The sequence below is a fragment of the Neovison vison genome, chromosome 10, assembly GCF_020171115.1.
Source record: "Neovison vison isolate M4711 chromosome 10, ASM_NN_V1, whole genome shotgun sequence".
Taxonomy (NCBI): Eukaryota; Metazoa; Chordata; class Mammalia; order Carnivora; family Mustelidae; genus Neogale; species Neogale vison.
The window spans coordinates 34,362,244-35,499,128 of NC_058100.1; the positions used below are offsets into that span (position 1 = coordinate 34,362,244).

General features: G+C 42.1%; 10 protein-coding genes, 1 non-coding gene and 3 pseudogenes across 35 annotated transcripts; 7 read left to right on the forward strand and 7 right to left on the reverse strand.

The window, feature by feature from the left end:
• The first annotated feature begins 9,384 nt into the window (after positions 1-9,384).
• Positions 9,385-104,953, forward strand: PRRC2C (proline rich coiled-coil 2C). Of its 13 annotated transcripts, none has more exons than XM_044266961.1 (36): positions 9,385-9,596; positions 34,510-34,671; positions 35,714-35,891; positions 37,741-37,850; positions 38,965-39,090; positions 41,176-41,399; positions 44,407-44,489; positions 45,630-45,763; positions 45,840-45,927; positions 47,214-47,358; positions 49,001-49,054; positions 51,093-51,714; positions 58,761-58,930; positions 59,348-59,597; positions 61,851-62,061; positions 63,275-65,524; positions 68,600-68,808; positions 72,507-72,661; positions 73,709-74,474; positions 74,865-74,950; positions 79,546-79,734; positions 79,887-80,138; positions 82,016-82,108; positions 85,043-85,144; positions 88,514-88,715; positions 91,564-91,767; positions 93,326-93,438; positions 93,785-93,921; positions 96,612-96,843; positions 97,063-97,185; positions 98,217-98,435; positions 99,239-99,342; positions 99,721-99,847; positions 100,778-101,014; positions 102,520-102,572; positions 103,017-103,180. In XM_044266961.1, exons 2-36 carry the CDS (start codon positions 34,560-34,562, stop codon positions 103,087-103,089), a joined length of 8,433 nt encoding a protein of 2,810 aa, XP_044122896.1. In that variant the 5' UTR covers positions 9,385-9,596; positions 34,510-34,559; the 3' UTR covers positions 103,090-103,180. The 13 variants fall into 13 exon arrangements, with proteins under 13 accessions (XP_044122896.1, XP_044122897.1, XP_044122892.1 ...); XM_044266962.1 differs by having other exon boundaries at positions 102,520-102,562; positions 103,017-103,159; XM_044266957.1 differs by lacking the exon at positions 102,520-102,572 and having other exon boundaries at positions 103,017-104,953.
• Positions 104,954-110,474: 5,521 nt separating this feature from the next.
• MYOCOS (myocilin opposite strand) lies at positions 110,475-113,529 on the forward strand. Its single transcript, XM_044266276.1, has 2 exons — positions 110,475-110,575; positions 113,000-113,529. The coding sequence occupies exons 1-2, from the start codon at positions 110,481-110,483 to the stop codon at positions 113,139-113,141; spliced, it is 237 nt and encodes a 78-aa protein (XP_044122211.1). The 5' UTR covers positions 110,475-110,480; the 3' UTR covers positions 113,142-113,529.
• Positions 113,530-124,489: 10,960 nt separating this feature from the next.
• MYOC (myocilin) lies at positions 124,490-134,832 on the reverse strand. Its single transcript, XM_044266121.1, has 3 exons — positions 134,271-134,832; positions 125,769-125,894; positions 124,490-124,716 (listed from the first exon to the last, which is right to left on the reverse strand). The coding sequence occupies exons 1-3, from the start codon at positions 134,830-134,832 to the stop codon at positions 124,490-124,492; spliced, it is 915 nt and encodes a 304-aa protein (XP_044122056.1).
• A 38,183-nt stretch (positions 134,833-173,015) lies between these two features.
• On the reverse strand, positions 173,016-197,512 carry VAMP4 (vesicle associated membrane protein 4). Of its 2 annotated transcripts, none has more exons than XM_044266972.1 (8): positions 197,379-197,512; positions 194,541-194,660; positions 189,984-190,030; positions 186,818-186,868; positions 180,113-180,213; positions 178,558-178,637; positions 175,945-175,996; positions 173,016-173,711 (listed from the first exon to the last, which is right to left on the reverse strand). In XM_044266972.1, the coding sequence occupies exons 2-8, from the start codon at positions 194,604-194,606 to the stop codon at positions 173,683-173,685; spliced, it is 426 nt and encodes a 141-aa protein (XP_044122907.1). In that variant the 5' UTR covers positions 194,607-194,660; positions 197,379-197,512; the 3' UTR covers positions 173,016-173,682. The 2 variants fall into 2 exon arrangements, with proteins under 2 accessions (XP_044122907.1, XP_044122906.1); XM_044266971.1 differs by lacking the exon at positions 197,379-197,512 and adding an exon at positions 196,879-197,045.
• Positions 197,513-202,476: 4,964 nt separating this feature from the next.
• METTL13 (methyltransferase 13, eEF1A lysine and N-terminal methyltransferase) lies at positions 202,477-216,047 on the forward strand. Of its 2 annotated transcripts, none has more exons than XM_044266973.1 (8): positions 202,477-202,861; positions 204,322-205,081; positions 206,364-206,563; positions 208,309-208,504; positions 209,330-209,497; positions 210,971-211,186; positions 213,568-213,699; positions 214,963-216,047. In XM_044266973.1, the coding sequence occupies exons 1-8, from the start codon at positions 202,709-202,711 to the stop codon at positions 215,235-215,237; spliced, it is 2,100 nt and encodes a 699-aa protein (XP_044122908.1). In that variant the 5' UTR covers positions 202,477-202,708; the 3' UTR covers positions 215,238-216,047. The 2 variants fall into 2 exon arrangements, with proteins under 2 accessions (XP_044122908.1, XP_044122910.1); XM_044266975.1 differs by lacking the exon at positions 214,963-216,047 and adding an exon at positions 214,074-214,956.
• Positions 216,048-258,903: 42,856 nt separating this feature from the next.
• On the forward strand, positions 258,904-793,769 carry DNM3 (dynamin 3). Of its 7 annotated transcripts, none has more exons than XM_044266976.1 (21): positions 258,916-259,107; positions 347,797-347,870; positions 394,097-394,246; positions 395,425-395,628; positions 449,773-449,871; positions 450,464-450,624; positions 455,065-455,207; positions 458,096-458,231; positions 460,962-461,029; positions 464,701-464,839; positions 477,002-477,088; positions 482,329-482,399; positions 503,252-503,303; positions 504,123-504,152; positions 540,149-540,262; positions 644,182-644,291; positions 691,297-691,408; positions 757,372-757,536; positions 765,350-765,576; positions 766,266-766,514; positions 783,772-788,585. In XM_044266976.1, exons 1-21 carry the CDS (start codon positions 258,947-258,949, stop codon positions 783,839-783,841), a joined length of 2,622 nt encoding a protein of 873 aa, XP_044122911.1. In that variant the 5' UTR covers positions 258,916-258,946; the 3' UTR covers positions 783,842-788,585. The 7 variants fall into 7 exon arrangements, with proteins under 7 accessions (XP_044122917.1, XP_044122916.1, XP_044122911.1 ...); XM_044266979.1 differs by lacking the exon at positions 783,772-788,585 and adding an exon at positions 793,579-793,769 and having other exon boundaries at positions 258,917-259,107; XM_044266977.1 differs by lacking the exon at positions 504,123-504,152 and adding an exon at positions 698,708-698,719 and having other exon boundaries at positions 258,917-259,107.
• LOC122918758 lies at positions 300,261-303,158 on the reverse strand (annotated as a pseudogene).
• LOC122918496 lies at positions 346,025-347,098 on the reverse strand (annotated as a pseudogene).
• LOC122918957 lies at positions 454,598-454,781 on the reverse strand. Its single transcript, XR_006386731.1, has one exon. It is a non-coding gene; the product is annotated as a U2 spliceosomal RNA (small nuclear RNA).
• A 9,299-nt stretch (positions 793,770-803,068) lies between the features above and the next one.
• PIGC (phosphatidylinositol glycan anchor biosynthesis class C) lies at positions 803,069-807,657 on the reverse strand. 3 transcript variants are annotated; one of them, XM_044266986.1, is made up of 3 exons: positions 807,643-807,657; positions 806,879-807,027; positions 803,069-804,484 (listed from the first exon to the last, which is right to left on the reverse strand). In XM_044266986.1, the coding sequence occupies exon 3, from the start codon at positions 804,259-804,261 to the stop codon at positions 803,368-803,370; it is 894 nt and encodes a 297-aa protein (XP_044122921.1). In that variant the 5' UTR covers positions 804,262-804,484; positions 806,879-807,027; positions 807,643-807,657; the 3' UTR covers positions 803,069-803,367. The 3 variants fall into 3 exon arrangements, with proteins under 3 accessions (XP_044122921.1, XP_044122920.1, XP_044122919.1); XM_044266985.1 differs by lacking the exon at positions 807,643-807,657 and adding an exon at positions 807,362-807,583; XM_044266984.1 differs by lacking the exons at positions 806,879-807,027; positions 807,643-807,657 and adding an exon at positions 805,376-805,497.
• C10H1orf105 (chromosome 10 C1orf105 homolog) lies at positions 805,717-828,891 on the forward strand. The gene is given in 8 exon segments (XM_044266983.1): positions 805,717-806,288; positions 806,290-806,356; positions 806,359-806,512; positions 809,767-809,857; positions 816,314-816,388; positions 822,453-822,520; positions 825,165-825,232; positions 828,348-828,891. Coding segments are annotated over 8 exon segments (1,143 nt in total). The 5' UTR covers positions 805,717-805,814; the 3' UTR covers positions 828,494-828,891.
• Positions 828,892-888,946: 60,055 nt separating this feature from the next.
• On the forward strand, positions 888,947-984,329 carry SUCO (SUN domain containing ossification factor). 3 transcript variants are annotated; one of them, XM_044266988.1, is made up of 24 exons: positions 888,947-889,073; positions 917,103-917,211; positions 919,815-919,925; positions 922,025-922,179; positions 925,384-925,521; positions 925,749-925,899; positions 929,613-929,736; positions 930,458-930,594; positions 931,612-931,679; positions 941,525-941,632; positions 943,295-943,400; positions 945,595-945,615; positions 945,802-945,857; positions 946,567-946,658; positions 947,142-947,207; positions 952,609-952,677; positions 953,443-953,533; positions 956,078-957,241; positions 960,290-960,377; positions 963,531-963,635; positions 965,163-965,317; positions 965,791-965,882; positions 981,181-981,233; positions 982,291-984,329. In XM_044266988.1, exons 1-24 carry the CDS (start codon positions 889,012-889,014, stop codon positions 982,732-982,734), a joined length of 3,765 nt encoding a protein of 1,254 aa, XP_044122923.1. In that variant the 5' UTR covers positions 888,947-889,011; the 3' UTR covers positions 982,735-984,329. The 3 variants fall into 3 exon arrangements, with proteins under 3 accessions (XP_044122923.1, XP_044122924.1, XP_044122925.1); XM_044266989.1 differs by having other exon boundaries at positions 930,470-930,594; positions 981,178-981,233; XM_044266990.1 differs by lacking the exon at positions 945,595-945,615 and having other exon boundaries at positions 981,178-981,233.
• Positions 984,330-1,024,517: 40,188 nt separating this feature from the next.
• On the forward strand, positions 1,024,518-1,032,178 carry FASLG (Fas ligand). The gene is made up of 4 exons (XM_044266277.1): positions 1,024,518-1,024,868; positions 1,025,475-1,025,520; positions 1,029,938-1,029,994; positions 1,031,231-1,032,178. Exons 1-4 carry the CDS (start codon positions 1,024,533-1,024,535, stop codon positions 1,031,623-1,031,625), a joined length of 834 nt encoding a protein of 277 aa, XP_044122212.1. The 5' UTR covers positions 1,024,518-1,024,532; the 3' UTR covers positions 1,031,626-1,032,178.
• Positions 1,032,179-1,101,403: 69,225 nt separating this feature from the next.
• Positions 1,101,404-1,102,035, reverse strand: LOC122917960 (annotated as a pseudogene).
• Between the last annotated feature and the right edge of the window lie 34,850 nt (positions 1,102,036-1,136,885).

Sequence of the window (1,136,885 nt, forward strand, 5' to 3'; positions counted from 1 at the left end):
AAGGAGTAACCTTGGGCAAGGCAGCTTTCTTTAGAAAAGGCAATCCCCAAAGAGGGCTCATACCTGAGGGCAGTCAGCACTCCCAGGAGCTGGTAAAATCAGTCATTTCTCTCCAGAGGGAGGTCTGGGCACCCCAGCTCAGGGTCCTCCACAGCTGACAGCCCTCTCACTGGGTCACAGGAAGCTTGTTCCTCAGGTTGGTAACACGGTTACAGATTATGAAAGCACCAGCTGCAAATACTATACCAGATTAGGTTTTTAAATTTTTTTTAAGATTTTATTTATTTATTTGACAGAGAGATCACAAGCAGGCAGAGAGGCAGGCAGAGAGAGAGGAGGAAGCAGGCTCCCCGCTGAACAGAGAGCCTGATGCAGGGCTGGATCCCAGGACCCTGAGATCATGACCTGAGCCGAAGGCAGAGGCTTTAACCTGCCGAACCACCCAGGCGCCCCAATTTAACCGGTTTTATAACCCATATAATCCATATAGCAGTTAGCCATGTAAAATGATGTGTGCGAAGGACTTAGCGCACTGCTGGCCCTCAGTTACGCGGTTGATAACCGGCACCTGGAACAGGATGGAAGGGGTTAATAAAGCAGTGACCGCCAGGTGAACGCCACAAGAATGATGTGTCCAGTTGATGTCAGGGGCTCTTCAGGACTAACGTTTTAGTTGTCTGCAGCTTGGCTAACCTCCAGGATTGAAAGAATCTTCTCTGGCATCAGGCAAAGCTCCTTTCCTGTTGGTGGTCTCCAGCAAGGATATCTTCTCAGGCAGATAATAGGGACCCAAAGGAGAGTTTACTGGGGAAGTATCTTGGAGCTAAGATCTGTGTCCCCCCCTTCCTTGTAGTCGCAGAAGGTGACCAACTGTCCTATTTTGCCCCAGACTGAGTGGTTTTCTGGGCCATGGGACCTTCAGTACTAAAACTTGACAGTCTCAGGCAGACTGGGATGATGGGCCACCCACTCTACTAGTGCCTTCTCTAAGTTGGACAAGTAACCTGGCTACATGTAGCCTAAAAGGTAGCACAATTTTATTAATCATTACAATGATTAAGACTTCCCAGTTGAAAATTTCATATAGGTAATATTGAATATTGAAATGAAGAGAGACTATTAAATACTTTGAGAAATTTTTTCTCAATGCTTTCAATCACTATCCTTTTTCTCTTTTCTTCCTATTAAGACTGTGCCCTGGGGCGCCTGGGTGGCTCAGTGGGTTAAGCCGCTGCCTTCGGCTCAGGTCATGATCTCAGGGTCCTGGGATCAAGTCCCACATCGGGCTCTCTGCTCAGCAGGGAGCCTGCTTCCTCCTCTCTCTCTCTCTCTGCCTGCCTCTCTGCCTACTTGTGATCTCTCTCTGTCAAATAAATAAATAAAATCTTTAAAAAAAAAAAAAAAAAGACTGTGCCCTATGAGGTTAAAAATGGCCCAGTCCCTGGAGTATTGGTCCATGAATTCCCATGTGAAGCAAGCACCTCACGGAGACTCTCAGCAACTCAAAGAAATAATTCTGAAATAACTAATTCAAACAAAACCTCAACTAGGCATGGGTTGCTGATACTTTGTAACACATGCAATTCTTTCTATAGGAAGCCTAAAAGTACAGAATTACTTACAATAGCCAGGATACGGAAGCAATCTAAGTGTCCATGGATAGATGAATGGATAAAGCTGATGTGGGGGTGGACGCCCGGGGGCTCAGTCTTAAGCGTCTACCTTAGGCTCAGGTCATGATCCCAGGGTCTTGGGATCAAGCCTACATGGGCTCTCTGCTCAGTGGGAAGCCTGCTTCTCCTTCTCCTATTCTCCCTGCTTGTGTTCCCTCTCTGTCAAATAAATAAAGTCTTTTTTTTAAACAAACAAACTAACAAACAAACAAAAACAATGAAGTGGCGGTGTGTATGTGTGTGCATGTATATTCCTGCATGTATACATAACGGACTACTCGGCCGTAAGAAAGAATGAAACCTTGCCATTCGGGACATTGGTGGACCTGGAGCACACTACGTTAAATGAAGTCAGTCAGACACAGAGAGGCAAACACCACATGATTTCACTTAAATGTGGAATCAACAAAACAAACAACCAGAAAGAGACTCATAAATAGAACAAACTGATGGTAGGGGATGGGTAAAATAGACAGAAGGGGATTAAGAGGTATACACTTCAGTTACAAAGCAAATAAGTAAATATATATACATATACTGTGATTTATTTATATTTATTGAAATATATACTATAGAAAATAATACTGTATTTATACAGTGACAAGTGGTAACTACGCTTATCAAGGTGAGCATTTTGTAGTGGATATAAACACCTAATCACCATGTTGTACACCTGAAACTACTATCACATGGTATGTGACTATACTTCAGTTCAAAATAAAACAAATGCCTAGTCCCGGTGCTAGCAAAGAAATGTACTGTCAACCTGACTTCTCTTAATTACTGTGGAGCAATAAAAGATGAAATAAAAAGTGAAACTGGGTGGTTTCATTTATATGTTATATATACAGTTGGTCAGGTGAGGAAAAAAAGTGCCTTATACTTTTGAGAAATGCTACAGGCAGCCGCCCATGTCACAATTTTAGAAGTAATTATTGAGCACTGGATGCCCATCAGTAATATGTCAAGTTTCTATTTTCTGGGCTAATGAGTTAAGACAACCCCTATTGAGTACCTTCAGTTACCCCCTGGCTAGTTTCCTTTTTAACCTTTTCTGCTCTGATTCCCTAGACCCACCCTCTTTACCTTTGGTCTCTAGATTTTTGCCCTTTATCATTACTTACTTCCCGACTAGGGTGAAATTCCAGCCTAAGGCAAAGTTGTGATCCTGGCAAGTCTGCGTTCTACCATTTTCTCCTGTCTATCTCTTCTCTCCCTCCTTTCCCATGCTCCCAAATATTGTTCTCTGTTCATTAACAACACTATACCTTCTTGACTTGGGTCCACTGCTCCAAGAATTTAGTTACTTCTCTTAGCTAAGAAAAATCTGGGGAAATTTTGGGTGGACAGGAAATCCCACTTCATTCAAATTTCATTAACATAGGATTTGTGATAAATGAATAACACTTTTAACCACATTGTACCTTTTATTCCATTATAAGAAGGGTTTGCCGAGCTAATTCATAATAGATTGATAAGAACAAAGATATTTATTCCACTTTAGATAATGTAATATTTTATATATGACATATATTACATTTAGTATAACTTAGAAACCTCTTACAACTTGACAAAAGGTAATATTTTGAGGCACTGGCAATATTTTTCTTTATTAACAAAGCTCAATATCTGTTGAAGTTAAGAAAATTAGATTGCATTTTCATACAGTTTCTGGGTATTATAATTTTCATCAGGCTTATAATGTTTCACACTTTTACTAAATATGACTTGCTGGACTATTGGTGAAAAGAGACCACAGTTGTCCTGTGCACATAAACTTTAACAAACACTAATACAAATAAAGCATGATATGGTCGTTCATTCCTTTATCTTTTACCTAATATCTCATAAATCTTCAGTGCCTCTAGGTTTATAGAATCAATCCCAATGAGAAGGGGAGGAACTTAGTAAAACCATTACCAAGGGGCACCTGGGTGGCCCAGTCAGTCCCGCATCTGACTCTTGATTTTGTTTCAGGTTATAAGACAGAGCCCCATGTCAGACTTTGTGCTCAGTGTGGAGCAAGCTTAAGTAAGATTCTCTCTCTCCCTCTCTCTCCTCGCCCCCCTCCCCCACTCATCAGCCTGTGCACTCTCCACACACACACACACACACACACCCCACACAAACAATAAGACTGAGCAATAACAAAGAAAAAAGGTCATATGTCATATGGTTTGGAGAATCAGTCTTTTTCAGTAAGAAACAGTTTGCCTGACTGCATATCACCAACTGGCAATTTGATAATGTAACCCTAAAATTAATTTTTAAAGAAGCAGAACTGGAAATTGAATGACAAACTTTCATTCACTGTGTCATGAGAACATTTCCATTATGACAAATTTACCTATGTGGAAGAGGTGTTAGGACAGTTTCGAATAATACAAAACAAAATAAATTTTAAAAGAATATTATTTGGCTCCAGACATTGGACCAATCCCTGAGATTTCAGTCCAATTTTCCCCGAGATCCTGGAAATGAGGGAAATAAAACTGCTCTCTGAGGCCTAAACTTTAACATTACCCACAATGGATAAGACCAGAAGCAAGCAAAGTCACCTTTAAAGCACAATCTGGCCTGACCAGACTGTAACTTCATTGTTATTGAAACAAGTTTGCTAAGAGGCTTGGGTCGCCATGGAAACGGGGAAAGGCACTGACAGGAGCCCCTCAGTGCCCATCCCAGCGCTGTCCAGGAGAGAAGCAGCTCAATCAATAGCATGGCAGGTTGTCCCCACTGTATCGGAGATCAGTGTAGCAAGTTGCAACCATTGGAAACTGAGTCCTTCCATCTTTGGGACAAAATCATCCTGTCATGGAGATAGACGAATCAAGAACAAGCCCGAGCATAACTCCACTCGTTCTGAATCTGGGCTCATCAAACAGCCTTCAGTAGGTTTGTCTGTGTCGAAAATACACTGGCTTTGCAGTCTTGAGTCTTCAGGTATTTAAACTGAAAATTAATAAATTAATATTCTGGTTATGTATATATCATTCTCATGACCTTGGCTAATAGAAATTCATCTGATTGCTGGAGCTGTTTTATGTTGCTAAAGAAAGGTACTTCAGAAACTCAAACATTCTAGGCCAGATCCTGGAGGGTTGGGGAAGAATTAACCAAGGTGAGCCTTCCTTGTCCTCTTGGGGACAGTCAGCAGGCCTTTGCCTGGCAATGACCCTATATCAGCCAAGCTTCTCCATTTCAAAAGACTATTGATATCAATTGGGGGAGGGGCAGTGAACTTACCCTTAATGTGTATGTGCTTGTGAACTTACCTGTTTGTTATTTTATTTATTCTAACATTGCTGCAGGGATAATCATTGAAGATATTGGTGGGAAATACAGCTCAGACCAGGAGAGGTGGCAAGGAATCCTTGAATTTAAAATATACCATATATAATTCACAAAGTGGACACAAGTTTCCGTCTACCACATAGCCACCGTATGCTCAAACTCAATATCATCATCATTCCAGTCCTTTACTTATGGATACCCTCACTTCCCTACATTATTCTTGCCTGGTAAAGTCCTGCACGGGAGACTCTATCTTGCCCATAGCTGTACCAAATGCTGTACACAGCTGGAGAAATCATATAAATAAACTGAATGGCATATTTTATATCCATCATCACAAACATTAAAAGCGCTCTCCGCAGAGTAAGCCATTCCTACTCTGTTCCTCACAGTAGGCTTAATTTTTCACTCTCTGACTTTTGAATCTTCCCTTCAAACTCCCACAAGCCACGCCATCTCAGCAGATTTCCTCCCTCCCTACTTCACTGAGAAGACAGAAGTCATCGATGGGACCTCCCTTTGGAATCATCAATATTCCCTATAGCTGCACCTACTTTCCCTTCCAAAGGTAAATTGTCTGTCCACCCCTTCACACCTTCTCACGGACCTCCCTTCCTTAGGGTTCCCTCTGTCTCCTACATACTTGTTACCGACCTCCTTCTGGATTATTCCCATCATCATACAAACATGATCTACTCTCTCCAATATTTAAAAGTTTCTCTCTTCACTCCACATTCCTTCCAGCTACCTTGTGTTTCTGTCTTGGCAAAATTCAAGTTCTGGAAATAATTTTATCCATAATCCCCACTTTCTCAACATCTATTTTCTTTTCAACTCACCATCATATGACTTTCTTTTTTTTTTTTTAAGATTTTATTTATTTATTTGACAGACAGAGATCACAAGTAGGCAGAGAGGCAGGCAGAGAGAGAGAGAGAGAGGAGGAAGCAGGCTCCCCGCTGAGCAGAGAGCCCGATGTGGGGCTCGATCCCAGGACTCTGGGATCATGACCTGAGCGGAAGGCAGAGGCTCCAACCCACTGAGCCACCCAGGCGCCCCATCATATGACTTTCTGACCTTGTTACTCCACCAAAACTTCTTGTAAAAGATACCGGTAACCTCCATGTTGCCAAACACACTGGACACTTTTGGCTCCTTCATATGACTCGACCTCTCAGCAGCATCTCACATACATGAAATGCCATCTTGTAATTCTCTCCTCTCTCCGCTTCTGTGACATCATCGCCTTCAGGCTCCCCAGTTCTCTGGCTTCTTTGTTCTGCTACATTCTCCACCTCCCCTTACCTTTATGTATTGCTGGTGTTAGGGCTGGCCATTTCTTTTTTTTTTTTTTTTTTTTTTTAAAGATTTTATTTATTTATTCGACAGAGAGAGATCACAAGTAGACAGAGAGGCAGGCAGAGAGAGAGAGAGAGAGAAGGCGAAGCAGGCCCCCTGCTGAGCAGAGAGCCCGATGCGGGACCCGATCCCAGGACCCTGAGATCATGACCTGAGCCGAAGGCAGCGGCTTAACCCACTGAGCCACCCAGGCTCCCAGGGCTGGCCATTTCTGTCCTCTTTTCCTGCTCTCTCCCTAAGTGATCTCATCTGCTTCGACCATTTGAAACACTTGCCTGTGAAATGTGTGTGTGCGAGTCCGAAACCCGCATCTCTGAGCCTCAAATCTCTCTCTCCAGCTCTGACCTCCCTTCAGCTCTCGACAGGCATGTCCACAGCATACTTGATCTATAGTTAGACAGTACCTGAACATCTCAAATTTAACATGCCCAAAATTTAATTTCCCCCAATTTTTCTTTGTGATACTGCTCCACTGACCATGTGATTTTGCTTCCCTCTTCCAACACCATAATCTCTATAAGTGTTGCTGTCATTCACCCAGTCACTCAAGCCATAACTCTGTTGTCATTGATTTTCTTCTTCTCCCACATTTCAAAGCCATCATGTCCCCCGAGCAAGTATATTTTGGCTCCAAAATATATGCCAAATCTGTCTGCTGCTTTCCGTCTCCATGCCTCCATTTTAGTCCAGGCCACTCTAATTCTTCACCACTGTAATTACTTCATTTACTGCCTAGCGGGGCAGCTGGTTTCCTTCCGTGCCTCCCTACAATCTATTTTTCACACTCTTCACTCACAGTGATCTTAAAATATAAAATATCCGATCATGTGTTCCTCAACTTAAAATCTTCCAAAAGCTTTTCACTGCACCTAGATGACATTCTGCACTCCCTATCCTGGCTTCTAAGACCCCTCGGAATCCAGCCCTCATCTCTCCTTCTCATATCATCATGTGTCACTCTCTCTTGACTACGTTCCAGACGCACTCCTCTCCTAGTTCCTAGAACATTCCAAGCTCTTTCCCAGACGAGGGCATTTGCAGTTTCAGTTCACTTGGTCCAGAGCAATTTCCACCCACTCTTTGCATTACTGCTTCTTGTAATCACATGGTTAGTCCCAGTTTAAAAGGCCCCTTCTTGGAAAGGTACTCAGTGGCCACACTTTCTAAAGTCAATTCCTCCTGCTCTTCTCCCCGGTTATTCTTTATGTTAATATCCTGTTTGTTTCCTTCATTGCACATATCCAAACCTATTATTGCATCTGTATCAGTAGACTGTTGCCTTAGGACCAAGGTCTTAATTGTTCTATACCTTTATATCCCCAGTCCCTAGACTGTACAGTAGGCACCTGGTACATATCTGGTGAGTAAATAACACAAATTTGAGAAGTAAATATTATTTTTTTGTGGAAAGTACTTTTTAAAAAAGATTTTATTTATTTATTTGACAGAGAGATCACAAGTGCGCAGAGAGGCAGGGGGAGAGAGGGGGGGAAGCAGGCTCCCTGCTGAACCAAAAGCCCGATGTGGGACTCGATTCTAGGACCCTGAGATCATGACCTGAGATGAAAGCAGAGGCTTAACCCAGTGAGCCACCCAGGTGCCCCGGAATAATTTTTTTTTTTTTTAATACTTTATCGGCGCCTGGGTGGCTCTGGGGTTAAGCATCTGCCTTTGGATCAAGCTATGATCCCAGAGTTCTGAGATCAAGCCTCTCTGTGGGCTCCCTGCTTAGTGGGAGTTTGCTTCTACCCCTCCTTCTGCCTCTCCCCTGCTCATGCTCTCTTTCTGTGTCTCACACTCTCGCTCTGAAATAAATAAAGTGTTTTAAAAGATTTTTAAATATTTTATTACTTTTTTTGAACATTTTATTATGTTTTAATTGAAGTACAGTTGACATAAGTAGGTATCATCTCCATTTTACACATGAGAAAACTGAATCTAAAAGATACGAAGTAACTTAGTCCTCATACAGAGCAATTCATTAACAGAACCTGTTCTTGGGTTATTCTAAAACCTAAATGGGTGTCTGGGTGGCTCAGCCAGTTAAGCCCATGCCTTCAGCTCCGGTCATGATCCCAGGCTCCTGGGACGGAGCTCCCAGTGGAGTCCCCCCCCCCACCCCCGCAGTGGAGTCACCTGAGTGAAACCTGCTTCTCCTGCTCCCTCTGCTTGTGCTCTCTCTCCTTCTCTGTCAAATAAATAAATAAAACCTTAAAAAAAATAAATAAAACCTAAGGAATAGGTAGGTAATGCCTTTTGAAACCTAAGCAAATACCACATATAGTTACACGCACTCCGTATACACACTGTGTATGCACACATTTATCGTTTGTGTATCAGAACAGTCTTACGACTCCCCAACTTCTTTACACCTTAAAAGTGATCTCGGACTATAAAATCAGGAAATCACAGGCATGCGTACGATACTTTAAAAACCTGATTGCTCTAAGAACAGTATTGTTAACGTTAGCGTTATTAGCACCCAGAGTCAGTTTTCGGTCTTTTCTACGACTACGCCCGTACGCGGGCGCTTTCACAGCTTGGCTACGGCAGAAGCGTATCCCGGCCCAAGCACTGCCCGACCGTTAAGCACGAATCTGAGTGTGGTGGGTTCAGAGGAGCCCGGTGTGGGGACACAGGGCATCCCCGTTCATCGACGGCACGTTTTGGTATCACTACTGTAGTCACATTTCCGGAAAATATCAAGATACCGTCCCATGGCAACGGCCAAGATCAGGCCGGCCGTAGCGCGGGCGCACAGCGCCGTCCCGCCGGCGGAGCCAACCCCCACGCCCGCCCGGCGGCTCCCAGAGCGCGCGAGACTCGGAACCGGCCGCCGCGGCGCTTCAAGGCTCCCGGGGCCCACGTCCACCGCGCCGCGGCAGTCTCGGCTGCGGGAACTCCCTCCTTCCGGCAGGGGGCGCCGTCGCCTTCCGCCGGGGTCGGGCCGCCACGGAGGCTGCACGTGATCCGGCCGGCTCTGCGCCCGAGGGCGGGCCTGCGGAGATCGGCCGTACGTACGCCGCGGCGTGACGTAGTACGTAGGGGCTGGCTAGCCGCCATCTTGCTTCTTTTTCTCGCTCGCTCTCTCCCTCTCGGGAAGCGGCGAAAGTGCTTTGGCGGTTTGTCCATCCGCAGCTCCGGCTCCCCCGCTCCGGTGGTCCTTCCGGCCGCCGCCTGCCCCCACCGTCCCCTTCCCCTTCCCCCGATCGGAGCTCGGCGGAGACTCGACGTGCGCGCACACACTCCGCTTGACGCTCGCCCTGGCCGGTAAGGAAGGCGAGGGCGGAGGACCCGGGATCCGAGCGGGCCCCACCGGGGAGGGCCGGCGCGGGGCGGCCCGGGGCGTGCGAGCGCGCCGCGACCCCGGCGGCCGGAGCCGGGAAGCCGCTGGGAGGCGGCCGTGGGTCCGGCCGTGCCCCCCGGTTTCGTCGGTCGCGGGAGGTCTCGGCCTCCGGGTCGCGGAGCGGGAAACCGGAGTCGGACCCGCCCCATGTGGTCTGCAGCGGAGCCCCGTACCCGCCGGTCTCGCTCCGCCCGGCCGCGGCGCGGGCCTGCGCGGGGGGGGGGCCCCGCGTGGCGGCTGCGGAAGGGAGTTCCCATCGGCCACGGGCGGGCGCGCGTCTTTCTCGCGCGCGTGTGGGATGCGTCCCCGGACAGCCCAGGGGCTCGTGGCCGGCCTCGGCGCCTGCTTGCTCTCCGCGCGCGGGGAGGTGGGATCCGCAGGGCGCCTGTGCGCGAGAGATGCGGGGGCTGGTTAAAGACCTGGCTGGTGGGAGGCCGGGGGCATCTGGGCCAGCCCTGCTTCCGCTAGGGACGTGCTGCCCCAACTCCAGAGGAGGGCTCGGTCGTTCCTTCGGACCCTAGGCCTCGCCGTCCCCTGACCTGCGCGGGGGATCCCGATCTGCAGCCCCGTCTCTCGGAGGCCGCGTTACGATGACGGGGGTTAGGGCGAAGGCCCCCGTGGGGACTTGAACAAGGGCAGGGGGAACCGATGGGAACCTGATACATGGTCCTTTTGCCCGAGCCTAGTGCGCCTGGTTCCTTGAAAGGGATGCATATTTGTTTTGACTTGGTTTGAGATTTTTTTTGAGGTTTCCAGCATGCCTGCTGTTTGCTGGCTTCTGAAAGCTACCCGGATCTCTGCATGGGCCGAGCTTCAGCCCGGGCTCGCGGACTCCTGCCCGGCTGGGGTGCTTGGAACTGATGGTGCGGTGGGCGGCTGGGCTGTAAGGTCTTCCTGGGGAGCGCCCCGGAAGAATCACGATTCGTGATTAAGTGCCAGCTCTTAGAGCGGCAGGGTGATACTTCAGCGCCCACCGGGTCTGACTCCGCGTTGTTAAAAGTACATGGAACTTCCTCTGTTGGTGATTAAGATGCTGCTCCGACTGGAGCCATTTTTAGGTGTGTGTCACAGACGTACTGCAGCGTCGTCCCTGGCCCGCCTCGGATGCACCGATCCCCTAAAATAATTAGGAATAGGTTGAATGTGGATTTTATCTTTCGCATGTAGTGAAATCGTAATTTTCTTTTTATCTGTAGTGGACTTGAGGTAGTCTAGGCTTTTTTTTTACTTTTATATTTGGTTTGGTGAGCTTATGTATGTGGCTGTTTTCCCTCCACCATTAGTTGACGTTTTACTGTGTACTGAGCATAGTAATAAGCCCTGTAACATATATGATCTTTTCTTGGGCTGCTGCTATCATCTTCACATATTACAGATGAGGAAATGAAATCTGCGATATTAATTTGACCAAGGTCACTTAAGAATTATTGGTAGTGCTGTGGAGATTCAAGTCCGGGCTGACTAAATCCAAAGGGTGCTCTGGGCCTGCAAACTGCCTTCCTGTTCCTTATGATTGTGGGAACTGTAGTAACTAAGGATGCAGCATTGTTAACCTAGTTTTTTCTTTCGTTTGATTTCAGTATAGAAACATTGTTGCATACAATGGTGAAAGTGTTGCAAGATGAAAAAAACAGTTATAACTACTTTGGGGATAGGATAGAAGCTAGTTTTCCTACTTTTTTCTATTTAAAGGCCAGTTGGTTAAAACTCTTTATAGTATGGCATACAATTTTTAAATTTTGAGATCTGGCCTCTGTTATAGATAAAATATTTCCTCATCTGTAAAATGGAGGTGATGATAATAATAGTACTTCCCTCCAAGGTTTGCTGTAGTATTAATAAAGATAATGTGTGTAAAGGGCTTATTACTGTGCTTAGTACATAGTAATAGTGAATTGGCAGAATATTGGTAGAAGAAAGTACTCTCTGAGCAGTGAGTAAGTTGTATATTCTTAGAATGGAGTACGTATATTCTTTGGGAATTAGTTTTTCTTCCCTTCTTTTCTTTTTTTAAAACATTTACACGCTAGATTTTGTTTCTTGGAGATTTCTTCATGCTCTACAGTCAGTAACCCTGGGTTCAGTATGTTGAGCACATCTGAAAATACAGAAGTCTGACTCATTCTAGCCTGTCTCCCCACTACCCTTATGCCACCCCATCACCCTTGTTGGTAAAATGTCTTTGAAGATTATTTTCCCTTCCCTCTTGTCCTCCATCCAGATACTGCTTCAATTTGTACGCCAGTTGAGTAACTTGCTTCAGGTGCTGTTTATGCCATATTTGTGTAAGACAAGGATTGATAATTGATAAAATGTTACACAAATTGGTACAGAACCCTACTCTTACAGTGAAGGAGATCCAAGAGTTGTGTCTCACTGTTATGTATGACTAATACCCTTTCAGTAAAGTGAGATTTGTCAATTTACAAAAAGGTAACATGGTGATAGCTTATCTTAGTCAGTGTTAACTGTTAACTGTTGCTTAGAAGCTTGAGAATTAATGTTGGTTTTCTGAGTCATAACATTTTGGATTTCTCAATAATAAAGCCTTTGATGCCTTAGTCAGGACATCTTTGTGGGTAAAGGAATTTTCTACAGAGGGTAACTTCAGTACATACTCTGTTGTATATTTTCCCCCCATCCCCAGAAAGGCTAAATACAAATACAGACTGATCTTTTTGCCAGTTACATTTGTAGTTATTTTGCTGTAGATTAACAGAATGCCAGTCAGGTTTTAGGGCCTGTGTATGTGCATGTTTGCTGGCAAATCAGATGAAGCAAGGGCTATTAGTGAATTTCAACAGTGGTCTAGTTGGCAGACAAAAACTTTTATATGGTTAGCATTTACTGACAGTCTGAAAACAGGTAGCAATTAAGTTATCACTGTTAATGTGATGTAATGTTCTCACCCCGGTGTGGTGCTGCTAGGTGCTCTGCATTAAAGGAGGGGTATATAGTCAGGGGTATATAGTGGAGCATGTATAGCATAAAAAACACTTGGATATTATTTATACACATATTATCTAATATTTTTCTTTTTACCTGTGTTCCAGTATTAGTCTGTTTTCCTTTACTAAATTGTTACCATGTCCACATTACTATATACAGTGAGTGGTTAGCATATACCTAGGTTTTATTACTGAATGTGTGACAGTGGGAAACAGAAGAATTGACCCACGACTAAGATTCAACTGACAGATACCTTAGAAGAGCAAAAGAAGGGGCGCCTGGCTGGCTCAGCGGGTTAAAGCCTCTGCCTTTGGCTCAGGTCATGATCCCAGCGTCCTGGGATCAAGCCCCACATCGGGCTGTCTGCTCAGCAGGGAGCCTGCTTCCTCCTCTCTCTCTCTCTCTGCCTGCTTCTCTGCCTACTTGTGATCTCTGTCAAGTAAATAAAAATCTTAAGAAAAAAAAGAGCAAAAGATTACCTTGTCATATTCTATTAGAATAGTATCAAGGGCTTGCAGACACTTTGTTTATGTACTCTGCACATAAACATATGTTTATTTGCAGCAGATTTTTTTTTCTAATTTTTAGACTTTTTTTTTAAAAAACATTAAGGCTTCTTTTAATTTTGTAAGGCCTAGTGAATCAAAAGAATGTGGCTTGTGGTTCTCACTGCTAAGATGCTCACAGTTTTAAAGGTTAATGGTAAAAGGTTATCATGTGATCTTTGGATTTATACCAGAAGATACAAATAAAGACATAAAAGTTTGGGGCAGAAAATCCATATATGAAAATTGTCTTTGGTATAGGTCACATGTCTAGTAGATTTCAAGTGAAGGCATGATGGCCAAGAGAGAACATGGATAATTGCAATTACTAAAAAGAAGAATTGCAATTATTAATATTTGTTGAGCACTTTCCATGCCAGGCACTGAGCTAAGATAATTTTGTGGATTATCTTTTTCAATCTATATAATATGCCTAGGTGGTAGGTTATTTTATCCCTGTTACACAACTAGAAAACTGGGACTTAAAGAGGTTTAAGTAATTCTTCTAGACTTACTGAGCTAGTAAATAGGATTCGAATCATTGATCCAGAGCTTATCTGTAGTGCTTAAGTTCCACCCTGCATGGACTTTCCAGTGGCCAGTATTGCCCAAACTGCAGATGAGTCGTGACTATTTATTTATTTATTTATTTATATTTTAAAATATTTGACAGAAATCACAGGTAGGCAGAGAGGTGGGGCGGGGGGTGGTGGGAAGCAGGCTCCCCGCTGAGCAGAGAGTCTGATGTGGGGCTCAGTCCCAGGACCCTGAGGTCATGATGAGAGCCGAAGGCAAAGGCTTTAACCCACTGAGCCACCCAGGCGTCCCTCAAAATAAACATGATTTTAAATATGCTTCTGTGGACCACTTAAAATCATCTAATATGTCACCAGTAGTCTTTTGTATTTCATGCTTTAGGACATAAATGCTATAAGAAATGATTACTGGATAAGATCAGGCAACGTTTGGAATTGATGAAGACCAGAAGTGATGAAAGGCTAGAGTGGAATGGACTCATCACAGGCAGTGGCAGCATTGCAGGAGATGAGCTGTAAATTAGAGCCTTAACTACATACTCGGGACAGCCATTTCCATGATGAACTGCAAAGCGAAGGTGCTTGTGTAGAGATGTAGCAGGCTGTCTAAGACAATCAGTGGCAAGAGAAGGAGAGCAACAATGAATAAGTGAAGAAGGAAATCATTACAGAAATCAGGATGGAAGAGAATAATCTAAAAAATAGGATTATTACAGCCAAATGTAGCAGAGGTCGGAAGGATCTAAGAAGTATCCTTTGGATTTGGCTGAGAGATTCTTGGTGACACTAAAAGAATTTAGGTCAAGTAATGAGGGAGGAAGGTTAGGCAGGGAGGAGTACTGAGACTTCTTGATTTTTAGGGGACTTGAATACTTAATATGAGCTTTGGACTATGAGTGTAAAAACCTAGGTTTAGACCTTTTTTGTTTTGTCCTTTGTGCCTGCTGTTAACTTCGGGGGCAAGTGACATGGCTTCTTCAAATTTCAGATACAGGTATTCCCTGCTTTTTGAAGGTTCACACTACTCCACTTTGCTTTTAGGAAAGGCAACATTATTACCTGCTTTTGCTAACTGAAAGTTCTGAAGAAGATTTTTGTTTTTCTGGAAAAGGGCAAAAGCAAAAATAGCAGCCACTGTAGAGGCAGGGCGCCCCCTGAGCAGCAGCAGCGAGACTGGTGCACCAGGCCGTTCCCCTTACTCAGCATCTGGTTTGTAACTCAGGATACTTTACGTGAGTTTGTTAGCAAGATGTGTCGTAAGGTGTCAGAATAGCCTAAGAGAGGTTATTTCTTGGGTTTGGGAGTAGCACAAAGAGTTTTCCATATAAATTAATGCCAGTTGTTTCTTTGCTGTATCCATTTCAGCTTACAAAAGGTTTCAGAGGAACTCTTGGCTTTCTGATAGCCGGGGAAACCTGTTTATTCATGTGTGAAATAGGGAAAATACACATTTCCCCTGTCTCAGAGGATTGTTGCAAAGATGCGTTTGCATGTATGTTTTGAATTTTACATTCTTTGATATTACATGAGCCTTGACCATATTTAAAACAGAAAAGAGAACTATGAAAAGTAGAAAGTTAAAGGTAAAGGGGGGTGGTTCTCTCTGGTGTTGGAAGATCCCCTACAAATAAATCTTGAGTTTATAAGGTAAGAAATGGATCCGTTTGGGGTTGGAGAATGGGCGGCTGGAGAAGTTAATACTTGATCACCCTTCCCCTTTACTGATGAATAACCTGGAAGCATAGGACTGCTGGGTGTGATTGTGCAGTTTATGTCCTGCACACATGCGTGCGGCTGACGTAGGCAACGAGGACTGAAGCCTGCTTCGTGCTCTGCTGGCAGAAAGTCCTGTGCTCTGGCTAGGCCTCCCAGGGGTATTTGTGCCTTCATTTACCCCCCTTTTCCCAGTGCACCAGTACCTCGCAAAGTGGATTACTTGTGTCCTCCCAGAAGGGTATGTTTCTGTATCTGCACAAGGCCCTGTGGAGGCTAATGGATGTTGTGAAAGACTGGGGAGATACATTAAGGATACATTTAGAACAAAACCGAAAACATGGGGAGACTGGAGAAATGGTCACCAAGGAACTAAAAACTTAGTACATTTTAATAAATGGGTTAAGTAGTTGGGCAGGTGCGTGTTGACTTTATCCAATGAATTTTATTTTAAAGATTCATTTATTTCAGAGAGAGCAAGCAAGCGTGCACGCACGAGCAGAAGGGGCAGAATGAGAGAGAATCTCAGGTAGACTCCGGGCTGAGGGCCACAGCCCCAACAGAGGGCTCCATCTCAGCCGCTCAGCCATGACGAGATTATGACCTGAGCTGCAACCAGCTGCGCCCCCCAGGAATCCCTAGCCTGTGTATTTTAAAGATGAACATGGTAGCTTACTCAGTATTTATGGTAACTAGGGAACAGCCATATATAGATCTTAACTAAAGAAGCACAACATTAAGAGGTATAGAATTAACTTCTGAAGGTCAGGAAAATACAACAGATAGAGAAATTTTATGGTTTTTTTTTTTTTTTTAAGATTTTATTTTATTTGACAGAGAGAGACATCAAGAGAGGGAACACAAGCTGGGTGAGTGGGAGAGGGAGAAGCAGGTCTCTTGCTGAGCCAGGGGTCCTAATGAGGGGCTCGATCCCAGGACCCCAGGATCAGGACTTGAGCTGAAGGCAGACGCTTAATGACTGAGCCACCCAGGCACACGGAGAAATTCTATCTTAAAAGCAGGAAAAAGGTGGGCGTCTGGGTGGCTCAGTGGGTTGAGCCTCTGCCTTCAGCTCAGTTCATGATCTCAGGGTCCTGGGATTGAGTCCCGCATCGGGCTCTGTGCTCCGTGGAGAACCTCCTTCCCCCTCTCAATGCCTACTTGTGAGTTCTCTCTCTTTGTGTCAAATAAATAGATAAAATCTTTAAAAAGGGGGGGGGCAGGAAAAAGGTGTTATTGAAGGAGGCTTTGACAAAAGTAGAGCTTGGTTATATTTCTGTATGTTTTTGAAATTTAGATAAAGAAAAAGTGCAACTTTCCGTGTATAATTCTGTGAGTTTTAGTGTGTGTAGATTCAGGTAACTCACATCAAAATTAGGATACAGAATGTAGAAAGATGAGATAACATCACATTTTGGAGGCAGAAAAAGTATTCTCCTGCTGAAGAAAGAACAATTGAGTTAGGATTAAAAAGTCAGGAATAGGATGCCTGGCTGGCTCAGTGGGAAAAGCACGCAGCTTTTGATCTTGGAGTTGTGAGTTGAACATGTTGGATATAGAGATTACTTAAAGTAATAACATAATAAATATTGCTTTATTGTAGTGTTTTTAATGACAACCTGGGAACATGGAGAGAATGAAAGTAGAAAGTAGCAAAAAGAGGGATGGGTAGCTTACATGTCTCAAAATAGACTTTTTTTAAAAAAAAGATTTTATTTATTTATTTGATAGACGGAGATCACAAGTAGGCAAAGAGGCAGGCAGAGAGAGGGGAGGGGGGAAGCAGGTTCTCCACCGAGCAGAGATCCCGATGTGAGACTCGATCCCAGGACCCTAGCTAGGATCATGACCTGAGCCGAAGGCAGAGGCTTTAACCCACTGAGCCACCCAGGTGCCCCTCAAAACACACATTTTAATGATATAGGAACAGAGCCAGTATTTGCAGAGGGAGGTGCTTGCTAACAGTTCTGTACACTTAAAAATTTAAACTTGAAATTGCAGCCCTTAAAGGCAGCGGATTAGTTATATGAAAGGTTTAGTATAGTTCATGATGTCAGTTGAGGATCTTGAAAGAGAATACTTCTGTTTTTCTCCTGTAACATCCAAAATACCTGCCTTGCAAACAAGAGTTAAGGAAGAAACTTTTATGCTTTGGTTTTTATTTGTAATGTTTAAGTTTTGAAAACTTTATTACCATTTGTTAAGCTTTTATTAAGTGCCAGACACTATTTTAAGAGTTTTATACATACTTTGTTAATTAAACCTCATAATAGACGAGAAGATATAGCCCACAGATGAGAAAATATAAATTCAGAATGATATTTAATGACTAGGGAAATGCTTATGTCATAATATGCGTATGCCACAATTATGCTATAGAAACACCTAGCTACAAAATGTCAGGGCTGGGATTTAAACCAAATCCGTTTAAAGTAATGGTGTGATATGAAAAGTTTAAAAATACTGTCAGTTGTCAGAAAGAGTAATGTTGCAGTCACCTCATCTAGTAAATGGTAGACACACAGATTTGTTACTTTGCTAGAACAGTAATTTATGGTACAGAGGTTTTGATAAGAACATATCTTTTATGATTGTTAAGGCATTCTGCCCCAGAAACTTGATTCACATGTTTCAGTTTCTAAGAACAGCCTGAGCCCTTCTACCATTCTGATTAGAATTCCAACAGATTTATTTATATTACACTTTGTTTTTTAAAAAATGACAATTTTTTAATGCTTTTGCTGTAGTGCTATTTGTAGTAGAGGCACTCAACATATGGTGGTATTCTTAGCTTTTCTATTATAGCAGCAAATGTGATCTTTAAAATATTTGATGTCGCTCTGACTTTAGAATTACCAAGTGATTGAACTTAGAAGTTGACCAGTTCAGTCACTTACCCAAAGCAAGACCTTTTCATTTTAAATGGAAATTTTAGTTTAAAATTTGATAGACTAAATGTTTTCTGAGGTTAATACATCAGTCTCTGCCGTCTTTGTAAACTCCACCTGCCATGAGAAAATACCATAGGGGCACCTGGGTGGCTCAGTTGGTTGAGCACCTGCCTTCTGACGTCATGGGGCTCAGGTCCTGCTTCTCCCTGGGCCGCTCCCCCTGGCTTGTTCTCTCTCTCTCAAATCAATAAAATCTTAAAAAACAAAATACCACAGACTAGGTAGCTTAACAGGAATTTATCACGGCTCTGGAGGCTGGAAAACCAAGATCAGGGTGCCCACATAATCAGGTTTTGGGGGGGTCTTCCTGGCTTTCACAGGGCTGCTTTTTGAAGAACACTGTCTTCAGGTGGTCGGGAGCACGGGGAGCTGCGGTGTCTCCTCTGAGAAGAGCACTCCTCCCCTACGAGGCCCTCGTTCTCTCGGCAAACCCTAATCATCTCCCAGAGAGCCTGTCTCCAAATACCATCTGGCCTGTTGGGAGTTAGGACTTCCACACGCGAATTTTGAGAGGGGAAACAATTCTGTATATAGCCCCCTCCCCCACTTTTTTTTTACAGTCTTTGGTGCGTCGAGTCTTAGATTTTTTACGTTTTTATATTTTTTACGTTTTTGTATTTCTACAACAGATATAATACATTTTTACTGTATTTTGTTACTATAATTTTTATTCTTCATATTTTATTCTGTATTATAATACAATAAGTTTTGAAAATAAAAATTTGACTCTCAGAATTTCTTATCCTAAAGTGACATGTTATTATTACATTTTATTTTTAAAAAATTTTTAAAGATTACTTATTTATTTGACAGAGAGAGAGAGAGAGAGAGAGAGAAAGCAGGCACCCTGCTGAGCAGAGAGCCTGATGCGGGGCTTGATCCCAGGACCCTGAGATCATTACCCCAGCCGAAGGCAGAGGCCTAACGCACTGAGCCACCCAGGCACCGCTATTACTACATTTTAAATATTTGATGTTTATCTCTTTTATAATGAAAATTAAATGCCAGTTTTCATATGGCGAGGTTATCTGGGCACTAGCTTTTCCGTCAACTCTGGGTTTAATCTGGGCTCTGTCTCTTCATAGCTGTATGAGTTTGGGGCACGTTATTTTTACTTGTCTAGAGTTGTTTCTTCATTGGTAAATTTTGGTGACTTGTGCTTTGAGCTCTTGTTCCCAACCTGTTATTTATATATCTGTAGAGTTGAGATTTTTAAAAAAATGCTTTCAAGAGACATTACTACATTAGGTCACATAGAACTTACATCCCTCTTTATGTTAGAAGTGGGAGACAAACATGGAAGATCATTCAAGGTTTTAAATCCTGAGTCAGGGGACGCCTGGGTGGCTCAGTTGGTTAAGCAGCTGCCTTCGGCTCAGGTCATGGTCCCAGCGTCCTGGGATCGAGTCCCACATCGGGCTCCTTGCTCGGCAGGGAGCCTGCTTCTCCCTCTGCCTCTGCCTGCCATTCTGTCTGCTTGTGCTCGCTCGCTCTCCCTCTCTCTCTCTGACAAATAAATAAAATTAAAAAAAAAAAACTAGAGTTAGGGAGGGGTGCCTCAGTCACAAGAGCATGCAACTCTTGATCTTGGGTCATGAATGTGAGCCCTACATTGGATGCAAAGATTACTTAAATAAAATTAAAACGAAAATAAATCTAGACATCAGGGAAAGTGGTTATGGTGAAGTTGGGGAGAAGACCGTGTTTGGGAAAGCAGGTGAGTTTTTTTTGTTTATGTTTTTGTTTTTAATTTTTATTTTAAGTAGGCTCCACGCCCAGTGCAGGGCCCAAACTCATGACCTCAAGACCAAGAGTCGCATGTGCCAACTAGGTGCCCATTTTAAACTTTTTCTTTTGGAATAATCTTTTTAAAGATGTTATTTATCCGTTTGAGAGAGAGTGTGTGAGAGGGCAGAAGGTCAGAGGGAGAAGCAGACTTCCCCTAGCTCGGGGAGCCTGATGTGGGACTCGATCCTGGGACTCTGGGATCATGACCTGAGCTGAAGGCAGTCGCTTAACCAACTGAGCCACCCACGCACCCTCTTTTGGAATAATCTTAATCTCACAGAAAAATTTTAAAAATACTATGAAAAATTCCTGTATTCCTTCATCCCTATTCCCTGATTATAAGTAGTTGACCATATTTATCACTCTGGGTATGTGTAAATATGCACACTAGTCACATGTACAGTATGTGCTCGTCTTTTAATGCCTGCTGTTCTAAACCCCTGTCATCACCGAAACCTTTTTTTTTTTTTTCTTTTTAAAAAGATTTTAATTATTTATTTGTCAGAGAGAGAGTGCAGGTTCAAGTAGGCAGAGCGGCAGGCAGAGGGAGAGGGAAGAGCTGGCTCCTTGCTGAGCAGGGAGTCTGAAGTGGGACTCGATCCTAGGCCCTGGGATCATGCACTGAGCTGAAGGCAGACACTCAACCAACTGAGCCACCCAGGCACCCCCACTTGAAACCTTAAATTCAAATCACAAGCTCCTGTGCGTCTAGTTTTCTCACTTAGTACATTTTGTCAGTTTTTAAAGAAAGATACTTGAGAGCGAGCGAGAGGGAGAGAGAGCACAGGCAGGGAGAGAGACAGATAGTGACAGCATGAGTGGGGGGGAGAGAGAGAAGCAGACTCCCTGCTGAGCACGTAACCCGATGCAATGTGGGGCTCGGTTCCAGGACCCTGAGATCATGACCTGAGCCTAAGACAGACCTTCACCGACTGAGCCACCATGGTGCCCTTCCTTTTGTTTTTATTAAATGAACAAAGCAATCGTAGTACGCTTGACTCAGTAAGCATTTAGTAATTACTGTTGGTAGAGCTTTTATACAATCATATTAAAATTGCCAGTTCCTTTTGTTGTCCTTCTTATTCTCTTCTACCTTCTGCTTTACTCTCTGGCTTACACTTCCATGAAATGTTACTCTAACCATTTTCCTGGCAGCATCTTCCACCTTGCGTTTCTTTACACATGTATGGCACAACTCTAATTCCTTATTATTTTGGCTGCTGTGCACTTCCATCGCTCCCCATTCCCAGATGTGCTGCTGGACATGAATGATAGCCTTCAGATTGGACAGCCTTGGGAGTCCTGTGTATTACTGGTCTCCAGCTTCTGCTGGGGCTTCAGCACTGATCGGCAGTGCCTCGTTTGCCTACTTGTCTGTCTTGCCTCCCAGTTCTTTGTGACCCTTTCCCAACCTTCGCACACTTCCTGTTATTATCTCCAATCAGTTGATGAGGACAGCATGTCTCTTTTCATTTGTTCTTAGTAGTGCCTGATAATACAGTAGGTGCAGGATAAACATTTTTATGAATGAATGGGGAATCAGACATTTTGACTTTGAAGTTCTGTCCAGAAATTTAAGTGGAGACGTTTTGTTCTGTAGACAATTAAAAATGTATGTCTAAAGATTGTAGTTGGAAGGCAAGTTTTGGGAACTACCCTTACTGTAGCAGTAAACAGCAGATGAGATGGCCGAGGGAGAAAGTACATAGAAGGAGCCGGTAAAGAGAGATGGCAAAAGCACGTGAACATTTATTTATGTGGACGGATAGGGAAAAAAAGGAGCTGTTAGAGAGTCACAGAAACCAAAGAAGATGGTTTACACAGGATCCATTTGCCTTTTATATTCGTATTGATACTTGACTGTTAATTATTACTTACTAGAGGTTCTTTATTCAGTAGAACATTTGTTGAGTGCATGTAGTATGCTCATCTGGAAATGGTTGCAGGTTCTTTTTTTTTTTTTTTAAGATTTTTTATTAATTTATTTGACAGATAGAGATCACAAGTAGGCAGAGAGGCAGGCAGAGAGAGAGAGAGAGAGAGGAGGAAGCAGGCTCCCTGCTGAGCAGAGAGCCCGATGCGGGGCTCGATCCCAGGACCCTGGGATCATGACCTGAGCCGAAGGCAGAGGCTTTAACCCACTGAGCCACCCAGATGCCCCGGTTGCAGGTTCTTTTTAATGTTAACTATTTAAATCAGTGGAACGTTGTATTTCATTTTCCAGAGGAACTAAACTCTCACCGTAAGGTTAGTGAGGAAAGAAAGGTAAACAGGGCTTGGATACTTAGAAGCCCATGGTGGCCAGGAGGATAATTGTCATTTAATTGAATTGGGCAGATTGGCAATTTGTGAAAGTGTTCCCCCCCCCAAACGCTAAATTTTAAAATAACTAAAAATAATGTTTTTAGTATTTAATACTTTTAAATAACTTTTGTAATGGTGTGTAACAATAGAATCTTACAACTTTTGAGACTGTAGGAATTTTAGAGATCATTGCTAATCTTGTCTTGATGTGGAAACCCTTTATACAGATTTTTAAAAAATTTTTTAACCTATGAGAGGTGTCCGTCAAGAAAACCATCCTTTTATAACCACTGTTGAGTGTTATCCTTTCATTTTGAAAGGTTGCTATTTCCCTTAGACCTTTTGGAAATGGTTTTTAAAATGCTGGCTTTTTTCCTTCTTGATTTCTTGTTTCATCCTCACACTTTTTTGCCCCTCCCCCCCCATTGCTACAAGGTAATATTTATTCATTGTTCAGATCTGGAAAATGTAGATGCTCATGTTTTGGTATATTCAGTGAAAAATACAGTTTCTTTCTGTCATTGTTCAGAGTCACAGAACCTTGGATTTAGAAGTATGATTACTCTCTCTTCCCTTAAAGGGGGTATATTTATTATTGACTAGGCTCTTTTTGTAGACTGATCCTTAGACTTAATGATTCAGATTTTTAGATACATCATAAGCAAGACAGTAATGTAAAAAAAAAATTCTTAATAGCATGCAAATAACAAAAAGCTTTTTTCCCCTTAAGATCTTATTTATTTATTTATTTATTTATTTGACAGAGAGAGAGAGAGAGAGAGAGAGCGAGAGAGCAAGCGCGCGCGCGCGCACACAAGCAGGCAGAGCAGCAGGCAGAGGGAGAAGCAGGCTCCTTCTTAGGGAGCCCAGCATGGGGCTTGATGCATAATCTGAACCAAAGATAGATGCTTGACCAACTGAGCCACCCAGGTGCCCCAGCCTTTTTTTTTTTTTTAAATAAAGATTTTATTTATTTGATGGAAAAGAGTACACAAGCAGGGGGAATGGCAGGTAGCCCTTGAGGCTTGATCCCTGGACCCTGGGATCATAACCTGAGCTGAAGCCAGACACTTAACTGACTGAGCCATCCATGCATCCCAAAAAAGCTTTTTAAAATTAAAAATGATACAGGTAGAGGATAGAGTTCTTTTGTTCTTCTGTGATTGTGCCAGTACATTTTTTGAAATCAGAATCTGACAAGTTGAAAAGAAATGCCCCTGTTGAGCTTATTGTTTCAAAGATTTTTAAATTATTACTTAGTAAATTACAGTATTTTGTCACTAATAGTAACTTACTATTAGTAAATTACACTATTTTGTCACTTAAGATATGGATCTGCAGAATGCAGCATACCTTTATTCAACAACTGAGGTTGTTTTTTTTTTTTTTTTTTAATTAATTTTCTTCAATGGCTCTTCATGGTATTTAGAATAAACTGGGCAATACTCCTTAGCCTAACCTACTAGACTTTTGCCTACTCGCACTTCCCTTCATGCCCATGACCTTTACACCTGAACACTTTCATCCCAGATCAGAATTGGGTTCCCCCCTCCCCCAATGGTTCTCAGCTGTGGCTCTAGTTGCATACCTTGGGGATATGGAGGGTTCAATAAACCAAATATTTCAATAAAGGAAATTAAATGGAATTTGCTTGATTTCCCAGTGCATAGGAAAATTAATGTTTCTGCTGTACTGTAGTGTATTAGTTGTGCAATAGCATGTTGTTGTTTCTAAAGATTTTATTTATTTATTTATTTATTGAGAGAGAGAGAGAAGGTCAGAGGGAGAAGCAGACTCCCTGCAGCACCGGCAGCTGGATGTGGGACTTGATCCCAGGACTCCGGGGTCATGACCTGAGCCAAAGGCAGTCGTTAACCAACTGAGCCACCCAGGTGCCCAGCATTGTTTTTTAAAAACACTGTGTGTGTGTGTGTGTGTGTGTGTAAAATTAAAGATTTAATTATTTATATATATAGAGAGAGTAGCATGAGCAGGGGGGGCAGAAGTGGAGGGGAGAGAATCTCCAGCAGATGCCATGTGAGGACAGAGCCCAACATGGGGCTTGAACCCAGGACCCTGAGATCATGACCTGAGCTGAAACGAAGAGTCGGATGCTCAACGACTGAGCACCCAGGTGCCCCTACAATGTGTGTGTCTTCGTTAAAATTTACTTTATTGCCAAAAACTGCTAACCATCTTCTTAGCTTTCAGAGTTGTCATCTTTGTGCAGTGGAAGATTTTTGCCTCCATGTTGACAGCTACTGACTGAGCAGGATGGTGGTTGCTGAAGGTTAGCGTGGCTGTTGCAGTTTCTTCAAAGACAGGAGTGAAATGTGCTCCATCAAGGGGCTGTTCTATCATGAACAATTTCCTTGTAGATTGTGATGTTGTTTGATAGGATTTTGCCCTTGGAGAACTTTATTACAACTTGAGTCAGTCTTCTCAAACCCTGCCGCTGCTTTATCAGCTGTGCAGTATTCCAGATCCTTCGTGGCCCTTTCCGCACTTGTCAGTGTTTTCCCCAGGAGTAGGTTCCGTCGCAAGAAGATGCTTTCTTTGCTCGTCCGTAAGGATCCGCTCGTTCGCGACGGCAGCACGTCTCCTGTTCCTGCTCTTGCTGCTTCCACCCTGTCTGCGGTTACTTCCTCCCTGAGCTCTTGCTGTTGCCACCGCTTCCCATGAGGCTCTGATGGTCTTGCTGGTGTCTAGAGTAGTGAGTACTTTGCAGAAGGTTTTCAGTTTGCTTTGCCTAGATCTGTCAGAGGAATCTATAGCTGCTGTAGCCGTAAGAAATAAAGGAGACTTGACAGGTCAAGGGCCTCCTTGATCCATGGTCTGCAGAGTGGATGTTGGGCCAGCGGGGGTGGAAACAGCATCTCGAGCTGCTCCATCAGAGCTCTTGGAGCAGTGATGTTTTGAAAGGAGTCGTTTCCTGAGCAGTTGGTCTCAACAGTGGACTGGAAATACTAAGTAAGCAGGGCACCTGGCTGGCTCAGTTGGTGGAGTGGTGGAGCATGCGACTCCGGGCCTTGGGGTTATGTGTTCGAGCCCCACAATGAGTGTAGAGATTACTTAAAAATCTTTAAAGAAAAAAAATTCAGGAATCCGTAGTGTAAACAGATGTGTTGACATCCATTCTTTGTTGCCCTGTCTGGAACACCGGCGGAATAGATTTAGCACAAGGCTTAAGGGCCTCAGGGTTTTTACGGTACACAAGCTTTGGTTTTCATGTAAAGTTATCAGCTGCATCAGCCCCTAAGAAATGAGTCAGTCTGTCCTGGGAGCGCTGAAACCAGGCACTGACTTCTTCTAGCTCTGAAAGCCCTAGGTTGACATGGAAGTCTGTTAGCACGGCCTCCTTCAGAATTGTCCCAGCTTCTGCATCAGCACTTGCTTCAGCTTGCACTTGCATGTTATAAAGTTGGCTTCTCTCTCTCTTTTTTTTTAGATTTTATTTATTATTTATTTGACACAGAGAGAGAGAACACAAGAGGGGGAATAGCAGGCAGAAGGAGAGGAAGAAGCAGGCTCCCCACAGAGCAGGGGGAGCCCGATGTGGGATTTGATCCCAGGACCCCGGGATCATGATGAGCTAAAGGCAGTAGCTTAACCAACTGAGCCTAAGTTGGCTTCTCTTTAGCCTCATTAACCAACCTCTGCCAGTTTCAAATTTTTCTTTCGTATCCTCACCTCTCAGCCTTCACAGAATTGAAGAGAAGAAGGGGCCTCACTCAGGATTGGATATTGGCCTAAGGGAATGTGGCTTTTTGATCTTCTCTTTGATCCAGATCTCTAAAACTTTCTCCATTTCGGTGGTGAAGGTGTTTCACTCTCATTCCTGTGTTCAGGGAGTAGCACTTTTAATTTTCTTAAGGAACTTTTCTTTTGAATTAACAACTTGGTTAACTTTGGTGCAAGGGGCCTAGCTTTTGGCCCATCCCTTTTTTTCTGAACTTTGTCATTTCTAGATTTTGATCTAGAGTGAGAGATAAGAGAATTTTCCTTTCACTTGAACACTTACGGACCATTGTAGGGTTCGTAATTGGCCTGATTCCAGTATCGTTGTGTTTTGGGGAATAGCTGGTTATGGGCAGTCAGAACACACCCACACTGACCAGTTAAGTTCACTGTCTTAGTTTGTGGGGCCCCAAAACAAAGACAATAGTAACATCAGAGATCACTGATACACAGATCACCATAACAAATACAGTGATAATGAAAAAGTGCAAAATATGAGAGTTAACCAAAATGTGATACAGACATGAAGTAAAGCAAATGGTGTGGGAAAAATAGTGCTGACTCCTGCTCATTTGATGCAGGGTTACCCCAACCTTCCATTTGTAAAAAACACCATATCTGCAAAGCACAATAAAATGAAGTGTACCTGTACTTAAGGATTCCTGAGGAGCTTTTCAGAGAATACTTTCACCAAACACAGTCTGAGAAATTCTGATTTAATTGGTCTGGCACAGCAACTATAGTATTCATTTTTTTTTTTTTTTAAGATTTTATTTGTTTCACAGAGAGAGACAGCAAGAGAGGGAACACAAGCAGGGGGAGTTAGAGAGGGTGAAGCAGGCTTCCCACTGAGCAGGGAGCCTGATGCGGGGCTCCATCCTAGGACCCTGAGATCATGACCAGAGCCAAGGCATACGCTTAGCAACTGAGCCTCGCAGCAGCCCCAGGGCTGTAATATATTTTTTTAAGATTCTTATTTATTATTTGACAGGTCACAAGTAGGCAAAGAGAGAGAGAAGGAGAGGAGGAGGAGGAAGCAGAGAGCCCGACGTGGGGCTTGATCCCAGGTACCCTGAGATCATGACCTGAGCCAAGGCAGAGACTTTAACCCACTGAGCCACCCAGGCGCCCCCCCAGGGCTGTAGTATTTTTAAGAACCAGGATAAGTCTACTGCCTGTGTTGAGAATCACTGGTTGAGTTTTCTTCCCTAATGTCCTCTTTTCAGAGAAATCTTTCTGACCTTTACCATTGTATCCAGTCTCTTTCCCCTCTTTGTTATCTCTTTATTCAGTCAAGTTTTTTATTCTTTTATTTTTATTTACTTACCGTTAGAACTTCCATGAAAGCAGAGCCTCCGTCTGTCTTTCCGTGATACAGCGTAACATCTGAGACAGGGTTTGGCAGTTTATTAGTTCTCAGTACATCTGTGGTATCTTGTTGAATGAGCATTTGTCACTGTAGCAGTAAGGAGGCAGTTTCAGACTTGTTTCTGTGTAACCTGTAGAGGATCGCTTTGTGAAGTCATATTTCAGAGAATTTACTAAATCCTCCAGCAGGCTTTATGAGGATACTGGTTTCATCATTTAAGGTTTTAGTATCCAAGGGCAAATGCATACAAGGTACGTTATCCCTTGGAATCTTATGGATGTGAGTTAGGTTCTTACGCCAGTTCTCAAAAGGAGGAGTTGTTCGCTTATTTTTAAGTACCTCGATGGTGTAAGGAGCATTAATGTCAGTTGTGTTACACTCGATGCATAGTCACTTAACACACAGTAGTTATGTGCATGTTTTTGTTACTTTCTCCCATTTTTATTTGTTGCATATAGGGCAGATAAGTCAGATGAACCCACACTCATCAACTTTTTGTTTACATATAGTCTTTGTTACTATTCTTGCATATTTTAGATATATGTGTTAGGCCACTGAGGGTAGATTTTTAAATTCTTTTTACTTAATCATATGCATTTTTTTAATCTTCCGGTCTTGAAACTAATTGTTTTTTCATTTCAAGTCATTACTCTTAATTTGCAATTTTTTCTTATTTTCTGTTGCAAAGCAGTGCATTTACTGTTTATATTTAGACATTGCAGTATGTATAACAAAGAAGGTCAGAGTTCCTTATAATCAGGAGTATAGCTACTGCTGTGATAATTTGTGATATGGTTTTGTAGACTTTCATACTTGGCATGTGTATTGTATTTTTTAATACTTAACATGTATTATTTGTTTAAAAATCCTGTGTACTTTTTAACTTGGTTTTAAGCATCTTTTTGTACAAATCTCTGCTTGGGTGTTTTTGTTGTTGTTGTTTGTTTTTTTAATTTATTTGACAGAGAGTGATAACAAGTAGGTAGAGAGGCAGGCAGAGAGGGGGGTGGAGCAGGCTCCCTGCTGAGCAGAGAGCCTGATACAGGACTTGATCCCAGGACCCTGAGATGATGACCTGAGCCAAAGGCAGAGGCTTTAACCCACTGAGCCACCCAGGTGCCCCTGCTTGTTTTTATAAAGATCTCAAACTAAACATGTCTGAGACAGAACTCTTGCCTCCCCTGCTCCCTCATCTTTCCTAAATCTGGTCTTCCCCACTTTAAGCTCAAGACCAAAATTGTCCTTATTTTCCTCTTTCCTGGCAGCCTCTACCTAGTCTCCATTTTTCAGCCACAGCTACATCATCTTGTGCCTAGGCTTTGTCATCTATGATGCTTTTTTTTTTTTTTTTAAGATTTTATTTATTTATTTGACAGAGGGAACACAAGCAGGGGAAGTAGGAAAAGCAGGCTTCCGGCAGAGCCAGATGTGGGACTCGATCCCAGGACCCTGAGATCATGACCTGAGCCAAACGCAGACACTTGATGACTGAGCCACCCAGGCATCCATCCGTCTGTGATGTTTCCACATTCCACCTTTGGCCCCCTACAGTCCATTCTCCACATTGTAGCCAGGTTGTTTTTTAAAAAACCAAAGTCAGGGGCACCTGGGTGGTTCAGTGGGTTAAAGCCTCTGCCTTCGGCTCAGGTCATGTTCCCAGGGTCCTGGGATCGAGCCCCGCATCGTGCTCTCTGCTCAGTGGGGAGCCTGCTTCCTCCTCTCTCTCTGCCTGCCTCTCTGCCTACTTGTGATCTGTCAAATAAATAAATAAAAATATTTAAAAAAACAAAACAAAACAAAAAAAAACCAAAGTCACATCTCTGTTCACAACGAATGCTCTGAATTGCATTGCTTAAAGATAAAATTTAAAATTCTGATAGGCCCGTTATCCAGTCTTTACTTTCCCTTTCAACTCACTCACTTTGACTTCACCGGCTTTTATGTTTTTGAACATGATAAGCGTGTCAGGACCTTAGGGGCTTTGCATTTGCTTTTTCTTCAGCCTTGAAGCTGACTTCTTCCCCATTAGATCCAAATCAGAAGCCTTTCTCTCAGAGAGGCCTTTAGTGATCAAATAATCGAAAATAATTACACTTACTTTCTCGTATTGTCCTGTTTAGTTTCATTCATAGCATATGTCATCATCTGAAGTAATCCTGTTTCCCTATGGAAATAGTCCTGTTTCCCTTGAGTCGCACATTAGAAAGACCCCTGAGAGCACATTCTAGTGTGCTGTCAAAGAATTTCTTATTCAACTCAAGGTTGCAAAGATTTTCTCCTTTGTTTTCTCTAGAAGTGTTATAATTTAGGTTCTTACATTTTGCTGTGCTCCTTTTTTAAAAATTAATTTATTTTATTTTCAGCATGACAGTATTCATTATTTTTTCACCACACCCAGTGCTCCATGCAATCCGTGCGCTCTGTAATACCCACCACCTGGTACCCCGACCTCCCACCCCATGAGCTCCTTTTTAATACAAAATTGAGGGGCCCCTTGGTGGCTCAGTTGGTTAAGCCTCTGCCTTCGGCTCAGGTCATGATCCCAGGGTCCTGGGATTGAGTCCCACATCGGGCTCTCTGCTTGGTAGGGATCCTGCCTCCCTGCACCACCAACCCCCTGCCTGCCTCTCTGCCTACTTGTGATCTCTCTGTCAAATAAATAAAATCTTTTTTTTTTAAGCCTATGCATAAATTTTTAAAAAGATTTTATTTGTTTGACAGACAAAGTGAGAGAGGGAACATAAGCAGGGGGAGCCTCCGGGAGAGGGAGAAGCAGGTTTCCCACTGTGCAGGAAGCCCAATGTAAGACTCTATCACAGGACCCTGGGTTCATGACACTTAATGACTGAGCCACCCAGGGTTTCCCTGAGAGCATAAATTTACTCTCTATTCTAGGAGCCTGACAAATTGATTCTTTGTCCGTCTTTCTCACTGTCCGGTGTATACAGCATTGTTTACCTCATTTGAGAAGAGTATGTACTGAGGGGCATATTTTATTTATTTTAATCTCTACACCCAGTGTGGGGCTCAAACTCATGACCCCAAGATAAGAGTCACATGCTCTACCAACTGAGCCAGCCAGAGACCCTGTGAAAGGCATATTTTAGACAGTTTTTTTTTTTTAAGATTTTATTTATTTATTGACAGAGAGAGATCACAAGTAGACAGAGAGGCAGGCAGAGAGAGAGGTAGAGGGAAGCAGGCTCCCTGCTGAGCAAAGACCCCCCCCCATGCGGGACTCGATCCCAGGACCCTGAGATCATGACCTGAGCCCAAGGCAGCGGCTTAACCCACTGAGCCACCCAGGCACCCCTATAATTCTAAGCTTTTAATGTTTTGTGATGGCTAGAATTGAATTAGATATTCTGTCACTTTGTGGTTAAATGGTGGAATGTTACATTGTTTTCCTTGTGTAAGCATATGAACAAGCTAACCTATCTTGTAATTTTAATTTTGTTTGCTTATGAAACTGAACATATGGGGCACCTGGGTGGCTCAGGTCACGAAGCCTCTGCCTTCAGCTCAGGTCATGATCCCAGGGTCCTGGGATGGAGCCCAGGATCTGGCTTCCTGTTCAGTGGGGAGTCCGCTTCTCTCTCTTCTTTGTGTGTGCTTTCTTGCTCTCTCTCTCTCTCTCAAATAAATCTTTAGGGGGAAAAAAGAAACTAAGCATATTTAATACATTTGCTAATTGGTACTATTTCTCTAATGAATTGTCTGTTTATAGCATTAATTTTATTGCTTCAGGTTCTTTTTCTTCAATTTGTTGAATTCTTATATAGTCACATTTTGCCAAATGTTAAGATACTTTTCTCTGTTGACAGTTTTTTAAATTTTATTTTATTTTATTTATTTGAGGGAGAGACAGAGAGAGAGAGAGCATGAGAGGGGAGGTCGGAAGGAGAAGCAGACTGTCCGTGGAGCTGGAAGCCTGATGTGGGACTCGATCCCAGGACTTTGGGATCATGACCCTGACTGAAGGCAGTCGCTTAACCAACTGAGCCACTCAGGCACCCCTCTGTTGACAGTTTTTAAACTGCCATTTTCTTTTCATGCTGTGCAGGTATTTTGTAGGCTTATTTCTGAAAACCCTTAGTATGAAATAGACTCCTTTGTTCTAGGTAGAGTTGAAACTGTGCAAAACAAAGAAGAAATGTAAATAGACCAGGGGATATATTCTTCAGGAATACAAAGTTTTGGGCTGGATGTACAAATTTGGAATGGTCCATTGGTTGGTAAAGTCACCTTTAGGCATGAAGAGATCCCTGCAGAGAAGAGTTGAGAGTGAGAAAGGAAGCTCGGGACGCAAGATGAGCCTTTAGTGGGATGGGTGGATAGAGCCATCCGCTTCACTGCTGTCATTTTGAGGACTGCTCCCATAGAATCCCCAGAGGATTTTTTTCAGAATAAGCATTGATCCACAGGCTCCAGCCCAGAACCTCAGATACTTGTATGTTTTGAATTCTGGGTGATTTCAGTGTGCAGCAACGATTAAGGCGTTGCTCAGACTGTGTCTCCTTCTCAAAAATCAGTGGGTCCTTAAGTTCTGTATGTCTCGGCATCACCTGGGGACTTGCAGGGCCCCTGCTCAGAGTTCGATTCAGTAGGTCTGGTGTGGGGCCTGAGAATTTGCTTTTCTGGGAGTTTGTAGGGGATGATTGAGCAGCACTGTAACAACAGCCATGGGAGGGGAAACTGTTGAGAAAAATGGATGTAGGTGCAGGTGGGCTTGTAGGTTTGCCCCTAGGTTTCAGGAGTTTCTTAAAATGTTGCGCTCTCTATGGTGTAGGCGTGTGAGGGTCTCCACTAAGAGAGTGTTTCATGGATAGTTGTGATGTTAAAAGAGGGTTGAGGTGCTAAATTGCCGTCAGATGAGGGTGAAAGAACAATTGACTTTTTCTTGATGTATCAGTTACTTTTAATAACTGAAGAGAGAACTGCTTGAATCTTAATTTTGTCACCAGTATATATGCGATGCTCTTTTTTGTCATTGTAAATGAATGTGTGTTTTTTCTCTATTTCTACTGGTTTTCAGTGAAAATAAGGTCAGTGGGGTAGATTCTGGTAGTACAGCTTTCTTCATACTATCGTCATCATTGGCATCCTTGGGATATAATTAATTGTATACATTCTTCTGTGTACGGTAGTAATAGTGAGCTGTTTATTTATTATGAAGTTCTTTTGGTTGCAGCTGAGTCCTTTTCACAGTTTATCTCAAAGGTTATTTATTGTAAATGTATACTGAAGTGAGATAATGTGAAAAATCTTGATAAATTTTATGGAACTATACACATAGTGTGGCAGTTGACCTGTGTATGAAATCACACCTCTATTGTAATGCTGATTCTGCAGTTTAACGTGTAAAATGGTAGATAAAATGACTTTTTTCTGATGGTGGAGTCTACATAGCCATTCCTTGACTTCAGATACTTTCTGCGTGATAAATCTGTCTATTCTTTACTGTCTTTAACTCCTGTGCTTCAGTTCTTAATGCTTTAACTATTGATGTGGGGTGGGTTTTTTGTTTTTGTTTTTGTTTTTTGTTTGTTTTTTGGGGTGGGGGGTAGAATTGGCCATCTTCTGCCCTACTTCCACCCTAACCACTCAAAAATAAATAAAACAAAAAATATAAAAAACTAAAAGGTTGATATGTGTATACTTCATTAAATGTAAGGGAAATAGGGGCACCTGGGTGGCTGAGTGGGTTAAAGCCTCTTGCCTTCAGCTCAGGTCATGATCCCAGGGTCCTGGAATCGGGTCCCGCATCGGGCTCTCTGCTCAGCAGGGAGCCTGCTTCCTCCTCTCTCTCTGCCTGCCGCTCTGCCTACTTGTGACCTACTTCTCTCTCTCTCTCTCTCTGTCAAATAAATAAAAAATATCTTTTAAGAAAATGTAAGGGAAATAGTACGAGAGCTAATTTGTGTATTTTTCCCTCCAACGATGAATTCTCTTTGTAAATGAATATTTTTTAAAATACTATTTTCTTAAAAGAACTTACCATATACACAGAGAATTGTTTCGATAAGTTGACACTATTTCTTGAACACCTAATCTGTAGCCATGAAATAGAATAAACCTTTGGTTTATGAGGAAGTGTTTTACTCTTAGAATGCAGAGAAAGTAGAATGTTTCTTTTTATTCTAAATTGTTAAATTACTACAGATCTGTTAGATACATACTGCCTGAACACAGGAATGATGTTAATTCTTTTATCATGTTTGCATTCCATATGCAGATACTGATTTATGTCTGTCACCTCAAGCCTATTAAATTGAATAATCTTTGTTAAATAGACAGTCTCCATAGATGTACTGTATTTGATCTGTTCATTTCAGTATGGGTTAAAATTCTTTTTTTTAAGTGGCTCCACAGGCAGTGTGGGGCTTTAACACACAGTTTTGAGCAGATCGAGAGTAGCTTGCTTTACCAACTGTCCCAGCCAGGTGCCTCTGGATTAAACTTCTTAATTCTCTATGATACAGTTAAGCAGTTACAAACCGTAAATGACTAATGTGTTTACTGAATGCAGGGCAGTTTAGTTTGATTTTGTTGTGTGTTCTTGGAATTTGACAGTATTAAACAGGTACGACATTTTATCGATGCCAGTTACTGAAGATGAATTTCATTCCTCAGTGGTTTTTTTTTTTTTTTCCAGAAATTAGGGGGACACTTGAATTTACTGAGGTGTTTTTGTTTTTGTTTTTAAAGAATTTATTGATTTGAGAGAGAGAGAGAGCACAGATGCAAGCAGTTGCTGGGGTAGGGAAGCAGACTCCCTGCTGAGCAGGGAGGGAGCCTGACGTGGAGCTCAGTCCCAGTCAGGACCTAAAAGCCAAAGGCAGACACTTAACCAACTGAGCCACCCAGGCTTTTTTAAGAAACTGAAAGTTTCTCAAAGTAATCTGAAATTTTCCTCATTTTTCTTTCTTATATGTGTCTTAAAGGTTTGAAGGGGTGTGGCAGGAGGTTTTGGACTCGATGAGTTTCCACCGAAATGTCGGAGAAGTCAGGCCAGAGCACAAAAGCAAAGGATGGGAAAAAGTATGCAACACTCAGTTTATTTAATACTTACAAGGGTAAATCTTTAGAAACTCAGAAAACCACAGGTGAGTAAAGTCAAGTGGCATATATTTGTATGATTTTCTTCGTTTTGTTTTGTTTGTATGGTTGGTACTCTGGAGCTGTTGCTATTAGAAGCTAGGATAAACCCATGTTTATGCAGCCCTTTGTACTTTGGGCTTTTTAGGTGTGTACTCATCTTTCAGGGGATGAATTAAATATCTTACAGTAGAAAATTTATTGCAGAAAATTTATTATTCCTTTTTTAAAGATTTTATGTGAGAGAGAGAGAGCTAGCACAGGGGCATGAGTGGGGAGGGGCAGGGAGAGGAGAAGCAAGTTCCCTGCTGAGCACAGAGCCTGACGAGGGGCTCCATCTGGGGACTCCAGGATCCTAACCCGAGCCAAAGGCATATGCTAAACTGACTGAGCCACCCAGGGGCCCTGCAAATTTATGTTTTAAAATATGTTTCTTTTTTCCCGTTTGTTGTCAGCAGAAAGTCAGTAGAACTGTGTGGCTCTGAATGGGAGACTTGGTCAATTAGATTGGGAGGCGTAGGAATATACAGTAGTGGGTATTTACCACCACTTCTAGTTAGAAGAGAGTGAGTCCTGGGGTGTTTTGGTTCTTGATACCTTGAGCCCAGTATTTATAGTGAAAGGTGAACCCTGGACCAAGTATCTTAGATTAGCAGTGTTCAGAATGTAGAGTTAGGATATTTATTCTCTAATAAAGATTTAGGAGTTAGGATATTTATTCTCTAATATACTAATAAACTAAATTTTGAGTTTAAAACAGATTCTTTGAAAAGATTACAAAACCAGTTATTGCCTGTGTTTTCCTATTCATAGTATATAGGATTGTTAGAATGTTTAAATCGTTTTTTCAGTGGCCTGATAGTTTAATATGATTTCTGCATTGGATTAATGTTGCAGTTGTGTTGACTTAGTTTTAAAGTTCTTATTTTAAGATAAAAGGAAATAATAGTTCCAGATTCCATTAACTGCTGTTGTCTTTCTGTATTGTCTTAAGAATAAATTAAGCAATAAAATAAATGTTCTAAGAAAGTTGATGTTATCGATCTTCAGTTGCAGCTCGACATGGATTACAGAGTCTTGGAAAAGTTGGTATTTCACGGCGTATGCCTCCACCTGCTAACCTCCCAAGTCTCAAAGCAGAAAACAAAGGCAATGACCCTAATGTGAACATTGTACCTAAAGATGGCACAGGATGGGCATCCAAACAAGAGCAGCATGAAGAGGAAAAGTGAGTCAAAGTCAACTAAAAAATGAAACTGTTTCTTTGTAGGGAATTTTATTTTTTAAGATTTGATTTTTAAGTAATCTCCACACCTGATGTGGAGCTCAAACCCACAACCCCGAGATCAAGAGTTGCACGTTCCAGTGACCGAGCCAGCCAAGCCACCCCCGTAGGGAACTTCGATTTGCGTTTGTTCTGTATGTTAGATGTTGAACTATGTATGTTAGCTATCTCAGGCCATTTGAAGTCATTTACGTAGTCACCTTTGATCAATTGTGTGTGTGTGTGAGTAGGTTTAGTGGCAGTATTTCCATGTGTCAAGGTAGAACAGATAATGGAATTGCTAATCACAGCTCTTCTGACGGACTGTGTCAGGCTCCCTGGAACCCCTACCATAGGAGGCATTCACTTTCTAATGTAGTTAAGGGTTGATTCTATTAAATAATTTCCATGATGCTAAGAATTTGTCTGCCGGTTCACTGAAACTATACCTGATGCACATTGCAAGTACTCAGGTAATTCTATTTAAATGAGTAAAGAGTTAGCAAGCAGGCCGCAAGAGAATTAATAAGGTCCCTCTTAGTCATTCAGCATATATTTAGCATTCTGTATTTCAGGGATTTTGCAAAGCTCTTAGTTTATTGGATGACCAACTGAAGCAGTGGAATTTAGAAAAATAATACAAGGGACTGGGTACTTGATGCTTTTTGCCTCTATCTGTTACCCAATTTCTGTACTACTATTTGGGGAGCTTTATATAGTAAATTTGACTTCATTTGAATAAAACTTGTCAAAGACATTTTTCTCTGTTTCTTAGTTGTTACAGAATTATTTTGTAGCAGTGAGCCAGTTACAGGTCTGAGTGTACCAGAAATACCTTGCCTCTCTTAAGTCTCTTAACTACTTACTATCTTTTTTCATTTTCAAGCATTAACTCATTACAAAGATTGAATAAAAGTGGAGATTTTTTTTTTTAAAGATTTTATTTATTTATTTGATAGAGAGAGATCACAAGTAGATGGAGAGGCAGGCAGAGAGAGAGAGAGATGGAAGCGGGCTCCCTGCTGAGCAGAGAGCCCGATGCGGGACTCGATCCCAGGACCCTGAGATCATGACCTGAGCCGAAGGCAGCGGCTTAACCCACTGAGCCACCCAGGCGCCCTAAAACTGGAGATTCTTTTAAAACCCTTTTTACTCGGGCACCTGAGTGGCTCAGTTATTCAAGTGTCCAACTCTTGACTTCAGCTCAACTCATGACCTCAGGGTTGTGAGATCGAGCCCTGCATCGGGTTCTGTGATCGGGCTCTAGCCACGGAGCCTGCTTAAGATTCTCTCTGTCTCTCCACTCCTCTCCCCCTGCAGAAAAACCCCTGTTACTCACGGGGATGTATTGGGCAAGTTTCTGTTACCACTTTGAATAACAGTAGTAAGTACAGTGGTGAACCTGATCACTGCCAGGTGGAGAGTTTGCTTAGCCTTAGCCCTGGCCAGTCCACCGGTCCAGACAGTATGTATGCCTATAATGTTATTTCTAATTATATATAAATGTTTACTCTTTAAAATAGATTTTAGTGATTATACTCAATAATGAGTGTTTCTTTTTTTCTTTTTTTACAAAATGACAAGTAAAGCTATCTCTTCTCCTTGGGTTATTAAAAGGAAGAAATGAAGGGGGATGAAAATAGCTACTCTTTATTTAAAGGAGTGTTGCAGAGGAAAAGCATTTGTGGGAGATGCAGCTATGAGTAAATGCGTAGCCAAAACAGTCTATTCACAAATTGACCTTAACTACAATATTTATTATTTTATTTGAACATACAATATCTGAAATAATGGGTTCATATTTTTTTTCAAGAGCACCAGAAGTTCCACCAGCACAACCAAAACCTGGGGTTGCAGCTCCCCCAGAAGTAGCACCTGCTCCCAAATCTTGGGCCAGTAACAAGCAAGGTGGGCAAGGAGATGGTAAGTGGACGTTAGCTGGGGAAACTGACTAGGTGTGATAGTTACTAAACAGCCGTGTAGGAGATAAGGAGTGGATTTTGACAAGGACAGAGAACATTGTCAAGGATACACTCAGGTCCTAAGAAAAAGGGTTTTTCTTTGAACTCTTGGGGTAGTTAAGTTTCAGTGCCAAGACCCATGTATGAGCCAACGATAGGGATTTAAAAAGGAGTTTTACGATACCTTCTGTCCCACATTGTTTTTATCTTCATCCTACATGACCAGAAAAAACTTTGTATCTTCTATTCTTTGGGGCATAAAAGTACCCAGACATTGTGTAAATTGCTAGAAACATATTTATCTTCATCTGTGCTCCCTAACCTCTTCTCTTTCAGATATGTGCTACTCAGGATTTCCATGGTAGAGAAGAGCTAGACAGTAGCCGTAAAGCATGGTAGCTGTAGTCCTACTCCCTCCAGGCATGACGACTCCCCAGCAAAATTTAAGTTTCCCACTTGCAAGACAGGAAAAATCTATAAAACATTGTATTGAAAATCTAGGTCCTGTCTGCACCCTCAAGTTAATAAAATCAGAGCTTTTAATTTATGAAAGTATATATATAAATAGGCAAAGAGGTAGGTGGGTGAATGGGTGACTAGTGATGTGCAACCAGTGTCCAGTCATAAATTTAGTGAAGGTGTTTTAGCTTCATTGTGGTACTTGCAGTGTTGATTCCTATGTTTTTTCAGTAGTAATATTTGATTCTTAGAGTTATTAGCAAAGGAATTTGACTTTTTGAAAATGCAGAGTCAATAAAATTTCACAGGAGTGAAATTCTCATTTTCCTTATCTTTAATGAGTCCTGAACAGTGTCTGGCAGATTCCTTTCTTCGATTCTTATCTCCTCATGGCTGTTCATTAACTTTCCAAGGGATTTTAATTCTAAATATATTTTAAAGTTTTATGGATATAAATAGTGGAATAATTATATATATACATGTATGTGTATATATATATATAATTATATAAAAAGTGAAATAATATATCAGAGAAAAGCAGATACCTCTATCCTGGGAGGGTTTTTTCATTATCTTCAGCATAAAAGTTACATTTAATGTTTTAACAAAATCTGTAGGAATGCAGGTGAATAGTCATTTTCAGCAAGAATTTCCCAGCCTGCAGGCAGCTGGGGATCAGGAAAAAAAAGAAAAAGAAACAAGTGATGACAATTACGGACCTGGACCCAGTTTACGCCCACCAAGTAAGAATACTTTCTGTTTCATAAAAATAGTGAATGAGATTCTGTTTTTATTGTATTTTGTAATATAACCTGCCCAATATTATATGCATGACATACCTAGTTTGAAAAGAAAGAGAGGCTGCTGTCATTCCACTGTGGTTTTCACATACACAGCATTGGTGTAACTTAGAACATATGGGAAATACACATCTTGAGCCTCACACCCAACCCACTGAATTAGAAATTTGCATTTTAACAAGATGCCTGGGTGAGTTCTTTGCACATTAATACTGGTCATTTCTATAGTGCTAAAATTTTGAACCAATCTCCCTAATATGCAAATATTTATTTGTAAATTGTATCCACTTATTTGCTTCTCTGTTAACATTCAGCCATCTTGTGCTTTCTGAACTCACAACAGAGACCCAAATAAATTTGGATAATGAGAAATGCTTGTATTATGGACATAAAACTAAAAATAGAAATATAAAATCCTTGAGATTAAATGTCTTATTTATTAATTATATTAGTTTCCTTTTTGATATGAAAATATCTCAGAGGATCCTGTATACATGGGAGATTTCTCTTTTCAGTGATAGTTACAAATCTGTATTTCTTGTTTTTTTTTTTAAGATTTTATTTGTTTATTTGAACGAGAGAGAGATCACAAGTAGGCAGACAGAGGGAAGCAGGTCCCTGCTGAGCAGAGAGCCAGATGCGGGGTCGGGGTTCGATCCCAGAACCCTGAGATCGTGACCTGAGCCGAACGCAGAGAGTTAACCCACTGAGCCACCCAGGCACCCCACAAATACATATTTCTGATAACCTAATACATTTCATACTTTTTATGGCTCATTTGTTATCTGGTCTGGGTAAATCATCTTTTCTTATTTTTAGTTTTTATTGTTATGCAGTTGATGTATTTATATTAGAAATAGATTGTCAGCACTATTTTCTTTTCATTCATTTATATATTTATTTATTTTAATTTTAAGTAATTTCTACACTCAACATGGGCCTTGAACTTAAAACCCTGTGATCAGGAGTTCCTTGCTGTGTGTGTACCCACTGAGCCAGCCAGGCATCCCTCTACTGTTTTCTTGGTCAGTTGGTTTTCACCTGTTACCGGCTACTGCCTAACAAATTTGGTAGCTAAACTGACTTAATGATTTCACACAGTGTGCAAAGGTCAGGAATCTGGGAGCTGCTTCCTGGAGTTGTGGCTCGGGAGCTCTCTCAGCAGCCTTGCAGTGTGTCCTCTGATGCTGATTTGTTGGGGTTGCTGTTCCAGGTTTACTCATGGCAGCTCTTCTGTGTGTGGGCTGCCCGCAGTGTTGCTTCCCCAGATAAAGAGAGACTCAGGATGGAAGCCCAGTCCTTTATAACTTAACCCTGTAAGAGACATGTGATCACTGCTGCTATATTCTGTAGGTAACACAAACCAGTCCTGGTGCAGGGTGTGAAGACCAGGAGCTGGAAACCCCTTTTGGAGCATCTTAGAGGCTGCCCGCTGAAGAGATGCCTTGTAAAATCATTTACCTGTTTCACTGAGTATAGTTTTACCAGATAATATAGTCACTAAATTTGCCCCCTTGGGGCACAGGTAACTAGCCGTAGTAGCCTGAAAACAGATGAGGGCATCATTGTCCCCACCACAGGACTCCTCCCATCCCTCTTCTCTCAGGACACCTCAGGTAGAATAGTGACTTGAATCTCTATATCAAATACTGGTAAAGCTTGGTAGAGAAGTTCTAATAATTTCTTCCCCAACCACAGTATTTACTTTTGGTGGACCCTCTTGGTCCGTCTGCTCTGCTTTGGAAGCCACTGCTCTTGATTGCCTAACACTTTGAAAGGAGTAGGGCCTAGTGCTCGCTTCGGCAGCACATATACTAAAATTGAAAGGAGCAGGGCCTAGATTAGATTTTCACTGCCTCTTCACCGTGTTGTTACTCTCTTGAATTTGGAAATATGCTTAGTTTTATTTCACCGTGTTCCATTTTTAGCTTTTTTCTTATGCCCCTGCCCCCTTTTAAATTTCAGTACTGAATTCTGTGGTGCTCTTTCTTTGTTTGAATTGAATTTCTTAACCTTTCTCCGTGCCAGATGTGGCTTGTTGGAGAGATGGTGGTAAGTCTGCCGGCTCACCTTTGACATCTGACCCAGGTGAAAAGCTCTCTGCCCAGGATGAAAGCACAGCTGGAACATCAGAACAGAATGATATTCTCAAAGTGGTGGAAAAGAGGATAGCTTGTGGTCCTCCACAGGCCAAACTGAACGGACAGCAGCCTGCTCTTGCTTCCCAGTACAGAGCTATGATGCCTCCTTATGTAAGTATTGTTAAAGGAGTGAGTTGTTACATAGGTTTTTGCTCTGGGTTCCAAGGAGAGAATTACAATGGGGGAAAGTTCAGGTCTTTATTTGCATTAACATCTAACTAAAAATAACCATTTCTCTCGATTATGGATACAGGAAATAAATCACAGAAGTATCAGGAGTACCCTGCTTTTTATCATTAATAAGGAGCATGTATATATATATATTTTCATATCCTGTCAAAATTGTGGGTGTGGCAAAATATATTTAGTGATACTTCAAAGTAGTTATTATGGGTAGTCCCACTCTTTATTTAATGAAAAAGCACATATATTACCATATCACAATTTTTTTTAAAAAATACTATGTTAACAAAATTTTAGCGTGTTTTCTTTTGTAGTACTCTGTATTTTAAATTATGGATTTTAAAACATTTTCTGTGAGACAAGAGTCATAGGATTGACCAGACTGCTAAAGAGTGGTTCATGGCACAAAAAAGGTTAATATGTGCTTTAGTTCTAAAGTTTTTGTTGGTAAACATACCTTTACGTTCTTTTTAACTTCTCATTATGGAATACTTTGAACATATTAAAAAACAGAAATAATAGTACAGTGAACTTCCCCCTTCTTCCATATCTACCATCCATCTTCAGTAGTTAACAACTTGGGGTCAGTCTTGGCTGAGCTATTTCCCACCACCTCAAATTACTAGCAACATCCTAGATACATGATTTCGTCCATATGTATTTTAGGTTGTATTTTAAAACATGAAGACTAGGAGAAGAATCCACCATGGCGTTATACCTAAAAGGATAGTTTAAAAAAATTTTTAAAAGATCTGTTTATTATTTATAGGTGGGGTAGAGTGGGGGGAGGGAGAGTCTTAAGCAGACTTCACCCTGAGTGCAGAGCCTGACACGGGCTCAGTCTCACAGCCCTGAGGTCACTACCTGAGGTGAAACCAAGAGTTGGACACCCAACTGACTGTACCACCCAGGTGCCCCTAAAGAGTTTTTAAAAATACCAAGTCAATATTCAGATTTGTCTTATTATCTCATGATTAGGATCCAAATAACATCTATTCTTTGAGTTGATATTTTTCTTAGGAAACCTGTTATCTTTGGTAACTTCTTTCCCTCCATACTACTCCCCTGCCCCTCTCTTTTTTGAGCTTGTTACAATTTATTTGTTAACCTGTGGAGTTTCTCATAGTCTGGGTTTTGCTGAATCTGTGTTTGTCGTTTTATTTAATATATACTTGTGACCCATATATTTCTGTAAACTAATGGGTAGATTTGATACCCTCATACATTTGTTTGCTCTCAGCCTCCTGTGAAATGATATGGTAAATTACATGTGCCCAAGTAAATAAACTAACATTTTTTAGGGGACCATTAATCTCAAGGAGAGTCAAAGGTCTGGTTCTTATATTTATTTTTATTCGGATTTAATTCCCAAGTATTCAGGCTCTAAATACCCATATTTTTTTCACATTTTCTATTTCTTTGTAGTATTTAATTATTCTAGGGTAGAGGAGGGAAATAAATAATTAAAAAATAATTTTTTAATTTTAGGAGTATGATAAAAATTAGTCTTATATGCTGACCTGGTCTTGAAAAATTATTTACACCTACTTTTGCCTAATAGTTTCAAATTGTTCTTCCACAGAGCCCTGAAATTTAGGCTTGGGGGTGGGATGGTAGAAGGGAAAGTTTTAAAAGGGGAGATCAAGTGGGCTTTTCTCCCAGTTTGGTCAGTCATTTTATTTGAATAATGTATTCCACTAACTAACAAAAACAAAAATGTTTTTAAAACCATCACTGTATATTGAGAATTTAAAGATAGTTTCTACAGTTTTTTTGTGGCAAATTCCTAAATTTTAAGCATTTAGTACGTGAAATTAATCTCTCTGCCTGAGGGATCTAATGAAACTTTACCTGTGAACGTTTGCCTCCAGCTGTGTTTTTGCTGACTTTCAGTACACAATGATGTAACCAGAAATTCTTAGTATTCACCAGACAAAAAACTTCTCCATTTGAGCTTCAGCTGCTGCTTAACTTAATTAAGTTTGCTCTAACCCTACTTAGAAATTGCATCTTTAGATGGAATGATAACCTTTCTTCAAGTAGAGAGTAATTTCTTTACCTAACAGGGTTTTGTTGTTGTTACTGTTTTTTATTTAAGAAAAGCTGATCTGTTTGAGGATATAAATTAAGTATTTAAGGTAGTACAGTTTTCCTTTCTTTCCTTTTCTTGCCTGCCTGCCTTCCCTTCTCCTTCCTTCCCACCCTCTCTCCTTCCTTTTTTCTCCCTCTTCTTTTTGTATTTTGACTTGGTTATAAGTAGATAGTTACAAGCATGTCTTTTGACATCTGTTCCCTTCTCTTGGTGTTTTTGTCTTTATAATCTAGCTTTAAACTTCTAAACTTAGTTTCTTGAATCCAGGTTAGCATAGAGAGCAGTTTAGGATTATGATCTGTATACTAACCTGCATTGGAATCCACCTGTTTCCAACCCATGGGAAATCTCCGGTACACACCGTCTTCCTTACTACCTTGGGTTATGGGCCATACTTTTATCTAAACTGAATTTCTCTTTACCAATAAATCCGTTTTCAGTTAATCTACATTATGATGAAGTGTCACATTATTTTCTTTCAAGTCTTTAAACTTAAGGCTTTGCAGTTCTCTGGGGTGCGTGCATGTTGTCTTTTTAGGTTTTTCATGTTGGTACGTAATCGTTGATGTTATTTTGGAAATGGGATGGCAGAAGTTCTTCCTAGGATGTGTCCTAGTTTTTACCTCTATTTGTAAAGTCTTGCTAGATGCAGTTTCTTAACAGATAGCTTGTTACTGTGAGTAAATGATGATATGTATCAGTTGATAGAGCTAATTATTCATAGGATGGTTTATTAGACTCTTTCTTTCTGTAAATTATAATCTCAGGTTTAGTTAGGGTGACCCTTTCTTTTACATATATAACATGGTTACAAATTTTACCAATTTTGTTTTCTTCATTCAGATGTTTCAGCAGTATCCGAGGATGGCGTATCCTCCTCTTCATGGTCCCATGAGGTTTCCACCTTCTTTATCTGAAACAAACAAGTAAGGCTATTAAATGATAAAAGTTACCAAAGCACAAAGGCACATATGTGCTCATTAAGATTTTCTGGAGGAGGTTGGAAGGAAAAAAAAAGATTTCCTGGAGGTTGAATGAATTATGGTGATTGATTCATTATTTTGACCTCAGAATAGAGTTGCCATGAACAAATAATTGACTTTTTTTTTTTTTTAAAGATTTTTATTTATTTATTTGATATATAGAGAGAGATCACAAGTAGGCGGAGGGGGGGAAGCAGGCTTCCTGCTGAGCAGAGAGCCCGATGCGGGGCTCGATCCCAGGACCCTGAGAACATGACCTGAGCTGAAGGCAGAGGCTTCACCCACTGAGCCGCCCAGGCGCCCCAAATAATTGACTTCCAGAAGACACAACAATACTTTATTCTTCTAAAACTTTAAATTAACATAAAAACTTTAAATTGGGGGCACCTGGGTGGCTCAGTCCATTAAGCGTCTGCCTTTGGCTCAGGTCATGATCCCAGGATCCTGGGATCGAGCCCCGAATTGGGCTCTCTGCTCAGCAGGGAGCCTGCTACTCTCTGCTCCTTGTGATCTCTGTCTCCCTCTGTCAAATAAATAAATAAAATCTTTACCAAAAAAGCCCCTTTAAATTGACATAAGATTCTGAAAACTGAAAATCATCCAACTGAAAACTGTCCCTGGTAAGACGTGATAGTTTTTTTTATCTGTTCTTCTAATTCCATGGGTTAAATGACTTCCCATTTTCTTTTTTCTTTCTTTCCTTTTTTTTTTTTTTTTTGCATAATGTGAGACTTGAGCATTCTCTTCAATGATTTTTCTTAACATTCTTTATTTTAATATTAGTATTAGGCTTAGCCATATAATTCTTTAACATTTGTTTTATCTTAAATTTTTGGCAATTAAAAAAACCCATTTTCTGATATTAAATACTTGTAACAGAATTATATATTGTCCTGAATTTATGTATTAACAGAATTTCTTCATACACATGTCAGGTGCAAAATATTTTGTATATTAGACAATAGTATATTAGACAATACTAATGTTGAATTGAAATGAATTAAATTTCAGTCTTTTGATATTTATGTAATTTATAATCATTAAAACTTTGTATCTTTTCCCCTCATAACCTCTGTTCATTAGAGGCCTTCGAGGAAGGGGTCCACCGCCTTCATGGGCCTCTGAGCCTGAACGCCCCTCCATCCTTAGTGCATCAGAACTGAAGGAGCTTGATAAATTTGATAACCTAGATGCTGAAGCTGATGAAGGTTGGGCAGGTAAGAGGCAAAATTAATTGCTTTTAGTTCTTAGATGTTTTTAAACAGTCAGTCTGAATTTTCCTTAATTTAATAGGTGCTCAGATGGAAGTAGATTATACAGAACAGCTGAATTTCAGTGATGATGATGAGCAAGGAAGTAGTAGTCCTAAGGAAAGCAGCAGGTAAGCTGTTGGATACCTTCCACGAGTAATACTATGAATTTATTGGTATAACATTATCCATTTGTGCAGAGGCTTCGTTAATAGTCATTTGTTCCCTTTTTATAGAATTTCTGTATTTTACTCCAAGAACTTACTGAGTTGGGAAGGTGATTATTGAGCCAAATTTTAAAAGTACAGCTAATCAAGGAACTAAAGTTTTATGCTTCTAAAGAAAATACATATTTTTATTTATTTATTTATTTAAAAAAGATTTTTATTTATTTATTTGACAGAGACAGATCACAAATAGGCAGAGAGGCAGACAGAGAGAGGAGGAAGCAGGCTCCCCGCTGAGCAGAGAGCCCGATGCGGGACTCGATCCCAGGACCCTGAGATCATGACCTGAGCCGAAGGCAGCGGCTTAACCCACTGAGCCACCCAGGCGCCCAAGAAAATACATATTTTTTAAAAAGATGTTTAGATCCTAACCATCTAAATGGTGATTTCTTGGAAGACCACATCAGGGACTATTTCAAACTTGTTACTTGCTTCATATTTACAAAACTAGAGAAAAATCACTTGAGTTACTGGAACTGCCTCAAGTCTTTGAGTTTTTACACTTCAGCAAGCAGCATTAAAGTTTGAAGAATGGGAGCTTCGCATCTTTTCTCCAGTATAGAGGCATCAGAATCAGAAATACATGAGTTATATACCATAAAAATTGGGCTGTTAAAATATAAGGAGCTTGCATGCACACGCTATAAGTTGCTAGACAATTTGGTAGAGTTGGTAGTTTTTAGCCATGGCATTGCAGTATACTGCTGTTTTGTGATCAGTTATGAGCTGCCTTGCACATGTGATTTAAAAAAAATACTGTAGTTTGACTTCTGTCTTTTCATTAAGTCAGGATAAATTAGAACACAGGTATTAATTATAGTATTACTTGGTTGCATTTAGATGAGACTTTTGGGGTTGGAGTGATACAAAATGGTGGGGCTGTAGTCCTTTGTGAAGTTGTATGTCAAGTGTGAGTGTCCGTATTTGACAATTATGCTACTGTACTTCAGACTTGTGATGATAACTTGGCCAAACCCAGTTCCTAACACATTATTGATATATGGCATAGAATGAATGAATGAATGAATGAATGAATACACCACTAGGTCACAAGACCATCTCATTCCTTGATATACTCCCGCTCCCCCCCCAACCCATATACAAATAATCTTATACAGACAAAACGCTTTTACTTATGGTGTAGTCTGTCTACTTTACTTTCTTACTTCACCTGGATTTTGATTCCTTAGTGAGGATCAAGGTTCAAAAGCTTCTGAAAACACTGAAAACCGAAAAGAAGCAGATGAAGCTTGCAACGCTAAGTCCTCTTCTCAGATATCTGCCCAACCATCGGTATCAAAAGGTCCCTATGGGAAGGGACCTCCATTTAATCAGGTTTGTTGGACTTAAGGAGATCATATTCACTACCTGAACTTTCATTGAATTCATCATAAAGTTGAAAGAAGAGTTAGGAAAAGGAAATTATCTTTGCTTGAGTAGTTGAAGATGTAAACCACAATTTTATTGCATATTTACAGGAACTGTCAATATAGTAGCTAAAATTATTAAATAGAAACTAAAATTTCACTTTTTTTCTGTCTTGTAAATAGTGTGGTCCTATTAAAGTCTGACAAGAGTCTGACACTTACTAAGTTTTTATAAACTGTTTTTCCACACATTGCTAAGTGCTTTATGGTTTATTGAGTATTCTATAAATTGTAGTCAGTATTCATATGTAAAATAGTATGCTGAGTAGGAAAATCACATGTAAGGAGTATAGAAATCTATTAAGTGTGAGTCATTTTGAAGACTATTGTTAAAGAAAGGAGGTAATGTGGGTAAACAGATACACTTGATCCTACTTCCAAGAAACTGCATTGCAAGCTGGGAATTAAAAAGGGCTGTCGTCCAGAGAGCCCACTCAGCACCTAGTGCCCTCAGCATGTAGTTGTTGAATTCATTCAGAGCAGATGAGAAGCTTGTCCCTTCAAGGGGATAAGATAGGTAGCTAGCAGTCTCTGTAAAATGAAAAGACATCAAGTATCATTTGCAAGACAGTGTGACAGCTGGTGTGGCAGAGCGCACATAGCGGGTTCTTAGAGCATTCTCTGGAAAAGGTTTTGCAAAAGACTCGGTACTTGAAGTGGGAATTAACCAGGAAACAAAGGGAAGAGAGAAATTTTAAGCAGTGGTAACATGTTCAGAGTAGAGAAGCATGAGAAAGCATGGCACAGTCTGTAAATCTCAAGTAGTTTGATACAGGAAAGGAGTTAAGAGAGCTACGTGATAACCAGTTGTTAAATGTGTGCTCTTCAGGGAAGTTTGAATCTTTTTTTTTTTTTTTTTAAAGATTTTATTTATTTATTTGTCAGAGATAGAGGGAGAGAGAGCGAGTGAGCACAGGCAGACAGAGAGGCAGGCAGAGGCAGAGGCAGAGGCAGAAGCAGGCTCCCTGCCGAGCAAGGAGCCCGATATGGGACTCGATCCCAGGACGCTGGGATCATGACCTGAGCCGAAGGCAGCTGTTTAACCAACTGAGCCACCCAGGCGTCCCAGGGAAGTTTGAATCTTGTCCTTAAGGCATTGGTTAGTCATTGGAGAATTTGTGAACTCTGAAAAAGAATTTTTCAAGTTTTTTTTTTTTATAATAAAATTCATGTTTCATGTGACTTTAATTTACTGGCTTAACATGGGGAGTAATAATTCCTTTCTTATAAAAGAATAGAAGAATATCATATGCCATATCTTGGTGTCTTGATTTGTGTGTGTGACATTGAGGTATATATTAGCAAGTGAATAGGGTTGTAACTGGAACAAGTGAGTATGTATTGTATTTGATTCTCAATATGTTCTAGATGTTTCATTTCTTTAGGTAAGTTTCTACATTTAGTTTGCCATTAGGAAAAAATTCAGAGAAAGAATAGGGCTTACATAAATAAAATTTCAAAACTAAAGGCGTACTTAAGTACGTTCAGAAATATTTCTAGTAGATATCTTTTATCTGGTTATTTTGTAATAGTCCTTATCTTTATAACAGGAACGTGGACCATCTTCACACCTGCCCCCACCTCCAAAATTGCTTGCACAGCAGGTAAACCTTAAATGCTTCTTTGCGGTCTGTATGTATTATTTGTGGTTTATTTGTGGTGTATGTATTTTTGTATGTATTTTGACTTTGTTTTAATGGAAAGATTTCTGTATGTTTCTTATTTAATAACTTTTATGAAACAGTTATGGATATTACCTTGTTATTTGCGTATCTTCCTCTTTTTTCTGCTCTTCTTTATTCTCAGCTGATATGCTTCCTCCTGATTTCACTAAGAAGATGAGAAGCCACTATTTTTCCCATTTCAGTGCCCTTCCCATTCTGACTTCTTCCTGTCCTCGCTGCTAAGATCAGCCCTTCTACTGTTCCCTTGCTCCCATCTCTTTCGCTTACCGGTAATATTACCTCCCATCTTAAGAAACTTTTAAAAAATTCACACCTTCCTTAACTCTTACTACCCTCCTTACTACTATAGTTTCCACCCTATTTCTATGTTCTCCTTAGTGGCAAAATAGTTTTAGTGAGCTATTTACACTTACTGTGTTCACTTTCTCTCTCATCTAACCCTTTCCAGTTACACTTTTTCATCACCACTGTACCTTTGAAACTGTTCTTATGAAAGTCAGTAATGATTTCCATCTTGTCCAATTCAGTTTTCATGTCTTCATTTTACTTAATTTCAGTAGCGGTTGACATAGCTAATCTTTCATCCTTCTTAAAAGACTATTTTTTTTACGTTTAAGACATCGCACTATTGTGTTCTCTTTCTTTGGTTTGTATTTTCTTCTGTACCTTTATTGAAGGGGGGGAGTGCACACATGCATACACAACAGGAAGCGGGAGGAGCAGAGAGAGAGGGAATGAGAGAATCCCAAGCAGACTCCCCACTGAATGTGGAGCCCGGCACAGGACTTGATCCCACACTCTGAGATCATGACCTGAGCCGAAATCAAGAGTCTGACACTTAACTTAATAAGCCACCCACATGCCCTCGGTGTTGGAGGGTTAAGGGCTGTGTTCTTATTCCTTTTTCTGACTCTTTCCCTGGAAGATCTTATATATGTGCTTATGGAACTTAATCTGTAGCCCTTAAAGTTCTACCCTAACTTCAAGAGTTACATATTTAGTGATCAACTAAGCATCTTTACTTGGATTTCTGCTAGATAGGTTCAGACCATAAAATAGAGTAATAGTAAAATAGAGAGTCTAGAGTAAAATAGAGAGTCTAGATATATATATCTATATATTTTATATTTAGTCCAATGTTTTCATCATCCCATTTTCTCCGTTGTAAGGATTCTGACTGGTTATGTGGCTTTCCAGATTTCTTTACCCTACAAGCTAATAAAATGAGTACTTTTTATTTTATTTTATTTTATTTTTAGTTCCTTAACATTCTAGCGCTTCAGGTGCTCTTATTCTGCTAATTTTCCCATAGTTACTGGCAGTGATTGTCATTGTTCTAGAACATACCAGTTAGAAGTCTTTCAGGTGATGCCCATGTTCCACTCTGGGTTCTGAGTGTGCATTTCTGCAGCTTTCAATTCAGAGATTGAGAACTCTCTATACAGGCTGATTTCCAGGGATTTCTTCTCCTGTGAAGTGTTGGCAGTAGTCGTGTCTTCGTCTTCACTTAGCATCTCTGGCTGTTTTTCCCTGTAACTGCACCTTTTTTCTTCTCAGGGCTCACATGACACTGTTCTGCATCTTCATGGACTTTCTCCCTAGGCATTCCTTCGCTGAGTTACGAGCACTCACATTCTAAATTCCTTCGTGTCTAAATTTAGATTTTGAAATCATTTTGTGACAGCTTCTTAATTTTATTCAACAAATTCTTTGCACAGTAATGTCTGCCACAATAAATAGGTATGTGGCCTAGATTAATTGTTCTGGTCTTAGTTTGGAGAATTACCTAAATATTTTCCCCATGTTACTACTTGTTTGTGTTTTAATATGTATGCTTTATCAGAAATATTTGTGACATTTTGTCGAGTTTTTCCTTCCCTCTTCATGTCTGTGATACCCATTGTTACTTGGAAATAGATCTGTCATATTCACCTTATCATTTATTGTAATGTTGCAGCATCCTCCTCCAGACCGACAGGCAGTACCTGGAAGACCAGGCCCTTTCCCTGCCAAGCAGCAAGTACCAGATGAAGATGAAATTTGGAAGCAAAGACGAAGACAGCAGTCAGAACTTTCTGCGGCCGTGGAACGCGCTCGGAAACGGCGTGAAGAGGAAGAGCGAAGAATGGAAGAACAGAGGAAGGCAGCGTGTGCGGAGAAACTGAAACGGTTGGATGAAAAGCTTGGCATAGTGGACAAACAGCCGTCTCCAGAGGAGATGAGAGAAAGGGAGCGAGAGAAAGAACGGGAGCGTGAGAAAGAACTCGAGAGAGAACAAGAACGGGAGCGAGAGAAGGAGAGGGAGAAAGAAAGGGAGAGGCAACAGGAGAAGGAGAAAGAACTGGAGAGAGAACAAGAAAAACAGAGAGAACTGGAAAAAGAAAGAAAGCAAGAGAAAGAGAAAGAACTAGAAAGGCAGCAGGAAAAGGAAAAAGAACTGCAGAAGATCAAAGACCAGGAAAAGGAATGTGAGTTGGAGAAGAAAGAAAGGGAAAAAGTGGAGGAAAAAACTGAACACAAAGAACCCATTTTAGAACCTGTGGTAGAAAAACCAGAAAGTGAGACCAACTGTAATAAAGGTATGAGAGTCTTGTTCTTCTGTAGGAGGCTTCATAGTGCTGCTCGTGTGGGTGTCCACGTGTTTGATGTATGCATGTAATCCACATGAAAATGAGGTTTCTTTTGTTTTCAAGATTGATTTTATTAACTTATTTACAGAAAGAGCGTGTAGGTGCACATGTGTGTGAGCAGGGGGAGGGCAGAGGGAGAGGAAATGTCAAGCAGACTCCCCACAGAGTAGAGTCCAATGTGGGGCTGGCTCCCAGGATCTTGACATTGTGACCTGAGCCAAACTCAGGAGTCAGATGCTTAACCAGCTGAGCCACCCAGGCATCCCAATTGAGGGTTTTTGTTTTTTTTTAAAGACTTTATTTATTTATTTGACAGATCACATGTAGGCAGAGAGCAGAGAGCCCGATGCGGGACTTGATCCCAAGACCCTGGGATCATGACCTGAGCCAAAGGCAGAGGCTTTAACCCACTGAGCCATCCAGGTGCCCTGAGTTTGTTTTTTTTTTTTTTAATAGAAGCTGAATTTTATTGGATACTTTAATATGCTTGTTTCCCATATTTTTTTATTATGGTGAGATATATCTAACAAAGTATAGAATTTTAACCATTTTTAGGTGTACATTTTTTTTTTAAGATTTTATTTATTTATTTGACAGAGAGAAATCACAAGTAGGCAGAGAGGCAGAGAGAGAGAGGAGGAAGCAGGCTCCCTGCTGAGCAGAGAGCCCGATGCGGGACTCGATCCCAGGACCTCGAGATCATGACCTGAGCCGAAGGCAGGGGCTTAACCCACTGAGCCACCCAGGCACCCTAGGTGTACATTTTAATGGTATTAAATACATTGATGAGGATGTTCCATCCTCACCACTGTCCATCTCCAGAACTCATCCATCCTGTGAGACTGAAACTGTACCTGCTAAACAATACTTCCCTCTTCTCCCCTGTTCTGATTTCTGTCTCTGATTTTGACTGTTTTCAAAAGTGCCTCATACAGAATTGGTCTTTTGGTGAATGGCTTATCTCACTTAGTATAATGTCTTACAAGGGTCATCCATATAATGGCATATTGCAGACTTTTCTTTTTAAGGTTAATAATCTATGTAAAACCACATTTTGCTTACCTGTTTATCTGTTCATGGGCACTTGGATTGATTCCATATTTTACCTATTTTGAATAATGCTGCTGTGAATGTGAGGGTACAAAGACCTTGTTGAGACCCTGCTTTCTTTCATTTTTTTTTATTACATACTCAGAAATGGAGTTGTTGGATCTTATGGTAGTTCTGTTTTTGTTTGAGGAACCACCATACTGTTTTTCACAGCAGCTGTACCGTTTTACATTCCCACCAGCAGTGCACAAGGGTTCTAATTTTTCCACATCCTTACTAACATCTGTTACTTTCTGGGGGGGTGGGGTTTTGATAGTAGGCTTCCTAATAAGTATGAGGTGGTATCTCACTGTAGTTTTGATGTGCACTTGGCCAATGATTAGTGATGCTGAGTATTATCTTTTCATTTGTTTGCTGGCCATTTGTGTATCTTTAGAGAAATGTCCAAGTCCTTTTCTGTTTTTAATTAGATTGTTGCTGCATTTTAGGAGTTTAGGTAGGTTGCCTTTTCACTTGATATTCTTTTTTTTTTTTTAAGATTTTATTTATTTATTTGACAGAGAGAGATCACAAGTAGGCAGAGAGGCAGGCAGAGAGAGAGAGAGGAGGAAGCAGGCTCCCTGCTGAGCAGAGAGCCTGATGCGGGCCTCGATCCCAGGACCCTGAGATCATGACCTGAGCCGAAGGCAGCGGCTCAACCCACTGAGCCACCCAGGCGCCCCTTCACTTGATATTCTGTTCATGTACAGAACTTTAAAATTTACATGAAATCCATCTATTTTTTTCTTCTGCCTTTGGTGTCAAGTCCACGAAGTCATGGCCAGATCTGATGTCATGAAGCTTTTGTTCTGTTTTCTTCTAAGAGTTTTATACTTTTATGTTTTACATTTACATTTTTGACCTGTGTGATAAGTTTTGTACATTGTGTTAGGGTAGGAGTTGAGCTTCGTTTTTCTTCATTTGGATATTCAGTTTTCCCAGTACCGTTATTGGAAAGACTGTTCTTTCCCCCTTTGAATGGTCTCAGCAGCCTCTTCTAAAATCATTCGACTGTGTATGTGATGGTTTATTTTGGGATCTTGATTCCATTCCATTGCCCTATCTGTCTGGCTTTATGTTAATGTCTTACTGTTTTTATTACTGCAGCTTTGTTGCATGCTTTTATTTTCTAAAGATTTTATTTATTTATTTATTTGACACAGAGAGAGGGAGAGAGAGAGATCATAAGCAGGTAGAGAGGCAGGCAGAGAGGGGGGAAGCAGGCTCCCTGGGGAGCAGAAAGCCTGATGTGGGGCTCAATCCCAGGACACTGAGATTATGACCCAAGCTTAAGGCAGAGGCTTAACCCACTGAGCCACCCAGGCAACCCTGTTGTATGCTTTTAAATCTAGATATGTGAGTCCTCAATCTTTGTTAAGTTTTTCATGATGTATGGGGGTTTTGTTTTGTAAAGAACACTGTTGAGATTTTCACGGGAATTGTATAACTCTAGGTTGCTTTTGGTAGCGTTGATAATGTTCACAGTAATAAGTCTTGAAGTCTGTGAGCATTGGGATGTGCTTCCATTCATTTATGTCTTAATTTCTTTCAGCAGTATTTTGTAGTTTTCATTGTACAAGGCTTTCACCTCCTTGGTTAATTCTTAAGCATTTTATGGATACCTTGCTGGTTTAGTCTGGAGAGTGTGTAGCTCTTGATTTCGGGGTCATGAGTTCAAGCCACACATTGGGTGTAGAGATTACTTAAATAAAAACCTAAAAAAAAAACTCTAAAGGATTTATTTTATTCTTTTTGATGCTATTACAGATGGAATTGTTTTTGTAATTTCCTTTTCCAATCAGTCGTTATTAGTATATTAGAGATGCAGGTAATGTGAGCAGATGATACAGTCTTACATGTAGAAAACTCTAAATCTCAGGGGACCCAGAATAGCTAAAACTGTCTTGAAATAAAGTAACAAAGCTGGAAGACACACACATCTGGATTTAAAAACTTAACTACAAAGTTTGTGTTGTAGGAATTTGTTCATTTCACCTTGCTTATTCTATTTGTTGGTATATACTTATCCATAACACTCTCATAATCCTTTTTATTTCTGTAGAATTGGTAGTAATGTCCCAATTTCTATTTCTGATTGTAGTAGTTTGAGTCTTCTCTTTTTTTCTTCGTTGACCTGCCTAGTTAAAGGTCTGTCAATTGATCTTTTCAAAGAATCCACTTGTAGCTGCATTAATTTTTTTCTATTTTCCTATTCTTTCTGTTGTGGATCTCTGTGTTGATATTTATTGCCTTTCTTCTGGTAGTCTTGGGTTTACTTTGTTACTCTTTTCCCTTAGACATCGTAACACAAGGTTTTGAATTGGAGATCTTTATTTTTTAATGTAAGCGTTTATAGCTATAAATTTGCCCCCTTTGCACCACTTTAGCTGCATCCTGTAAATTCTGGTATGTTGTGTTTTTGTTTTTATCCATCTCAAGTATTTTCTAATTTCGCTTGTCATTCTTTCTTTGATCCCTTAGTTGTTTAAAAGAGTGTTGTTTAGGGACGCCTGGGTGGCTCAGTTGGTTTGACGACTGCCTTCCGCTCAGGGCGTGATCCTGGAGTCCCGGGATCGAGTCCCGCATCAGGCTCCCAGCTCCATGTGGAGTCTGCTTCGCTCTCTGACCTTCTCCTCGCTCGTGCTCTCTCTCACTGTCTCTCTCTCTCAAATAAATAAATAAAATCTTTTAAAAAAAAAAAAAAAGAGTGTTGTTTAATGTCCATGGACTTGAGCGTTTTTCTGTTTCACTTCTCTTTTTTGATAATTAACTTTTGTGGTCAGAGAAAATGGCATCATGACCTGAGCCGAAGGCAGCTGCTTAACCCACTGAGCCACCTAGGCACCCCAAGCTCTGTTTATTTTTTTGCTCTGTTCCTCAAACATAATTTCCATTATCCTATCTCCAGGTTTGCGAATTTTTTCTTCCACTTGCTCCAGTGTGGGTTTAAATGTAAGGGGAGTGTGCCTGGGTGGCTCAGTTGGTTAGGCATCCGATGGACACTTGGTTTTAGCTCAGGTCATGATCTTGTGGCTCTGTGCTCAGCGGGAATCTGTTTGAGGATTCTCTCCCCCTGCCCCTCCTCCCATTTGTGTGTGTGTGTGTGCACACTCTCTATCATAAATAAATTTTTACAAAAAATGTGAGGTGGGAGGTACGTAGCTGATACTGTGCTAAGAGCTCTAATTGACTGGCATTAACCACAGTTTATCACAAGTAGGCAGAGAGAGAGATCACAAGTAGGCAGAGAGAACAAGGAAGCAGGCCCCCTGCTTAGCAGAGAGCCCGATGCGGGGGGCTGGATCCCAGGACACTGAGATCATGACCTAAGCCGAAGGCAGAGGTTTAACCCTCTGAGCCACCCAGGTGTCCCAGTAAATTTCATTCTTAATGAGCAGTTTATTGTTAAAATAGAAGTAGTTCTGTTTTGGGGTGCCTGGCTAGCTCAGTTGGGTAAGTGTCTGCCCAGGGTCCTGAGATTGAGCCCCGCATCACGTGCTCAGAGGGGAGCCTACTTCTGCCATTCCATTCGCTTGTGTTCTCTCTCTCTCTGTCAAATAAATAAATAAAATCTTCAAAAAAAAGAAAAAAGGTAGTTTTGTTTCAGTCTGTTTCCTGTTACAGAACTAATGAAAACTTTTTTTAAAATCTCAAAACTTACGGTCTTTCTACAAGATCATGCTGCTTGAAATTATATTACAAAGTTACTCACAGTTTTCCTTTAATTTTTTACTTAGAGTCATCATCAGACTTGGCTCTTTGTAAAAAAAAAAGTTGAGTATGTTACCTTAACATTTTATTTTATTTATTTATTTTTTTTACTTATTTATTTGACAGACAGAGATCACAAGTAGGCAGAGAGGCAGGCGGGGGTGGGGGGGAAGCAGGCTCCCCACTGAGCAGAGAGCCCGATGCGGGGTTCTATCCCAGGACCCTGGGATTATGACTTGAGCCGAAGGCAGAGACTTTAACCCACTGAGCCACCCAGGCACCCCTTAACTTTTTTTTTTTTTTAAATATTTTATTTATTTATTTATTTGGCAGAGAGATCACAAGTAGGCAGAGAGGCAGGCGAAGAGAGAGAGAGGAGGAAGCAGGCTCCCCGCTGAGCAGAGAGCCAGATGCGGGGCTTGATCCAGGACCCCGGGATCATGACCTGAGCTGAAGGCAGCGGCTTTAACCCACTGAGCCACCCAGGCGCCCACCCCTTAACTTTTTTTAATGAGATAAGGCAGGCCCCTGTTAGATTTGATAAATTTTTATATTAATGTATGTAGAAATAATTTGATATTGATAATGGGCTTTGGTTACATATCACAAGCACAGGTTGCTCATAATACTAACAAAGTAAAATTTCTCACCATAGAAGTGAAAACCGCGGGCGCATGGGGTAGCTCATTTGTTAAGCATCTACCTTCGGCTTAGGTCATGATCCCAGGGTCCTTGGGATTGAGCCCCGCATTGGGCTTCCTGCCCACTGGTAAGCCTGCTTCTCTCCCTCCCACTCCCCCTGCTTGTGTTCTCTCTCTTTCTCTGTATGTCTGTCTGTCTGTCTCTCTCAAATAAATAAATACTGTCTTTTAAAAAGAAGCGAAAACCATTGGCTTAGCTTAATATTGATGATTACTCTCAGCCTTAGGGAATCCCATTAACAGATGATGAGAAAGGACTGTAAATTCAGAATAAGGAAATTCACATTTTAGTCCTTGTTCTGTCAGTGATACAGTGATTAATTTAACTCTCAGACGAGACTGTGTCTACACCATTTATTTATGCTTTTCTTTTTAATCATTATTTCATGGTGCTTTTATTTTCATTCACATCTTCTCTATTTTTTATGGCAGTTTAACTTCTGCTGGGTTCATCAGCATGATGTTCACTTTTGATTTTTAAGTGTTGGACCTACTGGCTCTCTTTTCTTTCTAATACTTTATTTTTCTTTTTACAACATTCTTAATATTGAATGTAATGCCAGTAAGAAAATATGGTTTGTGATTCTTGAGAGCATGGTTTTTACATTGGCACAATAAACTTCATTAAAAAATTCATCCCTATTAAAGCCGCTGCCTTCGGCTCAGGTCATGATCCCAGGGTCCTGGGATCGAGCCCCACATTGGGCTCTCTGCTCATCAGGGAGCCTGCTTCTTCCTCTCTCTCTGCCTGCCTCTCTGCCTACTTGTGATCTCTGCCTGTCAAATAAATAAATAAAATCTTAAAAAAAAAAAATTCATCCCTAGTTTTCTGAGAAGAGGATTTATAACAAGCTTGGCTTTGTAATTGTGACAAATGACATTGTCTAGAATGGATATCTTTTTTTTAGGGTGAGAAATTGTTATTTAGTTAGTAAATAAATATGTATATAGTTCTTTTTGGTATCATTCTTGATACTCTTTACATAGAATAATAATTTATTTGTTTGAAGATAGCCATGATCGCTATTGTCAGACTTCGATTCATTAGTTTTCTTTATAGATAATCGTCTCTTCTTCAAAAAGCAAACTGTTGTGTTACATTTTATATTTAGGCCATAAGTGTTTTCACGTAAGTCCTCGTGAACCACAGGTAAATACTGACAGGATTAATAGCTATTGAAACAATGGGAAATAGGTATTTGATGTTTTTTACTATCACAAATTATCAGATACAAATTTTTGGTGTAACGTACTTGGACCTGTGATCTCTAAAGAACCTGGCTTTGAGGAAATCTAAGGTTTTATTACTTTAATGTTAACCTCATCGATTGCTACCAGTATTAGAGTACAGAACAGTTTTTTTGGCTGTTAAGGATGCTTTCTTCCTCATTAACCTTTTTAAAGATCTCTAATAATTTTATGCCAGTGCACACATCATGTATTTGGTAAGTGTCATAGGTGATTATCGTTATTTTTCACCCTTTTTTTGGACAGAGGATGATGCAGTTTTCACTCGACAAGATAGCAGTCGCGGTGAGAAGGAGACCACGCCAGTGGCACATGAAACAGAGCCAGAATCGGGCTCGCAGCCTCGACCTGCTGTGTTATCTGGTTATTTTAAACAGTTCCAGAAGTCTTTACCACCTCGATTTCAGCGGCAGCAGGTAACAGTAAAACATTTTATCACGTGTGTGTTGAAAAGGTTCTCAGTAGTCTGAGAAGTAGTTTGACGCAAAACGTAAAATACACAAATCACAAAAATTTTCCATGAGATTCTTTACCTTTTTAATAGAAGGTTGTCGATGATGGGTTTTACCATAAACTTCTGTCTCGGTATTTTCTCCTCTGCCTCATTTATAAACACCATCTTCCTTTCTGGGGAATGATTTCTCTAGTATGATTAATGCGTGATTCAGTCCATAAGGCCAGAATGTCACGACTGATCTTTTGTTCTTTCGACTTCCATCGCTCGCTGTAAACGGTCTTTGGAGTTCTTTTCCCTGTAACTTTCTGGTATGGTTGATTACGTTGATTTATCCCGTGGAACTAAAGTCTCAAGATGTGGGATCCTGCCTTCTCAGGAGCAGATGAAGCAGCAGCAGTGGCAGCAGCAGCAGCAGCAGGGTGCGCTCCCGCAGCCCGTGCCTTCCCAGCCGTCCAGCGGCGCCGTCCCTCCGCCGCCGCACAGACCTCTCTACCAGCCCATGCAGCCGCACCCTCAGCACCTGGCCTCCATGGGTTTCGATCCCAGGTGGCTCATGATGCAGTCGTACATGGATCCTCGGATGATATCAGGTCGACCGGCCATGGATATCCCGCCCATTCACCCCGGTGAGTTGACGTTGATGTGGCTCACTGGCGGCCCCGCGGGTCGTCGTCCTGCCGTTCCTCCTCTAACCTAGGAAGAACTGAAAGTAGGGTGCCTAGATGTATTTTTTAAGATTTTATTTATTTGAGAGACCGTGCATGTGCACAAGTGGGGAGCAGGAGTAGAGGGAGAAAGACAAGCAGACTCCCGCCCAGCAGGGAGCCCAACTCAAGGCTCCATCCTACGCCCCCAAGATCATAACCTGAGCTGAAGTTGGATGCTGAACTGAGTAAGCCACCCAGGTGCCCCTAGATTTTTTCTTTTTTGTTTTTCTTTTAAGATTTTATTTATTTATTTGATAGATAGAGATCACAACTGGGCAGAAAGGCAGGCAAAGAGAGAGAGAGAGAGAGAGGAGGAAGCAGGCTCCCCTCTGAGTAGAGAGCCTGATGCGGGGCTCAATCCCAGGACCCTGGGATCCTGACCTGAGCTGAAGGCAGAGGCTTTAACCCACTGAGCCACCCAGGTGCCCAATTTTTTATTTTTAAAGATTTTATTTTAGAGAGTGAGTTAGCACACATGAGTGGGAGGGTCAGAGGCAGAGGGAGAGAGCATCTGAAGCAGATTTCCCAATGAGCACGGAGCCTGACGTGGACTCAGTCTCCCAACCATGAAGGGTCACTATCCGAGCCAAGAGCAAGCGTCAGACACCTACCCAGGCACCCCAGTTTGCCTAGATTTTTTTTAATTTAAAAGATTTATCTTTTTTAAGAGCAAGAATGCACACGTAGGCTAGGGGAGTGACAGAGGGTAAGACAGAGAGACTCTGAAGCAGACTTATCACTGAGCAGGGGGCCTAATACAGGGCTCAGTCTCAAGATCCTGCAATCATGATCTGAGCTGAAATCAAGGGTCAGACACTTAATTGGCTGAGCCACCCAGGCACTCCGAGGGTGCCTAGATTTTTAATCAAAAAAGTCTGTAACTTTCAGCACAGAGTAGTTAAGTGCCAGACACTGTATCATATGTGTGATAATACCAAAACACTAGTTCTTTTCTGTTTTGTAAATATTTAAAAATTTTTTTAGTCTGAAAATATTTTCTGTTATTTGCTAAATTGTTTTTACTCTTTTAAGTGTTAAAACATTTAAATTTTGTCCCTGTATTCTGTATTCCAGCTTTTCAGTTTTGTCTGCCAAATACTTGAGTTTTCCCATGGGAAGCTGAAAACAAGTGAATCAGCAGTGTTGCATGGAATCTGTCAGGATAAATCCAGATAATTCATTAACAGAATGCTATAGAGGAAAATTTGGGGGGTGTTAAGAATATGATCAAGAATCATGTCTTGGGGTGCCCGGGTGACTCAGTGTGTTAAGTGTCTGCCTTTAGCTCAGGTCAAGATCTCAGGGTCCTGGGATCGAGCCCCGCATTGGGCTCCCTGCCCAGCGGGGAGCCTGCTTCCCCCTGCCCCTCTCTGCTTGCCTCTCTGTCTACTTGTGATCTCCGTCTGTCAAATAAATAAAATCTTTGAAAAAAAAAAATCATGTCTTAATTTCAAAATTTCTACTGCAATTTTCAAATTTAAGAGGCATAATAAATAGCATTGATCAACTAATTAAACTAAACTACATTAATGGAATTATCTGTAAGAAATATTTTCTCTGGAAATCGTCACTACTAGTATAATCATCACTATGTTTTTATTAACATGCACAGAGGTATCATATATGTTATTTGATAGGCATTATATATATATATTTTTTCCTTTAAAGTAAAAATAGGCTGCTGTTATGGTTTGTTTTGTTTGTTTCCTCAGTTCTTAAACCTTTTTTTAAGATTCTGTTTATTTGAGAGAGAGAGGGAGGGGAAGAGGGAGAGAAGCAGGCTCTCTGCTGGGCAGGAAGCTTGATGTAAGGCTTGATCTGGGATCATGACCAGAGATCCAAAGTCAGAAGCTTAACTGATTGAGCCACACAGGTGCCCCCTCTTAAATCTGTTTAATAGCAACAGTAAAAATTTCATTCACAGAAAAACTTGAATAATTTTCATTGATTGTTTCTTGAGTTCCTCACTTGGCAGAAAGGATTTCTTTAGCTCAAGTATAGAATTCCAATATAGAATTCTAAATTAATATTTGTAGTAATAATATATTGGTATATACTATATGTAATAGTATATATAGTATATTATTGTGTACTATAATGTGTGTAGTAATGTATACTATGTAGTATGGGTGTAATGATTGTTTTTCCCAACTTTTTCTGACTTTTTTAAAGGAATGATTCCTCCTAAGCCGTTAATGAGAAGAGAACAGATGGAAGGATCAGCAAACAGTTCAGAGTCATTTGAGCACATAGCACGATCTGCAAGAGATCACGCAGTCTCCCTGTCTGAACCTCGTGTTATGTGGGGGTCGGATCCCTATCCTCATACTGAGCCTCCGCAGGCCACTACTCCCAAGGCAACAGAAGAACCTGAGGATGCAAGGTAATTATAAAAATTATTAATACAAATTGAATATTGTGGTAAAATGAAAACTGTAGTGTCCCTGGAGATCATTCTGATTTAGGACTGAGTGACAAATCTGATTACCTCCCTTTTAGTTTATGTCATTTCATTTTTGGACATGCTTGCCTTTTCTGTCATTTTCTGCATTAGAGCATTTTGTCACCTAATTCTGTACACTTGAATTAAATACTGAAATTTTTGTTGTATGTAAAATTGGCAAGTTTCTACTATTTGACATGTAGTCTAGCTTAAAGTGTTGATACAGTTTTCCACTAATGAAAAATGGTAGACATTTGATTATCAGTACCTCGTGGAAGTCTTCTAATGCCAAGATAAAGGCAAATACTAATTTATAGAGATAACTTGAAGCAGATAATTGGTGATCTGTAGTAACTTATAACCATAAACTTAGAACTTCTTCCCTTTTATCAACTATATTTTGTAATGCTGATTCTATGGGGAAGAAAGATCTATTCTAGTGTATTCTTTGATTATAGAAGGGAATTACTAGTCTTGATGGATTAAAAATTCACGTCAGCATGGCCTAACTTCCATGCTTTTTTTCCTTAAGGAATGAAGTTCATTTGTAATTGTAGGGAAAAAAATATAACGTGGCAGCTACCGTCAATGAAATTTTGAGTGTTTAGTACAGTATTGTTAAGTATAAGCATGGTGCTTTTACAGTACATTTCTAGAACTTTTTCATCTTGAAAGACTGAAACTTTTTATATCCACTAAGTAACCGATAATTTCCTTGTTCCTCCGAGTCCCTTGCAGTCACCATTCCACTTGATGCTTGGATGAGTTTGATTACGTCATATACCTCATATAAGTGGAATCCTACAGCGTTCGTCCTGTGCTTACTCGTTTCTCTTAGCATAATGTTCTCATCCATCTGGTAGCATACAACAGTATTTTCTTCATAGTGTCTAAAGGACACTGTATTATATGTACATACCATATTCTCTTACTCCATTCATCTGTCAGTGGACACTGAGGGTTGTTCCTACCTCTTAGCCATTGCGAATAATGCTGCACTAAACTTTTTAAGGAGGCATAAAGATTAGGATCCTTTTAAAATTGTTTTTATGATTAGACATTTGTGGTTTGTAATTAGAGGGATTATATTGCTGTATACTTGTGAGAAGGGGCTTGTCTTGGTAGTTATACTTCTGAATTCTCTTTTTTTTAGGTCTGAAGCCCCACGGGATCAGGAACAAGTTGCTGCTGCTTATCCTGTAGAACATAGTCAATTAGAGGTTCATCCCAAAGCAGACTTTGTCAGAGAATCCAGTGAGACAGAAGCACAAAAGTTCTTAAGCAGATCTGTGGAAGACGTTAGACCTCGTCATACCGACACAAACAATCAGTCTGCTTGTTTTGATATACCTGATCAAAAAACTATAGGCACTCCTCAAGAAGAGCGAATTTCGGCTGGAGAAAGCCTGCCTGCCCGGAAAAGAAGTGTTTCCCATGGATCTAACCATACCTCAAAATCAGAGGAGCAAAGAAATGACCCATCTGCAAGCATTCCTAAAGTAACCAGCAGATGCCTTGATTCAAAGGAACCAGCAGAAAGGACAGAGGAAAAACCAAAGAAGGATGGCTTTATACGATCTTCAGAGGGACCAAAACCTGAAAAACTATATAAATCTAAGTCAGAAACTCGTTGGGGCCCAAGGCCAAGCTCCAACAGAAGAGAAGAAGGTAACGATAGGCCTGTGAGAAGATCGGGTCCCATTAAAAAACCCATACTTAGGGATATGAAAGAGGAGCGAGAGCAGCGGAAGGAGAAAGAAGGGGAAAAGGGAGAAAAGGTCACTGAAAAAGTTGTGAAACCTGAAAAGACTGAAAAGAAAGATCCTCTTCCTCCAGCGCCACTGCCTGCGGCACCAGCCCAGCCAGGGTCGGTCCCACCACCGCCTCAACCAGAACTGGAGAAATTACCTTCCGCAGAAGCTTCAGCTGTGGTTCCAAAGCCACCTCAAGATGCTGAGAAGCCCTCGGAACCTGTAAGCAGTGTTGAGGTAGAGCCTGTGGCTAAAGCTGTGAACCAGCCAGCTGTCCCAGGACCAGCAGTCAAAGAAGAAAAACAGCCTGAGAAACTTGGTAGCAAAGACCTTGTTGTAGAGAGGCCTCGACCGGATTCCAGACCTGCAGTTAAAAAAGAATCCACTTTACCCCCTCGGACCTATTGGAAAGAAGCTAGAGATCGAGATTGGTTTCCAGATCAAGGATACAGAGGTCGAGGCCGGGGTGAATACTATTCCAGAGGCCGAAGCTATAGAGGATCTTACGGAGGGCGTGGCCGGGGTGGGAGGGGCCACGCTCGAGATTACCCTCAGTATAGAGACAATAAGCCCCGGACAGAGCATGTGCCCTCAGGACCTCTTCGACAGAGAGAAGAAAGTGAAACACGAAGTGAGAGCTCCGATTTTGAAGTTGTTCCTAAAAGACGACGACAGCGGGGTTCTGAGACAGACACAGACAGTGAGATTCATGAAAGTGCAAGCGATAAGGATAGTTTAAGCAAAGGTAAACTTCCCAAAAGAGAGGAGCGGTCTGAAAACAAAAAGCCTATAAAGCCTCCGTCTTCTTTCAAGCCTGAAAATCATATCCGAGTAGATAACAGACCTCTAGAAAAGCCTTATGTGAGGGATGATGATAAATCTAAACCAGGCTTCCTTCCCAAAGGAGAGCCCACACGGCGAGGCAGAGGGGGGACGTTCAGACGCGGTGGAAGGGATCCTGGAGGCCGACCGACTCGCCCTTCCACCTTACGGAGACCCGCTTATAGGGACAACCAGTGGAACCCAAGGCAGACAGAAGCTCCTAAACCAGATGACGGAGAGCCACCAAGAAGACATGAGCAGTTTATTCCTATACCAGCAGATAAACGACCTCCAAAATTTGAACGAAAATTTGACCCAGCTAGAGAAAGACCCCGGCGACAGCGTCCTACCCGACCTCCGAGGCAGGATAAGCCTCCTCGATTTAGACGTCTGCGAGAGAGAGAGGCTGCTTCCAAAACCAGCGAGGTAGCCGTGCCCACGAATGGCACCGTTAATAATGTGGTTCAAGAACCAGTTAACCCTGCTGGGGACGTTTCCGGGAACAAGACACCAGACTTATCTAATCAGAACTCTTCAGATCAGGCGAATGAAGAGTGGGAAACAGCTTCTGAAAGCAGCGATTTCAATGAGAGGCGTGAGAGAGATGAGAAAAAAAATGCTGATTTGAATGCACAAGCAGTTACAAAGGCCGGAGAGAATGTTTTACCTCCAAAAAGGGAAATAGCGAAGAGAAGTTTTTCTAGCCAGAGGCCTGGTGTAGATCGCCAGAATCGGCGTGGCAACAGTGGTCCACCCAAATCCGGAAGGAATTTCTCAGGTCCTAGAAATGAACGGAGAAGTGGTCCACCATCAAAAAGTGGGAAGCGAGGGTGAGTACTTTGTTTTCGCTGTTAATTGCATTCGTACCTGAAAGCTGAACTGAGCAAAGAAGCCAGTCTGTGTGGAGGACCCCAGACATTGGACTCCCCTAAACTTTTTGTCTATTCTCAAAGTAATGGTGCTTGAGTGAGAGAGGTTCATGGGTTTCAGGAGTCTTTGCCTTCCGTTACCTTGTCCAGAAGAGTCATCTTAAGAATTTATAGCTTTGGGAGAATGTATACATCTAGGGAGGAACCTGTACAGTGTCTTCCTTTTGGTAAGTTTTTTGTTGTTTTTTTTTTTTTTTTTTTTTTTTTTTTTGGTAAGTCATCTTATTAATAATGGGCAACCCTCCTTTTCCAGTTTCTCTTTACAAAACTCTGGGGCTTGTAACTGTCCTCTGGGACTTAAATGAGTACGTTTTAACCATATGCTTTGTCGCTCTGTACTGGTTGCTAGAAGTGAATGTGGAACCTAAGAATAAATTATATCTTCTCTTGAGTTGTAGACACAGTAAATGATCCAGCTGGATAGAGGCCCAGAACTGCCACCAAGGCCACGAGTAACATAAATACCGTTGGATTTATTTTTTTAAAGATTTTATTTATTTGACAGACAGAGATCACAAGTAGGCAGAGAGAGAGAGGAGGAAGCAGGCTCCCTGCTGAGCAGAGAGCCCAATGTGGGGCTTGATCCCAGGACCCTGGGATCATGATCTGAGCGAAGGCAGAGGCTTTAACCCATTTAGCCACCCAGGCACCCCCCACTCCACCGTTGGATTTATTTTTAAACAATTTTCTGAAACTGTGCTAAAGCTTAGTCTGTTTTTTTAAATATTAAAATGTCGTTTATGGTAAACTATTAATTTCTTTAATATTGGGAAAAATTACAGTAGCAGCGTGTCTAGTTACTGTTCATTCTTTCATTCATATATTGGCTAGTTATTAAAGTAAGTTCTGGTAACTTACTGCCTGTATAAACTCTGCTTCCTCACTAGTAAAATGGGGAGAAAATAATCGCATTTCTAAAAACTAGTGAAGATTAAAGATACGATGTTTGTGAACTACATAACTTAAAGTGGTATATAGTAAACAGCTATTACTACGGTGTTCCCTGGGTTTTGATCAAATTCCCAGGTTTGCAGCCTGAGCTGATAATTTATTCAGGTAATGTATTAATCTCCATTGGTTAGTTGCAGTCTGCTTAGCATTTCAGGTCACTATACCCATCAACGAAAATATTTTTGCTTTCTGATAACTTAGAAAAAGTTTAGAGAAATAATGCGACTAGTTGTGTTTCCTGAGTACCTTTTTTTTTTTTTTTTCCTTTTTTAAAGATTTTACTTATTTATTTGTCAGAGAGAGCACAGGCAGAGGGAGAAGCAGGCCCCCCACTGAGCAAGGGGCCCTATGTGCAGCTTGATCCCGGGTACCCTGGATCATGATCTGAGCTGAAGGCACTTGACGCTTCCATCGACTGAGCCACTCAGGTGTCCCTCCTGAGTACCTTCTTAACACAGAATTTGAACCTCTCTTTATTTTTATTTTTTTTAAAAAGATTTTATTTATTTATTTGACAGAGAGATCACAAGTAGGCAGAGAGAGGGGGGGGGAGCAGGCTCCATGCCGAGCAGAGAGCCCAACACAGAGTTCAGTTCCAGGACCCTGAGATCATGACCTGAGCTGAAGGCAGAGGCTTAACCCACTGAGCCACCCAGGCGCCCCAGAACCTTTCTTTGAAAGGCCAAAAGAATTAGGATAGCATATGTAGTTACAATGTAGTTATTGACTGTATTACAGTTTTGAGTAGTAACACTCAAAGGAAGTCTTTTTTTCCCCCCCCAAAGGAAATCTTGATTTGGTTTTTATGTAATGTAGATCTCAACAACTTAGCAAGACTTTGTGTCATGTAGGTAATAACTTTGAATCTGCAGAAATATAAATTATTGATTGTAATCTTTTGAAATCTTTTTGAAAGAGTCCCATTTAGAAGAAATTATTTTATTCTTTAAATGTTTGAGTTCATGCCTTATGTCAAGCACTTAATTAAGCTTTTATCTCAAGTGATGCTATTGGCTAAGATGAAAATGAATTTGTAAACGCATTTTCCATGATATAATTTCATAAATTTAAAAAAATGCAAGAATAAAATTTGATAGGAAATAAAAACTATGGGTTTGTGAAGTCAATTATTTCCATATTTAAAGTGTTTTTTGGGGGGGGCACCTGGGTGGCTCAGTGGGTTAATAAGCCTCTGCCTTCAGCTTAGGTCATAATCTCAGGGTCTTGGAATCTAGCCCCACATCAGGTGCTCTGCTCCGCAGGGAGCCTGCTTCTCCTTCTCTCTCTGCCTGCCTCTCTGCCTCCTTGTGATCCCTCTCTCTCTCTCTCTGTCAAATAAATAAAATCTTCAAAAAGTGTTGTTTTGTATGCTTAACGTTTACGTATCTGATTGAACTTTAAAAAAAAAAAAACACATGTAGTGCAAAAAGAACGCTTTTTAAATTTGTTCATATGCTGCCCTGTGTGGAAAAGATTCAGTAACAAATACTTTGGATTAGCTTGGATCACAGGAATTTTCTGCTAATAAGCCAGGTTGATTAGCTTATTTGTGCTACGATAAGCACAATAAGAACCTTCAGGGCACAGTTGGAATTCTGGAATTTAATTCTGGAAAGAAAGTCTACCTCTTATTGGGAAGCTCAGTTTTTTTGTTTTTTTTTTTTTTTAAAGATTTTTATTTATTTATTTGACAGACAGAGATCACAAGTAGCAGAGAGAGAGGAGGAAGCAGGCTCCCTGCAGAGCAGAGAGCCCGATGCGGGCCTCGATCCCAGGACCCTGGGATCATGACCTGAGCCGAAAGCAGAGGCTTTAACCCACTGAGCCACCCAGGCGCCCAGGGGAAGCTCAGTTTTAATGAAGTTTTAACTCTACAAAAGTCCCTAAAGCTTATTGGTTTTAGAGTTAAGAGTGCTCTAGCGTACTGCTGTTTCTTCTTAGGCTAATCTCTAGAAACGGCCAGTGATCATTTTTCTTCTGTTCGGTTGTGCGGAGGTAGTAGTAACTCAGATTATTGTTTCGTAGGCCGTTTGATGACCAGTCTGCAGGCACAGCTGTTGTCGATCCCGTCAGTGGCAGCTCTGCACACCATCAGGAAGGAACACCTAATGGTACAGGACAAAAGAACGCCAAAGATTCCACAGGGAAAAAAAGAGAAGACCCCAAATCAGGCCCTAAAAAACCCAAAGAAAAAGTAGATGCGCTGTCACAGTTTGATCTCAACAATTACGCAAGTATGTCTTATGTTCCTTTTATGTATATATTATCTGTTGTATTTGAGTTGATGCTATAATAAAGTCATTAGAGAAAGAATTGGACCTTCAAGGTCAAGATAGAGGCTGATTATGAAATCACTAACTGATATGGTGAACTAAAATAACACCAGTTTTTAGCCCAGCCTTGAATGCTTGATAAAGTTTTCATTAAAGATAATCTGCAGGGTTTCACTCTTCATAAAAAAGGAGAAAATTAACCACCCACCTTGCAAACAGGTGTAGGAAAGCATAGACGACTAAAGAGGATGCTTAAGTCTATCTGTGCATGTGCTTTATCTTATGTGAAAGAAATGTCAACCTCAGTGACTTAGGCCCTTGATAAAATTGCTATCTCAGATAAGGTACTAGAGCATACTAGAATGGGAGGCAGCGTTGGTCTGGTTAAGTACTTTCAGTAGCCATGAAGTAACAGGATATGAAATGCAAAGGATTAACACAAGCAACAGGAAAACATTTGTTGTAGAAGTTACCAAGGAGTATCTATGAGAAGGCACTTAAACATGTAAAAATGCACTGTTTGCCATTCATTCAGATAGACTTAAGCTGGAAATACTGTGTAAAATTGAGATGCACTAAGACCAGACAGAAAGTGTTAATGGGAAAGTTAGGTTAGGTACTACTATTCCAGTATTAAAAATAAAGATGAGAATTTTCATCTAGTTAATGGTTATTTAAATCTACAAAATTTGATTTGGGCTCAGGACCTTGGCAGTATTATTTCTAGGCCAGTCGTTCTCAACGTGTGGTCCCCAGACTATCAGTATCACCTAGAAATTTGTAAGAAATTCAGAATCTTGGCCACTACCTCAGACCTACTGAATCAGAAACTCTTGGAGCAGTCTGTGTTTTAATGAAGTCGTCCAGTAATTCCGATGCACACAAATGTTTGAGAACTATTGTTCTAGATTACCATTTTGGGATTCATACGGGAAAGAAAGAAATTCAGCTTAATTGCGCATTTCAGAATTTTTAATTCGATTATGCAGAGCAGTGGTTCTCAGCAGGAGAGCTTTTGTACTCCAGGGGCCATTCGCATCTCTGGAGCCTTGGAGTTTTGATTGTCCCAGCGTGGGGCTGGGGGCTGCTGACTGCTGACCGAGCAGTGGGGGTAGGTCAGGGATGCCGCTGAGCACCCGAGAGTGCACAGGGCGGCGGGCACCACAGTGCTGGCAGAGCTGACATTGGCGAGTCCTGATTCAGAGAACAGAGTAGACCCATGGGAAGCTTGGATGCCAGCCTTATGGTGGTCCATAGAGAAAGGAGAGTTTAAACTCCACATTTCTAAAATGGCAAATGAAGATTACAGAAGTCCTCAAATCACTCTGTCTTCCCAAATAACTTGACCAGTTTTCCTTCTTCCAAAGAATTTTGGGGTAGAAAATTGCCAAAGTATTATATTAGTGGATTAAGACATAAAAAGGTAAGACCTACATTACAATTCTGAGTTGACAGGGGAAGCTGAACTATACATTTTTAAAACGTATTAAGAGTTACTTATGTTTAGGTTCTCCTAATAACTCGTTAAGTCATTCTTTAGACCACAGTGTTCTAAAGCACCAGGCAAGAGCAGGGTGTTGAAAACAAACAGAAAATATCCTTCAGATTTCTGTAAATGTTACATGTAGTTGGGTAAACTAACTTCAAGACATTCTAAAGAAGCTCTTTGGCAAGAAAATTGAAAAATGGGTGATGGCATGGCTGTGAAGAAAAGCGTTTTTACATACACACCTTTTAGTCAGAGTGGAAGACTGAGATGAACTTAGAAGTATCAAGCAGATTCTTTGCCGCTGTGAAGTAATGGAGTGCATGGCATCCATTGAAATGAACATTCGACCTTTCTCTAAAATGAGCACTGCTCTTTAAGACATATGTAGAAGTATCTTAGATAAATCAGAACTCATGTGACTTTGTTAGAAAAGCAGTAACATGGTTGCCTGCCTAGTTCAGTTGGTGGCTTGTGTCACCCTTGATCTTGGGGTTTTCAGTTTGCGCTCCACATTGGGTGCAGAGATCAGTAAGTATTTTTTAAAAAGAAAATAAACACAGAATAGCAGTAACGGGTTTTTAAAGAGTGGAAACCAGTGGTGCCTGGGTGGCTCAGTCAGTTGAGCATGAACTCTTGATTTTGGCTCAGGTCATGATCTCAGGGTCCTGAAATTGGGCCTCCTGGAGCTCCGCACTGAGCACAACATCTGCTTGTTTGTCTCTCTCCCTCTCCCTGTTTGCACGTGCCGAGTGCACCCTTTCTCACTCTTTCATAAGTAAATCTTTTTTTTTCCCCCAAAGAATGGAAGCCAGTTTTAATATTTTTTATTTGTTTTCCCATCATTGTTTGCATAAATGCACATTTTTAGCTATTCAAAGAGAATTGTTTTCAGGTTGATTCCCTATGAACTACTCTGTAATAATACTCTTTGGCCATCCCTCACAAGTTATCACCATCCTAAGTTGTATGTGTTTGTACCATTCCCAAGCAAGTAACTAATTTTATTGTATGTTCCCCAGTTAAGATGTATAGTATTTGCAAAATTGAAATAATTTATCTGAATTGCCTTATCTTTTTCTTACATTTATTTTGGAAACATCATACTTGCACCCACAAGTTTCCTTGCCTGGACTATTTCAGTTTTGCTTTTAAACACTAAATTTAAGGGATCTAGATTTCTTATACTCACTGGGTTGTGTGATTTTTTTTCTTTTAAGATTTTTATTTATTTATTTGACAGAGATCACAAGTAGGCAGAGAGACAGAGAGAGAGAGGAGGAAGCAGGCTCCCCACTGAGCAGAGAGAGCCCGATGCGGGGCTCGATCCCAGGATCCTGGGATCATGACCCGAGCTGAAGGCAGAGGCTTTAACCCACTGAGCCACCCAGGCATCCCTGGGTTGTATGATTTTAAGAATATAGGCTGAATAATTGTTAGTTGGACAGTGAGTTGAAGATACGTCTTCAGTTACTCATCTGCTAGGTTATTACGACATTTGTATATCTGTGCCATTTTATGTTCATGTAGAACTTGCACATATATTTCATTTATTTTTAACAACTATATATTGTAAACAAGTGGTCTACATAGAGTAGTTATTTAGAGTCATAAGACCAGCTTGGTTATTCACCAGCTCACCTTTAGTGTATCGGCTTCCCAGAGTTTATTTCATCCTTAAAAAAGTGAAACAGTAGTAATACCCACCTCTTAGAATGGTTAGATGCAAATGCAGTAAAGTGCTGTGTAGATCTTTATAGCACAATACAGATCTGATGCTGGAAAAGTAGAGGTTAAGCAATTCGACTGAGAGAGGATGGATGATAGATACTAAGTGGTGTTTGTTTTGTTTTTTGATACCGACTTAGAAAAGACCTCATTGCTGTATTACTGAAGGAAAGAAAGGTACATATCATTCGAAGCACTTCAAAAAGTCAGAAGACTTTTAAAGCTTGTTTATGGGCATCCTTTTCTATGTCTGTGTATTCTTTTCCAATCTTACTAGTAAATGGCCATTGTGTGCTATGTGAATTGGGTTATAATGTGAATTATAAGGACTAGATTTTTGTCTTGTCTTTTTTTCTGTTTTTAATTGCTACTGAACTAAACATTTCTATTTATCTTTTCAATTGAAAAAATACATAGCATTTTAAATCTTTCCCTATACCCATAGGTGTTGTTATAATTGATGACCATCCTGAAGTAACAGTAGTTGAAGACCCCCAGTCAAATTTGAATGATGACGGTTTTACTGAGGTGGTTTCCAAAAAACAACAAAAACGTTTACAGGATGAAGAACGTCGAAAGAAGGAAGAACAAATCATACAGGTTTAGTGTTTTAGTTTGTTACTATTTATTTACATGGTTGCCCAGAATATAGTAACAAGTAGTTACGGTCTCTCTCCATCTATAATGTCGAGGTTACATTTATTCAAGTGTTCAGAATGACTTTATTTTCACAACTTTACACTTTTTACCCAGAATTGAGGTAAATTTTAAATAGAATATAGTCACTGTAGCTCACATCATCACTTTAATTCAGGAACTCATTTTTCAGTTCTGGTCATCTTATCAGAGTTAGAGATAATTTTAAGTTATCTTGGAAATCTAATGAGCACAACTGCCATGATCTAATAAATTGCAGATTCTTTACCTACAAAGATTTTGATTATAATCTAAATTAGTTCATTTAAACACACAGAATGAATCAATATTAGTTACTCCATTTAAATCAACACAAACACCCATTTTGCTAAATGCCGATACAGGATAAAAATAAGTAAAATACATAGGTAATAGTGATAACAAGCTCTAAAGGATGAGAAGCCTAAAAAACAAAGAAACTCTGTAAAAATCTTATGTGAGTGGTACTTCTAAGCTCGATTAAATATAGACCCTAGGACTAGATATTTTTAGCATTCATTGATTCATTTGTTTGTTTGTTCATTTATTTTAGAAGGTAAAAGTAGTGCATAAATCCTGTATAGCCTAACATCCCAGCAACACCCACAGATGATTGTTTCTGTGGTAAACATGAGTGAAGTCGGTAAGTAGCTTTTTGTCAGATTGGGTCAGATTTTGCTGCCAAATGAATTCATTGAGAAATTCCTTCCAGTATTTAACTTTTAGCATTATGGAGGAGAGATTGTGGAACCATTTATGAAGAATGTGTAGTACATATTAGTCTTTTTCTCCCCGTAGCATCTTTGTTTTCACAATTTAAAGTCTCCTTAGCAGCCTTGACGTTTTTGCTCTGTTGAGTGCCTATTTTGAAAAGTAAAGGAGCTAAACTAGTAGATCTTGTCAGGGACAGTCTTCGTGAACTGTTCTTTCGGTTACATTATTGACAAAAATGGTTCCTACCAATTTTTTAAGGTCTGGAACAAAAAGAATGCAAATGAGAAAGGAAGAAGTCAGACCTCGAAGCTTCCTCCACGGTTTGCCAAAAAGCAGGCTACGGGAACTCAGCAGACCCCGGCCCTGGCTCCGGCCTCGGCCCTGGCCCCGGCCCCGGCCCCGGCCCTGGCCCCGGCCCCCGTCCCAGTCCTCACCTCAGCGTCAGCTCCTCTCCCGACCTCGGCCTCAACCCCGCTTCCGCCCTCCACCTCCGCTGCAGCCACAGTCTCTTCTTCAGCTCCAGCTCCAAACCCCGTCCTTACCTCAGCTTCGTCCCCAGCCTCTGTCCCCATCCTCACGTCAGCCTCTGTCCCCATCCTCGCTTCAGCCCTAGCCCCAACATCCGCTTCAGCTCCTGCCCCCGCCGCCTCAGCCCCAGGAGCCCCCGCGCCAGCCACCCCAGCCCCTGTTGCAACCCCGACCCCAGCCCCAGCCCCTGCCCTAGTCGCTGCCCCAGCTTCAGCCCCAGCCCTGGTCCCGGTCCCTGCCCCGGCCCCCAGTGCACCAGCCCAGACTCAGGGACAGACTCATAAACCAGTCCAGAGCCCACTACAGACTACAACCCAGTCTTCAAAACAGCCACCACCTTCGATTAGACTACCCTCCGCTCAGACGCCCAACGGCACGGATTATGTAGCCACAGGAAAGTCCATCCAGACCTCGCAGTCACATGGCACACTGACAACTGAATTATGGGATAACAAGGTGGCCCCACCGGCTGTGCTGAATGACATCTCAAAGAAATGTGAGTTCACCAGAGAAGTGAAGGACGGGGTATGGCATGAGAATGTTGGGGTTTGTTTCCAGTTTTATTTATGTACTCAGTATGTTTTTTTCCTAGCCACTTCCTTTTTTTAGGAAGAAGTGGTAATAGTAATTTTTTTCTTCTTTTCTTAAAACCTTTGTTTCTAGAGCAGATGTCGTATACTTTTAATGGCATATTTTATGGGCACAATTTTGCGTTGATTAAAAACATACACTGTTTGCTGGGGGAGCTTATATTTATCTCTAAGTGTATTGTGAAAATCTTTTTTTGTTGTTGTCTAACTGCCATTAAAGGAAAAGGTAAAGTACATTAGGGATTATTAGCCTCTAAATTTTAATGGTTCCGTTTCCCGTGATTTCTTCTTTCCAGTGGGTCCCATTAGTCCACCACAGCCACCGTCAGTGAGCGCGTGGAATAAGCCCCTAACGTCGTTTGGATCAGCTGCCTCGTCAGAGGTAGGAGTGTACTTTACAGTGGCCTTGGCAGTGTTAGCGTAGCCGTTTCCTTCCGTAGTTTCTCACACTTGAGTGTGCGTCACAGTCACCTTGGGCAGCTTGTTAGAGTAGCTTGCTGAGACTCCTGCCCGGCGCGTCTGTCTCATTAGGTCTGACTGAGGCCCGAGTACATTTCTACAAGTCCCAGGTGATACGGTTGCTGCCGGACCTCTACCGTCAGAGGCTGCTTCTCACCTTCAGACGTAACAGGGTTAACATTCTTTTAATTCAAGTCTCAATAAAAGTGCTTGTGGAAAAAAAATGCTTGGGATACAGAGAATATAAGTGTAGTTACTACTTTTTTGACTTTTCTACCATGTTTTTAGCCTGAATAATTAGGCAGTATAATTACTTAGAAGCAGAGTTTACAGGAAGTTCAACATAATTTCTCAAATGTGCAGTGTTGGTAAGTTAGCAGTTTTTCACTTACTCATTGAACATAAATTTTTGAGCACATGTGATATACCAGGCAGTTTTCTAACACATGGGCTTATGAAACAGGGAGAGAGTGCGATAAAAATGGACAAAAAGCTCTGTAGTCAGGGGGCTTCCGTTGTAGATGGGGCGGGGGGGTGAGCCCCTGATAAATACCATCTCCTGTTAAATGGGTCAGTGCTGAGGAGGAAAGCAAAGTAGGGAAGGTACCTAAGAAGTTTCTCAAGGGATCCGGAGACCATTTAAAATAGGTTGGCCAAGATGTGCCCCTTAGGTGATGTTTGATAAGAGAGCATGCTACTGAAATTTCTTAGGAAAAGTGAATTCTTGGTTCACAGACTAACAAATACAGAAGCCCCAAGAGAGAGGCATGGCTGGTGCGTTCGGGGAAGATCAGGGGGTTCGTGTGGCTGTAGTGAAGTTGGGGGGGTGGAAAGAGAACAGATGAAGCCGGAGGGATGACGGGGCGTAGCCCTCACTGGGCCTGGGGGAGATGTAGGAGCACAGTTGAGAGTGTTGAGCACAAGAAGAGCGGGACCTGACTTTTTCTCAGATGATTTATTCTGAGTTAAGACTAGTCCATGGATGGCAAAGAGTAGAAGGTAGGATGGTGTCCCAATAATCAAATGATGGTAACTTAGACCAGGGAGATGGCATTAAAGGTGATGCGAAGACTTGAAGGTAGAGCTGACAGATACTGAGCGATTAAACATAGTATGTGTGGGGCGCCTGGGTGGCTCAGTGGGTTAAAGCCGCTGCCTTCAGCTCAGGTCATGATCCTGGGGTCCTGGGATCAAGCCCCGCATCGGGTTCTCTGCTCAGTGGGGAGCCTGCTTCCCCCTCTCTCTCTCGGCCTGCCTCTCTGCCTACTTGTGATCTCTGTCCAATAAATAAAATCTTAAAAAAAAAAAATAGAATGTGAAAAAGAACACAATTTATCTCCCCAGTTTTTGACTTGAGGAGCAAGAAGAATAGAGTTGCCATCAATCGTGATTGGAAGCTGTAATACGGATCTGCAATGAGGGAAAATAGAAGGGAGTTTGGAAAATATAAGGGGTGTGTTGTTAGGTTTAGAGTGTTCGTTACACATCTAAGTGGAGCTGCTGGGTAGGTTGTTAAATGGAAGAGTCTGTAGTTCATAGGAGATAATCTGGTTTGGAGACGTGAATTTCACAGCTGTTGATTAGATCGTGCTTAAAATGAGTGAGTTGAATGAGACCACCAAGGAAGAGTGGTTAGAAAAGCGAAGAGAATCCGAGGCTAAGTCCTAAGCCTTTCCCATTTGGCAGTGTGGGGGTTGGGAAAGGGTTTTCAAATCTCAGTGAAAGGTGAGTTGAAAGGAGGGATAAATTAAGTGTGTCAGATTCTGCTGGGTGGCCAGGTAAGTTAGGCCTGAGAATTGGAGCGGATAATGTGGTCCCTGGTGTCAGTGGGGCAGTAGCCACAAAAGCCTGGTTAGAGTGAATTTAAGAGAAAGGGGGAGGAAAGCTGCGTATAGAGAACTTAGAGAAAGTAGTTTGCTATGAAGGAGGAGCAGAGACACGTGACAATAGGTAAAAAGTACAGTTTCTTAAAAATTTAAAGACGTCATTAAAGAAGTCTTCCTGCTGCCCCTGCCCCACTTCGGCTTTTTGACTTCGGTCTGGAGAAGACCTCAGCAGCTGTTTTTAAAGTTCTATGGGGAACTCAGGTAAAATACGGAATCACTGCATTCGGTGTTTAGGATCCTCCGTTGAATCATTTTTCTTCTGCTGGTTGGTATGGACACTAGGGTTAACTGTAGCATTTCTTACATGGGTGTGTCATGCTAATAGTGAAGGACGAAGTGGAAAGCTTATTTCTTTGTTTGGGATGGGTGCACTGGATTTAATGAATTTATTAAAATGTCTAGACATTCAGTATAGGAATAATGATTTCTCAGCACTCTTAGCTGCCAGATTTCTGTTGTGAAGGTTCTACTACAGGTTTGCAGTACTGAAAGAACGCCCACATCTGCCTTCAGCCGGTTGGAGGAGGAAATTCCTTTGGTGGGATCTCATCTTTCTCACACACATCTTTCTTCTTCATCCTCTATGTTCTTTATGTTTTCTGGGTAAAATGTGATAGTTTTTTGGTGGACGTTCATTGCGCATGATTTTGGAATATTGCCTCATGGTGAGCTTCAGAGCTAGCAAAGTTACGTTTCAGTTTTAATTCATTTCGAAGAATGGAAAGAATTTCTTGGTGGGACTTCTTAAATTACTCTAGTGAAATACATTCCTTAGTGATTATTTGGTTCAGTGCAGTGAGTGTTAGATACACGGGTAGTCTCACAAAGATTGATAATATATGATCTGAGCTCTATTACCCTTCCTTGTGTTATGTGTATTTTGTACACTTTTTTTGTTTCAAAGGATATGGTATTTTTCCTAAAACTAACAAACTCTACCAGTTCTGTTAATTGCCCATCTATTTTTTAATTTCTTTGAACTATTTGTAACTTCTTGTTTCTCTACATAGTCAGTGGGTTTCAGTGATTACTGTTTGACTTTTCTGATACTAACTGTACATTTATACTGAACTAACTACAGAATTTCAGCATTGACTAAAGCAAATAGAGATTTTTATTCTAAGTTACATAAGTAATGTTAGCCTGTATTTGAAAGAGAATGTTCAGATACTAAAAATAAGTCTGAATGACACGGCCTGTCCATAATATGGACATTGTTACACTGATAAATTTAATAGTAACCTTACACAGTAATTGATGCGGTGAGTTCAGGGATGCTGAAACTAATACAAAGCAATGATACGATTATGAGACCAAAGCCTGAAGTTAAACTTTGTCCCAAGTTTTGTCTGTTTATTTCTGAAAATGTTAATTGTTACAAACACCTCTGGCTTATAAAATTGTATTTTCCAGCTTTCTGCTTATTCATTGTCTACTACTGCTTTTAATACCTGCCATGTTCCAGTCTCACTAAACTTTTTTTTTTTTTTTAATTGTTAACCTCTACACGAGGTGTTGGCTCTGCTGGAATCACTTGCTGCTGATTTTGTCTTGTGGATTGAGCGTCAGTGTGGTCTCCTCGGCACTTTTTTCTGTCAATCTCAAGTGGCTTAACCATACTTTGATTTTTGCATATCCCTCATCTGATTTTCTAGTTGTTCATTTTCTCCCTTCACTTTATTGCAACTTCTGCAAGTTAGATTCTTAGAGTCTATCTGGATCAGTGCCTAGCACAAAGAAGATGCCACATAAATTAACAGTTTAATTGGATTCTTAAGGTGTGTGCACTTCATTACCAATCACAGAGTATTTTGATGGACATTGTTTTCATTTTATTTCCATGTATACTTTTTTTTTTAAGATTTTGTTTATTTATTTATTTGACAGAGATCACAAGTAGGCAGAGAGGCAGGCAGAGAGAGGAGGAAGCAGGCTCTCTGCTGCCTCTCTGCCTGCTTGTGACCTCTCTGTCAATAAATAAATAAAATATTTTCTAAAAATTCTAAAAAATTTTTTAAAAAGTAGGTGATACTGGTGTTGCTATCTTCTCTCCCTCGTTCATTCATCTGTTGATTTGTTGCTGGTGCTGTCTTTGTCTGTTTGTTGCTTTTACTTTCATGTTCAAGGAGCAAATAGCTTGAGGCTGTGATCTGCTCACAGTGAAACTCCTGACCCATTAAGCCAGGACTTCAGAAATTTAAGTCTTGGGGGCCTTGGTGGCTCAGTCAGTTGAGTGTCTGGCTCTTGATTTTGACTCCGGTCCTGGTCTCTGTCTGGGTCCTGGTGTCACTGAGCTCCCTGCTCAGGTTAGAGTCTGCTGCTGTCCTCCTCCCTCTCCCTCGGCTGCTTCCCCGACTCCTGTTTTCGTGCACGTGTGGTCTGTGTGTGTCTCTCAAATAAATAAATCTTTAAAAATAAATCAAAACTTAAATGTTCTCCTAGTTTTCATTTTACTCCTTTTTGATACAGATCAGTAGTGGCTAAAGGAAAGTTTCTCAAAACATGATCAGTGTCCATTAATACATAGATTCTTCCATTGTACTGTTGAAATATGGGCTACTCCATCATTCAGTCAGTCATATTTGAATTCTGTTTGCGTAGATAAGCAAGTTTTAAAATACTCTCTTTCTAGGGAACAAAAAATGGTCAAGAAAGTGGAGTTGAAATTGGAATTGACACAATTCAGTTCGGTGCTCCAGCTTCGAATGGGAATGAAAATGAAATTGTGCCTGTACTCTCTGAAAAGACTACGGACAAGATACCAGAACCTAAAGAACAGCGGCAGAAACAGCCACGGGCGGGCCCTATCAAAGCCCAGAAGGTAGATTATAATTCATACTCCATCCAGGTAGAGCCGTATGAAAGCCACTAACACATCAGTGGGACGACTAGTGATGGTTTTGAAATTGAATTTAATTTTCAGTGAATGTCTTTGATCATAATGCCTTTTTGTCATAACCATTGAATTTTTAGCTTCCAGATTTGAGTCCGGTAGAAAATAAAGAACATAAACCAGGTCCTATTGGAAAAGAACGTTCATTAAAAAATAGAAAAGTAAAAGATGCCCAACAGGCGGAGCCAGAAGGACAAGAGAAACCGAGCCCCGCTGCGGTCAGAAGCACAGACCCGGTAACAACAAAGGAAAGCAAAGCCGTTGCGGAGATGTCGACTGAGATAGGAGCCATGATTTCAGTGTCGTCCGCGGAGTACGGCGCGGATGGGAAGGTAGGCGGCGCGCAGGGGCCACGGGTTCCGGTGGTGCAAACCATGTCAGCAGCGAGCGGGGAAATAGGAACAGCACTCATTCTTTCTGTCCTCCTTTTTCTTTTATTTTGGCTTGAGGCATAGAATTCTGTAAACTGTCTGGGTGATGATTTTGCAGAGAATGTTTTACTTCATTGCATGCATCTGTGGTCTAAAGAAATTTCTTAAAGTAAAATATTTCTTTAGGTAGGTGAAAATGCATACTTTTTTTTTTTTTTTAAAGATTATTTATTTATTTGACAGAGAGATCACAAGTGGGGGTGGGGGGAGGAGGCTTCCCCCTGAACAGAGAGCCCCATGCAGCCTTGATCACAGGACCCTGAGATCACGACTGAGCTTAAGGCTGGGGCTTAACCCCCTGAGCCACCCAGGTGCCTGTAAAAATCTATACTCTTCCAGTTTGAAGTGAAAAATATGTACATAGGATTAAAATGATTTTTCTTGGGTTTACAGGCTTTGGAAAGATTGTTTAGATTTTTATTTTGTTAGTGGAGTTACTGTGGTGTCTTAGCTTGTCCACTAGTGAGGTTTTCAAGTCAGGAACTAAGTCAGAGTAAATTTTCAGGAACTGCAATATAGGCAGTTTTCTTCCAGTGTTGGAATAGATCGTTTCGTTGGTTGAGCACCAGAGGAAATAACTGACTTGAATTTAGGGACCACATTGAATGAAAAGTGTGTATCTTTAAAATAATCATTAAGGCAAGATGCAAAAGATACACTGAGTGACTTATGTGGACTAACATCTGTTGGAATAGCGAAATTTATATCTGCCATTTTATGTTCACTCTGGTACATGTTGAAAAGAAAGGTAAGTGGGAACTTTAATGTTATTTGACGACTTTTCTCTTTTAATTGCTATATAAACAATACATGTAAATAAAAAACTTATAGTCCACCTCTACCATATTTAAAGAACAGATTCATGATGATAAATTTATCCTAAAATCTAATTGCAACAACAGCCATCTTGACATTCATTTATCTGTGTTGTATTTTGAAGAGAATAAAAAATCAGTAGTTGAAAGTAAGCTATAAATTACGAGAGCCACACAGAGTTCTTTTAGTAACCCATTGAATTAAATAGTTGGTACTTTTGGCAGCCTTCTAGTACAGTGCAATGTGTATATATCTATATATCTTAAAGATTTTATTTATTTATTTGACAGAGATCACAGTAGGCAGAGAGGCAGGCAGAGGTGGGGGGAAGCAGGCTCCCTGCTGAGCAGAGAGCCCGATGCGGGGCTCAGTCCCAGGACCCCGAGACCATGACCCGAGCTGAAGGCAGAGGCTTAACCCACTGAGCCACCCAGGAGCCCCTATATTTAAATTTAAAAAAAAAAAAAAATTTTTTTAAAAGATTATTTATTTATTTATTTGACAGAGAGAGAGATCACAAGTAGACAGAGAGGCAGGCTGAGAGTGAGAGAGGTGGAAGCAGGCTCCCTGCTGAGCAGAGAGCCCGATGCGGGACTCGATCCCAGGACCCCGAGATCATGACCTGAGCCGAAGGCAGCGGCTTAACCCACTGAGCCACCCAGCCGCCCCTATATTTAAATTCCAAAAAATTTTTTTTAATTCAAGTATAGTGGACATAAAATACAGCAGTGCATTAAAAAAATATGTACAGGACCCGGCAGCTGAAAGGTCACCACTTCCATGAGGAGTCCACGTTTCTTTCGTCACAGTATTGGTCTTTTAAGATTTGAGTAAGTTGAGTCTTAAGATCTGCTCTCCTCTCCTGCTTTCCTCCAGACCAACTTTACAACTGTTAGGCTGCCATTAGAAAGTGAGTCATTAATTTAGTTTACAACGTATTTTTTTCTATTGCTACTCCACAGGAGTCTGTAACAGACTATACTACACCTTCTTCTTCTCTGCCCAACACTGTGGCTACTAATAATGCAAAGATGGAGGATACTTTGGTTAATAATGTAAGTAATCGGCCTCACATGTGAAAAGTATGGTTAGGAACCTGGCTCTTACTATCTAATACATCGTGTGTGACCAGTATTTAATTCTTCTCTGGGAAAGGGCTATAGTGAACTTGCATTTTGGAGTACTAATAATGAGCAAAATAGTCAAAACTTAGACTCAGTTTCATAAGTACTAATCCTGTTAACCTGGTTTTGGTAAGAATTTTTGTTCTTCCCATCCACATTCTGCAAGTTCAGTAATTTATTTTGTTCTTAGATGAAACCTTTTCACAGTGCAGTGAAAGCTCCCTCAATACAGAAAGCAATCAGGATGGATGTTGCCAAGAATTCAGGGGTTTCTTTTTGACCTAAAAAAAAAAAAAAAAGTTTGTGTTTTTTTTTTTTTTGCTTTACCTTAGCAACAATCCTGTTGTGAAGTCTGAACTATAATGTGTATGTAGCTGCAGAAACTCTTAAATGCTGTGTTAAAAAGAGGTAGTAAGCCATGTAAAATTTTAGGCGGTAGTTCTCCAGAACAGCTGTGTTACAATTCAGGGTTACGTTAAGGCAGTACAGTCCATCCCTTTGCCTAGATCATTGACTGACAGGCAAAAAATTGAAAATCCAGACACGTTCGCTAACCTCTGTGTAGAGGAGCATTTTAGCAGATACATGTATGGATGGCCCTTGGTTTGGAAGGCAGGTGTGGTAGAAATTTGGTCAGCTGCCTTCCCTTTCATATAAAGCTCTCTGTAAGGAGCAAAGGCTCATTCTTTTCAAAAATCTCCTTCATGGATATATTTAAAGGTTTCTCACAAAGGGCTTTAACTCTGTCATTTTGAGAATAAAAATCCTGTGCCTTACAGTGTTTTCCTATGCTGTCTGTTCTTCTTTCTAGCATCAAGTATAGAATTGTAGAGAGGTGAGGTAATTTAGGAATCATTTAATCCAACTTTAGTCGGGCTGTAGGACGTGAGGACTGAGGAAAAAAGCAGCTGTGTCACACATTTTTTTTTTTTTCATGGCAGGAGAGCTTTTTAGGAGCCGATTAATATAATCTGTCCAGCTCACAGATGTAGCGGAGCTTTACTTGTCATGCCAGACCCTTTCCCCCCAACACTTTTGGGGGAAGTCTTAAATTTATTTAACTTCCTGTAAGTAGGGAGGGTAGGGTATGTGCTGTGGTGGGCGCTGTGCACTGGGTAAGATCAATGAATCACAGACCTGCACCTCTGAAACAAATAATACATTACATGTTAATTTTTTTTTTAAGGGATAAAAAAGTAATGGGAAACTTGGGAAGGACAAAAAGAGTCCCTGTCAGTTAACAGGGAGTCAGTGGCACTATGTTGATTATCAAATACTGAATCAGTAATATCTTGGAGTTTAATTTTACTTAAATTATGCATTTTCTCATTTAGAAAATATAGAGTATATGATGCTTTCTGCCAAATCACCCTCTAAAAATGTGATTTATGAAATACAAGTAAGCAAAGAAAGATTATTCTCAGAACCCTTCAGTGTCATTGGAAATATCCATTTGAGTGTTTTAGTGGTATCTGTGTGATCTAATTAAAATGTAGTGAGATTTGTGCATGCAGGACCACTGAAGGGGAGAGACCCAGTCTTGTATCTAAGCAAATAGTCTACATTTTATTTTTAATTATGTATCAGGTGCACATTTGAAAACAGGAACATCCACCTTGGGTCAGGGAGCATTACAGATGGTCTTCAGTCTGCAGTGATGTCACAGTGTTGCGAATTTCTGCCCAGTGCGGTGGTGATTCTGAATTTGATTAATGTAGTTGTTAAAAACAAATGTTCTGCATGGGAAAATTTTAGCACCTTTTGAAATGTTCCTTTTTCACTCCTTAGTGTGGTTAAGGAAGGGTTCCTTTTATGCACAGAACTTTTGTCTTTTGAAAAAATCGTTCTTAATAAAGATTTACTCCCCTTATCAAAACTTAAAGTACTTTTTAAGGATTTTTAGCTGGTTTATTGCTTAGTGTTACCTATACACAATAATTTTGAATACTAAGTGTCGTAAAGATCTAAATGAAGGTGGTGTTTTTGATTATTCCTAGCACAGCTGTTTTAAAGATTTGTATTTAATCTCCATCCAATAGCCCATAGTATTATCAGTCTCTTTTAGATACTCCATTGTACCACAGCGTGGTACTCCGAGCATCTCAGTCACTTGATCTGAATAACTAAGTGAACCATTAAAATCAGTCATACAGTAGTACATGATAAAATTTCAAGATCCAGAGACTTAAAGGAGAAAAGAGATTTGGTTACTGTTTCTAATATCTTCATGTTTCTAAAAATATTTGCCATAATCATGGTATAACTATAGCGAAAGTGGTTTGCTTAGTGTAACAAGTGCTGTGGGGATATATTCTGTACTTTGCTCCTGATTTTAATTTTGTTCTTGATTATAGTTATAAGAATGTAGACTGTATTGCAGGAAAGAGGTTAATTTCTGAATAATTACAGCATCATGTTAAATGCTTCTGAAAGAATCTGTGGATCCCTTAGAGCTTTGCTGCGCATGTTTGGCCACTGACCAGAGCATCACTGCATTTGAAGTGCACAATTTCAGGCCTTAACCCCAGACCGACTGGCCAGAATCTGCACTTTAATAACATGCCAGGTCACTGTGGTACACATTAAAATTACTTAAAATACATGAGGCACTGCTTTCAAGTATATACCTTGTATTTGGGACAGGTTCTATTTCTGTAATTACATGCATAAAAAAGCAGATAGTATTTCTCTAAGATGTCGAGAATTATCAATTGATGCAGACACAGTGTACCTCTAAATAATCAGATATTCCTTTTGGCTCTCATGAAAAATAAATCCCCTTAGAGGAGGACTTCAGCAGTATCTGTAATGGGGCTTTTGTAGCAGACCTAGTTAGATGATGGTGTGTGTTGCCTGCCTTTACAGGTGCCCTTGCCTAACACCCTCCCCCTCCCTAAGAGGGAGACTGGACAGCAGAGCAGCGGCCTCGCCTCAGCTCCTCCCACAACTTTCAGCCTCACCTTCAAGGTACGTGCAGCGTCCTTAGCCTCACCTTCAAGGTACGTGCAGCGTCCTCCTCCTGAAGGTCCTTGATGACGCATGCGAGGGGCAGGAGCTAGAGATACTCTCGGTATTTTTGTGGTAGCAGCAATACTACGCTGAGGAAATAGAGTTACGTCAAATTATACCTTAAAATTTGATTAACTTCTAATACCACTTTAAAGGAAGGCCTATTATGCCTGTGAATTTTGTCTTAAAAATACAGGAAAGCCTTTTTATAGTCTGTGTTTGTACTGACTTCCTCTTGGAGACCTTCAGTTTTGGATATATTAGTTGTGTTATAAAACCAGCTGGCTTGTTGTGTTGCATGTTTGTTGTTGGTATTTATCCTAAGTTCCCATAGTGGTAAGACTGCTCATTTCCTGTCCCTGTAAACTCTGTGAATTGAATGAATGCATTGTAATAATTAGAATATTTTACGAAGAGGTAATTAATACAAGTTGATTTGATTTGATTTTTGTTGGATACTTTTTGAATAAGAGGGCAAAAGAGATTGTAGACAACAGGTTTTTTTTATATCAAGAAATGCAGGCTTATTTTTTATCTCCTGTTGTGTTTATAATACTGAGCTATGTTACTAATGCTTTTTTACAGTTTCTTGAGAGAATTTTAAATCAGTTGTTCACCTCCAGATCAGTCAGTGGTTAAAAAAGGGACATGAAATTCAAGTGAAGATGCTTTAATGTGCATCCATTTATCCCGTTGGTGGTGTTTGTTCACTTTTATAATCTGGCAAGTATTTAACGCCTGTAGCAGGATTTCCTAATGCTGGTGCAGTGGTTGACAGTGAATCACTGATGACCTTGACAAGAGGGGGAAACATGTTGGCCAGTGTTCATTTCTAGAAGTTTGAGAGGAAATTTTATGAGACAGTCACTTCTGCTTTGTGTCAACCCCCATCGTTGTCCAGTCTGGCTCTTCACTGCTGGTTCCTGCTTAGCCTTAAAGGCTTTTCCCGCTGTGATGCGTATTTCAGTCTGTTCCTGCCGTGTCTTCCGTGTGGTTTTGACCAGTCAAGGCTGGTCCAGTTTCACAGGAGTAAATACAAGATCATGAACTCTTCTTTAGACCAGATGGTAATTCTTCAAGAACCCATTTGGCCTTGCCTTTCACTTAATGCTTTTAAGAAGAAATACGCGTTTAGAGTTAAAGCGAATTTAAATCAGATTTACTTTCTCTGGTTTCTTTACTTCTTCTGACTTCTCTCTATTTGGATAATATATAAAGTATAGAAAAGTTTTATTATATGGATTTTACTGACAGTATATTTGTCAAGGGGAAAACTAATATAATTAAATAAATGTACTTGTTTTCTTGAATTTCTAAAAATAGAATCTAAATTTCCTTGTTGCTGAAGAAATGAAATGAAGCCATACGTGTGTGGCCTGTATATTATACAGGTTTGATGAGCTGTAATTTATGCATTCCCAGCATGCTAAAACTAGTATAAAAAAGGCAATGTATGCTCTATAGAACTGCTCTAAACCATTAAATCTCAGTACAGATTGCATTTTGTCTAACTTTAGCCTAAATTTTTTTATTGGTTGATTTTTTTTTTAACTTAATCAAGACTTGTTTTAAAATAAAACACATTTGAAACTAGCAAGGTGATTGTGAGAACACTCACAAAAACCTAAAAGTGTCCCATGTTTTGGTATTATAGTGATGATATTAGTCATCTGAGGAAAACTTGAATTATATGTAACATGTATTTTAACAAGAAAGCAGTGAAGATATGTAACAATTTCTCATTCTTACAATTAAAATTTAGTAAGGTTAAAAATTTTTAAGTTGGTACTTCAAGGACCAACAGCTTCCTAAATACGGCATTAATAACTGTTACTTGATTTTTCGGTAGCTGAATTTTATAGACTACCTTGTGCTTTGTTTGTTTTTTCCACAGCCCAGTATTTTGGCTAGTAGTAAAAACTTCACAGTCTATGTTTCAATTTCCCTCCTATTGGAGGACCTACATGTGTGCCCTCCAGCTTAGGATCCACTAGCCACATGGCATTAGTAAACACTTTAATGTGGCTAATCCAAGTTGTAGTATATGCTGTAAGTGTAAAATAAAATAGACACTGGGTCTGAAATGTTAATATTTAGAAGTTAAAATGTCAATTTTTGTGTTGATTTTAGGTTTTAATTGTAGATTCATGGGTTGAATAAAATACGTTATCAAAATTAGTATTACACTTGATCTCAGCCAAAAGGCTGAGAAGCGATATCAAAATTAATATTACCTCTTTATTTTTTTGAATGCAGCTATTAGAAAAATTATACATGATTTGCATTTATATGTCTGTTGAATAACACTGGTCTAGATAGATTAAAATAAGATATGTGTCTACGTTTTTTTTCCTTAAAGATTTTATTTATTTATTTGACAAAGACACAGCGAGAAAGGGAACACAAGCAGGGGGAGTGGGAGAGGGAGAAGCTGGCTTCCTGCTGAGCAGGGAGCCCAAGGCGGGGTTCAGTCCGGGGACCCGGAGGTCATACCTGAGCTGAAGGCAGATGCTTAACAACTAAGCCATGCAGGCAGGGTGAGAAGCAGAGGGAGAGGGAGAATTTCCAACACAGAGCCCAACTCGGGGTTCAGCCCCACAATCCTGAGATCATGACTTGAGCTAAAACCTAGAGCTGGATGCTTAACCGACTGAGCTACCCAGGCACCCCAGTCTGTCCACATTTTAAGAAAAAGCTAAAACCTGTAGTGCACAGTTGCAGTCTGACATGCTTGATGAGATCTGGGTGTAAAACAAGGAATACTTTTACTGCATCCAAACCTTAAAACCTGTCTGGTTAGTTACTTTGCCTTTTACGACACTGAACATAAAACAGCTAAACAAAAGGTACCTGTCGTCTGCCATTGACAATTGCAGCGTTACAGAGAAAGAATCGAAGGAATGGGAATTCATGGAGGGCCTTCAGCGCCTTTCCGACCGGAGGCAGAGCCTTAGGTCAGTCCTACAGGGGCATGGCATTTCCATCCTTATGCCCCAGTGGTCTGGGGACTCATATTTTCGTGGGACAGGAGCTGTGACTTTTTCTATTTTGTTGACTTCTTTGCCAGAGCTGTCAACACGCTCTCCTTAAAGACATAATTACAGCCCACTGCCTCCCAGTTAGAGGAAGGGAACAAAGATAAAGGGACAAGTGAAAGGTTTGAAAGCCTTAGGTCTTGATCTTTTATTTTTGCCATTTTTTGGAAGATTATACTTGGAATTTAAAAATATACACACGTATGTGTGAGTATATATGTATATTCTGTGTTAGCATCATGGGTTTTTTGTTTGTTTTTTGCTTTTAAAAAAAATGTGCATTCTATTATAGATGGAGTCTGCACGCAAGGCATGGGAGAATTCTCCAAATGTGAGGGAGAAGGGCTCTCCAGTAACTTCCACAGCTCCTCCAATCGCCAGTGGAGTCAGCAGTGGCGCCGGTGGACCAAGCGCTGCTAATTACAGCTCGTTCTCCAGCGCGTCCGTGCCTCAGATTCCTGTCGCTTCCGTCACTCCCACAACATCACTGTCAGGTAGAAGGTGTTCGTACCTTTCCTTTAAATGTCTTACAATTTTTTCCTGTGTACTACCCCCCCAGGTGTATTACTTACGGAACATACAAGACTGCACAGGATCTGATGGTCAGCTATCTTGTAAACTCTTCTTGCCTTTACAGCCCCCGCCTTAGCCCTCTTCCGGTTTCAGTTAGCTCAGCAAAGAGTTACTGATGACTTGCTAGAACACTTTGCTTTCTGGACCTTCTGCCCGGCCCCATGCCCTTCGTGTCTCGTCCCCTGCCCATTATAGGTATTTTAAGTAATTGGTGAAAAGATGTTTATCTTGTTCCTCTAAATTTTTCTATAAAATTCATCTTTTGATTTTTATTTTTTAACTTATGTAGCTAGTTAGTCCAACTCAGAAATAATACAAAGTCATGCAGGTTGTAAATTTTTATCATCTGTATTTAATTTGAAGCAGCTGTTGACCTAAATCTGTTGAAATGACATATATCTTCTGGTGAAGAGTTAGGGGTAGAGAATTTCCAGTTTGTTATTTGAATAGGTGATACATATTGCATTTTTTGGCCAGGGAGAAGGGTGTTTTGTTTGTTTTTAAGGAGAGTCCATCAGCGCCCCAAGTTAGTGCTTATCTTACTTAAATTTTTCACTAGCACATTATCCTTTCATTAAACTATATTTCTTTTGGGGGCTTCATAGTTCTTGAATAATTTCTAAAATGCTTGACTCTAGGAAAGTACACCCTTTGACCATATGTATAACCATGTTGCTTCTGTCAAAAACAGAAATTTCTTTGTAGAAATTCTTTCCCAGTATTACCTAATGTTTCCAAAGCAGCAGAAGCTGCTTTCATTTTTTTTTTTTAATTAATATATAATGTATTATTAGCCTCGGGGGTACAGGTCTGTGAATCGCCAGGTTTACACACTTCACAGTACTCACCGTAGCACATACCTTACCCACTGTCCATAACCCCTCCACCCTCTCTGTACCCCCCTCCCCCCGGCAACCCTCAGTTTGTTTTGTGGGATTAAGAGTCTCTTATGGTTTGTCTCCCTCCCAATCCCATCTTGTTGCATCAGAAGCCGCTTTCCAAAAGATATAAGATACATCTAGCATAGAATTTACTTTCTTTGACTGGTTCTCATTTAGTGATTGCACTGCTGTTTTTCACTATTCTGGCATTCTGTGTCAAAAGATTTGGCCTTTGGGATGTACTATGGTTATTTTGATGTTACGTGAAATCAGAAGTATGTATTAAGACAAACAGATTCAAATCCAGGAGCGTGCTTCCCCTACCGTCCATTTGTAAGACATCTTCATTGTGCTGGCTGGGACCCCGGTCATTTGGGTGGGTAGGGGTTGGGGCTATAAAGCAATCAGGAATATAGTGTAGTGGAGAGATTAGGAAATAAAGGGACTGGGAAGGTTCCCTTCTGGTCACAGTTGACCCTTAAACAACGCAGAGGTTAGGGGCACTGACACTTGGCGACCAGCACATGCAGTCAGAAACCTGTCACTTCCCCCTAAATTAACTACCAAGAGCCTACTCTTGACCAGAAGCCTTACCAATAACACCAATAGCTGATTAACATGTATTTTTTATATGTTACATGTATTATATGCTGTATTCTTTCAGTAAAGTTAGAGAAAGAATGTTACTAAAATCATAAGAGAAGGTACATTTACAGTACTGTACTCTATTTAATCGAAAAAAAGTTTGTGTGTAAGTGGACCCACACACAGCTTAATGAACCTGTGTTGTTCAAGGTCAAGTATACTTTTTTCCAGGTGTGGTTCCCCCACACTCTCATCAGTTAGGATGAATTTTTATATTTCTTGCCAGTCATCCTACTGGTAGGGCTCAAGTGGAAGAACACGGGGGCCTTGATCCTGGTCCTCTCCTAGATCAGACATCATTTGAAGTCTGGAAAAATGATGATGATCTTATCCACATCTTCTACTCCTCATCACCCACTGATCAGCAGAACTATCTTACGTTTTATAATTCAACTTATTTATTAATAGTTTATTTTCTTTTTAAGGTATTATTATATACCTGTTTTTTGCTGGTATATGTACAGGGAGAGTGAGGACTAAGTATAACCTTAAGTTCATATGGCTGTGGAGCAATTATGATCTCCAAAGGCCTGTTTTACCTTAATGAGTATTAAGGTGCAGCACTTTGTTCTTCCGTGTCGTTCCATCTATGCCTGACCTTAGAAGATGTTTAAGTATTCATTCATAACTGAAGCTCTTAAGATCGCCTGTAAGGTATCTTGCTGGAAAGAAGAAAAGAAGTCTGACCTTTCGTTTACATGACTTTTTAGGAGCAGTTGTGATCTCTCCAGTGCATTTATACTTTCAGTTTATTTTATTTCTCAATCTCTACACCTAATGTGGGGCTCGAACTTGTGACCCTGAGATCAAGAATTGGTGCTGTTCCAACTGAGCCAGATAGGCACCCCTACATTCTTGATTATTCCTAAGGTGCGGCATTTTGTCCTTCCGTGTTACTACATCTGTGCTAGCCATTCGTGAGTGAAACTCTTGACCATCCTTTCCTTTCTGATGATTAAAGAACCATTAGCTGGAGGCTACACTGACAACCCTGTAGGCTCTTGGCCATCTTATTTTGTGAGTTTTATCTTTTAATTTCCTTCTCTTTGCATTTTTTTACTGTACCGTATTTCTCCAGATTTCATAGTCTTGTTTACATTTGGTGATCACTACTTAAGTGCATGGTAAGTATCTGCAGGGCGTAAACGTGAATTTTCCAGTGTCTAGCTGGCGCTTGAGTTGTTTTTATAGTGAACAACAGTGGCTCTTTAAAATATGCTACCTTTTTCCCTCCCACATATAGGAGCTGGTACATATACTACCTCTTCTTTGAGTACAAAATCTACAACCACATCAGATCCTCCTAATATTTGTAAAGTGAAACCCCAGCAGTTACAGACAAGCAGCCTGCCTTCTGCAAGTCATTTTTCACAGTTAAGCTGTATGCCTTCCCTTATTGCCCAGCAACAGCAGAGCCCGCAGGTCTATGTGTCTCAGTCTGCGGCAGGTAAGATTTTTAGGGTTGGGTATAAGGAATTCAGAAAAGTTAAGAATTTTTTACATGCTCACATTTTTCTCTCAAGTTTAAATAATTTTTATCTGCTTTGCAGATTTGTTTCATCATAGAATTTAATGTTCTCTCTCTGATAAGTGTTCCAGGGGGGCTCTTGGCAGTTGTTTCTTACGTGTATATTACATACAAGACAAATAAGTGTCTAGTAATTTGCAAAATAACTTAAACATTTCATGTTATTCCAGTCAAGTTACAAAACTTTATTACCTAAAACTTGACAAATCAATAATAAAATTGATGGGGAAGAATAAGCCTAAGATTAGCAAAGAAAAAATTTTATGTTGGGGTACTGGGGCAACTTACCCTAGTAAATACCACAACATTAATCTTAGTTAAATAGTAAATAAATATTTGAAAAATACTCAAGCTCACTAATGATTTAAATTCAAAATAAACAGTGAGGCTATTTCTTGCCTTTCTGTATGGGAAATATTCGAAAGATTGATAATACCCAGTTTTTATGAGGGTCACAGCTATTATTAATAGTTTCTTAAAGTGCATGGCTGATGAGTATACAAATTGACATATTCTTTTAGAAAAGTACGAGAATATTTTATATGTATATACTGAACCGTAGTAACAACTTTCATGGGAATCTTACCATATAGATAAACTTAGTATTCATCAGAGACATAAGTAGGAGTGTGTTCATTCACTGCAGTATTGTTTATAATGGTGACAAATTAAAAACCAGTATGGGAAGTTCTCCAAAACGTACCTAAAAAGAGCAGATCAAAATAGTTTATATAATACATAGAAATCTGTCAAGCATCTAAACCAGATTCTTTCAGTTATTAAATTCCAGTTCCTTTGAAATATTTTGTTAAATTCTAGTAGATAGATATAAAATTAGAATAGATTTGCTGATAACCAGTGGGTTCATTTTCACTTTGAGTAGATCATGTCCAATTTCACTAGTTAATACCCATTGGAAGTGTATGAGGGTGTTTTTTTATACCTCAAAGTATAATGGACCCTTGTGCAATGCAAGGGTTAGGGGTGTCAATGCCCTACATAGTCAGAAATCCACATACAGCTTTTCACTCCCCCAGATTTAATTACAGGTATCCTACCTTTGACTAGAAGCCTTACTGGTAACATAAAGAGTTCAGCAACACATACTTTGTATATTGCATGTATTATACCTTGCATTCTTACAGTTAAGTAAGCTAGAGAAAAGAAAATGTTGCTAAGAAAATCATAAGGAGAAAATATGATTACAGTACCTCACTGAATTATATGAAAAAAATACACAGTTCAAACCCCTGTTGTTCAAGGGTCAGCCGTATTAGAGTTTTATTGTTTTAATTTGCATATACCTCTCTGCTGGAAGTTTTCAGTCTTTTCATACTTCCAGTTTTCCTTGGCTGTGTTAGTTTTCAGTGGTCTCAATTTAAAATCTGCTACAAAACCTGGATGTTAGTGACTTTTTGGAAAATTCCTGAAGCTTAGCCACCTAAAACTGCTTGTTTTTTCCTGATGGTCTGTATAGCTCAGATCCCTGCTTTCTATGTGGACACGAGTCATTTGTTCGGCACCCAGCACGCACGGTTGGCCCCACCTTCCTTGGCTCAGCAGCAGGGCTTCCAGCCCGGTCTGTCCCAGGTAAACCACACCGACTTTGATCACGCGTTTGTTTCTTGGCATGCTGATGGTATAATACGTATCTTAAAGGCTCTTTAAGTTGAAATGTTCTGTTGAACATGGGACAGTCTGTGCTTACCTTGGTATGTATTAGCAAAATTTTCATACTTTCCCAAATTTGCCAGAACTTAGTGGCTAGCAGTCTAGAATAATGTATTGAAAGGAAAATTTAGATGCTTACATTGGTTTTGTTTTAAAAGGGAGCTGATAGATATATGTTTTCTATTCTTTTCATATCTCAAATTTTTATTTTCCCAAATACTGTGATTTGTGTAGAAGGTGCTCATGTGTTTTTGTTGCATCGCAGCCAACTTCGGTTCAGCAGATCCCGATCCCCATTTACGCGCCGCTGCAAGGACAGCATCAGGCGCCGCTGAACTTGGGAGCCGGCCCTGCTGTTTCCCAGGCTCAGGAGTTATTCACGTCCTCACTTCAGCCGTACAGGTACGTGCTTCGTGATTGCTGAGCCCGCTGTAACTCTTGCTGCTCCTCCTTTCTCCCAGAATCTCAGCTGACCCTTTTACCGAAGTCCTCGAAATGATGAAGCATGTTGATTTTATGTCTTAAAACCTAGCTTTCAGTAATTTCAGTCAAGACTTTTTTGAACAAAGTAAGATCTCAGATATTCTTGAACACGAAGATAACAACAATCCCAGAACAATTAGGAATCAGAGGAAATAGCTGCTGAGGGTCCTGGAAGGCTGCCTGCCCCCTTCCAGAGCAGCTGTGCGTCCGCGCCTGCCCTGGGGCCTGCGTGGGGCTTGGCAGAGAACCGCAGAGGGGGCAGGAGCCGGGGTGGAGGGTGCCAGGCAGGGAACAGAGGCAGTGGGGATAGTGCTGACAAGTAGAGAAGCAACTGTTCTTTGGAGCGATTCACTGTAAGTTAGCTTTGTGATTAAGGAAATCGCCTTTTAGTTGGTATTAGCTACTTGCAGCATGGCTGGAAAGTTTGGGGCTACTTTCCAGCTGTGCAGAAAAAAAAAGCTCAGTGATGAATTAGTGTCTTGCATGGCCGGGGGAGATGGAGTAGCAGTGCACTGACGTTTTGCATCTCTAGTCCCCTTTTAACGATGGCCTCGGAAGATGTATTTCTGAAGACCAGACCTGTTCTGTAGAAAAATAACGTCAGCTGTGTGTGTGATTGTGACTGATGACAAGTGTATTGGAAGGCACAGGTTTAACCTTGGAAAGCGATTGTTTGTATCCCTGCCGTGTCTTTCTGCTCTTCTTGCTCTCAACCTCGTCAGGATAGTGCTTACTAATACAGAATCCCTGAATCAACTTCTGCCAAGACAGTCGTTTGGGGGTTTTGTCTTTTTTTTTTTTAAAGATTACTTTAGAGAGCCCACGGCGGGAGGGGGGAGGAGAAAGAGTCCTAAGCAGACTCCACACCAAGTACAGAGCTTGAGGCGGGGCTCTGTTGCGGAACCCCAAGATCACAACCTGAGCTGAATCCCAGAGATGGACGTTGAATCAGCTGCGCCGCTCACGCAGCCCAGGACTGCGTGGTTTATAAGCGTTTGCGTACGGTTTCCCGATTCACATTTGACACGTAGGCAGAGAGACTGCCCATGACCGGAGGCTAGCTCTTCTGCTAAATGGCCTTTGTTTCTGCCACAGATGTCAGTTTTAACAAAACATAATGATACTACTTCTTGATAATACAGTCTTGAATCCAGTGCCTTGATACAGTTACTCTGTATCTTAGCATTCGTAAAAGTATAGCTTGAAGGCCCCCATTCCAGAGGTAAGAGGGTAGTCTGAAATCAGATTCCAGCGTTGTAGTTTTTTTAAAAACCATTCAAATATGCCACAGTGTTATAAACTAGAGTCACCATGCTATACGTTACATTCCCATGACTTCTTTCGTAGCTAGCAGTTTGTACCCTGTGACCATAACACGGTGTTGCATATTTGAAAGTTGCTGAGGGGCACCTAGAGGCTCAGTTAAGCATCCGACTCTTGATCTCAGCTCTGGTCATGATCTCAGGGTTGTGAGATCAAGCCTTGCCTGGATCCCCCTTGGGATTCTCTCTCTCTCTAAAGAAAGAAATTTGCTAAGAAAGTAGATCTTGAGAAAAGTTCTCATCACAAGAAAAAAGTATTTTTGTGACTATGTATGGTGGCAGAGGTTAACTAGACACTGTGATGATCATTTCATAATACGTACAAATACTGAATAATGTTGTAACCCTGAAATTAATACATTACACTTCCATTATACCTCACTAAAAACAAACAGAAACTCTGTGGGTAATCCTGATGTTGGACGACTATGCTTCATTCTGTAGAGGCCTTGAGATTTCCTACAAGAGGTATATGGGCCTCTCGTGGCTCAGTTGGTTAAGAGTCTGATCCTTGTTTTCCACTCAGGTCATGACCTCAGGGTTTTAGCTCAAGCCCCACGTTAGACTCTGCACCCAGCAAAGTCTGCTTGAGACTGTTCCTCTCTCCCTTTACCCCACTCCCACTCACTCGAGCGCTCTCTCTCTCAAAATCTTTTTTTGTTAATACACACATTGACAGACATATAAATAGAATAATGAAATACAAATAAGAAAAATCAGCTATTAGGGACGCCTGGGTGGCGCAGTTGGTTGGACGACTGCCTCCGGCTCAGGGCGTGATCCTGGAGTCCCCGGATCGAGTCCCACATCAGGCTCCCAGCTCCATGGGGAGTCTGCTTCGCTCTCTGACCTTCTCCTCGCTCATTCTCTCTCTCACTGTCTCTCTCTCTCAATAAATAAAATAAAAAAATCTTTAAAAAAAAAAAAAAGAAAAAAAAAAGAAAAATCAGCTATTAGTGCTATAAATTTGAATAAAATGTTGATACCAAAGAGAAAGGCAGATCTGGTTCTGAGCCTGCTAGTGAAGACATGAAAAGAGAATCATTCTCGTTGTTCAAGAGGAGAAACTCTTGTTAGTTACTCAGGAAGAGCAAGCCTCTCTCTAGAACTTTGTTGTGTATGGGGCTCTAAATCATGAAACACGTACTTCAGACACAGTCTGCGTTCTCTTTCTTAATTGTGCTTGTTAGAGTGCTTGGTCATTTGGGATACTCATTCCCAGGATTTCCAGATGCCAAAATAGAATTGACTACTAATACAAGTCTTGTCTTGTTAATACCTGTGTAGATCTCAGCCAGCCTTCATGCAAAGCAGTCTGTCCCAGCCGTCTGTGGTTCTTTCTGGTACTGCCATCCACAACTTTCCAGCTGTCCAACACCAGGAACTTGCAAAGGCACAATCAGGTCTTGCCTTTCAACAAACTTCGAATACGCAGCCTATTCCTATATTGTATGAACATCAGCTGGGCCAGGCATCGGGACTAGGAGGTTCCCAGCTAATTGATACACATCTTCTCCAGGTAAGACGGGAGCACAGGGGGCTAGAATCATGCACTGTCATTGTCTTCCTGCATAGCAGATTATTTAAGGAAACAATTTTTAAAGAAAAAGTGTTAAAAGACATGAAAAACCAAAGGTCCTTTTACCTAATACTAAAATTCTTAGAGATTGTACATCCTTGATGTCTGAATTGGAAGTATTTCATTCTTATTGCTGTTTTCTTACACAATTTTTTCTAGGCTAGAGCAAATCTTACCCAGGCTTCAAATCTTTATTCTGGACAAGTACAACAGCCTGGTCAGACAAATTTTTATAACACTGCCCAGTCACCAAGTGCTCTCCAGCAGGTAAACTATGGCATGGTAAATTTCCTCAATTTTCTTCATTATTATTATTATTATTATTATTACTTTTATTGCGTTTGTTTTTGCTTGGCAGTTTTAATAGAACCAAGATGGGGAGACGGCTCAGTGGTTTTCAGACTTTTCTCTCCGGTGTCCTAGGAGTCCTGCGGAGTCCACTGGTGGTGGACCGTGCTTAGTCCCACGGCACCTCTCCTCAGCCCCGCTTCAGTCACTTCTGCTTTTTCGCGCTTTATTTTAAATCGGTTTCCATGTAATCATTTATTTCAACAAAGGGTTCCATGACTATAAAAGTTGGCAAACCATTTTCGGGGAGCTGCGGTCGCATGTAAGCGCGTACCCATGTATCCCACGCACGCTTCCCCATCCGTGCTAGAGACGGAGCGGCCTCTGCGGACCGTCGCGCTGCTCAGTCCAGTACTTAGAGCGGTGTGGCAGCCTGTGACCGGGGGTCCGTGGCAGACGTGCGCACACTGCCAGCACTGTCCTGCATCTGCTCTTCACGAGTTCATGGAGGGCTGAAGGAGAGAGACAACAATTAGTCATTTCTGCATTCTGGTGGCTATTTTAGGGGTGAAACTTCATAAATGTATCTGTTACCTTGACATTCAAATTAGATACTGCTTCTATGAAAACTGAAAGGTTACTTCTCTTCTGGTCAAAGCTTATTTTAGTCAGACCTGAAAACACTAGAGATGTCTGTCTGGGAGAGTGCGACAACACTACTTTCTTCAGTTGTATGCCACGACGTCATTGTATTGTGTGTTTATTAGACCTGTCCGTGGATTCCTTCAGACATCTTCGTAGTGGTTTGGCTAGTGTCTGCGCTGCTAGTCATGTGTTGTGACAGCCTTAATAAAAGAATGGAGGTAATGGCTAAGCAAAAGACAATATGTGAAATATATTAATAGATTGAAGTATTCTGTTAAACTGTTACTCTTAAGGTTTTTAGAGTTGTCTAGAGAGTTACAGGGCTATACAGATGACAGATACAAGTAAATGGCCACAGTTTCTTTTTGCTTATTTTCTAGGTTACGGTACCTTTACCAGCATCCCAGCTTTCATTACCTAATTTTGGATCTACAGGGCAGCCTTTAATCGCTCTGCCTCAGACTCTTCAGCCCCCATTACAGCACACCACCCCACAAGCCCAGGCCCAGAGCCTGAGTCGTCCGGCCCAAGTAAGCCAGCCTTTCAGAGGATTGATCCCAGCTGGAACACAGCACAGCATGATCGCCACCACAGGAAAAGTGAGTGAAAGAGGGATTTGCAGTTCTTTGAGAATTTAAGGCTATGTGTTTAGATATAGACATCTTACATCTGTAAAAGTAAAATGCATAAGTGTTTACCACTCTCTAGGAGATCTCACACTCTGATGTGCTCTTTTCAAAAAAAATTTTTATTTTTAAAGTAATCTCCACACTCAGTGTGGGGCTCGAACTCACAAGCCCGAGATCAAGAGTTACACGCTCCACTCTCTGAGCCAGCCAGGTGCCCCCAGCCCCAGGGTACCTTTTTTTTAAAAAAACTTCTTAAATCTACTTGTGATGTGTTTGACTTCCTCTGTTTCTTACTTAGTAGCCAAGAATTCACAAATTTTATGGATGAATTGGGTTTACACAGTCTTTTAAGACTTTTTACCCACACGGGCGCCTGGGTGGCTCAGTGGGTTAAGCCGCTGCCTTCGGCTCAGGTCATGATCTCAGGGTCCTGGGATCGAGGCCCGCCATCGGGCTCTCTGCTCAGCGGGGAGCCTGCTTCCCTCTCTCTCTCTCTCTCTGCCTGCCTCTCCATCTACTTGTGATTTCTCTCTGTCAAATAAATAAATAAAATCTTTAAAAAAAAAAAAAAAAAGACTTTTTACCCACAAATTTGGCTTTGATAATTTACTTAAATTGTTATTTAAATTATTATTTAAATTAAATCAAGGCCACAAATTTGGCCTTGATAATTTATTTAAAACTTAATTATAGGATTTTTATACTAAAATTCTTTACCTCTTTAGCTTATGGAATTCCAGAAACGCTAAGTCTTGTCTTTGTTTTTTTCTCAGATGTCTGAAATGGAACTGAAGGCCTTTGGAAGTGGCATTGACATAAAGCCAGGCACGCCTCCAGTCAGCGGTAGAAGCACCACACCAACATCTAGTCCCTTCCGGTAAAATGGGCATTTGAATTTCCAAATAAGTAAACACAGTTTGTTTGTTAGATTCTTACTATGTCAGCAGGCCTGTGGTAAGCACAAGACATTCTGATAGTGTTATCTGAAATGTTAAGCTATTAAATTAAGAATGTATATGTTATACTATATCTTTAAGAAAATTTTTTTTAAATACAGGGCAAATCTAGCTAGAATTCTTTCTCACCTCTGCCCCTCCAGTGTCTCTCTGCTACCGTAACGTTCGGTAACTCCCCTTGGTAGATTTTCCTCCGCTACCACAAATGAAGCGTCCGCCAAGAGCAGTGTCTCTAAAGATCTAACAGCATATCATTTATTTGGCACTACTGTACTGACCCGTGACGGCTTTCTCCCAAGGGCTACTTCCACAAGTCCGAACAGCCAGTCCAGCAAAATGAACAGCATTGTCTATCAGAAGCAGTTCCCGTCAGCCCCTGCCACTGTGAGAATGACACAACCATTTCCTACACAGTTTGCACCCCAGGTGGGCAGATACGAGTGAGAAATGAGTATTACGTACTTGGAAATGATTGCTAATCTGGCTAAGTATCTGATTTCATAATCTTGCCATATTATAAGTAGTTTAGAAACATAGTTTTTAATGAGAAAGTTTCTTATTTAACAGTACATTTATGACCTTCCTAGATCCTGTCCGCAGTTTCTCGTGAGCTGCAGGTAGTGGCTGGGTAGCGCTCCAGCAGACAGGAGTAGCCGCAAGGTTCCCCACACAGCTCTGGTCGTTGCAGTCCCGTTTCTTTTATCTCTTTTGAAGAAGTGGACTTTCAGAGAAGGGTCCCAGTGCTTAAAAGTTTTCTAGGTTTAAAGTTTTCGTTACGTGGTCGTCGTCGTCGTCGTCGTCGTCGTTGGGTTTTTGTTTTGTTTTGTTTTGTTTTTTTAAGAGAACTATGTGTAGTTGAGTTGAAGTTTCTAAAGGATGTTCTAGTATATGTATAAAGACATTGGCTTCTCTTCCCTTCGCTGAACGAATGGAAAGACCAAAATTTATCAGAACTCTGAAAATGAGTATTGATTCCTGAGAAGACACTTACTTGTTGAATTGGTGTTATTTTTATTTATCTTCAGATTATGTTTGGTATAAGTGTGTGCCTTTTCTGCAATTACATCTTTTTAAAAAGATTGCCCTATTTAATAGCTTTTCCATCCCCTTCAGAATTTGTAGCTGAAATGCAAGAACCAACTACAGTGCCATAGCGTGCTTTGCTAATTTTTCTGGTCGAGTCTCCAAGCATGGCCTGTTTGTTCTTGGTCCCTGTAGTAGAACGGCACAAATGCCACATACTCCTTTCACTTGGCAGAATGGGCACAGATTTACTCTGAGATAAGCCAACCTGGTCTAGGTGGCAAAATTTTTTTTTAACAGTTCAATGTTGTATGTTTTGTTTTTTTCACTCAGATTCTCTCTCAGCCTAACCTGGTCCCTCCATTGGTAAGAGCCCCACATACTAACACCTTCCCAGCGCCTGTTCAGAGGCCACCCATGGCACTGGCCAGTCAGATGCCTCCTCCGCTGACCACAGGCCTCATGAGCCATGCTCGTTTGCCACATGTAGCCAGGGGTCCTTGTGGATCACTGTCTGGAGTCAGAGGTAATCAGGCCCAGGCTGCGTTGAAGGCTGAACAAGACATGAAGGTTAGTACAGTGTCAACAGCCAACAGAGCAAGCATCTGTCTCTGAACCATGTCTTAAGATGCCTCTGGACCCATAACCACAAACCCAGGCATTCATTGTCTCAGCTCATTTAACCAGCTAACTACTTTTATTTAATCCTTTTTTTTTTTTTCCCTTTTTTTTTCTCCCTATTCCCCTTTTTTTAATTTATTTTTTATCTTTTATTTTTTTGCAACTGTAGTTAGCAAACAAGTTAACATTTTAAACTCTGGCAAAATGGATTGCTTATAAAATGATTATTTGAGGGAGATCTGAGTTTAGCTGCTATATTTTTGGAAGAACAAAAAATAATGTGGATTATTACAGACTTCCCATTTTCTTTTTTTTTTTCATTTGTTTTCTTTTTTATCCCTCTGCCCCCCTCCCCCGACTTAAGATATAAATCATGGTTATGTGAAAATTCGGAGTGGTTAAGAGATTTTACCTATCTTGATTTTTCTTCCTTTGTGAGTCATGCAAGTACAGTTTTCCTCTCAAACTGTTTCCATACCTTTTTTTTTTTTTTTTCTTTTTTTTGCCTGCCACCTGAGTTGGCTGTATTCCACAACAGATTGTGCAGTTGTAGCTGAAGAACTGAAAAAAGCACTTTGGGATCCTTCATAATAAAAGGCACTGGGAACTGTGAGGTTTGCTGATGCAGAAGAGTGCCTTGAGGAGTCTGTGTGGGGACAGTTTCAGCATAACCTTTACCGTCTGCCCGTGCGGCCAGCTGGGTCCGTGGCTCTGTGTTTACTTGGACTTGACTTCACAGGTCTTAGTAATTTGGCCTGTTTTGTCACTATATATACGTGCATACACATCCATATATCGGGTCAGACTAGAACAGACAAAGCCTGCTGCCTTCAAACAGGGCAGTGCCCATAGTGATGCTTTACTCTGAATCAGAAACCTGTTTATGCTCATCTTTTAGAAAACTCGGTTGACTAGCTGGTTTCTTTCTACATTGATACCCCTCATTTCTCATCCTGAGTAATCAAATTTAAAGACTACTCTGCAGTGAAACTCTTGTTAAATGTGATCTACTTTTATTAAGGCTGTGGGCCTAGGATTTCCCTCTGTTAAAAAATGTGTAGGAATCTTTAGAAACTATTGGGCCAAGGTTTCCTGTTGTTCTGTCTCCTTGGAACTTGATTTTCATACCTTCCTGTGCTGGAAATGACATTAGAGCTTACAGTGGGGTCGGGGAGGGTAAAACTTTCTTGAAATTGCTTTAGATCTTTATATAGTATAGGTTTCCTGTAGAACATGAAGGGCTCCTTGTTATATGCAAGAGGTACAGAAACTTAAGTTTTAATTGTGTACGTTACAGTGGTATAATTTACAGATGACGTAAGTATGTTCTTTGGGGGCACCTAGTCAGTAAAAGTAGGAAATTATTTTACCAGCTCAGAATGTGGTAGGAGCTATCAGAACTTAGTGCTCAAGTGAAGTCGTAGTTACTAATTTCTGATGCTCTTCCCCTGCAGAAGAGAGCTGTGGGAAGAGGACTCAGCCACAAGACATTTGGTCGTAGGTGTTGGTAATGCCACAATATAAGTGCTTCCTTTTCGTTTTATTGTAGACCACATATTGATAACTAGAAGTTTTACGTGTTACGTATATCTGTCTCCAAATTTGTGAGCAGCCTCCCTAAATAGAACTTGATATCAATAAGTTTTGTTCCAGAAAAGTTACAGACCAACAGCCATTTCTGTCTTGTTATTTTATAAGAGGGCAAACTTGGAAAATGGGGTGGGAGGTGGTTCTGTTTTCAAATGTTTAAAAAAAAAAAAAAAAAATCACATGGACTATTTGCCGAGATAGGAAGAAATCTGTCCTTTAAGAGCTGAAAGATCATTGAGGTACTTCTGGTTTGGGCCAGTCACGGGGAGACGGGTCTGCGGTCGGTGAGGAGCGAGCGGAGCGGACGGACAGACTCCGCTCGAGCCGCGCCGTTCTCAGTCGCTCTTTCTCGTTTTTTAAGGCAAAGCAGAGAGCAGAGGTTCTTCAGTCCACGCAGCGCTTCTTCTCTGAACAGCAGCAGAGCAAACAGATAGGAGGCAAAGCCCCGAAAGCGGACAGTGATTCAAGTAAACCTCCTGAAACCCTGACCGACCCTCCTGGTGTCTGTCAGGAAAAAGTAGAAGAAAAGCCGCCGCCCGCACCCACCATAGCCACCAAACCTGTTAGAACTGGACCAATCAAACCTCAGGCGATCAAAACGGAAGAAACAAAATCTTAAAGGCTGTGGTTTATTGCAGGGGGATGGGGGAGGGGAAAGGGGAACGAGGGAGAACGAAGTCGGATAATGCCAGCGGCCAGAGGGGTACGATGGCCTGTGCCGTTATCCTTTGCAGAGCTGGGAGGTGCTCGGGGGACATGGGAGCAGTTGACGCTGACACTGACACAGCCGCGCGTGGGGAAATGAGGCTTTGCTCGCGTGCACCTGCTGTGAGCGCGCACCGTGCCGACGGCCGTGCGTCTCGGGTCCGAATCCGTCCAGCAGGTTCGTGCGCACTTTCCTGGAGGGCATATCGTTTAGAACTGAGATCCTCACGGTTAGTGAAACACCAGAAGTAGGAGGAACACAACCCCGCAGAGGACTAGCCAGGCCCGAACGAAGGGAACTCAGCTAATGCACCGGGTGTGGTGTCTTTGCTCCCTTACGTGCTTTGGATGTGATGGTAGCATTCGTGGGCTTGGTGGTCGGGAACCGAAGATAACTGGTGCTGGATAGAGGAGCCTTATTTTGTATTACGGCAGCTTGCTATTTTTGTAACATTGTGATTGAGTTGAACACAATCAAAGTACAGTCCCTGATCTCCCCTTCCTCCTGGACGAGTGAGCAGGTGATGGAACGCGCGGTCCACACCCTTGGATGTGTCCAGGCGGGCAGGCTTTGGCTGCTGCTTCCGTCGGGAATGGTGCTGTGTCTCGGTTGCCGCCCAGAGCTTGGACGTGCTGCTTGGCGTCTCCTTTCTTCCACGGAGTTGTCCTATCTTCACACGTGACAGACTGGGTAAAATACTAGTTTGAGTCTGGCTTGCCTCCGCTCGGCCATCTTCGTATGAATCCAGTGGGGTTTTGTTTGTTCGTTTGTTTTTAACGGTTTTTAACTGATGTTCATCAAGAGCAGTGAATACCTAGAACTGTGCCCTTAATGGAAGGAAATCCTGTCGAAGAAGGTGCATTTCTTCACCAGAGCTGTGTCATACCATCCTTTGGGCCCTCTGCTGGGAAAGTAGAATCAAGTCTCAAATAATGCCTTTTTAATTGTATCTTCTAGTATTATAGATGTAGGACAGTACTGTATCATACCTCTGTGAATGTAAAATACCTTGTACCTGCTTTATGATACGTAATAGTGACCGTGCTTTATCAGAGCTGTTTTTAATGACGTTATTCTAGAATGTTTTCTTTCCAGATGATGATTGAGAAGCTAATTAAAAAAATGGTGCCAGGTACCACAACAGTAACAGAACTTTGCTGTTTTCTGGGGTTTTGTTTTTTTACCTTTTTTTTTTTTTCTTTTTTATTAATGGAGTGTGCTGGATGTCTCTCTAATTTTGTTCAGATGACTGCAGAACCTGGAAAAGCTGTTGCTGCTATTGATGCATAACATACTGCTATTGGTCTTTTTATATAAATAAATAAATAAAATATATATATATACATACATATACATATATATAAATAATTTGAATTTTTGGAAACTCTAGCTGTGCTGTCAACTTTGGAAAAAGTATCCCAGTTGTACCGTGTTGGGTTGGCGTTGTACAGAAATTAACAGCCATATTGGTCTAGAAATGTTAAACATAATTTTTTCCATTTGTACAGGGGTAACGCACTGTATTAAATATGTAAGGTCTTATCTACATGGGTTTGATTACAGAAACTAATAAAGTATTCTCTAAATAATGACTCTTGGAACTTCTAATCCATTCATAAAATCTGGAACAAGAAAGTCTGTCCTGAACCAAAAACCGTGATCAAGAGTGCATTATGCTCTAAGAGAAGGTAATCATCTAAAGACTTGATTCCAACTTTTCAGAACTGTAAAGTTGATTCAGGCAAAATAAAGGTTGTCATGGGGGATAATAGGGCCTCTGTTCTCAGGGTTGCCATACTCCTTTTGAGAACAGATCTGTCGAGGAGGAGGAGAAAAGTCTTTCTGGATGATGCGAAGTGCTGAAAATAGAACGTAGTTTCCATTGTTAAGGCAGAAATTGAAGGGCCCAGAATAGATCTCAGTACTTACCGTTTGTATTTCTCTTATCTCCCCTGCCCGTTCATAGTCACTGTCGCCCACGTAAGCAGGCTGCAAGGGTTTTGCTTTACTCGTTTTGTAAAGTGAAGTGCTAAGGGATTTTAACTGCCTAAAATCCCATATCCGGAACACGTGGCCTCCAGACCCAGCTTTAGGAAAACTAGTAATCCGGTCACTGGCGACCTGTGTACCTTCTTGACTCCTGGATGCTGGGATTCGTAAACATTTAGAGAACTCGAGTTCTGTAAGGCCCTACCTAGATGGCCCCAAACTTTTCAGTTTGAAGGGTTTTCTCACAGTGGGCTCTCCATTGCTGGTGTGGCTAAGGCCAGGGTCCCAGACCAGTACCGAAAGGGCAGTAGTCACCGCTTCACGCACTTGCTTCTCACGGAGTCACTTCAGTTGCTTCTCTCTTCCATGTTCTAACCCTTCAGTTCAGTCCTCCTGGGTGTTGGGTCTTCAGAGCAACCAGCTGTGTAGTTTGCGCTCCGCGCTAGCAAGCAGCCACGTGTGTGTGTGTGCAGTGCGTGGTGTAACTCGAAACCATGAACACCTCGGGCCCTTTGCTAAGTAGGATCATACGGGGGTTTCCCACCGCCGCACCCTTAAAAAAAAGTATCCAGTGAGAGTGAGGTATTTATGTCAATGCTTCTCCAGAGCTTGGTCCTCCTGCCTCTGGCTTTCCCGGCACGCAGCTACGTAACCCAGAAGGGGGTGCTGGTGAGATGGCGGCGGCGGCTTTCGTCCACTAAATCCTTTGAAAGTTTCTCTGCCCTTGAACCGTTCTGGGAAGTGGGAAGAGGGTGTTTTTGTCCTTAACTGTTAATAAATTGTGCTTAATGATGGAAGAATAATTGGGGGAAGCGGCCTAGGGAATGAGCATAATTTGAAAAGGCATTTAATTTGCTTATTTCCACAATGCAAATCACAGAGTGTAAAGTTCCAACATACTCTCGGGTGGAGGCAAGATGCGGAAGATAGAACCAGAACGTGCTCTCGTGTGAAACCCCTGAAAGGCCCATTAGGTCTCAACTGTGTCCAGGGCACCTGCCTGCAGGTGCCCGGTGGGTCTCCTACCTTGGCACGTTCAGTATTTCCACATGCCCTTTCCGGTCTTTTTCCACCTGTAATCTGTAGTTAGCCACAGCTGACCTGTTTGTGGAAAACATCGTAATTTGTGTTTTAGGTGATTAGGAAATATCAGCCGTAAGATATCTGTGTGTGAAATGAACTAGACCTGGACAGTGAGATCCTAACGTCGGACTGGCCGTCTTGGCCTTGCACATTGCTGAAGGGAGTCATCTGCTTGGCCCTTTTCCTCCGTCCCTGCGCTGGTCTTCATTCATACCCTCCTGTACCCAAGGGCTGAGTTTTCTGCCCTTACCCAGTATACCCAGTCTGCAGTGCCCACGTCTCTAATCCTTCCGCTCCCTTCTTCCATTTGTTCCAGAATTTCTACTTTATTTAATGTGGGCCGTCCCTTTCCCCTGGGTTCCCAGAACCATCAGCAGGCAAAGATGACTTCTAGGTTTGAGACTCAAACAGCCGAAAGGAAGGGGCTGCCCTTAAAACAAACGTGGAAGACAGTTGGTAGGACACATGTGAGGGAGTCGAGTCGCGTTCAGTCTTGGACATGTCACGTGTAAGTGGTTATTAGCTAAATGGAGATGCCACATGGGCAGCTGGTGCGTTCATCCGGAGTCCAGGGGACAGATCTGGGCTGGAGGCGGATGGGTGCCATCGTCCTATGGACAGTTATTTCAACGATGCAACTAAACGAGATTGACAGCGAGATGGGTGTGGAGAACAGAAGAGATTCCAAGACTGAGCCAGGATGCTCTAGTGTCAAGAATCTAGGAAGAGGCAAAAGGGACTGAGGGAGTGGCCAGTGAGCTTGGAGAAAGTCAAGGACAACAATGTCTCTAGGGCTGAGGGATCCGTGGTCTCCAGTGCCACGGGCGCAGGGTTGATGGAGCATGAGGGAAAGGAAGCGGAGAGAGCAGACACAGACAAGTCTTTTCCAAGAGATTTTTGCTTATCTGTTGTGTGGTGGGAAACAGTGGGTCCAAGAGGGGGTTTTAAGACGGGAGGAAATACCGTGGCTGTAAACGGCTGGGAAAGAGCCGGCGGAGAGGGGAAAGAAAGCTGATGTTCGTGGGGTGGGGGGGACTGCTAAGCAAAGGTCTTGGGGACGGGGGGTGGGGGGTAACGGAGGATGGCGTTTGGCGCCCGAGTGTGAGGGCAGCTTTGGAAAAAGCGTTCAGCGGGTCAAGGGCTCACCTGCAGGGGCCGGAGAGGTGAGGACCGGGAAGAAGCGTCTGAGGTTTGAGCTGAGAGCTTTCGTGGCCTGGATGAGCTCCCACCTGAAGTCTGCGCTCCCGGCTGTGAAGCGGGACTAGTCACCAGGCTGTGTGCCTCTCGGGCACACACAGCTGCGGGAGGCGAGCGGGCCTCGGGCCGGCACTCGGCCAGGAAGGCAGGACGACCCAGCAGCGGCCCAGGGAGCTGAGCTGCCGGCAGGGGACTCAGGTGTCGCGCTGGTCAGGGCTGCTCCTCCTGCGACCTGCAGACATCACACCCCGGGTTTGTGAGGTTCCCAGCGATCACGGCTGAGTCACGGTCGCAAAGAGGGCTGGAGCCCCATGCTTCTGTTGTCGCAGGGATGGCCAAGGAATGGCGTCCCTAGACTCTCCGGGTCACCTGCTCCTGCGAGGCTCAGCCCGGTCCCCCTTCCTGTTCTTCCGAGAGGATTCCCGTCCCTCGTCTGCCACACGGACCCGCACAGCAGATCCCGTCACTGAGATCAGCCCCCTGTGTGGGCCACGCACATCACCAAGAGAGCCCGGCGGAAGGTTGCCCCTATTTCGAATGAACAATCATGTGGTAGCTGTGTACTTGTTGTTTCTAGAGAACACAGGTTCTCGCCGTATCTTACGCACTCATTTGTTTTGTGGGTGGACCAGCTTGGTGGTTAAGCTTACACACTCCAGGCAGCCAACGTTCTGAACCCCAGCTTTGCAAGCAGCCGCGGCCTTCCGCTGGGGTCCACACTGCGGTCGGTGTGAAGAAAGACCCCCTTTTCCTGCGGGGCTGCTGCTTGCCCATCCAGACTGGAAACTTCGGGTTTGGGTGTCACGATCCCGAGAAAGGTGTCTTCGAGGTGTCTGGCCCATCATGAAGGATACGTGGTGTGGGAGGCAGACGGGTTTGCGGTGTGCTGAATCCTTCGAGACGGGTCTGCACCACATCGGACTGCCCCCGCGTTCCTATCTAAAGCTGAAATGTTGTTCCCCAAGCCGCTGTGTCTCAACAGCAGCAAACACACACAAAACAGACCATTTTAATAAGTCAGTACCGTCTCTGTGTCCCTTCTGGAGTTGATGTGCGATAGTTGCTTCTAACATTATTCAAACACCATACAGATGTTTGTTTACATTTTGGAAAACCCTCCAGAGTTTAGAGACTTGGGTAATCATCGGGCCGAAGGAAACAGATGGGAACACAATGCTGTCGCGGGCTCTGACTCAGGGTAAGTCATTGTTGGGCTCGCACGAGGATCTCCACGCTCTGCCAGGCCCCGGGATGGGAGGGAAGGGAAAATGGACCTTCTGCTTTCAAAAAGTATGTTTGTGAGGAAGAGGCTTACCTTCCTGGCTATTAAGTGCAGAGCAATTTCTATGTACACGCATATATTCATAGTCATCCTGGGGCTAAATATATTTACACATTTACATACGTCCTGGGGCAGATACTTAAACACTTTAAAATGGGGGCAGGGAGGAAGGTAAAAATGAAGGATTTTTGTAAGTATTTTCTCACCCATCACTACTGCCCTAGTAGTTACTCCCCTTTTACAGGTAAGAAAACCGAGGCTCATAGAGGCTAACTCACTTACCCGCCGGGATCACTCAGTGCAAAAGTGAGAGCCTTGTCTGGCCATCAGTGTCTTCTGTTCCAAAGCCAAGGCACCTGCCGCCTCATCAGGAGGGAGCAAGGGCGGTGCCGTCTTCTCCCTGCAACATCTGCGGGGATTCCTCATCAAGGTCCCATGTGCAGGGAAACATTTGTGGCAGCTGCTACCTTCCCGGGGCAAATCAATCCCATTAACGCCAGTTCCGAGAGAGCCTGGCTCCGTGGGGATAAAAGAAGAAGTGAGAGCTGACGGTGGTGACATTTTGGTCTTTTCCTTCCCCGCAGAGGTGCTGGCGCTGACATGTGGGTCCAGAGTCTGTAACGGGGGCACTGCTCCCCGAGACCATGAGCTGAAGAGTGGAACGGGTCCCAGACTGAGCCGAGCGGGGGTCGAAAGGTAAATCAGTTGGGTGACCTCCTGAGAACAAAGTTTTCCCGCCAGAAGAACAGACTGGGGAGGTCAGGCCCTCCCCGGTCGTGCCACAGGGTCCCCTCGAGAGTGTGGCAGGGGTCCCGGAATGGAGACTCCTTCCTATTCCTTGGAGAGGGCTCATCCTTGGGGGCAGAAATCCAGGGGCGCTGGGCCCCGCTTCAGATTCCTGCTGGGTCCCGGGGAAGCTGCCTCCTTCCTCCCCAGCTCCGTCTCCCCGTTCATTCCGCGGGGGGCCCAGAACCTCGTTCGCACAGTGACTGGGTCTCCGACGAAAAGGTAAGAGGACATCCCAGGCAGCCGGCACTAAGTGGGTGGCTGCTGTGACCTTCCCTGTCAGTGTCGTGTCCCCAGTGTCTGTGCCACGTGCTCCTCTGTGAGCCCCAGCTCGGCCCACGGTCCTTTCCTCTTTTTTTTAATTATTTATTTTTATTATCATGTTCAAGTAGCCGGCATATAGTTTCTTGTTCTAAGGAGCAGGTAAGAAGGGAAGCGCTCCGGGAAGAAAGCCGGCAGGTGCCGGTGATGCCAAGCAGCCCCGGAGGGGAGGGCCCAGCTGTGCGACCTGGGGAGAAAGCCGTCGCCTCTCTGGGCCTCCATTTCCCCAGCTTTTACCTTGGGGATCATCTTACTGACCTCGATTTTGAAGAAGTATCTGCCTGGGGACCGGCGGGGCCGGGGGCGCGGGGTGGCTGGGCTGTAGGGAGGCCCCACTGAGGACCCAGCAGCGACGAGCTGGCGGGACCCACGTCCGGCCTGAAGGCCGACTACTGGCGCTTGTGTTCTAGATTCGGAGGTGCCGCCGGCCCGGAGCCCTGGAGTCCGCGGAGTGCAAGGCCATGGCCCAGAAGAGCCTCACAGGCCACGCCAACGACCTGCCCTACGGAGACCTGGCCTCCGAGGTGACCAGGCGCAGAGTCACCATGGCCACGGGGTAGGTGAGCGCTGCCCTGTGCACCGGGGCGCAGGGCCGAGGGGTGGGGGCGGACCCCACCCGCCGCCGCAAAGCGCCGCAAACCTGGTGCGCTGCGCTCAAGCCTGTGCACCTGTCGCTTCAGGGCGGATGTTATGGGCGAGAAACTGCCTTGTCCCCCATGTCGAAGCCCACTTCTGCGGCCTTTCAGGCAGGGAAAGCCGGGCGGGGATGGGCTTCAGATCCGGGGCTCTTCGCCGGCGCGGGGGAGGGGGTCGCGTGCGGCTCTGGACGCAAGGGGCGATGCGCCCCCGGGATGGAAACGCAGGACTTGGCCAAGCCTGGGCACAGCCTGGTTCCCAGCGTCCGGGAGCTCCCTGCAGGCAGCCCTGCCCTCTCCTTCCCCGCGGCCTGGCGCCCAGCGCGGGCCGGATCGGACCCTCCCCCCGCTGCCCGACACCCTCCCCTGACGGTGGGCTTGGTGCGATTTGTATTTTAAATCAAGGGCACAAAGGGTTTTGGCTTAAGGATGTCCGTGCAGTCTCCGTGATATGCTCAGAGTAAAAACTCCGGTGTTTACCCGAAATTCGGATCTCACGGGGCACCATGTATTGTGATTTGCTGACTCTGGACGAGCCCATGATGGCCCGTGTGGAGTGTCCTGTCCTCTTTCTGGTCCCAGGTCCTCAGATCTAGTCGCGTGCTCAAGACCTCTGCTATTTAAAGGTGAAGAAAGAAAGATTAGGATTTAGTAGGGCTGAAAACCAGCCCTACTGACATAGCTGTCCGGCTCCCGGCAGCTCCTTTGCTGCTTGTCTGGGGTTCGGGCCTGTCGGAGGCTTCCCCGTGGGGGGATGGGCGCTACAAGCTGGAGGAAGGGTGAGGGGCTTCCTCGCTCACCTGCAGCAAAGGCCACCATGCTGCAGTTTCTTGTGTTGGTTAAGTGCGTTTACGAGTTACCTTCTCTAGTCTCCATGAATGGAATCCCCAAAAGAGACCAACAGCCTAGAAACTTCTGCCAAGAAACCTGGCTTGAACTCCTAATAACGCCAAGTGTGAGTAAACAACGAAAATTGGCTGAGCTAACACTTGTCGTTTGAGTTTTGTCAGGTGCGGTATGAACGTAAGAACAATGGTTTTATTAAAACTGATACTTAGTTGTCCAAAAAATAAAAATTGACTTGAAATATGGACCTCCATCCAGTATTACTCACAATGCTTCTTGACCTTAGAGTCTGAGGGGGAGGGATGTATGACCTTGGCGAACTGATTAAAAAAACAAAACAAAACCAAAACCTTAGGTACAGTGGCTTTGGCTTCTCATAGATGTGGCATGTTGCCAAGCTGCACTGACAGGGGTACACGGCAAGTATGACCCCCGGGTTGACCTCGTGAGCGTGGGCCTTGTCCCCGGGGGCTGTGGTCCCTCTGCTCCAGTGTTTGCTGAAGAAGGAAGAACGTCCAGAACTCTGAGGCCTCCCTTAACCCTTTCTCCGTCACCTCCTGTCCCTTCAGCAAAGCCAGGGGTCAGCTCTGACTGGGGGGTACGGCAATGCGCTTGTGGAGATCAGAAGCTGGAGTCCGGGTCTGCCTTGGACTAGCCCCGGGACTGGGCTAAGTCCCCCCAGCTCTGCCGCCTCGGCTGAGAACGCGTCGTGAGGTGTGGCTGCGAGCCTACGGGTAGACGTTTCTAGCTCCAGGTGCCTGACTCCTCGAGCCCTTGACAGGCTAGTCCTCCCCTCCTGAAGATGGGGTCAGCCCAGCCCTGAGCAGGATGGGAACACGCTGGTAGAACCCAGAGAAAGGTGGGCTAGCCTGCAGGTTTGGGGGATCACAGGGCGGAAGTTAGGCAGAAAGGAGGGACAGCGTGGACTTAAGGCTGAACTGGGCAGGGCTGCCCGGGTGGCTCAGTCAGCTCAGCGACCAGTTAACTCTTGGTTTCAGCTGGGGTCATGATCTCCGGGTCATGAGATCAAGCCCCCTGTGGGGCTCTGTGCGCAGTGGGGAGTCCGCTTGGGGTTCTCCCTCTCCTTGCCCTCTGCCCCTCCAACCCATAAAGAAGTTAATTAAAAAAATTTTTTTAGAAAGGCTGAACTAGCCAGAGACTAGCTGAAATGAGAGAGAGGGAGCAAGCCTGCGCTCAGCTGACATGACAGGGCACAGGCTGGTAGGGCTGGACCCACGGGGCCAGTGGAGGGGACAGCTGGGCCTGAGAAGAGCTGAGTGGTGACTGGAGCCCGGCCAGAGTCCATCTCCCTTCTGCCGGCTGATAGCTCTGTAGGCCTGGGTAGAGGAGTCAGGAAGGATGTCCTTCAACGTGATGACTGGTTCTCCCTGGGGTCTGGGGGTTTCCTTTATTCCGTTCTTTTCTTTCTCCCCACCCCCCCGAATCCTGTATATTAAAAAAAAAAAAGAAAAAAAAATTCACTCTGCCTTTCCTCCCAGAGAAGAGATATCTACCAAGAAAAGTGATGAAGCCGGGGAGATGCCCCCCACTCTGGACTCGGAGCAAGGCCCTGCTGGCGTGGCTGGCCCTTCAGAACCCCCCGCGCCGCCTCCTTCCCCCGCTGAAGACTGCAGAGTCTGAGCCGGCTGTGAGAGCCCGCCAGGAGGTCAGGGGTGTCCTTGAAGACGGTCTTGTCTTAGAACATCTTTGTTCTTCCTTTCCTCACCATCACGGCTGAGTGGTGTTTATCCTCACGAGTGCACTAGGGCAACCTTTGGTTTTTCAAGCCAAGTCAATGATTTACATCCATATTTGAGCTTTCATTTGCCTTGTTCTATGGAGAGTCGTCAATTGTATTTGAATTAAAAAAAAAAAAAAAAAGACGAGACTTCAGTGTTTGTTATTAAATCGGGTTGGTGAAAAGTCCAGGAATCTGTGACTTTAAAGAACTGCGCTACGGAGAACTAGGAGAGATTTGGGCTTTCAAAGCTCAGCCAGGCACATTACAGTCCTGTGGCCTGTGCACTTGTTTAACCGAGCTGTGCTGTGTCTGCTGGTGCCGGGCTAATGGTCGTCACATTTAAGGACAGTACTTCAAGCTGTGCTTCTAGGAGATTTAAGTGCATTTCAAACGCTGTAGCAGAAGAAACCCAAGCTGAAAAGAAGCCAAGTGCAGAGTGGGAGAGAAGTCTTGTTCAGATCCAAGGGCAAGACTCTGCACCCACCCCACCCCCTCAAAGTACTTCTAAGGACTTCTGAGGCTCGTTGGAGCAGCTTGAAAACATCAAAAATGTGATCATTCCTCTCAGCTCATGATCTCAGAGTCCTGGGACCCACATCGGGCTCTCTGCTCAGTGGGGAGCCTGCTTCTCCTGCTCCCCCCACTTGTACTCTCTATCTCTGTGTCAAATAAAATCTTTAAAAATAACATTTTAAAAAATTTAAATCCACATATGAAAACTATCCTGATATTCAGAGAGAGAGAGAGAGAGCACAAGCGGGGGAGCAGCAGGCAGAGGGAGAAGCAGGCTCCCCGCTGAGCAGGGAGCCCGACGCAGGACTTACTTGCAGGACCCTGGGATCATGACCCGAGCCAAAGGCAGACGCCCAACCGGCTGAGCCACCTGGGCATCCCCTGAGGTGCTATCTTTTATTTCATCTACTTCGTAGGGTCCCTGTGGGTGTCCTCTCTCCAAGCCTGTCCTTAAAAATGTACTCTGGTCCCCCCACCCAACATTTGATCAGGTCCGCTTCCTTGCAGCAGCACGGGGCAGGGGTCAGGGGGAGCGTGCGTGGAGCGCCTGTCCTCGCCAGCTGGGTGCTCCGATTAGTCCCGACCTCCTCCGTCAGAAGACGAAACAAACCTGCACTGTCCAGTAGGATAGCCAGTAGCCCCGTGTGGCTACTTAAATTTAAATTCATTAAAATTAAATAAAATTCAGTTCCTCAGTTGTGCTAGCCACATTTCCACTACTCAGGAGCTTTATGAGACTAGCGGCCACCATACTGGATGCTGCAGATCTAGAACACGACTAACGTTACAGAAAGTTCTACGAGACCGTGCTGGAACAGAGAGGTAAAGTGGCTTGACAAAGGTCAAACGGCCAGTTAAGAATAGAATCCAGGAGGGCAAAAGTAAGAAAGACTAACCATTGTGGTATTTTATTTCCAGTTCTTTTGTTTTTTTAAGGTTTTACTTTTAAGTAATCTCTACACCCCCCCAAATATGGGGCTTGAACCCACAACCCCAAGATCAAGAGTTGCATGTTCCCCCGACTGAGGCAATCAGGCGCCCCTCCAGTTATTTCTGAACAAGTTCCAGGATGTTTTTTTCAGTTCACGTATTTCTTTAAAAAAATATATGAATTGGGACGCCTGGGTGGCTCAGTTGGTTAAGCAGCTGCCTTCGGCTCAGGTCATGATCCCAGCGTCCTGGGATCGAGTCCCACATCGGGCTCCTTGCTCGGCAGGGAGCCTGCTTCTCCCTCTGCCTCTGCCTGCCTCTCTGTCTGCCTGTGCTCGCTCTCTCTCCCTCTCTCTCTCTGATAAATAAATAAAATCTTAAAAAAAAAAATATGAATTAAAAGGGGCACCCGGGTGGCTCAGTCAGTTAAGCATCTGCATTCAGCTCAGGTCAAGATCCCAGCGTCCTGGAATCGAGGCCCACACGGGGCTCGCTGCTCAGCAGGGAGCCTGCTTCTCCCTCTGACTGCTGCTCCCTCTGCTTGTGCGTTCTCTCTCTCTCTCTCTGACAAATAAATAAAATATTTTTAAAATTAAATTGCTAGAAAAAAAATGGACTAAAAAGAATAATAAAAAATAAAAAATATTGGCTACTATGTGAGTCAAGCACTGCTCTAGGGACTTATCACTGAACAAAACCGTCAGTTCCTGACCCCAATTCCTGACTCCATGGAACGTGTTTTTGGTTTGAAATCACCTAGGGAGCTTCCCAGGTGAAATCTGAAGCCAGCCCCGGCGTGTAGGAGGTGGTGTAGGGGTGGGGGGCGGAGAAGGGGAGGACCAGGCCCCCCAGCATGGTAGGTGGCAGACTTCACAAGCACAGGGCGCTCCCACACAGGCTTGTCTTGGGTGGCAGCAGGATGACAGGACCCTTGCATTACTGGCCACGTCTCGAAAGTTTATAGAGAGGCCTTCACAGGGCTCAGGTGTGTCTGCCCTGCAGGTGTCTTCAATACCTCCTCACTGCGTCCAGGCTGAGCCCTCGGAGCTGCCCCGGGGAGGGGGAGAGGCCAGCACGAGCCACATTCCCAGAGCAAGGAAGGGAGGTGAGGTGCCTCTGCCCCCGGTTCAGCTCCGGGGCAACCCGCAATCCCCTCCTGGGGAGGAGCTTCCCCAGGCCTCCCCCCATGATGACCGTGGCCGCCCTTGCAGTCTTGTGAGCCACTCCCTCTTCCCAGACGGGTCCTGGGTGGTCAGCAGGGTCTTCAGGGGCCGTCTCCAGGGTGGCCCCTGTGCGGGCTGGCTGGGGCCCGGGAGGCACACGTCCCAGCCACAGCACAGGTGCACGCAAGAGAAGTCAAGGATTCGGGCGGTGACTCATTTTTCTACGACAGCCTCTGATCTGAATTACTGGTTTATCAAGTCCCTAAGCTGGAGGTCGGATCAATCAGGGTGTTCCTTTGTGTCACGTGATTGAGTAAAGACGACCCATTAGCAGACTCTTCGGGTATGAACACCGTGTTCCATCCGAATAACCCTGAGATGACTTCAGCGTTTCAGTGTTCAGAAAAGACAGGCTTTGTCTGCTAGTCTTTAAGACTTGCTGGCTGAACTTATTTTTTTTCTTTTTCTTAAAGATGTTATTTATTTATTTGAGAGAGAACAGGAGCAGGGGGAGTGGTAGAGGGAGAAGGAGACTCCCCCTGAGCAGGGACCGCCACCCCCCCCCCTGCGCAGAGCTCGATCCCAGGACGCCAGGATCACGACCTGAGCCGAAGGCAGATGCTGAGTCGACTGAGCCATCCAGGCGCCCTCAAGGGTGCATTTCAGCAGGTCTTGCCTGCTGTGGAGATGGAGTACTTCCCTGTCACCCCGAAGGGCCAAGTAAGTCCGCCATCCCTGTGGGACATCCCATTTCCGCAGGTAGCTCCTTTCCGGGGTGAGATGGGCTTGGTGTCCTCAGGTGCATTCACACCGGTTGAGAGTCGGGGGTGGGGTGCTGGCTGTTTCCCATGACTTCCACACCGTTACAGCCTTGGGTGCCTCCACGGGGGTCCCCGGGCTGGCATCTGGGCACAGGCCCTGTGGTCGATCATTCAAGCGTATGCAAGACTGGGCCAGAACTTCAGCCCGTCCCCACCATTGTTAGTAACTTGATCTGCTCCTTTAATAGTCCATGTGTTCTTTCCGCCCACCCTGCGGCTTGCGGGTTGCAGGGGAGACAGAACCTCTGCTCAATGTCGTGATTTTTGAAATGTGGCCTCCAGAGGCTGTCTCGGTGAGGAGGGTGTCTATGCATGGTCGATTTTCTTCCCCCTCATGCTGGCAGCTTGGTTTGTGTGGGGACAGGGGCGAGGTGGTGTTAGGCCACACGCAGGGTCCACAAACCCAGGCATATGTAAAGCCCTCGCTTGGAAGGAGGGGCCCAACAGGACCAATTTGCCAGTCCCTCATGGGCTGGAAACTCTGGTGGATGGTCTCAGACTCTTTTGGTGGTTACCTTGGGCGTCGTCGGGAACACACGGTCATGCTTTTCCTACATTAACTACGTCTCTGGACTCCAAGAACAACCCAGCATTCATGCCCATCTGCCGTCTTCCTTGGACATCGCGGTGGTCACTCTTTCTGTGCGCCCAACCCGCTGTGTCTGCTGAAGACTCAATAGTTAGGGCTCTTCCCAGGCTGGGTCCCCAGCTTGCGAGCTGCTGGGGCGGGGGGCAGGGGGAGTGTCAGCCCCTCGTAAGCTGGGACGTGGAAAACAGGGAGGTCTGCCTCAAGCTCTTGCAGACGCCCCCCCAGATGTCTTGCCACATATCCTGACCCCACATAGGCTTATCCATGGTCATCTATCTCTTGGCTTCCCACTCTTGGGGTCACCAGTGCAACGGGTCAGTGGTCAGGGCTCATGAGTGATCGCTGGCCCGATGGCTCCGAGCTCAGCCCTCTGGCTGCCGTGTGAGAGGCTGTACCTGGAGGGGCGTGTGCACCTGCCAGGAGTGGGGGCTCTGCTCGGGCATATTGGGCTTCGGTCCCCTTTCAGAGCTGAGACCCGTATCCCAGGGGTGCTCTCTCCTCGTGTATTTTTTCTGCCACAGCACCCAGCCCATACCTTCTGGAGTCCCGGTCACACTCGACCCTGAGGCAGCCCTGCTGGGGAGATGGCCACAGCTTTGATCTGCTTCACTCGGAGTTTGGCTTTCTCAAAGGCAGCTTGTTATCTGACCCCCAGCCTATAGGTGCCCTTTCTTTACCAGGCAGCATAAGGGTCAGAGGCTCTGTGCCAGATGGGGAATAAAAGTCCTCCAGACCCCCAAATCCCTACAAAGATGGGCACCTCTTTCTCATTCTTGGCGATCGAATAAGCTCGTACCTCATGGATCACGGCTTGTGGGACAACCCCGAGTCTTATCTGACAGGACGACTCCTGAAAACTTATGGCGGTTCCTGGGCCCTGAATTTTCTGTGGCTTCGCTGCCCGTCCCCTTGCAGGGGTCCCCAGCAGAGGCCAATCTGCACAGGTCAGCGTCGTATTGTCAGTGCTGTGGGCCTGCTTGGCTTGCAGGTGGCCTGGGGGAACCCTTGGAAGGCTTGTTTTCTCCCTCCCACATGAGGCAAGTTGATCTTAGTTATCAGAAACCCTCAAAGTACTTTTTATTGAATTTCCTTGAGGATGAAGGACTTTAACAGGGATATTTGCCCCACCCCCCACCGCCATGGGCAGCAACCAGAGTATCAGAATAAAATAGTAAGAGTCTGGAAATGATAAAAGACTTTCAAAATGGCCCTGTTAAGGCGCCTGGGTGGCTCAGTTGGTTGGGCGACTTCAGCCCAGGTCATGATCCCGGAGTCCTGAGATCGAGTCCTGCATCGGGCTCCCTGCTCGGGAGTCTGCTTCTCCCTCTGAGCCTCCCCCTCCTCTCATTCTCTCTCTCTCTCCAATAAATAAATAAAATCTTAAAAAAAAAATGGCCATGTTAGTTAAAAATCTGATGAAAGTTCAGTATCATGTAGTCGACAGGGAAATTTGGTCATTTCTGTGACATACATTTTAAAAATGTTATTATCATTACACCAGTATGTATCAGATGTTCGAAATTTCATACTAACACAGCCCAAAGAGAGTTTAGCATCACTTGTTACTTGACAGTGTTTCCCATGAAATTTTATGTATGCAAAATTTACATAGTTGTAAAAAAAAAAAACAACGTAGCCTCTGTGATAAGACTCCGTTTCTTAAGAATCAAAGACCTGATGAAGACAGGCTCTCTCTTTTCTAGGCAGATGACATTAAAGGTAAAGAAAAACCTTTCCTTACAATTTCTTTTTACAAAAAAGTAATTATCTGAGAAAACGTTTTCCCATTAATAGAAAAACAAATTCTATTCTTTTCACCAGTGTTTGTTGGATATTAAAACTCTTTAAAAAATACATAAATCCATTCCAGTCTTAGCTTGACGACACATAAAATTTGTTTCTCAATATTCCCTTTTCACAAACCTTCTGGAACTTTCTGTATCCCTTCAGCTTTTGTTCCAAAACTCCAACCAAGAGCCAGGTACCCTTCACAGGGCTCTTCACTGACACTGGTGACCGATGGAGCTTGCGGGTTGGACTTGGGGCAAGCGAGTCGGTGGTCTATAAAGCCTCTACTCCCTCCTTTTCCCCCTTCTAGTCTCTGGGCCATGTTTTGGTTATTTCCTGGGGTGAGGGGTGCATTTCAAAGCAGGACAAGATTTATAACCTCAAGGGACAGAGAAAGAAGGCCAGCTTTCTCCTAAGAGCTTTGGGGGAATGGCTGTTTAAAGTTCTCCTTTGTTTTAGGGGTCAGACAGCCTGGAGCATTTTGTCTGTTCCTCGTCAATCACCACTCCACCGTCTTTTTTTTTTTTAATTATTTTTTAAGGATTTTATTCATTTATTTGACAGACAGAGGTCACAAGTAGGCAGAGAGAGAGGGGGAAGCAGGCTCCCTGCTCATGACCTGAATTGAAGGCAAAGGCTTAACCCAAGAGCCACCCGGGGCAGCCACCCCCCCACCGCCTTCATTCCCATCACTTACCCAGAGATTTTACCTCTCCGTTCCCAAACCAGGCTTTGTCCCAAGGGCCCAGGTCTTAGCTTTGCGGCGCCATCTGCTAAGGCCTCTTGCTTATTCCCCTGCTCTCCCATGGGGTCTGCCAGCCCCAAAGCCAGTAGAGCGGGGGACACTCCCATGCTCTTCTTGACCTCAGCTCTGCCAGCTTCCTACCTCCAGCTCAGCCCCTACGCAGGCCTTCTTCGCCCTCCAGCCCCCCTGAGCCACCTGTCTGGTCCTCTGCGTTGCCGCAGTGAGTGATGCCGGCTTTCTCAGATAAACCCCTTACAACAGCTAGCGTTTGGGGGGCATCTCCGTACTCACGTGGCCATCCACAAGCATCTGACAAACGAGGCCCCGCAGCCCCCACCCCTCACAGAGGCCGCTGGCAGCCCGAGGATCCCCCCCCCCCCACAGATTTCCAGGGCCCATGTCCTGTGCCTACGGGCTGGCTCGACACATGTTGGCTCGTAAGCCCCTGGGGAGCTCCCCGGGTGTGATCTGACCCTGACCCCGCACTCGGAAGGCAGGGAGAGGCTGAAGGAGGAAACCGCCGCTGCAGCGTTAATACGCCAGGGCACTGCCCCAAGCCTTGTCTTGGACGAGGACAACCCCACGCCCGCCCTCTACATTAAAAAGTTGATGAGGAGCCCTAACCGGGTCAGTCACATAAATGCATGTCTTCTTCTCTTCTTCTTCTTAATATTGTATTTATTTATTTGTCAGAGACAGAGAGAAGCAGACCCCCGCTGAGCAGGGAGCCCCATGTGGGGCTGGATCCCAGGACCCTGGGATCATAACTGGAGCCAAAGGCACACGCTGAACCCACGGAGCCCCCCGGCGCCCTGCTGCGGGTGATCTTACCAGCACAGGACTGTCTCGCTCTCTGGGGACATCCAAGGCCGGGGGTGTGGGCGCGAGGCTCTCCGGTCGCCAGCGTCCAGCTCACACGTCAGTCCTGTCTTCTCGATGACCTTCCAAACATTCCAGAGAGGGACGTGCGACGGAAAGTGTAGCCAATTTAAAATCAGTGGATTATATCGTATGTCAGGGGACGATAAATGCACTGGAAATGAAGTTTGGAAATAATCAGACGGGGTCAGGAAGGGTGGAAGTGGCCGAGGAAATGGCAGGGCGGCTGCGCTTTAAACGGGCCGGTCCGGTCGGCCTCCGGAGGAAGGGGACAGTTGGGTGACGTAGGCGTGTGGCCGCTGGGCCTCGGGGAAGACCGGCACGACGGGCCCGAGACCAGAGCGCCCAGAGCTCGCGCAGGAGGCGGGCGGGCCGGGCGGCTGGAGCAGAGCGAAGCGGGCACAGGACTGAGGGGGCGGGGGAGGCTCTCGGGGACTGTGGAGAACGCGGGCCGTGGGGCCTTTCCAGAGCGGCCGCCCTGGCTGTGAAGGGGTCAAGCCCGTCCGGGGCAAGGAGCAGAGCGCGTCAGAGGCTGTGTCCACCCAGGAGGAGGACGACGGGAATCTGAGCGGGAGCCGCAGTGACAGATGTGGTGACAGATGGGCTGAGGCTCTGCACGGATGTGCCTGAAGATGGACCCAAGGAGGATTTCTGATGTGTTGGATGTGGGTTTGACAGCAGCGAGTAGAGGAGGCCGTCAAGAGTTGTGGCCCGGGGCGCGGGGGGGCGGGGGGGGGCGGCTCAGGGGGTTGAGCCTCTGCCTTCGGCTCAGGTCATGATCCCAGGGTCCTGGGCTCCAGCCCCGCATCGGGCTCTCTGCTCCGCAGGTGCCTCCTTCCCTCTCTGCCTTTCTCCCAGCTTGTGCTCTCTCTCTCTCAAATAAATAAAAATTTTAAAAAGAGAAAATTAAACCAATAAACTCAAAAAAAAAAAAAAAAAAAAAAAAAAAAAGAAGAGCTTGGGCCTGAGCAGCAGGAGGCATGGGGTTTCCAGCAGCGCCGAGAAGAGCAGATTCTGCACGTATGACGGGGCAAGGTGGGGAAACGCAGAGATTCTAGTTTCGCTGATTGGATATGCCTCGTAGACATCTCTTTAAGATTTTATTTTTAAGTAATGGCTGTACCCAACAGGGAGCCGGGACTCCCGGACCGAGAGCTGCTCCCCCAGCGGAGCCAGCCCGGTGCCCCGGCCTACGGGACCCTTCACCGGAGAGGCCCAGCTTGCAGATAAAGAAACGAACCTGGGGCTTAGGAGTAAGGCGTGCGCCGGAGGTGTAAACGGGGTCCTCGGCACAGCCGCGGCGCGCGGAGCCTCGGTGCCAGGTGAGACGGAGGAACGGGCCGGGGCCGAGGAGGCCGCGGAGCCGGGAAGCACGTCAGCCCGGAGCGGCTGAGGCGATGGGACTGTGAGTTTTGTGTGTCAAGTTGACCGGCCCCAGGGGTGCCCAGATGCAGCGTTGTTCGCATGCGAGGGGTGACGGTGTCCCCAGCTGAGATGAGCCTTTGAACTCGAGGACTCAGTAGAGCAGACGCCGCCCAGCGTGGGGGGCATCGTGCAGTCCCCGTAGGGCCTGAGTAGAGCAAAAAGCCGGGGGAAGGAGGAATCCACACCCGTGCCTGCTGCTTGCCTGCTTAAGCGGGGACCCCTGTCGTCCCTGGGGTTCATGCCCTCAGCTTCCCCGGTTCTCAAGCCCTCGGACTCGGACTGAATTACACCACCAGGCTCCCGGGCCTCCAGCTTCCAGAAGGCAGACCGTGGACTTCTCAGCTTCTACAGTTGGCGTGAATCAGTTCCTCACACTAAATCTCGTTTCATACCTCCATCCGCGTCTCCTGCGGGGTCTGTTTCTCTGGAGGACCCCGAGCGGCACGGGCTGGAGGGGGGCTCGGGAATGCGGGAGGAGCGGTCAGCGATGCAGGCGACTCCAATATCTTGGACGCCACGTCCCGAACGATTCCCTTCCTCCCTCCTTCGTTCACACTCTTCTTCCGTCCCAAAGCCAGAGGCAGGAGCTGGCAGAGGGAAAGAAAAGGAGCCATGGGCTGGCGTGTGTGAGGCCTGGCCTCACCAGCATGAGAGCGGATGGGCTTCTCACCCGAAGCTCTCTCACCATCTCGCACGAGGCCTTCAGACACCGGTGGCGACAGGCGCTCACAGCGGTGAATGAGCTCATGAGTTCCTACTTGTGGGGATCTAGTCTTTAGGAGTCTGGTATCAGTGGGGTGCAGTGGTGACATCCAGTTAGTACGGACTGAATGGTGTGTCGCCCCTGGGTTCGTGTGTCAAAGTTTTAACCCCTAGTACCTCAGAAGGTGACCGTCTTTTGAGATAGGAGCTTTAAAGAGGTAATTGCAGTAAAATTGGGTCACTGGGGTGGGCCCTAATCCAATCTGACTGCTGTTCTTAAAAAAAGAGGAAATTAGGGCACAGAGGCATGCAGAAGGAGGGCCCTGTGGAGAGTCAGGGAGAAGGCAACCATCTACAAGCCAAGACGGGAGGCCTCGGAAGACACACCGCTGGTGACACCTCCATCTCAGCCTCCAGAACTGTAAGAGAATAGATTTCCATTGTCTCAGCCGCCGCATCCATGGCCTTTGTCATGGTGACCCGAGCAGACAAACACACCCGTGGAGAGACTCACCTCCTTCCTGCTCACGCTTGGCACCTGTAGCCCCTACAAGGACTGACTCTCGAGGGGCTAGGAAACGTTCCGTTCTGCGTTTTGCTTTCCGAAGCACACTCTTTAGGACTCGCGATAGAGACACTTGTCTTTAAAGTCAAGGTTTTGACGTTAAAGTGCTGGTTCTCTTGGAAATCAAAAGGCCGAGCGAGGCCTGGTCCCAAGACCAAGATTTGAAAAGATAACAGGAGAAGGGCCCGACTGTGGCATCCCTGCAGTTGCATAATGTCTGGGGGAGGCCAGGGAAAAGGAGAGAAAAAGAGAGCATAGGTTCTGGAGAGTTCTTGTCAAAGCAGACGGTTTGGGGCATGAGAAGGCAGAAGCTTCCAGGTCAAACCTGGGTAGGTGGCAACGTTCTAAGGGAAGTGGCCCGTGTGCCAGCAGAGGGGCAGAAGGGGCCCCGAGACCGATCTAGGGGAGAGTGCCTGAGCACCCCGAGTTTCCTCTGGTGCAAATAACCTCCTGAAGGGACACAGAACAGGCTGGGACAAAGCAGCAGCCTGCCGGCGCTGGCCTCGGGGATGTGGCCGTCACGCGGCCGTCACATGTGGAGACGAGCGTGTCAGCGGCCAGTACTGGAGGCTGCACAGGGACTGAGACCCGACAGGACAAGAATCGGCCTGGATGCCTCTCCCTGCTCGCCCCAGGGCCCTGGCCTCTCTGGAGCACGGAGGCCACCTGGAGGAGCTCGGGGACGAGGAGTGACCTGAACTGACTGAAAGCACATTAACGGGACAGAGGCCAAGCTGAATTGGCCAGATGAAGTGTTGTCGCACTCGGGGCAAGGGGACGTCAAGGTCACAAGTAAGTTCAGTTACTTAAAAGCCAATGGGGGGGGGGGTCTGCTCATCTGGGTTGTAGTTTAGGGAACGGATGCCCATGCCGGCCAGTAAGAACCAACACAGAGCCCAGGCTGCTGGGGAAAGAGAAGATGGCTTGGGGGGGACCTGGAGCCCAGGAGATGGGGGCGGAGGGGCGGGTTCCATGGTTGCCAGGTGTCGTCGGGGGCCACACGGCAAAGCCACCTCTCAGTCACACACACACACACACACACACACACACACACACGCACGCACTGCTGGTGTCCTGCTGGCTCAGGTCCCTCCCCAGGGATTATCAGGTGCCGGAATCCGGGCTCTTCTAAGCAAAGCAGGCGCGGAGGTCAGGAGGACAGGCTGTGGCTTTATTTCGCGGGGCCAAGGTTTTGGGGCGCCGCAGCGAGGCCGCGCGAAGCGCAAAGCTCCCCCCTCCCCCCGCGCGGCCCGAGAGCCGCTGGTCTGACCCCGCGGCGGCGGCGACGACCCGGGGCCAGGCGGGCGTCCGGCGCGAGCCCTCCCCGCCACGCAGCGTCTTCGCCCGGCGGGGCCCTTCAGAAAGGCCCCGGGGTTGGCCCGGGGGCGGCCGCGCTCCCCGCCTCCCGCAGGTGCCTATGTGGCTCAGTTGGTTAAGTGACTACTTTTGGCTCAGATTATGATCCTGGAGTCCCAGGGTTGAGTCCCGCATCAGGCTCCCTGCTCAACAGGGAGGAGAAGTCCCTGTTTCTCTCTCTGACCTTCTCCCCTCTCAGGCTCTCTCTCTTAAACCAACAAACAAACAAAAGAAAGAAAAGAAAAAGAAAAAAACCTCTGTAAAACAAAGTTCTTCAAGCCTGAACTGATGGACCACATAGTATAGGGGTCATTTTAATACAATAAAACCCGAACAAACGTTTTCAAACGTGATGAATAGATGGTTGAAAATGTAGACTTGGCTGAAACAGACCAGCAGCATCTGTGCTTTTTTCACTCTCCGTGTAAAGGGTGGGAAGTCTTTGCCGCTCGGGTCTCAGAGAACCGTATTTGGAAAACTTTAAAACGTCCCCATCGCCATGCAAGCTCCTGTGCTGGAAGTAATTTCCAGAAACACAGGAAAGTCACAGCTTCTGAAAGAGCCTGCCTTAAGCCCGGCTTTCAGGGAGCACTTTGGAGAGGGGCAGCTGTACTTCTCAGTACCCACAGTTCAGAAAAGACACTTCTGCTGAGTATCAGCTAACTGTGTGCCCAGAGGGCACATGGGGTCATCGGGCCTGAAGAAAAAGAAAGATCTGAAGGACCTGCTGGACAATGCCATGAACTTCTAGGTGGCAATCACGGGGGTGAGAGTCCCCTTTCTCGTCCCCCAGCACAGCCCAGCTGAGCTCACCATCCCCGTGGGGGGCAGCGAGTGAGATATAGGGCTTTGCCAGGAAAGGCTGACTTCCTGCGGGGGTTCTCTGGGAAGGGAGCAGAGCAGAGAGGGGCTCTTCCTCTCCCGCTTTCCTGCCTCGCTGCCAGAGCGGATGGTTCGCCCTCCCCGCAAAGCGGACTGACCAGCTCTGAACACAGAACAGGCCCAGATAAAGACCGTGTGTGGACAAAAGGGAAGACATTTAACTTCGTACCAGGGTCTCCCTCTTCATTCTCAGGATGGCCAGATGGACTCTCCTCCAGGATTCGGGAAGCAGGAACCTCAGTTAACTCTGACTTCAGCTCCTGGAAGTTCGCGGTCTCCACATTCCATTTAGGAACTGTAATAAAAGAAAGAGACACATTTATAGTATGACCAAAAGGGCCCAGTGACCACACCGAGGATGGTATTTAAATCGGCTCCCACAGACATGACAGTGTGGGGGATTTAAGACAATAAACATGTAGGGGTGTCTGGATGGTTCTGTCAGAAGAGCATGTGACGCTTGATCTTGGAGTCGTGGGTTCGAGACCCATGTTGGGCGTAGAGATTACTTACACAAACAAAACTTTAAAAAAGGTTTCTAAAAAGATAATAAGTCTGTAGTGTTGAGGGTGGAGATAAAGCACGGTGGGATTCCGTGGACAGCTGTTGGAGCGGGGTGACGGGTACACTGGGGTTCTTGTTTCTCTCCACTTTTACGAATGTTTGAAAAATTCCCATAACAAGAAGCTCCCAAACAATAGATAGCATCGCGATGTGCCTTGCTCAGAATAGGGTATTTAAAGTAAATAAAGTAAGCTTGTACACAAAATAATTCCCCAATTTATGAGCAGGTGAGGTGTGATTCGAGGGCGTTGAGAAGGTCCTCAGCATCTTCCCGGACGCCTGAAATGCAACAATTAACAGTCCCCTGCATGACAAAAGGCTCTTCCCCCATCATGATGCACATGCTCCCACGAGGGGAGACCGACCCCGCTTGACGCGCTCAGCTGGCGCACTCTGTCAGATCCCCTTCTGAGACCAGTTGTGGACAGGGGCAGAGTGTGCGGGATTCCTCCCGGAATCTGCGGGGCGGGGGGGCCAGTTGAGGGAAGGGGTGGGGAGGACACTGGCCAGACACGGAGTTACCACTCTAGGTCACACTTAGCTACTTCGGTTTAGGATTAGGGTCAGACAAGAGTCCTTGCACGCGAGGGAAAAGCAGGAGTCAGGAGCAACAGCTTAGCTGTTTGAAAATGCAGCTTTATCGTTCGGGTACAGCCCGGGAGCTGACGGCTGATGAGAACATAGTCTGTTATAGTCCCTGCTCCCGAGGGACAGGGACACCCATGCCAGAGGGGCCACAAGGAGCGGCCCTGAAATTGCTCAGGACAGAGGGAAACTTGGGCAAGAACCTTTATTATTATTTTTTCCTGTGGGAAGGAACGGGTGAAGCCGGGTGAGCAGGTTTAGGACTGGCTAATGTCAGTCATTTCAGCAGGCTCTGGGACATGGGGTGTCCCTAGTTGTCTGGTCCCTGGCTCTGAGGTGGTCCCGGCAGGTGGACAGTGGCCTTGAGTGTGAGAGGCAGAACCCAGGGAGGCAGGGTGTGGGCGTGGAGGGGGCGGGGTGTGGAGGGGCGGGCTGTGGGCTGTGGGCCGTGGGTCGGCGGGTTTGCCTATGAAAGGCGGGCTGGCCAGTGAGTTGGACGTGGTGTCTAGGAATCAGCTGTGTGAGGCCCAGTCGGCAAAGCATCAGAATAAAGAGATACGCTTCAAACATTGGCCTTTCTCCCGCTGGCCATCCCCGGTAGTTCTCTGCCCCTTGAGTGACCGGGCTCCCCACTCAGGATTCCGTGTCACCATCCCGGGAGGGGCAGTCAGTGCCTGGGCGGGGCTCCTGCACAGCCTAGCCGGCCGGGGAGAAGGTCCATCTTCTCTCCCGGGTTTGCTGCACTCTCCTAAATGCAACCTCGCAGGCACGGAAGCTGACAATGAAACACTAGCCCTTCTGGCTACACACGTGTCATCAATTTTAAGCCACACGTTTTTTTTCAGATTTTCACATGTTTGGACTCAGGTGCCTCTTATAGTTGCTGGGAGTTAGCTTCGGCGCTCAGAACTAGAGGGAGGCAAAGACGGTTTCCTAACGGGCTGAGGCACTCTGAGGCTTGCGTGGGGCTGCCTCTGCTGCGCTCTGCAGACCTGAACTGGCCTCCCCAGGAGGAACGGCCCTGCAGGGGGTATGTCCTCCCGCCCTGGGAAGTCCCTCAGTCCCGAGGGGCTGCAGGAGCAGTTAAGACCCTTAAGCCAAAATGTGTAGCCAACTGAGGGCGTTCTAGATGTGCACCCAACCTCCAGGGACCATCGGGAATGAGTCCAGGGTCTGCAGTCTTGGGGAGCTGTCCGCCCGTCTAAGTAGCCAGCCCCTCGGGAACACCTGCCAGTGCAACGTGGTGCGAGGTGTGGAGGTGCGCGGTGAACGAGGACAGCCGGCCCGTGGTCGGGTTCGTTCCAGACTGCTTTGGGAATAAGAACCCCTCGGACAATGCAAGGGGCTCCTGGAGGGTCCTAGGAGATTAATTTGGCTTCCTGACTCCTCTTTCCATCTGCCTGAAGGTCTGTGGAGGTGAGGAAAGCCCTGGGCTCTTCGCTCTGAAGATGGCCTTGACCTAAGAGGGTAGCCAAGGCAGAGGCCGATTCACGGGGTCAGGAGGAGTTTCCGTCAATCTCCAGCCACCACCGTCCTCCCCCTGGGCCGAGGAGCCAAAAGGTAAGTGAGCGACCCCCTTCCTCTACCGGGGCGAGCAGAGCCCTCTGTAACCATCCCTTCTTCCTGGAGCACAGGCTTCACCCTCTCCGTCTGCCTCTCCCGTCTCCACACCTCCTCTTAGGTCTAAAACACAACGACAGAGCCTTGACCCTGCTCAGCACCAGCAGAGGCTGATGGGCGGCAAGGCCCGGCAGGGCAGTTTCTCAAAAGCAGGTGTTGAGCAAACTCCCTGAGGTGGGCTCTCTCTCTTCCTGGGCAACCTCCTCAGACCATCACGGACTGTTCTTTGGATGAATTCAAACTGCTTTAACCGTTTCAGTGAATGCTCCGAATACTGGAGCTAGCGTTAGGCAGAGTGAGGTGAGAAATACTGCGGTGGCATTTCTATAAACCTCTAGAAGGTTCTCTTGCTGCTCCCCAGTTCCCTGCCCTTCAGCTCCGGGACCCACCGTTGCCATACACCCCCCACCCCCGGCGCCAGCTCCTTCTCTGCACACCTGACGCACTTACTACAGAGGAGATAAAGAAAGTGGGGAAAATGAATGCAAAAAGGCATTTTCCGGGGTGACTTCCCTGAAGATACTGAAATCCTGAACACAGATCCTTTGTGAGAAGAGACCACGAACAGGTACTTTGAGCTCTCTCCACATGGCAGGGCAGTTTCGTAGAAATTATGTCTGCGCTCTGATACGGTCACAACTTCTAAAGAAATAGGAAAAACCTTTAGGACTGCAGCTTGGAACTAATTTAATTACTAGTTATTAAGCGCCTCCCAGGAGCCGGTCCTGCGCTCATTACCTCTGGTCCACGTAACAGTCCTGACGTGGACGATCGCACCTTCATCTTGGAGAAGAGAAAACAGGCTCAGAGAAGTCAAGTAACTTGCCTAAGGTCACACCGCTGGTTAGTGGCAGGACTAAGGACTTGAGCCCAAGTCTGCCGAGGTGCATGGGTGGTTCAGTGGTAGAATTCTCGCCTGCCAAGTCTGCCGAGGTCATGGCAGGTGGGAACTTCGTCGGGGGAGTTTGTCGTCGTAAACGAATGTCCGCTTGCCGGATGCAGCTTCCTTAGACGCGTCCTGAAAACAAGGACGTCTCCTTTACAGTGGGGACGACGGGCGCTGCCTTCAGCTCAGGTCCTGCCCCCAGGGTCCCAGGCTGGAGCCCCACACCGGCTCCCTGCTCCGGGCATGTGCTGCTCCGCTCCCTCCCGCTCTGCCCACTAGTGCTCTCCGGGCAGAGGAAGTAAGTGTGGACGGTGTCACGCTTTCTCGGCAGAGGGCGCCGGAGGGACGTTGTGGGAGGAAGGGCAGCCGCAGTGGCCCCAGGGGACGGGGACAGGGCTCCTCTCCTGGTGTTCTCGCCCGCTCTGCACAGGGGGCCCTTTTCCCCCTCCTTCTCCTGGCCTCTCCCTCTCTGCCTCACCCCTGCGCCTTTCTTCACGTTGCTGGAACCCCCTCATGTGCTTGCTTTGGAGTAAACGAGAACCACGGCGAAACAGAACGGCCCGGAGAAGCTTCTGGAATGACTGTGCGGCCCTTGCTCAGCCGGCCGAGGGCGCGGGCCGATGACAAGTCCGCCAGGAGCACCGGCAATGGTCAGCTGCCAGAGTAGAGTGCCCGGCTGGAGACAGAAGCCCGTGGGAGGGGACACAGGTCAGAGCTTCCTAGTTCGGACCCGCCTCGCACCGGGTGTGTGACTTTGGCCAAGTTACGCAACCTTGACCTCGGTATCCGCAGGTCAAACTGAATGAAAGGTTCTCAGTAAAAAGGTGTCAAACATTCCTTTGGAACATTTAAAAATCACTCTGATTTCACTCCAAATGTGGGGAGGAAACAAAAAGAGGTTATGAAAATAACCTAATACTGAGGACAGTATTGTATCCCACAGCCAAAAATGTTTAGAGCTTTTATTTGTTTCTGTTAAAATTCAGTCCTTCCGTGGTTGAAAAGCTCATGTCTCCTACAGAATTTTGGAAATTTCCTGCATGTGCTGCCCAAACTCCCTGACCTCTACTTCGCAGCCGCGTTCTAGTGGGCTTGACCTAGAAGCCACCCAGGAAAGCCAAGGGGCGCTGGCGGACTCACGTCCCGGTGCTGCTCCGACAGACCTGCTCTCCGATCGGTGTGTGCTGAAGTCTAGTCATTAAAGGGCATTTTTAAACAGCTGCACAGCTCGAGCACAAGAGGCCTTCGGAGCGCCGACCGCTCTGCAGCCTGCCGTTGGGATGCTTCTCCCTGGTACTTCTCATCTGTGCAGTAACCCCCACGAGGGATTATTATCCTGAGCTTGGAACAGCTCTGTGGCGCTTCCTTCATACCCGCCCTCTCTTTCCCACTCACTGCTGCGGCCGCCTGCCTTGTGCCTATGTCCCCCCCAGGACCCCATCTCAGCCGCCCTGCCCCGGGTTCCCTGAGCCTCTGCGAGAGCCAGCCTGGGGCCCATGCCCCCTCTGGTGCAATGATCCTTGGACAGCAGAGTGTCCGACGCATGAGGGAAAGCTCCCTTGCTCTGCTGCCTTCTACACAGCCCCACCAGCCACTGTGCGGCTCCCCCGGAGAATGCCCCCCACTCCTTACGGGCTCCGCTTCCTTCCCTGACTCACTCTCCCCTCTCCCGGCCTCTGCTCCCTGGGATCGTGGCCCATACAAACCCCTGCACACGAGCCCCCATCCCAGGCTCTGTCCTCTGGGAGGACCGATCGGAAGCAGAGGTCAGACGAAGGGAAAAGGAGGCTTCCCTTGCGACACTAATAACCAGCTCTGATACGTCATCTGGTAATCTCTGTGTTTCTACTCTGGGCTTGATAGGTTTCCAGACATTTTGCTACAAAACGATTACTACAAAATTATATATATATATGATCTCCATTCTCTCACATGTACACACACACACGCACACACACGCACACTGAACAAGAGATTTCTGTGATTCTAGGGTGACCTTTTTCTAGGTAACGATTACACCATAAAGACCGTAGTGGTGACAGTTTCAGTGACAGCCAAGTGAGAAAAATCCACCTTCTGTGGTCTCCCTCGTCCGGGCTCACGCGGCCTCACTAAGCCCTCCCTCCAGGTTCCCCCCTTCAGCTCTCGCTGCCGCTGCAGAAAGCATACCCACACTTAAATTCCAGCTGCCCAGAAAGCCCTTTACCTGCAGATCTAGGACCTTGAAGCCTATCTTTTGTTCCAAACGTTTCTTTCCCGATATTTAAATGTAACCTTCCTGGGGTGCCCAGCTGGCTCAGGGGGTAGAGTGTATGAGAGTTCAGGCCCCATGCTGGGTGTAGAGATTACTTAAAATAAAATCTTTTCTTTTTTTAAATAATAATATTGGAAATTTAATTTAAATTTAAGTTTAAATTTAAATAATAATATTGGAAATAAGTGGAAACTTCCTGTCTTTTATCTTTAGGTTCTATAAACTAGAGGTCACTTCAAGGTCCTGAAAGGCCACTGGACCTCAGGTGGGAGGGATTGAATTAGAATTCAGTTCTGGTTCTGCCACTTGCTGACTAGGTGGCCACGGACCAGCTCTGGGCCTCAGTTTCCCGCACAAAATGAGCCAGGGGCTCAGACGTTTTGTGGGCTGCTTTTGCAGCTCTACATTCTTGTGCTAATGTAATTTCCTGCTCATGGGAAAGAAAAAAAAAATTTAAAAAACTCATTGCAAAAAAGACCTTCCAAGTTTGGAGTTCACTCTAATGGGCTGTTGTCCCCATTTCAAAAGTAGAGCAGCTGGAAAGAAGAGAAAGAAATGTGGAATTAGAGAGCACAGCTAATAAATTCCCCAAGTCTTGTTAAATGACAGAACAATAAAAAAAAAAAAAGTTGCCTCTGTTTATACACACACATGCACACGCACATGCGCGCACACACACAGATTTTTGTTGATTATGTGACTCCATCACTTAACAGTCTGAAATAAGTAATGCTTCATCATCTTTCTATGAATACTGATTCTTTTATCTGTGCTCGAAGACTCAGGTTCCACAAATCTTCCTGCCATTACTAATCACTGTGCCGCCTGGCGTCTTCACATCTTATTTTTCTTTGTTGTAAAATTTAGAATTGAGTCTCTTCCAACTATAGAAATACAGGATTTTTTAAAAAAGATTTATTTATTTGACAGAGATCACAAGCAGGCAGAGAGGCAGGCAGAGAGAGAGGGAAGCAAGCTCCCTGCTGGGCAGGGAGCCCGATGCGGGGCTCGATCCCAGGACCCTGAGATCATGACCTGAGCTGAAGGCAGCGGCTTAACCCACTGAGCCACCCAGGCGCCCCTAGAAATACAGGATTTTTAAAAAATCCTTTACACCTGGGAGTTATTTCATTTGAACAGCACAGGAATCATTCACAGGAGGAATTTTCATTACCACGTAACAGATAAGAAACTAAGGGGCAGAGGTTAAGTGACTTGCCCAAGGTCATACCTGAGCATCGACTTCTGGGTTTTTCAGTCTCATTTACATGCAGACTTTGCCTTTCAATAGGAAGTCATTTTTTTTTTTTTAATTAGGCTCCACACGCACGCAGCACAGAGACCAAGGTGAGACTTGAACTCACGACCCTGAGATCAAGACCTGAGCTGAGGTCAAGAGCCGATGCTTAACTGTTAGAGTCACCCAGATGCCCCTAGAAAGCCCTTTCCAAAAAATAGTTGTTGTATTTTGAAGATCTCCGAACTATTTGAAAAGCTGAAAGAATCGTACAGTAAAAGCCCCTCACCGTGTGCAGCTCACTGAAGGTCACCCATTGTTACTATCTGGTCACATTTGTTTTTCCTTTGTTTCTGTCACTCTTGATACATTTGCAGTTTTCGCTGAACCATCAGAAAGTAAACTGCAGCCATCCTGACTCCTCACCCCCTAGCACGAGTATATGTCTCCTTAGAAGAAGGGTACGCCTCACAGCCACGTTACCGCCTCCCACCCAAGAAGCGGAGTGTTAGCTCATGACACGACCTGATTGTCTACATTCCCTCCTCGGGGATTCCAAACCTGTCGCTGTGGCTTTTCTCGCCCAGATGTAGGACCCCTTCCAAGGCCAGGCGCTGGATTTGGCCATCGCATCTCCTTAGCCCCTAGAATCTGGAACGAGCCACAGCCCCTCGTCTTCCACGATGTTGATGTCTCTGGAACGTCTGGACTACCTGCCCCACCACTGGCTTTGCTCCCTTGTTTCTTTCTGTTCGGAAAACTAATTATGAAACGGAGTATTTGGGGGCAGAATGTCACAAAAAGTGACACAAATACCGTCCTCTCGAATAAAGGGGAAAGGGTGCCGCCGGACGCAGTGCACGCCCACGGACTCCCCTTCCAGCGGGGACCAGGACGAGCAGAAGAGTGTCCCAGTGAGAAGGAGCCACCTCAAGGAGCGGCCCGGGGCCTTGAAAGCAGAGGTTCTCAGACTGGGCAAAGAGTTGGAAAACTCCCCAAACCACGCACCGAGGAACCCGACAAAGGGTTGCCATCTCTTTATTTTGCCAAGACAGGACATTAAAGGAAAAAACAACAAAAGCAAACCCCCTACCGTCTACCATGATTTCATTCACCTACTGTCATCTCACAGAGGTCATTTTAATGACAAAAGGTAGGGATCACAGTCTCCAAAGAAGATTCAGAAAAGGGTTTTCTAAGGACAAGAGCTGGCAATTGTCTACCAGTCCTATACAGGCACACGTCTCACCTGGTCCTTCTCTTTGTCGCTTTGCTACGATTGGGAGAGCCATGCCGGGAGGCACGAGAACTTGGAACCTCTGACCCAACGGACCTCCCGGGAGCTAGACAACTAGTGATACGTGTGATCTCTCTGCCGCTGTCATTTGTCCACCTCGTGCCAGACGGGCCGTCTCGGGGACAGCGGAAGCGGCGGGAAAGGCCAGTCTGGGCCACCTGTAACAGGACACCATGAACCAAGGCACCTTCTGGACTCGGGGGCCCCTTTGCCCCTCCTCGTTCTTACCTTCCTCCCCGGAGCCTGGTGGCACGTCCTGAGAGGAGTTGTGGGCCTGGGGACATTGGCCCCTTCTCAGCCGGGCCACCTCCTGGATGCTGCTTTCTAGGCTCCGGGCCAGATCGTCGTTCTCCTGCCCCAGCTGCCTCTTCTCTTCCTCCAGAGCTGCCTTGTCGCGGAGGAGGTTGCCATAGGCCACCTCCAGCTCCCTGGCCTGGGTTTCCAGCTGTTCTCTGTCCCTTCTCAGGGCATCCAGCTCCCCCTGCAGCCCCTGCTGGCCGTCTGAGGGCCCGGCCGCCTGGCCCTCGGTCAGCCGGCAGAGGAGGCCCTCCAGGGAGCTGAGGCGGGCTTTGGTGGCCTCCAGGTCAGCCCGCTGGGCGCTGCTGTCTCTCTGCAGGTCCCCGATGGCGGACGCCGCCTGGCCCTGCTCGGGGCAGCTGGGCTCGGTGGGGCTGGCCACGCTGAAGGTGTAGTGGCAGCGGCCGCCGTCATCGGCCTTCCGCAGCTGGGCCGTCCTGGCCTCGAAAGCCCGCATGAGGCAGGCCAGAAGGAGCAGCTGGACGGCGGCCATGGTGCACCTGCAGTGGCAGTGATGGCTGTGGTCGCGGTGACGTGCACAGATGCCGTCGGGGCGGGCGCTGGGCAGGGCTTCCCCGGGAAAGCTCTCCGGCCCTGCCCGGCGCCTGGGTGGGTGGCCCTGCGGGGTCACGCACAGAGGCTGCACCGCGCTCTCTATATACTGCAGAGCCGGCCCTGCGCGGAGGGAGCAGGGGGAGGCCACGTGAGGCAGGGTGGGGCCATGCACAGGGGAATTGCTTGCTCAGGGCCAGGAAACATCTTAGAGTAGGACATTCCCGAAATCTGTTTTGAATTTCTTTTAGAAAACGTCTCCCTCTATGCACCCACACCCTTACGATCGTCCCTGTACCCCCACCCTATTTTGGGGCACACACGTTCACACGGGGTCCACTTCACCCAACATGACCACACGCGTGTCTGCCCCACCAAGGATTCATTTCCATTTACTCTGCAGACTTCACTGAGACCTGCTTCCGTATCAGGGACTGCTTTAGAAACCGAGGGTGCAGACATTCCTAAGACACAGTCCCTCTGTCCTTGTGGCAGTGACAAGTAACTGTCAGCCAGAACACAGGGGCCGCATGCCACCAGCCTTCAGGAGCAGCAACCTGTAGAAACAGCTGGAAGCAGAATTCTCCCCTTGCCGCCAGCTTTAAAACAAGCGTGGGTGTGTATTTGGGAGGACTTCCTAATTCCAGTCCCGGCATCCCAGGCACCGGGATTGCCTGGGATTGTCAGTGATAGCCTCTCGGCTAGTTCTTACCAGAATGTGTGTGTGAGTGTGTGTGTGTGTGTGTGTGTGTGTGCGCAAAAGGGCCTTCATCATCATGGACTCCCATGGGTGCCAGTGGGGAGTGAAGGCGTTTTCACTTGGTCCAACCCAGGTCCTGTCTGCGGGGCGAGCGCTACCCTCCAGTCATTCTCAACGTTCTTCATGGTTCCCCGCAAATGCTCAGGAAAAGAAGACATCGCTATTGGGTTCATGGAGCTTTCTTCAGTCCTTGTGACGCGCCATCCTTCTCCCCCGGGAGCCTGGCGGGGTGAGGACTGACGAGCTCCCACACTCCGCCTTCCTTCGCTGACCCCCATCACCACCCACTTGAGTCCACGGCTGGAGCTCCGCCTGCTGCCCGCCCCCCCATCCCCCTCTCAAAGCCTTCGTGGGACTAGAGCCACAAGGACGCTTGCAGGCCCAGAGAAGGAGAGGACGTGCCCGGGGTCACACAGCCAACGAGTGGCAGAGCCAGAAAGAAAACCGAGTCTTCCGATGCTGAGGTTCCCACCTTCTCGCTCAAGCCGAGTCCCCGCAAGGGCCCAGGAGTTGGCCAGCATACATGAAAGACTCCAGTCACCTCGTCCAGGAGCAGACACGCTGGGAAATGAGCTCGCTTCCCACGTTCCCGTTAAATGAAGGCCGGCAGTGAGGGAGACCCATGCACACCTTTGCTTCTTACAGCCCATGTTACGGAACTGCCGCCTTTCCTCACACGGAATTACTCTCCTCGGCAGAGGCTGGGGGAGGACACAGCCGACTCCCAGCCCGAGCAGCAGGAGCCACCCGCGCGCTTCCTCCCGCTCCCAGCCTCCTGCCAGTCACCACCGCTACCCAGGGGTCTCCAGCTTCTGGAATTTGCCTGGACGGGGAGCCCCGTTTCCCTCTGAGGAAACACAGTCCACTCCAGATTCGCTGTTAGACTGTGTTCCACGGCCATTTCCTTTCTGGAGCCTGGGGCCAGGCAGTCTCCAGTGCAGAAGCGGTTGGGAGCCAAGCAGACGCTCGCGGATGTGTCAGTCCTGGGCGGTTGTGCCTGTTGCTGCGCCTGGCCTGGAGGGTGCCGCGGGGCCTCCTGCGCAGGATGGAGGCAGCAGGGGGCACTAGGGAGCAGCAGAAATCAGCATCAGTGATTCCTGTCCGTTCAAGGTTGTGTTTCTGTTGGCTCAGGGTTGGGTGTAAGCCGGCTGGCTACTGACTTCTCCTGCAGTTCTCCCATGGGAAAATGTAACCCCATGAAGGCAGGGCTGTGATCACGGTTCATTTTGACCCCAGTGACTGGCAGGTACAAGCGCTCACATTTTCAAGAGGTGCATGGGTAGATCCGTAACTGAAGCAGAAAGAGAAAGCAAACGGGTCCTGAGGAGGGAAAACCAAGGCAATGGCATGTCTTGGAGGCTGCTCAGGATGCTCTGGGGACCTCCCTCTGTGTCTTGGGTGGGGGAAGGGCTCTCCCGGCTGGAGAGGGACACAGAGCGGGCACACTCCCCTCCCCCAAATGCACACACATAGCCTCTGGGATGGCCGCATGTATGCCTTTCTTTCATTACAGATGGGGAGGCTTCCGGCAAGACCTGGTGAACTGAAATGGTAACTGAAGAGCATGGAGATGAGGGCCAGGGAAGGGGCGGTGGAGAAAAGCAGCCCGAACGGCCCCTCTCCTCCGTGTCCTGCTGGCCGTCATCCAGAGGATTCGTTATTCGGCATCCTGAAGGAGCTGTCAAGCTGTGGCTACAGGTAAGCCTCTTCCGGGAACCTCAGTGCTGGAGAAGCCCCGGGGAGGGAGATTTCCTCGGGAACAGGAAAGGCTTCACGGGGAGATGTCATTTGTAATGGGACCTAATGAGATGACGTGTTGATGACGGCTGTCCCCGCGCCTGCCCTGAGGTCTGGTGTCAGGCTGTGTCCAGTGACCAGGTATGGATCAGACCAGCCACGCCTCCTTCCTTTGTTGCCCCCCACCCGGAGCAGAGGGGAAGGGGAGGGAGGCTCTTAAGCCAGAGAGTCCTGCACCATCTCTGCATCCCGCGCCGGCCCCCGGGGTTGTCCAGGTCCTGGGCACCGGGGTATCTTCTTGCTGTCAGGAGAAGGACTTGCAAGGGCAGGACCCGTGGAGCCCAGAAGCATGTTGTACCCCAAGAGGGAGGTGTTTAGGGGGCGGAATGGATGCCGTGACAGCCGCCGTGAGTTATCCTGAGAGCGGCAAACATCATGCCAGCATCCGGTTCAAGTCCGACCACACTTAAATCATCACAAGGATATTGTGGGCAACGTTTGCCCCACAGATTCTACCGCGAGTCCCATGGACATCGCAGGGCCTCAGGGTGCGGCGTGCTGGGCTGATTCTCTGCCAGTTGTTGGCAGGCGGGATTTCCACAGGGTATTAGTGATCGTGGTGTGGGGGTGGGAGGTACGGAGAGATAAAGGGAGGCACACATCCCTGCACTTGGAGGAGTTCCATGTCTGAAGGCTCTTGGCAATCTCGGCTCTCTTATTGCGAGAAGATGCGTATTAGCTCTCTAAAGCCTGAATAAGAGTGACAGTGCCTCCAATAAATCAATAAAATAAAGGGAAACACAGAGAGAAAAAATGAGATCCATTCAAAACACCAGAGAAGAGCCCCGTCCGGAAAGAGCATCAGGGCTGCCTCACGGTGGGGAGCAGGGGCCGTCCTGGGTCCTGCTGGAAGAGCTGGGGTTGGGGGACAGAGATTGGTCACCTATCAGGGGCTGGGACACTGTAGCCTTGTATGCCTGACTCTACAAAATTGTTACCCATCTTTAAATTGATGTAATCTGCATTTAGTTTATTCTTAAAATGATCAAACTGAATTATCTTTCAAGAGTTTTTGAGAATCTGGGATTTGCTGTTATTTCTAGGTCCTCTGCTAGGCTGACCTCCGGAACTTGCCCCCACACAGTGATGCTGCTTGTGCTGGTATTTAAAAAAAAATAATGATCCACTTTGGGACCTGAACAAATCACGCTTTTTCTCATTTTTCTTTCAAGTTCACATAAAAATCCCTCCCTAAGGGCCAGATATTTAATTATTAATTTGGAAATGTCTTTTCAAACTGTTTTCCTGATTCATAATTTTTTCCTGAAATTAAAAAACAAGTGGGGCGTGTGGGACTATGGCTGGGTTAAGCATCTGACTCTTGATCTCAGCTCAAGTCTTGATCTCAGGGTCATGAGTTCAAGCCCTGTGTTGGGCTCCACACTGGACATACAGCCTACTTAAAAAAAAAAAAAAAGCCAGGGAAAAGTTTGTTTTCCATCATTATTTGCCCTCCTAGAATTTTCACTTGGACAAGTGCCATAAGACAGTCATTTTTTTGCTTTTTTTAACTCCTCCCTAATGGATTTACCTTATGGCGTCTCATACCCTGTCAGGAACAACCTCAGTTACTATAATAAGAGCAGACACAGCCTGGAAACTGGCCTAGAGCTGACACACCTTCTTTCTGATTCCGAGCCCAAGAGCTCCCGGGACACTTTCATAAACCTCAGCTCCTTTAACCCTCTCGAGATAACCCCGACGTGAGCTGGACAAAGACGGGGGATCCGTGCTTTACAAACAGAGCGACCGTGGGTCAGAGTGATTCGTTGACTTGTGCAAGGTCACGTGGCTGGTTCACGGGCCAGGACCGGAATGCTCTCTGCCTCCCCACTCGTCCCGTGTCTAGATTTACGGCCGTTGCAGGAAAGCCCCCAGAATGAGCTCCACAGAGACTCCTCAGATGGTTCCCTTCTACACAACCTATTGACAAGCAGCTGGAAGGCTACATTAGTCCAAATGTACGTGGGGATGTCCGGTGGGTTTATGTGTCCTCCCCTGGTTGGGACCAGAGCTGACATGACGAGCAGCGTAAACAGGGTATTACTGGAGAGTCCCTGACAACCCTGCAGGGGATCCAAGACTCACCCAGCGGCTGGTCTGAGTCCTGCTGACGCAGATCCTCCTTAGGTTGAGCAAAGAAATCCTCCTTTACTCTCAAGGTACAGATTCTCTTTCATGGTTCCTCAAGCAGGAAAGAAGAAGGAGAAAGGGTCGGGGGGCTGGCTCGGTCCACGGAGCATGAAACTCTTGATCCTGAGCTTGTAGGTTCGAGCCCACGCGGGGTGTAGACACTACTTAAAAATAGGATCTTAAGAGGGCAGCTGGGTGGCTCAGTCAGTCAAGCCCCCGACTCCTGATTTCGGCTCAGGTCATGGTCTCAGGGTCATGGGAGGGAGCCCCTCATGCTCCGTGCTCAGCAGGGGTCTGCTTGGGATTCTCTCCCTCAGCCTCCTCTGTCTCATGCGCATGTTCTCTCTCTCAAATAAATAAATCCTAAAAAAAAAATCTTTAAAAAAATGATGGGGGTTGAGGAGCAGGAAGCTGGATATGGTAGGTATTCCCCTAAACTGACACTGGGGCAGGCCTTGTAAAGATGACCTTGGCCGCGGCGCTCCCTGCCTCTCAGAAGCTGCGCGGTGCCCGCCCCCCCGCAAATGTCCTTCTTGTCAACTCCTTCTCCACTTCACCAGTGTCTTCCCGCCCACTTCAGCTTTCATCTGGCCCCTTACGGTGCCCCAGCACACACCTACCCTCCCCCGCAGCATGACTGCCCATTGGCTCTGCTTCCAGACTCTTTTTTCTAGATCACATTCTCGGGAGACAGCTGGCGGCAGAGCTCCCTTCAAGCCGACCACACCGTCAGGAGCCAACGGGAGTTCTCTTCTTGGGATAGAAACTCAAGCACAATCCATTCAGTCCCGTGTCTGGGGTGGGGTGGGCGTTGGTGTGCGGCGAAGGCACTGTTTAGACCAGAGAACCAACGGGGCCAAGATTCCCTTAGACGATGTGGGCTGGCAAGAAATAACGAGAAGTTCTAGTTCAGCGCCCCCAAATGATCTCTTCCTCACCGTGTTCAGGCAGTGTTTCTTACCATGGTGGGAACAGTTGTGGGACATTCACTGAACAAGTATATGAGGGCGTTCTGCGTGCCTGGCACGGGGCTAGGCATGAGAAGATATTTTGAAGATTGTTAGTAAAGGTGATAGGGGAGCAGAGGGCTAAGGGGAAGATGGAGACAACTTCTGGATGACTTGGGCTTCCCTTCTTATCCGCACATAAGTGAAAAAAAAATCATAGGCACAGTAGCCATGCAGGAACAGCATAGGCAAAATGGACGTTCATGGGTTTTTTGGGGAGGACCCTCTGTGCTATTTACATTTTTCTATGGGACAATGCTTCTCATGGCTTACATCAAAGAAGAGAAACATATTTCTTTCTAATTTTTTAAAAGATTCTATTTATTCATTTGAGAGAGAGAATGAGCAGGGGAGAGAGGCCGTGGAACAGAGAGAAGCAGACTTCCCCTGAGCAAAGGGACCAAGGCAGGGCTTGATCCCAGGACCTTGAGAATCATGACCTGAGCTGAAGGCAGACGCTTGATGACTGAGCCACCCAGGCGCCCCTTCCATGGTTATTTTGTCCATCAGTCCACAGTACACATCCAGCAGCCATTCACATGGGACCCTGTGAAATGTTTTGATGTTTATAATAGCTTCTCAGAAGCTGAAAGTTTATAATTATCAATGGAGCACGACCCACTTGTGATCTTTGATGTGAAGTCAAAGCTACTCGGATCTGCTGCTGGCTAAATAAAGGGTCGGTGTGCAGTGTAGGGGCGTGGGGGTCTCGGAGAGGCTCCTGCCACAAGAGCCACGCATTGGAAAAATTTGCCTAAACCAGAGCCATTGTTTGCTGAGCTTGTTGTGTGAAAACACACTATCGAATAGTCTTGTTTTTTTTTTTTTTTAAAGATTTTATTTATTCATCTGAAAGAGAGAGATCACAAGTAGGCAGAGAGGCAGGCAGAGAGAGAGAGAGGAGGAAGCAGGCTCCCTGCTGAGCAGGGAGCCCGGTGTGGGACTCGATCCCAGGACCCCGAGATCATGACCTGAGCCGAAGGCAGCGGCTTAACCCACTGAGCCACCCAGGCGCCCCCGAATACTCTTGGTTTTTTGAAGAAGTTTCCAATCAGATGAAATGTTGCTCCGTGTCTTTGGATAGTCCCTCATACCTAAACATGTTTTTACATTTAACAACTCATTTTGATTTGGAAACTTGTGACCATCCTCAGAGATCGGGGTGGGTAACCCCATTTTACGAAGGAGGACGTGAAGCGCTTACCGAGTTTTCCGTGCTGCCCCCCCCGGCCAGCATCCCGCACCCCGTGGGAGGGCACCAAGCCGGGGAACACTGAGCCCTCCTCTCTGTAAGCTCATAATGACGTCTCCTGCTGGATACTCAGCACGGACTTGACTGTCCGAATGGTATCAGTGAAGAAGTCCCAGAAAGGCAGAGTGTTTTCTGAAGAGAACGATGGAAGGTCGTTAAAATATTCCCATTTTGTTGTGTTTGGTCTAAGACTGGAAGATTCATCGTCAGCCTGAACTTGTTTTGAGTGATTATTAAATAACTCGCCTTACAATTTTACTCAGCTTCTTCCAGTTGTATCTCATGCTTATCCCTCCTATTTGTGCTCTCTTAGGGGTCTCTTAGCAGAGAGAGGATGGGACCTAGAAACCGCTGCACAGTCTGTTCACTCTGTGGGTCACGAGCCATGCCCCAGTTCCTTCAGATTTAAAATGTTCCTGAGGGGCGCCTGGGTGGCTCTTAGTTAAACATCTGCCTTCGGCTCGGCTCAAGGTTCCTAGGATCCTGGGATCGAGCCCCACATCAGACTCCTTTCTTGTGCTCGATCTCTCTCTCTCTCTCTGAGTCAAATAAATAAATAAAATCTTTAAAAAATAAAATGAAATGTTCCCGAAACTTCCCCGGAAGATAACATGACAAAGCGAGCGTGAGAGCCCTTCACGGGTGACATCAGAAGCGGTCGTGGTCGTTCTTCCTCCGTCTGTCTGTCCAGTGGAGCAGAGGCACCCCACGAGGAGGCAAGGTTAGGAACCATCTCCTGATAGAAGAGCCACTGCTTGTGGTGGCCCGACGGCAGCCTCGCGGTGTCACATACAGCCTCCTTCCCACCACCCTCGTAAGTGCTTAGTATTTTCCCACATGACTTCTGAGGAAATCTGGGCTCTGAGTCCCAAAGAAAGGCGAGTCGGTGAGTGCGGGAGCGGGTTGCGGGCCTCCTGCTCCCAGAGCCCGGCTTCTGCGGGACGGGTGCGTCGTTGCGTTTACTGAAGCTGAGAGGACGCGCCGGTGGGTGACAGGGATTGTTCAGGAGAGGGATTTCATGACTGCAACATTTGCATCCATTCATTTCCTTTCTGAATTCTTTTACTCCAGAGAGAACAGAAAACCTCTTCCCTGATGATCAGTTAAATCCATGTAGCAGGTTTCAGTAAGCATGACTCAAAGGGTTTTTAATGAAAAAAGAATTACACTATATTTTATCTAAAAGATGGAGCCGCGCTCTCCCGCCCGCTCTGTGACCGGTGAGAGAGCACCAAGGAGGCAGCCCTGTGCTCGCGGAGCAGAACAGCGGTCCTATCTGAAATCCCAGTTCCGGTACGTTCTAACCAAAGCTCAGGGTGGAAAATCGTCTCAAAAGACAGAGCTATCTTCTGTGTGGCTTTTTGCCTTTGTAAAAGCAGGAAGGCACGGACTATGGAAAACCGGGGGATGGCCTTATGTCAGTGGCCCCGAGCATCCGGCTGGACGTGGTGCGCCGGGAAGAGTCTCGGTGACCCTCTGAGAGATTCTCAGTCTCCCAAGCAGCTTCTCCACAAAATCTAGCCAGCCTGGGGTTGGGAAAGTCAGAACCATCTACCTCAGGGACCAGCAAGACTGAGTAAGAAGGTAAGTCCCCCCAAATAGAAACAAATAAGTAAAAACCAAGAACCCAGTGCAGCCCAAGTTAAATGTGACTGCCCTACTGCCTTTTTCTAAAAACATTTTATTTATTTATTTATTTATTTATTTATCTGAATGAGAGAGGGAGAGAGAGAGAGCAAGAGCATGAGCAGGGGAGCGGCGGGCAGAGGGAGAGGGAGAAGCAGGCAGGGAGCCTGATGCAGGGCTTGATCCCAAGACCCTGAGATCATGACCTGAGCCCAAGGTAGATGCTGACCTGACTGAGCCACCCAGGCCCAACTCCCTCTTTTTTTTTTTTTTTTTTAACAGTTTATATCATTGCAGTGTTTTGTGTTGATTCTCTGCTCTTCCCCGACTCTCGCTTCACTTTATTGCAACGACATGGACAGGCAGGGTCTCCTGTGCTCCTCTGATCGTTCCTTCATCTCAGCTGGGTTCTTGTCCTCCTTCTGCTCATACCTGTGGGTGCCCCACTGCTCCTCCCTCCGCCCCCCACCTTCCTCCCAGCAGGCACAGTCGCCCGGGGAGCTGGTCTGGGGTGGTCCGGCCTTCCAGGTGGCCGCGCAGGGGCGCCCGGGTGGCTCCGTCCGTGAAGCGTCTGCCTTCGGGCAGGGATGATGACCGAGGGGCCCTGGGTGTCGGGAATCTCGGCTCGGCAGGGAGCCTGCTTCTCTCTCTGCCCTTCCCTCTGCTCCTGCGCCTTCTCTCTCACATTGTTTCTCTCTTTCAAGTAAATAAATAAAATCTTTAAAAAAAAAAAAAAAAGCTGTTAAAGATCCTGCCTCCCAGTCTGCACGCGCTTCTGTCTCTTCCCGCGCTGTGCCCGAGCTGGTCTGTGTGACCAGCAGCGCCGGCGGGAGGCCTGAGCTTAGGTCGCAAAAGGCTGCGGCTTGCTGGGCTTGCTGCGTGGGCTTCTCGGCTTCTCTCCCTCGCGTGCGTCTGTCACTTGGGGGGGACGTCGTGTCGTGAGCTGCCCCGTGGAGAGGCCTACCTGGGGAGGGGCCGGGCCTCTTGCCGACAGGAACATGAGCGAGCGGAGAAGTGGGTCCTGCGCCCACATCTCCGCCGACCCGTCAAGGTCACCCGCGGCCGTGCTCAGGTGCTGACTCCGTCGGCCTTGACCCGGCTTGTGTGTGGGCAGTTAAGGGCACAGTGGAGGATAGAACAGAGGAGGGGAAAAAAAAAAAAAATGAAGGAGCAAAATAAACAAAAGGTAGTATCTAAAGTCCATTACCTTTTTTTAAGATGGAAAAACTTAGTGTGTTTATACGCTAAAGGGAGGGAGCCAACAGAGCAGACCTGTAAGTACTCACAGTCGTAGGTGCAGACGTTAAGCACGTGCGTGTGCCAGCGGCCATGCTGGGCACTTTCCCAGGGTCATATTACTCATCTTCCATAACACACTTTAAAAGTCGGTACTGTTATTACCATGATGTTTTACAGATGAGAAAAGGAAGGCTTTGTCCAATATCACCCAGTGAGGGTGGTTTAAATAAAGGGGTTCTGCACCCCTGACCTCTGGAATGCAGAAGTCGGTGCCTTTGCTGGGATGGAAGCCAAGCTTCAGCTTAACGAGCCCCTGGGAAATGCGGGCTCCTTTATGTGCACCCACTCTGGGGAGGGAGGGCTAGCTCCCCGGTCGAAAAGTCAGGAACCAGAGCCTCCGTGGCTACGGACTTGCTCAAAGTCTTCATCTTTTCCCTTGACGCACCCCGTCACGAATTATGATGAATGTGGGGCTCTGCAGCCTCAAGTGATCCTCAGCCCTTGCTTCCAGCCCTTGTCATCTCGTGAACTGGAAGGAGAATCCCAGCTCAGGAAATGATGCTCTTGGAAGCCCCTGGAGGCACCTGCCTTCTAAAGAGGCTTGACTCAATGACTGTGATTCAGACCGTGCTGGCAGTTCTCCCTTTGCTTTTCACAGTGGAACACTTAGTCTCACTTTTGATGACACGGAAGGGGACACTGATGACAACGTTCGTCTCACAGAATAAAGCAACCGGTTTCTATTTCTTTTCCAGAAAATTACCATGTGCAGAATATTTTGGTTCGATCATACAAATTTTTGAAGACGATTAGTAGTAAACAATTAGAAAAATGTGGAAAGAGTATAGGAAATGTCATATGAAGTCTTGATGACTGAGAAGCTTGGAGAGAGGAAAAAGATCGCAAGTAGAAAGACCACGTGTTTTTAGTTTTGTCTTTAGCTGACCAGCAAATATCACCTGAAATGTTTAGTTGTTCCCATTTTCCAAAACACAGTGCCATATATGCTCGGTTGCCCTCACGACAGCTGGACTGTGAGTCAGGAATGCTTTCATCTGCCAGAGGCAGGAAACCAGCTCCAATAGACGGAGCTTATTTTTCTCATTTGAGGAGAGGTGGGCAGGTGGCCTTCTGGAGCTGCTGCGGCGGCTCCCAGGGTCACCAAGGATCCAGGCTCCTTTAACCTTCCACTTCACCTGTGGCCTCTCAAAGTCACTCGAGGTTGCAAGACAGTCGCTCTGGTCATCACACCCGTGTTCCAGGCTCGAATAAGGAGGAAGGGAAGGAGCAGTCGCCAGGGACATCTTTGCATTATGAGAAAGGTCAAAGCTTTCCCAACAGAGCTTTCATCAGACCGAACTGTGTCCCGTGGCCATCCTGCCTTCGAAAAGAGGAGAGAGCAATTCTGTAGCCTTCGCAGCCTCTATGGGGGACGTGAGCAACAGCCATGCATTTGGGGTGGGAGTCCGATTAGCCAGCCAGCAGGGGCCACGTAGGTTTATTTCCACCTCCCGTTCGCAGATGAGGAACTAATGCGCACCCTGGTGACTCAGTCACACGGGGCAGAGCTGGGGCCCAAAACTCCCTCAGCCGCTTGTAGTAACAATCCTGTTGCTTCCACTGAACTACTCGGCCTCTGAATTCTACTACAGGGAAGTATATGTCATGAAGAGGACAGCTCCAAACCACATAATAATGGGGATATATTTTCAGTGGCTTGCTTTTGAACAAGTAATTTTATATTAATGTATCATATGACATTTTTATCATTGTTTAAAAATCATTCCATTTTTATAAATGTAGGTAACAACTAAGCTTTAAAGACATTGAAGCATTATTTATTATGGCAAGACACTGAGGGGAACCTTTACTTTTCAACAATAGGGGGTTGGGTGAAAAAAATCATGGGATAAAATGAGAAAGTTTCAGAAGAATACTGATATTTACAATAGTCTATTAAATGAAATGAGTAAATTATAAAACTGCATATACAATATGACCCCAAGTTTGTACATATGTTTTATATATAAATGCTAGGTATAAATATGGCCAAATATTCATAGTGATCGTATTTAGGTAACGAGAATCTACAGTATTTTGGTTTTTAGCTTTGCATTCTTTACCATATAATTTTTATTTATTTATTTATTTATTTTTTAAGATTTTATTTTATTTATTTGAGAGAGAGAGACAGTGAGAGAATGAGCGAGGAGAAGGTCAGAGAGCGAAGCAGACTCCCCATGGAGCTGGGAGCCTGATGTGGGACTCGATCCCGGGACTCCAGGATCACGCCCTGAGCCGGAGGCAGTCGTTTAACCAACTGCGCCACCCAGGCGTCCCTTTACCATATAATTTTTAAAGATCACGTTTGTTGAAGTATAATTTACATATGGTTAAATTCACCTTTTTTTTTAATGTGTGATACAGTTACATATTCACCAGTTTAGTCAAAATACAGAATATTTCCTTTGCTTCAAAAAGTTCTCTTATGCCTTTGTGGTTAATCTCTTCCCCCCTCACTTGGCAACCACTGATTTGGTTCTGTCTCTATAGTTTTGCCTTTTCTAGAACGTCCTATAAGTGAAAATATGCAGTCTTTTGTTTCTGGCTTCTATCAATTAGCATGAATGTTTTTGAGATCATCAAAAAGGATGGTTCATCCAAAGGAAAGGTTCATTCCTTTCGATTACTGCGTGTGTTCTATAGTATGACTGTGCCATAGTATGTTTATCCTTTTGTCAGTTGGCAGGCGCTGGGCTTGTTTTAGATTTCGGGTGACGAGTCATGCATTAGTGTACTAGGGCCGAAACCGCCACCCGCTGGGTGGCTGAAACAACAGAAATGTATCCTCTAAGAGCAAAAGAATGATGAGCAGGAAAGACCCGAAACATTCACCAACGCCCGGAAATGGAAAGGAAGCTTCAGTCTGTCTCCAGAGAAGTCTCCTGGGAAACTGAAACCGTCTTGCACCTTACAGATTAGAGCGTTGCAGTGATATTACCCAAGTGGTCCAGAAACCCCCAAAGTGAGAAACAATCCAGGAATCAGTCCCTTTCGGGGGCTCCTGGGTGGCTCTGTCAGTTGAGGCTAAAAATGTGGCTCCTTAGCGGCTTTTTCTTGGTAGAAAAGAGACTATTACATAGCAGTAAGTTCTTTAGGGTTCTCTGTTCTCATATCTTCATTTCGGGAAAGTCTTCAGAAGGGAGCTGGCCTCAGGAATGTCAGGATGGAACCCCCCAGAGGGTCTTCTATTATAGATTTGGAATTAGCGGCAAGAGGATTCAATGAAGAGCATATTTAGATGGAATTAGGAGCGACAGAAGCTCTGATTAGGCGTTTGATGCCCAAACTCTACATGGGAGAAGCTTTAAAAATTCTTTCTGGGAGGATGGGAGAAACAACAGTTAAATGGTGGTATTTAACGCTTGGGTTTCATGAAAGAAAAGGGCCTAACGCATACCTTGGCGGATAGATTTCCAGTCTTACTCCAAATATTTATTCGTTATTTAGCCAAATAGTTCTGGGGAAAGTGGGAAAATTATGTTCGTATTTATTCTTTTTGTTCTTAAATCATCCTGATGATTTTAGTCGCATCTGGAGCAAGTTTACAATTGGAGGGCCACCGCCGAATACAAGGGTCCGATGTTTCCTTGGGAATATCAACTCCGGTCGCAAGCAGAAGGCCAAGAGGGAAATCACAGTCTCTTTAGAACGGACCAGTACTTTCCAGTTAACACAGTGCAAGCATCTGATCGTGGTGCCCTCTCAGAAATTACATGAACCGCTGGTAAATGGACACAGGTGGGAGATGGGCTCGAGGTAGAGGATGGGAACCTTTAGCGAGACAACCTGTTGACGAAAACAGCTGGGGGCTGCCTTTGGAAGTCATCAGGCAACAAGGGCCAGCAGCCGGTCTTCCTCGTAATAAAATAAGGAAGGGAGAAATCATTCCAAGTTGTAAAAGAAGATTGGTAAGTATTTCAGCTGTGAACTTCTGGGAAAGCGATTTTCTCTCCCCCTCACCTTCCCCCTTAAGTAGGGCATACTGTTCAGAATTTAAAACCCGATGGCCAAGTTTTTAGGATAAACAAGACTTTGTGGCACTAGGAGGAACCCTGTCTTGAAGGCTGATTTAGTTTGGAAGTCAGGGCGAAGGGAGAGGAGGAGTTGTTAACTAAAAGCAATATGGATGTTACAAAGAAATGCTGAGGTTCGAAAAGCCTGATTTTGTTCCTGGCGCTCGTCCTTCTCCCGACCATTTTGGCACATAGAACACACAGAAAGCCAACTTGGCTAACTCCGGAGCTGCCTGGAGACCTGGAGAAAGTTCAAGCACAAAAGCCATCAACACCTGGGACTTAGGCTGAGTGTACGGAGACACATTGTAGAAGACCACATAGGCTTTTTGGGAAAGCAGGATAATATAAACTTTGGGGAAAAACATAAGCTTTTTAGGAAAGCCAGGAAAAACTGACACTATGTAAGATACAGAATAAGAAAAATGTTCCACTGAATAAATTAGATAGAAGAATAAGAAGTTAAACACCAAAAATAAAAGGAATTGGAGAGAATGGTGGGCTTGTCCGCTGTCGTTGCTAACACTGGTTTGAAATAGAAGGTTTAAAAACTTTTCTTTCAAATCCCCCGTTACAACACAGCAGGAGCCCCTCAACTGAGAAAAGTTTGGGTGAGAAATGAGTTTTTCTTAAATGGATAGTAAACAGGCTCGGTTTAGTGCTTGCCAGCAAGATTGACAGCTAACGGGAAAAAGTTCAAGACTCTGAGATTCCTCCAGTTTTCGTGTAAAAGAAACCATTGTTTGGGGCACTGGGCTGGCTCAGGCAGAAGAGCATGTGACTCTTGATCTCAGGGTCATGAGTTCAAGCCCCAAGTTGGATAGATGTTAATTTAAAAAAAGAAGAAACTTGGGGCACCTGGGTGGCTTAGTCGTTAAGCGTCTGCCTTTGGCTCAGGTCATAATCCTGGGGTCCTGGGATCGAGCCCCTCCTTGGGCTCCCTGCTCAGTGGGAAGCCTGCTTCTCCCTCTCCCACTTCCCCTGCTTGTGGTCTCTCTCTCCCTGTGTCTCTGAAAATAAATAAATAAAAATCTTTAACAACAACAAAAAAAAGAAACTTAAAAAAAAGAGAAACCATTGTCTGCAGAGCTAGTAACATTTACTTGTTCAGAAAACTATTCCATATGATGCTAAAAGATGTAAATTTTGCTCTTCACTTTATGGAAATAAAAAATACTTTAACTCATTTTAAAAATGCTTTGAAACTGTTCTGGTGGGGTGCCTGGGTGGCTCAGTCGTTAAGCATCTGCCTTTAGCTCAGGTCATGATCCCAGGGTCCTGGGATCCAGCCCCACGTTGGGCCCCCTGCTCAGCGGGGAGCCTGCTTCCCCCTCTCCCAGTCCCCCTGCTTGTGTTCCCTCTCTTGCTGTGTCTCTGTCAAATAAATAAATAATCTAAAAAAAAAAAAGAAAGAAAGAAAGAAAGAAAGAAAGAAAGAAAGAAAGAAAGAAAGAAAGAAAGAAAGAAAAAACCACTTCTGGTGTTACAGCAAGGTGTGGAAATGAATGAGTTTTTAAAAATTGAATAATCTGATATAAAAGACTCAGCGGTAACCCAAGTTTATCTTAATGGTGCATGGTTTCCAAACCATATGAAAGATTAACTTACCTCAGGGCTCATCAGCCTCAGCACTCTCGACATTTTGATGCTGGGAATTCTTTGAAGTGGGGATGTTTTGTGTATTTTGCAACACTTGGCAGCATCCCTGACCTTTCCCAACAGGAAACCTATTACAGCGCCCCAACCTGTAACAAATCGAAAATGTGTTCAGATATTGACGTCTGGGAGGAGGACTGGGTCCCAAATCGCTCCCACTTGTGAGGTACTGGTTTACTTATTTTTATTTTTATTTATTTATTATTGTTTAAAGATTTTATTTATTTGACAGAGAGAGACAGGGAGATGGGAACACAAGCAGGGGGAGTGGGAGAGGGAAAGCAGGCTTCGGGCTGAGCAGAGAGTCCGATGGGGGGCTCGATCCTAGGTCCCTGGGATCATGGCCTGAGCAGAAGGCAGATGCTTAACGACTGAGCCACCCAGGCGCCCCTATTTACTTAAAGTCTCCTCCACGCCCAGGCGCGGGGAGAAACACGGGGCTTAAATCCACAACCCTGAGATCAAGACCTGAGCCGAGATCAAGAGTCAGAGGCTTAACCGACTGAGTCACTCACGCTGGCGCCCCTGGTTTATTTTAACAGCGTTGTGATAAACCACTGAAGATTCATCTTCTAATGGAAGTAGAGATAAGGTGAGCTTATTTGTGTAACTCATAGCCTCAACAATAGAGGGGGACAACGTCACTGGTGTTAGGATGACGACCGTAAAGCGCCGGGCTGTGCCCAGTCCTGCTTCTAGACCGACACTGATTCACAATGATGGTGACTCCAAGGACAACAGACGGCGGGGGTCGGAGGGGGGAGGGGGAAGGGGGAGTAGGGAGAAGGAGGGAGGCAGGAGATGGTGAAGGCAGAGCACAGGCTATGCTCTCCGGGCTTCGGAAGGGGCGGAAGGCACGGCGCTGGGTCGGAGCCTGGGGGCAGGAAAGCAGTAGCTGGAGACGGGAGCTGGCAGGCGAGAGGCTACGGATTTGATGGGTTTTTCATCAAAATAGTGGTTTTTTGGTCACAGTGATCTCTAAGGCTTACTTCATTTACACGGGAATTAAATAAGATCATTCGTCGATGCAACAAATGTGACACACTTGCTCTTAGTCAGGTTTGGGCTGGGATATGGACTTGAGTCCAATCAGAGACTGTGAACCCGCTTGGCGAAACAGAAGGTTGAGAAATGAGAAACTGTCCGCAGCAAGACATTCATGGGCCAGAGACAGGTCTTTTAAAGAGGTTGTTTGTTTGTTTGTTTTTAAAAAGAATGTGAAAGGATGTTTAAAAGGATGTGAATGAGCAGAGACTGAAGTCAGTAATAAGGCACAGCATTAAACACCACCACCAGACTCCTCGGCGGCCGCATTATCGACTAGAGCCGACCTGCTGAGAGAGCCCAGATGTCCGCCGACTGCGGACAGGATCAAGAGGATGTGGTTTGGGTAAGTAGGACTCTGCTCAGCCGTCCCTACGAATGTGCACGATGTGCTTGGAGCTAAAACATCATGATAAGCCAAATAAGTCCATCCACAAAAGGCATACTGCATGATTTTGCTCACATGTGGAATTTAAGAAGCAAAATGGATGAACATACAGGAGGTGGGGAAGTAAAAAGAGAAGGAGACCGATCATGAGAGACTGAGAGAACTCAGAGAACAAACTTAGGGCTGATGGAGGGACGGGGGTGGGGGTGGGCTACATGCGGGGCGGGTAGCAAGGAGGACTAGTTAGGACGAGCGCCTCGGGTCATATGTAAATGATGAACTGAACTCTACTCCCGAAACCAATATTGAACGGTACATCAACTAGCTAGAATTTAAATTAAAAAAAAAAAAAAAAAAGTAACACGGTACCGGTATTAGCAGAAGTAGAGCAGCTGGGCTCTGGGAGATAATCCCCCCACCCCCTCCATCTTAACCGCCCCCCCATCTTTTAAGTTAAATGCTCCGGAAGGGAGTGGCTGGTGAGCAGGGACCGCCATGAGGCTGTGACGTGCGCAGTCACGTGGTGCCCTCTCTCTTGAAATCCTGAAGAATTCTCTTTGAACCTGTGTTTTGTGTTTTGTGAGTTTTGTGAATGAAGTCCGGTGGCATCACGAGCAGGCTCTTCCCCGCGTGCCTCGCCGCACAGCTGCAGACAGCATCCATGATTGCCCCCGGCTTCCGTGACCCACTTGCACCTGCGCTGAGTTTCCCCGAACTCCCATGTATCCTGGGCCCACTCGGTGCATGGGTGGGAGGCCCCCACAGGTCACTGTTTCCAGTAGAACCAGACCTTGCTTCCAACGCAGGAAGAAAGTAACCGCATCCAAAGAAACAAGAACCAGCTTGAAGGCAGAGTCCATCCTTGACTCCTCTGTATGAGCCAAACCCTTGTGCTGGAAATGATGATCTAGAAGGGCTGGGAAGTTAGGGCAACTCACAGTTCCTTTTCCGTTCAGTCGGTCCTGTTCATCAGCAGGCAGACGGTGTTGGTAGGATGTGCACATGTCAAGAACTGAAATGAAAGGTTTTGCGCAGCATTTTGTTGTTCTGATAAGAATGAAACACACATATAGGAGTTACAAAAGACAAATTGTGCGGTGTGGGCGATTCCACCCACGGGATCAAACTCTTACAATTTGCATTTAAAACTGGCACTTTATTCTAAAGATTGGAAATCTGAATTTTTCTTTACCTAGCACAATGACCCATACCTTGCTTTTAATACCTATTATTATTATTAATTGTGATAAAATACAGATAACGTAAAATTTACCATCAACCGTCTTTAAGAGAACGTTCGGTGGCATTAAGTTTTCACAGCCATCACCGTGCGGCCATCACTACCTCCCATCTGCAAACTCTTTTGTCCTGCAAACCTGGCACGCTATACCCGGTGAACAGCGTCCCCTTCTCTCCTCCTTCCAGTCCCTGGCAACCCCCGTTCTGCCTCCTGTCTCCGTAAATGAGACTCCTCTAGGTACTTCAGATAAGCAGAATCCCACCATAGCTATGCTGCTGGGCCTGGCTCATTTCACGTAACATAATGTCCCCTGTTGACGGCCATGTTGTAACAGGTGACCAGATTTTATTTATTTAATTTGTCAGATGGCACAGGCAGGGGGAGAAGCAGGCTCCCCGCTGAGCAGGGAGCCCGATGTGGGGCTCGATCTCAGGACCCTGGGATCATGACCTGAACCGAAGGCAGACACTTGACCCACTGAGCCACCCAGGCACCCCATATCAATATTTTAATGTCACTTTCTCCCTGATCTTGAACAAGTTGCCCCACATTTTCATTTTGTATCGGGTTCTGGAAGTCCCCTAACCAGCTCCACTCATGGGGAAAGAGTCTGGACAGTGACGTTCAATAATCTGGGCCTTGGGTGCTTCTTTGCAAGGAGATATTGATCACCTGTTGTCCATCTCTCTTGATGGAGGAGGTGGAGAAAATCAACTTAGCAGGTGTTTTAGAGACTTATTGATAAAGGAGAACACCCAGCGCAAGGTGTTGTAGCTGGAGGTGTGGCAGGTGATGGGTTTCACTTGGGATTTCCATGTCCGCTCTGTCTCGCCTCACCTGCCGGGGGCTCTCCCTCTGAGCTTTGATTGGCTGGTCAGGGAGGTGGAGGCAGGTCGCGGGAGGGGCCAGCATTGTCTTAGAAGGCACTTCCCTCATTTGAGGTTGCTGTGGAGCTCTCAAGCCAAGAGGAGCGAAGGGGAAAAGGGAACTTCATCTTTCACCGCAGGTAATCTGGCTACTTCAGCAAACCCAGAAAGTTCTGGGGCATCTGAGGACTCCAGATTCTCAGGGGCATCTACGCCTGTACCCATCCCAAATCTCTACGTCCTAATCCTCCCCTACCAGGCCCCTGACTCGGAGTAGGAGACTTGCTTCAGCTACTTCATCCTTCTGCGAAACGCTGTCCCTCTTCTGGGTATGTCCTGGGCCTGGTCTTCAGGTCTTTCTGCGGCTTAGCCTCAGGAGTCAAGTATCTCCTTACATCCCAGGAGACCCCCCCCACCCCCGCCAATTCTCACATTTTGCTTTAAATTCAGTCGTGGTTGCCCTGCACCTGTCCTTTCCTTTTTCAGAGCTGTGGATGTTGTTCCGCTGTAGGCTTCCCATTCCCAAATCCTCATCATTTCTCTCCCCTGTTGCTCTCAAACACTTCCCGTTCCCGTGTCTCCCTCCCACCTGATGAGCGGCGAACTCTAACGATTGCACCTGCTGCCCCCTGCGGGGACAGTCAACATGGGAACCTCCCACGCGGATCCGTGTGCCCTCCTGTCCATGGTGATCCGATTCCAGAATCCTCTCCTTGGGATCTGTTTTCTAGGAGCGCTCCGAGCGCCGACCATGGGGTTGCGTGGAAACAGCTGGATTTGGGACCCATGGATTTGGGTCCACTTGTTGAGGGAGTGCCTTCTAGGAGGGAGCCTCCGAGGAGATGAGGGATGCAGGGTAAGGAAGGGAGAGTTGGCCGAGCAACTATGTGGTCTCGGGAAAGTCTGGTCTTCGCTGTCTAAGGGTGGATGTGTGTGGCCTCTGAAGCGCGTTAGGATACAGGATTGTTCCACCTTGACATGCTGGGGTCAGCCTTTTGAACCCCCATATCAGTCAGTTGTTGGCTCTACGATACCCTTAGGGGTGGAGGAAGCCCTTCAGAGAAGGGGGCAACTATGAGCCCTTAGCAGACAACATTCACAGGAGCCGAGGAGTGGCATCGGGCATCAGAGGCACTTCCCACCCTGCATCCCCATGGTGACTGTTATGGGCTGCATCACTGGGCTTCCTGGTCCTCTGCTTCCTATGCCCTCCTGGCAGCAACTGACGGGACCAAGGAAGAGATCTAGTTGTGACTGTGAGGACATGGAGAGTCCATCAAAGGGTTTTAAGTAGAAGAGTGAAACGATCGGATTTTTTTTTTTTTTAAACTCTCGACTTTGATTTGTCTTAGTTATCTTCACCATGCAGGGTTTTGTTTTGTTTTGTTTTGTTTTTAAATTAACATTTAATGTATTATTTGCTTCAGGGGTACAGGTCTGGGATTCATCAGTCTTACATAATCCACAGCACTCACCATAGCACATACAGTCCCCAAAGTCCATCACCCAGCCACCCCAACCCTCCCACCCCCACTGCCCAGAAACCTTCCATTTGTTTCCTGACATTAAGAGTCTCCTGTGATTTGTCTCCTTGCCCAGTCCCATCTTGTTTCATTTTTCCCTCCCTTCCCCCCCACTTGGACCCCTGCCCTTCCTCTCAAATTCCTCATATCAGAGAGATCATATGATAATTCTCTTTCTCTGATTGACTTATTTCGCTTAGCGTAATACCCTCTAGTTCCAACCATGTCATTGCAAATGGCAAGATTTCAGGGGTTTTTTGATGGCTGCATAGTATTCTGTCCATTCATCTGTTGATGGACAACCGGGCTCTTGCATCATTTGGCTCTTGTGGACATTGCTGCTATAAACAGTACCCAGTACTGCGATTGCTGGGTAGCAGGGTAGCTCTATTTTCAACTTTTTGAGGAACCTCCATATTGTTTTCCAGAGTGACTGCACCAACTTGCGTTCCCACCAACAGTGTAGGATGGTTCTCTTTTCTCCGCATCCTCGCCAACACCTGTTGTTTCCTGGCTGGTTAATTTTAGCCATTCTGACTGGCGTGAGGTGGTATCTCATTGTGGTTTTGATTTGTATTTCCCTGATGCAGAGAGATGTTGAGCACTTTTTCATGTGTCTGTTGGCCATTTGGATGTCTTCTTTGCAGAAATGTCTGCTCAGGTCTTCTGCCCTTGATTGGATTTTTTGTTCTTTGGGTGTTGAGTTTGATAAGTTCTCTATAGATTTTGGATACTAGTCCTTTATCTGATAAGTCATTTGCAAATATCTTTTCCCATTTTATCGGTAGTCTTTAGGTTTTGTTGACTGTTTCCTTTGCTGTGCAAAAGCTTTTAATCTTAATGAAGTCCTAATAGTTCGTTTTTGCCCTTGCTTCCCTTGCCTTTGGCAATGTTTCTAGGAAGAAGTTGCTACGGGGCACCTGGATGGCTCAGTTGGTTAAGACACTGCCTTTGGCTCAGGTCATGATCCAGGACTCCAAGGATGGAGTCCCACACTGGGCTCCCAGCTCCACAGGGAGTCTGCTTCTCCCTCTGACCTTCTCCCCTCTTGTGCTCTCTTTCTCTCTCTCTCTCTCTCTCTCTCAAATAAATAAATAAATAATTTTAAAAAGTTGCTGTGGCTGAGGCCAAAGATGTTGCTGCCTATGTTCTCAAGGATTTTGATGGATTCCTGTTTCACATTGAGGTCTTTCATCCCTTTGGATTCCATTTTTGTGTGTGGTATAAGGAAATGGAACCGTTTCGTTGGTTATGTGGCTGTCCAATTATCCCAACACCATTTGTCTTGTTTCCAAAGGATATTCCTTCCTGCTTTGTTGAAGATTAGTTGACCATAGAGTTGAGGGTCCATTTCTGGGCTCCCTATTCTGTTCCGTTGATCTATGTATCTGTTTTTGTGCCAGTACCATACTGTCTTGATGACAGCTTTATAATGGAACTTGAAGTCTGGAATTGTGATGCCTCCAACTTTGATTTTCTTTTTCAACATTCCTCTGGCTATCTGGGGTCTTTTCTGGTTCCATATAAATTTTAGGATTATTTGTTCTATTTATTTGAAAAAAGTTGAAGGTGTTTTGATAAGGATTGCATTAAATGTGTAGATTGCTCTAAGTAGCATAGACCTTTTCACAATATTTGTTCTTCCAATCCATGAGCATGGAACATTTTTCCATTTCTTTGTGTCTTCCTCAGTTTCTTTCAGGAGTACTTTATAGCTTTCTGAGTACAGATCCTTTGCCTCTTTGGTTACAGTTATTTCTAGGTATCCTGTGGTTTTGGGTGCAATTGTAAGAGGGATCAACTCCTTAATTTCTCTTTCTTCTGTCTTGTTATTGGTGTATAGAAATGCAACTGAATTTGGTGCATTGATTTTTATATCCTGACACTTTACTGAATTCCTATATGAGTTCTAGCAGTTTTGGAGTGGAGTCTTTTGGGTTTTCCACATAAAGTATCATATCATCTGCAAAGAGTGAGCGTTTGACGACTTCTTTGCTGATTCAGATGCCTTTTATTTCTTTTTGTTGTCTGATTGCTGAAGCTAGGACTTCTAGTACTATGTTGAATAGCAGTGGTGATGGTGGACATCTCTGCCATGTTTTTGACCTTAAGGGAAAAGTTCTCAGTTTTTCCCCATTGAGAATGATATTCACTGTGGGTTTTTCATAGATGGCTTTTATGCTATTGAGGTATGTACCCTCTATCCCTACACTGTGAAGAGTTTTGATCAAGAAAGGATGCTGTACCTTGTCAAATGCTTTTTCAGCATCTATTGAGAGTATCCTTTGGTTCTTGTTCTTTTATTAATGTATTGTATCCCATTGATTTTGTGGATGTTGAACCAACCTTGCAGCCCAGGAATAAATCCCACTTGGTCGTGGTGAATAATCCTTTTAATAGACTGTTGGATCCTATCGGCTAGTATTTTGGTGAGAATATGTGCATCCATGTTTATCAGAGATATTGGTCTGTAATCCTCCTTTTGATGTGGCCTTTGTCTGGTTTTGAGATCAAGGTAATGCTGGCCTCATAAAATGAGTTTGGAAGTTTTCCTTCCATCTCTATTTCTTTGGAATAGTTTCAGGAGAGTATGTATTAATTCTTCTTTAAATGTTTGGTAGAATTCTCCTGGGAAACCATTTGGCCCTGGGCTCTTGTTTTTTGGGAGATTTTTAATTACTGCTTCAATCTCCTTACTGGTTATGGGTCTGTTCTGTTCAGGTTTTCTATTTCTTCCTGGTTCAGTTTTGGCAGTTTATGCATCTCTAGGAATGCACCCATTTCTTCCAAATTGTCAAATTTGTTGGTGTATTGTTGCTCATAATAATGTTCTTATAACTGTTTGTATTTCTTGGAGGAGATCTCTCCTCTTTCATTCACAATTTTGTTAATTTGGGTCCTTTATCTTTTCTTTTTGATAAACCCCTAGCCAGAGGTTTATCAATCTTGTTAATTCTTTTAAAGAACAAGCTCCTAGTTTTGTTGAACTGTTCTTCTGTTCTTTTGGTTTTTATTTCATTGATTTCTGCTCTGATCTTTATTTCTCATCTCCTGGTGGGTTTAGGTTTTCTTTGTTATTTCTCCAGCTCCTTTAGGTGTAGGATTAGGTTGTGTACTTGAGACCATTCTTGTTTCTTGAGAAAGACTTCTATTGCTATATCCTTTTCTCTCAGGACCAGCTTTGGTGTATCCCAAAGATTTTGAACAGTTGTGTTCTCATTTTCATTTGTTCCATGAATTTTTTTAATTCTTCAAATTCCTGGTTGACCCGTTTAAGATGTTCTTTAGCCTCCATGTATCTGGTTCTTTCCAACTTTCCTCTTGTGGTTGAGTTCTACTTTCAAAGCATTGTGGTCTGAAAATATACAGGAAATAATCCCAATCTTTTGGTACTGGTTGAGATCTGACTTGTGACCCAAGATGTGATCTATTCTGGAGAATGTTCTATGTGCTCTAGAGAAGAATGTGTATTCTGTTGCTTTGGGATGGAATGTTCTGAATAGATCTGTGATGTCCATTTGGTCCAGTGTGTCATTTAAAGCCTTTATTTCCTTGTTGATCTTTGCTTAGATGATCTGTCCATTTCAGTGAGGGGGGTGTTTAAGTCCCCTACTACTATTATATTATTGTCAGTGTGTCTTTGATTTTGTTATTAGTTGGCTTATATAATTGGCTGATCCCATGTTAAGGGCATCGATATTTAAAATTGTTAGATCTTCTTGTTAGACCCTTTAAGTATGATAAAACGTCCTTCCTCATTTCTTACTATAGTCAGGCTTAAAATCTAATTTATCCAATATAAGGATTGCCATCCCAGCTTTCTTTTGATGTCCATTAGCATGGTAAATTGTTTTCCACCCCCTCACATTAAATCTGGAGGTGTCTTTGGGTCTAAAATGAGTTTCTTGCAGACAGCATATTGATGGGTCTTGTTTTTTTTTTAATCCATTCTGATACTCTGTGTCTTTTGAGTGGGATATTTAGCCCATTTACATTCAGGGTAACTATTGAAAGATATGAATTTAGTGCCATTGTATTGTCTATAAGGTGACCGTTACTGTATATTGTCTGTTCCTTTCTGGTCTGTTACTTTAAGGCTCTCTCTTTGCTTAGAGGACCCCTTTCAATATTTCCTGTAGGGCTGGTTTGGTGTTCACAAAATCATTTACTTTTGTTTGTCCTGGAAGCTTTTTATCTTTCCTTCTATTTTCAATGACCGCCTAGCTGGATATAGTATTTTTGGCTGCATATTTTTCTCATTTAGTGCTCTGAATATATCATGCTGGTCCTCTTTGGCCTGCCCAGATGGTCTCTGTGGATAGGTCTGCTGCCAATCTAATATTTCTACTGTTATATGTTACAGACCTCTTGTCCCAGGCTGCTTTCAGGATTTTCTTTGTCACTGAGACTTCTAAGTTTACTATTAGATGATGGGGTGTTGATTTATTTTTATTAATTTTTGAGGAGGAGTTCTCTGTGCCTCCTGAATTTTGATGCTTTTTCCTTTCCCCAAATTAGGGAAAATTTCACCTATAATTTGCTCCAATATACCTTCTGCCCCCCTCTCTCTTCTTCTGGGATCCCAGTTATTCTAATATTGTTTCACCTTATGGTATTTGTCTCTTGAATTCTCCCCTTGTAATCCAGTAGTTGTTTATCTCTCTTTTTCTCAGCTGCTTTATTCTCCATCATTTGATCTTCTATATCACTAATTCTCTTCTGCTTCATTTATCCTAGAAGTAAGAGCCTCCATTTTTTATTGCACCTCATTAATAGCTTTTTTAATTTCAATGTGGTTAGATTTTAGTTCTTTTATTTCTCCAGAAAGAGAATTTATTTCTCCAGAAAGGGATTCTCCAGTATCTTCTATGCTTTTTTTTCAAGTCCCGGTGGCATCTTGATAATTGTCATTCTGAACTGTGATTCTGAAATCTTACTAATGCCCATATTGATTAGGTCCCCAGCAGTTGGTACTGCCTCTTGTTCTTCTTTTTTTTTTTTTTTTGAGGTGAGTTTTTCCACCTTGTCATTTTATCCAGAGAAGAATAGGTGAATGAAAGAACAAAATAAAAAGGGAGGGAATGACCCCAGGAAACTATACATTAACCAAATCAGAAGAGACCTGAAACCAGGGGGAGAAGAAAGGAGAAAGAAAAAAATATATTTATATTTATATTAAGAGCCACACACTTGATTTTGGCTGTATTTTGGTCTGTTAGAAGAAACTGCCTCCCCAAATTTTAAAGGAAGTAAAACATATATATACAAAAATAAGGGTAAAGATGATGAAGAGATGGACTATGACTGTAAAATATGAAAACTAAAGAATCTAAAAAAGGAATTGATAAGATAAATTGGTTGAGAAAAGCGGGGGGAGAGAATGTGATCAGGCTGGAGACTAGAACAAAGCTGTATGCTAAATTTAGTGTATATTTTGATCTGTTAGAAGAAACTGTATCCCAAAATTTTAAAGGAAGAAAAACTTGTATGTATACAAAAAATAAGGTTAAATACAATTAAGGGATAGATTATGACTATAACAATGAGAATTGAAAAAAAATTTTTAAAGTGTATTGATAAAATAGTTAAGTTTTCAATAAGGAGGAAAACTTTTTAAAAACAGAATAAGAAAAAAATAGAATTTGTAAAATCTAGTTTTGAAAGACTAAAGAATCATAGGGGGAAAAGCCATGAATTCTATGTGTTCCATTCCTCTAGCTCTGGTGTTTTGCAGTTCTCATTGATGGGTGTACTTGGTCTTGGCTGGATGTTCTTGCTGATCTTCTGCAGGAGGAGTTTGTTGCCCTGATTCTCAAATGTCTTTGCCCAAGCCAGAATTGCACCACCCTTGCTAGGGGCCAGGCTAAGTGATCTGCTTGGTTCGCACTCCAAGCTTTTGTTTCCTGAGCGCTTTCCGTACTGCTTTGGAGGACGGGAATGAAGATGGCGGGTGCCCAATCTCTGACTGGAGGAGCCGAGAGCTCAGGGCCCCACTCCTCAGTGAGACCTCGGAGAAAAGCCTTCAATCCCTCTCCTCTCCCTGGTCTCTGGCCCCACTACAAGCTCCCACCGCCTGTGACCAAGCGTTTCTATCTCTGGCAATGGCCCTTTCTGGAGTCTCCAAACTCAGCAGATTCCTGCAGCTTACTCCTGTGCCACTCCTCTGGGAGGAGGAAGGAGGAGCTACCATTTGTGAGGTCCCTGCTCAAAGGGTTGTGGCCTGACTGTTCCTTGGATCACGGTTTATAGCAACCCTGAGCCAAGAGCCCTCTCCTTAGCTCCATCTCTGCAGCTGGCCTCCCTGCTCTGATACTGGGAGCTCTGCCGCATTCAGACATGCCGGGTCTTCCTGTGACCCTGAGGGTCCTGAGACCACACTGTCCCCACGAGGGCTCCACCCCCACTAAGCCCCACTAAGCAATGTCCCTCAGTGAAACAGACTTCTACAAGTTCCAATTTGATCCTCAGCTGCTCTAACACTTGCTGGGAGCTGGTCCCTCCCCTCATGGTCTCTCTTCCCATTTATCGCCTCAGATTCACTTCTCTGCACATCCTACCTTCGAGAAAGTAGTTGTTTGTCTATTCCTAGAATTGCTGCTGTTCTTTCCCTCAATCTCCTGTCGAGTTTAGGTGTTCAGAATAGTTTGATTAACTATCTATCTGAATTCCTGGGTCCCAATGAAATTTAGTTCTACTCCTCTGCTGTGTTGCTCCTCCTCCTCGTAAGTTTTCCAGTAATGATTTTTCAAAAAAGACAAGGATGTTATATTTTCTGGGGCCTCGTGTTTTTAATAGAGTGTGTGTGTGTGTGTGTGTGTGGTTTTCATGCATCAGTGATAACTTTCTAGGTATAAAATTCTCTTTTATTTCATTTCTTTTCATTGTTCCAGAATTTATTGTTTATGCACCACACCCAGTGCTCAATCCAATCCATGTCCTCCTTAATATCTACCACCAGGCTCACCCACCCCCACCCTCTTCCCTCCAAATCCTTCAGTTCGTTTCTCAGAGTCCACAGTCTCTCATGGTTTGTCTCCCCCTCCAATTTTCCCCAATTCCCTTCTCCTCTCCATCTCCCAATGTCCTCCGTGTTATTCCTTATGCTCCACAAGTAAGTGAAACCATATGATAATTGACTCTCTCTGCTTGACTTATTTCACTCAGCATAATCTCCTCTAGTCCCATCCATGTTGATACAAAAGTTGGATATTCCTCCTTCTGGTGGAGGCATAATATTCCATTGTATATATAGGCCATATCTTCTTTATCCTTTCATCTGTTGAAGGGCATCTTGGTTCTTTCCACAGTTTTGTGACTGTGGCCATTGCTGCTATAAACATTGGGGTACAGATGGCCCTTCTTTTGACTACATCTGTATCTTTGGGGTAAATACCCAGTAGTGCAATTGCAGGGTCATAGGGAAGCTCTATTTTTAATTTCTTAAGGAATCTCCACACTGTTTCCCAAAGTGGCTGCACCAACATGCATTCCCACCAACAGTGTAAGAGGGTTCCCCTTTCTCCACATCCTCTCCAACACTTGTTGTTTCCTGTCCTGTTAATTTTGGCCATTTGAACTGGTGTAAGGTGGTATCTCAATGTGGTTTTGATTTGAATCTCCCTGATGGCTAATGATGAACATTTTTTTCAGGTGTCTGTTAGCCATTTGTACATCTTCTTTGGAGAAGTGTCTGTTCATGTCTTCTGCCCTTTTTTCTGATGTGATTATCTGTTCTGTGTGTGTTGAGTTTGAGGAGTTCTTTATAGATCTTGGATATCAGCCCTTTGTCTGTATTGTCATTTGCAAATGACTTTTCCCATTCGGTGGGTTGCCTCTTTGTTTTGTTAACTCTTTTCCTTGCTGTGTAGAAGCTTTTGATCTTGATGAAGTCCCAAAAGTTCATTTTTGCTTTTATTTTCTTGCCTTTGGAGACATATCTTGAAAGAAGTTGCTGTGGCTGATATCAAAGAGCTTAGTGCCTGTGTTCTTCTCCAGGATTTTGATAGATTGCTGCCTCATGTTGAGGTCTTTTATCCATTTCGAGTTTATCTTTGTGTATGATGAAGAAAACGGTCGAGTTTCATTCTTCTACACATAGCTGTCCATTTTCCCCAGCACCATTTGTTGAAGAGACTTTTTTCCATTGCATATTTTTTTCTGCTTTGTCGAAGATTATTTGACCATAGAGTTGAGGGTCCATATCTGGGCTCTCTACTCTGTTCCACTGGTCTGTTTGTTTTTATGGTAGTACCATGCTGTCTTGGTGATCACAGCTTTGTAGTAAAGCTTGAAATCAGGCAATGTAATGCCCCCAGATTTGTTTTTCTTTTTCAGCATTCCCTTAGCAATTCGGGGTCTCTTCTGGTTCCATACAAATTTTAGGATTGTTTGTTCCAGCTCTTTGAAAAATGCCAGTGGAATTTTGATTGGAATGTCGCTGAAAGTATAGATTGCTCTAGGAAGTATAGACATTTTAACAATGTTTATTCTTCTGATCCGTGAACATGAAATGATCTTCCGTCTTTTTGTGTCTTCAATTTCTTTCATGAGTATTCTGTAGTTCCTCAAGTACAGACCCTTTATCTCTTTGGTTACATTTGCTCCCAGGTCTCTTATGGTTCTTGGCACTATAGTAAATGGAATCGATTCTCTCATTTCCCTTTCTATATTTTCATTGTTAATGTATAAGAAATCAACTGATTTCTGTGCATTGATTTTGTATCCTGCCACATTACTGAATTGCTGTATGAGTACTAGTAGTTTGGGGGTGGAGTCTTTTGGGTTTTCCATATAAAGTATCATGTCATCTGCAAAGAAAGAGAGTTTGACTTCTGACTTCTAGCACTACGTTGAACAAGAGTGGTGAGAGTGGGCATCCTTGTCGCATGCCTGAGCTCATAGGGAAGGCTGTCAGCTTTTCCCCACTGAGGATGATAGTCACTGTAGGTTTTTCATAGATAGATTTTATGAAGTTGAGGAATGCTCCCTCTAGCCTATACTTTGAATCATTTTAACAAGGAATGGATCCTATATCTTGTCAGATGATTTTTGAATCAATTGAGTGGACCATGTGGTTCTTCTCTCCTGATGATTTATCACATTGATTGATTTGCAAATGTTGACCCACCATTACATCCCAGGGATAATTCCCACCTGGTCATGGTGGATAATCTTTTTAATGTACTGTTGGAGCCTATTAACTAGGATCTTGGCATCCATATTCATCAGGGATATTGGTCTGAAATTCTCCTTTTTGATGGGGTCTTTGCCAGGTTTGGGGATCAGGGTAGTGCTGGCTTTGTAAAGAGTCTGGAAGTTTTCCTTCTGTTTCTATTTTTTTGAAACAGCTTCAGGAGAATAGTTATTACTTCTTCTTTGAATGTTTGGTAGAATTCCCCAGGGAATCCAACAAGTCCAGGGCTCTTGTTTTTTGGGAGGTTTTGTTTTATTTTGTTTTGTTTTAAAAGATTTCATTTATTTATTTGACAGAGATCACAAGTAGGCAGAGAGAGAGAGAGAGAGAGAAAGGGGGGAGGAAGCAGGCTCCCCACTGAGCAGAGAGCCCAATGCAGGGCTTGATCCCAGGACCCTGAGACCATGACCTGAGCTGAAGGCAGAGGCTTAACCCAATGAACCACCCAGGTGCCCCTGTAAATTTATGTTCTATGTCACTCTTGTGTTCTTTCTTCTTTTATAGAACCTCCCCCTCTGCCCCTTTAATATTTCTTGTAGTGCCGGCTTGGTGGTTACATACCCATTTAAACCTTGCCGGTCTTGGAAGCTCTTTATCTTTCTATCCATTCTGAATGTCATCCATGCTGGATAAAGTATTCTTGGCTGCATGTTCTTCTCATTTAGTGCCCTGAATATGTCTTGCCAGCCCTTTCAGGGTTGCCAGATTTCTGTGGACAGGTATGACATTATTCTGATGACCTTCCCTCTGTATGTAAGGAATCTCTTCCCCCTAGCTGCCCTTAAGACCTTTTGTCTAAAATTATGATTCATGAATTTCACAATTAAGTGTCTGGCGGTCTTTCTAGATTCATTGATCTTGGGGGTGTCCTTTTTGCCTCTAGGACATGAACACTTGTTCCAGTCCCCATATTGGGGAAGTATTCATCCAGAATTTGTTCAACTATCTCTTCTAATCTTCTTTCTCCACCCCCTCAGGGATCTCCATAAATCTGACATTGGAATGTTTCATGGTGTCAGTTACTTCCCTAATTCTGTTTTCATAGCTTCTAAGCTGTTTGTTCCAGGCCTCCTCCTGATCCTTCTTTTCTATCCATTTGTTTTCTAGATCACTAATTCAATTTTCTGCCTTGGTTACCCTAGCTGTTAGAGTATTTAGAATAGATTGGATCTCATTATTAGCATTTTTAACTTCTGCCAGATCAGCCCTCACCTCCGCCCTTAGAGTTTCTATGTTGCCACTAATGGTCTTCTCCAACCTAACCATTGCCTGGATAATTGTTACCTTGAATTCCCTTCCCAACATACTCTTTATGTCCATACCCAATAGTTCTGTGGCAGAGGGCACAGTCTCTGAATTTTTCCTCTGTTGGGTGTTCCACCTCCTAGTCATTTTGGTGAGAGGTGGTTGAGGGGCTGTGTAGCTGAATGTATCAACCATGATCCAGGCAAGGTGCACCCTGGAAAGTTTCAGAGCAATCATAAGTCACCACCAAAAAGAAAGAAAAGAGAAAAAAAAAAAAAGAGAGAAAACGCAGCCAGATGAGCCACAAAAGTAAGATTTATAAGGTACATATACAAAAATGAACAAACAAAAAGACTGACAAAAGTAAAATACAAGGAAAAAAAGAGAAAAACCCAGCCAAAATGAACCCCAAGAAAAATATTTGTATAGTTCAAAAACAAAAACATACACAAACACTGACAGAAGAATAAGAATAAGGTGGTTACAAACCCTCGATGTGGTCGAGGAACGTTATTTCAGTTTGTGCTGACTTCTTGAGTCTCTCCCCCATCTCTCTGCTTTTCTTCCATTAATTCTACTTACTGCTTCAGTAAAGCACTTAGTGTCTGAGTTGCCCGTTGTTTCTTGGCAATTCTTACTGAAGAATTGCTTCTGCCTGATCTCTTTACAACTCCTCTAATTGTTCCTTCCTCTCCCCCGTCCCCTCTGCTCACTTCCTGAATTACACGGAGGTCCTATCTTACATCTTCTCGTGGGTGCTGAGTTACTCTACATGTTCACTTACTTCCTGTAGTACACCGTTTCCAAAATCATGGTCTTTTTCTGCTTCTCCGGGGTTATCGACTCATCCATTCAATAACTATGTGAACACTCAGTGTGATGCGTGCTGTCCTAGTGAGTAGTATGGGATAAACTGGAGAACAGACAAGACCAAAACCTCTCTCCTCCCGAAGCTTATGTTTGGATAGATTGAGAAAGACCGTAAACTATGGAGTGTTAGAAGGGTTAATTGTTCCAGAGGAACAGAGGGGGATTGGATGGTGACTCAAGGAGACTTCACTGAGATGTTGGAGCGAGCAAGGACTTGGAACCTGGGAATCAGCCACACAGCTGTTTGAGGGGGGACAATTCAGGCAGGGACATGGCAGGCGCAAGACCCTGCGGCAGGACCATGCTTGGTGTGTTTAAGGAATGGTGGAGTCTGGTGAGGCTGCAGCAAAGGGAATAAGGGGACAGACGAAGAGCTCAGAAAGGAACTTGGGATAAATTGTGAGAGAACCTGTAGGCCACCAAAAGGGTTTTGGCTTTTATTCTGAAGGAGATGGAAAGTCATTGGAGAGTTTTGAGCAAAGACATGGTCTGATGACACTTTGAAAGAATCCTGTCCACATTCTGTTGGGAACAAGCTACGGGGAGGGGCAATGGAGCGTGGAAACCAGTTGCAAAGCAGTGGCGGTATGAGAGAGGCTTTAAGCTAAGGACCAGGTGGTCACAGCAGACACATGAGAACTGGCCAGTCTTGCTGTATATAAATATACTTTTTAAGATTTATTTATATTTATTTTACAGAGAGCGAATGAGCAGGAGGAGGGCCAGAGGGAAAGAGAATCCCAAGCAGACTCCCTGCTGAGCATGGAGCCTGACCCGGGCACCCCTGGTGCCGTGTTTGAAGGTAGACCCAGAGGGATTTCCTGATTAATTCGATGTGGGTTGGGAGAGAAATGGAGTCCGTGGGACTCTCTGGTTTTTGGCAAGTGGAAGGGTTCAGTTGTCGTCAGCTAAGATGGGAAGGAATGCTTGTGGGTGGGTCTGGGGGAGCAGACTGGAATGTTGATTTGGACTTGTTAAATCTGAAATGAGTAATCATGAAGATGTCAAATAGAGGGGTGCCTCAGTGGTTCAGTTGTTAAGCATCTGTCTTCTGCTCAGGTGGTGATCCCAGGGTCTTGGGATCAAGCCCCGCATTGGGCTTCCTGTTCAGTTGAGACCCTTCTTCTCCCTTTCCCTCTCCCTCTGCTGCTCCCTCTTATGCTCTCTTTTGCTGTCTCTGGTTGTGCTCTCTTGCTGTCTCTGTCAAATAAAATCTTAAAAAAAAAAAAAAGACGTCAAATAGAGTATTAGAGAAGTCTAAATTCAGAAGTCAAATGGGAGACATACATTTGGGTTGTCAGCACATAAATGCCATTTTGAAGTCTAAGTGAGGGAAGGTTTCCAGGGGGTGCGGTGCGTGTGGGGAGTGGACCCAGAGCGGACTCCTGGAGTAGTGCGTGGTTAAGACTTGGGGAGAAGAAGAGCAACAGGGGAGGCAGGAAGACATGGAGCCCAGGAAGCTGTATTAGGAGAAGAGCACCATTGATCGCATCAAAGGTTGCTGTGGTGGCACGAGGAGGGCTGAGAGTGGACTCCTGGATCTCACAGTGCAGAGGTCATGGCCACTCGGACAAGAGTAAGTTTGATGCAGCGTGTGAGCAAAGGCTCAGCTGACCTGTTTAAGGGAATGGGTGAGAAAGAACTTGAGTCAGCAGACATAGACAATGTCTTCCAAAGACCATTGCAGAGATGATGTGGAAGCTGAGGGCTGAGTGGGGAGAGCTGGTTGAGTTATCAGGAAGGAAGAAACAACAGCGTATTTGCATGCCACTGGGGATGATCCAGGAGGGCAGGCTCTTTCCCTTGGTACACAGGCCCCACTTATGTCATCCTGGAAGAGTCCTCGGAGGAGAGGGTGTCTGTTACTCAAGATGTAGAGTAAGTGCTCGGCCCTTGGCCCTGCTCAGTGGGGACTAGTTAGAACCCTTCCCATGCCTGTGGCCAAAAAGCAGGTTGATGCTCACACGCCAGACAGTAGTTCCTAGTGTTGAGTAGGCATTCACCAAGTGCAACTCTGGGGGACTCAGGGACAATCCGACCATCCTCACTGGTTCTCTCACGCACCAAATGACTGGATTATATTCAACACTGTTGTTTTCAGAACGCAGTTGCCATGGTGCTTCCCATGTCCATTCCTAGCTACAGCACTTGACTATACATCTCAGGGCACAGTCTATCCCCAATATCCTTCCCTGGCCATACCTTCATGGGGTATTAAGATTAAATTTAGTGTGTAGGTAGGTGGAGGGAGGTTGATGCCGTGACCATCACTCTGGGTGTCTCCAAGGGCAGCGCCCAGCAGCCAAGGGCTCCACCAGATTTTCTCACTGGGACATCTAAGAGAATGTGTCTTCCTTCCTCTCTTCAGGCAGACATGACTGAGGGAAAGCCAGAGTATCCCACCAGTTTTGTCCACAGTTGAGACTCAATGATTTTACAGGGAAATTCCTCCTTGATTCCATCAACAGGCTGTGCAATGGGCATGGTTTTTGGTGACAGAGTATTTTATCTTTCTCTCCTTTCCCCGCCATGTACTCTGTTGGAAAGCTGGGATGGGTTAAATCAGCGCGATCAGCCAGATGGTATGTGAGCTATGCTTTGAAGATAAGGCAATAAGTAACGTATTGAATAAGCCAAAGCGCTTAATTTTGTTTTCTATGAAAGTTTATTTTACTGTTTAGTATGGAGGGGCTACAAACACATAGCTGACACGAACACAAGGTTCTAAACTTTGCAACACTGGTAGGGGTGGTTTGTGGAGAAGCCAGAGACCAGGGCACAGGACCATCGCATTTGCTCATCTCCACCATACATCTTGTAACAGCAAAGGCACTTTTCAAAAGGTTAAATAGAAGAGTGTGGAATTTCAAAAAACACATACCCAAAGCATAAAAAACAAGTGGTTGAATTTTCTTATACTTTGATTTTTAACATTTTACTAAAATCTCTGAAATATGCAACGTACTTTTTAGCCTTGCAATCAAATCATTGAGACTTCCACAAATGAAAAGAACCTGATGGAATACTATAAAATCAGGATTTTTCTATACCCACTTATTGTTAAAGAGCCCTACTATCACCTGGCAAAGTCCAAAGGCCACTATCATGTGCTTACCTGTGCAGGGAGGACTATGGAAGCGGACTCTCACATACTAGCACACTGGTGTCTTTGTGGTTTCCTAGGTACACTTATCTAGAAAGTACCGGGTCCACAGCATTATGCTGGGTGCCGTGGAGACACAAATATGGTATCATCTGTGCCTTCACAAGCTTACACTTACCCACTCTAACTAGGTTAGTCATGCTTTCCTTTCAATTCCTACTGACCTGTTCCAAGCAGTTTTTCCACCCCCATGTGCCCTCCAACCCTGTGCTGCCCAAGCAGTTTTATAAAACAGGAGCCAGATTAAAAGTTTGTGTCCCCTTCCCTTATTTCTACTTGATTTTCAGAAAAAGAGTAAGACCAAATCAAACTCCTAAAAGGCCGAGTCCCACAGCTTCTGACCCATGGTTCTGTTTGGCTACACCATGGACAGAGCAGGGGGTCGACTGAGAAGGCAACTCTCGGCTCCTTGGGACTCAGCCCCTTTACAATGCTCTGTGAAAACTTCCTGCACGCATGTAAGCACTACCACGCATTCTAAAACAAATGTAGAAATGCCTTCGGACGGATGCATGCCCTTACTCCACACTCAGAAAGATAAAATTGACGTCAGTCACGTTCCCATTGTGAAAACACAAAGTTAGACTCATGAAACAGAACAGTTAGCTATCCTGGACTTGGTAAGACTCAATACAGTTAAGGACCTTTTGTAATGGCATCCCTTCCCAGCATGAAAAAACCGTATCTTGCATGTGTTCTAGTCCGTGTACAGACACACAGGTGTAGACAGGAGTGGGTGTGGGCGACAGGGCACACAGGGCAGCAAGCATGCTGAAGACTGGATTGACCATGGGAGATTTCAATTTCTTTTTATTCTTGCTACACAGAATGGAACGACGTCCAATTTTGCCGTAGAAGTGCTGACGTTCTCTTCTAACGCGGAGCGCTTGGATGGTAAGTGATCTGCAGGGCACTAACCTGTGTATTTCTCTATCTGCTGTGAACTAATTAGTCCTCCTCCATTTTCGATGTTCCATTTTCAATACTGAGCTTTCTTTGAATCAAGAAACCCCCAAGTTCATAAAATCGGAGTGCAATTTTCAGTGAGCGTTATCAGGATGGAGAAGCCAAAAGACCGCTAGTGACACTGGGTTATAGTCAGAAGGAGTCAGTCAGTCAGTTTTATAATCACGAAACTACTACAGGGCATAGGCTTCAGTAATTAAACACAAATCATAAGGGTATGTTTCAGGCATTATAAAAATAGTGACCTGCTTTCACAGGATACCAACTAGTATTTACAAAGCTACTTGAATTTTTCTTTTGATCTTCGTTGCTGTTAAATAATGATAGTTTTGATAGTGGTAAAACTTCATTTTTCAAGTGCAGGATGATCTGAGCTGAATGAGAAAAAGAATGATTAAGGGAAGGAAGGTAGGTACGGCTGACATCAATTTGAACAACATTTTTTGATTGTAAGAAGCTCGTGTCTCTAAGATTACCATGGTAAAGTCATAAGCATGCCAGCCGTTTTAAGGGTGTCAGGGCTCATGAAGACTAAGAAACACAAAAGGATAAACTGTACCAAGCCACCACCAGAACACAGTGACGTGCTCGCCACCAGTATTTCTGGCAGTCACATATATTTAAATACAAGGAAAATAACATATATATGGTATTGTAATTTTTTATGGTTAAAACAAATAATTTTAATACTTTATTAAAAGAAACATTGGAAACGTGGATTCTTTTTGAGAAATAATCTTCTTCTTCACTGCTATCATGGAAAAAACAGACTTCTCCCCTAACTAACAGAAAATTAGCCACTGATGAGTCTAGTGCCAATCCTGAATAAAAGACATACATACATAGGTTAGGACTGATTCTGTCCATCCCGTTAAAATATTTCCATTCCTGAACTGTATTAGGTACTAAGATCTAAAAATGCTCATTTTCCTGGGCATCCTATTTAGTCAAAGGATTTAATATTTCTTTCGTTATTTACATTGATATTTACGAAGAGTAGAGAGACCAGTGACCATACCCCCTGGTATGTAAAACATTTATCTTCTTCGAAGTGTATCTAGACTATCAAACTTAGCGTAACTTGTAGATGTCTTGAGTAGCTACTAATGTGCTTTTTCCCTTCATATTTCTTTCCATTTAAACAGAACATTTTTGCCTCTTAGTACTTAAAAACTGACCTTCTATCACACAAATTTGCTGGACTCTTCATAGCTATAGTACTTATTTGTGGACTGTTTAAGGTTTTCTACATTCTTTGCTTGTTATTTATTTTCCACTATGGGTAGCTTTTATTTTTGTCTCTTGCTTAATTCTTTTGGCTAAAAACTCCAGTACAATTTTGAATAAAAGTGGCAAGCATGGAAAAAAAAAAAATTCCTGTAGTACTTAGTACTTAAAAATTCCTGTAGAATTTTTAAAAAAACAAAAACAGATTCTATGTTTCATACATTCTGAATTAAAATGACCAAAGAAATAAACCTATACAGGATCATTTGTCTTTCCTGTTTCAATACTGTGTCTTCTATTAACCGCATTTCAAATTTAGTTACATACGGATATATAGTCACCATACCATGGGCACAAGTTCCTGCAGGACCTCCAATTTTATTTTAAAGCCTCCTCCTCGAACACATTTGAGGACTATGTCTTTTCACTTTGATTTGTTTAAACAACACAAGGAGGCTGGCACATTTTAACGTTAACATTACATTTTATTGCTGTAAAAACAAATTTAAATTAATGGTGACACTAGCTATTTGGTTACTGATGATAGATGATTACCTCCTGACTTTCTAGAGGCATCACTATTGGCTAATTTGACATTTGACGATACAACATGCATCTCTCGGGGGGATGATTAGGAAATGCAAAAGTAGCAAATTCTAAGCAGATGATTTTGCTACTTTGAGCACTTCTGGCAGAGGGACTAGTTGAAGTTAAAGAGGGAAGCTATCAAAATAAGATTAGAGAATAAGTTACCTGTGGATTTCATTTACTCACATTAGGTGTGGTTCCTCCTTATTGGAGGCTAACTGGAAACAGACCGGACCATGCTGTTCACTTTCAAACACTCCAATGATGTTCTCCAATAATTTTATTATCTCCAGTTTTGTGGTGCCATACTACGCTTTTTGTATTTAAGTTTTCCATTTCCATAATCCATATGCCAAAAAATTACTACACATTCCCTTTTACAGTCAAAAATAGGTTTACTGGAATGTTTTAGTTATAGCTGAAGGCAGCAACATTTACATTTAGCTTTTGTTACACCCATAAACATGTGGAAATTGCTTGCAAAGCAACCGTAATGTGAGAAGAATCTTGCAAATATTGATGGAATGGCTGTGCATGTTTTGTACTCTACACAGGCTTCTGGACTCCCAGTCTGACCCCATGTCAATGCAATCATGCAAGTCCTTAGAGTAACAGTATGAAATACTATGATCACTGTTTAATTCCATGTACAAATAATGAACTGGCAAGTATCTAGTTTCAAATTAGATCCTTGGAATACGGCAAAAGAGAGGCTGGTTATTTCTGCCTTAAACATAATTTTTAAAAACACATTTTGTTCGAAGGGAAGAAGAAAACTGGACATTCTCAATGCTCCAATTTGAAGTGATACTTGCCTCTTAGTTTCTTGAAAAAGAAGTTTTGAAAGTTATATACATAAGTTTCATTTAAATTATGCAGCAATCTTTTATTATTGTCCCAGATTTTGTGTAATGAAGATCTTTGTCACCAAATCAAGCACGGTATTTCAAGACTGTAAGAACTGCAAGAGAAAAAAGTGAAAAAGGAACACGTCAAAATCAGATTCAGATGGTACATTAAAAACAGTCTTCCTAAATGTAGCAGTCTACTTTTGGAAATAGGTAATGAGGAAGGAGCTTTTTATTTATTCGTTTTAGAGAGAGACAATGTGTGTACATGGGGCAGGCAGGCAGGCAGGCAGGGGAAGAGGGAGAATCTCAAGCAGACCCCCTGCTGAGCACTGAGCTCGGAGCCCAATGCAAGGCTCCATCTCACAACTCTGAGATCATGACCTGAGCTGAAATCAAGAGTCAGACACTTAACTGACTGAGCCACCCAGGAGCCCCAGGAAGGAACTTTTATCTGAGATGAAAGATAACAAATGGGAATGAAAAGCAAAAATATCATAAAACAAACTAAATGTCTAACATTAGCATTTTTTTCTTTAAAGATTTTAAATGATTTCCACACCCAACATGGGTTGCAGCCCCAAGACCAAGAGTCACATGATCTACCGGCTGAGCCAGCCAGGGGCCACTAAATTGGCATTTTGATCAAACAAATTATGGTATTACCACAGCATACAGTTGCTATAATATTTTTAAAATGTTAAAGATTTTAAACACATTTTCACAGGTTATTAAATAATATTAAAGTGTATTAGTTTTTGAAAAACATGCTTAATATCTTAATAGGAAAAAACTTGATGTATACATGATACTTATATTAACAGTGGCTATCTCTGTATGGTAGATTACAGCTGAATTTTATTTTTCTTTATGCTTTATTCCACATTTTCCAAATTATCTACCATAAATATATGATTGATTCTAGGTATGTATAGTAGTTATAAAGTCACCACAAATACTCAATTAGTGAATAATAAACCCTCGTTCCTACAGAAAATACAGGGTTAAATTCCTGCAAGCCTCTGGTTACATTTTTGTCAACCAGTCCATATATAACCTTGTGTTTTTGTTCAAAGATAACCTTTATATATGTTGTTGATTCATGAACATTGAACTTCTGGCCAACAGCACTATAACTTGTGCCCAAATGAAGCTTATCGAACACGGGTGTTTTCTGGAAGGGCCACTGCTGCCTTCTTGAGCTTAGCAATGCTAGCCATCACTTTAACACGAGCTTGGGGACCACTTTCAACAGAGAACTCATACACCAAAATGCACAAAAATGTGAGAAATGGGGCACTAAATAGACTTAGACATGTTTATGAGAGCCGAAACAGAAAGGCAGAGCACGGCCTGCTTAGACATCAGCTGGGAACATACACTGCAGGAGGCTGATTTTTCAGTGCTCTGAACACAGCTGCCTGCAATCGGGGAAGGACCTCCAGGACTGATTTCTGACTTACACATCAGTGTTTTAGGTGAAGCCACAAACACAGAATCCACGAACAAACTTTTCCTGTTTAAAAGGAGTCTCAGGCTCAGTCGGTTAAGTGTCTGCCTTCGGCTCAGGTCATGATCCCAGAAGTCTGGGATGGAGCCCCGCACTGGGTTTCCTGCTCAGCAGGAAGCCTGCTTCTCCCTCTCCTGCTTCCCCTGCTTGTGCTCTGTCAAATAAATAAAATCTTTAAAAAAGAAAGAAGTATCAACATGGAGTTTTTCAAATGGTTATTTTGAGACACTTTATATTAATCTTCATAAAATCCCTATAAGCACAGGTAAAGAGGCCTTGGAGGAAAGGAGGTAATAAAAATGATCTAAGTTTAATAATATTGTGGGGGAAAAAGAAGACAAGAGTTAAGTTTTAATGACTGAAATCAATTCAAATCTAAAACCAAACCAAAACAACACAAAAAACCATCATATAGAAAAAATCTATTTGGACTTGTCCTCCAAACACAGTATTATGAAATTAAAAACTTCCATACCTTAAGTTAATAGAAGACGGATGTAACAGTCGCCACCTTTGGCCTAGAACAAAGAGCTCAGCCCTGTATTTGTGGGTGTGTGTGCTGGGGGAGTAGGCAAAATTCTCTGAGAATTCGGTAAAAGACACAGACTCTCCCCATAAAAATCTGCATATCCATATTCACAGTACAATTTTTCATACAATTTAAGGACATTTTCAGAGATCCACAGACCGTAGTAGGTTAAGAGGTCCTGATCTGAGTCAAAAGTCTTTACTCAGTCCTGACATAATCAAACTAGGTCAACTGAAAATAAGAGAAATTAGAATGTACTCTAAAACAAATGATACTGCCCCCAATTACTAATACAGTAAATACTTACTGATAATCACTAGCAAAAGGATAACAGCAACCAAAGCCATGATGGCTTTTATCTACAAGACACAAAAAGGCATTAAGATAGGTATTAATGTTTGACTTGCTAATAAAGTCAAAAATATTTGTTCTTTATTATACTAACTCATCAATGAATAGGCTTATCCCTTGAAAGCTTGTCCGATTTCTTCTCATGTGAACTTGCTGACTTATTTGCATCTTTTTATAAATAATCAGAGTTCCCAGATTCAGGAGTTTTTGCCTGGATTTTATATTCAAGGCTGTACTGCTCAGTAAACAGTAAGAATCAAAGCTTTCATTGGCTTGAACACTGGGTCTACGATTTCTCATGCTTATTTCTAATATGAGGCCAAGCAAAGTATGAAATTGGAGCAACTCTGTTCACAAGCGTCGGGATACGAGGAGTGACACAGGCATCTAATGTGACTCATTCTCTCCACATAACGCGGCATTTTTTAATAGCACTGCGTCTCAAAGTATATGAGAATTCTATTAGTTTTTGTGCCCCTTACTCTCTTTCTTGGCATTTTTGTCCTCATTTAATAACCTGATTTAATAACTCACTTGCGTACGAGCACTCTTGGCCCGTTTCACAGTTGAGAGGAGAAACCTTCAGAGAGTACTTAGCTGCTTAGTATTTTCAGCTCGCAGCTCTCTGTAAAATTGTTGCATTCCTCATTTAATCCTAAAACGCATAAACTATAAATTGGTTTGGTTTTCCTGATGAAATCAAATGCAAGTCTGATTTTATCAAACATTTCACAACTGATTGAAGACAGCTCATTAATTAAAAAAAAAGATACCCACTACTATAAACACATGAGCATCAGAAACAGCAACCAGGAGCAGCTTTAATGCTTCTAAACTAGAGCTACTGGTAACATTTTAGTGGCATCACATTTATGACCAGAACAAAGTGCCTAAGAAAACACATGGAAGCTTTGCAATTTGGACACCAGGTGCCTATTAAAATTATTTATGATAACAAAACAATGTTGAAATTCTCCCACCTCACCTATTGGATAATTTTGTTCACTTACTTTAAAGTCAGGTTTATTGAAATATACCTTATCTAGAGTAAAATCCACGCTTTTAAAGTTCATTTTGGTGGGTTTGACAAATGTATAGACGTCAAACACCACCATTAGTCAAACATAAGGCATTTCCATCACTCCCAAAAAGTTCCCTCATGACCTGTTCTAGCCAGTATCCACCTCCCTACTCTTAGCCACTGGCAACCTCTGATCTGATTTCTGTCCTTATATCCCTGTCCTTCTCCTTTCCTAACTCATCTAAGTCAACCCAGAAAATGGCAGTGACATAAGGACTATTCAGAAATATAATTCAAATGTAATTTAAAAATATAATTCAATTTTTCTCCTTAAAAACACACTGTTTAAAAAAAAAGCATACTGTTCCTCTGATTTAGATATGGCTAAGAAAAGCGAGGCAAATGCACATTATGGTCTTCTTTTTGTGACTACATGAATGGGTCACGTGTGTGTACGGGGAAAGGAAGTGAGAGGCTCATGGACCCTTTGGTCTTCTAAATCAGACTACAGAGTACAGAACATCTATAAAAATGGAAAACTTAGGGGACATTTATTTTTTAAAGAATAAAAATTTAAGCCAAAATTAAAATTCCTGACAAGGGGAACAATGAAACCTGATTCTTCCCTCCGTTCTACTTCTGAAAGTAAGCTGATTCAACAGGTCAACAGACAAAAACAAGTAAATCCAAGGAAATTCTCGGAAGAAATCCTTAGCATGAGGCAATATAAAGTTAATAAAGTTATCACTAAGCTTGAAAATGAGAGATTAAAAACAATGAGTTTATGTCTAAGGTTTTCAACAAACTCAAAAATTGGGAGGAAAAAAAATTGCTCAAGTGACACGAAATTCACAATAAAAATCTTAAGACATTTGCTGTTTCCCATTCAAGTACTAACCAAGCCCAACCCTGCTTAGCTTCCGAGATCAGACGAGATTGGGCGCGTTCAGGGTGGTATGGCCATAGACAAAACATTTGCTGTTTAATGCTTAGACGTATTTAAGAGGCAAATTCATTTCTATAAAATGTTTTTGCAAAAATATATTAATGTATATATTGATTCTCATGTTTTTCCTAGTTAAATATTTCTCTTATTTCTCCGGAATAATAAAGGACAGTGAAACTTTCTTAAAGCTTCATTTGTCATAATGGATTCTGACATATGAACTGGTTTTATTTTTTTCCCTTCCAACAGAAAACTGTATTTTTCTCTAGCTTCCATTCCATCTTTTTAGTATCTCTGTAACACTTTAAGTTGCTCCAAAAAGGTACTAATAATAACATGAAAAATTTGTATTTCTTACAAAGTAGTAGGAGTTTAAGTAGCTAAATTATTAATAAAAGGTGGGACTGCTTGATGCCTTTAGTTATTCGTGTCCTCAAAATTATTAATTCAACAAATATTTGCTGAGTCCCAGCACGCCCCAAGTTCGGCAGCTATTATAAACAAGGCAATGGGAGCCCCTTCCTCACAGAGCTTCAGATCCAGCCTCTAGCCTTTGAAGACCCCCTGAGACGCTGGGCAACTTACCCAGTGTTCTGACTTACTTTGCATCCACGCCACCACATTTGCCTTCGAAGTTGTTTGGATCTGTTGCTAAAAGCAGTTGCGTTATCCGATAAGCTTTCTATATCACATAGAGGATGGAGAGAAGGATTAAACGACATAACAGGATTCTTTTATCTAGTCACACAAAGACAAGAAAATATTAATTTCTACTCCTGGAAATGTAGTCCCTTTTAAGCATGAAAACAACATCCTCCCTTTCCTCCACCCACAAACTCTGGCATCTGTACTGGGGCGGGGGGCATGGAAGCAAAAAATGACTGTAGGTTATTTTTCCCAGGGTCTCAATGCTCTCACATAAACTTTTGAATTCTGGTAAGAAAATACTCTTTACAACTTAAAATACTTGACACACCTATGAAAAAAATTGGCATGTAGAAAAGGTCAGATTCTTAGAAGATATAAAAAGTGACTGATTTTGAAGTAAAATAATGAAATTTATTTATTTTTGCTGGGACAGTATCAGTTGTATTGAGGATGTGGAACAGTAGAAACTCTCACATACAGCTAGTAAGGATAAAAGCGGGCAGAGATCTGAGGACTTCGAATAATCTGACAGTATCTAGTGAGGCTGAAAATATCTGTCCCCTACTAAACAGCAATTTAGGGGCACCCAGGTGGCTCAGTGGGTTAGGCCTCTGCCTTCGGCTCAGGTCATGATCCCAGGGTCCTGGGATGAGTGCCGCATCGGGCTCCTTGCTTGGTGGGGAGCCTGCTTCTCTCTCTCTCTGCCTGCCTCTCTGCCTGCTTGTACGCTAGCTCGCTCGCTCTGACAAATAAATAAACAAATAAATAAAATCTTTAAAAATAAATAAATAAACAGCCATGTATTCCTAGTTACATAACCTCGAGAAAACTTTCATACACGCATAGAAGGAGACATGTGCAAGCATGCCCACTACAAACCTGTTTCATAGCGAAAAAGATCTGAACAACTCAAACATTTAACAGGACAATTTAACAGGATAAATAAACTGTGAAACGGCCTGAAGTAAAACAATGAATTTTAAAAGTGGTTAAATAAGTTTTGTGATTCGGTAAGTCTTTCAAGGATGAGTGAGGTATTTAGTCCTTCATCACTGAAACAATATTTGAGAAGCGAACATGTGCCAGTAACTGTGAAAAGTACGCAGACTAACATTGGTCAGTAAAGAAATGTTACTAAGTTATCAGAAAAAGCCCAAGATAAAAATATCAGATTAAGTCTGACATAAGTGTTGAGAAGAAGTGATCAGACTTTTCCTTCTTGAGATCATAAGAAATACAGTGCTCATGAACATAATAAGGCAAAAAAAAATTTCTACTCTAACTGTTCAACAATAAATTTAAAAATTTTCCATTCTCAACCCAACAATTAATGCACTAAGGTGATTCAAGTAAAGGGAGCTAAAGTTAAAATACTAAAATCACAAACTTAAGAACCAACTATCATTTTCCTAAAGCGCGACTCCTAAACTCTGGCTAGAGAAATGGAAGGAGAAATCAACTATCACAACACAGATTAATAATATCAAGAAATATACGAAGTATTTGTACCTGATTTGTCCTGTAGTTCATCTAGTCTCTCCCCTCTTTCAATTACCTTTGTAATATTTTCTTGCATGACATCAATAACTTCATCCACCTGATTCTGAACACTAGTTTAAAAGAAAGATTTAAAAATTATTTTGTCTTTTGAGCATTTTATAATTTTTGAAACGTTCATCAGAAAAATTCCATGGTAGAAAATAGCAAGTTTTCAGAAAAACACTCAACTGTAAAATGTTTAAGTGAAGGCTGGGTAGCAAGGCCCTTCCATTTGTGGCCTTGAGTACTCAAGAAATTAAAGATACCATAAGTGAAAGTCGTATTTAACTTGAAGATAGGTTAGTCCTGTCCCTACAAATCCCCAGTGTTCAGTTACTGCAGATCTTAGTCAAACGGCTTAACTCTAAGTAATCACTTTCATCTTCTTTTCCTCAGGCTACCGAGCCGTCCCACAGAGGCAGCTATAACCTACTTCGGCCGCAGTTTACACACTACGGCTAACAAAGGGGCTCGCCCTGGTGTGCGATTAGCTTAGGACAGTCCTCGCTTTCCAGGCTGGAAATGTACGCTGAGGGTTCAGGTGTTAACTCTTCTCTGCTCATCAGTTTTCTCTTAAACAGGTTTAGGACGGGCACAGCCGGGAAGGTTCTGAAGCACCCAAGAGGGAGGAGAGAGGAAACATTTTTTGCTGTTTTTCAGAAAGAACATATAATTTCCTCCTTTATGTTAGGTGATGAGGACCTGTTCTAACCGAATTTCAGATGGTTTACTAAAGACTTAATCTTCATTCATTCATTCATCTAATTGGTTCTTAGCTGCCTTCTCTCACTCAGGACTTAACCTTGAGTACACAAACACGGAAATGTTTAATAATTTAGTATTTAGTTTTCCTCTGTTCTCTTAGACAAAAATTATTTTAAATTACCTCATAAAATGGCCATGCCAGTGAAATATTTAAAAGGAGAAATAAAGTGAACTCATGGTTCTTACTACTCAAATAATATTTAAAATGTACTGGATTGCAGGCTAGCAACTATATAAAATATACTTTACAAAAACACACACATATATAAGGATATGCAATTGTTTCTAATTGGGGAAAGAGAATTGCATCAATTACCACCTACAAGTTTTAGATAAAACCTCACAATATACACCTTGTCTGTGCCCTCTATTCCCCAGTGAGTCAGGGGTGAGGTATGGATGCATAATTTTATGAGTTTTACCTCCTCCCTTTGGAGACCTGTATCTTCAAAGTTTGCTTTAAAATCAAAATGAAGATCCGTTTAGACACAGGCAGGTCCAGAGCAGTGGCAGATTCAAGTAGCAATGACTATGTTTGATGACAGCCCCTTCTTAAGTGAAAAGTACTATGTGAACCCTCTGATTATCCAACATGGACTTCAGGGCTCATCACAGCTCCCCAGAATTGTGTTGCCCATACAGATCCTACAGAAGGACATCGGACTGAAGTACAACCAAGCTACAACACACAGAACTCTCTTTTCTGCCCAAAAAGATCTGAAAAGCCTCTAAATCCCTAAGATGGCTTGTTGCAATTTCTAATCACCTAAACAAAGAGCTAAAAATGTTCATCCTATATAAGAATAACGGCACAAACACTTAAGCAATTCATGTGTTCAGTAATCAATGAGAACCCACTATGTGTTGTTTTACGACAGGAACGATCAGAGCAGACAACCCCGGCTCTTACGGAGATCACGTTCAAATGTGGAATGCGTGCACTGAATGAACCTTGACAGCTGCGACACGGCCTGTCTCTCTGTCCCACTTCTCTAATGAATGCATCTAACACTAAGTGAAAGTACGTACCTGTTTCCTGCCTTTCCCCCACTAGAAGCTAAGCCTGATGAACACTGAAGCCTTGTCCACTTTGTTCACTTTCACAGCCCCCAAATCAGCAACAGTGCCTGGGGCAGAGCACCTGTTTGATAGACATTTGTTGAATAAGCCAAATATTTGGGTTTAAGTCCTGCAAAGCATACCCAGTTACTTGAGAAAGATAAAAGGCAGGGAACGTAGAGGCCTCCACTGAACTCTGAGAACTGTAACAGAGATACATCTATTGTTCATCGAGGACCAGCCTTGGAATTCCCAAGGTGGTTACTTTTTGTCATTTGCAAGAGATGACAAGAGCCTACAGTTAAGGCAGTACCGGGGTGGGTGTGGGCAACACAGACCACACCCCTCCATGTGATCAGATCATGGCTATTTGGATACTGATGCCCTATACATTTTAAAACAAAAAAAACTGAAGTAACTATGGTCCTAGAATCCCCATAAGCAAAAGACCTCATGGATAAGGGCAGATTAACTGGGACAGAACCCACAGAATTCCAGATTAATTTTTACTAGATTATCAGAAACCTAAGAGTATTACCTCAACAACATGGCACACATGTAATAAATCTCTCACTAAGAAAAATCAACCAACATTTTATTTTTTCTGCTAAGGATTAACTAACTAATTGCTACTTTCTCTTTCACATATTACTGTCTGCTGGTATAACACTCTTAAGCCCTCTATTGTAAAACCTATATTGAATGGAAAATCTCGTAATTGTGTTTCTGTTTTTCAAGATGTTCTCATGCCCAGAATGTAACTTCTATAAAAAAATTATCTACTTATTTTAATATAAAGGATAATTCTTTAAAAACAAATGGGAACATATCTCCCATGATATTACCCATTTTCATAGCAGTTACAATACTGATCTCCACTTGTATTTTATACTGATCTTATCCTTATTACACTTTAAATGCCTTAAAAGCAGAGACTGTCCCACTCATCCTTTTATTTCCTAGGTCATGTGAAATATGCCTGGTAGAAATAGGCATTCATTCATTCAAAGAAACATTTACTGAGGAGTTATTATTATACTATTTATTGAGGACTCCAATGTGAAGGGTTTAAGTCCGATCTTCAGGAAGATCAGAGTCTCCCGGGGAAAACCAGGACCCATGATTCTACCGCCGCGCAGCGCGTAATGGAAGGAGACTGTAGCATCAGCTGTGCGGCCTGGACTAGCCAGAGATGGCAGCAAGGTCCTGGCACTGAGATTTAAGGGGTAAGTGTGAACTGGGCAGAGTGACAAAGGAGGCTGACAGTGGGGAAGTTCTAGGCTAAGGGATCATATATAAGAGGAGGGGATATTTTAGGGGCCAGGTGATGAACTGAACCCTAGTGAAGAAGTTGGGGCAAGAAAGGGTAAAAGCAGGAAAAGGGTAGAAGCAGGAAGAGGGTAGAGAGATTTGTAATTTGAGCAACTGAGTGTCAGGAGATGATGCTATAAACCAGAACAGACAATAAAGAACTCAAAGGAAAAACAAGTCTGTAAAGGAGGGTGTAGACAATTATATCATTTCCGGTTAAAGGAGAGTCATATGGTAGAAGGGCACAAGAGAGAACATACCCAGGAAAAGATAAAGATATACAGAAAGGACAAGATATTCCCATGTTGATTTAAATCATCCTTAGGGCCTGACAGCACTGCATTCCTGAAATGCCTCTATTCCAGTTATCAACAGGGAAACTGCATGGGGTAGTAGTGTCCATGGCAAGCCTCCTTGAGTCATACTTTCTCACCTTTCGATGAAAATGATCATCTCTAACTTGTGAGAATTAGATTTAACAATGTTTTTTAAACACTTAGCACCAACACCTAACACTTAGCATGTGCTTAATGTCAATGATCTTCTATCAGGAAAGGAAAAATTATGCTCTGCAAAAAATACTCTAAAGAAAAAAAAATTTATTTTCATAGTTAACACCCCCATCTTGTGGCTTTTAAAGGTATTGTTTTTTTTTTTTTTTGTTTTGTTTTTAAAGATTTTATTTATTTATTTGAGAGAGACAGTGAGAGAGAGCATGAGCGAGGAGAAGGTCAGAGAGCGAAGCAGACTCCCCATGGAGCTGGGAGCCTGATGTGGGACTCGATCCCGGGACTCCAGGATCACGCCCTGAGCCGGAGGCAGTCGTCCAACCAACTGCGCCACCCAGGCGTCCCTGAAGGTATTGTTGACTAAAGAAGGTTTTAAAGTTATGTGGCATTTTTGCAACTATATATATATATATTTCTGTTGCATCATGGAACGTTCCTTGGGGACCTTTTTTATAAAGTTAAACTGACTGGACCAAAACTATAGTTAGGAAATTCCCTACCCCAACAGAGGATGCCTATAATTCACTAGAAGTGCATTTATAAAGCTATAATTTAACTGAAAAGCAAAGAAAACGTTCCAAAGAGAATCATACATTTTATATAGGCATGTGAATATTTTAAATCCTTCACCAAAAATTCTTCCATAAAAAGTGATGTTGAGTACTTTTGTGGGAATAATCTGGTGTCAACATGCCAATCAGGCTGAAATAAAGCCACAATGTTGCTGACCCCGCAGCAGGACATACCCTGTATTAAATGTCACAAACTAAGTAGTGACAGCGCAATTTAAGAAGCTCACCGGTGCTAACAATTTTGGTTACTCAACTAATACCAAGTATTCGTCCAGGGGCAAGCTGTGTGGCAGGCTGTGCTCGGCCATCTTAGGCCATTTAGGGCGCACACACTGAGTCATGCCCTGATGAAATCCGCATTCATGAGTTTGGGCCCACGAGGCTGAATATGTATGTTCTGGAGACTGATCACCTTCTCAGTCTGGCAAACCTTTGGCTCTAGAGTGAAAACCGTTAGACTTTACTCAATAATCCCTACTGTTCTAAAATTTTGTGATCACCAAAGATATTGTGCTCCTTAGTTTGTACATAAACACTCATGTGTGTATGTGCTCGGCAGTGCTAACACAGACACTTTGTTTCGATGCCCAGGAGTGGTTTGGGTTCATCTGGAAAACCATTTTCAAAAGACTCATAAGCCACACTCGGTCCTAGGCTCACTCTGCAGGAGGAGATCAGACAGGAACGAAGCACACTGACAGGACAAAAACCAAGTGTGTCATCAGTGGAATCCTCTTCGCCGGGCAGTTTAGGTACATGAACTACGTCGGTGGGTACGAAGTCACTCTGCCTCAGTGCAGAGGAACAGCTCTGCCATGGCATCCCCATGGCCCCGAATGCTTCACAATCCTCTCAGAACACAAGATGAATGGCCTATTAGGCCATCTCCCACTCATTTCCCTAGAAAACTGTCACAAGACTATTTCCTACCTCCTCCCAGGTTCTGATGATGTACAGAAGCTTCTTCCGCAGGCCCTATGTGTGGACCACAAAGCACCGAGCTACAGGGCCGAACTGGCTCCTTTGTCACAGGGCATCCTACAACTCCCATCACAGCCGCGCAGCCCCTTTTGTTTTGGAGTGATCATTTTTGGTGTGTAGGACAAGACCCCAGAGAGTCTGGTTACTCTACATACATAATGAACTGCCTGAATATAAGTAGCTCATTGTATCTTTACTGGCCAGATCAGAGCCTTGGAGCAGCGGGACCTTCTTCTGCTGGCCTTGAAGAAGCAAGTACCACGACTTCTACTTCTGCAAGAAGACTAATTCTGGCAACAACTACCTGAACTTGGTGAGGAGCTTTGAGTGAGATCCAAGCCCTAGCAACACCTTGATTTCTGGCTTGTGAGACCCCGTGCAGAGGGCCCACCTAAGCAGTGACCGAACTCCTAGACCCATGGAAAATGTGAGGTGATAATGTGTGCTGTTTTAGGCTGCTAAGTTCAGGGCAATCTGTTACATAGCAAAAGAAAATGAAAATATCCTGTCTAGCAGTCAAATCAGTTTTCTGGAACCTTGGTTCTGTATTACAGAATCCATTAGCTAGGATTAGATCAAGTGTGGACTTTTTTTTCCCACACCAACAGCTACCTGACTAAAGCCCGAGTATCTGACCAATAGCTTGATTCCCTGTTACAGCACCCTTCCCACTGGGCGCCAGCCATATCCTGAACGACAGCAGGGACTATCCCTCCTCGGATCCGAATCCAGGCCATTTAGTTTATTGTCCGTGCCTAGTCCTCAAAACTCAGTCAGTTTCCAGGGCTATTTCACTGTTCCCTCTAACATCAGGTACATTTACGATAGCATTACCCACCAACCTACCACCACCAACATACAAAGAAAAAACTTTGCACTGAAAACTACTTAGCTATCTATAAATCTTAGATCAACATTGGAATTAGGATAAGAAGCAGATATGAAAAAATTCTGAAAGAATATAAAAAATATTGTGCTTTGAAAAAATAATCTATTACACTACTTCTATTAATTTTGAAAATGGGAATCAAGCAATAGATTTAAAACCAAAAAGGACATTGAGATTATGCTAAATAAATGTATTTGACAGAAAATAGTCAAGTTAGGAAAACCAACACAGAAATTGGATTTCGTTATCCATTATTCAGAGGTAATTTTGCAAAAATAAAAAGAATTATTGGGTTTTTACAATCCAGTAGTTATAGTTAGTCTATATTAGGGCTCAGCAAATCTTTTCTGTAAAGGGCCAGATAGATAATAGATATTCAGATTTTGTGGGCCGTAAGGTTCTGTCACAACTACTCAAATCTGCCACTATAGTTTGCTTTCAAACAAACAAGCAAGGCTATGTTCCAATAAAACGTTATTCACAAAAATAGGCAGCAACCAGGTTTGGCTCACAGGCTGCAGACTGCCAACCTTCGGTCCACACAGAAATAGGATAATCACTTAAGCCAATGAGTATCTCAGAAACTTACTGCTTAATTTTATCATTTCTAGGTCCAAATCTTGGTCCAGATGGTCCCCTTCTGAAAACAAAATACCAAGTACATATTTAAAATGAGAGCATTAGAAAATATATATAGAGAAAACACACACACACACACACACACACACACACAAAATCAAGCTCCACTCTAAACATGGATCAGTCACTTATGATAAGAAACCACATCTTACTGGTATTGCTGCAACTGAATGATATTTAATCGCATCTGTACCTTCCTGGTATTTGGTACTGGCAACAACTAATCTAATTCTTCTGAATGTTAAAATTTTCAGAGAAACTAGGATTTATATAACCTTTGTGTATACACGGGTTGTTCTAATCACTAACCTCTGAAACATCCTAACAGCTCCAGTGCCAGTGACTATGAATAACTTTATGGTCAATTATAGAACACTAAAAGCAAATTCACCTTCAAATTAGGTTATCATAAAATGCTGATTATCAGGAACAGATATAAAGAGAAATCCATTCAAAACACTAGTATTTTTCTTCTCATCCCTCATTTTAAATTTATCAACAAAGCTAAAGGGAAATCCAAGAGTCTATGAAAATACCAACATTTCTCAAATCAGTTCTCAGTCAAGTGTTGTATCATTTCAACCATTTTAATATTCTGGAAATAAGACTTGGATGTTTTAAGTAATTATTATTTCTATGAGATAGAGAATAAGGTATAAACCACAAAAATTTTAAGACGTAGATCTGGTGCCCGGCTCAGCCGGTAGAGCATGTCACTCCTGCTCTCAGGGTGTGAATTTGAGCCCCATGGTGGGTGTAGCGCTTACTTAAAAAAAAAAAAATTAGAAAAGAAAAAAAAAGTATCTGTATCAATTAAACACTAACTCCCCATTCCTCCTCGTCCTAGCCCCGCAACCTCCATTCTACCTCTGTGTCTCCGTGAATTCGTCTACTCTACCTATTTCACGTGAGTGGAATCATGTAAAAATTTAGCCTTTCATGACCAGCTTCTTCCACTCAGCATAACGTCTTTGAGGTTCATCCATGTTGTAACATGTGTGAGAATTTCCTTCCTTTCTGAGACCGAGTAATAAAGGCCAAGGAGTAGTCTACTGCGGCGATATACCCTCTGTCTATCCATCACCTGCTGATGGACAGTTAGGTTCCATTTTTTGACTATCGTGAATAATGCTGCTATAAACTTGGGTGTTGATTAATTTTTAAAAAAACGTATTTGTTTCGTCTTCCTTTCAACACCCACACAGCAGCACAGGGTATGGAAGCTACCTTCTGAGCAAGTGTGCCCGCTGGCTGTCAGGTACTCTGAAAGACGCACGTTCTTCGGGAGCGGACTTGCAGCGGTCCGGCCTGAAGACTGAGTGTTTCTCACAAGGGTATCCAGCTTCCAAGGAGGGAATCAATGATTTAACCTTCTGCCCTTCTGTTCGACCCTAAGTTCCGTTCTGACAGGCAGCTATTGCTCTAGTTCTAAGGCTTTTCACCATAACTGGCACCGTGCAATTAGGTTTGTGACTCTTTGGAAATCTTGTCACATGTAGGAAATTATCTTCCCACTTCCTCTGACCTTGTCAAAGCGATACAATTTCCTGTTCATGGATCTGCTTCCTGTCCTGCAGGCTCCTTTTGCTCACTGCTCCACAGCTGTCAATGACTTTTTATAAAATGTTTTTATTTGGGGAGGGGGGAGCCTCTGCAAAAATTCTGCAACATTTTAACAGAGAGAGGTAAATGTTTCTCCTAAGGCACAGTCTACATCAATCTCCAGAGAAAACTCCCACAATATCCCGCCTTCCTGACTCTGCAAATACAAAATCTAGGTCTGTACAGACACAGCCCTTTCTAATCGTAACTGTGAAGAACTGATCACATCATTAACTGACATAGTATCACGGCAATTCAATGCGAAAAAGATAATCTTTTCCTCAGGTGGTGGGGGAACAAGTGGATAGCCAAATGCCAAAAAAGAAAAAAAAATTCACTATTCACCGTTACCTCAACCATATATAAAAATTTACTTCAAATAGATTATAGACCTCAATGTAAAAGCCAAAACTATAAAACTCCTAGAAGAAAATATAGGAAAGAATCTTATTGAACTTGGGTTTTACATATATTTTTAAATAAGTAAAAACAAGAAAAAAATGTAATAAATTGATTTCCTCAAAGTCAACAGTTTGATCTTCAAAAGATACTGCTATGAGGAGGGAAAGATTAAGCTACAGACTGAAAGTACTTATCTGTAAAACGTTACCTGACAAAGAGCCTTATCTTAAATACATAAACAACTGAATAAGAAGACACATTTAGAATTGGGCAAAAGATTTTAACATGTACTTTATCAAAGAAGATACAAACAACAAAAAAAAAATACACACAAAATACACACAAAAAAAGATGTCCAACATGATTTGTCATTAGGGAAATCCAAATTAAAACTATAGTAAGATACTGCTACATACCTGTAAGAATGGCTAAAATTAAAACACTGACCACATATACTATTGATGAGGATTTAGAGCAACTAGAACTCTTGTACAGTGCTGGTGGGAATATAAAATGGTACACCACTTTGGAAAATAGCCAGCCATAAAAATACGCTAGCCATTCAACTAACTCCTAAGTATTTTCCCAAGAGAAATGAAAGCCTAAGTTGACACAAAACTTGTATGTAGTTGTTTACAGTAGCTTTACTCATGAAAGCAAGAACTATAAACACTCCAAACGTCTATCGATAAGTGAATGGATGAATGAGTTGTAGTACATTCATATAAGGGAATACATCTCAGAAATAAAAAGGAACCACTGGTATGTGTGACAGCATGGATGAATCTCAAAATAATTACCGAAGTGAATGAAGCCAGTACCAAAAAAAAAAAAAGGCCTACTGCATGATAACATTTATTTCACAAATTCTAGAAAATATAAACTATAGTGATAGGAAGGAAGCAGATCAGTGGTTGCCTTAAGATTAGGGGAGTGACAGATTCCCAGGTGGTATAAGGAAACTTCTGAGGTGATGGTTATGTTTATTACTTGATTTTGGTGATGATTTTACAGGTGTACAGTACATGTATCAAAACTGATATACTCTTTATGCATTTTAGCAGATGTTAGTTATACCCCAATAAAGCTGTTAAACAAACAAGAAAACTTACAGAAAAAAGTCTTCTTCTTCATCCGAATCATCTTCCAGAAGATTTCTCTGTCAAAAAAAAAAAAAAAAAAAAAAAAAAGAAAGAAAAAAGAAAAAGACAAAGACTTGAGTTTTTGGATTCAGAAGGCTTACAAACTGTCAGGGAGGAGGAATGAAAGTTCTCTCCTGGTGAAATTTCTTAACTCCAAGGCTCCAATCAGAGGGAAGAGTGATTTACCTGTGCTTTACTGAAAGCTAAAAGACAGAACCAAATAAGCCAACCGTCCAACAAAAATGCTTCTAACAGCGAGATCCTATGATTGACTACAAGGCAGAAAGGTCGCTGAAGCCAGGGTGGGAATAAGGAACTGGAGGCAATCAGGAAGAAGTTAAGTTCCTTGCCCTCCTCTCTCTTGCTTTCCAGTCTCTCTACAGGCAGAACCTAATAGGGAGCCAGAGGGCAGAGGAGAAATGTAGTTGCAAAGCCAATTCCGGCATCAGAGAGGAGTACAGAAGACAGGTTCAGAACCGGGAGACAAGGGTTTAATGGCTGGCACAGTCCCTCTACTACCTTCACAGCGCACAGATAACCCTCCGGACGTATCAGAACTGCCAAACAACAAGAACTTTATACCTTTCTTTTATAAGATGGAACTATTTTCCTCAAGATGAAGATGATCACACCCTCTCGCAACAGCCGGACCTTTTCAGAATATAAGAACTTAGACGGTATATAACTTGTAGGCAGAATAATAACTCCCCAAGATAGCCCCATCCTAATCCTTGAAACCTGTAAAACTGTTTCCTTGCATGCTAAAAGGACTCCACAGATGTGATTAAGTTAAAAATCTTGAGATGGGGAGATCAATAGGGATTATTCATGTGGACCCAACACAATCACAAAAGTTCTTAAAAGAGGAAGGCAGAAGTGCCCGAGAGAAAGAGAAAAAGGACAGAGAGAGAAGACAGGGAGAGAAAGAGCAGGGGGAAGGGGAGGACTTAAAAGATCTTATACTGCTGAGTTTAAAGACAGTATAAGGAGCATGAGCCAAATACTCCAGACGGCTTCTAGAACCTGGGAAAGGCAAGGAATTCTCTCCTAGAGCCTCCAGAAGGAACACATCCTGCCAGAGTCTGGGTTTTAGCCCAGGAAGATCCACTTCGGACTTCTGGTCACCAGAACTACAAGATGGTAAATCTGTGTTGTTTTAAGTTTGTGATAATTTGTTACAAGAGCAATAGGAAACAAACACACCAATGTGCCTTTCCTGAGAAAATTACTCAAGGAATTTCACCAGTCAAAACACCCAATTATATCAGAAAAAAACATTCTAAGACAGAGATTGATACAACTGATAATCTAATAAAATGTATGGTCAAATCTGAATAAATGATAATAGGAATGTGCACTGTATCTTACAGCTACTGAAAAAGAAAAAGTATAAGGAAAAACTTTAAAAGAGCCCAAAATTGTTCTAATAAAACCGAGAACTGGGAGTGGAAGGGTGAAGTGCAGAAGTAAAAGTGAGAGGCACGCCTCACTGGGACAGGAGCAGGGGAGGCGGGAAGCTGGCTAGAATGAGAAAGTAAATAATGGAGGGGGCATTGTTTTTGGTATGTTGAGAGAGAACACAGATTTAAACATAACTATTTTGTTATGTTTTTTAAGATTTTTATTTATTTATTTGAGAGAAACAGAGAGCAAGCTAGAGAGAGCACGTTCGTGAGTGCGGGAAGGGGCAGAGCTGAGCAGGGAGCCCAGGGTGCTGCCCGATCCAGGACCCTGGGATCTGACTTGAGCCAAAGGCAGACACTTAATGACTGAGCCACCCAGACGCCCCGAAACATGACCGAAACATGAAATATGAAGTTAACAATAAAAAAGAGAGAAGGAGAAAGGAAGGACATTTTTTAACTAGTGATACTGGGGCTGGGGAGATGAGAAAAAACAATCTGCCAAAGTAGTCAGGGAAAAGAGGGAAAACATATGAAATATAATCAACTATATCTATGTATAATATATAACATATCACAGAAAGTGAGGAAATGAAAACAGAATGTATTAATATTCATTTAATAAACATGTTTGCACACTGTCTATGTGCTAGGCACTGTTCTAGGCAAGGACCAGCTTTGAACAAGATAGCTAACGTCTGAACTCTCATAGAAAAAAATCTGATGGTGACAAATGCTACGCCAAGAACTGAAACAGTGACAGGATAGGAAGTGACAGGGTGACTAAACGAGATTAGGTTTTCATGGAAAATCACTCTGAAGATGTGAAATTTAAGCTGCGATCCAAACGATAGCAAAGGGCCAACCAAAGATGAGGGGGAAGGGCATTCACGGCCAGCAGAGGGACTGGCTAAGGAAGAAAAATCCCAAGTATATTAGTTATCATAACAAACATCAATGTTTGAACACTTCTATTAGAAGTAAAAACTACATGATTAGAGTCCAAAAATTTCAGCCAATATCCGTTTACAAAAAAAATCACCTAAAACGAATGTCAAATAAAGGATGAAAAAAAGGGGTGAAAAAAAATCAGCAAATTCTAATGAAAGAATGTTAGGTTAGCAATATTAATACAAAGATGAATTTTAGGACAAAAGCAAACTGATGAAGAGAAATCAGTGATGAGGAGAAACTGGCAGGTAGGAGAAGTGGGGAGAAAGTGGAATCCACATACACTGCTGACTGCAATGTAAAAATTGTGCAACCACTTTGGAAAACAATTTGGCAATTCTTCTAAAGATTAGACATAATAACTAAGTCAGCAATTCCAGTCCTAGGTATTCACACAAGAAATGAAAACGTTCATGCAAAAATCGGTATGTAAAAATTCATAACACTGCTTTTTTTTAAAGATTTGATTATAATTTTAAGTATATACATAAAGCTTATTTTAAAAAGCTTCCTAGCAAATAGTCTATTGTCTATTGGTGGATTCTACCCCCTTCAAGTAAAAAACAAACTAGAGAGAGTTAGAAAAGGAAAAGACAAATGTTTCCCATATTGTACTAAAAGATCTTTTAAATCATAAGCTGTTGGAAAAAGTGAGTGAGATTCAGAATTGTACAAAAAAGGAAAGCGTAGGGCGCCTGGGTGGCTCAGTGGGTTAAGCCGCTGCCTTCGGCTCAGGTCATGATCTCAGGATCCTGGGATCGAGTCCCGCATCGGGCTCTCTGCTCAGCGGGGAGCCTGCTTCCTCCTCTCTATCTCTGCCTGCCTCTCTGCCTACTTGTGATCTCTCTGTCAAATAAATAAATAAAATCTTTGAAAAAAAAAAAAAAAGGAAAGCGTAAAATGAAATTAAGTAGACTATAAACTCTATATGGGCAGAGACTGTGCCCTCCAGATTTTAGCACAATAGGAGGTGGTCAATTAATGCATCAGTGAATGAAGGAGCAGTAATGAGATAGGAAGTGAGTGAGGGCTTCAGGTTGCTAAATAAAAAAGAAAAACACTAATTCCTTTCCTCAATAAATATTTGAGGACTTATTCTAAAAGTAATCTATCTACAACATTGCTATCAAATGTTGTCTTTCAAAATTCTGCATCACTTCTAGATTTACACATATCTGCATAGAATGTTCTGGGATAGGGCCGTGAGGGCGGCTCCGTCTGGTTAAGTGTCAGCCTTCGGCACAGGTTGTGATCCCAGGGACCTGGGACTGAGCCCACAATGGGCTCTCCACTCGGTGTCAGCCTGCTTCTCTCTCTGCCTCTCTCCCTGCCTGCATGCTCTCTTTCTCTAAAATAAATAAATAAAATCTTAAGGAAAAAAAAAAAAGATTGTTCTGGAATAAAATAGAAATTGAATAAATTGAGTATTATATAAAAACTACTCTGGACTCTGAGACAATTATAGAACTATAATATTCTTTATCTGTAGTTCCAATAATCTGAAAGTTCTGAAAACCAAGAGGTTTTGTAAGTTTCCTCCAAAGCTTATTTGGAGGAAAACCTGACCTGAACTGATGTTAGCTAATTTATTTATATGCTTACTTATATACTTAGAGTAACCAGACACTTCTTTTCTCCTTTTTATTTTAACGAGGGAGAAGGAAACAGAATCTTAAGCAGGCTCCATGCCCAGCAGCCGAGCCCAACTTAGGGCTCGATCTCACAACCCTGAGATCATGACCTCAGCTGAAACTAAGAGTCAGACATTTAACCAACTTGGCCACCCAGGTCCCCAGTAATCAGACATTTCTCTGAGAAATACTAATATACTTGGAGGTGCTGCTCCAAAGTCCAAAAAGGCTGTTATATAATATGCACTTAACTACCTTTAAAAATCTAACTCTGAATTCCTATCATATTTGGTTCCAGAATAAGATGTTGTGTATTTGTATAAAATTCACTTTGAAAGACTAGAAAGAAGCTGTGAGTATAGTTTTACCAATAATGGAGCAGAATTCAACTGAGTCACCAATCTAAGTAACATACGCTTTAAAATATTTACTATGAAGAAGAAACAGAATTAGAATATTTAGATTTTTCTAAAACAAATTATTTACCAAAGGAATGAAAATGTATTTTGAATCTGTTTGAAAAATTAAGATTCTAAACTCACCCTTTCACTTTTCACAGAACCAGTGACATCATCATCATTTAGGTGGCGCTTGAACTTGGGAGGCATACTTTTTACTCAAGAAGCACTCTTCTGTTTCCCAACAGAATAAGTATTCACCACCTTGAAAAGAAAATAAATTTCATCTGACTGAGACTTTGGGGTAGAAGCTAAATCACTTCACTAGTGTTCAAGGCCTTGCACAAAAGAGCCTCCTTTGTTTTTTGGACTTTACTGCCTTTCCATTTGGTTCATTCCAGGTGATCCTGTCCTCCATGCAAGGCTCCAATACATAAAAAATAGATATAACTATGAGGAAGTGGATGTAGCTTCTTAAAGAGAACATGTGGGGAAAATTAGTGCAGGTTTTTATAAAATTCAAGAGCAGATTGGTTAGGAGAGGGGTAAATTAGGAGAAAATGAGACATTAAATGCTTTAAGATTTTAACCTGGAATTAGAAGAAAGCAGAACACTCCCAGTTTTCACATTTTCAGTTAGCTGATTAAATAATTCAGTTTCTTCATCTGTAAAATAGTGATTTCTAGGCTTCTGCATGGAGTTGGGATGGTCAAATCAGGTAATACATGCAAAAATATTCTGTAAGTTATAACATCATATTTTAAAGCACAGCACTAGGCTCCAAGAAAAGGGATTAAGTTTAGTAAGTAGTGGGTTAAACAGAGCCAGGTTTTTTGTTTTTGTTTTTATTTTATTGCTAGAGAAAGTCTCACAGCTTTTTACATGTTAATATGCATTGTGATTTTCCAGGAAAATGTTTGAGTATGCAGTTTACTAAATTTTGAAAAAAAGCTGACATGCAAATTTGAGTTTTCAGTATCTTGGATTAGAAGATAGATGAAAAATGAGACTAGCTGAGGTACCGTATCTTTTAGTATGTGGTAGACACTGTGCTCAGTGATTTACATGTATTTTCTTTTAGTCTTTAGGATACTCCTTCAAAGTAGGCACTAAGAAACTAAGAACTAAGGACTCATAACGAAAAGTAACGAACACTCTACTGATTAAAATAGCAGAAACATGGGATCAAATTAATCAATGGCTATGCATGATCAGTTTTAACATTTATTAACAGAACCTGTTCTGTTTTAGAAAGACCACGTTGCTGTAACAACCCAGCAGCCCTCTTCCCTTTTTCCCAAGAAGAAACAACTCTTAAGATCTTTAAGTATAATTAGGCAACAGTTTGCTGGCTAATATTATATACAAGCCCAGAGTCCAGTTTCATAAACTAAATAAAAACAATATTTTAAGTTGGCCTATCAAAATAAATTGATAGTTTTCCCTGACAAGAAATGCTTCCAAAACAGAGACTTAGCCATTTGTAACAAAAACCGAATTCTTGCTACGTAAGTAACAACTCTAGAGTTCCTTACACAATATTTCTGTCATGTACATCTGGCCCATTTTATTCCTCATACTTTGATTTAAGAATAATTCATTCATGCAAAAATGTTATAGCACGCAGAAAAAAAAAAAACAGATGACAAAGGAAGCAAATGAAAAATCTGGGCTTTTCTTTTAATTATACCCACATGTTACTATTTATATTTTAAACCCAACAAAGGGGTTGCTTTAATATCCTATGGCAAAAACCAGGCAGACTCATAGCTTTACGAGATACACAGTAAAGCTACAAGTTTAATGATGAGCAAACCCCATCATCAGGTCCTGTATTCCAGGATCAGCCTCATGAAGGCAAGAAACCAGTGTCTGACAAACAGAAAAGACATCAGCAAGGTGTCAAGCAAGATTAACTATGCTCGATGAACCACAGGGAAAGTATGATTTGTGCCAAACAACTAGAAAAAAAATAAAGAATGCTCAGAACTGAGGCATATATTTCTACCTAAAATTTCTCCTGCAAAAAATACACATGAATTCGGGGATTTGTGTGTGGGTAGGTATACAGATAAGAGAGCGTTCATGATGTATTTCAACAGTGTTGAACAGCAATATACATAATTCATTTAAAAAACGTCACATCACCATATGCTTCCTATGTCATCATCATACGTTTACAATTTCGTGTGTATCTTTTGAAGAGCCAGTAAGTTCGCTAAGTGCTCACATGTAATACACTTGTAACCTATTGTTTAATAATGTTGGCTTCCTTTTGTGCTTCACAGAGAAAACTAAACCCCCCAAATATTTCGCTTCACAAAAAGCTCGAATCCGGGCAGAGCTTTCCCTTTTCCCGGCCTCCACTCCCACTTCCGATCCTCTTCCCTCTCCATCGCCCGTCTGGCTGGTGAGGTGACTCGGGCGGACACGGCCTGGAGAGGTTGTTCACCAAAACTGTCCACGGAAGGGTCCCCTCACCTTCGGGTCGCCGTCAACGCAGCGGGGCCGGCGCTCCTTCTCCCGGGACTTCACGGAAAGAGACGAACCCATCGCCTCCAGCAAGGAGCTCGGTGCCCCCCCGCCCCGCCCGCATCTGTCGCACCAGGCCACGTCCCCGGCATCTGTTCCTAACTCTGGTCCCTTCCGCCCCAGGGACCACTCTCCATCCCGGCTACCTCCCCCTCGCCTCCAGCCCGCCCCACGCCCCCCGCTGTCCCCTCCCCTCTCCCCCTTCAATCGCCTCTCTCCCTGCCCTCAACCGCCCCCTCTCCGGACACCCAGTCCCGGTGGCTCCCCACGGCTCCCGGCCCGGATCCAGCCTTTCCCCAGCCGGGGGTCGCTCCCCGACCCGCCCCCCCGACCCCCAGGCCGGTCCCGCAGCTCCAGGCGGACGTTGGGAGGCGGCGGACCAGGGGCGTCGTCTCCGTTTCCTTCCTCCTCACAGCAGCCCCTCCCGTCGGCACGGCCGGCGCCAGTACCTGAGTCTCCCGGGGCGCTCCGGGCCGCTCTCCCGGGCGGGCAGCGCGGGGGGCGGAGCGGGAGGCGCAGGAAGAAAGCGGGGAGGGGGAGACAGTGGGCGCGGACCCGCTTCGGCCGCTCCGCCGCAGCAGCGCCCCCGCTCATCGAGCCGATCGGCGCTCCGCGGCCTGGCGCCAGGCGGAGGGGGCGGGCCCAGGCCGCGGAGATGGTCGAGGGAGTCGAGCGAGCGGCGCGTCGGGGCGCTCGGGGGAGGAGCGGGAAGCTCGGTGCTCCGCGCGCAGCCCAGGCCCCGGGGCTGAAGAGGCCGAGTAGGAAACGAGGAGGGTGGTTCGCAGCTGCAGCACAGCTGCGGGTCGGATGGGGCCTTTTCGGACGACGAGTGACCCTGGTTTATCGGTGCAGCCGGACCAGCAGGGAGAGACTGGGGGTTGCTAACCCCGACTCCTCACTCCAGGCGCTCGGAACGTCTGGTCCGGAGGGGAGGCTGACTTGACGTTGCACAGCTGTTTTGGACAGATTTGGGACGAGGACTCGGTGTTCTTCCCCCTGTATCCTTATTTTAACCTGAAATGACTAGGTCCAGACACCCGAGCCTTCAGGTTTCTGCTGGGAAGTCACCCACTCCCGCGCTCTTTCACCGCCAACCCCGCCGGGCCTGGAGGTTCAAACAGGATACCGAAGTCTGGACGCAGCAATCCAGAACGACTCCAGATTGGTTTTCCTTTCTCGTGTTCCACTTGTCCATTCCTCCCACACACACCGCAGCCGGGCCCTTTGCTTTCCCCCATAAAGGTAGATATGCAGTCCACTCATTATCAGGAAACCGGCGCACCTACAGATGACCACACGGACACAAGAAACTATTGCACAAAGAGAATCCTGGGAATCAAACGTAACACCCAGAGGCAGGCTCGCTCAATTCCCTCCATCATACGTAACTTTGTAAATTTTTTTTTTTGAGATTTTATTTTTTTATTTGAGAGACAGAGATCACAAGTAGGCAGAGAGGCAGGCAGAGAGAGAGGAGGAAGCAGGCTCCCCGTTGAGCAGAGAGCCCGATTCGGGGCTGGATCCCAGGACCCTGGGATCATGACCTGAGCTAAAGTCAGAAGCTTTAACCCACTGAGCCACCCAGGTGCCCCACTTCATAAAGTTTTTTGAAAAGATTTTATTTATTTACTTATTTGACAGAGAGAGCTAGATCACAAGTAGGCAGAGAGAGAGGGGTAGGCAGTCTCTCCACTTGGCAGAGAGCCCGATGCGGGGCTCCATCCCCGGACCCTGAGAGCATGACCTGAGTGGAAGGCAGATACTTTACCCACCGAGCCACCCAGGTGCCTGTAAATTTTTAATCAACATGGTCTCGCCTCAGTGACGTGTGTATATCCCTGTGTGTGTCCATCCTGCAAGGCTAGGAATGGAAATGTAAGGACATTCCTGTCAAAGCGCAAGTACACACAAACTAAACAATACTTATGATTACCCCATCTTAGGAATCCAGGGTCAGCCAGAGCATTATTTCTCAGGTCAGTACAGCTTTGAGAGAGTGCCGATGCCCTCTAATAAAATGGTACATTATCCCGGAATGTCACGCCTGCCTTCCATTCTTCTAAGACACGGGAGGCCATCCATTTCTTAACTTCTCAAATGTGGAAAACAAAGTTATTTGCAAAGACCTCCCGTCGGAAATTATTTCCAGCACTGCCTGAGCCACTCCCTGGACACCAAGGAGAGATTCCCTTTGAACACTTTTACACCCTACGCATGAAGTGTTTTCATGGCCTGGACCACGAAGTCCACTTGGACGCCACTGACAGAATGTGAGAAGGGTATGAGCCCTGGGACAGGCCTGCAGGGCGGGGAGACTGGCTTGTAGCCAGTCATGGCTAGCATCGTGGCCTCTAAATTCCTCTCAAGCAGCAGTTCTACAAGCGACCTCCTTTCCCCTGCTCTGTTCCTTTGGATTCCTTTGCAATTCGACTGCCATTCTGAGTCCTCGGATCCTTTATTCCCTATGTAGGCTCAGACAGCCGATGCTTCTGCTCTTCTTGAAAACATCTCTCATGAATCCTTTCTAACTGCCCTGACCCTCATTGCTCGCTCATTGGCTTCTTAAGGCCCGGCAGCTTTAATCCAAATGCTCACAACGGGAGACTTCTCTGAACTGAGGTGCTGTTCACCCCAGTTGCCAGTTTTATCTTCCGCTGCCTTCTGCCCAGCCACACATACTCTCTCCTGGTCGCCCTCTGGGGAAGCCTCCTGCTACTGTCGTGAGTTCCCAGAACCTTAGGAACTTCATACGAATTAATTGTCTTCCAGGTCTGGAGGTCAGAAGCTGATGGAGTCTTATTGGACTAAAATCAAGGTGTCTACAGGGCTGAGTTCCTTCTGGAGGCTCAAAGGGAGAACACCTTTCTTTGGCTTTCCTGCTGTCATAGGCTGGAAGGCCCTCTCCTTGGCTCCCAGCCCCCTCCACCATCTTCAAAGGCAGCGATGCTGCCCTGAGCCTTCTCCTGCTACCACCTCTCTGGTTCTCCCTCTTCTGTCTCCCTCTTCTGCTTTTAAGGACTCTTGTGATTACATTGGGCCTGCCTGCATCATCTAGACTAGTCTCCCTATTTTAATGTCAGTCGCTGAGCAAACTTAATTCCCCTTTCCACGTAGCCTAATTCTCAAGCTTATTCTCAAGTTCTGGGAATTAGGACATACACGTCCATGGCGGTAATGTTACTCCGCTTGTCACAAGCTCTATCCTATCCTCTGTCTCCCACATTCAAGAAATGCTTTCATTATCTATGCCCCATTTTGCAATTATTTCAGCATCTGTCAATTCATTGATTATTGTTGCTAAAACCACAAGTTTGGGTTTTTAAAATTTATTTATTTATTTATTTGAGAGGTAGGGAGAGACAATGAAAGAGAGAGAGCATGAGAGGAGAGAGGTCAGCGGGAGAAGCAAACTTCCTGCTGAGCAGGGAGCCCGATGTGGGGCTTGATCCCAGGACTCCAGGATCATGACCCGAGCGGAAGGCAGTCGCTTAACCAGCTGAGCCACCCAGGCACCCCAAAACCTCATGTTTAAATTAAGTAAGGCTAGTAATTGCAAATTATATATTTAGAGGTCTGGATTTATATTTTTAGGGAAAAAACCCATGACATTGAATGCTTATATTTACACTCACTTTGTATTATAAAGCACACCAGTGCCCACTCTGAAGATCCTAATAAAACACACACCATTTAACATTGAATTAGCAGAAGCTAACGATACTAATGATACTGCTTAATTATGTTTGGCAGTCAAACCCCGAGAGCACTACGTTTCAAATGTATTTCAAAAGCCAGCATCTAACGCATACGTAAAGTATTTCTGCATCAGTGAGCCACACATTTTAGGAAACCTGCAGCAACTTCGGCTTAGACTTCTTCTTTTTTTTTTTTTTAAAGATTTTATTTATTTATTTGACAGAGAGAGATCACATGTAGGCAGAGAGGCAGGCAGAGAGAGAGGAGGAAGCAGGCTCCCTGCTGAGCAGAGAGCCCGATGCGGGGCTCGATCCCAGGCCCCTGAGATCATGACACTGAGCCACCCAGGCGCCCCTCCCTTGTATTTCGGAGGAGCAGTTCTCCACGTGGGGTCCTGGGCCCAGCCCAGGCATCGCGAAGAAGGTTGCTAGACACGCACATCCTTCGACCGCAGTAGAGACCCGATCCCTCAGAAACTCTGGCTCGGTGACCCGCTGGACTAGGGAGGGCCGCCCGGGGGGCTCAGCGGCTTCAGCAACCGACTCCGGTTTCCGCTCAGGTCAGGATCTGCGGGTGGGATCCTGCCCCCCACATGGGGCCCTGATCAGGCGCTCAGGGTCCGGGTGGGTTTCAGATTCTCCCTCCGCTGCGTCTCTCCCCAGTCACGGTCTCGCTCTCAAACACGCCCTTAAGAAGAGAAAGTCTTCCAGGCCCTGCTGACGCACGTCTGAGTGAGGCCTGCTCCCCGAAAGCCCAGTGCGCGTCCCCGTCGAGGATGCGCCCTCTGGGCTCCCTCCGCTGCCGAGCTCCGAGCAGCCGGGACCAGAGCCGCTCATTCCCGCTTCCCGCACGGGTGTCCGGCGGGGTCTGCGCGTCCCTCAGCCGCCGAGGGCCCGAAGAGCCCGCGTGGCGCCCGTGGGTACGCGCCGCCGGGAGCGGCGTCAGGGCGTGAGGGGAAGACGAGCGCCGGAAGCACCGACCGTTCACCTCACGTGTCCGGTGCGCGGGAGCGGCCGCTGCGCGGTGACAGCCGCAGGACAGCCTGAGGAGGCCGAGTGTCCGAAGAGTCTGACACGTGCGTGCTGCGCTGCGGGGGAGCGGCGGCTGAGGAAGCTGAGGAGGCCCCTCCGAATTCGCAGCTGCTGTTCCTCTGCTGAGCGTTCCCGTCAGCACACTAACGGCGGGATCCCGCATTCTAGAGCAGAACGAGCTCGCTCAGGGCCGGCTTTCTCCAGAATAAACATCCACTACGCACGTCGAGGGGCGACACTAAGCGACGGTGGGGGCGAGGCCGAAGGTAACGCGGCCAGGACGGCTCTTCTGCTAAGCACCGGCTCTCCTCAGCCCTGGCCGCACGTCCGTCTGCTGGCTTTTCTGCTCCGGGGCCGCCTCCTGCCCGCGGCCCCCGCGGCCCGCGCGCCGCCCTTCGAGATCGGAAGCGGCCAGGAGGCCCGCTGGGACCGAGCGCGAGCACGGATGGCGGGAAGCCCGGGCGGGGTCCTCAGCGGAGGAGATGCGCAGAGCCGGGAAGGCTGCCCTCTCGCGGCGCCCGGACGGAATCCCGCAGACGCGGCCGCGGGATGTGTTCAGCCGGCACTCGGGCCCGTGGCCCCGCCCCCTGCTGCCGCGCGCGCAACCACGCTCGGAGCCGAAGACGCCGCCGCCGGTAGGTGGCGAGCGCGTCTCGGCCAATGAGGTGCCAGGAGCGAAAGACTGGCCAATGAGACGCCGGGAGGGTCGGGCGGCCGGCCAATCGCGACGCCTGGCACCCGGATATGATTGCGGGTTCTGAAGGCCGGCGGTGAGGGAGTGTGAGGGGCTCGGCACGTGGGGCTGGGGTTGGGGCCGAGAGCCGGGAGCCGGGAGCCGGGAGCCCGGGTGATCGTGGTTCGGGTTCCGTGTCCCGCGCGTGGGGACTGCGTGTCAGCGTCACCCCTCTGGGGTCGAGCGGGGGCTCAGTCCGTACGGCTGTCCGTGCGGGCCGAATTCCGCCGCCGGGCGCGGGCGCGTGTGCAAGCGCAGCCCATGGTCCCTCAGGGGGCGAGCCGGAGGGTCGCGGAGACGCGGCGCGGACGGTGACAGCATGAACCTCCTACCCAAGAGCTCCCGGGAGTTCGGCTCCGCGGAGTACTGGGAGAAGTTCTTCCAGCAGCGGGGGAAGCGGGCTTTCGAGTGGTACGGAAGCTACCTGGAGCTGTGCGGGGTGCTGCACAAGTACATGAAGCCCCGGGAGAAGGTGAGCGCGGCCGCGCGCCCGGCGTGCGCTCGGAGCGTGGGCGCCGAGCACCGTCCCGCCGCCCGTGGCGGGAGGACGGGCCGCGGTTCACGGCGGCCGCCTGGGCCCGCGGCTCCGGGCTCTGGGCAGCTCTGAAACGTCCTGTGCAAGGTTTCGGGGTGGGGGGGCGCGACCTGCTGCCCCAGCCTCTCCCTGACTTAGTCATCGCCCGGGAAGAGTGACCGCAGTAGTGACCCTGGCTGTCGCCTCCCGGGGCCGCGGGCGCGTTTCCGTCACGGCGCACCCGTGTGGAGCCGGCGGTCGCCGTGGCTTTCCTGACGCCGAGTCCGCCGGCGGGGGCTGTGGCCGGCCGCGGCACTTCCGGCCTGCGCTGCGCCGGCGACCGGGAGCCGGAAGGCACGTCCCGGGGTGCCCGGGGCCAAGCTGAGCGCGGGGGGCTCGGGATCGACGAGGTGTGCGGGGGGTGGGGCCGAAAGAAGGGCGGGAAGGTGACTGGTGGGACGCGCGCCGCGTGCGGGGCTGTGCGAGTGCCGCGTGCGGGGCTGTGCGGGTGCCGCGTGCGGGGCTGTGCGGGTGCCGCGTGCGGGGCTGTGCGGGTGCCGCGTGCGGGGCTGTGCGGGTGCCGCGTGCGCTCCTTCCTGGGCTGGGATCTCGTCACGAGTCCGCGAGGCTCCTGCATGGGCTGTCGGGGAAGCGGCGGCTCCGAGCGCCGGTGTCTCGGCGCAGGTCGTGTGCAGGGAGCGCTCCCGTGGGAGCTGAGACTCAGCCCCATCAGGGCAAGACTTGGGCTCTTCCCACCAGGCTTTTCCAGGGAGGGGACGCTGGGGCCGCATTTCGAGGGCTGGGTGCACGCCTGCTGCGCCGAGAGGGGGCAGCAGCTTGTGATTCAGGTTTGGCTTTAGGACATGCCGGAGAAAGGCCCTTGGGTGGTTCAGGCGACTCCGTGCTGGATTCTTGAGTTCAGCTCAGGTCTTGATCTCTGGGTTGTGATTTCAAGTCCGGCCTTGGCCTCCGTGCTGGGGCTGGAGGCACCTTAAACCGAAGGAGTAAAGAATACCGTGAGGTGGACCCGAAGGCGTGAGTGATTGAATATGGTTCTGCCACAACTAGGTTTTAATAGCCAAAGAAGAGGTGTGACCTGACCGTGTTTGGATTCTGTGCCTTCCTATCACTTCTTGAGTAACTGATGGTTGCTTCAGGGCGGACGACCAGGATTAGCTTGCTAGTGTAGTACAGAAAGCCCATTTTCCCATACCTTGCTTCGTGTGGCTGAATGTGGTTTTCAGCAATGAGTTTCCCTAAGATGGAACCTGGAATCGCCCCGGAAATGGTGCTGTCTCCTAACAGTAGCATGTGCACCCCTGGAAACTTACCAGCCACGGGGAAATCTGATTCCTGAAAGTATCTGCATGTCATTCCTCTGCCTTGACCACCTTCATCTTGTTGGTTTTTCCCCTCAGGTGCTGGTGATTGGGTGCGGGAACTCGGAGCTAAGTGAGCAGCTGTATGATGTGGGCTATTTGGATATAGTGAACATTGACATCAGTGAGGTGGTCATCAAGCAAATGAAGGAACGCAATGCCAGCCGACGGCCCCAGATGAGCTTCTTGAAGATGGACATGACACAGATGGAGTTTCCTGATGCTTCGTTCCAGGTGGTGTTGGACAAGGGCACCCTGGACGCTGTCCTGACAGACGAGGAGGAGAACACCCTGCACCAAGTGGACAGGATGCTGGCTGAGGTTGGCCGTGTCCTGCAGGTGGGCGGTCGCTACCTCTGCATCTCCCTGGCTCAGGCTCACATCCTGAAGAAAGCAGTGGGTCACTTCTCTCGGGAGGGGTGGATGGTGAGGGTACACCAGGTGGCCAGCAGCCAGGACCGGGTACTGGAAGCAGAGCCTCGGTTCTCCCTACCTGTCTTTGCCTTCATCATGACCAAGTTCAGGCCAGTCCCTGGCTCTGCCCTTCAGATCTTTGAGCTGTGTGCTCAGGAGCAGGGCAAGCCTGTGCGGCTGGAGAGTGCCGAGCGGCTGGCTGAGGCGGTGCGTGAGCGGCAGCAGTATGCCTGGCTGTGCAGCCAGCTGTACCGCAAGGCCGGGCTGGGGAGTGTATCTCTGGACTTGTGCGATGGGGACACGGGGGAGCCACGCTACACCCTCCACGTGGTGGACAACCCCACTGTGAAACCATCGCGGGACAATCATTTTGCCATTTTCATCAGTGAGTTGGGATTGCTCCCTCTCTTCCCTGGAGGGGCTGGCTTATAGGGGCTGGGGCTTTGGTGGATGGGTACGCCGTGGCCGGTTTATCTTGCAGGGGGTGGCACTTCAAGAAGTAGACTCTCCCAGGCCTGAGGGAGGGGGAGTAGCAGCTGTCCAGCTACCTGCTTAAGATTTGAGGCTTATTTCTTCAGACCTTCCATTGCAAAGGCTTGGTAAAGTGTGAGAAAGGGTTTGGTAGGGAGGAGAGAGAGAGGCAACAGGGATAAATTTAGGTAAGTCTCACAGTGTAGCGAGTTACTTTGTACCACAGAGTCCTGGAAGCAGCAGAGTCAGCTCCGTAGCCTGTGAGCTGCATGACTTGGGGAGAACTGCTGTACTTCTCTGCCGAACTCGGAGATAGCACAGAGTAGTAGCTGAACAAGCCACTGTTGAGTTCCAGTTCTAGCTCAGTCCCTTCCTGGTGGTGTGACCTTGGACATTCCCTTTCTTTCTGTGCCTGAGTTTCCTCATCTATAAAGTGAGGTGGTTAACTGTCGTGTAGGTGTGAGAGGTGTAAAATCTCTTTGAGTGGTGCTCGCACATGGGAAGTGCTTGGAAAACAGAAGTGGTATTAGTGAAGGGTGTAAATAATACCAGATTTACCTCAGTAATGGTGAAAAGAAATAGGATGACGAAGTGCTTTCAAAAGTAGGAAATTCTAGACAAAGGCAAGTTGTTGAAATCATCACCCTGGTAATTTGCTGACAAGTCAGCTATTTTCCCAAGTATTCCGTAATCCTGCTTGTCCGCCTATGGGAACAAAGAGTGTAGTTGACACAGCATGGGGTCTGGGCTTGGCTGCCTGGGTTTGAACCCCAGCTTCCCCATTTATGAATTGTGTGAATTTGGGCAAATAATTCCACTTCTGTGTCTCAATGTCCTCGTTTATGAAATGGGAATAATAATACCACGTGTATCTTAGCCTGTTGTGAAGATTCAATTAGTTTCTGTTTGTACACTTCTTGGAATAATGCTTAGCGTGTAATAAGTGTTAGTATTATTGTTATTTTTCTTGGACTAGGTACCCGTCTCTCTCCCTCACATGGTCACGTGGGTCCTACCTTGTGTCTGATGGCTGCTTTGCTCTGGGCATTGTGCACAGGGAATTGACAGCCCTCAGTGGGTCATAGTTGGAAGGGATGCTAGAACTTCTCTGGGGCTGACTCTGTGCCATGTAGGTTATATTGGTTGGGTCTTGAACACTCTTCCCTGGATTCTGTGTCACCAAGTGCTCTTTCCAGTCCCCCAGGGTCGCGAGACCGAGTGGCTCTTTGGCATGGAAGAGGGTCGGAAGCAGCTGGCGGCCAGTGCAGGCTTCAGGAGGCTGATCACAGTGGCCCTCCACCGGGGCCAGCGGTACGAAGGCATGGACAGCATCCAAGCCGAGCTGTCAGCCAGAGTCATGGAGTTGGCTCCTGCCGGGATGCCCGCCCAGCAGCAGGTAATAGAGCTCTGGCATCAGCTTTCACGGATCTCTAGAGAAGTCATATTAGCAGCCACATAGGCATAGGATGACTTGGCAGGAGCTAGGAAGAGGGTCTGTGCCCCTGGCCTATTCCTGGTGGGCATGTCAACAGCTCAGAACTAAGTGGGCAGTACTTCAGTTCTCTTGACTCCAGGCAGTGAGAGGAGGGAGAAGGGTTGCTATGTGGGGCCTCTGCGACTCCACACAGAAATGAAATGCTCTCCACCTTCCAGGCTCTCACTCTTTATACTGTGGGTTGTTCAGACTCTGTTTCTCCTTACCCCCTTTTGTGTCTTTTGCTTCTTGGAACTATCATTGTCTTGAGTGTAGAGTGAAAAAGAGGCAAAACAGCTCAGATTAGTTTTCAGGATATTAGCATTGCTGGCCTGGCATTTTCCTGGGAAGGAAACAAGGTTTTTGCTGACATTGTCTGTCTTACTCCATCCTGCTCAGACAGAGTCATTGATAGCTGAGTTCCTTACAGGTGCTTTAGCCATGGCAAGTAGGAAAGCCAAGTTCCTTAGGGGCGTGTTGCTGTGGTAGCAGATGTGGAAAGATAAACCTAGACTCCCCGGTTCTAGCCTGTGGTTCTGCCCACTACACTGTCTTGTGTTTGCAGATGAATGTGTGTTTGATTGGGGTTGGTGTCCCTCAAAGAGATGGAGATCTTGTGGGGAGTGCCGGTGTCTCTGCAAAGCCAGGGGTCCCTGGTGATTATTAATACTCTTGGAGGTCTTTAAAGATTGAGAAGGGAAGTGGAAAAGTCTAGAGGGAAAATGTATTTTTCTCCTAAATTTTTCTCTTGTTAAGAAAAATGGGGAAAGGGGCGCCTGGGTGGCTCAGTGGGTTAAGCCTCTGCCTTCAGCTCAGGTCATGATCCTGGAGTCCTGGGATCGAGTCCCGCATCGGGCTCTCTGCTCAGCAGGGGGCCTGCTTCCCCCCCTCCCCTTCTCTCTCTCTGTCTGCCTCTCTGCCTACTTGTGATCTCTGTCAAATAAATAAATAAAATGTTTAAAAAAAAAAAAAAGAAAAGAAAAATGGGGGAAAAGATGAGAATAATTGCAGGGAGAGTTCGCCAAACTTAGAATGCTTGGTTTCTCTCTGGATTTGCTCTCAGATTTCCTTCTCTCATAGTTCCCTGCGGAAGGTTCTCTCTAGGTTTTATGGAAAGTCCTTTGAGCATTCCTAAGGAGAAACTCATGTTTTTCTGAGGGAGAAACCTTGCATTTTACTGAGGGTTTGGGGGTTTCCAAAGAGTGAATTAAACCTTTTGTGATCTCATGAAAAGCCCCAGGAAAGTTCCTTTCTTTTTTCTTTTTTTTAAATGCAGCTTTCTTAGTTTTTTTTTTGTTTGTTTGTTTGTTTTTTTCTTAAGATTTTATTTATTTATTTGATAGAGATCACAAGTCGGTGGAGAGGAGGCAGGCAGAGAGAGAGAGAGAGGAGGAGGAAGCAGGCTCCCCGATGAGCAGAGAGCCTGATGTGGGGCTCGATCCCAGGACTCCGGGATCATGACCTGAGCTGAAGGCAGAGGCTTAACCCACTGAGCCACCCAGGCGCCCCTCAGGAAAGTTTCTTATTAGAATGGCAAATCTTGGAAGTTCTTGGTGTCCTGAACCTTGGTATGGGGATTCCTCATACACAAACAAAGGGAAAAGATGATCATTTCTCATGTTTCTTAATTGAGCTGGTATTTGACCACATCTCTGTTATATCTTCAGGTGCCCTTTCTGTCTGTGGGTGGGGACATCGGGGTCCGGACCGTTCAGCACCAAGGCTGCAGTCCCTTGAGTGGCAGCTATGTGGTCGAGGATGTGCAGGGGGATGACAAGCACTACTTCCGGCGGCTCATCTTCCTCAGCAACAGGAATGTGGTGCAGTCTGAAGCCAGGTTGCTGAAGGATGTGTCTCACAGAGGTGAGGTGTCATCCGCACACTGGTGGAACCCAAGTGGACATGGCCTGGACTTTCCCTTCAGGGTGGTCAGACCGACCTGGGTACCTGTGATCAGAGGCACACGGCTCTGTGAGTTTTCCTGTTACCATCTGGGCTCTGCTATAAACGGCAGTAAACAGAATGGAGGTGTATGTTGTTCTTGAGCGAAGTCCAGGTCTCAGATGATAAGGGCCTGGGGTGGTGCTTTACCACACAGATGTGGTTATCACTTTAATGCCTTCAGTTTGAAGGCCATCTGTTTTGTACGGGGCTCCATATGCGTCTGTATTATATTAATTCAGTAAACTTCTGTGAGGTGAGCCGGAAAAGTTCCAGGTGCAGGTGACCCCCCACCTCCTCCATACTGCCGGCCTCTGCGATAGGTTTCAGAAGGGCTTTGGAGTTGGCGGGTACCTCACAGGTCGCCTAGTCTGGTTCTGTTTAGTTGAACTCTCTGCATTGGAGGGAATGTTTAATGTCCGCTTAGTTGCCCAATATGGTAACCATTGGCCATGTGTGCCTCCTGAGCACGTGGAATGTGGCTGCTGCAAGGAAGGCGCTGAAACGTTAATGTTTTCAAATTGTAATTTATGTTCAGTGGCCACAGTGGCTAGTGGCTATGGTATTGGACAGTGTAGATCTAGGCCATGTCCTCTAGGATCCTTTCCATTTCCTTAAAGTAGGCTCCGGGGGCGTGGGCTCTTGAGTCGGGTCGGCCTCGCTGCAGCACAGTGCTGCTGGTACGGCTTGCTTTCCCTGGACTAGCGCGCTCAGCATAGGACCTCGTCATCTCTGTCTCTCATTTAGCCCAGAAGAAACGGAAGAAGGACAGGAAGAAGCCGCGGGCTGATGACACTCCAGAGGACCTCCCTGCAGCCCCAGGGCGGCCCATTGACAAGACTTACCTGTGCTGTGAGCACCACAAAGCAATGATTGCCGGCCTTGCCCTGCTCAGAAACCCGGAGCTGCTCCTAGGTGAGGAGGACGCTGGTGCCTTCCACAGGCGGGGGGTGTGGGCGATTACAGCCGTCTTGTGTGAGCACAGCGATGACAGACCAACAAATCCACATATATCCATAGTTTTCTCCTTCCCAGTCTTCTTCTAAGTTAATAAACGGCCAGTAGCTCTTCCCTCAGACTCAGATTGTAATCTCAAAATGACTGCATGTGTGGGTGTCTAACTTTTTTTTAAAATTTATTTATTTAAAATATTAAAGTTGCGGGGGAGGGTGACTGGGTGATGGATGTTGGGGAGGATATGTGCTATGGTGAGTGCTCTGAATTAAGACTGATGATTCACAGACCTACACCCCTGAAACAAACAATACTTTGTATGTTAATAATAAAATCAATATATTACTGTTAACATGTTAATATAAATAACATAATTAATATTGATAATGTAGTTATCAATAATATTGACAATTAATATAATAATGTTGATAAAGTGTATGCAGTGAGCTACAGAAAGTACACAGATTTTAAGCTGTTCAGTTTATTGAGTGTTTGCATATGTCTACCCATGTAGCCAGATGGAACATTTAAAAATCATGACTCCAGAAATTCCTGTGCACTTGGGAAGAATTTCTGGCCTTCAGTCCTGCATTATTTGAGCACCAGATGCAATTCTTTCTCGAATTTCTGCTTACATTAAGAAATCTATTATTATTGGTAGAATAATCATAGGTTTATTACTAATAATTAATTTGGGTCTGACCACAGTAGCCAAAATGTTCATTTTTCTGTCTAGGCTTTTAACTGTTCATCTAAAGGCCTGAGGATGTCTTATGAAACACCCTATGCTCTTGGCTTATCTTGGTGTTGCTGTATGTCCCTAGAGTCTCAGTGCTTAGGTTTAATCCTCGGATACCAATCCTAATTTAATGTCTCCTTCCGGTGATTTTTGTTTCTTGTCTTCTTGTGTCTGCCTATGGTTGCTGAGGTTTCTCTGTACTTAGGACTAGGATTTGGGCCTTTGTTTTCCCATGATTTCTGGAACTTGGGAGGAATGACTTGGCTGATGTGTCTGAAGGGCAACTGTGGCCTTTGAGTTGAAAGCTGGGCAGAGGGCATTGCATCTACACTGCCTTGTAGAGCGAGATGTTGGCCATTGTTCCTGCCAGTTCCTAGGGGAAGTCTGATCATGCTTATGGTGGGGACTCTTGGTATGATATCAGCTAAGAGCTTTGGGATCTTTAAGGCTCTGTAATAATAACACACTGGTTCAGCTTCTGGATGTAGTAGAGAAAGGATTGTGAGGCCAGGGTTGAGTTTTCAGATGTCAGATTGGCCCCTAAATTTCTGGGATGAGACAGAGAGGCTGGGCCCCTAAATCTTGTATCCCCTGGGCAGAGCAAATAATCCAGCTCCCTCTTTAGCCCTCCCCAAGGCTAATACAAAACTTTCAGTGAGCAGATTGTCAAATGATTCTTTATTTCTTTATTGCAGAGACCCCACTGGCGTTGTTGGTAGTAGGCCTGGGTGGGGGCAGCCTCCCTCTGTTTGTCCACGATCATTTCCCGAAGTCCTGTATTGATGCTGTGGAGATCGACCCCTGCATGTTGGAAGTGGCCACCCAGTGGTTTGGCTTCTCCCAGAGCGATCGGATGAAGGTCCATATTGCAGACGGCCTGGACTATATTACCAGCCTGGCGGGAAGAAAAGGTACTATAGCTTTTGGAGAATTTGGAGGGGTGTTGGGAGAAGAGTCCTCAAAGTCAGCAGACCTGCATGGGCCTCTAGGCTTCATCTATGACAATAAACATTGTCCCAGTCTTTCGTTGATCTGTTCATTCATTGGTTGATGTACTGATTCAGTAAATCTGGAGTGCCAGCCACGTCCTCAGCACTGAGCTGGGCGGTTGGGATACAGCAACAAGGAAAATCGACCATTTCGGCCCTTGGGGTGCTAACGGATCAGTGGGCTTTTCTCCTGGTTCTCTTCTGACTCTGTGTCCTTGCCACTTCCTCATCCTCCCAAGGAACCCCTAAGGTGTGTAGCTGGGTGAGGAAAAGGGGAAGAAAAGTTGGGGTGTGTGTGGGGAGTTGTTTATTCAGTCTTTCAGCTGGGGGTGAAGCAGAGAGAGAGCCAGACAGCGTTCATGTAGATCGGTGCTTGTACCCCTGGAGGCGCCGGGCTGTGTGTACAGACGTGTCATTGGCCCTTGTAAGCACAGGGTGAGGGCGCTTCCGGCAGCAAGTGAGTAGAGACCAGAGATCCGGCTTAACATCCTGCCGTGCATGGGACAGCCATCCTTGACAGAGAATTACCTGTCCCCAGTGTCAGTGGTGCTGAGGTTGAGAAACGCTGAAGCAGAGGCCGCTCAGTGGGGTGCTAGTGGCCCTGCTGTGCTGGAGTTAAGGCTCCATCTTGCTCTCATGTTTCCTATCTCAGACTTAGGACAAAGGCATATTAATGTTCTGCAATAGCTCCTGTGCTCCTTTTGCCACGTTCTATGTAGGCTCTCAGAGCATGGGTCCCTCAGGGAGAGGTCAGCCAGGTCGGTTTTGTCTTAAGTGAACCTGGGAGCTCGAGCCACACACCCTTCCTGGTCTGTCTGTTCCATACCCCACCCTCTGGTTCTCACTGGATCAGAGCATCTCCCAGTTAGGGTGTGGCAGAGCAGGGTGCCTGGGGTGAGTATTTTGGTGCTGGGATGGACAGATGGTGCAGGAATTTTAATTGCAAGCTGAACTTTCTATGAAGTGTATCTAAGTATCAGAGCTTTACAAGTTACCTCTCTGAGGCTGGGGCCCATGTGGGGACCTGGGCCCAGCGTAGCTAGTACGTGGGAAATCTTTGACACTGCTCAAGGTTCATGGCAGACGCTCAGTCTGTGATGTGTTGCTATCGTTCCTGCCCATCAGTCAGTTCTGAAGAGCCCTGCAATCGTCTAACAAGCACCTTCCAGGTTGTTAGAGGGCTCAGTGCTACAGATGTGAGCAGTGGTTGTCCTTGGACTTTGCTGCTCTCTAAGAAACCAAAACGAGATCTGTGCCATGCCCGGTAATGGGCATGCAGTAGTCCTAAGTCAATATTTATTATTATTGAATAACCGTTTTCGTAGTCTCAAAGTTCGCTGCAAGTCAGTAGCATTGCAGGTTACCCCTGTAAAAACTGTTTCCGTTAGAGAAAGGGAAGCATCTCACGCATCATCTGTTCTTTCTCACCCAGGTAGCTAGATCTTTTTTCTTGAGCCTGCAGTTACTCAAGTACTAGAAAAAATACACTAACTTTAATTTGATAACATTTTCCCCTGCTACCACTTGCTAGGTCAGTCCTTAAAGGCTTAGACAGCTGCTTTGTGTAAATCAGTAGTTCTTAACTGTGCCTATATTTTGAATTACCTGGGAGTTGAAGAAAAATATTTGAGGTTTCCTGTCTCCCCTCCTACCTGTTCCTTCCCACACCAGGGTTTTTGACTCGGGTGGTCAGAAATGGAGCCCAGGTTCTCCCAAGTATTTCAGATATCCTGAGGTGACCCTAAGGTTCTGCTGGGATTGAAAATTACTGGTACAGACAGACTCTCAACCAAGTAGCAATGATGCTAGTGTGGACCCCATGAATATGTGTGCTTATGGGAGGGGCTTTTATTTTTTTTATTTTTTAAAGATTTTGTTTATTTATTTGACAGACAGATCACAGGTTGGCAGAGAGACAGGCAGAGAGAGAGGGGGAAGCAGGCTTTCCACCAAGCGGAGATCCCTAAACCCGATTCGGGGATTGATCCCAGGACTCTGAGATCACGACCTGAGCTGAAGACAGAGGCCTAACCCACTGAGCCACCGAGGCATCTCTGGAAGATGCTTTTAAATGTGGAGGAAAAGATCAGGTCAAAGCCCTGGCTGTCACGTGGGATGCTCACAGTGGAACCCTGAGTGACAGTGACTCCCCTGGACAGTCACTCAGTGTCCTTACAGACAAGCCATGGCGCTGATTCATCCTTCTGACGTAGCCGCCTGCGGCCACCACAGGTCACAGGGCACGCGTGGTGTAGGAATGTAGATGGCGTTAGACAAAGGCTTGATTGCTTCTCTTTTCCCAGCTCGGCCCCACTACAATGTCGTCATGTTTGATGTCGACAGCAAGGACCCAACACTGGGAATGAGTTGCCCACCACCAGCTTTTGTGGACCAGCCTTTCCTGCAAAAGGTCAAAAGCATCTTGACTCCTGAAGGTAGGAAGTACAAAAGGTTGTGGTGGGAGGTGGGATGAAGCCTTTAGAAATTGTTTTCTTTTTAACGAAAAGTGTGCATAAGTGTGTAGCTCGATGCATTTCCCCGAAGTGAACACATCCGTGTACTCTGAAAACACAGAACACTTGCAGCCCACCAGAGGGTCCACCACGTACCTCCTCCTGTAACTCCCCTTCTCAAGGGGAACCCCATCCTAACTTTAGTCAGTACTGCTTAGTTTTGCCCATTTTTGTTCTTTGTGTAAATGGAATCTTACAGAATATATTCCTTTTGTGTTTTTCTTTTTCATCAACATGATCTTTGTGAGATTTATCCATAGTGTTGTGTTTACATTGTTATTTTTATTGTTGTGTAGTGTCATTGTGTGTCTATACTGCATTGGTTTCTCCAGTCTGCTGTGCTGTTGGATTATTTCCTGCTTGAGGCTTTTATAAGCAGCATTGACATCAACATTCCAGTAGGTGACTTTTGGTGAAATGCATTTGCAGGTCTGTCAGGCATGTAGGTGGGGTTGTAATTGCTGGATCAGAGTTTCCTTGTAAGCTGGGGTTTCCTAGATGTTGCCAAACAGTTTTACCGTGTGCAGCAATTCATATCTCCCCCGGCGTGGTCATGCCAGCTGCCATCTGATTTCTTTCCATGGGGGCTGGCCTAGACATTGTGCTGTTCTGTCGTCATAGCAGCCCCTTTTCAAATAAGGAAACTGAAGTAAGGAAACTTAGCCAAGGTGACACAAGCTAATAGGCTGTGGCGCCAACTTCTCTTGGAAGCTAGACTCTTAGACCTCACGTTGACAGCCTCCCAGATGTTTTGGCTTGGTGTCAGGTACTTGGGTGAACATAGATTTTGGGAACCTTCATTGTTAGAGGTCAGGGTAACCTTGGCCCTCTTCCTGGCTGCTAAATACCCCAAAGTGTATATGTCAAGAGTGTAACACCCCTGTGGAGTTGGTACATTTTTTTCTTGGAGTGTTAATTACTTCTTTCTCAAAGCATTTCTTTGGGAAACTGAGGCAAGGAGAATGGCAAAGTAATTTGTTACCAGCACAGAAGAGCAAGAAATTAGCTTGGCGTTTTCTCATAGTTCACATATTCCTGCCTTCATACGCACTGTGCTCTCTGCAGACTCACTGCAGCTGTGTTTTCTTAGGCCACCGGCAGGAATCGGTCTGTTCTCAGAGCTGAACCTTGTCTCCAACATGTCCCGGATCTGCCAGACATGACTCTTTCCTTCCTGCCCTGTAGGTGTCTTTATCCTCAACCTTGTGTGCCGGGACTTGGGGCTGAAGGACTCAGTTCTGACCGGTCTCAAAGCAGTCTTCCCTCTCCTGTATGTGCGGCGAATTGAGGGTGAAGTAAATGAGATCCTGTTCTGCCAGCTGCACCCGGAGCAGAAACTTGCCATGCCAGAGGTCTTGGAAATGGCCCAGGCCTTGGAGCAGACCCTGAGGAAGCCTGGGAGGGGCTGGGATGACACGTATGTACTGTCAGATATGCTCAAGACCGTGAAGATTGTGTGACTGCTGGGCTGGGAAGTCTGCTCTGCTTCCTGCCACACTGACCTTGGGCTCCTAGCCTTCCAGAGATTGAAGAATTATAACGCACAGTATTTTTTAAGCCCTGTATTTTTCTTGGTTTCATACCTCCACCTTGTGAGGTTGCCTGAAGATCTGGGGCAATAAAAAATGTCCTTCCCATCCTGTCCTCTTTAGTACCACTTGGGTTGATTCCCTCTGCTTCTCCTGTGTCCTTGCGTAGGATTCCCTGCTGGAGCTCCCAACAGATGCTGATGCCTTAATGATTATACACTGAGCTCCTTAGGATGGAAGACGATCACATTTGATTGCTGGTTTGCTTTTGCTTTATCTTCCTATTGGTTCTGTAGGAATGATCTCAAGTGAGATAACATAGCTTTCTATGCCAAAAGACTATAAAAAGAGTAGGATTTCCATAGATGTGAGACAGATTTGAGAAAACGTCTAATCCACTCTGTCTTCCTCCAGATGGAACTGCTGTGGACATGATTCCAAGTTGTAAGAACATGCTAACCCACTCTAACAACTTTTCTCAGCTACCCAAACCTTGTAGCCTAAGGTTTTTGTTCTGTTCTCAGTGGAAGGGATGGATTTAAGTGGCCCCATAACTGCATGTCAGAGACAGCTGACTGAATTCTCCAGAATTGGTCTACTCTCCATTGACTGACGTGTGGGACCCAGTACAAAGACTGTGATGGATGGTTAAGAGTGGCCAGAAAACACGGATTAGTAATAAAAATGAACATGTTCCGGTAACTTTGATTCACGTACACTATATCATTTAATGAAATAAAGGAATGTTAAGCCAAAACTACATCTAACCTCAACTCTCCTTTGAGCCAGCAGCATCAGTCCTATCTACCTATTTACTGAAACTGTAAAAGCAGCAGCTCAGAGATTGGCTGGAATTTCATCTCTCCTAATTATGCCAAAGCCGACTTAATGAGCAGTGCCATGGAGAGGAAGCATTATCACCACACAGCATCCCAGCTTACTTTACAGGCCCTTTCAAATGGACTCTAACTTCTCGAGGTGAAGCATAGTTCAAAGGTAGGGTGTCATCCTCACAAAATCTTGTCAGCCCATTGAGGAGAAAGGATGTGAGGACAGAGTAGGGTGTTTGGATTTTACCCATTACAAAGACTTGGTGTTCCTTAAAGGGAGGACCTTTCCCTGGAGCCATGTAAAGGGAAGGCTGTGTCTTGTCCTGTCCCTGTACCTCAAAGGGCCTCAGTTTGGGAATCTTCCCATCGTCTTCTAACCTGTAAGCTCGTGCAGTGTTAGGACAGGTGATAGAGGACCCGGGTCTGAGTCCGAGGATTTACTCTGACTGCCCTTCTGTCCTCTCACGCTCTCAGGTTGCTGGCTTTGGGATAGCACATTTGGGTGGCACAGCCAAGCTAGAGATTTACCAGAATGAAGATGAGGTCTCAACTATCTAAGAAGAGCTGCCCAGGGGATTAGGCAGGCTTGTTGGAAAGGAACCTTCGGAAGTGGGAAGAGGCCGGCAGGGGTAATGACAGTTGTCTTCAAAATTTTGGAAGTCTGTGGGTACGAAAGAAGAGCGAAATTGATTTTGTGTACCTCCAAAGGCTGAAGGAAGACCAGCGGACAGAAATTACAGTTCGGCAGCTTTCAGTTTTATTTCCTTCGAAGAGATTTTTACCAGTGGAGGCCACTTTGCTCCCTGGAACACATGGTGACTCAGGCGGTTTACTCAGTCTTTACTCCCCTTGGTGTGCTCCCTGAGTTGTGAGGAAAGGGTTTTCTGTGTACAGGCAATGCCCTTGGTTGTGTCCCATCTTTCCCAGTGGAAAACTACCTCTTTTAGGGGGGTGGGGATGAGTTTCCATTTTCTTTTTATTTCTTTTTTTATTGAGATATAATTGACGTAAAACATTAGTTTCAGGAGTACAGCATGATTGGTTATTTGTACATATTGCGAAATGATCACAATAAGTCTAGTTAACATCTCGCCGCTCTTCACTTTTGTACTGATGACATGCAAATGGGTCTTTATGAAAGTTTAGCCCAACTTTAGGCACAGGAATTCTGAAGGAGGGGGAAGCCTGTGAACTCACATACCTTCCAGACTAGGCAAGTCACATAACTGTGAAGTGAGCAGGCATAAAACAGAAAGGCTAGGATGAAGGCTGCAGCAGACCAGAAAATGAGGGCTCCCTCAAACGGGAGCAGCTCAGAGGGGTCCTGACAGAACGTTGTCCCAGCACAGCTAGGTCTTTGAAGAAAAGCCAGAAATCCTGAATGTTTCCATGTGTGTGGCTATTAAAATATTGGCCAGTCAGAGAGTATCTTCAAGGGATGCCTGGGTGGCTCCGTCGGTTAAGTGTCTACCCTCTGCTCAGCTCACGATCCCAGCGTCTTGGAATGGAGTCCCACATCAGGCTCCTTTGCTCAGTGGGGAGCCTGCTTCTCCCTCTGCCTGCAGCTCCTCCTGCTTGTCTGAGAAATAGACAAATGAAATATTAAAAAAAAAAAAATCTTCAAGCCATAACTAACCTGTGGGCAGGTAGTTTGCATCATCCACCATCCCGGGAAAGCTCCAGAGACTTGAGAATCCAGCACACACCCAGGCTCTGAGTGAGCCAAAAACAAGGAGCAAGCTGTTAGCTGCTGGTCCCGAAAGTCTGCTAAAGGCCCATCTTGTGAAATGACCTACATTTTCTGCAATGGCTACTCGTGCGTGGGGAGGGTCCCACCGTCCTTGGGGGAGTTTACAGTTTAACCTCCCAGGACTTTCAGAGGTTGAGCAATAATAAATCACATGACAGCCTCCTCCTTCTCCTGTGAGACAAGTTCTGTAACAATCTGTGGCCCCTCTCTCACCCCTCCCAACACTCCAGTTTCTCAGTGTGTGCCTCCAGTCTTCCATCACGGCTCAGCCTGCTAACTGAGCCACTTCTTCAGTCCCTCCTGTGGGTAAACCAGTAGTTCTCAGCTTCACATTAGAGTCATCTGATATGGTATTCATGGTTGCCAAATGTGTCTGACATGTCCTAATCTTGGTAACCCATGAATGTGTTACATTACATGGCAAAGGGGATTCATGTAGTTGATGGATTTGATATTGGGAATCAGCTGACTTTAAGATAGGAGATTATTCTTGATTATCTGGGTGGGCCCAACACAGTGACAAGGGTCTTGAAATTGGCGGGGGTGGGGTGCAGAAAAGTCAATGTCAGAATGATCCAATATGAGAAAGATTCCACTGATGGTTGCTGGCTTTGAAGATTTAAAGAGCTCCTTGGCGTCTAGAACCTGGAAAAGGTGAGAGAACTGATTCTCCCCCAGAGCCTCCAATAAGGAATGCAGATCTGCCAACATCTTGATTTTAGTCCAGTGAGACCTCTTTGGGTCTTCGGCACTGTAGACATAAAAGATAATAAATGCGTTTTGTTTTAAGCCTCTTAGTCCATGGTAAATCCTTATAGCAGTAATAGAAACCTAATATACCTGGGGAATGTTTTGTATATGATAAGAACTTTTAAGATCTACTCTTAGTAACTTTCAAATATGCAATATAGTATTATTAACTATAGTCACCGTGTTGTACATTATATTCCCTTGACTGATTTTATAACTGGAATTTTGTCCTTTTGATCCCCATCACTCATTTCACACCCCCCCCCCCGTCCCTGGCAACCCTCAGTCTGTAAGCTTGGTTTTAGGGTCTTTGTTGTTTTTTAAGATTGCGCATGTGAGTAAGAGCGTATGATAATTGTCTTTTTTGACTTATTTTACTTAGCATAATGGCCTCAGAGTCCTCCATGTTGTCTCAAATGGCAAGGTTTCATTCTTTATGGCAGAATAATATTCCATTGTATATATATTACCTCATCTTCTTTATCCATTCAATGATAGACACTTAGGTTGTTTTCATATCTTGGATATTATAAATAATGTTGTGATAAACATGGGGGGACACATATCTTTTTGAGCTAGTATTTTAATTTTCTTCTGATAAATACCCAGAAGTGGAATTGCTAGATCATAAGGTAGCTCTATTTTTAATTTTTTGAGGAACTGCCATACTGTTTTCCTCAGTGGTGCACCATTTTACATTCTCACCAACAGTGTGCTACCTGGGATACCAAAAAAAATACTGAGGTTTGGGTACCACCTGTAGAGATTCTTGGTTTACTTGGTCTGGGAGACAACCTATGCATCAGACTGTCAGAAGCTTTCTAGGTGATCACGGGCACCCAAAGTTGAGGACGACTGAGGTAAAGGTGACGTGAGCGGCTGTGTGATTCGGCTGTGCTACTTCCATCGCTGGCTTAGCTCTGAGACACGAGCAGCAACATGCACTTGATGGAATATGTTCTCCCACTTTGTCTAGAAAAAACACACTGTGTTTGCCTTTCCTCAGACTCCCAGCACTCTTAACGCTGGCTGTGGAGGGTTTTTTCCTCCATACCAAGCAATGCTCCAGCTCATCACCACCAGCAAGGTGTCCTACAGTTCACTTCAAATTGGACACATCTGCCTGAGGTTAGTGCAGACCCGGAGACTCCCTGCCCGGCTTCAGATGTGTCTCAGAATCGGGAGTCCAGGTGGTCGCTTGTGCTTCTCAGCAATGAGCCGTGAGTCATGGGTTCCCATGGCCCCTTCTCCGGTTCAATAATCAGCAAAAGCGGCTCACAGAACTGAGGGCCACTGTTAACTTAGGTCACCAGTTTATTATAAAAGGATACAATTCAGGCACAAGCAGGTGGAAGAGATGCACAAGGCAAGGTGTCTGGAGGGGGGGTGTGGAGCTCCCCTCTGGGCACGCCACCTTCCGTGCACCTCCATGTGTCACCCACCTGGAAGGTCTCGGAACCTGTACTCTTGCGATTTTTATGGAGGCTTCATCATCTAGGTATGACTGAGTGTTAACTCAGTTTCCGGCCCCTCTCTCTTCCCCAGAGAATGAGAAGGGAGCTGAAAATGCCAAGCTTCCTCTTGAACCATAGCTTCATCTTTCTGGGGACCAGTTCCCATCCAAGAACCTACCAAGAGTCACCTCGTTAGAACAAAAGATGCTTCTGTCACCCAGGAAATGATAGGACTTTCCGGAGCCCTGTGTCAGGAACTGGGGTTCAAAACCAACTGGTGGCTAGTCAGTTAAGTCTCTGCCTTTGGGTCAAGTCATGATCCCAGGGTCCTAGGATCGGGCCCCATATTAGGCTCCTTGCTCAGCAGGGTGCCTGCTTTTCCCCTCCCTCTGCTGCTCCCCCTCCTTGGGCTATCTCGCTCTCTTAAATATATAAAAAATCTTAAAAAAAAAAAAAGAAACCAAATGGTATTTTATATTATTTCATACATCTATGCACCTGTGCACACCTCACCTTTGTCCTTTGAGTGGTTGAGGGTGGGGCAAGGTCAGCTTGCTGCACAGGGTAATTCTGTCCATGGAGCACAACAGCCCACTCCCCACTGTGACTGGGCCCTGAGCGTACTTCCTGAGGGCTAAAGAAAGCCCAAAGACTTTATTAAACCATAGGTAATCCAGTTTTTCTCTTGTGGTTTGTCGTCCATTCGGTTTCTACAAATTTGTCAGTAATGGTTGATGATAAGTAGAATTTTTTAAAAAAAGATTTTATTTAGAGAGAGACAGAGCACCAGAGCGGGTGGGGAGGGGCAAAGAGAGAGGGACAAGGAGGCTCCCCACTGAGCTAGGAGCTGGACATGGGGCTTGATCTCAGGACCCCGGGATCATGACCTGAGCCAAACTCAGATGCTTAATGAACTAAGGCACCTAGGAACCCCAAGAAGTAGAATTTTTTTTTTTAAGATTTTATTTATTTGACAGGGATCACTGGTAGGCAGAGAGGCAGGCAGAGAGAGAGAGGGGGAAGCAGCCTCCCTGCTGAGCTGATCCCAGGACCCTGGGATCATGAGCTGAAGGCAGAGACAGAGGCTTTAACCCACTGAGCCACCCAGGTGCCCCAAGAAGTAGAGTTCTTAAGTTGAGTTTTTCTTATATTCAATAGGCTTTTATTTATTTGTTTATTCTTGGAGATGCTGATCTGTGCCAAACTCCAGGCTTGTACTGAGGATAGAAAGGGAAGAGATGCAGCTCCTGATGTTATAGAGCTTCCTGAGTAGCTTGGGAGGTAAGTTGCAACGCATGGTTGAGTTCTGGAACCATATGTGCAAAAAGTGTGAGGAATGCACAGAAGAGGTGTTTGCTGAGAGTCTTAGATCCTTGTTAGACAGGTAAGGGTCTGGTGTCCATAAAAATGCCCCTCTTTTTTTTTTTTTTTTCCTCCTACTCCCCCGCCATCTTGTCCCCCCTCCTCCTCTTTTTTTTTTAAATTTATTTTTTATTTATTTTCGGCACAACAGTATTCATTATTTTTTCACCACACCTAGTGCTCCATGCAATCCGTGCCCTCTATAACACCCACCACCTGGTACCCCAACCTCCCACCCACCCGCCAATTCAAACCCCTCAGATTGTTTTTCAGAGTCCATAGTCTCTCATGGTTCACCTCCCCTTCCAATTTCCCCCAACTCCCTTCTCCTCTCTAACTCCCCATGTTCTCCATGCTATTTGTTATGCTCCACAAATAAGTGAAACCATATGATAATTGACTGTCTCTGCTTGACTGATTTCACTCAGCATAATCTCTTCCTGTCCCGTCCATGTTGCTACAAAAGTTGGGTATTCATCCTTTCTGATGGAGGCACAATCCTCCATAGTGTATATGGGCCACATCTTCCTTATCCATTCCTCCGTTGAAGGGCATCTTGGTTCTTTCCACAGTTTGGTGACCGTGGCCATTGCTGCTATAAACATTGGGGTACAGATGGCCCTTCTTTTCACTACATCTGTATCTTTGGGGTAAATACCCAGGAGTGCAATGTCAGGGTCATAGGGAAGGTCTATTTTTAATTTCTTGAGGAATCTCCACACTGTTCTCCAAAGAGGCTGCACCAACTTGCATTCCCACCAACAGTGTAAGAGGGTTCCCCTTTCTCCACATCCCCTCCAACACATGTTGTTTCCTGTCTTGTTAATTTTGGCCATTCTAACTGGTGTAAGGTGATATCTCAATGTGGTTTTAATTTGAATCTCCCTGATGGCTAACGTAAAGGATCTGTATTTGAGGAACTACAGAACACTCATGAAAGAAATTGAAGAAGACACAAAAAGATGGAAGACCATTCCATGCTCTTGGATCAGAAGAATCAACATTGTTAAAATGTCTATACTGCCTAGAGCAATCTATACTTTTAATGACATTCTGATCAAAATTCCACCGGTATTCTTCAAAGAGCTGGAGCAAATAATCCAAAAATTTGTATGGAACCAGAAGAGACCCCAAATCGCTAAGGAAATGTTGAAAAACAAAAATAAAACTGGGGGCATCATGCTACCTGATTTCAAGCTTTACTACAAAGCTGTGATCACCAAGACAGCATGGTACTGGCATAAAAACAGACACATAGACCAGTGGAACACAGTAGAGAGCCCAGATATAGACCCTCAACTCTATGGGCAAATAATCTTTGACAAAGCAGGAAAAAATATACAGTGGAAAAAAGACAGTCTCTTCAATAAATGGTGCTGGGAAAACTCCGCAGCTATTTGTAGAAGAGTGAAACTCGACCATTCTCTTAGACCGTACACAAAGATCAACTCAAAATGGATAGAAGACCTCAACGTGAGACAGGAATCCATCAGAATCTTAGAGGAGAACATAGGCAGTAACCTCTTCGATATCAGCCACAGCAACTTCTTTCAAGATATGTCTCCAAAGGCAAAGGAAACAAAAGCGAAAATAAACTTTTGGGACTTCATCAAAAACGCCCCTCTTATATTTAGACTGAAGGTGAGACCCGGTTTTTCTTTTTCCCAGCTCCGGTCGAGCTGGTTCCCATGCTTCCCAGTAGATGGCACTAAAGATCACACTGGAGTTTGTGGCGCCTGCAAAATTCCCCTTGGGAAAACTGAACTCTTTCAAGGAGCTGGTTCAGGTCAATCACATTTCCTGCTTTTTTCCTCTCACACCTGGGCCCAGACTCCTACTTTGCCTGTTTTTCTCTCTCTTCACTCAACACCTTATCCACTCTGCTCTTCCACTGTCACCCTTTCTGCCTTCCCAAACATGGAGCGAGGATCCTCTCCAGGCAAGATCTGCCGAGGTGGAGCACTGTGGAAACTGCCCCTTTTGCCTCCCATCCCCGACTGGAGAAGCAGTGGTGGTAACAGAGCAATGGGTTTGATGGTTATAGAATGTAAAGGAACATAAATCTAGGAAGTATATAAGAAATAAAAACATACCTGAGCTTGCAGGTTTTCCTGCAGAATATAAGTCCTTTCTATCATAGTAGTACAATAAATAGTACATGTGTGGAAAGGTTGGGAAAATATATACTTTGAAATAATGGATTTGGATCTTTAAAAATGCCAACCCACCTGTAGTGGTTTGACTAGTGGCCTCAAAATAGTAATGTCCAAATCTTAACCCCTGGATCCTGTAAATGGGACCTTCATTTGGAAAAAGGGTCTTTGCAAGTGTAATTAAGGATCTTGAAAGGAAATCATCCTGGATTTAAAATCCAAAGACGAGATCTTAGAATAAAAGAGAAGACAGACACAGGGGAAAAGACCACTGAACACAGAGGCAGATGGAAGAGAGACACCCACTAACTGAGAACAGCTAACAGCCACCAGAAGCAAGGAAAGAAGCTTGGAATGAGTCTCCCTCAGAGCCAGAAGGAACCATCGTGACAACCCCTTGTGACAACCCCTTGACTGAGGGTTTCTGACCTCCATGATGGCAGGAGAGTAAATTTCCGTTGTTTCAAGCTACCTGATTTGTGACAGTTTATTTCAGCAGTCTCAGGAAGTGAATACACTGCCTAAAAGGGTTTTGTCTGTGCTGTTGCGCAGAGCCTGAAATTGTATGGTCTCTGGGCCACATGCTACCTGCAGAGGTCTTCAGCCTTCATAGGACTTTTTTTTTTTTTTTTTAAATAAAATCTGGGTTTGTGGCTGCTTTTGAAAACTTGGAAGCTCTGGCAATGCTGGACTTATGTTCACACTTGTTTAGAACTGGTAAGTATCTGTGTTTTAATTCAGTCATGCTTGCTACAGTCCCCACTGCTCCCTTCCTGCTTCCATGCAATTATGTCACGTGCCTGCAGGCACGTGAGTTTGTAGCCCCCGTATTTGCACCAAGATGGGCAGGTTAAGAGACATAGTACTTTCCTTTAGAATAAGGGGAAAGGAGCCCCTGATTTTGTAGTCAGTCAGTAGTTTTGGGAGACTCGCACATAGCAGTACAGTAGTACAGTGTGTAAGGTGGTTCTGCAATTTGGTGGCTCAACAACACCACCTGAGGACCATTTCCCATAGGCAGATTCAAAACCATATCCCAGACGTGCTATATCAGAATCTTGGGTGTGTCTGCAGGGTGATGGAGTGGTCAGGGGTAGAGCCCTGGAATCTTCATTTTTAAAAGCTCTGAACCAATTCTGATAATAATCAGGCCTTAGGGTAGAAGGGCATTATCTTCTAGGACTAAGAAAAGAGGCAGTGTGAGTTTCTTATCCCACTGGAAATCTCTGGAAATCCTAGAAAATCTTTTCTCAAGTTAAAAATAGAATCATCCTTTGACTCAGCAATTGCACTAATGGGTATTTACCCCAAAGATACAAACGTAGTGATCTGAAGGGACACCTGCACCCCAAAGTTTACGGCAGCAATGTCCACAATAGCCAAACTATGGAAAGAGCTGAGATGTCCATCGGCAGACGAGTAGATAAAGGAGTGGTATATAAACAATGCAGTATTACTCAGCCATCAAAAAAGAACAAATATTACCATTTGTAATGGTGTGGATGGAAAGCAAAATAAGTCAGAGAAAGCCAATTACATGATTTCACTCATGTGGAATTTAAGAAACAAAACGGAGGATCATAGGGGAGTAGAGGGAAAAATAAGATGAAATCAGAGAGGGAGACAAACCATAAGATACCCTTAACTATAGGAAAAAACCTGAGGATTGCTGGGGGTAGGTGGGTGAGGGGTGGGGTAACTGGGTGTTGGGCATGAAGGAGGCCCTTGATGTAATGCGCACTGGATGACTCATCACTATGCAACTGATGAGTCACTGAACTCTACCTCTGAAATTAATAATACGCTATATGTTAATTCATTGAATTTAAATAAAATTAAATTTTAAAAAAGTCTTTTCTCAAGAAAGTTGGATTGATTTGCATTATTTTGTGGAGCCGAGGTTTGAGTTCATTAGATGCTTTCTATTTAGGTATCTGTCAACCGAGAGTATCGAAACCAGGTAGTTCCTTTAATAAAATCATAAAAACAGTATTATAGTGATATACTTATCTGGGCAGCCTATTCATAAAAACTATTCTCTCTCTTCTAATGGTGGTGGGGGGGCAAGCTGCAAAGATGGTCGATGGGGCTTGTTGACCTGCTGGTGGAGTCTGGCAAATACCATCTTGTGCCCTAGCACTGGGTAGGTTGGGGTTTAATCCACAACTCCGAAATAATGACTTCCAGCTTTCTTCTTTAAAATAAAGCTGAGGTCTCTACCAGTCTCCTGAGGTTGCTAGGAGACCACCTAAGGAATGAGTACGGAACCGTGAAGGTAGTCACAGGAAGTTGTTAGGCAAAATGAAGCTACCATTATTCTGATCAAGGCAGGTTACATACATTTGGTGATTCTCCAAAGCATTGCATACAGATTCAGTTCACAAGTATCAAATGATTCCTTTATACAGTTCACAAGTATCAAATGATTCCTTTATATAGTTCACAAGCATTAAATGATTCCTTTATTTGAGAAACATTTATGGATAAACATTCCGTGGCAGGAACGAGGCACTGTTCTATTGCACTGGAAGTGCAGTGAATAATGGTAAGATTAAATCTCTGGTCTCACAAACCTTATATATGATGATGAAAAAGGAAATGATAGCCTTATTAGTATCTGGTGGGTGCTTTTCATGGAGTTAGGGTTAGGGTTATATGGGTTATATTAACTTACTATTTTTTTTTTAATTTTATTTATTTATTTGGCAGACAGAGATCAGAAGTAGGCAGAGAGAGAGGAGGAAGCAGGCTCCCCGCGGAGCAGAGAGACCGATGTGGGGCTCAATCCCAGGACCCTGGGATCATGACCTGAGCCGAAGGCAAAGGTTTTAACCCACTGAGCCACCCAGGCACCCCTTAACTTACTAATTTTAAGGCACTCACGCTAATATGTCCTGCAGAAAACCAAGGTTGAACTCTCACTGAATGCTATTAGTTCACAGAAGCCAGCAAGTACGGGGTTTCTTTTTTTTTTTTTTTTTTTTTTTAAAGATTTTATTTATTTATTTGACAGAGAGAGATCACAAGTAGACAGAGAGGCAGGCAGAGAGAGGGAGGGAAGCAGGCTCCCTGCTGAGCAGAGAGCCCGATGCGGGACTCGATCCCAGGACCCTGAGATCATGACCTGAGCCGAAGGCAGCGGCTTAACCCACTGAGCCACCCAGGCGCCCCAAGTACGGGGTTTCAAGTTCAGTTTCAGGAGTGGCACCAACTGAATGTTTGCTTACCTAGTGCTCTCCTTATGAGGGCTGTTTTTCTTATGGCCGCCTCAGCTATACGTCTCCGCTGAGAGAATGGATGAGCCCTAGGCCATTTGGAAACTGGATAACAGAAAAATTTCCTACAGAGAGCTCTTGGAGAGGCGCCTGGGTGGCTCAGTCGGTAAAGGGTCTGCCTTTAGCTCGGGTCATGATCCCAGGGTCCTGGGATGGAGTCCTGCACTGGGGTCCCTCATCAGCTGGGATCCTGCTTCTCCCTCTGCCTGCCTCCTTCCCTCCCTCTCTCTGACAAATAAATAAAATCTTTAAAAAAAAAAAAAAAGAGCTCTTGGAATGGGCTTGGCTACTCAACCCATCTTCTGGGTATCACATGGAAGATCTAGGTCTTATCCTCGGCCCAAGGTTAATAATATTCCTCTCCAATTCTGCCTCCCTTGGCAAAGCACAGTCATGATAAGGGAGGCTGATCAGTGAGCTACAAGTGAATTAGACTGATTCCACGGCGTTCACTCATAACAAAGGGCGGAGCCAGGGCTAGAATCTGTATCTCCAGGCTCGCAATCGAGTTCTTTCTACCATCGCATTCCATATCCATCATTTCTCTTTGAGCACAAGAGTTTGGAACCCTAGCAACATGACATCTTAAAATGTCATTTCTGTTCTGCTAGCAAATCATGATTGAGGAACTGAGAATGGTTGTGATGCCTGAGCAGAGTGCGTGCCTAAGAGGTGAAGCAGTTGTGGAAAGGCACCGGCGTAAAAGTCGCAGGTGATAAGGAGGCACAGAGCTGCGAGGGCTCTGGGTGCCGTGCAAGTCAGAGCAGAGCTCAGCCCAGTCAGAGACATTGAGGAACCACGTCAAGGCTCTTCTTGCTTCATAATTAAAGTTGGGATTTGCCTGAAGACCCCAGTCAGATCACTGAAATGACCTGATTTGACTGTGCCTACAGAACCCTCTGGCCTCTTTAGAGGCATTTTAAAGGCAAGCCTGTTACGAACGTGCTAAGAACACGTAAATAATCTCACTTTCAGCATAACTGAAAGTGATGAGTAGTGAAGGCGACGCTCTGAAAAGCCAGCATCTAAAGCTAGTGGGGTGCCAGGATCACAAGGTAACTTATATTTTCCGAATATATGCTCTTGCATTCTTGTCTTATAGATAACATTGCTTACAGATCATTGGTTCGGCCGGCTTGTCATGATGAGCTCTTTTCCCAATGGACGTATCCCAAATTTCCTCCTTCCCACCAGTCTCCAGGTAGGAATGGGACCACATTAACCGTGGATCCTTCAGATTTCCTAAACCTCTTGCTCCCACTCGCATTCCCTCCTCCCGTCCCACACCCATCAGTCTTGGCTTTGAGCAATGCTTCTCAGCCTTGAGCTCGGGTCTCCCCCAGACTTGTCCGTGGAGGGCTGCCTGCACTGCTGTTCCTCTTCTGTCCCTGAGAGCACTGTTTGTCTCTCTGCACTCCGGAAGCTGCAAAGCAGTCAAGATGTCACAACGGAAATGCATCCCCTTCTTTGCCCCAGAACCTCCCTGGATCCTGTGTAGAAACGGGGAGGAAGCCCGCCTCTCTCCCATTCTGGGAGCACCAGCTTCGCCCTCGCTGGCATTCTATTCCCTTCTCACGGCAAAGCGGAGTCCGCTAGCCTGTCTCCCTCCTACCTGGGCTCCATAGTCCCCTCTGTACTGCGAGTCTCCTAGGACCTGCCCTAGCTGGGAGCTGCAGATGACACAGGAACAAGGATGGAAACTTCACTACCTTTGTTCATTTCTTCCTTCTTTCGGGATTTCTCAAGCACCGGCCACGTGCCAAATACTGTACTGGGGCAGTGGGGGTACAGAAGTCAGAAAACTTGCATTTTTGATAAGCCATTAAATTGGGTTAGTTTGCCAAAGATGATGGCTCCGGGAGGTGAGGGGAGAGAGGAGTGAAGCCAGCCAGACCTTTTTCGTTGCTGGGCTTTCGGAGGGCATTGCTGCCAGCTGCTAGCTTTGGGAAAACACGAAGATAACTAAGCAGTTTAGCTTTCAAAAATTGTCCCTGTGCTTTGGTGAGGAAAGAGCTCCCCTGGCCAGGAGTTAAGACCCTGTTAGTTTATGGTTGTAGGGAGCACCTGGGTGGCTCTGCTGGTTAAGCAAATGCCTTCGGCTTTATTCTGTTCCATCAATCTACTTGTCTATCTTTATGCCAATACCACTCAGTCTAAATGATTCTAGCTTTGTAGTAAATCTTGAATTCAAGTAGTGTTAAGTCCTCCAAAGTTGTTTTTCCTTTTTCCTTCTTCTAGGTCTTTGGCTTCCATATGAATTTTAAAAGATCAGATTGTCAGTATCTACACACACAAAGGTCTGTTGGAATTTTGATTGGTATTGCATTGACTCTATAGATTAATTTGAGGAGAATTTACATAATTAAAATATTGGACCTTCTTTTAAAAAAATTTATTAGAGACAGAGAGAGACAGAGAGAGAGAGAGCAAACATGAGTAGGGGGAGGGACAGAGGGAGAGGCGGAAAGAATCCCAAGCAGACTCTCCGATGAGTGGGGAGCCCAGTGTGGGGCTTAACCTTATAACCCTGAGATCATGACCTGAACTGAAGCCAAGTGTTGGATGTTTGATCATCTGAGCCACCTAGGAGCCCCAAACATTGTGATCCATGAACACAGTATATCTTTTCATTTGTTTAGGTATTCTTTAATTCTCTCATTGATCTTTAGTAATTTTTAAAAGAATTTTATTTATTTATTTGACAGCGAGAGAAGGAATACAAGCATGGGGAGTGGGAGAGGGAGAAGCAGGCTTCTCTCAGGGAACCTGAGAGTGTTTTTTGTTTTGTTTTGTTTTGTTTTTAAGATTTATTTATTTGGGGGCGCCTGGGTGGCTCAGTGGGTTAAAGCCTCTGCCTTTGGCTCAGGTCTTGATCCAGGGTCCTGGAATCGAGCCCCACATCGGGCTCTCTGCTCAGTGGGGAGACTGCCTCCCCCCGCCCTGCCTGCCTCTCTGCCTACTTGTGATCTCTGTCTGTCAAATAAGTAAATAAAATCTTTTAAAAAAAAGATTTATTTATTTATATTAGAGAGAAAGCATGGGGGGAGGGGCGGAAGGAGAGGGGGAGAAAGAGAAAGAGAGAGAGAGACGCAGACTCCCCACTGAGCTCAGAGCACACTGGGGAGCTCAATGTCATGATCTTGATCATGATTTGAGCTGAAACCAAGAGTCTAACACTTAACCAACTGCATCACCCAACCCTTCCTCTGTGTTATATATAGATAGATAGACAGATAGATACAGATACACGTATCTATGTATACATGTATCTATATTTATATCTATCTAGATAGATATAGATAGAAATAAAAGTCTTAGATAGATAGATAGATAGAGATGTATCTGTATCTATATGTATCTAGATGTATCTGTATCTATACATGTATGCATCTATCTATATCTATCTATCCATCTATTTAAGATTTTTATTTCTATATTTGAGAAAGACAGAACATGAGAATGAAGAGGTGGGAGAAGGAAGCAGAGGGAGAGGGAGAAACAGTCTCTACCGAGCAGGGAGCCTATGTGGGGCTCCATCCCAGGTCGCCTGAGATCAGGACCCAAGTTGAAGGCAGATGCTTAACCTACTGAACCACACAGGCGCCCCCTGTTTTATGGTTTTATAACCACTAATTTCATTTCTCTAGAAGATGTAAATTTTCCTCCGGAGTGAACTTTGGTGGTTTCTGTCTTTCAAGGAATTTTTGTCCTCTGCTTTTGTGACCCCAGTGATAATATAATTTGGAATTCTTGAGATTGTTCCACAATTCAGTGATGCTCTACTCATTTTTTTCTCATCTTCTTTTCCTCTGTTTTATTTTTTGAGAATTTCTTTTCTCATATCTTCAAATTTACAGTGTTTTTTCTTTAATGTTTAATCTGACATTAATTCCATCTGCTGTATTTTTCATCTCAGGAGTTTTATTGATTTAACACATTAATTTATTTTAAACTAATTAATTTCTTAAAGTAAGCTCTTTGTCCCACGTGGGGCTTGAACCCATGATCCTGAGATCAAGAGTCACCTGCTCTACTGAGTGAGCCAGTGAGGTGTGCCTCATCTCAGGAGTTTTAGTTTTCATTTCTAGGAGTTGGTTTTGGGTCTTGTAATATCATCTAAATCTCGAATACATAATCTTACTCTAGCTTCTTAATGTGTGAAACACAGTCATAATGACTTTTAACATCCTTGTCTATTAATTGTACCATCTGACTTTTTTTGTAGTTGGTTTTGATTGATTTTTTCCCCTTGTTGTGGGTTGGTTTTTTTCCTGCTTCTTTGCCTGCTTCTTAATATTTGATTGGTGCTGCATATTGTAAATTTAAAATGTAAGGGTGCTGGGTACATTTGTATACCTATAAATATTCGTGAGCTTTATTCCAGGACATAATGAAGTTACTTGCAACAGTGGGATCCTTCTGAGTCTTGCTTCGGAACTTTGTTAGTTAGAAACACAGGGGAGTCTTTAGTGTAAGGTTGATTTTGTGCTGCACCATTGAGGCAAAATCCTCCCGAGTGGTCTACCTAATGTCCCAAGGATGACTGCTTTCCGCTTAGATAAATTATCTATTCCTGATCCTGTGTGAGCTCTCGAGATTATTTTACTAATCTTTATAATCCTCTCCTGAATACTTGAGGGGACCCCCTGCCCCACAAACTCTAGTCACTTGATCTGTCTGGACTCTCCTCTGCGTTATCTTTCACCCCACAGAGTCTACCAGGCTACCTGTCCGGTTCATGGCCCAGAAACTCTCTCAAGATAGTAAAGCAGCTTGATCACAGGCCACCTGGTTTGTTTCCCATCTCTCAGGAGTTCATTGTCTTTTTATTGCCTGATGTCCTGTGTCATGAAAATTATGGTTTCATGTATTTTGTCTTATAGTTCAGTTGTTTCAAGTGGGACGGAGAAGCTGATCCCCATTACTCCATTATGTTGGAAATGGAAATCACAGCATGTCATTTAATCCTAATAGCCCCCTTTTTCAGTGAGGTTTTTTTTTTTTTTAACCTCCATTTTTCCACATGAGAAAATGTTGGTTCAGAAAGGTTTAATTCTAAGCTAATCAAAGGTAAACCCAGGGTTTCAGTCTAAGTCTGTTTCCTTCCAAAGCTTGAAATATGGTGTCTACGTTTTCTCTGTGCTGGGCTCATGGAGTTGTCTGAAAGGCACTCAGGGCTGGGCTTCAGGCCAGTCTCTGACTTCAGTGATATGCATAAGCTTTGTCAAGTCACGCAACTTTACTGTGCCAGGGAGCTTACGAGAACTTTTCAACTGCCCTGTTACAAGACCACTGTTTAGGCCCTGACTGACCTCTTTTCCTATTAGCCACATTTTCCATCCTGATTTCCTGTTCCTTTTAAAGCAATAATCCCATCTTTTAAAGTTATTTTTCTTTAAAATTCCCTTCTCCTCCAAGTGCTTAGTGCAGTACCTGACGCACAAAAGTTCCTTGACAATTGCGTAGTGATTGGCTAAATAAGTAGATGCATCCGCAGTTGGCTCAAGAGAGAGTGTCCCTTCCTTGTCCCTTCCCCAACAACCACAGCGGGCGGGTCGTGGGCCTCTGCAGTCCCCGCACACCAGTGAGGTCACAGTCGCATCAGTGATCCAGCGTCTGCCCTGCTGGCTTCAGAAGACCTCGAGGTCTCTTTTTTTCCTTTTAAGATTCTATTTATTTATTTGAGAGAGAGAACATGAGCAGGGGGAGAGCAGAGAGAGGGAAAAGCTGGCTCCCCACTGAGCAGGGACCCGGACGTGGGGCTCAATCCCAGGACCCTGACATCATGACCTGAGCCAAAGGCACATGATTAACCACCCAGGAGCCCTGACCTCTAGGTCTCTTGAAACTCCTTCCCCCCACTCTGTAACAGTATTTCTAAATTTTTAAGACTTCATGAAAGACCAACTACCAAATACTTTGAACTGTTGGGGGGGTGGGGAAGGGCATTAACTAGAATTACACAAATAGAAGGTAATCATTCTTTTGTTCCCTGGAATCAAAAGCCAAAATTCTAATGGTGTTGGTCTTGGACCGTAAATGTCACCTGTTAGCAAGAAAGCCATGAATCTCATAGAAGGACACATTTCTTCCTAAGATGCCTCCCGCTGACCCAGCCGCTGCTGACCCCGCAGTGAGATGATACGAGGCCCCTGGTGTGCTCTGCGGTCACCAGGAGGCCTGGGAACTCTACTCCTGGGAGGGTGTGTGCAGCCCAGTGGGCTGTGGAGCAAAGAGGAAGGGCCAGCATAGGAATCTCTGCCCTTGTCCTGCACGTGCGTGTCTACGTCCTTCAAGCATGGGGACATCCCCATTCAGTGCTTGATTTCACGGCACAGTTCCACCTACAGGTTGGTATTTAGGGCCCTTGGGCATCCAGTTGGGTTTAACGGCTCTTATGGAGCATATGCTCTGTGCCCAGCTTGGTGCCCTTACAGAGGCGGACTTTGGCTTTCTGTTTGGGGAGGTCTCACTCCTCGGTCCCCAGGTCTGAGAGGTAACACTTTGTGGCCTGCGTGGGTCAGCTTTGGAGAGAGACTGACAGCCCTGAAGGCTTACAGACCTCTGATAGTTTTAGGAGCGCTGGAAGGTTCTCTGCCCTTTCTAATCCTCCCCCAACACCCTACAAGACTTGGAGATGCTACAGTGTTAGGAAATTAGTTCAGGTAAATCCAGGGATATATGAAGTATGATATAAGAGCTTTCCTTTGCATTTTAATTGCTTATTAAAGTTCACCCTTGAAAGTGGGTGTTTAATATGTGTAAGTCCTATCCACATGCTTATTCATTTCAGACTTAGAGTAGTTATTGGAGATAGATGCTAGCATTTTCTCCATTTCCCTCAGATGTGGAACCTGGAAAAGATTGAGGCATTTGCCGGACACGTCAGAAACTGAAGTTTAAGTAAAATTTGCTGTGCTGATTCTAGTTCTGATGCTCTTTTCACCATGGCCCTTTCTGTCAACAGGACCTCCTTATGAGCCAATAACTTTGCTTTTAGCTCTTGGATTTGCCGGTCAGTAGTAAACAGGATAAGTAGAAGAGAAAGCACTAACTTCAGTATTAGATAAACCTCATTTTCAATCCTGGATCCATCACTTAAAAGCTTTGAGACTTTGGGCAATCACTTAACTTCTCTGACTCTCGGTTTGTTTACCGATAAAGTAAGGATAAAAGTATCTGCCTTCTGGGGTTGTTGTTGAAAGATACTGTGAGAGATTATGTTTCTCAGTGGCTGGCACACTAAATACTGAGTTATCTACTACTAGCCTCACAGTTCTCATTTTTTCCACGATGCAACCTCTCATTTCAGCTGAAGCTTCGGCTCCATAAATCCTTCCCTTATTCTTTCAGACTTCATAAATCCATCTCTTCTTCGAGTTACAGCTCTTACCACCTCTACTGTCCTATTTAACAATTAATTATATTTTGTTCTGGGTTCTTAGTCTCAGTCCCTGTCTGGATCAGAAGCTTTGGGGAGCTGCTGGCGTAGATCCGAGTTCTCTGTGTATTGTTGAATGCATTCTAGGTCTGGTATTTTATGCAGCACCTGTAACGGTGTGGTAGTTGTGGGGTTAAGGCAAAAGAAGCAATGTGGCAGATGTTCCTGGCTTCCTCCCCCAAATCCATCCTCTCTTTCTTAACGAAGAGAAATCCAACTTTGTCCCAGTTATGTTCTGCTTAAAATACTCAGCTTGCACCTTGCACAAGGGCGGCCCTGTGACACAGATCTGGCCAGTGAGATGTGGAAGCAAATGACCAAGTGGGGCTTCTGGGAAAGCTTGTTCAAGCTGAGTCATCTGGTATGTGTCTTTCCAGCTTTTACATTTTGCCTTTTGTCCTCTCTCCAATTTTTATTTTCTGTCTGGAGGTTGGATAGCTATTTTGTGGAAACAAACAAACAAAACCATTTGCTAAAGCTACTGGGACAGAAAAAGAGAAGGAACACATACCTCTGGCCTCATCCTAGATCCTCTTTACCAGCTCTGATTGCATACATGGGGACTTTTTGTTGCAGGAAAAAAACAGACCACTGTTTAATTAAATCACTGTAATTGAATTCCTGTTACTTGCAGCCAATTACATACTTAACTGATATATATAGTGAAAAATATGACTTGGACTCATATTTCTTTTTCATCATTTATTATCTAAGGTGTATTAGGAAAGTTACGTGACTCTCTTGGAATGTCAATCTCATCTATAATTGACATGAATAATGCATGAACCTTACAGGGTTTTGAGGGAGGATTAGAGATAATATGGAGGAAGTGGTCCAGCACAGGCCTGTTACACAGAAGGAACCTTAATAGAGGTTTCTTCTATTTGCATAGTTGGGTATCTTTCCAAATGAGGCCCTCAAGACAGTTAGAAAAGATGCCCAGAGCACCAGGGTGGCTCAGTCATTAAGCATCTGCCTTGGGCTCAGGTCATGAGCCCAGGGTCCTGGGATCAAGGCCCACATCGGGCTCCCTTTCTGGCGGGAAGCCTGATTCTCCCTCTCCCACTTCCCTTGTTTGTGTTCCCTCTCTCATTGTGCTCTCTCTATCAAATAAATAAATAAAATCTTAAAAAAAAAGATATTGATGTCATTGATACTACTCCATAGTAAGGATGCACAGATGACTCATTGATGTGTGAAAAGACAATATTAGAAATTCTAGTTAGATTTATTTTCATCTTTTTAACATTTCTTTTTCGAGGACATTTTATACATCAGTACAGAAGTACATGATATAATTTATAAATAAAAAAATTAAGTGCAGGGTGCCTAGGGGGTGCATTCAGTTAAGCATCCAGCTCTCGGTTTTGGCTCAGGTCATCATGTCAGGGCTGTGAGATCGAGCCCCACATTGGCTCGCCGTGGACTGTGCTTGCACTTCTCTCTCCCTCTGCCCTTCCCCCTGCTCCTGTGCACACTTTCTCTCTCCCAAACGAATAAAATCTTTACAAAAAATTAAAGGCGTGGGGCACAAAATAAAAAGGTTTGGAGACTACTGCAAGTATTACCTACGTCATCATCATTTGGGTTGCTTGTTAGAGAAGGAAATTTCTGGGCCCCACAGAATCAGCAACTCCATGGTGGGGACCTGAAAATCACATTAAAAAAAAAAAAAACTGCCTAAGTGATTCTTACATTCACCTAAAATTTGAAATTTTACCTATGTTTGGAAACTAAGTTTAGAATAGAGGAGTTTCTCCCTATATAATAAAAACTTCTAGTGCCAGTCGTTTCTAGAATTCAGGGCCCTTAATGTTTAGTTCCTTTTAAAACTGCATACAGTGGCATAAGACTAGTCAACTCATGATTAGTATTCAAGTTTATTAAGCTTGAATTTCAGATACGTCTTCTTGAGTCTGGAACTGCCAAAGGCAAGATTAGAAAGTGTGTAGAATTTACCCTTTTTCATCTTGTTTCCCTTGTTTCAGGGTCACTAGATTCTCCGCCTGAAGACCCACTGTGCCCTCATGATAACTCAGGGTTTCACACTCTCTGACTCCTTCTGCTGCCCTCTGCTGAGTGCATTGAGCTTGTGTGGTTCAAGTAGTTCCCTGTGGTAGTGATGGGCTACCTGGGGAGACAGTCTGGAATAAAGAGTGAAAAAAGCTTGGGGGGAACCTGGGTGGCTCAGTTGTTAAGCATCTGCCTTTGGCTCAGGTCATGATCCCAGGGTCCTGGGATTGAGCCCTGCTTTGGGGTCCCTGCTCCTCAGGAAGCCTGCTTCTCCCTCTCCCACTCCCTCTACTTGTGTTCCCTCTCTCACTGTGTCTTTCTCTGTCAAATAAATAAATAAAATCTTAAAAAAAAGAAAAGAAAGAAAAGATCTTGAGCTTTGGAATCATTCATACAATAAACTCAAAAATACATATTGAAGTCTTATCATATAAAAGGCATTATAGGGGCGCCTGGGTGGCTCAGTGGGTTAAAGCCTCTGCCTTCGGCTCAGGTCATGATCCCAGGGTCCTGGGATCGAGCCCCACATCTGGCTTTCTGCTCAGCAGGGAGCCTGCTTCCCTCTCTCTCTCTCTGCCTGCCTCTCTGCCTACTTGTGATCTCTCTCTCTCTCTCTGTCAAATAAATAAATAAAATCTCTGAAAAAAATAAACATTATAGTAGGCACTGTGGATCTCAATTTAGAAGGTAAGCAGTTCTTACTTTAAAGAATGTGAAGATTAATGTAGAAAACCAAACATAAACCATTCATTACCATGAAGTGACTGCTTCTGTGTAGGTAGGAACAAAAAACATTGGGAATACAGGAGAAAAATATCCAGGTCTGCTTGGGTAAGGCAAGAAAGTCTTCCAGAAAAGATATCACATTAGCTAAAAGATGTGGAGTTTTCCAAGAAAGAGGTGAGTGTTCTGGGCAGAGGACTCAGCTGGGCCAAGATCCAGAGCCAGAGAGACCTGAAAAGTTCTAGAACTTGGAGTAGTTTGGTTTTTATGTATCCAAGGTATGTGGGGGGACTGTTAGGAGAAGGAGACTGGACAGAAGTTAGGCTTCATACTTTCAGCAACTTTTAGCACACTTTTGTGTTTTAGAAAGATTGCTTGAGCAGTGAAATGGAGGATAGATTAGAGGGGACATCAGCCTGGAGAGTAAAAGGTCGGTTAGAAAGCCAGTGTCATTGACCGATAAGAGATGGTGAGGATCATAAGGGAACTGGTGGTGGCAATGGAGAGGCAGGGGGTGGATTTGAAAGATAATGAGGGGTTCCCACCAATAAGGCTTGGTGATTGACTAGATATGAGCAGCGAGGGAGACTCAGGTTTCTATCTCAAGTAATGAGATGAGTGGTAGGACCAATTTTTCCAAAATAGGATGCTGGAGGAGGGGGCATCTTAGTTCTGCCACTCACTGGCAATCTGAACTTGACAAGTTATTTGAACTTTCCGAATCTCACTTCTCTTCATCTATAAATGAAACTGTGGTGACCATTAGATGTAATGGTATGTAGGAGGCACTCCATCCATGAAAGCTAATAAGACTAATCCAAGAAAATCATCCCTTCCATTGTTAAAATGAATAATATTTTACCTTTCCTAAGTAATACAGTGCTTTAGTAAAAAGTGCTTCATCCTTAGATAGTCTTTATTTGTTTGTATATGTTTAGTTGTATTGCCTTGTATTTCCTAAAGAAACAGTGGAAAGATATACAACAGACTATATGAGTACAGACAGCCCCTGATTTATGATGGTTTGACTTAGGATTTTTTGACTTTATGCAATCAGTAGTAACTATACTTTGAATTTTGACTACATACTTTGCATATTTTTGTATTTTAAGTTGTGAGCCACTGCTCCCAATCAGGCACACAATCTCAGGGGTAAACAACCAATACACTTACAGCTTTTCTATACCCATACAACCATTTTGTTTTTCATGTTCAGTACAGTATTCAATAAGTTACATGAGATATTCAACACTTTATTATAAAAGGCTTTGTGGTAGATGATTTTGTCCAACTGTAGGCTAATATAAGTGTTCTCAGAACATTTAGGTAGGCTAGGCTAAGCTGTAATGTTCAGTAGTTTAGGTGTAATAAATGCATTTTCAGCTTACAGTGTTTTTGGTTTACCATGGGTTTGTTGGGATGTGACCCCATTAAAAGTCAAGGAAGATATGTAGGCACCTAAGGGAGGGAGATGGGAACATGAGAACTGGAAGGATAGACATAGGAATGGGAACAAGATTTTTTAATAGGTACCACTTTATATTGTTTTAATTTTGAACCATGACTGTGTTACCTTTTAAAAATACTAAATTTAAAAAATTAAGTCCTGGGATGACTTTAATGATGTGAACTTCAGACATATGTTCAGTGGGTTCCACCCAAAGTCCTGAGGCTCTTATACCCCTTGCCTTTCTTTGTATAACTGACTTCTTTTCCTGAATTTTCTTCCAAACCTGCCCTTCCCTTCTGTGCCAACTCCTGCTTCACCCCAGGTCTTAGCTGAAGCATCACTTCCTTCCTGTTATGTCTTTTTCTTTGCTACCCTCTTATTTATTAGATTCTTCTCTCCTGTTTTCCCATGGGATATTCTGATAGCTAGAACTATGGCTTTTCTTCCATGGCTGTAATTATTATTATTATTATTATTTTAAGTTGGGTCCTTGCCCAGCATGGAGCTAATGTGGGGCTTGAACTCATAACCCTAAGGTGGAGACCTGAGACGCAATCAAGAGTCAGAGGGTTAACTGACTGAACCACACAGGTGTCCCATGGGCTGTATGTCTGAGTTGCTGTTTCTGCCCACTACACCATGGGAGGGTCTTATGTGACTGTATCACGAGCACCGGACACTACTCACAGCGTATCATAAGTGTTCAAGACATGCTTTTTTTTTTTTAAGATTTTATTTTTTTTTTTTTGACAAAGAGACACAGTGAGAGAGGGAACACAAGCAGGAAGAGTGGGAGATGGAGAAGCAGACTTTCCACCGAGCAGGGAGCCTGATGCGGGAGTTGGTCCCAGGACCCTGTGATCATGACCTGAGCTGAAGGTAGACGCTTCAGGCCTGAGCCACCCAGGTGCCCCAAGAAATGCCTATTGAATGATCTTGCAATGTATGTGAACTTGTATTGCCTTGTATCTTACGCCGTGGATTCTGGAGACAGCTCCTATTTCAAACATTTGTCCCTTGGTTCCCTCAGGCATTAGTCAGGCCAATGTACTGATTCTTTTTTCCTTCGTTCCTTCCTCCCCCTCTTCTCTCTCTTTTTCCTTCCTTTGTCCCTTCCCTCCTTCCTCTTCTGTTCCCTCTCTTTCTCCTCTTTCTTCTCCTCTTTCTCATTTCGTTCCTCCTCCTCCTCTCTTTCCTTCATTTCTCTCTTCTTTGAATAAATATACACACAGGTTATCACCTATCCTGGTCTCATAGTTGCAGGTGTTGAGTAAGAAGCAGAAATCCTTTGGCTATGCGATTGTCATAAACAAAAGCAAAAATTCACTCTCATATAATACTACTCTTGATCTCTCCAAAGGGAGATCAAGAACCTTAAAAGAAACTCAGAAGTTCCTCTAATTAGATTGTGAGCTCTTGAAAAGCAGAGACCGTGTTTTCCACCTTTGTGCCCTGGTACTTTGTGAAGTGGCTGGTGCAGAGTAGGTTCTCAGTTAACGAGTGCGAAATGTAATTGAAAAAAATAATAACAGGGCATCTTGCTTTCTCTTGAGAGTTTTGATCTGGAGGTGAAGAATTTTGAAAACTACGTGACTAACTTTACACAGAAGCAGGAACGTGGTTGAGAGTGTGGACTGAGGAACAGGCAGAGGTCGGCTCAACTTCCTTTTTCACCAGCAACTGTGTGACCTTAGCTAAGTCACTTAGGTGTGAGAGCCTGTCTTCACTTGTAAAACACGCACCACACACACACACACACACACAATCTCAGATGATTACTGAGACAACTGAATGGGGTAACCAAAGCAAAGGCCTTGCGCAGTGCTTGACACCCAGGAATCACTCGTGCCTTCCAGCAAACACGCTATTGCTCCATTTGACATCCAGCTAATCCATCACAGTTCTTGCAAGGCCAGGTCAATGGTACAGCTCTTACTCAAACTTACAAAATCTGGAGGAATCTCAACTAAGAGAAACTGGGGAAGAGTCTTAATTAGAAGCCAGTCAGCTGAGGGTACTTGCCTCTCAAATTGAGTTCTTTGCTAAAGCCAGAATCGGAAGACAGGACAAATGAGGCTTTGGAATCACAGACACCAGGCGGCACAAAGCGATTAAAGCGAAGTGCCGTGTTGGCTGGTGGCCGTGTACTTCTTATCTCAGAAGTGCAGCCCTTGCGCGCCTCTATCTGCTTCATTTTCAGCAATATGCTTTTTTTTTTAACTTTTGTGGGTGAGGCGAAAAGAGGTGAGATGACAGAGGGACATTGGAGGACTGTAGGACAGAATATCGGATAGGACCTTAGAGACTAGTATTTGAGTGACTTTTAACTCGTTGCTTGCCAGGAACCCGGCTGAGACAGAGCAGTGGTTTGATTCCGCTTTGATTCAGCTCAGGGCCCTGTCGACAACAGTGTGTGTCTGAGTCACGGGGGGTCAAGTGAGTGCAGCTTCTCTGATGAGTCATTGTCTTGCCTCCACTGGAGTCCCGGCAGCTGGGTCTGACTTGTTCACCGAGGGCAAGCGACCGCTGTCTGCAGGTACGGACCGTGGTGCCCAGATCGCACCAGCAGAGCGAGCAGGCTTGATCTGGGGGCATTTGCCTTCCTGGAAGGTCCTGAAGTGTGACAGGCAGAGGCTGCCCAGTGTGATGTGACAATGCTCTTTCCTCCAGTTTGGTCACGCAATGAGCGAGTGTTGACTGAGACTGAAAAGGACTGAGCAAGAGTTAGAAGGGGTGAATAGGACCAATGTACAGGACTCAGGACCTTACCAGGGCAGGTAGCACATCCATACTGGGCAAGTGAAGGGCGTTTAATGGACAGACTGTTTACGAAGGTGTGGGTGGGATCAGGGAAACAAGGGCAGATGGTGCAGACCCCCCGGAAAGCCAGCCCCCCAGAAAGCCAGCCCCGGGGGCTATTACGGGGCTGAAGCAGCAGGGGGCAGGAGAGAGTAGATGTATGTAGAAGTCATCGGAGAGGAGCTGTTGGATTATTTAAGGATCACAGTGGAATTAAAGTTTACCAACGGGAAGGCGGCTAGAGGAGTAAATGCCCAACCTCATTCTCATTTCTCCTTCTCCTCCTCCATCACAAGGTAATGCAGTCACAGACACAAATGAGGCAATACCTCAGGGATGATTGGAGTTGGACAGAGACGACCAGAAAAGGTGTTTGGAAGGAAGGAGTCTGAGTTGGAAACTGAGTCTTGAGGTACCAGCCTACTGACTTGTAGAGGGTTTTTCGTCTTTTCTTCCAGGTCTAGGAATAGACCTTTTCGAATAGAAGTTGAACTATTTGAGTTCTTTGATCTGGTATCTTTGTTTCTTCTTTTTATCTCTAATGCTGGGCATGGTACTCTGAAGGTCCTCGGGAAATGTTTGTTAAATGAATCCGTAAAACAGCATATGATGCTTCTGCTACTGCATTAAGTGAGACAAGAGAATACCTGTGATAACATTGCCCTCCTCGCATGGTGGTCTCTGAGAATTCTGAGGGTGTCGGAAATACCACTGCATGCAAAAAACGAGTCCCAGTGAATGAGTTTAACATATGCTTTTCATAAGTGATTTGCATAAGATTAGTGTCTGCATAGTCTGCTGTCTTAGACGTTCACAGACAGAAGATGACTGCTCTCCGGAAGGTTCATTCATTAAGGAGCCTATGACACGCCAGACATGTTTCTCTGATTCTTTGCTTCTGGGGCTCAGTGAAAGCAATGAGTAAGGGTGGTGATAATCTCCCCAAATAGTTGTCAGGTTATTGCAAAGTTTAAAAAACAGTGTTTAGCACTCAAGTACTGTTGAATAGATGTTAATCGTCAAGGACTTGGAGTGTGACAATAAAAAGGCATGTTAAGATGACATCATCCAAATTTCTTTGGGCAAATATCAGTGGAAAGGATACAGATGTGGAACTGTTCAGAAACACGGCTGCGGGTGCTGAAACCTGTGGGGGGTGGCTGGGTTTTTTGGGCTCTGAGAACAGTCTCGAACTGGTAGGAGCTCTTGAACCAGGCGGAAGGTTGCGGAGAAAAAGCACAGCTGGCATGTTTTGTCAGCTTCCTGCAGAAGAGAACATCACCTGCTCTGATGCCCGAGGGTCACAGAGAAGGCTTGTTTCAGCCCTGTTCTCTGGAGTGAAGGGCTGGGAGTGCACAAAGTGGAAGTCAGGCTTCCCAGGACCAAAGAACACCTGTGTCACACATCAACCTAGGCAGAGTGCCCAGCCCAGGTCAAGGGCTGTGGATGACGGGGTGTTTCTAACGAGGTACACCCTCCCTATTGGATTTTTTCCCACATTATTTTAATCAAAGTAAAATTCATATAACATAGAATTAACCACATATATATTATATATAACCATATATAATTCAGTGATATTTTAATACATTCCCAGTGTTGGGTAACCATCACTTCTCTCTAGTTCCAAGATGATTCATCATCCCAAAGGGACACCCCATACCATTTCCCATTTCCTCCCTCTGCTCAGTTCCTGGTAACTGCCAACCTGGGTTTTGTCTCTGTGGATTTCTCTATTCTGCATATTTCATGTAAATGCAATCATACACTATGTGGCCGTCTATGTCTAGCTATGTTCACTTAGCACAATGTTTCTAGGCTCAGCCGTGCGATGGCACATTTCAGTACTTCATTCCTTTTTATGGCTGAATGGTACCCCAGGGTATGTGTATCTCACATTTTGTTTATCTGTTCGTCAGGTAATGGAAGTTTGGGTTGTGTCCACCTTGTGGCTATTGTGAAAAATGCTGCTGTGAAACTGCATGCCAGGTTTTCTGGAATACCTGTTTTCAGTTTTGGGAGGGGGTGTTTACTAAATGGGACTGCTTGCTGGGTGAAATGCTAATTCTATGTTTAACTCATTGAGGAGCCACCAGACTGTTTTCTACAGCAACAGCACAATTTTATATTCCTATCAGCAGATGTACGAAGGTTCCAGTTTCTCCACATCTTGGCCAACACTTATTTCTCATTAAAAAAATGTTAGCTCGGGGCACCTGGGTGGCTCACTGGGTTAAGCCTCTGCCTTCAGCTCAGGACATGATCCCAGGGTCCTGGGATCGAGCCCCAGTCGGGCTCTCTGCTCAGCCCGGAACCTGCTTCCTCCTCTCTCTGCCTGCCTTTCTGCCTGCTTGTGATTTCTGTCTGTCAAATAAATAAAATCTTAAAGAAAAAAAAAAATGTTAGCTATCCTCATTTGTGTGCAGTGTTATGTCATTGTAGCTCTGATTTGCATTTCCCTGGAACAAACGATGCTGGGTATCTTTTTGTTCCCTGTTGAAATTTAACTCAATGGGAATATTCTAAATCTAGACTTTTCTGCCCTTGAGTGGATCTGTGGTATGATTTAGATGGCAAATTCTCACATGTAGATTTGTTTAACTCTCTTTGTGTCATGCGGAATAGGCTATGGTTTGCAGATAGAACCTAAGAAGTACTCTTGGGCAATGGTGTAAGATATGAAAATAGATGAAGGATTTTTTCAAGAGCAATATTTATTAAAACTGTACTACTAATAGAGACTTAATTTTTTTTTTTTTGCTCAGTTTTATTTTAAAATCTGTCCTAAAAAACAAATTCTGTCCTAGAAAAACAAACAAATGAGACAAAAAACAAATCTCCCACTTAATGGGCTTGAACATCTCTTAAAATGGGTAGCCCGAACTTGGGAGTTTCAATACTGCCTTTATTACTGTGTGACCTCTGACCTTTGACAAGACTTCTCACTGGAATACTATCTAAGACATCCTTCTGTGCTTAATTTCCCACTGTTCCACTGTGGAGAATGCTGATGAGCTCCTAGCAGTGTTGGCAGGGCTCTTGGGAAACTCCAAGAAGAAACCCACAAGTGAACTCATTGTGACAATGTTGTTAGGCTCTTCCCATGTAAGCTATCCATTTCAATATACCTGGTTTGGACTGGATTTCTCCTTCATTAAGCCATTAATGGCCCCTTTTGTGCCAACTTCTTGAGGCAAATGGACAGGGTAATGTGTCTCCAATTAGAGAAAGAGAAGACTGAGTGTCCCCAGAATAGTCTCATATCACAGTTAGGGTTGTTAGCTGCAAAAATAGATCTACATTAAAACAGAAATGTGGAAAATGATATGAAAATAGAAACCATATTCTGTGCTACCTTTTTTGATAAGTAGGTTAGCTCTCTAGAATTCTTAAGTTTAGAAGAGATAAACTAAATAATACAGCACCAGCATCCTCAACTGATCTGGTATTGAGTTGGGTGTTGGGGTCATATTTATGACCAGTCTCTGCTTAGGTTTTTCTTCCTGGTAATTTTTTTTTTCTTACTACTAAATCCCAACTTCCCATCTCTAAATGCCTCCCAATATTGGAAAAATTCTATAATGTTTTTAATTGAGAGCTGAGACTGAATCTATTAAAAAAAATTCCATCCCACTCTTGAGAATAATGATATTGTTTTCATTCTGTCAACCATACTCAGCATTCCCTGAATTACCTAGTGAGTAGGGTCCTAGCTGGAGGCCCCTTGCAGATAAGCAAGGCCTGCCTGGATAAAGAGTGTCAGGATAATTGTTTTTCCTGGGGGTAAAGGTATGTCAAAATGATTGTTTTGGTAAGGGGAAAAGACAGCTAAGGAGAGTTGATGGTCTTCGGGTGGAAGGTCATGAGAAAGTTGCTGAAGTCTGTTGTCTTCTATCTCCTGTTAGCAACATTTAAGGTCATTTTGACAGAGAAATAAATTAGATCAGTAGCTAGTCATTGGATGAATCTGCTTTAGATGGATGAATTACTAAGATTCTCAGTTGCAGTCTTGCAATCACACTGGTTTTGAGTTGTTGGAAACTGGTCTTGAGTATTCTAAGATAGATGCCATCCTAGGACTAGGACGTATATTAAGAATATATAATGAGTTCTCATTCTTCTCTCTTATTTGGATATTATCTGCTCAACAGAAATGTTCTCTTCTTATTCCTGGTAGGATTGGAGACAAATATAGAGTAGTCTTTTTTTGTTTTTGTTTTTGTTTTTGTTTTTGCTTTACCCCCCAAATCTGGCAACTCTACTTCCTGGACACTTAGCTAGATTACATTTCCCAGGGTTCCTTGCAGTTGGATGTAACTGTGTGACTGAGTTCTACCAGTGGAATATTTGTGGAAGTGATGTATCATTTCTACGACTGGTCCATGAGTACCTCCCACGTATGCTCCTGTATGTTCTTTTCCCTTTGCGGTTGGCTAGAATGGAGACAAATTCTAGGGTGACTTTAAAAGTTTCACGTTTAAGTGGGCAGAGATTCTATTAGACTGATTGAATGGAGGAAGACTACCCCATTAACTTGTTTACTTTTCTGTACTATACAAATCAAAAAAAATTTTTTTACTGTGAGCTATTTTGCATTTTGTGATCTATTATTTTTTTACATAAGTAATTTACTTAACCAATAACTATGTCAGTGGGCTAAGTCATTTTTATTGATAACTAAATTACTAGATAGGGAGAAAACTAAGCATGAGACAGCTAACTTAATAAGGTGGAAATTATTTATATCTTTCCCAAAACAATGCTTTATAAGTGCCCTAATAGGATTTTGCTGTGTATAAGGACTCGGAAACTTTATAGCTTAAAATAACAACAGTCATTTTATTATTTCTCTCAGATTCCCAAAGTCAGGAATTTGGGAAGGACTTGGCTGATCTGGATAATATTTAGAGTGCCGTTCAGTTGATAGGGATTTAATGTGGAAAGCCATCTGGTGGAAGCCATAATTTGTGCTGTGCAGGGAAATCAGGAAACTAGATGGCATGATACTGACCTCAAGAAGCTTATAGTCCTACTAGACTCGCACACATGGATAGGGACACCATCATATAGAGTACCTAGTTATGTTGTTAAAATCATTCATTCAACAAATATTTAAGCATGTACTATGCACCATGTACTCTACTAAGCACCGGGCTTATAGCTATGAACAAAACAGACAAATCCTTTTCTTCACTGAGCTCACTTTCAGGCATGTGTGTGTGAGTGCAACAAATTGCAAATGAAGATTTAATTATATAGGATATTAGAAGATGATAAATACTATGGAGAAAAATAAAATAGGGGAGGAGAATAGAAATTGTGTGTGAGGGAGTGCAATTTTGTTTTCAAGAAAACTCTATCCCCAACATGGGGCTTAAACTCATGACCCGGTGATCGTGAGTCAGACGCTGTACTGACTGAGACCCCCGGTGCCCCGAGGGGGTGCAGTTTCAGGTGGAACGGTCAGGTAAAGAGTTTCGGAGAGAGTAGCAGTTGAGCACAGACGTGTAAAGAAGGCGAGAGGATGAGCCTCGTGACCAGCTGAAGGACAAGTGTTTCAAGCAGAGGGAAGAGCCAGTGAACAACCGCCCATAAAGGAATGTGTTGATCATTTTCAAGAAACAACAAAAGAAGTCTGCCAGGGAGAACTGGAGAGAAAAGCAGAGTAAAAGCAGGCTGGGGAGGTGGAGGGGAAGACCAGTAAGGAAGGGCCTTCTAAGTCTTTCAGTCTGAGGAAGGTTGGAAACCAGTGGAGAGTTTTTTGAGTACGGGGTGACATGGTGGGACTTAGGTCTAAAAGGATTACTTTGGCTTCTGTACTGGGAATAGTTAGTAGGAGGGTAAAGGTGGAAGTAGGGAGGCTGGACAGGAAACCCTTGTAATAATGTAGGGCCTAGGCAGTGGTGGCTTAGACCATAGTTTAATGACGGAGGTGGTCAAAAGTGGTCAGATTCTAGATATCTTTTGAAGATAGCTAGAGCCAGTAGGATTTCTTGATGGACTGAATGTATGGTGTGGAAAAAGGAAGTCAAGAATGACCATGTTTTTTGGCTTGAGTAGCTGGGAGTATGGATTTCCCACTAACTGAGGCAGGGAGGAAACAAAATAATAGATTCAGTGCTATGGATGGAAGATGGCATGTTTCTATGTTGATGGGACAGTCCAGCAGAGGGAGAGGTAATGGTGCAGTTAAGAACACAGGATTGCTATGATCAAATAAAGAAGAGAAAGGAATCCATTGCGTATGTGGAGATCCTGTCTTAGAAGTTGGGATGGTCCATCTGTGGAAACAGTGGGGAAGGCAGAGAATATGATGTAGAAGCTGGTAGGTTGGTATTTGACATGATGGGACCTGTGGAATTTCTTATCTGCTTGTTTCTACTTTCTTAGTGAAGCAGGATGCAATTCACCATTTGGGAGTGAGGCTGAGGGAAGAGACATGGAGATTTGAGTAGAGAAGAGAAAGTATGAAGTTGCATCTAGGAAAACTCAAGAGTGAAAGGACTATGGAAAAGCGATCTGAGGTCTGTCAGGTCTATCTGAGGTTCAGGATGATTAAGATGGTTCCTGTCAACATCAGAGGGTTTCTTTTCTTCCTAGCTATGTTCAGCTTCTTGGGTGCAGGTGCGGAGTAGGAGAGCTGGGTTTTCCCAAGGCTGGGTTTTGAGAGAGAACCAGAAAGTGGAGGCTGTACTCAAGCAAGATGAGGGAGGTGAGGACATGAAGGGTGAGAGGCAGTAAGCAGATGGTAGAATTAATTGACCATAGGTCCTAGTGGAGCTGACGGATTATTGCAGGTGGGCACTGTAAAGAGTGATCTCGAAAGAGAGTGGATGGAGCTCTGAGCGGGGGAGGTGTGATTTTGAGATTATGGGTGGTTTTAGACTGTGGTACTGACACACTGGCTGAGGATTGACCCCGGAAGATAGGCTGAGATAAGATGGAAGACAAAAACCACAGTGGAGGAGAGGGCAGAAGAGCAAAGAGGACAGTGTTGGAGGTATCATTGATATGGAATCGAAATCACTAAGATTAAGACAAGCATATACTGTTGGAGTGAGTCACAAACTCAAATCGTTGGAACCCGAGGAGAATGAACAAGAGGTCGGCAGATGTTGACAACCAAGAGAAGCAGGGGCGACAAGAGATAATGACATAGATTCAAAGCTGGAAAATTCTGGAGAGGGAATGGCTTAGAAGCAGCAACGAGGAGCACTGAGTAAAGCTATCCCACTTTTAGTCCTAGGACTCAGGAGGCATGAGAGAGATGACAGCTGTCATTTGTAACTAACTACTCCGGCAGAAACAGGCTGCTCAGGGGGGAACCAGTTTCTGCTCAGTAACTCTGGAGACAAGGTGAAGATACAAGAGGATTTATAGATAACAGACCATGGGGTGCAGAGGGCACAGGGGAGGGGTGGCAGGAGCGAAGGGATGGAGAGAGAAGAGACATGCAGCCTATGGACATTGTGAAGGCCCCAGAGATAAGGTCCGCATTATTAAGAAGGTGTAGGATGGTTCGTTCCCCAGCCTGCCTCCTACTTCCCTTTCCCACAAACTGGGGCTCTGAGTGCATCCGTTCGTGTGTCCTAGTTCTCACCTGTCTAGAGTGGATCTAGCTCCTGGTTCAGAGAGGAGAAGCGGATAACCACGGAGCCCTCAGCCAACGCCACAAGATCAGCCATACCTGGCAGTCACCGCTAACTGATCGCCCTCACAGATACTTCTCTCGGTTTTCTCATTCTGTTTGGATCGAGACCTCTGGAGAGGACAGGGAAATTCTGAAGAGTCCATCTCAACCCGGAAACGAGAAACTTCTGCCTTGCTGTGGTGTCTAGTCCCTTCGAATCGTGAGGGATTTGTGTTAAGAGGAGGAGCAGGCAGCGCCAACGTTTCAACCCAGCCCTTCTCGAAACAGCCACTGCTGAAAATGGCTTTTAAAAAGAAAAGGGAAGAAAAAAAGAAAATGAATTTTTATTAGGATAGATGATAAATAGCTCATCCAAAACGCGCACACTCATTCATAGAAAATGAAATTGTTTTCTTGCTGCTTTTGTGGCCCCCTTGGTAGAGCTGTTGTATGCAAATGTCAGTGGCCTAAGGGGACTCTCCGTATGTGTGTGTGTGTGTGTGTGTGTGTGTGTGTGTGTGAGAGAGAGAGAGAGAGAGAGAGAGAGAGAGAGAAAGTCCTGTTCTGTAGCAGGATATAAGTAGACCGTGCCCTAATGGATTCAGAGGCATTATGCACTGGACTTACAGCTCAGTCTTTGCAGCTGAATTTTTATTTTTCAGAACATAGTTCTTCACGGGGCACCTGGGTGGCTCAGTGGGTTAAGCCTCTGCCTTCAGCTTGGCTCATGATCTCAGGGTCCTGGGATCGAGCCCCACATCGGGCTCTCTGCTCAGCAGGGAGCCTGCTTCTCTCTCTCTGTCTGCCTCTCTGCCTACTTGTGATCTCTGTCAAATAAATGGATAGAACCTTAAAAAAAAAAAAAAGAACATAGTTCTTCAGCAATAAGGAGCTGGGCAGTTTTCGCCAATTAAAAAAAAATAAATAAATTGCATGAAAAGGAGTTGGGGTTGAACCTGCCTGTTACCTTTTCTGTGAATTTCCTCTTTCTATTCTCTCAGCACATATCTGTCAGCATTTACACTCCTAAAATAATTTATGGGGGGTTGGAAGATAAAACAGAAGGAAAATAACTTCCTCGGGCTACTCTAAAAGGAGATTTGGAAGGTCATGTCTTCAAGGGAAGCAGGAAGCCATTTCATCAAACAGGGTGGCAGGTGGATGGAATAGGGACATGGTGGTGGAATCCAGGGTCTTGGTTTTGACCTTTTGTCTATGAGACCGAGGGGTACCAACTTTTCACAATGAGTGGCTTTTTGGTGGTCTTGATAAAGGACTCACTCTTTGATCGACAGATAGTTTTCAAGGCAAATGAGGATGCTCGCCAGGGGCAGGGGAGCAGGGTACGAGTTGAGAGTTCTGCTGGGAGAGTCACTGAGGAAAGACTGAAGAGGACCCTGTAGGGAGTGGGAATTCTTGGAGACCCTTGCCTGTCTTTGCATCATTTTCTTGGAGAATCTGGAAACGATACTTGTGTCATCGGCTACCTTGATTCTATTCTAAATTCTTTTCAAACTGCACACAGAGAAAACACAAGTTGTAAAGAAATTAAGCTTAATTATAATTTCTCCATCGAAATCAATCTCCCCATTTTGGCCTCCTCTTTATTCATTGCTTTCTGGATGTTCTTGCTTGTGCTTATTTGTGAAAAACGTATCTTGCTTTCTATGACTTTGTCATGCTTGATTCCTAGTGAACTGTTACTTTCAACTACACTTTCTGTCTGGTTATTTTTGGGTTCTGCCTAAGAGTGAGCTCTTCCCCAATTCTAATTTGCCAGATGAAGGAATCCTAAAATTGATGAGATACATGAATAGTAGGATACTTGAAGGTATTTTTTCAAATATTTATCACATAAATCATATAAAAATTATAGTTAATCAATAAAACCCTTTGGTAATTAATAAAATATATTTACAATTCCTGGGTAGATTTGGATAATTATAAATAAAACATTTAATAGTCATTTGTTGCCCTGCAATTTATGGAATATTTTAATGTTCATTATTTATTTGATTTCACAATAGTTCTATGAATTAGGAAGAATAGACATTAATAGTCCCATTTTACAGATGAAATTATGGGCTAGGAAAGTGAATCACATAGCCAGTAGGAACTTGAACCCCAATCTGCTGACTCTAGGTCACGACAACTGAAATGATTTACGTAAAGATAAAAGAAAGTAATTTACTGTGTATTTTTCAGTCTCCTTCTAGGTTTGGCCAATGTAGGTACTAGGTATCACAAGGTTTCAGGTTATCTTATAGGGATAATCCAAGTATGGCACACTGAAGCGGATCAGGGAGCATCTCTAGTAGTTTTGCCCATGTGACACTGGTCGAGTCACCTAACCTCTTGGATTTGTCGCAGTTCTTAATTGTGAAAGGGGAATTCTATTGCTTTTTGTTAGCTGCTACTTTAAAGGAAGCTGTGACATGAAAATACTCTGTGGGTGTAAAGCAGTATCAAAAGCTGTCAATGAGGGGCGCCCCGGTGGCTCAGTGGATTGAGCCTCTGCCTTCGGCTCAGGTCATGATCTCAGGGTTCTGGGATCGAGCCCCGCATCAGGCTCTCTGCTGGGGGGAGCCTGCTTCTCCCTCTCTGCCTGTTTCTCTGCCTACTTGTGATCTCTGTCTGTCAAATAAATAAAATCTTTAAAAAAAAAGTATATATATGGTTTAAAAATATAGTTAAAAGCTGTGATTGTTGTTCATTGTTGTTCATGTTGTTCATCACCTCCAAGGGGGAGGGAACTGGAGTTCAACTGGGACTCACAGGTATGCACAGGGGATGAACTTCTCCAAGGTTTATGCTTCTCCTATAAAATGAAAGAGAGGAGACCACGTGAAATGGGGAAATTTGTCCTAGGACACTCTCACTCTGGAGTGACTAGGGGACTCTTTCCACTCTTGTTCCAGACCCCCTTCCTGAGCTGACATTGCTGGAATATAATCTTCTCTAAGAGATAGTTGGCTTTTTTTTTTTTTTAAAGATTTCATTTATTTATTTGAGAGAGAGAGAGAGAAAGGCAGAAATAGTGACAGAGAGCAGGAGTGGGGAGGAGAGGAAGAAGCAGGCTCCCCGCTGAGCTGGGAGCCGGACATGACATGGGGCTTGACATGGGCCTTGATTCAGGACCCCGGGACCAGCTGAAAGCAGGTGCTGAAGGCAGAGGCCAACCTACTGAGCCACCCAGGTGCCCCGTAAGAGATAGTTTTTAATGATAAAGTGTTTCTTTCCCTTCTCTAAGTGATGTTTTCCTGTCAGTATAAAACTCAGGGATCCCAACAGAGTAGGTCTCTATAGGCAGAATTTTGGAGTCATCATCGCAAGCTTCTTGGAGAGTTTGTATATTTTTGTCGTCTTAAAAACACAGCATGATTATGGCTGTCCCTTACAAAGGATATCCCCAGACCGAGCCGATCACACTCTGTGTTACCGTCCCATGTCATACAGGTGTGTGTCATAAATGCAGACCGAGCCGATCACATTCTGTGTTACCGTCCCATGTCGTACAGGTGTGTGTCATAAACGTCATAGATTATTTTTATTGCAGTATAATTGACATAAAACAAAATGCACCACTTTACATTTACAGTTCAGTGAGTTTTGGCAAACATGCACAACGATACAATCCCAGCAGAGTCAAGATGGGGACTCCACATGCCCCATTGCTGTGAATGCCCTGTCCCCACCCTCACCCCACACTGCTTTCTGTCATCACAGATTAGTTCTGCTTTCTCTAGAGTGTCGTAGAAACGTGTTCATACAGGATGCAATCTTTTACGTCTGGCTTATTGATGCCAGAGGTTATGGCACTGCTTTAAGCAAACGAAATGCAGCTCAGTACCTACTTTGCTGTAGTTTTGGTTAGTCCACAGGTTGGTGTACTTGGCTGATGAGAATCCCAGTGACCGTAGGGGCCGGGCTTGTAACATTTCTGCTGTCTGAGTCAGAAAGAAATGTTTAAAGTCTTAGTGATCACTTGCCAGTTATTAGCTGCCAGTGGATGGCAAAGGCTTGGGGGTCAAGGAACTCGTGGACTCTCCCCCTTCTATTTGCCATGTTATTTTCACAGCATAGTACACAACACTTTCGTTGTTGACAAGCTGGTGGCTATGTAAACCAATTATATGGTTCAGTCAAATGGCATTTTTATTCAGTTTTAAATTGTAAGAGTAATACATATGAATTGTAGAAAATTTGAGAAAAAAAATGGAAGAGGACAATAAAAATTTTCCATACTTCCTCATGAAGCGAACATTAAATTTTTGGGTACTTTTCTTTTTAGTTTTTTCCCCTAGACAGTCCATCATGCAGGTACGATAATACTACATAAAAAAAATTTATATCCTGCATTTTTCATTTAATATTTTATTCATAGCATTGCTCTGTGTCAGTGAAAAATCTTCATAAGCATATTTTAAATGGCCATTATAGCTTGCCTATATAAAAAAAATGTTATTATATCATTAATGAGGATATAATTTTATATATAATATGCAATTAGTATATGATTATCCCTGTTTATCTCTATCTGTATAAGAGTCATAATTTAACCAGGGAGAATTAAAAAGCACTGGGGTGCCCCCCTTTTTAAAGGAGTCCTCTGTGACTTCTGTTCGACTTTGGTCCGTGTGGTTTTTGCTTACAGCAGAACCCAACTATACCTGCTTGATAGAAGGAGGCACAAACTAGCTAGTAAATCCGACTTGAGTGCTGTAGAGAGTGCTTCCAATCCCTTCTGTTTTAATACCTTAAGCTTACCGATCATACTATCCACCCTGCAGGTGTGTCAGCACAGCCGTGCTTCCGTGGGGCTACTGGTGAGGTGCCATCTGTCAGACCTCAGACTGACGGAAGGGGTAAGGGTAGGAGACCCGAGTGGTTCTTCCAGAGTTATTTTGCTCCCTGATGACAGGTAAGGAAAAATATGAGCAATAAAATTGGGAATCTTTCTTTCTTTCTTTCTTCTTCTTCTTCTTCTTCTTTTTAATATTTTACTTATTTATTTGAGAGAGAGAGAATGAGAGGGGAGAAGGTCAGAGGGAGTCTGCTTCTCTCTGCATAGCTGGGAGCCCAATGCGAGACTTGATCCAGGGACTCCAGGATCATGACCTGAGCCAAAGGCAGACACTTAGCCAACTGAGCCACCCAGGCACCCAAGGAGTCTTTGCTTTCTGACCCCTGCTCTTGGCTGAAGGAGAGAAGCCCTGAGAGACGTAAGTGCCAACGAGCATGGCTATGATATTGGAAGTCTGTGTGTCTATACTGGACGTTCATTGGCTTTCACAGAAACTCAAAAGATGCCTGCAGATAAACCGATGGGCAGTAAGATCTAAAATCCATCCAAGTAATAACCTTTGGAGAAAGAACTGTAGGGCTTGAATAAGTCCTAAATTGTACACAGAATAATACTATAATTTACCCAGAAGCACTCACAAAGATTGACACGACAAATGCTTAAAGTTTGGGTTCAGATGCTTCATAAATATTTATTGATTACTGAGCTAGGCACTGTGGGAGATACAGGAGATGTAGGTCTGTAGAAATGTGACTTTTTTCTTTAAAACCGTGAATTCCTAAATCATATATTCAAGTGCGTGCTCTTTTTCGAGAGGTTAAATATTTTTCCAGAGATGTTTTCCCTCCTCAAGACTTTTCTAACTCCTTGGAGTTTGCTTCCATCCTGTAGCATATTTTAAAAATAGATGTCTATTTAAGATATGGATATTTAAACATATATATTTAATTCTTAGAATTAACCAAAAGTTGGGGCGCCTGGGTGGCTCAGTGGGTTAAAGCCTCTGCCTTCTGCTCAGGTCGTGATCCCAGGGTTCTGGGATCGAGCCCCACATCGGCCTCTCTGCTCAGCGGGGAGCCTGCTTCCTCCTCTCTCTCTGCCTGCCTCTCTGCCTACTTGTGATCTCTGCCTATCAAATAAATAAATAAAATCTTAAAAAAAAAAAAGAATTAACCAAAAGTTATTTGGTACTAAGTCTTATGAATGTGGCAGGAAATCAGCATAGATAACATTCCGTTCATCTGAAATGATGTGAGACTGTGGAAAACTGAGTTTTTCGATAAGGCTTATTAATTTCAAAGGAGGTGTTCCATGATACTGTATGAAATGCAGCATTACTGCAATAGGCTTGTTGCTTCTCAAAATGACCCTGAAGGAAAATACTCATTTCAATAACAGTTCAGATGTGTTCATAAAATGTTAACTTCTTAGAGAGCCACACCCAAAAATGGCTGTTAACCTTTAGGAATCTTCTCCCTCGAGGTGAGGAAACAAATGTGATAGAGAGCAGGAGTTTGTATTCATCACTTGGTGCTGGAGCAGGGCTGAGGTGATCACGTGATGCAGTCAGGAAGCGGGGGCGGCTGACCGGGCTCCCCTTTGCTGCTTCACACCCACCCTCAAAGGTGTAGGTTGTCTTTGTGTCAAAAATTCCCCCTAAGATTTTCCCCTCGGAGTTTTCCTTTTCTTGGCTATTTGTTTTATTTAGATTAATTTATGCGAAAAGCATGTTGAGTGTGAGTATTAAATTTCGCCTGTTTCCGTGTTATTGCAGAACTGACTCTGGAAATGGGAAGTAAAGAGGGAAACCAATGAACAAAAGTAGTTCAGGTTGGTTTCTTGAAGTGGGTGGGCGGGACTGATTTGAAGGAAGTTCTAGAGAGTAGAGATGACATGCTTGGCTTCAGTGCACATGAAATGCAAATTTCTGTAATGATTATACATTCTCTGTCTAATGCATGGTAACATTGTCTTTTACATTAGAATATGAGATACTCAGGGCAAGGTCTTCTGAGTTTTTTGTGTTCCTCACAGCACAGAGCAGAGTGCCGGACATCTCCTCAAGGCCTCCCCTGACGGAATTGTAGCTCCCTAATTCCCATCTTGTTTCCCCTTTTCCCTTTAAACGAATGTGATGTCTGAGTCTGCTCAGAGTGCCATAATGACATGTAGACAGGGTGGCTTAAACAACAGAAGCTTATTTCCTCAGAATTTGGGAGGCTGGGAAGCCTGACATTAAGGTGCTGACTGATTTGGTTCCGGTAAGGACTCTTCCTGGTTCGCAGATGGTCTGCTTCTCACTGTGTCCCTGCATGGCAGAGATAGAGCAAGCTTGGTAAGGACCTTAGTCCTGCTAGATCAGTGCTCCAGCCTTATGACCTCATTTAACCTTACTCTAAAGTCCAGCCACACCGAGGACTTCAGCATATGAATTTTGAGGAGACACAGTCAGTCCATATCACTGTTGGAACAGAACACGTGCTACCTTGTGCTGTGATAATCTGATTCTGTCTATCCCCCATTGACTATGGTGTTCTTAGGTGCTAGGCACTGAGAATCAGAAAGATGGATCTTGCCCTCAAGGAACGTATCATTAGTTGTACTGGCTTTCTGTGGCTGTTGTAATGGATTAGCACAAACTTAGTGGCTTAAAACAACACAAATTTATTATCTTACACCTCTGTAGGTTAGAAGTTTGACACAGATCTCACTGAGCTAAAATAAAGGTGTCAACAGAGCTGTGTTCCTTTTAGAGGCTCTAGGGAGAATCTGTTTCCCTGACTTTTCCAGCTTCTAGAGGTGGTCAACATCTCCTGGCTTATGCCCCGCCCCCCTCCATCTTAAAGGCAGAAAAGTTGTGTCTCTGTGACCATTCTTTCATAGTCACATCTCCCTCTGAAACAGCCAGGTAAGGCTCTCTCTTCTTCAGGATCCATGTGATTAGTCTAGGTCTATCAGGATAGTCCAGCATATTCTCCCCATTACAAGGTCCTTAGTTTAATCACATCTGCAAAGTTCCATTTGCCATGACAGGTAACATATTCACAGTTTCTGGATATTTAAACGTGGACATCCTTGGTAGGGGGACATTATTCTACCTATCACATTAGTGGAAGAAAGAGACATGTAAATCAGAGATTCAATGCAATGTGCCAAATGCAGTAATGACAATCTATTCAGGGCACATATATATATATGGGAAATACGTAAGAAGATAGTTGACAAATGATAGTTATAAATGAGGCACCGATAGCAAAGATGAAGGGGATGAGGTGGGCTCTAGGAGGTAGAATGGGCATAATTTGGGATCCCACTTGATATGGGGAATGAGGTTGAGAGAGAGTGCAAAGGAGTAGCATGATGTCCAGAGTCTGGGTTGGGACTGGGCAGGCCTCTTGCTGAGATAGGAAGCACCCGGAGGACACAGTTAGTTGCTCTTCATTCCCTTCTATCTTCATGACTACTCAGGCTATGTGGTGGATGGAGGGGGGATTCCTGGAGAAGGCATGGTGGGCAGATAGCCTATGAGGGATGCTTTTCAGGGGAGGAGGTGATGCAGTCAGCTTTGTCTTTCTCTTTCGCTTTTTAAAAAAGTTGAGATACAATTTACAGTGAAATGCAGAGATCTTAAATGTTTAGTCGGATGAGTCCACCAATGTCTACTCATATCCAAATCAAGAACATTTCCCTCACTTTGCAAAGATCTCTGGTGCATCTCGCAGTCAATCCCTACACCTCAAAGGCAACCAGTGGTCTGATTTCTATCAACATAGATAATTTTGCCTATTGCACAACTTCATATAAATGGAACCATACAATATGTCTTCTTTGGGGTCTTTCATTCAACATAATTATCTGAAGCTGAAACTACGTTATTGCTCTATCAGACGCTCACTCCTTTTTGTTGCTTAGAAGTATGACCAGGTCCTACTTGCTCATTCGTTCACCTTTTGATGGACATTTAGGTTCTTCTTAGTGTTTTGGTCATTTGGGCATTTTTTACACAAGTCTTTTTAGGGCTAAAGGGAGCTTTATAGCATTAAGTGCTGAGATTAGAAAAGATGAGTTCAGTTTTGGGTCAGTTACGTCGGAGGTCCTTGTGGGACATTCGGGTAGTGAGGTCCAGGACCAGCGGGACTTCAGTCTGTGGTAAAAGGGAGGGAGGTGGGCCAGCGTTTCGATTCCTGCGGTCGCCGGACAGTACGCGGAATGAAAGCCAAGGCAGAATCCTCAGGTAGAGTCTGAGGTGCGAGACAGGAAAAGGCCCATGAGTTCGGTCCCGGAGAGCACGTGTGTTTACTCGTGAAGAGGAGCCCTCTGAGGAGTCTGAGGAGGAGCCCTCTGAGGAGTCTGAGGAGGCCGAGCGAGCACAGCCGCTGGTCTTTGTGTCTCCGTCGGCGGCGCAGACCCGCCGCGCAGGCACGTGTCAGTGCGCTCGGTTTGGCCGAACGCGTGCAGAGCGCTCGCTCTCCCGCAGCCCCGGGACGGATGGGCGGGAGAGAGGCCCGAGGAGTCGCGGGGGTCCGCAGAGAGGGAGCGCTGTGGCGGGCCAGACGGGCTGACGTTTCCGCTTCGTCGGGATGGGAGGTGGGGTCGCTGAGCTCGAGCGATCCGGCGGGGTCCCACCGCGGAGGTCCCGAAGTGGACGTCGGAGGCAGGGCTCGGACTCCGCGGGCCGCCGCTCTGAGGGGAGCGGGGCTCTGAAGTGGGGCGTGCGCGCACGGGACTTGCTCTTGGGAAGTGACTCTGGCGGCGACAGGGGTGCTGGGGCTACCGCTGCTGACAGAGCTGAGCGGTTATCCGCAGGGCTTCGTAGCCGATGCCGATCCCCCGACCGAGGGCGGTACCCGCGCCTCCGAGCTCGGGGTCCAGAGACGCAGGTCGTGCATCTGGCCGCAGCTGGGAGGCAGTGCGTGAGCGCGCGGCCGCAGGGTCCGGCCCGAAGCCTCCAGCCGAATCGCCGCCGGGCGGGGCGCGGATGGGGCGGCCGAGCCGCCAGGCCACGCCCCTCCCGCCCGCGCAGGCGCGCTGCGGGCCGTGAGCTGTCAGAGCCGAGCGGCGGGCGCGCGGCGGGGTCCGACGTCGGCGCTGGAACCCGCTGGCAGCACCCGGCTTGGCAGGGGCGGCTCGCGCGGCGCGGCCCCAGCTCCCCCGCCAGGTCTTAGAGGAGAGCGGGAGCCGGCGTGCGGCCGGCGGCGCTGGCAGGATGGGGAACCGGGAGATGGAGGAGCTGATCCCGCTGGTGAACCGGCTGCAGGACGCCTTCTCGGCGCTGGGGCAGAGCTGCCTGCTGGAGCTGCCGCAGATCGCCGTGGTGGGCGGCCAGAGCGCGGGCAAGAGCTCGGTGCTCGAGAACTTCGTGGGCAGGTGAGCGCGCGGGGCGCGGGGGGCGGGGCCGGCGACCCCGCTCGGGGCCGCCGGAGCGCGCCGGGGCGGCGGGAGCCCGAGCGCCGAGCCGCGGCGCGGGCGGAACGAGGGCCGAGCGGCGGCGTCCGTGGGGCGGGCGGGGTCGTCCCGGCTCCGGGCATCCTCCGTCCCCCCCGCGGCGGCCGGCCCTCCTGTCTGTCTTTCATCCTGCGATACAAAGCCATTTCCTCCGCGTCCTCCGGTCGGGGAGCCAGGGGAGGGGTCCGCCCGCGAGCCGCCCCCCCCGCCCGGCGCGCCCGCCTCGGGCAGCCGGGATGCGTCGCGCGCCCGGGGGCGCCCCGGTCCCCGTCGCGCCCGCTCTCCCGGCGCCGCACCCCTCCTTTTCCTGTCAGCCTCCCCGCGGCTCTCCGCCAGCCTCTGGGGCTCGCCCCCCCCGCCCCCCGGGGAGCTGCTGGCCTCGTCGCCCCGGCTCTCGGCCCCGCTCAGCTGGCCGCTGTGCAGACAGCCGTCCCTGCCCCCGGCCGGGGAGGCGGGGTGCGCGGAGAAAGGAGCCGTTTGTTGTGCGGAGGCTTCCCGGGCCGCGCTGCCCCACGTTCTCCCCAGAGTCGCGGAACAGCGGCGGCGTCCGCGGCGGCACCTACTCCCTCCCGGGCTTCTGGCCGCGGACCGAGGGGGGCGAGCGAGCCCTCGCGCTGCCCAGATGCCGTGTCATCCCCGCAGCGTCTCGGAGCCGACCCGCGTCCCCCGCGCGCTCCCCGCGCCCCTCCCCCCGCGCTGTGGTCCCTGCGCGCGGCTCGGTCCGGCCGGTCTTCCAGACGCAGCGCTGAATCCGCACGGCCGCTGCGGCTTCCGTCGCGACCCTCGACCCAGAGAAAGCGACACGATTGATTTCCGAGTTGGGAATCAGCATCTCTCCCACCGCGCGGTTCGCGAGGGATTAAGTTACCTTAACGGCCTCGCCCGAGGAGTGCAGACATTTGCCGAGAAGAGCCGGTTGAAAGCGTTCCGAGCCGCCCTCTGCCTCCCGCCGCACACCGGGTAGCCGGGGCAGCGGCGCGACCGCGGGCCGGAGCGGGGACGGCCGCGGCTGTGCGTGCTCTTGTTGGCTGGTGGAGTGGTTTGACGTCCAGAACGTTCCTGTTCCGTCTTCTGTCCTGCTGTTAGTGTAGGTGGTGTGCCAAGTCCCGGTAGTCCCGCATCCCCCAGATCTGTAAAGCGCCTGTTCCCCTCTCAGCGGGGGCTCTGTCCGCCCCTGGTACTCTCCTTTCCTCCTTGTATGAGCTACAAAGCTTCGAATCCTAATAAAAAAGTAAAATTGCTGACCATTGGCTGCTATCTCTGCGTAAGTCTCTTGATCACTTCACTTTGGTTTTACCATTTTGAGTGATGAGAAAAGTGAGGGTAAAACATTTTGCATACGTCATCTTAGACTAATGGTGGAGTGATGGGTGACTGGGATTTCAAACATACATAGGGCAGTCATACACTTAATTAAGGGGTTATTGTTTTTGGATTTATTGGCAATGAAATTCACTAAGTTTAAGTGGCCTCCATAGGGAAAGTGAGGTTTGAGGACAATGGATTTTTGAATTTTCAAACTCCAGGACATTTAGCATGGTACCTTAATAGACATTTAACTACTTTTGTTTTTAAAACAAATACTTAAAGATTAAAATAGTGAGTAATTCAAATGCGATTACCATATTTTTATGCATCCTTAATATATTTACTTGGGTGGGCCTGTATTATAAATGCATTGTTTGTGTCAAGAGCTTTTGAGCCTAATGTCAGTTTTAGGCATGTATCTTAATTCTGTCCTGACACACTTCTTAATACTATGATAAAATGGCATACATTTCCCCTCATTAGCTATAGTCTTTTAAAATGACAATTTCAAAAAAAGAGAATAGAAGAGTAAATTATTTTAGCTTAAATATTTTTCATGATAAAATGAAAAATACAGATCTTATAAGCATTATACAAATCAGAGCATTTAGCAAAACACATTAGTACTTTGTTATACTTTTAATAAATAAAGGTTTTACCAATAATTAATTAGTGTTAAAATATCAAATCAAAGGATGAACATAGAGGGAAATTCTCATTTAATAAATATATAAAGGCTTTATTATCTGTAGACATGACACTTGCCTAGCAGAGCTTATATATTAGGAAAAAAATTAATTAAAAAGGTCATTTGACTTTAATAAAGGTTTCAGTCATTGAATTATTGAGGAATCTAATTTCTAATTATAAACCAACCTTAGGGAAAAAGGAGTTCTCAATTTTGAAAGGAGATTGGTCCTAGGCAGAAAAAAAGCTACTCATATTCCACTGTAACCTTTTATCTTTTTGTTATCCAGAAATTTTGCAGTAAAGCTAAGGCCCTTTCCTTTAAGGATGAAACTTTCTTCTTATACATGGAGCTGTTTTTTCATTTTAAGACTCTGGCGTCTGTGCAGTTACTGAATGTAGTCATAAAACAAGGGGTCGTTGCTTGTGTTTGCTCTCATTTAAGCTTGTTCTCTTCAAAATAATGATGCATTTTCCTCAATATTTAACAATCCATATTTAATAGCCTATTTTCTTCTCTCAGATAGTGTATATTGATTTTTTTTCCTGATACCACTGAATGAATGGTTGTGAATGTGTTTACTTCGTTTAACTGTAGCTGTAAAATCCAATTTTGGGGTGACAAATTTGAGATTGTTATGGATAAAATGAGTCATGAATGAACTGCTTGTTTGTGATTTTCTTTCTGAAGTGATGAATTTACATATTAATGTAATATAGTGTGAGGAACCAGATTGTTCTTTTGGTTGTTCAGATGAGGTATAGACTGGCAGTGAAAGGCAGCGTAAGGTTGAATGCGTAGAAGCTGAGATCCATGGTGTGAATAGAGGGGTTCATCATCTGGACTGGGGGTCTGCCCATTTGTCTGGTTTGTGTGTGGAAGAACTGAATTTACTCAACTACTTTCATATCCAATTTTTTTTTTTTAAACAGTGCAGTGAGATGATGATGATAGTGGTTAACATTTATTGAGAGCTTGCTATGCACCTGATATTATTCTAAGGCTTATACGTGGGTAATCTCATTTAATACTCTTAAAGCCTCACAAAGGAAGGTACTCTTATGAGTTTCATTTTATGGAAGAAGAAATTCGAGATTTAGAGAGTTTGAGTAACTTGCTCATGGCTGATCTAATTTGAGATAGGACCAGTAGAACTAGGATAGATCCAAGCATGGGGTGTCTAGGTTCCATACCTGTACCCTAAAACACTTGTACCATGTTGTTCCCGCCATGTTTAAATTTGCCGAACCTCTGATCAATACTTTCAGCTTCTTTGTTTGATCAGTCACCACCTCAGTGAACAAGAAGCTGCCACATTAATACTATTATTCATATTTATTTATGTCTACCTTGCCTCATTTCACAGAAGATTTGAGGCAACCCCTTGGGCAGAAGCAATATTAGTTAAAGGATAAGTACTTTTCTTTACTGTATTAGACATTCTTGAAGGGAGCTGTAGCATGTAATTGGGTTGTTTAAGTATGTGTTTAGAGCACATATAACTTGCTTATGGAGGTATTAAATGAAAACTGTACTATTTGCTAATGTGCAAATGTTTTATAATGATATACTTGTTAAAAACATTAGTTTTCCTCTTACACTATTCGTGGGAATGCAAATTGGTGTAGCACTTTGGAAAACACTGTGGCGATTTCTTAAGAAATTAAAAATAGAGTTACCCTATGATCCTGCAATTGCACTACTGGATATTTACCCCAAAGATACAGATGTAATGAAAAGAAGGGCCATCTGTAACCCAATGTTCATAGCAGCAATGGCCACAGTCGCCAAACTGTGGAAAGAACCAAGACGCCCTTCAATGGATGAATGGATAAGGAAGATGTGGTCCATATATACAATGGAGTATTATGCCTCCATCAGAAAGGATGAATACCCAGCTTTTGTATCAACATGGATGGGACTGGAGGAGATTATACTGAGTGAAATAAGTAAAGCAGAGAGAGTCAATCATCATATGGTTTCACTTACTTCTGGAATGTAAGGAATAACACAGAGGACATTGGGAGATGGAAAGGAGAAGGGAGTTGGGGGAAATCGGAGGGGGAGACGAAACACGAGAGACTGTGGATTCTGAGAAACAAACTGAAGGTTTTGGCGGGGAGGGGGTGGTAGGTTGGGTGAGCCTGGTGGTGGATATTATGGAGGGCACGGATTGCATGGAGCACTGGGTATGGTGCATAAACAATGAATTTTGGAACACTGAAAAAAATTAAATTAAAAAAATTAGTTCTTCGGGGCACCTGGGTGGCTCATTGGGTTAAGCCTCTGCCTTCTGCTCAGGTCATGGTCCCATGGTCATGGGATGGAGCCCCACATCGGGCTCTCTGTTCACCGGGGAGCCTGCTTCCTCTTCTCTCTCTGACTGACTCTCTGCCTACTTGTGATCTCTGCCTGTCAAATAAATAAATAAAATCTTAAAAAAAATTAGTTCTTCAATGCTAATTATAGAGGCAGAGAATTCCACATCATTTTATTCTAGTCTGAGTGTTAAATAGACTTTTGATTTTTGTACAAGTAGCATAGGTTTTGTGATTAATGATTAAAAAAAGACTCTTTTTAAAGTGACTATGTTGAGGGAGCACATTTCTTTTTTTTTTTAAGATTTTATTTATTTATTTGACAGACAGAGATCACAAGTAGGCAGAGAGCAAACAGAAAGAGGAAATGAAGCAGGCTCCCCGCTGAGCAGAGAGCCTGATTCAGGGCTCGATCTCAGTACCCTGGGATCATGACCTGAGCTGAAGGCAGAAGCTTTAACCCACTGAGCCACCCAGGTGCCTCAATAGACACTATTCTTGAGTTCTTTGACTGATTTCAGGAAAGTAGTTAAAAATTGAGGAGGAAAGAGTTCTCTGTTGCAAATGAGATTAGGCACAGAAGCATTCATATTAGTAAGACTTCTTAATTCAGAAATAGGATCGTGTTGAGGGAAAGTATTTTTTTAAATATCAAAGCATCTGAATTAGTGAATATTTTTCAACAAATGGGTTCTAGGTGTTAAAGTTATCAGGTAAATGAGTGCTAACAAATAAGTTATGATAATTTTTGAAAATTGCACTCATGGTTCCCAAGAGTCCATTTTTAAAAAAAGTTTTAAATTTTATTATTATTTTTAAAGGTTTTATTTATTTCACAGAGAGAGATCACAAGCAGGTGGAGCAGCAGGCACAGACAGAGGGGGAAGCAGGCTCCCCGGTGAGCAGAGAGCCCGCCACGGGACTCTCTTTCAGGACCCTGAGATCATGACCCCAGCAGAAGGCAGAGGTCCAACCCACTGAGCCACCCAGATGCCCCTCCCAAGAGTCTCTTTAAATAAAAAATCAGACACATGAACTCTCTTTATCCAACAACGAATTGCTAAAACCTGAAATTACAAAGATATTTTTGCTGAATTAACATACATAATATACTTAATGTTATCACAGATTTATAGTTGGTAGGTTTTCTTTTTTATGGAGAAGAGAATTCTATTTTTGCATTGATTAGGATTTTGGTTTGTTTGTCTTGAGAAGCTAATACTGAAGACCCAACTAAAATATCATGTATGTAGCCTACAGTATTGTACTTAACTTTTTTATGGAGAAGAGAATTCTATTTTTGCATTGATTAGGATTTTGGTTTGTTTGTCTTGAGAAGCTAATACTGAAGACCCAACTAAAATATCATGTATGTAGCCTACAGTATTGTACTTAACTTTTTTATGGAGAAGAGAATTCTATTTTTGCATTGATTAGGATTTTGGTTTGTTTGTCTTGAGAAGCTAATACTGAAGACCCAACTAAAATATCATGTATGTAGCCTACAGTATTGTACTTAACTTTTTTATGGAGAAGAGAATTCTATTTTTGCATTGATTAGGATTTTGGTTTGTTTGTCTTATAGTTGGTAGGTTTTAAGTGCCAAAGTCAACTTAATTCTTTTTTATTAATAGTATCTGAGAAGCAATATAACTAGATAAATTGGACTGGATAGGATATCTCTGTTGTGAAATTTACTTTTGATTGACAGATATCAAAAAATGAAGTCGATTAACTTCTTTAAGATTGAATTTGGATAGGCAGTTATCCAGAACTTTCGAGGAATGGAAAGTTAATAGTTAGCTATGCTATTATGCTAGCGTTTAGGCTATTGGGTTATCTACCAGTGGAACATACATTTATTATATTAGGTATTTGTCTTAGGTAGTAGTACCTTTTGTTAGGGCTAATAAGTGGAATTATTTTTTTTATTACTATAATTTATTTGATATTGAGGATACTACAAGCAGCTGAAAGAATAGATGACTTTTTTTTTTCCTCTCTCACCAGAACCAAGTCAAGAGAGCCCTGAACTAATGTATTATATAGAATAATCCAATCTTTCTGTATGGCCAAAGTTTTGTCTGCCTCTAAGTCTGCTTTGTAATTTCTCAGACTTTCAGTGTTAATTGATTAATTAATTAATTAAAGACATTTTGGTGGGGAGGGGCAAATGGAGAGAAAGAATACCACTACCTTGAGACTGTGACCTGAGCTGAAATCAAAAGTGGGGTGCTTAACACTGAGCCACCCAGGTGCCCCTTAGCATTAACTTAAAAATCCCAGTGGATTATATAATACTGAACACATTTTTATAAAGTGGAAGGAAGAAGGAGGCCTGTGTTTGTTTAACCTTACTGAGTTACTAGCGACGACACCGTTAGTATACTTTCCATGCTTTCTTTACTTGGTCCGTTTTCACATCCGCATGTTGATAGGCGAAGAAACTCAGGGTTAGAGACGAGTCATTTGTGGACGATCACGTGGCTAGTAAGTGGCCGAGCTGAGATTTAGCCTGGGATATGACTCCTGTTGGTACTCTTGAGAAACACGAGCAAGTCAAGTCAATGAACATGTGTTTCTGGAGCCCTGACTACGCTGGGTGAGGCCACAGCAGGAAGTGTGGATGCGCAGAAACTGTGGTATGTATAAAAAGAGAACTGACAACATAAGGTATGAGATCTCAACCTTCAAGTCATTTTGTAAAATAAATGCAGTTGGGTATAACGCAAACTGGGACAAAATAATTTATACTGTATCAATTTATTTTTACAAAAAAGAAAAAAAAACCTTGAAAATCCACAATTCTGATATTGAATTGGGATAAAAGAGGAAAGTAGACAATATGGGAGTTTCCAGTGTCATTGGGCAGCTGGTGTCATTTCAACTCAAGGCTGCAAGTCCTAAAGTATCGGCGTCGAAGTGGGGAGCTGGTTACCCGTGTCTCGGGGTCTGACTGCACAGCACAGCACAGCAGTGAGTTTAGACTGTCGCTTTATCACAGGGAGACACTGTGCACTGGAGACGGCCTGAGACGAGAGTAGGAGGGAAAAAAGTTTGGGGAGACTAAGTAGATGACTGGGTGCAGTGAGGGCGAAGCAAGAGGGGATGGATTGGGCCAGTGGCTCTGTAAGGACCCCCAGGGGGGTAAGGCCAAAGGGAGAGGAGGGTTTTTGTTTGTTTGTTTGTTTTTGTTTTTTAAAGAGTAAGGCAGTTAGTTAAAGTGGTGAAATAAATTGAAGACAAAATGTCAGGGAAAGTGTTCTGAAGGCAAACCTGAGAGTGGAATCTGTCGAGACTGTTCAGAAGTGGGGGAGGTAAAGGAAGGCACTTGACACTCATTTGCATTTCTTGAGGTAAACACTATTCTGACAAATTAGAGGGTTTATTAATACCAAGTTGGTGCTTTTGTTTCTGTTTTGTCAGAGGTAGCTCAGCTTCGCTTTTTATCGGTAGCAAGGACGGGCATTTCACTAGGTTCTGTGAGAAGCTTTCTTCGGTCTTAATGTCTTTGCTAACTTCCTGGAGCTACATTAGGATACAGAGAAACCAAAAGATTTGCCCAAGGTCGAAAACAGAATCAGAGCTGAGTTTGGAACTTTGCGTTCAGAGCTGGGAGCCCCGTTCAGGTCATCATCTTCTTTTCCTCCTCTGTTTAAGTGCCTCCCTCTTATCCTCACGCTGCCTCCTCCTCTTTCCATTCCTTTCCACTGGACCAGTCTTTACTCCGCCATGTTTCCCTCCATTACTTGACCTGATAGCGGACCAGCAGTGATGTTTCGTGCTCCTGCCCCCCGCCCCCCCGTATACAATAGAGGAAGGAAACAGGGAGGAGGATTTTTGTCAGGGTTAGGCTTAGACCAGGTAATTTGGCTGAGACAGTATGCATTACTGTATTTGTGACTTTCAGGAAACAGACAGGCCCAGGGAGAGACTAAATGAAATAGTGGATGTTTTCACCCATGATTAATTTTTTCCCACCAGGTGGGTGTATCTAGAAAGTTGTGCCCAGGATGGTCACTGATAGACCTTGCTTAAACCAAGGAAAGCTTCTGAAAAGTTGAGTATAAGTAAATAATATAAATCTGGAAAGGTTGCTATTTTAAGAAGTGGTGAACTTGGGGCGCCTGTGTGGCTCAGTGGGTTAAAGCCTCTGCCTTTGGCTCAGGTCATGATCTCAGAGTCCTGGAATCGAGCCCCGCATTGGACTCTCTGCTCAGCGGGGAGCCTGCTCCCCCCCCCCTCTCTGCCTGTCTCTCTGCCTACTTGTGATCTCTGTCTGTCAAATAAATAAATAAAATCTTTAAAAAAAAAAGAAATGGTGAACTTTTTGGTAAAATAAAAGTGTTGGGTAGCAAATCCTCACCCTTCAGTTTTGCCTGTTTCATACTTTACTTTTTTGTTTGTATTCTTAGAGTGAGGCCCATCGATATCATAGGAATTATTTTAATAATTAATTTCAATCAGCTTTAATATTGTGTTATATCCTTAACGGTAATTGATTAGAAAGGCAAGATAGTTGTTGAGGAAAAGGAGGATGTATTTAATCCATGGATTATATGAATGATACAGGACAGATTTAGATCTTGTTTTTCTCTGACATTCCTGCTGAAAGTCCTCTCTTTCTAGAATTTAAACTGGGTGCCTCAGCGCTCTTTCGTGACAGTGTCTCATTTTCATTTCCCACTGCTTCAAGGTCATGATATACCCAAGAGTAACACATACATACCTATTAGAAGTGGGTAGGACCTCATTGTCTTGTTTCAGTGGCTTGGAATTGAAAAGACAAATCCATTTAATTAGTAATTTGATGGGTGACTAATCTTATTTATGGTATTTCTTTTCTTCAATCTCAAAAAGCCAATATTTGAAAGGACTCATCATATCCTGGTAATAGAGTGTAGGCTTTGATCACTGAAGGTTTCAGTCCCACCTCTGACTTTTGTTAGTAGCAGTGTTCCTCGGCAAGGCCCTGAACCTCCCTGGGATTTAATTTCCTCATCTGCAGTATAGGCATAGGAAATACAGACTTGATTTTTTTATGTGCATGTGAGTTCTAAGTCTGATAATGTATAGTGTATGACCCATAATATGCATTCAGTGAATGATGGCAGTGATAATATGATTTATAAGAAAAATATATATTTGATCATTCATATGACCAAAATATGTTTTAATTTTAAGATATTTATTTATTTATTTATTTATTTGAGTGGGGGCGGGGATGAGGAAGGAGCAGAGGGAGAGGGACAAGCAGACTTTGTGTTGAGTGTGGAGCCCAGTGTGGGGTTTCATTCATCTCAGAACCCTGAGACTGTGACCTGAGCCAAAATCAAGAGTCAGATGCTCAACCAACTGAGCAACCCAGGCACCTCCATCCTTTTTTAAGATTTTATTTCATATGACCAAAATATACTTCTCCTCAAATTTTTTGGCCTTCATCCATTGTTCCTGTCTTACAGATTGCAAAACCCTTGGAATTTCCTGTGTTGAGAATGAGAAAGGTGTCTTTTTGTTATGTTAATGAGGTGACTTGGAAACCACCTAAGGATGGGGGCGGCTTGTCAGTGGAGCTAACCCCGTGATTAGAGGGTTGGAATTTTTAGCCCTCTCCCCCAGTTTCCTGGGAGAAGAGACAGGGTTGGAGGTTGCATCAGTTGCCAATAGCCAATGATTTAATCAGTCATGGCTATGCAATGAGGCCTCCATAAAACCCCAAAGGACTGGGTCCGGAGAGCTCCTGAGTTGATGAACACATGAACATTTAGGGAGTCTGAATCACCTGGAGAGGGCATGGAAGCACCTCACCCTTTCCCCATATCTTGCTCTATGCATGTCTTCCATCTGGTTATTCACGAGTTATATCTTTTTATGATACACTGGTAATTTAGTAAGTTAAATGTTTCTCTAAGTCCTATGGGCCACTCTAGCAAATGAATTGAGCCCAAGGAGATTCAGATTGGCATTTGAGGTGTTGGGGTACAACCTTGTGGCACTGAGCCCTCAACCTTTGGAATCTGATACTACCTCTGGGTATGGCATCAGAATTGAGTTGAATTGTATGACACCTAGCTAGTGTCCAGAGCATTGCTTGTTGGTTTGTTGGTTTGGGAACCGCCCCTCCTCACACCAGAATTGGTGCTAGAACCCATTTAATGGCTACTAGTCTAAGTCTTTTATCTAGACTGAAAGTTTTCTGAATACTCAATTCAATTTAAGAAACTTTACAAGATCTCTTTACTTAGTCCTAACAAAAAACATCTGAAACTATGGAGGGGGGATACTTCATTTGATTGATCTATGATGAATATTATAGTTTCCTCAGGGATTTTTTTCCCCGAAGTTGTTGGTGAAGGGAAATGGTAGAAGGATTATGAGTCTCTTTGCTTCAAGAACAAGGGCGGGAATGGGAAAGAGGAAGTCTTGCTTAGTTTGGGTGTGAGTGTTTGCTATATTGTAGGGAGACAAGAAGAAAACCAGATGAAATCTTAACTGCTGAGGGAATTAGGAGTATTCGTGAGTTATTTAGTTTGAGATGGATGTTTGTTAAAGGATTGCCTTAGGTAAGCTGAGGCACCGTGGGGGAAAGCACTGAGAGCTGGGGTTAGCCCAGTATAACCATCACCTTGCTGGTCTTCCTCAGCTTTTCCTGTCTGATTTAGAGGCCCCTCCCCAGGTCCTTGTTCATAACCTTCCTAAATAAAGATCTTACTGCATAGTTGGCTGCCTTGTCTGTCTGCCCAACTCTTTGCAGTTTCCATGAAGTCAGGAGCTACATTTCATCTCTCATTTTCATTTAATGCTGTATGAATGAGCAATGCGATTCCGGGCGCAGCACTTATCCAAGCTGAATTCTACCTTCTTCTACAATAAATGGGTGTTGGACTAGGTCCGTGTTTTTCAAACCGTGGGTATGGCTTATTAGCAGGACATGATATCAGTTTAATGGGTTGTGACAGCTTTTAAAAGATATCGGAGTATATCCTGAGTAGTAATGGTAAGTACTATACATAATTGGGAAACTTTTGTGTTATATACTTGCATGTGTATATCATACTGCAATATGAAATTTATTTCTTACTATAGTTGTTCTCAAAGTTGTTGAATGCCTCTGGACTAGATTAAATCTGATGTTATTTCTAGTCATTTATTTGATGATTCTATACTTGGGTGGTAGGACAGATCTTTTTTTACAGAAGGCACAATTCCCACTATACCATAGTATTCCACTAGGCGACCTAAAATGGAGATAATTTTGTTATTTTTATTTTGCTAAATTAACTATGTTTTAATTGAAAAAATAAAAAAAGAATAGGTACATATGTTAAGAACTCAGACCTTTCAAAAGGATATACGATAAAAATTATCTCCCCCATCATGGTTTTTACTTGTTAAGATGTTCCATTTACCTGAATACCTGCCAGATTATTTCTGGGTTTATATTTTCTTCATATGACGTTTATTTGATTTTTGCGGAAGAGAGAATTTAATAAACTTGTTTGGTTGTTGGTAGATGATAAAACAATCGAGAAAGAATATGCTTGAAAATTCTATTTGCAGATGGATTTACTCATTCACTGAGTCATTTACGGTCATATTTGGAGACTTTACTCTATGCCAGAAACTCTGTGAGGCTCTTCGTATTGAACAGCTCCTTCAGAGAACTTGGTGACCCAGTAGGATACAAGTCTTGATATGCACTGTGCTGATATTATGAGGGTAATCAAGATAACAATTTTTTAAAAATTTTATTCATTTATTTATCAGAGAGAGAGCAAGCGAGTGAGTGAGAGAGTGCGCAGGGGAACAGCAGGCAGAGGGAAAAGCAGACGCGCCACCAAGCAGGGAGCCCAGTGCAGGACTCCATCATGACCTGAGCCAAAGGCAGACACTTAACCGACTGAGCCACCCAGGCGTCCCCAGGCTAAGGATTCTTATGTGATGCATTTGTTAGAAAGTAGTTGATGATGTCATGATGTTGTCTCCAAATGTTTGAGGAGCTGTTAATTGGAGAGGTATTAGATCGACTGAATGTCCCTGGAAGACACAGAACAAGTGGGTGACAGTTACAGGCAGACAGGTTTAAGCTTAATGTAAGGGAGAGTGCTCAACAGAAGAGTTAAGAAATGGAATGAGTTTCCTGTGAAGCAGCAAGTTTTCCATCACCAGAAGGGTAGAGGCCAGGGATGAAAGACTTGACTGGTTCCTTGGCAAGGTGTAGATGGGAGGCAGATTGAGCAAAAGGCCTTTGAAGTTTCTTTATAACTGAAAGTCTATGATTTGGATTGCTGGGTGTCAGAGAGCAAACTGGCTAAAAAAAAAAAAAAGGATGTTTTCTATAGACTATTTCTAAGTAGATAAAAAGTGTCAGACATATAAACGGGTTAAGACCTTCCTGGGTCCAGCCTTTCCAGGCCTTCAGAAAATAGTTGTGGATGTTAAAAAACTGGAATCCCTCACAGAATGTCTAGTTCCATGAAGCAGCTCTGAATAAAATTGTATAGTGATAAATTGTATTCTTTAGGGAAAAAAAAGATGGAAAACAGCTTGGGGGCACCTGGGTGGCTCAGTCCATTGAGCATCTGCCTTCGGCTCAAGTCATGATCCCAGGGTCCTGGGAACCAGCCCCACATTGGGCTCCTTGATCGGTGGGGAGCCTTTTTCTCTCTCTGCCTGCTGTTCCCCCTGCTTGTGCTCTCTCTCTGTGTCAAATAAATAAATAACATCTTTTAAAAAATGGAATAACAGCTTGATTTTAAAATCTGCTTTAACAATCCACCTTTTTTCCAGTGGTGTACTAGCCTAAAAACTCACCGAAAAAATCTCATTTAGTCTTCTTTTTCATTTCTAAAATCCTCTTCCTAAATCTAATACATATTGGAATTTCCTTATTCAGAACATTCTAGTCCAGGTCCTCTACTACATCTGGAGAACTCTGACAGCATTGTGCTCCCCCATTTCCTCTGTTTCTCACTCATCCATTCCATGCTAATATTGCTGCTCTCAGATGAATCTTCCAACACGCAGCCTTCAGGTCACTATCCCCGGGAACGTGCGGTTACCACCCAGCTTCTCAGGTCTCTATGTGATTTTCAAAACATCTTACCTATGTAGCTTTCGTTTTCTGCTCTTCTGTAATGTGTTTTCTTCTCACTTTTCTCATCTTTTCTGTTATAAAGTGGTCATTTCTGATTACATAGGAACGAGCATGGCTGGGCAGAACACGATCTTTTGTGACCGAAAGGAATTCCGGCGGTCGACAGGTGTTTGCTTTTTCGGGGTGAAAAGGCGGTTAAGAAGTATTTGCACTCAATAGGCTCTAGTGTAGACTCACGTAGAGTGCGCTCCAGAACCTGTGGAGTGTTGAGCTCAGGAACATGCTGTCTCTGGGGCCGGACCGCCTGCATTCACATCCCAGCCTTGCCGCTTACACACTTCTCTTATCGTCAGAAATCACTGACCCTCTTGGTGCCTAGGCTGCCTCATCGGTACAGTGAGGTCATAGTAGAACCTATCCCATAGAGTAGCTGTGGGGATTAAATTAGTTAATACAGGGAAACACGACAGCGTCTATCATGTGGCAATAGTTCTGTGTTTGTTACTGGGAACGGAAGTTCAGACAGAATTTGGCGGCCTTTAGAGTTACAGAGTGTTCTAGATCTTTAAAAGAAAATGTCACATCTCTTTGGACAGTCCAGGGAAGATTTTATGAAAGAGCTAGGGTTTGAAATGAGCATTGGAGAGGAAGAACTTGATCAGTTGAGATAGGGCCAGAGGCAGAGGTCGGAGGTCAGAGGCCAGATTGCAGCCTTCTCTGACCTCTTGATGACTTTAGGGTAGGTTCTGTGTTGTTTGGCACTTCGAGGTTTCTGACTGATTTACATTGGGTTTTGGTCCCCGAGGCCGACTGCAAACTGCTTATTGGTATTCCCCACAGCACCTTGTACAGTTCAGTTTTAGGTACTTAATTTTTATTGAGTTTTCACTAATTAAATTGTTGACCCAACTTCAGATGGGTTAGGACTGGGAGTGAAAGATCACAGCTGTTAGTAAGATGTGTGTATTTAAGACTTGATTTTTAAGTAATCTCTACATCCAACATGGGCTTAAACTCACAACCCCACGATTAAGAGTTGCACGCTCTACTGACCGAGCCGGCCAGGCACCTCTAGAGATTTATATTCTACACTTATGAGATAGAATTCACTGCGTTTGATGAACTGATGCTCTCAGCTTGATATACTAATATTCTTAGCCCAGGTGCCTTAGTTTTTAGTTATTATCCCGTCTCTCATCTGTACTCTCTAGCCATTTTCTTAATGCTGTAAATCTATGTAGGGTTCTCCCATTTAACCTCTGCCCTCTTCTGCTGTTGGCTTAGCTCCTTCCTGGTCTTTACAACCTTTACTTTCTGAACTCTTGATGTCTGAACCTGGGAGTCAAATAGATTTGAATTACAAGGTTTAAATATACTTGAGAGACTGGTTCATCCCAGCATCTCCCAAGGCAAATATATGGATTTTTGTGTAAGATTTACTAAAGGGGACTTGTCAAAATAAATGTTCCTGGGCCTGACTCATGGTGACTGATTCAGTGGGTGTGGAGTTAACCCAGCATAATCTGTATTTTTCAGAAGTTCTCCTGGTGCTCCTAATAAGCAACCAGATTTGGGAGCTCGTAATTACCACTTCCACAATTCCTGCGATTTCTGCAGCTGTGGATAAGGAATGAAATGTGTCTTCCATTCCCATCAGGACACTGAAACTGCCCTTGCCAAGGTCACTGATGATTCTTAAACAGCTTATTTTACTAAGTATTTCTGAAATTGATCACCTATGCTTAATTCCTACAACCACTGAGTTCAAGTTGGCATCGTTCATCTTCTGGACCATAGCAATGGACTTCATGCTTTCACCATCTGTAACCCTCCAGCCTAGCTTCCACACAGCCAGAGCATGATTAGATATGGAATTAAGATTAAATGATGTCACAATCTTGGTGAAAACTATTCAGCTCCTCATGCCGACAGCATAAAATCCAAGATTCTTGGCATGATATTAAAGGTCCTGCACGACCCGCCTCTCCAGGTTAGCTGTGATGCTTGGACGCAGCTGCCTTTCATGCCCTGCGCACATTCACCTGCTGTTTCACTTTTCTTTGCCTATTTCACATGAGTCCCTTTATAAGGAACAGCGTGCTCCTTCACCACGCCAGCTCCTCGTATCTGCAACTCAAGTTTCCTCCCTCCTCTTCTCTTGGGTACCTCAGCTACCTTCTACTTTCTCATCTTTCCCGTTACTTGTCCCTCTTCTAGGCATCGTAACTGTGAGTAGTTTTCTAATGTTATACTTACTACATTGTATTGACTTATTTTACCTACTTCTATCATTAAATTATGAACTTCTTGAGGGCAGAGCCTGGTTCACATTTGGCACATAGTAACTTCTGAATAAATATTGAGTGAATGAGCCAACAAATACAATAGAGACGTTTAAGCCTCTTATACTGATTATCTGCAGCATGTGATGTTGCTTACTAAAATCTCTGTGTTCCAGGCACTGTCTTAGGTAGCAGAAAGGCATTAATAAGTGAACAAACATACTCCCCCGTCATGGAAGAAGGTGTGATATAGTGAAAAATCAATGACAATCAAATCAAAAGTGTATAATTATAACTCAGTATGGATCCCATGACAGAAATGATCATGACACAGTGCTAGAGCATGACAGAGAGGGACATTATTTATAGGTTGGTCAAGGAATACTGTCTGATCAGATTATAATTCAGCTGAAGGAAAAGGAATCAGGTATGGAAGAGCTACAAAAAAGCCTTCCATGCGGAAGGAACAGTATGTGTTAAGTCTCTAAGGTGTCAAAGAGCTCTTGGTGTTGAAGGAATTTAAGGTAAGTTGGGCTAGGGGGAGGTATGGGAAGGAAAAGTAGCAGAAGAGAGTTTAGGTATACTTTGTTGGTGTAAAAAAATAGTTTACATTTTGCCTGGAGTACAATGGTAAGCAACTGAAGGAAGGATTTTTATCAGGATAGTGACATAATCTGATTTATATCTAAAAAAGATTACTCTAGGTAAGTGCTGTTTAAGATTGCAGTCCCAGGACACCTGGGTAGCTGTTAGTTAAGTGCCTGCCTTGGGCTTGGGTCCTGATCTTGGGGTCCTGGGATTGAGTCCTGCATTGGGCTCCTTGCTCAGTGGGGAGCCTGCTTCTTCCTCTGTCTGCTGCTCCCCCTGCTCATTCTCTCTCTCTCTGACAAATAAACAATAAATAAAACATTAAAAAAAATTGTAGTCACACCCCTAAGTGGCTAACACTCTTGAGAAACTGAATTTTCAACTTTATGTAATTTTTAACCTGAATTTAAAAGCAGAATTGATTCAGTTATTGGAAAACTTTTAAGTATGTTGATAATTTTTCAACTATACATTTATAACATTGAATATAGATCAGGTATTTCTGATGAAAATTAAGCTTCTGAGTAGAGATGTGGTATAAATATAAAATACACACCAAATTTCAAAGCCTTGGTATGAACAAAATAATGTAATTTCTCATTAATTTTTTATATTGATTATATATTGAAATAATTACATTTTGGAGAGACTGGGCTAAATTAAAATGGAGTGTTAAATTTACTTGTTTCTTTTTTTAAAAATAATGTTGCTACTAGAAAATTCAGAGTGATTTATGTGGCTCACATTATATTCCCATTATTGGTAGATGCTGTGAGGATAGCTGAATGGTCTGAAGGCAGGAAAATTAACATCAGACAGATGGGCTAGTAAGCTTTTGCTGTTGCCTAGGTGGGTGATGATTATAGCTTTGATTAGGAGGTGGCAGTGGAAATGGAGAGAAGGGTAGATTCTACATGAATTTTGGAGGTAGAGTCATCATGACTTGCTGATGGATTAGGTAAGGGAAGAGAAGGATAAAAAATGACTTTACAGGTTTTTACCTTGTGACTTTACTTCCCTCTGTTGCCCCCCACCCCCGAACAAAGAAAAAAAAAAACTATTACATTTATAGTCAGGTTCTTGTTTTTGTTTTTGCTTTTTAAGAGAGAGAGTGTACATGTGAGCCAGGAGTGGAGGGAGGGGAAAGGGCAGAGAGAGAGCAAGAGAGAGAGAATGAGAGTCTTAAGCAGGCTTCATGACCGCACAGAATCTGATGCAGGGCTCAATCTCAAGACCCTGAGATCATGCCTTGAGCCAAAAATCAAGAGTTGGACACTTAACCGACTGAACCACCCAGGCACCCTGATGGTTAACTGATTTTTGACAAGAGTGCCAAGACAATTCAATGGGGGAAAGAATGACCTTTCAGCGAGTGGTACTAAGACAATAGGATATCCACATGCAAAAGAATTTGGACCCCTACCTCAAACCTTATACACAACTAACTCAAAATAGATCAAAGACCTAAATGGAATAACTAAGAAGAAAACACAGTGTAAATCTTGGTGACTTTAAATTTATCAGTGGTTTCTTAGCTATGATACCAAAAGTACAAACAACAAAAAGAAAATTAGATAAATTGGGATTCATCAAAATTGAAAACTTTTGTGCTTCAAAGGACACTAGTAAGAACATGAAAAGATGATCCAGAGAATGGGAGAAAGCGTTTGCAAAGCATGTATCTTACAATAAAGGAATAGTGTCCAGAATATATAAAGAACTCTTATAACTCAACAATATAAACACAAATTTCTCAATTTAAAAATGAGCAAAGGATCTGAATAGACATTTCTCTAGCATTTCATGAATAGAGGATACCTTTCCATCTATTTAGGTCTTTAACTTCTTTCAATGATGTTTTGTAGTTTTTGCTATATAATCATAAAGTTTTAAATGTCAATGAAATACTAACAACTACTCATTAATATCTTTTAAACTCTGTGTGAGCTTCAGACTCTCATATCCAGCCATCCTGATGTCTTATAGGCTCCAACATACTCAGATCCATACACTTGATATTCAGCTCTCTATTAGAATGACTAACTTTCTGCTTGAGTCTACTTACCTTTCAAGACACAGCTATCACCTCTTTCTTAGAAGCCTTCACTAAGCCCACATATAGAAGGTGTTCACTGAATATATCTTGAAAGACTGGGGATGCCCAGAACCCTGTTGAACCGGTGAGCTTTTTGAACACCGAAGAATTATCCAAAGACACAGTGTTGTAAGCACAAAAAGCCAAGGGCCTTTGTACTTACATGACTTTCTGTCTTTGTTTCCTTGTCTGCAGAACAGAACTAATATACATTATCTCAATTCCTTTTACAAAGTCTAAACAGAGGTTTTTAAATCTCTAGTGCATTGACTCCTCAGTAAATGATACTTTAAAAAATAGTGGCAAAACATGCCTAAGTGATCATCTCCACTGCAAGGATTGCAAAGACACCTGCTCTGTTTAAAATGCTGCATTTTCTGGCATAACACTTAGGACAGATTGTGAAGACTATAACTGAAGGTTGTTTTTCTAAAAGGTAGTATTTCTCCAGAATGACTCGTATACTTCTTGGTTTAGACTGGTGGGAGGGTGAATGTAGCGATACATTTGGTGCAGAAGGAAAGTATGTAAAATTCAGATCTACCCTGCGTATTTTCCACTAAGGTGTTCGACTACCTGAACATTAAGGAGCTGTGCCAGTGAAGAGGACAAGAACCTGGTAACTGGTCTTGTGGTTAAAAGGAGATAACAGAGCTTACACTAAGGCTTTCCAGAATGGAGGACAAACTATCAGTGGTCTATAGAATGGACAGGACTTGTGGAATCATAGTGTATTAAGTGGAGGTCTCTGAGCTTAGAAAGGGGCCTTTTCTATTAGGTAGAACCAAGACAAGCACAAAGAGATTATAATTTAGATACTGTGTGTATATATATATTTTATATAACTTATATATATAATATATCTAAATTATATATCTAAATTTTATACATACACACACACACACACAGCAAACACCTCTCTTTGGAGCGGGGTACAACATTGACTGTTGAATTGTCCTTGTGTGACTTGTTTTTTTCAGTAGCTTCTTTCTTTAAAAAATGGTATATAGGGGTGTGTGCATGGTTCAGTCAGTTGTGTCCAACTCTTGATTTTCGCTCAGGTCACGATCCCAGGTCATGAGATTGAGCCCCGCATTGGGCTCCGAGCTGGGTGTGAAGACTGCTTAAGATTTTCTCTCTCCTTCTCCAACCCACTACCCCCCACCTCCCTGCCTCTTTCTAAAAAAAAAAAAATATATATATATATATATATATATATATATATATATATATATATATAAATTGAACATTAGCTAATAGTGTTTTCTTAATGCTTTGCATTATTATATTAGAGATGCTTTGTTAGATTTTGCTTGCTGAAAGTTTTTCAAAAAGTATTTAATTTATTTATCATTTAGAGCACATGCATGAGCAGAGGGAGAGAAAGAATCTTTAGCAGACTCTATGCTGAGTATAAAACCCACACAAGACTCAGTCTCCTTACCCTAAGATCATGACCTGAGCTGAAATTAAGAGTCAGACGCTTAACCGACTGAGCCATCCAGACGCCCCTTGACAAAAGTTTCTAATTTTTGCTTGAGGAAACTTTTTTTATTATGTTGTTAGAAGTTTTATTTCAGAGCAAGAATCTTTTGTGTGCCTAAATTGTTTTATAATGAAATTCATTATCCTTTAATTTGTCTTTTAAAACACAGACATTTAATATCTTGCAGCTTTTCTTAATTGGAGAGAGACATTTCTGTAATTCATAAGAAGTTAGCTATCATCCCTGCAAATAAAACTGTTTTTTGATTTAAGTTTTAAATTAAGTTTAAATTAAATTTACATTTTAAATCCTGTTTTTTTCCACAAAGGATTTGAGGTGATTTCCTACAAACCATATTCTTTCATTCATTTACTTGTTTTGTTTTTTCCAACAAATATTTATGGAGGTATTGGGCATATAAAATAAAACAATAAAGTAAAATAGAAGTGAAGAGGCAGGGCCAAGTAAAACAAGTAACTAAGGTAAGACCAAGAAATGGAGAAGAGAAAATTTCCAGATACAAAGATTAGCATAATTGTAGAATTGAACACATATAAGCACTCTGTTGGTCAGGGGGAAAAGAGAACTATCAGTCAGACAGTTTTGTTATCAGGAAGAAGAAACATTCACATTCATATAGTTTTCTCTAGGGCAGAACAAAAAGAATTTCTCATATTTTATAACTACCAATAGTAGCTTCTTTCCTCTATGATCTCACCCATTATCAGGGTTGAGCTGGGCAGGTGACTTTGGTTTTTGAGTCTGGATCCCATTCTTATATTTTCAGATGCAGGCTGAGATTTCTTTCAGCTTAAATGCTCATACTTGTACTAACAGATTCATATCTTCCTGGATCGCTCATTTCCTTTGTGTGTTGATAGACTTTGCTGTTGTCACATTTAATAAACCTTGAAACTTTCATATTTTCTTCAACTCTCCTCTCCCCATATCCACTAACTTTTGTGGGTTCTGCTTGAGCGGCGCCTTAGCTCTCTGATGGTGCTTCTCCATTTCCGTTGCTGTTTCCCCAGTTCGGGACGTACACCCTTCTTCTCTATCACAACAGCTTATTTAATAGTGCTTCTGGCCAGCCCCCTTCTAAAGCATCTTCAGTGCTCTTGCACAACCCTAGTTACTGTCGCTCCCTTTTCCTACATAGTAAACTCCTAACTTTTTGGCACGACAGTGAAAGCTTTCTGTGATGTGGCCACCCATGACTTTTCAGCATAGTCTCCTCCTCTCACACACACACCACACTACTTCTTCTGGAACAGCTGTGCCTGCTCTCCCTGGTGTCTGTGCTAATCCTGCTTCTTCCATCTAGAATGCTTTTTGTTCTTCGTGTTCCTCCCATTTTAATTCAATTCCTTAGAACTTTACTGAGTGTCTGCTGTATACAGAGGGTTGTACTAGCTAGCTAAGGTGGATTCCGAGGTAGGAATGATTATCCTTTCAAAGATCTCACACAGGTTTTCAGAGGAATTGCTTGGTGAGGTGCAGTTTCCACATTTCATCCCCGCTGAAGCCTTTCTAAGGTCTTAAAAAAAAAAAAAACAAAACACTTAGGTGCATGTACGTTTCTAATAAAGGCCCAGCATTTGTAAACTTTCCAGCCATGTGTGTAACCACACATGGAGCGCAGCCTCTGAAGTCAGCCGGACTTGACACAGCATGTGGAGAAGAGCCTGGAATGGTTGGAGCCAGGCTAGGAGTCAGACCTTCAAGTGCGGGCCTTCCCAAAGGATAAGTGGGCCGAAGATCAGGCCTGGAACAGATTTGAAACAAACTCATGTCTATGCGAGAAGTGATGGCTTTAGAAAGTGGTATGATTCTGTCTAGTTTTGTGGAAATGGTTACTGCTTAAGTGGTTGAATATGCCTTTCCCTGTCCTTATTATGATTACTTTATTTCACTAGAAAACCTGTATTTTAATGTGGCTCTTCATGCTCTGAACCCAAAATGTTTGGAACATAGAAGTCACATCTGTCCTAGGCTCTGATAGGTAACATCGGGGTCTTTCCAGTCCATGATTCTTTTGCTAATAGGTACCCAAGAAATGTGGGGAGGCAGACGCAGGGCGTTTGGTTTTCCTTTCAGATGTTAATCCTGAACTAAGGTTAGCTGCAACCAAAGTATTTTTCATATATTTATAGTGTTGTCACATAAATTTTCCTGCATTTCCTTTGACTCCTACTTTTTTTTTTAAATTTTATTTTTTATAAACATATAATGTATTTTCATCCCCAGGGGTACAGGTCTGTGAATCGCCAGGCTTACACACTTCACAGCACTCACCATAGCACATACCCTCCCCAATGTCCATAACCCCACCCCCTCTCCCAAACCCCCTCCCCCCAGCAACCCTCAGTTTATTTTGTGAGATTAAGATTGACTCCTACTTTTATTTGAACCTAACCTCTTCTTGGAATAGCATATACTTCATGTTTATAATCTACTTTAAAAATTATTAACAGACCCCTAGTTTACATGTTGAGTGTCAAAGGGAATCTCTATCATTCTAGTATTCGGTGTTTGTGGAGTTTACTTCAGTGGTCATATATCATAAGTACGTATTTATATCTCTGTATTTACCATAGCCTACCATATTTTATCCATTAAAGATATCTTAATTTTAAGATGCACCATTATTTTATATATGGCTAACGAAAAGAAAACCACTGTCCATTAAACGCAATGCTTGATCACTTAGAATTTTTATTTTGTACTTATTGGAAAAGCTCTCAAATTTTAGAAATAGATTTTTCTCATATGTCACTCACGTGCGTACATAAGTTATAAGATGTAAATGAAATGACTTGGTTAATTATTCCTAAAACTTGTCCACATTGGGTTCAACTCATGAATCAGCTCTTCAGTGCATTGGTTGACATCTGTGTTTTTCCACCCAATATCATCCTCTTGCTATCAAGAATGTCTGCAGTAAAGCATTTCTTAAGAAGGTGCTTCTTGCTTAAGCGATAGTAGTGTTATTTCCTAACAGACAGGATCTCTTAGAACTAACCAGTTTCGTAATTGTTTAGTTTGTGCCCCAGGACTTACCCTCCCTAGTGAAGGTGTTGAGTAGCGCCCGGAGCACAGCTCGTGGCATTCCAGGCATCCGTCTTCTGTGGTCTGTGTAGGCCAGGGCCAGAAGCTGCAACGCCCTGAAGTACTTGGTGTTAAGCCAAGTGATTTTTTCCTGTTTTCAACCTTGACATTGCAATTTGTGCGTTGTGTGAATGAGTGGAAATTTTTGAGCAAGAAATAGCTTCACGCCACATCTCTTTGAAATGCTCAGATCGACCTATTTAATGGCATCTTCTCAGACATGCATAATTGAGTTAGTGATGTCACAACTTAGACAGTTTTTCAGGCAGAAAGAAAGAAGAATTCGCTGTCTTCTAAGTCTGTGCTTTCTTGGCAACTCTGGGTCGCTTTCTTAAGCAAGGAGTAGCTGCTTTATATTGAAAATCTCAGTCTTTTATTTTCTCTCTTTCTCTGATAGAACATTTGTGATGTGGGACGGAAGAGAAGAAGCTTCTTGGTTCTTTCTACCATTCCTGAAATTACAGTGCATAGCTAATTGTTGCATATGGCTTTTTCTCAAGGCTGTGTATCTGAGAGTCCTATGTTTGGTCTCTGCAGGAAACTGCTATGTGAATGCTTTTGGGCACAAACTATTACTTTCCTCTCTGAATTAAGAGGCACATAATAAGGTGTTATTTCCTTTGCTCTCCCCCTTGGTGCTGCCCTCCCCGTGCCCGAGGAACTGTCATCTGCTTGCTCAGGGCTTGGCCACATAGGATCTTAGCAGAGTTCAAGTTTCCTGAGATCTCTTGTGTGCAGTTTTCATCCTTGCTCGTTTGTCTCTTCAAAGGCATTTCCTCCTAAGGGAGGCGTATAGTATAGCTGCCGTTTGTAGTTTACTGTTCAATTGTGCTGGTTTACTCTAGTATTCCTCTTCTCTAGTTTTTTCTAATCATGTTTTTCCTGTATCCATAGCCATATAAAAACCTAAGCTTTTGACCTCAAATTTTCTGGCTATTCATTTTCTTTTTCCATTTACTTAATTGCACATGGATTCATATCATGACTGAGAATCACGAGTTTTCAGTGAGGTATGATGCTAGGTTATTACCACTAAAATATTTTATTGCTCAGCCTTATTTTTATTGTTCAAAAATTAAACTAATGCTCATAGGCAATAAAGATTTCCTAATACCTCAAGACAGAAATGAATGTATTGCCAGTTACTTTCAGTTTACTTTAAACCTTCCACTAATTAAAGGTGGGATGGATAACTTTTAAATGGACTTAAGTTAATTTTTTTTTTTTTTTTAAGGGAGAGAGACTGTGTGCTTGGGGTTGGCAGGGGTGGGGTGGGAGGGCGGAGGAGGGGAGGAGCATAGAGAGAGGGAGAGAGAGAATCTTAAACAGAGTCCACACCCAGCATGGAGTTCAGCATTGGGGCTTGATCTCACGACCCTGACTGAGATCATGACCTGAGTTGAAATCAAGAGTCAGATGCTTAACTGAATGACCCACCCAGGCACCCCTGAAATTAAGTCTTAAATATTGGAGGTTCTGATGTTTTCTATAATTTAATTATAGTAGCTCATATCTCACATTCAGTTTTCTTCACTAGTAATTTGAGTTGTAAAGCCATAATTAGGCACCATTGGTGGAAGCTACTGGAAGTGCTGACATAGTGCCTAGCAGGATATAAACGCCCATTGAAGACCAAGCCTTGCAATCAGGGTTCAGTTGGCTTGTCTCAGGACCTGATTTAAATACTAGTATCCTACTATTATGTTTTCCATTATTGTGAAAATATTAAGAAATGGTAACTGACATAAATTGCCCCTTGTATTCCTTACTGATATAAAGTGAAATTGGTAACACATGTAATTTCTATGAATTCTCACTATATCCTCATTAAGAAGACGAATTTTAGGTGGGACCAGATGAAAACTGATGTGTTTATTTTTTCATTGTGAACCAGCTGATGGTCAGGGCATCTTTTACTCATACAGGACCTGTAAGACTTTGAAGTCTCTTATGCACTGGTCAGTGTTCTGAAGAAGGTTTACCCCAATACCCTGAGACAAAAAGGTAAAGTTCATCTCTTATCACTTTGCAAAATAGATTATCTATCAAAAAGAGGTACAGAAAAGTTCCTGAACTCAAAATTATATTCTCTTGGGGAAAGATAAGACATGAAACAATGAGAAAACAGCATAAGGCTGTAAAATGAAATGCTAAATTGAATACAATCAGGTAGCAAAACAGCCTGTCTTGTAATGGACAATTCAAGGGGCAATAGACCATACTGAAAGATAATATCTAGGCAGAGTTTATCAAAGAAGGGTCCCTTCGGTGAGCCCTGGAGGGTGGTGGTATTTAGGAAGACAGAGAAAGGTAGAAGGTGTATCTGGAGGAGGAATGGCATGAGTAAACCCTTGAAAACATGAACAAGTCTGGCATTTACAGGGAATAGCTTAGTCACGCTGTCAAGTATGCACTAAAGAGGGAAGATTGTAAATGACCTCAAACACTAAAAGTAAAAAGGCTTGGATCGGACATTGTCAGGAGTGATGTCAGAAGTGATGGGGCAGAGAGGGCCGCTTGGGGTGGAAGGAGATCAGGAAGGAGCCAGTCTACGTTGTTGAGCGATGGAGTGACACAGTGCGGAACCACTTATGTGCTCCCCAGCCCGTGTCGGTGTCTACAGCTGCAAGAACAGCTGGATGCTGTGTCGTCAGGGACCTGGTTTTCCAAAACGCTGAACAACTCTTCCTAAAGTTCCAAGCAAAACAAAGTACAGTCTTCTCTTAATTCCCGTGGTCGTTTCATTCCCTGAAAACTCAATGTATTGCCCAAATCCTTGTTAATATATGAAACAGAATTAGGCTCCAGCTCAGATGATTTCACCTACATGAATGCGTAGCAGAAGACCGGAGAGTCATGCAAGGTGTAGGCTAGTTGTTTGATGTACAAGACTCTTCCGCGAATTCAGGGTGTGTAACATTTCTGGTTCCACAGTCACTGTGAAACACCCCCATGGATTTCTAAGTAACCCTTGATACCCACTGCTCTTACTGTATCAGTGACTTGTGTAATTTATATATCCTAATTTCCTTTTTTGTTTAGACATTTGGTTGCTCTTTTGAAGATTGTTTTTACCTGCCAAAGGGAATATTTAAAGTGTAATTCCCTAATAAAGGGTGTATAGGAATTTGAGAGATGACAAAACCTGAGGGCACTAAAGGAAGGGCAGAGAAAATGACAAAGATTGTCACTTTGGGGTTAGGTCTTAAAGAATAAGTATACAGTATATATTTTTAAAGATTTATTTATTTATTTTAGAGGGAGAGAGAGAGTCTCAAGCAGACTCCCTACTGAGTGGGGAGGCCATAGGACTCGATGTGATGATCTGAGCCAAAATCAACTGACTAGGCCACCCAGGCACCCCAAGAATAAATATAATTTTAACAGGATTTTAAGAGTGCACTGCTTTGTAACAGCAAGTTGAATCTGAAATGTACTTTCAAGTCATATTAATTATACAGACTTTGCAAGGAATTACCAAATGCCATGCATTTCTTTTCTTTTCTCTCTCTCTCTTTTTAAAAGATTTTAATTATTTATTTGACAGAAAGAGACAGCAAGAGTGGGAAAGGGAGAGCAGGCTTCCTGCTGACTGGGGAGCCTGATGTGGGGCCTCGATCCCAGGACTCTGGGATCATGACCTGAGCCAAAGGCAGGTGCTTAATGACGGAGTCACACAGGTGCCCTTCTCTGTCTCTCTCTTTCTCTCTGTCTCTTTAAAGATTTTATTTATTTATTTGACATAGAGAGACAACCAGGTATTTCCTGAGACCATTAAGCTTTTTTGCTGTCTTCCAGTTTCTAGAGGTTTTTGTTTTTGCAATTCATTTTTCTATTGTTTATCTTTACATCTTTGTATCTAGCTTTTCCAACCAGTTTATTTTTTTAAATTTTATTTATTTATTTGACAGACAGAGATCACAAGTAGGCAGGGAGACAGGCAGAGAGAGAGAGGAGGAAGCAGGCTCCCCGCTGAGCAGAGAGCCCGATATGGGGCTCGATCCCAGAACCCTGGGATCATGACCTGAACCGAAGGCAGAGGCTTAACCCACTGAGCTACCCAGGCGCCCCTCCAACCAGTTTTTAAGCATAGGAACTATGTCTTATATTTAACTGGATCTCCCATAGTGCTGAGTAGGGAGTAATCACTCAGTGAATAGTGGATCTTCTATATTGTCAAAATACTTTACAAATGAATGATTCCTAGATGGAGATTGTTTCTGTTTATTTTCCATTGACATTTCCTAGGAAAAGTGAAGTCAAGAGGACTGGGGACTAAGAGGACAGCTTTTCCCAGTTTTGGCATCCTGGCCAGGCCCATTTGTGCTCTGAGTTTATAGAACCACGTGGCTTTTCTCCTAGCCAGCCCCACCCTTTTAAAAAAGATTATATTTATTCATTTGAGAGAGAGAGAGAGAGAGAGAATGAGTGAGAAAGAGGATGAGAGGGAGGAGAGTCAGAGGGAGAAGCCTGACTCCCCCCACAAGCAGGGACCCTGACGTGGGACTCGATCTTGGGACTCCGGGATCATGACCTGAGGCGAAGGCAGTTGCTTAACCAACTCAGCCATCCAGTTGCCCCTCTCTTAGTCCCTTTTGATAGGGAAGAGAAAAATCTGGAAAGCTATTATCTGCTCTGGAAATTATAGAAATTGCCATTCAGGAGGTCTTTTTCTTTCTTTTTTTTTTTTTTAAATTTTATTATTTATTTTGATAGAGATCACAAGTAGGCAGAGAGGCAGGCAGAGAGAGAAGGGGAAGCAGGGTCCCCACTGATCAGAGAGCCCGATGTGGGGCCCGATCCCAGGACCCTGAGATCATGACCTGAGCCAAAGGCAGAGGCATTAACCCACTGAGTCACCCAGGCACCCTAGAAGGTTTTTTTCTAAATATCTGTGTCTCAGGTCTAATTTGAACAAGATATTTTTTCTGTCTTCAGAATCAGTTGAAGAACAAGATTATAGATTTTTTTATAGTTTATATCAAATTTGATAATATTTGTAAAAGCATATTATGAATTATAAAATATTATGGAAATTATTGTCTTTTTGCCATTATTTAGATCAAGGGATAGTATAATCATAGCAAGGGGGAACAAAATCATTCCATAATTACTCTTAGGGCCTGAGTTTTGTGTTTGACATAATTTGTGAGGACACTTGATCACATTAACTCACATTTTATTATTGTAGTTATTGGATAGGTTTGAATATTGGTGAGATCTAATGGTGTAAGTCCTTGAAAAAGTCAAGTCAAATTATACCTTAAGATGAAGAAATCTGGAATAAAATTCCCTGGCTGTGAAGTTACCTAATCTCTGTAAGTGACACATTTCTCATCTGCAAAATACTATTTATTTTTCAGGGCTGTTGTGATTTTTTTTTTTTTTAAATTCATGTAAAGGGCACAGGATGGTGTCTGGCTTGTGGTAGGTGCTCCATCTTCATTGTTTGCTCTGAAGCACTACTAATATTTAAAGGATTATTTAAAACCCCAAATTCAATAGATATTTACTGAACACCTACTATATGTCAGGCACTATTGTAAGAGCTAGAGAACAAAGCCCATAAATCAAAGATTCTTGTCCTCCAGGAGCTCAAATTCTAATTGGGGAGTTTGATAAACAATGGACATAATGAATAAGGAAATTACATGGTAGGGTTTGGACCAAAGGAAAGATAAAGCAGGACATAGAGGAACAGGACTATTCAGGGCGAAGAGGCACAGACTGGGAGATGACATCTGTCCTTGTGTCTCTCCTCCCTAGTTAGGAGTTGGCATTTCAGCTGACAAGATAAATTACTTAAATTGGGAGGAATTTGTCTCAAAGGACAGGTGGCTTTTGGGGGTGAGAAGCATATCTCTTAAGGAAGTATTCAGTACCCCTTTGTTCTAAAGAACAGCTGTTATACTCTAGAAGCTGTGAAAATGCCTGATATTCTTAACTGTGAGGCTTAAAATATGTGAAAAGGTATACGCTTTTTCTTTTCCTTTCTCCGGAAAGTAAGTAAATGATGTTCTTTTATCTCTTCCTTCAATGTCAATAAAATAAGCATTTTTAATGGTATTATCAAAGCTTTTCTTAGGAGCTATTTCCTTTACTTCCTAATCCAAACCAGAGACACATTTATGCGGAGTCTCTCATTATGTGACATTATTACCATGAGTATTTTAAAAAGTAAGAACGTTTCTGTTTTCCTTCTGAGTGTAACTTGGCTGTAGGGTAGGAATATGAGAAGGCCTCTTGCCACAGGTAAAGTATCTATTGAACTACATTATTTAGTAAATGGTAGATAATTCTTTTCCTGGAACTCATTTGAAAACTTACTGTAATATAAATTCAGTTTTTTTTCTTTTTTAGATTTTATTTAATTTAATTTATTTTCTTTAAAGTTTTTTATTTGTTTATTTGACAGAGATCACAAGTAGGCAGAGAGGCAGGCAGAGAGAGGGGGAAGCAGGCTCCCTGCTGAGCAGAGAGCCCGATGTGGGGCTCAATCCCAGGACCCTGGGATCATGACCTGAGCCAGAGGCAGAGGCTTTAACCCACAGAGCCACCCAGGCATCCCTAAAGATTTTATTAAGAGAAAGAGGGAGCCCTACACCATCGTCAGTGTGGCTCGACCCCAGGACTCAGGGATCATGACCTGAGTTGAAGGCAGACACTTAACCGACTGAGTCACCCAGGTGCCCCTAAAGTCAGCTTTTTCAATTCCTAATCGGAGATGGTAATTTTTCTCTATTTTAAAGTTGGATGTCAAATCCATAAGCACATATACGAACATGAGTATTTTTCAGATATCTAGGTTTTCAGATATTAAAATTGGATGCCATTAATATGTTTAAATCTCACATATAGATATCTATAGATATACACATAAGCACATTTTAGTGATTAAGTTAATTTGGTTAATTTCTCAATTATTTGAATGAATTGGGGAAACAAGTAGTTTTCCTAATTAAAGATTACTTAAAATTAAATTATTATGGTTTTGCACAGGTCAAAATAATTCAGTGTTTCAGTGGTATCTATGATAGTTCTTATGTTTAGATGCTGCAGTCAGAATGTAGGCAGTATCTAGTTGATGAAATCAGAGTGTTTTTTTTTTGTTTGTTTTGTTTTGTTTTTTAGTTTATTTACTTAGGTAATCTCTGCACCCACTGTGGGGCTCAAACTCACAACTCTGAAATCAAGAGTTGCATGCTCTTCTGACCGAGCCAGCCAGGTGCCTTGAAATTGGATTTTTGAAAATAATGTGAGGCCTCTGTTTTTGTCATCAAAATATGACATTCGAATAGTTCATTACTTGTCAAATGCAGATGTGTGATTTGTGAGCCCAGAGTACTTGTACTTACTCAGCACCTTCTAGAGTTCATGATTATTTTGTCTGAATTGAATGTATGAAGGCTACTGAAAAAGCCAATGTTCTTCCATTGGAATGTGTGCAATTGTACCTTTCCTTTGTGGTTGAAGGACTAGCAGTGTGTCTTTTTGAAGACAAGTTGAAACATAGGATGGAAAAATGACACTGAAGTGAGTTCTCTTTGCACTCTGAAGGAGGAAACTAGATATTTATTGGCAGTATAATGTAGTGTAGTGGACCATTGAGCTGGGCCTGAACACCTGGATTCAAATCTTGTTTTGCCACTTACTTCTAGCTAGTCAATTTTGGGCAAGTTAATTAACCTTCTGGTCTTTAGTTTCCTCATCTGTGAAATGATAAGAATAATGGAACTACCTTCTAGTTCTAGGGTTTTTCTGAGGATAAAATGAGTTGCTGTCTTAACGCACTTAGGACAATGTGTATCCTGAGACTCATCACTGTAAGTCTAAAAGAAGAGCCCTTACCTTTAAAAGAAGATACTCAAGTCTTTACTGACAAAAATAGTGTGCCATCTGGGATTGGCTTCAAAATAATCTGGTAGGAGAGTGGGGCGTGGAGTGGTGAGGAGAGAGATGAAACGAGATTGCTCTGGGTTGATCATTGTTGTCGTGGGATATTTATTACACCTCGCTCTCCTTGCAGGTAAGCTCGAAATTTTCCAAAAAAAAAAGAAAAGAAAAAAAGGGACAGTTTGCCTTGTCTTATCCTTCTGTCCTTCCTTCCTTCCTTTTACTTCTTATCAGTCCTTATCTAAATCTGGCATACCATTTCTGTCTTTTTGGGTGTTCAAAAGCTACCTTGTGTGAAGTCCTCCCTGATAACCCCAGCCATATCCCATTTTTCTCTTTTTCTCTTGTGATTAATTTAGCCCCACCTCCCCCCTTTCTTGGGTTTGTATGCAAACCGTGTGGCTTTGTGGCTTTTCCCTTTTGTGCTTTTTTTTTTCCCTCCCAGGCTTAAGCTCCTTGGGAGCAAGATCATCTTTGAAACTCTCATAGCCAACATCTTGCACATCAATCTTTGTTGAATAAATGGCATTTGTAGACTATAATCTAGAGAGAGACAAAAAACAAACAAAAAACAAACAAACAAAAAAACCAAAAAAATTCCAAAATACAAAACCTTTCTTTGTGTCACAGTTGTTACTGAAGTACCATGTTTCTGGATAAGGAGTATTACTCTGATTTTGTAGAGGTAATTCCAAATAGGAATACTTGTGGCTTTATACTGAAGTATTTTGCTGTTTGGGGCACTTCCTTTCATCTTTTCAAGGACTTCATTTGGAAAGTTAATGTTGTTGATGTTGTTATTAGCTGAGTTACTGAAATATCCACCTAATTCTGGCCCATTAGAAATCTGAACATGTGTAACACTTGTTTTCTATTTTATGTTTATGCAAAATAAGATTTTCTTTTCCATCTGGGGACCCACATTATTTTTTTCCATTTATAGATTTTAATGATACAAAGAGGAGTCTCTAGTATGGAATCAGAAAAAGTCAATTTTTTAAAAAAAGATTTTATTTATTTATTTGAGAGAGAGAGAGAGAGAGCATGAGAGGAGAGAGGTCAGTGGGAGAACCAAACTTCCTGCCGAGCAGGGAGCCTGATGTGGGACTTAATCCCAGGACTCCAGGATCATGACCTGAGCCAAAGGCAGTCGCTCAACCAACTGAACCACCTAGGCACCCCAGAAAAAGTCAATATTGAAAACCTAAATCATAGAACTTTGTTTCACTTCTGCATAGGCCCTGGAACCATGGAAATAAATTAAAACAACTATAATTTTAGCCATTCAACCCAATCATCTCCCATAATACAAGGAAGTTTTCTTTAGATGTATTTTTTTTTTTTAAAGTGGGCTTGGACTCATGATCTTGAGATCAACACCTGAGCTGAGATCAAGTTGGACACTTAACTCACTGAGCCACCCAGTTTCCCCAACTTTAGGTGTTTTTTTTTTTTTTTAAGATTTTATTTATTTGACAGACAGAGAACACAAGCAGGCAGAGAGGCAGGCAGAGAGCGAGGCAGAGAGAGAGGAGGAAGCAGGCTCCCTGCTGAGCAGAGAGCCCGATGTGGGGCTCAATCCCAGGACCCTGGGATCATGACCTGAGCTGAAGGGAGAGGTTTTAACCCACTGAGCAACCAAGGCACCCTACGTGTATTCTTGAAACCATGTGTAAAACACATTTTGGTAAGCTTCAGCATTATTTTGAACCCAAGAATATTTGGGTTCTATTAAACATAGTTATTTTTAAAATAATTTTTAAAAAATTATAAAGCAAAGAATTATAATTAACCATTTGTTTAAGTGCTTTGTAAATCTGCTTGTTATAAATTGAACTTAGCCTCATTCCCTCATCTTAGTCTTTTCTTTACAATAAATCTTTTTTCCTGAACTTGTTGACTTGTAGTGAGATACACACTCAAGGACTACCTTGAATTTCCTTCGCTTCAGTCTCCGTTCCGTTTACATTCTCTGTAGAGGTGAATCACCAGTGAAATAGTTAAGAGATGATACTAAAAACAAAAAGAAGCCCTAAAACACAGTAATCCATAAGCTAAACAATCAAGTTCCTTAAAAAAAAAAATTACCAACAGGGTTCTAGTGCCCAAAGACATTATTCCATGACTTTCCCCCTTGCAACAGAGAATAAATAGTCTCTGCCTTTGATTTTCTCCTCTCCCCTCGCTCCGTTGCCTCCCCAGTGGCATGTTCTTATTAACCCAATTTCTTGACCTTTAGCTACTACACCGAAGAATTCAAGTTCACAAGAAGTGAATCACCTCATTCATATCTGCGAGGTTCGATTCATGGTTAATTTTAGGTGGGGTGTCTGATCACGAACAGGCATGAGTCGATGTTCCTTAGTGAGGCTCTGCGCGTGCTAAGCTGTATTGTTTCATTCACTCATTTACTCATTTGGCTTTTCCATGGCACTGGGGACAGTGATTGTGACACATGGTGCCATCTTTAGCTGACTAATGGGGTTCCAAGAGAATTTAAAATACAGTAAAAATTTTCGGGGTTCCTGGCGGGCTCAGTTGGGTAGGCCTTGGACTTGGGCTCAGGTCAGGATCTCAGGGTCCTGGGATGGAGCCCCCCTTTGCCATCACCCAGCACTGGCATCGCGTTGGGCTCCCTGCTCAAGTGGGGAGGTTGCTTCTCCCTCTTCTCTGCGCATCCCCCTCTCCTGCTCAGGCTTGTGCTCTCTCTCAAATAAATAAATGCAGTCTTTAAAAAAATGATAATTTCCTCATGCCATGTGAAATTATTGAGAAGAATGAAGGAGCAGGTACTAAAGTAAAGAGGTCCAAAAACTCCCCCAAGTAAGGATCACTAACAGTTTCCCAAGGCCTTAATGATTTTTTTTTTTAACATAGATTGAAAAAATCTCATGCTTCCTTGGGGATAGAGACCTTGTTTTCTATTCTGTTGTATCTTTTTCACAAACTGAATAATTTTCACATTTTTCACAAACTGAGTAATCAGGAAACATTATTCTTAAATTCCTTTAATTTATTCTTTTTTTTTTTTTTGGAAGTTGGGAAAAACTTGAATCTGTAAATTGCCAGGACAGTGGGAATTTGTTTATGAAAAAGGCTTGCAGCTGAGGCTGACTTCTTTCCTATAGTAGCCATGCTCCTGGTAGGAGGATTTGCTGAACCACTTCTGTTTTCCCATGAACTGGAGAAGAGATTGTATAAAGTGACAGCGATAAAAGTGAGCCTCAACTTATGACACTATTTTTCTGCATAGGTGGGAACCCAGGCCATGCTATTCATCACCCAGGGTAAAGTCACATGGTCATGACTTCATTTCTTTTACATCGTATTTTTTCATGAAAAGTATGTCATTAGTACCTTTAGGAAATAGGAGTGTTCTTTTGAGTCCTAGAGGTACTTGGGTACTGTTGGGACCTTTTATCCAGTAGATTCTGTCTACTTCAATGAATAGACTTCTGACTTTGAAGTTCAATTTTTCTTTTTTTTAATGGTAAAACCATAAATATGTGAAAAATAAATATGCTGAGGAAATTATCTATCTGATTGGATGCTCTGTAACTCTGGGAAATTATTATACTATTCCAGTCTTTATAGAAATTTCCTAAAACTTTAATGTGGAGCCTCCCCTACATTTTCTGTTATCGTGTGTATAGTTTTATAAGAAAGTTAATGGATTTTATGATAATGCATTTAATTTTATCTATGACATTTTCATAATTCAATATATTGCCCCTAAATCAAAACAAATGTACTTTTGGTTATCTGTTAGTTGAACCATATGTATCATTCCATCCATACTCAGTCGCTAACATATAGGAAAGGTACTGGTTTAGCTGTTCAAAGAAGCAAGGGTTGGAAAGAGAATTTTTTTTGTTTGGTAAAGTTTTGAAATATTGACTCAATGAATTCAAATGAAAAATGACTTAATGTGTTGAGTAGCTGTGTGTTTTATTTATTTATTTAATTTATTTTTAAAGATCTATTATTTATTTTAGAGAGTGAGAGCAAATGTATGCCCAAGCAGCAGGAGGGGCAGAGGTAGAGAGACAATCCCAAGCCGACTCTCCATTGAACTCAGAGCCCAACATGGGGCTCGATCTCACAACCCTGAGATCATCACCTGAGCAGAAAGCAAGAGTTGGTTGCTCAATGGACTGATTCACCCAGGTGTCCCAAAGTAGCTGTGTTTTTTAAATCCAGGCTTCTCTTTGTCACTGCTCCGAAAAAATGAAGAATTATATTATTTAGTCAGTGCTATCTACTGGGAGTTCAGACCATGTGAGATTACTTTGAATATTTGAAAACATGAAAGTGTTCAGACAGTTCATGTTTCCATGTAATTATCTTACTACTGTATCACTCAAGGGTGTGGTTATAGATGATGGGTATCTCTCTTGCTATTTAAGCAAAAAAAAAAAAATAATCAAAAAAGAAAAAAGAGATTTAACATGAGGAGTTAGGTGAGTTAGGTGCTTGCTAACTGTTGGAAGGGCTGGGGCATGAGACTCGGGCTGACGCTCAAGGAATGGCTCCAGAATGACGCTGCAGAACTGACCGTCAAGGGAGCTGCTGGTGTGGTTACACGTAGGAAGCTGGAGTCTCAGGAAATCTGTATGTCCGCTGCTGCTTTCACCACTTAAGCCACTTCCAGGAGTCTTGAAGCAACTCTTGTGTTCTGGAATATCCTGCCTTAGCTGTGATTCATGACAAGACTGTTGTCAGCACTGTTAGCTTCAAAGCTTTCTGTTGCCTGCTAGACCTACACCAGTACAGCAACCCCTCAAGAACTGCTTCTAATGGTGAAAACTAAAATGCGTGGAGAATGCTAGGTACTAAGGGAGTCTGGGAAATGAAGTTTTTTTGTTGGTTTGTTTTATAGCATTCTATCCTCTGCAGTGTAGGAAGACAAATAAAGAGACCCAGAGCAGAAGTTGAGCTAGCCAGTTGCTGTATCTACTACGAGTGCTCTTTTTATCATTATTATGTTTTAAACATTTTTAAAATTTAAATTCAATTAATTAACAAAGAATGTATTATTGGTTTCAGAGGTACAGGTCTGTGATTCATCAGTCTCATATAATACCCAGTGCTCATCACATGCCCTCCTTAGTGTCCATCATCCAGTTACCCCGTCCCTCCATCTCCCTCCCCTCCAGCAACCTTCTGTTCATTTCGTATGATCAAGAGTCTCTTGTGGTTTCTCTCTCTCTCTGGTTTCATCTTGCTTTATTTTTTCTCTCTTCCCCTATGATCCTCTGTTTTGTTTCTTAAATTCCACATATGAATGAGATCATGTGATAATTGTCTTTCTCTGACTGACTTATTTCACTCAGCATAATACCCTCTAGTTCCATCCACGTCGTTGCAAATGGCAAGATTTCATTTTTGATGGCTGCATAGTATTCCATTGTAGATATATACTACATCTTCTTTATCCGTTCATCTGTCAGTAGACATCTGGGCTTTTTCCATAGTTGGGCTATTGTGGACATTGCTACTATAAACATTAGGGTGCAGATGCCCCTTCAGATCATTACATTTGTATCTTTGGGGTAAATATGCAGCAATTGTTGAGTCGAACTACAAATGCTCTTTGTTATTCCCTGTGATTGCTAGAAAATAATCTTTTTAAAAAATTAATTATTTTTATTAACATATAATGTATTATTTGCCCCAGGGTGATAGGCCTGTGAATTGTCAGGCTTACACATTTCACAGCACTCCCCATATCACATACCTTCCCCAATGCTGGAAAATAATCTTAAATTTAGAATTCAGCTGATTAAATTAAAGAAACAGTTTTCAGATATAGACCATGTATGTTCCATTTAGGTCTCCGTGTAGATATTTAAAATAGATTTTTTTGTTTTTATTATCTAAGTCTGTGGAAGAACATCTAGTAATCATTAATTACATGGTCCAATGTGCCAGCTGGAATAATTCCGGTATCTATGTGTATTTATAGTTTAAATCCCATATGTCTTCTCTTTAGAACTTGGCTATCTTTTGCAATTAAAACTTTTCCCACTGGTAATTATGTTAGTGCATTTAACTGAGATTATTATTTTTTTTTTTGCCATAGAGAGCATTAGGTAGAGCAAATGGAGCATAAGCAACATTGGTTGAGTAAACAATAAATTAGAGTCTGTAAAGGTTAAAGAGCATATTCCTGAATATTCTATGACGTGAATTTCCCTTTCCATTGTGCATACTGTCAGAACAACTGGTGTAGCCCAGAGTCAGAAAGACAGAGTAAACTATGATGAAATGAAACATTTGAAATGAACAGGCCTTACTGTTAAATGCCCTGACTTCTGAGGCCATCTGGTGAAAATCTTATTAATAAATGAGGAGGAAGATTTGTAGACTTAATTGCTATTAATGTAACTACTATCTTTCATGTCTGGTATTAGAGGGACCTCTCTGATTGCCTTTGCTAAAGGTGTATCCCCTACTCCCTAGACCCTCTGTTTTGTAGCTCATCATTAAATATTCTCAGAGCACTTACCGTGATCTTATTTTTATGTGTCTGTCTCTGTACCTCATTAGAATGCAGCTGTGTGAGGATAAGGACTTCGCCATGTTCACTGCTCCCAGAACTCACAACAGCCCGGCACATAGTAGGTGCTGAATACTGGGACAAATGAACGAAAGGGGAACTGCATGGGAATAAGAATCAGAGGATCTGGCCGTAAAGTTCAGCAGGAGACTAACTGCCTGTCATGACGCACGGTGCCTGTGTGCTCCATGCGGTTGGCGGATAGTATCTGTCCTGCTAAACCTTGTATCTGCTCGGATGGGACCTGGAACCTAGTAGATTTCTTAATAAATATTTGTTGGATAAATTAACAAACCATGACTCTAGCCAATAGATTTTTTAATGTTTATTTTCCTTATTTCGGGATGGGGGCGTCAGATAATCTTTAAGTCCCTATTTATTTGGGAGAGAGAGAGCATGTGAGCATGCCTTAGCAGAAGGGGAGGAGCAGACACAGTGGGAGGAGGGAGAGGAGATCTTTAGCAGGCTCCACACTGGGTGCGGAGGCCCTGATCCCGGGCTCATCTCGCAACCCTGAGGTCCTGACCTGAGCTGAGATATAGATTCAGATGCTTAACCAACTGAGCCACTCAGGTGCCCCTTTAAGTCCCCTTTAAGATTTAACATTCTGTGATCCTAGATCTATATATATTTTTTGGTTAGGTAGTATACTTTGTGTTTTAGTTTTTGGTTTTTGTTTTGAATCCTCGGGAGAATTTTCTGTGGTCTGTTCCATTGAGCAAGTTATGCATTCATGATTTTTAGTCATATATAAAATGAATTAATTAAGGACATAAAATTTGCCTCCATTCAAGAATGTTGACATTTACTGTATATGCCTAATGTATAGTAACCACGTGTCTTGAATGAGACAATATTTTTCTCTATAAGCACAATTTATTCAATAGCAGTTATATAGTGAGTTAATCTTATATTTTTAAAAGATTTCCTATTTACAAAAATCACAAACCAGGAGAAAAAATGGTTTGCCATGCCGTATGCTGTAATTTTTATCCTGAAGAACCAGTCCGTAGTGTTTGTGGCCTGACACGTGGAGTGTCGTCGGTTGAAGGTACTCATTCAGTGACCAGGAGGAGACCCCTTCCTGTCTCGTCCCGATGCTTCTGCTGGGGGCCACTCTGCGACTGTGAGAGCCCTTTCTTCCTTTAAGAAAGCTTGACCACAAGGGGCACCTGGCTGCCTTGGGCCGAAGAGCATGTGACTCTTGATCTTGGAGTTGTGAGTTCCAGCCCCATGTCGGGTGTAGAGATGACTTAAATAAAATGGGAAAAAAAAAAAGAGCTTGTCCATGAAAATAATTAACGATGTTGGTAGTGGTTTATAAATTTGTATATGTTAGAAGAAAATGGAAACAAACTAAATGTCAAACATTTGGTGTATCTTTTTTTTTCCTAATATTTTATTTATTTATTTGACAAAGAAAGACACAGCGAGAGAGGGAACCCAGGCAGGGGGAGTGGGAGAGAGAGAAGCAGGCTTCCCGCTGAGCAGGGAGCCTGATTCAGGACTTGATCCCAGGACTCTGGGATCATGACCTAAGCTGAAGGCAGATGCTTAACGACTGAGCCACCCAGGCGCTCCCACATTTGGTATATCTTGATATAGACTAATATGAAATCTATAAATCTGATGGTGAAAGAGGTAATATTTGTTACTAAAGAATAACACTATACTGTTAAGTGGACAAAGAAGTTCTCAAACTATGTAGAGTGTGACATAGAGAGTGTTGTTATGAAAATTATGTGGGTAAAAATGTCTGGAAAGGTCTAAGATTAAAAAATATTAAGACATTGTTGGTTGATGGAATTGGAGTTGATTTTTAAAATTTATTTATATTTAAGGATTTTTATCCAAATGAGCACATGGTACTTGTATTGTAAGAAAAGGATTACCAAAAATTTCAAAAATGAATTATCAACTAGGTGTTCCATTCAAAATACATAGGCAGAATATATAGTAAAGTAAAAAAAAAATGTCATTTTTTTTCTCTGCTAAATTTAACTAGGTATCTTGAATTATTTTGTGGATAATTTATTGGGAAGTATTTTTTTGGTTGTGAGTAACATTAATTTTGTTGGAACCTGCCCAAATCTCAAAGTACAATAATATTTATTGAAATTATTTTATTAAGAACAGTTGTAATACTGTCCTTTGACTTCTCTTAATAATTGTGTAATAATATAGTTACATTCATGATATACTAATTTATTTCGTTTTTCAGTCATTTCCTTATAAAACATTTGTTTACTGTCCTATCACTTATACCACCAACTATTATTCATATGTAAGATGGAATTAATTCTTGATGATGTGGGTTTTCCAAGATGTAAACTTCTTTAATTTTGTGATCATAATATTAAATATACATCAAGTGTAATGTAGAATATACTTAAGATATAGCCGTTTCTTTCAGGATCTTAAAATTTGAGGACATGAACAATGTATGGACAATGCTATTTAATATGAAAATTCTCCTGTCCAGTTTTGTTTTTTCATGTAGAACTAGGTGGAGGGCCCAAGAGGTGCACTTGATGGTTATACACTTGGGCAAATTTATAGGACTGGGAAATTTCAGATGAGGTAATAGGAGACTTCAGGCAGAGGACAAATGGTACCATAGAGCTAGGTTTCTAGTATACTTTAATCTAAAATAATTTCCTAGGGGCGCCTGGCTGGCTCAGTCGTTAAGCATCTGCAACTCTTGATCCTCGGGGTCATGAATTTGAGCCCCTTGTAGGGTGTAGAGATTACTTAAATAAAACTTAAAAAAATTTAAAAAAAACCTAGTTTCCTAGTCTTTCCTTTTCTTTCATGACATTCATATTTTTTGAAGAGTATAGGCCAGTTGTTATATAGACTTTTAATTTTGGATTGTATGATTCAATTTTTGAAGCATATGAGTTTATGTTTTAGTTTCAAAAATGTGGAAATATGTAAGAAAGAAAACATTCACCCATGATCCTCTTACCCACGGTTACTATAGACATTTAAGCAAACTTACTTTTTTTTCTCCCTATGATTTATTTTTTTACATAATAGGGATCATTATATATATATGCAATTTTTGTATCTGATTTTATGAGAATTTCCCAAGTCATTGAAGGCTCTTGGAAAGGATATTTTTAGTAGCTTCCTTATATTCTTCATTACAGTTACACTAACATGTATTTAAATACTGTCTTACTGTTGGGCATTTGAATAGTTTCAGAAGCTCAGGACATTCCAGTCTTGAGTTTTGGAGCCTCTTTCTAGATAAGGATTCACTCTCTCTCGATGTGACAATGTATCTGTCTGCTCAGAGTGCTTGTCCTGCCACCTGCAGTGACGGTGCATTGTCATTTTCTCAGCCTGACTTCTGGGAGATCACAGGGAACTGAACGTAGCTGAGTTAAACAGATGTTCAACTTGGCTGCATCTTCAAGGTCTTGCCTGACTTCAGTCTTTTTTTTTTGAAGATTTTATTTGTTTATTTGCCAGCAAGGGAAAGAGAGAGAGCAGGAGAGCTGCGCAGTGGGCAGAGGGAGAAGCAGGCTCCCCGCTGAGCAAGGAGCCTGAGGCAGGACTTGATCACGAGACACTGGGATCATGACCTGAGTTGAAGGCAGATGCTCAACCAACTGAGCTACCCAGGTGTCCCTTAAACAAGCTTTAGTTCACTTTATTTTTCTTGTATGTGGTGGCCACAGCAGCAGCCTGGTGTGGGTCTTTACCAGATGGTCAGTGAATCCCTGATGGGGAGATTTGGTGAACATGGTCTCTTTCCAGAGGTCAAGGGTGACACAGCTGTAGGTCTTGGAAATGGCGTTGAAGATAGCCGTGGCAAAGTTGCCCCGTGTGGCAGTGCTGCCCCTGGCTGAAGTGTAGCAGTTGTCAGCACCGGCCATCATCAGGAGCTTCTCGGGCACACGGGCTGAGACCATACTTCTGGGGGCGCAGTGAGGCCCCCTGGGGCAGAGCCCATAGCGGCCGTTCACCTTGCCTGGGACAGCATTGGGTGGGCTGATCTTGTTCTCCTGGTAGGCTTGCCACATGGAAAGCTCAGCCAGGATGGTGGCCCCTTGGGTGGTAGTGGTTACCACCTTGGAGCACTTAACACCCAGCCCGACATGTCCACTGTAATCCCGATGGCAACAAACGTCTTGAACCTGGTTCACTGGGCAGCATGGTCTGCTTTTGTGCAGGCCTGATCTTCAAAACCTCATCCTTGAGGGATGTGCCCAGGAAAGAGTCTGTGATTTCAGATTCTCTGATGGGCAGGGAGAAGGTATAGATCCCCTCCAGGGACTTGATCTTTGTGTCCTTAACCAGGGGGCCCAGTGTGGTGACGGGGATCCACTCCTTGTCTTCACCCTTGCCTCCCTGAGCTCTTCAAGCTCTGTGGCCTCCACCCCGCCCTACCATAGCTACAACTCTGGCCCCAGATGCCAGATCTGTGGCCTTGCATTCCAGGGACCCCTAGCCCTTCATCCGCTGTTTGGAGTTTTCTCAGAGAAGAGGCTGATTTCAGTTTTAGTGAAACTCCTTGGGGTCTGAGAGAGAGACTTTTTGGTTGGAAGACTACTCTGTGGTTTCCCAGTGGAAACAGTAGCCCACAGATGGTGATTTGGTTCTGGCGTTCCCTCTGGGGGATTCGTATTAACAATGGAAGAAGCAGAGGTTGGGTAAGTCTATCAGCTCCCGAAGTGGTTCTTTTCCTCAGAATGAAGGAAAATAATATGCATCATCTTCTCTGTGATTCTTTTCCTAACAGTGTCTTGTAATCCTCCACACTGCACCCAGCCCAGTAATCACCAGCTCCTCCAAATCATCCCTGACTCTTACCCTTGGGGCCGTATTGCCGCCCTCGTGCTGTTCTGTGGTCTCTTGTATACAACTCTGGCTTCCCTACATGGCTTTGAGTTTTCTATCAGTTAGACTTTGCGCTGCAACAAATCACATCAGAACTTAGTGGCTTAGGGTAGCAGCCATTTATGCAGCTCATGATCTTGTGGAATCAGCGGTTCGGGCTTTGCTCAGCAGGGCTCAGCTGATTTTTGCTGGGACTCACTCATAGGGACAGCTGCTGGGTCAGAAGAGGCTGGCTGGCTGGTGACTGGGACACTGCTGTTATTCTCTTGTGGTTTCTTACTCTTCAGCGGGCTGCTTGAACTTGTTGACATGATGGCTGCAGGGTTCCCAAGAGCATCAAGAGGGCAAAACCTTATTGACAGTAGTGGGACTCTTCCAGGGGCTGGACGGGTCTTAACCGGAATTCTGGGAGTTTTGATTAAATCAAATGACTTCAGGAATATAATGAACTAAAAAACTACTAAATAGCTGTTTAACTTATTGTATTTTATGGCAGTAAATGAATGTGATGCTTCCTTTGTGAGATATGAACTGAAATATTGGTTCTTGTTAATATATAGCAACTTTGTGAGATTATAATCTCTTGTTTAGGAAATGTGTCAAGTTGTTAAACTGCTTTTCCTATAGAAATGGTAAAGTCTCTTACTTGTAGTCTAAATGATTAGTCTGCAGAGCCCCCTGGATAGTAATGAAGTGAGTATGGGGCAACTGGCTGGCTCAGTGGGTAGAATGTGTGATTCAGTCTCAGAGTTGTGAGTTTGAGCCCCACATTGGGTGTGGAGACTACATAAAAATAGAATCTTTAAAAGAAAAAGAAATGAGTACCAAGTTACACGGGACTTTAGTGTTTATGAATTTAATGTGTATAGACTAGAGGGGATCATAACGGAAGTTCAGCATAGTGAGGCATTTAAAACAGTTTTAGAGATAGAAAGCCTGGGGCAAAGCAGATCAGACATACCTCTGAGTTACTGCCATTTCTAGTCCAGAGCAGTGCAACAAAGGGAGTATCACAGTAACACGAGTCAAATGAAGTTTTTGGTTTTCTGGTGTGTATAAAAGTTATGTTTACTTTCCACGGTAGTCTATTAACTGTGAAATAGCCTTATGCCTAAAAATTGCATATAGCTCAATTAAAAATATTTTATTGCTGAAAGATGCTAACTCTCACCTGAGACTTCAGCAAGTTTTGTTTTTGCGGAGAGATGGTCCTGCCTTGACGTCGATGGCAGCTGACTCAGTCAGGGTGGTGGTTGCTGAAGGGGAGTAGGGGTGGTTGCTGGGGAGGCTATGGCAGTTTTTAAAAACAAGACAACAGTGAGATTTCCTGTATGAGTTGAGTCTTAATTTCATGACAGTTTGAAGCATGTGTTGCTGTTCTGTACCATTGTGCGGCAGCAGAACTTCTTTTGTAATTGGAATCAGCGCACTCTTGTCCTGCCAGTGCATTGGCAATGACGTGTAGGTTCTAAATCCCTCGTGGTCATGGCAGCGGTCTTCACGGCATCAGATTCCGTCTCAAGAAACCACTTTCTCAGCTCATCTCTAGGAAACTACTCGCCATCCATTCAAGTTTTATCAAGAGATTCCAACAATTTGGTCCCATCTTCAGGCTCCACTTGTCATTCTAGTTCTCTTGCTACATCCACCATGTCTACAGTTCCTTCTGCCTCTGGAGTCTTGAATCCCTCAAAGTCATCCATGAGGGTTGGAATCGATTTCTTCCAAACTCATATTCATCTTGGGATTTTGACCTTTCCTATGAATCATGGTTGTTCTTAATGGCATCTTGAATGACGAATCTTTTCCGAGAAGTTTTCAATTGACTCTGCCCAGATCCATCACAGAAATCATTATCTATGGCAGCTCTAACCGTATGAAATGTATTTCTTAAATAAGAAGACTTGAAAGGTAAAAATGACAACTTGATTTATGGCCTGCAGAGTGGATGCATGAATCACGTCTTACGTCTCCATTGGAGCTCTTGGGTGATCAGCTATACTGTCAATGAGCAGTAATATTCTGAAAGGAACATTAGGAATAAAGGAACATTCTTCTGAGCAGTAGGTCTCAACTGGGTTAAAATAGGTCTCAACAGGGCTTAGAATATTCAGTAAACCTTGTTGTAAACAGATGATGTACTGTTCTATAGAATTTGTGGTTCCATTTTCTAGAGCACAGGGAGAGTAGATTAAGCTTTATTCTTTTTTTTTTTTTAATTTATTTGACAGAGATCACAAGTAGGTAGAAAGGCAGGCAGAGAGAGAAGAGGAAGCAGGCTCCCTGCTGAGCAGAGAGCCTGATGTGGGGCTCGATCCCAGGTCCCTGAGATCATGACCTGAGCAGAAGGCAGAGGCTTACCCCACTGAGCCACCCAGGTGCCCCTAAGCTTAATTCTTAAGGGCCCTAGGATTTTCGGAATGGTGAGCGAGCACTGGCTTCGACTTAAAGTCACCAGCTGTATTAGCCGCTAATGAGAGAGTCAGCCTGTCCTTTGAAGCGTTGAAGCCAGATAATGACTTTTCTAATTATGAAAGCCCTAGATGGCATATTCCTAAAGAAGACTATTTCATCTATACCGAAAATCTGTTGTTTAGTGTAAATGATGTAGCTTTGGAATAGAGGTGAGGTGTGGTGGGGTGGAGGTCCAGAGCCGAAGGCCAAGAAAGAATTCTTGACATGTCTTTGTGCAAAAACAGTGGTTTTATTAAAGCACAGGGAGGACCTGTGGGTAGAAAGAGCTGCACTGGGGTTGTCAGGGGCAATTGATCATACACTATGGAGCTGGGGCAGGTAAGGAAAAAGGGAGGTTTTCAAAAGAACTTCCATATGCTAAAGAAGACGACCTATAAGATTCTGGAGGCCTGCCTTGGCCATAGTCAAGTTAAGGTGGTTTTTCCCTCTAGTAAAGCATTAACTTTAAGACAGTAGGGAGCTTCCTAGAAGAATACCGTGCATGTCCCACCCAGGAGAAGGGGGGTTGGGGGGAGGTTGCAGGGGTCAGTTTATGCTTTGTCTTCAGCTACCCTTCTGCTCCCTCATAACCACCTGCATTAATCTTAGCTCAATCTTCCGGATGATTTGCTGTAGCTTCTCTGTCAGCACTGGCTGCTTGTCCTTGCATCTCTATGTTAGGGAGTTGGCTCCTTTTCCTTCTACCTCACCGACCCATCTCTGCGGGCTTCAGACTTGTCTTGAGCACCTAACACACTTCCCTGAGTCTTCACAGAATTGAAGAGAGTTAGGGCCTTGCTCTTGAATTAGGCTTTGGTCTAACATTCTTTTTCTCTCTTTTTAAGATTATATTTATTTATTTGTCAGATTGAGAACAGAAGCACTGAGAGCTACAGGCAGAGCAGGCAGAGGGAGAAGCAGGCTCCATGCTGAGCAAGGATCCTGACGTGGAACTCAGTCCCATGACCCTGGGATCATGACCTGAGCTGAAGGCAGATGCTTAACGGACTGAACCACCCGGGTGTCCCCTAATTCATTCTCTTAAGAGAAAGGGCTGGTTTGGTCTTCTATCCAGACCACTAAAGCTTTATTCTTATCAGCAATAAAGCTGTTTTATCTTATTTTCTTTTTTTAAAAGGATTTATTTATTTTAGAAAGAGAGGGAGAGCCCGTGTGGATATGCGCACTGTGAGGAGGGGCAGAGGGAGAGCAGACAGGCAGGCTCCCGGCTGAGCGTGGAGCCCACCTTGGGGCTGGTTCCCAAGACCTTGAGTTCATGACCAGAGCTGAAACCAAGATCTGGCCACTTAAATAACTGAGCTACCCGGGCAGCCCAAGCTGTTTCACTTTCTTATCATTGTTGTACTTATATATGCACTTTGAATTTCTGCATTCACAACTTGGCTGCCTGGAGCAAGGGACCTAGCTCTCGGCCTATCTCAGCTCTCGGCCTGTCTCAGCTCTCTGCATGCCTTCCTCACTGAGTTTAATCATCTCTAGCTTTTGCTTTAAACTGAACAATGTGCAGCTCTTTCTTTGACTTGAACACTGAGGGACTGTTGTTGGGTTATTAGTTGGCTTAATTTCAGCATTGTTTTATCTTAGGGATTAGGGAGGCCAGAGGCGAGGGAGAATGGCAGGGAAGCGTCGTCATTGAATGGAGCGGTCAGGAGGCATGGGACATTTGTGGATTAAGTTTATTGTCTTCTTACACGGGTGCAGTTGTTAGTGCTCCAAAACAATTCCAATAGTGACATCAAAGATCACTGGTCACAGATTACTGTAACAAATATAATAACAATGGAAAAGTTTGGAATATTTTGAGAATTAGTGAACTGTGACATAGAGACATGAAATAAACAAATGCTGTTTGAAAATTGGCTCTGATAGACTTCCTTGACACAGTGTTGCCACAAACCTTCGATTTGTAAAAATAAATAAATAAATAAATAAATAAAAATAAAATGCGGTATCTGCAAAATGCAACAAAGCATTAAAAGGGGGTATGCTTGTATTAGAAACAACTGGGGGGAGTTGTGTTACTGTAGCTAAAATGAATTTCAGTGATACTTCCTTTTGTCTCCTCCCCTCTTCTGCCTGCCTCCCTCTTCTTTAAAGAATCCCATTGGTCAGTAACTTGTTATATGGAAAATTACCTTTGCTTTGTTATTTACATTGTGCTTTTAGGAATTTTGGAATGATATGGGAGTCCTTCACAGAAGAGTTAGAATCAAAGGTTATTGTGTTCTGGCTGTGGCTTGAATTTGAAGAAGAAAGGGCAGACATAAAAGTTTTAGTCTTACACTCTGAAGATTAAGTTAAGAAATCATTAGCGATGAACATGTGTGTAGAAATTTCATTTATAAGCCATTTGGCTAATGACTGCCGGGTTAGCATTTCTTCAGGCTCACACAGCACTCCTGAAGCTGAATTGTTTTTGCAAGTTGACACACACTGATCTTTGCTGACTTAATGTTTGAAAGACACATTGCACATCTTACGAGAAAGTTATTTCCCATTGGTTATAATAGAATTATATTGAAATGTGTTATGATTGGATAATAACACATTATCATGAAAAGGAGGAGAAAGTAAATTTATCAAGCAGTTGAATTACTGGAGATGCTGTTGCTGTGAGAGAAAAGCCAATTACCTCTGGGGTGTGGAAAAGAAACTTCCTATTTCCTACTGGAGGTCTAAAATTGATTACATTCAGGCTGGTGGCCTTACGCTGTTATTCCTAGAATCACAAGATTCTAGAGGTATTAGGACTTTGGAAGTTATCCAATCCTAAACCATCATTTAAAAAATAAGGTTATTTGGGTGAAAGGACTCTTGCCCAAGGTCACACTGGAATCAGAACCTAAAGAGTATAATGTCCCTGAACTAGTGACCATTACTTCTAAATACGGAGTGTCTCTTCTCTGTTTATACAAAGTATACATTTCGAATAAATAAATAAAATCTTAAAAACAAACAAACAAAACAAAAAACCTGGGATTGGGTCCTGCATCAGGCTCCTGGCTCAGCGGGGAGTCTGCTTCTCCCTCCCCCTCTCTGTCAAATAAATAAATAAAATCTTACATAAAGTATACGTTCTGGAACATAATCTTTTAAAATTTTGTTTACATCTAATATTTAAAAGGTTGTCTATAGTTTTCACAGTTGTATTAACTCTAAAGCCAATTGTTAGTCTTTATTTATTTTTAATTTTTATAAAGATTTTATTCATTTTTTTGACAGAGAGGGAGAGAGAGAAAGCAAGAGCAGGAACATAAGCAGGGGGTTGTGGGAGAGGGAAAAGCAGAGAGCCTGATGTGGGGCTTGATCCCAAGACCCTGACATCATGACCTCAGCCAAAGGCAGAGGCCCAAGGACTAAGCCACCCAGGTGCCCCTCTTAGTCATTTTCTTAAAGTAAGTTCTTTGGTTTACCTTTATCATTGCCAGGGTCTATCAGAGTAGCAAAATCGTTCCATTCTTCCTCTTCTTTTTTCAGTATAGTTGACATACAATGTTACATTAGATTTAGTTAATAAAACACAGTGGTTCAGCAATCTCTGTGTTATGCTCTGCTCCCCACAAGTGTAGCTGTTGATGTGATGTGGGCTGGGAGTTAGCATTCCAAAAAGAATTCTTGAGCCGTTTTCTGGGTAAAAAAAGATTTCTTTTTTTCTTTTTTTTTTGGTTAAAGTATGGAACAGGACCCATGAGCAGAAAGAGCTGCCCTGGGATTGCGAGGAGTGATTGACTGTGTACCTTTAAATTGGGAGTGGGGAGATAAAAGAAGTTTTCAGAAGGGTTTTCGGACTTACAGAACCCTGGAGGGACCAACCTTGTCAAGCTAAGGTTGCTTTTTGCCTCTAGCAAAGCATTAACTTTAAGGCAATTGTGGGTTCCTTGAGGAATGTCACCAGAGGGTCTCAAGTACTTGTCAATGGCTGCAAGTTATAAAGAAATTTAGTTTTATTTACATTTATTTTGCCTTTGTTCTCCTCATCAGCTACCATCTGCCACCATGCGATGCTCTTACAACACCATCAGCTCTTGTCCCTGTGCTGTACCAATGATTCTGTCCTTTATGGATCTCTTCCCAGTGAACTGTAGGATCAATAAAGAAGGTTAATCTTGTATTTATTTTTGTTGGGCTTTATTTACTTGGTTAAATAGGTGATTCTTTTTTTAAAAAAATATTTTTTTATTTATTTGATAGACAGAGATGATAAGTAGGCAGAGAGGCAGGCAGAGAGAGAGGGGGAAGCAGCCTCCCTGCCGAGCAGAGAGCCCTATGGAGGGCTCAATCCTAGGACTCTGAGACCATGACCTGAGCCGAAAGCAGAGGCTTCAACCCACTGAGCGACCCAGGTGCCCCTAAATAGGTGATTCTTTCACAAATTTCTACTTCTAACATTTCTTTGATAATTTATAAACACATTTATGCAAACTATGTATGTATAAATGTGTAGGTATCTTGTCAATATTTCAAAAGAGTTGATATTTATTTCATTCACTGTTAATATATTATTACTAAATTATTAAGTTATTTTAAGGAGTGTCCTGCTAATGTAGTTTTTTCCCATTGTCTTTTTTTCCCAACTGAAACAAATGGAACCTTTAGAATATATATAAACCAATCCTTACAATCTGATTAATTTTAAAAAGGGCTGTGATTCTATTATGCTTTCTGTGATGCATCTTATATTTTAATACCCATGTGAACAAGAAATTCTTGGTTATTTTCTACTTTCTTTTTATTTTTTTCCCCTTAGTATTTCTTTTTTTTTTTCTTATTATATTACCCATGTTAGAAATCAGCTGGTTATTATCATTATATGTTAAGAATGTGGAGGGATTTTTGTTTTTCTTTATGATTAGGAAAGACATTTGCTTGTGAAATGTGCAAAATTAGTAATATTTGCAATGGAGTTTGAAGCCAATTCCCAGGCTTATACAGTGAAAAGATAGTAGAGCTGGTAATAAAACCAAGGTCATATGAGGTTCATTTTTCTGAGTGGATGGGAAACATCACTTTCCCAGAGAACAAACTGTAGCTATTCAAAACAGTTAAGAGTTCTGGGGCACATGGCTGGCTCACTGTAGAACATGTGACTCCTGATCTCAGGGTTGTGAGTTTGAACCCCACATTGGGTGGAGGGATTGGTTAAGAAATCTAAAAAAAAAAAAAAAAAAAAAAAAGAAACAACTAAGAATTCTTAATATAGATTATAATACTAGCATAGATGCATAATAGGCATGGGGAACTTCTAGTATCTTATTGTTGACTACAAGTCTGATTCTGCTAAAAGAAGAGGAAGGCATTATAATGGAACAAACCACTCAATAGGTATCAATTTCCATTTGCTTGGCCTTGTAGCCTTAAGTAAATAATTTTAACTGTTCTTAGCTTTCAGGCAATAACATCTGCTTTTCCAAACTTCCAAGTTTATTGTGAGAATTAAATGTGTGATAATGCATGTGAAAATATTTTGAAAATAGTGCTATACACATATGAGTTATCATTAAGCCAGAACATCTGATGCATTCTCCTTTTATCTTGCCAACAGTGTCATCTCTTTGAAGGTGGACAAAGCCAGTGGAGAGAATTATAATTCTGTGTCTTTCAATGACTAACAAATAATATATTGTTGACATGGCCTTAAAAGGAATCCTGGGAAAGTTGACCTTATTAGAATTTATAATGTCAAGGCAAGGTGGTACTGCATATCATTTTTAAAAAGTAGATTTTGGGGTGCTTGGGTGACTCAGTTAGGTGTCCAACCCTTGATTTCCACTCAGGTCACAAACTCAGGGTCCTCAAATGGAGCCCCCCACTGAGCATGTAGCCTGCTTAATTTCTTTTTCTCCCTCTTGCTCAGCCCTGCCCCACCCCTCACCTGAGCTCTCTCTCAAAAGAAAAAGTAGATTTTAAGAAGTTCAGAGAAAAAGTAGATATTTTAAAGGAACTGTGACCTATGAAGGTGGCTGATAATAAAAAAATGTAATTCTGATGATTTACTTATGAAGAGTCTAAACGGTAGAGAAAGCTTACAGGCAAGGTATTTTATCTAACAAAGCCAGCGATATAGACAGTTCTGTGAGCACAAAGGTCACAGGAAATATACAAACTATCAAGGAAGGAATATGTCTCTAAGGAAAAATACAAGAGTAGCATTTATTTAAAGTGGGGTTGGTGACTTTCCCTAATAGTACAATTGGCTTTAAAATATTCATCTAATATTCATAGTTCAAAGTTAGAACAGGGGAACTAGCTACTCCCTGGATGTGACAGGAAAAGAATTCCTGTGAAAGTTTAGTTATGAAAGTGTTAGGAAGGCTAAAACTGAGAATTATCTGAGTTCTGTGAAAAGTTTAGGGCAAATAAACCAATAAAAACAAATTAAACACAAGAGAATGGACTCTGGTTTGCTTGTTAAACTTGAAGCTCCTTCCAAAAGGTAGTAGAGGATATGGTCTCTGATTAGGGAAGATGAAAAGCCTCTTAAAACTATTCTTTACTGGAAATGCACTGCAGAGACTGACTGAACAACACCAGGGACAGATGTAGGAGGTAAAACATTTGGGTTTGAGTGTCTTTGTTTTTAGCGTTACTATTTACTGTGTTTGGTGTGGCCACTGTGCATGTGTGGAGTAGGCCATCCCGATCTGAGTTTAAGCCTCATTTTGTGTTCCTCTGATTAGGATTCACTTGTCACAATTTATAGATTTTTAGTGATACTGAATGCTGAGAATGAGGGTATAAGAAAAAATTGGTGGGGGTTACCAGCCTTGAGTCTACAAAGCATCCCTAATTATTTGTAGTAAGATCGATGAATCAAATGATGGTCATGGACACAGTTCTGCAGATGTCTGTTCTCGGTCTGGGGATCTATCAGTTAAGGGACCAGAGGAAGAGAGGGGTAGTTGAACATTAAGAGCACCTTAAAAATGCCTGGGGACCCCTTATCAAACCTCTCTTCCAAAGCTGATATGATATGTAGCACCTTAAAATGAACTATTTATTTGGCCGTGCATTTTCATTTACATTTTATGTTCAAATTCTTTTTTTTTTTTCCCAATTTATTTATTTTCAGAAAAAACAGTATTCATTATTTTTTCACCACACCCAGTGCTCCATGCAAGCTGTGCCCTCTATAATACCCACCACCTGGTACCCCAACCTCCCACCCCCCCGCCACTTCAAACCCCTCAGACTGTTTTTCTTTATAGCTCACGTCAAAAGAGAATAGAGCCTGGCAGCAACCCCTTTTGTAAGGCCATGTTTAAAGCTTAGATTGATATTGTACTGTAAGAGGGATGCTAAAAATAATGTTCATAGTGAATCTGTTTTCCAGTTTTATTTTAAGATTTGGCTTTTTAAATCTATCTTCAGCCTTGCATGGAAGTACTTATTTCATGAATTTATATAGAAGTAGCATTTCTGGCCAAGTAGAAAAAAATGACTAGTTGATTCATTTTCCTAGAAAACTAACAGATGCTTTCCTAGAGATAAAACATAATCAAATTTATTTAAAATTGACTTGGTGACTTTCCTATAGTAAAACTGGCTTTAAAATATGCATTTAACATAACATATTCAAAGTTAGAATAATGGTACCAGCTACTCCTTGACTCTCTGAATTAAAAAGAATTCATATGAAGTTTTCAATGTCAGTTGAATTAACTTATAAGCAATTCCAATGGGGAAAGAAATTAAGTTGGCACTTTTTTTTTTGACACTGCTTCCGCAAAATAAATTTGAGATTTATAGAGTGACCTTAGTTCACACTAGAATAGTAATAACTCCCAATTCTGTCTGTGTGTGTTTGGAGGGGAAGGGTGTGTATAAATCTATCTAGGAGGACATCTTTTTGGTCTTGATCATAAGACACTAATCACAGAAGCAATATATAAGCAGCGATGCATTCTGAACTGAAGGTAAAATAACAATAGACAAGACATAGTTTCTAAGAGTCACTCTACATGGTTGTTGAAAAATCTGGTTCTTAAAAACACATGAGTTTCTGAAAATCTTTTTATGTAGTTGACTTTATATGGTTTTGCAACCAAATTTCTGGGATGGCCAGCAATCTATCCAAGAGCAAAAAAGTATCAAAGTGAAGGGACTGTAATGACAAAACATCAGATCTGAGTTTCCCATTTAGAAAGCTGGAGGTGGTTGATGCCAATATATAGTATTAGGAATGGGGCTGGAGGTATAAATTGGATAATTGTCATATGCAGTAGACATCTCAGCTCCTCCCAAATTAATTTTAAATATCTTTTAATTTTAGAAGAGTTTTAGACTTACAGAAAAATGACAGAGTACAGAGGGCTCCCATATACCCCACACCCAATTTCTATCACTGTTAAAATCTTATGTGAATATGGTACATTCGTTACAATTATCAAACCAATATGGATGTATTTTTTTATTAATTAAAGTCTATATTTTATTCACATTTTCTTGGTTTTTACCTCCTTGCCTTTTTCTGTTCCAGGAGTCTGTCCAGGATAGCTTACTGTACTTGGTGACCAAGTCTGTTTAGGGCCTTCCTAACTATGACAGCTTACCAGACTTCTCTTAATTTTGATGATATTGATAGTATTGAGTACCAATCAGGTATTTGGTGGAATATCTCTCAATCAGAATTTGTCTGATGTTTTTACCATGGGGTTATATGTTTTTGGGTGAAAGACAACAGAGGGAAATTACCTTTTTCATTACATCATATCAAAGGGATGTAATATTGGCATGATTTATTACTATTTTGTTTAAAGATTTATTTATTTATTTTGGAGAGAGAGGGCAAGAGCATACATATGCTCACGTGCACAGGGGGAAGGAGCAAAGGGAGAGGGAGAGAGAGACTCTCAAGCAGACTCCCCACTGAGTGCAGGGCCCTACGTGGGGCTTGATCTCATGAGAGAGATCATGATCTCTGATCTCTGATCAGAGGGAGAGAGAGAATCTCAAGCAGACTCTCCACTGAGTGCAGGGCCCTACGTGGCGCTTGATCTCATGAGAGAGATCATGATCTCTGATCTCTGATCTCAGATCATGATCTCTGAGATCTTGACCAGAGCGAAGTCAAGAGTCACACTTAACTGACTGAACCACCAAGGTACCCAGCATGACTTGTTACTATGGGTGTTGACCAGTAGCATCTGACTGAGGTAATGCTTGCTGGGTCTCTTCCTGTCCCTACTGGATTCGGTGGGAGGAGGTCACTATACTGAAGGAGTGGGCGTTCTGCTCCTCTTCCTGAGGGTGGATTGTTTGTGTAAATTACTTGGACTTCTTCTGCATGGCAGCTTTGTTTCTTCTCCATTTATTTATTTAGTCATTTATTTATACCAAAATGGACTCATGGATATTTATTTTATACTTTGGATTATAATCCATTCATTTCGTTGCTCAAACTGTTCCCTCGGGAGCTCTTTCAGTCACCTCCTGCATCCCTTTGATGAACTTCCATCACTGGCATGTGTGCACGTGTGTGTTTTGAGCACTTCTCTGCTTTCTGTCACTGTAAGATGCTCCAGGTTCATCTTTTCTATTTCCTGCCCTTGTTCCAGAATCAGCTATTTCTCCAAGGAGCTCTGGTTCCTTTTATGGAGAATGGTATTAGCAACCAAGATGCTATGCTGCGCTCATTGCTGCTGGTACGTAGTTGCTCCGAGGCCCTCTCAACGGACAGATCAGGGAGATTATATGTGTGTGTATGTCTGTGTATATATAACCTGTGTATAGACACATTTATAAATATTTCTTACATTACCATCTGCATTTATGTTAAATTAAATGAGTTCATATTGATATCGCCAACTCTAACCGGTTGCCACATGGGTAATTCTAGCCTGCTCTTCTTGCTGGTTTGTGTTTTCTCATTCCAACAGTAAGAAACTTGGCTCTGGCCATCTATTTATTTACTTCATTGTTCATTCCAGTTCACACGGATAGCAGTAACAGGACTGTTGTATCCCTGGGGCGGGTCAGAATCCAGCTTTATCAGCGAGAATACTGGCTTATTATATGTGATTCATTTTTGCCTTTACTCTTGCAGATTTCACTCATTTCCACTCACTTAGGTCAGCACTTACCCCTCTACACCTTTCAGTGAGGTTGTTTCATGTATTTGTAATACAGTTAGAGTGTTTTATCACATTCTGCATTCCATTCTGGGGTCTTTAATGATAAAAAAAAATGCATGCCTTCAGGTGCATTTATATATATATATATATATATATATATATATATATCTTACTTTTTTTGGACCATCTTCAAGTGATCCCCAAGCCACATCTTCTTTATGAAACAGGGCTACATTTCTTCATCAGCAAATAATTTTTGAGCATTTTCTACATGTGTGACATTGTGTTAGGGGCAGGGTTCCAGATTATAGATCAGCCAAAATGGGTGGCTAAAATGCTCTTGGAACCAATGGCTCCCAGACAGCCGAATTTCGTAAGTCAGTTAAAAAGCAACATACAAACAAAACCCTCCAGACTTTGACAGTGGATGTAAAGTCACCATATTTTTCTATTTTGTCAAGTGTGTACATTAAAAAAGAACAATAGATAAAAAACAAACAAGAATTTCATGAAATAGGGTTTGTTTTGCCCCTTCCAAATGTCTAATTTAAATTGCATACTGTGTTCCTTTCTCTAATTAATATGAACTTCACCTCCCCCAATCCTTTATTTGAAGACTTTTTTTTTTTCTTCACCAACTTAAGCTATTATCCTACTCCACAGATGCTAAGGGTGGCCCTTTATTATTATTTATTATTTATTTTAAAAAATTTTTAAAAGAGAATGAGTAGAACTGATGTCAGAGATTTGACAGTAGTGAATAATCATGTCTATCTTTTGTCAAGCTTTTGATACAAAATAAGGGACATGATGTGGATAATTTGTTCTTTGGTTGAAAACCTAAATTAGCACATGCTATTTCATAGTGAATGCTTGCTTAATAAATATCTGCTAAATGAATAAAAAAATGAATCTTTTCAAATCATCTCATTCATTAATGTGAAGATAGAATCTAACATCTGACAGGAACTTCCTTTACTGCTAACAATCTGGCATTTTCTATAGTTTGTAGATTAACATAATAAAAATATGATCTTTGTTCTAACTGGCCAGTGGTAGAGTTTAACTTTGATTTTCTGACTTTGTTGGAACCTTTTTTCTTTTCTTTTTTTTTTTTTTTTGAAGATTTTATTTATTTATTTGACAGAGATCACAAGTAGGCAGAGAGGCAGACAGAGAGAGGGGGGAAAGGAGGCTTCCTGCTAGCAGAGAGCCTGATGTGGGGCTCGATCCACGGACCCTGAGATCATGACCTGAGCTGAAGAAAGAGGCTTAACCCATTGAGCCCTCCAGGCTCCCCACATCCTTTTTTCTGAATAAGATATTATTCTTTTTTAAAGATTTTGTTGATTTGAGAGAGAGAGAGAGATAGAATGAGAGAGGGAAGGAGCATGAGAAGGGGGAGGATCAGAGGGAGAAGCAGACTCCCTGCTGAGCAGGGAGCCCAACATGGGACTTGAACCCAGGACTCCAGGATCATGACCTGAGCTGAAGGCAGTCACTTCAACTGAGCCACCCAGGCGCCCACTGAATAAGAAATTATTTAAAACTAGGACATTTCTTATTATTGCTTTCATTTTGAATCATGTTTCACATGCAAGCTTTGTATAGAACATACCATGTCATTTTGTGGATTTAGTGATCCTGTAAATCTAGTTCCATTACCTCTAAGACCTAGTAAGACTGAGATTTTTTTTTTTAGATTTATTTATTTATTTATTTATTTGACAGAGAAAGATCACAGTAGGCAGAGAGGCAGGCAGAGAGAGAGAGGGAAGCAGGCTCCCCGCTGAGCAGAGAGCCCGATACGGGACTCGATCCCAGGACCCTGAGATCATGACCGGAGCCGAAGGCAGTAGTTTAACCCACTGAGCTACCCAGGCTCCCGAAGACTGAGATTTAAAAAAAAAAAACTTATTTTAAGTCTTTAGGATATAAATAAAAAAACAGAATATGCTTATGAAGGTTTAGAGGTTTCTAAAATTTAATTGAGAGGATTTCATTTTTTAGAAACCTGTTTTGCTTTATTAAAGAAATACATGTTCATTGAAGTATATTTAGAAAACACAAATAAAATAATAAGGAGATAAAAACTACCCATAATCTAGTTACCTAGAAGTTAACCACTTTTAATATTTAAGTCTAGATTTATCTTATGTTATATTATACTTTTATGTTATGTGATTTGAAAATGTATATGTATACACATATATATGTACATGTATTCTATATATTATACATTTAGGTTTGCTGATTTGATTTTTCACTTAATAGTGATTTTTATCATATTAATGAGTGATTTTTTCATATTAATTATTCTGTTACACCATTCTTAGTGGTTTCAAGTATATTCTGTTGTATGATAGGTCCCCCTGTTTGGATGTTCATACAGTAGCCCTCCTACCTAGTTCTGCTTCTGCAGTTTCAGTTATCCGTGGTCAGCCGTGGTCTGGAAGCAGGTGATCCTCCTCTGAAAGATCATCAGAAGGTCAGTAGTAGGGGCGCCTGGGTGGCTCAGTGGGTTAAGCCGCTGCCTTCGGCTCGGGTCATGATCCCAGGGTCCTGGGATCGAGCCCCACATCGGGCTCTCTGCTCAGCAGGGAGCCTGCTTCCCTCTCTCTCTGCCTGCCTCTCCATCTACTTGTGATTTCTCTCTGTCAAATAAATACATAAAATCTTTAAAAAAAAAAAAAAAAAAGAAGGTCAGTAGTAGCCTCATGCCATGTCACAGCGCCTATACCCTTCTCATTCTTCATCTCATCATGGGGGCATTTCATCATCTCAAATCCCAGGAAGAAGGGTGAGTGTAGAACACTAAGATCAGCCTTCAGCTCAGGATGGTCTCAGGGTCCTGGGTTTGAGCCCGCATCAGGCTCTCTGCTTAGCCGGGAGCCTGCTTCCCCCTCTCTCTGCCTGCCTCTCTGCCTGCTTGTGATCTCTCTGTGTCAAAATAAATAAATAAAATCTTAAAGAAAAGAACACCAAGAACACATTCACACAACTTTTTAAATAAGTATTCTATTTTATTATTTATTGTTGTTAATCTCTTATTGTACCTGATTTATAAATTCAACTTTATCATAGGTATATATGTGTAGGACACACAGTGTATGTAGGGTCCCGTACTCTCCGTGACTTCAGGCCTTCCCTGAGATCTTGGAATGTATCCTCCCTGGGTAAGAGAGGGGCTGTCATGTTATTTCCAATCGCAATTTCATTTTAATCTTGTTAATTGAAAAGGAGGTTCTGGGGGTGCCTGGGTGGCTCAGTGGGTTAAGCCTCTGCCTTCAGCTTGGGTCATGGCCTCAGTGTCCTGGGATCGAGCCTGCTTCCCCCTCTCTCTCTGCCTGTCTCTCTGCCTGCTTGTGATCTCTGTCAAATAAATAAATAAATAAAATCTTTAAAAAAAAAGAAAAAGAAAAAGAAAAGGAGGTTCTGCTGTTCACTTTTTAGGACACAGGGATGCTGAGGTGTCTCCGGAGCTCAAGCGAAGCAGGGCAGCAGTGCCCCCCAGCGTGGGGATGCTGGGCTCTGGGAGCTTCTCGCTTCTCTGCTCCCGGCCTGGCTGGGCTGCAGCCGGCCTAGGCCCGTTTGTTGTCAGCCCCACCGAAAGAGCAGTGGCCTCCGTGGCGTCAGCAGGAACAGAGCTGGCTTCATCTCTGCTCTTTGTCTCGGGCTTGGGGCTGGTGTGTTGTCCTCGCTGCTGCCATGTGATGGCTCGTAAGCAGCACCACACACAGGCTCTGTGCCTCCTTTTGAAAGCTCGATTGTGGGATGCTGCTGAGTTGTAGTGCAGGGGAGGTTTTTGCGAGTGTGTTGCTTTTGGTTTCTTTCAGATGTGAATGTGCCTTCCTCTAAAGACCCCTAAGGAAGGAAAGCACTAGTTTTGCGGCAACTAAAAGATGAATTAAATTACCTTTTGCTTGAAGCCTCCTATAATGCAACAGTAGCATAATAGAAGACTAAGTGCCCAGATTTCTTTGTCTACTTTGCTTTGCAGTTAATCACCATAAGAGAAGTGAGAAATAAGAGAATGGGGTGGGAATCGGGACGGTTTCGTACGTGAAATGATATTTGAATGGGGCGATCGAGAATGGATAGGATTTTGAATGTAGTAACAAATGACCAGGGAGCACAGAAATGTGGACAGTGGGTTGATTTTTTTTATTCATTTGTAAAACATTATTTGAGGGCATATGATGGACCAGGAATGATACTGAAATTTGGATACATGAGAATGACAGGGTTCCATACTTGTTCCAGTACGGTCGATAAGATGGAAAATAGATGAACATAACATAGTTGGCTCTATGATACAGGTTTCTACAAATAATATGGGATTCAGAGTAGGGATATCACAGGCCAGCCTCGGCAGAGTAACAGACATCTTGGGAGGGGCTGATCGCTGAGCTGAGTCTTGACTAGTCCCCCAGTCTCGACTGGGGGCCAGTGGGGAGGGGACTCCAGGTAGAGGAGACTGTGCAAAGGCAAGGTTGTAAGCAAGAAGATGGAATCTCCAGGGCACTGCAGAGATCAGCCTACAGCAAAAGAAGAGATTGCCAAGTGGGGGAGGATCAGCAACACAGACTTTACAAGGGCTTGAGGTAAGACAGTAAGGGGTGGGGAGAAAATCAAGGAGAACTTCCAGATTTTTGCTTGGTTGGTGGTGCCATGCTCTATTATAAGAAAAAACAAAGAAACAACCAAAATCAAGGAGGAAGAGACTGGGAAAGCAGTGTGTTCCATTTGGGACAGGATGAGTTTGGAGTTCTTGTGATATATTGATATAACAAGGAGCAGTTTGGAGCTCAGAAGAGAGATTAGGACTGTTGGTTCACGAGTGGCAACTATTAGCAGGGAGTTGATGAAACACGCAGCATGAGAAGACGGTGGCCAATGGAGGGAAGGAGGAGAGGGAGGAAGAGTGGGAGGGGCTGGAGGGAAGGAGGTTAGCTGAGAAAGCATGAGGAGAGGAGAGGAGAGGAGAGAGAGGTCAGCAATATCAAGTTTGCTGAAAGAACAAGGGAAGATCACTTCTGGGAGTGCCATTGCTTTTAGAAATAAGGTTGTTGGTGAGGGCAGCTTCAAGGGTGAAATAGGAGATTGGCCCAAATTTCAGTGGCGCAGGTGTGTGTTCGAAGTTAAGGAGGCATGATTTTAGAATCCTCTTTTAGGAAACTTGGCTATAGAGGGAGCAGTGAGGGGTGACAGTGAGCGGGAGGGGATGAGTGAAATGATGATGGGGGGAAGGGTGCTGGTCCTTTGCTTACTTGTTTCTTCGCCCCATGGATGGAGAGCTGGAACACTCTCTAGGAACCACTTAAGAGGGGAGGTTGAAAATGTAGGAGAGAGTCTGGTTGCAAGGAGGTCTCAGAGCAGGAGGGAAGGAAGGGGGTTCTCAGCTCAAATGTATAACTGGACCAAGATCTTTCTTTCAAATATGTCGGAGTGATGTTCCGTGTTATCTACTAGCATGCAGACTATTCTAAATGGGGCCTTAACTCTGTCTCTGTGCCTTTGTGGTGTTATCCTGTTTCTAAGTCTTTACTTTTTTCTGTTTCACCCTCAAAAGGATAAGATCTGAGCCTTTCGGTTTTCCCTCTCACCCCAACTTCCTTCCTCACTCTTGCTTAACCTGTGATCTCAACAAATATTTTTTTCCCAATGTAAACTGATGAACCTCTGTAAAAAGTAGAGAATAAAATTTCTTGATCTGTTCCTCTTAATGTGTTAGTGACATAAATTTCAAAAATGGTAGGGATTCCTGGAGAGAGAATTTGATGTATAAGACAACTAACTTCTTTGGGAGGGAGTTCTTTAGAAAAAGCTCAGGATGAGATATCAGAATATGAAGCCATAGCCTCAATTCTGTCACTAGTGAACTTCCATGACAGCACATGAGTCCCTTAACCCCTTTCTTTTTCTTCACTTCTAGCAGGAGGGTACTAAGAGCCCTTGCACTCAGCTTCTTTCTAGTCAAGAGAGCTGAAGTCCACAGGACGTGTACATTGTCACCGCTTTGAGATGTATAGACTTTGTTGTGTATAAGGACGGCATTATTGTAGTCTCACCTGGCCAGAATGCAGAAATGCAAAAATACTTTTGTCCTCAATTTTGTAATTTTGATAATTTAGCAATATGGTGTATTATGTTGTAGAAAGTGCTACACATCCTTGATTTTCTGCGTAGCACTAAAAAAAAAAAGACAGCTCTGGGAGATGAGAGGTGAATTAAGTAGGCTGCGAATAGCCAGGTAACATAATAGAGCCCCTGTGTGTTGCTTAGGTGAACAATGCTGGCTGGTTACTTAGGTGAACAATGCTGATTTTTTTTTTTTTCTTCCTTAAGATTTTATTTATTTGAGGGAAAGAGAGAGCAGGAACTGGGGTGGGGGAGGGCAGAGGGAGAGTGAGAGAGACAAGCAGATTGCCAACTGAGTGTGGAGCCCCATGTGGGACTCTGCACCCCTGCTTCCAGGCAGCTCTTCTACATGGGGTTCTCTGACCTTGATGCCACTAAGAAGGAGGAACTAGACGGGAAGGCATGGTTAAGAGCATTCGCACTGGCGGCATGGAGAAAATGGCTCCCAGTGTTCTGGGAGCAAAGGGGAAGACAGGTACATTGTAAAATATCTCCAAAGGACATGATGATAGTCATAAAAAAAAGCTCACAATTTGTGCAGGGTTCTCAGGCCTCTTTAATATCCACTATGGGCATCACTACATTTTAGCCTAATACAATAATTGATGTTTTAAATGAAGACTTTTTCGAGAGATGTTTAAATACTTGGTATACTGTATGTTAAGAATGCCAACAAGAAAATATTAACTATATTTTATAATAAAGTTTCCCATTATAATAAAATTTTGGAAATTAAAGTGTTTAGCTGGGCCTTTCCCAAGGGGTCTCTCACTCTGTTATTATTTGTTTGAAGGATGCCCCAGAGTTAATGGTTCTTACAGAAATTGCTGAGAGATGGAGCTGTGACGTTGGACGGGATAGAAAACCTGGTGCTTGCTTGCGGCGCCTGGGGGGCTCAGTGGGTTGGGCCGCTGCCTTCGGCTCAGGTCATGGTCTCAGGGTCCTGGGATCGAGTCCTGCGTCGGGCTCTCTGCTCAGCGGGGAGCCTGCTTCCTCCTCTCTCTCTCTCTCTGCCTGCCTCTCTGCCTACTTGTGATCTCTCTCTCTGTCAAATAAATAAATAAATAAAATCTTAAAAAAAAAAAAAAAAAGAAAACCAATGCTTGAAGAAGGGAATGTCAAGGAAGCTTCATGCTGTCAGTTCAAGTTTGTATTTCCATAGCACATTTCAAAACATTTTAAGTCTTTCTTGCCTTGTGGGATCATGAAAAGGTTAATAAATAGACAGGATTTTTTAAAGATTAAAGCAACCCTATTCCAGACTGTCCTCTGACCTTGGAGAATACGTTAATTTTTATCAGCTTTGGAGTAGCAAATATTCATCTTTTTTTTATTCGGAGACATGGTATTCTTTCCATTTAATATCTTTAATTGAAATTGTAATCTAGAATAAAAATTCCTAAAAATCAAATATGAAAGGTCCAATATATTTCTTCTGCTACTTAAAAGATATGAGTATTTTAATTATCCTTTCAGAATTGCCAGGAAGCAAAATCAGACTATGGTAAATTGAAAGTAAAAATGCTCCTTATTGAATTGTGGTAGGCCTGTTGACATTCAGGAAGGACAAACCTTGAAACCTTCTAAGATCCAAAATTCCTGATGTGAGAAATGTTTTTCTCTTTTAGAGGCAAGAGTCTGAAATCGGGACAATGGCTTAAAATCAAAGTAATGACCTGGAATGTTGTTGACTCTGTAGAAGTGTGTTCAGGAGTGATAATCTTTGTTAAAAAAGAGAAACTGTTTTTAAAAAATTGATCAAAGCCTTAAAATCTCTTATTATTTTTATCAGTGGTTGGTTCAGTGACAGTTTGTCATGTGTCTGTCAGGGACTGGGCATATAAGAATACTCTTAACTGGTAAAAAACTACGTGTATTCTTTTTTTGTGTTTGTTCTGAGTGAAAATTTTCTACAACAGTTATGTTAAGAAAACCTTTTTAAAGGGTTGAACTGGGGTGAAAATCGAGTAATACCATAAAGAGAAGTTCTTACTGAGGCAAACAACATGTATAGTGTGGCTAATTTTTCAGAAATGTCTTATGTATATAGTTTGATGTCACAGAATGGAGAGTAGCAAATATATAAAACTTAAAAATCACTTTTTTGTTTATTTTTCCTTTGTATTTGGTGCTGTTTTTCTGAATATTATTTTTCTGGTGGTAACTTCTTTTTGTTAACTTTATGCTCCCAGAAGGTTGCTGACTATAATGCCACCTTGCTTTTTGTTTTGTTTTTAAAGATTTTATTTAATTATTTGACACAGACGGAGAGAGATCACAAGTAGGCAGAGAGGCAGCCAGAGTGGGGGGGGAAGCAGGCTCCCTGCTGAGCAGAGAGCCCGATGTGGCGCTCGATCCCAGGACCCTGGGATCATGACCTGAGCCAAAGGCAGAGGCTTAACCCACTGAGCCACCCAGACGCCCCTCCCCCCCTTTTAAAAGATTTTATTTATTTATTTGGCAGAGACAGAGAGAGAGAGACAGTGAGAGCAGGAACACAAGGAGTAGGAGTGCGAGAGGGAGAAGCAGGCTTCCCCCTGAGCAAGGAGAAGGAGCCTGAAGCGGGCTCCATCTGGGATCATGACCTGAGCTGAAGGCAGACGCTTCATGACTTAGCCACCCAGGCACACTTTTTTTTTTTTTTAAGATTTTGTTTATTTATTTGACAGAGAGAGAGACAGTGATCACAAGCAGGCAGAGAGGCAGGCAGAGGGAAGGGGGAAGCAGACTCCCTGCTGAGCAGAAAGCCCGATGTGGGACTCGATCCCAGGACACTGAGATCATGACCTGAGCAGAAGGCAGATGCCCAACCCACTGAGCCACCCCTCGTGCCCCCCCCCCCACTTTTTTTATACTACAATTTGTAGAGAGCTTTCCCAAGCATTGTCTTATTTAATAAACCATGACACAACTGTGTTGGGGGAAGGCCAGCATACTACCACTATTTTACAAACGAAAGAGGTGAGAGGGGTTCAGTAACTTGTTTAAGGCCCTAGAGCTAGTGTCGGGACCAAACTCTTTTTTCCCTGTAATCCATTATCTTTTCATTGCAGCACGTTGTGGATGTGGGAATTGATTGAAGAGGACATTTTGGTTGGAAGTTTTAATTCAGCTTGGAACTTGAGAATTTAACTTGTAGACCTGTAACTTACTGTTAGAAAAGGGAATTTAGGGGCTCCTGGGTGGCTCAGTCGTTAAGCATCTGCCTTCGGCTCAGGTCATGATCCCAGGGTCCTGGGATGTAGCCCTGCTCAACGGGAAGCCTGTTCTCCCCTTCCCACTCCCCCTGCTTGTGTTCCCTCTCTCGTTGTCTCTATCTGTCAAATAAATAAATAAAATCTTTTAAAAAAAAGAAAAAGAAAAGGGAATTTACGTATCAAGTCAAAAAGAGGTAATAGCTGGAAATTCTACATAGACCTTAAAAGTTTTTAAGTTTCTACTTTTGTTTTAAATGGTGTTAAGTGTTCTGTATGCTCTAAGTATTCTCCTATGGGAAAAATAATCTCAGAGCTAGAATTCATTCTCTTCTAGACTGGAGTACATGTGTTTATTGTGCATTTATTGTGACAGATTGGTGCTTGGTGGAAAATATTTTACTGACCAAGTTTAAGAATCTGTCAGAGACAGACTTAGTTTTCTTTTTCTTAAGATTTTATTTATTTATTTGAGAGAAAGAATGAGCACGAGCTGGGGTTGGGGGAAGGCAGAGGGAGAGTGAGAGAGACAAGCGAATTGCCTACTGAGTGTGGAGCCCCATGGGGGGCTCAGTCCCAGGACCCCAAGACCATGACCTGAGCGGAAGTCGGAAACTGAACCAACTAAGCCACCCAGGTGCCCCAGCATAGTCTTGATTTTTAGTTAGAGGTGATGGGATGCCTTTTCATGCTCCACGAAAAAGGTGATCCTTATATCTGTTCTTTAAGCTTTGCTGTATCTGTGGCACCTAGCTGTACTTTAAAGGACAGTTTGGTTTGTGATCTGTCAAAAATATGGGCTTCTATATGAGTGCCTACTGTGGCAACTATACTGGGTGCCTCTGATCTAAATGGAAAAAAAGAGACTTACAATTGGTTAGATATATAACAGGGCAGCTTATCAAGGATTTACCGTAGCAAGTTAGGAAAATACGACACTATTTTTTGTTCTGCATCACTAAAGGAAGTATTTATTCTGTTCTTGGGAATGGGAAACTCTCTACTCCATTCCTAAAGATGGAATCCTCCTTATTCCTAGGGAAGGTAAAACACTTTCTTAGACTTCATGGTAGAAGCTTTTAGGACCATCCTATTTCTAAAGTCTTTGAGAGAACAACTAAACTCTAAAATTATTGAAAGAAGTGTGGGTTGTCTTTAGAAGACAGGGATTTCTTCTAGAGAAAAAGAGATTTCCAAGGGGTGGAAATCAGAGATAGAGCATTTTTATGGGTAGTTGAAGCTCATCCTTTAGTTGAAGCCGTACCTGGGGGGCTCTGAAGTGGATGTGGTTATGTGGGTCCTAGGGAAGACTGAACACTGAGATGACCTTGACAAACACCGGGAAGGTCCCTGTGGCTAACCTGGTACAGAGGCTGGGGAGGGTGGTGTGGACGGTAAGCACTGGATGCTAAGTCAGCAGGGCCACAGGGGTTTAGACAATGAGCATCTCCTGTAAGGGCCACCATGGGCCACTGGCCAAAGCACTTGACTACCATTTTTCTTCGTTGCATCACCTTTGGGGTCTCATACAAATCAAGGAGTGAACGAAGAGCCCCTAAACACGTCTGATATTAGATCTCTTACTGACATAAATGAATCTTGGCCTTGAAGTCCGAACTGGTTTGAATTTGAGAAACAAAGAGATGTGACGTTCCTTGAAATCGAATGTAGGGGACCAGTTCATAGCTTGTGTGCATACACGAATGTGTGCATGAATGTGTGTGTATACACGAAAGTGTGCATACACGTATATGTGCTTCCCTTTCAAGCCTCCCTGGCCTTTATGCGTCCATCTTGAAATGTCCTCGTCCTCATCTAACCACCTGCAAAATGCTTATTCATCACTCAGAATTCATGTCGAATATCACTTTTCCTTTTTGAATAAGCAGAGAGGAGGGAGTCTAAAAATAAATCTTGGCTTCCTAATTTGCAATATAGAGATAATGCTGGCCTTGCTTAAATCACAGACTGGTTGTGAGAGTCGAATGAAATGACTCCTATTAAAGAGACAGAAGTATTTGAGGTTGGGAGAGCCACCGTAGCACTGAACAGAGGAGTGTGGTATCCATGGAGGCAGGGTCCATGGGGAGACCTGTGTTGATGGAGCTGAGGATTTATTTTTTATTTTTTGGTGTATGTGATAGGGATGAGAATAGCCATTTAATATTTACTTACTGTGAGCTAGATTTAGGAGAGGACCTCGAATAGGAAGGAGGACTTTAATAAAACGTAATGAAGTGGTTATTAGGAAACAGGTTCTTAATAAGTGAGGGAGGTATTTTGAGTTGATTTTAACTTGTGATACACAAAATTAATTTTATTGAGAGTGAAGAGGCTGCACAGACAGGAAAATCAGCATGAGTACAAGTAAATTATGCAGGTGGAATCCATGAGTCTCAAGACTAAAAATATAATGGGGGGTTTTGGAAGTAGAGAGTTTTTAAATTTAGGAGATGACCCACCTCCTCAATTTGGAGGTAGAATGTGCTTTCAGTATGTGGTGGTTGAATGAGGGATAGATGCGCTAGACTGTGAACTGAGGGAAAGGAATGTTCTAGATTGTTCTATATTTTCAAAATCCCTACAACACAGCTTTCAAAGATTTGCTGAAAGGATGAATGAAGTAGCTCGTCAAACATTGCTAAAGCTTTTTAGCTGTAGGTCAGTTGCCCTCTGTTAAAAAAAAAAACAAAACACAAAACCACTTTTTTTTTCCAATTTATTTATTTTCAGAAAAACAGTATTCATTATTTTTTCACCACACCCAGTGCTCCATGCAAGCTGTGCCCTCTATAATACCCACCACCTGGTACCCCAACCTCCCACCCCCCCGCCACTTCAAACCCCTCAGACTGTTTTTCAGAGTCCATAGTCTCTCATGGTTCATCTCCCCTTCCAATTTACCCAAAAGCACATACCCTCCCCAATGTCCATAACCCTACCCCCCTTCTCCCAACCCCCCTCCCCCCAGCAACCCACAGTTTGTTTCGTGAGATTAAGAGTCACTTATGGTTTGTCTCCCTCCCTATCCCATCTTGTTTCATGGATTCTTCTCCTACCCACTTAAGCCCCCATGTTGCATCACCACTCCCTCATATCAGGGAGATCATATGATAGTTGTCTTTCTCCGCTTGACTTATTTCGCTAAGCATGATACGCTCTAGTTCCATCCATGTTGTCGCAAATGGCAAGATTTCGTTTCTTTTGATGGCTGCATAGTATTCCATTGTGTATATATACCACATCTTCTTGATCCATTCATCTGTTGATGGACATCTAGGTTCTTTCTATAGTTTGGCTATTGTGGACATTGCTACTATAAACATTCGGGTGCACGTGCCCCTTTGGATCACTACGTTTGTATCTTTAGGGTAAATTCCCAGTAGTGCAATTGCTGGGTCATAGGGCAGTTCTATTTTCAACATTTTGAGGAACCTCCATGCTGTTTTCCAGAGTGGTTGCACCAGCTTGCATTCCCACCAACAGTGTAGGAGGGTTCCCCTTTCTCTGCATCCTCGCCAGCATCTGTCATTTCCTGACTTGTTGATTTTAGCCATTCTGACTGGTGTGAGGTGATATCTCATTGTGGTTTTGATTTGTATTTCCCTGATGCCGAGTGATATGGAGCACTTTTTCATGTGTCTGTTGGCCATCTGGATGTCTTCTTTGCAGAAACGTCTGTTCATGTCCTCTGCCCATTTCCTGGGAGAAGATATTTGCAAATGACATATCAGATAAAGGACTAGTGTCCAAAATCTATAAAGAACTTAACAAACTCAACACCCAAAGAACAAATAATCCAAACAAAACCACTTTTAATTCCTTCTTTAGGGCACTTTCTTTTTAAATAACATTTTTTTTTTTTTTTCATTTCAAAGACCAACAGCCTCTCTTGCCCTGGAGAGCTGTTCTCGATGTCCCAGCATTCCACAGTTATGAAATGGGGAACCAGATTGTCAAGAAACTTCTGCACAGAATCTCATTGCTGATATCCTCTAATGTGAAGGGTCTGGCATCATTCTGAATCTTCATTTTTTTTATAAGATGGTATAAATCTTTTATATATAAAAAATATTTTATATTTTATTTTGGAATTGAAGTCATTTTCACCAAAATTTCTTAACTTCCAGGAAGTGTTTAGCAGATGTGACTTTCTGGGCCTTCTGGATGTCTCTAACAAAATATGTTTCTAAAAAAATAATTATAATTATAGCAAGAAAACAAACTCACATTTATTGAAGTCCTGCTATGTGCTCTCTCTATGTTATTTACTCTTTTCAATGACCCTTTAGAGTATATGATGTCATTTTTATTTTATAGACCTGGACTCTGAGATTTAGAGAGATAAAATATAATAACCAAAGCATATACTCAGTGAGCGATAGAGCTAGAATTTGAACCCAAGTCTTTCTGGACACACACGAAAAAATGTCCTACAACTTTATGTTGCAAGGCGGAAGTAATTCCAGGCGGGCCCTACTTTTAAAATATGTCCCCAAACTAACCTGCTTTCACCACTTCCATCACTATGATGCTGGTCCAGGTCTCCATGATGTTTTGTTTCTATTAGTCTAATATCTCCTGTTTTCCTTGCCTCTTTTTTTTTTTTTTTTAGATTTTATTTATTTTAGAGAGAGAGGGTATGAGTTGGGTGAGGGACACAGGGGGAGGGAGAGGGAGAGAATCTCAAGCAGATTCTATGCTGAGTGTGGAGCATGATGAGGGGATTTTTTTAAATTCTTTTTTTTTTAAATTTTTAATTTATTTTCAGCATAACAGTATTCATTGTTTTTGCACCACACCCAGTGTTCCATGCAATCCATGCCCTCTCTAATACCCACCACCTGGTTCCCCCAACCTCCCACCCCCCGCCCCTTCAGACCCCTCAGATTGTTTTTCAGAGTCCATAGTCTCTCATGGTTCACCTCCCCTTCCAATTTCCCACAACTCCCTGATGAGGGATTTGATCTCCGGAGCCCCCGATGATGACCACGAGTCGAATGCTTAGCTGACTGAGCCACCCAGGTGCCCCCGTTTTCACTCTTTCTGTCTTTGACTCCTACAGTTTATTTTTGATAGCTATAATGATCCTTTTATTTTTATTCATTTTTTATTGAAGTATAATTGACATACAATATTATATTTGGTTTCAAGTATACAACGTAGTAACTTAACCTTTGTATATATACAATGAAAAATGGTTGTCTTACTAAGTCTAGTTATCATTCATCATCAAAGATAATACAATATTATTGACTATATTCCCCATGCTGAATATTATTATTTCTCTGTGACTTGTTTATTTTATAAGTAGAAGTTTGTAATCCTTGATCCCCTTCACTCATTTTAACTTCCTTATGCCTCTCCTCTTCGGCAACCACTAATCTGTTCTCTACACATCTGTGAAATCTGGGTTTGGTTTTGTTTATTTTGTTTTTTAGATTACACGTACAGTGTAAGCAAAATCATATGGTATTTGTTTTTCTCTGTCTGACTTACTCATTTAGCATAATAATCTCAAGGTCCATACATATTTTTGCAAATAGCAAGACTCCTTCTTTTTTATAGTGGAATACTGTTTTATCTCACACACACACACACACACACACACACACACACACGCTTTTATCCATTCATCCATCTGTGGATACTTCGGTCGTTTCTGTGTTAATAATACTGCAGTGATCATAGGGGTGCATAATCTTTTCTAATTAGTGTTTTTATTTTCTTTGGGTAAATACCCCCAAGTGGAATTGGGGATCATATGGTAGTTCCACTTTCAATTTCTTGAAGAACCTCCATACTGTTTTCTATGTTACTGCACCAATTTACATCCCCACCAACAGGGCACACGTATTCCCTTTTCTCTATATCCTTGCTAACACTTGTTATTGTCTTCTTGATAATTGCCATTCTGACAGGTACAAGGTGTTATTTCATTGTGGTTTTAATTTGCATTTCCCTGATAAATAGTGATGTTGAGCCTCTTTTCATGTGTCTATTGTCCATCTGGATGTCTTTTTTGGAAACGTGTCTTTTGAGATCCTTTGCCCATCTTTATTTTTATTTATTTATTTGTGTATTTTAAAGATTTTATTTACTTATTTGACAGAGAGAGGAATCACAAGTAGGCAGAGAGGGGATGGGAAGCAGGCTCCCCGCTGAGCAGGGAGTCCGATGTGGGACTTAATCCCAGGACCTTGAGACCATGACCCGAGCCGAAGGCAGAGGCCCAACCCACTGAACCACTCAGGCACCCCCCTTTGCCCATTTTTAAAGTCAGGTTTTTTAATTACTGAGGTGCATGAATTCTTTATATATTTATATAAATAAATAAATAAATAAATAAATATATATATATATATATTAATCCCTTCTTGGATGCATGATTTGCAGATATGTTCTTCCATTCAATAGTTTGCCTTTTCACTTTGTTGGTGGTGTTAGTTCAATGGAGTCCCATTTGTTTATTTTTGCTTTCACTGCTCTTTCCTTTAGAGTCAGGTGCGAGGGAAACATTGCCAAGTCCATTGTTAAGGAGCGTATTTTCTAGGTTTCCTTCTAGGAGTTTTATGGTTTCAGGTCTTGCATTCAAGTGTTTAATCTATTTTGCGTTAATTTTTTTTAAAGATTTAATTTATTTATTTGACAGACAGAGATCACAAGTAGGCAGAGAAGCAGGCAAATAGAGAGGAGGAAGCATGATTCCTGCTGAGCAGAGCTTGACACGGGGCTCCATCCCAGGACACTGGGATCATGACCTGAGCTGAAGGCAGAGGCTTTAACCCACTGAGCCACCCAGGCGCCCCTGTTTTGCATTAACTTTTTGCATATGATGTAAGAGTGGTCCAGTTTCATTCTTTTGCAGGTAGCTGTCCAGTTTTCCCAATATCATTTATTGAAGAGACCGTCCTTTCTGCATTGCATATTCTTGCCTCCTGTTTGTAAATTAATTGACCATATATGTGCAGGCTTATTTATCTCTGTTGATATTAGTGTCTGTTTTTATGCTGATACCATACTGTTTTGATTACTACAGTTTTGTAGATAGTTTGAGATCTGGGATTGTGATACCTCCTTCTTTGTTTTTTCTCAAGGTTGCTTTGGCTATTCAGGATCTTTTTGTGATTCCATACAAATTTTAGAATAACTTTTTCTCGTTCTGTGAAAAATGCCATTGGAATTTTGATAGGGATTGTGTTGACTCTGTAGTTGCTTTGGGTAATATGGACATTTTATTATTTATTTATTTAAATAATTTTTTTGGAGATTTTACTTATTTATTTGTCACAGAGAGAGAGATAGAGAGAGAGACAGTGAGCGAGGGAACACAAGCAAGGGGAATGGGAGAGGGAGAAGCAGGCTTCCCGCTGAGTAGGGAACCTGATGTGGGGCTCCATTCTAGGACCCTGGGATCATGACACAAGCCAAAGGCAGATGTCTAACAACTGAGCCATCCAAGTGCCAAATATGGACATTTTAACAGTATTTATTCTCCTAATCCATGAGCACATAATACCTTTTCATTTATTTGTGTCTTCAATTTCTTTCATTAATGTCTCATAGTTTTTAGTTTACAGGTTTTTTTTTTTAAGATTTTGTTTATTTATTTGACAGACAGAGATCACAAGTAGACAGAGAGGCAGGCAGAGAGACGAGGGGAAGCAGGCTCCCCGCTGAGCAGAGAGCCCAATGTGGGGCTCGATCCCAGGACCCTGAAATCTTGACCTGAGCCAAAGGCAGAGGCTTAGCCCCAGGTGCCCCAGTTTATAGGGTTTTTTTAATAGCCTAAATATACTCCTGGGTATTTTATGCTTTTTGATGCAATTGTAAGTGGGATTTATTGGTTTCTCTGTGATGTTTTGTTATTAGTATATAGAAACACAGTAGATTTTGGTATATTAATTTTGTATCCTGCAATTTTACCAAATTAATTTGTTAGTTCTGAAAGTTTTTTGGTGAAATCTTTAGGGTTTTCTATAAATAGAATCATGTAACTTGCTAATAGTGATAGTTTTATGTTTTCCTTTCCAATTTGGATGTCTTTTTACCTTTTTCTTACTTAATCATTGTGGCTAGGCCTTCCAATACTGTGGTGAAGAGAAGTGGAGAGGGTAGGGATTCTTTTCTCACTCTGGATGGTAGAGGAAAAGCTTTTAGCTTTTTACTGCTGAGTATGATATTAGCTATAGTTTTGACATGTATGGCCTTTATTATCATGAAGTCTGTTTCCTTCTGAATGTAAGTCAGAGCAGTAGCTCACCATTTCACATAGAAAAAAAGCCTGAGTCCTTACAATGACCCCTTATTCTCCCTCTGACCTAATCTTTGATTTCTTCCCTTTGTTCATTTCTTTCTAGCATGCCAAGCACATATCTTCCAGGATCGCTAATTCACTCAGCCCTCTAAGTCATTGCTCAAATCTCATTTTCTCATTGAGGCTTACACTAATCCACTATTTAAAAAACCACAACCCCAATAGGACTTAAAATATAGTAATCTAGGATTTTCAAGCCTTACTAAAACTCCTTAAAACTCTAAAATTCTCTGCTTCTAGACAACAGTTTTTTTCATGTTGAAATGTAGAATTGGAATATATGTAAAATACCACAAACAAACACAGTCTTAACGTGGACTAGAAAAGACTCGTCTAGTGTTTTTCAAACATTAACTAATCTCATTGTAAGAGATACAATTTACATTGTGACCCGCTGCACATTTATGAAACTGAAACAGAAGTTTTATGAAATATTTCACATTTCTGTATGTGATATGCTCATATTTTCTTTCTTTAATATAGATTTTCAATTTGAAATGTACTTTTTAAAAGATCTTATTTAATGGGCACAAAGAGATAGAGCACAAATAGGTGGAGAGGGAGAAGCAGGCTCCCTGCTGAGCAGGGAGCCTGTGTGGGACTTGATCCCAGGACTCTGGGATCATGACCTGAGCCGAAGGCAGATGCTTAATTGAGCCACCCAGGCACCCCAAAATGCTCATATTTTCTATTGAACTCTATTCCTTTCCATTATAAAAACTATGTTAGTCATGACCTACAAACTGATTTCATGATTACTTGTTGGTCATATTCCATAGTTTAAAAAATACTGCTCTGGGGGCGCCTGGGTGGCTCAGTGGATTAAAGCCTCTGCCTTCGGCTCAGGTCATGATCCTAGGGTTCTGGGATCGAGCTCCGCGTCGGGCTCTCTGCTCCGCAGGGAACCTCCTTTCTCCCCTCTCTCTCTCTCTGCCTGCCTCTCTGCCTACTTGTGATTTCTCTCTGTCAAATAAATAAAATCTTAAAAAAAAAATACTGCTCTGTTTTATCTTCGATTTCGTTGGCTCAGGAGGTAAGATATAAACCTTGTGTGTTAACTTCATGGAAAATATAAACTGTGGACAATGACAAATGAAATTTCACTCTACTTTTGAATACTGACATATGACTATTAGTGAATGTTTACAATATTCATGATTGTTCAGATTAGCAAAGGTAATAGAGATTTATTCTTATAAATACATAATGAGTTTAAAGTGCTTCTCTTTTGTTAATGTTGTATGTTAATGTTAGAACTCACGTTAGAAATGTTGCTTTTCATCCAGTGAATCAAGAGATTTCTGTCTTTAATTCTTTCACTCCCAAATCTTAGTATTTTCATTTTTCAAAAAGACTTAATTTTAGATTGGTGAGGGGAGAGTTAAAGGGAGAGGGAGAGAGAGTCTTAAGCAGACTCCATGCTGAGCACAGAGCCTGATTCAGGGCTTGATCTCACCACCCTGAGATCACAACCTGAGCCAAAACCAGGAGTTGTACTTTTTAAATGACTATGCCGCGCACATACCCCCTAATACGATCTTTGTTAGAAGTAAGCACCCCATGTCCAGGCTGTCTTCTGTCACTGTCCTCTTACATGCCGTGCTCTAGCCACATTAAATCATTAACCCAGTTTCATCCTGCCTTCCTGGCCTTGTGCCTTCGTGCCTTCTTGAATTACTGTCTGTCTCTGTTTTTCTTATTCTCGCTGACATTTTTGAACACCTGCTGTATACCATGCATGGTAGTGGGGATGATATAAGACATAGTCCTAGCACTCATGGGCTGAAACTGGATGCTAACATTCCCAGTTATGAAAGTGAAAACACGAAGCCTTAGATTGCTTAGAATGCCGGTAGTGGGATTAGCTTCTCTGTATCTTGATTTACTTCAAGTATTCAGAGACTAATAGATATCTGGAAGTGGCAGAGGCATTGGAAGACATTAGTTTGGTTCCCAAATTTTAATGATGTAGAAACTGAGTCTCTTGTAGAATTAATGGCCTGTTGAGGTCACAGCTAGAACCTAAGTTGGTATCTTGACTAGTGCTCATTCTGTCCATCTCCTTTCTCTTTACTGTAGTACTGCCTGCCCAGATCCCACATTGTCATATACTTTTATATCTGATTTGTGCTGTTAAAGACCTCTTTTCACAATGCATACACTGAACTATAGGCGTTAGCATTATTGGCTTTTTTACTTGAAATTATAATTGGAACAATTAGAGATGCGTCAGTGGAAAGGCAATGAAAGAAGGCCATTAAGTGCTAATAAATGCCTCTCCTCATGGGAATGGAGATCTTTTCTTTTCTAAGCATTTGAGCTCTTTTCACTGGTGCTTTTAAGTGGCTAGAAATAACACTTGCCACACGCTTGTGGAATATTCTAGATGCCAGGGGGTTCATTTCATTCTGTGTTTGAATTGAGCACACTGTGGTTGGAATGTGTGTTGATTCTTTTGTTAGTTTAAGCTTTCATTCCATGTTTTGTATTAACCTTTCTCAGGGAAGGCAATAGAACAATACTGAGAGCTCTTAGAGAATGAAGCCTTTCGGTAGTTGATGGCTTTCTAGGAAGCAGATGAAAAAGTTAAAATTACAGGTGTTTATTTTGATACATTTTCCTTTTCACATCACTCAAAACTTGAGGTACAGTATGAAAAACTAGATCTAGCTTACCCTAAAGCCACATGCTTATGGCTAGCAAAAGGTAATCACTACTTATTGCTATGGAGATATATTACATTCTGGAACAAATTTGTGTAATTAATTATCAATAAATTTCAGGATAACTTATGACTATTTCCTCTAAAAATGGTGGTAATGGTGACGATGCTGGTGATGACGATGGTAGCTAAGATTTTTAACCAGTTACTCTGTGCTAAATATGTCCTTCAATTTCAGAACGCAAAATGATCTGAATTTCAGAATTCTGCAATTTCAGAATGCAAAAAGATCTGAAAATTAAATATTATTTTTGTGGAGCGCCTGGGTGGCTCAGTGGGTTACGCCTCAGCCTTCAGCTCAGGTCATGATCTCAGGGTCCTGGGATCGAGCCCCACATCAGGCTCTCCGTTCAGCAGGGAGCCTGCTTCCTCCTCTCTCTCTGCCTGCCTCTGTCTACTTGTGATCTCTGTCTGTCAAATAAATAAAATAAAAAAAATTATTTTTGTAACTCATTTTGCAAAAATTTATATTGACCAAAACTCATTTACTGTCAAACTTGACCTGAATGATGTGAGGTTATTCATAGTATTTTTTAATCTCGATTACTGTAAATATTCATTTGTTTTGCTACAGAAATAGTATGTTTGATTCCATATGCTCCTTCAGATTCCATTACACAGTTTAAGTTTCAGACAAATATGTTTTTTAAAGATTTATATATTTGAGAGAGAGTGAGAGCACACGTGAGAAGCAGAGAAGAAGGAGACTCCCCGGTGAGGAGGAAGACTGACGTGGGACTCGATCCCAGACCCTGGGTCATGACCTGAGCCAAAGGCAGACACTAGACCAACTGAGCCACCCAGGTGGCCCAAGTTTCAGATATCATTTTACTTTCCTCAAACCTGAAGATCACTGGAGTTGCATATCACAATGCCACCGGAAGACAAAGGATTGTATTATTCCTATTATTCCACCCCCAACATGCTACAATTTATAGATGGGTAACTGAGCCAAAAAGTAGTAGATCCTGAATTCAAACCTAGGCATTTCAGTGCAAGAATTTGTGCTCTTAACCACCATGCTAACTGAAAAAGAAGTTTTTAAAAGCACTTCACAGCTATTGATATTGTATACTTATTTAATAAAATTCTAGTAAAGGTGAAAAAATTCAGGTTTGAATAGTTACTCTATTAATATATCTGTGTTCTGTTTCCCATGTTAAATATTGTCTTAAACTCTCACAGCCATGATTTATTAGTAGTTCCTGCTACTCTTGATTTTTATTTATTTATTTATTTGAGACAGAGAGAGAGAGTGCATGCGTGTGTGCACATGAGTTGGGGGAGGGGTAGAGAGAGGGAGAAAGAGAATCTCAAGCAGACTCGACACTGAGCGCAGAGCCAGCTGTGGGCCTTGAAGTGGGGCTCAACTTGGGACTCAGTCTTAAAACCCTGAGGTCATGACCTGAGCTGAAATCAAGAGTTGGCCACTTAACCGACTGAGCCACCCAAGCACTGCACTCCCCCTCCCCTGGTCTCGATTGTTTTATTTTCAACCTAATGGTCTTTCCTCCTTTGGACTTCTTAAATTTTCAAAAGCTTCTGTGCTTGTTTATAAAGCATGTTATTAGGTCTCAGGAAGAAAGAGCAAACATTGCAGCTGAGGCAGGTGTGCTCTGAGATGCCACCAGTCATTGTAGCTCAACAGACAGTCTGGACTCGAAATAAAATTGTAACCTTAGTCACACTAAGTTTACTGATGTTGGTGGACGTGTAATTTACGTATTACTCTTGACATATACAACTGGATAAGATAGTCTAATTGCTGTACTCAGAGAGGTATGGGTAGAGAAAGTAATTCTTACGTTTACTCATTAGTATGCCTTCTTTGATCAGCTGAATCTGTTAAGTAATAACCAAAAGTTTTTGAACTATGTTAGGTGTTCCCACTGGCTACTTTTTATTTTTTTAAGATTTTATTTATTTGACAGAGATCACAAGTAGGCAGAGAGGCAGGAAGAGAGAGAGGAGGAAGCAGGCTCCCCTTTGAGCAGAGAGCTGGTTGTGGGGCTCCATCCCAGGACCTGATCAGGCTCAGATCATGACCTGAGCTAAGGGCAGAGGCTTTATTTAACCCACTGAGCCACCCAGGCGCCCCCCACTGGCTATTTTTAATACACTTTAGGAGTTGGAGCTAATAAATGTGTTTTTCCTAAACTTTCACTGGGAATGTAGAGTCAAGAGTAACTTTTAAGATAAGAAATATCTAGGTGTTTATAATGTATGTGTTAAAAATATATATAATATATTGATCTATCTATATACCTATTTATCATCTATTAGGTATTGAGTACTTTTCTTTCTTCCTTTTTCTCTTGTTCTTTAAAATTTCCAGCCAATGGTACAGGATCACAGAAAAAAAAAATTAAACAAACAACAACAACAACAACAACAACAAATAAACATTTTCAGATAAGAAAATAATAGACCACATACATTATACCTACATCTTTAATTATGAGCATTTGCATATTTATTTTCTAATTAACCCTTAAAATTTGTATTTCCAGTAAATTCACAGTTTTAATTCCTATACTGCTGACTTTATTTGCTCACCAAGTCCCTGTTGAGCACCTTCTTTGTGCCAGGTGCTGTGTGCCAAATACTGGCCTTTTAGAAATGAGGTCCCTGTCCTAAGTGAGCTTGTCTAGGGGAGGAAACATGACTGAGGTTCACAGTACCTTGGAATAAAGAGGAAAAATGTTTAAATGTACTGGCATTTCAAGAAATGCATTCTATAGGAGACTGTGCCAACATACTGTCTTTAAAATGAAATCGGTAAAGAAAGGGGATGACTTGGCGAGGGGCTTCCTTGGTAGAATACTCAACACGGAGGCATGAAATTAGTGTGAAGTGACTTTGGGACCGGATGTTCTGGGAGTAAAAGGTTTGCCTGAAGGATAGTGGATGAGGCTTCTAGAGAATTAGGGAGGAGTTAGCTCCAAGGATCCACTTAAATCCCTCTTTGACAATTAGAAAATCAGATTCCCATTCTTTTTAGATAAACTGTGTGGCTATGGCTCTCCGTTCTGTTCAGTGGAGAAACTGACCTATACTTTTTTGGCTTCCAATTAAATACCTATTTTTTCTTCCAACATCTTAGGAAAAGTGGAAATAGGTGGGCATAATACTGACTATGGAAGCTTACTTCTACTCTTATCCACACTCTTTCCTTCTAGCCCCCTGTAAGAACTGTCAATAAACAGAACCAGGGACAGTGATTGGGTCATATTTCTCCAAGCCAGGTCTTCAGGGGACAGTTGAACTGCCGCCTACATCAACCCTGACCCTTGTCATTGGAGAAGTGTTCTCTTGTTTCTGTCTAGTTTCTTCTCACGGACTGTGGTCTTCCACGCCTGGGCCTTTCCTACTCATCGCAGTGTTCAAGTACAAAGGTCTGAGATTGATGTGTGGGCTTCACGGAGAAGGAGTGCAGGAGGCCTTTCAGCCTTGTTGGTACTAGGCCTCAAGCCCTCCTCATAACTAGGCTGGATGAAGCTTCCAAAAGGTCCAACCTCATGCTTCTAGGATTCAGAAGGACTGTGTAAGGGTTTGAGGCAAAAGCTGTCTGACCTAGAAGCTGTCTGTCTAGAAACCTGGTAGGCAAGAACGGCTGACAGGAGGGAGGTTTGGTGTTCCAGCTTCTCTTATTCTTCTTTGATCCGTAGCACATATTCTCAGTGGGAGTGAGATTGCTCCCAAGGGGGCAAAAATTACTTCTTGGGGAACAAAAGTAAGCTTATTCTTCTCATGTATAAAGCATAGATGTGTATACAGTGTATCTGTGGTATTACATTTAATGGAGAAAAGTGTATAACAAGGCCCTTGGGGAGGCAATAAAAAGAAAAAAGAGGTTGAGAAACACTGTTCTAGAATATAGTGTGTGTGTGCCTCTCTCTTTTTCTTGGGCGTCACATACCAGGATGGGTATAATAATATACGGGTATAATAATGGGTATCATAATGTCATCACTATGCTAGACTGTTTTTTTTTTTTCTTCTCTGCTATGTTTAGTCCGTAGCTTTTATCTTCTAGTGTGCCTTGTGGCTTAAGACAGTTTCTGTAGCTCTCCTCTCATGTATAACTGACAGGGAGAAAAAAGAAGAGGGAAGGGCAAAAGGTATATATCAGCTAAGTCAGACCTTTTTAAAGGAACTATTTCTTTTTTGTTAAAGATCTATTTATTTTAGAGAGATAGAGTGAGGGAGTGCGCACCAGTGGGGGAGGGGCAGAGGGAGAAAATCTCTGGGCAGACTCCCCACCGAGTGTGGAGCCAGATAGCAGAAATATGTGATCTTTTACGAATCTGTAAATGCCTATGTTCTTACTGTGCCAAGAATTTAGGGAATAAAAGGAAACTTCTTTGGAAAATTTCCAATTAAATCTGTGGATTTTGGCATAATTATTTCTTTCAATAGTTGAAGTGGCATTGTAATTGTTGGCAAGGCATCGGGATTAGGCATGGAAGCACAAAGCCATTTTCACAGCACCATTGTGTCTAGCATGTGAAGTGTATGACCTCAGTGCTTCTTGGGGCAGGAGGTGGGTAGTATTTGGTAAGGATCTGTCTGTTTCTGTTTCTCTCTCTTTCTCTGTCGCATCTTTCCTTCTTTACCTCTCTTCCTTTCTCTCTCTCTCTCTCTTTAGTTGGGTTATCATTTTAAAGGACTATGAAATAGTAATCCTACAAGGATTATTTTGGAGCAAATGAAGTTATATTTCGAAGATAATTTTCTAGAAGGGGACTTTCTGTTTTTAAGAAATAATTTTAAAAATATTTTGGCTCTAGGAGTTTTGAAAAAATAGTTTCCTTCAAATTCTATTCTGTGTCTTTAGATAGTCCATAATATTGGCTGACCTGATATTTTGTATTTTTTTACTTTGGTATATACTGTTGGATCTTAAACATTCATAATAAAATGTAAACTTAAATGACCTCAACAAATTATTGGTAAATTGAAAGTCATCTTAGCTGTTTTATCAGTACATATAAAATCCCACTTAGCTATCTTCCAGTTGGGGAGTTAAATAGGACAATGTCTTCCCTCCGTGATATGAATATATGGGGTTATTGAAATCTTCCTGACAGCATAGATAGAAAGTATTAAAAATATTAATACTTGGGCACTAAAGAAGGCACTAGGAGGAACACAGGGCTGAGGGAGCCGACATGTAATTAGACCAGGGTAACACGTGTGTTGAGAGCTTAGATAGGGGCATGCATGGGGAATTTCAAGGAGGGCTTCTCAGAGAAGATGATGTAGAAGTGAGTGTTGAAGATCAAGTAGAAGTTGGCTAGAGGAGGAAGTGGGGGGAGGGCATCTCAAGAGGGCAACTTCGAATGTGCCAAGTCATTGAGCCTAAGAGTGCACGTGCACGCAGAACCTTCCACAGAGGACAGGACTTTTTATCTGCTTTGTTTATCATTTGGATTTCGTGCTAAAGATGTGCTAAAGTCATTGAATGATTTAGAGTCTGGAAATGATTTAGTGTCTGGAAGTGATGTGATGGGACTTACATCATTGTTGAGGTTTGATTAAAGTATGCTCAATTTCGATCCAGGGAAATTAATTGGGACATTATTATAGCGGTCTATATGAGTGTTGGTGGTGCCTGCAGTGGTGATTGAAATAGAGAAGAGAACTTTTTGGATTTAAGAGATACTAAGAGGGTGGAATCAGCAGGACTTGGTGACCAATTGTGAGAATGAAGACAGAGGAAGATGGAGAAGGGATGATTCCCATGTACTTGGCTTGGCTGATATGTGTGGGAGCTGATGATGTGGGAATGAAGAGGGAATGACTGGGAATGAAGAGGAAAAATGTGGGTAGATGATAATGAGTTCAACTGTAGAGTTTCAGTAAGAGACTTAGGTGGAGATGACTAAGAAACTAGTGTGACTTTGGGAATACCTGTGACTTACAATGTTTGGCTTACTTCTTTGGGGACTTCTCAGCCTTTCAGTTAGTTCTGTTTCTTTCAGTATCCATTAAATATTGGTATTTTCTGGAGTCCTTATTTATTGCTCTTCTCCACTCCATTCCTCCTTGTCTGTTCTTTTGGATTTAGCTACCCGGTCCATGAATGTCTGTCCAATGTTTATCCCCAGACAGGAGTTCTACCTTGAGTTCCACTTGCTCATCTAGCTGTACACTTGTCTCCGGGTCGGATGTTCTCCAGGCAGCTTTCAGTCTATCCAGTTTGTTCCCTTAACTTCTTCCCCATTTCCTTTACACTGTAGCATAGTCTGATGGTCACATTAGCACAGAAACTAGATTTAGGCTCCCTAGGTTTCAGTCCTAGATCTGTCAGTAGCTTTGTGACTCTGAGAAAATTATGTGACCTTTCTGTGTCTCAGCTTCCTCCTCCATGAAGTGAGCGTAACAGCAGCACCTCCCCGGGAATCAAATGTGAGTGGTGCCTGCACACGACAAACACTGCGTGAACAGCCGCTGTAATGGGGTCTTCCTGCATTGCCTCGTCTGGTGGATGGCACCCCTGTTCAACCAGTTGACCCATGGAGAGCTGCGAGGTTTGTCCTGACTCCTCCATGTCACTCCGTGCCACGTCAGAAGGATAATTTTGTCCCGTCACTTGTCCACTCTCTGCTATCTTCTCTCCATCTCGGCCTTTACTCTTCTGAACTTAACCTTTATCATCATCTTCTTCAATGACCCAGACTGGCCAGTGTCTAGTCTCCCTGTCTTTTTCTTTTTTTCAATGTTACCTATACAGTACCCTGGTGATTTTTCTGAAATGCAAATCGGATCACTTAAAACTCTTTGGTGCCTTTCTATTCTTATAGGAAGAAAAAAAAATACAAGTGAGGGCCTCTGAGGTCTGGTCCTGCCTTTTTCTTCAGACTCGTTTCCACCCCATTCTGACCTTTCTTTAATATTTACAGTGTGTCTGTATTCTGTATTACTTTGGTCTTCCAGGTCTTTGTACACCCTGATCCCTTCTGGAGGCCTTCCACCTCTTTGTCTCTCTGAAATAGTTTCTGGCTATTTCCCCAAGCAGAATAGGTCTGATCTACATCCGTGTTTCACCTTGTGTGGAGCTTAACCCTATGACAGTCATGCTTGTCGTTTGCACGCCATTTTCTTCTAAAAATGAGCTTATCTTTGAATGAATCATTTATCTCATTAACTTCTTGGAGGGTGTAAGTTATGCCTCTTGTCTTTGGTCAAGGGCAGATGTTAAACATTTGTTTACTGAACAGATCATCTGGTTAATGATCATCTGCATCTGTCTTAAAGAAAAGACATATCTATACTTACTTTGTGTTGCTAAGGGAAACATTTCTTTTAACTTGGTTGATGTAGCAAATATGCTCTCCTTTTTTTTTTTAGGTTTCCAAAGGTCAGTTATTTCCTAGTGGACCAATAATAATATTTCTTGTTAGCACAGTTTCTAGAAGAGCCAGTAAGAAGTGTTATCAAGATGGTTCTTATACCATGGTGTGGGAATTGTTCTCTACTTTCTGTGCAGGAGTCAGAAAACCATGAAAGAGCATTGACTTATTGCCTGAAGACCAGCTGTTAAGACTTTTCAGATTAATGATTTATTGAGGTGGGTCCAGAGGGAAGAAAAACATTGGAGTTGTCCCTGCTCTGTGGCATTGAGTGGGAAGTACTCGTCCAGCTTTACGGTCTGTACAGTCCGACCATAAACACATAAATAAGACACTCAGGCAGTAGAATGGAGTTAATTAGATGATGCTGAGTCTTCAGATCACTCTTCTTGTTTTTTACCTTGAAGGTTCATGCAAATGAGAAAAAAAGGAGAAAAATGGCATGCAGATTTTGTATTTTTATATACCTGACCATGACCATAAACAGAAATGTGTGGTTTATCCACAGTAATACTAAAGGCACAGTCATCTTTTTCTGCATTAATTTAGCAAAGGATTTTCCCATAAGGTGTACCTATGGGAGAACCAACCACCTATTGCATAGAAAAGAATAAAATTCAAATGGATGGTTGCATATAATGGCTAATGAATTATTCATGCTTATTTGTATCAGGGCCTTGGCTCCCTGTTGGAGGCACAGATAAGGAACTGAGCTTTCCAAACCCGTGTGGCTGGTCAACACCAAGGGGTTCAGGTGGGGTCTGTGGCTCCTCATCTTTAAATTCCATTCACGAGGGATGCCTGGGTGGCTCAGTCAGTAAGCATCTGCCTTTGGCTTGGGTCAAGATCCCAGGGTCTTGGAATCGAGATCTGCATCGTCTCCCTGCTCTACGGGAAGCCTGCTTCTCCCTCTCCCACTCCCCTTGCTTGTGTTCTCTCTCTTGCTGTGTCACTGTCTGCTGAATAAATAAAATCTTTTAAAAAAATTCCGTTCATGAATGTTAAAATATTGTGCATAGAGACTTTTTATTTTCATTTTTTTTTGAAATGAGAGAATACTGCAGTATCACAGAAAACGTGCTGTGGCTATGTTGTAGCAATAGTAATAGTACTACTTTTTTCTGTGGTGGTTGGGTTTTTAAAAAGTTGCCATATATTACATTTCATTTGATTCATAAGGTTGTCTCAGTTTATTTATTTATTAAAGATTTTATTTATTTATTTGATAGACAGAGATCACAAGTAGGCAGAGAGGCAGGCAGAGAGAGGAGGAAGCAGACTCCCCGCTGAGCAGAGAGCCCGATGCGGGGCTCGATCCCAGGACCCTGAGATCATGACCTGAGCCGAAGGCAGAGGCTTTAACCCACTGAGCCACCCAGGCACCCCAGGTCGTCTCAGTTTAGTAGTAAAAGAAACCAAGATTTAGAGAGAATTTTTTCCATTCAGTGGTGGCTGAGGCTCGAAGCAAAGCTCTCTGGGTTTCATCTGAGGGCTCACCCCTTAGCTTGCACAGCAGCAGTGTGCCAGGCACATGGGCATAAGGTTTTCATGCGGCTGGACCATCAGAATGACTTGAGTCTTCACGATGCCAGATTAGTCACTGACTCTTCAGAAGAGAGAAACTTCTCTCTAGTGCTTTGTTGTGCATAGGTACTCCTATGAAGTCAGGAGAGATTTCCAAACAGCAGGATTTGGTTACCAAATCTTTTGACTTCTGGTGAGAATATGTGTGTTGGAAGTAGGACTGGCGAGAGCCGCAAAGGGGACCAGGAAGGGCGAGTTAGTAAGAAGGGGGTTGGGTACCTGAGTCCATTTATTACTTTCAATGCAAAGGTGTTTGCTTAGTAAAAAAGTAGAGAAATAGGTTAGATCTATCTTTGGGCTTACTTTTCAGCCGAACGCATGATAATTATTTGTTATTTAAAATGTTTGATATATTATGTTTTGCTTTTTGCTTTAATAATGTTCAAAGGGATGATTATGAAATCTACATTATAAATATATAGTAAAAAAACAGGAGCTGAAACAGATCCCAGCATGAAGGTATTAAGGAACAAATTTTCCTTTCTTCTTCCTTTCCCCCCTTCTTTACCTTTTTTAAAAAATTTTTTTAAGAAAGTATTTTATCGATTTCATTAAATGGCATTATTCAGGCATTTAAAATACGAATATTTCTCTTTGGCATCTATCTGTACATCCTCAAATCTCATTCAGAGTTCTCATCGCTCCAACAGATTCCCTCCCACTGTTTGCTGTGGAGTTTGGTTTTGTTTTCCCTTTTTCCATATTGATTCTCAAGTTAACTTCTTTTTGGTTTTAGACATAGAGTAGATGCTCTCCTTGTTCTAAGATTTAAGTCATTATTGAAACCATTAAAACTAGCACATACTCTAATACAGTTCCTGGAGAATATTAAGAATATTTAATTATATGTATTTAGATGTTTTCAGAGGAGAGTTATGTGTCTGTTTTCTGAACTCCAGTATAGTATGCCTGTCCCCTCCTTTAATGGTCTTCGATGTGCATGTCTTCATCTTCCTACTAGATTTCAAACTTCCAGGGTCTAATGAGTGCGGGGTGATGCCCACAGCATCTCCCTAACACTTCTTAATTTCTCAGTGAATTTTTTTGGTGAATAAATAACGTTACTTCAGATGGCATTTTTGGGAGCAATGCAAGTCCATAATTTCTCTTATTTATGTTACTTGCATAGTGACATTCCAACTGAAACTCAGCCCTTGGAATCAAGGAGTAATGCTTTAATTTAGTTAAGAGGCTGTTCAGTGTTTTTTCCTCTGTTAGAATTTACACTAGCACTTGCAAAATAAATTGTTTGTAGTAGGGGAAATTCTGTTTAATTTCATCTCTGCAACTCTCTATTCTACAGGACCAGTAGAGCTAAAGGCTTGGGTTCTGTGTCATCCTCACTGGACTTTACTGTTTGTATAAGCTGTTTTCATCAAAATCCTTTGTGTTGAAGCTCCGTCTACCAGATTTTCCACAGAACTCATAGTATGACCCATGCCATTATCACCTAGTGAAGTGTTGAGTGACGTGCCCCGATGTGAGGCCAGTGGCTCTCAGTCCACGGTGAGCGTCAGAAGCCCTGGACTTGTTCAGAGGAGGGATGCTGCACACCTCCCCCTGGGCGTTCTCAATCTGTAGGGTTAGGACAAATCCTGGACATCTGTGGTTATAACACTTTCTGGTGGTCCTGGAACCATTTTTGAGAAACACTGCCATCGAGTCAAATTTATTTGTGATTTTTAAAATGATGAATCATCCAAATTTGTAAGGCATTCTAAATGGATTTAAAAGCTGTGTTATAGGTTTGTTAATGAATTTGACATTGCACAATCAGTATGATTTATGTGGCATTGAAGAGTTAATTATAAAATACTTTCTTAGCTGGTCTAGTGTATATTAACATGCATTTAAAACACAATCTTGGGGTGCCTGTGTAGCTCAGTGGGTTAAAGCCTTTGCCTTCGGCTCAGGTTATGATCTCAGGGTCCTGGGATCGAGCTCCGCATCGGGCTCTCTGCTCAGCGGGGAGCCTGCTTCCCCCTCTCTCTCTGCCTGTCTCTCTGCCTACTTGTGATCTCTGTCTGTCAAATAAATAAAATAAAATAAAAATAAAAATACAATCTCTATTTGTTTAAAAAACTCCCCTTTTATTTTTTTTAAGAGAATATTAAATCGTTTATTGATTACAGATGATAGTGGATGACACACAAGCTTTAATCCTATCTATAACTTCATCTGATACCATAATTCAATTTAGGTATATTGCATAGGATGTGCCAACAATCATATTAATAACCAACTAAACTCCTGGACTTTGCTTGGGTGACCTTTTAATGGTGAACTCCAGGTCACAACATGTTAACTGTCAGTTCAACTACACCAAGGTTTGTGGAGACAATGGCTTCTGTGCCTAAGCAGGTTGCAAATAAATTTCGAATGGAACCTGGCATCACCCTGAAGTAATTCTAACTTCACACTGTTGGGGTATTATACCAAGGTGGCTTCAGAGTAGACTAACTTTACGCAGCACATTTAAAAAAACACACATTTATTCCGCATCATGATCAGACTATTACATTTAGCAATCGACAGCATGGGTGCGAAAAAAACCCCCCACGTCTGCATTAAAACCCTTTGTTGGAATGCTTCACACTTTCCACAGAAGAGAAACTAAAATAACCTGTTACACAATTAGTCACAAATACAGTCCTTGGGTTTTTTTTGCCCATGCACATGAGTATTGTTTAAGCATGTCTTCTTTGTAGCAGCTAGGCTCTGCCACCACTGTGCTTGGCTGAGTTCACAAATCTTTTGTAACCTGTAGCTTCCCTGTCACTTCTCTGGCTCTCCTCTCCTGCTAAGCTTTGTTCCTGGCAGTAATTAAAACCTTCTGCCACTGCCATAGCTCTTGCTGCTGCTGGAACCACCACAGCCACCTTGGTTTCGCAGTTTGGCGAAGTATCGGCCTCCACCACCATAAGGGCCAGAACTTCTGCCTCCAAGATTTCCTCCTTTCGTGGGTCCAAAATTTGAGGATTAATTGTTGTAATCACCAAAATCATTATAACTTCCACCACCTCCAAAGTTGTTTCCATCATTACCAAATCCGTTCTATCTGTCCCCACTGCCACCATATCCAACATTACCTTGACTGCCACCAAAGCCATCTCGACCACTGAAGTTTCCTCCACAATCAAAGTTGTCATTCCCACCAAAACTACCTCCACCACCGCCACCAAAGCTTCCAGAACCACTTCGACCTCTTTGGCTGGATGAAGCAGTAGCCATCTCTTGCTTAGAGAGCGCTTTCCTTACTTCACAGCCATGGCCAGTCACAGGATGGGATTTTTGAATGACAGTCTTGTCGACAGAGTCATGGTCATCCAATGTTACAAAAGCAAAACACCTCTTTTTGCCACTGCCTCAGTCAGTCAGGATCTCAGTCACTTTGATGTTCCCACACTATTCAAAATAATCTCTTAGATGATGTTCGTCAGTGACTTCTTTAATGCCACCAACAAAAATCTTTCTCACAGTTAAGTGGGCACCAGGTCTTTGAGAATCTTCTCTTGACACAGCCTACTTTGCTTCCACAACTCTTCCATCTACCTTGTGTGGCCTCGCATTCATGGCTGCCTCCACCTCCTCCATAGGGACATATGTCGCAAGCCCAGAGCCTCTGGAGCACTTGGTGTTTGGATTTCTCACGACCACACGGTCCGTAAGTGTCCCCATTGCTCAGAATGGCTCCTCAGACTCTCTTCGGTTGTTTGATAGCTCAGACACCTGATGAAGAGTTTCCGCCGCTGTTCAGGCTCTTTGGGAGACTCTGCCTTGGACATGATGGCGGTGGGAGGGGAGACTTGACCGATGCTTACTTGGCAGCGTCCACCAGCAGAAAGGACAAAAAAACTCCCCTTTTAAATAAACTCCCACTTATCAGGAATGAGAACACACAAAAATCAAACTTCAGTGTTTTCTCTGCTGTTAATTTCTACATATATGATATTTATCTCTACTTATCCTATATTTTATTGTCACTTTTTATTGGAAAAAAATTTTAGGATATTTAGAAGGCACAATCTATATGCCTTTAATATCTATAGTAATGGTCCATGTTGACCTTGAAGCTGGATAGAGAACTGAATTTTTTAATTATAAAAAGAATGTAAGGATTAATTTCTGTATCACATTTTTTAATAAATGCTGATTCTCTGAAAGTAAAGATAAAGTGAAAATACAAAGTAATTTAATACAAACTTTCATTAATTTCAGCTAAATGAATGAGTAACATATTCTAGAGAGGTCATTGTGATAATACATATGGATTAATATTTAATATAAGGCCTTCCCCCCACCCCCCCTTTTTTCTTTGCAAATGCTTCTTTTAGAATATGGGTCTAACATTCTTCAGACATATAATACACTCAAAGGTTGGGAGTTAAGAGAATTACAGTGGAACTTAACTTACAGATTTGTACGTAATCAGAATTATATAAAATGCCTTAATCTAGTTTTTCTTTCTTTCTTTTTTTTTTAGGGACTTTCTCCCTCGAGGGTCGGGCATCGTAACCAGACGGCCTCTTGTGCTGCAGCTTGTTACTTCCAAAGCAGGTAATATAGAAGGATGTTTCTACACGACTAATGCACATTCCTGTGGTACCTGTTGCCTCCACTGCTGGGTGCTGGGTTGTAGCAACAGAAACTTTTTTGTGATCCCTCTGCTCTGGGTGGCAGCCTGTCTTTCTCTCCAAATGCTCTCTTCCTCATTGTTCTTTTAATTCCTTCAGTTACAGTAAAGGGAAAATCTTATTTGCATATAGATTTTTAAAAACCTACTTTTTTATGCTAAGAAAATAATATTTTTCTCATTATAATCCATCTATGTAATTTTACAGTACAGTTTGGCTACTACTACCCTCTGGTTTACTTCCTTCAGGCATGTGTGTGTGTGTTTGGGAATTTATTTAAGTATCGATTCAACATGCAGCTAACGCTGCTGTGCACACACAGTGTATGCGTACCTGCGTCTGCGTCTCAGGTGCTGCGCTTGCCCCGTCCTCAACACCGTGATGAGCTGGTCAGCAAATGAGCTCTGTTTTCGTTCTTATTTCTTAGCAGTTGGTGATGTCTGATTTTTTGTGTGCTTTTTTGGGTGTTTATAGTGTTTTTTATGAATTGGCTATTTTTATCTTTCCCTATTTCTTTTTGTGGATTTTACCATTTTTCTTATCAATTTCTTTGAAAGCATTTGTAAAACCACACCTCATAAATTGCAAAAACCAAAGTCATGAAATTATACCCCTTTGTTTTCTTCCAAGTATTTTATAATTTTGCTCTTATATTTCAGTCTTTGGTCCATTTTGAGTTAATTTTCCTATATGGTGTGAGGAAAGGGTCCAACTTCATTTTTTGCATGTGAATATCCAGTTTTTTCCAGCATCATTTATTTGTTTTTGGTACACTTGTTGAAAATCAGTTGGCATAAATATATGTGTTTATTTTGACTTTCTCCAAGTTTTGAAATTGGGAAGTGAGAGTCCTGTTTTGTATTTTTCAAGATTACTTGGCTATTCTGAGTTTCTTGAAATTCTATATGAATCTTAGAATCAGATTATTTTATCTCAGCAATGCAAGGTTGGTTTAACACCTAAAAATGAATTAATGTAATGTGTTGTATCAGTATAATTAAAAACAAGAAATCACAGGATCATCTCAACAGACTCAGAAAAAGCATCTGAAAAAAATACTACATTCCATCATTTTAAAAAAGATTTACTTATTTATTTGAAAGAGAGAGCAAGAGCGAGAGCCCACATAAGCAGGGGGAGAGGCAGAGGGAGAGGGAGAAGCAGACTCCCTGCTGAGCTGGGAGCCTGATGTGGGGCTCCATCCTAGGACCAGGAGTGGATCATGACCTGAGCTGAAGGCAGAGGCTTAACCATCCAAACCACCCGGAGAACATTCCATCATTACAAAAACACTCAGCAAAATAGGAATGGAAGGGAACTTCCTTAACCTGATAAAGGTCACAGACTAAAACCCACAGCTAACATTGTGCTTAATGGTGAAAGACTGCATACTTTCCTTTTAAGATCAGGAACAAGACAAAGATGTATACTTTTGCCTTTTTTAGTCCACTGTTGTGCTGGAGGTTCTAGGTCAGGGAGCTGGGCAAGGGAAAGAAATAAAAGGCATCCATACCAGAAAGGAAAGGGTAAAATAATCTCTATTTGCAGATGATATGATAAAGTACATAGAAATTCCCAAGGAATCCACCAAAAAACTGTTAAAACTAATAAATGAGTTCAGCAAGGTTGCAGGATACAAAATCAAACTACAGAAATCCATTGTATATCTGTAAACTTGCTATTAACAATCAAAAAATGAAATTAAGAAACTAATTTCATTTACATAGCATGAAATGTAAATGTAATTTCATTTACATTTACATTTCATTTTTATTCAAAAATAACATACTACTTAGGACTAAATTTAACAAAAAGAAGTGTGAAACTTGTACTCTGAAAACTACGAAACATTGTTGAAAGAAATTAAATTGTATCTAAAGAATTGGACAAACATCCTATGATTTATTTTCTCTATAAAAGTTTTGATGTATTGAAGTTTTACCCTTTATGGTTGTAAAATCTATACTTTTTTTTATAAAGAATTTTTTTTAAATATTTTATTTATTTATTTGACAGATCACAAGTAGGCTGAGAGGTAGGCAGAGAGAGAGGAGGAAGCAGGTTCCCTGATGAGCAGAGAGTCCGATGTGAGGCTCGATCCCAGGACCCTGGGATCATGACCTGAGCCTAAGGCAGAGGCTTTAACCCACTGAGCCACCCAGGTGCCCCTACAAAGATTTATTTATTACGGCACAGGACTGGTTCAGGCCTGGAGTCAGGGAAGAGGGGAAGGGGGCAGAGAAGCTGGAGGACAAGGAGAACCTGGCTTCCCCACCATCCATCCCCCTCTCCCTGCCAGGATGTATACTAGGCACATTGCTGGCATCAAAGCACAAACAAAACACAACAAAGCAGCCTCTGCTAGTCCATTTTCCAGCCACCCAGGTTGGGGAGCAGGGGTGGTAGGGGAAGATTTCCAAAATGTTGAGTTTGAGGAGAAGGATGCTTGAGTCTTGGGCCCTGGTAGAAGCCAGAGAGGGGTGATAACTTGAAATCCCGCATAGGAGAGGGGGTGGAGAAGGATCTAAGGGCACCTACAGGTTCTCACTTCCCTCTTTCTCCAGATCTTAGGGCCCTGCCCTGTGGGTTTCCTGTGTCCAGGAGAAGGGTCTGGGGAGTAGAATTGTGAAGGATAAACCTTTGCCCCCCCTTACTGGATTATCCAGTGCAGACTCTCTCACATCCCACCTCCCTCTGGGTAAATGGGGGAATGACGGGCAGGGGTAGGCATCAGGCAGCAAGTGCCCAGGTACTCTGGGCATCAGCCAAAGGTGAGCAGACAAGAAACACAGAGCAGCCCTAAGTCTTCTGGAAGTCAGAAGCCACAGCCCTAGCGAGTGAGGGGGAAGGGAATAGAATAGGGTGGGGACAGACTTCCTTCTGAGCTACGCAAGGCCAGGTGCCTCTGCACCTGGCTCAGGTGGGTGGGGCGCTGTGGTCCCTCCCCAGGCTCATTTGGTGCCAAGTCTTCCACTTGTTCCTTGGAGCTTCTGTCTCTCTGGGGTTTATCCAGAGGAGGTGGGCCCTCCCAGGGTTGTTCCAGACTCTGGCTACAAGCTGTCTTCCACCCAGCTGACCCCTGCTGTTCTGCAGGACTTCAGCCTGGCTGTCCTCCTCCTCCTTTTCCTCTCCCAGTCTTGTTACTTCTAAGCCCCAGACTACTTTTTTCATTAGTGAAAATCATATGTCATGTACCACCTCTCTTTTCATGCAAGGTAGACTAGAAATTCTTCCCTCAGGGAAAACTTACTGTTTTCATAATCAGGAACCCCAAAAAGGAGTTTTTAAATTGCAGCACCCTAGCTGATGGAGGTGAGAACTATGCTTATTTTTTTTTCCCCACTCTAAGTGAACTATTCATAGAGCAATCCCATGTGTGACTATAGACTTGGGTTAATGGGGGGGTCAACAAATGGCTGAATGAAGTAAGCTGGGGTATATGTCACTGCTCATGTAATTTGCTCGTGTTTTAAATCCCAGTTGGGATCAGTTTCGTAAATAACGACTTTCTCTTGATAGATTCATTCATTTCCTCCAGTGCATGTTGAGTTGATTGCTGTGTATCAGGCAAATAAACCCAGCAACATGGAGCTTACATTCTAGTTGGGGAGAAACCAACAACCACCAAAAAACAAAACAAAAAACCAAGGTAAATCCCCCCCCAAACCACAGAATGTTAGATGATGAAGACAACATTGATCCATGCTGTTATTTGTGTAGGCAGAGGGAAGTTCAAAGATTCTAGGACGGGAGCTACTTGTGCGTTTGAAGTTTAACAAGGTTGCCAGTAGGGCTGGAGTGGAGCGAGGCGGGACAGTACAAGATGAGGTAAAGGGAGACGGTGTTGCTCAAACAGTTGCTCGGGTCGGTCTTGTGAGCCCGGAACCTTGAAACAGAGGATGGTAGTAGGATGAAGGCCTTAAAGCAGGTGCCACTGCATGCGAGAGAAGGAAACAGTAGTGTGTTCAGGGATTGGATAGTGGGTGCAGATAATGCCGTTACTCAGGAGGAGGATTCAGGGATCCCTTTTCTCTTGAAACCACGTGGAAAGAGGAAAATGTAAGTCTGTGCTTTTAGTGGGAGAGGGTTGTGGGATTCCTCACTTGATGACTTTATTTTCTCCAGGAAGGAGACAAGATAGTTGCTCATAATGATCATTTATCTTCTAATTTCCGTTTGTGTGTCAGTCACTCCTCTTCATGTCTTCTTACACTGGTCAGTATAAGACTTCCAGAATCGTGTTTTTGAAACTCGTTCTGGTAAAAATGCCTCCTGTGTTAAATGATGCATACATTATTTACTATTTGTTTTTCCTGGCAAAGAACTATTTTATTCCTAATTTTAAAATATTTCTAATTTTAAAAATATTTTAAAACAGGGCGCCTGAGTGGCTCAGTCAGTTAAGCACCTGCCTTCGGCTCAGTCATGATCCCAGGGTCTTGGGATCGAATTCCGAGTTGGACTCCCTGCTCAGCGGGGAGCCTGCTTTTCCCTCTTCTGCTCCCCTTACTCTTTCTTTCTGTCAAATAAATAAAATAAAATAGTCTTAAAAATTAAAATTTTAAAAAATTAAAATAATCTTTAAAAAATTAAAATAAAAAAAATTAAAATCTACTAAGTAGAGGGGTGCCTGGAAGGCTAAGTCAGTTAAGTGTTTGCTTTCAGCTCAGGTCATGATCCGAGGGTCCTGGGATTGAGCTCCGTGTTGGACCCCTGCTGAGCAGGGAGTTTGCTTCTCCCCTCCTTCCTGCTCATGTTCTCTCTTGCTATCTCTGTCTCCCTCAAATAAATAACAAAATATTTTTAAAAACCCTAATAAATAAATATATAATTTTAATGAGTGGCATTTTGACATTTATTGAAATGACAACTTAAAAACTTTTTGATGGGATCACCTTTACATTTATAGATTTCTCATTTAAGCATCTTTGCATTCCTAAGATATACTTGATTTTAGGAACTTACTCTTTTACCGTACTCTTAAAGTAATTCCACTGATTTATCTAGGTCATATAGATACATATATATCTAATGTTATATTACATTCTTCATATGTACATCATTGTCAAGTTATTGAATGAAATCTCTTCTGGTCAGCATAAAATAAATTGAGTAGCTCTCTGTCTCTTTTCACTTTCTTCTACTAGCTTTTGAAATTCTTAAAAACCCAGTGATGCATTTTAGTTTCTGTTTCCAATTAAGGAGGGCTGCCAGCCTGGATTTTTACAAAGGGTTATGTGTTAGAGAGAAAGGGTTAGGGGTTCAGAGACCGCAGCTGTGGGCAGTAAGAGCCTGGAAGAGGTAGACCGGAGGCTGTGGTTGCCGTGGGTCCAGAGGCATGGCACGTCAGAGCATTTAGGGAATATTCAAAACCATGTGGATTCTTCCTATTCTTTGTTTTGTTTTGAGAGAGAGTGAGGGAGGGAGCATGGGGGTGAGAGGTGAAAGGCGGGGAGAGGGGAGGGACAGAGGGAAAGAGAGAGAGAGAGAATCTTAAGCAGGCTGCACACCCAGTGTGGATATAGGGATTGACCTCACAGTCTTGAGATCATGACCTGAGCCGAAATCAAGAGTTGGACACTTAACCGACTGAGCCACCCAGGTGCCCCAATACTTTCCATTCTAATACAAAGATTTTCCTGTTACAATTCTACGAAACTCTTACAAAAGTATTGCTAAGCCCAGGACAGCTACTATTTAGAAAACCACAGTACTGAGTAGTTGCCCTATTTTCGAGCATCAGGTATGTATCAGCACTATGCAGGAACCTTCTGAGATAGATGTTATGATTCCCATTTCAGAAACAGAGCCCCAGCAAGGGTAAGCAATGTGTCAGAGGCCACACTGTTGGTCGGAGTAGGGGTTGTTACTAGTAACTTTCTGACACTGGTTATATTGGGTCTTAAAAATAGGAAGCTCTAACTTCTTGCTTTATTTTTTTATTATTTTAAAAATATATTTTTTAACTAAACAAGCTGTACGCCCAACATGGAGCTCGAACTCACAACCATGAAATCAAGAGTCCTAGGCTCTACCAGCTGGGCTCGCTGGATGCCCCTTGAACTGCTTTATATTTGCAGGACACACTTTCTGTTCTCACTAGGCTGTTGTTTACGTAAGGGAGCATCAGTATGTGAATAGTAAATACAGAAATGATTTGGCTAATTCATCATTCTCATTTACTTTGCAGCATCACGCTCGTTTACTAATATTTAACTGCTTGTCTCCATCTGCTGCTGTATTAGTTACTAAGTGAAGCCAAGAAATTAATTATAGACCCTAAGTCTTATTCTGTATAATTTGTTGGTTTGTTTTTCTTTTTTTATAGATTTTTATTTATTTATTTTACAGAGATCACAAGTAGGCAGAGAGGCAGGCAGAGAGAGAGCGAGGAGGAAGCAGACTCCCTGCTTGAGCAGAGAGCCCTATGCGGGGCTCTGAGCTGAAGGCAGAGGCTTAACCCACTGAGCCACCCAGGCACCCCTCTGTATAATTTGTTTTAGGAAATTTAGGACTTAGTACAAGAGAGCATTCCATAAACATCGCACAGTGTTGTGGGGAGGGTGAGAAAAATCAGCATCTCTGTGATTTTATTAATAAACGTAAAATTTTTCATTAAAGATCATGGTAGTTTGGGTTTAGAGACAGGGATTTCTGAAGGTTTTGCTTGAAAGGACAAGAGTTGGACAAAGCCCCGATGAGATGTTGGGTACAGACTATGGTGTCAAGAGCGAGGGAGTCGATAGAGGGTCTTGGTAAAACAAGGAACAGTTCACTGCCTTTGGGCATTTCCAGGGCCGCGTTGTAACTGGCTTGTGCCGGCTTCTGAGACCCAGTCATGCAACCCTCTTCTCATCTCTGTATTCCCTGACCTCATGGCGGTTGCCTGAAATTGGTCACGGTGGGAATATTTACGGTGTGGAAATAGGCACATGCTGCAAACCAGGACTTTTGTGAAACATTTGCCAGCACACCGCTGGTTTGTTTCTCCTCAATACCTAGTCTCACCATTACTGGTTCAGTGACATCGCAAACTGAGAAAGCAAATGGGTCTGGGTATAATACTTTTGCTGAACTACTGAGTATGTTGAAAGTGTCACTACTTCAAGAAACGGTCCATTTGGAGTTTGAAATACCACCTGAAGGATCGAACCTGTCACTCCTTGCGTTAAAAGTTACTGTTGAGAACTTATGACAGTAAAGCCTGTAGGTCATGGTTCAGGATAAATGGTTTTGTCTCCTGGAGAACTTCTCTATGTTAAAATACTTCTCTAAACACTATTATATTGCCTCATGCTCTTTTATTTCAATGTCATTTGTGTAAGAAAGAAAGATATTACAAATTAGAGCTTTCAAAATGGATAAATTAAAGTTAATTGTTCACATTACAGAAGTAGTCTTTCTTTTGTGAAAGATTTCCTTGGCATTTCCTCCTTTCATGCATGTCAAATATATTATTACTTCATCAAAATTTGATTTACCGCCTTTGTGTTACACTTACTGCACAGTGTAACATGTCCATATTTCAAAAATTGCAGAAGATGTAGTTTATTAGAAAATTATTACTATTCAGTGTTTGGGGTGCTGGAGTTGCGTTAAGTGACCATTTGAACAAAGAATAACAGAAGTCAGAACACCTGTTTCTGAGGCACCAGAGAGACCACAGGGTGAGGCGGGGACAGAGTCCAGGTGGCGGGTCTGGGAGGCAGCAGGACGACTTGTGAAGGCGACAGATGAGCACGTTCTAAGTGAGGGGCTGCCTGCTGGGGTCTCTTCGGGGCAGCTGTGAGAGGACTGTGAGTCCAGCTGGGGCCGAGCCAGAGTGTGTTTGAGGAGACGCTTCTCCCGCCAGAGTCAGGGCATAGTTAATTCTAGAGAGAAATGTCACCTTCTCACAGGTGAGCTATTTTAAAGAAATGTGCAGGTTACTTAGACTTGAAATCCTGAAGTATGTACAAAGACCAGGACTTATTTTCTAGTTTCATAAGCTATTTTGCTGCATACTTAGTGGAAACATTCAAGTATTTCTTGAATAACAACATTGAAGATATTTTAAAACGGACACGTCTTATTTGTTTTGTATTTAAATCTCTGAATTTAATTAAAACTGATATTTTAGAATAAGATAGTCTGTTTTTGCAGAGGATTAAATGTTTATTTTCTTTTCATTATAACAAGTTAACCTCATGTGAAAACAAATGTAATTCTGAAAACATTCAGCTTTGACCTTGTTCTGCTTCAGAGCTGCTTTCCTTCTACAGTGCGGGTTACCACATAGAGTGCAGATTCATGTTTAAAGTCCCTTGAATATAGCTCTTCTTTAAGTTTAATGTTCATAAGATTCCTGAGGATCTCTGAGTGTTACTCTGAAGAGTTCTGATTCAGTACGTCTGGGGCGAAAGTCCTGGGAGATAGCTGCTGTTCTTTGAGAAAACTTTGGGAAACGTTCATGGCAGTTTCATCGAATTCTTTTCTCGTTGTTTTCTTTTTTCTAGATAGCTTTCCTTCTTCCTTTTAATGGCTCCTTTTTTGAGATTATTACCTGTTAGTCTTTTAAAAATCGTCTAAATGTTTGGTTATGGGGTCTTTAGGCAGGTCTAGGAACTCACTGCGTTTGGAACTGTGTTCTCCTGCGGGCAGACATCTAGCTCAGACACCAGCACATCTGGCTGCGGTATTTGAAGAGCGCGAAGATATTTTCTTTCCAGCTTTATTTTGATGTAATTGACATATAACACTGTGTAAGCTTAAGGTGTATGATGTAGTGACGTGATATATGTGTATCTGAAGATTTTTGTAGACTGTCAGAGATTGACATTCTAATAACGTCTGATTTTGTTGTTACATAACTAACCTACCTTCCAGGTGTAAATATACAGAGAAAAAAAATCCAAGTGAAATCTCTCTCTCTCTCTTTTTTGAATATTTTATTTATTTATTTGTCAGAGAGAGGGAGAGAGAGCGAGCACAGGCAGACAGAGAGGCAGGTAGAGGCAGAGGGAGAAGCAGGCTCCCTGCCGAGCAAGGAGCCGGATGTGGACTCAATCCCAGAATGCTGGGATCATGACCTGAGCCGAAGGCAGCTGCTTAACCGACTGAGCCACCCAAGCATCCCCCAAGTGAAATCTCTTTAACAGTAAGTGCGTATCCACTCGTGCATTAAAAGTGGGGTCTTCCTTGATTTCTGGTAAGCCCAGGAAGTCTCACTGATGCCTTGGGATGTCACATGGTTATCAAGCACAGAATTAATTCTGGGCAGTATAACTATCAAAAATACATTGAGATCTGTTTGCTGGGGTATTGGGCAATGGGGATATTGGGTTTTCTAAGAAGTTTGAGGATCACTAGCATAGAAGGGATTAAAGGGATGCCTTTTCCTGGGGGATGCTTTGGGTCATTATTCCATGAATATGGGACAAAATGTAATAAATAAAGGAACTCGCAAAGGTCCTAGATAGAATAATATTCTTGTTAAATGGATAGAGATGTTGAGACTGTATATATGTATTAAGGTAATACTTTGTCCAAATGTTCCTACTTTTATAATCTATTTCATGGATAGGTCAAATGACTCTCAAGATTCTTATAAACCTTATTTTTGAGGGGAAAAAATGTAGTTTGTGCACTTTCATCCAGACCTACTTTAAATCTGGTTGGTTGCATGTTTCAGGTCATTGCTCTCTTAGTGTTTGTATAACTCAAGAAATTTAACTTATCTTCATTTTATGTTTGGCTATCAGGATCCTACGTTCAATTACTGATTATATTCACTTTTCTCCCCCCCCCCAACTTCTTTTTGCTGACAATACTCTAAAACAGTTATTTTTACCAATTTTTCTTTTGTTGTCCTTTTTTCTTAGCTTAAATAGAAGCTGCCCATTGATTAATAGACTTAGAATTTCTAGTTCTCAGTTATATATCTGTCATTTACAAAGTCCACAGCAATTTTTGCTCAACTCTCAAAATTTTGAGAAAAGTCAAAGAACTATTCTAAGCAAACCTGAATAAATTTTATTTATTCACAGGCAGGTGGCTGCCCTTTAATGCCATGTTTATTTCCATTTAGGAAGGAAATGACTAAATTAAAGGTATTACGTTTCTCTTGAAAAGAAATGAAGAAACATATATTTCAGTAGAATTCTAGCCCAGTTTGTGGGGTTAGGGTGACTATTCAGTTGGCAATAATTTGTTGTTTTTAAGGTCTGCTTGTCTCTATTTTATTTTAATCAATTAATTAATTATAAATAGGCTCCATGCCCAGTGTGGAGCCCGAAGTGGGACTTGAGTTCACAACCCTGAGATCAAGATTTGAACTGAGATCAAGAGTCGGACGCTTAACTGACTGAGTCACCCAGGCGCCCCATCTATTCTATTTTAAAAGAAAGCATTGAGGCTTTTATTGGCCTCAAGTTTCTAAGCCAAAAATTATAGTTATCTGACCTTTTGCTGCATCTAATGTCTTCCAGAATTATGTCTGCTTAAAGAGACCAAATGGAAGGGTGATAACAAATTTCTTCATCTTGGGACTTCTCTTTCCTTCTAGAAGCCATTGTTCTCCCAGTTTTAAAATTGGATTGTCTGGTAATAATTGATTTTGAAGAAGACTAAAAGATACCCTGTATAGTTGTTAATATCTGTTTAAATCTGAGAGGGGGAGGTGTGATTTTTATTGCATAAAAATGAATAGACTTATTTTACATCATGCCTATGACTAATAATAATTATTACTTACCTCCTCCTTCCTACTCTCATTGTTTCTACTTGGGCTTCTAACAATAGAAATTGTAGATCACGGATGTCCCCTGTATTTGCATTTGTTGGATGAGTTGTAGTCGTCCGGAAATCATTTTCTTTGCCTTCTCCTCCTCTGTGGGTCATGCCTAATCTTCCCCAGGGCCACAACCTGCATCCTCCTGCCTGTGAAACATTCCTGTCTGCGGTCACTTGGCCGGGGGCCAGGGTGCATCATAGCATCTGTGGAATCATACGGCCTACAGACTTAAGAAGTTGGTTGTTCTGTTGTCTGAACAGCGTAGAGTAGACCATCGCTGAGCTACAAGATAGTTTTACAAGATAGTTTTGTAGTAACTGAATGTGTTTATTTGGCCAAGTGAGCTAAGTTCACATTAAGTACTTTTAAAGTGATTGTGTTAGTTTGATACGAAATAATATCCTCCAAGCCTGATGGAATTTCTTCTCATTATTTTCCCAAAGTGTATTTGTTTGGTAAATTTTTATCTTCATGCTTTTGCATTCACTCATCTCTTCATTAAGTAGATGTTAAATGCCTACAAGGGTACCACACAACAGAGAAGTTGCCAGTATGTGCCCTGTATACCGTGTTCCTTCACCTGTCTTCGTGTTACTGTTGCTTTGGTTAATATTTAAAGAGACCTCTTTTTTTTTTTTTTTTAACCTCTACATACGTAACAGAAGCTATGTGGATGGAATTGCCTCTCTCGCTGAACTTCAGTTTTTAGAGTTCCATTATCTAGGAATTTGGGATCATGCAATACTTTGTAAGTATTAGGGCTTAGCAGCACATACCTCTGTAAGGCATGTCAAAAGCAAGTTGAGTCTCTATCCTGTGGAGGGTCTCGAACCTAAGGCATGTCAACCGTGATTTCCATTCTGAATATGCATTTACTCTTGTTCGTCTCACTCCTCATCAAAACCCTTTTTCTTGAAGTGTGCATGATATATCTGACTCTCCATCACTGTCTTAACATTTCATTTTTCTAATTTTCTGTGTACATGTCTGCCAGTGTTCGTATTAGTCTCATGCAGGCTTTTCCTTGACTGAGTATAAGTGCAGGGTTCAGAATAAACTTCAACATACTTAAATATAAGGCAGGTCTGTTTTGATTTGCAAGGTTGGTGTGATCTTGAGATGTTGCCTAAATTGTTTATTATCTAAAATATTACGAGGCTTGGGGTGCCTGGATGACTCAGTTGGTTGAGCGTCTGCCTTTGGCTCAGGTCATGACTTTAGGGTTCTGGTACGGAGCCTCCATGTTGGGCTCCCTGCTCAGCAGGGAACCTGCTTCTCCCTCTCCCTCTACCTCCCCTCCTGCTTGTACTCTTTCTCTCTCGGTCAAATACATGAATAAAATCTTTTTAAAAAGAAAGTATTGCTGGCCTTTTAAGTAAATCTTTTAATTATTTTGTATCTATTCTATTGAGATTGTTGAAGTTGGGTATTCAGAAAAGTACATATGTAAGGAACACTTATTCAACAGCTTACTGAGCCCCCTCCTTCTGATATGAGAAGGTTACTGAAAGGTAGACAAAGATATATATATGAGACACAGTCCCTGCATTAAACGGGTGATGCTGAATGTCCAATAGCTGAGAATATCCATGCCCAGAAATAATTCCTGGATAGTATAACAGCAGAGGGTAAAACTATGGGAGTCATTTGAAGGGATTATCACACTGAGGGAAGTATACGTACTTCAACCGCCAAATGAATGAGAATAATGAAGGTGAATGTTCAGAGGTTGGTCCTGGAGGATACTCTGCAGGGGAAGAGTAATATTGTGTGTCCCCTATACTTCAATTTAAAAGAAGAATAAAAAAATAAAATGCATCAAAGTGATCACTAAATGATTATACTTTAATAAAGTCCTGACATATTATTTTCATTTATTTTTAAGATTTTATTTATTTATTTGACAGAGTGAGAGATAGAGCGAGCGAGTGAGCACAAGCAGGGGGAGTAGCAGAGAGAGAGAAACAGACTCCTTCCGGGGCAGGGAGTCCAACGCAGGGCTCGATCCTAGGACCCTGGGATCATGACCTGAGCTGAAGGCAGACACTGAACTGACTGAGCCACCCAGCTGCCCCGTTACATTAATTTAATATAAACATATAGCTATAAAATTTGCCGTGTGTTAAAAAAAATTCTTGTCTGCTAATTCCATCCTCTTTGTAGTTTTTGTGTCTGTTCTTGCTGAATGATTTTTATTCTGTTATGGCTCCTACCGTAACTGAATACTGGCCATTGTGAATTTTATGTTGCGCTGGATTTTGTTTTAATAATCTTGGGCTCTGTCCTGATCTGTGATAAATTAATAGATGTCAGTTTGATCTCTTTGAGGCTTGCTTTCAAAATTTATTGTGATGGCTCGAGAGCAGCCTTTGGTCAAGGGCACATTTGATTTCTTTAGTGACTCTACTTGAAGTCTCAGGTATTAGTAAGTATTTCCATTCTGGATTCTTGGACCACCAACTATTCCAAGCTTGTTGTGAGTTGACATTGTTCCTCCTCCTCCTTTCTGGTGGTTCTTTCTCCAGCCTTGGCAGTGTCCTTCCATGCATTTATCTCTGTACAATTCCCTTTTCTTCAATACTTGAAGAATATTGCTACACTAAATTCTACCTGCCTTGGCTTCCTGAAACTCTGCATTCTGTCCCTTCATCTTAGTGAGGTTGTAGAGGTTTGTATGGATTCTGCCTTCCTGGGCTGCAGCTTTGACATCTACTCTAACTATCTTGCACTGTCTGTTGTTCAATGTAAGAACACTCTTCTTTTATGTATTGGGTCCTATTTTCTAATTTTTTAAGGTGGGAAGGTAAATCTGATTCCTGATACTTTATTATGGCTGGGAGTGGAGGTAAGACTCAGTTAACCTTTTACTCTGATTGTTAATGATCAACATTAGAATCACATTGTTTTTCACTGCTTATAAAAGCATTTCCAGAGTTTTGGTCATTGGTTTATGTCTTGGAGGGGATGAAAAAAACCTTACAATTATACCTCCCAGAAAAAGAGTTTACCTTACCCAGAAAAAGAGTTTCTTTCACATCTCTCTCCTCTGTGTAATATGTCTTCCTCTTACAGGAGCTACCAAAAAAATACAGAATACCAGATGAGTAAGGAATTTTTTTTTTCAAGTTAAAACCACCAGATTTGCTAAAATCTTGATGGTGCCTCTTAGCTACTACAGGGGTGTGAAATTCAGATATTTTTACATAACGGAGGGAAGCTACCTGGCTGCAAACGAGTTGATGGGACTTGGGTTTGAAGTTGTCACATTTAGAGCTCAACCTGATATGACAATGTCACCATATTAGTGGTCACCATCAATATGACCTCTTCTTAAGAAGAGTCTTAGAAAGAATTTTGTCGGGACTGTGTATTGGTGCTTGCTTTTGCTTACTTCATCAATTCCTGGCTGTTGCAAAAGAAAATCTCAATGTTGGTCTTAGATGGAATAATATCAGGGATAATAAGGAAGTGAAATTCATGAGGCCATCTTCTCGTTGTGAGAATTATTCATGTAGCTAAAATAGGTGGCTTGGCTTTAATTATTCTAACTGGTGGAAGTTATATGTTTGATGATGCCAAGTCTGAGAACCTCACAAAGATAGTTATTTAAAGGTGTAAACATATTACAGAAGTGTGCATTCAGATCTTTAATTTTAAGTTAAAATTAAATGACCCTAACTAAATATCTCTAAGTAAATAACCAACGAAGGGGTTATTGGGTGACCAAAGAAGCCAATGGATAGCCATTTAGACTTCATGAGAGCCGTCTTGTGTAGGCTGTTGATACCTGTATATTTCCATGGAATCGAGGGAGACTAGTGGAGCTGTGCCTAGCTAATGATGATTGATAAATATCCTTTCCCTGCTGACTTGCTTTTGGGTGGGCAATAAGGTATTTGTGAAGTTGTGGTAAGTATGTGTGTGAATATGTTCAGTACTATGAAGTATCCATTTCCATTTCCATTTCAGTTGGTGGCAGTGGTGGGATCACCATGCAATGACATTTATCAGAAGTGAGACAGAGGAGTAGGGAGCAGCTGTTACTCTGATGGCAGCATGGAGGTAGACCCGTGGGGCTTGTGGTTACTATTGATCAGGTGGCTGCATTTGGCCTGAGGCTTCATTTCTTCTCGTTATGCCTCTAGCTTTATCATGAGCTTCATTAGATTTTTAATCTAAAGGATGTGTGTGTGTGTGTGTGTGTCCACTATACTGTCCTTAGGTTAATTTTTTCCAGTACGTTTTGTGTGTATGGAATGTTAGGGAAAAGGATGTGTATTATCCATCAAGGCTTCTAATTTGATTGGGCTTAGATATTTTTCAGAAGCATTACTCATATGCGAATGTTTTTAATTTCATAATAGGCTGAGAAAAATCAGTATTTCACAGTAAATAATGAACACTTTTGACTTTACTTTCAAATGATTATTGATAATAATTTCAGGTATATTAATAACAATAAGTTTCCTTAGGTATCTGTGCAGAATTTTTAGGGCTTCTTTAAGATACGAAGTAGTTAAGTAAATTAAATTTGTTTCCTTTGGCCCCAACCTACCATATCTATATTCATTTTTACTCTATGCACTATCTCATCTCTCCCAGGCTCCTGAGTTTTCATGTATTCTGAATACCTGGAGAGCCTTTCTAAGAGCATCTAATAAGTTCATTTATACTCTCATACAAGTAACTGATACAGTTTGAAGTGTTAATATCCCAAAGCCCTTTGAATTTTAACAAAAAAAATGAGAAGCCTTACTTACAAAAATTAATCTCTATCAGTGGGGTTTTCTTTTGGGAAGGGGATGGTTTTTATTTGTTTATTTTTAATCTGAAGAGTCTTTTTCAAGCTCTTAAAATCATACCACCTAGGTGGCTACGGCTCTGCTTCTACCCAGAGTTAGCACCTTAATGTAATTCCATCTCCAGTAAGTTCAGAGTTCTTCATAAATTATTTCTAACCTTTTAAACACTCTCTTTGTAGTCAACAGACAGCATTTCAATCTGTTGACAGCTGATGAAACAAATACAACATTTTAGAGAAACAAAATAATGTCCTTGAAAACACTTTGAAAAGTGTTAATGCATTATACAAGCAAGTTTTTATTGGTAAGTTGCTGAAGATCTGACGATTTAAGCAACCTCACTAAATTTTTAATGAAGGTACTAATTTATAATGGATAAGGAAAGTAGGAGAAGTTAATACTGATATGTTCTAAGAATGAGCTGAGTTAAGAACCATGATATTTCTTAACTCGAGTGCCTAAGTCAGTCTGTCTTTTTATTTTTTCGGGTTCTGGTGTTTGGGCACAGAAGGGAATGTAACGGACTGCCAAATGGCTAATGCCAGGTTGAGAATATATAGGTTCACATCTGAATGAGCTTCTCACTGATCTTATCGCTTTTGGAAAAAGGAAAGCAGCTCTTCACTGATAACACGGGTAATTGAAAGAAGTGCTGCCAAGGGAAACAGCTACTACTTCTTGCTGGTTCTGCTGGAACCCCTGTTAACATACTGAGTTTCCTGATGGAGCCGAATTCCTAAATGATAATCTAACCAAAACGCTAAGTGACTCGTGTGTTTAAAACAGAATCCAGATAGAGGAAGCACTAAGGTCAAGATTTGTAAACTACAACTAAATTATGAAAACTATTCTACTTCCTAGTATTCACGCATTTAAGAGATCTGCAAAAAATGCAGTTGTGTGTGACTTCCTCAGTTATGTAATTTGTTTAGATATATTGGTTAGGAGCTGAAAATAGAGCTACCTCGGACTTTTCTATTTTTATATTAAAGAGAGTATTCTTATCTGTTGTGATATTTTTCATAAGGGAAGAGTTTCTAAAAACCAAATCGTGTTGTTTTTTTTTAATTGTAGGGAAACTTCAAGAATTTACTGATTTTATGAAATAAATAGTCATGCCATTCATACAATGTTATTAATATGGGAAATTAGAGAATATATTTATTTATATTTTAAATTTTTATTTAAATGAATATATATTAAATATTTTCAGCAAAATATTGCTAATTGTACCAGTAATGGAAGCACGTTAGCTCATGATAGTTTTCCCTGGGTGGATGTGTGCATAGAAATGTTCGATATGGGCTCTCCATCCAGGGACGAAGATCGATAGTTTGCTAAAGGCGGGAAAGGGAGAGTGGGACTGGGAGAGTGGGACCGCCAGTGCAGGAGTGAGGAGGGGTGGCCATTAAGTACACGAAAATAAGTTCAACATCATTTGTCAGTAGAGGAGTGCAAATTAAAACCGTAACAAGATAATTAATATACCTATTAGAAGCCTAAAATCAGAAAGATTGTCTGTACAAAGTGTTGACTAGAACGTAGAGGAACTAGAACGCTCATACACTGCTGACGTCTAATGTAAAGTGGCACATCGCTTTTGGAATTTTCTTAAAAAATGGAACATACACCTATCATGTAACTACCCAATCTACTCTCAGGGATTTACCCAAGAGAATTTGGTGCATTTGTCTTCTCGGAGAGGTGTGCACAAATAATCAAAAACTGGAAACAGCACATGTGGTCATCAGTGGGCAGAATGGGTAAACACATTGTGGAACCTTCATGCAGATGGAATACAGAATAGTTATAAAAGGCACGAATAACATGGTTGAACTTCAGAAGAATTATGCAGAGTGAAAAAAGCCAGACAAAAGGAGCACGTGTCAAATTCATTTAAATTTCTAGAAAACGGAAACTAATCTGTAGTGGCCGAAAGCACATCAGTGTTTTGGGGGTAGGGCGGAGAGTGGCAGGAGGGAAGGATGCCATAGTGGCATGCGGAGACTTCTCGGTAGTGACGGGTGTGTTCTTGATCACAGTGATGGGTTCCCAGGGTATGCCAGTGTCAGAACATCGCACGGTGTTGTAAGTATGTGTGTTTTATTGTTGTGATAGTCAATTTTACGTGCTAAGGAATGCCCAGAGAACAGGCAGAACATCATTTTAGGGTGCGTCTGTGAGAGTGTCTTCAGAAGGGACCGGCATTTGAATTGATAGACCGAGAAAGAGAATCACCCTCACAAGTGCTTGTCGGAATCATCCAAGCTCTTGAAGGCCTGATTTTTTTTTTTTTAGATTTTATATATTTATTTGAGAGACAGAACACTAGAGAGAGCAAGCATGAGTGGGAGTCAGAGGGAGAGAGAGAAGCAGGCTTCTCACTGAGCCCCAAGCCCGATGCGGGCCTCGATCCTAGGACCCCAGGATCATGACCTGAGCTGAAGGCAGATGCTTAATGACTGAGCCACCCAAGTGCCCTGAAGGCCTGAATTTGAATGAATGAATGAATGGCAGAGAAAGGCGGATTTACCTTCTCTGGTTCAGCTGAAACATCCATCTTTTGCCCTTGGATATTGGTGCTTCTGGTTATCAAGCCTTTGGATTCAGATGGCACCTTACACTCTCGGTTACATGCTACCCTCCCCGCCATGGTTTTTCAGGCTTAAATGGAATTGCATTACTGGTTTTCCTGAGTCCCAGATCATAGATGGCAGATTGAGGGACTTCTTAGCCTCCATAATCATGTGAAACAATCCGTTATAATAAATCTCTATATACATGTATATACACATAAATATCTCTATATCTCTGTGTCTATCCATCCATCTGTCCTTCCACCCACTCACCCTCCCTACTCTTTTTCACTGGAAAACCCTGAGTATACAATTGTGTATTAATTACACCTCAGTAAAGCTGTTAAAAATACCATTTGTCCATCTACCTAATTGTGCTGAAGTTGGGACTTAGTTAAATGCAGAAACTGCTTCATATTTGGTGGTGGGGGAATGCAGTGGTGGGGCGGTGGGGGAATGAAGATGTGCCGTGCCTTCCTGCTCATGCTTTAATTTTTGTGCTCTCCATAGGAATGTTAGATAATAAACTCAGTGTGTTAATCACATACACATTCACCTAGAATTAAATTCTCTTTAAGGTATTGTAAACTCTAGTAACTTCATATTTGCTGAGTCCTTAGTTCAGATCATGAGACTTGGTGGTTTCTTTATCAGTTGTAATGATCCTGGTGACTGATATTCCCTTCTGTACCACTTAAAACATGATGGTAACTTTCATAAAACTCACATTTTGATCTCAAGGCAGGGAACTACTGTGGATCTCCTATCTCGACCTTTTTGATAAGTGTAGGACTTGGTGCCTAAAAATGGCAAAGTATTAAAATAGAAACCAGATGTTGAAATATTTTACATGCAGTGCTTTGCATTGTAAAAGCCTAATTTGTCATCTACATGGATTTTCCTTCCCTCTAGTGTGCTTATGTTTGGCAAAAGCATTCTCATGCTCTAAAGTTTTAATTTATTTGTGAAGAAATAGATTTCTGAATAATCATATTTCTGAAGAGGCAGTTTTTCTGCTCAGGCAGCAAAACTCAGTGTAAGTAAATGGTATTGCTCGTTTATTGTATGGCCTTGGCCAGGATATAGCATATTTGGTCTTTGGTTTTTCTCTTCTTTGACATATATATGGTATCCTAAACATAGTACTATAAGCTGACACAGTGACTCACTAAGTAGTAGTTTCCCAAAGTCGTCTTTTATTCTTTCATTACTGGATTGTGCATTCTTTACTCAGAAAGGTCTCTCTTTTGATGGTGTACCATATAGGAATGGCTTGGGTGATATTGATGGTGATGTTTAGCTAGAAAGATGAAGTTATTAACAGTGAAAAATGTGATATACTCTAAAATTTAGTATATAAGAATCAAGAGTTTCATGCATTTTATTTTATTTTATTTTAATGTGTTTTAGAAGAGGGGGAGGGGCAGAGGGAGAAAGAGAATCTTAAACAAGCTCCATGGTTGTGGGGCTTGATCCTACCCTGAGATCATGACCCGAGCTGAAATCAACAAACACTTAACCAATTGAACCACCCAGGTGCCCCAAGATTTTCATGCTTTTTAAAAAATTAAAAACTGTGTTCTCTATGCCCCATGCCAGCCAAAACTATTTGTCGATTTGATTCTTTACCACCTACGTCTTGTTCAGTTTGTGCAGCACTTGCAAGGCTTGATGGGCATCTGGTTGAAATAAAAGCCACAGCTCCTGTCCTGGGGAGGCACAGGACAGAACTGACAATTTAGTGAGAAGCTGTGCCCTTGTGACTTTGAGTGCAGAAACTCAAGAAAAGGAGAGATTGATGTCGGTTGAGTAGTTGGAGAAGCTGTAGTGGCAGCCCCGGAGTGATGTGAGCTTGAGAAGCACGAGGGCAAACTGGGCGATGATCGAGGTGGAGAGTCAGATTTGAAGTTAGGTCTTGAGAGTGGGAAACGCAGGACCCAGTGAGGAGACCTCTTTTCCACTTTGGTGATGGGGCTGGTTTGGTTGGTACCTTCACCAGGGCAAGGGCTGGTTAGAGAGAACTTAGAACACTTGGCAGAGGAGTTTGGAATTCTGTGGTGAGAGACAGGGTGCCATCATAGATTTCTGAGCAGGGAAATACCACGTGTTAGGAAAACCTTCTAGGAATCCTATTGGGAGCTCTCACTGTAATGCAGGCTCGAGTGAAGAGGTGTTGACAAGGCAGTGGGCAGCTGTTTTACCTGAAATAGAAATATAATTTAAGATTTAGGATTGCTTAGGTTCTTGAATATTATTCTTTTTCCCCAAATCCTTGAAGGTTTGGTTTCATCTGTCCAGTCTCATTTTTTTTGGGGTGTGCTGTTCACGCCACCCTCTATTTCGGCAGCAGTGATCCTGGCATTTCTAGGCTCTTTGTTCCATCTGGAATTCCTTCAGTCATTCCACTTCTTGATGCACTTAAGGTTTCAGGCAGGTGCCACGTCTTCTCCAAGCCTTGTCCAACATCCTCCTTCCTTGGTTATCTAGCAATCAGTACTAGCTACTTTGTATTTATTTACTTACTTATGTATTTATTTTTTTAAGTTCAATTAATTAACATATAACATTAATTTCAGAGGTAGAGGTCAGTGACTCATCAATCTTATGTAATACGCATGGCTCATTATATCACGTCTTCCTTAATGTCCATCACCCAGTTAATCCATAAGCTTCTTGAAGGCAGAGGCCATTACAGTGAGAGCCGAGCACCTAAGTGTAACTCCTGCTGTTATGCACGAGTTTTCGCCTCTGAGAGACCGCCAAGGAGCAAGCACCGATGCAATCACATGAGGGTTTATTTGACAAGCTTAAGCTTGGGCCCAAGAATACCCGACACAGCAAAGTAGGGACTTGGACCCCGAACCAGATTACAGTCAGAGTTTTTAAAGGCAGAGTAGGGGTGGACCCCGCGGTGGGTGAGGACAAAGGGGATTAGGGATGGTGTAAGTCTCTAAGGACTTTCGGAAGCAAGGTCTCCAGGATTTTGAGGGGCTAGCTATTGTTGGGAGAGAGGTTATTTATTACCAATAATAAAAATCTTCTCGTGAGACCCTTTAGATGTCTATCCGTGGGCCATATACTTGGGAATGATTCTCGACACTATCTTGGAGGTTTAGAGATAAAGTTTCCTAAAGGAATTGTTAAAGTAGACTTACAGGATTCTGGTCGGACCTGTCTGGGTAGGGGGTCAGTCAGGCTAGGATTGTCCTTAGCAAAACCTCAAGGTGAGGGCAGTTAAGTCCCCAGGGGAGAGCCACTCTGTCTGTTTCAAGGGCTTGTCAGTAGGTGAGGAATTTTAATGATTTTCTTCTGCCTCTGTTTCCCACATCAGCTAAACTTGAGGTGGGATGGCCTTAATTTTCTCGGCCTCCACACTGCAAAATGGTAGACAATTGTATGACTGCTCCTTGGATAGATTAATGGGTCCTTCTCCGTATCCATTGAATTTGAGATCCTGTGAGATCCTACCCAGTATAAACTTTAGTGGGTGAAAATACATTACAAGTGGGGGTATTCTGTAAAAAATTAATGACATGAAATTTAGTACAGGCAAGTTCAATGGATAGACCAGTAAATTTATTGGCTGTTTTGAGGAGAGTTATTTTACAGCGTGAGTTATCAAAAGAATTATTTGGTTGTTTATTTTCTGCTGCCATAGAAGGCAAAGGAGTTTCTACAACTGTAATAGTAATACACCTACATTTTAAAATGATGATTCTTTTCTCGTAGGGAGCTATAGTTTGTATTTATCACCATTAATAGCACTGATTTTATAGTCAACATAGTCAATAAAACATTCTTTTGATTTGTTTCATTCACTTTGTTCATAGATGTAGCTATTATATCATGGCTTTTGGTAAGAAATGACTGTTGATTCAGGCATTTAATAATAGTCCTTTTTTTGGGGCACCTGGGTGGCTCAGTTGGTTCAGCATTTGCTTCCAGCACAGGTCATGATCCCAGGGTCCTGGGATGGAGCCTGTGTCTGGCTACCAGCTCAGCGGGAAGTCTGCTTCTCCCTCCCCCTCTGCTGCTCCCCCTGCCTGCTTTCTCTCTCCCTCGCTCTCTGTGTCAAATAAATAAATACAATCTTAAAAAAAGATAGTCCTTTTTTTTTTTTTTTGGAGAGAAGGACTTCAAAACTTTAAAACATTCAAATTTTAACTATAAATAAAAATCGCCAGATAAGAGAGAGTCTGCTTACTTAGTTTGTATTAGATGCAGATATCTAGAGGAATAAGATATTTATGCTCTCACACTCATATCTAGTTCTGGAAGATGTATTTCTTTCGAATGTTATCTCATAGTTGAATGTAGTATTTGCTATTATCTACAGATCACAAACTTGGCTGTTATTTTTCTCTTTTTATTTATATGCCATTTTCACACCTTCAATTATGATAATTATTTATGATGTTAGAAGTTTAGGCAAATCTTCTTACACTTTCAGTGAAGCCATTTATCTGAGCTTTAAATAGATGAGAACTTGGGGAAGCATTCATTGTACCCTATGCTCAACTCTCTTTTTATTTACAGTACCTTGCTACATTTTCAGTTTTCCTTAGCTCATTTAAACACTTTTTAACCAGAGGAATGCTAATAGCCAGGAATGATGTCCAGAAGGCTCAGCTCTGAAAGAAATGTGTTCAGAATAAGAAACATTGAATCCTTATTAACCTTTGGTTTTAATTTTCTTTAGGGGAGTCTTGGATGTGGGGTTGAGTTTCTTCCCTATTGTGGTTATTTATCCTTTTTCATATATTCCAGTTTTTCAGTAAACTCATTGAAGCATGGTTTCCAAAACTGCAAGGGATACCTGTGTGGTCTACACAGCACATTATTCTGAGGGACATCTGTCCCTCGTGTTCTGGACACTAAATTGCATTTAATGTAGTCTTAGGTCACACTAGTTTCTGGTAAGGATATTTTATTCTTGGTTTATATTGAACTTGCCATCCACTATAATTGCCAACTCTTCTTTTTTGTACATGCCTGGATTCTCTACTTGTGTACTGATAAGGGGCAGGACTTATATTTATTATGATAATATATTTCTTTTGTTAAGTTTCACTGATGACTTCAGCCTGCTGAGAGTTTTGTGTTATGATTTTTTCCCCTAGCTTGTGTAGTTCCTCCTCTAGGTAGTAAGCTTACCATTTTATTTTGCCTAAATCATGGGGGAAAGCAGTACTTGTCAGAACAGGATCTGGGACCTTTTGAAAAGTAGCAAAGGACCTTGTTGCTCCTCATACATTTCATAACCTTCTTTGGTTTCTGGGTGCCTCGTATTAGTCCTTGAAATCTTCTTAAGATAGCAAAGTGACTGTCAGTCTTATGTTCTTAAATCACTTTGCTGCTTAGTATTCTCACTGTTGAAATTCAGTTCCCTCTGGGGGCAGTGACATTTTATATCTGATCACCTTCTATTTCAATTATAGTGCTCGCTCATTTCTACAAGGGGAGCTTTAGTCCTTGGTAATGAGTCCAAAAGATTCTAAACCACCCTAGTAGAAAACACCACTGGAAGAAGGATGATTTTTTAATGAGAACATATTCTCATATTGTGGCATTTCAAGTAACATGACTACAATTGAGGAAACTGGGGCAATACTTTGTTACGCAATTTTTTTTGAGATAGCTAAAAATGTGTTCTCAGCAGAGAATTAATGAATTATAGTAATTTGGTGCTAAGCAGTTTGGTTTTAATTAGGGATATTTAGCTTACTAATAAAATGTCACCACAGTTTGACACAAGCTGTTAGAACAGCTTAAATTGATATTATCTTTTTTAGACATGTGGCTCAGTGTGTTAAAATAACAATTTGAAGTACATATATGGGTAATACTGCTATGTAATAACAGCCTCCAACTTTGTCCTTCTAGTTGGATAGACTCTAGGTTTTTACACTCTTTTGGATAGGTGATTTGCTGCATAAGTGTTATCTCTTAGCCAGGGAGAAGTTACCATAAATGTATTATTTGCATGAGTGCATTTAGTAATGAACTGCTTAAAGGCATGGAAGCTATGTATAGTAGGACTCCAGAAAAGTTGGCCAATATTCATTTATAAAACATGGTGCATCTGATCATTTCAAAAAGAAGACAGTTTTCTAAAATAAGATCCTAACTTTCACAGAGAACAATTTTTACAGAGAACAGTTATGAAAGAACTAGGATTTTCAGTATGTACTCAATGCATTTTTTATTTCAGTCGATGGGGCAGATACAGAAGAAGCAGAGATGAAGATGAGATAGCCTTGGACCTTTAGGAACCCAAAGACCAGAAAGGGAGTCATACACTTAAATAGTAAATGTGGCCAATAAAGTGAGAAAGCTATGATCATAACCACAGTCACAGCAATAATCATAGCTGTGTCTAATGGGAGATTTTAGAGGAGAGATACCTGAGGTGAGGGCCATGGGTAGCATCAGTCGAAAACCTTTTGTTGAGGAGATGCTTAAGCTGAATCTGAATGAATAGAAGCTGGCTGGGTGAAAGGATGCGTATGTCTACGTATTTTGTGCAGGCAGGCATGTAAGTGTGTGTGGAAGTGTCTGTGTGTTTGGAGGAACTCCTCCCCACATTTTAAGTATATGGTGTCGTACTTTACATCCTTTTATTCTGTGATTTCCTTTGCTGATTTTTTTACAGAAATATTTATTTTTACTGTTTTTGTATTTCTTACCTTCATATTCATTTCTGGTCTTCCCTTTCCACTCAAGAGTTCCTTTTAATATTTTTTGCAGGGCTGGTTTAGTGGTCTTGAACTCATTTAGTTTTTGTTTGTCTCTCCTATTCTGAATGATCGCCTTGCTGGATAGAGCATTTTTGGGTGCAGGTTTTGCCCATTCAGCACTTTGAATATATCATTCCTCTCCCTTCTGGCTTGGGAAGTTTCTGCTGAAAAACCTTCTTGATAGTCTTATGGGGTTTCCTTTGTATGTAACTGTCTTTGTTTTTCTTGCTGCTCTTAATATATGTAGCATCATTATATTTTGCTTTTTAATTACAATATGTCCTGGTGTGGATCTGTTTTGTTTGGGGTTCTCTGTGATTCCTATATCTATTTCTTTCCCTAGATTATGGAAGTTTTCACCTATTATTTGTTCAAATAAATTTTCTGCTTTCTTATCTATCTTTTCTTCTTCTGGGACTCCTATAATATGAATGTTTTTATATTTGATGAAGTCACTGACTTCCCTAAGTCTATTCTTTTTCACTCTTTTGTTCAGCTCAATTACTTTCCATTACTCTGTCTTCTAGGTCATTAATGCATTCCTCTGCTTCTTCTAGCCTGCTTTTCTTTCAATAATTAAGTGTGTTTCTCATTTCATTTTTTGAGTCCTTTATCTCTGCTATGTTATTCCTTATCTCTGTGTTAATAGTCTCACTGACGTCCTCCATTCTTTTCTTGAGTCCAGGGAGTATCCCTATAATAATTGCTTTAAATTCTCCATCAGGCATGTTACTTGTATCTGTTTTTGCTTAGATGTCCAGCTGTGACCTTGTCCTGTTCTTTCATTTGGAACAAATTCTTTGGTCTTATTTTATCTAAGGCTCTGTGTCTGTTTCTCTGTGTTGGGAAAGTCAGCTCTGTCTCTTGTTTTTGAGCAGTCCTGTAGTGCCCTGCAGTATAGTGTTCCCTGTTCCCCAGACCTGGTGAGTGTCTCCAAAGTGTGCTGTTATGCCCTCTGCTCCCAGAGGAGCCTCTCTGTGAACGCTGCCTCTCTAGGACATGCTCTGAGAAGAGTAGATGACCTCCCTACTGTGTGCTCAGGTGCTCTTCAGATCACTGTCTCCACACTTGTATGTCCCTGTGCTGTTTGCCCTGCCTTTTCCCCAAGAGCAGCCCCAGTGTCCTCTGGGCTCTCCCAGAGCCAAATGTGCTGACCTTTAAAACTCTAGGTTTTAAGCCCCACTGGTTGCAAGAACTCACGAAATTCAGGTCCTCTTGCTTTCCAAGCCAATTGCCCCTCTGTGCCGGTCTGTCTCTTGCCCTTCTCTGTGACTGTAGCTCCTTTCTCACAGTCATAGCCACAGTCCAGTTCTGTCCCACACTGGGTTTCCACATTTGCTACCTTCTTGAGTGTGGCCTCTGCTTTACACCTTTAGTTATAGAGTTATTCTGCCAGTCTTCAGATTGATTTCTGGGGTATTTAGGATGATTTGATAGTTATCTAGTTGTGTTCATGGAACAAGGCGAGCCTAAGGTTCTCCTACTCTGCTGCCATGCTCCCTCCTGATAGTTTACATTCTTTATATGCCTAGTGTGGAATGGACACTGTGCAAATGCCCTATGTACAACATCTCATTTAATATTTATCCAGAAAGAGAGGTGCATTCTGTCTCTTGTTCTTCTCTATAAGTGCTTTATGTTTATATTCATTCCATAGATATTTTTTAATTGGATGTTTTGTTATTATTTGCCCAGCTGGTTTGCCCCCAATTCTCATTTGGCTTTCCACTTTGGTACTTCTGTTACCATTTTTAAAAAATGATTTTATTTATTTGAGAGAGAGAGAGAAAGAAAGAGAGAGAGAGAGAGGGAGAAAGCACAAGTGGTGAGGAGGGACAAAGGGAAAGGGTGAAGCAGATGTCCCACTGGGTAGGGAGCCTGATATGGGGCTCCATCCCAGGACCCTGAGATCATGTTCCGAGCTGAAGGCAGATGCTTAACTGACTGAGTCACCCGGGGGGCCCCTGTTTATAGAAAATTTTTAATGTTCTCTTTTCTCTTCTTGGTATTTGCCCAATTCTGTCTATCCCCCTAAATCTACTCAGACTCAGCTCTTTCAAGAAATCCTTTACAGACCACTCTAGCCTAAAGACTCTTCCCTTTGTTAAACCCTCAGAGGGCAAGGTACTCCATTTATTTGTCAATTACCTATGACAGTATTTTCTATCTTGAAATCTTGTTAAATCTTTTGCTTAATTTTCACAACTTTGTCTTCTTTTTCTAGTTTGGGTAAATTTTTCAAGATTATGAATGCTGGCTTAACACTTCATGTCCCCTATAGTTTCTTCCTTTCTTTCTTTCTTTTTAAGATTTTATTTTTTTATTTGACAGACAAAGATCACAAGCAGGCAGAGAGGCAGGTAGAGAGAGAGAGAGAGAGGAGAAGCAGGCTCCCTGATGAGCAGAGAGCCCGATATGGGGCTTGATCCTAGTACCCTGGGATCATGACCCGAGCTGAAGGCAGAGGCTTAACCCACTGAGCCACCCAGGTGCCCCTATAGTTTCTTAATAAGTGATAAATTTTTGTCTGGCCAGAAAACTCAACTCTCATTTGAAAGGAAATATTATATTACATAATGGAAGACAGTCACAATTTTGTAACCTAAGAAGCACAATGTGTAGTTGAAAGCCGTTCAAAAGGAAATAGAAAATTTTATCACAAAAGCTAGACTAGGTTTTGGGAGACTGAAAATATAATATTTTTGTGGTATTAAGCTTCTTACTAAAATGAAGTCCAGGGAACAATAACATACTCTCAAGATTCTTATCCAGAGCTACTCTCAATAATCGATTAGACCAGAATGGGAGGGGATGGCTTGTAAAAAGGTCCTACAGAGATTGTGCAGGAAAAGATTTTGCTCCACAGTGCTGATTAATACTGAATGAGGAAAAGATACTGGAAATTCTAAAATGCTCAAAGAGACTTTCAGGGCCTCATGAGTCTTTGAAAAATAGTGAATAGTAGCTCAGTTTTAACTCAGAATTAGCCATTCTTTCACTAATTAAAAAAATAAGCATTCCTGTATCCTTAGGGAATGTTACATTGAAGCTATAGCAGGTGTAGTCCCTACTCTCTGGGTACTTTCTTTACTGCCTTGGAGATAAGATATATATAAAGTGACCATGCTATGTAATACATGGTATGTGAATGTTATTAAACATGTTACATTGCATGGAAAATCTAAGGTTCTTTCTGCCTGTAAAATCACATGAGTAGTACATTCACAGAGCCCTAAAAAATTCAGAGGAGCAAAGCAATTCTCACAGTCCTTGAAGTAATCAAAGAAAGTTTTTAGTAAAAATGATATTTAAGTAGGAACTTGTTAGGTAATATTTTGATAGGCACAGATTATAATCATGATAATGATACAAACCATTTTTTGTTTGCAGGAGCCAGTATTAAGGTAATTTAAGTAAGCCTGTGAGGAAGAGGGTTGAGGTATCTGTGAATACCCTAAAATTATACCAAAATCTGTGTGTATATGTAAATTTGTACATTTTTATAGGGAAAAGTTTCCAGGGTCCCCAGAAATATGAACCATGGTAGAGAGGGTAGCACTTGTAATTCCTGGTCTTTGAAAAATGCCCACCTACGTGGAAAAAAGGAAGTGTTGAGAATAAAGAAGTTGTGAAAATCTGAGAATTGGAAGCCCCAAGGAGGGAGGAGCTTTAAGTAATAAGAAACAATTGGTATAGGATGTCTGAGTTTCTGCATTTAAATCCTGGACTGCCACCCCCTAACTGTGTGACCTTAGGGAATTTATTTAATCTCACTGAAATTAAGACCTCTGCTATCTAGGTTAGCTGTTACATATTTATTTAAAATTTCTTTGAATATTTTTAAAAGAGCTTACTATGTGTTAAATCCTTTAATTCATTTATTATTTGATGTAATATAAGCTTTTTAAGCTGGGACACCTGGGTGGCTGAGTTGGTGAGGCGTCTGTCTGCCTTCGGCTCACGTCCTGATCTCATGGTCCCATGCTGGGCCCCTTGCTCAGCAGGGAGTCAGCTTCTCCCTCTCCCTCTGCTCCTCCCCCTGCTTGTGCTCTCTTTCTGAAATATATAAATAAAACCTTAAAAAAAATCTGTTGAGCTCATATAACCAGCCACTGGGAGAACTCTAGTGAAAAAAGTGGAATCGGCCATGTTCTTTTCCTCACAGTAACCTGTGAAAGAGACTCCATGTATAGAGGTGGGAACTGAAGTATAGGCAAGTTAAAAGACTTTCCAAGTCACGTGATGAAGAAATGGCAGAACCTTCAAACTTAGGTCTGACTCCAAAGTCTTAATCAGTCATGCTCTTGACTACAGAATACTGTACAGGCATAGATAACTCTGTGAGAATATTAACAAGGGGAAACCGACTTTACTTTAGGGGATGATCTACTTGTAGATTTCTTGGTCTAAAGAGGATGTAGCTATTTGTTTTTTTTTTTTTTTTAAAGATTTTATTTATTTATTTGAAGGAGTGAGACAAGTAGACAGAGAGGCAGTCGGGGGGTGGGGGAATCAGGCTCCCCGCTGAGCAGAGAGCCCGATGCAGGGCTCGATCCCAGGACCCTGAGATCATGACCTGAGCCGAAGGCAGAGGCTTAACCCACTGAGCCACCCAGGTGCCCCTGTTTTTTTTTTTTTTTTTACGATTTTATTTATTTATTTGACACAGAGAGAGAGCACAGTCAGGGAAAGTGGGAGAGGAAGAAGCAGGCTCCCCGCTGAGCAGGAAGCCTGATGCAGGGCTGGATCCCAAGACCCTGGGATCATGACTTGAGCTGAAGGCAAATGCTTAAGTGACTGAACCCCCCACATGCCCCAGGATGCAGCTGTTTTGGATGGGCTCTTCTAACATAATGAAATGACTAAGAGGGCTTATCAAATAATAGAGCATATTTTCAAATCGGTTGTTAGTATGATGACACATTGGGATAGTCAAATAGTTAATACATTGTTATTAAGTTTTCCTTATTCATTGTGATCCATGAAATATAATAATATTTCAATACCCTCTAAAATGAGTGCATTTGTTTTCCAAGCCAGGTAATTTTTTTTCTCATATATTTTTTACTGCTGCTTATTTTTTAACTCATTTAATTTTATCTGTTTTGTAGAAATTACTGATTATCCCCATGTTTGAGCTCATTTTATTTTTTATTTTTTTTTTAAATATTTAATCAGAGAGAGAGAGCAAGAGGAGAGGGAGAGGAAGAGAAACCCAAGAGGCTCCCCACTCAGCCTGGGGCCTGATGTGGGGCTGGATCTCACGACCCTGAGATCATGACCTGAGCTGAAACCAAGAGTAAGACGCTTAACCAACTGAGCCACCCACGCACCCTTGAGCTTGTTTTTTTTTTTTTTTTTAAAGATTTTATTTATTTATTTGAGAGAGAGAGAGACAGTGAGAGAGAGCATGAGCGAGGAGAAGGTCAGAGAGCGAAGCAGACTCCCCATGGAGCTGGGAGCCCGATGTGGGACTCGATCCCGGGACTCCAGGATCACGCCCTGAGCCGGAGGCAGTCGTCCAACCGACTGAGCCACCCAGGCGTCCCCCTTGAGCTTGTTTTTAAAGGAAGTGGGTGATGGGGCGCCTGGGTGGCTCAGTGGGTTAAAGCCTCTGCCTTCGGCTCAGGTCATGATCCCAGGGTCCTGAAATCGAGTCCCACATCAGGCTCCCTACTTCATGGGGAGCCTGCTTCCTCCTCTCTCTCTGCCTGTCTCTTGCGATCTCTGTCTGTCAAATAAATAAATAAAATCTTAACAAAAAATAAAGGAGGTAAGTGAACAAAATCTTTAAAAAAAAATCCCGAGAAACAAAACACGGGGCACCTGGGTGGCTCAGTTGGTTGGGTGTCCAGTTCTTGATTTTTGGCTTGGGTCATGATCTCAGTGTTGTGGAACCAAGCCCCACAATAGGTAACACTCTGTGTGGTTGGATTGGGATTCTTTCTCTTCTTCTCCCTCTGCCCCTCCCCCTGCTTGTACACTCTCTTTCTCAAATAAATAAATAAATAAAATCTTTAAAAAAATAGAGGAGTTGAGAGTCCTTGTGAGATAGCTTTCTATTAAGTTCCTGTTGAAATAATTGGTTCCTGTTGAAATAATAATTGTAGCTTAGTATTAATTTACATGCAATCTGAGTTGGAAAAACCATAGTACTGAGTTTCAGATCAGAACTTTATTTTTTTTTCTATATAGGTATACTTCTGTTAGCGTCATTTAAGCCGACCTCATAATGCATTGGATGTGCTAAATGTTGGATGTTACTTATAAAACCCCTTAGCATTAAAACAAAAATCACTTAAGGAAGAGCTTAAAATATTTTAAATTTACTTATCTTCATTTAGATAATTAGTGCACTAATCAACCTGTTCTATAGAGTTTTCTGCATAGGGACTACTTAGTTTTTCTTTTTCTTTTCAGTTTTCAAGTACTGGTTGAATTTACTATAGTCTGAGTCATAAAATAATTTTTGTAATTTATGAAAGAAAGGCATTTTTTTAACTCTAGGAAAGAGCATTATATTTTTCATTTTACTTTTTTTTTTAATTCAGTTAAGCAACACACAGTATATCATTAGTTTCAGAGGCAGCGTTCAACAATTCATCGGTTGTGTATAACACCTAGTGCTCGTCTCATCACGTAGGGAGAGGCATCTTGTCAGAAGAAATTACTTTTCATTTTAGTTTTATGCCATCCATTGTGAATATAGCATACCTTAGAGATACTGCAGGGTTTAGTTCCAGAGCACTGCAATAAAGTAGATATCACAATAAAGTGAGTCAAATAAATTTTTTGGTTTCCCAGTGAATATAAAAGTTATGTTTACACTATATGGTCTATTATGTGTGCAGTAGCATTATGTCTAAAAAAAACCAATGTACACACCTTAATTTTAAAATATTTTATTGCTAAAAATGCTACCCATCATCTGAGTTTGCAGCAAGCTGTAATCATTTTGCTGGTGCAGGGTCTGGCCTCCATGTTGATGGCTGCTGACTGGTCGGGGGGGTGATTGCTGAAGGTGGGGGTGGACGTGGCAGGTTCCTAAAATAACACAACAGTGAAGTTTGCCACCATTGACTGACTCTTCCTTTCAGGAGAAATCGCTCTGTAACATTTTACCCACGGTAGTCAATTCTCTCAAACCCTGCTGTGGCTCTACCAGCAGTTTATGTATTCTATGTCCTTTGTTGTCATTTCAACAATTTTCATGGCCTCTTCACCAGGAGTGAAGAAACCACTTTCTGGGCTTATCCCTGAGAAGCAACTCCCTGTCCATTAAAGTTTTGTCATAGGATTGCAGCAATTCAGTTCCGTCTTCAAACCCCACTTCTCATTGTAGTTCTCTTGCTCTCTTTCCCATCTGCAGTTACTTCTGCCACTGAGGTCTTGAACCTGTCAGTCATCCGTGAGGGTTGGAATCAACGTCCAAACTCCTGTTAATCATGATGTTTTGTTTTCCTCCCATGAATCACCAACGTTCTTGATGTCATCTAGAGTGGTGAATCCCTCCCAGAAGGTTTTCAATGTACTGTGCCCAGGTCCATCAGAGGAATCATTATCTGTGACAGCTTTAGCCTCACAAAACATATTTCTTAAATTTTGACTTGAAAGTCAAAATGACTCCTGACCCATGGACTGCAGCATGGATTTTAGCAGTCATGGAAGCAGCTTGAATCTCTCCAGCTCCATCAGAGATCTTGGAGCAGTAATGTTTTGAAAGGAATATTTTCTTCTGAGCAGTAGGTCTCAGCAGTGGGCTGAAAATATTCAGTAAACCATGTTGTAAGCAGATGATGTACTGTTCTGTAGGCTTTGCAGTTCCATTTCTAGGGCACAGGGAAAGTAGATTTAGCATATTTGTTGAGGGCTTTAGGGTTTTCAGGATGGTAAATGAGCGTTGTCTTCAACTTAAAGTCTCCCAGCTGTGTTAGCCCTCAGCATGTCCTTTGGTGCTTTGTAGTCAGAGACTGACTTACCTCCAGCTATGAAAGTCTCACATGGCATCATCCTCCAATAGTAGACTGCTTCGTGGACACTGAAAATCTGTTGTTTAAAGAAGCCACCTTCACTATTATCTTAGCTCGATCTTCTGAATGATTTGCTGCAGCTTCTCCATCAGCACTGGCTGCTTTACTTTGTATGTGCATGTTATGGAGACGACTTCTTTCCTCATTTCTCAAGAACAAACCTCTGCTGGCTTCAGACTTTGCTTGTGCAGCTTCTTCACCTCTCTGAGCCTCCACAGGACTGAGGAGAGTTAGGGCCTTACTCTGGATTGGGCTTTGGCTTAAGGGAATGATAGGCCTAGTTTGATCTTCTGTCCAGACCATGACAAGTTTCTTCATATCAGCAATGACACCCTTTTGCTTTCTTACCATTCATGTGTTTACTGGAGTACACTTTTAATTTACTTCAAGAGCTTCTCCTTTGCATTCACAACTTGGCTGTCTTGAGCAAGAGGCCTAACTTTTGGCCTGTCTCAGCTTTCAGTCTGTCTCAGCTTTTGGCATGCCTTCCTCACTGAGTTTAATTATTTCTAGCTTTTGATTTAAAGTGTGAGACATGTGAATCTTACTTGAACACATATAGAGGCCATTGGAGGGTAATTAATTGGCCTGATCTCAACATTGTTGTGTCTCAGGGAATAGGGACGTCCACAGAGAGGGAAGGACACAGGGCGATTGGCCAACAGGTTGAGCAGTCAGAATATACAATGTTTACTGATTAAGTTGGCTATCTTTTTTTTTTAAATTTATTTATTTGACAGAGATCACAAGTAGGCAGAGAGGTAGGCAGAGAGAGAGGAGGAAGCAGGCTCCCCACAGAGCAGAGAGCCTGATGTAGGGCTCTATCCCGGGACCTTGGGATCACGACCTGAGCCGAAGGCAGAGGCTTTAACCCACTAAGCCACCCAGGCGCCCCAGTTGGCTATCTTTTATGTCTGTGGTTCATGGCATGCCAAAACAATTACAGTAGTAACATGAAAGATCACTGATCACAGATCATCATAACAAATAGAACAGTAAAGAAAAAGTTTGAGCTGTTGTGAGAATTACCAAAATATGACACGAAGACACAAAGTGAGAAAATGCTGTTGGAAAAATGGTGCCAATGACCAGGTTTGTTAGAGGTTTTGTCACAAACCTTTATTTGTAAACAGAACATCATCTGCAAAGTGAAGTAAAGCAAAGCACAAAAAAATGAAGTATTCTCGGATCGTGTACGGGAGTTTTCATTGTATTCGAGATACAGTATTTATTTTTATTTGTTCAGACTTCTGTTTTAAAAATATGTCTTCTCATTAGCAACTATACCATACTGACTAGTTAGATAGTGCTTGGGCCATAGGTGATAGATATTTTTGTATGACCCCCAACAACATTGAACTGATTGCTTTCATGAGATGCAGTTTAGAGGAGATGTACCTCCTGTTATAAGAACCTGTAGTTTTGTTAAAGTCTAATGCATTTAGCAGAGCAGACATCCATGGAAAATTCTTATGCTTTTAGCTAAACATGTTGTGTGTGTATGTACAGACGTGGGGTGGAGGAGGAAACCTTTTCTGAGTAATATTGTGGAGACTGCTATTTGTGGAGATTCAAATATTATATTGTTTTGTAGAAATTGACAAGGTAGTTCTAAAATTCACAGCAAATGCAAAGGACTCAGAGTAGCCAAAACGACTTTAAAACATAGTAACAAAGTTGGAGAATGAATACAACCTGATTTTAATAGTGATTATAAAACTGCGATAATCAAGATAGTGTGACATTGGCATAAAGACAGACAAATACGCTGGTAGAACAGAGTAACATTCAAAAAGGACCTACAGGTAAATACACAACTCATTTTTCTTAGAGGTGCAAAAGCAATTAGGTGGAAGGAGTAGTATTTTTAACCAGCGGTATTGGGTTAATTGAATATTCATATGTAAAAAGTGAACTTCTATTCACACCTTTTACCATAGGCAAAAATTAAGTTGGTTCTGTTTCTAGTTGAGCTTCATGACCTTCAAGAACTGGCCATGAAGACATTTGAGGAGCTTATCTAACGCACCAAGATCTTAAAAAGTATTTAGATGGCATGCTTACAACTTGTGCATAGAAGTGTATCCTCGTGGAAAAGGTTTTTGGTCAAGCAGTTAAGATATTATATGTAGCTAGCAATGCATATTATATCTCAGACATTTTCTTTGAGAATATTTTTTTAGTTACATATTTGTATACTTGTAATTCTGATAATTGCTACTAAATCTCATTTATAAACTTTATTCTTTGTGTGTAAGAATTTAGGTGAAAATATTTTCATTTTGTGCATTAGAATTTGTATTGTATTTTTCCTATTGAAATTTGATTACTTGAATTTTCATGACAAAGTCTAGTCATTTCACTTTTAATTACTTTACAAATTTTTACTTGGCAGATTACCTTATTTTTTGTGTTATTAAAACAAAGAATGATATTACATCATTTGCTGTTTCTGAATTTTTATATTCAATTATTCCTTTTAAAAAAAGATTTATTTCATTTATTTTAGAGAGAGAGTGAGTGAGGGTGAATGAGGGGGGCAGAAGGAGAGGGTTCCTCAGGCAGACTCCTGCTGAGCTCAGAGCACAGCAAGGGGCTTGATCCCAGGACCTGAAATCATGACTTGAGCCAAAACAAAGAGTCGCTGCCAAACTGACTGAGCCACCCACGTGACCCTATTCAATTACTTGTAAATATTATTGTAATAATGTGCTTACCTGAAAACCTCTTTTTTATATTTCCAGTTTCTAAACTTTGCTGATTATTGGGAGGAGACCAAAAAAGCCTTGGGTAGTCAAACTTAATATTACAAAGTCTATGATTTAAAGCTCAGGCCTTGTATGGTTGTGGGCTTACTCTGGACTTTTTTGTTTGTTTGTTTCTTTTTTCCCCCCCCAAAGATTTTTTTTTTTTTTTTATGAGATTGAGAGAGAGGAAGAGAGAGAGAGAAAGTGAGCATGAGCATGGGGAATGGCAGAGGGAGACGCAGACTCCCCACTGAGCAGGGAGCCCAACACGGGACTCAGTCTCAGGATCCCGGGGTCATGACCCGAGCTGAAGGCGGACACCTAACCGACCAAACCCCCCAGGTGCCCAGGACTTTTTCATTTCTTTAGACTCAGATCATACACACTAGGTTACTGGACTTTTCATTCTAGAGCAAAACATAAAGCTACAAGTTAGAATGGGAATGTTCTTAAAAACAGAGACATTGCTAACTGTAAGAAGTGACAATTATAAACTTGACTGCAAGCGAAGGGACACAAGAAAGAAAAGTGTAAAAAGGCTAAAGCAGTATATTGAAACTAATGTTACACCATATGTCAACTATACTGGAATTAGAGTAAAAAACTTAATAAAATAAAAAAATGAAAATAATTTTTAACTAAGCAAAGTAATCTATAGCAAAAGTCATTGAAATAATACACATTTAAGTTACTCACAGAACATTGTTTAAGGGTACGGGAAACTACATAACACATGCCCCATTCCTATAACCGTCTCTTCGTATTCCCCGTGCCCTTTCAACAGCTTTTAACATTATCCATTGCTCTCCTCTTTCTTGATGCAAGCTTTATTCTTTTGGCTTCCATAATGCCAAGTACTTCAGACTTTTCTGCTATCTCTCTGGCCACTCTTTCTGCCTCTTTTACAGACAAATTATCTTCTCCCTGGCCTTTAAAGTTTGAACCTACCCAAGGATCATTTCCATGTCATTTGATATTCAACAGTCCCTTGCGTGAACAACTTACGTACCTGTGACTCTCACCTTTATAGCTCCTGGGCTAAAACTCCAGACCCATATCCGCTGACTTCTGGACACTCTAACTGTATATTTCAAATATGTCAAACTGTATGTCAAAAGCCTTATTTAGGATCATTTCCTTTTCCACATCCACAAACCTCGTGTCCTCCAGTGTTTGTATATTGATCCATTTATTTACTCATTCATTTTATTTGTTTCTTAATTCAACAAATCTGTGTTGACTGCCTAGTAGATGCAGCTCACTGTTTTTGGGCACTTGGGAGTTTAGCAGCTAATGTTCCTGTTTTCAGGAACTTACATTCGTGTGGATGAAGAGAGACAATAAAAAACAGACAAGGAGAACTTTAGATGGTGATATGTACTCTAAAGAAAAGAAATTGGGTGACGTGATAGAGTGTGACCAAGCTGCTAATTTCCTTGCCTGGTCAAGGAAGCCTCTCGAAAGAGGTGGTATTTTGGACGAGCAGTTAATGACAGGGAGGACCCCCCACATGCAGAGGTCTGGGGAGAGTACATTCCAGAAGAGGAGCGGTTTGTAGGGAGGCCCTGTTGGGGGAATGGATTGGGTGAACTTGAACAGAAAGGAGGCTATTGCAGCGAAAGCAAATTTGGATGTGGCAGGTGGGGACAGTGTCAGATAATAGAGGTCAACAGGGGTCAGACCGGCGAGGACTTGGAACACCTGGGTGAGGAATTGGCATATTTCTGACCGCACTAGGAAACTAGCAGAGGGTTTTCAAAAGGCAGAGACATGGTCTGACGTAGGATTTTAGACCTATCTCTCTAACTGCTTGGTGGAGAATGGGTTAATGGGAGCAAGAGTGGTATCAGGAGGACCTGTTCAGATGTTTTTACGGTGGTGCCAGTTTAGTGGGAGGAAGGCCACAGAGGGGGCAGCAAGAAGATGTTTGGGAGAGAGCCAAGGAAAAGAGGGATGCAAAAATAGCTCCGGTTTCGGATTTGAGCACCTGATGTAATGGTAGTTCAGTAACGGAGATGTAGAAGGCCTGGAGGAGGAGCCAGCGGGGAGGAGGGGAAGAGAACTAAGTGGGGATTACAGTTGGGTTTGGACATGCTAATTTTGAGATATCTATTAGACATCCAAGTGGAAGTGCCAAGTAAGCATTAGAGTTGGATACAGAGAAGTCAAGTTCAGGGGAGAAATGACTGCTTGAGATAAATGCTTAAGATGAATTTGAATATATACGTGTGTGTATATATATATATATATGTATATATGTGAACATATTATATATATATGTATATATGTGAACATATTTTATATATATATATATATATATATATATATATGAATTTTAAAGCCATTAGGTAGATGAGATCAACTAGGGAGAGGATAGAGACGGACAGATTTCCTTCTGGAAGTATTCCATGTTTGGAAGCGCAGGAGAAGAAGGGGAGAAACAGTGAGCAAAGAACATGGAGAAGGAGCAACCAGTGGGGAAAGAGGGAGGTCGGGAAAGCCGGAGTAATGGGCATCATAGAAGAGGACGTTATGAGGTAGAGGAGGAAAATCATGTCAGAGGCTGCTGAGACTTAGAACGCTTACTCATTTTGTAATGTTTTGGCCAAGTGTTTGATGTGCTTCTTGTTCGGTTTCTGTGTTTGAAATATAGTTTATCTCTTGATTGTGTTTTATATGGAAACCAAGAGGATGAAATAGAGTTGATTTTTTTATACTCTTTGAGATCCTTTGAAAAAGTATGGGAGTAAATCGAGCTATTTAGATATGATAGCTGCTGATTCTGATTTTTTTGGATACTTGTGGTGGAACATTCATACGGTTCTTATTGCCGGAGGGATTTCTGTCACTTGCTGGCCTTGGGTTTGTGTGCCAGCACTCCTTCGGTGACTGGGGCCACTTAACCCTCACATGCAGGGTCAGCCCCAGCCCAGGCTTTAGAACCACCCAGCTCTTAGGCATGAAGACTGTAAAGGACCTTGTTGAGCTGTAAATATCAAGGGAGCATTGATAGACCTCTCTCTTCACCCTGAGGTCTACATAAGTGGCTTTGGCTTTGTATCCAGTGAAAAAGTCTCTATCTTCTGTTCTGTGATCGAGTTAGCATCTTGGTCTTCTGCCTGATTATCCTCTGGTTCACTTGGGTCTGGAGTTCTGTCTTGATCTCCTCCTCTGCCTCTGGAGTTCCAGTACCCAGATCCTAAATGCTAGTGTTTTGTATCTGGTCTCTGATACTCGCTTGGCACCCACATTTTGTCTGCTTTTGTCTGTTTGGCCCTCTTTATTCCCATCCTGCCCCCACTGTTCTTGACCCTTGTGCTGAGACTTTGACATTTCACCCTCCACTGGACCCTCTCAGGTTGTTAGCTTTTTAAGGTTTCCTTATCTCCACCCCCACGCCCCCTGGTTGCTAGACTTCCCATGTTTACCTTAGGGACACAGTTGAGTTCTACTTCAAACCTGGATCTCTAACATTCATATCTGATTCACCCTGTTGCTTATTCAGCCACAGTTCTAGAACCTTGCTTTCAATTTGGGATGACCTGAAGGCTGGAGGGAAACTTTTTTTTTTTTTTTTTTTAAACAGACATCGATCCATGGTATGCAAAGTGGCCTGCTTTAGAGAAGGAAGAAATCCACAGATGTTCTTTACTCTAAATATGATAGGCATGGGGGAAACACAGATGAGTAAAATGTAGCCTCTTTCCTTGAAGAGTGTTTTTAAATATAGTCAGACACAGACACTTTACAGTGAGTGAATTTAGCTAGTAACATTGAAAACTACCTCCTTTATGCGACCTACGTACTCTATTTTTGTTGGAGCCCTGCTCTCACAAAACATTGCTATTAAAACACTTCAGAAATAAGACCCCAACTAAAGCATTGAGGACCCCAGTTCTTAGAATAAAGATTGACAAGAGATTATGTGCATATGTTCCATAATTATTCTCTTTTACTTAAGCTCGATTAATTGAAACACATTCATGTTTTTCCACATGGAAGGGGCATATTGGAAATATTTAAATTCTTATGGTCATGCTGTGCTTTTCACAGATGATTGGAATGCTGCCCAGGCATAAACCATCCTATCCTTCCCCCAAACAACTTGTCAGTTGTTTAACCTAGCATAATTTGTTTTCCATGACCATTAGAGATGACAGTGCTAAAATGTTTTACAGGGAAATAAAAATAAAAAAGAGTGATAGCTTTGATTTTTTTAATACCCTTCTTTCCTCCCCAATTACTGTTTGATATAAAAATGTGTCATAACTTTTGCTTCAAACGTAGGCTGTTTTTAACACTGGGGAAACAGGGATGATTTTTAAAACCGGGAGTCAATAAGACTCAGTTTTTGTAAAATAATTGCAGAACTGAAAACATACTAGGAGTTTTAGCAAGACAGGTTATCCTGCTACACAGTAGAATTTCACAGATGCATTATCAGGGTTTCAGTGCTAATATGCACATAGCCTTCTGCCTTCATATGAGCCTATGGCTAAGAAATTTAATCACTTTCTGTTCAGATTGAACTTGGGCTGAAGTCTGGAATTGTTTGAGGGAGAGACCATTTCACATCCCCAACTACCAAGCATTTAGAATGGAAGGAACACTGAGAACATGCCGAAGGAAGATGTGCCACGGGAAATGCTACCTTGCTATGAAGAAGAACATACCGCAGCCATAAGATGAGATGGTTAGACCTTCAGACATTTTAGTTCACTGTAGTGTAAAAGCAGCAGAAGACACACGCTTACTATCTTTTTAAAAATGTAGCTACTGGTCAGCTCGTCCACCCCGTCCTGTAGATTTCTCTTCAGGTGTTAGAATTTCCTTCATCCCCAGACTCACATGAACACTTTCAGGGATGAGGATAGTTAAGTGACCCGTTACTCTTGTGGTAATCCTTTTCAAGATTTTCCCTTCGTCAAGGTATTTTGGGACAGCAGAGAAGTAAAGCTGTATCTTTGAAGTTCTGCATTGCTGATAAAGATTTATTTAGGATTGTGTGATGGTAGAAGCTGATTGGTGATTTTCCTCAGTAGCACCTGTGCTCAGTTGTTCAGAAATATGCGTGTCACCTCTGCTGTCCTCCCGGCTGTAGTCCGTGGTGGGGGAGGGGGCACCTTATTGGCAGTAGAGCCCTGTAGCTACAAATTATGAGCTGTGTTTCTAATGAGCAAGTAGAATGTGTGGTCTGACCAACATCACTGCGCTGCCAGAGACAAGGGGACCTAGAGCCGCGAGTCTGCAGAGCTGGGGAGAGGACGGGTTATGAACAGGCCGCTGCCTTCCGACAGGTCAGAGCACGTGTTGCCTGAATTCCATCCTGTAGGCTGAGTTGCTTTCTAAGAGGCTCTTTGGGACCATAAAGAAATGGATTTTGTGGTTTCTGTCCCATTGGTTCTTCCGAATGCTGGACACAGATTAGACCTAGTTGGCATTCCTCCTATGGTTACTCCTAGGTCACTTAGTGTGTGTGTATGTGTGTGTGTGATGTATCTGGTTGTAGAAATAATAAGATTTGTAGGGTTTAACTAGTGAGAATATATGCAGAAATGTTTTTTAGAGGCATAAAATGGCTTCAGACAAATTCCATAAACTCCTGCTCTCGGCTGGTGAATTCCGCGTGCTCCCTCCACCGCCTGTGCTGCCGATTTGTCTTGTCAATTCTCAGTGTTCTATTTCCTTTCTCTTCTTACAGAGGAGCTGGGATGCTCCTTTCTCCCGCGTCTTGTCCCCTTGACCTTAAGATCTCTCACCACTTGTTTTCTTCTCAGTTCTGCATTGTCACCTTTCCCTTCGTACTGGATTAATGCCATCAGCCAGGACCATGCTATCCGTTTGCCCATCTTCAGGGAGCCCTCCCCGACTTCACCCCTCCCCAGCTCCCCAGCTGCCCTCTCACGGCTTTCCTCTCCTTTACCGCAAAACTTTAAACAATTGTCCTCAATCAGTCTCCACTTCCTCTTCTCGCCTTCTTTCCTAATCTGTTCCAATCAGACCTCCTCACTCCCCTGTAGCAGCTCTTGTCACCTCCTGAAGGACTCTCAGATTGCCCAGTTCTACGATTAATTCTTACTTCTCATCTGCCTTAACATGTTGGCACCACTGGATGGAGTGGAAGTCTCTTACCTTCACGAAAAGCCCTTTCTACTTGCCTTTGGGTCACCTCTTCCTGGGTTTCCCCATCCTGCGGACCACTCCTTCTCACTCTCTCCTGACCTCTAAACCCCGGAACACCCAGGGCCCAGTGCTCTTCCCCAACTAACTCTCTCACTAAGTGATCTCATCCCCTTGCCTGACTTTAATCTATTCCAAATATATATTTCTAGTCTGGACTTCTCCCTGGATGAAAGGCTAATGTATCTAGTCCCAAAGGCATTTTTGTGCTAATTAGAAAAAGCTGCCCTTTTCCTCAAGCACTTGACTGCCCTCTTGTGGAAACATTTCGGGGTAAATCAACACTTAACAGATGACTGAGTGCGAGGTATCTCTTAGAGCTGTGTCATCCTCAGCCCTTAGCTGCAGGTCTGCTTCTCCGCTTGGCAGTGGGCGTGGAGTGGGCGGTACAGGCGTGGTAGGTCTGCAGCCAGACTCCTGATTCCCAGCCGCCCCCCTGCATCTCCCCAACCTCTTCCTTTCAGTCTTTCCTATTTCAAAATTCTCCCCATTGCTGAGGTCAAACTCCAGGAAGTTGTTTTTTGACTCTCCTGTCTTTCTCCAGTACCCCGCCTTCAATCATCAGCAAGTCCTATTGGTTTTTCCTTCAAAACACCTGAGAATTTAGCCACTTCTCACCACTCCCGCTGCTGCTGCCCTGGTCCGAGCCCCATCACCTCTCACCTCCACTCTCGGTAGCCAGCTCCCTGTCTTACTCTCGGTGTCTGTTCTCAGCACAGCAGCCACAGTAATTTCTTCAAAGCCTGGGTTGCATCACGTCCCCGCTCTACGCCGAGCCTTTCCAGTTGACCACCATTTGTTCAGAGTAAAAATTAAAGTCCCAGGGGCTGGACACAGTCCGGTCTGCACCACAGCTCTGACCTCATCACCCGCCCCTCCCCCGATATACTCTGTCATTCAGGCCTGTCGGCCTTGCTGTCCTTCCCCTAGCTTCCGGGTTCAGGGACTCTGCTGGGACACTCCTATATAAAGTATTGCTTCCTCCCTTCCTCCCTTCAGCTTTTGCTCAGATGTCACTTTGTCATATCAGAGCAGCTTTCCTCAATCAAAACATGTAACAAACCAGTCCTCCTGCCCTAGCATTTAATATCCCCCCCACCATTCCGTTGTTTCCAGAGCATTTCTCATCTGGCACACCCACTTTGTTTACTCTTTCATTTCATTCGAATTTAAGCTTCACCAGGTTAGACTTGTTTTTTCTCCTCTGCAATTGCTTCCTTCCTCCTCCTTTCCTTCCTTCCTTCCTTCCTTCCTTCCTTCCTTTCAGATTTTATTTGTCAGAGAGATGAGAGAGCACAGCAGGCGGAGGGAGAAGCAGGCTCCCGGGCTGAGCAAGAAGCCCACTGTGGGGCTCCATCTCCGGACCCTGGGATCATGACCTGGGCTGAAGGCAGACGCTTAACTGACTTAGCCATCCGGGTGTCCCTCTTCTCTGCAATTTCTAAAATAGTGTGTGGTGAATAGTATGAGCTCGAAAATATTAGTTGGATAAATAAATGAATACCAGCATCTTTAAATCTCTCTGCGGATCCTATCCTTAAAAAGACGCAGAGGCTTGAGATGGCCCTGCACAATTCTAATTTCTCAATTTCAAAATAAAAGCATTTTTAGGAGACCAAGAATGAATTTGAATCTAATTTGAAAATTGCATTGATTTTGCAGCATTCTGGAAGGGCATTGGTTTCCTACAGAGAAAGCAAGTAGGCGCCATCTAGTGGTGAAGAGAGAAATCGACAGTTGTGTTACTTGAATTATTGATTGGCAGCATAATTGAAAATACAGTCTCTGATCCAGAACCTTCTTGCTTTTATAAGAGTAATATTTATGATAGCTGTAAGTCCTCAAGTATGCCTTTTCCACAAAATATATTGAAATGAAAAAGTACAGTTCCGTTTCTTATAAATTATTTATGACTCCTTTTTACGTGTTAATTTTTGTTTTCTGGGATCTGACAGCCTTTGTTCGTCCTTATTTTTCTTATTGTTTTATCTCCTGCTTATCCTTAAACTCTTTATTTCCATGATGTTGGCCAATCCATTGGGTTAGGTAAATAAAATCAAGGCTGTATCTTCTGGGAATTTAGATGCCAATAAAAACAGCACCTGTGAGTGTAAACATGGGAAAGAACATGCCAGAAGATGCAGTCGTCACTTCCGGCCAGAATTCTGAAGCCAGCTGAAGCGTTACTGTGTATACTTGCACTACTGAGGAACGAACTGTGGGAGTCTTAGCTTGCCATTTTTCAGAGAGTGACGCATTTTGTATGAAAAAACTAAGAACGAAAACTATTCATGTCTATCTACATTGATAGGAAAGACTGAAATGAAGAAAAGTCTCTGTCATTCTAACAGCTGAAACGTAAGGTCATTGCAGTTCTTTGGGAAATTAAAGCATAAACTGGTTGGTCCACTTCAGAAGCTATGACCTTGGCCGCGAGGAGGCCTGAGCAATGGATGAGACAAGCATGGGAAGCTGGCGAGAGAAGCCCGGGGGGAAGATGGGCTTCTTGTGCCAGGGCGTGGATTCAGCCTGGCCTTTTTACAGGGAGGAAGACCTTGCCTGAGTAGCTCCAGGGGGCCAAATTGGACCAAGGAAATAGGATCAGAAAGCAGATTTCAGACTTTGTTAAATATTTTCTGGGGTGCCTGGATGATTCAGTTGGTTAAGCGTCGGGCTCTTGATCTCAGCTCAAGTCTCCATCTCAGGGTCGTGAGTTCAAGCCCTGTATGGGCTCCATGCTGGGCATGGAGCCTATTTAAAAAAAAAAAATTTATCCCCCCCCGCCAATAAGAATTTTATTCCCAGACTCCAAAGCCTCAGTTTTCCATCAGTGGATATTTCTGTACAGGGGCTGGATGATAGCCGGCCCAGGGTGTGTAAGGCTGTTCAAATTCTCGGATTCCCTGAAAGACCTTGCTTTCTCTGCACACTGAAACCCTCCCCGCTCTTGAGGACCCAGTTCAAACCTCATTTTCTTTTTAAGGCACTGCAGCTTGAAGCCATCTTTCCTATCTCTGTCTTTTCCTTCTTTAAATACAGACCAGCGCCATTTCATGCTGCCTGTGTTAACTGATGCTAAAAGGCTTGAAGACATCTTATAGTTTGTCTCCCTGTTGGCTTCACCACAGGGGCTCAAGGTTAAGTGTTGATGGTGGAGATGGTCAAAAACTGCCAGGAACTGTCCCTGCTGACATCGGGTCTCCGGATGCTTAGCCTTAGTCTAAGTTCGGTGTGGCAGTTCTTCAGCTAGTTATTAGATAAACGAAAATATTTCTTAAGATTCATTCTCTTATTAAGATTATAATTTTTGGGGGCGTCTGGGTGGCTCAGTGGGTTAAGCCTCTGCCTTCGGCTCAGGTCATGATCCTGGGGACCTTGGATCGAGCCCCGCATCGGGCTCTCTGCTCAGCAGGGAGCCTGCTTCCTCCTCTCGCTCTCTGCCTGCCTCTCTGCCTACTTGTGATCTCTCTCTCTGTCAAATAAATAAATAAAATCTTTAAAAAAAAAGATTATAATTTTTTAAGTCTTTTTTTTTAAGTGTCAGTTTACTTTTTGGGTTGTGTGATATACTTGGTACTTCTGAAGGCAGGAATAGAAATCGATAGTACAACAGTGAGTAAGATGTTATTAGAACTTAATCTAATTTTCTGTTAATATATATAGTTTTTCCTACTTCCACAGACACTGATTTTTTTTTTCAGATTGGAAATAGGTATTTTCTTTGATCTAAAATTCTTTTTGCTTGGGAAATTATCTTTTTAATGATACAAGTTGATGTGGTATCTTGAATAGTATATTTTAAAGTGAAGCTATTCCATATATTATTTCTTTTTAAAGAATCAAGTACATTTTGTTTCTGAATTGTCTTGCCTTCTGAAGCTACGTTTATATAACTTAGAATTTCCTCTTAGTAAAGTGGTGATATAGAGAAAGGGCGTGCTAATAGGGTTAGGCAGACTTGTGTGTACTCCGGACGCAATTTCTTGAACAATCTGATGCTGTTTGCTTTATCGTTTGGAAGGCCAAAATTCTCCTTAAATTATTTAACAGACAGGATGATTTAAAGACTGCTTTTAGTACTTAATTGCTCATCTGAAAATTAGTAAATTTAGCATTCTTAGCATTTGTACTGTGTTTAATATTTCTAAAGGATTTGCTGTGTTTCTTAGTAACTGCTGTATTCTCTCATTTTAATGGCTGAGGAGACAAAATGGGATACTTTGACTTGTCGGTAAAGAAATGTTGTTTCCTTATAATTATTGCAAGAGTGCATGGATTGTAAATTGTGTTAATTTGTCTTTTGTAGAATATGCTGAATTTCTACATTGCAAAGGAAAAAAATTTACAGATTTTGATGAAGTTCGTCATGAGATTGAAGCAGAAACAGATCGAGTGACTGGAATGAATAAAGGCATTTCCCCCATACCCATTAATTTACGAGTCTATTCTCCACATGGTGAGTAAAATAACAGGATTCCACATTTTTTGTCTTCAAAAATTTTTACGTTACTTGAAATTCTTTATTTGTGTAGAAGATGATTTTTCTCTCAGAAAGTACTGGGTTTCTAGGATTGTGTTTGGGTACTACGGTAAATGGACTGGTCCAGAAAGTTCACAGATTTATGGGGAAGCAGGAGGACATGACTTTTTAAAAGGTCAGAATTCAGTACCTCACTTAAAACTGTTTCTTTATGTTTATTTTAAACTTTTAGAATGTCAAGAGGTATGCACGAAAAATTGCATCTTTTAAATCTTCAGTCTTAGCAAGAATCTTAGAGGCACATGGTTCTGTGGCTGAGTCTTCTCCTATTGGATTTTTTCGCTGCCCCATATATTTCTGTTTATTCTCCTCCTGAGGAATCAATGATGATTTTTTTTTCCAGACTATTAGCAGAAACGTACAAATTAGATAACCAATTTATGGGATGTGATATGGAATAGCCTCTCTTCTGACTAAATTTTTAGTGGGGCAGATTTTAATCTCTCATCTTCTACTCAGCTCTGTTGCTTTGAAAATGGAGCACGAATGACATAAGCTCAATTATGACATTCCAAGAGACTTTGGTGCCAGCTGAATGATAGCCAGGTTGCGGCTGGAGTCCCCAGTGCAGGGGTAGTTTCCTGCTCTCCTGGTGGTGCACCATGAGTCTGGCTGCAAAGCCTACACGGGAACCTCCCAGCCCACAGCCCTCCAATAGGTTAAGTGTCTGACCCCCCTCCAGAGAGCATATGATGATGCTTTTGAAATGAAGGACAAATCTTGCCCTTAAGAATTTTATACCATTGAGGGCAACGTACAAGACCAGCAGGCAGCATATGGATTTCTTGTTCGGTTTTGAATTATAACACACCAGTTACAGATACGACCGCTCTCTCTTAGCTGTACAAATCAGTAGTTTGCAAAATTGGGCTAAAACGATCATTTGGTATAGCACAATCATATCATAAAAATAGAGAAAACTAACAAGGCCATTTTGTAGTCTATGCTTTTTACTCAACACACAGTTGGAGTTAGGTCAATAATGCAATATGTGAAGCTAAGTTTGTTTTTCTTCCCACTAAAGAGATAGATGATTTTGCATAGTTATTTTTTTAGCAGTGAGGGTATATGTAAGACTCTTTTTTTCCACACAGTGTTAAACCTCACGCTTATCGACCTACCTGGAATTACTAAAGTGCCCGTGGGAGATCAGCCACCAGATATAGAGTATCAGATCAGAGAAATGATTATGCAGTTCATTACGAGGGAGAACTGTCTGATTTTGGCTGTTACCCCAGCCAACACCGATCTTGCAAACTCAGATGCACTGAAGTTAGCTAAAGAAGTCGATCCTCAAGGTGAGTGTGTGGTCTTTGAGATGAAAGAGAATTAGTTTAAAATGTCAAGGGTTTGGGTATATTTCAAGGTAACACAAGTTCTCATTACTTAATTTCATTGTTAATTTAATTAGCCATTATTTATATTGTTAGTTTTTTTAAGATGCTGAAAGAAAAGTAACTGGAGAATATAGTCTGAACCTATATAAATAAATGTAAGATTAAGTGAGATCTAAGAAAACAGATATTTCTAAGCCTCATGAACTACTTATCTTAAAAAGTCAATAAAATAAACTTCTGGTACAAAATTCAAACAGTCCCCTTTAGTTATTAAAAGACTTACCCAAATATACTCACACTGAAAACTCCTTGTGTTTCATGTATGTTTTGCTTCTTTAAAATAGGAAACACTGTCTCACATCGAGGTCCTTCTTCCACTTGGAGTCTATTTTTGTGTGTGGTCTAGAGAAGTGGTTCAGTTTCCTTCTTCTGCACGTGGCTGCCCAGTTTTCCCAGCGCCGTTTGTTGAAGACACTGTCTTTTTTCCATTGGACATTCTTTCCTGCTTTGTCAAAGATTAGTTGACCATAGAGTTGCGGGTCCATTTCCGGGCTCTCTGTTCTGTTCCATTGATCTATGTGTCTGTTTTGTGCCCGTACCATACTCTTTTGATGGTGACAGCTTTGTAATAGAGCTTGAAGTCCGGAATTGTGATGCCTCCACCTTTGGTTTCCCTTTTCAACATTTTTTCTGGATATTTAGGGTCTTTTCTGGGTCCATACAAATTTGGGGATTATTTGTTCTAGCTCTGTGAAAAATGTCAGTGGTATTTTGACAGGGATTACATTGATGCAAGCTGGTATAGCCACTCTGGAGTTTGCTCAAGAGGCTAAAACTAGAGCTACCCTACAACCCGGCAATTGCACTACTGGGTATTTACCTCAAAGATACAGATGTACTGCTCCGAAGGGGCACATGCTCCCCAGTGTTTATAGCAGCAGTGTCTACAATAGCCAAACTATCGGATGAGCCTAGATGTCCATCAACAGACGAATGGATAAAGAATGAGAATGCATGTGATTTATAAAATAGAATATTACTCAGCTATCGGAAAGGATGAAATCTTACCATTTATATCGACATGGTTGGAACGGGAGGAGATTATGCTGAGTGAAATAAGTCAATCAGAGAAAGACAATTATCATATGGTTTCACTCATATGTGGAATATAAGAAATAGTGCAGTAGATCATAGGGGAAGGAGGGAAAAACAGAATGGGAAGAAATCAGAGAGGGAGACAAACCATAAGAAGACTCTTAATTATAGGAAACAAACTGAGGGTTGCTGGAGGGGAGGGATATAGGAGGATGGGGTAACTAGGTGATGGACATTAAGGAGATCATGTGATGTGATGAACATTGGGTGTTATATGCAACTAATGAATTACTGAGCTCTAATTATAAAACTAATGATGTTCTATATGTTGGCTAATTAAATTTAAATAAATAAAACATTTTAATACATGTAAAACATTAATTAGTTATAATTATTTGACATAAGCATATACTATAAAAGCAGGGATTTTATGTTATTAGCATTTTGGAATCCAGAAGAGTAACTTATTTCTGCTAATGTTTTGATATTTTTCTCTGTACAACTGAGTAATACAAGTTTATCTTCAGAGACCCCAAAATGGGGTTTTGTGTGTGTGTGTGTGTTTAAAGTAATTATGGAAGGGCACTCTGATGAGTCTGCTCAAAATGGAGAGGCAGGTTCTCCAATTCTAGGAATTTCTTTTCAGTAATTAATTGCCCCTATTTTCTCCATTGCCTTTATCTGGAATCCTTATTATTAGCATGTTAGAACTTCTGGATTAACCCTCTTTAAAAAAAAATCCTTTTTTATTGTGTTTCTTTCTGTTTATGTACTACATTTTGCAAAATTTTCTCAACTGTATCTTCGGCTCATCTGATTAATTTTTCATTTCTGATACCATTTTTAAAGTTTTAGCAGGATTTTCTCATTTTGTGAATGTTGTTTTTATTTATTTATTATGTTTTTTAACATGAATATTTTTATTTTCTAAAATAGCATCGTGCTCTTGGTTTTACAAGTAGTGTATCCTCTCTAAAGATTTTAATGAGACATCTTTTGAGGCTTTCCTTTTGTAATCTACAATGTCTCTGAGTCCATTTTTTTCTGGTGGTTTTTCTTGGTCATTGTCTTTGAAGTCAGAGACCATTTGTTCAAGATTGGTGATCTTTTGCTGCTCATTCATATATGAGTAGAGACCTAACAAGCTGATGGAAATTCTATATGTGTATGAATGGGATTCATTGACTAATGGGCTTTCTCTTAGGGTGATGGGGCTAGCCATTTTGTTAGGAGATTTCCTCAGCTACTGTTAGATGCTATGAGTATTTCAGCTTGCGCTGGTCTGGTATAACCTGATGTCCAGTGGTCTCAGAGTCAAGAGGAAGAATTGAGTTGGCGGGGGTTGGGGTGTGGGGTGGTTCTCACTGTTCAGCATGTTGACTTTTGATTAATCCCTCTACTTCCATAATGACATTCCTGAAGGTCTTCTTGAGTCCAGAGTCCCTTAAAAGAGTCCCTCATCTTCTGAATGTAAATCTTCAATATTCTGCTGAGGTCAAGGAGGAGTAACTCTGTGGTTATGCAAGATGAGAAAAAGGGTCTGGAGGTCTATCAACATCACATACATATTTTCAGCCAGTTCTTCTACTTTTCAACACCCTCTTACACCCTGGCCTTGGTGCCTTTAGTTCTTAAACCTTTCCAGAGTTTTTCAGGAGTAACTGTTTTCCTTCTTTTTGGCTTCCTCTATATCACAGACATTGGTGCTTGAAATGAAGCAGGTGGAAGTTACAGATGGCTAGATGGGGACCCTCCCCAGGGTTCTCTCTCCAGTATCAGTGGGTTGGAAGAGCCAGATTCAGGGTTGGGGCTAGAGTCTAGTTATAAAAATGATGCTGAAATGGCCCTGCCTCTGCAGCCTTCTTGTCCCACAGGAGACAAAACCATGGGTATGTGATGGGAACACAGATAGCCCTTCTACCAGTGGATCCCAGCAAGTACAGCACAATCATGTTCCTGAGAAGTCCACATTTAGTCCAGATGAAGCTTCTTGGAGGAGAACAGATGCTCTCCCTCAGCCTCTGATTCTAGTTTTGTCAGTTTTCTTCTTCTTCTTCTTTTTTAAAAGATTTTATTTATTTATTTGACAGAGATCACAAGCAGGCAGAGAGGCAGGCATAGAGAGAGGAAGGGAAGCAGGCCCCCCACTGAGCAAAGAGCCCGACACGGGGCTTGATCCCAGGACCCTGGGATCATGACCCAAGCCGAAGGCAGAGTCTTTAACCCACTGAGCCACCCAGGCACCCCTAGTTTTGTCAGTCTTCTGTTCTGTCTCCTTGAGTTGGTTCTCAGATGCTCCTCACAGGTGACAAGACGGTTGCAGCTGTCTCGGCCTCACATCTTCAACAATAGTGGAAGAAGAGCCAATTGAGAACCTTTTTTTTTTTTTTTTAAATTTTAGAGTTTATTTATTTGTCAGAGAGAGAGAGAAAGAAAGTGAGCACAAGCAGGGGGAGCAACAGACTGAGCAAGAAGCCTGACATGGGCCTCGAACCCAGGACCCTGGGATCATGACCCAAGTCGAAGGTAGAGGCCCAACCCACTGAGCCACCCAGGCGCCACTGAATTCTGAGTTTTATAAGAAATATAAATTAAAAGAAAATTGCCAATTAATATAGTCTATAAAATATCTCTAGTTCATTCTTGAGTTTGATTTAACATATTCATGCTATATTTTACTCCTTTTGTTTAGAGGAATTAAAAAAAATTTTTTAAAGATTTTATTTGAGAAAGAGTGAGGGAGAGAGAGCGAAAGAGAGAAGGAGCAGGGGCAGGGGCAAAGGGAGAGGGAGAAGCTGACTCCCTGCTGAGCAGGGAGCCCAGGGAGCTTGATCCTGGGGCTCCGGGATCCTGACCTGAGCAGAAGGCAGACACTTAACCGACTGAGCCACCCAGACTCCCCCAAAGTGGGTTTTTTAACTGTTGATTGTTGAAATTGATTGATGAAAAGATCTGTTGAAATTGGATGGGTTATGAGCTCAGGCTAAACACCTTAGGAGAAAAGGTAAAGTGGGGTGCCTGGGTGGCTCAGTTAGGGTTCGGGCTGCATAACTGAGAACGTTTTACTCATTTAGCCATCCCAGCCTCCCATCTGTTCCTCCAAAACGAGCAGACTCTTTCCTCCCTCATAGCTTCTGCATTTTCTATTCCTTCTGCTTGGGATGCTCATACCCTACTTGTTTTTTTGTTTGTTTGTTTGAATGTTTGTTTTTATTAACATATAGTGTATTATTAGCCCCAGGGAGACGGGTCTGTGAATCATCAGGCTTACACACTTCACAACATTCACCATAGCACATACCCTCCCCAGTGTCCATCACCCAGCCACGCTCTCCCTTCCTACCCTCCCCTCCAGCAAGCCTCAGTTTGTTTCCCGAGATAAAGAGTTCTAGAGGGCATCGGTAACGGCCGGGCTGTGTCTCATTCCTCGGCTCCTTGTAGTAGATTCATTTTTTTTTTAAGATTATTTATTTATTTATTTGACAGAGAGAGAGATCACAAGCAGGCAGAGAGGCAGGCAGAAAGAGAGAGGAGGAGGAAGGCTCCCTGCTGAGCAGAGAGCCCGATGCGGGCCTCGATCCCAGGACCCTGAGATCATGACCTGAGCCGAAGGCAGTGGCTTAACCCACTGAGCCACCCAGGCGCCCAGTAGATTCATTTTTAAACCAAAACAATAACTCTCCCGTGACGGCATATCATTAGGTGGGAGTAGTTAATGTTGGTGGAGGGAATTGTCAGTTTATCGGGAAGGAATTAGTCTTTACAATCTCACTGACGGTATTTACAGTGTGTTGTTACAGCATAAGTAAAATACAGCATTAAGTTTCAGTCATGGATTTGTAATAATATGCTACAACTGTATCCAGAAAGTTAAGTTTGAATGTTTTTCCTAATGTAGACCTGGCTTATTTTATAAGCCTATTGTTATTAGATGCTTTTGAGAAGTTGCCACCTGAATGTTCATGAATTTACCCCAAAGTGAACCTCCTTTCTTATGGATCCATAGGACTCCTGCTTAGTCAAAGAAGGGCTTTGTTACTCCAGTTTTTATTATCCTATATATGATCATTCTGAGGACAGATTTAAGTTTTGCAGATAATTGACAGATAATTTTGCAGGTAATTTTGCAGAAAAGAGAAAACATTCAGTGCCACTGTGTGCCATTTACTTGTCTGACCAATTTCTTTATGGTGATTGCTAAGGTGGACAATTAATTCATTGCCTGAACACTCTTAAAAGTATGGTTTTGGGTTCATTAATAAAAGTTCCATGCTAACCTCAAAGCTTGTAATCTGTTTTCATATCCCAGTTTAAATTCCAAAACTCCAAAACACTCTTACACATGAGAGCCCTGAAAACTATCCAAAGGGTTTGCCTGGTGCTCGGGTCTCACAGGACCCACTTTGGTGTGTTGCTATCCTGGCTTTGGCTGGTCCTGGACGTCACTGAAGCACCAAGAGGGTGACTTCTTTCCCAACCAATAGAGTTCATGCTGTGTGTTTTCAGTAGTTGTAAAAGAATTAAAATGGAGAAAGGAAGAAGCTGGAAAGGCCTTAGAATCTGGTGTTTAGGAATTTGTTCTATTGGGATTGACAAACAGAGACTTTCATTTACTTTCTGTGTCCTTCTAGTCATTCCGTGAGTATATTTTAAATATCTGTTTCAGAAGTCTAGTTTTCCTTAAAATTACAGCTTTGGTAAAAAAGCACTGACATCAACTTTGGTTATTTCGATGTGTGCTGCTAAATTTCCACATATTAGTAAAATCCCCAAATTTCTTCTGTTGGTAATTTCTGATTTCACTTAATTTTGGTTGGAGAACATACTTTGTAACATTTCGGTCCTTTAAAATTTATTAAAACTTATTTTTTGGCTTAACATGTGGCCTGTCTGGAGAATGTTCCATGTGCATTTGAGGAGAATGCACATTCTGCTGTTGCTGGGTGTAGTGTAGTGTTCTATAGATATCTGTTAGGTCTGTTTGGTTTATAGTGTTATTCAAATGTTGTTTCTTTTCTTCTGTCTGGTTGTTTATTATTGAAACTGACATATTCAGGCACCTGGGTGGCTCAGTGGGTTAAGCTGCTGCCTTCGGCTCAGGTCATGATCTCAGGGTCCTGGGATCGAGTCCCGCATCAGGCTCTCTGCTCAGCAGGGAGCCTGGTTCCCTATCTCAATCTCTCTGCCTGCCTCTCCATCTACTTGTGATTTCTCTCTGTCAAATTAATAAATAAAATCTTAAAAAAAAAAGAAACTGACATATTCAGTCTACCACTGGTATTGATGAATTGTCTGTTTCTCCCTTCAATTGACAGTTTTTGATTTATGTATTTTGGGACTCTTTTGTTAGGTGAATTTGTACTTGTTTTGTCTTCTTGGTGGATCAGGCTTTGATCATTATAAAAAATTTTTTTTGCATCTAGTAACAATTTTTGTATCAAAACCCTGTTTTGTTTGATATTAGTATAGCTATTCCAACTCTCTTTTCGTTACTGTTTTCCAGGTATATCTTTTTCCATTGTTTACCTCCAACCTATTTGTGTCTTTAAATATAAAATATGTTGCTTATAGATAACATATAATTGGATCATTTAAGAACAATTCTCTAATATTTGCCTTTTGACCAGAGTGTTAAAGCCATTTCCATGTAATGTGATCACCGGTAAGGCAGAGTTTATATCTCATTTGCTCTTTGTATTCTGTATGTGTTATGTCTTTTGTTTGTGTATTTCTCTATTAGGTGGTAGAGAAATAATTTTTTGGTTAAAAATGCATTTTCTTTTGTACCATTTTAATCTCTTTGTCATTTATTTTAATGTTTTTTTTAAGTTATTTTCTGACTGGTTGCCATGGAATTAAAATTAACATCTTAATTTATAACAATATAGTTCAGATCAGTACAACTTAATTTCCACAGTGTACAAAATTTTCCTGCTGTGTAGCTGCATTTCCTCCCCTTCCTTTGTGCTATTATCATTAATACAAATTACATCTTTGTATATCACATGTCTATCAACACAGACATATAATTATTTCTTTATTCACTTGTCTTTTAAATCAGAGAGGAGAAAAAAGAGTAACAAATCAATAATAATACATTTGTGTTTTCTTTAATATTTACCTATGTAGCTACCTTTACCAGTGTTCCTTATATGTGTGGATTTGAGGTACTTTCTAGTGCCCTTTCTTTTTAGCCCGAAGGACTCCAGTTAGTATTTCTTGTAAGGCAGGCCTGCTAGTATGGGACTCTCAGTTTTTATCTGGGAATTTCTTACTTTCTCCTTAATTTTAGAAGGAAAATTCTTAGTTGGTAGTCTTTTTTCCCCCCACCACTTTTCAGGTATGTCATCTCATTACTTTCTGACCTCTTTGGCTTTTTTTAATGGGAAATCAGCTGTTAATCTCATTGAGGACCATCTTGAACATGATGGATTGCTTTTTCTTGCTGCTTTCAAAATTTTCTCATAATCTTTGAGAGTTTGATTATGATATGTGTAAGTGTGGTTGTCCTTGATTTTATCCTTTTTGGAGTTTTAGGGTTTGGGGGAGTGTAAATTAATGTTTTTCATCAAATTTGGGACTTTTTCAGTGATTTTTTTCTTTTTTTCTAACTTTAATATAAATTCAAGTTAATTTGTTAACTTAAATTTAATTTGAATTCAAGTTAGTTAACATACAGCATAGTATTGGTTTCAGGAGTAAAATCTAGTGATTCATCACTTAAATATAACCCCCAGTGCTCAGCGCTCATCCCAAGCGCTCTCCTTAATGCCTGCTACCCATTTAGCACATGCCCCCTGCCCCACTCTTTTCCTCTCTGGCAACCCTCAGTTTGTTCTCTATAGTTAAGAGTCTCTTATGGTTTGCCTCTCTCTCTGTTTTTAATCTTATTTTATTTTACCTTCTCTTCTCCTATGTTCACCTGTTTTGTTTCTTAAATTCCATGTGAGTGAAATCATTTGATATGTCTTTCTCTGATTGACTTATTTCACTGATCGTAATACACTCTAGTTTCATCCACGTTGTTGCAAATGGCAAGATTTCATTCTTTTTGATGGCCGAGTAATATGCCATTATAAAAATATACCACATCTTTATCCATTCTCCAGTTGATGGACTTTTGGGCTCTTTCCATATTTTCACTAATGTGGACATTGCTCCTATAAACATTGGGGTGCAAGTGCCCCTTCAAATTCTTATATCCTTTGGGTCAATTTTGTATCCTTTGGTAAATACCAATTGCTGGGTCATAGGGTAGCTCTATTTTTAACCCTTTAAGGAACCTCCAAACTGTTTTACAGAGTGGCTGCACCAGTTTACATTTCTACCAACAGTGCAAAAGTGTTCCCCTTTCTCTACATCCTCACCAACATCTGTTGTTTCCCAAGTTGTTAATTTTAGCCATTCTGAGAGGTCTAAGATGATATCCCATTGTGGTTTTGATTTGTATTTTCCTGATGATAGTGATGTTGAGCACTTTTTCATGTGTCTGTTTGTTATGTCTTCTTTAGAGAAATGTCTGCTCATGTCTTCCTGATTTTTTATTTTAACTTTTAAATTAATATTTTAACTGGATTATCTATTTTTTGGGTGTTGATTTTGATGAGTTCCTTGTAGAGTCTGGATATTAGTCCTCTGATATATCATTTGCAAGCATCTTCTCCCATTCTGTCACTTACTTTTTCAGTTTTGTCTCCTTCATGGTACAGAAGATTTTTATCTTGATGGGGTCCCAATAGTTCATTTTTGCTTTTGTTACCCTTGCCTCTGGAGATGTGTCTAGTAAGAAGTTGCTGCAGCTGAGGTCAAAGAGAGTGCTGTCTGTTTTTTCCTCTAGGATTTTGATGGTTTCCTATCTTACATATAGGTCTTTCATCCCTGTCGAATTTATTTTTGTGTATGGTGTGAAAAGTGGTCATTTCATTCTTCTGCATGTTGCTGTTGAATTTTACCAACACCATTTGTTGAAGAGACTGTCTTTTTTCATTGGAATATTCATTCCTTCTTTGTTGAAGATTAGTTGACTCTATAGTTGTGAGTCCATTTCTGGGTTCTCTGTTCTACTCCATTGTGTGTTTTTGTGCCAGTACCACACTGTCTTGATGTCTATAGCTTTGTAGTATAGCTTGAAATCTGGAATCATGACACCTCCCATTTGTTTTTCTTTTTTAGAACTGTTTTGGCTATTCCTGGTCTTTTGAGGTTCCATACACATTCTAGATCTGTGAAAATGCTGGTGGTGTTTTGATAGGGATTGCATTAAATGTGTAGATTGCTTTGGGTAGTATAGACATTTAACAGTGTTCGTTCTTCCAATCCATGAACATGGTATATTTTTCCATTTTTTTGCGTCCCCTTAAATTTCTGCAGTTTTTGGATACATATCTTTTACCCCTTTAGTTAGGTTTATTCTAGGTATCTTACTGTTTTTGGTACTGTTGCAAATGGGATTATTTCCTTGATTTCTTTTTCTGTTGCTTTATTATTGGTATATAGAAATCCAACAGATTTCTGCACGTTGATTTTATATCATGCAACTCTCTTGAATTCATGTATGCATTCTAGCAATAATTTGGTGAAGTCTTTGGGTTTTCTACAAGGAGTACCATGTTATCTGCAAATAGTGAAAGTTTAACTTTTTCCTTGCCGATTTGGATGTCTTTTCTTTTCTTTTTATTCTTTGATTACTGAGGCCAAGACTGCCAGGACTATGTTAAATAATAATGGTGAGAGCAGACATCCTTGTCTTGTTGCTGGCTGCAGGAGAAAGGCTCTCAGTTTTTCCCCACAGAGAATGGTAGTAGCTGTGGGTCTTTCATATATAGCCTTTACAATGTTGAGTTATGTTCCATCACTCCCTACTTAGTTAAGGGTTTTTACCAAGAAAGCTTGCTGTATTTTATCACCTGCTTTTTTTTTTGGCATCTATTGATGGTATCACATGGTTCTTACCCTTTCTCTTATTAATGTATTGTATCATATTGATTGATTTATGAATGTTGAACCACCCCTGCAGCCCAGGAATAAATCCTGCTTGATTGTGGTGAATAATTTTTTTAATGTACTGTTGAATTTGATTAACTAGTATTTTACTAAGAAATTTTGCATCCATGTTCATCATGGATATTGGCCTGTGATTTTCCTTTATAGTGGAGTTATTGTCTGGTTTTGGAATCAAGGTAATGCTGGCTTCGTAGAATGACTTTGGAAGTTTTCCTTCCATTACTATTTTTTTGGAACAGTTTGAGGAGAATAGGTATTAGCTCTTCTTTAAATTTCTAGTGGAATGCCCCTGGGAGGCCATCCAGCCCTGGACTTGTGTTTATTGGGAGATTTTTGATTATTGATTTAATTTCTTTGCTGGTTATGGATCTGTTATAATTTTCTTTTTCTTCTTGTTTCAGTTTTGATAGTTTGTAGTTTTCTAGGAATATGTCCATTTTTTCCATGTTGCCCAGTTTGTAGGCATATGATTTTTCATGGTGTTTTTTTATAATTGTTTGTATTTCTGTGGTGTTGATTGTTCTCTCCTCTTTCATTTGTGATTTTACCTGTTTGGATCCTTTCTCTTTTCTTTATGATAGGTTTGTCTCTTTTCTTTATGATAGGTCTGTCTATCATTTTGTCAATTCTTTCAAAAAACTAACTCCTACTTTTGTTGATCTGTTTTTTTTTTTAACTTCTATATCATTTATTTCTGCTCTAATCTTAATGATTTCACGTCTGCTGTTTTTAGGCCATATTTGCTCTTCTTTTTTCGGCTCCTTTAAGATGTAAAGTTATGTTGTGTATTTGAGACTTTTCTTGCTTCTTGAGGAAGGCCTGTGTGCAATATACATCCCTCTTAGGACTGCCTTTGCTATTTTCCAAAGGGTTTGGACTGTTGTTCTTTTTGGGTTTTTGTCTCTTTTTAAAGATTCATTTATTTATTAGTGAGAGAGAGGGAGTGTGGGAATGCATGTGAGTTGGGGGAGAGGTGGAGGTAGAGGGAGAGAATCTCAGACAGGCTTCGTGTTGAGCACAGACCCTGACGTGAGTCTCAATTCCAGGACCCCGAGATCATGACTTGAGCTGAAACCAAGCATCAGGTACTCAAGAGACTGAGCCACCCAGGTTCCTCTAGACTGTTGTGTTTTCACTTTCATTTGGTTCCATGTATTTTCTTACTTCTTCTTTAACTTCCTCGTTAACCCATTCATTCTTTAGTGGGATGCTCTTTACTTCCATGTATTTGTGTTCTTTCCAAATATTTCTTTTGATTGACTTCAAGTCTCATAATCTTGTGGTCTGAAAATATGCATGGTATGATCTCGGTCTTTTTGTACTTACTGAGGGTTGATTTGTGACCCCCAGTATGTGTTCTGTTCTGGAGAATGTTCCATATGCACTTGAAAAAGAATGTGTATCTTGCTGCTTTAGGATAAAATGTTCTGAATATATCTGTTAAATCCATCAGGTCCAGGGTGTCATTCAAAGCCATTGTCTCCTTGTTGATCTTCTTAGATAATATGTCCATTGCTGTGAGTGGGGTGTTAAAGTCCCCTATTGTTATTATATTATTATGAATGAGTTTCTTTCAGTTTGTTATTAATTGATTTATATATTTGGCTGCTCCCAAGTTGGGGGCATAAATATTTATAAATGTTAGATTTTTTTTGTTATTTAAAAAAATTTAATTAATATATAATGTATTATTTGTTTCAGCAGTACAGGCCTATGATTCATTAGTCTTACACAATTCACAGCACTTACTAGCATATACCCTCCCCAATGTCCGTTACCCAGCCACCTCATCCCTTCATTCCTTTCCCCTCCAGAAGCCCTCAGTTTGTTTCCTGAGATTAAGAGTCTCTTGTGGTTTGTCTCCCTGTCTGGTTTTATCTTGTTTCATTTTACCTTCTCTTCCCCTATGATCCTCTGTCTTGCTTCTCTAATTCCTCATATCAGTGAGATCATATGATAATTGTCTTTCTCTTATTGACTTATTTCTCTTAGCACAATACCCTTTAATTTCATCTATGTCATTGCAAATGGCAAGATTTCAGGGTTTTTTTGATGACTGCATAATATTCTATCACATATATGTTAACACCATTCTTCTGTTGATGGACATCTAGGGTCTTTCCATAGTTTGGCTATTGTGAACACTGGTGCTATAAACCTTGGGGTGCGTGTGCCCTTTAGGATCACTACATTTGTATCTTTAGGGTAAATACCCAGTAGTGCGATTGCTGGGTCATAGGGTAGCAGTGAAATGCTGTGACCAGGTTATCTGCACCTCGGGCCCCTGCTGTTGAATGGCCACTCAGTGGTGCCAAGTGGGTCTTTTGTCCTTGGAGAGGCAAAATCCCTTCTTCCAAATTTACTCCTGGAAGGGGAGTATTCTCTCCCAGTAAGTACCAGAGGATCCCCACACTGGGACATCTTGTGTAAACCCCACACACTACTTTCTCTCTTGCTCTCACTCCCTTACTTCTCTGTACCCTCCCATTTCTGGCACCTTGGCTTTTCTCATCTCTGAACTGCTCATCCACCATGTTCTCTCCCTCCAGTTATATAGAGATTGTTTTCTTAATTGTCAGATTGATTTCTGAGCAGTTCAAAATGACATGACGTTGGGGTGCCTGGGTGGCTCAGTGGGTTAAGCATCTGCCTTTTGCTCAGGTCGTGATCCCAGGGTCCTGGGATTGGGTCCTGTCTTGGGCTTCTTGCTCAGTGGGCAGCCTGCTTGTCCCTTTCTTTCTGCTGCTCCCCCTGATTGTGCTCTCTCACTCTCTCTCAAGTAAATAAATAAAATCTTAATTTTTTTTTTTCAAAATGATTTGGTGTTGATTTAGCTGTGTTCGAAAGATGAAGCAAGCTCAGGGTCACCCTACTACTCTGCCATCTTAACCCCTCCCCAGCCATTATTTCTTTAACTATTTTTTCTTCCCCTCTCCTGTCTGAGGCTCCTATGAAATGTATGTGAGTATGCTTTATGTGTCTCAGAGGTCTCTGAGGCTGTGTTCATTTATCTTCTTTATGGCTTTTTCATTTTTCTTTTCAGTTTGTCAGGTGTGAAGAACATTCTAATTGACCTGTCTCCAAGCTTGCTGATTCTTCTGCCTTCTCAGTCTTCTGTTGAATATGTCAGGGGGATTTTTAATTTTTATTATTTTAATTTCCACCTCTAGAATTTCTACTTGGTTCTTTTAAAAATTAACTCTGTCTCTTTATTGATATTTTATATTTAATGTAACACCATTCTTGTACTTTTAAAAACTATGTAGATATGGCTTTTTTAGTTCTTTGAATACATTTGAAATAGCTCATTTAAAGTCCTTGTCTAGTAAGTCCAGTGTTCAATGTGGGCTTCTTCAGAGGTGGTATCTATTGAATGCTTACTTTTCTCTGTATTGGCCACACTTTCTTTGCATATCTTGTAGTTTTTTCATGGAAAATGCAACTTTTTAAGTAATATAATGTGGCAACATTCAGAATCAGATTCCTCTCCTGCTCCAGTGTTTGTTTTTATTGGTATTTGTTGTTGTTGCTCTTGGTATTTGTTTGCTTAGTAATTTTCCTGATCTAAATCTGTAAAGTCTTTGTTATGTGTGGTCATTAGAGACTTCACGCAATTTTCTTATTGGTCAGTTAATAATTGGACAGAGGTTTTCTTAACTGTACCAGGCAATAAGTCTCCCAGCATTTGGTGAGGGTGTGGTGTCCATTGTGGAATATGCTTTCAGTAATCAGGCAGGCTGTTTACAATTCTGCCTTAGCTTTCACCGCCCATTTGTGTAGAGCCTTAAGGTTAGCCAGAGGTGAGAGTTTGGGGCCTTCTCAGATCTTTCCTGAGAATGTGCACAGCCTCACATGTGCATGTGGCCTGTTAGATTCTAAATTGTACATATATACAAATCTCAAAGATCTTCATGGCCATCTCATTCCCCAGCTTTTCCTTTTAAGCTTTTTGGTCAGCTTTTTCTGCCCCAACTCTTATTGCTGCTCGAAGTAGCTATGATGTTAAGCAATTGCCACTGATCGTTTTTGCTGTGCAGCCCGGAGAAGAGGCTGTTTGTGCTGAGTATACCCTGAGTCAGATTAAATAAAGAAAAGCTCTATGAATAGGTATTTTTAGAGAACCGCTAGAGATATTAAATAGTTACAGTTCTCAGAAAACGGTATTTTTGGTGTATTCCAACCGTATTTTGTCCCCTCTGGTGGTTGTTGGCTGTTAGCTTTCACTATGATTTTGGGATTTTCATTTTCAAGACTATTCTAGCTCTATGGAGATGGGACTGGGCATTGGAAAAGTTCAAATACCACAAATTTCACTGTTCTTACTGAGATTCAGCCATTTTTAAAAAAATAAATGCTTCTCCTTTTGTTTCAGGACTCTGGTTTATTTGGATAGTTCTAAAAAAGTTGACTTTTACCATTTTTGCCAGTGTTCTTATTGCTTTTATGGAGGAATACCTTTTTCAGAGATTCTTATTCCATTCTGATCTTATGTAACTTTAATAATGGGGAATTTCCAAATAAAAGACAATTGAATTGGGATGCTGAGAGCAATCTGGTTGTGACATCTGTTACCCTGTTGGTCTTGAGGACTGATTTCACTGGCTATGCAGGTGGCCTCTTCTCATGACTACATGTTCATCTTTCCTGAAATTTTGCCCTTAGCTGATGGAGATGACCTATTTAGATAATAGAAGGCCATTCTTTATTCAAGGTATCTGAAATATAATCTTATCCACCAAGGTACATAATTGTATAGTTTTCTGAGAGGTGGTCTATTTTAGACAGTCTTGGTTTTGTATGAAATTAAGCCTCTTTAACAGAGATAGACCATTTTCGACTGGGCAGGTTTTACTTGAATATATACTTGGGAAGTTTATGTTTGCATAATGATACTCAAAACAAAAGCTTTTGTAAAATGAACATTACTATAATGCTGAGATATATTTATATATGTCTTGTATTAAAACAAATTTAATGGTGAATTATTCTCTCAGTATATGTAGGATGTTACATATTCGTGACTAGAGACAGCTCAAGCTTATCTTTGTAACATTTGTGAAAAATATTTATACTTACTAAATGAGGATTTTTAGTAAAACTTCCAGGGGAATGGCTATACTCTCTAAAAGGTCAAATTCCTAGTCATTAGAATTATATAATGTTTCAGATATATTTTTCTCTATATAATGGTCTTAAGATTTTGAAGTTTTCTTACATACTTTGGTTTTGGTTTCACCAGAATATTATGAGGCGTCTTTGTTGAGCGGTCCTAGTTACGGGGTGAGAATGTTTATTTAGATGTCGGTGATTTACACTGTTGAATAACATGGCTGCCGCCACACAGTGCCTTCGTGATAGGTCCTCCCTCTTCATCTACTTCTTTCTACTTTATCAGACCACATCTCGATTAATTGCTTTCTTCAGTGTTGTACGTGAAAGAACACAGGGTTTGGCAGCAGATCTGTCACTTCCCAGTTATGTGTCCTTGGGTAGGTTTAATTTGTAACTTCTTTAAAACCTATTACTTTATCTAGAAAATGAAATGAGGTTATAATAAACCTTACCTCAAAAGGTTACTATAATAATTAAATAAAATAAATTTATCTTTAAAGAGAACTCTAAATGGCTAACCAAATGCTAGCAGTTATTTTCCTCTTGAAAAGAGTCAAAGGACACTACTTTGTTACTGAATTGTACATAATTTATAGGGATAAAAAACCAATCAATCATTGGCATTCTGTAATCCAAACTGCTACTACTCTAGTTATGAATTAATGAAGCTTGACAACACTTAGAACTATATTAGAATTATTTTAAATATTTGATAATATACCATCAAAATAAAAATAATTTCAGACTCACTTGAGAATTGTTAGATTAACTGTATGTGAAAGAAGATTTTACCTGGATCAGGTCGAGGCTGCAAAGAGGGCTGTCTTCACTTTGACTTGATGGGTTGAAGGCATTGTGCCTTCCCACACTCATAGATTTAGCATATGAGGGCAGACTGGGATTCTCAGCACAGTCTCACCATGGAGACTACATTGATTTCTCCAAGGATCACTTCCCCTAGGTTTTAAGAACTCTGTTCAGATACGTTAAGAATTCAATCACTGCCTTTGTTGGTTGGCTTATTAATTTCTTGTTCAACGAACATTTGTCATTCATCTTTTGAACTAGACAAAGTACTCATGGTCAGTAGTGTCAATTCTATATGCTAAACCACTTAGTAGGAAACTATAAACTAGATAGAAGCTCAGTATATCTTTCTGGTAATTTCTGTGATTCCTCTCCACCTAAAAAAATAAATTTACCTGGCATCTTTTCTTACGTGTGAAGTCACTGAACTCTCCAGAAAGGTATTTTTGAAGATCTGGTTCATGAAATGAGCATTTTCATATTTTAGGGGATGTGATTTGGCTCATAGCATATATCAGTTCAAGTGCAATGAGTTGTGCAATAACACTGTATCATGTATTATAACCACAAATAGTGGCATTGCTCAGTTTCATATAGGAGGAACTGAGCCTAGAGAACTTGCTCATAGTCAAACAGCAGCTTGTTAAGCAGCAGAAGCATGATACAAGCCCATACATCTCTGATACCGACAGGTCTGGTTTGCCACTGTATCATCTTTCTCACACCAACTGTGTTATAAACACTTTAGTCACGGATGAACACATGTCGGAATTGTATAAAATTGAAGTGAAACCTGTGTAATGAATTTTATGGTACTAAACACAGTGATTGTTAAGTTATGTTGAATTAGGTTTTTGTCTTATAGTTCTTCTTTTGTAAGACAGAGATTTATTAGCTATCTCTGCATCAACACGTGTAAGAAACAGACCCTTTGGCAAACTTAAACACGGAACTTCTAGAGCAAATGTTACAAATGCTGGAGAAGGAATTAGAAGAGTTCATGCTGACATTCTTATGTGAATGTTTCTTCATTGTTTCCCAAAAGCACTTGGTAAGCATTATCTTCAACTGGTTTAATCTGATTTTCACTTTTCCTATTAGTTTTTAATATGGCTACATTTAATTTTAAGGGATCATTTTAGTTGTTTGTTCATTTATTCAACACGTGGTTAATGAGCAACCACTATATGCCAGGCGCCATCCTAAGCATCCTGAATAAATTGGTGAGCAAAACAAGAGTTCTAGCCTTATGGGGTGTCCATGTCGACAGAAGAAACAGATGATAGATAAACAATTATTTTAGTATTAGGCAGTGATAAATACTATGAAGAAAACGAAAACAGAATGAGGGAAGAAAGAGTGGTTAGGAATGCTGTGGTAGACAGTGGAAGCAGCATCGGAGCACAGAATTGCTCAGTGAATAAGCCCTGTGAGCATCTGGAAGGGGAACGTTCCAGGCCAAGAAAAGAGCGAGCGCAAGGCTGGGGTGGAGCCGGGTTAGCTTGGTCAGGAGCGCAGGGGGGCCGCTGAGGAGGGTCTCAGAAGAGGGGAGCAGGTTCTCCATTCGGAGAGGTAGGCAGGGCCCAGGTCATGTGTTTTTTCTGCGATGGTTTTGAGTTTAGAGGGACAAGATTTGACTTCAGCCTTGCTACTGTGAGAAGGAATGACTGAAAGAAGGACTTGAATAGAAGCAAAGAGATCAGTTAGATTATTCCTACAAAGAGGTCGTGTGGGGAGACAGACGATGTGGCTTGGAATAGGAAAGTAGTGGTACAGCCGGGACAAACTGTCCGAGTCAAGATATATTCTGAATGTAGAGCCGACGGCGCACTGATGTTCGCTGTCAATAAAAAAAGTCAAGGATCACTTCGAAGGGTGGAATCAAAGGAACAGGCTAAATGATGATGGCATTTATTAAGATTGGGAATGTTAAGAAATTGGGGAAATTAAGAGTTCTATTACGAACATGTAAAATGTTTGTTAGACAGGTAAGGGGTGATGTTAGAGACTGGAATTCAAAGGACTTTCCTGCTAGAGTTATGAATCTGGTAAACAACAGCCTAGAGGTATTGTAGTGAGCTGAAATATAGCCCCCAAAGATAGGTCTAGGGCCCAACCTCCCGTACGGTGACTGTGTCCTTCCTTGGAAAAAGGGTCTTGGCGGATGTAATTAAGTTAAGAATCTTGGGATGAGATCATCCTACATTGAGGGTGGGACCTTAATCTAGGCATTAGTGTCTTTATGAGTGAAAAGAGAAGGAGATTTGAGAGAGACTCCGGGGAAGGCCATCTGCGGATGGAGGCAGAGACTGGAACTATGTTATCACAGCCAAGAAATTCCAGCCGTCACCAGAGGTTGGAAGAGCTAAGGAGGTATCCTCCTCTCGCGCCGTTTATCGGAGCGGCTGTGGGACTGCTAACCCTCTAATTTCAGCCTTCTGGACTCCAGAATGATGAGAAAATCAATTCCTATTGTTTTAAGCCACTAGTGTGTGGTGATTTGTTAGAACAGCCATAGGGAACTAATTCAGATAGTGATTCCTTGAGACCAGATAAGATAAGATAACGTAGGAGATGAATGCAGGTAAAAATAAAGGGGGCGGTGGAAGTAGCCTTGGGGCTCTCCAGGGCTCATAGGTGGAGGGGAGGAGAAAAAGCAGATGCCACTGGGAAGTGATAGAGAACCTAGTGAGCCTGGTATTCCAGAAGCCATGGGAAAAGAAGGATTTCAAGAAAGACATTGTGATTGGCTGTGCTAAGTGCGACTGGGAGATCAAGGAGGCTGATTTGATAGGTCGAAGCTGAGCCTACTGTGAGGAAGCCCAGTCACACAGTGCGAAATGGAACACAGGCCTTGGTAACTATGGGGTAGTAAGATTCCCCTTACACTGTAATGAAACGGTACATCCAACCTAATGGCATAGAAGGCAGGGCACCCATATTCGTGTATCCGGCTTGGCCATTTACCCAGTCCTCACAGGCTGTATTCAACTTCAAACTTCCAGTGTCCTCTCTGAGGAACCAGAGAGGTGCTGGAAAGCTGCGTCCATTCAGTCACTTACATTCTTGGCCCCGAATCCTTTCCATTGCTTGCTGGAAGATTCAGTAGTAAACGGAAGGAAAGCAGCCTGGAACTGGGTCTAGTTCATCATTACCTCCAGTCTTTGTATCTAAACCAGACTTTTGTGTTTTCATGTAATTGGGATGAAGGTAGAGAACTGACCATTGGATTTGCCACATGAGTCATCGGTGACTTTGGTAACAAGGGCTTGGTGGGGTAGCCTCCTTAAAGAAGGTTCAAATGGGACTTGGATGTGAGGAAGTAGAGAGAGTAGAGACGGCTCTTTCAAGTTTCACTGCAGAGCAAGCAGAAAAGTGGGATACTAGTGTAAGTTCAAGAGAATGGTTTTGAAAGATGGGAGATATTAACAGCATGTTTGTGTGTTGATGAGAATGATCCAGAAGAGAGATAAAATTGGTAAAGAAGGACTGAGATGAGATAAATGTAGGAGAAACAGGAAAAAGGAGAGATAGATGAGAGAAAAACCCTTGATTTTTTCCGGGTGTGGACATATGTAGGGTAGTCCTTGCCATAGACAGAAGAGAATTAGATTGTTTTCTATCTTAGCAGTAGGGAAGGCAGGGATATGCAGATGAGGTTCGTGGGTTAGACTGATTGGTTGGGAGAGAGTTTTTTCATGTGGGAGTTTATTTATGATAGTGCAAGACCCATCTACCCTGATAAGCTGCTGTGGCCATGTAATAAAGACAGCATGTTTACACTGCTTTCTGCATCTGCTTGTTTTGTAGACGCCGCTCTACCCTAGCTGAGCGGCTCCTCATAATGAGACACTCACATGCTTGTATAGAGAGCAGAGGAGTCCATCCCAGAAGTGGTATTGACTTATTACTTGAGCACAGGTCATTATCCATGAAGACTCTCATTGTGCCTTTTGTTTTCCGGGCACAGCAGTATTTTAGCTTTACCCATCAAGTTTGTCCTCTACAGTGGAGGGTTGTTCAAAGGCCTCACTAAGGGAGGCAAATGTGTCTGGAAATTCCCTTCATGGGGATTTATTTCACGGCAAATGAATTTCATTTCTAGATCTAGCATGACCAGAGAGGTCTTCTGAGAGTATAAAAACACTCCAGGAGGACTGTGAGACCCCTGCTTGGGAAGAGGGTACCATGTTCTCTTGAGATGAAATTTGTGAATTGGGTCAGAGTTTACCACGAAGCTGGGGGCAGACGGCATTGTTTGTTTTATGGAGGTGGGTTCAACCCACCTCTTCAAGCTTTTGCATTTCGGGGAGTCTCCCTCCTCAGCCTGGAAAAAGTTAAAGTCCGTGGGCGATATAAGCTGATATTTACTGACTTGTTCGACACTTGGCAGACATCGACCTTTCTGTCTGGCCATTAAGGTTCTAGAGGTGCTGTTAAGCTGGATAGAAGCTTCAAGCATCCAGGCATTAAATCAGCATTCAGAATACTATGACTATATTTATAAACTGCAAATATAAGAGCAATTCAAGGAGAAAAACCCATTTTCAGGCAGTGTGTCTGTCTTTGCAGGTATGCTTTTCTCCCAACTGGATTCTCATTTTACCTTGAAATTCTTAACAAAAATATTTGAATGGGGCGCCTGGGTGACTCAGTGGGTTAAAGCTTCTGCCTTTGGCTCCAGTCATGATCCCAGGGTCCCTGGGATCAAGCCCTGCATAGGGCTCTCTGCTCAGCGGGGGGTCTGCTCCCCCTCTCTCTGCCTGCCTGTGATCTCTGTCAAATAAATAAATAAAATCTTTTGAAAAATATTTGAATGTATTATAAAAGTCAAGTAAATAAATAAATAAAATATTTTTAAAAGATCAAAAAGAATAGAATAGAATAGAACTTGATTATGCATATGTTTACACAACACTTGAATTAAAAAAATAGAAATAAAAGAGGAAAATGTAAGGTATTTTGGCAAAAGTGAACATGCTGTTAAAATGGAACTTACTATTGTCATCAAGATTTTATCAGTATGAAAAACCATGGAGGTGTGGGTTCCTAAACTGACACGTTCATTCCTTTTGCCACTGGGGGTCACTATAAAGACATTGCTTGAACAAGTCTAAAATTCCCCAAAGTTGCTCTTTGTGGAGTTTGAATGTAGAAATCTTAATGTGGAGAAAAACTATTTATGAGAATGACTAAAAAGTAGATAAGAAGGCAATAAAACAACCTAGTCTTATACCTGTAGGAGCTAGGAAAAGAAGAACAACAAAAGCTCAAAGCCAGTAAAAGTAATGAAATAATAAATATTAGAGCAGAGATAAAGGAAGTAGAGAATAGAAAAGCATAGAAAAGATCAAGGAAACCGGGAGCTGGTTCTTGGAAAAGATCAACAAAATTGGTAAATCTTTAGCCAGACTCCTCAAGAAAAAAAAGAGAGACATCTCAAATTAAAAAACTCAGAAATGAAGGAGGAGAAATAACAACCCAACCACAGAAATACAAAGGATTATAAGAGAATATTGTGAAATATTGTATGCCAACAAACTGGACAACCTACAAAAAAAGGAGAAATTCCTAGAAACATATAACCTTCCAAAAGTGAATCAGGAGGAAATAGAAAATTTGAATAAATCCATTTCTAGTGAGGAAGTTAAATCAGTACTCCAGAAATTCCAAACAAAAGTCCAAGAGCAGATGACTTTGCGGGTTAATTCTACCAGACATTTTAAGTAGAGTTAATATCTATCTTCTTAAAGTACTCCAAAAAATAGAAAAGGAAGGAAAGTTTCCAGGTGAAAGCCAGCATTACCTTGATACAGACCAGATAAGATACTACAAAAAAAGAAAACTACAGGCCAGTATCTCTGATGATCATAGATGAGGAAATCCTCAACAAAAGATTAGCAAACCAAATTCAACAGTGCATTAAAAAAGTCATTCACCATGATCAAGAGGGATTTATCCCAGGAACATAAGGGTGAATCCATCAATGCGATGTAGTGTATTAACAAGAGAAAGGATAAAAATCACATGATCACTCACTAGATACAGAAAAAAACATTTGATGAGGTGTAACATTCTCTCATGTTGAGAACTCTCAACAAAGTAAGTCTAGAGGGAACATATCTCCACAAGAAAGGCCATTTATGAAGAACATAGAGCTAACATCATAGTCAGTGGTGGAAAAAACAACAACAACAATAAAAAAGAACTTTTCCTCTAAGAGTAGGAGCAGGACAAGGATGTCCACTCTTACCACTTTTATTCACTGTGGTCCTAGGCGTTCTGGCCCCACAGCATTCCAATAATAAAAAAGAAATAAAAGGCATCCAGATTGGTAAGGAAGAAGTAAAACTGTTACTATTCGCAGATGATAGGATACTGTATATAGAAAACCCTAAAGAATCCACTGAAAGACTACTAGAACTGATAGATGAATTCAGATACAAACTTAACATGCAGAAATCTAGAAACAGAAATTAAGAAAACAGTCCTACTTAGAATTTCACCCAAAAGAATAAAATACTTAGGAATAAACTTAACCAAGAAGGAGGAAGACATGTATCGGGCTAGCCATAAAACATTGGTGAAAGACATTAAAGATGACACAAATAAAAAGATATTCCATGCGCATGGATCAGAAGAACCAATATTGTTAAAATGTCCGTACTACCCAAAGCAACCTCCAGACTTCATGCAATCCCTGTCAAAATGCCAACAGCAGTTTCCACAGGACTAAAACAAATATTACTAACCCTTGTATGGAATCACAAAAGACTCCTGGATGCCTGGGGGCACCCATTTGGTTCAGTGGGTGCCTTTGGCTCAGGTCGTGATCTCAGGGTCCTGGGATTGAGCCTCATGTTAGGCTCCCCACTCAGTAGGAAGTCTGCTTCTTCCTCTCCCTCTGCTCCTCTCCACCCCGTATTTGTCCCCCCCCCATCCTCAAATAAATAAAATGTTTTTAAAAAGAGAGAAATCACAAAAGACCCCACATATCCAAAGCAATCTTGGCACAACCACTGTGCAAAATGTTATGCAGTTTCCTCAAAAAATTAAAGATAGAATAACCATATGGTCCAGTAATTCCATAACTGAGTACTTACCCAAAGAAGACAAAAATCACTTTTTTGAAGCAATAGATGCACATTTATGTTTATTGCAGCATCATTTACATTAGCCAAGATAGGAAAGCAACTCAAGTGTCTGTCAATGGATCAGGAAGAAGTGGTCTGTCGACAATGCAATCTACTTGGTCATAAGAAAGAATGACGTCTCGCCACTTGCAACGTGGGAGGATCGAGAGCGCATCATGCTGACGGGAATAATAGCTCGGACAAATATGTGATCTCACTCACGTGCGGAATTTAAGAATCAAAACAAATGAACAAAGGAAAAAAGGGACAATAACACAGACTCTTTAATACAGAAAGCAAACTGATAGTTACCAGAGGGGAGGAAGGGGTGTGCGTGTGTGTGTGTGTGTGCGTGTGTGTGTGAAATAAAGGGGATTTTTTGAAACAACCTTTCAGTTACAACATAAATAGGTCACAGTTGAGCATAGGAAATATAGTCAATAAGATGGTAATGATGTCTGGTGACAGATTGTGGCTACATTTACTGTGGTGGGCATTAAGTAATATATAGAGTTGTTGGATATTATACTGTACGTGTGAAACTAATATAACACTGTATGTTATACTTCAATAAAAAAAGAAAAAAGCAATAAAACACATTTTCCCTTAATTATAGTTGCAATTTGGTGATATGAATTTTTTTTTTCTCCAGAATTCTCTTCATATTAATATATGGTTAAGTGTTGCATTGCTAGTCAAGGTGGGAAGTGTTTGATTAAAGTGACTTTAGTATTATAGAACAATTGTATTCTCATGTCTTCCTTGTTTCAAAATTCAAAGACATTTCGAACACAATAAATCATTATGCAATTAAATCTTAATCCTGAATTCTGATATGATCAAGAATATCTAACATTCCCATTTGCATAGCAGCCTTTTAAAAAGTTGCTATAAAAACATATTCTATAAGTCATTCTCAGAATGTCTATTCAAACCAGATCCATACAGATATTTTGTGGGCAGTATTAATCAAATATGATCATCAAATCAAAATGAAACTCGTCTGAATTTTTATAAGATCTTCATTTTCCCTGCTTTTCAGGAACCCCCGCTTCCTCTTTTTTCCCACTCTCCCTCCTTCCCTCCACCCACTCCCTTTCCCCTTCCTTCCTGTCTCCAGACTACCTCCCATCCTCTCTCTCCTTCCTTTTTTTCCTTCTTTCTGTTCTTTCTTTCTTGAATTCTCGCTATGATCATTGAGTAGAATGATTTCTCCCACAGAGGGGAGAGTGAAGTAATAAGGTACAGGCGGGTAGAGGTTAATTCATCCATATCTGGAAAGGCGTTTGGTGAATTTATTGACAGTTAACACAGATTTTTCTCTTCAAGTAGGAGAAAGACTAGTGGCTGAGAAAGACCAGAGAGTGAGGTGGCCTATGGGAGAGAAGAGGGCCGGGTAAGGTTCTGAGGGGAGAGGTGTTTTGAAAAGCCTCTGTGGAGAAGGGGAAAAGGAGAAAGTGCGGCAACTCGGAAGAGCGCCGCCGGGATGAGCCCATTGGCAGCAAGCTTCAGGCGCGTGTGATTCCCGGGAACACGTGGCAGTTAGGGGGTTAAGGAGGCAAAATCTGTGATTGCTTTTGGGTTAGAATTTTGCAGGGTTGGTTGAATGGAAGACAAAATGGGCAAAAGAATTTTGGGGATATTGGAAAAATAATAATTGGGGAGATGGATCCTCCCCAGAAGGGAAGAAACGAAGCCAAAAAAAAAAAAGACCTGTAAATTTGGGGGGAAATGGATAGTGCAGGGATGGGTGAGCTTGGAGTAGCCGAATGGAGGGATTGGAGGAACAGGCGTATGTGGTTGAAGAGTAGAATATTGGATTTACAGCTGGAACAAGTCCAGGTTATAAATGTCCAGGATGTGGTCACAGAAGGAAATCGCTAAGATGGCGCGCAGGTGACAGTCTTTGAATGGAGGAGGTCGTGCAGGTGACAGTCTTTGAATGGGGGAGGTCGTGCAGGCGACAGTCTTTGAATGGAGGAGGTCAAGAGACTCAATACATAAAGAGAACTGCTGGCATCATCCCCGCAAACACGGATGCTGCCCAGATAATGTGGAAGTAAGGGTACTGAGAAGTACAATTCTAAGTCCTTCAATAAAGTGTGTGTGTGTGTGTGTGTGTGTGTAACACGGGTGGTAGATGACAACAAGGAAGAATGGAGGATGCTCTCACCAGGCGATATAATGCTCCAGAGCAATGCTTTTTTTTCTTTTTCTTTTTTTTTTTAAATTTTATTTATTTATTTGTCAGAGAGAGAGGAGCCAGAGTGAGCACAGGCAGACAGAGTGGCAGGTAGAGGCAGAGGGAGAAGCAGCCTCCCTGCCAAGCAAGGAGCCCGATGTGGGACTCGATCCCAGGACACTGGGATCATGACCTGGGCTGAAGGCAGCTGCTTAACCAACGGAGCCACCCAGGCGTCCCCAGAGCAATGCTTTTTATGTGAAGGTAGAAGACTTGGGTTTGGAGCAGCCTGAGGAGGACGATCATTCTGTCTTCCATCAGCCCTGGGCTCAGGGGAGCCTGGGGCCTTATGCAGTTTGCAGGCTCTAGCTGAGAGGCATGAAGGAGAGATCTGGGTTGAAATGAAAGCACGGACATGAGAGCGATGGTTTAGACCAGAGCATTGAATGTGCTGGAGTAATCTGAAGTCGATAAAGATGGTTCCAGACGGCACCATAGAGAGGACTGGCGGGAAGGCAGCGAGAGGAAGAAGTGGGCCTGTTGGAAAGCAGGTGCAAGCTGTTCTTCTGAGACGAAGGAAATCATCTTAAGAAACTTTGCCTTAAGAAGAAATTACATTAATAAAAGCATAAAACTTACAAAAATTACATTTTTAATCAGTACAGCCCAATGGATAATAGCAGAAACTCTGGAGCCAAGCAGCCTGGGTTTGAATCCTGGCTCCACAGTTCACATGCTGTGGGATCTTAGGCAAATTTCTTAATCTAGCTGTGTCTAAGTTCCCTCATCTGTGAATTGGGTATAATAATAACAACACCTTCCTTATTAGATTACTATGAATTTAAGTGAGTAAATGTCTGTGAAGTACTTAGAAACATACCTGTCACGTAATAAGGTCTGTAAAAGTGTTACATAAGATTAATTTGTTTCATTGGTTAAAAAGTGGGTTTGTGGCTGTTCAGTTCCAGACTTGCATTTTTCCTGTGGGAATTTCTGTTATAAAAGACCTTAAAAAAACCAGTAGATAGTTGTGGTATTTTCAGGAAGCGTATAGGTGATAAATTTAAATCTCACTCAGCAATGTTAACCCTCGCTTTCCACCTCCTTCTGCCTGTCCTTTCCTAGCATTGTCAGCGTGTGTTGTCTTCATAATCCATTACGATGCAAAAAGCCAGAGCCAGCCTTTCAAAAAAGCAGTTGTATTACCTATGTAATTGTGTGTGTGTGTGTGTGTGTGTAAACCACAGTTTCTGGTATGGTGCCTGTAGCTATCTATGTAAGGCAAATCATGTTCTCTGTTTAGTAGGTCCCAGCAGAGCTGAAGGACTTAATGGAGACTTCCGCCGTAGGAGAAATTCTTATTCAGAAGAGACTAGCTCACCAGAGGAGCTTGGATCTGGTTTGAGAGGGAAGGGTGACATGGGAAAAGAGCCATCTGGTGCTTTCTACGAGTCCCAAGATAATCAGCTAGGATTTCGGTTAAAAGAGAGGCCAGGCGATTGCCAACAGAGTCCCTGGATGGTGTTCTGGGCCAGAACATTCTGAGGTCAGCAGTCAGCGGTGGAGTCACCTGTTCAGGGTGCCAGATAGGTTGCCGAGGGCCGTGTGTGGAGCGCGACCAGTTACTGTCTGCAGTAGGAGTGACGCGAGTGGGAAGCCAGTGACACTCCCAGATCCACGGCAGGGACGGAGTCCTACTGGATGGCCACTGTGAAGACCTCCAGGTCCTATCCTGGCAGTGAAAGAAGTTTCTTGACTAAATCCAAGTGTGCTTTCTTGGAGGAATGTTCTCGTCCATTGTCCATTGTTCTCTCAGGACTGCTTCTGGGAGTTTGTTCCTTGTCCGTTATCCTCGGTGACAAATCTGACAGATCTGAAGTGGAAATGAGGGACTTTGACCTGCTGGGGAGATGCGTAGCTTTTACTCCTGCTGTCTGCTTGTGAGAACTTGGGGCCATAAAGGTTGCTTAAAGATTCATATGGTCCAAGGCTTTTTAGGCCATGCTTTTTGCTTCTTTGGGACTATGATTTCTTACAAAACTCCGTAAGCTTAACTATCTGCTTCTAATTAACTCCATGTACAAACAATTGTACGTGCAATACTTTTCCATAGACGTAGGTCTTAAATCTATTCTGTTTCTTTGTTTCCTTGTCATCAGTACCCTTCCCTCAACCTTCTTCTTTCTTTTTCAGCTTACTGGGCTTACCTTGGGGATACCTGGGACTATAGGTTTGGGTAGGGAGGTATGCATTTTAAGTGTAAAATTTGGTAAGTTTTGACAAAAGCGCTCATGCAACTACCATCGCAACCAAGAGAAAGAACATTCCCATCATCCACAAATGTTTTCTTGTGTTCCTCTTCAGTGTCTCACCCTGGTCCCTCCCTCCTTGCTTCAGGAAACTACTGATCTGCTTTTTGTCACAATAAATTACACTTGTCTTTTCTAGAGTTTCATATAGAAATGGAATCATATAGATAGTACTTTAAAAAAAAAAAGAAGATTTTATTTATTTATTTGACAGAGATCACAAGTAGGCAGAGAGGCAGGCAGAGAGAGAGGGAAGCGGGCTCCCTGCCGAGCAGAGAGCCTGATGCGGGACTCGATCCCAGGACCCTGGGTTCATTTATGACCTGAGCCGAAGGCAGAGGCTTTAACCCACTGAGCCACCCAGGCGCCCTGAAAGTACTCTTGATGTCTGGCTTCTTTTGCTCAGCATGTTTCTTGAGATCCATCCATGTGGCCGCATGTTTCAATAGTTCATTCTTCTTCTTTTTTTTTTTTTTAAAAGATTTTATTTATTTATTTGACAGAGAGAGATCACAAGTAGGCAGAGAGGCAGGCAGAGAGAGAGGAGGAGGAAGCAGGCTCCCTGCTGAGCAGAGAGCCGGACGCGGGACTCGATCCCAGGACCCTGAGATCATGACCTGAGCCGGAGGCAGCGGCTTAACCCACTGAGCCACCCAGGCGCCCCAATAGTTCATTCTTCTAAATTGGCGAATGATTATTTCACACTGAAATGTCACTGTGGAAATAATCATTGAGTTGATACATTCACCTGTTGATGGAATTTTATTTTTTTTAATAGATGATTACAAATAAAGCTGCCATAAATATTTACATACACATATACAGAGAGAGGGTAGGGGCAGGATTCCCTCTCTGGGAATCTTAAGCAAGCTCTACGCCTAGGCCAGAGCTGAACATGGGGCTCCATGTTGCAACCCTGAGGCCATGACCTGAGCTGAAATCAAGACTTGGGTGCATAACCGACTGAGCCACCCAGGCGCCTCTCCCATAAACATTTCTATGCAAGTTTTCTATGTCTTATGTTTTCATTTCACTTGGGAAAATACCCAAGGGTGGAACTGTTGGGTAAGTGTATGTTTAATATTTTTAAGAAACCCGTAGGCTCTTCTCCAAAATAATGTCCAACTTTTATTCCTAGCAGCAATAGATGAATATTTCATTTGTTCTTCATACACACCAGTGCTTGGTATTTTTAGTTTTATTTTAAGAGCAATCACTGTAATGTCTGTGTCATGCTACTGATTTGCATTTCTCTGATGACTCATGATGCTGAGCATCTTTCATGTCCTTGGAGGCCATTCATAAGTTTTTTTGTGTGACGTGTCACTCAGATCCTTTGCCTATTTTTAAATGCGTTGTCTTCTTAGTATTAAGTTATGAAGTTTTATTTTTTTATTTTGAATTTTTTAAAGATTTCATTTTTTTGACAGAGAGATAGAGAGCACAAGTAGGAGGAGTGGGAGCCCTCTGCCGAGGGAGAGGGGGAAGCAGGCTCCCCACTGAGCAGGGAGCCGGATGGGGGACTTGATCCCAGGACCCTGGGATCATGATCCGAGCTGAAGGCAGATGCTTAACTGACTGAGCCACCCAGGTGCCCCATGATGTTTTAAAAATATATATATTGACATAGATCTTTTGCCATGTAATGTAAATATTTTCTCTCTGTTTATACCTTACCTTTTTTTTTTTTTTAAAGAGAGAGATCATCACAAGTAGGCAGAGAAGCAGGCAGAGAGAGAGGGGGAAGCAGGCTCCCTGCTGTGCAGTAAGCCTGATGTGGGGCTCAATCCCAGGACCCTGAGATCACAACCTGAGCCGAAGGCAGAGGCTTAACCCACTGAGCCACCCAGGCGTCCCTATATCTTACTTTTAAAGTATTACTTTACCATATCATCAAAGAACAAGTTTTATTCATTTTTTCTTAAAGCTTTCTTATTTTCATTTGTTCAAAGAACGAGTTTTGAATTGATGATGTACAATTTATGAATTTTTAAAATACCCTCCACATTTTAAAAGCCTAATTAATTAATTAATTAGTTTAAATTTTGTTAGTTAATATGCAGTATAATATTGGTTTTTGGAGTAGAATTCAGTGATTCATTACCCAGTGTTTATCACAACGTGTGCTCCTTAGTATCTGTCACTGATCTATCCATCCCCCAACCCCTTCCCACCATCAACCCCCAGTTTAATCTCTATTGTTAAGAGTCTCTTATGCTTTGTTTCCCCTCTCCTTTTCTTTATTCCCCCCCTTCCCATGTGTTCATCTGTTTTCTCTCAAGTTTTACATACGTGTAATCCTATGGTTTTTTTTCTCTGACTGACTTATTTCACTTAGCATAATGCTCTGGTTCCATCCATGTTGCAAATGGCAATATTTCATTCTTTTTGATGGCTGAGTAATATTCCATTATCTATACCTTTTCCATTGTATATAGATATATGTAATATATCTATATAGGGGTGTGTGTGTGTATGTGTGTATCTCACATCTTCTTTATCCATTCACCAGCTGATGGACATTTGTCTTTTAGTTTTGTTGATTGTTTCCTTCACTGTGGAGAAGGTTTTTTTTATCTTGATGGGGTCCCAATAGTTCATTTTTGCTTTTGTTTCCCTTGCCTCCAGTGATTTGTCTAATAAGTTCCTATGGCCGAGGTCAGAGAGGTTTTTGCTTTTGTGCTCCTCTAGGATTCTGATGGTTTCCTGTCTCACATTTAGGTCTTTCATCCATTTTGAGTTTATTATTGTGTATGGTGGGAGGAAGTTGTCCCGTTTCATTCTTTTCCATGTTACTGACCAGTTTCCCCAACACCATTTGTTGAAGAGATATTTTTCCATTGGATATTCTTTCCTGCTTCATTGAAGATTAGTTGACCATATAGTTATGAGTCCATTTCTGGGTTCTCTGTTCTGCTTCATTGATCTATGTGTGTTTTGTGCCAGTACCACACTGTTTTAGATGCTTACAGCTTTGTAGTATAGCTTGAAGTGTGGATTTATGACATGTCCAGTTTTGTTTTTCATTTTCAGGATTGCTTTGGCTATTCTGGGTCTTTTGAGGTTTCATGCACATTTTAGGGTTGATTGTTCTAGCTCTGTGAAAATGCTGGTAGTGTTTTGATAGGGATTGCATTAAATGGTAGATTGCTTTGGGTAGTATAGACATTTTTTTTTTTTTTTGACAGAGAGAGAGATCACAAGTAGGCAGAGAGGCAGGCAGAGACAGAGGGGGGAAGCAGGCTCCCTGCTGAGCAGAGAGCCCGATGCAGGGCTCGATCCCAGGACACTGAGATCATGACCTGAGCCGAAGGCAGCGGCTTAATCCACTGAGCCACCCAGGTGCCCCGGTAGTATAGACATTTTAACAATCTTTGTTCTTTCAGTCCATGAACATGGAATGTTTTTCATTTCTTTGTGTCCTCTTCAATTTCTTTCCTAAGTTTTCTATAGTTTTTGGAGTACATATCTTATACCTCTTTAGTTAGCTTTATTCCTGGGTATTTTATTGTTTTTGGTGCCATTGCAAAGATTTCTTTTTCTGGTGCTTTATTTTTGGTGTGTAGAAATCCAACAGATTTCTGCACATTGATTTTGTATCATGCAACTGTGCTGAATTCATGTATGAGTTCTAGCAATATTTTGGTGGAGTCTTTTCAGTTTTTTACAAGGAGTACCATGTCATCTGCAGATAATGGAAGTTTAATTTTTTCCTTGCCGATTTGGATGCCTTTTCTTTTCTTTTTATTCTTTGATTACTGAGGCTAAGACTTCCAGGACTATGTTAAATAATAATGGTGAGAGTAAACAATGCTCTCCAGGACTATGTTAAATAATAATGGTGAGAGTAAAAAATGCTCTGTTTTTCCCCATAGAGAATGGTAGAGCTGTGGGTCTTTCTTTCTTTCTTTCTTTTTCTTTTCTTTTCTTTTTTAAAAATTAACATAAAATATATTATTTGTTTCAAGGGTACAGGTCTGTGATTTATCAGTTTTACACAATTCACAGCACTCACCATAGTACATACCCTCCCCAGTGTCCATCGCCCAGCCACCCCATTCCCTCTTACCCCCCTCCCTTCAGAAATGCTCAGTTTGTTTCCTGAGATTAAGAGTCTCTTAGGATTTGTCTTCCTGTCTGGTTTTGTCTTGTTTCATTTTCCCCTCCCTTCCCCTATGACCCTCTGTCTTGTTTCTCAAATTCTCAAATTCCTCATATCAGTGAGATCATATGATAATTGTCTTTCTCTCATTGACTTATTTCTCTTAGCATAATACCTAGTTCCATCCATGTCATTGCGAATGGCAATATTTCAGGCTTTTTGATGGCTGCATAATATTCCATTGTTTGTATATACCACATCTTCTTTATCCATTAATCTGTTGTGGACATCTAGGTTCTTTCCACAGTTTGGCTATTGTGGACATTGCTGCTATAAACATTGGGGTGCAGGGGCCCCATTTGTGTCTTTAGGGTAAATACCCCGTAGTGCAATTGCTGGGTCATAGGGTAGGTCTATTTGAACTTTTTGAGATACCTCCATACGTTTTCCAGAGTGGCTGCACCAGCTTGCCTTCGCTGTGGGTCTTTCATATACAGCCTTTACAATGTGGTATGTTCCATCTCTCCCTACTTTGTTAAGGGTTTTTACCAAGAAAGCTTGCTGTATTTTATCACCTGCTTTTTTTTTTTTTTTTTTTGGCATCTGTTGATGGTATCGCATGGTTCTTACCCTTTCTCTTATTAATGTGGTGTATCATGTTGATTGATTTATGAATGTTGAACCACCCCTGCAGCCCAGGAATGAATCCTGCTTGATTGTGGTGAATAATTCTTTTAATTTACTGTTGAATTTGATTAACTAGTATTTTACTAAGAAATTTTGTATCCATGTTCATCAGGGGTATTGGTCTGTGATTCTCCTTTTTGGTGAGTTTTGTCTAGTTTTGGAATCAAGGTAATGTTGGCTTTGTAGAGTGAGTTTGGAAGTTTTCCTTCCATTACTATTTTTTTGGAACAGTTTGGGGAGAGTAGGTATTAACTCTTCTTTAAATGTCTGGTAGAGGGGCACCTGGGTGGCTCAGTGGATTAAAGCCTCTGCCTTCAGCTCAGGTCATGATCTCAGGGTCCTGGGATTGAGCCCCGCATTGGGCTCTCTGCTTGTGGGGAGCCTGCTTCCCCCTCTCTCTCTGCCTGCCTCTCTGCCTGCTTGTGATCTCTCTGTCAATTAAGTAAATGAATAATCTTAAAAAAAATGTCTGGTAGAATTCCCCTGGGAGGCTATCCAGCCTTGGACTTTTATTTACTGGGAGATTTTTGATTATTGATTCAATTTCTTTGCTGGTTATGGATCTGTTACAATTTTCTGTTTCAGTTTTGATAGTTTGTAGTTTTCTAGGAATTTGTCCATTTTTTCCATGTTGCCCAGTTTGTTGGTATTTAATTTTTCATGGTATTGTTTTATAATTGTTTGTATTTCTGTGGTGTTGATTGTTCTCTCCTCTTTCATTTGTGATTTTACCTGTTTGGATCCTTTCTCTTTTCCTTATCCTAGGTCTGTCTAGGGGTTTATCAATTTTGCCAATTCTTCCAAAAAACTAACTCCTACTTTTGTTGATTTATTTTTTTTCCTCTGTCATTTATTTCTGCTCTAATCTTAATGATTTCCCTTCTGCTGTTTTTAGGCCATATTTTCTCTTCTTTTTTCGGCTCCTTTAGGATGTAAAGGTAGGTTGTGTATTTGAGATTTTTTTTTGCTTCTTGAGGAAGGCCTGTATTGCAATATACACCCCTCTTAGGACTGGTTTGCTTTTTCCCAAAGCTTTTGGACTGTTGTGCTTTTTTGGGTTTTTGTCTCTTTTTAAAGATTCATTTATTTATTAGAGAGAAAGAGAGAGTGTGAGTGCATGTGAGTTGAGGGAGGGGTGGAGGGAGAGGGACAGAATCTCAGACAGACTTTCTGACACAGGGTCTGAGCACAGACCCTGATGTGAGTCTCAATCCCAAGACCCCAAGATCATGACTTGAGCTGAAACCAAGTGTCAGGTGCTCAAGAGAATGAGCCACCAAGGTGCCCCTAGACTGTTGTGTTTTCACTTTCATTTGGTTCCATGTATTTTCTTATTTCTTCTTTAATTTCCTGTTTAATGTATTCATTCTTTAGTGGGATATTCTTTAACTTCCATGTATTTGTGTTCTTTCCAAATTTTTCTCTCGGTTAACTTCAAGTTTCTTAGCGTGTGGTCTGAATATATGCATGGTATGACCTCAGTCTTTTTGTACTTATTGAGGGTTGATTTGTGATCCAGTATGTGGTCTGTTCTGGAGAATGTTCCATGCGCACTCGAAAAGAATGTGTTTTGTGCTGCTTTAGGATGATATGTTCAAATGTATCTGTTAAATCCATTTGATCTAGTGTATCATTCAAAGCCACACTTTCCTTGTTAATATTTTGCTTATATAATTGTCCATTAGTGTAAGTGGGGTATTAATTAATTATTATTATCAATGGTTTCCTTTAAATTTGTTATTGGTTGATTTATGTAATTGGCTGCTCGCAAGTTAGGGGCATAAGTATTTACAATTGTTAGATCTTTTTCCTCTTCTTCTTCTTCAAGATTTTATTTATTTATTTGACACAGAAAGAGAGATAGAAAGAGGGCACAACCAAGAGTAGAGGGGAAGCAGCAGGCAGAGGGAGAGGGAGAAGTGGACTCTTCACCAAGCAGAGAGCCTGACATGGGGCTCGATCACAGGACCCTGGGATTGTGACCTGAGCTGAAGGCAGACACTTAAACAACTGAGCCACCCAGGCACCTCTTGTTAGATCTTCTTGATGGAAAGACCCCTTAATTGTGATAAAATGCCCTTCCTCATCTCTTGTTACAGTCTTTGGTTTAAAACCTAGTGTGTTTGATATAAGTATAATTACTCCAGCTTTCTTTTGATGTCCATTACCATGATAGATGGTTCTCCAACCCCTCACCTTCAATCTGCAGGTGTCTTTGAGTCTAAAATGAGTCCCTTGTAGGCAGCATATACATGGATCTTATTTTTTAATCCATTCTGAACCCTTTGTCTTTTGACTGGTGCATTACCCATTTACATTCAAAGTTCTTATTGAAAGATAAGAATTTAGTGTCCTTGTGTTAACTGTAGAGTTGGTGTTTCTGGTGATTTTCTCTGGTCCTTTCTAGTCTTTGTTGCTTGCTTTTTTTTTTTTAAGATTTTATTTATTTATTAGACAGAGATCACAGGTAGGCAGAGAGGCAGGCAGAGAGAGAGGAGGAAGCAGGCTCCTTGCTGAGCAGAAAGCCCAATGCGGGGCTAGATCCGAGGACCCTGAGATCATGACCTGAGCTGAAGACAGAGGCTTACCCACTGAGCCACCCAGGCGCCCCTGTTTTTTGTTTTTTAATCCACTCAAGGAGTCCCCCTTAAAATTTCCCACAGGGCTGGTTTAGTTGTCAGGAACTCCTTTAGTTTTTGTTTTGCTGGGAAGTTCTTTATCTCTCCTATTCTGAACCACAGCCTTGCTGGATAAGAAATTCTTGGCTGCATGTTTTTCCCATTCAGTATGTTGAATATTTCCTTTCACTCCTTTTTGGCCTACCAGGCTTTGGTGGACAGATCACCTATGAACCTGATCTGTCTTCCCTTGTAGGTTAAGGACTTTTTTTCCTGTTGCTTTCAGGATTCTTTCCTTGTATGTGTATTTTGTGAATTTGACTATGATATGCCTTGGCAACAAATGTTTTTTGTTGAATTTAATGGGTGTTCTCTTGCTTCTCGGATTTTAACATATGTGTTCTTCTCCAGATTAGGGAAGTTTTCAGCTATAATTTTTTAAAATGAAACTTCTGCCCCTTCTCTCTATTCATCTTCTGGGATTCCTATGATAGGAATATTATTACATTTTAATAAGTTCCTGAGTTCCCTAAGTCTATCTTCATGGTCCATTACCTTTCTTTCTCTCTTCTTTTCCACTTCATTATTTTCCATAATTTTATAGTCTATTTCACTGATTCACTCCTTCACTTTTTCCATCCTTGTTTTTATGGCCCCCACTTGGGATTGAATCTTGGTGATAACATTATTGATTTTGGCCTGTCTAGATTTTAGTTCTTTTATCTCTACAGTAAGGGATTCTCTAGTGTCTTCTATACTTTTTTCAAGGCCAGCTATATCCTCATAATTGTTTTAAATAATTTCTTTTTTTTCTTTTTTTTAAAGATTTTATTTATTTATTTGACAGAGAGAGATCACAAGTAGGCAGAGAGGCAGGCAGAGAGAGAGGAAGGGAAGCAGGCTCCCCGCCAAGCAGAGAGCCGGATGCGGGGCTCGATCCCAGGACCCTGAGATCATGACCTGAGCCGAAGGCAGTGGCTTAACCCACTGAGCCACCCAGGTGCCCCTCCTCATAATTGTTTTAAATTCTAGTTTAGACATCTTCTATTTGTATTGATTAAATCCCTGGTTGTGAGTACTTCCTCTTGTTCTTTCTTTTGTGGTGAATTTCTCCATCTTGTCATTTTGTCCAGAAAAGAAAAGAAGAAAGGAAACTAACAAACAAACAAATGAAACAACAACAACAAGAAACCAAAGAAACTAGATCCTGGGTGCATTTGGCCTGTTTGTGTAAAGAATTTAGATCCTCAAATAAGAAACAAACAAAAAAATACAACAAAAGTAAAGGAAACAACAACAAAAAATTATATATATATATATACACACACACACACACACACACACATATACACACACATATACATATACATATACATATGTATACACACACACATACACAGAGACATATATTTAAATTAATTAATAAATGATTGAAAACAAGAAAATAACTGAAAAAACAATAATGAAAAACCAAGACTAAAAGTACAAAGGATGCTAGACACTACTTTCTTTAGAGCTGAACTTTGCAGCCCTCTATGATCAGTAAACTTTGTATGAGCTAGTTGTTTGTAGTGGTCTTCTGGGGGAGGGGCCTGTCGCGCTAATTCTCAGGTGGCCTTGCCCTAATGGAAATGTACCTCCAGAATACAGGGAGGCAGAGGTTTAAGTGGCACCTGTTTGCTCCCTGAATGCTTTTCTGCATTGATGGGTGGGATGGGTATGACGGCCTCTAGCTCACCAGTCCCAGAGCTGAAGATCCACACCCCCCGCTCTTGAGTGATCCCTACAGACGAGCAGCTGTTGCTCTTGCCGCCCCAGTTTCTGTCAGAATTCTGTGTTCATCTTGCCTGTGTCTGAGTGGTTTTCGTTTTTTAATGTCAGGTGCGTGACTGAGTTTCAAAACTACAAACTTTAGGGACTCCTGTGTCAGGAACCTGTGCTATTTCTCCCTAGGAGAGTCTCCCTGTGCTTCTGCCATTTGCTGGCCCATCCCAGGAATGTAGTCACAGGAACTTGCAGCGGTTGCAGTTTATGGCAATATAGAGCAGAAAGCCAGTAACTGCACTCCCTGTTCTCAGCTGGTTTGGGGAACAGTGCAGCACTTAGGTGCTGCCCATTCTTCTGCTGACCCTGGGGATGCTCAGACCATGATGTCACACCTGGGGTTCTACCCTGATTTGCCATGTGAGCATCTTTAAGCCAGGGATGTCCCTCACTGTAACAGAATTCTTCAAGTTCTGATTTTGTGCTCTGATGCTTATAATATTTTGCCATAGCATCCACAGTCCGGCTTTCTCTCCAAGGCCGTATCCACAGCAATATCTCCCTGAATTCAAGTCTCCACTTTTTTATTTTTATTTTTTTTATAAGATTTCATTTTGTGAGTTTTTTTTAAAGATTTATTTATTTGTTTATTTGACAGAGAGAGAGAGAGAGAGAGAGAGGTCACAAGTAGTCAGAGAGGCAGGCAGAGAGAGAGGGGGAAGCAGGCTCTCCACTGAGCAGAAAGTCCGATGTGGGGCTCAATCCCAGGACCCTGAGATCATGACCCAAGCTGAAGGCAGAGGTTTAACCCAGTGAGCCACCCAGGTGCCCCAAGTCTCTACACCTCTTGCCTTCCAAAATGTGGTCAGCTTTTTACCTGTAGGCTTGTAGCTTTTGTTCTCTCAAACCTCCAATTGATTTCTTGGGTGTTCAGAATGATTTTTTAACTACTTAGCTATATTCAAGGGAGGAGACAATCTTAGGGTCCCCCTAATCCTCTGCTATCTTAACTCCTCCGCTTTAATCATTTTTAATTCTTTCTTAGAAATCTTTGCCTTACCCAAGTTTGCAAAGATTTTTGCTTTATGTTTTCTTCTAGAAGAGTTGTAGTTTTAGCTTTAAATTTAGGTCTGAAAAAAAAAATTTAGGTGTATAATCCTTTTCTTGTGGATGGTGTGATGTGAGGGAGGTGGGAGTTCATTATTTTCCATATGGATTTAGAATAGTTTCTGTGCCATTTATTTTGAACAGGCTATACTTTCTCCATTGAACTGGCAGCTTTGTCCAAAACCAATTGCATCGTGTGTGTGTGTGTGTGTGTGCGTGTGTGTGTGTGTATAATCTTGAATTCTGGACTCTTTTCTGTTCATTTGTCTGTATGTCTCTTCCTGTGCCAATACTACACTATCTGAATTTGTGTAGCTTTATAGGAAACCTAGAAATCAGATAGTGTAATTTTTTTCATCATTGCTTTTGTTTTAATAGGTACTTTGTCTTTTCATTTGAATTTCTTAACCAGCCTGTCAGTTTCTACAAAAAAGCTTACTGGGATTTTGTTTGGTATTAATTAAATGTGTAGCTTGTGCTGTTTAATATGCTAACCATTAGCAACATGTGCCTATTCAAATTAAAGTTAAAATTAACTAAAACAAAATAAAATAACTTAATTTCTCAGTCACACCTCATTTCCAGTGCTAAATCACCTCATGTGATTAATGGCTTCTGTATTGGAAAACCTACATAAAGAACATTTCCATTATGGCAGGTAGTTTTACTGAGCAGTGCTGCTATACATCAGTTTGGAGAGAATTGACTTAACAGTCAGCGGTATTGACTGCCTCAGTAATGATAGGGCATTTAGAAAAATTTGTTTAGGTCACTTGTAATATATCATAGCTTTCAGCACACATATCTTTGCATATATTTTATGAAATTTATCCTTATGTATTTTATGTTTTTGGATACTATTAAAATATTAAATAGTATTGGGGCATGTGGATGGTTTATTTGGTTAATTGTAGCTGTCTCTCGTTTTTGGCTCAGGTCATGATCTCAGGGTAGTGAGATTGAGCCCTGCATCAGGCTTTGCATTGGGCATGGAGCCTGCTTATGATTCTCTTACTCCCACTCCCTCTGACCTTTACCTCGTTCCTCTCTTTTTCTCTCTCCCTCCCTTTATGAAAAATATTAAATAGTATTTAACTAAATATTTGCCAATTTTATTGCCAATACATAGATTGTACAATTTATTTTTGTATTTTGACATTTTTAAAAAGATTTTATTTATTTATTTGACAGAGAGAGATCACAATTAGGTAGAGAGGCAGGCAGAGAGAGAGAGGAGGAAGCAGGCTCCCTGTCGGACAGAGAGCCTGATGCGGGGCTCGATCCCAGGACCCTGAGATCATGACCTGAGCTGAAGGCAGAGGCTTTAACCCACTGCCACCCAGGTGCCCCCTATTTTGACCTTTTATCTGTGATCTCAGTTAGTCCCCTTACTACTTCTGATAGACTTTTTTAGATTTTTAAAAATATTCTATGTATACAATCTTGCTGTCTGTGAGTAAACAGTTTTATTCTTTCACTGTCTAGGGCTGCAAGTAGAACATTTAGTCAAAGAGAAAGAGTAGACAATTTTATTGACCTTTTCAAATAATCAGTATTTAGTTTAATTGATTATATTTATTGCCTGTATTCTATTTCATCTATTTCCACTTTTTATAATTTCTTTATTTCTACTTAGTTTGGATGCTATTCTCTTTCTATCTTCTTAAGGTTGAAGCTCAAGATCATTGGTTTTAAACCATTTTTATTTGATAATAGTAATATTTAAAAGTTGTCAGTTTCCCCTCTAAGTATTTAATTAGTTATGTACTACAAATTTTAATATGCTGTGCTTTTATTTCATCCGGTTTAAAATATGTTTAAATTTCTTTGTGACTTCATTTTTGACTGATTGTATTTTAGAAATATATTGTTTAATTCCCAATTAATTTTAATTAATTTTAATTAAATAAATTTTGACATTTTCCAAATAACTTTCTGATATGATTTTTATTCCTTTTAAATTCATAGATATTTGCTTGTTCATAAGCACATATGGTCCATTTTTATTAATGACCTATGTACATTTGGAAAGGATGTATATTCTACATTGTTGTTGAATGGCTTGTTCTATAGAAGTTTTATAGACATCTTCACATATTCTTTTTATTTACTCATTATCTTCACATTTTATTTTACATCCTTGTGCATTTTTTACATTCTTATAAGAGCTATTTTAGCCCAACCTGTGAATTCCACTGTTTCTGAGTGCGATGCTAATGACTGATTTTCCTCTGTCCTGACTGTGGTCACATAGTCCTTCTTCATTGTGTATCTAGTGATTTTTGTTTGAATACTGGATATTTTGAGTTTTACTTTGTTGAGTCCTGAGTTTTACTGTATTTTGTACAATGTGTTGGACTTTATTTTAGTGGGTAGTTAGATTATTTGTAGATCAGTTTGATGTTTTGAAGCTCATTTTTAGGTTTTTTAAAAAGTTGGTCTGAAGTAACCTGTACTGGAGTTTGACCCTTTTGGTGCCTTGAATTCAACAGGTCTCTTCACTCTAGCTGATGGGAATGTAAATGATTCTCAGCCCTGTGTGAGTTCTTGGAATTGTTTGGGTTAGAGCTCTGTGAAAGTTGTTTTCTTCTCAACTACATGGAATCTTCCATTATGCATGTGTGCATTCAAAGACTCGAAGGGACCCGTAAACACATTTCTAGAGCTCTTTCTATCCATAGCTCCCTTTTATCTTGTACACTACCCTGTCTATTCCAGCTGTCTTGGCCCCCTTGAAATCCAATCTGTGTCTTCTCAAGTATGCTTGATGGCTGGGATCTCTTTGGAGTTTTCCTTCTTGCACTAGAGTCTAGTAATTTTTTCCAGTCAGAAATAGGTTAATTGTAGAGCTTATATGTTTGTTTCTCTTCTCAAATATCACAGTCCTGTGCAACCTGTTGTTTCCTGTCTGAAACAGAAATTAATCAGTTCCTTAGCTTAACTGAAAATAATTAATGTATCTTTTTTATTCTTAGAGCTTTGTCAGTCTATTCAATTGTTCGAGTTACAAGAGCAGTTGACTTTTTCAAACATTGAAAGACCCAAATCTCTACCTTCTCTCTAATCCTTGCATTTCTGCTTGTAAAATGATAAATTTCGTGTGTCAACTCATCTCTTAAATACCCAACTTTAAACAGCCAGGAGCAATCAAGATGAATTAACACCCTGACTCTTTCCAATAGCTTTTCCTTTCAGTAGGCACTTAGTCTGCCTTACAAGTCATCACATGAAGCAGGCTTACAAAATATATATCTCTTGTATGATATGCATCTTGATCTTTTGAACTTGCTATATATGTTTCCCTGCTTGGTAAGCCAGGTTTTCATTACTGCAGCTCTCTTCTTCAAAGTACCACTGTTTTTGCTAATATACAGAAACAAGTACAGTGAAATATGTAATGGGGCAAACAGTAGAAAGGTCATCCTGTGTGATGGGAGCAGTGTGGTGGTCCTGTCTGTGACATCATTCAGCTGCGCAGATGCGTGTATTTGTTATCCTTACGGATTTAGGAACTTATTATGGTTAGATCTCTCAAGTGGAAGGTGATAGAGCAGGCAGATGCATATGTTAGAAATTACATAGACTAAGCCTGGGAGTGGCAAATACCATTTCTGTTCACATTTCCACTATCTAGAACTCAGTCACAGGCAAATTATAGGAGGATTGTAACTCAGTTTTAAGGGATATTTAGAAATATAGTCAAACTATGTGCCAAGGAAGAAGAAGGAAATGGATTTAAGTAGACAAATAGTAGAGAGACTTAAATATATATGGATTATTTTTCTTTTGTTTCTTCATACCTTTGTCCATTTTGAAATACAAAATCTTAGTTGAAAGAACCACTCTGTACCTAAATTTTCTTATGTTTGGAGTAATTCCCCTTTTCCTCCCTTATTTTTTTTTTCCTGTCTTCACCCTCTCTTTTTCCTTTCCCTTCCTTCCACAAATATTAAGTCTTTCAAGTACTTTGCTAGATTCTGGGGATATGTTGGTGGACAACATTGCGTCTCTGCTGTTACAGCAACAGTAATTTTTGTAATTTTTTAAAAACAATAATTTTTTCCAGTATTGTATGCAATAATATTACCTGATGGCTTTGAAAATGAAAACTGGGTTATTTAGAATTGTTGGAAGTAACAATAAAATAATGTTAATGGAAACTTAGAGGAAAAAAAGATGAAACTATTCTTGTTCATCACTGGTGGCTTTCAGAAATAAAATATTCCATAATCCTTGCCAATAAGAAACATTTACTTCAAACTCCCCCAAATTCCACCAAAACCCAAAACAAGAGAAATACATTAACTGAAGTACATCTAATTTCCTAAGTCTGTTTTTAATTATGCAGTATACACGTTTATACTAAGCTCTTCATTGATTTTGTTTTTCATTGCTATTGTTTTAGTGTACACTATGTTCCAGATTACTTTTCTGGCAACTGCTAATGTGGTTCATGGCTTGGTTTTTTCCCCATTTCTTAATTAGATGAAACAACACACTACTCAAATTTAGTTGCATATATAAGTGAAAGAAATGGCAGTGCTCTTATAGGGAAATCATTGTGTTGACAACAAACCTAGGTAATTTGATAGAATGGCATATTTCTTTTTTGAAATTTGTGTTTCAATTCTTTTCTGAAGCTAAGGAAATAAATATGCTTATTTTTGCTCTCATTTATTCCTTTAATAAATAAACATTGATTGATTGATTGCTCACTCTGACACTTATATGAATTGCTTGGAGTATGTAGAGTAGTCTTTATTCTAGAAGAGATCATGATCTAGTGAGTGATACAGACAAATAATCAGATCCCTAGTTTCATATGAGAATTATGATTTTAGTGTATGTGGAGAGCCTGAAGGCACAGAGAAATGGCTCCAAACTTTTGCATGTGGGATCCCGATTAAGGACTTGCAGGACAGGTCTGTAAGATATTTTGAAGGATGGGTAGGAGTTATCTGCTGGGAACATGGTGGAGTAAGAGGAGCTTAAGCTCATCTTGTCCCATGGATATAACTGGATAACACTGACATCAGCCTCAATAACCCAGAAAACAACCTGAAGACTGGCAGAAGAAACTTCACAACTAAAGCTAAAGAGACCACTCCAAAGAAAATAGGAAGGGTGATGACATGGTCTGGGAAAAAAGCAGACCATGTCCATCCACAGTAGGGAGGGAGCTGGTGGCATGGAAAAAAGCAGCAAACAGACTTTTATGCTGGGGAGCCCACAAATGGGGAGGATGAATCCCCATAATATTTGCCTTCGAAAAGAGAGGGGCCAGATTTCATGAGTTCTTACAACCAGCAAGACGTAAATCCTGGAATTTAAAAATTGGCAGGCTCAGCTCTGGGAGAGCCTAGAGGGCATTAGGAAGGAGAGTGCTCACCCTTAAAGACACAACATGGCAAACAGTCTATGCAGATATACTGTGGAACCAGCAATTTGAAAAACACCAGGGGCAGATGGTGAGGAGACTTATTTTGTTCCTTTAAGAGCATGGCTCAGAGAGACAGGGATCATGGGGAGACCCCTCCAAGAGCAAAGGGGTTGGCAGGTGCCATTTCCCTTCTGTACCCACCAGCATTAAAAAAAACAAAAACGAGCCACCTGTGGGAACCAGCACAACCTCAACACTCCTTATCTAACTTGCTTGCACCAAGCCCTGTCCCACTGTGTTTCAGTGGATCTTCCCTTTCCAGTCATGCTGGCCTTAGTCCCAGCACTGCAGGTCCCCTTTCTTGGAAAATCAGTGCAAATCCTGAAAACGCTATCTCCCTACCTGTGTGTTTTGTGGGACCTCAGTTCTGGCAGCTGGAGAAGGTCTTGTTTAGCAGAAAGAACTCTGCACATCTTGTTAAAACATGCCCTACCCCTGCTGGGGACCAAACACTGCCCACAATAAGCACAGAGAGCCTCTGCAGAAAACTGGGCTGAAAGAAAAAGGCCAAGACTCAACAGCAGAGCACACGTAACACTCACACTCAGAGGAGACAGTCCCTGAAGTGCCAGGCCCTAGTGAACAGGGGACACTACACTGCAGAGCACTTGAGGACCTCTTCATAAATTACTATCCTCAAGAGCAAGAGAAGTAGCTGATCTTCCCAACAGACAAAAACAGACACAGGAAGTCAGACAAAATGAGAAGACTGAGAAATGTCTCCCAAATGAAAGAACAGGACCAAACTACAGCAAGAGACCAAAGAGAAACAGATAAAAGCAATATGCCTGATAGAGAATTTAAAGTAATGGTCATAGAAGATAGTCACTGGACTTGAGAAAAGAGTGGAGACATCAGTGAGATCCTTAACACACAGATAAAAAAAAGAACCAACCAGAGATCTGGAACATAATAAATGAAATTAAAAAAATATACTTAATGGAATAAATAGGCTAGGTGAAGCAGAGAAATTAATTAATGACCTGGAAGACAGGTAATGGGGAGTAATCAAGCTGAGCAATGGAGAGGAAAGAAAATCATGCAAATTGAGAATAGTCTTATGGAACTCGGTGACTTCGTCAAGCATAATAACATTTGCATATAAAGATCTTAGAAGAAGAGAGAGAAAAGGGGACAGAAAATTTATTTGAAGAAACAATAGCTGAAAATATCCCTAATCTGGGGAAGGAAACAGATATCCAGATATGGGAGGCAGAGAGATCCTCCCAAAAATTCAACCCAAGGAGGTCCACAAAGAGACACGTAGTTGTTAAAATGGCAAAAAGTAGCAATAAGAACAAATTTTGATAACAGCAGGAAAAGACAGGTACATACAATGGGAACCTCCATAAGGCTATCAGTGGATTTTTCAACAGAAACTTTACAGACCAGAAAGGAATGACATAATATATTCAGAGTGCTGAAAGGGAAAAAATCTGCTGCCAAGAAAAATTACAAATTCTATGAGGCCAGTATCACCCTGATACCAAAACCAGATAAAGACACAACAAAAAAAAGAGAACTATAGACCGATATCTCTCATGGAATTTGATGCACATATCTTTAACACAATATTAGTAAACCAAATCCAAACATATATTTAAAAAATCAAATATCACAATCAAGTGGGATTTACTGCAGAATGCAAAGGAGGCTCAATATTTATAAAACAATGTGACATGTCACTTCAAGAAGAGAAAAGATAAAAACCATATGACTATTTCAGCATTTGACAAAGTATAACATCCATTCAAGATAAAAACCCTCTGCAAAGTAGAGTCTAGAGGGAACATACCTCAACACAATAAAGCCTTTATATGAAAAATGCACCGTTAATATTGTACTCAGTGGTGAAAAGCAGAGCTTTTCCCCTAAGGTCAGGAACAAGGCAAGGATGTCCACTCTCATTCAACATGGTACTGGAAGTCCTCAACAGCAACCAGACAATATAAAGAAATAAATGGCACCTGCATTAGTAAGGAAGAAGCAAAACTGTCATTTTACAGATTACAAGATACTAAAGACTCCGCCAAAAAAAAAAAAAATACTAGAACTGATACATGAATTCAGTAAAGTTGCAGGATACAAAATCAATGTACCATAATCTATTGCATCCCTATACACTAAGTGAAGCAGCAGAAAGTGAAATTAAGAAAACAATCCCATTCACAGTTGCACCAGAAACAATAAAATATTTAGGAATAAACTTAACCAAGGAGGTGAAGGACATGTTTTCTGAAGGACCTGTACTCTGACACCTGTACACTGATGAAAGAAATTTAAGATGAAGCAAGGAAATAGACATTCTGTGCTAATGGTTTGGAAGAACAAATATTGTTAAAATGTTCATACTACTCAAAGCAATCTACAGATTTAATTCAAATCCTTATCAAAATAAAAGCATTTTTTCATAGAACTAGAACTAACAATCCTAAAATTTGTATAGAATCACAAAAGAATAGCCAAAGCAATCTTGAAAAAGAAAAACAAAATTGGAGGGACCACAATTCCAGATTTCAAGTTATAGTAAAAGAGTAATTGAAAGAGTGTGGTACTGGCATAAAAGCAGACACATAGATTAATGGAGTAGAACAGAAAACCCAGAAACAAATCTACAATTTTATGGTCAATTAATCTTCGATAAAGGAGAAATGAATATACAATCAGAAAAAGACAGTTTCTTCAAGAGATGGTGTTAGGACAACCACATGCAAAAGAATGAAGCTGGACCATTTTCTTTCACCATACACAAAAATAAATTCCAAAAGGTTTAAAGACTTGAAACCATAAAAATCCTTGAAGGGAGCACAGGCAGTGTTCTCTCTGACATTGACTGTCAGAGTCAAATTTTTGATATGTCTCCTGAGGCAAGGGATAGAAATACAAAAATAAACTCTTAGTACTGTATCAAAATAAAATTTCTGCACAACAAAGGAGATAATCAACAAAACTAAAAATAAGGCTAGTGAATGGGAGAGGATATTTGCAAATGACATATCTGATAAAGGGTTAGTATCCAAAATATATAAAGAACAGATACAACTCAATACCCAGAAAACAAATAATCCAATTAAAAAATGGACGAAAGACATGAACAGACAGTTCTCCAAAGAAGATACACAAATGGCCAACAGACACAGGAAAAGATATTCAACATCATTCATCATCAGGGAAATGAAAATTACAATGAGTTTTCACCTCAACACCTGTCAGAAAGGCTAAAATCACAAAGAAGAAACAAAGTGTCAGTGAGGATGTGGAGAAAAAGAACTCTTGTGCACTGTTTTTGGGAATACAAACTGGTGCAGCCACTGTGAAAAATAGCATAAATTTTCCTCAAAAAATTAAAAATAGAACCACGCTAAGATATAGTAATTTCACTACTCAGTGCTTATCCTCCCAAAAGATGAAAACATTACTTTAAAGGGATACATGCACCCCTGTATTTTTTGTGATGTTATTTCCAACAGCTAAACTATGGAAGCAACCCAAGTGTCCACTGATAGATGAATGGATAAAGAAGATGTGGTGTATATACAATGGGGTATTAACCAGTTATAAAAAGGAATGCAATCTTGACACTTGTAATAACATGGATAGAGGTAGAGTATAATGCTGAGTGATCAAGTCAGTCAGAGAAACACAAATGCCACACAATCACACTCATATGTGGAATTAAGGAACAAAACAAAGGAGCAAAGGAAAAAGAGAGAGAAACCAAGAACCAACTCTTATCTATAGAAAACAAACTGATGGTTTCCAGAGGGAAAGTCGGTGGAGGGATGAGTGAAATAGCGTATGGGTATTAAAGAGTATACTTGTCATGATGAAAATAAAATTATGAAAAAAAGGAAGAATGAGTCTGGGTTGATTAAGAAAAGGGGGGGGCCTGGGTGGCTCAGTGGGTTAGGCCTCCACCTTCGGCTCAGGTCGTGATCTCAGGGACCTGGGATCGAGCCCCACATCGGGCTCTCTGCTCAGCGGGGAGTCTGCTTCCTCCCTGTCTCTCTCCCTGCCTTTCTGCCTACTGTAATTTCTGCCTGTCAAATAAATAAATAAAATCTTTAAAAAAGGGGGGGGAAGGAAAGGATATTTAGAGTTGAGTAGCATTGTTACAAAGATAAAGAGCCCAAGAACGAGTGAACACATGGAGAAGTACAACACGTTGGGTGTTACTGGAGTTTAGGAGTGGAGTAGAGTGGGAGGCGTGGTGAGAATCAAAGCTAGTGAGATCCTAACGGTCATTTACTGGGTGTTTGCAATGTACCAAGTACTTTACATGTGTAATGTTATTTAATTGTCTTTAATTAATAGATTTTAATTTTTTAGAGCTAGCTTAAGTGGAAAGTATAGAGAGTTCCCATATATATTCCAACCCCACATGCACAACTTCCCCAACTATTAACATCCCACACCAGATTGGTACATTTTTTATAATCGATGAACCTAGAACTGATGTATCACTATTACTCAAAGTTCATAGTTGACATTAGGGTTCACTTTTGGTGATATATATTCTGTGGGTTTTGAGAGATGTAGAATGTTATGTATCCACCATTGTGATACCACATAGAATAGTTGTTTTTTTTTTTTAAAGATTTTATTTATTTATTTGTCAGAGACAGAGGGAGAGAGAGAGCGAGCACAGGCAGACAAAGAGGCCGGCAGAGGCAGAGGGAGAAGCAGGCTCCCTGCCGAGCAAGAGCCCAATGTGGGACTCGATCCCAGGACCCTGGAATCATGACCTGAGCCAAAGGCAGCTGCTTAACCCACTGAGCCACCCAGGCGTCCCCCACATAGAATAGTTTTCACTGCCCTGAAAATGCTCTGTACCCCACTTTTTTTTTTAAAGATTTTATTTATTCATTTGACAGACGAAGATCACAAGTAGGCAGAGAGGCAGGCAGAGACAGAGGAGGAAGCAGGCTCCCTGCTGAGCAGAGAGCCCCATGTGGGGCTTGATCCCAGGACCCTGGGATCATAACCCGAGCCGAAGGCAGAGGCTTAACCCACTGAGCCACCCAGGCGCCCCTGTACTCCACCTTTTTATCCTTGCCTCCCGTAACCTCTGCAACCACTAAGCTTTTTACTGTCTCCATTTTTTTGTGTTTTGTGTTTTGCCTTTTCTAGAATAAACTTTGTAGCTTTTTCAGATTGACCTCTTTCACTTAGCAATATGAACTTAAAGTTCCTCCCTGTCTTTTTATGGCTTGATAGCTCGTTTCTTTTCAGCACTGAATAATGTTCCATTATCTGGTTGTGCTGCAGTTTTATTTATCTGTTTATGTAAAGAAGGACATCTTGGTTGCTTCCCAGTTATAAGTAAATCTGCTGTAAACGTCTGTGTGCAAATTTTTGTATAGATATGTTTTCAATTCCTTTGAGTAAATACCAGAGTACAATTAACTGTATCACGTGGTAAGAGTATATTTAATTTTATAAGACACTGTTTTCCAAAATGTCTGTACTGTTTTGCATTCTCAGTACCAATGAATGGGTCTTCTTGGTACTCCATAACCTTGCTGCCTTTGATGTTGTCAGTTTTGGACTTTGGCAATTTTAATAGGTGTTCAGTGATATCTCACTATTATTTTAATTTGCAGTTCCCTATTGAACAATAATGTGGAACACTTTTCTTTTCTTTTTTTTTTTTTTGAAGATTTTATTTATTTATTTGGCAGACAGAGATCACAAGTAGGCAGAGAGAGAGGCGGGGGGGGGGTGGAGCAGGCTCCCTGCTGAGCAGAGAGCCCATTACGGGGCTTGATCCCAGAACCCTGGGATCATGACTTGAGCCAAAGGCAGAGGCTTTAACCCACTGAGCCACCCAGGCACCCCTGGAACACCTTTTCATATACATACTTAACCATCTGTACATCTTTTTTAGCAAGGTGCCTGCTCAGATGTTTTACCCATTTTTAAATCAGGTTGTTTGTTTTCTACCCTGTCTGAGGCACAAAGGGATTTTTTTCTCAGATATTCACTGTGAGAACCTGGGTGAGCTCCTGGAGACCAAACCCATAAGAAAATGGATGCTTCCTATGACTTGGACCGGCTAGACTTTTTAATTTACTAAGTTTCTAGAAATTCATCAATTACAGTTTAGATTTTCCTGCTCAGGCACTGGTTCCCATAGGAATTCTTGCTTGTGTGTTTCGGCTTCCATAAATTGTGATTCCCTGAATTTACCTATCTGCCTATACAAATTTGGGGAGCAGAGGTTTGTCCTGTAACCATACTTCTTTGAAGAATCTAAGAAGGATTGTTGATTTTTTCAGTTGTCCGCTTGTTAAGACATGGGTAACTTCAACTCTTATTACATGTTACACCAGAAAGTGGAAGTTCTGTTATTTAATTTTAAAACACAGGTTTATTATTTTCTCATTGTATCGATGAATTAAAGTGAACATATAAATTATTCTCCTGTTGGAAGTCTTTCGAGAGTTAAAGAGAATGCAGTTAATAATTATCCCAGACATCAAATATAAACTGTGACGATGATTACCCTATTGATGTGGTTATACCTGATGAGAAAATTAAAGATTTTTATTTAGTTAGTTGTCAGAGAGAGAGAGAGAGAAAAGGCACAAGCACTGGGAATGACAGGTAGAGGGAGAAGCAGGTTCCCTGCTGAGCAAGAAGCCCAATGTGTGTCTCCATCCCAGGACCTGGGACCATGACCTGAGCCAATGGCAGAGGCTTAACCAACTGAGCCACCCTGTCATCCCCTGTTGAGGAAACTAATATCTTGGAACTAATAAGGGGTACTGATGGGTTTGAACCCAAACAATCTGATCCTTGAGTGAGTGCTGTTAGTCTCTATGCTATGTCAGAATCAGTTTGGACGTGCCTCCTATGTCTTTTCAAGGTCATTGTTGGGATTTATTAGCACTCATCATTATGGTCATTCTTTACTAAGAAACATAATTGAAACACAGTATCACACATTATTTATTAGCTCTTGATTTATTTTTCTTTTCCTTTTAGTTGGAGGACAAGAATTTTATTAAATTACTCTTTACTTATTATTGTATAAAACCTCTTCTAAATCTGGAAGTTGTTTTCTTTTTTAGAATTCTGGACTCAAAAGAGACATCCAGTTAATCTTTTGGTTCTATATGTGGATCAACAGGCCCAGAAGATGTAACTGACTTGCCAAATAACAGACCTCATCACTTGTAGAGTCTAGCTGAGATTGGGTGGCAGAAAAATATAGGGATTAAAAATGGAATTACGTTGCCTGGATTCCACACCCTACAGGCTGTGCTTTTAGGGAAGCATGTTTTCCTCTGTAAATCTCATTTTCCTGATCCACATAATTGAGAAAATAGCAGTACCCATCTCGTGGAGCTGTCTCACGTCTACTCCTGTACCTAGTCAGCACTCAGTACATGGTCTCTGTTATTAACTTTAGCTGAGTCTCTAGGTTACTAGTGAGGTGCTTTTAAAACATGTTTCCTTTGAATCGCTTAGGCAATGGCTTTTTGAGATTCGTCAGTGTAGGCCTCCAGTATGCCAGCAGGAGTTCATTGATTATTTTAAGCTGCCTATTTGTATAATTAACATGAAAAGAAAATAATCTTCTTTGCTATTTCTGGTATACCATCAATCATAGATTTCTCTGCCTTTGTAGAAATAAAGAAGTAGTAAAGAAAATGCTTTTAAAATTTAACTTTTATTTTTATTAATATTATAAACATACGCAGCTTAAAAATCAGTCCCAAAGGCTTTTCTTTCTTTCTTTCTTTTTCTTTTTTTAATAAGATTTTATTTATTTATTTGACAGAGATCACAAGTAGGCAGAGAAGCAGGCAGAAAGAGGGGAGGAAGCAGGCTCCCTGCCAAGCAGAGAGCCTGATGTGGGGCTCGATCCCAGGACCCTGGGACCATGGCCTGAGCCTAAGGCAGAGGCTTTAACCCACTGAGCCACCCAGGCGCCCCTCTAGTTATTATTATTATTTTTTAAAGATTTATTTATTTGAGAGAAAGAGAGAGTGAGATAGAAAGCAGGGGATGGGGAGAGGGACAGGGAGAAACAGAATCTCAAGTAGACTCTGTACTGGGTACAGAGCCCAACACAGGGCTGGATCTCACAACTCCAAGGTCATGACCTGAGCCCAAACCAAAAGTTGGATGCTTAACCAACTGAACTACCCAGGTGCCCCTATTTGTCTAGTTTATTTAAGCAAGTTTTCCTTTTCTATTATTTACTTCTATTTCTTTTGTTTTGCAGAAGAGTTTCTAACTTTGTACTCCAGCCATTCTACTAATATTTTTTTAAAAATTTCTACTCTCATATTTTGTTAGTGAGAATTCCTTTTGTTGGAATGTTTCCTTTTATGACATTCTTTTCTTGTTCTATGGATGCAGTGACCTCTCATTTCTCTCTGAGGATATTAATAAAAATAATAAAGTTTTCTTCTATGTTTTTTTTTTTTAAAGATTATTTATTTATTTATTTATTTGACAGAGAGAGAGATCACAAGTAGGCAGGGAGACAGGCAGAGAGAGAAGGAAGCAGGCTCCCTGCTGAGCAGAGAGCCTGATGCGGGACTCGATCCCAGGACCCTGAGATCATGACCTGAGCCGAAGGCAGCAGCTTAACCCACTGAGCCACCCAGGCGCCCTTCTTCTATGTTTTGTATTATCTTTGTTTCTTCAGTTCTGTTTTACAATATTTATTTGTTTTTGTCTCAGAGACTCTTCTTGGCTATCCATTCACATTTCAAATAATTTTTTAAATTTTTATTGTTTATTGAAGTGTAGTTGACACACAATATTGTATTAGCTTCAGGTATACAACATAGTCATTCTACAATTATATACATCTCAGTATGCTAAAATAAATAAGTCACTTATAGGGAATATAGTCAATAATATTTATATTATATTAATATCATAATAATTTTGCATGATAACAGTTGGTAACCTATACTTACTGATTTATATTTAAAAGTGAAATGTTAAGAGGAAACTCTATGTGGGTGTGCTTGACTAAATGAGTTACAGGCTTCACAGTAGGATGATTTATTGGACTGTCTTAATTGGAGTTCCTCTGAATTTTAATATCTGCGTTTTCCTCTAATAATGGTTAATAAGCCCAGACAGAATTCTTGCAATCTCCTGCTTGGGAGGTTAAATTCTACCAGCCAGCGTTTTCTTAAACTGGACTGGGCAGAGAGGTCTTTCCATTCAGTACGTGGGATTTCATAATCACCCTCTTTTAATACCTGATGCCCTCTCACGGGGCCAGGTGCCCATTAGGGCAGTTTTCCATAGTTCTGTGTTTCCAGAGAATAGACTGTGTGCTCTCCTGCCAGGTTGAGCCGGGTCGGCTCCTAGTGATGTTATCCACAGAAATCTCACTGCTTTCGCCCGGCGATCTTGTTGTCAGCCTCAACTGCCCCCACTACCGCCCATATTGTCAGAGCTATCGGTGTCCCTGAACCTTTCCGAGAGGCTGTGATGGAAATCACCCCGCTTGTGGGCTTTGGTTGTTGGCTTTCTTGAATGCAGTTTTCCTCTCTCTCTAGTCTATCAATTTAGTTGGCGGTTATACCGCTGAGCTTATAGTCTCAGCGTTTTTCTTCCGTCCTCCCATTTTGTTTGGCTTTCTTGCATTAAACCTTTTTTATTTTTAAAATTCTTTTTATTGCAAGAAGCAGTATATTGGTGAAAAGCATGGGCTCTGGACGTCTAGACCCACCCCTTGTATGATCCTGGGAAAACTACTTAATCTCTCTTTCTGTCTCAGTTTCCTCATCTTAAAAAAAGTAGTTGGAGTCCTTTTAAGAGCAAATGATTTAAGAGACATAAAGCATGCAAAAACCATAGCTGACCTAATAAATATTAGCCATTTTAGAGTGGTTTCAGGTAAAAAGATAAAGGTGTGTGTTTAATTTATCATGTCCAAAGAAATACACTTAAAAATATGAATCACTAGGCAAATATTGTTCATTTCATCTAGTACAGAAAACAGTGGACAAAGGCGAGGTATCTGATATGTTACATAAAATGTCTGGGTCTTTATATAGTTTTATTACTGAAAGGTATCTTGGTGACTATGGTCTCCAACTCTTTATATTACAGATAGGAAAACTGAGACCCAGAGAAAGAGGGTTAAGTGACTTGTCTTGAGACTAGAATCCACACACCAGGATTCTTCGTTTGGTCTTCGTTCCTTAATTAAGTCATTTATCTTTTTCTAATGAACAATGAATACTGTAAGACTTGAAACTTTATTTTTGGGGATGACACTATCATATGCCTAAGTTTCTTCTTATTTGTTTGTCAGGGGCTTAGAACTGAATCATTAATAAGCTTTGGTTTATAATACACTCTCTTCATTGGTCTTGCTTGTTTATTTATTTACAATAAGGTAATACATAAAAAAATTAAAGCACCCACATTGTGTCCAGTACCTTGGAGGAAAATGTGATGTGTATAATTTCCATGAACACGTGCTACAAAAATAAATGCATGTATTTAGAATTACGGTGGTGATACACCTCTTTGTTATTTTCTCTCCGGAAGTGAAAGTCACCTTATGGATGCTACAACTCTCCTTCTCACCCTGTCAGAGTCCACCAGACTGGGGTAGCAGTGGACTAGGAAACAAAGTAAGACTGAGAAGAACAAAACAATGGCAGAAATATGAGTGCCTGCGTTTAGCATTGGGACGTGCATGTCTCTAAAATTGGTTCGTCTTCTACAAGCTGTGTAATGCTGAGTTTGTTTTCCATGCAGGGTTGAGAACCATCGGCGTCATCACCAAACTGGATCTTATGGATGAAGGAACAGATGCCAGGGACGTTCTAGAGAATAAGCTGCTGCCTCTCCGCAGGGGTAACGTATTGCATCCCGTACGGGACTCCTACTCCTTCGATGACGTGGCAGAGAAACAACTGGGAGACCGATGGGAAGCTGGGTTTTATGTCTTCCAGCTGTGGGGAATGTATTTATGATTAATTCCACTTTTTCGGGAATGGCATAATGTTCCCAAATGGTATATTAAAAATGACCAAAGGGAGAATTCTTCCTTAAAATAACAGGAATAAGAAAACAGGAAAAGGAAGGAGTTTGAAGGAGGGTATAAATACGCATCATCGACTACATGAATGTACCCTGTGCTATTCCAAGCGTGACTTACTCACTTGCCCTCCATATAACAATACTGCGGGGGGACACCCTATATTCAAGTGCACAGAGCTTTTTAGGGCAGGAGACATTCATGTGTTACTGTTAAAGTGTCGTTAGCCACCTCACCTCACCTCAGCCGGCCTTTGTTAAATACCGACGTCTCACTCTGTTTTGTAAAGGGTTCAGTTCTTCAGCCCTTACAAATAAGTCTGCTTTTTTTCTCAGCCTGTTTGAGAGCCTTGAAATCTGCCCAAAATGAACAAGTGTCCCAAACCACATTGTATGTGCTCCGTTTCAGGTTATGTGGGCGTGGTCAACAGAAGCCAGAAGGATATAGATGGGAAGAAGGACATTAAGGCTGCCATGTTGGCCGAAAGGAAGTTTTTTCTCTCGCACCCGGCTTACCGACATATTGCTGATCGGATGGGGACCCCACACCTGCAGAAGGTCCTTAATCAGGTAAAGACGTTTTCTCGAGCAACAGGAACAATTATGAAATGTGGAAGGGACTGTTGGAATTCATATGTCTCATTTTAATATTAATTGTTTCCAAATTAAGACATTCTGCTTAAATGATAGGAATTAAAAAGTGAATGTGAGTACTTAGTTGCACACTTAGTTACTATTCTCAGTGAGCAGAATCTATTTAATGATACTGAAAGTACACTGCTCAGAGCAGAAATACACTTCTTTAAGAACAGTGAATAAGGGTGTATGTATCAGCACCCATTTTATTCACAAGATGTAGTCATCTTAAGAAATTAGGGGTGCCTGGAGGCGCCTGGGTGGCTCAGTGTGCTAAAGCCTCTGCCTTCGGCTCAGGTCATGATCCCAGGGTTCTGGGATCGAACCCCCCGTCGGGCTCTCTGCTCAGGGAGGAGCCTGCCTCCCTCTCTCTCTCTGCCTGCCTCTGCCTACTTGTGATCTCTCTCCATCCATCAAATAAATAAATAAAATCCTTTTAAAAATCATGGAAAAAAAAAAGAAAGAAAGTAATTAGGGGCGACTGGGTGGCCCAGTTGCTAAGCATCTGCCTTCGGCTCAGGTTGTGATCCCAAGGTCCTGGATTGAGCCCCAAGTTGGGCTCCCTGCTCAATGGGGAGCCTGTTTCTCCCTCTCCTATTCCTCCTGCTTGTGTTCTGTCTCTAGCTGTCTCTCTCTCTCATTCAAATAAATAAATAAATAATCTTTAAAAAAAAAGAAATTATCGTTGTACATCTCTGAAAGTTTGATTTCTTGGGATCTGTTTTGAAAATGTCAATCTGTAATGTTTAGGTTAGATTTCTTTTTAAAATTTCTTTATGGTTTTGTTTAGAATCAATTTGTTCCTTCATTTAAATTTTTTAAAATAACAAAGCCTTATAAGCAGTCATTGGTCTCCATTCATCTAAGTTTTTTCCAGCTAACCCCTTTCCCCACATGGATAGACCTGGGCCTCCATCTTCTCACATTCCGTGCACTTACACCCTTCTTGAATAAAACCCCAGTGCCCTTACTTGGCTACATATTTTCCATCTCCTAGGGAAGTTAAGCATCATCCTCAGGGTATGTCGGGCCACTCCCTGAGTTGTGATCATATTGACTCATGTGGTGAACAGCTTTTCTCACAAATAGAATCATAAGATATGCTTTAGCTTTTATTTATAAACTTTAACAGTCAACCAATCAGATCGGTATTGAATGTCCTGATTGTTTGCTCCTAGAAGGTATCAGTAGAGACTAACAACATAGCAGGCTACTTGTGACATTGGACCTGAACCCTTTAGGCAGAGCAATGGAAGAAGTTTTAGAAAGTAAGAAAGCAGGGGTATACTTCTATTTTAAGTGACATAATGCAGACATGTAAAGTTTGTTCTTTTTTTTTTCTTTTCTTTCTTTATTTGTTTTTAATTTTTAATTTAAATTTTAAATAATTTTTATTAACATATAATGTATTATTAGCCCCAGGGGTACAGGTCTGTGAATCGCCAGGTTTACACACTTCACAGCACTCACCAGTGCACACACCTTCCAAGTTCGTTCTTTTTAGTTAAGGGTAGGGGAGTATTTAAAAGCCATGAGATGGTGCTATGGTTGTGTCCTTTCACAAACATGAACATATTTTAGAGAAGGAACACTGGTTTGCCACACGAAGACCGTACTATTCTACCAATACATGTAGTTTTGTTGATTACTGCTTTCATGCCTGTATGGGTCTAAGAAAAACACAAACTGAAAAATTCTTAGGGAAAAATCACTAAGATGATTAGGAAGATAGAGATGGAAATAAATTAGGTTGTGAATACTAGAAAAGTAGAAAGAATGTGACTGGCCATTTGGTTATACAGATGACCCCTAAATTATGAAATGACTGGATTCTGGTTGACTGAAAACTGAATGGATTTTGTACTGAAGAGCTCTCGTTTCTTGGATAATCAGTTTCTTTTTTATTGCTTCAGGGACCTCATGCTGTTTGAAACTAGGGTACTTTCATGGTTGATTCAATGTGCACTGATACCTCTGGCCCTGAGGGACAGTTTCTATCGTGAAAACTGGAATAGAACATGACATTTTTGAGTCATGATGGCTGGAGGGCAGTGAATGAGGGAGTGAGATATGAGATGAATTTGGAGAAGTAGGCAGAGGCTGGATCTTGTAATATATGTAGGCAAGTTAAGGATTTTTGTTCTTATCCTAAGAGTAGTGGGGAGTGAGTCATTTAAGGCATCTGAGTAGGGGAATTACACAATCATAGCTGTGGATTAAAAATGATGATGGTGGTTCCAGATAAGAAGATCAGACATGAGAAATTAGGAGTCAAAGGAAATGATGGTAGCTTGGTCTTGATTAGGGCCAGTGAAGATGAAAAAAACCAGAATTGAGAAATGTTTAGGAAAAATCAAAAACTTGGTGGTAGATTAACTCGGGTGGGTGATGGAGACGTGAAGTCAAGGATACGTTCCAAGCTCCCGTATTGTTATGAAGTCCCCGAGATGGAGAATCCCGAAAGCAAGATTAGGTGTTTGATTTCAGACTTGCTGAGGCTGAGGTTTCACTGGCACATCTAAGAGGAGTCAAGTCCATGGTCTAATATGTGCGCCTGCTGGAAGGATAAGTCTCGTCTGTAGATAACACATTGGTAGCCACAGGCAATTGAATATTTACTAAAGCCATGAGTGGAATAGGTTACTTCAGGAGGAACAGAGAGTGAACAAAGAAGAAGGTTAAGACTCAGATTCAAGGAATATCGTTATTTATAGGTCTGGTGGAGGGGGATGGCTAGGCAAAGGAGATCTACAAGGTTTATCTGAAAGGTTAGGAGAAAAATGAGAGGAGCTAGGGTCACAAAAGCCAAGGAAAAAACTGTTTCAGAAAGCCAAGAGTGGCCCACAGTGTTGCTTTTGCTATTGAGATACCTGAGAAGCAAAAGGTGGAAACCATGTGTTTTTATCATTTACCACTTACATGGCGGACAGGTAGCCGCTGGTTTCTCATGGTCACTGTTGCTCTTCAACTTGGGGGTTTGTGAGGTTGATGCTGGGGATGCCGTCCTCCCCAAGCTTTTGTTTCCTGCTTCAGAGCCATAACAGCATGCTGGGAAGTAACATAAGTCTTAACTGTGGGCAAAGGTCTAATAGAGTTGTGAACTATTACATTTAAATAACTGTGCAGAATAGATATAGTCAGGTAACCTCCAGTAAACACAAAAGTGATTTAGAATGATTTCTGCAGTCAGTCTGGGTTTTTATTCCCCTTTTAACTTATGATTCCTTTTCATGTATTTCTGTGAAGTTTTACATTCTCCTTCTTTTGATTCAAGTTTACTCCTTAACCAGTTTAAGAAGATTAACTTTTTTATTCTTTCTTTCTTTCTCTCCCTCTCTTTTTAAAAGATTTTACTTATTTGACACACAGAGAAATCACAAGTAGGCAGGGAGGCAGGCAGAGAGAGAAGGGGAAGCAGGCTTCCCGCTGAGCAGAGAGCCCGCTGTGGGGCTCAATCCCAGGACCCTGAGATCATGACCTGAGCCGAAGGCAGAGGCTTAACCTACTGAGCCACCCAGGCGCCCATTTTTTTTTTTCTCTTTTAGTTCAGACTTTTGTTTAACTGAATTGTGATAGAAAGAACATAAGGCAGAGAGCGAGCCAATCTGGGTTTACATCCACCTTTGTTCTTAATTAAGCATGTACTCATAGACAGTCTCTTGGAGAATTTTTCATTCTGCTGAGCTTGACGTGCCAGCAGACGACCTCAGGGGAATTGCCAAGTGGATGGTAAAGTAGAGATGTCCAGAGCAGAGTGAGCGAGAGAGCGAGCTTTCCTTCGCTGGTCAGGGAGCTTTCAAGCGCACCCTCCTGAAGTCGTAAGCCAGTGAGGCACTACCGCTGGACTAGGGCCGAGAGGCGGGGCAAGCAGAAGCGCCCGTCTGAGCTGCAGAATGGAGGGGACATGAGTAGGTGCCACATACCTACAAGTTCCACTAGTTTTGGGTTCCGAAACGTCCAGCAGCACCTGTAACTCCAGCTTCTGCATTTCTAACCGCATTCTAACCCAAGGCTCCCTTCTGCAGTCTAGGTAATCAAACTGATAAGAACAGATACTACACTTGATCTTAGCCAAAAGGCCGAGAACTTGGTCCCTCCTTAGTGTTATTAGGCAGCCTCTGATAACGTCAGTGCATTTTGACAGGGTATTTCCAGCCCGGCATGAAGGGGTAGCCCAAGCAAGGGGCCTCATTTGAAGGAGTTTGGAGCATCTCCCTAAGGCCGGGAGAGAGCCGGGGTTCCTTCTCATGATTGACCTACATAGTCATTCTCAAATGTGTACACATGCATGATTTCTAAGTTTTAAACATTAGGAAAACAAGGAAGGTCAAAATAATCTGTTATAGCTATACAATTCTGTTTTGTTTTATTTAGCAACTTACCAACCACATTCGGGACACCCTCCCAAACTTCAGGAACAAACTGCAGGGACAGCTGCTGTCCATCGAGCATGAAGTGGAAGCCTACAAGAACTTCAAGCCGGAAGACCCCACCAGGAAGACCAAGGCTTTGCTGCAGTGAGTCCCTCTTGCCCTCCCCTTGCTCCACGCCTGAAACGAATTCTTCTGTTTGCTTGGCCTCCGTCTCTTTGTCGTGCTGTTTTCTAGGTTTAACAGAAGAAGCAAGTAAGGTGTACAAGACTTTGTGTGTTACATAGCAGCCCCAAGGCTTTTGTGTTCTTGAAGAATCATTGTTAGTCTTACTCTGTTACCATAGACCGAACCAACTGTCCATCCCCATGCCCAGTTTCCTTGTGCTTGTATCATTGGATTCCGTAAACGAGTCAAAGCCATAGTGATAACTCAGCAGGGTGTTTGCCCTTAGTCTTTAGAAGTAGATGAAACTCTTGTCGAACATGTTGTCTGTCTTGTACAACTGTTTTACAGATGTCATTCGTACTTACTATCTTCTTACGTCTATTATTTCATGTGATTTAGCTGTGTACATTTTTCAGTGGAATGAGACCCAAGGCTTTAATAATTAAAGTATGGACAGTAAAGCCACATTTAAGTATCTTTTACCCTTTTTGGTAATGATTTTAATGTAGCTCTTTAAAAACAGTAATGTGAGAACTGCCAAGTGTCTTTTTACTCCACTGTGTCCCTGAGCGGTCCTGGGTAGGACAGCAGAGTTGGTAGAGAATTGCCAGCTCCCTCTATCTTTTATGTCTCTTCCATTTTTCATCCCCCCCCAGCTCCATCTGTCCCATCCCTGTCCTGCAACTCACCTCCGTCCCTCTCAAACCAAAGACCCTCTGCCCAGCTGATATTCTGGGACGCCCTAAGTCCATTTCCAAAGATGATGCTTCCCATCTCTTGCTGTCCCTTTCTTCCTGTACAGCCTTGCAATCAAGATGCCCTTAATTTGGTGTTCAAAATACATGACAAAATTCCTTTCTTTGTGGAGCTATTTCTAAATGCTCAAATTATTTAAGTAAAAATTCAATGTAATATCTAATGTTTCCCATTTAAAAATATAGAATCCTACAGAGAAAAGGGTTTTTTCTTGGATTCAACTCTTTCCTAGTTTATCTTTTCCTTTTTATTCTTGGCTTTGGTTAAGCTCCTATAAAAACTCTTCAAGTTACAGAGAAAAGAAAGCTATTTCTGTTTAGGTCCTAGGTCATCATCGTAACATCCAACTGAAACCACTCTCCTTACAAATACTAGGCTTGCCTCTGTGACTCCATTGGATTCAGATTACAGAATTTTCCACATCTGGATTCTTCCCTAGCAGGGGGGCCGATCAGCTCCTTCTTCTCTCCCTCCATCCCTTTCTTTTTTCTTTCTTCCCTCCTTTCTGCCTGCCTCTCTTCTTGCCTTCCTCTCATCTCTTTGTGTTCGGCTTGACGTCTGACTCTGTGCTATCTACTGGCGATTCAACAACTAAGACTTTTGCCCTCAAGAAGAGGCCACAGTAGAGCAAGGGAGATATATAAGCAGCTAACTGTGTTAAAATCTGATAAACGCTATGTTTCTGGGAAGTGTGAACTGTTGTTGGAGGCCAGACGAGGAAGCAGTTACAGGTGAGGAAGGTTGTGAGTTCACAGAGGAAAAGATACTTTTCCTCTGAAAAGGAGAAAAGGAGAACCTAACATATGGGGGGAGGGTAGCAGGCGGAAGAGGAGAACAAGAGAATAATATGAAATTGTTCGCAGCTCGTTTCAGTGGGGCCGGGGACTGGAGTGTAGGCTGGAGGTAAATTTCCTAAAATTTCCCAGTGTTTCGGTGCTTTCTCATGTATGTTACCTTCTCAGGTGGTTAAAAATTAGATGAACATGGGTGTATGCATAAACATAACTATATCAAATTGTGTTCTGGATTTTCTGGCCTGATTTGCCATTGTCATTCATCCACGATTTTGATGAAAGAGAATAAAAGATACGAGTCTTAGATGGTTTGAATTTTTTTCTGTTGACTTTCAAATTTGAAAGTAGTATCAGCGTGCCAAAATTAGAATTTCTACATCTAGCAGTCGGACATGCAAGTAGGTAGTTCTTTTCTCCCTGTTATATATCTCTCTGGTTTTTACCAACTACCTTAAGGTAACTCATTCCTTCGTTGAAGTGACTGAGTACCTCTCCTATATTGGCCGGGGCGGGGGGGGGGGCAGCAGGAAAATAAAGTGTGCGGCGCTTGCCCTTCGGGGAACCAGGGTGATGGACCGAGGGCGATGGACCCCGCCAAGTGCTGCGCTGCCTGTAAGCTGGGGGACCGAGGAAAATGAGCCGAAGGAACCAGGAGCGCTGAGGAGTGGTGGCAGACAGGACCGTGGAAAGCTTCCTGGAATGAGTAATGCTTGAAACGAGGAGGGCGAACGGGGGTGAGGGGTGACAGACGGAGCATCCAGGGCCAGACCACGGAGACCCTTGTGTGATGGGTTAAGGAGTTTTATTACCCAGTTGTGAGAAATCATTGAAAAACAAGGCTAGAGCTAGTTGGAGAGGGGGGTGGGGGTCCCCAGTTTGCCTGTCCGTGATGCTGGGGGCAGGGCGGGGGGAAGCAGGCAGAGCAGGAGGGAGGGGTGACGCACTAGGCGAGTGTGAGCTCATAGGAACCGAGGAGCGTTTTGACTCTTCTCTGTCAAGTTTCATTGTTTAATTTTAATTCCTAATTGAAATATTTTAAAATACCACTTTATGGTTTCAACTAAATGGACAGAATGCACCGAATGACACAGATACTTATGATATGTGTTTTAATTAACTGCCTAAAATAAATCTTAATAACATGTATGTCCTATAATTACACTTTTGAGCGCTGCATGGTGCGCACTGTTCATCCTGCCAGTAGGTGCCACTAAGAACACTCGGAAAAGGATTCTAAGGGCTCGCGTAGTAAATTAAAATGAGAGATACAAAGCCCTGTGACTGTAGCTTGAACTCACTTCTCTTTCACAATTACAGGATGGTTCAGCAGTTTGCTGTGGACTTCGAGAAGAGAATCGAAGGGTCAGGGGACCAAGTAGATACCCTGGAGCTCTCGGGAGGGGCTAAAATCAATCGTATATTCCATGAACGCTTTCCTTTTGAGATAGTAAAGGTTTGTACCGAATGTTCTTTTTTCCCTCCTTTCACTTCATTTCATTTCTATGTCCTGGTCTCTAAAACTTCGTGAAACGTCATGGGAGTGATACAGGACTCAGATAGGTCTTTGAGTAAAAATCTTCATGCTCAGGTGATGAAATTTAGGAGAGAAGTATTTTCTGATGATTCTGGTTTTATTTATTTAATGGGGTCTAACAACATTTCAAATTATTTCACCAAATGCTAATTGAGTTCCTATGAAGTTTATTTGATGTTTAATTAATTTGAAAATATTTCTTGAATATCTGTTCTGTGCCAAACTTCCAGGTGCCACTGATGAAGACAGAGGCACTGTCTGGTGGGGTTAGGCAGAGAATTTTACAAATAGAAAAAGTAAGAAAATACCAAATGTCATTATGTAACATAATGTTAGCCAGAGGGGTTGAGTGAACCACTTCTTTTTTTTTTTTTTAAGGTTTATTTGTTAGAGAGAGAGAGAGAGGGACAGCAGGAGTGGGAGGGGCAGAGGAAGAGGCAAAGAGAGAATCTCAAGCAGGCTCCCTGCCGAGCGCAGAGTCCCATGAGGGGCTTAATCCCAGGACCCTGAAATCATGACTGGAACTGAAACCAAGGGTCAGATGCTTAACCGTCTGTGCCACCCAGGTGCCCTGAGTGAGCCACTGTTTTTTTTTTTTTTTAAAGATTTTATTTATTTATTTAGCAGAGAGAGAGAGAGAGAGAGAGATATCACAAGTAGGCAGAGCTGCAGGAAGAGAGGTGGGGAAGCAGGCTCCCTGCTGAGCAGAGAGCCCGATGCGGGGCTCGATCCCAGGACCCTGAGATCATGACCTGAACCGAAAGCAGAGGCTTAACCCACTTAGCCACCCAGGCGCCCCGTGAGCCTTTTGATAGACTGTTTCAGACAAGGTCCCTCTGAGTAGCGGACATTGAAAGTTTGACCAGAATCGCATGAAGAGGTCAGGGGTGAGGACCTTGGGGAAGAGGGTCGTTCAAGGTAAGCAGCCGAGGGTGAGGCCCTGCACAAGCGTCTGTACCGTGGGCAGAGAACAGACGAGGCTGGTGCAGAGTGGATGAAGGGGGGGAGGGGCACGCCGTGAATTCAGAGCAGGGATGCCCAGTTAATGCAGGGCCTTTCCGGTTCGCTGAGGTGTTCACATGTACTCATGAGAAGTTAGAGGGGAGTTTTAAGAAAAGTTGTGGCCTGATTTGGTGGATGATTTTAAAAGAACACTCTGCAGACTGGATCCTAGAGGGGCAAGAGTTGATTCAGGGACACAAGGTGATTTAAACAATAGGGCCAGAGCAGGAGTGAACCCACTTTCCATGGGCCCTAAAGTTTATACAGTCAGGAGGGGCAGACTTAAAGAAGAAGAATGCAAAATTACAAACACACAGTTAGGCATAGGGTCTTGGAAGGTGTTTCTGTTAAGAGAGAAGCCCTGAACCGTAATCTTCTTTAGCTTCACAGTAAAGATGCCCCAGAAGAGAAGATGGAGACAGTGGTTGGGTCTGTGGGTCAGTAGGGCTTGGATTGATATGGGGGATACAAGAAAGAAAATTCAAGATGACTCCTAAGGCTTTGGTTTGTACGGCAGCAAATGCTAGTGGCTATTGGCTATTAGATGAGGGAAACTGAGCAAAAGCTGAGTTTGTGTAGAGTTTTATTTTTGCTCTGCTTAGGTTGGCTTACCGATTATGTGGCCAAGGACTATTAGGGACTCTGCTCCTTGCTTCACATACAGAGGAGGGTGCTTATGTCTCGGTGTGGGAGGTGAATGGGTAAACAGATAGTTTCATTAAAATGTGCTAAGTAAAGTGATAAATTTCAGCACAGGGTGCTATGGAAACACAGCCTACGGACCCGAATCCCAGCCTGAGTGCGTGAGGGAGCCTGGCTTCTGAGCTGGGTTTGGACGGATGAGCAGCTAGTCAAGCAGGAGGGGCTTGAGGGAGGGTGTTGGGGCCTGGGCTTGTTCCAGATCAAGAAGGAGGAACAGTAAAAGCTGAGCTGTGGCCCCCAGGGTGTGGGCAGGAAACTAAAGCAATTAATTGTTCTACAGTATGAAGTGTGAGAGGGGAGGTACTGGAGAGGCCAGATCTCAGAAGTCAGGGGCTGAACCAGCTGTGCTCTTGATACCCTTTTAGGTCTAAGCTCCATGACATTTTGATCCTAATTCCAAATAGCTTTAAAGTACCTAGAACTTCTGGGAAGTTTTTATGCAGTCATCCATCCTGCGTTGGATTGGTAAAATATTATTAATTTCCTCTCGTAAAGAGGCCTTGAATGCAGGTGGTTAAAGTGGCCAGAGAGAAAAGACAGCCATTGTTAGTCCGAGCACAGCTGGACCACTGTTGCATGTCAGGCGACACTCTTATTTATGCATTTGTCTCTGAATACATTTACTACATGCAGCAGAAGAATGGAGAATTGTGTATTTCAAGTGAATGGCCAGATTTATGTCCAGAAGGCATCCTTTATGCACAGCGCGCCTGTCTGTAATAGAGTTAAAATCCACTACACGAAAACTCCCAGAAATCCCCAATGTTCTGTGTTGCCTTGAACTTTATATAAACAGATGTTTTGACCATCTGGGTTTAGGTTAGGAAAGACATGAGTATCCATTTATTAATAACGAAGTCAAGTTCTTGTCATTTTTTAATATTCAACAGTATTGTTATTCAAAGGAATCACGTGTCATGACTGTGGCTCATTTCGTACCTGCAGATGGAGTTCAACGAGAAGGAGTTGCGAAGAGAAATAAGCTACGCAATCAAAAACATCCATGGTATCAGGCAAGTGATTCACATTTTCCTTGTCTTGGTTCAGACTACTACAAGAAAATTAATGTTTGTAAGTGGCTGGTGACGTCGCCTTTCATCATCAGAGCAGGGTAGAGCACGGAGCTGGGAAGAAGAAACAGGAGACTCTCACTTGAGTTTAAGGGTAATTTCCTGTATTGTCATACTCGCAAAAGAAACCTTTTCGATTAAAAAAAAGGAGAAACACTTCCTGCGCTCAGAGCGCTGCTCTGTGCAGTTAGGGACTTGCCAGTGAGCAGGACCCTGTTCTCCAGAGCCTTGCGTTTTACGGACGGAGGCCTGACCTGCGCATGAGGAATCCTTCCTTACCCAGAGACACGGCAGAGAAATTTCGGCGGCAGTTGGGGAGGAAGATTGGGAAAGACGCATGAAGGTTGTGACCTTTGAGTTGAACCTTGCCTGCAGAGAGAACAAGAACCATTTCAACAGGCGACGGTGTGCTGTGTGTTTACACGCGTGTGCGTGTGTGCGAAACACGAGAGGCTGGCAATCGTTGAGCGGAGAGGATGAGAGAAAGGGCTTGAGGCGGAAAGATTAGTGTGAGCAAAGGCACGTGGGTGGGGAGGCGCAGGAGGGGCTCGTGGAGCGGGGAGTCACGCACGTCACCGGACAGGAGAGCAGTGGGCGTGAGGCTGTGAGGGGAGCTTGTCCTTTGGGAGGAAATTTGTGTGAATTTTCCCTTGTATAAAATGGGGGCATTCTGATTGACTTTTTCTTTTTTTACTATGTTATGTTAGTCACCATACAGTACATCATTAGTTTCTGATGTAGCGTTCTGTGATTCACTGTGTATAACACCCACTGCTCATTTACTTTCTTTAAAGCACTTATGGTAAGAAAAAAATGAACTTAAAACACATTTCTTGAGTCGGGAACAGAATTTAATGGAGCTTGTATTGAATGTCCTGAATTTAAGGCACTGACCTTAGGTTGCCTACTTCATAGGTGATCTCGCCTGCAGGAGGCGTCCCCTGTCTGTTGGCCACTGTACCTTGGCTTCTGCCACAGGTCAAGACGAGAGTATTTTGGGAGCAGAGCCTGAGAGGGCAAAGTTTGACGCTGAGTGTACACGTGAAAGGAGTTATGACATTTAAATCTCTCTCCTCTTAACATTCACACAGCCTGCTCTGCGTGTTGCTAATAGCATAGGTCAACACGCATTCACAAAGTAAAGGGGAGAAAACCTTCTGTAACCAAATCCAGTCTTTTTCTGACTGTCAGTAGGATTTCTAAGTTCCCTATTTATTCTATTCTGTCTCCCCCGAATCTCGGATGCATTTGGTATAGAAACTGTGTCTTGCTCTTGAGCTGGGCATGGCTGGTATTCAAACATGTCTGTCTGATGAGTGCTGTGAAACCAAATCACATTTTTTGGGTCAAGAAGCATTTTTTATGGACTTACTTTACTGTAAAAGTAAAATACAGTATTTTTACTTGGCTTTTAAAACTTACCAGATATATTTTTGCTGAATGTAATTGCAAAAGCTCAGTAATTCCGTTCTGAAGATTTCTGATTTACATGTATACCAAAAGAAGAGATGGGTTGTTATTTATTATTCTGGAATTAATTTGCCTGTAAGATGATAAGAAGGGCACAGTGTCCTGAGAATAAGACATACTTATGGCGTAAGTGCTTAGACTCTTAAAGACACTTAATAGGAAACGTTTTGTTTCTGGTTGATTGTTAGATATTTGAGTAACAGAAGCCATCTTTGTCCCCTGCGGACCTAATCATCCTTTGTTCTGTAGGCACCTCGTGCCAGTGGGGAGCAAGGGAGGAAGACAGTCCTTGTGGGGCGAGCAAAGATAAATGCAGGAATGACTTTTCTACAGGGTAGTAATGGGATGGGCATGCTCAGACCACCGCAATGCAAAATAGGATGTTGGGGTTCAGAGAAGGAAGACCTTGTCCGTGGCAGGACTGGAGAAGGCGAGCTGGAGGAAGTGGTTGCTTTTGATCTGGGCTTTGAAGCACAGGTGGGACTTGGACGGGCTGAAAGTGTGGGGAGGGCGAAGTGAACCTCATGGACAGAGGCGAAGACAGAAAACGTTAGTGTGAGTGTGTTTGTGGAAAGGCCAGTGGTTGGGTTTGGCCGAGACATGGGGTGCCTGAAAGGGAGGAGGCAAATAACTGAAATGGAAGATTAGGGTCAGACAGGGAGATTTTTAATGTTAGCCCAAACCGTGTGGATTTCGTTCTGCGTCCAATGTGGAGAAACTGCGTGTTATAATATGGTACAATCACTACGGTTAGACAGAGAGGCGAGTGTAGGCTGCCGCCGAAGTAAATGACGAGAAGGAACTAGAATAAAGCTGCTGGAAGGGAAGTATGAAAGAAATTTCCTACAAGAAGCACCGCAGAATTGAGTGGTGAAGGAGCAAAGTTAGAGAAGGAGAAGTGAGAAGAGGGAGGGAGAAGGGCCTCGGGGTGGGAAGGATCAGGCACCAGGGTCTGGGGCCCACGGGGCATGAGGGTACGCGGGGTTCATGGTCCCTTTGATGGTAGCTGCTCTCCACTGGCCATTTATTTAGATGTAATCATTTTTTCACTTTTTATCTCTTCTTTTTCACTTTTTAAAAATCTTTCTCTCTCTCTCTCTCTCTCACCACCCCCCCACCCCTGCTTTTCTGAGCCCCTGCCCAGCATGACGAAAGCATTGTTATGACACCAATTTGAATTAATTCTAGCCAGGTGAAAAGACACTTCTGATTTTGGTTATCATTCGTTATTTTTGTAAACTCACAATGTAGGCATCCTGGTCCCAAGCTAGTTCCACTCCGCTGTCTTCCTTTGCCTCTAGCACCCCAGGACCTCAGACCTGGAGCCACTGAGCTCACTATAATACAGCTGTCCTGGAAAGAAGAGATTGTGGAGTCCGGAACATGACTGTTTTGGTGTTGACAAAATGAGGACTCTTTTCTGCTCTGTGAATGACAAGAGGGGTTTGCTTTTGGAATTCTTTAGATATAGAAATGGAAATTTAGGGCATCATTTTTTTAAAAATTTATTTTTATTTTTATTTTTTTCAGTGCAACAGTATTCATTATTTTTGTACCACACCCAGTGCTCCATGCAAACCGTGCCCTCTATAATATCCACCACCTGGTACCCCAACCTCCCACCCCCTGCCCCTTCAAAACCCTCAGATTGTTTTTCAGAGTCCATAGTCTCTCATGGTTCACCTCCCCTTCCAATTTCCCCCAACTCCTTTCTCCTCTCCATCTCCCCTTGTCCTCCATGCTATTTGTTATGCTCCACAAATAAGTGAAACCATAGGACATCATTTTTATCGTGGCGTTGCTTTTACTGCTGTGAAACAGTGAGATGAGATGAATTACAGTTAAACATTAGTTACAGGTTATATTATTCCAGGCCTGAAAACCTTTTGGGAACTGTTTTTAGGTAATGCTAATCATCTAGAGAATGAAATTTATTATGGAATAGTAGTAGGGAAGATATTGTCATTTGTACCTCTGTAATAACAAATGATACTGTTGGTAGAATAAATCACTGTGTAACTTTTAAACTTGGGTATTACATGCTGGCTTTAGGTGGCATGTCAATGAAAACCCTTTTCAAAAAAGCACTGGATATTACTTAATTTAAAAAAATCTAATGTCCTGCTTTCTTTCTTATATTTCAGGACAGGGTTGTTTACTCCAGACATGGCATTTGAAGCAATAGTCAAAAAGCAAATCGTAAAACTGAAAGGACCTTCCTTGAAGAGTGTAGATCTGGTCATACAAGAATTAATCAACACCGTCAAGAAGTGTACCAAAAAAGTAAGCTTGAGTTATTTAACTTCCCAACAATTAACTTTTTGATTTACCCATCTTTCCTACCCTGCTGCATGCCTCTCTTTCCCTGACCCCTCATTTGTTGTAAAAGGTAGTATGTTTGCCCAAGGGGAAGGATTGCGGAAAGTTATTGAGTAGGGATTGCTTTCATGGTAGATGGGCAGAGATGTTGTCTTTTGCCACCTAGTGCCAAATAGGGTTGCTTAAACCAGAAAGAGTATATTTTGGTCCGCTAATTTTTTTCCTTATTGTCTTGAACACGTAAACATTAGAACAATTAGGTAAATGCCCTAAGCTAATTTTTCTTATGGTGTATGGATGGGGAGAATTGTCAGGGGGAGGGAAACATTGATATTGTGTATATCGTAAAAACATTCTTCTGAATTTCCAACGAATTCCATTTGAACCCGGACATTTTGGGAAGCAGCAGTGTAATGTGGTAATAAAGACCTCAGGCTCTGAGGTCCAGTCACCCAGATTCAAATCCTGGTTCTGCTACTCACTTTCTGAGTGACCTTGAGTATCATACTGAATCCCTCCTAGTCTTGTCAATTTCCTTGTGAAAAGAAAATGATAATAACAATTCTACCTCCGTGAGGATGCAACAAGATGATGGGGCACTTAGCACACTGACTAACCTCAGCAAGTGCTCAGGAAATGCTCACTGGCCTATAAATGGCCATTTTAGTAGCGTCTGATACGCTTTACTTTGTGATATTTGTTGAATCTATGACCTAGAGTAGTGGGGGAGAGACTTCCCCCATGGGGGACTCATCACCGAGGAACGCGCAGGTATGGTGCTGGATTCCACCCATTCTGTGGGGCATGAAAGGGGATACCCTGTGTTAGAAACTGTAAGAAGGGAGTTCGTGATGATGTTTAGGATAGGACAGGCCTAGCCCCATGGCAGGCAACACTGGTCCTTAATTTCTTGAAAGTAGAGATTGTTCTGGTTTTGTAGGCTTTGTTACCCTGCCCTTTCTGTATGGTTACTACAGGTAACCTCCCTGAAGAGCCAGTGGGAAGGAAGAAAGACAGATAATGTAGATAAATATGAATTTAGTTTCCAGTTACCCGGCAAGAAAATTCAGAGGGAGGAAGATGGAAGTAGTAAGAGGCGGGCCGGCTAAATCCCGGGCGGCCGGCGCGAAAAGACGGGGCGAGAAGTAGGGGATAGCTCGGGGCCCGCAAGTGGCTCTGGAGCCTCAGACTTTTTCTCTAGACCCTTCTTCTTCTTCTACCTCATTCCTTACTGTCCAGTTTCTTTCCTCCAAAATGAGAAAAGCTGTAAGAGTTAAGGGACTGAGGAAAGGGAAGAGGATGCACGTGGAGAAGAAAAAAACTGCAGGCTTTACAGCAGCTCTCCACTTGAAAACTCGGAGCCCCTTGATAACACTTCACAGTCGTATTTGTCCTTGCCTGTGGCTCAGCGTGTAGTCACTCTTGCCACCTGGATAGTTAAAGCTCTCCTCACTGGCCACGTGATCATCACCCTCAGCCCTTGGATGTTTTCAGCCAAAAGCTTCCCTTGAGATTGTCCCCAGGCTCCTGTTCCCACCGGGAAAGCTGTCTTTCTCCCAAGGGCCCATTGTGTGGTGTCCTCAAGCCCGGTGAGCCAGTTGTATTTCTTTTTTTAATCATGTACTTGAAATGAAGAGTAAGTGAACTGATCAGACACAGAAAAGACTTTGAGTTTTGTTTCCATAAGCACAGCTTTGGAAAGACTTGGTAAATGTTAGCTGTAAAAGCTTTGCTGTTTGTAGACAGGACAACGCTGGAAGAAGGTGGGGAGAGTGAGAAAAATCTAGACGGGCTCTGCATTCAGATTATTTCCCAAGTGTCTTCAGGTTCTCCCTCGCTGTAAAGAAAGCCAAACTGGAAATCATAGATGAAGGATGTGGTTTATGTAAGACAGAAGACGCATAACTCCAATCAGCAGACCCATGTGCAGAGAGCAGGCCTTGGCCTCACATCAGAAGATGGGCACATGTGTGTACATTTATGTTTTAAGTTATATAGAGTGTTTATGGTATGTATGAATCATTTTTTTTTTTTTTATCATTTCCCATTGTATCCAACTTGCAGGAAAACCAACAGTCAGTCCTGATGGCGCAGGAAGAGACAGCTTGTTCCTGGACGCTTTTTGGCTTCTATTCTTTTGTTCTCCATCCTTTGAACCTCCCTTTCCATTATGCTTTCTGAATCAATGGTAGTTGTCTTCTCAAAACACTGTATATTTTGTCTTAGATAAAACCTCTCTTTCTTCCTGAGATTATTGCTTACCTTGCCTCTCTCCTCACTGAACAGTACTTAACTGGCTCAAACCTGAAGAACTGAAGGGCCCACATCAGGCTTGACATCTGCCTCCTCCTTCTGTGGCTTCCAAACATGATGCCTGCAGTGTTCTGTAAAACTCGTCAGTAAAGGCCCTAATGGTACTAGCTCCGCTGCTCCCCTGGACTCGCTGTCACCATCACATCCTAGTCACTCCCTTGTCTTTGTCAGGATATTTAGAACCTCACTCACATGGGCGCCGGGGTGGCTCAGTGGGTTGGGCCGCTGCCTTCGGCTCAGGTCATGATCTCTGGGTCCTGGGATCGAGTCCCGCATCGGGCTCTCTGCTCAGCAGGGAACCTGCTTCCCCCTCTCTCTGCCTGCCTCTCCATCTACTTGTGATTTCTCTCTGTCAAATAAATAAATAAAATCTTTAAAAAAAAAAAAAGGAACCTCGCTCACATGTTTCCTCTTCATGATAAGTTTGCCTTCAGCGTGGATGATTTCAGTAGGGATCCATGTAGAGATTGCGCCCAGCATCCAACAGCTGTTGTTCTTTGAGATCTTTGATTCCAGTGTCTCTCTATTCATTCCGCACTAGTGGGATGAATTTTCTTTTTCTTTTTCTTTTTTTATTTCCGTGACTGTTATGGTCCTTCATCATTGACAAACGTTCTACCAGGAGATCCTTCAGAAATTTCAAACTGTAAATCTAAGGTTTTCAGAATGCTGACCACCCCTCCTAACTTCTTTAGGTTTTTAGTCAGTTGGAAAATCGGGAGAAAAGCTTAGAGGAGGACTAGAACTTAGTACCCACCTTGCTGCAGATAAATCTAGATTGGAAAATGTGCCCGCCACTTGCTGCTGAAGGGGGGAACTCCTGCTACTTCCTCTTCCTGCAGCAAACCTCAAAGCCCGCGGTGGTGGAGAGAGTCAGATGTGCCCCCATAAGGAGTTCAGAGCATTCTGGCTCTCCCTGCATCTGCGGGAATGTTAAAGGTAAACCGGTAAGAGTCGGAGACCCACATGTGAGCAGTGACTCAGTGCGCCCTCCCTGCCCACGCGAGAGCTGAGGACTGACGTGTGTCAGGTTCTCACCATCTTCCCAGGCACCATGACTTCCGCACTCCCCCCACCCCGTCCCTTTTTTCTGTGAGCTGGAGGAAGTAGTAGAAGTTTCTTTCACAGGACTTCCCCAAGAGGGCAGACGTGTTGATGAAAGTTCCTCCTTTACCAGTGAGGTGGGACGTGTGCTGTGGAGGACGAAGTGAGGGGACAGTTGTTCCCTGGGCGAATGCTCTGCCACAAGCTCTTACCCTTCTGGTTCTCTCTCCCCGTAACCATGCTCTCCTGACCAATGTCACTCTTACTTTAAGTAATGATTTCACAGAGAAAACAGTGGCCATAAATGCGAACATTAATTTCCCAGACTTCCTGGTATTCCCAGTCCTGCTCCTCCTTCCCCCGTCTCTGTTGAGGTGGTTTCGCCGTCTGGGGCCGGGGCCCTCTCCGTACTCTCACCCTCCTAAGGAGCTTATTCTTTGGATTCTTCTTTTTCTTAAATCATCACTTTCTCTGTCGCATTAAAAAAACAAACTGCTAACTTAAAAGCAGTAACAACAATAGCAAAAACCTATCTACTGCCTTATTCTTCTCCTTTTCTTCATGTGAAACCTTCTTGGGGGAAAAAGCAGTTTCCACATGCTGACTTTATTTTATCTCTAGTGAACCCGTAACTCTCTGAAATGTGGCTTCCACGCCACTACTCTATTGAGCAGTTGTGGTAGTGGTCAACCGGACAGCCGGCGGCTCAGCGCAGCTCGCGCTCATTCCCCACGCGGCACACGGCTGCTTTCTGAAGCGGACGCCCCCTTCAAGTGGCTTCTCTTCCATCTTCCTCACGATCTTTCTCGATCCCTCCTCTGTCTCCTTTAGGAGTTTGTCCACCTTTCTTGCCTCTGAACACCAGAATCGCACAGAGCTTTCTTCTGGTTTTCTTCTCTTTTTACTGTCCTTTCTCCCTGCCGGGTCACATCCACCATAGCTCAGCCACCGCTGACAATGTTGTTGATTCCCAAACCCGCAGCTCCGGCTCAAGCCTCTTCACAGAAATGGTCCACACCCCACTCTGCTGCCGTTGTTCTCTTCCAACTTACGGCCCTGGACAGTTGCTTTTTAAAAACAAACAAACAAACAAACAAACTAGGTTACTCCGATGGCCTCCTCACTAGTTTTTCTACCTCCAGGCGAGCCACCATCAAATCTGCCCTCCCCACCGCCGTCAAAGTGGCCCTGCTAAAACACAGACTTGTATTTCGCCTGTTCCCTCAAAATTATGCAGCGGCTTCTCGCATTTTGAGAGTAAGGTACAGGTCATTCTCAGCTGCTCTTAGTTTCCCATGTGATCCCTGAATAGACTTCTTGACCGACATGTGCCGTCAGCTCATGCTTGCTTCAGCCGTTCCAAGTGACTTCCGCCATCCTCATGGGATTTTCAAGTTTTTATCACTCACACACGAATGCCTCCTTTTGCTCTTGTCTTCACCTGCCATCCCCTCTCATTATTTTATGACCCAGCTCGATCGTCACCATTTTCCTAAGAAATCTACCTGCAGGGTCTCTGCGAATCTTCTCCCAATCTCTCTCCTACTCCCATTCAGTACTTTAGTTGGCACCCTCTGTTTACTTCTATCACAGCATTTATGACCCTACATTGTGGTTTATTTGTAATTTATTTGTTTAGGTGAATGTCTCCTCTTGTTGATTATAAGCTCATTAAAAAAAAAAGCTGTGTCTTTTATCTTCTCATTTTTGGCTTCTAACATAATGACTAACCCTATAGCAGTTGCATTCTGTAAATACTTATTAACAATTTAGATATCCTAAAGTTACCCTAATGCTGAAGAAAATCTGTACTTGGTTTTAAAAGAATATTTTGATCAGTCCTTTTAAAATAATAAAATTAGGGCAGCTTTTCTTTTCTTTAATTTTCCTTATTTTTCATTTTGATGTTTCTTGACTTTTGCCCTATTATCTTTACCTCCAAGTTCTTTTACTTTAAAACTGGTCTAATTAAAATCTCTTGCAAAGCAAAATAATCTTAATTAAAGTTGATTGTACCAGGACTTTATTATTTGACCCTTTTTGCACATGAGCCATAGATAACGTGATTATGTAATTTATCATCCAATGCACGACTCTTTTGAGATTGAAAGGGGGAGCTATTAATATGTTCACTGGAGTGGAAGAGGAAAGTAAGACTGCCCCAGGCAATCTGAAAGGCGTAGTTTCTCTAGCTGTATTGAGAATATAACTATCTATCTATCTATCTATCTATATGCATGTATACTCTTAAGATAGTATTTTCATTTATAATATTTTTCGTGTTGAATGTCTTATGTGTAAAATATTAATTTTCTTCCCTTAAGCCACATAAACAAACATCAGTGAAAAACATGGGATTTATATTTGTTCAAGTAACAAAGCACAAAGCTAGACTTCTAACTTGGGGGAATGCAGTCTTCTCAGATATTTTCTCCTTGCTGTCTCTGGGGCACTGGAGGAAAAGACAAGAACACGAGAGCTTTATGAGTTGTTTGGCATCCCTCCAGGGACATGTCAGTTTCAGAATTGTTCTGGTGGGCATTGGTTCTGGTGGGCATTGGTTCTGGTGGGCATTGGCTCTGGTGGAAATTGGCTGTCAGCTGCTCTCCTTTGCCCCCAGCTCTCCAGGGCGCCCTTGCAGGATGCTGAGGTTCTCAGGAAGCACTGAGAGGAACATCTTGTTTTTTGACCACAGTTTAGCAACTGTGCCATTTATTGGCCTCTTGGGAAACCACATTCTTGGATGGCCATCATACCAATTAATTGATTTCTTTTTTAACCCGGCTCAGAAAAAGGAAAAAAAATTTAAAAAGCTTTGCAAGGAAATAGTTGGCTGTTAGAAATACAAAGAGAATTTTTCATTAAAAAGTGCTGTTTGAAGAAATACTGAAATGTGTGGCCTGTTAAGTGAGTAAATATCTTGTTCCGAGTACACGTACTAATCAAGTGAATTGAAAGTCCTCAGCGTGGATTTTAAGGTCCTACGCGATCTTAATCCCTTCTCATCTCTAGGCTCCTCCCGCTTGCCCCGTGGTCCATTCCAGCGACACTGGTCTCCTTGTTTCTTCAACAGGTCAAGGAGAGAAGATGGCAGGGCCTTTGTCCTTCTCATTGTCAATGTTGGAAAAGCCCTGCCTCGAGATATTTGTGTGGATCACCCTTTTGCGTCTTCTCAAGTCCCTCCTCAAATGCTCCTGAATCCGAGTCCTTCTCTAACTTTTCCGTCTACAGTCACTCACGCCTCCTTTCAGACACGCGCATGCGCAGCTCTCCCCATCTACTCGCCCGGCTTCGTTTTTCCGTGTGGCACCTATGACCACATGGATTATACTCTGTATGTCTTCTGTTTTTCTCGATAAAAAATGTTCCCATTTACCTCTTTATTCTATTTCTTGACCTTTATTCTAGAATTATTTCTCATCTTTGATCACCTTTGTAAATGTGGATCTTGTGTTTTTCCTTTTTTTCATAATAAATGTGATTATTTCATAATAATAAATAAGTATTTTCTCATTTCCTGAATGAATCTAGCATCATGCTGTACATGAATAAAGGATTACTAGGATTTGTGGGTAGGTTTTAATTCACAGAAATGGAACAAAATTATTGTATGTTTTAATGAGCAGTAAAATCATTATTGCTAGTCCGTTTGTAGTGAGTGGCCAACATTGCAAAGTTTATGGCTTTTGGATCAAAACAGAGCCCATACTTTTAGGTTAGCCAAACCAATCAACCCAAGTCATGTGCATAAAAAAATTTTTTTCTGGTCTTTGGTTGATTTTTCTCCATTTATGTTTGATATGGAACTATGGACAGCTGGTTCCTAATAATCTGAGTCTTTGCTTGAGGCAGTGAACCCGTTACTCTTGAAGGTGTGGAAATCTTGCCTCACCTTGTGTTTGTTCCAAGAGAAACCTAATAGCATGGCTCTCGTGATCTGATTAATCAATGGTTAGTAACTTTTATAAGTGAATAATTTTTGTTTTATTGGCTAGAAAGGCCATTCAAGTATTATTTTTCCCCCTTAGGGAAAAATGTGCTCCTTGCTTAAAAAGTAAATTTTTATATTGAGGTACCACCAAAATAATTAAATGCTACCCTAAATAACACTTGAAGTATTGGCTTTTATTAAAACATTTTGGTATTAAAAAACATTTGATACTACTTTCTCTCAGACCATAATTAAACTTCTCTCTCAGAATTGTATATTTAAAGTTTTTCTTCCTAACGTCATATGTATTGCATTCTTTCTACATTGCATATTCCTTATTACTTAAGAGTAGCCAGTATAATTTTAACAATATGCTGTTTAGAAGTAATTTGTCCTTTGGTCGATGTCCAGCTCTGTCTGGAAGCATCACTGTCAAGATTTCAGCATCAAATCTTCTGAGGCCTTTTCAGAGCAGGCTTAGCCATTTGTTTTTGTGTGTTTTCCCTTGATTTTTATAAAATATTTCTCTCTGGTGTGACAGTTTATCTGTAGAGTCAATCTGCCACTCAAGACTTTTTTTAAAAAATTTTATTTATTTATTTGACACACAGAGATCACAAGTAGGCAGAGAGGCAGGCAGAGAGAGAGGAGGAAGCAGGCTCCCCTCTGAGCAGAGAGCCTGATGCGGGGCTCGATCCCAGGACCCTGGAATCATGACCTGAACCAAAGGCAGCTGCTTCAACTGACTGAACCACCCAGGTGTCCCACAAGACTGGTTTTTAATATCAGGTAGTGTGAAAAAAACCGAGCATCAAGCTGGCTTATGGCAGTTGCCCAATGAATCTTTGTTAAATGAATGACGGTCATGAAATGAGTTTAGGAATATAAAATGAGTATAACCAATAGCAAAATCTTAATTCCTTGATTCTGTACAAATCAATTTCTAAGATATTTAAGTAGTTAATAGGGGAATAAATGTCTAAAGATGGTGTCTTCTAGATCAGTATTATTTTGGCATACATGATTACAATTTTGATGATTTTGACAAAGTAAGTATATTCTTAGAACTGCAGCCTCTCAATATGGTATTCAGAGCAAATGAGATCGGAAATTATAACGGTTAACAATGGTTGAGGAAACCGATTGTGCCTTAAATAAGAAGCAATGAAGAAAGGCAAGAAATTGAACGGAGCAATCAGAGTCAAGTATTTTTTAATACAAAGAAAAGGGCTACGCAAACTGAGCGGGAGCTCCCCTGAAAGAACTCACGAAATGTGTTGGGAAGCCTGATCGGAGATCACTCAGAATGCGAGAGGGACATTTGCCTTCTTATATATGTTGTGAGAAGAATCGGGACTGGAGTGCTACATTTGAGAACCAGCAATTCAAGCCAACATTTTGCTTCTTACGCTTCTAGTCTTCCCAGATCACCCAGCTAGACAGAAGCCATACCAACTGCCTTACTGCCTTCAGCAGTGCCTCGGCCCTGCTCTGCCTAGTGTCCCTTCGACATTTCTCTTCCTTTGCCTCCATGAGGCGGGTTCTCTCAGTGTCTTCTCTTTCCCTTTTGTTCCACTTAGAATTTAGACTCACTTACTTTCCAGTTGTCTCAGTTCTGGGTACAAAGTTAAGGCTCTGGTGGGCTCTTCTCCTGGTGAGATTAATCCCATGGGTACTAAGCTTGGAAAGGTCAGGAAACACACACACTCACACGATCGAACTTCCCGTCACAGCCAGTAGATGGGGTGATTCAACTTCTTGGGATATTCTTGCCATTTTGGCCTTTGTCTGACTTCATGATGGCGGCCTACCACCTGGGGTCCTTCAACTACCCAATACTTTTTTTGTGAATAAAATTAGTGGTGCCACTCTTTGGTGTTTTAAAAATAACCTTCTGCTATCATGCATTGGCTGAATGCTGTAGAAGGCACGCCTGTTCTCCTCAGAAGACCACCGTCGCTGTGCAGCCGTTTTTCTGCAGGCGTGCGATTCTGTGTTTGTGTGACTGTTGTCAAAAAGCAAAGAGGCGCTGTTAGCTTAGGAGCCCTTGAGTGCAGAGGGGAAACAGGGACCCTGGTGGCCTAGGCCAGGCTAGTGGTTAGGGTCAGATATACCGCCCAGGTTTGCACTGGTCAGAGAGAATGACTGGTGTGGATTGGCTCTCTCTTCTATGCTTACAACTTTTTACAGGCCCCACAAAAAATAACTTAGAATAATCTCAAAATATAAAAGGGCTCCGGGGTGGTAGAACTTTTCTTGGAGAATGCTTCCAAAACTTGCAAGCGGAAGCTCCATTTATGTCCTGCAGTCATTCATGAGATAAGCTTCCAAATGAGCGTACACCTCGGGACGCAGCTTGGGGTCCCAGTAACAGGGTGATGGTTTGGTGATCTCAGGAAGAGACACTGGGCTGGGATTCTGAGACAACCAAGGCAACCAGGTTTCTGTGCTTTCATTATGATGTTATACAAGCACTCCAGGGTCACCATAGAAAAATTTGGAGAACATAGGGATGTGTACAGAAAAAAATGCAACTTATTCATAATCCCATCAGTCAAAGAGATTATGCCTATTAATATTTTGTAGCATTTACATACCTCTTTTTCTGTGTATAGACAGTAGCTAGTAGCTTCAGGAGGTTTAATATTTATTTGTGGTTTGTGATTACTATGGTTCCATGAAGATTTATGGTTTGTTGTCTAGCTAAGACTTTGTGTGTGTGTACAGTTGGTGCAATCAGTGACCTTGGTTGACCATGGAGCAGCCATGGCTCAGGGAGGCCTGGTTCTAATTGCTTAAAGTTAGGAGAATATTAGGTGCTACAGCGTTACTCAAGAATTTTGAGATTTGTTAGGTTTTAGGCTACATCCTTGAAGGATATCAAGCTGTATGATAGCCCGTGACTATGTGTAGGTGTGTGTATGTTCGTGTGTAATCACGTTATACAATTAGGAGCCTAATTTTGTTCACTTAGTCTCATATTATATTGTTTTATTTTATTTTATATTATTAGTTATATTTATGTTATACATACATAATATAAATATATACATTATTTTATTATTTTATAATACATATCATATTATATTATAAACCTTTACCATGTTATTAGATAATATTTAGGAATTGGATAGAATAAAAAAAATTAGGTATTGAATACTATTTGGAGTGACTAATTATATCCCATAAGTGGGTCTACCTTGGCTTATTTAACGTCATTAGAGTTAGAGAGTCCAGTGGTTCGAAGAGTTTTGTTCGTTCATTTGTCCTATTGCTGCTATTGCAAGGAATACTGCGAGGAAAGTCCGTATTATTTTATCTCAGAATCACGTGAAGTAATCAGCTGAAAAGACGTATAAACGGATGGCTTTGAGACTTTTTGATACATATTGCCAAGTTGCTTTCCAGAAAGATCATTCTAATTGTCACTTCTTCAGCAGGTTTAAACTGTGCTAGTTTTGGTATACCTTCATTTGTAGTAAGGATTATAAAAATAATTACAGCGGTTTGACAATAGTTATTATCTTTCTTTGCATTACTTTGATCATTTGTGCAGTTTAATATTTTTCTTCTGCTTACTGATCATTAAATTCCTTTTTTAATTAATCCTATTCTTTGCCTATTTTTATATTAATGTTATTCTTATTAATTTGCAAGTGCTTTTTAAAAATTTTTTGGCAAGTACTTTAAATAAGGATTGGAATTAACCTTTTGCTGGTCCTAAGTCATGAATTTGTGCCCTTCTCTCCATCCTGTTGTTGCCATCCCAGACCGAGGGACCACCACTTCCCGTCTGAATTGCTTCAGCAGCCAGAATGCATAGCAGGTCTGCAAGGACCCCCGAGCTGACCCGTTTATCTTTCTAGCTTCACAGTCGGATCATCTTCCTCGCTCTCTGCTCTGATCTTCCTTTATTTCGTTCACCAGTCATTGTCTCTGTCCCACAGTGTCCTCACACGTTCCCTGCTTGGAGAGCTCCGTTTTCCCCGCAGCTGTCCGTGCACTTTACCTGACTGAGTCCTTCTCCTCAGGCGTCCTTAGGCATTCTCACAGGATCCCATTCTTCTTCCTTACATTGAAAACAACTGTGATTAATTCATTCCCTATTGTAAAATAGATTTTTGATAATTACCTGCATAATTTAGATGGGATGAATGATGGAAATGAGTTATTTGTGTACACACAAACACATCTGTTAGGAAAGAATTTAAAAAATAGCTCTGTGGTTCATGGAATGAATCCTTCTCAAAGAGTGGTGGGCCAGACAAGGGGCTCTGGAGTCTGAGGACTTGGTTGGAATCCTGGACCCACCCATTCTGAGCTGTTTACTCTTGGGCAAGTTACTTAACTTCTCTGGGCTTTACTGTTTTCCTTTGTAAACTGGGGTAATAATAGAATTGATCTTTTATGATTGTTGTGAATTTTGAATGAGAGAATTCGTGAGGTGTTTCGCACAGCCTAGAACGTGGTAAGTCCTCTACAAATGTGAGTAATTATTCTCCTTCTCATCCTCATTTCCATCTTCCTTATCTGTGAACATTATCAAGTGCCAACTCTGTAGAGCATAGAAGTGGATGGTATTTGGGTTTCTGGGTTGTTGTTGTTTTTCAGGGAGTCTCTCCACTGGTTGTAATTCCTATTCCTATCAGATAATGTAGTTATTTGGATTATGGTTTGTGGACCCCTCCTTTCACTCTGCCATTTTTCTTTAGGATATTTTACTTTTGCTTCCAGATTTGCAATATGTACCTTCTGTAAGAGAAAATAATTTATCTTTGCTTTTTTTTCTGAAGCATAACTTTTTGAGTATTAACACTCAGATCTGTGTCTCTTAACAGCTGGCCAACTTCCCCAGACTCTGTGAGGAAACAGAAAGGATCGTTGCCAACCACATTCGCGAACGAGAAGGGAAGACAAAGGACCAGGTGAGGGGGGGTTTCCTTGGCGGGCAAGGTCCTTGTGGGGAGTGGAAGGTCTCTCTTCAGGACTGTCTGATGGTCTCCAACAGTTGGCCTGTCTCTGAATGGAAAAAAGGCACTGGGAGCACAACCGCATATGTTTATTTGTACTTATTTATGAATTTTATCCGTGTGTTGCTATGCTAACATCTTGTGTATGTTAAAAATATAAACAAGTGTAAAAACTTGAGAAGCGTGGCATTTTGAAAGCAGTAGTAGGAGTTCTGTTATTTGTTTTTCCCTCAGTGCGCCGTGGATCATCGTGTGTACCCCTAGCATGTACGCACCCCACTTTGAAAATCAAGAACCCAGACACACACCACATTTTTTCTTGAAGCAGGGGTTCTTAACCTTTCATGTGCCCACAGATGGGTATCGGGATATTCGTAAATTCCAAAAACGTTATGCACAATGTCTGGAGTTTGTGACTTCTTTTCTGAGGTGCTTATCCATGGAACCTAAGATTGGAAAACAAAATGTTTAAGAACAGCTCTTTTAAACATTTCTGTTTAGTAAAAGCATATGGCTTGTAAGGTGTGACCTTAAAATTATCTTCTAATCCTATTTAGCTCTGTAAATTCAAAAGATTATTTTATTGGAAGATAACACATTAAAAAAGAAAAGCTAAGAACTGTGTGAAAATAATAAAAGCTTCTTAAATTTAGGTAGATTTTGTTCTTGGTTATTTAGAAAACATTATCATGGGAAGCATGGAGGTTTTCAAGTGCTCTTGGATTCCAGGACACAGCTGTGACAGCGCGGAGAGGACACTGGACCCAGGCCATGTGTTCTCCACAAAATAACAGCATGTTCTTGTGAAAATCACTCCTCAGGACTGTTGTTTTCTCATGTACAACATTGGGATGTTGGTCTGTATGATCTCAGAAGTCTCTCTAAGTTAGAACTCCAAGATTTTTGTGCTTCTTAGGTGAGTTGGAAAGGTGGAGAGGGATAGCCAGGGGAAAAAAGGAGGAAGGCAAAATAGAAGAGTGAGACCAAGTGCAGGGAGAGAGACGCAGGCAACCTGCCTCAGAGGGAGGGAGGGGTGGCAGGGGAAAGCGAAAAGACAGAAGGACGGAGGCCCAGTAGGTTGGGATATTGATTCAGTTACAGCTCGCTCTCTGCTTGAGCTATGGGATTCATTGCGGCTACTTTTTACCATTGTGCTTTGAAAGTTAACCATTATTTATAGTTTTCACTTGTTTTCCAGCTTCTGCATCCTTGGATAGATACAGTAGCCAAAAGAGGAAAAAATAGGCGTTGTGACTTAGTGGAAATAAACAAACTAATATTAACTCATGAGCCAATGAAATGAAGCTGAGGGCCAGACATAAAATCCCGCCACCCAGAGATCCCCCGCACATCTAACATGGCTGCTGTCGGACCAAGGAAGCTTAAGTTCTAGTATCAGCCATACTCCTGACTTAAAGTCAATAAGATAACTGTTTTAATTTAGCATCTTTGTAAAATTCAAGGGATAATATATCCTACTTAACTCTTAGGAATCCTATGTAAAAACAATATTGAAGAAAACGTAGTACAATTATTATCTTCATTATAAGCAGCTGAAGAAACCTCTTCCTGTTTCATGTTTTAGAGTTTTTTTTTCCTAAAATGATACTCTCAGACAGCGTTGTTGTTGGGATTGTGGGCTTCCAGTTCAGCCTGCCCGAGCTCGAATGCAGGCCCCTCGGTACTTTCTGTGTAAATAACAAGATACTCGTCGTCTCATGCTTCGGTTTCCCCAACTTAACGTGGGGTAAATAATGTCGGTTAACTCAGAAGCTTTTGTGACGATGACGTGAAGTCACCCACGTACAGCTCTTAGTTCTTATTTAATTTTAGCGGTTTTTGTTGTTTTTCCTGAAGAGCTGTGACACATAGGGTCTGTGAGAAAGAATTGCCTTTTCTGATTTCAAGAGAAATGGTCTTCCATCTGCAACTCTGAGGTAGTGATGAATCCACTCTCCCAAGTGGCCCGTAAGGGATGGGGCAGGTCTCTGTCTCCGAAGGGGCCATCTCTGACGGGCTGGTCTGACAGCTAATCAGTTAAGGACTTGAAGAAGCTGGTGCTTGACCCCCGTGATATGGACCTGTGCAGCGTAGCAAGACCATACGTGTTCTGAGTAATGGGAGTATGTCCGTGTGTACAGATCTCACGTACGAGTTCCGAACTCTGTCTGCTTTGGGTCATGTGATGCTTCTGACTAGCTGGTCAGAGGGTGACCCATTTCCGCCAGCCTCTGTGCCAGAAATACTTTGAGGCGTTCTTGTAGTTAGTTCTCAGTTTTAAAAAAATTTTAAGAACCCTATTAGCGGCCTCTGCTCTGGAGGCTTTGCATGGGGTGAAAGTCTTAACAATTTATATATATTATATATAGATTAATAATTTATATATATTATATATATACATACATATGTATATATATATATATCTATATATATATATGGGGAAACCATAAATCTGTGAATTTTTTTCTTAAACAGTTTTTTCGAACATCTGTGTGTGCCTGCTCGTCTTCCGGTGTGTGTCCCCGCCTGTGAAAGTACCTGACTCTGTGGCGATCACTGCTGCAGGGGTAGCTTTGCTTTTCTTTAACTCAGTATTCAATAGCTGTGGCTAAAAAGGCAGTGAGAAACTCTGAGAAAGTGAAAAAGTGGGGAAAAAATGTTCTATTTTCCTTTTCATCCCCCACATGCGACCTGGCTCTTTTCCTAGGATGAACACAGACTCCCAGTTTCCAGGAATATGAATGAGAGCAGCCATAGTTTTTATTTTTTTTCTACTTTTTTCCTATACTGCAGTCCAAGTTAATGTGCACGAACAGCCAAGATATTCATGACAACCTTCGGCAGTGTTGAGAGTTATGTAGATATTTGGCTCTTTATGGTGGCGACGATTTATCTGTGCTTAAACATTATGGTTTATTGATATAAACCCTTGGCCAAACAGATTTGGGAGTGTGACAGTTAATAGAATCTGGCTTCATTGTAGGGAGAATGGAGGCAATACCACAGATAATCTAATAACAACAACTCCTCCTAACTCTGTAGTTTCCTTCATTAAGAGAAGAAATGAAACTGTATCTGAGGATAGGAAACTTTTCATGCAAGGATGGTATTAGTGACCATACCTTGACTTTGTGATTGGTAGTGGGGATGGATTTGGGAAGATCCATTTCTTCTCTCTGGCAGGTCCCCTTGGGACTCAGAGATGACCGCCCGAGACTGGCCATGAAAGGAAAGCCTTCGGGCTCATAGCACTGGGTAGTGAGAGACAGTAAGTGGCCAGGTACTAATTATACGGTAATAAATTGCACCTTTTAAAGCAAAGTCTTCTTCAGGGGTGGTAGAAATTATAAATTCAGAGCTGTAAATACTTACTGGGCACCAGCTACGTGTACCATGCTAGATTATGGGTCTACAGTGGTGAACAAGACAAGGTAATTCCTGCTTCATGGAGCTCCTTACACTCTTGCAGGAAAGCAAAACATCAAACAAAATATATACAAATAATCAGTTACATTTGTGGTATATACAGTAAGTAAAAAGTGTAAGGTGCGGTGTACATATAAAATATAATAGGATCGATAGTCTACGGGACAGTAATAGCTTGATCCAGTCTGGTTTGGGGGGTACAGGTTGAGGATATGAGAAGGCTTTCCTGGGGAAGTACTCTCTGGGAAGCATTCTCGCGCCCATGTCCGTGAGCTGTTATTAGGAGGGCACTGATGCACTCTAATATCATCCTCAGTGAGGGAGGCCGTGTGACTGTGCCTGCTGTGTTTCTCAGATGTTTGTTCAACAGTCAAAGTGCAGGGCTCTGGAGCTTTGTGGGCAAGGATTCTTTTTTTTAAGATTTTATTGATTTATTTGAGAGAGAGAGAGAGTGAGTGAGCATGAGTGGGGGTTGGGGAGGGGCAGAGGGAGAGGGGGAAGAAGACTTCCTGCTAAGCAGGGAGCCCCACATGGCAACACAGAGCTCCATCCCAGGACCCCAGGATCATGACATGGGGCAAAGGCAGCTATTTGACCGACTGAGCCTCTCAGGTGCTCCTGTGGGCAGGGAATCCCAAGTATTTTTTCCTATTAACAAGTCTCAACGTTCTAGAAAAACCGGGGACGCAGTGGGAGAACAAAAGGAAACAGGAAGGGGAACTCAGTTTGGGATATCTCTTGACTACAGCTCTCCTACGCTTTCTGGTTGGTTGCTGCATCCTCTCTGGTTCTAAGCCCTCTCGGCTCCTATTGAAGAATATTTTCTCCAGAGGGACTTTCCAGATCTCTGACTTGTGATTCAAACATTTTCATGTTTCATGTTTACTGGAACATGCATTCAATTCATTCCTTGACAGCTTGATTGAATGTGCGTGATGTTCTAGGCTCTGGGGATTGATCAGCGGATATGGCAGGTGGGGTCTGAATACGGAATATGTAGAAACTTAGGTGTCAGCGTGTGGTAGTGCCACAAAGGAAAGTAAGGCAGGGTGACGGGATCTGAAGAGAGTGCTAGTTTACACAGAAGGAGCAGGGAGGTCCCTCTGAGGAGGTGATCCTTCAGCCACAAAGGAAAGTAAGGCAGGGTGACGGGATCTGAAGAGAGTGCTAGTTTACACAGAAGGAGCAGGGAGGTCCCTCTGAGGAGGTGATCCTTCAGCAGAGACCTGAATGGAATTTTGCTTTGATAATGAAGCCTGGTGATCTCAAGGACATTTTCTATATCTTTGAATATTGTCTTTTTGAGTTGGTTGATGAGATGTTTCTTCTGCTTGCCTAAAAGGAGCTTAAAGAGGTAGAAAAGAAGAAGAAAAGCAAGAGATAATATTGTTATTTCATGGCTATTAGACAGTGTCTACAGGAGCAGCCCCTCACTGGTACACACGTGTCCTTTTGAACATTATGCCTGCATTTTAGAAGATCAGAATAATTCTACGTTCTGTGTGAAATAGGCAAACTGTACATGCCTGTAAGCTCTAATTCTGTTGTCTTCATGGGGGACTCAGGCTTCTGATGTAGATTTTTAATTCTGTACTTAGAGTAAAAATTACAAGAGTCTAATGAAAAAATTTAATACAGCTTTTCATTTTAACTGAAGCATCTTTTTAGAAAATCAGATGAAGATAAGTCATTTGCAGGCAATTACTCACTTTCGTATCAAGAATGTTTACGAGGGGTTTTCAACTGAAGTATTTCTCTTTGGCCTACAGGTTCTGCTACTGATCGACATCCAAGTCTCCTACATCAATACCAACCACGAAGATTTCATTGGGTTTGCAAAGTACGTGAAACGCTTAATTGCCACAAGCATTCCCCCTGCTGGTTTGGTTAGAATGCACATTGTGAATTTCTGCTACAACCCTACTACGTTTGAGAGCACATTCTGTGTCAGGATTAACTCTGAGTCAACCACGTAGGAGGTCTGAACCTCATGGCCATGAGGCCGTGTTTTCTCGATAAAGTAGTTGGCTCTTTCATTGTGCAGCATATGAAGTCATATGGGTCTTGGATAGTCATTGTTTTTGGATGATGATCTACAGTTTGTACTTGAACTCTCATAGATAAGCAGGAACAGATGCACATTTAAAATATGTTTGGGAATACTTTCTCACAGAAATTTGAAGCAACAAATGCAATTCACAGGATACAAGCTATTTTAACATCCCTAAATAAGAATATAGAGGTCTATTTTTTTTTTAAACTATCCTTTGTAAACTTAGATGGGATCTTTTTGGATGAACATTCTCTCTTCTACAGCGTGTTTATACTTCACATAATCTTGTCTATATATTGCCATTCCATCATGCATGTATTCTGTTATATTTAAATATTCTACTGATATATTCCTAGATACTGTCATATGGATATGCTTAGTTATTTAGGGCTGGTCATTCATCATGTGACATTTTCAAGACCCTGATTTCACCATTTTTTTCCTGCCCTTTAGTGGGACCAGTTTTTGTTTGCTTTTAAGGGGTTTTCATTATAACTTTAGAATATATCTGTGGCACGTACATGGTTCCAACTTCAAGTATATATAGCATGGTCTATTTTATAAAAATATAAACTAAAAGGATCAAGTACCATTACTTGAACTGCATATTCAAGAACAGGACAAGTAAAAATATATATAACAACAAATGTATAACAATTTTATTTAATTACACTCTGACTTAGAAGCAACACATATGTAGATCATGTCAGTGAGACTACACAGTGGCCTGAGGAATTTCAAGGCATGTGTTAGGGAGCAAAGGCCCAATTATCCAATGGAAAATCGTCTCATTCTAAGCGTGGTTATTGTCGGGATGACTTAACCAAGGGTGTAGAAATATTTTGCATCCATTGTGTGGTAGTTAGACTTTTTCAGCTATTTTCTGTCTTTGACCTATGTGTAAAGTTGTTAGAGCACAGTGATGAGTGCGTCCCTTTGGTCAGTTACACGTTTAGCCACACTACCCATCCCAACTTCTAGACAGGGCTTTCCTCCGCGGGCATTTCACATAGACCTGCCCCCCTCTCTTTTTCAGCCCCTGTGGCTCTCACCATCTGCACTGCTCATTTCCCTCTGCAAAATCACCAGTAGGAAGAAACCTAGACTCTGATATGCCTTTCTATCCCTAGGCTTGGAAGTAGGGACCTGAGAATTTCTGCCCAGTTTCCAGCACCGTCAGTGAACTCTGTGTGCTGGTGCCAAGCACTACAGTAGTTGCTATGGGGGAAAATATATAAGAAAAAGAAAAAATATTTTTGTCTTTAGGAGCTTGCCTAATAATCGAAAAGTAGAGAGAAACACATGTAAAAAGTTAAGCTGACACATTCTCCATTTACTTCACTTGCTTCTTTGAGGAATTTAAAAGAACAACAAACCCTTGAATCATTTGAAATAACAGGAATGCTGCCTTTAATGTTGATTTTTATTGGTTACAAATGCCAGTTAGGTCCTTATAAAAATGTAGCAGATGTAGATGTAAACTTGGCACTGTAACTTAGGAGTGAAAAGGATGTTGCAACGTTGCCCCTTTGTGGTACCTGGTTCACGGAGGAAGCAGGGCAGAATCCTAAGGAGTTTGGAAAAGGTTTGTTTTTGAACAGGTTTTGTAATCAGTGCTGCAATTTAATTTCACCCTGGGGTCTTCTTGAAATGTTCCCTTCCCAGATTACTTACTTATTTTTTTATAAATATTTATTTATTTTAAAGAGAGAGTGCGTGAGTGTGCTCAAGTGCAGGGGGCGGGGGTGGGTAGGGCTGGGGGAGAGGGAGAGAGAGAATCTCAAGCAGGCCCCCTGCTGAACGTGGGGCCTCACGCAGGGCTCAGTCTCATGACCCTCAGATCGTGACCTGAGCCAAGACCAAGAGTTGGACGTTCAACCAGCTACCCCGCCCAGGCACCCCATACACTTAATTTGTTTAAAGATAAGTAGTCCAGAGTTTCAATATATTTTTTTAACTTCAGAAGCTGTTCAAATACAGTATTATATTAACTAGGTTTCTGAAGGCATATAATTTTCAAATGTAAGTACTTCAAACTCAGCTTTTTGATGCAGTCTGTCCATAATCCAGGTGACTGCCCTGTTTTTCCAGCAGTGAGATAAGATATTGAACCTTTATGATGTTGGGGGAGAACAAGGAAGCATTGTTCAAACTGCTCTAGAAACCTAGCAACTTTGCACAGTTTTCATCGATTTTAAACTGCACATCCAGACTTTCTTTTAAAGGACTGGCCTGGGAGTCAGCAGTCTGGGTATTTTTTCCATGGTTTGTCACTGGTGAGCTTTGGGTTTTGGCAATTCAGTTAGCCATTCTGTATCTCAGTTTACTGCTCTAGCAAATGGAATAATAAATGATCCCGGTCTTGTGTACCTTTCAGGAGTGTTGGAAGATCACGTTAATGAAGTTATGGGAAAGTGTTTTTGCAAACTGTTGTGTAGACCGTAAAAGTGAGAAAGCGACACACACACACACACACACACACACACACACAAATTTGATTCCTAGGCACCATTTTACTTTGTTATGAAATTTATGATGACTGGAGTATGATTGCCACTGGAATATTCTTTTAGTTGCTGACATTGTCTCTAAATGAGACTCAGAGGTGAATGTTCTTTCCCTTTGTATGCGGAGTTGGAGTGCATTTCAGTGTGACATGGGACAATTATGAATATGAAGAAATGTTCATTTCAAAATCACTTAAGGGGTTGTGGTATTTTTTTGTGCTTTTAAAATTAAAAAAATATGGTTGTAGCTATAAATTTTAAAGTTGGCAGGAATGCTGTTTCCATCACAGAAGAAAAGTCAAGCCATATTTGAAGACAATTATGTAAGTATTTTTAAGTTCCAAAGATAGAAAATTAAGGTCTGGAGTTGAGAAAAATAAGCATTTATTTCATGAGATTTTTAGAGAGTCGCCAAAAGTGGGGGGCACTTCTCATATTTATAGGATGGTGATGGACATAGTATTTTACACACACATCTATTTTTTTCAACCAGGATGACTTTTGTTCTAAAAATTAAAAAAAAAAAAAGAAAACAAATTGCTAAAATTAGATTAACAGAGTATTAATTCTCAGAGTAGGGTTCAGGACATCTCAGATTTGTCCCCTTCCTACTGTAGACCCTATTGCACCATGATGAATGTGTGGAAATTTTTTTCATCTCCCAGCTATTCATTAAACATGGACCATAAAATATGTACCACGCGTAGCGTGTCCAAGAAAGCACTGCTGTAGGCTTGCTTTGGAATTTCCTGATTTCTGAAAGCTTGATCTTTCAACTATAATATAGTTTCTGAATCTAAGAATTGAGTATTTCAGAAGAAGATGTCAACTTTCCTCATGACTTAAGGATTTTAATTTATCATTCTTCTCTGTTTAAAAAAACACCTACATTCTATATTTTTTTACACAATACTGGTTTTTGTTATGCAAGAAAACAAAAGCTAGCCCAATTATTCTTTTATTCACTTCCCTTCTTCCCTGTAATCCTGCTGGATTTGAATAGAGAGGCAGGCTAGTTAGCTGAATGCCTTGGGAAGTGACTTTCACATTCTTGTGCTCTTCTTTGTTTGTTCCATGGGCACAATTTGCTTTCTGTCTACAGCTTACGTAGTCCAGCGGTTTAAGAGAAAAATAGGCCCCAGATATAGACCGTTAGAGTAATATCTCTGTGCCATGAGCAGAAGACCAAGGTCCGTTTTTCAATCTGCTGGGTTGGTCTCAACACCTGTTTTCTCATTGTTGAAATGATACAGTGTGCAGACTTCAGTTCTTGTTATATGACTACCATGAAAATTCTATTGGTTGTAATATTCATTGTATCTCTTTCCTGATCCTCTGGAATGTCTTTGTTGCGGTTTTATGAAAGGGGGTATATGGGAACCTTGGAACCAAATTCTAGACTAACGTTGGTTTTTCCCTTTGCATTCTTTTTTCCCCCCAATACATATTCTATTCTTTTTTATTGTGTGTATATTTTTCATTTTTTAATTGTTTATATATTTGATTTTTTCAGTGTTCCAAGATTCATTGTTTATGCACCACACCCAGTGCTCCATGCAATACGTGCCCTCCTTAATACCCACCACCAGGCTTAACCAACCCCTTTCCCGCTCCCCTCCTATTATATTCTATTATAATAGTGTTTCAAGTTCCTATTCTTATATGAGAATGTTCTCTCCTGTGGAATCAAATTTTAGGTATTATAACAAGATTATCTTTTTGACTTATATGCAGATTCAGGAACTAAATCCTTGGTTGCTTACTGGGACTATTATCGGGTAGAAATAAAGGGATGAACAATAGGGCATCATTAGTATCATCTATTCCAATCAGTTATGAATTCTAATGTTTTAAGCACCATTTTAAAAATAAGCAGACTTCTACTTTTCTCTTTCATTCTCAAATCTGTTATATTGAACATTATCTTCATCCTTAAAATGGACCTTAGGAGGTGAGTCATGCTTCTTTGATAGGCCCCCAAGTTCTGGAGGGGTTTCTTGCATAATATTTAGCCTGTGACTTCACTAAAGATCTTCAGGGGGAATCAACATCATGTAGTTTTCTTCCCCTTTTGGCTTCAGTCTGACTGGATAGAGCCAAGCTGGCCCATGGTGAGCTTCACTCTTGGGACTCTCGGCGGGCACTCAGAATCCTCTTGGGTTAATATAAAAGAACATCCCGACGGAGCTTCTTCACTCCAGAGCACAGCTGCCCAGTAGAACTTTGTGAAGGGATGGGAGTATTTTGTAATCTGTGCAGTCCAGTACAATAGCTTCTAGACACACACACCTATTGGGTAGCTTAAATGTGGCTAGTACAACAAAAGAAATGAAAGCTAAATTAAATTTTAATTAATTAAATATTTTGATTGAAATAGCCACATCTGGCTACCAGCAACTGTACTGGACAGCATAGTTCTAGAGTATGGTGAGTCCAGCTGGTTTCTCTGAGACCGTCACTGCTGACCCATACTTCACCGACAGGGTGGTGACCTACAGTGGTAGCTACTAGGGAAGGAAAAGGAGGTAAGTTCGTTAGGTGCTGCAAGCCAGTTCCAAGGCTTAGGAATGTGAAGTCAACTCTTTAAATGTTCTGTCACCAAAGTAGGAAGCATGGGCCTTTTCCTTGTACTGCCTTAGAGTGTATGTTGCCATTTGCTATTATTTTCTCTGTCATGGTCACTACTAAAGTTTCATTTAATTCTCTGCCTCCTCTATGAACAAACATGGTGGTGGAGGGAGAGGCACACCTTAACATTTGCCATGGAATATGGGTCTTTGAGGGACTCCCATTTTCTTGGTTCACTTGAGCCCCTTAGACTTCCCTTTTTTCTTTCTCATTTGTCTTTAACTTTTCAGCCCACTGCAGCCTTTTCCCTTTCAAAGATTTTATTTATTATTTGAGAGAGAGATTGAGAGAATGAGTGGGAGGAGGGACAGAGGAAGAAGCAGACTCCCTGTGGAGCAGGGAGCCCGATGCGGGACTCAATCCCAGGACTCTGGGATCATGACCTGAGCGAAGGCAGTCGCTTAACCGACCGAGCCACGCAGGCCTCCGGTCCACAGCAGTCTTGTGTCTTCCACACTACTCTAATGAGACAGAACGGTTAATCCAGCAGATAATTCTGAGTCTTCATTTTACAACATAACGATTTCTTGCTGCGATCTGTTCCTTTGCTTCAGCACCCCTCCACTATCTCCTGGTTCTCCTCTTTCTGGTGTAGCCGCACCTTCTGAGTGTTATTTTGGAGCTCTTTATCCTCTGATTGTGACTTAACAACTGTTTGTTTGTTTGTTTTTAATCATGATTCTCCCATAGATCCTCTTCTTTTCTCACTTACTGCACTATCCCTGACCAGGACCTCCCGCCGCAGTGGTTGCAGTTACCACCTTTACCTGATGACTCTCAATCTAGACCCCCATTTCAGAACTCTTTCCCGGACTGTGTACCATATTCCAGCACATACTAGGCACCTCTACTTGTATATCATACAGAAGCCGTAACCAAGTATTCCTAAATTAAACTCATCGTGTCATCTTAGAATTTACTCCTCTCCATTGTTCCCTCTCCCAGTTGCTCAAACCAGAAACCCAAGCATCACTCTCTCTTCCTTCTGCCCTCATCTTTGCTTCCTTCCATCTTTATCAAGTCCATTTGATTCTGATTATTTTTTAACTTGTCTGTTTCTTCCTGTCATCATCACTACTACTAAAGTTAGTCTTTTCTTGCCTGGGTTACTACCGTAGTCTCCCTGCCTCTTGTCATGTGCATTTTCATTCTGTCCTGGGTTCCCTATTACTTTCAGAGTAAAGTCTAAACTCGTTAGTATGGTTCCCAAGGTCCTGTAGACTCCATCTTCTGCCTACCTTTTCAGCTATTCTGTTGTTGCTATTTCTGTCCGTACCACCCCAGCCCTGTCATCTAGCCAGACTGACCACTTTTGGATCCCTCAATAGACCATTCTCTTCCTGACATACCTGTCTACTGCAGACTTCTTCAAATTACTTAAACTTCCTATTGCAGATAAGCATTAATAATCTGGTTAAAAATAACCTTGGTATCAAAATATAATTTCATAAATATTTCTTTTATTTTTTTAGAATATCTTATTTATTTATTTGACAGACAGAGATCACAAGTAGGTAGAGAGGCAGGCAGAGAGAGAGGGGGAAGCAGGCTCCCTGCTGAGCAGAGAGCCCGATTAGGGGCTCAATCCCAGGACCCCGAGGTTGTGACCCGAGCTGAAGGCAGAAGCCTTAACCCACTGAGCCACCCAGGTGCCCCTCATAAATATTTCTTAAGATACCCTTATTCACACTGTGCTAGATAGTACCAGGGGTCAGAGACTAAAGATATCCAGATTAATGCAACACCCCCTCAGCCATCCAGGGGCAGACGTAGTTGGAAGGGAGTTAGAGATCAGCCTATGACAAAGTCCTGGTTATATAATTCAGGCACAAAGAGCTTTGGGAGTTCATGGGAAAGAGAGATAACTTGAGGTTTCTAAGAAGGCATAATCCAGAAATGGGACTCGATTGACTTTGAAGGCTGGGCAGGACTCCGCAGTCAGAGGGAGGGGGTCTAGGCTGTTTCCTGTCTTCCCTGCTTCAGAGTCAATAGTACCCATTCCAGGAAGGTAATTTTACTAAAACACTGCTTTGATCATGCCATTTGCTGGCTCAGAAACTTTGAATACTTTTTGTTGCCTCTAATATAGTGGCCAAATCCATCATAATTGGCTTCAATATATAGTGATTGTACTAGATGGCTTTTAAAGTCATTTGACAAACCCGAGTCTATGATTATATAATTTTGTCATAATAGTTTTACTTTGCACAACTTCCCTACATACCTCATTTTTCTCCCTTCTGGAGTTGCTACTACTACTCCATTCTCTTGGAATGCAGTTGCTTGTCTTCCTTTGTTAAAGTTTAACCTCTTCTCAGGTTTTCTGTGAAAATCTTAGATCATATCAGACCAAAATAATCTTTTTTCTCTGAACATTTGGACCAGTGACTATGCATAGGGCTTATTTGGAAAATGGTCACATACCCCCTTGACACACTCCTTTGTTATTTGAATCTTTTATTATATGTGCACATGGATAAGGATAGATACGAGTATGCAAAAAATAATTTGAGCTAAAAGATAATATGTTTTTATCTTTGAATGAATTCCATTGTGTTCTTCTTTTTATAAAAATTTAAGCCTCTTATTATATACTTTTTAAATCGTTAGGTCTCAGAAAATTAAACTAAATAAACCTAATTTGGTTTTATGTGTGTTAGTGCTTCCAGTGGCTTGTATGTAGTAGGAATTTATACAATTAACAACAAACACACACACAAAATAAGAAGATATGAGGTAATTATATCCTACATTTGGAACAGAAGCACTTTAGTTTTTAGCTTTCTGTTACATCTTCACATATTTATTCTTAGGAAGTTTATTGTTCTGTATTATTTGTGTTTTGTGTATTTCACGACCCTCATCAGGTAAGTCAGAGGCTTCTGATTACAAGGACTACACTTATTTGTGTTTATATCTTCTACAGAGTGCCTTGCAGATAACTGATTCCCTAAAATTTTTTATTTATATCAAATTAAAGCATTATATATAGGTATATTTTCAATATTGCAGATATAACCAACTAAATACCTATTGCCAAGAACATGTCCAAAGGCTCAAATTAACTTGCAAGTCCTTACATGGCTTCCGTGAATACATCTTAATTTTTACTTATTTATATTTTTAAATTAAATTAAATTAATTTTTTTTAAATTCAGGTATAATTAGCATACAGCGTTCTATTCATTTCAGGTATACAGTATAATGATTCACAATTCTATACATTTTCAATGCTCATCAAAATATGTGTACTCTTTACCCCCTTTATCTGTTTCACTCATCCCCTACCAGCCTACCCTCTGGCAACCACCAGTTGGTTCTCTTTATTTAAGAATGTTTTTTATTGTTTGTCTCTTTTATCTTTGTTCATTTGTTTTATTTCTTAAATTCCATGTAAGAGTGAAACCATATGGTATTGTCTTTCTCTGACTGACTTATTTCAGTTAGTGTAATAACTTTCTAGGTCCATCCGTGTTATTGCAAATGGCAAAATTTCATTCTTTTTAATGGTGGAGCAATAACTCATAGTATGTGTATATGTAAAATACTATACTATAATAATATATATAATATAATATAACATCATACAATATAATACATATATTATATATTATATCTTTATTATATATTCATCTATCTGTGGACAGGTGGATTGCTTGCATATCTTGGCTATTTTAGATAATGCTGAAATAAACTTAAAAGTGGATATGTCTTTTCAAATTGTGTTTTCATTTTTATTGGGTAAATACCCTTTTGTGGAATAACTGGATCATATGGTAATTCTAAATTTTTTGAGGAACCTCCATACTGTTTTCCTCAGTGGCTGTACCAGGTTGCATTCCCACCAATGGTTCTGAGGTTTCCCTTTTCTCTTCATCTTTGCCAGCACTTGTTATTTCTTCAGTTTCTGATTTTAGCCATTCTGAGAGATGTGAGGTGATGTCCCATTATGGTTTTGATTTGCATTTACCTGATGATTAGTGATGTTGAGCATCTTTTCATGTGTCTGTTGGCCATCTGGGTGTCTTCTTTGGAAAAATGTCTAATCAGGACTTCTGTCCATTGTTAAATTGGATTATTTGGTTTTCAGGTATTGAGTTATATAAATTCTTTATATATTTTGCATATGTACCCCTAATTGGATAAACGTTTACAATATCTCCTCCCATTCACTAGTTTTTCTTTTCATTTTGTTGATGATTGCCTTTGCTGTGCATAGTCCCAGTACTTTAACATTAAATATCAAAGAAATTACTGCTTTTTTTAAATAGGAATTTTATGGTTTCAGGTCTCACATTTAGGTCTTTAAACCATTTTGAGTTTATTTTTGTTTATGATGTAAAAAAGTGGTACAGTTTCATTATTTTATATGTAGCCTCCAGTTTTCCCAATGCCATTTATTGAAGAGACTATCTTTTTCCCATTGTATGTACTTTCCTCCTTTGTTATAGATTAATTGACCATAAAAGCATGGGTTTATTTCTGGACTCTTTTTTCTGTTCCATTGATGTATGTGTCTGTTTTTGTGCCTGAACCGTACTGTTTTGATTGCTATAGCTTTGTAGTATATCTTAAAACCTAGGATTGTGATGACTTCAGCTTTGTTTTTCTTTCTGAAGATTGCTTTGGCTATTTGGGGTCTTTGTGATTTCACACAAATGTTAGTGTCATTTGTTCTAGTTCTGTGAAAAATGCTGTTGGTATTTTGATAGTGATTGAATGAAATCTGTATATTGCTTTGAGTGGTATGAACATTTTGGCAGTATTGGTTCTTCCAATGCATGAACACCACCTTGGTTAGTTTATTCTTAGATATTTCATTTCATTTTTTTATTTTTTGAGGGTGGGGAGGAGCAGAGGGAGAGAAAGAATCTTAGACAGGCTCCATGCCACCCTGAGATCATGATCTGAGCTGAAATCAAGAGTCAGAAGCTTAACCAACTGAGCCACCCAGCTGCCCAGTGTTTTATTCTTTTTGGAGCAATTGTAAATGGGCTTGTTTTCTTAATTTCTCTTTTTGCTATTTCATTATTAGCATATAGAAATGCAACAGATTTCCACATAGTACTTTTGAATCCTGAGACTTCCTTACCAATCTCTCTCTCTATAGATTTACCTTTACTGCCTTTTCTTGTCTGTTTGGTGAGGCTAGAACTTCCAATACTATGCTGAACAAAAGTGTTGAGAGTGGACGTCTTGATTTTGTTCCTGTTCTTAGAGGAAAAGCTCTTGTTTTCCCACCACTATGTTAGCTATGTGTTTTTCATATAAGACCTTTATTGTGTCTTGGGGTTTGTTCCTTTTAAGCCTACTGTGTTGAGAGTTTTTATCATGAATGGGTATTGTGGTTTGTCAAATGCTTTTTCTGCATCTAATGAGGTGACTATATGGTTTGTCTCTTTTCTCTTGTTGATATGATGTACCGTGTTGACCGATGTGCGAATATTAAATTACTCATGCATCCCTGGAATAAATTCCACTTGATCATAGTGAATGGTCTTTTAATGTTTTGTTGGGTTTGTTTTACTGAGGTTTTGTTGAGGATTTCTGTATCTGTGTTCATCAGAGATATAGGCCTGTAGTTTTCCTTTTTTGTAGTATCTTTATTTGGTTTTAGTATCAGGGTAATGCTAGCCTCAGAATGAATTTGGATGCTTTCCTTCCTCTTCTATTATTTGGAGTATTTTAAGAAAAATAGGTATTAACTCTATTTCAGATGTTTGGCAGAATTCACCTATGAAGCTGTTGGTCTTGGACAGCTTGAATAGGTGTTGCTTGTTGGAGATTTTTTTTTTTTAATTTTATCTGATTCCGTTTCATTGCTGGTAATGGGTCCATTCTAATTTTGTTTCTTCCTGATTCCATTTGGGAAGGTTATATGTTTCAAGGAATTTATCCATTTCTTGTAGGTTGGCATATAATTATTCATAATATTATCTTATAATCCTTGCTATTTCTGTGGTGTGCGTTATTTCTCGTCCTTAATTTCTGATTTCATTTATTTGAGCCCTCTCTCTTTTTCTTGATGAGTCTGGCCAAAGATAAAGAATTTTGTTGGTTTTTTTTTCCAAGAACCAGCTTCTGGTTTCATTAATCTGTTTTATTGGTGGAGTTTTTTTGTTTTTGTTGTTTTTTTGTTTTTGTCTACATTTCATTTGTTTTTGCTCTAATTTGGATTATTTTCTTCCTTCTACTGGCTCTGGGCTCTGTTTTTCCTTTTTCTAGCTCCTATGAGTATAAGGTTAGGTTGCTTATTTGAAATTTTTCTTGCTTCTTATAGTAGGCCTGTATTGCTGTAATCATTCCTCTCTGAACAGCTTATGGTGTGTCCCAAAGATCTTGGACCATTGTGTTTTCATTTTCATTTCTCTCCATGTATTTTTTATTTCCTCTCTGATTTCTTGGTTTAGTAACATGTTATTTAGCCTCCATGGAAAATCTATCCATTGATGTTAGTGGAGTATTAAAGTTCATTACTTTTTTTGTGTTACTGTCAGTTTCTTCCTTTATGTCTGTTAATTATTGCTTAATGTATTCAGTTGTTCTTATATCAGGCGTACAAATATTTACCACTGTTATATCCTCTTGTTGCATTATTGCCTTTATTAGTATGTAGTGTCCTTCTTTGTCTCTTATTACAGTCTTTCTTTTAAAGTCTATATTGTTGCCACCTTAGCCTTCTTTTTGCTTACATTTGTATGGTAAATACTTTTTCTATCCCTTTACTTTCAATTTGCATGTATCTTTAGGTCTGAAGTGAATTTCTTGTAGGTAGCCCATAGATGGGTCTTGCCTTTTTTTTTTTTTTTTTAATCCATCAGTCACCCAATGTCTTTTGATTGGAGCATTTAGTCCATTTACATTCAATGTAATTATTGATTGGTATGCACTTATTGCCATTTTGTTACTTGTTTTATGGTTGTTTTTATATTTCTGCCCATGTTCCTTCTCTTGCTCTCTTCCCTTATGCTTTTATGTCTGTCATGTAATGACAGTAATGATATGCTTGCATTGCTTCCTCCTTATTTTTTGCAAATCTATTACAGGTCTATTTGTGGTTACCCTTAGGCTTATAAATAACATCTTATGATATAGCAGTCTATATTAAGTTGATGGTCACGTAAGTTTGAACCCATTCTGAAAGCCTTAAATTTTTCTTCCCCTCCCATGTTTCATGTATATGATATCATACTTTACATCCTCTTATTTTGTGAATCTCTTGACTGATTTTTATAGATTTAACTGATTTTATTGCCTTTGTGTTTTAACCTCCATACTGGTTTTATAAGTGATCAATGTAATACTTTTATTATGTTCATATTTAATTGTGAAATTTTATCCTTTCACAGTTTTCCTATTTCTTTTCTTTCCATTGAAAGGATTCCCTTTAGTGTTTCTTATAAGGCTGGTTTAGTTGTGATGAACTCTTTTAACTTTTGTTTTCTGGGAAATTCTTTATCTCTTCTTCTGCCCTGAATGATAGCCTTGCTGAGTAGAGAATGTTTGATTGCAGGGTTTTTCCTTTCTGCACTTTGAATATACCATGCCACTTTCTTTGGGCCTGCATAGTTTCTGCTGATAAATCAGTTCATAGATTTATGAGGTTTCCCTTGTATGTAACTGTTTTCTTTTCTCTTACTGATTTTAAATTTCCCTCTTTATCACTACTTTTGGCCATTTTAATTACTATGTGTCTTGGTATGGGCCTTCTTGGGTTGATTTTGTTGGGAGTTCTCTGTGCCTCCTGGAATCAGATAGCCGTTTCCTTCCACAGATTAGGGAAGTTTTCAGCTATTATTCCTCAAATAAATTTTTTGTCCCCTTTTCTTTTCCTTCTGGGATGGCTATAATGCAGAAGTTATAATGCTTGATGATGATGCTGAGTTCCCTTAATCTATTCTCATTTTTTTAAATTAATTTTTTCTTCTCGCTGTTCGGTGTGGTTGCTTTCCAGTGCTCTGTCTTCCAGCTTGCTAATCCATTCTTCTGTCTCCTCAAATTTACTATTGATTTCCTCTAGTGTATTTTTAATTTCATTTATTGAGTTCTTCATCTCTGATTGGTTCTTTTTTATATTTTCTATCTTTTTGTTGAAGGTCTCACTGAGATCCCCCATTCTTTTCTCAAGTCCAGTAAGTATCTTTATGACCATTACTTTGATTTTTTTTTTAAAATCAGGCGTATTCTTGTCTTTGTTTCATTTAACTCTGTTGCTGTGGTTTTGTCCTATTCTTTAATTTGTGACATATTTTTCTGTCTCCTCATTTTCTCTGTGTTTGTTTCTATATATTAAAAAAAAGCAGTTATGTCTCCTGGATCTTGAAAGTAGTGCTTTTATAAGAAAGAGGTCCTGGGGTGCCCTTGTAGCACAAGGTCCTCTGCTCACCAGAACCAGGCACTTCAGGGATATCTCATGTGTGGTTTTCATGTGCCCTACTATTGTGGCTAAGCCTTCTTTGCCTTTAGTCCAGCCAGCTGCAATGGCTCACTTGACCTGTTGTGGGCAAGATTTAGTCCCTGTGCTATTAAGGGGCCAGCCAGGGCCCCTGTGGGCTTGTAGTTGGGTAATGGGGCAGTCAGACTAGAGGTCTGCCCTCAGCTTATTTGTCAGGGCTACAAAGTGACCCCAAACTGCAGGGCTCTCTCCCTGTACTGCCTCCCAAGAGGTGTTTGTTGGTGGGTGGGGCTGGCAGTGAGACCAAGATACCTGTCCCCATACTGTCTGCTGGGGCTGCAAATGCACTGATCAGCAGGGCACTCTTTCCACATTGCCAGTTATAAGGCCTGGCTGCTGGGGATGCAGTGGAATTGGTGTGTGTAGTTGTTTTCACCCTCTCATCAGGGCAGAAGTGACTTTGGAGTGGTGTCAGTCCCTATTGGGGCTGCTTGCAGGGGGAGATACAATAGGAGCCCTTTTGATGGGACTCCTGAAGAGTGGCGTAGGTTGGGTGGAGTGAATCCCCAGGAGAGTGTGGGGGTGGGGTACACAGTGTAAATAAGATAGGTAGAGGGTATTGAAGCTGCTTCCCACAGGTATCTGGCTATCTAGGCTTGGAGTAGGGGTGGGTACATGGGGAGGAATGGCACTTGCCAGCTCTTTTGTTCTTGGAGAATTCTCTGAATGATCTTTTCCCCTCTAGCATGCGTTCTGAAATTAGTAAATAAATCTCCTTCTCATATATCCCATGTGCTTTTCAAGCTGCTGCTTCTGTGCTATATCTAGGTGGGATTGTTTGCTCTACTGTCTTGTTAAGGGCAGAGACCCAGTTTCTTGTCCCTCTCCACATCTCCCAGAGTTGAGCCTGCCAATTTTTAAAGTACCAGAGTTAAGCCCCACTGGTTGTAAAAAACTCATAAAGTTAAGCTCCATGGGTTTTCAAAGCCAAATGTTATGGGGACTTGTATTCCTAGTGCAGGTCCACTGTGCCTGGGGTGCCTGGTATGAGGTTTCCTCCATGCTTGTGATATCCCTTCCATTTGTGTTTGGTCTCACCAAGAGTTTGCTTCCCTCCCGCCTTGGCTCCTCTGACATCATCTCTATGAGTAACTGTGGAAGGTCTATTCTGCTAGTGTTTGGATCATTTTCTGCTTTGTTTGCACTGATGTGGCTATTATCTAGGTATGTTCATAGGAACAAGTGAGCTTAGGATTCTCCTACTCTGTTATCTTCCTAGAAGTCCTCCCATTGTTAAATGAATATTTTTAAATATTTTTAGTTTAATTATCATTGCCTATAGAAGAATTTTGATAAAGAATATTTTCTAACTAGAAGTTTATTTTTTTATTATGTTTCTGATTTAGTAACTTCAAGTACCTAAATACATCTTTAATAAGTATCCTTGGGCGCCTGGGTGGCTCAGTCATTGGGTGGCTGCCTTTGGCTCAGGTCATGATCCCTGGGTCCTGGGATTGAGTCGTGCATTTGGCTCCTTGCTCGGCAGGAAGTCTGCTTTTCCATCTCCCACTCTCCCTGCTTGTGTCCCCTCTCTTGCTGTGTCTCTCTCTGTCAAATAAATGAATAAAATCTTAAAAAATAATAATAATAAGTATCCTGTCTTTATGGGGCCAGTTGCTATGAAAAGATTATTCTTTTGGTCAAAAGTAAAGTTAATTTAATATTTGCATTTTTAAAAAAGATTTATTATTTATTTGTGAGAGAGTGCATGAGTGGAAGGGGAGAGGGTGAGGGAGAGAGAGAATCTGAAGCCAACTCTGTGCTGAGTCCAGAGCCCAACCCTGGGCTCTCACAACCCTGAGAGCATGACCTGAGCCAAAACCAAGAGTTGGACACTCAACCGACTGTGCCGCCCAGGCGCCCAATAGTGTTTAACACTAATATTTGATATTGGATTATAAAATAAATTCTTTTCCTTCTGGACATTCTTAGACTATGGTAAATCCTAAATATGATAGTTTAGTAGGTAAAGATTCTGTCAGTGGAAAGTCTCTCTACATAGGGTAGGTCATAAGCTTCTGAGAATAACTTTGCCTCTTAAGGAATCTTGGATCTAAGAGGAACCTAAGAAATAGCTAGTCTAGTTGCCCACCCCTTGTCTCTGTCTCTCTGTCTACACACACACACACACACACACACACACTCAAACTTTATAGATAAGGCACTGAGGTCTCTATGGTCTATATTCTTTGCTTAAGGTAGTATAGGGAGTCATCAGCAATCTCAGTCTTTTGCTCTATGTTCTGCTATTTTTCTCTGATGTGATTTTAAGAGGATATACACATAAGTCAAGGGTCCCCAGTAGTTTGCCTGCTTTAAACACCTGTGGGTCTAGCATAGTTTGAAATGATCACTACTAGTAAGTACCTTATTTTAAAACATTTCCCCTTGGGGCGCCTGGGTGGCTCAGTGGGTTAAAGCTGCTGCCTTTGGCTCAGGTCCTGATCCCAGGGTCCTGGGATCGAGCCCTGCATCGGGTTCTCTACTCAGCAGGGTGCCTGCTTCCCTTCCTCTCTCTCTCTGCCTGCTTCTCTGCCTACTTGTGATCTCTCTATGTCAAATAAATAAATAAAAATCTTTTAAAAAAATGAAAAAACCTGATTTCAAGCTTTATTACAAAGCTGTGATCACCAAGGCAGCATGGTACTGGCATAAAAACAGACACACAGACCAGTGGAACAGAGTAGAGAGCCCAGATATGGACCCTCAACTCTATGGCCAATTAATCTTTGACAAAACAGGAAAAAATATACAGTGGAAAAAAGACAGTCTCTTCAATAAATGGTGCTGGGAAAACTGGACAGCTATATGTAGAAGAATAAAACTCGACCATTCTCTTACACCGTACACAAAGATCAACTCAAAATGGATAAAAGACCTCAACGTGAGACAGGAATCCGTCAGAATCTTAGAGGAGAACATAGGCAGTAATCTCTTTGATATCAGCCACAGCAACTTCTTTCAAGATACGTCTCCAAAGGCAAAGGAAACAAAAGCGAAAATAGACTTCTGGGACTTCATCAAAATCAAAATCTTCTGCACAGCAAAGGACACAGTCAAAAAAACAAAGAGGCAACCCACGGAATGGGAGAAGATATTTGCAAATGACAGTACAGACAAAAGGTTGATATCCAGGATCTATAATGAACTCCTCAAACTCAACCCACACGAAACAGGCAAACACATCAAAAAATGGGCAGAAGATATGAACAGACACTTCTCCAAGCAAGATATACAAATGGCTATCAGACACATGAAAAAATGCTCATCATCATTAGCCCTCAGGGAGATTCAAATTAAAACCACATTGAGATATCACCTTACACCAGTTAGAATGGCCAAAATTAACAAAACAGGAAACAACATGTGTTGGAGAGGATGTGGAGAAAGGGGAACCCTCTTACACTGTTGGTGGGAATGCAAGTTGGTGCAGCCTCTTTGGAGAACAGTGTGGAGATTCCTCAAGAAATTAAAAATAGAGCTTCTCTACGACCCTGCAATTGCACTCCTGGGTATTTACCCAAAGATACAGATGTCGTGAAAAGAAGGGCATCTGTACCCCAATGTTTATAGCAGCAATGGCCACGGTCGCCAAACTATGGAAAGAACCAAGATGCCCTTCAACGGACGAATGGATAAGGAAGATGTGGTCCATATACACTATGGAGTATTATGCCTCCATCAGAAAGGATGAATACCCAACTTTTGTAGCAACATGGACAGGACTGGAAGAGATTATGCTGAGTGAAATAAGTCAAGCAGAGAGAGTCAATTATCATATGGTTTCACTTATTTGTGGAGCATAACAAATAGCGTGGAGGACAAGGGGTGTTAGAGAGGAGAAGGGAGTTGGGGTAAATTGGAAGGGGAGGTGAACCACGAGAGACTATGGACTCTGAAAAACAATCTGAGGGGTTTGACGTGGCGGGGGGGGGTGGGAGGTTGGGGTACCAGGTGGTGGGTATTATAGAGGGCATGGATTGCATGGAGCACTGGGTGTGGTGAAAAAATAATGAATACTCTTTTTCTGAAAATAAATAAATTGAAACAAAACAAAACAAATACCACCACCATCACAGATAAAAAAAAAAAAAAGAAAAGAAAAAACAAAACCAAAAAATTTCCCCTTAAGAAAACCCTGAACAACAGTTATGGTGCTTGGAAAGGATGACCATAGCCATGAAGGAGCCATGAAGGAGGATTGCAGTACAATGGTTTCTGGTCCCAGTTCTTCCCTGAGGAGGGGGAAACCCACATGGCCTGGAGAAAGAAATAATGGCTAAGATCTGAAGCCCCAGAGAAGAAATATTTTAGATACACTCCGTGGTTCACAGCCTGGTGGGCAGCCAGAGGGCAGTGTGGGCGCATCAGACCCCTGGGCACAGCCTGTTGTAAAGGATCTCATTTACAGCCCCACCACAAAAACTTGAATAATGTAGATTTGGCTTATGTAGATGAATGGTTGGAGAGAGATGAATATCACAGTGATGAGGGAAGCAAGCATTCAGCTAAAAACTAGGAAAATAACAAACAGGAAAAAAGAAGCTCAAACCCTGAAATTGAAAAACAAAAACAAAATACCAAAATCTTTACTAATCAAATACTGTGTGTCCCTTTACCACTCATACCTTCCCCAGCCTCATTTGAATGTAGTGTGTGTTTCTTCCTGAGATTGAATGAAGAGAAGTACCTTAAATACATCACAGTAGATTACAAAAAATTGCTATTTGGAACAGCTGTTCTAAATGTGTGATTTGTGATGTGCTACTGAATCACACTATCCCATCACTTTAAATGGTTGACTGATGACATATCTAGGTTTTCTCTATTTTAGACTTTTTTGTCAATTTCTAAACCAGCTTCTATAAACTATTAAACAACTAGTGAGCGGGTTCAGTATGGCTTTTCAGAATCGCCACAGTGACTTGTATTTTCTTGTATCAATAGGTGTTTACTCATGGATTCATGGAAAGAAAGCCTTTGTTCTTTTCAGAGACAGAGTAACACAACACATGATATCTGAGCTCCAAGCTCAATTGTTGGGGTTGTATCTGGCTCTTACTCCCTCTGTGCTTGTGTTAAAATGTATTAGTCTCATTGGACTTTCTATTCAACAGGTACTTGTTGAAGCCAACTATGTGCTGAGTAGTTCCTAGGCACTGGAACAGACAAAAGCCACTGCTCACAAGGAGCTTATGTTCTCAAGGAAGAAGAGAGAAAATAGATATACACAAAATCAGTAAACTATATAGTAGGTTTGAAGGTATAAAGTGCCACAGAGAAAAATAGAATAGTAGGAAGAGGACAAGAGTGCCGGAGGAGGGAGGGATGTAACATTCAATAGGGTCATCGTGGTGGGTCTCATTGAAAAGATCAATTTGAACAAAGGCTTGAAGAAGGTGATGTTGAGAGCCATGCGGTTGTCGGGGATGAGTGTTCTGGGCAGAGGAAACAGGTAGCAGCATAAAGGCCTTAAGGTGGGATCATGCTTGGTCGGTTTGAAAAAAAAGAAAGGAGTCATTGTGGCTGGACCTCTCCAATGAACAAGGTGGGGACAGTAGATGATTCACAGAGGCAGAGGTTGGGGGTCAGCTGAGTAGGGCCTGTGGACCATTGTAAGGACTTCTACGCTGAGTAGAATGGTATTGCATAGTAGTACAGAGTGTTTTGAGCAGCAGAATGGCAAGGATCCCCTTTATAAAAGGATCATTTTGGCCTCTGTGTTGAGAATTGATGTTAGGGGGACAAGTGTGGAAGCAGAGTCCAGAGTAAGTGATAATAATATGAATAAGAGCCAATGTGGTAGCCACAGGGGGTGGTAAAAAGATGTTGGATTTTATTGGATTAAATTAATGTATTTTTAAAAAAGGTTTTATCTTTAAGTAACTTCTATACCTAACATGCAGCTTGAAACTATAACCCCGAGATCAAGAGTTGCATGCTCCACTGACTGAGCAGTCAGGCTCCCGAAGATGTTGAATTTTAAATACATTTTATTTTATTTTATTTTATTTTATTTTAAAGATTTATTTGTTTGAGAGAGAGAGAGAGAGAGAATCTCCAGCAGATTCCCTGCTGAGCATGGACTCTGGTGTGGGGCTCAATCTCACCACCCCAAGATCATAACCTGAGCCAAAACCAAGAGTTGGACACTTAACTGAGCCCCCCAGGCTCCCCAAATTTTAAATACATCTTAAAAAGTAAAGTCAATAGCATTTACTCATGATTGGTTGTAGAGTATGTGAGAGAGAGAGGGATCAAGGATTTTGGCTTAAGCACTTGGAAATGTGGAATGACCCCTAATCAAGGAGGGGAAAACTGTGGTGGAGCAGGTTTTAGGGAGGAGATCAGAAGGTCAGTTTTGGCATTTTAAGTTTGAGATGTCCATTAGGCATCCAAGTGGAGAGGATGAGTTGCCAAAACATTTGAATCTGGGGGTGGGGAAGTAGGTCCAAGCTGGAGATCATTCTAGGAGTCGTCAGAATGGAGTAGAATTCAAAGCAATGAGATTGGTTAATAGCACAAAGAATTTGGGATCTGGAATCAGAGTGCTTGGTACCACCACTTATTAGCTGAGTGACTTTGGGAAAGCAACCTTGCTTCTGTGTAACTCATTCTATCTGCCTGTAAAAGGAGAAGAATAGTAGTAACTATCTCATGGAGTGAAAGTAGAAATTTAAATCAAAATCGCTGGTACCTATAAAACAGCTCTTCGAGCATATACTCAGTTAAGTGGGTTAACTGTTATTTTCAGTGCAACTATTCTGTATCTCTATTAGGACATCACAAACACGTGCAGACTCATGTGATTAGTGTAGCAATACAGTTTTGTACCCCGTGATGTCATGTTTTGGTTTGGGATGGGTAGTTCATACTAATTCCCCTGAGCTGGTTTTGTTTCCAGAATTAAACTGGCCTGGATTTTTGGTGTTTGCTCTGTCTCAGGTTTTGATGCATTTTGAAAGCCTGTATATAGTTTAATATGTGTTACTTGTTCCCAAAAAAGTCTCATGAGTTTCTTCAGTGCTGGTCTCCTTTCCTTTTCTCAGTGCTCAGCAGAGGAGCAGTCAGGTTCACAAGAAAAACACAATTGGAAATCAGGTAGGCATTTTAAAATAATCAGTGCATGCATGCCCAAAGAATTTGAGCTCAGTTGCTTGACTGATTTTTTTAATGCAAATTAATCATGTGCAGATTTTGCCAAAAATGCAGCTTTTTATTTTGTTTTGTTTTTGCTTGTAAGGTTTTTGGAGTGCATTGCATTTTTTTTTTTTTGTGGCTATTTTATGCATTTAACTTTATCGGTTTATTTTAAATAACTTTTCTGCTATTTGCTCTGCTTTTCAAAAGTGACTCCTTGTGTCCTACTTTGCTTGCTTATGTTACCCCTAAATTTGATTTAACATGGAATCTGTGAGTTGGTTCAAGGTTAAAACATGGTGAGTCGTTGCATGAGCTTCTGTCGCTGCTGACTAGTTCACACGTTTGCACAGCTTGGTAACAGTGAAGGGACAGCTCATAAAGAAGGCAGTTGTTGGATTTACTCTCTGCCGCACCAAATTCCTGTTGGCTAATGAAGATGTTAATTCCTACGAAGATCTGATCTTTTAAGTTTTTGTGTTTGGGGCTGACCAGCTGTCTCTGACTAATAGCGCTCAGCAGAGATTGCATTAACTCTGACAGTTTGCTGTTTCTTTTATGTTTTATGTGATAATGAATATTTGCATTATTATTTCTTTTCAACTCAAAACAATGATGATTTTATAGTTTTTTTTTTAATTCAGAGGTACAATTATTGAACAAATTGAAACCTCTGCTCTAGAAGTTTTTCCATTGTTTTGAAAGGAGAAGAGGTAATAACAGACTTTATTTTAAAAACTTTTTTTCTGAACTAAAGCATATAATTCTTTGCTATTTCAGGGAACCAATCTTCCGCCTTCAAGGCAAATTGTACGAGCTAAGTTCTGTAAGCTTTACTGTTGCTTTTTCATTTAGCTTCCCAAGGGCACAGTTTGTCTTTAACTGATTAACTCAACTAGCGCTTGCTACTAATTTTTTTAAACTTAGGTTGTCTTGTCCATAACACTAGTATCATTGAAATAAAAATCCCCTGAAGAGGGTTCATCCCTTCACTGCTAATAACTTGCTGTGATTGAAAGGTATGAACTAGTAAACTCTAAAATGCTGTAATAATAAACCCTTAACACTGTGGGTGCTTTGACATTTCTCTAATTTTAACGGGCCTTAAAATAATTAAAATCATTAATGATCTTCATCTCTGTCCCTTTATGCTATGTTGTTACGAGGCATAATAAGCCTTTCTCTATTACTTGTGTGATAATATCTCCAATAAATGTGGTTGGTGCCTCTAAAAGGTGGGTGAATAGTAAACATCTGATTTTGATGTATTTGTAGATAAGCCTACTCAATTACAATTTTTTTGTATTTTTTTTAAAAAATAAAACAAAACCCAAATGACATCCATTGCTATTGTACATGGCTTTAAAGTTGAATCTTTTAAAACCAGATACTGTATCTTCACTTTATGGAAGTGTAAAGATACTGTCAAATTCCTGGCATAGGCATTTAGAAAAACAAACAAACACAATACCCCAAAACATTACACTCTCATTTTTACCACAGATGGAGCAGCCTTAAACCCTTTCTTCCAATTGGGCTTAAGTTAAGAATGAGATTGTGGAGTATCGACCAATTATTTGCCTCATGATGTTTTGGAAGAAAGTCTTTGAAACTAGACATTCCAAATTCTGCTCTGTCACTTAGTAGCCACGGGGCCTAGGACAAACTGAACCTGAGTTTGCTCAGTTGTGTGATGAGAAGAATGAAAATATATCCATAGGATGATTATGAGAATCAGAAGTAGTTTACATAGTGATGTTTGCAGCTGGGTGCTGGGTGTGTGGCTTGCAAAAGCATTTACCTTGTAGGTGCTGTTCTTGAAGTTTCAGGAGAAGAAATAAAAAATATTAAAAAATTACAAAAGTTACAAAATCAGAACAATGAAACATTTGGGAAAATGAGCTATGGCAAATTATTCTGAAGACTGCAATGCCCAGATTAAGGCTTGATGTATAAAGGATTTGTCTATGAAACTTTCCTCATGATCAGAAGCTTTAGCTCACAGAATTTTATACTTATTGGAAAAGCAATAGTATAGTAACATAAATCCGTATTTTAAATCAGATCGAAAGGAAATTCAGAATAGTTTTCAATTATATATTCTTCCAAATGCTGAAATAATGTTAATTGTGTTTCTGTGACTTTACTTTCACTGAGTACTTCAAAGCCCATACATTATGGAGGTCTTAAAATTCAAGATAATAGAATTGGGTGAGTCTCATAATAGAATACAGATCCCTACCCAAAACCCTTGGGGCCAGATGCACCTTTAATGTCAGAACCTTTTGGATTTTAGAAAAAAAGTACATTGCATATATCATTTATTACTCAGTATTCCTGTGGGGTCAGAGACACAGCACCCTTTAATTAAACACATTATGTTTCTGCAGGAAAACAAATGAACAGTCACACTAAGATGAAATGAGAGATATTTTCATGTCAGTTTAGATTTTGCTGCTAAATTTTTGTTTTGTTTATTTGTTTTATTTATTTAGTTTTAAATTTTTTAGAGAGGGAGAGAGAGATGGGGAAGGGGCAGAGGGAAAGGGAGAGAGAGAATCTGAAACAGGCTCCACACCCAGTCTCACGACCCTGAGATCAGGACCTGAGCCAAAATCAAGAGTTGGCCCACTGAGCCACTCAAGTGCCCCTGGCTGTTTGAAAACAAAAACCCTTTACTTTGCAAGTAAGGGGTTAGGAACCAGAATATCTTATATTGCAGGATCAAATTCAGTAATTACTTGCAGTACAGTGTATTTTAGAGATTTATTTATTTGCTGCTTAGCAGAAATGAACTATAATTACTTGAAACCATTTTCTTTATGAATCTGAATGTCCAAAGTTGATTTGAATTTGTATAAAAAGTCTTTGGGACTTTTTATAGGTCTAAGGGACCCTTAGAGCCCAGTCTTTTAACTCATGCTGGCTTTTATGGTTGGTGGGGCAGAAATACTGTGTTATCCTACAGGTGGTTCATCCATTCAAATATTCCTTTAGGGCTCTTGGTTGTAAGAGATTCTGCTATACAGAGTCTGCTCTGAAATATTTTAGAAGGAATTCAGAAAAGGAAAACTCCTTAAAGGCAATCCCATTCATTTTTGGCTGCCTAGAAATTTGTCAGCTTGAAAGTTCCACAAATTGATGTCAACGTTGGTATAAAACAATGTGAGCATGTAATTAGCTTAAAGTTGCATTGCCCAAAAACTTAAACATAACCTTCATTCATCCCTTCACTCATCAAATATGTATTCAAAACATAAGAGTATGAAAAACTATGGTAGATGTTTAGTACAGATTGATAAATAAATCATGGGTCCTGTCCTCGGGGACCTCACAGCCCAATGGGGATGATAGTAAGTAGGCAAACTGAAGTCTGCCACCTTTTCCAAAGCTAGCTCCTTCTAATCCTTCAGGTCTCCCTGAAATGTCACTTCTGGAATAGATTGGCCCTGGCCATCAGATGTAAAATCACCTTCCCTTCCTACTGTCTTGACATTATCTATTATCTTTTTGAACTTCCTTCACTAGGACCTGAGCTCCATTAAATTTTTTTTTCTTTTTTTTTGTGATCTAGAAGGCCATGGAGTATCATTGTAAGGTTTTAAGTACAATCATAATGTACCAAACCCTACAGATATGCTTTTTTTCCTATCCATTCATACCTGTGATAAAGTTTAGTTTATAAATTAGGCACAGCAAGAGATTAACAACAATAATTAATAATAAATTAGAATATTATAGCAATATACTATAATAAAAGTTGTGTGGATGTGGTCTCTGTCTCTCAGAATATCTTCTTCTACTGTAGTCATCCTCATACTGAGGTGGGATGGTCAAATGCCCATGCAGTGAAAGTGAGGTCAGCAACACAGGCACTGTGTTATGGTGTTGTGCTACTGCCAACCTTGTGCTTAGAAGTCAGAAGGATCATCTGCTTCCCGGCTGCAGTTGACAGCGGGTAACCCTGACCACAGAAAGTGAAACCTCAGCTAAGAGAGGCCTGAACACACCAGGATGAAGGGGAGAATGTGTAGGGCTGGAGGCTGACATCAGTGAGCCCGATGTTGTGTCTGAAGGGCGTGAGACAATACCACCTGAAGGTCAGAGAGGTTATTAGAATAAGAAGGCACAGAACTGGAGGAGGGGAATGACAAATGAGAACCACAGATATTTGCAGAACATTGTTTGTCCTCAGAAGGTCTGGGTTGCTGAAGAGAAATGGGGATGAAATTCCCTGGATTTAAGGATAGATCTACGATATTTGGAAGCCGCGGGATTACACGGCTGATCATGCATTCCTTTAGCTACAAGAATCTAGGGCTGGAAGACACCGCGGACGTGCTCATTGGCCCAGACTGCATCCAGTTAGGAAGTACTTAGGAAGAAATGTACAGTGAGGAAGAATCTTGCTTCAGACCGGGAGCAGAGCAGGTTGGTGCAGGAGCCTGAGTCTGGGGCTGCCTCCCAGTCCTGGGCTTCATGTCTGTCTGTTTCCCACCAATGCGCCTTCTCCTGCTGACTTTAAATTGGAGTCGGAAATTGAGCTTTCCCAAACTGATAGGCCTCCAGATAACTGGGTTCCCAAACTTCCTGAAGCAGAAAAGAACTTTCTTACCAGAACAGGGTATTGTCCCTCCCCTGATTTCTTGAAAGCCAGTCTCTTCTCTGTAGGACGCCCCAAAGCTGCCAGCACATCCCAGCATCCTGAAATTTGCCTACCGAGCCCCGTAGCTGTCCAGCCTCTGCAAGGACATGGTTTGAGAGCAGAGTTGGAAGAGGTCAGAGTTTGCCCTGCTAAGTGACGGCTGGTTAGGAAATCAGCCCACCTCCTCGGCCCCAGCAGACCTGCTCCCAGGCCCCCTCCTCTCTCTCGGCGGCCCCTTTAGCTTTCGGGGTCCGCCGGCCCATCCTCACCTGACCTCCCAGTATCAAGGTCTAGATCAGGACTCTTCCAGGTACAAATTTTGGAAAAGCTTAACTTAGACGACCTCGGAAAAAAACAAGTTAATTAACTTATGTGTTTGACTATTTCGGGAAAAAAGTTAAGTCGGGTCTGAGCTCCGGTGTCGACAGGGTCGGAATGGGCCGGGGTCAGGAGCCACGACGGGCCGGAGGGGCCCTTCCCCTTCTCTCCTCTGCATCTTTGCTGTGGGCTCTGCTCTCGGGCCCCCCAGGACTGCGGTACGATGGCTCTGGGCCCCTAGGGGTTTCCTGACTTCGAACCCGGCAGAAATAAGCAGATCTTCCTCCCAGAGGCCTCGGAGAAGTTCCCGCGGCTCGTTTAGATGGAACAGGCCGGGCTCTGGGCTCGCTCGGGGCGAGTCCCTGCGGCCGGAGAGCGAGGCGCTCTGACTGGCTCAGGCCAGGTCACGTGGGTGGGTGGGGGAGCCGGGGGCGGGGCTCCTGGGGGGGAGCCTGGGGGCGGGGCTTCTGGGGGTAGCCGGGGGGCGGGGCTCCTGGGACGGCCGTCGGAGCTGCGGTCGGAAGAGGAGGGAGCGACCCTGGAGGACGTGCGGCGGAGGTGATGGCGACAGATGCTTTGATGAGCTCTGTCTGCGCCACGATTTAACTCGGATAATAGGATCTTAGGTGCATAGTCTTGTTAAAGAGATGCAACATGGTGAAACCGGTTATTAAAACCCTGTGGTTCATTAGTGACCAGTGAGCTGCTCCCAGCTCATCCTCTCACTTTCTCTCCCCTCATCTCCCCCGTCTTTCCAAAGCGAACGAACCGAACAGAAGCGTTTCTGTGGGTGCTGTTCAGTGGAGAGGTAGGGCAGTGTCATGGTTCTTCAGAGCTGGAGCTCGGAAATCACCCTGTGGCCAGGAGCAAACCGTTGGACGTCCTGTTCCTCAGGCTTCTAAATCGGGTGATGAGATAGGATCATTGCCGCTTCCAGCCAGCGTCGAGAGAAGAATTAGGCACAAACAAGTCAGCTGCAAGAAACTGGGGGCAGGGGACAAGAGTCGGAAAGGACTGCGGCTCCCAGTTTCTTGCAGCTGACTGGTTTGTGCCTAATTCTTCTCCCGTTGCCGGCTGGAAGCGGCAAGTGGCGCCCGAACAGGGACAAGGCAACTGGAATGACCGCCCATACATATTGGCCTATTTTGATATCCAAAAGTAAGATTAATATTTGTGCCCTGCTTGCCCACAGTTGAAACACTGTCCTTTAAATTGCCCTGTGGTCAGAGCAGCCATTGCTTGAGCTAACAAATCAGCTTTATAGGTCTCTGTTCCTACTCCTTGACATAGCTTAATATAATCTGTCAATGTTCCCTTGCCTTTAAAGGGTGCTAGCAACTACTTACAATCAGAATTAGCATTCTCATAAGCCACCAGTTGCATAATGGTATCCACAGCCTCAAGATTATTTATCTGTCTTCTGACAGCCTCTTGTAATCTTGCAATAAAATCAGTATAGGGCTCTCTTGGATCCTGTACCACTTTTTGAAAAGAAGAGCACTTATCTCCCTGAGATTCTATTCTCTCCCATGCTCTCAAACAGCAACGCCGGAGCTGCTCAATAGCTTGATCATTCATTAATACTTGGTCTTGAACCTGGGCCCACAGTCCAAGACTCATGAGCTGTTCTATGGAAATAGGAATATTATGAGCTCTATTATGGGCAGCTGCTATTTCTGCATGATCTTGCCACCATGTTTTGAATTCCAAGAACTCACTTGGAGATAGAACTGTTCTCGCTAGCAATGACCAATCCGACAGAATAAGTCGATTGCCTTCTGCGATGCTTTGAATGATTCCCGTTGTAAATGGAGAATTAGCTCCATAGTTTTGTACTGCCTGTTTTAGTTCCTTCAATAATTCGAAGGGAAATTGCTCATGCTTGGCCTCATAGACACCATTAGGGTTGTTAGGATCATGTCCTGGAGCGACATGTTATGTAATAATAACCGGGAAATTAAAATGCAAGGCATCTAGGTCTCCCGCTCACTGTGCTTCAAGGAGGCCTTTCTGAACAGCTGATCGCATGTACTCTTCATCTTTTTCATTAAATGGTGCCTTCTTATACAACGGCGGAGCCAATGGCAACAGTGCCATGGGCACCTTTTGTTCTGTTACTGGAGGAGGAGGAGGAGTTTCCTCCTTTCTATATTCCTTTCTGGTGGCTTTAATAATTTCTTTCTCCTCCTGGATGGCATGTTTAGGTTTCTCTATTTTAGTTTCTCCTGAACACTCATTATCGCTCTCCAGATCAGGGGTAAAGGCTCCAAAACGGAGCGAATGAGGGTCCAAGTAGGCCATATAATAACTGGAATTTGCTTTCCTTTAGTATACGAAAGTTTTAACTCATGACCTACTTTTTCCCATGTTTGTAAATCTAAAGTCCCTAATATAGGGAACCAGGAGCAATGTTCTTTAATTACCTTTAAAAGCTCCATAAGTTGGCCCTCGCTGACTTTTGCTCCTCCGGCCTTCAGGAGCCTTCTCAGTAAACAAACGTAAGGACGATAATCATTTGTGCTCTCTAGATTACCCATACCCTGCGATAATGACCCACAACTCACCAGCGGGAAAAAGGCACGGCTGTGCAAAACTCACATTGGGGCTTCTTCTCCTGTTTTATTTCTGATCAGATCTGGTCTGGTCCCTGTTTGGGCACCACTTGCCGCTTCCAGCTGGTGATGGGAAAAGAATTAGGCACAAACAAGTCAGCTGCAAGAAACTGGCAGCACCACTTGCTGCTTCCAGCTTCATGGTCGTATATTGTTCTTCTCCCCAAAGACCTGTTGCCAGTATATGTATTTCTTAAGGCCATATATAAATGTGCTTGGCAACTAGTAAAATCCTCCAGGGGCTACAGTTTAAGTAACAAATTGTTCCAAGGGGCAGCAGCAGATCATGAAGTTTTTGTAAGGATTAAATGAGGTAATACAAGCTGGGTACCTTCCGCAGGGCTTGGCTGGTTGTAAGCCCTATCTAAGGCGCTTGTTGTTATTATTGTTGTTGTGTCTTCTGTTAGTGTTCAAGAAAGATGGTAAAATGATTGCTTTTTTTTTTTTTAAAGATTTATTTATTTAACAGACAGATCACAAGTAGGCAGAGAGGCAGGCAGAGAGAGAGAGGAAGAAGCAGGTTCCCTGCTGAGCAGAGAGCCCGATGTGGGGCTCGATCCCAGGATCCTGGGATCATGACCTGAGCCGAAGGCAGAGGCTTTAACCCACTGAGCCACCCAGGCACCCTAAAATAATTGCTTTTATTTTCCAATTGAGCCTTCTGCTCCCTTGGAAGCAGATTCTGCATTTCCATAATGGTTTGTGGATTAGTTTTTGAGGACAGCTTTCTGAGTACAGAAGAAGAAAAGTACCCTCCACCCCCAATATTTTAATAGTTTAATGTATTTTAAACTAGATATTATAAATTTTTGGAACAAGTTGGCACTTCTTTCTCAAGTTCTTTTAACAGAACATACATTAGAAAATATTATTTACAGTAAGAATTGAATACTTGCTCTATTGATCTTCAAGTGGCCCGTTTTAATGAAAACTCTGTCGGTGTTATACTGCTGTTTTAGTGCTTTGTGGTTGCTTATTTAGAAGAAATAACTCAATAATTAAAAATTGTCAAAGATTTGTGGCAAGATAGAATATATACCTTTAAGAATGTATGATGCTTTTCTGTATTTATTATACATTACATAGAGGCCCCTTATCAGCAAAGAAATGTAAATATAATTTTTATTAGATGTAATGGATTGCATTTTAGGAAACATTTCTAAAATTGTGCAATTCAGGTCAGTGGGAATATAACTTGTCATACCAGTACAATCCTACATCACAAGCGTTTTAGCACATATCGCATGTGTAAAATGAGATCTGTTGTTACTAGCTGTGTTTCTTTCCTGTCAGGAGAACCAAGTGTTGTTTGCTGCCAGTTGGTCTGATATTTAAATTTTTAAGTTTATACACTAGTTCTGAGGCCGCCATTTCTTTGGGGTATTCGTTTTCTAGGGCTGCTGTAACAAAGCACCACAAACGGAGTGACAGAAAACAAGAGAAATGTATTCTCTCACAGTTCTAGAAGGCTTGCCGTCTGAAATCAAAGTGTCTTTAGGGTCATGTGCCCTGTGAAGGTTCTAGAAAATCTTTCTTGGCTCTTCCTGGCTGCGGGCAGCTCCTGGCCCTCCTTGGCTTGTACAGTGCGACTCCACTGTGTGCCGCCGTCTTCTCATGGCTTCCGGCCCTCTGTAGGTGTCTGTGTCTGTGTCCCCTCCCCTTCTTCTAGGGACACCAGTCATTGCATCTGGAGCCCACTCTAATTTAGTATGACCTCACCTTATCTAGTTACATCTGCAAAAACCCAATTTCCAAAGAAAGTCACACTCAGAGGTTCCAGATGGATGTAAATTTTGGGAGACAGTATTCAACTCACTACACTTTGGCCACTTGCAGATTTTCTTTTCTTTTTCTTCTTTTCTTCTTCTTTTTTTTAAATGGCTTATTGTAATAAAACTTTATCTGGGATTTAGCTATATGGGATGCTGATGCACTTGAATGGTTTATTAAACTAAGAATTTATAAATTGGACCATTAGAGCTTTACAAGCTATTTTCTTTATTATTCTGTTTTGAGAAAATAATAACCTTGTATTATTGAGCTAAAGCAGCACTATTCTATCCTTCTGTATGTTGCCATTAAAATATCATTTTGATTAACTGGGCTTTTTTTTTAGGATTGCTTCTTGAGAATTTATCTATTTTTCTCCGAAGTTTGTAGCATACAAGTAATTCATCATGAGGGGAAAAAAGGAAACATTGCACACTTTTAAGTGATAATACACAAACTCCCTTTTTCCTCATTTCATGTTCTGCCTTGGCTAATCTCCTCCCCAGTCTTACCCCCCAGCCCTCAAGAGACAGCAGGAGTTGGGGGGAAGGGGAGGACAGAGAGGAAACCAACGGACAGAAAGACAGACAGACATCGTGTGGAGCTATAAATACATCTTCAGATTTGGGAATTTGCATTTTTAAAATCTATCAAATAGGAAAGTTGTAATACTTAAAGAAACCTGAAGGGATGAATGGCTGCCCCCTCCTATCAGTTCTGTAGAAATCGTGGTAGTTAACATGGATTAGTTATAGTGTTTCAGGTTTGGTTTTAGGTACCTCATCCATGAACTCAGTATTCGTCCCAACAATCCCGTGAGGTAGGTGCTCTGATCATCTCCATTTTATTTATTCTTTTAATATATTTTTTCTTTTTAAAAAAATATTAACATAGGATGTATTTTTACAGATAAGGAAGCTGAGTCAGGGAAAGGCCAAGTATATGTCCAGTCTGAACAGTTTCGTAATGAGAGCATCAGGATTCAGGGGCAGCAATTTGATTCTCGCCCTTGTTTGCGTCATTGTGAGGTTTATCCACTGCTTCTAACCGGTCATAAATTGCAGGAAGAATCTCACTCAGTCTCAGTTAAAGCATGTTGCATCACTGAAGTCCATTCACTCTTGGTTTTATTTGTTCCTGAAATTTGTTCTTTCTTTCTTTTTTTTTTTTTTTAAGATTTTGTTTATTCATTTGACAGACAGAGATCACAAGCAGGCAGAGAGAGAGGGAGAAGCAGGCTCCCTGCTGAGCAGAGAGCCCGATGTGGGACTCGATCCCAGGACCCTGAGATCATGACCTGAGCTGAAGGCAGAGGCTTAACTCACTGAGCCACCCAGGTGCCCCTGAAATTTGTTCTAGATTAAGAACAAAGCTGATTGATCCTGAATAGCGTGAGTTTAGATCTGTATAAATTAATCTGATTGTGGCAGTCAGTTCGGGCTGCTGTGACAAAATACCACAGACTGGGTGACTTAAACAGCAAATGTTTATTTGTCACAGTTCTGGGGGCTAGAATTCTGAGGCCAAGGTGCCGCGCGGTTGAGTTCTCGGTGAGCGCCCTCTTCCTGGTTATATTCTCACATGCCCTTTTTTTGGGACAGAAAGGAAGAGGGATCCATCCATCTATCCATTTCTCCCCCTCCCCCCCTTTTTTTTAAAGTAGACTCCATGCCTAACTAACACTGGGCTTGAACTCGTGGCCCTGAGATCAAGAGTCCCGTGCTCTACCAACTGAGCCAGGCTCGTGCCCCTTCCCCCTCTTTTTATAAAGGTATTAATACCGTCATGGGAGCGCTACCCTCATGACCTCTTCTAACCCTAATTAACTCCTAGAGGCCCCACCTCCTAATGCCATCCCATCGGAGGTTACAGTTTGAATGTATATATTTGGGGGAATACTCATATTTACTTTCTAACAATGAAAACCTGGAGTAGCTTTTAGAATGTGTTTCCTCTTTTCCTTCAGTTCAGGGAAGTCCAGAGGGGCCAGTCAATAGCTTATAAAATAGAAAAATTTTTATTTTAATAAAATAGAGAATGGCATCTGTGAAAGCCACACTTAGTGAAGTGCATGGCCTGCTAATTTCTTCTGCATCTTTTAAAATCTAGACTTTTATTTGGAATAGCATTTAATATATGCCTCATAATTTTTTCCAGAAAATGTGCAGATGTCCTTACCATATTTTTACAGCCAAGTTACATCTTAATTGAAGGCTTAAGGCTGAAAATCGGTGAGCAGAAAAACCTATCTACTCAAAATTACCCTGAAAAATGCCATTAAGGGCTAGAATGTAGCCGCTCATTTCAGCTGTGGCCTTTTCTTGGGACGGAAGACGCTTGGTCTTGTTTCTCCAGGGAAAATGGCGTCTGAGCAAACTAAGTGCTTCTCCTCCTCCTCTCTCTCACCAGCTGTCTCACGGCTCCCCTTCACCCCCTGCTTCTCCTTTTTCCCTCCCTCTGTCTCTTTTGTCCTCTGCCTTTCTGTACCCTCCCTCCTTTTTTTTTTTTTTTTTAACAAAGCACAATGTGTTTGTTTCCTAGTAAGTTAAATGCCTGATTGATTTGAGCTCTCTGGAATTTTATAACATTTAAACATTTTATTTTCCCTCATTATTACTTGATTGGCCTCTGTAATTTTGGATCTGAATGTTCCCCAATTAACAGGTAAATGACATCTTAGTGTCTTCCTGTTTATGACTATTTTCAAGGTTTATGGACATTGGGATTGTATCATTTCCTTGGTTCTGAATGAGTGGTTCTCACTGTCTTCATTTCCACTTCTTTAATCTCCATTCCGCATCTCAGAGAAGTTTCCACTTTATTTTCCTACACAGGCACCTGAGTGTAGAGGGGTCCTAAAGGTTGCTGCCTCAGCCGATCCCAGAAGTTGCTGGTTTTCTTCCTCAGACAAGCCTCTGGTAGCCCCCCACCGGCCGCCCTGCCCTCCCACGCTCCCTCCCTCCCGGCTCCCTCTTGCAGGCCTGGGGAGCACCTGTGCTCCTGACGCCTCACGCCCGCCTGCTACAGCTTCCTGGCAGTCCGCTTGCCCCCTTCCCACTCCTCACCACTTAGATCCTCATCTGGTCCCTTGGCACAGGGGCTTCTTAAGCAGTTTGACAGGATAGAGCTATTACTCTAAAAAGGCAGAAAAATTGCTCCTCAAGTGTTTGTTTGTTTTTTCCATTGTTGTTCAAGACTTCCCTTATGTGCAGTATATAGCTAATTTATCTTTCTAAATATTTATTTATTTGAGACTGATGGCATGCATAGGGGAGGGGCAAAGGGAGAGAGAAAGAGAGAATCTCAAGCAGACTCCGTGCTGAGCGTGGAGCCCAACATGAGGCTTGATCTCGGGACCCCAAGATCATGACCTGAGCTGAGATCAAGAGTTGGGTGCTTAACCAACTGAGCCACCCAGGGGTCCCTCTAGCTAATTTAACACAAAGTTTCAGTGGAGCCTTATGGTTTCGAAGCCATAATTTTCATTTGTTACACAAGAAATATATGAGCATATTTTCACTGTGGAAAAATTAAGTAATGCTGATCCAGTAGATACAGCCTTGATTCTCACCCCAACCTACTCAACCCCTTAGATGCAACCTCTCTTATCACTCGAGCACAGTGCGTACATAAACACACACACACACACACACACACACACACACACAGTTGATGATTTTTAAAAAGTGATCACAAATATCTTACATATGTGACACCATCTAACAAGCTCCACAAAGGCAAGGACTTTTGTCTCTCTTGTTCATTGATGGGTCTGGAACACTTAGAACCTCCTGTCTAATAGATGCTTAGCAAACACATTTGAACTTACTTTATCCACTTAATGATACATCTTAGAGGTTTGTCCATGTAGACACAGAGAGAAGATAACTAACTTCTTTTACTGGTGTGTCGTGGTATTGAATATTGCACCGTGTAGTGTGCTGCTGTTCAAGAATCCCCTTGAGGATTGCAGTTTTTCTTAAAATAGCTGAACCAGTTTATAGACCCTACAACTATATATGTGAGAACCTGAATTTCTAACACTGAATAATTATAATTTATGTAATTTTGGATAGTTTGCTGAAAACAATAATATATTGCTTTGGGTTTCATTTCACTTATTACAAGTTATACAGACTTTAAAATATTTAAGAAAAGGGGTGGGGCGCCTGGCTGGCTCATTCAGGAGATCGTGTGATTCTTGATCTTGGATTGTGAGTTTGAGCCCCACGTTGGGTGTAGACATTACTTAAAAATAAAAAGCCTTGGGCACCTGGGTGGCTCATCAGTTAAGCAGCTGATTTTGGCTCAGGTCATGATCCCAGGGTCCTGAAATTGGCCCCCCATGGGCTCCTTGCTCAGTGGGGAACTTGCTTCTCCATCTGCCTACCACTCCCCCTGCTTGGACTCTCTTTCACTCTGTCAAATAAATAAATAGATAGATAGATAAATAGATAAATAAATATATTTTAAAAATCTAAAAAAATAAGTAAATGAAATATTTAAGAGACAATTGTATCTCTTCTATGAAATGTCTGATGGTGTCTCTTTGCCCATTTTGAAGGGACTGTTACATTATTTTCTTACTGGCTTTAGAATTTTTTTTAATCATCTGAATATTGTGTATTATATATAGTGCAGGTATTTTCTGCTTGTTTGTCACTTGTTATATACTTTATTGTATATTGTAAAACAAAAAGTTATTATTTTGATCTGGACAAATTTTTCAGTTTTTGCAGCATTTATATTTTGTTTTGCTTATCAGAGACGTTGACTAGTCCACCCAGGTCATACGGCGGATAAATGGCAGAATCCTGCCTTCGGTCCAGGTCATGGAGGAACTCTTATCCTTGGATCTGTATCTGGGTTTTGTATCCTGTTCCAGCTTTGTTGATTTTTGTACAGTGACTCACTTTTAAATTATTGCAGCTGTCTAATACATTTTAATGTCTGCTAGGTCATTTCCTTTCATTACTCCTCTTTTTCAAAAATGTACTTAGCTTTTGCAGATGACTCATTCTTTCAGTTGAAGATTAAAATCTTGTCACTTAAGAATTACAATTCTATTTGAATTTTTATATTTGTAAAGCCTATAAATTAATATGGGAAGAAATCATTTTTTCATATAATTTTATTCCATCCAATCATATGGTGATTCCTTCTTTTATTATAGTTTCCTATTTTTCTCTTAATATAAGTACATTTACATTATTAAAATATAAAATAACTTGGAAATACCCTTATGTTATAATTATGAAAGAGGTGTTTTTAAAATATACTTTAATTATTACAATGTAAAACTTTTAATTTTTAAGCACTTATTTTGTATTAGTGCAATTGACCAGTTTTGCTAATAGTTTTTCATTTAATTATAATTTTTATCTTACCTGTTTGTAATGGGAATGTTTTTATTTAATGGGAACATTTTATTAATGGGAATTTTTTATTTAATGGGAATGACTTTACTACCATTTGGTTTTGGCTTTTAGTTTAAAATATATTTATTGTTATAAAGAAATAATTTAGTCTATTCCTCTGTATCTGACATTCTGTCTCAGAAATGAGCATTTAATTGAGATGATTATGCTCTTACACATTGAACAAATTATGTAAGTTGTTATATTGATGGATTTACTAACCATCTTTGCTTTTCTAGTATAAATCCTATGTTGTCATTAGGGGGTAATTCTTTTGCCATTGAATTAATTTTCCTGTTATTTAGTTGAAGATTAGTAAACGTAAAGTTTTTCTTTATAAAAATAAATGAATATAAGTTAATGAGAAAAGATAAACGAATAGACAATACTATTGAAATTCCTAAAGAAAAATGTCACAGACATCGAGGAGTAAAGGATATTGCATGTCTTATTCCTGATCATCTCAATTTGCTCAACAAAATAGGAGGCTGGGGTGTTTGCTGACCACCTGGGAGTGGCAGTTACACGGGAGCCTTAAGGGGATGATGAAATTCAGTGACGTTACCAAGTGGGATTGTCAAGAGAAGTGAAAGGGCTTTCAGCTACCGGCCAGTTTATGTGTCGAGACGCCTGCATAGAGAGGCTAAGCTCTGTATTTGCTATGTCGAGAGAACCCCCGTTCCTTCAATTTAGCAAATTAAGAGATTAGCAAAGGACAACTTCAGTGACTAAAAAGGAGTCGCAGGATCTTTTTTTGTTAGTGATGAAGTCCAAGTTCTACAGCTGAAGGTCCTTTCGAAAGGACGTCACTGCCTCACTATTCCAGTGAAGGTAGAAGAGGAAGCTGAGAAGTTTTTGTGTGTATTTCCGACAGAGGTCTTTGATTATTTTTGTCCACTGCTTCCCATACTGAAATCAAATCCACACAACCTAAGTATGTCCCCAAGTCACCATGACCAAGGCAAACTGTGCTTTCTGTCCCTAAAGCACAAGGCATTCCATACTCAGTGCATAACATTTCAGAACTCTTCCTGAGTCAGAATGCTTTGCCCAGGATCCTCAAAAGACAGGGACATCTTAACGTTCTTAAGATATTTCACCCAAGAGAAGGCTGAGAGATACACTCACAGAAAAGACAGCCCAGGCTGACCATGTCCGGAGAGTAGGGGAGGATCCGGAGGTCAGCCTGTGGGCTCTCCTCTAGGCATCACTACAGACTTGCTTCATCTCGAGCCTCATTGTCAAGGCATCTTAATGTCAGAGCATTAATCCCAGTGTTAGTGCAAATTGCCAGGACATTTTATCATTATTTCTTAAAATTTTGTTTTATAAAGGGATAATTCCATTTGAGAACAATTTTTTTTTCCCTCAAAAAAGTGTGTATCTTTTAATCTGAGGGTCTCAGATTTCCCAGATTGCATGTCAGTTCACAAATTCTGTTCACCATAAATCCCTCGTCCCTTCATGGAGTTCCGCTTTATCTTATTTCTGCAGACATAGATTTCATTGAGCAAGTCTCTCATAGCTTCTGTGGACTCACATTAACTTTTCCTTTGGAGTAGTTTAGTGTGTGATCCTGACTTTTTTTCATACTGAAATTTCATCTTTACATGAAGTCAGTGGGCATAGGTTTAATAGTACGCATTGGTCTCTCTTGTGTGGTTTGCATTATGCGAAAGGCCAGAGCAGATCTGAACATGAACATGTCATAACTTTGTTTATGTATTTAAAGAACAGGGAGTGTTTTAGTTCATTATCTTCTAATGATGCTAACATTTACCATTTATTGAGGGCTTTTATGGACTAAGCTTAAAACCAAGGTTTCTACCTAGATTGTCTCATTTAATACTTTCAAGAGCTTTATGAAAGTTTGGTTATCACTGTCCCCATTTGATAGATGAGTAATGGGGGGTCACAGTCTTGAAGTGACTTTCTCGAGGTTACTTCATTACAAGTGATGGGCCTGGGTTTTTACTATGACATTATATTATGAAAATTGTTAAATATCCAGAGGAGCTGGAAAGATCGTCCTATGAGTGACCATATGCACTTACTATCTCTAGATCTGGCTGCGTTAACGTTTGGTCATTTTGATTCTATCGGGGTGTGTGTGTGTGTGTGTGTGTGTGTGTGTGTTTACTATTTGAAAGTAAGTGGCAGGCATCGTGACAGTTCATCTCTAAATACTTCAGCGGAATTTCTTAAGAAAAAGGTCATTCTGCTTTATGTCCACACCATCATTTTCTCACCTAAGAAAATTAAGAGAAATTCCTAATACTATCTGTTGTACTTGTGATGTAATTGCAGTAGTCCTAAGAGTTAATGCTGGTCTCAGATTTATCTGAAAAATCCTGGAAAGACCAGCATGGTTTATTTGACTAGCAGTATATATTCCCTAACCATGTAAGTGCAAAAAAGACTTTTCAGAGGTGGTCTCTCTCTCTCTCTCTTTTTTCCTTTTAAGATTTTATTTATTTATTTGATGAGACAGAGAGAGAGCATGAGAGCGAGCGTGAGTGAGTACAAGCAGGGGGAGAGGCAGAGGGGGAGGGAGAAGCAGGCTCCCCACCAAGCAGGGAGACTGATGTGGGACTCGATCCCAGGACCCTAGGATCATGACCTTAGCCGAAGGCAGACACTTAACCGACTGAGCCACCCAGGCACCCCTCAGAGGTGATCTCTTAAACAAAATGTAGACATAGAGAATTTTAGTGAAAATAAGAAATAAAATGTCTTATCCCTGAAGTTACTATGAAAGTTTTTTCATTCAGCAACCAACCCATTCCCTACCTGGGCTGAATTCAACGGGATAGATGTTCCCCCTCCACAAAATGAGTGTCCCAGTTTCGTAACTGAACCTCAATTCCTCGAAGCTTCATACTATGCTTTTGCCTCACCAAATAATTGGCTGATGTTTTTGTCCTGATTTCTGGTGAGGTAATTTACACTCTTAGCTGGCGATGGATGCTCCTGGGGGTAGGTTATTTGATGTGGTACCTTTTATATTGCCTGAATGGAGCTGACTTGGGAAAGGTGCGCTTAAATAAAAATGAGCTTGGGAAATATAAACATGAATATGAAACCCAGTCATTGTCATAGTTTAAGTTATTTCTAACACCTTTGATTATTTTTTGCAGCATAACATGAATTCTTTTTTTTTTTTTAAGATTTCATTTATTTATTTGACAGAGAGAGACACAGTGAGAGAGGGAACACAAGCAGGGGGAGTGGGAGAGGGAGAAGCAGCTTTCCCACTGAACAGGGAGCCCGATGTGGGGCTGGAGCCCGATGTGGGGCTCGATCCCAGGACCTGACATCCTGACCCGAGCGGAAGGCAGACGCTTACCGACTGAGCCACCCAGGTGCCCCACGAATTCTTTATCTATGGAGTTCTACCACCTCCAACTCCTTTTCTAAGTTTTAATTCAAGTCCTTATTGGTTTTTAGTAATTGTCTTTTCTGAGTAAGCACTAACATAAATAAAATGTGAGCATAATGGTTAAGTCACTTTATTGTTTCCTGCCCCAGTCTGCTAAAAATGATCTTCTTAATTAAGGTAAGCAAGTTTTAGCGCGCGCATTTGTGTTCTCAGTTTTTTTTCTCTCCAAAAACCTTTAACTTCTCCAGCAAATCTGGTCTTCCTGTTGACCTGCTGTGAAGAGGGGGAGGGGAAAAGGAAAAGGAGGATTTGTTTTTGAGAACTCAGATATCTATAAATGACTTCCTCTTGTTTGGTACATCCAGTCGGAGGGTTTCATTTTCAAACGCCTGGTTGCAGGATCCACGTCCTGGAGGAAGGAACCGTGTCATCCTTCACTTACCCTGTGCACATGGCTCGACGCTGCTCCGAATAGTATCTCCTATCACTTCTGGCATTTCTTGTACTTCTCCTCTTCCTGAAGTTCATAATTCATGTCACTGATTTCCGGTGCATACGGAGTCAGGTTTAGAAATATGAGACAATTTTAAAATTACAGATGCAAAGCCTAGCTGTTTGAGCCAACATCTGCAACTAGTTTATGGGATTAAGCAAAATAGCTGCTCTGGATGAGTGATATTTACCAGGGCCCCTCCATTTCCCATCAGAAATCAAGATGCCTGTTACTTATAAGTTCTTTGGTTTTCCGTACAAATCAGGATCTCATCTGGTAGGTACCTCATTTTATTAAGTTCTCTCACAGAGTATCTTTGTTTCAGCCAATTTTCAATTAGCCATAATTAAGGAGATCAGGAAGAATATGGGTTAATTAAAATCCATAAATAATTAAAACACTTTAACCAGAATCGAACACTCGCCTAAAATTTTTTGCTTAAATTACAAACAAGTAAAACTGACGTGGTTTTGCTTGGTTTATGTTTTGTTTTGGTGTAAACAAAAAATCTGAACATGTCACTCCCTTGCTTACAACCATTCAAAAGTACTTCTTTACCTTTAGGACAAAGACCACACTTTAGCCTCCATTTACCGGTGCGTTCTCTACTTCTGTCTCCTCTTGCCCCAGCCCTTCTGAACTCGGTGTTGTAGCAACAATGACCTTCAGTCGGTGCCCTCCGTGGTTCAGAACCTCTCCCACCTGGGGCTTTTGATGTGCTCTTTTCTGTGCCTGGAACGTCTTTTCCCTTTTTTGCCTGAATAACATCTCATTGTCCTTGGTTTAAACATCACTCCCTCAGGAGTAACCGTCTTCATTTAATTATGACTTCAGCATTATTTTCAGCTCTCTCCTCTATGTTCCCATAAGAACAAGTGCCTTTCTCACTCGGTGTCTGTGTATTTCCTTGTTTAATCTTCTCCCTCACTTGCCCTTTGGCTCTGAGATCAGAGACAGTAGTTGCCATTTTCTCTGCTAAATTCTCTGTGTCTCACTTAGAGCCTGCTCATGATAGCTGTCCAAAAAAAGATAACCATTGAATGAAAGGAAAGTTCCATATTTTGAAATCTAGAAGTAAATGGCCAGGTATGTAAATTGCCTATAAAATAATGACTTACAAACTGTGAGGTTGACGTTCAGGAGGGAAACTCTAGAATATAGTAAAACTGCTCATTAACTTTGAATGTTTCTTTTTGTCATCCAGAGGGGAAAAATGGATCTTAAGTGTGTGTTGTTACTCACATTTATGATTTCCGCCTGGTCGATAGAGACTACTCAAGTTTCCCACCTAAATATGTCACCAGAAAAATGAAATGACTAAAACTTGATTAGCATTTGGAGCTACTCAGCCCACTATGAGCTGTATCTGGACTTCAGCAGTGGCTGTTGTCATTTGAGAGAGAAGAGTTCTTGATTTATCTTTCCTGACCTCTGTGCAGTAGCTGTCTCCCAGACTGTACAGTTTGCCCGCCATGTGTTTACAGAAAGACCTTAGTGCTGGCATTGCCCCTGGTTTAGAGCCATTGTGCCCATAATTGATTGACTAACCCGTGATCTAGGGAAAGTATACTTATTGCAAAGGAGCAAGAAGCCCATTACATTACCGGGCCAACCAGAGTGGGTCTGCTCCTTGGTGAACCGTAGACACAGACCATACCAGGTGGAGTTTAATTGTACAAACAAGGAGATTGTGCGGGAATAATGTCCAAAGTCATGACTCCCCCAACAGGGAAGCAGGGTCCTTTTCTTAGGGTTTGGATGAATATTTTAACATTATAATGAGGTGGGGGTACCTGTTGGGCCCTTTTGGCACTTTCTGATTAAGCTGCAGTTTCTAAAAGGTATGATTGACAACTAGGCAGAAGCTTCCAGGAATTTAGTTTCTAAAAGGTGAGAGTGACACTTAGGTGGAAGCTTCTGCTAGAAGTTTCCTGAATTCCAGGGATCAGCCTGGTGTCTCTACTCTACAAGAATTCCTACTACTTACTGAACATTTACCAGATCCCAAACATTCTACCGAGTACTTTATGTACATTCTTCTCACTTAATACTTACGGTATGTATTTCATTTAGGAGTACTAGCTCCAATTTTCAGATGAAGAAAAAAAGGAGGATTAGTTAGCCTAACTTGCCCAAGTTCATACAGCTAGTAAATTCCAGAATTGTTATGCAAATTCGGAAAGCCCAAGCTTTCAACCGAGCTGTAGTCTAAGTGGGAAACTGGAAGCAAAGCAGACATAGTTGCAAGTAATTCAAAACAAGATGGTGTAAGCACTAAGTTCAGATAAGGAACCAAAGAAATGTCCGGAGAAGGAAGAGATTCTCGGGACTGTCTTTATAGTCACTAAAATAGTATCATAGATTGATTTCTTTTTCATAGAGTGTTCTATTGCCCAGAAACTATAATATGTATTTAAACTTCTACTTGTCACTCTCTGGCATATTTGACTGATTAAAAATCATATTAGAATCTATAATAACAGCTACCACTTTTTGGGTGGCTGTTTTTTATCAGGCGGTGTGTTAGGCACTTTGTTCCTCAAAACTCTCTAGCCTGACGGATTGAATCGCAACTTATCTTGTTGCTTCTCTTCATGAGAAAATCGCCAGGATCTTTTTTTTTTTTTAAAGATTTTATTTATTTATCAGAGAGAGAGAGAGAGGGAGAGCGAGCGAGCACAGGCAGAGAGGCAGGCAGAGGCAGAGGGAGAAGCAGGTTCCTTGCCGAGCAAGGAGCCGGATGTGGGACTCGATCCCAGGACGCTGGGACCATGACCTGAGCCGAAGGCAGCTGCTTAACCAACTGAGCCACCCCGGCGTCCCTGCCAGGATCTTTTTAATAGATCTGTTTGATATATGTTTTCTCCATTGGCCAGTTCTTTTTTTTAAATTTTGGAAGAATGGTTTTCTGCATCTAGAAGACATGTCAGGGTATTGATTTATCCATACGAAATCGGAGTCGCCTGGGAGACCGGCTGCTCTGTCAGTCACTCACGCGTCCAGGCTGGCTACTTCCCCTCTCTGTCCAGCCACAGAAACGGTGCTTGGTGTGTTTCTGCAGCCAGCGGGTGCTGGTCGAGCCGCAGTGGTTGTCCAGTAGTGAACACTTTCATACCAGTTATTTAACTGGCTGCTCCCCGCACCCTCCCCAGCCAAGTCCCTGCCTATTATCAGAGACACTGGAGCTCCTTTCTCAGAATCCCCCCAACTTCCCCCTTAGTGAAAGGCAAAGGTCCAGTGCAGAAGGGGGCCTCCAGGGCTCTGCTCTAGCACTGGAACCTCCACGCCTTTTCGGATTGGCAGGCTGATGCCATACTAATTGCTAAATATTTTGAATATTACCTCTTCAGTAAACTCCACGTTACCCAAATCAATTTTGGGAGGGGTCTTTTTTGACTATATATATAGATATATATATATATTTACTTTGAATCTCACGTCCCCTCACAGTGGCGTTTGACCTTCTCAGTCCATTTGTCTTATTGAAACCTTCATGTCTCTTGGGTTGTGCATGTCTCTGTTCTCTGTTTTCTCCTGCTCCTCGCCACTCGTGTCTCCTTTGAGGTTCATCCTCCCCTCTCAGACTTGACACGTTGGCTTTCCTCCACGCATGGCTTGCCTCCTCTCCAGACTTGTTTTGCAGGGGCGTACCCTGGCTTTCTGTGCTCTGGCCACCTGATCCCCCATCCCCCCACCCCCCACTCTTCAGATTTTAGTGCAAGTGTTAACATCTTCAAGTGCATCTCTCTTTATACCCCGTGCATGTCCGAGCTCTCTTAATATATGGACCCGATCCTTGGGGCACCAGTCACAGCTGTAATGGTACATTTACCTGTGTGAGTCTTTGCTGCGTGTCTATTCTGCTGAAGCTTGGGGAACCAGCCTATTTTTTATTTTTATTTTGTGGGCTTATCCTTGTATTTTCACTGTGCTACCTGACACACATAAAGTACTCATTAATTTTCTAATAAATGTGTTTTCTTTTCTTTCTTGAAGAAGCTTTCTGAATTATTTTGTCAGATGCCCACATTGTTCTCAGACCTTGCTAATTACGCTGTATCTTTGATTTCGTGTGTGTGTATTTTTGTCCTTGAATGTGAGAAATAGATGACGAGCTTAGTTCTCATTCTGTTTTGTATCACTTGGAATCTTTTCCACATGGAGGGCTCTTATTAACTTCAAAGGAAGCTCTGCACATGGAAAAGATACAAAGGAAAAAAGTGGAAAAAGTAGAGCCCTGATTTTCATCATGGTTAATGGCCTGGATCCCGCTGAGGTTTGGGTGAGTAAACTCTGAGAATGAACAGCTGACTCCTAGTGAATCTTCAGAAATAGTAGTACATGTTGCAGAAACTATGCATAAACAGGCTGCTGAGCAAATTCAGGGATACAATGAGAAGGGAAGAAATTCTTCAGGAGTAATTTTGGAAATCAAGATAGTACAACAGCCTGCTGAGCCACAGACGCCTGAAAAATGCACTCGTTATGTGAGCCCGGCCTAATGTTCTGGAAGCCCGTCTCAATGGAAAGAGGTTTCAGTTGCTTTGAGGGGGCAGGACGAATGGGAGAGGATGGAGGCACCGAGAACTAGTCCTTGGAGGTTTGGGGAACCTAGAAACAGAGTGGGAAGAAGGATCCTCAAGGTTACCCCTGTGAGGTCATTTCGTGAAACAATAGCTTGGAGTTCAACTTAAAAAAGTTTTCTTTATGTGGTTATGATCCAAACTCATGTCAGTTTTGCTAGGGAAAGGTTAGATTTTATAGAGAAACCAGAAAGTCATTATCTTTTTGGCAGCTGTATCTTCAAATAAAAAGGGGATTTGATTCAGGTCGGAAATATCATTGCCTTATTTTCGATCAGTTTTATTGAATACCATTAATATGTTTTCAGTCATCAAATCAGTTCCTTATTTAAAATAGACAGGCTTCTTTCATCATGGGGATTTCCCATGTAATATGCAGAATGACTTCTTTTTATGTTGTGCTGCGGAGTTATTTCCCTGCTGAGTAGATAATAATCTGCCTCTGTCCTCCAGCATGCTGCGTTCGTTACCCAGTTATGGGAATCTCAAGAAATTGCCTCTTTTAAGCAAGCAATAATATGGCACCTTGCATTTTTAATAGCATGAATATCGTAGGAGCAAATGGAAAATACAGAAAGATTGGAGGAAATAAATATAACTTTATATCTCACCACTTTTCTTTTTTTTTTTTTTTAAAGATTTTATTTATTTATTTATTTGACAGAAAAAGATCACAAGTAGGCAGAGAGGCAGGCAGAGAGAAAGGGGGAAACAGCCTCCCCGCTGATTACAGATCCTGATGCGGGGCTCGATCCCAGGACCCTGAGATCATGACCTGAGCCGAAGGCAGAGGCTTAACCCACTGAGTTACCGAGGTGCCCCTCACCACTTATTTTCAATCATAGTTCAACATTTGCTGTATATATTAGTCTTTTTTCTGTCCTCACATTAACAAATATAACTGAAATAGTACTTACGTAATAATACTAATGGTACTGATCTAAGTCCTTTACATTTATTAATTCACAATCCTCACAAAAACTGTGTTACAGGCATTCTTACTATCCTGCGTTACATGTGAGGGAGTTGAGGCAGGGACTCACGCACTGTCCCCAGGCTAGCAGGTGTTGGGCTAAGAGACAATCCCAGACAGTCTAATTCTAGTGTCCCGTCTGATATTAGCAGTCCTTGGCAAAAATATTTTCTCATGTCACACATTAGGTGTTTTGCTCTCATTTTTTTTTTAACTATAAGAAACCTTGAGAATTTATTAAATTTCTAAAACAGAGGAGAGAAAAACTTCAAATATCATCTTTTCTGTTTTTAATTAACACCTAGAGTAAGTACAAGAAATTATTGGTATTATTTTGTAATGTGACTAGCAAGGGTTGGGTATATTCTGCAATCACGGAACAGAATGAAGCCTAAATATGGACTAAATATTGGCCTAAATACAGACTGAACCTTGGCCATTGACCCTATTTTTTTTTTTTTTTGTATAGTTGGCACAAAATGCTACATTAGTTTTAGGTATACAACGTAGGCGATTTGACAAGTTTATACCTTATGCCATGATCACCAGTGTAGCTCTCACCGGCCCTGTTACGTTGTTGTTATAATATCATTGACCATATTCCTGATGCTGTGCCTCTTATTCTCGTGACTTCTCATTGGGTGACTGGCGACCTCTATCTCCCATCTCCCTCCACCCATTTTGCCCAGCCCCCTCAGTTTGGGTTAATGTCAGTGGGTTATCTGACTTTAGACAAAATGTATTACCCAGTTCCCATTTAGGCAAACAGGTTGTTTCCAATTACTCTCTGTTAGAAACGATGCTCCCAGCCAACATCCCTGCGTCTGTTGTGGGTTCAGGGCTGGGCTCTGAAATCAGACCACTGGTCAGATTTTCTTTCATGCAGATACAAGAGGCTGAATCAAGGTAAGCAAAGTGGCCAACTGCCATGATAAATACATATTACTTATTTATAAATTTTATTTATGCTTCGTCCTGTAAGGAAGGCCTGTTGGCTACAAGCAGGTACTTGGCGGTGAAATAGGAGCCTGATTGCAGTTTCCTCATCTGTCACATGAAGAAAATACTACTTCCGTCAAAGGATTACTCTGTGAATTAAAAGAAAAAAATACCTGTAGTACTTTTAGCACAATGCCTGGTTTAGAGTAGCATTCAATAAATGTTAGCTACTGCCATTACTCTGGAGTTCCTAGAAATGGACCCAAATTGTACACTTGACTTCGCCTATTTTGGATGCTTATGAAATTCGGCATTCTGATTTTCTAGAAAGGTGAACATGAAAGCACACAGATGTCACTCAGCTGATTCCTTCGTAGTGGTGTTCTGTAAAGTCTTGAAAACGAAGCAATTTATCATAAAGTATGTGGTAATTTTATGGCTTCATTTTGTTCTTCTTTTAGTTAGCTTAGATATGGTTCATAGCTTCTTTATCCCAGTCACATGATTAGTTGACTGGATGTGAAAATCTATTTTTTTACGTTATGTCACTCCATGGTAAGAAACATCTGGGTCCAGTCATGGTGGCCCTCGTTTGTGACTGGTAGGCCAGGGTCCTTAGCACAGTGCCTGGTCCATCAGAGACAGTCAGTAAATATAGTCGACTGACTTATCAAGTGTCTTAGGTGAGAAAGATCTCTGAGCAGGTTTCCTGAATTAACCTTGAAACCACAGGCATAATAAGCCCCTTCTTTCCTCTCTCAGGCCGTGTGTTCCCTGTGGGCAGGCTCGCTCCCAAGATGAGTAAGGGAGAGCCTGGAGGAGAGACAGGTCCTGATGACACTTCTACATTTCCAATCTGAGAAGTCCCTCTACTCCTGGGGGGGAATGAGTGAGTGAACAAGCCAACAGTTACTCCATCCCCCCACACCCTTGGCTGTATTCTTTTAAGCTTTCCGCCACTTTTTATTCTGTTTGGTGTAATGGTTTAGCCACTGGTTCTCCAGGAGCCTGGCTGGCCTCCTCTGTGGAAAGAGATGGACAGTCTACCAGTGCTTCTCCTAGAGCTCACTCCTCCCAAGCTGCCCTGGCTCTGTGGGCATCCCCCACGCACCTCTAACGGAGAGAAGGCTCTGAAAGAGTCCAAACAGTACCTCAGTAGAATTCAACCAGTCTGCACTTAAGGTTAAATGTTTCCTCCTTATCTTGTTTTCTGTTTCAAATTATGTCCGGTCATATCGTTCCCGCAGTCTGTGGAGATTCTGCAGTGATCATACAGCATCAATAAAACATTCTAATATATTAAGAATCAGTAATAAAATATCAACAAAATAGACATGTCCTTAATGCAAACATGAACCCCCTCCCACCATGACGTTGTCAGAAGTTCAAGTCCACAGATTATATCCCTGCAGAAGTTTGAAAAATCAAGATACTTATGGAACATCAGTTTAAAGTCTATCTCCAACTCATCCTCTCTCAGCTTTAGGCAAAGAAGGTTTTGTCCAGTGGACTTGGGGTTCCTCCAGCCGCGACAGCCTGAGCCGGCCTCCACAAAAATGGGTTGTTCTTTGTGAGCTTCGGAAGCTGAAATAGTCTGTGTTCCTTACTTTGGAAATAAAGCAAAGATGGGGCATGAAAGATAATCTCAGCATTATCTCCAAATCAACCAAATTCATTAAGACAGGAACGTCTAGTTTTTATTTTAGCCTTTCTGACAGGTGTGAGGTGACATTTCATTGTGGTTTTTATTTACATTTCCCTGATGATGAGTGATGTTGAGCATCTTTTCATGGGTGTGTTGGCCATTTGTGTGTCTTCTTTAGAGAAATGTCTCTTCATGTCTTCTGCCCATTTTAATTGGGTTATTTGTGGTTTTTTTGGTATTGAATTGTAGAAATTATTTATGTATTTTGAATACTAACTCCTTAACAGATTTGTCATTTGCAAATATCTTGTCCCATGCAGTGGGTTGTCTTTTTGTTTTCTTGATTATTTCCTTTGTTGTGCAGAAGCTCTTTATTTTGGCATAGTCCCAACAGCTTATTTTTGCTTTTGTTTCCCTTGCCTTAGGAGACACATCTAGAAAAATGTTGTTATGACTGATGTCAGAGAAACTATCTGTGATGCTTCTGGAGATTTTTGTGGCTTCATGTTCCACATTTAGGTCTTTAATCTATTTTGAGTTCATTTTTGTGTGTGGTGTAAGAAAGTGGTCCAGTTTCATTCTTTTACATGTAGCTGTCCTGTTTTCCCAGCACCATTTGTTGAAGAGACCTTTTTTTTTTTTTCCTATTGTATATTCTTGCCTCCTTTGTCATAGATTAATTGACCATAAAAGCATGGGCTCTCTTTTCCGTTCCACTTCTCTGTGTGTCTGTTTCTGTGCCTGGACCATACTGTTTTGTAGGTGTGGCCATTGCCTACAGCAGACCTTTAGGGCTATCTGAGAGAGAGAGGGTGGACAGAGGAAACCTTCCTGGTTTTAGTCCTACCAGGCTGTCAAACATTTTTTTTTAAGTTTGTGAACTGTACATTTATTGGGGGGATTGTCTCCCTAAGAAGTTATTTTTGCGATTGTGCACTTAACCCACCAAGGGGGAAAGCCATCTAGACATGTGGTCTGAGAGAAGAATGCTGAAACGTTGCTCTCTTCCCCGAGGTTTAAGACTGTATTGGTGGCAGCCCTGGTCACGGGATCCTGTTTGAGCTACCTCCCTCCATTGTGCGCATGTTCAAAACCTCCTAATTTTTCCTTTGCCTCTGGTTCCCTTCCTGCCTCTTGTGACATCATTTCTTGATCTAAAAGCCTAAGCCTCCTCAGAAGGCTTCCTCCTGCCTGTATAATTCATCCAGAGCCAGCCTTACGACTTGGGCTGCTGCTGACCCTTGAGTCTGTAAATAAGGTCAGTTCTCCACGATTCCCTCGTGAACCGTGCTTGAAGCACATGTCAGCCTTCCTACATCTCACCTGCTCCTGGACCTAATAATTAAAGCTGGAAGCTCACGGGGGCTCTGTGATATGTACTGGCTTCAGCTGCCTTAGTTTAAAAGTAGCAGATCGCTTTCTCCCGCCTGAGGCCTACCAAACCCATAGGTGGAAAGACTCTTCTCCCCCTGGTGGAATCCTTGCCTCAGGCGCTCTTGGAAAACTCTCGGCCCCCCAAATTCCAGGAGAAGACTGTATTCCGAGGATGCCTGTGCTCGCAAAGGTAGGTCTCTCGCAAGCAGCGGAGTGGTTGGCTTGGCCTGTGCCCTTGGCGGGCCCGGGTGGTTCTACAGCGTTTATCCGTGGCGAACAAACATGTCACTTACCATTATAGAAACAGCTGCTCGTCTCGGGAGAAAGCCTATGCATAAGCTTTTATAATCTACCAAGATCAAAATTTCCAGCAGTTTGTGATTTACAACCTCCACTTAGGCTGCAACAGTCAAAAACCAGCTGCAGAGCTGAGAAGAACGTGTATATACACCGTAAGCAAGGCCAAGGTTAAAACGCCCTGCTCACAAAGTTCAAGGCCCAAAGCCTTGGCCACATTAGAACTTTTCCACATGTACTTTGTTTTCTCCCCACAATTTTGTTCCTTGTCTGTATTAATTTTAGCATCCGGTGTGTTGGACAGATGTTGAGGTCCGAACTCACTCCTGACATACAGGTTTTGCCTTCCCTCGTTCTCGAAGCATGGAGGGAACTGGCTAAAATCTCTAGGGAAGGCTGCCACTAAGAGAGGGGGACTGGGCTGTTCTACTTTGCCCATTCCTGGTCTTAACAGTTGCTTTCAGGGTTTCTATGCCTGGCAAAAAAAAAAACCTTGTGTGATATTTTATGGCATTAAATTTTTAAACGGGTTGGCCTCAAGCCTTACAAATATGAACATGGTCTTTCCTCTCTGAAGGTCCCTTCTTGTCCTGTAATTAGGAGCTCGTTTGCTCTTGTTTCTGGGATACTCAAAACAGAATTTGATGTTCAAACACCAAGAGGCGGTAAATGCTTATTCTACTGAATGTTGGCAGCTTTTGTTTTGTTTTGTTACTGGTAATTTTAAATTTGAATGCAAAAATTTACATTTTATAGTCTATCTTTCTCTATGAAAAGAACCTATAATCAATCTCATTTGTCTCATCATTCTTTTCAAATTTTATTGTTTCAATTAGCCTTTGTTTTCTTTTTCTCACTTATTTTCCTTTGTCTCTTTCTTTTAACTTCCCCTCAGCATTCTTACCTCTTGTATTCTGACCATGTTTCCTGAATGCTTGCCTTTTCCTATTTTATTCCACTGTTTTACCTTGATTTTGTGATTTCTCCTTCTCCCTCAATTCTTTTGTGAAAAAGTACACTAGGAATTGCTTTTTCTTCATTCTTATTTTGCACTGATTGTCATTGGGAAAACAAAAAGCCCATTTGTGGCAAATATTTCCTTATTTTTTTCCCCTCCAGAAAGGGCTGGGAGGAGCCCAGAGCTTCTTAAATATTTTATGACAGCAACTGAACTTGCTGACAGTGTTCAGTGATGAACACACTTCTGTGGGTGCCCATGAAGGGCTGTGGCCTTGTGCATTCACAACCTGCTAGCTGTCACTCTCTGCTTTTTTTCTCCAAATGAGGAAGCCTGTTGCTGTGCAAATGGCTGCAGCTTCATAGGCTGTGGTATCTAATTATCTAATTATTTTTTGTCAATTCCTTGCAGATTTCATTTTAGCTGTTATTAGTAACTTACAACTTCCATACAGTCCATTTGAATATATCCACTAGACTAATCCATGTTTACCAAATAGCCTATCTACTAGCTCTAACATTCAGCCCTTCTAGACATAATGGCGCGTCTTCGAGGGATTAATACAGTGGTGCCGGCAGGATCGGGTATTTCTTGCCTCACACCATCTTAAGTCCCCAAAACATCATTCTTGTCTTCACTCACATGCTTTCTGCATTTTTTTTTTAACTTCATGGGCATCTCCAATCTCTTCAGCTTTTCATTTTTTATCTTTCTATTAGACCCCTCCTGGTCTCATTCTCTGCCTGGCCCAGATTGAGTGCACGATCTCCGAATTAATCCCTTGCCCCAAAACGTCAGCATCTTTACACCCGTGCATTAGGTTACTTGGGCCTCGAAATTCAGAACCCTGGATCAGTTCCCATTTTTCTTTTCTTTTTCTCCATCGAAGTACGTGGAGCAGTGCTGGCAAGAATGATTCAGCTGTGCCAGCCGTGTCCCTGCGAGCCATGGCCTTGATTCCCAGCGGTAAACCATTTTTTGAAAGAATTAATTTTTTCTAGAGCCCTTTTAAGTTTACAACAAAATGGAAACAAGGTAGAGAGATTTCCCTCTGCCCCACATATGCATACCCTCCCCCATTACCAACATAACTTATCAGAATTGTTTGTTGTTGTTGTTTTTTAACCAAGGATGAAGGTACGGTGACGCATCATCACCCAAAGTACAGAGTTTCCTTAGGGTTCAGTCTCAGAGTTGTACACTGTGTGGGTTTGGAAAAAGGTGTAATGACATACATCCATCATTTTCATAACGTGCAGATTATTTTTAGCTCTAAAACCCCTAATCCTCTATTTATCACTTCCTCCAGCCCCACCTTCACTTTTTTCAGTCACTAATTTTTTTTTTTTTTTTTTTTTTTGGTCTCCACAGTTTAACTTTTTCTTTTAATAGAAATAGAAATTTAATAGAAAATCCTATAGTTGGAATCTTATACTGTATGGCCTTTTCAGATTGGATTCTTTTACTTAGCAGTATGCATCTGAGTTTCCGTTATGTCTCTTCATGGCTTGGAAGCTCATTTCTTTTTACTGTTGAGTAACACTCCACCGTCGAGAGGACTGATGAAGTTCTCGAACCTAGATCAGGTTCAGTGGGGTGAGGTTCGGAGCCGACGGCTAAAGAAAGAATTCTTAAGACGTCTCTGGTGCAAAAGGTGGTTTATTAGAGCACAGGGACAGGACCCGTGGGCAGGCAGAGATGCGGCTGCCCCGGGTTGTGGGGGATGGCAGGTTATGTACCCTGCAGTTGGGGGAAGGTGAGGGGAAGGGAGGTTCCAATGGAGTTTTCATATGCTAAAGGGGGCCCACAAGGTGCCAGGATGTCAGAGGCCTACCTACCTGAGGCCTTGCCCTTGCGGCTTGATCCATGTTGTCTTTAGACCAGCTATTAACATTAAGATAGCTGGGAGACTTTTTGGTGGGATGTCACAATCCTGCTATCAATCGCCTTTGTTAGTGAGATTTAGGACATTTGTAAGCCAAGGGAGACTCCTGTCTAGCAGGATTGTGAGCTCTGCAAGTTAACTATTTGCTTATTGTTCATGGCAGTCAGGGCTGCCTGAGGGATGCTACACATATGACAGAAGGGGAGCGGATGGAGAGGGGGGTGCAAGGCGCCAGCTTTTGTTTTGTCTTCAGCCAGCCCCGTGCTCCCTCATCAAGGACCATGGTGTGTTTATCTACTCATCTGCTCGAGGACATCTCCGTTACTTCCAAGTTATGGCGATTATGAATAAAGCTGTTTTAAACATACATGTTTGCCCCTAAGTTTTTAACTCCTTAGGGTGAATACCAAGGATAACACTTTCTGGATCACATGGTAAGAATATATCTAGTTTCATAAGAGTGCGCCAAGCCATCTTCCAAAGTGGCAGTACCATTTTGCATTCCCGCTAGCAAATGTATCAGAATTCCTCTTGCTCCAAAGCCTGCTTTTGGTGTTGTCAGTTTTCGGGATTTGGGGCATTTTATTAGGTGTGTAATGGTATCTCATTTTAATTTGCATTTCTCTGATGGTATATGATATGGAAGATTTTATATGCTTATTTGCCATCTGTGTGAGGCCTCTGTTCAAGTCTTTGGCCCATTTGTTTAATAAGGTTGTGTTTTCTTCTTACCGAGTTTTAAGAGCACTCTGTAGATTTTAGGTAACTGTCCTTTATCCTCCATGTCTTTCACAAATATTTTGGCCCAGTCAGTGGCTTGTCTTCTCATTCTCTTCATACGGTCTTTTGAAGAACAGAGGTTTTAAACTTTAATGAGCTCTGGCTTATCAATAACTTCTTGCATGAGTTGTGTCTTCAGTGCTGGGTCTAGACAGGTGTCATTCTACCCAAAGTCTTCTAGATTTTTTCTCCCAATCATTTTTTACTAATTCTTGTTATGTTCCAGCTCTCTTTTCTTTTTTTTTTTTTTTAAGATATTGTTTATTTATTTTAGAGATGGAGAGAGTGTGAGGAGAGGTCAGACCCTTAACAGACTGAGCGACCCAGTGTCCCTCCTTCAAGGACTGATGGTCCCAGCGCTCTCATTAAGCCTTCTTTCCAACTTCTCGCCCTTGCTTTCCTGCAGATCATTTAGTCTCTGCTCTGATGAAGTAAATTGGAAAGGTCAAATATAACCTATCTACACTTTCTACCCTTCTCCTCACAAAGGTCACACACCTGCCCTTAACTCTCCCAGCCTCCCCAGCTTCACAGGATGAGGCCGCTCCATTTCAGTTGAAATGTACTCTTTATCCTTCATTCTTTATCCTTATTCTGTACTCTTTATCCTTCATTCCTATCTTCTTTATCCTTCTATCATTTTTCTTCTATCACCAAGCTCTTACTTTGTACTGTTATGTCTCCTCAAATAAGAAGCATGCTCAATTCTTTTCTATACTAAAAAAAAAAAAACCCAAATGCTCAATTCTTTTCTATACTTAAAAAAAAAAAAAAATCCTCAAACAACAAAATAGCCTCAGCAACAACATCCTTTGGTCCTGTGTCTATTCTGATTTTATCTGTCTTTCATCTTCCTATGGCTAGAGCTCTTCTCAGTTTTCATCTCCATTTCTTACTTCCCTTTCACCTTTCAACCCAATGAACTCTGACTTCTCCCATCATCACACCGCAGCTGGCCTAGCTGAAGAACTTACGATGGCTGCATTGCACTTTCCACATCCCTGTCTGTGTTGAATTTGACTTTCCCAACCACACTGTCCTTAAAATTCACCTTGCCTTTGGCTTCCATGACCTCATTGCTATAATTTCTCTGACATTCCTTTTCATGCTCTTTTCTGACCACTTCTAAATGTTTGTATTTCCCTGGATTCCACTGTGAGCCCCTGCTATTTCACTCAAAGTTTTAACTGAACACACACACACACACACACACACACGCGCGCACACGCGCAACTTACAAGTCTTCATCTCTAGTCCTAACATTGCCATTTTGCTTCAGAGGTCGGGTCACTGCTATGTGTATTTCCCAAGGGTACCTCAAATTCAACATGGCTTTGGCTGAATTCATCATCAACGCCCCGACTTTCCAAGACTTGGTTCTTCTCTTCTTCTCTTCTATTTCTTCTGAGGTGGTAGCCCCAGGAGTTTCAGAATCATTCTAGAACAGCACAATATTCAGTAAAAATATAATGTAAACCACATACTTAATTTAAAATGTTCTGACAGGGCGCCTGGGTGGCTCAGTGGGTTAAGCCGCTGCCTTTGGCTCAGGTCATGATCTCAGGGTCCTGGGATCGAGTCCCGCATCGGGCTCTCTGCTCTGCAGGGAGCCTGCTTCCTCCTCTCTCTCTGCCTGCCTCTCTGCCTACTTGTGATCTCTCTCTGTCAAATAAATAAATAAATAAATATTTTTTAAAAAATAAATAAAATAAATAAATAAAATGTTCTGACAGCCACGTTAAAAAAATGGAACAATGAAATGATTACTAAAAATTGATTTTAATTTACCCCAATATATCCAACATAATATTATTATGATAAATCTGCAAACACTTAATGAAGTATTTTGCTTTTTTTTTTTTATTTTTATTTTTTTGGTACTAACCTTTCAAGATCCAGGTGGCATCTTACACTCATTGAGTGCCTGAATTGAAACTATTCAGTAGGGCACAGTGACCCTGTGTGACTTGTAGCTCCTGTCCAGTGCAGTTCTTGAGTCTTTACCTCTAGTAATCTCTCTCTTATCCAGTTATTAGTTCTGTCGATTTAACCTCCTAGGTATTTCTCCAGTAAGTATTTATTTTCATCCTTACTATATCATGGCTTTAGTTCACACCTCATTTCTCATTTGGGTTATTGCAGTAGCTTGCATAGTCTCGTTTCTCAGCCTTAGAGAGTGTGTAAAATCCACTAGAATAAAGGAAGACATAGTAGAACATTCTTATATGTATTTTTATCTAGAAAATAAAAAGTTAGATTTATTAATATTTAATATACATCTTGATGCCAGCACCCTTGCTCTGAGAAGTCAATAGTAAAATGTAAATATAAGACATAAAATATGTTTTTTCCCACAAAATAAAAATTTATTTTATCCTCATGCAGACTTCAGAAATTCTCTGTTTCTATATGATGTACATAATTTATTAACACAATAGTCCTATATAACTTAAAAATAAAATTACATGTGTACTTGAAATTTATTTTAGTACTATTGGGAGGGGTGAGGTCACTAAAATTTGGGGTCTCACGGGCCCGGATCCACTCTGACTCTACTCCACCTGCCTCCCCAACCCCAACTTCTTCATCCCCACCTCCCATTTTCTGTGCTTAGTGGGTCTTTCATATTTTGCTTTTGTTTGTTGTTATTCATGTAGTTAAACAAATAGTTAAACAGAATTAGGTCAAGAAGTAGTTTGTTTATCTTCTAGGCTCTTCTGAGGTACCATCTCTTCAAAGAAAGCCTATGACAACTTCCTGAATTGTGTCAAGTGTTTCTTGCCTGACATACATTTCTTATTACACTGTTAGACTGAAATTATATTTTTTCAATTTTCTCCATAAAAATCTAAGATTCCTGTATTCAGGGATTATGGCATCATCGTGCTTTTTTCATCTTGACATATGACAGGTTCCTTAGAAATGTTCATCGAACTACATTAATGGCTCTCCTTGCTGGCGCTGGACTGCTCTACCAGAGAATGAGATGGTGACTTGCTCATTGTACTTTATGGAGTAGCTGGGGGACGTCCTTGTCTCCAAAGATACAGGATAAAGTAACTGTACTTTCATTTTAGTACTGTGATTAGTGTGCTATTTGTAAGAAGCTCATGGGGTCGATAACAGTGTTAGCGTGAAATGAACGTTCCACTTGCTTCTTACTAGAAATCGGAGGAGGTTACTTGCTCTAGCAGAGTGAAGTTTTGCTTGTAGGTGTGCCTGCAGTGGCCGTCAAACTTCAGGGTGGGTGATGATCACCTTGGACGCTATTTATAGATTTCTGGGTTTCACATGTACATATTTTGATCCTTTGAACGGGTGATGGTCCAAGAATCTGTATTTTTAGAACAGACTACACTGATAATATAGCTGATAGAAACCACACACCAAGAAGTGTGGTTTCCTTCTTTCTGAAGTAGAGAGGAAGAGAGCGGAGTAATTTGAACAACTGCGAGAACGGCCGTAGGGATAGAGTGAGGTTCTATATGGAGGCCCATAGACGTTACAGAGCATTGTAAAGGAGAGTGGACACCTGGGAAAAATTGAAACAGGGAGTCCAGGGTGGCAGGGCCTGGGGATGTAGTTGTTTGTTTATCTTCTAGGCTCTTCTGAGGTATTTCTGAGGTATCTTCTAGGCTCTTCAAGAGCGTCTTGAAGATCAGTAAGACAACTTTGGCTTATTTCACAATTTTCCCTAGGATTGATGTTTCTTCTTCAACAGGGAAACTTACTATCAATATTTTATAAAAATCAAATTATTTGGGTATTTCCTCTTTATTTAGAATCTGACATGCATTAGCATCCAGTAATTTTTTTTTTTTTAAATTCAGGATCTCTAGGATATTGAGCACTTTAGGCACAGGATGATTTTTAGTATTTAGGACAGTATACTATAATTCTAGACAGTATTTCATTTGGGGTGCTATGACAACAAACATTATCTAGCGTAGGGGAGAAGGTAGACTATGCCACGTAGAAAAATCGAATTTAGTTTTGCAACTAGGAGAAAAAAATAGATTTTCACTTAAATGCCATTGACAAATAATTTCTATCAAAGCTGTAATCTGAATTATTAATGTTTTAACATTTAAAAACAGTTTAAACATTTTCATGAAGATGCTGCATATCTGTTAGCACGATGAATAATAGCCAGAAATAGACGGATAAATCTAGACCATTAAGAAGCTCCAAACATTTTAATTTTCACTCATTGTTTCAGCTTTCGCCCTCATCCAGTTTTACTCAGGGCTGTGAGCTGTTAAAAAGGAACTTAATTGGTTGACTTGAGTTTCTTCTTTTCACCATTTGGCGGCCAGCCTCTTGTGGAAATAATAACAAGATGCAAACGAGGCAAACAAATGGACCAGTGCACAGGAAGCTGAAGAGGCAGTGGGCATGGAGAGTTTATTATTGTTCATCCAATCAACTAAATGTGTCTTAATTATAGCAGCAAAATGCCATATATAGCCTCAGCACAAGCCTACTGGGGCCTCGTTTAATTCCTGTCCATTTCAGTTGTTTTGCTTCCATCATCCACTTAAGGGTCCAGATTTCCCTCTGGTGATCTGGTGGAAGATAAATTATCTTGAGTAGCTTAATAGAAGTTAGGCTTTGGGGAAACAGTATCGTCCCTTACTGTGATTTATACCTTGTTTTTAATTTCTCTTGGTGCAAGACCTGCACTCTCCATTGGCTCACATGAAACTAAGCATCTCTGCCAATCTGTGCTCTCTCGCAGGTGATTCGCAAGGGCTGGTTAACCATCAGCAACATTGGCATCATGAAAGGAGGTTCTAAGGGTTACTGGTTCGTCCTTACTGCTGAGAGCTTGTCCTGGTACAAAGACGACGAGGTAAGTCACGGAGGATGGCAGAGTTTTCTTACTAAAGTGCTTCTCATTTCAAATTAATTGATGTTGTTGTGATACACAATTTCAAGACATGAGTGGTTCTCTTTCAGTAAGACTTAGCTTGGGGTGTTTGTTTGAAGAAGGATTTTTTTTTTCTCATAGATGTTTAATTTTATAATATCCCCCTCAATTTTTTTTTAATTTCTTTTGTATTGTCACATGTTTCTTCACCTGAAGACATGGAGTTAGGACTCAGTTTTTGGAAATTTCCGTCTTTGTAATAATGGCGAGATACCGATAGAGGGAAAGCAGTCTTCATTAAATAATGTGTTGAAAAGACCCAAGGATAGAGAGCATCTTAAGAATGAAAATAACACTGATGCAAAGTTAATGAAGAATTTTGGGATTGTTGCTGTAACGTCTGTCTCAAATGGCAGACTTCTGAAAATGTCCAAATCATATAGTCCTCAAGTGAATTTATACAAATGTTGTGTTCTTTGAAAATTTGACAGCTATGTGAAAGCAAGAATTATGATTATTCTGCTGTTCTGGTTCATGTTAGATGTTAATAATTTGGGTGCTATGACTTACTACTCATTTCAATCTGATAGGTATAAAAGCATAAAAATTTGAATCCATCTTTGGGAGCCCTTAGAGTGCTATAAAATGATACTGCTTAATTTGGGAAATCATGGATGAAATTAACTGTGTTTTGGAAATTTTAATACCTCTGGTCTGACCTGAGTAGTTTTTGGTGCTTATAACGCGGTATACAAACATCAGATAAGAATACCTCATGATCTCAAAGCTATTTACAGGTGAGATTGTCTCAATTTTATTTGGCTCTAAAGGGCATGATTTTCAGAGTTAAAAATCCTTCCAACCCTGGCTTGACTGTTTTCTTAGAAAGCACTACAAGTTGCCTTTGTCAGTTGTTCTAGTTACAGTTTCATGTTTTCTATAGGTATTTCTGTTTCCCAAGTGCTTGCTGCACAACAGAGTGTTAGTCAGATGATCAGTTGATGACCACCACATTTTCTTCAGTAAGAGAAATAAAATCTTACAGAAATGTCCAAAGAAGATTTTAATACAAACGCTTTTGAAAAATGTTTATATCCTGTATTTCACTGACTTCCGTCAAATATGGACTTGGTCGTTGTGAGGGTCTGAGGATTAGCAATGGCTTCTTTCCTGTGCTGGCTGCTCCGACATCCCTGTCATTGTGTGGGAAGGTCCAGTGTTTAAACACCACAGCTTCAGGGGCTCTGAGATGCCTCCCTAGACAGAAAATAAGTTCCTTCTTCTGTGTTCATTTGCCTTAAGAGATCTTCTCTTAGATATAGGTCGTTTCCAAGGATTTTGAGGATCATTTCTGTATACTTAAATACATACTGGTTTGGGGGCCTTTATCAGCTATTCTAGGGAAAGCAAAAGATTTTGTTGAGGATTCATAGCAATAATAGCTAGTGTTTTATATAAATTAATTAACTCAATCCACATTAGAACCCTAAGAATAAATGCTATCACGATCCCCATTTTTTCAGAGAAGTAAACTAAACAAACAAAAAAACTCAACTTTTGAAAAGTCATTTCTCAGGTTCCCTTATTGCAGACTACTTGGTGTTTGTGAGGATAACTAACCTCCCAAGGTCACCTAGCTAGTTGGTAGTAAGGCAGAAATTCAAACTCAGGCCATCTGGCTCCAGAGCTTATGTCTTCAATCACAAGTGGAGGGAAGAATCCCAGAGATGCCAGAGTTGTCGAAGTTGGCCTCATCCCACAAAGGACTGAAGACAGGCTCCAGGCATTTCGTCATTATCTTTTCCTGGATATTAGTATCAGGGGCTCTGAAGACAATAGGATTAGCTGCTACTGTTAGAATATGGCTTTGGGGTTCTCTTGTCAGGCTGTGTGGGCCCTGAAAGAGGGCCTCTAGAAGGCTCACAATGCCACTTATAGGGAAGGAAGGAGCCTTGAGAGCTTGGTAACCTTATGATCACTGGTTATCCCTTCCGGTCCTCTGTAAACTCAGGATAACTTTTTACAAAAATCTCTTGATTTATACAAAAATTTTTTACAAAAATCACTTGATTATAACAAATGGAAAATAAATGTGTGCGGTTATAATATTAACTGAGCGCTGGAGACCATCGTATTGATGTAGATGTGTAGAGGGTGTTTGGGCATGGGCAGGTTATTATAGGAATGACCCTTGAAATACGGTAGAGTGATTTAGAAGTTTAAGAGAGGGCTGTTTGCTTAGTTTAGATCATTTCAAGAAAAAAAAATGACAAATTTGTTGTTCTGTGGAATTAACAAAGAGACTAATAAGATAATATCAGATATTAAGTGCTCTAAAAAAAATAAAATAGGGTGGTGACCTAGAAAGTGATGAGGGCACAGGGCTCCTGGGTGGCTCAGTGGGTTAAAGCCTCTGCCTTTGGCTCAGGTCATGATCCCAGGGTCCTGGGATTGAGCCCTGCATGGGGCTCTCTGCTCAGCGGGGAGCCTGCTTCCTCCTCCCACCCCCACCCCCACCTGCTTCTCTGCCTATCTCTGTCAAATAAATAAATAAATAAAATCTTTAAAAAAAAAATGAAGTGATGGGGGAAGAATCTTTAGATTGGGTGTTCGGGGTAACAAACATCAGAGCAGAGGCTGGAATGATGATCTGGGTAGAAGATTTTGTTGAAGAACATTCCAGGTAGAGAGAACCATAGCATAAACCCCCCACCCCCTCCGCCACCACGAGCGACACCCAGGCCGAGAGTCAGGGAGCCTCCTGCGGCTGAAATGTGAGAGCATGGGGAGAGAGGTAGGAGATGAAATCAGAGGTACCAGCGGCTGGGGACTTCTCAGGCTCCAGCCAATCATTTGGATTTTATTTCAAGGACGACTGAAAATCATTGGCTTATTCCAACAGGATGAGACATGACTGGATTTATGTTTTAGAAAGGTCACTCTGGCTGGGGTGGGCATGATCTGTGGGAAGGAACGGGTGTGTGGAAGGAGGGGAGTGGCAGCAATGGAAGACGGGAGACGAGCTGGGACCCCGTAGGGTGGCGGGACCCCGTAGCGGTGGCCCAGACGGGAGAAGGTGGTGGCTCCTCCTGGGCGGCTTGCGAGCAGCTCTTAGTGCAGGGTAGCAAACTGATGGGCCACCTACAGCCGCACTGCAGCTGTTAGCGACTGTTCCTCATTAGAGCTGTGCTCCAGAAACGAGCGAGGAAGTTCTCAAAATATTAATGCCTGACTCACAAATGACCCCTAGCTTGAAATTGTTTGTCGCTGGGGAAGAGCCCTTTTCCACTGGGGCCATCCGCATCCATTCCCACCTCATCATTCCTTGGCCACCGTCACTGTCCTCCTCTGCTCCGCTCTGTTTCTCTTGCCAGACTTCGCTACCACAGCAGACCACCTTTGAGCTTGCTGTCCAGTCGGGAGGGAGGGTACAGTACGGTTCCTCGCTTTCTGCTCGTGCTCAACCAATAGTAGTGTGGGCTGGGAGCAGAGGCCAGAAGGGAGGACACGGGGAAAGGAGGTCAAGAAGAAACGTAGAAGGTAGGGCTCGGAAGTAGCGATGAGTCTCTGGCCCGTTGGATTTGTACCCTAAACTCCCATCTTTTAGCAGCAATGTTTTAAATGCTGCTGAGCTTCCATAAAGGTCTTACTGCTATAGTTCAAGTACATGTGGCCTGACCATGCTTCTGTGGGTAACCTCAAAACCCCCCAATTTAGACTATTCCTTTGTGAAAATAAGCCTCAATTCTAACAACGTTTAGAGGCAATTTGTTGTTAAATTAAGTGCTTGTCCTTTGTTCCCATGGTATCTGTCTAATACACACATCAGCATCACCATCCCTGGAAATCCTGTTACAGGATAATTTATCTTAGTCAAGCCAGTGTGACACAGTAAGTATCATTAAGCTAGTTATATTTTCATTCATTTGTTCCGTGACAAATTTATATGCAAATTTTTATAGAGAATTATCGTATTTTTTTCTGTGTTCTGCCATCTTCCTTCTTTCTTGCGTAATTAGGTTGGTATGTTTTCATTCTATCTAACGGGCTGCTGAATAAAGAGCATATTATATCATATGAATAGATATGATTTTATGTAACTTATTAAGTCAGTAATAAATATAAATGACTTCCGAAATCTATCTGAGATTGAAGAACCGTACAGTGGTACGGTGAGCATGGCGAGCTTGGGGGGGGGGCGTGGATTTGCTATGACAGATGCCAGTGTTGGAACAAGTCCATCTTCTCTGGGCCTCACTTCTTTGCTTTTTACTTGTTGAATGGGGACCTTTTCTGACCAAATCCCCTCCAAGAAATAGTCTAGGACTCTAAGAAATCATACATAAATAAGTGGTCTTATAAACTTTCAGGCGTCACATTTATATATTCATGGTTGCCATGGCAAGTAACAACTGTGCCCTCCCACTGAAAAGCCATTCTTTGACTCACCCGTCTTCTAATTTCCAGTTTTTTGTCATTTTGTGTTGTGAGATCAAAGATACAGCATCTGGGTGGATCTTGTTTTGTTTTGTTTTTTTAAACAGAATGGTAAAGGTCAGACTCTTTAAGAGGGAACTCAGATCCCATTCCTTCAGTGAGACTTGCCATGCTGCCTCCCCCTCTACTCGGGGTCTCTTACCATCTCAGCCAAGAATTGAAGGCTATAATACAAAAATGTGATTTTCGTATCATTTGTATCATGTTTGTATCATGCAGTAGCATGATAACACTGTAATAATTTTCAGCTAGAGTTGGCATGACTGTAGTGTTAAGTCCCCAGCATTTTTCCTGCTTTCTCCCTATTCTGAACAGCTCTATCTAGCCCAGCCTTGAATTTTAGACAGATGTGTAAACCTTTAAGCAACTGTGCACTGCCCTTCTTGAACCATTACTCTAAACGACGATAATGTTACCTGTAATGTTACCGATAAATGAGTTTAAAAGAGAAGTTTCCGGCAGTGTTTTTTTCCATGCACGTTATCTTCAAAGAGTCTTTTTAATACAGAGTGGTTATAGGAGACATAATTAATCTATATGTTATCCTCTCTTATCACGTTGAAGATTGGGACTTTCTGTAACACAAAAAGAAATAAACTGTCTTCTTACAGGGTTAGACAGTTTATAACTAATCATGAACGGGGTTTGCCCCAACGTGGCTGTCCTTCTGGATCATGGTTTAGTACCCGAGACTCGGAAATTCCCTGTACAAGTGGCCCTGAGCTCTTTTCTAGGGGGTTGATAGGCCTTTTCCTAGTTTCATTGTGCCCGTGTATGTACCCCAAGTCTAGGATGATCTCTCTATGGGGGCGAGGACAGTTTGGACATGCAAGCTTGTGCATATGTTCCCTTCTATTTGATGGATGATCTTACAGATCCTTTGATTTCTATCAAAATAATAACACAAGGATATTTTTTAGTACTTCACTAAGGATTTGGGGAAGCAATACAGCCGTTCAAACAACCTCAAATAGAATATTCCATACGCTCCGCACAGTGGTTTTATCCACAGACACCCTGCTCGGCTGGGTGAGTCAGAAGCGGCTCTAGCCTGGCGCCGGCCCAGCACACGGACAATACGTCAGCTTCTTTCTCTCTCCCCTCCTGTTTCTTCCCTCAATGCTGCTAATCTGGATGGCACCAGACTCGAGGTTCTTCCGCCTCAGTTTACCCATGACTCAGCTCTTCTCAGCCTCCAGCCCTGCCGTGGCTCCAGCCTCCCTTTTGCGCACTCCAACTGGCCAAAGTGCTCAGCCAAACCAGACGGACTCCAGCCGCCTCGCGCTCCCTCGTTCGACAGTCCCTGTGGCCGTCACTAGGATTTCCCGCATCCTTCCACCTGCCCACGGTCCTGAAGGCCAGCTTTCTGTCCGGACGGTACCTTGGTGATGATCATTGTCATCATAAAAGTGAACATTTGTTGAGTACTTGTAGTTTCCCAGGCCCTGAGCGAAGTGTTTTATTGACCTTCCCCATTTTAGAGATGAAGACTGGGACCCCGAGAGAAGAATCCAGGCGCTGCTCAGCGCTGCTGCGGTGCTCTTAACCGACCGGACATTTCCCAACAGCGTTTTCTGACCAACTACATAGCAGACACTCCCCTAGGCACTAAGGATAAAGCCGTTAGCAAGGAACTCCCAGTACCTGCCCTCACGAAGGATATTTACGCATAAAGAAATGGGACAAACCAAGCAGGAAAACCGCTCAGGTGCAGACTCCAGGCTCTGAAGAGAATAAATCCAGGGACGCGTTTGAGTTGAAGAGCACCTGGGACGAGGGCCACAGCCGGGGCGGGACTTCGAGTTGGGTGGTCAGAGGCTTCTGTTAATGTCTTGAGGCAAGACCGAGCCTAATGAGTTGAAGAAACTGAATGAAGGCCAAAGAGAGCACAGAGAGAAAAAAGCTCCTTAAAGATTAAGGATTTTGACCTTAAGAATGATGAGAAGCCTTGGAAGTTTTTAAGCTGGAAAGTCACATAATATCTGAATTTTTTCCCCAGATCCTTTGGGTTGCCTTGTAAAGAAGGGATTGAGGTGGGGAGTGGGTCGGAAGGTCTGGCCATGGACTGTGGAAGACATAACAATAGCTTGGGCTGGGTGGCTTGAGGGAAATAGAAGTGGGTGGATTTAAGAGGTTATTTCAGGTGGCGAAAATTGACATCAACGTAACTCATCAACGTAATAAGTAGAGACAGAGCGTTCCTGCTTCATCGTGAGCCTCTTGAGACCAGGAGCCACGGACGTATTTGTTGTTCTGCCGCCAGCGAACATGGCACTTGCAGGTACAAATCTTGGTGGAGTGGCGATGTGATTGAGCAAGTAAACAGATGCAACCTAGTAGTTCCTCGTGTCCTGTTGCCTCCGGAACCTAAGCCAAATTATCTCATTACAGAGTAAACTTATAATTTGAGGTAGATTGTCTTAAAATTTTCTTAATTTTCATTATTGAAGGTTAACAGTTTTAAATTTTTTTCCTCTGACTATAGCTTCTTGCACTGAAGATCACTGAAGCAGAAAATCAATTTCCTAATCTTATTTTAATACACTCTAAATACGTTTTATACAAGTCTTAGGATTTAGAAAAGGGCCAGGTATAGAATTAAAACAGAAACTATCATTTCAAAAAGGGCTTGGAGCTTATATACTTCTATATTAATACTTTAAATCAGATCTGGAATAAAAGGATGGCTTTTATTTAAAATATGTAGAAAACATGAATTTTAGAAGAATAGGATATTCTGATAAAGGGAGAAAAAAAGCCTTATTTTTCTTAATATCAATGAGAAACGTGTGAATGACGGTTAAAAATCACTGAAGGGGATTGCTGTATGGTAGCACACAGCCAATATTTATTCTATTTAAATCAACCAACATGAAGATCAGAATCATAATGGAATACTTACCTACAGGCAAGAAGCATAATGTAACAGAAATGCTCCCAATGAAAATGTACCAACCTTAGACTACTGAAGAAAATCCCAAGTCTGCATTGAAAGAAGGACATTCCTTGGACTCTTAAGAAATTCCAGGCCTCATTTTTGTGGGTCGAAGTATTTGGATAGCTTGATAAGGAGATTATATAATCCCCTTATAGGGATGTTTACGTAGTACTATTTTTATTAGGTAGCTGTGACAGATGACAAATGTTAACTTAAGTCCTAGAAAACAAAATGGCAGCCATCCCCCTGAATGGCCAAAGCTGTGGGACCAAGACGTCCTAGAAATCGTCAGCTCTTTCCAGTTTCACTTATACTTTCCCAAGTCTGCCTGTTCCCTGCTCGGTCCCCGTGTTCCCTGTGACGAGGCGCTTAGCATTGACCTTGTGAACACTATTTAGTCTCCCCGTGAGTCGTTTTAGTCAGCCAAACTTAGACGTTTTTTTGCCAAACAAAGAAGTCCCAATAAATATTGAACTTGAAAACGTTTATGTTACTTAAAATTCTTCGTGACTGTAGTTGTGTTTTTTCACATGCATAAGATATGTTACGCTTTTTAATGTAGGACTATTTCATACAAACATTTCCACATTTTGGTGTTATCCAAAGACTTACAACTTTGACAAATATGTGCAACAACCCATAGTGGCAAAAACTATTTCCAATTTATGAAAAATACTCAATAGGCCCAAACCCACTCCCCTAAAAGTATTTTTTTGTCCCACTCAAAAGTTTATTCTGGAAAAACAATATTACTCTTTACCAGAAGAGCAAAATTTTAAAATGTGCTTCATTTAATGAACTTAAATATGTATAATATTCTTCCAGGCATTTTTTGAAAGTGAAGTGGAAAAAAAGGTAAAACCAAAATGTTAACCTCACATTTTACGGGAGTACTATTTGAAGTGGTTTTTCCTGGAGTGGCTCTCTTAAGGGTGACTCTGCTGGCCTCGATTTCCCTTTGGAGTCTGCTGGGGTAGAACAGTCTTTACGTTCTGACCTGCTATCATGTCACCCAGAAGGGTCTCAGGTACTGGGCTGGGTCTGCCTCGCAGGGTCCAGTAGAACAATCCAGATGTGGACTTCTGTTGACAGTTGCTGTGGGTTATAGAAAACATTTAACACTGGGCGGTACTATGTAAATATTTCAGGAGACATTTTTGTATCACCTTCCTGTTTATATTTTATGTTTTCTGAACTATTGTTTAGTACCCTCTTTGCCAGTCATGGGACTTTCATTTAAGGGAAGAACCTTCAGTGTGTTTTGCAGAGGCCCGATTTTCTAAGGCCAGATAGTTAAATACAAGAATTTAGCCTTAATTATATTTTTACTTCGCAGTTGTGCCCAATCTCTCTTTTTCCTTTTTTTTTTTTGTTAAAGAAACTATAGTGTCAGGTCTAGTAAAATAGCCCAAAATCCTAGAAATTTTTAACCTCGTAGGATTTTTAGCCTTAAGACTAAACATTTCATTTTAAAAATGATCTGAATAAAAATAGTTTTTTTAGTCCAAACTATATATTTGAAATATTTAATTAAGTTTTGAAGAAACCAGAAAATTTTAATGTAGTCTTGTGCTACGTTTTTGAAGGTTCAACCACAATCTCAAGAAGAAATTAATTTTAAATACTGAAGTTAAAGCATTTTAGTGAACCAAATCAAAGTTGACAGTTTTCTAATTTGATCTGTCTCTCACCTTTTTTACCCATCAGTGTGTAAGCGTTCATATACACAAGCTAGCTCCTATAATTTCTCCCCAGTTCACAGTGTATAAACTGAGGCTTTGACATTTCCTCAAGAGATATGGTAAAATACACATTGCGTTACCATTGCTCCCTTTCCTTGCTCTTTCTGAAAATAATCACATTCCCCAAACATTTCAAGAGTTTCAAGGTTTATAGGGAATGGGAGCATGTATTCCAAGTGAATGCGTTGGCCTGGTAATTTCACCTTTAGAACTGTAGTGTCATCTCTTCCTAATTAAACAGTGACAAAGTAGTAAGTCTTTGTGTATCAGGACACTTGGGACTATCGAAGCTTCAATTCCAATTTACTGTATATCAGTAGAGGAGAAGCCACTATCCTAACACATATGAACATTGTGTTCAAAATCCTCTTTCCACTATGTTTTACCCAGACCCAAACTGGTCGAGTTTATTAAAACACATGATCCCCTGGAACATTATCTCTTGCCTTGTTTTCTTGTCTCCCTCTCTCTTAAAAAATCATGAGCTAGAAAACCAAACTTCGTTTTTGCAGTAGAACTATTAGAATCCTTTCTTCTCTGTCAAGCGTAGGACTGAAGTTATATTGTTTTGTTGTATTGCTTATGGGGTGCTGCAAAGCTGTGTACAATAAATGTCAAGGGTAGTAATTTACTGACAACACTTAGGCAAAGAGAACATTTTCAGAAATGGGTTTTATTATATTTCATCGGCACCACTCACTTTACTTTTGGTGGGTTTCAATATTTGAGTCAAAATATAGTAATAAAATAGTACATACGAATTAAGTATTCATCCAACAGATCCGCCCCCCCAGGCCCCCACACCCCTCACTCTGGCCGCAGCTCTTGGTGTGGCTGCTGCGGCGTGAGGGCTGCTCGTGCTCAGTGGCTGCTGGTCACTCAGGCTGGGTTGCCGTGTGACTGCCTGTCTGTGCCTGCTGTACAGGTGAGCGCATGTTCTGCACAGCAAGTGTAGACAGGCAGACACATGGCAACTCCGTCCAGCCAGGCCCTTGGCTCCTTCGGGTTTCCTCTGCTCATGGGCAGACACAATCAGTCTGTTTTCCAGATTTGGTGATTTGGGAGGGTGAGGGGGAAAGGGAGAGAAGCACACAATAGAATTAAACATTACGACATTATGGAACTAAAGCAAGTGAGACTTTTGACTTTATTCAGAAAGTGCACTTTTACATCGGTTCCAAATGTGCTAACATGGAGAATGGCCGCAACCGAACACTCACATTGAAATTTTAAGGAAAAAACAAAAGAAAACAGAAAAAAAAATAAAAGATTAAACACAAGGTTTATTCTTAAATCCAATTCGTAGTAGTATTACTGGCCCCACATGCAGTCAGAGTTCAGAGTAATTGAACCAGATGTTTTTCCTCTTCACAAAAACTGCATATTTTAATACTGAAGTTAAAGATAAAGACTGTGTTTATACATGTTTCTTGTGGTAGATAAGTGCCATAGCCCTGCCCATGAAAAAGAAACTTGTCATTGACATGGAAACGGCAGCCATTTTCAAAATAATCAATGAGCCCAATGTCTTTGGCAGTTCAACCAGCCAACTTTGGTATCAGATGCTTTGCTAGTGGGATTTTTACAAGGGGGTGGATTTTTGCCAATACGTCATAAAACAGCAAGAACGTATTTAAATTTCTCACGTCCTTTTTAATGCAAAGTTTTTAGTTATGGGTGTGAAAACCAAAATAAGAAGCAGTTGTGAGCTTACACGCTCCTCTTCTTAATTAACTATAGCGCCATACCAGGCATCAAAAGGGTATAAACTAAAAAGTTGTTTCCCACAGTGCTGTTCAGAATGTGTTTTGGACATTGGTAGTACCACACAGTTGCAGAATAGTATCTTCAACATAGGAAAGGAAACCTCATTTCATATCCAAAGAGTAAAACCAGACCCCTTGGAAAATTTTCTTATAATTTATGTAAGAAAGAGTTAATGGTGTTACAAACACAGATAGAAAATGTAATTCTGGTGGCTCAAGGATAATCCTACTGGCTATTTTAGTATAAATGATCAATTCACATTCATAGAGGTATTTAATAAATTCCCTTGCCCTTTAAAAAACAAAACATTTAGATAGTCAAAATTCCAGTAAGTGGGATTTCTTCAAAAACAAAACAAAACCTTATTGTCCAAGGAGTGTGGAGTTTGGGACTTTTTCCAAAGAATTTTGAAGAAAACGCGTAGTTTGTTATTTCCCTTTAACTGTAAAATTCTGAGAAAATAGCAAACAGAAACTTTATGGAGAGGAAAATGTTTTTAAAGACTGAAAAAAATGCAGTTTTCTACACGTCTGAACTTTTATGCATTGATTAGATATGGTACAGTTTCAACAAAGAGCTGATAAGAGCAATTTTCCATTTATTTGATTTCAAGAAAATAAATGTCTGATTCTGTTTCTGGTCATCATTCTGAGTAGAGAACTTTTTTTTTTTTTTTTGTCCTAACAGAATCAAAAACGTCAGTAAACTTGGCTGCTATTTAGATAATTACAAGGTCAGAGTATGCAAAAACAAATACCTTACGAAAGTATTTTGGTATTGGTACTGCATTCAGTGTAACAGAAGATATTTAGAGTGATTCACTTACAAAGAGTATATTGGTGGAAATTAAAAATTACTGGGATTCTGTATAGCTTTCCCTCTCTCTCCCATAAATAATCTGATCCCGTTAACTCTGCTCAATTAAGGGAATGATGCATGCGACCTGAAAATAGAAAGAAATATTTGTGAGTTTATATGCTATATTTTAATATGAAACAGGTCTAGTAAATCAAGATAACCCCAAAATATTTGAGCCTGAAAATCCATAGCCTTTTTTTCAGGGGGAAGAAAATCTTGCTGAAAAAGGACTGCTCTATTCATACAACTTTTGGAAATTTTTTTCTAATGGCTTTTTTTTTAACTACAGTTATAGTTGTGGAATAGACATACTTCACAGTTATGTTGAACCTGCCCTCAATCTTGTTAAAAAGACAGAAGGCTGAAAAAAACATTCAAGACTCTTTTTCCATCTCCCAACTAGAGTGAATATCAATTCATTATCACTTAAAATGCTAGCTAAAATATAAAAGAGCTATTTCTGTTATCACACCATGTAATTTTTGATGTGATTATTATACCTTATTTTCTCTTGTCTTTTATTTATTATCTTAAGGAAAAAATACAAGGAAAGAATTATCTTCTAAATCCTTTACAGCAAAATTAAACCAAAACAACTTCAGGAAACTGGCTGTCACGATAGGTCAGGATATTCAAAACGAAGATTTAATTATTTTCCTTAGTTTACTTCATTATCTCTATTTATTAAAACTGATAAAGCTTTTAAAAAGAGACCTTCAAAAACCTTTCAAAACTTTACATCGTTTACAGCACACTAAGGAGAAAAGATAGAAGAAACCGAGTAAGAAATTTTCTGTCTTCCCTGAAGACATTCCTCCTTTTAGGTTGGAGCCTGACCCTCTGGTTATTTTAAGTTGGGGATTCTGAATGATGGCCCCTTAGTTATTATTTGGACAGTATTGTGATGGGTGAGATACTCTCCTTAGAAAAGAGGAAAATGGATTGTTTTTAGAGAGCAGAGCTCCTACAGAGTAATTGGAAGTTTTGGCTTCTCTTTAGTAAGGATGGACGCTGGTGGGGAAGTGAACTGTTTCACATTATCAAGTTGTATTTTCCTCTTATTTCCTTAAAAAAAAAAAAAAGGAAAAATTCTTTCATTAGAAGCTTTACGCCTCAGCTTTTTCTCACGGTGTGAAAAGCTTGGGTGGTCTATAAGGCGAGAGGTGGGGGTAGGCAGTGTATTTTGGTCTTTTAAAAACATAAACACCATTATCTGGGCTGAGAGGCAGAAATGCCAAGCCGGAAGGACGTTAACCTATTGACTAACTGCAGGAAAGTGATCAGTGTGAAACTTTGTCCCACTGTAAACAATGTGACTTCTTTGATTTTGAGATCTGTGGCTTAAAAAAGGGAATGGGGTTTGAAAAATGTTTTATATCAATCCTCATCCAATTAAGAATTGATGGTGTTGAGGCTGAGGCCCTAAATTTCCTTTCTCTTGGATGCCAGAAAAAGTTTTGCTTTTATCCCAGTACCTAGCCTACTTCACCAGTCATCCACGCACTAAAATGAAAATAACCACTGAGCTTCTATGAAATGCAATTTGGACAGGCCCTGCAAGCATTGTTCTCTTTCTGACAATGTACGATATTTAATTTTAATACTTACGATCATATCCAAGGGTAATTTGAGTTGAAGATGTCACTGTTGTTAGTTTCCTCTGGAATAGATCCCATGACCTCTAAAATATTTGTATATCTCCTTATAAAGTAATATCAAAATAAAGTTAAACATTGCTCTAATTACCCTGGAAAGAGAGAAGGTTATTTTACGATACGCGTGTATTCATGCTGGGGTATAGCCCAGCGTATGAATGGCCATCCTATCCTGCCTTCAGTCCGCAGGGCTTTATAAAGTGAGCTTTTACTTTTGATCCTGAATTTAGCCCATCCAATTTAAAAGTAAGTAGGATTTCTTTTCATTATTTAAAAGTTTGCATCAAAATGGCTTGTCGGGACTCCACCGAACACTTGTAGGCACCCCTAGGCTAACCCTGTACAAATTAATTCTTAAGGTTCCCATTCCTGTACTTATGCCAAGGACACCACCGGGTCCCTCTATCTCCAGACTAAATTCGTCCTGAGGGAGAGAATTGGTGGGTGAGCAGTGATAGTTTCTTACAATCAGAAAGGCCATTTAATGTAAAGAAAGACATTTAAATTAAATATACATGAAAGGAAAGCAAGTTGTGAAATTCTGTCATTTATAGTTTAAAAAAAATTTTTCAGAAAACTTTAAACATTGCCAAAGTCTTTTATAGCTACATTTCTTCTTTAGTAAGTGCATCAACTAGTAAAAATGTATTTCTTGAGAAAATAAGCTTCTGTAATTACCTCATAGTTTGTTTGTTTGTTTTCAGTTTCCTTGTGTAAGAGGCACTATGGATGTTTTAAATATCTCTTGTTCTATTAAAAATAACTAATATGCAGGCTTCCAGATCACAACAGAAAAAACAAAGGATGGCTTTATCATATCATTTAAGTGGAGAAGTGGAGAAGATAACTAAATATATATCCTTGCTTTTTTTAAACTAAAAAGTATGAATAGAAGAGATAACTTATATGTTCTTTATACCAGTTTGGGGATGATCAAAAGGGTAATTTAAAAAGTAAATCGTTTTCACGAAAGATAACTTGGGGAAACTTTTGTAATAAAATGTTTCACAAAAGAGAACTTGTTACAATTTTTAGATTGTTACAAAATGTACCATTTAGAAAAGGATTGTTCAGGAACTGCTGTAATTTTAAAGAATTTAAAGGAGGACAAAAGAGATCACTTCATTTTTTCATAAAAGCCTATAGAACAGATGTTTTCATTATATAAAATAGGCGGTAGATGCAAATGGGGGTTGAGGGAATTAGGGGTGAGGCAGTAACATTTTTCCAGAACTTTCTTTAGGAGGCCCACCTTTACAGTGCAGCATGGATCACGTTGCAACCAGACTTTCTCTGTTATTCTCACTATTGGGATTTCATTCAGCTTGAGGGATTTCCTCCCTCCCACCTTCTCCCCACCCCCCTTCACCTCCAGGACAGCTGGAAACGGACCAAAGAAAACTTTGCCTTCGTTTACAAATTCCTTTTTTATCAGCGGGTTTCTAGACAAAGTACCTTATCATTTTAAATGCTCGTAGAAATAGCAGCATTGTAAAATAGAGGCATGAGGTCTCAGCTGACCAGCAATTATCAACCATTTTCGGATTAAAAAAAAATAAAACTGTAACGCAGAGATGCGTAGTGGGGTATCTGTAGACAGAGGTGTCTGCTGTTCTCCGACTTAATCAGTTGCTGACTCACTAAGTTCTGGGTTGGCGCTCTTTCTGGGTCAGTCCCGTCTGCATTGTCTGGTGGGCAAAAACTTGGCAGCCTCTTCTTTTATTGTTAGATACTACTATTCCTGGTATTTATAGTATGTAAGTAAATTTTCCCAAAAAGCACTGTTCGGATAGCATTTTACAAATAGCAGATAGTCTTTTCTTGGAGGCAAAATGGATTCAGTCCTGGGATGTTAAAATTTCTACTATAGCCCTTACTCAGATAAGTTTTTAGGCCCTTGGATTATTAAGTTCAACAATTAAAAACCAGCCTCATTAAATTACTCTGAAGTGTTTGGAGTGTTTTCATGTTCCGGTTGGAAGTGGGAAAAACTTTGAACTTAAGGAAATACTTGACGTATGAGTCTTCAGAAATCAAATAGCATACAATAAATCGCTCTGTACCCCAGGCTGCTCCTCCCTCGAGGGTGGCCGCGCTGCTCCCCACCGCACGGAGCCCTCCGTTTCCCTCGCACGCCCTTGGCTCCCCACCTCGGCTCTCCTGGGCACAGACCAGGTGAGCGCTCAAGAAGGCCTTACCCACAGGTCTTCTCTCGAGCGGTCCTTTCTCAGCAGTGTCCCTGAGGGCTTCTGGGTCCCTAGTGTGCAAAACCTGTGAAGAAAAACACTGGGCGTGAGATTTGAAAAAGCAGACAAAAGTCTTCTCCTTGGAAACAGCCACTTTGGTCCCCAGACGTCCACAGCGTTGCTCGCCCTTGCCCAGTCTAACCAATGTGCAGACTACTGTACAACGGCATTGTCCTGAACAGGTAGTCTGAACACTGGGGCGACGGAGCAGGATCTCCAGAAGCTTCCATCTATGCACTTAAAATCCTCTCCCGGTCTTTGGGAAAAGCCTCCCTTCCTGCACCAGGGGTAGCTTTCGGCTCTCCCCCCAGAATTCTGCTGCACTGACTGAGACACACTCAAGGGCTGTGATTTCCAGTCTTGACGTGGCACATTTGCTGCAGACTGGGGAACTGGCAATGAATTTAGGACCAGGAAAAGGGGGAGGGCTGGGCTGGAGAGTCCATATATGGGATGATGTCACCCTGGGGAGGTTTGGGTATGCGCGGTGCCGCTGGAGAGACCGCTAGGATCGCCTGCTCTCAGACATGGGTCTGTGCGTAAAATGGTACCAGATGTTTTAGTGTAATGTTAAGCAGTCATTTCATCTTCAGGCCAGATTTTTTTCCTCAACTGGGCAGGAAGTGGGCCTCAGTATGGAAAAGCTGTAAAAAAAAAAAAAAAAAAAGAAAGAAAAGAAAAGAAAGAAAGGAAAGAAAAGAAAAGAGTCGAGATGCACAGTTCTGCTGTGGCCAACTGAAAGTGAGTTAGTGTGGAAGTGCAGTACAAATCTGCTGTCTGGTCCAGGCTAGAAAAGGAATTTGGAGATAGAGAGGAGATTAAAAAAGAAAGAAAGAAAGAAAGAAAGAAAGAAAGAAAGAAAGAAAGAAAGAAAGAAAGTAAACAGAAAGTTGAACACTGGAAGTCAGGGCTCATTTGCCAACTTTGTGGAGCTTTCCTGTGGTACTTTATTTTCTGGTATTTCACTCGTCAAAAAGGGCAGATAAGTTCTTTTTTTTTTTTTCCTGTCTCTCTCTTTCCCTCCTCCTCCTCGTCTGTTGGATCTGTCAGCGGCTTGCAGACTGCTCTAGACTTGAACAGTAATTATAGCAACTTCCTGAAAGTGAAGCCCCCATGAAAAGTCTGGAGAAATGTTCTTTGTCATGGCCTCTACATGAGTAATTAGTTCCACATGTGGCCTTCCTCGTTTCCCTCAGCGATGCTGGCTGGCTCCCCGAGGGCCGTGCTGTATGGCTTGACCTAAAGAAACTTTCAAGTTTCTGTAGTTTCTTGCACTACGAAATCCCGACTTCAGTCTTCTCACAAATTGCCTCTGGCCGATCTGAGCTCTTAGGTACAGCGCTCTTCTTCACTGGGAATTCTTGATTCTGTGTGGATGTTTTATTTTATTTTAATAGAATGCCACTGCTTAAGTTTTTATCTCGAGTTAACGAAATCTGTTGAGATTTGCCAAGTACTGCTTGACCAGAGGTTAGAACATACCAGCCCACTGGCATCTCCTTTCCTTTTCCCGTTGTTGCTGTTTTCAATTATATACGCTGCTGAAGATTCTGGGTAGACAGCCCTGCGACTGTCCCCCCCCCCACAGAATTCTGATTAAAGTTCGAGTTACCTCAAACAAGAGCTTGATGAATTGCCCTTCCAGAGATCAAAATGTGAGAAAATTCCTAGGTAGCTTCCAAATACCATTTGAGTAGCCAAACTATGAAACGCAGTAATCTTTAAAGAATTACAGCTAAAGCGGTTCATTTCTACTGGCCTTATGCGATACTTATTAGAAGCAGAAAATATCTACCTCTTTCAAATATATTGGGTTGAATATTTCCAAAAGCTTCAAGTGAGAGCCATCTTAAAGCCTTCACGTACCAAGAAATGTCTTCTCTTGAATTAACATATACCACTAATGGAATCCAAAGTTGTGACAAGTCCTGGTCACCTTGGTAGGAAGAGTAAATAAGATAAAAATGAATTATCCAGTAATTCAGGGTGGAACAAAGAGATTAGCACTGGGTACATCACTGATGGGGGGGGTTTAAAGCATCAGTGGAAATCAGAGGAGTTTCTTCCTATCCCTGTGTTTCCGCTTCCATACTTCTGTCCATAGGGCCTATCCCGTAGTGCTTGAGCGAGCCCAGTATGCCCTCCCTCGCCTCCCCCTGCTTGTGTAATCCTTGGAATAGACGAGTGTGACTACACACAATCTTATAGTCTTATTACACATGAATGCCAACTCTGTCCTTGCTCAGTGTCTATATGTTTATTCACAAATCATCCGAAAGGAGCCATGAGGGAGAGAGAGAGAGAGAGAGAGAGAGAGAGGCAGTAGTCAGCCAGAATCCAGCATTCCAGGTGTGGGCTTGTTTCGGCCGCAAATAGTGAAAGCCTTTCCCCTGCCCTCTTCTATTGCCATCGGCGGGATGTGTCTTGGTAATTTTGGATAAGGCACATGGAAGGTGGTTCTCATCAAACTGCTCCGTGATTTCATCTACTCACACATCTGTAGTTTCTCAAACGTAGGAGCAAACCTTCCTCAAAAAGGGATTTTTATGAGCTTTTCTCTAAGGAACTCAAATTCATAATTATCTTTACTGTTTTTGAAGAAGTTTAATTGACTTTCTACAGAGTACAACTATACAGGTTTTGTTCTTAGCGTATGTGCTCGTCGCGTTGGGCATCTAGTTGACTACAATGCTTTAGAGTTATCTTTCCTTCGAATAGTTCAACAAATATTCATTATTGCCTCCTCACATACTGGTCCTGATGCAGGGACTGGGCATCTGAAGATTGAGAAGACAGGATTCCTGCCCTCAAAGGGCTCATACTTACTTAAAATATTAAGAATTGTTAATGTTAAGAATGTTAAGAATTTATAATGTTAAGAGTTAATGCTTAATCTGTGATCAGATTCCGTCTACAAAATCTTCCATGCCTCTGTGGGAAGCCCTTAGTATTCATTTGTAAATGGCCGGAGGAACTTTTCTATGTCTGCAAAGTTATCCCTTAAACACCTGCCATGTGATGGGCTCTAGAAAGCCCAGTGATGTGCCAACAAAGACTGGCCTTTGAGAACTAATGTTATTTAAGATTTTGCTTAAATAAGTTGGCTGTTTCAAAACATATTGACCAAAGTGATTGTTTGAATCAGTGGATAGTTTGGGGTGACTATAAAATTTGCTCTATTTTAAAATGTCATGGAAAGAAAACACTGTTTCAGTTGGTTACCATTCCCAAGCTTGGCACATCTTTATGACTTTAGAAATACTCAAACTGAAACCAGGACTAAGTCTTGTTTCTTTGTACTCATGAAGGGACAGGGTTACTAGTGTTTACAATAGAGTATTTTATGACACCTAAATATGGTGTCACAGGTAGTATTGCTATAGCTTTAATTTTTTTGTTACAAAATTGGTGCATAGGTGTTATTAAAGTTCGAACAATAGAAAGTATGTAAAGAAAAGTTAATCATCTTCCCTTCCAACCTCCTAACCCTTTCTGCTCTCCCAAATCAGTGGTAGCAGTTTTGTGTGATTCTTTTTACCATCTTCTCAGTGGCCATTTATAGCTTCTTTACAGAGTACAAGATCTTTCCACATACAGTGTATGAGGTTTTTTTTAATAATTTATGTGGCAGGTATCATCATTCCCATTTTACTGCTGGTGAAACTGAGGCTTGTAGTTAAGCATATTGCTTCATGGAATTACAGTAAGTGGCAGAACTCAGGCTTGTTCTAACGCAGACACCTGTACCCTGAAGCATATTGTCATCTCAGAGACCGTTCTCTCCGCTACAGAATTCTTACAGCACTTCTATTTTCCGTTATTCATTCGCTAATTACCCGCTGTCCTCTTAGTTTTCTACTGCAGTGTTACCAAGTGTTTCACGTATGTGGATTTCTCCCCAAATAGAATATAAGCTAACTGAGGGCAGGGGTGCTGTCTGTACACTTTAATTGGCCTGTGGCAGGTCATTTAGTATTTGGTCAAAGAATGATAAAAGCTACACAGTACGCATGCACTTTCTGATCAAGCCTTTATCATGACAATGATGCAAGAATTAAAACTACCTTATTTTTTAATCTCAAGTGGGAAACATGGATGTAGGTGTCCTCCATTTGAGTGTCAGCTTGCAGTACTGATTTAGAAGTAAAGGTGAACATTTGGGCCAGCCATATTTCCTTGGTTATTTTTGGCCTTGTAATCTTCTGGAAGCATCCTGGTAGCTATCAGTCCCATAATCTGGTGTGAAAAGCAGGATCTAACCAAGTTGTGGTGTTTCCTTTCTTGTTTTCTCATTCCCATTTTGTATTTGCGATAAAAATCTAGTTGATCCCAGTTCATTGCAAATTAGGAAAGATGCCCCCACTTCGTTCGGCTTCATGTTGTGTGGATTAGCGCCTTTTTTTTTTTTTTAATTGGAAGCAATGTAATCCCCTAATCGCCAGCATTTCCTATTTTGGGGGGCCCAGAAGGACTGGGAGATTTGTTGTAGCAAACACTCTCCCCTTTGTTCCCCTTCCCTGACTTCAGACGGCCGCCTTGGACCTCTGCAGTGCGGTTCCCTCTCAGGCTGGGAGGCCACGTCAGAGGCTATAAAATGGAGGAGAAATAGGCCAGAAGAATCCACAGATTTTCCTTCAGCAACTGAAAAAGAAGTTGAATTAGAACAGCTATAAATCATAAATTTAATGCAATTGGTTTTTCAGCCTTTGAAATGCTTATAAGAGGCGAAGACTGGGAGAAAGCGGATTTTAAAACGTACGTTTACTAACGCACGTTTTGTTTTGCCGGTCTGTCGACTTTCCGTTGCTGAGTCTGTTTATTTAGAAATCAGCCCCTACCCAAAAGCAGTATATATTTCATGAACATTCTTTCCTCAACTCAACTGCGAAAGATGATGTTCCGACTCGGGGCTTCACGAACCGCTGTCGTGCACAGCGGCCTTTTCTGCGTTTCCGTAACATGATACATCCGGCGCAAACCTTACAAAGCCCGGCTCTCTTGGAAACCAGTCGCATGAAGGTAAATACATGATTTATGACTCCAGTAACGTTTCAAGTACTGTCTTGAAATCTTTAGGGAAAGGCAAGATAAAGGGGTAGGGAAATTGGTGCTGGCCTCTCCAGGCAGACGTGAAGTGAGAGCGCACTAGGAATGCAGCCTGCTGCCTGCTTCCGCCCCGAAAGCTGGCGAGCATCAGCTGAGTGCTGTGCGCTCGGAGCGCCCATTGAATTCCACGTTACAATCAGACTTTAAAATGAGCCCTGGCTCGCTCGGACAAGAACAATATGGTGTCCTTGGGTCACTGACCATTTTAGAATATTGCCTCCTGATGTCTTTTGGCATCACCAATATTTTATTTCCTTAGTATGACTCAGAAAGGAGCATGCATGATAGCAAAAAAGAAAGGAAAAAAGTCTCTGTGTGCATCCCATGAAGGCTCAGAAAGCACATTTTCCCCCCAGGGCTATAGAAGGTGACCTTTCCGTGACTGGGGGCTCAAGTGAAGCGTCTTGGCTTCAAGGCAGGCCATGTGTGACGGGAAGTTTCTGCCTTACCCAGAGCACCTACAGTTGTGCAGGGTCGTTTCAGAAGCTCCAAGTCTGTAAGTGGTGATAGACGTCCTTGTGCCATACATGGCACAGTATCTTTGTTTTAGGATTTATAATCTTCTGGTATATTCAAAAGTGGAAATACAAATTATATGAATTGCTAGAAGGGTTTGATCCCACATACATCTGTTTAGTTGAGTATATTGTAATCACTGGTCTCTTAATTCTGTTCAGACTCTGGAGAATTTCTTCAGGGACATATGACACCATGTTAAAATACTTCTATTCATGCCATCGTGGCAATGTGCGTTACTAGTACAGGAAAAAAAAAAAAGGAAAAGCACTTGGTGAATCAATTAGTTCATATTGAAAGGTTATTTACATGTTGCTGGTGAGTATTAATTGTATATGTTTATAAACAGTTACATTATTTGCATATCAATCAACCCCAAATGGCTTCAGTTCACCATACAGAATCAGATCAGGTAACTTCACTGACCTTCAGGACTATAGTGCAAAAGCTGTAGAGAAAGGAAAGTGTACGGTTTTCCATTTATAGGTTTGTTTTGTGTCCTTAATCCTTTTCCTTTTGAGCACTTATTTTATGTCAGGCCCCTGGGCTAGTTTTGTTCACATGTGATGGGATGTTATCCTACAAGCCCGAAGGTAGGATTTCCCCACGGCTACAGATGAAGAAGGGGAGGGTCGGAGAGGCGGTCCGGTGTGAGGGTTCTGGAGCTAGACCCTGTGTGTTTGAACCTTGACCTCACGACCTGCTATGTGACCTTGGCGGTTATTTAACTGTTCTGGGCTCCACTTCCCTGATCTTTAAGATTGGTTTTCTTTGAGAATGAAAAAGGCTAACAGCGTGTGATGAAAGCTTGGAACAGGGCCTGGCCCAGGCCTGCGCCTCGTGCACGTTAGGTGCTGCCCTGAGGGCCCAGCCGGACCCCCACCTTGCTTCAGTGACTGACCCTGGTTTCCCAGCTGGTTTCATGGGTACCATGACTCCAAAGCCCAAGCAACAGCAGGGCTTGTTCAGGAACAAAGTGTGTTATTTTCCTCAAGATGTTTATAATCTCACTCAGTAAATAAACCATGTATGTGTAAAATGAGTAAAAATAGAAGAAAATACTTGATTCTGAAAGAAAGCAGGATTGTTGTGGAAACACTGCAGTGGTAGCGCTGGCTCCTGAAGATAACCTTTTAGAGAATCTTTTTGAAAAGCCCACGATGCACTTACTCTCTTTTGAGTTTATCCACTTTTATTATAGCTTTGTATGTATATATTAACACACACGTGTGTGCACAAATGTGTGCAGATGGCTGGGTACAAATATGTGAATTATATGTGTATTTTTTTTAAAACTAAACCAGATCTTTATGTGAGAATTTAGCAACATCAAAATCAAATTCTTTCCCTTTTTAAAGTAACCTATTTTTTTTAAGGCCAGAGTGTGTTCAATGTTTTTTGTAATGGTAGGCATTAGTTTTATGTGTGAAATGTGTGCACATTTAACTCATTTTTTAAAAAATTGTGCCTGTCAGAGCTTTGCAGGAACAATTGAAAGTTAACAGGTGTAAATTCGAAAGGAGATGTGTTCAAATGTAACATCTGAAGGGGACTGATTTCTTCAGAGGGGACTTACTGCTCCTTGCATTTAAAAACTGCACACACACTTTGGGTCCTATTGGTTCGCTTTTGTTAGGGAACAGTTTACCCCCAACCTCTGCTTTTTTGTAACGGAGTTTTCTTCTGGTACATTTCACTTCCTTTCCATCTCACCTGGGTTTTTTTCAAGAAAAGACCTGGTCTTGTATTTAATTGGCCAGAGTGGATAATGATTGCTTTTGAAATACTGGCTTGTTTTGCTGGAGAACCAGTAGAATTCTAAATAGATTTTTCTTTGAGTGATCTGGACCCCCCTGGAAATATTTGAGGGTGGCCCTGGGTGCTACCTGGCCCAGGGTGCGCATCAACTCCTGGAAACAGCGCTTAGAATTCAACTTGCGTTTTCAGGGCCTGGTGAAACGACATTACTGAGAAGTTCAGTAAAGAACCAAAAGAACTTAGAATTGTTTTTGTTTTGTTTTGTTTTGTTTTCATCTTCTTTATGTTTTCTGAACAGAGAAAACAAGAACTATAATAAGTAGCCTAAGAGAAACCTTTGGACTTTTGTAGAATCACCTTTGTCGGTAGTGAGGCCAGGTTGAGTATAGTGGATTTCCTTCCCTTTTTTCATGATTCCAGACCACGGCATTTTCAGTACCACATTTCAGTTGGTTAATTTTTGGAAAGTTTAGTACCCCCCCCCTTTTTTTAAATCTTTAACAATGTGTAAGAAAGCTAGTGGGAGGTGATTTGTAACTAAATTTTGTCCTGTTTTCCGAATCAACCTTAATTTTATTTCCATCTTTGCATTCAGATCATAAAATAATCAGTGTTGGTCACGCAGTAATGTGAGTACTGGTTAGGTTGGATCCAATTTGTTAATGTCGAGTCTAACTTTATTATTGTTTAATTTGATTTTGTTTAGATCGTGTGTTGCATATTTAGAGTCATTTAGAGGAAGATTCACTTTTGCCGCATTCCTCTCCTGGATCATTTTCAGTGTGTTTCTCTGTGTATTATGTATATGCGGGATTTTCTGAGTATATAAAATTCTCCGCTTAAAACTACCATTCCGCAGTACGTGGTACCTATCTCCTTCACATTCAGTAAAGAGGAGTTTCGGTGAATTTTTGCATATGTGCGTGCTGTTGGGAACTGGAAAGGGCATGCTGAAAGCCATTTCAACTACCAGTGTATACTGTGACCATGAAGTGGACGTTTTGAGTTAACATTCACAGTGAAAACACTAAACCAAGTCGCTCAGGGCCTGGGGCAGAAGATGTTTGGTGATTTGATTTAGTGTTTGTACGGATTTAATTAATTCTATTTGATTTCAAAATTTCATCGTTCTTGAAGAAATTCCACATCTTTGAAGTTAAACATTTTTTTTTTAAAAAGTTCCTGTTTTAGGGATGCCTGGGTGGCTCCGTCGGTTGAGCGTTTGACTCTTGGTCTCAGCTCAGGGATGGGTGTCAGGTTTGTGAGTTCAAGCCCTACGTTGGGCTCCGCGCTGAGCTTGGAGCCTACTTTAAAAAACAATGTTCTGTTTTAATTCCAGTTAGTTAACATACAGTTCTAGATTGGTCTCAGGTGTACAATATGCTTAAACCTTTGTATTCTTGGATGCAGCTGAGGTATACGAGAAGGAGCACCAGAACTGATTGGTTCTACTTCAATTCTCCTATTTTCTCATTTGTCAAACGAGAGGTGGTTGGGAGGAGGCCATTGGGAGACCGCCTGAACTAAATGATACAGAGAAAATAAATTGGGATACTTTCGAAAGCGTTCTGCAGTAACTCCTAGGGTAACAGTTTGGACAGTCATCATGGCGGTGCCTTGGGGAAGAAAAGTTTCTACCCTCGGTGACTTTTCTGGCGGCCCTGAACGTTTGAAGAGAAGAAAAGCAGAGAATTAGCTCAACTAGTTGTGTCAAAAGGCAGTGACATGTGTTAATGTCCCTCCATCTGGTATGTGTCAACACACCTCTACCAAGTGACCAAAAGGCATTCAGTAAAATGGGCTTATTGCTCATTTTTTAGAATTTCTTTTCAGTGTTCCAGAATTCATTGTTTATGCACCATACCCAGTGCTCCATGCAATCCGTGCCCTCCATAACACCCACCACCAGGCTCACCCATCCCCCCCCCTCCAAAACCCTCACTTTGTTTCTCAGAGTCCACAGTCTCTCATGGTTTGTCTCCCCCTCCGATTTCCCCCAACTCCCTTCTCCTCTCCAGCTCCCCATGTCTTCCATGTTTATTCTTTCCTTCTCCTCTTTTCTACTTGTCCTTCTTCCCTCTCCACCCCTCTCTTGATCAGTGTCTCCAGCCCCAAATCTTCCTGTTTTTATTTTTTTTTTATTTTATTATTTTTTTCAGAACAAGGGGTTAGAATGGAGGAATCGGTGAAAATACGTACGCCATGATTTAAAAAGATTTATTTTTTCCTCTTTAATTTTCAGTTGGATGAATTTAACCCGATGTGTGCATCACTTAAAAACAAGTGGCTCCTAAACTACATTCCATTGCTTTTATCCGTCCTCGTGTCCTTTAAAATAATTCTCTTATGAGCCAGCAACTTTTGAGACAAAGCAAAACAAAACAAAACAAAACAGTCAATGTCTTCGGAAGGGAGGAGAGAGAATATTAGAGTTTTAGATCAATCATGCTGTTTTACTTTAAATCTGCTTTTTCATGGCTCCAGAGAGTGTTGTATACCAAATATTTTCAGATAACTGCATAGACTTTATTGTCCATTTCGTTCATTCATCCACTTGCAGTTTGTGCTCTGCCGATTCTTCTCACAGAATCTGAGAAGTTTGTCTTGCTCTGATATGCATCACCTTTCGCACTGGATTAGAAGCTCCCTGAGGGCAGGGGCTGCGCCTGTGGCTTTCGGCAGCTGCATGGGGGCTTCTCACAGGGCATCTGGCCAGTAAGTGCTTGGAACCAATTTGAGATCATCCTGAATGTGAAGACTCAAAAAAAGGGGAGTCCTTCTTTTTTTTTTTTTTTAAGATTTTATTTATTTATTTGACAGACAGAGATCACAAGTAGGCAGAGAGGCAGGCAGAGAGAGAGGGGGGAGAAGGCTCCCTGCTGAGCAGAGAGCCCGATGCGGGGCTCGATCCCAGGACCCTGAGATCATGACCTGAGCCAAAGGCTGAGGCTTAACCCACTGAGCCACCCAGGCGCCCCAAGGGGCGTCCTTCTTAAGGAAGAATCAAGAGCATGAAAAATCTCCTTTCCAGTTTCTGTACATGACATTTTTATTTACCTTTACAAAGACTTAAAATACAAAGTGCAGTTAGAACGCTGTAATACATGGCCATTTGCAGTGCATTTGAGAGTGCACTTGAATACGTCACAAAATGCTACAGATGCCATCTTGCTTAAAAATCACAAGGAGGAATTTTTTAGATGAATGTCTGCTGGGAAACTGCTGCCAGGAGAAATGTGGAAACCACATGAAATTCACTACATAAAGAAATCTGGTTTCCATTTCTGCGCTGCATTTTGTGCTTAGCAGGAAGAAGATAAACAAGCTGTTCAAAACTAAAGTGAATGGCGAAGGGATTAAATTTTAAAATCCCATATCGTAAATGTATTTTGGAATTTGTGAAATTTAATCCCATCACCCTGGATCCTTTAAGACGGGAGAAACTGTGTTGAGTCTTCTGGTTTTAGATATCTCTGTGGAATGGATGAGTAATTTTCTTCCTGTTCATGAGTAGTAATACAGCCATAATATTTGCTTCATTTGAAGTTAAAACGAAAATCCCATTCTAGTCTTTAGGGGCAGACATTATTTTCAGAGTGAGAAAAGGGAAGGAAGCAGGAAAACTCTCTTTTGGGGGGTTGGTTTTAGATCTTCCTTCTAGGGAAAGGAGAATTCTACTCTAATGTTTTAAGTTAGCTGTTTTTAAAACTGTATGAAAAAGTATATGAGTGGGATAGACGGAGGGAGAAGAGTTGAAATTTTTATTTTCAGAGAAGCATTCTGGAAGATTCTTTTTCAGTTTTCTATTTAGTGGCTCTTATACAATTTAAATATGTTATCAAGTTCGTATTTAAGGAAGAACAGACCCGATTAAGGTAAAATCCACTCTGAATAACAAAACATTAACATTTAAAACATAAAGAATAATCATTCAGACTGTGATTTCCCTTTAATAAACACAAGGAGACCACGGAGGCCCATGGTTAGGAGTAGCAGGCCTGCGTTTCTAAATACAGTAGGCCTTGGGCTTTGAAAAAGCCTGTGAGATCAGGAAGATTATAAAATTAAGTTCACCCTATATTCGAGCGGATTAAACATCTCCTCCCACAGCTTAACCCTACTTTGTGGTGGAAAAGGGAGGTGGAGTTAGTTAAGGTTTATTTTAATTATTTTTATTTCGCACGTGGTTCTGCTCGTCTGTCGCTGTTGTTCTACTGTTTTAACGTCCAGTCTGAAAACTTGGAGCTGGCTCCTCTCCATCGCATACATGATTTGTCTAAGCCCACATTCATAGCCAAGGGGTCTTTTGTCTTAGAAAGTGCCATTTTTCAGATCAGGTATAAAAATAAACGTCTAGTCACTCCATTCATTCATTCACTCATTCATTCCATAAACATTTGTCAGACTCCTACCATGTTTCAGACACTGTGCCAGAGACAGAAATAAATAACACAGAATTTGAGCCTTCAAGGAGCTTGTTTGGGATGACTTAAAGGGCCAAAGCAGTTGTTGAGAAGAAAGAACGATCTGGAGGAACCTGTACTTACATAGAAGCTCGGGTCCTTCTAACGTAACAGACCAGGGAGTCAGCTGGACTTTCCGTGTGTCCAGCTCGACCACTTCACTGTGTGCCCTTGGGAACATACTTCCCGCCCTTGTGATTTTGGACAAGTTAATGAGGATTGTATAAATTAATCTGTGAAAGCTCTCCGCATGGAGCCTGGGATTTATTAAGCATTTTGTAAGTGTTAGCTTCAGGCATGAATTTCAGAATAGTTCACAAGTACAGTAGAGGCACCAACCAGTTAGAAGTGCTGTTGGCTATAAAAGCCTGATATGACCACACCAGATGGTATGATCTGGATGTCCGCTTAGTTGGCCTCATTGATATTATTGCTTCTACTTAGAATTTCTGAACCAAGTTTTCTGCTCCCCCCGCCATGGGCCAGGCTCTGTGGGGCTCATAGACCCAGGGCTTCTAGGGGCCTCCAATTTGTATTTTTGAAGTCTTTTTTTAAGTAGCTAGACTTGGTACAGACTTATTTTCATGTTCCAGCTCATTCAGGATATTTTTCTTATTTTCTTAGCTAATAACTTCTAGACAACACTAGAGCCAAGCCCTGAGTTCTCTATTTCTTTCCCCTGTTGTCTCTTGGTAATTGTGATGGTATGGCTTTCTTCTTTCCCTCCCATTTCTCTTCCTCCTTTGTGTAAGAAGAAAATAATATCTAAAGCAAAGTGCCTCGTGTTCTTTTTTAGAAAGAGGTACATACCACACAGACATAAATTTACTCTTTACAGTAAGCGACCAACAGTTCGAGGTGAGGATAGAACCAATATAAGGGCATTTGGGGGAAGTTAAAAGACATGTGAGATGTGAAGAGTGTGCCGTTGTTGCTGCCGCTTAACACTGGTCACTTAACTGTGGTTCATTTACTTGATCTCCCTGTGATACATTTTTCCATCTGTAAACATGTAGTGATAATAGAACCTTTGTCACAGGATGTTGGGAAGATTGAACAAGGGAATAAATACTTACGAAGCACATAGACCATGAAATTCAATAAATTTAACTTACTATGCTTAGGGTCTTAGGAGGTAATTAGCATTTAATAAATTCACTGAATATATTCAGCAGATATTAAAACACTTATTTCTGCCAGACACTATTATAGGCACTGGGGTTACAACCATGAATAAAACAGATAAAAATTCTTGTCTTCGTGACAGTCCAGTGCAATGAAAAATAAAATAAAGCAAGAAAAGGGAGTAGAGAATCTGGGAATGGAGTTGTAATGTTAAATAAGGTTGTTAAGAAACAGGATGTTTGAGAAAGTATTTGCAGGTGGAAGGGGTGTGACATGTAGCCTTCTGGTGGAGGGGACAGCATAGGCAAAGGCCCTGAGGCAAAAGAATGCCAGGAGGATAGTGGCCCTGGAACGGGATGAGAGGAAGAATTAGAGGAGGTGAGGTTGGTGCCAGCGACTGGCTTAAGATGTGAGTTATACAATGACAGACATGGAGAGGGGTTTCAGGGACCAACCAATGAAAGCTCCTTAGAGGAGAAGGTAGATCTTGAAAATGGACAGGCTGGGACACCGGGGTGGCTCAGTGGGTTAAAGCCTCTGCCTTCGGCTCAGGTCATGATCCCAGGGTCCTAGGATCGAGTCCCGTATGGGCTCTCTGCTCAGCAGGGAGCCTGCTTCTCTCTCAGCCTTTGCCTGCCTCTCTGCCTCCTTGTGTGCTCTCTCTCTCTCTCCTTCTCTCTGAAAAATAAATAAAGTCTTAAAAAAAAAAAAAGAAAAAGGACAGGCTATGAGAAACATATGGAAAAATGAGAACATTCCTATTACGGGGAAGACCAGAAATGTGCAGGAAAGAAACAGTCAGTGGAAGAGGTAGGCTTGGAACATATGCAAGATACCCTGTCCAGAACAGAGGCTGACTAGTAGGGGAGGGAGAGACACAAGATTGGATAAATGCAGTAGGATTGGATGATGACACTTGAGAGAAAGGCAGAGGACTTTTGGTTTAAAAAAAAAGGTGGAGCGCCTGGGTGGCTCAGTAGGTTCAGCATCTGCCTTTGGCTCAGGTCCTGATCCCAGGGTCCCACATCAGGCTCCCACAGGGAGCCCCACATCAGGCTCCCTGCTCAGCGGGGAGCCTGCTTCCTCCTCTCCCTCTGCCTCTCTGCCTACTTGTGCTCTCTGTCTCTCTGTCAAATAGATAAATAAAACCTTAAAAAAACAAAAGATTCCCAGTCAGTAGAAGCAAATCAATGACAAAATATTAAAGTCCAAATTTAAAATCCAAGTATACACTACATACTAACATTCTGTGAGGTTTGTTTTCAGAGATAAATAAAAATTATAAAATGTAAATGATAGCTTTGATGTATAATAAAGACAAATATCGATTTTTTTAAAGTTAAATAAAAGATGTCCTACCAATATACTATTTAAATAAAAGATGTCCTAACATTGTATTATGTGAGTTTCAGTTATAAGCACCATGAATTGATACACTAGATACTGCTTTAAGTATTAAAATCATACTCCTTTGGATGAATAATCTTGGTGTTGATAGAAATCAGGGACCTCATTCTGTTGGTTCTCTTCGTTATGTCCACGCTCAAGCTCTAAACATCGGGGCTGTGGTCCCCGCTGCTCTGTGCACACAATCACAGCCGCACAAATACGGTACAGAAATAAGTGGGACAGATGGCGTAAGTGACTTAGACGGTGACAACTGCCTTTGGAAAACTATCTTGCAGTTTGAGATCTATTGACACTGTTTATTATTTTCTGCCTTTTTCTGCTTTTTTCAAAGTAATCTTTTCAGAAGACGAGCTTTTACTTGAAAATAAGTTTCCATCATCAGATGACTTCTGTCGCTGTGTTTCTGCCCAACCTTTAGTTCCTCCCCCAGCGAGTCTCAGCCCAAGAGTGCCGTGTTGGATAGAGCCTGCCTCACACAGGCCTAACCTCACTTTTCTCATGAGTCGATCCTCCTTAGAAATGGACCACCTCTAGATGAACACGTTTCTTTACCTTCCAAAATGGAGCACGGTTCAGTTTTATGGTGATTCTCATGAAATCTGTTTTAAGAAAGAGGTGATGTACTCATCAGCTGAGTGCTACAGCACAGACTACTGTCAGGAGGCTTCCGGCTCTCTTTCTGACGTCACTGTCACCCTGCCGCGGGAATTCGGCACTGTGGTCCTCCCTGTTGATGAGTTTCTCTGTGAAATATGCACAAAATATCGGCTCCTGTGCATAGTCCATTTTCGCTGAGGGACTGTAAAGAGCGATTGATTTCATATGTGCTATGAAGTGTGAATTTTTTTTAAAGATTTTGTTTATTTATTTGACAGAGAGCACGAGTAGGCAGAGTGGCAGGCAGAGTAGGCAGAAGGAGAAGCAAGCAAGGAGCCTGACGTGGGACTCGATCCCAGGACCGTGGGATCATGACCTGAGCTGAAGGCAGATGTTTAACCGACTGAGCCACCCAGGTGCCCCAAAATGTGAATTACTTTTAAGAATCAGAGCAATTCTTCTGTTAATAGGTTGAAATAAACACTGTTTAAAACAGTATGAGTTTATTAACTTTGGTTTGGAGACTGGATTATTTATTCTTTTCATCAGTGGTTTTGATGACAAACTTCAGAATGAGTTCATTAGTTTTGGATGACACTGAATTAGGTGGTGATGTTAACCTCCTGAATGATCCAAATACAAAGTGGCATGTTCTGTGCCTTCAAACAATGAATAAAATATAGAATAAGTTCAGGAAGAACCAATGAATGGTGCAGGGCTCGAGAGAACCAAGACCCAAATGTCACCATGACCCATTTCCCAAAGTAACTTCAGTATCGTAGGATTCTTATGAAGAATATTTTTTCTTATTAAGAACTTAAAAAAAAAAAATGGGATGCCTGGGTGGCTCAGTGGGTTAAGCCTCTGCCTTCAGCTCAGGTCATGATCCCAGGGTCCTGGGATCCAGCCCTACATAGGACTCTCTGCTCAGCAGGGAGACTGCTTCCCCTTCCCCCTCTGCCTGCCTCTCTGCCTACTCGTGATCTCTGTCTGTCAAGTAAATAAATAGAATCTTAAAAAAAAAAAAAAGTTTACCACAACATCAGAGGGAAATAATAGAGATGTGAACTTAAGAGTGTTGCTGGAATTGGGTAAGGGGAGATCTCATACGCATCAACAGAGAACAGTTCCCCTCTGCTTGGCCTTGGTTCTACTTGATGGCACTAGATCCCATTTTAATGTTCAGATTTTATGAAAGAGATGAAAATTTTAGGGAGGGTACCATAGATGAGCAACTAAAATGATTTGGGGTTGGAATCTGGCGGTATGGTGGGCAGGGAGAGGGGGATTGGGGCAGGGAGAAGGTGGGGTTTTGACAGAGGAAGAAGCTTAAGATCAACGGTCTTTAAATTGGATTTCAGTGGGAGAAGCATGTGCAGCCATACTTCGTCTTCCCGGGAAAGTAAACTAAACGAATTAGTTTAGTTGGACCTTGTGAATTCCAACCAGGGACCTAGACGGAGCAACAGAAAACTCTCCGTGAAGTGGGGGCTGTTGAGCTCTCGGAGGCACTACCGGTTGTGGGTCCTCTCTCAGTGATTACCTCATGGAAATGGGATTACCCATTTTGCTTGGATGACTGGTATCTAATTTCCTAAAAGCGTGATTCTCTAAGGCAATATTTTAGTTAAAATATATTTGCAAAAGATTTGAAAAATTAGTTCGATCTCTCTGCATCCTTTGGTGAAATTTCTTGCTATTCAGGTGCTTCAAAGAATTCACTCAACCAGTGCATACGGGCCTGGACTTCTGTTAGTAGATGTTTTTATAATGGTAGGAAATAGCAATGCATGCTGTTCTTGTCATTGAAAAACAAGGCATAATTTCTTGCCTAATCTCTGCTTTTGATTATTTATGTGGAGTTTTATATAAAGCACATACTTCAGACCTGGTATAATACAATGGCATATCTGTTGTTGCTTGATTTCAGCCTTGAGATTTCGCTTAGAGAATTCATGATTTGTAATTCCAAACATTTGGCAATAAATTCTGATCTGATTAATGTTAGGTAGCTTATTGTAAGATGTTGTCATGGTGACCATTACTCAGAAACACAAATACACATGCAGAACAGACCAAAAAAAAAAATGTATTTCTAATGTATTTCTTCTGCTTTAAAAATACTCCAGCCAGGGGTGAGAAAGATACTTTTTCCTTGAGTATCCTTTTGTATTTTTTGAATTTTAAACTATGTGACAATGTGTTGCCCATTATTAGATGTTACCTTTTAATACTAGACAATTCTTTTTATAGAACTGAAAAAAAGTCAGATTTCTCAGAATAATTTACTTCCATCTTTTTAAAACTATTCTCAGATCATTACATGAGAGTGTTTTTCTACTCTTTTCATTGTTTTTTTTTTTTTTAAGATTTTATTTATTTATTTGACAGAGAGAAATCACAAGTAGGCAGAGAGGCAGGCAGAGAGAGAGAGAGAGAGAGGGAAGCCGGCTCCCTGCTGAGCAGAGAGCCCCATGCGGGACTCTACCCCAGGACTCTGAGATCATGACCTGAGCCGAAGGCAGCGGCTTAACCCACTGAGCCACCCAGGCGCCCCTCTTTTCATTGTTTTTAGGGCTTCAAGTAAGGTGACCTGAGTAATGGATACAGAGGGTGTTTTAAGAATAAATACCTGCCCAATCTTTTTTTTTTTTAATTTTATTTATTTATTTGACAGAGATAGAGATCACAAGTAGACAGAGAGACGGGGGGGGGGGGGGGGGGAAGCAGGCTCCCCGCTGAGCAGAGAGCCCAATGCTGGGCTCGATCCAGGACTCTGGCATCATGACCCAAGCTAAAGGCAGACCTAACCCACTGAGCCACACAGGTGTGCTACCTGCCCAGTCTTTTAGATATTCTGTTGATAGACACATATGTACCTTTCTAAAAGCACTTGCATAGGAGGTTCTGCCCCTTCACGCAAACAGGTGTCCTTCAGACTTTATATTGAATTAACCATTTTTTCAAATAAGAAAAAAATACCGTCAGCAACAGCTGAGCAGAGCTCTGTACTCTCTGTTATCGTGACGCAGGGGCAGGGGGAGAAGGAGCGTTCTTTTTTATTTTTAGGAGCTGCTCTGCAGAGTGTAACAAAACGCAGGCCTAGGCACAGGCCGCGGTAAGGGTCGTGCTCAGCTCGGGCGTCGCGGCCGGAGCAGAAGCGCCCACCCCTCCGGGGCCTGCGGCAGCCGCTCTCCTCGGGGTTTCCGAAGAGCGAGCAATGCCGAAGAGAGGGAAAATCGCTCATTCTTTGCTGGATCTGGCCCCAAATCCCGGCGCCGAGAGCCCGGCCGCTTGCGTCCGACCACGTTGCGGGAGCCGCGGCTTGTCCGGGGGCGCGAGGCCCGGGTCGCGTCGGCCTCGTGTGCGGGGTCGCCCGCACCTGCCGCTGTGCTTGTCACCGTCGCGGCCCACGGAAGAGGGATGCGACCTGAGGGACGCGCTTGGTCCCGGGAGAAGCGAGGCTCGGCTCCGGGACGCCCAGCGCCCACGGGAGCCACCGGCGTGCGGGCGGCCGGGTCCCCGCTCACCGCGGGCCGAGGGCGGCTCCGACCACAGCCGCGGCCCCTCCTGGGCCGGGGGCGGCGCGGGCACCGCTGCGGGCGGAGGGGGCCTCGGGGGCGCTGTCCTGAGGCCACGGGCGAGCCGAGGGCGAGCTTGTGGCCCAGGTCCCGGTGCTTCCGCTCGCGGCGCGGCTCCCCCGCAGGCCGGGCCGTGGCCCGCGGGCAGCGCAGGTTCCCGAGGCGGCGCCGCGCCGCGTCCGGCGGGAAGCGCAGTCGCTCCGGTCGCCCGCGCGTGTCCGACGCGGCCTGCGCTGGCGACCGGGGACGCGAGCTGCAGGTCTCTGTTCCCGACGCCGCGCGTCCAAGGCTCCGTCGAAGCGAAGAGTTGTCGAAAGAACCGAACACCGCAGACCAAGACGGTGATGCGTCTCAGACACGCACACGAGCGGGTATGTTTTTAGGGGAATAGAGATATTTCTACATGTTTGATGTGTCAGAATGTACAGCTTTTACGGCACCGCACCGCTCCACAGCGTTGCGCGACTCCCTGCGATTTAGGGGACGCGGTCACATACTCGAGCCTTGCAATCTGCAGCCTCTCCGGTGCGGCCGCAGCCTGTGAATTCCGGTCCGCCGCGCACTGCGCGCCCCTGGCCGAGCGGCGGTCCTCGCCCACGTGCCGCAGGGATTCCGCTGCAGGAAGCCCCCGGTGCTGCACCGCATGGAAGCCGCAGCCCTGCAAGGCGTCCTGCTCTCCGCCTTCCCCGACGCCGGCCCAAGGTAGAACGTCTTACAGCGGATACTGCGTGTAGCCCTTCAGTGCTTCTACTCATAAAACCCCTGTTTTTAACATGAGCTCTATGCGTCTTTGTAGCGTCTCTCTACTAAAATGTTTAAGCTCCTCCAAGCCAGAAGGTCATGTTTATTTCTCTAATTTTGAATTCTCCACATTGATTAAAATACTCATTTCTGCCACCAGCTTTTATCCGTTACCCTTACATGTGCCAGGCACCGTGCTGAGTTGCTTGGAGCGTGAAGCAAAATGAAGGGATTTCTTCAGTAAGGGTTTCTTGTTTCCTCCCGGGCAACCTCGTCAGAGGGTCTCTCCTCTGGGCTCCCACACGGCATCCTGGCCTCACCCCTGTCTTACTCAGCGAGATGGTGCTCTGTTGTGTGTCGGCTTGGGTGTCTGGCTCCTGTCGACGGCAAGCACCGTGAGGATGGGCGTCGGTCTTTCTCATCGTATCCCCAGGACCCAGAACGGTGCATACAGTAGCGCTCAATGTATGTGCGCTGAAGGAGACAAATGCTGAAACACAGCAGCCGAAGGTGATGCCTGCTGGGTGGGATCCTGACGGAGGCCCTCACGTAAAAAGGTCATTAGCTGCCTGCCTGTCGCATTCTTGTGATTTTGTTGTCATTGTTCTTTTTCTTTTCCAAGCAATATGTATTTTTAATCGTGATATATGCGTCATCTGTAACACGCCGTGACCTAAGATTTATGTGGACTGTAGCGAAGACCTCTGCCATCAGAGTGATTACTTGACACACAGAACCTACAGATAGACGTAGACACAAGTTGTTTGAATTCCAGGAATGTGTCCTGCCAATTCTGTCATCTCTCACAACAGGAATCCGGTCACCATCAGACCGAGCATCTTCAAGGGCTCTAATCCTCCTTTGTATTTCAAGTGTCTAGCACAAGAAAGGTACCTAGAACAGAGTATGTGTTTAATAAATGTTTATGCAATTAATAATATGGATAATTACAGTTCCTCTCCCAACCCAACATCTTTTTTTTTTGCCAGTCATTTTAATATCATACGGTTTTAATAGAGCTGCTAAAAAGTAGAACCGATTTGAATTTCTTTCTATTTTCCCTGCCTTCATGCTCTAAAATCCTGACGCTGCTACAAGTGGGAGCTTGAGACTGAAAAGGAACAAGCAAGAATTATGTCATCTCAAAGTTCATTTTCAGGTCTGTGGAAATGACAAAGGATTAATTTCATGCAGAATTTTAAACTGAAAATGCTCATTCCTCACTAACAAAGTAAACCTCATGATTCTTTAACGTAATTGAGATCCACGTGTTTTACGTGGAACAAACAGGCATAGAGTTTACCTTCAAAGAATTTATCAAAATCAGCGTCCTAAAGACTGAACCCAGCTACGTCCTGTAGTTCACATGTCTCCAAAATATCTCACAAGAAGTTGAAGTGGAGAGATTGTTGGGTTTTTAAACTGTGCCTTGATGACTTCTATTACCACAGTAAGATTTTTTTTTTTTTTAAGTACAATTTCCTGCAAAGTGGAGATTAATTCCTGATGCTCTGAGGGCTTGGGTTCTTCAGATAAAAGACTACAAAGGGAAAACATGAACATACCATCTCCGGGAGTAGTTATACTTGTTACGTAGTTTTCCTGAACATTAGCACATTGCTCTGTTTCAAAATAAAGAAAAAATGCCTCATGGTTTAACTACCTATTATAATTTACAGTCATTGGCAGTGGGTGCTGGGTGAGTACTTGTTGAATGAATGAATATCTTTTCTGACTACTCATTGTACTGCACGGTCTCCCTATCATCCTTTCAGCCTTTTCGTGAAAGCTTAGCTACATTATAGTGGAGACGTGAGGAAGCCCACCTATTTCTGCATTGTGGTCCATTACTTCTCCCTGCACGCGTTAACCCAGAGGACGGAGGGAATCTTGCAAATTTTAACAGAAGGCTCAATGGCTGTGGCAGGATGGAGTGAGCATATAGTTGTTCTGTTACGAAGACAGTTGCCTGATTGAGAACAGCTCTCTGGAAACGTTCCAAGTATGCGTCTGGATTACCACAGGGTGCTGCAGTGATTAGAATTGCCCATGGGCAACCAAGTGCCCTGGCTGCTCTCCACAAAGCAGTTGAAGTATATGGGCTCCCTGAGAGACGTGGCTTGGTTGAAAGTATCCCCTTCCTGTTCTAGCCCTCTCCGCCTCACTGGAAGTATTAAATGCACAGCAGATCTCTGCACAGGAATCGCTAAAGCAGGCAGTAGGTTTGCGAGGTGTCCCTGGCCGGCTCCCCGTGAGACAGGCTCCTCCCACAGTCTTGTTGCGTGTCGAGACCTGCACTGCTGAGCCCTTAGACGTTTTACAATCGTTTATAGGTCATCGAGTCCCACAAGCCAAATTGCAATAAGCGTGATCGGATGGATCCTCCAATAAGGGCTTTACACCTCACTTCAAGAGACGAAACCTGGTTATATTTAGGGATGAATATGGTTCTTTGCGTTTGAGTTTTCAAAGATGTAGTGATGCAAATGTTTATTAGTGACTGATTAAAATCAGGGGAGATGAATATCGTAGTAGCGTTTGGATACATACATTAGCTTTCTCTTTGAAATAGTGGTTCACATGGTTCAGATTTCACCTAACTCACAAGGTTTCCCTGTGGCGTGCCCGGCTCTGTTAGAAAGCAAATTCCTTCCCTGTTTCTGCACTTTGTCTGGGGCAAAATTCCATATTGAGCGGCATTTCCCTTTGCTCCAGAGACTTTTAAGAAGAAAGGCCTCTTGCAGCTCTCCATCAACCAGAGTGGGCTGGAGTTAGGCCCTCCCAGAACTGAACACATTCAAATATTCTTTCCTCTGTGTCACTGGGGCTCTGGGGCTGCTCAGAGTGCAGGCCTCTGAGCTACATTTCCGGGACTGCTGCTTCGCAGAAGAAAACTAGTTTCTAGTTTCTGTTCTTATTTTCATGAAATCCTAAAGAATCATAAAATCTTTTTATCCTCTCTTCTGGGCTTTAGATTTCAGGTAAAACAACTTTTCGTCTGAGGACGCTTAGTGTTCAAATGGTTGAGCTGTTCACCAACTTCTTGGCTTGTTAAGCTCTCGAAAAGTGACCACTAATGGCCAGTGGCCCATGAGCCTTGACCAAGTTGTCTTTTCAAACTATCCTGGTAAAAATGTTCTGGTTAGCTTGAGTCTTAGGAACTGGAAGTTAACTTGGAGATAGTTAATTTGAACTTGGGGATAGGAAGAAACCTTAGAAAGATCTTGGGTGACTTAAAAGAAAACGTCATAGGCAAACCCGACTTACTAAAAAGTGTGTTTGCAGCTCTGGATGTAGACTCACATTCCGTTTTCTGAGTGGGTGATATTGGACTAGTTATTTGATATGAACATCAGTTTCTGTAACCGGGAAATGGTTTGTTGTGATATTTAAATGAAATACCCGTTATCTTGTTTCTTTTTCTTCTTGTGAAGAAATTTGACTTCCTGTTTTAGCAGCGTCATCAAAGAACTGAGCAAAACTCATAACAAAATGTCTGGTTTTGTAGTATGTGAGGAAAACTCCCTAGCAGCTCTGTTTATAAACTGAGTTGCCTTTTTTCTAAGCATGTTTAAGAAGCAGGTCTGGAAGGAGCTAGAAGTCTATGGCACTGTAAAAACAAATTAGCTTTTACATAAATGTTTTCCAAGGGGAAAGATCAGACAATAGAAGAAAATCGCATGAAGAGAAATTAGAATTTTTTTATTTTGTTCATATACATTAAGCACAAGGTATATGTGAAATGCATTGTTTTTTTAAATTTTTCACAATAGCCTTTTCAAGTAGGGGTACCATTTGTATCCTCATTCGGTGGACGAAGAAGCAGGCCTGGGAGGTCGCGTGCCTTGGTCCACGCCTCGCAGCTAATAAATGGCAAAGCTGCTGTTTGAGCACAGGTGTGCTGACTCAAGCTTCTCACAACGGGCTGGGATGGGGTGGCGGCCAAGTGCAGTTGACCAGCACTGCGGCCTGGGGCCCGAATCTCTCTCTTCCTCCTCAGTTTCATTTTAAAATGTGAATGAAGATAGGATTAAATGAATTCATGCACGTGAAGCTCATAGCATAGAACCTGGAATATGGTAAGGACTTGAATGTTGGTGTCGTCATTGTACAGCGGTAGTTGTTTTCTAAAGACGGTCACTTTGGGGTGATTTGCTTAGCATTTATGGATGGCAGGCCACTGCGTTTTTTTGTTTGTTTTATTGTAGGGTTTTGTTTTGCTTTGCTTTGTTGTTTTTATTTCCTTTTCCTTTTTCCCCTGGCCGAAAGAGCCGGGGAATGTTTGGGCCAGAGGTCTTCATGTCTGACCTCCAGTCTGGCTATCTACCGTAATGTGGACTTTAGAGTCCATGTTTGAAGAGAGCTGATGCATTGTACCTCTTGGTAACCAAGTCATAAAGAAGGAAAATTGAATTTCTGAGTTACTGGGGATCATGCCAGCTCTGTCTTCATTTATGCTAAATGAAAATCAGAAGAAAAAAAAATCTAACCAAGGTGATGTTTCTACATGGTTGGGAATAGTGCTATTGGTCTCCATTGGCTCGGAGTTTTCACTTCTGCCCATTACTGAATTCACAGTCTTTATGTCCTGGATCCTTTTCCACAGGACTTCTAAGAAATAAATTAGTTTTGTGCTTCAAAGGACTTTCCTCCAGTTTCTCTAATGAGTCCAGAGGAAGCTGTGAGTAATAGCACATACTTTCAAGCAGAGGGGAGTTTGTAACTGGTGTGAATTAACTAGTGATATTGGTTATTTGCCCCCCCTTTATTCTGCATTGTCTTCCTCATTCATCTTCAGCTATTTTGATTTTCTGGGAACAAAGAAGCAACAGAATGATTTCTTTTTGTCATTATGATCATATTAGTGAATAATTTATTACATTTTTAAAAAAATAGAATTTAATGTCTTACGACAAAAGTATATGAGAAGGATGTAGGAATGAGGCTACCTGAGTCAAAATTCACCCCTAGGAGAGGTATGACTTCACGGAAGAAAGGGAAATAGATCAGTGGATATTGTGTCTGAAATTCTTATTTACTTCCAAGCATGGGGTGCCTGGGTGGCTCAGTGGGTTAAAGCCTCTGCCTTCAGCTCAGGTCATGATCCCAGGGTCCTGGGATTGAGACCTGCATCGGGCTCTCTGCTCAGCGGGGAGCCTGCTTCCCTTCCTCTCTCTGCCTGCCTCTCTGCCTACTTGTGATCTATCTGTCAAATAAATAAATAAAATCTTAAAAATAAAATAAAATAAAATAATCAAGCATAAGAGCTATACACCATCTACCCTGCTCTGTAAGATCTCAGTACCAGCTTCTCCTTGGTGCTGAGTGAGGGGATGCAGACGTTCTTTGGACAATGTGCTGATTCAAGCTTAGATAGAAGAGATAGGCTGATGACAATATTGAATGGTGTTTGTTAATATTAGTGTCAATAGTTAAGACTTAACTAGTATTTAGTGTATAGTCTCTTAGTTGTGCCAACTGCTGCATCCAGATAGTAGACACGAATAAGTTGGGCAGGGCCGGCACGGAACCAAACCAAACCTGTCAGTAGTAGTCCTTGGATTTTTATTCCATTGTTGAGGGAGGCCAAGAAGAGGGGACGAGGACTTGTGTTCCAGACCCACGGTACCACAAGTGTAGAGGTGTGGGAGCACAGAAGAGTGAGCTATTCGGGGAAACCTTACGTGTGCCCCGGGAGCAGCACCTGGCACCTCGTGAACTAGGAGGTGCTTGCTGTTTGTGAATGAGTAAATATTTGTTGAAGGAATAAACAGGCTCCTTGAGAAGAATGATGGGAAACATGTGTGGAATATGAGAGGGAATGGAGTAGGGGCCTGCCGGAGAGCCAAAACCCGGGCCTTCGGGTCCGTGGTGCATAGCCGGGGTATGGCTTCTGCAAGTAGAGGCGTGGAGGGTGGCTCGGAAGGAGGAAAAGCTGGAGACAGGGAGAACATTGAAGAAGTGAACGTTTTGTGTGTGAAGGATGCTGGACGACGGAGCTAAGACACTGGCGGTGAAGGCAGACAGAAAGTGGAGGAAAAGAGCTGGTAAAGTCATAGACTTGACAAACTTTTGATTGAGTAGTTGGATGGGGGGAGTTGAGAGAGGGAGACGATTCCAAGGTTTCTGTTTAAGCAAATGGGCAGAATGACCGTATCAGTAATCCAACAGGGAACCCACGAGAAGGTGCAGGTGATGGTAGTTACTTCAGTTTGGGATATTTCGAGATTCACAAATAAGTGAGCCATGCAGGCAGAGATATCCAATTGAAAAAAGTGATGCAATTCTTTTAGCATATGCTTCACGGAAAATGAAGGGAGACTATTATACTTTCAAATAGAGGAGAATATTTCTAATATTTTAAGTACTATAGTTGAACCTTAAATAAATCTCATGATTAAATACAGAATGAAGGGTTTTTTTTTTTTTTCTTTTTTCCTGGGCTTGAGTCCATCAACTGAGGAAGGAAATATAAATTAATGGAGCATAAGTTTAAGTTTTAAATACAAGGTTTTGAGACCTTTCCTGCTTAACTGTGGGTCCATTGTCAAGTGAATATGCCCTGTTTTGAAATAAATATGTCTATAAGTGAATGGAGAAGATTTGAGACCAAAAACACTTTTTTCCTTGGCAGCATCTAAGACTTGGACACTAACTCTTGATTTTTTACTGTTTGGTTTAGAAAGGCCTGACAAGTTACACCTTGGTAATTTATCTTCCTTGGCTGACATTTTTGAACAAATGCCTCAGTGTTATACTTAGAGCTGGTGTCATGCTCAGTATTTCCTTTTTTTACTGTTTAATGTAACTTGTTAGTTTACCTTCTATCAGAGAAAGACTGCTGAAGTTTGGTAAGAGCAACGTCTCACGGTGAAAGGTGGGTGGACTGTCCTTTGGAAGACACACAGACTGCAAATTATTTTTTATGGTTTTGTGTTTTCATAAATGATGAAGGATATTGCTATGCTTCAGGTTTATTTCCTAATATTAAAAGCACTTACAATAAAGCATTCCTTATGGACATTAACAAGCATGTTCTGAATGAGGTGTCACAAAAAGTCAGAAAAGGTACTGATTTTTAAAAATTCTCTTATTCCATATGGAGTAAATTTAGTTAACTAAGGCATGCCGTGTTCTAAGAAGACAACTGGGGAATTATATTCAGAATAACAATCTATCTGTTTCATTGCTACACACTCGCTCCTATCTTTGCTCAGCCATCTTCCAAATTATTGTCGTTTTTTGCACGGGAAACAAGGTAAAGAACATGACTGGATCAGCACACTTTTGGAAAAATAGTACTATATTGACTATATATATATATGTACACACACACACACCAGTTTATATATATATATATATATATATATATATATATATATATATACACACACACAGAACAATCCTCTTACCCATGAGTGTGCACCTTTATTTTTGTCTTTAACTTTTAAAGCTGGTTGTGAGTAAACTGATATGAGGAGGGGAATTCCGACTCGAACCTGTTGATGATGACTTATACTTATAGGTTGTGCCCCTATAGGTGTTTCCATTGGAAAAATTGAGTAGAGATTAAAGGTGTAGTCCTTCCCTGAAGATCCAGTATCAAACGGAAGTATCCATTCACATATTTAATTTTAGTGACATTAGAAAAATCGTATTATTTGAAACCAAATGACATATTATTTGAAACCAAATGAGTAATGTCCATAATAAGTATGAATAAGAGACTGGAAGGAAGTGAGTCCTCTGAGGACAAATGGTGAGAAATAGTTCATGAAGTTGAGGCATAATCTTCTCCCATTTTATTGTGAAAGTTTCCAAACATTGAAAAGATAAAATTTTCAAACATCAAAGATTTACTGTGAGTACTAGTATACTCTTTATGATTATATTTGACCTTTTACAATATTTGCTTTTATTATAAGATATTTTAATGGTAAGTGAAAATTGGACAGGTCCAGCTAAAAGGATCAAAGTGTGCTCAAGATTGGGAAAATGTAGAAGGTGGGTTTTGTGGCAGCCAGTCCCCAGTGATATCCTTACACATCCTTTTATAATCCCTCCCCCGACATTGTACCAGGGTTGATTTGTGTGACTTTGGTAGATTTAATAAGTACCCCCACCCCCTTAGCCCAAAGATGTGCATGTCTTAATCCCCAGAACCTGGAAATATGTTAGATTATATGTCAGAAGGGACTTTGGATATGTGATTTGTGAACAAGTTAGGGATTTTGAGATAGATGGAGATTATTTTGGAATATTTGGGTGAGCCCAATGTAATCACTGTCCCTTTAATTTAAGAGGGACTTAGTAGACTTGGCATTAGGAAGAAGATATATAAGGATGGAAGCAAATGCCGAGAGAAGATGCTACCCTCCTGGCTTTGGAGGAAGATGGAGGAAGGGACTACAGGACAAGGAATGTAGCTGGCCTCCAGTATCTGGAAAAAAAGGAAATGGATTCTCCCCTAGTGCCTCCAGAAGGAATACTGCACTTCTGGCCCATTTCAGACTTCTGTTCTGTAGAACTATAAGATAATAAATTGGTGTTGCTTTAAGCCGTCAAGTTTGTGGCAATTCGTTATACAGCAGTAGGAAACAAATGCAGCAACCAGAAGGCTACGGCAGAAATGAAAGTTTACCACTTCTGAGGCAATTACATTATGAAACACTGCATCTTCTGTGTTGAGCTCTTTCTTTGATCATTCACTGTGGCAGAGACCAGCTACCATGTCATAGGACACACTGGCAACCTGGGGAAAGGTCCGTGCGGCAAGGTACTGAGGTTTCCAGCCAATGGCCAGCAAGGAAATGAGACCTGTCAGTCACCATCTGGGTGAATTTGGAAGCAGACACCACCCCCTCCCACCGACCCCGGTTGAGCCTTCAGATGACTACAACTCCATCCAGCAGCTAGATTGCAACCCATGGGGGACCTGAGCCAGAGTCACCTGGCTAAGCCAATCACAGATTCCCGACCCACAGAAACTATGGATAATAAATGTATATTATTCTGAGCTGCTTCATTTGGTGGAAATTTGTTATGCCACAAAACAGGACTAAAACAGAGTTGAAATGTTAGTTCTGGGGAGACTGTGGAAGGTTTGACTACTATTCTAATTCACTTCTCAGCACGGAACCCCTGAAAGTTTTGGTCTGGAAAGTAACCAACTCAAAATAATAACAAGATTTATCTTGTTTTGATATATTAGAAAACAAGCAGATTGGAGGGAAGAAAAATAGATGTAATATTAGGGATAGTAAAATTAGAACACTGAAAGCCTGCTCTAGGTCTGTGAATGTAGGAAGGGACAGCAAAAAATGAAGGTAAAACTACAAAAGAAAACTCAGTAGGACCAGGTAGCCGAATGCACTCAAGGGAGAGGGAAATTGAAAAGTGTGGACGATGGGGTTTGAGTTTGCAAGAACAATGGTATAATTCTAAGAATGGGATATTTGTAATAAGAATCAGGTTTGAAAGTTTCTTATACTCTGAAATTTAGTCGGATAAGTGATCATGTTCAAAAACAAATTTAGGGTGAAAGACTTTATTCCCTTTCTTGTGGAGGTTTAGAAGTATAAGTGAGGGGTCAGATTGGGACCTGAGACAGTAAGAAGAAGGGATATGATGTTATTGTGTGTATAGAGGCCCATACACCTTGGTCCCTAAGTTCTCACAGCCAACCCAGAAGAAATGCTGACAATAACATGGTTTTGGTACCAGTAAGACTAAAAGAGACAGAGATGTCTTTCTTGGGTCTCAAGTACCCACATTCTCAGCATTACCCTAGCTATGGTAATCACTGTAATTTTAATGAGACGTAAGAATAGGTCACCGGGTTTTATCATTAATTGATAACCAGTGATATTTAGGATTTCGTTGTTGATATGATGGCAAGGACATCAGCAAGACTGCAGTGGTTTGAAGAGTGATTTTTCTGGAGAGGAATGGAATCAGCAGAGTCAAAGTTATTCTTCCCACTCACCGGGCTCTATCACTTTATATCTCAGTCTATAAAGCAGAGCAGAAATAGTGGTCTCATTCTAGCCTAAAATATAAGTGCCTTAAGCTGCTGGATAAGAATTCAGCATAAACTCAGGATGTTAATAGCAGTTATCAGGATGTACTTCGAAGGAAATTGAACTTGAGGATTGATGGCCAACATGGTTGGTTTGTGGAGCTTACTTTCAGACTGTCGTCTCTAATTTTGTACTTCTAGAAACCATCCCCTTGTGTGGACTGGAATTCAAAATTTTATTTATTACTAGTGGTGCCTGATGGTCATTTGCGACCCGTGGTTTCTGTGTGATGAGGTAGAATTTGGTAAGTGGTGGTCTCACAGATTTTTCTGACCAGCCCTGCTGGGTCTCCGTTTTGACAAGTTGTTTCTCCCAGTAGGTTTTAATCAGATATAGAGTTCAAGGTGATGTTAGTCCTCTTACAGTGTTGTTCAGGAAACAAAAATAAAATAATAGGTATGAATAAGCCTTGAAAAGATAAAGGATCGTGTATTAATTATGTTTATCATCATTATTAAGATGTTTAAAACTATTATCCTATTAAAATAATATTACAACTTCAGATTTTAAGATTGCAAAGAGGAAGGAGAAGTTTTTTTCTATGTTTATTTGCTTTACATGAACTTCCTAAGAAAAATATGTGCACAGGAAATATATACAAATACATACATATTTTAATGATGCTGTACTTAATCATTTGCCTTTATTTAATTCTTACTTTCCCAGCACAATTTTGGAAATATGAATTCAACAGTTCTTTTTTTTTTTTTTATTTAATTTTTTTTCGGTGTTCCAAAATTCATTGTTTATGCACCACACCCAACAATTCTTTTTTATTTTTTTAAAGATTTTATTTATTTATTTGACAGGCAGAGATCAAAGTAGGCAGAGAGACAGGCAGAGAGAGAGAGGAGGAAGCAGGCTCCCCGCTGAGCAGAGAGCCTGATGCGGGGCTCAATCCCAGGACCTTGGGATCATGACCTAAGCCGAAGGCAGAGGCTTTAATCTTTAACCTGAACCACCCAGGCGCCCCACACACCCAACAGTTCTTAAGATATAACCAGGAAATACAGGATGACCCATATGTGAAAAATACTTCTTCATTCCTTAACTCTTAATCTTCACAATAACCTCGTCAGGAGGTACTATTATCTTTTTATGTATAAGGAAACCGGCTCTTAGAGATTAGGTTTTTGCCCATGGTGTCTGTAGCAGGGATTTGAATAAATAACTTGAACACCACAGTTCGTTGGATAGAAGCTGAGCAAAGAAAATCCGGTTGCTTAGAGAAAACATAACTGCATCTGTAAATATTGTACCAATATCAAATCGTGTCTGTGAGTCAAATTCACATTGTTTTCAAAACAGCATTGCCTTCTTAGTTTAAAAAAATTTTTTATTTTATTTTATTTCTTTTCAGTGTCCCAGAATTTTGTTAAATTTTTATTTATTTATTTTTTTGCAGCATTGCCTTCTGTTAACAGACGTCTCTCATGTTGCTCTGACACAAACATACGAGTTTGCTCATTGTGTCACCATGTGACCAGTTAGTCTGTGGGAGCTAACTCCAGTTAGTCTTGAGCTAGTGACCTAATGTATAGAAAGAATAAGCTGTTACGCTCTTTGGGTTTCCAGTGTTGACCCATGAGTAGAATATAATATGGTTGGTAAGGTTTTGGGGAATCCAACATCTGTGTGTGCTTCACGGCTTACTGATGGCTCAGCCGTTCTTGATCTCCTCCATTGGATCCTCTCCATCACCTTGTGAAGCAGACGGCTGATTTTATTTACCCATTTCGCAGAAGAAATCAAGGCCAAAGGGGAGGGTGTGATTTTTTTTCCAGCAAAGTTCAAGTGTTGTCCACATTAAAAAGATTCTGATAAGTAGTCTAAGGGCAAGGAGATACAATGCAGTAGTCAGGGTACATCTTGTTGCTTTGATAACTAGGAGTTTACTGCTAGATCAGAATTTGATTCAGGTAGAATTTCCCATCATATAGCATATGCGGAGATAAACAGCACCATGAAAGGTTTCCCCCTTTTTCTTCAGGGATATCACACCACTCGCTTTAGCCTTAGTTATGACCCGGAGGAGTGTCACCTGCCTCTCCAATGGTGCGTTTTTGTGGGGTCAAAGGAGAAGCTGCTCCTCTCCTTCCGTCAGGATAGTGCCCATCCTAGACCTTTCGCCCTGAGCACCCTGCTCGGTCATGGATATGCATGGAAATTGGCCTTCCTGAGGCTTGTGGTGTTTTCTGGTGAAAAAGCCACAGCATCTCACAGATGTGTTTCCAACTCAATTCTGTAATGCAAGATGATTTCAAACAAGAATAAGTTGTCTTGTTACCAACATTTAAAAATAGTTCTTTTGTTATTAAGCAGCGCTTACCAGGCACCTGCCTAGTGCAGCCGCAGTGCCAAGCTCTGAGGAACACGGCTCTTCCTTCCCTTGCCTCATAATCTTGGTTGTGAGGCAAAGGGGTTCCAGTGTCACTTTTCATACATAGTGGTTGTCTTAGTGTGTTTGGCCTGCTGTCACGAAAAACATAGACTGGGTGTCTTACCAACAACAGAAATGTATTTCTCATGGTTCTGGAGGCTGGAAATCCAAGATGAGGGGAAATCAGACTCGGTGTCTGGTGATGGCCTGTGTCCTGGTCCATAGACCCTCAGCAGCTCTCTGTATCCTTGCGTGGCAGAATGGGCTCTCTGGGGTCTCTTTTATAAGGACACTGGTCCCATTCAGGAAGGTTTCCCCTCATCACCTAATCACTTCCCAGTGACCCACCCCTCTTAATACTATCACAGGGGGTTAGGTTTTAATATGTGAATTTGGGGGGACATAAACATTTAATTTATAACCATAATTTGGAAAGCATGGGAGACCTCTCAAAACATAAATAATAAAAAACAAGAAACTTTTACACCATGTCTGAGATAAATTTGTTCTTTTGGCAAAGGTGATTTCAATTGTTGGCACTTTCCAGGACAAGAAACAGTCCTCTCACAATGATCAGATGAAAACAAGAAACAAATGCCCAGCCACACGAACTCTGCATTGTACTATTGACGAGCGCGCTCTTATGTTTAAAACCATTGAATATACATATATATATATATATATATATATGCTCTAGCAAGGCAGTTCTCTAAAAGACTACACTACTTTCTTTATGTACAATGTCAGTGCCACAATATTAAACAGAAATGAAATATGTGGCCAGGCTTTCCTTCTTAAAAACGTGAATGTATTTCTCTACAGACTTGTTCTGTGCTGTGTTGCTCTAAAGTGGTGCCCAGCGCCAGGCCTGCAGACCGCTGACACACAATTAATCTCACAAATTTATGAATGCCAAAGCATGGAGCAAAATGAAAACAACTGGGGGAATGTTTAAGGGAAATAATTGGACCGTATCCAGATGTGCATGTGTAAAACATCAGCCCGTAACTCCTCCCCCGTATCCTGTCTGAAGACAGGAGGTTTTTTTCCCCTCCTCAAAAATAAGCGAGTTATTTGAAAGAAGCAATGGTCTCTGAGTGAAACCGAATTAGGCAAAGCCCGGATTGAACATAACCGTGTATGTTTTGGGGGGTCTTTGTTTCTTAATTAACTCCTCAAGTGCTGATGAATCCATCTGTCCGAGGGCCCTTCTTGATGGCTGTCACCGCATGGCACGCTGCCTTTGAGCGTCACAGTGAAGGGTTTGCAAGAATGTCAGTTTTCTTGAGTTTGGGGAGGTCTTGAACCATAACGTTTTACTATTCAAAATGGACGACATTAAATTGTCTGGTGTGGAAGACGCTGTTTAGATGGGACGGGAAGTCTGGGTAAGAGGGAAAAGCAGTGTGAGAGCCTGCCTTCCTTCCTTCCTTCCTTCCCTTTCTCTCTCTCTCTCTCTCTCTTTCTTTCATATTATTTGGTCCAAGACTAGCCAGAAGAGCTAAAGAGAGAAAAAAGAATTTTTCTAAGATGCTTTAGCTCACTAGATAAAACATAGACTCCAAGATGGTAATACTGACTTCGGATGTGTGGCGTTAATTTGGACCTGGCATCTTTGGGATATGAGAAATGAGAGGTCAGGGGTGAGGAATAAGAACCTTTCATGTTGGTGTACAACCGTCATATGGATTTTATTATTTATTTTCCTTTTTCTTCGCATTTATTTTAAATGTACCAGAGAAGAAACAGTAAGACACACTTTTTGTTTAAATGTCAAAGAATACTTTCTTGAAAACAAGTTAACCAAATCAAATGGTAAATCCAACTCATTTCAGTAAAGGAGTTTTTCTCCAAGACTTGTTTTTCTCTAGCTCTGTGTAAAAACTGAAAAGAAGATGAAATGAAATTTTAATAAACCTTTTAAAGATGAAATGAAATTTTAATGTACTCATTAAGGTAGAGAATACAAAGGGCTCTTTTTTAAAACAGATTTTATTTGAGAGAGAGTGTGCACAAGCAGGGGGGAGGGGGAGAGGGAGAGGGAAAAGTAGACTTCCCGCTGAGCAGGGAGCCAGATGCTGGACTCAATCCCAGGACTCGGGGATCGTGACCTGAGCTGAAGGCAGATGCTTAACCGACTGAGTTCCCCAGGCGCCCTGCATACAAAGACCTCTTGCCCCCTTAGTCTGCCTGTGTTGTCCCAGAGACTTTCCTTGGGATTAGAATTCTGAGCCTCATTAGGCAAAGTCTCAAGACTGAATTTCTGTTTTTATTCTGAAAGAGAAAACAAAAGTAGAGAAATTGAAAATATCCAGTCTTTTGGCGCACTTAAGGAAGGATTAAGGACCCCAAATCTGCGTGCTCCCGCTATAGTTGTGGCAGATTTTTATCATAAAACTTCAATGTTAGAACAGTATCAGTACTCATTTTGAGGATAAGCACTGATTTTCTTGTAACCTTCTACTTGTGCACATAATTATTTAATTTAAAGCCTAATTTTCCTATGATAATTACTATGACATAGTTTCCATAAAAAGAAAAAGGAATGAGTCTGTTTTCTCAATTCCTTTACCAAAAGGAAGTGGGTGGACAAAAGCATTGTCCTGTGTCCTGCCAGGGCATTATTGAGAAGCACTGAACCCAGAAAAGGAAAGCTGATGAGACGTTCCTTTGTTTTGTAAACATATATACCCGGACAGCGCTGTCTCGATGCCCTCGCTGTGTGATACCCATAGAGTTGTATGTCAATAGCCAGTTCTAATTTCAAATGCAAATAATTTCTGGGAAATTTAAATGTATTGGTTTTACCACATTATGAATATATAATTTCATGATGTTGAAAATATTCTATATTATCCAAAGTTAAAAAAAACACACACACAGTTAAACTAACCCAAATTAACTTTTTTTTTTAAAGATTTCATTTATTTATTTGACAGAGCGAGATCACAAGTAGGCAGAGAGGCAGGCAGAGAGAGAGAGGAGGAAGCAGGCTCCCCGCTGAGCAGAGAGCCCGATGCGGGACTCGATCCCAGGACCCTGAGATCATGACCTGAGCCGAAGGCAGCGGCTTAACCCACTGAGCCACCCAGGCGCCCCCAAATTAACTTTTGATGTCTTAGGGCAACTGGGTGGCTTAGTAGGTTAAGCGTCTGACTCTTGATTTTGGCTCAGGTCAATATTTCAGGGTTGTGAGACGGAGCCTGAGCGGGATGCGGTGGCTGCTTAGGATTCTTCCTCTCCCTCTTCCCAACCTCCCCCTCCCAACCTTCCCCTCCCTGCCTCTCTCTCTCTCACTCTCTTAAAAAAAATTTTTTTTCATATCTTAAGCATGGTTAAAAACCCTGGAATTATCTGTGTGATCTTTTAAGGAAAATAAGTGATTTGGGATTTCAGAACACAGATACAGTAAACATTATGGACTTCTTAAGTAAAGGGTGTGCTTGCTCTGGTGGATGATAAAATCCTCAGTTACTAGAATGCCAAAACTCATCACTTGCTTAAAATTATTTGGTAATAGATTCAAACATTTTCTTGCTGGACAATAAGAGGCATGTAGTAGGAATTACTAGACTGGTACTTAAAATAACGGGACCACAACCATAACAGCAAAATCTGCCTTTTGACCCAGTTACATCGTTAGTAATAGTTTGAGCCTAGATTAGTTGCTTCAGCTCTGTGAGCCTATTTTCTCTCCCTACAATAGGGCTAGGGCTGTGTCCTGCTCACTTCGCGTGGTGAAGGCCATTGTCACCCACCTGGAAAACACCACCTTCGTCTCTTTTTATTCAAGCCAAAAAGCCAGGATGACCTTCATTACACACTTTGCCTAACACCACCTGTTCTTGCTAATTCTGTCTCAGAATAGATCTCAGTTCTGCCTCTTCTTTAGTCCCACTCCCGCTCGCTCTGTCCGAGCTCGTCTAGAGGCCGCCGTGCCGGCCACAGTGTCCCTCCACGCCTTCTCTCCTCTTCACAATCACTCCCAGAATAATCTTTTTAAAAGCGTTAATCAGATCTTGTCACTTTCTTACTTAAAACATTCCCGTGGCCACAGTTGCACTTAGGATACCATGTAGAATCTTACATGTGGCCCCACACCCCGTCCCTTCCTGCTTCTCTGCCCCTCCCTCCCCCCTATACCCTGAGGACTCCGCTCTGACCACCCCGTTCCTTTGCCCTGTGCTGTCCCAGAGGAGTGCTCCTTCCAGTCCAGGGCCTGTATCCCTTTGCCTTCAGATTCAACATAAATATGACCCTTATCAGAGACGCCTTCTCTGCCTTCCCTTCTAGTCTAAATTACCTTCTCATCCTCTGTAGGGGCTTTATTCTTGCAGCATTTCCTCCCATGTATAGTTGTATGTCTATTTGTGTACTGATTCCCTGGTGTTAGACCTGGGAGCCCAGGAGCCTTATCACTTTTGTTCACTAAATCCAGACGACAGACATGTTGCCTTGGCGAACAGAAAGCTCTTGGATGGCACTCTGCCAAATGTTGGGAATGTGAAGTTAATTTTGCCGTAGTCCCCAGCCTCGAGGGGCCTACGGTCACTTAATGAGAAAAAAAGATGAACGAAAATTACACAGAATCATTCTGTAGCTCAGAGGGAGTTTTAAAAAATGACTTTTAAGATCAGGAAAAAGAATCTGTAGTTCAAGCGATCATACAGAGGCATTCTCAGGAGTTAAAACTCTCTAGGTTGGAAGGGGCGTTAACTCTTCAGGGCATCAGAGGGTTCCTGCTGGTGTAGACGGGGGCTTCAGTATATCTTTGGAGTGGAACCTACCATTAAACCAAAAATTTTTCTAGTTTGTATTACAGATTTCCTGTTATTCATTCATTTCTTTGGTGTGCATTTGTATATGTATCCAGGTGTGTATAAAATTTCTATCTAGAATGTTCTGTCCTGTGAGAGGGAAAGTATACTTTTTGGTAAATGTCATGCTGGCTTCCAGAATTTCTGCAGAGTACCGAAAGAGAATGCAGGGTATATGGGGAGATGCTGCGATCTGATATGGATATAGAAATGGATAGAAAGAACAGATCAAAGAGTCTTTTCTTCTAATATAAAGTGTATCTGGAGAGAAGTGGGTAAAACCATGCAGCTATATGAAATCTTTCACAATCTTCCCACTAAAGGATATTGAAAATGTCTAAGAACCCAAATGATTCTAATCACGCCGATAAGGAATTTAGATAAATTAGTTTAATAAATTAGTTTATTAATTAATAAATTAGTTTATTTAAATAATAATAACTAATTTAAATAAATTAGTTTAATAAATCAGACAACCTGATTTTATTAAACAAATAGAGAAAAATAGTCACAAAACCGATATAACAAGTATCATTATATTTATAACAATTTAAATGGCAAGGCTTTTCTTTGCTTATTTTTCTCTCTCTCTCTCTGTCTCTGAGCCGGGGAGAGAGCGAGCGTGGGCCTGCATGAGTTGGGGGGAGGGGCAGAGGGCGAGACTCTTCTTCAAGCAGGCTCCCTGCTGAGCGCGGAGCCCGATGCTGGGCTTCCTTCCTCTCGGGTCCCATGAGATCATGGCCTGAGCCAACGCTGAACAGACTGAGCCATGCAGGCCCCCTGCAAAGGTTTTCTAAAACTCACCCACCGCATAAAGCCCAATTATAGATATGCGGCAGGTTTTTTGTTTTTGTTTTTGTTTTTCCTGCAGTGTGGAAACCGGTCAGTGAAAAATAGGAATTTAGAATTAATTTTCTTTAGAAGTTGAGAAATTTGGAAATGTTTATTCTCCCTTCTAAACATTACCCTCAACACCATACTGAGCAGCGGATTCAGAGAACACGGCAGTACCCCAGGACATCTCCCCAGGCTAGGTGCTAAGGGCTTAAAAATCCCTCTTTTCATAATTCATTGTTCCCAGTTAAACCTAGCTCTCTCCATATGGTCCACTTTAAAAGACAAACCCTTCTGGGAGGTGTAAGTTTGGACGTAGGGAAGAAGGAGAAAGAACCCTAGAGTTTACTGAGTACTGAATCTGGGCCAGGAGCTTGGTATGTGCGTTCTCCTGTGTTTTCCATTCCACAAATACAGACACAAGTCTTGGAGAGGTTTGTGACCCTCCTTTCTGTGGCTGAATTGTGGGGCTGAGACCTGACCTCCCAGCTGGTCTGCTTGTAAACTCACGTTCTTTCTGTTACCTAGTCTATATCGTATAGTAATTAATTAATGGGATGCTTTCCTCCAAAAGCTGGGGATCGAAGCACAAGAGCGTGCTAAGAATCTGGCAGAGAAGTCATGGTGACAAAAGAGGGGATAAGAGGAGGCTGAAGAGCCCTCCGTCAGCCCATAGGAGCACTTCTCTGGGCCTTGCTCATCTGTGGGTTTTGCTTGCGGCCCCACGAGGTTCAGATGGACTGGGAACCAAGGCTAAATGATACTGAAGGGAGCTTCTGACGCGTCCTTCTTTATCTGCATTCCTGATGCTATCCGTAGGCCCCTTCGGTATGTGACTACCTGAAACCAAAAGACTACAGATACGCATGTAGACTGTTTATTTTAGGTCTCCTGTTTACATTTGTTCCAATTTTACTCTCTCACTGGAAAGTAAACTTGAAGTGAAGGGGAAAAAGACGAGCAGATGCACCAGGGAAGAGAAACTCAGCTTTGAAAGTGGCACCATTTTTACATTTAAGTTAAAACTGGGTTTAAAGCATTCAGCTCTCCACTGGAAACCGATGTGGGCGGAGAGCGATGGTAACAGAGCTTCACCTAATTCATTCTATATGCTTGGCAAAGGACAAGCTGAAATAAGAGCCAAATTCCAAAGGGTCTCTAAGGGAAGCAAGGTCATACTGCATTCAGAATTAATACAGCAACCTGGCCTGAACAGAGGATTTTTAATGTGTTTGTGCACTTAGGAATCATTCTTGTAGAATACTGTAATTGTTTAGCCATTTTGTGAGGTTCTCTTATAAATGTATCTCAACACTCCTTCATAGCTAGATTAAAAAAAAAAAAAAAAGACTTCAGTAATTTAATCAAGTTAACTCAGTTAATTTTGAAACTGAAAATAAAATAATGCAGAGGATTTAAGATTAGTTCCACCATCGTGATAAGTTTGCAGAAGTGCCCAAGAAGCCATATTTTTATTTTTATTTATTTTTTGGGGTCTGAGGAAGTTGGCCCACCCTCAGTAAAAATTGTGCTTTAATTACAAGTGATCTTATTATGAAGACTTGTTGAATTTTACCTTATTTTGTAATTAGCTCTGCTGTTTAATGAAGCTCATTTGCAAGGTAAAAGGGCAAAATGTGAGAAGCAAGGAAATCAAAAGTTGTTCATTGGTAATTACAGTAAAAACAGGAATAAGCAGAAATGTCATCTTAACTCACTTTCTGGGAAGACATTCCAGAGTTTGGGGGATGACAGAACATCTTTTGGGTTCTCAGGGTTCTAAAGAGAGTTAGGATTTTAGACTTTTGAAGTTGTTTTTGCTTACAACCAAATTTACCTCAAAGTGCAGAGTGCATAAGAGTTAATTTAAATGTCGGTTACAAATTCCAAGAAATGTGGAGATATAAACCAGAAAGACAACATGACCTGAACAGGGGTTTGGGAATGTGGACTCTGATGTTGACCTTGTGTCATTTGTGTGTGTGTATGGTTTTTGTTGTTGTTGTTTTTGTTTTTAACTCCAGTGATGAAATACAGCTTCTATTCTGTTGACCCCCTTGAGGTAGTACCAAACAGAATAAAATGGAGCACACTCACTTCTGTTTTTCTGGGGAATAATATGGAAGGACAAAGTCCCTCTCCTCTGAAGGTAATATGAGGTTAGAGCGAAGTTTTAGTCATTTCTGAGAGAGCCCGGAACCAGGCATCTGTGTCTTTTGATGCAAATGTTGCTACTTCCTACCCCTCCAAGGAATTTCTTGCCCTGGAGTGGTGGTCAAGCCATCTGAAGGAATCAGAATCAGTTTGTTGATAAAAGTTTTTGGGGTGGCCTTTGTCAACCTTGTAGTGTTCTCTGTCTTCAGTTTCTGGGGTCTTGAACCCATGTGAGAACATTGTAAGAGTTATTGACCTTTTCTCACAGTACTGTGCACATTCACGAAATGACTCCCCAAAGTTCTCGTCCAAAGGCCCGTTCATGGACCATGGGTTGTAAGACCGAGTTCTGCAGGGTTAATTTCCCTAAGCTCCAAAAACTTTGCTATCCAAGTTGCCTTCTCTAAGGCTGTTAAGTCATACAGTGTATTCTGTTCATATCCTTCCCATCTTAGAGATAACAGAAGATTTTCCCAGAGGACCTAACCATTTTATGTCACCATCTTTTCCAAACTCCAATCTTAAGTTTGAACACCTCTTTTCTTCTTCCTTTCTTTATATCAGATTCCTACTCATACCCTGCTGGATTCTCTCCCACCTGCCTTCCTCACTCCTCACCTAGTGACTTCTAGTAATACCACTTACACTTGGTACCACTCATATGATGTTCATGATTCTCTTTTTGCTTCTTTTTAAATCAGTTTTTACTATGAAATATTTTAATACATACATAGGAATGGAGAATAGAAATATTACCTGTTTTAACAAAATCTTAGCATTATGACATATTTACATCAGATCCTTAAAAATAATAATGTCAGTTGTAATGAAGATCTTCTACACTGCCCTTGGAACCCCTTTCTCTTTTTCTTTCCCAACAGGAACTGCTGTCATTTTGAGGCATGGTGTTTTATTATTAAAATTTTTTTTTCTTTTTGTCCTGAGTGTGGATCTGATTCCTCCAGTGATACCATGATTTCTTACAAACAGATACTGGCCTTATTCTTCTTTCGGTTTGTCCCACACTGTTTGGCTGAGTGTGCAAAGGGCCCTATATTAATGACTCAAAATGCATGCATATGGGGTTACTTAGTTTTTGGTACTTTCTTACTTTAAGGTTCTCCGCCATCTTCTTGTCCCTCAGAGATGCCTTGCATCTTTCAGAAAATTCAGGAGACCATTTTCTCTCATGTTCTATATTTTCTCTTCTTTCTGCAGAAGAAAACTCAGATTATACTGTCTTATATTCCTTTGAATATTCTGTTGCTCTTCATTTCTCCCATTTCTTTTTTTTTTATTGTGTTATGTTAGTCACCGTAAAATACATCATTAGTTTTTTTTTTTTTAATTTTTATTTATTTATTTAACAGAGAGAAATCACAAGTAGGCAGAGAGGCAGGCAGAGAGAGAGAGAGGGAAGCAGGCTCCCTGCTGAGCAGAGAGCCCCATGCGGGACTCGATCCCAGGACCCTGGGATCATGACCTGAGCCGAAGGCAGCGGCTTAACCCACTGAGCCACCCAGGCGCCCACATCATTAGTTTTTGATGCAGTGTCCCAAGATTCATTGTTTATGCACCACACCCAGTGCTCTGTGCAATCCGTGCCCTCCTTAATACCCACCACCAGGACCACCCAGCCCCCCACCCCTCTCCCCTCCAAAACCCTCAGCTTGTTTCCCAGAGTCCAAAGTCTCTCATGGTTCGTCTCCCCCTCCGACTTCCCCCAATTCACTTTTACTTTCCTTCTCCTAATGTCCTCAATGTTATTCCTTATGCTCCACAAGTAAGTGAAACCATATGATAATTGACTCTCTCTGCTTGACTTATTTCACGCAGCAACATCTCCTCCAGTCCCGTCCATGTTGATACAAAAGTTGGGTATTCATCCTTTCTGATGGAGGCATAATACTCCATAATGTATATGGGCCACATCTTTATCCATTCATCTGTAGAAGGGCATCTTGGCTCCTTCCACAGTTTGGCGACTGCGGCCATTGCTGCTATGAAAATTGGGGTGCATGTGGCCCTTCTTTTCACTACATCTGTATTTTTGGTGTTTCTTAATCCTTGTGCCTCAGTTCATTTATTTGTCAGTTTGGGGAAATACTGTTGCTTTAGATCATCTTGAGCTTTATTCAGGTAGTATAAGATATATGTGTAATATGTGACTAAAAGGTAAATCTATTTTTCCCCAAATATTGTTACTTTGTTCTTCGTGTTGATACACTTCAAAGACCCATCACATTGTCCCTCTTAGCCTCCACCTCACAGGTGGGGAAACCAGGACCAGGAAAGCTAAAACAGCATCTCAGGTAGCAGAGCTAGGGGCAAGACCAATGTCTCTAGATTTCTATTCTTTTCACCTCACCATTATGCATTGTTATAGTAAAATTTTAAGAATAGCAGCTATTAATCTTACTGGATGATTTGATTTTGTTTGGGTAACTTTATACTGCCACCAATTCTTACACCAGCTCAAGTTAAATGTTTATCATTCCGTGTTACGTAACCCAAACTGAGGCTCAGAAAGGTAAAAGGAATTGTTTAAAGTCATGGCTAGTAACTATTCCTAATAATAATAACAATGATAAGAGCTCACAGTTTATAGCACTTACCAGATACCATGCTCTGGTCCAAGAACTTTATGTAAATTAACTCACGATTACATTTTGAGGCACAAATTCCATATCTTTACTCTATAGGTGAGGAAAGTGAGACTTAAAGAGGTTAAATAGCTTGCTTAAAATCACTTAGCCAGTAAATGTTGGCAGGAACTTCAAATCCCAGTAGCCCGGTGCCAAATTCAACGTGCTGCCTCCCACTAGCCCAGACGGGACCCTAATCTTAGTGGCTGTGCTTTTCATGATGCCTCCAAACTCTTCTGCCATATAATTCTTTCTCTAATTTGTTATAAATGTAGAAATATTTACTCAAATTTAGAGTCCAGTCTCTTATGCTTTTGATCTTCAATGTCCTTTACTAAATGAAGGGCAAACTCCAATTTGCCCTTCAAAATCCTGCTCGCAGTCTCTGTTACTGCCCTTGTGTTGTTGAGCCCTTTCCTCCCTTTCTTGAAGAGTTAAACACTCTGCTAAAAATTCTACTCCTGAACCATGAATTTACATTAAAAAATTAATAGACTTTTTAGAATAGTTTGAGACTTCTAGAAAAAGTTGAGCAGAGTGAACAGAGTTCCCATATACCCACTTTCCCTGCTCATGGTACATTTATTTGTTATAGTCGATAAACCAATATTGGTTTATTATTATTATTAGCAACTACTATTATTAACTAAAGCCCATAGTTTACATCATGGTTTATTCTTGGTGTTGTGCCATTCTGTGGTTTTGACAAATGTGTAATGGTATGTTTTCACCATTACAGTATCATACAAAGGTTTTATTGCCCTAAAAATCTCTTGTGCTTTCCCAGTTCACCCCCCCACCTCCTTCCTCTAAACCCATGACTGATCTTTTTGCTGTTTTTATAGTTCTATCTTTTCAGAATGTCATATACTTGAAATCATACAGTATGTAGCCCTTTCAGACAGACTTCTTTCAATTTACAATATACATTTAAATTTCCACATATCTTTTTGTGGCTTAATTAACAGTTTGTTTTTATCATTGAACAGCATTTTATAATGTGGATGCACCACAGTATGTTTTCCAGTTCATCCATAGGAGAACATCTCAGATGTTTCCTATTTCGGCAATTATGAAAAAAAGTTTCTATAAACATGATATGCATGTTTTTGTGTGAACATAAGCTTTGAACTCATTTGGGTAAATACAAAGAAGCATGATGGCTGGATTGTGTGGTAAGAGTATGTTTAGTTTTGTAAGAAATTACCAAGGTTGGGGCATCTGGGTGGCTCAGTTGGTTAAGCGACTGCCTTTGGCTCAGGTCATGATCCCGGAGTCCTAGGATCGAGTCCCATATCGGGCTCCCAGCTCCATGGGGAGTCTGCTTCTCCCTCTGACCTTCACCCTTCTTGTGCTCTCTCTCTCTATCTCTCAAATAAATAAATAAATAATCTTAAAAAAAAAAAAAAAGAAATTACCAAGGTAACTTCCATTTTGCATTTCCACCAGCTATGCATGAGAGTTCCTGTTGCTCCATCTCCTTACTACTATTTGATATTGTCAATTTTTGGTTTGGTTTGGTTTGGTTTGGATGTGGGCTATTCGAATAGTGTAGTGGTATCTCATTGTTATTTTAGTCAGCAGCTCTCTAACGACATGATGTAGAGCTCTTTGCCTGTGCTGGCTGATGATCTGTGTTTCTTTCATGAGTTGTCTACTCATGTCTTTCACCCGTTTTTAAATTGGGTTGTTTTCTTATTGTTATGTTTTAAGAGTTATTTGCATATTTTGGGTATCAGTCCTATATCAGATTCGTGTTTTGTCAATATTGTCTTCCAGTCGGTGCCTCATCCTTTCATTCTCTTAACAGTGTCTTTCTCACAGCAGAGGTTTTTAACTTAATTAAAAACTCGTGCTCGACCCAAGGTCACTAGATTTTCCACCTTATTTTCCAAATCTTTCACAGTTTTGTGTCTTTCATTTACATCTATGACCCATTTTGAGTTTAATTTTTGTGAAATGCATAAGATCAGTGTATTGATGCAGTTATTTTTTTGATGTGCATGTCCAGTCATTTCAGCACATTTGTTGAAACAATTTTTCTTGCCTTTGCTCCTTTATCAAAGATCAGTTAACTATATTCTGGGCTTTCTAACTCTTCATCTGCTCCATTTCTCAATTCTTTCAAAATACTACAGTATTTGTGAATATAGTAGCTTTATCTTAAGTCGTGAAGTTGAGTCGTGTCAGTCCTCTGACTTTGCTCTGCTTCAGTACTATGTTGGCTCTTCTGGGTTATTTGCTTTTCCATATAAACTTTAACATCGGTTTTTCAGGGTCCACAAAATACACTGATGGTATTTTGATTGGGATTGCACTGAATGTATAAGTCAAATTGAGAATGGACATCTTAACAATATTGAGTTTTCTGTCTGTGATCATGGAATAGCTTCCCATTTATTTAGATGTTCTCTGATTTGTTTTATCAGTTTTATAGTTTTCCCACATTGAGGTCCTTAATCCATTTTGAATCTATTTTTGTGTGTGGTGTAAGGAAATGGTCCAATTTCATTTTTCTGCTCGTGGCTGTCCAATTTTCCCAACACCATTTATTGAAGAGGCTGTCTTTTTTCCATTGGACATTCTTTCCTGCTTTGTTGAAGATTAGTTGACCATAGAGTTGAGGGTCTATTTCTGGGCTCTCTATTCTGTTCCATTGGTCTATGTGTCTGTTTTTGTGCCAGTACCATGCTGTCTTGATGATGACAGCCTTGTAATAAAGTTTGAAGTCCGGAATTGTGATGCCACCAACTTTGGCTTTGTTTTTCAATATCCCTTTGGCTATTCGAGGTCTTTTCTGGTTCCATATAAATTTTAAAATTATTTGTTCCATTTCTTTGAAAAAGATGGATGGTACTTTGATAGGAATTGGAGTCTTGGACATATTTTTTAGATATATACATTAACATTTCTCTTTCTTTTTGGAGTTAATCTAGATGGTTTTTTATTTTTAATTTCAAACTCCAGTTATTCATTGCTGGTGTATAAGAACACAATTGACTTTTGTATATTAACCTAGTAGCTTGCAACTTTGTTCTAATCATTCATTAGTTCCAGGAGTTTTTTGGGTCTGTTCTTTGGCATTTCCTATACAATCATGTTATCTGAAGATAAAGTCAATTTTATTTCTTCTTCTACATTCTATATATCTTTTCTTTCTTTTCTTCTCTTATTGTATTACTTAGGACTTCTAGCATGATATTGAACAGGAGCAAAAAGAGGGGACATTTTTCCTGGTCTTGATCTTAGGAGAGGTCATCTAGTTTTTCTTCACTAAGTATGATGTTAACTGTAGTTTTTTTTATTAGTTTTTTGTAGCTGTATGTTATTAAGTTGAAGAAATTCCCCCTCTATTCTTAGTTCACAGAGTTTTTTTTTTTTTAATTCATTTATTTGACAGAGATCACAAGTAGGCAGAGAAGCAGGCAGAGAGAGAGGAGGAAGCAGGCTCCCTGCTGAGCAGAGAGGCCGATGCAGGGCTCGATCCCAGGACCCTGAGATCATGACCTGAGCCTAAGGCAGAGGCTTAACCCACTGAGCCACCCAGGTGCCCCATTCACTGAGAGTTTTTAATCATGAATGGGTGTTGGATTTTTGTCAAATATTTTTTCTGCATTTATTTATATAATCAAAGGATTTTTAAAATTATTGATCTCTAGCCTATTAATGTGAGGGGTCATGTTAATTGATCTTTTAAGAAAGATTTTATTTATCTAAGAGAGGGCGAGGAAATTCGAAGGAGAGAGAGAGCACAAGCATCAGGGAGGGGCAGAGGGAAAGAGAAAAGCAGACTTCCCGTTGAGCAGGGAGTCTCAGGACTCCAGGATCATGACCTGAGCCAAAGGTAGATGCTTAACTAACTGAGCCACCGAGGCATCCTCACATTAATTGATTTTTGAGAAGTGAACCAACATTGCATACCTAGAATAAATCCAACTTGGTCATGGTGCATAGTTGCTTTTATACATTGTCAGATTTGAGTTGCTAATATTTTGTTGAGGATTTTTGCATCTATGCTAATGAGTGATATTGATGTTTTGTTTTCCTTTCTTGTAATGGCTTTATCTGGTTTTTATTTTGGAGTAATACTATCCTGATAGAATGAGTTAGGAAGTGTTCCCTCTGCCTTTATTTTCAATAAGAGATTATACAGAACTAGTATCATTTCTTCCTTGTTTGGTGGAATTCACCAATAAAACCATTAAGACCTAGTGCTTTAACTTTTTTGGAAGGTTATTCATTATTGATTTGATTGATTTAACAGAAATGGGCCTATTCCGATTGTTTCTTTTTGTGTGAGTTTTGCTAGATTGTGTCGTTCACAGAATTGGTTAATCACTCTTTCACATGTTCTGTTTCTAAACTGTATATCTACTTTTAGATGGCATATTTCAGAATTAATGTGTGTGTGTGTGCTTTCTTCTACTAAATGGTGGAGTTCCTGAGAGTATAAACCATGTTTTAAAATTTTGTATCATAAAACTTCACAGTGACTGAGATATTTCATGGAAGCTGAATGAGATGACCCAAAATACTTCAAAATATCAAATGCATATAAGAAATACATATGATAACACCACAGCTATAAGAAGAAGAACAGGAGATTTTTAAATAAATGTCATAATTTTTTTTTAATTTTACGAAGGACTAATCTACATAATCCTTTTAACTGGTTTGATTTTGTGGCGAATTCTAATGTTGAACTGTAGTCTCCCTTTACCGTTCAAGAAAAGGTTGAACAACAGCAAGTCAGAGAAATCTAAAATTAAAGGATTTTAATCTAAAATGATGACATTTGTCATCAAAGGGGGTATTAATACAATATAGTATACAATATAATATAATATACAATATAGTATATATAAGAATGGATCCACCCCTTCCCCTATTTCTAGAAATCATCCATCGCATAAAACTGAACACACCTGAGTAGAGACAATAACCATATAATCCGAGCCCCACTGGGGAGAACTGATGATTAAAAATTACGAAACAGGAAGTGAGACTTGTAATTTAAACTTCTTCTTTGGCTATGATTAAATATTATGTTCAGGACAAAGTATGAGCTGATGGGTCTCTTTAATCTCTGCTCTGATCTGCTCACTGCTATTGTGTAACTAAGGTACCTTGTGTTCCCCAAAGGGTGAGGCCCCGGGCTACTTCCTGCAGAACCTGTGTTTAGATGGCTCGCAAGTCCTCAAGTGCTACATCCGCCGAGGCTCAGTGTTGCATTTCATTGATGTGCTCAGGCTCTTTTGGTCAGAGAAACTGAAGCATAAACATTGGGCTGACAAGTCCAGGTCACGGAGCGGTTTTTGGTCGCTGAGCTGCCCAACCAGGTTATTAGGGAACAAGATTTTAGCAGCAGCAGCAAGCTGTCTACATGAGATCTGATCCTAGACATTTTGCATGTGTTTAACACTCCGTGGATCTATTTTTAAGATTTTTGATGATGGTGGTAAACAATCAGATTTTCTCGTGAAATTGGCTCCTGTTATTTCCAATCAAATTTATCACATTATTTATCTGCATTTCTTCTCTATAGTCCATGAAGTTTGCTTTTGTGTAACAGTGGGTTATTTTTAATAATCCATGCATGTTGAAAAATGTTTAGTTCCAGTATTTTATGAAATAGTAGTGATCTCTATGGGCTTGGTACCAGAGTAAAATGTGTGTAATTCCCCAGTTGCAAAGCTACTGTGCTACAGTGGATAAATGAGGCTTTAAGTTTGATTACTAACGTGGTTGTTCATGTAGTGTGTGGTATTTGCATGGCCGCTTAACCAGTTTGGTTCTTGATTTCCACTACTTTAAACTGGATAAAATGTTATGCCACGATTTGAATGCTCACAGAGACCTCTGATATCTTTCAACAAAATATCTGCGCCAAGGGTTTTGTGGCCATTAAACACGTATTTAGTGATAACAGATAAGTTTGACATGAGGCTTTTAAAAAGAAACTAATTGAATGGAGGTTTTTGCCTTAAATTTTGAATGCTTATACATTTAACATTTCTCCACTCGTATGATATGGACATTTGTGTCCTTTCTCCTCAGATCTTTATAAAAAATGAGTGTAGCACTTTCTTACAGTTGGATCATAAAGTATTTATATCCTTCTGCATACTGAAGTTTTATTGTCGTGAAAAATATTTTCTTAGCAGTGTGTAACATCTCCCGGTGCTATGACACATGTTGACGTGGACCATATGTGCTGCCTTTTTTCTTTTTTCTTTTTCTTTTTCCTTTCTTTTTTTTTTTTTTTTTAATATAAGGAGCCACGTTGAGGAAACTGCACCATACAATGGCCTTTGTGAGTTTATTTTGAAACTTAAAACTGATGCTTTTTGTTTTGCTTTATTATTTTCAGGGATACCATGTCTTCTAGAACCATAGCTAGTTTGTATAAATTGACACAATGTATCATTTGTTCTCAAAATGAGCGCACCTGACAGTATGTTCTTAGACTGAGAGGACTACCTGGTGTTCTTTTTTTTTTTTTAAAGATTTTTATTTATTTATTTATTTATCTGACAGAGAGAAATCACAAGTAGATGGAGAGGCAGGCAGAGAGAGAGAGAGGGAAGCAGGCTCCCCGCTGAGCAGAGAGCCCGATGCGGGACTCGATCCCAGGACCCCGAGATCATGACCTGAGCCGAAGGCAGCGGCCCAACCCACTGAGCCACCCAGGCGCCCCATACCCGGTGTTCTTGAAATGGCAGTATGGAAACCTATGACCAATTATTTCTTTATTTTCAGACTTGAATTCTTTCCACTTCAATAGAATCAAATTTTTGTTCCCATCTTGGGCAACTACTTGAATGACTTGAAATCCAGCCCATCCAAAACTCTATTTATTTATTTCTGCCTCACCCCTCTGCCCTGAGATCCTATCACTCTCCTGCATGTTATATGTTAGTTAAGAGCCTCAGCAGCTGCACAGCTGTTCCAATTACAGACTTCCTTGGGGTCCTCTGGATATGTCTTCTTCTACAAGCCCTACATCATCTTGTCTTCAAATCCAAATAGTCCTTTTTTTCTCTCAAATATAGTGCCTCCCTTCAGTCCTCTGGCTTAGGTCAGATCCTTACCGTCACTCTCCTGGATGATTACAACAGTCTCCTGAATGTCTCAGTCTCCACGCCACTCTGTGATTCTAAGAGCACAAATGGGATTGTATCACTTACCTGGGTGAAACATCTGTTGCTCCTTGATGCTCCATTACCTAGAACAGTGTTATAAAAATGATAGGTTGCTAGCTCTTAATAAATAGTGAGTTCAAATTAGTGACTTGCATTGAAGTTTTAAGAGTTTAAGAAGAAATAAAATAGAATTCACCACATTTTGTAAGGGTATTGTTTTGTGAAAGTCTGCTCTGGTTGTATTTATTTATATAAACGTGCATGTGTTTGGGTATTGCTTTATGTAAAACGTATGTCCGACCCTGGGTTATAGTCATGAAAGTTTGGAAAGCCATTGTAGAAAGCATAAAGTTCAAACTTTTAATTAGGGCATGCAGCTTCTTTTATAATCTGCCTCATTAATCCTTCTACCCTCACGTCCAGCCAACTCTTCAGAAAAGCCTATGCCAACTTTCACCTCAGGAACTCATTCTGTTTCCTTTGCATGATCTTTACTTTTATGCAGACTAGTTCTTTTAAGTGAAGTACCAGTTCTCAGACTTTTTTGGTCTCAGTATCCCTTTAAATTCTGACAGTATTTTTTTTTTAAGATTTTATTGGTTTACTTATTTATTGAAGAGAGAGTGCATGACAGTGCAAGCAGGGGGAGGAAAGAGGGAGGAGACTCTCAAACAGACTCTGTGCAGGGGTGGAGCTCCGTGTGGGGCTTGATCCCACACCCCGAGATCAGGACCCATGCAGGAAACTAAGAGTCTGGTGCTTAACTGACTGAGCCATCCAGGTGCCCCTGAAAGTATTCTTTAAATACTTACAAAGAGTCTTTGTTTATATGGGCTATAGCCTATATCTACTGATACAGAACATACTAGAAACTAAAATGGAGAACACAAAAATATATGCATCAGTTTATTTAAAATAATAACAAACCTATTGTATGTTGTCCTAAGTAGCAAATTTTTGTGAAAAATAATTGTATTTTCCCAACAAATAAAATAGAAGAGTGACATTGTTTTGCAGTTTTGCAAATCTCTTTAATGTGGCTTGATCAAAATCAGACACATTCTCATATCTGCTTCTACAGTCTGTTGTGATGCTTTGTTTAGTTGAAGGATTTGAAGAAAATCGACTCTAACAGAAATGTAATTGGTAAAGGATTGAGTATTTTAATAAACTTTTTGGATGATTGTGTAGATATTCTTTGTGTGTGTGTGTGTGTGTAGATATTCTTTAATACTACACCAAAACTCAACAAGCGGTAATTTATAGTGCAGATCCAGAATCCTATCAATTAACTTCTCACAGCCTATGACATTAAAATCCGTGTTCTGTCTTGTGCTTTGAATGGATTTTTATGCATGCTTGATTTTGGAATATTGTGTACTAGCCATTTGGGAAATATTGGTTTTTTGAAAGATATGTAGATAATCTGATGGTTTTTATCAGTTTCATTAAATAATACTACATTGGTTAGTATTGCCATGGATTGCATCAAGTAAGTCTTTAAGTATCAGGAAGCTGGGAAGTTTTCCAAAATTTTAATTTTCACATAAAGCTCAAATTTTATGATTGGCAACTAATACTGTTGTTTGTTTCCTTTGAAATGTCATACAACTGAATCAGTTTCATGGAACTGTGTAGCATGCGATACATTTGAATTACTGTAGTTTGTCTGTCAGTGATTCTTTAAGGTAAAAATGGTGTTCCACAAGATCAGCAAAACTCCAACATCACACAAGTGCTTTTCCTTGAAACAACCGCTGATCTACAGGATAGCAGAAGTGTTTTATGCGTACTTCTCCATTTTATCACATAGAGTATTAAAAAGGCACATATAGAAAGGTGATTTTTAAAAATTAATAATTTTTTATTTTTTCAAGGTTATTCTTTTTTAATGCTCATATATTTATTTATTTTAATTTAATTTTTTTTCAGTGTTCCAAGATTCATTGTTTACGCACCGTACCCAGTGCTCTATGCAATTCATGCCCTCCTTAATCCCTACCACCAGGCTCACCCATCTCCCCACCCTCCTCCTCTCCAAAACCCTTAGTTTGTTCCTCGGAGTCCACAGTCTCTCAGGCTTCATCTCCTCCTCCAATATCCCCCAATTCACTTTTCCTTTCCTTCTCCTAGTGTCCTCTGTGTTATTCCTTATGCTCCACAAGTAAGTGAAACCATATGATAATTGACTTTATCTGCTTGACTTATTTCACTCAGCATAATCTCCTCCAGTCCCATCCATGTTAATACAAAAGTTGGGTATTCATCCTTTCTGATGAAGGCATAATACTCCGTTGTATATGCATATATACATATTCTCTTTATCCATTCTTCTGCTGAAGGGCATCTTGGCTCTTTCCACAGTTTAGTAACTATGGCCATTGCTGCTATGAACACTGGGGTACAGATGGATCTTCTTTTCACTACGTCTGTATTATCAAGGATATTCTTAAGCAAATCTGGCATCTCCTCCTCCTTGTCACCACATTTCCTTTGTTCATGAAGTATTACAGGTAGGGGCTGAGTCTTATTTCTTCACCACCCTACGATGACTGGTAGATCTCAGGATTTATTAATGAACAACAAGCTTGTTCACCCTGTTCTATATTTTGGGTTTTGTCTTTCTCTCTCTCTCTCTCTCACACACACACACACACACACACTTTATTAGTTTTGTCTTTCTAGAGAATTCTGACTGATAAAGTTGAGTTATCCACGTTTGTGGTCTTCTGTTAGTCCGAGGAATAAGATGCTGTCCTTTAGGCTCTCTAGTCCTTGACGCTGCCAAGCTTGGGCTCAGAGAAGTCAAAATGATGGAACATTTTCAGATTACAGTATAGATTTCAAAGCACTTGCACATTTGTGCGTAAGTAACTTTCTCTAGAAGTAATCAGGAGCAATGAGCACTAGGGATCCATGGGGAAAAGAAAATATGTTGAACTACATGGACCCAAAAAGGAAGTAACTGGTGGGAGAGTAACCAGGAGAGAGGGCCCTGTTATGAGATGAGTCATGTCCCTCCCTCCCTGACCAATATGTTGAATCTCTACACCTCAGTAACTTGAAAGGTGACTATATTTGGATATAGGGCCTTTAAAGAGGTGATTTACTTAAAATGGGGCCACGAGGGCAGACCCGAACTCACTGTAAGTGCTCTCTTTTTTTTTTTTTTTTTTAAAGATTTTATTTATTTATTTGACAGAGAGAGATCACAAGCAGGCAGAGAGGCAGGCAGAGAGAGAGAGGAGGAAGCAGGCTCCCTGCCGAGCAGAGAGCCCGATGTGGGCCTTGATCCCAGGACCCTGAGATCATGACCCGAGCCGAAGGCAGCGGCTTAACCCACTGAGCCACCCAGGCGCCCAGTGCTCTCTTTATAAGAAGAGGAGATTTGGACATATAGGGGGTACACTAGGGGTACACATGGAGGAAAGACCATGTGAGGACACAGAGCAACAGCAGCCATCCGCAAGTCAGGGAGAGCCTCAGGAGAATCAAAGCTGCTGACATCTCGCCTTGAACTTTGGGTCTCCAGAGCTGTGAGAAAGGGAATTCCTGTTGTGGGAGCCACCCAGTCTGGGCTATTTTGTTAGGGCAGCTCTAGCAAGCTAATTCAGGACTCAAGGGCCATTGATGACTTTTCAACTCTGCCTAGGGCTTCTCATGGTTTTGGTGGATCAGACATTTCTGTCCATCCAGAGGCCAAGACAGTGGATCTCAAGAACTTTCTTGGATATGCTGGACTCCCTCATCTCCGACTACCTTAAGAGAGGCCAGGCTGAGCTGCTGTTGGCACTGAAGCAGGAGGGGACTCTGACACCGCTTCCAAGAGCCCCAGGGTGACATACTACATTTGCGGCGGTCCAGCCTGGGTTCATGCCCATCCACGGCTAGAGCTCCAGAAAAGTCTAGCCAGCTCAGGCGATGAACATCTCCTATAACCTAGTGGTATTTTTCGTCCTACAATTTCAGAGGCCACTTTTTTCATCACCTGGAAAATGCATTATCGACGTCTGTTTTGAATAGCTAAGTAGATTTTTAAAATTACAGTTTTTAAAAATGTCACTAATCATGAGATGGTATAATACAACTATCAAAAATGCACGAGTGAGTGATTACTTGTCTCGTACTCTGCAGTTTTCATGGTAATTATATGGTGATGATCAGATTAATAGTGTAGCTTATACTTCTGTAGTTTTTGTCGTGAACCACACGCCATTCCGAGCTCTTTACAGACTTAGAAGTCCTTTGACATAGACTATCTCATCTGGCTCTTATAATAAAACTAAGTTGGGCAAGGCAGATATGAGCCCCATTTTGCAGATGAGAAAATTAAAACTTAAGAAAATTCAGTGATTTTTCTCAAGGCCACCCTGCTGATAAATGACAAAGCTTGAAGCATAATCCAATGCTTCAGATTCCTAAATTAGTGCCTTTTCCAAACCACTTATCTTGTAAGTGGCATGAAATATTTTACATTACGTATATATGTAATACAACTTGCAGTACATATAAAATCATGAGCGAGCAAGCATGCTTTTCTTTGCCTCTTTAGGTCTGAAACAGATGTGAGAATCAGTAAGATAAGGAAAATGACATTTGCCTCCCCTAAAAGACCACTGACTTTCAGCCCTTGCAGGAAGGACCGGAATTAAAGAACGGAGGCCAAGAAGCACCTGCTTCTGACACCAGAAGCTGTACAGATTGGGGAACAGAGTAAAACTGGGCTGGAACTTAAGCAAAATGGGAATGTTAAGCCAATGTAAGAATAACACAAAAATTGTAAACTTGGATCTGAGCAAATCAGGAAGATTATAAAGGGAAGCTATAACATGAAACAAAAAGACAGGAAAACTTTTTCTTTCATTTACTTATTTCATTGGTAAGATGAATTCGATTTATAGGAGGCACAAAAGGCCCCCCTCTCCCGCAAAAAAAAAAAAAAAAAAAAAAAAAGAGTTATGCCTTCGAGACAGAGAAGAAAGAGGATAATATATGTCTGTGGAAAATGTTTGGCTCTAGCACACATCAATATGTCCTTTCAGATATAAACTATGTCAGTTTCTATACTCAGATTTCATTCCTAACCACAGGAAAAGTCCCTCCTGAGGGAAGAGCTTAAATCTAAACATGACAAAGGAAAGAGATGGGTAAAGAACACTTGTTAAATGCAGTGATTTCCTCCCGGAAGGCACACTCCTGAGCAAATTTGAGATCACTCTTCCAGCAAAAGGGCAGTAGCGTAAACAGTAAACAGACATAGATCTTGGTGTTTGTTTCTAATAATTAGAAAATATTATCATAATGCCTTCTGGTGATTTCGGTATGTGGGGTGGAATAGCCCCTACCCTGCTCCTAAAGACACTTGGGAAGAAAAGTTGCGTTATTGCTTAATCCAAACCTCGATGAACTAATTAAGGCTGCAGACAAAAAGAGACGGGAGGGGGGACTTCTCTGATTATATAGTTACTCCATAATTACTAGTATTTTCCATAACCTGGGCAACTCAGCTGTCTAAGAAACGAAGTCCAGCTGAAACTGAACCTTCAAAAGTTTTCCTTCTACAGGTTTTTGGTTTTTTTTTTCCAAGGCCCAGCGCAGGCTCTCTGAATACTAAAGTTCCTCCTGGATGTCTGGAAAAAGTCTTAGAGCCTGGGAGACATTCCAAAATATGTGCAGTGACCATTGCCACAGGCGCGAACTGCTTAATGTATTTTGCAGAAATCACCACCACAATGCAATTGATTACTGTCTGAAGCGATTTTTTTTTCCTTTTTCAAAATAGCAAGCCGCTAAAATATGCTTTTTTATATTTTATTACATCCTTAAGTATCTCATGTGGACTGAATGTGGCTGGAGAAAGCTGCTGAGTTTGTCACATGATGTCTAGTTTAAACAAAAAAAAAAAAGTTTTTTTTAATTGTTTTTTAAATTGATGGGTTAGTTGAATGGAAAAAAGAAAAACTCTAGACCACGGAGGCTACCCCTACAAAGTTGTATACTCATTACTAAAATTTGAGTTTCTGTCCAGTTCTGCTGTAGATACTGAAGTAAGGTCAGAAGAAAACTGAAGAAATGGCTTTATGAGGAACAGGTAGAAATTGAAGAGAAAATGGAATCTGCAGCTTTACGAGTCTGTCTGCCGTCTGAGGATGGTACTGGGCTAGGGGAGGAGGTTGGAGCGCTTGTCGGACTGTTTCCGCTAATTGAGAGGAAATTGTTCACGATCTTTGATTTTGTTTATTCATTGCAGTGAAGCCGAGGAGTGGACTTGTAGTGGTGGTTCGGTTCGTATTCATGACGTGCAGACAGTTGTAGCGGAGGTGCTGCCTGGCTTAATCTAATGTCCCGTGGAGAAAGTCTGATGTCTCGGAGAAGGGAAGGTGCAGGGAGGGTATTGGAAACATAATAAAGAAAAGACAGAAGGGACGTCAGTTAGGAGCTTTCTCGTTCTTGTTTTCACGGGACCTTCCATCTTCTGGCTGGACGTTGGGAGGCTCCTCGGGTCCCGGATCCGTCGCATCTCAGCGGACAGCAGACAGGCTGGTCCCTGCTGCTGCGGATTCCTCCCTGACAGTGACTCATGGGAACCAAGTGTCGGAGGTTCTGATGCTCTTGAGTAGAGGCTGGTGTGTGTCTTTTCCTGTTGCGCAGACACGGAAGAGATATTGCAAATGGTATAAAGCAGCTTTGCAGAGCAGTCGGCCTACTCCCTGTCTCTAAACAAGGCCCGCCCCAGCAACCGTCTGCCCATCCATGGGCATCACATTTGGAGCAGTTCAGGTCTGTTTCATGTATATTTCATCTTTTCATGTATATTCGTCCTCTGTCTACGGTACACAGGTGACCCCAGGAAGGGGTCTGCGGTGCTATGGGTATGCGGGGCTCATTCACGTCTGACTGGCTCAGGAGAGGCCGGGCTGAGGGAAGCCCAGACCTTTTATTTTCTATTGTCATGGGAGGCTAAAAAGGAAATAGTAAATTTGTACACTCAACTTATGGTCTTAGGAATTATTTATTAACATCATAAATACATAAGACAGGATAATCAGATAATTCCAGTCCAGCAAAACACATGGTTCCAGAATGGTAGAAGGCTCCCTCGCCAGACCATACTGAGGGAGAGAGAGCATCTCACTTCTTCACCTTCTGACGTGTTCATACCTCACCTGTGCATCCAGGCCTCTTTCCATATGAAATCGTGACCTTTTGGCCTTGGAACAAAACTTAGAGACCATACAGTCAAATGTCTTTTTTTTTTTTTTTTGATCAGTAAGAGAAGCTAAGGCCATGAAAGATTAGCTGAGTTGCCCCGGGTCAGTTAACTGGAGGAAGAAGATGTGAATGTCATGAGGCTGGTTTTGCAGCCTCCCAAGTCCAGGATCCTTTTCCCTCTTGCTGTCCGCTTCACCTAATTCAGCTTCTTCTGAAGGACGGGAGAGCGGCAGCAGCTCCGTGGTCATCCGTGCTGGGCAGTGACCACTTTTAGAGGGAGCCTGCTTTGCACGAACTCGCTACGCTTCAGGCCGGCAGAGCTGGAACTGTCTGGCCAGGCTTGCTTCACTCTGCACCTGCTCCAGGAATGACATCCTGTAGAAACCACTTTGACCTGGTGAGTTAAGAGGCATCGTGAGAAGAGGGCACAGGGTGGGTGGCGTTTGGGGTTCCTGATAATGTTGTGTCTTAGCTGGTGCTGGTTACGTAGGAGTATTTGGTTTGCAAGGATTTCGTGAGCTGCGCATTTCTGGATACTTCGGGGAAGTTTAACAAATTTTACAGAACAATTGAAAATTCATTGTTACAGCAGGTTGGCATCAAAGAGATTACATACTTCTAGAAATTATTTTGCAAAGTCAGTTTTTAAAATTTAAAACAATATATTAAACAAAACAGTCATCGTGCTTTGGTATAACCAGAGTTTTTACTGTAAAGCTAATTTAATCTACTCCTTCAGGTAGAAGGTTATTCTGGAGCCTGGGTCTTTTCCTTCATATGTTGTAACTACTTAAAAAGAATCATTTAATGGGGCGCCTGGATGGCTCAGTGGGTTAAGCACATGCCTTTGGCTCAGGTCATGATCCCAGGGTGCAGGAATCGAGCCCCACATCAGGCTCCCGGCTCAGTGGGGAGTCTGCTTCTCTCTCTCCCTCAGTTCCTCCCTCTGCCTGCTTGGGATCTCTCTCTCTCGTTCTCACTTTGCCTCAAAGAAATCTTAAAATACTCATTTAAAAACAAAAGCTATTAGATGTTTACTATGTCTTCACACTTAGAAATTATTCTAAATTAGAGGTAACTCAAAGCCATTTATCTAAGCTTCATTTGAGTTCGTAATAATTGTCACTTGAACTTTTCAGAAGCATGTTCAGTAACTGATTTGTGTGACTGGTGCTTGAGATTGTGTGTGTGTGCGTGTGTGTGTTTGCATGTACATTTGCCCAGGGAGGTAAGTTCCAGTTACAAGAAAGAATCATTTATTGATAGGAATTAGTCATTTGTCTCTACTTTGACCTTGAGTGTCTCTGAGTAACTTTAACCTTTAAACTTAGAGACCAAGAAGGAAAAACTTTCAGCTTCAGATATAAATCCGACGAGGTGAAGTCTTTGTCTGTCACTGTGGTTTATGCTCAGATTTCAAGTTCAGGATAAGCCAGGCTTCCCATCTAAGCACTTCCCCTCTATAATTAGGGATGTAATTAGGTAGCGGTGGATTCTGAAGATGACATTAAAGCGTCACTCGGCTATTGGAAAGCCATCCTTTATCATTTTTCCCCCACCAGCTCATTTCCAAGATTCTCAAGAATCTCACTTTATTAATTGAGGTGACACATCTGTGATTATTTGTTCCAACGGAAATGGACTCCTTCCAAGCAGAAGTGTTCTGGTTAGGATGAGAGGGCCCAAGCGCCCTCCCCGCAAGGTGATTCGTAGAGCGGTCCGCACAGCATCCTTACACCCATCCTCATAAATCGCCACGGAAACAGGGAGAGCCGGAATCTCCTCTCTGAGCTTGAGAGCTCCCACCGTATCTTCTCCGGCTGCTGTTCCTCCCGCGTACGTGAGCAGCAGCGCTCAAGGCACTTCCAGAGGCCGGCAGCCCGGGCGATGGGTGCGACACACGTGCCTGGTGTGGTTCGGACCTGCCGGCTAACGGGGTTCAGTCCTTCACTCTCCGAGATGTTCGAGAACCCAGGCGGCTCCTTTGGTGTCGAAGCCATTGCTGCTTCAGCAGGACAAAGCTTTAAATACACCGGAGACGGGGCGCCTGGCTGGCTCAGTTGGTTAAGCAACTGCCTGTGGTTCAGGTCATGATCCTGGAGTCCCGGGATCGAGTCCCGCATCGGGCTCCCAGCTCCACGGGGAGTCTGCTTCTCCCTCTGACCTTCTCCTCACTCATACTCTCTCTCACTATCTCTCTCTCAAATAAATAAATAAAATATTTAAATAAATAAATAAATAAATACACCGGAGACCTCCTTCCTGTTAGAGATGAGTTGTCCGGTTGAATTTCGGTTTCGCACTTCATTTTCTCCTGCTCATTACACATCACCTGTTCGTTTTGCTTTCATTCTGTCTTTTCCGTGTCCTGACTAATTTTGTTTCTGAAAACTCAACTCTTATTTTAGATTATACTGTATGCCAGGCAGTATTCCATTCCCCCATGGCTGTTTTTCCTCATAGCCCATCAATGAAATTTTATTTTATTGTTGAGTATTCCTTGAGAAAGATTCTGAGGGAGAGAGCCAAATCTTTTTAAAGAAATGTGTGAGGTGTTGGTGGTGCAGGGGTGGGGGGTGATTCACAGTGAGTGCATTTGGGAAAATACACAGACTACCTGTCTTTATAGGGGTTTTTTGTCATTTTTTATTTTATTTTTTTTAAAAGATTTTATTTATTCATTTGACAGACAGAGATCACAAGTAGGCAGAGAGGCAGGAGGAGAAAGAGGAGGAAGCAGGCTCCCTGCTGAGCTCGATCCCGGGACCCTGGGATCATGACCTGAGCCGAAGGTAGAGGCTTTAACCCACTGAGCCACCCAGGTGCCCCTTTCTGTTGTATTTTAAACTAGAATGGTCAAAAGCTATATATTCTCTAATTATAATAAACTAGTCTTTAGTGAATAATAGTTTATTCAACATGTTTTTAGATAATGGACTGGGAAGATTTTCTAGATTATTTTTTTAAAGATTTAATTTATTTATTTGACATAGAGAGAGATCACAAGTAGGCGGGGGTGGGGGGAGGGGAAGCAGGCTCCCCGTCCAGAAGGGATCCTGATGTGGGGCTCGATCCCAGGTCCCCAAGATCATGACCTGAGCTAAAGGCAGAGGCTTAACTCACTGAACCATCCAGGCGCCTCTAGAGTATTTTTCTTATTGCTGAGAGACATTGTAGACAATAAGTATAACATCTGGTTATCTGCTTGATTGAAACCGAAATGATTTTTGCATGTTTGAGAGCATCTGCGGTGTCCCTGAACCTCTGAAGTTTGTGTTCTGTGGACATAACAGTAGTTGTGAACCGTTACAGAGGGACCTCAGTGAGCAATCAAGAGTAGGAGAGTGGGAAAAAAAAAAAAAAAGAAGAAGAACAGTACCATATTGAATTCTTACTTAAAAAGAGGAGTTAAATAGAAACCAACTGTGTAGCCCAACCAGAATGAAGGATTGAGATTCATAGAAATACTAAATAATTGGATATTTTGGCTTCAGACTAAGCACATGAAGAAATTTAAAGATTTTTTTTAAATTTATTTATTTGTCAGGTAGAGATCACAAGCAGGCAGAGAGGCAGGCAGAGGGAGAGAGAGGGGGAAGCAGGCTCCCCGCTTAGCAGAGAGCCCCATTCGGGGCTCGATCCCAGGACCCTGCGATCATGACCTGAGCCAAAGGCAGAGGCTTTAACCCACTGAGCCACCCAGGTGCCACATGAAGAAATTTAAAAAGTGAGAGAACTGCTCTCTTTGTTACTCTAGTAATATTCATTAATCTGAATGAGGGTAAAAAGGGCTGAGCAATTGATGTAACTTCTGGGTTCACTGTAACAAGCCAAAGAATGCAAACTGTGGCAATTTTTTTGCTGGCAAAACCTGATTTGCACTAATATGAAGTTATTTATAATCTTCATATATCCCACTTAATGTGACTTTTGAGCTATTTTACTATGAAAACACTTCATGTGGGCTTTGCAGCCGATAATATACATCCAATATTTCCTTTGTAAATTCTGAAAAATCAATTCTGAAACATATGTAGTTCCAAGGACTTCAGGAATTATGGACTTGTACAGCCATCAGCCATTGGGAGGAAAACTGTAAGGGCAATTAGGAGTGAGCTAAAGCCTCCTTAAATAAGGAGAGTTGGTAGCTATTTTGGTTAAATCAAGTGGTTAAATCGAGAAGTAAAACTCCAAGCCTATTCTGTAGGGCTATGCACCAAAAGATCTACACAGAAATTCAAAGAAGGGTTTTTTTGTAGTGGAGAGGGATGGGGCGCGAGACCCGCTTCTCAATGCACACTCTTCAAAACTCTTTGAACTGTTATCGCATGCATATATTGCTTTGATTTAAATAAGATAAATTAATTAATTCAAGAAACTTCCTTTGAGTTTGCACAGTGTGCTAGGTACCATATCTGGAAGTGTAAAAATTAAAGCTTTGAAGAACTCTAATGTGGAAGATAGACTGCGGACAACAAAGCATCATGCAAAAAAATAAGTGATAATCTAGCCGTACAAACAGCGCAGAGTGACTACTCTTTTCGAGGATTAAGAGAGAGCGTAAACAGACGTGAATGACTACATGTGTCTACGTGTGTGCGGGGGTGCCGGACCCCCATGAACCGTGGAGGAAGGAGGAGGGCAGAGAAGTTTTCACACTGGTGCTCGACCCGGTCAGTGGTGCTCGACCCGGTCAGAACCCAAAGGCCTCAATCCGAGAGAAGTAAGGGGGAGATGGGAGTGGAGGCGAAGGTATGAAGAAGCTCCTAACAGAGCACACTCTTCCATGCCCTCCCTGCTGTCAAGGAAGCTAACCTCCAGCTCCTTTGTTTTGACCTGTTTTCCCTGCAAGGAGGAAGCTGTTCAGACAGTTTTGTTTTGGTTACCTTTTCTCTAGTGGTTGAGGGTGGAGGGGAAGAAGGTGCATGTTACAGAAGACCCTGTGTCATTTTACTCTCAAGGTAAAAGACGCTGAGAAAATGCACATGAACCAGAAATTTTTTTCTAGAAATTCAGTCTAAGGTTAACTTTTTCTACATTACAGATTAGATGTATGGAGCAAGTAGATCATGGCTCCTCTGACAAGGATCCTAAAGTAGGCAGGCTAACTGAGTCTCACAGGTGGTCTTTAAGGAGTGCCCTAAACCCAGAATTCACTGCACTAGCCCAGCCTTAAGGGTGTGAACAAATATGATGAGGTCATTGAAGAGAAGGGACCGTTTGCTTCCGTACTCATCTTGGCAGCTGTAGCAGCTGTGGCCACTCTTCGAACACCCAGATTATAGGTTAAACCCCAAAGTTTGGCCCTTGAGTTTTAGGACTAGATAGAAGTTTCTTGAAATACCCGGCTGGCTTTTCATACAGCAGAAATGATGTCATAGAATCATATGCAAGGTGTTGACCACAGGGAGTGTCAGACACATTGTGAACAAATACAATTTACAAAGATTTAATAGGAGGGAAAACAGGAGAATGAGGAGAACTCTGCAAAGAGAGCTCCACAAGGAAAGTTGGTATCGAGTTAAGGGTGCACATGGGAAAGGCAGGGAGGCCTGTGACAGGTGGCAGGGGACGTCGTTGACAGATGAGCTTTACATTTCTTGAAAACTTTGTCTTTATCTCCGAGTTCACAGGGACGGATGGGAAGGGAACAGATGTCAGAAACAGCAGTGCTTCTCAGGGAAGATTAAATGGTGGAGGAAGTGGAGATCACATTACCAAATAGGACGAGAAGGGAAAGTAGCGTGTCTGAGTGGGCCCGATGGAATGACCAGGTGGAACTTGGATCTGAGGCCTGGAGAGATCTCCTGTTAACACAGTAAACAGAAGCTCTCACAGTGTAACTGGTGGCGTTCCATTAATTGGTAACGATGACGGATGCTTCTTTTGCTGATGAAATAGTGCCGTAGAGAAGAAGAAAATTAAAAATTTTAATTTTGGGATATGCATATTGTTCCATTTCAGAATTTTGGTGAGAAACTGAAAGTATCGATGCAATGCATTGGAAAGAACGAGGGGTCAGAAAGATTTGCATTTATGTGAAAGGTGACTGAATGGCATTATGTTACTTTTCATTCTTTTTTTTCTTCCTCCTCCCACTTCTTTTCTGTCCCTTTATTTCATCAACTTTTCTCTTTGTCGGGACATGTGGAAGTATGGAACTCACTAGCAGTATTTATTGTTAAGGATATTTGCCCACATTAGTGTGTATTCACTAATAAAACATTTATATGAAAAAAGTCGTTTGAAAAAAAGGTCATTGTTTGGATTTCTGATTCTCGTATTAAAGATCTTTTCAGCTGCAAGAACTTAAGGCTGGCGTTCAGAAGTCCTGGGTTTTAGCTCTAGCCCGCTTGTCGTAAGCACTCTGATAGGAGCCGAGCCATGAGCCTCTACCTCAGTTTCTTCAGCTCTAGAGAGGACCTTAGATCATACCTGTACTGGGTGTTCTTGGTGGTTTGAGTACTGTTGTCTTAAGTGGTGAATCTAGTTAAAGCACGTGGCATTTACTATAATAACAGGAAGAGAAGGGATGGCTCCCAGATCAGAAAGCAATCGTGGTAAATGGTTCCCACTTTTATATCCATTCACTCTACTAATGTTAATTATGCATCTGCTGTGATTTCTGGTGTCTGGAAATGTTTTTCGTCCAAATACGCACCTTCTGCCTTTCCTTGCCTCGTTTAGCTCTTCACTCAATGGTCATCTTTTCACAAGTGTTTTGTCTTCCTATTGAAAACTGTGTATTCTGTCTCTCCCTCTCTCTCTGGAATTCCCTATTCTCCAGTTCATGCTCTGTTTTACTCCATATCAGTCATTGTTTTATAAGACTGAAAATTTCACTCACTTAGTCTGAAGAGTGCACAGTAAATTGACTTAGGCTCACAAAGTATTGCCTCTTTTCCTCCCCTCAAGGTACATGCTAGGGAGATTATCAGTTTGTCAGAAAGGCAGTTTTACTGTACTTGAAGATTATTTGAAGGCACATAATCTCTTCCCTGTATTTCGTGTACCTCTTCACTTTGCCTAGAAAATGCTCTCTGTAGAGACTACGTCAAAAGTAGTCTGGCCCCGTATTCATGTTGTTCCATTATACTATATATGATTTCCTACTAACTTAACAAACTCCATTTTCTTTGGAACTTCTAGAAGAAAAATAGACTTAAACACAACTTATTTTGTTTTTTAGACTCACTACTACAATGTAAGCTGAGGTGAGAATTTCATTCAGTATTATTCACTTAACACATGACATAGGCCTTATGACATACTTGGCCTTCAGTAACGCTCGATTCTTAATCATCAAGTAGCTGAAGGATTCTAGACCGGTTATGAGTGCATTGTCGACGTGGGAATGGTAAGGAAATTAGGAGATTTTCAAAACCACAATTTTCAAGTGTTTTGAGAAGGAAGATGTTTGCTTCAGATGAAAACATATAGAAGCCTCCTATGAAAAGAGTAAAGCTCAGACCTGCTGTGGGTGTAGCAGGCAGAAGGAACATGGCCCAGCCTGCTTCTCTCCTGCAGCTTCCGGTAGTCCCTGAAGAGCCTCTGCCCAGATTTTCTCAAATTGACCTCATCTCACAAATCCCTGGGGACTTTTGTTCAAAAGACAGGTTCCCTAGTTTCTCACCTGGGAAGGAATAAGAATATGGCAGGTGTTTGGTGAAGGGGCAGAGGTTTGTATCAAGGAGGATAATGATAGGCAATAGGGAAAGGCAGGATTTGGGAGGCTGAGTAGAGAGATGGGTTAGCACAAGGTCAGTGAGGTCTAGTGAGTCAAGTAATTTTAATGGTGGTCGGTCACGTACACTTGTCTCCCACATGAGAAGAAAAACTTGGATCATGGTTTGGATTGAGAATCAGATATGTTTAAAAAGAGAAAAACAAAGCCATATTTAGGGTTTTGTTTTGTTGAATTTTATTATTGACAATGGCGCCAAAGAACCAACATACAACCACTTGAACTAAATAGAACATTAACGGAGTTCTAAACATTCAAACATGTGATGGAGGGAAAATTCCACTCGTCAGAGAGCTCAGAAGAGTTACAACTCTCTCATTCATTAAACACTAGTAAACAAACAAAATCTAGAAAAAGACCTATTCTTGTTTTTTCATATGAATCACCAATTTCTATCAGCAGAGTATAATCACATTATCTTATCTATTTATTTGTTTATTTAAAGATTTTATTTATTTGAGAGAGAGAGAGAGAGAGAGCACAAGCTGGGGTGGGGGAGGAGCAGAGGGAGAGGGAGAGAGAGAAGCAGACTGCCCACTGAGCAGGGAGCTAATCTGGGACTCGATCTCAAGATGCCGAAGTCGTGACCTGAGCAAATGACAGGTGCTTAGCCAACGGAGACACCCGGGCACCCACTAAATTACCTAATTTAAACTGTGCCTCTCTAGACACATCCGTAGGCCCCACTGTATGAAAAATTCCCATATATTCTATGACTTTCATCCATTAATCCTTACAGTTCTTTGCATTCACTGAAATCTCACATTCCTCTGAGAAAAGCATATGTCAGATCGCGAGCACTCTTTCCCCATGACCCTAGCTCCTTTCGGGGGCTTCAGACTCCTTAGCATCAAATATCCAAAATGGAACCCACAGCCTCTCTGATGCCACGACTCATCCCCATCTGTTGTTCTCTCCGTCGGTGAACATCATCTCTGGGTCCTGCCCATCCTTAAGTCCCTGCTAGTGTCGCTTCTAGATAGTCTTCAAATATGCTTGTTCTTCACCTTCTACTCTCCAGCCACCTTAGTCCAAGCTACCGTTTGTCTTCTACCTTGACTCCTGTAATGGTTTCCTGCCTGTTCTACCCCGTACTTGTGGCCATTCTCTATGTTCTTGGAGGTTTGCTCTAGATGTAGCTCCATCGGTCACTTCCTTGATATTTCTCCTGCCATCGTCCTAGTCCATCACCTTTTTCTCTGAGCCCTGACGCGCCCAGCATCCCGGTTGCCTTCCCAGCTCTTCATACTGCCTTCTTCTGCTTGCACTACATTCTCCTACCAGCTTAATCTCTCTCAGTGGGTTCTTTAAAACTTTGTAGTTGAGCATTCTCTTCACCAGTGATGCCCTGTCCGTATACTCAGGTCTATCAAAATCCTGCCCAACCTTCAAGACTCTTCAAACTTTTCCAGACGTCCCCTCCACGGACGAGGGGCCCTTCTTTCCTTTGGACACACATCGTCCTGATGGCTCCTCTTCCCAGAGATCGTAGATCTGAGAGTCTTCCGTGTTTCTGTCACCAGATCTACCTTACCATGTCCCCTGCATATGGTAAATACTCGATATGTTTAATGAATTGTAGTTTATTTTAATGGAATGGTTTTGTAGATGTTGAGTCTCCGAAAAGAGCTAAATTACTGTATTCATTTTAGTATTCTGGAGTTCTGTAATAATCAGATGGAAAACACCCGGGTATGAAAGTAGAGCCTCACTCTATTTGCTTTATTTCAAAGTGAGCCACGTCCTTTTACCACCAGAGAGGAAGAAAGGGGATTAAGCTGAAATTAATGTTTTGATGAAGATGAGGCAGATGGTAAATTGACCCGAGGGAAGCAAAAAACCCAACTTGCCACATGTTAGCAACAGAGACTTTTTGTGATTGATCTTCAGCGACTTGGAAATCTCTTCGGGGCAAACTCCGTTTTCACTCCCATACATTCTGAAGCCTAGATTCATTTCAAAACAAGAACTTAAAGCTCTAAGGAACCTCAGACATAAGTTTGTGGTTTCCAAACTTGTCTCTCTTCTTTTTTGTTTTTAAGCATGATAACTCTTCATTCAATCAGGATCTCCCATGAAATCCCATTAGATGAAATGAGTAAAAATGGGGTTGTTGTCATTAAGGCAGGGTGGGAGCCCCGGATCCGGCCGCTGGCCTTGGGGCTCCCCAGCTTCCTTGGCGGCCCTGGAGGCACGTCCGGGGAAAGCCTCAGAGGCCAGTGATCTCCTCTTGCCTCTGGCTTCTTACGTGAGGAAACGGAACATGCCCAGAATGACAGTCTTGGCCCATGGCAGGGCCAGGACTAGAACTCGGGTCTCTTGCCCTCTGACCTCGGGTTCTCCTCCCATGACCTCCTGCTGTTTTCTTTGGTTTCACATACTTCGTTCTAATCACCTTGAGTTTGTCTTTATTTTTTCTAGTGGCAGCACGTATGAACGAAAAGGGCCCCTGAACTTCTTTGAGGGTTTTGATAGCTTCTCCTCTGAGCTCTTTAATTAGCAGCTATTCCCACATGGCCAGACTACTGTATTTCCACATGAAAATGCATTAACGAGTGGTAGCGTGTTGACTGGCAATTCTGAGAACTGTTTTATCCCACATTCAGGGAACCTTGGGATAATAAAGGTAAATAAGAGTGAAGGGCTCAGAATTCGATTTTTTAGGTCCAAATAGACAGGTTTAAAAAGAGGGGAGATGTATTTGAACTTGTGTAGGAGAATCAAATGGAACTTAGGAAAAGCTTTATTAACTTGACATTTCTCAAAATGGGAAATACTTCATTTTTAAAATTTGGTTTTGTCGCAGTCAAGAACACCTACCGTTAGAGATACACTTTTAACACAGTTCCATGGGCACAATACACAGTTGTTAACTGTAGTTTATGTACTGTAGCTCTGTGGTAGAGCAGATTGCTAGAATTTATTATTCTTACATAATTGACTTTTTGTCTATTGATTAGAAATTTCTATATCCTTCACTGCCCAACCTCTGGCACCCAGCGCTGTACTCTAATTCCATAATTGTGGCTGTTTTACATACCTTATATATGTGGATTCAGTAATCCCATTTCTGGGTGTTTATTCAAAAGAATTGAGGTCAAGATCTCGAAGACATATCAGCACCCCAGTATTTATTGAGGCGCTGTTCACCATAGCTGAGAGGCGGAGACAACCTAAATATTCACCGACACATAAAAAGAAGAGAAAATAGATTGTTACTGAGCCTTAAAAATTAAGGAAATCCAGTCTCCCATGTCGCAGATGAACGTGAATGTATTGTGCGAAGTGAAATAAGCCACAAAGCGGCAGACGACACATGACTCCATGCTTATGAGGTGTCTAATTTCCTCATTTTCAGCACACCTTTTATATAAAAAGTTCAAGAATAGTAAGTTTTTAAGAAATCCAATGTCTCTTTGTTCAGAAAAGAAATTTATTAACCCTTCCTTTACGCATCTCTCTTTGGAATGTAAATATATGAATTTATATAATGTACTATAAATATAATTATACGGTACCTGCTATTCTACAGCTTGATTCTTTCAGTCAAGAAACATCTTGGTGCTCTTTCCACTGAGCTCAGATATGTCACCTTATTTCATAGTTACACAGTGTTCTTTTGTATGGATTTATCATATATACTCATTTTTAAGCTGTAATGAATGAAGTGCCTACTTTATAATGTTCTTGGGAGAATTAAATGACTAAATATATGATAAAATGCCTAGAAAAATAAGCAGTCTAAATAAATATCAGCTATTACTAATATTACCATAATTTTTTAGCTGGTCTCCAGCTGATGGACAGATTAGTTTTTCAACAATAACAAGGAAAGTCACATTTTATATATGTACACTGGTGCAAGGAATTTTTAAGGCTATATTTGTAAAAATGGAAAATGGAGTTACTTGGTCAAAGGATGGATATATTTAAAATGTTGATATTGTCACATTCCCCTTCCTCTGAGACTGTGCTGATTAACATTCCAATCAAGGATGTGTGAAAATATCCAGGTTTCCGTATCTGATCAACATGGGATATTTTCAGTGTGATATGCAATATTCACACTCCTGCAGTTCTGATGTGTGTTCCTTCTGATTATTAGGGAAGTTTGGTGTCTTATGTTTTGTTGCCCAGTTGTCTTTACTAAAACTGCTCTTCACCACTTTTTCTATTAGTGTCAATTTGGTTTTTTAAGCGGATTTTTAAAAAGCTCTCTAGAGGTTATGGTTACTAACTTTTAGCTGCATATGCTGCTAGCAGTTTTTCTCCACGTTGCCTTCTGTTTTTCAGTTTTGTCCATTATTTTATCAAGAAGCATTTCCTATCCATGAGACTTTTGTAGCTTCAATTTTTGTGTCAAATATCAAAAGTTGTTTGTTTGTTTGCTTGCTTGTTTGTTTTTAACTCTAGTATTACCCAAATCACCTAAATTGTACTTTGGGATTTTGAGTTTTGACCCATCTAAAATTTATTTTGGGTGGGGGGGGAGGAAGGAGGGATGAAAGCTAATTCTTATAAAATTATTTATTCAGAAGTCTGGTTTGTAATGCTACCTTTATCACAAACAAAATTCTCATTTTTTGTTCCATTCTTGCTATGCTGTTTTCTGTTTAGCTGATCTCTCAGTGGAATTTTACAACAGGCTCCTGATGTTTGTCATTTCATAATTTTTACATTAAATTTAAATTTTTGAATCCTTCTGATCACATCTGTTGCTGTTTCTTTTCTTTTCTCCCTCCCTCTCTTTCTTTTTTTTCTTTCTATACTTTTTTTTCTTTTTAGAATTTCCCTGGCTACTCTCATCTGTTTATTCTGTTAAGTGAAATTTAGAATCATTCTGTCAAGTTAACTCTCCCAAAATTATATTGAAAAATTTCTCTGAGATTATGTTATAGTTATTTAATTTTAGGAGGATTTATGATTTTAAATAGTTGGATTCTTATTCGAGATCTGTTTCTCATTTTAGTTTAGCTTTGTCGTGTAGCATAATTTTATAAATTTATTCATGTAGGCACTGCACATTTCCTGCTATGTTTATTCCCAGGTATTTTCTAGTGAATACTCTAGCTTCATTTAATGATTGATTTGGAGTATAATCCCACAACCTGAGTGTGTTGTATGAATATAAATTCTAAAATGTTTTCCATCAACAACTGTCACTAAAGATCTCTCCTTTTGCTATTTTCTGATACAGAGCAGTTTTTCTGCACAACTCAGAATGGACCTGAGAATCCTTTAAAACATAGACCATCTCCAAATAGTATCTCTCACCTCTATGCAATATCCATAAAAAGCTTGTTTAGCCAGGATTTTGCTATCAAGTACTCGAAGAACTAGTTTTTCATTATGTTTCTTGTCTGATCTAAAGACGGGACTCCTACAACTGGGAAGTCTATGAGTATACAAACTCACCAAGGTTAACAAAGAGTCTAAATTCAGTCAGATAACTATTGTGCTTAATTTTCCTTCATGTGGCAAACAGCTGTTGAGTCCTGTCACGTTCAGAGTTCTAGAAGTAGAGATACTCCCCTATTCACCAGTGACATACCATCTATAGGAAAGATACTTGAACGAAATAATTGAAATACGTATTCAAAAACAATTGACGCTGACAAAATCAGGAAGAGTTCACAATCAAATGGCAATTAAACACCTAACGTGTACGCACACGTGTGCGCGTGCCTGCTGCATCAACATTTATTTGTAATGACTAGCACACTTAGAACTATGTCCACCTAGAGCAGATTTTCTGTGAGGTATGAAGGTATGATTGTTAACTCTTTTGTTGACTCCATGTACGAATATGTTGACAGTCATAATGAGGTTAGGCCTACCCCATGAGTTCTAACTCTAGCAATAGCTTTTGAAATTTTAAAACTCAAGTGATTAATGGAAATATGAGGGGAGATGGATGATTGAGTGCGTGGTACAGAGTAAGAAATACATCCTTTTCTATGACACAGGTATGTATGTACGTTACAGTAGAGGGTAATGGCATTTACACACACCAGCGTGTGTGCTTGAGTTCTTGTGTAAGAAACTAGGAAGGAGAGTGCTTCTTTCATTGTCCAAGTTGGCTGATTCTTCCGTGTACGTACCTTTTCCTGTACTGGTCTGTGCTAGGTCATCCTACTCTTACACAGAGAATTCTTTTCCATGCCTTTGCCCTGTTCAAAGGTCCCTCTCTAGTGCTATTAGAGTTCTGTTTTGTTCTTTAATTCGTTCACTGGGTGAGTCAGATCTGCGATCCTGTTTAACCTGTCACCCTGCTGATGGCTCTGCCGTATCGGGATGTTTCTTGGCTGCTCTCGTTCTGACAGTACTGGGTTTGCTGAGCTCTGCTCCACGTGACAAGGAGCCAGATTTTCTGCTGGGAACAAAGCTCTTGAATGGGATACAACCCCCCCCCCCACAAAAACAGTTTTTGTTTGTTAGACAAAACTGTGCATGTGATAACATGCCTGTGGAGGTCTATTACATTACTGTCCCCACTACAGAGAATAGACTCCCTAGTGTGGTAATAATGCTGTGTAGGGACAGATGGCAGCGATGCTTCCAGTGAGCACAGCATGAGGTAAAGCGGTCGAATCACGACGTTGTGCCCCTGACGCTAAAGTGACATTGTGTGTCCGCTGTACTTCCATTAAAAAAGAGGAATTATAGCCTGTTTTCCCCTCCACAGCAGGAGCGCATGGTGTGTTGTTTCAGGAAACTGCTTGCTTGCATGGGACCCCTCTGCTGTACTGACTCCATGAAAGGACCCTTCGTTTAACGACTTCACCCCCACTGTCCTATTGGACGCGTGCTGTTTGGAAAGTGGGGAAAATACAAGTGCTAACTGTGTGTTTTAACAAAGTTTGAATGTTCTTTTCAGTGGATGTTACTTTCTCAGTCCAGTTTCTCTCTTATTACATCTTGAGGGTTAAATGTTCCATGGGAATATGTGTCCTTGACATGTCTGTAGTACTTCCTCATCGTCTCTTTAACCGACTTCTGGCAGGCTCTGTTCTCAGCCTCCTCCAAAACAGTGCTTCTGGCGGTAATCAGTTTCCTCTGCCTGGACACATGCGATGCATTGTACTGTATTGCTTAGAAGTAGTAGATATATCTGACCTCTCCTCTATTTTAGGGCACACTTTTCCCTTCTTTTCCTGTTTTTTTTTTTTTCTTTTTCCTCCTCAGAGTTCTTCTAACATAGTCTTTATTGGTTTTCTCTCTCTCTTCTTCTACCTCTACATGTTGGAGTGGCCTGGGGCTTCTCCTCTTCTCTGTCTACACTATACTCTGTAGCTGGACTCCTCTAGTCTTTTGGCTTTGAATACCATCGGCATGCTGTGCTTCTCTACCACCACTGTATCTCCAACTCTGACCTGTAAACTTGGGTATCCAATGGCCTTATAGACATACATGCCTAAATGTCTCATTGGCATCTCAGATATAACTTTCCAAGACAGAACTCAACCTTTATGTCCATAGTCTTCTTTATCTTAGTAACAGGCACTACGGTTAAATTCACAATGTGAAAGCCCACCTCTGATTCCTTTTGTTCCTCGCCAGCCCCCTCATGCGCAGTTCAACGGCCCCAGTCATTGTTGCAGTACCCAGATTTCTTTCTCTCTTTCTGACTTCTCATAATGCTCCACTGCCAAGTTTGTCTTTTTATTCTCTCCTTTCTCTTTTTAAAAAAAAAAAAAAAAAAAAAGATTTATTTATTTTCAAGAGAGAGCACGCATACACTTGTGAGTTGGGGGTTGGGACAGAGGAAGACCATCTTCAAGCAGACTCCCTGCTGAGTACTGAGCCTAATTCTGGACTCTCAGGAGGCCAAAACCAAGAATTGGAACTTAACCAACCGAGCCACTGAGGTGCCCCCATTCTGTCCTTTTTCTAATCATTCCCTCAAAGGGATGGATTTCAACTCACATTAAAAAAATACTTATAGTTCCTAAAATTTTACATATAAGTAAACCCACGTAAAATATAATTTCTTATAAAGGGTAGTTAGAATTGCACTATCATATCAATATATCGGGTTGTAGTGAGGAACAGGTGGGTTGCAAAAATGGTTTGTAAATTCTTACACACACAAAAAAGGTGATTATAATTCTGTATTTATTAAGAAGTTGATGTTATCACTGCCACTGAAAATGAATTTAATGTATCATTAGTTCAATTATCCAATAGTTATGAGGCATGTGACTTGCACTAATTGGGTGTCGTAAATATTGAGAAAAATTAGAGTTACTGAAGGAATTCACTGCCAAGGAAGGGAGACAGACATATCAGTAAACTGATAATAAAAGAAGTACAACAACAACAACAAAGACGTGAATGAGATAAGGCGGAGGTACCACGAGGGTGTGATGGGCTGACATGGACAGGGCATGTCCGTCACACGGCCGCTTGAGCTAAAATCACGGGTGCTTTCCTTCATTCTTCTCTTGCCTTCATCCCTCCCTCCAGCCAATTTGATTTCAGGGTCTGCTGACTCTGCTCCAAGGACTTGTTAAAGTCCTTGGATACTGCATAGTTGAGACTCTCTGGGGCCATATATGATGTGTTTCATTTACTCTTCTCTTTCTTTTCTCATCACCATTTTAATCAGTAAAAACTAATTTTAGCTATTGGGGCCATACAAACATAAGCTAAGGCCAGAGTTAGCCTTTGGATCTGTAGTTTGCCAACCACTGCTCGCCTCCAAAACCTGTTCCCAAGCCTAGTCACTTCTCCCCTCAACTCCCATCCTCATTGGAATGACCACTGTCTCTTTCCTGCACCGCTGCCTTAGTCTTCTGTTGGGTTCCTGCTCCTGCTCCTGGTCCTCCCTAATTCACACTCCAGGGTGGCCAGGTGAGCTCCTAGATGATACATATCACTCCTGATATCAAGGAAGGCCTTCCTGAGGAATCTACAAAGTACTGTGTTTTACGTCGTTTCTGTGATACTCAAGGAACCGAGGTTGGGAGCGGGGGAGGCTGGCACTCCTGGAAAGCTAGCTTGGTTCTCACCGTTCTAGTTCTATTTTAATAACCATTAAGATTTTCATACTGAAATGTGATTATTCTAAATTATGAAAAAGGAATTGATTAGATTTAATTGTAAGGTTTTAACCTTAAGGAATATAAAAAAAGGAGGGGAAGGGAGGGGAAAGAGGAGAGTATGGACTCAGTCATCTAAAGTGGGATAAAACTCGGTATTTCTGTGTATGTAGTTTATTTGAATCCCTCCGGGTCCTAGCTGAAAAACCACTGAGGGCTTCACTGGGCCCTGTCTATATTAAGCACTTTCTATGTCCTTAGGGAGGAATGGGTGTGAAAATCTCTCTTACCCTTACTTCCTTGCTATTATTTTCCACCAGCTTCATGGGATCTTTTCTCACTGTTGGCACAACCTTTCCCTGCAGCTCTCCCTTCTTTGTTTCACTCATTCTGCTTTTGTTAAGGGTCTAAATTTACTGTCTTATCCCAGGTGTCCCTAGTGCTTCCACAGCTCTATTTTGAACCACACAACTCAGCATTTTACCACCCCGGCTTCTTAAAGGAAGCAGATAATTTGCAGCAAAAATTAAACATAGGTTCAATTATACATGTCAGTATGAATTACACACATATTGTTGGGATATTTTCAAGAGTTCCTCCCTTAAACAGTACCTTCTTTTTCTCAAAAAATGAAACTGCTTTTGCATCTATTACCTCTTTATTCCCCTAAAGTTAAGTTTATTTGTTTTCATTTTTCAATTGAAGGATTGAGTTTGGCTATTCTTATCCCTGCTTTACATGTGTTGAAACTGAAGCACAGAGCAGGAAAACAGTCCCCCCCAAGGACCCTCAATATATGCTCCAGCCGTGGCTGGGCCTCCCGGCTTCTGAGGGCCAGACCTGCATTTTTTCTCCTAGCCTTGCTGAGGGCAATTAGAAATCGAAGCAATTTCTAAGCTCAGCTCCAAATCATTTGTAAGTCAAGGTCATTTGTTTGTACCTATTTTGACGACGTCAGCCCTTTCAAGAGAACTCCAAATATACTTTTCCTAAATCAGTGTTTTTCAAACTTGGATAATATGCAAACAGCTTTTAAAGGAAAAGAATCCTCGTCAATTGTGAGCATAGGCACAACTGTTTGAATTCATAACATTATTTAAATATGTAACAGAAAATGTATGTAGCATATCTACAAAGACATTAGCACGCCATACTTGTCATTCTACTTAAAAAAAAAAAAAATCATGTCAAACAAATTCGCGTTACCAAGGAACTTCCCCTGATAAGCAACATTAATGTGAGAGATGATGTCCTTTTAGGAAACGTAATTAGCTAGTCAGTAGGAATGTATTTTGGCTTCCAGGCATAGGGTCTTTTGAGATTGGCACATCCGCGCTGACCTGTGCTGTATGACCTCACCACCGTCCTGCCATCCTATTGGGATGAGATCTCTGCCCACCCGGGGCACTGTGATGTCGTTGGAGGAAAGTCCGTAACTGATGCATGGATGTCTCTGCTCTTTTCTTTATCAGTACACTGGGAACAGAGTACTGCTGCTCAGTGCAAACACAAACACGGGCACTAAAATTGACTGCCGGTGCTTACTTATAAATTGGTTCCCTAGTCCATTCAGAAAATCCCTTATATTAATTTTATTAAGTACCAACACAAAATTTCTTTTGAATTCTCATAAGATCTTAGAAACTCTAGGGATAAGGGAGCTACATCTGGAGAAGCACCATCCTAAACTTAGAGCTTGAAGACTCAGAGAAGCAGTGAAAGTTTTCAAGTCCAGCCTTGGACTAGACCGCTAACTACTGGATGATTTAAGGACATCCTAAGGATCTCACCCCTCCCCATCTGCTAAAGCACTAGGATGCCTCTGTCAATTCCGGCAGAAGGGTCGAAGGAGCTGATTTCAATGCAAGTATATTTTGAGGGGAGTTGCAAGTTTTCTTGCATCTGAGGAGAATAACTAACAGCAGTTGATTCCCTTGCTGACAATTTATTATAAATGTAATTTTGCATGAAACAAAGCCTAGCGGAATGAACATTATAGGTGAATTTGGTACCCTAAACCATCATATATTAAGTGCTCACCAGTATCAGGGATCTGAAGAGGTAAACAGAGTCCCCCTTCTTGGTTTTTAAAATCCAGTTGGTAACACAAGACAGATGGAGTGAGATGGGAGCTTTCCTTGGATGCTGCGGAGGGAGAAACTTGCAAACTAGGCAGCAGCAAAAGCCGCCAACTCAAGGCCGTCTTGGTGTGGAGCCAGCAGAAAAGCGAAACTGCCCGGATGGAAAAGGTTTGGAGAAAGAAAACAAACCTTCCCTGCCTTTTAGGTTTTTTTAGCCAGTCTTGAAACTCTTGCTTATTTTTTAAAAGTGTAAAAACATATCTGTAACAAAAAGTAGACGATTCTTTAATTATGGAATTTTCATTTGTGTATTTCTCTGAAAACTTGCATCTCCCCTCAAAGACTTTTCCTGATGTCTTCCGTGCAGTCCACTGTGGGAATGAAGGACAGGAATTAATATCACCTCTTAGCCTACAGCCCCGTCTCCTCTTTCTTTCCATGGCTATCGACACAGTTCCACAATTCTGGAATTCTTACAAGTCTCTCTTGAATAGGAAACCACAGTTTAAAGTTGTTTATATTGTTTCATTGCTTGCCACCCTCCTGGCCTGATATTGTTCATGTTTAATATGTGTTTATCTGGTGCACAGGTCATTAACTTCTGATGTTCCCCTCCCAGTTCTGTAGTTCACAAGTGTAAGAGCAGCCCGTTACCACTATGCTGAAGAGAGAACACCTTACTGTGGTTATGGGTAAGACGTGGATGGTGAAAAAAGGTTTTCCCCGAGGAAAAGTAAAAAAACATGTATCAAGAGTCCCTGACTAGCCTGCTCTCATTTAGTATGTTATGCACATAATCTCTTTTAATCCACGTACCTCCCATGAGGCATGAATTTTCACCTCATACAGAGATGAGGTCTAGAGAAATAAAGGAACTCAACTAGGTTCACCTCGCTAGTGTCAGAGCTCACATGGGAGGCCGTGTCTTAAGCCCCGAAGTAGGTGTCCTTTCCCCTCACCATACTGCCTCTGCTGGGAGTTTCTCCTGGTGGCCTTTGTCTCTAGGGGGCAGGCATAGGGCCACTGAGCAGGAAGTGAAAGCAGAGAGCACTTTAGCTTGGGCGGCTGTAGTGCCCTCCCCCTTATAAATCAGTCACTTGGCTCATCCTTCTTCTCTTCCTCTGCCTTCTCCTTTCTCCTTCCCTATGTTCTTTTCTTCTTTTTCACCCTTTCCTCAGAGAGCAGGCAGCACACAGGATTGGGACTGATGGAGAAGAACTATTCCAGTTCTTTCCTCTTATCCAAAACCCTGTTTTTGTGTGAACATGTATGTGAGCCAGTAACGGTCTGCAGACCACCAGCTGCGCGTGGAGCAATTCAGCCAAATGTCATCTGAAGTCCAGGGCTGCAACGCAGAGGTGCATGAAGGGGCCCCCTTTTCCCTGATCTGTCTAGAATCCACATTCCCTGGATCGCAGGGAGAAGGGCTACAAAGGGCAGGGTACTCAGCTCTCCTTTGCAAATGCTTTGTTTGGTCTCAACAAGGACCCTGCGGAATGATGTTCCTGTTTGTGGTGGGGGTGGGTAGCTTCCCAGTCCATGCAGAGGCTTGTGCAAAAGCTCACGGATCGGGCTGAATGCTCAGTCCTGTTGCTTTTCTCCACAGTGCCGCCTCTTTTTGAGTGTTTCTTTGTTGAAATGATAGGGGAGAGAGGGGGAAATTAAGCTTTGGTTTTCACTTGTAGCTCGGTGACAAATGATGGGGGTAGAATTTGAACCATTCATCTACTAAGTTCTGGGAATTGTCAGAGGATTTTATTTGTACATGCCTTCCTGACCCCCATTTTCTCAGAGAGGTAAAAATTATGCTGCATTTGTAAACAAGGTACTTTTATTGAGTTGAACTTTTACGAATGAATGGTATACTTAGCCAAAATAACGCTTTTTATTTAACACAAGTATACTCAAAGGGCTATCCATGTAGAATTCCGTATGATTAATCTGCTCTTGAAAGCTGTTAACAAAGTAAGCATAATTTCAGAGTTTGTGGAGCCTTTTAAATTCACTTCGTAATTTAATGTGTAGCTGAAGTCAGAGTTGACGGATATTGCTACCAGAAATCTGTATCCTATCACATACCTTTTTGAGTAAACCAGTCACTATTCCAAACTTGAAAGGTTCTCTTTTTTAAAAATATAAGTTGTGTTGCCTTGGAACAGAGAGGAATGAAGAAATGAGACCACTAAGCATTTGAAATAAGTTCATTTTAAAGTGCTTACAGTATGTTTTGCCGTGCTGAGTAAATTTTTTCCTTCCTAGTAACTGCAAAAGTATAAAACACAAAGTCCCTGTACTTTGCTTTACTAGTAGAAAAAATTTAACCCACGAAGTACACGGCTATTACAGAGGTAACTTATTATGGTCTAAGAACGTGTATGACACTGGAATTTCGTGTTTGATTCACATCTGTTGCCCTATTTTGTTTCTTGCAGAGCTGCTCAAATTCTACCCTTTTTACCTACCCTTTTAACATTTCTCATGTATAGAATTTTTTTCCTGGCTAAAGACTCTTTGAGTGAAAAGTCCTGGAAATTCATAGCTGTATAAACCATCTCCTTCCCACTCCCTCCTTCTCTCTCTCATACACACACAAGCTAATAATCAGTTCATTTTTTAAAAATCATGTATTGTTGGGAAATGCTGTTGTGCTCTACTGACTATTCATTTTTTTCTAAAACACAATTGTCTGAAATGCCTAGGTGCAGATACCATATGTTCAGATTTCTTAATGGTCCAACCACAGCATCTACTCTGGCTGTTTTCAGTAGAAAAATATTTATTAAGGGAGATAAGTTGCTCAAAGAACCGTTGGGAGGGCAAAATCGGGCTGACTTTCCCGGACTGGTTCTCCAATCTGGAGTTCGGAGCTGGGGTTGCCAGGGAGCTGCTGCCCCCGCCCCATGGGAGGCCACATAGTCGGGAAGCCCTCACCCCAGCCTCACCCCAGCCTCGGGGTCCAGAGCCGTCCCACCTCTGCCACGCTGAGGGCCGATGAAGCAGGTGCCACGTTCTCTGTAACTCCCCGGCGTGACTCCCTTCTGAGTCCCAGCCTGGCATGGATAGGGATATACCAGATTGGCTGGAACTCTACGTCATCTGGAGCCCCAGCCACGAGAGCAAGGTTGGGAAGGGAGAGTTTTGAATTGAGCTCAAACGTTACAAGGAGTTTGGAAGAGGCGTTGACAGCCCATCCTCAGAGTCCACTTAATAGCTGTGATGCGTCTAATCTATTCGGATTCTGTGGAAACTCTGTGCATGGGTGAGGCTTGCAGAATATAGGATCTCTCTATAAGGTGATCAGATAGCAAGCGACTCTTTTCATTGAAATGTTAGAATATGGAGCATTTTCTCTGAAACTCCTTACCTCCCCTGAGAAGAGTCTGACAGTCCTGCTTGCTGGAGGCAGAGAAACGCATCTGGCTGCTGGTACTCTGGGGTAGAGCAGGGAAAGGGAAGGAAGGACATTTCAACCTGAAGACTTTCACTAAGTTCTCAAGTTTTTAATTCCACTTTTGCTGTTCACTCTGCCTGCTATCTCTGGTCCCAAAAACTTCTCTAGTGAAATTTTCTCTCTAGAGAAAGCCTCTTCTCTCCTTCTAGGGGTAGGAATGTGCTGCTGTGTATTGAGGGGCTAACCCCGTGTCATTAGTTCTGTGTATTTCTGTATATCCCATCTTGCTGTCTCAGCCCCAAAACTGTCCCCTCACATAGGGTATCAGGTGCCTCCAAGGAACAGGACAGGGCCCCGCTGGGGTGGCTTCTCCTCCATTCTCTCCCCCTGTAGGAATTTGGGGAGAATAACTCCTTTCTGTGCTAAGTCAATGAATACTCCTCTGCCTTCTCTTTCCCAAAGCTTTCTGGAAATTTCTTGTCTACTGTTTCCTCCCCTTCCGTTTTCTTTACCCTTGTGGGTCAATAGATTTTTAGTCTTTTACTCTCATCATAATGGTTTTGGGGAGGGAGAAGAGTTGTGGTCAGTCTGTCATGCTTAGCCGAAAGTCCTTTGAATTTATCCTTTAGTATGCTTACCATTTTCGGTCTAGGACATTTTCAATCTTGTGTGTATAAATATTCATGAATATTTCTTTAAATGTAAGAATTAACATAGAGATTAAATATAAAAATTTGAGAATAAAGTCTTTAATTTTCTCACTTTAAAATTACAAAGTCCTTTTTTTGGAAGGAGAGGAGTGCCCACATTTTGAGGGTATTAGAGGTACCTGGAAATACAATATATACTAAGCGCCAAGCCAACAAACAAAAGAAGTGGTACAGGCTAAGAATGCAAAGAGAATGGAGGAGGGAGCCCTCCAGTGGGCTCTTAATGGCCAGGCAGGCTTCCTGGAGGAGGTGGAAATTGAACCAGACTATGACGAGAGGGAAGGAGCCAGGAAAAGAATAAGGTCTCGAGTTGGGTAATGGCAAGCACTGCTGTCTCCCCCTTACCCAGTGGGGATGTGCCAGCCAGTAGCTCCATTTAAGGATCTGAGTGTGTGCAGAGGCGGCAGACAGGAAGCCAATGGCATATAAGCCACAGAGCTCTCTTGGACCTACTATGACAGCCCAGCAAGCCTACACATGGGCAGTTTCTTCAGTGCCCAAGATGAAAAATATAAAGAAGTACTTTTTACTAGCAGCGTCCTGGCTCACAGATGCTGTTTACTACTCAAGATGTAATTCTGATTAAAGCAAGGAATTAAGCTTAAATGAAAAGATGGACAGTTTGTATTATGAGTTTTATCCTTGTACATCTCTATAGTTATAACTTCTTAATAGCAATAAACACCAGATTTTAGTTTTCAACAGCATGTGTCTCTAGTATTCTGGTATTCTCAATATTTTTATGGCCTTTCTCTTTTCTTTGATATTTTGATTATTTTCTAAGTCACTCATCATCTCTGAGTCCTTAATCTAAGCAAAGCACTATGCCAGCCCACGCGGGGACTCGATCATATGTTCATCCAACACGTGTTTGATGAGTGTCAACTATGCAGCTAAAACTAAGAAGGAAACAGTTGCTTCCCTCCAAGAGTTTATGCCTTGATCCGGAAGTCAGGACATAGTTACACAGTAGCAGAGGAGCAAGATACATAGGAGGATTAACAACAACAATAATAGTAATAATAGCAGCAGATCTGTTCTTTCCCTAGGAGTATACGTTGTGGTTGAAAAGGCAGAGCGTACACACACTTTGGTGAAATCCTCAGCCACTTAGAGATAAGATGAGAGTAAGCCAAGCATAGCATTTCTGTCAAGGTATCGAACTGGGGTGAGAGACATTCTGGAAATGGCAGAGGTGGCATCAGAGTGCCCAGCTAGGCGAGATGGTGTGACAAGGCTGGTTTGAACCAGAATCCCATCCATGGATCGGGAGATACCGGTTTGCTTGGTTAGAAATTGCAGGGAGCTGGATGGAGCTGCTCGGTGTAGGAGACCTAGAGAGTGAGGCCCATCAGGTTCCTGGCAGGCCAGGGGAGGGCAGAGCCTGGGCACCGGAGAACGAGGCTGGCAGGTGGACCAGACTCCAGAGAAGGATCTGGAAATCCAGGCCTGTGTACCAGAGCCCTTCGGTGTTCCAGCTGCATTTCTTAGATGCAACATCTGAGCAAAAAGATGAGTCTGTGGGCAGGTTTTCTCATCGCCCCGCTCCTGCCCCAATTAGGGGAGCCTCACTTTTTAATCTTCCCAATGTAATGAGTTTCGGTGTCGGAATTTTTTTAAAGCATCCTCCAACGTAAAAATAAGAAGTCTGCAAGTGTTATGGAGACAGAAGAGAAGACAGAAAAATGAGACCTGTGATACTTTAAGGAAAAAAAATGTGCATTAAGTCTAAACTACACGGAGTCTTCATTTGCAGGGGCTCTGAGTTGAAGAGAAGCAGAGTAGCAAATAGGCAGTGGTATTTCTGGTGGGAAAAAATTAGTATAGACAAAGACAAGAAGATACGGTTAAATGTGTTCTGTGTGGAAAATAAAAATGTGTTGACTTTCCTGGAAAGTGGGAGTCCTGTGCTTGGCACAGGGGGTATGTCGAGGAATTTGGATTTACTCTGAATGTCAGGACAGGGTCATTTTGAAGAATGGAGGGGGTTGAGGAGCATGATGAAAGTGTGTGCTGGCGTAACTCTGTGTCGGTTCCTCAAAGGATGGAAGACTAGCATCAATTTATTAGAGCATCACGTTTTTCCTGGCCGAGGTACCTACCCCAAAACCCAGGGTAATGTCTCTGGTTTCCCTGTTCACAAACATTCTGACCACAGTGTGTCAAGGAAAAAAGAAAACTTTCTCAGGAAAAATATTGATCAGCATTATTATCTCTTGAGTAACAAGCAAATTATAATAGCAAAAGAATCCCAAGGTATCTCATGAGTTTCCAGGGTTCTGCAAAAACATTTACAGTCCCTGGATGAGGGGGATTAATTTTCAACTTGGACTCATCTATGGGCTACTGCCCTGTTTTTGGACCAGGTTCTTGGTGGCGCAGTCTGTGTCCTCCTTTGGCTGGTGCAATGGTGCCGTCCATGTGGCTTGCACACACTGCTGTCTGCTTGGGTCATAGGAATGTTCCGTTCGTTGCTAGCAGGGGGGTGTGGCACTGAGAGGGCCGATATGTCAGTTTCTCCATTGGAGAAGAGACATTTAACAAATAAGAAGTAGACAGTATGACCAACGTAGTTATGGAGAATAAACATGGGTATCATTCTGTGAGTACGAGAAGGGGAGTGATCACAACTGGGAGTCTTTGCTCTAGTAAAGTTCAGCTAGTCTCAGCAGTAGGGAATATTCTGTTAATCTGTCATGAAACCTCATTCTATTCTGATTATTTATTAGCCTGAGAAATAGTATCACAATCTTATGAAATGAATTTGGTGCCATTGTTATGTATTTCAAAAATATATTTGGTGCCATTGCTGACTTTTTCATACATTTTTCTTCATTCTTTCTAATTTCTTATGCTCTCCTCTTGTGTTCTGTTTTGTTTTTAAATTTACATCTATTCTTACCTCGTCAGAACAATGTATTTCTTGGTTTAGGTTTTTGTATTGCTTTGAGGTATATTGAAATATTACTGTGCAGGCATGTGTTTAAGCCATGAGATTTGTATTAATAAAATCAAGTATATGGTTTTGGTTAGTAAAATTCCACCTAATAGGATACTACCAGAAAGCTGTAAATTCATTCAGAATCAGTCTTTCAGTCGTTAAAATAAGATTTTATATCACTCCTGCTTAATTTTTAGGATAATAGTATAGACATACTCATTATATCTATGGAAATAGGTAGGAGATAGGTAGACCCAGTAGTAAAATGGAGTAAGTATGACATAGTGGTAAAATTCCATCCTGTTGGGATTTTATTTCTGTAGGGATTTTATTTCTGCTGCATCATTTACAGTCAAATGCGTATTAAACAGTTTCTGGACGTATACATCTGTACATGAACTGGTACATGTGAACACAGAAGAATTCTAACGCACACCTTGCCCTCAAAGAGCTTCCAATTCATTTGAAGAGGCAAGCTGAGCATAAATAAGAAATGCCACCCTACCTAGCCTAGGATAAAGACCACGGAAATGTAATAGCACATAAAAAAGATCTATATGGCGCGCCCAGGTGGTACAGTTAGTTGAGTGTCCAAATCTTGGTTTCAGCTCAGGCTGTGGTCCCATGGTCGTGGGATTGAGCCTCTGCGTCGGGCTTCCTGCTCAGGGCAGAGTCTGCTTCAGATTCTCTCCTATTATCCCTCTGCGGCTCCTGCTAGGACACTCTCTCTCTAAAATAAATAAATAAATAAAAGTCTTTAAAAAAAAAATAAAAACACATATATGACATGCTGTAATCAAAACCCCTTATGGTGTAGGTGGTACTTGACATATATGTCAAGGCCGTTAGTATGTGCCTTCTTGGAGGGAAGAAGACGTTCCTAGCAAGTAGAAGCCATAGAAACAGAAGCAGAGAGAAATATCCATGACAGTCAATCTAAACATTGTGAAGATTTCATGATCAAAATCTGTGCCAATCCATTAAGCATCTTTTAGAGACTTTTTTTTTCTTTCTTTCTTACAGAGTTTTTTTGATTCTCAAATGTATATGACTGTCAAATATCCTACTCAATATTTGGCTTTGGTTATCATTTTCAAATTAATTCAACAAATATTTATAATATGGTATATAAATTTCAATGACCCACACTATGTTAGGCATTATAATATATAGAAATGAAGAACTTGTTTCAACCTTGAATATTTTGCTGCCTTTTTGGTGAGAAAATGTATATACAAATCAGATTCAAGGTAGTCCCCAAACCAAGGACACTCAAACATTCCCCAAGTTTGAAACTCCCTACGTATAAATCACCAGGTATGTAAAGACTTTCCAGTCCTTTGCATATGCAGGAGCTATTCCTGTCCACATACACAACCTCTCTTCATACCCACTGTAGCTCCTTCCTGCAACCAAGTTCTGCTGATGGTGCCCTGCCAGCTAGAAACCATCATTGGTCACTTGTGGACCTCACATCTGTCGTTCATCGATCCTTTTGTTTGCTTACAAGATCACTGAACACATCCTGTAGCATATAATTACCACCTCCCTCTACCTTGATTCATCTGCCTTTTGCTACTCAGAGTTCAGGTACTTCCCTCAGATAACATCCTTTCACACATTTAATGGATCCTTTGGGGGGCCCATCTTATTTCCCCTCTTTCTTCTAATACTTGTCCAGTCCCTGGAAGGAAAGAATACAAACTCTCTCATGTCCCTTTTCTCTTGGAACAAAGAGCCCTTGCATGCCTCCCCTACAGAAAGTGCTAGTAACCATGTTGTATTGAGGAGAGGAAAGGTATCATGTTTAAAAATGAAAAAAAAAAAAATGTTGAATTAGTGACATCAGTTTCTAAAGCTTTTGAAAATATGCAGAGGTTTCTTTCTGAATCTCCATGAAAAAAAAACCTTCCTCTAAAATTTTGCAAGAGCTTTCTCCAAAATGTCTACATCTTTCGTGGAGCCCTGGGTGTGGTGCATAAACAATGAATTTTGGAACACTGAAAAAACAATTAAATTTAAAAAATAAAATATCAGATTATATCTTATTTATTTATAAATGCTACAAAAGCATTTTCTACTTTTTAGTTTTCTTTGCAAATGTAACCGACCTGAACAACAGAATTGACTGAACGTTCTGAATTCCAAATGAACAACCTTCCTGCACATTGTGTAGTGTTGTGCACTACGGGCACATTGTATAAGGTGAGGATGCATCATGGAACATGTCATTCAAAATGAATGGAATGAACAATACCTATTGTATGAATTGAAAGGAGAGAGAGAGACGGGGGTGACAAAGACATGGATAGATTCATAAACTTGGGAACACTTTTTGCACAGAAGGTAAAACTTGAACTTGACTGTAAATAATAAACTCATGTGGTAGGGAGAAGCCAAAAGGGTATCTCAAGATGGGAAAAGTTGCATTTGGTTGAAATGGAGACTTTTTATGAAAGAGGCAAAGATACTGACCCACCAGAATTGGGCCAATTTGTAGGTGTTTCATGGGACGGAAGTGACACGTCGCATGAAGGAATTTCACGGATTTTCTTCCAGAAATAAGGGAGAGCTATGGAAATTTGGAAGGGCCGTCATGGATTCGACAGAGTAGTTTTAGAAATTTGCCCCTCCTTGGTGATGTTCAAGGAATTAGAAAGCAAAAAGATGAGCTAGGAGGCCCTTTGTAGCTACGTGAGATGCCAGAGGCCTGGGCTAATGGGGTGGGAATGTCGGACAACGGGAGCTCTGAGTAATGCTTCCACCAGAACGCACCGGAGTCTTGATGGAAGAAAGGGGGTGAAGGAAAACAATACCCTAGAAGTGACAGTGGGGTTTCAGACTGGCTGACTGGGGGGATGCAAAATACACCTAATGGCAGAAACAGGGAGGTCAGAAGAGGAAAAATAGACGGAGAGGCCCCTGCCTGGCTCAGACGTAGACCGTGTGATTTTTTAAAATCTGGGGACCATGAGTTCAAGGCCTGCACTGGCATAGAGCTACGTTATAAAAAACCGGATGGAAGAGAGGCTATGTGTCCCAACTCTGTCAATGGAAAATTAATGTGAGCCACTTAATGTCATTTTAAATTGCCTGGCAGCCATATTCAAAACGCTAAAAATAAACAGATGAAATTGCATTTAATAATATTTTATTTGCCCTAATATGTTCCAAATACGATCATTTTTACATTTAATCAGTATAAAAATATCAATGAGATCATGTACATTCTTTTTCTCACGCTAAGTCTTTGAAATCTGGTGTGTATTTAATACTTAGCGCACATCCCAGTTTAACTAGCTACACTTCAAGTGCTCAGTAGTGACCGTGGCTGGTGGCAACCATATTGGACAGGGGACTATTGGCCAGTTTAATAGAACTAGCAAATATTATGTAGCAAATGTTTCAATTAAGCTGGTGCTAAGATTCACTGTATTTTGGAAATTAGAATTCTGTTTATCCTTTCTCCTCCTCTATTGCTTTTGCTTATTTTAGCTACTTCATATTCAAGATGTTCCTTTAACAGAACATCATTCTTTCCCCAAAGCACCAAGAATTTTAGAAATATCCATGATAGATTGCTTCATTGCTCTAATTCTCCACTTGACTTACAACTTTAATTAAACAAGTCAGCCTGAATCTGCTTTTTCTTCTCCCTTCCTCAGTCTTAAAACTCTTGATTATGAAATGATTTAGCAATTTGTCCTCAAAAACCTTGGATAAATGACACTTAATACTTTGGAAATGAAACCACATTTTTCATGTTCCCCCTGTCCACATATGTGTGTATTTCTCCAGCATTTAATGTCTGACATAAACTCGCTGGATCTGGGTCTTCACTATATGCTAAAGAACGCAGTTTGAAAGGGAGCGCACTTCTATAGAAAGCACGCCAAGGACATTGTGTTCCATCTTTACAATGAAATACAGATTTCCCATTAAAAGGCGAATCCATCATTTCAAAAGGTTGAATAGGATGGTGCATTAAAAAAATCCAGCTGCTGAAATTTAGGGCATTGAAAAACATCCAATAAAAAAAATGTTCCCTGGGTTTCAAGCATTTTCATTTGATTATGTATTGGATAGCTTTTCATTCAATCTGTGATCTTGCCTCTTCGAATTCTGTCCTAAAATAGTCAGACAAGTGTTCCAAACAAGTTAGACTCAACTATGATACTTCATTAACTTAAATTATGCATTTTTAAATTTAGAATATCCTTTTGTTTGCTAATATATTATTAATTTTTGCACAAGAAATACTGGAACTTTCTTACAGTGCCTTGCTTTTTCATGCTTATTCGTAGGCTTCTCTCACTCCCATTTCTTTTTTTTTTTTTTTTTTATGTTTTTTTGAGCTTCTTTGATAACATTGTCTGCCAGGCAACCCGTTTTGTTCTCCAACCAACTTCCTCCAACTGATTTAGCTCTCTACCTCTCTCTGCCTCCCTATTCTGATGTGCTCTACCCAACTTCTCTCTAATTAATTTAAGACTAAGAAGTGGCAAAGCCAGTGATTCTCTGCACAGTAACTCTCTATGGTCCCCGCAAGCTGGCTAGGGCACACACACACACACACACACACACGAAGAGTTCTACTCCACTCTCCAAACAAAAAGGCTTATGTCAAACATGTCTGTACAGTGCATGCATTTTTTGACGGGAAATACATAATAGTAGCTTATTAAAAGTCATGGCTAACTAAGTCTCTGTACTTCCCTCCTCGGAGTCTAGGCCTGCTTTTTCTTAGGACCAGCACTAGAGACACAGGCTGGGACCATACATAGGGTGTTTTTGAACAGGGACTGTGCTAAAATGCTCCTGGTAATAGATATTGACTAAGTTTCTTAAGCTGAGTGTCTGATTGTCTCTAGTAGACAGTTGTTGGGCATGTATGTGTATGATAATATTGTCCCTGAGCCAATCCCTAATAGTCAATGTTTCTAAGAATTCTTTGGCATCTGGTATGTTGCACTAAGACCAGTTTAGGCCCATTCGCAGACCCCCCCCCCCCAATTTCCAATTTCTTTCTAAAGAATTATTAATTTTAGAAGAGAATTTATCCTAGTTAATATCAGTCTATTTCTCATGGATTTTTTTTTCCTCAAAGAGCTCAACAGTGGAATCACTTTCTTCTGGACCCACATTTTATTGTACAAGACCAGTGCTCTAACCCCTGAGCTGTGGAGCCCACATTTTATTCTAGACCCAAAGGAAGGAAGTATTTTGCTGTGCTTTCTCCTGGTTTATAGGGGGTGTTTCAGACTGGGGTCCTGTGTTTCGGGCTTTTGCCAGCACTGGCTATCAAAACTGCTTAGGCTGCAAATAAACTATGAAATGAAATCCATCTGGCGTTTCTCATTGAATTAGGACCAGAACATTTTTGTTAAATATTAACAGATGGCTAAATTCTTAATATCAAGCTAACATTTTAAAACATCTAAGGGGACCCACATGAGGAAGAAAGGAGAGAGGACCATGTGTTCTATCGTTGAGCCCTTCTTCCTTCCTCCACACTTTTCCTCCCCTCATCCTTCCGACCCATGTGTTGAGAATCACTGAGTGTCTTTTCTCAAATAGCTTTTATTCCTTGTAGCTGTTATCAAAAGAGTGCATGATGGTATCAAAATATTGTAATCGAATGTTGGCCAACTCAGGTGATGTGTTGCCATTGGCAGGCTTCAGGATCTTTTATTAAAGCCAATTTCTCTCCCTCTCTTTCTCTCTCAACAGGAAAAAGAAAAGAAGTATATGCTCCCTTTGGACAACCTGAAAGTTCGAGATGTGGAAAAGAGCTTTATGTCTAGCAAGCACATCTTTGCACTTTTTAATACAGAACAAAGGTAAGAAAAGGAACCAGCTTCTGTCTTCAGATACTTTTTCACTTGAATTTCTGTGTGATCTAGAGATCATACTTACAAGAGTTCCTTTGGTTCCACCTTGAAATTTGTTAACCCAATGGTTTTCCTTTCATTTAGCTTGTGTGTTTAGCTTTCACCATAGGTTATGGTTTCAAAAGATGAAAACGTAGACTCAGAAGGATCTTCGAGTATTAATTATTCCCTGTTCTTCCAGCAGGCGCCCAAATCACGCTGCTTTCATTCTCAAAGTACATTTTATTATTTTAAAGTCTTCCTTGTCCTGAATTTATTGTGTACATACTTACAAATTACTGCTATAATTTTTAATAGTATCTGTCCAGCATGGGTGGATATGACCCAAGACCGTCTTATATATATTAGGATGACACTTTTGCATTGGCAAATAGAATTATTCACTTAATGTGAATACGAACATGTGGTACTTCACAGTTTTCCAAGGCTTAATGCTCATTTTTTAAATCAGTTTCCCATGAGATCGAAAGATAGAGCAGCCTGGTGACCATTTTGTAAATGAGAACTGTAGCTCAGAGAGCTTAACCAATAGGAAGATCAGATCCTGGAGTTAGGACACAGGAAGCTTTGAACTGAGCCAGGACCTCTGGGTCTAAGTCCACTTTTCCTTCCACTTGTGTTTCTTACCTGGTTTTGTTGCTGGTGTTTGTTTGTTTTCCTGCCCCTCCCCTACAACATCAAACTCAATTTGGGGCCGGTCCCGGAGTGCCGTGGTTACTTACTGAAGTCAAGTGGTGAAAGTACATAAACCAATGGAGAGGTGACAGAGGATGGCATAGAGATACGTCAGAGGGTTACCACGAGGCGAGGATAACAAGGAGATCTTTTCCAAATGGAAATGTTCTAGGAAGAAGCTAATTAATTTCTGTGAGTCAGTTATTAAGAGACTGAGTCATTAGGTGGCAGAGGCTAATTTTAACCCATCTCTTCAGGCCTTTTGTCTTTATTTAGAAATGAATGAAGTTCCTTGATTAGGTTCAATGACCGGCCCAGGGTCAATCACACAGTAAATTAAAATAGCAAAAGAAGCCTTCTTCCTACATTCCCAGTCAGCTACTCAGAGTGACTCATTATACAGAAATACTCAGAAAAACCACAAGAGCAAATCATTTAAAGAATCAAGGGGAAAGAAAATTAAATATAATTCCCCTACCGAACACCGAGATGGGAGTTTTTAAAGACTTAGTATTGTTCGAATATAGTTTATGAGAGAAACACTGCGACAATAAAGAGGAAAAAGGTTTCCTGGAGAGAGCAGTAGTGTGTCCTCGTAGTAGGGCCAGACTAAGCGCTGTTTGCATACTTTCCTCAAAGCAGTGGGCAATTGGGAGGTCCCAAAGGAGTCTTCACAGATGTGCTCGGCCTTTCTGCCTGGCTCAGAGCTGAAAGTGTGACTACTGCAGAAGACACTGATTTGAGTTCTTGGTCAACCTGAAAAGTCCAGGTTATAAAAGAGCTTGGTCCAAAATTTTAAAAACTCAGACAGTGGTAGAGTATCTTTTTGGATGAAATACAACTGTGGGTGTTTTAGAGAGCAAAGACACCAAAATTAGATAACTCTGGACCTCTAAGTTCTAGGTAGGTATTCTGGAAACCTAGAGTTCTCGGAAGGTAGCGAACTCTGCAGCCGCTTCGCAGGGACCTCTGTGAGTACAAGATGTCCCAACTATAGGCCTATTTGCCATTGTCTTTCCTTGGAAATCTGGATTATTTTCCATTATTTTCATACTGGTTAGGATCTCCAGTACAATGTTGACTACGATTGGGCATTCTTGTTTTATTTTTGATTTTAAGGGGAATTATTTCATAATTTTATAATTAAGTACTTTCTGATAGGTAACCGGTATTAGATAAAGAAGACCCCTTGTGTTCCTCATTGCTAAGGTTTCTGTTTCTTTCTTAATCATGAGTGAATGTTGAATTTTATCAAGAGCTTTTTCTGTTCCTACAGAAATTGTATAATTTTCTTCTTTAATCGGTTCATGTAGTGAAATAGATTAATAGACCTTCAGATGTTAATCCATCCTGATCTCCTGGGATTAAACTATGTCATGATGCAGTATTATTTATTATGCATTCCTGGCTCGTTTACTAAGAATTTCCTCAGACTTTTGCATCTGTGGTTATAAGTGAGATTGGCCCATAAGTGCTTTTTTTTTTTTTTTTAATATATGCTGACCCTGCCTGGTTTTCATATATTTCTGAGCTTTTTAATTAGAGTGGGAATAAGTCCTTATTATTTTTTGGAATACTTTGTATAAGATAGGGATTAACTATTAATTGATTATTTGGTAGAAGTCACCCATAAAATCAGCTGGCCCTAGTGAGCAGTTTTGGGAATACACTTTTAGCTAGTGATTTAATATATCTAATAATTATAGGTTTCTTAGATTTTCTATTTTTATCATGGGTCATTTTGGGTAAATTGTATTTTTCTAGGAAATTGTCCACTCTATTCATTTTTAAGTATATTTGTATCAAGTATTTCTCAATGTCCTGTTTTTCAAATTCCTGCTGTATCTGAAATTTGACTCCTTTTTTCTAATATTAAACCCTATCTTTTTTAATGTAATTTTTCTTGCCAGACTTTGGACTTTTTTGATCCTTTTTTCGTGTATATTTTTTTCTATTTCACTAATCTCTGATCTTTTCTTCAATATTTTCTTCCTTGTATTTTTTTGTATTTTGTTGGTCTTTTCCCCTAACTTCTTTTTTTTTTTTTAAAAATTTTATTTATTTATTTGACAGAGAGAGATCACAAGTAGGCAGAGAGGCAGACAGAGAGAGAGAGAGAGAGGGAAGCAGGCTCCCTGCTGAGCAGAGAGCCCGATGCAGGACTCAATCCCAGGACCCTGAGATCATGACCTGAGCCGAAGGCAGCGGCTTAACCCACTGAGCCACCCAGGCGCCCTTCCCCTAACTTCTTAATTTAGATGTGTAGCTCATCAGTTTTTGTCCTTTCTTTTTCTTACATAAACATATACATTTATAGATTTCCCTCTAGGTAGTCTTGAAATATAATATTTCTTATCATTAAGTTCTGTTTTCTTCGTCTTCTGTTTTTATGATCTTCATTATGATTTCTTCTGTGAGTCATTTAGAAGCATGTTTTGCATTTTTTGGTGCATAGACTTTTCTTTGTTTGTTGTAGATTTCTAACTTAATTGTATTGTGGTCAAAGAACACAGTCTTGACAAGGTGAATTTTCATAAATTTTCAGGGGTGCTTGAGAAGAATGAGTTGATTTGGAAGTGGGGTTCCCTGAGAGTCCATTGGATTGTCCTTATTCCATGTACTACTCAGTTTCTGTAATACTATCTTTTTTCATATTAATTAATTCACACAGTGAGTTTATATTAGGCAGCCATATGTACGAGGCACGGGTCTATGCACTTAAAATAATTTTGGGAATAAAATAGATAAAAAAGATGGTACATTTTAGATTAGGTTCCAGAGAGGGGTTTTGGCAGGAAGATAAAAGCCATAAAGAATCTCACTTTATCAGGGGGTATTAAAAATCTCACTTTTTGATTCTGAGCTTGATTATTGATATTTGCTTTATGTATTTTGAGGTCAATCTATGTTAGTAGATTTTTTTTCAAGTTTAGAATTGTTGTATCTTCCTGGAGATAGATATATTTATAATTCTGTGGCAACCTTCTTTATTCCTAAGTGTTCTTTGCCTTAAAACTTATTTTGTCTGCCCTTAATAGGGCTATACTACCTTTCTTTTAGTTAATATTCCCTTGGCTTTTTTACCTTTTTTGCTATCAACCATTAAAAAAAAAAGACTATTTGAGAGAGAGAGAGTGGGCGGGAGGTGCAGAGGGAGAGAGGGAATCTTAAGCAGACTCCCTGCTGAATGTGGAGACTGACATGGGACTGGATTTTACGACCCCGAGATCACAACCTGAGCCAAAACCAGGAGTTCTGTGCTCAACCAGCTGAACCACTGAGGTGCCCCCCAACCATTTTGTATTTTTATTCAGTGTTTCTCTTCTACTGCATGCATCTGGATTTGTTTTTAATCCCATGTGAGTCCTTTTTCTTTTAGCTAGTGAGTTTAGTCCATTTATATCTTCAGAACTGATTTATTGAGTTTATTTGAATACCTGTTTTAGTCTTTCTCTTACCCTGCCTTTTCTATACTTGTTTTCTGCCCTCCCCACTTCTTTCCTGACTTTTAAAAATTCCAATTAATTTTTTTTTCTTGTTACATACTTTGGTAGTTATATACTTTATTCTTTTAGAAGTTATATACCTCATTTTTATTCTTTTTACCTACTCATTTTTGACTTAAAGTTTGAAGTTAGTGTCTCTACTCTTTTTCCATAATGACCTTGAAACACTTTAACTCCCTGACTCTCCTGATTTCCATACTGTTGTTACCAGTATTTGAGTTCCATTTTACCTTCTTACCATCGTTTTCAAATTGGCTCACAGAGACCATGTTCGCTTAGATTTATGAGCGTGATTGTCATTTCTTTGTTCATTCTGTTTGATTTTGGTTCAGTTTCCTCCACACTAAAGTACACCTTTTAGAAATCCTCTTGGGGGCGCTACTTGGTTATAACTCCCAGTCTGGTGTTTGTTTTCCTGAAAATGTTTTTATTTTGCTCTCATTTTTGAATAATACTTCAGCTGGATATTAAATTATTACATGGATGGTTCTTTTATCTCATAACTTTGAAGTCATTATTCTCCTGTATTCTGGCTTCAGCTTTTAAGAAATCATCTAATTGTTGCTTTTTTTTTTCCAAGTTGATCTATACTTTCTCACTGGATGATTTCAATATCTCTTTTGCCTTTAATATACTGAAGTTTCAGTATGATGTGCTCATGTGTGTTTTGCTTTATATCACCTGTTTGGGATTCGTTGTGTTTCCTAAACTTGAGGACATATAATTTTCATAAAGTATGAAAAACTGTGTATTATTATTTCTTTGACTTTCTTCTCTGTTCTTTTTTGCTTTTCCCAGGGTACCTATTAGACACATATCCAACCACTTTATCCTGTTTTTTCTGTGTTTAACTCTCTTATACAGATATGTCTCTTTGTACCTCATTTTGGGTCCTTTCTTTGGTGCTGTCTTCCAGTTTGCTGGTACCCTCCTCATCTGTGACCAGGACAAGACAAACTTAACTGTTTTCTTTCTTTGCTAGTGGACAGATTTTTTTTTTTCCTCAGTCCATGCTTTTTCTGAGGATGTGGCCATTGAAGAGTTGACTGTCACATAAATCCCAAGATCTTGTTTCCTATTCTTTTGGGCTGCTACAGTCCAAGCAGTTAGTTACTGAAACTGACACCATTCAGGGTCAAAACAAACATTCTTTGTTTGTTTACTCTTAAAGATCTGTTGCATTTCAGAAAGAAGTTAGGCATTTAAAATAATGTTTTCCAGTAATCCTAGACTTATTGTAAGAAAGAGTTTTTAAGTTTTTTATTCTGACCTTTTAGTTAAAATGATGTGGCCTTTCATCAGCGTTACATTGTTGAAACACAAAACTATGTTCCTGACTTCCTCCAGAAGTGAAGATTATGATAAAAAAGTGTATTGGAAGGATAAGCTGGGGGTTTTCTGTGTTTACAAACATGAATGCTTGGGGTGTCTGGCTGGCTCAGTCAGTAGAGCATGGGACTCTTGATCGCAGGATTATGAGTTTGAACCCCATATTGGGTGTAGAGATTGCTTTAAAAATAATAAAATCTTTTAAAAAACAAACATAATGGTTTACAAACCTATTAGAGAAAAACAGCTGTCATTTTCCTGTTCTCCTGTTTATTCTCTCAGTAAAAAATATTTATTCTGTTATATACTCCAAAGTATTTATTAGTCATTCTGCAGTATTGGCTGTGCACGTCAGTGTTGGTACTCCAAAGGAAATACAAGACGGATTTATTTTGCATGACACTTGCAAATCCCAACATAGAAATGAGCAGGACCCTTGCTGCGGTTCTTCCCAGACTCACTTGTAATCACCAGTGAGTGCCATACAGGATTCATTTTCCACTCATCTTAAGACAGAAGATTTAGGAATCCATGAAGAGGTTTTTTAAAAAGGAGAAAGGGTCGTCTACTTGAGAGACTATTACACATGAAACAAGTGGGTTCTAGTGTGTAAGGTAACATTTAACCAGATCTACGGGACTGTATTCTATTCTAGTACTTACGTCCCACAGGCAGTCATATTAGCAGCATGGAAAGTGATTCCTGTTGGAATCACTTGTTGTGAATTGATGGAGGGGAGATTGAAAGGAATGTCCCAAAGAGGAAATAGTATTAGTCAAAGCAAATGGGTGGGAAACGTCACTTAATCTGTTGCCAGCCTGTTCTGGGTGAGAAGAAGCTAATTTCAAAGGCAAGTGAGCCCTAGTTAAAAGAAATAATAATGAAAACTTTATTTTCTTCCTGGGGTTTATTGAACTGGACCTACCATTACAAGTTTATATCTTTTCTTATTCTGTGTAGAGGAAAAAACCTGCCTCCCTCCAAAGCCCATATGCTTAGCATAATTCTATATCAGCTATACTTAAATGATACTCTTTTCACCACTTATGTTGATTCTAAGCCTACGTTCCTAGTTTTCTCTTTCTTCTGAGATAAGAAGAGTTCTTCTTTTACTGTTAGTAATTTACCCATTTCAGAAGAGATGTAGAAGAGGTTTTAGAAGAGGGTTTGTAAACGCGTCCCTTGATTTGTGTGCCCTGTTTTCCACTGTAGGGTTTTGGATCAAAATATGTAGTCGTTCAGCCAGACCCATGGGAGACGCATGGGGTTGGGGCTAAGAGTTCCTGTGTGAACCCTGGGGTTGTCACCAGTGTAAATGTAAAATGTCATGGCTTTCTAGGGTTCTTGGAGACCTTAGAGATAATCTGGTCTGGTCCTCCTCACCTCACAGGTTAAAGGGTTGACACCTATAACAGCTAAATGCCGTCCCTGTGTCACAAAAGCAGTTGATGACAGAGACAAAACTGGAACCCAGGCCCGATGTTGCTGACCCAGGGCTCTTTCTGATGACACAGTTTTCATGTTGACTCGGGGACAGGAACTCCATTTAATGTTTTGATTGGGCGTTGTTCCCCAAAGAGCAGCGAGGAAGAGATTTTTAACTTCTCAGGGATGTATTTCAGTTTGTTCTTGGGTCTTACCAGTTTTCCGTGGAAAGCTTTTAGTCTCCTTGCAAATCCCAACATAGAAATGAGCAGGACCCTTGCTGCGGTTCTTCCCAGACGTTGCTAGGCATCGGCGCTGGCATTGCAGCATTAGTCCTACGAGCTCACGCCGGTGCTATTTCAACTTTCCACTATAAAGTTTAAGGGTTACCCTGTAATCCCCAATCATCAGGTGTGTGAGAACTGATACATTTAACATCCTTCTTTAAAAAGCCTTCAGTGTCCTGGTGAATTAATATGATCTTTATGAGTCTGGTGACCAGATTCCTGAGCCATTCTAAACAGTGTTTTAGGGCTAAGGTTTTTATAAATGGAAGGAATTGTTACTAGTGGCAGTGACTTCAGCGCTTGAGGAGCGAGAATTTCAACCTAGACTGATTTAGCCTCCAAAAACTGCAGGTATGAGGGTACATTGCCCAGCTCTGCCCCGGGGCTTTCCAAGAGCATGTCCTGGATACCTGGGCAGGCTGATGACTGCCGATACTTCGTTCTCACCTTCATCGCATCACCAAATCCGTTTCGAAATCTAAATTAAAAAGATCCCTAAACTTCTTCGTGGCAGGACCTGAACTACGACTGGATTGTTCCTCCAGGTTTTTGTTCCATTTGACTTTGTTAGGAATGCCATGTTTTCTCTGGTAGAAGCGTGTCTGGATCACGGCTTCACTCTGCTGGTCTCTGCTCTCCCCAGGCAGGCCTTCACTTTTAAGGTCACGCTAAGGCCCATTTGGTCCAAGGTATGTCAGTTCTGGGAACCAGCAGGGATCTGTGTCTGGCCCAGGGCTTGAAGGGCAGCCACGCGGTATTTTTCTGAGTGCCCCTTGGGGTTGTCTAGCTCTGTTTTCTCTTGAAATAAGGCATTTTCCCCTCGATGCTGCTTTATGGCTTCAGTTCAGGACACAGTTACCAACCTTGCCAAGTGCTTCGATCGCCTCCTCCCCTCCCCCCACCCTGCTCCTACAGAAAGGGACCGGAGGACGTCCCCCTACTCCCCTGAGCCCCAGCACATTGCTGACACTCAATAAATGTCAAATAATGCCACGCCGTAGCTCGTGCATGCACTCTAGGCCCTCTGAAAAGAATGGCTCTTTATTCTCATTGTTGAGTGGTACAGTTTTCCACTTGTTAGCTGGAAAGGAACTGGAGTCAGGTTTTCCATTTATATACCTTTATGGCTTTGTTTCTATATTAAGACACATGTGGAGTTTAAGTTGTTTGAAAAAGTGCGTCATTAAACAAGTATGCTGGGGAAAAGCGGGTGTGCAATGCCGTGTGCAGAAGGTCATGTCTCACTCGGGCATGGCGTGGTGTCAGATCTGTATTAAAAGGGAAGCAGTTATTCTTCCATAAATAGGATGGCAGAGGCTCGAATTTATTGGAAACTCGGTAGAGTAAAAACACGTAGTGTTTTGTAATCAGAGCTGAGATGTTGTTAAGGCATCCAAGGCGATGAAGCTTGTGTTTGGGACATAAACGTGATACCTGGAGATGCTGCTTTATTTCATTTTACCCCAGAGTTGTCAAAAGAAGGTTTCAGACCTTTCTTCGTGCCTCATAGAATACTGAGTGAGGATTGTTTCTGTTCTGAATTCTGATTCGAGAAAATTTTTGTCAGATGAAGATTCAGTTAATTAGTAACCAGGCTTCGGTCCAAGCTGAGTGATGAAATGTGTGTTAGCCTCCACTTCCCCACGGAGTGTGGCCGGGCCGTCTTTGCGTGTAAGGGTGTTTGTAACACTCTCTAACTACAAGTACCTGGTAGATTTTTTTAAAAAAATCAATTTGACAGTAAAAAGTTTGCCACTTTCCACTATTTTATCCAGTTTCTTGTATGCTCTCTGTGACTTCAGGTACGACATAAATGTTGGGTTTTCCCCACCCTCTGTTCTTAGTACCAAACAAATGCCACCAGATATGAGACTAACTAAAGTCTGATACATTGTCTTGGGGAGCACATAAGTGACTGGAATTCATCAAGTGCCTGTGGTTTGCTGTGAGGACATGTGATGGGTTTAGGTAATGGAATGTGTGAAGTCAACATTTTAACACTTTGTACTACTTCCTAGTTTTAACACAATGACAAATTAATGTAAATATAATCATGTGACCGACATTTGTCTCCACTGCTGGACTACTTCCTTCTTTGTTGTTGTTGTTTAAGATTTTATTTATTTATTTGACAGAGAGAGATCACAAGCAGGCAGAGAGGCAGGCAGAGAGAGAGGGAAGCAGGTTCCCTGTGGAGCAGAGAGCCCGATGCGGGACTCGATCCCAGGACCCTGGGATCATGACCCAGGCATAAGGCAGAGACTTAACCCCCTGAGTCCCCCAGGCGCCCTGGATTACTTTGTGTGAGGGAGAGGTGGCGTTTGTTGAGTTCGTTGCCTTATCCCCAGGGTCATACGGGCTGCCTGGTAATTGTGGGAGCTCAGTCGCATGAGGGAGTGAATAAATGTGCGAATTTTAAACTTTTCTTCCCTCTTATATAGAGAACGTAAATAACACCAATGGCCAATGAAAAGCATTCTGTGGGGACGCCTGGGTGGCGCAGTTGGTTGGACGACTGCCTCCGGCTCAGGGCGTGATCCTGGAGTCCCGGGATCGAGTCCCACATCAGGCTCCCAGCTCCATGGGGAGTCTGCTTCTCCCTCTGACCTTCTCCTCGCTCGTGCTCTCTCTCGCTGTCTCTCTCTCAAATAAATTAAAAAAAAAAAAAAAATCTTAAAAAAAAAAAAAAAGAAAAGAAAAGCATTCTGTGGGTAAGCTCTAGAAACCTGTGGCCTCAGATCTGGGTGGGCTGAAAATGGAATGAAAATATTAATAACGGCACTTGGAGGACATGAACACAAAAAGAAATCTTTCATTTAAAAAGTAAGAACCTGAGAATTTTCAGCTCTGTACAAACTATACAAACAAACTTATAAATAAGTTTTGTTTGAATTTAGTCCAACAGAATTGATGTCATTGTCCTGTGAGAAAAAAAAATAGATGTTTTACTGTAAATTGTCTCTGTTCTCATGTTACCTTTATTATTGAAAAGAGTTTTGTAGGTATCTCCATTCAGCTTTCTAAATCTTCACTTCTTTACCTCAACCAAAATATTAACAAATTTCAGGTTTTCTGTTTATATATAGAACTTTTGAAAGTAAGGGAGGTGGAGAGCCAGAAGACAGGATTTTAGTTTTCTGTTGGTTTGGGTCCTTCTTGGTCCTGCTGGAACGATTGGGCTCACGTGGCTCAGACAGAGATTTGAGGACTTTTGCAGTTACTGTTGCAAAGTTTATAATATTGACAGTAATGTTTATTTCCCACTCTAAATCTAAAAAGATAAACTCTGTGCTTTCCTTGTTGAGGAGCTACAGATACACGTTTAGCAAGTCAGTCTTTAGCAAGTCCATACAAATCTGGTGGGGTTTTTTTCTTTTTCTTTTCTTTTCTTTTTTTTTTTTAAAGATTTTATTCATTCATTTGACACACACCCACACACACAGAGAGAGAGAGAGATCACAAGTAGGCAGAGAGGCAGGCAGAGAGAGGGAGAAGTCAGCTCCCCGCTGAGCAGAGAGCCCGATGCGGGGCTCTATCCCAGGACCCCGAGGTCATGACCTGAGCCGAAGGCAGAGGCTTAACCCACTGAGCCACCCAGGTGCCCCAAGCAGTTGTTTTTTTTGTTTTGTTTTGTTTTTTGGGTTTTTTGTTTGTTTGTTTGTTTGTCTGCTCTTTTCCTTCATTCCAGTCTCTCACTGCAAAGCTATTTGTTGTCATGTGGTTCTGGTCCTGCGTATTACAATTGTTTCCCAGCTTTCGCTGCTCTGTCTTTCCCCTTGTTGAGTGTCTGTCTGGTTGTGAAATAGCATCTTTAGGAAACCCTAGGTGCACCAGAGAGGAGGGGTGAAGATGTTTTCGAAGGGAGCGTCTGGGGAGAGATGGATTAGAGAGCTAAAATTGTCTGCCCATTTGATTTGATTCACCAGCTACACCGAGACAAAAACCAAATATGATTTGGTAATATTTTTGTGAACTAAGTCTGTGACAATTGATTTCACAGCTAAGATCAATTCTCATGAAAGCAAACATAATTGCTTGGGTATGAAATGTCTGTGGCTTGAAGCAATCAATTTAAATTCTTCTCTTATTGGTTTTCAAATTAAACTCTGAAATAGGAGTGTGATGCCCTACTTGGATGACTGTTTCTGCCTTTTCTGAGGAAGAAGAATAGCAAGTTGGTGCTTTTTAGCTTTTTCAAATGTCACTAAAAGGCTTTGGAGAAATTCTTCATGCTTAAAACACCTGTGTGTAATCCATATCCACTTTTCTAGGGGAACTAGACATCGTGCTCCCTTTGAGTATTGCAAACAAAGGGACTGATAGGATAGAATGAGCAACTTCACTTCAGTTCCTTTCTTCCCAAGGATTTCAAGTGGGCTTGTACTTTAAGCCATTAGTAGCTCCAGCAGGGATTTTGGTCGGTGTTGGAGGCATTCATGTTCTGGAAGTTTGTGTCCAAGGGCAGTCTTGATGAATGAGCCCAATACGGCTGTGTAAAGTTCAAGAACAAAAAGAAATTTTGTCTTTCACAGCGAGTTTACTTTTCTTCTAGGATTTCAGAACAAATACATTGCCCGCTCCCCACCTACTTCCTGGAAGGACTATTTGCTGATGGGCGATCCCCTCCCCCCACCACCCCTTCAGACAGACACTGTGGCTTGGAACAGCCTGCGTTGGGGGGACCATAAAAGGGCCCCAGCTGTGTTCATTAACGATAGGGAAAAATCACTAGTTGCAAATATGCTACAGAAAAATACACGCTCTGTTCTACGGCGCATGCAGGCTTTAAGTGAGACTGTAGTGGTTAAGTTGCAAGGCAAAGTCTGGCAGGTCGTCTTGAAGAGATTAGTACAGATGATCCAATATTTTTAATCATGCGCTTGTTTATAAATAGGACTGTACGACTAGTTATTGTTTAAAAATTAGCTTTTCTTTTTGAAAACTAGTCATTCTAAACTGTATTCAAGATACTGACTGGCTTGTCTCAGGCTTTTAAAGAATGGGTTTATGTTTTGGTTATTTGTGGTAAGGATAAAATTAAAGTGAGCTGTGTGCTAGGGCTTCAAAGGGGTGGTGATTTTGTGACGGTGCAGCCCCCCCACCCCCGCCCGCGCCCCCACAAGCCAGCAGGGAGACTGGTCAGGTATTTCAGTCAGCAGCCTGCTGGGAAGAGCTCTTAAGAAATGAATTAAGCCTGGGTGTGAAAATTTCCCTAGCAGGGTCTAGCCTGAAGGGAATTTCTAAACACCTAAATTTCGGTTGGCAGTCCTAGAGGCCTCCCAAGAACAAAAATAAAGAAAATTAAGGGCACATTTTACTGACTACTGGAGCAATCAGGTTTTTGGAGATGACTTAGAGAATATTGGAGCAACAGTCTTCATGTTAGCCAAAAACAAATAAACACACACACAAAAAAATCCCCAAAAAAACAAAAAAAAACCCAAAACAAACAAACAAACAAACAAAAAACCCTACATGAAAGAAGAGAATAAATGGAAAAAGTCCTAAGAGGGTTACTACTCAAATCTATTGCTGTTTAAAACCAGTTACACTGACCAGTGTATCTGTGGCATTCTCTGGTAGACACAGTATTTCCATTTAACGCCAGTGGGATGTGTACTATCCTGATTTATTGCTAAGGCTGTAACACCTTGCTGAGGACTTCCTGAGTTTGGTGAGGAAAAAGTCTTTAAATCTAAGTAACACACAGATATGTAAATCTTTATGAAGGTCACCGAATACCGAATTCCCTCAAATCATGCAGTCAAGAATATTAATTATAAGCCTGGCTTTTTACATGATCAGTTCACATATCAGGAATCTTTGGGGCACCCAACATCGCATGTGTGAGCCATTTTTATTTTCCCTCAGTTGATTTGCTGTGCAACCCACTTCCCCATTAAAGAATGTCCTTAGTGGCTATACCTACTGAGAAATATTATGAAGGTTTTAATAATCTACCTTGTATATACGTTGTAAATTATATAATTCTGCTTCTATCTGCTGCATTCAGAAGGAAACTATTTACTGCCATGTGTAATTAATTTTAATTAACACATGCAGCATTAATAAAGGGAACTGACACGGCACAAGTTTTGGTAGAAAATGTTAGTCACACGCAGCAGTTAACGCTGAGCAGATGCATGGTTTCATAAAGAAAATATTTGCAGAGACTAACTGGAGCGAGGTTTTTTTTTTTCTTCTTCTTTTTCTAATTTTGAAACTGCCTATGTTTATTTCTTAGAAACTGGGGAAAATACAGCTCATATAAAGGAACAGTTTTTAAAAAATGCAGTTGCCAAGTGTAGTTTGTTCAAACGCAATCTCTGCCTTTGCTGTCAGTGTGTTTCTGAATCCATACCTCACTCCATACCTAGAGATCCTTTACAGGCCAAAGCATGAGGGTCATCTACTAGATATTAGTCTGCCCTTGTTTTAATATCGTAGAACAATTTTGCCTCAGAAAGTAGATGAAGTCCTACTGCTTGGGTTACTCTATCAGAACAGAAAGGTGGTTAAGATATTCATGTTTTGATGTTTATATTGTGCATTTTTAAAAAAACTGACTGCATAGGATCTATACTAATGTCTCTCAAATTTGGGGGTTTGAGGACCCCTTTCTACTCTTAGAAATTGTTGAAGACTTTAAAGAGCTTTTGTTTGTCTGGATTGTGTGGATTGTATCAGAAATTTTGTGAGCAAGTTGGCTTCACATTTTTGCTTACAATGGGCCATAGTGAGAGATACTTATACCACGGAAATTGGCAAATTCTACAAACCATGGCCTTCCCCACACACCCCCCCATAGCTAGTTGTTAAACATTTATTAGCATACTGCCAATTATATCCATTGGTCAAAATTTAAAGTGAGAAATTTAAAAAGTATTCATTTATTAAATCCCTTAAAATAATAGTAGTAAATCTATTTCATGCTAACATAAATAGTATGTTTTTATGGGAAAGTATATTTTAAAATATCAGTGAGAAGAGTGGCTTTTTTTCTTTACAACTTTGCAAAACTCTTTAATGTGTAGTTTAATGGAAGACAGCTGGATTCTCGTATCTGCTTCTGCTTTTAATCTGTTGCAATATGTCGTTTTGGTTGAAGTATATGAAGAAAACCTAGCCTCACACAGATATGTTGTTGGAAAGGAAAAAGTATTTTAATAGCCCTTTCAGATAATTATAGATTTTCTTCCTTGATACCTCACCAAAACTCGACAAGTGCTAGTTTCCAAAAAGCTAGTTTCAATCTGGAGCCTGAAGTCATATCAATGAACTTTTCATATTCTGCTACATTAATCCATTGATCTTCCATGCATCTTAAATGGACCTTATTAGCATCATACTGTGTCATTTGGAAATATCAGTTCACTGATTTACATAGATCTGCCCAGGGTGCGTGCATTTCATTATAAAAATGAATGTATTTTAAAAATCACATTCTTAATATCACCACCAATCTCATCAGAAAGGGGGCAGACTTCAAGCCCATGGTGGGAGATACAAGGTTTCCAAAATTCTAAGTCCGTATTTCATCATTGCCCATAAATACCATCCGTTGTCTTCCTTTGAGAGACAGGCAGGCTTGTGTTGTCCAGTTTTGAGAAAATGTCTGCGGGGAAACTCAGGTTTGCATAACCATAGACTGGCTGTCAGTCCGCCTTTCGAGGGCAAACAGCCTCTCGTGTGAAAAGCTGGTCCATGCACTCACAGTGAATGTGCCTTTGCTCAAAACAAGCACTCAGAATGCAGCAGAAGTGCTGATGTGTACCTGCCACTCTGTGACATAGAATATCACCAAGATGTGTGCCCCCGGGCTCTAGGCTTAACGACGTTGTTAGTTGTACTGCTTCATCAGAATATCCTTAAGTGAAGGTGACTTTTTGCAAAACCGTGCGTGCATGGCGGTGAAGAGTACAGTGACTGTCAGTACAGCTTATGACCTTGTCTCCTGATGCCAAGGCCACGACTTCGCTTCTGCACCATCAGTGCAAACGTTAACACACTGTTGTGAGATCACCTGCGAAATTCAGGCGCCTGTGTGGCTCAGCCGGTTAAGCGTCTGCTTTTGGCTCCAGTCGTGATCCTCCAGTGCTGGGGTCGAGTCCCACTGCGGGCTCCCTGCTCAGAGGGGAGCCTGCTTCTCCCTCTTCCTCTACCTGCTGCTCCTCCTGCTTGTGCTCCCTTTCTTTCTCTCTGTCAAATAAATTAATAAAATCTTAAAAAAAAAAAAAAGATAAACTGTGAAAATTTTTTTAAAAATCCCCTGCTTTGACTATTTTAGTGACATTTGTGGGTTTTGGTAAGCATCCATATAAATGGTCTCTGAGTATTAGTACCGATTCTGGACAAATTTAATAAAAAAGTATAGTCATTCTTTAGACTTGTCCCATTTGGGTCAAGGTCAAAATGTAATTCTGCAGATGAGGTTTTTAACTCAGGCCTCATGTTAGCAACTAAATCTTTAATTAGACAAGCTACTCTGTCACTGGAAAATAACAGTAATTTGTTTATCCTGACTTTTTTCCTGGCAGGTATTCATTAATGTCAAGTGTAAAAAAGTTTTATTCATTCATCTCTCAGCTATAGTACACACTTCTCCAGCTATTCAAAACAGCGACTTATCCCATAAGATGTTTCGAGGGTTTGGGGGATGTCTGTGTGGCTTCGTTGGTTAAGCATCTGCCTTTGGCTTGGGTCACAATCTCAGGGTCCTGGGATTGAGCCCCACATCTGGGTCCCTGCACATCTGGCTCCCTGCTCAGCAGGGAGTCTGCTTGTCTCTCTCCCTCTCCCTCCCCTGCTGCTCATGCTCTCTCTCTCTCAAATGAATAAATAAAATATTTTTTAAAAAGATGTCTCAAGGGTTTTTTCACGTCTACTTTGAAGAGCTCTAACAACGAGTATTTGACTTTCAAAGGATGCATCATATTTATCTTTAAAATTTAGTGACATTCCTTTTTCTTTAAGTGTTCAACAATAGGTCTCAAATCACGGTGTCACTTAACTGGCATGATAGTGCTATTCGAAAGTGCTCGGTTACATTGGACAAGGAGGGTAATTATGAACATATATAAAGCCAAGGGAAAGCTTTCATCCTGTTTTTGTTTCATACTTATAGCTTTGTCCTATGTCTTTGCATTAGATTCTTTCCTTCCAGAAGTCAGGGTGCTTTGTGACATGTCAGTCTTCATCTTTTTTAGCATCTTTAGTTGGAGCTGTTGCAGATAAACGTTGAGAAACTGAATCTTCAAATCTCTTTTTTTTTTTTAAAGCCAGTGAGCCATCCTTAAACATGAGAAAATTATATTATAAATATATTTTTATATCAGGAAAAAATACTAAATTCTAAAATAGCATTTTAGATAGAAATTTTAAATTTAGGAAAGGTCCTTTTTTTTTAAATTGAGGTCTTATAAAACAAGACAAAAATGTATGCCTATACATTTATTTGCTTCCACAAGGGCAGAGGTAAACTTTAGGATTTCCAAATAGTGACTTACTAGAGAATGAGGAGGTCACAGGGATTATAGCAGGTGTAAGTGAAAATAACCATTAGAAGCACAGTGGAAGTACTTAGAAGAAATGAGCTAATCTCTGCAAATGCACATACCAGCTTTGAAAATTCTAGGAAACATGAGCTTGTGCAAGCTCACTTTCCACTAACTGCCCAAGTGAGGATAGCTACGTGTAATGTAGCTTCTAGAAAGCTCCTCTGTAGATTCATAACAGAATGAAAGTGAAGGAAAAAAAAAAAACCCAAGTTAATATTATTATGAAAATAGTTTTGACTTTGAGAACATCCTAAAAGGGCCTTGAGGACCCTGGGAGTCCTCAGACACCGCTCTGAGAACTACAGCAGTTGGGCAATACATGATACAATGATCTATTGGCATGACATCAATTTAAGGTTTATTTTCATGGAATGATGGGGATACTTATGCATTAGTAAGTCTGTTGGTTGTGTCTCCTAGTTTTGAGAACCAAGAATCTGCCGATCACCAAATCAGATTCTTACATGTCCTCCACACTGTCTCAAAGTAGAAGGTGAAAACGAACACATCTGGAAAGACAGACGCATCTCAGGCCAAGGCAGATTTATTTTAGTGATCAAAGCCATGCCATTCGGTCCCCTCCCGATTATACCTAAAATAAAATCCAAAACCGTTATGAAATTTCTGGAGCTTTTGTTTATTCCCCTTATCCCGTATTGTTTGTTAGTTTGTTTTTGTTTTTTTAAAATCATTGATGATGCTAATGAAGATGGAGGCCAGCAAGAGAAATCACCGAATAGCTTAGAATCGAAAAGGAAATGAAATCTTCGGAAATGTGTTGATTTTCAAGGAGCACGTGTAGAAATGCAGATGTGACCCAAGAGAGTCGCCCTGTTGCCCACAAAAGGGAGAGGATCCAGCATATCAATCTCCAACGAGAGACCCTCCCTTTGATAGCTGGGTGGGGGGTGGAACCTTCCTCCTTCCTCTCTACTCTGATAGGTTTGAGAAGCGATGAAAGATAAGAAATACTGAACTGCCTTCGATGGGTTGTTCTAAATGGAAAGGGTTATTTGGTCAATATCCTTAATCTCGAACCAAAAACAGTCAGAAATTTAAATAGAGAACTGTCAAACTGTTCCAGTAAAGAATTTTTTTTTTCAAATTTAAAAATTTTTTCAGTGCCTTGTGCAGCCAGTACACAAGCTGCATCACATGGGACTCACCTCCTGGGTTCAGCACCGCCCAAACTGGCGTAAACCCTGTTCACTAAGACGAGTGCGTCGTGGCTTGGATGTCCTACAGCATCCGACTGCTGCACCGGCTTCCGGCTCCTTCTGTCTGCTTCGGTACTTACATACTTGTCGGCCGGTCACAAGCAGTTCTCTGACCTCAAGTGCCGCTCTGATGCCGGCCATCGCAAATATCGGGTTGGGTTGGCCAACACACTTCCCAGCAGAGGGTAATTATTCCTAGACAGCCATGGCCTGTCGTTTGCGCAGCTGTCGCTGGAAGCCGCGGGGTAGCTGGTTACAGCTGCGGCTCGACAGGTAGAATCATTCAGAGTATACATTGTTTACATCCCAGATTAGTGCCCAGGGCCCAGACACTGACTTTGGCATTTCCTATAAGACACAAAATGATGTTCTGTTCTTGACTAGATCACATACATGGCAATGAACTCCATCTCTACGTTAACAGAGAAACCATCATTTGAATATTCCTTGAACTGGAATAGGCAGACCCTATATAACGTGATTGGTCACCAAAATCGATTTTATCATTAATTCTTTTCCATTGAATTTGTTTATTTTAACTAATTAATTCATTCTTAACCAATTAAGACATTGTCTTCTGCTCCCTGGAGACTATCTGAGCTTTACTGTTAGTGCTGAACCTCTACCCTTTTGTGTGCCTTCTTCTTCCGCCCGGATCGCTGGGGAAGAGAAAGTCTGAGAAAGAGCAATTATTGGGGGCGCCTGGGTGGCTCAGTGGGTTGAGCCTTTGTCTTCGGCTCAGGTCATGATCTCAGGGTCCTGGGATCGAGCCCCACCTCGGGCTCTCTGCTCAGCGGGGAGCCTGCTTCCCTTTCTCTCTGCCTGCTTCTGCCTACTTGTGATCTCTCGCTCTGTCAAATAAATTAAAAAAAAAAAAAAAAAGACCAGCTTTCATTTAAAAAAAAAAAGTAATTATTGGTATTTCTACTTTCTAATTCTTTGTAAAACCACTCTACCCCACTGAGTTCCTTTGCCTCTCTCCACAGGGCAGTTTTGTTTTGTTTTGTTTTGTTTTTTTCTTCCACGTGACTTCTCTGGTGTGAAATTATGAAAGCAAATACTGGTTTCCAACCCATGGAAATCCAGATCGTGCCCTCAAGCAAAGACCTGAGAAGGGGGACTGTCAGCTACTGTTAATCCTTTAGAGCCCCGGGCTCCCAGGAAAACACCTGTAACATAGTTCCTTAAGATCCTCTATGATTAAACGATAATTTTTATTTCCCAACAAACTTCTTAAAGAAGTTTTATATTTGACTATTTATGTTTAAGGAAGGCATGAAAGTTGTCTTATGGAGCTGAAGGATTCACATTCTCTGGTGTCTTTATAGAAGGTCAAATTCATAATGAGTAAAAGTGACTCAAAAAAGATATAATAATCTCATTATCAGATGATTTTTTAAAACAATTAAATATATTAATATATATTTTTATGGTACCTTTTTATTTATTTATTTATTTTAAGATTTTATTTATTTATTTGTCACAGAGAGGGAGAGAGAGCGAGCACAGGCAGACAAAGAGGCAGGCAGAGGCAGAGGGAGAAGCAGGCTCCCTGCCGAGCAAGGAGCCCAATGTGGGACTCGATCCCAGGACGCTGGGATCATGACCTGAGCCGAAGGCAGCTGCTTAACCAACTGAGCCACCCAGGCGTCCCTATGGTACCTTTTTAAAAATAAAATTTATACCTTGTGAGTTACGAAGCCTCCCCCATCGCCAGAGCACTTTGAGCAGAAGCTAGATAACAACTTAGTGGTAGGGCGATCATAATTTATCATTTATTTTTGAGAGTAAAAGGGGCACTATTAATAATTATACTGAAATACTTGACAATGAACAGAGATGATTCAGGTAAAAAGGGATGAATTTTACTGCTGATGATATCACAGGGGAGAGTCCCACTGAGGAGAATTTGTAGAGTCCTGATGACGGAGTTTGGCTTGGGTGACCTCTGTGGTACATTCCAGCTCAATCAAATAAATCCTGTTTTATGCACAACTATTTCTTTACACTTTTTAATGATTTTTTATTACTTTTTATGATTTTTTATGATTACTCATGAAACTTATTCCCCAAATAGGGTGAAGTCCAAAGTGTGTTCTTAGGCATTAGAGTTTAAATTTTGTTTGGCAAGATTTACAATATGTAAATTCTGTTGTAATTTTTAAAACTCTTGCAAACACAGATATGACACACACACATTCTAATTTATATATAAATTAAATCGCTTAGTGTAACAGCCCGTTCCCCAACTGTCCTTGAGTAAGAGTTTGTGTTATTTATAAACAGTCTCAGATGTGCTATGACTCCTCAGCATTGGTACTTCCGGCTTGTCTCTGGGAGTCTTCTTATGAATCGTAGGAGGAGCGTATCTCCAGAATCAGAAATGAGGATTCTCTTCTTCATATTAGGTAAACTAATGTAAACTAATGTAAATTATAAACAGTGTGAGAAATTTCTTTGAGAGGAAAGATAGTTTCTTTGAGAGGAAAGCATGCCCTTACTTTTGTCTCAGCTCTTTGTGGGGGGGCGGTGTTATATATACAGTAGTAAAGAATAATGAAGGATACCTACATATTTCATTTTCAAATATCCACTGGCAGAGTTTTACAATGAAGATTATGGAATTGAGAGTTGTTGTTGTTGTGTTGTTGTTTCATGTGACTAGGACGCTTTCTTCAGCCCAGCTTATCAGCACTTTATCGAATATTCCTAATGTGCTGTGGTCTGAAGGAGACACAGTCCGCAGTCATGGCTTCCACAGTGTAATAGGAAGACATGGGTATTTCTGTCAATGGTGTAATATAATAAGTGAGATTTCCCAGCATCCTGATTTCCTAAATTCTCAACACACAAACTAGTCTTAACATCTGGGTAAACAATCTGAAATACATTGCAAAAACTCAGAACTCAAACTTTGGAGGTCTATCTCCTTTGAGCAGGCAAAGACTATCTTTAGAAGACTCCACAGAGCTTTTAGTAGGAAGCAGGAAAGTGGCAGACTGATTGCGACGTGGAAAGACATGGGGTGTCCATGTATTTAGAGGAAAATGGTCCAAACTCTATTTAAGACTGAGAATGCGGTTAAGTGCCATGAGTGAGAAAGATCTAGAGGCCTCTGTAGGCTCGCACTTGACAGCAGCTACCCAATGGGTTGGGGCGGTCCAGTGAACGCATCAAGAACGGAAAACATCCTGCTTTTATACAAAATTGTGGTGTTTTACCACCTAGGACATCACATTAAACACCCCTCAGTCAATTGCAAAAAGAGCTATAATATAATCAGAGCAGATTCTGAAGGTGAAAATTAAAATTGATTAAAATTGATGACGTAAGATCATTACCTTGCATGATTGTAGCAAAACGATTAGGATACTTCATCCTGAAAAAGTGAGAGGTGTTTTTAAAGTGTTGAGGCCATGAAGGTCGATCGACTATGATTTTGCCCCCATGAAATTTTAAGCTACTAGAATGAGGAGGGACCATCGGATTAAAATAGAGGCCTCACTGTAGTTCTGTCATTATGGGTGATATTACCCCCGAGAGGTGGTACAGACACTTCTCCAGCAGTTTAAATGAAATTGCGGCTGCATGAAAATAAGCCTATACCTGAAGGGAAGCCTGAGCTCAGAGACTGATTGCAGGGAAGACCTCTTTGCCTTTGTTGCTGTGTTTCTTGCATTCTCTCTCACATGTGCGGCACTGTTGTGGTGGATCCTAGATTGGACCCAGAGTTATACTTTTTTTTTTTAATCTGTCCAAAGTAAAATAGAATTAAAATAGCAAAGCCCTCATAAAAAGTCCTCTACAGTCTATTCTCCTTAGATGCATACATGGCTCTTTTCTTTGCCCAGAGTCAGTATGCCCTGAATTTTTTAAAAAATATTTTATTTATTTATTTGACAGAGATCACAAGTAGGCAGACAGGCAGGCAGAGAGAAGGGGAAGCAGGCTCCCCGCTGAGCAGAGAGTCTGATGCGGGGCTCGATCCCAGGACCCTGGGATCATGACCTGAGCGAAGGCAGAGGCTTAATCCACTGAGCCACCCAGGTGCCCCATGTCCTAAATTTTAATCACAGTTCATGATTTATAGCCATTTTGCATGGGTGCTTCTTGTCCTTACTGTTTTATAGTAGGTGACAAATACACTTGCCTTCAGCGAGGTGTCCACTTCTCGTTCTGTGATGCGCCATGGAAGAGAAGCCATGTTGCAATAGTTCATTATCCTTTTCCTCATAAACACCCGTGCTTTGTCCTGCCTTCCGTCAAAAATCAGGAGTATCGGCACGTGACTTCTTGCCGAAGTATACAAACAACCCCGGCTCACATTGCACCATTGCCTCCATCGCTCTACGGCTCGCCATGTTCCCACAGTAACCCCCGCAGTGGTGCGTTCCGGCTGGAGGGGAACCCAGCGGACTGGAGCGACTGATCTAATTTGAAGGTTAAGGTGTTCTTTTTCTGGTAGTTTCTGCTACCCCTGTGACTTTTTCTAGGCTGTGAGATCCGTCTTCCCAGGCTTAACCCAGGGAGGCGCCCAGTTTTCCTTGTTGCTGAAATTTGCTTTGCTTATTTTCACTAGCAGTGTGGTTCGCTAAACCTAATCCTGCCAGACCGTGTGTCGTTTTTCTTCCTTCGGTGTAGGAAGAGAATGATGTGTGCCGGAGAGGACCGATGCTTCGTTACCTTTGAAGGGTGCAATGAGTTTAGGAGAAAGCTTGAGAAGCGACAATTTTATATTGGATGGAAAAAAACTGGGAGCCTCTTGAATTCCTTTTACTCCACTGATGTTTATACTGAAAGCTCATTCATTTGAAATACACACACTTCTAAAACATTCAGCTGAGTAACTTGGGCCAGTAGACTAATAAAATAACTTCCCAGGGCAGGGTCTCTTCTTTCTCCGCGTATGCACGGTCTAGTGTGTGGGTGTGTGTACGCGAATAATTCCCAAACCAGCACAAAACCATTAACAAACTCATTACCTTGGTCCACTGACACTGCTGTTGTGAGACCGGGCTCGGGCCGCAGTGGGACCCAGAACGCCTGGGTCAGCGGTGTCGCCGTGCGAACATACTGAGAGTCTCCTTGCTCCGTGTGTCTGCTGAGCATCCTACCTGCACACACCCAACCCCCCTCCGTGGCCCGGCCTCCAGCTTGTATCCGGTCTACCCACCAACCCCGTCCAGAACTGTGACTCCTGACCTCCTCTCCCCCACCTCCCAGTGGCTCATGCTAGAAACTTCAGGGTCGCTCTCGGTTCCTTGCTTGCCCTCACTTCCTGCCACCAGTTCCTCAGAAAAATAGGACTGCTCTTCCTTGGAGAGAGCCATACGGTTAGAATTCAATCTCTTCTTACCGCCTCCACCTTCCCAGTCTGCTCATCTCTTGCCTGGACTTCTGTGGTAGCCTCTTCCTTCGTCCCTTTCTTGCTGTTGCCACGCTCCGTGCCCCAGCGCGTGTGCTCTGTGCACAGCAACCCGAGAGCTATTTCAGAAGAAGTAAATCAGGTCCCGCTACACACCTCTGCTTAAACTACTGCAGTGTCTTTCCAGCACACTCAGGACAAAATCCAAAGTTGTTATTGTGTCCAGTGAGGCCCTCCATGCTCTGGCTTCCAGCTCCTTCTCTGAACTCATTTCCGACAGCTCCTCCTTGTTCACCCTGCCCCAGCGATGCTGGCCTCCTTGCTGATTCTTGAATATGTTGACCTTATTCCTCTCCGAGGGCCTTTTCATTTGCCAGGAATGTCCCTGCCCCAGAAATGTCTATGAGTCATGCTCTGTCTTCATTTCGTGTCTCTTTGCAGATGTCGCCGCTTCATTTCCTGACCATTCTAACAAGGCCCTTATATCGTTCTCTACCCTTTCCTGCTCCGTTTTGTTCATAACAGTTATGACTTCCTGATGTGTTTGGTTTTTGTTTGTTTTCTCTCTTCCCTGTTTCAGTGTAAATTCTGTGAAAGCAAGAATTGAGTCACATTTGTTCAGTGTTTGGTGTATAGTAGTTATTCAGGAATGAGTGAATAAGTGTATGAATGAGTGAATGAATGTTGGTGTTGCTTATTAATATCCTTGAGCTGGCTGCTTGCTGGAGTTTTTCCCCCAGCCTTAAGCTTCAGTCAACATTTACTTAATGGTAACTGCCTGTTCTGGAAGGATATAAAAAATGGTCCTGAATAATCACATACAAGTTCCTACAGTAGACCTCCTTATCCATGGTTTCAGTTACCCATGGCCAACCAGCCAGCCGCGGTCTGGAAACAGATGATCCTCCTTGGGATGTATCGTTAGGTTAATACTAACCTCGGGCTAGGTCACTGTGCCTGTGTCTTTCACCTCACTTCACTCATCACGAAGGGATTTTCTCATCTCACATCATCACAAGAAGGGTGAGTATAGTGCCGTATTTTGAGAGAGAGAGAGAGAAAGACTGACTACATTCACATAACTTCTGTTGTACTATATTGTTAAAATTGTTCTATTTTAATATTCTTTATTGTTGTTAGTATCAGACTGTGCTTAATTTATCAAACTGTATCATAGACCTATATCTAGGGTTCCATGCTGTGTGGTTTCAGGCATCCCTTGGGGGTCTTGGAACATAGTCCTTGCGAATAAGGGGTGGGGGCTGCTATACATTACAGTTCATTTTTACATACGTTATTTTCTGTGTTAAGCATTTAGGAAGTCATCCAAAAGAGACTCCAGGTTAATATTAGGAAGGAACGAGAAAAACAGTCACGAAAGTCCTTAGAAGGAGAGGCACTACACTCAACATTATGAACATTAACGGTATCGAAGTTTTTTTTTTTTTTAAGATTTATCTATTTATTTATTTGACAGACAGAGATCACAAGTAGGCAGAGAGGCAGGCAGGGAGAGAAAGGAGGAAGCAGGCTCCCCGCTGAGCAGAGAGCCCAATGCGGGACTCGATCCCAGGACTCTGGAATCATGACCTGAGCGGAAGGCAGCGGCTTAACCCACTGAGCCACCCAGGTGCCCTGGTATCGAAGTTCATACACACACACACACACACACACACACAAAGTAAGAGAAGAGTAGTTTGATGCAAGAACTATTATGTTACCCTGAAGTATTGCTGTGAATGGAGGGAAAAAATAGAAGGGAGGGGCATTCCGCAATGAAGACGGGGATATGGGAAGTCACAGCCAGAGACGGAAAATTGTGTTCCGGGAGCAGCAGGTTTTGTTTCTACAGAAAGAGATTATTGATAAGCGCAAGTAAGGAAAACTTGAGCGTTTCTCAGTGTGTGGTGCTGGAGAGAGAGAATGTTTGAGCAGAATTAAATTACGGGAAGTTCTGAAGCTGCTCTGAAATGGTTTGAACCTAAGGAACAAGGAACTCTTCCAAATTTTTAGAAGTGAGCTGGCAGTAGTGTGGCGAGGAATGTATTTCTAGTGAACCACAATGGGATTGAAAGAAGTTGAGGTGAGACACACAGAAAGGAGCCTGGGGGGGTCGTAGAAATGTTCACAGAGAGGGTAAAACGGCAGGGTTCGAGATGAACCATCCACTGGAAGTCGGGTTTCTTTTCTCCCTGGTCTGCAAATTCACTATCCCAATGGCAGTCTCGAGAGGAGAGGCACCAGAAAAATGGTACCCCCAAGTAAAGATTAGGTAACCTGTGGGCCAGTGTCCCCATTTTCCTCAATTTAAGTAAGCGTGCTTACGACATGCTGAGTGAGAAGGTGACTCATTCCTTGGGTCCACTCTGTGCTCCCACAAGGCAGTTCAAACCCCAAAGTGTTGGTGCATATTTGTTCATCTCCGTTAATTCCTTGGTAAGTAGCTATTGTCTTCAGCATAAGCAATTAGTATTCATTTTAGAAGTGTATTAGCGGGCTTCGTCTCGGTTCTGCACTTAGGAGCCAAGCAGTTTACAGGCCCAACTCCATCATTACTGTCTGTTCTCAAATGTTAGCTTTTTTGTTCCTCAGTGATACTTTGAAAAATCTGATGTCCTTCTTGATCATCCCATTTCTTTGCTCTGAAATTTTAGATAATATAATGCTGGACTGGCAAGGGGCCCAGGAATGGCATATTGCACCCCCTAGACAAGACCGTATCTAAAATAGATGAAAACCTGTTACACCCGCTTCCGTGACTGTGTACCCCGGTGCCTTCACGAGGCTCAGCACGCTGAGGAGAGGATGGGTCTGTGGCTGCTCCTGTCCGCGGTTAATCCTCATTGCCTCTGTTCTTTCGCCGCCTTCTTAGTCTTTCTTTCTCAGTGAGTTGCATCGTCGGAAAATTGCCTTGTGAGCTAATAACTTTTCTAGGAACATTTGCATTTTAATAGTAATTCCTACCCAGCTCCGTGCTAAATACTGTGCATATATCACATCCCTAAAAACCTTCTTAGAAGGGCGCTTGGGTGGCTCAGTCAGTTAAGTGTCTGCCTTCGGCTCATGTTATGATCCCAGGGTCCTGGGATCGAGCCCCACATCGGGCTCATTGCTCAGCGGGGGCTCTGCTTGTCCCTCTCCTTTTGCTTCTTTTCCTGTTAGCTCTGTCTCCATCTCTGTCTGTATCTCTAATAAATAAGTAAATAAACGTTTGAAGAAAAAACCTTTTAGATAATACTGCCCTCATTTATGAACAAGAAGATCGAGACTCAGAGAACTTTATTTGGCTGAAAGTCATAAAACTAACACATAATTAATGAGTTCCAGAGTTTAAATTTCTCATTCCAAAATCTGTGCTTTTTCCTGTCACATCATGCAGATTCTTTTAGAAACCTAAAGCTCTCAAGACTCCAAAGAATGAAACTGCCAGGAATATTGATGGGTGAAAGTTTTGATAGGGGATAAGGAGATTCTGGGTAAGCTGTCACTGTTCATCTGCTCCGTATCTTACATGTCCCTCTGTGCTGTGAGCTGTGTAAGTCTGATGATTCACAGACCTGTACCCTGGGGGCAAATAATACATTATATGTTAATAAAAGTAATTAAATTTTAAAAAGTCACTCCGAATTTATCAGGAAGCATCTTTTGTTAGACCACTGGGGTGCTGGGTGTAACTCTACTTGGACATAGTCTCAGATTCCTCATTTATGTATACAGTTCATCCTTCTCGTCTGGTAACTATCCCCCAGTGGAAACTGACCCATGTCCCTCCTAAGGAGAGAGAAGAAAAGTACAGTCCTCCAGCCCAGGCACCTTGATCGCTCATGTGGCTGGCTCAGACTCCAGCTCCCCGCTTGGGTCCGAACTGTCTTTGTGCCCCCACATCTCCGGCAGCGTGGCACAGCCCGCCCCTGTTTACTCCGAAGCTCCTTCTTTCCCAGGTCCCAGCCACCTTCGATCCTTGCTGGCCACCGTGGGAGACCTGATTATCAAGGGTTTGTTTGAATCACCGGAAAGTTTGCCATACTGTCAGTTTCCACTCGGTTTTTTTCCCTCCTTGGCAATGACTGGAATGGACAGGGTTTCATGTTGTCTCCCAACAGTGCTTGACCTGCCAGGTTCACCCTGGCCTTTTAACCTCATCTGCCTCTTTTCTAGTTACTCTGGAGGCTGCCTCCAGCTGACCTCGTCGTGGATGGGCCCCACAGTGGTTGTCAGGATGTAGCCACTAAGGAGTATGAGGCAGCAATTACTTACACGCTCTGTTTGTGACCGATTCTCTCTTGCATTTCCTGAAGCCACTTTGGTACTGCATTTTATTCCTGTAGAAAACCAAGTCTACCTTGCTTTTATTGAGATGGGGCTGGGTGTGTGTGTGGGGGGGGGTGTTTTGTAAGTTTAGCAAGGAGAGAGGTATATTTCACTAAAAAAGAGCTAAGATGTCTCCTTCCTCAGCCAAAGAGAGATTTGGGGTTGCCTTTGCTTTTTCCTGTAGTTAAAAATATGCGCAGCTGCTTGTTTTGCAATAGGTTTTGTTGTGTGTTGCACGCAATTTTCTCTTTTATATCTTTTTCCCCCTTAAAATTAAATCCAGTGAAATGTGAAAGAAAGAGAAGTGCTGTAATCCCCACAGCTGCCGAGTTTTCCTGGAAGGCAAAGACATCTCAATTTTAAAGTTAGTCTTAAAACATGAAATCATTGTTCTTTGAAACAGCTGTCTGGTCAAAAACCCTCTTTGTAGCTGTATATTTTTAAACAGCAATTTTTTAAAAACCACGAGGAGCTCTGTAAAGATTTCCTTTATCTGGGTTATGAATTATTTTCAGTCTTTTGAGTGACTGTTAAAGTGATGAAACTGACTAGAACGAAACAGATGTCTGTTTTTTTGTTTTGTTGTTTCGGGGGGAGAGGGAAATGCGATTGGGATATTAGGATTTGCTTGAGCACCTGGGCAGTGAAGTCTGAATAAATTATTGGTGGTTGGTGTCTTAGCATTCAGGTTGCCGTTGGCTTTGGTACGAAGCGCTGGAGTATGGGCTTCACGAGAACGGGAGGGTTGCCTCAATCACTGTGTGTCCCTCAGGGCCTAGCACCATGCCTGGCAGGTAGCTTCTCAAAAAATGTTTATTAAACAAATAAATCGCTTAATGAACACCCAAGCGCCATTATACAGAATGCCATGTGATGCAACCAGATACATAATTCATCCGATCTTGTTATCTTTTATGGAGATAACCTGGCAAGGCGGTTTTCCTTAACAGAAACTTGGAGGTTGACGATGTATTTCAAGATCTCTGCGGCTGTTACTAGTCCAAGATGGACCTTTCACCCACGAGTTGATGTAAATTTACACTGACGTGGTTTATATTCTCACCACCTCTTGCGGTCATAGGTTTCACAGATGGAAGGCGGTGGGAGTTCAGCTCAGAGGATGGGTGAGCAGGGCATTATGGGAGCTAGAAGAGCGGAGGACCTAGGCATTTAGCGCTTTCTGGGCGAGGACTCGGAGGAGGGAATGTAGGAGTCCAGGCTGCAGGGAGGAGGGGATGTTTGCCAGACAGTAAGGAAGGCAAGAGAGTGGGGGGACCATGCATGGAAAGGCCTGACAGGTGGAAGGGCAGGCCACGGAGCCAGTCCCATCACCCTCGCTTCTGCCGTCCCCACTGCCTTCTGCTCAGCTGTTACACTTTCCCAGGAGACATTGGTTGCCTTTGAAGCGCTTCATTTTTTTTTTTTTTTTTCCTCAATCTGATTTCTGCAAGAGTCAGTCAGGTCTCTTATGCTGAATATAGCTAAACGGCTTCCCCAGACAAGTCACTCCACCGTCAAGCGTCCTGCAGACCGGATTTTTACAGACGTCTCGCAGCTAGGAGACGGATGCATGTGGACAGATTTGGGGCCTTAAGCACTGTTCTGTGATTTTCGTTGTACACTGTTCACCCCAGTCCTGCTTTCATTGACGGGCCCCGGGGAGGGGCCATGGAGCCAGAATGTAGATGGTGCTGATCCCCTGTGTGGGGCCAGAGCGTCAGAGTCCATCCCAGATGCCCTATTCACAAACGGCCCAAACTTTCCGCTGTGCCCAAGACCTCTTTTTGGAGCCCCACAACAGAGGCTGGAAAACCCGTGTTTTCACGTGATAAAGGTACAGGCACAACTTTCCAAAATGAGTTCAAGGAACTGCCTTTGATATAAGTTGACATGATTTAAATAATAGTAATATCCACAAGTAATCCTTTAAAAAATAATTTGAAAGGTTAATTTTGTGGGGAGCCATGGTGTCCAACCATTTATACCCCAACCATGCCAGCCCCTTTCATTCTTTTAAAAATTTCCTCTACCCTTTTCTCTACAACAATATCTCAATACTGAGAAATTTACATAAATATCCTCACCCTAATCCCAGGCTCTAAGAATTCTCATCAAACTGTAGGTGTTAGGGGCCTAGCATGAATTAGTAACTTCCTGTTATCGCCCAGTTGTTTTCTTGGCTTGTTGATCAACACTAGGCCTTCTGGAATCAGACGTCACTTCTCCTGGGTGGACAGTTTCTCATAAATCTTATGCATTAAAGCTTTCAAAACTAGTTTTTGCCAAGTTTATAAAATAATAATTACTAGTCATTAACTCAAATGAAAGGTCCCATAGAAGGTGATCCAACAAACCCAGAAGGGAGCGAGGCCAGACGAGGGTGGGCTGGCGGCACGTTTTCCTAGCACGTGATCAGGCACGGCTTGGAGGGACCCGTAGCCACTCTCCATCCTCTCCTCAGCGTTCAGAAATGCTGAGCTCGAACAGATGGTTACCACAACCTCTTCTGACCCGGTGAGTGAGACAGACTGAGAGTCATTGTGGTTCTCTCTCGGCTTCCTTCACCAGTTGCCTTTTGTTCCCTTCTAAAGTCTTTCGTCGCTCTGAGCTAAATGAAGCTTGGATTTTGCAGCAACGGTTTTGTATTTTTTTTAATGATTTGTCATATTGGCTCGTCCACCTGCTCTTGGTTATGCCCAAGTAGACACATGACCTGTGGCTGTTCGGCTGGTCTCCTACGGGAGAACGCTTCACAAAGCTGATGAGCTGTATTAAAATAAAATAAACAAACTCACATGGCACCCAGCCTCCCAGCCACATGTGGTATGGTTATTATTTATTATCCCGAGACACCAGCCCCACGTCCCCCACTGCCTACCGGGCATTCTCACTCATAAGGCCTTCTGCCACTTCCTGTTTAACCCATCTGAAACCAAACCCGGTACCCTTTCTTCAAAGCCACCCCTCTCTGTTGGAATTATAAGGGTCCCAATAAATCACCCCCCCCCAATTAAAGTGTGTTGTTGTTGCTGTTTTCAGAAGCACAGGAAACACACAGATAAGGCATGAACAAATGGGTGTGGATCTGTGGCCAGATGTCTTCTACTAGTTCAGTCCCCAGCAGCCGTGACCACATCGGAGCCACTGCAGGGCTCGGCCGCCGGGCAACACTCCCCACAGCTTCTTGGAATGGGAGAGAAATGCATGTGTCCTGCGGGCACAAGCTTGCTCAATTTCTCTTTTATAACACACTAATCAAATCAGTCAGTTCTCCTCCTCTTTTGGGGAGGAAACAATGAAGTCTGGAGAAAAGGGGCTGGGAGCCAAAAGCCCAACAAGAAGCCAGGAGATCGAGTTCCCACTAACGAGGCCCTCCAAACTTTTCTATTTTTATTTAGAATATCTTCTTAATTTATATTACATCAGATGACAATTAGCATTTGGGTGTGAGGAAGAATCTTTAGATAGTAAATGTCCTAGATGGTAAGAATTTCCACCATTTAAATTATAATATACCTTCTTTATGATCTTTTTCCTCATAAGGAAGACCCCCACCATTATAACCCAAACTCGTGTTTTTAGCTCTCTCCTCATGACTGTGACGAACACTGACATGGACCTGGCGCCGAGGCCTTGGCAGCCAGAGAAAGTCCGGGCTGGTGGTGATTCAGCTGATTCTGCAAATGCACTTACAGTAAATGTGTTTTGCAATGCTTTTATGTTTTAAAATATTTTTTCCTAAAAACTAAAAAAAGAATTATTCCAAATTTTAATTAATTAACTAACTAACTCTTTACTATGTCAAGAAAAGGAAATATCAAAAGACAATATCAAATCAAGTCGGGCTAAAGAAACTTGTTCTTTGGCAATGAATCATAACACTTGAGTCAACAGACAACAGCCAGCCTCCAATGTAAAATTGTCCCATTGATCTTCGCGGTGATCTTGAAAGACAAAGACAAGTATTTTAGGGAAATGAAGGGCACTGAGCTATTCAGTCACTGGTGGTTGCTTCAGTCAGTCAGTCAAGCATTCATAGTTAGTTACTGAGTATACTCTGTGTGCTGGGTGCTCTACTTGGGTTCTCTGAGCAGAAGCATGTTCTCTATTCACGGAATTTACAGTACAAGCAAGGAGACTCATAGCAAATAATGATTACTGAATTACAGCTGTTAATGACAAATTCTGTGAGAATTTATGTGAGAGCGACTTAACCATTTGGGGAACTTAGGGGTGACGCTAACACTAGAAGACCAAAAACATAGACTGAGTGAAGGGAGAAGGCAAGAATGTTCCAGGCAGAATGAACAGTGTATATACCAAGACCCTGAGGCAGGAAGAAGCTTCGTGTGTTCACGCAACTGATAGCTGGAGTATGGCGTGCAACAGTGGAGGTCCAGGTCACGTACAGCCCTGCAGGCCATGTTAAGGTGGTTGGTCTTTATCCTAATGCAGTGAGGAACTGTTGATGAGGTTGGGTTTGAAAATGGGAACATCCAGAATACAACTATAGCTTAGAAGGAAACCCTGCGGTAGGCGAGTGATTGGCTTATACGTGGTACTGAATGCCAGTGTTCTCTTTTTAGTATTCCTTGTAGTCCTGGTGGAAAACTTTTTTTTTTTTTTTTAAAGGTTGTATTTATTTATTTGACAGAGTAGAGCAAGGGAGGGAACACAAGCAAGGGGAGTGGGAGAGGGAGAAGCAGCTTTCCCACGGAGCAGGCAGCCTGACGCGAGGCTCGATCCCAGGACCCTGGGATCATGACCTGAGCCAAAGGCAGACACTTCATGACTGAGCCACCCAGGCGCCCCTAGAAAACTCTTTTAGGAAAAACCCTACTTGTCGTGATTGGATTTTTGTTCTTTTGAGGTATAATTGATGTATAGCATTACATTAGTTTCAAATATACAACACAATGATTTGAAATCGAAACAAAATGATCACAAGTCTAGGTAACATCTGTGAGACAAAGTGTTTTGCCTTGTGTTGTAGCCTTTAAGATTTACTTTCTTAGCAACTCCCAAATAAGCTATCCAGTATCAGTTTGTATCTTTTGTCCCCCTCCCCCCATTCCCTGTGCAGGGGGATATATGCTTCCACATCTTGGCTTTTATAAATAATGCTGTATTGAACACAGGGGTGCATATATCTTTTTGAGTTAGTTTCTCCATTTTCTTTAGATAAATACCAGAAGTGAAGTTCCTGGATCATATTACAGTTCTATTTTTAATTTTTTGAGCAATCCTCCATATTGTTTTCCGTAGTAACTGCAACAATTTACGTTCAACATTTACATTACATACAACAGAGGTTGGTTCCCTCTCTCCATATCCTTGCCAACACTTGTTTCTTGTCTTTTTGATGATAGTCATTCTAACAGGTGTGAGGTGTTACCTCTTTGCGAATTTGATTTGCATTTCCCTGATGATTAGTGATATTGAACACTTTTTCATGTACCTGTTGGCCATCTAGATGTCATCTTTGAAGAAATGTCTGTTCAGATCTTCTCACCATTTTTTAAAAAAGTATTTATTTTTTCAGTGTTCTAGGATTCATTGTTTATGTACCACATCCAGTGCTCCATGCAATCCGTGCCCTCCTTAATACCCATGATCAGGCTCACCCGTCTCCCCAAAACCCTCCCCTCCCAAACCCTCAGTTTGTCTCTCAGAGTGCACAGTGTCTCATGGTTTGTCCCCTGCTCTGATTACCCCCAATTCACTTTTCCTCTCCATCTCCCTATCTCCTCCGTGTTATTCCTTATGCTCCACAAGTGAAACCATATGATGATTGACTTTCTCTGCTTGACTTATTTCACTCAGCATAATCTCTTCCAGTTCTATTCTTCTGACCATTTTTAAATCAGATTCTTGTTTTGTTTTGTTTTGTTTTGTTTCCATTGAGTCGTAGGAGTTCTTTTTACATTTTGGATATTAACCCCATGCCAGATACATGATTTATGAATATTTTCTCCCATTCATTAGGTTGCTTTTTCATTTTGTTGATGGTTTCCTCTGCCGTGCAAAAGCTTTTTAGCTTCATGTAGTTTTACCACCTTTGCTTTTGGTGTCAAATCCAAAAAATCCTTGCCAAAGATAGTGTCAAATAGCTGACCATAGTCCATGTTTTCTTCCAGGAGTCTTAAGGTTTTAGGTTTTACCTTCAAGTGTTAATCCATTTTGAGTAATTTTTGTGTAGAGTGTAAGATAATGGTTCAGTTTCATTCTTTTGCATGCAGCGGTCCAGTTTTACCAACACCATTTTTTGAAGAGACTGTCCTTTCCCTTCCTCCATTGTGTGTTCATAGTTCATTTGCCCTAAACTAACTGACCATGTAAGTGTGTGTTTATTCCTAGGCTCTGTATTCTGTCCCATTGATCTCTGTTTGTTTTTATGCCAATGCCCAACTGTAGCTATTTTTTTTTAAGATTTTATTTATTTATTTGACAGAGAAGAGAGACAGTGAGAGAGGGAACACAAGCAAGGGGAGTGGGAGAGGGAGAAGCAGGCTTCCCACTGAGCAGGGAGTCTGATGCGGGGCTCGATCCCAGGACCCTGCCATCATGACCTGAGCTGAAGGCAGACACTTAACGACTGAGCCACCCAGCAGCCCCACTTACTGTGGCTCTTGGATATAGTTTGGAATCAGGGAGTATGATGTCTCTAGCTTTGCTCTTGCTTTTCAAGATTGTTTGACTCTTCGGGGTCAGATTTTGAAAAATTTTATGACATTTTATTCCCAAATATATTTTTTAAAGTTTTTTATTTGTATTCCTAAGTGAGATTGGCTTGTAGAAACATTATCCCAAAGTATGGTCTTTAAAATACTGGCCCTGTGATAAGTTCAAAGAAAAAAGATTCTAGGGTCAGTAAGTTTGGAGAGTCACGCATAGCAGGTTCACCGCTTGGAGATTTACAATGTGTACTAGCCTTTTAATATCTCGGAGATGTCCAACCTAGAATCTTCCTCTTAAAATTTGGAAAGGAAGACCTATAAAACTCTCTGAGAGCAAAACTATTTTAAAGAAGGTTTAGGGGTGCCTGGGTTAAGCCTCTGCCTTCGGCTCAGGTCATGATCTCAGGGTCCTGAGATTGAGCCCAGCATCGGGCTCTCTGCTCAGCAGGGAGCCTGCTTCCTCCTCTCTCTCTGTCTGCCTCTCTGCCTGCTTGTGATCTCTGTCTCTGTCAAATAAATAAATTTTTTTTTAAAAGGAGGTTTAATTTTTTTCCCCAATTTATCCTGTGAATATTGGTCAGGCAAAATTTTATGATTCTGATTTTCTTTTTTTTTTTTTTTAGAACTTGTAACCAACATCGATACATATAAATTTACTATCATAGAAGTCTACCCAGCATCTTCTTAAAAATTAAATCTTCTCCTTTTTGAATCATATGTATCATCTCTGATTTTGATAATTTTTCTCACCTTGTATTTACTAGATACTCCAGAGTTCAGTTTCACTGTTTGAGTCATCAAAGAATGGACTCTTAAATTTATCAATGTTAGTTCCATTTTTCATAATTACTTACTAACTTTATCATATCCTATATTCTGCTTTGATTTGTTTTATAATTTTCCAACTTCTGGTGTTTTTTTTTGTTGGGTTTTTTTGTTTTTTTTGTTTTTTTGCTTATTTTTTTAAAATAATAAGATACATGACTGTGATTTTTCCTCTGAATAAAATTTTGGCTACATGTTCTGGGTTTCAATCTGGTGTGTAATGTTATTTTACCTGTTTAGTAAATAGTGTATAATTATAGTTTTGAGTTGCTATTTGACATAAGTTTGGGGGGAAGTTTTACTTTATTTTCATTGGTTTTATAATTCTTTCTGTTCAACTTTTATCATAATTTCTAGTTTTAGTGCATTGCCTTTTTATCTTCAATACATGAAATGAGGAATATTTGCTGTAAGATGTAAAAATAACTCATAGTCCTGGTTTATTAAACTTACATTATTGAATTCACAGGTTTAATTCTTAATTTATGACAATGTACCATCTTGGTATCATTGGTTCATTATCATTAGTCTTTGAAGAATTTTGGATGCTGAGAAAAGGCTGAAAGGTAGTCAGCCAACGATTTTTTTTTAATATTTATTTATTTGACAGACAGAGATCACAAGTAGGCAAAGAGGCGGGCAGAGAGAGGGGGAAGCAGGCTTCCCACCAAGCAGAGAGCCCAATGTGGAGCTCAATCTCAGGACCCTGAGATCATGACCTGAGCCAAAGGCAGAGGCTTTAACCCACTGAGCCACCCAGGCACCCCAGCCAACGATTGTTACTGAGTACCAACTAGATGATGGAAATGCCAGAAATACATTGATAAACACTTAAAGTTCCATTATTGAACTTATATTGCAGTTGGAGAAGCATAAGCAAGGGAAACTGAGGGTTGGAGAGATAAGCCAGTGATGGCAAGGAGTTTGAATTTTTTCCTACTTACAGTTGGCAGTTACTGGAGGATTTTAAACAGGGTAAGGATGTAATGTATGGTTATGGTGTTTTCTTTATGGAGAGTGGAGCAAGAAAGGTGCCAAGGAGATGTCATCCAAATGAGATAAGACAGTGGCCTGGATATAGGAGTCTGTAGTTCAGTGTAAACATCTGGTGTTATCTGCATTTAAATGGTATTTAGGATTCCCAGGCTGGAAAGATCACCTTGCCAAAAGCACAGATAGAGGGAAGTGGACCACGGAAGAAGCTTGGGACACTCCAGAGTTTAAAGGTCTAACAAAGGAAGAGAAGACATCAAAAGAGATTAAAAAGTTGTAGTCAGAGATGTAGAGGTGTGGAAGTGAAGACAATGTGGTATCCCAGAAGTCCTGAGAAGAAAATGATTGAAGACAGAGGAAAGGGTCAAGATGTCAGATGCTGCAGTGAAGCAAAGTAATGTGTAGATAAGGAATTGAACATTTGCTGTGCGAAGACATGGGTTGTATGACCTTGATAAGACCTCTGTCTATAGACTAACAAGATCACTAATCTCACGGGGGGGGGGGGGGGAGGGGAGGGAAGTGGTGAATAAAGGAAAGAATGGGAGAGGAGAGAATGGAGAAAATGGTTCAAGATAAGGAGTTTTGCTATAGAAGCAAATAGAAATGGGGTGGTTCTTAGGGGATGGGAAACATCAAAAGAAAGTGTGTGTGTGTGTGTGTGTGTGTGTGTGTGTGTGTTTGTTTTAAGATAGTTGATTTTAAGATGTGCTTCTATCCCATATGAATGATCTGATAGTAGAAAGGAGGAAATTGTTGAAGTAAAAAAAGGGGGGGGGCCTGGGTGGCTCAGTGGGTTGGGTCTCTGCTTCGGCTCGAGTCATTGTCCCGGGATCCTGGGTTCGAGCCCCGCGTTGGGCTCTGTGCTTGGTGGGGAGCCTACTTCCCCCTCTCTCTCTGCCTGCCTCTCTGCCTACTTGTGATATCTCTCTCTCTGCCAAACAAATAAAAATAAACTCTTTTAAAAAAAGGGGGGAATGATTGTAGGAAGTTCATGAAGACATTAGAAGAGAGGAAACTCAGTGTCTGAGTTTCTGAGTTCTTGTACACACTGAAGGCAGAGTCCATGGTTGCAAATGCAGTTAGTCTGGTGTATTTGGTAGAAAGAAGATAGATCATTCTCATCTGGTTGTATGTGTTTTTCCTGTGAAGTATGAAGTGAGACTATCAGCCAAGTGTTAGTGGCAAAGTGCATGTTACAGATTTCAGGGAATGACTACAGAATTCTAGTAGGGATGCCTGGGGAAGTTAGGTGCCCATTTGGTGTTTGTAGTTATAAATTTGGAGTGCAGTAAGCACAACAGTGTATTTTTTCTCTAGCATTATTTAGAAACTTGGATGTGGGACCTCAGTAAGGAAGTAATTCATCAGAGTTTTATTATGTAAGTAAAATGGTGAAGGGAGAGAAAGGAGAGGGAGTTGAAGGTTTGTGAGGTAGTAGTCACAGTACTAAACGGAGTCTTCATGGAAGTGAAGACATAGGGAATGTGCTGATGTGTGCAAACATGGTCGGATCAGTGGATCAGAAGTCCACACCGGAGGCTGTTTTCAAGATTGTCAGAAAGGATAACCAAACGGGAATTTTGATTGATGAGTTTATCATCGATACTCTGCTATATAAGTTTATAATTAATTGTAAAATTGATGTTTATTCATTTAGAAAGGAAATCAGTGGTCAATAGGAACTTGCTTCAAATCTTGAAAAACAAGTTCAGCTTAACCGAACTTGTTTTTAGTAGAATTGAGTCGATATACTATACTTTGGTCTTAATAGAGTCTTTTGGAATATACATGAGGGAAAATAGAGGGCATGACTTGATAGTACATATATGATAGATTTGTGATTAAGTCTTAAGTCTTACGTTGATACCCAGTGGGCACAGTTAATAGAAGATGGAACTCTGGCATGGGAACTTTTGAAGTCTGTTTAGCTCTATAGTATATCGTTGTAATGACATGGGAATATTATGTCATTATAAAAAATACAGATAATGCAAACCTGGAAGTATTGTGAATATAGTACTTGCCAGAATTGGAATTCAGAGCATCTGAGCAAATTGGGAAATGGGCTAGACTAACTAGAAGAAATGTAGTAATGCTAAACATAAATTTTATTTTGTTTTAAAATAGTACAGGAGAAATCTGGTTTCACAGGAGGTCAAGCCCAAAGGACCTAAAGGCAGTGAGAATAATGAATAATAGTAACTTTGTATTTTGTATATTTTACCTGCATTGTTCTAAGCTAGCTGTTCACACATGTGACCTTATTTTATTATCATTATAAGCCTAAGATAGATATTGGTATTATCCCCATTTTATAGATGAGTAAACTGAAATTCAGAGAGGTTTTCTTACCAAATGTCCTGTAAGATAATAAGTGGCACATTCTAGATTTCAACAGGTGTTTTTCATGGTCTTTACTATATTCTCCTAGCTGTTGCTTACTTACAGTAGTAAAAGCTTACAGTCTGAAAAGTAGGCAGAAATTCCACCACATTTCTTCCTTGCATCTAGTTAATTTTGCCTCTGGAGATTGGTGATCAGTTGCTGGCGTGTCACTTTCAGAAAATCCTTTTAAAATAGAGCAAATCCACAGAAAAATTTAAAGGCTGTTATCTAAAATCGTCTTCATATGAGAAACATTTGAAAAAATTGGCTTGGAGACTTAGAAGACTTGAGGAACAGATAGTGTCTGATCCCAGATGTTTAAAGAGATGTCATAGGTAAACAAGTTAGACTTCACATTTTTAATACTTAAGGATATTCTTATGACACGTGACTGAAAGTTCTACATCTGGTCAAAACACAGACTCATCGTGTGGTCACGTTCTCTTCACTGTAGCACTTAAAACCCTTTTACCTATGGGATAAAATTACTCATGCTCATTTTTAATGTTGAGGTAACTTTTATTTTTCAAACTATAAAACACGTAGTTCGGCTTGATTTCATAGTGAAATCATTCAGAAGCTCATATCTACATGATTGCAGTTGAAATAGACTAAACAAAAAGCTTCAGTCAGTACAAATTGCTGTGGGTTATCTATACGGCTACAGCGTGTGGTGAGAACCTGGAAGCTACAGCCGCAGAATTTATGAGACTTCCAGTAAATCAGCTCAGTTCAGTGTTTTAGACCTGTATCCAACTCTTCTTGGATGTCTAGACACAGCCTAAGATGAGGCTTCGAAAATGGGTAAAAACGAAGCAGCCAAAGCCACCAGAAGCCTTTGACCCTCTTCTAATGTTTCAACCAGATAATTATTTTCCCTCTCAAGAATTTGGCTCTCCTTTGAGGGGAAAAAAAAATCAAGATTTTTCCATGTGAAGAGACCCTGAAAGAAAATACTCTGGAGAAAGGTCAGTGAGAATGGGCCAAAGCCGAATTCTTCAGATCTGCTTGGAGAATGTGGAAAGTCTGCACCCTCGCCACTTTTCCTGCTTTCCAGCTGGCCAGAAACTGCCATGGCCTTTGTCCAGCTCTGCCTTCCCCGTACCTTTTACATCTTAATGGGACTCACAGTGTGCACTGGAAATGCCTCAGATGGAAACTTAAATGGTAGCTAAAAGCTATGGTAGAGGTAATTAGATAATTAAAAACTGTTAAATTTTGATTTCTATCAAGATCATCTATTACCCTTTCGGCTCTATAGCAAAGACACGACCTTTCAAATTGGACAACAGTAAACTTTCCTACTTGGAGAATCTATTTCCTTTAAATATGTCCCACTTTTCATTAAAAGTGCTTATTCTGCTTGTTGTGGTTTTTCCCTTCAGACTTTTTAATCTTAGATTTTCTGTGGAATGTTAAGGATTCTCTCAAAGATAGAAAATGCTGGTTTTAAACATAAACACGGTCCCAGTTCATTCCATAGCTCTTCCGTTCGTTCATCTGTTCCCTCGTTCGTTTGCTCCACTCACTTGACAAATACTGGTTTTGCGGAGGCCATAGGCCAAGGACCGTGGTAGACCCACACTGCGCCGTTCACCCGCTGGGCGGTGTTCGGAGTCACTTGATCTCTCTAAAATCCGTCTCCTCAATGAAACATCTCTGCTACCAACTTCGCAGGGTCGCTAATGAAGGTGAAATGAAATGATTTCTCTTTTAAGATGGTGAAAAATTAGAAGCTTCTTTTATCCTACTCCGTCCATTGCTGTATCCAAAAGATCACACACAACAGAGATGGAAGGAACAACGTTAATCAACTATTTGCAAAACGCCATGGAGTGAACTGGATTGAAATTTTATGCGTGACCATTGCATGCTTTTCCCTGATTAAGAAAAATGGAGCAGGGCACCTGGGTGGCTCAGTCGGGTAAGCGGCTGCTTCCAGCTCAGGTCATGATCCCAGAGTCCTGGGATCGAGTCCCGATCGGGTTCCTTGCTCAGCGGGGAGCCTGCTTCTCCCTCTCCCTCTGCCTGCTGCTCCCCCTGCTTATGCTCTCACTATCTCTCTGTGTGTGTCAAATAAATAAATTTTTAAGAAAAAGAAACAAGAAAAATGGAGCTAAACAGGAAGACAAGAAGAAACTTCTATACTTCCTCACTGAATCAACACAAGAAATGTGGATACTTGTGCCAACCAGAAATCCAAATAGCCAACTCTACTTTGAAGCCAATTCAAAAAATGAGTCCAAGTAAGAATTTACAGATGGGGAAGTCCAGACAGAAGATGCCTAATGATAAATATTTATTCAAGTTAAGCATACAGAGTTCCATTTAAATAATTGCTTGCAAATGTAACAAAATTGCTTACTAAACTAAAAAAATGAACTCTTAAAGAGATGTGAAAACAATAATTCAGAAATAATATTTGAGATATTTCTCGATAGATTAGCAAATGTGTGAGATAAAGTGACAAAAAGTAAACCCTTTTAAATTCCTCAAGAAGTCAGGAATTACTGTTTTATTTCTGAATTTCATATATATAAAAATGAATTCAGAGATGATTTAGAAAACTTAAAGATAATTGTTTTAAAAAGAAGATAATCTATTACCTGTAGAACTGAAAACCACTAAAAAATATAGAAGTGAAAAAAACAGTACTTTGTCAACATAAGTGAGGAAAGAGGAGCATAAAAAAATAAGCTTATGTCAAAATGACAAATGTAAAACCAAGCCATATAGCTATGGCAAGAATAAACAGGATTCAGACTTTCCTAATCATGGACAGTGCTTTTCAGATTGGGATGAAAAAGAAAACCCAACTATATTGTTGGCATTTACAACCAATGTATCTTTTTAGAAAGTAAAACAAATGGATAAAAGTAAAAAATTAAAAGAGACAAAGCTATGTCAGATTAATATTAATAAAAAGTGAGAAATCATTCTAATGATGAAATCAGAACAAAGAATATCACTTCTATAAACATGTTAAAATACTTACCTCTTTAACAAAAATATTAAAGCTTTGGTGGAAAATCACTTTTAAATTATAAAATGTGCAAAGGTATTTTAAAGATGATAGTCACTATCTTTATGGGTGTGATGATGTTCTTTATTCAATAAATATTAATTGAATACCAACTAGCAGTAGTCACTTTGTAAGACCTAAGAATATAGTGTAATCAAACAACACACTCAGATATGTCTTTCCATTTATGAAGATCTTGTTTCATGCCATTCAATAAGATTTTTGTAATTTTCTCAATTAAAAAATGTATCCTATATATTTTGTAGGCTTTCTCCTAATATGAATGGACTATTTTCCTATATCTAAGTTTTAGATGTATAGCCTATATAGTGTTTTGTTAAAGCCACTGGATTTTGAGCTAATTTTGGTAATTTACATTTTTTAGGGAATTACTAGTTTCCTCTAGGTTCTTAGTTTTGCCATATAGGATTGCCTGTAATACTTGATTTTAATTTTGTCCATCTTCTCTCTATTTGTATTTATTAATTTTGGTTTTAATCTGTTAATTCCATCTTCTTGGCTTGTTTCATTTTATCACATTTTTATAATCCTTATAGATGAATATTGACTTTTTTTCTCCTTTCTGTAAATAATGAACATATTTAAGATCATAAATTTTCCTACAATATTTGCTCTGTTCCATTGGTTGGCTATGATGTGTTTATATTTTTATTGTTTTCTAAACAATTTATAATTTTATTTTGTTTTTTTTTTATGTAATATAAAGGTCATCTAAGAATATATTTAAGGGGTTTTGGGGTCTCTTCTTTTTAGAATTTTTTTTTTATTTGTGATCAAAGAATGTGATCTATGTAGTCTCTTTTTTAAAGATTTTATTTTTTTGACAGAGAGAGATCACAAGTAGGCATAGAGGCAGGCAGAGAGAGAGAGAGAGGGAAGGGGCTCCCCGCTGAGCAGAGAGCCCGATGCGGGGCTTGATCCCAGGATCCTGGGACCATGACCTGAGCTGAAGGCAGTGGCTTAACCCACTGAGCCACCCAGGCACCCCTCTTTTTTAAAGTTTCTTAAATCTGGTATTGTATATGTGTGTAGGTCCAAGTGTAAGACTGAGTTTTGTAAATGTTTTGTGGATAATGAAAAATCTTTATCTTCTGTTTGCTTACTTTTGTCCACTATATTTGTCCAATTTGAAAAGTGTCACATTAAATTTTTTCTATATTTATATTTTAATTGGTTACATACTATAACAAGTTCTCGCAGTAGCATTTGCTTTCTTTCCTTCCCTACTATTTAATATGATACCAATCTTCACAATTATACTTATACCATTGTATAATATTTCTCTTTATTCTATTTAGGGCTCTTAAACTGTTTATCTTGTTCTGTACTTTTAAATTCTATCTTGTCTATTATTAATATTGCCATTCTTAAATTTATATTCTTTGTTTTGTGCTTGTCTGATTTCTCTTTTCTGTTCTTTATTTTTCCAAAAAATATGTAACTTTTTTAAACCTAAATTAACTAACTAGCTGAGAGAATTCAGTCCACTGTCATTAATTTCATAATTAATATACATAAATGTATTCCTGCCATCTTATAAAAATTTATTTTGTTCCTCCTTTTTTTCTTATTTTTTTACTTAATCAAAAGACTGATACTTTCTCCTTTTTCTTCGTTTTTAATTTGAGAGTTCTACCATACATTTAATTTCATTAACATTTTCATTTATCACCAGTACATAGCCCTATCCTTCCATGAGGCAAATTATCAAATATTTCTCCCCCAAACCCTTTCTTCTGCTTCTCCTCACACCCACTTCTCCTAACAACAGTTCCTGTGGAATCCCTTTGCTGCCCCACTCTCTGCCCCGGCGCCCATCAGAGAAGACCTGGGGAGCACTGTTAGGTCCTCCTACTGTCCCCCAACTTTTAGACTATTTGAATAGTGTGTCTCTTTTACTGTAGGAGTCTTTCTGTAACCCTTCTACTGCATATTCTTAGATGGTCAATTGTTATTTATCTTGATTAACTCTGTGGATGTTGCAAGTTCCGTTTTTTCCCTCTTAACCTTTCCTCACCTTGACCATGCTCTGCAGGTCCGTTTGGTGCAGTTGTCCTCTCCTGCCTGCTTAGGCACCCTCTCAGTCCGGGGTGTGGGGCTGTCCCAGCTGGGCAGAGGCCTCTACGGCCTCTTAGGACACCATGAATGCCTCTTCATCGCCTTGTGCCTCTGCATGGTCAGACCAGCGCCGGTCTACCTTGTTCTCTTTTCTAAGCAACTTGCGCTCTCCTTACAGAAGACTTTTAAATGTTTTATTTTTTTTCAGAGCTCAGGAATTGTATAAATGTATGTCTGCTTGATACCTTTTCTCATCAGGCGCACATGAAATAGTACGTCAATTATGTAGACTCAGATCTTTTTTAAAAACCAGGTTAAGATATTTTTTTTAAAAAGTAGTTTCTATTTTATAATTGTTTCTCTCCCCCCACCTCCCCTTTCTTTTTCTGGCCCTCCTCCTATTTATAGATCAGGTGTTCTTTCCGCCACACTTTCACGTCTTCTCTATCTTTATATTTTTTAAAATTCTCCCGCAAGATCTTGGAAACTATTAATTCTAGGCTCAACGTTCATCATCCTTTCCCTCAACTTATCCACTAAATATTTTGACTTAAAAAATAGTATTTTTTTAGTTTCAGGAAGTTTTTCTTGTACCCCTTCAAATCCTGTTCTGCTTTCCCCAGCAGTTCTGTACCGATACACTGTTCTGACTGCGCTCTTCATTCTCGCTTTCTCCGGCCGTGAGACCTCCTTATCAGGTGTCCTTTTATTTTGCTTTATTGGTCGTGGCACAGGTCCAGCCACTGGATACTTTAAGTGGACTGGTCCTGTGAGGGCGGGAAGGCACAGGTCATCCCACTCAGTACAGGCCCCAAGTAGGCAAGTGGCCGTTTACATACTGAGGCGCCGGGAGGGAACCTTTCTTTTGCATTAGGGGAGGAAAAACTCAGTGCCCCACACTCCTTAGGGCCAGAGGGCTGGGACACCCAGGAGTCCTGTGATCCATGCGGGACAGCCCAACCAAAGGCATGGTACGTGCTGGTCCTTGCCTCCGAGTTTTCCTGCTGTGGTCCCGAAGCTCTGTTCAGCCCTGAGCAAGAAAGTAGCACAACTGTCTAGCCACCCTGTACCGGAGTACCAGTCCCAGAGTCTACTGCACTCAAGGCAAGAAGATGTGTTTGACCTGAGTTAGAAGTGGAGGGGAAGCAGAGCACGGTTATGTCATCGTCTTGCCAGAACTCCCTGGAGGATATAACGATCAGCATAAAAACGGTACATTCCCTGTCCCAATGTTGTTGCTTGTGGGCTAGTTAGGAAGATAGACAGTATCTAAGTAAGTAAGCAAGTGAATAGATAAGTAAGAAATAAAGAAGAAAACCCACACATAATCCTGAACTCATAGCTGTGATTAGCCTGTGACAGACAGGTGAAAAGAAACAGGACCTGGGATTTCAGGAAAGAGGCGGCCTTCGTCGCGTAATGAGGGCAGAAGGAAAGAGCTACAGCAGAAAGTGGTACACTCAGAGACCTTGGGAGAAGGCATGGCGCGTTTTGGGAGGCAAAAGGAAGCCAGAATGGCTGGAACAAAACAAAACAAGGCAGAGCAGAGTGTGGAAAGAAGCTGGAAAGGAGGGTAACAGTTATGGGCCAGACTATGCAGCGTTTGAAAGGCCACGGTAGACAGTGTAGTCTTTCCCTAAAAGCAGGTGACTATTGAGTGTTTGACTCCACGGGTAAGAACATCAGATTCCCATTTCAGGAGGTCAGAGGATTCCGTGTGGAGAGTAAACCTGAAGGAGCCCCGTGAGGAGGCCGCAGTGACGTTTGAGGGCGGGTGATAGTGTGGTCAGGAGGTGCACTTTTTAGGGGGGCAAATGAGAGAGGGTATGAGAGAGGAAGGTTGTTCATTTGTTCGTGGCAGGGGGGATCTGAGACAGTCGAGCAGAGAAGTCAGTAAACACTGTGGATCTGGGGCACTTGGGGCAAGAGGTACCAATCTCTGAGCCATCCGAGGTTAGTTGTAAACAAAGGCTCTTAGGCATGAATGAGAATACCCTGGAAGAGAATAAGAAGAGAAAAAGACTAATTTCTGGAATTCTGCTGGTATCCATCTGAATTGGATTATCTCTTCCGGAGGGGTGAATGGTAATGCCTATCAGTGTCTTAAAAAATGACTGTAAGTTTTATCCTCTAACTCTGTTTATAGAGTTATAGAGCTATAAGGAAAACAAGAGGAGTAAGTGTGAAAAGTTTTAGGATAAAAATACTCACTTAAGCATTATTTCTGATCATAAAAAAAAAGGAAATTACCTAATTATCTAACAATTGAAAGAGATTAAGGAAATTATCATACGTGTATACTAATGAATATCATGCCATTCTAATTTGATGTTTATAAAGATGGCATAAGTAAACGAACCATAACACTCTCCGTCCTTTTGTTACGTCTGTAGTACCTGAATGCAAAATTCTATCTGCATTCAAACTCTGGTTAATGTTATTTGGAGTGTGAATTGCCATTCCTACTTATCTTTATAAACACACTTCAAGCATTTACTTATGCCATCTTTATAAACATCAAAGTAGAAGGGTAAATAAAAAAAGAGTCAGATTTGCAGAGAGAGAAGGGGCTTGGGAGACCTCAACTGTGTGAAAGACTGATAGAATGAGAGTATAAAAAAATAAGTTTATCTGTAAACGGTGAAAAATGGATGATTGTCACCATACTTTTATCTAGTTTCCAAATCTTTCTAAATGGACATGTATTATGTCTCGTGTATTATTTTACTGTTAGGAAAAGAAATAAAATTACAACATTATCCCAGTTGTCAATATGCACTTTACAGGCATTTCACTCTGTTGAATAGTGGTTAATGTTTTGGGTTTTTTTGTTTTCTTGTTTTCTTTTCACGGTATCAATGAGTATTTCTGTTTTGAATCTAGAATAGTATTTTAAGTTTGTAAGATTATAGCCACACCTTTTAAAGTTTTATGAGCCACTTAGGCCTAGCAAATAATTTCCAAAAATTGACTGATTACTAGGCAACAGCCGATCGATTCTGCTGACTTGGCACCGAGTGTATCATCTTGAGAGCATTTCTATTTCCTTCCCTTCCCATGGCTTAGCAGTACAAGTGGCTCTGAATTCTGTAAGGTGACGTTTCAAAAAGATTACATAATAAATACAAGAATTTGCTAATTATTTTAAATACAGTAGATTGTTTCTGTTTTCCTCCAGTGACTGTCGGAGAATTATCCATTTGGACTGTCATTTGTTTCATCATTGTCTGCAATGACATAAAACCATTTTGAAGTTGGTTCCAGACTAAAAACATGATTTTTTTTTTTTTAATTCCAGAAATGTATACAAAGACTATCGCTTCCTTGAGCTGGCCTGTGACTCACAGGAGGACGTAGACAGCTGGAAGGCTTCTCTCCTAAGAGCTGGCGTTTATCCTGATAAATCTTTAGTAAGTTGCATTGTATCTCGTATTTTACTATTATTAACCATGCTTAAGACGTAATTCTACACACCAGATAATGGAGAAGCTAGTTCTCTTTTGACTTAATTAGTTTGGAGCCGTTCTAAGTAATACTTCGCTTATATTTCTTCTTCTCCATTAGTTCCTAGAAATTTATCAGTCTGTTTGTTAGAGAAAATGCCCTCCTCTGCCGTAAAACATAGTATGTGTCATCTCAGACCAAGAGAGGATTTGTTTTAACTTAAAATCCTATTTTCCTTTATGTGGTATTTCACACCTGTCCTAGTGTTCTTACAGCTATTAAGAACATTCTTCATCTAGTCATAGTATGTATAGCATGTCTCAGCACTATTTCATATCCTTAAATATGCACTTATTGTTATAAAAATCTCCGTCCTTTTGTTATGTCTGTAGTACCTGAATGCAAAATTCTATCTGCATTCAAACTCTGGTTAATGTTATTTGGAGTGTGAAAGAAGAAAAACATTATATTGCCATTCCTACTTATCTTTATAAACACACTTCAAGTGTTTGAAATCACTTCCCTCATTCAAGTTAATAAACAGAACTTCTCTTTGTGTTCTTTGGGAAACGTCTGGATTTAAATTTCAGACGTCCCCCCAATGTGGGCACACACAGCGTCAGACAATGGTGCAGGTGCGCGGCTCTCGCTGCTTCCTTCCTGTTCCCCGTAAGATGTTGTGTCCAGGCGTCTCCTCGGAGCGCAGGTGCTGAGACCGAGCCTTGGGGAATGGGTCCAGCTCCACCCTCGTGCTACTAACTTGGCTCTAGATCGCTTTCTGGGACCCGCCATGCCCAAGTCAGATCATTTCTAGGCCCCATAGGAAGAGTCTTCTCAGAAAAAGTCTGAAATATGGGCGTAAGAGGTACAATTAAGGCATCTCTGGAGGAACTTTAGACTTGACCACAGCCCTGAGGGGGCACTGGAATTTAACAGAGTTCCAGATGTAAATGATCGGGGATTTGTGCCTAAATGTTCTCTGGTTGCTGTTCTGATGGCTCACAGGTAGACCTCTGAACCCCATCCCTGCCTACCCTTGCCTGGCCAGTTCCTAAAACAGCAGACCCCCCCCCACACACACACACACATGCCCTGTGCCCTCCAAACGAGGTGAAACAAGACCCTTTGTCAATGATATCCAAACACAGATGTATCTGTAGGATTTCCACAATCGCCCAAATTCTGTCATTTGTGTACATATTTACTTACATAGCTAATGCATGTGAGGAATCATTTAAAAACTAGGAGTACAACTTACACTTTTGTTATTAATTCTAATCATTTCCTCTTACTCTTCCCTCTCTGTTGACGGTACTGTGTTTAGTTTCACTAAGATTCTATATGAAAAATATACATATACTTGATTTTTTATTCATTCAATTCCCATTTCCTGTTGAGCCAATGCTTTTTTCCAAGCACCAATCAGAGCACTGGTGCTCCCAAGGTAAACAATAAGGTCCCATCCCCAAGGAGCAGACATTAAACAAGTGAACGAGTAACTGTGTAATTAGTGTGATTTTGAGAGAGTGATGCAGTCTATAAAAAATAAAACTAAAGGGACAGATAGAGAGGGGCGGGTAAGCTTTGTTTTAGTAAAGATGGTGAGGGAAAGCCCCTTTGAAGAGCTGCCATTTGAGTAGGCTCCTGAGGGAAGGGAGGGAGTGAATGAAATGAAGGGAAGACTATTTGTGGAAAGGACTAGCAAGTGCAAGGCCAGCTCAGTGTCTCAGAACAGCAACAAAAAGTCAGTGAGTCTGGAAGACAACGAAGGAGGACCAAAGCAATTGGTGGTTTCCACGAGGGGGGTCAAGGCAGATTATATTGGTCTTGAACGATGTGGAGAGCATCTGAGTTCTGAGTGAGATGGGAAGCCCTTTGAGGGATTCGAGCCAGTTAACGACATAAGATGGACATTTTCTAAAAGATTATGTGGCAGGGTATTATAGGAAGCTGCTCCTGTGTTCAAGCAGAGGTTTTAGGGCCAAACTACGAGACTGAAATTCTAGAAGTTCACATGTAAGTTGTGAGACCTCTAGCCTTTTTGTTTCAAAATTGCCATTTCTAAAATGGAAATTCCAGGAGTCTCCTATAGCTTGGTTGACAGGATTAAGAGAAAATGCAGGGAAAGCATGGAACAGATGGGCACAAGTAAGCGCTCCATTTATGATGGTGATGATAATTATCATTCTCCTCATGGACTGCTTTCTTCAACAAGTAGATGAGAGCTCAGTGTGGATATTATAGTGTAGCCCAATGAGATCATAAATACTTTATGCTATTTTCTATTTCTAAATAATGTTTGGTTGTATAAAATGTTTATGTATGGACGTATGTCTTCCTACCATGCAACAGTAATGTTTGTGAAAGTTTTTTTTTCAGTCGTGCTTTTATCAAACATAGTGCTTTTATCAAACACACTAGACAAGTTTGCTATTGAAAGAAATTATGTAATGCATCTCCTCCGAAGGAAAACTGTCTTAGAAAAGTAAAATCACCTTCCTATCTCTGGTGAACGGTGTTTCATAAATCTGGATTTTCCCCTGTCCATACCTCTGCACGCCAGCAGACGGTCAATGGAATATTGGCTATTTTTGATCAGAATACTCAGTTTCCAGCAAATCCAGAGTTGTCCTGCACAATCTATTTGATTCTTTCTACATCATTCTTGTTTATAAATATGCTTTTGGTACAGTTTCTTGGAAGGTTGAGACAAAGGGGTTTTTTACTATATGCCAAAGACACGACAGGAAATGAAACTTGGCAGTAGGCCATGAACATTGCTTTTCTCAGTTTTCATCATAAACAATATTTGCATTTCTTATGCACCATGTAGTTCTGGAGGTTACATTACACGATTGCTTGACTTTCAGAGTTTAAATGGCAGCTAACTGCTGAAAGCAATCTGAGTAGAATGCTTGTGTCAACATTCGTTTTGTGAGCATGCTTCGATTTGGGGGGAAGGATACTTTGGGGTACGGTTACTCCTAATTTAGAAGGATTTGATGAAAAAGTCAGATTAACCTAATAACAGATGTCTCTCTGTAAGTAAATTTTTAGGACTTCTAGTGTGTCATTTAGGTTTTATATCAATAAACCATTGAGTTGACAACAAATCAATCACTATTCTAAAAATGAAACATTTATTTATCATACGTGGGCATAAGTCTAGACTCAAGAAGTCCTGCTTTCTATACAAAACATGTCTAGGTTGACTGGGGAAACATCTACAAAGATCATTTTTAAGAATTGTGTAATTTTGGCTTCCTTTTGATAAATAGCCATCACCCCCATTTTGGTTTTGGACAAACGTTTTTTTCAACTAAGATTGCCCACTTTTTTATGACATGCTTTTCCTTATCATATTTTTCCTATCATGTCCACAAGATGGAATGTTTCTGTGTCACTTGCATCACAGTATTGGCTCTGCTACCTGGTGTTTTCTGTCCCTCGGGTTGTTTCTCTTGGAGTGTTCCATGGGTTTTTTTTTTTTTCTTTCTTTCTTTATCTTCCACTCCCTTCTCTCCCTTCCTTCCCTTCATCCATCACTGTTATTGTAGACTCAAGAAATTCTAATATAAAAAGGTGCACTTCTTACTTTATAAGAGTTTCAAGTCTAGTGGAAGAGAGGGCTGCAAATAAATAACCACTGTTGTGCTTACCACGTTGTAATTATCTGTATAAAATGCAACAGCCCAACTCGATTTCTATATAGACTAATTACCTTTTTTCCCTTAATCTTTTTGGATCCAAAGGAAAATGTAGACTTCACATTAGAGCAGTGTGATGTGTGGCCCAAAAATGGAAATGAGGAGTCCTGGATTCAGGTTCCAACTATGACACTGCTGTACTTTCAGTGGTTAGGTCCTCTTTCTGAGCAGTCATAGTACTTTAAAAATGTATTGAAATCTGAATTTGGATTTAGCAGAGTTTTAGTTCTTTACTATTTCCTTTGGCCATTAAATTAAAATTATAACCACTATACAATTTTATATTGTCAAAGAATTGAATTGCTACAAAATGTTGAAGTAAAGGTGTTCCTAATGGAATTAGTTCATAGTATTTGTTTTTGTTTTTGTTTTTGTTTTACTGATGAAGATGAGATAAAAAGTATGTGCGTGCCAGTATCATAGGCTACAATCAAAGAACTTTTAAAAGATTTTTTACAGGAAAAAAATGTGTGTATATGCATCAGTAGGTGTGAATACGCATAAACGTAGATTTCACTAGATATCTAAAGAACGTGACATAGAAAATGATGGACTTCTCTGGCACAGTTTTGTCAGCTAACGGCATGACTTAAATTGTGTATAAACACTAAAGAATTCCAAATTCTTTGGAACATTTTGTGTGCAGAGAAATGAGGCAGACTTTAAGCCTGACCTGCTCACGTTTGAATCCCGATGCTTCCACTTACTGGCCGTGTGGCTCAGGCAACTTACTTAGGTCTTCAATTGTTTATTCTTTTTCTTAAACTCAGAATAATGCTACCTTCCCCTGCGTGACTTTAGAGGATTAAGTGAGAACTGTTGCTGCCCCTGGGTGAATGTGTTCAATGCCACGTAGCCTTTATGATGATTAAAAATTATTAATGGTCCATGAAGCCCCAATTCCCAGTGTAGTGGTTCATTTTTCTTTTGCAAAGTATCAGCAGGACTTGGGCATGTGAAGGAGAATTTCCTCAACTGCTGGCCGAGGAGGCAGGATTGTGTACGGGGTGTCTTGGGGTTGGGCTGCCCTGGAGCCAGGCCGGCTTGGAAGGGTCCGTTGGTCCGTCAGGAGTGAGCCCAGGGGCCGTCTGTTGGGGAGAGTGAGGATCCACGAGCCTGCCCTCTGGTGCTGGCCCACGGGCTTCCTGAAAGAAGCAGCCTTCAGCGTACTCGGCGCCCTGGAAATAAATTTGGTGCGAATTCCGATTTGCCTGTTTGTTACATTACGCACGTCAGGATTTCTGAGGGATTCCTACTGGCTCTGGAGCCGGATGGTCCTCCGCCCCCAGGCACGAGTGAAGTGATGAGAAAAGGCGGCAGGACGTGAACCTCTGGATTCCAGGCGTTGCCAGGCCTGGTGAACGCCTCTAGGACGGCTCTGGAGTTTGAAACCAGTCCATCAGCAAGTCTTTGGGGACTTAAGAAATTCTTGGTGGAAAGACTCTAAAACTGAATGTTTCTCTGTGGCAGATACTCACTGGCCGGGGGGGCGGGGGGTGGCCTGCGCATCATCCGCGGGCGAGAAGGCGGCTGCGGGACGCCCACCGGCCTGCAGAGGTGTCGGTCGCGGACCCGCGCTCACGCACGCGCACTCACTCACCGCCCCCACCCGACACCGACGAGGCCCGCACGGGCCCGGCCGCCGCCACTCGCTGGCTCTCGGCACGTCCGCACGTCAGGCCGCCACATGGCCGGCTCTGCAGTGTCGCCGTCCTTCCGGCGAGGCGCTGGCCGCGGTGAGCCGTCCGTCGCCGTCACAGAGCCGGAGGGAGCGGTGGCTCAGTGCAGTCCACCCCCCGGCCGCCGGCCTCCGGCGCAGGACACCGTCGGGGAATGACCTGAGGAAACCAGAAATGGCCAAGCCAGCCGCGCCCTCCACGTGGGTGTTTCTCGTAGTTAAGGATCGAGGCCCCCTGCTCTGTGACGTCATCGTTGCCCCCACACGCAGAACCGTCGGCCTTGGAGCCGGGCAACCCCGTATCCCCCGACGCAGACGGACGCGGTTCCTTCCGAACGTTGCCGCAGACCGGAAGCTGCGCGGCTGGGGCCCAGCGACCCCCGTGCGCCTGCGCACTCGCCGCAGCGCCGCCTTCCCGGGAGAGCAGCGTCGTGTCACTCTGACCGTCTGACCGAGCTCTGCTCCTGACGAAGTTCCGAAGTCCCGGGGCTTCTCCACCGCCTTCCTGAATGGTTGGCGTGTCCTTCCAGAGACGCTTCCTCCTCCCCTCATTCATCCTCGTGTCCTTGCGTGTGTCCCACGAGGGCCGGGGATGGGAACGGCGACGCCCCACGCCACGAAGCTGCCCCCCGCTGTCGCCTCAGTGTCCCTAAACTTGTGTTCTGTCCTTATGAACCCTGATGGCCGGGGCGGGCCTCGGACGGGACGTTTCCCCAGAGTCACCGCTTGGCGCGGTTTCTAAGAAAATACCCTCCCCCGCGGTTGCCGCCTTGCCCGGCCGGAAAGTCGCTGTGGCGCGCGTCTCCCCGCACACCCGCCGCGGGCGCGGGATCCGGGCCTCCCGCCGGCCGGCCCCGCCGCGCTCCGCCCGCCGCACACCTGCACACGCTTCCCTGACAGCCCCTTCCCCCTGCACCTCAGCGAGCAGCTCCCCCCGGCCCTCGTGGGAAGAGCGCGGTCTGTTCCCCGCCCGCCTCCCATCCCGTCGTCCCCGCAGGATCTGACCTCTCAAGGACTCGGGCTGCCCTGGGAGTAATGAGTCACCGCTTTATTTTGTTAGTCCATATGGGAGTTAAATCGTGCGCGATCAATCATCGTCCCGCGGCTCCGGGTGGAAGCAGGAGAGCCGTTGGCCGCCGCCTGTCGCGGGCTGCTCTCCGCCTCGCCATGCAGAGCGTGTCTTGCAGAAAAGACTGCATGTGTCGGTGACTAACCTTTCAAGAGCCATTTTCTTGGATGCGGACCAGTGTTGACTTTGGCCCCGTCCCCACTATACAGCTTTGGCTTCCCATGCCCGCCCGAGACAAGACTCCTAATTTATGAAGTGGAGGGAGGCGCAGATGTCGGTCGTGACTTGGTCTGCTTACCCCGTCTCCCCAGAACCACCCACTCCTCTCCTCGGCGCTCTTTCCCTTTCTTTTTCCACCTTCTTGGAAACCAAGGATGCAGTGTTTGTTGAGAAATGCACCGGCTGATGAAATTTTCCACTGCTTGGCATGTTGGAGGCGGGCCGTCAGGAAAGGGCAAGCTGACATACTGACTGTTTTGCCTTTCATGCTAACGGTTCACTTATTACCAGCTCCAACCTGGGCTTTTTGGCCAGGTTCCCATACTCCAAGGATTCCGGGTAGAAAGAAAGGGGGAAATCTCTGTCATAATTTTCTGCCGTTATAAATATAGGATTTCATTTAATATAAGTGGATTCTTTGATTTGCCCATGGGCTCTGGGTGTTGTATGTATGTATGGGATGTCAGCGGATAAATTACTTGTTTTGATTTTGTTCTAGCGTGAAAACCCTTAGAATCTTTAAATAAGTTTATGTTTAACGTATTTCTTTTTTTTTTTTTTTTTTTTTTTTTCCTTGCGGCTGCGTGCACAGGGGAACAACAAAGTAAGTTCTTTGTCCCTTTGCGGCTTCTCCTTCTCTCCAGCTCCCACTTCCCCGCCGCATGTATCTTGGCAAGAACGTGGCTGTGCACGGTGCAATGACTGTTGTGTGTAGCTGCGCGCCGGTGGTCTAGGGCTTGCACATTTCGGGGGAAATACGCATTGGGACTACCCTAAGGGCTGCTCCGTTTTGACCTTTGGGAAGGGCAGTGTTAGGTTCCTCAGGGCTGGCTGTCGGGGGGTTCAGAGAGGTTGATGATATAAGGAAGGAGGTGGACACTGAGAGCAAAGATTATGAAGATTGAATAATAAGGGCTCTCCCACAGAAAGGGCGCAACAATCTCATGGAACTCAGGGCAGTGAAGTTTTTGACCAGAAATCAAAGCTCTCACATTAATGTGCAGTTATAAAAGCCCCAAGCTGAAGTCTTAAATAGCAGGACGGCTGGCTGTGCTGGTGCAAGTGAACTAGACCAGGGCTCGGGCTTTGAAGGGGCCTTAAAATGGATGGAGGGGGGGGTCCTCATTTGACTTGGCTTCTGCTCCCTGATGCGTTCCAGCTGGACGGAAACAGGAGGGTGTGGGGGATGGAGAAGGCGACGGAGTGTGCTGGTGGATTTGTGAAACCGAGCAACACTCACCGGTGGTGAAAATTATCTTAATGTTGTCACTGCTGTTAGAGGAATGAGCATTGTGCTCATTCGTACAGTGGCTGGCTTGTTTGCATTTAAATTCAGTTCTCCCAGAAGATTAGAACTACTTCTCACTTGTAGTTAGGCAAGATGGTCTTAAGTTGAGCAGGGTGATTTGTTTTTCCTGTTTTCTGTGGAGAACTATTAGTGTTTCATCCTACCAGGTGGCCCACTTAAAATGGGCCTCATTGAATACAATAGGAATTGAAAAGAATCTGTTCTATAAGGGACTGCCTGCATATTTAAGCCAGCTGGAATTCATCAAAATTGCTGTTCATAAGCCATACGTATAGAATGTAAAACAAATGTGGGAAATCTTGCAGTTTAATCTGATGGAATGTGCTGTTATAGAACATGTTGAAGTCGTGGTTGGTATTGAAAATGTGTCACTTTATGAATTTATATCTGGGTAGAACTGCTTGTGACCCAAGTAATAATGTTTAATAAAGTTAAAAATACTACAAGAAAAGTACGAGATAGACATTTGTGACAAAAGAGGCAGTAAATTCTGTCCATGTTTTAAAAACGCCAGGTAGCTTATGAAATTAGAGATTTCTTACACAAAGTGAAGGATACTATGTCTACCCTAATACTACCATTGTTAGAAAAAAACCATTTGAACGAAATATAAAAACTCATATTTTGGTTCTTACAGCCTATGATGTATTTCAGTTCTTGGGTAGTAAATATGTCTGATCTGGTCGTTTCTATCGAGTCTCTTATCTAGAATTTCATGGGCTCCATCTCTCGTTTGTTTGTTAAGTACCATGAGCTAATTACGCGTGCGCTGACTGATGATCCGGGAGCCAGCTGCTGATGTTCTGGGGGGAGTGCTAACCCTTAGACCACTTGAAAAGTATTAATGATTTGCCTCTTTCCTAGTGATTCGCTGATACCTTACAGGGTTTTGAGTCCCAAAAGAAAATACTTCTCTAAAGGACTCGTCCATTTATTGTGTCTTCTTGGTCAAATTCTTCTGGGCGATGTTCGCTTTAATAGAGTTTACCGATTTTCAGATAATTAGAGTGCAATAGCAGTGAAACCCCGCCATCTAAGCTGCTGCTCATACGGGTACGTCCAGGATGCTGCAGAAGACCTTCCAGGGTCTTCAGGCTCCTGGAGCCACCATCTGCATCATGAAGACTCTGAGGGGGTGTCCTCAGGTGCCAGAGGCTCAGCTGAGGAGTGTTAAAGACCTGGGCACCGAGGGTTTTGGTTTTTGATAGAAGAGTGGCTACTTTGGAGGTTCTGGTATTTATTGCCCTTATGCCTTAATTTTTCATTGTTTATGTTATGAATGGTGGAAAACTGCAATGCTAACACTTCTAAAATCCGATCATTATACTGACCATGCGCTCTGGCACGAAAGAGCCTCCTGAAATCACAAACAGCCCATCTGCATGCTATTTTCCGTGCGCTTAGAATTTCAGTATAAATGGAAAACATTGGAATACAAGCTGTGCTGTCTCCAGAGTATAGATCTGGAGTCTTCAAAAGGAGAGTATGAGATTCTTTTTTCCCTCTGATTCTGGAATGCTTGTTCTGAATTGTCCCCAAGGCAACATACCTAACTTGTTGCCTGCCCTGTACGTGAGCCAGCTGTAAAAGGTGACTCATTTTAGACTCACAATGGCTAATTGTTTACTTAGGGAATGGCATTTTATTATTTATGATATTAACCAGACTCTAAGAATGAAGTCTGCTAAATTAATGCTTCTTTAGAGCAGGGTGAATGGATTCATCATCCCACATACATTATGTGCAAACACACACACACACAAGTAGGTGTATATTCTGAAGTGTATGGAATAAGCTACTGTTCATTTTCTCAGTAACAACTAAGCTGATCTGCTTCATTGTCCATTAGGTTATACTTTGGGTTTGGGATCTAATCCTCTAAACTCCAAGGAAGCAAACTTTCATGATAGATGCGCCTTTAGATTTATATTATGAGAGAGTGATACATCCAGGTTCATATTCCTCTTTGAACAATTGTATGTATTTTGTTATTTTTCCTTAAAAAGCATATTTTCCTTTTCTGCAGAGATCACAGTTGGTTGAAAAAAAAATAATAATCCTTCCAGGCCCGTTACTTATTTTTCCTTTTTTGAAAATGTTTTTCTGTTGGCATAGTGATACTCTGAATTGCTTAGGGTAGAGTCTGTCTCCTCCTCAGAGGGGTTTCCCTGAACTGTGGATTCCAAGTCCATGTCTACATGAGGGAGACAGAGTCTGGGACTTCATGAGTCACTTTGGGGAATGTGAAAACATATGTACAGTAATGGGGTCGGGGGATGTTTTTGTTCTTTTTCTTAATTTGTTGTACACAAATAGAAGAACGTCATTTGCAGAACTGAGGCCTTTAGGTCAAACGTAATCTCCATGTCTCTTGCCCTAGAAAGAAGACATTTAATTTCCTTATTTAATTTGATGCCCTCTCTTGGTAGGCATTTCTAGGAATATAATAGACTTTTAATTTTATTTCTTTATTAAAGACTTTGGGTTGTTGAAAATCTTTGATAGGACAAATTACAGGTAAAGAAATACTTAAAATAGTAAGGAATAAAATTCTATAACAAAAGCTCTCAAGTTTTTTAATGACGTTGGTACAGAAACATAAATGAAAAATAAAAAAGAGAGAGAGAGAAATCCTGCTGAATCCAGAAATGAATGCTTCAAAAAATTTTTAAGTTAGGGGGAAAAGCTATACTTAATCTCTTCTATGAATCTTTTGAAAGAGAGATCTACTCCTTTTTCACTTCAGTCTTCTTAAAGTATAGGATTCTTACATTTTTTCTGGCAGAAGTATTAAGTTGACCACCTCGTTTAGAGAGAAGGAACATTTGAAAAGGAGAAATAGAACCAAAACATGCTAAAACAGTTTTTTTTAAAAAACTAAGTGTTACGTTCTGGTTAAGTTAAATGCAACAATGGAACACATATTGGAGGGCTTTGCTGTTTAAGAAAAGAAAGGAGGGGCACCTGGGTGGCTCAGTGGGTTAAGCTGCTGCCTTCGGCTCAGGTCATGATCTCAGGGTCCTGGGATCGAGTCCCGCATCGGGCTCTCTGCTCAGCAGGGAGCCTGCTTCCCTCTCTCTCTCTCTGCCTGCCTCTCCGTCTGCTTGTGATTTCTCTCTGTCAAATAAATAAAATCTTTAAAAAAAAAAAAAGAGAAGAAAGGAAAATCAGATTTAAACACTTGTTTTTAAATTTAAAAAATACTTTGTCTAGTGATTTCCAAACACATTCAACAAAACAAGTGGACATGGTTGGCCTCCATTAATGGGAAAAGTAGTTATTACCTTGAGTATTTATTTTGGGAATCCACTGGATTCCAGAAGTCATTTGCAAAGATAGAGTGTGCCAGATCAAATATCACCAAAATATATCATACTGAAAAATTTAGATGTTAAATGCATGATAATTTGTCCTGTCTCTTATGCCACGCCTTGAACTTCTAAATTCTTGCCTTTGGTTAAAGTTGAGAGACTATAGATAACCCTGAAAACCCATCACCAAACCTATAAAGAACCAGACAATACAGTGCAATAATGTATATTTCCTTTATAATATTTAAAATATGTGTAAGTGCAAATCAGAACCGTCTAAGCCCTTTAGGTATCATGAGCTCCACTAGGGTTTTCTATTTTCTTTGAATAACATATAGGTTGAGCCCATCTGATTTGCTTAATTTATGCATAGCCCAATAAGACTATCATTAAAGTGAAGAGAAAAGATGAAAACTTACTGGCCTCAAAGTGTTATTTTAGTTCCCTGTGCATATAAAAATGAATGGTCTGTCTCAATCTTCGAAACACCAATAAGCTTTTGCTTCTTGTTTGGCAAACCTGTGTTAAAAGACCATTGCTTAAAGCTTAGTTTTTGAACCCTCCCTCCCCCCACCCCCCACTGAACTTTTATCTTAATCAGCTGGAGCAAAAGGCAGTTCAATTGGAGGCAGAAGACTTTGAAAATAAGTTGTGATCTATATTATGTTTCCAAATTTATTAATCTTGCCAGACAGACTCTATAAGAATTGATCTGTTGCTGGGAAAGCTCACAGTGGGTGGTAGGAGGGGGCCTTCTGAAGGGTACATGGGCCTTATGTATATATTTTATTTCCTCTATTGTTTTCAAAATAAGTGACTTCGCTCTGGTTGATGAGAATAATTTTGTCTTCATAGCTTTTTTGACATATTCTGAGTATTCTTTTTAAAATTTTATGTCCAATTTAGTTAAAATACCACGTTAATGTATATTAGTTCTACATGTACAATGTAGTGATTGAGTATGGTGGTTCAACAGTCCCATACATCACCTGGTGCCCATCCCGACAATGGTGCTCCTTAATCCCCATCACCTGTCGGCCTATATCTTTTTTTCCCCTTTGTTTGCTGTTTTGTTTCTTAAATTCCACATGTGAATGAAATCAAATGGTATTTGTCTCTCTCTTACTGGTTCGTTTCACTTAGTCTCTAGTCCATCCATGTTACTGCAAACGGCAGGATTTTGTTCTTTTTTATGACTGAATAATATTCCCTTGTATATACACCATATGTATATCCATTCACCTGTTGATGGACACCTGGGCTGCTTCCGTAGTTTCACCATTGTAAATCATTCTCCAGTAAACATAGGGTGCATATATATCCGTTCAAATTAGTGTTTTTGATTTCTTTGAGTGAATACCCACTAACATGACTACTGGATCGTCAGGTAATTCTATTTTCAATTTTTTTGAGGAAGCTTCATACGCTCTTGCACAGTTGCTACACCAGTTTGTGTTCCCACCAACTGTGCACGAGGGTTTCTTTTTCTCCTCCTCCTCCTCATCAACACTTGTTTCTTGAATTTTTGATTTTAGCTATTCTGACAGGTGTGAGGTGGTATCTCATTGTGGTTTTGATTTGCATTTCCCTGTTATTGAATGGTGTTGAGCATCTTTTCATGTGTCTTTTGGCCATCTGGATGTCTTCTTTGGAGATCTTCGCAACACCGTGTGTTCTGCCCACGTTTTACTGGTTCATTGTTTTTTTTTTTGTTTTTTTTTTTAAATGTGTATTGGGTTGTATAAGTTCTTTATTAATTTGAATACTAACCCTTTATTGGATATGTCATTTGGTATCTTCTTATCTTCTCCCATTTGGTAGGTTGTCTTTGGTTTTGTTGGCCATTTCTTTTGATGCACAGAAGCTTTTTATTTTGATGTAGTCCCAATAGTTTATTTCTGCTTTTGTTTCCCTTGCCTCAGGAGACATATCTAGAAGATCTTGCTATGACCAATGCCAGAAAATTAGTGCCTGTCCTCTCTTCTAGGACTTTCATGGTTTCAGGTCTCACATTTAAGTCTTTCATCCATTTTGAGTTTATTTTGTGTGTGGTGTAAGAAAGTGGTTCAGTTTCATTCTTCTGCTTATAGCTGTCCAGGTTTCCCAACACTATTTGTTGAAGAGACTGTCTTTTTCCCCTTGCATATTCTTGCCTCCTTTATCGAAGATTAATTGGCCATATAATTGGGGGTTTATTTCTAGGCTTTCCATTCTTTTCTGTTGGTCTATGTGTCTGTTTTTGTGTCAGTATCCTACTGTTTAGATTACTGTGGCTTTGCAATGTAATTTGAAGTCTGAAATTACGATACCGGTTCTGTATTTCTTTTTCCAGATTGCTTTGGCTATTGCAGGTCTTTTGTGGTTCCACAGAGATTTTAGTATTGTCTGGTCTAGTTCTGTGAAAAAAAAAAGTTATTTTGATAGGGATTACATTAAATGTGTAGATTGCTTTGGGCAGTATAGACATTTCAACAGCATTTGTTCATCCAGGCTATGAGCCTGGACTATCTTTCCATTTCTTTGTGTCGTCTTCAATTTCTTTTATCAATGTCTATAGTTTTCAGAGTATAGGTCTTTCACCTTTTGATGAAATATATTCCTAGGTATTTTATTATTTTAGGTGCAGTTGTAAACGGGCTTTTTAAAAATTTCCCTTCCACCGCTTCGCTATTAGTGTATAGAAATAGAAAAGAGATCTGTACATTGATTTTGTATACTGCAACCATACTGAATTCATTTATACATTCTAGTAGTTTTTTGGTAGAATCTCTAAGGTTTTCTCATACTTATGATACTATCATATCATCTGCAAACAGTGGAAGTTTTATTTCTTCCCTACCAATTTGGATGTTTGTTTGTTTTTAATTGTTTATTTTTTATTAACATATAATGTATTATGAGCCCCAGGGGTACAGGTCTGTGAATCTCCAGGCTTACACACTTCACAGCACTCACCATAGCATATACCCTCCCCAGTGTCCATAACCCCAACCCCCCTCTCCCGGCTTCCCTTCCGCCCCCCTGGCAACCCTCAGTTTGTTTCCTGAGATTAAGAGTCTCTTAAGATTTGTCTCCCTCCCGATCCCATCTTGTTTCATTTATTCCTTTGCTACCCTCCAAACTCCCCATATTGCCTCTCCAATTCCTCATATCAGGGAGATCATATAATTGTCTTTCTCCGATTGACTTAATTTCGCTAAGCATAATACCCTCTAGTTCCATCCACATCGTCGCAAATGGCAAGATTTCATTTTTTTGATGTCTGTGTAGTATTCCATTATGTATATATTTCACATCTTCTTTATCCATTCATCTGTTGATGGACATCTAGGTTCTTTCCATAGTTTCAATTTGGATGTTTTTTATTTCTTTTTGTTGTCTGATTGCTATGGCCAACAGTTCTAGTACTATGTTGAGTAAAACTGGTGAGAGTGAACTTTCTTGTATTGGTCCTGACTTTTGGGGAAAAACTCTGTTTTTCTTCATTAAGTATGATGTTATCTGTGGGTTTTTCATATATGGCCTTTATTATGTTGAGATATATTCCTTCTAAACCTACTTTTTTGAGGGTTTTTATCATGAATGGATGTTGTACTTTGCCAAATACTTTTTCTGTGTCTATTGAAATGATCATATTAATTTTCTCTTTTCTTATTGATGTAATATATTGATTGATTTATAAATATTGAACCACCCTTGCATCCCAGGAATAAATCCCACTTGAGCCTGGTGAATGATTGTATACAACAATTGTATTGTTGGATTCGGTTTGCCAATATTTTGTTGAGGATTTTTTTTCGTCTGTATTCATCAGAGATACTGGCCTGTAGTTCTCTTTTTAGTGTAGTGTGTTTATCTGGTTTTGGTATCAGGGTAATGCTGGCCTCATAAAGTGAATTTGGACGTTTTCCTTCCTCTTCTATTTTTTGGAAAAGTTTGAGAAGAAATAGGTATTAACTCTTCTTTAAATGTTTGGCATAATTTACCTGTGAAGCTTTCCGGTCCTGGATTTTTGTTCGTTGGCAGCTTTTTATTTACTGATTGTTGGTAATTGGTCTGTTCAAATTTTCTGTTTCTTCCTGCTTCAGTTTTGACAGTTTATATGTTTCTAGGAATTTATCCATTTCTTCTAGGTTGACCAAATTGTTGGCATATAATTTTTCGTGATCCTCTCTTACAATCCTTTGTATTTCTGTGGTATTGGTTGTTATTTTCCCTCTTTCTTTTGTGAAATGAAACTCTCTTATTTTGATGAGTCTGGCTCAAAGTTTATCAATTTTACTGATCTTTTCAAAGAACCAACTCCTGGTTTCATTGGTTTGTTCTATCATTTTCTTAGTTTCATTATCATTTATTTCTGCTCTAATCTTTATTATTTCCTTCCTTCTGCTGGTTTGGGGTTATGCTTGTTCTTTTTCTAGCTCCTTAGCTACCTTACGTTTAGGTAGTGTATGTGAGACTTTTCTTGCTGCTTAAGGTAAGCCTGTATTGCTATCAACTTCCTCTTAATACTGTTTTTGCTGCATCCCAGAGATTTTGTACCATTGTGTTTTCATTTTCATTTTCCTTGAGGTAATTTAAAAAACAAAAACTTTTTAAGTACTCTCTAAACCTAACCTGGGCTCAAACTTACGACTCTAAGGTGCAGAGTCAGATGCTCTGTGGACTGAGCGAGGCAGGCAGCCCTCCATGTAATTTTCTATTTCTTCTTTGGTCTCTTGGTTGACCCATTCATTATTTAGTAGCATGTTTAACCTCCACGTTATTTGTGCTTTCTCCAGACCTTTTTTTTTGTGGTTGATTTCTAGTTTCATAGCCCTGTGGTCAGAAAAGATGTATAGTATTACTTCAATCTTTTTGAATTTGTCGTTTTTTTGGTAGCCTTATATGTGATCTGTTCTGGAGAAGTTCTGTGTTAACTTCAAAAGATTGTGTATTCTGCTCTTTTTAGATTGAATGTTGTGAATGTATCTGTTAAATACATCTGATCTAGGGTGTCATTCAAAATCTCTGTTTCTGGGGTGCCTGGGTGGCTCAGTGGGTTAAAGCCTCTGCTTTTGGCTCAGGTCATGGTCTCTGGGTCCTGGGATCAAGCCCTGCATCAGCCTCTCTGCTCGGTGGGGAACCTGCTTCCTCCTCTCTCTCTCTGCCTGCCTCTCTGCCTACTTGTGATCTCTGTCAAATAAATAAATAAAGTCTTTATAAAAAAAAAAAAAAACCTGTTTCCTTGTTGGTACTCTATTTGGATGAATCTGTCCATTGACGTAAGTGGGGTGTCAAAGTCCCCTACAGTTATTGTATCACTTATGAGTTAGTACCTTTATGCCTCTTATGTATTTTGGTGCTCCCATGTTGGGTGCATAAATATTTATAGTTGTTATAACTTCTTGTTGGATTGTCCCTTTTCTTATATACTGTCCTTGCCTCTTGGTACAGTCTTTGTTTTGAAGTCTGTTCTGTTTGATAGAAGTATTGCTATCCCCGTTTCCTTCTGACATTCATTTGCATGACAAATGTTTCTCCATCCCCTCACTTTCAGTCTACATGTGTCTTTAGGACTTAAATGAGTTTCTTGCACGCAAAAACCTATTTTTTAAATCCAGCCTGTCACCCTGTGTTTTCATTGGAGTGTTTATATATGTGTGTATTAATTCTAAGTAGTTATTGATAAGTATGCATTTATTGCTATTTTGTAACTTGTTTTGAGGTCATTTTTAGTTGTCTGATCCTTTCCTGTTCTCTTTCACGGTTTGCTTACTTTCTTTAATGCTATACTTGGATTCTTTTCTCTCTTTTTTTTTGCACATCTATTCCTGGTTTGAGTTGTGGTTACCAATAGGTTTGTATATAACATCTGCATATAGCAGCCTCTACTAAGTTGCTGGTTACTTAAGTTTGAGCTTATTCTTTACTCCTCTCCCTGCCACATTTTTGGTACATGATGTCATACTTTACATCCTTTTATTGTGAGTCCCTTGACTGATTTTTACAGATATACTCATTTTCACTGCTTTTCCACTTCCGACGTTTTTTTATTCTTATGGTCTTTCCTTTCCACTCAAAGGAAAGAGGACTCAAAGAGTCCTCGTCAAACAGTTCTTATGGGCTGGTTTAGTGGTCATGAGCTCCTTTAGCTCTTGTTTGTCTGGAAATTCTTTCTCTCTCCTTCTATTCTGAATAATAGATTTGTTGGATAGAGTATTCTTGGCTGCAGATCTTTCCTTTCAGCACTTTGAAAAGTCTGCTGAATGCCTTATGGAGAGTCCCTTCTTTCTCCTGCTTCTTTTAAAACTCTCTCTGTCTCGCTCCTTTTGGCCATTTTAATTACTATGTGTCCCCACTACGTTCCTCCCTTTCTATGATCTTTGATGTGGCTTCCTCTCTACCTTTAGTTGTGGAGCGCATTCTGCCAGTCTTCAGGTCATTTTCCGGCTTAATTACACTGATGTGAGTGTATCTAGTTGTATCTGTGGAGCAAGGTGAGCTTCGGGTCCTCTGACTCTGCCATCTCTGCCCTTCTCAATAGTTTCTCTCACAGTATTTTAAACATCTTTTTGTATGCTGATATTTTTGAATGGAATTGGTTTGGATGGAAATTTTTTTAAAGATTTTGCTTATTTAGTTATTTGATATAAAGAAAGCAAGCACAAGCCTGGAAGTGGGAGAGGGAAAAGCAGGTTCCCCACTGAGCAGAGAGCCCAGCCCAGCCTGATGTGGGGCTCAATCCCAAGATCCCACAATCATGACCTGAGCCAAAGGCAGATGCTTAATCGATTGAGCCACCCAGGTGCCCCAAAAGGAAAATTTTTATACCTCTCTCTTGAAAACATGTTATGGTCAAGTATGATTTTAGAAATTCTAATGTGATAAGTTTGGGTTTGAAATTTAAAAGCCTACAGAAGCATTTTTACCAAAAAGTATAAATTAATTTTTTATTAATTTATCTTTATGTGATTATCATACTATAGGGTGAAATACCAGAATCATTAGAGTTGTAAGAGTTTAAAATTTTTCTCCCTACCTTTGGCAGATCAACTGGACAAAAACTAAAATGAAAAAGAATTTGATTATTGTAAAAAATAAGGTCAATTCAAAAGATATGTGGGTGTTTATTTTTTAAATATATAAATACTGGATATCTGATAAGCTACAAAAGCTGTAGAAAACTAGACATACACAGCAAACTTTAAGTATAAAAGCTGATCTATTCTGAAAAAGAAAATATACTCCAAAATGGATCCAAATAGAAATCAATACTTAACAAACCATTTGGGCCATAATAACAATGAAAACACTGAACAGGGCGCCTGGGTGGCTCAGTCAGTTAAGAGTTTGTCTTCAGCTCAGGTACATGATCCCAGGGTCCTTAAATGGGGCCCTCCATCGCGCTCCCTGCTCTGTAGAGAATCTGCTTCTCCCTCTTGCCCTCCTCCCACTCCTTCTCTCAATCTCTTTCTCTCTCCGTCTCTCAAATAAAATAAATAAAATCTTTAAAGGAAAAAAAAAAAAAGAAAACACTAAACAGGAAACATTGTAAGATAGAGCCAATGCTATACACAGAGAAAAACTAATTCTTTAAAAAATCATTTTTAATGGAAGTAAATAAATTTAAAAGGTTGGAAAGTGAGCAACAACAAAAAAGACTAAAGGAAAATTAATAAAGATTAATGAGTTGGAAAATAATGAAAGAAAAATATGAGAGCTTAAGTTACATACAAATTTAAAGCTTCTGTATGGTACAGAAGACAATAAACAGTTAAAAGGCAAATGACAAATTAGTAAAATATTGGAGCATGTATGACATTCAAGGGATTAAATATCCTCAAAATAGAAATGTTTCTATTTGATTCGTTTAAAACAGAACAAAAACCTATTAGAAAAAAAAGAAAGCTGACCAAATCTATAGACATTCATTTAATACCTTACAGGGGAAAAAAAAAAAAAAGGATTGCTCTAAAGTCTAGTTTCATGAGCAAACAAGAATTGTAAATTAGAATAGCCAGCTATGCATTGTTTTTGACCTTTCAGATTATGAGAAATGTGAAAGAATGGTCATGATGTGTAGCCGTGAGGCAGCTGTCCTTCTTGTATACAAGATGCTGCACAGTGAGTGTAGATGTGGCCCCCCAGAAGGCGGCCAGTTGGTGTTACGTATCGAATGCTTTGGTTATATGCCAACCTATTGGCCAGGCAGTTCTACCCTTAAACATTTACTTTTATCAATTAACTCAATAATTGTGCAAAGGTATTTGTTCAAAAATGACTTTAAAACATTGTTCACAGTTATCAGTGTTTAAAAGCAGCATCAATATCTATCATGGATAATTGGTTTAATAGAGTATGGTAGGTACATCAATGAAATGCTTTGAAGCAAATTAAAAAAACATGTTAAGTATATATTGACTGCAACGGGGATTTTCATGATAAATTAGCTGGGGAACAAAAAAACCTGTCATTTTTGCTTTAAAAGTTTTATAAAGGATTATATCTATATTTATATATTTGCACATAGAAATCCTGAGAAGATACACATCAAATATTAATAGTATGGGCAATTTTAAATTTTGTTCCTGTATCATTTTCTCACGTTCCTTGATACATGTCTTTTGCGCAGTTTTCAAAAACAGGTTTTAAATACACCTTCGTTGTAACACTGTATGTCAACTATATTTCAGTAATAAAATTTCTTAATGAAAAAGAGAAAGATATTTAAGTGGAAGATAGTGAGAAGAAAGAAATATAAAATGCCAAAAATAATATTCAGAAGGAAAAATATAGAACGTAAATAGATTAAACTTTATAAGAAAGTTAAAGATAATATAAACAGTGGAAATTAACATCTAAGACTCTACAAATGTGGTATAATTGTGTAATCCTGTTACTACTATTATTCCATTTGTAATGAATATGTAGGGTTTTTTTACTTTATTTCCCTTTACTGTGGATGTACAAATATGTCATTTTTTTTCCACTGAATTACATATTGTTGAAGGGTCGTATTGAGAGACTGACGCTTACATTCCCTCATTGTCTGGGGCTCTCAATAGTGCCTTTGTTTCACTCGCTCAAATTCCATGGTGCCCAGTCTCCCCGTATTCCTGGACCAATCCTGCTTCCTTAAATTCCATGTCTGTACCTGTCAGCACCATTGCCCACTATGATGATGATGTGCAAATGTACAAATACACACACACACACACACACATATTTATGTATGTATATAAATATATATGTAAAATATATATAAATATATACAAAATATATTTTTTTATCTGAGGATTATTCAGGGAGCCATTTCATGACTTAATTTCTGGCCCTGTATCTTCTATTTTAAGAATCTAATTGAGGTTTAAAGATGATAACATATAATATGAAGCAAATGAATTCTGCAAAATTTAAATCCAAAAGTTGATTCATTTGCCTTGAATTCATTCATGTATGCAACAAAATGTATAATCTGAACATTGAAAAAGGAGGATAACAGTTGAAGTCTTGAGGTCATAATTACAGTATCTAGTAAGAAATGCTCCTCTTAGGGAGGGGAAAAAACCCCAAAAACCTCCTTTTGGTTTCAGAGTCATGATGGCTATTAAACAGTATTAGCTGTGCGTTTGCTAGGTACTTACTCTACCAGACACTCCTGTTTGAGCAAGAACTAAACAGATTGGGGCGCCTGGGTGGCCCAGTCATTAAGTGTCTGACTTCTGCTCAGGTCATGATCCTAAGGTCTTGGGATCAAGCCCTGCTTTGGGCTCCCTACTTGGTGGGAAGCCTGCTTCTCCCTCTCCCACTCCCCCTGCTTGTATTCCCTCTCTCACTGTGTCTCTCTCTGTTCAATAAATTTTTAAAAAAAAAAAAAAAGGAGTAAACAGATTAAGGCTAGTGACTATTAAAACCAGTAACTTGAAAGATCGAGCCAGGTTTATGTAAAAAAGGAAAGCTAAAATTGAAATGACATTTACAACATATAGGACGGGCAGAGTTAATGCTTTATTTGCTAAAGTTTAAAGAGTTCTTATGAACCAATGGGAAGGGACACTAATAAAAACAACAAACGGGAGTGGATTTGTAGGGAAGGTCAAGAGGCTGCCGGGGCAGTTCTGAGGAGAGATGATGGCTTGGGTTAGGGTCACAGCCGTGGAGATACTGAGAAGTGGTTGGATTTGAGATATACTTTGGTGGTAAAGCCAATCTTTTAAGATTTACTGATGGGTTAGGCATGGAAAGTGAGAGGATGAGTAAAATTTTTTAAAAAGATCTTTAAGTCTTAGAAAACAGGTATATGTTAGTGCCATTTAGAAAGATGAGTAGTATGGGGAAAGGAAAAAATGAGATGGGTCGTATTGTTTTGACCCTGCTAAATTTGGAATGCGTCAAACACATCAGTGTTGAGTCAGGATAGGCTGAGTTCAACTCCTGCAATAAACAGCTCTCTGAATCTTGTGGCTTCCTCCTCTGACATTTATTTCTCGATCATACTATATGCCCACCTCAAGTTGTTGGGGTCTCTACCTCTTGTTGTTCTCAAGACTCAGAGTGATCAGATTATCGCTGATCCCCACGGCACGGGAAAAGAATGAGTGGAGAGTCACAGACTGGCCATTAATGCTTCTGTCTGAATGTGATGTGTCATTTCCATACCCTTTTTATTATCCAAAGTGAACTATGTGGCCACACTAACTCCCTAACTCCCAAATGGGCAGGGAGGTACCATATTATCAAGTCCTTGGAAGAAAACCTGATATTTGAATGACTCTCAGCATCCAAGTAGAGATGCCTTCTAGACAGTTAAATGTGTAAATCAGAGTGGAGAGGGGAGGGCTTCAGGCAGAGACTGGACATTGTGAGATATTAAAAATTTTGCAGCTAGGGATAAAGTGTAGGAACCAAAGAGAAGAGAGCTGAGGACAGAATTACCTCTCCTTCAGAAACACAGTAGAAGAGGAGAAACCACCTAAGGAGACACGGAAAGAAGATTCGTGGAAGTGCGTTCTCGAGTGTGCACATCCCCATGTTTCTGCGTGTGTTTCTATGAGCGGAGAGAAAGGTGTAGGAGATGGGTCTGAAGAAAAGCTAGGGGTATTTCTAACTTTTTTAGAGACCCATGTACTAACTGACTTGTTAATGTACGCCTATATTATTTTCGTAAACTTAGAAATTCAATAAGGTAAGGAAACTCTATACAAAAAAAGTGTGTTGTTTTGGGGGGTAGGGGGGAACAGTAACATTTAAGGAGGCTGGACAAGTGGGCATGGGGCACTCTATAGGCAGCGAGAAGGCCGTCTGAATGTATGCCTGAGATCAATTGGCAAATGACAATTGTTACTTAGAAGCCGTACGCTTGTATATTAAAAATTAGTCTGAGTGAATGGAGCCCGGAGACTGGTATTCCAGAGTGAAGCCTACAATAAGTCATTTATTTGGGACTCCTTTTTTTGTTTGTTTTTTAAGAAACTGCGAAGAGGGACTAGCATATTTTCATTTACGACTCTGTTCTTTTCTAAAGCATTTTATTTTGTTTGTCCCAATCTGATGTATTTTATTTTAGTACAAAGTTAGGAATGGATTTCTCTTAATTATTGGGGTAAGCAAAATCTAGTATACAAAGTTCTAAGAAGAAAACAGAATAGTATATAAATAAAGCTTTAGGAAATATATTTGTTTGCATACCAACTAACTCCATCAGCCCTAAATTCGAAGACTAATGTTATTTAGGGCTATCTAATTGCATAACAAAATGGGGTATTAAAAACCAACTTTACATAATTACAACATACATTTTGAAGCATAAATTGCTATTTCTGACCAAATTTAAGTGAAGAAAGTTCTAATAGGGGCATTTTCATTTTAGTCGTTTTAGTAATTGGTCATTAGTCCTGCAATTTTTTGTTTTGTCACATGGCTTCGAAGAGAATTGGTGACACCAAGGAATAAGGCAAAACAACAATAAAAAAATAAGAATCTGATGTAAAGAGCAAAAATATAACTTAAAAAAAAAAAAAGGCTTCACCTGCTGAAATCTTTCTATCACTGCAATTACTCCCTCACATAAGAAACCAGGAAAAAGTGTTATTTCCACTTAACTCATTGGTTCTCAGCAAGGGATGATTTTGCTCCCTGGGGGACATTTGGCAATACCTGGAAATATTTTTGATTGTCAGACTGGGGAGGTACTACTGGCATCTAGTGGGTAGAAGCCAACATCTTATTATTTATAGGACAGCCTCCAGAAGAAAGAATTATCCAGTCAAACGTGCCAATAGTATCAAGGTTGATAGACCCTGACATAGCTTGAAAGAAGCATGCAAGGTTCCCCTACACTAAAAATCTCACCTGTGGAGATTTACACCTCTGACCTTCATTAACTGAGCCCAGTTTCCTTAGGACTGGTGGAAGTCCTGGAATGTGCTCGGACTGCAGACTGTGAGCGTGAGCCGTCCACACTTCCTCTCTGCCTCCCCAGTATCTGCTTCATTTGAAAAATACCCCCTGTCCTTTGATGTGCTGGTTCGCCCAAGAAAATCTGACAATAACCAAAGAGATTTGCCTACTTGGACTTGCATACTTGGTCAGGAGGTTAGGGTCGAGGATTGTGGGTATTACAAAGAATTGCCTTTCCTAACGCTTGTTTGTGAACATATGTCTCTCATTAAATGAGTAAAACCCAATTTTTATAAATTTGGGTAACTTTTACATGCTTCCATTAAGAGCCAATTTCAAAATTAGAATTCCAGGAACACAGAAAAGTTAAAATATTTCTATATTTAAGCATTATAACAAGATATAAAAATAGACTCAGTTAGGTACAGTGAAAATCTGAGCCTTTATCAGAAAAGCCTTTTTAATGATCCAACCTAAACATCATCATTTGGCCCATTTCATGTGGTCTAACAATTCAACTCACCGATTGTCGAAGAGGACACTGTCTTGACCAAAATGTGGAATTTATTGTCTCTGAATCAGTTTTTTTTTTTAAGATGGCCAGTACACCTAGACCCAGAGAGAAAGCAACCCGCGTCATTTGCTTGGCCCGTTAGAGGGTTAGAGGACCTGAGAGGGTTATAATTATGATGAACCATAAAAGGATGAAAGTATGTAATTTACAGTATTGTATAGATTTATAGAATAGGAGTATACACCAGGGAGTGGTGGCTGTCTTAAGTTTCAGCTTGGATTATATAAAGCAGCATCGTTCTTGTGGTCCTGGAACAGGTCTTTAACAAAGACGCTGTATTACAACTGCCTAATAAATAAGAAGGCCTCCCAGATGGGGAGAAAGCAGTGTTTGAATTTTAATACTAGCCAGGGAGCATTAGGCACAGATTTGACAGGACAGAATTTTGTGTATTGGTAATTTGTATAATACTGTATATGGTTAATTTATCTGTTTCTTATTTGATTATCGTCTGTCTTCTTAACTGTACTTAACTGTACTTCCCCCAGTGGTTTTGTTAACTTATCATATCCCTAGAACCTGGGACGTAACAGGTAGTGACCGTGCAAAGGAGGGAAACTGGGGAATGGTGAGAATAGGGGAAGGAAGGGGAGACAATGAGATAGGAGAAATAGTTCCCCAAACCAGATCTCCAGTCATTAACCTGGTCACCACGATCAGTTCATCTGAAATTACTGTAACATACACTGAAATGTTTACACTGCCAGATTGCTTACACACCTCATTCTTAAGGGCCTGGCACAATAATATACTAATAAAACTGATGACTGGGCTTTTTTCCCAATATATGTAACTTAAAGCTGATGGAACTTCACTCTCAGATCTGTCAACCTATTTTGTACCATGGGAAAAAGATCTCTCTATATCTTAATCTTTTTTTCAAAATAGGGATAATAACGTTATCATAAAAAGGAAAACTCTCAGAATTGTTTCATTTCCTTACCTTTCGTCTCTGTGTTCCCGGTTCAAGGGATGGTCCTCTTCTCTGAGGGGGGCATCTCTTTCACATATTTTAGAACTTTGCTTTAATCAGTTATTTCCATGGTCTTGGATTTTTTTTTTTTAATTTCAGCATGATTGACATGCAGCACTGTATTAGTTTCAGGTGTACAATCTAGTGATTCCACTTTTATATACATTATGAAGTGATCACTGCAATAAGTGTAGCTACTGTGCATCACCATATAAAACTCTTAGAATATTTTTGACTATGTTGCCTGTGCTGTAAATCGCATCCTGGTGTCTTATTTATTTTATAACTGGAAGTTTGTATCTCTTTACCCTCTTCCCCTATTTTGCCCATTTCCCCATCTCTCCTCCGATCTGGCCACCACCAGCTTGTTCTCCGTATCAATGAGTCTGTTTCTGTTTTGTTTGTTCATTTGTTTTCTCAGAGTCCACATGTAATGAAATCGTACGGTGTTTGTCTTTCTCTGTGTGACTTATTTCCCTTGGCATAAGACCCTCTAGGTCCATCCATGCTCACAGATGGAAGATTTCATTCCTCTTTATGGCTGAGTTAGAGTCCATCTCCATCCATTCCTCTCTTGTGGGATACTCACATTGCTTCCGTATATTAGCTGCTGTAAATAATGCTTATTAGATTTTTGAATTAGTGTTTCATTTCCTTTAGATAAATAACCAGAAGTAGAATTACTGAATTTTGTGGTAATTCTGTTTTTCATTTTTTGATCAGCCTCCATACTGTTTCCCACAGCGGCTGCACCAACGTCCACTGCATTCCCCCCAACAGTGCACAAGGGCCCCCTTTTCTCCACACCTTCACCAACACTTATTATTTCTTGTCTTTTTGATACTAGACACTCTGACAGGTTTGAAGTGCTATCTCATTAAGGTTTTGATTTTGTCTTGGATTTTAATTCTGTTTCCTTCTACTAGCTTTACCTCCGCCACCTTAGTATACATCCACGTACAAGGATATGCATACATAGACTTATATGCTCTTCCTGGCTTCCCCATTCAAAAAACTGCTGATTCCTCTTTTTCCCTTCACCACCAAGTATCTTTAAATTAGTTCACTTAATCCCTACAACAATCCTATAAGACAATGGGGGACAGTTAGCAGTTGTCTGTAGACATTTGACTGTCACAGTTGGGTTGAGGGGAGCTACTGGCATCTGATGGTTAGAGGTCAGGGATGCTACTAACCATCCTGCAAGGCTCAGAACCAAGTGTCTAAATGTCCAGAGTACTACGTTGAGAATCCCTGCTGTAAGGTTAACATCATCTTCTCCATTCTAGAGATGAAGGATGCGCAGCTTGGTAGAGGTAGCTAAGTAGCCAAAGGTCACATACTTAATAAGGGAGGGAGTCAGGATTTGATTCACACCTAGCTCGGAACCTACAGTTGGTGAACTTTCTAATATATACTCCATTTCAACTAAGTTTTTAATTATGTGCAAATTTAGGGTAAACGTCCTTGTGCATAATTCTTCATACATATTTTTTATTACTTCCTTGAAATAGACTCGAAGTAGAATCGGTATCGAAGGGAATGAAGACAGAGTTTTTTATTTATGCCACCCCGATTATCTTCTTCAAAGCCCAAGCAGTTCACATCTACACGAGCCTGACCCGCTGTGAGCAACAGTTTTCCCGTAGCCTCTTGGATCACTTGCCTTCCCTTAAATGACAAACAAGCAAGCAAAACTCTCTTCTCAGATAGTTTCCTTAAACTGCAAACGCACTGACCCATCCGACGAGAGGAACACAGATGTGCAGAGTTTTAAAACTCCAGTTGGAGCTCAAATCCCAGCTCTGCCACTAAGGAGGGGGGTGACTTTGTGCACGTTACCCCGAGTCTCCCTCTTCATTTGTTAAATGGACCTTGATGTTCATCTCTACCTCACAAACGAGCTGACCCTTGTGATGTCCCTAGAACGGTGTCAGGAGCAAGGTCAGTTCTGAAAAGGTGTTGGCTAGCTTCAGTACTGTTGGTTTTACACCCGCATGGCCTCTTTCGCCTTGTTAGAGCGCCAGGGTTCTGGACCCAAGAGTTGCCCTGACTTCCGGCATCATTCTCACTCTGCAAATACCGTCCTTGCCCAAGCGCGCGGCTGACAAGGACCTCACTTCTGCTAACCCTCTGACAGGCATCAATTCAGCGACCTGCTGCTGAGCTACGGTTTGGCCTTTCCCCTCCGGGTCTGTCTGTCACCTGGCATCTGGGCTCCAGAGCGTTCTTCCGTGCCCCACTCCTGTCAGGTACTGCGGCTTACCCTCCTGAGTAGTTCTCTGCTTTTGGATATTCTTACAGAAAAGTTCTATATGGAAGCATTTCCAAGGTATGCTCAGCCTATTTAAATAAGAATATTTGATTATCAGAAATGTTTGAAATACATTGTACACTCTCGTTTCTGGTGAGACACAGCACGTGAGCATTTTTTTTTTTTTAATTTGAAAGCCCTGGAATGGGAATGTGAATTTGACACTGCAGTTCTTGAATTTATTTTTCCAAATAATATCCCCCGCCCCTTTTTAAACAATACCTGTCACCATCTAGTAGTATCAGTGTTCAGTGGGACACACGCTTGCAGAACAGGCAAAAGAACAAGAAGGAGTCTCTAGCTTAGGGTTTCTCAGTGTGGGCCCTCTGACCTGCGTCAGACATACCCAGGCTGCTTTTTACTTATTTTTATTAACATATAATGTATTATTTGCCCCAGGGATACAGGTCTGTGAATCGCCAGGTTTATATACTTCACAGCACTCACCATAGCACATACCCTCCCCAATGTCCATAACCCCACCACCCTCTCCCTACCCCCCTCCACTCCAGCAAGCCTCAGTTTGTTTTATGACATTAAAAGTCTCTTATGGTTTGTCTCCCTCCCGATCCCATCTTACTTCATTTTTTTCCTTCCCTACCCCCAAGCCCCCCCTCTTGCCTCTCAACTTCTTCATATCAGGGAGATCATATGATAATTGTCTTTCTCTGATTGACATATTTCGCTCAGCATAATCCCCTCTAATTCCATCCACGTCATTGCAAATGGCAAGATTTCATTTCTTTTGATGGCTGCGTAGTATTCCATTGATTATATCTACCACATCTTCTTTCTCCATTCATCTGTTGATGGACATCTAAGTTCTTTCCATAGTTTGGCCATTGTGGATATTGCTGCTATAAACATTGGGGTGCACGTGCCCCTTCGGATCATTACATTTGTATCTTTAGGGTAAATACCCAGTAGTGCGATTGCTGGGTCGTAGGGCAGCTCTATTTTCAACTTTTTGAGGAACCTCATTACTGGTTTCCAGAGTGGCTGTGCCAGCTGCTTTACGCAGGTTACTTTTTAAAAATGCAGACTCCCCATCCACTCCCAAGTCTTGTAAATTTAAACATCTGAGGATGTCTCCTTGGGAATCTTCATTTTAAGTGCATTCCAAGGGTTATTTGGATAACCTCCAAAGTCTTAGAATTACTACTCCAGGTACTAACACTAGACATAAAGTAAGGTACAAAAACTATTAACATATCCCTTCCATTACCATTGGGGGAGAGTTTATACCTGTGACTTTTGATTGTCCTGTGAGGAAGATTGAGGTAATGCTAAGAATCGTGCCCCATGTCTGGGTTTATCAAAAACTCAGCTTTCCAATCGTACCACTGCCGCCTCCCACACACCCCCCCACGCTCCTCCTCACCACACCTCAAGTCCCTGTCAGCTGCGATCAATAGCAAATCATTTTGCTGGTAGGGAATCATTCTCTTCTCTCATTGAAAGCAACTGCTGGCGGTCCCCAGGCTGGAAGGAAGAGGTAGAGAGGCCCTAATACGTTTCTTCATGGCACAGGATGAGAGCAGCCACAGGCCACCGGGCGTGCCTGTGGCTCACTCACTTTTTTCTGTATATTTGTTCAGGGAACCCATTACCATATCCCTTTGTACTTTTGTGCTAAGACGCTCTGAAAACGTTTTTCAGATGAGCCAAAAGTGTACAACCAGCGCTTCATTTTGGTTTTAAATCCAGAGCGAAAGTAGATCTGAACTTAAGACGTATAAATGGTGGACGATTTAGTTGTACAGGTTTATAGTTTTGGGGTTTTTAAAATCTGATTGCTTTCTGGAACTCTTCTGCTATATAATATGAACTTGTTAAAAGGTATTTTCACATTTTCCTTCTTTGGTGATTTGCGTACTTTGTGCCCTGCCAAGTTTGACCATAGTGATGTTCACTGACACTTGTTTTTCTAAATAGAAAATAATATTTGATTGCTTTTAAAGGAGAGTTGAGGGTAACCTCTGGTTGTGAAATATTTTGGTATGTTAAGTTGTTCCCTTTCAATGTGTAAGAAACTGTTTCATTCCTTGGGACTATTTTAGAGTCTACTTTTAACAAAATGTTCTTCCTGACTTATAACGGTATTGAAAATTTGTGTTTCCTACACTTGGGCGATAGGGACAGAGGGAAGATGCCATTTTTGAAAACTTTGACCCAAACTGTATTATCTGTTTCCATCTGTTTTTCCACCAGTCTGCTTCTAGAACGTTTGCATCGGCTCATATTGTCTTAAGAAACCTCAGCCCTGTCGATCCCTCTTGCCCCTGCCCCATTTTCTGCATTAGTCATCTGCTCAGAAACCAGCGATCACCTGGCTTGGCAGGCCATCTGCTCAACCAGAATACTGTGGTTTGACCGTGCTCAGGGCTCAGAGCGCCCAAACGAGCAACAAACACTTGGTGCTCAGCTTTAGGGAGTTCTTCTGCTTGCCCGGACCAGCCTCCCAGTCTCCGAGGCAGACCGCGAGCCAACCTTCTTTCACAGTCATTCCTGCTCGTCCCCCTGCGGGAGCGCGATGCCATGTATTCCTCTCATCCCACATCACTTTGGTTCAACGAGCCTTTATTAAGCCCACGCTAGGTGCCGAAAACGCAAAAATTACTAAGTCATCCATGATTTCTGCTTTTGAAGAACTCACTGTCTCCCAGAAGCTTCTAACGGAAGGTGGTGATAGAGAAGTTCAGGGGTCAGTAGCCCCCAAGGGCGCCCGGCTGCCCGCGGCCCAGGTGCCTGCGTGGGGGCGGGTAACACCTGATTCGCGGAGCTCAGACGTGGCGGAGCTTACACCTGAGCAGGCGGCAGCGAGGCCAGATCCGAGCGGTGGCTTAGACGGCGCAGCCCAGCAGCAGGCGACAGCGAATTTAACGCGAGGCTGGAGGACGCGTCAGGAGATTCCCCAGGAGTCTAGGGAAAATGGCAGCCACGGCCTGAACCAAGAAGAGTTTTAAGGAATAGATCATCATCTGCTGATGTGAATGAAAAACATGCCCCTTCCCAGTCTCTCGGGTTAGACTCATTCTGGGAATTTAGTAGGTGATCAACACGGAGGCTGACACATTCCCCTGCATTATAAATCATGGGTGTTGGTTTCTCCTTCACCGGGGGAATCACTGCTCTGTCCCCACTGCTGCCCCAGCTTCTGTGCACCCCTGTCCCCCAGACTGGTCTCCTGCCCCACTTCCCGGTGCTCCACACTGTGACCATAAAGGTTTATGTTGACCATTGGGATGTACTTTCCCCCATCCCAGTCACGACAGACATTGAACACTGGTGGGCATTACCATCCGTATGACAAAAGTGACAGATGAGAATAAATTGTAACCACTTGTCAGGTTTTTGGTTTTGGTTTTTTGGTAGGTTTTTTTCACCACTTAATCAGTGCAGTGGACCATTTCTGTAGTTTAAAACACAACAACAGCAGAAGCAGGCATAGAGAAGTCGTGATCTGCCGGTCATGTTCTGGGTCTTGTCTGTTGTCTCTCAGTAATCTGTAAAACTGTTTTATTTCGGATATGAGCCTCTTCCTTTGTTCCTTACCTTTCACATTTCTTCTTTTTTTCTTACCTTTCTGGGTAAGACAGTGTGTTTTGAAAATGGGAAATTCCTTAAGAAACCTACAAAATATATTTTCTCCATTGAGTTTAAAAAAAAAAAAAAAACCTCCATAGCAATAAACTTGGTTTAATGTGGTCAGTTTTATCACAGATCAGGCCTGCCCAAGGCAAGGGAGCTCAGCCAGTAATTTGGAAAGCCTTTGAAGCCACATGCACATGTATACATTAACCTCTAAAACTAACCATAATTTTAATTAACATAAAATAATCTAAAGACATGCTGATTAGGCACCGTGTGGCTTGAACAAAGCATTCTGGGCGGGGGGCTGGGGAATAGAGAACCCTGACCATTCCTATCCGCAGCAAACAAGGCTTTCTTTAATCATTTCGAAGCACATTTCATTTTGCTCAACTTTTTTTTTTTCCACTATGTTCTTAGAGACCAAAAACAACAAAATTCCAAAAGCTTTTGCTAATTAAAACGAGAGGAACTGAAACTGTTATAGATTATGTCAGTTAAACCCCAAATTAGAAAAAAAAAAAAAAAAAGACTCCAGATCTCTTTTAAAGTATATGATTTACACCATATTCCAGTAAATCGATGCAGGCTGAGAACTTTTCATTCACTTCTCTTGTGTGTCATGTGGGGCACACTTAGAGCAGTTGGTTCTCCTCGGGACAAAGCAGGAAGAATTAACTCGAGCCAGTGTTGCCTTTTATGATATGTGGTTTTGAGTTTCAGAAGAGTGGAGTACAGTGTGAATCATGGAAGCAACCGGCTGAAAAAATCCTCAACTCTATAACAAAAAGCAGATTTTTTTCCACATTTCATCCAAGTTTTTATTTCACATGCAAGTCTGAGATACAAAATATTCTGTAAAACTGTGAGGAAGCCACAGTAGTTCTTGCTGTTTGGGGGTTTCCCAGAGAGAATCGTGTTCAGAATGTTCCCTTTTTTGCCAAATGGCTTATTATGCGGACTGAATGGCCCAGCAAAACAGACAAGCTCATCTCCATTTTATTATACATGTTATTTACTGGGGTTTCCCTGAAGAAAGCTTAAGAATTCCTTCCCCATGAGTCACTGACCAAGTGATTGTTTTTTTAAAATATAAACTTTCCTTCAGCTGGTCAATTTGGAACACGGTCTTCTCATCTTCTTCTCACTTCAGGGCCCCTTCGCCTTCATCTGTAAATGATCATATCTGTAGCCAGATCAAGAGCCTTCAACGTAGCCAGTTTCTTCCCATTTAACACTTAAGTTTAAGAAATCAACAGCCCGGTCAGGCCAGATTCAGAGGACACTCTCCTCCGAACGTGACTTACATAATTACATTTTCATTGCCTTGGCAAAATGCCTCTCCTTGTTTTAATTTGTGCTGGAAATAAGGGACGTGGAATTCACCCTTTCCCACAAGAAGCGTTGGTGGTCACTGCGTCCAGGCCAGGCTACTTTTACCTTTGTGGGTTAGTTAGAAAGTAGTGTCCTCTATTCTCGTCTTCTAGAAGAAAAATCTGCAACCATTGTCCTTGCCAGTAGTTGAACTTTCCGATGAAATACCAACACCTTAACGAATGTGTCAATATGAATGTTAAGGTCAACGTTTCCCCCATGAAAATAGCTCTGTAATTGCAATCATCCATTCTAAAAGGAACAATGTTATTTTAGAGAATATTTCTGAACCCCTTCCCACCCACTTTCCCAGTGGCTATAAGAAGCCTGCTGTTGCCAGCTGAGTGGTCTAGAGTCCCTGCTAATTACCTCCTTCCACAGCTTTTGATTTGGAACCCAACTGATGGCGCCAGAGGCTGAACCACAGTCAGATCTACAGGCCCCTGATTTGCCAGATGGAATCTATGCAGTTTGTTTCCTTTCTCACAGTGTTTTTGTGACGGCCTCAGCTCAAACTGGAAATAGAATAGGAATTACTTCAAACTATTAATGGCTGATGGTTTAAATTTTGAGAAAAATAGCTGTGGAATTCTAATTTCGTTGCCCATATGGGGTGTGTGTGTGTGTGTGTGTGTGTGTATGAAGGTATGTGTAAGCTTACAAAAGGACACATGTAAACATATCACAAAATTGTTTTTCCAAAGATGCTGGCATTCTTTTAATTATATTCCAGTAACACACAAATACCAAAAGCCTTCAGAATACTTCACATTTGATATCCTTGGAAAGCTTTTATTCCATTGCCTATTGATGACTAATGTGTCTCATGTCCAAATCAGATGTGCCTAGAATGTTTGCTGGAGTGGCATTCTTTAAAAATCTGAACACAGAGGTTTAGTTTCATCGTGTTTAAAAATGTTTCTTTCTCAAAAAGTATTTTCTCAGCTATGTCTTGCTTATTTGAGTTTCCTTCAGAAAGAGAAATTGATTTTGCTAGAGAAAATAATGTGAGTGGACAAAACCGTCTCAGACAACTGTGAGTTAAAGGTTTTCTCAGTTAAACTGCTTTTCTCTCTGTTAATTTGGTTCCAAAGGCATTTGGGATGGTCTGGTAGTAAGTCAGGCATTTCAAAATCTATAGGGCAAAACAAATGGAAATTTATCTCAGTTTTCTTCATTGATGGGAAGTCAGATAATTGTGCATAATTTTAAAGAGCAGGTAATCTAACCCCCCCCCACACACGCGCGCGCGTGTGCCCACACACAGCCTGTGAATCATTAGAATAAGTCTTCTTTGTCAAAGGTACCAAACTTTTAAGTATCGCTGTGCCCACCTAATTCACTGATTATTCCACATTTAGTTGGCACCTTCGTGTGTCTGGTCCTTGTGCTTACCGCGCGGCGCGCTGTCCTTGTTCTCAGAGCCCCCAGGCGAGCCGGGGAGACTGATGAGAGAATCATCTAGCTCACCGGGTGTGATCACTGCTGTAAGGGGTACATTAGGAAGGGAAGATGAGGGCTGCCTAGTTATTTTTCCTGACAAGCAGGAATGCGGATCAGAAAATGCTTCAGGGAGGAAGTGACTTCCGAGGTGGATTTTGAAGGCTGTCAGTAGGAATCTGAAAGAAGGCTGGGGAAAGGGCAGTGGATCCCAGACAGGGGAGCTGTGTGTGTGGAAATTCCAGGACATGAGAGTGTATTGAAGTGCCTGATGCTGTACGACTCCGGCCACAACAGTCTGTGTGAAGATGTGCAGGGGAGGCTGAGGGAGAGTGGGTGTGGATGGATGACGGAGCTTCTGGGCTCCGTGTGCCATGGAAAATGAGTAATTAGCAGTATAAATGGAATAGGTTGTCTACGGTATATTATTTTATGAAATTAAAACTAACCGATAGAAACAACTCTTTGAAGCTACAGGTAGATGCAATAAAATAACAGGAGGAAACTGAGGTAACGGTGGTGGTTCTCACGATGTTTCATCCACTCCTGTTACCTCCGGTGGTGAAGGCAGGGCTATGACGAGTTGGCTGCTGGAAGGTACTGTATGAGTAGATACAGGTGGGGCCTATTAAAAAAGTCCCAGCTTTCAGTTTTGGTAATGAATCCACTGGTGCTTATTGCATTATAAAAAATAACTAATTGAAATAAATAAGTAAATAAAATTGGTCTGCCCATTGACCAGTGATGAAACTGTGCCATGAACCAAGGATTATGGTCACACCGAGGGGAGACGGGCAATCTGAGAATTTCCTGAAATTGTTGAAATCCACCAGTTCTTAGACTCAGGAAACATAACAAGTCCCAAATAGGATTAAATAATAAATAAATACTTACCTAGGTACATCCTAGTAAAACCGTGGGACACTGAGGAGAACGAGGTCTTTCAAGAAACCAGGGTAGATCACTTACAAAGGAAGTGACATCGGACTGAGTATTGATCAGTCACCCCGGAAGCGTCATTGCCTGAATGCCTGGTAGAGCCAGCACTCAGGTTCGTATCTTCTGATTCCTATTCCCATATTTGTTCTAATATTCTACCAAAACTTATCATGCATCTTGTATAGAATGTTTTGTTCACAGTCCTTAATGCAAACCAGAAAAATAGCAGAATCAAGGAACTCAAAAGTTTGAAAAGCTGGAAAAAAAATTGAGTCATAATCTGTTTAACTTACAAAAATTTCAGTAAGACTTATCTAGGTAGAGAAGATCAGGGGGAAATATTATTAGTTTACTGTCGCAGTATGTGCCAGATGTTGTGCTAGTGTTTTAAATGTCCTTCAGCTCTCACTACAGGTATTTATGGGTTGTAGTTCTAGTTTCCATTTTGTGGTCTGAGAGATCATGGCTTGGAGAGAGGAACTAACTTACCCAATTTCAGAGCTGGTAAATGGTAAATTCAAACTCTAGAGAGGGACCAGCCAACCCTGCCCAGTGTTCCCAGTAGCATTTTTAGTAAATGAATAATGTAATTTATATTACTGTTTGGTGTCAGCAGATGGAGCCCTTTCTGGATAGCCTTCCAGTACCACCACTCCCAGTGTCGGGGTCCTGACCCTCGGACTTGCCGAGGCATCTCATTTCTTCTTTCGCGCTTCTCTAGACCTCTTTCCCGCTCAGATACTTGACCGGCCGGTTAGCCATTTCAAGGAGACTGGCTGTTTTCTGGGGGTGCAGTGGTTTTGGATGCTGACTTGTGCACTGTCTGGACAAAGTACTGAACACTTTGAGCCTCAGTCTCCCAAGATGCACATGGAGAACGAACACACGCCCCTCAAGGGTTAGTGTGATGACTAAAAGAGAAAATCAAATCAGTAAGCCCCGAGTTCTGTCCCTGGCACTAGAAATTCTCAGTAAGTGATGGCCGCTGCTAACGTTCGATCTGTTGCTGGTACGGAGAGAGCTTGTAAAAGCTCAACACTTTTTATTTTCTCTTCCTAGTTTGCCTGAGAATAAGTGACTCATCTTTACTTAGTCCGCTGGTTGTGTTCTGGTACAACCTTGGACCGAGTTGTCATTAACTTTAGATGATTTTAATAAAAAAAATAATAAAATATTCTGTTTTGAATTTCACATGAAGGTAATATAAATGGATATAGGAATACATTACCAAATACCCATTTTCTAAATCGAGATTAAAAAAAAACTCGCCTTCATCTCCTGAGTCTTTCACTAGAATGGAATACATGAAGACAATGTTCACTAAACTTCTGAAGAATTCAGTGTTCTATGGGCATTTTGGCCAAAGAGTGTTTTCACATTTAGGGTTTATTATACTGAATCAAGTGGCTATGCTCAGTCATTTCAATGATACAGTGACACGTGGAGGGGATGACCATGGCGTCAGCAGGAGGAAACACAAAAGCACTAGATCTTCGTCTTGAGGCCAGAAGAGGGAGGAGGAGAGGCAGAAAAAAAATTATGCTAAATCAGCAAACATGTACATTGGGTGATGCATGTACATGATCTGACAAAGTGCTAGATTGGTGTAGATTTCGGGGGGATAAAAGGCCTGTTGTTTGTTCACTTCATGCAAATGATAAAATTAACAGGCAGAAATTTTCCTATTTTCCACTCCAACTAATCTACAAATTTTTCAAACAAAGAAGATAAAAACTGTTACAGAACATCTTTCTTCTCTATGTTTAGTGGCCATTGACTTGGCATTTCTATTCTTCTTTAGGGCTTTCTGGTAATAACATTGTGAGGTGGCCCACATTTTTCATACCCTTCCATTTTATCTCATTAGTGCGTGTGTGTTTCTTGTAGGTGGACTAGATCTCTGGCTATTGAGCTCATATGCTTGTGAATCTAGATCTGTGGGTTTTTTCACTTTGCAAAACGACACTTTCCATGCCACTTAGTCATTCATGCGACACTCACACTATCAGAAGATTGCTAACCATCGTGGGCTGCTAGAAAGGAAGAAAGGACGTGCTTAGCTTTGGAGAAAAATAATGTAAAAACGGTCCTGCAAGGAGCCCAGCAGTGCAGTAAATTATCTAGATCATCTGTTAGACTGTCAGAGACAGGAGGCTGCTGGATAGACCAACAGGGAAGAAGCAAATTGCAGTTCTTACTGCTGTCATACTGACTTTGTAAAAAGGATTTTGCTCTCTTACACAAGACACAATTCTTAGAATCTTTCTGTATCAGTGGGGAGCTCATCTATCTGCATATGCATGGAACTTGCCAGCCGTGAACAGCATAGTGTAACACTGCTGAACAGTTCAAGGTACAAGGATAAGAAATGTCATGCTTCCCTTCCCAACTGAAACGATGTCAGCAAATGTAGGCTGGCTAAACAGAATTATCCGAAATGGAGCCTGTCTGAAATTCCAGGTCTCCCAGAGATGAAGGTACTGTTCCCTTCTTCTTCTTTCTGATGGCTGAAATTCATTTGCATCCACTGATAGCCTTTAAAATATTACCCTTCTGGGAAACCCTGAAGCCCCTTAGCCCTTAGATACTTTGAGACATTCAGTTGTTTCTGATCAGACCTAAGCAGTTTGTAGTTTGAATCCTCTGACTCCTATTTCAGTAGACCAGCAAAGAAAAGTCACTGCCCCAAATGTAGCAAATATTTATCATCTAGATTCTCTTGGTTCCAGGGACCTCCTGCAGCATTTTAAAAAATTTTCTCTGTGCTTGAAAGGTCATAATTTCAGGGCTCTCTCTGATAGAATACATGCCACAGGTCATAATTCGTGAACTCTGGCTTTTATCGGAGCCCTTAGAATGGTAAATAGAGAATTTCTTGTGCCAGAGAAAATGCAAAATAGGAACCAGCCAGTTCCAAAGTTTAACAACAGAGTAATTGATGGCTTTCTCCAAATATCTGTTAAAATTTTAATATAATAAATCATAGATTTTTTTTAAGTAAAATTATTTAGCGACAAGAATTTAGCACTTTCAAAGCAGCCGCATGGGCCGTTGCCCAGAACTCCCTTAAAGACTGCTTTGCTGAGGCTGTTGGACATCTGTCAGCGTTTTCCGCATAAACCATCGGCTCAAAAAAAAATTCTTCAGGCTGCAACTTGATATGTCAGGTCTGAGCTCAGGAGTTTTTATGTGTATTCAGGAAATAACTTCAGCTGTTTTTAAGTTAGAGCTATGGGGGAAAGAATCGAATACCAAGACACACATTTAGTTTATACATAGGTTAAAAGAAAATGGACTTCCACCCAACTAAAACGAAGGGAAAACATCTAAACACTTTCCACGGTAGTGAAGTTTTCTTCACACCGTGTTGCCGAAACAGGATGTCTTTATTGGAGCTATGGTGACCACATTCTTCGTAGGATAGGGTATGGAGCTCCGCCCCGCTTTAATTCCAGAGGTCAGAATGTGCCCACCTCTTGGCAGCTGAGGATGAACGGCTTAAGGGACAAATTCCAACCCTTCAGCTTTCCAGATCCTTGTACAGCCGGGGACTAACACAATAAACAGCATTTGCCAAAAGGCATCGTGATCCTCTGGTGGGTTGTGGTCTCGCACAGCTTCGACATACATTATCTTGACGTCTAAAATTACTTCTCAGAGTACAGCTGTGTGTGTGTTACTGGACCTCATTCCACTGGCTGATCCTGTGTAGTCCAGTTACAACAAGAATGCACTTTTGAACCGAAAACTGTCACTACAAATCTCACTGAGCGCGCAAGGATTCATGAGGAGGCCCGGTTTATTGGTTTGTGAGGATTTGCCAGTGAAGGTAGGGAGACTGTGCCTTAGAATTGTTGTTGTATTCAAGATGGAAAAGTCATTTTAATGAGTGAACCACTGATTTTTTTTTTTTTGGATGGGAATGTTAATTGAAAATAGAAAGGCAGGGAATGAGCAAGGCCTTCACAACACCAATCCACTGTGCCAGGTGTCTCTGTTGTAGGCCTTCTTTGAACTAAAGATTCCCTAAATCACTGCGGCACTTCTGAGGGTTACCTCAGGGGGGAACCCTCAAAAATGTACAAGCAGTTAAAACTACACTAAAATTGAGCCACTGTTTTACTTACAGATCTCCGTGTGGCTCCCTGACCTAATCATGGAGTCTTTTGTTGCAACAGGATTTTCTTCCCCATAGAGATGGGAAAATAACCCAGTTTTTCTGATTGATCTGTACTTATCACACTGAACTTAGATCTTTGAACACTGAATTTCAGTCCTACCTCTTCAACTCATATTGTATGGCCTTGGAAAAAGCACACATCTTTTTGACTGGTAGTTTCTGAAAAAGGAAAGAAGTCTATGTCAGAAGCTCCAAGGGAGTTATGGGAATAAAACATTTTGAAAACTGTATACCTCTACCTTTATACCAAGTATATATTCATCTGAATAGTACACAGGATTGTTACTAGCATCAAAGGAAACTAGAAATCTAAAGTACCTGGAACCCAAGTAAAATTCCCCCCCCCAAAAAAAAATGGTGGTTTGAGTATAATTTGCTTTTAGTATCAACCTCTATTCCATTTATTCATGGTTTACAAAATGTCTTGCAAGGATGGGTAGCTCTTCTGGGTAGCTAGTAACAGTATCAGTACACAGTCCTTGATACACCATGTGTTGATGTGTATGTGTGTGTCTGTGGTTTATAAAACATTTTGCTGTCGAATATTCTGAAGTAAAAGAAAAGACTAGGCACTGATCAGAGTTCACAAATCTTTATTATTTTAAACTCGTAAGAAATACAGAAAACACTGTGGTGCCACCATAGAGAGGAAACAGGAAAGTAGGGAGTTAAGACTATGGTAAAGCCACAGCTGTCCGTGGGGCATTTGCCATCACTGTGCTGAAGAGCTTTGGTTTTCCATGGTCATGTGGGGGATAGGAGAAAAGCTGTCAGCCAGAACATGTTGGAAAATTGAAACCAAACCCTCTGCCAGTAAGCAGGACCCTCAAAGATACACACCTTTGAGATGAATCTATCTGCCAGTAATGAAAGAAAGCTATTTATCTCAGCCTAAGCTCTGGGTAGAAGGAAAGAAAAGTCTTCTTTGAGAATCAATCCATTGTTAGAGAATCTGTATGATTTGGGGTTCAAGTTTATACCCCTTAACATGGTCGAGCAGAATGAAAACTGGGACGTTAAGTTAAAGTGGTCCAGGTGGGAAGCAGTTTTGGGTGCCTGTAGAGACATAAATATTCTTTGAAAGCACACACCCCCACATCAGACCTAATAGGATTCATAAAATAAAAACCAGCTGGACATAAATACACAATCCAATATTTATTTTTTTATTTTTATTTTTTAAAGATTTTATTTATTTGACAGACAGATCACAAGTAGGCAGAGAGGCAGGCAGAGAGAGAGAGGAGGAAGCAGGCTCCCCACTGAGCAAAGCGCCCGATGCGGGACTCGATCCCAGGATCTCAGGATCATGATCTGAGCCAAAGGCAGAGGCTTTAACCCGCTGAGCCACCCAGGTGCCCCCACAATCCAATACTGAAAAGTACTCAAGAAAAAAATAAAATAGAGAGAGAGAGAAACCATCATGAGGGCGTCAAGAGATTAACAGTAGAAAAGAATTTGGACTATGTTTATTTTTTTTAAGATTTCATTTATTTATCTGAGAGAGAGAATGACAGCACAAGTGGGGGGCGGGGAGTGTAGTGGGAGATGGAGAAGCAGACGATGCGGGGCTCCATGCCAGGACCCTGGGACCATGACCTGAGCCAGAGGCAGACACTTAACCGACTGAGCCACCCAGGTGCCCTGGACTATGTTTAAAATGTTTAAAGAAATAAGAGCAACTCATAAACTTGAGAAAGGAACAGCTTTTTAAAAACACAATGCATATGTTTTAAAGAACCAAATAGAGCTTTTAGAAATGAAAATGCTTATTGAAGTTAAAACTTTATGAGTAGGGGCACCTGCGTGGCTCAGTCTAAGCCTCTGCCTTCGGCTCAGGTCAGGATCTCAGGGTCCCGGGATCGAGCCCCACATCGGGCTCCCTGCTCGTTGGGAAGCCTGCTTCTCCCTCTCCCACTCTTCCTGCTTGTGTTCCCTCTCTCGCTGTGTCTCTCTCTGTCAGATAAGTAAATAAAATCTTAAAAAATAATAAAACTTTATGCATAAACTAAATACCTGAAGAGACTAAGTGAAATGGATCATATACTGATTGCATGCTGATAAACACTTAGGAACGATCTCTCCAGGGGAGTAGAAGAGAGCCCCTGTCCGTGTCCTGTTTGCCAGCTTCTGTGCTGCACCTACTCCTCTCACGGCCACTTTTAAACTACCAGTGTGATGGCAGTGAGTGCAGAACTGGGAAGAGATGCTCTCGGCTGGCTCCTGGATGCTGGTTCACCCCAGTTCCTACAAGGACTGACTGCATAACTGTATCAGTTGCCCAGAATACAGCATAGAGAGAGAGACAGGAAACGTATGAGACGTGAAAGATAGCATGAGGAAGTCTAACCTATGTTTAATCATCATTCTAGAAGCGATTAGGAGAATGGCTAAAATATTTCCAAAATTGATGTAAGTCATCAATTGTCAGATCTAGGAAAACCACAGATAACATGCAGATACACATTGTAACGAAATTTCAAAACACCAAAGACAAGCAGACAATCTTAAAAGCATCCAGAGAAAAAAGAGAGATCAACTTCCAAGATAAAAGAATTAAGGCTTCTTAAGAGCAACAGCGGAAACCAGAAAAGGACCAGTTTCCAGAGTACAGAGAGACGAGTTGTTAACCTAGAACTGTGTAACTTAATTCAAGCATTATTTTATAGTGAGGGCATAATAAAGACATTTCAGACAACCAAACAGTATTTATCACCAATGGATGCACACAGAAAGAACTACTTAAAGAGGAATTTTAGGAAGAAGGAAAATGATCCATGAGGATTACGGACAAAGAAATGGATAAACATTTAAGTAAATCTAACCCAACATAAAACAACCACAATAAGAATGTCTAGTAATTAAAAGCCATGTGACAGTTTTATTTTCCCACAAAAACTTAACAGTTTATTTTGCATTTAATTGTGTTACCACTTAGAAGCTCTAATCACCTTTTGTTCACTTGTGACTTAGAAAACATAAAAAATGTTAAAGTATTTTGGCAAAATTTTCCCTTGTTTTATTCTAAATTACACTGTGTTAAGCATAACACAAATTGGGGTGGGTTTTTAGTTTGTAATGAAAGATCCATAAATATCTCTAAGAAGAAAACCCACTCCTCTGCGTATGTCCTTTCCTCTCACTACCCCACTCCATCACTGAGCATCTGAAACGAGGTGCGAGCCTTTCCCACCCATTAATCTAGACTGTGACACGAGCTCGGTCCTACAATTGAACTCAGTTCTGACGCTGTTTACCAGCAGATGGGCAGACCCCACAGATAAGGGGTTCCGTTCTATAGGAAGGAGTGCCCCTCTCCCCTACCTAGCTGTGGGTGCCAGTCCGAAGTTCAGGCTGTCAGCTATGCCTCCAACCAGCCTGGCAGTCAGAAGTCCCTACAACCCGTCTTCTGGTTTGGTAATTTGCTAGAGTGGTTCACATAACTCAGAGAACAGTTGATTTTCTAGACCCCTGGTTTACTATAAAAGGATTTACCTCTGGAACAGCCTGATGGAAGACATGCATAGGGCAAGGTATGTGGAAAGGGCACAGGGTTGCCGTGCCCTCTCTGGGCATACAACTTTCCCAGTACCTCCCTGTCTTCACCAAGCTGAACGTCCTCCGAACCCTACCCTTGTGTTTTTATGGAGGTTTCATTACAGAGACGTGATTGATTAAATCATTGCCCATTGTCTACTGGCAATTGAACTCCATCTCCAGCCCCTCTCTCTTCCCCAGAGGATGGGGCTGAAAGTTCCAACCCTCTCCTCGGTCATGTGGTTGGTTCCACTGGCAACCAGCCCCCATCCTTAGGTGCTTTCCAAAGTCCCCCCCTTAATATAAACTCAGGTGTGATTGGAAGGGGCCATTGTCGTAACAAAAGACACTTTTTTGTCTAACTCTTACCACTTAGAAAATCCGAAGGTTTTCAGGAGCTCTGCGAAGAACAGGACCATAGCGAAATGTATATTCCTTAGTATAAATCTTAATTTCATGATACTTCAGATTTCAAAAAAATTCATATCTTATTGATCTTGAGGGTTCAATTCTGTGAGTTCCATGTCATTTTCCAGGGATTTCCAAACTAGGGTGAACTGAGAAAGACATCTTGCTGTTTATGATTGTGAAAAAGTTGACCCCCAAAACAATGGAAGTTCAGAGCCTGTGTTTCTCCCTATGCACATGCTGGTGACTTTTGACCACTAGGAGAGTTATGTACTCACTCCAACTAACAAGAAGAGATGCAGTTTATTATATGCTGTGTTCCGATTAAAGGAACTAGGCTTCCTTGGAGAAATTAGGACTGGAGTGGAGAAAGTACAAAATGAGTACAGAACACCCTGTGGTTCTAGAAAGTTTACTTTCTCAAAAAAGTGTACTCAAAAAAGTGATGGGAACAAGTTTAAGAATATGGGAGATGGACTTGAGGGAGACTCCCAGGGATTAAATCTGAGACCAATTCAGCAACAAAATTATGATAGTAATGGATTATAAGCCATACAATAACGGAGCTATAATTCCATAAATAATTGAATAAGTAAATGAAGAGAAAGGTCTTCCTTACAGCATAAGTCCAAGTGATGAGAGAAAACCATCCTTTGCAGAACACCATAGGAGTGAGTGTTTCTCTCAAGACTCATTAAGGGATGCTAAAATTAGTAGCTGAAAGTATAATGAGAAACATATTTACATAACCTCAAAATAGCGTCCAAAAAATACTTCTTAATCCCAAAAGGAAAAAGAAATAGAAACTTTACAGTGGGGAAACCTGGTGGTCACCATCTTAACCAAGTGATCAAGTTAACGTCACTAGCTCTGGGACTGATCTCATACGTGTCTTGGTATAATGCACCGAAGACACCTCGTTTATGTGGCTTTAAAAAAAAATGCATAACCCAGGGTTGCCTGGGTCGGTTGAGTGTCCGGCTCTTGGTTTCGGCTCAGGTCATGATCTCAGGGTCATGAGACTGAGCCCCATTTTGGGCTCTGATCTCAGTATGGAGTCTGCTTGGGATTCTCTCTCTCCCTTGCCCACACGCCCTCCAACCCCTGCTCATGCTTCTAACTAAATAGATGAAGTCTTTTTAGAAGCGCATAACCTAAATTCAGTTAGCAAACGTCAGATAAACTCAAATTGAGAGACACTGTAAAGTAACTGGCCAGGAGTCTTCAAAATTTCCTGACTAACCATGATTGTGTGGGTTTAGAAGATGTTAACAGTTGAGGAATCGGGGTCAAGAGCTACAGGAATTCTTTGTATGAATTTTGCAACCTTTTTGTAAAACTGAAACTATTTCAAGATGAAATTGTTTTAAAAAAAAAATCAAAGACAGGGTGATGATCGTTTTCCTGGGCCTCTCCATCCTCTCTCATCGTCAGAAGGGCCTCCCCTAGCCAGAGGCATCAGTGGATGCTTTGAGAAGAAGAGGGCCAAGTGCGAGGCTCGGAAGGAAGGAAACAGTTTGGGTCTGAAGCACGAGGTCCCTACCGTGTTGAAATGAGTGTAGCAGAGGCTGTTAACATGCCTTCTCATCCCCCTCCCACCCCCCCAACCCCGTCCCCCACTCTGCAGACTGCTTTTAATCCTATTGGGAGGATATACAGGGAGAAAGAAAGAAAAATAATGAATGGCTGTATTCTTTGGCACATGAAGAACAGTTTCCCTTTCGGGGTTTCAAGAATAAAAAATGAGAGGCTTTAAATCTTGCTAACTTGTGCAGGAATGTGTGTGTGTGTGTGTGTGTGTGTGTGTGTGTGTGTGTGTGTCGGTAAAAAAATGTAAACTACCACTGGAAAGATTAATGCTGATTTTCAAGATCCACTAAAGCAGAGGAAAACATTATCCCAGAAGAAGGTGCATTAGAGACCAGCGGGGGAAAGGACAGCGCGGGCTCTGGTCTAGCGTGGCGCGGACTAGGAAATCCCCTCTTCCCAGCAGCCCTGAAGAGACGAGCTGTTGTAGCCACGCGTGTTTATCCAGCGTCTGGCTCGGCTGAGAGCCTTCTGGGTTTTCACTTGAGCCCGATCTCTGCGCCGCTCCCGCCCCACAAAGTGAAACAGCCACAGGGGCAGCAACGAAACCCCACTGAGTGCTGGCGGGAAGCCCGGGCTCCGGCCTGGCTTTTTCAAAGGAATCTCTCGGTTTGGTGCCTCGCGTCCCGGCTGGGAGCTGCAGACCCTGTTCCTAAAACCAGGGGGTCACTGGGCACTCCTTCGGCGCGGGAAGGCACAAACACACACACAAGCAGGCGGGCAGAAGGTCCTGCTGACTCCCTCCCGCGGCACCAGGCGGGCCGGGCCCGGAGGCGGAGAAGCCGCAGACGGGTCGGGGGTGGATTCCGCCCGCGGCCGCGGAGCCCTTCTGCGGGGTGCGTGTCCCCGACACCGGCTCCTTCCGCTTCGTCCTGCGTCACGGGGTCGCCGGTCGGTGACTCGGTCCGGGGCGTCCCTGAACCTACATGAAACATAAGCTCCGTGTCCGGACGCCCCGACCCAGCGTGCGCAGGGGGTGCGGGCGCCCCGTGGAGGGGGCGAGGGGCGGGCGCCTCCCGAGCCCGGGGGAGGCCGCGTGGACCCGCAGGCCCGGCCCGTGTGAGCGCGGCCGCCCCGCCCGCTCCGCGCCCACCGCCTTCCTCGAGGCTCTCCGGCCGCGCCCCTGGGGCGAGTCCCCCCACCCCCCTCCCCATCCCCAGCTCGGTCCGCCGCCCCTCGGGGTCCGCGCCGTGGGACACGCCCGTCCGCCCCGCGCACCGCACACCCCCGACGGCCTGTGGGCGCCGTTTCTGTAATTGGGGCTGGGGTGTCGCGCCCGAGCAGAACTTGCGAACTCGCCGGATGTCAACCGAACGGGGGTGGGGGTGGGGCCGCCGGAGCTCGCGGGGTGCCGCCCGCTGGTGCGCCCCGGGCAGACCCCCGCGACCCCGGGCAGACCCCCGCGGCCCGGACGGCGGCCCCGACGCGGCGGCACAGGGGGCGGCTGAGGCCCGGAGGACGTGCCGGTCTTTCATGGAAATGCTTCTAGACGCTTCCTGCGGCTCTTTCCCTTGAGCTCGTTTGTTTGCTTCTGCTTCGGAGCAGCGCCTTAACGAGCGGTTTCACGGGGAACCTGCCCTCCGCGCTCGCGGGACCGGGTTTCGGGACACACGACCTTTGCCCCATTTTCCGCTAAAACACAGAACTTCCCTTTCATCCGCTTCTGCGGAGAGCGTGCAGGGGGAGCGCCCCAGACACCCTGGCCTGCTCTCCGGCCCGCAGAAATGAGTAGTTTGGGGAAATAGCTGCTGTTTGCTTATGGCCCCCAAACCACGATCCCTATGGATATTTCAGCCGCGGATTCGTGTGCTTCCTAAGGCGCTGACTTCCTCCTCGGTTATACCTTCGCCGAGTCTGTTCCTCTGCCTCCCAGTAGTAACTCACGGGGCCGCCTTTAAAATCCAGGCAGGAACGAGGCCGAGAGGAGCCCCAAATCGTTCTGGAAATAGAACTTTTTACTTAAAAAACGCCTAGTTTTCTCCGACGTACGTTACCTGCCAGCGCCAGGAAGCTCCTTATTTACCGCAGAGCTGAACCGCCATCTGATGCCTTTTGATTCCTTCTCTTTGTGTTTTAATTCGAGTGTAGAACAACTGTTTCCTATTTTATACGTAATCGCCTAGGTATTTTTGTGTAGAATAACTTTCTTTTCTCCAACCTGAAAAATCCCCATTTGTTTAGTTTTGCTTTCAGGTCTACTACCAGTGATTTAAGCAGTATCATTGATTTCTGCTAAGCAGTCCACCTCTCCCTTTCATTAGAGCAGGGGCGCCCCAGACAGGATGCAGAGCCACTGGAAGGTTTCTAACCAGTTTTGAGAACAATGGGGCCATTGTGGGGTAGCGCTCTGGGCTCCCTCTTGGTCCTGCATTCCAGCCCTGTTTGTCTTTTAAACTATACTACGGATTTCAGGTTGGTCTGCGGTTCCTTGTAACACCTCGCTCTTTCTCTGCCCTGTTTGCTTCAGCCAATCTGTCCTCATGTTCTAATCCCCTTTACTTTTTCTCTTTAGGACAAGGAGTGCACTCTTTAAGACGGAGTGAAGTAAGTTTAGGGAAAATGAAAGGAAATCTACTTCACATAACAGGTTATAAACTTAGTCCCAAAAGGTAGGGGCTGGCAGGAAATGTAAATGAATTCAAAAAACCTCTTAGCCAAATTTATGAATGAGAGCCATAAATGGCTACTAAGAAAACCAGGGCTATGCCTGATTTTTATGGTTGGTCAGAGAGTCCCCTCAAGGCCACCTCCCACAGGAGGTGTCTAGCAGTCGGCTGAAATGGCTGACCTTGGGCCTGGCCAGCATGAGATTTCCCGAGCACCCTGTGTCCTCAGCGCTTGTCCCTTCTCTGTCCCATTGGGTCACAGAAAGACCCTCCTGGTCTGGTCTGGGATAGGCAACTTTCTTTTTGAAATAACTTCTTCTTCTTCTTTTTTTTGTACATTTCCCTTTACCGTCGACCATCTGCCTACCACAGTGCCAGATATGACCGTCAGTTAGGGAGCAATGACGTCTGTCCAGTGGAAACTAGCTGAGATCACATTTGGATCCTAAAACATAGATACTTTCTTTTATGTAAAGTCAGACCCTACTGTTTCCTGGGAATTTTCAGACCTAAGACCATAAATAGCATTTTGGCTTCATCCCGTATCCTGTCCTCAGGAGAACCTTCAGTCCCCTCGCCCCTTCTGCCCTTTCCAATCTGTGTCTCCTTCCTGCTCACCCCGGGGACACTTTTAAAATACAGATGCCCCGCCCACATCACTCACATCACAGCCTCTCTGTGGGTGGGGCCCAGGCATCTGTACCCTTGCTGATCATCCCAGGCTCTTCTTGGCAGCCCCACCGAGAGCCTGGCGGCATAGGTTGTGTTAGACTATGCCCTCAGCCGGAGCGCCCTGGGCATCATCTCAGTGCCTCCGAGGCACGGTTCTGCCCCTCCCCAGCCTCCCCTGCTGAGTGTTTCCTACTGAGGATGGGGACACTCACTGCACAGGTCAACACCACCGGGTGCTTCTGCTGTCTGCCGTTTCTGTCCTTCCAACTGTGAACTCCTAGTAAAAGAAGATTTGCTGAAAAAATCTGCTCCTTGCAAATTTCTGATACCAACACATAAAAGGATTTTCGTTTCCTCCTACTCACCTCTTTGTGGACGAACATGTCACCGGACCCAAATACAGTGGCCCTTCATGTCAGTCCCTCGATTTCCTTCCAGACAAGCGTGTCACCCCTTTCTCTCGGAGAACATGGAGGCCAGCGCCGGCTAGAAGAAGCTGCCAGGACCCTCGTCTTCATTCTGCCTATTCCCTTCTCAGCCTTCCCTTAACTGTTCAAGAGGAACAATTCCGCCTTCTTTAGTAAACACTGTGGAACAGCTCCTGAATGAAATACATTCCCATACAGCGGGAAAGGCCTAGTAGGAAGCAATTAATAATAATTCAGGGGGGAAAATGTAGATTTTTAAGAAGAAAAAAACATTTAAATAAGCTCAATATGTGGGAAGGAGAGATCACTTCTAATGGATTTCACCAGGGGAAGGGGATACCACAGGGGCCTGACATATGGGCCAGGCCTTGGGTAATGGAAGGACTGTAGCAGTCAGACTTTAGGCAGAAGGGCAGTCATATCCAAGGGGGCAGCATGGCCAAAAGCACCAGGTTGTGATGTGCATGTTTTGATCTAGAAATAGTGAATGGCTACGTAGAGCTGGGATGTGGCGAAGAAGGTAATTCTCTAAATACTTCTCCTTTGCCAATACACGGAGTCTCTTTTGTTTTTGATATCCTCTAAAATCTGACGCACACAACTGCCTTCTCTGGTGTCTTGGGCCTTTTGTTGACTGGCTGCTGTTTTAGCTTCATCTATACACGTGTCCTCCCTGCCCTATAAGAGACATTCTGCGACCCCGATATGCTGACAAGTACCACGCCGTTCCTACCCCAGACAATAATTAGTCTCCCTGCTTCTAGTCTTAACCCTCCTTACATAAACTTAGCCTGAAAACAGCTGCCATAGTTATCTTCCTAAAACATCACTGGACTGTATCCTTTAAAAAATGCTTGTCACCATGTCCTCCCCAATATTTCCCCCAACGTATCAAGCTATCTTCCACCTCTGTTCCTTTTGTTCCCCTTGCCTGCACGCCTTCTTGAGGTCTGCATGGCCCAGGACAATCAAGCCAGGTCTCACCTGCTCTCTCTCTGTGGCTCTGAAAACTCTAGAAGTCACTCCTCCCTTGGGAAGCTGATTACACTTAAAGGCTTTATCATAGTACAGAGGACTCACCGTGTGCTGTGATTATGACTCGCTTCCTGTCACTCTGCTCCTCCCAGATAGATGGTAAACTTCTTTTTTTTTTTTTTAAAGATTATATTTATTTATTTGACAGACAAAGATCACAAGCAGGCAGAGAGGCAGGCGGGTGGAGGGGAGTGGTGGTGGGGAGAAGCAGGCTCCCTGGATGTGGGGCTCGATCCCAGGACCCTGGGATCATGACCGGAGCGGAAGGCAAAGGCTTTAACCCACTGAGCCACCCAGGCGCCCCACATGGTAAACTTCTTAAGAGCACAGATTGTGTTGGGTTCCTCCCTCTCACCTCCCAGGGCACCAAGTACGTTTCTCACCCTATGTTATATGTTTAATACATAGCATGAACTGATTGTAGTAATTCCCTGTTCCTCGGTACGCTGGTTTAGGCCAACATAAAGACTCTACAAAGAGGACAGCAGGACATCGTGTTTGCACTGTATGTGAGGGGCTCTACTCTCTACAATATTAATATCTAGTCTGCATATCAAGTTTGATGTAGTTGCCCCTTCCGAACTCAAAAAGAGTCAGTTACAAAGTCAAAATTGAGCCTAGAGATTAAAGTACCAAGTAGTCAGGAATATGGGGTAGAAGAGCCCATTAGTGATATCCAGGAAAGAGTCAGTTACAAAGTCAAAATTGAGCCTAGAGATTAAAGTACCAAGTAATCAGGAATATGGGGTAGAAGAGCCCATTAGTGATATCCAGGTGGGTTAAATCTGGCACATCCAAACTGGGGAATGGAATGGAATCTACAGGACAAATGACCACAACAACAGATTTCAGGGAAAAAGGAGAGAGAGAGAGAGAATGAGACGGAGGAGAAATCTTTAGACTAAAATAACCCTAAGAGCTGTATCTGCCAATCCTAGCACATGGACTTACTTGGATTCCAATTCAAACATGTATCCTTAAAGACATTTTTTAGAGACAGTTGGGGAAGTGTACTGTGAACACAGAATACAGTTGGCCCTTGAACAATGTGGGGCTCAGGGGAGCCCCATGCCCTGTGCGGGACAACTTTTGACTCCCCCCAAAACTGAACTACTAGTAACCTGTTGGCCAGAAGCCTTACCAGTAATATAAACTATTAGCACACATTTCGTATGTTCTATGTGTTCTAGACTTCATTCTTTCAATAAAGTAAGCTAGAGAAAAGAAAATGCTATTCAGAAACCTTAAAGAAGAGGAAATACATTTACAGTATTCCTCTGGATTTATTGGAAAAAATGTGTGTAAACGGACCCACATGGTTCAAACTGGTGTTGTTCAAGGGTCAACTATATTTGTAATGGTAAGAAATTATTATTAATATTTTTAGGTGTGCTAGTATTGTGGCTCTGTTTTTCAAGGGTCCTTTTCTTTTAGGAATACATACTAAAATATTTACAGGTAAAATCACATGGTGCTGGAGTTTGCCTCAGCGTTGTTGGGGAACATGGATGGGACAAGGATAAGCACATGGCCAGTTGTTGAGGCTGAGCATTGAGCACCTGGAGGTTCATTTCTGTTATTCTCTTTACTCTCTCTCCACTTTTACATATATTTAAATTTTCCTGAATGAAAGGACTTAAAAAGTCGTTACTGATGTTAAATGATTCTTGTTAAATATTTTGTGTGTGATAGTGATATCATGGTTATGGTTTTTGAAAAGGAGTCCTTATCTTTTAGAAATACCAACTGGAATAGTAATGTGTGAAATGATAAAAAATTAATTGCACAAGTTATTGTGGTTTAAAAATATATATATAGTAAAGTGAAAACACAGAATGTTTACCTTGGCTCTGAAAAAATTTCATATCCCCAGGGACACATCCCTAAACCCCAAAAGTCGAGAAACAGTAATACTTTAGGTTATGTAAGGCCTGCCCTGTGTTTTACCTGTTTTTTACCAAAAGATACGCCCAGATTAAGGGGTAATGGGAGCTGTGCAGCCTGTAGGTGGGGCCTCCGGAAGGGCAAAAATAAGCAAACACTGGTTGTGAGTCGTCTTCATCCTTAAGATACGGGATCTGCGGTCGTGGCTTTAAAAACTCTTTGGTTTTATTCCAGGTACCATCAGCCCTCAGTGGATATGCTTTGAGACGTGCTTACACAGTCCTAGGTTTTTAAAAACCCTCAGGCTTTCCCCGATACCAGTTTAATTCGTAAATTCATCCTCAGCCCGCTGACCAACTTTCACTGAAACATGGATTATTAGCACATTTATCTGATGTGGGGAGGAAAGAGAGTCCTGTGTCTGTGATGAAGGTCTTCATGCACACCAGAGTGGTCATTAGGCTAATACTCGATCCCGGCTGAGGGTCTGGAAAAGTTAGAAAAATCATTCGTGGATGAGGAAGGATTGAGTGTGCTACTAAGAGCTTCGTCATTTCGAGGGGATTCCTGTCAAGCATATGGCTCTCTCTTCTTGTCATCCTAAAGCCATAAACACTCACGGAACTTCATCCTCCTACCGAAAGTGTCTCAATAAAAGTTAAAATTAACTATACAACCTGTTAACTTAATGAAATCACTTTACGCTCTCTCGAAGTCTCATTTGATGTTTTAACCCAAGGAGGTAAAACTTTGAACACTTAACTAGGAAATGTAGGATTTATCAAGTGGCCATCCTGAGAATATGAATCTAATATAAACATTTTTATCAAAATGAATCAGCAGTATTGTTTTAGCAGTGGAACTGGCAATCTTAAGAATAAGATTGTTAGTAAGCAATCCTTCATAAAGTTTTTTTTTTAAAAAGCATGTATTTTTTTTTAGACCCTAAAAAAGCACTTTATATGAAAGCTATAATACCATGGACCTAATTTGTACTTATACAGTCCAGTGCAGTATCCACTAGCTACGTGTTGTTCCTGAGCCTTTGAAATGCGGCTGGTGCCAATGGAGACATGCTGTAAGCATAAATGCACACTGGAGTCTGGTACTTGGTACGAAAACAGAAAAGAATGCAACTATCTCGTTAGTGATTTTAATATTAATTACATGTTGCATTTGTTGGCTGGAGCTGCTATGACAAAGGGTCCCACAAAGTGGCCTAAACCACAGAAATTTATTTTCTCACAATTCCAGAAGCCAGAAACCTGAGATCATTGTCAGCAGGGTTGGTTTCATGGGAGGCCTCTCTCCTGGGTTTGTGGACAGCTGCCTTCTTCCTCTGTCATCACATGGCCTTCCCTCTCTGTGTGCTCGGGTCCTAACCTCTCCTTATGAGGACACCAGTCACAGTAGCTTACAGCCTACCTGAATGGTCTCATTGTAATTTAGTTATCTCTTAAAAGATCATCATACAGTCCCATTCTGAGGTACTAGGAGTTGGGACTTCAGCACATTTGGGATGGATACAACTCAGCCTATAAACACATCAGAATGGTAGCATTTCTTTAAGTGATAGTATTTTGGATATGTCTGCTTAAATGAAACTTTTTTTTTTTAAAGATTTTATTTATTTGACAGAGAGAGGGAGAGAGATCACAAGTAGACAGAGAGGCAGGCAGAGAGAGGAGGAAGCAGGCTTACTGCTGAGCAGAGAGCCCGATGTGGGGCTCGATCCCAGGACCCTGGGAACACGACCTGAGCTGAAGGCAGAGCTGAAGGCAGAGCCACTGAGCCACCCAGGCGCCCCAAATGAAACATTATTAAAGTGCATTTCACTGGCTTCATTTGGCATGACTGCAGAAATGTGGCTTACGTTTTATTTCTACTGGACAACGCTGTATTTGATTTCTTTAGAATGTTAGAAGTCTGGAGCATCACCTGTCCGAGGAGCAAGAAAAAGTTCTAATTTTTAAAAACTTGTCACTTTCCATTTAATTTCACTTTTAGTACCCAGTTCTGCCGAGGTGTGGTGAGTGAGTGAACGCAGTGGGAAGGGTGTATTAAGAGCGGGAAACGTACGCGAGGCAAGCTGGGTCAGGGTCCTGATTCAGTGATTTTCAGGCCCATCCCTTCCCCTCCCTGTGCTTCCATTCCCTCCTCCTAAAGAGGAAAAATGGGAATGGCTGACATTTACTGAGTGTTTATTACGGGCCAGGCTCTCTTCTGAATGTCTACACCAGCCCTTTACTTAATCTGCACAACAACCCTTGAAAGGTAATAATTATAATATATATTATATAATATATAAATCATTAAATTTTATATTAATTATTTAAATTATTATTATATAAATATATATAAGTTAATAAGTATAACATATATAATTGTATAATAAAAATAATATAAATATAATGTTGTTACTCTGTTGGACAGAAAACCGAAGTATCAGAGATCAGTGAACGCCCCCGCCAAGTTCCCAGGGCTGGAACCAAGTGCTCTCACTCTGCCTCACCCTTTGTTCCCCATGTGCTTCTGACCCCCAAGACTGTCGCAGGACAAACTAAGATACTGTATGTGAATGCGTTTAAACATTGTTGACAGGCACTCTTTTGTCTTTTCCTAGAAATATCCCAGATAAAGCTGGTGGTTTTCTCTTTTGACAGGAAGCTCCCCCTGTCTTCCTCGGCCTGGTGATTTTCGAGCTAAAGGAAGGGACCGTGTCCGTGTTTTTGACCCATGATCGAACCACACAGTCTTTGGAAGGATCCCTAGAAAGTCACCAGTTGTAGCCCACTGTCTTGCTCCTTGGAGCTCTAGTTTTTCCAGCATGCCCAGCAGATTTTGCTGGAGTTCTTGTAGTAACTGGGCGCTCCCCAGTCAGGTCATATTTCTGAATGGCTCTCATGGCTTACATGAAGCTGGGATGCACTTCTTTTTCTTCTGGGCATTGAAGGTTAGAGCTGGAAGGGCCTGGACGTTGAGTCGGTGCCTCTCGTGCTCAGGCAGGCAGTGAAGGGCCTGAGGCCGTTAGCACAATAAACCCTCAAGTGTTGATTGGTGAGATGGTAGCCCCGTTTCTTTCTCTGTTGCAGAAAACAGTCTCACAGGCTTTGCAAGGGACCTTTTGAATATTTTTTAACCAAGCTCATATTTATGAATTTTGCAAACCCATTTAAGTCATTTATATCAATTATCTCAAGTGATACAAACAGTTAACTTCTGTCGAGCTCCCGCTCTGTCAGGCGCTGTGCTTGGCCTCGTCAGTGCCGCTGTATCTCATGTCTACACCCGCCCGCGCCTGTAACGTGTGTCGGATGTCAGCCTTGCCCCCCTTACAGCGCAGAGATTAAGGCCTAGAGAGGCTGGTGGACTTCTTCGCTTTAATTTCACTGAAGTCACAAAACGAATTAGTGACAGAAACAAGACATGAATATAGTTCCTCTGATTCCGTAGTTCATAGTCTTAGTTACTGTTCTAAATCACTGCTCAAACCAGAGTGGTTTGGGAGCGTGGGGTAATCTAGAGTCAGGTAGAATTTTTTTTAATTATATTTGAAGAATGTTACAAATGTATGTTTAGTCCAAGTATTTTCCCAACAGTTTCTTTGATTTGGGGGTTGTCCTACAGACCTAGTGGAGTGTGTTACTTATGGGAGTATGGAAGATATAGTTAAGTTAGACACGGCTTCTGTTGAAATGGTAGGAATTGCCATCCAGAATTATTTCATTGATTTATTTTAATGCTTTTTAAATTTTAATCACACATACCATCTTGGTATTGCATAAAATATGCTTCCTTAAAAAAAATATGCTTCCTTAAGCCATTGGTATCTTGCCATTTCCATTTTTTGTGTATTCCCAGGTATTTTATAAATGACTGTGGAATGTTGCTAGAAATTGTATTGAATTAGATGGATAATGTTGTCACATTTCTTTTTCAGTGCCTTTGGCCACCAGTGTAGAATGAAACTTGGTGATGATAATTTCAAAGAGGTTTTACTCTTTAATTCAGAAATCATTATACCTATTTTAATTTGAAAGTATTTAAATGAATTGAGTAGACATAAGCAATTGGCAGGGGGGATATTATAGTACTCACTAATAATAACATTTCTAAGAATTTTGAAGCCATAGTTAGGAAAGAAGAAATTGGGGGGAAATGGTGAATGCAAGCAGTAATATGTTTTCTTAGCAATATTTACATATCCAGTCTAAAGTTACCTTGTTATTCTATAAAGGAACATCTTGTTCTGGTCATAAAAAGCATTATTTGAAATTGTAATTTCATCAGTGTTTATTAGTGGTTATAGTCTGATTTCTGCTCCTAAACTACTTTAAAAACAGTCTAGGGAAAGTTTTAAGAAACCACCTCAACTTTTTCTCTTATACTTCAAGCCATCTTTACCAATCTTATTAACACAGCCCTCAGTGCAATCTCTTGTATATAAATTTTAAAATACTACACGCTTTCTCCTAATAATCGCCCCCATCCAATTTACCTTAGAGTAGTTTTATGTTTTGTTATAAATGCTGCCCTCCCTTAGTTGCTGATTTTAAAGCAATCTTGCCTTTGTTAGTTTTTGCCGCTCTGTGAGGAGTAGGCAGAACTTGAAGCAAACGTCACAATCAAGGTGAAGCAAAGAAAGTTTTGTTTTCTGTACATTATTTCTGCCATATTGTGAATCAGGCAATACACGCAATTTCAGGAAAGGGATAGAGAGAAGTAGCAAAACAATAAACTACAGACAAAATGGCTATTACTTCCAGCATGTAGATCTCTGTGGAATCAATCGATTTTTCGATATCAGAATTTTTAGCATTTCCAGTATTGTATTATCATCTTCATGAATTTCTATTTTCTGCACACTGGAGATTTGCCTACCTTGAGACAAAGCCCTGTACATTTTAGTTTCTCTCTTAATTGGGAATGAGTATTGACAGAGATGGAAGTTCTATTTGGGGCAGCTTTGGAAGTACCTTTCCAGTTCTGGGGCACGTCCATCCATGCTGTCTGTCTGGTGGCCCGGACAGACGTGGTCCATTGTTACCTCCAGAAATGCTCTCTCTTTGAAGACTGGGAACAAGGGATTTATGACAGCTCAACTCGGCAGTTTGGTTCTGATTTTACTTTAATCTCTTCTATTAACAAAAACGGACCTAAATTTTCTAGAACAGTTTATAGGTTCTTTATCTGGATCATCTGGTAAGGCCATTGGGCCCTGGAATGCCTGACAGAGGGGTACGCACTAATTCACATGTGGGGATGGCTGAGAAAGTTGTCTTGAGGCTTTGGGGAAATTCTCCAGTTGACTCCGGACGACGACTTTATCCAGGACAGTGGTCAGGGGAGCCTGAAGAAATGTAAAACCCTTGACTCTAATGACTTCTTTAAAAGCTTGGTCATTTAGTTTCTCTACTCCTGCAACAAGTCATGATTCTACGCACAGTTTGACCCTCGTGTGTTTTTAATCCGTGGCATTCTTTTCCTATTTACTAAGACGTTCTTGCATGTAAAGCAAGGCGTATCGTATTTGTACTGTACTTTGAAGGATTAGGTACCTCAAGAAGCTTTCAGCTGGGCTGGGGAAGGGACGTGTGTGCACCTGAGATACAGGACGGAGCTGAGCGGTCTAGGCTAGATGTTCAGATGCAGGGAGGAGCGGGAGGAGCAGAGCTGTACTTCAGAGGCAGCCCTCAGAGACACCGTGGAAGTGCTAAACCACGAGGGGGGCAGGTGGACTTGGAAGGAAGAGCCTCAGGCTGAGAGAACATCCCGAGTAAGTGATTTATTCATCCCAGCTCTTCCGGACAGGGGCAAGGGAACTTCACGTCAAGCCAACCCAACTTCTAAAAAATAACAGGAAGCAGTTTACTGGCTGGTGTAACCGCACAAGCAGAGACACGGCTGTCACAGCCAGATGCACACCCTCGCATGATGTCTGGAGACACCTGCCTGTCGCCATCTCTCAACTATGCCCTCTCTGTTGGCGCCACTGGCGGCAGGCTTGACTCCTCTCCACTCTGAGGCCCACCTGCCTTCGGGCTTACTTCTTAGAAAGCTGTCGGTCCTAGATGGAAGGAAGCTTCTCCTCGTTAAGAGATCTGACGAATGTGCCCTGATGGGCTTTGCGCGGTGACGCGCCATCTCTGCCATCGCGGGGGGTAGGCCGGGTGGGCGGCGAGAGTGGCCCGTCCTGACCTCTGCAGCCCGTCAGCTCCGGCCCGCGCGGCTGAGGCGGGGGCGGGGAGGCGCTGCAGCTCCATCTTGGGTCTGCCCAGAACGGAGGCAGAGCAAGACCTTGTGCTTGATTGGCGAGACTAAAGATGGATGATTTTTGAATCTCTCTCTCTTCTTGATTTTGATTTTGATGATTTTTGTCTCTTTCTCTCTTCTTTAGAGAAGTAAAGGTGAACCAGTAGAGCAGGACCAGTGTTACTCCCCATCACAGCCCCTCCTGATTCCCACTTCTCTGAACTCTTGAAGCACGCGTGAGCTCCACTAAGCAACGTAACATTGAATCACATACTGTTTTGTGATCTATAGCGAGACTGTTACTGTGTTGGGGTATATGAACTGATTGTTCGTCTAATAATCAATATCCTCTTGATTGTTAGAGAAACAATCAGCAGGATATGTGTGTGTGTGTGCATACATGCATGTCAAGATAGATCCACAGATAGATAAATGATTCTTTTTAAAAAAAAAAAAATTTCATTTATTTATTTGAGAGGAAACAGTGAGAGAGAGCATGAGCGAGGAGACGGTCAGAGGGAGAAGCAGACTCCCCATGGAGCTGGGAACCCGATGCGGGACTCGATCCCGGGACTCCAGGATCCTGACCTGAGCCGAAGGCAGTCGTGCAACCAACTGAGCCACCCAGGCGTCCAATAAATGATTCTTTATATGGAATTGGCTCACATAATTGTTGAGGCCGGCAAGTCCAGAATGGGAAGGGTGGGCTGGCAGGCTGCAGTCCTAGAAGAGCCAGTGTTCAGGTTCAAGTCCAAAAGTAGTCTTCTGTAGAACGAGAAAGAGCCATGCTGCGGATGAAGTCTGAAGGCAGTAGGCAGGAGAATTCCCTTTTGCTGGAGAGGGCCAGTCTTTTTGTCCTATTCAATCCTTCAACTGATTGCATAAGGCCCACCTACATTATGGAGAACCATCTGCCTTATTCAGAGTCTACCAGTTTCAGTATGAATCTCATTCAAAAATACTCTTACAGAAATACTGAGAATAAGGTTTGCACCACATATGTGGGTACCTACTCAAGTTGACACACAAAATTAACCATCAAAAATTGTTTTTATGTTTACCCTATTGTATTTGATCCTATTTTCTGGAAATTTTTCTTTGGAAATACTGTTTCCTGCTTTACTACGCCAAAGAAATGTTGTGGATTTTTTTTTTTCCAATAAAAAGGGAATTTGTGTCAGTTGATTCTAATTCTAGTTCTCCTTAGAAATAGGGTTTTCTTTTTAACAAAGTTAAATTTTAAATATATTTTTGCCAAGAGTCAATAATTGAAAAATAGTTTTGACCCTTTTAAAATGACTAATAGTATCTGAAACCAAAAAAGGTGGTGAGGCCAGTGGTTATTTTTAAAGAAACTGTTAAATCTGTTCTGCTAAGATCATTTATTGTTTAGACAAAAGGTTATTGTGCTGTGGTAAGCAAACTGAGTATATAAAGATAAAAAATTTTCCAAAAATAAATATTCACAGGTTTAGAGAAAATTCTCAAGATTGTTTAAATAGCAGTAGTTGATAATGTGTTTAAAATATATGAGTATTTCATAAACTTACCTGTTAATACAAAGCAATATAGGACTTTAGATAGATTACAGATTAAAAACTAGATCAGAATGACTGTGACTTTGGGGCGCCTGGGTGGCTCAGTTGAGCATCTGCCTTCAGCTCAGCTCATGATCCCAGGGTCCTGGGATCAAGCCCTGAGTCAGGCTCCTGCTCCACGGGGACCCTGCTTCTCCCTCTCCTCCCCACACGTGCTCTCTCTCATTATCCCTGTCTCTGTCTGTCTCTCTCTCAAATAAATAATCTTTTTTTAAAGGAATTATAGCTTCTAGGAGGACCTCAGGGCAGGTTCTCAGACTTCTCTAAGAATCCTCATATCCACATTTGTTTCTGCAGTTGCTGATAAAAGCTATTGTTTCAGGGCGCCTCGGTGGCTCAGTGGGTTAAGCCGCTGCCTTCGGCTCAGGTCATGATCTCCGGATCCTGGGATTGAGTCCCGCGTCGGGCTCTCTGCTCAGCGGGGAGCCTGCTTCCTCCTCTCTCTCTGCCTGCCTCTCTGCCTACTTGTGATCTCTCTCTGTCAAATAAATAAATAAAATCTTTAAAAAAAAAATCTTTAAAAATAAAAAAGCTATTGTTTCAAGGCATCTTTTTTTTTTTTTAAGATTTTATCTATTTACTTGACAGACAGATTACAAGTAGGCAGAGAGGCAGGCAGAGAGAGAGGAGGAAGCAGGCTCCCCGCTGAGCAGAGAGCCCGACGCGGGACTCAATCCCAGGATCCCGACATCATGACCTGAGCCAAAGGCAGCGGCCTGCTGGGCCACCCAGGTGCCCCTCAAGGCATCTTAAATGCAAATGCAGGGACTTGTCTTATAGGAGGGAAATCCTTCTCCTTATCCCTCGAGATCCTCCTCATTCATCGTGGTCGTCATTCAAATTGCTTATCAGAGACGTAGGCCTTCATTGGCCCCACTCAGAAAGAGACTGTTAGCAGCTATTGGGCTGAGAGTTTGAAAAAAAAGAGCCACCAATTGATATAGGTTTGTTGTTTTTAGTCAAGTACATATCTTCCCAATCCTATGTGGTTTTTTTTTTAGTGGCTGTTTAATTTCACACTAATCACGTAGTTTTATAATGTTTATCACGATGCCGGGGAGGAGAGCAAGCGCCGTAGGGAGAAGGAAAAGACAGTAGCAGGGAAAGGAGAAGAGGGAAGGAAGGACAGTGATGACAATGACAGACGCAGAGTCGGGTCCCGCCTGCTCTGTCCCGTGAAGCGCCGCTCCCAGGATCGGGTGAGATTTAGTGTCTCGTCCTGTCCCCGGGATGCTCCTGGCAGACTGGAGGCGGCGGAGGTCCGTGCCAGCACTGGGCTCCAGTCGCGGCTCGGAGCCGCAGACATCCGTAGACAGAGTCACCCGCGTCTTTCCGTCGCTGGCCTCCGTGGGGATGCAGAGGGCTAGTGGGCCTGCCCAGACCAGGAGCTGTGCGGGCAGAGCTCAGCCGAACCAGCCCAGCCGTCCCTCCCATGTGCCGTCTGGCTCCCCTGCCTGCGCCTCGGTCTCTTAGGTCCCGTCCGAAACAGACACCCAGTCCCTCGGGAGGTGGCCTGGGCGTTTGTCTTCAGAGACCCCCCACATTTCTGAAGTTCATGGCTACACATCGGGCATAGACTTCGGTCCTAAGGACAGAAGAGTGAGCGCGTGCCCAGTGTCTGAAATGTCGCCCAGCCCGTGAGCTCTGTCTCTCGTGTGGCCGTCCCCAGCGGCTGCCCTCGAAGCCCGGGTGCTGGAGCTCGGCCTCGAACCCGCGGACCCTTCTCACCTGCGCGCTCCCTGCCCGAGGGGAGGCTCACCAGCGAGCCCCGTCTCTCGACTTCCTTTGTACCCCTCTGAGCTCAGCTGAGACACCGAACCGGTATTTTTGTTTAGATAATTAATGACATTCCTGTCACAGGGCAGCCGACTACAGTCTCGACTCCTCTCAAAGGCTTTCTAGGGCACGTTTTTTCCATAGCTTTTGAGTTTGGTTTTTTGGGTTTTTACAAGTTTCGTCGCCTGACTCTGCAAATTAGCCTCGAACTGGCCTCCGCAAATTAGAAGACATGTGTGACTGAACGTGGGGAAAGGTTTCAGTGAGACATTCTTCATAATACGGGGCTGGAAAATGCAAAGCTGCGTTAGCGTGGTGACACTATTTTTCGTAATGATGACCTGATTCACTAAAAAAGTTAAGTGATATTTTTCTACTGTTGAAGGTGGGGAAGAAATTGTATGACAATAAGAAGATGCTTAGAAAGGGGCAAGCATTGCTTATCTGGAAAAATAGCTTGTGTAGATCTGTCGGTTATGGTGCGATGCTCTCCACTGGTGAGAAGGGACGCAGCAAACCCCCCTCCCCCATTAATTAGGAAGTTTATGCACATGTATTTGCCGGGACACTTTGCATTTCTGTCATTCCACTTTTAAAGAGTTGCAGTCACCTTAAGAAAATAACTTTATAGAGGTGGTTTCAGTGATCCTCCAAGAAGCCTATGACATAATTGAATACGAAATTTAAGGAAAGAAAAGAGGTGAAAACAAAACCACACGAAACATAGACATCCCCCATCCAACCCACCTCTCTTGTAACGGTTGCTCTAAGGTACGGTGGGAATTCTTTCCGGTGCGACTCTTTTGTCTTCTCACCTGTCAAAGTATTACGTCTCTAGGAGAAAGCTTTTAAATTAAAATGTAAAACAGACTGTTTCTTGAGTACCGTGCAGATAGCTTCACAAGAAAGAAAATGACAATATTGTTTATAAACAAGTTACAGCGCTGGGTTGTTATTTTTCATTGTTTAAGTGGCATTAGATCTCACAAAAGCTGTTTAGAACAAAATTGGCAATGGGAAGGCCAGTCCATTGTATTTTTCAGAAGAAAGCTGGTTTTCACAATATTATTTACATTTTGTAAACAGCATCAATGAACCTGCACATAAAAGGTTAAATGTTTGCAGACCGTTCTTTGCCTCAAAGATCAGAGACAAATTACTATTTTTATTTTACATTCCCTTGATGAGGATAATGATAAACAGCTGTCACTTGGGTGCTTCGGCTGCAGAGAATCCCGCTGCCATCCTGTAGTTTAAACAAAGAAGAAATACACAGTCGTACACAGTGTACACATGCAGGGACAAGCACGACAGAGAATTTGGTTACAACTGGGTCAGAGAAAAGGGAACATTGGCTCTCTGACATTACTCAGTTGAAAGAAAAAGTCCATCTCTGCACATTTCTCCCATTTATCTTAGATATATTAGAAAGGGCAAGCACTCCTTTCTTTCTTTCTAAAATCAGAGAAGAAACTCAACTTGCATTCTGAATTCTGTGACTCCCCGTCCCGTCCATGGTATTATCTGAGTAATTAAAGTTTACATGTGACCACATATTATTTCCAAAAGCTAAAGAGAACTTCGAGTTGTTTTACGAGTTATTCTGGAATACTTCTTGGGGGCTGTGTGTGTGCGTGTGTGTGTGCGCACGCGCATGTGTGTGTATATGTGTTGAGAATTCGTTCAGTGTTCTCCATTCACTCAACACTTTCCTTATTATTTGCATCTGGTTTTAAAAAGTGAAAGTGAACGTCTTTTGTGTGTTTTGATAGGCAGAAAGTAAAGTAAGGCTAAATGCTAAAAGTAGTGTGAAGTGGGAAAATTCAGTGTTTCTGTGTAAACATGCAGACTATGATATAATTTCTTGGTGTTTTATATTTCTGGAGGTTCTTTTACAAATACTATTTACTCTGCTTTTCTGTTTCAGTCATTTTTTTTTAAACAAGTAGCAATATTTCCATGACCTCTCTTTCCTGGAAACTCTTTTCACATTTATTATTTTATCTATGAAACTGACTTGACATATTATGGATGTTTCAGTGTCTCATAATACTTCTTGATTTTTTTATACTTACGGAAGAAAAAGAAATTGGTTAAAGTCGTATGCCTCTTACACTCCCTGAACCGATTTCAGCTCTCAGAGGCTCAGCGTGCTCTTCCGAGGGTGGGTGGCCAGTAACAAGGTTGTGGTGTGGACCCTCCCGGCAAAGTGCTTCACACAGTACCCAGAACGCGGCAAGTGCTCAGTGTTCCTGGGACAGGCGGGGTGTTGATGCTGAAATGTCATCCCTCCCGACTGTTAAACACCTTAGCAAAACCTCAGTATATTTCAGATCAGAGAGGCAAACTGAATTGTATTTTATCCATTGCAGAGGTGGATGTTGCTTGGCATAAAAGCTGTTTTCCTCCCAGAGCCATCGGTCATCTCTTCTCATTTATATACGTAATTTCATAATCACTGTATCATTCTCAGTGTTATCAAGTAGTCATGAGTCCGAACTCATCACCTTGGGGTTTCTCTGCTCTCCAGTGTCTCTGGCATGTAGGCAGGCACACTGGGAGCCCCTGGAAGGCACCAGAGTCGCTTCCTGGATTTAGGTAAACCCCTTGTGCAGTTGTTAACTCCTTCTCCCGTGCATGGAGCTCTGTGCCGGGTGCTGAGAAGGGAGAGATAAAAAAGACCCCAGAATCTAACAGGAGAAGAGCATAAAATGAGTCTGGTATTAAATCATAGAAGTGAATGAAAGACACAGAGGACATGCAGAGGAAGGCGCGAGGGGTCTAGGGGCCAGCAGGAGCTTTGTCCAGAGGTGATGACAAAGCAAAGCTCTGAAAGATGAAAGACCTTCATGGTGGGGGAAGGGGGGTCCAGGCAAAGGGGACTCGCTTGCAGAAAACATGAAGGTGTTTTAAAAAAAGACCCTTGCCATTTTTATATTGCTTGAATTAAAAATGTTTCCTGCTCAAATTTTTTATCTAAATTTTCATAGTGTGTGTTGAGTGGCAGCTAACTCTTACTCCGTGAATGTTCAGAAAGGAAGGAAAGCAGCTAACATTTATTGAGGCCCCTGGCTAGGTCATCTCCTGTGTGTTATTTCCTTTAGCTTCTGCAAGTTTATGAGGGACGCGTATCCCCATTTTAAAGATAGGGAAGCTCAGTTTAAATTACATCAAGTGACTGAAACGTGGCTACCCAGCCAATACACGACAGAGCCTGAATTTTTTAACCTGAAGTTTCCACTTTCAAATACGTTATCCTTAAAATGACTTTGCAGGTACCACTGACTTACAACGTGGGCTCAGCGTGGAGCACATTTGCAGTGGTTCCTATACCCCAGGGAGAAGCTGGGAAACGTGATTGTTTCTTCACTGCTGTGGCTTTACCTTCTCTCTACCTGCCGCTTTATGGCCTCGGCATTTTATCCATTCGTCCTAGATCGCACTGTGTTTGTGTATCACCGATGAATAATAAAAATAAAGAACTGAATCGACTCGATTCGGTTCCCTCTCTCTCAGTGACCAAAGACCATTTCAACCACTGTCATTTTTGAAACTCCCTCTACCTTGTGGGAGAAGCAGTAAGAGGCCTCCGAAATGGCCCTGAAGCTCTCACTCTGAATCCTGCGGTCATGCTCTCAGGGTTGGAGGAATGAGTGTTGTGTTTTAGAGTGAGCAAATTATTTTCATATTCTTTAAAGGTCTTATTTATTTATTTGACAGAGAAAGAGACAGTGAGAGCAGGAACATAAGCAAGAGGTGTGGGAGAGGGAGAAGCAGTTCCTACCAAGCAGAAGCTTGATGTGGGGCTCGATTCCAGGACCCCAGGATCGTGACCTGAGCCGAAGGCAGATGCTTAATGACTGACAGGCGCCCCTATTTTAATATTTTTAAAAATTATTGGATATTCCTGAGCAAGAGAAACCTATATAAATGATTAGGACCTATTTCTCTCCTTGTTATCATTGACTTTGGAGGCCTACAAATATGCCTTTCACACACGCGTATTGATTCAAAGGAAAAGTTTGCCATTTATGGATCCGTTTAAACACAGGGCTTTGCCTCAAACTGATAGGATGATTGAAAACCTGGCAGATCAAAGTACGTACATTTCCAAGGAAAAGTACTTCATGTCTACAATGGAAGCAATAAATTATCCCCCCCTTTTTTTTGCATTTGTAATTAAATCTTTCCAAATGTTAGAAAGTAGCCAGACCACTAACAATATTTGTATCATGTTCTGGGGCTTAGATGGTTCAACCTGACTTGAAATGGAGACCATTTGTTCTAAATTGATTTCAATGCCAAGCCAATAGGTCAGCCCTTAATGACGAAGATGCCATTCCAGCCCAGCCTCTGGTGGATAAGCCAAAATTAATTAACTCAAGTCCCAAAGTATAGAAAACAGATGCTTCTCTCATGTTGCACAAATAAATTCTTTGTGTATAGATGTGTTCTGTTTTATTCAAAGAATAACAAGTTGGAAGTTAAAATTGTAAGTTTCCCACAATGGAGCCAGCCTTTAGTAGTGATGACAGAAGCATGAATTTACAGAACAAATTCCAGCAAGTGCATGGAGAGATGAATTATTCCCTTTATCTCTTATTTTGGCTCCAGGCCAGACCTAGGAGATTTAGTTTTAAAACCTGGGCTCATCCAAATGCTGATCCAATCCAGAACAGACCTAGGGGTTCCAGAACAACACCAAGGTCATTTCTAATCTGTAGACCCCCAGAGGTTTGCATCTGCATCACTCGCTTGGATTCAGTTCTTTGGCCAGTTCGCAAATGGCTAAGGATTCCATTGTTCTCTAGAAGTCGGTTGTTCGGTGCACAGTTTATCTGGCTGGTCAGCTCAGCATTCACGCAGAGGGGGTGCTTTTCCTAGGCTGTGGGTCTCTAAACGTGGAGGTAACTACGTGGTTCTGCTCTCGTTTCAGAATTACCGGGTGTGTTGAAGATAAAGTTGGTCACCATCTAGTAATAGAACTCCCAAGTAGAGTGATCAGGAGGGGATCATCTGGTAACATACGGTATTTTGTTCTTCGGAAGGAACGTGAAATAACCCGTGTGTTCTTTCCTTTCCGTTAGACTGAAAGTGACGAGAACGGCCAAGCAGAGAACTTCTCCATGGACCCGCAGTTGGAGAGACAGGTGGAGACCATCCGCAACCTCGTGGACTCCTACATGTCCATCATCAACAAATGCATCCGAGACCTAATTCCAAAAACAATCATGCACCTTATGATCAATAATGTAAGTGACGATCCGCTGTCTCACTTGAACCTCTATTCCCGTCAGTTTCTTTGTGGTATCGTTGGGTGGCTGAAATACCCACGGCCCAGGTTCCTCATTTTCTATTACTAGTGGTCAGTGACTGACCAGGGAAAGAGAATTTTGGAAACCCAACATGGGACTTATAGGCACAGAACTGTGGAGTTCCCTGTTGCCTGTCTGCTCTGTGGGGTTCCCTGGTGCCTTTGCTCCCAAGGAAGCGGAGCAGAAATGCTGAGCTGTGGTCACGGTGTGAGTTCATTGCAAAGCCGGCAATAAAATCAGATGCCCGGCTCCTAGACTTTGAGATTCAAAGCCAAAAATATTTATTCTTTTCTACACACAAACACATAGAAAATATGTTGATTTGATGATTTTCACCTTCTAAAAGCCACGGAATGCTATTTTAACCTGCGAAACGGCTTTTCGCCCTCTCCCCTTGGATCCAGAGTCAGGCCACTCCTCCTTTCTGTGGTTGGGGTGTGATGGCACACGTCTCCAGGCCCCCGTTAGACGAGCCCTCAGTTGATCGGGAGCATGTGGAATCCTGCCGTCTTCGTGGTTCCTTTACAGTAGTCAGGACGGGATTCTTAAGTTACGCGATCTGGTTGGGGTCTTTTGGCAGCTACTGTATTAAAGTGCAAATAATATCAAGTGATTTGAGAAACTGTCTGTTAGATAAGAGGCCATAATGCGGTGTTTTATAACTGGCTCTTCCGACTCTTGAAAAGGAGACAGCAACATTTTTGGTCTAGCTGTCATCTCGGGACGCCTTTTTATTTACGTCAATGATGCATTATGAGCACTTGCTTGTAGCACACACAGACGAGCGCACAAACGTCCTGGACACGCCGGAATCCGGGAGAGACCTCTGCTCTCGCCTGGTTCTGCTCTAGAGTCTGTTGACCTCAGGACAAATCCGTTCACTTCCTTGCCTCCGTTTCCTCCGTAAGTAAAATACGAATCATGGAAAAGATACCTGACTTAGGGATTTATTTCAGAAGGTGGTATATACGGGATTTCTATGAAGAATATACGGGTAAGAAACCAGTGTGGCTGCCTGCCTATTTCCGAACAGGAAAGAACCTTTACTCACATTTCAGGATTTCTTTCAAAACTGTGTTTGTAAACTTGACATTGCATTTGCGGTTCAAGGTGTGTTCATTCCTTGAAGAAAGGTTTCCGGGAAGAAACCCTTGAAGAAAACCGTTCTTGAAGCTCTAAGCACCGTGGTTTTTTAACCTGCAAGGATTTTAATCCCGTGTTTTTTAATCCCTGCAAGGGATTGCACTTTTTTACATAATCAAACAAGGTTGTCGGGATGCTTTGAGGTATCAGCAGTAAGGAAGCAATCTACTGGAAGTTCGGAAACCACGAATTCTGTTCTTCAGCTTAGTCCACGGCCTGCTGTGTGACCTGAAACAAAGTATCTGGCCCCTCTGAGTGGAAGTCAGTCATGTTCTTATGATCAGAACAGAACACTGCGCCGCCTTGCTGAATGGTCAGAGCACGGAATAAATGTGGCTCTGTGCCATTCTGAAAAATACAGAGGACTAAACAAATAGTCTGTGTATTTTTAAAATTACCCCCCTAATTTTGCTTAAATGGGTTCCGGTTGTTTTGCTGTGGTATATCCAGGCACTTCCTTATTTAGACATTTTCCTGATTAAGCATCATTTATCTTCTCGCTGTTTTATCGCCAGCTGTTAGGGCGGCCACCCGTTCAACACGGCGCTGCTCTGCACCACAGTAAATCATCAGCCTAAAACAGCACTTACTGTCTGTCGTGGAGGAGTCGCCTGACACTAATTAGTTAAAAGGAAAAAGAAAAAAAGACCCTCCATCGTACTTTCACCTTCTCAAGAAACCCGCACACACACCTACCCAGAGAGACCTGGGGGTAAGGGCCTCTCCCCCGCCGGGGTGCGCGTCGGCTTGAAGCGAGAGGCTGAGCCCCCACCGCCAGGGACTCTCCGTGGCCGTGGGGCTCTGCAGGCTGTCTTGAGAGAGAGCTTGGCACGAGAAGAATGAGAAAGAAGACCTCGACGTCAGGACTCATAGGAATGGGGAAAACAGAGCCATCACGTAATGCTGGATTCCCGCCAAGTGATGGTTATCGTTGTTTTGAAATGAAACTTTCTGTATCTGTCAGAAAAAACTTCCACATGTCTCGGATGACCACGTTCCCTGGAGTATCGTTTTGTCTGCTTTCTTTTACGAGACATGGACGCGTAAAGATGCGACAATGACATGCACGTAGAAATACCACCTGCTCCCCTAAAGGCCGCATGCTCAGGGCACCTTATTGGACAGAACATCTGAGCCCCTCGTGTCTGCTCCAGGAGGGCCGCGTGGAGCACGAGGACCCGCCGCGCTGGAACCCCCAGCCCCGTGTCTTGCAAACATGTCGATGGCGTGTTCGATGTTAAGATCTTCAAGGTGGAGAATTCATCGCAGAGTCACGAACGGAACAAGCACAGCTCCTCGCTCGGAATCCCAGCCCGGAACCTGCTGCTCCCGCAGACGGCTCTGGGCGGGCGCTGGTGTCCGGCACCACCGAGCGCCTGGCACGGGGTCCTCGTCGGTCCTCAGTCGGTGGACAAGTGACCGTCGAAGGCCGCCCCGTGGCCTTTCCTCTTGGAAATGGGCCTGGCTGCCCCTGCCTTCTGAAAAAGAGTCTGTTTCAGCCAAATTTGGTAAAGTTCAGAATTTGGGGGGCAGTTTCCTTTGAAAGTTTACGTGAAACTTTCTGCCATGCAGACCTCCATATGGAATTATTTAAGAAGTTTAAGGCCGGCAGTAAATGCCTCGCTCAGACGTACTGTAAGCCTTTGTCTGCCGAAGCGCCGCAGCTGCTGGAGCGCTTAAGCTCGCGGGGAGCAGCGGCACAGAGGGACAGCACGTTTGTGGCCACAGAGACGGCACGTTTGTGACAGCCGGTCCCTTGGGCCTGCTGCCGTCGACGCGGCCGGGCTCTGTCCAGGACTCGCACGTTCACACACGCCTCGCCCCCAGGGTGAGCACAGTCTGCAGCCCCCCCATTCCCCCCACCCCAGAAGACTCTCTGTGCCAGATCGGGAGAGGGACCCCAGCATTACTGTGCATGTCTGCAGGGCACAGCGGCTCAGGGGTCCGTGGTGGCTCGCCCGGGACAGCCGTCCCCGAGGCATGCATGCCTTTGCCCAGATTCTAAATGAAGGAACGGAGGCTCCGAGAGGTTAGGTGACTCGCCCGGGGTCACACGGCCGGGGCTGGCAGAGTCCAGAGGAAAACCCAGATCTTGTCATCCTAGGTCAGGTGGCGCATGGGGCACGGTGGGTGAGCGCAGCCCCCTCAGACTCGGGGCTGCTCTGCCCAGAGCACGGGCCTGTGTGTCTTCCCAGAAGGCTCATTTAGGCAAAGATTTAATTAGGGTTTGTTTGAATATGAGAAACAAGGTTTTAAATCTTAACTAGTAATTCAAACAAGTCCAGGTAATACAAAATAGAACGTAAAGTTTTTATGAAATTTCTAAGAATCCGATATGAAGCCCGGAGGCATTTCACACTTGGAGTGTGCACTGCCGCTGGACCCCTGCACCCCCGCAGCCCCGCACCCCCGGACCCCCGGAGCTCCACGTTGACTCTCCTTGGCCGGTGGTTCTGCTGGAAAATTAATAACATGTGCCCTAGTTTCAAAACTCACTGTAACTTTCATGTGTTTGAAGTCGAGGGTTATTTCAAATGTTCATTATTTGAGGGGAAAGTGTGGCTTAAATACCAGGGCACTGATTTGTTTCCTCGGGTCAAGAATTCAGCATCTGCTCAAGAAACAGATCGGGACCAGGATCCAGAAGCCTGCCACCCTCCCCCTTCCCCGCCCCTCGGCCTCCCCACGCCCGTCAGTCCCCAGCAAGGGAACCCCTTCTGGTTTCTTGCAGCACAGCTTGTCAGCTCCGACTGATCTTGAACTCTGCAGTCATATGGTGGGTGCTATTTGAAGTCTAATTTCTCTGGTTGATGTTAAGTGTGTGAGGCAAAGGATGTCACTTTTTCAAGAAGGGAAACGTCACCGTCCTTTAGCAGAAACAAGTCCCTGAGAAGTGGAAAGGACGCGAGAGCAGACAGGAAAGAATTGTGAATCTCAGAGAATCACAAGCTTCTAACCAAGCCCCTTTCCCAAACTAGACCAATTTAAACTGCTCAGCCACATTTTTGTATACATGTATTCACGTGAGTGCGAGAGAGCCCAGTGTTGCAGACTCTCTCCCGTCTAGAAACAGCCATTTTAAGGCATTGGTCTCCTTAGTAACAGAATTGTGTGAAAATTCGAGGAATGTCCCTTCTGTTTGTGAAGGCTTTAAAATGGTCTTAATTATGAAGACAAAGAAGGCTTCAGATCCAGAAGCACTGCAGGTTGCTAGAGAAGGGTTAAAGTAAGAAAGAGAGGAAAACATGCGGAACGCTTTTAATGACCTCACATTCCTTTACACTGAGCAGCACCACACGGTGCGGTCATGCCTGTTTACGCAGCCTGTAGAGTCTGAGCTGGAATGAGGTTCTGTGTGTGAGAAGTTTGTCGTGAACCATGCCAAGATGTGTAGGTTATAAGGTGTTATAATTAAAAGCATAAATATTATTTCAAGTCTCGCATCCAAGTATAATTCGTTTATGTCGTGTCCTGTGAGGTATATTCTAAACGCCATCACCTCCAAGGCCTCGACTGTTGGTCTTGCAGGATCCTTGATTTACATATTTGCACCAGAAAGTCCCTGAAGTGCCTGGAAACTCCCTGACTCCCCCCCCAAGGCGAGGTGAGAAGGAGAAGAGTGTGAATAAAACGTTAACCCCCGCTCTGTATTGAACTGGTCTCCCGCCGCCTGCACAACGGCGATGGCTTTCTATTTGTTCTTCTCCCTCGAAGCAGCTCAGGCCAGTTTCATCCCCGCACTTTCCAAAGAACAGCTTCGGCTTGCAGAGCGCTAACAAGATGCTAGGCCTTGCGCGAAGCAATTTACAATCATTCTAGCACTCAATCCTCACAGCGGCTCGAGACAGCCGCGGCTGCTGGTCCCATTTTACAGGTCAGGAGCCTGAGACGGGAAGAGGTGGTTGCCCACTCAAGAACGGTTAAGTGCGGGCGCTTGGACTCAGGTGCAGAGCGGTCTGATGGCAGAGTGAGCGCCCTTGCCCACTGCGCCGTCTGCCGCTTTCCCCCGCGCTAGTAGCGACCCCATTAAGTCAGAACGTTGCCAAATCTTCGGGATGGTAGGCGAGTTCTAGTTGTCGTGGGCTGATGTGCAAGAGTTGATTCAAGGCAGAACTTTAATCAGAATGCTGAAACAAGCCCTTATGATTATATTTCGTGCTTGGTTTGACAGTCGCTTCTTCATTCAGATCTGCTTTAAATCTATTCTTGGAGGGCTTTCTTTTAAAATTGTGTTTAATAGATTCTAAGTGATACTCCAGCTCAATGTAAAGCTTCAAGCTAGCTTAGCCCAACTACTGTTCAGTGCCAGGAAAACTGTCTGGTTTGGAGTTGCGCATTGCATCATCTATCTGCGAACAGGCACACGCCCAGCAGCAGAGGATCCGCGCGAATGTCCCTGACTCCTTGGATACCTGCAAGTGTGTTTTAAAAGTGACTAAATCTCAAAAAAAAAGGGGGGGGGGGAGTGCGGGGGAGGAGAAATAATCCTTAAGCCAAATTTACTGTCTTTGACTTTCCTTCCCGACTTGATTTTCTGGGCCCTGACTCACCGCCCTCGGTGCCTGAAGTGTCCTTGTTCCTTTTGCTCCTGCCTTTTCACATCAAAACCTCACCTGGCGCCCACCTGGGTTTCCTCTCCAGGGTAACAGGTCTGTGCGCATCTTCTCTGTTCCACTGCGGCCTCACCAGATGAAGGCCCCACCATCTCAGAAATGAGCTAACGTGGTCTTCCATCAGATTTCTTTCTCTCTGCTACCACCCCTGCAAATTCTTTTCCAATCACAGACAGATTACTTTTCCTAAAACTCTCTTGTATCGTTTCACTTACTTCCTTAAAAGCCTTCCATGGCTTCCCACTGCCAAGTGGCTGAAGTTCAAACAGTTTTCCTTGGCATTCGAGACTTTCACATCTGGCCTCAGGTTACCTGGCCCAACTGACCTTCCGCGGCTAAAACACACACAAACCTTCTACCCTTCTAGACGGTTGCCCAGATATGTCTTGTCTTCTAGATTACTTCCACATTTGAATCACTCTTGGTTTGCACAATGTGGAGAGAATACTTATTACACCACAGTGAAGCTGTGATTTAGCTGAATTTCCTGATCAGTAGAATTATTCACTTAGTGGGATACCTTTAACAAATAATAAAGCTATGTGTTTTCGAGTCTTGTCAGCTCTTGGTTACATAGTCCACTACAACCCAGCCTCTCACAGCTGTGCCGCTGTCTGCCTGAATTTGGGACAATTAAATGTGCTGGCCTTTGGTCTTTCTTAAAAAGAGCCAGTGACTCTAGGTAAGTATGAGTCTCATTTAACAGAGAAACTGAAATTCCAAGTTGGTTTATTTTTGTAGGCTAAGTTAACCAGCATTCTTGGAATACCACTCCCCAGTCATGATGCTCAGACACAAGCATGTCTTTGCTGAGTGCTCAAAGTCGGGTAAGGACGTAACAGAAGGAGCACTAGACCTTGAGCCCAAAGACTTGGGGTTCACCTTAATGCTATGTGACTGTGGGCAAGTTACCGAACACTCTGAACTTCGGTTTCTTCCTCTGTAAAACCAGGATCGTAACAGATTGCGTTCGGACGTGGTGAGAATCCGGTCCGATAACTTGCGAACGTGCGTGGGACACACCGTCTTTCATGGATTCCCACGTTCACTTGTTCTGCCATGAGATGCCTGTCACACTCTATGGCATCTTGGCATTCTGTCATAGTTTAATTCATGCTGTTTTCTCTTTCTTGGTGGCTCATAAAATGGTGCGGATTAAAATTCCTGGTATCTTCGATTTGATGAGATACGGTGGCTGGTACTTCCTCCCTCCGTGCTGTGCAATGTGTGAGTCCTCTCCCTTCTCATCCTGCTACAGACCGCCCCTCCCCGAAGACTCCTACACCTTGTTCCTACTTCAGTCTGTTTTCATGTATCTGTTAATTTTGGAAACTCCTGTGAGTCCTCAATACTGTTAAGTAGTTCTACTGTAAATGTCTAGAAAGTTGAGAGTATATCCCTCCTGTTTTGGGGGCGGTGTTGTAAATCAACTTGCATGATTATCTAAGTTTCTGTATTTAATAAAAATTCACTTATGGGTGCTTATTCCACTTTTGAGTTGACCTTGAAACCCAGGATCTTAATAGTATTCCAGTGATTTTGGTAAAAGTGAGGTAAACAATTGGGAATACCAAGGGTTGGATAACTTGGGTTATTACCTAGGTTTCTTTAAATCCTTGTTTTCTGCTGAAAATAGTGCTGCTTACGTGCACGTCCCTGCCCGCATCTCCGGGCCAAGCAGCCTCAGACAGCAGTGAGGAAATGCCGGCAGAGCCAGCAGGCCCTGTGCTGGGGACGGCAGGGCTTAGTCCTCTTCCAGCTAATCAAGGTTTCTTTCCGTCCACGACCACGAGGCAGGGCAAGAGCGCTCCTGCCCTGGTGCGGAGGATGGGGAGGGAGGAAGTGAAGAAGAAAAGCGTAAACAGACGCGGACACCGCGTCCTTCGTGTATGTCACACACCTTTTCCCCGAGGGGACGGCTGAGGCCCTGGTCCGCAGGCCCTGAGCCGGTTTATGCCATCTGACCGTTCTTACTTTCTGTGGTGACCCGGCAGGTTAAAGATTTCATAAACTCCGAGCTCCTCGCCCAGCTGTACTCCTCCGAGGACCAGAACACGCTGATGGAGGAGTCCGCGGAGCAGGCTCAGCGCCGGGACGAGATGCTTCGCATGTACCAAGCCCTGAAGGAAGCCCTTGTGATCATCGGCGACATCAACACGGCCACCACGTTCACCCCCGCGCCGCCGCCCGTGGATGACTCCTGGATACAGCATTCCCGCAGGTAGGAAAACGCGCCAGCCCCCCGGGGCCTGCCGGGCTCGTCCAGTACCGTTTTCTGAGTGAGCTTCCCTAAGCCGCCCTGAGCCTCCGGAGTACAGAGGAGAAAAGGTATGTCTGTCCGGGAGCGAAAGGGAAGGTCCGGCGATCCCTTCCGAAACGAGCACCACACGTCCTCGCCGTGGCCTGACGCAGGCCTCAGAACGGCCAAGACCGTCCTATACTGAAATGAAGAGTCAAGTTAATGGGAGGCTTTAAAAAAGTAACTTGTGGAACGTTGTATTGGAAGAGGTACCAAAAAAGAATGTATATGCTGTAGAGCATATTCTCCAGCGGGAATTGGGTTGTGCCGCGTCAGAGAGCACCGCTGGACAGGACGCACCCGAAACTGCTACCGGCTGTCACCGCAGAGGGAAGGGTTGGGGGGAGGGGAACTTCCTTTTCACCATTTACCCCTTTTATACCTTTTAAAAAAAAATTCATTTAAGTAATCTCTAACCCACGCTGGGGCTCAAACCCCCCACCTGGAGGTCAGGAGCCCAGCCAGGCACCGCCCCCCTTATACTTTCCAACGTTCCTGACACGAACCCCAAGTGCCCCGCAAAAAAGGATGATTTGTGCGGAGCAGCCCGGAAGTCATGCAACATCCGTCTGCGGACGCGTTCGGCCGACACTGCTCTGCTCTGTCCGCAGGTCCCCCCCTCCGAGCCCCACCACCCAGAGGCGGCCGACGCCCGGCGCTCCTCTCGCCCGGCCTGCATCCGGCCGGGGGCCTGCGCCCGCCGTGCCCTCCCCCGGACCCCACTCGGGGGCGCCCCCGGTGCCCTTCAGGCCCGGCCCGCTGCCCCCCTTCCCCGGTGGCGGCGGCGGCGGCGAGTGGTTCGGAGGCGCCCCCCCGCAGGTGCCCTCCCGGCCCACGAGGGCCCCGCCCAGCGTCCCCAGGTAAGTGTCCTGCCGGCCGCCGCGTGGGGTCTCTCGGGGTCTCTCTCTAGCGAAACAGACGGAGCTTAGCTGGGAAAGAAACCCGCAGAGACACCACCGCGCGCCTTTGCGGTTGTCGCCCGGGCGGTGTGGGTCGTGGGAAAACCGTGGGGCCTGGGACACGATTAAAAACCGGGACGTGGTCCAGACCCTCCTGTGTCAACCGGCACAAAGGCAGCGGGGCCAGGGAGTGCGGAGTCTACACGGCCGCCCTCGTGTCCCCGCGGGGCCGGGGCGGGTCAGCGCAGGCCGCGCCGCGGGTCGTGGGAGGCCCGGGCCGAGGCGTCGCCTGCGCGGCGGCCAGAGCCCCGCCTCGCCGCGGGGACAGCAGCCGTGCGCCCCGTCCCCCTCCGGCCAGTGTGGACGCCGACGGCGCCCAGTAAGAGAAAGGGCGGACGGTGTGCGGCGTGTTGTGGACCGTGTGTGCAGACCCGGTACCGCAGGCGCCACGCCCGCCGCCAGGTCGCCCTGCACGTGCGAGCCGGAAGCGGACGCGGACGCGACCCGCCGACTCGGGCGGAGCAGGGCGGGAGGGAGACCGGGGCCGCAGCCGCCCGCACCGTCCGCCGTCCCAGTCCCGGATGGACGATGCGCGATTAGAGATTCAGAATAGACGGATTTAGGAGGTTTTGTCCTCCGCACCGGAAATTTTAAAAGGAAAGCAAACTAGCTGGTACCGAAATTTAAGTTTTTTAGAAAATCCCACTCGGACGATCCGAGTATCGGGCTTACGAAGGAAAAGCTCGCCGCGCGGGGACCACGGAGGACGAGTGACTCCCGCACTCGTGACCCTGCGTCCCCTCGCGCTGCCGCCGGGGCCTGCCCTCCTCTGCGCTCCGGGCTGTGGGGGCGCCGCAGGGAAGGGGCGTCTGAGACGGGCCCCGCAGGGCGGCGGCGGAGGGCAAGCGGGGCAGGAGGAGCGGGAGGCCCGGTTCGCCGCGGACGGACCTTGCCCAGCTCGTCCGACTCGGCGCGGGGCTCCCGCCTGTGACGGGACCGGACAGTGGCCCGTCGCCTGGGCCGGGCCTGAGCCTCACGGCCCCGGGGCTGCTAGGGCTGTCGTCACTTCGGTCCTGACCAGAACGGATGTCTGTCCTCTCAGTTCTGAGTTCTTGTCCCTGGAAGTAAGGTTCCGCTCACAGTTTACCTGAAGCAGACTTAGATGTCTAGTGATGACAGGGCAAGGGCTGCTGCTCCGCTGCCCTCGGGGCACGCGAGGCGGTGGCCCGGGTGCTGTCCGGCCGCGGCCGCGTCCCGCAGCCGCGACCCAGAAGGACGAGGATCGTGCATTTGACGGGTGAGGCCCAGAGGTGCAGACAGCTTGCCCGAGGCTGCCCAGCCAGACCCTAGCAGAGCCGGGCTTCCGTCCCCCGCACCCCAGACCCCGGTGCCCCGACCGCAATCCCAGGCTCCTAACCCTGGCCCTCCACCAGCTCGGTCGTGGGGAGCCGGCCTCGCGCTGTAGTGCGCTTAGCAGCCCGGGCTTGTGGCCGCCGGAGCCAGTCACACCCCCGGTCGTGACGACCAACGGTGTCCCGACTTCGCTAGTGTGGGGGGCGGGGCGCGGGGTGAGCAACCTCCTTCCCCTTGGGAACCGCGGCGCCACGACGCCGCGGAGATCGTCCCTTCCACGAGCGAGAGAAAGAAACGTCGGTGTTGAGCCTCAGCGCCAGCGCGATCAGTTTGTCGCTTCAGGAAGCCTCAGACTGGCTGGGCCCGAGCCTGCCGTCGTGCCAGGAGGGTCTGGAGGCCACGGAGGAGGGCAGGAGAGTGGGCGGCCTGGGGTCCCGCCCAGGAGCCTAGAGATCTGCTCTTCCGTCTGTTTCGCTACGGGAAGGAACCCGAGGAACCTGGGGGTGCTTCTCTTCGGGAATGCACGTGCATGTCTTTGCTCGCTTGGCTGCTTCGCCTCTTGGTTTGGGTTAAGCTGGCTTGTCTGTACCCCCAGAGCCACCGCTGAATGCGAAGCTGGTTGGGTAAGCGGGATGCAGTCGCCCTTGGTATTTCCGAGCTCACGCTTGGAGGTGAGCGGCAGCCCCCGGGAACCGGGGGCTCACACTAGAGAAGGGCAACCGCCAGGCTTAATGCGTCTGTGTTGGACACCGGTTACGTGATTCAGAATTTCGAGAATATTCTCCACTTGGGGCCAGACCTAACTTGCCGTGGCCTTGCAGAGAGTCTCAAATGTAAAACAGAAATGAGACTTCAGAGTACAAGAGGGAAGTTGGTTTTTGTGCTGAGCCTTCAAGTTTCAGTGCCAGTTCAGCGCGATGGGAGGGAAACCCCTCTGGGGGGTTGGGGGGCGTCACCTGAGAGAGACCAAGAGAGACGCTGTCAGGATCCTTATGCCTATTAAAGTTTAGCTTTAGATGAAGAATTCTGACCACATAAAGTCTGTTTTTAATAAAAGCCAGAGCAGGAATCCTACCAAATGCAAGCCAGAAATGGGGTTTAAGATTTCAAAAAAAAAAAGAAAGAAAAAAAGCAAGAGAAGGAAGGAAAGAAAAAGAGAGGCAAAGATGGAAAAAGAAAAATGGAGGGAAGGTCTTGTTGAAACTTCACCTTGTCCTGTTTGTTTAAATATTCTCTTTTCCCCCTGTGATTTGCCTCCATTTTCTCTATTAAAATCTAAAAAAAAAAGTCAAAATGCCATTATCCATCATCTCCAGGAAAACAACCCATAGCTTTCCGAGAAGGAAGTTTGATTTTTTTTTTTCCCTAGCTCTTTACTTTCTTAAGGGCCCTTTCTCCTCTTTTATCTGAAACCAGAAACTTGTAACGTGACAGGACAGAACAAGCCCTGTCCCGCCGACTCCCTGTTGGGCTTTAATATTACAAAGGCAATAACTGAACTTTTAGAGGCAAAATATTCTGCCGTTTGGCATGTGCCTGTACGTAATTTTCTTCCGGATAATTTGCGACTTCATTAGCAAGTGATGATTTTGACATTTCGGAGCATGTGTACCTTCCCTTTAACCCTATTCATATACTTGCAACTGGACGGAAACCAGGAACATTCTGGGTTTTTTTTTTAATGTAATTATTATTATTACATCTTTCCATTCCAATGTAAAGGAAGAGGAAGGAGAGGGGCGGGTGGAGTCGCTTTTGGCCCAGCTTTTCTCAGCTGCTCAGGCCGTGGTGGTTTCTGCACATGGAGCCTTCCAGCGACGGAGCTGGAAATGCTGACCACGACATGCCTGCTCTAATTGGTTCCACCTGAGCTAGGGGAGCATCTCTATCCCGAAGAGACTCCCCAGTAGGGATGCTTCTGTCATTAGCTCGTGGAGTGTATGCGAATCTGCTCGGGGAACATTTTCTGTTGCCAGAGTCTTTGGCTCGCCCCCTCCCCTCTCGTCCCACTCAGCTTCTCCGAAGGGCTAAGGCCGGTGTGAAGCCCCCCGCCGGCTGCGTCCCCTCTGGCCAGCTGATCTTAAACAGATACCACCACCTCGCTGGGGGCCCCGTCTCACTTGAAGATCCTAATCTTCATCAAATATTAACTTTAGGGCTGATGTAGCTATTTTCGGTTACAGCTTCTTAAAATTAGTTAATTGGGAATCACAGCCTTTGACATTAATAGAACAAATTAACTGAATCAGCGTGTGTTTTTCCTGGCAACAGCTGATTCTGACATTATTTGACTCATTTGTCTTCTCCCCTTTCCTTGGACTAAGCTATTTTGCAACGGTCAGGAGGGGATAAGGGTGGAAGGGTCTCTATCCAAGGAACCGCAAACTTCATTTACCTCATCACTCAGTCCTCTATTTAAAAAAAATATATATTGAAAACCTGAAGCACTTTTTTAAACCACCCTTGTCACCAAGTCTGACGGTGTCTTTTAAAAATGGCAAAACTGAATCACAGGCAGGGATTTGGCCTTTACTCCAGCCATGCACATGACAGAAACACAAGATGGAAACCAAGAAATGCTCCACGGAAAGCCTCTCTGGTGACCCCGTAGCGAAGCTTCCATCCCTCACGGCGCGGGCAGCCCGGAGCGTCCTGCAGACGATCACAGGTTCCCACGGTGCCCGCCCCGTGCCGTACATTGCCCCCGACTTGCCGTGGCACCGGGGAATCTCCTCGCAGCCCCACGCTCCCGGCCGTTTCCTGCGGACCCCACGTGGCGAGAGGCTCAGACATCCCTCTGCGGGGGAGGTGGCTGGTGCTCTCGGGGTCTCTTTAAGGAGGTAAAAGCCATTTGGTTCTCTTTACAGTGGGGTCTTGTTTGAGATGTTTGCCCCGATACACTGCTGTGCTCGTTCATATTTTGTATGTTGCTCTCGTTGACAGTGACGCAGAATCCCTTTCACTGAGGGATAAGGTCTCCTTGTTTTGTTTTGTTTTGTTTTTCAGCCAGTCCCCCAAATTTTGAGTAAGGACAAACCCACGATTCTTATAAGTGTGTCTTTGTGTCCCTCACATGAAGGGTCGGTGCCGTGAAGTATGAAGCTGCTGAGTCTTGAAGTCATGGGTTCAGGGTACACGGACCACTAAGCGACTTTTGTGACTAGCCTGTGTGTCTGATTCTCCTGAAATCATGTCCTGGAAACGTCCTGACTTACTCCCTCAAGAGCCCACTAAGCATGTGACTTCCTGTAGCAACTGAGTGTCATTTGGGCACATGATGAATGCATCTTGTGACTTCTGATTTCGGCCATGAGGTTTTTTTTTTTCCTTGCTGTCCTTCCCCTTTAAAAAACAAATAAATTTGTGATTAGGTATTCTGATTTTTCAGGGAAACAGTTTTTATTTTTAGCAACTGGATTTAAAAGTCAAGCAAAGTTTTTTTTGTGGTTTTTTTTTTAAGTCTAAATGCCAAGAATGGAAACAACTTTGAGGTGTTCCGATTCTTAGCATTTCAGGCATTTCATGAGGCCGCTGTGTCACAACATTTGTTACTGAAATCCCAGATGTAATTAGCGATGTGTTGCAGGTTCAACATGAGTTGAGAATATGACGCTTCATATAATTTAATGAAAACAGAAATTTGGCCATAGACTGTTCACTAGAGAAAATACTCAATTTAATTTAAGCCCCTGGTTAAATATCCCATCCAAATCATTCGAATTCCACAACGATTCTGGTTGTAACATAATATCTCACTGAGGTGAATGGATGGTTAATGACAAGGTTTTTCATTCTTGAGTCTTGGTTTCAGTCTGGTTTAAGTGAAGGTAAAATTAGTCTGGTGGTTTCCTCCTTGGGTCTAGCGAACTCGAGTCTACTTTACACAAACATCTTCATCCTGCCGCAGTTCGCAGTGACTGGAGGTCTGTTCCAGGGAGGCCCAGGGACAGAACTGCGAGTGTTCTGGAGGTCACACTTGGGAGGTCACACTTCTGCACATGCGTCAAGGCAGACTTCAGATCGCCTTTCTGTTTTCACTGTGTCCCTTATCTTCCTTTTCCAAATATCCGAGGCCGAAGGAGGATCGAAGGGAAAGGAACATAAGGAAACATCTAGAGGAGACAGGGTACGAGCATCAGAGCTGCATACGGGCAGCGGGGCCCCAGGAACCCGAAGAACACGCCTCTGTTAGCCCAGTGCTGGCTGGCACGGAGTTAACCAGATCCAGCTGCTTCCACGTCCCGTGACAGACGCGAGCAAATAGCTCTGTCACTGTTCTCTCTGGGCTCTAAACTGCAAAGCTTCAGCCATTGCAGGGAACGGCTCTCTGAGCTTCAGGATACCCAGCCCTGCCCCGGGTCTCACCCGACGGATGGAGGAAGACGGCCAAGGTGGGAGTCGGGCCCGAGAGCCACTGACCAGTGAGAAACACGCAGTAAATGGTGATTCTTCTCCCTGTGGCCAGGCAGCAGCAAACTGTCATCAGTTGGAATCTGCTGAATGTTCCTATATACGAGTTGATGTCAGCTCAAAAGGGAAAAGAAACCAAAAGAAAGGAAAAGCAAAGAGAATGGAAGCCCGCCCAGTGTGAGCCAACAGACACACGCAAGCTAGTCCTCCTCTGGCCACCGCGCCTTTGTCTCCTTCGCTGTGAGAGAAGGAGGGTGTTGCAGGGAAAGCTTCTCGGGAGAGAGTTTCGTCGGCCGGCAGGTTTTCCAGCCACTTCGGAGATCTGTAGCACAGGCCTCGTGGCTGTTTCACCTCTGCATCTCCTCCCAGCGGCGTGCTCGCAGGAGCTGGGGGCGCTTCTTTCCCTCTCACTTATCAGCTCCTCTGAAAGATTAGAAGCGAAATTGAGCTTCCTGGGGTTGCTTCGGCCGATAAACAGCCAGGAAATTAGACATGAAATTGTCAATGCTGCATCTTTCACTCGGAACGTGCCCTCCGTGCTTACCTCCAGCAGCACGAGGAAGGAGAGCGGGGTCGAGCTGACGGCTCGTCATAACGTTACTGCTGCTTGAACACTGAATTTTTAAATGCCCGACACTGAAATCCATTAGCTTGCTTGAGCCAACATATTGTAACCATTGTCCGGGGGAACCTCGGAACCTGAACACGTATTCACACCCTTTACTTGCCAAATGAAGTCCGTGTGGCTGACTTCATGCTGTTGCCAAAAGAGTATCACACTTCTGGTCTGGCCGGTATTTTTAAGTGCGGGGGAAGAGGGCACCGTGCTGGCAGGGCCCTGGGTTGGAGGGAATCCGCAGGTGTCCTGACGCCACATCACCTGCATTTGGGTGAGAGTGTAGGTCACTTGGCGACTCTGCTCAAAACTAGAATTCCAACCTAGGACAAAGTCTGAAACCACGAGGTACTCAGGAAGCCGCATCGTGGCGTTGTCCTTTCTTTCCTTTTGGCTGCTTTTCAGGCATCAGAGCCACATGATAGGCAAAACCACAAATAGCAAGTGCTCTAATTAATTTCTGGAATTATTTTTTTAATGATTCCCATACACACTAGGACATGTCCATTCCTGGGTTCCAGCCGAACTCATCAGCTCACGTGAGTTGTAGAAAGAACACGTTTCCTCCGAGGATCAGGGAAAAATGGTCCATCAAAATGGCAGATAGCAAAACTCTCCTTCTCTCACCACCCGTGGCAAGGCTGGGCCTTCTTGACTTTGGTGGCCCTGATACAAGGAGAGTTCCACATCTTCACATGGTCGACATTTTCCCCCACTGGGATTAGCCTAAAAGCTGAAAAACAGGATGCCGTGTAAATACTGGAACCCAGTAAACGGGCAAGTTAATATGAAATGTAGACACAAGCTCCATCCCACACCTGGTTTTCTTGTGGAAGGGCTGAGAAGTTGGTGGAGAGGGAGACACATGAGCCTAGAGACAGATGCACAGACTAGATGCGCCACACGGGAGACCCCGGGTTTCGGTGGCAGTTTCGAGAACCCAGAGGAAGTGAGAGGTATGAGAAGGCCTCGGTGGTTTTGCCAGTGATCTGGGAAATGATTTTATTTTACAATCAAATACACCAGTTGTCTCCACCATGTAAATATTACCTGTTTTTAGTTTCTGATTTCTGCGAGGCAGCAGGATCCACGTTTATCTTGGTCCATCTATATCACAGTGACCCAGAATGAGACCTCTTAGGAGGGTAGGTGAGAAAGGTGTTTTGCAGCTCAGAAAGTCTAAAATGAAATGACTTCACCGTGGAGCAGATGTTTATATATGATATATTCTGTACATGTGGATTTTTTTAAGTTTATATTAGGATTGTTCTTGAGGCCAGTTTTAAGAGTGAATGAAATTTTTCCCTCGAATAATTCTGCCCTCAGTATCACACTCAAGGGACTTTGCCACAAAGTCTACACCCTGCTCCACCTTGCGACCACCATCCAGGGAGGAAAAGCTATAAAACCTGAGGAAAATGTCTACTTATTTTTAAAACAACTAGAATTTCTTTTTGCTTCTTCGTAGTGTTGGAAAATATTTTAATAACTAAAATAATAAAACTTCATGTGAGGCAACGTCTACCTTAATTATTGCCTCTTGGGGTGGAAAATTAAGGAAACATTAGTAAATGTGTTAACTAGAGAAACCACTGCAGTAATTTCCCTCCACATATCTGGGTCTAAAGTCAAAATAAAATCCATGCAACACATATTATTTGAAAGAAAGCAAACTTGTCAGTTCAGCTCGACAATAGTAGTATTGGCAGGCGCAGGACTGAAGTTAATGGACCACAGAAACCCCGTGACTCATCAGCGGACTATGACTGAGTTACTTAAATGCCCTATAGTTCAGTTTAGGAATCGGTAATGTGGGATGCCGATGTGACGGCTTGATTTGCTTTAATATTTCAAACACTAAATTATCTCATTACCATCTTAGGACTTGAAAATTAAATAAGTATATTGAAAACTCATTTTAAAGCACAGTAGCTTTGACTGGACATGTTGTAGTAGTGTCTTTCCCTGTGCTTAAAACGTTGCTGTATGACCGGCTCCGTCGTACAAATTTCCTTCTTTTATACTATGCTCGTCCCCTCCCACCCAGGACCTCTCCCCCAGATGTAGCCATTCGACCTCTGTTGTGCTTTCCCAGCCCTCCAGGTGACAGCAGAACACAACGGGGCACTCGTGCCAACAGCCTTTGTTATGGTCTTCCAAAGCCCCCTTCCCGGTTGAGCAAGAAGAAAATATCCTCGAGGGTCACAAGGAGTCTTTGCGACTTATAAATACTCTCATAATCTCCACAGGCTGCTCAGCTTTCAGTGCAAATGTTATGATTTTGATCATTAACATTTGCTTTTTCTATTCTTTTTCCTGTGGATTTCATGCTACTTCTTCAATGTGCATTCTGGGATATAAAAATATGTGGCTGGAATAATGAAGGTAGCACTGACCCTGTCTCCAGTTCAGAGCGCAAGATTCAATCAGAAGAGCACGGTTTGAGAACATGTCTCTGCTGCATTCGCCTGGCACTCGTTTTCCACCCGTCCTGAGTGCCCTTGTCTCCCAGCGGGGCCCTCCGTCCAGTCATCCAGAGGGTCTTCCTGTAGGTACTTGTGTCGGACACCTGCCTCCTTGCTGTGTCTGGCCAGCGGGGAAATAATCAGAAGAAAATGTTCTGGTTCTTTGGCCTCATCCACATACAACATTATCCAAAACAATCTTCTGTGAGTGAGAACAGGGTGGCCTAAAACCCCTTGGTCTAACATTCCGTAGGAGTGTGGAGGAACAAAACCTTTCTGATCCCTTCTAAGATAATGGAAATATAAATGATGCAAATATAAATTTGCCTGTCCCTTCAGTGATGTTTACGGACAGACGTATGTGGAAATGTGAGCCTTTCACTGGTAAACATTTTGGCTTGACTTTCCCTAAGCAAGCTGTCTTCTCGAGCACAGTCCCCACGGTCATTACAGCAGTTTTCCTAAAAGCGTATTTTGTGAACTCTTTCTCCAGGATGATGGCAGTTTTTGTAAGACAGATGCCTAAAAGACATATGGTTTTCATAGATTTTTCCGTCTAGACTAGCTTTATTTAGTGACTTTTGGTCTGAATTGGTCTAGTTAAAGTTTCTGTAGAAGCTTGTATAAAAATTTAAAATGTGGGCATACCATTAAGGTGTAAAACAAAAAGTTTGACTTCTCATTGGCAAAAGATTAAAGGGGATTGGTTGAAAGTTTCCTTCAGGTTAAGTAATTCTGACCATCTCGTATGCCCACTCCCACAACACTCTCCAGAATGGAAAGGCTCGCCCCCCAAATCCCATAACTGTTGAATTCATCTACTTCTCAGTTTTCCTGAGTGAATTCTTTGTGCTCCAGTTGGGTGTGTGTGTGTGTGTGTGTGTGTGTGCACGGGTGTGTGTGTTAGAAAGCTGTAATTTCTTCTGCAGACTCTTTACATGGCCCAGGGGACATACGATTCCTTGCCCTTTTAGCACCAATTTTTACGAATGCAGCATTTCCCTCATTTTAGAAGCCCATCAAGCCACCGAGTGAGGGCGATGGAACACTGGGGAGCGTTTGCAGTGCCGTCCACCACGGATAAAAATTCCATTTTTAAATGCAGTGTTTGAGCAAGTGTCGAAGTCTCGTGTAGAAACAGTAGGACTCTTTGAGAGGAAAAGACTTACTTCTAGACTTGCCTAGAAATCGGCCTTTTGCTCCCTCTTTTGTGCGAGCGGGCGCCGCGGAGCCAGTCCCAGCTTCGCTGTGTGAGGACGAGGAGGCTCGTGCAGGGGCACATGCTGGCCCTTCGCTGGCCCTTCGGCCCCGGCAGCTCATCCCCGGCTGCGCGCGGAGCCTTTACTGGGACGCGGTCACGTGTTTGGTCACAGCCACAGCCGCTGGCGAGGCACAAGCACTGCTCCGTTTGCCTCTGAGTTCAACGGTTGTGATTTTTTAAATTTGAGCTCTAAGGCAGGTTAGAGCTCCTCCTGCTGGATTTTTCCTTTTTTAATCCCTCGGATTGTAATTAGTAACCGGTAGCTCTTTGTCTCCACTTCTGCCCCTTGGACAGACAGAAGTGACCAGAAAAGTATCCCATGAGACATTTAAAAATGGGCCTTTGAACTGACCAAGTGTCACGGTCAGGTGATATGAAACGTCGGTGCAACATAAATCTTCTCTGAGTCTTCAAATTCCTCGTGCTCTGTCGTTGTCACTAAAATAAAAGGAATTAGAAAGTTAACTTCTCCATCAATTTTTCTAGTTCGCTATTTGCCCTGTCTGAGGTGAGGCCCCCGGTCAGATCCTCATGCCTGCCAGGTTCCTGCTGTCTAACAGAGAGGGGCACAAAGTCTTTTGTCTTTCTAAACCAGAAATGAATGTTCCAGTTCTCTACAGAGATTCAAAGTGTTGCCTTTTTCCTCCCCACCCTTGCTTCTTTTTCTTCTTCTCACTGACTTGAGATGACAACAGAATGTGCATCTCAGAAGTAGACGTTTGCCTCTCCCAGTCGCTGGCTCTTAGCGCCTCCTTCCCAAGCTCTCCTCCTTCCCCCAAATGGCGACATTGGCCAACCCCTTCCCCTGGTGCCTGGGGTGGGAATGAGGAGAAGGGCGGGCAGAAGAGGACAGAAGAAGATGAAGAGGGTTGGAAATAGTTGTGCCCCAGCAACCCCAATGGGACTAGGTCTCTACATCATGTAAGTTCTTGGAGATCTCTTTGGGGATTGCTCAAAAGAGAGCGGGAGAGAGAGCAGGGAGGGAGGCAGGGAGAAGAGAGAGAAAGAAAGGGAGAGAAATGGGGGGGATCATGGGAAGGGACACTGCCTAAATTCACTCAGTAGCCACGTGCACCCAGAGCTCTTTTCAAGCCACGTCCTTTCTCTCTCTCCAGTTTTCTCCCCTCGGATTTCCCTTCACCCTCTGCTGCTTTGCCTGTCCTTCCGTCTTTCCCTCCAGCCAGCACATCTGTTGTTGGTGATCTGTAGTACAGAGGCTACAGCATTTTTAAAAATCTCAAAAGCAGTGCTTTTTAGGAATCCTATTTTAACTTAACTCCAAAGCCTGTAAGTTACCCGTTTTATGCCTTAGGACTCAGAGCAAAACAAATCACTGTGACACGTGCGATACAGAACCAGACGAGGCTCGGTTTCTCAAAGGGACAGGACTTTTTCTAGCTTGCTTTCCTTCACACGTACTAGTTCCTGTTTCTGGACTGCCAGTGCCCTCAACTTCCCTTATATTCTGGAAGTCCTTGTAACCCCCCAAGTCCTCCTAACCCTTCTCCCCGACCCAGGCTAAGACTCCAGGGGCCCCCGAAGCTGACACACCGTCCCTTACACCATCTTCCGCGCTGTCGGCACGGGTTACTGGTCTCTTTCCCCATCGCCAGTAGAAACTCCTGGGCAGGGATCAGGTCTCTGTACATCTGACTCTTAATCCCGTGCGTAGCACGTGAACGGGGCTTACTGAGGGAATGAAATAATACAAAATGAGTTGATGTGCAGTGCTTAATCAAAATTTATTTTGGAATTAGCCCAATATTTCGTGTATTTGGAGAAACAACCTAAACACAGACACTTTCTCGTTCTGATCTACTGAGAAGCTTGCGTGGCTGAATGCTACTGTAAAGTTCTTTTTTACAAATCACCAACTGAGCAGAGTTAATGTGGGCAAGTCCTCCTTCAGGCTGCCTTGTAGCTGCAGCCACAGAAATGGGCACATCTGTACCGTCCCTCGGGGTGAAATCCAAGTCCGGTATTTAAGATTATGTAAAGAAAATGTGGCAAGGGGGATTATGTTACCATTCTGCTCAGGGACTAATTCGTACAGGATATTAGATGTTTGTATCCTCGAATAACAGTTGGGGACCATTTTCCCCCTTCTGTTCTGACTTCAGAGTCTATCAACTGGTTCATACTTTCCCGGTGACATATGTTATAAAATCACGGGTTCATTTTCACAGGGGAAAGAAACGCTGGCTCTAGTCTCTAGAGCCAGCACGAATCGTACTAGAGAATGGACTAGAGTCACTTAAAGGACTCCAAGTTCTGTGTTCTTTCCAGCATCTACTGTAAACAGTTCTTGGACAGTATTGGCTCATTTTGTTACTAAAGCTGAAAAGGCCAAAAATATGCTGGAGGGCAGCCTATAGTAGTTTTAATAATAAATTACGAACTATTATCTTCCATGTGGACAATGTCCTGACCGCTGTAGCGTTTTTTAAAGCTTGGCCTCATAGCTTGTAGATATGTAAAATCGGTCTCGTTAATCAAGGCTCAGAAGCAGCAGCCGGGCCCAAGCCCGACTGTGTGCAGAAGGCCTGGCGTCTGCACGGCTGCCGGCGCGGGCACCTGCGACAGACAGGCCCGGTCCCCGTCAGCGGCCCTCCCCTTTCACCCGGACCTGCGCCCCTGACCTGTGCTTGGGCGTCCGCCTTCTTGCACACCGCGCCCCGGGGGGGGGGGGACAGTGCCCCCTGCAGGTGCCGTGGCAGATACAAGCAGGAGGAGGACTAATCCGGGTTCACAGAAGTGTATGTCACTCTGATGATAAAGTACACCTGCATGCCTTAAACTTTGAAAACGGGGAGGAGGACTAAGTAATTCAGGAGGATGGGGAGAAACAAGGTGTTACAGTCCCCGAGAGGGACGTACGCTGGGCAGCCCCCCAGCCCCTCGACGCCGCCGGCGCCCCTCTTGCCCGGGGCTGCTTTAAAAACAAGACCAGCACAGCCCACGGCGCAGATGCTCTGTGTGATTTGAGAAAACTCAGAAGCAGTTTTTGTTTTAGTTCTATTTTCTGTTTTTCTAAGAAATTCGCCAGCTGTAACCTTACTTCCTATGGTTCGGTACACAAAACTCTTCTTCAAGAGAAAAAAAATTTTTTTACCTGTTTCATCAATAAGATAAACAAGTTGGGCCAGTTGCTATCAGACCCTTGTGGCCTCTAGAAACCTGGCATGGAGGACTCTCCCATCATCCTACATGTAATTACATGCAATATGTAATTGTACGTAAATTGAACTTTTGAGACAGATGTATTTTAAAGCCTGGATTATGTTTAATAAGCAGAACTTGCCGTTCAAGAGAAGCCTATTGAATATCCTTTTTTGTGCAAGTACCACCCTGGTAGGCAGATATCATTCCTCTAGATGTGTTCATCTCTATCTTTTTGGAGGATTTTCTTTTCTTTTTTGTGGGTGTGGGAGGGAGGGGTTTACCTAGCTAATTAGATTGGACTTCAGTCATACGCTCTCCAGAGATGAGAATTTGGAATCGTGTGTATAGATGCTTCCTTCCTACTCTTAACTGCCATTTTCAGAAGCAAGTACAAGCTTCCCTAAGCAAGTAGTTATTCTTCTGGTGATGATTAACAAGAATATTACAGTATCTTGGTCTTTACGAAATAAACCTAAAACTGATCTGACCCATGCTGAAGTCTAATTCCCAAACGTATCAAAGTATTTCTACAACCGTTTCTTCCTTCTTCTTGAGACTTTTTTCCCAGTACTTCCTCTTCCTGCTTGTACTGTATCTGGCAAGTGAATGGAGCTGCTAATAAAGCAAGATGAGAACCACTTATTATGCCTTAGAACAATGGTTTTCAAAGCCTGGTCCCAGGACCCGCAGCATCAGCAGTGTCTGGGAACTTGCTAGAAGTGTCTCACCCTATTAGAAACTCCATGTGGTGCCCGGCAATCTGAGTTTTAACAAGCCCGGCAGGGAATTGGATTGTTGCACAATCCAATTTGAGAACCGCTGCCTCGAACACGCTACTGTAACTGTCCAACAGAAAGAGTCCTGGACCGGGAGTCAGGAAATTTCGGTGTCAACAGGGAAAAGTAGGGAGACTGCGCTACACAGACCCAGTGTGGCTCACACGTTTACCGGGCTCATAATTGCCGCCTCCCACCCTGACAAGGATTAAGGGCAGAAAAATGCGGAAAGAGCAAGCCCTTTCAACAGGGTCCTGCTGCCTGGCAGCCAGGGACTCGAGGGATGGTCGTTCCCACCACCTCCTGCCCAGCTGGCGCACCCCACAAGCCACTGGCCCTACAGAATTCTCTGTGTGTTCTCTCTCTCTCTCTCTCTCTCTCTCTATATATATATATATATATATACTCACATATAAATATATTCTCAACCCCTAAGACTGGCCTCACACCATGAATACTCAGAACCAGCTCGCCCAAAGCGTTCTAGAACAGATGAAATTTTAGTTCTTCCGTTCTTCGAAGAGAATTGAAAGACGGAGGCAGGTAAGGCGCTCCCCGCTCTTATCAGGAAAGTCCATTTCTCGCCTTCAACGCCACCCACCCCGGGTGAGCTTCGGATTCTCGCAGAAACTGTCATTGTCCAGACCACGGTGAGAGCCCCATCCCTGCAGCGACGAAGGCAGCTACGCGGGCACCGGCTCCCCCTTCGCTTTGGAAGCAGAAACGCGGCTCTGCCACCGTCGCCCCGCACGGCCCCGCACGGCCCCGCCCGGCCCCGCGCCACACTGGGTTTCAGGAAACACTGAGTGACGCGAGTCGCTCCGTTTCACCCGAACGGCTTCCTTCATGCAGCCCATCCCTAAACAAAGCAACTGAGGAAAATTCGGTACCAAACAAATAACTTTGCTTTGCCCAAAACAAACTGTCTTATGAGGTGAATGTCTTTGGAAACTCTTCGACTGGTCAGGAACCAGACCAGTGAAACGAAGGCCAACAGGAAGCTTTAAAGGTGCTTCTGGTGTCGAGGCAAACAGCTCCGCTTGTTAAGAAAATGACACCAACTTAACGCTCTTCCTGAAGTGCTTTCTAGTAGTGTTTTATTGTCTTTAAAATGAAGTGATGCTCATTTTTTCCAGAAAGGGGGGTTGGATCTTTCAGGATTTTTAATGACTGAGTACATGTATGGGTTACTTTAACCTGAAACTGGGCACATTTTAAAGATGTCATAATAGTTTGAGAGAATAATGTAAAGATCGGTGAGTACCACAAGCCCTTAGCAGTTGCTTCTGCTTCTAGGAGGAACTTTATTCAGTTGTCCGTGTTCGGTTGTTCCATGGCCGAACGATAAGCACCCCCGGCGAGAACAGGACGATGAGTAAGACACAGCCCATTCCTCATCAGTGAAGATGACCCTATAACCCTAACTAGGGTTCAGCGTGATGCTTGTAACAGACGTACGCGGAGATGCTTCCGAAGCAGCCGCATCAAGATGCGGGGAAGGGAAGACTTCACTGGCGTGAGTCTTAAAGGAGGGAGAGCACTTCTCGCGGATGAACGAAACAGCACTGAGCACCTAACTGCACGTAGGAGACAAGTTCAGTGGGTGTGGCCTCCGGCTTCTAGAGACTTCACAACAAAGGAGAAGATGATGCAGGTACAAGACTCAGGACATAAGCTAAACAAATGTGGCCGCGTTAAATGAAGATGAGCCGGAGCTAGCGGAAGGACAGGGCTGCTGCACGGTCACGAGTAAAATGAACTCGGGAGGATCCTTCCCCGTAGGGAACAGCCAAAACAGTTCAGGTAGTCACAGCAGCCAGCAGACTTGCTGCAAAAAGAGGACTTATTTGTCTTTTCAAATTTAATAACCGGTATTGATAGCTTAGTTTGGTTACTCTGCCGCTAAAGTATGTCAGTCACTTAAAGTCACTTAGACTTTAAGAAAGTCTAAGTGAGTGCCCATCTAGTACCGAGCGTAGCAGAAGAGGTTAAATTGGAATTTAACCCCCACCCCCAGAAACCTTTCCTCTAAAGCCTCTTGGATATCTTTCAGGTGCGGGGTCAAACGGAACTCTAATATCTATGAGTTTGTACCTAAGTGGCCCATACTTGTACCATTAATCAACAAGATCTCTTTCTCATTGGTTTTTCCTTGACTGTCTAGTTTTTTATAGCTTTGTGATTTTTTTTTAACATTTTGTAATTGTTTTCTTTAATTTTTCTATCTTCATTTCTTCATACCTGAGAAGGGACATTAGATTTAATCGTGTTAGTGTTTCCGGTACAGAAAAAAATTCCCCAACATGACTATACTTCCAAAAGGGATTGTTCTGAAACAGTCACTAGGAGAGTTTTATCAAAAAGAAAGGTGGTTGTGATTTGTACAACTTGTTGAATTTTGTTGGTTATAAAAACTACTCCCCAAGGAACTACCTGTGAAAGCAGGTACACACACACAAAGTTCCTAACACACTGGGAAGTAAATGGAGGGGCTCAGGACAAAAAGCATTGCTTGGTGATGTCACGTTAGTTCACACCAGATTTTGTGGATTCGGCCCCCTCAGCTCTCAGAAATGTGACCAACCAGAAAGCAGGCAATACTCCTCCGGGGCCTTCTTTCACTTCCCGTAGAGAACTCCCAAACCCGGATTCTCCGGTTTCCAGGGCCCTGCAAATTAGAAGTAAAATACAGAACAAACTGGAGAAAGCTACTGCTGAAGGCAAGGAGAAGTGATAACATTGTAACAGTAAGAAGAAAAGAGGAAGGACATTATATGAAGGGAACCAAAAATTCGAAGAGCATCGTTCTCTGAGGCCTACCATCCCTCGTCCGTGCCTGGAGCAGCCGTCGCGTGACCCGGCTCCCCCTGTACCCATCTCTGTTGGCTGAGAAATGCAAGGCCCAGAGATGGGCTTTCAAATGATCTGGGGTTTTTGTTTTAGTATTGGGAGGGGCAGCTTCTGTTTTGAGAAAGATGTGCATTTGACAAAATCCTTCACTTTTGTCTCCGAACGCTAGCTGACAGGTGACGGTGTCAGAACCAGGGCCGAGGGCAACCGCCGCTGCTGGCCTGTCCCCGCATGGGCATGTGTGTGCTGGCGCTCCGGGTCTCTGGGGCGACCTTCTGCTGGATATTCGACTTGTTTCTTTACCTTTCTCTTTCTCTCTTTCTAGCCGGAGACCGCCCCCATCACCAACTCGTCCCACTATAATCCGTCCACTAGAATCCTCCCTGTTAGACTAAACGAAGTGTCTGGCAATTAATTACTAATGAATTCTGTGAAGGCAACACACTTGATCAGTAAATCATGAGTAGTCGCGTGTGCGGACATCAGTAGGCAAGTAACCCGTTTAACTAACGCATTCATCACTCCTTGTCGTCGCTCATGGTGTCTCAGACCTTCGGAGTTTGACTCTGGAAAACCGCTGACCCTTCGAGGCTTTAGATGTTGTACTGACCAAGGGTAGGTCTGCCTAGCAGCCCTCTATTTTGAAAGACCGTTTGCCTACCCTGGCATATATTTGAGATTTGCTTTGGACAAGTTCCTAGGTTACCCACCAGGTAGCCCATTAAGTGTAATTCTTGAGAGCTTTGAGACGGTGGGCTTAGACCTAAGCCATACGTGTATTTACTTTCCCACATTCTGTTTTGGCCGATAGAAATTATGTTGTCTATCATGAATGTTTCCTCCTACTCTAATGACCTATTTAGATCCTCTTTCCTTTCTCTTTATTAATAGGACTGCTAGGAAGTGATTTTTTTTTTATTAGGATTCCTTAAGAATAGACTTTTCCAGAAGCACAGGTAGTTTGCAGAGGAAAAGTTAACACGTTGCTTGCTCTAGAGAGCTTCTCCTCATCCTGATGTGTTTTGCTTCATGCTCGAAGCATATTCAACAGCGAATCAAAGCTTAATTTTCTGGTAGTCGGTCAGAAGATTTGGCTAGTTAGGTTCAGAGTTCAAGGAAGAAGCAAAATGTCACATCTCTAGAAGTGTCTGGAAATACCTAATTTCTTTATTCACATATATATTCACCTCCCCGTAGGTTACGGTGAAGGCTGACATGGGATGTAGACATGGCTAACTCCACTGTGACACGAACTATAGTGGACTTATTTATGTGGTTGGAGCAAGTTTTTCTCTTTCCCAGCTATTTGTAATTCTTGCGTGTAAGAATTCATCCTACCTTTAAAGCCGGTTTAACGAACTTTCCATCGGCCGTTTTTAAAGGGGGCCCTGGAATGAAACTAAAAGTCGTTTCATGAGGGATGCCGTGCTTCAGGTGCAGGAGCTCACGCTCTGCAGCTGTACCTCAGCGTCTCTGCACAGGTCGTTCCAAAAGATGGCACTAGGACGCTGAGATCTATAGCAACCTCACAAGTGCTAACACTGCAAAAATTTACAAAATCGGGTTAGCCTGGGGGTTAACAGTTCAGTCCTGAGGCTGAGCTGTAGACGAAGTAGGACCAGGTGATCAGCATGTAGGAAACCGCCAGAAGCCGAGTGGAGGGCTGTCTGCTGACTGTTCCCAGACAGCAAGTCCTCACTGAACGGCGGCATCCCGGGACACGATTTCATATTCCACAGAAGTAAATCAGGTTTCACCAACTGAAATGTCTCCCTTTGAAAGCAGCAAACATGATTTGTATGTTCACTCAGCTTTAATTTCCTGTGTACTTTATGCCCAAAGCAGACACCCATAAAGCATGAAGGAAAAACCTTCAGCCATTATTAAAAAGAGAACTTGCCAAGCGGAATGGCATTGTTTCGAAGTTATTCTAAGGGGCTACAGCTACCCCACTTGTAATAGGCAACCATCAGAGACTACGAGATTTACCAAAAAGAACTTTTCAACTCACTGTGGACAAGTGATTCTGTAAAGACCACCACCCCAAGTCACCAGCCTGAATCTTCTCTTATCTTTTTTTTCTCCCTCATTTGAAAAAATTCTTAACTCTTTGTGAATGGAACAGATGTGCTAAGTACGTTATGTGTTGTTAAAAACGGTGCTGCAGTGAAACGGAAATGTGTTACGTAAACGTCCACAGTAAAACAAAAGGACCCACGAGATCTTTCCATAAGGCTCCCTCTTTCGGACTCCCTTTGCTTCTTCCTTTGAATTCTCTAAAACAGGCAGCTAGAGGATTATATACTTCAGGGTTTGGCTCTGTGCTAAACGTGGTTTTGCATTTTGCTGTATTTCAAAAATTTCCTTCTGTCAAAGGAAAATATTGTGGATAACCACTGGTGTGTTCTTAGATCAGCACAAACCATGTCAAAGAAAATTGGAGATGTTTTTCCAACTTTCTTTCCACTGATCTTCTGTAGTCGTAAACAATAGCATTTGTCGTCTCTGGCTTTTGCTCTTGGATTCTAAGCCTGCAGTTCCACTGCCCCGCTTGTCTCTGTTTGTAGGCACATTTTTGTTCTCTTACCTCTTCTCAGTTATGTCTAATAGAACCCAGCCTCCCCTGGAATTCCAGAAGCATGTTGGAGAATACTTTGTTTGCCGCAGTACTAGGATTAGTTTTAATACCATTTCGCAAAGGGTTTGCATCCTGCTAAAAGGAGATGTCAAGGTGAACGAAGTCAGAAGCTCTAAGATGTGTGCGAAGTGCGTTGTTCACGCCAGGCCCTAAGGTGGGAATGTAGCTTCAGGAGCTAAGCGTTTCCTGTACCACCTCTCATCTTTTGAGTAGCTTCCTCCTAACCGACTGCTCTGATGCCGTCTACACGACAGATGTTTAGCTAAATAAAACCTACGGTATCTTTAGGATTTGGAAAAATTCACCGTGTATGCCTGTTTGATAGGTATGTCACTTCTTGTCACTTGCATGCTTCTTGACTAATTGGAATAACTGTTTACTCAACTGTGGACAGATTATTGAAATAGTATCAATTTAGAGCAGATATATTGCATTTCCAGAAGTCATCTACCAAGATTACTCTTCTGAATGTTGCTTTTAGCTGACTTTTGTAACACAGAAAAGCAGTAGGGCCTGTTTATTAGCCAATTGCCTACTTGTTCAGCAACAAACTCGTTCAGTTCCAAAACATGATGATGAAACCAGTTCCTGTGATAGAACTGTAAGCCTTCTAAACTTAGAATTTAAATGTAGTCATATAGATTAATTCTATGATTTTTTAGTATAGACTGTAGCCATAATTCTCAAATATGAAATGGGACCTAATACCAGTATGTGATAAATGTTGACGTTTCCTGTGTACAAACATATTTGCAATGCATGTGTCTGTGTATACAATATATACATGGGAAATTCATTTCTGTAAGTACACGTGTTTGGTGCCCCTTTGGATAGGTAGGTTTAAAAACCCTTGTTAAAATGCCACAAGCATGTGTGATTGTGCGTGCATTGTGTATATATGCTACGTGTGGGTGTATATATTTATGTATACATGTGCTTTGTGTGGGGGGGTATTAATATATTTTTTAAACTGTGTTAATTCAAGAGCTCACTCTGGAGGGTCTGTTGTAATACGTAAAAGAGATTCATAGAACCGTGATAACATATGTGAGGTCTCCAAAATTTCTTCCAGGATAGGCACAATGCCCAGAATTACCGTGACAACATCCACAACATCCACAGACATTTGGATGTAGCTAGGTCCACAGCACTGCTTATCTAAGGAGAAATGTCCTTTGCCAAACATAGCGGAAGATCAGGAAACCCATTTCTAAGAACTCTGATTGGAATTATAAATGATTCTTGGACTGCTGAGCTGAATCTTAAAAAGCTTAAATTGGTCTCCACAGTCATTTTTTTCCTCCACACTAAATGTCAAAATATAAAGTGGAGGGATACTGAAATGTAATAAAAAGGCGGGCTCTTCTGAGTAAATTTGCTAAACATGCAGAGAAGTTGTTACTTAATACCTCAGTGGTAGGTCATTCATCCCTCGTTTCAGGTAAACATTTCTCATTTGGCAAACAAGAGAAGTATTTGAAATTGACAGTTATGTCCTTAACATTGAGAATACGACCTAAATAGGAGGTCTCTGTACTGTGGAATCCAGTCGAAGGAGAGAAGACGTAAGACTCAGGTTGAGTTTTATGTCTGCTTCACCAAGAGGACGGCTAGCGGTGAGCTCAGTTTAACATGAAGAATGCTAGACCACTGCAGGAAAATACGTGATCAGTTCACTAGATCACTCACTTCTTTCTTAAGTTTCCATGTGTCTCCTAGATAATCTTAAGTCCTCCCGTCCAGTTGGTATGCTTAAAATCACGTGGTGCTCTGTATTGTGAAACCTTCAGAGTATTTTGAAGCATGTGTAGCATATGCATTGCTAGTTGTGTATATGTGCAAGAATGTGTGTATGTGTGAGAGCGAGAGAGGAAAACTCAAGGAAGAGTCTCCTGTTCGTCTTAAGATCCGTTCATACTGGTATACCGGTGAGACGTCTCACCTCTCTGGTCTGGGGTTTCACACATGGCTCAGCTCAAGGCATTCATTTCTTCTTAATTTTTTACCCTCTGAATTCCTTAAACTTTGCTCATTGTGTAATTTTTTCAAAAAATATGACAAAAAATTTACTCTGTTGACCTCTTGCACTGTCTGCTGCCAGTTTGATTTAAAAAAAAAAAAGATGATTCCTCGCAACTAGAAATTTCACCGTGACTTGTGTTTAATTTCCTGTGCACAGCCTCCGTGTTGCTATGCTCATCTATGTTTCTTTTTTCTCACTTTTCTGAATCAAATTCCCCTTTTGCTTTTTTATGAAGAAGCCATGTGTAGAAGCAAAATCTTACCTTCTCTGTTGATTCTTTAATTAATTTGAGCCAGAATATTCTCCACTGTCTTGGCACTTTCAGGATTTCTTAATGCTGATATATGGATGGACTCTGTGAATGGAATTTTTGAAGCAAGTTCCTCAAGCCTGTACCATTCTTGAAGGTCACATGTACCTATTGTGAAAATGTGAAGCTGTATTTCTGAACCTGAAATAAATGGTAACATTTGAAGGACTCCCCCACTTCTTTGTTCTTATATAATATATTTGGGTCATACCTGTGCATATCAGTAAGATCTGAGACTTCTGAATACTTATAAAATTGGCCCAGAATTACCAAAACGGGGAATAATAGCATTTGGCATTACTGTCATTAATTTGAGGGAGGACAAGATTTTTTTTTTTTTAAGAGTTTATTTATTCGACAGAGATCACAGGCAGAGAGGCAGGCAGAGAGAGAGGAAGAAACAGGCTCCCTGCTGAGCAGAGAGCCTGATGTGGGGCTCGAGCTCAGGACCCTGGAATCACAACCCGAGCCAAAGGCAGAGGCGTTAACCCACTAAGCCACACAGGAGCCCGAGGACAAGATTTTTTTTTTTTTAAAGATTTATTTACTCATTTATCTGACAGACCGAGATCACAAGTAGGCAGAGAGGCAGGCAGAGACAGAGGAGGAAGCAGGCTCCCCGCTGAGCCGAGAGCCCGATGCGGGGCTTGATCCCAGGACCCCGGGATCATGACCCGAGCCGAAGGCAGAGGCTTTAAGCCACTGAGCCACCCAGGAGCCTGAGGACAAGATTTTTAAAGGGAGCAAATTGGACAAATCAAAGACAGGAGAGTAGGAGAGATTTCATTTCTGATTCAAACTCCGTGTTGGACTAGGTTTCAAAAGGGCACACGCCTTAGCCAGTTGGAGGGTACAGCGTGACAACTGACAAGAGGCCCCGTCTTGTTTTGCCACCGAAGAGGAAGTGCTCATGGAAAACCCTGGGAAGCAGAGGGAGTAAGGACACTCTGCCCCCATGTCAGGTCCACAGAAGGCATTTCTTACAGAAAGCAGTCGAGTTCTTGACTCAACTGTTGGCCTTCATACACTCACTGGGCATCAAAGGGAGAAGTTACCCCTTTAGTTTCCCTAATAGTAAGAAAATGGAAGAGTAGTGTGCCACCCAGTAGCTATGCACATCCTTGTCCTCAGGTTCCAGAACACAGAGAAAGACTATTACAGAGTTTTGATGACAGGTCCCTTACCAATGTACGTAGTCCCAGATTGAGCCGTCCACCCAAAAGCAGGAGCCAAGAAGCGAATGGGAGGAGAACGCTGGTTTACTTTGCCTCCGTGTTCAGGACACATTCACTGGCAAGAGACGAATTGCAAAGGCTATTGTATGAACTCCTGCTTTCCTGTTGTAATTTCTTCTTCATATCATAACATCTTCCATAACTGAAGCCACTAATGCATCCAAAGGAAGCTTTTTACCAAAAGAGGAGGAGAATCCTGCTGTACACTTGTGTTGTGTTTGGGGGGGGGGGTGTGCGTGCATATGTAGGAGTTCTCCTGCGTGATTCTCATCCAGAATGGTTTCTAATGGAAATTACCCAAACCAACATTTGGCAAGCTACTTATTTGGTAACTATGTGGCAAATTACCATTTGTATTTTTAAAATAATTCTGGCATCAGTATAAATAGCTTCTCAGTTGTCATGATTCTTGTTTTTCTGCTGGAATCTTTAAAATTTCAGATTGAGAGGGGTGCCTGGGTGGCTCAGTGGATAAGCTGCTGCCTTTGGGTCAGGTCATGATCTCATGGTCCTGGTATTGAGCCCCGCATCAGGCTCTCTGCTCAGCCGGGAGCCTGCTTCCTCCTCTCTCTCTCTCTCTTTCTGTCTTCCTCTCTGCCTACTTGTGATCTCTCTCTCTCTCTAAAATAAATAAAATCATTAAAAAAAATTTCAGATTGAGAAATCTATATGGAGTTTGGGTCAGATGGTTCCCAGACCCGACCACTTCGTACTTCAGCACATACCTGGCATTGCCACGATGCAGACCCTTTGCTGGTGCTCTTTCCCACCGTGGCCACCTAGTAACAAGACTACACACAAGAGATGGCGGCTAAAATGGCAGCCTACATCCAGAGTTTCCCCAAGTTTATTCCACGAGATTTCAGTCGGTTTTGCACACACACATACCCAGGGTTCCTTGATGAAATACACTTGGGAAATGATGACTAAAAATTAAATGTCTCTTTCCTGGAATACTTTACAGAAACTCTGGTATCACACTGCACCGTGACTCTCTAAGGAAGGGTCGGTGTCTACATGTTTCTCAGATTTATCTGACCACCATACTTTGTTCATAAAGCACCTCACAGGTCTAGTATGAGGGAACGCGGCTTCGGTGGCGTCAAGTTAGAGAGAAAAGGCTTTGAGCAGGATTAGTCCAGGACAGACAGTCACGATCTCCACGCCAGGGGTAAAATCAAATGGAAGAGCAACCAGCGCTCCCAACTTGGGGCAATCTTCCTGGACGACCCCTCCATGTCCCAGTGGTGTACTAGACCCCGTGAGCAAGAGCACAGAGGAGAGGCATGAAAGCAGACTGCAGACACACACGCAATACTGGTCTTGGAAAGACCTAGATTAGCCGTAATATACGCAAGCCTTGTGGAGGATGCACATCGTTTTCCACACAACCTTTCCTCTCTCTCTCTCTCTAAGAAAACCTCCTTTAAATTAATTACATTACCCCATTATATTCCTGTAAAGGAATGGACCCAGACTGATTTAAAATTTAGAGATTACCAAACAAAACCAGAAAGGAACGCCTATCCTTATTGCCGTTTCTGTCTCCCTTTCCCAAGCCTTCAGGCTCACCCGCTGATCTGAGATACTGAGTTCCCTAAATGCTGGGCAAAGCAAACAAGCAGAGAATGTTTTGTGAGATTGTCATAGAGCCTTCCCAGGGGCGCTGCTAGAGGAATTTCACCGTAAGAACAGACTGAAGCATTGAGGTAGATCTGAGAGAGTGTGGGTAACTAATCATTCCATTGAAAATTGAGTCTTCTGTATGTGAACAATGCCTGTGTTCTAGATACAGCTTCTGACTCCCTCCCTTCCTGTTCTGGCCCAGTGATTCTTTGAAGCTATTTTTCAGAAAATTTGAGAAGGTATAACCTGAAATCAGAATCCTGATTAGGCAAATTTGCTTGCATGGTGAACAGTAGCATTCTGAACTTTAAAATTTGTTAGCAAATTTTATGTATGTGCAAAACCTACTCAGCATTTCAGCTCAGTGTTCCAAGTTAGAGGTAGCCACAGCGTGAGAAGGTGCGTTTATAGCTCTTCATGGGGAAAGCCCAGTTTCCAGCACGTGCCTTTAGGCACTTCGGCATTGTCTAAGTTATACAGAAAGTTCTGGAAAAGAAACAGTGAAAACCCAAACGCCCAAATCCCACGCTAGCGCTAACTCTGAGCCACTGCGTGGTACCCTCCTTGACAGTGCTTTTTTGGCCATGAGAGGAAAGTTGGTGCAGGAGAGTGAAGAGGAAAAGAAAGGAGCCGCCTGGGGGAGTCTGTGGCACTCTGAGGTTTGCGGCAAACATTCTAGCCGTCAGCTGAAACCTATTCCAAGTCAGAGTTTCTGATCCTGTTTCTGGACGAGCGCACCCAAACGAGCTCAGACGGGAAAGCGCTCCGGCATCTGCTAAGGGACGGTCTCCTCAGCCCTGCGGCCTCGGGCCCGGGGTAACGGCTCACCTCCCCACCCTGCTGAGGTCATTAAAGTGTTCTAAAGCCCCTTCCGAGCTCAAAAATGGTTTCTGCTTGCCGGGCAGGTAATAAATCTCATTGAGCCTGACGGGAATTTAATTACACTTTCTTCATGAACACACCAGGGATACCCATTACCTGGGTCTCTAACGCTACAGGCCCGCAGACCCCCCGCAGGTGAAAGGTCACCAGAAACCAGTGCTTCGTCACTTAAGGGCTGAGAGGCCTCCGCAGCACAGCCGGCTGGAACCGCACCCGGAGAACCGGGTCTGGTCTCGGCCTTGCGGGAAGGGAAGGGTTCGCCGCTGCTCAGAAACAGTCCCGGCAGTCCGGCTCCAGTAACGCCTCGGGAAGATGAAAAAGAAGATTTTTTGGTTTTGGTAGACGTCCTTGCTCCGCTCACTGGGGTTCCCGGAGCAAGAGGGAAGGGAGGGCCCCGGCCTGTCGCAGGCCCGCAGGAACGGCCACAAAGCAGCCCCCCGGGGGGCCGGGTACGAAGCTCACCTGCCCCTGTTCCCTGGCTCGCTGGAGCCTTGAGTTCATTACCGATGGGGTAGGAAAGAGGACATTAAAGTCCAGACGTCTGCTGGACGCCAGTGGGAAAGTGTCACCTGGCCTGTCGCTTTCCCACTTACACGGCCGGGCATGGCAGCGCGGCAGCCCCAGCAGCAAACCGTCTGGAGAGGCCGAGGATGAATGAAACACGGCTCCGGACCCTCATTCCACAAACACCGCCCGACGCGACCCAAACCGGGCGAGGGGCATGGAGAACGATCCAGCAAACCGGATCACCCGCACCCTGCACCCTGTTCCGAATCAACCCGAGCTGCGGCTGCCGCGGCTGACACAGCCCCCCCGGCTTCCGCGGGCCTGGACGCTTATCCCGCCGGGACGGTCCTGTGCGGCGGTTTCTGGCTGGAGAATCCTTTTCTCAAGCTCAACTGCTGACATTTTCGGCGTGACTGTTCACGGCCTCACACTGCTCACTGGCTCTCCTGACGCCTTCTAATGTCCCTCATCTTGGAAATTGTTTTTTACCTGTCGTGACTTCTCTTTCCACTCCCTCTCCCTCTGGAGATTTAACTTGTCCCGGAATCTGTGGGAGGAACCGAACGTCACAAACTCAGGGCTCCTAAACAAATACTCGGGGTCATAAAGGTACTGGGCTCTGCTGCGGTTTCCGAGTCTCCTGAATGTGGTTGCGTGGATTGATCACCCCAGGGTACAAAACAAGGTTCTGGAGCGCACGCCTGTCGCCAGGAAGAGTCCTGGGAAATGCTGCTTTGCCATGCGGCTCTCTCGGCTCCCCTGCACGCCTGCATGTTTTCGTCTGATTTGAATTTGACCCTCATGGAATCATTTTGCATGCTTTTATTTGGATTTGTCTTATAATTTAAACATTGTTTTCTTCCTCTGCATCTGTGTTTTTTTGTTATTTTGTTTTGTTTTGTTTTCACTAGGCGACCCCCTCCTGCAGTTCCAGGACGGCCATCCTAACACCCATGACTCATCGCCTTTTGTTTCCAACAACATGTCTGTCCGTGGCATTTCAAAGCCTTTCGTTTGCACTACATGTCATATGTACATAAAAACTTTTATTTTTGATCCATATCTATAATAAAGACAAAGTTTATTCTATATAAAAACAAAATAAGTTTCTTTTTCTAAAGAAGACCCAAATTAAAAGAGTTTTCAGCTAAAACCAGGTAAGTGGAAAAATATGTAATTTGATCTTACAAAGAGCTTAACTTGAAAAAAGGTAAGTTAAGAGGATATTTGGTGAAGGATGATAATCTATCTTCAACCGAAATGTCTGCCCAATCAAAGTATGGAAAGACAGAAGCATGTATTGGTGAGGACATGGAGAAAAAAGAACCTTCTAGCACTATAGGTGAGAATGGAAGCTGGCATGGCCGCCATGGAAAGCAGTATAGAGCGGCCCCAAAAAGTTAAAGACAGAATTACTGTATGATTCACTAATTCCCCTGCTGGGTATTTACCCAAAGAAAACAAAAACACTAATTTGAAAAGATAAATGAACCCTACGTTTACTGAAGTGTTACTTACAGTAGCTAAATTATAGGTGCGATGCAAGTCACACAGATGATGTCCACATCGCCTATCAGTGTATATATCTGGTGTATATATTTATACACAGTGGTACGCTACTCAGCCATAAAAAAGAATGAGATCTTGCCATTTGCAGCAACACAGAAGGATCTAGAGGGTATAATGCCAAGTGAAAGACATCAGAGAAAGACAAATACCCTATGATTTCACTCATGTGGAATTTAAGAAACAAAACAAATGGACAAAGAAAAAAAAGACAAACTGAGCAACTAACTGTTAACTACAGAGAACAAACTGACGGTCACCAGAGGGGAGGTGGCTGCGGGGATGGGTGAACTAGGTGATGGGGACGAAGGAGTGAGCTTGTTGTGACAAGTGCTGAGTAAGGTATGGAAAGGTTGAGGGGCGCCTGGGTGGCTCAGTGGGTTAAGCCTCTGCCTTTGGCTCAGGTCATGGTCTCGGGGTCCTGGGATCGAGCCCCACGTTGGGCTCTCTGCTCAGCGGGGAGCCTGCTTCCCCTTATATCTCTGCCTGTCGCTCTACTTGCGATCTCTGTCAAATAAATAAAATCTTTAAAAAAGGTATAAAAACGTTGAATCACTATATTGTACATCTCAAACTAATGTTGTATGCTAATTATACTGGGATTTTTTTTTAAAGTGAGAAAAGATGAAGCAAAAATTCTGGATATCGAGAAAAGACACAGAAGACGGAGTAATTTCAGCCAGCCCCCAAGGATCTCATTAATAACTGTTATTGCACCAAAACATTTATTCCTGTTCCTATTACTTTTTAAACACTCCTTATAAGAGATAAATTATGTTAAGATCATAGGAGATATTATAGGTCTACGGCCATACCACCCTGAACGCACCCGATCTCGTCTGATCTCTGAAGCTATGCAGGGTCGGGCCTGGTTAGGACTTGGATGGGAGGTTTGAAACACATAAACCCCACACATTCTATTTAGCAAATTCAGGGGAAAATACATCACTCAGAATACTAGTGCAAGGAAATGTTACCACCTTGAGAAGAAAGGTTCCTCGACATGCCAGTAAGTCACTGGAAGAATGGAATCTGTGACAGTCTGGAGGAACAGAGAATTTTTTTTAATACTTTAATCCTCAAACGGTAACTCTGATACTGAAATTTTAAGCTACCAGTGAAAGAAACCCGAACACTTATCCAAATAAGATGTTTCTTATTGAGGGAGTACATCTGCCAAATCTGCAATCTCAGATTTAAAAAAAAAAGATTTGAGATTTAGTTCAGAATTCTCTCCCAAAGGTTTACATGACCTAAAGTACAATTTAAAATGATGTCGTATCGGGTGAGCTCCCTTCTCCGCATGGCTCGCTTTACCATATGAAGACAGAAAACTACAAAAGAGGGAAGAAAGAAATTGTCCGGAATGAGGGTGCCGTGGGCCTCCTCTCTAGGCCGAGGCAAGTCCTCACGAAGAAAGGCAAAGTGGCCGAAGTGGGCAGACCCTCCCGTGAAGAAATGGAGGCCTCTCACTCACACACAACCTTCTGCACTCCAAAATGCCAAACCAGTTTCCTTCGCTGGCTAAAATGTTCGTAGGGCACACGACACTCATTTTTACTTGTATCTCAGGTCCAGTGGCTGTTAGAACCCCTGGTCACGAAGAAAACCCGAGGGCACCAGCGCAGCGGATCCCGAGGCTCACGTATTCCTGGGGCAGCTGGGCTGATGCAACGCAAGGCACAGCATGAGGTACGCGTCCTTCCCTCACCTCCCACTCTGACAGGACGTGTCCCCATCTGATGGCATCGCCGTCCCAGCGGAGACAAGGTTCCCGGATCACTTCACTCCACCTCCCCAGACAAAAGTTGTCCACTGGAAGGTTTTCACCAACTCATCTTTTCTAGGTGCTCGGTTCTTTTCCACTTTGTCTTAAACATGGCCTTATTTTCATACAGTGGCACAGTTGAGATGTTTAAAGCTTAAACTGACCTGATGAACAATGAGAAAAGAAAGCCCCAACCGCACAAGGATGAAATGATTCCTAGCAACCTTTCGCGGCTCCACAAAAGCGCCGGCCCCTCCTCACCCTGAGGAGGCAAGGAAGAAGGGATGAGTTGGGCTGGGGGCCGAGGGCGCAGCTGCCCGGCGCATCACTAAACTATGCTGTGGTCGGTTCATATTTATTTCCCATCAGGCGTGTTTCTGTATTTCATAAGGGACTCTCCCCCAACTCCCCTGCCCCCACCTCTGCCCTCAGTATTTGCGAGGCCGGACAAGAGCCCCATTCTTCAGAGCTGACCGGACCGGGTCATCGTGAGGAACCATCACGCCTTCGGCAAACATGCCGTTTCTTACATCTTCTCATCCCATTATCCGTGCACCAAGCACCATGTCCTATTATGTGGTCTGGGAGCACCCAGAGAAGGACCAGGGCAGAAGCAGCTTCCAGAATAGCAGCATGAATTACTGCACGGTGCTGTGACAAGAGAAAATTGGAGTCCTTTCCCCAGAGAGAACCGTTACTGAGTTCAGTACTGAAGAAAACACTTAAGTTCTAGAACCCAGATTATCCACCTGACCCAACGCACGCTGACCTTCCGGAACACCGTGATTCTGACCTCTGCCAATGAAAGGAACGACAGAGCTCATTTCAGCCAATCAGAAACCAGATGTATTATTTCTAATGGAAGAGCCTAATACCAGACTCTAAGTCACAAAGTACTGGCCGAGGAAAAGACCGTGGAATTGAAGCTGGAGTAGTCGGTGAGCTTTGCCTTGGCTTTAACAGCAGGCGGCTGAATCAGAAGGCAGGCTGCAGCACTCCGCCCCGCGAAGCAGCGAGGGCAGCTCCCCAGTCTCCAGCTGGAGAAATCCAGGGCAAGCAAGAGATGCAGAAAAGAGAACTAAAGGTAGGAAAAAGTAGAGAAAACTTCCAACCCTTCCCTTAGGGAGCTTCGCTGGTAAACAAACAGGGCCCGACCGCACACACGCGGACAGGAATTGCAGCAAACGGCCTGGGAGCCGAGAGCCGACAGGAGGTCAGGCGAGAACCTGTGCTCTTCCTTCACCGTCACGGACACGTCCGGTCGGCTCGGCGCTGGACACCCTTCGATCCTCTGGATCCCAGAGTTTGAAAATTATTATAGTATCTGTTTCATAGCTCAGCATTAAGTATGACTTTTTTTTTTTTTAAGATTTTATTTATTTGACAGAGACACAGCGAGAGAGGAACACAAGCAGGGCAACTGGGAAAGGGAGAAGCAGGCTTCCTGCGGATCAGGGAGCCCGAGGCAGGGCTCAGACCTGAGCTGACAGCAGATGCTTAACGACTGAGCCACCCAGACGCTTCTGGGGTTTTTTTTGTTGTTTTTTTTTTTAAACCGTCAATGCGGGCACCTGAGTGGCTCAGTTGGTTAGGCCACTGCCTTCGGGTCAGGTCATGATCGTGGAGTCACAGGATCGAGTCCCGCATGGGGCTCCCAGCTCCAAGAGGAGTCTGCTGCTCCCTCTGACCTTCTCCCCTCTCATGCTTTCTCTCCCTCCCTCTCCAACAAATAAACAGAATCTTAAAAACAAAACAAAACAAAAACAAAAACACGAACCTCACCTAAAGGAAGACTGCTGAAGAAGAAAAATAATTTCCGCAGCCCTTCCTAACACTACAGAGTCCGTCTGCATCCATCAGACGGAGCTTGTGCCCCTGCACTACTCTGTGTCCCTGTGGACAGGACGCCCCGGCTGCCTCCACCACGACACACGCCGCTGTTTGGTTTCTTCTGTTCCTCTTGAATCGGATCAGACCGAAGGCTGTGGGACGCCCCGACACGCATCTGTGACTCCCGTACGGCTTTTACCCAAATCGAGTCTCACAGTATTATATATCAGGTCCTGATTTTCAGGCCCAGGTCACATCTTCAGCGGACCTCCTGCACGGGGGCCACGGACAGGCAGAGAGGAAACCAAGCCTCGGCAGACTCGCCGGGTGTCAGGGAGACCGGAGTCGTCTCAGGACGGGAACGGAGGGGACGCGGACGCGGACGCGGGCTCTGGCTCTCGGAACAGCTGCCGGCAAAGTACGTCCCTGAAGCTTCATCTCACACTCCGGAAAGCCCGGTGTTCGCGCCTCTGCTGCGCTGGAGCTTTTGCTCCCACTTCTCGTCTCCGAGGGAGCAGCTCAGAAGGCGGCAGAGAGCAAGTCAGAGCCAAGGAGACAGCTCCTTCTGCCTGTTGCCGTTCTCGTTTTGGTTTTTGTTTTAAGACAGAAACGCAGCTTGCACACACAAAAGCTGCCCAGGGCCGGAGCATCTATTTATTTTGCAATTTTAAAAGAGCGGGAGGCCCACAGCGTTCTCACTGAGCAGCGCCCAAGTGTTACTTGGGCTCCGCACAAGGCCACAGGGCCGGCCCGGAGCGGGCAGCAGGGAGCCAGCCGGGCTTGGGAAAGCAGGGGCAGCCGAGAGCCAGCTTTTTACCGGCGCCCGGAGGGACCGTCGCTTCCCTCCACCTCTGCATCGGCAGAATCCATCTGTCCCATTGTCCCAGCAGCACATGGTCAAGGCACTGCAGGGCTAGCCTGTGCAGGACACAAGACCTCCAGCTGATCCGGAGTGCCAAAACACAATAACGCATATAAAGTGCCTAACGCAGTGCCTGATACACACTGGGTGCTTGAAAATGTAGCCGCTGTCATTTATCAAATCCCAGCATGCTATTTATTTCCTGAATTTTGGGGGACCTCAAACAGTGCAGTTATTTCTCAAACCACAATTCATCAAGAATTCCAAGACTGTTAACTTTCATTACAAAAAGGAGTAACAGTAAGTTCCACAGGATGGCACTGTGTCCCGCTCCGATTTCCCCGCCGCCAGGGGGTTTGAAATAGTGTAAAACTGTGTGACTGATGCCCTCTGCTGGGCTCTTCTTTGCCTTGATCTTGAGCCTTTGGCTTAGATGTAGAATGGCTCCATACCTCCTTGAACGCGCTCAGCATGGATTCTTAAATCCACAGTCGAAGCCAGCTGCCCACAGGCTCCCTCAAAGTTTCCAGCCCTGCCACGGCACAGAGGCGTAACCCGGACACCAAGTTGGTCACCGCACAGAACCAACCCGCTGCTCTCCTCGGATCCCCGCAGGCTTCTAGCCGCCTGCCGGTCCTCTCTGTAAGCCACAGCATGGCCTCAAAACAAGGCACAGTCGCTGCCCTATAGCTCTGCCTCTCCCTGATCCCTTCTGTCCCAGCCACAGTGGTGCCATTTCAGAGGGACAGGCAAAGCTACCTCCTCAACTCCCCCGTCTCTGCTCTCACTCGCCAGCACCCCCCTCCATCCAGCCTTACCTATCGACCACAAGGTTGAGAGGAAGCAGAGCTGGGAGAAGGGGGTGCAGAGAAGGGAGGGCTAACAGTTTCCTATGCCAGCAAGCATTTGGTTCGGTATTTTAATTCCAAGGCTACTGCAATACCTTCTCCTTTCCTTTCCCCTTTCCCTTCCCACACGCACCATAATATCCTCCAAAAATCTAAGTCATTAATGTTCTGCTTGCACTCTTCCAAAGTAGCTTGAATTTAGGAGACTGGCTGCATCACTGTGCTTTAGTGATGAGTAGCTTTCCCGACGACTGTCACACCAGGTCACACCCATTGTCATCCGGGCCTGTGCCCTGTGCCAGCAGCAACCCCAAGCGGTGCGCCTAAGTGAGCCTCATCACCCCTCGGGGAGCCCTGCATGTGGGCTGGGGACTTCTTGACTACTTTTGGGACTACTTGGGACTACTTTTCTTATAAAATATTTACGGCTTATTTGTATTTTTTCCCCAAAATCATTTTGGAATCCATTTATGACCTTGGTCTGGGGAACTTCTTGGAGCTACATGCAGAAAGTGCACAAAATTATACTTTCATTTGTCTGAAACTCACCCTGCTCGAATTCCAAAGGGTGTCCTCTCCCACTCATGATTCGGTGAACAAATCAACATTCCCTTGACCCTTGTCAGTGTTAGAGGTGATGACTGTATCTCTGTTGAGCCTTCCTTCCAGGCCGTGGTGTCCAATACTCTAATCTGTTTTCATAGGGCATTCTTTCCCGTTGGTTACCATTTTGATTTTTTAATTCTCCTTCTGTGGCCCATCTCTTAATTCCTCTCTAGCCTGGTTATGGGGCAACCAATTCTGTACAAAGAATTCCAAGTACAAAAGCAGATTGTTTAGACCTCAATACCCTTCTAGAATATGCCCAGAATGCAGAGCCAATGTCTTCCAGATACATGTGCAACACCTTAGCCTGAGTGTCCCATTTCAGGCACCTCAAACTTAATGTGTCCCATTCTTATTTTATCTTCATCACTCCCAAATCTGTCCTCACTTCTTTTTCATGGAATAGTGAATAAAACAGAAATTTGCTTAAGCAAGAGGCCCCACTCATCCTCTAGTCCCTTCCATTTCCCAACACGAGTCTCTCAAGATCTCGAAGAATTTCTGGCATCAGGCCCCTCATGTCCACGCCCACCATCGTCCCCACGCTTCATCCAGACACTCTGCACCACTGCCACAGAGGTCCCCAAGCTCAGCCTTGTAGTTCAGCCTCAAGACTGTGGCCAGAATTTTATTTATGTATATATGCATAAACCTGCGTTCAGTAGGAATCAATCTTCTATCCCTTTTCAAAAACCCTTAATTTGCATGGACTACACGCTAATTCAAAGTACTCAGCACTTTCAGACCTCAAGCCCTCTCCCTACGGCCCATCTATTCTGTGTTGCTGTCCCCTGCCAGGATGAAATCAGGACCCTGAACACTTTGAACGTGCTGTTTGTTCACCCTTGTGGGAATATCCTTCTCGCCACATTTCTACCTGGACCGAGCTGGCTGTCCGACCCTACACTCTCACATCCAACCCTCAACTCCCCATCCCCCTGCCACCTCCACACTGAACCAGAGCCGCCAAACGAAACAGTATCGGGCCTTGGGGGCCTCCACATACTATATACAGCGTGACAAAAGTAGTCAAGAAGAGTTGAAAATGACAGCACAGGCCCATTAATTCATCCCACTGAAACTTCTCTTGAAAATGGTTCAGATTTGGAGAACTTTCTACTCATCAAACTTTGGTTCAAATTTGGAAAACTTTCTGCTCATCAACATGGACGTGGCTGCTACGTGAGTTCCATGAAGTTGATCATCAGAAACGCATTCAAATAAGGCAAATGTACTAGGATATAAAGAAATATAGCACAATTTTATACAATTCTTTACTACCGTCAACCATTAACACCTGCCCTGTTCCTAATGTGAGCCACACAGTAACTAGGAGCCAGTTCTGGGCCCTCTCAAGGCATGAAAAGGCCACACCCAACACAGGCAGTAGATGGATGCCCTGAGCTCAAGTCACTTTCCAAGAACCGTCTCTCCCCATGAGCCAGTGTCTTAAGGGGCTGCGAAAAAACTCTAACGTGCCTTAGGGAAAATGACCCATCCTGATGAAACACTACACTCATCAGTCCAAATTCAAATCGGAAAGAGAGGGATGTGAGGTGAGAGAACTGAGGACGTGAGCTCACAACCCTGCTGAAGACAAGACTCTGAGAAATCTACGTTCAGAGAAGAAGAAAGCAGAACTCTTTCGGAAGACGACGACTTGGATGAAATTCCTGACTTGAAGCTAATCTCTAGTGAGATGGCTCAGGGACCTGCCCCCAGTGACTTATTTCAGGAGATACCAGCGGCTCTGGGAGGTGCCTCATGCTTTTTGTACTTTATCCTCTTCTAGTCCTCCTACAGGTCAACTTGGTAACAGGAACCGCTGACGGGACTGTGGTGTGACGTCACTGCGGTGTGACGGGACTGCGGTGTGAAGTAACCCTACGTAGTGTCAGTGCTCCTGGAGCGTTCTGCCTAGATCTCACTTACCACGGGTCTAGAGGTAATACTTCCATTCCCACTTTACAGGTGAAAAACGAGACACAGAGCAGTTGCGAAATAGCCCATGATCTAATCATCTCCTCCCTCCTACATAAACTGGGTTCCTCCCGATGACCTGCAGTATGAACCCCAAATTCTTGTCACTCGAACCTCCTGTTCCAACTTTTCCTCCAGTCCCCATAACTCTAAAGCCCCGTGAAACACTTTCCTACCTTTGTGCGGCCCGAAGCACAGATGTGGCACAACGGTGGCCAGAGGCTGCATCCGAGCATGGTTTCTGTCAAGATTTAAATCGGACAGAATTTTCAAGTCAGATTCCACAAGAAAAACCCCATTTGCAGCTACTGAGATTTCATTTCGGAGATTATTCAGAATTCTACGGATCCGCAGCCAGGCCTACATTCTGGCCAGAAACCCTCAGCTGGAGGGTGGCTGCCCTCGCTGGCCAGGGGAGCTCTGTCCCGGGCTCAACTGCCATTTGCCGCACGATGTCTGCCGGCTTCTCTTGTTCATATTACTTACCTGGTTCCTAAAGGCCTTTGCCACCTTGCCCTAAAACCACCTTTTACCTCAATCCCATCTCACCTCCAAGTGAGACCAAGCTCAAAGGCCACCTCCTCCAGTAAAGAGTTCCCAACTACGTCAGCCTCTCTGAATGCCCGGCATTCTGATTATGTATCGTGACACAATCTGATTACGTATTACGTGATTATGATTACGGGACACCTCACACTCTCCCTTGCAGTTAGCCTGTCCACGCCTCCCTGAGGGCTGAGGAGAAGCCCGGAGTCAGGGTGAAGTGACAATTCTGTAATCTTAGCCAATAACAGAGCACAGCATCCAGGATTCTCACATTTGAGCTCTACATAAATAAAGGTAGAAGTGACTTTACACATAAGCCCACATATTTTCGTTTTCTCTTCACTCTCCACGCCCCTTCCGTCAGCCTCCAGCTGAGAGAAAAATCGTGAGACAACTTAATGGGTGTGTTATTTTTTTTTTTTTTCAATAAATAGAAACCACATGACTTCATTTGTTACAGTGAGTGAGAAGCAAGAATTCAAGAAGGCCCCAGGAAGCTTCTTCATCCACAAAATAACAGAAGGGACAAGCACCTTCACCACCCATGCCTTTGGTTACAGGTTTTTCTTTTGATCTCCGCTCCCCGACCCGCATCGGTCCGTTGCATCCAGAATGGGACTCTGCCTTCAAATCCTACACTCACTGGGAGGCCAGTCTAGCGGCCTGCCTTCCTAACAGAATGCGAGTCTCTAACTTAGCTGAGAAACCGGGATAAGTCTTCTTTGATTTCAGCCTCATCCCAAGGCCCATGAATGTTTTCTTTGAAAACCTGCAGGCGAATGAGGTACAAAGGGCAGAGACAAGAGATGGAAACCAGCAGAAGGGCGAAGAGGATGGCTCCCACAGCACTGATGGACAGGAGGCCTCCCAAGGCTGAAAACGCAAAAAGCAGCGTCACTCCCACGTAGCTGCGGGGAGTGCACGCCTTCAGTTTCTTCTGTAACATGGGCCACAGGGCAAAAATCTGGATGGCAAACGTCACCATGATGAAGGCATGCAGGGACCGGGGCAGGCGTGACGCGAGGCAGACGGAAGCGAAGATGGCCATGTTCAAGGACAGGGTACTGGATACGATGGCAGCATTGGCACCGTAGTCGAAGAAAATGAGGTGGCCTAAGAGCATGAAGACCGACATGGCATAGATGGTGTCGGTGCTGATGGACTCCGTCAGGGTCTTTAGCACTGGCGAGAAACCATATGTGAAAGTAATGAAAACGAGGGCGCTCTTCAGGTCAGCCCACCGCGTCCTCCCGCTCTTCTTCCGTCCTTCACCGCCGTCGATGAGATCGAACAAAACATAGCCAATCAGTGAAGAAGCCAGCCCAGTCCCAAAAAGCCACTGCGGGGCCAGAAGACCCTCATCCAAATACCACCAGATAACGACGAAAACGCAGACACTACACAGCTGCTGGACCACCACGCTGGACTCGAATACCACAGCCCAGTACTGGTATTTCCGGGCGTAGATGTTCTTCCGGAGCTCCTCCAGGAAACGCCGGTCCACGTAGTTATCAGGAAAGGGCTGGCGCTCATACAAGACCTTCTGCCACTTGGCTTCCTTTGCGTTCGTTACAGGCTGGGCACACATGATCCTCTCCCTCAGACGCAGGCCGGTGCAACCTCCCCCGCACAAGTCCCGGTGGCTCTTGTTCTCTATGATGTTTCGAAATAAGACCTTTCTGCAAATTCCATGCTGTGCTGTGGCTGATGTTCTGAGTTTCAAAGGAAGCAACCCAGGCCAGGCCTACAGTAGATGAGCTCGTTCTCTGAGCCAAGTTCCTAGAAAAAGGAGGACTGTGAACCTATGAAACCTGTGAAAAGACAAGGGAAGGACAGAGTTAAAATCAAACCACCTCGGTGCATTAAAAGTTGGAGCAAAACACATGCGGTGGCCACGTCGTAATTACGGACATCGACATTTCGTCCGAGACTCGAAGTTAGAACCCCAACCACAGGACAGCCGTCTGTTAGCTCTTACTTACCCAGCGCCTTCTGGGCTCCCTCCACTCAATCCCCACCTCTCAGGTTAGCATTAGCTCCCCTGTAATTAGCAAAATGCCTCCTTCTGAGTAAAAACGTACACTCCTGAGGTTCAAACTGCTCAGGTAACCTCAGAGCCAATCAACAGTGGTGAACAATGGAGCCAAATTCAAACCCAAGTCTGACCCCAAAGCCTCGGCCTCCCAACAGGTCTGCCTGTAAACCAGTTACCTCGGGGGTTCACAGACCCCCGAGGCCTGCGGTGGGCTTCAGAGCACCCCGAACCCTCGCTGTCACTGCGTCCTTCAGCTGCAAGTAATGCAAATTCCTAGGGACAGGATCCGGAGCTTCTATGTACTGAGATCTCACAGGCATCGATTACTATTTAAAAACGAGGAAAGGCGGCAGCCTGAAGACAAGAGTAAACCGCACCACCCCTCCTGCGCAGTGAAAACCGCGGGGTCAGAAACACCGGGGTCGGCCAGCGCGTCTGCGAGGGAGACTCCTCCTGCCCGACCCCATGACTCCACGGAGGCCGAGACGGGTGTTGCTGCACCGGGAGACCCTCCCTGCAGCACAGACCCCAGTCTCCGGGCTCCCCGGCCGCCGCACGGGCCGCGCAGCCGAAAAGCGCAAGGCCGCGCCGCGGGGTCCGGCCGGGGTCCCGGGGCGCCCCACGCACGCTCCCGAGCCTGCCCCGCCCGCCGCCGCCCCTCACTCACCAGCCTGGGGCCCGCGGGGGCCGGCGGAGGACAGAGCGGCCCGGAAACAGCGGCTCCCGCCCCGGACCCACCTGCCCGCACCTCTCAGGGCGGCGCGGCTCGCGGAGGGCGGTTGCCGCCTCCTTCCCCATCCGGGGCGCCGGGGTCGCGGCGGCGGCCGAGCACTTCCGGGTCCGCCAGCACCTCCGCGGCGAGAGCGCCCCCCGCGCGGCCGGCGGAGCTAGCGAGCTCGCTGCTGCCCCCTCCCGGCGGCTCGGAGACCTCGCGGCTGCCCCGGGGCCGACGCCCCTTCAGAGCCGAGGAAAAAGCGCGCGCCCGACGGGAGGGCGGGATGTGACTTGGGCCCGGGGCCGGGCTGTCCGGGACCGATCGTGAACCCTACTCTCCCGGGTTCCCGCGACCCGTCAGGCGCTCAGCTGGGGCCTCCCGGCGTCCGCGAATGCCCTGCGCGCATCCCCCGGGGGCGCCCGCAGACGCCGCTGGAGGCTCCCGACTCCGCAGGGACCGGAAGAGACGACACTCCGGCGGCCCCGAGCACCGGCCGCAGGGGGTGACCGCTCCCGGAGCGCGGCTGCAGGGCCGGAGCCCCGCCGGGAAGCGCCGTACCGGAGACCAACGCGCACCGCCCGGGGCTCCAGAGCGCGGTTCTCCGCCCTCCGCTGCCTGGAAGGGGCGGCGGGGCTGCGGCGGGGAAGTCCGAGGCCGGTGCGCGGTCGCTCGCGCTCCGCCGACTTCAGGGACGCCCGAGCGGTCGGGAGGGATGAAGCCGCAACGCGACGGACGCGGGGACGCCAGACGCGGCGCGCCCCGAGGTCAGCGAACCTGGTCCGCGAGGGCAGGTCACGCGTGGGCTCCGTCTGTCCGTCCGCCGCGCGCGGGGAGCGCTGTTGGCCCCGGGATGCCCGACGGGGCTCCGAGCGCTCAGGCCACAGCCGCGGTCCGCAGCGCGCCGGCGGCCCGGTAGCCTGCGGGAGCTTCGTCGGGCCGGGCTGTGACGGCTCGGAGGCCCTCGGGTCCGCAGAACGATCGCGCTCTCTCCATTTCTCTCCAGGTTTCTGTTCCCAAGTTTGGCAAGATTCCTTGGCTTAGTGAGGCCAGCCTCGTGAACAAGCCGCTAGTGCTCAGCCTCCCCAAAAGGTAACAGCTCAGCCCCCGAGGGCAAAGGTTGCGGGAAAGACCTCCGGGAGATGATTCCCGGGGGTCGGTTATCAGAGGGGCGGACCCGGTCCGCTGAGAAACCCAAGGAGAGGGTTCCGAAACCAGAAGTGGCCTGGGTCTCTGCGACAAGAGCGGGCGCTCAGGATGGGCCTGGCAGGGGGACGCAATCCCCACAACCTTCCCTCTCCGGCCACCGCTCAACAACACGGACCTTTTGCCCTGGATGCTGCGCGTCCGACGCTTCTGCTGTCCTCGGTATCTTACTTTGTCTCTAATTTTAACCTCCCAAGTCGAGAGAGGCGCGTCTGCCCAGCATCCCTGTGAGGCCGTCTCCTCCCCTCTCACCGGTCCCTCCACTTCCAAACAGCTGGGCGACGTGACTCTCTGCTTCAAAACTGGACGCGTTGGTGTGTTCGCAGCCTTTTAGCGCGGACACTAGCAGTCGCCGGGCTTCCTCACTCTCCACGTCCCGGGCTGCGGTCATACAGGCTGCTCTGGGGAGGGGAAGTGGAAGGAAGGGGAATGTGGGGTAATGCGGGCGCAAATGGGAGAAACCAGAAGGGACTGGGGAGACCCATGCCCTCCTGCCCACAGGTGAGCGAGTCCCGGTGAGGGACACTCTCCCCACATCCCCTCTCGACAGCATGGATGTGTATGGGCTGCTCCTTTTAAAAGCCACATTGTCCGCAAGCAGCCAGCCAGCTGTGTGCATTTCCGAGCCCTCTCAAGTGCTTCCTGCGCTTTCCTGCTACCTCGCTTCGTATCTGAGCTCCAGCTAATGTGAAATGGCCGGTGGTGACCGTCTGACTAGGGTAAGAGCTCACTTACCCCAGCTCAGCCCTGTTCCATCAGATCTGCCCCTGCAGCCAGGAGGAAAGCACCAGCGGGCATGGCTCTCCTGTTCCCAGATTGTACAGTTTTGGGGTCGGGCGCAGGGAGGGGGAACAGGACGGGGACCTGAAGAGGGCAGCCCCAGAACACAGCGGGGCAGCGTCAGAACACAGCCAGGTCCTGGAATATCAGAAGGGACAGACTATGGACAGTGTGAAGGGAGGGGGTAGTTTTCCCTCTGGCCAGCTAACCTTGAGCTGGTCCTAAGGAGAAATTACCTCAGGGTCAGTGAAGCTCTGCTCATTTCTGAATGGAACTTGGGCGGGGATCTCAGCCCAGGGAAAGAGAAACACACTTGTCTACCTCACAGACACTGGCCGGTCGGAGGCCCGGATGGTGCCCGGAGCTTTCAGGGAGACAACACCAGAGTGCAAAGTCCTTTGACAGGATGGTTTGTTTAAGTATCAGCAATTCCTAAAGATTAGAATCTCTTCATCCGGTTAAAGCTCTGGGTTCCAGGCTGTTTGTTTTTGGCAAAACCTTTTCCTCAGGCCTCAGTAAGATAGTGATAAATGTGCTTTTAGCATTTCCTAGTTTCGGACAAGCAGTTCTAACGCAGAACAGTCTGAAAAAGAGAAAGACACTTGCAGTGAAATGTACTCCGAGCCCCCCAGCCACGAAGCCCAGAAACACGCGTACCGCCTGGGGAAGTGGAGTCCTGGCTCAGACACCCGGGCCTCCACAGACCTCCTTCCTTCGGGGAAGACGGTCTTGCCACACGAAAGCCACACTCATTCTCGGGCTCGGAAGCCCCCAGGTCACACTGAGGCCCTGTTGATGGGAGATCACTGAGTGTTCAGGCCGCTCGAGAGGGGCCTCTGGTCTCCCTAGGTCAGCATTTGGATGTCCAGTCCAAGGCAGGCTGTTCCAGGTCAAAGACAGTGAAGGGGCCGGGTCAGACCCACCGCCCCTGCTCCACCAGGGCCCCGGGAAATGGTGAGCAGACGTGAAACTGCCAATGCCTTGGGAATACCAAACTCATTCCACATGCCTGAGTTATAAATGAACAATGAACAGCGACCTCTTTTCTCGTTAGAGAGGTGCTCCTGGCATGCCGAGTTTCCATTTCTGGAATGCCGGGGGCATGCACAGTGTCGTACACACAAGCAGCTTAGGACAACAGGCCCCCTGCATGCCTTGGCCTCTGATATTGTAATAAAATGAAACAACAGCCACGAGGCAGGTCACACCCTGTGAGGAAAACTGATAGGGTCCCCGCAGTGTCCTTGCTCCACCCCTGACTAGAAAGAAAGAATGTTCCAGAGTGGTTGGAAGAAGAATCTGTTCCATGGGAAGAAATGAGTAGACGCAGTGCCCAGGGACACAGACTCCAAGAAAGCAGACCAGGCATGGAGGAACCCTGTGCTTATTAAATATGAACAACTTCTACACACACAGCTCTTCCAAGGAGATCTGGTTGCATTTCACCCATTACACATCTGCCCTTATAAACAACTTTTTCCTGCCTTTGTACACTGTCTCCGACACTTCATTGGTTAGTTCAAAACAAAAGGACAGAGAAGCTAGAGTGACTTAGGAGGGCAAAGCCTTCCTTTGGAAGCTGCCAAATGGTCTGTGCCCTTCAGGACTGGGGTGAGAAACAACTCCCTGGGTGTCCCGTGGGTTATCTCTGTTGACGAGGAGAACCTTTCCTCTGCCCTTCAAGTTTCTTCTGGCTGGTCTGAGAATCAGATCGACCTGAGACACATTAATAAGGGAAGATCAAATTTGATTTTGTACATACAAGAACCCACGTGAGATTCCAAAGACGGTCAAACCGAATGACTATATATGTCATCCTGAACTAAGTAAGGAGAAGGGGTTGGGGAGTCAAAGGGAAGGAAAACAATTCACAGAAAGAAAGGAAAGAGTAAATGTTTGGTAAAGAAATGTTTGCTGGGCCACCGAGAAACAAAGGGACCCAGAGATGAATTTCAACAGACTTTGCTAAATGCCTCCCGGGCTGCCTTACCTAGGTGGTAGTAAATTAGTAGTAAATAGTAAATAATCTGTGGTGATAGCTCTCTTCCCAGGAACAGGTCCTCTATCTAAACTCTTCTGGATAGTTAAGGGGAAGGTCAGCGTTTCTTCCCAAGTCTTTTGGGCCTTGATGGTTTTCAGCTCAAAATAATCTGCAGGCCAGAGTGGTACATCTTGGGGTTGTCTGTTTTGACCCCTACGTCGCCCAGCTGTTTGGAAGTGGAGGGACCGGTGAGAGGGGAGGAGACGGCCTCACAGGGATGCTGACTCGGCTGCCCCCGAGAGTTAACTGATGTCACCAAGGGCTTGGCTCTTCAAACCAGAGATTGTGGTTCTAACTTGCTTTGTTTTGATTACTTCAGATATCCTCAGGCCTCTGCCACTTTTCTGATTTCATCCAAGAAGGATATGAATTTGCCTATTTTGTTTCAAGTTCCAGATGTCTTATCTAAGGTACTCAATTTTTGCTTTTTCATTGAAAAGACACCCACAGTGGTTCTAATATGACATTGAGTGTACATACAAAGCCGCTTCCTATCTCCTTAGCAGAGCCCTGGGCCTGGAACATCATCACTCTTCCATACACAGCTGAACGAAATAAGTAAATAAGTAAATAAATAAATAAGCATCGCAGGCTCACCCAAGCTCCAGGGCACTGGCCCTAAGAACAAAGGTCACAATCATCAAAAAGTAAAAACACACACACACCTTCCGGTTGAGAGACAGGCCCAGAGGACTTCAGGGACCGCCGTTCAGCCTGTGTCTGGAGCCGGTCCTTGCTCCTGGAGCCTCTGACCCTGTCCCATCACGGCCCTGGATCCCTTATGTCTCTCACATACAAGATCCACACCTGTGGAATTTCCTGTTGTCGTCCTCCTGTCCCCTCCGCCTCTCCGAAATCAACTGTGACTGGCTCTTGGGCGACACTGCTCGCAGTGGAGCACCCCGAGGGTTCCCGATCTTAGAGGTGCCGGTGCAGTCAGCAGTACAAGGAGACCGAGGGAGGGAACTCCTGGGTGGATGAGGGGTTCCTCACCTGAGAAGTACACAGGGCGGCGTTCCTAAGCACTTGTCACAGCGCCCATCGTGGGGACGCCCCATCGTGGGGACAGCTCTGCTCTGCGAACCACCATCGGCCGGCCATCCTGTCAGGGGGTAGACGCCTGCTTAGGGAGGCCGCCTGTGGGTAGCGTAGATAGGAAGAGAGGTGAGTCCGATGTCACCTCCATGAATGGGTGCGCAGACCGCACAGTGCACAGCCGCCCTGCGAGGGGGGTGGGAGGGGCAGGACGGGTGGACAGGGAGCAGCGGGGAAGGGTCCCAGAGGAATGGGCTTCAGCATTCCATCTGGCAGGTGTTTCCACAGAGGGGGTGAGCACCAGGGGAGCAAAGACACAGACCTGAGCTTGCAGGAAGGGCTTGAAAACATCAAGGAATCAGGCCGCAGCAGCGAGGCATTAAGACTCCAGACCCCCGACCCAGTGGGCAAGAGGCCAGAGTTTGGGGAAAGCACAATGGCCAGGGAAAGGGGGGAGGACCAGCTTCAGCAGAACTTAGAATTTCATGGTGCGATGCTCACGGGTGACCACTAGAGAGCAGCCAAGAGCAGCAACGTCCGTAGCCTGGGCGCTGGGGGCTGAGACCGGCTGGGAATCCGGGGTCAGCACTCCCGCAGGGGTGGGGAGAGCGGGGACCTCCTGGCCCTCGTCCTCCCATGTCGGGGCCTGGCGCTCCACCTGCCTCTCTCCCTCTACCGCTCTCCGCGCCTGTGTGAGAAAACAGTGGCCCTTGCCGATTGGAAGGGCAAGGAGGGGTGGAGAAGGCAAAATTTTACCTTCGCCGTCTTCGGGGGTTCGGCTGCCCCCGAGAGTTAACTGATGTAAGGTCAACGGAGGAAGGCACCCCCCTGTGTTTAGTGTAAGTTTTACGTGGCACAGGAGCCCTCCCGAGGAAATGACCCGGAGAAGTGGCCACACCTGAGCGTTTGAGGCGAGGCTGGGCTGAGCAAAGAGAGGCCACGGCGGGGAAGTACCTCCGACCGCCGGGGCAGCTAAAGGAAGATCGCAAGTATTTTGACAAGGTCTGCGTGTTCGGAGTTGCACAGAGCTGCCTGGGACCACGAAGGCCTCCCCTCGGACCCTGTGAGTGAAACACGGGCTTGGCTGGCAGCTGCTCCTTTCTGGAAAGAAACCGTGCTGTATCCTTTGGGAGAGGAAAGCACTGTGGACCCCGGACGCCGTAGCTCTTCCTGTAGCCTCCAAATCAGGGACCTGCCAAAGGGCTCTGGCAGCACGGCAGCCACCAGACGGCCTGGCCTCTGGGCACTGGTGCGAAGGTCGTGCCACCTGGCCCCCTTCCCTGTCCCAGTCACAGGTCAGAGGGCAGAACTTGGAACACTCACATTCCAAGGGGCACCCCTGCCCTGCCCAGGAGCCGTCCTGTGGCAGAGGCAGGTGTCTGTGTGTCTGGGACAATGTTCACTGATGGACAGAGAGACAGAAAGGAAACAGAGAGGCACAGAGACGGAAAGACAGGGACAGGAAGACAAACAGCAAAAAAAAAAAAAAAAAAAAAGAAAGAAAGAAAGAAAAGAAAAGAAAAGGAAAAGGAAAAAAAAAGCAGAAGCTGAGAGAGACCCAGAGAGGTAGGCAGGGGCACAGAATGCAAAAAAGGAAACAGAAGAGGAAAGGCAGGGCTGACAGAGAAGAAAAACGGAAAATGAACCCAAAGACATGGAACCCCAACCCTCCCCCATTTAGGCAAGGGCCCGGGGCAGGTGTGGACTCCTCCAGACGCCCTGGAACCCCGGGCATTGGCACCAGGACAGAAGGGAGGCCCAGAGCTGACTTGCTCCGAGCTCCCCAGCCAGGCAGCTTGGAGGGTGGGGCCCACACGGGGGCTGCCCTGGAGATCCTGGGCCTACTTGCAGGGTCAGGTCCCCGTGCAGGAGTCGCCTCCCGCCCCCGCTCCCTCCCTCCTCTCTTTGATCCGGGTTTGGGTTTGTTGTTCCAGCCCAATGAGTCAGCGTCCAGAGGGGAGCCTTCCTTGGGCCACTTTCAGAGACCTGTGACGCGTTGCCTACCACGGACGCTGCAGGGCTGAGACTTGGCTGGGAAAAGGCGCAGGACGGCAACTCCCAATTTTCTCACCACCTAGAACTCCTTCTTTTCTTACTTCTGTCTCCCTGAATGAGCTTTGGAGAGCCCGTGACTGCCACAGAAACTACCCTGTGTACTCCTCAGGCCTTTTCTTGTATCTCTGGACCAGACACCTGTAATTAAAGATAGGATTTTATTATTTTTTTTTAATATTTGACAGAGAGGTAGAGAGAGAACACAAATAGGCAGAGCAGCAGGCAGAGGGAGAGGGAGAAGCAGGTTCCCCACTGAGCAGGGAGCCTGACTCGGGGCTCGATCCCAGGACCCTGGGATCATGACCTGAGCTGAAGGCAGACCCGTAACGGACTGAGCCACCCAGGCCCCCTAAAGATAGGATTTTAAAAGAGAGGTAATAATTACCACCACTGATCTAATGGTAATAAAACGGACTTGTAAGAAGTCCTGACAGTATACGCATGGCTGTTGATAATACTTTGTGTGGGTCTGAAAGGTTTCTGAGTCAACCTATGAGTATTTGAAAAAACTGCATTCACTTTATTCTTTAATGGAGATGGCTGGTATTTTCAGACCGCAGGAAAATGTGTAATTATCGGAGGGTTTTTTTGAATATTGAAAATAGCTCTCTGATCACTTTTTTTCTAAGGGGTGTATGCCCTCATACAGACCCTAAGAACTCACTTTCTCCCTGACAAAAGGTAATCGTCTTTTGGCCCTTTAACCAAGGAAGTTTCTGGCTCACTGAAACTAAATACATGTATGGTTGGACCAAATCTCTCAACCCTTCTGGGTCACAATTTCCTCGTTGTGTTCATTGAAAGAACTGAACTAGAGGGCCCCGCGGGGTGTGTCTCATGGAAGGCGGGAGTGGAAGAGAGGAAAGGAACAGAGGTGTTGAGGGGCAGGGAGGATGCAGGCAGATTTGTCTGCACTCCTGAGCGTGCCCATGAGGGCTATTTTTAAAATCACCATCTGGTGCTTTCACATTTTCAGTTTTTGTTATGTGGAGAGGTCTGTGTGCGAGACAGAGAGGTGGAGGGAGGGAAAAGGAGGGAAACAGGTTTCTCTGATTCTTTATCAAAGATTCAAGAAGGCCAAGAACTTGGGCCATGAGCCGACCTTATGAACCTCAGCAAGTATTAGCCTCAAACATTAGGACGTTTCTAGTCGCGACACGCGAGTGGGCAACTCGGGCTTCTGGGGCCCGGCTGAGCTGTGCGTGGTACCTTGGCCAGGCTACAAAAGGTCGCTCTCACTTTCTCATCACAACTGCCATCTGCCATCCTGGGGACAGCTGCTTGGAAAATGAGAAGCCCATTAGCATTTCAGAAGTGCTTTTCTTGGTGGCTCTGTGTCTACAAGAGGATACAACCAGGGGCCCAGGCTCTGAACTAGCAGCCGCTTCTCGTGCCGTTCCTGCCGCTGCTGCTGAAGGGGCCTTGAGGAAACCAAGAGTGAGCAGCAAATGCTGCAGAGGAAAAAGCCCTTTGGTCCCAGGGCTAGGAAAGAAAGCAAGGTAGTGGGTGGGGGGAGGTTGGGGGAAGCGGAGGCCTGTAAAACGTGGCATCCCAGATTATCTGCACCGACTTCCCTGCACACATGCCAGTATGTGTCATGTGTTTAGTTTAAAACGCTCAGTCGGTTAAGCGTCTGCCTTTGGCTCAGGTCATGATCCCCGGGTCCTGGGACTGAGCCCCCACAGTGGGCTCCCTGCTCAGCGGGGAGTCTGCGTCTCCCTCTCTCTCTGCCCCTCCCCCTCCGCTCGAAGAGCTACCGTCGCCAGATTCTTGGTGGGCTCTAGGGATGCAAGGATGTTCGAGATGTGTCTTTGCTTTTCAAGAACTCTCAGGCTGGTGGAGGAACAAACCCATTAAAACAAAACAAAACAACAACAACAACAAAAAAACCAGGACAAAATGCAACAAAACGCGACGGAAGTCTGTGATTGGAATCAGAACGGCAGGTGCCCGACTCGGGTCAGGGGCGTGCGGAGCGGAAGCGGACGAGCCGCACACTTAGGAGAAAGTAACGGCGAAGCCGGCTTTAACCGAGGAGCGGGCAAGGCCGGCTGGGCCACCTGCGCAACGCTGGGGACGGCGGTCGGGAGCCGCCCGCGGCCCTCGTCCCGGGCCAGAGCCTGCCGCGCACCTGGGAGGCGCCTCACGTAGACCCGCTGCTTGATCTGCAGTGAACTCCTGTTCGGGGGGAGAAACCAGAAACCTGGGAAGGGGAAGGAATCCGCTACAGGACACGAGCGGCCGCTGCCGCCAAAACCCGACCTGCCCAGGACGCCCCCGCCGCCGCCTCCCCGTCCGCGCCCTCTGCGGCCTTTCAGACCCCGCGTCATGCCACTTCTCGAAGCGTCTCCGGACCCTGCCCTGGGACGCCGTCTCTCGTTGCTGAAGGCCCAGAAGTCTCAGGGCCGCTTCTGCCGCACCGAGCCCGCCCCGCCTCGGTCAGAGTTTCCGTCGCGCGTCTTCGCGTCCGAGCCGAGGGTTGGAAGGAGGAGCCAACCCGGCCCGCCCCGGGGACCGGGAAGGATCCGGCAGAGGCTGGAATCTTCCAGAAGCCCAGGAGTCTCTGCCCCTCTGCCCACCCCGCACACCGGGCGGTGGCCCCTCTCCGCCAGCCTCGGGTCGTCTAGGTCATCCTCCCTCGCTGTGGCAGGGCTTTCAGGGCGGTGGCATGCCCTCCCCCCACCTTGTTCGCCGCGACACCTACCCGAGCACACCGGCTCCTGCAGCCGTGCGCAGGCCCTTCCCTCTCGGCCCGCCCCGCCCCGTCCAGGTGACCCGTGGCTTCCTCCAGGCTCACTGGGGCCTCCCACAGTTCTGTCACGGTGTTGGGCTTCCGTGTCCGCAGGCGGCGGTCAGAAGCCGCGTCTGCCTTGTTTCAGGGACCCCCGCTCCGAGCGAACGCGCAAACGAATGAATTTGTCTTTCTCCCTGGCCTGCCTTAGGGCCAGAAAAGGTCTCACTCCTCTCTGTGGCCCAGCCCAGCCCCCTCCACAGGCGGGCCTCACAACAAATGTGCTGCTGAGTGGAAGGATCGAGCTGGTCACACTCACACTTCAGCGTCCCGGCCCACAACACTGTAACACGCGCTTGAGGCTCTTTAAATGGCCTATAAAAATGAAAGGTATTTTCAACATTTGTCCAAAGAATCCAACTTCATCCCTAGACTTTGGTCCTCATGCCTTCGATAATGGGGCCTCACCCGAAGGCTGTCTCAGAGGGTGAAGCCACCGGCAGCCCAGTCCGCTGAAGGTCGCCCTAGGAGCGCACCCCAGGCCGGCCCCGAGGTGCAGACGCGCATTCCTCCTGTTCCCGTTCCCCACCCCCGCCCAGGGCAGCAGGACCGGTCAGGCCACAGGCATGCACACATGTAGTCTGAGGTCAACAGACAGTCCAATGGCCGGAGGAGCCTTTAATTCGTACTCACTGTTTGTTCCGCGATCCTCGTCTCCCGTGTTAGCCACTTCCAGTGAACACAGCTCACGGCTCTGATGTCCGCGTGAGCGAGGAAGGGCCCGTTGCACCCGTGCCACTGTGCGAAGGGGTCCTGAGGCCACTGATCGGTCTGTGGACGCCCCCTCCTGCCCAAACTCTGTCTGGCCCTCCCAGCGGCAGCCAAGCCTGGCCTCAGCCTCCACCTGGGATGGGGCTGAGACCAGAGACTCCCCGGGATTGATGGAGGGCACAACGGGTACCGCTCTTGCGCCTCCAGCCCTGCCCCCTTCTTTGCTGCCCCAGGGACCCGCACCGTTTCCTCACCTCCGTTTCTTTCTCCCCAGGCCAGGAGGCTCCACAGGAGCCCCGTGCTGATCAGAGACAAGCAGCTGTGCTCCACTTGTCAAGAGAGAAAAATGGTAGGTCAGTAGGACGGCACAGGTGAGCGCGGGTGTCCCAGGGCAGAGCACTGGGCAGGGTAGAGAGGGGCAGCCCTCTCCCACCGGAGCCCAGGGGAGAGACAACACCTTATGCAGGGAAGGCTGCAAATAACGACCCGTGGGCCCCGGGAGCACCGTTATCTGACACAGGATGATGACCCGTCTCCATTTGCAACAAACCCAAAGATGAGCCACGGTAGGCGAGTCAGTGAGGTAGAGCTGAGAAGAGCCGCTTTGCTTTGAGAATTTTCAAGTGACTCCACTGCTGTAGGGGTTCAGGCGGCTGGGGAACCCTCCCCCGGAACATTTCTCCAACACAGCACAACATGCACCCGTACAAGCAACCTGCCTCGACCCTTACAGTCACGAGACAAGCAGCTTCATCTTTGGGTCCATCAATTCAATCAGCGCCTCAGAGTAGAAGCTAAGGAGAGGTCCTATAGCACCTTCCAGGTTGGGGGTGGGGGTTGTCTGTAGCTGGTGGTGCAAAATCCGGGGCATGAAGGCTAGCAAAGGAATGGAGGAAACAGGGACAAAGCTCTGTCATCGTCAGAGTTGCTGCAGAAAGAGGCCTGCGTCTGGAGGAATGTTCTACAGGTCCGCGTTAGGACTTGGGTCTGTTGAAGGATTAGGGTTAGGGTTGGTCAGGCTTGGGTTGAAGACAAATTTAGTTAAACAGTTAGGGTTAGGGTCGGAGTTGAGGAAGGGTCTCTACAATCCTGTGGTTCTCCTTTGACCCTGGGCTGACATGCAGTAAGAGGAAGGGCAAGGAGTAGAAGAAAATCAGAAGACCCAAGAGAGCCTCCTTTGAGACGTTAATGGCGAAAGGGCTTTGACCACTAGGGTATGCAAGAGATGGGCAGTTTTGTGAAATCTTTCTGTGGGATTTGGAAATCTAACCGAAGCGGTGAGCAAAGGTGCACCTGAACGTCACAATCCCTGTTCAAGTTCTTCGTAATTTGGGTCACAGCGTTTGTTATTAGCATTGACTGGAATCTGGGAAACTGGGATTGGGATTTCTCCCGGTCTTATTCCTGGAACCACTGTGTCCACATTTAGAATGCACTGACCCCGGGCCCAAGCTGGCTTTGGCCGGCTGGCTCGCTTGGGACTTCAGCAGCTGCTCTCTTTCTCAAGACCTCTTCTCCGACCTTTGCCCTCACCCAGGCCTGACTGGAGGAGAACCACACACCGTGGTTTTGCCATTCACTGCAGAACCCAAAAAGAAAGCCCTCAAACACTAACGTCAGACCAGTGCATGCAGACCCTGGTGAAAAGCTGGAGACAGTTAGAAAATGAGCAGGAAATAGATACCCTTGCTTCACCATGTGCAACAGCGCTTCAGCTTCCTGCTGGGGTCGGGGTACTGTGTCTCTGCCCTAGTCACTGAGACCTCTCCTTTCTCAGCAGGGGGCTGAAGGTAGATGCTGGGAAGACATAAAAAGACTCCTAAAAAGAGCAGGAACTTCCTTGACCTGATAAAGCAGATCTATGAAAAACCCACAGCCAACATTGTACTCAATGAATATTGGATATTTTCCAGGCTGGATATTTGCCCCTCAGATCAGAAACAAGACCAGGATGTCCAGTCTTGCTACTTCTATTTAACATTGCTTAGGGCAGTTAACACAAGAAAAAGAAATAAAAGACAACCAGATTGGAAAGGAAGACATAAAACTGTATTTGCAGATGGCATAATCTTAATACCTAGACTGTCCTAAGGAGCCCACAAAAGACAATTAAAGCTAATAAATGAGTATAGCAGGCTTACAGGATATGAGATCAACATACACAAATCAATTCTGTTTCTATATACTAGCAATGAACAATCCAAAAATGACATTAAGAAAACAGTTCCATTTACGATAGCATCAAAAAATTAAAATACTTAGGAATAAAATTAACAAAATAAATGCAAGACTTGTACATCAAAAGCTATATAACATCATGTAAAGAAATTAAAGAAGACCTAAATAAATGGGAAAAAACCATGTTTACAGATTTTTAAAACGAAAGTACTCCCAAACTGATCTCAGTCCAATACCTCTCAAAAGCTCCTATGACATTTTTGAAGAAACTGATACACAGATCTTAAAATACATATGGAAATGCAAGAGATACAGTATAGCTTAAACAATCTCAAAAACAAAGAGCAAAGTTGGAGGACTCACCCTTCCTGGTTTCAAAACCTACTATAAAGCTACAATAATCAGGACTTTGTGGTACTGGCACAAAGATAAACATATAAATCAGTGGAATAAAATTGTGAGTCCAGAAATAACACCTTACATTTGTGAACAATTTAAAAAGTTTTTTTAACAGGAGAAAATGAAATTTAATTACATAATATGGGATCTCCATAAGAATAAGAGGTCCCGAACAGTTGATTTTTGACAGAGGTGTCAAAACAATTTAATGAGAAAAGAATAGTCTTTTCAGTAAATGGTACGGAGACAATTGTATATCCACATGCAAAAGAATGACGTTGTGCCCCTCCCTCACACCATATATAAAAAATAACACATAGATCAAAGGCCTACTTGGGAGAGCTAGAACATCAAACTCTTAGAGGTGTAAATCTTCATGACCTTGAATAAGGAATGGTTTCTTAGATATGACACCAAAAGCACAAACAACAACAAAAACTACCTAAATTTGCCTTCATCAAAATTAAAAACTTTTTTGTTGCGAACACCACCATCTGGAAAACGAAAAGACAACCCACAGAAGGGGAGAAAATTTTTGCCAACCGTGTATCTGAAAAGGGACTAGAATCTAAAATACATTTTTTTAAAGTTTATAACTCAGGGGTGCCTGGGTGGCTCAGTGGGTTAAAGCCTCTGCCTTTGGCTCAGGTCGTGATCTTGGGGTCCTGGGATCAAGCCCTGCATTGGGCTTTCTGCACAATGGGGAGCCTGCTTCCCTCTCTCTCTTTCTGCCTGCCTCTCTGCCTACTTGTGATCTGTCTGTCAAATAAATAAAATCTTAAACAAACAAAAACAAAAAAAAGTTTATAACTCAACAATAAAAAACCAAACATCCCAATTTCAAGATGGACAAAATATTTGAATAAACATTTCTCCAAAGAAGATATACAAATGGCCAATAAAGACACAAAAAGATGTTCAACATCATTAAGCATTAAGGAAATGCAATTGAAACCATAACGAGATATTATTTTACATCCACTAGACTGCGCATAATAAAAAGTGGACAAGTGTTGACGAGGATATGGATAATTGGAACCCCTATACATTGCTGGTTGGAATGACATAGAGTCAACATATGACCCAGCATTTCCAACCTAGATCTATACTCAAGAGAACTCAAAACATATGTCTGTACACAAACTTGTACAAGAATGTTCTTAGCAATGTCATTCATCATAGCCAAAAGTGAAAACACCTCAAAGGTCCATCAACTGATGAGTGCATAAACAAAATGTGATCTATATAGGGGAATATTATTCAGCCAGGAAAAAGAAAGTACTTCTATATGCTGCAAGCTAGATAAACCTTGAAAACATTTTGTTTTGTAAAAGAAACCAGACAGTAAAGGCCATGAGTTATATCAATTTCATTTATATGAAATGTCCAGAACAGGCACATCTGTAGAAACAGAAAACAGACAGCGGTTGCCAAGGACTTGGGGAATGAATGAACAAAAATGAGTGCTAATGAGGACAGAGTTTCTTTCTGGGCTGTTGAAAATCTTCTGGAAGTAGTTAGTGGTGATTGTTGCACAACTTTGTGATGCTACTAAAATCCACTGAGTTGTACACTGAGATAATGAACCTTATGGTGTCTGAATTTAAAAAAAAGATTAGCACTAGGAAAATATTTTTTAAAAATGAAAGTATAGATGGGGGACCTGGGTGGCTCAGTCAGTTAAGGATCTGCCTTAGTTCAGGTCATGATCCCGGGGTCCTGGGATGGAGCCCTGAATGAGCCTTCCTGCTCAGCGGGGAGCCTGATTCTCCCTCTCTCTTCACCCCCACTAGTGCTCTTTCTTGCTGTCTCTCTGTTGCTCAAATAAATAAATACTGAAAAAAATAAAAGCATAAAATAGATGAATATCAGAAAAATAAAAATCCTAATAGGACTTGGCTTGTCTGACCACTCATACTCCTGGGTCTGAGTACCCCGGGGCCAGGAGTTCAGTTATTTAGTGTAGAAGAAATAACCTAGTGAAAGTTACGGCTGTGAGCCAACAGGGATAGCCACCTTAGTGTTATGTAAATTATCTCTTATTACATGTCTGCTCCAAACAGCTCATCTTCCCCTTAAAATACCTATTTCATAGTCCTTCTGTTATGTGCATTGCTCTCCAATACACACTTTCAAACCCCTTCAAAGTAGGATGTCAGACTGGATATACTCTAGGCACCCATTCTTTAACGTGCGTATGTTCACTGGTTTCAGAAGTCTCTTTACGTAACTGAGCTCATTTCAACGAGTATTTATTGACTGCCTACCACGGGCCAGGGACTTAGGTAATAGCTCAGCTACAAAGGAAAAAAAATAAACAAAAGAATTAGACATAAGTCCTACCTTTAAGGAGCCAGTGGGTGAACAAATAATGATAACAAACTGATGAACAGAAGAGAAAGAGACCTGCTCGGATGGGAAGCGGAAGGTAGGAAAGCAGGGATCAAGAAAAGCCGGGAGAGTAGCACTCGGGAACTCTCTCCCAGAAGATGATGCACAGTTTTCAAGACTGAATAGGAGCTGCCCACACGACACACTTCTCAGGGACAAAAATGCTGTCTTCGGTAGCTTTGTTCTGGGGCAGGCCCCGATCGCCCACTCATGGCTGTACCTACGATAGTCCTGGCTGGATTTAGGGGCTTTTGAAAAGGGGTCGTGCTAATCAGGAGAAGGTATGGTTTCCTCCGTCTTTCTTGGCAACAGAGCCAACTTCAGAAGAAAATTTAAAAAGGCGGTGTGTCTCCTTCATTCTCATCCCTTTTATATATCTAGAAACCTCTTCCCAGGTTCTTACCAAAGACTTTGCTGCCCTCACATCTCCCACATGCTCCTGTTACCAGATCATTCCCTCCTCCCCCAGCTGCTGCTCCTCAACTAATGAGTTACAACAATCTGATTAAATAACGTAAGTGATTGGCATTTCTATAGACCTGATGTTCAGGTTCTTCTCTATTTTCAAGCACCTCTGAAGGCCCTTAACCCACAGTAACTTGCAGCTTGTTATGTCATACATTTAAATCACAAGCCCCTCCACAAACAGCCCAGCTGAACACCTGCACCACATCCCGTGATTATCTTTGCATTGTCGTGACTACAATATCTTTTGAGAAATGGCGGGGGGGGGGGGGCGCGGGGCGGTTCTTAGTGAAAGCCCAAGCTCCAAAAGAAAACCAATATTTAGTAACACTAACAAATCTGGAAAAGTTCAAGAAAATAGTGTCTTAATCAGGAATACTGTAACTGTGTGATTTATTATAGTCCTCTAGGAAAGGTACATTTAAAATCAAATGTGCTTCAAGGCGGGTACATTCATTCATTAATTTGATCAACAAATATTTCTTGAACAGGCACTGTGTTAGAACCTGGAAATACAAAAATAGGGACATGGTCTCTGCTCCTTGCAGCTGAAATCTATGAGGGAAAACAGACACCAAGCAAGTAAATACAATAAAAACCTGAGGAATATGCTAGTCGAGGAAGCCTAGGGCACAGTGAGAAGGTAAGACAGAGGACCACCTAACAGTGGTCCAGGAGTCGGTGGTGTCCAAGAGAGGCTGACAGGTGATCTGAGACCTGAAGAATGTTGGGGGTGAGCTAAACAAAGAGAATTGGAGGCTTTACCAATCATGAGGTTTCTAACTTCAAAATCTGATAACCAGGGAAGAACATAGACCCTATGACTTATGGGCAGGTGATCCTTTCTGGTTCATTCATATCACAAAAGAATATAGAGTGATTCCAACATTAAATACAACTTGTGTTTGTTAAGGCGGTGCATTATTTATTTAAATTGGAATAGTTTGGGGCAATGTTCTAAATGAGAATTTCTTTCTCAGGTACAACCAAGAACTGTGATAATTCCTCATAATCTGAAACTTTCCTTTGAGAATTTTATGACTCATAGGTAAGCTTAACATTTAAATCAGGACGTTATTTTAATTGTTTATATCAGTTTGCGGACACAGGACAGTGGATTGAAAAACATAAGTAGAATGTTCAGGGAATGCTTAGGGAATGGGCTTCTCCACTGAATTCATTTCCTGGTTGAACCAGAGAATTAGACCAGAAAAGTTGTTTTCACCTTTTTGCTTGAACAACTATTGAAATTATGGTAGAAAGTATCATCTGCCTTTCCACCTTCCCAAAAACAGTACTAAGAAGAGAATACGAGGTTCCTTTGGTAACTCAGGCAGAACTGAGTACAAATTTTCCATGTAGATGTAGATGACTTATGTAATTCAGAAGGTACGGGACATCACACATGAGCTATTCTCAGCCCATCAGTTTGTCTGGTTGTCCTTTGCTACTTTCTTATCAAGATCAAGTATATAAAAAATAAAATCCAGTCAGAATTTTGTTTAGTTGGATATCAGCAACCCCCCCCATGTGTTTAGCTATCAGAAAGGGAAAAGGGACTTTAATGAAGCTTTTACTTCATTAGACTCGCCCTGGATAAGACAGCAGTGTGGGTAGACTTGCCTTACAGTAGATGGTTGGAATGTAGGCATGCAAACAGGGGCGGATTTGAGGGGAGTAACCAAAAAAGTTATATGTGATCCAATGACACTCTTTTCTTTCCTCATAGAGAAAGCAATAATATGGAAAAATCAATAGGTCTTTGTTGGACAGCAATAGATGTTATGATTCCTTTCATGAAATTTGCTCCACGCTGCAGTGTAGACTCAGATGCAGGGAACCCGTGTGCTGGGCGCCTGGCTCAGAGAGATAGGGTCGGAGAGGAATGGGTAGTGTTTTTGAATCCAGCACACTCCAGCACTGATAACGTTTACCCGCAACTTTTCCAAAGCTCCTATCAGATCATAATAAAACGAATTCAAATAAATATTCTGTATAGACTTTAAATAGAAAAAAGAACTATCTAAAGTCTGGGATTTCTGAACAAAAGTTTCACTCCTCTGTGATAGAAACTTTTGAGATTTGTTGCCCCAGTTCATTTATCTTGCAAGTCTGGTATTTTAAATAAAGTCCCAAATTCCAGAATCATTACCTGTTATTAAACAAGTAACTTTTATTCCTTGAGCGAGACTAAGGATTGAACCAAAACTAAAATCACGTCTACACCAACCTGAAGTATCATTAGATGGTTCTTTTTTTTTTTTTTTTTCCAATGTAATGAAAGAAAACAGACCACTTCTGTTTGAGATTTAGCTAGTGTGACTATAAAGGAGGGTCCTGGTTCTGTTTGTAGCTTATAAAATCTGTTCTTATGGTTTTTGAGTCTCACTATATATATGGGGAGGTAGAATTGTCCTTACTGAAATAAGAGTTTTTGCAAAGTGACTTTAATTGTAACCATTGTAGAAGTTAAATGATGTTTGTCGAATGGAAGGAATGAAGGAAAGAAGGAAGGGAGGGGGGAGACAGAGGAAATATGAGTGGGGAGATATATGTTTATTGAATTATAGTGCAAACAAATCTTAAATTACTCAGTCTTAGACACATTCCTGTTTGTTCAACATGGGTAATAGAAAGAATTTTTCTTTTCCTTAGTCCCACTGATTCTTTTCAATGGCAACTGAGTAAAATAAATTGGACAGATGGGCCATATTTTTGGTAGCAAAGTAAAAATAATCTTGGAAAACCTTGGTAGAAATGGAGACAATGAACTGAATGCAGATCTCACCAAAGTTTACAGATTTGTCAGTCTTTAGAGCTTAAGCAATTTAATGTAGAAATGGTTTGGACTCATATCATTTTGCCCAAGGGTCATTTCCACAGCCGTTGCCACCAGGAGAAATAGATGTGGTCAAGACATTTTCTCTAAAGTTGGAAGGTGAAATAAGTGATGGGGATTAAGGAGTAGATTTGTGATGAGCACTGGATGATTAAAATAAAAACGAACTAACTAAATAAATAAAAATATTCTTTATAAAAATTGATTTGGGGCATCTGGCTGGCTCAGTTGGAAAATCGTGCTACTTTTGATCTCAGGGTCGTGAGTTTAAGGTCCGTGTTGGGTGTAGAGATTACTTACATAAGTAAATATTTTAAAAATTTATTTAATCAAAGTTAGATTGACAGCAAAATATTTCTGAATTGTTCCTGTCTTGCTTTAATAACACTCAGCAGTGGAAAAACCAGTCTCACTGAATAATATTGATGGGAATAAAGGAAGAGATTTTAAGACAAAAAAATAAAAATAAAATAATAAGAAGGTTCTCACCAAAATATTCTGTTTTGCACTTGAAGGGTAGATTAGTGATCTGGAAGAGTTGTTCTTTTTTTTATTTTTTTTTTCTGGAAACTGGAGGATTCTTGATTCCTTCTGTTTTTAGACCATACATGATCTGACAATGAATAAAATATTTTTTCCAATGAAGTTTTTATCACAATCCTTAAAAGTGAAAGAGCTTCAGATGTGGTGGTCTCTGGCCCGTCACCTCACACTGTAGCCGACTGGTCTGAGCACCAGGTGAACAGGCGCTGGTTTCAAGAGAGCATCTGTGTTTTCACATGCGTAGAGGCACATTCCTTCCCACCAAGCCTTAGCCACATAACTGATGTGTTTTCTTGCTTCTTCCAAACAGAATGATGAATCTTCATCCACCAAAAGCCCAGACTGTAGCCAAACATTCCCATAATGACATCTCAACAGGTTTGTGTTCTTTCAGAGTGCTTGTAGAGGGGGGACATCCTACCCTGCAAGCAGTAGGATGAAAAGTTTAATCCCTAAGATGGTTTCTCGATTTTCCGAACAGGTTCCCTCTGTCTGCCTCTTTCTCTTTTCACATACTGCTTAAGGCCTGTTTTGATTGCTCCCCAGCCCCCGCTTCAGGCCAGCCCCTCCTGTCCCCTCCCCAGGCCTCAGTGACCTTCATCGGTGCCTTGTTCCTTCCCAGGTCTTCTCCAGGCAACAGGGAATCTTCCCCATTCTTTCTAAAGAGCCCCATAATCTACTTGCTGAAGAGTTTCCATGGAAATGATGCTCAAAGTAGGTAATTCCCTTTCAGGCAGTTTAGTTGGGAAAGGAACTGCATCCCCACACCCTTGGAATGGCCTCTCCAAAGCCCTGAACCTTCCACCCCACAGGCTTCCTAAACCACCTGCCTTCTGGCAGCTACCCAGTGCTATTCTTAGGTCCACTTGCTATTAATAGACAAAAGGATAGAGGCTTCAGTTCCAGCTTAGGCATCAACCTATGTCTCATCTCTTAAGAGACGTCAACACTGAGCTGGTGAAGGTGGGTGCAGGTCATTCTTTGGGGGCAGCTCAAGGGTTTAGTGCAGTAGAGGCTGTCATGTTAGTACGTGTATCCATCTTCTCATTTGATCCCATATTGACTGTGAGGCCACCTCCATCTTTTCTCTCATTTGATATACACAATAAGGAAAATCAAGATCCTTTATTTGCTTTATACAAATGGGAAAGTCTAAGCTCCTTCTGCAGGGGAGCTAGCCAGAATTTCCCGAGAAGGCATCCAGAGAGGAGATTTGAAAATAGAAGGGATAATCTTGAAGGAAGGCTAAAAGCGCGGACCACAGGCTTGGGTAATCCAATTGGAGACATTCACACGAGCAGAGTGGAGTGAAAGACTGCCAGTCCCAGCGAATCCCTCGTTAGGTGTCTGCAAACATTGGCCTAGTTCATGGATCTCATTTAGCCAAAACAAACTAAAGAGCCAAGAGCTAGGAACATCCATCCAAGAAAAGCTCCCCCTCCACCATTTGCTGGTCTATGACCACCTCACTCTCTGGAAGGCACGGGAACATTGGGGGACAGGCACGGGCACTTGGTTTCAATGTTCTCATTTCTGGTCACACACTCATTCTGAGTTTTCCTTGAACATGGAGTTTTTCAGGCCTGCCTTGCAAAGGAGTAGAACACACACACACACACACACACGCCTTTCCCTCAGCAAGAATGTTTATTTTGTGATTCTAAGGGCAATGCGATAAGATGCCTTTCATCGATTTATTAACTATGAGAGTGTTGTTCAGTCACCAATATAAGAGCTCGAATTTGTGTACATAAGGTCAGCACATGATGTTCTTGGACGTATTGTGACTCTTGCCCACGGAGTCCATTCAAGGGCGGCGATCCTAGAGGCAGGACTTCGGGGAGAGTGCTGAAGGAGCTGGCTAGGAGCTGAAGCTGGGTAGATCTACTGTCCAGGCCAGCTGTGACATTTCTGAGCTGAGCTTTGCTCCCGTTGGTGCCCTCTGAGGGGAGGTAAAAGCACAGTCTAGAAGCAAGGAGACCTGGGTTCAGATCCGAGTTTTGCTGCACAGGACTGGCCAAGTTGTTTAAACTGTCTGGGCCTCTGGGTTCCCACCTCTGAAGCCAGAGAAACCTTCTGCTGTCCCGCCTCCCCCTCCTACCCCCGACCCCGTGCTGCTCCTGCCCCACCCCTGAGAGCCAGACTCTCAGTACGAGCAGCCTTCACCTTTGATCAACCCAGAAAAACTGCTGAGGCTGCCACCCACCTGTGGACATGCTACAAAGACCAAATGGCTGACTCATCCCAGCGAACGTAGCTGCCGGTTGTTGTCTAACTCCTCTCCTTGATCACAGCAGTGACTTCTAGTATGTTTCTGGATTCAGATAACCCTTGTATATTATCAGTAATTATTAGTGAGAACTAAGTAAACAGAAAGAGCCTCTCTCCAGAAGTTATGGGGATTTCTTCTGGATCCATTTATCTTGACTCTGGCGTTGAGTCCAGAGTACCATGACACGTACAGGCTCCGATTGTCAATAAACATCTGGAGAGACGTGGACAACCTGCTCTGGCCTGCCGCTGACACGTTGCTGTGACATGGTTCAAACATCACCGGGCTAGGATTAAGGAGATCTGGGTTCTGGTCCTCGGTCCCTCCGTGCCTGTGACCCTGGACCTCTGTTTCCTCTTCATTACAGTGATAAGACTGAACCAGATCCTAGGTCTGTGGTCTTGCAACATCTCTTAGTTCTCATTCAGCTGGAGTGAGGAGCTTTTCCAGAGAATTCGGGACTCCAATTCCCTTCCATTCAGTGACTTCCAACAGAAAGACGTTATCCTTTAAGCAATGTATCTTCTGGGAAAGCTGAATATTCACCAACATTTTTGTAAATAAAATCAGATTTTAAGAAGAGGTCAGGAGGATGAGGATTTTAAGGAACCCTAGTTTACATTATTTCATAAAATGAAGGTTCCTTTTGAAATTCTAGTGCTATTTTAGACTTTTTGTTAAGATCATGTTCGGTTTTTGAAGATAGAACTGTGTATGTGTCCCTGAAAAGTCTTCTTTTTTTAATATTTATTTTTTAGAATTTTAATTCAGTTAGTTAACATATAATGTATTATTGGTTTCAGAGGTACAGGTCTGTGATTCATCAGTCTTACGTAACACCCAATGCCCATTACATCGCATGCCTGCCTTAACGTCCATCACCCAGTTACCCCATCCTGAGAATTGAATCTTCTTTTCCCTTTAACGCACATTATAACTCCAGACACATTTTATATTCACTTTTTATTTAATTGACAATAACTCCTAATACTTGAATTTTGTTTCTAGGTACTCTATTCTGACCTCTTTGATAAGATTTTTGGGACCTTAAATCTTCTGCGGGATAAGATGGTTCTATTAAGAGAAATTCTTATGTGAATTTTGAATCTGTTTTATAAGGTCAAAAAAAAAAGTCTTTGGTGACCTTTAAATATTTTGAGTGTCTTTAAAAATATATTCTAAGAAGCGCTTGTTTTTCCTCCTCCTTGCACTGTCCTGCAGAGAGTGTCCGCTACAGACTGCCCATTCTGGGCCCCAGGACAGCGGTCTTCCACGGACTGCTGGCAGACACCTACACAACCATGCAGGACACTCGACTCTCCTCCTTGCCCAGAAAAGAGCCAGTGGGCAAGACAATGAGGCAGTGAATGAGTGGTCGGAGCTCATCACCTTCCGGACTCACGAAGAGAAAACAAGTTAACCAAGCCAGTTTCTGACAGATTAGCCTAATTTCCTCCTGTCACCAAAAAGGTGACTCACTTTTGCTTTCCTGAGAGTTGCTCGAATTCTAGCTCCTGCCACTGTCTTCTCACTCACTTTTCCTAAAGACAAGTGGTTTAATTTCCGTGACTAAAAGTTTAACTGATTAAAATGGAACATGTTGAGTGTCAGGTTTTTTTTTTTTTTTTTATGATTTGTAACTGTGTTGTGGTAGACAACATCCTTCTGTTTCTAAGATTTGGGTTTTCTTGCAAATTATTTCAGCTCTTCCTCAGGGCAGGGAGCTGGAGATGGCTCCTGGAGGTCTCTTGTGAGTTCAACTTATTGTGAATGCAGGAGAGAAATGGAGCTCATGCTCCTGCCCTTACTTCTGTCAGTTACATGGTAGATGACAGGAGACTGTGACGTAATGGGAAAATGGCAAGTGATTAGTGACTACAACTCCCCAGGACAGGACACGTGCCTTGTCTCGCCCCCCTCGTTTAGTGCCCTGTGTATTACCGGATACTCATCTGATCTTTGCTCACTCATATCTAAATCACGTGCTTACATTTTGTTCTTTGGTCACTTTGGTTTGAGAATGTCTACCTTCAGCTCTGTCTTGGTCCACGTGTCAGCAATGTGAGGGAGACAGAGGAAAACTCTAGGCTTGCAAATATTGTATTTATAGACACAAATGCGCTACATCCAGCTTAAGGAGGGCTCCTAGAAAAAGGGTCTCTTCCATCCTTTAGGATGCAGTGGGCTTGTGGAATCCCAGGACCCTGGCTAAATGGACTCTGGGCCCACATGTGAGAACCAGAACCAGCCTCTGTGCTGGCCGCACTTGAAGAATGGGCTTCAGGAATTGTTCCCAAATGGCCTGGGACCTAAATTGACCTCGGTTCTTAAACACACACACACACACACACACACACACACACACATTTAAAAACAATCCCCCCCCCTAAAAAAAAAAAAAAAAACCTCTCTCAGTTGCCCTATATTTATGGTAAGTCATGATTCTTGGTTTCAGTCAGAGTTCAATAAATCCAAAAATAGTATGTACTTCCCCTCAGAGCACGCAGGTATTATGATCCCACCTCAGATCACTGCCGAAGGACAGAAAAATCATGAATAAAAATGTTTCTTCTTTTTTGTTTTGCAATTTAATGTATCCCATAAAAGGATTCGAGGTACCTCTACCCCTGAATTAGGGGGAGATACAGGCCCCAAGCACAATTATTTGGAGCTTTTGAGATAAACTGAGTATTACATACTTAGTCAGATAGAATGCTTTCTAAATCTCAAAAAGTCCCCACCTGGGGTACAAAGGTATTTCTAAAATTTCATCAGAAAGAGTAACATTCTGGTGTTTGCCGATGTTCTAGTGTGGGGACTGAGAATGATGGTCTGTATCAGTGGTTCCCAAACTTTTTCATCTTAAGAAACTTTTATACTCTTAAACTCTTAAAGACTGAGCGCCCTAAAGATCTTTTATTTTTTCTTCATTTTTTTTAAGTTTTTAGATTTTTTTGAGAGAGAGTGAGCTGGTGGGAGAGGGGGAGGTAGACAAAATCTAAGACTCTAAAGCGGGTTCCATGCTCAGTGTAAAGAGCCCAATGCAGGGCTCAGTTTCATGACCCTGAGATCATGACCTGAGTCAAAATCAAGAGGCGGACACTTAATTGACTGAACCACCCAGGCACCCCCCTAAAGATCTTTCTTTAAATGTGGGTTATATCTACCGATATTTATCACATTAGAAATTAAAATGGAGGGCGCCTGGGTGGCTCAGTGGGTTAAGCCGCTGCCTTCAGCTCAGGTCATGATCTCAGGGTCCTGGGATCGAGGCCCACATCGGGCTCTCTGCTCAGCAGGGAGCCTGCTTCCTCCTCTCTCTCTGCCTGCCTCTCTGCCTGCTTGTGATCTCGCTCTGTCAAATAAATAAATAAAATCTTTAAAAAAAAAAAAAAGAAATTAAAATGGAGAAAGTTTTAAACACAGTAATACACAAGCACACCTTCTAGTAGCTGTCAAAGTGATATTACCACATGTCATATAACCTCTGGAAAACTCCTGTAGCCTTGGGAGAGAAGAAAAGTAACAAGGCAAATAACATCTTAGTATTATTATAGAGATAATTTTGACCTCACAGACACCCCAAAAAGAACTTCAGAGACCCCCAGCTGTCCCCAAACTCTACTTTGGGAACTTCTGGTGTGCATGATATACTGTTCCATCCCCGGTCTTGCCGGGAAAGGGATGCCAGGATGCTTTAACTCACTCACCCACATACTCTGGTCTCTTGGAGGAGGTCTTCAAGAGAAGGCAGCAGCAGGTTTTCCAAGTGTGATTATATTCAATTCTTGCCTCCCTCTGCTCACATTGTTTACTTAACAACCTTACTTGGGTTTCTCAGATAGTGTCCTGGTGAAACTAGAATGAGATGACCAGTTGGCACAAGAACTCTAGAACTCTCATTCCTTCCGAACTCTCCATTTCTCTCCATGGATACTTGTTAGTTTGCTTTTGGTTGGTATGAACTCATTTCCCAGAATCTGAGGGGTCAGCCTGGACGCAATGTGATCTTGGCATATGAGTAAAGTCCCATCAGCGTCTTTGTTGAACAATTAGCTAGCTGGCGAATTTTCTTTTTCCTTTACTCTTGCAACCACATCGTGTAGAGTAGTAACACTGGGGGGTCAAGGTTGGGAAGTCTAGATCTTGACAGTGTCTCCACATGGCCAGCCCAAGCCACCATCTCAGTTTAAACTGGCAAAGAGGTCTATGTGGATCCTGCCTGATTTTTTTCACCACTAGTAATGTTGTTTTTTTTTTTCTTTTAATTTTCTTTTAAATTTCTTTTCAGCATAACAGAATTCATTGTTTTTGCACCACACCCAGTGCTCCATGCAATCCGTGCCCTCCTTAATACCCTCCATCAGGCTCCCCCAACCTCCCACCCCCCACCCCTTCAAAACCCTCAGATTGTTTTTCAGAGTCCATAGTCTCTCATGGTTTACCTCCCCTTCCAATTTCCCTCGACTCCCTTCTCCTCTCCATCTCCCCATGTCCTCCATGCTATTTGTTATGCTCCACAAATAAGTGAAACCATATGATCATTGACTCTCTCTGCTTGACTTATTTCACTCAGCATAATCTCTTCCAGTCCCATCCATGTTGCTACAAAAGTTGGGTATTCATCCTTTCTGATGGAGGCATAATACTCCATAGTGTATATGGACCACATCTTCCTTATCCGTTCGTCCATTGAAGGGCATCTTGGTTCTTTCCACAGTTTGGTGACTGTGACCATTGCTGCTATAAACATTGGGGTACAGATGACCCTTCTTTTCTCTACACCTGTATCTTTGAGATAAATACCCAGTAGTGCAATTGCAGGGTTATAGGGAAGCTCTATTTTTAATTTCTTGATGAATCTCCACTCTGTTTTCCAAAGTGGCTGCACCAACTCGCATTCCCACCAACAGTGTAAGAGGGTCATCCCCTCCAACACATGTTGTTTCCTGTCTTTGTTTATAAGAAATCATAGTAAGCACACGAACCAATTTTTTTTGTACTACGGGGGTCAAATGGTTGACTCTGCCATCATCTTGACGTAATCTTTTCTGTGCTGAGTTGGCTCCTGGGAGGTAATAGAGTAGACTTGTCACTTATTACTTTACCTACTGCATGATCCTAAGCTTCATCCAAAAACCTCTCATAATTGGGCCTAGACAATCTCTTCATTCATCATGTTATTCCTGCTTCAAAGTCATGTACAGTACAGGTTAATTTTTTAAAAATATTTTATTTATTTATTTGAGAGAGAGACAACAAGAGCATGAGCAAGGAGAAGATCAGAGGGAGAAGCAGACTCCCTGTGGAGCTGGGAGCTGGATGCAGTACTTGATCCCGGGACTCCAGGATCATGACCTGAGCTGAAGGCAATCGCCCAACCAACTGAGCCACCCAGGCACCCCCAGGTTAATGTTTTTAATGGATAATCTTGGGTATTTTTTTTTAATTCAAAGCTAATGTTTGATTTTTCTGTTTTAAAAATAAATGACTCTTGGTATAAAAAAATTTCATAGACAACTCTTCCATCTTCCTTCATCCTAAAGGGGAACTTAAAAACCAATCAATCAGTGTAATTCCTTTCTCCTCAGAATGGAGAGAAATGCTGTGTTGAGGAAAATCTATGCTGGATCTTTATAAAAAAAACTCAGGCATATGTCACAAGGCCATTGTCCCCCATTTAACCATTTAACCTTGGGAAGTCCTGGAGGCCTTTACTGCCATGTGCTCTGCTCAGGGGCAACCATCTCTTTCCTGGCTCCTGACTGTCAAGGCTCACGGTTTTACATTTCAGAACCACCCAGCTTCCTGCATATGACCAAGAACCAAGAACTCCAAATAACAGAAGTGGAACAGAGTTGGCAGAACCACCTTATCCCCTCCTAAGGAAAGCCCAATTTGGAATGTCCTGTTTAGGTCTCATTACTCAGGTTGAAGGAGGTCTTAGGGATGAGGAGGATATTGCCTGATAGAATCTAAAAGATTTCCAAGAAATGGAGGAAGCACAGAATTTGTTTCTAATATTAATAAACCTAGAAACTAAAGCCTTAGAATCAAGATAATTAGAAAATTTAGAAATAGATAAAATTTCTCTAGAGAAAACAGAGATGATCAATCTTGTTTCAACCATGTACCTCTTGCGCCCCCCTTAATTTAGCACCTCAAGTACAGGCCCTGTTTCATACATGCAGTTTTTACCTCTCTAGAAAAATTGTCTAACTTAATGAGGAACAGGAGCTACCTAGATGCATACTTAAAAGATACTTAGGGGACGCCTGGGTGGCTCAGTTGGTTAAACAGCTGCCTTCGGCTCGGGTCGTGATCCCAGCGTCCTGGGATCGAGTCCCGCGTCGGGCTCCTTGCTCGGCAGGGAGCCCGCTTCTGCCTCTGCCTCTGCCTGCCATTCTGTCTGCCTGTGCTCGCTCTCTCTCCCTCTCTCTCTCTGACAAAAAAAAAAAAGATACTTAGAAGAAAAGTCCATTCCTTGGTTGTCAAGCGGTGTGAGGCAACAGGCGCTGAGTTCCCTGTATTGGGGGCAGTGAGGGGACAATGGATTTAGGTATTAGGAACGTATTTCAGCTGGAGAGAGAACACACGTACACATAAGCCAAACACATGTGGACGGGTCAGTACGTAAATAAGCCTGCGTTATTCTCCACTATAAAACCCCAGTGATGTCAGCAACAAGGTTTCTGCAGCACCAACCGCGGAGCTCTCTGGACAGTAACAAAGATATAATTGTGTGACCTTGTCAGTGAAGTCGGGTGGAGGAGAAATGGCCGTATTTACCCTCACAGAGTGTTATCTCCCCCTCGCAAAGTCTTTGCCGCGGCTTTTCACGGGCTGGCCAGTAAAGAGCAGAGTAGTGAAATTAGGCATTGGCAGATGTTTGCTGTTTCGAGGAATACTTGTTCCTAAAACCCTTGGGATTAGATTCCACTCTATCTGGTGTAACAGAGAGGATCCTACGGGTCATATAGCCAAAAGTCAGGAAATCCTTCCTTTCTAGACTCTCACATTGAGAAAATTGGGTAAAGAGTAAGGTGTCCATGAAACAAGAGATTGGTGAACATCAGTAGGCCCTGAGGAGTGGAACTCAATGGCTGGAGGACAGAAATTGGCAGAGGGAGGGGATATTTCATAGTATTTCCTTATCTATTCTTTGAATATTAAACCACATGAATGTTTCACTGACCAAACAAATAAAAACTTTAAAAAGTCACCAGGGGGCTATCTAGCTTTGGGATTGTAAACCTGATAAACTATCAACATAATTATTTGTCATCGTGAACACGGACAAGTCTTAAATAAGGTGAAGTTTAGGCAAGGATCCAGGGCAAAGATAAAGGTTATCTCTGGCTCTTGGAAATTTTGCTCTTGAAATGCTCCTGGCAAATAGAAACACGTACTTCAGCTTAGGAAACATTAATAAGCTTTTCAAGGCAGTTTCACTTGTTTTCCTCTCTTTGTCTCAAATCTGCCATTGTTCTCGTACTGTGAAACAGGAGCGATTAAGGGAGCCCACAATGCTCTCCCTTTAACAAGTGCGGCCCTGCCCTGGCATCTTTACAGAAATTCTCCGTTTTATTGTAACAAGTGGATCTGGTTCTTTATTATGAAGCTGCCTACACAGGGCTTGTCCCTCTTGCACAAAACCTTTGAAGTATTTGATGGCCTCGCCCATGTTCCTCTTAGTCTTTTTTAAACTTACAATCCCCGAGCTCTTCGGCCAGTATGACATGGCTCAGTCACCCTCTCCCACGGGCCACTCCAAGTAAGACCCCTAGAACGGAAATGGAAGCTCCAGACACGCCCCGGCCAGACCGACTGCGACTGCGGGACTCCACTTCCCGCCTCCTGGATCACCTGCTTCCTGAAATGTGGACTGGCAGGAAATTCGTGTTCCTGGCAGCTGTGTCACCTCATTCTCTCACCTTGACGAGCCACCAGCTGAAGCTTTTTTGTCCTTTTGGTGAGAAAGGCTGTTCTGAGAACTTTCCTCAGGCTGTTAATTTTTTAAAACCCGTACCCGTGACCCCATCTTCTTCCTTATTAAGGTTCCTTTAGTCACATTCCAGCCAGTAAACATCTTTCCGAATCCAGAGTCCAGCAACCGTTCGTCATCCCAGATGTGATGACCTGGTCTTCCTGTCTTCCTCACAGTCTTTGTCAAGGACAGGGCCTGGGACCAGGCCCCACAGCACAGCTCGAGAGCCCTCCCTTTAGGTCAGGGGTTTCCATGGGCTTCTTCCTTCACCTACAATTTATTATGAGAACTTTAAATAGACAGACAAACAGAAATACAACCACAAAAGACACCTAAGGATCCTCTGCAACTGTCCATGTTTTGGCCACATTTCTTCTGTCTACAAATCATCTGGCTGAATCATGTTAGAATAAAGACATCGTGACATTTTGCCACTAGACAGTTCAGCATGCAGCTCCAGAATAACAACCAAAAAACCATCCTTCAAAGAATAATCCTGTTATCGCACATAATAAAAAATGAATAACGATTCCTTGTTTTTATCTCTATTCAGTCCATATTCAAGTTCCCCAGTTTCTCCCCAACATGCCTACTCTGGCTGGATTTCCGAAAACCAAATAACATCAAGGATGATGCTTTGTATTTTTGCCTCTTTTAATCTAAACACAGGGTCCCCCAACTTCCTTTTTCATGACACTGACCTGCTGCAGAGACAAGATAACTGTTTTATAGAATACCAAAACCTCTTCAAATTCCACCCTCTTCACACTGTTTGTTTCAACGGCTACTATCAAGGAAGGGCCACTTACTGAGCAACTGTTAATTTTTCTTTTTCGCTCAAACTATTAGAGCTTCTGATAAGCATGAGAAAACCATCTTGCTGTATTGCGCTGATGCAATTGCAGAGATAAACCGGGAATTGTGGTGTTTTGTACTTGTGTCATTTTGGTCAAGTAACTTAAGCTCTGGGAGTCTGGGTTTCCTGTGCTAACGAGGATAAACCTGTCGGTCTCAGTAATAGCAGCGCGTGTACTAAGTTTGGAAACATGGAGAGAAAACCAGCTCAGTCCCTGCCTGAGAACGACATGCAAGTTCATGAAGTGTTCCGTATTGGGTAAGCTAAGTTCATATGTGTATTTATTAGAAACTGCAAAATGTCACTGCGTAAGAGTTTTCTAATTCATTATTACCACTACAAATGTAGGCAAACGCCTGTTCTCCTCAGCCTCAACAACAGCTCCTGTAATTTTTACTTTTAAACTAATTTTAGTGGTGAAAAATATCTCTGTATAATTTAAATTTGTATTTCTCTATTTATAAGATTGCACTTGCTTTTATATGTTTAAGGTCCATTCCTATACATTTTTTGTGACTGTTTAGCTTTTTTTTTTTTACACTCTTTTTTTCCCCCAATTTATTTATTTTCTAGCTTTTTTTTAAAAATTTTTAAAGATTATTTATTTATTTATTTATTTGACAGACAGAGATCACAAGTAGGCAGAGAGGTGGGCAGAGAGAGAGGAGGAAGCAGGCTCCCCACTGAGCAGAGAGCCCGATGCGGGGCTCGATCCCAGGACTCTGAGATCATGACCTGAGCCGAAGGCAGAGGCTTTAACCCACTGAGCCACCCAGGTGCCTCGACTGTTTAGCTTTTAAACCTATTTGGCTATTGTGACCTATTACTTTTTAAAGAATAAAATACTTCATTATCCAAATGGGGGGAAAATCTTACAAGAAATGGTACAACTGCACTCCAGGTTTCCACCTGCTCTCTGACCATAGGAGCAAATATGTTTTCATTTAACATTTGGAAATCTGATAAACTTAACATTTATCAAACCCACATGGGATGCTGGTAGAGAGGGTGACTGGATGAGCTTTTGCTGTGTTCCCTACCCCATGCTCAACATGGTTAGTGAGTCCACATTTCATCTTCACAATAACCCTTCAAAGTGGGTGGGGCTGTTATCTCCAGATACGAGTGAGGGAAGAACATCTCACAAAGGCTAAATTACTAGCCTAGATTCATACTTTGGAACTAGAACGTGAGTCTCTGAGCCCAAAGCTAAAGTTCCTCCTACTCTCCTACTTTCCCTCTGATTGTGGAGGGAATTTCCTTCCTTGGTCAACTTTTCTTTGTCAACGTAATATCTCGGCATTACGTCCCTTTCTTGGTCAACGTAATATCTAAGATTTCCTTTCATCCAATCACCTTGGATGATCACCCTCTTGTTAAATGTTATATTCAAAATAGCAGTTTTCTGCATGGGGTCCTCTGCCATCTGACGGACAAAACTGGCTGCAAACCAAACAAAACCAAGCCTCCCCTTGTTGGGTTTTCCCAGGATGGGAAATGACATGCACTGGCTCCAGGCACAGGCCTCTCTGCTCTCAGCCCGTTAGACATTGTAGGTTATTGGAATGTGTCATATCGTTGGAATATAGTGCAGGAGGAACCAGAGGAGGCAGGTCCTGGCATGAAGCTTGTCCACCAGTTTAAACAAGGCTTCAGAGGTGGATGGTAGAGGGGAGGAAGGCAGGCGAGACCCAAGAGGGTGGCAAAGTTGAGCAGTCTTACACCTGCCAGCCCTAGAGTTTGGTCGGCAACCGGAGCTCTAACAAGGTAGAGGAATGCAGCGGTAGAGAGGAAGGTAAAGGTGTGTGTGTGTGGAGTGGGAGGAGGTACCTGGAAATGTCAAGGGCAGGAATTCATCTTCTTGGAAGTCTGGTTTTCTGTGTAAAGCCCAGTCACTGGACAAGACGCAAGGGGCTGCCTGAAGAAAGGAGTCTGGCCAGAGCAAAACTGGGAAATCCAGGGATTCTCAGGGGAGCCGTATCACGATCTATGGGGGTAGGAAGGTACAGTTAGAAATTGTATTCAATATTGAAATATTTTGCATATATACATATGCATTTAAGACAAAATATGCTTCTGTTCATAATAGAAAGTAATGAAAGTAAATCTGAGCAAAATCTTTTTAGCTGGTGAGGATATATAGAAACTAAAGTCCAGGGGCACCTGGGTGACTCAGTGGGTTAAAGCCTCCGCCTTCCGCTCAGGTCATGACCTCAGAGTCCTGGGATCGAGCCCCGCATCGGGCTCTCTGCTTGGCGGGGAGCCTGCATCCCACCCCCCGCCTGCATGTGATCTCTCTCTCTCTCTGTCAAATAAAAAAATCTTAAACAAAAAATTTGATTAAAAAAGAAACTAAACTCCAGTTAAAAACTATTAGTTATCTTTTGCATAGTAGTGATTATCACGGGGCCTGTGAAATTTTTATGTTAAACAAAGAGGGCATCAGTTTCAGTATCAAGAAATCCTTGGAAAGCAGAAGAAAAACAGAAGGAGTCCAATTCTGGGAGCAGGTGTCTTTGCCCCCTAAGGTCATTGGTTAGCTTAGAGATTCTCTCTGTTTGGTTTACTTTAATTCAATAAATATTTGCAGAAAACTTACTAAGCAACAAGCATCATGTTGTGGCTACAACAATGAATGTAATCATTTTCTGTCCTGGAGAAGTCTGTGGTCTAATTGGGCAGTAGAGGTAAGGTGACAGATAATCACCGTGAAATGTTAGGATTGCTATGATAGACGTGTGCACAGGGTAGTGGGAGGGGCCTCTAGCCTGGGCTAGAGGGTCTCCTGGAAGAACTGTCCATAAGCTAATCTTAAAGAGCAGTTGGTACTGGATCTGGTGCACATGGGATAATGTGCATGGAAGGGTAATGGAGCATGGAAGTTACAAGCCAGGTCTCTGTGCTCCTGTTGGCTGAGTTCCCGCAGGATGGCACTTCCCTCTCAGTACGTGATGGTACAAGGGTATAAAGATGTACCCGATGGTACATCTGTCAAGATTGCACTAGGGCAGGGGCGCCTGGGTGGCTCAGTGGATTAAGCCGCTGCCTTCGGCTCAGGTCATGATCCCAGTGTCCTGGGATCCAGCCCCGCATCGGGCTCTCTGCTCAGCAGGGAGCCTGCTTCCCCTTCTATCTCTGCCTGACTCTCTGCCTACTTGTGATCTCTCTCTCTGTCAAATAAATAAATAAAATCTTTAAAAAAAAAAAAAAAAGATTGCACTAGGGCACCTACTACATAGAGTTGTAAGGATTACGTGCAGTAATTTTGTATAGCACCATAGCACATAGTTCATAGTAAATCTAAATTATTAATTAACTTTAAATGTAGTATGGCCCGATGGATCTGACACTATGTTTGGAATGCTTTTAACTCGGGTTCTTGCTATGCTTAGAAATTCCCTTCCAAGGTAGTCTAAGGTTTTCTGTGTCTTCACTTGCAGAACATGACACTTGTCAGGAGGGTAATTTATTCTGGAACTGACAATTAAGTTAGAAATGTAGTAGTGCCGGTTTTCACATGAGTTAGTATTTAGCAGGAAGATATCTCACCCCAAGCCAACATCTGCATTCATTCATTCACTTATTCATTCATTCATTCATTCAGTATTTAAATTCCTATTATGTACCAAGCCTTGTGCTTTTTGGAAGCCTTACAAAGATGATTTATAGAAAGATATTTTTCTGTTGGAATTCACAGGGACAAAGACATGCAGCAAAAGCATTACAACACCCTATGATAAGCGCGATCATAAAGGCACGTACAAGATACCAGCTATGGTATTACTGGGCTGTGCAATCATCACTCTGTAGGCTGGGGAAAAGCATGATCCGGACTTGGTCTGAGGAGACTTAGGGAAGACGGTGGAGGAGAAGCAGACCTAAAGTTTGTCTGGTCCCAGGAGTTCAGCTAGAGAGTTACCAAACCATCCTGAACACCTACAGACTCAACAGGAAGTCGAAGAGAAGAACAGCAGCAATTCTAGGAACCGAAAAGCACCACTTTCTGGAAGGGAGAACGTGCACAGAAGTGAATCCCAGGCGATACTCGGGAAGATAGACCGCGGGGGGAGGGCCGGCCTCCGGCAGGTGAGAGCAGCGGGGCACAAAATCGGAACTTCTGGGAGTCGGCTCCACCGAGGGACGTCGCTCCAGAGGGTAAGCCGGGGGTGCAGCCCTCGCAGGGACAGTGTGGTCTCAGGTCTCGCGGGTCCCAGAAAGACCGGGGTGAGTGCGGCAGAGCTCCCGGGTATCGGCGTGGGTAAAGAACAGGCTCTCCGCTGGGGGTTACCTTGAACCGGGATCCGAGGCACCGTCAGGCCACTGCTCTTGCAGCAGAGACTCCACAGGCCGCAGACCTGCAGGGAGACCCGCCCCCCTTCCTTCTCTGGGAGGAGCAGCGTGGCTGCGTGTGGCCGGAATCTATGGGGTTTGGAGCCCCCACACGGGGCTGCGCGACAGAGACAGAAACGCTGGGTCACGGGCCGGGGCGCTCAGAGCACGGCGGGAGACCAGGGAAGCAGGAGGGATTGACGGCTTTTCTCTGAGGTCGCACTGAGGAGCCCGGCTGAGCTCTCATCACCTCCAGGCCAGGGACCGGGGGCCGCCATCTTCATTCCCGTCGTCCAACGCGGTAGGAAAGCGCTCAGGGAACAATTTATATATATATTTCTTTCTTTCTTTAAAATTTTGGGATGCAGTTTCTTCTAACAAACCGAAATATACCCAAAATCAAGCGTGTGGCTCTGTTCTAATTCACCAGCTTAGTCATATGTATGTATGTGTATATATATATATATATATGGGGTAGAAAACCTGACTAGGAACATCTTCCAATATTTACTTAAGGCTTTCAGCCACTGTAGTTCCAAGCCCCCAAATCCAAGACTATGCACCCAGCCCAACTTGGAAAGGAATTTTATCTTCAAGCAATCAGTCAAGACCATTGGGGTGAGATTAAATCAGAACTCCATAAAGATGAAGTGTGACAAAAGAGACACAGTTTTCAAGGGGAGTGGGTGGGGCTGAGCAGGCCACACCATACATACTTATTATGTCCTGGCACTGTAGTAGACACTGGTTAGCCACTGGTGAGACAAAGATGACTAGACCTTAATACCTGTAAGACCTGGTGTCATCGATTGCCGCATTGCACAAACATGCTGTCAGCGATCTCCTCAGAGAGTCTGAATGGAGTGCTGTGTCTGGGAGCAGCTGACATGGGCATCTCTTTGGGAAGGCGGCCCCTGTTTTCTTTGTAGAAGGCACATGCTGTCTTTAGAGTTCAGAAGGTTGACCCGGCACTTACAGTAACGGATGACCACAGAGCTGAAGGCGATAGTTGAGGAACTGGTTTGTCAGCTCTTAGTCTGAGAAAGAGGTCAGTAAGACAGTGGGGATGGGTGTGACCCAGATGGAGGCGATAAGCAGAGTAGGTGGACAAAGGGAGAGAAAGAGAAGAAATACGAGAAGAGTGTGGTTCATGAGGTTAATGAAAAATTAATGTAAACTGAATTTGAAAGCTCACTTCCTCAGAGATCTCCACATCTTCCTCCGTTCAGGAATGAGAACGACCGTCTCTCCTGACAAATTCCAAGAGGGCTGACCTTTTTGATCTGGGACTCTCTGATCGCAGACTGTCCCTTCTGCTCTGAGGCTGTGTCTGCCCAGCATTTCCCCCAGAGAGGTACCTGGTCGAAAAGGGGTTATGAGACTGAGTGAGCTCTTCCTGCCCTAGCTTGGTTTCCATGACAACTGATCCTCAAGGATTGCCTTTGGGCCCTTACAACTTACACTTTCCCAAGGAGAAATTTGTACATTTGGAAAAGGGATGGAGTTGGCTTATGGGCACATAGCTAGGCTTTTTAGAGATTTTCCAAAGAGCTGACATTTCTTTTAGAGGTATTTCTGTGTTCAGTGCTTAAAGTGATAGTGATTTTTATTCCCTGATGAAATCAAAACTCTTCACCTTTCCCTTTAGAAAATGGCCACAGGGATAAAAGAAAAAGAAAATGGCCACAGCCCGGGATGCCAGGCTGGCTCAGTCCAAAAAGCGTGTGGCTTTCTGTTTGTTAAGATTTTATTTATTTTTGCACAAGAAGGGGTGGGGGAGAGGGTGTGCTTGAGGGGTGTGGAGGAGGAGGGGTTGGGGGTAGGACAGAGGGAGAAGCAGACTCCTCACTGAGCTGGGAGCCCTGTGCAGGATCCCATTCCAGGACCCTGGGATCAAAAGGATCAGGACAGACGCTCAACTGACTGAGCCACTCAGGTGCCCGAGCATGTGACTCTTGATCTCAGGGTTATGAGTTCAAGCTCCATGTTGGGTGTAGAGATTACTAAAAATAATACATACATACATGCATACATATATATTGATTTATTTAGCTAAATTTTTTTTCAAAAAATAAAACAAAATGGTCACAGCCCAGTAACTCCCAAACAGGCCTGTAATAACATCACAGGTTAGAATATGCCTAGTCACTTGTTAGTCAAATGGGAAAGTTCGGTAATAAGTTGGTGAGAACTGGTTCAGCCAGATGACCCAAGTCAGGAGCCATCTCTCCTCTTCCCGGACTAGAGTGGCTGCATAGAACTGGACCATTTCAGGGAAAGGAGTGTCTTGGGATTTCTTACAAGTTGAAAGATGCAGGTGGCAAGAGTCACGGAGGAGATGGAGGTGTTCAGGGAGATGAAGGTATAAACACCCACATTATAAAGTTATCAGTGACTGAGCAACTCCAGTAGGTCTGAAGGAGGAAGCCATGACTTAACATCTCTCTGTAGCCAGCTGGTGTGGTGCCCGGCACACAGCAGGTGCTTGCAAGTGTAGGCTGATGACCGAATAAAAGTGACATTTGGTTATTTGCAAGTATACCTCAGGAGCTATGCATAATCTGCGGCTTCCTAAAAGTATAAGATTGGCCCTCTAGGAATGAAAGACAGCCTTCTTTTTATTGTATTAACGATCCCTCGTTGAACTCTGATTTGATTTTTCTTTATTGTGCTCCTTGTTAACTGGGAATTTGGTTCCAAAAAGACTAGCTCCAAGTGCAGTAAATAGAGACAAGGAGTAAGTCATTCCGGGATCTAGAAACTGAGGGTGGGAGAGGGATTCCTGGGGACTCCCAGCCAAGCTCGGAACTGAAACATAGGGAAATGTCACCGAGGAGCTACTTGATCACTGTAGAAAGACCAAAATAGTCTAGTCAACACGAACTTCTCTGTGCATTCCTTCCAATTTATAAACTCCCTAGACTTTATATAATCAAAATCTGGGGTTTTTCAAAAAAGCAAGACCTCTTGTGTATGCATGGGAATTGCTTGGGGAATTTAAACTGGCTTAAAATTGAAAAACAACCAGAAATATATAAGCGATGAGAACGACACTACATTTGTGATGGAGAAGCAATAACAAAAGATAGTCTGTAGCTTAGTTGTTGAGAGCAGAGTCTCTGGCGGTGGCCTGGCTGGGTTTGTATCCTGACACTACACCTTTCTGATGCCATATGGCTTTGGGAAAGGCTGTTGTGTGACTGACACGTATTATATCAAAAAAATGCCCCAAATTTGCCTGACACATCATAGGTGGTTAACAACTATTGACTACTCTTAATTATTTTACTTAAAAATGTTTTCTAAGCCACAACTCTAATAAAGCCATTCTCTCTTTTTTAAAAAATATTTTATTTATTTACTTGACATAGAGAGACATAATGAGAGAGGGAACAGAAGCAGGGGGAGTGGGAGAGGGAGAAGCAGGCTTCCTGCAGAGCAGGGAGCCAAATCGGGGCTTGATCCCAGGACCCTGGGATCATGACCTGAGCCGAAGGCAGATGCTTGATGACTGAGCCACCCAGGTGCCCCAATAAGGGGCCATTCTTGCTTAAAATACTTCAGTGGCTCCTAAACTGCAAGTTCTTTAGCACCTCCTACATTCCAGAACATTCCAGGGCTGGTCTCCAATTAGTCATCTCCTGCCACTCCTCTTAGATCAAATCCTAAGCTCCAGCTCTACTTAGAGCTTCTCGAAGTATCTTGTTCTCTTATGTCTCTATACGTGTTCTCTTCTTCTGCTTTCTTTTAGCATATATTCCCCACTCACTTGCCTGGATAATGTCTATTTGTCCCTAAATTAGCTCAGATATCACCTCTTCCAGGAAGCTCCCCTTAACATGACCAGGGTGGCTTAGGAAACCCTTCCATAAGCTCTTATATACCTGTGTTCTACTGCATTCTGTTCCCTAACATACTCGGCTGGCATTCTTTCCTTCTCTTTCTCCCCCATGGACTGTGTGCTCCTTGGGGGGTTAGAAATGGCATCTTCTTCCTCAGTGTATATACCTCCAGAATGTATCACACAAAAGGTGTACCCCCAAAATACTTGCTGTCTTTAGAATAGAGGAGACTTAAAAATGAAATACCCTCAAAAAATCAGCAAAGATAAAGAACAGAAGCCACGAAAGACGGAAATAGAAGGAAAAAAAATCTGTAATTCCCTTACCTCTCACCCCATTTCTGTACCCTCACATTTGAGGGCCTGGGATTCTCTTTTATCATTTTCCATTCTCAAGTTCCCCTTAAGAGAATGTCAGGGGTCACATTCTCTGGTGACCCAGGTCTTTGAGGCTGTTACCTGATCCTGCTTCATTTCCTGTGAGCAACCGCAGTACCAGCTCTGATCCTCAGCAGGAAATGCTGAGCAGTCACAGTTTCAGGTCTTTTTAAGCTGATTATGGTTCTTAGAGGTAAGGGATCCAAGGGTTTCCATGATTTAGACAAAGCAGGCCCTGTCTTTTAAACTAGCCAGTATGGGATAAGTAATAACTAAATGCCTTTATGTTTTCTAAGATTGCTAAGGGGCCACAGTTAATCCTTTAAATGTTCCTGTGGCTAGAAATGCCCTCCTGTTGCATGCTGATCAGGAAAGTGATAGCTCAAGGTCATCGAGAGAATCAGGAGATCAGATTAGCTCCAGCCACCGGCAAAAGAGGCTCACATAACTCAAGTCAGTCTATTTTTTCCCTTTGGAATTGTTCATTCTGGTCATAGCCATGGAATTAAAACTGGAGCAGGGGCAAGCTAATGATGAGAAAATTATGTATTTGAACAAGATTTTGAAATAAACTAAAGATAAGTAGCATTTATGAAATCCCTATGAATCTGTTCCAGAAATCTGAAAGTCTTTGGCAAAAGCAAAGGCCCCAAGTTACCCAAGGGAATTTCCATACTATGTTATTTTCTTTGGCGTGAAACCCCCCAATAATCCAGGGTAAAAGTTAGAAAAAGAGATAGAGGAAGAAAAATATTTCTAATGAGTCAGGGGCTTGATTTTTTTCTGTCACTGAGTAAAGATTTCATTTTGAGATGAACTGCTTACAAGCTTCTGAATGTCTTTCTTAGGATGTTGGATCATGACAAGTGGGAGGGACCTCAGACTACTTTAATCTCAGGTGCAGATAGACTCAAAGCTTTCACCTGTCTTAGAAGTAAGGAGAATGATCAGGGAGTGGCTCAAAGTTAATGAGGTCTTTCCACTCCAGAGATCATGTATCATCTGTCATTAGAGCTCCAAGACCGACTGCAAGATCTGTGATTTAGGAGATGCTCTGACCAAGTTTGGCTGAAAAAAAATTGTGAAGGCATGGTGTATCCAGTGAAGGAATCGTGGTCCCTTATTTTTAGTTCTCAAAGAAAAAAAAAAAAAAAGAAAAGCCCCGATTATGGCATTTGCCAATTGCTGTGGTGTAAATACTCCAAGCACGGCCATTTTGAAACTTAACAAGCTCATCGATTTTCTAAAAATGTAACAATTGGCCCTTGTGACCAGTAGGAGTTGACTCCAGCACGTGTGGGGCAGTACATTCGTGGCTCTCTCTGTGCACACAAGCAGGGTGGTACCGAGTGTTTTCAGCATATTTTATTCTCTGAGGGTAAAAGGGGGTCATGGATAAAGTTGGAGGTGCCGTGGGAACAGACACTCTCGAATAGGATGAGGCCTTTTGCAGAGGAAAGCACATCATTGGGGTCCTGGGAAACTGCCAAGGGCCAGAATAGTTTTCTGCCCCTAGCCTACCATGAAACATTGAAGAAGCGCTTATAGACCCCTCCTCTCCATGTTGCGTGCCTCTTCCTGCAAGCAAGGGGGAAAGAAAGCTCTTCAACAAGGCTAAGGTTCGTGGGAACAGGTAAGAAACCTTAATCCAGGGATGAGTGTGCTCAGATCACAGTTACCAAGTCAAGATGTCTTTGTAATGTGGAGATTAGACCGAAGAAGGCTATTTCATATTACCTAAACGCTGTTTCAATACCAGGAATAGCTTTGGTGTGTATTTGGTCTGAAGCATGCTTCGTTAAGACAAATAGATCACTGTTTCATTCTCCCCCAATTTACATCACTCATGTCCTTTTTGTTACGAGTTTCTCCATTTTTCATGTTGCTAAATTAATAGGGTTTCTTGCTCAGGAGTGCTTAGGAGGAGTGCTCTGTGATTTGTGTTGGAGACACACATATTCAGCCAGTGTGACTCCTTTCTTTAGCCAATACATTCCTCTCCACATCCACTGGATGGATCTGGAAACTCACACAGGGGTGTTGGTTATGGAATGCAGAAATGCACCTGGGCTTGGGTTCTACCCGAAGCTCATGTACTTCCTCCCCAGTTCTGTCCTGTCTGGAAGGTGGAAGCCTTGGATGGGGCAGGGAAACGTTCGAGTCAAGCCAGCAGGACTCCCTTAAGGCACACACCTCCCCTACCGCACAAAGAGGCATCATATAGAAGATAGGTCTCACGTCAACTGTACTTCAATTAGAAGAAACAAAAAACAAAAACAAAAACAGACATTTCTCAGTCTCAGGTCTGTCTCAAGTCTCTGAGACTCAAGTCTCAGACATTTCTGTTTCTCGATTTACTTCTACATCACTCACCTCAAACTACTTTTTGCATGTCATGTGATCCCTGGAGATAAGTTCTTGGTTTTCCAAGCCTTAACTTTGCTAATTTTTCTTTTCCTTTCACCCTAAGATCATTCTTTGAAATTGTCCTTCCATGTTTGGGTTGGTGCCTCTCAGTTCAGCCTAAGAGTAACAGCCTAAGAGTAACAGGAGAATCTGAGAAGTCAAGGGCTCTGGGTTTGCCCTTGACCTTTTTACTTGCTGATTGTGTGACCTTGGGAAAGTGACTTGACCTCTCTAAGCCTCCAAACAAGGTTACCATGAGTCCCTTTCTTACAAGTGTTGTGAAGCAAAAATGAGAACATACATGCCAAATTCCTAGCAAATAGCTCTGTGGCAGACACTTAAACATATCAGCCTTCCTTGACATTACTTCCGCTGTTGATATCATTGTTCTCCTTAGAAGTGGAGTTTTCATGGCACGATGTTGCCTTGACCTTCTTGGCTGATGCTCACCCTCCAGCCCCAGCCTGATTCCACCTCAGAGTTTCCCATGGCCCAGGTGCCTGGCTCATGGAACTGAGGCCAACCATCCCTCTAAGCACAGAACTGTGTAATAATCTGTCACTCTGTCACCTGAGATGTCCTGCAACTTTATCTTGGGTAAGAAAATCCTTAACGATTCTTTTATTTTGTTTGCCATGTTCTCTGTTATTGCTGACAGGAAAGTATGTCCAGAAAGTATGCGCCTTTTCTTCAATTTACATTTGATAATTACATCATTCTTTAAAATGAATGATGGCCATTGTAACAGTGACGATAACGAAACGGTTTTATTATTTGTTTCCCTTCTAAGAAGCCGAACCAGGGATAGGTGAGGTGGCCTTTTGTACTTCTTGTCATTAAAGGAGTCTGGAGTCCTGTTTGAAAGCCCTACATTTTTTTTTTTCTTTTTAACTTCCCTCCATTCATTCTGGGGAAATAGCCAAGCTCCTGAAATAGGACAGATGCCTCCTGGATTTGTCAAGTCTCAGTGCCCTTGAACACTGCAGCCAGACTCATCTGTCAGGATCAGAGGTTTGAGCTCACCTTCAAGACCAAAAATGCCTTTGAATTCTCCAAGTACATGAAAAGAGATTCCGTGCTTGGAGTCATGTGCAGCCCATGTGTTAGATGAAACCAGACCTCCTGGGGACTCTGACAGCAGACTGTAGAGGCATTTGAGAAAGTGGAAAAGGCAAGAGATAGCCAGGAAAAAAGGCCAAGAGAGTATTGTGGTTTTCCAATGACAAGAAAGGGGTCACTGTCCGGGTCACCAGTGTGAGGAACCCCCAGCAGTCCCTGATGGTACTGTGACCCTTCTCTGCCCTCTATCCACAGCCTGTCTTCCACCGGCTCCACCTCCAGCCCCTTCCTCTAAACCTTGCCCCTCCCCAATCTCCCTGTCATTTTGTTCTCTTCAGTTTCAAATGGGGGAAGGACTGCATTTGGCAAAGGGGTTCCCACAAACCTGGCATGGGGTCTATGGTCCATTTCCCTCTGATACTTCTTTTGTCATGGGTTGGAATCTGTCTGTTGCTATACGGGCTGCTCAGAACTGGTCTAGTACTGGCCGAGGACCCAACTGCCAGTCCTAAGTCCGCCACCCAGTCCTTGAGCAGGGAAAGTGTGTTTTACAGAATCAAACTCAGTTTCGTAGTAACACTTTAAAGATTATGTGCTAGAAACATAAAGGGGGAGATCCAAGGGATAGAAGATTCTCAGAGGCCATCTTTCTCGATGCCAAAAACCATGGCCCATTTCCAGTATTCCCCACAGAGAGTTGTCTGGCCTGTGGCCAAATACCAGGTAAGAAGAGATTGCCTCTTCAGAAGAAAAGGAATGTCTGGGAAACAGGGGTAAAAAGGAAACTCACTCTTATAACATATAGGTTTGAGTTCTATCCTGTTGTATTTATTACTTTTTCATTTAAAAAAAAAGTAAATTAAATATTTCAAAAGTACCTTCAGTGTGCAGAAACTCATTATCCCCATGAAACAGATCATCCCGTTTTAGATGGCTGGAATTGGTAGAAAGTTTTCCCTCGTGCTGAGCTGAAATCAGTCTCCATGCGGCTTCTGCACTTCTAACTGTCCCTCATGGAAAGTCGGACAAAACCAGTCAATCCCTCTCCATATCACGTTTTCCCCCCAGAGATTTGAAGACAACCACTTCTTTTTCCTTCAGCCATTTCTTCCTGAATGCCAGAAAGGACATTTGTTCTGTCAGCTCTCTGAGCTTGAAGAGCTAGAGGAAAAGAAAACTAAATTTAATGTTGGTGGAAAAAAGGAACTGGTCCCAGGGATGAGTTGTCCTTGTGCTAGCGGCGATTAGTAGAGCCAGATTTTGCTCCAAAATAAAGAAGTGGTTCTGGCCTCCGTTCACTTTGTAGCCTACAAGGAGGGAGGGGGAGCTCCCTTGACAGTGGACACATGACCCTAGCAGCCTCGGAAAAGCTTCACCAGCTTTCTTAATCGACTGCAACATGCTTTTTGTGGGGCCTGTTTCCATATTACAGAAGTTCCATGCAGGCTTTTACCTGAGGACACTGCTTTTGGGTTGGAAATACAATGGATAGGCCTGGAGCTTACTGCCCAATGCCTTTCTTGATTTTTATTAAATTTCTGTAAGTATTGCCTCCCCTTCTCCCTCTCTCCCCAGGCCCAGCACTGTGCTCAAATACACAGAAAGCACCAGAATATATACCTGCCCTCAATGAGCACGTATTCATCCTACTGAAGTAAGAACACAAAACTGATGAGACTGTGGCAGAGAGTAAAGGGTCACCAGGGACAACACAAGGGACCATGGAGATCTTCCGTAGCAAGTGCACACCTGGGGACTCTCCACAGACTAGCTGCCTTCCCAGAAAGAGGAACCTGTTGACCTATTAGGAGAGGACTTTATAGGAATCTGTCCAGAAGTACTTGTCCACCCAGCCAAATGCCTTTTTACTCTTGATTCCCTTTCTGACCAGATGTTCATATTTGGGACCAACTGAAGTAGGAAAGAAAGTCTGCACTTAGGGGGTCTGAGGAGTGGGCCCAGAGAGATCTGCCAGGGATACGGTTAGACCAGAGTAATGTTCAGCCCTACAAGATGGCCAGCTTTATAAAGCCTTGCTTAGCCTGCCTGTGGCGCTCCTAACCCCTTCATCGTGGGGAAGGCTCTCTGGAAGGCTGGTCTTACCAGACTTGTAGCCACAGGAAGAACAAGGTATCTAGAAAGGCATCAAACTGGGCAGTGAGGCCTGCTGTGCGAGCTCACGTTCTTTTGTCTACGCTCAGTCACATTCCCGTTCATCTGTCCACCTAGGACCAGCTCAGACACGGATCGGGCCCCCTCTCGTTTGCTCAACTCCCCTAATTCGCCCTTGGTTAAGCTGGGTGCACCTCAGACGTGTTTTCCCCTCAGTGTTTACTGCTAACCAGACTGGATTAGTCAGCGAGCGTTTCCTGCCTTTCATTGTTCTCTCAGAGGTAGGAATCAAGCCCTCCCCTCACGTTTAGCGTGGCAAGGAGAGGGTGGGCATGCATGAAAGTATTTAAATATTTAAGTGAGTACATATTGAATGGTGATCGACTCCAGCTTGGTGTGGTGCTTGGCACTGGGAAATTAAAGTGAGTGATGCTCGTGCCTTCATGTTAAGGGAAGGAGGCAGACGAGTCAGGGAGCCATCGGGCAAGGACGGGATAAAAGGGGGGCTGTGACCGAACCGAAGGTGGACCCTTCATCCAGCCTGGGCCAGGGTGTGGCTGGGAAAGGGAGTCAGGAACCGTCCGGCAGAGGTGACACCCCCAGGGCCGAGCACACGTGAGCTGACCCAGAGACAGGGCAGGGTGTGAGGACAGAGGGAGGAGACTTGGTAGCCCCCTGCTAAGAGGCGCTAGAGCAGGGGTTCGAACCATGATGAGTCCTTGTGTCTCAGAATCTTTTCTTACAGCTGGGAGGTTCTGAAGTTTTAATCATCAGCTTTCGCTTCACTTAATGATGTGATGAATACCTATTAGTATGCATATTCAGCCCTGGTTGAATGAAAACCCTCTGTCCAGATCTGTGAAAAGAAAACTTAAAATGTGTTGAGGTCAGGAAAAGCATGGGCCCAGTGTCTCTGCCCTCGCCACCGCCTCCATCCCCTCCCGCTCTGCTCTGGTAGAAAAACAAAGGCCGCTAGTAAGGGTCAGTCATGCTGGAATGTGCTGGCGCAGGCAGCTCCGGAGCTTGGGCCATTCTCTCTCTTCTCTTTTTCTCTCCTCTTTCGGTCTGGTGAGCTTGCAAACAGTCTGCATTCTCCAGAGCCGTCCCTGTCAGGTCTCCTACAGGCCTCCCTGCTCAGCCGGGCGCGCACACACCGTTGCTTTCTTGCAGACTTCCTCCTCACCACTCCCGCTCTTGTGGGAGGATCCAAATGTCGGAGAGGTGGCGGGATGTGATTTGTAAATTTTTTCCACAGGACCCGGAAGAAAGTGGGATGGTTCATGGTCTTGGGCAAATCCCTAAAAATCTCAAAAGAAGGGAATGGAACTTCAGATCCTTGGTCCCATAATAAAAGTAGCTCACATTGTTAGATGTTCAAATGACAGTTTGGCATGGATTATCTCATTGAATCCAAACAATAATCTTATGGGGCATTTATTATTATCTTCTCTCTGCCTTACTTTACTCATCTGTAAGGGGGGGATAAGAGTTAACACTTACCCCATAGTCTCGTAATGATTTACATAAATAGTAAATACACTAGGACTGTGCCTGGCACATAGTAAGCTCTTAGAGGATGTCAGTAGTGGACCCTTGAACAACAAAGATTTGAACAACACGGACCCATTTACACATGGATTTTTTACAGTACCATATTGTGAATGTATTTTCTCTTTCTTATGCTTTTCTTTTTCTTTTTTTTTTAAGATTTTATTTATTTATTTGACAGAGAGAGATTACATGTAGGCAGAGAGGCAGGCAGAGAGAAAGAGGAGGAAGCAGGCTCCCCGCTGAGCAGAGAGCCCGATGTGGGACTCGATCCCAGGACCCTGGGATCATGACCCAAGCTGAAGGCAGTGGCTTAACCCACTGAGCCACCCAGGCGTCCCTCTTATGCTTTTCTTAATAACATGTTCTTTTCCCTAGCTTCCATTATTGTAAAGTTACAGCCTATAACACATAAAACACTATAACACATATAACCCATACATCATGTGATAATTGTTTATGTTATCGGTAAGGCTTCAGTTAACAGTAGGCTTAATAGTTAAATTTGGGGAGTTGTGCATGGATTTTCAGTGGAGCGGGGCGGGGGGGTGGTCAGCAACCCTAACCCTTGCATTGTTCAAGGGTCAGCTATATTTTTTATTGTGAAGAAATATGAGGTATAGAGGTTAAGGCATTTGACCAGGATTACAGAACTGATAAACAGAGGCCAAGATTCAAACCTAGGCAGCCTGACTTCCCAATAGCAGCACTCTCCACCCAGCCTTTCTGCTCTGCAGAAGAATGAAGGAATGAAAAGGGCACCATGACTTTGGGTTGCTAGAGAGAAGCCAGAGAATCCCTTTGTTTTCGATAAACCAGTGGGTCCTGGAGCAGCATCCTCGACATTTCCCAGGAGCCTATAGGAAAGGCATATTCTCAGGCCCCATTCCTGTTCTCCAGAAGCTGAAACACTGGGATGGGACCCAGCATACTGCTTTTAGGAGCCCTCTAGTTGGTTCCAAAGTGCACTAAAATCCCAGGAGCGCGGGCCTAGGATCTCAGCTCTCTTTGTTTCTCAGCTCCCACGTGCTTGGGCTCCACAGGTAAATATGGTTTGCAAGTTGTTTCTGACACATTATAAGGCTCTTCAACCCCTCTCTTGCCCAACTTGGGGAGGAAGGTTTAGAAAAGGCCTAGGGAAGGGCCTCGTAGCAGGCCCTCAATCTTTTTTTTCCAGGAGAAGAGGACAATGGGACTTTCTGGGGTCTCACCTTCTTCAGTATTCCCTCTAATAGTTAAAGAAACAAGATGACTGAAGAAGCAGACATCTAAAAATGGAACTGGTTCTCCTACAGCTACCTCCTGTGGAGGCCTCAGTGTTTGAAAACACTAGGTCACAGAGGAAAGAGCTTCGGTACTTGGGCATTGGTGGTGGTTATTGGCCTAACCCACCCCTTTTACCCCCCAAACCCACTGAGAGCAGAGTTGAAGGACCAGAGAAGCTGAAAAGCAATCCAATGAATTCTGTCCCTTGGAGTGTGTGTCTGTGAGGAGTGCGGTGGGCAGAGCCACATCTCAGGCCTCCGTAGCCTTAAAAGCTGGGTGGCGAAGGAGATCGATAGTGTCAGAGGACAGTTCTGAGGTTTCATAAAGACAGTTACATGAGTAACACAATTTCCCCAAGGATCAGGAGAGAGGAAAGGATGGCCCCTGGGTAGGGACGGGGAACGGGGCTCTAGGACGGACTTCAGCAATTTAATGTTACTTCGTGCCTTCTCCCTGGGTCGGTCCATGACGCACAGCTCCCCGGGGATCAGAACTGGGGCGAGAGCCCTGGCTTGGCTGGGGTGGAGCAGGCTTCATGACTCAGTTCTGCTCTCCATCGGGGCATGTCCACGGCATGCGAGAGAGAGAGGGAGCGCGGGGAGAACGTGGTCAGGAACACGACACTCTCTGCTGATTCTGGAGCGGATTCAGTCAGCCACACTCTGCCCTATCAGTCTCCTGGGCTGGAGGGTCACACCCACAGCCCGTTTATCAGGGCCCAGCAGCGATGACACGTGAGTCCTTGGCCAGGGAGCATCCCCACGGAGGTATCGAAGCCCGGCCCTCCGGTGGAGAACAGACTGGCGGAGACCAGAGCTCCAGGAGCAGCAGCAGAACTTCTCCGGCCACGGGGAGTTGGGCTCCGGCCCTGCCTGCCTCTCTGCTCAGCCCGAAACGGACTCTGAGCGCAGGCATCCTGGCCTGAGGGAGGGGCGCCTCCTTCCAAGTGCTTATTCGGGCTGAGGAAGCCGAGTTGACAGGTGTAACCGGCTGTCCCCCAGCGCCCACCCTTCCCCAGCATCCAAGCAGAGGTTTCTCAGTCTGAGTCTTCCCTCCTGGGCATTCTCATCGGGAGAGGAGGCCGCCTTCCAGATTTCTCTGGGGCAAGGAAACCAAAAGCCAACAGGTCTCTCTCCCTGGGAGGTGGGGAGCATGTGCCGGGGTCCCCGGAACGGCCAGCTCGCCCTGCCTGACAAATTACCTTTCCTGACAAGGGGCCGGTTGACTTTCTGAACAGCAGCGCCACCGTCTAAAAGTAAACTGACTCTTTTTTTTTTTTTTTTTTTTTTTTAAAGATTTTATTTATTTACTTGACAGAGATCACAAGTAGGCAGAGAGGCAGAGAGAGAGGAGGAAGCAGGCTCCCTGCTGAGCAGAGAGCCCAATGTGGGGCTCGATCCCAGGACCCTGGGATCAAGACCTGAGCCGAAAGCAGAGGCTTTAACCCACTGAGCCACCCAGGTGCCCCTAAACTGACTCTTTTTGTTGCTTGTTTGTATTTTTCTAACACAGCGTGTGTCCTGGTGCCTTGTTTAAAGCCAACTTGGAACTTCAGTGTCTGTGGGGTGGGATCCTGTTTTCCTCCTGCACAGTCTAAGGAACCGGGCGTGGATACACGGACCCTGTTCCCTGAACCAGGATCCGAGGGAAGACGCCTGGAAAAGGGCTCTGGAACACACGGTCCCTTTACTGAGGTGGACACAGCCCCACAGAGCTGTGGGACAGATAAGTAAAAGCCAAGGGCTCCACACAACCCGTGGGGCCTCCCGGTGTTGTCGAGTCCCCCCAGGGACTTGACCCTTCCACCCAACCCACTCCAGATCAACTGGCCTAAAATCCATCTGTGCTGTAACCCCCTCCCCCACCCCTCAGGGAAGACATTTTCCTTAGTCCTCAGTTCCTGGAAGTTTCTACCTTTAATTCTTTTTTTTTTTTTTTTTTTTTAAGATTTTGTTTATTTACTTGACAGAGAGATCACAACTAGGCATTGAGGCAGGCAGAGAGAGAGAGTGGGGGAAGCAGGCTCCCTGCTGAGCAGAGACCCCCCCCTCAATGGGGGGCTCCATCCCAGGACCCTGGGATCATGACCTGAGCCGAAGGCAGAGGCTTTAACCCACTGAGCCACCCAGGAGCCCTTTGCCTTTAATCCTTGTGAGCCGGCTCTTCACCTGGATGTTGAAGGACACCCATTTGAGAAGCAGGTTGCCAGCCCTTGCTTCACAGTCAAGCTGTAATTCTGGATCCCGAGCTTACACTTGAAAGGACCGTCAGTTAGTCCTGAAACTGCATGATTCAGGCCCTAGACATAAACCTGTGAACCAGACAGTAATCCCTGTTCTCAGAGAGCTTTCCTAAGAAATATAAACAAATAAAATACAAATTTTAAATATGGCATTTTAGGAAGTGATAATTGCTTTGGAAAAAAAGTAAAACAGAGGTAGAAGAAAACCAAGAAGGCTGGTAGACACATGAGGACCCAGAGGACCCCAAATCCAGACCAGGTTCCTGGGTAGTGTTGTCTTCTGACCTGAACGCCCCTGCTCCCCGGACGCCCAGCCCCTATGCTGTGACCAAGAGCGCCTTCTAGGTCTGCCTCTCTTCTTTTGAGCCTTCTGTTCCTCTCTCTCCTTCCACTACCAAGAACTGTACCTCTTTATCCTTCAGATTCTTCTGGGCTTCTGAGGTCCAGCTCAAGCTTAACCTTTTCGTGGCCCCCTGAGGTATAGGAGCTCTTTTCTCTGGGTTCCATAGAAACATGAAGCCAGGGAAGTGCTAACTGGTCTTATCTGGTCTTCTGCAGCATTCTCAGCAGATTGAGAGCTGTGACAAAGGAGGCTGACAGCATGTGGCTTTGAATCTAGGACGCCTGCATTCATACCAGGCGATCAGACCAGCAAGCTTCTGTGCAATTTGGTGAGAGCTGATTCCTGGTTCCGGGAAGTTCCAGGAAGCTCCAGCTTTTTGTTCCTGAGCCATCAGACACTCCCCGTACTTGTTCTCTCAGTGGAAACTTTACTAGAGTCCGTCTGAAATGAGTTTGCTCGGGTTTCTCTCCCATCCCTTCTCTCTCATCCCAATGTCTATTTCCCCCATCTCCCTCCTATTGGAGGAGAATTCGTGGCAGTTCTTGTCCGATACACCTGCTCACCATGGCCACTCGCTTGCTCTGAGATCCTGTTTTATTCATTATCCAGAAATTCTTGTTTATTCTCTTAAAGTGTTGGCTTCCTTTTCTTAGCACCCAATCAAGTGGAACTCCTTGCCGTTAAAAATAGGAAAAAATCTTGATAATTCTTTTTCAAGTTACTACCAAAACCATTCCAGATGGGGGAAATATGAGTTAGAATAAGGACTTTCAACCAGTTTTCCAGAGTTTTTTTTGTTCGTTTTTCTGTCAAGGATTCCATTATTACTCTTATTTGTTCATTTACTTAAAAAAATTCTTAGGGGTGTGTGGGTGGCTCAGTTGCTCAGTGTCTGCCTTCAGTTCAGGTCATGATCCCAGAAGTCTGGGATCGAGCCCCATTGCTGTCTCTCTCTCTCTCTCTCTCTCTGTCAAATAAATAAATCTTTTTAAAAAATTATCTTTAAAAAATTTTTTAAAGATTTTTATTTTTAAGTAATCTCCCCACCCAACATGGGTCTTGAACTTTTAGATCAAGAGTCTCATGCTCTCTTAACTGAGCCAGCCAGGCACCCCAGGTTACCTAGAGTTTAAATATCAGTTCTGTTTTTGCTAACTGTGGCTTCATACGATTTACTTAACCACTCTGTGCCTCAGCTTCCTCATCTGTAAAAATAGAGATAATAATAACTGTCATGGTGTAGAGCTGAACGATTAAATCGATTCATTTTCCTGAACCACTTAGGACAGTGCCTGACACTTTACAAATGCTATGGAAATGTCTGTTCATTGAAGGAAATGATGTTAAAAATTAGCTATTATTATTTCTTTCATTTCCTTGGTTCTTTTCCTTCTTCAAACTACCATCCAATCTGTCCATTGTATTTCATCACCAAACTTCTCAAAAGGGTGGTTAACACTGCAGACGCTCCATTAACTGACTCTGTTTCCTCATGTCTGTTTCACTCAACCTACTACTGAAACCACCCTCTTCAAACTTGCCAGGGGCCTATTAAACTGCTAACACAAAGTCTCTTTTCATTCGTTTGACTTCAGGAGTCTGGCTTGGAATTTTCTCCTCCTTTTGGTTTTCCTGCCAATCCGCTCCTCCCCAGCCGTTTCGTCTCCATTTACTCCCGTGTAGGCCTTCCTAAGGCTGCTTCTTAGTCTCTTCTCACGCTATACCATCTCCCTGGTCGTGAAATCCCTGCTCCTGTTTTCAATTATTGCCCACATGCCATTGACCTGCACACCTATTAGGCCTGACATTGTCCCCTGAGGACCAGCCCAAAAGTCTGACTGGCCCGACACGTATCCTGTCAGATAGTCAATTACAACATGTAAATCTTCCCTCTCTCAGGTTTTGCTTCAAGTCTCTGTCTTGGCCCTCAAGCTAGAAACTTTAGTCTTTGTTGTTCTATACTTGGATATGCCTTTGCATTTAACAAGTCAGTCATCATGTCCATTAGTTGATCTGCTCCTTACAAGGACCCGGAGAGCATTATTTGATTAAGTGATTCAATAAGTCTTTATTTGGATGAATCTTATTTTCCCACATTGACAAAATATGCCAATCCTTTTAAGAAAAGGTGATATAACTTTTTTTTAAAAAGGAAAAAAAAACGAGGCTCATAGAGATTTAGTAACTTGTCCAAGGTGTTAGAAGAGTCAAAAGAGATAGCATGTGTCATTATGGAAGCTCCAGAGACCTAAGAAGATCATGTAAATGCAAGGTCTTTGTAATTACTAATAAATTATTAAATTATTGGTGATACAAAAAATTTGGTAAATGTCATAAAAGAAGTGTAGAGTGTATAGAAATACAGAGAAGAGGGAAGCCAATTTAGCTAGGGATGATAAAGATCTTGGAAGCAGAATAGGATTTTAAAAGATGGACCACCTTCTCCATCTCTCATTCTTGTCCTGCGTCTTTGCATTTGTCTTGTGAACTTGAATGAGCCTTAGTACTTCAACATAATGGCTGGAAGTTTCCTCCAAATGTGACAGACAGATCTGAAACACCTTTCATAAGGACATTTGAGTACAAAGTCAAAAGGTCACCTTCTTTTTTTTTTTTCTAGTTTTTGTTGGTTTTTTTTTTTGTTCGTTCGTTCGTTCGTTTATTTTTTTATTTGAGAGAGAGAGACAGTGAAAGAGAGCATGAGAGAGGAGAAGCAGACTCCCTGTGGAGCTGGAGCCCAATGCGGGACTTGATCCTGGTACTCTGGGATCATGACCTGAGCTGAAGGCAGCTGCTCAACCAACTGAGCCACCCAGGTGCCCCAAAAGGTCACCTTCTTCAGAGGCAATAAGAAACCATCCAAGACTCTGAAAAAAGCTCACACCACACTGCCTACCATGTGGGCAGCAAAGAACAGGGGACAGCGTAGACCAATGAACTGCAGAAGCCTCAATGGTATTTGGGCAAAGCCAAAGTCAACAACAAATTTCCCAGTGGATGGTATGATGATAATTAGCTCGGGCTTGGGTCCCTAAAGGATGCTTTTTGGGAATTGCCTTGCATGCTGCAGCCTATGTGACATAGAATGGGTTTTATAGAAATCTTGGGATACATTTGTAGGAAATCCACGGCCATTAAACTGGCCAGCTTTGAGAAAAGAAGGAATAGAATAGAGCTTTTTAGTCCACTGATGTCAATCACTTTATTTCCCGTAAGTCCAAGTTGAGATTTAGTCAGATCGAGCTGAAACAGGTCCTTGCAGACTTCTTGGGGTACAATAAGCCAGTTTATTGTCCAACTTCAGGAAGAAGAAGACAGACCGGTGGGGCACCTGGGGGCTCAGTGGGTTAAAGCCTCTGCCTTCGGCTCAGGTCATGATCCCAGGGTCCTGGGACTGAGCCCCGCATTGGGCTCTAGCTTAGTGGGGAGCCTGCTTCCCCCTCTCTCTCTGTCTGCCTTTCTGCCTACTTGGATCTTTGTCTGTCAAATAAATAAATAATAATTAAAATAAATAATAATTTTTAAAAAGGAAGATAGATTGGATGACTTCTGTACTCTGCAGCAGCCATTACCTATGTCTGAAAAAATCAGCCCTTCTTCTGAAGCTCAGTGTCCCCAGATCCACAATGGGGTTTACTATCACGATGACGCACATTGTGTGAGACACACAGTTTCAATTCTGACTCTTTTATGGAGATAGCAAGACAGAGGAACTTAATTCTCTATCAAAAATAAGTGAAGAATGTATGGGTTAAATTTCAGTTTGGTGGTCTTCTAAACCACCAGAGGCAAAGTCTAGCAGTTGCCAATTTGATAGGGCCTGGAGGGGACGTGCTCACAGACTCCGTCTCTGCCTCCCATTTTCCAGGTGTCACACCATTACTAACCATGCCTGACTGTCATTCGACTGATTGAGTCTGCCTTAATTTGCAAGTCTCCTTTCCCCAGACTGGCAAAATGGATTTCTTGCTAATTCTTTTAAAGAACTGTTATAAGGCTTCACGAGATTTTCCTTGCACAGGGCTTAAGTCCCTGCTAAGTAGAATGCTGAACAGAGTATAGTCATTATTTAACCCAGCTGATGTTTCCTTTCATAGTTAACTCATGAGCAGTGATATGAGAGCTAGGCCAGAACTTGGAAGAGCTGTGGAGCTCTCCAGCCATAAAAGCCAGTGGGTGGGCCTTTACCTAAAAATGTGGGCACAGACGTGTATCTTGCCAGTCTGCTCTGACAGTCATGAATAAGCTAGATCACATTTAAGTTCCGATCACTGAGAGGTCCTATTCCCAGTGGGCAGGGAAGAGGCCATCAGATGGTGTCCAGTCAATGACCTAACCTGGGAAGCTCTCTCCAAGAGAGTGGAAAACACTAGAAGGAACAGAGCTGATCCCAGCTCCCTAGGAACTTCACAGTCTGTTGAAGATGTAAGAAAGCTTTGTTGAACAAATTGAAGTGTTTCAATTAAAATGTGTAGAGAAGTCTCTGCAAGGCCCCTAAGTCTGCCATGTGGGTTGCCATAGATGTAAGGGACAGGGAGTGGAGAGACAGAACTGAGTCACTAATCAGGGATAATTTATTTGGGTCTCTGGGTTTAAAGATCCATGCTCTTTGTGTAGAACCAGCTGGTGCCAGCACTTTTTCTCAGATATCCCCCACTACCTGCTTCCTTGAGCCCTAACTCCCTTTCCCACCCCACCTCTAAGGAACACTAACCTGAGAAAGAACTCCTAAAACTTCTCCCATAGCTGGGCAGCTAGGGAGGTCGGGGGCAGGTGGAAACAGCCTCATCTCTACAGCCAGAGGCGGCTACAAGAGAGGAACCTACAGCAAGGTACAGTTAGAAAACAACAGATACTTATCTAAAATCTTTTTCCCATTTGCTTCTGGGTGAAAAGGAAAACTTAGCCCATGATATCAAAACTATCATCACTCTTGGGGCGCCTGGGTGACTCAGTTGGTTAAACACCTGCCTTTGGCTCAGGTCATGATCTCAGTGTACTGAGATCGAGCCCCACATCGGGCTCTCTGGTCAGTGGGAAGCCTGCTTCTCCTTCTCCTTCTGCCCCTCTCCCCTGCTCATACTCCGTCTCTCCCCTTCCCTAAAATAAATAAATAATTAAAAATCTTAAAGGAAAAGAAACAAAACAATGACCAATCTTAACTGCAGGGAGGATAACTGACCCAACACCCCAGCTGCTGACCCTCCTGATTCCCCACCATGTTCATACTGAGGCCTACAGCTGCTGGTAGCCCCTGAAGAAGCACATGGGTATTGAGATGGGCCCATTCCTGCAACATTTGAGTCTCTTGTAATAGGTGGTTCTGGCACAAGGACACCCCATCAGCTTAGCAAAACCTTTCATGGAACTGTGTTGCAGTCGAGTTGTCAGATCTGTATCATGGCCTGAGAGGTCTCCTGCACCTCCCCCTTTATCCATCATAGGCATTGCCACCAATAAATTTCTTATACCTATAATTTGTTCTTAGATCTGCATCTAAGAGGACCTGAGCTAGCACAATCATTAACAATAGCAATATACTCTCCTCATTAACAAGAATAGATCTATTGCATTCCCTGTGGGGGGGTCCTATACCAAGATTGAGAGAGAGTGGAGGCATACAAAGAGGTACACAGGCCACTGACCCTACTGGAATAGGTAACGTGAATCTTTGTGAACAACAAAAAGTATATGCTTCTAACACAACACCATCATCATTTATATATATGACTGTTTTCCTGTCTGTTTCTCAATGGGACTAGTGTTCCTTAAACTGTGAGTTGAGACTCATTAGGAAGCTGTAAAACCATAGCAGTGGATCACAACCAGCATCATTTAAAATAGAAGATATGAGAGGGCAGCATGCATGGATACTGTATTGTGAAATGTGTGTGTGTGTGTGTGTGTGTGTGTGTGTGTATACAGACGCAAATACACAATTGTGTGGTGGATTTTGATGTAAAATATATTTCTTACATCAAGAAATTTTGAAAGTAGCTAAAGGAAACCATGAGATTCCGGAGAAGAGTGACAGTGTTCTTTTTTAAGGTGATATCCCTAGTGCCTAGAGAATTACCTAACTATATGTAGGTACTCAATAAATATTTGTTGACTATGTGTGCTTTTAATGGCTAATTTTATATGTCAGCTTGACTGGACTAAGGGATGCCAGATGGTGGATAAAAATATTTCCAGGTACCTGGACCTCCAGGTACCTCCTGGAAAACCAGACCTCCAGGTCTGTGAACGTGTTTCCAAAAGTTTTTAACATTTGAATCAGTGGACTGAGTAAAGATCTCCATTGCTAGAGTGGGTGGGCATCATCCAATCCATTAAGAGTTTGAATAAAACTAAAAGGATGGGGGGGGGGGTGTGAGTTTGGTCTCTGCTTGAGCTGGACATCCATTTTCTCTTGCCCTCAGACACTGGGCCCTCTGGTTTGTAGGCCTTCGTTCTCAGACCTAGACCTGACCTGGACCTGAACCATCAGCTCCTTTGGTTCACAGGTCTTTGGGTTTGGACTAGGGCTCCCCTAAGGGCTTTCCAACTTGTAGATGGCAGACTGTGGGCATTCTTGGCCTCTGTAATCACATGAACCAGTCCCTCATAATACATCTCTTATATATTTATTTATATCCATGTATATGCTACTGGTGCTGTTGCTCTAGAAAAGCAGATTAAGAAGAGACTTTTAACAGAGGAGATGAAACCCAAGTTCAACCTTGGGGAAAAAAAGTTTAAAAATATGGAAAGAAATAGAAAGAAAATTCAAGAGGCATGAGATGAGCAGAGAATCAAAGGTCAGGATGCTCATCATATGTTAGGGAGGTTGAGTAGACCAGTTATGTTGGCTTAATGTCCATTGGCATGGAAAGAAATTCAGGAAGAAAGATGAACTTGGGCATTAAGTTGATGTCAAATGGCCAACACATTTCTCTAAGCATGATTTTCTGCAGTGATAAGATAATAATGATAATGAAAAAAATCATATGAAGCACTTACAAAGGCAACTTTCAAAGGTCTCAAATCATGTTAATAAGCTGCATTATTCATCATCTTGATAATTTTATGAGGCAGGTAGGGGAAGCTATCATCTCCATTATATAGGTAGGGACACCAAAGTAGAAGGAGTGAAAGAGACTTAATTCTACAACCCCGTGGTGAACCAGCTGGAGTTCTTGGTCTGAAATGCAGTATCCATCTCAGCTATCTCTTCTAGAGCCAATATTTGTGTGTCCCAATTCCAATTCTGTGTAAGTTTGTTGATGTTTATCACTTCCAGGAAACTAACTGGATTTCAAACTTCTTTACCTTTTTTCTTGGTAAGATGGACCAGTTATATCTTCTCTTTTAGTGTTAGCACAAATATTCCTCACAATGCCTGAGATGAAATCTTTGTGTGTAAAGGTAACAGAGCCAAATGACACATAGGTCTTAAAGTAAATTTCTAGTTTAATGTAGGTTCATTCTGTTTTTCTACTGGAAGCTTCTGCCTTCAGATTCCGTCAGTTCTTCTCTCTTTGTGTTATTCCTCCCTCCACCACACACACCAATAAGACATGATATATAATCCCAGATACTGATTACCAAATCTAGTGGAGGCAACTGATGGGTCCCAAACCTCTTCAATTCTGGTTATTGCCTTTTGTTCTTCATGGCCCACTGTAACACACTCACCTCCTGCCCAAGACCTCCCTTGAGACCATTTTACTTGCCCTGAGGGCAGATGCAAAGGTCAGTTATGGTTTCTCCTGATTTGCCCAGACCTCAGTTGATTAGCAGCCTATGCTTTGACTACTTCAAGGTCACCTGAGCTTGCCAAGAGCCCTGGTCACATTGTACCTCTTCCTGCTTTGCAAGGCCAATCAATGTTCCTCCCATTGATTGGCTGTAGACCTCTATAGTGTCAGGCTATTCAGGTTCATATGTGCAATATCATGATTGGCCATGGCTTGGACTTCATTTCCTAGCTCTCCCTGTGCTAGACTGGCTGTGCTTAATGCCCAAAGGCCAGCATAATGTATCAGAAACAAGACAGACTATGGAGTACTACAGACCTGGGCTGCCAGTACTGCTATGCCTACTTTTTGTGACCATGGACTTGGTCTTTCAGTAACCCCTGTGAGTCTCAGTACACTGCTTTAGTCTTTGCCTACCGTGCCTAGCAGAGTCCTAGACACAAAGTACATGCTCAATGAATGCCCGTTTACTTGACTTGACTGAACCTGCCCCTACGACATTTTAGTAAAATTAAAGCTTATCCTCCTAAGTGGTATCTAGGTCAGAGCCATCAGTAAGAAAAGAAAAAGACACTAGCCATAGGAATTCTTCTTCCAGCTCTACCAGATGTAAGGAATTCCTCCTACCTCTGGAGTTGAATGAACTTACAGGCTGTTCTGGTATCAGAAAGTGGGTCACACCTCTTAGGGAAACCTCTGAAGATTATATCAGAGTCCTGCTCCTCCCTTACAACACCTACATTAAGTGGCATAGGACGAAATGGAAAACTGAAAGAAACACTCATATCTCTAAAGCCTAAGCCCAAATCAGATGATCCTTAGAGCCTGGGGACCATCTCGTATTTAGATGGGGGAACAGTGGTTCAATACCAGCAGTATGAGGCCCTCTGACAACTGTGAGGCTGACAGCACCGACCTTCCCTTCCTCCCTGTTCTCCCGTCACTTCTCCACGTATATTCCAAGGTCCAGACATCAGAACAACTTGCAATTTCCTAAAGTGGCTGCCTTTTCTTTCCCTCTAGGTTTTTGTGCATGCTAATGTTCTATCTCCCCAGAATGCCTTCCCTTGCCTGACCTCCTACTACTTAACCTCCGCGCTCAGCGAGGTATCAGCTCCTCTCTTCCTGTGAGTCTTTTTCCTCATCTCCATCCCAGATGATGCTTTCATAGTACCTTTTCCCTATCCTGATATGTCATATGGGATATTGTAATTGTTAATGTTCTTGGCAGCCCCCAGGGCGATGGTGACAGTGATAATATAGATACCATCTATTGAATGCTTACTGTGTTCCATAGTCATACTTTATGTCATTAATGGTCACATCAACCTTGTGAAGTCATATTATTCCCATTTTATAGATGTGGAAATGAAACTCAGAAAGGCTTTATCCAGATTTACATGGCTAATAAGGGGCAGGGGCAGGATTAGAACACAGGTCCATGGATTCTAAGTCTGATTTTTCATCACTACACCATGATTTTCACCACTACATCATTCAGCTCCCAACTGGGCTGTGCACAATTTGTAGGCACGGGCCATACCTTTCTTCTTTGTATCCTGTGTCTAGTACAGTGCCTGGAATGAAGTTAATTCCTTGTAGATGCTGTTAAACAATAAATATTCAAGTGAGTTATTTTGTTTTGTTTTATTTTATTTTTCAACAGAGTAATTTTAAAGATCAAATTGGCTTTTTCCAACGATTCATGAATCAGGAAGCATCCCTGGAAATAGGAAGAAGTTCTACAAAGATGTAGAAAAGAAAAGGTTTTTCAAGGCAGAAAGTGGGTGGGAAAAGGAAATTATTAGCAAATAATGCATTGTTTCAGGCAAAGTTGCCTTCCTATGGGAACAGAGTAGTCCACTGGGAGGATTATCTCACTAGTGCTGACCAGGTCATTCCATGTTGACAGATTAAAGTTTACATTTGGGGATGGGGTGGGCGGGGAGGTGGGCTGAAACTGCAATTAGGGTAGGTACTGAGTATCGGTTAGAATACATGAGATTTAGCACAAGTGACTCCATTTTGGACGTGTTGTTTCCTTTATAACAGTGCTCAATGATAGGTTTGATGAATCAGTGAATGAATTGTCACTTTAGTCAGCCTTAACTCTGGCCTGGTAATCTCAGTATATATTTCCTGGCCTTGGATAATCATTTGGGAAGATCAGTTAAGTTTGAAGTAAGAAGATACCTCAAGGACAGCAGCAAGAGAATGTTTTGTAATGTGGCTATGACTGTGTTAGCATGATGGGACTGGGCTGAGTTACTGGGATAGATAGTTCTATAAAGGAGGTCAAGCATGCAGTGATGAAATGGATACAGATAAATACTATTTACCCCCCCCCAAAACTCCCACAAAGGGCTTAACGAATTTAACATTCTGCTGAGGCAGGACCTTGGGCTAATTTCTTGGCCTTATTTGCACAATAAACCGGTGGTTCCCAGTACAAGCTAACAGCAGTGAGGCAGCCTGCTTGGAAAGCAGTTTGGGGCTCAGAACAAGTTTAAATCAGTTTCTCTGTTGGAGAAGGAGGAAAGAATAAGTCACTTTCTTCAAAGAACCTGAAAAGAGGCCTAGAAAGGCTTTGGCCACATTTATACAGTTATTAAAAGTCAGTGTCAGGTCTGAAGACAGGCCTGATTTTCTCCACTACGTCATGCAGTCACCCGGTTAAACCATCTCTGGCCACCAGAAGGTTAGTAGCAGGGTCCAGACTAGAATCTACCAGATCCTCCAAGTTCTCTTTACCTTATACACAATGGGTCTCCTCTGTAGAGAGCAGAACTCAAGGAACATGATCTTTGAGCTTTGTTGAACAGTCAAATAAGAGATTTTTTTTTTTCTTTTTCCTTGCGGAAATTCCTCCTATATGAGAGAAATACACTTTTGTTGATTCTTCACAAAGTTTGAATTTCCCATCCTGGCTGGGTCCCAAACCTCCTTTTAGCACCAAGTTCCATCAAAATTAAGCACAACTAGGTCCTTAACAAAACTCACAAAAATGCAGTTTTTCCCACTTGGGCAAAATAAAAGATTATTTACTAACTAAAACTGTTCAGCTCTTCTTGAGCAGAAAATACATACTCGTCTCAGAGTGTACCAGTTACTGTGGTGCCTCTCCTCTCTTTCCAATCTTCTCTACAGGCAGGTTGCTTCCCTTGGTGCTTTCTGGCTTTAGAAAAATTACGTGTTTTCTAGTCATCGCTGAAGCTATGTTTATCTGTGGCGTGATCTTTGTTCGAGATGAAATCTTTCTTGGTGGTGTTCTAATCTATTGCCCCCTAAACTTGTCATTATATCTTTCTTAGATTTTCCTTAGTGAATTATACCAATCTTATGTATGGGCTCCAGGATCACAGGCAATTATAAAACCCATTACTTAGGTAGTTAACTAGCGAATCTGAGAGTGAACTTCTGTAGAAGATAACCAGAATTATTCATCCATTCATTCAACCTTTATTGAATATATAGTATTGCTGGGAAGAATGCCAGGAGGCTGAAGATAGAAATAAATAAAACTTAAACTTTTCTCTGCCCTGAAGGGGTTATAGCCTACTGGAGGCCTTAGTGAAATTTTAACTTTAAACGTTATTTGGTGGTGACCAAGGGCTGGGGAGTGGGGGAATTGAGGAGATGTTGTTTAAAGGTACAAACCTGCAGCTGGTAGATAAGTCCTGCAGAGCTATTGCTCAGGATAGTGCTTACAGACAACAGTGCTGTCTTTTAAACTTCCAAGTTCCTAAGAGTCTAGATCTTAACTGTTATCACCACAAAAAAGAAATAATAATGTGACATGATAGAGATGTTAACTAATCTAAGGTTGCAATGATATTTCAAAGTTACACAGTTATATATCAATTATACTTCAATTTTTAAAAAGTCATTTGAGTTTCCCAACTCTCAAAGAAAATTGCAGAGGGAAAGTGACCCCTGGCAGAGGCTTCAAGGAGACATAGTTCACAAGACAGATAATGGAGGAAAGGAGATCTTTATTAGTTTGTTGTGTCAGGATGAAGATTAATTCAGAAACCGTAGAAGACATGTTTAAACAAGGCTGAATAATTATTCCCATCACTTGACAAGATGCACGAGGCCAAATTTCCTATAGAGTGAAAAGTAGATCACCCAGAATAATGGAGCTCCTTGCCTACTTAGGAGATGCCTTGGATTTCGTTCCCAAACTTTCTCAGAGAGAGGTTCTAAGAATAATCAAGGTTGCAGGAAGACATAGAAAGGAAATTAAAAATATAGAGAGAACACTGGAAAATAACAAGAATGGACGGGTGACTTCAGGAGGGGTTGGAAAGGAAGACAGACGGCAGAACAACGAATGAGCGACGGACTCAACATAAGGCAGGTTTTCATTTTGCAGCGATTACGTTACCCACCAGGATGACAGTGATCTAAATAAAAGACTTAAAAAGCGGGGCGCCTGGGTGGCTCAGTGGGTTAAGCCGCTGCCTTCGGCTCAGGTCATGATCTCAGGGTCCTGGGATCGAGTCCCGCGTCGGGCTCTCTGCTCAGCAGCAAGCCTGCTTCCCTCTCTCTCTCTCTGCCTGCCTCTCTGCCTATTTGTGATCTCTCTGTGTCAAATAAATAAATAAAATCTTTAAAAAAAAAAAAGACTTAAAAAGCTAACTTCTAAATGGGTGCCAATTTTTTGATCAGTGAGTTATTAAGTTTGTTTAAATCTTCTTTTATAGAGTCTAGTTATAATTTGGCCAAGACTGAGCCTGGTGGTACCGAATATTGACAGGGGGAAGGCTTGATTGTCACCTTCTTCTACATCCCCTTTCAAACCTTTGCTTCACTATATCTTTGGGCAAAAAACAAAACCTGCCACCTTGGTGAAAAACCAGAGTCCGAAAAGCTCTCCCTGCCTCCATACCTTCAGCTCTCGGGTTCTGCATCCGACTTCAACACGGCCCTGCTCTTCACAGAGGAAGAGAACCCATGAATCAACCACGGTAAAGCTTCCACTGAAGAAGAAAAAGGAGCAGGTCAAGAGACAGAGAAGTATTTAAGAACTAAAAAGAGAGCCAAAGAAGCCTAAGGAGATGGGGATTCAAACCACAGATGGTGAAGCGGGAGGCTAGGCGCTGGACAGAGGTCTGGGACGGCTGAGAGGAGCCGGGTTCTGGGATTAGAACTGATGGAGCAGACCGAGAGGGGAAGAGACAGAGGGCAGCGTGTGAAGGGAAGCAAGCAGAGTGGGAAGAAATGGGAGGTCAAGTCGTAACAATACTGTTGATAGTTAATGTTATTGGGGCACGTAGCTGTGCATTTAGAATTCCACTAAACAGTTGGCATGTCTCACCTCCTTGCGCAGACTCTGTGAGGTGGGTACTATTAGTATCCCCGTTTTACCCCTGGGCAAATTGCGACACAGACTGGACAGTAGTTTACGCACATTAATTTCCTACATCACATTATGGTAATCTGAAATGATGAAGCTCAGATTCAAACTTAGATCTCTTTGGTTAGTGCGCTTCTTACTCTGAGTTTGTTTGAGTCAGAGGAAAGTTTTCTCTGAATCTCATGTGGAGAGTGTGGTTGAGGGGACTTTTACGAAATCAGGGAAGATCTAGAGATACACGTGAGCCGATGGTCAAGGAAGAACGGAGGGGGAGGCTGAGGATACAGATGATGAGGCTGGTGGACGGAAACTTGCTGCTGATGAGATAACATTTCCCATGGAACAGAAAGGACTTTGCAGACACAGCTGGACAAGTTAACCTGAAACAAGAGAAGTTAAAAAAAAGAGTCACTGGGCTTGATGATTAGGAAATAATTTGGTCTGAAATAGCTGAAAACTTGGATTTCACAGAGGAAGTCAGTTGTTAACTGACAGTCAGTTACTTCTTTTCCGAGTCATTCACCATGTCAAGTAGAGTCAGCGACAGCATTGCTCATCATTTCTAATTATTTTCAAGAAATGGGTTATACTGCTGAAAAAAATGATCAGCACTTTCTCATGTCAAATGTTTACATTGCTCCTTTCATCTGAGGGATTATATTCTTCAGGTAGGGCATGTAAATGGGAATTCTTTTGATTTCAAGGGTCAGAAACCCACTTGAACTACTCAGGTAGGAGAAGATGGCCTTGTCTCGCACAGCCCGGCCTCAGGAGACAGAGGGATGTCACACTGGGGAGACTGGAACCCCAAGGGGGACTCTCGGCAGGATTTTCCATCCCTTATCTCTGTCCCTGTCTGCTGCTGACCTCATTCACTCCTACTGCAGGCTGCAGGCAACCCCTGTGTCAATCTCCATCCCTTCTCTACCAGAAAAAAACAAACCAAGAAAAGCCACTTCTCCAAACTCCCAGGGAAAGGTTCAGAAAGTTCCAACCAGGTCACGTGCCCACATGTGGACTAACCACTCACCAGGAGGGTAAGGTCAGCTCCCCACGTGGGGCAAGGTGCCAAAGGCAGATTTCAGACTCCTGAGAAGAAGGGAATGCTATTTCCGAAGAAAGAAGGCCTGATGTTCAGAAACAAAGAATAAAAAAATCTACGTAAGTGGAGTCAGTTCTTTGACCAAGAGGAGAACCAAGCACAGAGACAGTAGAAAAGAGACTGTGTGAGTGAATCCGAACTAAGAGATACAGTTCTGTTACCGATCTTGGTACTAAATTATTCCAGTGACTGTGTTAAGAGTTGGATTTGGGTTTTGCTGTAATCATTGCTGTTCTCCAATTTTTTTTGTTGTTGTTGACAAATAGCAGTATCTGACTGGAAGTGTTGCAGGTGTATCCGTGAGGGGCAGCTTCCTTTCCCCACATTAAATGGTGGGAAAATACTCACAACAAATTGACCTTGGAGCAGCAAGACTGTGCTTGCTTCAGGCCTGTCCTCACCTGGATTATTCATGGTGAGCTCAGAGAGCCCCGCCTACACAGTCAGGGTGAGTGAGCTCAGGAATGGGAAGCCTGCACCTTGCACTCTGAGCGACCACTTCATCCTCCGAGGTTCACGGAAAGTGCGGACTTGCTTCCTCCCTGGCCCAGAGAGTATGGACACGTAGACACCCTAGACTATCAATATTGTATGTCCAATTTGTATCTCTTGACTTTAACTATTTTAAAGGAATTTGTGCATTTCACACAGCTTAAGGATATTTTTCTCATTAATGAAAGGAATTTGCCAAAGTAGTTCTTGAATGCTTAGAAGTAAAGCAGAGCATAAGGAAGACCACACAGGCAGAGTTCTCGGAAGGGCACACACACGCAGGAGGGAACAGGGACATAAAGAATAATGCTCATGTCTGGTTACGGTGGACAGATCTTAGCCTGGAATGCCAAAAAGAGCCATTGGGGGAAAAAACCTCAACAATTCATTGGTTTATTGTTGAGAAAATTGAAGGGACTTTACTAGTAACCTCTGGATTAGTAAGAACCACGCAAAAAACCATGTTCCTCAATCAACAGAACTGCTTGGAGGACTAAAAATAGTCCTAATGGATATTTTTCAAGTATTCTGTGTTCTCTTCCACCCCCTGGTTCAGAATCAGAGTCCACTCATGTTCATGAGTGACTGCCCCGTGTCCGGACCCTTTGCCGGAAGCTCCTATTACTTTGGTTCCTGCTTCTCCTCCAGAAGAGTCTAACTGTTCTCAGCTCACAGACACTTGGAGAAAAGAAGAGCCTGACTGAAGGCCTCATAAGTGTTGAGTGAGGGGCCAGGGCCCTGGTGGTGTACTCTGGGGCTTTTTTCTGACAAGATGACATGTGTTCCTTCTGTTGATACTTGTTTCCATTTTATCAGAGTCAATGAGTCTTATCAACACTTAGATGTTAAATAGCAATGAAGCGGGGGCCTGGGTGGCTCAGTGGGTTAAGCGTCTGCCTTCGGCTCAGGTCATGATCCCAGAGTCCTGGGATGGAGCCCCGCATTGGGCTCTCTGCTCAGCAGGGAGCCTGCCTCTCCCTCTCCTCCCTGGTCATGCTCTCTCTCTCTCTCTCTCTCTCAAATAAATAAAATCTTTTTAGAAAAATAAATGCATAGCAATGAGGGTGAGAAGAAAAATATTCTTTGCTGATTTTAATCTTATAAACAAATAATAAGCAGCTGCATGAACATCATAGAGATTAGAGTAACCCATAATTTGGGTGGTCATGAGTCACGACACGATATAAAACCCGTGTCTTTTATGTGCGTTGTTCACTTTTTACAGTGTAAACAAGCCTAGCGTGTGACAGAAAGGGCGAAAGGCGAACATGGCAGATTGGAATTATGCAGAACATGGGTGTGGGCTGTCCACAGCTCATGGAGTTTCACCAAAAGCCCTACGGAGCAAGTGTTCAGAGACAACTGCGTCTTGGCAGAAGCAGCCTCGCACTGGCCGTATCAGAGAGTCCCGCACCCGCGTGGGACCTGAAGATAAGAAGTTCCGCTGCACGGTCCGTCCCAATCAGTACACTATTTGCCAACTTCATGTGAAATGTCCTTTTGGCAAATACAAAGTTTCTCTTGGGAAAACATGGGGTGGACTCAGGCTGTTATTTTTACCTAAAATTAAAATAATCAAGTGGACTATTAGAGAACAAAAATCAACCAACCCTAAATACAGCACCCTATTGCTAAGGCTAATTTCACTTCTGTCTAGACCTTTCCCGAGGACCTCCAGTCTTTAGAATGCATCGTTTTGGTTCCATTGATCTCTTGGTAAACGACAGTTTGCAGGAGTTGGAGTACCTGAGCTCGCAACTCATTTTCTAAGACTATGGCCCTGGGGAGCAGGATTGCTCGGTGTTTGTTTGTTCCTTATACACTCCCTGGTGGTGTCTTGGTGTTCAAACAAACACAGTGAGAACAAAGATCGTGCGCCACAAAGACATTTCTCTGCAGGCCTGGCTCCTCCAGTGGTTTCTGGTACGAAAGGAAGAACCAGGGACTGCGTCCTGATTACACGTTCTCGTTTTCTTAAGCAACTGCAACAGGAAGGCTGGGACGAGGCCCATTTCCTATGGCGTGTTATGTTTGTCACTGCCCCCATGACAACTCAGCCACTAGCTTTTACATTTTTAATAGATCCCTCTTCTCTGTAAAAAAAGAAAAGTCATACCAAAACCTGCACGTTCATTGATGCCATTAAAATCCACGAGAAAGGAGGAAGGTATAGGATCTCTCCTACTGTTCTTTGGGCTTTCTTCACTACCGGTCAACCCTTCGAATATTGATTTTTCTTGGAACATGAGGGAGGCCAGACGGGGGGCTTCATGGGGGTCAGCATGACGACCAAAGCAGCAGGACGTGTCGTGCTCCTGATCCCGTGCTCCTCTCCCCTCCCCCCTTCTCTCCTCTTGCTCTGGTCTTGCCCCTGCTCGTGTTGTCCCACCACACCTCCCTCCCTCCCTCCTTTCATCTGGACAGGTTGTCAATGTCGTGAGGATATTACGGTTAAAGAAATCATGTCTGAGTGTTCTGATGACCTCAGAGGAAGGCTCTTTGGATTTTCTAGTTCTCGGATGACTAATTTCCTCTCTGGGAGGGAACCATTCGTCAGGCAAACAAGCTCTCCTCTAGCGCGGCAACCATCTGCTGGTGAGAAACTCAGGGGTGCTTTTTCTCAATATTTCAGCAGAGAATCTCTGTCGGCTCCTTCCCGGAAGGAAATAGAAGCAGCTCTTCTCAGGACACTGTCCCTGAGTAAGGAGAGAGCAGGACGAGTGTGAGGCGCTGACCCGGCAGCCAAGGCCTTCTGTAATCTGCCCCAAACTGCCGTTTTAGCTTTGTCTTATGACCTCCTCAACCCCCTCACATGGGCGTAGGCTTCTCTCGAGGTAGACGGAACTTCCTCTTTTCTTGGTAAGTGGGGCCTGGCTCCACACCTTAGTCTGTCCGCCCTTCCACGGTCTAGAAAGCATCATCCTGCACCTGAACCACGACAGGAACCCACACAGCGGCTCAGCTGCCTCCTGTGAGGAGAAAACACGTCGGTCTTTCAGAGGTCCAGGCCTAGACCCAGCCTTCTTCTGCTTCCCTGGAGGAGCTCAGCTTGCCGCGTCCCTCCCTTCCTCCTCTCAACACCTAAGAGAGTTGGGCAAAAGTTTGTCTCCACCATGAAAACACAGCAGCGAGGAAGAGGAATGGGATGCTTTTGATCAAATTGAGCAGGCTTCGAAAAAATGGAGTGTGTGTGTGCCAGTAAGAAGCTAAAGGCAGAGAGCACGACAGAGACGGTGGGAGCAGAGATGCTGCCTACGGAGATAAAGTGAGGGGAGGAAAATAAAATACCGCTTTCTGGTCCTGATCATGTATCCTGCAGAACCCACTAGGCCTCTCACCGGGCTGTGTTAATCTTCCATTCTTTCCATTTTGGCCTTCATCCTGCAACTGTCAGTCTTACAGAGGCTAGAAACTCACCAAGACTTCCCAAATTCCGGTTCAATATTGACAAAACATCTTTTCAACTTGGAGAGACCACCAAACACACACACAGCCAGACATAAATACACACACTCTCTACACCCCAAATTCCAAAATGTCCCCTAAGTTGCACTTAATCTCCTAGGTGCTGCTTTGGGCTCCTTCTGTATGTCCTTGACCAAAAAAAAAAAAAAAAAAAAAAAAAGCTGAATTTGTTTATATTCTTCTCCCTTCCCTTCTCCAGCTTTTTCCTGGAAGTTCTAACTTGGTATGAGAACAGCTTCAGACAGTCTCCATTCATCCTGCAATGTGTGTGTACACTGAAGCCTTTGGTACAGCAAACACAATCTCTAAGAGCCTTTATTGTCTCCTCAGGTACATACAGACCCTTAGAATGTTGTAATAAATGCTCATAAATAAAATGTGAGCATTAAAAAGCAATTATGGATATCTGAGCTTGCTTCTACAATATATAACAAATATGTATTTCTGAAAGATAATGCAAAAATTATAACCTTGTAATACCTTTTCCAGATAAAATTTGAAAGATATTCATTATATATCCATAGCCATACACGTCAAATTTATGATAATAACGACTGTTGTTTTGAGATGAAAGAATTTTGAAATAAATAAGGAAAGTATTAGAAGTAAAACCTTCCTTCTTTCATTCTCTTCTTTTCTTTCAACAAATAGTATCTGCTAGGTATATATTTAATGGTGTAGGGACTAGAAAGATGAAAAAACTGATCTCTACCCTGAAGTTGCTTTCAATCTAGTTGGGGAGATAAGGTGTAATGGCAAAGATTATATGAATGATACAGACATTAAAAGATAAATACATAAAATGACACGAGGCAATATGTGATAATCTAGCAAGAGGGGTTGGCAATTAGTGTTATAATTTTGAGGTAGTGGTCTCTGTGGGTTGGGTGTTCCTTGGAGCTGGGTGGTCCTGGAAGGCTTCCCAGAGGAGGAGGATCTTCAGCTGGGCAGGAAAGAGAAGCATAGGACCCTTCTGATGGAGGAAACTAAGCTAAGCAGAGGGTGAAAAGACTGCATGTTTGATTAAAATATTTTATCATAATGGTATCTTGATAATGTTTAAAACCAGATGCTTAGAGAGAGTAAAGAAATACAGAAAAATATTCACTATGGTTGGCTTTGAAGAGTGGAATTATTGTTTTCCTGGTGTTTGTATTTTCCAAATTAAGCATCACTAGTATTTAAAGAATAATATCTAGGGGCACCTGGGTGGCTCAGTCCTTAAGCGGCTGCCTTCAGCTCAGGTCTTGATCCCAGGATCCTGGGATCGAGCCTCACATCAAGCTCCCTGCTCTGTGGGGAACCTGCTTCTCCCTCTCTGACTCCACAGCTTGTGTTCCCTCTCTTGCTCTCTGTCAAATAAAAAAAAATCTTTTAAAAAATAATAAAAATAAAATAATAAATAATAAAAACAATAATAAATTATGATTATATAATAAATATAGTATATTACACATTATATATTATAAAGTATAAATATATTATATAAAATATATTTCAAATTAATAAAAATAAAATAATAAAGATAATACCTAATAACACTTTAAAAATTATATCTAATAATATAACAACACTTTAAAAACTAATGAATTGATTTCTTATTGGCATTCTCCTCACAAACCTTGGTGGGAAGACAGGATTATCGCTTCTAGTTTATGTTTACAACAGACCAATAGATTATTGTTTTTGTTTTTCTCACAGAAATGTGGGGGCAAATTTCCATGATTAACATGTGAGGTAGCCTTTGTATTCTGTTTCTTTTATCAAGTTAGGCATTTTCCAGTTATCTTCTGTATGATAAAATTATCCCAAAACTTTGCAGTGGAAAAACAATACTTTATTATGTGTATGGATTCTGTGGATCAGGTATAAAGACGAGCATATGGGGATGATTTGTCTGCTCCGTAATGTCTGAGCCCTCGGCTAGAAGAGTAAACTGTATGGGGTAACTTGACGGCCAGATGCTGGAATGATCCGAAGGTTCATTCATCCAGGACGCAGGAGATGCCGGCTGTTGACGGGAAAATAAACTGAGGCTATCGGTCAGACTACCTACCTGTGACCTCTCCGTGTCACCTGGGCTTCCTCCTAACTTGGAGGCTGTGTTCAAAGGGTGAGTGTCCCAAGAAAGAGAGAGATCCAAGCAGAGTCTGTATCTTTCTGACTAAGCCTTGGAATTCACGGGGCCTTACTCCTGACACATTCAATTTGTCGAGGGGGTCATCACAAAGTTTCCAGGGGAAACGCTGCCCCTCTCTAGTTTCCAGGGGAGGAGAGACGGACTCTGTCTCTTTTTTTTTTTTTTTTTTTTGGGGAGTCACCGAGCAAGTCTTTATTCAAGTAACAAATGGGCAACAATAGGAATATAATGGAAATGATCTCACATAGTTTAAGTCCGATTCAACACAGTAACTCCAAACAGTCTGCTTTACTAATGGTCACTTATGGACTCTGAAAAACAGTCTGAGGGGTTTGAAGTGGTGGCGGACTCTGTCTCTTGATGAGGGGGTGGTGGTGGTGACAAGGTTCCAGAAGAGGATATGGGCCTGGATAAATTTTGGTGAGAATTTTTGGAAAACACAATCTATCACAGCCATTGTCACACTTCCTCCTTCCACCAAGTCAGCTGCTCCCAGTTGTTGCTGAAAACGCCAGCCGAGCCACAGATTTTCGGGCCCAGAGCTAGTTCAGACGGCAAGAGACTCCTTGGTTGCGTGAAGAAGAGCTTGCCACGAGTTGCTTTCCCACTAGAGAAAGGAAGGTCCCACCTTCATCACTGAAATTGTTTGGTTTATAGCCTGGGAACCACTGTATATGCTGCCCGAGCAAGAAAGCTCTGCCGAGAGGGTCTCATTGAAGCCGACATTCTGTATTTGTAAATAAAGCTCGAAAATCTTTACTTGAGTGGGAGAGGACAAAACGGACGCAACAGTGGGAACTTGGGAGAAAACAAAACAAGAGCAGAGAAGGAATACCAGTACATGAGGGAGAAAGGACTGGTGGCAGGAGCTTTTCTAGTATCTTCCATTCATCTTTGCCAAGTGGAAAATCTTGGATGATAGTGGTTCGGTCTTGGCGGACAGAAGATTGCAGAACGACCTCCAAGCAACAACAAAATGAATTAAGCCAACATACTTATCATCAGCTTCCTGCTTTGTCACTAATACACAATGTGATTTATTTCAATTCAAGAAATACGTATTTTACACTTACTATGTGCCTACTTTAGGTCTGTGAAAAGCATAGGTGAAATGAAAAAATAATACTCTGCTATTACAAAGTTTCCTTATCGGGGTGAGGGAGTCAAAGGAGAACCACATATATATAATAAATTTCATTCTTTTCACCCTAAAATGTGAATGTGAGTTGTCAGAGTAGTGCAGCTTGACCACTGCATGAGATCAGAATAAATAATGCTTACCAAGTTTTCCTGCAGCCACATCTGTAGTACGGATGGAGATGTTTTATCTAGTCTTGTGAAAATAATGTCTCAAGGAGCCCAGACGAATGTTGTAATTTTTGTTTTATTGATTTTATTTATTTATTTGAGAAAGAGCAAGAGTGAGCACAAGCACCAGGAAGAGAGGGGCAGAGGCACAGGGAGAGGGAGAAGCAGACTCCCCACTGAGCAGGAGCCCCACACAGGGCTTGAACTCAGGATGCCAGGATCACGACCTGAGCCAAAGGCAGATACTTAACCGGCTAAGACACCCAGGCACCCCGAGAGGAACATTTTAGAGCAGCATTTCCTCATTTATCTGACAATAAAAGTCATCCATTAAAAAGTACCTATTTCCCAGTCCTTCTCCTAAACATTCTGATTCTGTCTATCTAGGGTAAGCTTAGGAAACTATATTTTCACAGAGGATTCTTTAAAAGGAAAATTTGGAAAATTGAGATTTAGGAGAAATTATAATTCACTGAAGAGGAGTGAAAATCCAAAGAACTGTTCCTGCAGGTAAGAGAAAAACAGAAACACAGCTAATGAGGTGATTTGTGCATCTTTCACAAGTTGGATCTGCACTTGATAACACTGCACTGTAAAAAAGAAATTAATAAAATAAAATTAATACCAAAGAAATTATTTCAAAATATTCTGTCCACCTACTAAGTTTTTTTTCAGCAAATGTGAGTCTCTGACTAAAAGGTAGACATAGCTTATTATAATTATGCAAATGAATGCATCTCATTAGCTTTTTGGCCTATAACTATGTTCTGAAAAAAAAAAGGTAAGATTAAAAATATGTAATGTTTTGGGGTACTTTGCTGGCTCAGTCAGTGGAACATCGGACTCTTGATCTTGGGGTGGTGAGTTCAGGCTACACATTGGGTATAGGGACTACTTAAAAAAATGAAAGCATGTCATATTTAAAATTAATGAAAATTATCTTAAAGAACGTAAAATTTAAGTTCTACTGATGTGACCACAAATCACTTTCTTCTCCATTCCTGTTCTTCAAAATTAGCAACTTTCCCTTCAGACACCTTAATTTTCCTTTCCCATTGTATCTTGGGAAATGGGACTATAAATACTGACAATCCTACTGAAGTCCAGTTAAGGCCAAATGTTTATCAACATTCCAAACAAGTCCAACTTTCATATCCCATCTCACACGTTATATAAAGAGCTTGTATTCCTCACCCCAGGACTTGGGGTTCTTCGGTCTGTTTCGGTGTTAAATGAAAGAATGCACGTAAAAGCTCTACCTCTGCGTAGAAGATGCTCGAGACATTTAAATATCCCGTTTCATGAATCATCGCCATCACCGTCACGATCATCCTCTCAGTTACACTTGATTGAATGGCTCCTTTGTGCCAAGAATAATGCCAAATGCCCTGGAGGATACAAAGATGAAATAAAATACACTTCCCGTCCCCCCAGGGACAGACACACTAGCTGCGGTGCAATTAAGAAGGGAATCATCCAGGCTCAGGGACATTTGCAAAGCCGAGGGTTTGCAGAGAGGGCTGGACGACGGGGAGACACTTCACGGACACGGTGGCTTCGAGCTCGCCTACAAAGCCTTTCTATATCCCATATTCTCAACGGTTTCTCAGCCTCCCCTGGAAGCATCACTCTTCCCCTTCCTTAATGATCTGGTGATGTGAAATGATTCATGTTTAATGCTTTCCTAGGAAACGGACTTTCCCCGGGAGCTCAGTTAGGTCCTGGGAGTGAATCCCGTGTCAGGCACTGAGAAGTGCACGGTGGAGGGACATGCAAAGGCCCTTGGATACCAGGATAACTGGATGTTCATGCGGATCCTTCAGCGATTTCCAGACGGAAACACTTTAATATCACATGATCTCCCTGTGCAATACAAAGAGGGAAAATGACTTGATCCATATAATAATTTTCACAATTCAGGCCTCAAAACCCGATAATGACAATAACTGACATAAAGTCCTTTGTTCATATAGTTCATATAGACATAAAGTCTATATTCAGTATAGAGGAACGGAAAGGAAAAAATATTAAAACATTTAAAATATGAACTTATTTGCCACAAGTGACCAGCATTTTGATAAAACATCTGATTTTTATTTTTTGAGTGTTCAAAGTTATATACGCCCAGGAGAGTTGGAGAGTTCCGACAACGGAAAAACAACGAATCCCTACTGCTCTCCTCCTGCTTCTCCCTGTGCAGAAAATCCCCCTGCTGTCCCCTCTTACAGTCAGTTGTTACACTGTTTACCTCCAGGTCCTAACTTAATGTGCTGTTATTCTTTGTTTTGGCTTTTCTGCATTTTAGGCAATACTGATTCACCTTTTGCAGTGGAAGCTGAGGATTTGCCCTTTCTCCCTTTCCCCGACATATAACAACGAACAGCGGCCTGGTAATCCTTCCCATCCCCCCAGCCCTCCGACGTAGTTCTACCCTAAGTTCGGTTACATTAATTTTTATTGTTATTGAGATCATGCAAACACTAGTCACAGATGAATCTGTCCAGCATAACTCTGTTTTCTAAAATTGTTTGGCTTTGTTTTAGTTTTCTAAATGATTTTTGCTAACCGGCGGTCTTTTCACGATTGTCTAAGTTTCCCCACACATCTCTCAGATGTAGCAGATGTCCTATCGATGCCATCTTCCTGAAAAGGTCTCTCCGAGGGCCTTCTGATCAGCTCCAGTACGCAGTGGCTGTTCCTGCTCGGGTACTCAGCTGCGGTGCCGGGTTCTTCCTTCACCGTCACACTAGGGAGCCCCCTCATCTTTTTGTTCTGGGTTGGATTTCCTGTCTCCTGTATCAAGTGTCTTCTTTTTTGGTTTCTTATCTTGTTTCAGTAGAGCAAAATCTCCTGTCACGAGAAATGGTGCATAGAAGGTAAACTTTTTGAGATCCTTCCTGTCTCCAAATGGCTTGATTCCCGGGACATTGATTGATAGCTTCGTTGAACATAGAATTCTTGGTTGGAAATGGCCTTCGTTCAGTATTTTGAAGACATTGCTCCCCTGCTTTTCAACTTCCTGTCTAAATGTAGAGAAGTCCTAAACTATTCTCATTGCTGATTCTTTGGGCATAGTCCGTGTTTCTCCCCTATCCTTAAATCTTCCATGGTCTCCTCTTTGCCTCCAGTATTCTCAAATTTCACAAAGACATGCCTCATTGTTGATCATTTTTTTTAAAAGATTTTATTTACTTAATGAGAGAGAAAGAGAGAGAGAGAGAGAGCGCACAGTGAGTGGGGGAAGGGGCAGAGGGAGAGGAAAGAAGCAGACTCCCAGCAGAGGAGGGAGCTCAAGGTGGGGCTCCATTCCAGGATCTTGAGATCATGACCTGAGCCATGAGGGCAGACACTTAACCGGCTGAGCCACCCAGGTGACCCAGTGTCGATCATTTTTGTCCAGCACGCTGTATACTTAGACGAGGGCACTTTCAATGTAGAAACTCTAGTATAATGTCTCATAGTTCTTTACATCTTCACTCTTCTTCTATGATAGCTACCCTGGACCTCCTTCATTATAAGTCTTTTGACTTTTTGCCTACTTTCTGTATAATTTCTTCAATTTTATCTTCTAATTTTTTTCTCTTGAGGTTTTTTATTACTGTTTTCACGTCTTTATAAAAGATATTTGTTGTTGTTGTTTTCGACTGGTTCCTTTTTTATAGTCTCCTGTTCCTGTCTTATGGTGGCCATGCCTGGCAGTATTAGAATTTCTTGTTTTAAGGTTTCTTCTCACTACACAGTCTCTTCCTTCTACTCCAAGTTTCTATTTCCCTGTTTGTTTTAGATGTTAGAGCATTTTCTTTTTGGCTGGTAATCATTAGTTGTCCGTTCTTTTTAAGAGTGGGGCACTAAAAAGATTGTTGGATACTCTGAGCACATGGCTGGACTTGACTATGACCTTTCCATGGCATGAATTGGTTGAGAAAACTCAGGCGTCACTAACTTCTAGGTCTTTCCTCTTAGAATAATCACATTCTCCAGAGAAAACTCTTCCAGTCTTCTGCCTGGAGGAGAGACTGGCTGCGGGTACCAGAAAAGGGCTGGGGTCTCAGAATCATGTGTGTGTTCATTCTACCCTCAAATTACTATTATACAATTTTTAAAAAATATATAGAAAAGTTGAAGGGATAGTGCAATGGCCACCTGTATTCCCTCCACCCAGATTTGACAATGGCTAACTGACGCGTTTCTTCTTGCTCTCCCCCGCTCTCTGAACCTTTGAAGGTAAGATGCCCTTATCATGACATTTCATTCTTAAATATTTCAGCATAAATTTCCTCAAAATAAGGACATTTTCTATTTAACCACAACAACATTATTATATCTAATAAAAAGTAACATCATTTAATGATCTATCAGTCCTTATTCAAATTTCCCCAACCACATATTTTTATTTTTTGCAGGTATTCCTGCCTTAAATTATGCTAGGTGTTCCCCAGCCCAGGGATTGGTCCCCAATCAATCCTCTCCTGATAATAATCCAGTCTTTTTTTTTTTTTTCCTTTAAAGATTTTTGTTAGAGAGAGAGAGCACAAGTAGGCAGAGTGGGAGGCAGAGGCAGAGAGAGAAGCAGGCTCCCTGCTGAGCAAGAAGTCCGATGCGGGACTCGATCCCAGAACTCCGGGATCATGACCTGAGCCAAAGGCAGCTGCTCAACTGACTGAACCACCCACGAGTCCCTAAATCCAGTCTTGCTAGAGGTATGGGAGGAGTCATCTAGACATGTATAGAGGAGGATGGTCTCTTATTTCTTAATCTGCAACCCCTCCCCCTCTATTGCCACTTGGTGTCATTTCCTGAATGAGCGTTTGGGGATTCCATATCACAAACTGGGTCATTTTTTTGCCATTTCCTATTGCTAAATTAGGATTTAGTTTTCTCATGTCTGCTGTGTTGAGAATGGTTATATTATTTTTCAACCACACCACATTTGAAAGTAAAATTCTCTCTCTTGCCCACTGGCGCTCTCTCTCTCTCTCTCTCTCTCTCAAATAAATAAATACATCTTTTTAAAAAAGAGAAAGTAAAAGTTGATCCTATTACTAATTATGCCAGGACTGTTAACAGGGGCCAACTGGGGCTGTCCTTGGAAGACGGGCAAATGGTTGCTTTAGGAAGACATTTCCTCCCTCTCAGCTTTCCAGCTTCAAACCCGTGTTCTTCTGGTCCCTTCATCTGCTCACCCCAGTCTTGTGGCTTTATCTGCAAACAAACAACCACTTTCCTGTTTTTTGTTTTACTTACATTGTAAGTAAAAACAATGGTATATGTTTGCTGGCATTCTCACTATCCAAGTTAATTATCTTGAACTCACTTTGATCACTTTGTACCAGCACCACCTTTTGTTATGTTAATGTTCAATTCCATGACTGCTCTTTAAAATCATCACAGGACCTAAGGTGAGGAGTTGTAGATGAGTTTAAGAAACATCTACTTATCTGATTAGAGCCCACCATCACTGTTTATTTCATACATACAATAAGTGTCAAGCAGACCAAAAATAGAAGGCATGTGATTATTAAGGTAGTTTTTAATTGGATTCTAGGATTTATTGTTCTCTCTACCTGAAATAGCTTCTCCTCTGTCTCTGTGAAAATCCTAGTCATCTGTTATGATCCACCTCAAATCTTTTTTTTGTTTGTTTTGTTTTAAGATTTTATTTATTTATTTGACAGAGAGAGACACAGTGAGAGAGGGAACACAAGCAGGGAGAGTGGGAGAGGGAGAAGCAGGCTTCCTGCCAAGCAGGGAGCCCCATGCGGGGCTCAATCTGAGGACCCCCAGGGGAGAGGGGAGTCTGCTTTAGGATTTTCTCTCTCTCCCTCTCTCTCTCTGCTCTACTCCTTCAACCCCCCAACTCTCTCTTTCAAGAAAGTAAATAAATCTTTTAAAAAACATTGCCCTAGTACAATGCTTCTTAACCTATGATCCATGTATACAACCCACTGGTCTGTGAACTTGGGTGGAAAAATATAATTACATCTCTATCTTCACCAACATTGTACTAAAATTTAAAATACCCTCTTATGAATATAAGGCAAATAATCTTAACCGTATTAACTACATCTATAACTTTGTCACTAATAACTCAGATATTTTCATATCACATTATACATATTCTAAGGCTTTTGAAATATCTTTTATACTCATCACTGCTTTGGAATTACTGAAGTTAACAGACCTGCTGCTAAGTATTGTTATTTAATGCATTAAAAAATACATACATTACTATAACACAAATTTTCTTTGTAATATTTTGATGATTATATTTCACTATAGTTGGTTTCCTTTGTAATCTATTATTTTATTTTATTTTATACCTTCATACACATTGTGAGAAGGGATCAATGGGCAACATCAAATCACCAAAGGGCTGCAGTCTGGAAGAAGGTAAGAAGCTTGCTAAGTAACTTGTTCTGAATTTCCTGGAGGCAAAGAGCCTGTCATATAAGAAAGGTCCAATAGATATTTGTTGAACACATTATTTCTCCACGTTATTCAGGAGTAATTTAAATCTGAAAAATTCTAGCCACCTATAAGTCAAACAGCGTTATGCTAAAAAAATAATTTGGCTCTTTGTAGTGGAAGCGATAGTTGGCAGGGGTGAGTTAATTGCATAAAACCTTCCTGTCCTAGGGTCTTGCTACTCCCAGAAATCTAAATTATAGGGAAGATTGTAATTCGGTATGAATAGACAAGAAGTAGTATTTAGGTTAAAACATATTTCTTGGGCCCCTATTTAAAAAAAATTGGGTTTTATATATACAGCATGTGACCTCTTGCGTAAGGAATTTATACACTGTGGGGAGAGGCAGAAAGTCATGAGGACAGAGATCATAGGTGTTTCAGGAGATGGCAAGCAGTGTGGTTTGGTGAGGAGGCTGAGTCATGAAAAGAAACAGTGGGGACTAAGTCTTGAACCTTCAACTGGGTTAGATTATGGAAAGCTTCAAATGCTGGCCAAGGAGGCAAGACTTTATTCAACAAGGATTTAAGGCCTTTTGGAGATTTTCCCATCAAAACAAGGATATGATGTTGGTAATGTTTTAGGAAGCTTCTTTTGAGACTAGGATTCAGCAGGCCATGAAGGACGCCGCAGTTAGAATTCCCAACATGCTGTCTTCAGTTGCTGATACTCTCTTCCTGTGTGGACTCTTGACAAACGCTTGCTAGGTACTTGTACCAGAATCTCAAATTCAGTACTGTACCTCCAAACAAAACTTGCCTATGAACCTGCAACTCCTGATTTTCCTATTTTTGTAATGACCAACGACAGCCCATCTTTAATTTCTTCCTATCACCCTACTTCCTGAGTTATCCTTCCTCTGGCTAATTCCACAAATAGCTTATTAAAGTCATGTATTCTCAACATAAACACATAAGATAGAAGATTCAATTTGGGATCATAAAGTAGAACATTTTTTAAAGGAAAATATTTTATTTTTCTTGCTTGCAGTATAAAAAGACGTAAACAAGCCAAGACTGCAGGTTTTGATTCTTCTATCTGCTAAGGAACTGAGGTCTCAGGTGCCCTAGAGAAGTTTATTTTCTTACCTCCCTCCAAGTTCTCCCTTGACCTCCTGAAGTGGCCGTATTATCAGTGCTCTGTTCAGGTAGATTTGACAAAGTGGTTTAGGCTCCCTTTAGACGATAATAAATAAAATAGGTATAAGCAGTTTCGTGCACTTAACTACACACACAGAAGTAGCAACAGAGTGGGGACAAACAGGAAGACATGTATGCACATGTATTAATATATATTAATTAATATTGTATGTGCATGTATTAATATCTTAAGTGCTGATTGCCTCATTCATCCTCCTTTTCATCTGCTTTTATCCCTTTTATTGTCTGTCTTTCTCAATTCCCTGACCTTTCTTTCACTGATTTCAAGGAACTTTTGTCCTAACTGGCCCTTACCTTGGAATCATCTGATACCCTCGAGCCTCAGCTGTTCCTCTTAAAGATACACACAGTATCTCAGCATTGAAAGAGGCAGATAACATTTTGATTAATTCAAGATATGTCAGGGCTCGCTTGTCAAATACCACCAACTTAACCTCTGGGGCTTCTTGAATATGATTTACATGGGAAAAATGACAAAGAGATGAGAAGGCCAGAGGGATTGCCTCCTTTTCTCAGATCCACAGGTTCTTTCTCTCTCTTTTTTTACGATTTTATCTGTCAGAGAGAGAGAGACTACTAGAGAGAACACAAGCATGGGGAGTGGCAGGTAGACGGAGAAGCAGGCTCCCTGCTGAGCAAGGAGCCCAAGGCAGCTCTGGATCCCAGGACCATGAGATTACGACCTGAGCCTAAGGCAGATGCTTAACTGATTGAGCCACCCAGGTGTGCCAGAGAATCTGATCTTTATCAGGGCAGAGACTTGAGCTGTCTGGAGTTTCTGGACAACATATAGGAATGAAGAACTAAAGGAAACTGTTCGTCAGGCAGTTCAGTCCTTGGTGACTTCCAGAATAATGCTAGGATCTGCAGTGCACATGAGTTGTCCTGTGTGATCAGTGATATACAGGTTTTATTGAGTTGGGAGATTGTGTTATAGCAGAGTTTCCTTGAGCCTAGTACTTTGACTTTTCAGGCCAAATAACTTTCTGTTTTATGAATTATAGGATGTATCATCCCTGGTTTCTACTCACTAGGTGTGAATTCCTCAGCTCTAACGACCAGAAATGTCTCCAAATATTGCCTTTTTTTCCCCCCCAAGGGGAATAATTGCCCCTGGTTGAGAACAACCACTGTGGAATATTGAAGAGGTGGTGGATGACAGTTACTTAACCTGTGTTACTTACTTAATATATCCAGTTGACTTATATCAAGACTTTTAAAATAGATCAGGTCCTTCAGGTCCCTGGTGGATGATAGTTATTTAACCTGTGTCTTAAAAGATTTTCTATATTCTTTCTTGCCATTCTTTGGCATGTTACACCTTAAATATGGTTGCATTTATCTATACTAAATTTATTTTGTAATTCAAACTAATTTTCTTGTTAACATTTACCTATTGAGTTATAACAAACTTTTCCCCCTTCTATTTAACAACCACGTAGAAAAACATCCAGTTTTTCAAAGGTCAATTGCATGGAACTTCTCTTATTCTATATGAAGTCTTAAAAGAAGGAAGAACTAACACAAATAAATCAGGTGAAGAAGATAGCTTATGGGGAAGGTGAGTTCTACTTTATCCAGGGAAAATTTGAAGCGATGGTAGACTATCTAAATGTTGTGTCCAGCAACTGCTTGAAGAGAGGCTGGGATGTAGACCTGGGAGTCAACAGTATAGTTATGAACTGAAATTATGAAGTACCCAATTGAAGAATGAAAAAGCACAGAGGACTGAAGACTAAGCCTTAACATGAAACTATGGAAATGAAGCTAGCAGGAGGAAAAAAAAAGTGCATGTATTGACTGAAATAGTGAAAGCTAATGACTGAATAGGTGAATGGCAACTGGGCCATAGGGGTATCAATACAGTCCAATGGTAGGAAAAAGGAAGGAAGGAAGAAACAAAAGAAAGGGAGAAAGAAAAAAAGAAATAGGAGAAGAAAAAGAGGAGGTAAAAGAGAAAGAAAAAAAATTCTGCCTACAAGTTGTGTATTTCAGAAGATCATTACAGGCACCTGTGGAAAAGTAGTGGGTGGGCTTGTGGTTTGGATGAGAAAGCTAGGGAATTAAAAAGGTGCCCGATAACGTGCCAGCCTCGAGATTAGCCTGTATTCTAATCAGACTTCCTTGTGGGTAATCTCAGGATCACTGGGGGTGCACCTTTTTCTATGCTGAATAGAGTAGTTCCTAGAATGAAAGGAAAGGATGCTCAGTAAGGTCAAGAATGTCAAACAACCCTCATCTTTCTGTCGTCCCTACCTTCTTTTTAACTTCATATCAATCATTTGCTATTGCTCTTGAGTGAGACAAATGCTGCCTCTTGCAAGGATAGAGATGAAAGAATTTTATTATTGTTACATACTAAGAGTGGTATCAGCGGATCATTGGAACTGGTAACCTAATTAGGGGCCAGAAAAATTAGTTTCCGCATCATCATCTATAGAATTAAAAAAATATATATCCAGTTGACTTATATCAAGACTTTTAGAATAGATCAAGTCCTTCAGGTCCCTGGGGATACAATGACCAACCAATTCAACTCAAAAGACTCATAAGGAAATTTCATCTCAATTTTAAGCATTCTACTGAAGTGTTTTATTCCACCCAACCCCACCCCCCCGCGGCCCCACAGGCAATACGTGACCCATGCTCTAATATCTGCCTCAAACATTTTCCCCTCTAAACGTCATGCCTCTATGCCCCCATCTATCAGGCTGCTTTCTGGGGAAGAGTTTTCAGTCCCCCGACAGCCAACACAAAAAGCGGAGACCACGGAGTCCCATTTTTGTACTTCTTCTCTGAGAGCAGCAGCCCCGGGAGAGGCTCACTCGGCGCAGGGTCTGAAACGAGCGTCAGCGGAGACGGACGGAGGATGCGCTAGGCCGGAGGCCAACCTGGTCTCCGAGCAGAAACGGACGCCTCTTCTCCACGCTCTCTGCCGTCTAACGGAGCTTGGACACGCGAAGGGCTTGGGGAGAAGAGCGGTCGCGCATTTGGGAATTTCAGGCAGAAGCCGCTTCCGGGAGACCTTCCGGGACCCCAGGGGCACGGGACCCCGGAGTGGGCACGCGGCCTTTTACCACAGATTACTCCGCGCCGCACCGGAGCAGAGGCGCGTGTACGGAAGCGCCTTCCTGGGGCTCCTCCCGCGCGAGCCCTTCCCGCCCCTCCGCGGGGCACCCCGAGCACGAGCCCAGCACCAGGCGGACCAAACCCGGCGATCCCACGCAGGAATCAGGGCGCGGGGGTCTTCCCGCAGCGCCGAGACCGGGACTCTCCGCCGCGACCAATCAGGGAGAGGACCTCGTGCCACACCCCCCTCCCGATGGCCAATCAGCACCTAACCCGACGGGCGGGCCCGTCCGCACCGGGAAAAAACACCTCTTCAAATTTTATTAGTTACAGTTTTTCTTCCCACCGTCCTTCTATGCCGTCCGTCTCACGAACTGTGGTCAAAAGAGGAGAACTGAATATAATAATCCCAAAGCTGGTCATTCTTGCGGTGAGAGGCGAAATTATAGACCTCTCCATCAAAACTGGGATTTTAGGAGTAGGGGAAAGGGAAACGAGCATTCTGGAAGACAAACTACAACTCCCAAGGGCCCTTGCGCGGACTCGCCACGCCCTGGAGGAGGGGGCGAGCCATCGCAAAGAAGACCGCGGAGGGTCATGGGGCTCCTCCCCGACTTCCTGAACACGAGCCAGTGACCCGGCGGACTTTGAGGTGGGCGGGGCGGCCGCAACCCCGGCTCTCGCGCGTTGTGTCCTCCCACCTCGCGCTCCTCCGCCCGAGACGTCGGAGGGGGCGTGGCCCGCGCGGAGGCTGGTGGGGGCGCGAGCGCCGCGGGACGTGGGTGACGCGTCCTCTTCCAGCTCAGCGGTGTGTGAGGTGGCGCGGCCCCGCCGGCGATTGGTTGTTGAGAGACGAGTGCGCCGCGGCCGTTGGTCGCCGGCAGCACGGAGGGAGAGCCGGGGCGGGCGGGGGGGATATGGGGCCGCAGTGGCGGCGGCGGCGGCTGGAGGAGGCGGGCGCGGGCGAGCCGGCGGCTGCGGGAGCAGCGGCAGTCCCCGGAGTCCTCCCGTGAAGCGCCGCGCTCGGCGCCGCCGTGGGCCCCTCGGAGGGGGCGGCCGGTACGTGGGCGGCTGAGGAGCCGCTCCCGCTGCGCCGCGGCCCTTAGGACTCTCGGTCCCATCCTCTCGCTCCTGCTCCGGCTCCTCCATCTTGGCCTCGGCAGTGGCGGCTGCCGGGAGGATGTGCCGCCTTCTGGCAGGGGGAAGAAGGAGGAGAAGATGAAGAAGTACCGCCGGGCCTTGGCCCTGGTCTCCTGCCTGTCTCTGTGCTCCCTGGTCTGGTGAGTCGCCGCCGCCATCCGGGAGTTTCCCGAGCGGGGAGCAGTGAGCAGCGCGGGTCACACCCCCAGGTCGCCGTGGCTCTCGGGGTGCGGGTCTCCAGGCCCTTACGACACACGGTTGCTCGCGGCTCCCGCGCCGACTGGCCCGGCCGCGCACTGTGCGGTTTCCGTGCGGTGTGTCGGCGTTCACGGAGAGGAGGGGAGGGAAGGGTGCCCGAGTGGGGGACCACCTGGGTGCCTTTGTGCTCGCCTCCTCTGCCCTTGGAGACGGCGGGCGTCCGGGCCGCTCTCGGAAGGGCTCGCGGGGTGGCTCGGGGCCGCTGCCGGCCGCTCTCTGGCCGCGTGCGGTGGGACCCGGGGAGAGAGGGTCGGGCGCGTGCGGTCCCCGGTGCGATTCCAAAAGCGTGATTGTCACGAGGGCCGGAGGACCGCACGCGCCGCGGTTCAGGCCAGGTCCTGCCGTCTCGGGCCTCGAGTGCGCCTGGGGCGGCTGCTCTTGGAAACTTGGCGGGGGGCGTTCCGGAGCCCCTTTCAAGGGGCAGATGAGGAGCCGTCGGTGCGGTCGCGCGTCTCAGGTGTGGCGTGCGCGATGTCCCTGAGGAATGGCAGGACGAGTCCTGTGTTTCGAAGGCGGGAAGAGTGCTTTGTTCCTAAAGTTTAGGGAGTTTCTGCTGATCCCTGGCGCGCTTGGGTGGCTTCGAGGCGCAAAGACATCTTGTCAGTGAAAGGATTGCTGTCACTTTACTGGGAAAAGCCGTTTTTCCCCTCCTGGAGGTGTGAGCCCGGCTGACTGGGAAGATGCTTCTTTAGTCTAAATGTCGTTATGGTATTGTGCTGTTTATTAAAGTCTACATAAACTTTATTCATTAACGAATAAATGAACTCATTAACGAATAAATAAATTTATTCATTAAGTCCCTTGTTTATTTCCGGAAAACACCAACGACGTGTCCATTTTTTTCTGTGCTTAATAGATTCCAAAGATCCTGAAGTGGCAGAGGTGTTGCTCACATGAAATACTAAGTGACAGGAGAGGGAAAACTCTTGCCAGGCTGAGGAATTTTGATCTTAAGACTGATAGAAGCTTTAGAGAACAAGACACCTGGCTCATGACTTGAATTCCAAACACTGTCAACAGGACAGCTGTCATCCCCCCCTACTTTGTTAGTGTCATGTTGGGGACCAACAAGTGCGTGCAGGAGAGGAGTCTGCTCACCCCATTTTAGATTTAAATTTGTAGGTGAGATGTGTTCATTTCCATCTTTTTCTGGGGGCTCCTTGGTAATTTACAGGATAATGTATCGTTTCTTTCTTCTTTCTCCTTGATCTTGCCCAACTTTAGACTTTCTGAAGTGGCTCATAGGGCAAAGAGGTTACACTTTTCATTCAAGTTTAAAATGCACCAGTACCTCTGATTTTTTTTTTTTATTGAAATATATTTGACATTGTCTAAATGTCATTATGGTATTGTGCAAATTCAAGATGTGTAACATGTTGACATAATACATTGATGTACTGTAATATGATTGCCGTTGTAGTGGTAGTTACCACTTTTATCATATCACATCATTATTTCTTTTTTGTGGTCAGAATAATTAAAACCTAGTCTCATAGTAAGTTTAGTCATTGTCATACAATATCATTATCTATATATAAAAATCTATATTCCATAGTAGATCTCCAGGACTTAGTTATCTATAATTGAAAATCTGTACCCTTAAACATGATTTTTTAAATTTTTTAATTTTTTAGTAGATGGTGGAGCTGAAATCAAACACTACAGTGTGTTTCTTAAAATCACTTGTGAATTTAAAGTAACCATGCCTCTATTACTTTGTGTACTTTCTGGCTGTCTTTTGCTTAGGCTAACTTCAATATGGTTTCTCAGCTTTATTCATTAGTAATAAAAGGTTATGACCTATTAGAAAAAAAATCAGCCTAATATTGAAAGTAGTAGTCATAAAGTTCTGTAAAGTTTGTTGACTCTCACAGTGAAAAGTGGATGTTGAGAGTTTAAGGAGTAAAAAGTTTTAAGAAACTTTAGCTTAAGAAACAGTTGGACTAGTGTATTTTGAGATTGGTTTATACTGCCAAATTTAAGGACTTTAAAATTATTCTTTATTGAAGCCATTAAAGGGCATTGAAAAGAGGATATTTAGGCTTGAGATTTTCTTGGAAGGGTGATGATGCGATTGGAGACGAGGAGTGGTACGGGGTACGGGGTAATGATGGTAGAGGCTATGTTATGTTATCAGGCTCTGCACTGATTCATCTGGAGGTCTCATCCTTGTTACAGTCTGGTATGTATGTCATTTCCCAATATCTCCATTTTCCCTTAGGGTTAGAGTTTACGGAAGAGTAGTTAAGCTTCTTTTAGTAGCCATTTTTGTCTTTGACATTTATAAATTGTCTCTAAATTTTGTGATCCATTTCTTTCTTAAGCTGTATCGTTTTGTAATTTACGAATGCTGTGTGTTCATACCACAGTTCTCTAGTTTCTAAGGTTCACCTCCCTCCCACCAATATTACTGAAACTTTTTATTCCCTTTTTTATACTCTCACACTTCTATAGCTCTTGATTATGTCTCCCCTCTCCTTTTTTCTTTTCAGTCTAGAGTCCTAACCTTAGATTCCTGTCTCAAAAAAACCATCCTTCCGTCTTATTAGTCATTTTAGTTGCTATTTTTTACTTTTGCATATATTGTGTGATTCTTTATCAAGTAGTACAGAGTATTTTAAGCATAAACTTACTGTAGCTGCAGCATAGAGTAATAATGATTGTCATATGTATGTGTAGCTTGTGGTGTGTACTTTACACACTTTAATACCTTCAGTCTTCACAGCCCTGTGAGGTAAGTATTATTGTTAACCTTATTCTGCATTTTATAGTTCAGGAAGTAGGTAAATTAACTGATTTGGCAAGGTGAAGCAGCTATTAAGTTTAGCAGCTTGGATTTGAATCTGTGCAGCCTGATTTGCGGTAGAGCGTCCTGACTGGTATCAAAGATCAGAAGACCTGTATTTTAGATACCGCTCCATCGCTTAATAGATATGTGCCCTAGGACATAGTATGTAATTTCTTTGAACCTTAATTCTTATATCCTAAAAGTAGGAAAACTAATTCATTTATACTTCACAGGGTTGTTAGGAGGATGAAATGAAATAATATATATGACAGGTCTTTATTAAATAGTGAGGGTGTATTCTCTACATATTTCATAAAATATATATAAGGTATATAATCCATTTATTTCATTATAAAATTATTCAGCAAGAATTTTTCTCATGCTTATTATGTACCATATGTTGTTTGGGCATTGAAAACCTAAGAATAGGGTGACCAGCTTATCCTGGTTTTGTCAGTGAAAGTCCCATGTCCCAGGAATCTCCTGTGTTATTTCTTACTGATGCTCTTAACAAGTTGCCAAAAATTTAGTGGCAGCATGCATCTGTTACCTTACAGTTCTGGGATCAGAAGTCCAAAATAAGCCTTAACAGGGCTAAAGTCAGGATGTCAACAGAGATGGCTCCTTCCTGAGTCTTTTAGGTAAAGAATCTGTTTCTTGACCTTTTCAGCTTTTAGGGCCATCTGCAGTCTGTGACTCCTCCCTCACAGCATTCTCATTTCTAGCTCCAGGCTTCACATGTGCTAAATCACTGATCCCCTTAAGACAGTCCAGGATTATATACCCATCTCAAAATTGCTAATTTATGGGAATGCAAGCTGGTGCAACCACTCTGGAAAACAGCATGGAGGTTCCTCAAAAAGTTGAAAATAGAACTACCCTATGACCCAGCAATCGCACTACTGGGTATTTACCCTAAAGATATAAACATAGGGATCCAAAGGGGCACATTCACCTGAATGTTTATAGCAGCAGTGTCTACAGTAGCCAAACTATGGAAAGAACCTAGATGTCCATCAACAGATGAATGGATAAAGAAGAGGTGGTATATATACACAATGGAATACTATGCAGCCATGAAAAGAAATGAAATCTTGCCATTTGCGACAACGTCGATGGAACTAGACGGTATCATGCTTAGTGAAATAAGTCAATCGGAGAAAGACAGCTTTCATATGATCTCCCTGATATGAGGAAGTGGAGATGCAACAGGAGGGTTTGAGGGGTAGGAAAAGAATAAATGAAACAAGATGGGATCGGGAGGAAGACAAACCATAAGTGACTCTTAATCTCACAAAACACTGAGGGTTGCTAGGAGGAGGGGGCTTGGGAGAGGGTCGTGGGGTTATGGACATTGGGGACGGTATGTGCTTTGGTGAGTGCTGTGAAATGTGTAAAGCTGGCGATTCACAGACCTGTACCCCTGGGGATAAAAATACATTATATGTTTATAAAAAATTTAAAAAATTATATAAAAAATTGCTAATTTAATCACAAGACTGGTTTAACATGTAACATATTCAGGGATTAGGACTTGGACATCTCTGGGAGGCATCACGCAGCCTAATATACCACTCTCAGTCCTGGCCAACTGGGAAGAATGATCCTCATCTTAAAGAGGTCTGTGCTTTAAGCAGTGGATATTCAAATTCTTTTGAGTGTGTCCCCCTCAATAAAATGTTAATGCATGCAACCTTTAATATGTGCTTAATTGTTTATAAGTTGTGTGCATGTGCCAATATATTAGTATGATAGTATACTAATAAGTTACATAAATTAGGTGTTTAAAAAGATGAGAAAAATGAACAGTCTAATACTTTCTATTAATAGAATTTTTTTTGCTCTCAAATAATTTCTGGTGAGAGCTTTGTGATTGATCAGAGTATTTTACATCACGATGTGATTGATGAATAGCTTGTTCTAGTTGGGAGTCTTAGCCTTGCGATTTTCTTGACTTGTGCTTGTGTAGTTATTTTCTTTGCAGTCTTTGCAGGAATTTTTTCAAAGCTATTTCTCCATGTTGTGAGAGTCAGTTTAGTTAAAAACTAAATAATATAATCCCTAAGGCTACTTAATTGGGCATACATATGAGGCACGCCAGTGCCTCATAATGCCTGGAGGCAAACCCCAGTTTGTGGAACTTCCACATTTTCCCACAGGTTTCTGATTACGTAGTCCCTGGGGTTATTCGTGTTTGACCAGCTGACCTTTAGAACAAGTATAAATTCTTATATTAAACTTAGTAAAGCTTAATTAATTTAAAAAAGACTGTTTTATAGAGCATTTTATGTTCACAGTAAAATTGAAATTGAGCGGAAGTTATGGAGATTTGCTGTACACTCTGTCCCTACCTTTGTATGGCCCCTTCATTAGTCAACGTCCCTTATCAGACTGGTTTATTTCTTTAAGACTAAAAAAATCTATTGTAACCAATAGGATCATCTTGGAGAAGCTCCTGTTTAGAGCTAATGAGAAAAACCTGACATTTAAGCAATTCTCATACATTTGACAAATAATTACAAAAAATAATTAACAAAGATTTTGAGGAACACCAAGGGTAGAATTCGTATTCTAGATACGATTCTATCACTATCTGTATGTCCCTGGATGAGTTATTTCTATGAATCTCAGTACTTATCTGCATAAATGGTTTGCAGGATGGATAGTACAAAATGGAAGAATTTTGTTTCAGGTAGAGGCAAGATTCCTAGAGTATTTGTGGGGAGAGATGGGAAGGGAGGCTAGAGCCAGGTTTTGAAGGGACGTGATAATTATGCAGATGAACTCTTGATTTTTAGCCTGACTGAGAGTTATGAGTCAGGGTAATAGTTTGAGCAAGAGCATGAGGTCAGATTGATTTTATTTATTTATTTATTTATTTATTAGATCATTGTGACCATAGAGTGGATTGGAAGGGACAGACTTCAGGAAAGCTGGAAGCCCTAAAGTGGCAGTCACAGTGGAGAGACTTGATAGATATCTAAATAAAAGTGGTCTGTTTTGTATGCTTTTTTGTCCTTGGTAATTTTTCTTTTTCTTTCTTCCTTTCTTTTCTTTTATTTACTTATTTTTTTAAAATTTAAGATTTTATTTATTTATTTGATGGACAGAGATCACAAGTAGGCAGAGAGGCAGACAGAGAGGAGGAAGCAGGCTCCCTGCCAAGCAGAGAGCCCAATGCCGGGGCTCGATCCCAGGACCCTGGGACCATGCATGACCTGAGCCAAAGGCAGAGGCTTTAATGCACTGAGCCACATAGGTGCCCCAGTCCTTAGTAATTTTTCTGAATATGTTACCTGGTTTTCTTCGACTTCAGAGGTAATATTTCTTGGTTTGTGACTTTATTTCTGTAGCCCTTCTGTTGCTTTTTCTTTGATAATTTTGCTGGTTTCTTCTCATTTGTCAATATGCATAAGTGAGCAGAAATAAATAAGAAAAATAAGCAGTTTTGTCATTTTTAAGGTAATGATTGGAAATATCCTTGAAAATCCTGTCTTTTGTCTGGAGAAGTTACTTTGTTGTGTTTCTGTAACTATTTTTTAAGACCATAAGTCTCTTCTCTGAATAAAATAATAAATATTCAAAATAAAATAGTGAAGTATTCCCTCTTCTTTAAATCATTTGATGACTTTTTCTTTTAATAGTCTTTCTTGTCCTGGTATACAATTTTTAGCATGGGGACTCTGGGTAATGATACTGTATTGTAGATCTTCAAGTTGCTAAGAGTAGATCTTAAAAATTATCACAAGAAAAAAAATTATAGCTGTGTGGTGATGGATGTACTTTGTGGCAAACATACCACAATACATAATAATATTGTATTACTATTTCGTACATCTGAAACAAACATACTTTATATGCCAGTTGTATCTTAATTTTTTTTTTTTTTAAGTCTTTCTTGTGGAACTTGATATGAAAAACTTTGGGAAGAAAAGTATCTTTGCCCTGGGATATACATTGCAAAGAAAGTGTGTAGTACTTAAAAGAGGTATTAAGTTATTTAAAACAGTGTTAGATCTTTTCAGACAAGTTAAATGAAGCCAGATTCCCTAAATAGGAAAAGGTCTGTGGAAGAAGGTGTGACCAGGGAGGTACAACATCTTTGTGTAAAACTCCAATATTTGTGACCAATAAAAAAGTGGCACATTACTTATTTATAATGTCCTTTGAATTCTTTTAAAATGAGTTGGATGTGTTTTATAATATCGTCTTTAAGTTATTAAACATTTGAGGGTATATTGGAATGGAGGCAGGTAATTGGGTTGGCTGGTAAAGAAAAAAAAAAAAAGATACTAACACCTGACTTACCTTTGGACATTGGTTGTTTCATTTTTCCATTGTTCATGAACTCCTAAATTATTCTTTCACTTGTTTCAACTGTCTGAATAGAGAAGTAGGTCAATATGTGTAGCTAACATTCTAGTACTTGTAACGAAAGGGAAGAGAAAAATTTATAAAAATTTTAAATACTTTATTATTCTTTCAAGCCATCTACAAGTAGAAACATATGCATGAAATACTTTTGTTTAGTAGTTTATACATAAATGGGACTCTTTATTTAAAACATAGTATATATGTATTGCAGATTGTACTTTAGTGCCAGTTGTATGTTTTACTATTTATTTATTTATTTATTTATTTATTTATTTGAGAGAGAGAGAGAGACAGTGAGAGACAGAATGAGTGAGGAAAAGGTCAGAGAGCGAAGCAGACTCCCCATGGAGCTGGGAGCCTGATTTGGGACTCGATCCCGGGACTCCAGGATCACGCCCTGAGCCGGAGGCAGTCGTCCAACCAACTGAGCCACCCAGGCGTCCCTGTTTTACTTTTAAGGCTGTATTTTAAAGTAGTTTCAAGGGGCGCCTGGGTGGCTCAGTGGTTTAAGCCTCTGCCTTCAGCTCAGGTCATGATCTCAGGGTCCTGGGATCTAGCCCCGCATCGGGCTCTCTGCTCAGCAAGGGAGCCTGCTTCCCCCTCTCTCTCTGCCTACTTGTGATCTCTCTCTGTCTATCAAATAAATAAATAAAAATCTTAAAAAAAAAATAAAGTAGTTTCAAAAAGTAAAATTGTACATGTTGAAGGATATGAGAAATTGTTTTTAAGTATTTGCAGTATAAAAATGTTAAACCCTTGGGATAAACTTATTTCATAAATGCAGATTGTTTTTTGACAGCTTGATTTTGTTTTAGGGCTTTATTTTTGTGACGAATCAGTAGTTAAAATTGTTTTGTATTTTACGTAGAAGTAACATCTAGCTTTGTTAGAAAATGTTTTTTGGCTTATAGGTACTAAGCTAATTTTGTGTTTCTTGTTATAGAGTACTTGTAATCTAATACAAGAAAATATGTAAAGTACTTAAAATAATGCCTTGCTCATAGTAAGCATTGTTACAAGAATTCTTTTAATTTCCTCTGGGTGCTTTGCTATAATTAGGAGGGCATAGGTGGCAGGGTTCAGAAATAGGAATCCATTAATTAATTCAAAATGGTATTTAGTTACCAACAATGTATTTGTGGTGGTGGGGAATCCTGAAGAAACAGGAGGCTTGAGCTCTGCCCTTCTGGTTGTCAAAAAACACACACATACTGATGTAGTGGAAAGGGTATAAAACTAACCTAGAGTTTGGTTGTAATCCGCCCCCCCCTTTTTTTCATTATTAACAGTGAGCCTTTACTGAATGCTTATTAATATTCTCAGTGTTCTGTGTCCACCAACTTACTCTCTTTACAACTCTTTTGAGATAGCCACACCATTATAAAGGTGAAAAGAGGCACAAAAAAGTGAACCAACTTGCCCAAGTTCTCACAGCTAGTAAGCAACGAGCCAAAACCTAAGTAGGCTGAGTCTGAGCTTGTCTTTTGTTCTTATTTTTTAAATTCAATTTAGTTAACGTACAGTGTATTATTAATTTCAGGGGTAGAATTTAGTGATTCATCAGTTGCATATAATACGCAGTGCTCATTCCATCAGGTGCCCTCCTTAATGCCCGTCATCCGTTTACCCTTTTACCCCACAAACCTCCCCTCCAGCAACCCTCAGTTTGTTTCCTAGAGTTAAGAGTTTCTTACAGTTTGCCTCACTCTGTATTTGTATCTTATTTTATTGTTTGTTCCCTTTCCTTATGTTCATCTGTTTTGTTTCTTAAATTCCACATATGAGTGAAATTATGGGGTATTTGTCTTTAATGGACTGACTTTGCTTAGCATAATATCCTCAGTTCCATTCATGTTGTTGCAAATGGCAGGATTTCATTCTTTTTGATGGCTGAGTAATATTCCGGTGTGTGTGTGTGTGTACACACAAGTATACATACACATAGGTGTATATACACACCACATCTTTATCCATTCTTCTGTCAATGGATGTCTGGTGAGCCTGTGTTTTTGTCATTGCTTTATGTGGCCAGTAGTCTTGTATATGGGTTTAGGCAAATTTCTTTACTTTTTCTTTGTGTGTTAGTTTTCTTTCTTTTTTTTTTTTTAAGATTTTATTTATTTATTTGACAGACAGAGATCACAAGTAGGCAGAAAGGCAGGCCGAGAGAGAGGAGGAAGCAGGCCCCCTGCTGAGCAGAGAGCCCGATGTGGGGCTTGATTCCAGGACCCTGGGATCATGACCTGAGCCGAAGGCAGAGGCTTTAACCCAGGCACCCCTGTGTGTTAGTTTTCTTACGTGAAAATGGGCAGACTGGATTGCCTCAACTAGGAATGAACATTAGAATTATTCCTGAAGCTTTAAAAAAAATACACATGTCTAGGATTCTTACCTTGGGGATTCTGTCTCAGTAGGCTTGGGATATTCTTATTCATTCTTTATTACTATTAGATTAGATGAATTCTGAGATTTTGTGTGTGTGTGGTTTTTTTTTTTTTTTTTTTTTTACTTTTAAATTCTAAGATACCTAATTTGGGCATTTGTGAATTTTCAACTCAAAAAGCTGAATTGCTCAGCAGTGCTTAAAGAAGGAAAAATTAGGCCTGGAGTGGTCAGGAAAGACTTGACTTGAGTTTAAGAGAAAATGATGTGTGGCTTATAAACTTCGCTTCTTGGGAATGTAGCTATTTCATGAACTGAAATAAGGTGTACAGGTGCTGCTGATGTGAATAATGGTCTTGTCCTCGCGTGGGGTGTATGTGTGCGTCTGTCTGTAGTGGGTAGATAGTACTTAGCTGTCAAGGAAAAAGAGAATAAAAGAGATAATGTACTTGATATAGGTGCGAGTGATAGTAAGCAGACAAGCTTGTCTAGAAACTAAAAGCTGTATTTTGGAAATTGTAATGGGTTTTACAAACTAACCTAAGGAATTAGACAGCAAAGATCCAGCAAGAGAAGTGGTTCTCCAAGAATGTTACTTTTTACATCATTGTGGTGGAAATATTTCAGAAGGGACTTGGAGGGATGAATGCTAAAAAAGGGGGGAAAAAAGCAGTTGAAGTAATTGATGTTTATCAAAACAAGTATTTGTTAGTAAAAATGAAGACGGTGCATTGAGCAGAGTTTTGAGGAAGTAAACGATCTGGTTTGGAGATAGATTGGCCATTAACAGAGGAATATAGTAGAAATAGCATTGGTCTAGGAGTCAGAAGAGAACTTGGTTTTAGTTTGCTTCTAACAGGCTCTTGTTCTTCAGAACTCTCATTCTGTCATCTATGTCAGTGTTGGAAGATATTTACTGAGGCTTCTGTGTGGTATATTCTTTGTAGGATTCTGGTGGATAAAACAAAGTTAGCTGCTTTCTTGGAGTATGTTGGTTGAGAGAATAAATGTTAGGATCTAAAGTTACAGATCTGTGCAGTGAAGTTCAAAAAGAGAAGAAAAGATCATTGTTTTTTAACTGGGGCAACTAGAAGAGTTGGACATGTTCAAAAAGAAATGGGAGTGTTGCTGAGGATTTGAATAGGAGGAGCCGTTGAGAGAGTGGAATGATCCACGTGGGATGATCCAAGTGGAGACATGATATAGGCACTGAAAAATGCAGACTTTGGGCACCTGGGTGGCTCAGTGGGTTAAGTGTCTACCTTTGGCTCAGTCATGACCCCAGGGTCCCGGGATCTAGTTCTGCATTGAGCTCTGTGCTCAGTGGAAAGTCTGCTGCTCTCCCTCCTTGTGCACTCGTGCGCTCTCTCTGTCAAATGAATAAATCTTTTAAAAAATTTTTAAAAATGCAGACTTGAGTGCATTTAAGAATTGGGCTGGAGTTGTCCTCATCGAAGGGATTATTTTTGAAACAGAAGTTTGAACATGGAGCTTCTGCAGAGACTTAAAGAAGGATGCCAAGCAAAGTAAAGCTCTGAAGGGAAGGAGAGTGGTTTGAAATGAAAGATGGGAAGAGGTTTAAGGATGTCATTTGAATGGCAGCAATATAAAATGTCTCAGATAAGGCTGGAAAGTTTGAAAACTGAGAAAAGGGTCCTTTTTTCAAGAGGTAAGTAGTTGGTAAAAGCTTATGGGAGTGGAAACAGATGATACTTGAAGAGCTGGTAGGCATGAATTCTTGCACATTTGTTTGGCAGTGAGCTAGAAGAGGCTGGAGTTACCCCACCCTTCTATGTATGCTTCAACCCATTCTGCACAGTGCCATGATTTATCTTACTAACACACAATTTTGATTATGTCAGTCTCTTGCTAAAACATCTTCCAAAGGCTCCTGTCTTCCTGAAGAGAAAAATTTAAACCCTAAAGGCCTGAAGTCTGGCCTAAACCTACTTTTGTAGGTATAGCACGACTAACCTGTTAGCCTGGTAGTATTTTATTTGGGGACTATCTTTGTAGTTTTGGGTTGAAAATTAAGATTGCAAGGTATTGTGACTTGGGTTTTATAGGCTAAATATACCTGATGCAGTTTCTTAAAATATATCATTATCAAGTAAATATATGATTATCTTCAGAAGCTTTGAGAACAGTTATATTGGCTGAATTTCTAATGGTATGTTTAGATGTAAAAACAGAATAAACCATATTGTTTAATAAGTGCTACCCCATGCTAGATCCTTGAAATTATAGGCAAATTTAGTGAAACAATCCTCTAATAGATTTTGGTCTATGGAATAATTAAGCTAAGAGAATATAAGAACAGTCTTACAGGAGAGTGAAGATTAAAGATCAGAACTTTTGAAATTCAAAGGAAGCAAACACCTCAGTACAGAGTTTTCTTCAGCCGAGCTCTGTAGTTCCATGTGATTTGATTGGAAACTGCTTTTGTGGCCAAATAGAATAAAAACTGGGAGGAGAAAAGAACACAGTGTCACCTCTTGTGATCAGCAGGTAGACCTCACAGAGAGAAGCAGCCTTAAAGGAGTCCCCAAGCTGGTAATAGTTTAAGAAGGCTCTCTGTCTTTTAATACAGTGTGATTGAAAGAAAGTAGAGTGCTTAGGAAGCAAAAGCACTGGAGGCCCAGTGATCTTTTGGTCTTTTTTTGTGTTTCGCTCGAAGTGGCTTCTGTAATACCCGTTTCCTACAAATTTCCATGTACTTCATAGAATTTCTTCTCATTTTTTCAGATTTCTGAATAGTAATGTTTAAAAAAAAAACATTATTTTTACCCTTCAGAGTTAAGTTCTACTTTCCCGCCTGTTTGTTTGTTTATGAAGGGGACTATTTGCAGGGCATTACTTGAACCACACTGAATGGCTTACACTAGGTTTCCATACTGTGGATTAATGTGTACTTGTGTTTAAGAAGCAATTCTTCATTGCCCAGTTCTGATCTTTGTTTTACCATAAATTCTGTGATAACTGAGCTCTCTCCCTTTTCTAAGTTTTTTTTTTAAAAGATTTATTTATTTATTAGAGAGAGAGAGAGAGAGAGAGATACCACAAGTAGGCAGAGAGAGAGAGGTGGGACTCGATCCCAGGACCCTGAGATCATGACCCGAGCCGAAGGCATCAGCTTAACTCACTGAGCCACCCAGGCGCCCCTCCCTTTTCTAAAAGTTCTTATCCAAGCTGTTCCAATCCATAGGCAAAGGAAGAGCTTAGGAGATCACTGTGCTGAGAACAGGGCAGCAAGTTCTGTGCCTTGGATGTGCTCAGTGTTGTGTGAGGAACAGAAATATAAACCGTTAATTTCAGTTCAGGATTGTAGTAAGTGCTTAGATACGCCAGAGGGTTGTGGCCAAACCCCAGGTTGTGGAAATCAGGAATGTGTCCTAGTCATTAACTTGTTCCTGCCCCGGGGGTGGGGGGCGGATTTTCTCAGGTTTTGGATGGTGAGGAGTGGGAGCAGGGGCAGAATAGTCTTGGAAGACGGAGAAGCATGAGCCAGAGACTTGGAAGCATGAGACAGCCGGATGTGTTCAGGGAACAGCTGCAAGTAGTTCCGTGCTACTGAAGCTTGAAGTGGGAGGCAGGGAGTGGCAGAAAATATAAAGCTGAAGACTTGGGCAATAGAGGAATTTTAGATGTTTTAAAATATGCAAGGAAGCTTGAATTTTGTCATGGAGAGTTGATAAGAGGTCCTAAGCAGGAGAACAGCATTCTGACAATTAGTGTTAGGTTCTGGGCTGTGTGAAGGGTTGATTTGCAGAGATGGTAAGATGGGAATTAGGGAACTCTGTTAGAAATTTGCTCTAAGTAAGAGATGAGGGTTTGAGCTGAGAAATGGATTACAGAAATTTGAGGTAAAGTAAACTATAGAGAGTAGAGGGAGGATGAAGGGAAAAGAGGAGCATGGATGTTTTTCAGGTTTCTGACTTGAGGACTGGGTGGATAGCAGTATCACTTGATGAGATCAAGGATACAGGAAGAGGGGATTTGGCAAAGGAAGATTTTTGTGTTCAAGTTTGGATTTAGTTGTTTTGAAGGTATCTTAGAACATGAAGGGAGAGAGATTCCACTTTTAAGTGAGGTGTACAAGGAAGACTGAGAACAGAACCCTGGAAGCACCGGGATTTAATCTGCTGTAGTTAGTAGAAGCAGCATATCAAAGGAGATTTAGAAGACTTGGAGGGAGGTGGGAAACAGGATTGTGTAATTTGACAAACCAAGGGGGAAGAAGGTTTTGTGCTCGCTTCGGCAGCACATATACCAAAGGAGAAGAAGGTTTCAGGTAGAAGCAGTAGTCAAAGGTGCCACACACAGCAGAGAAATAAAAAAAAAAAAAGTAGATCCTGCTACTACCATACTGATTTCAGTAGTTTAATGAGGGCAAAAAGTAGAAATCAGCAGGCTGAGGGCCAATAGAAGGTGAAGAAACTTGAGACTACAAGTATATACTAATCTGGAATTTGGTAAGTAAAAAAGGTAGAAAGGACAATAGCTGATAACAGTAGTTAACATTTGAGTTCATATTTTATGTCAGATTGATAAGCACAGCACATGCATCATTTTATTTTCCTCATAATAATAACTCCATTTTGTTGATTTATTTGAGAGAGAGAGCAAGCAGGCGAGTGTAAGAGTCCATGCACATGCTTGCAGGAGCCAGGGGAGGGGGCAGAGGGGGGGAGAGAGACCCTAAAGCAGGCTGCACGCTCAGGGAGAAGCTGGATGCCAGGCTCCATCCAAGATCATGATCTGATCTGGTATCAAGAGTAAGAAGCTTAGGGGCGCCTGGGTGGCTCCATGGGTTAAAGCCTCTGCCTTTGGCTCGGGTGGTGATCCTAGTGTCCTGGGATCAAGCTCTGCATTGGGCTCTCTGCTCAGCGGGGAGCCTGCTTCGCTTCTCTGTCTGCCTTTCTGCCTGCTTGTGATCTCTGTCTGTCAGATAAATATATAAAAATCTTTTTAAAAAAAGAGTGAGCTTAACTAGCCAAGCCACCCACGTGCCCGCAGAGTAACTTCTTTGAGTATGGATATTGAGGCACACAGGTTTTGTAGTTTGCCCAAGAACATACAGCTAATGAATGGAGGACCTGGGAATAACACTTGGGGATCTTGACTCTGAACTCCATGTCTCGTCACTGTGCTGCAAAATTTCTTATTTCTGTTGTTGCCACTATCTAAATCTGAGGTAAACGTTATTCCTCTTTTGTGGTAGTTCTTATATATTTGTTATGCTATAACTAGCCTTGACTAATACCATCAATTACTGAGTGAAGAGATCAGTGTTATTTTCTCACTTTTCATTTATCTGTTGACCAGAGAATAATAAATAGGAAGTACAGCAATAAAGAAAGATTGTAGGCTTTGGAGGGAGATAATCTAGGCTTGTAATCACAAATTGAATGACTTTGGACAAGTTAATTTCTGAGTTTAGCTTCTTTGTAAAAATTTATCTAAAAGTCTGAATAAAAAAATAAAAACATAACTCCCCCCCCCCCCCCAAGACATCAGGTGCTGAGGATGGCATTGCTTGTACTTGATGCCGAGTTTTGGATAGGTTCCCCTTTCTCCAGTTTACGTGATGACTCTTTTATCTTCTGTCTTCAGTTTCACTCCTCTTTCCCCATTTTAGGCAATTACCCAGAGTATATTGGAGCCTGTCCAGTCAGCCTTCATGTGTTTATTTGATGTGTTTTCTTCCCAGATAGTCTTGTTTTGCTTATATGTTATAAAATTTTACACAAGTTGTCTAACACTACTATCTCGTTCTTTCTACTTCTTTTCATTTAACACTTTTATTTTTAATTGCTTTAGTCATCATTAAAATGAATTCTAAGTAGTTAATGATGTGGCACATGCCCTTACGAAGGCCTCATAGTATCATTTATTCATTGAACAGTTTGTGTGTGGCTGCTTCTGAAGAGAGACTATATGTTAATAAATGCATTTGGGTATATTCTGTTCCATTTGCTTGTTGCTATCCCAGTACTGTAGTCTAATTACAGTGCTTTTGTAATAAATTTATCTGGCAAGGTGAACCACATGCCTCTGCTTTTTTTGGTTGATGTTGTTGTTAATTTAGTTATTCTTGAACCACTTTTTTTTCTATATCATATTAGAACAATAGGATCCTTCAGGTATTTGATAAGAGTCATATTTGAGTGATGAATTACTGTTTTTACATTGCTGTCACCAGCATTCCATCTGTGAACATACTAGATTTTTTTGTGTTTATTTCTTTATTGTATGATCATTACCAGAGCTAAAATTGTTTATCTGTAAATCATTGTCTATTATTTTTCTTAGGTTAATTTCCAAATTGTTTTATAATTTTTGTTATTGCTCTAGCTTACTTTCTTTTTGGTTATTGCTGAGAGGAAAATATAAACTTTTCTGTTTCTTAAATTTTTAAGTTGAGATAATTTACATATAATGAAATGCAAATGTATTAGCTCTATATGTAGTTGGATCAGTTTTGACAAATACATATATTTGTGTAATCTGCCCTCCCTCCGCCATCAAGGTATAGAACATTTGTATTATCCCAGAATTTCCTCATGTCCTTTTCTAGTGAATCCCCTGAAGTAACCTGTGATTCGATTTTTATCACTGTGGATTAGTTTTGCTAATTCTGGAGCTGCATCTAATGGAGTTACACAGTATGTTCTTGTGTCTAGCTGCTTTTATTCTTTTATTCTGCGTAATGTTTCCAAGATTTATACATGTTGTTTCATTAGTCAGTAATTCACTTATTTTTATCTGGAATCTTGAAAGTCCATGTCAAAAGAGAGATGGTAAAAGAACTATATGTACATTAATTTATTAGATATTTCCTGAAGTCCTGCTGTGTCCCTAACACATTGCTGCATGGTGGGACTAAAGTGCTTATTAAGAAATCAAATAAGGCTCTTAAACTCATTTAGTGTGGTGGCAAGGAAGGTAATGCAGGAAGATGGACAATAAGCAGGTGAACAAACAAAAGTAATTAACAGTTGAATATGTTATAAAGTATATAATATTTTTTTTGGGGGGTGTCTTCCCATGTGTTTAGAAGCATAGTTTTGTCTTTTCTGCATTCCACCAATTTTGACCACTAGTCCTCCACTATATTTCACGATGTTCCTTATTGTTTCCTCTTTTTTTTTTTTTTTTAATTTTTTTTTAAGATTTTATTTATTTATTTGAGAGAGACACAGCGAGAGAGAACATGATCGAGGAGAAGGTTAGAGAGAAGCAGACTCCCCGTGGAGCTGGGAGCCCGACGCGGGACTCGATTCCCGGACTCCGGGATCATGACCTGAGCCGAAGGCAGTCGTCCAACCAACCGAGCCACCCAGGCGTCCCTTTTTTTTTTTTTTTTTTTTTTAAAGATTTATTTATTTGACAGACAGAAACCACAAGGAGGCAGAGAGGCAGGCAGAGAGAGAGAGGAGGAAGCAGGCTCCCTGCTGAGCAGAGAGCCTGATGTGGGGCTCAATCCCAGGACCCCGGGACCCCGGGACCATGACCCGAGCCGAAGGGAGAGGCTTTAACCCACTGAGCCACCCAGGCGCCCCTATTCTTTCCTCTTTAATGGCAGTACTATTCTGCTGCATAATTTTTGTTTCCAGTCTTAGAATGTTGTTGGCTTTTTGTTACTTCAAAAATTTCACATGTAGCTTTGGTTGTTTTATATATCTTGAAGTGATACTGTTGGGTGGGTATATATTTATAGTATCTTTTTACTAAGATAAATAAATCTCTTAGTGACATAATGCTTATCAATTTAATTTTTATCTACTTAATTAAAATTGCTACTTATTTTTTTCATGTTTTCTCAATGTATCTTTACTCAGATTTTTAGTGAATTGAAAATTACGCCTAACATTTCCTAACAGGCCTCTATCTAACATAGTATCTGGAAAGTGTTGATAGTCTTAAGTGCTTATATAGTTTCTTCAGTGTAACGAGAGGGAAACAGCATTAACTCATTCGAAAGTTTGACAGACTCTGGTTTTGCCCTCTCCCTGCAGTTATTAGGCTTGGCACATTTGCATATTAACATATTCTTTATTGTACATTAATATGTCTTGGAATTTATTATTGCATTATTTTGATAAATTTCTTTATAAGATTATAAATAGTAATTGTTTAAGGTAGCCAGGTCAGTATTTCTGAGCTAGCAGTTGTAAAACACTCATTCTAAGCCTTTGGTATTAAAAAATGGTTTCCTCGATCACTTGGACATTAAAGAATACTGTCTTAGTGAAATCTTTTTGTCACTTCAAAGCTTAATTCAGTTGCTATACCTCTAGGAAAAAACTTCCAGCATCCTTCTGTTCGCTTCAGGAAGAGGTAATTGATACACCTTTTCCCTGACATTTAAATTTTAACCATTATTCTTTGAAATACATAGTTGTAACATACCCTTTAAAACAGCACGGTGCCTAGTAGTAGTCAACTGTAGGTTCCCACTGCAAGAAAAACCTCCATCACTATACATTCAAGTTGAAAATCTTCCTTCAAGAAAAAACTATGTAGTGTCATCTGGATGCAAACGTTCGCTCCTTCCACATTGAGGTACTTTTTTTTTTTTTTTTTTAATCTGGTAACCATCAAGACCATATCTAAAAGAGCTTCTGTAGAAATTAATAGGCAAATAACAAATAGTCTATTAATACATGGTAAGCCTATTTTTGGGAGGGTAAACAAAGGTTAAACATTAATGGTACACATGAAATTAAAATGGAGTGCTCAACAGTTGCTACTATTTCTATAGCTTTTAAGCTCTATACAGTTTAAGGAGGGCACGTATTGCATGGAGCACTGGGTGGGTGCGTAAACAATGAATCTTGGAACACTGAAAAAACAAAATAAAAAAAATTTATCCGTATACTTTTTGTCTGTTTTAAAGACTTCTATTCTGGCAACTGTACCCAGGCAGGTATTACAATAGTCTGTGTAGAAAGTAAATACAACATTGAATTATTGTTTTCTTTCTATTTTAAGAATGGACAGAATTCTAAAACTTTCTTATGGGAATTTAAAGACATGCCGAAAACTAGAAGGAAGAGTGTGATAGGCATGCACCTGTTGCCTCGCTTCAATAATGATTAGCCTTTCATCAGTCTTATTTCTCTCTGCCCTACTTCTTAAAACAGCTTTATCAGGGGCACAGTTGGCATGCAAAAAACTACATAAACTGTACAGTTTGATACATCTTGGCGTCTGTATACATCCATGAAGCTATCACAAGCAATTAGTAAACATATTCCCTTTACCCTCAGGGATTTTCTTATGCCCTTTTGTAATCCCTTCCTCCTGGCTTCCTCCTCCAGGCAACCACTGATTTATATTCTGTAGCTATAGTTTAGTTTGCATTTTTTGTATTTTGTAAACGGAATCATAAACTACATTTTTTTCTTTTCTTTTTTTTTTTTTTTTTGGTCTGGCTTCTTGCACAGAATTATTATTTTGAGGGTGGTGTGTGCCAAATTCATTCCTGTTTGTTGCTGAATAGTATTACATTGCATGTCTGTAGTGCAGATTGTTTATCTATGTCCCTGTTCATGGACATTTGAGAGTTTTTTCCATTTTATTTATTTATTAAATTGACAGAGAGAGAGAGAGTGAGAGAGGGAACACAAGCCAGGAGAGTGGGAGAGGGAGAAGCAGGCTTCTCGCTGGACAGGGAGCCTGATGCGGGGCTTGATCCCAGGACCCTGGGGTCATGACCGGAGCTGAAGGCAGACACCCAACGACTGAGTCACCCAGGCGCCCCCATTTTTTTACTGTTACAAATAGATCTGCTGTGACCTTTTGTGTTTTCCTTTCTCCTGAGTGAATACTTCAGGGTGGAATGGCTGGATTATGTATAAGTGTATGTTTGGCTTTGAAAGCAATGCCAAATTGTTTTCCAAAGTGATTGTACCATTTTGTATTCCCATGAGCAGTATATGAAAGTGTCAGTCCTTCCATATCCTTTGCAACACTTACCGTGGCCAGGCTTTAAAATTTTAGCCATTTAATAGGTACGTAGTTATTTCTCATTATGGTTTCTATTTGCATTTCTCCATGACTGAGGATATTGAGCATCTTTCACTTTTATTTGCTTTCCCTATATTTTCTTTGGTGATATGATGGTGAAAATCTTCTGCCTGTTTTTTAAAAATTAGGTTGCTTCTTTTTTTGGGGGGGTAGATTTTATTTATTTGCCAGAGAGCACTCGAATGCACACTCACACAAACTGGGGAGATGGCAGGCAGAGGGAGAAGCAGGCTCCCCACCAAGCAAAGAGCCTGATGTAGGACTCTATCCCAGGACCCCTGGATCATGACCTGAGTTGAAGGGAGTTGCTTAACTGACTGAGCCACCCAGGCAACCCAAAAATTAGATTGTTTCTTAATTGAGTTTTGAGAGTTCTTTACACTGGCTACAAATCCTTTACCAAATATATGCTTTGCACATATTTCCTCCTGTCTGTAACTTACCTTCTCATTTTAATAAGTGTATTTTGTGGAATAGAAGTTTTTAATTTTGAAGTTCAGTTTCTCAAAATTTTCTTTAATGGATTGTGCTTATTTTAAAAAGAAACTTGTGTTTAGGATTGATTTTGACAGTATGCAAAGGTAGTACAAAGAGTTAACCATATACCCTTCACCAAGTCTCCTTGAATGCTAACATCTCACATAACCGTGGTATATTTGTCAAAACTAAGAAATTAACATTGGTAACAGAACATGGGCCATGCTTTTTATGTCATATATGAAAACTGCCTAGCAATTTTTGTCGGGGGAACCGTCAGCTGGTGGGATAATATTAAACTAAGACGTCCTGTAATTGTACTTACAAATATTTCAGTAAAAGTTAAGAGTGAACTCATTTTTTAAGGCAGTTGTGTGGAGTTATTTCCAGGTGCAGGATGCCAACCTAACTACCCACTAATTTAAATTCCTCCGTTTAATCTGTTCATGTCAAGGTCAGAACCCAACATTTAACAACATAATCAAGCAAACTGACCTAGAAATCACTTGCAAATAGAAGGAACTCCCCAATGGTTTTTTTGTTTTGTTTTGTTTTTATGTAACTATTTGTTCAAGGTTGTAGAAGTTACAGGATAGGATAAAATTTAAGTGTCAAAGACAGTCTATAATACTTTTATATGGGATCAGCTGTGGGGAGGAGGATGAAAACATTGCGATAGTTCAAAAGTAAAAATTAACATCATGTATCTTATTCTTACTGAACCATGTTCTTAGGCAAAATATCTATTTTTATTCCTTCTCCTAGAATCTGAATTTTGTTTTATTAAGCATAGTGCATAATATTGTGTTTACTCTGTGCTGTCCCTGTTACAGTGCTTTAAGCTTTCTTACTGAATTCTCGTAACAGTCCTAGGAAATAGATACTTCCATTATGAGAAAATAGGCGCAGAGAAAATATTTATGAGAAAATAGGTGCAAAAATAAATGTTTGTTCAGTGAACTTACCCAGTATCCTACAGGCTATGCCGCTGTAGTCCGCATTCTTTTAACCATCGTGCTAGGCCAACTGACATTGTCACGGTTGAATTATCTTGTAATATAATGTGCTTCTGCACATCCTTGCCAAATACCTCTATTATTTTGACCTCCTGAAGGAATGGAAAGAGCTCCACTATTAGGTCCTTTTTATGAGGTTTTATCTTTTTTCCTCTACTAAGAGTTATATTGAGTATCAAACTCAGCATCACTGATCCTGAATTGAAACCTCTTGCCTGTAAATTATAGTAATGATTGTAATTTTGCACCATAACATAGCTGGTGTAGTGGAGATCGATAGATCTATCTACCTGTAAAGGTTATAACTTTTTAAATCACTTTATCAGAAAATACTTTAATGGAAAAAAAAAAAAGAAAGATAGCCGTGCACATACTAGGCGCAAAGCATATTCTTGTAGTGTTATCCCAACTTAAGTTTTATTTTTATTACTTTTTACCTCTCATCAGACCCTAATAATTATTGCTAAAGGCCAGAGCTTTTGAATTTGTTGATGTTCAGAGGTCTTGAGGAAGTTATGTGGCAATTTCAGCTCCTAGATAGATTTTTAAAAATTAGATCATTCTTACTATGTATCAGCTGAAATTTGACCTCATTTTTATTTTTTCATGAAATTTATTGATTTAATGTTGATGCAAGTTTCTCTTACTGTTTAAAATTTTGTAGAATAGTGATGCTATAACAGGGTCCCCTGTTTGCAAAACTTTTTTTTTTAATGTACATTTCCTTGTATAAATAAAACTGATTTGTCATATTTCTTAGACAGTCATTGAGAAGCTGTTTGGGTGATATATGTGTGTGTGTGTGTGTGTGTGTGTGTGTGTGTTGACGGGGGAGGGTCTCTATTGAAGATCTAAAGCTAGAGAACAGAAAGCTAGATTGATGGTATTTTTACACCTCCTACTCTTACCCTCAAAATTCCTTCCCAGAAAACTATTTTGTTTTCTATAAGAATATTTTACATATGCAGTATATATATATGAACATATTCATAGATGTATTTTTAGTTGAAAATGGTTTTTTATTTATTTGTCAGAGAGAGAGGGAGAGAGAGCGAGCACAGGCAGACAGAGAGGCAGGCAGAGGCAGAGGGAGAAGCAGGCTCCCTGCTGAGCAAGGAGCCCGATGTGGGACTCGATCCCAGGACGCTGGGATCATGACCTGAGCCAAAGGCAGCTGCTTAACCAACTGAGCCACCCAGGCATCCCTGAAAATGGTTTTTTAAAAGTTTGGAAGAAGAAATCACTTGATTATTTCTTGGCTAATCGCCATGGTCCTCTGCTAGGTTTTCTAAATACTTTGATTTGTTGTATCATTTAGATTAGAACATCAGCTACATTTAAAAGGAAATCACAATTTGATTGGCAGAACATTCGCAACACTAATGTCTTGATGAGATAATAAGTTGGAAAAGTTACCAAAAAAATTCCTTTTCCAAATTTGGGGAAGAAAAATTTAAAATTTAGGATCTGCTTTGAAGATGCTTTTTCAGCATGTAGACTCTACTTCAGTTCATTTTGTTATAGATTTACAGTTTTTAACCCTTCAAACATTTTTCTTGCTCAAAATGTCAGGTGGTCATTTTTTGTTGAAAAACATGCAGACGCACACACACACACACACACACACCACACACACACTTTGTAACTACTGGTACTTGTGACTGTTAAGGCTTTCTTTCAGACTAGATGTTAGTAAATATTTTCAGTAAGCACAGTATTAGCTTGTATGATATTCTTGTTTCACTAAAGTGTGTAAAGTTTCGTATTCTAAATGGTGCCCAGATGTGCTTTTTGTAAGGCCTTTAATTACATCTACTCTAAAAGTTGATAACCTTTCTTTATGAATGGTGACTCCATGCCACCTTGGTAGGGAGGAGCTGACAAAAAGGGAAAATATCCTTTTCGTTTCCACATTCTCTTTTTTGAGTTTACGTGTGTGACCTGGTGGGACAGAGGTGAGTTGGGGGAGTGGTAGTGGTGAGGTGACAGTAGTGATGGGAGGGGAGTTTCCTTCTGGTATGTGCTAGCAAACAGTATGCCAGCTTATATTTGCAAGTTTTGGCTTTGTGGGGTGGGGTTAAAGTGGTTAGGAATTGGTTCTCAAGGAAATTTACTTTTTAAATGTAAGTGAGGATATATACAGAATCAACTTAAATAGAAAGTAACTGAGTTATCACTGATTTTGAATTGTGGGGGAATGTCAGAGGCTCACAGATTGCCATTGATCTTCATGTGATTTCTGGTGCTGAACTTCCTAAGTCTAGAAACTAATTTCTTCAGGTTTGGCAACTTTCAAATAGTGCAATTTCAGGAAGTTTCTCTAATAGCATGGAATTAGACCTGTTTAATCATGCAACAAAAGTGCCTTCAGCCAATATGATGTGATCCACTTGTTCTTAAAGTGGGGGTTCTATATCTGATTCACCTGGGGGATGTGTTGAAAGTAAGGGCTCCCATTATAGATATCCCTTCTTATTTAGCAGAGTTAGAGTGCTTTTAGGGTATTTTATGCTTTGGTAGTTTAAAATTTGACAGTTATTAATTGGTGATAATTTTTGTCTATTTTAGATTTAGGTTAGAAAGTTTAAGGTTATCTCTTAGAGTTTTACTAACATCTGTATTAAGTAGAGACTGATATGTTAGAGGCACTTAATTATAGCATTAATAAAGCTATAATTAAGAGGAATAGGGAATGGGGCTCCTGGGTGGCTTAGTGGGTTAAAGCCTTTGCCTTCGGCTCAGGTCCTGGGATCAAGCCCCGCATCAGGCTCTCTGCTCGGCAGGGAGTCTTCTTCCCCCACTCTCTCTGCCTGCCTTTCTGCCTACTTGTGATCTCTGTCAAATAAATAAATAAAATCTTTGGAAAAAAAAAAAGAGGAATAGGGAAGAACATACTATATACTGATAATGTATTATATACTAATAGCAGATGTATTAGGGTTCTCCAGAGAAACAGAACTTCTGTGTGTGTGTGTGTGTGTGTGTGTGTGATTTGTTTGTTTGTTTTTTAAATGAGGCTTTGGGTCACACAATTATGGAAGCTGAGAGGTTTCATGGTCTGAAGTCTGAAAGCTGGAGACCAAGGAAAACCAGTGATATAATTCAGGTTGAGTCTGAAGGCCTGATAAACAGGGGTGCTGGAAATAGAAATCCCAGTTCAAGGGTCAGAGAAGAGATGTTTTAGCAATGAGGCAGGAAGACAGACAAACTTATAAAGGGCAAATTCTTCCTTCTTTTGCCCTTTTTTCTGTTTAGGCCCTCAAAGGATTGGATGGTGCCTACCCAAATTGGGAAGGGCAGTCTACTGAGTCCACTGATGCTAATGCTAATCTCATTTCCAAAAATCTCAGCACTTTGAGTAATAGGATTTGATTATATGATATTAAAAACAAGGATCATGAGATTTAATGTTGGTCTTCATGCTAACTGTGGATATTAGGACTTATACATACCCAAATACACATAGTTCCTGAGGATAAAACTAATACATGCTTGTGGCAGAATGTTTAGAAAGTATAGGGACGCCTGGGTGGCTCAGTGGGTTAAAGCCTCTGCCTTTGGCTCAAGTCATGATCCCAGGCTCCCGGGATCGAGCCCCACATCGAGCTCCACATTGGGCTCTCTGCTCAGAGGGAGCCTGCTTCCCCCTCTCTCTACCTGTCTCTCTGCCTACTTTTGATCTCTGTCTGTCAAATAAATAAATAAAATCTTAAAAAAAAAAAAAGAAAAAGTAAAGAAAAGGATTAAGAAAATAAGGCGGTGTAATCACAAAAACGCTAATACCCACAGTTCTAGATACCTGAAACTTTGGTTGTCCAAAGTACCTACACACACCCACAGATACACACACAGCTGAGAAACAATGTAAAAGTCTATTAATAGAGAAATACGTAATAAATAATGATGTATCAGTATGAAGTTTTGAAAAGCAGTATGTTTTTGTGGTTCAAAATTCACAAGACATTGAGTACTATTTAGTAAGAAATGCTCTTGTATTTTTCTTGTGACGCTGCCACCTAGTTTTCCTCCTTAGATCCATCAAGGTAGTGCTTTTTAAAAAAAAATTCTTTCAAAGAAAGTTATGTACACACATATACCTTTAGTACACATGTACATACATGGTAGCCTGCTAAGTATGTATATATTATTATGTACCTTTATTTTTCTCCCCCTTTCTTTTTATATTTTAATTTTATCAAAATAGTATATCCATATGAAAGTCATATAGCTCTAAAACATTAATGTATTTTGGTTTGAAAGAAACCTCTTTCATCTCTTAGCTGATTAATTTTATATTCTTTGTCTCTAAAATAATTGCTTTAATGTCAGCTTTATATATTCTAGTGTAGAAGATCAGATTCTCTTTACTGTATGCTGGTAACATAATTCTGTCATAATTTGGGTTAGATCAGTATTCACTTTTTATATAATTCTTGACTTCTCTAGGTGCTATTCATAGCTCAGCCATGTTGTAAAGCACGACTGCTTTTTCTTTTTTTCTTTTTTTTTTTTTTTTAAAGATTTTATTTTTATTTATTTGAGAGAGAGAGACAGTGAGAGAATGAGCGAGGAGAAGGTCAGAGAGCAAAGCAGACTCCCCATGGAGCTGGGAGCCTGATGTGGGACTCGATCCCGGGACTCAGAATCACGCCCTGAGCCGGAGGCAGTCGTCCAACCAACTGCGCCACCCAGGCGTCCCTGCTTTTTCTTTTCTGTACTGCTTTTCTCCTGAAACTAATACTTGACTTACTAAGTTTGCTTATTTTTTTAATTTAATTACGAGCTGTCTGCCAGTTACATAAATTTGTACTTCATATTTTCAGAGACCAGACTCTTAACCTCAGGAAGCAAACGAGGGTTCCTGGAGGAGCAGGGTGGTAGAGATGGGGTGTCTGGGTGATGGACATTGAGAAGGGTCTGTGCTGTGATGAGTGCTGTGAATTGTGTAAGACTGATGATTCACAGACCTGTACCCCTGAAACAAACAATATGTTATGTGTTAACTAAATTAATAATAATAATAATAATAATAATCTTTTCAAAGACCCAACAGATGAGCTGTCAGTGTCATCCTCTGAAAGAAGGTCCTACTAGAATTTCTGATAACCTCTGATTTAGACTGTTTGCTTTCTATTCTCTGTGTAGCTGTCATCAGAGGATTGTCATCCTATTGCCAGTCAGCTTGGGGACTCCCCTTCCCTCTCTCATCTCAGCACAACCATATTGTTGTAATTATTGTGGTTTCATAGACATGTAGTTCCCTCATATTAATCTCTTTATTTTTCTTACTGTTCATATAAATTTTAGAGTCAGCTTACCTACTTAAAAATCTTCTTTATGTCTTCAATATGTGGTCTTTAAATCTTCTGTATATATTAGCTTGAATTGTGTAATTTGACTTTTCCATGTTAAAGAATTATTAAATATTAGTGATTTCAAACAGGTCTACCTAATAGAGCATTTCTTGCTAAGTTTATATTTTAGTTTTTATTGTTTCTTTCGTAAATGGGGACTTCTGTTTCATCTTGTAACTGATGGTGAAGGTTTGAGTAGAGTTGATTTGAATCTTAATATTATGCCTAGGAATATAATTTTTATATCCAAGACTTTTTAAAATAGGTGGTTCTTTTAAATTTTCCACCTATATACATATATGTATATATACATACATGTATATATATATATACAGTCATTATCTGCAGTTAATGGTCATTTTCTGTCTCCTCCTTTTTTTTAACCTTTTATCATATTATGTAAAACGAATAATAATGGACATTCTTATCTTGTTTCAGATCTAAATAGGATTATTTTTAGATTACTTCACTAAGTTTGGTACTTTTAGGCTTGTATATTATGCATATATGTTTCCATGGTAAACATCTGCTTATTCCTATTTTAAGGAAATCTTGATGGATGTGTAAGTTTATCAGATGTCTTTCAGTGACTGTGGAGTAACCATATTTTTCCTTGATATTATTGTATGGCAGACTAAAAAGATTTTATTATATTGAACCACTTTTGACTATCAGAACTAAACTCTACTTGATCATTACAATGGTATATTATTTCTTCGGTGCGTTCCTAAAGACTTTCTTTTTTATTGTCTTAGAATTTTTGTGTCTGATTAACCTGTAGTATTCATTTGTGTTCGCTCTTCTAAATTTTGGATATCACTGCTTTGATCCCTATGTCAAAATTATTTGGAAGCTTAGCTCTGATGCTTTGAAATAGTTTAGGCAGCTTTAGAGTTCTGTGTTTTTTTGTTTTTTTTTTTTTAAAGATTTTATTTATTTATTTGACAGAGAGAAATCACAAGTAGATGGAGAGGCAGGCAGAGAGAGAGAAGCAGGCTTCCTGCTGAGCAGAGAGCCCGATGCGGGCCTCGATCCCAGGACCCTGAGATCATGACCTGAGCCGAAGGCAGCGGCTTAACCCACTGAGCCACCCAGGCGCCCTAGAGTTCTGTGTTCTTAAATATTAGTAAAATTTTGAATATTATTGGCATCTGGTACTTTCTGAGGAGGTTAAACTCCTTGAAAATTTCCTTCTGTGATAATTACCAGATAGTCTTTGTGAAATCTTTATTGTTTTGCCTTCATGAAATTCATAGTGCCTTACTTGGAATGCTGATAACATATTTTGTGGGTTTTTTTTTAGGGCATTAAATAAAAATACTTGTCTTAAAGTACATTTGTCTTCATTAAATTGTTAAGTTCTTGAGGACATTAAGGTAGGAGCCAACTGTTTATTTATTGCCTCAAATTCTAGCCCGTAGTGGGAAATATGTTGGCTTAACAATTTTTCCTTCTTCCTTTCTTTTGGTGATGGTGAATGTTTTACAGGCTTCCCAGTTGGCGTGTATGTTGTAAGGAGAGTTCTTCAGCTTCATCATATTACTCTCAAGATGACAATTGTGCCCTAGAAAATGAAGATGTACAATTCCAGAAAAAGGTACCTTAAATAAAGTTGACAATGTAATTTGTGTGTCAGCTTTTTTAGATTTCCTCAAAAGGTTTGGAATAAAAGTAATTCAAAAGTACTATAACATAGTTTTGGTGATTTGTAATCTCCTTTTCAGTAATCTGAAGAATCACTCAGGTAACCTGAAAGTAAGCATCCTTGAGATATGTATATGCTTGTTCTTGGAATGTCATAACATCCATAGTCTGGAGTAGGAAGAAAAATAGTAGCTATTCAGAGAACTGAAAACCAGTGGTTCACTTTTTAATATGCTAAATAGTTAAAAAGTTTCAAAAGAAACTCCAGTTTTAAAAGTAGAAACTTAGAACTGAGGATTATAGGGAGACTCTGCAGTCAGTGGCTATGTAGTTTTTTAATATAATTGGGTGGAGTGAATAGACAGAGTCCAGAAAGCCAGACCACATAGTCCTTAATTCATTTATTATTTTATAATTTTAAATGCCTAGCTGACTCAATCAGTAGAGCATGCAACTCTTGATTTCAGGGTCATGAGTTCAAGCCACACATTGGGCATGGAGTCTTCTTTAAAAAAAAAAAAAAAAAGGTAAAATAAATAAATAAAAAATAAAAGGTGATTGTTGACTCGATTTGGCTCCCCCCATCGATATATATTTTTTATTTATTTTTTTAAAGATTTTATTTGTTTATTTGATGGAGAGAGAAAGAGACAGAGAGGGAACACAAGCAGGCGTAGTGGGAGAGGAAGAAGCAGGTTCTTCTCAGAGCAGGGAGCCCAATGCTGGGCTCCATCCCACGACCCTGGGATCATGATGTGAGCTGAAGGCAGACGCTTAACAACTGAGCCACCCAGGTGCCCCCAATATATATATTTTAAAATACACTTGTCCCTTGAATGATATGGGTTTGAACTGTGTGGGTATATTAGTATGCAGATTTTTTATGGTACAATACTGTAAATGTATTTTCTCTTATGATTTTCTTTTTTTTTTTTTTTTAGATTTTATTTATTTATTTGACAGAGAGAGATCACAAGTAGGCAGAGAGAGAGGAGGAAGCAGGCTCCCTGCTGAGCAGAGAGCCCGATGCGGGACTCGATCCTAGGACCCTGAGATCATGACCTGAGCTGAAGGCAGTGGCTTAACCCACTGAGCCACCCAGGCGCCCTCTCTTATGATTTTCTTAACACTTCTTGAGTTTAACATAAGAATACAGTGTAATGGGGTGCCTGGATGGCTCAGTGGGTTAAAAGCCTCTGCCTTTGGTTAAAAGCCTCATGGTCCTCGGGCTCTCTACTCAGTGGGGAACCTGCTTCCTCCTCTCTCTGCCTACTTGTGATCTCTGTCTGTCAAATAAATAAATAAAATCTTAAAAAAACAAAAGAATGCAGTGTAATAATACATACAACATACAAAATAATGTGTCAACTGACTGCTTATTATTGGTACAGCTTCCGGTTAACAAAAGGCTATTAGTCGTTTTGAGGGAGTCAAAAGTTATATGGAGATTTTTGCCTCTGCTAGGGCTTGGTACCCCTAACCCCTGCATTGTTAAAGGATCAACTACATAGAAGTAATTTATTCTGACTATAAAATATTCATATTTATATTCTGTTCCCCTCCCCAAAGGAACCATAATTTATTGTTTCTTGTGAAAACATTAGGACTGTTTTTTTGTAGATATCCATATATATGGCACACACATTAGTATTTTATTTTCCATAAAATGTCAAATTATAAATATTCTACAAATGACTTCCCCCTCTGTCCCAGTAACATCTCATAGACATCTGTAAACATCTTTTCATGTTGTTGTATTCTTGTGATGGCTACATTTTTATTCTATCATATAAATTATGATATATTTCTTTATTGACAGACTTTTGCATTGTTTCTCAGCTGTGTGTGTGCATGTGTGTGAGTGTAAGTTTATAATTACATACTTGGAGTTGTTGGCATGATGTTTATTCAATATTGGAGTCATGTAGGATTTATTTCTGGGATGGAGCATTTAAAATTTTGAAGACTGTTGCTGAATATCTCTTTAAAAAGAATATACTTTTATACTTTTACCCACACTCTGTAAAACTTTGATCTAATCTCTGGTGAGAAATTTGAAGACTAAATGTGAGAATGAATATAAGCAAAGCATTCGGCAGGGGGAAACATATTCTTTCTGCACAGATTTAGGTATCTGTTACATGTTATAAAAGCTTAGATAAAGAATATGAATATTGCTTTTATGAAACATATGTTAGAAGATACCTTTAAACTTGAAGGTATCTGGAATCTTGAAAGTCAGTGTCAAAAGAGAGATGGTAAAAGAACTATATGTACATTAATTTATTAGATATTTCCTGAAGTCCTACTGTGACCCTAACACATTGCTGCATGGTGGGACTAAAGTGCTTATTAAGTGCTTATTAAGAAATCAAATAAGGCTCTTGAACTCATTTAGTGTGGTGGCAAGGAAGGTAATGCAGGAAGATGGACAATAAGCAGGTGAACAAACAAAAGTAATTAACAGTTGAATATGTTATAAAGTATATAATATTGCTTAGGACTATTTTGTGAAACAGTTTTATCAGTTACCCTTTTTTCTTTGTTGCAATATAGGATGAAAGAGAGGGACCTCTCAATGCCGAATTACCAGAAAAAGTGGGTTCGAACTTACCTATTCCTCCAGAAGAACATAAATTAAAAGATGACTACATTGTGGATGTACAGGTAAGCTATGCTGCTTTGATTTTTAATGATAAGTCTTTTAGCAGTCCATCGCCTTAACCACTCGGCCACCTCGTCACCTAATGATAAGTCTTTTAAAAACTGCTTCACAAGATAGAAAACTTCTGTTTGGTCACCATATTGTATTTTATTACTTTTTCTTTTTGAACTGTTGTACAGTTGTCTTTAATACTGTTCACCTGCTAAGAGTACTGGTTTTGAGAAAATGCAAAATTACAGATTTAGTAATAAATGTGACCATTTTTTTTGTAATCAGAGTTTGGGTATAAGTTCTTATATCTTCTTAGATTCCATTTTGGCTCACTATAATGGATCTTTTTCTCCAGATTTTTAGATGTCAGGAAATTTTTTTAAATTTACGACAAAAGACAGTATTCATAGGTGAAACAAAGTATTCTGATACCAAACTTTTGTCACTCAGTGTGGAATATGAATTAATAATAGGTTAAAATATATTTTACATATTTCTTATATTACATTCTGAATATTATTTTCCATTTTGTACATCAGATTTTTTGAAAGATGTTAAAAACTAGACCAGAATATAAGCTCACCAGAATGCTGAAACATCTGGAACCCATTGAATATCAGGAATAGCTGAGGGAACTAGGGATATTTGATCTGGAGGAAGAAGAACCAAGAAAAAACTAAGTATCTCAAAATACTAACAAAAACAAACTTCAGCTCAAAATGAGGAAGAATTCTTTGTTTTAAATACAGTTAGAGCTGTTTTATGACTTAATTGGGCTATCTAAGTACAAATAGTGAGTTTCATTTTATTGGATCCTGGAAGATGTTTGTCAAATGTTTGTTTATAAGAGTAAGAAAGTGTTTTCTGTAGCCCTTCTAGTTATAGGACTATCCTGCCATTGTTCATTCTCTAGAATTTTTGTTATGGTATACTCTTGCTCAAATACTTTGAAGTGCTTACTGCGTCGTACACATCTGTGCTGTTCATACTGAGCACTGGAAAGGTAGTTAGTCCAAATTGAGACTCACTTAAGTATTAAATATATACTGGATTTTGAAGACTTAGTTTAAAAAAATAAGTAAAATATCTCATTAATTTTTTAATATTGAATATATATTAAAATGATAATATTGATAATAATAGAATACTCCTTTTCTCAAGGCCTCCACCATAAAATGCAAACTATTTTCATTCCTCTGTGAATTTTTCATTTCAGTGTAAATAATTTCCCAAATGAATCATATTCTTACCTTAGTCTGCTCCCAACTGGGTCTTTTTTTTCCCTTAAAAGTCCTACTTCTTCTAGTCCATAATAGTCTTTAGTTTCTCTTTTCCTTGAACCAAGCCTGAGTACCTCTCTCTTGATACACGCTTAATAAGTGTTAAGTGACTGCTGTGTGTTAGGGAACATGAACATCAGGAGAACATAGTTCTTACACAGGACATTTATAGTCTACTTGAAAAAGAGAAGGAGACCTAAATAAAGCAATTGAGGTGTTACAGATGCTGTATTAAGTCCCTCCAGAGAACAGCAGAGGCATAGAGGAAGAGGGATGGCTAATTCTATTTAGGGTTGGTTGTGGGGGAGAATGTTCTGATAGAGGTTTCAAATACGAGTGGTAATCGGTAGATGTCAGGTTGTGTTTTGGAGAAGTGAATGGCCCAGAGCATCCAAGGACTGAAGAAGCATCAGTGAGAATCATTTGGTGCATTGTAATGTTACTTGTACATGCCCTTGTTGTTGTTTATTGATGCACATTATCTTCTCAGCTGCTCTGGGCAATAAGTATGTGTTGTACTGTTTTGTATATTTAAATATGATTTCTGTGTTGCTACTAGCATTAAAGAGGGAAATACATATGGTCCTTATAGAAAATAGGAAAGAAGAAAGACAAGCTCCTTTGTCCTAGTTTGTGAAATGCCATAAAAAATGTCTGGAGCTTGTATTTTAATATGAAATGTTTCCCTTGAGGGGTAATGTTGGAAGATAGGATTTTTATAAAAGTACATTCTTGATACTGTCACTTTTGAGGCATACATTTATAAAATCCTGTATAGCTAAAGAGAATAATTAATCTCAACATTTAATTTAACTTTTTTTTTTAAACAGAATATGGAGTCAAATAACTTAAGTCCATCTGTGATTGAGACACTCCCTACAGTTGACCTACATGAAGATTCTTCCAGTGTAGTTGTGGGCAGTGAAAACATTGAAAATATTTCCAGCTCATCTACCTCAGAGATCACTCCAATCGCAAAGCTTGAGTAAGTTATAAAGAAAAAAAGAGAATCTCATTAGGTAGTGATAGAAAAAAGTCTTTATAAGATAAGGCAGCTTGAAACTCAGATTTGAAGTTTAGGCTATATAGGAGACTTAAGTTAGGATGCCTGTGTTTTGTGTTTTTATTTTATTTTAATGTAATGATCTTTTGAGGTAATGAGTATTTATTCTTCTTTCAAACTCACTGAAGTTGATTAGCTCTCAGTCAAGTGAGGTTCTGCTTGTTCAAGTAACTACTTACTTGAATAATTTTTAGTATTTAAAACTTTTAAAATACTTACTCCAGGAAGAATTTAAGGCTAGATACTACATATCTGAACAGTACATCTCACTTTCCCGTTATACTGAACATGACTGCTTAGCGAATTGGAAGTGAGTAAGGGAGAATTAGATTATGTATTTTTAAAAAATTCTCAAAGTGCCTTAAGAACTTAGTGAAATGTTTTGAGATACTAGATTATTTTTTTAAATTTAATTTTATGTTTTCACTGTTCCAAGAGTCATTGTTTATGCACTACACCCAGTGCTCCATGCAGTACATGCCCTCCTTAATACCCACCACCAGGCTCATTTATCTCCCCACCCCGCTCCCCTCCAAAACCATCAGCTTGTTTCTCAGAGTCCATAGTCTTCTCATGGTTCGTCTCCCCCTCTGATTTCCCCCAATTCACTTTTCCTTTCCTTCTCCTGTTGTTCTCCATGTTATTCCTTATGCTCCACAAGTAAGTGAAACCATATGATAATCAACTCTTTCTGCTTGGCTTATTTCACTCAGCATAATCTCCTCCAGTGCCATCCATGTTGATACAAAAGTTGGGTATTCATTCTTTCTGATGGAGGCGTAATATTCCATTGTATATATGGACCATATCTTTTTTTTTTTTAAGATTTTATTTATTTATTTGACAGACAGAGATCACAAGTAGGCAGAGAGAGAGAGGAAGAGAAGCAGGCCTCCCGCTGAGCGGAGATCCCTATGCAGGGCTTGATCCCAGTACCCTGGGATCATGACCTGAGCTGAAGGCAGAGGCTTTAACCCACTGAGCCACCCAGGCGCCCCAGACCATATCTTCTTTGTTCATTTGTCTGTTGAAGGGCACCTTGGCTCTTTCCACAAGTTTGGCAACTGTGGCCATTGCTGCAATGTACATTGGGGTACAGATGGCCCTTTTCACTACATCTGTATCTTTGGGGTAAATACCCAGTAGTGCAATTGAGGTGATAGAACAAATCAATAAGAGAAGAGAGAAGAACCACAGGTCCTTTCAACTGATGCAGAAAAGGCATTTGACAAGATACAGCATCCATTCATGATTGAAACTCTTCAAAGTATAGGGATAGAGGGAACATTCTTCAACTTCCTAAAATCTATTAACCCACAGAGAATATCATTCTCAGTGGGGAAAAACTGACATCCTTCCCTTTGAGATTAGGAACAGGGCAATGATGCCCGCTCTCACCACTATTCAGCAAAGTACCAGAAGTCCTAGCAACAGCAATCAGACAACAAAAAGAAATAAAAGGTATTCAGATTGGCAAAGAAGTCAAACTCTCTCTTTGAAGATGACATGATACTTTATATGGAAAACCCAAAACACTCCATCCCCACACTATTAGAACTCATACCGCAATTCAGTAATGTGGCAGGATACGGACTCAGTGCACAGAAATCAGTTGCTTTCTTACACAGTGAACACATAGAAAGGGAAATTAGAGGATCAATTCTATTTACTATGGCACCAAGAACCATAAGATACCTGGGAATAAAGCTGACCAAAGAGTTGTGAAGGATCAGTACTCGAACTACAGAACACTCATGAAAGAAATTGAAGAAGACACAAAAAGGTGGAAAAGCATTCCATGCTCATGGATCAGAAGAACAGATATTGTTAAAATGTCTGTACTGCCCAGAGCAATCTATACTTTCAGTGCCATCACAATAAAAATTTCACCAGTATTTTTCAGAGCGCTGGAACAAACAATCCTAAAATGTGTATGGAACCAGAAAAGACTCCACATTGCTAAGGAAATGTTGAAAAAGAAAAACACAATTGGGGTATCACCTTGCCTGATTTCAAGCTTTACTACAAAGCTGTGATCACCAAGACAGCATGGTACTGGCACAAAAACAGACACATAGACCAATGGAACAGAGTAGAGAGTCCTCAACTCCTTGGTCAAATAATCTTCGACAAAGCAGGAAAAAAGTAGGTTATTTTTTGATACTATAGGCAATAACTATAATACCAGCAGACTGTACTAACAAAAAAGAAACATTGGAGAAGATGCAGTTAAAATAAATTTTAAGGGCATCTGGGTGGCTCAGTCGGTTAAGCATCCACCTCTTGATTTCAGCTCAGGTCATGATCTCAAGAGTTGTGAGATTGAGCCCCAAGTTGGGCTCCATACTCGGATTCTCTCTCCCTCTCCCCCTCTCCCTCTGCCCCTCCTGTCCCTGCTTACATGTGCTGGTGTGCTCTCCTTCTCTTTCTCTATTAAATAAATATATAAATAAATTTAAAATCTTATTTTTTATGAGACCAAATAATAAGCTATGATTTTTGTTTTAACATTTGGTAATTACCTATTTAACAACCAAAGCCATTAACAGATCAAGAGTTAGCAGTTCACTTTACATGACCTAAAATAAGTAAATTCTTGAAAAATAACCTATAAAACTATAAAGCATTCTTCTCTGGTTTAGATTATGTTTTGAAAATCACTAATACAATTTTTTAAACATATAATGTATTTTTATAAACATATAATGTATTTTTATCCCCAGGGGTACAGGTCTTTGAATCGCCAGGTTTACACACTTCACAGCACTTACCATAGCACATACTCTCCCCAGTGTCCATAACCCCACCCCCCTCTCCTGACCCCTCTCTCCTGACCCTCCTCCCCCTAGCAGTCCTCAGTTTGTTTTGTGAGATTAAGAATCACTTATGGTTTGTCTCCCTCCTGATCCCATCTTGTTTCATTTATTCTTCTCCTACCCCCCATACCCCCCATGTTGCATCTCTACTTCTCATATCAGGGAGATCATATGATAGTTGTCTTTATCATATCATATGATAGAGTTGTCTTTCTCTGCTTGACTTATTTGCTCACTAATACAATTTTTAACTTACGCCACATTATGTTCATTGAATTGCTAGATTGTCTTTTTTTGTTTCTGTTTTTAGTGAAATAGAAAAATCTGGTACTATTCCTATAGCCAAACCAAGTGAAACTGAGCAGTCTGAAACTGATTGTGATGTTGGTGAGGTCCTTGAAGCGAATGCTCCCGTTGACCAGCCTGCCTTTGTCGGACCACCTGAAAGGTGGGGGTGAGCTGTTATTTGCCTCTTGTGTAATTCCGTAATAATAGCAGTGTCATGTTTGAATGGATTTTTGTGTGTGCTTAATTCTGCTTTATGATTGGGAGAAAGCTAATCCCTTTGTGCTTTTTTCTTGGTTTATTTTGTATGTGAAAATTGTAACAGTTTAGATTACATAAACTTGCCATTTAGCTTATTTTTTTTTAATATGTCTTTTTGGTTTCAAATAGCCTTGTTGGTCAGCATATAGAAAATGTGTCATCTTCACATGGCAAAGGAAAAATAACAAAATCAGAATTTGAATCAAAAGTTTCAACAAGTGATCAGGCTAATGGTGATCCAAAATCTGCACTGAATGCTTCAGATAATTTAAAAAATGAGGTAGGTCTATAACTTGCACTGTTTCCTACTTTATTATATACATCTTTATTATTAGCTAACCTTGTAGTTTGCTAACCGTATTTGCCGCGAAATCAGGGATTGAGTAATTAATGAGGACTATGGAACTGAGGTGACCTGCGGTCCCTGAGAGCAAGTGGTTACTTCCTGGTACTCTCGCCAATATATCATTTATATATAGTGGTTCCGTGTATGAGCTGTCTTGTGTATATAATTAAGTCGTTTTCTTTACCGTCAGCTGTTTGATAGCAGATACATAAAGTCCTCACTTAAGCAGTTTCTTGGAGAGCTTTATGGAAGAAGCTATGATTATTAAATTCAGGTATCTTCAGAATATAAGTTTAATTTCATATGCAATGTTCAATTTGGGCTCTTGACCCAGAATTATTTTAAAGAGACATTTTTACATTTTTTTAGCTGTGTGCAGAATACAGCTTAAATTGAATAGTATGAGTTTTACAATTACACTATCCCCATGTGGCGGTTTTACTTTCCTTTCTCCTTTGGAGTTCTGCTTTGACTTCATATAGAGGCCAAAGCAGAGTTTCTTGAAGAAATGATGATAGAGAAGTCTAGGCCTACTTCAGTAAGAAATAACTGGGTAATAGAGATGAAGTCCACTCCATGTAAAACGTGCAAAACCAAAGAGTAGTTGAAAGTACTGAGTACCATGTCCATATTTGTTACTTTTAATTTAGATCTTCTGTTCTCTACATACTCTTTCATGCATTTTCAGTGAATCTATACTTAGAACTAACTAAACTTCCTTCTAGAGACTTTACTATCACTGTACCAGCTGTTTTTATGATGCTTCTTATAGTTATAGGAGCTCAACATTTTGTAGCCCACCATCTTGAAGGAACTAATTTTCCCAATGAAACCAAATCAAGCATATATTATAGTTCAGTTGTCCATAAATAAAATTAGACAAACATTACAAAAATATCTTCTCTGGAGTTATTTAAGTATTAGATGTAAAATTTAAGCACGGCAGCCAGTTTTGCTTGTTCTCCTTAACCATTAGCAGACTGAAACTACTCTTCATTACCTAGGATATAAAAATGGTTTGTGAGTTTGTGCTAATAGGCAAAACGGTGTAATTTTTAACTATATTAGTATCCTGGAAAAATTATCAGATAATGAGCACATTATGAGATATCTTAATAGTTTTGTGTGTTGCCTAGTTCATGATAATTCTTCGAAGTTAAGTTTGTGTAACTGGAGAGGTTTTTTTTCTTTTTTTTTTTTTTTTAAGGTTTTATTTATTTATTTGAGAGAGAGACAGTGAGAGAGAGCATGAGCAAGGAGAAGGTCAGAGAGAGAAGCAGACTCCCCATGGAGCTGGGAGCCGGATGCGGGACTCGATCCCGGGACTCCGGGATCCTGACCTGAGCTGAAGGCAGTCGTCCAACCAACTGAGCCACCCAGGCGTCCCGAGAGGTTTTTTTTTTTCTGATGCAAGTTCTTTGTGTCATTGCTGTTATCTCAAGAATCTGGAAGATGGGTGCCTGGGTGGCTCAGTGGGTTAAGCCTCTGCCTTCGGCTCAAGTCATGATCTCAGGGTCCTGGGATCAAGCCCCAAAGCTCCAAATTGGGCTCTCTGCTCAGCGGGGAGCCTGCTTCCCCCCCCCCCCCCCGCCTCTCTCTGCCTGCCTCTCTGCCTGCTTGTGCTCTCTCTCTCTGTCAAATAAATAAATACAATCTTAAAAAAAAAAAAAGGAATCTGGAAGACAGTCTTGGCCATACTGAGAGACAGTGCTTTACCAAGTGTTTTTGTTTTGTTTTTTTTTTTTTTTAAAGATTTTATTTATTTGTTTGACAGAGAGTTAGATCACAAGTAGGCAGAGAGGCAGGCAGAGAGAGAGGGGGATATATATATGTATATATTATATGAGACTTACCAGAATAAGTTGTCTAAATAGATGTTGTACACTTCTCAGGGAACTGTTAATAAATATGTTTATGCATTGTTCTAAGAATACAGAAATTATTAAATAATGGAATGAACATCTTTACATATATTGTTCAGCTTATGGAAAAAATGACAAATTAAATTGTGTGCTTTTCCCTGGTTATATTTCTTCTCTTCAGATAGAACACCTATGTCAAATTCAGTGTGTGTGTGTGTGTGTGTGTGTGTGTGTGTTTAAGAACGTGTTTGTAAACTTTTTCCAAAACTGCATGATTAGAAACAGTACATAATATTATTTGGCATATTTTGAAGCAATATAAAATGGTATCTTCCTGCTTTAAATATCATTTTACTCACCATTGTTTTTGAGATTTGTCCATTCATTATTTGCAGTGTTGTATTTCACTACCACAGTTTATCTGGTCTTCAATTAGTGGATATTTAGGTTGTTTCTAATTTTTTGTATTACAGTCAATGCTGCAGTAAGCATTCTGATGCATATTTTCTTAGGTACATGTGCATGTTTTCACTCATATTGCACATCTTAATATTGCTAACATTTTTTTTAGGTTTATTTATTTAAGTAATCCATACACCTGATTTGGGGCTTGAACCTAGGACCCCAAGATTGGGAGTTGCATGTTTTTCTGACTGAGCCAGCCAGGCACCCTTAATTTTGCTAAATTTTGGACCCCCTTCAGCAGTCTAATAGATGTCCCATGGTTCCACAGACATGCCATGCTTAAAACTCCATCAGATGGGTATAATTAATTCCGTATCTCTGGTTTTCATTTGCATTCTCCCGATTATTACTGAGATTGAGCATTTTGTATTTTCTCTTTGCTGAATATATTGTTCATCTCCTCCATTATTGACTGTAGGCAGTCTGCAGTTGGTAGTAGTCCTTTATTAGTAGCATATATTGCCACTGCTTTCAGCTTGTGGCTTATTGGACCATGCAGTTTATGATTTTTTAATACATTTAATTTTAAATTTTAATCCAGCCAAACGTATCAGCCTTTTTAAAAATGATTTACTCTTTCTTTACCTTGTTAAATCCTTTTATATATGAACATTTTTGTATACTTTCTTTAAAAAACTTTGTTTTTCATTAGACTCTTTGTGTTTCTTTATGTTTTTAAATCCACCTTAAATATTTATGGAATGGTGGGGCGCCTGGGTGGCTCAGTGGGTTAAGCCGCTGCCTTCGGCTCAGGTCATAATCTCAGGGTCCTGGGATCGAGTCCCGCATCAGGCTCTCTGCTCAGCAGGGAGTCTGCTTCCGTCTCTCTCTCTGCCTGCCTCTCCATCTACTTGTGATTTCTCTCTGTCAAATAAATAAATAAAATCTTTAAAAAAAATATTTATGGAATGGTAATGCATGTCAATGATGTTTTGGAAACTATATGCTACATCTAAAATTAGTTAGCTTTCTTCAGTGCATATATTACTTTAACTTAAATTTTAAGATGGATGCATTACAAGTACAGTATTTATTTGTACAGTTTTGTGTGTAAGTAATTGCTTAGGATATAATATTTTTTTATAAGCTATACTTCAGTTGCTAATGTGAAGGAATACATCTTGTGGTGCTTAGGTAGAAGATTTCAGTTTTTTCAAGAGAAACTCAACTTCTAAGTAAACCAAAACTTTTTACATTTCATTTTTTAAAAAAAATACTGTTTATCAGCTATAAAACTGAACTTTAATTTCACATAAACATTTGTATATACTTTTATAATTTATTAATCTGTTTTCTCCGTATTCTTCACATTTCTTTCAGAGTTCTGATTATACAAAACCAGGAGAAATTGACCATACATCTGTAACAAGTCCCAAAGACCCAGAAGATATACCAACATTTGATGAATGGAAGAAGAAAGTTATGGAAGTAGAAAAAGAGAAAAGTATGGAAGCACTTGTGATTCTTATTTATTTATTTTAGGGCGAGGTTTAAATAATGCATTTCTCTCCATAGTTGGTAAAATAAAACTTCTGAAAACTTTAAAGGTGAAAGTTACTAAGATTTGTAATTATCAACATATGCCATTTACCTGTGTATAATTATATAGTTTTAATCTTAATTAAAATCCATTCTTATAAATTATTAAATGAGGAAAAAATAAGATAAATTAGGCAGAGCAGTACTTTTCATTTCAGTTTATAAGAGGTAAATTGCACAGAAACTGTTGTTTTTTCATTTTTGTGGGGGCTTGTCTGGGATATGAATGAAACTTTAAAGTCATAAAGCTTTAAACTGTAAATAGAGTTGGATTGGGGTATTACAGTTTCTTATTGTAAAGAAAGTCTCAGAATTAGAAATTCTTAATGTTAGAAGGATAGCATTTATCCTTAATAAAATATTGTATGCACAATATTTTGATTCTCATGGGTAAGCTTCATTTTGAGTATTATTTAGACATAAATCAAGTAATGCAGATTTTTTTAATTAATTTGGTTTGGGGATATATTTTAAAGCCAATGAGGTAAAGCATTTTGAATTTCTTAATTTAAAAAAAAATACTCTCTTAAGCATTAAAACCTATTCTTCAGTATTATTGTTTTTGGATCATTGTTCGCTGGGAGTATTTTAAATCATAATCATCATATATATATGTTTATAATAAGGTTTGTCTGCAGGTCAGTCAATGCATCCATCTTCTAATGGAGGTCTACATGCAACAAAAAAAGTGCAGAAAAATCGAAATAATTATGCCTCAGTAGAATGTGGTGCCAAAATTTTGGCAGCTAATCCAGAAGCCAAGGTACTCAACTATAAAATTCTTCTATACTTGTAGGATACTAGTAACTTTATTAAATAAAGGCATCAGTTTGCTGAGAACTATATTTTAACGTGAGCTATTTTTCTGATTCTCTGATAAATCTAGGATTATGCTTTTAAAGCCATTATCTTGTATGAATTCTTAGTTATATTGGTTGATACATTGCACCTTTTCTATTTCTTTCAAAGACTTTGTTTTTTTAGAGCTGTTAAGGTTCACAACAAAATTGAGAGAAAGGTACAGAGATTTCTTTCATTTTCCTTACCCCCACACACTTATCCTCCTCCATTATCAACATACTTCCCACCAGAGTGATGTATTTGCTACAGTTGATTAACTTACACTGACACATTATCACCACCTTAGATTCACTCTTCTCATACAGCCTGTGGGTTTAAACAAATGTGTAATGTCATGTATCAGTCATTATAGTATCATACAGACTATTTTTACCGCCCTAAAATCCTCTGTGCTCCGCCTGTTCATCCTTCATGCCCCCCCTCAACCGCCAGTCTTTTTACTATCTTCCTAGATTTGTCTTTTCCAGAATGTCATGTAGTCGCATTCATACTGTATGTAGCCTTTTCAGATTAGCTTCTTCATGTAGTAATGAGCATTTAAGTTTTATCCTGGCTTGATAGCTCATTTCTTTCTAGCGCTGAATAATATTCTAATAATATTTATCTCTTCATCCACTGAAGGACATTCATCCTGTTTTTTAACTTAAAACGTGTTTGAAGTTTTAAAAAGAAAAGAGCTAGTAGAAAATCGTTTTTCCTTTATAGTAACGAACATTTAATTTAAAATGTTTTGTTATAAGGCTGTCTTAACACTGTAGACATAATCAGTAAATCTTAGTCATTTTTATGCCTTCTTCTATGCCTTAAGTATTTTAGAGTCTTAGTATTTTAAGATCTAAAAATACAGAAATCCTAGAAATCTTTAGAGTTGAAATATTTTTCCTTAAGTAATTTATTCCCTTCCCCCTTTTTAAAATAGAGCACATCTGCTATTCTTATAGAAAATATGGATCTTTACATGTTGAATCCTTGCAGCACCAAGATTTGGTAAGTAACATAAAATTTAATAACATGCATTCTATGTGTGTACATATTATGTGAAGCTTTTATGTTAGGATTAGATTGATTTGTTCCTCTAGTCACTTAAAAAGCATTTATGATTGATAGGTGCGGATACTGTAATTACCTTAGGTCCTGGGTTGCAGAATTGAATACAAAATACCTTTTCTTTTAAAAAGGTCACAGCCACAGACAAAAAATAGGTCTAGCCAAATAATTACGAAATAGTATAACAAGTATTGCTGTAAGGTTATGATAGGAACAGAGATGGTATGTAACTGTGAGAGGACGAGAGAGGTCTTCCTAGAGGAACTAATTCCTGAGCTGAATCTTGAAGGATTCATAGGAAGTCACATACGAGGGAGAGGTATGCAGGAATTGTAAGAATAAGAGAACAGTGCTAAAAGGAGTGTATTTCTTTCTTTCTTTTTTTTTTTTTTATAAAGATTTTTCTTTCTTTATTTGACAGACAGAGATCACAAGTAGGCAGAGAGGCAGGCAGAGAGAGAGAGGGAAGCAGGCTCCCTGCTGTGCAGAGAACCTGATGCGGGACTCGATCCCAGGACCCTGAGATCGTGATCTGAGCTGAAGGCAGAGGCTTAACCCAATGAGCCACCGAGGTGCCCCAAAAGGAGTGTATTTCTTATGGGCAGCTATAAGTAAAAGCAACCTGAAGAAGTTAATTTAATCATGATAAGAATAAAAGTGTACCTAGAGTAATTGTGGACGAGGAGATCGGAGATTTAGTTTACCAGTAGCCAGACCATCGAATTCTGTGTATACTTAGCTTAAAATTTTTTGAAGTTTGTTAGAGACCATGGAGGGAAGTGTTTAAGTAAGGAAGTGACACGATTTCACTGGAGTTTTAAGAAGGCTGGTTCTCAAAGGATGGCCTACAGCAGAACTGCAATTGGGAGCAAGGACACCAGTTAGGAACCTGTATTGGCAGTGTAGGTACAGAAGAGAGGGAGATGTGAGAGAGACTGTAACAGATAAAATTGGCAGCTCTTGTTTAGTAATTGGATGTGGAGAGAGTTGTCTAGGAAATCTCCCAGAGTTTTGACTCCTACTTGGATCTATGACTCTGCCATTAACTAAGTAAGAATAAAGGCAAAGGAACAGATTTATGGAGGAAAATAATGTGTGATATACCAACAGTTTTATTAGATTATTTGATTTAATTGCTCAAAAGCAGCTGTTCAAAAAAGAATCGAGATAAGTCACTGCCATCATATTGATTTACTAAAAATACATATATTGATTTTTTTTTTTTTTTTTTTTTAATTTGAGGAGAAACTCTTTTAAACTTTAAAGATATGCTCGTTTTCTGTTCTTGGCCTTCACTCCTTGTGGTACATTTACACCTCAAATTATTTAAGGGTATTAAGGATAATTTAAAATTTATTTTTCCCTGTGTCATAAATTGAATTTGAAGAAATGATCATCTGAGATTATAATTCAAGTGTTATTTTGAGGTTTTTGTTTTTATTTGTAGGAGCCTCTGTAGTCAATAACAGCTCGAGTTTTTATGTTCCATAATTTTGTGTTTCAAACAGAAACATGCTGGGATCAAGTTATATGAAGGAGTCATAGCTACCTATTTGTAATTTAATGTTTCTGCCAAACTAGTATATGTGTTTACTGTATATTTAGTTTTTGCTCATTCATATATATATATCTTTCATATATATATATCATATATTATTCATATATATATTCATACATATATATCTTTTCACTGTATAGTTGAACTTCAGGGCACCTTTAATTGATATCACCTCATTTAAGTAGGTTAATTCTCCCAAGGTATATTAAGACCACACAGTCTTACTGTGGTTTTATAAGTCTTAATATCTAGTGTAATAAGTTTATACCTCATCTTCCTCAAAACTTTCTTTGCTATTTTTGTTTTTATTTAAATTCAAGCTAGCTAACATGTAATAGTATTGGTTTCAGGAGTAGACTTTAGTGATTCATCACTTAAATACAACACCCAGTGCTCCTCACAGGTGCCCTCCTGGATGCCAATCACCCATTGATCCCATCCCCCCAAAGCACCTCCCCTTGAGCAACCTGTTTGTTTTTTATAGTTAAGAGTTGCTTATAGTTCTCCTTCCTCTGTTTTTATCTCATTTTACTTTCCCTTCCCCTATCTTCATCTGTTTTGTTTCTTAAATTCCATATATGAGTGAAATCATATGGTATTTGTCTTTCTCTAGCTGACTTATTTTGCACTTTAGTTCTATCCATGTTGTTGTAAATGGCAAGATTTCATTCTTTTTGTAGGCTCAGTAATACTCCATTGTATATATTATACCACATCTTTTTTATCCATTCATCATTTGAATGGAATGGGCTCTTTCCATAGTTTGGCTGTTGTTGATAATGCTGAATTGAGGTGCATATACCCCTTTGAATCTGTATTTTTGTGCATTGCTGGGTCATAGGGTTGTTCTGTTTTCAGCTTTGTAGAATAAGTTCGGAAGTTTTCCTTCCATTTCTCTTTATTTTGGAATAGTTTCAGAAGAATTGATATTAATTCTTCTTTAAATGGTGGTAGAATTACCCTTGGGAATCCATCTGGCCCTGGACTCTTATTTGTTGGTTAATTTGTGATTATTGATTCAGTTTCTTTGCTGGTTATGTGTCTGTTCAAGTTTTCTATTCTGGTTCAGTTTTGGTGATTTATATGTTTCTAGGGATCTATGCATTTCCTCCAGATTGCCCAGTTTGTTGGAATGTAATTGCTCATAATACACTCTCCTATAATTGTGTTTCTGCAGTGTTGGTTGTGATCCTCTTTCATTCCTCATTTTATTTATTTGGGTCCTTTCTCTTTTCTTTTTGATAAGTCAGGCTAAGGGTTTATCAATTCTGTTAATTTTTCAAAGAACCAGCTCCTACTTTCATTCATCTGTTCTACTGTTTTTAAAAATTTCTGTATCATTTATTTCTGCTTTAATCTTTAATTATTTCCGTTCTTCTTCTGGCTTTAGGCTTTATTTGCTCTTCTTTTTCCAGCTCTTTTTGGTATACTGTTAGATTGTGTATTTGAGACTTTTCTGGCTATTTGTGGAAGGCCTGTATTGCTAGATACTTCTCTCTCATGACTGACTACCTTTGCTGCATCTCAGAGTGGAAAACTGTTGTGTTTTCATTTCCATTTGCTTCCATGTATTTTTAAAAATGTTTTCTTTAATTTCCTGGTTAACCCATTCATTCTTTAGTAGGTTATTATTTAACCTCCATGTATTGGTGGTCTTTTCCGAATTTCTTCTTGTAGTTGACTCCCAGTTTCATAGTGCCATGGTCTGAAAATATGCATGGTGTGATATCAATCTTTATGTACTTGTTGAGACCTGATTTGTGACCCAGCATGTGATGTATTCTGGAGAGTGACCCATGTGCACTTGAGAAGAGTGTGTATTCTGCTACATTAGCACTAAAGGTTCTGAATGTTCTGTTAAGTCCATCTGATCCACTCTGTCATTCAAAGCCATTGTTTCCTCATTGATCTTCTGCTTAGATGATCTGTCCATTGTTGTAAGTGGGGGTGTTCCAATTCCCCTGCTAATATTGTATTGTTGTCAGTGAGTTTAAGTTTGTCATTAATTGATTTATATATTTGGCTTCTCCCACGGTGGGGGCATAAATATTTACAAGTGTTAAATCTTCTAGTTGAATAGATCTCTTATTAATGATATAGTGCCCTTCTGCATTTCTTATTACACTCTTTGGTTTAAAATCTAGTTTATCTTAGATAACTCCAGTTTTCTTTGACATCTGTTAGCATGATAGATTGTTCTCCACCCCTTCACTTTTTTTTTTTTTTTTAAAGATTTTATTTATTTGTTTGACAGAGAGAAATCACAAGTAGATGGAGAGGCAGGCAGAGAGAGAGAGAGGGAAGCAGGCTCCCTGCTGAGCAGAGAGCCCAATGCGGGACTCGATCCCAGGACCCTGAGATCATGACCTGAGCCGAAGGCAGCGGCTTAACCCACTGAGCCACCCAGGCGCCCCGTCCACCCCTTCACTTTTAATTTGGAGGGATCTTTGGGTGTAAAATGATTCTCTTGTGAGCAGCATATCAGTGGGTCTTTCGTTTTTGTTTTTTTTTTTAAACCATTCAGATAGCCTTTGTCTTTTGATTGGAGCATTGAGTCCATTTATATTCAGAGTGATTATTGATACGAATTTAATGCCATTGTATTACCTGTAATGTCGCTGTTCTGTAGATTATCTCTGTTCCTTTATAGTCTTTGTTGCTTTTGGTCTCTTTTTCCTGCTCAGATGGTCCCCTTTAATATTTCCTGTAGAGCTAGTTTAGTGTTCATGAACTCCTTTAATTTTTGCTGTCTTGGAAACTCTTTATCTCTGCTGCTATTCTGAATGCTAGCCTTACTGGATAGAGTATTTTCGGTGGTTTTGGTGTGTTGAATATATGCCACTTTCTTCTGGCCTGCCAAGTTTCTTTGGGCAGGTCTGCTGCTAACCTTGTAGTTTAAGGCCTTTTGTCCCTAGGTGCTGTCAGAATTCTCTCTTTGTCTTTGTATTTTACAAGTTTTACTGTGATACGTCTTGGTGTTGACCTATTTCTGTTAATTTTCAGGGGAGTTCTCTTTGAGTCTTGGACTTGAATACATTTCCTTCCCCAGATTAGGAAAATTGGGGGCCATAATTTCTTCAGATAAACTTTCTGCTCCTTTTTCCTGCTTTTCTTCTGGGACTTCTGTGATAAGGATATTATTGTGCTTTATGGAATCGCTAAGTTCCCTAAGTCTGTATTCATGATCTACTAGTTTTCTTTCCTTCTTTTTTTCATCTTCATTATTTGCCATAATTTTATCTTGTATTTCACCTATTTATTCCTCTGTTTTTCTATCGTCATTATGATTATATTCAGTCAGTCTTGCAGCATCTCAGTTGTAGCACTTTTTTTTTTCTGCCTGACTGGTTTTTATGGTTTTTAAATCTCTGCAGTAAGTTTTCTCTGTTGTCTTCTATGTTTTTCAAGCCCATCTAGTCTTTTTTAAAATTAATATATTTGAGTAAGAGAGAGAAAGAAGGCACATGGAAGTGAGGGGAGGGGCAGAGGAAGAAAGAGAAGTCTTAAGTAGACTCCTCAGTTAGCATGGAGCCCAACACAGGGTTTGATCCCAGGGCCCTGATATTCTGATCTGAGCTGAAATCAATAGCTGGCTGCTTGACTGACTGAGCCACCCAGGTGTCCCAACAAAATCTAATTTTTAAAAATATATTTTCGATTGCAGCAGATAAATAGCTGCCCAGAAATGAATTTAACAAGATATATAATACTTAAATGAAAATTTTTAAAAATAATCTTACTGAAAGACATTAAAAGACAAAAAAGGATATGTCCTGTTTATACATAAGAAAACTCAATATATAAGTCATCTGATTCAGTAAAATTCCAAACAAAATTCATCATGACATTTAGGGAATTCAACAGGATAAGTCTGAAATTAATAAGAAAAAAGCAGAAGCAGAAGAGTAGCCAAGATGGTCCCGAGGAATATGATGCAAAAACTTGCCCTACCTGATACTCAGATCCAAAAAGCTAATGGAAGTGTGATGTTACTGCACATGGTGATAAACTGATCAGTGGAACAGAATAGGGAGTACAGAAAGAAACCCCTGCTCATAAGGAAACTTTTTGATAAAGGTACAGTGTAAATCAGAGGTAAAGTGTGGAATTATTAAATAAACAATGTAGTTGAACTTACCTGTCTCAAAAAAAAAGAAAAGGGGAGGGGGTGCCTGGGTGGCTCAGTGGGTTAAAGCCTCTGCCTTCGGCTCAGGTCATATCCCAGGGTCCTGGGATCGGACCCCGCATGGTGCTCTCTGCTCAGCGGGGAGCCTGCTTCCTCCTCTCTCTCTGCCTGCCTCTCTGCCTACTTGTGGTCTCTTATCTGTCAAATAAATAAATAAAATCTTAAAAAAAAAAAAAGAAAAGAAAAAGGAGAAGATGTCAAGTTTTTAAATTCTAGAGAAAATTAATCTTTCACCTTTAGGTTTTTAGTCCCAGTGGAATTTTTTTTTAATATATGGTGTGTAGACTAGGTTCGTTCTTCCATCTCCATTTTTCTGTTTAGATAATTTTTTTTTTAAATCAGGCTTATCTAAACAAACAGATCAAAGCATACCTAGTTAATAGGTCCAGGCACTCCCCACTGTAAGCAGGGAGGACCTCTGCAGAGCAGGACAGACTTGTGGGAAAGAGCAGCCAAACCCAGCAGCAGAGTGCATACAGCACATACCAGAAACACTACCTGAAGTGCAGGTCCTGGACAGTGTACGACCACTTCTTAATAATAGCATGACTCTCAGGAGCAGGAAACATGACAAGCTCTCATAATATGCAAAGGACAGAAACCTAGACAAAATGACAAAACAGGAATTTTCCCCAAAGGAATATCAAGAAGAAATCACAGCCAGGAATTTGCTCAAAACCGTTAACAAGGAGTGTATCTGAACAAGAATTTAGAACAGCAGTCAGAAGAGAACTAGCTGGGCTTGGGGTGCCTGAGTGGCTCCGTCAGGTAATTGGCCAGTTCTTGATTTTGGGCTCTGCGCTCAGCTGAGGAGTCTGCTTCGAGATTCCATCTCCTCTCCCTCTGCCCCACCCCCACTCCCTGCTCACACTCATGTGCGTGCTCTCTCTCTCAGATAATAAAAAAAAAATTACGATTTATTGTATATAGATGTCCAGTTTTTTATATATGGACCTTATATGCAGCTATCCTTTTATATTCTCTTTTTTAATAATAGGCAGATTTTTCTTTGGATACGAATTTAATGCCATTGTATTACCTGTAATGTCGCTGTTCTGTAGATTATCTCTGTTCCTTTATAGTCTTTGTTGCTTTTTTTTTTTTTTTTTAAATATTTTATTTTATTTATTTGACAGAGAAAGATCACAAGTAGGCAGAGAGGCAGGCAGAGAGAGAGAGAGAGAGGAGGAAGCAGGCTCCCTGCTGAGCAGAGAGCCCGATGCGGGACTCGATCCCAGGACCCTGAGATCATGACCCGAGCCGAAGGCAGCGGCTTAACCCACTGAGCCACCCAGGCGCCCTAGTCTTTGTTGCTTTTGGTCTCTTTTTCCTGCTCAGATGGTCCCCTTTAATATTTCCTGTAGAGCTAGTTTAGTGTTCATGAACTCCTTTAATTTTTGCTGTCTTGGAAACTCTTTATCTCTGCTGCTATTCTGAATGCTAGCCTTACTGGATAGAGTATTTTCGGTGGTTTTGGTGTGTTGAATTTAGTGTGGATTTCTTTCTTTTTTTTTTTTTTTTTCCCCTTTGGATTTCTGTGTAGAAAATTACATCATCCCTACAAATTTTTCTTTTTAAAAAATTTTTTTTAATCCTTGTCATCGATTTTACTTTCTTTTTGTCATTATATGCTGGTAAAGACCTTGTTATTCCTTATTTTGAAGACATCACTTCTAACTTTGTACCATTAGATATCTTGTAAGTTTGGAATTCAGTTATAAAACCGTCTGGACCTATGGGTAGATACTAATTTTCTTTTAAGGGTGTAATTTAAAAGCTAAGTAAATGTTCACATGGTTCAAATCCAAAAAGGTATTTCAAAAGGGTGTGGGAATTAATAGTGAGAGATAGTCTTCTAATCTCTGTCATCTTTCTTCTTACTCAGTGTTTAATTTTTAGATATCCTTTTAGTTTCTTCATGTAAAGGCAAATGTGGTAGGACTAAATCACTTCAGCAACACAGGCAGGGAAAACACCTTTAGGGAAGGCAAAGGAACATGACTGAAAGCATTTGGGTCGTTTAAGTGTTCTGTCTGGCTCCAAAGCTTTTCCCATACCACCAAATGCTTTCAGTCATGTTCCTTTGCCTTCCCTAAAGGTGTTTTCCCTGCCTGTTTGCTGAAGTGATTTAGTCCTACCACATTCTCATTCCATCCTGTAAGGTGGGAGAAAGCATGGAGAAGTAGCAGCTCCCTTTTAAGGGCTTGACTTGGAAGTTGCACTTGATACTTAGGCTCACAGCCCTTCTTCACCCTGAACTAAGTAACACAGCCAAGACAGAAGCACAGTCTCTGATGTGTGGCCATCAGCTCAGCTGCATTTGGTGGGTGGGAGAGGGAGGGGGGGTCTCTTCTTAAAAGGCAGAATGAAGAGTGTGGAGTAACCAATTAGTGTTTAATGTTTTATACAGTAGAGATAATGTTCTTTGCAGTTTGGTTGTAAGAATGAAATCAAAGAGTGCATGTAGATCATCTAACATAGTATTTGACTCAGAGTAAGCATTCAGCAAATGTTAGTTTGCTTCTCTTTATGAGCTTTTCTCTGAAACCTGTTTGTTTTTGCCATCTGCTAGAACTTAGTTTTTTTTGCTGTCATAAACTTAAGCACAACATGTTAATTTTAGTGCTTTTGATTTATTTCATTGTCAATATATTGGTAATTACTTTCTGAAAGTACTGATTAGAGTACTAGATCTCATGAGTATTTCTTTTTCTCAAATGCCACGCTGTGTGCAGTTTTATTTTACACACATGGTACCATATTTGTAGTTCTTCCTAAGAAGCAGTGTTTTATGGCATTTTTCTATGTCTATAAGTATAGGTCTCTGGCATTATTTTTATAGAATAGATTTATTGAAGCATAACTGACATAAAAATAAAAATATACATGTAAAATAAACTGCAGCATGTCAGGATGTACAGTTTGATAATTTTTGACATTTAGCCTATTTTCATAGATGATAATCTATGAAACTATCACCACAATAAAGATAATGAACATATCCACCTTCCCAAAATGTTTTCTCATCCTCCTGTGTAACTTTTCCTTCCTAACTCCTACCCCTATAGCAATTAAAGGTCTGTTTTCTATCACTGTAAATTACTTTACATTTTCTAGATCTTTATGTAAATGGAATATATAGTTGTTGTTTTGTTTTTTTTTAATTTTATTTATTTGACAGACCCAAATCACAAGTAGGCAGAGAAGCAGGCAGAGAGAGGAGGAAGCAGGCTCCCCACCGAGCAGAGAGCCCGAGCGGGGCTTGATCCCAGGACCCTGGGATCATGACCCGAGCCAAAGGCAGAGAGAGGCTTTAACCCACTGAGCCACCCAGGCGCTCCTATATAGTTTTGTTTTGTTTTTTTTTTTAAGATTTTTAAGATTTGATTTATTTGAGAGAGAGAGAGAGCATGAGCAGAGAGGAGGGGCAGAGGAAGCAGGATAAGCAGGTCCCCCCCACTGATCATGACCTGAGCTGAAAGCAGATGCTTATAGGACTGAGCCACCCAGGTACCCCAGAATGTATAGTTTCTAGTAAAATTTTTAATGCCTCTTGATATTTCACTCTTTGGGAGGCCTGTACTTGAGTCCTCTATGCTAAACATGTAGGTTGACTTTTTCCCCCAGCTCTTATAAACTGCCTTGCTATATATATTATAGTGTATATACAAGGGTGAATGTTTGGAGCTCTATGTCCTTAGGATAAATTTCTAAAAGTGTATTGCTAAATCAAAGACCTTTGAGACCATGTATATGCCCAGCTGCCCTCTAGACTAGTCACTTTACACTTTTGCTTGCTTTCCTTAGTGAAGTCATTCCTTCTCCAAGAATGTTCTTTGTCATTAAAAAAAGAACCTTTTAAAGAATACTGTATGACAAAAGCAGTGTCTTGTGTTATTTATAGTTACCCCCCCACTAGTGATATGCTTGGGAAATAGTGAGTAATTTAATGGAAGTCTAGTTTATGCAAACTGTTTATGTTTAATATGAACTATTATTTTGGTTGGCTTACCTCAATAATTGTCTTGTGTTCTTTGAAAGGTTTGTTATTGAACTTTGTGAACCGATTCAAGTAAAACAGCTTGATATTGCAAACTATGAATTATTTTCTTCAACTCCTAAAGACTTCCTTGTTTCTATCAGTGACAGGTAAATTCTAAAGCTGCTTTCTACAAGTTTATGTTGGATCTCTAGAATAAAGATTTTAAAATGGGTCACTTTAAAACTTTATTTTTTATTTTAATGTATCAGTTTGTAAGAATAGTAATAATACTGTTGTATTAGGCACTTGCTAATCACCTTACTTTATTAAATCATACAGTGCTTATAACCCTATGATATTATTCTTTTATAAGGTGAGGAAACAGATAAGGAAAGGTTAAATAGGTTGCCCAGGTCACATGACTTGTGAATTGGAGAATCAGGATTCAAACCTAGATCTGTCCTTATTTTTAATTATTATGCTCTGTTCCTTCCAAACATTTTTTTAAAAAGTTACTGAAAACTTTTATGAATCCTTCATCTTATATATAATGAGGTATATTTTTGTTATAGTGAATTTTAAAACATTTGTTATGTGTGTGATTATAAAAGAAATAACATAAGGAATTTGGTAAAGAATCACAATCCATTCAAAGATAACTTATAAGCATTTTAATATATTCCTTCCAGGGTTTTATATGTACTTGCATATTTACTAATTCTATTTTAAAAATCAGCTTATATCCTGATAATATCCTTTCCTCTTTTAAGTACACCATTTAAAATTTTTTGAGTATAGTTAATGTATGATGTTATGTTAGTTTCAGGTGCACAACATACTGGTTCAGTAATTCTGTACATTAAGTATGCCATTTTTTTTAAAAGTATGCCATTTTTAATGAATAGTTTATATTTTTCCTTCATTGACAGTATTTACTCATTCAATAAATACTTTCTGAGCGTCTCTGAAATGGCATATTGAAATGGTAGTTTCATACTACCGAAATGGTAGTATGCTGTTATTTATTTAGCTATTCTTCTGTTGTCGATCATTAATGGTCTTCCATTCTCTTCTCCCACCTCACACTCTGCACCACATAATCCAGTTATCGAAATTAATTCTCAAGACCTCTTGAATTCCATCCATTTTTCACTAATAACCTTGCTCAGATCACTCCTTTTTCTCTGCACTGTACTTTTCTTATATGTCAAATGGACATACCCAGCTTTGACAAGTTAAGTATTTTTTAGTTTTAAGAGTACTCCATTACTTTGAGGGATTTTTAAAACACTGTAGGAAATTAAAATGATACTAGAAGGCTTTTATGTTCGATTTTCTTTTAAAGAGGGGGAGTAGCTATGTACGATCTGTAAAATTATAGTGTAATGGTAAAGGATTTTTTCTGTTTCCCTTTCCACTCGCACTTTTCTTTATATTTTTTATCATCACACACTTGTTAGTACGTGAAGAGTAGTACCTCCCTCCAAAACAATTTCTTGACTACTCTTTGTTTTAAAACCTCCAGTTTACTTGGAAACCTAAGAAGCTTTTTGGTCCTGCCTTTTGTCTTACTCTTTTTTTGTTTTCTCTTTGATAATGGTGTGAGTTTTGAAAGATATTCTTTACCTGTAAAGAAAAACCTGTCAGCGTTTAGTTGGAAAAGAAAGTGCATCTCTTCAATATTTTACTCCTATTTAAACTATGTTAAGTGAATGTGTGCACTTGGAGTGGGAAAAAAATAAACGAGATATATTTTGAAGATGTGTTGGAACTTCTCAACATGTGGTTTATGATTTTTTAAAAAGAATGTTTATATTTATATTTCCTAGATATCCCACAAATAAGTGGATTAAGCTGGGTACTTTTCATGGTAGAGATGAGAGGAATGTCCAGAGTTTCCCTTTAGATGAGCAGATGTATGCAAAATATGTGAAGGTAATGTTTATACCTACCGGACTATGTTTTATAATGAAAACATACCTATTCATACCTTTTTATACCTTACCCCACCTTTTTAAAAATCCTAAAACTTAGGAAATTTAATGCAGTATTCTTTTTGATAAAATAATTCTGACCTGCATTTATTATTTTACAAAACAAATATGAATACATTCCCTTTTGTTTAACCCGACACTTATGCTAATTTTTTTGATACTTGCAGCTCTGATGAGATTTCAGATTATGTCTTAAAATTTTTTGAATCGCTATGTAAAATGTTATCTTCATCTCTCTGTATTTCAAAACCCAAATACTGAAGTCTTTGAAGCAGGTCTGATTTTTTTACTAGAATTTGATTCTTAGATCATTTTAATTTTAATATCCAGTTATTTGTTTTATATCTTTTCGCTTCTTTGTTGTATGTTCAAGTGAGATATTGTCCAAATACCAATTTCAAATAAACTTTTAAACACTTACATTCAGTATTCCTGCTGCTTTCTCCACCAATGCGAGGTGGAATTATCTACCAAAGTAGAATTATCACTCTTGAATTGGATTTTAGACAAAATACAGGAGTTTTCTATTCCTCTGCTCCCCTCTTTTTTCTTTAAAATAATAGTACTCCTTGAAATACCACTGTTTATAATATGACCTTTTGGAATGATAGCAGCTCTAATTTCTGTCTTCTCTTCTTTAAATATGAGAACTTAAACTACCTGATCATCCTCTGGGATTTTACTGTCTGTGTCTTTTTTAAGCATGTATTAAATTGGCTTCTATGAATGGGTAAACTTGTAGTATTCCTAGTCTCAATATAGAAATGCTAAATTCTGTTTTTAAAAATACAGTTGATATTCTCTGTTAATGCTTAAACAGTATTCAGAAAATGAAGGTGTATTTTCCATTTCTTTTAAACAGTTGTTTAATGACCTTTTTATATAGCAGTTTCTACACTGTGATAAGGAAAATTTTTAAAAATTATTTGGCAGGTGATACAATTGTATTTAATTTTACAATTAAGGCAACCCACATGGTAATGAAATATTTCTAAGAATCATTCTTTATACCATCTACTTTATTAATAATGGCAGAACATAACTTACTGGTGGTATAAAAAGTGCCATTTCCTACTTGGTTCTTTTTATGGTGGGACACTATAAAGCATCTTGATGATGACTTTTCTAAAAAGTTCTTTTTGGTAGCATTAGTTCTAAAAAAAACATTTTTTCTAAAATATTTTTCTAAAAAACAATTCTAAAAAAGATTTTATATGTCAATAAATATATACGTTTACCTGGATTTCCCTAATGTCAATAAAGATAGACATTTACCTGGGTTTCCTTATCCCAAAACTAAACCCAGATGTAGGGTCTACTTTTTAATAGCCTTATTTTATTTTATTTATTTATTTTTTAAGATTTATTTATTTATTTATTTGACAGAGAGAGAGAGAGAGAGAGATCACAAGTAGGCAGAGAGGCAGGCAGAGAGAGAGAGAGAGGAGGAAGCAGGCTCCCCGCTGAGCAGAGAGCCCGATGCGGGACTCGATCCCAGGACCCTGAGACCATGACCCGAGCCGAAGGCAGCGGCTTAACCCACTGAGCCACCCAGGCGCCCTAATAGCCTTATTTTAAAAGTGGATTGATAATATATTTTTTAATTCTGTAAGTTATACTTGAAATAACATAACATCTGAAAAATTCATGCTTTCCCTAAAAAATTTATGTACAATATGGTATAAGAGTAAATATTGTTATGCTAATCTTTTTATCAGTATGTATGTACATGTGTATATCCACATATGTACCTATATATAGAGAGATATATACATGAAGCATCTGTACTATTTGAATTAATTTAAGACACAGGTTGTTTCTAGATATTCTTTATTACTTTTAGGATGTTTTTGTTTCTGACAGGTAAAACAGCAGCAATGAATTTTAGGTTATTCAACTTAACCTTAAAGTTAATTTCATTGTTACAGGTGGATTATACTTTCTAGCTTTGGTGGTAAAAATTTAAATCATTGATTTGATTTCTGCAAAGAAATAAGAGTACTACAATGTTATCCATCACAGTACATTGCTTTCTATAATTATACAATATAATTTACAAATATTAAATGTTGCTTAGAGCATGTTATTCAGACTTTGGAACTGATTTCTTTTTCTTTTCCTTCCTCTTGCTTCAGATGTTCATCAAATACATAAAGGTTAGCAACCTTCTCTTTTGCAATATTGAATAACAGGGCATGGCATATTACTGCATGACAAAAAAGCAAAACTTTACAGTTACTGATTTTTGGGGAAATGAGGACTTTATTTTTAGAAATGTTATATGAAAGAAACTCCATATATTGTTAGATAATCTCACATGCATTGTGCTTTTTATTCTTTAGGTAGAGTTGGTATCACATTTTGGATCAGAGCACTTTTGTCCATTAAGCCTTATAAGGTAATACAGAACAACAGACATTTATCAAGTGTTTTTTTTTCTTTTTTTTTTTTTAAGATTTTATTTATTTATTGAACAGAGAGAGAGAGATCACAAGTAGGCAGAGAGGCAGGCAGAGAGAGAGAGAGGGAAGCAGGCTCCCCGCTGAGCAGAGAGCCCGATGCAGGGCTCCATCCCAGGACCCTGGGATCATGACCTGAGCCGAAGGCAGTGGCTTAACCCACTGACCCACCCAGGCGCCCCCAAGTGTTTTTTTTTTAAAGTGGTGCGCAAAAATCCCAACATACTTAAAGTGAAGAAATAGTTTTCTATTATGTGTAGTTAATACTATAGAAGTATAAGCTTGTAAACCTTTCTTGTTCTTGAATGCATTTTAGAAAAATGTAAAAATTTACTCTAAGAAAAAATAACCATCATGTCTGTCTGGTCTAGCTTGCTTGGTATTTTGCTTATGATGATAGTATATAGAAAATTATTGGACTGATAAAACTGGCCATCACATTTTTAAATGCCTTGAATAGATAAAATTTTAATGGAAACAGTGGATGGATGACTACAGGTTGAGAAACTGTCATTATTTTGGAGTCCAAAAGCTAATGGCCCTCAAAAAATTACCAAAGTTAATGTATTTTGTCATTTATTATGAAGAGATGACTCGGAACAACTCTGTTTTGTTTCGAAAAGTCTTTAATGGAGTTGTTGTTAACAGGGTATTTGGCACTAGCATGGTTGAAGAATATGAAGAGATTGCTGATTCCCAGTATCAGTCAGAACGTCAAGAATTATATGATGAGGACTATGGTAAGTGACTTTAAGACATGTGACTATTATGTATATTTTTTGCTTTTTTAAAGTCTCATAGCCTGAAGGGATAGGAGAGGATTTTATGACGCCCTCCATTTATACTTTATCAAGCAAGTCCTAATTTTAGGAGATCTTAAATCATAGCCTGAAAAATGGAATTTTTACCTTCTTTAATTTTCCTGTAAGTGAAATGAAGACATTTACCAGCAGTTGGTAAAGTACATGGAAAAGTTAATAAAGTCTTACAAATGTGATTAAAATTTTGGTAAGCAGTGGAATTATTTTCCTTGGCTTATCAGTTTGATAAATGGCTTATGAATCTTGTTTTCTTTTTGTGAACATATTTTAGATGTATAGTGAATATTTATTATAAAATAGGCTTTAAATGCCAGCTGACTTTGACAGGACATAATTTGAGCTTTTAAATATATTACTGGAGATAGTTCCCAGAGTAATTACTTTCAGTTTCTCTTTAAACAGATTATCCACTGGATTATAATACTGGGGAGGATAAATCCTCAAAAAATCTTCTTGGTTCCGCTACAAGTGAGTATTTGGGGATTTTCTTAGACACTATCAAAATATTTCCCAACTTTTTTTTTCCCTGACATATGTGGATATTTTGTTGTGGTATATAGTTTAGGAAGCCCCTCTCCCCCTAAGTATTGAACTTGAGTTGAAATCAAAGATAATAGCTTTGAAATGTATTTCTATAGAGATAAAATAATAAGGGTGGATGAAAAGAAAGGAAAAAATGTAAGTACAAGTTTGTTTTCTTACCTTAAGTGCTTATATTTTAAAGCAAATTCCTTAGGAGAAGGGACTATGAATTTACTTGGGGAAAGAATTATTAAAGAGGTCCAGACTATATGAGTAGAAGTTTCTGGCTAGTCATACTAGATGGGAAAGGAATTCAAATGGTAGGTAGTTCAGAGGTAGTAGGCATCAGTGAAATCCTAGCAAATAAGGAATCATTGACCTATGGATGTGGTTAGTTTCCTAATTAATTACAAACACAAAGGTTGTTCTTTTCCATAATAATGATTCTCAAGCAGTAACAATCATCATCATCATCATAATAAAATAATAATAAACTCTTTGTAAACTAAAGAAATAATGACTAAGATACTAGTTCAGTTTTTATTGTGCCAGCCTATTATCTGAACCTAGTGGTAAGCTAGCTAAGGAGACTTGGAAAGACCATTACCAGCTGACACTTTATTGTTATTGTTATAATTCAGGTAGGTACATTTTAATGGTTGTTGTTTTTGGTTATTCGTAAAGAACATAAAATACTGGAAGGAGTTTTGTTTTTATTTGGAGATTAATGGTTGATTATAATAAAAGTAAATTTTCGTGAGATCGATGACTAATTTCTTGTGCCTTTTCCTTGCTTCTTTTAGTAAATTGACTTGCTTCAATCCCAGTCTCTTGTGTATATTGTCTCTTTATATCTTTTTAGGTTTTAGTATATATATTTCGGTAGATATTTTGTATAGCTATGGTATATGGAACTAGGTGTTGCCCCTGGTTTTTTCCATCTTTTCATTTTTCTGTTCCCTTCTTCCCCTTGTCCTCTCCATAGAAAACTAGCCTTCAGTGGGCTGTTTAAGGCAAAGGAAGAAGAATGCTAAAAATACCTGTAGAAGAGGAACCCTTTATGTAATTTTTTTTTTTTAAAGATTTTATTTTATTTATTTGAGAGAGAGAGACAGTGAGAGAGAGCACGAGCGAGGAGAAGGTCAGAGAGCGAAGCAGACTCCCCATGGAGCTGGGAGCCTGATGTGGGACTCGATCCCGGGACTCCAGGATCACGCCCTGAGCTGAAGGCAGTCGTCCAACCAACTGCGCCACCCAGGCATCCCCCCTTTATGTAATATTTAACTTTGTTGCATATTAGCTCCGTATACTTTGTTTCACTCTGCTGCTAGTCAGCTGACTTCTGTAGATTAGTGATTACTTTTAAGTAGCATTCTTAGGTATCTAGTTGATGACAGCATTAAAAATAGGTTCTTCATTCATTCCTATGGTTTTAAGAGTGAAAACATGATGCTGTTTTATCTATCTGGATATTTATGTTGTTCATGTCCTCAGATTTGTATTAAAAAATCTGTGCTATGTGGTAGTCATCATAGCTCAATGATCTTACATTAATTAGCTGTCTAGAAGCATCGTTAATTTTATGGAGTCAGAAAATAGCCCTAGACTGTTAGGGAAGAGAAGGCCTTACTATCCTAGACAAAACTCATTTTATATCACAATAGAGAGCATTTCCCTGTTGGTAATCAGTTCATTGACCAAAGTATTACTTGTATTAATTAGATAAAGAATCTTCTTTATATTCTACTTTGGGATCTTTTTCCTCAGAGATATGTTTCTTGGTAACATATCATTTATTTTTCTTTTGATGGCTCTCTCTGTTTACCTTTCAGTGTTCTGGTGTTGAAAGAATTTATTTAGTGAGAGGGAGGGAGGGTGGGAAGATGTCAGCTAAGCCTACACCATAGAAAATAGGGTTTAAAAAGATCTCCTTCTCTTGAAGTTTCAGAAAAAAGAGCCAGTAGTAGCTGCAGTGATAAGACTTCGTGTCACGAAGGTTACGGACACGCCCTACCAGAGCTGTGTTCCATGCTTGTCCTTATGGAGAGTCGGGGACTATTTCTGAGCCTGACTTTGCTACCACCTCCAAGGTGGTGTAACATTTAAGCAGTAATTAACAGTTGAATCAGGTGAAAGAGCTACTCTCTGGCACTGAAATATCTGAATTTGACTGTCATCATCACACTTTATGAATCAGCTTGAAATTGGCCAATTTTGAACCTGATGTACCTTTTAAATTTAGACAGTGGCTCCAAAACAGAATTCTGTGGGTTTAATTTCTTTTTTTTTTTTTCTTTTTAGAACCTGGGGTAGAGGGAGAGGAGAATCTTAAGCAGATTCCATGCCCAGCACAGAGCCTAACACATTAGGGGCTCGATCTCACAACCCTGAGCCAGTATCAAGAGTCAAGACACTGAATTGACTGGGCCACCCTGGTGCCTCCCCCAACCTTTTGTTTTTTTTCCCCCTGTGGCTTTAATATTAACATATTAATATTAACTCCTTTTTCTTTTGGTATTAAGCAGTTAATAGATACAGGAAATATATGTCACCAGAGTACATTGATTCTATTGGAACTTGGTTGTCAAAGAACATACATACTGAATATTTGGACATTCTTGACATTATATCATTCTCTTAGCTACCAAAAAAGGAGAAATCACTACATTAGAGAAAGCAGCATTCTTGACTTTGTATAGTTATGGCAGCTCTTCTGCTTGATTCTTTTATTTACATCCTTGAACCAGAACATTTGAATATTTTACATGAACAAAAAATTCTTAGTATCATTCTGCTTTCCTTGTACTTTGTCATGTGGATATTCCAGACCATTCTCTACCTTGATATTCTTGCAAATCTACCTTTACTTCTAAATATGGTCTGCATTTTGTAGAATTGCTTAAAGGCCAGGTTTCTGTGTATATGTTTAAGATAAAGTACAGTTTTTGTGTTCTTTTACATGAAAGTATTTTTTATGAATGTATGTATTTTAAAGACCTAGAAGGAGAAGGGAGGATGAGGGTGGGCATGCAGCAGAGGTATCTAAGTACACATGGGAGGAAATAGTTACTTTGTTGGTTTGTCTTTTTATGTTGTAGCATAGGTAGTTTGTTTTCCATAGAGAAAGGAGCCTTGAGTATTACATGTTGATGGTCCCTGGGGAGAATTTCATTCCCAAAAGAATGAGATTGGATGAATAGTGCCCTGCTCAAAGATAAAGGAGTTGACTACTCTGGAAGAAATTAAGGACAAATGTTGAGTTTGGTACTACATACCAAATTATTACCTTAGCCTATTCAGAAGGTTTTTTTAGTGGCCACATTATGACAAGCCATCATGTGTTTGTACGCGAATTGGGAATGGTCAGAATAGAATATTCACAAAGCTGCTCTCTCTCAAAAGACAAAATAAGACTACATTTGGCAGTGCTCTGAATAGAAGCAAAATTATTTTTTAGATGGACTGAGAATGTAGAAATTTGCCAAATTTTGCTTTTGTTACCAAGTAGCCCCCTGAAATGATGATAAAAGTAGTATTTTAAATGAAGGATGGTATAAATCTTCTTTATGTTTAGGTTAAAAAATAATACTCTAAAGCTGCTTTCTTTACACAGATCCACAGATATATTCTGTTCTTGAATTCTTTAACAGCAAATGCCCCAGAATTTAAATGCCAAAAAATTTGTTATGTGAAGTAAGAGTGCCCTTTGAAGCACAAAGGACTTGAGAATATATATTGGATTCCAGAATTTGGATTCTCTGAAGCAGTCTATTTGACGGAACTTTAGCTGTCAGGCTAAGTAGAAGATCAGATATTCTTGCGACATTGGTTGACATTAAGGTGGATTTATGTGGAAATAAAAGAGTTTCCATTGCTACTTTATCTTGGTTTGTGTGGAAATACAGTGCTTCCATTTTTGTTTTTATCTCGTGCTTTAGAATCACCGCTGCTGCTTTGTTTACTAGTTTGTCTGGCCAAAGGAAGGGCAAGGTTACCTAAAATCCTAGACATTTACTGTGAAGCAAGTGTGAAGCTTTTGTGTGTTATACCAATGATTGGAACAAAGTATCATTCCTGTGCTTTGTAAAGATAGAAATTTATGACTCCCGTTATCACTTTAAATGCTCTAAAATCTCTCACTATTTTCTCCCGCCATAAAACATGCGGATCAGCTCCAGGTGACAGTGCTTGGCTTCCTCGATGGCCTCCGGGTAGACTGTTGTTCGCTTTTCCTCCCTTCGATCCTTTCCTACTTTTCACATCTGTGATTTTCACTGAAAGTGTGATGAAAACCCTATGGGTCTCTCAGGAAAGGAAAACAAGACAGATATAACTGATGAGACTTAATATGTAGCTCTTGCCAGAGGTTAATATTTTAATAGGAGAAAAACCTGATAAAATAGATGAATTAACTTCTAGCAGAATGTTAGAGATTAGACTGGGGATGGAAATTAATTTCCCTTAAAATTACCTCATAGATGGAAGCAACCTATTCTTAGCACCAGCGTTCTGTGGAGTTAGGCATTTTGTGACACTTATGTGCCTTTGGCTATTTATTCAGATGTTAAAGTTTTTACTACTTTACTCATCATCCGAGTATGCTCCTTAGAAAGAGAGGCAGAATTTGCAGGTATGCTGGTAGCGTTCCCTACAGCATTGAGAGTTTTAGAACTTTGACTTAACCTGTCCATGCCCATACCCACCCAATTCACCAAAGATTTTGTGTCCTGTGTTATCCATTAAGCATCATTAAAAATTATCAAAGAAATTTGATTCTTTGTATATCAAGTTGGGATTTAACCATATTATCAATAAATAAAATATGTTCATAGTTGAAAATAAAATTTTCCTGCTCTTCTTTGGGTAGTAATCGTCCTATTTTATTTATATCTATAAAAATCACCTGTTTAGGAAAAACTACTTCTTCAAGCTTGTTTTTGTTTTAAACTGTAGGAACTTGTTAAAGAGAAACAGGCTTTTCTGTAAAACACTAATTTTGGTTGTCACATATTTTCCCCTGCTCCAATAGAGGCTTTATGTTGAACTTTATTTGAATTTTGTATTATGTTGAAGATAGTGTCTTAGCAAAAGGTTTGGGGAGGTTAACCAAAAAAGTATAATTAAGTTTTAAATTCCTTCTGAACTTAAAAATTCAGTTTTATGTTTTATACTTTTTGGATGAAATTTGTGTCCTGTATTGGACTTATGTAGTAAGATGAACAAAAAGGTAATTAGTCCCCCCAAAATGCAAAAAGACCATCATAAATCGTTTCTGGACTATCTGATATTAAGCTATATAAGAATTTTTAGGTGTATTGGTATTTTTTCTGATTGAATTTTGTTTTAGATGCCATTCTAAATATGGTGAATATTGCCGCTAATATTCTGGGAGCAAAAACTGAAGACCTGACAGAAGGTACCTGATCATTTTATGGGTCTTTTAAATATCTGATACTCCAAGGGTCATTCTGGTTAGGAAAATTAATTAATAAGCCAAGGAACTTAATTTTTCATATAGAAATACAGAAATGAATCAAAGAGACTTACTAATCTTCTGTTAATCATTGTTTATTTGAATTTCACAAGTTCTCTCATAATACAATCCTGACTATATAAAATTCATGAATTTCTTTTTTGACTCTTCCTGCTGTAGAAGTAATAATTTTATCCCTTACCTCTTTCCTGAAGCTTTCTAGTGGTACTTCATGCATGCTTTTATCAAATAACTACTCAATTTAAAATTTAACTTTTTTTTTTCCTCTAGAGAATGCCAGATAAGAGTATTGATAGCAAGGATAAGCCATCTTGCCTTTTTTGTTCTTAGAAAATCCTTAGTTCTAAATGTGAACTTAAAATGACCCATACATTTCTTCTCATTGTCTTTAGTAACTCCTTTAGGTGTCTAGAAGACATGTTAATCATGTAAGATTACACAAAATTTATAGTCATTTGCCTTGCTTAAATTATCTGAGAAGTTGAAAAAGAATATGCATTATTTGTAGTTCTGATTTTGTATGGTCATTTCTTTCTAAAAGAACTTTGATGGAAGAAAATAAAGTCTGCAGTAGTTTGACTTTTTTTCCTCCCCCAGAAACTAAAGTTCTTTATTTGTTATAGTGAAATATCTTCATGGTATAGTTTTTTAAAATTAAACTCAACGTGGGTATCTTTCTTAAAATAGGAAATAAAAGTATATCTGAGAATGCCACTGCCACAGCTGCAGCTAAAATGCCTGACTTAGCTCCTGTTTCAACTCCTGTTCCATCACTTGAGTAAGTTCTGTTGTGCTATTAGAGTTCTTTGAAAATGGAGAGCTAAGTGTACTTGTATACAGAAAGGTGCTTGGATTTATGTGTGAAATGATTATCTATAGAAAGCTCTGAGTCATGGGACAGGCATTCCACAGCCACTTAAAATATCTCTAAGTTGCTTTTTTAGGTACCAGGAATGTACTTCACTCCAGACCAAAACTGTTGTTTTGATATTATATATAATTTCTATTATTCACAACACTGAATCCTTTTCTTATTGCAAATAATTGGTTTAATTCTGTAGGTATAGGTTTGAGGACAAATTTTAAAAGCTTTCATTTATTAAATTCAAATTTAAAAGCATTGATTAAGTACCTGTGCTGTGCCTTGAAAGCTATAAAGGGTGCCTGAAATTCCTAGAGCAGTGATTCTTAAATTATTTGTTTGTCTCACAGCAAACTCTTAGAGTGTTCACTTTCTTAAATTAAACTAGATAGAGGTCTTCTCCCTGATTGCAGTGGGGCACTTTGGACAAGAATGTCTGTCATGTAGTTAACATAAAATATCCCCATTTTTTTTTTTTTAAGTCTTTTCTACTAGAGATGATTAAGATTTTTGCTATGTGAACTTTGTATCTATAACAGATAAGCTCATAGACTGGATAATTGGGTATGTTTATTTTAAGTTTATGTGTGTTTCACTAGATATACCCTGTAAAATTTTGAAAGCTTTTCCTCTTAGAACTCTGCTTAACAAGATGGGATATTTGAACAGGAGATGTATAATGAAATGTGCATTGGGTATGGTTTGAGTTATAATTCCTAAATACCATTCTGTTTAAAAAATGAGATTTTTTGTGGTTTGAAGGGCAAGTGACAAATTTTGTATTCTGTGTTTATTCGGAAAGTGATTAAAGATATTTATTGGATGACTAGAGAGAAAATATAGCAGTCTATGTCATTGATTCCTAGAAATCTATTTAGGATAGGGACATTCTTGGTATTGTTTCTAATTATGTGGAGCGTATCTGCTAGTCCCAGTTTTAGCACTAGGCTTCTTCAGTTAGCAGCACATATATGTCTTATTTTTCAGAACTAAAGGAAACTGATTTCACTTCGTATATGTGTATGCATGCACACAGACACACACATATATACACACACCCCTCTATATATACATATGAATATTTGTTGAAAGATACCACATCAGGCTAATGTAGTAGTTTTTACTTTTCTCTATTAGTTTGATTTTAATAGATTTTTTAATGTAATTGCTTACTTTTTAATGTTTCTTTATATTTGTTTTAAATTCTTTTTGATGACTGTATGGCAGTCCTTTGAAGAAGATAAATGAAAATGAAAGAATCTGTGATAGGGTGTCACTATTAAAGTTACTATGAAAGACTTACTTCTTTTCCCACCTTTGAGTTTTTTAAAATTACAGCTCTAAGATATTTATATATAGATGGTATATAACTTAATTTGTACCAAATTAATTCACTTTAGTTTTTCTCCCTCCATTTCTTCAGACACTGCTCCTTTTTACTGTCATTATTTCTGTTGTAGATAGTAAGCAATAAAGACATAAGAGTTGTCATTAGAGACCATGTATCTATATTTCATCTATTTAGAGAAGTATAGTCTAATTATGTTTTAGTTTTGTCCAGTTGCTATCAGCAAGATGATCTAGCTTTTAGATACTATTCTATTGCTACCTTTGTTAATCTGATACTAGTTTTTATTCAAAGACATTTCCTGGAATTCTTAGTAATTTGTCAGAGTAGGAAAATTATATATGAAGATGTTTCTTTTTTTTTTTTTTGGTATTCAAATGACTTTATTTTTTCAGTTTGTACCTTTTGTATATAAGGGCTGCACTGGAAATTTATTTTTATGTTGGAATAAACTACAGACGTTATAATTTACAGCACTATTTCTACCAGCTCCACCCCCCACACATTCCTACCATATATACGGACTCTAGATCCTAGAGATGGGATTAAGTTACAGATGGGGCAGTATTTATTATTAGTCAGCATTTTCATTAGCGTTCTTAAGTATTTGGCTTTAAATAATAGAAAATTAGCCAAGATGATGGTAAGATTACTTTGGGGAGGGAGAGATGCAGATAATGTGTGTGTGTATGTGTAATGCTATGCTGGAATTCCTCAAGTCACCCACAGAAGAATTTTCTAGCTACCTTTTGAAAGTATGATACTCAAATACAAAGTGCATTCATATATTAAGAATCCCAGATTCTAGTTCCTAGAATCCACATATAAGTAATTCTAAAATAGATATTTTAAAAAAGCAAGTTTGGTTTAGTAAATACGGTGATTTGGGTTTTCTGGCTTATCATTTAATAAATGGCCTTTCTGTTACCATTTCTGAATAATACTTATTTGTTAAAAATGACTTGAAGGGGAACATTTCATCCTAAAAAAAATTTTAGTTTCTTCTGTATCTAGTATCTTTTATTTGATGTATGATACATTGAATTTTTAGCATAATTTTAACTTTAGACTTCTAATTAAAGTGATATATAATTATGATTATGTATTTCTAGGTATGTGACCACTGAAGGACACATACAGGATACAGAGCTAACATCACCAGATACTCCAAAAGAGAGTCCAATCGTACAACTGGTTCAAGAGGAAGAAGAGGAGGCAAGTCCATCTACAGTGACCCTTCTGGGTAGTGGTGAACAGGAGGATGAATCATCACCCTGGTTTGAGTCAGAGACACAAATATTTTGCAGTGAACTGACCACAATTTGCTGTATTTCTAGTTTTACGGAATACATGTATAAATGGTGTTCAGTTAGAGTTGCTCTTTATCGGCAACGTAGCAGAACTACTGTGAGTAAAGAAAAAGATCATCTTGTGTTGCCTCAGCCGCCATTACCACTTCCTGCAGAATCAGTGGATGTTTCAGTATTGCAACCCCCGAGTGGAGATTTGGACAGTAAGAGAAAGGAAAAAGAGGCTGAAACTATTGTTCTAGGTGACCTAAGTAGTATGCATCAAGGTGACTTGATTAATCACAGTGCAGCTGCAATCGAACTTGAACCAAGCCATCCTCAAACTCTTTCTCAGTCTCTTCTTTTAGATGTTACTCCAGAAATCCATTCATTATCTAAAACAGAAGTATCTGAGCCTTTTAAATATGAGGCAGGACCTACATCATCTCAGGTGATCCCTCAGGAGACTTCTGTTGAGGTTGATAATGAGACAGAAAAAAAGTCTGAGAGTTTTAGTTCTATGGAGAAGCCATCTGTGATCTATGAAACAGATAAGCTTAAGGAAATAATGGATAATATTGTAAAAGAAGATACAAACTCCATGCACATTGTCACAAAGCTGTCTGAAACAGTAGTGCCACCTGTAAACACAGCTACTATACCAGACGGTGAAGATGGGGAAGCCAAAATGCACATAGCTGACACACCAAAGCAAGCCTTGACTCCTGTTCCGGATTCTTCTTCATTACCTGAAGTAAAAGAGGAAGAACAGTCTCCAGAAGATGCCCTTTTAAGAGGGTTACAGAGGACAGCTACAGACTTCTATGCTGAATTGCAAAATTCGACAGATCTAGGATACGCTAATGGAAATCTTGTACATGGATCAAACCAAAAGGAGTCTGTATTTATGAGACTTAATAATCGTATAAAAGCCTTAGAAGTTAACATGTCTCTCAGTGGCCGCTATCTGGAGGAGCTTAGCCAAAGGTAAGCCTTATTATCAATTAGCACAGTCTGCTTGGCAAGGTGAGTAGCATAGTATGATTTCTGAATAGAGGAGTTGAGGATTAATTATCTCATCATATAGTAGTAGTCAGTACCGTTTAGCTGCGGAGAGTGTTACTTGAATGTCGATCAATGACTTAAAAGAACGGATTCTCTTTTTTAGAAGTACTGAGTGATGTAATACCTTTATGTATTAGGGTGACAACATGTTTTAATTTTCTTCAAAAGTTTCTCTTTTCTTCTATTGTAACTTTAGCCCCTTCTACTGTTTGGTTCCCATAGTACTCATGTGAAAATTATATAACATTTATCTATACTGTGTATGTAATATCTATAAAAACATTAACTATTGAAGCTCTTAGTGGAACTAGGCAAAATATCAAGAGTTTAAATCAGTGAGGACTAGAGTACACTGAATTGGATGATTAGGCAACATCTGCAGTCTTTCAGAGAAGTCCTGGAATCCTAGTTCTGGTTGTGATAATTCATGCTGTTTTGCTCATAAGTGCCAGCGTGCTTGTGCAATGATTAGGGACCCCAGGCACAGTTCTCCATTTTTTATACCTCTTTAGTCTTTTTTATCCCTTAAGTGTGCAGGGTCCTTAGGGCTTCTCCTCCAACATTTTGCAACCACCTAGGCACTAAGTGTCTAGAACGTCTGAAACACCACCTTCCCCTTCTTCTTTTAAATGAAAATGCTACTAATGAGATGTCACTAAGGTCACCATTATATCCTAATGGGTTTCCTCCTAACCCATACAGACAATTTAGTGGCAAATTGTGTGTGCATGTACATGCGTGCCCACTTAAATACTTCCTGCCTGGGGCACCTGGCTAGCTCAGCTGGTTAGGTGTCTGCCTTCAGCTTAAGTCATGATCTTAGGTCCTGGGATCTAGCCCCACACCAGGCTCCCTGCTCAGTGGGAAGTCTGCTTCTCCCTTTCCCTCTCCCTCTTCCCTTCTCCCCACCCACACTTGTGCTGTGATTTCACGCAAATAAATAAAATCTTTTAAAAAAAAAAAAAAAGTACCTCCTACCTGTTTCTCCCTACCCTAACTGCCTCCACAAAGGAATCACAGAAATCACTAATTTTTTTTATGTTTAACTGAGATATAATTGACATTAGTTTCAGGTATACAACATAATGGTTTAATATTTGTATATATTGTGAAATGATTACCACAGTAAGTCTAGTTAACATTCATTAGCACAGAGTTACAAGATGTTTTCCTTGTGACAAGAATTTTCAAGATGTACTCTCCTAGCAACTTTCAGAGACCGAGTATTATTAACTGTAGTTACCATGCTGTACATTATATCCCCTTTATTTATACATTTTATAACTGGAAATCTGTACCTTTGACCCCCTTTGCCCATTTCTCCCATCTCCCATCCCCTACCTCTGATAACCACCAATTTGTTCTCTGTATTTATGAGTTTGAGGGTATTATTCTCATTATTATTTGTATATTCCACATATAAATGAGATTGTATGATATTTGTCTCTTTCTGACTTATTTCAGTTAGCATAATGCTCTCAAGGTCCATCCATCCATGTTGTTGCAAATGGCAAGATTTCCTTTTTTGTGGTTGAATAATACTCCATCGTATACAGATACCACATTTACTTTATCCATTTATCCTTTGATGAACACTTAGGCTGCTTCCATGCTTGGCTGTTTTACATAATGCTTCAGTAGACATGGGGATACATATATCTTTTCAACTTAGTGATTTTTTTCATTTTCTTCAGATAAATACTCAGAAGTCAAGTTACTGGATCATAAATTAGTTTTATTTTTAATTTTTGAGGACCCTCCTTATGTTTTCCAGAGTGACTGCATCAGTTTGCATTTCTACCAACAAGGGTTCCCGTTTCTCTACATCCTTGCCAACATGTGTTATGTCTTACCTTTTTTGGTAATAGCTGTTCTAACAGATGGGAGGTGATCTCGTTATGATTTTGATTTGCACTTCCATGATGATTAGTGATGTTGAGCATCTTTTCATGTACCTGTTGGCCATTCATATAACTTTGTGGAAAAGGTCTGTTTAGATCCTCTGCCACTGGATTCTTTAATTTTTTATTACTGAGTGTTACATGTTCTTTATGTATTTTGGATATTAACTCAATCAGATATGTGATTTGCAAAGTTTTTCTCCCATTTGGCAAGTTGCCTTTTTATTTCTAACGGTCTATAATAGCTATAATAGGTTTAATAATATATAAATTACTTTAAAAGTATTTAAGTAAGTCTTTGACATCAGAAAATATAGAGGGGAAATCATAATAGCTTCCTATTGTAGCTTTATAGGAATTCTTGCTATGCAGAAAATTTTTAGTTTGATATGTACTTGTTTATTTTTGCTTTTGCTGTCAAATCCAAAAAATCATCACCAGGGTCAGTGTCAAGATGCTTACCACCGGGCGCCTGGGTGGCTCAGTGGGTTAAGCCGCTGCCTTCGGCTCAGGTCATGACCTCAGGGTCCTGGGATCGAGTCCTGCATCAGACTCTCTGCTCAGCAGGGAGCCTGCTTCCCTCTATCTCTCTCTCTCTGCCTGCCTCTCCGTCTACTTGTGATCTCTCTCTGTCAAAAAAAAAAAAGATGCTTACCACCTGTTTCTCTTTACATTCAAGTGTTTAATCCATTTTGAGTTACTTCTTGTGTATGGTGTTAGATAGTTGTCCACTGTCACTCCTTTGCCTGTGGCTGTCCAGTTTTCCCAACACCATTTATTGAAGAGATTGTTCTTTCCCCATTTTATATTCTTGGCTCCTTTGTCATAAATTGATTGATCACATATGTGACTGATCTTACATTGTAGTGAGATATGGAGAATTGATGTTAAGGTAGAAGATACCTAAGGGATCTCTTTATTTTACTTTTGTAAGTGTTCCAGGCCTCAGTAAGAGTCATTTTCAAAAAAGTATATTTATCTCACATATTGAAATCAGAAGTGTGTTTCCAGTAATAAGTTAATGAATAAGAAATTAAAACTATTTAATAAATCCTTTCTTACTCCCCAGGTACCGAAAACAAATGGAAGAAATGCAGAAGGCCTTTAATAAAACAATAGTAAAACTTCAGAATACTTCAAGAATAGCAGAGGAGCAGGTGGGTCATCTTCAACTCTTATTTACTTTTTATATAAATTTCTCTTGAATTTTATAGGCTCTTGCTGGTAAGAAGGATAAGTAGTGTAGGTTCTTTCTTTCCCCTGATAGTTGATGTAAAAGCCTATTATGTGATGTCATATTTGGGAAATTACCTAGCTATTAGCATCTGTTTTTCCTCCAGAGAAAATTTCTTGAGCATTATTCCTATTACGTTTCCAAGTCTGTGTGTGTATATGTGGTAGAAGTGCAGTGGCCTTTTTTTAAGCAGCTTTGTTAAACTCAAATCTTTTGTGGTTTTCTACACAGCTAATCTAATTGATTGCAGATAAGAACAGTTCTGTTTCTTCTTTTTAATCCTTATACCTTTTCATTTCTTCTTTTTTTCCTCTATCTGTTATCTGTGATGCAGTATGATTGATAATATTGGCCATTACTCTGTCTTGTTGATTTTAAGGAAACAATTTCAGTATCACACAATTTCAGTATTATAATATCCAGATGTTTATTAAAAGTTTTTATAGTGTGTTACTATGATGAAGAAATTTTATACTTTTCTAAAAGTTTATCTGGGACTAGGGGATGCTGGGATGAAGCGAGGAGGCCTGAGGTTTTAGAGTTTAGTGCATTTTATTGCTAGTTAAACTCTAAACTAGAACACAATCCAGTTGTGATTCCATACAAATTTCCTCTTTAGTGTCTTTTTTTTAAATTGAAGTTTGAGAGTTATTTAAAATGTATTCAAAATACAAGTCCTTTATTAGAGATGTACTTTGCAAATTTTTCTTCCAGTTTGTTATTTTTCATTCTCTTAGAAGTGTCTTTTGAAGAGCAGTTTTTAATTTGTTAAAACCTATTTATCTGTTCTCTCTTTGCTCTATAAAATCTTTCCCTTACACAGAGTCACAAAGAATTTTTCCTCAGTTTTCTTCTGAACGTTTTATGTATAAATATAAATCAATTCAACATATATTTATATATGTGTGTGTGTGTGTGTGTATGTGTGTGTGTATATATGGGTGCGTTTCAGGACTTCTTTTTTATTCTGTTCATCTTTTTTTATGCTGATAACCAGACTGTTGGGATTATTGTAGCTTTATAGGAACTCTTGAAGTCACGTAGTGTGAATCTTCCAACTTTGTTCGTCTCTTTCAAAACTGTTTTGGCTAATACGGATTTTAGAATCAGCTTTTCAATATCTACAAAAAACAACCTGTTTGCATCTTGATTAGATTTTGTTGAATTTATACATCAGTTTGGAGAATTGACATCTTAACAATATTATCTTCTGACCCATGAACACAGTAGTTATTTAGTACTCCATTAATTTTAATGGTTAAAATGATTTCCCCTCTATATTTTCTGATGTCAAAGACTTACTTAAATACTTTTAAAATAATTTATGTATTATTAAAAGTATTGTAAATAAATCTTGATTAGAAGTGTTAACTTATTAAATTTCATAGTTTTTTCTTTAAATGTAATTATCTGGAATTTATCAGTATTTGTCAAATGTGAGTCAGAAAAAACAGTTTTATGAGTCAGGTTAAGCATTTTAAACAAACGAAGTAGGATAGAAACTACCAGAGTGTATTGCAGTAAGGGAAGTAAGTGAAACTTTTTGTTATATTTTTATGCATCCATCTCTCCCAACCCACCGACCCCCTGGCCCCCCCTTCCTCCCCCCCCCACACAGTTGAGATTTAAAACCTATTTATTTATTTGTTTGTTTGTTTGTTTATTTATTTTAAGGTTTTTATTTATTTAAATGAGAGAAAGCACAAGCAGGGGGAGTGGCAGGCAGAAGGAGAGGAAGAAGCAAGCTTCCCACTGAGTGGGGAGCCCGATGGGGGTCTTGATCCCAGGACTTTGGGATCATGACCTAAGCCAAAGGCAGGTGCTTAACGACTGAGCCACCCAGGCGCCCCTAAAACTTACATAACTTACATAAATCTAAGTTTGGAAAACTTAGGTCTAGAGTGATAAATGGTTATATAACTACTTCATACATGATCCTAAATAGAGTCTTAGATTTTTACATTCTGCCTTCTTCTGATCCTCCCCAAATTCAGTAGTAAGTCAAAATTTTCAGGATAGTCTCCCTAATATGGGTTCCTGATGAGGAATATGATGCATAATTTCCTAAAGTATGCATGCAAATATTTCACATAAAAACATGTTTGTTCATTATAAAAGTTTTAAAAATCTAGAGCTAGAGGACGCCTGGTGGCTCAGTGGGTTGGGCCACTGCCTTCGGCTCGGGCCGTGATCTCGGGGTCCTGGGATCGAGTCCCGCGTCGGGCTCTCTGCTCAGCGGGGAGCCTGCTTCCTCCTCTCTCTCTCTGCCTGCCTCTCTGCCTGCTTGTGATCTCTATCAAATAAATTAATTTAAAAATCTTAAAAAGAAAATCTAGAGCTAGAGAGATGGGTGTTTTTGATTAATTTATTTTCATTGGTGATACTCTAGCATTGACAAGATTAACTGTTGTAGGGTTTTGACTATGTGACATTCTAAGTTCCATCCTAGTGTGCAACAGAATAGAACTTTTAAATTTTTTGGTATGAGCCTGCTTCATATCCAAAAACATTTTTCAAAAACTTTTCAATATGTTTTTGTGCTGACTGCTTTGGCTTAAAAATACTTATTTGATAGGGGTGCCTGGGTGGCTCAGTGGGTTAAAGCCTCTGCCTTCGGCTCGGGTCATGATCCCAGGGTCTGGGGATCGAGCCCTGCATCGGGCTTTCTGCCTGCCTCTCTGCCTGCTTGTGATCTCTCTCTCTGTCACATAAATAATAAAATCTTTAAAAAAAAAATAAAACTTATTTGACAAAGTGATTATTTTGCATACAGCCGGTTTATGCACATGGAGCTGATATTAACTTGAAAAGTAATTTGTTATTACACAGTAATCCAAATGGTAGCAGTAAATAGCAAAATGGTTTTTTGGAGGGCTAAGGAGAGGGAGGGTTCAGCATTTTTTGTTTTTTTAAAAATTTCTGGTCACACTTTACAATATTGATTCATTAAAAACTTGTATTAATATATTTTTTTTTCTTGAGGAACTTAGTAATTTTACTGGAACTTATACAGTGTATATAATGTACAGATAAAACTTTCATACACACAAAAATAATATTTCTTCCTTTATCATAGGATCAGCGGCAAACTGAAGCCATCCAGTTACTACAGGCACAGCTGACCAACATGACACAGCTTGTTTCAAACTTATCAACAACAGTGGCAGAATTAAAACGCGAGGTATTGTTATTACTGGTTTTGTAAGACACACTGCATATATAGAGGTTGTTAAAAAGGCAGGCTTGTTAAGAACATGGTATCTAAGAACTTCAACCAAACAAAATGGTCAATTTCTAGAGTGCTTCTTCAGAATACCAGAATGTGGCATTTTGAAGTTTTGGAAATACACAAATTATGATAATTTTTTGGAAAAGGCATTTGTAGTTTAGGTCTTAACCTAAAATATGGTTATAAAGCAGTTCTGTTAGGCCTTTTGCAGACCACTAATGTGTCATTTTCAGTTTATAAAGGCTTATTGAGTTGCTTAATAAAGCAAAAATTTTATTGACTTAGTATTTCCTGAGCATCCATTGTATGTGGGTGTGAGCTGTATAGTACTTGGAGTGTACAGCAGTGAGTATCCTTGGCACTGCACAGAGCCTCTCTTCTTGGGGGATGGGGAATACTTACAGTAAATATATGTGAGGGACAGTGGAATGCAGAATGAAATGTGTGTGTATGGAGTGGTGTGGTAAGGGTTGCTCCTTTAGCTACGGTGGTTTTGGAAGGCTTATCTGAGGCAGTGGCATTAGAGCTTGAGTGCTCAACGGGGGGCCTTGGGTCAGAGCAAACCTGTTACTAGCCACACTCCGGCAAAGGACCCACGATTGGAAACAATGTGATATGTTTAGTTGGCCTGGCTGGAGCAGAATGAAGGAAAGGAGGGTAAGAAGTACCTTCAGGGTATGATGGGGCTCAGGTCATGGAGGCCTTTGTAGGCAATTTAGAGTTTGAACTTTATTCTAATCATTGCAACTCATTGGAAAGAATTAAGAAGTGATGGGGGTCATCTCATTGAGGATATGTTGAGAAACTCCCTGTTTGTTGCTCTGGAGAATTGCCTCTTAGGGAAGAGCAAAAGCAGAAGTGGGGAGGATGCCAGTTAGGATGTAGTCATGGTAACCTGGGTGAGGTGACACCGATTTGGACTAGGGTTTTAGAAGTGGAGAACATTGTGAAGTTGTTGAATTCAGGAAATATTTAAGAGAAGGAGAAGCCTTGATGAAAGATTGGATGTGTGGGGTGGGGAACTAAGGATGACCCCATGTTTTTTGCTTAAATAACTGGGCGATTAGACTAGGTAGGAGCAAGATTTTTTTTTTTTCTCCCCAAGTAGGAGATAGTACAGATGGAAAAACACAGCAAATGTAGCAAAATATTAACTATTGGTGAACATAGTTGAAAGGCATGAATATATTCATTGCTATTTTTTAAAAGTTTTCCATAGGTTTGAAAATGTTTAAAGATTTGTGGAGGAGGGGAGAAGACAGAGTAAGACATTACCTCAGTAGTTCATTTTCTAAGAGCATGCCATGCATTTTTTGGTTTTGAAACACATTAAAAAATGTTTAAAACGATTTGTTCTTTGAATTTTATATTCCATGGCATTTTTCCTTAATAAAATTTTAAAATAATAAAATATAATAATACAATATTTAATATTATTATAATATATAAAATATAACTAAATCCTTTTTCTCCTCTCAGGTTTCAGATCGACAAAGCTATCTTGTCATATCTTTGGTTCTCTGTGTTGTCTTGGGACTAATGCTTTGTATGCAGCGTTGTCGAAACACCTCTCAATTTGATGGAGATTATATTTCGAAACTCCCTAAAAGTAATCAATATCCAAGCCCTAAAAGGTAATGTCAGCATTTTATTTCACATTTTTTACTATGTGTTTTTTTATATTTTTGAGAAATTTTATTGAATAAGGGAATACTGAAATAATTTTTTTTCCCCATATGATATCTTAAAATTGCAGTGTTAAAACAACATTGGAATTAGCAAGATAGTCCTGTATCTGGAAGGTTCTATAGACTGAAATAAAGAGAACATTAATAAGAAGTGCATAAACCATTGAAATATTTTGGTTGTGAAGGATGCTCGAATGTGGAATTCAAAGGGAGAGGATAATAGGTATTTTAATATAGCACCTTTTAGAGAATGATCCTTAATTTTTTTTACATGTAATAGCAGTAAATGGAGTTTTACATTAGAGATTGGTATTCCGTGGTATGTTCAGTTCTCAGCAGCTTCCATCAGGCCCCAGCTGCAGAGTAAATTATATGTCGTTTACGCATTGTGCCCAGTGTTGACTTTCTTCATGTTTTAGGTGTTTCTCATCTTACGATGATATGAATTTGAAAAGGAGAACTTCATTCCCACTCATCAGATCCAAGTCTCTACAGTTAACTGGCAAAGAAGGTAGATTTTTGTGCCATGTTTATATGTAAACAGGAATCTAGCTCCCTTCTGCATAAGCGCAGTGTCCGTGCTATGTTCAGCACCATCTGCAGCAGCGTCACGGGCATAAGTAACCTTTGTGTTTGCGCCGCGTCAAAGCCGCCTTGCCACTTGCACACTTTCTTTCTGTCTTTATTCCTAAGAGCCCAGAGGGTGGGGAAGGGGGGCTTAGTTTAATTAGCCACTGGTAGCTTTGTTTGCACATGCTCCTGTTTAGAAGTATTTCTTTTTAGAAAGGGATGTTTGAGAAAGTTCAACAGATTTGGAAAACCTGAATGTGCTCCCATAGCATCCTGTGCTTATCTGCCTCCTCTTCTTGTACAGGTAGGACCCCTTTTGTCTCTAGTTGAGGACTGTGAGGCACTTTCTGGCGGGGGGAATAATCTAGTTTATCTCTTTTTTATAGGCCAGGGTCTGTAATAGCATTCCATTGTCTAACACTCAGTGAATACTTAAATTTAAATGAATGAATTAGTACCGAGTGGCTATTTTTCTATATCATTTCTTTCATAATTAGCACTTCCTAAGAGACTTAGCTTTATAGCAGTATTAAAATAACCAAGTTAATTGTATATTTCAGTTAGGATTGCTTTCTTAATAATGACTGGCTTCTCTTGCCTTAGGATTTAGTAACAGCAGCACGTTTCAATTGACTAAATCGTTGGAGTAATCATTGCTGAGCATTGCTGATTTACTGTGATCACAGAGTTCACAGATATAACCTATTATATGTGTGTTTGCTTAACACTAGTAAATCTCTTCTTCCTGTTTTTTTCTTTCTTTTTCTGTTCTTTTGGGTGATTTTCTTTTATAACAACATTTTTAATTTAAGTGTTAGGTATTAAGAAAATGTAATTGTTATGTGTAAAGCTTGATGAATTTTCATAAACCAAATGAACACACCTGTGTGACCAACACACCCAGACTGAGAGAACATTATCCAGCATCCCAGCCTCTGCTTCTGCTCTTTTAGTCACTGTCCGTCCCTTCCCAAGGTCGCCACCGTTTTGATCTCTGACTTTTGATGTAGTGATGTTGAACATCTTTTCATGTGCTTTGGGACATTTGTAAATCATCTTTGGAGAAATGTCCTTTTAAATTTAAATTGAATTTAAATGAATTTAAAAGAGTTTTTCTTTAACTTTTTTGTTGTTAATTTCTCCAATGTCATGAAGTCTCTTCATGTTTCCTTGTAGAAATTTTATAGTTTTACATCTTACATTTAGGTCTTTAATCCATTTTGAGTTGACTTATGTATATTGTGGAAAATAGGGTTCAACCTCATTCTTTTACATGTCAGTATCCAGTTTTCCCAGGACTATTTGTTGAAGAAACTGTTTTTCCTTATTGACTGGTCTTACTATTTTTGTTGAAGATTATTTGACTGTGTGAGTTTGTTTCTGGGTCCTTTATTATTTTGGTCTGTTTACCAGTCTTTATGCCATTATTACACTGTTTGTTTTGTTTTATTTTGTTTAAAGATTTACTTATTTGAGAGAGAGACAGAAAATGGTGGGGGTGGGGGACAGAAGGATAGAGAAAGAGAGAATCTTAAGCAGACTTTTTGCTCAGTGTAGAGCCCCATGCGGGGCTGGATCTTACAACTCTAAGATAACGATCTGAGCTGAAACCAAGAGCTGGACACTTCACCGACTGTGCCACCTAGGCACTCCGGTACCATGCTGTTTTATTTTGTTCTGTTTTTAAGATTAATTTATTTAAGAGAGAGAGAGAGAGGCAGGGAGGGACAAGGGAATAGGGAGAGAGAGTCTTAAGCAGACTCCATGCTGAGTGTAGAGCCCGACACCAGGTTTGATCTCATGACACTGAGCGGAAACCAAGAGTTCTGTGGTTAACTGACTGTGCTACTCAGGTATCCCAGTACAGCACTGTTTTGATGACTATAGCTTTGTGACATGTTCTGAAATCAAGAAGTATGAATCCTCAAACTTTATTCTTTTTAAAAATAATCTGGCCTATCTAAGGTCATTTGAGAAGTGATAAAAATTTTAGGATTTTTTTTTTCTACTTCAGCAAAAAAATATTGTTGGAATTTTGATAGGGATTGTGCTGAATCTGTATTACCATTTGACAGTATGGACATCTTAACAATATTAAGTGTTCCACTCATGAACGTGAGATGGTTTCTCATTTGTGTCATCTTTTTTATTTTTATATTTTTATTTTTATTTTTATTTTTATTTTTATTTTTTTAAGATTTTATTTATTTATTTGAGAGAGAGAGACAGTGAGAGAGAGCATGAGCGAGGAGAAGGTCAGAGAGCGAAGCAGACTCCCCATGGAGCTGGGAGTCCGATGCGGGACTCGATCCCGGGACTCCAGGATCACGCCCTGAGCTGGAGGCAGTCGTCCAACCAACTGAGCCACCCAGACGTCCCTATTTTTATATTTTTAAAGATTTTATTTATTTATTTGACAGAGGAAGACACAGCAAGAGAGGGAACACAAGCAGGGGGAGGGGGAAAGGGAGAGAGAAAAGCAGACTTCCCACTGAGTGTGGAGTCTGATGTGGAGCTCGATCTCAGGACCCTGGGATCGTGACCTGAACTGAAGGCAGTTGCTTTAACAACTGAGCCACCCAGTACCCCTGTGTCTTCTGTTTTAAATTTGTTTGTATATTCTTTAATTTCTTCTGTCAATATTTTGTAGTTTTCCTTATACTTTCTTAGGCATATCTCTAAGTATTTTATTCTTTTTGATACTATTGTAAATGGAATTGTTTTCTTAATTTCCTTTTTGGATTGTTAAGTGTTAAAAGTATAGAAGTGCAGCCGGTTTTTTTGTGCTTTGATTTTGTGTCCTGCAACTTTGCTGAATCCATCAGCAGTTTTTTAATGCAATTCTTAGGATTTTCTATGTGTGAGATCATGTCATCTCTGAACAGAGATAATTTTACTTCCTTTTGTCCAATGTGGGGTGGGTGGGGAGAGGGAGAGAGAATCCCAAGCAGCTCCACACCTAGCCCAGAGTCCAACGACCCTGAGATCATGACCTGAGCCAAAATCAAGAATACGAGGCTTAACTGACTGAGCCACCCAGGCAACCCCCCTTTTGTCTGATTTGGATGCCTTTTATTTCCTTTCTTGCCTTATTGCTCTGGCTAGGACTTCTAGTACTAAGTTGAATAGAAGAGAGCTGGCATCCTTGTCTTGTTCCTGATCTTAGAGGAAAAGCTTTCAGTCTTTTGTCATTATTATGTCAGCTGTAGGCTTTTTCATAAATGGCCTTTAATATGTTGAGGTTTCCTTTTGTTCATAGTTTATTGAGTATTGTTAGCATGAAAGGTATTGAATCTTGCCATGTGCTTTTTCTGCATCAGTTGGGATTATCATGTACGTGGCTTCTGTCCTTCATTCTTTTATTTTTTTAAAGATTTTATTTATTTATTTGACAGAGAGAGAGAGAGAGAGAGATCACAAGTAGGCAGAGAGGGAGGGGGAAGCAGGCTTCCTGCTGAGCAGAGAGCCCGATGTGGGGCTTGATCTCAGGACCTTGAGATGATGACCTGAGCTGAAGGCAGAGGCTTAACTCACTGAACCACCCAGGCGCCCCTGTCCTTCACTCTTTTAATGTGTATTACATTGATTGATGTTCATATGTTGAATCATTCTTGTTATTCTAGAAATAAATCTCCATTTATGTAATATCATTTTAATGTGCTATCAAATTTCCTTTGCTTATATTTCATTGAAGATTTTTGTATCAGTATTCATTAGGGGTATTGGTCTGTAGTTTTTCTGTAGTGCCTTTGTCTGGCTTTGGTATCAGGGTAATTCTGATTATATAGAATGAGTTTGGAAGTGTTCCCTCTCTGGATTTTTGGAAGAGTTTCAAGAATTGGTGTTAGTTCTTCTTTAAATGTTTGGTAGAATTCTTTAATGGAACTATCTAGTTGGGGGGCTTTTCTTTGTTGAGAGGTTTTGATTATTGATTCAGTCTCCTTACTTGTTATTGGTCTTTTAATATTTTCTCTTTCTTCATGATTTATTCTTGATGTGTGTTGCTAGAAGTTTATCCATTTCTTCTGGGTTTCCAATTTTTTGGAGTACAGTTGTTCATAGTAGTCTCTTAAAGTCATTTTTCTGTGGCTTGGTTGTAATGCTCCATGTCTTCTTCTTATATATCCTAGGATTTTGTACAAAGTCGATATGGATTAATACAAAATTGACAAATTACATAACCTCTTGCCTGCTAAGTATTTAAGATAATAATGGGGCTTAGATAATCCATGTTTTAACTTAACATTAATTCATTTTAAGTCTTATTCTCTTAGTATCCTTCTCTCTCTTCATCAGATTTATACTTTGATTTGCAACTCTCACTTTTGTTGATAAATCAGGTGGACCAAAATTGTTTCAGTTTTTTGTAATACATTTTTACTGTGAAATAGAAGGGAAACAAAACCCAAAAATATGCATAAACTAGAATATACAACTTGCAAAGTAATTATAAAGTGAATGCCTGTGTAGCTAACATTCAGATCAAGGAGTAGAATAAGATGGGCATTCTTGGTATTGCTTCTCCCAGAAATAGCTATCTTGAATTTTGAAATAATCATACACTTGGTTTTCTTAATAGTTTTACCATCAGTGTTTGGATCCCTCACAGTGTAATAAAAGTTTTGCCTGATTTTGAGCTTTTGATAAATTGAATCATACCATATGTAAACATTTTTGTCTTCAGCATTCTGTTGGGAGATTCATATACACGATTGCACCCATTTCAATATTGTATACTATTTCAGTAGCTAATTCACAGTGAATTTATCCATTCTACTATTGCTTAGCTTGGGGCTATTACAGTTAACGCTGCTGTAAACATGCATTTGTATACTTGAACATAGTTGTATGAATTTCTCTAGGAATACTACCTAGGTGTAATACTGCTGGATTATAGAGAATGCTGATCGGCAAGTCATCAGGTAACGGCATGTTTTTCCACAGTGGCTTTAAAACAGTTTGTGCTTCCACCAGTGCTGTGGGGATTTCCATTATTTTGCATTCTTGCCAACAAACACTTAGGATTCTTAGGTTTTTTTTTTTTTTTTTTTTTAAGATCTTATTTATTTATTTGACAGAGAGAGATCACAAGCAGGCAGAGAGGCAGGCAGAGAGAGAGAGGAGGAAGCAGGCTCCCTGCTGAGCAGAGAGCCCAATGCGGGACTCGATCCCAGGACCCTGAGACCATGACCTGAGCTGAAGGCAGTGGCTCAACCCACCGAGCCACCCCGGTGCCCCGGATTCTTAGGTTTTAAAGTGTTCGTTAACCTCAGTGAAGTTGTGATTTGCATTTACCTGATTACTAATGAAGTTGAACATCTTTATTTATGCCTTTTAGTTATTTGACTTTCCTGGGCAATTTTAAGGTTTTGCCTGTTCTTCTTTTGGGTTGTTTATATCTTTTGTGGTGGTATATAATTATTTTTAAGATTTTGATTCTAGTCATTGATAAGTATTTTGCAGATATCTTATTTTGCTTTGAAACTTGTGTTTTATATGGAGTTTTTTTTTTTAAAGAAGAGAAGCTCCTCTTAATGTTAGTGTAATCAAATGTATACATTTTCCCCCATTATGGTTAGCTTTTTATCTCCTGTTGAAACAGAATTTTTTGCCCTAAGTTAATGGATGATATTCTCTTATAATTTCTTTTAAATATTTACTTCAGTTTTTATTGTTAGGTCTTTAATCTACCTGGAATTTACTTTTTTTTTTTATGTTTGGTGTTAGGTAGGAATTCCAGTGTATAATTTTATGTGAATTTTCAATTGTTTCAGGTTTCTTGGCCATTATTGGCTCTTTATCTTTCCATATAGATTTGGAATCCTCTAATGTTTCATCGCAAACAAAATTTGATTGAGATTACATAGATTGCATATCAATTTGGGAAGGATATAGCATATCCCTTTTTACTCCAAAAGGGTCAAACTTTTGGGAGCTTTATTCCTAGGATATTTTTTGATGCTGTTGTAAATTGTATCATGGGCACGCATGTGTGTATTTGTGTGTTTATTGATGGTATTTAAAAATACAGTAGGTTTTGGTGCTGTTGAGGTTGACTCTGTGCTTACTGGTTGCTTTCTGGATCTGTCCATTTCTGATAGAGGGGCATCATAAGCGTCCAGCCATGTAATGGTTCATGTGTTCCTTTCTTCTTGGAGTACTGTTAGTTTTTGCCTTATGTATTTTGACACTCTTTTGTGAGGAACATATGCATTAAGGATTATTACCCTTACTGTAAGATTGTAAGTCTTCTTGGAGTATTGACCTCTTATCATTATGAAATGGTCCTCTTTATCCCTGATAACTTCATTGTTCTGAAATCTGCTCTGTCTGAAATTAATATACCGAATCCTGTTTTCTTTTTATTTGTGTTAGCATATCTTTCTTTATCCTGTACTTTTCGTCTATATCTGTATTTGAAGTGTGTTTCCTGTGAAAATAATTCCATTTACAGTTGTACCAAAAATAATAAAATACCTGGGATAAACCTAACCAAGGGGGTGCAAGACCTGTATTCTAAAAACTATAAAACACTAATAAAAGAAGTTGAAGGTGACACAAATGGAGAGATGGTTCCTCCTCATGGGTTGGAAGAACCAGTATTGTTAAAATGTCCATACTACCCAAAGCAATCTATAGATTTAATGCAGTCCTGATCAAAATATCAACATTTCTCACAAAACTGGAACAAATAATACTAAAATTTGCATGGAACCAAAAGATCTCAAATAGCCAAAGCAATTCTTGAAAAAGAACAAAGCTGAAGATATCACAGTCCCAGATTTCAAGATATTCTACAAAGCCATAGTAATCAAAACAATATGGTACTAGCACAAAAATAGAGAAGTGGAACAGAATAGAGAGCTAAGAAGTAAACCCATGTCTGTATGGTCCGTTAATACATGACATAGGAGGCAGGAATATACAGTGGGAAAGACGTAGTCTTGTCAACAGATGGTGCTGGGAAAACCAGAAAACTACTGGCAAAAGAATGAAACTGGACTGCTTTCTTACATCATACACAAAAAAACCCTGAAAATGGATTAAAGATCTGAATGCGAGATCTGAAACTGTAAAGCTCCTAGAAGAAAACATAGGCAGTAACTTCTTTGACTTTGACCATAGAAATGTTTTTCTATATATGTCTCCTTAGGCAAGGGAAACAAAAGCAAAATAAAACTATTGGGACTACCCCAAAATAAAAAGCTTTTGTAGAGTAATGGAAACCATCACCAAAATGACAAGGCAGCCTACTGAGTGTGAGAAGATATTTATAAATGATATATCTGATAAGGGGTTAATATCCAAAATATATAAAGAACTTACACAACTCAACACCAGAGAAATCCCCAAATAATCCAATTAAAAGTGGGCAGAGGTCCTGAGTAGATATTTTTCCAGAGAAGACATACAGATAACCAACAGACACATGAAAACATGCTTAACATCACTAATCATCAGGGAAATGCAAATCAAAACCATAATGAAATAACCACCTCAGAATGGCTAAAATCAAAAACATAAGAAACAATAAGTGTTAGTGAGGATATGAAGGAAAAGGAACCTCATGCATGTTAGCGGGAATGCAAACTGGTATAACCATTGGGGAAAACAGTATGGAGTTTCCTCAAAAAAATTAAAAATATAATTACTAGATGATCCAGTAATTCTATTTCTGGCTGTTTACCCAAAGAAAATGAAAACACTAGGGGCGCCTGGGTGGCTTAGTTGAGTTGAAGCCTCTGCCTTCGCTCGGGTCATGATCCCGGGGTCCTGGGGTCGAGCCCCGCATCGGGCTCTCTGCTCAGCAGGGAGCCTGCTTCCCAGCTCCTTCTCTCTCTGCCTGCCTCTCTGCGTGCTTGTGATCTCTGTCAAATAAATAAAAATCTTAAATGAAAACACTAATTTGAAAAGATATATGCACCTCTATTTTTATTGCAGCATTATTTACAATTGCCTAGTTATGGAAATGTCCATCCACAGATGAATGGATTAAGATGTGGTGTGTGTATATATATATATATATATATATATATATATACACATACACAATGGAACATTACTCAGTCTTAAGAAAGAATGAGGTCTTGTCATTTGCAACAACATGAATGGAGCTAGAAAGTATAATGCTAAGTGAAATAAATCAGAGAAAGACAAATGCTGTATGATTTCACTCATATGTGGAATTTAAGAAACAGGAAAAACATACAGACTCTTAGGTATACAGAATGAACTGATGGTTGCGAGAGGGGAGATGGTTGGGGGATGAGTGAGTGAAATAGGTAGAGGGGATTAAGAGTACACTTATCATGATGAGCACTAAGGGAGTAATGTATAGAACTGTTGAATCATTATACTATATAACTGTATAAATTTTTTTAAACATTAAAGCCAGTTTCTTGTAAATAACATACAGTTGAGTCATGTGTGTTTTTTTTTTTTTAAAGATTTTATTTATTTATTTGAGAGAGAGAGAGTGTGAGAGAGAGCATGAGCGAGGAGAAGGTCAGAGAGCGAAGCAGACTCCCCATGGAGCTGGGAGCCTGATGTGGGACTCGAGTCATGTGTTTTGTTCCAGTCTTAAAATCTTTGAATTGGTGTATTTAGACCATTTACGTTTAAAGCAATTATTGATATAGTTGGATTGATATTTACTGTTTGTTATTGTTTATCTTTGTTCCATTTTCGTCTTTCATACTTTTTTCTGCCTTTTGTACTTCAAATTCAGCATTGTATATAATTCCATATTTTCTGCTTTCATAGCATGTATTCTTTCACTTTCTCTTGTGGTTGCCCTGGAGTTTGCAATATACCTTTACAACTAACCCAAATCCACTTTCAGATAACACTGTACCACTTCATGGGTAGTACAACTGTTTTGTAATAACAAGATACTTCTTTTTCTTCTTTTCTTTTGTCAAAATACTGTTAATTTCTCCCATCCATTTCTTATATCATTGCTGTCATTCACCTGCACATAAGCATATATATGTATGTGTATGTATATGTGTATGTATGTATGTGTATACACACACACACACACACACACACACACACACATTCCTTTTCTTTATTTAGATCTCAGTTTCTGACCTGTGTCATTTTCCAGTTTTCAAAAAAACCACTTTTTGATTTCTTGCAAGGTTTCCTGGCATAATTTCCCTCAATTTTTTACTTGTCCAAGAAGGATAATTTTTGTAGGATATAGATAATTTTTGTAGGATATAGTGTGTTTTTTCTCTCAATACTTTAAATATTTCACTCCACCCTCTTGTTGCATGACCTCTGAGAAGTCACATATAACTTGTCTTTGTTTTTCTTTAGGTAAGTAATTTCCTTCTTTTTCAGAGTTTCTCTGTATCTTTGAACTTTTTGGAGTTCATATATGATATGCCTAGGTGTAGTATTTTCGGCATTTATCCTGTTTTGTGTTTTCCGAGTTTCCTAGTATGGTTTGGTGTCTGACATTAATTTGGGGGAAATTCTCATTCATTATTACTTGAAATATTTCTTTTGTTCCTTTATCTCGTTCTTTCCCTCTGGTATTCTCATTACTCATGTATTATACATTTTACAGTTGACCTGCACTTTTTTGGATATTCTGTTCTGTGGTTTTTTTCTTTTTTCCCTTTTCTCTTTAATTTTAGAAGTTCCACTGTCATGTCATAAAGCTCAGTGTTTCTTGCTCAGCTGTGTCTAGTCTACCAGTGAACTCCTCAAAGGCATTCTTCATTTTTGTTACTGTGTTTGCTCTAGTGTTTCTTTTTTATCCTTCATTAGAACTTTTCTGCCTACATTATCCATCTATTCTTGCATGTTGTCTACTTTTTTACATTAAAGCCCTTAGCATATTAATCATAATTTTTAAAAAAATTCCTGGTCTGATAATTCCACCATTCTTGTCATCTAACTCTGGTTCTCATGCTTGTTTAGTCTCTTCGAACTGTGTTCTTTGCTTTCTTAAGAAATGCCTTGTAGGGGCGCCTGGGTGGCTCAGTGGGTTAAGCCGCTGCCTTCGGCTCAGGTCATGATCTCAGGATCCTGGGATCGAGTCTCTGCTCAGCAGGGAGCCTGCTTCCCTCTCTCTCTCTGCCTGCCTCTCCATCTACTGGTGATTTCTCTTTGTCAAAGAAATAAATAAAATCTTAAAAAAAAAAAAAAAAAAAGAAATGCCTTGTAATTCTTTTTTTTTTTTTTTGAAAGGTGGGACATGGTGTACTTGGTAAAAGGAACTGTGGTAAACAGACCTTTCATAATGTGGTGGTGAGGTGTGGTGGTAGAAGAAACGTTCTGGACTCCTGTTATTAGGTCTAAATCTTTTGGTGGGTCTTTTCCCTGGGCTGTTCACTTCGTTAGTGCTTCTCGGGTTTCCCCTTTCCCTTAGACAGGTCAGGCTCTGATAAAACACCAGCAGGTTCAGCTCTACTAAAGTTGTTCTCCTAAAGTCCGTCCTTGTTAAGAACAGAATACTCTGGAATATTTCAAAGAGCTTCTGGAGGTAAAACTCCCAGAAGTGTAGAAGCTCCACCCTGACGGGTATCCTCCTTGGACTTTCTAACTTAAGGATTTATCCACACTGAGCATCCATCAATATATCAATTAATGTAGTTCAAGTTTTCCTACATGGGCACTGATTCCCACAGAGGTTTCTGTGTATCTGCCTGTCTCTGAGTTTTGAGACAGTCACTTTCGTGTGACCTCACTTTTCCAAAGATACACAAAGAATTGATTTTTCAGTTTGTTTAGCTTTTTACTTGTTGTTAGGACAGAATGGCAGCTCCCATGAATACAGGCACACTTTCTGAGACTAAAGACAGCTTTGTTTCTTCCTTTCCAATCCTTAACAGATTTTATTTCCTTTGTTTCCCTAGCTGTTGTGGCTAGCATTTTAGCAGTGTTGAATAGAAGTACCTGATAGGGACCTTTGTCTTGTTCCCATTCTTAAAGGAAAACTCTTAGTGTTAAGTATTATATTTGTCATAGATGTTCAGTAGATAGCCATTATCTAAGGAAGTTCCTCTCAGTTTGCTAATAATTCCTTTCCCCCGTGAATCCGTTTTATCTTACCAGATACTTTTTAAGCTTCTTTTAAGATGATCATTTCAGATCTGTTATTAAAATGAAGTATACTAATCAGTTTTCTAGAGTCACATTTTTATTACATAATAAATACAAGTTGGTCATGATACTTATGTGTGTGTTGTGTTCATATTATTATTTTCACATAATTCTGTTTGATACTCTAGGGATTTTGCTACCTATTCATGAATAAGGCTGGCATGTAGTTTTTTTATTTCTCACACTGTTGGGTTTTGGTGTGTAAGGTGTATAAAATCAGATGGGCAGTGCTCTCTTATTTTTAGTTCTCAGGAAGAGTTAAAGATTATAATTATTTCTTTTTTGAATTTTTATTCATGTAGGCCCAGAATTGTCCTTGTAAGAGGAGTTTTTGTTATAGGAACTTGATTTTTTTGCCACTTTAAATTAAAAATTTCCATGACTTTTTCCATGTCATCTAAGTGTTAAAATTTATTAGTGTAAAGATAATCACTTTTATCTATTAACATTTTATTTTTCCTCCCTTTTTCAAAGAGATTTTTTTGTTAGAGCTGAGAAGAGATTCTTTTTCTATTATTAGAAGTTGTGCATTATTTTTGACATTTTCTCATACTTTAGAATTTACAAAATCTGCAGTTAATGAGTACTTTTTTCTCTTCTTGGACAGTACCAAGATCTTTTATCCCCAACTTGACTTACATGCTACTCTTTTGTGTATTTAAATTCTATTTTTTTTTCTTAGTTGTAATTCAACAAGGAATACTATGATTATTTTTCACACTTAACGTTCATTTACATTTATCCACGTGTACACTGATTCTTAATTCTTCAGGTCTGCTTTCTGAGAATTTCCATTTGCCCTTGCTTCCCTTCATACTGAAACATGATCTTTTTTTCTTTATTCCTGTTTAAATTTGTTGGGTTCTTTGAATCTCTCAGTTGGTATCTTTTGTCAAGATTGGAAAATTCTTACCATTATTTTTCCCCCGAAACATTCCCTCTACCTCGTTCTCTTTTAGAATCCACATTTAATTCAGTGGATTACCATCTTTTTGTTACCATCCTTTTCACTTTAGCTCCCTAAACTCTACTTATTTCCATTCTTTTTGCCTTTCTTTGTTATATTTGGGTGATTTCTTCTGAACTGTTTTCCAGACCACACATTCTTAGCTATCTGTAGTCTGCTATTAAATTCTTTCATCGAGTTTTTAATGTCATTTATTACATTTTCCATTTCTAGGAGTTGCTTCAGTATTTTTTTAAACATCTAGGTCCTTTTGTTTGTTTGTTTTATTTTTCCTGCAGATATTTTCAAGCTGGTTTTTTATTTAGACATAGTAAGTATACCTGTCTTATCTTTTTGATAATTCTAGTATCTTGAGTCTTTGTGAATCTGTTCATTAATCTGTTCAAGATGCCTCTGGTCTTTCTGGGCTTGGTTACCTTTGTGTGTTGGTCCTTCTCTTTGAAAAATAATTTGTCGGGATAATTAGAGAGCTAGAAGGTAGGTCCTTCTGCCAGAGAAAATTTGTGTTTGCTTTGTATTCAGGAATATTTTATGTTAGTGGCATGAGGTGAGTTGGACCACCAGATCTGGGAATTCGGACTGTCAGTCCCCGCACTGCCTGGGTTAATTCTTCCTCTGAGGGTAGTCCTTAGAGTCCTAGCTTACAGGGGGATGAGTGAGGGTGTCTTACTAGACTACTACTGTGGGTGGGTCTGGAGATTTTATTTCTGACTCATTCTCTTCATACCATCAGAGCTAAAATTCACATACTCATGCATTGGCAAATGTTGTCAGGACAAGAATGACTTTTGTGTTCCACTTCACTATCTGGCATCCTACTTTTATTTCAGATTTGGTCTAGAGATTGCCTACTTAATCTTGGCTACTCTTCAGTGCTTTTCGTGATTTTTAAAAAAATTTTAATTCAGTTAATTAACATATAGTGTATTAGTTTCAGAGGTAGAGGTGATTCACCAGTCTTCTAGAATACCCATTGCTTGTTACGTCACGTGCCCTCCTTAAAGTCCCATCACCCAGTTACACCATCCCCCCCATCCCCACCCCTCCAGCAACCCTCAGTTTGTTTCCTATGATTGAGTCTCTTAGGGTTTATCTCCCTCTCTGGTTTCTTCTTGTTTTATTTTTACCCCCCTTCCCTATGCATCTCTGTTTTGTTTCTTAAATTCTGCATATGAGTGAGATCATATGATAGTCTTTCTCTGATTGACTTATTTCACTTAGCATAATACCCTATAGTTTCATCCACATGGTTGCAAATGGCAAGATTTCTTTTTAAAAAAAATTTTTTTTAAAGACTTTATTTACAGAGACAGAGATCACAAGTAGGGCAGAGAGGCAGGCAGAGAAAGAGAGAGAGAGAGAGAGAGAGAGAGAGGAGGAAGCAGGCTCCCTGCTAAGCAGAAAGCCCAATATGGGGCTCGATCCCAGGACCCCGGGACCATGACCCGAGCGGAAGGCAGAGGCTTTAACCCACTGAGCCACCCAGGCACCCCAAGATTTCATTTTTTTTTTTTTTTTAGATTTTTTATTATTTTTTTTTATTTATTTGAGAGAGAGAGAGACAGTGAGAGAGAGCATGAGCGAGGAGAAGGTCAGAGGGAGAAGCAGACTCCCCATGGAGCTGGGAGCCTGATGTGGGACTCGATCCCGGGACTCCAGGATCACGCCCTGAGCCGGAGGCAGTCGTTTAACCAACTGCGCCACCCAGGCGTCCCCCAAGATTTCATTTTTTGATGGCTGAGTAGTCCTTTGTGTGTGTACACACACACACACACACACACACACACACACACATATTCATCTGTTGGTGGACATCTGGGCTCTTTCCATAGAAAAGAGGCTGGCTGTTGTGGACATTACTAATAATAACATTCGGGTGCATGTGCCCCTTTGGATCACTACATTTGTATCTTTAGGGTAAATACCCAGCAGTGTGATTGATGGGTTGTAGGGTAGCTCTATTTTCAAGTTTTTGAGGAACCTCCGTACTGGTTTCCAGAGTGGCTGCACCAGTTTGCATTCCCACCAGTGATGTAAGAAGTTCCCTTTCCTCCACACCCTTGCCAACATCTATTATTTCCTGACTTGTTAAATCCATATTTAGTTGCTTTCATAGAGAGGGTGGTCTGAGTAACAGTTAACAACCATTTCTAAAAGTGCCATTTTTTTTTTTTAAGATCAATTTGAGTGATATTAGTAACTGATAGAAATGGCTGTTTAGAGGAATGTTTAGATATTTTGATATACTTGATGACTTTCTCAACAGATTTCTAGGACATAATGTAAAAAATTATAATTGGTTGAATCATTTTATTAGTAAATTTGCAGTATATGAAGTTTTAGAGTGAATTTTATAGATTATAAATTTCTGGCTCTGTCAGACCACGTATTGTTTACTTTTAATGGGTTCAGTAGGACTGAAATTCCGTTTATCTTGTCAGTCAGATGTCTTTCTTGTCAAGACATTTATCTTGTCAGTGTGGAAGTGGTATGCAGCTGTCTTTAATGTGCTTAAAGGAATGAAATCTTAGAAACCTAAAGCGAATATTTCTAATTTACTCACCTTGCCAGAAGTGTTTATTCATTATTGCTTTGTCATTTATATTGCATGTTCAAGCTATTTTTAGATTTTGGCATTCAGAGTTTCGGTCACAGTAAAATACAACTAGAAAAAACTTCTTAAATTTCTTTTTTAATGTGTATGTTCCTTTAGCTGGCTTTTGTACCTGGTCACTGCTTGTTGCACATGATTAACCCACGTTCGTGACAGTGTAGCTTAGTGTTTTAGGGAAATACTCAGATGATATATGGGTTTGTTACTAGCTTACCTGGTGATGTTACCTTCTTACTAGGTAAAAGGTAGGGCTGGGCCCTGAGAGGGATCCTTACTGTGTTGGCTGATGGCTAGCTGTCCGTTAGAAGCTTAAGGAAATTATTTGAAGGAGACTGGTCAAACCTCAGATAAAAATGGTACCATCTCCCATCTTGTCACTTTTCTCTAATTTAAAATGCATAAATATATGCTTAATGTGGTATAGTTATAAACTCACTGGTTAGGAAAATAATCACTAAGGGACAATATATAATATTTTTAGTGTTTATCTTAGCATAATATACTACATATCTGCTTTTTATTTTCTCTTACTTACAGTAGACCCAAATGATTTGTACATCGTAGAACCCCTCAAGTTCTCTCCAGAAAAAAAGGTAATATTTTGATTCTTTTTAAGTGTATTGGTATGTTATGACATAGTAGATAAAGAACTGGGTAGAAAGGTTTGATATCTTTAAGTGGTCCTTAAATTTACTCTATATATCCAGTCATAATACTGATACAAGTCAGTGTTACAGAGGTCAGCAAACTACAACTTCCCAGGCTATATCTGGCCTGTGGCCTGTTCTGTATGAGCCTGGAGCCATCTTAAAGGGTTGTAAAATAAAAAAAGAATATACAAGAGATACAGTATGTGACCTGTAAAGCCTAAAATACTTACTGCCTGGCCCTTTACAGAGCAGATTTGCTGATGCCTGGGTAGTAGTCCTTATTTATTATCAGTGCGTGTTAGGCACAGAGTGTGTGTGTGCCATTCCTGCATTCCTCACAGCAGCCTGGGGATGGTAGTATCCTCGAGTTGAAATGAGAAAACCGAAATTCAGAGGGTTTATGTTGTCTTTGAATGATCCATTAAGTCAGTGGTAAAACTCAAAATATACTTGGGCTTTTTGGTTATAAAGTCTGCGTTTTCCGTTTTGCCTCTCAAAATAAGTTGTACTCAGTTTGATTAGAGGTAATGATCTCTAGGTGAAAGAACTTGGACTTCTAGAGCCAAATAGCCCAGGGTTCAGTCCCAGCCTGGCCACTTACTGTGTTGTAACTTGGATGGGGAACCAAACCTCTGGACCTTGGTTTTCTCATTTAGTAACCAGGGATAAATACTCACTTCTCAGTAAGCAGGATACACATGAAAGCAACTGGGATTCTACCTGGTGCTTAGTAAGTACTCGGATGTCAGTTATCACCCCCTAAATCTATTTCCAGAGGTGGCAGCTAAGCTAAGTAAGGAGTTGTGATTGAGCAGCATTTACAAAATGGGAAGATAATGGTTAATATCTATCCAGAACATAACAGTATGTTTGAACATAATACTGTTTTACTTTTCACCGGGAGTTGGCAGTTTCCTGCATTAGCTCAGCCCTCTAGATGGTTTGATGAGGTAACTCTTGGAGGTCTCATTACTGCCTTGTTTTAAAATTTGTGTTGCAGAAGAAACGCTGCAAGTATAAAACTGAAAAAATTGAAACCATAAAGCCAGCAGATCCATTGCACCCTATAGCCAATGGAGACCTAAAAGGAAGGAAGCCCTTTGTGAACCAGAGAGACTTCTCTAATATGGGAGAAGTTTATCACTCTTCGTACAAGGGTCCTCCGTCTGAAGGAAGCTCCGAAACCTCATCACAGTCAGAGGAGTCTTACTTCTGTGGCATTTCAGCTTGCACAAGTCTGTGCAACGGACAGTCCCAAAAGACAAAAACTGAGAAGAGGGCTTTAAAACGAAGGCGATCTAAAGTCCAAGACCAAGGAAAATTGATAAAAACTCTAATACAGACTAAGTCAGGATCATTACCGAGCCTGCATGACATAATCAAAGGAAACAAAGAGATCACCGTGGGAACATTTGGTGTCACAGCGGTCTCGGGACACATCTAAAATGAACAGAACTTTTCATACTGGAGACTTTTTGTTGTTGTTCTTTTAAGAACAGTCTGTGGTATTCGAAGGGTTTGGGGGAGGGAGAAAATACTAATGGGAAAAGTATTCAGAAATTATGGTTTCTGCCTTTTTAAAAAAGTAGGTGGGATTGTGTCAATCTTGGTTAATGAGCTGCAGTTTTACAAGGCTGATCACTTCCTACAAGGACAATAGTAGACATTTTATAAAGATGTTTTTTCACAGATTAATTACTGGGACAAACGTAATTTGGAAGCCCAGTTCCTTTGGGCGGGATAGGAATGAAAGCCTAAACCTCTTCCTTTAGCTTTGTTCCTATTTCTTGCACCTTCCCATATTTATGTGCCTTTTGTCTATTTATAATGCCACTGGAAGAGGAGGGAGAACTTTTTCTGTCATTTGATTTCTTTTATAACTTTGTTAGTTTTTTGAAGCTGCAAACACTACAAGGCTTTAAGGTGATCTGCACCTGAAGTTCCGTAATGTGGGTCAGACAGTGTAAAGGTCCCGCAGACTTGCCAAATAGACTTCTTGTAGCAAACTCACTTGAAACAGAAACTTGCTGGAATTCTCGTCTGTTCTTTTAGGTAAGCAGAGATACTGATATTTTCATTCAACTTACTCACACTCGTTTTTCTCTAGTTACTAACTCAATGAGAAAAAAGCCTACAAGATTTTTTCTTACAAATGACTGGTATTTGCAAATAGATTTTTTATGAATTCACCTTTTAAGTACATTTAACCACTTGTAAGGGTTTTCGTTAGCTACATTACATCTTAAACATTCACAATAAGCACTAATCCTCTGGACTTTCAGGTAGTTCTTTCCTGTTTCTACAAATAGAACTTTTGGAGCTTCGTCGAATGAGTCCAGGTCTCGTGGTAAAATCACTGCCTATGTACCTGTGCACAGATCCAGCGAGTGACTTTGTCAAGCCTTGTCTAATTGGTCAAGTCTAAAGGGATCGTTAGTCCTGATGTTTGCTTTGTATTGGCTACAGATGTGCAGAGGCATACCTGTGATGTCAGTGTGTCTGTCTCCACCTCGTCTTTTGTTTCCTTTAAAAATAATTGGCAGCGACTGTATTTGAATAAAATGATTTCTTAGTGTGTGTTTGTACGGTAATGAGTGAAAGTGGGAAGTTTCTTCTTGAAAGGGAGAGAATTGACCATTTCGTGTTGTAAGATTTAAGTTATAACTTATTGAGCACTTTTAGTAATAACTGTTTTTAAACTTGTCTAATACCTCTCGGGTGGGGTATTGTTTGTAATGTGACCTATTTAAAGCCTTTTTTGTTTGTTTAAGTTGCTGCTTTTAGGTTAACAGTATGTTTTAGATGATTTAAATTTTTTTTCCAGTCTGTACAATTAGCCATTCAGAGCAGGAGGGCCTGATTGTATAGAAGCTTGTTGAAAAGAGGTCCAGGTGAGATTGCAGGGAGAGCGGGAAGCTCCACGATGTGCATGCGTCGCCCAGAGTTGTGGGAAGGTGGCTGTCAGTTTGTAACTGCGGAGCTGGAGTGCCATTAGAAACTGTGAATTTCCAAATAAATCTGAACACTTGTCTTTATTAATTACGGGCTCTTCTGTTCTTTGGTGGAGAAACTTAAAAATACATTGCTCAGAACATAGACTGAAGTTTCTGCCACTTTGGAAACTAAACACAGCAACATCTCCTTACATGATTGATCACATTTCAGCCAGCTCTAAACTGACTGAGCTTAAAATAAACATTTTGTTCCATGTACAATCATAATTTCACTATTTCAAACACTAACATGAGAGTTTTGATCTTTATTTAGTAGAATACATGTATGTGTTTTCCTCTTAGCAGGTGCCATCTTGAGGACTAATTTCTAAGTTTTTCCATATCTAAATAGAGTGTAATACTTGATAATTTACTTTTCAACTTTCACACATCTAACCAGAGCATGACATTTTACACTTTGGGGTTTATTTTTCCTCTCTGAGATTATACTTACATGAGGAGAAAAAAAAGGTCTTGGCAGTTGTAGACTTGTGCCCGGTAAGAAGCAAAGCTATGTACATGAGATAGGCTTTCAGTGTTGCTTGATAGTTAGCTTCATTTTATTTTTTCTAACGTTAAGCATTAGACAGCATAAAATTAAAGGAAACTGGGGGATCATCGCAAAGATGCCAAGTAAAGCAGTTTTTTTTTTTTTAAGATTTTATTTACTTATTTGACAGAGATCACAAGTAGGCAGAGAGGCAGGCAGAGAGAGGGGGAAGCAGGCTCCCCGCGGAGCAGAGAGCTCCATCTGAGGATACTTGGATCATGACCTGAGCCAGAGGCAGAGGCTTAACCCATGGAGCCACCCAGGCACCCCTGGAGTTAACTTTTTTAAAGATTTTATTTGACAGAGAAAGAGAGAAATCACAGCAGGGAGAGTGGCAGGCAGAGGGAGAAGCAGGCTTCCTGCTGAGCAGAGAGCCCAATGTGGGGGTCTGTCCCAGGATTCTGGGATCATAACCTAAGCCGAAGACAGACGCTTAACTGACTGAGCCACCCAGGCACTCCTAGAATTACTAACTTTTTTAGGTGTGATACTAACTAGTATTGTGACTACATAAGTCAATGACCTTATTCTTAGAAAACACATGCTTCCACGACCAGACCAGGTGGGATTTATTCCTTGGATGCAAGGGTAGTTCAGCATTGGCAAATCAATGAGATAGAGCACATTAATAAAAGATAAGAACCATGTGATCCTCTCAATTGATGTTCAAAAAGCTTTTGACAAAATACAGCATCCTTTTTTTATTAAAACCCTTCAAAGTATAAGGATAGAGGGAACATACTTCAATATCATAAAAGCCATCTATGAAAAGCTCACAGCGAGTATCATTCTCATTGGGAAAGAACTGAGAGCTTTTCCCTTAAAGTCAGGAACATGACAGCGATGCCCACTCTCACCACTACTGTTCAACATAGCACTAGAAGTCCTAACCTCAGCAATCAGATGACAAAAAGAAAGAAAAGGCATCCAAAAAATTATAGCCCAAAAGCAAAAACTCATATAGCAATTCAGCAACATGGCAGGATACAAAAATGAAAGCACAGAAATCAGTTGCATTCGATACACTAATAGTATGACTGAAGAAAGAGAAATTAAGGAATTGATCCCATTTACAACTGCATCCAAAACCATAAGATACCTGGGAATAAACCTAACCAAAGAGGTAACGTATCACTACTCTAGAAGCTACAGACACATGAAAGAAATTGAGGAAGTCACAAAGAGAAAAACATTCCATGCTTGTGGATTGGAAGAATAAACATTGTGAAAATGTCTATGCTGCCCAGAGCAATCTACACATTCTATGCCATCCCTACTGAAATACCATTGAAATTTTTCATAGAGCTGGAACAAAATGATCCTAAAATTTATGTGGAACCAGAAAAGACCCCTATTAGCCAGAGGAATGTTGAAAAAGAAAACCAAAGCTGATGCCATCACAATTTCAGACTTCAAGCTGTATTACAAAGCTGCAATCATCAAGACAGTATGGTACTGGCACAAAATCAGACACAGAGATCAATGGAACAGAACAGAGTACCCAGGAATGGACCCTCAACTCTATGATCAACTAATCTTTGACAAAGCAGGAAAGAATATACAATGGAAAATGGAGCTTGTCTTCAACAGATGGTGTTGGGAAAACTGTACAGCTACATAGAGAAGAATGAAACTGGACCATTTCCTTATACCACACACAAAAATAGACTCAAAATGGATGAAAGAACTCAATGTGAGACAGGAATCCATCAAAATCCTAGAAGTGAACCCAGCCAGCAACCTCTGTGACTGGCCACAGCAATTTCTTGCAGGACATGTCTCCAAAGACAAGGGAAACAAGGGCAAAAATGGACTATTGGGACTTCATCAAGATAAAAAGCATTCACCCAGCAAAGGAAGCACTTGACGAAACCAGAAGACAACTGACAGAATGAGAGAAGATATTTGCAAATGACATCAGATAAAGGGCTAGTATCCAAGATCTATAAAGAACTTAATCAAACCCAATACCCAAGACAAATAATCCAGGCAAGAAATCGCAGAAGACATGAACAGACACTTCTTGAAGGAAGCCATCCAAATGGCTAACAGACACATGAAAAAATGCTCCACATCACTTGCCATCAGGGATATACAAATCAAAACTACAATGAGATAGCACCTCACACCAGTTAGAATGGCTAATGTGAACAAGACAGAGAACAACAAATGTTGGAGAGGATGTGGAGAAAGGGGAACCCTCTTAACTGTTGGTGGGAATGCAAGCTGGTACAGCCACTCTGAAAAACAGTATAGAGGTTCCTCAAGAAGTTAAAAATAGAGCTACCCTACAACCCAGCAGTTGTACTACTGGGTATTTATCTCAAAGATACAGATGTAGTGAAAAGAAGGGGCACTTGTACTCCAATATTCATAGCAGCAGTGTCCAAAATAGCCAAACTGTGGAAGGAGCCAAGATGTTCTTCAGCAGATGAATGGTTAAAGAAGATGTGGTTCATATACACAATGGAACATTACTCAGCCATCGGAAAGGATGAATACCCACCATTTGCATCAACATGGAGGGGACTGGAGGAGATTATGCTGAGAAGTCAGTAGAGAAAGACAATTATCGTATGGTTTTACTCGTATGTGGAATATAAGGAATAGTGCAGAGGACCGTAGGGGGAGGGAGGGAAACCTGAATGGGAAGAAATCAGAGAGGGAGACAAACCATGAGAGCCTCTAGACTCCAGGAAACAAACTGAGGGTTACAGAAGGGATGGCGTTGGGGGGATGGGTTAATGGGCGATGGGCATTAAGGAGGACATGTCATCTGATGAGCACTGGGTGTTATACAACTAATGAGTCATTGAACACTACATCAAAAACGGATGATCGACTAGATGTTGGCTAATTGAATTTAAATCTAAAAAACTGAAAAAGGAAATAAAGAAAACACATGCTTGCGTATTTAGGGGTAAAGGGTCTTAATGTCCCAACTAACTTTCAAATGGTTCACCTAAAACAATGTGTGTATTATGCATGGGTGTATGCAAACAGACACAGACACACACACACACAAGAAAAAAAAAACAAAAAACAAAATATTAATGTTTAATCTAGGTAAAGGTTGTACAGATATTCAACTGAAATTTTTCAAACTAAAAAGCTGGGGATGGGTGCTGGGTGGCTCAGTGGGTTAAGCTTCTGCCTTCGGCTCAGTTAATGATCCCAGGGTCCTGGGATCGAGCCTGCATCGAGCTCTCTGCTCAGCGAGGAGCCTGCTTCTCCCTCTCTCTCTGCCTGCCTCTCTGCCTGCTTGTGATCTCTCTCTGTCAAATGAGTAAGATTTTTTTAAAAAAAGTTAACTCCGTAGTCTAATACACAGTCCATGGTCAGATTTCTCCAGTTGTCCCCACGTGTACTTTTTTTTTTTTTTTTTTTTTGGTCCAATGTCTAGTCAAGGCTCATTTGGTTGTATTGTCTATTTAGGTTCTTTATTTTTTTTAAATGATTTTTTTTATTTATTTGACAGAGAGAAATCACAAGTAGACAGAGAGAGGGAAGCAGGCTCCCTGCTGAGCAGAGAGCCCAATGTGGGCCTCGATCCCAGGACCCTGAGATCATGACCTGAGCCGAAGGCAGCGGCTTAACCCACTGAGCCACCCAGGCGCCCCTATTTAGGTTCTTTAAATGCATATTGCTGTATGGCTTTGCATGCCTTCCTCGTACGAGGGCCCGTGTGTGTTTTCTCTGAATCATTCCAATTTTAGTGTATGGGCTACCAAAGTGAGCGCTGACAGTTTTTCTAGTGATGTGTTAATATTGTCATTACATTTTATTCCAACCCACAAGTATCCATTTATATAACATGAAGACATTTAAAAAATTTATCTTAGGAGTATGTATTCATGACCTCTATGTTACACTCCACTTTATTACTTTCCCAAAATTAATCTTTAGAATATTTGTTTACAACAGAGTTCTTCACTTGGAATTATAAGGTCATTCACCCTAGACCACCAACTTTGTGTTGCATTTTTTTTTATAAAGCACATATTAAAATTCACCCAAATGCCTAACGTTACAATATGCAAAGCGAGAAGTCTGTCTGAGCAAACAAGCATTTGTTATTTTTATTATTTTCCCCTTTTCTATTGAAGTAGAGTTGACATACAATGTTTTATCAGTTTCAGGTGTGCAGCACAGTGATTGGACAAACCTATATGTTAGGCTATGTTCACCACACACAGAGTCTGTCACCATCCAAGCTATTACAATACCATTGCCATGGACTGTATTCCCTATTCTGTACTTTTCTTTATTGTGACTTATTCCATAACTGGAGGCCTGTACCTTCCGCTCCCTTTCACCCATTTTGCCTGTCCCTCACTCCCTTCCCCTCTGGAACCATCAGTTTGTTTTCTTTCATTTTGGGTCTTTATTTATGGATTTCTCCTATTCATTTTGTTTTTTAGGTACTTGTTTTGTTTTTTAGAAATAAGTCTTTGATTTACTTCATTCAGTATAATACCTCTAAGTACCCATCCATGTTGCGGCAAATGGCAAGATCTCGTTCTTTTTTTATGGCTAACATTACATTCTGTCTGTGCGTGCGCGCGCACGCGCGCGCGTGTGTGTGTGTGTGTGTGTCACAGCTGCTTAATCCGTCTATATTGATGGACTCTTAGGTTGCTTGCATATCTTTGTATAAATAATGTGATTAATAGAGGGGTACATAGGTCTTTTCCAATTAGCATTTTTGTTTTCTTTGGGATACTGCATTTGTGTTTTTTAAATGAATAAAGGATAAAGAGCGAGTTTTAAACCCAGGATGGTTTAATAAGTTCCCCAGGTAGGTGGCGTACCATACAATTTAAGAGCAAGTGTTTTTAAATCAGACTGCCTGGTTTCATATTTCTCTCCATCTCTTACGATGACATTGGACAAATCACAATCAGTCAAAATCTCAATTAAGCATCAGATTTCTCACCTGTAAACAGGTATAATAACACCTACTTCAGATCCTCATTCTGAGGATCAAGTGTGCTATTACATGTAAAACTATCATGTACCTAGCATATACTGCACTCAGTGTTATCTATTAATGTCTGGACACTCAGATCTCATCCCTCATGTCTGAGCATCTTGGACCAGCAGGTCATAAACGGAGCTCATGCTTGGTGTAAGACTATCAGCTCCAGCTTCAGTGTCGGTACCACCATTAGCAAGGTCAGCAGGGAGCCTTAAGTTCAATGTGCTCAGAGTAAGACCCTCAGTGCTTTCATCATGAAGGTCACTAAGCCACTCCAGACTCTGCAGGATTCCTGGAAAGATCTTGTCACCTGTTTCTACCCTTCAGTATAAAGCCTTGCCACAACTTTCTTCCTCAAAACCATTAAGGCAAATTTCATATGCCCTTGACTCCTGTTAATTTTATCACTGCCGGAAGCTTCATGTGGCTTTCACAGTCTTCCTTCTGGAATATTCTTCCATATTTCCTCACCAATTCCTCATCACTTCTGTCATGCTCTCTGGAATTCAAAATCAATCATAAATAAAATTCCTTAAATCTTTAACTTGTTTCAACCTTCCTTTCACTTCCTTGTTCTAGTCAAAACTACTTCCCTCAAATCCTTTCCAGAAGGTCAACTTTCTCCACCCCTCACACCACACAGCCTAGAGAGTGACTCGATAGATGGTTAGTCCCCTGGATCTCCATGCTCTAAAATTCACTTTCTGAATCTGATACCCTCAAAACATACCATCCACTATTTATCCTTGTTGCAAATGAATCCCTTTTCTCTTGCCCTCTTTCATCTTCATTCCTGGGGTCCTTGTCATTCCAGTACTGCCGCCTCTGTCACAATTCTTGAGGATTTCAATGTCCATCTTACATTATTTTTTTCTAGTTTCTCAGTTCCTTGCCTTCTTTATCCAAAGATCTTGCTCTCCAGCTTATATCCACCACTTATTTCCAGTCAGCCACTTATTTCCAATTAAATCCTAGTTTCTGCCATTACCAAGGTCCATAATCTTTAATTCCAATTTCAAGCATCCAGCTTGTGCCCAACATCTCCTACTCTCCTGGCTCATTTCTCCTCACACCCGAACTCTAACAATTCTTTGCAGTCCTACAGGAGTCCCACCAATCCAACCCCTGGAGATGACTGCCACGTGTGGTCCATATTTTGTCTCTGAAAAGATGCGTCCTCAGCCGTAAACCCTGGGAATGCAGCTCAGTCCCAACAGGTTGCAGACTCTCTGCTCATACCATCAGAGTCCTTAGCTAAACCAGTCTCTCAACTTTGTAATATTCTGGGTGGGACTCAGTCACCATCTTTCGGGCTCCTTCTTCCCCCAGCTTCAGGGGCACACACTCCTGAGGGAGGTGACCTTGTTCCTAGAACAGACATAAGTCTTGGTCAGTGCATGTCAGTCATGTAAATCCATTCACCTCACTGGTGACTGGTTTAGGTATAGAAATTCTGGCCAGTGGCAAATGAAGAAAAGCCTGCCAAGAGAGGGTCTTCTTTGCTGTTAAAAGAATCAAGTTGTAATAAGAGAAGGATGTTTTCGCTCCGGACAACTTCTTGTCTGGACAGTATATGTACACTTACCACACACAAGGGCAGCCTGTCCAAGGGAAATCTGACAAGGCGAGGAGGGTAGAGTAGAACAGAAGTTGCTCGTGACCTCACTCTAAGCCACTGAACCAACCAGTCCTGGAGCCACCCTATCCTGGGACTCCCTGGTAAATGAGATAATAAATCCTCCTCGTGTTTAAGCCATTCTCAACGGGGTTTTGTGGTACATACGTGTGTCACGCCCAAAGCGTCCCATCTGATAGAAGTTGCTCTTACTAGGTGCCAAAACCACGCTCAAGCACTGTATCCATAGCCTCTTATTTAATGACCCAGGTAGCTACTGCTATCGTGCCAGTTTTAAAATGAGGAAACTGAGGCACAGCGATGTCCCAAAGGTAGTAAGAGGAAGAGCAGGGATTTAAGCCTGTCTCACTGCAGGACTTCAGGGTCTGGGCTCTTAACGAGCGCGCTGTAACGCCCCCTAGTGGACACTTCGGGGACACGACCTGAGAATGCCAAGAGCCTCTGAGGAACTCACAAAACCACCTTCTGGTGTTAGGCTGTCGGACCTGCCCTGAAAAGTCCCTATTTTGCAGTCGCAGCCCGAGACCAAAGACTCAAAAATGCACTAACTATATCTTTTTGGGACAGAATGTTGCATTTAGTGTCTGTTCTCTCAGTGTTACTTAAAATTTTTTTAATGATAACTAGTTATCATAAAAATTTCAAGGTTATGTTTTGCAATAGTTCTTGGGGCGGTGGGGAACAAGTCAATAATACCCTTTGAAAAAATTATAGGTATCAAATTTCTTAATGGAAAAGTTGTAAAAATTTTTAATTTATTGTAACAATATAAGGTGACAGACATTAATTTGACTTTTTGTGGTGATCAATTGCAAGCATACAAACGTCAAATCATTACGCCAAATACCTGAAGCTAATAGAATGTTATATACGTCAATTATACCTCAGTTTAAAAATTATTTTGATTTACTCCAGGGAATTGGGAGCCCGAAGTAAGTTCTTTAAGAGAAAGGTCCAATTTAGAAAAAGATATGCCAAGAATATGTTAGCATGTAGTTATCAGAATCTTTCATATATGAATCTTTCTTTCAAAGAGGTTTTTTGTTCAGTGAGGTAAGCTAAATATTTTATGAACACAATTGATGAGGCAGGGACTGCCACAGCCCTTAACCTTAAGGGGTCAGGAGGTCTACACAGTCCAATTCCAAGAACCAGGCAGCAAGGAGGAGAAGTGAATAGTATTTATATCAGTGGTAAAGAAAGTCTGCTTTCTCCAAGAGCAGGCCATCAGTATTCTTATTTATTGGGGTTTAAGGAACTTTAAAAGAGGAAGTATAAAAATGACTCAAAATCCCCACATGAAGAAGAACACTGAAGGGCAATGAAATGCTAATGTACATCATTACATCAAAGAGGCCCTGCTTTAAAAATATTAACGACCAGCAGAGAACGGAAGCTGTGGCTCTCCTTTTTACCCAAGACTCCCCCACCCGCAGAACACCCTCCGCATGTACTGTATGAGCCCCACCCAGGCTTCATTAGCTCTGATCAGGTTGTCTCTGTGTCCCAGCGCCACTGAGCTCACTGAATCCTCAGAAATACCTCCGGTATGTACCAAGGGCCATATGGCCTATCCCAGGCTCACTCTGTCACATTGCTGATTCCCCTGATTATAGTTCTATTAATTAAATAACACTGGGCATTCTAGAGTGTTCATTATGTTCACTACAGCACAGATCAGATTAGAGCTATTTCCTCTGCTTATTTGATTGTACAGATTAGTGAGCCTTCTTGGATGTTATCAGGAGCGAGAGACCAAGTCTTTAGTCAATCCTACAGTGATGAAATTGATTCACAGACTGTTATTTATGACAAATTGTCAAACCATCTTCAAAAAGTGCTGTGGTGGGTACTTCCATTCTGCAGTATCTGGTGTTTTTTTTTTAATTAACATATAATGTATTCTTTGCCTCAGGGGTACGGGTCTGTGAATCATCAGTCTTACACAATTCACAGCACTCACCATAGCACATACCTCCCCAATGTCCATCACCCAGACACCCCATCCCTCCCACTCCCCCACCCCCCAGAAACCCTCAGTTTGTTTCCTGAGATTAAGAGTCTCTTATGGTTTGGCTCCCTCCACGGTCCCTTTTTGTTTCATTTTTTTTTCCTCGCTACCTCCCAAACCCTCCGCTCTCAAATTCCTCATATCAGAGAGATCATATGATAATTGTCTTTCTCTGATTAACTTATTTCACTTAGCATAATACCCTCTAAATCTATTCCCATCATTGCAAATGACAAGATTTCATTTTTTGATGGCTGCATAATATTCCATCATATATTGTATATATTCCATTGTGTGTGTGTGTGTATCACATATTGGTATATATGTATGTATGTATATGTATGTATGTATGTATGTGTGTGTGTGTGTGTATATATATATATATATATATACACACACTTGGTATATATATACCATAATGGAATGTATTCCTGTGTGTGTGTGTGTGTGTGTATCACATCTTCTTTATCCATTCATCTGTTGGTAGGCATCTAGGTTCTTTCCATAGTTTGGCTATTGTGGACATTGCTGCTATAAAATTGGGGTGCATGTACCCCTTCAGATATACTACATTTGTATCTCTGGGGTAAATACCCAGTAGTGCAGTTTCTGGATTGTAGGGAAGCTCTATTTTCAAATTCTTGAGGAAACTCCATACTGTTTTCCAGAGCGGCTGCACCAGCTTGCATTCCCACCAACAGTGTAGGAGGGTTCCCCTTTCTCCGCATCCTCGCCAGCATCTGTCATTCCCTGACTTATTAATTTTAGTCATTCTGACTGGTGTGAGGTGGTATCTCATTGTGGTTTTGATTTGTAGTTCCCTGATGCCAAGTGATGTGGAGCACATTTTCATGTGTCTCTTGGCCATTTGGATGTCTTCTTTGCAGAAATGTCGGTTCATGTCCTCTGCCCATTTCTTGATTGGATTGTTTGTTCTTTGAGTGTTGAGTTTGATAAGTTCTTTATAAATTTTGGATACTAGCCCTTTATCTGATATGTCATTTGCAAATATCTTCTCCCATTCTGTCAGCTGTCTTTTGGTTTTGTTGACAGTTTCCCTTCCTGTGCAAAAGCTTTTGATCTTGATGAAATCTCAATAGTTCATTTTTGCCCTTGCTTCCCTTGCCTTTGGCAATTTTCTAGGAAGAAGTTGCTGCAGCTGAGGTCAAAGAGGTTGCTGCCTGTGTTCTCCTCAAGGATTTTGATTAATTCCTGTCTCACATTAAGGTCTTTCATCCATTTGGAGTCTATTTTTGTGTGTGGTGTAAGGAAATGGTCCAGTTTCATTTTTCTGCATGTGGCTGTCCAATTTTCCCAACACCATTTGTTGAAGAGACTGTCTTTTTTCCATTGGATATTTTTTTCCTGCTTTGTTGAAGATTAGTTGACCATAGAGTTGAGGTCCCATTTCTGGGCTCTCTATTCTGTGCCATTGATCTATGTGTCTCTTTTTGTGCCAGTACCATACTATTTTGATGATCACAGATTTGTAATACAGTTTGAAGTCTGGAATTCTGATGCCGCAAATTTGGTTTCCTTTAGTCTCCATGTATTTGAGTTCTTTCCAACTTTCCTCTTGTGGTTGAGTTCTAGATTCAAAGCATTGTGGTCTGAAAAGATGCAGGGAATGATCCCAATCTCTTAGTACCAGATGAGATATGATTTGTGACCCAGGATGTGGTCTATTCTGGAGAATGTTCCATGTGCACTAGAGAAGAATGTGTATTCTATTGCTTTGGGATGGAATGTTCTGAATATATCTGTGATGTCCGTCAGGTCCAGTGTGTCATGTAAAGCCTTTATTTCCCTGTTGATCTTTTGCTTAGATGATCTGTCCATTTCAGTGAGGGGAGTGTTAAAGTCCCCTATATTATTGTATTATTGTTGATGTGTTTCTTTGATTTTGTTATTAATTGGTTTATATAGTTGTCTGTTCCCAGGTTAGGGGCATAGATATTTAAAATTGTTAGATCTTCTTATTAAAGGGGCCCTTTAAGTATGATAGAGTATGATAGAGTATCCTTCTTCACTTCTTATTATAGTCATTGGCTTAAAATGTAATTTGTCTGATATAAGGATTGCCACCCCAGCTTTCTTTTGATGTCCATTAACATGGTAAATTGTTTCCCACCCCCCCTTATTTTAAATCTGGAGTTGTCTTTGGGTCTAAAAATGAATTTCTTGTATACAGAATATAAATGGGTCTTTTTTTTTATCCATTGTGATACCCTGTATCTTTTGATTGGGGCAAATCAAAAGATGAATTTAGTGCCATTGTATTGCCTATAAGGTGACTGTTACTGTATATTGTCTCTGTTTCTTTCTGGTCTGTTTCTTCTAGGCTCTCTCTTTGCTTAGAGGCCCGCTTTCAGTATTTCCTGTAAATCTAGTTAGGTGTTTGCAAATTCTTTTAGTTTTTGTTTGCCCTGGAAGCTTTGTAATCTCTTCTTCTATTTTCAATGACAGCCTAGCTGGATATAGTATTCCTGGCTCCATATTTTTCTCATTTAGTGCTCTGAATATATCATGCCAGTCTTTTCTGGCCTAGCATGTGGCTAGGTCTGCTGCCAATCTAATATTTCTACTATTGTATGTTACAGACTTCTTGTCCCAAGCTGCTTTCAGGATTTTCTCTTAGTGACTGAGACTTACATTTTTACTATTAGATGATGGAGTGTTGACCCATTTTTATTGATTTTGAGGGGGTTCTCTGTGCCTTCTGGATTTTGATGCTTGTTTCCTTCACCAAATTTGGGAAATTCTCTGCTATAACTTGCTCCAATATACCTTCTGCCCCTCTCCCTCTTTCTTCTTCTGGGATCCCAATTATTCTAATATTTGTTTCGTCCTATGGTATCTCTTATATCTTGAATTCTTCCCTCATGGTCCAGTAGTTCTTTGTCTCTCTTTTTCTCAGCTTCTTTATTCTCCATCATTTGGTCTTCTATATCACTTATTCTCTCTTCTGCCTCATTTATCCTAGCAGTAAGAGCCTCCGGGTTTGATTGCACCTCATTAATAGCTTTTTTGATTTCAACTTGGTAAGATTTTAGTTCTTTTATTTCGCCAGAAAGGGATTATCTAGTATTGTCTATGCTTTTTTCAAGCCCAGCTAGCACCTTGATAATTGTCATTCTGAACTCTACTTCTGACATCTTACTAATGTCCATATTGATTAGGTCCCCAGCAGTCAGTATTGCTTCTTGATTTTTTTTTTTTGAGGTGAGTTTTTCCACCTTGTCATTTTATCCAGATAAGAGCAGATGAATGAGAGAACAAAATGCTAAAAAGGTAACAATGGCTCCAGAAAAATATACACTAACCAAATCAGGAGAAACCTAAAAACCACAGGGGCAGGGGGAAGAAAGGAAAAAAATACACACACACACACACACACACACACACATATATATACACACACACATATATAATTTATATATGTGTACATACATATTTATATTTATATATGTGTATATATATATATATATATATATACATATATATGACTGGTGAATACAACAGAGTCACACACTTGATTTTGGTTGTATTTTGGTCTCTTGGAAGAAACTCCTTCCCAAAATTTTATTTTTTTATTTATTCTTTTAAAACATTTTATTTATTTATTTGACAGACAAAGATCACAAGTGGCAGAGAAGCAGGCAGAGAGAGAGGAGGAAGCAGGCTCCCTGCTGAGCAGAGAGCCCAATGCAGGGCTCAATCCCAGGACCTTGGGATCATGACCTGAGCTGAGGGCAGAGGCTTTTGACCCACTGAGCCACTCAGTCGCCCTGTTTCCCAAAATTTTAAAGAAAGAAAAAACATATATATTCAAAAATAAGGGTAAACATGAAAAGGTGATGGAATATGACTGTAAAGATAAAAATTTTAAAAAAAATTTTAAAAAGATATTGACAAGGTAAGAGGTTGGTTAAAAAAAAAAAAAAAGGAAAGAATGTGATCAGGCTAAAGATTAGACAAAGCCATGCCCTAGATGTAGGGTACATTTTGATCTGTTAGAAGAAACTGCATCCCAAAATCTTAAAGAAAGAAAAACCTGCATGTATACAAAAGGTATGTTTAAATACAATGAAGGGATATAATATGACTATAACAATGAAAAAAAAATTTTTTTAAGATTTTATTTATTTGACAGAGAGAGAGAGAGATCACAAGTAGGCAGAGAGGCAGAGGGGAGGGGGAAACAGGCTCCCCACCGAGCAGAGAGCCCAATGCGGGGCTCGATTCCAAGACCCCAGGATCATGACCTGAGCCGAAGGCAGAAGCTTTAACTCACTGAGCCACCCAGGCACCCTATAACAATGAAAATTTAAAAAGATTTTTTTAAAGGTGTGGATAAGAATAAATAGTTTTAAAACATTAAAATAAAGAGGAAAAATTTTTAAAAATTTAACTGAGAGACTAAAGAGCCATGGGAAAAAAGCCATGAATTCTATGTGCTGCTTTCCCGTAGCTCATTGATCCGTGAACTTGGTCTTGGCCAGAGGTTCTTGCTGATCTTCTGTGGCAGGGGCCTGTTGCCGAGATTCTCAAATGTCTTGGCCGGAGGCGGAACCGCACCGCCCTTGCCAGGGGCGGGGCTAAGCAATCTGTTCCGATTGGCCCGCTTGGAGCTTTTGTTCCCTGAGCGCTTTCCGTACCGCTTTGGAGGACGGGAAAGAAGATGGCGGCTGCGCAGACTCCGGCCAGAGGAGCCAAGAGCTGGGGCCCCACTCCTCAGTGCGACCTCAAGAAAAGCCGTCACTCCCTCCGGTGTCCCTGGCCTCTGGCTGCGATCCGGGCTCACCCGGCCTGTGACCGAGGTTTTCTGTTTCTGGTGCGCGGCCCCGTGCGGAGTCTCCAAACCCAGCAGTTTCCTGCTACGCTCCTGTGCTGCTCTTCCGGAGAAGGAAGGTGAGTCTCCCCGGAGCTGCCACTTGTGGGTTCCCTGATGGAAGAGCAGTGGCCTGACTGCCTTGGGTCATGGTTTAAGGTAACCTCGAGCTGAGAGCCTCCTGCTAGGCTCTGTCTGTCCCCCTGGCTTCCTGGGGGACACTCAGTTACCCGCGTCTTCCTGTGACCCCGAGGTTCCCGAGACCACACTGTCGCGGCGAGGGCTCCACCCCCTGCTTAGCCTCTGGAGCCACGTCCCTGCGTGGAGCCGACTTGTACAAGTTCTGATTTCAGGCTCTAGCGCTTGCCAGTAAGCGGCTGACGGAGTCTGCGTCCCCCCGCGCTCTATCTTCCCTTATATCACCTTGGGTCCACTTCTCCGCACGTCCTACCTTCCAGGAGGTGGTCGCTTTCGGCTCATAAACTGCTGCTATTTTTCTCTCCGATCTCCTGTTGAGTTTGTAGGTGTTCTGAATGGTTTGATAACTATGTAGCTGAACTCCTGGGACTTGAGGATATTTAGGTCGCCTGCTCCTCCGCCATCTGGCTCGCCCTCCTCCTCCGTTCTGCAGTGTGTGTGACAGAGGGGTCACGTAACTAAAAGACAATGAAATTTAAGGAAATGATGCCTTGTTCTCAAGATTTCTACTGAAGGACATTAATTGCTAATATATTTCCTACCTCCTAGAAGAGGAATGACAGAGGAACAAACTTGCACTAGTCATGAGGTGAACTAATTTCCCCCAAATCTGTCATTTGCTGACTTTCCTCGTGTGTTTTATAGATCCCAGCGCTCTTTTTCTGGGGGATGTAACTGTTCCCTGTTAGTAACTCATTTATAACCCTGAGTTCAAAGGACTCGAATACAAGATCTTTGCCTGACCCATTTCAAAACTTTCCCTGAGTAGCCCAACCCAGTCCTTTAAAATCACAGTCCAATAAAACATTCGCACATACAGAGACCTCGTGGTGGCCGTGGTGATGGAGGGACCAGCAGGTTCAGTCTAGCAGCCACTAGGCTGTGTCAAGTCTTGTGTGTGTGTGTGTGTGTGTGTGTGTCAAGTCTTGTTCTGTTTTCTTCAAGTTGTGGCCTGAGAAGAAGAGCAGGTCAGATCTACGTGGCCTCCTGCCTTGGTCTGTTTCTGCTCCCATCTCCCAAGCACAGTTTAGACAAGTTTACACACCCTTGTACACACACACGCACTCACCCACGTGCTCATTCATGTACACGTGCCTTCCAAAAAAAACAACCCCTACCCTTCAAAGACTGCTAAATGCACATTTAGAAAACAAGTTCTAACCATCAGCCTCTGTCCGCTCATACACCACTGCACATTAATCATAATATTATAATGATCACTGGTTTATGTCAACTCCTTACTACAACTGTGAAATTCCTGAGAAATTGAAGTCCTAGAATAAGGCCAAAAGATGTGCATGGTTCACCCAAAACTCATAGCTAATGTATTTCCAATTAAGATCCCTGTTGGAAACATCTTCATATGGCTTACTTTGCAATCGCAAAGCTTCCCCAAGAACAACCTGCAGGTTCCCTAGGCAGAGCTATTTTAAGTGTTACATTACATGGAAATAACAGAGTTCCTAATCTCAGGAACTTCATGGTCTATGAGCAGAGTAGACAAAGGAGGGAAAACTTATGGCCATCCATATAGTATCACAGTTGGCACTCTAGCAGTGCTATGATGAGCATTTGTAGAGACAAGGAGGGTTTAATTCTGCCGGAGCAAGGCGCAGTTCACAGGGAAATTGTCTTTTAAGCTGTGCTGTGAGAGTGAATCAGACTTTACCAGGCAAGGGAAGCAGAGGCGATAGACATTGTCAGGAATGGTAGGAGTTAGGACTGGGCATTACGAGGGTATTTCTTCCAGAAAGAGCCCTAAAAAGCCCAGAGTGTAATGAGCATCATAGCCACAGCGGCTCATTGACCAGATGGATTTTGGTTTCTTTCCCAGGGTAAAGGTCACCAGATATTTTAAAAATTAAATTTAATTTTTTTCAGTGTTCTAAGATTCATTGTTTATGCACCACACCAGTGCTCCATGCAATCCGTGCCCTCCTTAATACCCACCATCAGGCTCACCCACGCCCCTCTCCTCCAAACCCTCAGTTTGTTTCTCAGAGTCCACAGTCTCTCATGATTTGTCTCCCCCTCTGATTTCCCCCAACTCACTTCTCCCTTCCTCCTCATGACCTCCATATTATTCCTTATGCTCCACAAGTAAGTGAAACCATAGGATAATTGACTCTCTCTGCTTGACTTATTTCACTCAGCATAATCTCCTCCAGTCCCGTCCATGTTGCTACAAAAGTTGGGTATTCATCCTCTCTGATGGAGGCATAATACTCCATAGTGTATATGGACCACATCTTCCTTATCCATTTGTCTGTTGGAGGGCATCTTGGCTCTTACCACAGTCTGGTGACTGTGGCTATTGCTTTTATGAACACTGGGGTAGAGATGGCCCTTCTGTTCACTACATCTGTATCTTTGTGGTAAAAGATGCAATTGCAGGGTCGGAGGGTAGCTCTGTTTTTAATTTTTTGAGGAATCTCCACACTGTTTTCCAAAGTGGCTGTACCAACTTGCATTCCCACCAACAGTGTTAGAGGGTTCCCCTTTCTCCACATCCTCTCCCACACACGTTTACTGTCTTGTTAATCTTGGCCATTCTAACTGGTGTAAGGTGGTATCTCAGTGTGGTTTTGATTTGAGTCTCCCTGAGGGCTAATGATGATGAACAATTTTTCATGTGTCTATTAGCCATTTGTATGTCTTCTTTGGAGAAGTATCTGCTCATGTCTTCTTCATGTCACTTTTTTGACGTGATTATCTGTGTTTTGAGTGTTGAGTTTGAGGAGTTCTTTATAGATCTTGGATATCAGCCCTTTGTCTGTACTGTCATTTGCAAATATCTTCTCCCATTCAGTGGGTTGCTTCTTCGTTTTGTTGACTGTTTCCTTTGCTGGGTCACTGGATTTTTGTATCTCCTCTTGGCTTTCTCTTATCATATGACGATGCCATAACTAACCACCATCATAAGCTTTCTGCTCTTGGAGGTTAATTAGTAGGTGTAGGGCTTCCAAAGTATCATTCTAGCCCTTGTTGTGACTGTAGACTTATGTTGAGAGGATGGTTGACTGGGATGAAGGAAGAAGACCTAAGCTGTGATTGTGCATCCCTGTGGGTCCTTATTGGTTCTGTTCTGGGCAAATCAATGAACTAACTTCTCTTTCTAAAATTTTTGGGTGCTGTAGGAATTTTAAATCCTTTTTAGGCAACGGATGGAGGAAAGTGAGTAATTTCTCATTTTCCTCATTGCCTTTCTCCACAGAGCACAGAAAAAAATTTCCAAAGTAAATATAAGAGAAAAACTTAGTTTTTAAATAGTGATGAGCATGTGAGAAACTAAGGGCACAAATAACCAAGGAGATTGAGTTCAGAAGTCTGAGTCAAGGACAGCATCAATCCCGATAAGGTAAATTTATCTCAGGGAAATTTCCATCTTCTATAATAACTCTCCTTTATAGGAAAAAGATTTCAACATAGAAGAGCTAAACCACCTGAAGGAATTATTTTCCTTGAATAATGCTAGACTAAGGACACACGTGGGATCTGTTTCTTGTTATACAAAATGTTTTCAGTTGGTGGTGCTGAGTGTGTGTCTCAGGGTGGGAGGGAGTGTGGTGCAGAACTTGAACCTCACTGCCCAAAGATCGGAGGCACCTCCCAGGGCCCCTAGTCTTTGAGAATCACTGGTCAGGATGGAAGTTCTTAATCTGGGCCTGAAGAGGGTATCTGAGAAATGTGAAAAAAGCTTGAAAGTGTATGCAAAATACTGGGTTTGTTCTTCTCTGTCGAGGTGTGTTTGACTTTCATCATTTCACAGAGGGCTCTGGGATTCCCAAAACCTTGAGTGTGATAGAGTGTGTTTGAAGTCCTTCCATCTTCGGGGGCAGACGGGGTTGGGGGAGGGAAGAGAGGGGTAAAACCTTCCTTTGATGCTGTGTCACGTCTCTGTCAAGAGGGATCTGAAGGACACATCAGAACCCTTTCTTTCTGACGATTTAGAAAAACTTCTGGCAACAAATCACAGAATACTTGTGAGGAAGAAACGGGAAGACAACATCTGCAGAGATCCATCCTTCAAAGAGAGCCTGTGGGGCAGGAAGCTCTGTGCAGGGACAGAGAAGAATGGCACAAACAAGGATGCTGATTAAAAGAGAGACCAACAGAAAGAGGAAACCATGAGGCTGAGCTTGTAAAATTGCAACCGGGAATTACAAGGACCTCTTTTTCCCCCTAGAGGCAGACAAATAAAAGATAAGGACGTCAGCCACCTCCTTGACAAGAGAGCAGTCAGGATAATCCCCCCTTGTCTCTGCCCAGGGGCAGGGAGGGGGTAAGAAAAGACATCCCCCTACAAGGGGGGTAGTTCTTGCTCCCAAACTGGTTCAACGGGCACAGTACCTGGATGGTTTTATCAACAGGACAGGTGACAATCTAGGTCACGATTTCTGATTCATATTCTGGGGGCCCAATGTGCTTCAAAATTCTTACGTGTTTCCATTTTACAAAGATAACACAGCACATGTCTTGCTGTGATGTGATGCACCAATCTGGATCAGGTTTCCATTATCAAACTAACATATGGTCGCGAAAGGTGAAATGAAACGGGGTCACTTATGTCAAGAGGTTTTACGACAGAGCCTTCTACACATCCTTTTGGGGTTGAACCATGGACTTTTGAACTAGGCCAAACCTTAAAAATTACCAGGACCCAACCCAGGTGCTTGCAACTTGCTACAATAAGAGGCTTTGCTTACCGATGGCCTTAGCAACCAATTATATTCAAAGTTAGCTTTCTGCTGCCAACACCAATCAAAAATTCTTTGTAAATAATGTATGCAAGCGTTCCCTTTTTGCTTTAAAAACCCTTGGCTTTTGCTCCCTAATGGGACACTATTGGGGTGCTCCCCAAATCTGTGTACCCCAGATTGCAATGTTTTGATGCAAAATAAATACTCTTGCTTAATTATTACCTCCTGACAATTTTAGGCTGACATGATTAAAATTCACATTTTGGCAGTTCTATGAATATTCATGCTAGTAGAGGAAAAAAACCTCTGTAAAGACTCTTCAATAGCCTCGTGACCCTTTAGGTCAAATATTGTCACCAAATGAATTCAATTTAGGGCTCACTGACAAGTGAGTTTTGAAAAATTTCCAGTTTGGAAGAGGGACTACTGGTCTGTATTATATATACATATACAAATATGCACAACTCACCAAATGAAATATTTCATAGAAACCATGCACACATTTGGACGCCTGGGTGGTTCAGTGGGTTAAGCATCTTCCTTCGGCTCGGGTCATGGTCTCAGGGTCCTGGGATTGAGCCCCGCATCGGGCTCTCTGCTCAGCAGGGAGCCTGCTTCTCCCTCTCCCTCTGCCTGCCGCTCTGCCTACTTGTGGTCTGTCTCTGTCTCTCTGTCAAATAAATAAAGTCTTAAAAAAGAAAGAAAGAAAGAAACCTTGCACACACTGTAGAGGTCACTCTTAGGCTACATGGCTACTCTTAAGCCATGGGATCCCAAGCAAGGCAAAAGGCCCCCCAGTAGCCACTGAGCTGAATGGAGACAAACTCATTAAGCAGCCCACCTCGAAGTAGCCACAGGCCCTCGCTGACCCACGGGCTACTTATGACCAGGCACAGTTACCAAAAAAGGGAGAATTCTCTATGTCACTGTACCTGCTCAACTTCCCCCTTTAAAAACAGCCGCCACCCGCTGCCTCCCAGCAGACAGCCTCTCCTCGGCTGTCCTCCTGCGGCCCCTTACAGTGCATTTGGAAAACTAGAATCTCTTTCATTCTGATTCTGCTTTCGGTGAATTCTTTTTTTTCCTTTTTTTTTTTTTTTTAAGCTCTATAACTGACTTTTTATTTTTTTATTTTTAAAAATTAAATTAAATTAAACTTTTTTGGTAAATTCTTTTACCATCTGCACCGCTAGACCCCATTTGACTGGGGCACCCCAAGACACACCACCTATTAAAAAAATCACTGAAGTTTTCCAGGTGTTAATGTCCAGTTACAGTAATTTCCAGAATCCATTCCATTGCACAACTTTTTTTTTTAAGTTATATTTATTTGAGAGAGAAAATTAAAATTTGCTGGAAAAAGAGCGGAGGTTCTCAAATTGTGCTTCATGGAAACAAAATTCAGAGAGAAACTTAACCCCCAGTCGGAAAGGCACATTCAGTTGTTCACACCTGACAGGATATCAGAGAACTCCGTGCCTTGCCCTAGACTCCAAGCAGTCTCCCTGGGGCCGGTGTGAAATTCAAACGAATCTGTGTTCTGATCTTGACTTGGCTATTTCCAAAGCTGCTTGACCTTAGGCAAATCGCTGAGCATTTCTAAGACTCAGTTTCCTTTTATTTACTTTATCTCTTTCTTTCTCTATGATTTATCGTTACTAACATTTCTGTCTACCCACATATCCATCTATGGTAGATATTAAAGTATTCATTCATATCTGTTTCCTTGTACTTCTAGTCATTTAGGATGCGCGCACACACACACACACACACAGCTACACAGGACCTGCTCTGATCAATGAAATAGGAGCGTAGTGACTTTTGTCTCCCAGCGTTTAAGAGCAGGTGTTAATTTTCCACCTTCCCTCCTCCCCGCTGCAGTGATTGGCAATGTGGCCGCTGTGCTCGGTGGGGAGGGTCCCCGAATGAAGGCCTTGTGCGGTCCAGCTGCTAAGTGCTTTCATGACCGAGAAATACACTATTATTGTGTTATGCTAATGTGATTTGGGATTGTTACTTAACCTAACTTAACCTGACTAATACATCATCCTCCCCTGTTCCAAAAAGAAGTTAAGGTAGCTTGAAGAGATATATAGCTTGGGGCGCCTGCGTAGCTCAGATGGTTAAGCCTCTGCCTTTGGCTCAGGTCATGATCTCAAGGTCCTGGGATCGAGTCCTGCGTCGGGCTCCCAGCTCAGCAGAGAGCCTGCTTCCCTCTCCCTCTGCCTCTCCCCCTGCTTGTGCTCTCTCGCTCTCTCTGTCTCTGTACCTCTCTCAAATGAATAAATAAGATCTTTAAAAAAGATAGAGAGATATAGTCCAATAGGATAAAAAAGTGACTGATTCAGGATGACACTTGCCTTACAGAATCATTGGGAGAAAAGTCGTGTATCCATCAATGCGACTGATGAACAATATGAGCCTCTAAATTTTTTTTTTTTTTAACCTTTGGGTCCTTCCATGTGACAGTCCTTCCCCACCCCAGCGCTGTCTCTCACCTTCCATGCTCAGCGAGGCCGACTTTGACTTTCTTACATGCAACTACAACCCAGGTTCCTCCGGCCACACTCGTTATCCCTCTTACCTATTTTTTTCCTTTGTGCTTATCACCAGCCGCCGTACTACACGGTCTGCTTCTTATTTGTTTGGTATTTGTTCCTCGACACTAGAATGGAGGTTCCCTGAGGACAGGGGTCTTTACCTGCTCCCCAGGATCACCTGGAACAGTTCCTGACATGAAGTCAGTGCTCAGGACTGACTTTTGAGAGGGTTTTGAATCAATTGATGGGAGTTCCCAGAATCCTTAGTAGAGACACAAAAATGAAGTAAATAGCCAACTGCCTGGCGTTTCAGAATTTGGGATGTCAAGATATATGCCCCACACTGTCTTCCGCAAGGACACTGTCCTTGCCCCGGTCTGTCCGTCAGCACCCTCCCTGCCCCTGCTCCCCCTGTGGCAGGCTGGTTTGGAGAGATAATGACCCACACAGACACTTCAACAACAACAACAAAGACAACGACAACAAAATCAGTGTTTCTCAAGCTAAGATGTACCAGGTTTAAAGCGGACTGCGTTCCACTCATGATCTAATTTGAATTTCAAGAACCTCTGAAGTCAGTACTATTATCATTATTATTTTAAAGGTGAAGAAATTGGGGAAGCCTGCGTGGCTCAGTCCGTGAAGCGTCTGCCGGCTCAGGTCACGGTCCCAGAATCCCGGGATCGAGTCCCGCATGGGGCTCCCTGCTCAGTGGGGATCCTGCTTCTCTCTCTGCCTCTGCCTACCTCTCTTCCTGCTTGTGCTCTCTCTCTCTCTCCCCTTCTGACAAATAAATAAATAAAATCTTTAAAAAAAAGTTGAAGAAATTGAGGCTTAATGATGCTACGTAACGTGGCCAGGCCACACTCCAAATAAGGGGTCAAGTGGGTGTTTGGCTGTCTGTTGCTGTGTAACGAGCCATCCCATACATGGTGGCTTTAAGTAATCCATTACTGTTGGTCATGGTTCTGTGGCTTCAGTGGGCTCAGCTCCACGGCGCTCTCCTGGAGTCGCTCGTGCGGCTGTTGGTGGTTGCAGTGGGCGGCGGCTGGCCTGGGCGTCCCAGGCGGCTCTCACAGGTCCGGCGTCGCAGCAGGGAGGCCTTCTTCGTTCAGCCTGGCGGTGGTCCTGCCGTCTCTCGGGCTAGACCGCCTCTGCACATCGTTAGCATACGGTTCCTCAGAGCGTGGAGGCCTCGGGGTGGTCAGGCGTCCCTACATGGTGACTGGCTTCTTGTGAAGTGGCCTTGGAGGTCCCCCGTGTCCCTGCCCCCGCACTAGCGACACACGACCGGCTCAGATTCACCGTGGAGGGCGTAAATACATGAATAACACTGGGGGGTTCTTTGGAGACGGGCTGGCGCGGTGGGATTTTTAAACCAGACGCGCTGAACCTGGGCTGCTGGTCGCAAACCCACATACCTAAACGGAGCCGGCAGGGGACACGTGAGGGAGGAAGGCCTGATGCGAGTCACGGGCCACTGGAGGAGACTGAGGGGAGCTAGAGAGCACAGGCCTTTTTATTTACTTTCATTTTTAAAAAATTAGTTTCAGAGGTGGAATTTAGTGATTCATCAGTTGCATAGAACACCCAGGGCTCTTACATCGCGTGCCCTCCTTAATGCCCGGCACCATTGCCCTGTCCCTCCTCTCCCCTCCCCTCCAGCAACCCTCAATTTGTTTCCTGTAGTTAAGAATCTCTTCTGGTTTGCCTCCCTCTCTGTTTTCATCTGATTTTTTTTTTCCTTTCCTTCCCCTACATTCATCTGTTTTGTTTCTTAAATTCCACATATGAGTGAAATTGTATGGTAATTGTCTTTCTCTGACTGACTTATTTTGCTTAACATAATACCTTCTAGTTCCATCCGTGTCATTGCAAATGGCAAGTTTTCATTCTTTTTGATGACTGAGTAATATCCCATTGTATATATGAACCAAATCTTCTTTATCTTTTCATCTCTTGTTGGACACCTGGGCTCTTTCCATAATTTGGTTCCGTATTGTGGACATTGTTGCTGTAAGACTCGGGTACAGGCACCTCTTGGAATCATGTTTGTATCCTTGGGAGCATAGGCCCTGCTCTCAGCAGCAGCAACTTTGTCTCGTAAGACTTCAGGCCCCAAATTACTGCATTTTAAGGGAAGCCATATTTATAAAGCCATATATATATTGTTTATATATATATGTATACATATATATATATAATTTTATTTTATAAAATTAATTTTAAAAACACACTATAGGTCAAGCAAAAATCTCATGGTGTGCCTGGGTGGCTCAGTGGGTTAAAGCCTCTGTCTTCAGCTCAGGTCATGATCCCTGGGTCCTGGGATTGAGCCCCATGTCAGGCTCTCTGCTCAGCAGGAAGCCTGCTTCCCCCGCTCTCTCTGCCTCTCTCTCTGCCTACTTGTGATCTCTGTCTGACAAATAAAAAAATAAAATCTTTAAGAAAAAAAAAAGCTCATGGGTTTGGCCTGTGGGGTTCCAGGTTATAAGCCCCATCTGGATCTCTAGGGTGAGGTTCACACTCACAAGCACAACACGGAAGGCCCTTGTGATTGTGGGGGAGACCCCACGGGACTTCCCAGCTCCATTTCTCACTTCTCTCCAGCATCCACGCATCAGCCAAGATCTATTGATTCCTACTAAATGCTAAGCAAGTTCTAGATACAGCAGAGGACAACATGAAGTCCCTGCCGTCAGGGCACTGATACCCCAGTTGGCAGAGCAAGCCAATACTCATGTAAAGGTATAAACCGTCAGATGGCCCTGAGTGTCCGCGAGAAAAAGAGAGCCGCTGAGCCTAGCCTGGCAAGTTGCCGGACGCGCCGCTGCCGTCGTGCCCTTCGTTCTGCCTCGAGTGACCCTCCCTCCCTTGCAGCCCAGCTGTTTCCTGCCTACCTACCCCTGGAGGCCTAGCTTGAGCATCACAATTTTGCAATATTTTCTCTGACCCCACGTTCTGCCCCATAAGGTTGGGGACCCTCCCCCTGGCTCCTGAGGCACTTGTGCCTACTCTTACTGTGAGGTTATGGCTGTTTGTTAAGCTTGTATTTACTTTTTGATATCTCCCACCAGGTAGTGATAAGTTGAGGGCTTCTGTATTTCCTTAAATATTCTATAAATCTTGGTCAATTCGGTGGAGGATCCTCTTTGTGAAGATCTTTTGGGAGGAAGCTGCCGGGTGGGAGAGAAGTGCCCCCACCTGTTTTCTCCTTTCCCTTTCCAGTAAGAAAAATGCTTCCCTCTGCTGTCCAAGCACAGAACTGTGCCTGTGGTTACTTGGGAAATGAAGGTACATGTCCATGTCCTTTGGTTTAGGGAAAGGTTATTAATGAGTGAGCAATGTTGTCTTATGTTATCAGTGAGTCAAGGAGCCGAAGCCAACGTTACCGGGTCGTGAGGACGCGGATGTACTCAGGCTATTTGCATACTCATATATTTGTAGTTGCAATTAGTGTTTGCACAGTCATGTACACATTCGTACACATACTATGAAAAACACATGCCCTGTGTGTGCCGACGGAACCATAGGTGCTCACTGAGGCAAACAGGATGCAGATTTGCGACTGACAAGCATCAGACGCCAGAAGCTGCTCCTGGCACAGCCCCGTCTCACACCATATCTCTGTCTTGATGTTTGCAGTACTTCCTCCAGCTGGCTCCTGCTGCCTGAGTTTCCAGGGGTAAAACCCTCCTTTGGCTCCGACTCTGAGGACAGCAGCGCGTGTGCCTTGACGCTGGCTTGATTTTCTGAAAGACAACGCTGGGCCGGGGCTCCCTCTGCACCCCCGTGGCTGCCCCGCGGAACCAGGTGAGGCTGACTTTCACCAGCGGGCGGAGGCACATGTTCCACCGCGCTCGAACCCGCGAGCTCTCAGCCCAGCCCGCGCAGGGCCGTGGGCATGGCAGCCTCTGATGTGTCTCGTCTCTGGAAATCCTGACTTTCGGGCTGTGTCAGAGCCGCCCCAAAAGAAAGGGCCCGGGCTTGGAGCCAGGTGGGCAGAGGAAGGCCCGGGGAACCAGGCAGCTGCCGGGGAGCGTGTGCCCCGAGGGGCGGCTGTGGGGAAGGGCTCCCAGGAGCAGCCCCGTGTTCACCTGGAGGAGGAGGACCGTGGGGCTGTGGCTCAGGGACAGTTCCCGGGGGGCCCTGGGCACACTGAGCAGTGGAGATGGAGCCACAGACCCGAGGACGACTTCTCCCGAATTGTGTGTTTTTAAACAAAGCTAAAATGAGCAAGGGGAGCTGGTTCTTCAAGCCCCCTCTCTGTCCGTCCCCCACACTCACTCCAAATAGACTTCCCCCCAGAGTGCTCGTCACCCTTGGTCTTGCGATGCAGTGCCTGTCCTATGGAGACCCTTCTGCTTGAGGGCCGTCTTTCTGACTGGGCCACCTGCATAAGGACTGGTCCGCTCTCTGCTCCCCCGATGAGGGCAGCGCAGAGCTTCATGCCAGCAGTTCAAGGATGGAGCGTACAACCAGGGACCCCTAGGCTGGCCTCTGTGCCTTGCCCGCTCCTGGTGACCGACAGCCCGGTCGGTCCCCTGGGAAGGGGATTGTCAGACGCTGTGCCGGAGTAGATCAGGTCAGGTTGGTGGAGCGCGCAGCACAACATGGGCTTTAGAAATGCGTGGTTTTTAGGCTGCGCGTAATTTTACAGCCATTTTGTCGCCTAGGAGTCGCAAATAAGACCCCCACTGAGGGATTACCAGGTGGAATCCTTGAGGATTGGAGGGCATCTCGTGCTCCAGGGTCTCCCCAGAGTGGCTCACACGGCTTGATGCTCAGGGGAAGTTGGGAGAATGCCTGGTAACCCCCGGCTCAGCGGTGGCCCGCGCACCCGTAGCTTGCCCCTCTCTCCAGCTTCAGATGGGAAGGGTAGACTGAGGGTTAGCCAGAAATGAACAGGGAAGGCAGCGAGAAATCAAAGCATCTACCCAAAAAGTAGGACCTGCAGTAAGTTGCGGAGCTCTCATCCTGTGCATTTGTTAGAGAGCAGACGTCCTCCCTGTGCGGGCCGGGGGAGCACAGCGAGGGACAGCCCTCGCGGAGAAGAAGGGCTTTAGGTCAGGTGTCTACTGTAGAGGGAGGAAGCTGGGCTTTCAGCAACAGAAAAAAATGTGGCTGGTGGTGAACCCTAATTTGAGTGCCTTTGGGTGCCTTTAAAAATTATATTCTGAGGACCTGGAGAGCACTGTGGGAGTCAGAGAGGGCAAAACCTCATCAAAAGCGGCTTCATATTCTCACCCTGAGTCTCACTGGAAAGTTGGGTGGGCGGAGGACTAGACGTCGGCTCAGGGTGAGTCCTGTGGTCTTGTCGAGCTCCGCTGGCACCGGCCCATCTCCTGAGGGCCCGCACCCCCGTCTGGGCGGGGCTGACCTTTCCTTTTCTCAGGAGCCGCAGGACTCAGCCAGGTGCCCCAAAGATCGTCACTGCCTTTCACTGAAGCTCTCATTCTCCTTGAGCACCGACTCAGTGTCCTTACAGTGGGTTCATTAGTCTCTTTGGTTTGCAAGTGACAGAAATCCAACTCAAATAGGCTTATACTCAAGAGAAAGAAAGAAAGAGAGAGAGAGAAACAAAGAAAAGGAAGGTAGAAAGGTAGAACGGAATAGAGAAAAGAGAAAAAAGGAAAAGAAAACAAGGAAAAGGAAGAAAGGAAAAGAAAAGGTTATGGCTTCCACAACTTATAAAACGTAGGGTAGAGCTCCACGATCAAGGCCCTGATGGGCTCAGAGGATGCACCAATATCTGTGTTTGCCCATCGCTCAGCTCCAACCCCTGGGCCAGCAGGACTCGTGGTTTTCGTGACTGAGCAGGAGGGGATCCAGGTGGGATTAGCTGTGACCGAACCACAGAGGCAGAGAAAGAGGGCAGGTGGTCCTTCGGAGAAAGTCGGACTGTTGTTACCCCATACAGGGCAGGGGTGATGGGGCACATTTCCACTTCAGGGGACAAGTGGTCACTGAGGGGGATTTCGGCACCCTCCCTGCGTTTAAGTGTCATATACAAACATTCATGTCTCCCTCAGCTGTAAGGGCTGGGCTCCGAAATTGTGCCCCCCTGTCCCTACTCCCCTCCAGTTCCGTATAGGAGCTGGGTTTTGTGGGGGGGGGCGGGGGTTGTCTGTTTTTTTAGAAAGTTGGCCGTTTTCTTATGAGGGCAAACACCACTTCACTATTTCTAGTCCAGCAAAGCCATCAAGAAGCACCATTTCTGCTCTTTGATGGGGACAAATGTTGCTGAAACCAATTATCTTGGGGACAAAAGAGCATCATAGATTTGTCTGAACGGAACTAAAATGTCATGTGGTTTGTGCCCCCTCTCCAGGGAGGTCAGGGCATTTCCCATCTGCTGCGGGACACAGCTGGCCTTGACTGATGTCAGGAGAATGGGGGTTTGGCCCTGGTTATGCCCCTCGCAACCGGAGTGAGCCTGACTCATTCGTTTTTTTCCCTGGGTCTCAGTTTTCTCATCTTTAGTGTTAGGTTTTGGGCATGATGCTTTCTCTCTATCTATCTATCCTCTGTAGCTGCTGATCGTTAGCTGACACTTCAAGTCCGTAATAATGGCAGCGAGACCTTCCCCGTGTTTGGTGCTGGCAGGACTCAGGCACCGTAAGGACTGAATGACAGAAAGTCTTTGTGTCTGATCCAGGAAAAGGAGTGTGAGTGACAAGAACGTCTAACCCCTCTTTCAGGATGAGAGACGTCCCTTAGGACGTGGATGTCTTCAGTGCGGACCAGACTTCGGCTCTCGGCACACAGTCGTTCAGCTGTCAGGTGTGCACGGACCTCGCACCACAAGCAGACGCCCCTTGCGCGCCTGACACATGGAGAGCCCGAGGCAGGGAAGGAGACATCCATGCACGAGAAACCTGTGAATATAACACTTTTAATGTTTAATTGCTCCGAGAGACTTTCTTTTTGGAACTGTTATGCCGCCGGCCAGGATGCTCCAGGCACCTGGGAAGGTCTTTCACCTCAGGTTTCCGGCTGGACAGACGGACGATGGGGAGGTTACACGGGATGGCCATGCTGGGTGGAGGTCAAGGGCAGGATCCCTGCTTCTCCCAGGGCCACGCGGCAGATGAGTACATGAGCAAACATGCAGCCAAGTGCTAGGAGGCTTTCCAGCTCCGAGTGCCCCGACCGTGAGCTCAGGGACCCCTGACAGGATGGCAGCCAGCACGCCGCGGGCATCGAGAATGTGGAAAAAACAGGCGACACAAACAATGTGCCCGTAAACTAGAGAAAGGGGATGCGGCAGGGAGAGATTTTTGGAAGGAGATGTGATGACGCTTTGCTTCGGGCGCTGAGGTCTGGAGTGAAAGGAAGAGCTTTCTGCCACCCTCTGCCCACTTCCCCAGCAGCCCCCTCGCTCCGGAACTGCAGCTGGCAGAGAACCAGCCCCGGGGCGCGGGGAAGACGCAGCTGCCTCCGCGACCACAGTCATCTCTGGGCCATCTGGGTCTTCCTTGTCTGCGCCTGTCCTCGCCAGCTTCCCCCGCCCCCCCCCCCGGTCTTGCGTGGTGGGGGGATAACAGGGCACAGGGAGAGGAGCAGATCTGTGCAAGGAGGTCACACATGCGCGAGTGCACACGTCGAGATGCTGGTGCGAGAAGCACTCGGCGTGCGGCAACGAGGCGGGCACGGAGCCGCGCGGCAGGTCAGTCCAGGGCTGCGAGCTGAAGGAGCTTTGCTCCCTTGGCTGAAATCCACCCTCCCAAGCCCCCTCTCTGCTTAGAGGATCAGAGCCCAGGGAGTGCCAGGCCAGGGCTGACATCTCCCTTTCTTTGCTGTCAAGTAACCTTGATAGGTGAACAGTGAGACGTGCAAGGATAAGGGCAGCGTAGGGTGAAGGTTACTCGCGGGTTAGATTACAGCGAAGCCGCTGATCCGGCCGCGCTCAGTCACCGTGCGGAGACGCTTCGGGTCCTGATGTGTGTGCAAACTGTACTCTCAGTCACCGTGCGGAGACGCTTCGGGTCCCGATGTGTGTGCAAACTGTACTCTCAGTCGCCTGTGGAGACGCTTCGGGTCCCGATGTGTGTGCAAATTGTACTCTCAGTCGCCGTGCGGAGACGCTCGGGTCCCGATGTGTGTGCAAACTGTACTCTCAGTCGCCTGCGGAGACGCTCGGGTCCCGGTGTGTGTGCAAATTGTACTCTCAGTCGCCTGCGGAGACGCTCGGGTCCCGGTGTGTGTGCAAACTGGTTCTGTTGGGGGAAGGACACACTAGATGTGGACAGCAGGATGCAAAGGTGGTGCTCTGCAGTGGTGCTGGGGGCGGGTTTCTGAGGCTGCTGATAAAAGCGCAGACGGGTTGGCCCCCGAGCAGTGAGGCGTGGGACAGGAGACGTCTGGGAGGCCCCCGGGGAGGCTGGCGGGGCACCTGTCAGTGGGCTGCCTCAGTGGGGCCGTGGGCTCAAGCACGCGGGCCAGGGACACGGCACAGGGAGGAGAGTCTGGGGCAGGGCAGCAGGCCTCGGGAGACAGCAGGGTGCAAAGTGGTGCCCAAGTGTTCGAGGAAAGGACATGTGGGCAGGGACTCTGGGATCAGGGAACAAGGTTCCATCCTGGGATGACCGTGTGTCGTGGGCCCTGGAACTGGTTTAAATCCAGGCTCCGCCCCTTAGTAGTTGTGTGTGTGTGATTTTGGAACAGCTTTTCTGAGCTTTAGTCTCCTGACCTGCCAAGGAGACTGTTTACCCTTTTGGCTTATTTCAAGAACTCGACATGAGAATTCACACAGAGGATCCGGTTTGGTGTCTCAGCGCAGTGGGAACCCCATAAACGTGAGCACTCGTGGCACTTTGCCAACATCCCTGGAGGCAGCAGGAGGCCCTGTGCTGGGCGATGGAGTCAGAGCCGGACCTGGAGCAAAAGCAGCATGCGTTCAGGTCTCCTGTTCTTGCCCCCTCGGAAACTGGACAGGTCCCAGAGCTCAGGGAGGTAACGTGCAATATGTTTTGGAAAAAGGGATGGATGGGGTCCGGAGCCAGTGGGTGACCAGAGCTGGAGGTGGGCTGGCCTCTGCGAGTTCCGTGGCTTGAGGACCGAGGCTCAGGCGTGTTGGCTCGGGGCTGGCCAGGCCGCCGCACAGCAGGAAGGGCCAGATGGCTTGGGGCAGTCAGGGTGTTTCCTGTGTTCCTGGGTGGTGTGGGTTTTGTTCACTGCGGCTGATTTTCTAGGATTTAGGTTCCTGCCCGGGTGGATTGGGCATTAAGTCCATTGCTGGCTGGTTTCCAGGAGCAGCGGCTTTCATCACATCAGCTTTAATATTCTCTACGCCTCTGGCCTCCGGGCCAGCAGGGGTCTCGGGCATCGGCCGTGCGGTGCGCGAGCACTTCCCCGCGGTCAAGGAGCCCCGCTCTCCCACGCTCTTCTTCTTGCCAGTCCTTCCGATCTCCCTTTCTCCAGTGTTCAGCCTCCCTGTCCTCACTGACCCTTTATTTGCCACCTTGTGCCTCTTTAACGTCCATTCCTCTGCCCCCACTTTTCCTGTTTGTCTTTTGAGCTGTTAACCAACCTCTTGCTCACCACGGAACCATGCTCTTTGGAGCTACTAGGGAGGTCAGGATGGTCTAGGGCAGCCCCTGCCCCTAATCTCCACCAAGGCATCATCCATCCGACAGTTAGGTATTTCCTGGAGCCAGGAACTGACGGTAGCCCGGGGTGGCTCCTTCTGTGTTTGTAGCCTGTCGTTGGCACAGCAGGAATCACAGAGGGAAGAAGGTGTCCCCCACCTCTGCAGGACTCAGAGTCTAGTGGAGCAGAACCTTCCACAGTTGGGTTCTAGTTTTAACCTGTAGGGTCTCTCCAGGCGAGCAATACTCGGAAATATTTACTGAGATTCTCCCAGGTGCCAGCCTCCAGGCACTGGACTGCAAAATGGACACAAAAGTGTCCCTGTGGTGATGTTAGGCTCTAGGAAAGAAGAGAGACTTCCAGTGACTTGGTGGGTGAGTGCTACAGCCAAGGCACAGGAACCGTAAGACAGGAGGCTTTCACTGTGCCTGCGGGAGGTTTCCACAAACGGGAGTTGTCTGAACTGTTGGTCAGGAAGACCCAAGGACACGGTGGGCAGAGGCTATTCCCAAGTGTAATTGGGGGATCTTGGGCTACGCTAATCGGGCAGAATAAGGTAAAGAGGATTAACCATGAATGAAGGGCACAAACCAAGCAATGGGCAGGAATGATGGCGAGATCCCCAGGAAAAGGGACTGAAGATCACGTGTAACATGACCAGGGGACACCACACACACACATCGTGAGGCTCCATGAGGTCTAGGAGCAGGACCTCTGAGGAGCAGAGGTGTGGGCTGGGCTGGGGATTCCCGGTGGAAGGACAGCCTTGCTGGGCTCTCGTGTCCTCTTCTGGCAGCAGAGGAGGTGGCAAGGTCAGGCTGCCTGTCTTGAGGTGAGGGTGAGGAGGGGGGAGGGCTGGGTGTGGGAAGCCTCCGTGCCTGGAACACAGTGCCTTCAGAGAGGTGCGGAGAGTTCATGGTCGAGAGCGCGGCAGGAAGGTGTTATAAAAACAGGAGGGGCGGGGAGGGGTGAGGGGAGCAGGGTGGGGATTGGAAAGTTGAATGAAGACCTTCAACTTAGAGTCGGGTTCCCTAGAATGACAAGAAGGATTTTGATGTCATTTGCTGTGGGAAGGGAACTTACTTGTCAAAGGTTCTCAAGGTGCCTGAGCCTCGGCAGACAAGAGGACGGCTGTGGGAAGAAGAGAAAGCTGGAGAGTGACAGTGTGGCCTGGTGCGAAGACCTGAATTCACATCCGAGCTCGGCTACCTCGTGAGTTCTTCAACTTTTCTGAATCGTTTCAAAACGCAGATAATACTGACCTTAGAAGACTCTTTGCAGTCAAATGCTCTACCACTGAGCTATACCCGCAGAAGACTGTTGGGGAGTCCAGGAAGAGAATGTATAGAGCGCCTGGCGTATAGTGGTCATGAAATAAGTGTTTCTTCCCCTCTCCTCCCCACCCATCCCAGCGGAACACTGAGTCAGCATTTTGACTACGAGGGACAGGAAAGGCTGGTGGATTTGAAGGGTGTGAAGACAGCAGGGACATTGCATCCAACTGGGAGCTCCTTAAGGACTTGTGCATGGCCAAGGGCATGTCTTTGCGCCCTCCGTGGTGCTTTGCACAGGTTGGCACTCGAGAACATAGAGATGGACTTGGACAGAAGTAAGTGGCGTGTTTTCCTGTCCAGAGGTTTATGAAAGCACTGGGAGACCAGACAGGTCTTCCTCCTAACTCTTCAACACTCTGGCTCTGGCCTCGGGAGAATCTTCTCAGCTGTCTGGGGCTCAGGTCCACGTCTGTGAAACCAGGGGCATGGTAAGATGATGTCCAGATTCTTCTAGTGTTGAGGTTCGAGAGCCCGGAAGGTTTGGGGTTGGTACGACAATATTGCAGCTGGTTTGCAAACAAGCCTCAGAGGTGAGAAACTCCTCTGTAGACTGACAAACGGGTACAGAACTCAGGACTCGTCACTCACGGGGCTAAGGCTGTCCTTTTCCTGTTGTCCCACAGCTGTGACAGAAAACCATATCCCAGACTCAGAGGCTATACACCCAAAAGGTGATTCTCGTGAGACCCCGAGGATGGAAGTCTCTCGAGGCATCCAGATCCTCAGCCCTCACACATCTGTTAGACACTCAAAGGAAACAGTGGGTGACAAAAACAACGACTTTGACATTTGAGTCACTTTGGTGCTTCTGATTTTCCCACAAACCCACCATGACATGTGTTTTTGCGATGAAACATTGCAAACATCAATAAGGGGCTCATAAAAGAGCCCACAAGACTCAGATGTTTCCACTCTTAAAAGATGCTGTTTACGGGTGTGGCCTACACCCTGTCACATCTCCTCACCACCCTGGAGGCAGGGAGCTCCCCGTCCTGTGCATCTGGGGGTGCTGCTCTTGGGGTAGTCTGAAGCACTCTTGTTTCCTAATCATTTTCACATCGTACCCTTTTTGGGTTAGAATTTTGGCTCAAATACCAACAGACTTTGTGACCCTGGGTGAGTCGTTTTACCTACTTGAGTGTTAGCTGCCCCACTTATGTTCATCTCATCGATAGGTATTTATGGTGTCTCTAATAGCAGGAACCATTCTAGATTTGGAATTCACAGTCAGCTATTTCTTTAACAGGCAGAAATCCAGAAGACGTTCATACAATTTAGTAACAAATGTATGACCTCAGCACTCTGCAGTGATTCTCATGTATTACTATGCTCGCATATTAGGGCTCAGAAAAAAAGATGACCAATCTGCGTATGCTACAAAGCTGTAGTAATCAAAACACCATGGTACTAGCACAAAAATAGACACATAGATCAATAAAACAGAACAAGGAGTCCAGAAATAAACTCATACTTGTACAGTCAATCTCCAACAAAGAAGGTGAGAATATAAGTAGGGAAAAGACAGTCTCTTCCATAAATGGGAAAACTGGACAGCTACATGCAAAAGAATGAAACTGGTCCACCACTCTCTCATGACATACACAAAAGTACATTCAAGATATCAGATACCTAACTGTGACACTGGAAAATAAATAACCCAATTAAAAATGGGCAGAGGACCTGAATAGACACTTTCCAAAGAAGACCTCCGATGGCCAACAGTCAGATGAAAAGGTGTTCAATATCACGAGTCATCAGGGAAATGCAAATCCGAGCCACAGTGGGAGATCTCCTCACACGTCTGAACGGCTAGACTCAAAAAGACAAGAAGTAACCAGCGCTACTGAGGGTACGGAGAAGAAGAAACCCTCGTGCATTGTTGATGGTGATGCAAACTGGTGCAGCCACTGTGGAAAACAGTCCTGGACATCCCTCAAAAAATTAAAAATAGAAATACCATAGGATCCAGTAATTAAACGACTGGGTATTTACCCCCCCAAAAATAAAAACACTAATTTGAAAAGATATATGCACCCCTGTGTGTGTGTGTATGTGTGTACATACATACATAGACTCATACATGTATAATGGAATATTACTCAGGCACGAAAAGGATGAGATCTTGCCACTTAAAACATGGATGAACCTAGGGGATGTGATCCTAAGTAAAGTAAATTAGACAGAGAAAAGCAAATACTATATGATTTCCCTTCCATGGGAAATTTAAAATACAAAACAAACAAAGAGCAGGAAAAAACCCTTAAATACAGGGACCCAACCAGTGCTGGTCCCAGAGGAGAGGGGATGGGTGGCGGGCACAGTAGATGAAGGGAAGTGGGAAGCACAGGCTTCCAGTTAGGGAATGAAGAGGCCATGGGAATGAAAGGTCAGCAGCCCAGGAAGCATCATCAAGGGTATTGTGATGGTGTTCGTGGTGACAGACGGCAGCTACACTTGTGGTGAGCGCACCACGATGCGGAGAGGTGAAATCACTCTATGGCACCCCTGGGACTGAGGCAAGCCTGGGTGTCAGCTGTGCTTCAATAAAAACATCAAAATGTGGGGGCGCCTGGGTGGCTCGGTCGGGTATCCAGACCGGTGGCTCGGCCAGTATCAAGAGCTGGATGCTCCGGCCTTGATCTCAGGGTTGTGAGTTCAAGCCCCACACTGGGCTCCACACTGGCCATGGAGCCACTTAAAAAAGAATCAAATAAAAAATGCTCATTCTGCTGAGCTGCCACCTAACTTTATCGTGTCAGGGCCAGCCACCAGGGTTCTAACTCCAAGAAAAGTTGATAAGCCTCTTGAGAGAAACAGTGACTGCACGGGAATGGTACCAAAGCTTTTGAGTGGGGAGGACAGTCTCTCCCTGGCCCCTTGGGATGTGCTTTGGGTGGCAAGGAGGTCATCTGGAGGCAGGAGAGACCGACCTGGCACCTGACTGGATTATTAATGGGGCGGGCGCCTTTGGGTGTGAGCCTGTGCCGTTCCTCCCGAATGTCTTCTGACTTGTCTGAGGGTTTAAGAGCTAAAATCTGAGGAGAAACCGAGAAAGTGATGGAGTTGTGACTGGAGGGTGCTATAAAACTACCGTACGGGGAGTCTGGTAAGAATCGTTTCAGGATTGATTGTCAGGCACCATGCTAGGCTGTGTGCACGAGAGAGTGCGGAAGACAGACGTGATTCTGGATCTATCTGTATCTGTCCATATCTGTTTTTGAAAATGTGATAAGAACCACAAAAGGAAAAAACGAAACACAGTCTCATGAAAGAACAGTAACTGGGATGATCTCATGTGGATGGAGTGCCCCGTGAAAACCTCTTCGAGGAAGTGATGTTTGGGTTAGAACTGAGGGATTCTGGGAGCTGGCCACGCAAAGGTAGGGCTGGGGCAAAGTGGGGCAAAGAACATTCCGGCCAATGGCAGCATCTCGCGCAAAGGCCCTGAGGTGGGCGAGAACTTGCCACATTTGGTGAGTGGAGAGGCCCGTGTGACGGCAGCATGGCACGAGAGGAAGAGCAGAGAGTTGCCGAGTAAGGAAGAGCCCAGATAATGAGGGCTTTGGAGGTCACACCAAAGATTTCAGATATTACTCTCAATGGCCTGGACATGGCTCCATGGCGACTGAAGGAGCGCCAGGGCTGGGCTCAGAGAAAGGCGGGGAGGGCGCTGTCCTGCTGCGCCTCCTCGGTCAGCACCTGCAGGGTCGTCCAATGGTGGCCGCTCAGCTCCATGAGTGAGGTTGCAGAGGGACCTTCATTCCCACCAGGGCCTGTTTCTGACCTCAGACTCTTCTGTGTTGGGCAATTCAGCCAACATGGGTTTGTTGAGTTTTCACCCAGTGGTAGTGAACGAGACAGACATGCTGTGCCACGTGTAATTTGTTAATACTCAGCGTTATCCCTGCCTTTTTATCCTCTTCCCGGTCCCCAGGGAAGAGTTAGGTGGTCTGGTGCCCTCAGGTGCTACTCTGGGTGGCTCCTGAGTCGTGTCTAGCGCTCCAGGCCACGGTCCACTGAGGCCGCTCCCGTGCTAAAACACGGGAGGGATGGAAAGAAAGAAGAGCCCCTTCTCCTGCTTCTTCTGTTCTTTTAACCTCCATATAGCTACATGCTAAGGTGGGGGAAAGATCACCGGAATTCTTTTACTAAAGGGACCGAACAGTTTCTGAAGGGAATTACAATGACAGAGGGACCCGCATTAAAGATAATTTGAATTTCATCTAATGAGGCCAGATACCTAAAAAAATTCTAACAGCTTGTACAAGGAGTGTTCTCTGATTTGGTCCTGCACTTAAATTTGCTCCTAAGCCTCACTCACATCCCATTAAATCTCTAGGACCGGCAATCCTACCCCTTATCTGAAAGAAATCACCAGTTCTAAATCATTCTCCCCATCCATCCTCAAGGAACGCTGGTTCGGGAATCAGAGATGCCGCTAGCACAAGTAGAGGGATGAGGTGAGAAAGAGACATTCCTTATTTGGAGTTTTCTACACGTGGGAGCTACCAGCCTGCTGGCCCTTTTATTTATTTATTCAGCAGATTTTTAAAGGTTTATTTATTTGTAGTAATCTCTACCCACAACGTGGGGCTCAAACTCATGAACCCGAGACCAAGAGTTGCACGCTCTAATGACTGAGCCGGGCAGGTGGCCCTTCATTGCATCTTTAGAGGCAAATACATGGGTTTCCTCACCCCCAGCCAACACAGAGCTAAGATCTTATTGGAAAACGTTATTCCTGCTGATGAACAAGGTTCTGGTAATACCTCAAACTGTGACAAGTCCCTGTTATTGTCTCTCTCTTTTTTTTTAAGATTTTATTTATTTATTTGACAGAGAGATCACGGTAGACAGAGGCAGGCAGAGAGAGCAGGAAGCAGGCTCCCTGCTGAGCAGAGAGCCCAATGCGGGGCTCTATCCCAGGACCCTGGGATCATGACCTGAGGCGAAGGCAGCAGCTTAACCCACTGAGCCACCCACGCGCCCCCTGTTATTGTCTCTTATGGTGTTTATTTCTCCATGACTTAGCCAACATATGACATTCGGTGACATTATCGAAGAGGAATTACCGCTGTTTAAAGACTGCTCTCTGTCTCTGTTTCTGTTCAGAGTCTCCCCAGGATCTGAGGACACTGGATGGGTTTGGGGAGATATTTATGATTCTGATTCCTCCTATGGGATTATATCAAGAAACAGGGCAGGGGGAGATGTGAAAGTATAACATCATTCTTACTGAAGAATGCTCAAAGCTTCTGTGAGAGTTTGGGAGAGAAAAGCGGGGAGGATCTCAGCCTGAAACAGATGGGTCCATCAGTCCACTGGTGAAACCTCTGAGTTCCTCGTCGTTGGGCATTCCCTTGTCCTGTTTCCTGCCACCTGCCTCCCCTCTGCACCTTGATTTACCCTCCGTGGAAGGCCGACACGTTGTCATGTCTACGGATGGTTTGCATGCGGGGAGATTTGCTACACTTACTGCAACAGTGAGGGCAGCGTTTGCTGAGAGCTTACTTTGACTCTAAGCACTATTTAAGGTGCTTTGACCAGTGCTCACAGTGCCTGTGGAATCCCTTCTGTTCTGATCGGGCCCATTTTTATAGACGAGAAGACTGTGGCTCCGAGGAGGGGCAGTGGCCTGTCCAGTTCGCACAGCTCGTTAAGGGGAAGAACTGGGATCTGCCCCGGGCAGTTTACCCCCAGAGCCGCAACCCCCTAAGCATCGTGCAACACTCTCTCTCCACCCATCCCTGATGTGTGTTTTTTCACTCATCTGAATCTGCCACTAGCAGTAAAATTTTTCTAGTATAAAAAAGATGATTCTATACAATTTTTGTCAGAGTTCTCTCAGGGTACTTTCAAGGTTTTTTTTTGTTTGTTTTTGGTTCTTTTTTTTGGTTGTCTGTATGGTAGAATTCTTATACATTCTGATGATTACTTCTGGACTTGAAACTTGCCATTATTCACAACTATGAGTAAGCCCATGTGTGACTTCAAAGGCACATTAGCTCTGCCCACGTCGAAAAGAGAGTGAGACGCTCGTGCAGTTGTTCTGCTCCGGAGCGCAGAGTGGGGTGTGGGCAGAGGCGTCTGGGGAGGAGGCAGGGCCGCCTGTTGGACTCTAACGGGAAGGAGCCCCGTGTGTCCCGCTAGGGAATTTGGTTTCAGACCTTCCAGCACAAGGTGTTAGGCGAGAAGGCAAGATCTCTGAGTGTGTGTTTATCGGCGTGGTTCTTGTGTCATTCTGTGGGATGATCTGTGTCGGGAAGGCTGGTGGGGGGGGCAGTTGGGGTGTCCCTGAGCGACGGCAGGTGACAGCTAGTCGACGTCTGACCTAAGATAATAACAGGAAAACTAGAAATGGTGAGAGGGTGCTGATGAGAAACAGACTTGGGGAAGATCCACTGGCCTGGGTTCAGATGTTGCGGGAGAGAAAGAGAGGACTGAAGTCGTCCCCAGAAAGACTGACGTCAAGTGAAGCAGGTAGTATGGGAGGGGGTCGGTGGCAAGAGTGTGGCAGGGAACTAAATCTGGTGTTGCCTTGGCGGGGATGGAGAGCCAGAATGGTAGGTGCAGAAATGCCCCAGCATGATGGAAAGGCTAATGAGATCTGAACAGGGGAGTTCTCCAGTGAAATGGAAAAGCGGGTTTTATGAGCGGTTGGGAGTTGGTTTGGGAGCGTGTTTAGGACTGCAGTCAAGCATCTGGGAATCATGGGCACGTAAGTAGTACTCAAAGCCAGAGAGAAGGGTGAGGGCCGTCCAGATAGGGTTCCCATCTTTAGTAAAAGACAAATAGGACAATCAGTTAAATGTGAACGTCGGAAAAATGATAAATGACTTTTTAGTGTATCCCATATAACGTTTAGGATATACTTATCCTAAAAACAATTTATTATTATTTTCTATCCTAAAAAGGATTCACATTTCTTTATGTGAAATTCAAATTTGGGCATAATGTATTACACATGACAACCGTATCACAGGCTGCAAAGGAAGGCCTGCGGGGACTGATGTCCATTGCCTGGCCAGGGGGCCAGGGGGCCAGGGGGCCAGGGGGCCAGTGATGCACAGGGAGCGTGGGTGGCTGGCGGGAGACCTGCGGCAGCCCCGGGGACTGGGTTCGGCTGACTCCTGGGGTGTCCAGTATGCTAATGCTTCAAAACATACTAAAAAAAATGTGTGTGTGTGTGTGTGTGTGTGTGTGTGTTTTAGTGCAGACTATCCCAATTTTAAAAGGGGACCACAGTGAAGAGAAAAATCATAGTGAGGTCTATGAGTTCCATAACGCGTTTCAGCCACTGGTTTGCAGCCTCTGATCCAATCCCCAGAGAGGGGGTGGGGCAGATTTTACCCCATAAGTTATAGTGCTTTGCCGTGTCGGGGTAAATAGTACTAAGGTGTGGGGAAAGGATGGCAGCAAGGGGTCGATTCCCTGAGCAAAATGTAAGATGTGGGCAGGTCTCCGCTGCCTTCCACCGCACAGTCTCGCCCCCTGGGCCAGGACACCCCCCTCCCGGCCCCTGGCAGGTGGACAGAGCCCACAGGCCTGCGCCCGTGCCGCCTCCCTCGCGGGGCCTGAGAAGGACCAGGCTCTGCTGTGGCAGGCGGCGGGGACCCTGCGTGGGGCCCTGCAGGCCTCACCAGAGAACTGTGGGCGGAAACTTCCCGGGTTTGCTCTGCCTCTGGTGAGGCTTCTCAGCTTCAGATGCAAAGTCAGTGGGTGTCTCTGAGAAAGACAGAGGAGAGAGCGAGCGACAGAGAGGTGTTCCCCGGGGTTCTGGAAACTATAAAGAGCGAGCCGGCTCTCCTGCTCTCCAGCAGACAGTCAGCCGCGCCGCCCGGCCCGGACACCTGCGCTGGGGGCCAGCCCGACCCCGCGCCATGCAGCAGCCCCTGAATTACCCCCCGTACCCCCACATCTACTGGGTGGACGGCAGCGCCAGCTCCCCCTGGGCGCCTCCGGGCTCCGTCCTCCCGTGTCCGTCCTCTGTGCCCGGGAGGCCTGGGCCGAGGAGGCCGCCGCCGCCCCCGCCTCCGCCGCCACCACCGCCGCCCCTGCCTCCGGTGCCCCTGCCGCCTCTGAAGACGCGGAGGGACCACAACACAGGCCTGTGTCTCCTTGTGATGTTTTTCATGGTGCTGGTGGCCCTGGTCGGCCTGGGGCTGGGGCTGTTTCAGCTCTTCCACCTGCAGAAGGAGCTGGCGGAGCTCAGAGAGGTAGGCCCGTGTGGGCATTGCTGTGCGCTGGAGATGCGGGTGTAGACGGCTCTGCTGCAGCGGAGGGGTGGGGGGAAGTAGTGGGGGAGGGGGACACCGAGGCCAGAGGGACCGTGGCCTTGCTTGCAAAGTCTTTTCTAGTCCTTTCTCTTCCTGTCTTCGAAATGGGTCATTCTAGTCATTGTATCTCAGAGGCTGAGGCTCAAGTGAGTGAAAGGGATATTTGCTCTCTTGGAAAGGATCAGGGCCAAAATAGGACTGGCGGGGACTGTCCCTCCTTTCACAGCTGGCAGGGCCGCTGGCTGAACCTCTACCTAGAGGTTCGTGATTCAGGAAAGAAAAAGAATTTGGAGTCTTGCTCGGAAGTGAATTTGTTTAAATGACCCAACTAAATTTCCTTGGAAATACTTAAAAATGTTAGAACTATTCCAAATTGCAAAACCCGGGCATGGTGAGACAGGATGGCATGGCCAGAGTCTGAGTTAGGAGAGGTTCTGAGGTATGGAGATGCCCTTCTCAGGTTTATTCTGTTTACTTGACGGCTTTGCCTCCGCTTGCTCAAGGAACTTCATACTTACGATGCATCTTTTCCCTGTTTGTTGCCAGTCCACCAGCAAAAGTCATACAGCATCGTCTTTGGAGAAGCAAATAGGTGAGTCATTTTACGGATGTGTACTGAGTCTCTAAAGACGGTCCTCATTGCTGAACCACGTGTGGCTGATGCCTGGAATTCCATCCCACTCTTGGACACATTATACTACAAAAGGAATCTTGGCTAATTCAGAATCGTTGCTCATTTTGGTTCCTTGAGCTGCCCTAACATATGAAGTACATGTAATCATTCAAAATCAGTATAGCTGAGTACTGCGCACAATTCAAGTAATTTCCATTCGGCTTTGGAAAGAGACACACAGATGGAAAGAACCAACACAGCTGGTTCCATTGCTGCCGCCTTCACAGGCCTCCTGGTTTCCACGAACAGGGCAGTGGCTGTAGCTCCCAGGGGGGTGTAGAGGAGCAGGCAGAGACAGATGTTTCTGGGAAAAGTTGTCTCCTCTTCAAACTCTCTAAGAGATAACTCAAGAATCAAGCTTTATTTAAAGAAAAAAATTCTAGGATGCATTTAAGCTTTTATTTATTTATTTATTTATTTAGGGGGAAGGGGCAGAGGGAGAAGGAGAGAGAGACTTCAGAGCCCCGACACAGGGCTCCATCTCACCACCCTGAGTGAGATCATGACCGGAGCCGAAATCAAGAACCGGATGCTTAACTGACTGAGCCACCCAGGCACCCCTTAAGCTTTTAAAAAGTATGCAATTAATCATCCACGTTAAAGTTGTTCTTTTGCATTCACTGGCAGTCTTGAGGGGGAAACCTTAGCCATTTTTCAAGGGCTAGTCCAGCTTTCCCCACAAAGGCAATCATGAGGTACCTTCAATAAAAGAAAGGCCTCTGTTGAGATTCAGGACAAGGGAAAAGATGAAAATGTTGAACACTGACCTTGTGTGAAGTTTCAGGACATCGTCTGGAAACATGTGCAGGTAGGTTTAGCATGCTCTGGTTTATTCAACTGAGATCAACCGAACTTTGGATTCGGTAAGAGTTGGATGGGAGCTTGGAGCAAATCTGGTCCAGCCATCTCACAGTTCGGAAGAGAATTAGGGGATATGCCCCAAATAGCTGGTGTGGAACTGGGGTTAGGAGGAACACGGGCTCCTGGTGCTTTGTCACTGGCAGGGCTTTCCAGCACAGAGACTGGTGCTCTGTGAAATAGGGAAACTTCTGTCTTTGATGGCCACGGAAGGAGAAATAAAGATGAGAAGCAAGACGCCTCTGCAAAGACAATAGGTAAATCTTGGGAAGAAAATGAAAGGCAGCACTGGCCATCCAAGGAGGGGAGCCCCTTCCAGTTTCTCTTATGTGCCTATTGTAGGTGACCCAAGTCACCCTACTGCTTCAGAATGTGGACTCTGGAGGACCCATCCTGTGGATGCTCTGGTCTCTGGTTCTAGGCCTAAGTCCCTAAGTGTTAGAAAGTCCTGATGTATTCAAGCAGAGTAGAAATATTTGTTAGAAAAATAAAACCTTTGGAGGATTTCTAAAATAAAAGAGCTTTGAAAATCAGTGGAATGTGGCTGGTGAGACCGGTACCTAATTACTCATCTCTCCGCCACTCTCTGGCATCATTTTAGTGATTAAAAGTCAAGTGCACAGATGACCCAGGTCTGTCTCTTCCAGTAAAAAGCGTCTTGTCATCCACGCAGATGGACTGGAGGTTGGTGAATTTCCCCACAGAGAACAAAGTAGCCACTTTATTAATAGGAAAACAGATGCAAATCAAACAAGGGTATATCCATTTTCATTCATCCCATTAGTGAAGATTTAAAAAAACCAGAATGGCAAAAATGTGAGAAAAAATTTTGCTTAAGCATTAGTTGACAGCCCGGGAACATGTAAATTGCTATATTCGTTCTGAAGACCAGTTGCAAAAATGTACGAAGGATTAAAAATGTTAATTTACCAGACACCTGAGTGGCTCAGTCAGCTAAGCTTCTGCCTTCTGCTCAGGTCATGATCCCAGGGTTCTGGGATTGAGCCCCGCATCAGGCTCCCCGCTCAGCCAAGAGCCTGGTTCTCCCTCTCCCTCTGCCTGCCGCTCCCCCTGCTTGTGCTCACGTGCTCTCTCTCTCTCTCTCTGTCTGTCAAATAAATAAACGAAATCTTCTTTTTAAAAAAGTGTTAATTTACCATGTAATCTCATCACTAAGAATTTATCTTAATAAGATAATCAGAGATATACCCCAAAACTCATAGATAATTATGTTCATCATTACCTTATGAGCCTATTTGTAATAAATAAGTCAGAAGAAACTAAATGCCTCTTAATAGGAAATTAAATACGTCATGGTATATTCAGAGGGCCTCCTATGCAGCGACTGAATTCTATATAATTACATTTAAGGCCATGGAGAGTGTGCACTCTATATTGTTAAATAAAAAAGACAAGTTATAAAACTATGCTTGGTTTAAATCAACTATATAAGTGCATGTGTATATTTTTATATTCTTGGTAAAGAATTAGAAGTACTTGTACTTCAACAAATTAACAGTGATTTTCTCTGGGATGTACTATCCAAGATTATTTAAACATACTTATTTGCTTCTTTTTCATTTTCCATTTTTCCACAGTTCACTCATTTAAGTCTTTTATTCATTCACAAATGTTCTTGGAGAGCTTCTTATGTCCCAGGCGGGTGCTGGGTGTAGGTGATGACTAAGAACAAGAGAGACAAGGGTCCTACCCCGAGGGAGCTTTCAGAGCGCAGTAAAGGGTAAATAAAAGTAAGCAAGCAGACTATAATTTCAAACTGTACTAAGTGCGGTGTAACATAGAGTGGTCTGGAAAGTCCCCTCTAAGGAGGTGTTGTGTGCGCGTGCATGTGTGTGGGGTGGTGTGGGAGGATAGTGGAGAACATTCCAGCAGTGAGAATGGCATGTGCAAAGGCCCCAGGGGTAGGAAACATTCATCACCTACGTGTAGGATCTCTTTCCAGTTTATTTCAGCATTTCTCCAGCAGGTATTCTTACTAAGGACCCTCTGTGAAAATCACACTGTGCACCGCTCTGCGAGGGATAGAAAGATATGCAGCCTGTGGTTCTCTGTTCCATTTCCTGTCAGTACATGGCTGAATGCCAGACCAGTTGCACAGATGGTTTGTGGTATAGGAATGTAGAGGAGACTCAGTTTTGCCTTTCCTGTTCGCTAACACCTCCTTCATGGTGGGTGGTCTTGGGTGGCTAGAGAGGACGTGATTACTCAGGTCATGTTCTCAGCTCATAGTGGCAATCTCACGCCACAGGTGAGTTTTACAGGCTAATTGTAATGAACCTGATGTGGATGAGGGCCCGTCTGTGAATCTTTCTTAAATGCGTTAGCTGAATTCATTAGCTAAGTGGTGGCTCTCATTGGTTAAAATATTTGAAGTCAGAGAAATAATGACTACTTTGGGAGCTAGTGTCTATTCTACTTCCTCCAATTTAATTCAGCAAATATTTGCTGTTCGCATGCCCACTCTGGTGGATTAAACACGTAGTAGGAAGTTTGCCATTTATTGGGTGGGAGTAAGACAAGCCATGCAGTTATCACAGAAATGGAGAGTCAGAACTGACAAAAGAGGTAAAGACAAAGTGACTCTAGGCTTCAAAGGAGGGAAGGACCATATTCGATTAAAATGGCCTGGGAGGGTTTCCCCCAAGAAATAGGTATTGCAGGTGGTACTTATGGGGTGATAGGAATTTGCCACAAAGATCTCTCTGGAGGGCGTTCTGAGCGGATGAACAGCATGAGCAAAGGGCTGGAGGGCTGGAAGCTGGGTGGGTTCAGATCACATCAGCGCCTGTGTTGTGCCGCCTTGGCCGATCTGAGCAAGCAGAGGAGGGGAGGCTGGACAGACAGGCAGAGATCATGTGGCTGGGGATATGTTACATGTGCAATGGGGAGTTAGTCAAGACATCTGAGATCTGAGGGTGATTAATATGGGCAGATGGTTGAATGCCACTGAGGGGAAGACCTCGTGGCCAGGTGGTAAAATCATAGTCTTCTTTGGCCTCTGTCCTGATGAGTCCTAGAGGCAGCAGAACTGGAAAAAGTCCTAGTCTGGAGCCAGGAGACTTGAGCGTCCATCCTATTCTGACCTTGTGTAGCTGGGTGTTCTTGGCCAACTGAGCTCATTTAGCCATCAAGCAATAATCCCTACCTCAGAGGATTGTGGCAAGGTCAAATGCAGTAACTGATATGATAGCTCTTTTTCAATCAACCTTTTTATTGTCTTTTCATGACATCATCTGTGCATAGGTCTATCTCAGTTTGGTTTACCTTTTACCTCTGTTTCTGAAGTACCGATGGCTGCAAGTTCTACGGTTTGCACTTGGATGATTAATGTATGTTAGACTGTTGCCATTTATGTTTTTAAAAAATTGTTTTTATTTAAATGACCAGTTTGGAGTCCCAACAAAAGAATAACTGGTATCTCATTTTTATATGTATCTTTCATCTCTCCATGATGCAGGTCAACCCCATCTGCCCTCTGAAAAAAGGGAGCTGAGAAAAGTGGCCCATCTAACAGGTCTGTATCTGGGAGGTACATGGGTCTTGGGAAAGCCTTTGACAGGAAAAGCCTTTGACAGGTTGGGGACTGTGCTCGGAGGGCGTTGCTGCTTTCTGGTGATAGTATTTGATACCTAAGAATAGTCCTATCTTAATAGTCAAGTCAACCTCACAGCCAAACTGCACACCTACTCTAGTCTAGGCCATGTTCTGAACTGACAAAATGGAGCGGAGTATGAGAGGACCCCTGCCCAGGAGGAGCTCACTGTTTTAAGTCATTCCAAAGACCCCTAGGGGATTTGGGGCATGGGTTCAAGAGGTGAGATCTGGGGAGGTGGGGAGTGATCAATTATTTTAGTCAGTGCTTTTCTGGTTTTCTGGAAGAGCTTCACTGTGCTTTGTGCAAGACTAGAAGTAGGAGTAAGAGGAAGGGCCCAGTCCTGGCCCTGGTGGACTTCCTGCATGTGGCCAGGTAGTGAGAACAATGTGGTGTGGGCATTCCCAGGACACAGTCCATGAATATCTGAGAAGCGGACAAGTATCATAGAAAGGATATGCCACTGCCCTGGAATTATTTAGGCAGAAGCTGTAGAATGATCCCGTCTGGATCACCAGATATTTATTGAACACGTGTGCTGAGCTCTAGAGACATGTAGTAGATTAATAATGTGATTCCTGCCTTCAAGGAACTTAAAATCTAATAGGGAAATACAGGTACATAAGTGATCATTTCGGTACTACAGAGTGTTCTTTGCTTAAGGTATGATTATACTGCTATGGAGACATAAAAGAAGGGGGATTTTAGCCCAAAGTGGAGGTACTGAAGACTTCTTAGTATAGGTGAGGAGTTGAACCAGATGATCCCTAAGGGTTCTTCCCAACTTTAGAATTTCCTTGGGTTTGGCTTTTTTCCACCTAGAGAGACCTCAAAACCTAGAAATTTTGGTGTTAGTTCTGAAGATCATACAGTCTGTGATCCAGAGAACTAAACTAATTTCATTAATGTCTCCTTATAATTGATTAGGATATATATTATTGTCCCAGTTGTGTAGATGACAAAATTAGGGCAAGCAATTCGATAGCGGTGTCGCAGGAATTCAGTGATGGATCGAGTCTGACCCGTTAGCCAGTTCCATATGGGCAGTGCCATTTTGGTCCTTTGCTCAAGGAACGGCCCACAGTTTCACCTTGGAAGCTTCGTTTGTTGGGCGCATGAGCAGTCCTGGCTGAAAGCTCCTCTCTGATTTGATTTCAGGCAAGCCCAACTCAAGATCCATCCCTCTGGAATGGGAAGACACATATGGAATTGCCCTTGTCTCTGGGGTGAAGTATAAGAAGGGTGGCCTTGTGATCAATGACACTGGGCTCTACTTTGTGTATTCCAAAGTGTACTTCAGGGGTCAGTCCTGCAACAACCGGCCCCTGAATCACAAGGTCTATTTGAGGAACTCTAAGTATCCCCAGGATCTAGTGCTGATGGAGGGGAAGTTAATGAACTACTGCACTACTGGCCAGATGTGGGCCCGCAGCAGCTACCTGGGGGCAGTATTCAATCTCACCAGTTCTGACCATTTATATGTTAATGTGTCTGAACTGTCTCTGGTCAGTTTTGAGGAATCTAAGACCTTTTTTGGCTTATATAAGCTCTAAGAAAAGCACTTTGGGATTCTCTCCACATGGTTCCTTATTACAGCCCTGAAAATATGGTCTTGAATGAGAGTCTTCTTAAGCCCACTTGAGATCAAGTGAGAAGAAATGAGCCAAGAGTATCTAGAGACCACAGGGTCCAGCAGATCTACCGTTCCTCATCTCATGAGCCAGACGGGAGGGGGAATACGACTGAAGAACACGAGATTTGGGGCTGCCGTGTGAAATGCAGAGGCAGGAAGAAGCAGCCACCAGGGTGTTCTACACTCATTTTAAGTGTCCACAAGCATTTTAGCACATTGACAAGGACACCTGTTAACTCACCTCTTGGAGTGGGTCTACTGTCTACCTCGTGGTGGCTGTCTTTCAGATATGGATGTGACATGAGTGTACAAGGGATGGAAAAAGAGGACTAGGCTTGTGTGATAAGCTAAAGAGACCGAAAGGCCAGTGTCCCATTGGAAGCACGTTAACTTCTGAAGGCAGAGCCGGAGCCACCAGGTGACGCTAACAGAGAAGCGAGGGGGATCTTTGGGGAAGTTGCTCCATTCCTCACACAGCATGTATATTTCCAGTGCAATTTTAGGTGTGTGTGTGTGTGTGTGTGTGTGTGTGTACTCACATGTATGTGACTAGAAGAGTTACATAAGAAGAGACAATGTGGAACTTGTGAAGGATATGTTAGGAAAACATGGGTTGCATTTAATGGTAGATTTTGAATACCTCTTGGCAACCAACTCAGTTGTCCTTAAAATAGTCCTCAAGACTCTTTGATTGTCACCTGTTCATGCTGTTCTCCTATAATATAACCAGTATTTATATCTTTTGTGTATTTTAATAAAAAGAGTAAGTGTAATAAAAATTACATTTTAGAATACAGGCCAACATTATGAATGTACTTGTTGGAAATCACTAAAATTTGTTTTTTTTTAATCCCCTTATAATTTCTTTCCTCCATGGCTTCACTCCTTTTGCCTTAAGGCCACATTAAGAAGGACTCACTGGAATGAACACCGTGAAGCAAATCCATCATTGCCAGACACCCCTCTCCCCAGTCTGTTTCCATTACCCAGAGTTTTTATTGTCTATATTATTGCCAATGTTAAGCTCACCCAACTTTCAACAGATTTGATGACAGCTTCCCCCAGGCTTCCCCTGGAGCAGAGCCATAGCATAGTGGAAAGGGCACAGACTTTGGGCTGAAAAACATGAACTTGAGTCTTTGTTCGTCTACTTTCTAAATGCAATCATGGGGTGAGTCCCTTGACTTCTCTTGGACAAAAATGACCGATACGTATATTAAGTATCTGGTCGTGGCATCTATCAGTTCAATCAGTCACTCAGTGAGAGGTACTTCTAGCTCCAGAAAAAGCCACTGACCGGAGGCCTCCGTCCAAGCACCTGGTTTCTCAGGTTCTCCCGCTCTTCTGTCACAATGACCTTTTCCTAATTTTTTCAACCACTCTCTAACACCCCCCCCCAGACTTCGTCTTTATTAAAAACTATGGTATTTCCTTTACAATTTGATTTCAGACATCTTATTTTTCTATCATCTCCTATTATTCCAGCTTAATTGCTCCAACATTTTGTCCCCAAAAATGTGTCTGTTTTTACCACATGAGACCTCTGATAAACTTGATCATTTCCTTACATATCCATCAGCGCCTTCTTTATCTTCATTCCTCTCTCTGACAAGTTTTGCGTCTCCCTCTGTCCTTATAATCACTATCTTGGAAAATTTCTCAATTCCAGAATATTCTGCATCCTCCCTGTATCCCCCTTGCAAAAATCCCATTTCCTTTGAGCTGGCATCCTACAAGCTGGATGTTGCTAGAAAAAAATTATCCAGACAGGCTGGTTTCTGTTTACTTTTAGCTGTCATCTACTTAAATCAATTACTCTTAATCCCTGATTTATTTCTATCTTTTGATTGATTTGAGTAAGTAATACCTGTACATAGTACAAATTTTAAAAGGCCTAAAAAGACATAGGATGACAGTAAGTCCTGTTTTCAATCTGTCCCATGACCCTATTCCTGTCCACAGAGAGTATCACGGTCTCCTTATGTATCTTTCCAGAGATGGTCTGTGTGTATGACATCAGTTTACATCTGGGTTTCCCAACCTTGGTTCCATTGACATTCTGAGCTGGATAATTCTCTGTTGCGGGGTCTGTCCCATGCACTGCTGTATGCTTAGCAGTATCTCTGCCTTCTATCCCCTGGATGCTAGCAGCACTGTCCCCTCCTCCGTGTGTGATAACCAAGAATATCTCTAGGCATTGGCAGATGTGCCCAGGCTGGGGATGGGGAGACAAAAATCTGCCCTATTTGAGAAACACTGCTTTACATTAGTGATCACAGATCTCAGATGGGCACTCAACACTGCCTACCACTTTTTCCTCAGTTCCCTGCCAACCAGGTTTTTCCACTCTTTGAGACAGTTATGTCATACCTTTTCCTCTTGCAAACCCACCATATCCCCTCCTCCCACTATGGAACCTCACTTAACACTATCAAAACACAAATCTACCCACATCTGCATGATCTCTTTCTTTTATCCTTACAGCGGAAGAGGAGGATCATCTCTTCATTTGTGCATTAGATCCATTTCTAATCCCTACGTGCCCTCGTTAAAATTGTCTCTTCCGGGGGCGCCTGGGTGGCTCAGTGGGTTAAAGCCTCTGCCTTCGGCTCGGGTCATGATCCCAGGGTCCTGGGATCGAGCCTCACATTGGGCTCTCTGCTCAGCAGGGAGCCTGCTTCCACCTCTCTCTCTGTCTGCCTCTCTGCCTCCTTGTGATTTCTGTCTGTCAAATAAATAAATAAATCTTTAAAAAAAAAAAATTGTCTCTTCCGGGGGCACCTGAGTGGCTCAGTGGGTTAAAGCCTCTGCCTTCAGCTCAGGTCATGACCTCAGGGTCCTGGGATCGAGCCCCGCATCCAGCTCTCTGCTCAGCGGGGAACCTGCTTCCCCATCTCTCTTTGCCTGCCTCTCTGCCTACTTGTGATCTCTCTTTCTGTCAAATAAATAAATAAATAAAGTCTTAAAATAAAATTGTCTCTTCCGGATCCTCAAACAATCTCTATGAAATGATTTCCACCAGCATGTACATATATTCAAATATCCTTTTTCGATAAAAGACAACCCAGCCCAAACCAAAAAAATCCCAAACCTTTCTTTAACTTTCCTCTTCTCCAGAGATGGCTGCATTTCTCATTTTTCCTGGTTGAGATGAACTTCTGAGAAGGTTGTTTCCACACGGGCTCCATTTCCTCAGCCATGAATGTCTTCTTCAGGCTCCTCACATGGCTGGCTTCTTCTTACCTTTCAGGGCTTAGTTCGAAGTCACCACCTCAGATCGTTCTTAGAGCCTCCTCTCTTTGTCATTATTTTATTTCCCTTTAGTTCCTTTTTCATAACTAGCATAGCAGGTGGTTATATTATTTACTTGACCACTTAAAAATACCTGTTTTTCTACTAAAATAAAATAAGACCTTTTCTACTTTGTCTACCACTATATCTTCTTCACCAAATCCAGTGGCTGGCATATATTAGGAGCTCAAAAAATATCTGTTTACTGGATAACCTTAATTATATAACAGACGTTTCTCAGTTTGGGGTATGTGTGTATGTTTCTTGGAATGGTGAATATATTCACTTCTAGTCGTAGGATTGCCTTATGAATGTATGTGAGTGTTTTTTTAGCTTTGAGTAGATTATTTAATGGGAATTTGAGGCTGCAGATTAAAAAAAAAAAGTGCATCCTAATTCTTAGTACTGGAAAATAAGAAAAATCTATTTGGTGTCTGGCATTACCAGGAGTTATTCAGGATACTGTTGAGGGAAACTACTGGGTAACTAGAGCTGAACATGTCACTCAGAAGATATTCAATAAATATTTGTTGAAAAAATTAATTAGCAAAACCAAGGTTCCCGGCGGGAGAGTGTCACCTGCTCTCCTTGAAACTCTTCTGTTGATTCATCTGTTTCCTGACCAGGTACCTCATGAAGAAAGCCAGGGAGGTATCATTCTTCTTTTGGCTGCTTCTCTGTATTCCTAGCCCTCACAATGAAACTCCTCCTCATCCCTTTTCTCCTCTTTCGGCTCCAGCCATCAGGTATACCCATTCTAAGGGTAACGGGAAGGTTTCCAGTCTTTTTAAATCAATGGATCCTTCAAGATACTGACTTGAGGGAAATTGGAGGGGGACGTGAACCATGAGAGACTATGGACTCTGAAAAACAATCTGAGGGTTTTGAAGGGGCGGGGGGGGTGGGGTGGGAGGTTGGGGGAACCAGGTGGTGGGGATTAGGCAGGGCACGTATGGCACAGAGCACTGGGTGTGCTGCAAAAACAATGAATACTGCTACGCTGAAAAGAAAGTTAAAAGAAATGTTAAAAAAAGAAAAAAAAAAGATAAGGACACCAAAGCAAAGAGAAAGTAAGAATGGCATTGGGGCTTCCCGAGATGAGATAAGGCAATCAGCTAGCCGTGGCATTACTGACATTTTTATCTTTCTAAGACTGAGCTCTACTAGGATGCCTTTGGGGTTTTTTGGAAAATAGGGCCATAACTTACTTACTGCAGGAAAGAGATGTTAACCGTTCCTTCAGGAACCTTGAGTTATTTTCCTTTACCTCAGTAGGAACATAAAGTATGCCAAAAAATTAAAACTTTTAATTATGTTCAGATAACCACTGTATAGTACATAATTGGTCCCGATGCACCTTTCTGTGATTCATAGTTACGCGTAACACCCAGTGCCCGTCACAGCACGTGCTGTCCTCAATACCCATCTTTTTTGATGAACTCATCAAAAATGGGGTCTGCCATTGTTACTTTTGAGATGCTAAACCCACAGTAGAACACTTAAAAAAAGAAGAAGAGGGAGAGGATTACTTCTTTCAGTAGTTTGAGGTTTTCTTTCTTTCCAAACAACCCAAAACACACAGAACCCATGTTTTTCTTTAGCACCCCCAAGGTGGTGACCTTGTATTCTCTGAAGTCGGTTTGACTTACCACAGCTTACTAGGAAATGAGCTCTACAGGGGGCCATCATTATGTGTGTGACTCATTGGAACCAACCGAGCACTGGAAGATGGGAATTGGAGAGAGAAGCCTAGCTTAGAGCCCTGAGACAAACTGTAAGATTTCCTTAGGGTTAAGCCGTAGACAATCCCTTGTCTTTTTTTTTTTTTTTTTTTTAAAGATTTTATTTATTTATTTGACAGAGAGAGATCACAAGTAGACAGAGAGGCAGGCAGAGAGAGAGAGAGAGAGGGAAGCAGACTCCCCGCTGAGCAGAGAGCCCGATGCGGGACTCGATCCCAGGACCCTGAGACCGTGACCCGAGCCGAAGGCAGCGGCTTAACCCACTGAGCCACCCAGGCGCCCGACAATCCCTTGTCTTTATCTAAAAAGCATGCCATCTCTATGTTAAATTATATTTTTCAAAGGGGCCTGCTTAAGTTCTGGTATTAGTAGAGACAGATTTTTACTTTCTGTAAAAATTTCTGTATTTTCTTGTTTGTTTTTTTCCTTTGGATCATCCAGAGGTGGGATGAGGTGGCCCTGGGACATTAGAATCAGAACCCCATTTTTTAGGGTCTTCAGACTCAGAATCAAACCTTATTCAGAAATATCGTAACTGTAGATGGTAACCAGGAAACTCTGGGATTCACTGAAAAGCCAACATGCCTTGGAAATACAGAAAGATAAGTGGATATTCTGCTCCTTACAGTTCACCTGGAACAGGGGAAACTATTGCCTCAGTGGTGACTTTCTCACTATTGCCAAACCTTCATCCTTATTGGGAGACATTTCTCCACAGTTTGAGCTGTTCATCTTCAGGGAGAAGCACAAGGCAGATATCCCTTTTATGCCACTTGGAAGCTCCTTTGGCTCTATGGGGTCACCTTTTCTTCTGCTTCTCAGTTGAATGACACAAACCCAATGTCACATTCTGTGGAAAGTCAAGTCTTCTCTCCGGTTTCCTGCAAATTTCAGGAAGACCCTTCATTCTCTTGGGCAGCCTGCATTAGAACAGCCCTCTTAGAAATAATACAAAGCAACCTCTCTTTTAAGACAAAAGTTTTCATTACCACATTTCCAACAGGTGGAACTCCATTTCCAACACATCCTTGATCTGAAAACTTCCTGGATAGGAGCTCAGTGAACTGCGATGAAGCCCCTATCAGCCCTGCACTATGTTACATCTTAGAAAATTCTTTCTCAGATTTGATTGAAATCCTCTACACTGTAACTTCCACATGCGGAATATAGTTCTTTTCTGCTTAATATTGCTGCAGTATTTTATAGGTTGTAAATCCTTCTCATACACCTTATCTTGTTTAATTTCCATTATACCCTTGGAAGATAGATTGTTGTCTTCATAACATAAAAACAACTGAGACAGGGATGCCTGGGTGGTTCAGTGGGTTAAGCAGCTGCCTTCGGCTCAGGTCATGATCCCAGCGTCCTGGGATCGAGTCCCGCATTGAGCTCCTTGCTCAGCAGGGAGCCTGCTTCTCCCTCTGCCTCTGCCTGCCTCTCTGTCTGCCTGTGCTCGCTCTCTCTCCCTCCCTCGCTCTCTGATAAATAAATAAAATCTTTAAAAAAAATAACAACAACGGAGACACTGAAAACTTGTGAGACTTGCTTAAAGAGACATGGCTAGTAAGTGGCAGAGCTGGGACTAAACCCTCGTCATCTAACCAGCATCTTCTGTCCTGTCCATGTGCAGAGAATTCTTAGCATTGCCCTTTGTATGATGGCGCTCACCATGAGCCTCACCCCCTTAATTGTCAGTGATTTCTCCACTCTTTGCATTTTAGTTTAAATATCACTTTGATTAATGCCTGCATTCTGTATAATATAATCTACATATTTGATATCTCAACTCTATGGAGGTCATAGAGTTTCATAGAGTTTGACAGTCTCCCTTACATTTATTTCCTCGCTCTACTGTGTTTAACTGAATTTCACTTCTTCTCCATCCTTAGTCTTACAAAGTGAGAAGGAAAGAGAATGAACTTGGGGGTCAGAAGGCTTGGGTTTGAGTCCTGCTTCTGCTACTCAACTAGCTATGTGTGTGACCTTGAGTAAGTGACAGAGACTATCCTGAGATTCAGTTGTGTCCTCTGTAAAATGAGGACATGGATTCCTATTCTTGTGGTTTATAGGAATATTGTTAATGCTAAATGGAATGAAGCCACTTTGCCAGGAATGGCACTCCTGAAGGTAGGTCAGTGGAGTTATATGCCTCAGCAAATTTCCTGAAAAAGTCACTGCCAAAAAAATTCTTCCTTGCTGTTCAGTTTCTACAAAATTGATCTTCCATGATCCTACCATATTATGTATGAATCCCATCGAATGTAAAAACAGTAATTAGGAACAACAGGTAGGTAAATATTCTGAGGTATAAAAATAGTATCTTACATTTTCATCGTCTTTAAAACTTTTTTCACATATTTTTTGTTTTAATTTTTTTTTAACCCTCTGACATAATACACATAAAAGCATTTGGCTTGTGGTCAGCTTCTCTATAAATGTTAACGGACTCTATTGAATATTTTTTGTGCTTGTTGTACTTGCAGCCTAGTGTGATGCCATTTTGGTGCCCATTTTTTAAATCAGGAAGCATGTTTAAAGAGGGTGCTGTTTAAACATCTGACTGGGGAGATAGAACACTTTACAGTCTTTGTGGTCCTTATATGTAGCTAAAACCCCAAGGTTATCTCAGGAGATGTGAGCTGTTGAGGGAATCCCCCTCCTCCAGCTGCTCCTCACAGAAGGGATAGAACTTCTTGGTTCTCATGTCATAGCCCCGGCTTTCTGTGGGTAAACCACTTCAAAGAAAATGTGAGTTAGTAAGAGGCACCCTTGATATTTTCGAACTCTGAAAGTGCCCACATGGGTAAGGCACCATATACAAGATAAGCTCCTTCACAAAGGAGACTGGAGAGTTGGATGGGCCTCTGTAGGTGTCTCTGGGCATGGATCTTTTGGTTTCACTTGGTTTAGATCTTAGTTTTCTCACACACACCACCCTAACACCACCTGCACCACTTCCAGTCTAAAGAAGGGAACTTGGTGCACATTTTCTGGAAGAGAAGGTTCTAGAATTTGTCCCTGATTGGAAGGGAAGGCAGGTGGAAGATTCAGGAAGCTGCAACGGTCTCTGGCCTTACATACATGAACTCAGATTCTAGACCTTCATAACCGAGACTAAAGATTATAGACTGAGGAACCTGGAGCATCCAGTAACACGAACTGTTTCTGTTCTCCTCACCCTGTGTCTTCATTGAGAAGAAAAAACAGCTTTGACTCAGTGATGAGAAAGAGACACAAAGGCGTTAAACAGAACTCGAAGGTGTGAGCTGCAAGAGAAGACACCTCAGACCTCAGCATCCTCTTTGCATCATTTGGGTGGGTTCTGTTCTGGCTTCTAAGAAAGTCTAGAGGCTCCTACAAAGGTCTGGGAGGGTGGCAAAGAGAAAATCGTAATGCAGGGAGGGAACTTTAGCCTTCTTTTGTTTGGTTACTCAGTGGGGCTGGCTAGGATCGCTAATTGGCTCTTCCTAACTTTCCCCGAGAGTGTGAAAAGACTTCTCCGCCCTGGGAAGGGAGTGGGGATGCAGTCAGTGGGGGGAGGGGCAGGCTGGCCAGGAAGCTGGATCTACTTTTGAAAAGAAGGTGAATTGGGGGTATGTTTTGTTCTGCCCTACAACTAAGCCCAGATTGTCATATTTTATAGCTTGCAAACTGGGTAAGAATATCAACGTCTTATTTAAAAATAATGGGACATTTATTACAGGACTTTTTCTTTCCCTAAGCCAAGCTATGAAGTAGGTAAATAGCAGTAATAGTTGTAATTTACTGACTCCCTTTTCGTAAAGTTAATGCAAAGCACCTTATATTTCTGCTTACTCGTCCTCACAACTCTGTAAGTCAAGTGTTACTAACTCCATTTTATAAGTGAAAAGAAGGATTTAGGTTTAGAGAGGGTTAAGTAACATTCCCAAGGTCTTAGGGCAGTGGAGATAAGATTCAAGACCAGGCTTTTGTGATCCAAGGAATCTTATATGAAACAGATTCACGCTCCCCCATTATAATGGTGATATTCTTTTTTTCTTTTTTTTAAGACTCTGGAATTGAATCAATACATTTTAATTTCATGATAAAAATGCGACTGTTTTTCATGAATAGATACCAAGGTCATGATTTCAGTAATGTTTTGCTTTTTTTATTTCAAGATTTTATTTATTTATTTGAGAGAGAGAGAGAGCGCGCACGAGTGGAGGAGAGGGGCAGTGGGAGACAGAGAAACAGGGGGCCGAGCAGGTATCCCTATGTGGATCCAATCCCAGGGTCCCAGGATCATGACCTGAGCCGAAGGCAAACACTTAGCTGATTGAGCCGCACAGGTGCCCCTTCAGTACTGCGATTCTTCCCCACAGCCCCTTCTTTGTTTTAGAGATTTGGCTCTTTTTTTCCTGATACAAACCTGAGATGAATATTAGACACTTCAAAATTTATAATGGGTACTTCTAACAATTACTTGATAGTACTTCCATTTGTGTTTTTAATTTTCTATAAATAGATATGCTTATATATCAGTATTTAAAAAGGTAGGAGGCGAGTATCACAAGGTGTGTGCCCTTGTAGGTAGAGAATTATGTTCTGACAGAACTGATCATGTCGATATTATTCATTCATTCTACAAACATATTAAACACCCACTGGGTGCCAAGCTTTTTTAGGGGATACAGGGGTGAACAGACAGATAAGTTCCTTGCCCTTTAAATTTATATCCTAGTTAAGGGCAGGAATGGTGGTGGTAGTGGAGAAAATTTGATAAGAAACCAAGCAAATCAAATACATAAATTATCAGATAATCATAAACACTAGATAGGGGTGCCTGGTTGGCTCAGTGGGTTAAAGCCTCTGCCTTTCAGCTCAGATCATGATCCCAGGGTCCTGAGATCGAGCCCCGCATTGGGCTCTCTGCTCAGCAGCGAGCGTGCTTCCTCCTCTCTCTCTCTCTGCCTACTTGTGATCTCTGTCAAATAAATAAATAAATAAATAAATAAATAAAAAAAAATCTTAAAAAAAAACCAAAACACCCTACTAGATAGAGAATTAAAAGAGTATTAAGATAAAAACTAGAAAACTACATCAGAGGGAAGGCCTCTCTGAGGGGGTGCCATTTAAAATAACAAGAGCCACAGTCAGTAGAACATCTGACACATGATCTCAGGGTTGTGAGTTTGAGCCCCATCTTGGGCATAGAGATTATTTTTTTTAAAATTACATATATATATATATATATATATATATATATATATATATATATATATGGCAAGAACCAGGGATACAAAGATTAAGTTTAGGAGGTTCCAGGCAGAGACGACAGCCTGTTCATGTTACTTTGGATAAAACAATGCTTTATTGTGTGGGACCGTAATTCGCAGAGCAATATGCATAGCCTTTTTAAGTGCTTAAGGGACAGTATGTTCCCTCATTACTGAGACAACTGTCGACTTAAATAAAAAGGTAAACTGAGGCAAACTTGAGTTAGCAGAAATTCGGTTGATTTCCGAGTAGCAGGAACTTGCTATGGCAGATGCGCGCTGTACCAAGCTCCCAATAGTCCCTGGGGGGTCGGTCGGGCTTTATTTACGGGCAGGGACTGCAAAGAGGGGGAGTCCGGCCAGGGTCCAAGCGGGAAATTCGCTGGGTAAGGAGGGGAAGAGATTCTGGGCAAAGGGTCACTGGTGAGGAGAGACGTGCCATTGTCCCATAAACCAGGCGTTTGTGGGGCTGGGCCTCGCGGGGTCCAGGCTCTGGATGCGATGCGCGAGATTCCCCGTTCCTCCATCCTTCGGTTCCGCTCCAGGTTGCTGTGTTCTGGGGCTGCCAGATGTTTCTCACCCGTCCGTGTTGAAAGTCACCTGGGCAGGTGCCTGCATCTACACCCGCAGGAGCTTGGCTCCCAGCAGGGCAGGGGTGAGGGCAGGTGTGCGGAGGGCGGTGGCGGACGCCGGAGAGGACTGAGCCCGGGTCAGGCAGGGCTCTCCGAGCGGGGCTGGGGACTTTAGAGTTTCCTGTTAGGCCTAAGAAGCGTCGTCGCAGGGGGATGGAGGGAGGTGGAAAGATCTGATCTCCGCGGTGGCAGGGAGAGTTTTCAGGCCGATGGGGCGCTGGGCGCGTGGAAAAGAGATGAATCAGGGATGACGCCCACGATTTTCTACTGTTTCCTTTACAGCACCTACTGCAATTATTTCCTAGTCCTTCCTTTTCCTGTTTGTGTATTTTTCTTTTCTTTTCTTTTTAAAGATTTTATTTATTTGATAGAGATCACAAGTAGGCAGAGAGGCAGGCAGAGAGAGAGGGGGAAGCAGGCTCCCTGCTGAGCAGAGAGCCCAACCCGGTTCAGTCCCAGGACCCTGGGATCATGACCTGAGCCGGAGGCAGAGGCTAAACTCATTGGGCCACCCAGGCGCCCCTGGAAGTTTGTATCTTTTAATACCCCCCCATTTCCCCATCTACCCACCCACCTCTGGCAATACCAGATCATTGTGTGCATCTTTGAATCTATCTCTCCTTTGTCTCGTTTTGTTTTTGGATTCCGTATGTAAGTGAAATCATTCAGTGTTTGTCTTTCTCTGACTTATGTACCTTAGCATAATAACTTCTAGGTCCATCTGTGTTGCCACAAATGACAAGATTTCATTCTTTTTTATGGCTGAATCATATTACGTTGTATATGTGTACCACATCTTCTTTATCCGATACTCTAACAGTGGACACTGCATTCAATCACGTCCATGTCTTGGCAATTGTGAATAATGGTGCAGTGAACATAAGGGTGCGTATGGCTTTTCAACTTAGTGTTTTCATTTTCTTTGGGTCATTACGCAGTGGTGGAATTACTGTAATAGTTCTATTTGTGATCTTTTTGAGGAACCCTCATACTGTTTTCCTCAGTGGTTCCTCCTACCAATAGGGCGTCAGGGTTCCCTTCTCTCCTCATCCTCCCCAAGTTATTTCTTGTCTTTTTGATAAAAGCCATTTCTGACAGGTGTGATGTGATATCTCATTGTGGTTTTGATTTGTATTTCCCTAATGATGACCGATATTGAGTGCCTCTTCTTGTGTCTGTTGGACATCTGTGTGCCTTCTCTGGAAAAAATGTCTGGTGAGATCCTCTGCCTATTTTTTAATGGGATTGTTTATTTGTTTGTTTTTGATATTGAGTTGTGTAAGGATCCTGTTATGTCATATAATATGATTGCTGCAGTTTTTTATATAGGTTTTGTGCATTTCTTAACTTTTTTCTATATATTTCATAGTTTTATATCCAGCCACTTTATTGATACCTTAGTTCTCAAAGGGCTAGACTTAAAACAATTAGCTTCTCAGACACATAGATCAAAGGAACAGAACAGAAAACCCAGAAGTGGACCCACAACTAATCTTCAGCAAAGCAGGAAAGAATGTCAAATGGTAAAAAGACCGTCTCTTCAAGAAATGATGCTGGGAAGGGGCGCCTGGGTGGCTCAGTGGGTTAAACCCTCTGCCTTCGGCTCAGGTCATGATCCTGGGGTCCTGGGATCCAGCCCCGCATCGGGCTCTCTGCTCGGCAGGGAGCCTGCTTCCTCCTCTCTCTGCCTGCCTCTCTGCATACTCGTGATCTCTGTCGGTCAAATAAATAAAAAATATAATCTTTAAAAAAAAAAAACGATGCTGGGAAAACTGGACAGCAACATGCAGAAGAATGAAACTGGATCACTTTCTTACATGACACACAAAAGTAAATTCAAAATGGATGAAAGACCTTAATGTGAGACACAAAGCCATTAAAATCCTACAAGAGAACACAGACAGCAACCTCTTTGATCTTGGCTATAGCAACGTCTTACTAGACACATCACCATAAGCAAGGGAAAATGAACTATTGGGACCTCATCAAGATAAGAAGCTTCTGTACAGCAAAGAGAACAATCAAAGCTAAAAAGCAGCCTATGGAATGGGAGAAGATACTTCAAACAACGTATTTGATAAAGGGTTAGTATCTAGTATTTGCAAAGAACTTATCAAACTCAACACCCAAAAAACAAATAACCCAGTTAAGAAATGGGCAGAGGATATAATAGACAGTTTTCCAAAAAAGACATCCAGACACACAAAAAGATGTTGAACATCACTCATTGTCAGGGAAATACAAATCAAACCCACTTCGAGATGCCATCTCACATCTATCAGGATGGCTAAAATTAACAACACAAGAAACAGCAGCTGTTGGCAGGGATGAGAGAAAGGGGAAGCTCTTGCACTGTTGGTGGGGATGCAAACTGGTGCAGTCACTCTGGAGAACAGTGTGGAGATTCCTCAAAATGTTAAAAATAGAGCTACCCTATGATCCAACAATTGTACTACTAGGTATTTACCCAAAGGATACAAAAACACAGATTCGAAGGGATACATGCACTGTGATGTTTATAGCAGCATGATCAACAGTAGCCAAAATATGGAGAGAACCCAAATGTCCATCGACTGAAGAGTGGGTAAGGAAGATGTGGTGTGTCAATAGATAGACAGACAGATAGATGGAACTATTTATTACTCAGTCACCAAAAGGAATGAAATCTTGCCATTTACCATGACATGGATGGAGCTAGAGTGTGTTATGAATGAAATCGATCAGTCAGAGAAAAACAAATACTCTATGATTTCACTGTTATGTGGAATTTAAGAAAGAAAACAGATGAACATATGGAAAGGGGGGAAAGAAAAAAAAGGAAAGAGAGAAACAAGCCACAAGAGACTCTTAATGACGGAGAACAAACTGCTGATGGAAGGAGGTGGGTGGGGGACAGGCTCCATGGGCAATGGGTGCTGAGGAGGCACTTGTTAAGATGAGATCTGGGTGTTACATGTCAGTGGCGAATCACCGAATTCTACTCCGCAAACAATATTGCACTGTATCTTAACTACCTAACATTTAAATTTTTAAAAATTAGGTGTTTTTTTTTTTCTCTTACTCTTTGGTGCCTTTTTTTCTCCTTTACCCCCACCCACCCAAAACTGCTTTCTCAAAGGGTCTTTCTCTCGGATTATCCAGAAACACACATTGAACTATTAGCCATTAACGCAGGTGTTGGCTGACAACTGGGAAGTTGGTTAATGGCATTCATTTCTCACCCTATTTGCTCACACTGAGTGCTACCTTTTCCTCTGCTCTGCCTTGACCCTGCAGGCTTCATTGCCAGGTTTCCGGGGGAAGGGGTGAGACACTGGAGGGCTGAGGAAGGAAGACAGGTTTACTTGTGATCCTTCTGCAGGCCTAGAGAGCCTTCATCTCTGAATCTGTCATAGTTTTACTTTAACAGACACCTTCTCTTCCCTACCTCTGTTTAGCCATATCCTGAACCATTGCAATTATTTTCTTTTTAATTTCAATCTATGCTAAATTTTTATATGGATCATATATTCATTTTAAAAGCTACTTATCATTCAATATTCTTTTTTTTTTTTAAAGATTTTATTTATTTACCTGACAGAGAGAGATCACAAGTAGGCAGAGAGGCAGGCAGAGACAGAGGAAGGGAAGCAGGCCCCCTGCCGAGCAGAGAGCCCGATGCGGGACTCGATCCCACAACCCTGAGATCATGACCTGAGCCGAAGGCAGCGGCTTAACCCACTGAACCACCCAGGCGCCCATCATTCAATATTCTTTGAGCACCTACAGTATGTTGGGTGTGAAGATGCGGACATAAAAGAAACTGTCCTTGTTCTCAAGGAGCTCACAGGTTAACAATGAGGTGCTAAGATCCAGCACCTAGAAAATTCCTTGGGAAAAACACAGTGGTTGGAGTAAACACAAATACTATAGCAACACTGATAAGGGGCCCCTAAGTTAGCGGGCAGGGAAGGCTATAATAAGGAGGTCCAACTGAAGCTACTTAGAAAGTTGCTTGGGAAAGAAAGGGTAAAACATGAGGGGGTAAGAGAGCATGAGCCATTGTGGCTATTGGTGCACTGTGTCAGGCTGGAGTACAGAATATTTGTGGGGAGACAGAAGGTAGTCTAGAACTGGGCTTCTCATGAAGGGTAGTGCACGCTGCGGCGAGGTAGCGCTGAGTTACACATTTACCCATGCTCCCTTCCCCTTCTGCAAATGGGGAACCCGCCGTCCATTTGAGGGTCCACTGGGATTGTCTGTGTTTACCGCTTTAGGCAAAACTGTTCTAAACACACTTAGGGAAGTAAGATTTCACCAGACTCTAATCTCATTAAGGAAAGGACTTATCTCCAGGTGTCCCTAGAACCTGCAACAGTCCGTATTTGTACCTAATAAATAATTGTTGAATTAATGAAGAAAAGACTCAAATTCTCAGTGGTCGCATTTCAGAGGCTTACTTTGAGTTATAAGGACCCATGTTCCGGAGTTTCAACACCCTAAGTCCCAAAAGGCACGGGTCTTCAAGTTAAAGAGAAGTATGATAGATTTGGAAGAGCAGGTCAGTCAGAGCTAATTTTTCCTGTACAGACTAGGTAATTCTTCTATCTCTGAGGAAGTGATTTGTGCTGATGGAAAGCAGCGACGTGACCTGGACCGCTAAATGCTGATACGTGTTCCTGTTCTGCAGCTTCCTTCCGGCGCAGTCTGGAGATGGGAGGGACATATGGGGAGCTTCGCACATGGATTTGGGGAGCAGAGCTCAACTAGCTTATAATCTCAGCGGAGCCAGGAGTGGTGACCGTTTTTTTTTACTTCTTTTTTTTTTTTTTTAAGATTTTATTTATTCATCAGAGAGAGAGGGAGAGAGAGCGAGCACAGGCAGACAGAGTGGCAGGCAGAGTCAGAGGGAGGAGCAGGTTCCCTGTCGAGCAAGGAGCCCGATGTGGGACTCGATCCCAGGACGCTGGGATCATGACCTGAGCCGAAGGCAGCTGCTTAACCCGCTGAGCCACCCAGGCGTCCCCTGGTAAGTTTTTTTTTTACTTCTTTTTTTTTTTTTTAAGATTTTATTTATTCGTGGTGACCGTTTTGAAGAAGCTTCCCTCTCCCCTGCCTTGTAGAGGAGTCGTGGGGTAGGTGGGACCATGTGTGATCGTTAGGCAGAAACAGTTTGCAGAATTTCCTTTCACCCCATAAAGCATGTGAAACAAAACAACTGCATACGTCCTGGATGTCCGAGAACAGCATGGAGGTAGCTGGGAGACACACACACACACCGACACCAACCGGGGGAGACATAATGGGCGGGGCAGGGAGAGCGTAGCTGGACCCTGTGTAACCCAAATGGGAATGATGGTGTCTGAGCTGATGCTAAACGGCCCAGGTGAAGTCAAAAGGCGAGGTGTTCCCCTCCCCTTTCCCCATGCCTCGGGACATTTTACAACCTGAGATACTTAGATGTATCCGGGGGAAGGGTAGAAAAAGAAGTGCTGATTTAACTAAAAAAAACTCTGAATTAAATTAAGATTAAATTTCCTGCAGCACTGGAATGAGAACACAAAATAAAGATCCAGATGAGTGGTAACAAAATAAAGAAAGTTGTATTTGTACACGCCTGAATCTCAGGGCTCAGATTTCCATGATTATCATATTATTAAATATGGATTTAATTATGCACAAGATGGTGGCCATCATTCCTTCGTTCAGCTTTTACTAGGTACCGGGTGTGGAGTGTGGGGTGGGGTGCAAATATGAATCAGACAGGCTCCCTGACCTCAAGGGTTGCATAGAAAAGGGGGGGAGAAGGGCACTCATATAGTCACGGGGACTACAGTGGAATCTTGTAGGAGTGGAGGAGATTATAAAACTCATGGGAGCTTCAGGTAATGTTTAAATCCTAGAGGGATTCAGTGGTGGCTTCTTGGAGCCAAGACATAAGGGATGAGTAGGAGCCAGGCAGGTGAGCATTCAGATGGAGGCCTAGCATGAACAAAGGCACTGAGGCATGAGGGAGTGTTGGTTGTTGAGGGATGTACAGAAGTATTCGTGTTGTCTGAGTGAAGAACCTCAGGGTGGTGGCCCCAGGTGGGGAAAGTGTAAAGACAACACAGGGCAGGTTACAAGGAACTTGTTACTGCTACAAAGGAATTTCATTTCATAGGCCAGAAATCAATGAAAAATTTCAGGCAAGGGAGAAACACAGCACCATAACCAGATCTACCTGTTGACCTAATCATGTAGGCAAGATAACCCAGAGACTTGAACTTAAAGGCAGTGAGATCAGCAGGGAAGGCTCATGTATTACCACCACTACTAACAATGTTGCCGATTGCTCTCATTTATGAACTACTTCTGTGTCAGGCACCTGACATATTTGTTTCATTTTATCCTTATACCAACCTTATGGGGTGGCTATTTGTTATCTCATTTTACAGATGAAGAAGCAGAGGCTTAAAGACGTTAATTTACTTGTCCAAGTAAATATAGGTAGAGAATGGGTACAATGGAAATGAAACCCAAATCAGGAGACCGGAAAGCTTCCCAAACTGTCATTTGGGCACGATCAGTCTTTGTTGGGGATAGTGTTGTCTTGCACACTTCTGGAGGGCTAACAGCATCACTGACTACCAGAGGCCAGTAGTGCTCCACCTTCACCCCAGTTATAGCAACCCCAAAGATCTCCAGATGTTGCCATATGTCCCCTGATGAGGGGAAAATTGACCCTGTGGAGAAATACTGCGTTAGATAAAATGTTCTTAGGGTGGGCCAAGGTATGATATACTTCAATCATACATCATATGATGTCGTATGCCCTCCACTCCCCTCCCCCAATAGAAAAACGATGTTGCACCTGATTCTGTTAAAAACTGAGATCATCCTTACCAGGCATAGTGGATGATGCAGTGCTTTGCCCACATCTCTCTTCAGGTCTGAGAAGCAGCTGAAAATGTTGGTCACTGAGGGTTCATAGCTGAAGAAAATTGCCCTCAGCAGAAGGCAGCTGCTTTGTGCAAGGTTTCACACCTCTGTAGGCATCTGCATCCAATGACTTGTTAATGTTACGGTACATTGTCCCTTTGCCAAAACAACTTTCTTTTTTTATTTTTTTTTTAAATTATGTTCAATTAGCCAACATATAGTACATCATTAGTTTTTTAAATTATTACTTGTTTTTATTAACATATAATGTATAATTTGCCCCAGGGGTACAGGTCTGTGAATCATCAGGCTTACATAATTCACAGCACTCACCATAGAACATACCCTTCCTGATGTCCATAACCCAACCACCCTCTTTACACCCTCCCTCCACACAGCAACCCTCAGGTTTTTTTTTTTTTTTGTGGTATTAAAAATCTCTTATGGTTTGTTTCCCTCCCTATCCCATCTTGTTTCATTTTTTCCTTCCTTACCCTCCAAACCCCCCACCCTGCCTCTCAAATTCCTCATCTCAGAGAGATCATATAATAATTGTCTTTCTCTGAGTGACTTATTTTGCTCAGCATAAAAACCCTGTAGTTCCATCCACATCATTGCAAATGGCGAGATTTCATCTCTTTTGATGGCTGCATAGTATTCCATTATGCATATATATATATATATATATATCACCTCTTCTTTATCCATTCATCTGTTGATGGACATCTAGGTTCTCTCCATACTTTGGCTATTGTGGACATTGCTGCTATAAACATTGGGGTGCATGTGCCGCTTTGGATCACTACATTTGTATCTTTAGGGTAAATACGCAGTACTGCGATTGCTGGGTCATAGGGTAGCTCTATTTTCAACTTTTTGAGGAAAACTCCATGCTGTTTTCCAGAGTGGCTGCACCAGGTTGTATTCCCACCAACAGTATAGGAGGGGTCCCCTTTCTCCACATCCTCGCCAACATCTGTTGTTTCCTGACTTGTTATTTTTAGCCATTCTGACTGGTGTGAGGTGGTATCTCACTGTGGTTTTATTTGTATTTCCATGATGCTGAATGATGTTGAGCAGTTTTTCATGTGTCTGTTGGCCATTTGGATGTCTTTTTTGCAGAAATGTTAGTTCTTGTCCTCTGCCCATTCCTTGATTGGATTATTTGCTCTGTGGGTGTTGAATCTGATAAATTCTTTATAGATTTTGGATACAAGCCCTTTATCTGATATATCATTTGTGAATATCTTCTCCCATTCTGTCAATTTTCTTTTGGTTTTGTTGACTGTTTGCTGTGCAAAAGCTTTTGATCTTGATGAAGTCCCAATAGTTCATTTTTGCCCTTACTTCCCTTGCCTTTGGCAATGTTTCTAGGAAAAATTTGCTGCGGCTGAGGTGGAAGAGGTTGCTGCGTGTGTTCTCCTCAAGGATTTTGATGGTTTCCTGTCTTACATTGAGGTCTTTCATCCATTTTGAGTCTATTTTTGTGTATGGTGTAAGGAAATGGTCCAGTTTCATTCTTCTGCATGTGGCTGTCCAATTTTCCCAACACCATTTGTTGAAGAGACCGTGTTTTTTCCATTGGCCATTCTTTCCTGCTTTGTCGAAGATTAGTTTACCATAGGGTTGAGGTTCCATTTCTGGGCTCTCTATTCCATGCCATTGATCTATGTGTCTGTTTTTGTGTCAGTTCCATACTGTCTTGATGATTACAGCTTTGTAATAAAGCTTGAAGTCTGGAATGGTGATGCCACCAACTTTGGTTTTCTATTTCAACATTCCTTTGGCTATTTGGGGTCTTTCCTGGTTCCATATAAATTTTAGGATTATTTGTTCCATTTCTTTGAGAAAAATTGATAGTGTTTTGATAGGGATTGCATTAAATGTGTAGATTGCTTTAGGTAGCATAGACATTTTCACGATATTTGTTCTTCCAATCCATGAGCATGGAATATTTTTCCATTTCGTGTCTTCCTCAGTTTCTTTCATGAGTACTTTATAGTTTTCTGAGTACAGACTCTTTTCCTCCTTGATTAGGTTTATTCCTGGGTATCTTATGGTTTTGGGTGCAATTGTAAATGGGAACGACTCCTTAAGTTCTCTTTCTTCGGTCTTGCTGTTGGTGTATAGAAGTGCAACTGATTTCTGTGCATTGATTTTATATCTTGACACTTTACCAAATTCCTTTATGAGTTCTAGCAATTTTGGAGTGGAGTCTTTTGGGTTTTCCACCTATCATCTGCAGAGAGTGAGAGTTTGACTTCTTTGCAGATTTGGATGCCTTTCATTTCTTTTTGTTGTCTGATTGCTGAGGCTAGGTCTTCTAGTACTATGTTGGATAGCAGTGGTGACGGTGGACAGCCCCACTGTGTTCCTGAAAAGCTCTGTTTTTCCCCATTGAAAATGATATTCACTGTGGGTTTTTCATAGGTGGCTTTGATGATATTGAGGTATGTACCCTCTATCCCTACACTGTGAAGACTTTTGATCAAGAAAGGATGTTGTACTTTGTCACATGCTTTTCCAGCATCTATTGAGAGTATCAGAGTATCCTATGGTTCTTGTTCTTTCTGTTGTTAATGTATTGTATCACACTGATTGATTTGCAGATGTTTAACCAAACTTGCAGCCCAGGAATAAATTCTGCTTGGTCATGGTGAATTATCCTTTTAATGTACTGTTTGGTCCTATTGGCTAGTATTTTGGTGAGAATTTTTGCATCTGTGTTCATCAAGGATACTGGTTTGTAATTCTCCTTTTTGGTGGGGTCTTTGTCTGGTTTTGGGATCAAGGTAATGCTGGCCTCATAAAATGAGTGTGGAAGTTTTCCTTCCATTTCTACTCTTTGGAACAGTTTCAGGAGACTAGGTATTAATTCTATTTTAAATGTTTGCTAGGATTCTCCTGGGAAGCCATCTGGCCCTTGGCTCTCTTTCTTAGGAGATTTTTGATGAATGCTTCAATCTCCTTAATGGTTATGGGTCTGTTCAGGTTTTCTATTTCTTCCTGGTTCAGTTTTGGTAGTTTATACATCTCTAGGAATGCCTCCATTTCTTCCAGATTGTCAGATTTGCTGGTGTATAGCTGCTCATAATATGTTCTTATAATTGTTTGTATTTCTTTGGTGTCAGTTTGGTGTCAGTCTCTCCTCTTTCATTCATGATTTTATTTATTTGGGTCCTTTCTTTTTTCTTTTTGATAAGTCGGGTGAAGGGTTTATCAATTTTATTAATTCTTTCAAAGAACCAGTTCCTAGTTTTGTTGATCTGCTCTTGTGGTCTATTGGTTTCTATTTCATTGATTTCTGCTCTGATCTTTATTATTTTTCTTCTCCAACTGGGCTTAGGCATTTTTTTTTTTTTTGGGCCATTCTTTCTCCAGCTCCTTTAGGTGTAGGGTTAGGTTGTGTACTTGAGAACTTTCTTGTTTATTGAGAAAGGTTTGTATCGTTATATACTTTGCTTTCCTTTCCTTTCAGGATCACCTTTGCTGCATCCCAAAGATTTTGAACAGTTGTGTTTTCATTTTCATTTGTTTCCATGAATTTTTTTAATTCTTTAATTTCCTGGTTGACTCTTTCATGCTTTAGTAGGATGCTCTCTAGCCTCCATGTATTTGAGTTCTTCCCAACTTTCCTCTTGTGATTGAGTTCTAGCTTTAGAGCATCATGATATGAAAATATGCAGAGAATGATCCTAAATATTGGTATCAGTTGAGACCTGATTTGTGACCCAGGATGTGATCTATTCTGGAGAATGTTCCGTGTGTACTAGAGAAGAATGTGTATTCTGTTGCTTTGGGATGGAATGTTCTGAATAGATCTGTGATGTCCACCTGGTCCAGTGTGTCATTTAAGGCCTTTATTTCCTTGTTGATCTTTTGCATGGATGATCTGTCCATTTCAGTGAGGGGGTGTTAAAGTCCCCTACTATAATTGTATTATTGTCGATGTGTTTCTTTGATTTTGTTACTAACTGGTTTATATATAGTTGGCTGCTCTCATGTTAGGGGCATAGATATTTTAAAATTGTTAGATCTTCTTGTTGGACAGACCCTTTGAGTATTATACAGTGTCCTTCCTCATCTCTTATTGTAGTCTTTGGCTTAAAATCTAATTTATCTGATATAAGGATTGCCACCCCAGCTTTCTTTTGATGTCAATTAGCATGGTAAATTGTTTTCTACTCCCTCACTTTAAATTTGGAGTTGTCTTTGGGTCTGAAATGAGTTTCTTGCAGGCAGCATATTAATGTGTGTTTTTTTTAATCCATTATGATACCCTGTGTCTTTTGATTGGAGCATTTAGCCCATTTACATTCAGGGTAACTATTGAAAGATATGAATTTAGTGCCATTATATTGCCTATAAGGTGATTTTTACTGTATATTGTCTCTGTTCCTTTCTGGTCTACTACTTTTAAGCTCTCTCTTTGCTTAGTGGACCCCTTTCAATATTTTCTGTAGGGCTGGTTTGTTGTTTGTAAATACTTTTAATTTTTGTTGTCCTGGAACCTTTTTTATCTTTCCTTCTATTTTCAATGAAAGCCTAGGTGGATATAGTATTCCTGGCTGCATATTTTTCTCATTTAGTGCTCTGAATATATCATGCCAGTTATTTCTGGCCTGCCAAGTCTCTGTGCAAGGTCTGCTGCCAATCTAATATTTCTACCATTGTATGTTGCAGATTTCTTGTCCCAAGCTGCTTTTTGTCACTGGGACTTGTAAGTTTTACTATTAGATGACAGGGTGTGGACCTATTTTTATTAATTTTGAGGGGGGGTTCTCTGTGCCTCCTGGATTTTGATGCTTGTTCTCTTTGCCATATTAGGGAAATTCTCTACTATATTTCACTTCAATATACCTTCTGCCCCCCCCTTCTTCTTCTAGAATCCCAGTGATTCTAATATTGTCCTGATATATATATATATATATATATATATGACTGTTGAATAGAAAAAATATATATATATATATATATATATATATATATACTGTTGAATAGAACAGAGCCACCCACTTGATTTTGGGTATATCTTGGTCTATTAGAAGAAACTTCCTCCCAAAATTTTAAAGAAAGAAAAACATATATATACCAAAACTAGGGTAAACATGATGAAGGGATGTAATATGACTGTAAAGATGAGAATTAAAAAAAATTCTAAAAAAAGGGATTGATAAGTTGGTTGGAAAAAGAAAAAAAAGAGGAGGGAATGTGTTCAGGCTGGAGACTAGAATAAAGCCATGTGCCAAATTTGGGTATATTTTGATTTATTTGAAGAAATTGTATTGCAAAATTTTTCAGAAAAAACTCCTCTATGTATACGAAAAATAAGATTAAATACAATGAAGGGATAAAATATGACTATAACAATGAAGGGTTAAAAAGATTTTTTTTTCACAAAGGTATTGTTAAGATAAACTAGTTAAAAAATGTTAAAAGAGGAAAAGTTAAAAAATAGAATAAGAAAAAAATAAAATTAAAAAAATTTAACTTTGGAAGACTAAAGAATCATTGGAAGAAAGCCATGAATTCCACATGCTGTAATCTGCTAGCTCTTGTGTTTTGCAGTTCTCATTGATCACTAAACTTGGTCTTGGCCGGATGTTCTCACTGATCTTCTGGGGGAGGGGCCGTGGCCCTGATTCTCAAATGTGTTTGCGGGAGCTGGAACCACACCGCCCCTGCCACAGGCCGGGCTAAGCCATCTGCTCGGTTTCGCGCTCGGAGCTTTTGTTCCCCCAGCGCTTTCCGTCCCGCCTGGGAGGACGGGAATGAAGATGGCGGCCGCCGGGTCTCCGGCCTGGAGGTGGTGAGAGCTCGGGCCCCACTCCTCCGTGCGCCCTCAGAGAAAAGCCGTCAGTCCCTGCCTCTCCCTGGTCTCTGGCCCCGCTCTGAGCTCCCCCGGCCTGTGACCCGGCGTTTCTGTCTCTGGTGCACCGCCCTGTTGGGAGTCTCCAAACCCAGCGGATTCCTGCCGTGCGCGGCCACGCAGCTTCTCCCAGGGAAGGAAGGTGAGTCTCTCCACATCTGCTACTTATGGGGTCCCTACTCGAGGCACAGCGGCCCTACCGAGCGTCAGGTCACAGTTTACGGTAACCCCGAGCTGAGAACGCTCCGCTTTCTCCGCTCCAACGCCTGGAAGCTCTGTCACACTCAGGCACCCCAGTCTCTCTGTGACCCCGAGCGTCCTGACACCACACTGTCCCCGCGAGGGCTCCACCCCCCTTTAGCCTCTGGAGCGACGTCCCTGCGCGGAGCTGACTTGTCGACAGTCGGATTTCGTAGCTGCTGCTCTCTCACTTGCTGGCAAGCGGCTGACGGAGGCTCCAGCCCCCCGCGGTCTCTCTTCCCGTAGCTCACGTTAGATTCACTTCTCTGCGCGTCCTGCCTTCCAGAAAGCGGTGGATTTTCTGATCCTGGAATCCCTGCCCTTCTCTTCTCCCTCCTGTAGAGTTTGCAGGTGTTCAGAATGGTGTGATGATCTTGCCTCGAGCCCCCATCATCCGTTTTTGCTGGAATGCTCTGCGATCCATTAGCTGCTCATCACGGAACAGACTTGAAAGGGCCATCCCACCTCCAGAGATCCCCATGGGGTAGGCAGTGACCTTTGCTGACACTTCATTGTAGTTCAGTGTCTCCCTCTGTATAGTCCTGCTTCTTTCACTCCCACAAAGGTGTCCTTGAAAGCTAACCTCAAATGTCTCTCTTGACGTCTATTCCCAGAGAACTTAACCTAAGAGAGGTGGTCTGAGGGTTGTCTAAAATAGAATTTTAGAGTGCAATAGCCAGCTGGTAACAAGGATCCCATGACTAGGGGTAGGGGAGTTCCGATAGACGCTGGCATGCGGTCCTAGTGTAGTTGTTAAATCTTTAGTGGTGGGGAACCGGGGTGCGAAACAGGTGAAGGGAATGTGTTGACAGGCGCAGTCTCTCAAGCATTGGAGAAATCCAAGGTATGTTAAGTCACTAGCAAGACGGCCTTGGATGAATGCTGTCAGCACATTTAAGAAGGGCAGTAAGTCTGATGATGAGAAATGTTAATAATGCTGAGGTCGCGAACCCTTGATCTAATGGTTTCAAGTATTGATGAATCCACTACTCATTAGGGTGCACATATTCTGTAATTGGTTCCACATTTATTAGCTGGAATTATGTGTTTAATAAAAAAGCATCATTTTATCACCATCTAGGTTTCCTTGATTATTCTAACATTTTCATTTTAGTGTAATAGAATAACTATGGAGAGGGTCAGTAGGAAGTCAGGAAATTGTTACAGTTTTCTCTGCAGGCCTAAATTAAATATGGATAATTGAATAATCTAGGAATGCGAACCGACAAGATCTGGCAGTAGTTACTGAGGGCATGCAGAAGTTAGGATGACTCTTGGTTTTCTGACTGGGTAGATGATGATGCTAGTTGTTAAGTAAGAGAGAACAGCGGGGCGGATGAGAGATTTGGAGACACTGAGTTTGAGAAGTGTCGTAGATGAAATGATCATTCAGCAGATACACACTTCCTCTTTCTTCGCCTCTATGAGAAGAGCAGCTGACTTCTCTGAGTCTTTGATGTCAGGCTTGGCTGCATGACTTGCTCTCACCAACAGAATAGGGATTAAAATGATAGGGTGCCTTTTCAAAGACTAAGCCATAAGAAGCACTCTGTGTTTCTACTTAGGGAAGAAGCTTCCAGTACCTACTATGAAAATGAAAGGTCTCCAGTCTGGCACTCAGAACAAACACATATGGGGTGGATTGGGGCCAAACCTGCAGCTTCGAGCAGAGCTGCCTCATTCAGTCCTTCAAGGTTGGCTGAATTTCAGTCAACCTATAGATTCATAAGCATGAGAATCAGTTTTTTCCCACTGAATGTGTTATGTGTTACATGAGTAGGATGGAAACAAAAAACCCTGAGGGTCACATAAATGAAAATATGAGGTAGAGAGTTGTATGTACAGGTCTCCAAATTAAGTGAAGATCACAAAGAGAAAATGAATAGAATAAGGGCCAAAGACAGAACCTTAGGGAATATTCACATACTGAATGTATGTGAATATTTGTCATTCTCACATGCTCAGTTCTGAGTATTACAGGTATTTCTTTGTTCTGTGATATTATGCACTATAGAATATCAATTATATTGTTATTATATAATTATTTAGAATATTACTATAAAACTTCTCTGCATGTGCTACCCACTTAGAACTATAATATGCACATGGACTCCAGACTACCTAGAGAAGAAAAAAAATATCAATCTGCATTTTTCTTCCTGAATAAAACACTTTCCCTCCCAGGGTAGGTCTTGACATTTTGATTTTGAAGAGAAGTGGTTCTTACCTCTCTTGGTTTTCCATTCCAGCTTCTTTGCTTTGCTGGGTTCCGCCTCCACAATAGAATATCTCTCCAAACCTATAAGTCAGTTTCCATTAGAAACCATTCTATATGTCAGTCTGAGAGACTGACTAGTCAATTCCTATCCATCTTTCCTCAATCTTCAGCTGAGGAATTTTAATTTTTTTTCCTTTCGGGCACTAAAAAGTCCATTGCATTCTTACAGGGTTAGTTTCCAGTTTTGTGCTAGTGCTCTCTCTCTTCTCTTCCTCTGCCTCCTCCTCACTTCCTCTTCTCTCCTTGTCTTCTTCCTCTGTTCTCAAGCCCTTGCCCTCAACTCTGGCATTCTGCTCCCTTTTATAATGACATTTTCTAATTTCTCCAGACACCAAGAAGAGATCAATTTACTATTGTGTCCCAACTCTATGAGTATATAGATTTTGTTTGTTGTTATTCAGTTTGCTTAGTAGTATAGCCTTCCCCTTCCTGTTAAATGCCACAGTTCCTGTTAACAGCTAGAACCACAGCAGCATCGCTGGCCACAAAAAATGCTTTTATTCTGATGAGGCCTGGAGCCTCTGCTCCAAGTCTGGCTGGAGACAGACACAGACTTATATTTAAACCAACCTCATGAAGTGGGTTGCAGATGCTCTTTCTCCCAGACAGCCCTTCAGAGCTACTTCCTGTTCTCATGAGGAACAAACCAGAATGAATTACTTTATGCAGAAAAGATAGAAAAAAGAGAGTGTCATTTCCTCTGCTGAGATTATGACTTGACACTCATCCGTTTAGGTCAGACTTTTAATAGAGAGGGGGAAGTTCTGAAAGACCGCTAGTGATGGGGAGATGATGCATTTAATTCTAGAAACACTGAACTTCAGTATCTACGGAGGTTGACTAGTTTTGGGATGCATGGAATTAGTTTGGTTTTGAGCATGCTTAGTCGGAGGTCTAGGGGACATTTATGTGGAGGTGTCCAGCTGGCAAGACTGATACACAGGGGAGACATCAGGGTCGAATTTACAGATTTGGATGTTAACTCACGTGTTTAAAGCTCTGAGAGGTAATGAAGAAACACATGAACTGACAAAAGCAAGGGCTGAGGATTGCGCCTTGGGTTGTGCCCAGTTTGACAGATGAAAGGAGGAAGTAAAACCAGTGAAAGAGAAAGATAAGTATGTACCGTAGGGAAACTGTGACAATACAGCCTCTTGCATGCCAAGGCGGATAGATTTCTGAGAAGGTAGGCGTGGTTGCGAGTGTCTATGGCTAACAAGAGACCCGGAGCACGAAGGCTGAGCAAAAGCCATCTGACTTGGTGAGCAGGAGCCACTGGGGACATTTGAGAAGATCGTTTCAGTGTAGTGATGTGGACTGGAGCTGAGTGCCTATGATTAGGGAGTGATTTCGTAGTGAGGGAATGGGGGAGGGGGAGACAGACAACCTTTAAAAAAATGTAGACAGGAAGTAAAGAAGAAAAAGAACTCCACGATTAAAGTCATTGTTACCAAACGCTGGTGAGACAAACTTCAGGGTTCTTCACTGCTCTGGCCCTGAATTGCCTTGGCTTTTGTGATATTTGTGATAGTTATCAGCTTTTTAAAAATGTGCAGTTTGTCATAATTTCTCATTCTAAAGAGCTGTTCACTTTAGTAGCTGATTTCATGTTTGTGAATTTGTATTCTTTGTCCTAAAAGATGCTACTCAAATCCTCTAAGCTTCTGGTTGTCCAAAGGCTTCAGACCCCTCCCACCTTCAGTTCCTCCCTAGCAAGGATCTATGTTTGTGGAACAGATTCACCAGTTAGGGTATTTCTTTTCACCTGTCTTCTTGGGTCCAAGAACAGTTTTTGTAGAGATGACTCCTAACTCCTGTTAGAACATGTTAGCGTGGTGGTCGTGACCAAGCAGATCTAGCAGTAAAGTTGGCCTGAATGTTGAGAGGGTGCTTAATTTTGGCTCCCCTCAGTGTTGGCCTTTCTTCCTTTCCTTTAACCTTCTGGTAGCACAGACTGGTTGATCAGGTTAGCTACTAATACTTTGGAAGGTAACCTAATGGGTGGGACTGAATGAGACTTTGGGTTCTTTGTCTTCTTGAAGCTCTATATTTGTTTCAAAGAGCAGGACTTCAAGAACAAGGGAGGCAGGGCTGGAAGGATCAGCCAGTATCTGGGACCAGGTAGGACAACGGGTGGCAGGGAGAGAACGGCCATAGGAATGAGGTGAGTAGCTCTGACGAAGAATAAGGGTGACTATAAGAATAAGGTGTAATTATCTCTCAAAACATAGAGGTTTTGTCCAAATGAGGGATCTGGGGGTGCAGGTGGCTGGGTTTTCTGGATTTGGCCAAGGGCACAAGCCCAGACTCACAGGACAGGGAGAGAGTTGAAGTTGTACCTGAGAGGACGAGAGAGAGAGAGAGAGAGAGAGAGAGAAGTGTGAAAGGTGAGGCGATGTCAGGGGTGAGGCGAGTGTGGCTGCCTCAGAGACACCTACAGAGCTCCCCACTCACAGGAAGAGCTTGTTTGATCACTGACTCATCGTGGGCCTGCTTTTCCTGTGCTTCAGTTTCCCCTTCTCTAAGACGAGAATCACCACAACGGGCTACAGGGAGGAAAAACTAAGAAAAATAGACCCAAAACATGAGTGGTAGATAACCTCTTCTGTGGTTTCTATGGTAATAATCTTGGACTGAAGTTAAAAAAAAAACCACCTATATAAACTGCATAAAGTACTTGTCTACTTGTTAGTAAAATGCATTTCAAATTGAGGTTTTTCTCTTGCAGGGGGTTGTCACTGTCGCTTCCTTTAGAACTGCCCCCCCCCACCCCAGTCTCTGGGTCTCTAGTTTGTCCTTGAAATACAGAAGCTGACTCTGTCACACATTTTTTGCAGTAATGAATTACGTGGTAAACAAATGTTTAATTAGTTCTTCATGCCAGATAATCTTTATTGAGTGCCTACTGTGTACCAACGTGCTAGCATTATGAGTCTGTCTCTAGTGAGAATGCAGAGGTAAAAAGGGTGGGTTTAACTCTGAGTGTAGCCAGGGGTCCCACTCCTTATAGTCCCCGAGATAGAGGCTCCGGATATCCCACAGCCATGCTCGGACAGGCTGGACAAGGAGCCAGGAGGACAGGGACACATATCAGCCCGCGTTCCACAAAGGACCTCATGTGCGAGCTGAGCTGAGGGAGTGTGTGGTGAGGAGGGCCCCAGCAGCAACACGAAGGGCAGGAGGACACGGGACGAGCATGGTTCCCTTGGGCATTACGTCTCAAGTCAGATTATTCGAAGGACAGTTTCTCAGAAGCTGACACCATGTTTGATTGATCTCTGCGTGTCCCAGCACATTTCCTAGACCTCTACCCCCAGTGGAGCCCCAACAGGCGTTTGTGTTTAGTTCACCGTCTTGTCTAACAAGGATGCAGTAGCTTTCCAGTGATCATGAGTAAGATCCAATGCCTCCTTCTGGACTATGAAGCCTTGCCTGAAACGTATCGATTTTGAACTGCTCTTTCCTTCCCGCCACGTCACTCGAACGCTTGTTGGGCGGTTGGCCATTCTCCTTCTTCAGGTTTCCATGTTTCCTCAGAGAGGTCTTGTTTGACCAGATTATTTAGCTAAGGTCCTTACACTCTAACCCGATTTTCGCTATTACTGCATCCTATTACTAAAATATTTATTGAATAAATTAATGTGGATTGAAATAATAATAGTGATATTAGGAAAAGTTAACATTTGTTGAATGCTTATTAGATACTGGATATTATGCTTTCTTTTTAAATTTTAATTTTTTTTAACCTTCTTTGTGGTGAGGACACTTTAGATCTCTTAGCAAATTCCAAGTATATAGTTCATTACTAAGTATAGTCATCATGTGGTACATTTAGAGCTCTAGAAGTTTCTCATCTTATAACTGAAAGTTTGTATGGATGTTGTATGCTTATTTCATTTTAGACATTTTCTCATTTAGTCTCCAGAATAAACTCAGGAGTAGTGTTATTTTTTATGTTTAATAGAAAAGGAAACTGGAGCTTGAGAAGTCAAGAAGATTTGGCCCAGGAAACACAAATACTGATATAGTGACAGCTCAGAAATCAGGAAGTCTGTCCTCAGAACCTATGCTCTTAAACATATTTACTTAATGCTTTTAAATGTTACCTCTTTTTAAAAAATTTTATTTATTTATTTATTTAAGTGCTACTCTTGAATGGGTATAACTGCATAAAGCCCTGGTGAATGATTATCATACTTATTTCAGGTCAGTTTTGTGTTCTGTGACTTTTTAAATGATCAGGGAGATCAATCTAGAATCTTCTGCTGCAGTTTCTAATATGATCCATGGCATCAGATAATATTCGTTGTTCACTAGCAAAAGGAAAAACGACCTGGATTCTCTAGTTTCTAATGCTCACATTTCCCTTGCCTGTAATTGATGTGATACTAATAGGCTTGTATTTGGTGAAGAATTCCCAAGCAGTACATCCCAGACATTTCTGTGTGTAAGAATTACCTGCGGATCTTATTAAAATGCCATTTCTGATTCAGTAGGCCTGGGGTGGGGTCTGAGAGTCTGCGTTTCTAATCATCTCCCGGCTGCGCTGATGCTGCCAGTTGGGGCCCATACTTGAGCAGCAAGTTTCTAAGGAATGAACGTGACAAGCACTTGGGGTTTTTCTTCTCTCCTCAGCAGGGGAAGTAAGTTCTAATAATTGGGCATGTGGGCACAGACCTTGGTAGGACCTGAGGATCAGGATACATAATTACACTAGAATTTAATCTCCAGGAGATTAAGGTTCTTTTCTGTCTTCTTCACCAACATTTCTGAGTTCCTGGCACAGAGTTAGAGCTCAATCATTATTGAAAGGAGAGAACTCGTCCTTGCTTGGGAGAGTAGGTTAGCATTCATAGCCTCATTCTCCTATTCCTTCCCAGTTCTATGGTTGTGTGGAGTCTATATACCTTTTCATTTTTTAGGAAAGTTGAAAATCTCTTCCTATACAGTTGCTCACAAGAATAGAGGAACAGGAGACTGTGTGAGAGGAGAGGGAAAATGGGTCCTAAGACTTGAACTTCTACTTTAATAGTCAAGTCCCTTTTGGATTTGCCTTTTTTTTTTTTTTTCATGTAGAGCCATGTAGAGTAGATGTTTTCCTATTTCTCTCGAACTGGGAGGGTTCCTGAACACATTCATTCATTCATTCATTCACCTATGGGGATGAACCCTTCTAGGGATTGGAGATAATTGGTGAACAAAGAAAACCTCTACCCTTGTGGAGCTTTAATTACAGCTGGTGGAGACAAATTAAATGAGTAGGTGTATGTTATAAGGTCATAAGGGAGATGTAGATGAAGGTAGACAAAAATGACAAGGGAGGCATAGATTAAGGTAGGAGAATTATGAGAGCGTGAGGGGGAAGGAGGTTGTAGTACTAAGAAGGGTGGTCAGAGTGAGTCTTATTGCGAGAATGACATTTGAGTAGAGACTTGGGGAGAGTGAGGCAATGAACCAGGCAGATTTTCTGGTCTTGCCTGCTGCCAGGTGGAGGTGACAGCTGGTGCAGAGGACCTAAGAGAGCAGTGTTACTGGAACGTTCTCAGGATAGCAGGAAGTTTGGTGTCGAGAATGAAGTGAAAGCTGAGGAGTGTGGTCGGGAGTAAGCCCCTCGTGTCATCCCCTTTCTTTGAACTGACCTTATTCAGGATGGTGGTGCTTTGTTCTTTCCCAGACTTATTTGGAACTGATGGTCAAATAGTTTTCTTTTACAAATATGGGATTCTGACTGAACTGAATCATAGCTTTCTTTATATCTGCATTCTGGACTGCTTGTTCTTGGGAAGGGAGTGCAAGGATAGAGAAGGAGCCCATTCATTCATTACTTTAGAAGACAGACCTGGTTTGGTAGGAGGATGAGGCTTAAGATTAAGTTCTGGCTGACCCTGCGACCTTGGCAGAACACCTCACTTTTACATTTTATTTGTAGAATGAGATGCCTGGGTTTGATAATCTCTAAAGGATCTTTGGTGGTGACATTCACTTCTAAATTTTACCAAAGGCTCTTATTAACCCAGTCAGTACTGTGTTCGTTTCTTCGCCCTTCAAGAAGTTTACAGCCAAGTTGGTGAGAAAGATTGGTTGTATGAATGATCAGATGACCAAAAAAGGGTTAGAACCACGTCAGTCATAGGCTTACTAAGTGTCAAGTGAAAGTTCCAGATAAACCCTGCTCCGAATTAAAGGAGGGGAAAATCATTATGGGATGAGGTCATAAAAGTCATTTCTGGAAGGGCACCTGGGTGGCTCAGTGGGTTAAGCTGCTGCCTTCGGCTCAGGTCATGATCCCAGGGTCCTGGGATCGAGCCCCACATCAGGCTTTCTGCTCGGCAGGGAGCCTGCTTTCCTCTCTCTCTCTGCCTGCTTCTCTGTCTACTTGTGATCTCTCTCTGTCAAATAAATAAATAAAATCTTTTAAAAAATTAAAAAAAAAAGTCATTTCTGGAGAAGATATGGATCAAGAGCTAGATTCACATCCCTTTATTTATTTGTTTATTTTTTTTTAGAGAAAGAGAGAGCATGAGTGAGTGGGGTGCGGGAGGGGCAGAGAGGGAGTCTGCAGCAGGCTCCGTGCCCGGGGCAGAGCCCGATGTGGGGCTCCACCTCGTGACCCTGAGCTGAAGTCAAGAGTCTGACCTTCAACCCACTGGGCCCCACAGGTGTCCTGCATTCACTTCCCGTCAGAGATGGACAGGTGGACCAGGGGGAGAGACACAGACAAAGGCAAGGAACAGAAATGTCCTTGGTGTGCTCACTTTGGCTGAGCAGATGTTCCACAGAGGAAGGTTAGGAACATGTTAGCAGACGGGGCCGACCCATTCTTTGAGGATCTCCTTTCAGTCTAGAGCTGTGGCCACACCCCCAGCACACTCCCCTGCCCACCCCCTGCCAACAAACCTTTAATTTTGAGTCACTGAGAAGAAACAAAACTGAAAAATTATTTGTCCTTTTATGGCTCTCCACATGCACCTCTTCCCCGCTGCGCTGGTACTTACGAAGGGGCACAGCCAGAGATGGGCAGATAGAAGAGGGTCTGAAATACTATTTATGTAGACAGGGTCAGACTCTGGAGTCCTGCTCTGTCTCACCAGCTTCCTTCCCTGTGCAGAGGGAAGAAGATTTTACAGGTCACGGAAGCAGATAAATCCCCTTACTGATTAAGATAGCCATGGCATATGCAATAGGTAGAGCTTCTCTTCACTTCCATAACTTTGTACCTTGCGTACGGAGAAGGAATAGAGAGGGCCTTGCTGCCTGACCCAGCCGGAGCCACTCAGACAATTCACAGGCAACATGCTTGGTCGCTGGGCGAGGCTGTAGGAGCGAGTACGCGTGTGCATGGGGGATTCTGGAGTAAAGGAACATGGGCACAAAGTACAGAAGGAAAAATGTGGAGAGGATCTCGGCTCTGTGCTCTCCCACAGCCGCTCTCCCGTCTCCGGGGCATTCTCTTCGTGATCGCTGTATACCCTTTACCCTGACCCCTCCCAAGTGCACTCCTTTCCTTTTTTTTTTTTTTTTTTAAGTATTTTACTTATTTATTTGACATACAGAGAGAGAGAGAAGGCACAATCCAGGAAAGGAGCAAAGGGAGAGGGAGAAGCAGGCTTCCGGCTGAGCAGAAAGCCCGACATGGGGCTCGATCCCAGGACTCCGGGATCATGACCTGAGCCGAAGGCAGAGGCTTAACCCACTGAGCCATCCAGGCGCCCCCCAAAGCGCACTTCCTGTTACCTTCCAGAACTTCACGTGAGGACACTAGCCTCTGCTTATCTAATGTTGGGATGAGCCAGTTGTCAAAGTCGTTCCTCCAATTCCTGACCATTCATGTCCTAGCTTGACCCGTCTGAGCTCTCATTCTGAGTTGCCCAACGCCCCTTTCCGCCCAGAGGTAAAGAAAATTGTTTTTGTGTGAGCCCCTCCCATGAAAATGCATTTCCGGCAGAGTGTTGTGGTCTGATCTGAAGATAGGCTTTGGTTGAGGTTTCAAGACTTTCATAACGAACAAGGGCTCTAAGTAGATGAGTTTTAGGCCAGAGTTGCTTTTGGTAATTTCTGTTAGCTCCTAAACAGACAGCTGGGGGGGATGGATGATTCATCTCAACATGGCCTGGTGTCATTTTCCCATAATTGCGAGAGCTTATACGAAAAGAGGAAAGTGGTAAGGATTATTGGTGAAATCGATCCGATAGACCACCTTCCCTGCCTTACATGCTATGGTTATAGCTACTGGACAGAAACAGGTTTTTGTATTTGTTCTCTGTTTGATGGATTTCTCCTCCCACAAAGTCGGCTCCTCATTGTTTGCCCCTAATTCAAAGGGGGAGAAGGGCGGGGAAGGAAGAAAGAAAAACACAAACTCACAACCTCCCTTTCCCCTCACCATGACCATGACATTAAGAATCCAGTTACCTTCTAAATAATCGTGCCATATGTAAAGGACACTCCCTTTAGATGACTTGACCGGAGGAATTTGTAGTGCTGTAACATGGTCGTTGTTGGATTCAATCTTTTCCTTCCCAAGGAAAACAGAACTCAGGTAATTTGCTTGTACATGTACCTTGTATATACTGATTGATAGTTATTAAATATAGAAATAGAAGCAAATATAAATGAGGTACGTTCTTCCTAGCTGAGAGTATAGACATATTATTTAATTACACCAGGAAGCAGAGTCCTATGTGTGGACCCGAATATTAGAGCCAGTGAGACTCCTGTTTTGAAATGGCCTGTGATGCCCTTGGAGGAGAGTGAACAAGGATCGCCAAGATGGCCTGACTCTCACGGCGGGAGATAACCTGTGTTGAATGCAAAAAGCTCAGGGATGGAAGCCTTTCTGGTTCGGTTTTATTTTCTTGGCCTCACTGAAGATCACCTGCGGTCATCTCAGCAGCACAGAGGCCTGTATTGTGGACGTTATGACGGTCTTCAGGAAAGAGGAGAAAAGCACCTCATGCTAGGGGTCTCCATACCCGAGTGGGAGTTTAGAGTCGCGAAGCCAGCTGGAAAACCACAGCGGGTGGGTGCGTGTGTTGGTCGTAAGAGCTCAGTTCTGGGTATAACTATCTTACGGACTCAAACTCAGTGTTGTAAATTAGGTCCAGAGATTTCTGAGCCAACTTCAATTTGATTGACCTGTTTTTTTGTACAGAAAGAGGCAACTCAAAGTGAACATTCCTCAAGGTAAACTCATGACCCCTGTTTCCCTCCCTACTACCCGTTCTACTTTCTTTGACCTGCATTTCGGTAAATGTCATTGCCCTCCTGCACTTTGTGTAGGTCAAAGATCTTGGTATCCTTCCTGATCTCAGCTCTTGCTCACCCCTACCTCCAGCGCATTCTCAGGCCTACCCCTGGAACGCTCTCCACCCCCTCCTGTATCTCCCCATCCTCGTGCTTTTCCACCCATTCTTCCGGCTCCACTCTTGAATTCCAATAACCCACTCGTCACCCAGCTGTTGGAATATTCTTTTAAAATCACATACGATTGTGCCAGTTTCTCCTTTGCTATGGCCTTTTATTGATCTAGCTTAGCCTCAGATTCCTAACCCAGCTTGCCTCTGGATCTGCCCTGTGCCTTGGTAGCCGCACAAACTCTGTCAGCGCTCCAGCCCCAGCTGAACCTGCTGCTTGCTCTTCTCCTTCTTCTTCTTTTTAGAGATTTTATTTATTTACTTAAGAGAGAGAGCATGAGAGGGGAGAGGGTCAGAGCGAGAAGCAGACTCCCGGCTGAGCTGGGAGCCTGATGCGGGACTCGATCCCCAGACTCCAGGATCGTGACCTGAGCTGAAGGCAGTCGCTTAACCAAGTGAGCCACTGGGGCACCCTGCTGTTTGCTCTTCTCCGGCCAGTACCTGACGGTTTTTAGTTCCTCCACGTACAACGGATGACAGAGAGTCTCCTGCTACCCGCAGACTGTCCCTTCACCTGGAAACTACCATTACTCCATCCCCTTTCCCTCCCCCTCAGCCACACACACACACACACACACACACACACTTGGCTTAAATAACCTTCATTCACTACTCAGCTTGAATATCACTCTCTTCATGAAGGTCTTCTCTGATGTCCCAAACTCTACTAGACCTCCTAGTTGTGAGCTCCCATTATCTCCAGTGTTTCCACACTAGAAATTTCTTAATTATTTGTGTTCTTTTATTTTGTGTGTGTGTCTTCCCCACTGGGCTGTACATTCCATAAGGGATAGTTCTTTTTCTTTTCACCACTGTGGACCCAGTGCCTGGTGGTGTGCCCGGCACACAGGAGACACCCTAAAAGACAGTTTCTGCTTCATGTTGACTTCCTGTATCAGGATGGTTTTGCCAGCAGGTAGCAGAATTCTCAGATTCAAATATGCCTTGAAAATAAAGTTTGGAATTCTTTCACTTCTCTGAAAGTTCAGAGACAGGGTAGACTTCTTGGTTAGTATTGATTTAACAACTCAGCCAGGTCCTGTAGGAACTCGACAAGAGTGTCTTTTCTACTGTGCTGGCTTCTTCTTGGCTCACTTTCCCTATGTGGTCATCAGCTCCCAGAGTCTGCTTCATATCCAGCCAGGCTGAGAAGGAAGTGCCACAGACGTGTTACAGGGAATCAATGCTTAGGGCCTCCAGAACTGAGATGGCCCCACATGTGGGCTGTGGCACTCCCTTCCTCCTGGCACCACCAATTTGGCAATAATTTCAAAGACCCACAAGATCCCATGGAAACTAGCACTTAGATGTTATGCTTTACAGAAGATTTTTCAAATAAGATGTTGGCTGTTAATTCCTTAACTGGCTTCTGTACCCAGAGAGCTAGGAGAGACCAAAGAGACAGGCAGGCCACTCTGAATTGGTAGGTGGCAGGTTTCACAAGTACAGGAACTTACATAGGAGGCTGGTGTTGGGCAGCGGCAAGATGAATACATCTCCGAACCCCCACCCCCCAATGAATCTTAAGAGTTTATAGAGAGGCCTGAACTGGGCTCAGTCCCATAGACCGTTTAGATGGTCTCAACAACACCTTACTCCTCAAGGTGGTGTCCTTGAAAATGGGGCCCATGTAGGAACAGTGGGCAGAATGAACATTCCAAAGACTGGGGGTGGTGAGGACCCTCCAAGGACCTGGGTCCCATCAGAGGGTCAGCCAGTGGTCATGTCCTCTTGATGACCTCCTTCAGCATTGGCTACTTCACCTTTTCTGAAGTAGGTATGAGGACTTCTTGAGTGTTTGGCTGCTCTAGTAACTTCTGAAATACCACCTTACTGGAATAACATGGAGGCGCTTAGGCTCTGAAACAGTCCCTCACATGTATTTTGTCCTTTAGGTAACAGACTTGAATTTGAGTATACCAAGTTTTCACTTCATGTTTTAGCTAAGAAGAGCCTTAATACTCTTCCCAGAGTCTGCTGGAACCAATTGTTAACCTTCAGACTCTACTTTAACAAAACACTTAAATTCAGAAAAATTATATATAAGGAGAGAAAGAGAGGGAGAGGAAGGGAGAGACTATAGATCTTGAGAGTAAATCAGGAGTTGACGTTGGGGATAAAAGAATTGCAGGTACTGTGACTAGGGCTTAATTCATGTTGAAGAAAGAACCTTGGAAAATTGAAGTAAATTAGGATCCTTGTTTGGTGGCTTTTGGGAAAAAAGAATTCCTGGCCAGACGCATGGGAATCAGGTTCTGATGTGTTTATAATTAGAGCTCATTCTCTCTGATATATCTATTTTTTATTTTCCTGCTTATAACTTGATTAGACCACATTGCTGTTCTTTTTTACCTGTATTCCTTTTGTTGTTCTTAAAGCAACTTAGCGCGTTAAAGATACTGGGAAAATTTGTTTCTTTTCAAGCAAAAGTTTTCTCTCCGAGGGGGAGGCGAAGGCGGGGGTCACTGGGGTATCCCCTCCTCTGCCGATTTCTGAGCGAGAAGACACCTACCTTAGCTGACGGGCTGAAAACAGACTGAACAGCTGGAGCTTGGGCTTTGATCTCCGCCGCCAAGTCGTGTTTCCCCATCGCACGTTTGCTGAGCGCTGATTTCCACTGCAGATAGAAGGTGTCTAAGCATGTCATTCTTTCCCTTTGTTTGTCAACTTTTACTTTTTGTTCAGTCAGGCAACCCCATGGGGGTGGAATCGCATTCGTTGTTCCAAGTAGTGCATGATCAGACAACTTGAGGAGGGTTGCAGAGTTCTCGGGGCAGAAAGTAATCGTGTCTCTGGGGGTTCCTCAGCTGCACACCTGATGGGTATTTTCCACGTTAGTTTTGGAGGCTGAGCTCTCTCTTTCATGGGGTTGGGGGGCAAGGTGCGGGGGAGAAGACATGAAGAAACTTCTTTCTATTCTGCTGGTCTAAGCGTTTGTCTGTAAGGTCAGCTGCAGAAAGCTCCAGAGAGTCACGGCTTGGAGGTCTGCACCCAGCCCTCTCCCGACACTCCTACACAGGAATTCTGAGTTGACACAGCAGACTGGCTGATTTGGGTAACTTCTTCCTTTATCTTTGCTCTGTGTATGTCCCTTCTGAAGCTTCAATCTCAACAGGAGAGGCTGCATTTCGTAAGTGAGCTCTTTTCTGTAGTCAAATAGTTGGGCACTTTGGGGTTGAAGAAAGAAATGATCAGAAAATGCAAACCTATCTCATTGTGTAGAAATGATTCTTCTTTTATATTTGCCACTTATGCCCCAAGATTGATAAGATAGAGTAAAATTTCTTTATACAGTTGAAAAACTAAATTCAGTGTGAAAAGGATTAATCATAGCTTTTTTTTTTTTTTTTTTTTTTTTGAAGTAGGTTTCATGCCCATCCTGGGTCTCAAACTCATAACTCCAAGATCAGGAGTTGCATTTTCCACTAACTGAGGCAGCCCAGTGCCCCTGACAATAGCTTTCAAGAGACATGCTGGTTCACGTAATTCATATGCCCCTTCATTTTCATCCAGCAGCCAAACTGATCTTTAAAAAACAAAATAGGTTACACCATTTCCTTGTATTAAACCCTTTAATATTTTTCTCTTGCTCTAAAGATAAAATCCAAACTCTTGACCATGGCCTTTCTGAGCTCTATTGTCTGACCACTGCCTGCCCCGACCAGCTTCACGTTGCAGCCACACTGGACCCTTCAGTTCCTGAACCACCCACTCTCATAATTCAGGGCCTTTGCACACACCATTTCTTCTTGAAAAGCTTCTCTTTACTTGGATTCTCTACATGGTTGTTTCTTTGCACCCTTTGGGTCTTGGGCCTTCCACAACCACACTAATAAGATCCCACTAGGAACATCAGGGTGGCTCAGTCAGTTAAGCGTCTGCCTTCAGCCCAGGTCATAATCTAAGGGTCCTGGGATTAAGCCCCATGTCAGGCTCTCTGCTCAGCAGGCAGCCTGCTTTTCCCTCTGCCCCTGCCTCTGCCACTCCCCCTGCTTGGGCTCACTCTCTGTCTCTGTCAAATAAATAAAATAATAATAAAAAAAGATCCCTCTATTATTTTTTATTTCTCTATTACTATGCCACAAGGACTATGAGCCATAAAGACTTTGCTTGTTCTTTTTTCCTCCCTCTCTCTTTTGAGATACGCAGTTGACCTAGAAGAAATAATTATTTATAGGTAATTTTTTATATTATGGTAGAATTTACATAAAATGAGGAACTATTTTAAATGTTCAGTTTGATGAGTTTTGACAATATATACACTCATGTCAGCACCACTCATAGTGAGAGATGGAATGTTTTAATCATCCGTGAAATTTCCCTCATGTCCCGTTCTGATCAGAGGTAACCACTTTCTTAAAAAAAAAAAAAAAATCTTTATTTATTTGGGAGGCAGAGAGAGCGAGCGAGCAAGCGAGTGAGCAGGGGGCAGGGCAGAGAGGGAGGGAGACAAGCAGACCCCCTGCTGAGTGGGGAGCCTGACATGCTCTATCTCAGGCCTTTGAGATCAAGACCTGAGCTGTGATGAATTGTCAGAAGCTCAACAGACTGAGCCACCCAGTGCCCCGAGAAGTCACCACTTTCCGACTTATGTTGTCATCCGTTAGTTTTGCCTGTTCTTGGCCTCTTTCTTTCAACATAATGCCTGTGAGAGTCATTCATGTTGTTGTAGCTACATGATAGATACATGTAGTTAACACGTAGATAAATCAGAAATTTATTCCTTCTGTGGCTGAGTAGCATTCCATTGCATGAATACACTAAAAATTCTTTCTTCCTTTTCTTGTTGCTGGCATTTGGGTTGTTTCCTGTTTTTGGCTATTATGCATAAGGCCGTTAGGAACAATCTTTTCTCAAAAGCCTTTTTATTATTGAACTATAGTTGACATGCATGTAATGAACATTCTTGTACGAGTATTTTTATGCACACATGTATTCATTTCTCATGGGTAGATGCCTAGAAATGTAATTGCTGAATCCAAGGGTGGGTGTGTATTTAACCTGAAAATGACCAGAAAGTTGTTCTTGCTTGTCCCATTCATAAAATACAGCCAATTTCTGTTTCAGGGCCAGACACATAGTAGTTACTTACTTACTATGTCTTTACTGAATGATTGAAAGCTCTTTTTAGTGTTCTGACTTCCTGAGAAGCATCTGTCCCTTACTCAAGGGTGGCATTTTTATTATGAAGTTATGATCTTAAGGAAAAACTCAAACCATCATCCTGATCAACAGTCTTTGGCACAGGACAGTGTGCAAGGTCAGTTTTGAAATTAAGCCACAGCCTCAGCATTTTGGTTTGTTCTTTTGCTTCCTCCTCCTTGTCCTCCTCCTCCTCCTTTTTGGTTGCCCACTGTTCCCTACGCAGAAAACCATTCTTATCCTTCTTGTCCTGTCTAGCAGAAGTCAAACCCTTGTGTAAGCTGTGGTTACAGTTTCTCCTCCCAAGAGATCAGGGTACTTTCTAAGGAGTAACTCAGTCATTTAGCACCTGCTGAGAAACCAATGGGTAGAATATACCCAGGGTCTTCAGAAGGTCAAAGGCAGGACTGAACTTAGACCACTCAGCTCTCCTTATGCTTTATTAGGAACTCACTGAGAAAACTCATTACTTCCTCTCAATAGCAGTGAGTCAGACAACGGATACTTCATGCAGAGTAAAGTCTCAAGGAGTCTCATTCCTGCTTTAAAGTAACCCACATGAGGTCACACTTTTCACTCAGAACCTCAATTCCTTTGATTTTCCTGGAAGCCTTTGGGAAGCCTTGGTAAGCTTCTGAGGGATTCCATGGGAAGCATTGGGAAGCTTCTGGGAGATTCCATGAGGTGAGTGAACCTGGATTGTGGGGGGATGGGAATGAGGATGGGAAAGGGAGGAATAATGTGGTGGATAGGTGGCAGTTACATTGATTAAAAAAAAATCAGATGCTGGTTTGGTGAGTAACTCCTCAAAAGGCAAAGTCCTTCTGCAGTTCATGAATATTTGCATAATTGCTCATTAAGGCTTGGGAGAACTGAATCACCGGGATGTCATGGGGCAGCTTATTTCTATTAAGACTGGTGGAATCTTTCTGTGGTGGGCATGGCTTGCCTGGGCTCCCATAACAGCTTATAACATCCGGTAAGAAGCTCCTTCATTTCCAGAGTTTGATTAGGGTTGCAGGGCTCATGAAGACCAATGACTCAGAAAGCTTCTACAAGTTGATGGAGGAAATAGAGATACTATTAAAGATCTTCCTTTCTTCAGGATAGGAGAGACCTCTTCAGGGGTTCAGTATTCTTCAAAGCCATTAAGAACAATTTGTTCATAATTCTCACTCTTCCTACTTAAGAAAATGCCGTATCAACTTGTAATTAAAAAAACAAAAAACAAAATAGCACAGGATAGCTAAAGCAGTATAGCAGAAACTATTTTAAGGAAAAAGAGTTATACACCAAAACTGGGATGATATTTTCAGTTATATCAGATACTACCTTTAGCTCTGCTCTTCATGGCAGCCTTAGCAAACAACAAAAACTAAGAAAACACAGAGAGAGACACAGTTCTTGTTATTTGTTAAAGAGAATCATAAAAAACTATTTGGAGTGTATTTTTGTAACATTGAATTCCAGAGAGAAATCAGTGGGTTTCATTATAAAGAATGATGTGTAAAGAAATGGGCATGTCACCAGAGACATTTTCTGCATAAATGTCTTTTACTTCCATGATTGTTCAAAATCTGAGGGCATAATATTAAGTTGTGGCCACTGAACGTATTCCTATGGAGACCTAAGCTAGTATGTTGTATTTAAAGACTATTTAATTTGACAAGAATTAGAGTATTGAGTTGTTGGAGTTCTTAACTTTCTTATGCTACGTGCCTCTTTTTTTTTTTTTTTTTTAAGATTTTATTTTATTTATTTGAGAGAGAGAGACAGTGAGAGAGAGCATGAGCGAGGAGAAGGTCAGAGGGAGAAGCAGACTCCCCATGGAGCTGGGAGCCCGATGTGGGACTCGATCCCGGGACTCCAGGATCACGCCCTGAGCCGGAGGCAGTCGTCCAACCAACTGCGCCACCCAGGCGTCCCAACGTGCCTCTTTTTTTTTAGGATATTTTATTATTCATTCATTCATTCATTCATTCAGAGAGAGCAGGAGGAGGGGCAGATGGGAGGGGCGGAGGGAGAAGGAGAGAGAATCCTGAGCAGACTCCAAGTGAGCTGAGTGCAGAGCCCAACATGGGGCTTGATTTAAACTCCAAGGTCATGACCTGAGAAACATTAAATAACAAGATATATTAACTGGTCTACAAACTACCATAGTTGAATAAAGCAATGAATGTAAATGGTTTTTTTTTTTTTAAAGATTTTATTTATTTATTTTATAGACAGAGATCACAAGTAGGCAGAAAGGCAGGCCGAGAGAGAGGAGGAAGCAGGCCCCCTGCTGAGCAGAGAGCCCGATGCGGGGCTCGATCCCAGGACCCTGGGATCATAATCCGAGCCGAAGGCAGAGGCTTTAACCCACTGAGCCACCCAGGCGCCCCAAATGTAAATGGTTTTTTAACATATTTTTAAAACTGTAATGCCCTTCAGTGGACGAATGGATAAAGAGGACATGGTCCAGGTCCATATACACTATGGAGTATTATGCCTCCATCAGAAAGGATGAATACCCAACTTTTGTAGCAACATGGACGGGACTGGAAGAGATTATGCTGAGTGAAATAAGTCAAGCAGAGAGAGTCAATTATCATATGGTTTCACTTATTTGTGGAGCATAAGGAATAATACAGAGGACATTGGGAGATGGAGAGGAGAAGGGAATTGGGGGAGATTGGAGGGGGACCATGAACCATGAGAGACTATGGACTCTGAGAAACAATCTGAGGGTTTTGGAGGGAAGGGGAGTGGGAGGGTGGGTGAGCCTGGTGGTGCGTATCAAGGAGGGCACGGAGTGCACGGAGCACTGGGTGTGGTGCCTAAACAATGAATTCTGGAACACTGAAAAGAAATAAAAAAAAAACTAATGTGCTAAGAAAAATATCTGGGATTTCTATTAGCAGTCACATTTTGAGTACATTGGAACAAGTACATTGAATACTTGGAAAGTGGTTCCAATGCCCCATTAAAGTTGGAGAGCCATTTATTTTGATGAGAGAAAAACTTGGTTGACTCTTGCTAAGCAAATTAAATCTAATTCCACTCCCCCCATCTTCCCTCTTAGGCAGACAAGATAATTTCTCCTTTCACCTACTAATATCCACACTGCCCTGGCATTTGGGGCTTTTATTGGGCCAAGTGGAAGGTTAGTGTTTCTTCATCTTATTATTATTAGGCAGTTATTAGCAAGGAAACAGGGTAGACAACAGACTGGAGTTAATTTGCAGAGGCCTCATGCCATCCTCTTTAGTTTGTAAGAAAGAGAAGTTATAGAAGCAAGTTCTCCTGAGTATGATCCTGAGTATGTGAGTGTGCTGGCGGGATTTCTACCTGTGGGTATCTACGGGTCAAACTTTTTATATTTATATAGCTTATATTTTAAAGTACATTTATATTATCTGAGAGAAAGAGCTGTAAAGTCAACTTCCAAATAATTTATATTGGTTTTCAAAAGCATGGCCTCTAGCATATTGCTTTTTTCTTCCCTCAGCAAGATTTTCACCAATATAAAAGTTCTTTTTTTCCATTTCATGAAGTCATTCTGTGAGGCATGAATTAAGCAGTATGAAACAACCTCGTTCACCACAGAAGTTTTCTAGAGCACTCTTCCATGCTATTTTTAGTCTGTGCTATTTCTGTTAATTCCCAGGTCATCCCAGACTACACTAAAAAGATCTCTCCCTACCCAGCCATCTCTCCGGTCATATTCCACACACCGTGACCAGAAATAAAGCATCCTTAAATGTAAATCGTTTTGATAGATATGACACTGTTTGAACACACAATGAAATCCACAAGATGGAGTAAACTATAGGAACCCCCTGGAGGAGCAAATATAATAAAAGTTAAAAACACAACACCAGACCTTGAAAATTATTTTTCTTTTTTCCCTTCTTGAAGCCAAAATAATTGATGGTTTCAGGATTCCTCTTTGATCTCTTTCACCTACAAAGAGAACATTTACAATAACACCGAGATGGGCGCCTGGGTGGCTCAGTTGGTTGAGCAACTGCCTTCGGCTCAGGTCATGATCCTGGACTTCTGGGATCAAGTCCCGCATCAGGCTCCAAGCTCCTTGGGGTGTCTGCTTCTCCCTCTGATCTTCTCCTCTCTCATGCTCTCTCTCACTCATTCTCTCTCAAATAAATAAATAAATAAAATCTTAAAAAAAAAAATCACACCGAGCTGGGCTCTTCTACCACCATTCAGGTCCTCTTACTATCAGACACATTGCTATGGACTTGTCACATGAGAAACATTTTCACTGACATTTCAGTAATTTAAAAACTGGCTATAGAGCATTTAAGTCAGACAGTGGCCATTTTTGGGGGGCCATTGTGATTGAAAGGAAAGAGGCCTACATCCTGGAGAAACCGTCTTTTTCAGACTGACGACAGTTCCTTTCTATTTGTCTTCTGACTGGTCTCCTTTCCTATTTTTCCAGTGTAGACTCTTGATCTTAAGAATTAGTTGATCCACATTACCCTGTAAACCTTTGTGATTTTGTTGGACTAATGTTACAGCATCACTTCAAAGTATAGTGTCTTAAACTGTGACCTACAATTTTAGTATCTGTAAACCAGCTGCAAAGCCAGTGAGAAGGCTGCCAACTTCCATGCTCTTATGCACACTGCCCGAGTCAGGCTGGGAGATGAATCTCTGCTCAGATTTTAATGAAACCCCAGAAGCTGATAGTATCACTCTTAGTTACTTCTTATATTTCATGATGTTCACAGTTTCTTTGAGGAATTCACTTATCAACTGCCGAATTAGAGCAATTTTGAACCACGCAAAACTAATGAGAATCTACCTTCACTGGCAATTAACTGGTTTCTACTATTTTCTATGATCTCCATAGATTGCCGGTTCTCTCTGCTTATCTGGATTTAGTGAGTCTGGAATTGGAATATTGCCTAGGACAACTCAATATTAGTCAAGGAGATTATAAATTTAAATCTTTTTTTTTTAAATTTAAATCTTTTTACACTTTTTGGGGTAAAGGCTGTGGAGGGAAAGTGGAAAGAGCAGTGGTATATTGCTGAGCTAAATGTGGTTGTCCAGAGTACGGAAGGTGACCTCCTTTCATAGTAGTTAGACTGCACTTGGAGCTCAGTGTGTAGTTCAGTAAGTCCCCTATGGGAGTGTCCTGGACAAACTGGCATGACCAGCAGAGGATGAGCAGCATGCCTAATGAGATTTGGGATGCTTAGGCAGGTAGAGTGAAAGAATTAGAGCATACATGTGACCTGAAGAAGAGCAGAGTAACAGGAGACATTACAGACATCTTCAAGTCACTAAAGGACTGTGACCTAAGAAGGTTTAGTTTTGCCCCATGTGACCTCAGTGGCAAACCGAGGGCCCATGGGTGGAAGTTCTAAGGAGACAGAGTTTTCTTCAGTAAAAAGAAGAGTATTTTTTTAACCACTTCAGATTTTCTGTATACAGAGTATTTTGCTTTGGAGCATAACAAGTTCACCATCACTGAGGTTATTCAAGCATAAATAGGACAGCAATTAAGAGTTCTGTCGTAGGAGAGATTCCAGCAAGGAAGGCTTGATCAATTGACCTCAAGTTCTTTTACAAACCTTGAGGTTATGTTTTAGGAAATTCAGTCTTGTAATCCGACTTATAGAAATTTGTGAAACTGATGAAAAGAAATAATGCATGGTGGGAAAAAGGTGGGTTTGGGCTTTGTTACTTGGTCTCTAATATACCAGGGTTGTGACTTTATATTTTGGGTCAACTAGAAAATAAAGGTTTTGAACAAACTGACTTTCAAGCCTGCTCAGCATTAACACTGTGATTCCGAGAAGGTGTCCACCCCTGTCTTGTTCTTCTACTTAAAGTCTGTCTCCATAGGACCATCTCTTCATTGACCATCTAGGGATTTAGAAGCTCAGCAGCAGTGACCTCTTCTGATGGATTCCCCTGTGTACCTCCAGGGAGCACACCAGCAGCAGGTTTAAAACATCAGTTGGTTGTTACTTCAGCAGAGTAGGTCTCTACAGAGAGGTAGGTCAGAAGAGTCCCAAAGGTTGCCCAGCAGACACAAACCTACTTCCAGTGTTTGTTACAAGAGATTCTTCAAGTCAACTGATGTCCATAACTCAACAGTTGTACTTAATATACTATGGTAACTATTCACAGAGTCTAAGTCTATGTGAGGATTAAGTTACTGATTTGTAGACTTTTTTACTTATCCCCTAGAGCCATGTCTAACACCACTGCCCCCACCCAAGGCACTATTTCCTTCCCTCTTGGCATAAGCTGTGTTGGTTCCACTTAAAGGTTCATTTTCCAATCTTCCTCTACTCATGCCTCTACAGGGTTTTCTGCCCTCTCTCCTCCTCTCCCTCCCTGTGACTTTCTTCACTGTAATGTGCTGGAAACATGCAGAGAGACTCCTCTTGTTGTGCTGTGGTCTGAGGAGACCTATTCTAAAGTACAAACAGAAAACCAAATATAATGATTGAAAAAGATAGTTGAAATTATTTTGAATAGTCAGTGAAACATGTAATAAAACCCACATCAAAAGCCCAGCTGTTGGGGTATACCTTTCAAATTCCATTACCTGCAGAGGCCATGTGCGGCAAGGGAGGTCATGAGGTGGAGATGTGTTTAAAGAAAGATAGAAAAGGTCAGAGTGATAAAAGAAAATAGTAAAAGTAAATAACAAGTTTGAGAGAGTGAGAATCTTTCCATTGCAGAGACGAAAAAGTTTAGCTCCCAAGAGACATTCATGACTTCTTATTGTCATCTCACTTTGTGAGAAGATTTTTTTTTTTTTAAGATTGTTATTTGTTTATTTGACAGAGAGACAGACACAGTGGGAGAGAGAACACAGGTAGGGGGAGTGGGAGAGGGACAAGCGGACTCCCCGCTGAGCAGGGAGCCCAATGGGGGGCTCAATCCCAGGACTCTGGGATCATGACCTGAGCCAAAGGTTATGCTTAATGACTGAGCCACCCAGGCACCCCTGCGGGAAGATATTTTTGGAAAATCTTTCTGGGGGATCTCCCTGGAAGGTCACTGGGAAGTATTTGGTTGATTTTCCTTTCCCTTCCTCCAAAGTTTTTTGTTCTCATGATTGTTTGTGTGTTTGTTTTTGGATCATTAATTCCTGCAGTTGGCCCTTGGGTGATTTTATAGGTTTGGTTAAGTGGGCAGAGAGCAGTCTGAGCATTTTTGGGCCTGGGACATTTGGGAATCTTTTCCAGGTAGAATCAGAGGGAAGACGGAGAAGTTCCAAAATGGCATCACACAGGTGGCTGGGTGCTGCTGTGGGTGTGTTGTGATCAGCCTCCGACCCTCTTGGCACGTGTACTCTCAGCATAAGTTTACAAGGCCACATTGTCACATTTTTTGCTTGGACTCTGCTTTTCCAGGCAATGTCAATGACTAGACAAATATTTCTGTGATATCATCGGAGATCCAGAAGTGACTGCATCTAGGTAAAGGGAACGATTGAAAATCCTCCGTGAAGATGTGTGATCAGTTCCTGGGCTGGGAGTCATTCCAGGTGTCACCTCTGAAATCAGATGGAACCATCTTATTTGCTCATGTGAGCTCAGATTGTCAGTCTAGTCACATCTGAGCCCTGAGAGTATGCATTTAGATGAGGAGATACGGAAAGCCGATGATTAAGGGAAAGAATGTAGCAGCAGCTCCTCACTAAGGCCAGTGGGGAAGAAGGTGTTTCCCTCCCTGTGGAATGTTGGTGCGTGAAGGCTGTGATTTGTGATTAATAGCTAAGGTTTTGTAGCCGGAGAGTTCTGGGTCAAATTTTCTTACAAACGGTATGGCACTGGATAATTTTCAGTCTCCCCTTTTATTAGTCCCCGTCTTCTTACGTCTAAAACAGAGATAATACTAGTACTTCTGTGTAATGGTGTAGAAGACTTTGGTTGTGAAAAACAGAAAACTCAAGCTAGATTAAGGGGAATGAATTGGCTTGTGTATCTGTGGGCTTGAAGTAGATCTCGCTTCGCATGTGTGATGCAGACGCTCAGTGTCATCAGACCTCTGGTTTCATTTCTTACAGTTCTCTTGGTGTGTCTTCCCTCTTTCATCAGCTCTGCCCTCCAGCCGTCTTGCCTTGGGGAAGGAACAATCGTGGCAGTTCTAGGTCTTACAACCCACTATCTAAAAGTTGGGGGTTTCTCTTCTGGTAGTTCCCATGGAAGAAAGAAGAACCTTCTTTCCAAAAAGTACTCAGCAAATGTCATCTTATGCCTCAAATGCTTGGATTAGCGTGTGTAGACGCACCGAGCAATCACTGGGCCAGAGGGGTGGGATGACAGACCCAAGAGCCACTTCTAAGAGGTAAGGCTAAAGTCAAACCGCTTTCAACCACCACACGAAAGGTATAGGAGAGGCCGTTTCCTCCAAGGAAAATATGCACGTTGTTGCAGAAAGAAGGGAGAAAATGATGCTTCGTGACCAATGGGGTGGTTCTAAATGTCTTAGCAGAGTGACAACCCTAGGAAGGACTAGATAAAGAGAAGTGATGATGATTATGTTGGTGTCACCGGACTCCCTGTCTGCCTCGAAGGGCCCCCTCACCCTTCCTTCTTTCATCTGAAATGCCAGCGTCTCTTATGTAGCAAGTCTGGAGAACGGGAGTTTCGCCTTAGCTCTGCGTCTGACTTGCTGCGCGGACTCTGCCAGACTTTCCGTCAGGCAGACAGGAGGTTCAGATGAAAGGTATCCCTAGGCAGCTTTGCAGAAATAAAGTGGACTTCTTCTTCCTTCGGTCCCCCTCAGGCACACTTACGTAAAGTTCCGGCCAGGATTCGGGGACCCTGTCTGCCAGGTTCGTGTTTTAATTTAAAGACCAAAGCCTTCGACGTCAGGCAGATCTGGATATGAACCTTAGCTCGGGTAGTGCTGTGATTGTGGGCGACTTCATTCTTTGAGCTCCAAGCTTCTGTACTATACAAGGGACGAGGCACTAAATAATATCTGATTTTCAAGCTTGACTTCCATGAATGTGGTGGAGTTGGAATGAAGTACAAGTTCCAGGTTATACAGTGGTCGAACGACAGTGCGGTGACTTGTATTTAGAAATAGATGTTGATAGTGTCTTAATCACTTGTCTGATAACTACATATACTTCCCCCTCAGGAGTACTCATCAGGCACTAACTTGAGAGCTTGGAAAATTACATGATGCGGATGTGTGCGATTATATCATAATGTGAAACAAGAGGGCACATTTCTCTCTCCCGTATCAGGCTGATACTCATAGAGAGTTGGATGAAGAACAAGTAAATAGGGGCGCCCGGGTGGCTCAGCTGGTTAAGTATCTGATTCTTGATATCGGCTCTGGTCACGATCTCAGGGTTATGGGATTGAGCCTTGTGTTGGGGGCTCGGAGCTGAGCGTAGAGCCAGCTTGGGATTGTCTCTCTCCTCCCTCTGCCTTCTCTCATGTGCTCTCTCTTTGTCCTTCTCTTAAAAAAAACAAAAAAAAAACAACAAAAAAAAAACAAGCAAATACTCAACTAATGTTGGTTAAAACCATTCCTCCTTTTCTATTTCTTTATTTTTTTATCCCGGGCCCTGCATATGCTCTTGGCTCGCTGGTGCTACCTAGTGGCAGTTGTAGGTAGAGGAATTTCCCCCTTATCCATGGTTTTGCTTCTGTGGTTTCAGTCACTGGGTCACCCACAGTCCAAAAGCAGATGATCCTCCTCTGGCATCATGAGAAGGTCAACAGTAGCTTATTGCTACGTCAGAAAGCCTGTGTCATTCACCTGACTTCATCTCCTCTTGTACGCATTTGAACATCTCACATCATCATCACGAGAAGGGTGCGTAACAGTATGAGATATTTTGGGAGACCACATTCATCGCTTCTCAGCCTTTTGGCTAAGATCAAGTGCAAATAAGTTTTATTATAGTTTATTGTAACAATTTTTCTATTTTATTTCATGAATTTGCTATTATTTATTTATGCATTTATTTATTTTAAAGGTTTTATTTATTTATTTGAGAGAAAGAGCACACGCTGGGGGATGGGAGTGGTGAGGAGGAGAGGGAGAAGCAGACTCCCCACCCAGCAGGAGCCCAGCTCAGAGCTCAATGCCAGGACCTAGGACACTCAATTGACTGAGCCCCTCAGACACCCCTATTATTATTAGTAGTAGTAGTAGTAGTAGTAGTATTTTAGAGAGAGAGCTTGTGCAAGTGCGAGCTGGTGGGGGTTGGAGGAGAAGAGGGAGGGAGGGAGGGAGAGAGAAAATCCTTAAGCAGGGGGCTCAGTCTCACAACCCTGGGATCGTGACTTGAGCTGAAACAAGGGTCAGTCGTTTAACCGAATGAGCCACTTGCGCACCCTATGTTTTTTCTATTTTATTATTAGTTATTGTTAATCTCATAGTGCGTGCCTCGTTTATAAGTTAAACTTTATCATAGATATGTATGTATAAGAAAAAAAACACCGTATATATAGTGTTTGGTACCATTTTTGGTTTCAGGCATCCACTGGGGGTTTTGAAATCTATCCCTGCAGAAAAGGAGGGATTACTGTATTCTTTAAGCTTGATAGCAGCATTAATTAAACAAAACACAACACTTTGTTGAGGGGCCCCTGGGTGGCTTAGTCGGTTAAGTGTCTGCCTTTGGCTCAGGTCATGATGTCAGTGTCCTGGGATCGAGCTCCACATTGGGCTCTCTGCTCCGTGGGAAGTCCACTTTCCCCTCCCTCTGCTTCTCTCCTGCTCGTGCTCTCTCTCTCTATCAAATAAATAAAGGCAACCTTTTAAAAAAATTTAATTTTTTCAAAAAGAATCTTAAAAAAACACTTTGTTGAGGTACAATTGACATATAAAATGCTGTACTTGGTTGGACGACTGCCTTCAGCTCAGGTCATGATCCCGGAGTCCCGGGATCGAGTCCCGCATCAGGCTCCCAGCTCCATGGGGAGTCTGCTTCGCTCTCTGACCTTCTCCTCGCTCATGCTCTCCCTCACTGTCTCTCTCTCAAATAAATAAATAAATAAAATATTAAAAAAATATATATGTAGTCTGATGAGTTTGAAAATAAGTATATACCCAAGAGATCATCACCCATATCAATGCTATAAACATATCCATCACTTCTAACTTCCTTATTTATATTTTTATTTTATTTTTTTGTGATAACAATATTTCACATCAAAGCTGCTCCCTTAGCAAACTGTCAAGTATTTCATGCAGGATTGTTAGCCATAGGCACATGCTGTTCAGTAGATCTCTAGGACTTAGTCATCTTGTATAACTGAAACTTTATACTTGAATACTTCCCGATTTCCTTGTCCTCCCAGCGTCTGGCAACCACCATTTATTCTCTGCTTTGACTGTTTTAGATTTCTCATGTAAGTAGGATTTCTCATGTACTGGTAGTCCTTCTACCTCTGGCTCACTTCACTTAGCATAAAGTCCTCCAGGTTCACTCATATTTTTACAAATGGCATGATTTCTTTCTTTTCATTCTGAATAATATTCCATTGCATGTAAATGTTATTTTTTTCTTTATCCATTCATCTGTCAATGAACATTGGGGTACACATGGCCTTTCTGTTCCCTACGTCTGTATCTTTGTGGGAAATACCCAGTCTTGCAATTGCAGGGTCATAGGGAAGCTCTATTTTTAATTTCTTAAGGAATCTCTACACTGTTTTCCAAAGTGGCTGCACCAGCTTGCATTCCCACCACAGTGTAAGAGGGTTCCCCTTTCTCCACATCTCTTCCAACACTTGTGGTTTACTATCATGTTAATTTTGGCCTTTCTAACTGGTGTAAGGTAGTCTCTCAATGTGGTTTTGACTTTTTAAAAAAAGATTTTACCTATTTATTTTACACAGAGAGAGAGACAGAGAGATCACAAGTAGGCAGAGAGGCAGGCAGAGAGGGGGGAAGCAGGCTCCCTGCTGAGCAAGAGCCCGATGCGGGGCTTGATCCCAGGACCCTGAGACCATGACCTAAGCCAAAGGCAGAGGCTTAACTCACTGCACCACCCAGGCGTCCCTCAATATTGTTTTGATTTGAATATCTCTGATGCTAATGATGATGACATTTTTTCATGTGACTTTTTTTTTTTTTTTTGTATTTGTAGTCTTCTTTGGAGAAGTGTCTGTTCATGTCTTCTGCCCATTTTTTGTCAATGAACATTTACATTGGTTCCCTGTCTTGACTATTGTAAATAATGATGCGGTGAACATGGGAATGCAGACATCTCTTTGAGATAATGATTTTGATTCTTTTGCATATATACTCAGAAGTTGGTTACTTAGGAATACGATTAACCAAGGAGGGGAAAGACTGGTACACTTAGAACTATAAAACAATGAAGAAAATTTAAAACAATACAAGTAAATGGAAAGCTATCCCATGTTTGCAGGTTGGAAGGATTCTTGTTTAAATATTTGCTCACATATCCAGAGTGATGTATAGGTTCAATGCAATTCCTATCAAAATCTGGATAACTTTTTTTTTACAGAAATTAAAAAAAAAATTAAAAAAATTAAAAAAAAAATCCTAAAATTCATAGAGAATTCCAAAAGACTCCAGATAGACCAAGCGAATTTGAGCAAGAACAAAGGTGGAGGCACTTCCTTATTTCAAAATATGTTCCAAAGCTAAAGTAATGACAAGGGTGTGGCATCCGGCATCAGTGTCTGATCCCTGGAGCTGGAGTCCCAAAAGTTGAGATTCAGCAGGAGCGAGGTTCAGTGCTGAGGGGGCAGAGGAAGCCCACACTCCCTCTGCTTTACTTCTCTAGGGTCTTAGAAGTTTAGTGGGCAAAACCAGGTTCCAGGGACTGGAATTTTGCAACAAATTAGTAATTTCTACCTTAGCAAGCTAAGAAGAGCAGACAAGATGAGTCTGAAGAGGGAGGGGAGCACGAGATGGGAAGTTGAGCGGGGAGGTCACCGAACTGGCGGATGAGTTTGACAGGGGAGCTGGTCTTGGAGCTCCCGAACAGCAAGGACCAGTTTTATCAGGTTCTCGGATGCAACCCGAGGTCCAAAGAAATACCTCAGTGCCCTGCATGAATGGAGAAATTTGGTGATCTAGGAGCCTCCCGAGACACTGGAAATGTGAGCCCTAGCATCCACCCGAGCTGTTAGCGTGGCGCGAACTGGTGGAGGCGTGAGACCTACCAATACCAATACTGAACCAGCACATCTCTAGTAAGATTTTTTTTTTTTTAAAGTCACAAGTTCCAAAAAGTTTATAATCCACTTTCTGAAATCAGATATAAAACTATGACCAACAGAAGATACACACAAACTTTTGTCATGTTAACAGAGGAAATGATTTCACAAAAAGCTGCTGACGTTTCCATCAGTAGTAACCATAGGGAGGCTGTTGCTCTGAGGAGTTTGGGGGAGATTTGTGTGGCCTGTTAGCATCTGAAAAGAGTGGGATTGGTGCCTTATACCTGAGTTTAGTGGGATTTTTGGAGGGTTGCGCTGCTAGGCAGGTTACCTAGCAGGAATATTTACCCAGGTGATCAGCAGAATGTAAAAAACCTCAGTTGAATTCCATTTTGGGCTTTCTGTTTCCAAGTTCTGTGCATTTGCCATTAGGGAGAGAAAGTTCATCCAGCCACAGGCCTTGCAGGGTGAGGACAGGAGGAGTCTGCCCCAGGCCTCTCCTGACGCTTCCTGTGAGACTCTGTGGCTGGGAGGTGGTTGCCCCCGGGAGAGCTGTCCTAACAGGGTATCCTATCTCTCTGCAAGCACTGCCCTTTGGGATCCTATAATTTTTTTTTTTTTTAGCAATCCAACCCTGTTTAATTGCTACTGTTAGTGAAGAAGTAATATTTTTCTATTGTATGAAAAGCCTGGGATCTGGTACTAGTTATTAGCTTTGTAACCGTGGGTAAGTTCTCCAATTTCTCTATGTTGGGGTTTTAAGGCTCTGAAATCAAGAAAGTAATATTATCTATGTACTATACATATGTGTGAAAGATTGAGATGAACTGTAAGGCGTACTATAATGATTTATTATCTCAACTCTAAAGTATTCTTTGTGGTAGCCTCAGTAGTAATACAGGGAAATGACTACAGAATAATTAGTCAAGGTATAGAAACACCTGGAGTTGAGGAGCAGGGTCAAGAGAAGTCACCTTTTAAGAAAGAAAATGACAAAACTCAACGATAATTGGTGTACCTTGCTTAGGCCTTTGTAAAAGTAGGCCACGCAAAGGAATAATTTCCGTGTTGCCGGTGTGAATTTAAGAAGTATCCAAGTGCAAATAGGAAAAAGTTGAATGTAACTAATTTTTACTAGTTAAAATGTGCATTTTAGAGACAAAAAGACTTTTTGGATTGTAAGCATTGTTTTCTCTTTTGCGGTCCCGGTTCCCGGTTGCGGATACCGGTTATGGGTATCAGGTATTAGAACTTGACGGGGCCTTCCCAGACATTTAGTCCACCCCATTCCTTGACTGTAAGACTGTTTTAAAGATGACAAAACCGAGATGCAAACAGATGCTGTGCCTTCTCCCAGATCAGTTGCAAGTTATTAAGAGTAAGGAGTAGATTTTGACTCCCCAGCCCACGTTCTTTCAGATATTTGGGTTTTTTGGCCCTATTCAGGCCCTTTGGAAGTTCAGGAGTGTAAAATAGGAAGTCCTTTCCCAGTAAGAACCTGATAGTCTAGTGGAGAAAACAGGAAAATAAACAATTGTCCTAAACGAATATGATGAAAGATAAAATAAACGTATCGGCAACACACATTCTTTGGGAAAATGTTTGAAGAGATAGTTATTCTTCCTGAAGGGAGCTGAGAAAGACTTTATAGAAAACCTTCTCATGTATACAATGATGATCATTTTCAGAACTCTGAAATAACAGGGAAAGCTCCCAGGAGTCTTACTGGTATGGTGGCCCACAGCCCATTGGATGACAGATGTAAAGACAACTTGGTTCTTGGGACATTGACATGGAAATCCCCAGAAACAGAACTGAGACAAAGACTATCTCTGTAGGGTACTGGAAAATTCCCCAGGATGGTAAGTAAATCACCCTCAGGTTGTGTAGAGAGAAGACAGGGGTTTTGTCTTGTGACACTTGTTCTCTTGATAAGTACTGCCTTTCAGGATGGCTCCAGGGGGTCACTTGAATCTCTTCTGGCCTCAAACCCAGGAACTTCAAATTCTTCCATATACTAGGCTGTATCAGATAGGGACTGAAAAGAAGAAATGCCATAGGAAGGAAAGTAACATTTATTGTGGCCAAGCATTGTGTTACATACTTTGTATATGTTATCTTACTTATTACTCACAGCAAAGCTCGAGGTAAAGTTAAATCCAGTTTTACTGGAATTCCTGTCTTCCTTAAATTCCTCATCATTTATTCATTTTATGTTTTTTGTGTGCTTTCAGGCAAGTCGTTTCAGGAAGGAGCTTCTCTAATTCCTCTTCCTGAGCTAGAACTTTGTTAGGAACATTTAGAAAACTCCTTAGCCAGAACCTTTATTTTTTTATTTTTTAATTTTTTCAAAAGATTTTATTTATTTATTTGACAGAGAGAGATCACAAGTAGGCAGAGAGGCAGCCAGAGAGAGAGGAAGGGAAGCAGGCCCCCTGCTGAGCAGAGAGCCCGAAGTGGGACTCGATCCCAGGACCCTGAGATCATGAACTGAGCCGAAGGCAGCGGCTTAACCCACTGAGCCACCCAGGCGCCCACCAGAACCTTTATTTAAGAAATTGGAAATGACCTATATTTCTATCAATATCTATCAATAGAGAAATGACAGTAAATTGTGAAATGCCAGGCACAGTCAAAAATAAATACTGATCTGGAAACCTAACTATGGTATGTTTTTAGCAATTTCAGTCTAATATGCACAGCATAATCTCGTTAAAATCCTATAAATGCATCTGTCTCTAAAGTTATATAACAAACTGTAAACTTAGTTTCTTTGGGGGATGAACTTGGGACAAACAGATGGGGCAGGCTAAAAGGTGTCAGGAATGGGAGAGAGGTCATTTAATTATGTAATTTTTTTGTGATGAAATTATTAGTGACTTTTACTTTCTTATTGTGTACTTTTCAGTTTAAAAAAAAAAAGGTCTGAAGTCCCCCTTCACCTCCATTTTGTTCCATAGGTTTCATATCAAAATCCTATATACCCTCTGTGAAATAGCAGAGACTTGGCAGAAATGATTTTTTTTTTTTTTTAAGCTCTCTCTTTATTGGAGCTGTCCTCTCAAAGGCTCTGGCATGACTTGTTACCTGACAAACCGAGACACAGTTCTGTCTCCTCAATCTTCCTGCCCTTGGACTAGGCTCAGATAGATGGACACATTTTGTCCTTGGGTAATTTCCTTCTCATGAATTTGAAGTTACCCAATGGATTCTGTAGATGTATTCAGACAAAAATGATTTTCAGGATGAATGCAATTAAGGCTATTAATGTAGGACCTCAGTATGTAGGAATTATTATCCCCTTCATATGAATGAGGCAGCTCAGAGAAATTGGAGAGGGCACTAAAATTGAAGAGGGCATAAAATAAATTTTTGACATATGAGTTTAATTACCTGCTGGGCTAAGTGGATGAAACAAGAGTTAAAGTAGAATAATATGGGTCATACAGAACCGTACTTTTGATCATATTAGTATTTATTTAAGTTCTAGGTGATTTGTCTGATTTATATTTATGACAATGAATAGGGGCCATTGTTAGATGTTGTTGCTGATTTGACTTTAAAATAAAAAATTAAGACTAATAATCTTTTAAGGGACTTGGTCAATTTAATTGAAGCTCTGCTGAGATTTCAATGTAAATTGTTAAAATTTGGAAATTACTTCTCTGTTTGTCTTGGTTTCTAAATTCTGGCTGCATAAGCATGTAAGTTGCATTAAGTACAACAAACCAGACCTTGTCTTCTCTGGGCTTCAGGTTTCTGATCTGTAAATTGAACCAGATATTCATCAGTTTCTTTTTTTCACTCAGTATGCTATCTTTATTTGCTCAACAGTGTCTTTTGCAGAACAAATGTTCTTAGTTTTGATACAGTCAATTGTATTCATTTTTTTTCTGTCATGCTTTTGGTGTCATATCTAATAACTCTTTGCCTAACACAAGGTCACAACAATTTTTTCCTAAATTTCTTCTAGAAGTTTTATGTTATACTTTTAAGGCTTTGATCTGTTTTGAGTTAACATTTTTTTTTTTTAAGGTATAAGACAAGGTTCATTTATCAGTAATGGTCAGTTGTTTCCCAAAATGGCTATACCATACTGCTTTTTGACCAGAAATATGTGAGAGTTTCAGTGCTTGGTATTGTCAATTACTCTTTTTAAAATTTTAGGATTCTACCAGGTGGGGAGTGGTATTTCATTTTCCTAATTATTTGTGATACGGAGCATCTTTTTATGTACTTTTTTGCTATCCTTAGAAATTCTTTGGTAAAGTGTCATCAGATATTTACAAAAATTGATGGTGGGGGGACTTTAGCCTCCAGGTGACAGTTTGCTGACCCCTAATCTACGTCTATGAATGCTCCATGTGCATTTGAAAAAAAAAATGTGTATTCTCCTGTTGTTGGGTAGAAACGTCTTTGCATTCCTGCAATAAAACCCCCTTGTATATTATATTATATTATTATTATTATTATTTTTAAAGATTTTATTTATTTATTTGACAGAGAGAGATCACAAGTAGGCAGAGAGGCAGGCAGAGAGAGTGGGGGAAGCAGGATCCCTGCTGAGCAGAGAGCCCGATGCGGGGCTCGATCCCAAGACCCTGGGATCATGACCTGGGCTGAAGGCAGAGGCTTTAACTCACTGAGCCACCCAGGCGCCCCATATTATTATTATTATTATTAGCATTTTTCCTCTCTGTCTTTCAGACCAAGTAATTTTATTGATCTCTACTGGTTTGCTGACTCTTTCCTCTATCATTTCCCTTGAGTCTGTCCAGTTGAGTTTTTTATTTCAGGTATTTTTCAGTTCTAAAAATGTCCTCTCTTTTTTGGTAATTTCTATTTTTCTGCTGAGAATTTATATCTTTCATTCATTTTGAGATGTTTGCTTCTAGAAGTCTAGTAATATAACTGTTCTAAAGTTTTTGTGTGATTTAGTTTCTGGGTAATCTTGGATTTGATATTCGATGATTGTCTTTTCCTTTAAGAATTAAAGGAAGAAATAAAGAAGAAATGCCATAGGAAGGAAAGATCAGATTAAGTTGGCAGAGGAGCCGAAGAACTAAATTTTGTCTGGTCCCAGGAGTTCAGCTCGATAGCTGTCACACCATTCTGAATACCTATGAACTCAACAGGAGATCAAAGAAAAGAAGAGCATCAATTCTATGAGCAGAAAACTGACCATTTTCTGGAAGGTAGGATGTGTGGAGAAGTGAATCCGAGGAGATATTTGGGAAGATAGGTCGGGGGAGGGAGCCACTGACCGGCAAGCGAGAGCAGTGGGGCCTGAAATCAGAACTTCAGTAGTCTGCTCTGTGGAGGGACATTGCTCCAGTGGCTAAGCGGGAGGTGGAGCCCTCGTGGGGACAGTGTGGTCTCAGGACCCCCGGGGTCACAAAAAGACCAGGGGTGTCCGAGGGTGGCAGAGCTCCCAGGTATTGGAGCGGGGAAGCGGGCTGCAGAGATGGAGCCGAGGCATCTGTTCTCAGCTCAGGGTGACCTTAAACCATGATCTGAGGCACAGTCAGGCCATTGGTCTTCGAGAAGAGACCTCACAAGAGGTCTCTTGGACCATCCAAGGAGACCCCCTCCTTCCTCCTTTGGGAGGAGTGGCATGTCAGGAATCTGCTGGGTTTGCAGACTCCAAACTGGGCCATGTGCCGGAGATACAAATGCTCACTCACAGCCTGGGTGAGCTTGGAGTGGGACTCCAGGCTCTTGGGTCCTCCAGCAGGAGACTGGGCAGCCACCATCTTCATTCCCGTCCTCCAGAGTGGTACAGAAAACATTCAGGGAACAAAATCTCAGAAAGTGAACCTGAGCAGATTGCTTAGCCCGGCCCCTGGCAAGGGCAGTGCGGTTCTGCCTCTGGCAAAGACATTTGAGAATCAGGGCAACAGGCCCCTCCTGCAAAGAACATCCAGCCAAGACCCAGTCTACTGAGCAATGAAAACTGCAAAACACAAGTGCTAACGGATTACAGCATGTAGAATGCATGGCTTTTTTCCAGTGAGTCTTTAGTCTTTCAAAGTTAAATTTTTAAATTTTTCTTTATTTTTTCCTCTTTTTCTCTATTAAAAAATTTTTCTTCTTTCCTATTTTAACCAACATCAATTCCGTCTTAAAAATCTTTTCTATTTTTCATTTTTTCAGTCACAAACTATCCCTTCATTGTATTTAACCCTATTTTTTTGTATAAACATTTTTCTTTCTTTAACATTTTAGAATACAGTTTCTTTTAACAGACCAAAATACATCCTAATTCTAGTGTATAGCTTTGTTCTAGTCTTCCACCTGCTCACATTCTTTCCTTTCTTAAGAATTTTTTTTCTTTCTTTTTTCGACCAACCCCTTATCTTATCAGTTCCTTTTTAAAAATCTTTTTTGATTTTCATCTTTATGGTCATATTCCATCCCTTCATCATATTTATCCCTCTCTCTCTCTCTCTCTCTGTGTGTGTGTATATATATATATATATATATATGTACATGTTTTTATTTCTTTAAAATTTTGGGAGGCAGTTTCTTCTAACAGACCAAAATACATCCCAAATCTAGTGTGTGACTTTGTTCTATTCACCAGCTTGATCTTTTCTCCCCAGTTTCATGTCCTCTTCTGATTTGTTTAGTGTGTACTTTTCTGGGGTCGTTGTTACCCTTTTAACATTTTGTTCTCTCATCCATCTGTTCTTCTCTGGACAAAATGACAAAACAGAAAAACTCACCTCAAAAAATAGAACAAGAGGCAGTTCTTTTTGATTGCCAGGGACATAATCAATATGAATGTGGTGCATAAACAGGGGGTCTTGGAACACTGAAAAAAATTTTTAAAAATTATCTAAAAACAAAAATTTCAAAGACCACTTGTTAAAACAAAGAAACTTAGAATTCATATGAAAAAAATATGGACATCAGTAAGATTCAGAACTAGAGTTCAGAATGATGATTATAAAGATATTAGCCAGACTTGGAAAAAGCATAGAAGATACTAGAGAATCCCTTTCCGGAGAAATAAAAGAACTAAAATCTAACCAAGTCAAAATAAAAAAAGGCTATTAATGAGGTGCAATAAAAAATGGAGGCTGTTACTGCTAGGATAAATGAGGCAGAAGAGAGAACTAGTGATATAGAAGACCAAGTGATGGAGAACAAAGAAGCTGAGCAAAAGAGAGATAAACAATTATAGGATCATAAAGGGAGACTTTGAGAGATAAATGATATCATAAGTTGAAACAGCATTAGAATAACTGGGATCCCTGAAGTAGAGGAAAGAGAGAGGGGAACAAGGTATATTGGAGCAAATTGCAAGCACTTCCATAATTTGGATAAGGAAACAGGCATGAAAATCCAGGAGGCACAGAGAACCGCCCCCCTCAAAAATCAATAAAAATAGATCAACACCCCATCATCTAATAGTAAAACTTACAAGTCTCACAAAGAGAAAATCCTGAAAGCAGCTCAGAACAAGAAGTCTCTAACATACAGTGGTAGAAATATTAGATTGGCAACAGACCCAATCCACAGACCCTGGCAGGCCAGAAAGGACTGGCATGATATATTCAGGGCACTGAATGAGAAAAATATGCATCCAAGAATACTAAGTTCAGCTAGGCTGTCACTGAAAATAGAAGGAGAGATAAAAGGCTTCCAGGACAAACAAAAATTAAAAGAATTTGCAAACACCAAACCAGCCCTTTAGGAAATATTGAAAGGGGACCTCTAAGCAAAGAGAGTAACAGACCAGTAAGGAACAGAGACAATATACAGTGACAGTTACATTATAGGCAATACAGTGGCACTAAATTCATATCTTTCAATAGTTACCATGAGGGTAAATGGGTTAAATGCCCCCAATCAAAAGACACAGGCTATCATATTGGACAAAAACACAAGACCTATCAATATGCTGCCTGCAAGAGACTAATTTTAGATCCAAAGATACTTCCAGATTTAAAGTGAGGGGGTGGAAAACAATTTACCATGCTAATGGACATCAAAAGAAAGCTGGGGTGGCACTCCTTATATCAGATAAATTACATTTTAAACCAAAGGCTATGATAAGAGATGAGGAAGGACACTATATCATACTCGAAGGGTCTGTCCAACAAAAAGATCTAACAATTTTAAATATCTATACCCCTAATATGGGAGCAGCAACTAAATAAACCAAATAATAACAAAATAAAAAAAACACATTGACAATACAATAATAGTAGGGGACTTTAACACCCCCTCACTGAAATGGACAGGTAATCCTAGCAAAAGATCAACAAGGAAATAAAGGCCTTAAATGACACACTGGACCAGGTGGACATCACAGATCTATTCAGAACATTCTATTCCAAAGCAACAGAATACACATTCTTCTCTAGTACACATGGAACATTCTCCAGAATAGATCACATCCTGGGTCACAAGTCAGGTCTCAACTGATACCAAAAGTTTGGGATCATTCCCTGCATACTTTCATACCATGATGCTCTGAAGCTAGAACTCAATCACAAGAGGAAAGTTGGGAAGAACTCAAATACATGGAGGCTAGAGAGCATCCTACTAAAGAATGAATGAGTTAACCAGGAAATTAAAGAAGAATTAAAAAAATTCATGGAAACAAATGAAAATGAAAACATAACATTCAAAATCTTTGGGATGCAGTAAAGGTGGTCCTGAGAGGAAAGTATATAGCAATACAAGCCTTTCTCAAGAAACAAGAAAGATCTCAGGTACACAACCCAACTGTACACCTAAAGGAGCTAGAGAAAGAATGGCAAAGAAAGCCTAAACCCAGCAGGAGAAGAGAAATAATAAAGAGCAGAAATCAATGAAATAGAAAATAAAAGAAGAGTAGAACAAGTCAATGAAACTAGGAGCTGGTTCTTTGAAAGAATAAGATTGATAACCCCCTGAACAGACTTATCAAAAAGAAAAAAGAAAGGACCCAAATAAATGAAATCATGAGTGAAAGAGGAGAGATCACACCAACACCAAAGAAATGAAAACAATTATAAGAACATATTATGAGCAACTATATGCCAGCAAATCTGACAATCTGGAAGAAATGGATGCATTCCTAGAGATGTATAAACTACCAAAACTGAACCAGTAAGAAACAGAAAACCTGAACAGACCCATATTCAGTAAGGAGATTGAAGCAGTCATCAAAAAATCTCCCAAGAAACAAGAGCCCAGGGCTAGACAGCTTCCCAAGGGAATCCTACCAAACATTTAAAGGAGAATTAACATCTATTATCCTGAAACTGTTCCAAAAGATAGAAATGGAAGGAAAACTTCTAAACTCATTTTATGAGGCCAGCATTTCCTTGATCCCAAAACCAAACGCCCTATCAAAAGGAGAATTACAGATTAATATCCTGGATAAAAGTGGATGCAAAAATTCTCACCAAAATACTAGTCAGTAGGATCAAACAGTACATTAAAAGGATAATTCACCATGATCAAGTGGGATTTATTCCTGGGCTGCAAGTGCGGTTCAACATCTGCAAATCAATCAATGTGATACAATACAGTAATAAAAGAAATAACAAGAACCATATAATACTCAATAGATGAAGAAAAAGCATTTGACAAAGTACAGCATCCTTTCTTGATCAAAAATCTTCACAGTGTAGAGATAGAGGGTACATATCTCGGTATCATAAAAGCCATCTATGAAAAATTCAGTGAATATCATCCTCAATGGGGAAAATCTGAGGGCTTTTCCCCTAAGGTCAGGAACATGGCATGGATGTCCACTATCACCACTGTTATTTAACATAGTACTAGAAGTCCTAGCCTCAGCAATCAGACAACAAAAAGAAATAAAAGGCATCCAAATCAGCACAGAAGTCAAACTCTCTCACTCTTTGCAGATGATATGATATTTTATGTGTAAAACCCAAAAGACTCCACTCCAAAACTGCTAGAACCCATACAGGAATTCAGTAAAGTGTCAGGATATAAAATTAATTCACAAAAATCAGTTGCATTTTTCTATACCAACAAGAGAGAAAAAAGAAATTAAGGAATTGATCCCATTTACAACTGCACCCAAACCCATAAAATACCTAGGAATAAATCTAACCAAAGAGGCAAAGAATCTGTACTCAGAAAACTGTAAAGGACTCATGAAAGGAATTGAGGAAGACACAAAGAAATGGAAAAATGTTCTATATTCATGATTTGAAGAACAAATATTGTGAAAGTGTCTATGCTACCTCACGCAATCTACACATTTAATGCAATCCCTATCATAATACCATGAACTTTTTTCCAAAGAAATGGAACAAATAATACTAAAATGTATATGGAACCAGAAAAGACCCCAAATAGCCAGAGGAACGTTGAAAAAGAAAGCCAAAGTTGGTGGCATTACAATTCCAGACCTCACGCTCTATTACAAAGCTGGAATCATCAATACAGTATGGTACTGGCACAAAATCAGACGCAGAGATCAATGGAACAGAATAGAGAACCCAGAAATGGAACCTCAACTCTATGGGCAACTAATCTTTGACAAAGCAGAAAAGAATATATGATGGAAAAAGGACTGTGTCTTCAACAAGTGGTGTTGGGAAAATTGGACAGTCACATGCAGAAGAATGAAACTGGACCGTTTCCTTACTCCACACACAAAGTAAACTCAGAATGGATGAAAGACCTCAATATGAGATAGGAATCCATAAAAATCCTTGAGGAGAACACAGGCAGCAACCTCTTCGACCTCAGCCACAGCAAATTTGTCCTAGAAATGTTGCCAAAGACAAGGGAAGCAAGGGCAAATATGAACTATTGGGACTTCATCAAGAGAAAAGCTTTTGCACAGCAAAGGAAACAGTCAACAATACCAAAAGACAACTGACAGAATGGGAGAATATATTTACAAATAATGTATCAGATAAAGAGCTAGTATCCAAAATCTATAAAGAACTTATCAATCGCAACACCCAAAGAACAAATAATCCAATCAAGAAATGGGCAGAGGACATGAACAGACATTTCTGCAAAGAAGACATTCAGATGGCCAACAGACACATGAAAAAGTTCTCTATCACTCAGCATCAGGGAACTACAAATCAAAACCACAGCGAGATACCACCTCACACCAGTCAGAATGGCTAAAATTAACCAGACAGGAAATGACAGGTGTTGGCGAGGATGCGGAGAAAGGGGATCCCTCCTACACTGTTGGTGGACAGCCACTCTGGAAAACAGTATGGAGGGTCCTAAAGAAGTTCAATAAAGAACTACCCTATGACCAAGCAACTGCACTACTGGGTATACAGATGTAGTGTATGTGAAGGGGCACATGCACCCCAATGTTTATAGCAGCAATGTCCACAATAGCCAAACCATGGAAAAAGCCCAAATGTCCATCAACAGATGAATGGATAAAGAAATTGTGGTAGATAGATAGATAGATAGATAGATGTCTATAGACATATCTATCTATCTATCTATCTATCTACATATCTCTCTGTGTGTGTGTGTGTGTGTGTGTGTGTGTGTGTGAGAGATGGAATATTATGCAGCCATCAAAAACCCCCAAATATTGCCACTTGCAACAACATGCATGGAACTAGAGGGTATTATACTAGGCAAAATAAGTCAATCAGAGAAAGACAATTATATAATCTTACTGATATGAGGAATTTGAGAAACAAGATAGAGGATTATAGACTAAGGGATGGAAAATGAAACAAGATGAAACCAGAGAGAGAGAGAAACCATCATAAAAGACTCTTAATCTCAGGAAATAAACTGAGTGTTGCTGAGGGTTAGAGGGCAAGGGATAGGGTGTCTGGGTGATGGACACTGGGGAGGGTATGTACTATGGTGAGTGCTGTGAATTGTGTAAGACTGATGAATGACTGACCTATACCCCTGAAACAAATAATACATTATATGTTAAAAATAATAACTTTAAAAGTGCTTAAAAAAAGACAAGTGATTAGATTTTCCTAGTTTCTTTTTGGTCAAGTAATTTTGGACTTTATCCAGGTATTTTGGGTATTCTGTCAGGAGACTCTAGGCGCTACTAAAATTCTCTGGAGAATGTTGATTTTTGTTTTTGTTTTTATTTTTGGAGGTAATCATTCATATTAGGTTCAGACTGCAAGTTTTATTTTACCTTCTCTTGATGGTGGTTCCATCTTAGTTAAGTTTTCAAGGCCCTTGCTATTGTGTCTGTTCTGTGCATTTGCACTCTGGGTGAATTCAGGACATGTTTTATCCACTGCAATAGGAGATCTCTTCTGGATCTTTCTTTCTGCTTTTCTACCAAGCTCTCTGGCTTTCCTGGTCATCTGACTAGAAAGATAAGGTTTAACTTGAAATTCTAGTGTAACACATCTCATATAATTCTTTATGACTGGGGCAACCCTCAAGATAAAGTGATAAGAGAAACAAGGGGAGGGGAAATAAATAATTCCTCCATTCTTTCTGAATCACAAGATTCCCTTTCTCTAGTTCCCCTGGCTAGAAATATGTTTGTTTGTTTCTTTGTTTTTCCTCAAAATTTTAGATGCTGGGACTACTCTTGTAATGTGGCACCCATGGCAGGATGATTTGGGTCCCTTGGTGCAGGACTGGGAAGAAATATAGGAAAAAAATTCCTTGGGTCAAAGTAGGAAAAAAAAAGAATGAAAATACCAAGGAAACTCACCCCTGTATGGGTTTTTCAAATTTAGTCCCCTCCCTTTTTTTGTTTTTCCTCCTTCATCTGCTTGTTATTTTTAACTTTTCCGAGTTGTCATTGTTTTTGTGTGTTTGGCCACGGTTTTTAGTTAATCAGTGGAAGATATTTGTTGCAGGGAGCTTATTCCATTGTGGCTGGCAATGGGAGTCCTCTATATCTATTCACGTTTGTGTTGATTCTTTTTATATTAAGTTTTTCTTTTAATTCCAGTATAGCTAACATACAGTGTTATATTAGTATCAGGTATACAATATAGTAATCCAACAATTCCGTACCTCACACAGCGTTCATCATGGTAAGTGTACTCTTTAATCCTCATCACCTATTTCACCTATCCCCCCACCAACCTCCCCTCTGGGAACCATCAATTTGTTCTCTGTGGTTAAGAGTCTGTTTCTTGTTTTGTTTCTCACTCCTTTTTCTTTTCCTTGCTTGTTTGTTTTGTTTCTTAAATTCCACATATGACTGAAATCAGATGGTATTTGTCTTTTTCTGACTTATTTTGCTCAGCATTGTACACTCTAGCTCTATCCATGTTGATTCAAATGGCAAGATTTCATTTTTAGGGGTGAATAATATTCCATATATATATGTGTATATATATATATATATATATGATACATATCATTCTTTCTTTTTTTTCCAATTCCAATCATTTTTAAAAATTTTTTTCAGTTTATTTTCAGCATAACAGTATTCATTGTTTTTGCACCACACCCAGTGCTCCATGCAATCCATGCCCTTTCTAATACCCACCACCTGGTACCCCAACCTCCCACCCCCCACCCCTTCAAAACCCTCAGATTGTTTTTCAGGGTCCATAGTCTCTCATGGTTCACCTCCCCTTCCAATTTCCCTCAACTCCCTTCTCCTCTCTAACTCCCCTTGTCCTCCATGCTATTTGTTATGCTCCACAAATAAGTGAAACCATATGATCATTGAGTCTCTCTGCTTGACTTATTTCACTCAGCATAATATCTTCCAGTCCCATCCATGTTAATACAAAAGTTGGGTATTCATGCTTTCTGATGGAGGCATAATACTCCATAGTGTATATGGACCACATCTTCCTTATCCATTTGTCCGTTGAAGGGCATCTTGGTTCTTTCCACAGTTTGGCGACCATGACCATTGCTGCTATAAACATTGGAGTACAGATGGACCTTCTTTTCACTACATCTATATCTTTTGGGTAAATATCCAGTAGTGCAATTGCAGCGTCATAGGGAAACTCTATTTTTAATTTCTTGAGGAATCTCCACACTGTTCTCCAAAGTGGTTGCACCAACTTGCATTCCCACCAACAGTGGAAGAGGGTTCCCCTTTCTCCACATCCCCTCCAATTACCTGTCTTGCTAATTTTGGCCATTCTAACTGGTGTAAGGTGGTATCTCAATGTGGTTTTAATTTGAATCTCCCTGATGACTAATGATGATGATGAACATTTTTTCATGTGTCTGATAGCCATTTGTATGTCTTCATTGGAGAAGTGTCTGTTCATATCTTCTGCCCATTTTTTGATACATATCATTCTTTCTTTAACCATTCATCTATCAGTGGACATGTAAGCTGCTTCCATTGTTTGGCTGTTATAGATAATGCTGCTATAAACATAGGGGTGTGTGTATCTCCTTGATGTAATAGTTTTGTATTGTTTGGGTAAATACCCATAGTGTGATTACTGGATAATAGGTAGTTTCATTTTTAACTTTTTGAGGAACCTCTGTACTTTTTTCCATAATGGCTGCACCAGTTTGCATTCCTTCCAATAAAGCATGATGGTTCCTATTTCTCCACATCTTCTCCAACACTTGTTGTTTCTTGTATTTTTGATTTTAGCAATTCTGACAGATATGAAGTGCTATCTCATTGTAGTTTTGATTTGCATTTCCCTGACGATAAGTGATGTTGAGCACTTTTTCATGTGTCCGTTGGCTATCTGGATGTCCTCTTTGGAGAAATGTCTGTTCATGTGTTCTTCCCATTTTTAATTGGATTATCCTTTTTTGAGTGTTGAGTAGTACAAGTTCTTTATATACTAACCCTTTATCAGAGATGTCACTGGCAAATATTTTCTCCCATTCAATAGGTTGTCTTTTAGTTTTGCTGATTGCTTCATTTGCTGCACAGAAACTTTTTGTTTTGATGTAGTCCCAATAGTTATTTTTGATTTTATTTCGCTTGCTTCAGGAGACATACATATAAAAAGTTGCTACATTTGATGTTGGGGAAATTACTATTTGTGGGGTCTTCTATGATTTTTATAGTTTCAGGTCTCACATTTAGGTCCTTAATCCATTTTGAATTTATCTTTGTGTACTGTGTAAGCCAGTAGTCCAGTTTCATCCATTTTTATATATCAGTCTAGTTTTCCGAACACCAGTTGTTGAAGAGGTTGTCTTTTCCCCACTGCATATTCTTTTTTTAAAAAACACCATTTCAACTCCTGTTTATTAATTTCCATAAAACAATGAAGTTACAAGAGTGTAACTCTCGTAGTTACAAGAGTAGTAAGTACTGGTCTTTAAATGGTCTTTTCCAGGGACGCCTGGGTGGCGCAGTTGGTTGGACGACTGCCTTCGGCTCAGGGCGTGATCCTGGAGTCCCGGGATCGAGTCCCACATCAGGCTCCCAGCTCCATGGGGAGTCTGCTTCGCTCTCTGACCTTCTCCTCGCTCATGCTCTCTCTCACTGTCTCTCTCTCTCAAATAAATAAATAAAATCTTTAAAAAAAAAAAAATAAATGGTCTTTTCCAGTTAGTGTCACATTCTTCTCTGTGAGTGCCCTGATGCTTAATAAAGCTTGTGTGCCAGATGAAAGATTTTCTGCATTTGTCACATCTGTAGGGTGTCTATCTGGTATGAATGACCTCATGGCAATGAAGATTTACCTTAAAACTAAAAGTTTTTCCACATTCTCTACATTCAAAGAATTCCTCCTTGCTATGGGTTCTTTGATGTTGAATGAGATCTACACTCTGGCTAAAGGACTCTCTACATTCACCATAATTGTGAGTGTTCTTTTTAGTATGAAACCGTTGATGGCTCAGAAGGGTTGAATGCTGACCAAAGTCCTTTCCACATTGGAGACATTGATGGGGTTTTTCTCTACTCTGAGTTAACTGATGTTGAATAAGGTTTGAATTCTGACTAAATGTTCTTTCATATTCACTACATTTATAGGGTTTTTCTTTAGTATGGATCCTCTTATGTTCAATAAGATACGCCATCTGACGGAAAAATTTTCCATAGTCATGACACTTATATGGCTTTTTCTGAGAGTAACACTGCTTATGTACAGTAAGAGTAGACTTCTATTTGAAGGCTTGCCTGCATATGTCTCATTCAGAGTGATCCTCTGACATGTGCATTTTTTGATGTTGAATGAAATTTGCCTGACACCTGAAGACTCTTCCAACATTTACCACATTCATTAAGATTTTGCGAGTAAGAATTTACTCGTGCCACAGAAGCAATGATCTCTGACTGAAAGGTTTTCCATGTTCCTCGCATTTGCCCTGTTTCTTCTGTGTTTGAGCATTCTGACCTTGAATAAGGTGAAGGTTTTGAAAGAAATCATTGTGGCATTCATCACCAAGAGCAGGGAATGCAAGGCTGTAAAGGTCTGCCAATTCATTACATTTATGTAACTTTTCTGCAGGTCTCTTGGCCTGTTGTCTGCTTTACCACTGATGTCTTACAGGACTCTAAATCTTCAGAAATTTTTTGCTTTGGAATTGGCTTTTTCATATTGCTTCTGGCCTCAGAACCTGGGCAAGCACTACTAGAAGTTTTCTTAGTCTCTGCTCTTGGGAGATCTAGGATGCATGGCTCTTACCGCTGCTCCAGGAGGCTGATTACCTCAGGTTTGGGAAACTGAAATCCCAACAAGATCATGTTTCTGCAATTCTCCAGCATCACATCTCTGTAGAGGTCCTTCTGAGCTCAGTCAAGTTTGTTCCATTCTTCTCTGGTGAAATACATCGCCACATCCTAAAAGGACAGCAGCTGCTTCCACCCAGCTGTCAGGAATACAGCTTCCAAATCCTGGTCTCTGAGATGGGGCAGGACTGCTGCTGTAAGAATGGACTACTAGGAAGCATGCCCCCATTGCAGATTCTTTCCTCCTTTGTCAAAGATAAATTGACCACACAAATGTGTTTTTTTCCTGTGCTTTCTATTCTATTTCATTGGTCTCTGTGTCCATTTTTTGCCAGTGTTATACTCTTTTGATTACTACAGCTTTGTAGTATAACTTGAAATCTGGGATTGTGATACCTCCAGCTTTTTCTTTTTCAAGATTATTATGGCTATCTAGGGTCTTTTGTGGTTCCATACAAAGTTTAGAATTTTTTTTCTAGTTCTGTGAAAAATGTCATTGGTATTTTAATAGGGATTGGATTAAATCTGTAGATTGCTTTGGGTAGTGTGGACATTTTAACAATATTTTATCTACCAGTCCATGAACATGGGATATATTTCCACTTATTTGTATAATTTTCAGTATCTTTCATCAGTGTTTTATAGTTTTCAGTCTCTTACCACCTTGGTTAAGTTTTTTCCTAGATATTTTATTATCTTTGGTGCAATTGTAAATGGGATTGTTTTCTTAATTTCTCTTTCTGTTGCTTCATTATTAGTATATAAAAATGCCAAAGATTTCTATACATTGATGTTGTATCCTACAACCTTACTGAATTTATTTATTAGGTCTAGTAATTTTTCTGGTGGAGTCTTTAGAGTTTTCTATATATACTGTCATATCATCTGCAGATAGTGAAAGTTTTACTTCTCACTTACCAGTTTGGTTGCCTTTTATTCCTTTCTCTTGTCTCATTGCTATAGCTAGAACTTCCGGTGTTATGTTAAATGATACTGGTGAGTGGACATCCCTGTCTTGTTCCTGACTTTAGGGGAAATGCTCAGTTTTTCCTCATTGAGTATGATCTTAGCTGTGGGTTTTTCATACATGGCCTTTATTACATTGGGATATGTTCCCTCTAATCCTACTTTGTTGAGGGTTTTTGTCATGAATGTATATTGTACTTTGTCAAATTTTATTTTACATCTATTGAAATGATCATATATATTTTTATCCTTTCTTTTATAGATGTGATGTATCACATTGATTGACTTCCTTTACACCCCAAGAGTAAATCTGATTTGATCATGGTGAATGATATTTTTAAATGTATCATTGGATTTAGTTTGCTCATATTTTTTGAGCATTTTTACATTGATGTTCATCAGAAATATTGACCTGTAGTTCTCTGTTTTTGTAGTGTATCTAGTTTTGGCATCAGGGTAATCCTGAATTCAGAGAATGAATTATGAACTTTTACTTCCTCTTTTAGTTTTTTTGGAATAGCTCAAGAATAGGTATTAACTCTTCTTTAAATGTTTGGTATAACTCACCTGTGAAGCTGTCCAGCCCTGGACTTCTATTTGCTGGGAGTTCTTGGACTGTTCATCAAATTTTACTGCTGGTGATCAGTTTGTTCAAATTTTCGATTTCTTCCTGATTCAGTTTTGGAAGGCTATGTGTTTCTAGGAATTTATCCATTTCTTCTAGGTTTTCCAATTTGGTAGCATATAACTTTTTGTAATATTCTCATAATCTTTTGCATTTCTTCCCTTTCATTTATGATTTTATCTGTTTGAGTCCTTTCTCTCTCTCTCGCTCTCTCTCTTTAAATGAGTCTGGTTAAAGGTTTATCATTTTTGTTGGTGTTTTCAAAGAACTAGCTCCTGGTTTCATTGATTCTGATCTACTGTTTAAAATTAAATCTCTATTTTGTTTATTTCTGATATAATCTTTATTATTTACTCCCTTCTACTGATTTTTTAAAAAAATTGTTATTTTCCTGGTTTCTTTAGATGTAGAGTTAAGTTGCTTATTGGGGATTTTTCTTGCTTCTTAGAACCACTTTGTTGTATCCCCCAAATTTTAGACTTTTGAATTTTTATTTTCATTTGTATCCATGTATTTTTCAGCTTTGTCTTTGATTTCTTGGTTGATCCATTCACTGTTTAGTAGCATATTATTTAACCTTCATATATTTGTGTGCTTTCCATGTTTTTTCTTGTGATTGCTTTCTAATTTCATAGCGCTGTGGTCAGAAAAGATTAATGATATGGCTTCACTATTTTTGGATTTGTTGGTACTTGTTTCATGGCCTTCTATGTGATCTGTTCTAGAGAAAGTTCCATGTACACTTGAAAAAGAATGTGTAGTCTGCTGTTTTAGGATGGAATGTTCTGAATATGTCTGTTAGATCCACCTGAACCAGTGTGTTATTCAAAGCCAATCTTGGGATCGCTCTCCACCTTATTTACTCAGATGTGAGTGATATCTAGTTGTAAACATGGGGCAGGGTGGGCTTAGGATCCTCCTCTTCTGCCATCTTCCCAACCTCCTTTTCACTTTTGTATTATTCTTAATTGTTCATTGTGTCTGTCACCTAGATGATCAAAAATTACTTGTTGAGTGAAAGGATAAATGATTAAAGGAAGAGAGAAGGAAGAAAATGAGAAAAGGAAAGGGGGAAAAGAAGGGAAGGAAGAAGAAATAAAGGAAAGAAAGAAAATGGATGGATGGTTTTTGGAATGTTTGTGGTTCCCACATCATGGCCATGTCTTTAGGCATAATACTGCATTATGGTCACTAGATGGCAGTAGAAGTCAGTGTCTATTCAGTGATATTATTTACACACACACACACACACACATTTAATTGAGGTTTAGGTGATGGCCATGTTCTATTAGTTCTCTGGTGTACAAATAGTGATATATATATATATATATATATAATATATATATATATATATATATATTAAAAAATTGAGGTATAGGTATAGGTGATAGCCATGCTATAGTAGTTTTGTGTTATACAAATAGTGATTCAACAGCTCTGTACATTATGCTAGGCTCACCACAAGAGTAGCTACAGCCTGTCACCATACAGTGCTATTACAATACCACTGAATTACCATTCTCTTTAAAGATTTTATTTATTTATTTGAGAGAGAGAGAGTGTGTGAGAGAGCATGAGCGAGGAGAAGGTCAGAGAGCGAAGCAGACTCCCCATGGAGCTGGGAGCCTGATGTGGGACTCGATCCCGGGACTCCAGGATCACGCCCTGAGCCGAAGGCAGTCGTCCAACCAACTGCGCCACCCAGGCGTCCCCTGAATTACCATTCTCTATGCTGTACCTTTATTCCCATGAATTTATTCATTCCATAACTATAAGCCCATGATTCCTATTCCCCTTCATTGAGTTTGCTTATCTTTCCAGCCCTTCACCCCTTGGGTAACCACCAGATTGTGCTCTGTGTTTTGGGGTCTGTTTCTGCTTTATTGTTTGTTTTTGTTTTGTTTTCTTAGATGCCACGTGTAAGTGAAATCATATGATGTTTGTCTTTCTCTGTCTGACTTATGTCAGTTAGCATAATACTCTCTAGGTCTATCCATGATGTTGCAAATGGCAAGATTTCATCTTTTTTATGGCTAAATGGTATCCCATTGTATATATACACCACATATTTACTTTTTTAGAAATATATTCAATAATCTTTGATAGTCTACTCTTGGTAGGGTACTTCATTAGGGACTAAGGAGCGGGAGTGCAGAGGGAATGAGGCACAAAGATAATAAGGGGCAGTTCCTACCTTTCAGGAACTCACAAGTGGACAGAAATGATAGATTCACAGTATATGAATCAGACTGTGGTAATCCTACAGCAGGCATATAAGGTAGTACTAAGTGAGATGGAGGAGGGATTAGTTACGACTGTAGAAACTGGCCTCACAGAAGCAGAGTTTGAGCTAGACCTCAAAGGATGGGTATTGATTGGACACATGTAGTTTCTGGGGGTAGAGAGGTGGCATTCCAAATAGAGGGTATAAATCTGGGAATAATATTCAGAGAACAGTGAATGCTGAGATGTGGCTGGATGTAGGCTATATGAAGGAAATAACGGGAAATTATGCTAGGAAGCTAAGTTGGGATCAAATTACGGATTTCTTAAGTGGGGAGAAGGACCATAGTCCTGGAGTTGTTTCTGAATCCTGTGGTCATGCTCCATTTGTGTGCCAAGTGCTAAGTAGGCTGGCAGGTTTTAGCTATAGTCGTGGTGGGGCAGCCTGTCCCGGGGCCCCATGCAGCCTCCGCTGGATCAGCAGCCAAGGACTCAGATGATTCTAGATTCCCAGAGAAGAGCTCCCCGAGTGTCTCAGCTGGCAGGAACCATGCCAGACATGGTGCTTTATTATTTTTTTTTTAAAGATTTTATTTACTTATTTGACAGAGAGAGATCACAAGCAGGCAGAGAGGCAGGCAGAGAGAGAGGAGGAAGCAGGCTCCCTGCTGAGCAGAGAGCCCGATGCGGGCCTCGATCCCAGGACCCTGAGATCATGACCTGAGCCGAAGGCAGCGGCTTAACCCACTGAGCCACCCAGGCGCCCAGACATGGTGCTTTAAAGTGCCTGGATGGACTCAGCTTCTTACCATGTAGAAATTTGGGCTCTGAATTACTAGATCCTCCAATTCTTAAAGATAACTTGGAAATATAAATTTATGTGAAATTTTCTGATTTTTTTAAACGATAGCACTGACTCATGAGTTAGAAAGCACTGAGTAAGCCAATCAAGACACATGTGTGGGCCCAGGGGCCTACTCTACTTTGTGACCTCTATTCTGGAGTCATCTGTGGGTTTTGTTCCTGGTCTCTGCCATGGCTGAGATCCAGTCCTATGATCTCCCAGGGAATTCCTCCTTTCTGAATTCCCCCTTCCTTGTGTGCAAAGTTTCCCCGGGGAATATCTCTCAGGACAACACTTCCCAACCCTTCTCACCAGTGAGCTCTCCCACCTGCCTTCTCCTCTCAGTGGGAGCCACCAGGATGGCCACTCAGGGGAGGCAGTTGGGATGCTAGCGCCCCATTCCCGGTGTCCTCGTGTGTCTCAGATACGTCAGGGGGAGCTTCCTCACGACCCCAGTGATTCATCTGTGCACACAAAACAGCATTCAGAAGTTACTTTGGTTTTTGAGAGTAAATTTCTAATTTAAATTTTTTGTGTCTCTGTACTTTCAGGTTACATTCTATCCTACTGACACGGCTACATCCAGAGTTCAATAATCACTTGTTATTTCTTCTTAGTTAGAACTGGAGGAGAATTTGGATTTTGTGTTTTTTTTCTTGCTGACTCCTTATCATAGCTCTCTGGGTCACACACACACACGAAATCCCCCAAACCCTCCACCCTCCAAAACAAACAAACTAACAAAAAACAAAACAAAACAAAACCCCAAATGATTGGAATTCTATGTTTCTAGAATCCACAGAAGCTGGGAATCTGGTCCAAGGACTCTATGGTGCCTGAGAAATGGGTTGACGGGGAGACAGAGGATGCAGACTTGGGAAGGACACTAGAACGTTCTTTCCTTCCCCTTTTCTCTCCTCCAAGGATCAGTGTTCCAGGAGGCGTAGGAAGAGTCAGAAAAACAGAACAGTTAAAGGGCAGATTCTGAGATTTAGTCTAGACTCTTCCCAGAACTAGTGAAGTGGCTTTGGGCACATCTTAGCCTCTCTGCCTCAATTACCTTATCTGTAACGTGGGGATGTTTATATGTAAACTCAGAGAGCTATTTTGAAGACCAAACAAAATGTCTGACCCTATGTAAGCATAGGTAAATAAATGGATATTTGTTTCTTTTCTTTTTTAAAAAAAGATTTTATTTATTTATTTGACATAGAGAGAGAGAGATCATAACTAGGCAGAGAAAGCGGGGGGAAGCAGTCTCCCCACTGAGCAGAGAGCCCCATGTGGGACTCAATCCTAGGACCCTGAGATCATGACCTGAAGGCAAAGACTCAACCCACTGAGCCACCCAGGCGCCCCTTTTTTCTTTTTTTTAAATGTGGATGTTACCATAACTTTCATTTCTTTTTTTAAAATAGTTTATTTTTTTAATTTTTTATAAACATATTATATATTTTTATCCCCAGGGGTACAGATCTGTGAATTGCCAGGTTTACACACTTCACAGCACTCACCCCAACACATACCCTCCCCAATGTCCATAGCCCCACCCCCCTTTCTGAACCCCCCTCCCCCCAGAAACCCTCAGTTTGTTTTGTGAGATTACAAGTCACCATAAGTGACTCCCTCCCAATGCCATCTTGTTTCATTTATTCTTCTCCTACCCCCTTAAACCCCATGTTGCATCTCTACTTCCTTATATCAGGGAGATCATATGATAGTTGTCTTTCTCCGATTGACTTACTTTGCTAAGCATGATACCGTCTAGTTCCATCCACGTCATTGCAAATGGCAAGATTTCATTTCTTTTGATGGCTGCATAGTATTCCATTGTGTATATATATCACCTCTTCTTTATCCATCCATCCATTCAAAGAACCTGATGGACATCTAGGTTCTTTCCATAACTTTCATTTCTTAAACCCAAAGACAAAACTTTGAAGGAACAACAAGATGACCCTAAGAATTCCAGCTTCGCTGATCCTGCAGGGTTGACTGTGTCCCCTTCGCAGGTTCAGACTCTTTGTTCTTAGTTTCTTTCTAGTCTCAGTGGACTCTCAGCTGGAAACTGGATTCTTCTCAGTGAGCAGTTTCCAGTCACAGTACTGGCGTTCGAGAGAGGAGGGGGAAGGGTTTGCTTTGGAAATCCTAGCGGACAGAGTCTTTTTCAGGAGCGCTGGATGCTGACAGGGTGCTTGGGGCTGACAACAGCATCTGCTCCCTTGGGTTGGTGGGCGCGGTGTGTAGAGGCTGAGTCGGTGGCATGTCCAGGGGCTTATTTGGTTATGACTTTTTCACTAGGTGGCAGCAGAAAAGCATAAAGAGAATCCAGGAGCCCAGGGCCCTGCTCAGCCCACAGAGTAGCTGAAAGGCAAGGGAGAAGGGACGGTGGCTTGGGAAGGACAAAATAAACTATTTTAGGATGTAGGTTTTGCTTAAGCTTTAACGTGTCAAGAGAACTATGATGGGAGAGTACATTTTGAATAACATATATACAACATTTTATTTTTATTTTGGGGTCAAGCACAGAAGATAAGAGACCAAGCCGTGTTTAGACCCACTTGTCAGCAAAAGTTTCCTTGCAGAGGGCCAGATGTAAACCTCTTAGTCTTTGGGGACTGTGAAGTCTCCTCTGTGACTATTCTGCTCTGCCTTTGTAGTCACAAGCAGCCAGAGACAGTATGTCGGCACAGGAGTGAAGCTGGGGTCCAGCTCCTCTTTGTTCCTATAAACAGACTTCGACCCATGGATCATAATTTTCTCACCTCTGCTGTAGACTGTTCTGTGGCCTGCCCACTGGGTTACTTTGTATCGACGAGAAAGAAATTAAAAAGCAAGTCCCTTATTTCAAAACTATATTTTTTTTGTTCTTAAATAATTATAATCATTCCATTCCAGGAAGAATAAGCATATGACTAAAATTTGACTAATCCTGTGGAAAGATAATCTTTGTATTATCAAACATCTAAGACCTAAGATTGTAATTAGTGTGAAGCCTGTAAAATTTCCACATTAACTGAGCAGCGTTGGCCTCCTGGTAGTAGATTTTATTTGGATAGAGCAGTTTTTGATTAATGAAGTTGTTTTCTGGACAGAGACAGTATTAACCATGGTGATTTTTAAGAGAACAGATGTCACTTGTGGGGTAACAATAAACGTCTACAATTATAACATCAAAAAATGGGAGAGAGAGAGAGAGAGAGAGAGAGAGAGAGGCTTGCTCAGGGACAGTCATTTTTGTCCTGAAATCAGCTCTGTAGGGTTGGCAGGTCAAGCTCCAATATGAGTTCAAAAACAGCATCTCCATATGAAAACGAGCGGAGCCGAGTCAGCAGACGAGAGGAGGTTCTGTTGAGAGGAGGGACGGCCGTGGCCGTGGCCGGCCTGGGGAAAGCAGCAGTGGGGCAGCATGAATGAGCCTCCCCGGGCGGGTTAACCTCAAAGTTCAACTGAAGGGGTGAGAAGCAGGTGCAGCTCTCTGTGTTGGCAGAGGAGCCGGTGGCCTCTTTGATTTACGCCAGAGCAGTCGTACGTGTCTCACACAGGTTAGCGGTGTCACCATTTATGGCTTCTCTGGGGTCAGCTTTTATCTCTAAAAGGTCACTTCTATGGTACCAGCCCGAGACGCCCCTGCACCCCCTTTAACTCTTGTGAATGTTGAAGGAGATCGATTCTGTTTATGGCACCTTGAAAAAGCGACTTTTCTGAAGGAGGAAATGGGAAATGGAACAGGTTTAAGCGAAAGGAGGGGGCAAGGGTAGGAGAGGAGCCTACCCACAGGACCAGGATTTCAAGCAGACCCTGCCGTGAGAGCCAGGAGCAGGCGTGGCTCTGTCAGCTGGGCCCTGGCCTTGCGCGGGGAGCCAGCCCTGCAGTCCCGGGAGGCCTGTGTGTTCTGTTGAACAGAAGTGGTTTCACAGGACTCGAACGCCTGACAAGGCCACCCTGTGACCACAGTGGGGAGAGGCAAAAACAATGCCACTCCGTAATCATGTCTGAATGTAGATGAAATGAGCGTATTGTCCAAAAGCAATGACAAACAGGACCAAACATGCCTCCGTTCTGATGAACGTGAGTGATTGCTACTCCTTCACCAATTAAAGCTTTAGCTGGCTTCCATTTCTCATACTTCCTCGGGGAGAATTATTAGGGTACTCAGGTTGAGGGCCCTTAAGCTCTCCCCCAGATCACCATAATGCACGGTTTGGCAAGAAAGCACGGGGTGCTTGGGAAGAGGATTAAAACCTAGGAGAAGAGTGTGCCAAGGGAAAGGGAAAGAACCAAGCCAACCCCACAGCTTCATGCCTAGGCCTTGGGAAGGCCCTTGATTCAGTGTTCAGTTACCAGAGCCAGCGACCCTGATGGCCCTGGCTGCAGGCATCTGTCACCTGCCCCTGTCCTCTGCCTAGCTAGGAGCCTGCAGGTCCTCTCAAAGGGAGGCTGGCGTCTGGCATGGGGGGTGAGTTTGCTCAGCCCACTGCCTCTCCTCCTCCCTAAGCAGCTGACTTCTTCTGATGTGGTTTTGTGGTTACACAGCAGGCAGCCTGCTCATGTGGACATGGTGTACTTTCAGTTTCTCAAAGTGAGTCATGTTGACTTTCTTCTCGGGAGTAAGAGTGACCCTTGCACAAAAGGACTGTATGACTAGAAAGAAGAAATAGTAGAGGCCACCAACGCCAGAGTGTTTACCACTGTAGGCAGTCACTGGTTTCTGGGAGTGGTTCTTGTTACTTCTCTAAGCAAAGTAAACTAGGAAGAGGCCTTTGGTTTTGAATCCTTGACTATTTACCAGTCTTTGAAGTCTTCCTTATTCTCACTATTTGGAGCTCAGAATCTATAAAAGAACTCAAATAAATTTGCATTTGGTCAGCTGGTACATGATGGGGAAGTTCCCAAGATAATTATTGGTTATTATTACATCTTGAATTCTCATGTCTACTAATAAGCTCGTGATATTGGACCACCTGTCCAGGCCCTAAGAATCCCAGCAGGCCTGTTGAGAATCAAAATTGGGCTTGGAAAGCCCCAGCCAATAGAAGAAGGGCTTTCTTCTAGTCTAACTCTGCTTTGTGGTCCTGTTTAGGTAATGTTTCATGAAAATGCATAGAGCTAGGGTGGAAGATACCCAGTCCTTATGTCACCACTTCTGTGCCCTTGACAAGTTTTGTTAATTAGCTATGGCATTCTTTCATGCTGGGCCAGGAGGGAGCCACAGGACACTTCTCATCACCATTCCATGCAGCCACTACCTCTAGATCCCAGTGGGCATGTGAGATGAAACCTGTTTGCTGTGTTTGTTGTAGGATCTCAGTTTAACTCTGCTCTTGGACATCCAAGTCATGGGAATGCCACATGGAGGTGAGTGCTTTTCTTTCTTCAATAAGTAAATCCTCTTGGGTTGCAAGAAGAGAAAATCAAATTGTTCTTGAATTCTCTATCACTGACCCATCAACCACTATCTGTTGTCTTGTTAAGTCATTTGGATACTAGTAAGAGAATAAGAAAATCCCAATAGTGGAAAAAGATATGATAAATCATTATCAGCTATTCAAGACAGTTTATATTCTATAAGTGTATAGAAATTGCTACCACTCACAGGGCTGGATTTTCAAGGTAATTCCATTTTCAGTTCTTCATTTGGCAGTTGCTATAAGGGAGGTGGAAACATCTACTGGGCAGATTAGATTCAGTAAGGAGACTTACCAAACTGGTAATATTTTAGAGTTAGGCTGTGATGGCTATTTGTGCTTTTTCTACAAAATATACTTATTAAAATGAAAATACACAAATACCATTTAAATACTGTAGTAGTTGAGAGTCTTTTTTTTTTTTTAAAGATTTTATTTATTTATTTGACAGAGAGAGATCACAGTAGGCAGAGAGGCAGGCAGAGAGAGGGGAAGGGAAGCAGGCCCCCCGCTGAGCAGAGAGCCTGATGCGGGACTCGATCCCAGGACCCCAAGACCGTGACCTGAGCCGAAGGCAGCGGCTCAACCCACTGAGCCATCCAGGCGCGTAGAGGAACTTATTAGAAGGATCTGGAATAGCTCAGAGAAGCAACTAGAAGGTTGGAAACCAGACATCCATCAAAAGGCAGTCACCATGTTTAATGCCAGGTTGGGTGGGGCAGGAGCTGTGTTCTTGTCTGACTTCTCTCAGACCTGGAATTCTTAATCTTCTGTGACATGAAACCATTTGGCCATCGGGTGAAGACTATGAACCTCTTTTTAGAGTGATTTAAAATTTATGAAACAATGAACATAGGGTTACAAAAGAAACCAATTATATCGAAGTCTAGTTATCAAAATCCGAAAGGAAACTTCCAAATAGAGGTTATCATGATATTTGTGCTTCTTGACTAAAATTAATTGGTGGGTTTGATTACTGATGTAATTTCAGTCATGGTGAACACACATGGCTCCTGGGTATTTGTTAGGTCAGTAGCCTACAATATCTGTAGTTACTGTGATGAATATGGAAGTAACTGTGACCTCACTTGTTGATAAAGTTACAATTACAGCTAACACTACTGAGATTTAGTTATTGCTTACATTCATAGTTGAAGAAAATGCTAAATTTTAGTTAGATGCTAGTGAAAACACTACGTTTTCAGTTCAATTTAATGGATTTCCTTTAACTCTTTTTTTAAAGATTTTATTTATTTTGAGAGTGAGAGACCAAAAGAACATAAACAGGGGTAGGGGCACAGGGACAGGCAGACTCCTTGTTGAGCATGGAGCCTATGCTGGGCTCACTCCCAGGACCTCGAGATCATGACCTGAGCTGAAGTCAAACGCTTAAACAACTGAGCCACCAGGAGCCCCAGATTTCCTTTAATTCTATTTATAGACTCCAGTTTAAGACTCTTATTTTAGAGTGTGAACTCCTTGAAGGGAGCTTTGAGTATATGTTACCTCTATTAACGTAAGTTCGGTATGTGTTCTATGTGATTAGGTTCATTGACTATAATAATACTTTGTTTTCCAAGCACTTGTGGAAATAGCTGGAAAATGGGGCAACAGATCTGCCCAACAGATTGGGCAGATCATCATTCGTTATGGCTTCCTGGCTTGCTTTTGTATGGAAAAACCAAGTCCACTTCTTCTGCCATCACTCTATTCTGTTCTTTTCCCTGGTCCATCAGCCAGGCTCTCCGGCGGAACAGTCTTCCTGGGGGAGCACCACAGGGCCTGGCTGCTCTCCTGGGTTGCATGGTTGTTTTTTGTTTGTTTGTTTGTTTTTGTTTGTTTGTTTTTTTACAAATTAAAGTGTTGCTTGTGACTTTAATAACCCAAACATTTGTTACTTACTTGGACCCTTATATCTGCAATGCTCCTGCTTTAATGCCCTTTCTTACAATTTAGGGACCTCATGTATAGTCCGGAGGAAATGAGAACTAGAAATGCCTTTCAGACTGACCATTTTCTTTTCTGTTCATCTCCTTCCTACTGTCATTCTCTCAACCATGAAATATGGAACAAAAACCAACATTAATTATAAAAGCATGTCACAGAGGAAAAGTCTGTAACATATGGGGTTGGTGAAAACAGTGACAGTAACAGAAAGCTCTCACAATGACCTGAGCTTTGGAAAGCTATGGGGAGTTGCTGAGTACTTTTCATCTCATTGATCAAAACATCTTCCTGGAAGAACAGATTGCTTTGAACTCAGAAAACTAACACAGAAGAATTCATTCTGTCCCACACACTTTATTTATTCCACATTTTTAAAATTGTCTCTGTTCTAAGAACTGTTGTTAGAGAACTCCTAGGAGATGAAATGTGAGCACTGGACCACACAACTGTTGGAATTACAATATCCTGAGATATTTCAGAGATTGTTACCTCTCTGGGAGGGATAAGGAAACCGAGGAACAGAAAACCGACTTGGTTAAAGTCACCCATCTGTTTTTGTTGTTGTTGTTTTTTTAAATCAGCAGCAGAACTAGAATTCTAAATTTCTGAACTTCTAGTCATTTGTCTTTTAAAAGAGCAGACACAAGTCCGTATTTGTTGGAAGGTGACTTTAAAAAAAAAGATTTTATTTATGTATTTGTTAGAGAGAGAGAGAGAGCGCGCACACAAGTAGACAGAGCAGCAGGCAGAAGCAGAGGGAGAAGCAGGCTCCCCGCCGAGCAAGGAGCCTGATGTGGGATTCAATCCCAGGACCCTGGGATCATGGCCTGAGCCAAAGGCAGTGGCTCAACCAACTGAACCACCCTGGCATCAATTAAAGTAACTTTTTAAGATCATTTATCTGTGGTCCCTTTTTTAAAAACTTCGTTCAATTCTGCTAAAACCAGCTATTTATTCACTGTGTTCATTTTTCCTTAGAAAGTGATGAGGCTGCAGTTCTAACTTGGAGAACTGACCTCAGTCTATTCTAAAGCAGTTGGTATATATAGTTTTTTCTCAAGTAATTCGGGAGAATAATAATTATTGTCTCTTTCTTCAAGGCAGTCTTGTATAACTTTGATAAGTATTTATTGAGCAAGTGCTGTATGTGTACTTCTGTTCACTTGGAAGTCTGGGATGCATATCTGGGGCCGTTCCTGAGAGCTTTTTGGCTGAAAAAGCAGATTGGGCTTTTATCTGGGGAGGGAACTATAGAACTCCTAGACATGGAGATCTGAGGTGTTTCTAGGACATAAACTCTTTCTGAGTATGGCCTCCTAGGGACAAAAGGTGACTACTCTTTCCTCTATATTGTGTGAAAGTGTATTGTGGTTCATTCCAGTAACTCCTTATGTGAGTATAAGATGAACTAAATTCTCATAATCTGGAAATAATTGAATAAAGGTTAAAGAAGTATTTTCCTTCTTCTTCCTTTTCCCCTTTCTCCCTTCCTTTCTCCTTTCTAGTCTCTCACTATCTTATTTTTGCCAAGAAATATATTGAGTTTAGAACCAATTAAAGACTGGAGGTATCCTGTGAATAAGATATGGCTTTGTCTCCAGAAGAAAGACATGGTGTAGATTTCAATGTAATGCGTTTTCCCGTAACGAAGATATCCATAAAATTCAGTGGGTGCATGAAGGGTGAGCATCTAGCCACTGAGGTAGTTAAAGGAGGCTTTATAGGTCGAGGAAACCTAAACAGGGTCTCAAGCAATGTGTAACAGTCTGACAGGTGGGTTATTTATACTTATAAGGTAAAAACTCAGTGTACTCCAAGAAATAAACACTAGAAGTCACCTAGACTAAACTCTTTCTGATTACCTTAATTAGACTTGTGGGGAGAGAAAAACTTCAGTGGAAAACCAGAGAACAACAGAGAAGCCAGACTCCAACTCTAAAATGTGGCCTTTAAGAAAGTGGCCAGAGCCTCTGAGCGCCAACCGTTCTACCAGAGTATTTCCTGTTTCTAGGTGATCTGAGGGCCCTGGTGGGAGGTCTTCAGAGCTAGTGCCTGGAAGATTCTCTCCCCCAAATATCACTTTTCTAGCTCTCAGTTGTTGGGGGCCCTAGCAACTCAAAACTGGAATTGTTACTTAAACCACAGCTGTGACTACTCAGCCCCCCAAGTCTCCAGTCACACTTGTCAGTTACCCGTACTCCCACACACAACCTGCCCTTTTGTGCGGGTCGATGCCAGTAAACTCACCTATGACTAGGACCAGACTGTATAGGAGGCTTAAAGCCCTATGGGATTTTCAAAATGTTTAATATGGTGTCAGAACATCTATGGGGGATAGGCCCTACAGATGTTTGTACCAGTTGACCTCTACTCACTCTCTCACACACACACACACACACACGTGCGTGTGCACATAGCAGCTTTCTTCTAAAGTTCATTTGCAATAAGTGCTTATGAATAACTATACAACTGGAAAGAATGATCCATAAACTCACTTTTGGAGACATTTTGCTTTTAAGAGAAAAAGCCAAATCACAAAATTAAACTTCAGAGGATCAATCCAGATTCAGTTCAGTTTCTTAAACCTTCTATTCCTATACATGTCTATGTTCATTATATATGATTTTAAGTGTTCAGACTGCTGACTTGAAAAAAATTGTACTGCACTGAGAAACACACTGAGGGTTTGGAGGGGAGGGGAGTGGGGGGTTGGGTGAGCCTGGTGGTGGGTATTAAGGAGGGCACGTCTTGCATGGAGCATTGGGTGTGGTGCATAAACAACTGGGAACACTGAAAAAATAAAATTAAAATTAAAATAAAATAAAATTAAAATCTTCTGAATATAAGAAATATTAGAGCAATACAATTTAAAACAGAAAGGAGGTAAGTGTAGGTTAACTATAGAATTAACTTCGAAATTCTCTTCTCTGTGTACTTGGATTAATTGTCTTTTTAATGTAAAACTTCACGAATACTCGTATATTTTCCTTAGTTAAGAAGGAAGTTTTAGAAGTACTCCTAAAGATCTCAAAAGAAAATTCGTTCAATTATAAAATGTACAGGGATGATATTTTAATTTACTGTTTCATATGCTTGAGTGACTTTTGTTTCTTTGTACCTGATTATTTCATACTTTATTTTTTTTTAAATGAACACAAAGAAAACAACAACAAAAAACCCCCACAAAAACCCAAACCCAAATACCCTGGCTCAGTTACAAATTCCATCTGTATTTAACCAGTGACTTTAGGCCATGTTAGAAATCAGAATTACCATGGAGTTTAAAAAAAAAAAATTACACTCTTCTCTCCCCCACCCACCATTAAAAAATATAAAATAATTTTTTTTAACTCTAAGTATAACTGACATCAGCCCCTGCCTCTTTTTGTTCACTGGATCTGGGATGGTATCTGTATTTATTTTAGAGATGCTTGCAAATGATTTTGATGCTTTTCCATTTTGAGAACTAGACATTTAGCTTATTCTCTTTTGAGACCTTGCTTTCTCTACTTTAACTCATCTCAATTCACTGCTTCATAGGTAGTAACTTTTCTTTCTTTGTACCTACCTACGTCACACCTTCTTCTTCTTTCAAAATGAACACAAAGAATTCCCGCTGTCCCTAGCAATACGGAGATATGCAGTAGCTCCCAGTGAGCTGGCTGGAATATAGGTAGGAGGAGAAACCTTAGGTATCGAGACCCTAGCAGAGACAGAGAGGCTGGCTACCTCGTGGAGGTACAGGAGCTGGGAAGGAGGGCCAGGTGTTACCTCCTGGTGCCTCCCATTCACAGGGACGTGCAGACCTCAGGTGGAGCTCTCCGTGTTTTGCCTGTTTGTCCTGTTGGTTCCAGAGAGGAACTGGTGGTTTCCCTGGGGCCTGGTAGACTGGATCAGAACTCTGAAAGGGATTGACAGTCCCAGTCTGGATGGTCTCACAAAGCTTTGACTCTGACTGGAATGCTGAATTGTAATCTCTCCATCTTCATCATTTACTCCATACAACCGGGAGCAACACTATCAAACAGGAAGCAACCATCCATCCTTAGTGGAAAACTGCCCAGAGAGACAAACGGGCGAAGAGAGGACTTGGGGTGAGCACAGATAGTTCGCTCATACACCTGCTCTCTTTCCAACTTCTGACTTCAACGTCTATCCTGGATGTGCTGGAAACCATGGATTTGAAATCTGGTGTTGTCTCAGTTTTCTGCTTTCCAGCCTTAGAGGAATTTCCCCAGCGTCCCAGTCCCCTGAGTTTCTGTCTTCATTTGGGCTGTAGCTTTCCAGGAGTTATTTGCTTCCTCTTCTTTCTTCCCAGTTTTTACACACACTGTGACACAATGACTGTCCCTCGCCTTTTATGAAACCACATAAAGTCATAACAAGCAAATGATCATTCTCCAGCATGAACATTAGAGTTATTTTCTTTTTTGTGTGTCTTGGGAGAGGGTATAGCGGAATTTGTCTTGAATTTACTGTATTTCTAGTCGGAGCAATGTGATCATAGGTATTTTCTCATTTTTCTTCTGGTCTTGGTGCTACAAAGGTAAGTATTTCCAGAATCCTTAGTAAGAAATGTGATAGATAAGTAAGAAATGAAATGAGATTCCCAAAAGAGGGATTTCTGTTTTAAACAAAGTCAAGCCAAATTCTCTTTAGGGAGGAGCAGCTCTTTATTCTCATGATTATGAAGCAGAATGTGATTTCTTTCTCAAAACAACTTGAAACACTGAAATTAAATTCCCTCTAATTTAGAGGTAGAGAAAAGCTGTTTTTGGTGGATTCATTATACATATAAAAGATATACTCACCAAAAACAGCATTTTCAAGTGACAAATAGCTTTAAGACTTGTTTCAAATGTAAGACACAGCCTCATTGGACAAAGGAAGATTAATACTTTCCAAAACTTAACCAAATGCCCATCAAGTACATACATCTATAGGTTCAATTTTCACATCGTTAGTATTGAGCCCAATAGACATACCATGTTTTGGTAGTGTTTTTTTTTCTTTTTCTTGTTTTTAATTAGCAGAGTTTATTTTTAGTACAATTGTAGGTTTACAGAAAAACTGAGCAGGAAGCACAGAGAATTCCTGTATTAACCTCCAACCATATAAATGCACATACAGTTTTCCCTGTTTTTAACATCTTGCATTGTTGTGATAAACTTGTTACAAGTGAGGAATCCATATTGATATACTATTCTTTTTTTTTCAATTTATTTATGTTCAGAAAAACAGTATTCATTATTTTTTCACCACACCCAGTGCTCCATGCAATCCGTGCCCTCTATAATACCCACCACCTGGTACCCCAACCCCCCACCCCACCCCCCGCCTTAAAGCCCATGGTTCACATTAATTGTATAGCTGTGTTGTATAGTTCTATAGCTTTTGACAAATGCATAATGTCTTGTATCATTATTATAGTATCAAGCACTATAGTTTCACCATCTTAAAAGTTCTCTGTGTTCCACCTACTCATCCCTCCTTCCTTCTCCCTGAATCCCTGGCAACCACTACTGTTTTTACTGTTTCTATAGTTCTACATTTTTTCAGAGCATCATGTAGTTGGAATGACAAAGTATGTAACCTTCTTAGACTGGCTTCTTTCAGTTAGCAATGTGCATTTAAGGTCATTTCCTTCTATTGCTGACTAATATTCCATTTTATGAATGTACCAAAGTTTGTTTATCCATTCAACTATTAATGGTCCCCTAGGTTGTTTCTGATTTTTAGCAATTATGAATAAAATTCCTGTAAATATTCATGGACAGGTTTTTGTCTGAACATGTTTTCAGCTCATTTGGGTAAATAAATACCAAGGAGCACGCTGCTGGATCATATGGGAAGACTGTTTAGCTTTCTAAGAAACCTTCAAGCTGTCTTCCAACGGGGCTGTACCATTTTGCATTCCTGTTGCTCCACATCCTAATTAACGTTTGATGTTGTCAGCATTTTGGGTTACTGTCATTCTAATTGTTGTGTAGTGGTTTCTCATTGTTTTAATTTGCAATTCTCTAATGGCAGGTAGCGTGGAGCGTCTTTTCATATACTTATTTGCCATCTGTGAATCTTCTTTAGAAAAGTGTCTTCTCAGAGCTTTTGCCCATTTTTAAATTGGGTTATTTGTTTTCTTAGTGTTGAATGTTGAGTTCTTTACTCTTTTTGAATATAATTCCTTCGCTTGGCAAGTATTTTCTTCCCATTTGTGGCTTGTTTTTTCTCTTAGGGGACTGTCTTTTAAAAAATGGGTGTGTTACACAAATAAGCAATTTTCTTGGTTTCCTGGGAGTGCCCAGTTATGAAAGGGGAAGATGGGGAAATTTCATTTTAGTGAGAAAAATTAACTTCTCTCAATTGTGAGAACTTAAAGAGAATTATCATGGGAAGCAGGAGCAACATTGATTGAACTATCAAATTTTGTGGACTAAAGTGGACATCGTGGAGGTGATAGGTGCCTTTTAAGAAGTAGCTCCATTCTGCCTGACGATTCACAGACCTGTACCCCTGGGGCTAAAAATACATTATATGTTTATAAAAAAGAAAAAAAAAGAAGTAGCTCCATTCTGGTGAGACATGTATGTTCTTGTATAGGCCTGGTGTTCATGTTTTTCAACCTGAAACTTGTACCTTGAACACCTTGTGCTTAACCTTATCCTTTTCATATCCTTCTCTTTTAAACTCGCTGACCTTACACTGCTTACATCTCTGTCTGATTCCCTCACATTTTAAGCCTAATGTGCAGTACAGAATCATGAGCTTATGCTTTCTTATCACACGGGTTGGGTCTCAGCTCTCAGCTTCATAATTTACAAGCTGTGTGAGTTTAGGACATTGTTTACTTGTTGTAGCCTGTTTCCTTCTGTGCCCGCCTCACAGGTTTGTTGAGAAGATTAAATAATATGTGCCTGGCAGTGGTATTTAGTGAATGTGTGTTTTCTTGCCAGTCTTTTAATTTTTTCCTGAGTCTTCCTACTTATATAGCCTATGGCTTTTTTTGACAGCAAAATTTTCTTGTTTGAGGCTGAATATTTCTCCAAATAGCATGGTGAGCAATAAACCCCTTCCTTCCTCCTGCTGGATTCCTCTCCTCTAAGTGTCCTGTGGTCAGTGCCTATGTGGTTTTTTCTGGTCTCACAGTAAAGCTTCCTCACAGACGTAAATTAGTTGAGGTTATTTCTTGGACCTGTAGCTTCCCTTTCTCCTTTAGCTGTTGCCATTTCTAACTCTTCTGCCCTTTTTAGGCACCAAATTCAGTTATATTAGTAAGAATTTGTGATGAAGTTCTATGTCCCTAGCATGGTGACACATTTGAGGGGATCATAAAAGTAAAAGATATAAATCTTCCCTTCAAACGGATGGCATATGTGGATACAAATGTATCCATAAGATAGATCCTGATGTTTAATAGGATGTTACAAAAGGTTAGATACAGTCAGAATGTGAGCCATATATTTCATAGGATTCACTGGAATATTACCCACGTGAACACTGCCCGGGTTTAAATCCTAGGCTCTGAACAAAAGAGACACCTTCAGGCTAACTGAGATCAGAGAAATGAGCACAGGACTGATGGTGAGAGGCAGTGAAGAGAGGGAACAATTCAGTGTGTGAATGCGGTTGCTAGCTGAGCGTCATTGGAAGATTATAGGGAGCAGCTGCTTTGGGGAATCAGGGAGAACCTGACCATGAGACACAGGCACCTACAACAGGAGAACACCCTCTTTCTCCTCCCTTTCAATTGATTCCTGTCAATTTATCATTGGTTTTATGGCTAGAGACACATGTCTAGTGAAAACTGTGATTTGCAGGACTTTTACTATGAAATAAAATTATCAAAGTTAATGTCAGATTTTGCCATGGTCCTTAAATCAACATTTATTCATTTATTTATTTTCTTAAATTTTTAAAAAAAGATTCTATCTATTTATTTGAAAGAGAGAGTGATGAGAGGTAGAGCACAAGTTGGGGGAGAGGTAAGGGAAGCAGGATGAGCAGACTTCCTGCTGAACGGGGAGCCCGATGCGGGGCTCGATTGCAGGACCCTGAGATTATGACCTGAGCCAAAGGCGGATGTTTAACCGACTGAGCCATGCAGGTGCCCCTAACATTTATCTTTTAAAATACTCTACCTTGGTAAAAAGAGGATTTGAGAAAGCTTACAAAATGAAAAAGTGGTATAAACAAATATAGGACAAATGAGGCATTGGGGAACTAAGGGTGGGGACCGTAGGTGAGCCAGGGGTGCAGTTAGAACACAAATTTCATTCACTACATTTGCTGGGGATGGTCATGGCTAGAAACCAAAAAGAAAAACCAACATAATTATTTAAAAGGCTCTAGGATTCCTTAGGTAATAATCAGTCTGTGGTGGGGGAGAAAAGTAACCATTAGTACGAAGGCCCAGAAAAGCTTTTTCCTCAGGGTCTTCAAAGATCAAACATGTGAAATTTAAAAACTCAATTTGAACTGTTGTAAGAACTTCATTGCAAAAGGCAGGCAGAGAATGTTTAATAATCAAACGTCAGTGTGCTCCATTTCCTTACATCAAAAGTAAAGAGTTTCTTTCCTTTTTGAATATACTTAAGACCCTTCAAAATTTCTTTGGGATGAGCAGGGGAGGAAGGGGCCTCATGACGCTCGGAAAGGGAAGACGAGACATGCTGACATTCAGTCTCAAAATGCTGACATTCAGACTCAGTCCCTCTCCTCCCTCACTTTCTGATATGGGCTGAAGTGTCTCTCCACCTCCCACTGCCCCCAGTTTATATGTTGAAGTTCTAATGTCCAGTACCTCAGATGGTGACTGGATTTGAGGATAAGGCTTTTTTAAAAATTTTTTTTTTAATTTTAAATTTTTTATTTTTTATAAACATCTATTTTTATCCCCAGGGGTACAGGTCTGTGAATCGCCTGGTTTACACACTTCACAGCACTCACCAAAGCACATACCCTCCCCAATGTCCATAATCCCACCCCCCCTTCTCCCAACCCCCCTCCCCCCCAGCAACCCTCAGTTTGTTTTGTGAGATTAAGAGTCACTTATGGCTTGTCTCCCTCCCGATCCCATCTTGTTTCATTTATTCTTCTCCTACCCACTTAAGCCCTCACGTTGCATCACCACTTCCTCATATCAGGGAGATCCTATGATAGTTGTCTTTCTCCGCTTGACTTATTTCGCTAAGCATGATACGCTCTAGTTCCATCCATGTTGTCGCAAATGGCAAGATTTCATTTCTTTTGATGGCTGCGTAGTATTCCATTGTGTATATATACCACATCTTCTTTATCCATTCATCTGTTGATGGACATCTAGGTTCTTTCCATAGTTTGGCTATTGTGGACATTGCTGCTATAAACATTCGGGTGCACGTGCCCCTTCGGATCACTATGTTTGTATCTTTAGGGTAAATACCCAGTAGTGCTATTGCTGGGTCATAGGGTAGTTCTATTTTCAACACTTTGAGGAACCTCCATGCTGTTTTCCAGAGAGGTTGCACCAGCTTGCATTCCCACCAACAGTGTAGGAGGGTTCCCCTTTCTCCGCATCCTCGCCAGCATCTGTCATTTCCTGACTTGTTAATTTTAGCCATTCTGAGGATAAGGCTTTTAAAAAGTTATTAAGTGAATGGGTGCCTGGGTGTTTCAGTTGGTTAAGGGCCTCCCTCCTGCTCAGGTTATCTCAGGGTCCTGGGTTTGAGCCCCTCATCGGGCTCCCCAGTCAGTGGAGAGTCTGCTTTTCCCTCTTCCTCTGCCCCTCTTCCTGCTTGTGTTCCCTCTCTCTCTCCCTCAAATAAACATGTAAAATCTTTTTTAAAAGTTACTAAGTTAAAATGAGGTGATTAGGGTAGGTTCTGATCCAATAGGACCGGTTCCCTACTAAGAGGAGATTAGGACATAGAGAGACACTCGTCACATGTACACACAGAGATGATCTTGTGAGGGCACAGGGAGAAGGTGGCCATCTGCAAGCTAAAGAGAGAGGCCTGGAAGGAAACCAAATCTGCCAAAACCTTGGGCTTGATTTTCTAGACTCTGGAACTCTGAAAAAATAAATTTCTGTTGTGGAAGTCACAGTTCTGGTTGTTTGTACTTTGTTTTGGCATCCCAGGAAAATAAATACACACTGCAATTGGTCTTATACGCCACTGCAAGATTCCCTTTGTTTAAATTTATTTTAATCATGTCCATATTCTCTAGGAAACGACAAGTTAAATTTCTTATTCTGGTAGTCAACGAGCTTCAAAAATCTGGTCCCAATCTGCATCTCCCCACTTAACCCACATAGCACAAACCTCGTCTAAGCAAAACAGTTCACTCCGTGAACCGGTTGCTTTGTGCTTTACATGTGCATGTCTTTGCTTTTTCTATCGGGAATATTGCAATTTCCATCCTTTGTGATCTTACCCATTTCTCAGTATTCATCTCAAATACCCACTCATCTAGAAGCCGTTGTTTATCTTAACTAGTGCTTCTTCCTCTTCTGAATTCCGGTAACATTTTCATTTTGCCATTATTTATTTGTAAGTCTTATTCCTCCTGTTTGAGGGTGAGATCCTAGAAGCACAAGCATATTTTTATACCTATGCATGGAGTTCCTAGCACAACACCTTTTAAGGAGAATGTGCTTCCTTTTTTCATCTCTTTGGCCATATGTTGCTATTACCATACATTGTATGAATTTGTAGGGATACAACATAGAATGACACAATCGTGATCTCTGCCCAGTGAGGCTTATATTCGCTTGGAGGTCTAGATAAATGGGTAATCAAGTAGCTGCTGGTTGTTGTTAGGGCTTCAGTAGAGAGTAACTTCATAACCTATAACAAATAGTATGCTTAAAGAGGCCTCCCAGGGAAGTGCCACTGAAGCCAAGACATGTAAAGTAACAGAAACCAGTCCCATGAAGAGGGATAGGTAAACGGCAGGCTCCTGGGGCAAGGATGAATTTATGGGCTCCAACTAGTGCACTTAGAGCCCAGGGAGCAAGAAGGGGAGCTGCAGAAAGTAAAGCCAGGAAAGAAGGTGAGGACTAGGGCCTATAGGCCTTGAAAAGGGGTTCACGTTTTATTGGAACCCCTCCAAAAGGATTTAGTCTCTCTGCTGGTGTGTGTGTGTGTGTGTGTGCGCGCGCGCGCGCGCGCTTGGGGCGGAATAGAAAAGGAATGCCATTTTATTTTCTTAAAAATGTAAAAAAGATTTTATTTATTTATTTATTTGTCAGAGAGAGAGAGAGCACACAAGCAGGCAGAGAGGCAGGCAGAGGAGGAGAGAGAAGCAAGCTCCCTGCTGAGCAAGGAACCCAATGCAGGACTCAATCCCAGGACCCTGGGATCATGACCTGAGTCGAAAGCAGTGACTTAACCAACTAATCCACCCAGGCATCCCAGGAATGTCATTTTCTTATCTTTCTTTATGTGTGTGTGTGTGTGTATTTTTTTTAATAAACGTATAATGTATTATTAGCCCCAGGGGTACAGGTCTGTGAATTGCCAGGTTTACACACTTCACAGCACTCACCATAGCACATACCTTCCCCAATGTCCATAACCCCACCCCCCTCTCCCTACCTCCCTCCCCCAGCAACCCTCAGTTTGTTTTGTGAGATGAGGAGTCTCTTATGGTTTGTCTCCCTCCCGATCCCATCTTGTTTCATTTATTCTTTTCCTATCCCCCAAGCTCCCCACATTGCATCTCCACTTCCTCTTATCAGGGAGATCATAAAGGAATGTCATTTTCAACAAAAACTGACTATAGCTATTTGCACTTTTCCTGGCTATAGCATAAGTCCTTTTTAAGTAAACAGTGTTTTGCTTAGACAAATCTTTTCTTTTTGGTTAAGTGTCTTGGGGAGAGCAGGGAAGACAGAATAATAGGTGAATTACCCTGCCTAACAGAGCGAGAGGACTGCACATACCTGGGGAGCCTGGGAGAGAGGTTCAGAATATGCAAGATGGGAGGACATCCATGGAGGCGACATCTGAGAGGGCGCCTGAGGAAATCCTTGGCAAGGGGGATGTTATTTGTGGCGGAGGTGGTGAAGAAACTTTAGGTCAGCAAAGACCAATATTTCTGTATGTTTCTTAGCTCTTCTGTGCCTCTTCCTAAATTCTCATTATTATTATTATTATTATTTTAGTTTTGAGTGGGCTCTGTGCCCTATGTGGGACTTGAAGTCATAACTTTGAGAGTCACGTGCTCCACTGACTGAGGCAGCCAAGTGCCCCTGAATTTTCATTAAACTCCTGGTACCCACACACATTCAAGTTCGTGGTGCTTTAGGGAAGGCAAAGAAAATGATTGGTATTCACGTAGGCAAGGCAGTGCTAAAAGAGGAGAGCGGGCCCCAGAACTGAGAGGCAGGTAGTCACGGCAAATGAGGCTGCCGGATAGGCTACTGGAGAGGAGTAGACATCATCCCCTTTCCCAGTCCTGTGGGTGAGGCATTTCCTCTGTGCGGAACTTGGGTATTTGTGCCATCTTATTAGAGTAGTTAAAAAACCCTTACTCTAAAAGTCTGGAATGCCTAGGGATATTCCGATGGCAGAATATGAATGTGTGTGTGTGTGTGTGTGCGTGCGCACACGCGTGTGCCATATATGAAATATGTTCAGCGGTAGATAGCTGTGTCTACATCTGAGATATGCTGGAGATGTATGAGAAAGCTAGATCTGCATCTGTACCTGTCTGTTTAATCCAGTGTATCACCTGTCTGTCACTGTCATCTAATCTAATCTGTCATCTGTCTATCTACCCATCTGTAAAGCTCAGCACATTGCTGGAACATTCCTTCCTAAATTTCCAGAGACAGAATACAATTCTTATGAGAAATTTTGGGGCTGTGAGTCATAGTTCTTTCATTATTTCAAAAGCATCAGCAGACCTGGCAAGACCCAGTGAGGCTGGTAGGTGGTGGGGAGCCTCTCGAAGGCCAGGGTCTTGCATGCGCCCAAAATCAGAGTTAGCAAAACTGTTGGATGCCTTTTGAATTTAGATTTTTTTCAATTATAAAAACTTCAGCATTTAATTTTTCTGTATTTGAAAGGTCACTAGAAACCAAGAGTTTTAAAAAAAGAAAGTGTTGAAACTGGAAAAAAAAAGTTTAATCAATTTCCATTCAAACCAAGATCCCTTCTTGCATTTTTTTCCCTTTGGGGAGGTTAGGGGTAAAGAGGGGTTGTGGGGAACAAGGCGGTTATTGTTTTTGTGAAACTCTTTGGTTTTGACTCTGACCTTTATCTTATAGTGGAAGGTAGACTGCTCTGTACTGAATGGAAGAAACCTGTGGTGAGGGGTACAGAAACTGTAATTGGGGAAGCTGAGACATGGCCTAACAGAGACCCCATATTGTCTAGGGAGAATCACTTAGTAGCAATGTATAGACTCTGAACAGGACAAGAGGGTGACCTGCAGCTGAATTCCAGAGCTCAGTAGTCCAGGGATATTTCATGAGAAGCCTATTTTCTTTGCCCGCCTTGATCAATACTGCCCTCCCTCCTCCCGGCTGTATCTATAATTTCTCTTGCTTCCCATTCGGTTTAGGAAAACACTGGCATATTCAGATGCCTTCAGGGACAAGAAAATAACAAAACAACAACAGAAACCTTTGGGGTTACTCAACAGGCACAGTGTGTCTGTTGAGCCACATCTTTCCAAACATGACTCTTTCCATAAGACCCACATCTTAAGAAGAGGGGAAGGAAGACACATGAAAGGGTTTAGGTCAAGTTCACCCTTTAGTATTCCCCAGGCTTATGATACGCATAAATTATAAAAGTGAGGTTCTCTTCTTGGTTCCCTAGTTGACCTTGGGAAATTTCTGAAGAACCTAGGTGTTTTTTGTAATAAAGTACCTAGGGGTATTGTCAGGACTAACTATTTTAAAGTTACTGTACTATTAATACATCTTCATTGCTTTCACCCTTTATAGTTTTTTGTTCTAGGTTAAGTTCTTGCATGCTGATACAATGTGATGACTTCAACTATTTTTTTTTCCTGAAAGACTTCCAGAAGATTCTTGTTTTGTTGGCAGTTATATGTGACCCTCTAGGGGGCTACACAGAAAACATAATTGCCTTGGGATCACCGATTCTTCTCAAAAGCAATGATCTGGCAACTTGTCAGAAGGGAAAACCAAATAACCAGATGAACAATCTGTTTTTCCCTTTCCTTCAAGCTCAATCAAAAGAATCCAGAATTAGGTGCTACCCCTAATACCAACTGGGGAATTCCTTGGTTCTTTCCAGTAATTATGGTTTACCAAGAACTGTTCTTACAGTGCTGCAATTTCAAGTATCTGTAAGACAGCACTTGGTCGAGAAGTTGCCTGATCACTGGCTTGTGTGCCTATCAAATTTAGGCAAGAGTAACTTAGAAGCAGAGAGCCCCTTTAGGACAGAGATAGGACCTTACTGATCTGTTCTTCCCTAGGGCTTATCACTATGCTGGGTTCAAGGTAAAGGAAGACTATTTTCCTGTGGTGTCCAGGAGGATCACTCTCTCTGACTGAGGTTAAGCTAAGGAAGGTGTCACTCTGATGCATTCTGGCCTAGTGTTTGAGAACATTTCCCTGGTTGTGTAGTAAAGAATACTGTGAACTAAAATGCCAGGCCTGCTTTGGAGATCGACTCAGAGCTGAGGCAGAAAATCTGCAATGGCAAGGGCAAAGAAGTAGGAGTCAATGGCAAAGCTTGCAGATGGTCTGTTAGCTCTGGTGGGAGAAAGGGCCACTGCCAAGTGGTCACACATGTGTTGAGCAGACTAACAAGTTGAAGGATAGAGCCCACAGTAAGAGAGGCGAGCCCTCATTCAGTAGAATAGGAGACACTGGGGTACCAGAAGAAGGATAAGATATGGGAAATTGGAGCCCATGTCAACAAAGTTCAGGGCCTGAGGAGGTCAGAGAAAGACATTGTAGCTGCTACCCAGCACGGGCATAATGGGGTCTGGTTACAACTGGATGATCACAATAATCACATACCCTTTGGGTCAAATGGTTGATCTGATGAGCAGAGAGACAGTAGTCAGCTTTTTAAAACAAATCCATGATTCTACCCTTTTTGTGAGAGAAAATAATTTAATAGTTCCCAAGGGAAAATCATGCTTTCTGAGCAGAGATGCCATTTTCCCATGAGCGAGGTTGGTTTGAACAAGTGTGTTCTCTATATGAAAGGGTTCTTCAGATTAGATCAGATGTGCAGTTGGGTTTTGCGTAGGGGTAACCCACAGGTGAGAGATACCTCTCTTAACTTTGTGTCTGAGTGGGTTGAGCAAATGGGGGAGGTTGCGAGGCACCCAGTGGGCTCCAGAATGTGAATTCTGGTCCTCTTTGAGTGGTTGGTTGGCCAGCTGCCCACCTGCTACTCTCTCTCTAGTGAAGCTCCACGTTCAACCTTTGAAAATGTCCTTACATGTAGATCCTGTTTATATAAGAAGTTGACCAAACACCCCCACAGCTGCACAGTAATTTAATTACGTACTGGAAGGGTATCCTTTCACATCTGCCTGTGACTCAAAACACAGACCAGAAATGTTGCCCTGTTTTCTAGTCCCTGAATTACCTAAGTGGAATCACCTCACACAAAGCTGTCCATCTCTCCCAGGGTATTGGTCTGTCCAGCTGATCTGTCTTTCACTGCCACAGGGCCAGGGATTATTTTTTAAAAATGAAAGAAAAATAGTATAGATACATTGCTTTCTCATGTTAGATGTCTTCCATTCTGAAGCTCTCTTTCCTGTCCTCCGTTATCTTCATACTGTCTTTCTCTTTAGTTGAACAGAATGAATTGCTCAACAAACATTAACCATGAGACAACTTTTTGCTTTTTAATTTTTGCTTGAACTGTGACATATTTTATCAGAAAGAAGACCATGATCTCTCTATTGAGGCTCTTCTACTTAAGTTGGCTAGTAACTTTAGGGTTTACTTGGTACAAAGCACTCAACCCATTTCCAGTGCTGTTTATAAAGAGGACTGAGGTCTGGTCGGTCCCTTGCCCACCACCACTCAGGATTTCTGCTGAAAATCCAACCTTCACATCTTTTCAGCAGTGCTTGCCCACTACAGCAGTGATGGTCTTGGTGGTCCAGATTCCTCTGTTTTCTGCAGTGGTTTTTCCATCTATACTTGTCTGGCAGAAAGCCAGACTCTGGCAGAAAGCTCTTTTGGTTCACATACACAAACACGCCCGGGGACAAGCTGACCCACACTGCGAGGTTTAGTTGTGTTCCAAGAACTGCTACCTACTTCCAAGACCAGAGTCATATTCCCCACCTTTCCTGGTGGCCATTACCACCCAAATGTCAGCAGAGTCTTTCAAAGCCACTCAAAATTCAGTGTCATTTATACCCTTCTCCTATAAAAAATACTGCTGTGTTATGACAGAAAAAAATTGCAGCCGTTCATAACATCATTCTACTTTCTTCCTGGTCACACAGGGAGACTTCATCTTTCTGCCTTCCTTACATCTGGGTGGGACCTGTGATGAGCTCTGAACAGAGAATAGGGGCCCACGTGCCATCCCTTTCCTAGAACTTGCCATAAAACCTTTCTTGTGGGATCTTCCATGTGTTCTTTCCCTGTATCTGTGTGACTGGAAGTAAAGGATTCCAAGACAGTAGAGCTGCAACTTGGGGCTAGCCTGAACCCTGAGCTACCAGGTAGAGGAGAGCCGGCCAGGAGAATAGCTAACCTGTGCTGCAGCATGAGAAATAAGTTTTTATTTTGTGAGTTCTTGAGATTTGAATGGGGGGGGGTGTCTACCTGTTTTTTTGGAAAAGACCATCCTTCTTTAATTAATAACATTTATTAGTCAGGGCAGTTTGCCTTCCCTGGACAACGTCATTCAACTTACCTTTGCACCAGAGGCACCTTTTAAATGTATCTACCCAAAACAGAAGTGTTGGCATCATGTGGACTTATTTACTGACGTCTAGATATTAAAGAGGTTGGCATTTCTAGCCCCATACCTATATTGGTCAACTTGGCTGAGTTGTGCTATGATCATAAGTGACCCCCAAATCCAAGTGGCTTATATCAATAAAGGTTTATTTCTTGCTCAAGTTACATTTCCATCATTGGTCAGCCGAGGCTCTATTTCACATTGTCTTCACTGTGGGAGCCAGCGTACTGGTGTAAACTCTATCTGGAGCATTGCCAGACTCACGGAAGAGGAAATAGAGCCCAGCAAACCATGTGCTGGGTCCTAGGCTTCTGCTTGTAAGTGGCAAACATCACTTCTGCTTGCATTTAATGGACCAAAGCAAATCACATGGCTAAGCCTGATGTCGTGGAGAGTGATATACAGTCCAAGAAAGGACACCACAGAAAGGGAAACTGGAGTATTCAGAAGTATAATAATGTCATCTATCAAAATCCTCAAAGACATTTTTCTTAATTTCTGTCTTGATGAGCATCCTATTATTTTCAGAAGGTAGAATGTGTTAGGACCTTGTTTAATTTAAATTCTTTGTTGAAACTGTATTCCTCCTTAGCACTGAGTTCAGAAAGAGCCAAACTTGTTAAAGGAAAGATAAGCGTGTTCCCTAACCTGAAATTCAGTGCTTTTAAAAAAAAAAAAAAAGGTGCAAAAATTTGTGCATAGCAGGTACCCTCTGCTCCTTCTCTAGTCAGCTTCTCTGTGAGCCTTATAATGTATTAAGTTTCTTAGGTTGTATTAGTTTTCTGTTGCTGCCATAACAAATCACTACAAATTCAGCAACTTAACACTCGTTTGGGGCAGCTGGGTGGCTCAGTTGGTTAAGTGCCTGCCTTTGGCGCAGGTCATGATCCCAGCGTCCCAGGACTGGGCTTCTTGCTCAGCGGGGAGTCTACTTCTTTTTCTTCCTCTGCCTCACCCCCTTTTGTAGCTCAGAGGGCCAGTCACGGCATCCAGCCCTGCTGGGAGCCTCGCAGGTTGAAACCAAGGCATCAGCAAACCTCTGGAGGCTCTGAGTCTAAGCCTGCCTGCGGGCTCGTGCAGAATTTTGGCCAGATTTAGTTGCATACAGTTGTCGGACTGGGGTCTCTGCTTCCTTGTTGGCAGTTAGTTGGTCCGAGGTGGTCCTCATTTCCAGAAGTTGCCTGCATTCCCTGACTCTTGGTCTTCAGAATTCTTCCAACTTCAGAATTTTTCTCATGCGTCAAATCTCTCTGCCCTTCCCCTTCTCCCTCCGCTCACCTCTTCTTCCACATCTTTCTGACTCTTCTCCCTTCACATCCAGATAATCTAGGAAAATCTTCCTATGTTAAGGTCAGTTGATGAGATTAACCTTAGTTTCATCTGCAAAATCTCATCACTGCCATACTGAGATGAGTGCTGAATAGCCAGGGGATGAGAACCTTATGGGGGGTTCTTCAGAATTCTCTAGAATTCTGCCTACCACGCAGGTTTTAGTTATATCTGTGGACCAGATAATTATTTGGAATACTTTCCCTAAAGCTTTTCATCTTATAAAGGCCAGTAGGTCTGGTGGTATAAAAATCTACTTTCGAGAGACAACACTCTATAAGCAAGGCAAGTTCTATAATGTTCGGGACGGAACTTTACACTCTGTCCTGCAGGCCCCAAACTCATACTCAGGGGATAGTCCCTGGATGTTGGCTGCTCTTTCTCCTGTTGCTGGTGTTCTGGCTGTGGCTGCTGTAAAACGGGCCCAGGTCTACGTAAGTTTTAGGCAGATTCTGAGGGCCTGTGAGGGACCACGTGCTCCAGAGCCTTTTAAAATAGCCTGTATGTCCTAGCTCAAAGAAGTGGTTCTGCAGGATGGCTTACAGCTTTCCACCTGGCAGCCCAAGCTTATCATGCCACCTCAGCTTTGCTGAGGAGTCGAGTGAATGTGTTCACATATTGTTAGCTAGTAGGATTCCTGAAAGTGTGATGATTTCAGAAATTAATAGCAGAAAATTTAGGTGGATTCTAGAGGAAGACTTTTTTTTCCCCCACTCCATACTCTTCTATGGCCCATATGGAAAGGAAGTCCCTCCAAACCTTCCATAGATTCTGGGAAGTACCTGAGGTGTGGTTTCTGTGTTTCTTTCTACCTTTTACATGTTTTCTCCAGAGGGGCAGGAGTAGCTAACCTTCTGGGCAAGAATCTGAGCCTTCTGATGAGTTCCTTGTCTTATAAGTTAGGGTTTGCTTTAAAGCAGGGAACAGACTCAGTGCTTTCTCTCCTGCCCTGACCACAACATGGGAAGGTAAAGACAGTGTGTTCCTTCCTCTTCTTACTTTTGTGCGAGAGTGACAGCTCGGTCAGGGCTGGAGCTTTCTTTCTAGATCTTGCCCTGCCCATTTCTCTGACCTCATTTCCTGTCACCTTTTCTTTCTATCCATCTTTTCCCCCTTTTTCCCCTAGAATAGGCTAGTCTGGTCCCTATCTCTGAGCATGAATCCTTGTATCACATTTCTCTTTTATTTCCTTCTTAGCTCTTTTCAGCATCTAAAAAATTTTTTTCTTTTTCTTTTTTTTTTGTAAGATTCTGTTTATTTATTTGTCAGAGAGAGAGAGAACAGCAGTGGGGTGGAGGGGGGCAAGCAGCAGACAGAAGGAAAAGCAGGGTCCCCACTAAGCAAGGAGCCCTATTCAGGATTCGATCCCAGGGCCCTGAGATCATGACCTAAGCCAAAGGCAGACTCTTAAATGACTGACCCACCCACGTATCCCTAAAATTTTCTTTTTAAGACCTGTTCATATTTTGTATTGGATTGCTAAGGGCTGCCAAAACAAAAGTGTCAGAGATTGAGTGGCTTAAACAATAGAAATTTGTTTTCTTACCATTCTGGAGGTTAGAAGTCCAAGGTCAAGGTGTCTGCAGGGTTGGTTTCTTCTGAGGCCTCTCTTCTGGCCTTGTAGATAGCCATCTTCTCCATGTGTCTTCACACTGTCTGTCCTAATCTCTTTTCTTATAATGATATCAGTCATATTAGATTAGAGCCCATACTATTGACCTCATTTTAACTGAATTACCTCCTTAGAGACTCTGTCTCCAAGAGGATGCAGTTATAGATGAGATGTAGGATAAAGAGATAGAGAAAGCCCATGATAACCTCAGTTCCTCAGACAAGAACACGTGCCCAGTGGTCTTTGGTGCTGAAACAGAAGATGCTGTCTTCCAAATCCCCCTCCCTGATAAAGCTCATGTCTGATCTTGCTCCTGTTAAAGTCCTTTCCAAATGTTACCGTTATTACTCCTGTGGTCGGGGAGTCACTTCTCCTTTGGACTCCTATGTAGGCGTCATTGTCCTGTGACTTTAATCATTTGGCTTCTTTCAGGTCTCTGCCTCTAGGACTGAGACTCATCTTATGTGTTCCTGTCTCCCCAGTACCTTTCACAAAGTGGGGGGCCACAAACACTGTAGAATGGCTAGTGAGTCACAAGTAGCACCACAGTTTGCCCACAATCACAAATTCAATGAATTGGATTATTACAGCTTACACAACTGAGTTTTTTCCGTTTTCAGTGTCTTAAATTGAAAATTCTCCAGGTGTGATTTCCTTCCATCCAGTTCTCATCACCCATGCCCAGCTCAATGGATTTCATCTCTCTTTTCTTTGCCTTATTGTCCCAAAGTGTGTTGACTTTGTAGTTCTGTGTCTAAAGCATTTATTAGAGTGCAAGGCACATAACTGAAGTTCAATAAATGATGGCTCTTATCATTGCCATTATAATAGATTCAACTCCCAACCAAGGAAAGCTTCCTTATCAGGGATGCCAAGTTTATATTTCTTAATTACCTAGGTGCTGTTCTAGTTCTTGACCTCCACATTTTCTTTCATGAATCTTTTCTCTTACTAACTATTTAATGTTCCCTACCTTACTTAATTTTTTTCATCACCAAATCTCTTAATTATATCTATGTATTCAATATTCTTATTTGCTTAGTATACATATTTTAATTTTTTAAAGATTTATTTATTTGAGAGAGAGAGAGAGAGCAGGAGGAAGAGCAGCAGGAGAGAGAGGATCCTGAAGCAGACTCCCTGCTAAGCACAGAGTCTGATATTGAACTCAATCCTAGGACTCCCAAGACCATGACTTGAGCCAAAACCAAGAGTTGGCCATTTAACTGACTGAGACACCCAGGCACCCCTTAACACACATATTTATATTTAGGCTTTTTTCCTCCCTAATATTTTTTTCTCTCATCTTTCTTAATTTTAAGCTCTTAAAAGTCTAAAGTAATATTTTTTTAATTCATTTCCCCTCCAACCATCAGTTGACAATGAAAAAGCAGAGAGTCACCATTTTTCTTTTTCATGTATTTAACAAATATTCATTTGTTGGGCACTTAATATGCACCAGCCACTGTTCTGGACACTGAAGGTACAACATGGTAAACAAGAATGTCACTGTCTTTATGAAGCTTATAGTGAAGGACTCAAGCAATGAATAAGTAAAGATTAGGTGATAATAAACTTGCAAACATTGGTTTCTTAATTGGGTCATCAGACAGTAAGGAAGTAACTCATAAGAAATGTGTGGCTTGCCCTAGATGACTAAGCAGAAACTATTTCATGAGCAAAGATTATAGGCAAGCTGTATCTGAAATGCCAGACTGAAGAGATGAGGGAAATTGATCTGGTCATATAACAGAGCAAGTCGAACAGGATTCACAGTGGAAAGACCCAAAATGTAGTCAACCAGGCCGTATGTAGATGACAGTGGATAGCTTTAAGAGTTGCATCCATTTTTGGTTAATTCTATCCTTATTGTCAGAAAGCAGCCCTACTAAACAGTTACTGCTGTCTAGGGGATCTAGCAGCAGTAGGGGAAGCCATGAGACATAGTTTATGATTTGAATTTTCTGTTTAGGTTATTAAACAGGCAGGCAGCTGTCATGGTATAGATGAAAGCAGTTTCTTTCTAATAGATGCCAGAAACTTCGTCTATTTTAGGAGAACAAGTCTACTGGGGAGATAATTGGCTCAGTTATGGGGATATCAAGTTTTTTGTGTCTGTGAAATCTTCACTGATGAAAGGTCCTTTAGTTTAATGTATCGGTGACCTTAAAGGGGAGATCTGAGCCGGAGACAAGATCTGATATTATCTGACCCATTAGGAATGGATGAGATTTCCTAGGAATGGTGTGCTGCATTCATTCATTCATTCATTCATTCATTCATTTATTTATTTTTCAGCATAACAGTATTCATTATTTTTGCACCACACCCAGTGCTCCATGCAATCCGTGCCCTCTATATTACCCACCACCTGGTACCCCAACCTCCTACCCCCTACCCCTTCAAAACCCTCAGATTGTTTTTCAGAGTCCATAGTCTCTCATGGTTCACCTCCCCTTCCAATTTCCCCCAACTCCCTTCTCCTCTCCATCTCCCCATGTCCTCCATGCTATTTGTTATGCTCCACAAATAAGTGGAACCATATGATAATTGACTCTCTCTGCTTGACTGATTTCACTCAGCATAATCTCTTCCAGTCCCATCCATGTTGCTACAAAAGTTGGGTATTCGTCCTTTCTGATGGAGGCATAATACTCCATAGTGTATATGGACCACATCTTCCTTATCCATTCGTCCATTGAAGGGCATCTTGGTTCTTTCCACAGTTGAATAATCCTTTAAAGTCTATGGCACTCTGTATTCTCATTTGTAAAAATTAAGCGGTTCAGCCAAATGATTTCTAAAGTTTCTGGGAGCTCTGTGAATCTCTGTGAATCATTTATTCTTCCCCCATTCACAA

Coding starts and splice junctions, on each gene's coding strand:
- PIGC (XM_044266986.1), bottom strand. CDS start 804,261: ATGTGTGCCCAGCCTGTAACGAACGCAAAGGAAGCCAAGTGGCAGAAG.
- MYOC (XM_044266121.1), bottom strand. CDS start 134,832: ATGGCCGCCGTCCAGCTGCTCCTTCTGGCCTGCCTCATGCGGGCTTTC. Junction 125,895..134,270: donor ACCAGGCTCCGGGGAGGAAG/GTAAGAACGAGG, acceptor CTTTTATTACAG/TTCCTAAATGGAATGTGGAG. Junction 124,717..125,768: donor GAATGAAGAGGGAGACCCTG/GTACGAAGTTAA, acceptor GCCTTTCTGAAG/GGCCCCGCCGGGCGAAGACG.
- DNM3 (XM_044266976.1), top strand. CDS start 258,947: ATGGGGAACCGGGAGATGGAGGAGCTGATCCCGCTGGTGAACCGGCTG. Junction 455,208..458,095: donor AAGACCAAGGCTTTGCTGCA/GTGAGTCCCTCT, acceptor TCACAATTACAG/GATGGTTCAGCAGTTTGCTG. Junction 691,409..757,371: donor TTTATCCTGATAAATCTTTA/GTAAGTTGCATT, acceptor CCTTTCCGTTAG/ACTGAAAGTGACGAGAACGG.
- PRRC2C (XM_044266957.1), top strand. CDS start 34,560: ATGTCGGAGAAGTCAGGCCAGAGCACAAAAGCAAAGGATGGGAAAAAG. Junction 93,439..93,784: donor TCCAGCCCGGTCTGTCCCAG/GTAAACCACACC, acceptor GTTGCATCGCAG/CCAACTTCGGTTCAGCAGAT. Junction 101,015..103,016: donor AGGCTGAACAAGACATGAAG/GTTAGTACAGTG, acceptor TCGTTTTTTAAG/GCAAAGCAGAGAGCAGAGGT.
- METTL13 (XM_044266973.1), top strand. CDS start 202,709: ATGAACCTCCTACCCAAGAGCTCCCGGGAGTTCGGCTCCGCGGAGTAC. Junction 206,564..208,308: donor GGATGCCCGCCCAGCAGCAG/GTAATAGAGCTC, acceptor TTATATCTTCAG/GTGCCCTTTCTGTCTGTGGG. Junction 213,700..214,962: donor AAGCATCTTGACTCCTGAAG/GTAGGAAGTACA, acceptor CCTGCCCTGTAG/GTGTCTTTATCCTCAACCTT.
- FASLG (XM_044266277.1), top strand. CDS start 1,024,533: ATGCAGCAGCCCCTGAATTACCCCCCGTACCCCCACATCTACTGGGTG. Junction 1,024,869..1,025,474: donor AGCTGGCGGAGCTCAGAGAG/GTAGGCCCGTGT, acceptor GTTTGTTGCCAG/TCCACCAGCAAAAGTCATAC. Junction 1,025,521..1,029,937: donor GTCTTTGGAGAAGCAAATAG/GTGAGTCATTTT, acceptor TCCATGATGCAG/GTCAACCCCATCTGCCCTCT.
- VAMP4 (XM_044266972.1), bottom strand. CDS start 194,606: ATGCCTCCCAAGTTCAAGCGCCACCTAAATGATGATGATGTCACTGGT. Junction 178,638..180,112: donor TGAACTACAGGACAAATCAG/GTACAAATACTT, acceptor TATGTGATATAG/AAAGCTTATCGGATAACGCA. Junction 175,997..178,557: donor TGTGGTGGCGTGGATGCAAA/GTAAGTCAGAAC, acceptor TGTGTCTTGTAG/ATAAAAGCCATCATGGCTTT.
- SUCO (XM_044266988.1), top strand. CDS start 889,012: ATGAAGAAGTACCGCCGGGCCTTGGCCCTGGTCTCCTGCCTGTCTCTG. Junction 960,378..963,530: donor CAAGAATAGCAGAGGAGCAG/GTGGGTCATCTT, acceptor CCTTTATCATAG/GATCAGCGGCAAACTGAAGC. Junction 981,234..982,290: donor AGTTCTCTCCAGAAAAAAAG/GTAATATTTTGA, acceptor TTTGTGTTGCAG/AAGAAACGCTGCAAGTATAA.
- MYOCOS (XM_044266276.1), top strand. CDS start 110,481: ATGGCCCAGAAGAGCCTCACAGGCCACGCCAACGACCTGCCCTACGGA. Junction 110,576..112,999: donor AGAGTCACCATGGCCACGGG/GTAGGTGAGCGC, acceptor CTTTCCTCCCAG/AGAAGAGATATCTACCAAGA.